The sequence below is a fragment of the Larus michahellis genome, chromosome 2 (assembly GCF_964199755.1).
Source record: "Larus michahellis chromosome 2, bLarMic1.1, whole genome shotgun sequence".
Lineage (NCBI taxonomy): Eukaryota > Metazoa > Chordata > Aves > Charadriiformes > Laridae > Larus > Larus michahellis.
Genome location: NC_133897.1, coordinates 86,053,277 through 87,206,709, shown reverse-complemented (window position 1 = coordinate 87,206,709; position 1,153,433 = coordinate 86,053,277). Strand labels below are relative to the sequence as shown.

General features: G+C 37.5%; 1 protein-coding gene across 11 annotated transcripts; it reads right to left on the bottom strand.

Moving 5' to 3' along the window:
• Positions 1-248,029: 248,029 nt before the first annotated feature.
• CDH18 (cadherin 18) lies at positions 248,030-824,322 on the bottom strand. Of its 11 annotated transcripts, XM_074576155.1 has the most exons (17): positions 823,971-824,301; positions 683,419-683,515; positions 588,309-588,394; positions 481,597-481,676; positions 457,473-457,562; positions 455,116-455,195; positions 426,344-426,818; positions 388,596-388,890; positions 379,813-379,932; positions 318,297-318,464; positions 305,389-305,576; positions 298,137-298,390; positions 283,743-283,879; positions 270,765-270,886; positions 264,183-264,300; positions 250,349-250,600; positions 248,047-248,795 (listed from the first exon to the last, which is right to left on the bottom strand). In XM_074576155.1, exons 7-17 carry the CDS (start codon positions 426,563-426,565, stop codon positions 248,293-248,295), a joined length of 2,379 nt encoding a protein of 792 aa, XP_074432256.1. In that variant the 5' UTR covers positions 426,566-426,818; positions 455,116-455,195; positions 457,473-457,562; positions 481,597-481,676; positions 588,309-588,394; positions 683,419-683,515; positions 823,971-824,301; the 3' UTR covers positions 248,047-248,292. The 11 variants fall into 11 exon arrangements, with proteins under 11 accessions (XP_074432262.1, XP_074432264.1, XP_074432265.1 ...); XM_074576161.1 differs by lacking the exon at positions 457,473-457,562 and having other exon boundaries at positions 248,030-248,783; positions 823,971-824,322; XM_074576154.1 differs by lacking the exon at positions 457,473-457,562 and having other exon boundaries at positions 823,971-824,322.
• Positions 824,323-1,153,433: the final 329,111 nt, after the last annotated feature.

Here is a 1,153,433-nt window from a genome sequence, read left to right as displayed (position 1 = left end):
TCTGTTTTTAAATCTCAGCCTCTTTATAAATAATTTTGAAGTAGGTGTATGTAGGAGTAAAATAAGGTTGTATTTGACTGTATATGCCTACCAGCAGCAGGAAGTTATTTAGTTTAACTGACCTGCTAATTATGTGCAAAAATTTAACTCCTGCATTTGAAATACAAATTCCCCAAAGTAATCTTCTGGGGTTTAGGCCAATTATAGACTCATTAGCATTTGTCCTCAGTCTCATAAAATGAAGGCAATAGGTACAAAGAAGAAAAAAGTAAAAGACAAAGAAAGCAGTAAAAAAAGACAGGTTTCTCAGCCATGTGTTGGACTTTTTTTGTCAAATTATTAACAATCCTCTGCCTTTTCCTTCCTGTCCTCCCTGTTTCACTCTTCAGTAAATCTCATAACTGGTGATTATTTCTGTGGGAAGTCTAGTTATGACAGAAATTAGTTATAAAATCACCCACACGTCATGCACTAGCAGCAAAATGAATGCCATGCAATTACAACTATTTCCAACAGAATTGCTGAAAAATTTTGTAAAGTTTCTGCTAAAAAATTAAGAACTTTCCAGTCTATATACACCTTTGAGGAGGTGATAAAATAAGCATTTGATAAAAACCAGAGATGATAAAGACCTACAACAAAATCAAAAGTTTAGCTTAATAGTAGTATTTTAGATCAGTTTTTATTTTACTTTCATTTTTTTGTCAATCAGAAGCAATTACGTACCTGTTCAGAAGTACCTGTCTTACTTGCTTAAGCCGGCTGTCTAGCTGTCTGTAGACAGTGTCTGACAGAAATAATGTTTCAATTCTGACATGGTAGCAAGTGAGATTCCTGTTGTATTTAAGTAGTAGTTTTACACTTTTTTGGTTGTTATTTTTAAAGTTAAAGATGCAAATTATTGTAAACTGATACTTTGCAAATACCTGAATGCGAGTTACTTGAAAACTACAGACCCTTGTGCTAGCTTCATCATTTTCGTTAATCAAGAATATTACACAGTGACCAACACAGGGAGACAGTTTATGAAATGGTGTGGCATCTAGAATCATACAGAAAATAAATTAAAATTTCTATATGATTTATTTTCTAAAGTAGCTTTGTCTACCAAGCCAATTGTTACAAACATGGGGGATGGGAAGTGTTAGTAAAGTATAACAACTTCTATGTTTTCTTAGCTTATTCCATATTTCCTAAATTCTTTCAGCTTTAGCCAGCATTAAGCGTCTTTTCCAATTTTCTGTCTGGGCTAGTTATACAAGCAACTACACTAATGCACATAGAGCTGCACTAGCTTTTAACTGGCACTAGTAGAAAACTATCCACAAAGCCTGGCACAGGTTAATGACAAAATATCTACCCAGTTTCTCCAGTAAGTTTTACCTTCTGTCTTGATCCCCATGCTGCTACAGCCTGATACGCTATAACCATTATTATGAATGTAGACAGTCATATAAAATTCAATCACACAGATTTCTGCAGAGCATCGTCTGACAATCTTTCAGATGAGTATATGTTGTGGACATTCTGGCCAGTGCAATGACACAAGAATTGTTTCCCATGATTCTCAGTCCCTCTAAAAAATGGGCCGATACTTTGGTATAATTTTATTGAGTCAACTCCTCTTAAGGGATGCTTATGTCTAATTAAAAAAAAAAAATTAAAAAAACCCAATAATTAAGAAAGTTCAAGTGAATAAAACATTGACTTCCAAAGGTGGCATATAGCTCAGATGGACATAAGACAATCCAAACTGAACTATTTTCACACAGTTTGATTTCAGTCTCTCAATCCAATGTAACATGCTATTTTCCTTTGCAAGTAAAATACATTTAAAACTTAGGTCTGCTCAAAGAACAGTTAACTTTAAGGGATTTTTTGATGCTCCAAAAATTTTTCTTTGCATGGCAGTTCTTTCTATACTTCCATGGTACAAAATCTCATGTTTCTAAGGAGATAATCCCCAATAGATTTGCAAAATCAAAACCTGTAGCAGAACTTTATCTTTGCCTCAACCTGGTATATGAAAAAAGAAATGTAGAATAGAACCACAGTTTAAAAAAGTGAAAAAAAAATTCAGCATGTGTCACAATACTTCATGTGGCAGCTCAGTAGCTGACAACACAGTGTGCAAATAAGTGATTTGCTTTACAAAGGTCTGCAAAAAAGAGATATACCTCAGCTGAAGTTTGAAAGCTCCCTCTATTTTTATCTTTAAAAACACATGATAAGGTTCATATTTTGCTTATGTGATGGAAGTAAATACCATTAAAACCATGATTTTATATCTTTCTCCATTTGGAATCGAATGTGGAGGATTTTGTAACGTAACCTTTTCACTAATACTTAAAAGAAGCAAAAGTTAGTTGTTAATGAGCTTCCAGATGCAGAGTGACCTCAATACTTCCTGAGTCAGGATCTTTCAAGAGAGGTATCGGTATATGATTTTCCTCAGTTGTGTTTCCTCAGGTACTGTGTTGACTGTTTCACTTACATTGCTCTGCCTGAAAAGTGAGAATGATTCTGCTCTTGCTCTTTTTAAGTCTACTGAATTCAAGTCATGACTGACAGAGCGTGGAGAGATGGCTATGTAGTTATGAACAGACAGACAAGAATAAAATAATGCATGGACAAATTGCTGTGGATGGAATAAGATCTCCTCTAATATGAGACCATTCTTAATTGAAATCAAATTCAGTCATTTAAAGGAAACAAATATTCACATGTGTTTCATATCCTTTGCTTTCCAGACCTGGAAGAAAGTAATAGAACGGCTTCTGCTTGTAGGGTTTCTGTAAGTGAGCACTTCTCTTTCCTGAACATTCAGGAAAGTTAATCAGAATGGCAAACCTTGTTAGTTTAGTGTCATTAACCCCTTATTTGGAAACTTAGGGAGTTAATAAAAATAAGTTAAAACCACTTTAATCTTAAATCAGTGGCCACAGAAAGATTTAGTGCAGATAACCAATCAATTTTAAAGTCACACCCCAACTTAATTTGTATCGATTTTCCTGAGTGTCCCTGAAGACAGCAGAGGTGTTAGAAATCCTAGTAGAGAACCCGATCTTCTGATATTTTCGGCTTATAGTGACACAAGATGTTCAGGCAAAAATCTTGGTGAATGGTACTTGGACTGAGATCTGAGTGTAAAGATTTTGAGGCTTAACCCTTCCTATCCTGTCTGAAAACAAAACAAACAAAAAAAACCCCTTTCTAATGCTATAAGAGATAAATTGAGACTGTATGGGTGTGTAGGCTTTTATTTTTCTTTCTTTTTTTTTTTTTATTTTTTTTTTTAATCAGGATCTGCTTTGTTTCAACAAAGTCAATAGTGGCAATAGTGGCAATTTTAACAGAGATCCTGAATTCTTGCCACTCACTTGAGCTCTATGGGCTACACACCAGTGGAAATGAGACTGAGTATTAGGAAGGTTTACACTCAAGAGATCAACATTTGCAGAAATATTCCTTTGCATATGGCAATAATTTCAATCATAAGTAGCTGTCCTCACTATTATTTATCATGTGCATTTTCCCTTCTTTTGAAAGATGGATATTTAGATCAAATTCTTTCATATAATAGCAATAAATATTAAATACTGTTTTCATATGGGACAAAATCTTTACTTACTAGCTTGGGAGCTTGGAGATGTGTAAAGGTAAGCTGCCAACTAACTTGCAGATGTAATTAAAATGGAGGTTTCTTTCCTAGTTTTGTAAGTATGCTGTAATTCAATTATTTAAATACATGAATGGGAGACTAAGGTATATGTATATCTGGCTCAGGGAGTGCTACAGAGTGCATAATACTAAATTAAGACTTTTTACATGCTCTAATTGTCACCTTGCATCTTCTGTAATGTATGACTACTATTCCATTTATTTTAAGAGAGGAAAAGAATGGTTGTATTGAAATATCAGAGTTAAAGAAAGAGTGACTAATTTATCAAAATATTCTCTCTTGAGGAATATATTTTGATTTTAATACAAACCAAGAATGAAGACATTTGTGAAGAATCAGAGAAAATGTAATAACTAAATGCTTTGAATCCAGTGAAAAATTCCGAGTGAAATAATTCTTGAAAATCAAAATGCTTCACCTGAATCAAAGATGGATTTGAGTCCTCATTCTTCAGATAGTAGCAGGATGTAAGAATCAGGAATTATTAAGGCTTGAATAAACGGTGTTTGCTGATGCTGATATTTTTCAATTGTGCTATTTATGAACATTCCAACAAAAACCACTGCAGTTTAAAGATAAGACTTTGTACTACTTTAGTTTTACTTTACTAGAAGGGCAAAGGTCTCCCAACATTAAAGTAGCAGATAATAAAAAAGTACTTTCTGCAACCACAGTAGCGTTCAGAAGTACCAGTAATCATTATGAATTCATAGTCCCTGTGTTCCAAGTGTATGAAATATGAGTTTTATGTAGCAGAACCATATTCATCTGAGTAGTACATAATCAGCTTTACTATCTGCCATAAACTTCGTATGAAATCACGATGCTTTTATAAAAAGCAAAAGAATACAGGAACATTCTGCAAGTTTTCCAAAACTACTTTTGAATCAAACTCAGAAAGCTTAGAGGACTCTCCTAGCCTTGACCACAAAATGTGTATCTAATATAAGGTGTATTTGGAGACTAAAAGCAAAAGGACAAGAAACTTCTGCTTGCTCCTTCCTCTTCCTCTAGGTTCAGTAAGTTTGTATGTGTTGGCACATAACCAGACAGAAGAAATCAATGGTATATAAACATATTTATGCAATATTTGTTGACTTTATTCCAGCACCTGAGGCACTGATTATGTTGAGAGCTCCCATAAATGGCCCAGCATGTAGTCTAGGTTGCATTGCTGCCTGTTCTTCATTGGTCCTCTCCCATTGCCTTGTAGAAAACCAATCCTGTTGCACTGTGAGATGTTCATGGGGAGCTTCTTCAGGTGATCAGCCTTTGGCTTCTGAGGCCAAATCTTTGCCCTGGAAAGCAGACCCACTACTTTTTCCTTTAATAACAATGGAACTGTACTCCTTTAAAGATCAGGATTGAATAGAGGCAAATCTGTGTGTCTTATTTGTAGATGTGTTGTGCTGTGTAAATCAGGTGCTATGAATCTGTCCCTAGAGAGGTTTATTTCATTGATTATGAAAGAGAGTGCGAACTTCTAAGCACTCTAGTGTTAGGCACTCTAATATCCACCACAGTTCATTAAATACAGAGCAAAACTGAGGAACACCTAATGAAAATTGTTATAGAGATGAAGATATGCTAGCAAACAAAACCAAGATCTTGTTACAAACAGCAGTATAACACTTAGTGGCAGCTTTGAAACTTTAGAATTGGAACATCCATCTGCTGCAAAGCCTTCTTCTGAGTAACAAAATCAATATTTGGTCTTTTCCCATCCGGAAGGGAATAGCAACTGGTTTCTCTAGTTTAGTTTATCTCATTGGTTTAGTGCCCTGCACACCTCATTGGAAATAGTTAACTCTTTCAATCAAAGCTGTGTTAATATACTGGCCAGGGATTCGAAGAGTCTGAGTTCTCTGTAACTTACTTTCTTAGTCCCTTCTTCACACTGTACTAAATGAGCACATCTCTCAAACCCTTCTTCTTAAATATTTGTTTGGCTCAAAGGTGATCACAGTCATGACAGCAGCTGGAAGTCTTCTGGGTTTTGGTACTACTGCCATATGCCTCATGTAAAGTAAGAACAGTTTCTGAGACTCTTCACTTACTCATGGCATAGCAGCAAGCCAGTTCTGGAGAAATATTCAGAGATGGCAGCTATAATGATATGACTGTATTTCACTCTCTGTTTCTGAGCAAAGTAAAAGGTATTTTTGAGAAGAAGATAGCAGAATGATGTCCAGATTGTCTGTAGTGCTCTTATTGTTTTAAGTGAGTTTCCAAAACAATAGAAGTCTTCTGCTAGACTGGAATGCTATGATAAACAAACAACCTCTTCACAATGGATTGGTTACAAACTTGACTGAAAAGCTGAAAGCTATTCTGAGTATCTAAACAGCTAAAAGTTAATCAACAAACAAAGTTAGCCATTATGTGAATTAAAATGTCAATCTGTATATATACGAGGATTAATTAGAACGTAAGGCATAGAATGACAAGAAACAAGCACATAGGAATTGTTTATGATGTCAATTGTTGAAAACTAAAAAGAATAGAGTAAGATATATTTATGATAATCACAGCTATGAAAAGATAGTAAGTCAAAAGCTTTTTCTAAAGACTGGCAGAGGTGAGCGTAGCTTAAGCCTTCAGAAAGGTCTGTGCACATGAAAGGTGATATATTCCAGAAAACGAATTGTGAAATTTTTTAGCATTGCTGAGGTTGAATGATCTTTAAAATCTGAATTTTCATTTTGTCAAATCAGGCAGTCAACTTCATATAAAAAGAACCCCTTAATGATTAAACCACATCTGAAATGTTTGTCTGTTTGGCCATTTATATATTACCTGACACAGTTCACACAAAGTTAACAAGACTCACATAGTTTATGCAGGAGAGGTCTTGAATTCTGCAGCAGCATAAAATGAATTCTGAGCTGTTTTAACAGATACAGGCAGCTGTGTGAAATGTTCATGAAGTCCTATATTAACCTTCTGAAGCAATTCTAAAAGTATTACCAAAATGAAAATACAGAATCATTGCCTTTTATTTGTATAGCAACTAACATCTGACGGGACTTAGTTTCATTCAGCAATGTACCTACAAAACTAACTTGGAAATAAGTTATATGAATAGCAAAAAGATCTGGTTTCTGTGTGCAGATATCAGAGAAAAAGGCAACTGCTAATTCAGTAAAAAGCTCATTTTTGGCTTTGTATCCCAATGTCTCAAATTTTTAAATTTTATTTTATTTTATTTAGTTTGTTTGTTTGTTTGTTTTATTTTTATTTGCCATTACACAGATTCTGAGTTGCACCAAATTCCTGTGCAGTTCATAAGCTAGATTTCTGGGAGATGACTCCTCCATGTCTAGGACCCTACATGTCAACCCACAAACAGATTTTACCTTGCAGTGCCCTCAAAGTGTATTTCAGTCCCTTTTTGGTCCATTCATGCAATCTGCTTATGCTGTGGTCTTACATGTGAAGATGGAACATTTTAGTGTCTGGGGGATTAGTCTGGGGTTTGGGAAATGAGTATTCAGTTTGTTCCTTCATCCTGTTAACATCTGAAGCAAAGCAGTTGGTCTTCCTGTAACCCAGGGGATTAAAATAGTCAGATGGAGACTACACCCCAATCCTTCCATATTTAAGTGCCTCAAAGACTAAAGTTATTATACTGTGAGGATAGTTCAGCAATAGATGTAAGCATCTATTACTTCAGAAGAATCTGCTGATTACCTGCATTTTTTTTTTTCCTTCTATAAAGAGGATGCAGACTTCCCTTTACCTTCTCTGATCCTTCTTCCTGTAGTGGTAATATTCAGGGAAGTGGCTGGGTGAAGAGAGACGACAAAATGGTGAGCAGAAGAAATAATTTAGAAAAAGAGCAAGTGTTTTTGGTACTTACTGTAAAACTTAAAATAGAAAGATAGTTATGAGAAGACATGCTTTGAAAAGACTTATGTACATTTTGGGTCAAGCTAATGATTCAAAAATACTTACATTATGCATTTTATTTCAGATTTTCTTAAATGATGCTTTTTGGGTAGAAGTCACACACACTAATTTGCAGGTACAAGAAAGACATTTTCTCTGAGAAAAGAAAGTGGAAATCATATCCCATTCTTCAAATGAATTTATTTCTTTGTCTTTAAAAGAGAAGAACAAGACACGAAATGCCACTTGTGTTTCTGTTGCTGTTGAATCACTTTATTTTATGATTGAGAAAACTAACATAGCATATAACTGCTGTATAATATTTTTGCTCTCTGTGTTTCAGATACTATTCAGGTAGTGCCACTTCATAATTTTTATTTAAAAGCATATTACTAGAATTTATGGCAGATTAGATCCTGGTCACAAAAATAAATACCTAGGCACCATCACCAAATAAGACTGATGTATTATTCCTACTGTCAGATTAAGGTGTTCAGCACTCTAATAAAACTGAAAAGAATGAGAAGTGACCTGACAGAACATAGGAACTGTGCAATATAGCTGCACATTTTGTGTGTTGCTAAAAGTCGTAAAACTTGGATTCTATCAGCGGTCTAGCAGCCTGTTACCTATTATCACTATTCTTGTGCGAGTTCATTTTTTCTAAAGATTGCTTAATTCAACTGACTGAAAATGAAATCCACAAAACAATATTTCTTATTTTTATTCCCTATGACAGTTCAGCACTTGCATCATTGGCATTTTCTGTATAGTAAGCTGAGCAATGGCTCAAAGTGGCATGTGAAATGGAGCACAACTGGGGTCTACACTTAACTGTATTTTTGCCCAGAAGATATTTCTGTATCTCATAATAAGTTGATGTATTTCACGCAGGCTTTATCAAGCACTCAATTTGCATATTAAAAGTTTGTACATCTAATATATGTTCCTAGACAAGCCTGAATACTAAAAAATAAGAAACCATTTCCTACATGTATTTTTTAAAGTTCTGAATTACTTTAGGAGTGAAGATACAGTAATGATGAAACTGATGTTACCCCAGCAAGTTTTCTCACTGGGAAAGCCACTTAAAATTTCAGATCCCTTTCCTCTCTCTGCAGATGACATATTTGGTCTGTAGACACTCATCCCCTCGGCATGTGATCAACAGGTCCAATTTAAATTTGCCATCCTTTCTACTCACTTAAACTCACTCTGAATGAACTTTAGCCAGAGCTGTGTGCTTCTGCTAAAAGCAGTTGGAAATCCCAAGTGTGCTGTTTCATGAAATCCGTCAGAAGCACCAGTTGTGTCTGATTGATTCACTGCTGTATTGACAGTGCACAGGTTTATGCCACATAGAAATGTTTCCAGAGGGTTACAAAAGCTCCAATGGCCCTTTGGAAAAGTGGTGGACTGTTTTGGCATCTTATGCTTTTATATAAAAAACCACAAAGAAACGCTGCTGTTCAACTACCCATGTTTATTGAACAAAGTCTAGCTACATATTTCCACTGGGTCATCTGTGTTCTGCCAGCTTTGACAGGATAATGCCTATTAAACAAAGTTAGAGAGTCCCACTATTTTTTCAAGTTTTCTAATCTATTCTTTTATTATGGTAACCCAGAACATAGACTAAATTTGTGGTCAGTCTTGAGAGAGATCCTGTCGATGTTCTGACACATATATAAGCATTGCCCAGAATTTCCTCAGGAGGTGAACAGCACTTTCCTGGATTACAAGACCTCTCTCCTACAGTCGTTTCGCTAAGGGTTTGCCACATAACCAAACTGCAGAACTTCCCATCGGGTGATGGTAGCTTCTCTGTCTGTTGAGCCATTTTAAGGGTGGGGGGGGGAAGAAAAAAAAAAAAAGAAGGGAAGAACCCCAAGCTTTAAAAACAACCCACCGTGTTTGGTCAAGGCCAAAATACTATCCACTGTATTGTGTACAGCTTGGACAGTATTGTAGAGGGTAAATCTACCTTGCAGTCAAAGCACGATTATACCTTTTGTTGTCAAAATGCAAACTACCTTTCAATGATGTAGTATAGGTGACAACAGTAAAGTAGCTGAAAGACCAAAGAACTCAAGCTGAAAAACCATCCTTAGGATCCTTAGCAGTGCTCAAGTAACTTGTTCATACCACGTTCTGTGATGTCATGTCCATACTGCTCTTGATACCTAGACCAGCTAGTTTAAAACTAACTTGACTATGTCTCTACATTTTCTACATGAAATCATCAGTCTGCTTGTTCAGAAAAAAAATGTATAGATTATGTATCTTATGAAAATAAAGCTGACTTTGTTCCATGTCTCTATTCCCTTAGCACCAACGAATAACATTGCTAATAAGCAAAAATAATGTGTTACCAATGTCATCTCTGTAGCATCTATGAAGAAAACATTTCAAATCACTGTGCCGTCTGAGTCTGATGAAGTACAAAAATAACAAATGATTTGACAAAATATCTATTGTAAGTTAGAGAATAAACAAAAATCTGCTGGTTTGCATTTATTGTTTTTTCTTTAAAAAAAATGTCATTTAATATATTTCACTTTCAAATAAACAGAACCCATGTTTTATGTGTGGAAATAGATCCAAAGACTAAATGAAGATAAGGTTTAAATGATCATATGTTCTTTTCATATATGCTGTTTGTTTTATTATCTGCTAGCTCCCTCTAATATTTTCTTAAATGTGCTGGCTAATTACAACCAAAGCACAGAAAGATAAGAGGAAAAAAGGCATTAATTTTGTATTAGGTTTGTGCGAGCAGATAAGGGGAAAAGGAAAGTCCCACGCTGCGGAAAAGTCTGCTTCAGGAATTTAGCCCTGATTACATGTCAAGCAATCTACACAGAGTTCATCCTTGAAACATAAATCCAGAGGGAAAAAGTGTTCGCATGGGTGCAACTGCTCACTTAAACATTTATTTAAATGTTTACTTTGCAGACTTTTGCAGATTGCAGATATTTGCTGTGCAATATGCAGTCCCTTAGAATGATATCCTTTTAAAAGACTGCTCTTTAGAATAGCATGACTCTGATTTAACTTTTGTAATTGCAGTTGTCTGTAGCATTTCATGTTTAACCGACTTTTTTAATAGCACCATGTTCAGTAACAGATTGCAATGCGGATTGCACTGCTGCTCTACAGCCAGTTAGACACTGATTAGCTCACAGCTGAAAGTTTTTTAATAACACTTGCTCATTTCTTTATAGTGTCAGGTTTTAATTTCAAGAATAAATAAACCGTGTGTTCTCAACCTAATTATTCCTTTATTGCAAAATAGCTTAATTGGTTCAGAGAGATTAATATATTGGTTAACTTAAATATTACTTCATATTAATTATTCTACCAAATGACAAAGAAGGCATGATTACTTCAGAAAAAAAAAGAAGGATTTGTGTATATTTTAAATCCTAAAGGACATTTACTGGTGTTCCTATGGTAATTAAACTTCATAAGCACCACCACGCCAAGCTATGAAACCCATGGGATGTCACCCATGTTAGCAATAAGAAATCCGAAAATTATTATATTCCTAGGATTTCAGAGGTCTGTTATTAACATTGTTAACTGATATAGCAGCTTTTTGTTGCTCATCTATGCGCCTATGTCTATTTCTGTGATTATCATCTTCTAGAAAAAGTTTTTATGTGAACATACAGTAAAAATCCTGAGTTTAGTCCATGTCAACGTGGATAACAATGCTCTGTAAAACTTCTCCTAAATGCCTCCCTCTCCCAATACTCCCACTTTCTTTTTGTTAAAACTGAAAATTGTCTGCCCTGCTCCTGGCTAGGGGAGTAGGAAGGGCCTTGGCTTCCAGCGCCAGGTCCCCTGATTGACCTGGAGAGCCCCTGACAGTGCCAGTGGCAGGGACCCAGGGAGCCCCACAGTGCTGTGAGGCCACCAGCCCGCACAGAAACATGGCATCACCACAATGTCTCTCTCTAGCTACTTGGTGGGTAGAGTGTGAGCTCAGGATTTTTTCTAAGAAATTGAATGCATACAAAATTAATACAAAAATATGGATTCCAAAGGTCTCACAAACAAAAAAATTTTTCAGGAAGTTAGATGCTTGTCATTGTATTTTCGATAGCAAGAATGTCTCTCCTTTTTTTTTTCTCTAAGTTGTTTAGAAATCTAGAAAAGTTTGTCAAATTACATTATATTTCATGGAATTTCTCTGTAAGAATCACCTTCATGGACACTCTTCCTTCTTCAATGTTTCTTAAAGAATGTCAGATGCATTCATTTGCATGTTAACTTTCAGTTAAAGTGGTGCATTTAGGATTATCGTTTTCTTTTTTTTTATCAGTCAATGAATTCAGTACTGGCTAAAACAGGTTTTGTCAGCTGTCAACATGTCTGTTTTGTTTCTAGACTGTGAAGCGAGCTAATATTACAAATCATCATAGGAAGAAAGTTGCTAGTACCCCAGAGGCTACACTTATGACCTTCCCAATATTTGTTCTCCTTAATAAAAACAGAACTACCCACGAATTTTTCTATGTAGAGTTTTCTTTTTGGAAAGTTGAAAGATAATTTCTAAGTATAAGAACAAAGATGGCTGAGAAAGGTTAAATGATATCACCAAACACATTACTTTTTGTGAAAATATCAATCTAAATTATCCTTTAATTGTTAGAGTTATTGACTTCAGAACATCACAGAATCAAATTCTAATTATTTTTTTTATTTATCTGAAAGAATAGTCTCTAAACTTACGTTCATTGGCACTCGTCAGCAGCATTAACTGGGGTTCTTAGTATTAACATCACAGAAAATAAGCCTGTTGCCTTTGAAAGTTCATAAATGACAAAAAGTTGTTTACGTTAACATGTCCTGAAACAATCATGGATAAAATAAGATCTGAATTTCCAAGAAATATCAAAAGAAAGCAGGTCAACCAAGAGTGGATGATTTTCCAGTTTGTAGACGCCTGACTGCTTTTCTAATTACATAATACTGTTGATACCATGCACAGTATGAAGAAAACTGCCATTATTTTTTGTCATCTCCCATTAGAAAAGTACCAAGACATATTCAGTCATATCTTACAGGTCTGGAGGGTTGAAGGACAACCTGTGTTACAGTGTTTCATGCCTATAGGACCTCAGGATGAACTATCAGGGTATTAACAAGAGGTGAAATTACATATATTCTTCACAAAGATCCTTGTCCTGTATTTGCATATCTAATGAGCTTTACGGATCTGATTTACTTCTTGATTTCAGAGCAAACACTGACAGTAAGAAAATGTTTCATGTACCTAATAACTAAGTTACACTGTAATTGCTGCATGCGAAGATATGTATCTCCAATAGCTTTAATCCAGCTAATTCCAGGTACTGAATGTAGTGGAATGGCAGAAGCCTGGACATCCTCTGCTAGAATCCTAGCCAGTGCCCTGAATTTGGAGTCATTGGATGTGGTGGCTCACTTTCACTCTGGTGCTCAAGAGTTAGGACAGTTACCCAGTACAGAGTAATTCTGAATTCAGCTCAGAGACACCTTATCACTACAGAACACAAAACCATAGGTCTTTCAACTGGAAAGTCAAAAGCAAGGAAAAAAAAACAACCAACCAACCAACCAAAAAAAAAAAAAACCCAAACCAAGATACATACCGTTTAACAAGTGAAGAGAGAAAAAAAAAAAAAAAAAAAGATTGCAAAAGCAATCACTCATTACCAGCAGACCTATGCCCGGACAGTCTCTGAGCAACTGCCAATTTGGAGAAACTCCCACCCAAGTTTTATGTTAAACACGACATTTTATGGTATGGAATACCCCTTTGGTCAGCAGGGGTCACCTGTCCTGGCTGTGTCCGTTCCCAACCTCCTGCATTTCCCCAGTCTGCTCAGTGAAGGGCAGTGTGCGCCACAGAGGTCTTAATGCAAGCACATCTATAGCCAAAACACTGGTGTTTTATCAACACTATTTGGGTCACAAACCCAAATCACATCACCATATGGGCTGCTATGAACCATCCCAACCAGACCCAGTACAACTGGCAGATTTCATGCCAGTCCATACTATCACACAGACCCTTTTAACGACCATTACTTGATTTCCACTCTTTATCTGTAGGAAACCGTCCATGAATATCACTTACTTAGATTGACAGTTGTTCTTTGTACCCACTCCAGAGAAGCCAGGCTTACAGATCTCATCTTGCACTGAGCCTCTTCACTGGCTATTTGACTTAGCTGCCCTGCATCACACTAAGAATCTTTGCTTGAACTCTTGCTCCAACTATGTCATTGTTTCTGACCAGGATGGTTGAAGCCTGTGTGCTAATACGTTTTTAAAGGACTGTATTTTGGGGTTTGCATACTCTATTTGCTCACATTTACAGTACTACCGGTATCTAAACAATGAGTGCAATTGTGACATTAGTCAAAACAAGAAATTATTTCAAAAGAGATTTTCAAGCTTTAAAGTTCCCTTTAGTAAGGAAAAACCTTTATAACACTGACTGAAATTCAATTTCTAAATAATATCAACAATCTATTCACAAAGAGCAGATAAAATGGGCTAGTATCCAAGAGTATGTAATAGCAGCAGCTTCCAGAACACCAAACATATCATTCATGTTCAAAAAAAGTCATGTAACATGGGCCATAGTGTGATCAAATTTCCCTTTTTACTCTCCTAAGAAGGCAGTTTCAAGAATCATGGGACAAATTTTCAATTATTTATAACATGATAGAAATTAGCATTTATATTTTTTCCTGCCAATTCTTTGTATGTCTAACTGCAGTCAACATTCTGAGTGTCTCTGAACTCAGATATGTCTCCTTGTCAGACAGACTTTGTAGATTTAGTTTGCTTTAAGGATTTGGCTTCAGTTATTCACCAGTGAAAATGTTGTTCTTTTTTAATGTAAAAGACCAAACTATTAAAATTTTCTTTGAAAAATACAGTGAAATTGGATTCCACTGCTTCAAGACAATCTTTCTGATACAATGCTTGCCATAAATATTAGTGTGCACATAAAAATCAATGCTCATCAAGTACAAAATTAAATGAATGGCTACCTGTAAAAAAACAACACCCTGACAAAGTTTACCTGTTAGCTTCTCTGCAATAGTATTCATGTGAATAATGTTAAGAAAACCCCTACATTATCTAATACTGAAATTCATCAGGGAAATTCAGGCACTTTCACTTTTATTTTTGCTGCCATCCTCTGACTTCAAAAGAAACCCTCATTAATTCCTAATATGAGCTCTTTTCAGTGTATGATGGTTTCAAAAGTAGTAACAATAATGAAGAACACTTGGAAAGTTTTTATAATAGAGAGTGTCTGTTTTCTTCCTAAGGTCTCCTTCTAAAGTTTCAAGTTACTGATGGTTTGTTTTTTTAATCCAGTGTGAAGGAAAAAAGACATTGCATCTTTCTGTAGGTGAGGTGTCAAAACTTAGTCGACCCATCAAAGACCTGAACAGTGCTTCAGCAGTGTTTATTCTTCCCTTGACTATTAGGCACTAAGCTCCCAACTTAAGTAACTTTTGAGCATCCAGTATTAAGTAGTATGAGTCCAAGATTGATGAAGAAAGTTTCTATACAAAAGGTGGCAAGTTTGGATGAGGCATAATATGGTAAAAGTAGAATTATTATTGCTGTTCACAGGAATTTTTACATTAATGTTATTACATGCAAGAATTCCTAGATAAAGAAACATCACCTCAAGCACTGGTGCTGAAAAGAGATGTTCGCTGTTCCAGCTGTTTCACAGTCTGGGTAGGTTAGCATGGAGTTCCTTGTTTCCTCTGTTATCTGAGCATGTTCATTTTGAAAAGAATATTACGATTTGCATTGAATAAGAAAACATACAAACAAACAAACACATAAGCCATTACTGTTGGACTTTTCTATTGCAGTATTCTTGAAAAACCATCACAATTTTTGCTCATTCAATAACAAAGTCACAGATCTCAATCTCATTCATTATTATCATTTTAAAGATGACTCTACTTTTCCACACTTTATCATAACTGCAGAACTAAGAGTGCATTTTAGCCCAGCATCCAATTACTGATAGTGGCCCATAGAACATATCTAGAGAACAGATACAAGAAGCTGGTCAAGTCTCATGCTAACCTCTGCAAGTTACAGTCCAGTTTTTCTTGCCAGTTTTCTGTTATCATCAGCTGTGGTAAGACATACCTAGTCGTATTTTGGTGATTTCCCTCAACATAAAATTTTCCCTTCTCTGATTTAAGATCCTTAAAATGTAATGTTCTTATAACTATTCCTTTTTATTAAGAGTAACAACTTTCTGTCATATCAACAGATGAAGACTGGAGAAAGTTCAAGAAAAAAATAGATTTATTGAAATCCAGATCATTTCTCAGCACCGAAAACAAATGGTTCTGTGCCAGGTCCAACAGCAGTAAAAAAAAGTAAAAAAAAAAAAAATAAAAGAAGAAAAGAACATCAGAGGCAACCGAACTTTATTCTTTTTCAAGAATAACAACTGTTTAGTCCTGGTTTTCTGAAGTTTTAGATTCATCATGCAGTGCCACTGAAGGATTTTTGTCAGCGTAAGAAAAGCTTCATAGAATCATTTACGTTTCATAAGCATTTATTCTCAATCATTATGTCAGCTAATTAAAAAAAAAACACAAAAAAACCCCAAACAAAACCCCAAAACCGAAAACAAAATCCCTATCAATATCCTACATTTAGGGAATGAAATAAAGACCAGAAGATTTTTCTTTGTTTCATACATTATGGAGAATTTATCCTTTAACGCATGTAATATTTGCTGTTGTCTGATACTAGACTAGATAGATAGGCAACTCATACAGTCCATAGCATATTATGTACCTATCAGAACACCAAATAAAAAGATGTGAGGAAAAAAAAAAAAGGGTGCTTTCTCTGAAATACTGTCACCTCAGGCTTTGGAAGTGACATTCTCTACCAGGTTAGTACAATGAGTAATGACTGCATAGAATAGAGAATCTGAGGAAACTGGAGAATTTGAGGAAACTGGATGTAGATGTAACGCATTAACGAAATTTTTTAAATGCTTACATGAAATGAAAAGAAAAGAAAAGAAAAGAAAAGAAAAGAAAAGAAAAGAAAAGAAAAGAAAAGAAAAGAAAAGAAAAGAAAAGAAAAGAAAAGAAAAGAAAAGAAAAGAAAAGAAAACTGACAACATGAAATCCCTAGAAGAAAAAGTATTCTGCAGATTAACAAAAAATCTTCAGGCATTATAATACCATATATTTAACACATTAATTATCATCCTGCTGTTATAGTTTTATTTAAAATGTTGTTTGATTTAATTTTGTATTTTTAGAATGACACAAATTTTGTTGTTATAACTTAAGAACTTTTCTAGACACTATTACTTGGAATTGAGTAGATTTGTTGAAATTTTAAATAAACATTAAACATATGTAATGTGTAGATGCCTTTGTGCAAAATTAAAGATGAAAGAAGTGTTTCTTCTATAAGATGAAAGAAGTGTTTCTTTAAAGATGAAAGAAGTGTTTTGTTTCTGGCCCCGCATCAAAACTTGCAATACATACCAAAATATAACAGCTGTTAGCCCTTTTAAGACAACTGTTAAAAACATGTCCTTGCTTTAGGTGTCGGGGGTTTTTTTACAGGGCTAAATTATATATTTTATACTGTCACTGCAAGTAATTTGTTTGCTTGTTGCAATCAGAGAGAAAAGAATAGAGGAAAATAGTTACCCTCTAGTAGAACCATTCTTTATCACTATATTTCTGTAGGCCTAACCTGTGTAGACTATGAAATCTAATCTTATTATACAAAATGACAAATGAAGAACCTGAAATGCTAACTCTAGAAGAGATTTTCTATATTATGCGTGTGGAGATGGTGAGGGGAGGAGAAAGGAGAGATAAAGCAGAGGAAAATGCTGTAGGAGGGAAAGATAATTATAGTGTGCAGAAGGCCAAGGAAATGTCATAAGGCATACTATCAGCACAAGATACAAATTGTAGTTTTCAAAAAAAAAAGCAGCACCCAACTCTTTCTCCCCTTGGCTTATCACTGCTAGCTATGATGAGTCCTGGTTATGTTCTTAATCTGGAAAATGAAAAAAAAAAAAAAAATCACATTTATATTCCTAATCTGCAAAGAAAAGGCAAAAAAAACCACAAAAAACAGCTTATATTTCCCTTCTAAATGAGACACTAGGCAATGAGGCAATGTTGGAAGGCAAAAATACAGCAATCATGTTAGTACCAGAGACACATTTACTCTGCTAAAAAATCTACTTACAACAACATTTGGGAAAAGTGGAGAAAGCTTTTTTCAAATGGGTTTTAGTGAATACTTTTTAATTTATATCCATACAAGGATCCAACTCTCAAGCTTCACTTAAGATATTACAATCAGATTACAAAACCAGCAGAATCTATTGTATTGACTTAAATCTGCAAGGTTCAGCTTGCTTTGAAAACAAACGATAATATTTTTTGTTTCAACATTAAAAAACCCCACAGATGACTCAATCCTACATAAGTGGCTAAGTCACTCAACCACATCCATGAACCAAATTTGTCTAATCAGTAGACAAGAGTTCCACCAATATAGGAATGTAGTGGGTTTTTTTGGAAGCCAATCACAATTGTCTTTGTTTGAATTAATTGATATGGGCATATTTGTGAGGTTGATAACATGCACCTCTATTATGGACACAGAGGGCATTTAACATTTGAAATATGTAGGAAAGATAGCATATGAACAGTGTTGGCTGATGATGTCTGTTCATTCCTGTATAGCTTTTATTCCTTGACTGGATGCAATGTGAAGATTTAGGAAGAAGTCAGAGTCTCTGAAGAGCTTGAAATTTTTAGCTGCAAAGGAGAAGATAATTCAGGAAATGCTCATTTTTTTTTTCTGGGTCACAAATCAGAAAGGTCTGCTTCCTCTTTAGACACACTGAGCTGTTGAGAACTCACCTGACTAGTTGCATTTCACATCTTATCTACATGTGCAATGACCAAAGTGTCTGCTCCTTAAGTGCCTTTCTGAGCTCTTAGAAAATATTCTGCTAGTCCCTGCCTTAATTTCAGTCAAATATGGCTTCATCCTACTTCAGATGATGACAATACTTAAATTTTATGAAAACAGTGACATCTTTACTTTCAAAATTAATTTTCTAAGTGTGTTTGTATTTGACTGCATAATGGGCTTGGGATTTTTGATTATAGAAAATATAGTATATATATATCTGCACGCAATTCATTCTGCAAATGTGAGGATATGAATTGTGTACCTCCTACATTTAGTGGACAGGCATCCAAAAACAGCTCATTGTTTCTTAAGGAAGATACAGGACTTATCTGGAAGAGGTAATTATTAAATGGTTCCATGTTTGCAGCAAAACCCTTGTGCTTCCTGAGCTATCTTTCTCTATGTATACTGACACAGTAACTATGTACTGTCTACTGTATAAAATTTATTGGACTTCTATGTACTGTGTGCTGACTAGGATTGTACTGAATTATGGCCCCGTATTTCCAGCATTCGCAGTGTCTCTGAGTCACCTGAGCTGCAGTATTATCCATGAGATGTGGTTTTGTTCAGTGCAGTAAGCCTGACTAACTGCAGTGGAGTGTCTCACCACCAGTTTTACAAACTTGTCCAACCTCAACAGCAGGGAGGGATGAGTTTCAATTTTGGACTCCCTTCTCCTGCGTGAGAGGACACAGTACTTGACTGTGCTGGGCTGTGCAGGCACAGAAGGAGCTGTGTCTTTAGACCTGTGATGCTCCCTCCTGTTACACCTGCAAATTTCAGCTCATTGCCAAGCCATTCACAAGGAAAGAGATTTGGCTTTTAGGGTAAAATCTTCTTTCCAAACACCTGCTCTGATTTTATCCAGAAAACCAACAGCCAAGTGGATGCCTCTATCTTGTGGATGGGCTACAGCCTTTGAGTCACCTACTGGGTCCCACTGAAAAATATCAGTCAGCAAGTATTTTCTCTGCAGCTCAGCAAAATATTCTGGATTTTTCAGAAATTAAGAAACAGTGTCATTCCTCACAAATCCAGTCCTCCTTTGTTATAATGGGTCGAGTGCACAAAAATGAAATAATATCCTACAAAATTATGGAGGCACAAGAAGAAAACTGCTACTGGTATCAGAAAAAATTCTGATTTCAGCCTGTGAGTACTGTGGTCAGAAGGATGATGATCTATAGGGAAGGGAAAAGGGGAAAGGAAGGGAAGGGAGGGGAAAGGAAAGGAAGGGAAAAGTACATAAAAATAAAAATCTTACATCATTCATGATCTCTATAATGCTTATTATAAACAACATGAACAGTCTTGCATGCATAGGTTATGAGAGACAAGGAAAAAAATATTGCCATTTCAGTGAAATTTCAGTTTGTCTATAATGATTTTGAAACCCACCTAACTACATTGAACTGTCTCCTGGGTCAACTTCTCTGGAAAGTGGCCCCTCTGCCCTCCCATAGTGCTGTGTGTGTACAGAGGATTTATTTTCACACCAATTATTTAAAAAATTGTTTTGCAATGCTGGAATCACAGGTTTGATTACTAGTGTAATTCCTTCTTGCTGAAGCTGATCTCACAGACACTTCCTCAGCTCTTGTGCTGCCCTTCATATTTGTGTCAAGGCAAAATCACAACCACAAGAATGCTTTGCGCAGCCATACCTGGCAGCACACCAGCAGTTTGCTTCGATTGCCTAATCGGAGCAACTCCCAGCATGACTAAAATGAACTGATCTGATACTACTTTCATTTCATTTCCCTGTTTGAGCGATACTGAACTCAGCTCTCCTGCTTTGTGTTTTCAGGTTGCGGTGTGGATGCATTCCCTCCGGACAGGGACAGGTGAGACACGTATGCAAGGCAGAAGGCAAGTATGATAACTCTTCTATACAAGCACGGGCAGCTCTTGCTGTATGCATGTCAGTAAACAGTCAAACTGATAACTAACCCATGACAAGGTTATGTCTTTCTACCCATTGCTTGTAATCTAGTCTGTGTATTAGAAGTTTAAGGACATAGTGTTTGCTGGTCTAAACAGACTTCATACACACCCTTTATCACTCTATAGGGATGAGTGCTTTAGATTGAGTTCCCTATTTGAAACCCTATGGTTATTTGGACAGAGAAAATGTCATTTCACCAGATGGTGCATGACAAACTTGGTTCTGATATATTTTGCAGCCCCAGAGCAGAAGATGGGAAAAGTAGCAGAATGGAACTCAGTCCAGCATAAATGGCCTTTGTTTGAAGGTTTATAACTTAACTCAAAGTCTTTGTTGTTTGAAAAAAATAGCAGCATGCGACAGGCTAGCCAAACTCCCATTGTTAAATACAAATGTTTCACAAGGGGCATAGGATTTCCAAAAATTAAATTTTGACATATACTGGTCCAATATTCAAAAGAAAATTACAGAAAAATAGCTCGATCCCCCATATGCCCTCCAAATGTGGGCACTGGGGCCAGAAAACACTCCAGCAGTCACATTGCACAACAGCCCCCTATTTCCTATTTTATAATATTTGCAAAGGCTCTGTGTTTTTTAATATATTTTTGGCCTCTATTTGTAGGGCTGCTGACTGCTAACAACATGAGGAGTCACACCCAACTGTTCTCTTGCTTAGCATCAGAATGTGTATTGCTCAGTGTGGTGCATTTGGGCAGCCTTCACAGCACACTCTTAGCACACCTGAAAATACTTCAGCTGGCAGAAAGATGTATTCTTGTCCCCTTTCTGTGCTGCTTGTTTATGACATTATTTAGAAATCTAAACTTGGAAGCTTGCTTTTTGCATTTAATTTTTTCATATTTGCTGTATTATTGCACAATTGTTATCTACTGTAGTAAAGGAGTACTTTTCTTGTTGTTCTGTATTTCTTTAACCTAATTTTGTTCCTGGCTCTATCTGGAACAGAGCTTGGTTTCAGAAATTCCTCAGGAGACTTTGTTCCAGTAACCTTTTCTTGCTGATACAGATAGGCTGCAGGTGTCTGTACTGTCACTTCACCATCACTGACATGCCGGCAGACACATCCAGCCTATTTTGATATTTCTCTGACAGGCAGGAGTAAAATCCTGCAAAATAAAAGCAGCTTTTTTACTTGTCTAAAGCAAATAGATTATTGTTTTAAAAAATAGTGGGGCTTTTTTCCTCAAAAATGTATCATCACTGACACCACCAAAATGAAGAGAGTACAGAAAGCCACTTAATGAATACTGAGGTTACAAATTGTGTCTGATTTTTTATCTTTTTTTCTTTTTTCTTTTTTTTCTTTTTTTTTTTTCGGTAAATGCATATGCGGTACATACAAGCTATGATACTTTTAGCTTGCTGGTAATAATCCATACATGCTTTGCTGGCTGAACCAATTTATTTCTAGGACTTTCTCTTCTCAAATATTCCTAGTATTCATCCCCTGTGAATTCTGTGCTTGAAAAAAATTTTTTTCCATGTAACTTCATGAACACATTTTTCTCCATAACTCTCACCTTAGGCATTTGTTAATAGATAAATAGAAAAGCAACTTTTCTACACATCCTTGAATATTTCCCTATACCCCATTTACCTTCTTTTGCAGATAGATCATAGGATAAATTGTGCCTTTGAATTCCTAAATCCGGTATTCTGCAAATTAACCTCGTCATTCATGATCCTTTTCAATACATCTGAGAAAATATTTTTTGTGCTCTGTCTCTCCACGGGATCCTAAAGGACTTAAACCACATTTGTCACTACCTCTAAATACAAGCTGGATGTATAAAGTTAGACTTCTCTGAAGTCCTAAGCCTTCATAGGCTTTCAGGAATAGAACGTTGAAGGCAAAACCCCCAGAAAACAGAGCCATCTGTGAAAATATAGTCACATAGACAGTCTAATAAAAATCATACTTTTTAAATAATGTTACACAGACATCGACGCATTTCATCTTGTTAGCTGGTATATTAGTAGGGAAACAAAAAGACAGAAGCATTCTTGGTGAAAAAGTTTTTCTGTTTGGAGGAAATGGGAATAAAGACTACTACTACTAAGAGTTAAGGAGGCCTATATTTTGCCCAAAGGCTGATCTTATTCTTGCTGTACTGTGGGAGTCCCCAGAGCAGGCAAAATACCTTAATAGACATTGAAAATCTCTGTGTATGCCAGGTTGCAGATGATCTTCTGTGTCCCCAGACAGGTGCTGCACAGAATCACACCATGATGTCTAAGTGCCTGTGCCTAAGCCTATGGCAATTTTGTGGAATCGGATAAAGCACAATGAGAAAAGCAACTTGAACCTGAGCAGTCATTCAATTATCTACTCCCACAGCACACTGTGATCTTTTCATAGTACTGTTAAGTCCTGAAAATACAATGGAATTTTTAAGCATATGTTTATTATCCTCGCAGAGGAAAGGTGCAACAAATGAGTGTGGGAGGGAAGGCTTGTATCAAACAAGGTTCCTTTCCTCTAATAAGTAGCCACAGACAGGCAAAAGGAGCTAAAATTGCATGAGGGTTCAAAAGGTGAATCAAAACCAACCAAACAACCAAGACAAACAATCCAAACAAAAACAAAACACACACAAAAAACAGGGATTGTGGGGAGAAAGGATTATTAAACCACTAACGTGGACAGGATTCAGGCAGTCTCAGGCACAAATCACTAGAGACCAGCAAAGTGTACTGGACAAATATCACTAGATGTTTGCCCTGTTTCTTCTTCTTCCATAAGGTGCTCATTCTTCACAAGAGTCATAAACAGGATAACAGGCTGGATGGACCTCTTTTCTAACCTAAGTTGCTAGAGAATTATGAAAAGAAAGGTATAGGACACAAATGGCTGTTTGGACAGCAAAATGAGATTATTTTTTAATGAATGAAATCAGTGATAAATTAATGAATGGAATTATGGATGTGTAGCCATATTCTCTCACAGACATGTACGGCAAGTCTCCGCCTTGTGTAATTCAGGCTGATTCCTGGTTTATGGATGAAGCTTTGGTGTAAGTGCTGCCATTTAGCTTTGAAACTACAGTCCATACTCTAGATTTTTTCCCCCTTTTTTTTTCCCTTACAGCTTCAAACAGGAGAAATGAAGCACTACATTGCTTTAAGGTATCTTACATACCATAATACAGGCAAATTAAAACACAGTTTTGTTTTTGATGGTAGACATATTTGGCAGCAAAAAGATCAGGTTCTTTTCAAAGAGAATCCAGAATGTTTTGTAATTTTATTTTATTTTCCAAATTTGAATACATCAGTATTCATAAGCATTTTTGCCTCCAGTATTTGTAAAACATCTGTTTGCCTTGAGTCCAAGTAATACAAGAAGACAGGATTTGGAAAGACCATCCAGAGCATAACATTTTTCCCAGAATTCTACATTCACGGAAAGACATTGCTTAATAGTTTAAACACATTTTTCTCTTTGAAATATTGTGGTTTTTTTTAAACTGAAGCAATTTGCTGCAAGAGGAAATGTGGATTTAGGATTTCAGAAAACCTTAACTAACCAACTAGCTACTTAAATCACAGAGTAATGTTCCCGAGAATCAGGATGATACTATTCCCATCAGGACTGAGTGCAGTCATCCCCCTTTTAGTGTTGCCTGTGCTACCTGCACACCCATTCACACAGTGCAGTAGCAATTTTACAGTTTCCCCAATCACATAGAATGGTATGGGAATCTGAACAAATATTAACAGTTCAGACTGTCCTTGAGATTTGGTACAACTGTTAACTCTGCACGTAACTGTTGCCTGGGGAGAGTATTTCCAGGAGCACTATCTTAAAAATAGTTCCAATAATTTGTATCATTACAATGGCTCCTAAAAACTGATGGTTAGTTGGACGTTCAGCTAAAATGTTTTCAATGGCAAGAGGAGATCCAAATCTCTTAAGAACCTCATTCATGAGGCCAGAGTATAGGTAAAGATCCACCAATACATCCTTTATTTGCCCTTGCTATGATGAAGCTAACAGAGGACTTCACAGGGCCAGAACGACACTTTCCAGCTTCAGAAAGAACTGCTTTTAAAAGGTGGTGTTTTTAAAAGGTGATGTGAGTGTTCTTGCCAGGCAGTGAGTAGCTTTCCTCTGCCTACATTTGCACCTCTACCTTCTGCTTATCATATCTCACAAATGATAAATACAGTCATATAAAAATGATAACAACTGAAAGCTCTGCCCTGAGCCGAGGTATATTGCTTTCCTTTTTTTTTTTTTCCTTAAAAACAGTCCTCCCTCTTTCATAATCTTGTCAGCAATTTTTAGCTCATAAAAACTAACTCCTGCACAGAAGGCTTAGCGTGTGGGAAGTTAGCTGTGAAGGGAATGAAGGAGAGATACAGGTGACTCACTTACAGAGATACAGCAGAAGAAAAGTAGTACCGAAAGATCCAGCAAGCATGGGAGATACTGCTGTAAAAAGAAATGCAAAAGTTTAATCAAATGGGGAAAAAAAACAAAACTGGGTTAGTGAAAAACCCTTCTTCAAATATGTCTTTTTGTGATGAAAACTTCCTAGTGTACCTACTTATTTACATGTATTTCACAACATCTTTGGGGGTGGCTTATGTTGTTGATCAATCATCAATGTACATAAATTTATATTCCCATATTAAATATGGTAAAATGGATCAAATATCTAAAACATTGGGGTAAAATTTTATAGATTTTTAGCAAACTAGAGTCATTGTAACCTCCATCACTTTAAAGGGAAACCAGCAAAAGACTTTTTTTTTTTTTCCTTTTTCTCCATTAAGAAAAGAAAAAAAATAAATGCACTAATATGTGCCAAGGACAAATTATTCTTGTCTGATGAGTGGTCTGCTCAGGAGCCCCTGTTTGTATCTGCTCAATCCTCCTGCCATGACTTCCACTTCTCTTGAAACTCTTTGTAGGAACATTTGTTTGTCCAGTCATGCACTGAGTGATACTGGAGAAACAGTAACTGAACCAGCTGCAAAATAACACCTATTTGCAGCAATATTTTTCAGCTGTATGAATTCCCTGAACTGCTCCATCATATCAATAGTCATGCTGACACAGGACAGGGCTGTTTAAGCTAACACTATAGGAGAAACGTGCATGGAACCATTGTTTTAAGACCCTAATTCCTTCCTGTTTATGGTTCTAGAGTGACTTTATGCAGTCAACTGACCTAGTCAGATTGTCCTGTACAATCAATAGCAGGGTCACTACAGACAATTTATGATACTAATAGTGGTGCTGTCTGCAAGATTCTGTTAAGCGTTGTTGGGTTATTTTATTCCTTTTGCATCATATTGTATTTCTCCTTTGCTTATTCCTCTCACGTTTCATTGCAATACGCTTTAAAAAGTTCAGTTTGGATTGTAACCGGTCTGATTCTAAAATGTTCTCTTTTTATCCCTTGAGATATCTGTTCGTTAAAAAAAAAAAAAAAAAAAAAAAAAAAAAAAGTCCTGCCTACCCAGGATTTGCAAAGAAATAAATAGAGATTGTCATTTATAAGGAATTTGTTAATGTAGCAGAAAAAAAATCACTTGGAAACCTAAATTGCATAGAAACCCCTGAATCACAATTGAGCAACACACAGATCTGGGATACCATTTATTACAGGAGGCAAACCCGTAGTCAGATAAAAATTGCAATAAAAGTAAAAATTCATGGAATACAATTTATTTTCAATGATTACAGAAGGCTGTTCTCAACTGCGCAAACAGTAGTTCATAGGTCAGGGATCATCAGGGAGCATTTTAGCCAGCTCAATTGCCTAAACATAGTGCCACTGAAGATATTAATAGCTATTGTCTGCACGCGTATTCTACAAACAGCTCACTCTCCACAAGGATGTGGGTCTTCTCTTGGCTGTATCTGCCAGTCCTTTTAGGATCTTTCAGATAACCTAGAGCACCTAAGATGGCACTAGATGTCTGTGTCTGGGCAAGAGAACTGCTTCGCTCATGTTCATAAAGCATATCAAAGGTATGCTTTCCAGGAGATGATAACATCTAATCACATTGACCGGATTCTCATTCTGCAGGAGCAGCAGTGTACACAGCAGCTGTGTTTACAGCAAATGCAGTCCTCATCATGTCTGCCTTAAATACACTATACATTCTCAGAAACCTCCCATGTTTTAGCTTAGTGGCTATTTTTCTGAGCTTGACTATGGTCTCCTCAGGAAGCTCTACAGCACCAGTTGGAGAAGGAATTTTCAGGAGCAGGACACTACCAGATGGCTGTTCTTTGTCTGTCTGCATCTTCCCTTTCTACACTCACAGAAGTACGTCCCAGTAGTCACCAAAATGTTTAAGGAAATAACCTTTAACCAGTGTGAGCAAAGAAATGTAGAGTGTGGGATAGGGGAGGAAGCAGCAAGTATCTGATGAGACAAATGGGAAAAGACACCTGAAAAGGAAAGACTTAATGAGAGAGAGCTAGTGGAGAGCTAGTGGATGCTTAGTAAGGCAAAATCCGAGACCACCAGTTGAATCTAGGGCTGAGAGGCGGCTGGAGGATTGGAGGGAAATTAAATGGCTTGACAGTCCAGTCAGAAGTGCTGAGAGCAAGATTAGCAACTATGCTAATGCTTAGGATAGTAATATGGTCATCCTACCTACCTACTTACTGAGTGTATTAATGAATAAATAATTATTCTATTCTTTAAATTGTGTGCATCCTGCTGGCAGAATCTCTTTCGCAGTATGTCAGTCACCTGAACAAAAGTGACCCAGTGAGGGAAGATCATTCTTCTCCCTCTGTGTTTCCATCATACTTTCTTTCTTACAGGTTCCCATGTAGGTCAGCAGCCTTTTGGAGATTTTCTGGTTTGCAGGAGATGTTACAAAGACCTTTCTGCATTCACAGGGAGTCTTTTTCATTGTGTTATCTCTGATGCCTTGCTTGAATGCCTTGCTCTTCTTGCCTTTTCCTGTTCTCTACCGTGTTGTTAAGTCAGTGCTGGTTGTGTTTCCCACACACTTAATCTCCTCTTCTAATGGATGTCCTACCTCTTGCTCTGGAAACTTCTCTGGATAAATATTTGTCAGTTTTTCTCAGAAGAAAGTTCTCCCTCCTTCGGATATTTACACCTGACTCTCTGTGCAGCTACCAGGACAGCACAAAGAAGCAATCTTTTCAACAAAGAGAAGATAGTACACATCATAAACCACAACGAAACAAAGCAATTCTTTTCTAATACACTGGTTAAGGATTGAATGAATCCTTAGCTTTCTGTTGTGGCAACTCTAACCTGAAGTAATTTCTTTCCACACCTCCGTGTTTGCATATATGGGTCCACATCTATGTTATTGATCCAATACAGCCTCTTGCAAAAGGCTTGTGTAAACTTCTCTGCACCATTAAGCTTTCTATATCAAGGGATGGTTAACAGCTAACGGCATCGAAAATGAATATTTGCTTCCATAAAGACCTTCTGGTACCTTATTTTTTTGTTTCCTTTAGAGACCATTATATTTTGAAACAGCTGTTCATTCAATATGACACTTTGTGTATGTTTTATTGTTCCTGGTTATTGCAAAGTATGTGTGCATAAAAAGAGTTTATTTTTCTTGTGTTCATTTGCCTCTACTACCTCATAATCATAACCGAGCATAATCATAACAGAAGCAATACCATATATAAACAGCATAGTTAGTAGGTAAAATTTTTAAATGTCCCATATAGTTTCAGTTGCTTCTTAGAGTAAAATGATGAAACAAAGATTAAGATGCTTTAGTTGGCCATGGAAAAACTATGTGAGTGTTCACACTTACTTTGAACACCTTTGGTGTTCTGCATTTATGATTCTCACACTGCAGGGCCCAACTCACCTTAGGGCTTCATTTCCATGGCAAACAACACTGTCGCGCATGCAAGACCCTTCCACTTGTGCAAACCCTCCTTAGCAGTACTGTGGACATACGTCATGTTAGCTGTGGTTTCTCTGCCTTCCTGAGCAGAGATGTCCATCCATTTCATAACATTCCTCATATACTAAAAAGATTTCTAAAAAGAAAAAAAGATGCTTCACAGGCACAGAATCAGGTCCCAGTATGCTGAGATGTTTGTTAGTTGAAGAGGTTTGTTAGCTCGCTGCTGCTGGATCTGATGGAATCAAGGCAAACTGATGCTTCAAATGTGAGGAGATAAACAAGAAAAAGTCTGGGGAAGCTTATCAAATATTTTTGCAATCCACAAATCTGTACCAAGATTTTTTACTGGAAGAAAGCCATGGTATCACTGGCAATCTGTGACCACCTGGGTCTCAGAACTGGCCTGCATGTGAACCACAAAAGGAAGGTTCTTTAAAAGCCAAAACTCTGGGTTCTGGGACAGCTTTGTTACTAGGAGTTAAGGACAAAAATGGGCTGAAGAGGCCCTCCTACCTAATTACTATGTTGCTACTGAATTATTTTCCACAGCCAACATCTCCTTTCAATATCAGGCAAATCCTTGCTGCTGGACAGAGGCCAGCTCTGTGAATGAATTGCTGGCTCTAGTTACAGTTTTCCAAACCTGAAAGTTAGAGTAGAAAAGTGAGGGTGGAGATATGGGCCATTGTGTGTGGACATAGATTGGGTGCTGTTCTATGTGAAGAGAAGCATCACAAGTAACTTTGTGAACCATGTCTCTTGCTGAGTAAGGGTATCCCCAAGTTTTAATTGCATTCTAACACTGAAATGGTAGAAGTGGAGTGGTTAGCAGTTAAAATCCTTCCGTCTCCAATCCTTAGAAAATTTTACTTCTGGCATTAATTACACACTCTAGCAGAGGACCAAAGATTTACCTTATACCATGAGTATGAAGCTCGGAGAGTTGTGCAGTTCTTTTTCTGCCTATTTCTGCTAACACTAGTTGGAGTAACCAACCACTAAATCTGCAGCTGCGGGTATAGATCAGCACAAACACATAGTCTCTTCTTAAGAGTGAGTTTTATCCATCCTGAAGATAGAGTTTGAATGTCTCACTAAGTGGAGGAAAAGTCAATTCCCTTTCCAGTTATCCCCACACTCCAGCATTTCCATAAAAATATAATGGCACCGGTAGCTGTACATGTAGTTCAATCTTCCTTAGAAAGAATAATCAAAGACTTCCCAGGGAGTCTGATTTAAGCATTTATTGCATGTCATCCACAGTGCTTTTGTTTTTTGCAATAAAACTTTCATTGGCATTAGTTGCAAACTTGGTAGTTACATAGTTACAACGCTGGAGACTGAAAAGTTCAGAACATTTTCTTTTTACGTGATTTATGCTTGTTGATCATTTCAATTTGCAGAGGCTGTCCATCATGAAAGTGATAAGGAGAGAAAATGCCAGTCATTTTAATAGAGCAAACTGCCTAAAAGAGAAAAGAAAATTAACATCTGTTTTTCTTGTCTGATCACATGAGATAACCACAGACCATCACATTTCAAATTATCCTACCACATTATTATCATCTGCTTGCATCAAGATTGTTTGGGGACCCCTCTGAGTCCAAGAAGTCAGTGACGGTACTGTAATTTAACTTTTTTTTCATTCAGGAAGTAGCTCATGCTTGCCTTGAGTAAATAGTATTGTCCACTGTTTTTCAGCCTATATAAAATGCAATAAATCATATACTGTTTGTGAAAAAATAAAATAAAATCAAAGATTGTCTACTAAAAGGTTCAATAAACATTTTCATTGCCAGACTGATTGGATTTGTCTCTAAAAGTTTATTTTTATTTGCATACATTTTTTGTGTCTGAAGTTAGGAATGTATACATGGAGAGAAAGGAGGACTGGGGATTTTTGTGGTTTGGGATTTTGTTGTTGTTGTTGTTTGTGTTTTGTTTCTCTTGGGGTAATTTTATCAACCTGTTCATATTGATTTATAGACCATTACAAGATAATAAACTAAGATAAGAAACCCTGGTGTAACATAAATTTGATTTGCATATTTGTTATAATTATGTTGAATTGTGATAATTATAATGAATATTAGGCTAATTTCCCTTCTTGTTCTTTGTTTTCTAATCATATTTCTCTTCTGTGACTGTCATTACCAGTAAAGGCACAGCCAGTTCATCTGTTGAATTAGTATCTTTCCACTTCAGTAAAATTACAAAGCATGATAAATTACACAGGACCAAAATATTTTGAGCTATGATTTACAGCCCGTCATTTAAAATGTACATAGCAATAGGAAATAATTTATGATGATTAAACAGTCATAATCTAGATTTACGTAAGGGACTAGAGGATCATATTCATCCTCAGAGCCTAAATCCTCCTCACTATCCTCCTGAGCCTGGAAACATGGGTTAGAAATCTCACAAAAACAAGACTTCTCTTGAGACAGGGACAAAGGAAGAGTGGGAGAGAGGGAAAAGTTACAGGTAACTCTCCTGTGTGCGGTAAGAGTGGGTAAAGAAAACTTTCCTCACATTTCAGTGCTCCCGCTTACACTCATGATCAGAAAGAGGCACAGCAGAGTGAAAAAACGAGTACCTGTCTTCTGGGTTGAGCTTTCTGGGTATGCTCATGTGTTTCAGTCAAAAAAAAAAAGTCTCTTATAGAAGCTCTGGCAATGCATAACTTCCAACATCAAGTATATTGACAAATAATTGATTTTGAGAATGCAGGATTGTACCAGTTGCAGGTGCCCAGGTGCTGGCAGCCGCAGTAGTAGTATGTGACACACCTGTGAGGACCAGCCAGGTCTGCCCTGTGCTGGACATAGCCGATTACAGCCAGCTCCAACCGCCCCACCACAGGGCACAGCTGAACCCATCAAGAAAATCATAGAATCATAGAATCATCTGCCATTTAATAATTCTTCTAAGTAAAGGAGTGGTAACAGTAGACAAGTTGGGCATTTAAATTGCCACTATTGAGCAGCTGAATTAACCCACTGCTTTCATGAAATGAACTGTTTCCATTGCTGTTCAGGTACATTGCAGATTGCTCCATCTCTTACACTCTTTTCAAGTGCTTTCTTTGTAACTGTAAGAGTTTATGATGCTCTGTCTTTTTTATGAGAGAACTTAAGATGAGAATCACAAGAGTGCTTGTGAAGCACAAGCTGGTACACAAGCACCAGCTGTTTCTGAATCCTGCGTCTGTTCCAGAACAGTTCTGCTTTACCTTGACAGCTGAATTTTTGTTTTGCTTTTTTGATGAATTCTGTGTATTCCTGAGAATTAACCTGTTATATATCCTGATTACTAGCAAAAGAATTTCTTCTGACAGAATAAATGCAAAACATAAAGGATGGATAAACTTTTGTAAATTCCTGTCTGTTAGTGTAACTTTCCCTATTAATTTTAAAATTATATTAGATAGCCATATTAAACATTTCATACACACATACTACAGTTACACATATTCTATCTTCATCTGCACTTATACTTTGCATATGTATACTTATATATATGCACATATATATATTTTGACATAACATTAGCTGTTTCCAAGTCTATATAGAAATATCAATAAATCATTTAGAAAAAACAAAATGAAGATGGGATATTTTTTTTTGGTAATGTCTACACCCTCTTTGCCATTTTATGTTTTCATATCCAAAACATAGCCCCATAAAAGCTACTATGAAAAAAATTAAGTCTATCCTAGCCAAAACCAGTACAGCCACAAAATTTTCTTCTTAATGTACTATACTCAGGTATGTAGAAGACTTTTTAGTTTTAAAAGAAAATGCAAAGCTTGATCATGTTTAACAGGAAGGACATAGTTTGGTGTTTTAAGAATTTCAAAACTTAATTCCAGCAGTTCTAGACGCCTGACTTGGAGGGCTCTGTTTTCATCCACATATCCCTCTTTACACTGAAAAATCAGACACTTTGCAGAATGCTTAACGTACATATATAAACACCACCTGTCATCAATGAAAATCATATTGTAAGTAGTATCACAAAAATGCTGACCAAACAGAAGCTCAGCTGCAACTATTAAAAATAAAAATGAGACTTGAGTGCTGGTTTTTGGTGGTGTGGGTTTTTTTGGTTCTTTTTTTTTCCAACAAAACCTACCTTTCAAATCTTTTGGTTGGAAAAAAAAAAGAAAAGAACATTAAGAAATAAAAAACAATATGCATGTGTCATTCTGTCTTCCAAGATCAGCTTTGATGTTCCAAGATCAACTTTGGTAAGGCACATTCCCTGGTTAGAATAATGCTTTTCTTATTCTTTGTTCATATACAATCTCATTTATTTCAGTAAGTTTTCCTTTGTAAAGTAAGAGTCAAAAATAATTACAGTGCGAATGAGGACTGGTTGGTTTCACCTGTTGTGAATTTAATGATGATCCATATCAGCATCTATAGTATAAGCTTTATTAATTGTTTGTAATTTGCAGTTCACTCATTCACACAAACTCTGCAGTGGCATTGTGATTAGTGTCTCCTGTCCATATCAAAACAGAAAAAATGGACTTGACTGTATGGAAAAAAACTTCTTGACAGCGTTTGCCTTGAAAAAGAATCTTGACTATTTGTCAAAAAGACACAGAAATATATTATTTTTTCATTATAAAATAAGTATGCCAACCTAAATTTGAGAAAATAAACATACATTCTCACTGTTCAAAATATTGAGATACTAAGATCTACTTTAGGTCCACTTTTCATTAAATCTTTGTTAATGCTTCCTGGATTTTAGAACCTATTTAACAAGGTGGAACTGTATCTGAAGATTCTTAGTAAAATAATAATCCTTATTTTAAGGAAAAATAATTACAGTGTAAATTAAATCAGGGGCTTTATTTCTGTCTATGAAAAACACAAAGCAGGATTCTGTACTGAAATGGTTATATTTCTTATAAAATAGAATGTAGCAGTTTCTTGTGTGTGTCTGTGGTTGCAAATGAGAAACTGTCTGTAGAAAAACATTTTATGGACCTATAAATAATTAGAAGAAGAAAGAAACCAATCACACCTTAGTCATAGCGAGCGTAAAACATTCTTCCCAAAATGAAATTCACATATGTCAGTGTGCATCTAAATTGCATTTCAACGGCTGAGATAGATAGAAAACCTTAAAACAAGCTTTTATTATGGGAATACTGGACACAGTCCAACCCTGTGCTACATTAACATGCTCAACGTTTAAAGTTATAATTAGTCTACAAACTGAATAAAAAAGATGCATTGCTTGTAAATGTGACAAAATTCCAATCCATGCTCTCACATTTAAAGAGCAGTATCCTTCCTGGGCTGATGAACAGGACAGATGAGGGGATGCCAGCTTGTGGCTCTTGGTCTACTTGCATTTCATGAGCTCTAAAATTGGCTACTTTACCACAGCTATGGCATGGGCCGACAACCCCAGGCTGTACTGAGTTGTGAATGCTTTTTCAGTAAGAGGAAAAAAAAGAAATTAATATTATGGGGAAGCCTTGGAATCAGGCTGGTGGAACTATTCCTTGGTAAGCACTGTAGCCCCTGGGTTTCTACCCCTTGCCTCTAAAAACTTTCCAGAGGTATATTTTCCCAGGTCCTTCTCTAGAATATAGATTAAGTTTTTCTTAAATTATTTGTTCGATTTTGCTTGCAGTGAATGGCCAAGTAAGCTTTCAGTATGTGAGGCTGTCAGGCTCCAGAACAAAAGAAAACCTCTAGGAAGGGACAATTTGGGAAGTTAAATGTATCCAAGTGGGATTCAGAGAAAACTCAAACCCAAAAATCTACACAGAGCAAAATACAAGTGTTGCTTGACTCTAACCTGATCTAAACACAGTATTTTCTTTGGAGATATCAGTTCAGACTCTGCTTCACTGAACTTCTGATGAAACAGCATGGTGTAGGAGGAAGGCTGCTGTCAAGGGTCTGGTTACAGTTCCTCAGTTTTCAGAGTGGATCTCCTGCTCCCCGAACCCTGGCAAAGGTTAAGGCTGATTAAAGTGTAGTATGTCAGATGGTGTCAGCAGAATCAGTATGAGCAGTAGAAATAATAAGTCATAAACATATAGCAAAAATCAGGAAAGCCACAGAGATTTTGGTTTAAAAACCTCTACCACATTAGTGCAACATTGCAAAAATCAAGTCTCGTATGAAATTTGATCAAGTCTGTAGGAGTTAAAACATTCCAACCACCATATTTGAGGTGCTGAACTAAAGAGCTATTTTGACTGCTTACAGAAAAAAATCAGAACTTTTTACTATTCATTGATTAAATTAGAGTTTAGATTAGCCAAATTATAAAAACAAACAAACAAACAACAAACAAAACAAACAAACAAACAAAACACAAAAAAACCCCACCAAACACAAAGCAGCCCAAAATTAAAACAACCCAAGAAACATGGCATCTCATAGAGGGCTGATAAATAAAATGTTTTGGAATTCACCTTTAAGAGCAGGCTTTTCTCACAGCTGAAGTGGTTTTTGAACTACCTCTCGTTGTGGCCTAATGCCTTCCTGTGTAGGAACTGAAGAGCAAATAGTGATTAAAGGTGACAGAGATTTTTCAGTTCATTGTTTTGCTCAACAAAAGCTTATCATAGATAACAGGTTCAGTCCCATGCTGACAGTTATGCCCAAGATGGAACAAATGATCATTTCTAAAAATCAATAAAAGTAGAAATGTGGGCATTGACTATACTACTAGACTAATATCGCAGGCTTGGCTTGCATTTCCTTTGGTATTTCCAGTCGATTTATTATTAGGTAACGACACGGTATTCTCCGCAATTCTCCTGAGCAATTTGACCATATCTCATCAACCAATCTGTCAATGCATTTTAGAAATTCTACATATTTTTCATATGCTTGCCCTTCACAACACAGTTACTAGAACATTCATTATCTTCCAATGGACATCTAAGGACATCATTAGGGTCACTTCTGAAATCCTTCAAGATATTTGCTTTCAGATAATGAGTATTAAATGCCAGCAGACATTCAACACATAATAAAAATTCTGGGCTCTGGAAAGAATGAAGAGAGGATTATGCATTTTAGGGAATGATTCCTGTGAGCACCATTCATTTTGTTAACTTCTAATGAAAGAACATAGAGATAGATGAAACTGTTTTGTGTGGACTTACATAATTTGATTGAAGTCATATTTCAAAATACATTGACTCTGTATGAGTCAAAATAGTAGTTCTCTTTGAAACACAGTAAGAAATTATGTATTTCAGTTTTTCTAAACTACTATTTGCAATTAAAGTTGCAGCCAACTTTTGACTGCATGCTCTATTTGTTTGTGTCTTTTTTTTTTAAGGGGACAGCTGTGTTAGTTTAGGCACAGTGCCAGACAAAGTTAATGGCTTCTTGGCTGCAGCTGATTCACATTCAAACAAGCAAGAACCTCACATCTGCCCATAACCAGTCTGCATAGCTGAGTCAGTACCTCCCAAAAATAAGCTCTATGTAAGACATCCTTTTCATGAATTATGAAATCCGGCTTGCAGCCGTCATGGATGCAGGCACAGTAGAGTAGACATGCTTCTATCACTGCTCACACAAGTGTGGAAGCTATACTTTCCCTTCAGAATTGGCGTCATAGCAATACTGAGAGACACACAGCAAAAGAATGTTTTCATAAACACGTATTTCAGATGAAAAGGACTCAGAAAGTTAAGGACGTAAGACAACAATAAGCAATTAAGAACATTTTAACCTGAAATTGATCTCACATTATTTTATGAGCCCAGGGAAGCAGTTTGGGGTTTTTTTGGTTTTTGGGGGGTCTTTGGGCTTTTTTGGGGTTTTTTTTGTTTTTTTTTTTTTAATTAACCAACACCAAGAATTCAGATAGGAATTATTGGAATTTAGTGGGAGCTTCCAAGAAGATCCTCAGGTGAAACAAGCAAGTAAGTAAACCCCTGAGATCCAAAGAAGGACCCAGATGAATATAATCCTAATGTGAGTCTTGGTACATCTAAGTGCTTTAGTTCATACCAGAAGTGCAACTTCTATATGAATCTTCCATTTGTTCCCACTTACTGCACTTTGGCTCATGTCACAGAGTTACCTCAGAGTGTGTAACTGGATGAAACTACACTGAAAGATGTCCTGCAGAGTCACGTTTAATAGGCTTACGATGGCAATGAGCATGCAGTCCATAAGAGGAAACTCCAGTTAGTCTGAAGCAAAGCTTCCCAGAATGGGCAAAGTGTGGACACTGGACACTTAGCACCAACTGCTTCATCCCTGGAAGTGTTCAAGGCCAGGCTGGATGAGGCTTTGAGCAGCCTGGTCTAGTGGGAGGTGTCCCTGCCCAGGGCAGGGAGGTTGGAACTAGATGATCTTAAGGTCCCTTCCAACCCGAACCATTCTATGATTCTGTGATTTATCAAATAATTAAAACCTTTCCTATGCTACTGTATGATTTAAAACGGACATAGTTTTTTGTTTTATCCTCTCAGAAATGCCTATTACAACTATCAAGCGATCAACAATAAAGTCAGCACCATTAGTAAAAAGGAGTTTGCAAAATTATTTCTACTCTCTGCTTCTCAGTTACATAGAAGGTGAATGCACCTTGTATATAGAGAGCTGGATGGTTCTATGGTACTTTTTATGAGACAGAATTACTACTGAAGTTCCTTCTATTGCTCTCATGACAGTGAACCTTTGGGTGTTACAATTTTATCTTTGTTGGCTTCTAACATCTGGCTGAATCTACTTTTTTCTATTGCTTCAATTATGTACTTTCTCTTTTCTTTTACTGTCACATTTACCCAATCAAATGATCAAAGACATTGAGGCCAGCATTGATGTATCAAATATGACTGACATAATATCAATTCATGTAACTCTTGAGCTAAAAGCTATCCACACCCTGTCTATGGTTACATTTGCAAAGTAATTATTTGTTGGCATTTCCCATCTTAATGTGCTAATCCTGTTGGTAACATGGTTAATACTAAATTTCCAGGGGCAGGAGGTGGGGGTATCTTACTAATGAACGAAATATGTCTTTCATTGCCAAATACAGATTCAGTGCTGAAAAGGCTCTGATAAACACCCACTAGTGTGGGTGTTTGCTACAGGCCACCTGATCAGGAACAGGAAGTTGATGAGGCCTTCCACAGACAGAGAAATGTAGCCTTGTGGTCACAGGCCCTGGTTCTCATGGGGGGCTTCAACCACCTTGATATTTGCTGGAAAGGCAAGACAGCCAGGCACGCACTGTCCAGGAGGTTTCTGCAGAGCATTTATGATAACATTTTGATACAGGTGGTGGAGAACCTGAGGAGAGGTGTCCTGCTGGACTAACAAAGTTGGGGATAAGAAGGTTGGGGGCAGCCTTGGCTGCAGTGACCATGAAACGGTGGAGCTCAGTGTCCCATGTGGAAGAAGAAGGGCAGAAAGACTTCAGGACATCTAACTTTGGGCTCTTCAAAGACCTGCTTGGAGGAATGCTATGAGTTAGGGCTCTAGAAGGTAGGGGGGTCCAAGAAAGCTCGTTAATATTCAAGCACCACTTCCTCCAAGCTCAAGATCAGTCTATCCCTATGAATAAGAAATCAAGCAAAGGAGGCAGGAGACCTTCATGGATGAGCAAGGAGCTTCTGGAAAAACTCAAATGGAAGAAGGAAGTTTACAGAATTTGGAAACAGTGACTGGCCACTTGTGAGGAAAATGGAAACATTGTCAGAGTATGCAGAGATGCAACAAGGAAGACTAAGGCCCACTTGGAATTAAATCTGGAAAGAGATGTCAAGGACCACAAGAAGAGATTCTTCGCGTACATCAGTAGCAAAAGGAAGACTAGGGAAAATGTGTGCCTACTGCTGAATGAGATGGGTGGCCTGGTGATGGAGGATACAGGGAAGGCAGAGTTACTGAATGCCTTCTTTGCTTCAGCCTTTACTGCTAAAGCCAGCCCTCAGGAACCCCATACCCTGGAGGCAGGCGAAGCAGTCTGGAGAAACAAAGACTTTCCGTTGGTCGAGCAGGATTCGGTTAGAGATCAGTTAAGCAAACTTGACACCCACAAATTCATGGGCCCTGATGGGATGCACCCGTGAGTGCTGAGGGAGCTGGCAGATGTTATTGCGAAGCCACTCTCCATCATCTTTGAAAGGTCCTGGAGAACAGGAGAGGTGCCTCAGGACTGGAGGAAAGCAAATGTCACTCCAGTCTTAAAAAAGGGCAAGAAGGAGGACCTGGGAAACTACAGGCCAGTCAGCCTCACCTCCATCCCTTGAAAGGTGACATTCTGGATGTCATCTCTGATTATCAGGAATGGTCAACATGGAGTCGCCACAGGGAAACTGTGCTTGAACAATCTGATAACCTTCTATGATGTCATGACTGGCTGGGTGGATGATGGGAGAGCAGTGGATGTTGTCTACCTCAACTTTAGCAAGGCTTTTGATACTGTCTCCCATAACATTCTCATAGGTAAGCTTAGGAAGTGTGGGTTAGATGGGTGTACAGTGAGATGGACAGAGAACTGGCAGAGCTCAGAGGGTTGTGATCAGTGGCGCAGAGTCCAGTTGGAGGCCTGTAAGTAGTGGTGTTCCCCAGGGGTCAGTACTGGGTCCAGTCTTGTTCAACATATTCATCAGTGACCTGGATGAGGGGACGGAGTGTACCCTCAACAGTTTGCTGATGATAAAAAACTGTGAGGGGTGGCTGACATACCAGAAGGCCATGCTGCCATTCAGTGAGGCCTGGACAGGGCGGAGAGGAATGAAATGAAGTTCAACAAGGGCAAGTGTAAGGTCCTGCACCTGGGGAGGAATAATCCCACACACTGGTACAGGTTAGGGGCTGACCTGCTGGAAACTAGCTCTGCAGAAAGGGACCAGGGAGTCCTTTCTGTGGGTGTGTCCTTGTGGCCAAGGCAGCCAATGGTCTCCTGAGGTGCATTAAAAACTGTGTGGTGAGCAAGCCGAGGGAGGTTTTCCTTGCCCTCTGCTCTGCCCTAGTGAGACCACATCTAGAATACTGTGTCCAGTTCTGGACTCCTCAGTTCAAGAAAGACAAGGAACTACTGGAGACAGTCCAGCAAAAGGGCTATGAAGATGATCAGGAGACTGCAGCACCTCTCTTACGAGGGAAGGCTGAGAGACCTGGGCCTGCTTAGCCTGGAGCAGAGAAGTGTGAGAGGGGATCTTATCAATGCTTACAAATATCTTAAGGGCGGGTGTCAAGAGGATGAGGCCAGACTGTTTTCAATGGTGCCCAGCGACAGGACAAGAGGCAACGAGCACAAACCGGAACACAGGAGTCCCATCTGAAAATGCGGAAAAACAACTTTATTTTGACAGAGCACCGGAACAGGCTGCCCGGAGAGGTTGTGGAGTCTCCTTCTCTGGAGATATTCAAAACCCACCTGGGCATGATCTTATGCAACCTGCTCTAGGTGAATCTGTTTTAGCAGGGGGGTTGGACTAGATGATCTCTAGAAGTCCCTTCCAACCCCCACCATTCTGTAATTCTGTGATACTGTAATATCTTACAGAAAAGTGAAGGCAAATCAGTTTTCATTTCACCTCAAAGTCCTGTTTTTTAGTTATCATAATCTCCGACACTCAATATTTTAGAGGAGACATGAATTTTATGCAGTGCCTGGGTGTATCTCTCATAATTACCACTCTCTTTTTACTGAAGCACTCTTCCCATTGAGGCAGAAGAATGTGATAAAAAGCTCCATGAAACTTTGTTATCTTCAATAATGGCACCATTCTAGCATGCCCTGAGAGCTTTTTTTTCTTGGATGAAAAGTACAAAGACTATAGAATTACACCGAGGATAAATGTATTTTATCATTAACTCAAATACTCTCTTTAACAGGTCTGCTAAACATAATTTGAGCTTAGGGCTTTTTTTTTTTTTTCTGTTTATCTCAGCAGAAAAAAATCATTGGTTGAACTCATACCATCATTGGTATGAATTCATACCACTTATGTGTAACAAATACAAAAGAAACTATTTTGTACAAAGCAAAATGAACTATGACAAGATCAGTTCAAAATATAGATATTAGACATCATGGGAAAGCACATCAGTAAGAGGTTTTACTTAGCAAGCTAATTACCTGTTAAATTTATCTGCAACAATATGATGACAAGAAGGCCAGTGTTCAATTTTAAGAGTCCATACATAATACACTGACCTCATACACCACACAGGAATCTGGGGAAACTGATCTAGAACTTCTGGTGCTTGGTGAATTCATTTTCCCCTCTTAAAGAACATATAGATTCATTTAATGAACAGCATTTCATTGGAGAGAGAAACTCAGTTAGAGGTTAACTGGGAAACACACAATACCTAGTGAGTTCTTTTCCTGAAGTTTTACTATTTACAGCCCTCCACTCTTACTTTTTTTCATGAAAAAACTGCTGCACCAGTTAGTTGCTTCTGATTTCCAGTAATAACAGCCTGCGTGTGGTGGACTCTGACCTACTGAGCCTGATTGAAGTTGAAAGATGATTTAGAAAATAGCTCTCAGACTTGACGGTAAGGAAATACTCTTTCTTGCTTATAATTATACCTTATGGAAAAAGTATATATTTCTAAATTACCTGTAAAATAAAGCCTTATTAGAAGGGCCAGAACAGTCACTCTGTGCGTGCAGACAACCATATTTGATCTCTTCCTGAAGGTGAAGAACATCCACTTTCGCCACTGAGTTTTGTGATTACCCAATCAGTTTTTTTAAACATCACATCAGTCCCCCATTCAATTAATAAATGTAACATTTGATAACCTATAATTTCTATTTTAGAACAGCCTGCCTAAAAGAATTAAAAAGACATAAAACAACAGGATTCCCTAAAAAAAACTGTGTTGGTTTTGTGCTTTGAGAGGTGCAAACATTTCTGAAATTTGCAAAATTTTGTAGAAGCACAGCCTGTGTTTCAAAGACCATTACAATTACTAGCTTATAGAACACTGTGTCTATCACTGAATTTTTAAGGCCAACAACCACCCAGGTACATTTAGGCTTACAGGACATTTTCAAAATACAGACAGTATGTATCTGCGTCTTCAACCAGCCAGCCAGTCATATTTAAAACTGAGTTCTCATGATCATGCGAGTCTTAAGGAATCAGCATACTGGTAAGCACTGAAAACATTGATAGTGACAGTCACCACACATCAGGAAACTAAATAGCTCATTAGAGCAAGGCAGAAGAGGAGTGACATTAGCAGGGAATGACATGACGGGAGAGGATTCCTGTGCTGTGGAGAAGAGCACTAAATAAAATACAACAGATACCAGACACAGAAATGAGAGCGGCTATTTTAAAGTGAGCAAATCAGCACTAAGGGAGAAACCAGCAGTATCTGCCAAGCTTGGGAGTGATTATTGACAGGGGCAGGGAGAAATGGGATGCCAAAGACTCACTGATGAGTGCACAAGCATCTATCTGCCAAAAGCTGGGAAACTGACAAGTCATTTAAAGAACTAGGAGAAAAAATGTCAGGACTGAAAGCTGTCAGGACTCTAGGAAGCATTTGAAAGGCTATTGACTCTTCATAGATCCTGCCTTTCTAAAAATAATCTCACTGCACAAAAAAATGTGAAAGAGTCTTCTCTTTCCAAAGAACTTAAAATTGTCACTTGTAACACAGACTGAGTATATGTGACTCTCTATGGGAATTATTCACCATATTGTTCCATTTGTATAAGCCATTATTTTGTTCTGTTACAGGATTTTGGCTAATACAGAGCTGCGTCTTTATAATCATTCTCTGGTTCATTTTGTACTTCACGATAAGAAAAATGCTATGAACTTGTACAGTTTCCAAGATAAGGTATTTGGAAAAAAAAGCAAACTTATTTTGAGACATGCAGCACAGAGCAATATGGAGTTAGAAGCTGGTGTCAGCAGAGTGATGCTGTTTTTTCGCAGATGTTTAGGGAACAGGAGACCTCTACCTTGATCCTGCCATATTTTGTCTTAATATATTCACCAATGGATGCACTTTATGTTCATTTTTATCTTTTTTATTGAGAGGAACCAGGGCGTAGGGTTTTTTTATTATGGTAGGCACTACACTGGCATAACGAGTTACAATTTTCCCCTTGAGAAAAAATTCACCTCAAGTATTTATTTTCACATTTCTGTGTAATTTTTCTGTAGCTGAAAAAATAATTATGTATGTATTTTCTAGATTTTTTTAACTTCCTTTGTAAGTAATTTTGATCAAAAATTAAGGAAAAGAATGAAAACCAAATAACATGAGTAACTATTGTCGACATTCAAATATTTACATGAAAAAAACTACTATGGTTCAGGGATTTGTTAAACATTTATAGATACCTTTCAGAAAGAATTATAAGCTCTACCAGTTGTAAGAGCTAAATTTGAAAATGTTTCCTGAGGTAGTACAAGACTAAATAATATTTGCTCACCTCCAGTGATCACTCCACAAGTTCTCCTTTGTGAATGTTTCAACCTCCTCTTTACGTTCAGTGAAAGCCTTCCAGAGGTTCTTCTCTCATTTGGTTCCACTGAAAATGTTGAACCATGAAGATGTAAAAAAGGGATGGTAAACTGTGTCCGTCTCTTAAACAGGTGTAGATTAATAATTCCTCAGTGAAGTAAAGGCAGTTCTTCAGATTTCCATCAGCTGAGAAGTTGTTGCAGTTTATCAGTTTGAACAGTAAGGAACCGAACCACTGGCACTGATTAAATAAGAACCTGATGTGTTCATGTACTCTTAATTTCTAGTTTTTGGAGTAAAATAACCACTTAAAATACTGGGCATCGATGATGAGTAGAATAAAACATAATCGTAGTTATTAAGCCCTGAAAATGTCGCCATTCCTCTGAAAATACAGAGCATTATTATTGGAAAATTAGTTGCTACAATCAATCCTTGTATGATTTTTCAATCTTGAGACTAATTATGACTGTCAAATACTAATAATATTTTACAAGGTATACTGTGGTATTACTTATTCATTTAATGCTATTTATGAAAAATATTATGGAAAATGATGCCTTTATTTTTTTTATCATGTGCATGGATTTCTGTAATAGATCTAAGAGGTCAGAATGCTTATCTTATACTAGATTTCAGATTTTGAAAATCCTCCTCACATATGTTTGAATTTTATATCACGTCTACTTAACTGGGATACTCATGGAACAAAGTTCATCGTGCTTCAGATACCACTCTCTGACTCCAGTGTAATGAGATGTGCATGACTCTAAAGGACTATGCAGACACGACCCTGAATTTGGTGCAGAGAGATTCTTCTCTCCTTCATATTTACTAACAAAAGAATTTGTGTCCACTTTCCTTCATGATTTCTGTGTGATATACTTCATTTTGTATGTGGGAAAGATCATGGAGAGGATCATCCTGAGTGAGCTCTCAAGGCAAGGGAAGGGCAGCCAAGGGATCAGGGCCAGCCAGCATGGGTTTATGAAAGGGAGGTCCTGCCTGACCAACTTGATCTCTTTCTATGACCATGTGACCCGCTTTCTCGATGAGGGGAAGGCTGTGGATGTTGTCTACCTGGACTTTGGTAAGGCCTTAGACACCGTCCCCCACGGCATTCTCCTGGAGAAACTGGAGAATCATGGCATAGACAAGTGTACCCTCCACTGGATTAAAAACTGGCTGGATGGCCGTGCCCAGCGAGTTGTGATTAATGGAGCAAAATCTGGTTGGCGGCCGGTCATCAGTGGTGTCCCTCAGGGCTCGGTTTTGGGGCCAGTCTTGTTCAATATCTTTATTGATGATCTAGACAAGGGGATTGAATGCACCCTCAGTAAGTTTGCGGATGACACCAAACTAGGTGGGAGTGTTGATCTGCTTGAGGGTCGGAAGGCTTTACAGAGGGATCTAGACAGGTTGGATCAATGGGCCAAGGCCAATGGGATGAGGTTTAATAAGGCCAAGTGCTGGGTCCTGCATTTTGGTCACAACAACCCCGGGCAACACTACAGGCTTGGGGCTGAGTGGCTGGAAAGCTGCCCGGCAGAAAAGGACCTGGGAGTGTTAGTGGACAGCCGGCTTAACATGAGCCAGCAGTGTGCCCAGGTGGTCAAGAAGGCCAATAGCATCCTGGCTTGTATCAGGAATAGCGTGGCCAGCAGGAGTAGGGAAGTCATCATGCCTCTGTACTCGGCATTGGTGAGGCCTCACCTCGAGTACTGTGTTCAGTTTTGGGCCCCTCACTACAGGAAAGACATTGAAGTGCTGGAGCGTGTCCAGAGGAGAGCCACCAAGCTGGTGAGGGGTCTGGAGAACAAGTCCTGTGAGGAGAGGCTGAGGGAACTGGGCATGTTTAGTTTGGAGAAGAGGAGGCTGAGGGGAGATCTCATTGCCCTCTACAACTACCTGAAAGGAAACTGTAGAGAGGCAGGGGTTGGCCTCTTCTCCCAAGGGAATAACGACAGGACCAGAGGAAATGGTATGAAGCTGCGGCAAGGGAGATTTAGATTAGATATTAGGAAGAATTACTTTACTGAAAGAGTGGTCAGGCACTGGAACAGCCTGCCCAGGGAGGTGGTGGAGTCACTATCCCTGGAGGTATTTAAGAAACGTGTAGACATGGCTCTTCAGGGCATGCTCTAGTGCCCAAGATTATTGGTTTGTGGTGGGATGTTGTGTGTGGGGTTGTGGGTGTGGAGTTTAGTAGGTGGGTGCTTTTTTTTTTGTGTGTGTTTTTTCGTTTTTTTTTTTTTTTTGTGGTTGGACTCGATGATCTCAGAGGTCCCTTCCAACCACTAAGATTCTGTGATTCTGTGATTCTGTGATTTATTTATAGTAAAGACAGTGTGACATACCTCAGCAACTATAATAGATTCTATATTAGGTGTTAAGGTAACACAGTGTTCTAGGCAACCTGACATCAACATTCAGAAAAGCTCTCAGAGCTCACATGTACACTCCCTCAGAATTACAGACAATACAGAAAAATTCTTGATGATTGAAACGCTATCCGGTTATCTTTAGAAATCTCCACAATGAGCATTCTTTATAGGTTCATAGTGTTCCCTTCAAATTGGCAGGTGGCATTTGTGTTGAAAAGTTGAAAATACTACTTTATCATTTAAAATAAAAATGTAAGAAAACTTGGAATGGGTGTGAGCCTGGGAGGAAGCATCACATTCCAGAGGGTTTAGAGCCATTTTGCTTTTAATTTATGTGAGGTTCACACAACATCCTGCAACTGAGAGAAAGGTTTGGTTCAAATGCTTCAGAATTCACAGGTCAAAGTTAGATATTTTCCATAAACACAAAGAAATAGTGTGCTATTAAGAATCATGAATATAATCAATTGTCTGTTTGCTTCACAGAAGATTGACAATGAATGAGTAGTGAAGCTTTTCACAACATGATCTGCACACAGTAATTGTACAGTTAGAGCATCAGATAATATAGTACAGGTCTGTTAATACACCTCCCAAAATACCTAATGCCTAAGAATAACGTTTCATGGGGATGTTAAGAAAAATAGTAGTAAGAAAAGAGTAAATAAAGTAGTAAGAAAAGAGTAAATATATGGTCAAGTATTTAAAACTGATCAATACTTGCTGAGAATTCTGTGCACAGGTATAGATCTTGTTTCATTTTCTGATAGATATTGGGCAGGTTCATATTTTAGCTTTAGAGAAAAAAATACTATCTATTTAGGTCATGTTTGTTTAAATACTCACAGGACATGGAGCTTGCAATATCTGAGCATTAAAAACACTGTAAATTGATGCAAATTGTAACCTGCCTAAGACCAGCAAAGTTTCAGACATTAGTTCTTTTATGGCCTTTTTCTTTAGTACTTGTTTTATTATTCATAAACACCGTTATAAAACAAATTTAATTCAAAAAAAACAGACAATAAACATTGCAGAATGCACCATTTTATCATTCATCCTACTCTCTGTGCTTGGTCATTAAATTGAAGTTCCTCAGAGATACTATCTTTTTCATCTTGCTAGACTGCTTGATATGCATTTCCATAGAGTTAATAGGTGTTTGTTTACCATGTTTGTCTGTGTTTATATGTAGGGGAGCTTATTTTTTTAGCCTGGGTTTTGTTCTGGATGTAAACTGCAGTTAATGCATGCTCTTAATTCATTCCTTAATTAAGCTCTATCTTTTTAAACTGGATTAGGAGAATGAAAGTGAGTTAAGAGAAAGTTAGGAAAAGGACATAGGAAATGGGACTTTTTAATAGTTTTCAAACTGTTAGGCCTTTACCCAACCCAGTTGGAATCTTTGTTTCTGTTCAGCTATTCTGGCTCTGAATAGGACCAGTGGTCTTTGTGATGGAAATACCATGGGAAGAGACTGACACGAGGAAATCCCCACAGTTCTTTTTGATCTGAGGACTCTGTGAAGAACAACACTGCACCACAACTCATAAACATAAGTTAGATAACTATGGAATGAAGAGGTTAGGAAGACCCTGTTTTAAGACTAGGTATCAAATGGGCTTTTATCACAGAATCAAAGAGTGGTTGAGATAGGACGGGGGTTCTGGAGGTTATCTGGTCCAATCCCCCTTCCACCTAGAGGCGATTGCCCAGGACCATGACCAGATGGCATCTGAATATCTTCAAGGATGGAGACTCCACAACTTCCCCAGGCAACCTGTACCAGTGCTCAGTCACCCTCACAGTAAAAAAAGTGTTTCCTGATGCTCAGAGGGAACCTCCTGTGTTTCTGTTTGTGCCCACTGAAAGTGCCAATCACAAATATGAAACTGAAATCTGTGACTGGGATTTTATGAAGTCCCAATCACAAATATTCAAAAAGGTGCTCTCTTTTATCATGTCCTTTTCCTGAGTGATCTCTGGTCAGCATATAGAGATATACGAGTATATGTGTGTATATACGTATGTATGTGTATGTATATATGTACGCATGTGTGTATATATATGTAAGTATATGTTTATGATGTATGCGTATGCATATGCATGCTCAAATGTATGTCTATAAATATATGTATATGTGTGTTATACCAAGGTCCACAGCACTGTGAGGTTCACGTAAAGGGGCAAACTGAATACCAAGATACTGGAATTAGGATTTGAAGGAGAATATTTTTATATAAATGCCTGGTGACCCAGATACAGGTTTCATGGCAATCCATTTCCACGAATGCCAAGTCAGTCCAAATGTTTTTGATGATATTAGAGTCAGGTAGAAAAATTTAAGTCTAAAATTTTTTCAGGTGGATGGTAAGTAGATGAAGACTAAAATTCTGTACTCTTGTTAGCAACAATAAAGGACCTGGACATTTTCACAAAAAAAGGCCAGAAAAACTCATTGTTAAAATGCATCACTATTATTGCATTATATCATTTCTTTAAGCTATTTTAATGATAGTTTAATGAAAGTTTAATCACAGTATAAATATGTCATCATAAACAACTAAAAAAAAAGTCTGTAAAAATTAGTGTGAAATATGCTAAGTGCTGTGCATTATTTTAAAGTTTACTTCAAGAAATAATCTATAAAATGTTTATGAATTCCATGAAAATATATAAAAGTGTACCCTGTGATGTAAATGACCATAAATTGAGACTGGCTGTTGAAAATATATGTATTTTAGCTTTATAACCCATATTTCCAAGAAGAAATAAAAAAAAATCCATAATAAACATAATTTAGTTGCACTTTGTGAATAAACTTGTCACTATTTATTGCTCTAGTGGGATCCATATTCGTTAAAATGCAAACAAGAACCCATAACTGTAATCTATGCAAATGAGTAATAATATAGTATTCAAAAAAAAATTGAGATCTCACTGGTTCTCCTTCAAATATTTTTGCATTGCTGCTGCTGTAAGTAGCTATATTTAATGCTCAGAAACAAAACTGTTTTTCTTTTATGCTGTTAATAAGTTTGGTTTACGTCTTATTGTCTATACAATAAACACCCAATAAATTTCTGTGAAAAGTAGTCTCAGTAGGCACATTAAATGTGAGGCTACAACAGATCATTAACCTTATTTAATTTTGCCAACTATTTAATTCAGTCATTTTCTAAATTATTTTCTATGTGTGTTAATGTCAACGACATGAAAAGTGAAATTGAATCCAATTTTTATTTCACCTGAAGTAAATAAAAGTTCTTTCAATTTGCTGAAAACATCTACAGAACTTGGTTGGCAAGAGGTCTGACTGCTATATGAAAAACCTCATTTGGTTCACCATAACAAGGAATAAAGACACTGAAAAATACTGAGGTGTATTCAGCCTGTGAAGAATATACTAAATTTTACTTTTCTAATCTACCATTGATCCAACTCCATGACATTTTATAAGCATCAGATCACTGCATTAGGCTGTTTCACAATAATTGTAATTATGCAAATCATTTAAATGGACAAAAATAACATAAAAAGCAGAGGGAAATATCAGAAATGAAAACCAACATTGGTATTTCTAAGCTTCTGAGCAGAATCTCAGGCATCTTTATTGGGCTTGAATTTCTCTGTGAAGTTCTGCAGTTCAAAGGTGCTTAGATTTCCCTTCTGAAGATTTGTCTGAAGGCATCAAACTCTTTGTCTTCTTCAATATCTATTTCTTTAATGAATCTTAACTCTTTAATTTGACAAAGCCTTCTATAGTGTAGAGAAGCTGAACCAACTGTGGGGTTTTTTTTTATCATTGCTTTAAATGTCACATTGAAAGTCAGCCATTTTAGAGTTTCTTACTGTACAGCAAAGCCTTGGGTACAACTGAGTCAAGGCCACTAAGTAGACATGAAATCCAAACTTACACTGACCATGGTGACACGAACAGAAACAAAGATAACAGAAACAGAAGGTTTAACAAAAACGAATATTAAATAAAAACAAAATTAAAATGTAAAGGCTTGGTCTTGTTCCCAGTTGACAGTATAAATGGTACCATCTGTAAACATGTTTGTTTTTGTTTAAGATTGGTTAAATTGTTGGTTTCATAAGAAGTTTAATAATGTAATTTTTTCTGCAATCATTCCTTATCTAATAGCTATACAGGTGAAAACTGAAGATCTAGTCTTGTAAGATGTTTACATTTTCTGACTACTGTCTGAGTAATCCCAGGTGTTTTTTTTTTCAGTGCACCCTGAGCTGCAATGTGTTTTGCAGAGCCAGTGGGTAGCACTGTTGTTCAGATGGGGTTCTAGGCCCTGAAAATGTAGTCAACAAGGAACTCAGAAGGTGTTGGCTTTGTAAATGAGGATGTAGCATTTGCATTTAACCTAACTCAGCAATAACATAACTAGACTAAACCATATTGAAAACTGCAACAAGCACAAGGAAATGTGAAGAGAGGGTTCATTGTTCATGGCAGACATGATACTGCTTCTGTTTGGATGGAAGAGAGTGGTTCTACATCTAGAAGCAGGGAGACTGGCTGGTGAGGGCAGGAGAGCATTGTGGTAAACAAAATATGGAAGGTCTTGACCTACCATCAAAGAACTGCAAGAGGACCAAAGAACCTGAAAATTGTGTTTGTTGATTATGAAATAATACATTAAGTAATTGGTCAATAATATGTCACTGTACTTTAAAGTGTCAGTCACTACAATGCTGGGATAGCTGTGCCCACTTCTCAAGAGCTGGTCCAAGAACAGACTAAAAATATCCTCAGCTGACGTGCAACAATGCTCAGGCAACAAGTGTGATTTGTGATCCACTTACCTCATCAATCATGAAAGTCTGAAATTCATCATAGATCCATTTAGTTTGTGAAAAGTTACTCTCTTGAAAACCTGTGGCCATTTATTTGGGTTTCAATCTCTTTTTCTGCTGAACAGTATTATTTCTGAAGCAAGCTGGGCTATAGTCCTATAGCTGGGAACACACTTTACAGCAGAAACACGAGGACTCCAGGTAGGATCATACTGAAACTGCTTTAGATTTGATGGCAATTTTCCAAACTTGAAATATTCAAAATCTCTATACTATATTGCACCAGTTACTTCCTAGTTTAGCCAATGTACTTTTACTCACAAGCCTGGCAAGTTCCACTTCTAATCTAGTCAGATGTTTTGCACCTACTGTTCCAAATGAAGAGCTCTTCCAAAGGTTGATTGTTCTACAGATGGTGAATTTCTGACAGCTAAGTTAATTTTTTTTTCATGTATTTCTGTTTGTTCTCATGTCAGTACTGGCTTTAATGTAAATAGTTAATGTTTTTCCTTTGTAAATCCACATTTGACAAATGCCAAAATCAAAAGATACATAAATACAAGATCCCCTTTTTATGTCAATTCCAGAAGACATACTTATGCAGACACTAAAATAACATTATAAAATTTTACTGAGAGGAAAATTATTAACTTTTAACTTTTCAAGTTAAAATTTGAGATGTGGATAAGGTCTTTTCACATAGAGAAAATAGAATCAATGTTAACTGAAAAAGAAAAAAAAAAAGGCAGCATCTATCTTAGTGTCTTAGTGCCAGGTTGCCCTATCCAGCCAGGCTTTACTTCACAGCCTGTTTTAAAAACTCACATTTCTGTAAAAATCTCAAAAGACTAAAAAATTCAATGCACACTGTTAGGAGAAGGAACAAGATAGCTCACTGATGTGTCATACACAGGAGATAACATCAACATTTTCCCACTTATTCTCCATAGATGCACAATTTGACGTATGCTCAATGCAACAGAAAGCACTCATTTACTTTGCTGTTTTTGAAAAGATGTATAAGCTTTCTAGTTCTGTATATATCCCATATATGAGCGCTTTATCTTTCAGATTTTCCACCTCTTCCTTTTCTGACTGTCTGTTGTGGTTTCTCCTGTTACAATATCTGTGTGTTTTTGTGATCTTGTGTTCTTTGTGGTAGAATGCATGCTGTTCAGCAACTTCTAAGGCAAGCCACTTTCAATTCTCTGTGGCAGAGACTGTATGGCCTCTTCCACCCAAAGCCACATCTGACTCAGCATAGACACCAGGAAATCACTGGAGCAGTTGATACCTATCGTTCTTTCCTGTTATTCTAATTTGTCTGGGGAAAGGTGGTGAATTTTACTTGTCCTCTGAGAAGTTTAGGAGATGAACCATGGAGCAAGAAGTGAGAGTCAGAGTCTCATTTAACTAATGAATAAAAATTTTTGAAACGACTCAAGTATATTGGTATATTGCTGCGATTTAGCCCTGGCCAACAGCTCAACCCCACACAGCCACTTGCTCACTCCCCCCACAGTAGGATAAGGGAGAGAATCAGAAGGGTCAAAGTGAGAAAACTTGTGGATTGAGATAAAGACAGTTTAATAGGGAACGCAAAAGCTGTGCACACAAGCAAAGCAAGCCAAGGAGTTAATTCACTACTTCCCATCAGCAAGAAGGTGTTCAGCCATTTCCGGGAAAGCAGGGCTCCATCAAGTGTAAAGGTTACTTTGGAAGGACAAAGTCATAACTACGAATGCCCTCCCTTCATCCTTCCTCCCCCACCATTTATTGCTGAGCATGACATCATATGGTGTGGGATGTCCCTTTGGTCAGTTGAAGTCAGCTGTCCCAGCTGTGTCCCCTCCCAACTCCATGTGCACTACCAGCCTACCTGCTGGTGGGGCAGCATGAGAAGCAGAAAAGGCCTTGAAGCTGTGTGAGCACTGCTCAGCAGCGGCTAAAACATCCCTATGTTATCAACACTGTTATGCAGCACAAATCTAAAATGTAGCACCATACAAGCCACTATGAAGAAAATTAACTCCATCTATCACAGCTAAAACCAGTACATATGGTTATACTGTTCCTTTCCCTTCCTTTCAGCATCACTCTCTTTTCTTCAGTGGATTACAAGAAATTGAATATTTTACAATATCAGCGTGCAAGGCAAAAGCCTACACTCCTACTCATAGTCTTGATAAAAGTTTGATAAAGTATAAAAAAAGCAAAGCTCAGTGGACTATGTTTGTATTTTGAATTTATCCTGACAGAATTTGGGAATTCCTAATGAAAATACCAGAAGTTTTATGAAAGGTAGCATGAATGATGAGTTCTCCATTAGTTTCCTGGAAGGAAATTAAATCTTTACCCCTTTAGAATACTACTATTATTTGGTCAAGCAGTAGAAAAACATGTTACTTAGCAAAAGCAAGACAAAGAGCAAACAGTCAAAAAATTATTTACAAATGGTCATTCAGTCTAAACAATTCATGAAATAATTACAGATAATAAATGTCACCAAAGTGATCAAGATTCATTCCTCTGCAGATAACTCATGTCAGTACAGAGATTGTTTTCCTTCAACTTTTGAAGAAGACAAAACAAAAATGAAACTGGATATTCCCATATTTTCAAGGAGAAAAACGTGCAAGAAGAAACAGCAAAATGCTTTCACTTTTCATCACATCATGCCTAAATGCAGTCAGAAGTTTTTTGGGGCGATGCAGCATGAGGCTACTAGAATAAATGTGAATGCCCTCATCAAGTTCTTTGCTATTACAACTGGACTGCTTCTGGTATTTAATCAAGGCTGAATATGTCTGTTTTGAAGACCTATAGCTTATCTCTGTGAGCTCTTATCTGTGAGAATCCTCACCTGTATCTCACATCTGTGTACTCCACAAATAAAGAACAGTTAAACTGTTCATCTATATAGATATACACTGTCATTTCCTACTCCCAAAACTAATTAAACATATTTTCCTTGAAACAATGTGAAATTATGAGCAGAAGTAATCAGAAACTGCAGCATGCTCTATATGAAATGTTCCTCTGCAGTGGCAGTATGTATCCATGCACTCCGTAGGAGTCTCTATGGCTCATAATGAGATCATGCAGCAGCTCTACAATCAACTGGACGTGTGAAGTCTTTCTCTTCTGTTTATTTCCAGAAAAAATCCAAACACCCTAACTTTGATACCTTTTTTCCTCAAGAATTTCATCAATTTCTAAAGTTAGTGGAAGGGGCTCAGAGGCGGAGTAAATTGTAGACACCAGGCTACGTCAGCGCAAACATAGGTGCAGGGTCTATATCTGAGATCAAGTAACACAAACTGCCTCCAAACCTTACTCTTTACTGTATAGCGTACAGCCCAGACATCAAATGCTTTCCAGCATTAACATCAACCTAATACGTATCCCTTTCCCTACATAGCAAATTGCCCATGAATCTGCTGGACCGTCCCCTTAAAGTACAAAAGATATCATACAAAGAGATTTATCCAAATTGTCATTAAATAAAATGCTTAGGAGAAAAACAATCAGTACAGCCTCCTCAAACAGGAGTGAAACTGGCAAGAAAAGCATCTTCCTTCACTGTCTAAACACTGTGCTCAGGGAGGAGGAAACACTACTGCAGTGAAAGTGCTTTCTGTCACTGTTTTAACTTACTGCCACTAAAGACTACCACAGCCACAATTATTTCCTGAACTGACTCGAATACCTGAAAATTGTCATCAGAGGATGTTTCCGCTCTTGTTCAAGATTTGAATCTTGAACTGCAAGCAGTGTTAAAATAAACACTGTGTATTTTTTGCCCGTTGACTTTAGGGAAATTGAGTTTGAGTACCAGATTAATGTTCTTGGACATTCTTCTATATGGATGATTTAAGGCACAGTGAAAAGCAGGGGTTTCTTGAGGTTTTTGAAAGACACTGAGGCTGGTCAGGACAAATAGTTACAAAGCTACGGTTTTTTTCATTATACTTCCTGTGGAAACAAAGCTGAAAAAAAACCCTGTTAATTCTTTACTCACTTATTTCTTTTGTGTACCAAAATCACAGTCTTGTCAGATCTTAGAACCTGATCCTGAACCTTGTGATTCCAGTATTCTTCTTGAAGACCAACATTCTGGGTGCTTCAAATTAGTAGGCTCCTGTCCTGGTTTAAGATAGACCAAAACCAATTTTCTTTTCAGTAATTCTACTTTTCAGATAAGTGTCTTTTAAATAATGGCATTCCTGAATCCAGATCCAGAATCCAGTTCCCATCTGTCACTGAGTCCAGTCTGGGTCTTTCCCAGTGCTTGCCAGTGACGTGACTGTCATCCTTAGAACTCGATACTGGTTTTGTATCTATATTGTATATATTTAATTATTTTCTTATTCATATTATTATCTTTTCATTTTATTATTGATATTTCATTAAAGTAGCTTTAGTTTCTTTTCAACCCATAAGTCTCTGTCCCTTATTCTCTCTCCCTCTCTTCTAGGAAGGGAGAAAGAGGTTTCCAGAGAGCAGGTGTTGTTCATTTATTGGCCAGCCCAGCCTAAACCATGACAGCTCCCCTTTAATTTTCTCTTTCACTATGGCCACATAAGGCAAAAAAAAGATAAAACTTTAGGAAACCAAATCTGTTTTGCTATTTTTCATTATATAATACAAATACTATCCTGCTTTCATGCCAAAGCTAGTTACTGACACTGTGTTTCTAGAGAAGCTCTCCAAACATTCAGAGACTTTATATATGGTGGGGGTACATCTTCTAACAGAAGGAGATGGTCCATTTCCAAAGACCTCTGCATGTTAAGAGAGTAAAAATGAGACCTGCGACTGTGAGAGATCAAGGGTTGGTGATTGTCTGGATTCTGAATGCATACAGAAGGGCACTCTCGCATTCAGTTTTTCTCACCTTGCTTGCAATGCTGGGATCCAGTTCCATATTCTGCAACTGTCTGACTGAAACATTTACCTGATGCTTGCATACAGTGTTAAAATAAACACTATGTATTTTTATGTTCTTGCTTCATTATGGGATTTAAAAAAAAAAAAAGGTGAAAAAAAGTGAAGCTGGAAGGAAAAATTCAAATGCAAAATCTATTTACAAGCAATTATCCCTGCTTTATTATTGATTTTACTTTTAAGGGTAAAATTTTTTCTGATAATATCTGGGAAACAAATAGACATGACAGTAAAATACAGACTAATACATTAATTCCACAGAGCAGGGCATGCTTTTTTCCATTTCTTTCTTTTATGGAAATGTGGGGTTTTTTTGTTTTCCTATACATTTTTTCACTAAAAGTATACTTCCCTATCTCCCTGAAGTATCCAGAAGGGATAATAAAATACATCATCTGAAACAAACCTGCCAGCTCAAGTTGAAAATACATATTTTATCAGTTTCTGTAACTCATTTGGTTGTTTAAAAAAAAAAAAAGAAAGATATTTTCTACATCTCTCCGGTACATCTTGGTAAACTACTCTCAATAAATTTAGTATTCAATCCACTGGTGTTTACAAAGAATAAATGAACAAATCTATATATATACACAATCTTGATATTATGTTTAACAATTTATCTTACAGAAAAAGAGGGCAAACAAAGACAGCCCCATTTTGCCAATTAGCTTCTCACAGACATTCTCACCATGGCTATATCTTGCCTGATTGTTCAAGAGTAATAAATTATTTCTTATACTTCCCTGATTAATTTATTTCTGAATTCACAATCTGTTTCCAAGATGGTAGTAATAATATTTTATTCAGTGTTATTTCAGCACTTGTGAGTTTTAGTAAACTTTTCTTCATATGCAGGTACACAAGGACTTATATTTGTGTAATACTCATAGGGATACAATACCTTTTCCTTCTGTGCAGATACTTGGGGAATAAAAAGGTCTATTTGTTTGTGAAAACAAACAGTGATAAGACATGTTTTGTCTAGAGCTTTCCCAGTTTTATATTTGAATATCAAATTATTATGGTGTCTCGCCAAACTGCAAGCTAGCAGCGAGTTGTTAATCTATTCAGTAGTGTGTCATGTATTGGCGAGTGGTATTAACTGTCTCCTAGAGAATCTGTGATTGTGTTTCCCCATTTCTTTACAGGTGTGGATATTCTGAATAATGACAGGGACCAATTTAAAATCAATTTACAAATTAAATTTAAAATATTCTCATATTCAGGACATAGAGCTGCCAATAAGGGGTGAGGGCTTCAGCCTCATTCATTCACAAAGGGAGTCTGCATTTTTGGCAGAGCCCATGTCATACTTTTCATAGAAAGATTGATAAGTTCTTGTCAGTAAAAATTAGACATTTCTTCAAGTGCTATAAAACCTTACATTATAAACCAGAAGACTTAGCCTATTATTCCTGAGAAATCTTTATTTACTTGGTATTCTTAAGAAGTAACCTGGTTTAAGTGGACAGAGTGAATAGTTCTGTAGAAGAGTTAGATGATTTTTTCCTTGCTGCGCCTGTTGTTGTTCTCAATGAGCTGGATTCCAAACCTTGGAAAATGTAAACTTTCCCATACAAGGAGGATGATTAAAACAAGGAATCTTTCCAGTGCTCTGAAGGGTGCAGTATAATAATACTGTGAATTTTAGTGAAAATTAAAGTCACACTGTTCTTTGCGAGCTGTTTTAGCAAAATTCAAACTATTTTGAAAAAGTTAAAGAGAAAAAGATATCTGCCTGTTGTGGAGGTTGGTCTTCGGAAAACCATTTTCTTGGCTATTTTATTATGGTTGCCATTATTGTTATTACCGCAGGAAATTCATTAGTGAAAAAAGATAGTTCTTGCTTTCACAAAGGGAATTTTATCTTGTTCAATTATTTGGAGAGCTTGTTGAACTTTTGGGGCTTTAATGATCCAAGAATCTAATTTTAGGACAGAGGTTGAAACCAGAAAATTAGAGCTCAATGAACTGTTTCAAACAAATGTGAGCTGATCTGAATAAGCCACAATTAATTCAGCTGAACCAAACTGTGATATCATGAATGCAAGTGTTCTGTCTTGTACTCCTACAGTATTCATGCCGTATTCTAGCTAAGAGACAGTCAATCCCATCTCTCAGCTACACGATCACACAATAGACCACAACTCACAGTTCAGCATATTAAAGTAATATGAAATGAGTGCAAGTTCAAGCTGATATTCTGGATTGTGATTTGTGGCTGCTCAAGGTAGAAGTTTTGCCTCTTTGGCTAACACGGACAGCAGTGCATTGCAGAGGGTGGGAAGGTGGGGAAACGTAGCGCGTAGAAAGCCCTCGCAAGAATTGCCCGAGGTTGTGATTGAAAACCTTTAATGAAAGAACACGTTGACGTTTGCATTATCGTATCACAAGTGCACCCAAGAAAGTTTTATTGTCCTAAAGGCAGCCTGTTCATTTAGGAAGGAAAACAGCCCAGGAAAGTCAACAGAGTCAGTGTGGAATAATTGCTAAATTGGCCAAGAATACAAAAGTACAGCATTGTTCACACATTAAGGAAAGTCATAAAATCAAGAGGCTTCTGAGGTAGAATACAGCCGCAGCTGCCACATGAAGAATGCAACATCTGCGATTCCCTGTACAAGGTTGTTTGCAAAACTACATGAGGGATGGAACGGAACATGATTGTTCCATGGCTTTCCCTGGTGACAAATAGCAGATATGGGAACGAGATGGTACTACAGAACAGATAAGCTGCCTACTTTCTTACTACATAACAGATAAGCGGCCTACTCACTACCCGAGCCAACATTTCATCAAATTTTGATGAAATGCTGTCCTTTGTGCAAACTTTGCTCATTACAATGCACCAAAACACACCTCCACCCTGGAGGCTACCTACCCTCAAGGTGCGACCACTCCTCCTGAGTATACCAACCATAATAAGAGTATTTATGACTAAAGTCACTCAAACTCCACTGTGAAGATAAAAAAATAGTATAAAAATAGCCAGAGAGAGAGGGGATAGAAGGGAAGACACCATCGCGAACAAGTCGAGGAGAACTCCATCACCGACTTCCGGGACCAGTCAACAGGCTGAGCCTTTCTTCCCCCCGGTAGGGATGCCTTTGGGTAAGACTTAGATTATACCGAGTGTTTCCTTGGGGAATTTAGAAATTTCTCTAGGGAACCTCTATCCTACATTTATAGCCAGGTTGTATTGTTTATAAATTTGTCGTGCTTTTTATATACTTAACAATATCTTTATTTGCACATGCTTTGCAGACAGTGTATTTATCACTGGCAATCCTAAGAACCTATATATCTGTTGTTTAAATAAACTGCACAGTTTAAGTAGCTAGTCATTTTGGTTTCTCATTGAACGTGACCAAAAACTCGAGAGTGGCCGTGCTAGTTCATGAGCACGACTAGACTGAAGGTGCAGTCCCCTATTAGTGTATCCAAATCATAATAGTTTAATACATATTAAACATGATTGGACTGATAGTGGTGAATTGAGCATCGCTCAGAATTTAAACCTAGCTGCACCTAGCCTCCCACCTTGGTGAGGAGTGTTAGAATGCAAGCGGGTTTATCTTCTGCCAAAAGCGCTTGGCCCCTTTTCACGCAACAGTCAGGAACAGTGTTGGTATCTTTGCTGAGAAAGCAGCAGGTCTCTGTATGCAGTTCAGTCTACATTTGGAGCAGAAATTTGAAGATAACATAATCAAGATGTTTTCTAACATTTACTTACTTGTAAAATGTACTGTAGTCCCATTTACAAAAACTAGAAACCATAAATTAATATCTAAATATAATTATGTTAGTTATTAAGTAAATTTAAAGCAAACTAAGTGTCAAGAATTAAAAGTATTTCACAGATGAATCTCTCCCTCTTTCTTGTTCCCCTCCATGCATTGGTTATACAACAAGAAACTAACAAAGCCTACTTAAATTTCCACTAGTGATTTAAAACGTGTTCCTAATAACAGAAACTTAAAAAAAAAAAAAGCTAAATGTTTGCATTTTAACAGCTGTTCCTTCAGCTACATTCTGACATTTTGAAGAGTGCAATGAGAGCAATACTTGCAGATAGTCAGAAAATAGCACAGAAGATGTCTGTAGTGTAGTGGCAAGAAGGTTCAAATTAGATGTTTAGGGTATTTCCTTGTAAAATATGCTGATGTAAAATTCAATTTAAAAATTGAACTGTAAATATGCTCATATTCAGTATGTAGAGCTGCCAATAAGGGGAGAGGGCTTCAGCCTGATTCATTCTCAAAGGGAGTCTCTGTTGATAGTGGAATGATACTGGAGCCTATGTCATGCTGCTACATGCAGCTGCATCTTCTGCGACTTCAATATGTCTGGCTTTGGGCTTATGGTATTACAGCATACTGTCTATTGAATCCTTCTTATATGGGGATCTGAATACCCATGCACCAAGGAGGAACTGTCAGTAAAGTAAATGGTGGAAGTGTTCTTAGCACACTTAAATTGTGATAGGAATGTGATTCCTAATAAAGAAGAATGTAAACGTATCTCCATTAACCATGATCCCTTCCCTGTAAAGAATTGAATTCAGCCTTGAAAAGTTCACTAGAGCAAGTGCTAATCATTAAAATCAGAGCCACATGCATGAATTCTATCCTGTTTGCCAAACATGTTAAATTATGAAATAAAGACTGCTAATTCCATGCTTCTGGAAACACACTTACTGAGATGAATTCATGCATCTCCCATGATTTGATTATCAATTATTATAAATTTTAACTGAAAACAATGCATTAAAATTTGGATAATTTTTAAAAAAGAAAATATTCCTGTACATTAATACTTCCATTGAATGCAGCTTCATAAAGCACATGCCCATAAATACAGAGAAATGTTCGTATATAAAGCATAGTTGGCCTCTTGACAGGCTGTAAGTATAGATTTAATGTTACTGCATTCTTAGGTTTATTTATCATTCCAAACTGTGTCAACATAGCCTGCAAATGAAGAATAGGCTTTGGCCTTTGCAAAAGGTTTTTCTGTGTCTGTTAAAGCTCTAAGACATGCAGTTCATCACCAGCTACTGGGAAAAATGTTGTTATGCTTTGCTCACACATTCTTGCCTGAGGAGCAGAGAAGCCTCTCAGACTGGTGTCAACAGAATGGCTTTCAAGTTAATTGAAGAGTATAGTCAATCTGCTTGGGATTTCTATCACTTAGAGCAAAGGGAAGAATTGTATTTAAACAAGCCTTTGTAGTGTTTATGCATGATGTGTTCCAAGTGCCATGTCAGGCCCTAGATGAAAAGTAAACAGAAAGGTAAACAAAAAGGCATTGCTTAGAAACACTGCAAAAAAAGTTCTTACAAAAAGCATTACCTGCAGTACCTTGACAATGCATCGCTGGGATAAAGCCCTTCAGGGTTCCAGTTCAGCAAATTTGGAAGTGCTCAGTTGACCTTGATGAAACTATTGTCATCCACAGACTTTTCCCTAGGTTGCTATATAAACAGACCCCAGTCAAGTCACTCATATGATTCAAAACTCTTACTGATCTCCATCAGTCTGAAGAAGTCATTGATCTTTAGCTTTTTTCGGGAATCTGGGACTGCTGATATATTATTTCTGAGGTTTTGTTTCATGTGCAGCAGACATTTTGAATGACAATGAGCAAGTCATCTGATCTGTGTAATTGTTGAGGTAGAGTGTACCTCTGCCTAAAATTGTCTTATAAGTAAATACCCTTTCACGTCTTTTTGAAGATCACATGTTGCACTTAGACATCCAAGAGTGTTTTGGTAAAATCTACCTAGAATGCAAAGCCTCTTAACCATTTTCTGGGGATGTATCTGTTCTCTTTTACCCTTCTCTCCTATTTTACATAATCAAAACGATGAGTATGATGCTAAATATTGTAATTTGAAATATTAATTTTACAGCCTTCCAATTTTAAGGCTACTTTATTTTTCTTATACTAATGCATGATGTGAAAAAGTTAATTTTACTAGATCACAACTTAATTTTCTGAACTGCAATCAAAACTGCTTCTCTAGCTGTAGATATATTTACCATTTAATTCCTGTGTGATTCTTTAATAAGCAGGAATTTGGCTTTTATGAACTTTTATGACCCTTTTATGGGTACACACAGCCAGAGTTCACTTCAGTGACTTAGCCCGCTAAATAAAATTCTGTAAACTGACATCTTAAACCATCTTTGTGACAAAAATCAATGTATCTACTGTTCTACACATTTTTTTAATCTGAGGCATATATGCAAATAATTTAGCAGAATAATTTTCTTTTATTGTTATCAGCAAAAATATTTATTTCTCCCATAAAGTTTTAAATACTCACTGCATAATTGACTTGCCTTTTTTCTCCCATTCTGGTCCAGTGAATGCAGTATATCTGAATCCTAAGTGAAAAAAAAAGTTCATTTAAATAATCTACAGAGAAGCATGCTACCTTTTAGGTCTATTTAAACCGCTGGAAATAGCGTACAGCATTTCTGGACACTATTATGTGACATTTTTAAGATTTTGCATTTGCCAACACACATAAGAATGTGAGAAAAAATGTGTCTAAACTACAAACATAACTATGATGATTGCAGGTACAAATATAGTATCACAAATAAAATTATGAATATGGGTCGCACAAATATGAAAACAGGAATATGTATGTAAAATTGTAAATTAAAAAACTGACTCATACATGTGTTCCTGAATAGTTTTAAAATCTTGACATTGACATGGAAAGCATAGATGGCTAAAAAGGATTTACTATCTCTTCCCAAAACATGGTAGGTGACATCAACTGTCCACATTTTATTTGAGCTTCTGACAGTTGCAATACAAAGTCTGGATCACCGCTGTTATCTTTCCAAGGAAAAAAAGATTGCCTTCTGGCTGGTTTATACGCTATACTCAAGGCAATAAGCAATGGGCTATGACACGGATTGATAGAGAACATTTTATTGCACTTACCAATTGTCCTACAGTGCAGAAAGCTTTACACAACACAGAAGGATTTATATAACAATGAGTTTTGAAATACTGCTTTTATGTATCTGTAGATACTCATATTTTTAATAAAATAAAATTATTATTAAAAAAAAGTGAACCTAAGAATAGAGGTGATATTTCTTATTTTGTGTGGTTATTCACAGCACCTAAGGCGATTGTAAGTGCACTTTCTTGCTTTTATCAAATTGAGAAGTGATATTGTCACGGTAAAACATACATCGTCCCCTTACCAGCATTTTTACACAGGCCTTGTTAACAAGTCGGTTTTACAGATTTTGCTAGCAATGCAGTCTCCTTAGAATGCCTTCAGAGCCAATGAGGAAGAAATTTAGAGCAACAAAGCCTTACAGACTGTTGTAAAACTTCCTCCATGTGCATGAACAAAGCTAAACAGAAGGAGAGAAGAAAACCTGTAACAGTTTACATGTGTATGATTGTAAGCTCATAAAATAAAAAGAAGCACACATCCTGTACTGACCTAAATGACAAACAATGCTAATGTCATTAGGACTGCATAGTGAATACGATGCATGGAATTCAAATGAATTTTACTGGATTTGTAAATAGCTCTTCATGGTACCTCTTTTCAAAATCTTATTTACCAGCTCCAAACAAAGGATACTTTTGCCAGACAAACAGGGATTATACTCACAGGTGTGTAACATTACATGTACAAAAGACTTTATAGATTGCAGTCCATACATATTGGTCGCAGTTAGCTGAACTCTAGCATGTTGGTCTTTAATCAACAAAGCTTAGGTACTTGCAGTGCCTGAATAAATGAAGCTTAAATGCAATTATAATGTTGAGGTTATTAAAAAAAGGTTATGTGGGCATCACCATTCTTTACACCTTCCTGGCAGCTCAAGTCGCCAATAGAAAATAACATGACAAGCAAGGCTAATGTCAAACCAGCTAGGAAAACTGACACATCAATTCTTAGACACTGGATTCCATGGACAATGATGGATAATGATGAATGTGAATCAAAAGGAAACCAAGCTCCATTCATTCCAGTGCTCATGGACCTAGTTGTTTTGGAAATAATTTTCTTCTAAATATTTGAATTATGTCTTCAGCACAGGTTGCCCTGAGGTTGCAGAGGAAGATACGGTTTGAGCTTAAGTCAAGTTTTTTAAGATGTTTATAAGTATTGTATACAGGATTTGGAACCCAGGGCCTACTATGAGAAAGAGAAAATCACGGGAACTCCCTTGGTAAAGACTGAGCAATAGTCTCAGCCTTGAGAACCTTGAGAGACACTATAGACAGAGGTGAAGTTCACACAGAAACAATGAGCTCAGCTACTTCGGGCACGGTGAAGTATCACAGACAGGTTGCAGGATTGCATATAAAAATAAGTAAGATTGTCACTCTGCACCAGTATTATTCAGACAGTGGTAAATTTGAAAAATGGCCTTTTTGGAAATAAAGGCTACTGTTAGCATTTTAAAAATGCTAAAAAATTATAAAAATTCCTTCACAGCTCTTGCAAGTTTCCAAGCTTCATCAAAACCATCTATAGATAGTTCCCCAAGGTGATGCCAATTCACCTTTTCTCATGTTAAGATAAATGTACCTCTCTAAACTGTCTTTAAAAACAGTGCAGTTTGTCTATTGAAATGCACGAAGCTAAACCTTAAATAACTAAAACCAATCAGCAACTTTATCAATTTGCTGCTGAATTTCATGTGTTTCCCTACTAATTCTTCTACCAAAAAAAAAAATAAAAATCTTTATGGCTTTAATTCAATTTCCTTCCTTGAAAAGGAAAGATTTTTCCTAATTTATGAAAACCCAGCATCAATATGCTGTTTATATTCTACCTTCACTGTTACAAACTTCTTAAATTGCCCTACTATCTTTACAGCATTTCTGATACCTTCTGTAGAATTCCAGTGTTTGAGTGCAGGAGAAAGGATTTTTTAAAGAACTGCCTGATATATGATATCTTTGTATACACTTCAGTCTTTGTCAGTATGTTTTGTGTTTTCTGTATCCTTCAGAATAAAAGTTATTGTATAAAGAGAAAAAATTCCTCATCCTAAATAAGCAGTTCAATAGTCCTTTGGTTATGGTGAAAAGGACACTTCAGAGGGATGTATTATTTCTCAAATATCCCTTGTGATTCCTGAAGCATGTATTATAAAAGATGGCAGTAAAATTCCATATATGGGGTTCTTTAAAATTTTTGAAGCAATTCAATGTTAGATGAAATCATTTATAATCTAGGTAATATGATCTCTGTCCAAATGCATGGGGCTAATTCAAGACAGCTTCAATAAATTGTCTTTGCATCACACCTCCCAGTGTTTGGCTCTAGGGCAAGAGTTGGGAGACTAGCAGATAAAAGTATCATTGATTGTCCTGCATTTAGGTATGATAACTACATCCATCATGCGTTATAATGGTGACAGTTCCAATATGGTTCGATCAAACCTATTAATATTACATTGTGTCAAGGAACATTCTGCAAGAGCTACTATACTCTTAGGAGTTTTTTTCTGAAAAAAACCCATGGTAATATTAATTTCAGAAGAAGTGTCCATGTAGTTGCTCGCACTTTCTCTAAGAATCATTTAGTTCAATAAAACATATTTGGAATGTTGTGAATTAAGACTTTTTAATTTTTGGCATGTGCTTGCATTAAATACATTTCACTCACATAAAGGATGCACTGATTTTGCAGTCATTATCCAAACGCTACTTGTCCTTTGTCTAGCTGTATCTGTAAAGTAACTTGAAAGTTCCTCTGAACAAAGTGAGTGAAACTGGGTAATATTTGTCATTTTTTAATCGGAAAATTCTTTGCATTAAGAGATATTTTCTCTGTAGTCTCATCACTGACTGAAAAGAAAACATTAGAATAAGCAATATTAGGAACTGAGCAACAAAATCTTAAAAGCAGTACTTAGATGCTTGTGGTGCTAGGAACACAGGACAACAAAAGCTTTGAGGGACACAAGTATACATTCACACCAGTGTCACAAGGTACAGTCCTTCTTAAAAATACATCTACTTACTTTGTGAAGATAAAAATAGTGTCTTCAGAAAACACACATTAGTGACTGTGGCACACGCATTGCAGAGAATTGTGCATTTTGGAGAATCATACACACTGACTGCTGTGAGAGGAAGCCATTTGGTAGCATATCAGTACTAGCCAGGTCAAGGAGAAAAAAGCTGTTGCTTTTCATTAGGCAATGAAGCATCAGTATCTCTGCAGCGTACCTGGTACACAAGCATACTCATGAAATATGTCTGAATTAGGAGTATTTCAATGCTTATTGTGAACTTATAAAATATTTCTACAAGGCAGCCCCAGCTGGAGTTTGGAAATTTCAAAAAAGGAGACAAAGACTTTATAAAATTTTAATGGTATGGTTGGTTGTTTTGGGGAGGAAGGACGGAGAGTCAAGAAATAAGATCTAGTAAAATGCAGAACAGCAGCTAACATGCTCCTCTGAGATCTGGGAGATGCATGTATAGGCATCCGTAATTGTGTATTTACCAGGGTGTCAGAACTGATTCTGTCTTCAGGCTCCTCCTCCTGCGTGTTGCCTTCCTAGCTGCAACTCAAAGCTCTGTGACTTCTCACCACCTTCTCCAGCACCAAGAAGGTGTGAAAATCTACAGTAGCAGGTATGTGTACATGTATGGGATTTTTTTGTTTTGTTTTGTATTTCTCTGCCTTACAGACCGTCCAGACATGACATGGAGTTGGGAAAGGGGAGACTACTGAGGAAGAGATCTGTTATTACCAAGTTAGAATCCAGGTCTGGGAGTTTGCTTAAGCCATGCTCATCTCACATTAACTGCCTCAGTCACCAGATTACTGGTTACTTTTAGCTGAGTCTATTGGCAGTTCTTGGGTGTGCTTCTCTTTTTTTACTTCTAGTAAGTAGTATTCTGAGTCAAATATTCATGACTAACTTTTATTGCGGTAGAAAAATGTGGCATACAAACCCTGAAGGAAAGGAATGGGTGAAATGGCTAGAAAGATCTCTACAAGATTTGCCTGGCTGTGTCTCTTTAAAAAAGGCCCTGTTTACGGACTTGTTGCAGAGATAAGTCTGAAACTTATTTTTCTGTTGCACTGTCTACTTTAGAAAATGCTCCCATGGTGACTGAGTCTCTTAAAAGCTTTTGATTTGGTTTTGGGTTTCTTGCATATTTTATTTAGCACCAGCTTCATGCCTTCTTTCATTTATTTGCTTAGCTTTGGTATTGTTTACATGCTCTTTTCATTCGTTGAATCTTTCCCGCTGTTCTTTTATGCCCACATGTTCTCGTGCTGTGCTGCTCCTGCTGCCGCTGAGACAGAAACCAAAGGACAGCATAAGCAGCTATCATTGATGATTCTGTTACCAAATAAAAATTAGTAAATATAGTTTAATCCCTTTTTAATTGTGGTTGTTTTCCATGATCGTTCAAAGAATAAAGCTCCTTGCCCACTGCCACAAGCCAACATCCAGCACTTCTTTTTCAATATCAAAGAGGTCCATCAGCATTTTTAGAAAAGCAGTTTGAACCTAGAGTTTTGACTCGTTGTGCCTTTTTCAGAGGGCAAGGCTCTGGGACAGCCTGCAGTTGGCCTGGTTTGGCCTGCAGAAGATCTAAGCTAAGTGTAGGTTTTTCTCAAATAAAGTGGATGCCAGTCAGGTCTAACTAGGTTAGATACAAGACAGAGCACAAATGCAGGATGACTGAGAAAAAAATATTTTGCCTGCAGCTCAGGAGTGGAAGGCTGCTACTGCCACTGAATATAAGGACAGCTAACTTGTACAGGAACAGGAACTGCTGCCTTTTGTTGTTGTTCTTCCTCCTAAATGTTCAGAACATCATAACCTACATTGTCTGCTGAACATTATTTGTCTTGTCAGATGAATTCTGTTGTGTTGCCTCACGTGCTATCTGTAGTCTTCAGGGAACACTCACAACTAGCAAAGGATGGTATAAACTTATGAATCAATGGGAGGAAGCTGAATTAAGAGGAAGTACAAAATATAATCAGACCCTGAACAGACATTAGTTATAATTTTTTATTTTGATGCTAGAAAACTCTGGATCTATCATGCAGTTAGATTAACATCATTGTCATTTTTTCCATTGAAGACTAAAATGAAAATACTGAAAGGTGTTTTTAAAAAAACCATAAAGCTTTGTAAATCTTCACCAAATCATAGAATCATAGAATGGTTCATGTTGGAAAATCACCTAGTTCCAGTGCCCCTGGCATGGGCAGGGACACTTTCCACTAGATCAGGTTGCTTAAAGCCCCATCTAACCTGGCTTTGAACACTTCCAGGGACGGGACATCTGCAGCTTCCCTGGGAAACCTGTTCCAGTGACTCACTGCCCTCACAGTAAAGAATTCCTTACTTAAATCTAATCTAAATCTCCCCTCTTTCAGGTTAAAACCATTAGTCCTCTTCCTATCGCTACGCTTCCCGATAAAGAGTCCCTCCCCATCCCTCCTGTAGGCCCCCCTTAGGTACTGGAAGGCTGCTATAAGGTCATTCCAGAGCATTCTCTTCTCCAGGCTGAACAACACCAACTCTCTCAGCCTGTCTTCATAGGGGAGGTGCTCTAGCCCTCTGATAATCTCTGTGGCCCTCCTCTGGACCTGCTTGAGTAGGTTTTTCTTATGCCCCAGAGCTGAACACAGTGCTCCACAATGGAGCAGAGGGGAAGAATCACCTCCTTCGACCTGCTAGCCACTCCTGGTGACCATCTTCAGGTCTTCAATAAATGAACAATCGAAACGTCTCATATTTTCCCCATATTCTGTCTTGAAAGTAATTTTTGTCATTACATTATTATTTATAGTATTCCAATATTGCCTTCTAGTTTTTCTGCCTTTTTTTCACAAACTGAAAAATGAAAAAATCATTAAGGGCAGAGTCACTTTATTAAAGTTCATGAAAAAAACTCCAATCATCAGCACATATCAAATGAATATGTTCTTCTTTAGAATACCTTTAATGGATAGAGTAACAGATTTTAAGGCAAATCCCCCAGAACTAAACACAATAATATATAGAATATAACCATGTATTATTTATATCTCTTTCTAATTTTATCTTATACACAGCACACTCTCCTGGACAGGCAGTAAAAATTAATTTCATTTTAAGATATGAAACACTAGATTTTCTTAATAATTTTTTGAAGTCTCATATCTCCACCTTTTTGCAATGTTTCACCTCTTTGGAATGACCTTCCTTCATTATGGAGACAAGAATTTTATCTTCACTATATCCCTTATAAAATTGTGGTTTTTTTTTTTTTTTCCCTCCTCATAAAAAGTGCTTGTGATACTGTATATTAAGGACAGCGTGTAAAATAAGTTTTTACAACATCATGTGAAGAAGAGCTATGTCAATCTTTAATACTAGTTTCTACATAAATAAAATTCTGTTGAGCGACTTCTTGTAGCAAACAACCTATAAAGTATGGGCAACAGAAACTGACAGGTTCATGTCATGATATTAAATTAAAATGCAAGTAAATGGCAGAGTACAGAGTCAATAAATTTACATTAAAAAAATAAACAAAAGAAAACAAAAACAAAACAACCCTAACATAATGCAAAACATTTCAGTAGAGCAAAAAGTCTGCTTTCAATTTTCAGGCAGGCAATGGTTGATGTAATTGTAATACATTCATTGATGCACATGTAAATGATAAGCCTGAGATTCATGTCAGAAGGGCAGTTCTTGTAATAGATTCACAGAATATATTTTCTTTTAAGAACTAAAAAGCAACAAAACAAATAAAAAGAAAGTTCTTGTGAGACAAGGAATATGTGTACTCCTGAATTCATTCTGTACTAAAAGTTGTAACTTTGTAGAAATTCCAAAGTGACTCTAAAACAATAAGGATTCAAACCGATATCCTAAAGCTCTCTGAAAATTGAGACCTTCAGTTTTTCATTGCACTGGATTGCATTGCATTGTGCCTTGAAGGTAAAAGGATTATTTGCCTGGGGATTCTTGAAGACATCAAAATATTAAAAGTATCACATTTTCTGCCCGCGATAAGATTTGTTATAATTGGTACAAAGTCAAAATCATCATTAACTTTAGCTATACACAAGGGTGCCACCCATATCCCACTGAAATACTTTCTGTTTAACTAATACATTAACTTTCCTTGAAATCAATTGATATCAAGATATCCTTGTTTGTTCATGAACATCCTAATCTGTAATCATTCCTTTACATGTTTGAAATGTTGCTATGTAAGTAAAGATGATGATTAATCCTCAAGAGTGTAATTAAATTCTATATGAAATTATAATGTCCTATGTGCAACATCACAAACACACAAAAATCTCATTTCAGTGATTTTTCACTTAGCTTTGAAAAGTGTTAATGGGATAAAATATGCATTAGAATATAAGGTCAACAGAGTAAATCATCATTGAAGTACACGGCAAATTTATTTTTTTTTAAGTGAAGCAGAATCAATGCGGTTTATTTTGATGAGCAAATCCTGAAAGTTTTGACTAAAAAACCACTATATATTATAAATGTAACAATTAAGGCATGAATGAATAAATAAATAATGAGAACAAGAAAGCTGCATAAAAAAATGGTATTCCTATACAGAAAACGACCAGCACTCTAGATATCCAGGAAAAAAATACTCTCTTCATATAAATTGTGCAACTCTAATGCAAATTTCGTCAGGCTGCTCTGTACTCAAAATGACTACAGAATATCCAACACTGTTTCCCAATGTAGATAGGATATCTGCAATGCAGATCAGAGGAAGGAAATTCTGCCTACATTTACTATATATATGCCAATGCATGTTTGTGTATTACTTACATGCCTACTTGCACAGAGACCATGTTCCACATAAATACTGTATTTTTTATTTTATCTATACTTATAAAAATAAAAATGGTGATTACTTTGGTACATGCCCACCACTATAAAATCTCTGCTAATAATTTCTGTTCCTAGGGATTAAAAGAAGGGGAGGAGAAACGCCATGTATCCTTGCATAAAGCCTGATATTTGAGGGGAGACAGTCTTTCACAGCTTCGCCTCTTCACTCGCTATTTTGGTGATAGCTAAATCTCTCTCTCTCTCCCTGTTTATCTAGCCATTTATCTATCTGCTGTACCTCTTATATATGCAGTGGTAGTATATTCAAAATTATTGCTCACTTGCCTTACCATCAGGCTTCAAAGCTAAGGTGCCAGTTACTTAAGTTCCTTGAATATTTCTATGTAAAATGAATGGCATCAAGTAGTAGATAAGGTTTCAGGGCGAATCAAGGTCTAAGTGTGGTTTTGATTCACTTCCAATAGTTTTCATTAAAACAAAGGTCTGAAAAAAATGCACATTTCACAAGCTTATCTTTTTCCCTCCAGACTTTCTGTTCTCTTACAGGAAATTAAGAAAGGAATGGTTCTTCCTGAAACATTAGAACCATTCAAACAAAAGGAAAAGCAACTTTTAGTCTGGATTGCACCTAAAGTAAAAGCTGCAACTTAGGGTCAGCAATCTTTCAAGGTTGCTGTGTCAGGTTGTGTTTTTTCATGCTCAAATTGGAGACTGAATGCAGTGGCAGCCTGAAGACGCTGCCTCTCAGAGGAAAAGGAGTCCAAGTTTCTTAATTGCTGTATTTTGTCTCTGGGTGAGACACCAGCTCCCAGTATTTTGCTGAGTTTGGACCTCAGTGGAAAGCACAAAAAGCAACTATTTCTCATAGATGCCACTCTCCAGATATGCTTCAGTGAGGGACTTCCTGCTTGTCCTTTAAAAATCTGCCTCAGACAAATCTCTCTGTGCTGTCTTTGGCACCTACAATTCCTGCCAGCAGCCGCTGCTATGTCAACTGCTTGAAATCTTTCTCACCCTTATATTCGAAGACACTTAAACAATGAACTTTGTATGATTACCTCTCTCCTGTCAGTGCCATTTTCTGATCCAATGATGCTATTAATACAACATGGCTAGTAAAGGGAGGTTGTTGAATGAAAAGCAGAGATCATTAAATTAAGTGTTTTATGGGGTAGTGTTCTATATTTCCTAATCATTCATTTCTCCAGTAGTACCATTCCCTGTTATATCCTTATATCATCTCTTTTCTCCCTTGCACAAAGTTCCCTCCTATTTCTCCTCACATTTAACGGAAAATTGCTGGATTTAGTTCAGAGCTGCAGGTACATTGATTAGGTAGCTGTTCTTAGCAATGACAATGGACAGAGGAAAGACAGAGCTCAAAAGAGTTTCAACTTTAGGGAATCACTGAAGAATAAGAGATTAGGCCTGTTCTTCTTTCTGGAAGAATCACAGACCAGAGTTGCAACTGCTTTTCCACCACTAATGTCTCTACACTGAGTTACTAACTTTTACTGAATTAATAGTAACAGAATACCCTTGAGAGCTCTACTCTCAGATAAATTTAACTGAAATGACCAACGCGTTCTAAAGTTATTAGGAGACATCTGCAAACATACAGATGGAGAGATAGTATGGCTGCATCCATCTAATTTATCTAAGAAAGCAGGCTGAAAACGCTGCATTAAAAGAGTTTGATAACACAGACGGTTTACAAACCTTTGCTCCAAACCCCATTCATGGGGTTGTCTGGTGAAAAACTTACTGAAAATAGTGGAGCAGAGCAACAATGATATTTAAAATTTATAAACCCATACTGATCTACAAACTCACTTCCCCATTTGAGAAGTGTGCCTTGGCCCCTTATTTCTGATAGCATTAAAACTCTCCAGAAAGGGATAAAAGGATCCAAATATTTTCTCAATCGTTTATGAGAAGTCTTTTTTTACTTTTCTAGCTAGGTTCACTTACACTGCATGCTTTATTTTTTCTCCCTTAGGGGAAAAGTCAACTTAAATGAAAAGATGGCGTTATTTACAAGAGCTATGGAGTAATGACAAAGCTCAAAAGAGTTTCAACTTTAGGGAATCACTGAAGAATAAGAGACCACAAAGTGAAACTCTGAGGTGGATAGATCTGTACAAGAGGTGATGGTGGTACTGTGTGTTGTGCTTAGATCTTGGCGGGGTGAAATTAGCAAAGTTATGCAGTGATTTACATATAGTATCCCACTTTGAAAAAAGTGATTTGTGGTGTGAGCTGATACGGAAGTGAAGCACTGGACTTGATTGACAAATTCATGCAGCTTTTCCCCTGTCTAGGGTTCACTGTTGGGAACGTAATCATGGCAGGTCTTTGAGGGCCTCCTGAGTAAAACAGGTCTGGTGAATACCCATGAGTTGGTTTGCTTGTTTTAACAGAAGAGAATGAAATCAGTTTTATTATGTTCTGTAGGATCAGATTCCTTGTAACCCGCAAGTGTTCAAAAGATCAGGAGTACTAGTAAACATGTTTACAAGTTGGATGCAAAACATGTTTTAAATGCAGTTATATTCAGAATGTTTCTTATTCTTAATATGTATTATTCAGTATTCACTGCTTATTATTGTTCTAGATGCAAATCTGCAAAAAGTAATATAGGTTGTATCCTCCCAACAGATTCTTAAAGGAATGGTGGAAACTTCCAGCTTCACAGTGAGGTGTTCTGTTAAAAATAACAACAACAGAACGTGAGTTTGCATTTTATCATTGTTTTAAGGCAACGGCTAGGCTTAGATCTCTGGGAAAAGTAGTAAAGTAGGTGCGAACTGTCATATAACAGGGAATTAGGTCCAAAAGTCTGTTTGATGTAACCCAGCCAAAGCAGTAAGATCATATTCCCTGTTTGTGACTGGGATGCTGGATGAAGGCTACCTGTTACCAAAGCTGTCTTCAGACAAAAAAAACCTTTGAAGTCAGAGTGCTGTATGAGGGGAAGTAGAGGACATGGTGGAAAATCTTTTTGCAGTTTTTTGTAGAATTGGTTGGTGAGATCAGCAGTTGAAAATTCTGGTTGGACATGGGTATGGGCCACATCTATACTAGATATTCAGCAATTCCAGGTATAATTCCCAAGTAAATCAATTGTTTCTATGTTTTTAAGTTATCAAAATGGTCCATGGCATGATTGCAGTCCATTCCTATTAGCATCCTTGCAAGAAATTCCTGAGTGTGGTTGGGGTGTTAGCACAGGCCGTAAGTCATCCTGTTCAAAGGAAAAGAGAATTTAATAATATAGATATGGGTCATTCTGTGCCAGACGGTCTCATATTGTGTAAATATATGGAGTAGCACGTGGAAATTAACAAAAACCTACGGAAAAGTGGAATGTAGCAACTCAGTTGGTTATTAGAGCTGTGGATACGTTCGATCGGATGGATGTTCCTTTATTTGGTTTCATCATGTTGTCATCTCTTCATTCAAAATAGTCCAAATCTGACTCCTTTGGGTGATACTGTAAATCTGCTTCATCTAACAATTTAAAAAGAGGCGAGAAATTAGAAAAAGTATATTTAGAAGGTTTTTAAGGTTTAAAGGTGTATTGATACTGATTCCAGAAACAAGTTTTCAATATAACAGCAATATTAATATGCACCAATGATGCACAAATGATATATACCAGTATTTTTCTAGATTCTGATAGATCTTATGACAACTGTTCCTTTTAATAAAGAAAAAATATCTTTCTAGAACAGAAAGTCACACAGCTTAGGTATCATATTAAAAATAGAACATAAATGATATACCGGCCTTCCTATAGCAGAGCAAATTTTGTATGCAATGAGGTTAAAGGAATTTAATAGCATGTTACTGAAAGCAAATAAAAGAAATTGAAGGGAATGAAGGGGTTTGAGTTGGTAACTGTACCTAAGTTGGTCTTTCTTTATCTTTAAAGAGAAAACAGAGTTGCTTTGGCTTTCAAATGAAGCGCACTATAGTTGTTAACTGTGACTGAAAGAAATAAAAGGAAGTTACACAAAGAAAGGTGTACTTGTATTTGAGTAAGTGACAGGCCAGTTTAACAAATTTTAAATGGAGGATCTGATGTTCAAGGAACCTAAAAATGCTAATCATTAGATTTACTCCGTAGGTTCTTTCCCTAAGGAAAAATAACTTACCTATTCATACAGAATGTGTGTATGTCTGCCAAATTTATCCGGCTGTATTTTGAACCCAGTACCTAATCTCAGTAGCGGGAAGCAAAAGGGTAAAAGTCTTCAAAAGATTATCCCTCTACAAGCTGAATGAAAACTGACACCAGGGTAAAAGAAAGGTATCTTTGTAATGCATTTGTGTGGGACCACCTAAATTGTGAGTTCCTCTGTAATCTTCATTCATTTGACTGCCAGTACCTAGGCAACGAGGATATATTTACCAGCCCAGGCAGCTATAAAGTAGCTTTACATCAACAACGTCAAGGACTGGTTGCTTACTTGACCAGCCAAGTAAGAGCAGGGAAACAGCTGGGGTATGGCATTGAAATTGCTGGACATATGGAAGGGATCAGTGTTTACTGTGGCATGTTTAGGGGCCACATGAAGGTATGCATCACACAGAGGGTGGGAAATAAAGGCCAGTCTAATGACAATGACATTGTGCAGTGGGATAACTTTAGGAAACAAAGCTTCATTAGATCTGCTATTTGGGGAGCGATTTGTGTTTGACATTGTTATCAACACAGCTCAATTATAAAACCGAAGTATAAGTGTGTAAAATCAGTTGGTTTGTTAAATGTTATTATAGCCATGTGGGTACGGAAATACAGACTGAGAACACCATCCCCCCTTCTCAGGGATTTGGGTGAGTTGCTATTATTACTGTTACACTGAGTGCTTGTAAGTACAAATAATACTGGGAGAAGTACATTGAAATTGCTTTATCCAATACAAGGAGTTTATAGAAAGTATATATAAACCAAAAAAAAAAGACTGTCTGGTTTAGTGTTGTCACTATAAATAGCTGAAAGCCCTCTTTCATACCCAGGATGGAGAGTAAATCATGTTAAAAATGGTCCATTTATGACTTCTTACAAAATAGTGGATTTTTGTTTGTAGATATAGCACATGCATGTTATATAAGATTCCAAGTTGCTTCTTAAATGCTTGTGTGTTTATCACAACATTTGGATATGAAATTTTAAACAAGGGATTTCAACTACTCAACAAGGGATTTTCAACTGATATTTAGCAGTGCTTCCACTCCGCTTGTTGAAATCAATGGGACTCTGTTTACAGTCTCTGTATATAAAGTCTCTGTCTCTAAGAAAGCAATTTTATACTAATAATCATTAGTTTTAATCCCGTCTTTGACTAATGGATTCTGTCCAGACATCAGGAACCTACACCACACAGGACCTTTCAGAATCAGAGCCCAGTATTTCTGCCAGTGTAATGTACTACTACTCTTATGATAAATGACATAAATACAAAATATTAATGGACGTATATATACTGGTGAAGTCAATGAGAGATTTCCCATTGAACAATACGTTGAGCACTGGATACCATGATATTGCCTGGCGAATGCATTGATTGAAATCCTAAAATTAAATTCAAATTCTAAAATTAAATTTAATCCTAAAACAAAATTAAAATCCCAGAAACTGATTAGTCATACTGCATATAAAGAAAATATTACAGGGGTCTCAAAGCAGCCATACAAAATTGCATAGATTTATTTTTCAGCTGGTGCCACAAGACTTTGATTCATCTTCTATTTTGTGTGAATTAATTATTTTACCTTTGTCTAGCTAAAAGTTTTATTTTTATTAAAAAGAGAACAAAAGTTCTTTTTCTACAAGACTATTTTATGAGATTTAAGCTCTGAATGTTTTCAATAAAGATTGTGTTTTTTAGATGCTTTTACCAATTGCACAAAGATAGAAAACAAATGAATTCGTTTATAACAGAAGTAACTGTTGAATGATTAATATAATTTTTCCTCCAGAGTTATGCCATGCTAAGAACACTGACTGCAAGCCATTTAATTAGCTTTAAGTTGAAATGAAACACAACTTTGTGCCTATTAAATATTCATGCATACCACTTATTTGTATTTGTTTATTTAATTACTTTATAAAGGCATCCATTAATGCGGCAAATAAGAACCTCATATTCAATTTGAAAATTTATTTTACTGAGGATGCATCTCGTACATGGGGAAGTTTGTAATCTAGTGGAATAGATTAAGTTGGTTTTCCACTGCCAGACTGGAATGAGAGTAGGATGCAAGAGGAAAGGAAGAAGGGGAAGAAAAGTGTCACAAAATAGTTTGCCTTAAATCCATCTCCAGAAAACCAGCACTGTGACATAGAGACATGATATCCTGCAGCAGGAAAATAATTTTTCATCTTCTTTACTGACCTCTTGTTTTAGTGCAACAAAGAGTTTGTGACGATTTGACTCCTGCTTTTGTCTTATCCAAAAAGTAACGATACATATAAACACGGAGTTTTGCAATGTGCTCCAAATAATATAATTTCAGCTCACTCAGCCAATCAGGCTAAGGAGCTTCTATAGAAAAGGTGGGGTTTAGATATATTGAGCTGGATGGTCAGTATTTTACAACGATTAGGAATTCAACTGTCAATTAGCGCAGTTAATTGCTAGTCAAGTTACTTCATGAACACTCTAATCTAAGAACAAACTTGATTGATTAGAACTTACTAATGTTCTAGCTGAACTTCCCGCCTTCCCCAAATTAATTTGAATTAGGTGAAACCTTACTCTTCACAGCCCAGCATTTTGCCAAGAGGACAAAAAAATAGTTACCATCCAGTTTCACAGCATGATATATCAGCTTTTCAGTGGTAAAAACAATTATAATTGCTACATAGCAGGCGAGAGTGTTGCTCACAATTTCTAGAAAAGTAATTTTCAGGATCTGAAGACAGAAATGCTAACCAGCCTCTAAAATACAGACTATCACTTAGTTTACAGAGGAAACTGGAATCTAGGGAAACTGGTTTGTCCAAGACAATTGGGAAGTGGCCAGGAATGTATGTAACCTACTAAATAATCAGCAAAAACCTCCCAGAGAATGTCACATCCCATAGACTCTAGCCACTCTCCTGACAATATAAAATTCCCACCAGGAAAATCAGTAAGTGGTAACATATACACCAAAGTTGCAGCAAACCTGTTGAAGATGATGAAACTTTTTTTAAAGAGAACAGCTGGAAAATTAACTGGAACTTGAAAATTTTACTGGAATCTGACCTTAAAAAAGATTATAAGATTTAGAATATGCCTGGTGGCTGAGGACCATTATTTTACTTTTAATTAACGTTAGCCTGTTACTGCAGTCATTACTTAAGCTTTCCATTAGAGTTTTAACTCCGTTTTGTGTCAGCATTTATTAATAGCACAGAAAGACCAAGGGAGAAAATAAAATTCTCTCGTTTAACAATAATTTTTTATTAACCTTGAGGTAGCTATCTTTCCAAAAACACTTCTGTACAAACGAAAGCAAATCATATAGAGATTTAGTTAACTACTTCAAGCAGCATATATAAAAACCCTTGTGACACAAGTATAAACTTTAATGACTATTATCGTTATTACAGACACCCAAGGGTTCTGTGTGTGTAATTTGGTCTCACACTGATTACACATTGGGGATTTCTTCTATGCATCTCTGTAAGCAAAGCAAGAGAGAACTTTGTAGTTTTGATCAAAAATACAAACAGAAGAACAGGCCAATTTTTAATGCCATATTGAAATTTCCCTGTGGTGCACACAAAAAACCCCTATGTACAGTATATATGATAGGATCTGTAATCAGATCAATTAATATACAAAGAGAGATGCTCCACAATTTCCAAAGCTTCACACTGCCAGCATGCTTTTCACCGTCAATTAACAGCAAGAAATGATACATCAAAAAGTGTTAAGGGGAAACAGACTTTGATGAAGTGCAAGCTGTTTTTAAAAGAGTTTGATGGTATTCAAAAAAGCCTCTTTATTTTCCTGTTTTCGATACGATTATTTTTTAACACCTTTCTGGTGTGCAACTGTGTCCTGCCACCTTCAAAAAGCTAAATAAATCTATTGCAATGGTATGTACCACAATTCAAAGCTAAAAATGTTTACATCGGAAAAAAAAAGAATAAAATTAGTTACTGCATTTCCCAAACACCAGAAGTTTGCCTTGAGAAGGAAACTTAACTCTTTCCTAAATGTTACCTAGAGCTAGAAAAATCTTAACTCTTCTCCTTAAATCTCAGGAAGAGGGCACTTAATGGTCAACATTTTAAAATCAGTGGTCAGCCCAGAGAAGTTTCTCACTGTGACTATTCACCATGAATGTCTTCCAGATTCTAAAATTTTCATTCTTGTCTTCTTGAATTTCTTCAGTTCTTTCTCCAACAAACAGTGCTATATCTACATATGGAAATAGCAACTGATGTAAAAATTGGAAATATAAGTAAAATTAGTTTTTTTCTCAATCCTTATACCACCATAATCACTACTTACTCTAATAGTCACCTGTATAAAATCAGGATAATCTAATTTAAGACAGCTAATCATGCAGATCCTATGGGTAGAAAACATCACAATTCTCTTCAAAACACAGACCTGCTCAATCTACTCACTGATCTGCACCTTTGAAACTATAGGCTCCTCCTGACTTCACTGTCTAGTAAAAAAAAGGTGACCCTTTATGTATGTCCAGGAAGGCTGGACATACATATTATACCTTTATTACAAAGGTAATAAAATAAAGGAAAAGAAGGAAAATAAATGCAAGCAAAAGGAAAGGAAAGGAAGGGAAATAAAGGCAAGTAAAAAGGCCAGGCAAGGGATTCAAATGACATATGCAGATCCACCATATAGTGTGGTGGAAGCACTTATTCATGTGACAACGACATTTTCTGTTACCTGCTGAGAGGGAATCACAGGACTTCAGGAAGAGAGGAGTGGGGTGTGATCTACCAGAATAGTTTGTTCAGCTTGCAACCCCATCTGGAGGATCGTGAGGCAAGAGACATCAGGGATAACAGGATGCAACATCTAATTGCATTCCTTTAGAAAGAAGTATCCAGTTTTCAGGCCACACATAGGGCATCTTACCATATAAAATACACAGTAATAATACAAAAAGAGAATGTAAATTTTAAAGAAAAGCTTTAAATACAATGTCCCATTCAAATTGTTGTGGATCTTTTAATTAAATTCTGAAAATGAGGTATCTGTGGCCCTATCATGATGTTTATGGTAATATCCCGCTTAGCAAAAGGGGCCTGAAGCTTGCAGCCCACATTTCACAACATGCTGATTCTGAGTGTATCGTTGTTAGACTGACTACGGCATTTTACAGTATTTTATAGAAATAGGAAACTGTAATTTGCCAATAGTCATGTGTTTTGTACATCTTCATTCTTCACTGTTTATAGAGAATTTTTTACTCCTTCCCAAGAATGAATGGATTAAAACATATTGTAAAGTTTGCCAATTTATCAGCAACATATATATTCCTGTTTCAGCTTTAATCACAGAAGCAAAAATGATGCTGGGGCTAGTCGATTCATTTTCTGTTTTTTTTATGGAAATAATTCCAAATAACATAATCAAGAACTTAAGAAAGCAATAAACTAGTACAGCTGCTTTTTCCCTTGGGTTTTAAAGACACATGCATAATGATGTACATCAGTGGTAATAGGATAACATTCAATCACCTTTTTATGGGTGCAAATTAAAAATTTGTGAAAGAATGTAATAATGAAATATTTTTTCTGCTTTTCTTGTTGAATAAATAATTGTTTCACAAATGCATTATGTAAACTTGATTTTTTCAAAAACATTAGAAAGCTACATGCTTTGTTTCTTTTATGTTTTATGATATGTTTCGATTACAAAGAAATAAGAATAGAAAAGAAACCATAAATATGAGTTTTAAAAATAGGAAAGAATATTCTTCAAAGAAAATTCTCAGAATGTTTTTTTTTTTCCCAGGTGTTTCAGAGGGAAGATGAGAAAAAAGAAAATTGAAACTATCTGAACTGTTAAGGATAAACAGAGGGAACAGGCTACGTGCCTACTGACAAAAACTATTCTAAGAAGTGCTGGCATTTCTCCCTGAACAGAAAGAAAACTTCTAGTTTCTTATTTTGGTTTGTCAGTGAAGCAGCTAGTGGCAATGGAAGAAGAAAATCAAACCAAAACCACAAGAGAATAAATCTATTTGAATTTAGATACCTAAAGTCTGACTAAGAAGCCTCTCCTCTGTGGGCCAGCCTTGTTGCCAAAACATGAAACTTGCTGCCTGTTAAGAGAATGCAAATGTATTCCTGCATATATGGTAGGTACATTAGATAACCGGGCATAATACGCAGAGTTCAGTTCTGAATGACTTAGTAGCTTTCTAGCCAAGACTTACTTGTATTGCAGCACAGGGTTATGCATAGACTCAACCAAGAGCCAAGAAGGGATCACCATGCTAAGCTAAAAGTGAATATGGGAAGAGAGGATCTGTTTCACTTCTTCACCTAACCACCCGGATTTACATAAAAAAGAAACTGGGCGACATGGCTAGTGTAAACGTTATTTCTCAGTCTGTACACTAGTCATAGTTGGGGGTGTATCTCAAGACTGCTTCTAACATTAGAAAAGTTAACAAATTCTGTAGTTCACAAAAAAACCCTTGGGATTTTCATTCAGTCTGCTGCTCAATTTACAGAAGGATTGTGAGTCATGGTAAGTATAATTTTCCCTTTTCCCTATGCAGCAGGATAAGAAACTAAGTTATAGAAATACTATATAAGTAGTTTTGAAATCTCACAACATGAAAATATTTTTCTGATTTTGCAGCCAGTGAATTTGTGGGATCTGTTTTCTAATTTTTAAATCCTGGGGAAAGTTGTTCCATACTTTAATCCTGATGTATTTCAAATGAAAATTTTCCTGCATGCACGAGTTGAGGATATCACATCTTTCATTTGTACCTCACGGGAAGCAAAATTAACAAGGTTTCCTCCCATGAACACAACCACCAAACACAGGACTTTTAACAGCTTTTTTTCCTTAGCTAATGCTTCCCAATCTGTTTTCTCCTGGGAGTTGCTGGGAACACCCTCTGCACCAATTCTTTAATATCTTGTTTTCTCCCTCCATTGCACATCAAGAAGCCTAGTCATAATGGAGAAATCGGGTGTACACACATGACCCAGGACAGAAATCCATATTTCTCTGTGTCTCCAATTTGCTTTTGTAGTCTTCTCCCTCCCAGAAGTTAGTAGAAGTTAGCTCTTTGACTCCTCTCGCTACTTCTTCCCTTCTGCCTGCTACTATGGAGCATGGTAGCCTGACAAAGAGCTTCCCCATAGTATCCATCTGTGATAAATGCTTCCCAGAACACTTTTAAGTGCAACTTACACCTTTCAAAGTACCTTCCTAAGAAGTAGGGTGCTGCGATTCCCCTATATACACTTTTCTGTATATAACTGTGGTCTTTCAAGAGATACAGACACCAACATGCCAGAAGGTCCATTTAGTTTATACCTTATAAGTGATCGGATTTTAAAGTCTTGTGTTGTCAGTGCAATAGTTAGAAACTCAACAGAAGTGCCTTTGTTTACAAAACCCTGAGCTACAGTTGCTTTTAAACAACTTCATTCTTCAGATCCAGGAATACACCTGGAGTATTATCAAATATAATGATTTTATATCGCATTTCTAATGAGTCTTAGGTGCCTGCTACACAGCAACATCGTTAAAGGCTAGATGTGTGAGAATTTTCTGTTATTCAAAGTGGTTTTCATGTTCTGTTAATACTGATAAGATTTAAGATAACCGGATAATTGCCATTTTAAATATCTTCATGTGGATCTGCTAAGAACAAAGATGCCATGACTTCCTAGGTGTTTTAAAGGGATCATGACCATGCCCACAGGCAAAACAATTGTGCAATGAGATGGATAGAAAAACACCTCTGAACGGAGCAAAAGAGCCACATTGTCATGGTTTGGGCCAGGTTGGCCAACAACAAGACAACAGAAGTACTCCCACACTTCTCACTCTGAGAGGAAGAAGAGAGAAAAAGAGATTTGTGAGCTTCAAAAAAATCTAAACTAATGAAATACTAACAATTAAAAAAAGGGAACAATGAAATAGATACAATATATACAAACACACAAAACCATACCAAGGTCCCAGGGAGATGTCACTGGCAGGCACTGGGAAAGTTCCAGACTGGACTCAGTGACGGGTGGGAACTGGAACACGCTGACTGGGATCAAAAGGCAGATGAGCTGACGGGGTCCTTTTCAGACATCAGTCATTGAAGAGGAGCCCTTAGAAAAGAATCCCTTGAGAGGAGCCAAGCTGATCCCTTTGGTCCCTCAGCTTTTATACTGAGCGTGGCAGATGGGATGGAACACCCTATTGGCCAGTTTGGGTCACCTGACCTGTCCACAGGAGTAACCCTTCCACAGGGTAAACACCCCCGTCAGCTGGCCCTGGCTGTCACAGCATCAAGTACAAGCAAGAGCCTCTTTCACTGAACAGAAAGTTGGCTCTGCTCCACCCCCAACCAGGACACACATGCAAACTAAGGAGATGTGGGAAAACAAGGGCAGGATGGAGTGCAGAGTATGCAGTGAATTGTATGGCAGAGAAATGGTAAAACCTAAGGTAAAATCTCTTCCCAGTCTTCTTGTTTCAGGGTACCCTTGTGGTTTCTAAGCCTGTTTCCATCTACCAAAGTAGATGTTCTCTGTTCTTTTCACTGAGCCCTATAAATAAACACAAAGAGAACATGAGACAACACAAAATGTGCCTCTTATGATTAAGTGTTGTGGTTTAACCCCAGCCGGCAGTTATGACCACACAGCCCCTTGCACAGCTCTCCCCCTTCCCCCCAGAAGGGCAGGGAGGAGAGGCAGAAAAGGAGAGGAAAGGGAAAGAAAGAAATCTTGTGGGTTGAGATAAAGGAGGTAATTATAGAACAATAACAGAAAATAACAATATCAATAACAATGACACAAGTCACTCTCAGCACCCAGTGAATTGGTACCTTCCTGACCAGTGAGCGTGGATTGATCCACCCACCCTTCCCCCACACCCCACCAATCCCCATTTATGTACTGAGAATGATGTCTATGGTATGGAATATTCCACTGTCCCTTCCACTGTTCTGTCTGTGGTCCTTCTCAGCTTCTATGGGAAGCTGAAAAGAGTCCTTGAAAAGTATAAAAATTGCTTAGCAACCACTGAAACAATATGAATTATTGACATTCCTTTCACAGCAAGCACTAGAAAGAAAATTAACTCTTTCCCAGCTGAAACCAAGACAGTAAGTCAGGTATAGTTGTATAGGTGAATATTACCTGATAGACAAATGGCATCTTTGTGACAGCTTGAACTGTGTCAGCATGAAAATTAATTACACTAATAATTTCCAGAAACAAAGAAACTCCCCAGAATACATAGCCTGTGTAATAGGAAGTGCTTCCTCACTCTCCTTTAGCCTTATGTTCAGATACCTCGGCAACAACCAAATGGATTTTTAGCAAACATTTTAAGCACTTCACCTCTGGATTGAGCACAAGGCTGAGAAATTTCCTTCTAGGAGTTAATGGCTTGGAAAGTTATAACCAGCAGAAATTAAGTACTTAAAATGTAAAGAACATCCTAACCATGACTATTAAGCTTGTACCTTTGTCACCTCAAGCTGTGAGTTCAGATCTCAAAAGATACGTGGCATCAGGCTGACTCAGTGCTCAGATGAGAGCCCTTCAGGGAACACTCAAGTAGAAATTCAGCAGATAGCAGCATTCCCACTGAGCTGGTAATGAAGTTGTCCCCATGCCAGGCATTTGAGGGTACCCGAGACAAGACATAGAATTATTGTCTTATCTGACTAGTAATATAGTTAGTCTGACAATAGAGGTGTGAACCCTAGTGTCCTCCTCTGAGGTCAATTTACATAGTTTCTTTCTATCATCCTTCTGCCTCATTTGGGTATGCAGTTCTCTACTTGCTCTGGAAGTGTCACAGTTTATCAACAGTAATTGTATGCCATCAGGAGCTAGACATTCAGTGGTCTTCACTATCATGTTGTATCTATGCAGTGGGAGACTACTAACCACAGAAGTATTGCTCAGTCCCTGTCTGTGTCCCTGGACAAGCTACAACGAATAGAGTTTTTAGCCTGGTAAGTATGAGGCTGGGCTTTTAAACAAGGCACTTTATCCTCTCTAATTGTTCGATCTCTTTGACTGAAACAAAAAGGCATTTCTATCTCCTTTTACAACTCATTTGTTCAATGAGGAGTTAAATTTAAGTACCAATACCTAAGTGGTAGTTCTGAACTTCAAGTCAACCTGTCTAATATCCTTCACCCTATTAAGATGACACAAAAATATTTTCCAGTCCCAAACGAATGTTTTGGTATAATATCTGTACACATCTCTGAGAGTACGAGAATTATTATATATGTTGCATATGTAGAATACCTGGTCAAGTTTGAAAAAGACTTGGGGATCTATTTGCATGGAATTTATTTTGCAAATGAGAATTTGTCATTCTAACAAATAAAAAGAGTGAAAGAAGTTCACAGAGCCTGATTTCCCTAATACACCATTTCATCTGATGTTAGTAGGAACTGCTAGTGATTCCTCTCTGAAAATTCAAGCTTTGAACATTTAATCCTGTTGTTCTACTATACCAAAGCAGGCATTAGTAAATTCAGTGTAAGTTCAGGTGGGAGCCTGTGTGATCTTCCTACACGCTTTGTTGTTTTTTCCAGCACTAGGCTTTTTCTCATTTTTCTGTACCCGTTTCGTGTATCCCCTGGGTGACACTAGTTCAGAATAACATCTCACAGAAGGAAATTTAATGGCCCTTGTCATGTAGTTTGTTCTACAGACACAGGTACTCTCTTAACATGAACTAATGCTCATCCTCCTACTAAAACTATTGTCTAGCATGACCCTTAAACAAATATCTGCAGACATTCTTTTACTCTGGTTTCCTGAGGAAATGAAGCTTATACATTTGCGTGATTTATTCATCCATATATCTATCACCCTATCCCTGCTGCCTGTTTAATTTATTGGCCAGATTCAACCAAATTTGGCAAGAAGAAAAACCAATTCAAATATAAACAGAATTCTGAGATTATAACCATTAGTCAGTGAATTATAACCATTAGTCAGTAAGCAGAGCTGCAGTTCCTGCAGAGAGAGATGAAGTCATTGTTTTCCTCTTCTGCTAGAGGGAAAAATGAATGCAATTCATGGACCCCACAAGGATGTGCATAGCCCATCTTCATCTTCTATGGGTCCAGCAGTTGGAGAGAGATTGGGTTCACCAGGTCAATAGCAATATATTTTTGATGGAAAGCTACATGGACTTAATTTGAACCTATCCTTTCTCCAGCATTTTCACGGTTATTCCAAGTTCAATTATGGGTCACCAGGCTAATCAAAAGTGATTTTTTGCCATTTAGAATTCTGAAAGGTGTTATTTTGTATACATTTTGCTAATGAAAAATCTGTGGAATTAGGATCTATTGGTTTACATCTTTATTAGTATTTCACATATCTTCTATATAATATCATATATATCATATCCATATAGTACATAAAACATGGGTGGGAGTAGACAGAGCTCAGGTTATAGTGTGTGCCAGGAATAGGATGTTCTCAAAGGTCAGGTTTAGGTGTAGCTATCCCATTTAAAAGAAAAAAGTAAGAACTGTAGGCGTTTGGATGCAAACTTCGACAGAATCATACAATCATTTATGTTGGAAAAGACCTTTAAGATCACTGAGTCCAACTGTTAACCTAGCACTGCTAAATCTACCACTAAACGATGTCCCTAAGTACCACATCTACTCTTTTAAAGACCTCCAGGGATGGTGACTCAACCACTTCCCTGGGCAGCCTGTTCCAATGCTTGATAACCCTTTCGGTGAAGAAATTTTTCCTAATATGCAATATAAACCTCTCCCAGCGCAACTTGATGTGCCACCTGGTGTCACAGTCATAGAAGACTCCTTGGCATACTTTTATAAACAGAGAAACAGCCTTAGGAACTAGAAGATGTTTCCTAAAGTATTTAACATATAATGAAACACGCTTTTAAACACTTTTTTTTTTTTTTTAAAGTACCTTTAGTCTCTGGACACAGTAATAACAACAGAGTCAAATGAGTAGCAATATTTTACATATTTTCCAACTGGAAACATACTAATTGATTTAACATTTTGTCATACTACTATAATGTTACAAGCACTGGTCAATAATGAATTATTATCTTGCAAGTATACCGAAAAATCAGTTCTTTTCCATGGTATATGAAGTCATTCATATACCATTACAGTAAATAAAAAAAAAAATGAGTAGTGTTAAGGATATTTAGATTGTATTAGTTTTGGAATATCTTGATTTAGCAACAAATTGTATTATTCTAATAATTTTAACAGTGTTCACTGAAATAGGTATGCCTGTAAACATATCAATTTTATTCATAGATAACATATTTGTTTAAAGTGTATATTCATAACTTCTTTTTGCTCTATGTCAAATATAAAAAATAAAGTTCAGTTCCAGAATGGAATTAATTCTGAAAATACAGATGAAAAAATTGATTCTTTTTCATAATAATTTTAAAGAAATATATTATTAATTGAGTAGAAGGAAAAATGCAGGTGCAGTATCTTTCACCAATATTCATGCTTGTCAGCTTCCTACTTTGTTGTTTTGAAATATTTATACTTGCATGCAATAGGGACCAAATCATCAGGGGTGAAATATAGCATAGTTTTATTGAAAATAAATCTGTATTGTCTCTGAGGCTGAGCCAATTTGGGTACCTACACAAGAAAAGTATTTAAATTTTACAGAGAAACTCCCATTCCACACAATAAACCTAAGTACCTTTCCATGTAGAAGCAGGGCCAGAGGAGGTTCTTTCCCTTTGGATTATATAGCGATTCACTGAAATTCTCCTATGGTCCCCTTTAAAGTTTTGCTCTATAACCCAAAGAGTTGAGAAATAAATGCCTGTAAGTAAGAGGCTGGATCTGAACTAATGTCCTTGATTGAAAGCATAAGTTTGGAGATATGTGCAATAGCACTTTAGCCTCCAAATTCTACGAGCTAGGGACTCAGAATTGTAGGGAATCAACTCTAAAAAGCCCTACAGTTATTCCTGCCTCCTGACACAGCCGGTCCTATTCTTCTGTGCTCTGGCTCTGCCTATATTTTTCTCACCATCTTCACTACGTTTTTATTCCTAAAAAGAGCCTCCTGTCAAAACTGCATAACGGTAATACTAACTGAGACCGAGGTAGCCTTTGTCCTACGTACACGGAAACTGCACAGGGAAGCATACAGCAAAACTTTAGTGCCCCACAGAGGTTAGACCTCCTGTGGATACTGACAGGGTAGCCATTAGTAACCCATGGTGACTCCTCCTCTTATATAAAGGATGGAGAATATGCAGAATGACTTTTGATAGAACTCATTACATGTGGCACTTAAGCAAGGATAGGATGTGAGGAATCTAAACAACCAAAACCAGGACCAGCACCCACAACTGGGATTCACAGTCACACTTCTCTTACCAGGGAAGCTCCTATGGCAATAATGGTATGTATTCACACATTATTCATGGCAGGTTGAAACCCACCTCTAAATAACTGAAGCCACAATCAATCAATCCATACACAAAATGCAAAACAAACAAAACCAAAATCACCAGAGAGGTGGTTTTGAATGTTACGAATTACCTTCAGAAAGGCAATTATCACAAATTATTAGGTAAGCTCAACCAAACCACCCTGATGCACAGCCTGCATGTCAGAGCTGTATGACTTATTTTTGTGTGTTCTGAAGAAAAAAGTTGTATAGGATTCAAACTGCAGAGCTGTTGTTACCAGGTTTTTAACTCACCAAGTGGTCTCAGCATTTCTATTCCATCTTTTAAAACCTAAACCGGAATTTGATCAAATGCCAAATTGATTTTAACATTACTTTTATGAATTATGAATGCATTGCTCAATTTGGAATCCTCTGCTTATATTTATCTTCAGTTCTGTCTCTGCACTCAAATTCTGTGCTGCTGTTCGAGAATTGTTGGACATTCTAAATAAAAGGAGCACACACTTGTCTTTGCCATGTGTACTGACAAAGGCACTGATTTCTGGCTTTAGACTGAAATTCTCACTAAAACAAAATGAATCTAGACCTATTTTTACCTCTTGATGTTAGCTATTTTGTAACTATAGCAGGATTTTCTTGGTTTTTTATTTAACTCCTCTGATGTTGCTAAATGATGGAGGCTGCAGAACAGCATTTTATTACATATGTTCAAAAAATAAGGTTGTGGAAGGAAGGGAGGGAGGGAGGGAGGGAGGGAGGGAGGAAGGAAGGAAGGAAGGAAGGAAGGAAGGAAGGAAGGAAGGAAGGAAGGGAGGGAGGGAGGGAGGGAGGGAGGGAGGGAGGAAAAGGAAAATTTTCTTCCCAACTTCTTGGTACCCAGATTTCCTCCCAATGAAGTTAGTGACATTAGTGTAGAACAAGGAAAATTATGACAATGTAGAGTCCTTGTGAAAATATTAATCAAAGAAAATATAGTTCCAGGACCATCTCAAATAGTACAAGGAAACTTTTAGACAAAGATATCCCAAAAATAAGAAATTTCATTTGCACAGGACCGGTTTGGATCGTTAGGGTAATGGTTTATTACTGCCGTGCTTGCAGAATTCTTTTTCATATTGATAGAGAAGTTTGTGATAATAAGAATTTACTCTTGAAATCTCAGTATTTTCTGAGCATCTTCCTGAAGGACAGCATGCCAAACAAAGCCAGCCATCTGTAAACACCATAGTCTTAATTTGTAAAGTGCAGTCTCTATACATCAATAAAATTAACAGTGTTGTTCGAAGAAGATTAAACAGAAACCTTAGTCTGGACCCCAATTGTTTGTTTTTTTTCCTGCTGATACTTGAATCAAATGAGTGAAATTCAAGGTATACTGAGGAGAATCAATAAGGCAATTAGAAAGCTTTTGGAAATAGCTATATCGGTACCAAAAGGACAACAATTACTCTCAGTAAAAATTTATTTGAGGATGCTAAAAATTTTGAAAAAATTTGTCAACATCAAAACCATATTGTCTTAGGTAAACGGGATTTGCACACATCCTGGAGCAAGAATGAATGATGGATGATGGATGATGAATGAATCTGTTAGATTAAAGCAAGTACACTAGCTGTCTCCAAAGTAATTCTGAGATGTCCGAGTCAGACACACATTTCCATTAATTATGTAGATAAATACATAGACAATAACAGTAATATCAATTGACCCTGGAACTAAATATGTTACTGTACTCCAGTTCTATTTTCCTTCAGAAGTGATAGACCTCACAAAAAATTTAAACAGTTTTTGAAATTTACTTATGACTTGTTAAATAAACACATTTACATGTAACTTGGAGGTTGATGTGTTGCTGAAAAAAAAAATCTAGCTCAAAATATCATGTGATTTTTCCCTTCCCATTACAGCACAAGTTTTGAAAGAGGAATTACTTTTTCATTTAATTCCTAGTAATTCCACAGTAGTCACTGGCACAAGAAATATTAAAAGTTATACTGTTAGCTTAGATCATCAAGAAGGATTAGAAACCTATGGAAAATGCTCATAGAACTACTAAAAATGATAAAAATTAAGGCATATAAGTACTTGTAATTCAAATCAGCCTGCAGTATGAATTCCAGAAAACTGGAATTAGATGGATATTTCCTGAATATCAGAATATTCCATAACTGTCAGGATATGATAAGAATATCATACTCTATAAAACAATTCAGTACTCTCCATGTCAAAATAAGATGTTAGATGGATGAACTGAATTAGATTGAATCATTGTGACTAGCTCTTTTAAAATACGTGAAAGTGGTGTCTCCCACTGTGAAAATGTTTAAATATGAGCTATCACAGGTGGTCTTTAATTGTTTTTCTCAGTTTCTCCATGTCCAAGTTGTAACACTCAAAGTCAGTTTCACAAGGATAGTAAATACTGTAGGGCAAACTGACTTGAAATTGGAACTACATCAAATCATTCTTCTGAAAAATCAAGACAAGATTTTGAAGCTAAGCGCTCAATTTAGATAACATTTGCAGAGGCTGACATCCTTTGTGCCTTGCTGTCTTCTCTGCAAAATAGCGATAATTCAGCCACCCAGTCTGATAATCATCACCAATAATGTTTCTGATTTACTCTAGTATTTGAGTTATAATAAAATTGCTAAGGAAGAGATTAATTATGTCATATTTCAGTGATGATAAACAAACACTTAGGACTGCACAGTGAATAAGGAAGATGAAAAAAATGTTGAATTAATTCACTGAACGAAGCAATGAGGCATAAGCATACCTATGCATGGAGTGTGAATTAAAACGGTACAGCCAGACACCATCATAATCTTAAACTGGACTGCTAAGGAAGATCATGGAATATTGTGGTGGGTTAACCTGTGGCTGCCAGGTATTCACTAAGCGAAGCTCCTACTTGCACTCCTGAGCAGCACAGGGGGAGAAAAAAAAAGATGAAAAAAGCTCGCAAATTGAGAGAAAGACAGGTAGATCACTCACCAGTTACCATCTGAGCAAAACAGACTTGACTTGGGGAAGAGTATGCTAATTTATTACAAATTAAAACCAGAGAGGGATCATGAGAAACAAAATCAAGACTAAAAATGCCTTCCTCTCACTCCCTTTTTCTTCCCTGGCTCAACGTCACTTCTGACTCTTCTACCTCCTCCTCTCCCTGAGCAGAACAGGGGAGGAGGGAATGGGGGTTATGGTCAGTTCATAACATTTCATCTCTGCCAGTCCTTCCTCCTCACACTTTTCCTCCACTCCCGCATGGGTCCCTCCCATGGGATACAGTCCTTCATGAACTGCTCCAGTGTGGGTCCTTCTCAAGGGCTGCAGCTCTTCAAGAACGGGGCACAGTCCTTCAGGAACAGACTGCTCCAGAGTGATGGCTTCTGCCAGAAAATCTGCTCCTGTGTGGGTTTCTCTCCATGGGCTGCAGTTCCTGCTAGGAGCCTGCTCCAGCATGGGCTCCCCACCGTCTGCAGCATCCTTCAGGGCATATTCACCTAGTGTAGTGTGGGGTCTTCCATGGGCTGCAGTGTGGATTTCTACTCCACCATTAACTTCCAGGGGCTGCAGGGAGACAGCCTGCATCACCATGATCTTCACAGGCTGCAGGGGAGTCTCAGCTCTGGCACATGGAGCACCTCCTCCCCTTCCTTTTTCACTGACCTTGGTGTCTGCAGGGTTGTTCATCTCACATTTCTCTTACTCCTCTCTCAAGTGCTGCACAAGGGTTTTTTACTCTTTCTTAAATATATTATTATTGAGGTTCCACCAGCTTTGCTGATGGGCTCGGCTTTGGCCAGCAGCCGGTCCATTTTGGAGCCATCTGGAACTGACTTTGTCTGACATAGGGGCAGCTCTCTCTTCTCACAGAAGCCACTGCTGCAACCCTCTTGCTACCAAAACCTTGCCACATAAAACCAGTACAAATATCCATCATTCAGGTTTTTAAAGAACATTTTATGAAGACCATGTATCATCCATCATCCTCAATTATGATACAGACAGATAGCAAAAGATCCTTGGCAATGTCCTGTCTCAAGAAAGGAAACAGACAGACTTCTAGAAATAGAAACATAAGCTCATTTTCTCATGAACCACCTACATAGAGTAGGAGGAGAGACATTTGTTGCGTTGCATCTGCAAAGTCCCTCAAGTCTGATGAGACCTCTGAGAACAGCAATAAAGAGAAGTATTTATTCAGGCTGTTGGTTCTGCCTTCCTGTCTTCTTGGAGGCCAAAGTGATTAAATACTTAGTCTTTTAGTCTAAATAGTTCTTCCCCATACCTGGTTCTACTGAGTTTCCTGGAGTTGTGGAAGTCTCTGTAGGTTACACTATAACGTCTTTGTCTATTTACTGTTTCAAAATTAAGGGGCAAAATATGCATCAGTTCTTGTCACTAAGGTTTGCTGCATACTGCTTAAATTATGTTGACAGGAAGATGACAGCAAGTAGGAATGGGCCTGTGATTTTTGGTCTATTACAATGGGTGGCTTAGAGTGACAGCTGTTGGGGCAGTTATACAGGAGACTGCTTGCACAGCTTTCATTGTAACGAATTGTAACGGTATCATACACATCTACTTTTTTTGGAAGATGTTGAAGGAGCACTATGAAAAATAAGTCAGAAATAGAAACAATGTGTGATCATGTGGAAAGTTAAAACAACAGTGGGTTATTACTGAGATGGCTTAATTCCAGCAACAGTACACACTTTCAAGTTATTCTTAACACTATATGATGCTATTTGACACATTTAAATATAGATGTACATTATATTCTACATTAAGAAAGCAATACAGATTAAGATAATGCAGAATATAGTACACTAAAACAACTGTTCAGTGTAGTATATTAGTGTCATAAAGTCAGTTATAAGCCCATGAAATTCTAAGGCATTTTCTAGCACCTGAAGATCCGTCTTATCAGAGAATCAGGGCTCAGGTTCTGCATCATTGAAGCAAATTGAAAAATGCCTATTGACTTTGACAGGATATATGAATATGAATATTTCAAAGCACTGGTTTAAGGTTCCAGAAGTTCAACTTTTAAGAACGACACCATATTAATATTAAGAAATTTTATCTCAGAAGAAGAGGCTACTATTGGATTAGCCTTGAAGAACAGGAATTTTCATCATCTCTTACAGTGGAGCATGGATCAGTGTTGTTAATTACACTTGGAATGAATATTTCAAATACTCATATTCTATTTTGCTCTTTTGATGTAAGCTTGATTACTGATAGTGGGTAGCTTAAGAAGTCTTTTTTGGTACTGCTCTTCCACAGTTCCTCAGCTAAATATCATTATCTAAATACAATGTATTTTTATTCTTACATGAACGTATTTGGAGCAGAGGAGGGAGTCATATTTACAAAAATATTTAGGATTCCTTGACTATGAGTCCATTGCATTTCTAAATATGTATTAATATTTCATATCTGAAGGTAGTCTTGGTGGTGAAAATAGGTATAATAACAATTCACAATACCCTTTGCAATGTCCCCTCCATTTTTGGTGAGTGCAGGAGGTGGAGGGAATGGGAGAAAGAAGAGCTGTGTAAGTGCATCATTTAACTGTTGTCATGTAATGCAGTAATAGTGGGGGGAAATTGCCCTTGCTTCCTTACAACAATTCACCCTACTCTTCACTTTCACTTCCAATCAATCTTACTAAGTTACATTAAACATAACAAGCATTAGGCTTTTTACACAAGTAGAAAGGATGGTGATTCAGAGAATTTACTTCCTACTGTGTTTATTTCCACTGAAGTTAAAACAAAATTTATAAAAAAAAAAAGCTGGGATAATAAAAGAAAGAAAGAGAAACATGAATGCCAACCAGAAAACATTTTGAAAATAAGGAATCTATGTGGAGAGAGGAGGAAAGTGTAATGGAAAGAAGTAATCAATATGTGAAGAATAATTGCGGTACTGATGAAAACAAATGGGACAAACCTGCTGAGATCTCAGAATTTGTTCTAATAAGAGAGAAGGCTATAGAGCTCTTGTGCAAGCAGTGTCCTCTATTGCAGCTTCTGCTCTTTGTGTTGTTCCGAGGCTTCCCCAGTTGATGTTTTCTTAAATGACACGTGGACGAGTTACATCCTCCATAGCATCTTGGTGCTTTGCAGTCTTATATATATGTTTTCACAAGGCAATCTCACCCTCTTGCAGGTAGGAAACAAAGCGCAACAAAGCTGCTGATTATAGCATCAAAAAGTTGGAGAAATTGTACCCTTGAGAGTAGCTGTCCTCATCATTTAGGCTCAGGGGAACCAGCAAGGAAATATACTTCCATATTGTTGCCCAAGTACCTTCTACTAAGAGTGAAGAGATTGAGGTGGGAGGAGGAACAGCAGGCACAGAGAAGTTGGCAGCAGGATGTACAGTAAAGCTCAGCTCCTTCTATTAGCCGTACATGTACTGCTCACATGGATCTCTTGTGTTGGCATTGTTATTTTGGCATTGCTATCGAAAAAGATCAAGGACACATCTTTGTTTTCAAGTCAGATGGGAATATTTGTGAAGTGCTTAGCTCCCTTGAAGCAATATTCAGGAAGGTATCTGAATGCCTAATGATGCAAGTTTCTGAGGACAGTTTGGACTGGCAGCTTTTGGGAATGAGGTAGAGTTCTTCCAGTTTGGGGCAGAATGAGAAAATAATGTTCGTATGAGGTACATTTCGCTCCATTTTTATGATTTACCTTAGAAAGGATAAATAAATTTATATAAATTATGAAGCTCGGGAAAGCTAGAAAAACAAAACATCTGTCTACAGTTCTTCACCTCATTCTTTATGAACTGCTATTGTGCTAGGAAGAGATACCACGCAATAAGCCACAAAGCAATAACAGTTTCATTTCCCTCTTCCAACTTCTTCCCTCTTTGGCAACAGAAGTTATTTCTGAACAACAAAATCCATTCTGTGATCCTAATGACATATGCTTCTATGCCAGTGTGATATTATGAAAATGACTTACAGTTTCAGTAGGAGCTGAAAGCATGCAGCACCTCTGAATATATTTTCTAACCTTAAAGGGAGAATCAGTCCATTGCTGAGCTACTGCAAATCAAGTAATCAAATAAACACCAGTTAATTAATTAGAAATCTGTCTTCTTTAAAGGACAAAGTTTGGGACTCTGTGTGCTGTAAAACCACAATGAAATTCACTTAATTTTCACTATACAAGATTGGTATCATAGGTTAAAAATTCTATTGTGGGTGAGGTTTGCATTCTGAATTGCTAGTCCTCCTTTTTCATATACTAGTTACAGAGAAGAGTATAAGAGGGGAAAACTTACTAGTATTTTATTTGAGAGAACATGAAGACTGAGGTGTATAGGAGTTATTCATTATGCAGTCGCCTTAGGATATGATTCAGAGTATAAAGGTTATGACCTGATTTTTTTAAGTTGTCAGTGGAAACACATGCTCCCAGAGAAGATTCAGAGCACTCATGTTAGAGGCTTGAAGTTGGCCCTGTGAGTACTTGTTCACTTCCCTGCCCACTCTTCAACCTTATCCAGTTTCCAAGGAGGAAGCAACTAAAAAGCTAAAACAACTATCTGCAATAGGAGCATTTCAGCCATCCTTGCTAAATACTGTATCGTTCAGACTATTCATCAAAAGGTCTCCTGAAATACCTGGAATATCCATCAAAAGGTCTCCCTGAATACCTGTACAATTGTTGTGAACACTCTCTTTAAAGGCTGCGATACTGTCACGCAGTGCAAAAATTGCTGCACCACACAGTGCCGATCAAATAGAAATCCTTTGTTAGTGTTAACTAAGGGGTTCTCTGTCATCATCTGGCTATGGAGTTATTTCTGATAATTCAAGTAGGACTTGAACTAAAAAGCTTAAAAATAATCAGCTGACCTACAGATCCATTGTAATCTAGGACTCTGATAACACACACAAAAGGGTTTCAATATCTTAATTGCTCTTGTAACAGCATATATGCTATAATGGCCTAACAGACTCAGAAAATAACTGCTGCAATCACTCATACACAGTCAGTACCTCAGCAAATATCTGGGCCTCAGAAATCAAAAGCAATGGTTCAGTCCCTTCAAATCTCCAAACAAGTCAAATTGTAATAGTCCATATTGTGTTTCTGTTTAAAATAGCATTGATTTTGCCTCCAGAGACAAAATTAATGTGTAAAAAAGTAATCTATCACTCCTTACGCAATGCTGCAGTCTATGAATCGTTATCAGCTCTCTAACAGACAAACAATAATGTTTTCCTTGAATATATGTTCATAATTGTATTCAGTTTGCATGACAAGGTTTTGGTAGCAGGGGAGCTACAGGGGTGGCTTCTGTGAGAAAATGCCAGAAGTTTCCCTATGTTTGATAGAGCCAATGCCAGCTGGCTCCAAGATGGACCCACTGCTGGCCAAGGCTGAGCCAATCAGCGACGGTGGTAGCACCTCTGTGATAACACATTTAAGAAGGGGAAAAAACTGCTGCACAACAGCAGCCAAGAGAGAGGATTGTTAATATGTGAGAGAAACAGCTCTGCAGACCCCAAAGTCAGTGAAGAAGGAGGGGCAGGAGGTGGTCTAGGCACCGGAGCAGAGATTCCCTTGCAGCCCGTGGTGAAGACCATGGTGAGGCAGGCTGTCCCCCTGCAGCCCATGGAGTCCCACGGTAGAGTAGATATCCACCTGCAGCCCACGGAGGACCACATGCTGGAGGAAGTGGATGCCCAAAGGAGGCTGTGACTCCATGGGAATCCCGTGCTGGAGCACAGTCCTGGCAGGACCTGTGAACTGATGGAGAGAGTGTTTAGGATTGTGGTTGGCCTAACATATACAGTCTTTATTTATGTCCTCATTTTACCTTGCTTCTATGTTTCATTCGTTGGGTTTTTAACATGCCATGCTTATCCACAGCTGGACAGTTCTCTGCCAAACTATTGTTCCTTTATCTTAACTTGGAGGCATCAGTACTCTGGGAATGATATAAGAGTTTAACTTGCATGAAAACTCAAATATTTTTTTCTTGCTGAGAAGCAAAGGAATGTCGATCATGATGGCATTTTTAGTATAACGTCAACATCTCAAACCAAGTCCTACATGTGTTGAAGTCAGAGTTCAACAGGAAAAGAACCCGTTTCACAGGCAGCGATGCCTTCTCTTACAGTTTTGATTTGTTTAAAAGGTGTTACACAAAAGTAGGTTTTTATTATTATTATTTCTGACTGAAGTCATTGAAAGCATTCATAAAACACATAATTATGGAGACTCCTTTTGATATGAAGGTGTTGCATTTCGGAAGTCCACAATTAATATTGTAGACATGATAGAATTTTCCTGGAGGTAGACTTGACATCAATGTAAAGACACGCTTTTCCTTGGAATTTGTCAATACTAATTGGTCCATTTTTATAGCTTTATTTGGAGTGAAAATAATTTTCTTGGGTTATTTTCACTGTATGAATTTATGTCACTTTACAACAGTAAGTCACGTAACATTTAGGAACTGTCATTTTCACAACAGAAAAAAATTATTTATAACCTAACAGCTGAGAGCTGACAAATTTAGAATTTTGAAGTCTAAAAGGCCTCTTAGACAAACATACCCATCTTTCACATATTTCAGTCACATTTAGATTGGTAAAGAAACGGAATTCCAGCAATACAGAAAGCATAACTCGGAAAACAGAGAACTACTGATCTTGGTCCAGAGGGTTTCTAGCCTTTATTGCTGGATATGCTACAGTGCCATGCACAGCATAAAGAAAGAAGCATACTGACAAAATATACTTGTCTTCAAAAATGTTTGAGTTTTATCAAATACAAGACTGTAGACTGACAAATACTTCAACAAATTTTCTCTCTTGTATTACTTATCAGCGAAGATGAGAAGCTGGCAGCTCAAAACTACTATTTTTTGAAAAGTGTATCTCTTTGAGGGGACTTTCTTATTGTTGCTGGGAGAGGAAAGATGGAGAGTGGCAAAAAAGTCAGTAATGTGTTTGGTTTTTTTTAAATTAACTAGCACAAGCTGTAAATGTACCCCCGTAAGCCTAAGTGTCTTATTGAAACTCACTGCGAGTTGAGGAACTTTATACAGAGAATACCACAAGGAACAGAACCATGCATCATAAACATTCTGATGCAGGACTGTTGTGGATAGTTTTATGATAGTCTTAAACATAAACAGCTATAAAACTGCACCTAAAATCTCTGATTTATGAATGCTCTGACAACATGTGCAGCTGTTCAGCTCATCCCATTGGTTTTAGCAACACAAACATATTTTGTTACTCCAAAAAGTCTAGAACACGTTTTTGGTAACTGTAGATGTGTTTCCTTTCTTCATCGAAATATAAAAATCCCAGACATGCGAGATGTCACAGACATGAAGTCAAAGAACCCTACACTTAAAGCTTAGACTGTAAAATCAGTTATTAAAAAAAAAAAAGAGGAAATATTTGTCTCAATTTAGAGAAAGACAATTGAAGATGAAGCAGCAAAGGAGCAGGTTTTCAACACATGCAAAGGGGATGTAATGGGTAGGGCAGCTACCAATGCATTGAAACTGCATCCAGGTCTCTACAGTCTTAGATATTTTTTGCTACAAGCTGCATTTCTGAACAGTTATTTTGTAGCAGCTTTAAACACGAGCATTTCTTTAACTTCAATTTTGGAATTTAAGCATTTAAAAGAAAAAGGCTTTCAAACACTGATTTTGTTACTGCAACATAGCATTTCACTGGAAAGTAGTCTAATTTGAGGGAAGGTTCTCTTGTTTCTCTTAGTTATGGCAATGACTTTGTCATAGCAACCCCTTGTTCACTGATTTGTTGGTTAATTTACTGTAAACCAACAGTGAATGATTGAATATAGAGGAGAAAGCTGCTATTCTCCACTAAATTGGAATCATAACTGTTATAATTTTAAACAAAAAAGCCATATTCTGGGTTTTTCCACTAGATATGACAGTATCTTCTACTAAGCCATGATACACATGTTCTAACTTAAGTATGGGAAGAATGAGAATCATTAGCACCAGTTTTCTACTGTTACAATAAATGATCAGAACGTATGCGTGTGAGTAGGCTTTCATATTGAACTCTAAGTCTGGATTTATCTTTTTAAAACTAAACTAGCTACTCCTAGTGCTATCAGTCTCACAGTATGCCTGGGTTTGAATGCACTACAGTGCTTCATTTTGTGTAACAGTATAATACTAGAGAATCCTCTTGGATGGAGTCCTGATACCTCATTGATTACAGTATTCTGGAGATCAAATTTATTAGAGACCACTCAACACAGCTTAAAAAGCATAAAAGATGATCAAAAAGATAGTTCAGTTGCAGAAGTAACTGCTGTCTTTAAGAATGGGTCTAAAGCCCACTAAATGTCTCAGCATGGTAAGGGGAACTTTTCATATATTTTTTCACAAATTAAAATAAAAATGGAATCACAGATTTTTTTTTTTTTTTTTTGCCTGACTTTGTCTGCACAAACATTATCAGGTTTCTTCCCAGTAAATCTAAAACACTAGTATGGCTTTCCAATTTCAGTTAGAGATTGACAAGTGCTTTAAATCATGATTTTGTTACTATAACATTTTTAAAAATTCCCTTGACAACCTAATTGCCCCTTTTTTTGGTATTGTTTTGACTTCAAAACATCTGGAATGTTTGTAGAAGTTTAATTTTAAAGTTTTAGTAAATGTCTGGTTTCAAACTTTTATTATAAAATCTAATACCTATTCCATATAAGACAAGAAACAATAATATATTCCCATTTGGCCAATCACGACTAACCATTATAACTTAAATAGCTGGAATAAGGACTCCAAAAGCGTTTCAGTCATCTGTCGTACATTGCAAGAAATGGAAACAAAGATATATACTGATGTTCATTTTTAATTCCTTGTTAATTTCTGTGTGGTAAATAAACATAGACCAATGAAATTATTTCAGGCAATGCAGCGTGTAGTTTATTCTTCATATAAAAGGTTTTTCATTATGCAATTTAGCAACTACAAAAAAGAGAGACACAAGAGGGATGAGAGAGAGAGAAAGAGAGAGAGAGAAAGAGAGAGCGAGAGAGGGTGCTGAAGGCTTCTGCCAGCATGAGAATGTACTTGCTTTTCCAGCAGATGAGGGAGGTAACTTTCTCTCCTGCAATCACACAGTAATCCTCATTAAGAAGTAACTGTTGTTGATCTGCTAAGACAACATGAATTAAAGGCAATGAACAAATAATTCAACCTGTCTACTAAATTATTAAGATTAATACTTAAATTGCTTTTAATGATTAACTGCTAGCAAAGTGTGCCAAAAAACATGTTTCAATAGAAGACTAACAAGTTAAACTGAATCAGCAGTAAAACCAACTCAACACATCACCTGACATAAATCAAGTGATATATTGCTCATTTCTGCAGTACACTGAAGTTAATTGTTAGAAATGTTTCTGTTCTCAACACATATGTAAATGTAGAAAGTTATAAGCAGTAAGGTTAACAGCAATCTTGAGCACCATAATGTTATCTCATTAAATGCTGTTAATGCAGAGAGATATTTGAAGAACTGATGACCAAAAGTAGAGTTGCTGTATTTCAGCAATATGTTTATATGTTTTTTTTTAATATACAAATTTTAAAAAGACACCTGCCATCTATTACAGGAGAAATTAAACTAAATTGTCACCAGCTCTCAAAGTTCCTTCCACAGTTTGCCGATTAAAAAACAACCATGACATATTAAAGAGGTAATTTAGGGCCTAAAAAAATAAATCCCAAATCAGACATCATTAGCTGCTTTATTTATAGGTCCATCTTTTTTATAGTTTCACAGCAAAAAAGGGAAGACAGAGAGAAAAAGGTAATGGGGCATAAATGGAAATCATGGTTTTACTTTCATGGCATATCTACTTATGTCCTTTCAAAGAAAGGGAGGAAAAGGAGAATGAATGGTGACAGGGAAAGCAGGTGCCATTACTCTAGACTGAGAGCACTGTTAATTCCAGGAATTAGTGCATTGGGTCACCAAAATGTCCAAACAGTCCTGGCAGTTCTTACATAATCTAAATGAGCAAAATATGCCACTGTATAACTTCTATAATCATGGTGTTAAACTGTTCTGTTTTACACCCTAAAAAATAAGGCAAATATTGCTAGCCTGCAAATGACCATGGAAATATAGATTATAATAATTATTCCCTTTATAATTTACATAGACGAAATAATTCCTGACCTTATGTGACATTTAATTTGATTAGAACTATATATTTAAAAGCAGTAACTTCGTGATAAAGAGAAAATATTCTTCTTGAATATCATAGTGAAAACTAATCCTGAGCATGACTTTTGACTTAAAATGACATTTTAGTAATGTCATGTCATCTATATTACTCTGCTCCCTGCTTTTTTAATTTTTCATGTATTCAGACATGATCCAGGATCTGAATAATTGCATGTTTCACTATAGGCAAGGTAATGATATTGTGCCTTATTATCACTCTTTGACCAAACTGAAGAAAATGCAACGTGGAGATTAGATTTAGTTTTTAAAAGAAAGATGGGTAAAAAAAAATCTTTACCCCATTATAAAATAATATCCAGTAAGCTAGAAACTTTAGAAAAACAAAATTGTCATAACTTGTAGGTTGTAAATTATAAAAAGTTGAATAAAACAACTTTTTGAAAGTTGTTTCAAACACATTTGAAAAAAAAACCACCCCACTTTAGTTATGTTGGCATTAAAAAAAGAAAAAAGTGATTTCCCTCAGCTAAATTTAATATAGCTACCCTGGGTCCTGCTAAGAATTCAGCCAAGGGAGTATTAGACTATAGCATAGCTTCTTGAGGGTTTATCCAGAACATTGGACAGATTTTACAAATTACTTGTAGTTCCCCATTGCCATAAATTACTATTAAAATTTGTTGATGCAGTTAGCTTAACATTATATCATATGTATATATATACAAGTTTCAGTTACATGTTTAGATTTTATTGTGTTCATATCTAAAGTCTAATTATTCCAGACATTTCTGATATTTCCCAAAAGGCTTTTCATAGAGCCATCTGGTTCCAAGTATATACAGTTTCACCGCATTCTGTTCTTAGCCTGAGCTTTTACCTTGGCTTAATAAGCTTGTGGACTACTGTTGATCTGCAAAAATAAGTTCAAGTCAGGCACATTCCTCACCTGAGGGTGGCACATAATCAAAATTTATCTGTAAAACGTGATCCTTGTTGCCACCTCCCAACTGAAAATATCACAAACCCTTATCCACAAGATTGCCCCAGTGCAGAGCCCTCAAGTTGTTAAAGATAATCTGTTTGACTAAGCTCTGAAACACGAGCATTCATACAGTCAATACTAGTCCTCTTCAGAAGGAGTAGCTACCCACACCCTTTTTCAGCTTTCAAATCTGACTCTCACCTTGCACCTTGTCCTGCAAGAGTTTAGTTTGTATACACATGACAAACCTGGCCTCAAGTTCTAGTTCATGCAAGAGCCTGTCTAGTAATACCAACACACCAAACATTGTTTAATACATGTAATAGTTTCATGTCAGATATTTCAATGCTGATTTATGCTATGGCTCGACTACTGAGACTTCTGAATTGCAGAAGAGGCTAAAGGCAGCCAACAAGTTTAAGTCACTCCCATTTCATAGCACTGCTTTTATACACACTTAGACATATGAACCTTTTCTTCCTAGGGACTGGGGTAGCAGATCACCCAACTATAAGAGACTTCTTTTTCAGGTTTTTTTCCTTCTTTTACAGTGAAATATTAAACATGTTCTCTATGTTTCCTACCTGTTGTCATTATTGAGACTAGCAGTATCTTCAGCTTCAGGCTCTCGTTTCAGAACACAGACACTCATAAGATGCCTTGACTTGACTTACAATTCTTCATCAGACTAAAGCTACACTGCTTTCAAGATTTTTGTTAAAAGCAATAAAAATCAAATAATTCTTTCTCTTCGCTTCAAACTAGTTCTAACAAAATGTCAATACAAAACCTCAGCTCCGTTCACTAGTGCTCAGATGTATTGCTGAAAATCTCAGTAATGACTCCTGTTCAATGCAGAATTTTTCATGACTCACTGACCTTTCAAAAGAACCCAGAATCAAATGTGATCTTCTGTATATATTAACATCAAAACCATCCACAATTCACAGCTTTGCATGGCTTACTCATGAAACAAAGAGAACACTGTTGTTTAGAGGTTTGTTTTGCCTGTAAGCATATGATTGTATTCCAAATTCAAAGCAGAAGTCCCTGTTTGCAAGTTCATGTAGATAAAAATTGACAAAGGATTTGCATGGACTCTTAGGATGCAGGACTGCAGAATTTTGCATATCAGGTTCACAGGGTGTCACTGTGTGACTCATCAGGATTATGTGAGGACAACAGGCTCCCTCAACTGCTGAAGCAGTTCCTTGGAAGTGACAGGCTGACTGAGTCATGAAAGCTACGGAAACCATAGCCTACTCGAAGGAGGGACCTACTATTTGAAACTAACAGGCAGGGTGAGCTGGGCGTTTTTTTGTTTTGTCGTGTTTTTGTGGTGTGCATTGTATCCTTACAAAAGCCAGACACTTCACTGCTTTCTTCTCTTTGGGGCTTTTGACAGGAGAGCCCCTACACTGAATTCAGAAGTCACCTGAAACTGAAATAAAAATCCGTTTTGAACTTTTATTCCTAGACTAATAGCTGAACCTAAACCATTATTTTGAAATTAGAATGCCTAATCATGCAGTACCTTCTATAAGAAAGATCCATTTTCTGAAGATAAGAATAACTTTGACCAAAGACAATTCCTTTCTGTATTGCAGCATTATCTGACTAACTTGAGTGAGGCATGCTTTAATTGCAAAAGCTAGAAAAATTAGTTGAACTGAATCTAAACTGAAAAACAATTTAAGAAGGACTTTTTTCTTTTCTTAAAAAAAACAGCTAAATGTGAGCTATTATTTCGAGATATTTTAAATCTCAATCAGATATAAATTAAAAAGAATTCATCATTTCTAGTAAATCATAATAATTATATGGAAACGTGGCATTTTACCACACCAGCTGTCAAGGATATATCCATAAGGGGACTTTTGCCAGATCTACATTATAAAGTAATATGGAGCAATACATGTGCATCTGTGACCTGAACAGCTGGCACTGACTGTGCAAGCTTCAAATGGTGAAAACCTACTTCAGACCAGCCTAGACCTATGGACAAAATGTCCCATAGAAGTGATCTCTTTCTATGACCATGTGACCCACCTTCTGGATGCGGGGAAGGCTGTGGACGTCGTCTATCTGGACTTTGGTAAGGCCTTTGACATCGTCCCCCACAGCATTCTCCTGCAGAAGCTGGCAAATCATGGCATAGACAAGTGTACTCTTCGCTGGGTTAAAAACTGGCTGGCTGGCCGTGCCCAGAGAGTTGTGATTAACGGGGTGAAATCCTTTTGGCGGACGGTCATCAGTGGTGTCCCTCAGGGCTCAGTTTTGGGGCTGGTTTTGTTTAATATCTTTATCAATGATCTGGATGAGGGGATTGAGTGCACCCTCAGTAAGTTTGCAGATGACACCAAACTAGGTGGGGGTGTTGATCTGCTTGAGGGTAGGAAGGCTCTACAGAGGGACCTGGACAGGCTGGATAGATGGGCCAAGGCCAACTCTATAAGGTTTAAGAAGGCCAAGTGCCGGGTCCTGCATTTCGGTCACAACAACCCCAGGGAACGCTACAGGGTTGGGGAAGAGTGGCTGGAAAGCTGCCCAGCAGAAAAGGACCTGGGGATGCTGGTGGACGGCCAGCTTAACATGAGCCAGCAGTGTGCCCAGGTGGCCAAGAAGGCCAACAGCATTCTGGCTTGTATCAGGAATAGCGTGGCCAGCAGGAGTAGGGAAGTGATTGTGCCTCTGTACTCAGCCCTGGTGAGGCCTCACCTCGAGTACTGTGTTCAGTTCTGGGCTCCTCTGTACAAGCGGGACATTGAAGTGCTGGAGCGTGTCCAGAGGAGAGCTACCAGGCTGGTGAGGGGTCTGGAGACCAGGTCGTATGAGGAGAGGCTGAGGTAGCTGGGCATGTTTAGCTTGGAGAAGAGGAGGCTGAGGGGAGACCTCATTGCCCTCTACAACTACCTGAAAGGAGGTTGTAGAGAGGTGGGTGTTGGCCTCTTCTCCCAGGTGAATAATGACAGGACCAGAGGGAATGGTCTGAAGCTGTGGCAGGGGAGGTTTAGATTAGATATTAGGAAGAATTACTTTACTGAAAGAGTGTTCAGGCACTGGAACAGCCTGCCCAGGGAGGTGGTTGACTCACTATCCCTAGAGGTGTTTAAGATATCAACATCTAGATGTGGCACTTCAGGGCATGCTCTAGTGGCAGAGATTGTAGGTTGTTTGGTTGAACTAGAATAGGGGGGAGGTAGAAGCTACATGACTCTTCTATATTGGAAGCCTATGGCATTACTGCTGGCAGCTGAGTCTTGAAAGCACCCATTGCAACCATTAGCATGTTCTTCTTTCCTATCTCCCCACAGATAGACTGTGCTGCAAATAAACGTCTGCATGTGATTTTCTGCTCCTTCTTTCAAGTGCATAAAATTTGGCTGAGGGGGTTTATTGTAATCTCCTTTTTCACCAAAATCTCCTCCTTGCACTCTCAAAGCAGCATTTTAGCTCCTCTGTTCCTCTGTATCACATGCGTTGGAGAGCTGAAGAGAAGTGGAAGTGGTGATTCAGAGACACACATGCTGGCACTGCTCCTATAGGAGAGTAGAAAACAGGGCTACAGTGCCCTCCTGTCTGTAACTCTCTGCTGATGGACCTTTCCCTTTCTTAATGCTCTGTTTTCCAGTATGAATCATATACCACATTTGTTATAGCAAAAGAAATAGATATGGATTTGAATTTCTTCTCAGACATGTTGGTATGTACTTGATAGCAATGGAGCTGAGAGAAACAATTTGCTAAATGAGGTAGATGAGAATATCATTATATATTTAATATTCAGCAGTGTGCTTTTAAAGCACAAAATAGCAGCACAAAACAAACTTTGATGACATGCAGTTAATTTGCGTACCTGCAGGCAATTAATGCAACAAATAAACTAATTCAGTTCTTATTAGGGCCTTAAACTTATGGTGAGTTTTTAGTTCATTTAATTAATACTTAACGAATAGCCTGCAGTTAGGTAAATCACATCACAGCAAAGCAATACCAACTGGCATTTATTAATCCATTTACTGATACTTACTTAACATCTCTTAAATGACTTTGTTAAAAAAGAACATGATAAACATAAACATGTCTTCTGGCTGTTCTGATTTATCAAACATTTTGATTCAGTGGTCCTACCTAAGTCCTTCGTTCAATGACATGTCTTCCTATCAGAAACTTTTTGGTTCTGCTTTTATACCTGGCCACCGCTATATTTGATACCAGCCTTACAAAGTTAAAGAAATCTGTCAAAAGTTTGTAGCAGATATATTATACTTTATATGATTATTTATTATAATTTCCTAGGGAAATTAGTTTTCCATTATCCAACTATTTTTAGGGAGTATGGAGCTTGATTGGCTTTTGGTTTGCCTAATTTTCCATTAAGGAGAAAAAAACACAACTATTAGAAGTTATTTCTTTTGTTTTCTGTTCTTAACATCACTTTTCTGTAATAACTTAATAGTCAGCCCATACATTTACATATAACAATTGACTATCTCCTGCCTCCTTCATGGAGACCACAATTTCCTGCAGCATTCTGGTTAGGAAGGCACGTTTGTGACCTAGAAATTACATTGCCACAAATGATGAAACTTGCAAGAGGAAACAGCTAGAGCTTGTACTACAAAACCTGCTCGAGTTTAAAAAACCTTTTCTATGTTCATGGCAACTAGGGACGCGCTTTGTTCTACTAAAAGTAAAGACAAGTTCAGCATTTCAGCAAGGATTATTTTTCTTCCTTAACTGATGTACAGTTTACCTTCACTGAGTTAAGAGATGAAAAACTTGTGTGCTTGACTCAGCATATGTTTAGCTGTATATTAGAGAGAGAGGGCTGGAAAACTGAAATATATTTGGTGGATTTCCCTCCTTCAGCCTATCCCTCACTGTCAGAAGCAGTGTGTTGCATTAAAATGATTCAACATGGAAAAGATGAGCTGTATTTGGGGCCAGTGAACCCAGGACGTAGAGCAGTATCAGTACATAATATATTCAGACCAGTGTCCATGGGTTGAATATGTAAATAAGTCAAATCTTTATGAATTAAATATTAATTAGTATCGGTCACCAGACACCACCAAAGTTCACCTTTCTACTAGAAACGGTCCTGTTAGTTGAAGAAACCTTGTGGTCTCATACACTACTTATTGGATATGGAGTGAATATGTCCATATTGAATATGGACAGCAGAATCAAGCCTTTAATAACTCTTTCTTTCTAAATACATCATGGGAATAAATAGAGAGTGTTATTCTGCATGTAATGTGCATATATATGCATGTGTATGTGTATCTATATATCTATCTCCACAGGAATTCAGGGATTGAGGAACTTGATGGAAAACACTGGGAACACAATTGAAGAATGTCCCAGTTAAGAAAAAAATGCCCACAGTGTGCACTTACATTCCTCTCACTGCAGTAAGTACATAATTTTTTGTTGAATGATGTTTTACCAGCCTTCTTGTGATTTACTTCAATCATCATACAATTATTCGGATCCATGTAAACATTTATTGAACTTACTTTCATAGAATTACATGCATACATAGTTTTAGGTACCTAACACCATAATTAAGACTTGTTTGCTGAGGCTTTCTTGGTAAAATATGATTTTTACAGTTGAAGCTTAGGCAGCTGCAACTGCAGTTATTCTACTGAATAGGATTCCTTCGGGGTGAAGATAGATGTTTTCTTTTTCTTCTTTCCCACCCACCTCACCCAACCTTGCTCTTCCTAACTGTAAGCATACCTTTTTTTTGTAGTTTTTATCGAGCATGGTGGCAGCAGGAACTTTGGGATAACAACCTTTGGAATAAAAAAGCTCCACTAATCTCCAGTACAACTGTACTGAAAGAGTCCCCTGTTACTAGTATGATGAGCGTTCAAGAGAGAAATCTGCTTGAATGCTATGATTTATCTTTTTTTATTGCTTGTTCATTGTCTTCAAAGATTTGTGCAAAGGAATATCCAGAAAAATATCCCTCTAAGGAGGCAAGTAACAAATTGTGGCAGGGGACACTGAGATGCTATGCAACCCTCTGTTCAGTGGATTCTTGCTCAGCAGAGCTACACCAGCAATCTAACAGGGACATCTCTGTCACTCTGCACAGACCCAGAATGGAAGCAGGAGAGGGAAAGGCTGGGGTTGGTTCCACCCTGGCACTTTTCTGCAGCGTTTCCAGTGCCTCTGACTGTCTGTATGCCAGACTCCTATCCAAAAGAGTGTCTTTTGGATGCCATAGTGTCTTTACAGGGGACAAAATGAAACAGAGATGAGCAATAAGAGGTTTATTTCCTCCAGCAGAACAAAAAATTACTGCATTTTTGACCAAGTATATAAAAGATGCTTATATGATAAAGCAATGCAATTTCTAGACACCCTATTGGTTTATCTGTGTTGTCACTTCAGGCAGTGGAAAAACTGCAATCAGTGTTAGTGCATGGACTGATACTAAACACACTGTGAAAATTCTAAAACTTACTCCCTTCCCTCAATCACATAACCTCAGATAAAGATTATCACTCAAATGTCTGGTTGGTCATATTCTGTAAAGATGGTAAACATGAAGATACCTCAACACCTCGCCTGCCTGTGCATATAGAAAGCTATCGGAAGAGAAGATGCCTATGGAAAGGATGGCAGTAATATCATGTTATTTAAATAATCATAGTCAAGTCACTTCTTTTTGCATCAGTGAAAGGAACAGCTTTTTAACAGGAAATCTGCAAGAAGAGAAATGTGGGAAATCAATTTACCATTCAAGCATTATTTTATATCTCTATTTTTAAATCATTATTTTAAGGTGTTTGTGTTAGAAATGCTACCTTTTATTTTGATAATCCAGTTTTTAGTCATGTTAATAAAGCCGTGTAATTCTGTTCCTCTTTTCCCCATGCCTAGAGCAATTACTTATGTTGACACAAATAGAAAAATAATTCACCAATAACTTTAATTCAAAAAACCAAAGATGGATTCATTTCTTGTTTATACATAGTGAAACACATTGAGTATGTAAATAGGAAATACTTGTTGTCATGCTTAAAGAAATATAGACAATATCAGCATGAAAACATAACTCTAATATTAGTATTAACATTTATCTTTAGTGTCAGACGTGTGTTTATTTACTTGCTAATTTTATCTGCTGGAATTTCTGTTAGGAAATTAGACATAGGAGTACAAAGTACATACAAGCTTAAAAAAATGCAATATCTTTTTAGTAGTAAAATTGCTAAGCAATTAGAAATGTCTAAACTACATTTTTCATATCAAAACAAACTTTGGACTACACATCCATTTGCTGTAACTAAACCTCAATTTTTAAGCCTCTCTTTTTTCATGTTGAGTCATCATGGGGATATGAAATACTTAAATAAAGACTTTTCATTCACTTTTCCTCTTTTCTCCAGAGAAAATAAAATAATAATAAGAAGAGCTGAATCCTACAATCTCATCAATACTGCCAATAAATAGATAAAGTGGGGGGGAAAAAAAAAGTTTTATATATATGTGAAACCTTTGTGGTGGATTTTGAACTGTCTTCACAAGTCTGCTTCTGCAAAGCTTTAAACATCTCTTTACACTGGAAAGGTTATTTAGGTTTCTATGAGATCTGAAGTTTGTTTGATTCATATATATATATATCTCCAGCAGGTTTTGTTACACGGAAGAGAGAACCTTGATAACTTGAGTAAATGAAAAAGATTTTATTGTGTTCATTTATTTTAATGGTCACTTTCAAATGTCAGGATCCAATTCTGCCTTTGGTTTTAAAGATGAGCTCAGTTCTGACATAAGCAATAAAAGTTGTATGTGGGTCAAAGAGTAAAGATGGACAAAGGCTTCCTGTGCAAACAAGGATATGGCAAATGCAAGAAGAACCACACTGAATCCGTGGGAAATCTAAGCTGCAACAAAAGAGGCTACAAAGGTCTTGACTTATTTAATTATATTTTTTACTAAATAGACAAGTAGGCATCTTGGATGCTCCCTCATCACGAAGAACTGGCAAGATCAGCAAACAGGATTTCAAGGAGATAATTGATTTTCCTTTTTCTTTTTTTTCTGACTCTTAGACAGCTAGTCCTAATGTCAGAGCTTCTAATTATTTGCAAGAGAGGAAATTCATCACTTGAAGTGAGTATGATTTGGATAACTACCATATTTTGAAATACAGTAATTCTTTAAAGACAAATAAACATGGATAGGTGAATCTAATGTTTACATTGTTAGAGCTGCTCTGATGGTGAAAAAGATTTGTGGGTTCTACAAGACATGCTGAGAAGGAAGTCAATATATGTCTTTTGATATACATAAGGGAGCTGTCATGCCTTAATTCATAAAACAGTTTATCCAGCATTGTGTGCTACACAACATTATCTAACCTATTTTAAATATCTAGGTTTAAAGATGTGATGTAAAGTTGTGACCAAGAGCTACAGTACAATTTTAGCCGTAGTTTATGTTAGTAAATGGAACTCACTGACAAAAAAAGTACAATTAATTATGCGAAATATACATGAGATATGCATATATGCTTATGTTTACAGAAGCATCAATTTTAAAAAATCATTAATGGGATGCATTTACCTTTGCTAATCTAAAAGAATTTAAATTATATCCTAAGAAGCGATGTGTACATGCATCATGGGTGGAGACAGTTGCCCATCTGAAGAACTTGGACGCTCGAAAGAACCGGAAGTTCTATTTGAAGTGTTCTGAAACAGCTATTTCTCAACTGAGATAGAATTTAGAGAAAAACATCAGAAAAAACTTAATATGCAGTGATATCATAGGTATGCTTACAATTCTACCCAGAAAATAAATTAAAAATATGTTTTGCTGTAAAGAATGCTTCCAAACAAAACATTTTAGCCAAGCTTTTTTAACATTTTGCATTTGTCATTTGTCTGCTAAGATGGTTGATGATATGCTCACACAACACAACTCTTGTTTTTGGCATTAAGGGTTGTGAAGGTACTTCACTAGGCAGTTGCAGTCTAAAACTGCAGACTTTGACCCTGTATCCTACATATGCAGGGTCTTAAAAATTTGATAGTCATGCTAATTGCTATGCATAACTGTAAAAGTCTCCTACTTAAATAGAAAACAACAACAACAACCACCAGAGGTCAAAACATATCCTGAAACTGAACTCTGCTACAAACATATTTTCAGGGTAAATTAGGAGTACACTGGAATTCTTCTGACTCGCTTCACACCCTTCACTTGATTAGGCCACAAGATTATTTGTTAGGATAAGTAGCCACCATCAAGAAATAACGGATTTGTTAGAGCAGTCTTGGGAAACCTTATTTTTCCTCATTTATTCATGTAAACTTGTTGATTTTGGTAACGTCTGTTGACAGAGTGAGACACATTCATTCATATCAATAAATGTAAAAAAACTGGTCCAAAAAAAGTCCTTGATTTTTTTGTTATTTTTTTTGCTTGTCTTGTAAACAAATCAAATAAAAGCATCTCAGGAATACTGTTGGCTAAAAAGACAAGTGAATTAAGAATGTCTTCTTTCCCTGACTCCCTTTTGTTGCCATGGAAATCTTTCTTTTGAAAGTACACTTTTGCTGCTTGACCTTAAAGACAGGCACACATGAAAAACGCTATCAAAGTTGCTTTGGTGTTTCCATTTCCTGTAATGAATTATGTCCACATTTCAAAACATTAATGGCAATACATTAAAATACTGAAAGTTCAAACCACAGATCCTTTATATGCTCTGCATGCATAATAACACACACATACTCAAATGAAGGCCAGGTTTACCAAGACACTAGTTTAGTTACTTTGATTCATATTAATGATACAAAGTAGCTGTCAAACTGATTTCTGCAAGACAGAAAGGAAGAATAAACCTGTGACATCTCTAAAACTGGCTCATTGCAGGGATGCAAATGGAGAAAAAAATACTCTGACATTTTTTCTTTTTAGAAATAGAAATGTTACTAATGAACACTTTCCTGATGTAAAAGGCACAGACTGGAACAAATATCCCACAGGTTGGTTGTATATTTAGGGGAAGCTGAGAAGAATATACTTAATTGCTACTTGTTAAGTGAAGGAGGATGGGAAGAAAGAAGCATTACACATATTCTATCTGTGGTTAATGAAAGCGATTCTGTAGAGGTCTTGGAAAGTCATTGTGAAAGTTTCACAGATTGAACTGACAGCACTTAAAACAATGTTATATCATTAGATACTTCAGCTGGACGTTCAATCAATTATGTGGCAATTTCAAAACAATTTTAAAGGAAAAAGGGGTAAGGCTTCCTATTGCTTCTTCCCCTCCATCCACCTTTCTCCTATATGTTCTTTCTAAATACAGCAATTGTGAAGAGCAAACTGAAAGAAGTCAGCAAAGAAAACACAAAAAAAAATGTAAAGGGAAATGAAGACAGGGTACTATCAGACAGACATCAAATACTGGAACTTTATAAGAAGGAATACATTTTAGAAGAGGAGAAATAAGATGAAAAGTAATGGAGAATAAAATGAATGAAAAAAATGTACCAAGTCTATCTTTAATGGAAACCTGATTTTTCAACTAAACAAGATTTTAGCAAAAAAATTCACTGCCTGATGAAAGTTTAGCTTTCCCAATGCAAAGTCAACTCTTTTCAATTGAAAATGCTCCCAGGATACCTTATGTTTGTAATTTATTTTCTCAGAGTCCATGAAACACTGTGTGTGATGACTGCCATAACAAACTCCCTCTCCTATCAAGGGAAGAGATGATGTTGCTTCAGTGTGATTTCAACAAAGACCTCAGCCCAAGGAAGAAAAATGGGAGCATGTCTGCTTGAAAATTCCTTCGAGACATCAAAGCAGAACTTCCAAATCATAACATTCAATTTTCCTGCTAGAGTTTTAATGAAAAGATCTTAGCTTTGATAAAAGAAAATTTCTGCAGAAAAGAAGTATTCATTGTAAGTGTGACATTATCAAGAAAGAATGCTCAAAGTAGGAAATGCTACAGGTAAAACTGCAGTCCTTGAATCTTTAAAAATCTTGTTAATATTTTTTTTTATTATTGTTTTTTACATAGTTGGGTACAGTGAGCTACAATCACAATGACAGACTGTAGTAAAGGTAGCATGTTGCATCCATACAGGTGATTGCACTACAGACCTTTATTAGAGAAAGGAAGAAGTTCCTGTGAAAGACAGGAGCGGAGAAGGAGAATAGACTTTGAAAGGGCAAACATGAAGGAATTTTCAAGATAAAGACATATTCTTGTGCAGCAGGACAACACTGGAATTGTTTCAAAGAAAGAAATTTCAGGACTTGCCAGCATGATGCATCACCAGGGACTTCTTATATTTTTATGGAAAGATTTATATAATCTGGATAGCTTTCGTATAGCAACTGAAATGTTAGGCAGTAAGAAGCACCCAGAAATACTAGCAAGCTGAGAGATTAAAAAGCAAAATGTGTATTTCTTAGAATGCCAGTAGAAACATACAAGTTATAACTTGAATTTTACATTAAGCTCCAAAAATTATTTCATTAAAAAAAAAAAAAACAACTCTCAGCAATAGCTTGTAAAAAGAGAGAACATTGACTGACTACAGGTTCTGAGCATCCTGACTGTAAAGAGGCAGCTCACACAATGACACTGAGAAGAAAATGCATTAATTGTCACTCTTATTGTAATGTGTGGATGATTAGTTTATGAAGGCCCTCCATCTCTTTCTTCCATCTCATCTTCATAAATATGTCCAGAAAGTCTAACTCCCCAGACCACTAAGTTCACATTCACCTGTGCGTGAAGGACTATCTCTCTGAGCACTAAAGCTACAACAGCAGGTTTTGCTTCACCCGCAGTGCCATTTTAAAATTGCATGACTGAAGGGGTTACTCTCCCAGGCCAGCTGCCTCCCACCTCTCATGGCTGTTTGTTAAAGAAAGACTGAATGGCTCATGAAGCAGATCCTGAATCATCACAGTTTTCCTGCAGATTATGAGATTCAAATAAGGATCCATTAGTGATAGTGCACCAAGCTAAAAACTGTGTTCATTCATGTCGTGGTTTAGCCTCAGATGGCAACAAAGAACCACGTGCCGCTCGCACGTGCCTTCCTAACACAGGAAGGATCGTAAGAAAAGGCAAGACTCTTAGGTTGGGACAAAGGCAGTTTAACAAAACAGCAAAGGGAACAGGCAAACAACAACAACACGGACAGGGGAATATACAAACGCGATTACGGGACCGCCGCTCCCCGCCGCTCGCCGACCGGCCGGACCCGGGACGCCCCAGCCCGCTTTTAAGCAGCAACTTCCTGCCCCCTCCCCCGGCAGCTCAGGGTGGGCGTGGCTCACATGGCATGGAATACCAGGAAAAGTTAACCCTATCCCCACCGGAACCAGGACATTATCCACCCCTTATTCCATACCATCTATGCCATGCCCAGCAGGTTCCAATGAATTGCCACCACTTTCCCCTGTTATATATATATATATATATATATATATATACACACACATATAATGCCCTTAGTTTATGGGTCATCCCTCCAAAGTGTCCGTTGAGTTCTTTTAATCCACGGCTTTGGGCTCCATTTGTTAGAACAGTCTCTCAGGGCAGGTGAGATGCTGGGTGGTGCTGGTCTGTTGCATGCTGTATTTTTCGGAGCTTGTGACTGGTGCACCCAGTGTGGCTCATGCTCACAGTCCGTGGGCTGAAGATGTAGATCTTGAGGAAACTGCTGGGTGCCAGCTGCTGAGATCAGTTCTTATCCCATCATCCCTGTGCCTTACTTGTAGTACAACTGATATCAATTATAGCAATGAGGACATACAGTGACAGTGTTACTTATCAATTAACAGCACACAATCTGATTCATTGGCTATTCTCGCCCAAAATCAGATCCCCATGAGGTACACATCGGACTTCCCCATCCTGCCGCATCACCCACCAAGTGCACCCAGGTCCTTGGGCAAAAGCAATCCCACGGATGGGTTTGCCTTTGCCTGAGGCAGGACTAACCCAGACTGTCTTCCCTAGCATATTCTTCATATGCACTACGGGGACTTTATCCCCTTCTACAGTACGTGGAAGTTTCGATTGGGCAGGGCCAGCCCGATTGTTAGATCCCCTGGTGTTAACTAGCCAGGTAGCTTTTGCTAAATGTGTATCCCAGTGTTTGAAAGTCCCACCACCCATTGCTCTCAGTGTAGTTTTTAACAGTCCATTGTATCGTTCTATCTTCCCAGAGGCTGGTGCGTGATAGGGGATGTGATACACCCACTCGATACCATGCTCTTTGGCCCAGGTGTCTATGAGGCTGTTTCGGAAATGAGTCCCGTTGTCCGACTCAATTCTCTCTGGGGTACCATGTCGCCACAGGACTTGCTTCTCAAGGCCCAGGATAGTGTTCCGGGCAGTGGCATGGGGCACAGGGTATGTTTCCAGCCATCCAGTGGTTGCTTCCACCATTGTGAGCACATAGCGCTTGCCTTGACGGGTTTGTGGCAGTGTGATATAATCAATCTGCCAGGCCTCCCCATATTTGTATTTCAGCCATCGCCCTCCATACCAAAGAGGCTTCACACGCTTGGCTTGTTTGATCGCAGCGCATGTCTCACATTCATGGATGACCTGTGCAATAGTGTCCATGGTCAAGTCCACCCCTCGGTCACGAGCCCATCTATATGTCGCATCTCTCCCTTGATGGCCTGAGGAGTCATGGGCCCACCGAGCTATGAATAGTTCACCCTTACGTTGCCAGTCCAGATCCACTTGAGCCACTTCAATCCTAGCGGCCCGATCCACCTGCTGGTTGTTCTGATGTTCCTCCGTGGCCCGATTCTTCGGTACATGGGCATCTACATGGCGTACTTTCACAACCAGATTCTCTATCCGGGCAGCAATATCTTTCCACAGTTCAGCAGCCCAGATGGGTTTGCCTCTGCGCTGCCAGTTGCCCTGCTTCCACTGCTGTAACCACCCCCACAGAGCATTTGCCACCATCCATGAGTCAGTGTAGAGATAAAGTACTGGCCATTTTTCTCGCTCAGCAATGTCCAAAGCCAGCTGAATAGCCTTCACCTCTGCAAACTGGCTCGATTCACCCTGTCCCTCACTGGCTTCTGCAACCCGTCGTGTAGGACTCCACACAGCAGCCTTCCACTTTCGATGCTTTCCCACAATACGGCAGGACCCATCAGTGAACAGGGCATATTTCTTCTCATTTTCTGGCAGTTTATTATATGGTGGGGCCTCTTCTGCACGCGTCACCTCCTCCTCTGGTGACATTCCGAAATCCTTGCCTTCTGGCCAGTCCATGATCACTTCCAGAATTCCTGGGCGACTGGGGTTTCCCATTCGAGTTCGCTGCGTGATCAGTGCAATCCACTTACTCCATGTAGCATCGGTTGCATGATGTGTGGTGGGGACCCTTTCTTTGAACATCCAACCCAGCACCGGCAGTCGAGGTGCTAAGAGGAGCTGTGCTTCTGTACCAACTACTTCCGAAGCAGCTCGAACCCCCTCATATGCTGCCAATATCTCTTTTTCTGTTGGAGTGTAGCGGGCTTCGGATCCTCTGTATCCACGACTCCAAAACCCTAGGGGTCGACCTCGAGTCTCCCCTGGTGCTTTCTGCCAGAGGCTCCAGGTAGGGCCGTTCTCCCCGGCTGCGGTATAGAGCACATTTTTAACATCTTGTCCTGCCCGGACTGGCCCCAGGGCCACTGCATGGACTATTTCCTGTTTGATTTGTTCAAAAGCTTGTCGTTGCTCGGACCCCATTTAAAATCATTCTTCTTCCGGGTTACTTGATACAGAGGGCTTACAATCAGACTGTAATCTGGGATATGCATTCTCCAAAAACCCACGATACCTAAGAAAGCCTGTGTTTCCTTTTTACTAGTTGGTGGAGACATAGCTGCTATTTTGTTGATCACATCCATTGGAATCTGACGGCGTCCATCTTGCCATTTTATTCCTAAAAACTGGATCTCCTGCGCAGGTCCCTTGACCTTACTTCGCTTTATAGCAAAACCAGCGTTCAGAAGGATTTGGACTATTTTACTCCCTTTCTCAAAAACTTCTTCTGCTGTGTTTCCCCATACAATGATGTCATCAATGTACTGCAGATGTTCTGGAGCTTCACCCTGTTCCAGTGCAGTCTGGATCAGTCCATGGCAAATGGTGGGGCTGTGTTTCCACCCCTGGGGCAGTCGATTCCAGGTGTATTGGATGCCCCTCCAAGTGAAAGCAAACTGTGGCCTGCACTCTGCTGCCAAAGGGATTGAGAAGAATGCATTCGCTATATCAATCGTGGCATACCACTTGGCTGCCTTGGACTCCAGTTCGTACTGGAGTTCTAGCATGTCCGGCACGGCAGCACTCAGCGGTGGCGTGACTTCATTCAGACCACGATAGTCTACAGTTAGCCTCCACTCTCCATTAGATTTTCGCACCGGCCATATGGGACTGTTAAAGGGTGAGTGAGTCTTGCTGATCACTCCTTGAACCTCTAGTTGACGAATCAGCTCATGGATGGGAATCAGAGAGTCTCGGTTAGTGCGATATTGCCGCCGATGCACCGTTGTGGTAGCAATCGGCACCTGTTGTTCTTTGACCCTCAACAACCCCACAACAGAAGAATCCTCTGAGAGACCAGGCAAGGCAGACAACTGTTTAACTTCCTCTGTCTCCAAAGCAGCTATGCCAAAGGCCCAGCGGTACCCTTTTGGGTCCTTAAAATACCCTCTCCTGAGGTAATCTATACCAAGGATGCATGGAGCCTCTGGGCCAGTCACAATGGGATGCTTTTGCCACTCATTCCCAGTTAGGCTCACTTCTGCCTCCAGTACAGTCAACTCTTGGGATCCCCCTGTCACCCCAGAAATACAAATGGGTTCTGCCCCTCTATAGCTTGATGGTATTAAAGTACACTGCGCACCCGTGTCCACTAGAGCCTTATACTCCTGTGGGTCTGATGTGCCAGGCCATCGAATCCACACCGTCCAATAAACCCGGTTGTCCCTTTCCTCCACCTGGCCGGAGGCAGGGCCCCCCTAATACTCGTCATAGTATCCATTACTTACTTCTTGCATAAATGACTTGGAAGTTCCTTCAAGAGGATCAGAAGCAAGATCAGGCCTTCTGCTTTGTCTGGGGAACGGCCCACTGGAAACTGGGGCGGCACTTTTCCTGGAGGGATCCCCTTTTGTGGTTGTCCTTCCTTGCAACTCCTGTACCCGTGTCCGCAGGATCGAAGTAGGTCGTCCATCCCACTTCCTCATGTCCTCTCCGTGGTCCCGCAGGTAGAACCACAGGGTGCCTCGTGGTGTGTACCCTCTGTACTCTCTCTCTTGAGTGGGGAAATGCCTGCTTCTAATAGCTGAGATGCTGGCCCGTGCAGGTGGGGAGTAGAACATATTCTCTTCAAGTTGCTGGACCTTCCGCGACAGTTTCTCCACAGCTGAGACAAGGGGGGAAGAGAGATTTTCTTCATATCGCCGGAGCCGGCCAGCTACCTCATCCACCGTTGGTCCCTCTTCACCTTTCCATTCCATTACTGCCAGGGAGTTGGCATATGACGATGGTGCGCTCCGTACAAACTTCCGCCACATGGGCCTTGTGCATCGCACCTCATCAGGGTCTGTGGGTAAGTCGGCATTGTCCAAGTCATAATAAATCATCTCCCGCACGGCTAATTCTCTCAGGTACTGGATACCTCTTTCCATGGTAGTCCACTTGCTTGGCTGACATACAACATCCTCACTGAAGGGGTACCTCTCCCTCACGCCTAACAGGAGTCGTTTCCAGAGGCTGAGGGCTTGGGTCTTTTTCCCAATCGCCTTGTCAATGCCGCCTTCCCTAGACAGGGATCCCAGCTGCCTGGCCTCCCTACCCTCTAATTCCAGGCTACTGGCCCCATTATCCCAGCACCGGAGCAGCCAGGTGACAATGTGCTCGCCTGAAAGTCGGCTGAAATCTTTTCGCATATCCCGCAGCTCACTCAAGGATAGGGATCGAGTAATTATCTCTGGTTCTGCCTCTTCCTCCTGCTCTCGTGATGGCCCTGGTTCATCATCATCTCTTACTAAGCGAACTGATTTCTTTGTGTACTTCTTCTTCTGTATGGGGGCAACTGATACCGGCACGGGTTGGTTCTCTGGTTCAGTGGCAGTGTCCGCCGCAGGGGCTGCAGTAGCCGCAGGGGCCGCCGCAGGGGCTGCAGCAGCCGCAGGGGCCGCCGCAGCCGCAGGGGCCGCCGGTCTGGTTTCCATCTCTTCCCCTTGAGGGTGCTGCATAATTCTGAGCAGTGCCTGGTAGATACTGGCCAGGGCCCAGCACAGGGCGGTGAGTTGTGCCTCTCTAGAATAGCCACAGCATTTTCCCTTCAAATATTCTACCACTTTATCAGGGTCCTGTAATTGTTCAGGGGTGAAGTCCCAGACCACTGGAGGCGAGTAGTTCTCTAGGTACCTGCCCATGCTCTCCCACATGCCATGCCACCCCTGACTATCCAGCCTCGGAGCAGATCTCCGGGTGGTAGTCTTAAATAGTCGCCTAACCCTAAACAAGACCTGGAACGTATTCAGGAGACATAGCACTAGGAACACACTAGTTTGAGTATCCCAAGGATATTCAAGATTCTCAAAAGCTGTCATACCTGACCCGAAGGAGAAAAGGGAGGCAAAAGGGCTGGGGAAACTATTAACAAAATCTGAGAGACTGTGTCCAATGTACGGACAGGACAACAAAACCACATAAACACCCCAAAATAACCGTCTGAACAGTGATGTTATCATATCATAAACAGATATCGCACAGGACAGCAGAATGATAATCCTCATCCCTCTTCCAGACACGGTAAACAGCATCGCAGGGAGTACATAAGCCATATAGGAATTTATGTAACACAGCCATGAGAACAAACCAAGCAACATGATGACCAGTGACTACTTACCTAATAAAATAAATGCATACAAGAAAAAAAAAAACCAAAACCGTTTTTTCCACGTTCTAGTTGGATTCTGTCGTTATCTCAACCCTTCAAGCCCCACGTTGGGCGCCAAAAAGGACTGTCGTGGTTTAGCCTCAGATGGCAACAAAGAACCACGTGCCGCTCGCACGTGCCTTCCTAACACAGGAAGGATCGTAAGAAAAGGCAAGACTCTTAGGTTGGGACAAAGGCAGTTTAACAAAACAGCAAAGGGAACAGGCAAACAACAACAACACGGACAGGGGAATATACAAACGCGATGACAGAACCGCCGCTCCCCGCCGCTCGCCGACCGGCCGGACCCGGGACGCCCCAGCCCGCTTTTAAGCAGCAACTTCCTGCCCCCTCCCCCGGCAGCTCAGGGTGGGCGTGGCTCACATGGCATGGAATACCAGGAAAAGTTAACCCTATCCCCACCGGAACCAGGACAATTCAATAACTATTAAAATATTACTAGGTTTTCCCTGGACAATGTCACAAAGCAAAGGAGAGAACATATATGAGTGGTAACTGTTTAAACAGATTGATTTTTATTCCTCACTGTGTCTGTACCAGAGCTTTCAAAGAGCTACTTAAGTACTCTCAGTGACTTCAGAGTCCAGTAAGGCACAAACTTTTGCATCTTGCTGTTATGTCAGCCTACTTATCCACCTGTAAACTGGCTAACAATTTTCCTTATGCCTTTAGGATGATTTATTGACTGCAATCACTTAGAGTGTTTTCAGAAATCAATGTTGGTTTACTCTGTGGGTATTTCTGGGTTTGTTATGAACATTAAAAAATCTTATTCCTCCAGTGTGCAATACTACTGCATTGATGTGCATGGTTTCTAGTGGAGTGGAGGAAGCAGAACTGAAAAGAATTACGTGTTCTGTGTATAGAGGTAGGGTTGAAATAGGGACATCAGGACAAGATTTTGATGTCTGCCTTTAATATACGGGAAAGTGAGGTTTAAAAAGGTTTGTCTTGCTACCAGCTTCAGGAAAATGTATGATTAATATTTCATATTGTTGAATTTTATTTATCAAGTGCTTGCAAGTTTAACACTGTATTGCCTTGTCAGCATTCTGTTTGGATTTCTACAAATACTAAGTCTATAAAAATTAGGACTTGATTGATATTAAGGTGTGGTATAATACTGTCAATCCCCTCTATACATCAATTCCAACAAAAAAATAACTAGCACAATTTAACTGGAGCTCCAGCAATGTTTCATTGGAGCAAACTATACAGCCTTTAGCACAAAAATAAAATAAAATTAAAAATAATCATTTGACTGCTAGTACTTTTCACCTGACTAATAGCTTATTTCCAGAAAGGAAAAAATTAGTGTCAGTTTCTGTGGTTTTATTGCTCTTCAGGTGTCAGTCCCCTACGTACAGGTGATTATCACTTCCACATAATCACACAGTGTTGCTATAGACATGATCAGCTTCTGGTTTGCATTTATACAGTTTCAAAAATGCAAAATGAACCAGTTTATTATTGTATTTTAGACTGCAACATCTTTCCTGGTGACATAATCTTTTATTTTATGGTGCTGTTAGTAGAAGCAATGTTACTCAAGCCTCTGTGCTACAGCAGTTGAGCTCGAAGACAGAGTCCTGAGTCCATGCAGATTTCAGAAGGCTATTTTGGTTGATTAGTCTTCTCCAAAAATTGATAACAACCACAATTGACTATGTGCCATGTTGGAAAGAGGGAAAAGGACTTGTGACATCTCTCCTATGGTTCACATTTTTAATGACATTCAAACTAGGCATATAATCCAAATTTTGTCCCTTCCCTTCCCTTCCCTTCCCTTCCCTTCCCTTCCCTTCCCTTCCCTTCCCTTCCCTTCCCTTCCCTTCCCTTCCCTTCCCTTCCCTTCCCTTCCCTTCCCTTCCCTTCCCTTCCCTTCCCTTCCCTTCCCTTCTCTGTTTTTCTCTCCACTTCTCCATTCAGACTTTGCATTGTGCTCTTCCTGATTCCATAGATCTTGAACAAGAGAGTGCTCTGAGTTGTAATCATCTCATAAATAAATCAGTGCTTATGAGAAACCACATCTGTCAATAGGGAAAGATTTTCTTATTTTCCTGGAAGTACACAAGGGAAGAAAATAAATAGTTTTTTTACCAGTGATTAACATAAATTGACTTGACAAACTCAGCGCTTTTACTCCAACCCCAAAGATCATTGTTTCTGTGACTAGAAAGCCTTCCTCAGAGTACTTAGGTCCGGATTTTAAGCATAATAAAAGCCTTCTTCAAAGAGACTGATTGTTAGTTCAAAGTCTGGCACAGAAATACTTCAAAATTATGCAGATATTAGCAGTTTAAAGGCATCAGTTCTATAGCTGAAAAACTGACCTCACTGGGGACAATGGAACAGGCCTTGTCTGACAAGGCCCCTGCTCTGCCAGCCTGGGGGTCCCCCATGGCTCCCAGCCTGTAGGAAACAACCAGCCCTCACAGCATCCTGACACTGAATCAAAGAACTGACATTACTATTAATATTCAGTATTATTTTCACTATTTATATTATAAAATTCAGCATTATTTTCCAGTACAGTTTAGCAGTAGTCCAACATCATTTGCTTCCTCTTTTTAAGGAAACTTGACAATGGTGGCAGAAACTCAGCACTAAAATCCTGGCATCTTTTTGAGCAGTCAAATATAATAGCTAAGAGGTAACATTTTAGAGATGTTTAAGAGGATTTAGCTTAGCAGCTACTACTGGTTTTATCTGTGAGGTGCGTGCCTTAACACCTGTTCTGGGTTCTGAACATTTGTCCTTATTAATATTTAGGTTATATTTTATGCTAAGAGCTCTCAGGGTAAATGCCCACATAAAATTTCTGTGAGAGGGATATACTCGGTTCATTTCATTGGCCATAACTGGGTATGTAGCATGAATATTTGGAAATGTGATGTTTTGTAAATTTGCAACAGAACTGGCAGAATGTGTAACTGTGGTATCAGGGTTGGTGCAGATTAATCTGTTTTATTTTCATTAAGTGGGTCTTCAAATTTCTGAGATTATTGCCTTATTTGTCTCATCTGTTTTTTGAAACCCCAAGTCAGCATCAGCTCTCTGCAGAAACTGTATCACTTCCAACAAGGCAGGCAGTATTTTCCTGGCTAAGAAAAAATATTATAGCAGCAATTGTTCTTAAATCTTGTTATATAGGAACTAAGTTTTCAATAAATAATTCTACTTTTTCTAAAACACGAGTCAGATATCATGGTGCCCAGATTTAGAAAAATATGTCTAGCCTTACGGCCCTAACACTAACTATGTTACAGAGTAGAGAGTTGCCAGAGAAAAGCATGTAAGTGGGTAGTATTCTGTTCTATCACTAGAAATGGACTTATTTAAAACTTTTTTTTAAAGCAATTAATACCATATTAATCACCCAAAAGACACATACAAGGGCAGCATGATAAAATTGAAAGCAAATATTTGAAGTTAGTGCTGCTGAAGTAAATCAGTGTGCTTCAGAGGTTTCTACGGCTATCTTCTAAAACAAGCAGTTACCCCAAATTCAGGGCCCCATGGGTTGCTTTTCTGCAGAGAAAATGAAAGAATCTGGCATCTCTGATATAATCCTCTTTTTATAAAGTATATCTAAAATCCTCTGGAACCTAGCAAGAGGAAACTATATCTTTGCTAACAAGACCAAGCTCCTTTCAACTTGCACTTGGCAGGTTTTTTATGTCTAGCTTTTTTCTTTTCTCAGTTGCTGCTGGCAATTCAGACATTTCCCTGATACTTTCCAAGGTGTTTAGTCTTTCCATTTCATGGAAAGACAAAGCATTTCCATTACATAAAAACCATCCAGCAAAAGTGGGTTTTTCTTTTTCTTTAGACTCACTGTTAAATGATGACCTGCACTTCTCTTTGGAACAGGGTCATCGGGTTCTATTACAGCTGTCATAAATGCAGAACAGTAATCCCACTCAATCCATAATCAGTCTCTTTAAAGCAGTAAATTTTTATATGCCACTAAGAACAAAAACCCGCAATAAAGAAAAGTCAGTGTTGTTGGTACTATTGTTTTTTCAGACTAAGCTTATGCAAAATATTACCATGAAAGAAAGATGGAAATATATAAGCACTGACTTTCATAGTGATCTTCCCTTAAAATGCACCTATGTCTCACTAGAACAGTTTGCTTTTCTATTGGTTGGTTGCTTGCACACTGTGCATATGTAATAATTTGACATGATGGTGAGCCTGACACAGCACTTGACTTAGCATGATTCTATAAATTATTCAATAAAAATAAGGACAGGAATATTTTACCTGACTTGCTGGTGTTGTGGAGTCCTATAAGGAGATTGTACAGAGGAGGAGGAAAGCGGTAGATCAATGTACAGAAATAAAGATAGGACTGATTAATACCAGATTAATTCAGTAGGAAACAAAGGCAAGCTCTGTGTACAAGAAAGAAGCAAAAGCATGTTCATTTTATCTTCACAGTCATTTTGTGTCTTACCATCAGAGCATTTCATGACTCAGACTCTGATGCATTTATCCTCACAAAACACCAAAGACAGGCAGACAACGCTTCAGAAGCCATACCTCACATGGCTATGGATATAATATAGAAAGTCTATGTCAAAAGCAGAGTAGAACTGACTTGCTGCATCCCAGTGCAGCACTTGAAACATCTTTCTCATCATGTAAAAATTACAAGCATTAACCGTTCATATAAAAACTGAATTGCTTAAACCGTAGTCTTTCTGGACACCTATATTGTATAAATATCAGGTGGAAATTTCCATTTTCTTTCCAAATCTTTCATTGCCACTGACAATAATTTTAATATAAAAACGTTTTCATTTCTGCTCTTCATTAAAAGGACTACCTCTCCCCATCCCTCTCTACTGCCACATACACATTAGAATACATGGAACTGATTATTTGTTTCATAATTGATGGACAAGACATTAAACTCATCTGTTGTTTTCTTTGGACAAGTACATAAGCAACCAAATAAGCAAGTGAAATAGCTTTGAATTATGGAAAGCTTTGGGTTTTTTCCTGTTTTCTTTTAGAGTCATCTAAGACAGTTATTATAGAAAAAACTTTGTACGGGACTTTTTTCAAAAGAAATATTTTAAGTGAAAAATCTGAAGTGCTGTTCTAGCCTTGAGAAAATAAAGAACTGCAGATCTTCATGGGTACCACCTTCACTGTCAGACCTATTATTGGAAAAATTAGCATTTGAATAGCCTTGTAATGTGGAATAATTTGTTTCTTCCTTGTGAAATTGTTCATCATTGGCAGACTTATCACAGCTCCTGCTTCACAACCACTGGAGACAGATCAGTTAATCAATGGTGTTCAAATTGTGAGTGTTTTCATTTGTCTGCTACTTGTCAACTCCAATGTACTCTCATACCTATGGAGTAAAATCCTATGGAGGCAAAATGCAACTGCTGTTTCCAACAGAGACTTACTTCACAGGACCAGGAGCTGATATAGAGATGGCTACTTACCATAGCTTTTCGGAATCTAAACAATTGCCACCTGATTATTTAACTATTCTAAAAAAACTGCATTCACACACACCAGTGATTGTATGAACAACTCTATAAGGAGTACAGTAATGGATTAATTGGTAGAGATCATGTTCATAAAACATCTATGTCGTGCAATAACAACATTGGAAAAAACAAGGAGAAAGCAGCGATATCAAGCGTTACTTGTTAACATAAACTTTTTAGATGAAAACACTATTAGATAAAAACAAGACAGTGCTATAACCTATCTCTTTACTATATTCTTCCCTCTTAAGCAGCTAAAATTAAGGAAATATAGGGGACGCTTCTCTGTAAGGGAAAAAAAGAATAAAGAAAAAAACCTAGCAATATTTAATACACTATTGCTAAAAACAATTAAACTAGCAAAGCAAATCCCCCAGCAGCGTCTTATATTCACAACTTCTTTGGCTTGGAATGAACATGAAAGAGAAGAAATATGAAAGGTCTCATAATCAGAAAAAAATCCCACCCTCTGAAACCAGCTCACATGTCCAATTTATATTTTCATTCATGGTCACATATGGACCTAATAAACTTTGGACACATTCATAACTTTTCAACATTAGCAGAAACATTTCAGTCACTTGTTATATCAGTTTGAACTCACAACTATCTCAAAGCATGTGGTGTGAATTCAGCCCATCTTTACAAATATTTTCTAAAGCATGTCATGCTAAAAGGTTTGCATTGCCCACTGTACAAACTTTTCGATGTAAAATTTTAATGCACTAAAAAGTGCATGATTTTATTATCTCTGTGATGAAATAGTGGTTTATTTTTGAGGTAAAACATTTTATTCTATTTATTTACAAATAAGAAATAGATAAGGATCCTAATCAGCAAAGCCTCTCAAGAATATAGTCCCTTTTTGCTTACTGTCAAGGTGCCCGCAGCACCAGGAGTTCCCCAGGTGGGTGACAGCAGGACCTGGCACCATCCCACCCCTCATCCATGAGAAGGGCGGCTGGGGGCACTGGTACAGCCCAGCCTGGACATTGGGCACCTCCTTGGTGACGTGGTCCTATGGGTGGGCCAGATTGGCAGAGCCCATGGCCAGGCAGGGCAGGGTTGTGGGGAACTGGAGACTGGCCCTGCAGCAGCATCACTGGGGCAGGGGCTGATAGTTCCAGGGGTTTGCAATGGGGTCTTGGGCCATGGGCAGGGTGTGGGGAGCCCTGGGGTCTGTCATGGGGTCCTGGGCTATGGGCAGGGTGGGGGGGACTCTTTGGGGTGGGCAGGGGTGGTCAAGGGCATACAGTGCCCTTAGGGCCATGACAGTCACCTAAGTGGTAACTTTAATAAATGCACATATCCTGCATACATTCGAAGTCACACTTCAAAATTCAATTGTCCCACACAGTGCTGACCTACATCCAAGTATGGGGTTTTGAGCCTGGAAGTCATTGGGCAAGGGAAGCTTTCTGAGAGGAGAGTCAAAAAAGGACTTTAGACACTTGTTCAGAATTTTTATACATCCAGTAACTAGGCCACTGACAGGATGAAGTGGTGTACGAAATGGCTCCTTCCAGGGCATGGCCTATGAATCCAGTATGACCAGAGAGAATTTGGTATGAGCTGTTGACCTGCACAAGGACTAATATGGTGCCTTGCACAGTCTGCAGCACAACTGTGCTTCTAGATTTGCACAGCTTAAACTCTCCACAGCAAACCTCTGCTGTGCATCATCTGTTCTCCGTGGAACAGAAAGTGTCCCCAGATTGAGGGGAATAAAAAGGTATGACAAATCAGTGACAGCCAACAGATTTTCATGGCTGAGAGGAAACCTTTATGAAAAACAGACACCAACAGGAACAAATACAGCTTATACCCCGTTGTCTCACCAAATATGGTTAACAACTTCAAGAAGAATCATGGAGCGGAGGTGTTACTTCACAGGAAGACAACTGGCTGAAAGAAGGAAAACTACTTTCTGCAGTATAGGAAATTCAGGACATTTTAATAGCAACCAGAAATAGAAAGTGGAAAAACATAGCTGCTAGATTAAGAGTTAAGTCACTGACCCAAACTGTGACAATAGGCTTCTACACACAAAACCTTATGCCTGCAGGTGCTGCAGATAAGTCTGAAACAATACTTGCTGGAGAGCCACATGGCAAATTTTAATATACAGGAAAAGAATATCCTCATTTAGGGACTGGATGAATCAAGAGCAGCACAGGGGCAATCATCAGATCAGCTGCCTTGAAACCATTAACATCACTTTTAGCTATGCCTATCAGCTTGGTTCACTTCTTCTCAAAGGGGCTTGGTAATCCCCACTTAGATTTCCATCAACACACACATGAACATTCAGAATCCTTCAATGCAGAAGGAAAGGTCTTTCTAATTGACTTGAAATAATACAACAATTTCACTGTATTTAATATAGCCACTAAGCAGGACATTCCAGCTTCAGTTTGATTTTAAAACACTAATGCATACAAGAAGTTTCTTTGGAGGGCTTCTAGTTCTACAGTTCTATGTGCTTTCACTACGTGCACACAGAGACTATGTGCAGTCTCAGAAAGAGACTGCTGTTTTGCAGAAATTCTCATATATCTTTGAGGTTTGCATACAGAAATAGATGTGGTTGTAAAATTAGCCATAGTATTATAATTCATTTCTATTTTCAAGTAGAAAATCCAGTTTCAGTATCGTCCATGTATATAGCTCTAATAAAAGCTACAGCCCAGTTTCAAATGTAAGCATAGCTGGAACTGTTTACTGTAATAGCTTTTTTCAGTAACAAAAACCATACCTCCAAAAAAGAAAACTGTGACAAGAGTTAAAACTAGGTAAATTATACAAAGCACAATTAAATCAAGATTATAGATGTGTCATTATTTTTTTACCTTTTTATTCCAGAGTGACTAAGATGTGATGGCATCTGCTTATCAGATTTACTGACATGATAGTTATTAAAATATTATATTATTCATAACTAGAAAAAGCACAAATCCAGGACACTAAATCCAAATACTCAGGATTTTAAGTGGAGGTTGAATTCAAATTTCTCAATACAAATCCTTTTGTTGCTCTCAGTTACGGGTCAGCGCTAAAATCAGAAGTCTAAACATCACCCAAATCCAAACGTCAGTGCTTCAGTTCATCTGTGCTTACAGCGGAAAAATGCATTTGATGTTAAAAGATGTGAAATATTTTAGATCTCATATTTCACATCAATATGCACTCCTCACCTTCACATGAAAACGTACATTTCACTCTTGCCTATGTGTCAGTGGAAATATAGAAAATTCACAGAACAGAAAGGGAAAAAAAACGCCACACCTCAATGATAATGGAAATCATCAGTTGTCCACTGAGAATTTTACCACCAATATCAATTTTTGCTTTGACTCACTCACATATCCCGCCAAAATAGTTTGATCAAGACTCCACAGTGCTTTGAAAATGTTATTTTTCCTTGAACCTGTTTTCAAGAGAACAGGAAGAATCTTAGAACAAAGTTAGTTTCTAGTCCTGACTGTTCATGCATAGGGTTAGATTTAAGTTTTAACGTCATGAAAGAAAGTCACAAATTTCATTCAGTAAGCAAAATGGTGACCATTGGGATAGACAGGAGCTTTTGCCTTTCTGCATACTTCCTGTGAGGTAGTTACACCTGTGAACATCCTTTCTGTTATGAATCTTAAAAAATCAAATGATAGCAATGCTTTATTAGACAAAACTGAAGTGACTTAATGCATCTGGACATCTAAAATATAAAGATGTTTGAAAAGAAAGGGTGAAAGTCAAGTTTATACATCTTGCCTCAGAAACTGTATTTTCTGTTTATTTTATACACAGACAAATAATGTAAACTATTTAAAAGCTATGGATAAACTATAAACTATAAAAGCTGTGGATGTTATCTACTTGGATTTTTGCAAAGCTTCTGACACTGTTTCCCACAGCATTCTCCTGGAGAAACTGGCTGCTCATGGCCTGGACAGGTGTACTCTTTCCTGGGTAAAAAACTGGCTGGATGGCCGTGGCCAGAGAGTGGTGGTGAATGGAGTTAAATCCAGTTGGTGTCCGGTCACAAATGGTGTCCCCCAGGGCTCGGTGCTGGGGCCGGTTCTCTTTAATATCTTTATCAATGATCTGGATGAAGGGATCGAATGCACCCTCAGTAAGTTCGCAGATGACACTAAGCTGGGCGGGCGTGTTGATCTGCTTGAGGGTAGGTTGGCTCTGCAGAGGGATCTGGACAGGCTGGACCGATGGGCTGAGACCAATGGTATGAGGTTCAACAAGGCCAAATGCCGGGTCCTGCACTTGGGTCACAACAACCCCGTGCAGCGCTACAGGATTGGGGCAGAGTGGCTCGAAAGCAGCCCGGCAGAAAAGGACCTGGGGGTGTTGGTTGACAGCCGGCTGAATATGAGCCAGCAGTGTGCCCAGGTGGCCAAGAAGGCCAACAGCATCCTAGCCTGTATCAGGAATAGTGTGGTGAGCCAGACTAGGGAAGTGATCATCCCCCTGTACTCGGCACTGGTGAGGCCCCACCTCGAGTACTGCGTTCAGTTTTGGGCCCCTCGCTACAAGAGGGACATTGAGGTGTTGGAGCGTGTACAAAGAAGGGCTACAAAGCTGGTGAGGGGTCTGGAGGACAAACCTTATGAAGAACGACTGAGGGAGCTGGGGTTGTTTAGCCTGGAGAAGAGGAGGCTGAGGGGAGACCTTATCACCCTCTACAACTACCTGAAAGGAGGTTGTAGAGAGATGGGGGCTGACCTCTTCTCCCTGGTGACAAGTGATAGGACGAGAGGAAACGGGTTCAAGTTACGTCAGGGGAGGTTTAGATTGGATATTAGGAAACATTTTTTCACTGAAAGGGTTATTAAACATTGGAATAGGCTGCCCAGGGAGGTGGTGGATTCACCTTCCCTGGAGGTGTTTAAAAAAAGGGTAGATGGGGTACTTAGGGACATGGTTTAGAAGTGGCTTTTGTCAGGGTAGGTTAAAGGTTGGACTCGATGATCTTAAAGGTCCCTTCCAACCTCAGCAATTCTATGGTTCTATGATTCTATGATTTGCATATCAAATTATACATACGCACATAAGAAAACCTAACCATTTGGAACACAAAGCTCATATTAACTGCTTAATTGTTGTGAATTCCCATTTATAGACTTGTAATTTCTCTTCAAATCAAAGACTCTGAAGCACTTGAATCCAAAGATTGCTATAACACTTTAAGAAGAATTGAAGGAATAGATTTGCCTATTATATAACTCTATTGGTGTCAGTGACTCTCAGAGGAGAAAAGCAGAAGCTGACAAGATTACAAGCCCAGATTCAGACACACAAAAAATTTGGACACACATATTCTGATATGAATGCATTTGCTTTCTAATTTGGCAACAGAACCTGAAGCAGAGATTCTATTCTATCTTGTTTAAATCTCTTGAATGCTGAAGAAACCCATCTCACCTTCCCCAAGGGATCTCTGGTCTTTTATCGTGTCTGTCCTGGAATGGTCTTTTTTCCAAGTCACTAGGAGGAAGTGTTCAATGCCAGAGAGAAAAACTCAGAGGACAAGCTAAAATGCAATCAGGTTCCACAAGCACAACCACTGCTCTCTATTCATTCAAGGCAGATTCTAGTGACAGCATCTTGACCTACTACCACCAGAAGGTCTCTAACAAAATGAGCGCAGAACAGAAATTGTCAACCTGCTCTTCTCCTGAGATAGTCCCAAATTATCTTCTGTTCCCCTTTACACTCTTTCAGTACCAGAATGTGATAGTAAGAATAGTAGTTTAGATATTAAGAATAGATGTTTAACTTCCACAGAAATACTTCATATTTTCCTGGCTACTGTAGAAATCATATACCACATCATACTATTAAAATGGATCCTTGAATATTGAATTAATAATAGAGACTAAAAAAACCACATTTGAAAGCTGTATTTGAATTTTGTAACACACTGAATAATTTTGATAAAAATTCATAGACTATTTAACTAGTTCATAAGCTCTGCAAATAAAAAAATAGTAGAAGCACATTTAAAAGAAATCACAAAATAAATAAAAGGAATTGTTTTACCAGCTTCAATCCCAACATGCTGTAACTTGAGAATATTTTGCAGAAATTCAGTCAGTTCCTCTTTGTGCTATGTGTTTTAGGGAATTGTTTATCTGAAAGATTATGAAGTGAATGCCTTCCTTTCTCCCCTAGTTCTCCCCCTGGTTCCATGTTTCACCCTTCACATTTAAGCCTTCAGTACTTCTGGTGTAAAGATTAATAGAGAAAGCTGCCATAACAGTAGTCAGAGGACTAAACACCTCTTATTGGATTTAGTCTTGATTAGTGTTTTTTAATTAATATTTTCCTATGCCTGTTGACATCATAAACATCTGCCCAAGTACTCATTAGTTAAATGTTTTCTGATTCTCCTGTTTTCAGGAACAAATCAACACAACTTAATACGAGAGGATGCTATTAAAATAAATATGTAAGTTTCAGGTAGGAGCAACCTGACAGATGGAGCAAGTGATTCACGGAGAGTCCCTGCCCCAGTTTTCTCAGGAACTCATACTTCAGAGTTTCTCTCTGAATTTCTCAACCCCATTTTTGTCCTAAACTCAATTTATCTTTCCAGTTTCTACCAAATAACTTTCAAAATCTCCTTCAGTCTCCCCAGTAGCTCAGTACATACTCTCAGCACATAATAATGTAGCCTATTAGGGGATGGAAACTTTTTCTGTTTATAAGTAACTGAGACAAATTTCTGAGGAACTCCAGTCATGGCCCCTGTCTAGAAAAGGCCAGATGCTCACAGTAGGTGCTGGATTGTTATCTTGTTTCAAAGACCTGACCTGTATGCAGACTTCTTTAGACTTTTGCAATAGGATATAGTAATTTCCAAGGTGACAAGTATATTCTGTTTGCATAGACACTAATCAGTTTTCTTCCAAGTCTTACTCGTTGATTGTCATTTGAATACTTCACCTGGAGAATCTTATCTTTAAAATGCAAAGTCACAAATATATAACTGTATCAATGAGGTTTGCTTCAGGGGTGATGTTGAGATAATATAAAAAGACAGTACTTGCACCCTTTTTAACTTGTTGGGTTTTTTGTTTGTTTTTTTGTTTTTTTTTGGGGGGGGTTTTGGTTTTTTTGATAGACAACTGTGCTGAAATATATATATAGAAAAAAGAGATTTAATCAAAGGTTGCTGCCTGACATTGCAAAATAAGTTTGCTTCCTTGATTAAACTTTTTTTTTTGTTTATTTGATACAAAACAGAGCAAATCTTTTAAAATAAAGAGTTAGTTGTCACTTGTCAGGATTTTATTGCTTAATTTCTACTCTCTAATGATCTTTTAAATAAAGCAATGGTATCTTAAATGTCATTATTTAGATCTGCTTTTAAGTCTAAATACCTTTTATACAGAACTTATGAACATAAACCCTGAATAGGACAATGAAAAAGCATGCAAAATCATTTTTAGTCAGCAAGAGTTAGAATATTTGACTTAACAAATCACTAATACAATAATAAATGATCGATTTAATGAATGTAGCAGACCAAATCTGCATCGCTGTGCTTTAAGTTACAGCACAGAATGATTTGGATAAGGAAGCAGGTTACTAGAAAAATTGATAACATTTGATGTATGGGTTCAGTTGTCTTCAAAGACAGCACTGGTTAGCATGTGTTTAGATCTGTATTTGTTTTCTTAACATTTATTTAATATTTTTAAGGTTGTGCTTATCAATTGGTTATATATAACATCTTTAGAATTCTTTAGGTAATATCTTTAGAATTCTTTAATTATTTGGAATGTTTACTTCATGATTACTCCCTTGGGACAGGTTATTTAGTTAATTAGACCACATTATTTTCAAAGTGCAGTTCAGGCCAAGCACTTCTCCAGTTTATTAACAAAGTGTCACTCCCACCTGCTAAACAAGTTAATATCCTCAGTTATATTTTTTTCCTTCTGATTCCCTCAGTCTCCTTTAAAAAATAGTATGTTTCCAGCAAGTGGGAGAAACTCAGTACAATATGTATTACTGCTATAGCTGAGGGCCTACAAGAGTTACTCTCCTCTTTAAAACTAGAAGAAAAGGTCTGAGGAGAGATAAATACATTCTTCTGTTCCTTCAACGTCCTACTTTTCAACTTAAATTTATTTTATATAATTTGAATTTTGAATCTCCCTGATTTTTGTCAGGTTTTTTTGGTTGTGCTGTTTTTTGTTTTTACCTTTACTCACACCTTTCCTACTGAATACACTGGAAATAAAAATTGAGCAGGGGACAGAAACTGTACTTCAAGTCAAAGAATTTCTCTGCTCTAAAAATTACTCTTCATTCCAAACTGGAACAAAACCTGGACATTTCAAAATTCATAGTGACTTTTCTTGATTTTATAAAAAGAATTTGATTTAGATAATAAATACCTTAATTTTCATTAAAATAAAAACATCTACATTCTAAAATCAATTACATAACTAAAAAATAGTAACAGTATATACCAAGCAGCCTTCAAGAGAGTTTCATTTCAAAAAGTCAAAGACCAAGTTAGATGACATTTTAGCTCTATTTTTTAAGTATAGGAAGGTCTCCTATGGCTATTCTTAGTCTAGATTTTCCAAAAGCTAGTTAGTTACATCAAATTCAATGTTGCAATATTTTTTCTGATTTCATGCAATTTTGGGAAGAAAGTGCTCTATCACCAAAATGCACAGTGCTTCGCAACTATATGTTATTGATGATTATAGCAATCTGTTATATCTATGAATTATCCCAAGCAGCATCCATACAGGTACAGCTGAATATCTTCTTATTGCTCTAATTTCTACAGTTATAAATTATGTCAAATAAAAAGAATAAATTAGTAAAAAAACACGTCAAGGTAGTTTTAATGACTTGTGGAAATCACTATAACACAGCCAATCTAAAAGCTATAGTTATTTTAATTTTTAAAATATGAGTCCTTACAGCTATATAGGACTCTGCCAAAAGTGATTCAACGAAATTCAGAATTGGCAATTCAAACTACAACCAGTTCCCAAACTGCCTGTTAAAAATGGCATTTGGTAAACTAAATTCTCCACCTCTGCTCTTCCACCTGTGCTCTGCCTGACAGATCCTCCCCTGCTGCTAGATGACCCTGCAACAGGTATGATGAGGAAGTTTATGCCCTGATCCTGCTCACATAGCCCTAACAGATCCCTGGTACAGGCAGTTCTAGTTTTAATTTGACAAAATGCTCTTGCAGGTAATTGCTATGCAAGGTTTTAACTCTGTTGTTAATAGATGCTCCACAGTCCAAACACATTAAGTTGCTGATTTGATTTTTTTTTTTTAATGTGATCCATGTCAGAAATGCTGTATGAAGAGAGTTTTGCAGGTTTCTAAATGTACTTTTCTGAGAGTAACTTTGTACTCCAATTTCCAAAACTTTTGGCCAGCTTGGCAAAGAACATTTCTGCCTTGGTTAACTCTTTACTAATGGACTGAAGTAAGAAAATTCTCTTTTGTAAAGAGCAAGCTCATTATTTACAAATTGGTTAGGTACAGCAGAGTTCAGCTTAACTAGCTATCAAAACCAGTTGAAAGACCATAGAAATGGCAAAACTCAGAAAAGCTGCCAGAGAGAAAATGATGTCTTTGTAGCGTCTTAGCAGTTTCTTCTTACCTTTAAAAAAAAGGTAACAGCCGTGATCACTTGAAACATGAGTCAAATACAGTGTCAAACTAAGTGTTTAGTATGGGTGGAGTGATTAAGATATTTGCCCTCAACTCTGTAAAAAAAATATATTTTAGGATTTCCCAAACTCTGATATCTGAGAATGTTACTTGTCAAACTGAAATGTTTCATTTATATAACCACAAAAATAAAACAAAGAATGCCGTTAAGAAAATGGGGTTCCAAAGCTCTTAATTATTATAGTGGCAAAAGGAATATAAAATCTCTATAGTTATCTAAATACTTTCATCTAAATGAGCACAAGGAAGATGTAGAGGTACATAAAATATGCCATCTACTTTTTACTACTATGTTCATTAGTGTTCCAAGCATAATGCATACTTCATTATCTAGGAATTCATGTGATTTGCATTTTAAGAGGGTATGAATTTGCCTCATACTTTCTCTTATAGTATTCAACAACTAAAGCAAAATAGTGAATAAGGATTCTAGAAATCAAATCCATTCACTCAAATAATTTAAATTTCTTACTTCTGATTAGACACAACATATTCTGACACACCAAGATCATCAGATCATCAGACATGATACTGATATAGACAATTGTTTTATCTGCAAAATTCTTCTTACTGATTGACAATCTTCTTCATTTATAGTATTGATTTATAATTTGTTCTTCTGAGAGTACCTCTTAGAGGAATGAAATTTCTCATTCTCATTTGTATGCTAGCTGCAAAGAGTACACAGCAATCACACACATTATTTTAAGCATTTTGCATATTTTTGTAACGGACCTCAATATGGCATCAAATACATTCATTGATATCTGCTTTGTAAAACTAGGATATTGAGCAACCTTGCATTTTTTAGAATCAGCATTCACGTTTCTGCTGAGAGGAAAGTATTTGAAGGAAATGAATACTTTTAACAGAACTTTAATCTTCTGTACTCTGATCCATTACAAGGTCTTTTCTGTAACTCTTAAGTCAGTATCATAGACTCTTCTATAACTTCTTAATCTACAACACCCATTTCTAACAATATCAGTAATCTGAGTTACAAAAGAAATCCAAAATCTGCAGTTTATACCTCTGGGCATTAAATTCTATCATTACAAGAGCTATCTCCGCATATGATTATTTTTATCTTCAAAGAATCTGAAGGGAATGTGCACTGCTATATCAAAAATATCCCTCATTAATAAAAGAGAGATCTTATCTTAAAAGTATCATCTCTATTTTAATCTGTTATCTTCTCTGATATTATATGATGGCGCTTATTAAAAATATAACTTTATAACAATGCTGAAGATGGATTTTTACAGGACCAATATGTCTTTCTTAACTGTTAAAAATAAATGGTCTATCTTATCTAGCGATGGCCCTTCATAATAAAGAGGAAGCATGGATTACCTATTAGGGGAGTTATTGTACTCTTTAAAAAGTTATATTCGTTCATCACTCTGCCATATATAATCAGTCAACACTAGTTATTACCATCATAAACTTGTCAGACACATTTTTTTTGCATAAACCTAACTATATATGACAAAAATTAATCAATACACAACATTCAAAATGGAGAAGTATACCAAAGGTACTTGATTGTTTTCTATTTCTTTCTTCACCTGTGTTGAGTCAACATTAAAAGGATTTTTCATATTTCTCTTACATCAAACCAGTATCTTGATGACTCATTTCACACATTTCTCTGTGGGTCCTGCAGTATTTTCCCTTTCCTTAAAGAAGCACGCTAGCTACTAAGGTATGAAATGAAGGCATGTATTTGGGTGAATAATTTGAAAGTGAAGGAGAATCTTCCTTCTCCATGCAACTGTAGCTTCCAACCTTGCGTCAGCTTTCTACCTATTTGATCTCACTTTGGAAAAGAAATGTGTTTTTTTTATCAGAAAGAATATTACATAATTACATAAATACAACATCTTTGTCATCCTGTCAAACTGATGAACATCTTGTACGTATTGTTAATGTATTAGTAACCTTGAAAAAAGTTAACAAAATCTAAGTCAAGAAGGAGTAATGCAATACACTTCTGATTGTTCTTCTCTGTGTTACATTTTGAGACTGTTTTGCTAATGCATATTCTTCAAGCTCAAACCACCTCTAATATATAGAGGGAACTATTAAAGCTATAAAAAATAAATTGCAGACAAACTGTACATAAACTATTTATCTGGATGTCTACTCTGTTTACAAAATGTAAGTTAATGTATATTATTCAAGGCTTATGTTTTCTTACCTTGGGACAGGATGTAGACATTTTTGCTGTTTATATTGCTAGTTTCATAAGCAGCATGACATCATCACTACCTCCCTTCTAAAGCACCCATAGTTTATATTTGGTATTCAAATCTATGTTATCAGCACTGATTCAGTATTAACCAAGGTTTTCCTATTTTTCTTGTGGGTATTGGACACAACATGGCAGTGATGCTTCTGAGAGTTTGCATCAGAGCAAAAGAGATTTTTGGTATAAAAAGTAAAATTATTATTGTACCAGAAATTTTAAAAGCCAATGCAAAAAGGAACAGTCAAAACCACTCTCACATCTAAACATTAACCTTTGTTGGAGCACTCCATGAAATGTGGCAGGTTACTAACATTTTTCAAAATAAAGGTTTGTCTAAAATTCAATTAATTCACCTGAATTGGAAAATACTAGAAATGGCTTATTTGCAAAGCATTTTGAATGATAGAATGACCTTTATTCTAAGCTGTTCTGAGATAAAATTTGAAAAACCTAAGGCCATAAAGCATTTGGGAGGTAGAAGAGGAAGCCTAAAGGGGAGAAAAAAAGGAAAGATTTTTTTAAAAGGGTAGGAAAGACAGTGGTGGTTTTGGTAATTTTTTTTAATAATAAATATCACACCACTCATCAGTTCTGATTATAATTTATGCTAACATTTCAATAAGACTAGGATTCATCAATATTTTATTAATGTTAAAGTGAGTTTTGAATTCCACCCACTGCCTCTAGTCAGTTTTGAATGGCAGATCTCCTCATAGGAGAAACCCAAAAAAATAAGAACGAAGCAAAATCATGCAGAAAGCATGGTGTGTTGAGCTAGATCATGGTGATTTTTTGGCAGTCACTTCTAATTGAAATGCTAAATTTGGAATTTTATTATTGTACTTTTTGACAGCAGTGAGCATCATTAGAACAATCCACAACATTCAACCTGTTAGTTTCAGAAAATAATTTCTCCAGAAAGCTCAGTTTGACAACACATGCCGCATGGTGTTTTATGTCAAAAGCTATTGAATGCTTGTTCTTCACAGAACTTAAAAGTGAAGAATATTGCCAGATAACTCAGAACAGCTTTCTGAAACTCACAGATAAAAGGATTAAAAGATATTCCTTAATATGTATATTTAATAAGAAGTAAGCAGCATGACTGTTCTGAGGAACATTCTATTTCTGCAATAAATGGTCTTGTTAAGAGATATGCAGTACTTAGATCCTCATTTTTTTCAAGTTAGAACATGAAAATCTTGCCCATGGGCAAGTTTAAATACGTTTACGTAAGTTTAAATCTGAACTTTAAACACGATCTCTGTATAATGTATTATATAATGTCATTCTTTACTGCTTAACATATAACACACAGATTCATTTACATATATGCTTCTGTTTGATAATGATTCTGACCTCTATACCTCAGCACCAAGGAGACATGACTTTAAAAGGAATTGAACATACTGAGGTGTCTTTGGAAATCTACCTCATCTATTTATACTCTTACTCATAGGATTTTCTTTTAAAAATAACAAGCTAAAAATAAATAAAAACATAGACAATGGGATAAGCCATTTGTAAAGTTTAACACAAGGGAATAGGTCAGATTAATAAAAAGCATTATAAGCTAACAGCTACAGTAAATTAGTTAAAAAGATGTTAATGGAGGATGGTCAACTTAATACTATGCTATGTCATAGCAATTCTCCTGTTTCCAGAGTTACAAAGCCTGATTTTACAAAGTAGGTTAAGAGGAAACTTAGACCCCTTCCAGTCTGAGAGAACGGTTGAAAATTATGACTATGGCTCTCTTTGCTTTCCTGAGGCCTCGTTCAGATTTTATGGTCCCTTTGCTCTCTTCGTTGCCTTCTTTTCCTGTTGACTGAAACTGTACTCAGTATATTAAAGAAACAATTCATGCATGAAAACAATGCTACGCGCATGAACCAAGCCTGTGCAGACTCCCATACCCTGCTTTAGGTCTTCGTCACCCCCCAGTATGACTGTGGCAGGAGGGACATTGACCTATGCAGACAGCTGCACTTTTGGAAGACGGCCATAGTATGGCCAAAGAGAAGCCATAGAGGTCGTTCAGAGATGTTGTCAAGACAGAGCAGCACCACCTGCCAGCATAACACTTGGGAGCCCTCTGAGAGACAACTGGTTTTTCAGCTGCCTGTCCCATTTTTCTCTCTACTGCTCATGAAGCAACCCAGCCTTTCTGTTTAAATGCGATTGCTAACCAAGTATTTCTTTCTAGTCTCCTGAGTTACTGTCATGGTTTAACCCCAGATGGCAGCTAGGACCACACAGCTGCTCACACAATTCTCTCCCTTCTTCCGAGAAGGGAAGGGACAATAGGGAGAAAAAGACATGAAAGGGAAAGAAAAAAGCCTCATGGGTTGAGATAAAGACAGTTTAATAGAACAATAACAGAAAAGGATCATAACAAGAACAACAACAGCAATAATAATAATACAAGTCACTCTTACCACCTGGTGAATTGGTACCTTCCTGAACAGCGATCTCAGACTCCACCCTACCCGAGCCAACCCCCATTTATATACTGAGCAGGATGTCTATGACACAGAATATTCCATTGGCCATTCCATTGTTCTGTCTATGCTCCTTCTCAGCTTCCATTGGAAGCTGAAAAGAATCCTTGAAAAGGATAAGCATCGCCTAGCAACAACTAAAACAATATGCATTATTGACATTCCATTCACAGCAAGCACTAGAAAGAAAATTAACTCTTTCCCAGCTGAAACCAGGACAGTTAATTCTTGCCACCTTTTTTACTGCTTTACCAGCACAACTTCTTTTCACTCTTGCACGTTGTTTTTTTTCCTCTTTTAGATGTGCAATCAAAGCAGCAGCTCAGTATTTTCTTCTGCAGGCAGCTATAGGGACACCGAGAGCCCCGGTCACTACCTGCAAGCCATCCCTTACAATTTGTGACCTACAGGTTCAGAACAGGGATTTAACTCTTGATCTTCCTGCAACTTAAGCAAGTACCCTGAAAATAAGTCTGTCAAAGCTATAGTTTGTGGGTTTTTTTTCTTGTGGCTTCTCTCAATGGCAAGAGTAATTGCTTACATTTCGTAGGCACCTAGGTTTATGAACTTCCACAGTGTTGTGACAAGCTACATTTCTTTGATTTAACTAGAGTTTTGCTTCCCTGTTTCTGAGAGCAGTCCTGACAGAGACATAGGTCTGGATGCTGCAGTTGTAGGTCATAGCAGTGCGTGTGCAGTGCATTTTTAGTTTTTGAAAGAACCTACATGCAGAATAAATAAAGGCAAAACCGTATTAAGTTAAATTACCACAGTACACGTGGAAATCTAACACATGAACAAAATGAGATCTAGTGTTTCCTTACAAACATAGTTAATAAAAATTTGATTATCATTATCTGTAGAAAGAAAAGAAAACACTATAGAAAATGAAACATATGTCAGAAAGCATGATTTGAATTCCAAATGCAAATCACTTAGTGAGAGTTTTAGTAGGCATAGGTCAGATGATAATTTAGCAGATTTTTTAGTAAGATTTGCCCCACGGGCTTAGAAATGTATTCCTTAAATATTTCTTTCTGTGCTATTCAAATACTAAATTTAAGATTTCCTGACAGCAGCTCAATAAGCTTGAATTTTTCACATACTCTGATACCCTGATAAGAGTACAGAAATTCCTAAAGAGAAAGCATTGCTTTCTTTTTGGTTTACTTGATTGGTTCTTCAAGCTTCATCTGTCACTGTGGGAAAGCAGGGAATATGCAGAAGAGCTAAGGCTTATCACCAAAGCCATTAAGAATCATGTGTACGATTTCCCTTCTGTTTAGTTCCTATACTTTGGTGTAAAGAGATGATGAACTTAAATTGGGTTGCACGACATGTCTGTGAGAATCAGGTTCTTGAAAATTATATCCTACCTGCTTTCATGAGACATCCTCATGTGAACTTAAGCTTTCAAAGAAAAAAGAAACCAAAAAATAATTTCTATCCATACTTCTCACTGGAGATTATAACACTTCAGTCTCATTATAAAATACTACCATAGCAATAAACCAAATTTGGTGCTCTTTATGGTCAGCAAGAAAGGATGCAGGATGCAGTATTGACATGGTCTTTCTGGATGATCTCAACAGTGCTCAAATAAAACAGTTCACAAAAGCACCTAGCAAGATTCACGAAACCAAGCACCTTATCAACATACAAAAATATAATTAGCCAGAGCACATGCATTTTTAAGATAATAAAAAGTAGAATGATTACCTTGAGGACTACTAGACGTGTATACCAGACTTTGGGTAAGAACAAAAAGGATCATATTTGTTAAAACTAATTCCTTATTTCTACAGTTGACGCAAATACAGTTAGCACTTAGGTCATGTGTGAATGAGCACACATTGTTGTCTGGTTTTGGACTTGTACCCCAGCCAGCAACTAGGACCATGCAGCTGCTCACTCACTCCCCTCCTCCCATGCACTAGGTTAAGGAGAAGGGGGATAAAAGCAGGGAGGTGGATAACTCTTCCCATAACTTCTATGGGAAACTGAAAAACTCGTTGACTAATATAAACATTACTTAGCAACAACTAAAACAATGTGTTATCTACATTATCCTCATACTAAATCCAAAACACAGAAGCTACTAGAAAGAAAATTAACTGTATCCCAGCTGAAACCAGGACAGTACTAAAACCTGGATTAAAATCTCAAATCCTACAAATATTGCAGCCTTGTTGTTACATGTAAATTTCTGGTGGCCTTTCCATAGGTAACATTTTCTTGAAATGCATATGTATGATCTTTTTGTAAAAATTTTTTTTTAATTCCACTTGCTCTCACTACTAACGAGTTAAGTGTCTTCAAGTGCTCCTCACTGATACTGCTAATCTTCAGGAGTACACAACAAATATTACAAAGCAACAACATTGCCTTCCTTCAGATCTTGCCTTAAAATTCAGGTCATATTATGCCTGCAAAATACTGCAGTAAATGCTCCATTGATTTCAGAAGTATTTGTTTAATATCCGACACATTTGTCTTGTGTATTTACTATGTTAAACTTTGCAGTGTTCTGTGGGATTCATGTATCATTGAGCATTGCTCTTAAGTAATTTGTTACCTACGTCATAAAGTCTTTCTATACACCTTCCCTAGCACACTGGGAACCTCATTCTTAAAGTTCTGAAAAGGATTACCACACATAAAATAATTATCAGAAAGCAATCTATTAAAATTAATTATTTAAACAAAGGATATGGCAGTATGCAGCTACTGTATTCTCCAGAATTTAAATTTCAAATACTACCCTCTGAAATACAAAAGGAGATTGTTCCCTATCTGCATAAAAAAGTGAGAAAAATATCGACCTATTAGGACCATGTGTTAATCATACAGAAAAACAGTAATAAAAACATTTCTTTTGCTCAGGCACTAAGAAACCAATTTTTCTTCTGTTCTTTAATTTGCATTATTATGTGCAGTATCTTTTTTCTGAATCATTGTCATGAAAAGCTTTTCTTAATAGATAGATGCTTTTGTCCTCTTGATCAATACCAAACACTCCATGTACAAATATATATCATCCCAGATATCAATCTGTGCATTTGCAATGATATTTTTTTCCTGTAAGACTCATTGTTGAACATGTAATTGAAGCTCCTTCCTCTGGCTATATTATAAATGTTGCCTTCCAATAGCTTCATTGAGATTAAGTGCATAAAGTCTGCCTGCAAAAATATGTTGGCAGACACAAGAAATTGTGGACTAGGCAGTAAGATTCCCCCTGCTCACCTCATATATACATTTATAGACGTGTACGTGTGTGTGTAAAAAAAAATAAAACAACCCAATAATATAATAAATACAGAAAGTAATTGAAGTAACTGGGATATTATTTTCTTCAGTTAAGCCTGGATATTTTTGAACATTCAGACATCTGATAGAATTACACAGACTTACTGAAAATAAAGATAACACCATGTTACATGAGGTACTGACATACCTCCTTTGCTCTTTTCTATAACAGTAGCTGCTAGTTGGTTCTCCAGAACAAAATGAACTTTATAAAATAAATGTTATATGTGGCAGTGGGAGAGAAGGGGAATTTTCTAAAACCTTAATGATAATCATTGCTCCTCATTTATTGGGCAAGGGAGGAGAGGAGGGGGAAATGAAATGGCAGAGCTACAGGCATCCTCCATTAGAAATTGCAACAGAATATCAGTATCTCCATATATGATAGTCCAGATGACGTATCTAATACAGACTCTAAATTGTAGTTTAGCATTAGCGGAAGACATTGACTTGTGTTTCCCTGGGTTAAGGTTGGACTATTCTGAATACTGTACCAGTATTTGAACATTTCCAAAAGAAATCTAGACATGGTCAAATACCAAAAGCCACAAAGCAGTAGTAGATCACAGGGAAAAGACAACGGCATCACCTTTCCTAGGTCTTTGCAGCGTTGGAGATCTGTCAAGTAACATGCCCAGAAGTTTCAGTGCCCTGGCACTTTAATTCCACTTTTTTTTTCAAATCACTTTTCATTACACAGAAATCATGACATATTTTTGTCTATTATCTTTTTCCTAGAAAAAAAAATCAGTGCTAATTCCTGTGAAGAAATAAATGGAAGTTCCTTTACTGGAGGCCAAGACACCGAGATCAAGATCTATTTCTAAAAATCAAGTCCCTTGTTTGTTAGATCAGTTATAGAATTCTCCTAGACTTATTTTTTTTCTTCCTTTTTCTCATATAATTTTCACAGTATGAGTTAAAAGAGATTAATAAATCCAAAGTACAAAAAAGCTTATAATGAACCTGTCAAAGGGCTTGCTTGTAATTTGCCTGAAAGGATATTATTTCCTGAGAATGTTGTTCTGTCTTCACATAATTCTTCCTGAGGTGCTCAATGCTCTGAAATGCTCTGAAAATGGATGTCGACAATTTTGAGTAACATCCACCTGTAGTTGCTATCCTAATAAGCTGGCTGAAATGCCTCAGAGTAAAGATCGGATATAAATCAACGTCACCTCGCAAGGAGAATGATTTTTTTTTTTTCTGAAATAATTCTTTTCTTCTGAAATGATTGAACCTAGCAATGCATAAATATATCTTTCTACTTGTTAACATGCTTTTAACACAGTTTAACTACTACAGTTCAAGTTAATGCTATCAGCTTTTAACTGGTTTTGTTGGAATATTCATCATAATAATAGCACTGTATAAGAGCTGAGCTGAGCAAATACTGTGTTCCACAATTCATTTTACATAGGCAGGTATTTGATTGGTGTATGAATCACAAATTATTCTTCATGACATCTTTCAGTGCATCACTTCTTTCAGCACATTTTGTCCAGAGAGTTTCTGGGAGTGAGTAAGCTTGGTGCTTTTCTCCCTAATGGCCTCTGTAGGGAGCAGGATAATGGGGAGATGATCTGATTTAGTGCGGCAGTCCTTACATTTTGTAAATCCTGGCTTATACTCAGCAAGAAACAGAACATGGTGCTTGCCCTTGAAAACATAGCAGGCATGACCCCTCTCTGCTTAACTCTTGTTTCAAAAAGAGTAAAAGAATACAATACTTTTTTCTGTAGTATGTCCCTCTACCAGACATGCTACATGTCAAGTCTGGTTCTACCTGCCTGCACCTGCTTTTTTCTGAAAATAATGGGACACTTTGTGCCTGTTCTGTTTCCTCAAGCCTTTCTCAAGTGTGCCCACAACTGCTTTTGGAACGAGGTCTGAACAGCTATTGTAGGATTTTGTAGCCATCCTTTCATGAACAGTCAAATCAAACTCATGTAACACAGGCCCACATAACCAAAAGTAAAAATTTCTCACCCTCAGTAATGCAATTAACTTGTTTCCCTTTTAAACCAAATAACATCGCTATTACTAATTCACATCTTAAAAACAAAAACCTTGGAAGTCATAATGTGTGCTATTTAGTGATTTAAACACTAATTGTTCAGGCTTTTCAATGTTCTGCCATACCATTCCTTGCATAATCACTTATTTTACTCCTTACAAGCTTGGTATGCTGTGTTTGTGCTGTCATACATAAATGTTGTAGAAGTTGTCCCTTCACAGGATGTATTGGAATTTAATTTAGATTTAACCTATAGGACAGAATCAGCAGATCTAGTCCATACTTAAATGTTTACAACATAGCTCAGCTTCAAAAGTGTTGTCAGCACTATGAATATATTTTCATGTACTATGTTTCCTTCTATTCTAAATATTCTTTATTTCATTAAGAGAGTTTTTATGAATTTTCTTTTTTGATGGCTTAGTGCCTTTTATGAAAATCATTACCGCTGATAAATGATTGCCTCATTTTCTCTTCTCTAGACACTGAGCAATTCAAAGCAATGCAATGACTGCACTGTAACTATCCTTGTTTATTACTAATGTAAATCCGAGACGTCATCTAGTATTTCATACAGAATTGCAGAATATGAGATTAGGACTAATAAAACACAAATAAACAAAGCAAATTTCTGAAATCAAAATTGGAGTGTTGATCTGATCTGGAGCAAGATTTTTTCAATATTTGGGGAACATTTTTGTCTCATGTTCTTATTCATACACATGAGCGGAGAATCATAGAAACACAGAATATAATATATTAATTCCTACAATGAAATTTACTCTAATATTCATGTACTGGTTTTCTGTGTTGGTTGCCAGGTCCCTGGAAAGCTATCCAACACTAATTATAATGTATCTGTCCTGACAGAGTGAAGTATTTCTAAAGGATATGTTCTCTGCTTACTTGTTTTAAAGTAACATCAAAGGTTTGCCAACCATCAATACAAAACACACAAATCTGTCTGGACATTGATGACTGAGCCTCTGGCAAGGTTATCTTCTTTCTTTACAGGAGCCTTGACGGATCCCACAGTTCAGACAAAATACCAAACACTACTCGTGAATGTTGAACCAACTCTGCTGAGGTCAGAACATGCCTGAGACTGTTTGGAAACTGTTTTAGAACCTCCAGTGAAGTCAGAAAGGAAATGATTGCATGGGACAATATAGGTCTTCTCAAAAATAGGTTTGTGCTTTTTTTTTTTAATTTACTAGAAGATAAGTAACAGTGAAAGTTTATTTCTCAGGCACCTTCTCGCAAAATAAAGTCACATGACTGAAAATATAATTGAACTCTAAAGGATGTTATCACACTGTGAATTGATGCAATCTTTCAACCAAAAAAAAAAGTCTTAGAAAAAAAAAAATCTTAAAATATATTATGAACAAATCCACTTTTCTGTGCAATATAATTTTGCAAGTAACTGTACCATTCACTCCATTATCACATACTATTTCAAAATTTTTATTGTCCCTAAAGAAACAAAAAGACAAACATTAATTCAGTCATATAGGAGAAAATTCAATTGTCTGGATTTTCAGTCCTAATCATTTCACTTCTGGGCCTGTGGAACAATCTGTTGCTTGCTCTTCAGGACTAGCTAGCGTGATTTAGAAAGTATTGGAAAAAGCAGAAAAGTTGTTCATGCAACCAAAGTGATGGATTACTTGCGCAAAGAATGCAATACTTTAGTTCTTTATTCACAACCAGGTTAACCGAACACCAAGTAGATCAGGATCACAACTTAGCCCAACCAAAAAAATGCATTTTACAATGTGAAATGTAGCATTTTAATCAATACTTCTACAGATGCATGGGAATATAAAGAATGTGAATGTGTTTCCACACATCCTACAGAGTATTTGCTTCACTCTAACAGAAAAGCTCTCCCTAGAACCGTTTGCTCTGGAAGATGCTGTTTTCTACATGCTAAGGTTATTATTAGCAGTATTAGCTGATCAGTACCATGAAAGATAAGCCCAATAAGAGAAATGCATGATGGAATGAAGTGTGCATCTTTTCTGCCTGGTAGCTGGACTTGTGAAAGTCAAAATGCAGAGCGTATATATCACTTCACCTGCATGTATGTGTTCCTCAGTATCTGAAAGGAGGAATTTAAGAAACTTATTTCTACTCTACTTTATGCAATCACTTTGTCTCTTTCCTTCTGTTCCCTATTCTTCCCCCCATATGAAGTATTTTGTCTTTCACTGTCTTCCACCAAAACCCACACCCAGTCTGTCCATGTCCATCCTCAAGCTTATTTCCCTTTCTCCCCTTTGTAACGTGAGAAACACCAAGAGCAACAGCAGCAGAACCCTACTGACAAGGGCCCTTGCACAAGTGAGAGACAGTCACATCCTCAGGTGTGCCAATACCAGTACTAAAACTCTCCCACAAGGCTTTTGAGAACTTTTTAGCACGGACATGATTGCTTTGAGAACCTGAACGTTCAACAGCATGTCATGATCTTATGGAAGCTGTGGATAGTGAAGTGATTAATGATAGCATGGATTCTGAAGCATTTATTTTTCAAAGTGTGAATTGGACCTTTTCACCTTAAAACTAGGAGCAGTTTATTATTACTGCTCAGGCATCATGTAAGTTGCAAAAGGGTAGATAAGCAGTCTCTAGTCAAAACTCATGGACAAAAGTCACTGCTGCTCCTGTGAAGAACACTGTAACAGAAGAAGAGTGCTAACTTCACTTGAGACAAAAAGTTAACTGTACCTTGTGCAGGTAAGATACCAAAGGTTTTCATCATTTTTACCATGACAAAACCCCTAGAGCAAAAATACAAATTAAGGCCCAGTGTAACATGCTTTGTTTAAACAAAGGTGAGACCATTGCCTCAATCTGGGATCTAGAAAAACATACATTTGGACAGAAAAGAGGTATGTAAAGCAAGATGAAACTTTTGTGCATTTTTAACACATAATTCCTATATTTGCTTTGCATTTCCGATACATTTTTCCTTCTCTACCCACAGTCATATTGTGAGATATCTGCTAGTGAAAATGTCAGACATCACCACAAGTGGCTGGCGTTGTATTTGACCAAAGAGGGATTGAGAAGAATCATTCTGTTAGAGGAAGATATATCATACCTCATCCAACAGTATGAGAGATGTGAGGCTGCTGCTACTCCATGTCCCTAGATCCAACCGGTAGTGACACTGAGGATGTATTCCCAGCAGGCATGCACACACAAAGCACATGTATATGCTACATATATGCTATATCTTGTTTGTGACAAAAGTAAAACAGGTACATCGCCTGTTTCATGAGGAAAATTTATTATGCCAGATTCCACAGTCTGAGAGAGGTGTGGCTGCTGCAGCTCCATGTCCCCAGGTCCAACTAGTAACAAGGCTGAACACGTATTCCCAGCAGGCACACACACATAGACCACACATGTCACACCACGTATATACATATACCCATGGTCAGCCACATAGATCGCAGACAGACACTGAGAGAACTCACGTGAACATGGATAACACCAGTGGTCTCATCCTGCTCCCCTCTCTGGCTGGATAGGATGCAAGTCCACTGGTGAGAACATATATATGCATATGTACAAGGTGGAACCCTCCAGCAGCTGGTTTTACTCGGTCTGTCCAGTTACTGGCTCCTCGACCCCATTGTTGCCAGCTGTGCTGGCACCTGGGCATGCAAAACCCTACTCCAGTCGCTGGTACAGACTGCTGTGTGCATGCTCACACATACACACCCACCTAGACCTGGCAGGGCCTCTCCTGCTCCCACAGACAACCCCCCTCTGATCTCAGCCCTAGAGACACACATGTGCTCTCACACCCAGAGAGATGAGCGTTATCTTATAACCTAACACATTGTATAATGCAAATATTCATTCAAGCAACTGGGCACATGAAAATATTATTTTTTTTCTTTTCTTTTGGAGTGAAGCACCAAAGAAGACTCCTGGGGAAACAGAGAAAGCTTAAGGTTAAAGAAGTGGTGAAAAAAAATAAAGTGCTGTTAAAAAACCAGAAGTTTTAAAAAACAGCAAAACGTTAAGATTCCTAGTTAAAATAATATGTGTAAAATGTAAATGTATTTTAAAATAGCTTATGCAAATCTGGGCCAGTTATCACGTTCCTGACAGGGTTTTAGTGTGAAATTAGTTCAACAGCAGTGCTTTGTATTGTTATATTATTTTTGCAATTTCTTCAGTTCTTTTAACAAACTTGGAGGTATAATGCCTGTCAGTTCCAATTGTTTAATATTTATTATTTTTAATTAGGTCATAGAAATCATTGGTTTATTTCAATAATGCATTTTCCTTAGAGTTTTCCATAAGAAGATAATAATTTGAATTGTAAGATTCAGACCATACCCAATTATACAATTCTGACTTCAAACCATAAATTCTTCTCAAAGTCAGGAGAACTTTGATTTAGTCATTCCTGTTCTATATCACCCTTGATTATTTAGGCTACTAAATTACTACAGAAATCTCCAGAGAAGACATTATGCAGATTGTAGCTTTTACACTCACCTTTGTAAGATGGCCTTTCTCTGAATGTTCATACATCTGTTAACTGTGACATTCCTAAGAGGAAAAAGGGTGACATCTGATATATGTCAGATAGCATTTCAGCCGAACAGAAGTAAATCTTGCAGGACCATTCTATCTTCTTCTCATTGCTTTCTTAGAAATTCAAGAAATTCAAGTGCCTTCTGTGGAAGAATATGCATTCACTATAACACAGGATAAATCCTCATCAGTTGCTTGTCATTAATTAAGGTTTATTTTTTTATTTAAGCCTTGCATCCCTAAGAGCAAGAAATTGCATCCCTAAGAGCAAGAAATCAGCCAAGGGATGCAGGAGACCTGCATGGTTGAGCAGGGGACTTCTGAAAAAGCTCAAGTGGAAGACGGAAGTTTACAGTAAGTGGAAGATGGGACTGACCACTTGGGAAGATTACAAGAATGCCGCCAGAGCATGCAGGGATGAAACAAGGAAAGCCAAGGCCTCCTTGGAATTAAACCTGGCAAGGGATGTCAAACTCAACAGGAAGGGCTTCTTCAAGTATACTGGAAGCGAAAAGAAAACTAGAGAAGATGTGGGCCCGCTGTTGAACGAGACAGGAGCCATGCTGACGGAGGATGCGGAGAAGTTGGAGTTACTGAATGCCTTCTTTGCTTCAGCCTTTACTGCTCGGCCCAGCCCTCAGGAGTCCCAGACTTTGGAGAAAGTAACAGGGAAAGATGAAGACTTCCCCTTGGTTGAGGAGGATCAAGTGAGAGATCAATTAAGTCAATTAGACATCCACAAGTCCATGGGCCCCGATGGGATGCACCTGAGAGTGCTGAGGGAGCTGGTGGAAGTCATTGCCGGGCCACTCTCCATAATCTTTGAAAGGTCCTGGAGAACACGTGAGGTGCCTGAGGACTGGAGGAAAGCCAATGTCACTCCAGTCTTCAAAACGGGCAAGAAGGAGGAGCTGGGGCTGGTCAGCCTCACCTCCATCGCTGGAAAGATGATGGAACAGCTCGTTCTGGGCATCTCCACATCTCAAGGCATGTGGAGGAAAAGAAAGCTATCAGAATTACACAACATGGATTCACCAAGGGGAAATCATGTCTGACTAATCTGATAGCCTTCTATGATGGCATGACTGGATAGACAGATGAGGGGAGGGCTGTGGATGTTGTCTGCCTTGACTTCAGCAAGGTGTTCGACATGGTATCCCGCAGCATCCTCATAGGGAAGCTTAGGAAGAGTGGGTTAGATGAATGGACACTGGGTTGGATAGAAAACTGGTTGAAAGACAGAGCTCAGAGGGTAGTGATTAGGGGCACAGAGTCTAGTTGGAGGTCAGTGACGAGTGATGTTCCCCAGGGGTCAGTACTGGGTCCAGTCCTCTTCAATATATTCATCAATGACCTGGATGAAGGGATAGAGTGCACCCTCAGCAAGTTTGCTGATGACACAAAGCTGGGGGGGGTGGCTGACACACCATACAGACCACACCATCTGTATGGCTGTGCCACCATACAGAGAGACCTGGACAGGCTGGAGAGTTGGGCAGAGAGGAACCTTCTGAAATTCAACAAGGGCAAGTGTAGGGTGCTGCACTTGGGGAGGAATAACCCCATGCACCAGTACAGGTTGGGGGCTGACCTGCTGGAGAGCAGCTCAGCTGAAAGAGACCTGGGAGTCCTGGTGGACAACAGGATGACCATGAGCCAGCAATGTGCCCTTGTGGCCAAGAAGGCCAATGGCATCCTGGGGTGCATCAAGAAAAGTGTTGCCAGCAGGTCGAGGGAGGTCATCCTCCCCCTCTACTCTGCCTTGGTGAGGCCACACCTGGAGTACTGTGTCCAGTTCTGGGTTCCTCAGTTTAAGAGGGACAGGGAACTGCTGGAGAGGGTGCAGCAAAGAGCTACAGAGATGATTAGGGGACTGGCACACCTCTCTTATGAAGAAAGGCTGAAGGATTTGGGTCTCTTCAGTCTGGAAAAAAGACGACTGGGGGGGGGGTCTTATCAACACTTATAAATACTTAAAGGATGGGTGTCAGGAGGATGGGGCCAGGTTGAACATTCAGTTGTGTTGAACATTCCATAACATCCCATCTTACGCTTAATTTATCTTGCATTGTCAGTGGACCAAGAAAATCAGAACTTCATGCATTCGACTTGCATTTTGGGCCATGTAAGAGACATCTTACCATACAGAAGACGTGCATACGTGTTATGGTTCATGTGATGAAAATGTCCAAATCATGCTGGAACATTCAGGAAGGACTTCTCCTAAGGACTCTACTTCTTCAGGTTGGATCTTTCATCTGAAGATTTGTTGCTCCTCATGACCACTTCAGAAAGGCTGAAAAATGGTATGTAAAAAGCCTAGCAAATTTTAATTGTTTGGGGCTACATGTCTAACAGGCTGATTTTTTTTGCAAAATTTTAGTGAAAATGCCTTAGTCATTTCACAGAACAATGCTAAGGGAAATCAGAAGAAATGAGATTGTTTTGCCTGATTTAGTAATGTTACAAAAACTTTTTTCAGAAAAGTATATTGATATCCATTCAAGTTAAAAATTACAACCTTAGTAAACATAAAAAAAGGACTCTTGAAGCTAGAAACTTAAATTTTCCTTTCAGTCTTGGGCCTACTTCAACTCAGAGCCTGGGATATTTTTTTTTTTAATGTCACTGAGAGCTGGTGCTATAGTTTACAGTGATTCCAGGATGCCGATCTGAGAGTAGGCATGCATCTTTCCTGTATTGTTAAGGGCAACTTCGGGGGCTAAAGCAGAACACAGTATTAGAGAGGAAAGAAGCAGAGAAATAAAAGGTAGGTTTGGATGCGGGTGCAGATTTGAAGGGCAAGGAAGGGTAGGAGTGTTTCATGGGGCTTTCTCTAGCAGTATCTTTAAAACATGTTCTCTCTAGCTCAGGAAATCCCTGAAGAGCTGACTGTCAGAAATACAGAAAATAAGAAGGATCACTTTAATAAGCCCTCTTTCTAAATATCCAGCACTGGTTATTCTTCAAAAATGACATGAGTACAATAGAGATTGGTTGGGTAGGGCTTTGTTAGGGTTTTCCTGGTCTGGCCCATGGCTGTCCCTGGGATCCAGACCCTGCACCCTTACTTTGGCCCCAGCCCTGCTTGGCTGGTTGGAACGTGGCGAGACTGCATCCTGTCAGGGAAGGGAAGGGAAGGGAAGGGAAGGGCATGTTCCTGCTACCTGTGGCCACCTGCCACTCTTGCCCAGCCCTTAGGACAAAATGGGATCATACTTGAAGACACAAGGAAGAAGCATTTATGTCCAGCAGAGCATAATTCTGGCCAGAAAATGTTCTGTTCCAAATTCTGTGAAACCTACCAGCAAAGGATTGCTTCTGGTCCTACTCTTGTCCTGGTTTCCATAAAAGCTAACCACTTATTTCTGTTATCAGGTGTCTTATTAGGCCAAGTAGCAACATTCTGCATGAAGCAAAAGGCCATAGCATTGCTTATAACCTGTTAAACATCTAAATTGCTAAATGAAAACTGTTTTCTCAGTGTAAGTTTTTAGAAAAAGACTAGAAAATGGCACACAAATTGTTAATACTGTAACATTAAGCACTCAGAAGTTGAGAAATTCAAGATTTAATCTCCTATGTAATCTTAATTCAGATGCTTAGTACATATGCATCTTGATTCAGTCTTAATTACGTGATTGCAATAGTCTGTACCTCTGTGTTTAATTCTGTGCACTGGCAGGATGATGTTTAGTTAGCGAACAGCTGTTCAGTATTTTCTTTCGGCCTTGTGCAGTGTGTTGTTCTCTACTATATTTATTGCACACTTTTCAATCCCTCTATGAACTCAGAGTTATTTATTTACTTCCGTGGTTTTGCATAGCACTCACCATTACACAGAATTTAAATGCTTCACATTTATTAAGAATTTTGACAACATCCCTGTGAGATGAAGGGATAGTATTTATTATCTCATTGTTACGGATGGGGACAGTTAAATAAAGATAAAAATGTCTGCTTGTTCCTGGAGACCTCTCTGAGACACTTTTCCCATGATCTCCCAAAGTTACTCTTCCTTTTTATAGCACTTTACACATTCAAAGCATACCCCCACTGACTTCAGTTTGGAGTTCTAAACATTTTTATGACATTCAAGTCAGGTATTTAGAAATGAGGACCCTTTTCCTGTGATAAAAGACTGTTTTAAGTAGATTGCTCGGCAATGCAAAGAAATCCTATGACAGTGTTAGGAAAACAATGTAGTTTCTTAGAGCAAGATACCTTAACAAACTTATCTTGCAATAAACTGCTTTTCACTTATTACACAAGCTCACCTTCCAAAAATGTCCTTTCACTACACAGGTCCACATTTGTCTCCAGAGAATTAGATTCTGTACAGTGAGTAAAACATTTTTCCTCATCATCTCACGGGGGAAGGAGGGTGGTTGTGGGTGAGGGAGTGGATGAGGTTAAATTAGTCCTGTAGGAACAATTTTAATTCCTGAATTTCAGGATGCGGGTGCTCATTCAGATTCTTAAAATCTTGCATTTTTGTTATTTTATTTTAGTTTGCGTATGGGATATCTACTCATATTTTACATATTTCTATATCTAGACAGGTGCAGATAGATATTTTAGGTAGAAACAAAAATGAAAAGTTTCCAGCTGGAGAAACTGACTTGTTCTATTATGGATGAGTTCATGTCATCCACTCTATGAAAAATGTGAAGGTTAAAAGGCAAATTCCACTCCTTAGAAACGACCCACAGGGGATATTGCTACATGAATTCACCACATGAATTTCAAATTACGGATTTTTCCAGTGAGCACACCTGCCTGCACAGAGATGGAAGATTGGAGACAGAGTTGCAATCACCTGTGAAAGAAGCAAGGGGACCATCACTGCTCCCAAATGCTCAGGAAAACTTTAGTGATGAAGGGCAATCTTGTAGAGGTACTCTGTCTCTCTTGTATTTGGAGTAGATATCCAAGATTTGTCTTCCCATCCAACACCCTGCGGATCCCTTCAGTAGAATAACTTCCTAGAGGAGTTACCCCCAATTGCTTGTCAACCCTAGCTCCCAGGCCCCTCAATTAAGGAATCCATCCACAGTATTCTCCCAGCCACCTCCTGTATCTCTTTAGTCTTATGACAGGAAGGAATATCTTGGGAAAGGTTATTCAAGCAATGTTATTCCACCCTTGTGAGGTGTATGTCAATACATTCTTCTTGCTTGGGGCAAAACTTACTCTCCACTGAGTTAACCTGGGAGAGGAAAAGAGGACAGCCAAGGTCACAAAGGTGCCAAGGAATAACAAAACTATAAACAGACACAAGTTTTGGAGGGAGGAGACAAAGATTTCAGAGAGTAAAGCAAAAAAATAGCAAGGAGAGAATCTTTGACAGTTCTTTAAAAGTACTTCAACTGTATTTAATAATTTCCTAGGGTGATTTAAGAACACACAGAAGAGAAACAAAGAACAGAAAAGTGGTTTATCCAGGTGATAGGACAAATTCATGCAGCCTGTGTAGAAATTTCCTGCTGCTGCTTTTGCAGTTCTATCCATATGCTGACATAGTAAGCACTTTGTGTCTGCAGTTGCTGTCAGGAATGAATGACCTTCTCCAGAAAGAGTGACATTAAGAAAGAGGTCATTCACACATCTGAGTGAAAACCATCTATATGTTGTTGGTCACAGCTTGGAAGTTCATGTTTTTGTGAGTGATCTCACATCCTTTCTCCACTAGGAGGCAGGAAAGGAGACAACTTATTAGAATTACACTTAAGCATGCCAATAAATGAATCACCATGCTAAAATATGCAAGATGTTACAGTAGATCAGAATTGTGAAGATGCCATTCATGTCTACTGGAGCATGTTTACCCTACGTGCCATCCTTCATGACAATAAAAAATTCTCAGTGCTTTCAATAAATTCTTAGTACAGGAACAAATTGTGATAAAGTATGATCAACACTATATGTGATCTTGTTGGAAGATTAAAAAGGATGCTTCATGTTTTCCACTGATGATTATTAAAAATCATAAAAGCATAACCTTTGCTGCCTGAGCCAATGGCTGATCGAAATACTTGGTATCAGCAGCCTACACAGCATAAAGGCTTTCACGTCCTTACATCTGAACCTAGGTACTACACACCAAGCACAATCTGAAAGCGTTTGAATTCTGTTCCAGATTTTCTCCTCATTTAGTCAGTCAGGACAGGCACAATTATGTTTACAGACCTTCCAAAGAAAGTGTCTTGCCCCTCGATTTCATCCAGTTGGGACTTACAGGATAGCTGAGCAAACAAAAGAAATAGCACTGAACAGAAAATGCCAGCTAATTTAAGAAATACATGATAAGAAATCAGGAGACAGGCTTATACTTGGAAAAGAACACAAACTGATAATTAGCAGTTCAATGAAAAAAAAAAAAAAAGGGGGAGCCAAAGACACCTCAAATAAAGAAGGTTAAATGGGATTACCCAATAGAAAAACAGGTTTACAAGTGTAACTAGCAGTAAATTGTAGAAAAGATTAAAGGAGGGCATAACGACCAAAATGTAATAAGAAGTCAGTACTGTATTTTATTCCTTCTCAACCTAACATATAGATAAGAAGTCGCTACACATGTGTGACAGTAGATGACTGTACCATGAAGTTAAACTATCAATTACTTTACTAGGAGATCATATGTAAAATATATGTGTGTATGTATATATAGGGATAATGACTAACTTCAGAATTTAAGCTGAGTTATAGCTGTGTACTCTGCAAAATCATGCAGTCCATTTCATGTAAAATAAAGTTAACATAGAACTACTCCTGCAGTTTCAAGCAGAAAACTGCACTGAGAGATGAGTTTATCCACAGGAGGAAAAGGATTGGAGAAAAAACAGAGCTATCAGCCTTGCTCCTATCATACCCCTTGTGTTACCCAGCAAATTACGTGGCAGCAACTTTCCTGCACTACAGCTTGATGCAAAACCAGGGCTGCAACCCCTACAAGGACTGATAGTATTGTTTCTTTCACCGCGTCAAGCTTCACGTCTTCACATTCCGGATATATATGACAGTCCTCTTGACTTGTTTTGTTTTCTTTTCTTTTGTTTTGTTAATATATGCAGATCTCATTTAGTCATATATCTTACCTTCCCACCTTTGTGTCATTTTTGTTACCTTTTTCCTTCATTTCTGCAGTAGCATTCTTGAGTTAGGGATATCTAAAATTGTCTGATATTACTCATGCTTATGCTTATGAAGAAGTGTAATTCATTTCATGCATTCAAACCTGTCATTAGATATATAAGGGTATTTTGTTTCTCTAAACAAAGTATCATCTGATTAAATGTATATTTAGCCCCCTATCTTTTGTTACCTTAGATTTTCCTTCTGATACTTTCTAGACCACTTCCTATTCTATTTCTATTTATGCCATATATTTCCATCTCCACCAAAGTATAATGTAAATTGAATAGTGTCTATTGCATTGTGTTGCATACTCAATACCTTCCTCAGCTCACCGTAGTCCTGAAAATATAAAAATATTTAATTGACCAAGTAAGGCACCCAGCCCTAAAAAAAGTAACAAAATTGGATATGCATTTTTCACTTGCATGAAAGAAAACAACAGCAGTAACAAAGTTTTGAGGATATATAAACTATTTTTAAATATGTATTTTACTTTGTTAAATAACATTAGCAAATTCAGACAGATAAACATTCATAGTTAGATATTTACTGTTGTTAAATGCTGACAATATGGCCAGTACCTGAATTTAGCTCTCAAAATGACTGAATGTTAGACTAACATTGCAATTTTAATAAGGAAATTGGTAGAATATTGCTGGTAATTCAAGTTTAGCATGTTATTAAGTGTGTTTAGATCTACTCCATTTCTTGAAGGATCAGTGCCATAAATAACCATGCTATCTCAAGTCCAAATCCAAACTAATTTTGCTATCATAAATATTGTGCAAGTTTGCAAAGATGAAATTGTTCTAGGTAGGTAAAGGATAAGATGTCAGCACATTCAGAAATAATGTGGTGCTGTTCATGGGCTTTACAGAATGTATAAAGCTGGTTCTGTTGCACTCGAGGCAGTTTTTTTACAGTAGTTCTTTACAGACCATAAAAAGTTTTAAATTCAGATGTTCTAGTCTCCAGGGGTTTACTTCTGTGTGTGTCACTTAAACTTGTGTTGGTTGCAAAAGCCTGCCAAAAGAAAATGGTGGTGTTTTATTCTCCCTTTTCACAAGTGTATATGGCTACAGAAAGTGTATTACATTATGGAACAGTCTTAGTGTATTTGATGTGACAGTATGGTCCCGTATCCTTTCTCTACATATACCCCGTAGTCACACAGCTCTTTGTTTTTCACATGTCAAGAGAAGAAGCTTATTTCAGTGGAACTGTATGCATACCAAATATTAAGCATGCTGCAACGTCTGAGTCTCAGTGCACTCCCAACACTAGCAAAACTGAGGAAGTCTAACATTCCTTGATGCATGGCAGGCATTGCATTTTCAGACAACTCTCCCCACCACAATTTGGAAAATACATTAACTTTCAAAAATTACTTAATATTTTCTGAATATTTTACTAACTCTAATCAACATAAAATTAATCACTGTGAACCCAATCACGTTAAAGATGTTAAGACTTTCAGAAAACACGATGCTGTCTGCATCTGAAAGAACATTAAAAAAAAACCTGTCAGCTAGCAATAGTCTAGTTTAAAATGGAATTAAAAATAATAATAAATTTAAAAAGTGGTCATTTTTTATTAAATACTCTTGAAATACTTTTTAATTGTGAGAATAGGTTTTATGGCATCCCAGCAAATAACACTCTTCTGCCCCTTTGTAAGAAATACATATAGACATATACTTAGATATATGCTGACCTTTTCTTTAGTAGATCTGTAAGTCTTTTCCTAAAGAGATAAACATCTTTATCCATAATTTACAGATGGATAAAGTGAGACATGATGACTTGCCTCCTCTGTTTAAGACCCATGTCCCAGCCTTTAAACATATCTGAGATAAATTGTTCAACTTGTGAAATATTTATAAAAACATATTCACTATGCAAATTGCCACAAAAGTAGATACCCAACGTCTAAAAATGTCTGTTTCCAGTGTAGTTTCCTGTACAAACTTCTATATTAATGGCAGCGTCAGATCATTATAGTAAGTACTGAAGGCAAATATATACTGCTAACCTTTTAAGAATACTTCAAATTCCACATCACAAAGACTATAGTTGACATGTTAATTACCTAGCTGTATGAAAACTGGGTTATCTTTCAGCCTCTGGCATTTTTTAAGTTCATTAATTTTCTTACCTTGCCTTTCTCTTATGTCTTCTTTTTATTGAGAAACTCTAAATATACTAGGATCATAAAAACTGCCCAACAAAGGGGTGAAAAAGGAGAAACATTTACTGAAATGGGCTAGAGCATTTTATACTGCATACATATATTAATTGTTTAGCCATTCAATTATTTTCTTTTCCTTTTTTTGCAGCTACCTATAGCCAGTTTGAGAATGACAGATACATCTCAACTGATAAAAGGCAGGGATCATAATAATAAATTATTAAATATGCATTTAATATTCATTAAAGAAAAATAATCATACTTTAAAATGTGATGGTATCAGATTTGAATAATCTAACATCCAAGGATTCTGTCAACCAGCAAAACTATACAACAAAGAGTTGTTCACTACTGGTTTGCCCTTTTTAATAGCCTGCGTTACTAAGCAAGCTGAGAGTGAATCAGAATTAACTAGTTTTAATGAGCACTTTATAAACATTCCACATTCATGTCAGTTATTGCATAAAGCATAGCACAAAAGAGCATCCACTCTGAAATATTTCTGTTCTCTGGAAATTTCTGAATTCGAGAGCTGTACAACTCCCTTCTACACTCTTCAACTCAAATTCCCTTTTACAAGTAGTAAAGAAAATACTTAAGTGGTAATGTGACTTGCTGAGAAGCTATGGAGGCTTCAACAATGAAGAGTTTATACACTGATAAAACAGTGTCTGGAGTCTCCTACCTGGTGTCTGTGATACATCTGCAGAGCTGCATATGAATAGTATGTGTACTGCTGGTCATAATATAGGAGGGTATTTTTAGAGTAAGCAAACCCATTGGACGTGCTTCTGCATATAATGTCCTACATGACCTGGAAGGTATATATAGGCTGTACCTGGGGCTGTGCTTGCAAAGCTTGGGCAGCTGCAAGTCTTATCATCTGGATGGCCTCAGGACATAAACATACTGGCAGAATAGGCAAGGGTACGCACTTGAACAGAGAGAGAACCTGTTCTTTGCCTCTTCACAGCAAGGAAGGCAGCTGTGAGATGAAAGTGTGATGAAACATGTTCAGCAGCTGGCATGGAGCTAAAGCCTGCTTGGTGCCAAAAATATTTCTGTTATTAATAATGGCATATCAGTGTTGTGAGCATTTACCAATACCTTGGCCAATTCTACTACCAGTGTTGACAAATGGAAAACGTACTCAATACTTCTAGAAACAATATTTTAAACCCTTTTAAAGTTTGCATATTAATCATGTGTACTAAATGTCAAGCAAGTGTTGCTTTAACCTATGATTTGATTCACCTTTTTTAACTTTTTGATATAGTTGAGGTCTGGCCACATATATTGATAACAGCTGGTTTTCCAGTTGCAGGCTCGGCAGCTGGAATATAAACCCTACACATAATGTGTGGTTTCAAAGGAAGGTTTTAGACTTAAAAAGTCAGCAAGCAGGTCAGAACAAACATGGGACTGCCAAAGACATAGTGTTCACTCTATGCCCCTAGACAACCTACTAAGCAGTACATGTCCTACATTAAACTGCCATTATTCATTCTCAGTATTATTATGTGCAAAATCTGTTCCCTGAAAGATCTCTCAGTTAAATGGCTTTCACACTAGTATACATCCTGATTAAGTGGAGCCTCTATCTTTATTTCTGTCTCTTTTATGATCCTGTCATTGTAACAGTTTAGCTGCAGCTCAGGATTAAGATAGGGCATCATATCTGAAACTCTTATTTCTCTCTCTGTTGATGATAGAACTGATTGTTTCACTCAAAGGTTTAACTATTTAACTATGTTGATTTGTGTGCATAACTTGGTGCTGCACAGGCAACTTGCTATAAAATTTAAAGCAATAGCAGGAAAACACTGTCCAACTTATAGCTGTTCTATATACTCTACTCAAATATTTACATTAAAATGTTTGATATTGCTTTAACCATTTGCAAAAAAGTAACAGTGACTGTACCACAGAGGAAGAGAGAAGAACCTGCTTCAGCATTCCATAATGTTAACATGCCTTTTGTTGACACTGTAAGACTTAAAACAGATGAGGTCAAATAGTATCCGCAGCTGAGCACATGCAATGCTGGGAGGAAGAATCTTGTTAAGTTGTATTTTAATCGTCCATTAATTAGAAGGACAATTCATTGTTTAGATTTCACAAGGGCTAGAAAGACTAGAAACCCCAGATGCAACACAGGCTTTTACTGATTCAAGTGGGCCTGAATTGATATGTTAAATAAAAAAATAAAAATAATAATTATAATTCCTTAACACAGTCAAAACACAATGATATAGTGGTTAAAGTGCCACAGGTTGCAAGACTTTTCTGCATACCTCCTTGGGTTGCACTAAGCAAGTCATCTAGCCTGTCTGTAAAAAAAATGCTGTGAACTTATAGAGATGATGACATATCCAAAAAACAGGAAGAGTCGTCTACAGAGAACAGTTATTTAGTAGCAGAAATTCCTGCTGCTCAATCAATGACAATTAGGATGTGCCATTTTAGTCCAAAAAGATATTCTTTCTCAATCTTTGCTTAATAAACTTCTAAATTAAAGAAAATGAAGAACGCTAAAACTGCTATGAGACATAAAACTAAGTTTCTGTTTATTTTCTTGTTTTCTATTCAGACCATGACATTACTGGTGAAGAATCTAAGTTGGTATTCTGTTTAAATGGACTCTGAGTGTTTAATTTTTGAGCAAATATGCCTTGTTATTAATTATTCATTTACACAGGTACTTCAGATTTGTGTAGTTAATAATTCTAATGGTTATTATTCACATAAAGTTGATGTGACTTCGATGTTGATCAAAGTTCTCTTTTATTTATGTTAAAAATGAATTTATTTTTGAGAGAACCTGGAATAGTTTCTATGGTTTCCCCATTTTTAGCATTCAATAGAAGATTATTTATTGATACTTTTAGAGATATATGGCATTGTTTACCGGTAACAGCACTGCTGATGTTTCCAATGTGTGAACGCAACATTGATGATTATGAAAAAAACTCCATGATATTTTTCTGACTGCATGTGTCCACCTTCGGTGACGCTTTTGACAAAATAAACTTTGTTAAGCCTTTTATTTTGGAAATATCACAGGAGTGTATCCAATATAATTGAAATAGCACAAACATGAACTATTGCTACTTGCATTCCCCAAGCCAATGAGAAATGTGCTGATAAAGCAAGACACATTAGCTGAGCTAGATAATTCACTGCATTGTCCTGAGGGGGCAGTATTGATCCAAGCATAGGCAAGTGGATTGTGGCAAGTGGTCAGGAAAGGAACTAGCTACAGCAGTAGGCAGAGACTTCCTGAGGTCTCAAGACGGAATGAATGTTTTTGCAGTAATATTTGCCTGACGTAAAGGTCTTCACTTCTGCTCACATTTCACACAAGGACTGCTCACTGTAGAGCAAATATTGTAGGGAACATAGGTACAATTTAAATAGGAATATGGTTGATATCGGACCAATTCCTCACAGAGTTATCTGCAGATGAATGATGATTTCACAGATTCACACTAATCTAACATTTCAGACAGTACAACACAGAGGCAGAGGAAAAAAGCAGACAGAAGAATATTGATAAAGGCTTTTCATGAGGTATTATATCGACCTAATTCAAAACTAAGCATATATGTGTTTGTGTATGTGCATGCTTATGTATACATCATGTATATTATCTTAAGAAAAAGGTGATCTGGGACAGAGATAAACTTGACTGTATTTGCCAAACAGTTTGACACTACCCCAGGTCACCTCCTTCTTAAGATAAGAATAAATTAGTGTGACAGTTCTTTTTAGTTCTTTTTTTTTTTTAGATGAATGTGACCATGTGAGCAAGTGTTTCACAAGAACCACTCGATGAAGAAAAAGGGTGGGTTCTTTAACTTCTGCTTCTGTCAAATAGCTCAGGAGTCCTCTCTTCTTGGAGGCTTTTCTTCCCCTGTAGAGTGCAGCAAGGGCAGCCTGCTCAGTGAGGAAAAGGGAACCAGGAGCTGAGCTTCAACACAAGGCTGGTGAGACACGAGCAGCCTCACAGTACCTGAGTAGGGGGAGCAGAACCAGTCTGTTTGTAGTAGTCAGGTTCACCCAAGAGTCTAGATAACCAGGCATGTCCATCACAATGAGGCAGCTTCGAGGTCAAGCCAGGAACCTGAGTCAGCAAGTCAGGGTCAGGATGTGCAGATCTAGAGGAGCACAACTTTGCACCTGGGCAGTGGTGAAGCATTACTGCTGCAGCTGCGTCTTTGCCTGTTCTGAACGTCAAGATCATGACTCTCAGCTGAAAATAGAAGATGCCAGGGGAAATGAAACAAAAGAATGAATCTTGGGTCTGTGCCTATATTACCTTTTGACAAAATCCTTTGGGGTGCAGGTGCCAAGTTTCTGCCCAGATACAATCTCTTTATTTTCAAGCCCCTGAGCAGCAATCTAAGAGCCCTGCAGTTGAAAGGTAGAGAAAAAGATCTCATGGATATCCATCTGTTGAGATATTCTCTCTGTTGAGAGAGCTCTTTCCATGTTAGAGGGAATCCTGTCTTCAGCTTCTATCACTGGGCAAACCTGAAACATGAACCATCTATTGCCTTGACACCATAAACACATGAATGAGCTGACAGACATCATTTATGTTTTCCTCTTCTAATGTGGCTTGTAAATTTTTAATAACATTGCCAGACAGTACAAGATTTGTTAGTAGACACAAGTCTTCCCAGAAGCCAACCACTTCGTAGCCTGGAACAATAGCATCCAGTTGCCTAGATGGCCAGTTTGCACATATGCATATGCCTGATGCAATTTTATGCTTCAGTACTCACTGCTCACAGCTCTTGCTCTGCATGATTGCCTCACACTCACACACACCACTCGCTCACAAGCAGAGAGGCCATCTCAACCAACTATGCTGGTTTTGGACAGGAAAACGTACAAGCACAATCAGCATATACAAACAGAAAACCCAAACAGAACTAGTATTCTTCGCCTAAAAAGCATTCCCCATACTGCATGAACTCATTTTTGTTACTAGCACCCAAAAAACCATCATCAAATGCCAAAGAGATGATGGATGGAGCCTATGACGTATACCTGAACCTGAAGTTTCACAATGTGAGGGAGAAGTAGCCCATTCTACTTTCCATTTAGGCAGGTCAGGTCTTTGGATCCCAGTGATACCAGCTCCAACCTATGGGGATTGATAAGCCCTATTGAAAGCTTTTTTAAAATTCCTCCCCCGTCAAAATTGCCTCCTTTTCCCTGAGTTTTGCTGAAGCATTCTGGGAGATAACAGCATGATTCACACAGTGAATCATGTATAATCCACACAGTATATAGTACTGCATGTGATATCCATAGGGTTGGGTTGAGTGGCAGGCAGGCACTGCTGCAAGAGGGAAAATATGGTGAAGGTCTACTTTGGAAAAGTTGTCGTGATGCTCCAGGGCACCTCAGTCTGAAAGACTCTGGAGCATGCCAAAGACTCGAAAGAATTCAGTGGGAAGGCCAAGTTCAGATTTGTCCTCTAAAATATTTCCCTCAGGCCAGGGCCACTTCAGTACAGGCAGGTTCAGTTACCAGATACACAAGTTTACAATCTGAAAGCAATTATTTCTAAGTGTGCAGAAGCTGTTCAGATAAAACGTGCACTGCTCTTGGATGTTTCACCTTTAGCAATGAACTCATTGTGAACTAGTCAGCCTAGTTTTGCAGACCTCTGGGATTGGAATAATTGAATAATACACTAGCTGCTTATCTGTGGAATACAAAATCCTTAGAAGTTCACAAAGGTCTGATTTATGATTTAATCCCTGATTACAAATATGGTCTAGCAAATCATAGAACATTATTGCATTCTAGTTCAAAGGACTTAGAACTCAGCACTTCGTAGTCTGTGATTCGTATACAAATTTCATTACTACTATTGGAAAGAAAAATGGTGATTTAAAATACAACAGTACAAAAAATAGAGAAAATGAAACCATTTTTTCCAAAGGTTTATGATTACAAGATAAATGTACCTTGAGATTGAAATCATGCAGAGTTTTCTAAAACTTAATTATGTGGAAGTCCAAGTAGTAGAAGAAAACCTGAGTGGATAAATGATCTTTATTTTGTACCCTGCGGTGTTAGCCTACAGTTCCTTAAATATTAGCATTCAGTGTTGGTTTGTGCGCTAAAGAGTTGAAAATGGAGACAGACTTCAACATATCTGCTCTCACTTGTGCAAGTTAACTATATAAAACTTCCATAAAATCAGATGATTATTCTGTGCAACCAGTACTTTTCTGCCATGATTTATTTTCATAATAAAACATAGCTACTATTCTATATTCTCTATGAGGTAGATTTAAATAACATGAACTGTACAAAAGAGGTGGAGAAAAAAAAACATATTAAAAAGAAGGAAAATTACTTTTCCCTTTAAGTTTTAGGGGTCCATAAGGTTTGCATTTCAATCTCCAATAGGGAAAATTGACTTCCTATCCCTAAGGGAAACAAGAAAATCCATTATCTTTGCTAGAAAATAGGAATTGTTTAATCTTTTTCCATTTTAGCCAAGTGGTTCATTCTGATTGCTAAGCAGCACATTGTACAGTCCATTGTTCTCTCTTGAAGTTTTCTATTGAGTCTCCACTTTTGATATTTCATACTGTCAGGATTATGCTGGAGAAAGAGCATGTATTTTCTCATTTTCATCTCAAAATGTGCAAATACTAGATAACAGGGTAGTAGCCACAGCTCTGATGTTATGTCTGTCTGATTAGTTGGTTTGGGCATTGCTTATTTTAAAATCCTTATAATTATATGGTCATCTCCATGGACACTATTTTATTATGACTTTGTTTCTCTCTGCAGCTTTTGCTCCTGTTCCCCTTTAATACCAGCCACTGTGTCGGCCTGTGTTTTTATTATATATTGAATATAATCTAATTTAAAAAGACTTTTAAAAATGCAGACACTGGCTCTTTGTGATTGCTTTTGTTCCTTCTGTACAATTTGTGACACTGAATAAGTGACACGTGATTCAAACGCGTTCTCCAATGTATGCCAGAGTGTTACATGTCACCAGCGGTCACTGAAAGACATTTCTACTTTGTACAATCCTCTTGGTGCTCCCTCAGCCCGCAGCTGATGCAGAAAAAATTGAGAGTTTTTCTGCTGCTTTTTGGAGGTTTAGAAATGTTCAGAAAAGCACACAGGGCATTTCATGGGGTGTACAGGGTCAGCACTTGTGGGTGACGTTGGCGTTTTCCAGTTCTCTTCACTTAACACAAGTTAAGATAAATATACAAATGCAAAATAGGAAATACAGTTCTAAATTTTTGTAAAGACATATGTAGAAGTCACTGAAAACCTATACCTAATCTACTTACAGGAGGGTCATATATTTAAAGTCTTCTCTTGTCTGTGGGATATGACAGATTTAACAGTTAACTTCTTCCACATTGTTAGTTTATTCTTCCAAACTCTAACTTATTTTATTCTTTATGTACCTAAGGGGCGCTCTGATCACCCACCTAACTAGTATGAAAGTAGTTTCATTCAATATCTACATGAAATCTTTTTGTTACAATCAAAGTCATCACATCATCTCCTGCACTTTAACAGCTACCAAACAATTATTTGCTTCAATGAAATTTAAAACTCTTGTTCTGTTTTTGGTGCATGTTTAACATGTTTTAGTCAGAAAAGGATCTTTTTCTGATCATTTTATGTTAATCTGTATATTAAAGTAAGAATTAGCACAAACAAAACCACTTTCTAATTGTATATATGCTACTACAATTCTTGACTGAGACAAGACTTAACAACAATCAACCACTTGGAGAGATAACAGATTTAAGGTGTCAGGTCCCGATCTCTTTCTCTTACACATGTATGACAACATGAAATTTCACTAGAAATTTTCCTGTTACACACTTTACAATTATACTTAAATCCACAGCATCTAGCCAGTAAAATATTTCACTCATTTACCTAAAGAAATGGAATTTGTATTAGAATAGAGAAGATCCTAGGCTATAAATCCAAGAATGACATCTACATTTGTAGGACCTCCAGTGAGGTAAGAAGAGGACAGCAGTGCTGTCCTGTGGTAAGCCTCCTGCTCCAATTCCTTGCTGACCAAGGACTAAAATGTGGACCTTACCACTAGTCTGCTCATTTATCACAAGGACCTGGTGATACTTTAGAACACGTGTATTTCTCCCGCCTGTCCTGTTGGCTACAGAGAGGTAAAAAATCAAGATCTTCATCCATTTTTATGAAAGGAAGAAACACCATGTAAAGCCATGCATCCACGTGTTAGGGAGGACCATTGATGGAATGGTCTCTAACGCCTGGTACATACAATTCTATATGAACAATATGAACAAATATAGCCAAGCACTTTAAGTGAAGTTGTGAGAAGGAAATTGGCTGTATGCCTACAATGCTACTGGTTACAACTGAAATATCATGCTTTGACTTTCCAAACAAGTCTTCTTATTTGTAATGCAGTAATATCATTAATGAATATAGAGGCTGTACTTCTAGAATAAGGGTATATTCCATCTAAGAAGCAGATGTTCTTCCATGCACAGACATACGGTACCCATACAGACAAGAAGTAACACTATCAGTAATTTTTCAGGTCTGGTACCTTCTAAATGAAGGAAATTAAAGAATTTATTGAGGTGGATGATGAACTCCAGGAAAATCCAGGACAACAACAACAGGCCAGGAATAACAGCAGTGGTAATGGGCACCATTATAAAAATCTTCAGTGACTGAAGTTAAAAGCATGGGAGAATGCTAAATGCAGGCTTCTTTTTCACTTATGTTCATATTTCAGATAATTATTTTACACTGACTTTAGGCATGAGAATTTCCCTGTATCTCTGTCTTTCATGTGGGTGTGGATATCCACACACTTCTCTACTTTTGTGCAGTACTTTTCTTATTGCAGTGGAAACATCATATTAGCCAGATTTACGAGGTCTAGATAAAGAGCACATAATTATTAATGCAACGCTAACGAAATAAAGTTGCCTTAGAACTCACTGAGACCACATTCTTAATTTTCTTTCTTAAAAGTTAAAAATCCTTCTTGTTTATTTTTTTTTGCTGCTGTTCAGTGACTTAACTTCCTAACAAATCTCACCCATTTGTACAGTTTTTCTTTTCTTCTTCATCTTTTTGTTCTCTGCTTTATCTATCTTCTCATGCTCACCTTCATTTAGAGTCTGTACTGTGTTAGCTCTTTCCCTCAGAAATAGTGCTGAGAAGTGGATTTTAACAAAGTAAAGGATTTCCTTCACAGCAATCCATTAACTTTTTACAAAGCACAAGAAAAGCTGCATGCATTAATGAATGTCACTGAAGAGACAGAAAAGTCCATTTTTCTTCTGATTCAGCGCATATGTGTAGCTTTGTTGTCTCAAGGCCAATAATCAAGTTTCTGTCAGATATACAAAAAAGGTAATTGTTCCAAAATAAAACTGACAGGAAAAACAGATATTACCTTTTAGAAAGGTGACCTCTCTAAGGATTGGTAACGGAATACCTGTATGACAATAAGTGTGCTAATGAGGTGATATCATTTAGTATCAAAGGAATTTTATGTATGTCCAACTTTTCAATCTTCCAAATATGAGGAAAACAAAGGAAATTTTGTTCTTTTCTCTGTCCAACCTAATCTGAGGAAGATTATTAGAAGCTATACACTCAAAAGATATAGAATTCCAGCTTAGATTTTTGCTTTGCCTATAGAAAAAAGATAAATTTCAATATAAACATTGGTACAGTGAGGTATATGTGGTATAAGTTATCGAAGGAATTATAAGGAATATTAATTTTCTTAGATATGCAAACAAAAACTGCTTTTCAGGAAAAAAAAAATTACAAATATAATGAGTTTGGAGTACAAACATTTATTCACACCAGAGCTGAAATTTAGTCCTCCAATTTTAGATCTTAATGACCTACCACAAAATGAGTATGCATCTATGTCGTGGGCGGAGTGATTAACTTCACTTGTGAGAGAGCAGTGGTGAAACGTTTATTAACATAAAACAGTGATTTAACAAAGTTAGTTGTGAATGTGACAGTGTTTTACGAGATTCGATACCAGGGTACGCTTGATTATTTACTGCATAGAGGCCAGGGTCAGACAGAACTGTCAGGGAGACCCTCCCGTTGAGTCACGAGGTTCAGAAAGGACCCCCTTGCTTTCTAAACTCCTTCTCAGAGAGGAGTCTAGGTGCGGCTGGATCCAATCCTAGTCCCAGACTTGGTCAACGGTTTATGTCTAAAGGAGTATAGATGCGCAATCAATCCTTTATATCACTTAGCTAAGATTTCAAAGTTTAGCATGCTATTAGTCACTTACCAAGAATCTGTTGCGGCAAGGAATCTCTCAGCCTCGAGGAGTAGAACCTTAAGCAAGCGTCCCCACTCAAGGGGAGATCCTGTCATGCAGCCCGCTGCTGTGCAGGAGAGCTCAAAGGGCTCTTGGGCTGTCCGCTATTTATGGAGTAAGATAATTGACCTATAGTCATATTCGCATGGGAACAAGATACCTAGGTTGCCACTCCAGACAGTGTTTTGGTTATCTTGCCAGCCACCCCCCACAGTTCAAGTGCAACTCATAACAACTCCCGCTGATGGCCATGGCTTAAGCAGGAGCTGGGGGGTGGGGTGGGGAGGGGAGAGCACAGCACCACAATATATTAAGATAATAATCATAAGTCAAAAGTAAATAACTCAGTAATACTTAACACAAACTTTTCTTCAAGTAAACCATTATGTCCTATGTTGCTGAGAACATTTATTTTAAGGTGGTCTGGTGGTGTAAGACAAGCCTGTATTATATTCCAGATCCTTCATTCCTGAGAGGACTGAAAACAAGGAATCACTTTTTGGGTATGAAGGACATAGAAAAATATTGATGACCACAGTGGTGACATTATACGAGAACACAGAGGATGTTTTTCCATAAGCAAAAATATACGTCTGTATCAAGCAGTTTCTAGAGTTCTTACCATCATGGAAAAACTAAGCATGACATACTGCAATTCTTTTTGATGCACTGAGCTCTTAAAACTGCCTTAGGAAAACCTGTGTTGATGCAGACTCCAGGGTTCTCAACATAATACCATCAATTCTGCAATTCATCTATGTTTAAATGTCTAAAACAATTGTCTGAATAGGATAAAGAGGACTACTATTTTGATAAAGAAATGCTCTGTAGAAGTGAAATATTTTTTCAAGGGTGACTGGATAAAGTTAGTGAGAAATTACTTGTGCTTAAAATATCCACCCAAACGATAAAGCAGGTCACTGTTTGATGAGTGTCCAGCACAGAAAGGGAGACAGGAGCTGAATTTCCTTCTCACGGTAGATTCTCCCTCTATTTTCTCTAATGGTGTGAAGGCTGCCTTATTTAAAACAGCTTGGACTTTTCAGGTTAGCTGTTTCCGGATCACTGACGGTTAAATTGTCAAGGGTCTCAAGACTGATCAATCTTCTAGGTACAAAATGCATACCCAGGAACACCTTTTTCAAAATCCTTGATGTTCCTTACAACCCATTGTCCTAGGTTATTGCTTAACCATTAAATATAAGAACAATAGTCATTTCACTTTGTGGTTTAGTCATGTAGATTGTTTTGTTCATCCCAGACACAAGATCCTTGAACTTTGCAGCCACAAAGTATGGAGAAACTCAGTCACAGATAACAGCACTCCAAGCAAAGCATATATTTTTCCTTTCTTTAGGAGCTCACTTTCTCTGGTGGTATATGTAGGACATAAAATTTCTATCATTAAAGTCAACTTCTAATCTAAATCTCTGTTCCCGGAATTACTCGAAATTAGGCTGATTTATTTACTTGCTTGAGCAGCAAATGGAATGGGAAATCATAAGAAGTGCTGCAAGTTGTGTTAATGTAGTTCACTAGTATTATTACTAGAATTTTACCGAAACACTCAGTCTTACTAGAGACATCTTCCAAATCTTACAAATTCAATCTTACTTTATATTTCATGCAGTCTTTCACAAGAAAACCTCTCCCTGATTTCCAAAAGACTTTAGATGCATGGAGTAGTAGATCTAGGTAAATAATGTAGAAAATGTATAATATATTGTGGTTTTCATGAAATTAAATGAATTCTTTTTTATTTTCTTTTCCATCGTATCAAAATCTTCCCAGACCCCAAGTTTATAAGTGCCCCCTATTCAGCAAAGTAAATAAAGTGTCTTAATTTCAAGAAGGTCAGTACATACAATTTGGAAAGCTGTAAAAGAGGCTGTGAAAATTCAGTATTTAAAAAAGAAAGATAGATTCAAAATGCAATTTTTCAAGTTTGCAGATGGAAATTTTTTTCCAAGACTCAGTATTAACCAACCAGAAAAATCTTACTGATTGATAAATACAGAAAACAATTTGGTTGAAGCTGCTTACTCCATCAGACCTGGTAACCTCCTCTCCCCTGTCAGTACTGCAAGAAAGTCCTATTGCATTATTAGGATATTTTTAATCCTTCAGATATTTGGTCTGAAGGAATTCAAGTCACAGAACTCAAAATACATAGGTGACGTAAGTAAAGTTATCTAACTTTTGACATGTGTATTTTGTTAAGAAAACTGATGGTATGTTTTATGAGCCCTAGAAATAAAGTCTGGTTTTCAGTGAAATTATGGAATTATTAGCCATATTAGCTAGAGTACCATATTAACTACAGATGAAAAATCCTTCTTGAGTTCCTGCCTTTCAGATCTTTCTAGTATGTCTTAGCTCTTTTCTGTGACTCCTAATTGTGAGGGGAAGAAGAGTTTTGAGTAGTACAGAAATCATAATCTGATTAGACAACTACTATTCCCATCCTGACTAGCCACCTGGAAGGAAAAGCTGAACAAGTAGCTGTTTAAGCTTTAAATTGGATCTTTCATTATGCCAACCTGTTATTTTCAAAAAAAGGTAAAGGAACTTCAGATCTTTATGATTTCTATTTGTCAAATCTGTGTCAAATCGATGAGTGGTCTCATAAATACTGAGAAACAACCACCAAACACAGAAGGATGAGTGGTGGAAATCCCATTCACATTAGCTGCTTTCTGATAGGAAATTAGATTGAGAGAACTTACAATGACTTAGACATACCTATTTTTTTTTTTTTTTCAAAAAAAGCCCCACCCCAATTATAATTTCTTTATGGATTTTTGTTATAGATTTAAAAAATTATAACTCGAAATAATCATTACTATCTTGAAGAGTAGCCTAAAAGCACATAGCCAAACATTTAGGATGTTTACTAGGATGTTTACTTGCAGGTGCGCTCTAGTAATAATACTTCCAGCATCTTTTACTGAGTATAAAGGAACAACTGCATGTATACCACTTACAGTGTAAATGCTTACTAGCAGAAGCATACGACAGTGTTGCTTGTGGAAGTGACATCCAGCTTTACAAGAAAACTGCATTCAACACTTTTCACAAATGCTTTAGTTCTGGACTTTCTCTAGTATCTTTTTTGAATAGTAAAACAGACAGTGGGAGACAACTTGATTCTCACAGCAGAACATAGGAGCAGCCAGGTGAACCCAGATAAAGCACCTCGCTACCTAAGGACGCTGTTCAAAAATTGGGTTGAAAAAGCATCATGATCCTTACTGAGATGAGGTGTTTGCAGGAATGGAGGCTGTGACTATTATTGAGGCTGTGACTATTATTGAGGCTGCGACCTGATTGTTTGGTTGTATTGCAGTGCCATTACCTCTTATCTCCACTTTGTTCTGTCAGGATGTGTCCCAGTCTTTCTGTGTCCAAAACTGGCAGAAGAAGCAGATGGTCTACCCACTCTGTCAGCTACACGGGTGGTCCTTGTGATTATCATAACTGGATGCAAATCAAAGATGTTGGAACTTGGTGTGGATCCCATTCCTTCTCTACAAGATCCTAAATTTGTTTTTTAAGTACCCATAATAAACTGTAAGATATCATATGTGATGTGTCCTTCCGTCAGACACTGGTAAGTCCAGTGACTTTTCTGAAGGTGCTCGCAAAGGAGTGGAATGCATTTCCCAATCATTTCCTAAAGGTGAAGTTACCTCTCTTTCTATAGGATAGGAAAAAGGCTTCAGGATGTTATTCAGCTCATCCAGCTGAAGTTGTATTTTGGTTGGGATTGAAATAAAATGTATTTGACCTCTGGAAGCTACCGATAAACCCCAAATGAGGATATAAAGGAGGAAGGGCCTATGGAACTCCCTAAAGCATCAGTTCTACCATTCAGCTGCAGTTCAGAGGGGGAACATCGCCTAATTCACAGTGGGGATAGTAATTTTCTACTCTTCTCCTCTGCCCCTTCATCTTAAAGCTCACAGCAGAAGGGGAGATCCAGTACAGCCAAGAGCAATCTAGAAGTGAATGATTTAGTCTTTTAATAACATTAATTTCCATAGGTCCCTACAATCTATAAACTATCCACAGTCAGTACCTGGAAAGAATGAGATGAAGAGCAGGTGAAAATAAAGCTTGAGTGAGACAGAATAAGCAGCACATTCATATTCCTCCCTTACAAAGAAATAAAGACTGAAGTTCTTCCTGAGGTCCCGATTCTGAGGATTAACAATCAAATCTCACACTTCAGAGATCCAAGTACTTTTCTGAAAAGGTTGAAAAACAAATGTTTTTATTCACAGATTCTTAACTAAGCAAGGAAAACAGGAGGGACTTTTCACTTTCTCTTGAAGTATCAGGTGGAGATCTACAGGTAGAAGGCAGGACCAATGTTCTGGTGATGCTCATTAAGTGCTGTGGCTTCAAGAGCCAGAATGTTAGAAAACAGATAGAAATAATATAAAGGCAACAAGAACTAGATTTAACATATTTCCTCTTGGAAATAAAACTATTTTTGAGGACAGTAATAATGAAAATAATTTGCAAAATGTAGGTTTATATGGAGTCATGTTGTCAAAGTTGCTATACAATAAAATACTACTGCTGCATCTTTAAAGAATTGTGGAAAAAGGTATCAGAGGCATGAGATACATGTTCATGTTCTGAGACCTCCTCAGGGATAAGTGAGATGGTTCATGGAGATGAGCTGATGTGTCCTGAATACTGTGCCATACTCCTAAGGAAGTTTCCATTAAAAACTTTAGTGATCAGATATGCTGTATTCAAGGTTGTGAGAAGCAATTCTATCTGCAGATGTTTGCTGAGTTCCTATAAACTCCCAAATGTCAAGAAAATCCAAAAGATTTTAAATAAATAATTTCATCATGTGAGGCATCTTAGACAAAATAAAGAATAAGCACCAGCATCAGAGTTCATGTATGTCATTTGCACATGTAGTTCTTACACAGTTAGGGCTTCTCTATTTCAAAACCCCAAGCAGTCCAATAGAAACTCTTTTTCTGATAATTTTTTATTCCTTTTGTAGAAACAGATTCCCAAGATACTCAAACAATGATCCATACAGATGATTTATTTCCATGGAGAGAGAAAGAGAGAAAGAGAGAAAACCTTAATGATTTTCATTTTCCTGAAAATGTTTTTTATTCAATTGGTTTTGTTTTGCTCTTTATATTCTCCTTGTCAATACAACAAAATGACATGAGTCATTCTCATATCCAACAGTAACTTTTTTATTTGGCTAAAGTGTGGAGTATTTTCATATTTTCTTCATTAGAACATATTTTTTCCGAGACGTTTTTTCTCTGTCTCTCTCATAATCACCCCTAGAGCTAATGAGCTTATTTTGTAAGAGGAGTCCAAACTATTCATACCCAAAGGAAATTGAATTTCCTGCGCATTTACAGAAATATATATGTACACGCTTCTGGCATTTATTAAAGGTCTAGGGGGAGTTCTCCCTGCTGAACATCCACCTGTCTCCTGCATTTCTTTAATCTTTTTTTTCTAAATTTTTATGTACTAACTCAACTAAGAATACCAGGAGAATGTAGCAATTATCCTATTTTCATCAAACGACAGATGTTCCAAATGCTCAGCTCTCTCCTGCAGGGGTTGGATCTGGGAAAATGCATCTGTTGCAATACAACTGCAGTTAGGCAGCAAAGCTGCAGTATAACTTTGGTAGAGAACAAAAAATCTTGCTTCAATTTCTATACTTTCATTTTAATACAACTTCTCTTTGCAGGACTTGTTTTATCACTATAAACACATATTTCAATTGGAACTGTAAGATCTTACTTATACTTGCTCTTGAGATGAGATACTTAAAAAAATAATTTTGTCCATCTTTCCAGGAAAACCTCTTGACAATGTTGAAAGTAAACAAGAGTAGTGCCTATAATTCCTGAAAGAAGGGCTGTTTTCTTGTCTTGTCAAGCGTATAACTATATTGTTATCTTCTTAAATTTTATATTTTGTAACTCCACACAGGTAGAGTCATGTCATTAATGAAATTCCAACTCCAGTCCCAGAAAGCATCCAGGGAGTTATTCTAGCTCAAAGATATAGTCTGCCACCTTTGTCACAGAGAATTGTGCTTAGCACTTCATGTCCTCAGGGGGAGGTAGATTCCTCTACAGATCTGAAGTGGTCTTTCCTAGTAGGACAAAACCATTCATTTATGCTGACCACTTGCTAATTTTGCAGTGGGAACACAGGCCAATCACCATGAGTCTCATAGTCCTGCAGCAATGTCTCACAGTTCTCCATGATGCTGGAAGAAAGTTGTCACACTTGGATTGGAAAAGATACCACAGAAAGTTGCTCAGCTTACTACCTGGCAAAGTACCGTAGAATATATCCACAAAACCCCAGCAGCAGATCTCACAGATCAGCAAAATCATGGATTTCCATATCCAGGCTAAATAAACTTAGTTACCAGAACTGTGTGTCAATCACCATGTTTAGGCTCCTTTTGTGTGCTCATTGCATTCACAGAACAATCTAACATAAAACAGATTCCTTTGTTACAGGCCATTCATATGAGAATGGCTTGGCTAGTCATTTTAATATTACCTTTTTTGTATAATATTACCTTTACCGCAGTAGTGTGACACAACCAGATAATTTTTATAACATGTTTTTAGTCCTGTTTGGGGAATCCTTGCTTTATCTGTATGAACTTTTAATTTGTGGTTTAAGCAAAATTATTACGCTGCTAAGAAAAGATAAAAAACCTGGATATCTTCAGTTTGGCATTTGGCTCAGACATTCAGCATGTGTCTTTTAAAGATTTTGCAAAGTAATGGTATATGTAGCCAGCCAATAAGTTATAAGTGTTTAACTCATGTTCATGAATACAGAAAAATTCATCTGTCAGACGTTACTATTGGGCCAAACAATTGTAATGTAAACCCTGCTTCTTCTCCTTTACTTTTACTGTACTATTGATGAACATTATTGACTTTCAGTATCATCATCTTTCAGGTAATAGAACATGCCTAAGTAAGTTAACGTATGTTGTTTCCTGGAGAGATTTTCACTCAATGTACATAGTCTTCTGCTGCATATATTTCAAATGGACTGTTCTTAAAGGGAAAAGATCAGTGCTGGAATTCAGTTAAAAATACTTAATTATTTTACACAATTAATCCCATGATTTACCACCTCAGTATTTGCTGGAGGGGCAATGTGACGTGACACAAGCAATCCAGGATATTTCTGGAGACTGTCAAAGACAATTGATGGTGATTAATGAATTGTTGATTGCTGGGTCAACCAGTTGGACTGGTTATTCATAAATGAAGAAGAATGGATGAATGATGTAAAGGCAGCCTTGACAACAGTAACTATGAGACAGTAGAGTTTAAGATCCAGAGAAGTGAGCAAGACAAATAATAAAGTCACAGTCTTGGACTTCAGCAGACCAGACCTGGGTTTTTCAGGGATATACTTGGGAAAACAATGGGAGAGGTCCTGGGGGGCAATGAAGCCAGGACAGCTGACTTTCTGAGAGCACAGAAACAGACCATACTTTGAAATCAGACTTGCTGTTGTTGATTCTGTTCCTGCATCCGTTCTCTACAAATGCTTCAGTTTTCATCGCATGCCCACACTGTAATCCTATTCTACTTTATCATTTTTTTCCCTCCTAAAAAAAATTTTTATATATATGTTCACCTTTTTTACTTGAAAAAACTGATGTGAAACAAAATATTCAGACTTTATCTATCCTTCAATCTTCTCTGTCCTCTACAATGACTTTTGCTACATAGTTCCCTGAAAGATGCCTTATTTACCTTCTTATGTACTTTTCCAATATTTACTAAATTCATTTATAGCATAGCATTGCATAGCATAACATAACATAGAATAGTTCAGTTGGAAGGGACCTACAATGATCATCTAAATCCAACTACCTGACCATTTCAGGACTGACCAATTATATTGATGCATGAAAAAAAGACTGAGGTCCTCAGTGCCTTTTCTTTGTCTTGCTTTTTACTACTAGCTTCTTCCATGTCCCCAAGCCTATTAGAAGATTCTGGGGATATCAGAGATCTCCCACCACAGGGGAAGACAGAGTTAGATAATACCTAAATCAACAGACCATATCTAAGTCCACGAGACCAGGTGGGCAGCAGCTGAGGGTGTTGAGGAAGTTGGCCATTGTCAGGCCACTGTGAGGCTGCTCTACCTTGTCTTTGAAAGATCCTGGTGACTGTGGGAGGTTCCTGATGACAGAAACAAAACCAAGTGTCACGCCCGTCTTCAAGGAGGAAAAGATACAGTGTCTGGGGAACAATGGATTGGTCAGCCTTATCTTGGTGCCCTGCAAAATCGTGGTGCAAATTCTCATGGAAGCCATTTCCAAGCACACAACTGACAAGAAAGTGTCTGGAAACAGCCAGCATAGGTATACCGAGGGCAAGTCATGCCTGATCAAGCGGAATGTCTGATTGTGTGGGTAAACGGAGAGCAGTGGATTTTGATCACCCTAACTTTAAGTTTTTTTGACACAATCTCTCATACTATATTTACCACCAGATTGGCAAGATACTGACTGCAAAGTTGATCTATGAGAAAAACTGGCTGGACCACTGGGTTCAAAAAGTTATGACTAGCAGTTAGCAAATTGTTATTCTTGGTATTCGTCAGGGATTGATACTGGAACTGATGCTGTTAAACATCTGTATTAATGGACTGATGGAAAAGAATGCAACCTCAGTAAATATGAAGGTGAATCCAAATTGGGGACAGTGGATGATATACTGGAAAGTAGGGCTGTTATTCAGAAAGCCCTTAGAAGCTGGGGGTTGAATGTCAGTGACACAAGCTAGCAAACCTTCTAGAGCACAAGAGAAAATTTCACTCATGATGATCTTTTTAGTTTCAATAATTACCAATTTGATTTTTCTTCAGCACCTGACCAAAACAAATTCTGAGAGTTATTGTTCTTGATGTCCTAATGATAGTTCTCTTCATAAGAACTCATCTCTCTCTCTCTCTAAGATATAGGTTATGCGGTCTGCTAATGCTTTCTCTGGTAACTTTAAAGCAACTGTCCAATTTCTATCACCTTTAGCATAGAAGTAGAGGTCTCACAGCTATTTAATTCCAATAAATTTCATGAGAACAGGCACAGAACTAGACAGGTGACTGCCCCTTCTAGGTGAAGAAGGTTCCGTTTCAGCTCAGCAGTGTTGCCAGGGTCATGGAAGATAAATGCTTACCTAGAGAAGAAAGAGGTAAGGATGAAAGTTAATGTGCTAGCAGGCAAGGTTGGAGATGAAGTAGTAACAGTCTGGGACATGGATGGAAAGGATGTGGAATAAATCCAATAAACAGGCCTTAACTAATTCTGCTCCTCATAGAATATCTTGGAATTTGCAGTTTCAAAATTTGGAGCAGAAACTGAAGATAAGAACCAACACTGCCTAAACTTATAGGATATGTAAGTAACTGGTAAAACAGAAACGAAGTATTTTCTCCTGTCCATGAAGGAAAAATACCAAAACATTGTCATGTGTCTGGGTATGCATCCTGACGCTTGGCCAATGGCATAAAACAGAACAAACTTGAAGTATGTGATGACTGAAGGATCCCAATACTGGAAAACTTGCTGGAAGAAGAAATCATTGACATGACTCAGTATGATAAAAATGTATAAAATGAAAGTGGCAATAGTTATGTAATTAAAATGACAGTAGCTCTGGTAAATTATTACTGACCTTGCAATAAACCAGTATCACTTCTGCCAATCTCTTGTAATGGAAATCTTTGGAGTGAAGGATATTTGACTTAACCATATTATTTCTCCTTTTAGCAGAGTGAAATTATAATTTATGAAAGAAAAGGGTCACAATGTAAAGTTGATGCCTGGGATTACACCTTTTAAGAGATGTTACTCTTAGAAATAAAAGTCTCCCTCAAAAAAATAATTCAGAATTCTGAAACCACTTATTATTTTTTGAGCACACAGAAACATAGTTCTTTTCATCCTTGACATGCATCATTTTACTTTACATGTTCCAATTCTTCAGTCTGAAGAGAGCATACTTTCCTGATAATGGTCTACTAGATGTGACCTAGCAGCTATGAAAACTAATTGCAAATATCAGACACCTTTTCTGATGAAATGAAAGGAGAGCTTGATTCAAGAAAACCACAGAAGTCTTTAAACTCTGCCAATTGCAGTATCCTTAGTCCCTGCTAATTTAATTATTGTTCATGAGGAGATTCATCCATTGGTTTTCAACTGGCATTCTTGGTTCAGTGGGCAATTTCAGGGTTAAAGCCGCATCTGCAGCTTCATTCTGGCAAATGCCTACCCTTGCCGTGCACCCGTAACAAAGCATGCTTATTATTCTGTGTTAGAAACACTGCAGCTATCAAGACGGGAGTAACAGATGTTTTCAGAAGGGCCTGGGGACCAGTAAAATAAGGAAGATGGAATTAGGGACTCTGAAGGAGGAAAGCAGAAGGGAGATCCTCTATTCCTTAAAGTTTTGTTTCAAAAGAAATGCCAAGTCCAGTTCTTAATTAAATACTGCAGGGCTTGCCCCTCTGCCCTTGTCCCAAGATATTTAATTTCATCTTAGCTGAATAGGCCACCACTACTTGTGATAACAAAACATACGCAATGAAGCAACAGATAAGAATATGATCTGAGACAACAGAATACTTGGTTGTCTTTCATTTAAATGGTCCCAGATTTCTCCATCTCAAAACTTAACTTTTACTGGTCCAAATTAGTTCTCAAAACTAACATTTGAGACAGCCTATGTGAAAGGGTAGGAGATATATTCAGGTGACATAATGGACCACGGGATTTCTTTTAAAGCTCCTCTTCACTGGAGTGGTGCAGGGTTATGAATGTGTAAAATGTCAGGAGAAACTTCCTAATATGAGGCAACCTTGGAAGCATACTTGTCCTTTTCTCATATATTCCTTAGTGAGCCTATCAGGAATACTCTTGTGCTGAATTCAAGCCCTTTCCATATTAGGAAATTCACACTAGAACAGTTTATGTGTTACTGCTCCTCAGTGAACCTATGCTGACACACTTTAAGCATGCTTAACTAAGGTTTTCAGTCTTGTTTAACTCCCTCAGAACAGTATCAGAGCAGATTTCCTTAAAGATAATAACAATAAATGCCATCCTAAGCAGAAAAAAATAAAAATCAGGAAAAATAAAACACAACAAAAACTCAAACAAAAACCAGATGTTTAGTGAATGAGATACTAAAGCATGCTCATAGTTCTGCTTTTTTTCTTTGTTGGTCCATTTCCAATGAACCATGGCAATCCTAGTATCCTGTTGTTACTCTTCAGTAAATGCTCTAATTTTAGAGTCAAGGAGGAATGTCGACAGCTCACATGATCTGTTCTATAAGGAAGCATCCTAGTCACATACACAGGACAGGTACTATACCAAGTACTGTGAACACAACTACTGGCTCTGGAAGAGAGAGCGAGCTCTGAACTGCATGGACACAAACTTCTCCACTTCATTTGGCTTACAGGCAAGGGAAGCACTAACTCAGGTGGATGTCTTTTCTAGTGCAGACATAATTTATGCCTTTTCTGCATTTGTAGATGCCTTTTTGGACTGAGATAGCTAACTCAGTACCACTCTTCATGAAATATTTTTGATGGCATGGAGCATGATTTTTTTTTTAACTTGATGTGCCTAGATGAAGAAAACAACAGATGAGATGAAAACACTGAAGGAAACACAAGGGAAATAAAACCAAATATGTTTCCAATACTGTTTCAAATGAAGGCAATTATAGAAAAATATTTATATTTCCAGTGAATATAAAATAATGTGTTTTTTTTTTAATTAAAGTTTAGATTCTGAAGGACAAAATAATAGAAACTCGTTAGAAAAAAGTATCAGAAAGGGAAGCTGCGGCGAGGCAGTACAATTCAATACCTGCTTGAAATCTTACGAATAAGAGGCCCATTAGGGAATGTCAGATAAACAAGCCCTCATTGGCAGATGAGATGTATGACCTCTGGACAATTTTAATGGCAAACCTGAGGTCTAAATATTTCCTTCCAACTTCATTGTAAAGATAACTGAATTAGCAGAACAAAACTGTAACATCTTCACCATGTATGCCAAGAGTGAATGACAAAAAGATTAATTAGTATCTACAGCAATACGGATAAATGAAAAGTAAATGGCTCTAAATGACATGCATGACTTTCTGCCCCTCCATTAAGTTGCAAATTATAATTGTGTTTGAATATGGTTATGATATATTAACATGTTTGTATGATTTTGCAAGGTTTCTAAGCATAGAGACTGAGTCATGGGGAACAATTCTTCCTCTGTTCAGTATTGCAATGACATCACTGAAAGGAAAATAGTAGCATGGTAGACATCATATCACTTTCAAGGACCTATAGTAGTTGATGGAAACAGGCTTCTAACTTTTAATAGCAAGTTTCAGAATTTAATAGTATGCAATTATGCCCAAGGAAATCCTGCTGCAGGTTGAAAAACTGGAAGCAGAGCTGTTACTGTTAGGCTGTTTTTTCTACTACTCAAGAAAGAGTAGTGCTACTTAAACCATTTTACAAAGTCTCTTCTAATTTTCACATGCTTCTTTCCTTTGCTCTGGATATTAAAAAGACTCGCACTAGTATTCCCTGACAAGATAACACATATTCTGGACTCCCTCTTCAGTGAGTAGTACCCTAGTGCTGTTTTGGCCACCGATGGAAGGATGTTTCTCGGCCAGTTGCCTAGCTGCCATCCCAGTCTTCTTTGCGCACTGCACATATTTAAAGAAGCATTTAACCACACCTTTTTTCTAAGTGGTCTTTAGTGACGTGAAGCCATGGTGCCTAGATGTCACCTCCTTATTCTGATGCTGGTCTCAGTCAAGTTTGATCAGTTGTTGTACTTATCCATAGTGCATGTCTCTATGATGCACTGCGATGCCATACCAGACCAAATACATTCTGTTGAAGCCGTTGAGGGAATTTGAATCTCCTGCTCAGTCATTAGAAGATCACTAGGGGGAAAAAAACAAAAAAAAAGAAAAAGAAAAAAGCAACAGACAAACAAAATAAATCCTGCTATTCATGACACAGGTATATGAAGCATTTGCTAAAGGGAGAAAAATGTGAGAAAATGCAACAGTAAAAATTTATCTTTTATTGTCCCAAGTATTAATTATCACGAGGGCCCAGTTAAGCCCCAGTAGCTGTAAATAATTGAAAATATCTACTCATTTAATTTTGATGGGTACATTGAAGCACATATAAATGGAATTTTAGGTACCTAATGTAATCATAACTTTTTTGAAGTTACAGGCAGAAAATTGTCATACAACTCATCCCATAACACCATAACAGATAATTTTGCTTTTGCTTCTAAGAAACTGCCTTTCCTCCTAAAAAGGGTCTCTTTTTGCTTTCTGGTACATGGGAGGTACCCTTAAAGTAAGGGCTTCCTACAGAATATGATCTGAAATTGTATGTTTCAGTTGTTCCATACTTGTCTACCCCAGTTTTGAATTTTAGTTTAATATTTATATATTTTCCATTTAAAAAATATTTGTACCCATTTGCACTTGTTTTTTTCTGGGTGGGGAAGCTAAGATATAGGCTTATTCAGCTATCATAAAAATGTATAAAAATAAAAAATTAAATATATTAAAACATATTTCCAAAGAAAGTACAGACCAAATATAGGTCTTTTTTTTTTACACTCCAAATATAAGTATTTTTTAAGTAGGTAAGCTTAGAATTAAATTGTATATATTTACGCCATACCAACACAAGGAATCTAGGACTTATTTACCATACTTTAAAATGATACATGAATAGTCTTGATATATGTCTTGAAATTCTCATACAATTGTATGAAACATAACTATATATTCCATATCATGTGAGTTAAGAAAAGTAGTAAGGGCTGTCATGTTGTTGCAGGAACACCAGGCATTCAATGTCCATGACTATGGGCATTGCCATTTTAAGGAAAATGTCTTTGTCCTACTCATAGCATTCTTAAAACCTTTGAAAGACTGTCTGATCAGCACTGATCAGGTTATTTTTCTGGTTTGCAGTTACTGTAAAAAAAAACCTCACCAAATATTTTGATATAGATATCACATTCTAGATACCAGCATATCTAGAAATGCTGCTCCATACTGGAAAAGTTCTTTCCAAAGCAGCTGGCATGCATTATCCTCCTGTCATTACAACTACAGACAGAATATCTGCCAATACTGATAGCAAAACTGTTGCAAATGCTGCTCAGGAAGCTGAAGGTCCAGCATGCGAAGCACAGCAAGCCTGACACTGAGATTTTTTTGCATGTGCCACTGCAAAGCACTGCATATTAGAAGTTGTCTACTCCATAGCACAGAACAAAGTTTTGTCCATTCTGGCTGGTAGTAGTCATAAATGGAGCCACTCAGCAAAAACAAGAGGAACAACAGGATATTTGGAAAAGAGAATCTTGGTGCTTGACCTCTGGTGTCAGAACTGTTATTGCTTTCAGCCGGCTCCCATTTTTTATCACAAAGTACGCAGCAAAAAAAATCCCACAGTGCATAGAACCCGTGTTAAGGCAAGGAGAACAAAATAACTGCCCATGAGGCTCATCAAGAGAAAACCTTGCTGTGATTTTGAGAGCGGTGTGAGATGGCTGTCCAAGAGGGCACAGTTACAACTCATTTAGCAAGTAATGAGCCATCACATGATATGATGAAGCTTCTTCTTCCCATCAACTCTGCACAAAGTGAAGAAGCCCTATAAAAGGTTTTGTTTCCTGATTCTTTTTTTCTTTTCTAAACTTTCTTTACTTTGAAACATTGTCTGCTAAGCAGCACAAGCATCTCCTATGTTAAACATGATTATACCATTCATACAATGAACCTTCCACAGGCTGCTGACACAGAAATCGTACGTTTGGATTCAAAATTACTGCAATCGGATTGTACTGTGATTTAAAATCAAACAGAATATAGATGGATTTTCCTCCTACTCCTCAAAATCAGAATTCATCACAGAAAAAAGCTATCTCAGTGAATCACCACAATGCTATCTGCACAGGACAAGTAAGATTTTGGAAATAACACACTTAATTTCCTTTCAAAAGCCAATTGCGAATGTTGCTTTCTGTGATGGATGCCACCTGTTTCACTCACAGTTAATCTTTTCTATTAAGAGAGCACGGCTGTGCAGAAGGGCACTCCTGTTTTCCCTCCTCTGCCTGCTAAACACTGCAGCCAGCAGGAACACCCTAGGGACCTGGAGGGCACGGAATTCCTCTGAGCACTCCTGAGACTGCACTGATGGGTGGGTGACTTTCCTGGCATACAGGGGAACAGGCAGTGACTGAAAGAGGGCATAAGAAAGTGTAAAAGCACAAGAAAGATTCTGGAGGACAATGCAACAAACAAATAGACAAATGTCAGAAGTGGCAGAATGAAAAAAACTGTTAGAAACTGTTAGAGATCCAGAAAAAGTGTGTGGCACTTGCTGAAACTCAGAAAAAATGCTCAACTAAATGTAGGACTAGTAAAAAAGACCTTCCTATCAAGAATGTAGTGAGCAGGTTGAATATTTATTCTCAACTCATTTTATGGTTAGTCTTCCCACCAATTATCTGAGTCTTTCTGTTTCAAAAAGTGAAATCCTTCTAGTTCATTTTAATATACTTTTAGCTCTGGAGATGCAGAGTCTTTGTGGTGCGTTCAGTTTCTGGAAATGTGTATGAAAATTTTCTTCAAAATTCTGGCACACTTTCACGACCCTAAACTTCAATAGATATCTATCCCTGACATGTTTAGAAGATTAAACGATAAGATTATCAAAATCACTTTTTCCTCAAAGAAAAGAGTGGGTGTAAATGCTAATCTTGTTGCTATCGCATAAGTACACCCGGAATAATTATTTTTTTTTTTATGCTGGTATATTCTCCCTGTCTGCCAGAGAAGACAAGTGTCCAATCCATTGCTCACAATTAATTATCAAAATAAGCAAGGTATCTGACAGTAATTTGTAGCCGGTGACTTCAGTACTGTGGATTTTTGTTCAGCTCAAATGTCATGTATGTTAAATACATACATCAAAATGTAAGAAAAAGGTTTTTATGTTGACTGCTACCAAATCTTTGTATCGTTCTAGCCACGAGAATTTCTTGTGATAGCACCTCATAGGTTACCACCACAACTCTCCAAGGAGGAAAATGAATGGTAGAAATCTTGTGTACAGTATTGTTTGCCAGACTTTCGCTACTAGCAAGAGCAGAAGGCCAGAGAGTGACACAATATACAGAAAGCTATTCCTGTGTAATTCTTTCCATACTATTTACTGTTCAGGATGTAAAATGCAGAAGTGTTGCTCAGGATTGAAAAAAACAAACACATTTCCATGCAATTTTGAAGCTACTTTTCAGTTCATGGAGTGATTTATAGCAAATACACGCTGGCAAAGTGAATTGAAAATACTGAAGTTTTATTTCATACTGTTGCAGCTCTGAAGGCCTGTCTTTCCACCCCCCATGCTTCAGCTAAGATAATGGCTGTGGGATCAGCTTTGTGTAAATACAAACTGAGAACATGCTTGAAGGAGGCAGGTGAGACAGATGTCAGAGATTAAATTGGTGGCACAAGCAGCTCTCAGACATAAATATCTACTTTTCATTTCCATGCCTTATTCACTAGACCATACCTGTAAGTTTCCTGTTAGTAACCTTTAACAGAAAGTAGACAAGAAGAATTGTTAGTTTCTGAGAAGCTGAAAAAAAAAGAATATATTTTCATCTAATATGGCTTTCCAGAGAGTCAGGAATCTTCAGCTACTTCTAGCATCTAGGGAAAAAAACCCAACCAACAAAAAACAAACAAACAAACAAAGAAATATACAAAGACCAACTGGGGATCATAAATGTGATTCATAGTCTGTGTGTCTTGAATTCCAGATGTTATCTCTGTATGGACCACTCAAAACTTGGAGGAAGAACGTTTGAAAATTCCATATAGACCATATCTTTTTAAAAATGACCAGCAGGAAGTATGCTAAGAGATCCAGATGCTTCATCTTTACAAAGCCAAAGACAAGCTTCTCAAACACTTGAAATTTTCTGTGAAAGTGACTTACAGTCAGACAATGCCAATGGATCATTAAATAGAGATTATTTTCAATTGAATGACATTAAAAGAGATTTAATGCTTTTAATTATTAAGGAGTAAAGACTGTCTTCCCAGGTCTCGATCATCATGCTGATAAAATTCAAGACTATGTAAAATATGGGTTCCAGTATAACATGTAATGAAATATAATGGGATAATGAAAAATAAATATTACATGAAGGTAAATGGGTTTATAAATAAGATCTCAACTGGTGTAAAGGGTGACATAAATATTCAAAATAAAACATTTTACTCTGTTATTTTGTACCTTATGCAACCATTTATGTATAGTACAAATCAGGTAGCACAGACCCCAAGACATCAGAAGGATAACTCTGATTATCAGCTCAATTCCTTCTGTATCACTGTACTCCAAGATGTAGCTCAATGAGACTCTGGGTTTGGCAGCACCTTTCCTTTTCTCCCTCTGCCTGCTTATGTCTACCTTTAAAGTGCTCCTCATTTTGTCAAAACTGTTTGAAGGGCTCATCTGTAATCCAGACCACTGAACTGATCTTGGTTAAAAAACGAACTCTGAAGAAGAAACGGTCAGGGAGTGTTAATATTACTGTGGTATGTTCACTGTAATCTTGCTGTTCCCTTGGCCTCTGCCAAGAAAGGGTAGAGGGGAGGCAAACTGCAATGCAGAGATTGGAATGAGGAATGGCAAGAATGTCTTTAGTTGGTGTTACTGCTAAAGCCCACCTCTCATCAAACTGCACCTGGAGACAAGAGTCCTGGGATGTTTGTGCTGCACTTTGTGAAGTCCTAAACCAGGGCAACAGCGCTGAAATTCAGTATAGTTCACAGTATGGTCATGTAACACACCAGTTCATCCTGTCCTGCAGTGACTGATGGCACAAATCAGAGGATGGGGGATTATACACCAAAACATTTAGACTAATTCAGATTTCGTGGGAGGAGAGAATGCTTCATTTCCCTCATTCCATCTTAAACAATGCTCAGCTAAGTAGCTTGATGGTTTTAAGAAAAGCTACGTATGTCTGATCCGTGATATTTTTTTCAGCCAAACATCTGCATTAATAAAACCCTATATGAATACAGTAACACCTTGTAATCATGATTTACAGAGAGATCAATTTATTTGCTTCTGTACAGAATAAAAATACCAGCAAAAAGTTTTTCTCTGTCACCATATCCACACAGGGGAAGGGAAGACTATATCACTTATTTGTATCGCAATTCTGTTCAGCTTTCTGACAACAAACACAGAGGCTTCAGGATCCTGCACCACCTTGTTACACAAGTAAAGTTCTTTCATCTTCCTCTCAACTACTTTTTCTGCCCTCTTGATTAGCAAAAATCTACTTCAGAGAGGCTTTCTTTACCCCTCTATTCTTTTCAATTTAAAATGAGGTTTGGTGCAACTGTTCTTGGCTACTTGCCTTCTGTCCTTTGTCCTTCTGCAGGCAAATTAGGCTCCAGGCAGGCTCTGCCAGCTGTTCCACATGGGATGGTGAATAAATTGGCATTCTATCTGCCTTGGAAGAGGTTACGAGCAGTTAATTGTTCAGGATCCCATGCATGCAAGGCACAGTACACGTGTAAATTATTAGTCTAATTGCAGCAACAGAATGGGAAACGGCAATCAGCAATGAGGAAGCTACGGCATAGATGTCTAATTGCTTGTATGCAACAGCTGTTGTAATTGAAATTGTGACAAGACCCTGGCATTAATGTAATGATTCTAATAACTGGACACACAAATGAAACATAAATGAGGAGTTGCCTCTGGCAGGACAAAATGAAACAAAAACTACAATTAAACAACACACCAAACAAAAGAAAAGTACCACATGCATGGCACCATAAAAAAGCAAGTTTGTGCTAGCAGCATCCTAAACGATTACTTTTCTTCCTGCAATCTTCTGAGATTCAGAGCTCCCTCCCATCCTTTTGAATGAGAAGATTTAGTCCTCAGTGTTACATTTCTGGCAAAAAAAAGAAAATCTTAAGTAGAAGAACTCTAGCTTCTGGGACTGTTCTCAGAAGTAGCTGAGTCAAGTGCTAGTTACGTCAGTTCATGTAATCTCACCCATCTAAATGGAAAGGCGATCAATAGCTCCTTGCTACAAAATGTACTTTTTAGCTAACTTTCAGAACACTCTTACTTTCATTATTTATTTTCTTGACAGCACTGCTATAATGAGACTTCAGGTTATTTTGAAAAAAAATTCTGAAAGTAGTAACTGAATTTTAAGTAAAATTAACTGTACACAGTGTTAATAAATATATATGATCTGATTTTCAGATTGTGCTTCTAAATCAATAAATTTCTATCACTTTGTCATAATTGGGACTGTATTTTTTTAACACAAAAAAAAAGAGGAATTCAATTAAATGCAAATACGATATCAGTGGAAGTGAATGAGCTGGAGCTTTCTTCCACAGGTAAGACCTTAGCTGCAGTTAATTCATAAAAATGTTAAGTATCATTTGTCATGGATTTCACAAAAAAAGTTTGTGATATTCAGCTGTAATTTTACTTTGGTGCTTGATTGGCTTCATTGTAAGGTTTTGCTTTATTTTCAAACAGCATCAATGCCACAAACTGTATCTTATACACTTAAAAGAAAACAGCAAACCATAATCTCCCCAAAAAATAAATTCTGTGAATACATAGTTCAACAGCAGCTTCAATATAATATTTTAGTTCTAATTTTCTAGGAAGTAATCTCTATTATTTCACCATTATTGTGCAAATGTTTTATTAATACTTATACAATAATGATAGCTTTGCCATTTCCTCTAGCGGGGTGATATGTAGACATTACCTTGGTGGAGCCTAAGCCAGGCACTCACTGATGATGTGGTAATGAAACGAATCTACCAGCTGGCAGTCCTGCTGCTGCACCTAGGTAGATAGGAGTCCTAGTTTCTCCAGATTCCCTCTCTGTGCTGTGTCTGCCATCTATTTTCTCATGACAATACAAATCTCGCTGCAGTAAATATATTTTTGATTACCTAACCTGTTCTCCTGCCAGTGAGTAATTAATACTGTTATCACCTAATCAAGTGTTGTTTAAACGCAGAATATAAACTATGTCCTTGGCTTTGTTCTTTTCACTCTGTACACTGGTAAAAACAATAGGCTTTTCAATAAAGTTTCCCATAGCTCAGGCTCTTGAAATGTTAGTACACAGAGATTAAAAAGAAGAAGCCGTATTGCAGAAATTTACGTCTCGATGTACCTAGAGAATTAAACATTTTAACAGTCAATTTTAGATATTTCCAAACTTCTTTTTTTAAGACCTGCATGAGAACATTTTTGTTTTCATAAATATGATTTAATTACTGTTTAAGACTCCATAAAATGTCAAATTATTTCATTAGACAACTCAGCTCATCAGCTCTTACCAGCAGACTGAATTTCCTCTGATATCTTGCAAATAACTTTTAGTTCATGATAGAGTCAGCAGGGTCTTCTCACTTATTTCACAGGACTTCAGTGAGGACTGACAGGTGAGCCATTCCTGTGCCTTTTCTAGAGCAAAGCTCAGCGCTACACAAAGTCACGAGGTCTGTAGTAACTGACAGCAGCAGCATTGCTGGGGAAGCACACCTCATACTCCAAACTGGGCTCAGGCAGTACCCTCAAAGTATCTTATCTTTGGTCTTAAACAGCAGCTATAAGCTCTCTACTCAGCTTGGAGCAACATCAGACTGGTTTTTCGCTGTGGATCACTCTTTTGCACCCTAAGAAGATTTTTCTCCTGATTAAAAAATTTTTTTTCCTCCCCAAATAAAAAAAAAAAAAAAAAGACACCACAAAGCTGAACTAATTTGTTTGTTTGTTTGTTTCCTAGAGGTAGAAAGACAATATCCCTATGACAAGGACTCCTAGGTGTGATGTGGAAGACCCTGGGGGAAGATCATATTCTGCAGTTTTCCCACATTCATCTGATTCTCTTATCTGTTGGTCAATCAGAAGTAGGTCATCATCAATCATAGAATCATAGAATGGTTAGAGTTGGAAGGGACCTTAAAGATCATCTAGTTCCAACCCCTCCTGCCATAGGCAAGGACACGTTCCACTAGACCAGGCTGCTCAAAGCCCCATCCATCCTGGTCTTGAACACTCCCAGGGATGGGGCACCCACAGCTTCTCTGGGCAACCTCTTCCAGTGTCTCACCACCTTCACAGTAAAGAATTTCTTCTTAATATCTAATCTAAATCTACCCTCTTTCAGTTGAAAACCATTACCCCTCATCCTATCCCTACACTCCCTGATAAAGTGTCCCTCCCCACCTTTCCTGTAGGCCCCCGTTAGGTACTGGAAGGCTGCTATAAGGTCTCCCCTAGAGCCTTTTCTTCTCCAGGCTGAACAGCCACAACCCTCTCTGCCCGTCTTCATTCAGGAGAATTGCTCCAGCCCTGTGATCATCTTTGTGTCCCTCCTCTGGACCTGTTCCAACAGGTCCATATCCTTATGTTGGGACCTCCAGAGCTGGATGCAGTGCTATAGGTGGGGTCCCATGAAAGCAGAGGAGAGGGGTACAATCACCTGTCCTCGACCTGCTGGCCATGTTTCTTTTGCTGCAGTCCAGGATGCAGTTGGCATTCTGTGCTGTGAACACACCTTGCCAGGTCATGTTGAGCTTCTCATCCACTGACACCCCCAAGTCCTCCTCAGGGCTGCTCTCAATCCATTCTCCACCCAACCTGTATTTGTGCCTGGGATTGCCATGACCCAGGTGCTGGACTTTGCCCTTGGCCTTGTTGAACTTCATGAGGTTGGTACGGGCCCACCTCTCAAGCCTGTCCAGGTACCTGTGGATGGCATCCCTTCCCTCCAGTGTGCTGACTGTTCCACACTGGTTGGTGTTGTTGGCAAACTTGTTGAGGGTGCGCTCAGTCCCACTGGCAAATCTCTGCTGCTAGAAAAACAAAATAGTGAAAGTAACCTCTGTCATCTGAGAAATTCTGTGGCAGAACTTAGGTCTTCAACAACCACACTGACTAGCATATCTTTATGCCTAAAAGATATTCTGTGTCTTTCTTGCCTCCACTAATTTCATTCTGCATATTGGAACAAATCTGTTCTTATATAGATTGGTTTTACTTTTCACATCAGATCTCTGTCTAGGTTTCTGTGCTGCAGAGGACTTTGACAGCTTTTCACAGTAAGATGCACTTTACCCCATGTTCAAAACCCTACCATGTGCTTCGTACTGGTGTCTCATAAAATCAGCCACCAGGAACAGGGAAAATTTTATTATGCCTGACCATAGGAAATGACAGTAAGATCTGTAAGCGGATAACACCAAAGCCCAGATTTAACTGCTTAACTTTATGTAATTCAAGTACTTAAGTTAGATTTTCAGACACCATGGACTTCTTCAGAAAATAGACAGGAACACGTTTCTGTTTTCCTCTATTATCTATGTTAGGAGTTCAGAGTGAAAAGGGCTTTAATTTAGGTATACCAGTTAAGTATCTAAAATCAGAAATATAATCCCCATATCTCACTGCTCCTCTGCACAATGCTGTGAGACAAAAGATTCTTTTACTTCCTTATCTTTATAGACATAATGTGTAGACTTCAAAACATTAGAAAAATCAGAACAATTCAAACACTGCAGACTCCCACAGCTTAAACAAAGCTGTTAGAATAACATTGACCAAAAGGTCAATCTGTGAATCTTTCTGGAACCCTAGCTAATATAATTTCCAGTGAAGTCACTATTTTTATTGTCAGATACACAATTAGGAGAGTTCTTGGTGGTTTATTATTTTGGGTCCTGAAAGAAACAAAAGAAAAATAAAAGACTAATTTATCCATGCATATATAAAGTGTATCAACTTAGATTTCAACTAATACATTACAACACAAACATATGCATAGTTTGATATTTCTGACACTTTTTGCTTTTCTTGAAGGGCTGGTACATGTTTAGTCTTATTTCTCTATCCCTACAATACTGGAAATTTAAAGTTGTTCTTGGTGTGTTATTTGTCTTTATGAGACAGATTTGAATAAACACTTCTAATACATTGCATTACAAAGATGGTCAAACATTATAGCTGATAAGTAAGTCAAAGTTATGTGGTATTTGGTAAAATGTAAGGACATGCTAGAATGTTGTCATATAAAATATTTCTTTAAAATGTAGTCTATGCTCCACTAGCTCTTCCCAACATTATCCTTGCTTTCCTGAAAGAGCTTATCCACAAATGAAGTTACAAATAATGTTTTACTAGTGATAATCCATGACAGCTAAAGGTCATCACAGGAACATTGAAGATTTACCCAGTTCAGCAGTGTAAGTCAAAACTTTTGATGAAATACCAGAACAGGGATAAACATTGCCAACTATGGTTTACCAAGTTCTTCAAAATGTATAAGGTGCCCATGACTCCAAAGCCTGTGTCCTGCTCATGTTGACACCGAGGCTGCAGTCATGCTGTTGCCACTTCAGAAGTACCCTCCAAAAAAATTGTAGAACAGCAAGTTTATTCCTTCTGAGATATCACACACAGTGAAGACAGTAAACCCCAACAGAAAGTGATAGTACAGTATCTGATCAAGATTTGAGAAACAGAGGGACTGACAAAGCTCTCTCCTTAATTAAAGTTTAATATAAAATGACAAATGTGAAAGAAGTCCATACTGCAGAAAAGCTGTTTTCCTTGTAACAAATTATAGCAATTACATGGTGTACGTAGTTCTGTCTGCGTCCTGGTGGAAATGCATGTATTGGATCTGAATTCCAGTGGAGTAGAAGATACTCGATAATTTAGCTTTTGTCAGTCTTCTACATAATATCCTATTATATTTAGCTTAAAAGCACAAAAAAAATCCCAATTTTATGAAAAGCATCTGGGAGCCAGGGAATACATTCATTTCACCAATTTACCTGTAAATAAATTATTAGTGAATCAGATTATCTACAACCTGCAACATACTCTTACCACAGTATAGTGACATAAAAATATTATTAGAAAAAGAAACAATAAACTTAAAAGTTAGGGTTTGTTTAAATAATTTTTTCAAGTTCTTATTTGATTTATGTTTCGGCTGACATGGGCTGTGGAGCTTCCACACCCTGGGCTCCCACTGTGGATCTCCTCCTTGGACCAGATGCAAAGTAAATAATATGATATTCTTGAGGTGACATGGAGCAGGTCTTAAAAATTCACGCCCACTGATAAGGGAGACTGTATTAACAGCGTCTTTATCGTAAATATATTTGCTTCAAACAGAGTTGCAAAATTATTGTGAGTTTGAAGGAAGTGGCATGTCAAAGTTCAACCTGTTGGCTTTTTTCTTTTGCTCCAGGGAAGAAGCAGTATGTGCCAGACTATTATCAGGCTTGACTGTTTCCCTTGGTCAACCTGCTGGGTTGTTTTTGCTGATGTGTTCACCAGTTGTTATAGAAACAAGCAGTTCTGTGAGTGGTAGGACTAATGAAGCCTGACTTCATTTAGCTGTATAATTCAAAGGATTCTCCTACACTTGCAATATCTCTCTTCTATAGAGTCTCCACTCTCTGTCACGTAATGGTTTATGCTGCAGTATTACTTTTGGGTGAGGGGGGAGGGATTATTTCCAGAGTGGGGATACCTTAGCTCTGATAGAGTCCACTCTTTTACCCTGGCAACCGGTTTGATAAAGGAATTTCTAACCCTGTTTATTCATTTGACAATTTGGGTAAAAGTTATCATCTCAGTTCTTTGGGAGCTGGCATAAAAGCCATTGTGAGGCAAGGAAAGATGCATAAACACATATCGCATGCAAGGAGTACAGTCTCACTAGTCTGGTTTCTTAGGAAGCTGTTAACTGTCTGAAGCTCTAGCTTCCTCCTTACTCTTCGGTGCCTGGCAGTGCACGCAGTTTTTGTTGGGAGTCCGCACGCAGTCCACGACTTGGTTTGAAAATACTGAAACCACCCATGTGATACATGAGCAGGTTACTTGAGAACACACATGACTTTGAGTGAATACTGAACAGTAAATTGCTTTCTCAGTAGAGAACAAATTATCTTGATTCTGAAGAATCTTACAAAGCACCTTAGTTTGTTATTCACTCTGACAAGTCCAGCTTCTTCTTTGTCTAATATAATTGTTCACTGCTACATGACTGAATCTGTAGTGATGCCTCCCAGAATAAGGAAAAAGCATTCTTAAAGCTTAGAAAAAACTTAACTTAAAGCTCAGTTAGAATTAAATCTAGCCAAGGAGATCAAGGGAAACAGCAAAAATTTCTATAGGTACCTTAATGGTAAGAAGAAGACTAGGGAGGGTGTGGGCCCTCTCAGAAAGGAAACGGGGGAGCTGGTGACAAATGATATGGAGAAGGCCGAGGTTCTCAATGACTTCTTTTCCTCAGTCTTCACTGGCAAGGGCTCCAGCCACACTCCCAGAGTCACAGAAGACAATGGCAGGGGTTGGACAGAACTGCCCATCATAAGTGAAGATCAGGTTCGTGACCATCTGATGAACCTGAAAGTGAACAAGTCCATGGGACCTGATGGGATACACCCACGGGTACTGAAGGAACTGGAGGATGAGGTTGCTAACCCGTTCTCTATTATATTCCAAAAGTCATGGCAGTCTGGTGAAGTCCCCACTGCCTGGAAAAGGGGAAATATAATCCCCATTTTCAAAAAGGGAAAGAAGGAGGAACCAGGGAACTATAGGCCAGTCAGTCTCACCTCCGTGCCTGGTAAGATTATGGAGCAGATCCTCCTGGAGGCACTGCTGAGGCAGAAGAATAACGAAGAGGCGACTGGGTACAATCAACACGGCTTCATCAAGGGCAAATCGTGCCTGACAAACCTGGTGGCCTCCTATGAGAAGGTCACAACATCAATAGACAAGGGGAGGGCAACTGACATCATTTACCTGGCCCTGAGCAAAGCCTTTGACACTGTCCCGCATGACATCCTGGTCTCCAAGCTGATAAAATATGGCTTTGATGGAGTGACAATTCAGTGGATAAAGAACTGGCTTGATGGCCGCACCCAAAGAGTGGCTGTCAGTGGGTCCATGTTCAAGTGGAGGCCTGTGACAAGTGGAGTCTCTCAAGGATCAGTACTGGGACCGGTCTTGTTTAACATCTTCATCAGCAACATGGACGGTGGCATAGAATGCACCCTCAGCAAGTTTGCTGACGACACCAAGCTGTGTGGGGCGGCTGACACGCTGGAGGGAAGGGATGCCATCCAGAGGGACCTTGACAGGCTGGAGAGGTGGGCCCATGCCAACCTCATGAAGTTCAACAAGACCAAGTGCAAGGTCCTCCATCTGGGTCGGGGCAATCCCAAGCACCGATATAGGCTGGGCAGTGACTGCCTTGAGAGCAGCCCTGAAGAAAAGGACTTCGGGGTGCTGGTAGACGAGAGGCTCAACATGAGCTGTCAGTGTGCACTAGCAGCCCAGAAAGCCAATCGTATCCTGGGTTGCATCAGGAGAAGAGTGGCCAGCAGGTCGAGGGAGGTGATTCTCCCCCTCTGCTCCACTCTCATGAGATCCCACCTGGAGTACTGTGTCCAATTCTGGAGACCCTACTACAAGAAAGATATGGACGTGCTGGAACGTGTCCAGAGAAGGACCATGAGGATGACCAGAGGGCTGGAGCACCTCTCCTATGAGGACAGACTGAGAGAGTTGGGGTTGCTCAGTCTGGAGAAAAGAAGGCTCCGAGGAGACCTTATAGTGGCCTACCAGTATCTTAAGGGGGCCTACAAGAAAGCTGGAGAGGGACTTTTTAGGATGTCAGGTAATGGTAGGACTGGAGGGAATGAATTAAAACTAGAGATGGGATGATTCAGACTGGACATTAGGGAGAAGTTCTTGACCATGAGGGTGGTGAGACACTGGAAGAGGTTGCCCAGAGAGGTGGTGGAAGCCCCATCCCTGGAAGTTTTTAAGGTCAGGCTGGATGGGGCTCTGAGCAACCTGATCTAGTGGGAGATGTCCCTGCCCATGGCAGGGGGGTTGGAACTAGATGATCTTTAAGGTCCCTTCCAACCCTAACAATTCTATGATTCTATGATCCTCCGTGTTTTGATTAACATTAATTATCTTGTTCTTTTATTAAAAAAAAGGGAAGACAACAACAACAAACCTTTTTTGCTTCTTACACCATGTTTCTTTTCCTTAATTTTTCTCTTTCTTTTTTTTCCTTCTGTTTTTAATCTCATTCAGCCTAAAGTTTTGAGGTTTTTACGTCCGACTTCACTGGAATGAGACTCTGGCTTTCACCACCTAGCAGTGACAAAGCACCTAATCAGATGCACAAACATTTCCTTCCTAGAATAATCTTCAAATCTTTCCCTACTAGTAAATTCAATTTTTTAAAAAATATATACTGCTTTACCTTGCATATTTTCTTTTGAGTCTTATCCACAGCTTTTCTGGAGCTTAACAAATGAATAATGAATCCTCCAAATCTCTGAGTCAGATTCTTGCACTCTTAAACTGATCTAGTAATATTTCAGTAACTCATTAAGCCAAATTAATACTACATATCAGATCTAACAATCTAAGATCTAACTTCCTCATTGTGGCAGTCAGAAGGAAAAGCAATTGCAATGATTCTGCTGAAGCTCATTTCTATACCTGCTATTATATTGTAAAATACTGGTTTTCAGCTGAATAATAAAATTGAACACATAGACACTTTTGTCAAGTCTCTCTACCTTAATTACAAATTTAACTAGATATTTTGCAGTGCATACACACTTAAAACATTTCATCTGCAAGACACTCTCAGAGATGGAAAAATGAAGAAGGAAACACTCCATCAATTTCTCAAGCAGATGTTCGGAGCTAGCTGTTGCTAGCTGTTTAGACTGTTCTTCATTGTTAGTATGCCAGATGTCAGCTGCCATTTTTTGTCCACATTTACACTACAAGTCCAATAAATTTCAACAGGAGAATTTATAAGTGAGATAGTATTTGATATAAATGAATCAAACTCAAGTCCTGTACACTCGACTTCTCGTCTTCTCTAAGAAATAAAAATTGCAATCAAGTGTGTTGCAGCAACTATTCTAAGAAATACATATCTGACTAGGCAGTATGGATTATTCTGACAGTTTCTGGCCTTAAATTACAAACAAGAGAAAATAAACCAAAACCCAACCAATTTTAAAACAAAAGGTTCTAATTTAGAACTGGAAATTTCAATTCCAGTTCCAATATAGTAGTGTTCCCAATGCTCCTGTGACTAACTTTCTTTGAATATTGTTATTTCTCATGAGTTTTCTGCAGAAGGGACAATCCATTTAAATCCCTATTTCTTTGGTTCTTTTCTTTATATGCTGTTCTTGGATTCTGTTGTTTGGTTTTTTTTTTTTTTCTTTATAAGCAGTTCTCTGGATGAATGTCAGCAATTGTCCTCAGTTCTTGAAATGATTTCTTTTACAACAAAAAACATAAGATAATTTCACATCCTCAGTTTACTTTCTTTTCAAAACCTTCTCAGTCTTTCCTTAGCGAAGAGTGTGCAGACAGCTTTTCTGAAGAGCTGGAACTTAACCTTTTCTGAAAATATTACATCCCAAAAGAAATGCTGTAAACACAATCTTAAGTTTTACTGTGGCAGAGTATAACAAAAACATTAGATTGGGGAATAAGAGATTCACACCACAGTACCTCTTCCAGAGGCAGAATAAGAAAACTGGGTTTTGAAACGCTAAGCTATTTGGCCAATTAATATTTTTGGCAATGCTCTTCTGGGTATGCATAAAAATCTCTGCTTCTATCCAATAAGTAGTCAAGAGCAAGACTATTTATTTAAATTTAAAATGCATGCACTATTTCTCAATGTCCCTTAACCACTTTTGCCTCAGAACAAATGATGTTGTGAAGTTCACGAATATAAATGTATCCTGAAATAGACTAGCCACACTCATGAGGAAAACAGATTAATTGCTGTCTCTTAAGGGGGGTGGAATTTTTTTTGTGGGGAGAGGGTGAGACAGAAAAAGTGAGGGGAGAAACAAATGTTGGGCAAATTTTCCTACAACTTCTATTTCCCTTCTACATGATCCCCTAATGAAGCTGTCTTAGTGTTTCAGACCTATTGGTCTTATTGGTATCATTATTATTTTTATAAATACCAATATAGAATTTTTCAGAATGCTAGAACTTACTTTTAATTATTTGCTTATAAAGTATTATGAAAATTGCACTTCACTTCCTAGAAACATCTGAAATAAGGCTTAAGAGTCATTTATTTTTGATATATTATGTCTGTTCTAATAAGTATTTCTTCAAGAAAGCTTACAAAGCCAAATTTAACAAGACCTTAAGTTATTTTATTTCAAGTAATAATTGCAAACTGTTGAGTAAATATTACTTTCTGCTATGCAGTCACTTACCTAACAAAATGTACTCTTATGAAATGTTAACATACTCTGGTTTCATTCCAACAGACAATTTGACGGTATTTAATCAAAGCTTTCTAATTTGTGAAAATAGCTTGTTAGTTGTATCTGAAATAATTTCTCTGCTTGTTTAACTGCAACCTTTTGCTGTCAGTGACAACGTAAATGTAGATGAAAGTGCTAAAATAAAAATAGAAGAAAACAAGTATTTTTTCCTAGCTTTTTTTTTAACTTTATGGTTACTTAGTATGTATTATGCAAAAGACGGTGTTTCATCTCACCTGTGTAGTGAGTACGTGGCAGGTTAAAAGCTCTGCATGATGAGACCAAAAGTTGCATTTAGCCCAATTTTCTGTCTGTGAAAGTGGAAAATTACAGCTGGTTAAAGAAAGATCCTTCTCCTTCTTTACTCTCCTGACTTCTAGTTTAGGGTCTTCTACAGTTTTAAATTGCATCTGGATTTTTATTTGTAATAGTTACTGCTAGATCTCTCCTCCATGTAAGCGCTTACTACCTTTTTAAACGTGTTTTGACTAAACCCCTTAACGTGGAAATAATTTTTTTCTGGTGTGCAAATAAATCATTCCTTACTGATCTTCTTTATGATGCTTCATTTTTTATGAATATCTAACAAATACTCCACGTCCACCTTTCACACTGAAGAGTCCTAGCCAATGTAGGTTTTCCTCAAAGAGAAGTTGCTACACATTTTATTAATTTTGTTACTACTTCCTTTTTACATGCAAAATTACAATGAATACATATGAGCAGGGAATTCACATGCACATCATCTGTAGCACCTTGATTCTCTAGCTGAATGTGCTCTGAAGCCCGCCTTATTATGAATGGATTCTTGGTTGTCTCTTCCTCTATCACATCACAACATGTTGCTGTGCTGCAGCTCCAGAGGGCAATGTAGGGGCCTACTGTTTCACTATTGTCTTCATTTAATGTTGGTACAGTTGTAGCACCAGAAGTGTGACAAAAGCTGTCCCTGGAAGAAGACTGTTTTTCTCCACAGTTTACAATAACACGAAAAGCCAACAGCAGAATAAATTAGCTAGGAGAAAATTATAGTAGTGATCAGCATAAAGAAATGTTAGAAGTCACAACTGCTTCTTAAATTTCAGCATCATGTTAATAGAAAGGTATACAAGTGAGAAAATGGAGGAAGACAAAAAGCTGGCTCACAGGCATTGTATCTACTAGGGTTTCTTCTTGTCTACTGGGTGGTATGGAGGAAAGTGCAACAGTGCTGTAGAAAAAAAAAATCTTTAAAAATGTTATTGATTGTCTCAAAGATACTGTTAACCTGAGTAGCTGATGATTATTGTGTCTGGTCTCGAGGGTCATAATAAGCAATATTCATTTTTCTTGTTTAGCTGCTTGTATGGCATCTGTTCCTTAACTTACAGAACGACATCTTATGGTTTTGATTCAATGAACAGAAACACTTCTTAAGAGCATACATTAAGGGATGTATTTTTTGCTCACTAGGAAGTTGCTAAATGGTTGCTCAACTTTAAAGTTGACCCTGCTTTGAATGGGAGTTTGGAACATAGATATCACTTCCAAGCTGAATTGTTTTGTGAGCCTACAAGAGAAGACAACTGTTCAGCCAAACCTGCACTTGCCAGAAAATTTTGCCAGCATTTCCAAAATAAGTCAGGAAGTTGTTAGTTTAGTTAAATGCTTGCCAGAACTCTGCTCTGAATGAGTAGGAGTGCATAAATTTGGGACACTACATCTGCATAGCTGTACTTGCGATATAAGAGGACTATGGTATGTTCTCTCTCTACCAAATAGTTTTCTCTTGAAATTAGTCTGCTTTCACAGCGAAAAAACCTAGCAGACGTAGGGTACAGAATCCCTGCACGGTTTTCTTTCATTTCAGTTTACAATTGTGTTTTGGGATAACTTTTATACTTCGCTGTCCAAAAAGGCTAAAATGTCAGACACCCTTGAAGCCATTCAGCACATTCTAGCTGCTGTTCCAACCTGTGACAAACCCAACCTTTAAAGGACATAAAGGATATCAGCAGATCAACATTATGTGTAAAAACACAGAAAACTAGAACTGTAAAATACTGTATGCAGAGAGATATATGGTATGGTGAGAATAACAACTGTCTCAAAGGACAAAAGTTGCTAGAGGCTTGTGACTAAACAAAACAATAAAAAAAATCAAGAGAAACTGCCAATGCAGATTGGGAATGGAAGTGTTGATAAATGTGATGTTATCAACAAAGACTACACCTTTCAAGGTGCCACAGTGAAAATATATCAGTGAAATATACCGCATTCAACTTGAACTTTTTCTGCTAACACTCAGAAGGATGGGACACAAACCCATTCAGATTCTGAATATAAGGCACTCATGGTAACATACCTTGCCTCTCAGCAGGATTGTTTTACATTTAATGCCATTCTATATGGCTTTTGAAACTCACACAGAGTTTGTTCAGACATTTTTGTAATACAGCATTTGGACTTTTTTTTAATATCCTTCTCCAAAGTAAGCTGCAAAGCACAAAGAGGAGCGGTGTTAGCAAGTGAATGGCTATGGTAAAAAAAGAAAAAAAAAAACAAAACAGGAGGAAAAGATAAGGAATGTAACATTCTTGATAAGTGACAACAAAATGCCAGATGTAACACAGAAAAGTCTCTAATGGATTACACCAGGATTCCGTTTCTAGTAGGGGACATCAGCAGACGGCACAGAGGAAAGTGGACAGGTAGGCACTGGAGGTAGGCAGCTAGAGGACAACTTGCGCACAAAGAGAGCAGCACACAACTTCTCCACATGCTTGCACCTGCGTAAGCTTTTTGCCCTTCCCCTCAATGCATCAGTTGTGCAGCACTTCTGTTGTACACAGATTAGGCCAACCATGGCCTGGGAAGAAGGCTAGCAGTAGTACTCTGGGAGAGAAGAGACTTTGTTGCTTGAGGCGAAGGAGTGAGTGCTGCAGCCAGGTGGAAAAGTTACACAAAAAAGGATGGTAAAAAAAAATTGGAGAATGTGGTGTTATTGGAATGACTGCTTAATGTTAGTAATAGTAAGAAAGGCCATTAAATTCCACTTGTCCTTGTTGCTGTTTATGCGTACCAAAAGTGCACCAGGATGTCACAGTTTTTTGTGCTGAAGTTCACAGTACTATTTTTAAGGGTGACCTAGTGTTCTTAATCTTATGCACAGATCATCTTCGGGGATCATACATTTATCATTGCCCACCAGGGCCACTCTTGTTCAAAGGATATAGTCACTGTAATGAGTTAAATAGTCACGATCTGTAGTATTGGCAGGTGGCACTCTGATCTGCAATATGACTGGTAGCAATGGTTTCTGTGCTGTAGAAATTGTGGAAGGTGACTAGTAGGAGAAATGGTGTTATTGTTGCAATGCCTATTGAGTATCTTGTACTGGGATCTAGTATTACATAGCTCCTTCCTTCCCAAGCATGATTCCATGCCCCTCTCCTGTCTTCAGCCAAGGCCTCCTTGACATATTTTGTCAAAGCAGAGGTGTGTTGCACTCAAAGCAAGTGGTGATCAATATTTGCTCGCCTAAAACCAGACAACTACAGCAAAATAGTGTAACTGGCAGTAGTATATTAGCATTTTGTAATGTTGTAGTACCACTAACAGCATTTTGTAACAATGCTAAGCTGAAATATAGAAATAATAGCCTTTGCTGCAAAGGAGCAAATGAAAACTTCTGGTATAGTTGCAGACACAGTAAAGACCAATATGGGCAAAGAGTAAAATACGCAAGATAAGACCTGAGGATGTAGAACAAGCTTGAGAAATGTTTCTACACCAAAATAAGACTGAAAAGCAGGCAGAAAAAGAGGCTGATGGAACCAGACTAAACCTTCAGCATAAGTAAGAGCCATGCTTGGTGAAACCAGAGCAAGTCCTCATCTTGAAAATATGTCAGAAGCAGATGTCATCACCTCTTTTTCTTTTAAGGAGGATGAGGAACATAAAATACTAACCAAGATTTGACTTATAAGAAAACGTATAGATTTATATATGAAAACAGCACAGAAGGGAACTAATTGCATCTTAGCTCTTCCTACAGAGTCAGAAAGAGCTTCACTACATTAGCCAAAATATAATGTTGTGCAGTTGGAAGTCGAACTATGAGGAAGGATATAGAAAGATTATGAGGAAAAGTATTAATAGAACAGGAAAGACAGAAAACAACAGGATCCCTCAGAACATCTCTGAACTCTTGATTCCTCAGCTGGAGTGAAGAAAATGAGTTTGGCATAAGTTTCCAACTTACGAGGGAACATAGAGTTATTTGGAAAACATTACTTTCAGACAAATGAACCAAGACCTACTGAGAAAAGAACAGGCAAGTTTACATTTGTGGTGTCAATACTGGTGCCTTATTTACTGTGTTGCCTGCCCATGTGTTACGTTAAGAATAGCTAATCCATGCTCTAGAGGTTTTCTTCTCTGCTAGCTAAATATAGAGGATCAGTGAAGCCATATTTACTCTGTTGTTGCTGAATCTTTTTCAGGGGTTTGAATGAGACTTCTTTTTTTCTTGTTCAAATTACATCATATGCATGAGCCTCCATTGCTGTGGTTTAACCACAGCTGGCCACTAGGACCACACAGCCGTTCACTCACTCCCCTCACCTCCCCGCCCCCCACCCCTGATAGGGTACGGAGAAGAGGGCAAAAAAGGAAGAAAAAAAAGCCTCATGGGTTGAGATAAAGACAGTTTAATATCACAGTAATGGAAGAGAAAATAATAATAATGGTAAAAGAATATACAAAATAAAGTGATGCAATGCAATTGCTCCTGATACCTGATGATCGATTGCCTGGTCCAGTCCAAGCAATGATCACAGATTCCTGCTCCCCTGCCAACCCTCATTTATACACTGAGCATGGTGTGGTAGGGAACATTCCCTTGGTCAGCTTGTCCTGTCTATGCTCCCTCTCAGCTTCTACGGGAAGCTGAAACAGTCCTTGACTTGATATAAACAGTACTTAGCAACAACTAAAACAATACGTGTCATCAACATTATTTTCATACTACATCCAAAACACAGCAGCTACTAGGAAGAAAATGAACTCTATTCCAGCTGAAACCAGGACATCCATTTACTGCTTTATATGTTGTATAACATTGAGTGTACCATCAATATTTGTCAAAGACTTCCAAAGAGAGTGTTTCAACAACACGTTGCAGTTTTACTACTTAATTTGAAATATTTGTTATAAAATTTTTCATTCTTTAATGCATCTATCTTTTCTACTCCTACTAGTGTTATCCCTAGGCCTCTAAGCACTGCAAAACAAGGGAATTAAGGAATTAATGACAGTAATGATAATAGACTTTTTTCTTCTTCTTTTTCCCCTGATCTTAACGTAATGACTAAACAGATTGCATTTGCCTATTGCTAGCTGATGGCATCCTCTTTGTGAACTTTCTTCACTGATATTCATCCTTATAATGAAAGAGAACCACCACAGGAGAGAAGCATCCTTTCTGATTTCATTAATCACAGCTGAGCATCCCTCTTTGAAATCCCAGGAGGAACATCAGTGTTACAGGGCACACAGCATCACATTACTCGGAGAAGGCTTTTTTTCAGCTACTGGCTGTATTTGTTCCAGATTAACAGGAAGAATAAAGGAATGAGTACAAAATTTTAAAAGTCTGGAAAAAATTCTGGACTTGTATACATTTATATAGAGAGTGGAACACTACAAAGTTCTTCATGTTTATATATTTCATATACTGCTTAATATTTTAACAATCAAAAATTACCAAAAGGCATATTATTCCTACGCACCAAGACATTTTCCATTCGTAAGGCACAATATTAAGATTTTCTGCAATTATTTAGGATTTCGTTGAGTGATAGTATTTCAGTATTTTCTGCTAACCCCACTGTATGTCTAAACACCTGATTTACCTTTATGGTAAATTAATAGAGAAAATATAGTTACATACATCTGTAGTTTCTCCTGTAAAAAAAAAAATAAATCCCTGCCCTTCCTACTTTCCTCTGCAACTTTTCTCTCACAATACCCTCAGACTTCTGGCCTTAGCAGTAGCAGGATGCAGATTTGCCTTTTTTGACAAAGCTGCATCTTCTTTCTATCTTGCAATGGTCGTATGAGATACAAGAGTTAAAAAAAAACCCGAACAACCAAACAACAAGAGAATAGCAGCTTTTTTACTTACATGCATAGTACTAGTACTATAAGCACATTCATTAATAGCAAGAGCCTTTGTAAGTGATTTCACAGTTCAGATATATTTACTAGCAGTATAAAGACATAAGACTCTTAGTTTCAACAACTGTGGAGAATTCTGGTATTAATCTAGGTTATTATACTTTAAAACAGCAACAGGTTGGATATACACATATTACTTCCTCAGCTCCAGAGGTGCAGTTCTCAGCTACCCGGAGTTCAGGTTTGAAAGCACTAAATGGAAGAGGAAAATTATGATTTTCTGTGATTGTCATGTTACTTAATTCAGGTTTCAACAATCATCCCTTAAGCAATGGCTAGTCCAGACAGAAGGCAGCTTTAAAGTGTTCTCACTAGAACACCAACTGCTGACTGCTCTCTGATCCATCTACAGTTAAAGCAGACATCCTTACTCTTTCTGCTCCCTCCACAAATCAGCTACCAAAACTGTACGTGTCCTTTTTCTTAACACATGTATTTAGTGAAGATATCTCTTTTCAGAACTTACAAAAAGTATTACAATTGGACTCTTCATCTTCTTGTACCATATTTAAGAATTTTGCCATTAGTCTACCTATCCTGAGTTCAGCGGGATAATGCTGACATAAAACAGACACAAAACTGAGAATCCAGACCATTGCTTGTCAGAATTATTTGTGTCAGAAGGACAGTTCTTGATTGCATAGTTTCATTTTAAAAGATGGATTGAGTTATCTGACTTTTCCCCTAGTGGCTTTTTTGAGGAAATGTTTTACAAGCAAGATCGTGTAGCAAAACAAAGCTAAAACAGGAATTGCAGATGAAGAACTGATTTGTCAGATAAAGTCAGGGTCCCAGGAGGTTAATTTAAATCTGCATAAGCAACAGGAATCTAGCATGAGAAAGCACTTTCTAATCAAGCAGTTTTTGGTTTTTTTTTAATAGTCCCCTGAACTATGCGGTTCTTTATCTAATGAGAGATGACAGATAGAAAATGCATCACCTACTCATAGCTACTTTTTTACAGCAGAGTCACTGGAGATAGTCTACCTGGGGCTTCCAAATTTCAGTGGGAAGTGTAAAATAGCAAGCTGTCTGTGCTAGACAAGTTGGGAAATTAAAATTTAGACTCAACACAGAAATCTGAATAAGTGGGTTGTCTATATACTCACTGAGTGCAGAATGTATTCTGGTTTTCCCCTCTGGAAGACTGTATTTGCTGCACCTGACAAGAATCAGATGCAGCCACCCAAGAAAACATTGCTGCATATTTTAGCACCTGTTGCAAAAATAATATGAAAAAATCATACCCTCTTAATACTTTTACTTTTCATAAATTAAACTCATGCCTTATCGCTGCTTTCCATTCCACCCTCCCAAGAAGTAGAGCCCTAGTCATGTAACAGACTTCAACCTGGAGACTTTGTGAGCTGCAGGGTACAACCAACTGGCACCCTCTGTGAGCCACAAAGGAAAGATCTGCAACACATCTACTGATGGGCTACCTCTACTCCTTACAGACTGTGCAAAATAGCATTGACAGGAACATTCTGAAAGATCAATAAAGTGAAATCCCAGCAGAACAGAGACACATTCACATCAAACTGCAGATTTTTCTCTGTAGTCTGAACCTTTACCATCTTTGAATATCTTCTAAATATATAATAATTCACCTTTCTTGGAGAAAGAAAGCTCTTTTTATAATAGAGCTACGTGACATTTTCTGTGCAGACTAAGCAAGCTGATGCATGAAGGGTAGAATTTCAAGATCCAGGGGCTGGATAAAATAATGAACCATGATAAAAAAAAATGATAAAAATTAATATTTCACACCAAAGAAAATGAGAATATTTCATCAAGCTGTTTTTTTAAGGTTGCTTACTTTGAAGATAACTGGTTCCTCTCTTACGCCCTTGCCAGCCTTTTTTTCTGACTATATAGGTCATTATAGAGAATGATAGAGAAAAAAAAAGAACAAATGTGAATTCTGATTGTAGGAAAAGGTTAATGGTAGCAATAAGGTTGCTTAAATGAATATTATTTGTTTTAACCTATCTTCCCAACCATAATTCATCTGCTGTTGGAGGTTTCCCACAGAGATAGCTACACTGAATAAAATAATTCCAGAGCCTTTTAGATCACAAAGGAAAGATTTCTTCTTTTATATGCCTCCAAGTGGTGTGGCAAGGCCCTATATCTTCTTCTCCATCCAGTTACAGTAAAAAGTAAGTGGTATGTTTTTGCTGCTTTCTCATTTGACATATTGTATGTCCCAAGGCAGTCATACATAAAGTTCTAAAAATCTACAGATTTCAATTCTACTTGGCTGCTATTCACAAGCTTATCTTGCTCCTTTTTGCCTGACCATGATTCCTGCAGAGTCTGCAACCAGAACCTGGGCTGTAATTACTCAGCCACCTGGAGCTGCATAGGTGAAAACAAAAAAAACCACAACACTACTACACAGCACATAGTTGCCTTTGAGTCAAGAAGAATTCAGTACATTGCATCAGGTATATGAAAGACCAAGTTCAGGAAACCTAAGTTATGTACAGCTGCGTCACAAGGGTTGGCTTGAGGGTCAGCTATCTTCAAGATGTCTTGTTTAAGAATACTTGTGCTCTTTTGTCTATGACCCATCAATATCAATTGACCAAAGATAATACAGGAACACCACCATAAAAATCCTTTATACTTCCATTAAATATGCTAGCACTATTAAAAAGATCTACAGATTTTTTTTGTTTGATTTTTTTCTGTGTTCATTCACTAGTGGTGAACCTGTTCCCTTTTCTTTGTATTAACAAATTTTCTGCTTGCTTTGTAACAATCGTTCATCCTGCTGCATAAATTAAGGCATCAGGGAAGCATAACAACCCAACCAATTAATATGCCTCATGGCTAGTCTCTCTAGGACCTATGTATAAACACAAGAAAGAGAATTATCTAGTGAATGATTTGGGACACATAACTTCGGCTCCTATCTGAAATTACTCCCTGGAGGACCGTATCTGCCTTTCAGCTGTACCTGGACACAAGCCTGCAATCTCAAAGTGCTTAAAGCTAGGAGGTATGAAACTCATCCATGTTTTAAAGCAATGCATGAAGAGGAAATCTTCTGCAATCTTAACTCTGCATTTCAATTTCAAAACTATATTTTCTGATATTTGATTAGTGACTTCCTAGGTTTAAGAATGGGGCAGGGGAGATGTTTTGGGGAATTTTCTACAGCAACTGTGGTAGTATGGCCTGGTGGTTAATTAATGCTGCTACGCCCAACGGCAACCAAATGCTATCAATAGAATTATCTCCATGCTGAATTCTGCACAAAACTTCAGGTAGCTAGTCCTACATTTCTGTGGACAATATCTAAAAAATCACTTCCAAAGTAGAACTGCACTTAATCTGTTTCTGTGAGATCTCCACTTACCTGCAGACACTTAACATATTACGAGAGCTACTTCTAATGCTTTAAATGCCTGATGAGCTTCAGGTCATGGCTATTTAATTATTGAAGAACTGTTTTGAGCAGTGACAAAGAAATGCTGTCTTCTTCCTTGATGTACTATAGTCATACTGTAGCCTCATACAAAAAATTGAGAAGGTCCATAGAAGTATTTACATAAGCCAGGGAAAATCATTATGTAGGCACAGTACTGATCTCTTTTTTAATCCATCTCCTTTTCTTGTTGTTGTTGTCATTGTTTTCTATCTATGCTTTTAGCCTAATCTCCTCATTCTTCTGAATAATTGATTTTTTGGTATCATATCATTCCAAGTACATCCTCATTTCCTACTTCTCTGTTTATATGCATTCTTATTTTTGTTGTTTGCTTTCTAAAATGCTAAAAGTTTTTTGTTTGCTTCTTTTTTTTTTTCTACTGCCTTTAGTACTAACAGAAGTGTATCACATGTACTGCTCAGGGATACTGCGGATAGGAAGAAGAGGAAAAGAAAGGTGAGGAGAAAGAGGAGAAAAATGCATTTTAATTTTCTGGTTCCTGTAAAGTTTTGCTTTTACTGCTAACATTTAGTGCTCCACAGGCAAATGTGTTTTATTCCCAAGATCTCTACAAGTCTCTCCACACACACTGAAGCTTCTGTCAATCACTCCCTAGTGCCTGGTCCTTCCAAACCAGTATGTAAACAACACTTTCATAAATTAAGGTCCTTCTTAGCCTAATTGCTTCTTGAATATGTTTTGCAATAAGAATGGATGAAAGCGCTATTCCACCTCTGGTCACTGATTGTGGACTTTGTTTTAGAAGTGTTTTGCTGTTACCAACAATTGGTAAAGAAAGCTAAGACAGTGCTGTGCATCAGTCAGATCAATCACTTCTACATGTAGTCTTATCAAGTGGCAATGGTTTTAATGCCTGAGTGCCTCCGGCAAAGCATAAAGCAATGCAAAAATGTCTGTTACATGTTTGCCCTCTCAGCTTCGAGAGTCTGTCAGTTAGAATGTTGCATAATGGGGGAAAGTATAGGTTTGATTTTTTTGTACAGGAGGGATTTGGTGGTTTTATTTGTTTGTATTTTAAAGAAAAAAAGTGTCTTAAAAATTAAGATTTACTGTCTGGATTAATCAGCCTGAATTTGGTATACTACATGTCATCTTTATCCTTACAGAAGTCCATTGAGTTAGTCAAGAAAAACTGTTGGTCACATTGCTTATCAAGTTTTTCTAGACAAAGTCAGGCCGGGCTAAAGAGGATTTAGATATAACTTACATATAGAAGTCATTTCCAAGGAAAGTCCATTCAGAAAATATTAAGATTGTATTGTTCATCTTTAAGGAAGGAAATGATACCTTTTGTGTCTTTTCACCAATTTCTGAAGACTACGTTGTCACGTGTGCATCTGTGTTTTGTCCGTATGAGTTCAGAACTTAGCTAATGCTACCTGTGGAATTTGGATACTGAGGTGAAGTCTCCGTGCTCAAAGAGCAATTAAGACTGGCTTTGCTATCTCTTGTGCAACCCGGAGGAGTGAAGGCTTGTCTGGCTATCACAGGATACGTAAATAACGGGGTAGTCCTGGTGAGCCAGGACAGCCCTGCTTTTTGTCAGCAAAGACAGTAAAATCAAGAGACTCTGTGTAGTTCTTTGTTTCCTTGAGAGGCTACCATGCCCAATAATTGACCTTTTCCTCATTGCCTGTGAAATGCATATTAAAGTTGACAGTCCTGTATATGCTAATGAAGATTTTAGAGATCATGCTAAACACATATGACTATAGCACTCATCTCTCCACCCAAATCACACTACACATCACCTAGGGGAGGGAAACCTCGTAACTTTGGGGATAAAAGGATGGAGAAAATGACTGTTAAATTGGCAGAGAAGAAACTTGATACCTGATGGACCAGTCGCCAAGCTGCATTCTCTTCCTCCACCCCAGGCAGGGACGCCTTTCTGGGTAAGTGCTGCGCCTTTCACCCTCTGGTGAATGTTACCCCGGCTTGTTGTACTATCATAATTTTTGCTAGCAATATTAACTTCAATTAATTAGCGCTATTGTAGTTAGTGAAATTATCAATGTCAATCTCAAATCTGAGACTGTCGCTCTCAATAAAATAACTAATTTCGATTATTTGTGAATCTGATTCAGTGAAAGTCCTCTGGTGTGGCTCTGACAGACAAATATCAGAACTGTTATTAGTTTTGCTAGACTAATTTCAATTATTTGTGAATCTGACTCAGTGAAAGTCCTTTGCTGGGACTCTGATAGTAAATCAGTGAAAGTCCTGGTACTCTGACAAACAAATAATGAAACTACAGTCCTTTTAATGCGACACTACCCTAAACCAGAAAGCTCATAGAAAATGTATTGTATATTACTTACTTTTTCTATTTGTAAAGTGGGATGATATCTCATCAGGAACATGTCATGCAGCTCAAGTGACTCTGTTATGTTCTGCATAAATAATGGAGAATAGTCCAAGTGATTAATCAGTAAACATGTCACAGGACAATATTTGCAATTCCAGCTAGGCCCATCTGCATATTTAGGTGCCCTCAGCTACTCAGGCATTTGAAAATGAGACTCACACTTCTGTGTCAATTACATGTTTTTGTGTAATTTGCTCTAAGTAATTTAAAATTCCTTGCCTAGAAACAGTTGTGGAAGTGCAAAGCTGTTATAATTTTTTTTTCCTACCTTCTGCCATTAGTACTTGCATGTATTTAGAGACACATACTAAAAGAATACTGAATTTCTTTAAAATGTAAATACTTTATGAGAATTCTCTGTATTCATTACTTTATATAGAGGGAATATGTAGTTTTGTCAGTAATTGCTGACGTTTTCCATAATTCATACCTGGCACTATGCTAAAATAGTTTTTATATCATTATTTTTGTCATTTCTGTTAATTAGGATGAGCATGAATGCCATTTACTCATTAAAATTAAGAAAAAGTAATATAGTCATCTATTGTCTCTCACCATTATTTCAGTTTATACATTGAGGTATTAGGTACTCTCCAAAGTGAAAGAATTGTAATGGTGTTACAAAATGAACACATTTTTTCTGTTCAACAGATCAGATTTTCCTGCTTCAGGAAAAGCAATGGAATATACAGGTATGACACAGGGAGGCTTTTATATTAATCGCATGATCCCATAAGGTTACTGACAGAAACACATAGACAGAGATTACATTAATTTATCCAAGGGGAAAACTGGTCTCTGTGAATTATCAGAAATGTTCATTTATACCTTACTGCTGATTTTGAAAGTGAAATATGCATATTCACCAAAAAAGACCCATTAAAGTCTGAAACTAATGAACTTTTCAATGTCTTAAAGTAGAACCATAATTTTTCATCCATGATAGAGTAACAGACTGTATTTCTCTCTCTGTCCCACTAAATTCTTCCACTTCACATGAAGAGATTGATAAAAATTAATTACTAATATTACATGGATTAATTCTTAATAACCCTTTGAAGAATTATGATTTTTTCAAAGGAGGATGAAACTTAAAATGAAGGAGTATATAAAAGAAAAAAAGAACACAATATTTCTGAGTTTTAATTTTTAAAGTAAGAAAAAATATATATTAATGTTTTACTCATTGTAAATAATCTATATGAATCCCAGAAAATAATTATACTTGTTACAAATGCCTACCAAAATAAATGACCTAAAGTCTACAACAGATGAAACTGCCAGAAAGAAAAGAAACAAATTATAGTGGAGTATTTCTGTTTGGAGATCTCAAGAATCTATCGAATGCATTGAGTTTCTGAGACGTAACAAAGTTTCATGGCAAAAGGTACAACTACATTATGGGACACAGAAACACAGGTATTTGTATCTACAGCTCTAGAGATATTTTTTTGAAGGTTTAGACAATGGTATTGATCTTTCTGGAGTTTCTTCACCATACTATAGTATTGAAATGCAACATTTTATATGAATTTAGACGTAGTACGACACCACAGAAATTTAGTTTCCCCAATCTAGTACTTTCATAGGAAGCTATATCTCTTTATAAATAAAAGAAATGTTCAATTTCCATGGCCAGTACTCAAAACAAAATTGAAACACTAAAGGATTTTAGTGTCAGGCTTTTCCTTAAGCATATTTTTTTTCTTTGATCCTGTTTGAACTGCTCCTGTTAGTGCATTAATTTACAGGTGGTTATATGATGTTGATGTATCTCATAATAAGAACTTCACGTTTATTTCTATCTTTGGACCTGTTCTCTAACTATGACTGAAATCAAGGCAAGTTAGTTCCTTTTATCACTTTATCTTCCTACGTAGAATGAGGACTTGCAAGGACAAGAGAGGTACCCACTAGGTGCATATGAATAGTGATGGGAATGTCATCGCTACCATCTCCAATACTCCTGCAAGGCAAGGACCACAGAGGCTATGGTCTAGCAAAAAGCCAGGCCAGAAGGAAAAGCAAAATAAAACCCCCACTGCCATTTTTGGATGTCCTCTGTCTACAAGTATATGTGATTCTTTGCATATATGTATGTATGTTTGTGTGTATGTATATATAATGCATGTGTGTGTGTGTATGTATGTAGTAAAATTATCTGAAAAAAGACAAAGTTGTCAGTAAAAGCTTAGAAGCACAATGTAGGAAGCAACACATGGAACCATTTTTAATAATTGGAGAAAGGATGGGAGAAAAGTGTTTAATTTGTTCAGAGGAGCCCTAGTAAGATAAAGAATAGACATTTTTTGAGCAGATGAATATAGCAAAAGAGATGAAAAAATAAACCAAAGAAAGAGAAAGGGGAAAGTGATAAGCAAGCATTCCCCAGCACTTTTTCATACACTTAGAACCAGTGCAGAAACCATGGAACAGATGGGGTTTTTTAAGATAAAAGCTAAACAAAAATGAAAAACATAGCCTCAAGTAGGCTATAACCCTAATTTTATGTGGAAAACATCACCTTCTCAAATATCTTGCATTGTGGGGAGTGTCAAAATTTGGATCTTTCTCTCAGCAAGATAGGAACAGTAAAGACCACAGTGAAATTGTTGCATATTAGCCTACACAGGTAAAAATAGGTACTGAGATATTTGTGTCTGATTTCTGAAAGTTCAGACAGTTAAGGGGGCTAAGGTCAATTCTGCTAGGCAACTTGGAGGAAGCATCTCACCTCCTCATCATCCTAGTCCTTTGAGGTATTCTGGGTCTTCAAAACACTAGTTGTAACCTGCATACTCCCTGGGCTTATGTTCAGAAGTTTGTTATGAGCAAAAAAGGAAATATATCTCATATACAGAACCATGAATTTACAAGTGATACTGTTGGTATTATTATGGCTGATATTGATATATATATGGCAGAAGTCATTACTATTCCAGGTAAAATTATACCCACGCAACACACCAATAATCAAAATTGCTCAACCAAGATAAAAGGGGCAGGGAAAGCAATCATGCAATGAAATCATTAATATTCTACGTTACGGCTGCTACTGTTATCTGCACTTCTTTATCTCTGTTCTGGTCACACATGGTTTCCTCATCCCTGTCCCTCTCACTTAGGCAAGTGCAGGGGAATGGTAGCTATGGTGATCTCTTAGCTTAGTGGTTTTGGTGATATCATATTCTCCAGGCCCTCTGCAAATTTTTGTAGTTTTGCATTTGCATGGGGCTCTTTTTATGTTGATATTTGTCAGTATGTTTATTTGCCATTTGGTCTCCTATTCTATACATTAAAAATTGTTTTCTTATCATCATTTGCTGGACTTTTGATATAAATGATACATGGAAGTACTACCGTATACGGTACTGGCAAGCATTAGCTCAAACACGTAAGCATTAGATCAAACATTTTAGTAAAAAAAGTTTGAAAAAGTGCAGAGATTAATAGTAATGCACAAAGCCTGTAATTTAGCAACCGCCACCGTTTGATTTTGCTAGTAGGCTTTAGCCACCTGACTGCTTCATAGCTAGTGCAATAAACAATTTAAGACAAACCAAGACAAGACCTTGGGCTATACTGAGATTCTGCTGGGCTACGAGGGCTACAACAGAATGGAGGAACTGAATGAAAGAAAAAAAGTTTCCCAATGTGTTCACAACAAAGGGAAAGTACAGTGCCTGGGGTCTTCTTTCCATGCCAATACTACTACAAATTCACTTAGTGGAGCAGCAGTAGCACTTTAAATGAACCTAAAGTCCAGCCTTCAATTTTACTTGAATACGTTTGGCACTTCCCCATGAGAGTGCAGAGTTACAAGGAACGGGATCATGTTCAATTCACTTGGGCTTGTCTTCCCCTAATAATACTTGATATACTGTACTCAAAATTAAAAACAACTAGCCAAAACTGTGTAAAGAAATCAAGGTTTATCCATTGTCTTTCATGGGAATTAACATTATAAAGGAACCATTAGCGTTCTGGAAAGTTTCTGCAAATATTTCTCTTAGATGTGATGTATTGTACCCTGGTTTGGACTTCAGTAATGATACTATCAAATGAACAATTTTTTGAAAAGGCCACCACCATCTGGTGATTAATATTGGTTAACAACACAGTGATATCTCTTGTCAAGCGAGCCATTTTTAAATCAATACCACTTTAGAAGTCCCATCTATTATAAATAACAACCTTTTACTTATTCAGAGTTTTCATTCCCTTGAGTTTGTTGCAACTTTACTTACCATTTCGGCAAACCTGGTCTGACATTCCTAACATCCTAGCTAGTGCATACATAATTAACAGTAAGCAAACTGTGTCAGGAAAATTAATAGTGACAGTCAAAGAGCCAAGACCGTTTGCTCATCTCTTTTGCCCATACGGATCCAGAAATCTTTCTTACAGTCTAACACAGAAATAGCATACTACCTGAGAATCTCATAAAATAAGTATTTAGATAAATGAAAAAATCCATAAAATGAGTATTTCCAAGACAAGACAATATTGAAATGACATAATGGAAACTTTGCCTATGCCTTGGATTTATCTATACAAATTGCAGCTCTGGAATAATCTAAATTTGAACTTTCTAAATAGGTTCTTTCTCTGTCTTTCTGGATCTTAGACAGAAAGCAGCCACTGTGAAGATATACACTTTTTAATTTGTTTCCAGAAATTCTGAAAATGTATGGCATTTCCACACTCTTTTTTTTTTTTTTTTTTTTTTTTTTTTAAATATTGAAGGCTGCATCTTTGGTTCAAAAGGCAGTCAAAAGATGGAAGATAAAATGAGGACAAGAAATATTCCCAAGTATCTTACGATGCTGCCTAATTGCTTTGAGCTTAGTTATGGAGGTTATAACCCAAACAGGCTTGGTAACAACAGTTCATGACAAAATGTAGCTGGGTTTTTGGAAAAGAGTTTTGTGAAGTACAGGATGACAGAGTGTTGATAAGTCATGAAGTACCAGGCGTCCAGGGAAGAGCAGTAGACAAGTACACTGAAGACAGAGAATTTGTAAAGGGATGAGTAATGAAGAAGCAGAAGTGAGAGGGAGAAGTACAAAAGGGTAAAACCACTTTTCTATTGATGAGCTACCAACTGAGCTTGGATGATGAGGGTCTAGAGATCAAGTCTTATGAGGAGTGGCTGAGGGAACTGGGGTTGTTTAGTCTGGAGAAAGGGAGGCTGAGGGGAGATCTTATCGCTCTCTACAACTACCTGAAAGGAGGTTGTAGTGAGGTGGGTGTTGGTCTCTTCTCCCAAGTATCAAGTGATTGGATGAAAGGAAATAGCCTCAAGTTACACCAGGGGAGGCTTAGATTGGATATTAGGAAAAAATTCTTCACTGAAAGGGTTGTCAGCCATTGGAAGAGGCTGTTAAGGGAAGTGGTTGAGCCACTGTCCCTGGAGGTATTTAAAAGACGTGTAGATGTGGCACTTAGGGACATAGTTTAGTGGGACTTGGCAGTGCTAGGTTTATGGTTGGACTCAATGATTTTAAAGGTCTTTTCCAACCTAAATAATTAGATGATTCTATGATTCTATGATTATCCTCAAGAAGCCTTTTCACCTATTTTAATATTGAAAGGAGCTGCTAAGGGAGGAATGGTGTCAGCAATGTCTGCAGTTCTATCTCTAGATTCTTGTTGCCCACAGTTTCAGGTCATACTTCAGTTAATAATACCAACACAGGCATGGTCTAATAGGTTAGAACATTAATCTCTAGTGAATATATGTAAATTGGTGGATTTACTTATATTTTATTATGATTACTGAGCTAAAGCAAAGTATTTTAGCTAACGTATTTCACTCACCAGTGTAGTTCTAGGGAACAAATGACTGGTAAATTCAGAACTTCAACACTTCATGAGTATGCAGTTCTTGAAAATGAAAAGACTGAGATGCCAGTATAGCCTGCATGCATATAAGTGCATGTATTTTACATGTGATATTTGTAACTTTAGGTAACAGTCTGCAAAGCTTGCAGTTCTGCTCAAGCAGAACAGACAGTGAAACATTCACAAAAATAAACTCTTAGGTGAACTCCTGGGGTAACACCTTTGAATTGAAATCTCCATCTATTCAGGCGGTTTGTTTGTTCAGACACATTTTTTCAATATTCATCACTGCCACAGTTTACTTCATCTCATCACTCTTGAAAGAAGCAAAAATTGTAGAATTATAATCATTGTAGAATTACAACCCTTAACTTCAGGATACCTGACTTTGGCCTCTTCAAAGACCTACTTGTAGGAATCTCACGAGCTAAAGCTCTAGAAGGAAGTGGGGTGCAAGAGAGGTGGTTAATATTTAAGCACCACTTCCTCCAAGATCAAGATCAGTGCATCCCTGGGAGCAAGAAATCAGGCAAAAGAGGCAGAAAACCTGCATGGATGAACAGGGAGCTTCTGGAAAAACTCAGATGGAAGAAGGAAGTTTATACAATGTGGAACAAAGGATTTGCCTCTTGGGAGAAGTACAAGAGTGCTGTCAGAGTATGCAGCGATGCAACAAGGAAGGCTAAGGCCCACTTGGAATTAAATCTGGCAAGGGATGTCAAGGACAATAAGAAGGGCTTCTTCAAGTACAACAGCAGTAAAAGGAAGACTAGGGAAAATGTAGGCCCGCTGCTGAATGAGGTGGGTGCCCTGGTGACAGAGGATGCAGAGAAGGCGGAGCTACTGAATGCCTTCTTTGCTTCAGTCTTTACTACTAAGGCTGGCCCTCAGGAACCCCAGACGTGGAAGCAGGAGAGAGTGCCTGGAGTAAGGAAGACTCTGCCTTGATTGAGGAGGATCAGGTTAGAGATCATTTAGGCAAACTTGACACCCACAAATTCATGGGCCCTGATGGGATGCACCCATGAGCGCTTAGGGAACTGGCAGATGTTATGGCAAAGCCACTCTCCATCATCTTTGAAAGGTCATGGAGAACAGGAGAGGTTCCTGAGGACTGGAGGAAAGCTGATGGCATGCCTGTCTTCAAAAAGGGCAAGACAGATGAGCCAGGAAACTACAGGCCAGTCAGCCTCACCTCCATCCCTGGTAACGTGATGGAACAGCTCATCCTGGATGTCATGTCTAAGCATGTAGAAGAAAAGAAGGTCAGCATGGATTCACCAAGGAGAAATCATGCTTGACTGATCTAGTAGCCTTCTATGATGGAATAACTGGCTGGGTGGATGAAGGGAGAACAGTGGATGTTGTCTACCTTGACTTCAGCAAAGCTTTTGATACTGTCTCACATAACATCCTCATAGGTAAGCTTAGGAAGCATGGGTTAGATGAGTGGACAGTAAGGTGGATTGAAAACTGTCTGAACGGCAGAGCTCAGAGGGTTGTGATCAGTGGTGCACAGTCCAGTTGGAGGCCTGTAAGTAGTGGTGTTCCCCAGGGGTCAGTACTGGGTCTGGTCTTGTTCAATATATTCATCAAGGACCTGGATGAGGGGATGGAGTGAACCCTCAGCAAGTTTGCTCATGATACAAAACTGGGAGGAGCGGATGGTGCACCAGAAGGCTGTGGTGCCATTCAGCAAGACCTATACAGGCTAGAAAGTTGGGCGGTGAGGAACCTAAGGAAGTTCAACAAGGGAAAGTGTAGGGTCCTGCACCTAGGAAGGAATAACCCCATACACCAGTAGAGATTAAGGTCTGACTTGTTGGAAAGCAGCTCTGTAGAGAGAGATCATCCTCCCTCTCTACTCTCCCTGGTGAGGCCACATCTGCAGTACTGCGTCCATTTCTGGGCCCCCCAGTTCAAGAAGGACAAAGAAATACTGGAGAGTCCAGCAGAGGGCTACAAAGATCATCAAGGGAATGGAGCACTTCTCTTATGAGGAAAGGCTGAGAGACCTGTGTCTGTTTAGCCTGGAGAAGACTGAGAGGGGATCTTATCAATGCTTATAAATATCTAAAGGGTGGGTGTCAAGAGAATGACGTCAGGCTCTTCTCAGTTGTGCCTGGTGACAGGACAAGGGACAATGGACACAAACTGGAACACAGGAACTTCCATGTCAACATGAAGAAAAACTTCTTTATTTTGAGGGAGCCAGAGCACTGGGTCAGGCTGCCCAGAGAGGTGGTGGAGTCTCCTTCTCTGGAGATATTCAAAACCCACCTGGGCATGATCCTGTCCAGCCGGCTCTAGGTGAACCTGCTTTGGCAGAGGGGTTGGACTACATGATCTCCAAAGGTCCCCTCCAACCCCTACAATTCTGTGATTCTGTGAGTTCAGACTTGGTTTGGATAGCCAAGTGAACATTTTGAGAATTTCCAGGAAAAATTACTTCTTCTTTCTATATTGCTTTGGAAACTATTACAAGTAGTGTGCATTTATTTTCCAACAACTATTCTACATAATACATTACGTATAGATAGAACATCTACATCATCTCTAAACCCTATGAGGCATGCTTTAAACTTCCATCATTAATTTAACTACGTTGTAGAAAAATATCTCTGGTCAATGCAGTATATCAGCCACATGCACAGCCTCACTTGAGTCAACGATATTTAAATAAATGCACTTAGCAAAGTACAGGAAACTTATTACATGGTCTGCATGTTGCAGAATAACTTATTCATTAGAAATTAATGCAAGTCTCTTGAGTTTAGAAAGAAAGGCAGGTTATAATATTGAACTGGAACAGAATACAATTGCTCTGCTCCTAGCTCTGACACAGACTTCAGGTTTGACCAGATGTAATCCTGCAGAGGTATGTCACGGTGCCTCTATCTGGTTCCTTGGGGAGCAGACTCAGTTTGCAATGTTAAATCAGATACAGAAAAAATGGCAGCTCTTGCACGTACAACTGGTCTTACTATATAATGGCAATTACTATTAAACATTAATTTTGAGGAAACAGAGGACAGCAAACCAATCAAAGCCAGTAACAGCTGAGGCAGCAGAAGTGTCCACCGAACAGAAAGAAGTCATGTGAGGAAACTTAAGGACTGCAAAAGGGTCAGTCATCAAAGTGCCATCAATCTGCCTGTGGCAATCCAGGAACAGAAGAGGGAAGACAGCTGGTAGATCATGATGCTGGGTGAGAAGCTGGAGTGGAGGATGCCTCGTTCAAGGGATGGAGCTCATTAGCACTGCTTTCTTCCTACTAATCCTAACCTTTTAAGATGTCTTCATCATTCTTGTATAACAGAGATATTGTTTCAACTACATCTATCTCTTGATGCTGTTTTATTCTCTCCATCTCTAACTCCCCCCTCTATTTCAATGAATGTCTCCATTGACTGTGTCTGACATTTAATAACTGTTCACATCATAAAACAGACCTTTCAAATTTATTTTTACTTCTTTTTATTTAAGTGACTCTGCTGGAAGCTGCACAAACGGAATGGAACAATTGATCCATTTTTTTACAGTAACTTTTGTTCTGTTCTGGTACTGAATGGCAAATTACTGTAGCAGAAATGGTTTATGTCATATTGGTAATAGTCCTAAAGAAAGTTTTAGTTAATTGAGGCAAAATATCATCAATGATGATTTAGAAACTGAAGTTTACCAAAATGTAGGTTTGTCGGACGGACACCCTCAGCAAGTTTGCTGATGACACCAAGGTGTGTGGAATATTCGACATTCTGGAGGGAAGGGATGCCATCCACAGGTACCTGGACAGGCTTGAGAGGTGGGCCCGTACAAACCTCATGAAGTTCAACAAGGCCAAGGGCAAAGTCCTGCACCTTGGTTATGGCAATCCCAGGCACAAATACAGGTTGGGCGGAGAATGGTTTGAGAGCAGCCCTGAGGAGAAGGACTTGGGGGTGTCAGTGGATGAGAAGCTCAACATGACCTGGCAATGTGCGTTCACAGCCCAGAAAGCCAACCACATCCTGGGCTGCACAAAAGAAGTGTGGCCAGTAGGTCAAAGGAGGTTATTCAATCCCTCTCCTCTGCTTTTGTGAGACCCCACCTGTAGCACTGCATCCAGCTCTGGAGGTCCCAATATAAGGACATGGACCAGAGAGTCCAGCGGAGGGCCACAAAGATGATCAGAGGGCTGGAGCACCTCTCCTATGAAGACAGACTGAGAGAGTTGGTGTTGTTCAGCCTGGAGAAGAAAAGGCTCTGGGGAGACCTTATAGTAGCCTTCCAGTGCTTAACGGGGGCCTACAGGGAGTGTAGGGATAGGACGAGGGGTAATGGTTTTCAACTGAAAGAGGGTAGATTTAGATTAGATACTAGGAAGAAATTCTTTACTGTGAAGGTGGTAAGTCACTGGAGGAGGTTGCCCAGAGAAGTTGTAGATGCCCCATCCATGGAAATGTTCAAGACCAGGCTGGATGGGGCTTTGAGCAAGCTGGTCTAGTGGGAGGTGTCCCTGCCCATGGCAGGGGGGTTGGAACTAGATGATCTTTAAGGTCCCTTCCAACCCAAACCATTTTACGATCCTGTGATTCTATATATCCTATCTATGTAGATAATGTGTTGATGTCTTTATGAACTTGGTTTTTATTTAGATTTAAAATATGTGGAGCTTCTGCAAAGAAATTTGCTACAGATTTTGTTGTACTCTCTCAGGAGTTAAAGGCCTATGACCCCCGGACAGGCCATACTGAAGAACATGAATGAAGTTTTGAATAAATATGGTATTGTGTATGACATTATCTCTGTCTGGGAATGCTCTATTTCTCTCATGAGTATATATTATACTATGTGAAAGATGAAAAAAAGTATTGAAATAGACTAAAGAAAGAGCTCTGTGGATGAACAGCTTTGATTGACTCCTAAGCTGTCTTTGCGGTCTGACTCACAAATACAGTCATTATTTTCCTTTAAAAGAATTATAACTATTGCAAATATTACATGTCTACTTTTGCAATTGCTACTGTTTTCTGGTGAAGGTATGAAATATGAGAAGATCAATTTAACATATGAAGAGATTGCAGTGAGTGAGTCCTTGCTATCAAAGAGGTTCTGTAACTCACTTGTATAATTTCAGTTGTTACCTTGATCTAATCAGATGAATGAAGGTAATTCAGTGGAAAAAGATATAAAAGTTGACTATAATTCCACCATCATTTAGCTAGTGTATGATTTTGTACTGTGAAAAATGTAATATGTTCTTGTAAACATTGCTCATAAACAATATCCTTTACATTACAGCTTGGGAAACTGCTTGATTTTGGACATTAGTTTTAATTATTTTGGGTAGTCTTAATACTGTTCTTGTATATTTAAAAAAGTTGAAGTAGATAAAAAAAGCAAATTTGACAGATAATATTTTAGAAGCTTACAAAGAACTTCCAGAACAAAGCCAGCTGATATTATTTGAGAAAAGCAGCCTGTTTTGCACCACTTAAAATACTTTGGAATTCTCTGTCATGCTGGTAATAAACCAACATAATGTGTCAAGAGGGGTTATGTAAATTCTTTTACTAAATAACCACATTCTCATCATTCAGTCTCTGGGAGCACCTGCTCTGCACTGTGCAGGTAGCACATTCACAAGGAAAAGCACTTCACATCATCCTCTACTGATACTCTGTACTCTTTTGTCCAGATGACTTTTGACCCCAACTGCAAAACTCCATATATGTGGTTTGATCCTCAGGAAACCGGCAGTTAGGATGTAAGAAAGCTATGGCTTTTTTCGATTTATAGAGTCACAGTTATAGATGACATTGTGCACAATGTTGTGTTTACTCTTCAACAGATAACGCATAATTAAAGTACTAATTAACGTCTCTGTCTCTCTTTTCCAGTCCTACTCCTTTTAAAATGAAATAAAATTAAATGCAGAAACACTGGGGGTTTTATGCATTACCTTTGCATTTTAAATGTTTGATTACAGGATCACAGACTTTTGACACTGCGTTTGTTTATCTGCAAAATGTGTGCCTTTTATGTGTTAGTTATAGAGCTCTTCACTTCTGAAAAGAGGTATGATCATGATCAATATTTCTATTGAGTTATTTAATTTAATACAGATGACAAACCTTATATTCTCTTTATTCAGGCCATTTCATGGAAGATGTTTCAGATGCATTTTGGTTTACCTTCACAAAGGTATTACAAGTCTTTTATACCCTATGGTGGTAGAGAATAAAAGAAGTCTGTGATAATAAATTTTCAAACTGTAAAAGAATGGAGTGAAGTCCTCATCATTTTGAGAGCAGCTATATACACATTGGCAAACATCTGCAATAGGCAAGAGCATGTCTCCATCTATTTCCCACACCTTTATTCAGCACTCCATGAATGTTCCTCCTGAGCTTGCTATGAATTTGGATGGAAATGCTTTTTATTATCATGCAGCGGTCAACTGATTGCTATAGAAAATTTCATAACTAAATATTCTCCTTCCTTTGATTGCAATCATATTTTCCACAAAGTTTTTAAACAATTATTGTGTGCCTCCATGGCCAAGTTTATTTTCTCTTCTGGATATTTCACTGGATTTATGTTATCCCTGTATTAGCCCATTGAAGAAGAATTTGCATCAGGTAGATATAAAACCAATTTCATAAACAGCTGGTTTTTAATAGTATTCTTAAATGACTCCGGAAGGATTTTCATCATGATGTAAGACAGTTTCTCTCTTATGACTTGCAGGTCTAGTCTCTCATCACAAACACATGGGGAAAAAAAAAAAAGAATCATATTAAAAAATTACAGAATCTGCTAGCTGTTGATGGAAAATAAGTAAAGGATGATATTTTTATCATTATTTTCCACAGCGTCAAGCAAATATTCATTATGCAACAAACCCTTCAAGATCAGCCAGCTACCCAGGAGGCTGAGTGAATTAATTGTCCAGCTGTGAGGGAAATGAAAGAGAGCTACCTATGCCTTTACCCCATGCCCTGCTTCTCCACTGGAGGGTCTGCTTTAAGGAAGGGCTAGCAGGGTTTTTGTTGTGTGTTTGCTTGCCCACTGGGGCTTTTGTTTGATTTGTTTATGCTTGTTTTGCATAACATTGTACAAAATATCACTTGCACATCATTTTGCTCCTCCTTAGCTGACTTTTAAAATAGACATTAATAGGATTAATAGGACTTATAGAGCATAAATATGGAGTCTAGCTGTTTGAGCTTGTTTGGCTTTAATAAGAATATCAATAACCAGTAGAGACATGAAATAACTAAAGTTGAAAAGAAGAATGCATGTGTTTTGATTTTTTCTGTAACACAAAATAAACAGCCAACTATCATCACAAGCAGCAAAAAAAAAAAAAAAGGCAATTAATTTCATAAAATAAAAAAGATGAGAGGATGAATGAGATATTACAATGAGGTCACAAGCATTTGTTTTGTTGTACTACAATTATGTACATTTAAAATTAATTGTGCCCTGCTATGTAAAGTATTTCAAGAGTCAAATTCAGTACATACTGGTCCTACAAGATATCTGGTTACCCATCTTACTAAATATAAAAACTAAGTTTCTGTAAAACATCTAAATCACTTTAAAAAAATATACTATTCATTCTTCCATGCTTTACATCAGTTTTGCATCCACAAAAAATGTGACCTATTAGTTTTTCAGCATTAAAGGTGAAATAAGAATGCCTACCTGCATGCAAAATTCAGTCTTCAGATAATAATCTGTTTTTCAGAAAGACAGCTACCCCATCTAATTTGGTAATGAGTTTCTATATAGCTGGTTTTTTGTTCTTTTGGATGCAAATAAAAGTGCCAGAAATGCTGTGATGGTGGGACTAGATCACTCAAAAGTTTGCCTACATTCAATCGAGAAATTCATAGTTTTATGAACTCATGCCACTTTCCTCATACTGAGATAGAGAACAGCACTAGTATTTTGGATAAGTTTATGATTGTAAAATGCATTTACACAGATGTTTAATCTGATATGGGAAGACAACCTGTAGTAGCGTGCTTTTTTAACAGCAAAGAATAGAAATAGCTGAACAAAATCAGTCATAAACCAGGAATAAACCTGGCAATCAGCAAAGAATTCAGAAATAACTATTGATTTTATAATTCACAGAATTACAGAATTAATAATTCAAAATTTAAATATTTGACTTATGACATGCCAGCTAGTTTGCTATCTTGAGCTTATCAGTAAACATCAGCTTTCAATTTTAATTTTAATTTTTTTTTAAAGCTTAAAGAAGCTTTTATAATTTGTCTTGGAATCAACCATGACTAAGATTTTCAGTAATGATTGTCTATATTTAGTGTCCTATATTCAGTCTTTGAGGAAGCATTGACTTTATGGCATTATGAACATCTTCTCTATCTGTGTAAAAGAAGCTAATGCTGCAGCTATAAAGTTGTCTCTTCTGTAAGTAAGGGCAGAAACAAACTTAGAGCTTCAAAAATACAGAAAAAAAACCCCAATAGATAGCAGAGTTACCATCGACATTAGAAAAAGTGAGCAGTGCTGGAACAGATATCTCATCCTCTTTTGGTCATGTTTCTTTCCAAGACACCTTAAATTTTAATCTGTATCTTAATAAAATTAAAGAATGAGCCTGTTCTACAATGTCAATGGCAGAAATTCAGCTGATAACTTTTCATATTAAAATAAGGAATCATATCCTGTTAGTGAGGTCTAAACGTATTATAATTTTATATTGTGAATTAAGCATTAATATAAAATCTACAAGCTTATATACCTAGTCATTTAATTCCTGTTTTTTGAATGAAAATAAGAAAAATGAAAGAAAAAAGCTTTAAAAAGTGGTACTCTGCCTTTCATTGCAATGGTCTATAGCAATAAACAGTGGAGCTGCAGCTGTACAATGAAACCTAATGCCATGCTCAAGATACTGGCATACAAATGGTATAACATAACACAAAATGATACATCATAGCTTATTACAGGCTCAGTGAAGAAAGGAAGAGAGCATATTAATTAAAACCAGCAATAGTTTAGAGAGAGAAGAGCTGTGATGGAGGGAGGAAGTATACAGATAGAGAATGTCCAGAAGAGATCTACCATTGAAATGATTCCCTTCTGCCGCTAAAGAGAAAATTCCGTCTGTGACAAGACAGTCCATTAACTGATGTGGTCTGATTAGGCTTATTAATGCTGCTGGCTGTACTATAAGGACAAATGAGAGGTAGAGAAGCTAGGACTGTGCAGGCAAACAGATCCCACCTGGTTGGGTGCTCCAACTTAATTCTTTTTACACTGCATGAGCAAACCAAATGTCAAAGTTCAAGAGAGTCAGTCAAGCAACTGATGGGATTATAGTTCAGGATGAAAAGATGGGGGGAGGGTGGGGACATATCATGAATGCTCTTTCACCAGAGAAATTACAAACAAATGTAATCTTTCTTGATAAGGTATGATGAGTGCAAAAAGTACGAAACAACCCTGCAGACACCAAGGTCAGGGAAGAAAGACAGAGAGGAGGTGCTCCATGTGCCAGAGCAGAGATTCCTAAGGCCAGTAAATCCCAACCTGTATAGATGCAGCATTGTAAACATGCTGAAGAGAGTAACTGCTTGTGAAAAAAGCCCACACGATAACTAAGTTACTTAGAAAAGAGAGAAGGTCCTATCATTCTCAAAGAGTTTAAAGGTAGCTCTAGACATAAGAAGGTACTTGCTGAGATCAAGACTCAAGAAGTATACTATTGCCGAGGACACAACGTAGAAATTGCTATTATGTGTACAAGTATGCACCAGATTTGATGACATGCATATTCTGAATTAGGAGGACTGTGTGTCTCCTTCACATATAAAAGTGACTGGATTCTAGTCACATGGATGGCATGCGTGAAGCCAGGCATTTGGAGATAGAAACATCTGTCATTCTGCAAAGACTGAAGCATAGTAGATATATTTCTCATCTAGGTCAGTTACATCTGCATGATAAAACAGTGTGTGGAGACACAAGTTCAGTCAGAGTTTTGTTTGTATATTTCTAGGATTGCGCTTCTCAGAAAAACTAATTGACAGTCCTCTCACTGTCATTCTGTTTCTGCTTCTAGCATAGTTTAAATGGTATTTTTTTGTGGGCTCTTACCACATATTTCTTGCCCTGAGCAGGTTTAAATCTGCCATTTTGTAAGGAAAGGCCCTAGAAGGAGCTTTATTTGGGCAAAACAACAAAAAAGGACAAAACCAAAACTATGGGCAAGTATGGAGAGGCAGAAAAGAGGGGAGATAAATTATGAGAGAATAATGGGTATCAGAAACATTAAAAAACTAACCAGTAGAGAAAGTGCCTGGAAATGTGTAAGAAATCAAAACATCTGTAGCTTTTGGACCATGAAGGACTGTGTCTTACAGAGCATTGCACATTGCCCTGGAGACTGAGAAGGAAGAACTGTAAACTTGGCTTACTAGTACAAGATGGCAAAGCACAGAGAAATGTGTGCACAAGGAGGAAGTAATGGTGGCCTGGACATGGACCAGATGCAATGAAGAGCAACAAGAAGAAAGGTAGTAAACTGGTCCACTCAACATCTTAGACACGAGCAAACATACACTAATGTGCAACATATTGGGAAGAAAAATAAAAAAAAAAAAAGGAGGATCTGTACACCTTAATACACAGCCAAAATTATGACCTAACTGGTTCAGACTTGGACTGGTGGCATAAATCGCATGACTGGACTATTGTTTTAAAGAACCTGAATTTCTAAGTTTCTTAGCATAGGCAAAGAAATAAGTAACAAAGGAGGGTGTATTTCAGGGGTATATCCTTTTGCACAAAGGCCCAGAATACAGAGGGAAATAGACTTTTTGAAATGTTCTATGTCATGGCAGATACCATTCCTTCCTCAGTGGAAATGCATCTGGTCTACGGTGAAAATTGTCAGAAACGACCAAGAATTTATTAAGAAAAACCCGTATTAAAAACACAGATTCAAAATAGCCATTTTGGAAGAAAGATGGGAGCCTTAATGAAGGACCACTGTGGCTGTATCACAAGTTTTTTTGAAATCTCAGATGAATACAGACAACAGACAAAGTGAATAATGGCATCTACTAGGAATAAGTTCCTAGTACATTAGGACCAAAAATCAAAGTAACATCCTCATTCACTAGGAAATTCATTACTTATATGAGAAAGGGTCAAACTGTCCAACAGTTCTACCCATTAATTTCTATTTTCAAAATTAATGGAGGATATATAACATCTCAGAAAACTAGAAATATTTTGCCTGTCTGAAAGAAAAAAAAATGCCTCAAAATACTATGTATCATTCAGCTGAGGTCCAGTTCTCACAAGACATTAAATAATCCTACAAAATATTTGTAAGTACCTTAAAAGGAAAAAAAAACCAAAAAACAAAACAGCAGACAAACTAGTCAATTGGTGAAGATATTTCTATGCCTAATCAACTTTCCATTTCTGCAACACATTGCCTCTAATAAGAAAGAATAGGTGTCACATATGTAGACACTAGTAAAGGCTGGGATACTATTTCATGTGCCGTTCCAGGGCAAGTTAGAGGAACATAACCTGGATGAAACCTTAAACAAGTGGATGCAGAACTGGTCAGGAAACTGTGTTCAATGAAGAGCAGCTGAAGATCACAATCAAAACTGAAAAAAAGTGTCAGGTGCTTTTCTGTGGGAATTGGACCACAGTCATTCACTATTCCGTATTTTCAAACTCAGTAATTATGGAATAGCAGGTACACTTACTGTTGTTAGATGTTCTGCATAGCACTCTGCTTCTAATGCCATCAATCAGTGCTTTATACACAGCCATGCTACGGCCAGCAATCTGCAGATCATCACCCCTCTTTTACCCCTGTGCTTTATTCATTGAACATTCTTTCACCATAAGTATCATATAGATAACCTGCCACTCTGGTTCTGTCTTCAGGATGGAGTGATATGGCACACTGCAAGTCACTGTATGAGCTTTTTTTTTAGTAGATATATTGTTTGGCTTTTCGTCTCTATTTTTTTCATTAAAAGCCTTTAATATGTATTAGCCTTTAAATGAAATCCACACTCAGTCGCCATTTCTTTTTCACTTGCATTCCTGTATTAAAAGATGAATACAAATTTTAGAACTAGCACATATGCATATAAAACATATTAAAGTACTAGTATATAAATGAGAATTCTGTAATCATACAAGGGAAAAAAAAAAGCCACTGAAACCTTTTAAAAGAGATCAGCATTAATTCTGATTGGTTTTAGTATTTAGCAATTCTAGGAGTTGTGTAATTGCCAACAATACATAGCAAAAAAAAAAATACCCTGGTGACCCACTAATAAACTCCAAATCCTGAAATCAATGCCAGGCAAAGGTCCACTGTCTAATCAAGGCAACTAAAGGATTTTAAAGCTTTCAGCTACTTTCAAAGGCACAAGAGGCCAGCAAGCATACAGAAACTGAGTTTCAACTCTACTGACATAATGAGCAAAACCACTGCATCTGTTTTTAGTAAACACATTAGTGCAAAAGCAAGAAAATTAAGTGTTGTTGCAGCATGGAAACATGATTCAAGCAGCTCTAACTTTCCCTGAGAGTTCTGTCTATCTAATATATAATCACTTCACGGAAACAAAGATAAATATAGAAGGACAGCTATTTTTTCTCAAATTGGGCTGTGCAAAACTGTACATTCAATTATTTTATCAGTTTTATTTGACCTATTTTTACTCTTTAAATCAGTGGATTTATGAAAGTGGCTGTTTCCCAGAATCTGAGATATGACTTTTGTTAGGAAAACTGTCTAATGAATCAAGCAATTTTTAAACTGCTGTAGCAGGTTAAATCATTTTTTTAAAACAGGACTAGATGTATAATCAAAGCAATTCTTTCTAATCTACTTTTGTCTTTAAACCTGTTTTATTTATAGTGGTCTTTTGAGCAGAGATGGACAAAGTAGCAAAAAAGAGCAAATTCACACAAAACTAATTACACTCTCAAAGCACCAGTTTAAAATAAACTGCTTCTTATTCAAAAGGTAGGGCTACCCTCAACACATTTAAATTTTGAGTGTTGTGTCAGTATGGTACTTGAACACTTGAGCAGTAAAGAATTTCAGTTTTCCCAGCTGGATACACATAGTTGTCTAATGTCTTGCTATTGAACAGGGTTAGATACGTATTTGCCCAGAGACTGTTCATGCACAAAGAATGAGAGAGCACTGAGTATAGCACCTTCTTTAAAATACCAAGTGATATGAATTGGCCGTGTATGACTGTCAGTGTTTTTTTCAAAGAAGCTAACAGAATCACTACCAACTTGGAAAGACCATCCATAATCGGAAAAATCACATTCCTTTGACAGTCGCAAGAATAGACATGATTTGAGGCCATTTTAACGAGATCCCAATGATTGGTATTAGTCTTCATTTCTTTATCATTAACAGTAAGCTAAGTGTACCAGGATGATCCTGCTGAATTAACACTAGTTAGGGAGAGGAAAAGTGTGTGCATGATAAATGGATGCATCTAGATGCCACATTTCTGCATGTCCCTCAGATATAATGTTTTCAAAGCGACCTCCTCTAGGGCAGCAGGACAACCCTATGAGTGATGATTTAAGGTACAGAAAAACAGCCTACGTGTCTGGGTAGGCTGTTTTCTTTTTTTTATTCAGCACATGTTTTTTTAGTCAGCAGACATGCATACTAAAATTGAACTGATCCTGACTGAAATCCTTACAAAACTAAGTAAACTGGTGCATTTTTTTAAACAAAAGTCAGATAACTTAGCTTGAAATCTGAATTTCATCGCTTGTGAAGCCATTTTACTATGCATCGTTGAGTCTTGACAGTGTTAACATATAAAGCCTTTTCCCTTCAGTGCAATACCTGAATTTTATTCAGCGATTATATTTTTTATTTATGAATCTTGTTCAGGGGGAAAAAATGGACTTTTAATTTAAGCTTCAAATGTGCTGCATGACTACTTAGCTAACACAACACATGGGAATAGTAATCTCCATCAAGTGAAGCAAAAATGACTGAAACTGTCTGAAAAGTGTTACAAGAGATTTTACGAGAGGCTTGATCACTGCTGTGGAAAACGAGAGGGACAGGAGGCAGAGTTTAAAAAAAAAAAAGTAAAGAAAGAATTTCTGGTTACTTTTAAAAACTGGTTTAAGTTGTTTTTTTCCCTGCACAAAACTGCCTGGAGTTCTCTGGAATATTTTAAGCAATTAGATTTAAAGGCACAGGAAAATAGTACCTTTTGCCACGCCTGAAATAAAAAGTACATTGTCTTATGCCAAACACCATTATGCGTAGTGATGTCCGGTACCAACTTACTCAGAAAGCAGATGCACTGGATATATATTACGTAGTATTCAGCATTTTCTCCTCTGCAGTACTACTGGAAACAGCAGTACTGACCGAGCCTTAGGGACCATTGTTTCAATAGAGAGGTACACATTTTTTGTGCGCGTAGTATCTTTTATCATGCTAAGTTATGTTTTAGAGGTTCTTCTATCTTCGTTCACACTGAGAAATCAATCACGCTTCTGTTTGTGCTTCTTCAGATTCAGTTTGAAGTTTACAGGAGTGGCAAAATCTAGCGGCATGCAGGGAATGCACAAGATTTTTCAGCTCTGCAGTCCTGTTTGGTAACTAGGCTTTGTTACCAAGCAGAAAACCAACAAATATATTCTCTGAGCTAGATGTTTTAAATCACATCAGCTGCCCTCAAGCTCTATCCAAAGCAATAAAATAAGAATAATTAGATAAATATTCCATCATCACAGCGAGCTTAGCGTCTGCCCACTAAACATGAGGTGATACTCTTATGTTTACAGAATACAGGTTGTAGGCAAGAATGGTTTATTCAAAGCCCACTTGAAAAGGGCAGTAACACTCTTACTGACTTTTACAGAGGTTAGACTGGACAAGCTAGGGCAGAGATTAGGGGGAAAAGAAAAAAAAAAAAGTCTTTTGGAAATCATGCAGAATCCAGTTTAGAAGAAAAATCATTTATGTGTATTAAAATCATGGAAGAATCATGGCTATATATTGGGAGAAGATTCTAGAGCAGCTGTACGGGGTGCAGGTACCCTGGTGCTGGCAGCAAGGCCGGGCCCCTGTGTTGCCGGGCCGGGGCTGCCCCGTGCCGGACACAGCCGGTTCCAGCCGGCTCCAACGGCCCCAGCGCAGGGCACAGCTGAGCCCCTCAGCCACGGGCGGGCGCCGCGGGGAAAGCCTGGCTCAGAAAGGGCAAAACGCTGCCCGGCAGCCAGGGCTGAGGGAAACCGGGTGAGAAACAGCCCTGCGAGCCCCGAGGGGAGAGCGGGAGGAGGGGAGGAGGGGCTCCGGGCGCCCCCGCGGAGATGCCCCCGCGGCCCCGGCAGAGACCTCTGCGAAAGGCCCGATGGTGGAGCAGGGAAAAGCGTGAGGAGGACGGAGCAGCGGAGAGGAGCTGTTACGGACTGACTAGAGCCCGGCTTTTGTCTTTGTTTCTCACCATCTTTCTCTGTTTTTAATTGGCAATACATAAAACTAATCATCCCCAAGCTGAGTCGGTTTTGCCTGTGACAGCAGTTGGTCAGTGATCTCCTTGTATTTATCTCACCCCACAAGCGTTTCCATCTTATTTTCTTCCTCTGTCCTGTTGAGGTGGGGGGAGTGAGAGAGCGACTGCATGGGCATGTGGCAGCCAGCCAAGGTCAACCCACCACAGGAGCTTACCAAGAACCAAGGACAGATCGGGCAGGAAAACAAACAAATTTAAAGAAGGAACTTGGTAAGTCTGTGAAAAGGATCGCATGATGTAAGTTGATATAAATAGTAATTCGCTTATTGATCTCAGAGGGCTCTTCTCTCACGCTGTTGAGGGCTGGGTGATGGCAGGGCCTGGCAGCCAGGGCACGTCCCACCCCTCAGCCAGGAGCAGGGCAGTAGGAAGGCACGAGGGCAGCCCCAGCCCAGAGCATCAGGCACCTTCCTGGGAACAGGGACTGGCCAAGAATGGGGCAGGGTGTGGGCCCATGGCTGGGCCTGGCTCAGCAGAGCCCATGGCTGGGCATGGCAGGGCTGTGGGGGGCTGGAGACTGACCCTGCTGTGGCATCACTGAGCAGGGGCTGACCCCAGTACGTGGTTGTCAAGTTAAATGCACAAGAACACTTTAACATAAATCATTATCTAATTGTCTGCCAAAACATGATATCAAAAATTAGCCATGACATTTTTGAAAGCACTCCAGTTGCTAATTATTTATTTTCCACTACCTGAAGAACATAAGAAAAACAGAAAAGTTCAGGAAGTGTTTTTCTGCGCTAGATTTCCTATTTACTTGTATTTCTGCCATGCCTGAGAGTCAACTCATAGAAAATTCAATAAGTGTAAATCAAATTTACTTTCAAATAAAAATCAAATAATAAAACTAGCCAGTGGAATTGCATAAGGGGAGCCTGGGCTTTGTCCCTTCAGCCTTTAGGCCAACAAATGAAATCAAGTCTCCTATTAGAGGTCTAAGTGCCAGAAAACCTAAATGAATACTTCAACTCCCAGGAGTAACTATAAGAAGGCTGTTGAAAGCAGAGCTCCTTATTCCCTCATGCCTATGTTCCTGCCATGAAACATGGTAAGAAGTTAACAGCCATGACTCCTGAGTACTGCACTGGGTGACTTTGTAGTCTTCCTACAAAGAAACCTTTCTTACTGTTGTGTGTTGGGCAAGAGTGGAGTGCACTGCAGTTGGATGTGTGACTTACAGCAAAATTCCATTTAGAAAGCCCTGCTAGGAAGCAGTTTCACTCCATACAGCAATATATAAAAGATCATCATGCCCAGTCACACAAAATTTAGACTTCAGGAACAGCAGTATCTTGATGTAGGTCAGCCTGGTGCTGTGTTTCTGCAGGACAGAGGGATAAAATCCATCATTACCTCTTCTAATACCACAGGCTTGATTTATAAGCAGTTACCTGCATTTTGGCGTGTATGGCATAGTTAAAATAGAAAATTTTTGAATAAAAGACATATGAATCTCACACATCAGTCATATTTTTCCTATACATAATATTCCCTAATGCTCTGTAAGGCTCTTAAGTAATGTAGAGGCAACAGTCATGGCTAAAATATAGATTAGAACTGTGCCTGCCCCAGGCTTTTTGAAACAGAAAAATAAATGCCTTTAGTGCATACCACCCACAATCATTTCTCTCCTAATACATCCTGGATATCTTGGAATGCAACGCAATTTTCCCACAGGAAGACTATCAGGGTAGCATCTTTGAGCTAAGAGACAATCTGTGCCTATTTCAAATGGAACCAGCAGAGCAGGTGAGTCATCCCAAAATGAGGTGGTCCCTTCAGTCTTGCAGTTCATGCAACAATGCTAAAAAAGACACAGACGCATAAATATAAATACATCATACAGAAATAATCTAGTTCCAATGCCACCTCAAATGACTGAGAATGAATATCCTAGTGAGTAAGTATAGATTCCAGAGGTCTTGTTTCATCTGTCTCAACTCTCAATAATTTCCCCACTTTAATGATTTCCCTATGCCAGACTATACATCACCGAAGAGAAAGCTTTTTTTTTTTTCTTGGTGCAACAAAACCCCTTGGTTCTAGCAAATAAACATAATAATAAAGACCATGTTTTGAAGCTTTTCAGTACAGGATAAAAGCTTTCTAGTTTTTACGCAAGTGTATGGAATTTATTGCTGTGCTGTGACTTTCTGCTTCTCTCTTAAAAATGCTGTTTCTCAGTAGTTTAAACTCTTTATTCAAAACAAGTTATTAATTTTACCACATATTTAAAATGTAAAAAATGAAACAGTGTATCAAGGGTGTGTTTGTGTGGTGTGAATCTGTGGAAGGTATGGATCTGCTTTACTGACTAAAGTTTGATCTATTAAGCAGAACTTTGTAATATAAGGCTTTTATTTTTCTGGTGTTCCTAGAATATTCTAACTATACCAGGTAGAGTTATTTATGTATATAAGCAAGATTTTCTCTTGCATTTTGTGCAGAAGCATGTTAAATGACCATACCTAACAGGATTATAAGACTTCTGTGGCCAGTATATTGATGCGAGTTCAGGATAAACAAATAGATGTTAACCATGGGTGATAGCTGTCACATTTGCAAATGACATTGATGGAATTAATAAAATGTTGTAAGTTACATATAAGCTTGTGTATCCTGATGAAATTTAAATACAAGAAATAAATGTTCCGCTTCTCAAGTAGGAAGGAATACATAGCTCACTGCAACACAATTGGTCCCCCCCAAAATCTTAGTGTATTATCAATAAACTCTACGTATGTGTAGAATGCAATCTTCATTCTGCAAAGGGAAGATAGGAATTATAAGCTAAAACGTATTTACTTTATATGTATATATAGTTGCACATATGTATGAACAGAGAAGGACCTTAATAGAGCCATTTATAATCTAAGTCCCATACATATCTTTTATTGTAATCAATATGATTATATCATGTTCTGTTAAATTACATGTATGACTTTTTTCTCAGTAATCAGCATTTGGACTTCTTTAATAAAAAGCAGTCTATTTTTATTTAGATCATATAAAACATTTTCAGGTAATATACTTATGAGTAGTTCCTTTAAAAAGTTTAGGTATTGAAAAAAAGAGGAGTAATTCTAATAAGACCACTCACCAATTTACAGGTAGGAAGTAAATGTGGTTTTGTGACGCATGCTTTTCCTTATGCATTATATAAATAATTTAGTTGCTTATTACATGGGTGATGTAAAATTTATAAGTTTGTATGCTTAAAATATTAATTTCCTTTCTTTCAAATTATCACATTTGTAACAAAAGATGTGATAGTTCAATGCACTCTTCTCAATTACCATTTCCAACAATAGATGGATTTAAACAGTTTGTTGAGTTTGATTTGAATTTCTTAAATTTTAACGTATATAGTCAGAATCCTTAATGTCAAAGTTTTCTTTGAGCTACCCTGATACTGAATAAAGCACATAGCTAAGTTAGTTTCTTACCAAGTATTTTGTCAGCTACAATCTCAAGCATAGTATGAAAGAACCCCATGAATGTCGGAGGTGACGCGATTAATAGTTGAGAAATATAATGGTTCGCATTTTTATTTCTCTTTAAAAGTGATTCTCTCAATCTTTTATGCGGTTGCCCTGTAATCTCAGCTCTCAGTAATTTAATTAAGTAATGACTCACTTCAGAGCATTTTAAATGGGATAATAGATGCCTGTGGACAGTATAGGATGAGTAGAGGCCAGCAGTTCATTGACTTCACTTTCATAATTCATTGGACTTTAAATGGACTTGTGGGTTCATTTTCCTGATTGGCATTATCTACAGATGAACCAAGTCAGCTGAAGAAGGTTCATGAACTACATCTGTAACTGGAGGACAGGCAAATTTGAAAGACACAGAAGGGAATAGAGGTAAGTATTACTGGTCTGTAAGTGATTTGGTCGTTGCTTCATATTCCAAACAACTATTAGGAATGAAAGAGTGGAACCAGTTTTAACCCTGTAGTCATTTGATCTCATTTTTAGTATCTCTTCCTTTTGCCAGAAGCCAGATTTTTTTTTCCATTACAACTAGGCAAAATTTTTTTTTGGGTTGAAGCAGTTTTTAAAAACAAAGACAGAAGGATGGTGCAGGCCAGCAGCACAGATGTCTGTACCTAACAACATATTGCAACTGTGTGATTCCCAAAGCCACACCTGATGTGGAAAAAAGGCTCTATCAGCTCTGTATCCACAACATGACTTTTACCTCTCCATTGAGCATCACGTGAAAAAGTATCTAGTTTTCTTTATTTTAAATCTGTTAACTAAAAACTCCTAGTTCTTCTACTGTGAAAAATAGTAATTTTTTTTTTTATTTCCTGCATGACAGTTCTAATTTTATAATTTATTTTTATAATTCGTTAAATATTATTCTCATTAATCATTTCTTTTCCATACTGAACAGTCCTATCTTTTAAAATCTCCTGAGAACATTGTTCTTGATTTCTGTGTGCTTTCTCTAGTTTTCTTATGGGACCAGACTGTTTTACTGAAGAGTTGAAATGTGGAATCACTCTGTGTTTTCAAAGTAGTATAAAGACACTTTCTAATTGGTTTTCTGTTATTGCCTAATAATTCTTAACACCAGATTTATTTATGATGGTTTTGACGACTGCTTAGCAGATACTTAAATAGAAGCAGTAACTCAAAATATCATCCCTGAGTAACAGCAATTTATTCTGATCTTATGGTGCAGGTGCATTTTGGGTTGGTTTTGCCTTTGTTCATTACCTTTCTTTTATTTCAATTTCATCCACAACTTTAGTACGTGCACTAAGTATCCATTGATTGCTTTGCAAGGCTTCACACTTTGCTTTTCTAGATTATCTTTGACTCTACCAAACAACTCCAGTCCTGGCATAATGCCTAACAGTACTCTTTATAATGAGAAACCTTACAAAGTATTCCTGCACTTTGTTTCCTGTTCTTAAATCAGTTTTTGAGATCGTGTCATTCAATAATACATTTGATGAAGGACCTTGTCAAAAGCTTATTGGAAATCCAAGTGTACTAAATCAATCAGATTATCCTTATTCAAAGTCTTGTCAACACCTTCAGGAAATTCTAGTAGATTAGCCTTCTACATGAACTAGATTTCCTTTTCCCTCACATGTCCAGTGAATTGCTGTGTCCACTTGATTTTGCTGTTTGTGACAGTTTCTAGACACTTTTTAAGAACACTTTAAGAATAGAACAGGCAGGTTTTGAATTTTTCTAGCACTTGCACCCCAGGTTCTTAAAGCACTTAACAAAAAGGGATTTTTTTTTTCATAATTTTGAGCTCCTAAATCACTTAATTTTAAGGTTCCAGATCATTAGTAGAAATCATCACCAGGAAGCTTCAGCACCTTTCATTTTAGCATCTTCTGTTTAGTGTATATTGATATGTGGAGAGAGTTTATTTCAGACAAGTGCACTTGAACATCTGGGACTAATTAGTTACACAATGGACAAAATATGAGTAAGTTACTTGCTAATAGACATATATTAGGGTATTTGCTTAAGGACAGTTAGGGAATCAATAGATGGGAAAAGTTTATTTGTTTATGGATGCATCAACATTTCTTTTTCATGGAACAGAATTTCAATTTTATTACACTGAGTTAAAGGAACAAGTTTTCTTCTACTGTTACTCTACTTACTAGCAAAATATTTGGCCTTGATTCTACATCATGTGTATAAAATACATAAAATTACTTTCTTGTCACTAAGTGAACTACAGTTTCATGTCCATTATTACTGTGTCCCCTATGTTTAGTCCTCTTTCCTATATGTATTGTAAAGTTATCCTTTATCATATTTAAAAAAAAAGTATATCATGGACTTTTGCTCACCCGTAAATTTTCTGTTGTAAATACCTAGAAATATTAAATCACCCAGAAGGTCAACAAGAATCTCAGAATATAATTAGGAACAGACAGGTGATCAGACTGAGTGACTATCTCTTTGGCATTCCTATAATACAGGTTTTCTGTACTAACATTGAAGTGAGATTGCAAACAAATTTCATGTAAAGAAGCAGTCATTTGGTCCTAATTGTGTTTGCATTTCTCATTTCCATTTCAAACATAAACTAGTGACCTTGAACTGAAATGCTCAGTATTTAATTTTATTTTTTTTAACAAAAATAAATTTACCATCTTCCTTTTATTTAAAAGTCTGTCAAGAATGGGATGTTCCTTAGCAATACCCAGGACCATACAGACTGCATCATCAACAGCAAACAGCACAAGATTCAAAGAGACAGATTGACCATCACAACCTCTCACATTCAGGATGAATCTTTTCAGGTTGTGGTAACGTCTGGCATAAGACACCTTGCACACAAGGCAAAGCTTTTCAGTTTCAGAGAGCAAAAGTTTTCTTTTCCACAAGAACACATTAGAGCAGCATCTTCTCGACTGTCAGAATCACGTAAAACTGTACAAGACACTAAGTATCCCTTCCACACACTTAAATTGGGATGTTTCTATCATCTGACCCATTTTCTCACAAGGTGTTCTTTCCTTCTAAAATACGACTTGGCAAAAGGCAGCCTGAGTTCAAGTCTAATCTGTTGTCCAAAGTCACCTACTTCTCAGTTGACAAACTGCATCTGTATGTACATGTTAAAACTATCATTTCATTGATATGACAGCTGAGAATCTAGTATAGAAGTTGAAGGTCCAAGCTAGCCAAAGAGTTTGCCCTTTTTACTTTCTTCTTGTAGGGATAAAGCTTAGATAGTAAGCTGAATATAGCATAAAGTGCACAAATTGTGCATTTATGTTCCGTGTTTTTATGTTCCATAATTTGTATGACATCTATATTCTTTTGACTTTCTTTTTTCCTCCCACGCTAAACAAAATGTGAGCAATAAATCATATTAAACTCACATAATATGAAATTTGCTTAGATGTGACAGAGCTGGAAAAGAGTCAGCAGAGGTTTTGGTGTGTACATCATGACAGAAGCTTTCACCAGTATCTTGTGATCTCCGTCAATATTTTGTGTGGATACAAATCAGGCAAAAAGTAATAGATACCTGTAAGTAGATACATGACCATTTTCACTTGCAGCCCTCTGTGTAGCTATTGTGACTGTTCTTGCAATGTGTAATCTTCATCAGAACAATTAAAATTCTGCTACAGAAGTGAGGAAATTGTAGTGGTTTTTCATTACAAAAGTGCAGTCCAAAACTTAGAACAAAGTATTTTCTAAATCCCTATGTAAAATCAGCAATCCAAAAGTCCAAACACACCAGTGGGAATCTGCATGTACATGACTGAGCCAGCAATGTGGGCTATTTACAGTATCAGCAATAGTAATTAGCCTCAGCTGAATAGTGTAAAGAAACACAAATAGATTTTAAATATATTCCTTTTCCACTGTAATTTTTTTCTGAATTTCGTAGTCTATACCCTTTATATATCACATATAACTTATGTTTTTATTACCTGTAATAGGAATAGTCATAAAATATTTCAGGCAGGGGGGTTAGAACTAGGTGATCTTTAAAGTCCCTTCTAACACAAACCATTCTGTTAGTCTATGTTTAAATCATAAAGCTTTAGAATAATAATCATAATATGTTACTGAAAAATCTGTCCTGTATCACTATTTTACTGACTGTATGACTTACCTGCCATCATTTTGCCACTAATTGTATACATCTTGTGGTATTTGCTATCATCTACTCTACTACCCTTCAGTTGCTCTTCACGCTTCCTACAATCCCCTTCCCTCCCTTACAAGCCTTTGCTTTGTAACATTGGATTCAGAAATCTTGCCTTTAAGCCAGAAATTCTTTAGCCAAATGATGTAATTTTCTATGTGACCTAGGACACTAGAGTCTTGGCCAATATAAATGCTTAGTACCACCAAGATTGTTTAGGTTATCAAGCTGATAACCTAAGCTGATTTGTATTTCGTATTATTATGCACAGGAAAAATGTAAAGAATTCAGCTGTGACAAAGTCCCATTAAAAGGTTTGCCCCAGAGTAAAAAATAAACACTAGTAAATTTGGCATCAGATACCACTTGTAAGTATTTCCATTTTTCAGAGAGATGAAGTTTTATTCCTAGATTCCCCTGACATTCTTAAGATAAATTACCATACTACAGTGCTTCAAGCATCCAGCACAAAAAGGGGAATGGTGGGGGTAGAAAAGAAAGAAAACATTATGAAACAATAAAGGAGGATATGAAGTGAACAATACATAACTCATGTTTTCAGGATCAATCATTTCTACAGAGCTTGACAAAAAATAATAATGCTGTTTTACCCAAAAATACTCATCAGGCAATCAGTGAAAAAACTCACTGAAATTTGTGACGTGGGATTATGAAGGGAATAGTTGAACTGCGAGATCCCCGTCTAACGTCCTGCTTTGAAGCCAGGCTTCCACATCCATGATAAAGTGCTTGGACCAGTCAGCTATTGATTAGTCCTTGCAGATATTCATGAGAAGTTCTATCCTGGACTTGGTCAAAGAACAGTCCTTCTGATAGAGTTTCCATCAAATTCAACAGAAGTGACTTCTTAATGTTCTGAAGATATTTAAATTTGTCAAAAATATTTTAGGGAGTCTTTCTGAAATGGTAAAATATTATTGAAAAAAGCATGATAAAGGTACATGAAATGATTATTTGGAAAATGAGTACAGAACATGAAGTGAGCACTAGAGGGGTTTTTGTTTTCATTATTAAGTAACACTACACAGGATAGAATATGCTTATGACGTGGTGGTTTCAGATCTGCTTAAAGAATCTGAGCTTCTTTCATGTACAAGATTTGAGAGGTTTACTTTGCCTTTCATTTCCTTCTCTCAGAAAACTGGATGCTATATTTGCAGTTATATAACTCAATTAGTTAACACATAAAGAATACTTTGGCATCCTACATTAAAGAAATTCTCTGTATGGAACTATTTTAAAGAAATCTCAGTCTTGGGACAGACAAAACAGAATTAACAAACACCTTGTTCCAGAGATGTTCCCTTTATATGTCAGGTTTGAAACATTTTAGAGACATATAATAAAAGAAATGGCACCACAATTTCTGATTTGATGGTTCATGATAAAAACAAGTAAGAAAGGACAAGAACATTATTAGTTTTATTATTACCAACATCATATGCAAGTGACTTGCTTTTCAGAGCTAATAATCTGTTTTTTTTTCATAAAGACATTTTCAATTTTAGTCTTTTTAAAATAGTTATAGCAGCTAGAGATTAAAAAAGATTTTAATCTCTGATTCATTCTCCTCTGTGTTACCATTTCCCAGTTGAAAACTTACGTAGCACAAAGCATTGAAACTAACTGGAAAATACAAGTTTGATTAAAAAGAATAAATTCAAAGAGGTTGCAAATAGCACAGATTGTGAGCTAATTTTTGCTGCTTTTTGAGAGATCCAAATGTGGTCTTCATGATATAACCAGGATGTGTGTATTTTCATATACCTTTACACTTCAGGCATAGTTTTAAATCAATAGGCCTACACAAAAAAAGTAGTTTCCTAAGTAAGAATGAATTTTACATTTTGTACACAACTAGTATTTGATTTTTGGTCAGGCCAAATCCTATAATGAAAAATTGGTTTTTAGATATGTTGTGCTTGTGACTTTAAAACATGGCTGAATTTTACTTTATCCTCAAACCAGTTCCAGAAGATACAGGAAAGAATTACTTTTAAACAAGTAATTCAGATTTTAAGTAAACGATATACAATATTCATACTAATGTCAAGAGCAGCCTAATTTGTTTCAAAATAGTTAATGTGGCAGGTAATGGTGTGTGTTAGAACGGCATTACACCTCAGAAATGTGTTCACACTGGAAGCCTTGCGAATGCGTTAATGTGGCAGTTCAGATATTTGAATAGTTCACCTGTTTACAGATACATTTATTAGGCTTTCCATTGAGCGCACCAGCTATTTGAACTCTACCAATGAACACGCATGATGACAAGGTCTACTATGAAGGTCCCAGGGACTCTGATTTTGTTCAGGCTTGGCTAGGAATCTGACACCTTTCAAGCTCTGTGTGCCCTCTGATCCTCTAAGAGTCCTAAGTCCAACGTTCTTTTTCCCTCCGAAGGTTGCTTTGCTGGATGAGGATGTTTTCGCAGGTTCTGACTGCCCATCAGCTATAAAATGCTATATTGCATATGCTTCCAGAACAACCTAAATTTAGAGACACCTAGTGTGGAAAGAGTTTGTTGGATCTTCAGGACTTTCAGATTGAGGTGTGTTGATGGATTTGTGAGGTGTTCAACAACACAAAAAATGCTACACAGAATCATGAAGCCCACAGAAAAAGTCCACTAAGCTCACAAGAAAAGCTTTCTAGCTTTTGAGGACTCTCTGCACCTAAATATAAACAATACATTTGGCATGTGTGGAAGGAGCAATATGGAATTCAAGAAACCTAAAATTTAATTTAACAATAATATAAGAGGATAATAAGCTTTGCAAGGAAAAAAAAAGTTCAACGAATCTTACATATGAAAGATGATGTAAAATCTTTATAAACTTTTCTTAGAAAGTTCAAATACCTCAAATGAGGACCAAAACAAAAACCACAAAACCACTAGTTTCTCCCCTGAACTTGCATTTAGATTCTGTCTGACAATATTTGTTTTGTAAGTATTATCTTACCATAACCTTTTTTTTCCCCCCCTGGGGCTGTGCTGAGGCACATGTGGGAATTGCATAGCATGGTAGTACAAAATCTAAATTGCCGCGTGGGCAATAATGTAGAGCAAGTAGGGTACTATAACAAAAATGTATTTTCATTTCCTTCAACATTAGTTTAATTTTTGAATTTTATGTCAGTCTCAGAAAGAAGGTCTTGCATGCAACAAGTTTCTTGTGAGTCACGGTACCAGTATTTTCTAAGATGTAATTTGTTGGTAAACCCTGTTAATTCCTTTGAGAAAGAATGGGTGATGCCTGTACACTTGTGTTGCACGTGCCTGAGCTTGATTGTTGTGAATGTCCTTGCCTATTTTTATTCTTCTGTTCTGTGTCAATTTAGGATAATAACCCCGGCCGTCACCACCAATCTGGATTCATAGATGTGCAATTCCCTAACTCACTCATGTGGATAATGTATTCATCCTATAACACTGTATTTCAGTTTCAGGACAGTGATGGCTGGAGTGGAATGGTCGCCACAAGTAAAAGTAATGAACCATTTAGCAGTTATACCACAGTCTGTTGCAAAGTATCTCTTGGTGTCCCTCCCTCTCTCCCTACCCATCTGTAGCAATAATCGTGTAAGGCAGTCTTTGAAATAGTGACACAACTGAGTGACTATACCAGCCATTAAAATCTAGTTAAAGTTACCATACCATTTCTGACATTGACCTCATTAACACTGCTGTATCACATCTCATTCTTAAAGGCAGAGTGCCTTCAGATAGTTATATTTCTTTGGTAAGTATAAAATACAAGAGTGAAGAAAAAATAACCCGTTCTAGTTGTGATGAGGAATACAATAACCCATCACCATAGCAAAGAGAATATTTTATTTGAAAAATACGAATAAAAGATTTTGTCCCTTTTGTTTATTAAAAGAAAATGTAACAATTTCTATCAGTAACACTTGCATAAGGAGGTATGCTTTACATAACTCTTTTGTTAAAAAAAATATATATATTTTTGGAGACTTTGGAAAAATAAGGATGGCCCAGTACTTGCAACACGCTCCTAATGTTCCTTAGAATGCACTGTGCCATTTATATGTACTGCAAGTACAAGGTCTTAGCACTTTATAATCCACAAAGTAACCCTAGGCAGCATAATTTCATATTCTTCTCTGCATTTAAAACATTTTCTTGGTTATCCTTTTTCGTGAGTCTATGAGTTTGGTTAACTCCAGACTAAATATTTAGATTTTCTAAAGGATGATTTTACAAAGCCTTAGGCCAAAGAAATGTTGTAATTCCTTTTAAATACCAGTGAGAATATTTTCACATAGACATTTCTTGCAGTATTCACAACTTAAACAACTGCATCAATTAGAATTCAAAACCAAAAACATTTACAATTATTTTGGTTTTCTAAGAAGAATGCAAAAAATAAAGTGCATAACAGAGTGAATTTACTTTCAACATTTACAGTCTTCTATCTGTATGTAATAAATGGTAACAGTGATACACAAATTAATTTGTTTTCAATGTATGAGTCTTAATCTAATGTGAGTTGAATCCAAGCTCTTCCTTGTCTTTAAGGTGTATTAAATTACATTTTTGACGGGGTTTAGGTTGAAAATATATTTTTACATTTTAAAATATTTATACAGACCATTTTCTCAGATGATGTGTCAAAATTGCAGCATACTGAATGCCCTCACCATTACAAGAAAGAGGGTTTGTTTGAAGCAGCGCAACAAATTAATTTGATGTAAGTGTACTATTAGTTGAATAGCTGTTGCAGAAATAAAATTGTAAATTGGAAAGCCCTTAAGCACGAATTCGTATGTGCCATTTCACTTTACTCAGTATCTTTCAGTTTAAGTAAAACTGGCAGTTTTCAGTGTTTAGTTGTTAAGCAGCAACAGGATTACTATTTAGGCTAATAGGAAAATATTTGAGAATATAAGTACACAAAGGACCCATGAAAGCTTTAAGCAAAGTCTATACAATCAGACTTAACCATAAACTAGGAAAGAGTTTCCCACGATACTTTCACTGAATGTATACTTTGTTTAAATCAGCAATGCTAAAAAATGATTGTGCCCTCCATGGCATACAGTGTTAATTTTCTTCCAGTTTAACCAAAGTTAACATAGAAATGTTTAAACATAGTTTAAATTTGTTTCTAGGATGCAAAGAACCAAAGGAAAAATTTGTGAGATCAGGAAAAGAATTCTGTAAACCTGGTCTTTCTGCACCATGAGGCCTTTTTCTATGGCCCTGAAGATTTAATATTCTGCTATTTGTCATGCAAACAACACGGCACTGTGATGTGTACTTGAGTAAAAAACAGTAAGCATAGCAAGCATGCAGACTTATCGTGATAGAAAAGCACATTTGGCGATCACTGTGGATAGGACATACCAAACAGGACACACCGCAGCATCACTGAAGCAGTATCTCAATAACCCTGCAGAGTTTTAAAGGATTCAGAATTCCCGGGGCAGTGGGTATGGTGCACGTGCTGTACAGCAGCAAAGAGAGCAGCAGGAATGGTGAAAAGGGGATTCTGATTTCTCTGAGATATGACCTCATTCTCTCATTAACTTCATCAGAACATGAGCATAAGGAGTGCTTATTTGCTTATGTCACTGCACTTTTGTTGGCTTTAAGCCTGAATGTTCTATGATACAAATAAAAACAATGGCGGGAACAGTGCTTCAAGCACAAAACACAACTGATTTTCCCTGTTTCGGTGTAGGACCAGAGGCAACAGACATAAAGGTAACTAATACTTGGCTCTCAAAGCTACAGTACGACAATGAATGCAGTTTTCATGCAGATGTTGTACAAAGTATTATGGCCCATGGTACTGATAATGCTGAAAGATTTTCTTCTTAGCACTCTACTCATACAATATGAAAATTTAGATGTTGGCATAAAGCAAGTGCAATCTAAATCAAAAGAAAATTTCTCCTCAAAATCCTGCATTACTAGTTGCTTCTTTTGGGACAAAACTGAAACGTAACCTAACTCTACCCCCAAAAAAGAACACATAAACCATTCTCAGCTTGAGTATAACTCTTACTGCATTAAAGCATCTCTTTAACTTTAGTGTACAATTGAACATGTCCTTAAATGCATTTCTAGAAGATTCTATATTTAGTAAAAATTAAAAATAAATAAATAAATATGAACACAAATTATTAAACTACTTCCGAAAAATCATCAGAACATTTTTGGGTTTTTTTCCTCTCTAAATTGCCCTGTGGGTTCAGATGTTGACAGTAAGGGAAACACTACAATTTTCAAGTTGCAAGCAAAACAGTGTAGTAAAACCCAATTCTGGAACTACAGTGCAACTAATGCTTTTTAGAGTTTGAAAAATTTCTTACAAAGCTACTTGCTAATTTTTCCAGAAGGATGTTTAAACTAAAAACAGTCAACAACTTCTCAGGAAGGAGGTCATTATGAAAAAAAAATAAAATAAAAAAGATTCTCAAAGCAGAACTGATCAGAAGTTTCAGTCATGTCTAAGACCTATCCAACTACACAGTGAAGAAGGGAAGGATTAATAATCTGCTTCACCTGTGTGGCCCACAGTGGGTCAGCAATAAACAGAGACCTTGCTTGGAGGAGCAAAAGGTACTCCCTTCTGTACTGAGATGAAGGTAAGTGACACCTAAAATGTATAGGGAGGAATCTAGTGGAGTGTACAGATCTGTATCACTCTCCACACCAGCCTAGAGAGTAAAAAAACAGTACACAGCTTCTGCTCTGGACAGTTTCTCTATCAAATGCATATTGCAAGAAGTCCACTTCCCTAACTGGAGCTACAGTTTTCTTACAAGGCAGTAATGGATGGTGAACCTTATACGTCATAATCTTTCATGGGATATTATGAGCTCCTGGTCCTCTCATAATATTACCACGAGAAAGACAAACGAAAGGTTAACATTTCAAACAAAACAAAGGAAAACATCAGAAACTGCTGGATTAGGTGTTAAGCAGCCTGCAATGCTAAGCAGAACTTTTAAGCAGCTCTGCAACGCTAGAAAGTTACTTACATAAGAAATCAATTTATTTAATCTATAGGAACCACAATAATGGTACATTTTAATTTTTTCTTCCTCCACTGACTTAAAATGTTCCTATTCCCATGATGCTTGAAATAGGGAGAAAAAAGCTTGCTCTGCTTAGATGGAAATTACTCTAAGAGAAATTAAATACCCATAGGTTGAACTAAAAAGAAAAAAGTATCATCATCTTACTCTCTTTGTTTCAGTCTTCTCTATTCCAGTGCCTTACCAGCAGCTTTTAGTCACACATGGAAATAGAGAGACATTATGATTGAGAACTCTGTGCTTTAAACTGACTGTCATAGCTCCTGGACTCAGACCAGCAGAAGACTTAAAAAGCTTCATTTATTGATATAAGCGAAGCACAGTGAACCAAACAACTGCATAGTTTAATGGTGCTGCCATTGTTGCTTTTATTAAAAGAGCCTATGCCTCATCTGCTTCACTGCTTAAAGAGTACTTTGGACCCATTCCATTTAAATGAATGATGTTCCCATGAAAAGACAAAAAGGAAAAGCACAACACTGGAAACAACGGTTCCTCTAGCACGCAGTAACAGAGCAGGTCTGGCGGTATGGGCTAGAGCCATGTTTGGGCTAACAGCTAATGATGCCCTCCCTCTGTTAGCTGGTTATGGATGACAAGATTATGAGGGACATAATGAAATGACACCATCTCAATGCGACCTGATAATTCAGGAAGATTAAATCATCAAAGGACTGTATATTTAAGAGGACAGGTGTGGCTTATCCCTTCTGCACTTCTCACACTGATGGTAAACCCCATTGGCTACCTCATGTTGGGATTACAAGGCCTGGAGCACAGCTAGAAATGCAAGATCACAACCACCTGCAAGAGATTTACTCCTCTGTTAGTGATCTTCCTAAATAGGCATGACCATAAACTTACTCTAGCTTGGAGATGTTAAGCATATCACAATAAAAATGTCATTGCTTGGCTTTACTTTAGGTATTGTTACAGATACGGTACCACAGACTTTATTGAGCAATTAAAAAATATACACAAGGGACAATAGCTTCTTTTTTCTGTATTTTTCAAAATTTGACTTTCTTCCAATCGGAGAACCCAGTTTCAAATATGAAAAGGGCACTTGTTCTACAGTAACTGCATAAAACTTGCTCAGTTCCAAGTACTGCATTCATTTTTTGTTACCGTTGCTGTCATTATATCTCCAGTCGTTCAGGAACTTCTCTGTTGTGGGAATTACAACTAAGTTGTTCTTTCTGATTCTATTTCCCCATAGAGTTCAGCTAGCTTCTTGAACTCAGGTCCCCAGTCTCCAAGGTAATTATAATCCTGGTCAGAGTGTGTTGTGGCTGAATCCAGAGAGCTGATAGATCCAGCTTCTGATCTATGACCCTCATAGGCATATGTCTGTAGGGAGTCATATGGGGGCACGCTGGGGTCCACATCAGCCTCTGCCAGTCTTTGCTTAATGAACTCCTGGACATCTATACTGTCGAGACTTGAGGAGGGATGATGCCTAGGCACAGGCTTCACTTCAGGACGAACATCCCTCCGGTATTTTAGCTCCTCAGCAGCTGATGGATTCCGTAGTGCTGTGATGTCAAATGCTTCTGTGTCTTCTTCTCCACCACCCTCATCATCATATGTCACAACGTTTTCCCGGACGTCTTCTTCTGAAATGATCAAGGGCTCCTTCTTGCTACGTCTTAGGGTGATGAAAAGGACCACAATTGCTAAAGAGAAAACTGCAGATATTAGATTAGGTTTAAAGTTTGTATTTGAAGTAAGTAGGTACATGTTAAAGAAACAGCAGTTACTAAGTCACGAATACAGAGGTGTATTTTTTTCAGGCTAATATTGGTATTCAGGATCATTACGTTAGGCATGTATCTGCAACAAAGGGTCACCAAACCTGTCCAGTCTGGAAAAGAGTGTACTTATATTCCTAAGTGAGCAGTGCCTTTGTTGTGGAACGTGTTACCTGAAGATGGATTACCGTATGCCTGGAAAGCACCCGTGAAATCCAGACAGCTGTGTTTTGACATAGCGACATGCCAAAGTGCAACAGGCCGAGACCACACAATTAAGGGGAAAATTAATAATGCTATACTGAAACTACAAACTTCCAATACAACCAGCCTGGTCTTCCAAAGGATCACTACAGAGCGCTCTCCTACTGTATCATTTCTTTGCGGGGATTACTGGGATTTCTTGAGCCAGTAATGAAATGTGCTAGTTAGATTATTAAGGATCTCATAAAGGACATAAAAGGGGATAACATTCTTTCAGTTAAACGAGAAGTGAGTAACTAGGGCTGACATTTTTCAGAAGCATTGTTTATGGCTTTCAGTGCTTCATTGAAACCAATATTTAGTATATGTATTGAATTAAAATGTTAAAGGTTTATTTTTTCTCTTATGAATATTCAATCTTGTATGATAAAATATAATATTATAAACTAAATGTATTACTATACATTTAAAAACAGCTTTCTGACAAAGAAGTTCTGAAGTAAGCTGTGAGGGAAGTAATCTTGAGAAAACGTAGAACCTTTGGAAAAAAATCCTCAAAATCTCCTATGTGGGTCACACTGCAATTTTCATTATCTCTTGTCATCTCTATAAGAAAGCAGAAAGACACACGAGTAGTACAGAGATATGTACCTAGCAAGTTGTGCCCCTGCCAGGAAAAAAAAAAAAAAAAAAAAAAAAAAAGAGTATTAACTAATGGGTAGCATTCAAATTGTCCTGGGCAAAAAAAAAAAAGTCGTCAAGAGAAAATGCAAGGGCATTTATCTAATGGAGTCATCTTAGAGTCTCATATGTCCCTTGCCCCTGTGGATTATGGTGTGCATTGCTATCAGCTTATTCCACAAAGGTAATTAAGAAATGGCTTTTGTACAGTGCTAATGGCGCTTCTTACAGTGTAATGCATTTCAAAAAGCTTTCCTCATCTCTTTTCTATCATTTTTCACACTGTTCTAGACAAGGAATTAGAGTCAGTGGCTTTTTGAAATTTTTCCAAATTACAGAAAAAAGATCTGCAGTGCTAATTACTTGATAACCTCTGAAAAATAATTTCCAGTGGATTCCAGATATTCATGAACGTACTTTAAAGGCATTTTTCCCTATTAATTTTAGCTAAACCTTTCCCCCCTAATCACAGCTCTGTGCTTATAATTACCTCCTACTATCAGGCAGCCTCTGGTTCAAAAACATGTCATATGAAAAATTTCTGCCCTGTCACATTCAGAGAGCCAGTGGAAGGATAGCATTACTCAATACTGAAAATGGCTTACCAAGAAGAATGACAACACAGAGTAGGATTGCAATTAAAGCTCCTGTGCTCAAGCCAGCCGAGGAGAGGAAAGCTTCAGCATGGCAAGTTCTCACTCGTCCATCTCTCTCACACACACAAACCCTAATTGTGAGAGTACTGCTGCTGCTGAGAGGGGGCACTCCACCATCAGAAATCAAAACTGGGAGGTAATATATATCTTGAGTGGTTCGACTGTATCTCCGTCGTCGTGTCAGGATACTGGCTGTATTATCTACAACATCAAAACCAGAATATCATTTTAATGAAGCAAAACAATAAAAATGTTATTGACTGTTTCCTGTCAAATAGAAGCACGGAGCATCTTAAAACTAGACAGAACTGATCTGTGAAAATGCACAATCTGGAATTAAAACTTGGCAGGAAGCATTTGCAGCCAACGGAGGAAAAAGAGGCGGCATGGAGAAGTAATTAGCATTACATATATAGGATTATTTAAGCTCATGTACCTGTCTTAGAGTCTAGATGAACTTGGACAAACATTTTGGGCCCAGTTTGCAAGTGTTTTAATCCCATGTTACAGTCGTATAGGGACACTTGTAAATTTGAATACCTGGAATTCTCAGAATATCTGTTGTAGAAATCATCCATGGCATAAAATCCTCTTGATTCTCAGAAGAATGTTAAAAGGACTTTAGTAAAAGTTAAAATAAGAGTTTCATGTTTTACTGTTTGTGGTAGGTTTTGTAGACCAGAAAACATCTGAAAGGACAGTGGCCAAAGACTCATGCTGTGGAGAGGTCAGGAGGAGGAAGGGAAGAGGGATGGAGGAAGAAAATGGAAAGGAAGGGGAAAAGAGCAGATGTTACGTGTTCTAAACGGGTAGAGGTTAAAGGTAAGTAAGCAAAGGGGACATAGTGATGTAAGACTTTGTCACCATTATGTAACCTATAGATCCATCTGGCATACATTACAGTCAATGCAAATACTAATGCTTATTACACACACATTGCAAGCGCACTTATAGGCACTAATTAGGATAGTAAGCTGTCACCCATTTTCCTTTAAAAAAGAGTGCAGGGGAAGAAATGCTACCATAATATACAGTTATATATATTTTTTTTATGTGTGTAGAATTTAACTTCATTTTGTTGCCACCACTTTAAAAGTACTGGCCCCTGAATAAGAGCACACAGATAAATCAAACAAAATTGGAGACAGTGAGAAATCAGAGACATGAGCAGTTGTGGAGAGAGAGAGATGGGGACTGAGAAATGGGAAGAGAGGTTGGAAGAAAAGAACTCTCCTCTTGTAGTGCTTGCCCATGATTAACAGTCATACATTTTCCAAATTGCAGAGTTGTGGGTTTGGGTTTTTTTAACAAACACCACAGGAGTGATAAGTGCAAAAATACATCTGCTACGTTTCTCTTCCTGTTACAAAACACCACCAATTTTTTTTTTCACTTTCCTTAACACTGTGGTTACAGCACTGAATGGGTGTATCATGATCTATGGAAAAATGAAGTCTGTGGCACTTTGTGAAAATCTAGTGCAACAATACAGATAGTGTGGCATATTTTAGCCTATAGGATTTATTACTTTCCACAGACATATTTGAATGGAGGAGTTAAGTTTTTGTTTAAACTGGATACAAAGTGTTTACCAGGTGACTACTCTTCATGCCACATCTTCTATCAAGCTCTGTGCCAAATTTTAAAGCATTCATTTTAACTTGCTTCTCTCAACATTTTGCTTACATTTACAACATTTTGCCAACAGTGGTACTGAAAAAACTGGTAGTATAGCCCCACATCAGCATAATAACATAACATAATGTATTTGGTAACAGGTTTCACGCAAGAAATATATATGAGGTGGGAAGTGATACCCTTGCTGCTGAGACAAGAACTGAGCATCAGGTTCCACTGCACTGAAGTTCATTGGCTTTTCTTCTCCACCCCCTCTACTTATCTTCTTGGAAGTCTCCAGCATGGTGAGTTTGTTATAAACTGATTTAAGTTTTGTTCTTGTTTGCAGTGGGTACAAAATATTCTTTTTATTTCTTTATTTATTTGCAGTAGGCCTTGAAGTCCTCTTCTACTTGTTCATGTCAAGGTATACCTTTGATGACTAAATCCCAAGATTCATGCCAACTTCCTCTTTAGAGGCATGACACCAGCCACTTACAATGCTGTTTATATTCACTCCATTACAGAACCCTATTGAAACCAGAATGAGATGAACAGCTAATTCTTTCATCTGAAAAATTCTTACACAGAGTAAGTTCATCATGTTTTGGAAATTATATTTGCACAGGGGTCATAAAATATGATAAAATATGATAAAACATACTGTTTTCCTTACAAAGTTGCCAGATACTATACACACCTCCCCCAAAATAAAAAAAATGTTTTCAGTAACCTGCAGAAGAACCCTAAAACAGATGTGATTTAAAAATATACAGAAAATCAGCATTTTCATTTGATACATGGTTGTGGAAATGATTCCTGTATACCTATTGCATATGACATGCAGAAATATTCCTTTCATTTTTGTAAAATCTCTGTTAAACTTTAGCCCTTTTCTATATTGCTTAATCTGGGCTTGTGAAACCTTATAAGAATTTACTGTGGTATTCTCAGCAGTGCTGATTTTATTTTTTTTTAATTATATGATTCCTAAGAAATAAATTATTTCCACATTATTCTGCAAGTAAACTAAGGAGGAAAGTGTTCTGTGTTATAATTGAGTCAATTGCTTGAATAAATCAAGCTTGGTATCACGGAAATTCAGATTGCATTTATTACATAAAGAAAACTCTCCCTTAAAGCAGAGTGAGCAGTGGCCATAAACCCATAATTACAGACTGTGCCCACCCATGGCGGTCTTACTATGCTCTGACAGTCTAATTCTAAGATATACAGAAGAGTCTCTAGTCTAATGTTTGAAATTTGGACCATCTTGTTCTTTGATACATGTATGGTGTTCTGCTTTTGATTAACTGCAGTAAATGAACAATCTCAATGATCTATTTTAAAATACTCCTAAAACAATCAAATAATCTTATGGAACACAGATTATAAAGAGGGAGATTACCTGCATGTCTTTTAATTTTTGAGCACATACATTGGTATAATCACGGGGTAAAGTAAGCAGCTGTTTTATATTTCTGCTACATAATGTTAGATAAAAAACTTTCACTTGCTTTCTTAAAAAAAAAAATCTTGCCCATTTACCACTCTCTCCATTTTTTTTTTAATGCTAGACTGTCAGTCTAAACTTCCCTAATACTGCTGGAGGACACAGATAAGATCTTAAGTTCAATGAATACATAGAATCCATAGAATACAAAATGACTGCAGCTGGTCTGCCTGTCAGCTGCCAAAGTGGTGGCAGAATGACCTCTAGATACAGCCCAAAAGCAGAAATAAACTCACATATCTGTGATTTTCGTAGGGCATTTCAAACAAATATATATTCTGCATAAAAAGAAGTTAATGTGCTCAGTATATATATAAGGTGACAACTGCTGCTTCTGCCTTTCTACATTCATAAAAAAGCATCATCATTTCCCCCATATGCATGAAAAACTCCGCTGACTTTGGCGTTGTTCGGAATCCAATTTATAATGGCTTCCCTTCCTTGAAATGTAACTTGTCACAGATTATTAGCAGAGCTCTTCTCTAACAATTTCTCTTTTTATCTCCTGCAGTCACAGGTTGTTAAACAAAACAGGGCTGGGGAATAAGTATGATCCCTGGAACACCGACTGTTCACACTGCTAAGTTTTAGTACTCTCCCTGGTATTCTGTTGGTCTGGGCCAACTAAGACTCATAACACCCAACCACAGTCAGAGTTAATAACATACATCAGGGACCCTTCCTAGTTGGCAGTATGGACAAGAGTGCACCAGGTTTGTCTCGTCCCCCTTTACACAGTGCTTCAACAGTATTCCAACAGCCTGCAGATCTTAAGCATCCCCAGACAGCCTCATGCTACACATTCTGCAGCACGTAACTTCCTTTTGTGCCATGATAACACTGCTCTGTTGGTCTGCAATACAACTTTCACATTATTTCATAAAATCAGAAAAGATAAAAAAGCCATAATAATGAAATCTGAGCTCCATTGGGTACTACACAGGGTCCAGAGGAGGTGCGAGGCCAAGTGCTATGTAATGTACACAGCCTGTGTCATTAAGCTTCATTGCAAGAGAGCAGTAACGGTCCTGTTTTGCTTTGTGGGTTGTTGTTCTTTTTTCCTTTTTCCCTCAGCACCAATACTGCAAAAATAAACTAATACGTGAGTGGTCAGCTAGAAGTCCCACTGAAGTCATTAGAGAAGTGCAACACTCCCATGTGCACTTTTTTGCACATGTATTTATCAAGGGAAAGAAAAAGCAATTTCAAAGAAGTGACAGTTTAAGGAGAATTGTATTTCAATGTACAACAAACAAGAAGGTGACAATCATACAACAAAGTTATCCAGAAATAATCCCTTAAAAACCTAAGGATATGTTCAAGGACTCGGTTTGAAATGTAATTCCCCATTGGTAGTGACAATATATCCATGAACTAAGCATTAATATTAACGTCTGTCACATCTCTCATCCCAAAATAAAAAATTCTTAGATCTTATACTACTAAATCCAAAAGGTGACAGCAAGTGCTATTACCAATAATAAGAACAGTCTTTCATTTCTGCTTAATACTCTATTTTATTTCTGTTACAGTGTGTACAAGTCCGGAACACTTCAGGTCAGCTACCTTGTCCATATAAGTAAGAAAATCCCACAAAATGTTGTCCATGTGAATCTTCCTGGCCCTATACCTAAAGAAGGCCCAGTATTCAAATCTGAGCAGGAAAGAATAACCTCCTCCTTCCATCCTCTGCCATAAATCTAAAAAAGAGCGAATGATCCAGTATCACTATACAGCTACAGAAGTAGTGATGAAAATGCAGGCTGAAAAGAAAAGCATCAGAGACAAAATATATTGAAGAAAAACTGAGGATTCCTGAGCAGGAATCTAGCTGCAATGAAAGGATTTAAGCACAGAAGACTATTGACAAAGATATAAAGGAAAGAGCATAGAGATGTGAGCATGTATGCTAAAAGGATAATGGTGGACAGATGGGGGAAAAATTGTGAGGACAATAAATTAAACCTGTGAGAAAAATAAAAAGAAAAGAACAAAATGACAAAATGGGCAAACTGGACAATTCAAATGTTACAGTGAAAAAATCAGAAAAAACTACAATTAAACCATGCTTCTCTGGTGTGGAAGGTCTTGCCAAACAAGGCACTGACATTTTTATACCACACAAAATAAATACAAATGAAAAAAAAAAAAGACATTTTTTATTTTAATGTTATATTTGTTCTTTTACCATTAAATAGTTTTTCTTGTATAGTTAATATCATAGAATTAAATATTAGTATAAGTAACAATTTTAGGCAAAGAAGGAGACAGAATCATATTTTTAATTTCAAATATTTGCCATGGTGAATTTATGTTGTTTGTAGTCTATTTAGTAATAACTAGATTTCTGTAGAAACAGATGTTGCATGACGTATACCCAGGAGATTCTGGAACAACATGCAAAATTATAAACATTCTCAAAGAAACAATGTAAAGCTTTTCCTTCAATGCAATGTCACAATTCTCAACACAAATAAAAAGTATGATTGTAATTTTTTGGGCACTGGCATGGAAATTTTCAGTTTTCAATATCATTAGAGCTCATAATTCTCACTATTGCTCTCTCTATTACAGAGTTACAGGTAGTAACTCTTAGTGCATGCCTCTGTGTACATATGAATAAAATACTGGAATGTAACACAGCTCTCACGTACTATTCTTTTTCATTAAAACTTTTAGAATAGTTTACAGATGAGATCTCTAACATTTTTACAGAAAAGGAAGCTGCATCTAAGAACTGATTTTCTGAAGGTCACTGAGAATCAAGGATAGTGGAAAATGACCAAAGCTAACGACATTGGTGTAATACAGAAATCATGTCTCTCATGTTCTAGTCAGAGGTCTATTCTTCAGGACAGTGTAAAGGTGTAAAGGTATGCCAACAAAATGAATAGGTAATAAAAGTTTAGCCAAACTGTAGTACCAACTGCATCTTGACAGCTACTCTGATATTCTAAGTTCCCATGTTTTAATTGTTTACATTCCTTATCAAAAACTATCGGAGGACCCATTGAGAGAGGAGCTAGAAAGACAGCAACTTTTAACAGAAGGATCTTAACATGAAACAAAAAAATCCCACAAAATGTAAAAGCTACAGGCAACCAAGTATGAAGACAGACACTGATAACCTAGGAAAGTGTTTAGTAAGGGGAAAATAAAATAAAATAATATTATAGTAACAAAACTAGTTTGAAAGGGAGGAGAGGGGTCATAGATTGAGAAGTTTCTTTGATACCTGGAAACAGATAGAGCATATAGACAGGAAAGACAAGTGTATAGGCCAGCAGCAATAGCACTAGGATAATGAGAACTACAAATCTGATTCTTATAGAGCTAGAGGGAACGACCTTTTCATCTCAATAGATTTAAACTGTGACCAGTTTAAATACAGTAAAAAACACCTGAGAAATATGATAAGGACCAGGACTTGCTGGAGATGAAAGGACTGTCTGCTAAGGGAAATTAACAACTCCAACAAAGGGAAGGAAAGATATATCTGCACATTGCCCCATTTCATGATCTAAAATTTCTCGTATTTGGTCTGTGCTTTGCAAACATGGTGATTAGAATTTAAGGTTCAACTCAAGTGGGTTTCAGGTTACACATGGGAAATTCTGCATGGCTCTAAAGAAGCAGCTCTTCACACTCTGAAGGCGTGGTAGTTTATTAAGCCACACTGCACACTGTATACAAGGCTGTTTGTCACATTGTGGCGGTGTGCTGTCCCCTTTTCCCCTTTCCCACCCCCGGCTCCTGCTCAAGCCATGGCCATCAGCGGGAGTTGTTATGAGTTGCACTTGAACTGTGGGGGGTGGCTGGCAAGATAACCAAAACACTGTCTGGAGTGGCAACCTAGGTATCTTGTTCCCATGCGAATATGACTATAGGTCAATTATCTTACTCCATAAATAGCGCACAGTCCAAGAGCCCTTTGAGCTCTCCTGCACAGCAGCGGGCTGCACGACAGGATCTCCCCTTGAGTGGGGACGCTTGCTTAAGGTTCTACTCCTCGAGGCTGAGAGATTCCTTGCCACAACAGATTCTTGGTAAGTGACTAATAGCATGCTAAACTTTGAAATCTTAGCTAAGTGATATAAAGGATTGATTGCGCATCTATACTCCTTTAGACATAAACCGTTGACCAAGTCTGGGACTAGGATTGGATCCAGCCGCACCTAGACTCCTCTCTGAGAAGGAGTTTAGAAAGCAAGGGGGTCCTTTCTGAACCTCGTGACTCAACGGGAGGGTCTCCCTGACAGTTCTGTCTGACCCTGGCCTCTATGCAGTAAATAATCAAGCGTACCCTGGCATCGAATCTCGTAAAACACTGTCACATTCACTACTAACTTTGTTAAATCACTGTTTTATGTTAATAAACATTTCACTACTTCTCTCTCACAAGTGAAGTTAATCACTCCACCCGCGACACACATTCCTCTTTCGATCATCTCTGCCTTTTTACATTGAGCTTCTGAAATAAGAAAAGAAAGGAGGGCATAGGAAAATCAAGGAAACTGAGATACAATGATAACACTATGGAAGATGACTACTGGAACACTTTGGAGGATACTCATTTATTATTCACAATTTGAGAATTCCTTTGACACATTATACATTACAGGCAGACACAAGACAAATGGAAGTAAAAAAAATAGAGTAAAAACCTGTTTATAGCTTAAGGCATGTTTTCATTTTCAGCTCTGCTTGGATCAGCAGTTCAACTTCTGTAAATTTTCTGAGAAGTCATAACTAATTTCAAAGAAAATATACTGGAATGATTTGCATTTCTTATATTTCTAAAGTCAGAGCAGTTAATTTGTTTATGTGGGACTATATTGATAGTCATTTCTGTTTCATTTCTTCACTGATAACTCTTTTAAATATTTTTTTTTTCTTTTGTGCTGGTTTCAAAACTATTGCCAGCAGGCTTCCTTTCTAGTTCTATGGGTAGCAAAAATGAAAAGCAACATAGCAGACTTTTGGGGCCTGAAACATAGTAGTTTGCTCGTGGGATGGTTTGTGAAACAACAACAGGTAGCTGCACTGAAAAGAAATGCATGAAGAACCTATACACTCTGCACTAACTTACCTGCCTGGTCATTCTTACATCCAATTTTTTTAAATCAAAAAAAGATCACAGAAGTTCACAGGTCTGTGGAAGAAAAATGTCTCTGTGGTAGCTAGTCCTGGTTTTCTGTCCTTTGTGCTCGTGGTAGAATTCCTTTGATTACTTTCATATGTTGATTCTGTGATAATACCTGCTCAGGCATTCAACCTGCTTACAGTAACAGCACTTCCATAGACTGTACTTACAGTCAGCACGTGTAATGCTAACCTCGCACTTTCTCAGGTATCATTTCTCTCAAGTTACAACTTGTCTTCTTTACAGGATGATATTTCTTGGAAGGGTAGTAGTAACTTGCAATACTACATAACCAGAGCGAGCATACCGCTTTGATGTAAATGAAAGCAGGAACTATGTAGCTGTTTCCCACTTATGCTGAGTTGCAAAGCCAGGGTTTCAGCCTCACCTTTTTTAATGCCATTTCAGATGGTCTAGAGCAACTAAGAGATGGTCTGGTATCTGTCATGCTTATTTGTAACTTTAAAGCTCTAAAGTCAGTTCACCTGCCTGCTACAGACATCTTGTGCAATATGGCTGTAGATAAGAATTTTGCACATATCAGGGCAGAGGGATAAACAGAAACTTCTGCGGGGGAAATCACGCTGGGATGGGATGTATTGCTCTCTGGAGGTTGCTCTCTTCCTAAATAAAAACAATGCCAAGTAAAACTGATCTTTTTTTTCACCCATTTTTGATCTGTGACACAGGAAAAATGTTAATTTGCATCACAGGCACGGGTGAATGAACAAATTTCATCTTATACAGATGCCATTGAACTCACTGTGCTCCAGATTTTATAGACAATCAGGTCTCTACTTCTGTGGGTATTGAAGTTCCTTGTGGCATAGCATTAAGAAAAAAGAATCTCCAATGGGATAGTATCAGAAAAATGGCGTACCTTTTTCCAACTCCAGAATATTCCCCATCACTAGGCAATTTTCAAAAGGCTAGATCTTTGAGAAAAGTGGACAGAGGGGAAAATTAAAACTGCAAATATTTTTGTTAAATGAAAGCTTTGTCCTGAAGAAATAAAACAAGAGGAGAAAAAATGCTAAGCATTGTCTAGGGAGTTGTTCTTCCTTGATGTAGGACAAAGGTAAACTTTATCTACTCTCAGAAGTCAGCAGTCTCAATTTATTAAAGGAATAGAAAGTACAAATCTTACTGGCAGTGTTGGGTGAATGTGTACAATCTCTGCACAAACCTTATTGTCCAGGAAATTTACAATACCCATAGGAGCACCCATGGTAGACTGTATATCTAGTAAAAAAAAAAAAACCACTGGCAAAACAGTGCTTTATAGTGCATAAAATTCATAAATGTTCTCTTGTACCTAAGTGAACTGTTCTCTGGGGGTTTACTCTTTTGTCAGCTCCCAGAAATGTGTTGTGTAACTTCCAAAAGAAGTCTCTAATAAGTAGCAAAATAGGCAGAAAAAGGGAATTGATTTTTTAGACTTAGAGGGAGAGAGGGAGAGAGAGAGCCTATGCAAATGTGTGTCTCTATATAGTAACGGTTAGGGATATCATAACAATGACATATGCTCACATGCATTTTCCATCAAACTAACAAATTTTGACAAATATATCAACCATTCTTTAAGCATCTGGAAAAATATTATGGTTCTTTCAGGATAAAAGAAGTACAATTTTAAAACCCAGTACTTAAAACAGCTCTAGTATGAAGAAGTTCTTTCATCTTTCCACTGATTCCCTAACAGAAGGTGGTTTTAGTCTCATATGGCCCTGGCAAATTTTTAATGAGAGATCCAAAAGCAGATATTTCTGATTATACAAAAAAAAATGTAAATTCAAGATATTACACACAAATGAAAAAAAGTACTAAAAAATTATGTATGATAACATCCCAAAAAACGAAGTGAGAAGAACACAGATAACAATGAACCGAGTTATGTGGTATCTGAACTGCAACATAAAAGCACCTCCAGATTAAAAAAGTATTTGGCTGCTCAGGTTTTAATAGAAATTGTAACATTTTTCTGGACAGAATAACTTGTAAACAGCCCTGTTTTCATTAAAAAGCCTTCATAAGTACAATTCCCAAACAAACAAAAAGGCATCTTCCCTGGGTTTGCTCTGTAAAATTGCAGGAAACGATTACACCTTAATGCGCTTTCTTTGTATAGCAAAGAAATTCTATTGCAGCTCTTGTTCTGTCTTGCTTACATGTGTACAGATAATGCATTATTTTGTTGGCGGTCCTCTTCTTCATACTCTTAAGCCTTTACTCACTGAATAGTACTTTGTCAGTGCTCAAACAGCAGCAAAGGATCTACTGTAGCTTAAGAGTCCAGTCAGTAGGGAAAAAGGTATCATATTCTGTCTTTTCCATTTTTTTTCTTTAAAATGAAAATTGTAAACACCTTGGATCTAGAACGTTATCCAAGCAACTCTTAGGTTCTGCTGGACTGTATATTTGGTATAGCCCTGTGGCTGCCTCCCGACCTACATTTCCCTAAGGGCTTTAAGCTCTGCATTATGAGGCTGCATATTCAAAGGCTGGAGCTGTAAGATTGTGGATTGTTACTGAGTAAAGATGCAAGTTCAGGCCCAAGAGATAAAAGCTTAACTGTTCATATGATCAATTATCTGGACTGATGCTTTAATATCTATTTCCTGTGCTGATCCAGAGAATGTTGAACTGAATCATACCCACGCAGAGAGTGTATATCGCTGCACTTTATACAGGTAGGTAGGGACAAAATACGAAATCTTATAGTCGTGCAAGTCCTCTAGATCTCAGTCAAAGTGCGTAGATATAAGCATTAATATTTAAATATCCAATTCACTGCTGTAGGGTCTTTTAATCTTGTAGCTCTAGTGATGATAATGGAGTAGGTGAACCTACATGCCGTAGTGTATTGGGCTCAAAGAGCAGAATTCTGTTGTTCTGGGTTATGAAAACAAGGGAAGAAAATGTCTACTGAGATTCTTGTGAAATGAAACCTTTGTCATGAAGAAATAAAAGGAGAGGATGACTGGATACAAAGATGACTGCAAGAGAAACATAGCTTTGCAGTGACAGCTGCCATTGACTACCTCTGTCAATGTGACATCGAGATTTTGCTTTTTATCATTCCACAAAACATTATTGAAAACTCTCTTAAGGCAATTGCTTTTTTTTCTTTAAAAAACATAACGTAACAAACAAATAAAACCCTCCAAGAATCCCAGGCTTTATAGAATTATTAAATCCGGAGGTAAAAATAGCAGCTATCTTGTGTTAAGAGCATTCTGATTCTTTCTAACAGCTGATGCTCAAAAACATGAGTTCTCAAGTGTCAGAGACTTGTCACAGACATAAGAAAAGCTTCTTTGGCCCATCATCTCTCAGCTATTTCCTAGAATAGAAAGCATCAGAAATTCCATTTCTGAATAGGAATAGATGATAAATATGAAAGTTTCAAATGCTACATAACTGGATATTGTGAATGCATAGTAAGTGTTTCACTGATATTTTACATATAATTGTATCTCAAAGAAAAAGTCCCGATAAAGGGCAGCGTTTAGACAGTACAATCAAAGGATCATGTGCCAAGCAAAATAGTGACAATGTTTTTGTTTCTAAGATAAATTTGTTGTTATGATTTGAGTTAAACTGTCATTGCACTAATTATGTGGGCAAATTGGAAACTGCATTTCTGGAGCCTCTGTCCATGCAGAAGTTTTATGCAAGATGCCACAGGAAGTGCATATTTCCTTTTTGTATTTCCTTAGGTGAAATAAAAACATAATACACAACAGGCTTTTACCAGTCTCCCGGTAAACTTTTCCAGTTCCTTCCCCTGCGTCCCCCTGCCAAATCCAACTTAGGATAGTCCAAACACTGCCTTCTGCTGTTGGCGTTAAAGTCATTGCTCACTGCTCTTGTGGAGGTAACAAGAAAGCAGTAAATACTTACTGCTGCATACTTATACCCAAAGCATGACAGCGCCACATTAGAGATTTATGAAAAGTTCTCACCCTCTTATAGAACTGTGTATGTAAATAACTTATGTTAAAGTATAACACAGCATTTTCCATTGTAAAAAAACACGTATAATACAGATCCCGATTAAAATCTGTTCAGAAACATAAAATATCTACTTCATCATGAACTAACATTTTAATAGAGTTATTAAAAAAAAAATCTTGATGTAAGTATCTTGTACTGAAATTAACATGGCCATGGTCTCCCACACAAGATCACAGTCCAATACTCAGTGAATTTATTTGAATCTTGACTCAAATATGAAAATACACAACAGTACACTTTATTTCAGAAACAATCCTCTGGGTTTTGCTATAATGATCCATCATGATCTGAGTGGAATTGATACACTAATTTGGGAAATAGCTGTAGTCATCACTTAAGGAATATTTTTAATATACATATTGTCCTTGAAGTATTATTGATTTTTCAATATTGATAGATATTGAATTGATCTCTTTTGGGACCAGAATAGGAGGGCCATGAATCGAGCCAGAACAAATAGCCTGACTTGTTTGTTTTTTTTTTTCTGCTGTGAGCGTAGCTAAACATTGGAACAGATTCTTTAGGAAGATTGTGCAGTCTCCTTCCCTGAAAGGTTTTGAAAAGAGATAAAAAATATCTGTAAAGTATAGTTTAAACATCACTGTATGTGCCATATGTAACAGTGATGGAGTTAATCCTTCTCAGTCATTACAGATGAGTAGTGATCTGTAAGATCTCAGAAAATATTGCATGGCACTACTGCAAAAATATAGCTGTAAAATAAAGCCAACCCCCCACGCTTCCACACATGCTTATAAACAAAACCACACAACACACACATACACAAAAACTGAAGAGGAAAGCTACAGACAAGTATTTAAAGCTTACTCTCATTTTCATCAGGTTGCAAAATGGAAACCATGAGGCAATACTCAACAAATACTAAGGCTGATTTGGGTTTTTTTTGGAAAGGCTGGGTGGTTCTTTGATTCAAGAAATGTTCAGAAACACTTGGTTGGGTGACTGTGAAGGCACTTTTCCTTCTGGGCATACCTGCTATGAATTTCTGATTGTACTTTTTAGGTGCACTTTGTTAGGAAGGGCATGAAGCAATAGACTATCATCCAGGAAGCACTGAAAGACCTGTTCTTGTTATCACGTCCATAAAAGTAAGCACGAATTCAATTTTTTACGCTCCTAAAATTATTTTCACCTTTAAGCAATAACTGGCAATAACCTTGACAGTACCCACCCAGTGCTATTCACCTAGAAATAGACCAAATTGCCAACATTTTCTTCATTAATCCACTTTTTAAAAACATTCCTGAATGCATGAAGTATAAATGTTAAAATAAAATGGAATATAAAAATAAAATGCAACATCTGATTATTCACAGTTTGCAATATGTTGTATACACTATGTCCTTGATATCAGCTAGTTTAGTGATGACAGATTACAGATTTCCCCTTCTGTCAAGAAACGCATGGAAATTGTTCTGTTCAATCCTAGACAAAACAGAGACCCATTTCTTTGAGATTTGTGTCTGATTTACCTTCATTGTCCCTTAGAGTAAAGTTGGGATTCAAAGAAAGCCCTTCATCAAGGGAAAAATGGAATCTTGCCCCATTTGCAGAGTTATCTTTGTCAGTTGCAGCGATAGTCTGAATTACCTGAAATAAAAATAAACAGTGAATGTGTTGAAATTTGAACTTGACCCAAATAGTACCTGACCTCAGCAGGATACTCAAACGTAGCTTATTTTAATTTTCTACCTCACTGCTGCTAAATTCAACTGATGATATGACTGGGACATTAACTCGATTTCTCTAGCATGAAATATTTTAGGAACCATACTTAAGAGCCAGGTAAAAGCATCAAAAGCATCTATACTTTCTGACATTCTGATGTGGTCAGGACCTGGCACAGAGATTTTCATGGTCTGCATGGCATCTTGGTGACTCAGAATTACAGTTTCACCTAAATATCTGTTTTTATGGAGCCAGAAATCAGGCTGCACAAGGATGGTTTATGCAGATGGTTTATCATCTACTTGCCCTCCCAATAACTGCATGCACTTCAGTATTGGTTAGGAAAAATAACTGCTTAACCAAAATGGCAGGTATATAATACCAGCTCTCTAGTTACAATTCCTGTTAATAATCAGTTTTAAATTGCTGGAGAATAGAACGCGAAGAACAGCAGCCGCTCCTGGTTTTAGTTTGGCTTGCCCAAAAGGAACAGTATTAGATGTAGCAACCATGTATGGGAGAGGTATATTTGAAAGGTAGGATCTTTGCCTTCGAAAACCCTGGTGGTTTTTACAATCTACTTTTAACTAAAACTGAGCTAAGCTTTTGGAATGTGTGACCAAGCAATATTTCTACCTCTGCTATCATTTTCATGCTAGGCCTGGAAGATCAAATGCTACAGTAGAAGTTAATAAAAGTTGTTCTTGTGGTATAGGCACTGAAGCCCACACAGGCTGCTGCACAGAGCTGATAGACATCCTGAGGGAAACGTAAAAGGGGGAGGGAAAATGCTCTTTTCATGAGAATTTTTCTGTTCAGTGTTCAGCTGTAGTCTGTCTGGACTGAACCTGAAGCCTAAACCGTGTGGGCTAAAGTGGTTTGGTCTGTTTTAAAACTAGAAGGCAGCACACAGTTCTTTACCTCCATTCACATAAGAGAAGCAGAACAAATACATTTTAAAGCCAATAGAGTACAATGCGCATTCTGTTGACTATATACAATATAGTATATTACATTGTCTATGCATACCTGAGACAATTAACAATACTGATGATAAATGCTGAAAATATTTTAAAAGTTTATCATAATACTTTTTTTGCCGAACTGTAGCAGAATAAGATAAATCTGAAATGTCTATAATCACGCAGTTTACCAAAGTCATGGCAAGAATGGTGAAAAAGTTTGGCAAAAGCTAATTGTTCTCTACTGAATTTTGCAAAGGTGGCATATCTGTTATTGAGACACCTAGCATGTAAAAACAGAAATATAAGATTATCTTTGATAGGTATACCTAGTTAATAACTTTGGATTGCTATGAGGCAAAGCAAGACCAAATAAAAGTTGATGGAAGAATATTTTCAAGAGAATCAGTTTCTGTTATTACTCAAATACTGAAAAGACTGTTAAATACCTGCAAAACTACTTGTAAACAATTCTGAGAAGACCTTATAAATTAATTTATTAAATATTCTTTATAAATCCTCAGTGGTGTTTATCAGAGAAATATAATTTGTTTTGCCATGCACCTTCAGCTTTTCTGTGACAGCCTAGTAGATGAACATTTGTCCTGCTGCCCTCTCTTACATAAAAGGTTCAGTGACATTTTACAGAATCTTTCTTCAAGAACATGCCATTTTGCGACAAAAATACCTTTGATCAAGACCTTGGTGACACAAGACTTTTTTAAGACTAATTTTGAAACTCAACAAAATATACTGTCTGTGTTCCCTGATTTCACACATGGAAATTCAAGTATCCCCTGAATTCACCAGCGTATGTAAAAAGTATAGCACCAGAAGACATAAAAATCACACTTTTCTATGTGGAAAATAAGAAATGTATGTGTAACAGGACAGGTCAAAATATTTTTGACAGAACTGTTTTTAAACAGAAAGTTCACATTCTTTCAGAAAAGGCTCTTGCTTTCTAAGGAAAAGATTTCTAAGACATTAATTCAGAGGTAAGGAACAAAAGCATGAGTCCTCTTGACACCCAAATGTACTCTTAACCTTTTTCTAATTAATAGGCCAACTAATTAACAGACATAAACATACACCTTACCAAATCTGATTAAAATAAAAATGTAGACACAGAACCTCAGATGCTGTAAAGCTCACTTGAGAGCACTGAAGCGATGAAAATGAAGGGTTATTAATTTTTTTTAAAGGTAAGAGTTGATGAAAAAAGAAAGAATTTCAAGAACAAAGAACTAATTGAAGAGGATAGAGAGCAGGTGCTAAATTCTATTCAGATCCTTTTCAGAACTGAATCAAAAAACAAGTAAATATGCACATGACAAACTTACAGCAGAGGCTATAAGCATCCTTCCCAGCCAACGTTGATTTCCATTGCCTATTAGAAATAACAGCATCCAGGCTGTGGTAGCTCATGATGGCAGCACAATATTTATACACCCTGATTCTGAAAAAGTTCTTTGCGTGTGTGAGTGTGTGTGTGCGCGCACGTGCGCACATGAATGGTAATTTACAGGGATAGTGTCAGGGAAATGCCATTTCACTACTCTCACAACTTTTTTATTATTCCTCTGAAAAGCACCCAGAAAAAATGTTATCTTTGGAGAGCTATAGCGAATATGACTAGCAGATCTAGTCAGATATTTTCACAGGTTCATACTCTGCCAAGACAAACACTGAACTTTGAAGCTTTTAGAAAACTGTCAGTGCTTCACTCCTTTCTAGAACAAAGCATCTGATTATTATTTTTTTTTTATTATACCACTATTTGCTCCCATTGTCTTAAAAATAATAAAACGAGTTGCATTTGAAGCAAAGGAAAATTTCATTTGTAAGTTCACTTTGTGGAAGATTGCAAAATTTCATTTTTCTATATCGGCTAAATTTTACAATCATTCACAAAATCAGTATATTTCTAGAAATCAGAGTTCTCCAAGTCTGGACACCATCTAAGATCAAATCACAGCTGTTTTATCTACTTTAATATATTATATCTACCAGACTTCACCTGGAAGCTGTTAGAGATACTTAGTTTAACTTCTCAACACGGCAAATGCTAAGGTAGTAAAGCTGTCACTTCAGTGTGGAAATGGTCATCTTCTCACAAGCATTTTCTGTTTGAGATCTCTTAGGAGGGTTCATTTAAGCACCCTTAAGTTTTATTGGCTTTCTTCTTTTTTTTTTTATTTAAAAAAAAAGTAAATAAATTGAGCTGTGGAGGAAAAAAGAAGCAGGAGACAGCGGCTGTGCAATTAAATGATAATGTGATACCTCTGCATAGAAGCCTCTTCTGAAAATAAAGCAAACACAAAAAGTCTTCCAAAGACAAACTATTGGTTAGTTTATCCCACACATAATAAATTCAAAACAGATGTGTACAGGGCTGGAGCCCAACCTCAAAGCACTAGTTAAGCAGAAGTGCCCAGCAGTACCTGTCGGAATTTGTTCTTTAGTGATAAAACTTATGAATCATTCTCACAAAGTGATGGGTAACTCAGAGTAATTACTGCCTTTACGGTGATTCCAAACCATTCAGCTGGGCATGCTTTTTAGCATACGGAACACTTGTCTTGTTCTGTAATCCTTGTTTATTTGTCCCTCCTTAATATTTGTTGAACACTGTCTTTTCTTTCATCTAACTAGACAGTAAGATGTTCTGGGTAAGAGCGGTGTACTTTTGTGTTTTGGTTTGGTTTTTGTATACCACAATGGTATCGCAATCTTTTCTGAAGCCTTGTTGTGCAATGCAAATAAAAATTAGTGCACGTCATGTGCATAATGGAGTCCTGTTAGCTTAAGAATACAAATGCATGCGGATCCAGCCTTTCACATTAAACTACTGCTTGTAGAGTCCTTCATGGTAGCATTAATCTTGGTGTTGAACTGCAACGCTACAGAGGTCAGGAGCCGTTCACGCTTGCAACAGTAGCTCAGAAAGAAATACAATGCTGACCTAAATCAGGAGCAAATGCTGTTATAGTAAAACTTATTTTATCCTTTAAACATCTCTCTCATAAATTTCCATTTGCAAAGCTACTATTGGAGAGTAGTGGATAATAAGAAACATTTGGATAACAAGAAACATTATCTCCTCAACACCAACACTACCCCTGGCAAACAGGGCGTTTCTGAGGTAGCTTGACTACATGCTTTGGCTTATCATTAATTATAAAATTATTTAACAATAATTGTTAAATTATATAATTTTTAAAATATCAGAATATGTTGAAAGCAACTGCAATTAATGTTTGAGAGATTTTATTTATTTTTTTTAAATGTCTTTTACAAGGTCCAATTCTATATTTGGGTTTATTTGAGATTTTCAGAACATTATTTTTACTTTAATAACCATGTTAATAAGAGATATTCAGTTGATAGACCTTCTTATATTTTCAAAGGCTTTGAGTGAGGTGTCTTAATAAGAACACTGAAGAAAACTATGCAGTCATGAGATAAGAAGGAAGGTCCTTGCACAAATAATTGCTCAAAAGAAAGGAAATAGGGTCTTTTCTGTAAATTGTCTACTCCACAAGGAAGTCACAGAGATTTCCTGTTCCACAAAGATTTATGCTGGGGCACTTGTTGGTCGGTGCAATAATAATAATAATCATCTTATAAAGAGTACAACTAATCAGCCCACCAAATCTACTTATGATTACAGAGTTGTTCAAGGAAGAAGAGAGAAAGGGCTGACAGTAAAGATCTTCCAATATTCAGTAGCCAGGCAATACAAAGACAGATGAAATTCATTGTGCAGAGTCATAAAGTCTTAACTTCACATAAATGATGATGATCTCTGAGCTGGCCATTAGTTTTAATGATATTGGTGTTATATGGCAGGCAATTTTTTGCATTCAATGCTTACTAGTGCTTAAAAAGCAGAGTCACTGTTAGAAATTGCTAGAAAAGGAATAGAGAACAAAGCAGAGATCATCATATACTATGAAGCACAAACTATGATAAGAATTATAAACCACTGCATACCTGCACTTTGAATCTTGATTCCTCATCTCAAGGTGAATGGAGAGGAATTGAAGAAAGTTTAGAAGAGGACAAGATGAATGACCAAAAGTCTAGAAGGGCTTTATCATGGCCTGTCCAAGTTAAGTAGAACTCTTCAGTCTGGACAAGGGACAGCTGAGGGGCAATGTGCTAGGGATTTATGAATGGCACAAAGATAATAAATAGGGATCAACTGCTCTCTTGCTCTCTCACAACAGAAGAACTAGTAAATATTGATTGAAGACAGCATGGGAAGATTAAAAAAAAAACAAAACAAAACAAACAAAAAAACCCAGCAAACAAAAAAAAGGAGGTGGTAGGTCTTCCTGAAACGTCCAATTAAACTGCAAAACTCCCTGCTCCACAAGGTAGTAGTTATCAAGAGTTTATGTTTGCCATAGAAAAAGCTAGACAGATTCATATGAGATGGTTATCAGAGGGTTATTAAAAACACAGAAACCCCATTTCCTTGGATCAGATGATGATTTGCAAATGATCTGAGACCAGGGAAGTACTAGGGGTAAGTATCATACGCTTGCCGTGTTCTTATACTGCTCTTTATGTGTCAGCTTTTGGCCACTGTTAGAGTCACAATAACTTTCGTCAGCTTATAGTCTGACAAAGTACAGCATTTTTATAGTCTCAACTGTTAAAAACAGAAAGACGCCACTACACATTTATGTAGACTGCTTTTAAAGATTTGAGGAGAAAACTGTTATTACTAGTAATATATTCCTCAGGAAAGATATGACCTCGCAGTTGCAACTTACAATCTGTGTATTGATGCAAAACCAGCATAGAGTGCTGGGTCAAGGTTCAATGTATGCAAAAAAGCAAAGGCACTTGGTAAAATTGTCAAACCATGGACTGCAATGAAGTGTGTCAATCACAGGAGCAGCGTCTGGAATGTGATTCTGGTCTCAGTTCTGACCCTCCCCATGCTCATAGGTGTTAAAAACCTGTTTGATGTCTTTTCCATAACAACCCTGAACAGACAAGGCCAATCAACAAGCAAAAAGCAAGGATGGCAGCCAAGTTAACCAGTCATTTCACCGAGCTGTATTTAAACCTTACTACCATGTGGCACTTGGATGAGAGATGTTAAATCTGCTTCATCCATTTTGTTCAGGATAGTGACTTGTCAAATTTCCTCACTTATCTGACAAGACTAAAGTTTTGCTGGTCTTGACTGAAGGTAGCTAGGGTATTTTTTTGCAGCAACAAGAAAGATATATTGAACAAATTCCCGAATCTTTTCCCTTCAGCCTAATACAGTTAAAAATTTGAATCCAATGTGAAAAATGAAAATGAAATGATGACGTGTTCCCCGAATCAAACTTCTTACATATGTGGCATTAACAAATAAAGTAATTCTTCTTTCTCGTTGGGAGAAAAATAACTGTGAGTTACCTGACCAGGCTTTGCGTTCTCGCATACGACTACATCATAATCTCTGGCAAGCTCTGGAGGGTTGTCATTGACATCCAGGATTCTAACACCAACTGGAACGTGGCTCACTAGCCCAGGATTGTCTGCAAAATACACAAGAGAGTGTTAAGCCTTTTGAAATATTCAGTATTCCATGACATCCTCAATTTAAACATGGTTTCTCAACACAATAACTGGATGAGACCTAGATACCACTGCAGAAATTTAGGTAGCAAGATTCTAGAAGATATTGTTTGCTGTGTTTCTAAGAAATGATCAGTTGCTTTGTAATGAATGTGAAAGTGTCATCGCAGTATTGAATAAAATCTAATATGAAAAATATTAAAACATTTTCTTTTTGTCAGTCCCTTAAAGAGTTTAGGAAATAAAATATTAAACTAATAAGAAAATATGAATGCATAGGCACACATAAGCCTTTTTCAAACTTGAGTTCAGCTTCCTCATAAATTATTATGCTATTACATGGATTAGTTAATGAATCTTGCTTTACCAGTGACATACCAGTAAGAAAACACTGTTTAAATAGCAGTGTCTTAGGCTATGATCTGTACTTGTGTGAGACTTCACCTTCAAAAAAAGAGTTCAACCTCAAAAAGCTCAATAAATAGAATGTTTTCAGTGAAAATATGCTTTCCATGATAAAATGGGGGGCAGGGGGGAATATTAGTCCATAATTCTCTTGTTCTTACTACTAAGTGCTAAGAAAATTTTATTTTATTGAAAGAATTATATATTAAAACTTTTTATAATTAGCTAAAATACGTCTTCTGAAGTATGTGTAAATATCAATCCATTAGATGACAAACTTCATTTTACTTTCACTAATTGAATGAGAGTATCAGTAGAAGACAGCAAAGTCAATCTTTCAAACGCAACAAGATGGAAGAATAGGGTCTTGCAGACTAACATTGTAAAAGTGCTTGTCCCTGTGTGTGATGATGAGAAGGAAAAAAAAAAAAAAATTAATAGTCTAAACCTCATTCATCTTTGTTATTTTGATCTTAATTAATCCACATCATGTTTCTGTCAAAAAGGGTCGTTTGTGAAATGCCTTAGACTTGTCATGGCTTTAATGGCCTCTGCTCAGAATCCTGAAAAACATTGATTGGACACATATTTGTATTCAAAGCTACCAGTAATGTAGTCTCACAATGAAAGAATATTTGAGAATGTTGAAGTTTCTTCTGACAAAGAGATTTATCCTTCTTTCTTTTCACTTGGGATACTAGTCAAAGAGCCTGGGGTTTAGAAGTTCTCTTCAGATTTTTCACATCCTCTTTTTAACTAATATGTCTATGTTCACCTGATGATTTTAATTAACTTTTAGAACTTTTTGATAATCCCTATAAAATGGGAATAGAAAGGAGATCAAAAAAGTCAACTGAAAAGGAAGACTTAAGTTAGATAATGTAGGAACCTCTATTACTAATTAACATTAACAGTAGAAGTTATAAGAACACAATTATAGACTTACAAATTCCATTTTCTTGCTCAAATTTTCCTTGACTGCTGCTATTTTCAGTTTTACCCCAAAACTGTGAATATCATTATAGCAGGTGAACTAAGGGACGAAAGTGGGATATCTCAATTGTGTTTGTGCAAGACTGAGGCTTTCCTTTGCTATCTAGAAAACACTTTTAGGGGAAAACTTTTAGGAGTGTTAAAATCCTAGGAATATATGAAGTGAAGATGAGGAAGAATGATACTTGGCTGTTCACTAAGCAGTTGGGAGAAAGGAACCATTAACCTACTTCTACTCTTATTATTGAAGGAAGCAACCTTCTCTCCAGGAGACCCTTTGAAGCATGAATATTAACACAAAAAGATGTGTGGTCCTTCCCTAGAAGGAAGAAGGTCAGTCATGAGATTGTGCAGAACAGCACAAGCAGTAGAGATTGAATGTTTGTTATTGCTCCTTGAAATATAGCTTACAAACTCTTCTGGTAACTTGCTTTGTCAATGTCATCAGACAATCCAACTACAAAAATCTTGTAATTACAATTACAGAACACAATATCTAGCAACAGATGATTTACAGATGATCTACAACTCAAAGGAGATTTGGTATTGAGGCTTTGTACAGGAGGCTCTTGGACACAGTTTGTGAAGTATGTGAACTAGAAAGTGGTGTAAAGGAAAGACATGAAGCAGACAGAGAGAGACCACAGCAAAGCATAGAAAAGAGATGGATGGCAGGGATCACAGTAAATGGTTAAGGACGAGTAAATCCATTTAGGAGTGGATTCATAAACTATAGTGAAGGAATTGAAGATTGTAATACCAGAGAAATCCCGAAAAAGCTTTTGCCAGAAGGCAAAAAAAGTTGTGATTATCAGACAATCACAGGATCACTGAAAAATATTAGTCGAAAGAGACTTCTGGAGATCACTGGTCCAGTTCCTAGCTCAAAGTAGGGCCATCTTCAAAGCTATAAGGGGGCATAATATGTCTAAGAGGAAGGGAGAAAAAAGCTGGGAGAGCACAGAGCAGTGGGTACCAGAGACAGAGAACTCTTCTGTAGGTCTGGCATGTTTGGAATAGTTACTGGGAAGGAAAATCAAACTTTTTAGTTTAATGTGTGGCAAAAAATGGGAAATACTTTTGTTCCAGCACAGTCTGTCAGATCTCTTTGCCCCATCTTGAATGTGTCCTTTTGTATGCCTGTCACTACAACTCAGTGTGGTCTTACTCTAGTCTGGTAAATTTGCATTATTTTCACAGAGATTTCGCGGAGATTCAGAGTTTACCTTTATTTGTTCTGCAGCTACTTTGCAGTACAAAGAATTGACAAATAGCTTACCAGTGCAAAAGAGTTCTTAAAGCACAAGGTATTATTGGTATCTTTCTGGAAGCATTTACCTCATGGGATCATTGACATTTGCAGGCAAGTTTCCATACTGACAGCCCACACACTACAAAATGCTAATAAGGAAAATACGTACACAACTTACCAAAACAGTCTTGAAGTTTTGTCAGACTGTTTGTACTACATAGACGTGCATGCAAGATGATAGCACAGTTTATAATGGGGGAAGAGAATGAGAATGAATTAAGAGGGATGTTACAAACTTTTTTTTTTAAGGTTTGTTTTTGATGTTTAATTATAAAATAAATATAAACGCCAATCTTTTTCAGGTGTACAACTCACCTGCAACCTCCAAATCACTCTAATAACCAGCCCTTTTAGTAGTACATTTTTGTTAATTACACAGATTTCTTGCAGCAGTTTTCAGGCCTGTGCATTATAAAACAGACAGATCCATTCTGTGTCCTATTAGCATTATGTCTCAAGACTTGATTTTTCAAACTGAATGCTCACTGTTTTAAGGGATAACTGAAACAGAAATGTTGCTCTGATTCACCTACACTAGGGACTTGTTTTCTTATGATTGAAACTTTTCCCAGAATAAGTAGTTCTTCTGCCAGAATGCTAAATGTCTGTAAAGTGAATCAATTTCATCCAGTATCAGCCCCTCCACCAGCACGTCCTCTGCAAACTGCCAGAAGTCCCTATCAGCAATCAGTCTGGAGTTGTGAATATTTTTTTCCAGGAATTTCTGTGGGCAAACCTTAAAATCTCTATTTAAGAAGAAAGCTTCTTTTTAATACAGCTACGGCTGTCTGAGACTTCATATTAACAAAATTCCCATGGGCTTTATGCAAATAAATTCTACCTGAATGACATTCAGAATAACAGTCCTGCCATCAACAGTCTTTTGTGGTTTTTTTTTTTTTGCTTGTTTGCTTTTTGCTTGCAAGTTTTTTGGTTTTTTTTTGGTTTTGTTTTGTTATTTTTTTAAGTTAGACTGGTATTGTCAAACAGTTATTATTATGAAAGCTTAGTGAATAATTTAACCCAGAGACAGCCTGAACTACTTTGAAAGGGTGAAGGATTTAGAAAAAAAAATTAATGTTTTCATGATCTTGAATAAAAATCTTCTCCTATCTTAGGATTAGATTGAATGTCTATGCTTTTGCATCATCAATATTAAATACTGATCCCAATCAGTAACCTTTTTTTTTCTCATTTTGACACTTTTTCAAGACGTTACAAGGCAAGCTAATACTTAGGAAGTTCAACTAACTATCTATTCTGGTACGTTTTTAAAGAGAAGTAGAAAATACTCATCACACTTCTCTAATAATGATTAGTTTTGACACATTAGAAGACTAAACATAGATCAAGGAAGAATAAAATATACTACAGAAACAGAACTAAAATGATGAAAGAATGTCTAGTATGTAAATAAGAGTGGTAATATTCAGAAAATACTGTGTTTAATTCAGGATAGTGTATACGTGATAAACTAAATTTTCTGGCAAGGAGAAAATTCTGCAGAATCTAGTAATAAGTATATTTTCCTATTCTGCTTTTTTAACATAGTGGGTATTTTTAAATATTGTTACCTGAAGTTGACTAGAAAATGTGGGGTTTTATGTTGTAGCAAAATTTGACTTTTCACTGATGAACACAAACCTGAAGGCACTGATCACTTCCCTTGGATCATGTTAGTAGTGGTAGCAGTAGTAGCAAAAGGAGCAATAGTAGTAATAATAGCACTGCAGTAGACAAAACATTTAGCGCTCTAAAGCTGGCAACACTCTCTGCCTTAATGCACGCAAAATTCTGCAACCCATAGGCAACACTGGTGCTCTTCTCCTAAGCAAATCAAGGCACCACAAAATACAGTGGTTCTGTGTCCAGAAATGTCTATTTTGAGATTCTCGTACTTATTGACAAAGCCCTGAACAGGGAAATGTCTTGTGATCCCAAAGACTGTCTCTTCCTTGGGGACCCACCTTGGTAGCCAGGAAAAGCCATACCCTACACCATAACCAGATGACAACGTAGGAATATCCTCATCGTACCTTTCCCCAAAGACACAGAGGAGAAGAAAATCCATTGTGCCTAGAAGCCAAAGACCAAACCAAGATAAATATGGATATAAGCATCAAACTTGGAATTGGAACCATCACTACTTGAGTAGGATGGAGAACTAGCTGCCTTTCGACAACTGGGGTTTTTTTTTAACAGCTTTGTGTGGGCTTTCCTTATTGCATTGATAAATATATTTAAAAGAATGTCAGATTCTGCTACAAATCAGTTCAATGTGATCTTATGGTCCATTAGTAGCCAACTTGCCAAGGCTGAAAATAAACTCTGTATCATTGGAAAGTTTGGACAGGGTATCAATATTGTGACTATCTCTCACCATTAAAATATATCAGGTATCCAGTTTGTCACTAACCCACGAGCAAAAGAGTCTTAAAACTCAGACCTTGCAGTTTTTAAAATCTACTTTAATCTGGTCCACATTTAAGGAAATAATTTTGTGGCAGATTCTATTTCTTGGAAAAACAAAGTAATTGTTACCAATACCAAAACTCTGAAACTGAGCTAGCAGGCAGAATGCAAGTGAGGTCAAAGATGAAGAATGAATGTGATTTTTTTCCTGGTGTGGGCAGGGCTTAAGGTAACACTTTTATTTCTGGTTCTGCAATGTATCTATAGAGATAATCATAAATGTAGCAAAACAATACCTAAGACAAAAATTCCCTGTATGGGTGTTAAAAAAAAGGACATAAATTCATTATTTATGTGTAATCTGTATTGTTAAAAAAACCTATGACTTTTGAAGAAAAAAATTATAGCTGGAAAATCACTATGAGGAATTTTTATATTTAGTGTAAGAAAAAATTGACTTCAAGGAAAAACTAAGACACAAAGCTAGCAACAAACTCATTGGTATTAAACAATCATCCTGCTGTCCACCAGATACAGAGGGTTAGGATGTTATAACACTGTAACAGCACTTTGTTCTGATTTAGATTACTTTCGTTTAGATCTTGAAAAGGGTTCCTTTTTCTAAAAATGTATTATTTGACACAAGGCGTTAAAGTTATTCTTGATTATGGGAAAAAAAAGTTTAAAATGAGAAAATAAAATTTCATCCATTCTTGTTCTTTTCTAATTCTTTCAATGCTGTATGTCAGGAAGATTTTACTCCATAGACTTATTTCCTTCAGGCAATGCATATGTTGTTTTCATCTGTTTCAAAATAAACAGAAATGAATTGTGTATTTTTGTCTTCTCTTTTTACTTTTTGTATAATAAAGCAGTGTGCCTGCATTAACAGGTTTATTCTGTTTACTTTACATCTCCACTCTATCTTCAGTTCTCATTCTCCATATGACAATGTCATGTAGTGCTATTAGAAGTAATTTAATCTCTTACCAAAATCTTAAGAATGTCTTTTATGCTGCAATGCAACCATAAAAAATGAAAAAGAACTGGCAAATTCTTCTCATATCTTGCTGTTCACTGATGGCAACATGAGGTGGCAATATCCCTGTGCATCTAAAGAAAAGATATAACTGCACCTCACTCTAATTATATACTTTATATGTTTATTTAATGTAATTATAGGGTGTTCCATATTTATTCAAAATCTCAAGGGGTCTTATATGTAACTGCTGTTAATTATTATTTCTCTCCGTGCATCCTGTTTTCCTCTGAACTGGATAACTATATCTTTCTGTTATTGTTTCTGTTTCTACCAAAATTTATTGATGAAAAAACTGCTTATGTTATCATTAGAACATGCACTTCAGTGTTTTTATCCTAATTCTTGCAAGCTAACTGTTCCAAACTCTTATTCTTGTGAGCTGTCCTGTCTTTTCGCGTATTTTATTTCTGAATAGGGTTTATTTGCCCTCTATGAAAATATCTCTGAAAGTTGTTTCTTTGTGCAGGTTTTGTAATGACTGAATTTTGTCAATGAGGTATTGCTTTAACTCAACACTTTGTTGTCTTATTCCCTGAAGCTACTATGAGGGACATGCGTGGAGAATAAAATGGAGAAGACATATAAACAAAGACAAATATCTTTGGATTTGTGTTTTTTCCCCCCAATATCTGATTGTGTCTGATAGCCTTGGAGATCCTTGTTTTGTCCGTAAAATCAATTGCATAATGATGTCTCTTAAGTGTTTTGATTTGTAATACACTGTGGTATCAAAGCTCTGGGTGTGCAGTATCCTTTCATCTGGTCATTTTTTACCATCACTGGCTAGCATTTCTGTAAGTCTGGGGGATCTGACAGAACCTGGCAGGTACCCTATTATTTCAGTTCTCCTGTTCTCCATAGCCTCTCCACACCTTTACATGTTAGGAACTCTTTATTAACCCTTCAAAGATCAGTTTGCGCATTCATTGCATTCGAATTAGTCCTTTAGGTAAATAGTGTGAAATCTGCTTTTCCATTCTTAGCTGTTGCAGAGAATTTTGGAGACACTCAGGAACACTGCAAACTCATCCCAGAAAGATGGGTGATCTAGTAAATCCGGAAATCTATTTTACACACTGGTAAACTTACCAGCTGCATAAGAGAAATATATGAAAAACTCCCAATAGAAATTATCTTCTAAACCTCTGAAATATAAACTTTTAGATCTGCCCTGAAATATAAGAACTGATCGTGCTTTCAAAAAGTTGTGTTTCTTATTACAACCACAGATACTTATATTATCCATCTAAAAGTCCAGTACTTTATGAATCCCTGTAAGCCATATCTAGCAACTGGTGTCTGTTGAGCAGATATTGGACACACTCAGTTCAGTTGTTAGGATTAATATCTAAAAGGAGTTTCCTGACACAGTCTTCCTTGCTATGTCTCTAAGTAGAAATTTCTAGTGAAAGCTATAATCCTCACTTTGATTCTCAAATCAAGACATTCTCTGATTCCTTCAATCATCAGTGTTTATTTCTTCCTGCAGCTTTTATTCCTTATTGAACACAAAGACTTCAAAGATACTATTAGTTGTCCTATTTGCAGCACTGCTTTGAAAACTTAGAAGTACCTGTTTATTTCTGTAACTGAAATTGGCTTTGGAACACGCAGAAGTCCATCCATTTATATTTTAGTAACACCTTTCTCTTGCAGGGGCTGTGATTTGGCGTTTTGCTGTTATTGTTGCTTTCGCTTTTGTTATCAGAACTACTATATGGTAGAGAGAAACCTTAATTGAATCACCCACAATTATTTTTACAACCACCTATTTTCTTTGAGAATACAACACTATTTGTCAGAAATAGTCCTCCTTTTTCTTTTCCACATTCAACACACATGGGAACAGTACCACAAAATCACAGAATGGTTGAGGTTGGAAGGCATCTACATAGATCAGCAAGTCCAACTGCCCTGTTCAAAGCTGGATCTACTATTGTACATCGCTCTGGTCCATGTCCAGTTGGGTTTTTAATACCTCCAAGAATGGAGACTCCACAACCTCTCTAGGTGACCTGCCCCAATTTCTGACCAATTCCACAGTAAAAACATTTATCTTCTTACGTTTAAATGGAATTTTCTGTATTGCCTCTTGTCATTTCGCTAGATACCACTCAGATAAGTCTTTCCTCATCTTTGTTCATCTTTACTCATCTTCTTTACTCCCCCTATCAGGTATTTAAACACACTGATAAGCTCCTTCTGAGTCTTCTCATCTCCAGGCTGAACAGTCCCCGCTCTTTCAGCCTCTCCTCGTATGACAGATACTCCAGTTCTTAATGAATTCGTGGCCCTTCACTGGTCTTATTCCAGTTGCTCCATGTCTCTTTTGTACTGAGGAGCCCAGATCTGGACCCAGCATTCTACATGTGGCCTCAACAGTGATGTGTGGAGGGGAAGGAGCACCTCCCTCCACCTGCTGGCAACACCCTTCCTCATGCAGTACAGGATGCAGTTGGCCTTCTTTGCCACAAGGGCACATTTCTGGCTTATGTGCAGCTTGCATCCACCAGAATCTCCACATCCTTTTTTTTGAAAAGCTGCTCTCCAGCCAGTTGGCCCTGAATGTGTTCATAGGATGATTCCTCTCCAGGTGCTGGACTCTACATTTCCTATTATTGAACTTCACAAGGTTCCTGTTCTCCCATTTCTCCATCCTGTCAAGATCCATCTGGATGGCAGCAAGGACCTCTGGTGTATCAGCCATTACTCCAGTTTTGTGTCATTTGCAAACTGGCTGAGAGTGCACTCTGTCCTGTCAACCAGGTCATTAAAGAAGAGATTAAACAGTATTGCATCTGGTATCAGCTTCCAGGCATACTCCAGTAGTCATTGGCCTCCAGCTGCACTTTGGGCTGCTGATCACAACCCTTTAAGCCTGCCATATAAGACAACTTCCAGTCCACTTCACCATTCGTTTATCTAGCCCATACTTCAGCGTGTCTTGTTCTTACATGAGTTTCTCTCAATCTTCCTTAATTTTTAGCAGCTAGGGAGGTTATTTGTGAATCTGAATCACTTCTTATCATTGTGTGCTATCATTACAAAGAATTCAAATTGACAGATCCTACACCAGTCTTTAAAATAGCTCAGACTTAACTTTTTCCACTCCCAAAGGAACAACCATTGACTGTAACTGTATTTCTTTCCTCTAACACAGTCTTTCATCTGTTATAAAACTTTAAGTTTTAACTATAAATTTATAAAACTTGGTCTGTATTTTCCTATTTCCATTACTCTATCAAGGACTTGGTAAAAGCCTTTAATAGACCTAAGCAAATTGTATCTTATTCCTCTTTCAAATACTCTTTTACAAATTGTTTCAAATATATCAAACAAGCTGATGAAATGTGAATAATTCTATGTGAAACAGTATTTTAAAATCCTATTACCATCAATAAGTAGTACGTCCCCCTATCCCAAACATAGTCTGTAGAAGCTTCAATATAAAATATAGTATTATTTTATCACCTTTCTTATTCTCTAATACCACACAGAGTTTTCAGGAAGTACTAGTACTGAAATAATCGAAGCAACAACTTCAGTGGTGTGCCCTGGACACAAAAATCCCACTCTTCCTCACTGTATGCTGCTATTAAAGAACAGCACATGTTAAAGAAAAAAAGGATTGCCCCATCCATCCTCATGGCAATGAACTCTGGTGTGCTTTAGGAAGTATCCACACAAACAGAAAAGAACGCTGACTGTTACATCAATATTACTCCCACAGTGGAAAGTGGTAGAACTCCCACTGATTTCAGGGGGGAGATTTGATCAGTGCAGAGTGTATATCATTGTATATCAGTGTATACCGAGGCCAAAACTGAAAGTAAATGTCTTATGAAAGGTTCAGAAACAATAAGGCTGAAGCCTGAGGATATCATCCATTCGAGGGTAGAAATATTATGTCGATTCTAAATTTCTTTTGCATCAAATAAGCACACCTACAAATAGCTGCCAAAAGGATGACCAGTAGAAACTGAATTCTGTCAATGAAGTGTAGCGTAAAGTCAGGAGAGGAAAACGCTTCAAGAAACTAACTATAACCATAACATTATTTCAGCGGAACACCTCCTATGGTTGAAGTAGTACAATCTTTCTGGGCCTTGCAGATTCTGCTATGATCCTGGCTAAGTAAATGTCAAAAGCTACAAATGCCTTCTACCAGGTCAGATAAACTTGAAAACTGCCACTCTCACAGCTAAATAACGTTTTGTTCATAGCCTTCCACCTATTTTTCCGCTTTAGTCTTAGTTCGGCAGTTCCTTGTGCACGGACCTGAAAGTGAATGACAGAGAAGGCTGTGATATGGAGTAGATAGCACTTAACATAAGAGTTTTCGCCTTGATGCTGTATACACGACATATGCTCCATCTTCCATTGTAGATCCAACTACTGATTTCACAATGGGTTTGGAAGAGTACAGCAGTGTTGTAATTCTCAAATTACTGCAAGTAAGAAAATGGCCAAAGAAGTGGACACAAGGAACGGCTGCCTGTCATTTAAGCTGCCTGTCTCATCTTCTCCGTCTCTTCTTCACTGCTGTCTCTTCATTTTTGCATAACCGAATTGTTTTTCAAACTGGCATTATAGATTTACTTATCTTCCCAACCCCAACTTTAACATTAAGAAAGGCAATGCAAGGTAGGCAAAAAAAAAAAAAAAAAAAAAAAATCTTTGTTTTCCTGTAACAAGTTGCACCTGCAATGGAGAATTCTAAGCAGGCTGTCTTAAAAATAAAAAAGGCATTTCAACCTCATTATTCATTCGATTCTCTTTTAGTTATAAACATAATCCTTCTCCATCCTCCACACCATTCTCTCAGCATGGTACGTGTACTACCATTCATTTGACTATGTGAAATAAATAATGTGTAGAAAGCCACATTTAAGTTTAATGCTATTGAGATTTATTTCTGCAAAATAATTACATTTGGATGTCTTCCCAAAAAGACTAGTGACTACTGCTTTTTTCAGTATGCCCCAATGTGGCTTTTAAACCTTAATACAAATTAACACTTACTGTCCACCTGCTTATGATTATGCTTAAATTATATTTCTTTTCATGCTGCACTGAAATAAAACATATATGAAGACACTGTCAAGCACACTGAAGTGTTAATGGTTACCTTTTTTTAAAGGGCTTACCATAAACCTCTAGATTTTGCTATTTAAAAAAGAAATTTACTTAGTTACAAATGTGAATTTAGTTGTAAAAGCAGGTACAGTGATAAAAAACAATTTGTTATCCTTTCAAAATATGTACGTGCCATATAATTCTGTAGCATGTGCTAGTGATGTAGCAGCAGAACAGATTCCATTTTATCCCAGAGATGAAACAGATGAAAGCAAAGAGGGCTCAACGATGTCAGTGGCAACTCTTAAAGGTAAAGTCTGTATTGTGTCATCTGGCAATGATGGAATACATACACACACACACACACAAAAAAAAAAAAAAAAAAGGAAAAATATACAGGAATATACATAAAAGCAGTTCATAGTTTTGATCAAAATCACTGCCACTGAAAGACAGTATCACAAAGAGTACTTAGCAGGACTGCATCTATTGATCCAGCTTGGGATTTTATTTTTTTTTCATTTGGTTTGTTAAGTTTTTTAACATTAAAGCTTTGATTGTGCCAAAATAAAGACCCTGTAATAAAAAGGTTAACTGAAATGTCCCTGCCTTATGTAAAAATATTTATCTGGGACTACACAGTCAGACATTTCTTGACTGTTGCAGGGCTTACTGTTGCAAGTGACTGCGTCAGTGAACAAGGGAAGAGTACAGGCGTCATCTATCTGGACTCCTCTAAGTTCTTTGACACAGTCCCCCACAGCATCCTTCTCTCTAAATTGGAGAGATGTGCATTTGATGAGTGGAATGTTCGGTGGATGAGGAATTGGTTGGACGGTCACATCCAGAGGGTAGTAGTCAACGGCTCAATGTCCAAATGGACAGTGGTGACAAGTGGTGTCCCTCATGGTGCCATATTGGGACCAGTATTGTTGGGACCTTTAAAGGTCCCTTCCAACCCAAACTGTTCTAAGATTCTATGATTATCTGAGGCAATGGAAATTCATCAGACTTTGAGGCCTTTCAAATGCACAGGCAAGTATCTATGGTATCTTAATTTGGCAATTTGCCTATTAAAAGGACAGACGTATACCCTGACAATCAGCAACTAATAGGCACCTGTCATATAAATTTATATTGGCATATTTAACATGCAATTCATTAAAACAGGTTAACAGCAGATACAAGAAAGAAGGATGAATTTCTCAGACAGTACTATATAGTGTTATCTTCTAAGAAATATGAAAAACAAATGGGACAAGCTGTTGATTTTAGGACACTGAATGCTTGGAACTGTTCCTGGGTAAACTGGCAGCCATGTATCACTTACAGAAAACCATGGTAAATTTACTTTGGTGGACTCACATAGGCATGTGGGATTTTGTTTAATTGTTCTGTGGAATTAGGGAGTTTACACACACAGAGAAAATTCTCGTTTATCCAAACTGGCTAAAAACCCCATGATGTTAAAAACAATATAACATCTCAAAATAGTGTTTCATAAAATCTGAAAATTATTATTTTCCTTTCTGTTTTTTTTTTTTTTTTAATACTATGTGCCAAATATATTATTTACCTATCTCAGAAGCAGCCACTGTGATGTTGTACCAAGGTGTCTCCTCTCTGTCAAAGATCTTGGCAGTCTTAATGGTCCCAGTACTAGCATCAATGGTGAAATACCTATCTTCTTCTGTGTTATGATCAATGAAATATCTATGAAGAAATAAAACAATAAATATATACTCATTATAGTATGTATCATCCAAAGTAACAGAAAGCTACATAAGAATATTACTTTCAAGCTTTTGAAATCATAGACATTTTTAAAAACACCCTAAGAACAATTCTATATTATGGAGACACCCAAAGTACCACCATATCTTATTTCTTTCATAATGTTACATTTCCTTTGATATATAACACTGTGAGTCACAAAGAGATAAATTTTTAACAGGTGATATTTTAAACAGCAGTGTACAGTCCTGTCAAGGCTAAGATACGCATATATTTTAACTAAAAAAATAAAAAAATAGAAAGACAGAAAAAAAATTATATTAAGATATTATTCTTCTGCTTATTTGCTTGTGAGTGCAAACCAGTGTGCTCAGTCCCAGTACCTGTTTTGAAGCATGTCTCTCTGCCATGAAGTTGATGACATGATGACATAAGCTGTTTTGAACATAACCATTACAGGGACTAGTAGCAGAAACAGCTGATCCCCAGAGCTGCAATTGACACTAGCCTACGAGCAGAACTAAGCAGCCCTGCTTAACTCCCTTGGCTTCTGGGCGCTTTGCCTAGCAGGGAAAGTAAAAACCTTGTAGTGGGTGATAGAAGCAGAAGGAGGGAACACAAAAGAAGAGATTGACGAGACATTTTTTCTCAAAGCTGGAATAATTTACAACAGCTTTTAACAAATGAAGCAATTACAGACCCCTATCAAGCCTTCTTCACTAACTTCAGACTTAATGAAAAAAATAAGGAAAAAGCTTCTGAGTCTTTTATATATCATAATTGTTTTTCCTGATAATTCGTCAGCCCTGACTTCCTTCTGTGAAGTTTTTGAAGTATGGAAGCCATATATAGGTCAAAATGATTTATTTGTCCGAGCCAATTGCTCATACGTGTACATCACCAAAAGTGTAATTGCCAGCTAATAAAAAGTGTTGCACATGAAGGCTGCCAGGCTCAAAAAAATTAAAAATAACTTCAGTTTTATTTCTCTCAAAATGTACTTATTTAGACTATTTGTGGAAAGGAAAAACAAACAAGCAAATATTTCATTGAATGATATATTAAAGTAAGATATGACATGTGAAAAAGCAAAGGAAAGAAAGCATTAGAGGAGAAGGCAGTAATTTGAGTGAGTCACCTTAACTGATCAAAGGATAGGATACTCAATGGAAAAGTCAGCCAGAAATTGATGGCTTAGATTAAACCTTCCTTATTGGAGAGAACCCGAACCCAGCTCTCCCACCTGAAAGAGGTATTTTACACCTGCCTTACAATGGGCTATTTTCACTTGTGGCACTCTTCCATGCTTCATGCTTCCAGTATTATCCGCAATTAAAGAACTGCAGGTCAAGCACTGGAAATCAAAGCAATCAAAACCAGGCTAGAAAATCTTTCCTTCTTGCCTTCTCTCCATCTTTCCTTTCGACATTGTGAAGAGTGAAGCAGCTCCCATATGACTGTGGAAGCTGTTGGAGAGACAGCAGACCTCAGTTCCCAGCCATTTTCTGCTTCTCTGGAATGAGGAATTAACTTTCTGTCTCCCATCTGACCTACAGTCAGAACCTATGTATGGTTCATTAACTACCAACACCTGAGAATATCTCATTATAAAATAGTCCAGAAGTGCTCAATAAAGACACTTTGGATGTGCAAGATGGCAGCTGAAGTTGCTTCAAACAGGTAACAGACTAGAAACTTAAATTCTTAAAAATTATTTTCCTGTTCCCTACAATTTTTTTAAGAATTTAAGTCAGGAAATATTTTTTTTCAGAGGACATTATTTAATCAGTGTGTGCCCAACTGGATGAAAAAAAATCAAGACAAGTGATGTTGCCAGAAAAAGAACTAAAAAAATATATAAATTGCTGAATTTCTAGTTGCTGAATCACAGTAAGCATTGCAGAGACACTCCAAAAGTTGATACACTTCTCAGTGCTCAGTAAACTCAGGAGATAAATTAAAAGCAAACTCTTGACCAACATTCATCAGTCACTGATCATGACACGCTGAATGTTACAGCTTTCCAAGAAAATTTATGTTCCTTTCAGGGAATATTGGAATCCTCTAAGGACTCATTACAAAACAAACAAACAAAAAAGAACAACACAACTGTTCTGTTGACATTATTTTATGTGGCAATATTGGCCCAGGCTACCCACATCTCTCTGTTTGGGAATCAGGATTTGCTTTTCAATTTCAGAACAATTGATTTTTCCCGTGTCTCTGCAGGTCTCAGTCTTCCATGAAGCACAGATTTTCAGGTTCTCCAAGTGTTTATTTGTCATGGAAATGTTTTGAAAGATTGTGCAATATCAGTGAAGAAGTTATATCTCCTATGCGCATGGCAAGTCTTACCTTTTACTAATTACAAAGACTTTGGAAAAGAGTGGTATCAACCTCTAAAAGTTCATAAAGCTGCCATGCTTGCCACAGAGTAGTGCTGAGATTTTAACTTTGTACAGAAGATAGATGTTTCAGGTGGAGAAATACCCCTTGCCTTATATCTTATACCCGGCAGTGTAGGAAACATTAGCTGTGAAAAGTAGTTGGAGCATCTTGACTATCCATTAAGGCAGAAATAATGAACGTTTGGTTGTGTTGGGGAAGATGGACAGTGCGCATATACACAAACATCTTTTACATAATGAATTGGAATGCAGACAGAGGAAGCACAGGAAGTATAATTGTCCCTCAGTTTTCTTGGAGACTTTAGCAGGACTCTTTCCTGGTAGAGCTTACAATTAGGCATGTGATGATCAAATTGAATTCCTTCTCTCCTACTACTTGTTTTTCTTGACTCTAGTGGTCTCATGATAATGACAAGAACTATTTGCTAGAATAAAATAAAATATGCTTCACTGACCTGTTTGTATGGTATTTGTACTGCAAATCCAAAACAATTAATGATACAAGAGTCTTGTCCTTGCAAACATTTATTACTGTGGACATTGTTTACTTATTACCAACATCGGGCACAGTGACTACTCTGTGAGTCAGTTTTGTGCTGACCACAGAACCATAAAAATAGGTCTATTTAGAATTTGTAGACAGTAGCTTAAAAACAGTATTTCAAATTGGGCTTAAATGAGAACAAAACTTAAATCAGTAAAAATACTCAGCTGCTTTTGTGTGTGTCCTTACCTCTGAGCAAAGTAAAGAACCAAAACCAACAAATATCTGTCCCAAATATGAAGCTTGTGTAGAAAAACTGAAGTTTGATTGTTATGAATTGTGACTACCTAACATTTAATTTTCATAGACATGTAGTGAAAGATGGTCTTATTTTTTAAAATATGAACACCTTTTTCTAAATCAGTTATTTAGATGTATTCTGTAGAAGCTCAGTTTAACTGAGACCAAAGCTCTTAGTTTAAATAACTCAGCATTGGATGAATAATTTCAATCGTATTTTCAGCGTCATTAATGGAAAGAAAGTGATCCTGAGGTAACTTATCGTACTAACATTTTTACTTCCAGTGATACCAGAATAATGAAAAATGTTTTTAATTTTTCCACAGTAGCACTTCTCCTTTGTGTGCTGACTTTTGCATACGATTACAGACATATTGAAACATTGACAACTTGACAGAATTTTTCTTGACCATGAATAAATAAGTGGCCCTTTCTTAATTCTTTACCATTATTGTAATGTCCAGTTCTCCTCCATAACTCCAGATTCTTCCTTAAAATTGCTTAGTGCATCGTATCCAAAGCAGACATTTGCACTGCTGTGGTTCCCTTCATGAATGTCTTAGTAAAACAAGTTATAGAGGATATTCACGCACAGTAGAAGAACTAGGACTGCTAGTCTAAAGCACTGCTCCCAAGTGCTATAAGAATATTTTGTACAAGAAACTCCCTTGGTAGAGCCACTCATTTTTGTCACACGTAAGAGGACATTTAGAACAACCTCATTGTATTTATTAAGTGCTTAGCATTTTAGGCTTTTATGAATATTAGCCACTGATTTATCTACACATTGAGAATAGAGTCCAGTTACATCCATAAATATAGCATACTCCAGAGGCAAGGATGCTTCACTTTGGCGTCTGAATTTATTTCCAGTAAAAGATTTACTTTCAGCTAGACAATAGTGGCAACGAAGATAGTTGTACCCTTCCCCTCCTGTCCTTCCCTGCACCTCCACTGAGCTGCTTTTCAATGCTTTTTCTAGACCGCGAAAAGCTATAGTGCAAGTTTGGAATTTCAAAGAGTTACTTCAAAAGTGAATTTTCACCTTAATTCAGTTGACTGTTTCTTCTTACTTAGAATGAGTTCATTTAAAAATGAATTTATAATATTCATTGCAGATATCTGTTTACAGACGTTTACTCCTGACAATGCTGTGTATATTAGCATACTTTTAACCATTAAATCAGCACATCTGAGTTGCATGGCACATGTTAATAAAGAGACTTAATAACAAGACATGCCTAGGTGAACAGCTCTCCATAAACTGTTTACGTACAAACCAGCAACAGAAACCAATCTTAGTGAAACTACATTAAAAAGGATCATGAATATAGAAAACCTATTAGTCACACTATCTGAAGAGAATCTGAAGGAAATTAAATACCAAAACTCAATCCTGCTACCACTGGGAAATGCAAGATGTGCCGCCTTTTTATTAGGCAGTCACTCAACAGAAGGGCATTCCCAGCCTCCATCCATGTCCTTATTCCTGCGTCTGACCAGAGCAAGCCCCTGGCTCCTGTGACTTCATTCCTCACTTCCTGTCTTTTAGTGAAGATGTGGTTCAGTGGCAACAGATGTTCCCACTGTTTTTATTGGAAATTAAAAACATTTGCGTGAATTAGGAAATAAAGAGAAATGTATATGCAAGGTGGGCCTTAGGCAGAAGGGCACTCCAGACATATAAATCAGTGTGCAGTATTAAAGCAGTCAGGCTCTAATAATACAGACAATGCTTAGAAACTGAGCAAGTTTTAAAAGGTGCTAAAGGAGTTTAGGAACATTAATGATTTCCAAAACTTTTAGGAGAGTTTCTGAAGCTAAAACCCATAAGCATTTTCAGAATATCTCCTTCTCTAAATTATTCAGTCTTAAACTAATATTAACATCAGTTTGTCACTTGACAGACAAGTGGCAGTCTGCTACTATTCCAGTATGTTTCTCTCCAGTTATTATGTTTTAAGGAAGAGCCTTGAGTTCGAGTTTTTAAATAGTTTTGAGGTTTTAAATTGTATTTTTTTTGTTGTCTTTAATCAAGTCTTTAGCTTATCCTTCCATTATGCTATTTTTAATTATTACTCTATTCCCCAGCTGTAAACAAGAACTCTGTTACAAATTTCCACCCTGGCTACAGACCTGTTATTGCTAATGAACTTCCAAAACCACATTTCAGCCAGATGTGGATTCACAGGTCACAATACTCCTTTGGGCTTTTTAGTTGAGATACAGGTAAATAGCCAGTTCTCTAATAATAAGTAAAACCGGTTACAACGAAGCATTTAAAAAAGTCATGGGAAGAGGATAGATGCTTTGCCAAACCAATTACTCACACCATCTGAAGACCTAACAATATAGAAATCAAATGCCACTATAAGGAAACCTGTTTAGTTAAAAATTTGAGCAAAGAAAGTTTTTCAGAGAGAGATGCTCAGACTCAAAGCATAGAGGTTTTTTTTCTATTAAAAATAACTTAGAAAAAGAAGCATAAACAACAATTCAACAGGGTGAAGGAGGGAGGTATACCGAGATGAACAGTGAGAGAACTGATCAGCTGAAAATCTCTGTGTTTGGCCAGCTGGAGAGCAACAAGAAATGGCCCAAGGTGGGACATAACTCTGGTGCATGCCTTTCATCTCCTCTCTGCCTCCTGACAGCAGCACTCTTCATGAGCCTGGGAACCAGCAGCATCCCCTTGAAGCCAAACGAGGCAGTGGGGAGACTTTCTGTTGCCATGACTGTCTTGCACTACACTACCTCCCTTCCAGGGCCAATCTATTTCCCCGTAGTTCAAGGAAACTTCTCCAGGAGAGAAAAGCAATTGTGAAGTGTGAGTCAGAAGTCGGCTGCCAAAACAGCAGGTAACCAATTTTCTCCCTGCAGAGCGTCTGGTAGATTAAGGAGACATTAGATGTTCCAGAGCTCCTCAGCGAAGACGGCTACTGAGAACTACAGCCTTCAACTGTGCTTTCCAGTTGTGAAAATGAAATACATTTGGAGAGAGCTCGGAGAAGGCAATCTCTCTGTTTACCATTCCTTTGCTTTTTTTTCAGACAGGCGTAGCGTAACTTTGCGAAAAATACTGTTCCTCTCAGCGTTTGCAGGAACTCAGTTTGATAGGCTGTTCCCACTGAGTTAGCTCTGGTGCTGGCGCCCAGCTGACATCCCTCAGCTGATCAGCAGTACCTTGTTGTCTCCCATACAAGACTCCTGGCTCACCTCTCATACTACAATCTCAGCTCAACAGAACTGGCATCCTTCCCTCTCCTTGTCCTGGAGATGTGAGGTGGTGGATCCTGCGAGGCACAGGGGGCTTGCAAGCAGGGAACCACTGCCTCCCAGGAAACCCTCTGAGAGGCAGCTACGAGTGCATTTCATGCAGAAGTTGGCTGCCTGTTCCCGTTCTCATCCCCATCCCCTGTGCATTGCTAGCACACTCTTCACCTTGGACACTGGAAAATGGGAATGCTGTTCAGCTGAAGGAAATGAGCCATTTCTGTACACCCATCTTTTCTAGCTGACAATTTCTGCCTGCATGTGTTAACCGCTGATCATCTTTTCTAGCTAATTCTGCCAGTAAACGTAGGCTAAGAACAGCCCACACCCTTAGAGGCATAATTCAGAAGTCAAAGCAAGATAAAGGTTTGTCTCTTTTTCCTGACTTTATGAATCTCTTCAGAGGATTACAACTGTCCGAATGCATTCCAAGTAGATGTGTTGATGTCAGAACTGTTATATCGAAGTTGCTTTTTATTCAGAGATTAACATTCAGATTCCAATGCTGCTAAGAAATAAAGTGCAGTCAGTGTTACATAAGAATCACTTTTTTGTTCCTAAAAGGTTTACCAGCTAAATAATGGTATTCTACTTACATATTATCTTCTTTTTTTTTCTCCTCATACTAGAGAATAAACCAAATAAAACCAAGATTGATAGATTTATGCCTATTTATTGGTGTTGAATGGTCCTCTCAAAAGACTACATTACAGAGATGTTCAGGTATGAAGGGTGACTCCTAAAACCATAAAAGAATTTTAAATACTGGAGGCATTCTGAAGTCAGTGGAAATTCTAGAAGCATAAAGATGATGTCCTGGCATGAAAAATCAGGCTCTCAGAGTCACCATATAAAGATGATCTGTCAGTGTTTTCTCTTACAGCTCTAAGTGAGAGATGGAGGTGGTTCTGGTTGCTGTGAGATTTTGACCACCATGACGAGGTGGGTGCTTCTTAGTCAGAACAGCTGTCAGAACAGCTTTCCAGTTCCTGCACAGAGAGATGGACGTTTTTGTTAGTGGGAGGTCTGGGACACACTGCTTGACAAGAATCAAAAATAATTTGAGGCCCCAGGGAAAGAGTCAGCAACAGATCTCCCACCTCAACACTATAAAGAAATGTTTTAAAACGGTTCCTCCGTATGAGGACAGAGAGAGAATCAGAGAAGAAATTGGAGAAAAATTCCCCTCTGTCTCCAGCCATTCAAAATAGGGTGTTCTTTTTCTGTTTTGATTTACTGACAATCTTAGAGGAAAATAATACTGGAGGAATACAGAGAGCAAATGCATGAAGGAAGTGAGACTGAGGAGAAGGACAACTCGTCTCAGCTAACTGACTGTGAGCCACTCACATACCCTGGGAAGATATTAGTGTATTCCTGTAGGTGTTGATCCCAGCGTTATGACAGTGTCATGCTTGGAGGGTCTGAGCAGAGTGGAGGACAGATGTCTGCCTTTGCCTCCACAAGTGCAGAGCTGGCAGGATCCGGTGGGGGGGAAGTTCCCGCATCGGCATGTGAGGGAGGGACGGTCGCTCTACACGATGGCACTGATCTCAGCAGGCTGCCCTAAGTACAGCTAGCAAAGCGTCCTGTGCACAGGGTAGAAGAAAGCAACTGACCTTATTCCACTTATACGACACTCAAAGTGCAAGCAAGACAAACGAATACAACTAGGTGAAGAGGCTTTTATATTTTCCAGCAGGGGATCAATCTTATCCCCTCTCCCTGCTGCCAGTAGGGGGGAGCGGCATAGAAACTGATACTGATCTCAGAGGACAGGAAGAAAAAAAAAATACTTAGAAAATACCAATTTTATTTTAAACCTCCCCCCCTCCCCTGATCTCTTGCACAGCTCTCTCCTACACCTCCCTTCACTTAATATGCTAGTATTGTATGACCAAAATTTAAGTAAGTGACTGATTTTGAATCAAAAGTTCAGGTTTTATTCTACCTCCAGTAAATATAAACTTCACATCAGAAAAATAGTCTATAACCAGAATCCTCTGCAACACTTTATGTCTTTAAGGTTCTCAGAAATAATAATAGGAATGCATGAAACTCCATGGGTATGTTCTTTCACCTACAGATGACCATGTCTCTTAAAATTCCATTTGCTGAAAATTAACATGACTTTCTAAAGAGTGATGCCAGAAAGTATTGAACTTATGTCTATCTTTTACTACCGATTAATAAGTTAAAATAAGTTTCTCTGCCTGATGCAGAAACTGAAGAACAATTTCCTACACCAGATTAATTGTTATAATCTTATGTACTTGTCATTCATTAATTTTTCAGTATTCTATCCGAAAGACAGAAGAGAAGGCCGTCAATTTAAATCAAACTAAGGTAAGGCAACTTTGACTTTATTATAGCTTCTAGATATCAGGTGTGGTGTTGGAAATAACATTTTTGTACTCAGTAGTATATATATTTATCATAACCATTATGATATGATATCCATTATAATGAAATACCATAAGACCATTGGAAAGTGAGAAGCCAATCAGGGCTGAGACTGTGCTGGTATTCTTCACTAACTAGTGCAAAATCAACAACCTGATATTAACAAAAAACAAAAAACAAAAAAAAAAAGAAAAAGAAAAAGCTCTCGCTGACTTTTCATGATTATTTTTGTTTGTTACTTTGTTTTTATTGTTTTGGTTTTGGTTGGATGGTTCTGTCTTTCCTGGAAATAAAACAACTGTTTTCTATAAAAGGCAACCATGTACATCTTTATGTTTCATATTTATTTCTTCTGTGTTTTACTGATTTTTAAGAAGTAGTGTCAAGAGCACAGTGAAGAAAGAAGTTCATTTTCTAGTGACATCAGGAAGGCATTAAGACTATTTCAGTTTCCTATAGATAATCAATTTCAGTCCTAGTGAATAAAATTCATTATAGTGAGGTAGATTACAGACCGGTTAGGGTCCAACACAAAAATTATTTGAATTCCAGTGCATTAATACAACAAAGCCTAATCAATCTTCCAAGGATGCAACAAAATATAAGCTTATTTCTAACCAAACCATGATAGACATCATTCTGAAAAGGGAAAGTGCTTATAGTTCTTACTGTTTGACACTACCATCACATGCAGAGCGCTGATCAGTACCCATACCCTGTTTGCCAGGAGTCCTCTGTTAAGTGGCTGGGAAGAGACCATTTCTGCCCAGAAATGCAAACAACCAAAGTCAAACATAATAAGTGGGAGTCACAAATGACCACAGGAGACAGAAGCCCTATCATTAGTGCTCAAAACAGTGATTTGTCTCAAGTACCACTGCATGACAAAGATTGCACAACAGCAGCAAATGGAGTGAGCTGATGTAACAGTATTTTCATAATAGCATGACTTTTTTCTCAAAAACTACTCCTACCAGGATACAGTGTTAATAAATGCTTTCAGTTCCTCACAGGACAGTATCAAATTGGGATCAAGTTAATATGAGGGGACTTGCTTATGTCATGCAACTATTTTCACTATTATATCAGAGTTTCAGAAAGTATCATGGTCTTAAAACTATGCCTTTGCTCTTTTCTGAATCACTAGCTTGGAGGAGGTTTGGGGAAGAGTAGCAACATTATTTTGCTGAAAGCCGCTCCACTGAAAACAGACCAGATGCAGTCAGAAAACTCCAAGGATCATCAGGACTGTGCATGGTGGCTAGATGGACTTACCACCCAAGAATCACCTACAGGAAGATGGCAGGGTTTCAACAGGCACTACCGCAGCCCTGAGGCAGTACTAGCAGCTTAGGGCTGCTCCCAATGCACATATGTAACTCGCCAATTAAAAGCTGTTTTCACCCCTAATCTCCATAGAAGTCTTCAGTGTATGGATTCAGGGGGGGAAAAAAAAAATGTTTAATTTCTAACTAAATATTGAGAGATTTAAAATGAATAATACAGTAAAATAAAATTATAATCAGACCATTTCATAGTTACGCTTTCTTTCATATTATATGGAAAACTTTCAAAACCCGCTTGCATACCAGATATTATTATAAGGCATGACTTAACCCTGATCTTTTCAAGCAACAAAAGATTTTGGTATGGAAGGAGACTACTTGACACAACGCAATGAAAAGGGATTAATTTCTCATAAATGTTCCAACAAGGCAGTAATCCCTGCAAATGAATTACAATTTAAGATGTTTTCCATTAATTTAGAATACAATTTTTTAAGTAAACAGCTGTTTTTCAAACCACTCAAAAAATTCCTTATCTTCAAAATTAATGCATCATGGAGTTTTAATATCTTTCTTTTTTATGCTGTCTATGATTATGATTGCTTTTCATATTTCAATAGAATAGTAATCTTTTATTTCAAAACATAGCATTTTTAAAAGTTTCTCTGAAAATGCATTTCTATGTATTTGAAGAAATAAAAATCAAATTAAAAAGAAAAATCCTTTAAAACAGACCAAATTGCCAACTAGATAATGTCTGAATAAAAGAAACCTTTAATAGCTACATTTGTTATTACAGAGGTTCTTCTGCTGGTGTTGAAAAAGTAAAACACTAGCACAACTACTAGCATAACAAACACTAGCATAACTACTCCTCTAACCTTTATTCTGGTTATAAGAACTATTCCTGCTACCAAAATAAACTGTTACTTAATTGGGCAGTGAACAAATCACAGCACTATATCTCTTTTAGCAGCTGGACGACAAAGTGATATGGTTGCAACTGTGTGGGCCTAATGCTTTATCAGTCTCACACACAGCAATAAGTGTCCTCAGAAACTGAAAAGGATGCACAAGTAGATTAGGAAAAACTACTGAGCAAATTGCTGCTCCATAGCTTGTCCTGTGGACTTACAGCATTTGGAGATGTATCTGAGCCATTTGGCTGAGGAAACGTTACTCCATTACTCCATTGCTCTACACAGATCAGCTATGCAAGTCCTATGCGTAGCTTTCTTGCCCGAAGACTGTGTGATCTGTGCTTTCTAGCAAAGTCATATTGAATCTTCCTTGTTTTATTTTTATAATCACTATTTTTATTTTGAATGAACTTGGAATTGCGTGGAAACAGGAGAGTGATGCCATCCCATTACCCTCAGACTATCTTTCAGATTCATCAGGGTTTCAGCCAAACAGTGGAGTCGTTTCTTGCAAACCAGCACAGAAGGACGTAAGCGCACCGTGTGCGTGCTTCTGAAAAAAACAGCCTCCTCTGAGCTGCTCTTTGACTCATCGCTGTGAGCAGAGCGTGGGGCAGGACCCTGCCTCCGGTGGAGCAGCAGCTCAGCCTGGCTGGCCTGGCCCCCTTCTCAGGTCATGCACCACTTCCAACACGTAGTTTCCCAAGCCACGGCCAAATCTTGAAACAACACAAAACCCTTCCGCACCATGTCAGTGTTTGTGTGCGAAGTGAGGTGAGGGAAGGGGGGGTTAAAGTTGCCTGTTCCCAGAACAGCCTTTCTTCTCTTATGGGAGGAGGGTCAAGGAGAACCTGAGGACACACCAACCTAGCCTGATGCCTCTTCAGAGTCCCACGCACCAGCGTGTTAATCCAGGCCTTAGAGGATCAGCGTCTTCATAAAAAGCCTCCACACTCACAAATTATATTGATTGTCAGTTCCACCTAGACGGATAAAGCCTGGCTAGAGAGTGGACCTGGTCGTAATATAATGATATGTCAAGGATGTCTGAGCTGCTACTGCCCTTGCCAAACCCTTCTCATGTAACTGAAGGCTGGCTCCTTTCACAGTTTCATGATTCGGTACATTTTGCTAGCATTGTATATTTTTCTCCATTGGAACAGAGAGAGATGGAAGAAACAATGCAAAAATGAATGTTAATGGGGGGGGGGAATAAATAGGATAGACAAAGGTAAGGACAATTTTTCTCCTCAATTATTTGAATAATACGGGCATTCTGGCTTCAATCACAGGTTAAAAATTCCTGTTTGGGAAAAAGAAGGCCAGTAGAAAAAGCAAAATATTGGGAAATATTTTTCCTTCCAAGCCCCCTATCTCCAAATTATTGCCTGTTTCACCCAGAAAACCTATTTTTGGCCTTCCCAGCCTTTGTACAAACTGCTGCTTCCTTTTTACCATGATTGTCTTACTGCTTTCTAGATGAAACACTTAGGGGCCACAGACAGTTGAATTATGGAGGAACTAGTCAAATCTGAACTTTCCCTTCCTACTCCCAAACTACCACGATGGCTAATCTGTCTGACTGTGTTAGCTGTTGTTTCAGAATTACAGTATTAAAGCTACAGGCACTTTGCAGTTATTTTCTAATTTATGTTATGATACTATAGCAGCAATTTTTCAAAGGCGATAACTTTCCACTAAGAAATTGCATATATTGATTGTGTGACACTAAACATTTTGGATCTTAGGCTATTAGCACAAGAGAACTATAAAAACCTGATGCTTTCATTGTTCTGCAAAAATTGTTTCATCTTACCAACACTATAACACATACCCATCAGATTTCAACTGAGTCAAGAGACTAGAAATGCCCGATTAGCTCAAGAAAAACTGTTATCCAAGTAATTACTCATATGATTTCCACAAAGGTTATACCATTATATCACAATATATGTATTGTTCCACGAAATTCTCATGCTGTATGTCAGTTTATAAAGTAACTCATCCCACAAATGAAGCCAGTAAAAAATGTCACTGGATCCTGTAAAAGCTGAAAACACGTAACTGAAAACTTTACTCTAAACCAGTAATGAATTCAAGCTCCAGTACCAGAGCATTCAAGGTTAAATACAAATGCTTTTAAATTTAGAAGAAGTTAAATTAATATCCATATGTATATTTTTGGCATCAATGCTTTTTCAAGCGTGCTGTGGAGGTATTTCCAGCTCAATTTCAGTTCCTTAGCTCAGACCATGACCTATTTCCAAGCCAGTTCTGTTATCATATGAAGTATTCTGGCCAGAGGAGCAACACAGAAATCTTCCTTGCTTTTTGATTTGTTTTTATTTATTTATTTATTTATTTTTTCTTTTTAATGAGAACATTTTCTTTAAGAATGAATTTAATTAAGACTATCAAAATCTTTCCTTCCTAGTATGTCACATATTCATTTATTTTTCAAATCATGTATCTGATGCTGCAAGTTCTTGCTTCTCAGCACTTCTATTTACCCTGGACCTGTCAATTAGAAATGACATAACATGTCCCTAGCAACATCAGTAGGGTGCATTATTACACCCATTCTATTCTTTTGATATCCCACTAAAACTGAAACATATTACAAAATAATGGCTTCCTCCTCAAACACAATTTTGCTAAAATTATACCGCATGTCTGCGAAGAAAAGCATACCTAAACCAGTTCCTGTCTTGCACAAGCATCTGGGACAACTACAGCGTGGCAAGCGTGCAGAAGGCCAGCACAGTATTGGCATGACAGGGGAAAAACGTCGTTATGATCCTGAGCAGATTTACAGCTGGTGGCAGGATAGTGTTGGCTGCAGGCCAGTGAGGTGCACCATTTTACATGCTGTGGTACCAAATACCAGCCTTGTTCAGTGGGGTGTTTGGAGAGGTGCTATTACAGGAACTAGTGCACACAGACCTTTGCTCAGACCAACGGCTAAATAGCAATTTCAGTGCAAAACAACAAAAGGTTGAGGATTACATTGTTAAATCTATTCCATACAGACTGATAATGAGATTGTTCTGACCTATGTTTCCCTTTATGTACTAAAATAGAAGACATAGTTTCATACATCCCATGTCTCATTACCCCTTTAGCTGGTGGAATTCAATCCCATATAATGTGGATTTACTATACCTCACTAAACTGTTGGCAGCGTCAGGATCTTGCGCTGTCACTGTGCCAACAGCAGTCCCGATCTTCGCATTTTCATAAACTTCCATGACATAGGAAGGCATAGTGAAGAGCGGAGGTTCATCCACATCACCAACAATGATCTTCAACATTGTTACATCTTTGAATGGTCCCAAGTGCGAAAAGCGGAAATCAAGGTGAGTATTTGCTCCTTCTATATTAAGTGTATATGACTTCTTTTTTTCATAGTTGAGCGGCTGTTGACAGAAAAAAAGATTTATCAATGCCATTCTGTGCTTCGGTTTTGCCTGCTAGCAAGCTAACTACATCTTTTCCATTTAACTTAAACCAAATTTCTTCATGTTACTGTAAGGGGCAATATTCTGTGATATTCTGGCAGCCACTGACATAACTTGTAAGTAGAAGAATATACAAGAAGCAGGATGGATTCAGGTTTTCTCTACAACAGAATTGTGGGCAAGGTACCGGTTTTGATTAAACTCAGGGTTTCAAATGAGCGTCAGATTATTCTTCCATGATAAAGTAAAGTCTCTGACTTGTATCACCTTTCAATTTGTATTGGTCAATGCTAAATATTAAAAAAGGTAGAGACTGATGTATCCGGAATTAAATCAAGTTCATAGCATTAATACATTTAATTGACAGTGATAGGGATCCTAAAATTTCTTCTCTTAAATCCTCAACTGAAAAAAGCAACACCTTGCAGGAAAATACTCAGTTCCGAGAAGAGACAGGAACTTAAGTGTGTAAGAATAGCCTAAACATGTGCTTGTGTGCTTTTCTAATCAGAAAGGTGCATCCCTATATTCTAGACCATTTTCTTTTGAATTCTTCACCAGCAACAATGAGAGAGACAACTCTTCGGCCTATTTCACCATGCACTGTTGCGCCGCACATGGATTATGCAGTCATAAATAGGAAGAAAGTCTGCAGCTGGGGATATGCTTTCTACAGGGCCGAATGTTCCAATAAAACCCAATAGAAGGCACATCCTCGGCTGTACCATCCACCAGAAGCACCACTGCCACTTAAACATTCCTACTAGGAATCCTACATCTCTACTAGGAAGGAAGAGCTGGGGGTCTGACTCTCATACCACACAGCTGGGATACTTTCTTTCTTAGGAGGCCCATTTCCAGCTTGCTATTTACACTTGTGAAAATTTCATCTCCCTCATTCAGCTGTTTTTCAGATCATGGTGAACTAATTTTACTGACTTGATATATTTATTTTAACCCTACATTAGCATGCTATTACACCTTCTTATGCAAGACGTAAGATAAACATGACGGACGCAACTCTCAACTCTTTCAGTGTCAGATAGTTATGTAGTAGAGGAGACTAAACAGATATATATCTCAAAAGTATGCAAGTAGTGAAGTTGCATTAGCAGACATAGAATTAAGCAATGTTTTTACTAGAAGCCTTGTTTACAGGACCACAACTATTCTGAGTTGGTTCCTCTAGTATCACTACAGTAACTGACTACTTTCCATAGACAGCCCATCAAGAATTTCATGTGAGAATTTATTTTTTCTATGTATTGTCTGTTAGTGCTAATTACTGAAAAGGCTTTAAAAAATTCCAGTTCCGTTCAAGGCAGTAATAGAACAGATTTCAAGTTTCAGATTGCAGTTTTTTAAATGTGCTTCTGTCTTGAGCAAAAGCACTCATTCTTAATTATAGAAGCCTCAATACTTACTGGGTTACAAATTTCTGCCTTCGGCCAATTTATAAATAAGGACAGATAGATTAATATTTATTATCATAGTGAGCAAGGCAGGTAGTCTGTACAGATGTACATACTACCATTAAATTTCCAACAGTCTCAGAACACAGGCATGGCACTAAAAGAAGTTGCGTATGTATGGAATTTTTTTTTACAATCAGAATTATTATGACATTATGGCATGGCAGAATTCCACTATGACTAGCATCATTCTGTGTGGACCTGACCTCCTGCCTGAACAGAACTCAGTACAAGTATTCAAGCCTTCGACCAAGGCTAAACTGGTATTTCCTATCACCTCAAAGAGTGGAAAAGTAGTACTTAAGGCCAGAAATATGAGGAACTCAATGTGTGATTTGTCAATGTCAGTGTGTATTTTGCAGATAAAATCTACAGTAAATTCGACTGATGATGTATAAGAAAAATAGTTGGTCAGGATTTATATATGCTATATATATTTCTTTGATTTCTCCTCTGTGTATTGAAGGACGATTAATTAATTTTCTTAACTCTAATAGTATAAGACTTTTTTGTATTTTGTTTTCTTTGTCGTCCTTTCCTGAATGTAAAAATAAAAATGTAAAGGCATGGAAAATTACCATAACATGGTAAATCTAGTATTATAAATAAAAAAAAGCCAAGTATACTATTCAATTAAATCAACTCATAAAGAAATATAAGTTTAGTAAATTCTAACTCAGATGTTCATTCATTTATGTTGTATTTCTGTTATGAGCAGGGAAAAATTAAACAGTAATTTGCATTGCTCTGCAGCACATATATTCTAAGAGTAAACAAGTTTACAATAGGATTTCAAATTGTAACTATGACGCCTCTTTTGAAAATTAACTTAAGTTTGTACTGACAATAACTGGATTAGGTTGTATGGGAAGATTCATTTCTCCCTGAAAACACACAAGGAATAACACAAAGACGAAAGTCTTGTTTTCCTTCTTTTCTGTATTTATTCAATCAGACAATACCAACACTTTTTTTGAGTGCGTGTGTGTCTATAAATACAAGAATAATCCATTCAGATAATCAGAAAAAGCTGATATTTCAACCATAGTCAAAGCAGGGTTTTTTTTTACTTTTATTTTCTTTTTTCTTCTTCCCATAATGTCTCTGAATTAAAGATTCAGATAATGGGACAGAAGTTAAAAATAACTTACTCTTCTTCACTGTGAAACACAGAGGTTAAAAAGCAATACTATTTTACACATACTGTACTAAGGATTACTATTACCAGGGGTCACAACTAGTTCAGGTTGTTTTGTTGTTTTTTTTTTTAATTTTCCTTGTTCTCTCCTGTGGAGAAATAAGGAAATTCACAAGCGAAGTAAGCCCTGTGATATTCCACATCTTTGAACAAATCCCAAGTCCAGTTGCTACATCACTTTTCCTTTTACTTTTGATAAAATATTAAAAAAAATAAATCTGGTTTCAATTTGAATTTACAGAACTGTATTTTGCTGGGCTTCTGCTTAACACTGTGCACGTGTCAAAATTAACATTTAACACTTGAAGAACAAATTGGGCCCCCATTTATAGCCTGTCTAATGCTGTGCTAAGAAATTTGCTCACAGACTCATCCTTTATTTCAGATAATCTGAGCTGTTACCAGTAGCAGGTCTTTATTTCAGCCTTTTTTTTTTTTGTTTGTAATTTATTCATCATAACATTCAGCTTAAAATAGACAAGCTGTTCTAATTCAGCAAGAGTTTGGGCATAAAAATGATAATGCAAAATAATTTATATTTACAAAGAAAATATTTCAAGCATCCCATCAGACTCACAGTGGGACTCACTTAAGTCCAAATAGACAAACAGGAAGATGTGGCTCTGTTGTGTCTGACCCCTTGCTCTCTCCAAGAGAATCAAATACTCAAATAAATGACTTTTAAAGATGTTCACTTGTAACATGTAAAACGTAAGTTAAAATTCTCCCTCATTTAACTCAGAGAGAGGCTTTGAGTATCAGTCACCTATCTCAGTCATTAGCTGTAGCTACAAAATGAGGGGCAGCACTTTCCTGAATCGCTAGAAATCTGGATGATAATTTCTAGATTTACTTAAAATTGTCCCAACACTGAAGATCATAACTCTTTCCTGGAAAGAAAAAAAAACATTTAAATTTTAGATGGACTTAAACAGATTTTTTGTTCATGTTTCTTATTTTCCCAAAGCACAATATCTTTCCGTGGCAATTACCCACATATCTTCAGTATGTATTCATTGCTTATTATGATTTTCACGCAAAACTGAAAATACTAAATGTAGCTCAAGTGACCAGTCACAGGTATAACTGGAAAATACTGCTGTTCATTATACTGCAGTTTGTGTTCCTAAAATCAGACTCTTCCAAAGGAATAGCAGAATTCTATCATAAGTAAATAGTTGTTTTCTGAACATTTCCAGTCTCATTATACAAAATGGAAGAGACATGGGCTTCAGACCATTTTTTTTCTGGGAAGCCTGAATGACACTTGCTGACTTGAGGTCAGGAAAGTTCTAGCATACTTCTCCGAAAGTCACAAGAAGTGAGGAATGTGATGAACAGTCATTCTCTGAAGGAACCAGAAAGTAATGGCTTTCACTGTGCTATTTTGTTTTGGTTTCCTCTAGTCTCCCACTCAAACAAGAAATTGCATGAGGCAAAGGGGAAAATCCTGCATAACAGTTTGCGATCAACCCCTTGTGGCAGGGTCTTTGAGACTGAAGGGTGGCTCCACAGGACTTAGCAGTAGGGGACACAATGAAAGTACCAGACATTTTGGGTCATCCCAGAAAAGATTTTTTCCAACACTCACGGACTTTGCATGCCTGTTGAACATGTAGGCACTAAGAAAGTTGATTTTTACATCAGAACCTCAAATAAGTGAAGTTTTAAAAGGTTTGAGGAGGACTTAAGATCTTCAGACACAATAATATATTTACTTATGGCTTTTCTGATGTGCCTGTGCCATGGTTTAACCCCAGGCAGCAACTAGGACAATGCAGCTGCTTGGTCAGTCACTGCCCCCTACCCTGTAGGGTACGGAGAAGAGGAAGAAAAGGAGAGGAAAGGAAAAAAAAATTGTGGGTTGAGGTAAAGACAGTTTAACAGAACAGTAACAGAAGAGCATAGTAACAATAACAATAATAATGGTAAATGAATATACAAAATCAAGTAATACAATACAAGTCCCTCTCACTACCCAATGATCAGTTTCACAGCCTGTCCCAAGCAGTGATCACAGATTCCTGCCCACCAAGCAACCCCCATTTATATACTGAGTATGACATCTATGGTATGGAATATTCCTTTGGGCAGCTTGTCCTGTCTATACTCCCTCTCATTTTCTATGGGAAGCTGAAAAAGTCCTTGACTAAGGTAAACATCATTTAGCAACAACTAAAACAATAAGTATTATCAACATTCCTCTCATACCAAATCCAAAACACAGCAGCCACTAGAAAAAAAATTAACTCTGTCCCAGCTGAAACAAGGACAGCCTACTATACATTCTTCCAGAGAAGTATTAGAGGACATAACATTCTATTCTACTGTTATGGAATGTACCGGCCTATATGAAACAAAACCAATTCTGTTCTTAGAGAAGATTATCTGTTTTGGGTAGGCTATCAAACTGATTCAGCTTCAAATCCAATCTAAATTAAAAGTAATTACAGCATAGTATATAAAATACTTACTAAACAGCATACAAGATCTGAGTAAAAAAACCAATTAAGAAAATGAGATCACCCTTTTGTACTGTACAAGGGGATATTATAACTTTTCTGAGGAAAGAACGGAGGTATTCCACACTGATGTATGTAGCTTTAAGTGCTGAATTTCTGCTCAACTGAAACATGTTACCTAAGTAAAATGTCTTGATTAGAAAATGACTCAAATTCCTGTCATGTGTATGTATAACAGGCAACATATGCATTTGTCATATTGTAAAACATGGTGAAAATTCCTCTGAAGCTATTTTGTCTGCCAAAACCAGTAACAATTGTGATTTCACACTTTTTATTTAAGGAACATTTCATTTTGTTGCAAATTCTTCCTTTCCGCTTCATGTTCTCAATATGCACAAATTTAATGAACAATAGTCATGGTGAACTTTTAAACAGAGAACAACGGTCATTTTGAAGAAGACATAACAGATTATGGCATTAGTTAACATCAAGGCCACCAGGAAATAATTTCAATGGTATAAAAAAGACTTTTATGTGGCTGAAAGAGGTGGGTATTACACAACCTTTTGAAAAGACACTGAATTAAAGCTTTTTAATATATTGAGAGAGATAGGAACCTTTTAAAATCAATATGAATTATAAAAATAACATTTCCTTCAGTTACAAAATCATTTCTAAGGTGTTAAATAAAAATTTACATATATACATATCTGTTCAGATGCAAAAAAAATAACATTCTTTATGACAGTTTTTATATATTTTGTTTCCCCATATTTTCTCTGGTTTTCATTCCTCCTACCATTAATCAGGCTCAGAATTTATAATACCAAATATGAATACAAAATCACTTTTATTTTTCAGGCTGTATGGATATAATTGATACCTACAAGACACAATAAGAACAAATCCACATAAGCAGCGATAATTGATGTCTTTTGGTCCAAGTGAAAACTGAAGAAATTATTTCCCTTTGTTGGAAAGGTTTTAAAAAATATTACTTAAATATAATAACCCATCTTTCCAGGTGATTATGAAAGTAAATTTAAATCCAGCCATTGAATATCAGCATAAATTGGCAGACACTTCAGGAAACATGCATTATGAACTCAGTTCAGAGGACTTAATATGGAGATGAAATTATCTATGGAACTAGGCTTGTGCATGGAATTCAGTTAAGAATGAAATTAAATGGCAAGAACACTTTATAATTAGTAGTTTAAATAGACTGGGATAAATATAGGAAATTGATATAAATGATAACTGTGAGATGGCATGACCAGTTACTTTTTGAGCCTTTACAAGCAAGTCATTTTTTACCTTACACAGTGCATGATATGGGACCCTTTAGATTATAGCTGGCAAGTAAGTCAAAGAATAATGGTCTGAAAACTGAATTACAAATTCATTGCCATGGATAAAGCTTCTATCTCAAGATTCATGCAGTTTGGGGACAGCAGTATAACTTTCAGCCAAATTTTACTTCTTCCAAAGAAATTTAATTTGCAAACCCATCACTCAGAAAAAAAATAATCTTAATAAAATATTCAGTAAGATTTATTTTATTGTAAATATTAGATATGACTATTCAAAAAGCACAGATTTTTTTTTTAAATGTTTCTTTCCTTGAATTTCTTTTCTCCCTGCCTTTTCTGCAAAGATTTAAAGTGTCTCAGGAAGCAATGCATAGCAGCTTACACTGCTGAAGTTCATGGTTCAATAGGTTTGTGTAGTAAAATATTTTCATCATGGTATCTTCTTATTCAGCACTCATCATTGTATTTTAATTACATACACAGGGAACTTTCAATATCTATTGCTTACCTTCTTCAGGGAAAGAATTCCTTCCCTTGTTTCTTTGTCAGTAGATATGGAGAACACTCCAGAGCCATCACCATTTATAATTGTGTACTTCATGTCTGCGTTTGAACCGGTGTCTGCATCATTTGCTTTGATTTTCCCAACTGCCGATCCAACTTGAGCTGATTCAGGAACATACAGTTGATAATGTTCTGAGGGGGGAAAACACCAAACACAACAACATGAACATTTTCTTGCCAAACTAAAGTAGAGAACAATTATGTGCTTCATATACTTCTGAGTAAATGGAAGAGAATTTCATATGCAAGATTGACAAATAAACCTATGAACTTATTTAGATTCCTGAAAGAATTCAAAAGGGAATGGTATTATACTTGGGATGCCTTCATTCCGTATTCAAAATCCAAAATACCTAATTCAGAATTTTGTTTTTCACAGTTATTTTTGCTGTTCATCACATAACACAGAAATTAACTCTGAAGCTTACTTCACACCAGTATTTTTAAAAGTTTATCTTTTATATAACTAAAACATATTTCTCTTCACCAACTTACCATCAAATGAGTAGTCAAATGAGTACTTTTGAACTGGAAAACCTTTGTATCTTATATTTCTAATTTGTTTTTATCTGACATCAGATCAGTTTTGCAACATTGCATCAACATTTTGCAACATTGAATCAACACATATTTTGCAACATTGAATCAATACTTTTTTTTTTTCCTACAGAAAAATGTAGTAAATCTTAATATTTTACCATTACCACTTTGTAGTGTTTTTGTTGCAGCACAAAAGCCTTTGCACACATTTTATTTGGTATCCACAGTAAAGGAAAATGAACATAATGGGTACATAGAAGTATTACACAATTGTGCCTATAAAAAGCACCCATAACAACTATGACCTCCTTTCAGTGTTTTTATAACCTGTTAGGTTAATCATTAGAAAATGAAATATTAACAAAAAAAAAAAAAAAAAAAGGTTTTCTTAACTGTCTCTATCCTTTAGGATTAAATCTCCTAACAGGTATAAAATTGCCTGGGGGACAAGAAGGTTCCACAAGGAGAAAAAAGTGGCAAACAGACACATTGTGATTACATAAACCTCAATTTCAGTCTGAAACTAGGCCAGAAAGATGTCTCAAAGAAATTTTCTCCAATAATGCTAGTGTTGTAACACAGCGGGGATGCTGAAGCCTACCAGCACTAAAAAGAAGAATACACATTCAATAGAAGGTCTGCTCGTACCAACCTGCTTCACCCCCCCAAACAAACCCCCATCCAAATCCCTCCCCAACAGTTTTCACCGTTTATATCAGAGGGCAACCACCAACGCAGAAAAGAAAGCAAAATAACAACTTCTGTTGCCACTTATCTTCTGAAACTCTACAGACTATCTTCTATATTCCCCACAAGCATTCTGTAAAAGCAAATGCAATAGTGCAACACTGAGGTGCAGGACAGTGGGTCGGGAGATGCTAAATATCAAAGTTAACATGTTGTTACAGTTTGCTGAGTTTAAACCAGCCAACATGGCTGCAGAAAAGCCCTTGGTAAGCATGCAGAAAGAAAAAAGGCAGAATTTAAATCTAATTCAGAGATTAAACCTTCATTATGGCAGAAAAACACTATATGTTGGATGGATTGAAAAAAATTATGAATCTACAGAAGTTGCAGTTGCAGAGGGAATGGATGTTATCACTAAAATACAACTAACTTTAGACACCTGTTAGAAAATAGAAGATTTTATTATTAATTTATCTAGTCTCTTGCACAATGGTTCCTAAACCTATTTATAGTCTTGAATTGTTTCTGTAATGCTAGCCCATAGCACTAATAAACAAATAGTAGTATGAAAAGGATAGATGAGTGCGCTAAATTTTGTTAGTCCAAAAGGAAAGAAAGGTTTCTTAGCAAAACAAAAAATTACCAAGTTACCATGCATTAGGGAAATCTCAAGGGAAACAAGAAATGTCCATCGAGACAAAGTATAATTTAGCATGTAAAAAATAAAATACAATTAAAACACATCGTTAAATCTTTGCTGCAATTCTTTGACATGCATATAAAAGACATCTTCACAAATTCCCAAATAAATGCTCTGCCATGCATTCTTTTGCAGTGCTTCGTGCTTACAGATGACATCAACTGACACTTTCATATTGCTGGTTGCATTATTTCATACATAAAATGATAGCGATGGGATGAGATTAATTTTGGAATTTACTTATTGTTAAAATAAATGTGAAATGTGGTCTTTTGACACTTCTGCTCTGACTAATGTATTCCAAAAAGGAAAAGGTTGAGGCCATAAAGAATATGTTACGTAGTGGCCGTAAAGGATATGTTATATAATCAAACCACTTCAGGAACTGGAAGTGTTATAACCCATACAATGGGGTGAACTAATTAGAGACTTCCAAATAGTCAAGCTAGTTCAAATATATCCACATGACACTACACTCTGCTTTACAATCACACCCCAAGTGTTAGCCATCTGTTTCAGAAAATCATTTTACTGATACCAGCTTCAAACATTCTGAAATACTAAAACTTCAATCAAAACAAATATTTGAAATCCCTCATTAATTATCTGTCAGTATTGTAAAACTGAAATGTTTCAAAAAATGGATGGAATGATAGCTGTTAAAAAATAAAAACTCCTAGATCATAAGGTCAAAAATGTCTCCCAATGAGTATTTAATCACTGCTTCACAGAGACAGCCTGAAGATATCTCATACAGACATGAGCCAAACAGATAATTACAAGCACTACTATCTAAAACAAACACATGCATAAAAGGATAAAATTCAGCAACATGAAGGAAGGTTAGATAAAATATTTTGTAAATATTTATTTAGACTAGTGGTGAGAACTGGAAATGTTTTTACTAAACACTAAATCCTTGCAAACTTCATTACTGGAAAGTAGAGTAACTGACTAAAGGCTCAACTGAACATTTCCTGTTCAACTGATAGGATATTAAAAATAACGTGGGATGGGTGTACTGTGAATTTATGATTCTTTATTGTAAGCTATGAGTTTGTTTTAACCCTCTAAAAATTGGTAGGGAAGTTAGGAACCCTGGGGATCAGGTGCTGCTCTTCATCAAAACTGTTTCACCAAATCTCCCCAAGTTGAACAGATTGTGCCCAGCATCGCAGCCTTCCAGGAGCTGTTGTAAAGCAGAAATTTCAAACAATCTTGGGGATGATCTAAATTGTTCTAGACGAGGCTTATGGATTCTGTAGAAGTTGATACGGTTCTCAGTTTTTATGTTAACATTCACTCAGATGCATTCACTTAGCTCACAAGTTAATTATACTTTTTTCCAGTTAATGTACTGTATAGGATAGTCATACCACTTTGTAGGAATTTAATCTATGTTAATTGAAACACTTTTCAAATACATATAGGCGACCTTCATCTTTCTTTCAATAAACTATATGGCTTATCTGTCATTATGGTACATAAACAATTTATTGATCTGTACAGTTATTAATATCTCATTTCAATTAGCCTACAGGCAACTTATAATGCTGTGTTTTACTCTCACAAAAGCAATTTCTCTGTCTGAATCTTTCAAAAAAGAAGTATGACAGCATTCAATGCAACTCAACAGACATGTTATTCATTTTCTTTTACCATTAATCTATTTTGTTGATAATTTTGATTTACTTTTCTAGGTTATAATGTCTTCTTGAACAGTAGGAATTACCTTACTTAACAAAGGAAGGCAGGAGAGGCATAACGTTGAACTAATAGAGAAATAAGTAAATATTTGGCCTGCTTGTTATTTGTTTATCCAAGGCATAGTTTTAGTAACATGAGGATAAATACTGCTTGGTGGCAACAGATGCACTCATTCATACAGCACAGCTCGTACACTGATGCCTTTGTTTAGCTACTAGCAAATTGATAAACACAGCAACTGATTGCCTTAACATAAAATAACACCATATCTTAAATAAATATCAAAGTGCTACGTGAAGAAAGTTTGCTTGAACCTACAGGTAGCTAAATACTCAGTCATGAGCCAAATTGATACGATATGGAGAACAAATGGACAGTGAGCCAGGCTCAAAGTCTGATGATTATAAGCAAAATATTCAACTGGCAACCAATTAACAGTAGTTGTTCCGGAATAAAAACTGTGGCCAAAATTATTTAATGTCTTAATTAATGACCTGAATGGTGTGTTGCATGTACTTGCAGCAAGCAAGTAGACAATACCATCTTGGGAAAAAGGGGTCAGTAAGCTGGAAGGCAGGCCTGCTGTTATAAGGGACCTAGACACGCTGGAGAAATGGGCCGACAGGAACTTCACAGCTTGAGTAACAGCACCAAGGAAGGAATGACACCATTCATGGCCCCAGTACATGCTCGGGGCCAACCACCTGTAAAGCAGCTTTGTAGAAAAGGACCTGAAAAGGATCCTTCAAGACAAGGCCCTTAGCAACTCAATCTAACTGAATCTGACTTAAAAAGGGATTTGGGTCAGATGAATTCTTGGAGTTCCCACACAAATTTTTGTTCCTGGCATTCATGAGGTTATGTCTCACACTTTCCTGCCAGCCATCTTTGATAAAACTAAAGTGCAGTACCAACTGTGGACTATGCTCAAACCTGCTTGGTGACCTTCTACTACAAAGTTATTCTTCATTCAGAGTTGCTTGTTTTCATTACATTCTGGATTTCTCTTTTGAGACTGCAGTTTTTTAGAAGTCCATTTCTCACAGTATTTCTTGGACATTTGTTACACCTTTCTTCACTATGCTTATTTTTAATATAATAAACCCAATTTTAATCCATCATCATTATGAATACAGTAACTTTTGTGATTCCAAAAGCTCAGTCAATTTTGTATCTGTTTTGTTCTGAATGATCTTTTTAATGACAATATCCCTTTCATACAGCTAGACTAAGGAAGAAATTTTTAATATAGTGTTTGGCTTATTCTTTCCTGACAAAAAACAAAACAAAACAAAACAAAATAAAAAAAAGAAAAAACCTGCTTTTGTACTTTCTAAAAATATTTGAAGTGTAAGTAAGTGAAGTTATTTCTTATTTGCAAATATGACACTAACACAATCTTCAAAATTCAGACATTTTGCTTGCCCTGAAACTTTGGAGAACATAATACTCAGGTCAATTTGGAAAAAAAAAACCGTTCTTCTTAGATGCAATATACTCGTTTGGCTGGAAGACTTGTGCATCCCCATGCCACTGCTTTTTACATCTCAGTGCAAACCATGAGTTATGTTTGTGATTAAGATTATAATCAGTGAAGAATTTAATTTACTCTCCATGCAACTTTGCCTTTACAAACAGTAACTAAAAGTACCTGAGAACTTTCTGACTAATTCTCAGACAAAAAGTACTCTGACTCTTGTGAAAAGTGTGAAATTTATGCCACTCATAGGTAAAAGCAGAAACAGAAAGAAACTACATTTTCTGGATTTTCAGATTCAGTACTTTCCCGTTGGTAATGAATACCCAAATACATATTTTTAATGCAAATTGTATGGGAAAAACAACATATACACTCAATAATTATCACTAACGAGCAACTTAATGGTTGGGCGTGATCTATAACAGTCTCTAGAGCTGCGCTGTGTTGAGCATATTCTTTGCCGTTTACAGGGCGACCACGGCTACACCAGGCAGCTTGGGTCAGCAGAGAGCAATAGCAACACCTGTAAAAGGGATACACTCCATTTGGACTCTGCTTATTTTTACTGATTGTTTGTTTGTTTTTCCCTGGCATTAGCACAGCTAGGATTGTGGTCCCAGTGGGGTTTAGTGTCATAAAGGACAATTAATGCAGTTCTGAAGAACAACCCTTAAAATGGAGTGGTCCTGCTCCCAGTTCTCCACTCAGTAAAAAAACAAGACAAACAAACAATCTTCCTCATTCCCAAACCCACTATTGCCTCATTCGGAACCCTTATATAATATTTTTTTTTTTTTTCTGTCCAGGACATTTCAAAATAATTTTGAGATGTATCATACATTTAAAGAATAATCTACTTTGTACATAGAAATCATCATAGACAATACTAAACTAAGTGAAATAAAAAACACTGCTAGACTCCATCCTACTGTTAGGAGTAAAGTTGATGCACACAGCTAGAATTAAAACTCAGTATACAGAACTCATATTTTCCACAAATATTTAGTCAGACTTTGACATATATAAATATTTGCCCGTCCCAGCTTCCCTTTATATTTGATTCCATAACCAATTACGTGATGCAGTTTTATTGTCATTAATTCTTGTCAAAGGAAAGTTTTAACTCAGATACTTGAAAAGTATTACATTTACTTCCTTTAATTTTTACAGTAAAAATCTGGTTATGGGAATCACCTGATCCTGCTCAGGAAACATAATATTATGAGACTTCCTATATGATAAATACTGTTAAACAATTTATGTGAGATTTCAAGGACAAATGAAACAATTTTGTAGCTTTAACTTCAAATATTGTGTAAATATAAGAACTTATCAATCTTCTTACAAACAAATAGAAAAAAGAAGACAATTAAACAAATCACGTCATACAATATTTTTCCAGTCTATGGAAGCATGTACTACTCAAAGATACATACATTTTACTTCTTATATCTTAAATCTCTTAGGTACTTAATGAACATCATCATCTCTTAAGTAATGTGTTCTTCATCTCACAACTCCATCACTTTAAGCATATTACGGATTAATGATTGATTCTAGCATGTTAAAAAGCTACAACATTAATTTTAGAATACCACTCAGATCCTTCTTAACAGTCCGTTTCCTCAGGACAATATTGATTCTAGCTGCTTTTCAGACAGTCCATTGTCCTTGTGCAGCAGCCTTGCTCAGCAGTTTATTCTAGATATTTCTTCTGGAGAATCAAAAAAGCAACATATTTCTCTTACCCCACTTTCACGGGATAATACAAGCATGTTATAGCATTTTTCCCCTTTATATGGGCTCCTGGTTGTCAGAGTTAGAAGGAAACTCACATTCTGTAAACTGACAGAAAGGAAAGCTTGCTAGTTTGTATCTACCTGCCCCACGTTCAGTTTCTGGTGTGACACATTAGACTTTTCTAAAGAAAGAACAATGAAGGTCAGGGGGCTTGGAGATTTACAGATACAGATGATTCTCTGTAAAGGCAGAAAATCAGTATACTGAACACCAACCATACTCACAAAGGAGATGTCACTCAGTGGTCATTCACTTTGGAACCTGAGCACACACCTTATAAACACAATTAATTTAAGAAATTCTCCGCCTTTAACAATATGAGAGAAGCAAAATAGTCATTAGCACCAAATTTATGCCATGTGACTATTACGTGAATATGTACTATAATCAATTTCAATAGCTGTTTTCTTTAACAAAGAATACAGCTTCTAAAATGTATGCATCCCATGAAATGCATTGCCAGATTTTTACAGCAACCTTAAACATAGTCCTAACAACATTCTTGACAAAAGAAAATCTTGCTACCCTTCTTTTCTTACACAAATAACTAAAACCTGATTTATGTAGATAACATTAAAATTTTAAAAGTCTATACTGAAATACTGTTTATATCTGATCAGCTCTAACAGCTAGAGTTTCTAGGTTACAAGTAGTTATTTCTATGTCTTTTTCATATCAAAGTTCCCCTGTAATCTGAGATTTCCTAATTATATACTAAAATGTTCTGGATTAATCTTTATGTGTGAAGTTAGTTGAGATTAGCATGTTGGGCGAGAATTCAGTTTTGCAGAAAACTCTCCGTATTAACCAGAGCTGTTTTAAGAACGCAACAAAAGGAATTCTCTTTCAGCAGCCCTTAAATTTGCTCATGAGAGTCCATCCTTTAAATCTCATTATGTTGACTCAATTTCACAACAGTACTAAAAAGAAGCTACATTTAATTTTTAAGTACTACCTGTTTTGGACATAAAATTAATATAGGCTGCTGTATTTCCTTATCACCTAGAAATATTTCATTTTGTCACACTTCCCCTGGCATGTGCATATATGTTACTCATTTTGTCTTCTAATGAGGTGTTAATAATTGCCTTTCAGTAGATTGATCAGGCACACCAGACTCATCCTGTCTACTGTTTACACAAAGAGCTGTTTCTGATGCCGGCTTTGTCTAACTGCTATGAAGGAAGAATGATCCTGCCTAAATCTTACCAATGGAAAGAATAATCATACAGTATGATTATAATCTGTACTTCTTTAGACATCCTTGAACACATATATGATAAAAAGTGTAATATGTAAACTATAATTCTAGAAAAGCACATCCTAAATTGTGAACCACCTGCGGAAACAGAGAATATGGTAGTACAAAAAATTTGTCCGTGGAACACAGAGAGGAGAAAAATGAGACTAAAATAAAATTTGCAGGATGGTAGCTTCACTTTTGAAGAAAGGAAATAAAGTTATTGCAGGAATATATCTTCTGAAGAACAAAATATTAGGATTCTCTGCAAATCCAGCTTTAAATCAACACTCTACCTGTCTCTCTGGACTGATTTAAGGTCTTACTAAAAGACCTAGGCATGTCTTCAGCAATAACTGATACTTGGGACAATACATTTTACCTTCAGTATATTATAGCTAGTAGCTATTGGCAATAGTCACAAAGTAGTAAGTGTTGCAGCATGAAGTATGAAAAAGGCATTCCTCTAATTATAATGAAAAAGCATCCTGTTAAATAAGCAACATTTAAATGTAGAACAATTTCTGGAATAAAATGCTTCCTACTTCACCCTGGACATTGGACTCACCATCATCTCATAAAAAACCACAATGAACAGGGAACTCAATTAGTAGGTGTGAATAAAATCTAATTTATAAAGGTGCAGTTGATTAGATGTCATCAACCTTAAGCCAAACCAGTCATCAAGTACTTTTCTTGTTTTGTTGTAAATCTTAGTTTCCTGAGGACACACAACTTCTGTTATCATTTTGAATTCAATAGTCTGCAGTAACTTTTAACCCCTGTCTAATTTCAGGCAAATCTAAGAAAAGGGCAGAGGCCTCAAAGACATTAGGATTCTACCAGCTTCTGAACAATTACTGGTTGAATAAAGGAGAAACACCTGCTAAAAGAAAATCAGAGAAAATTGCACTTTACTGATCTCGTTTGGCAGCAGCCAAGCGTCACTCAGCAGGCAGGTGGCTCTGGACTAGTCCCACCACAGGAGGATGGGACAGCATTACAGTGCACGGCAGCAGCGAGAGGATGCTGATGGTTACGTATTTGGATCATAGGAACTGGATGTACTATGTGGAACTATGGATATGGAAAGGACCACATGGGAGTACAAATTCTAAAAGAAAATCAACAGCAGATACTTTTGTTCTTAATTAGCTAAGGGGTTATATTAACAAGGTTGGATAGTAGACACCTTACTAGCACAGAACAGAGTTAACGTCTCCTTCTGGGATGTAACCTTACTTTTTCAGAACTAACTGGAGTATCTTTATACAATATTCCTATTTAAACATGGCTATGTACTTTTCATACAATGACACAGTAAAAAGTGAAGTCAAACTAGTTACCCACACACATAATTTCACTATATACTATATACTGACATATCTATATACTGCCATGAAACAACCAAGCCTCAACAATGAAGCTTCATAAAAATGTTTTAAGCCATGACTTTTTTTTAAATTCTGCTTTATCCTAAAGAACTGAGCTAGATGTATTAAATGACAAAATCTACAAATGGGGTAACAAGGAAATAACTTCCTTGTAAAATTAGACTCTAAACACAATAACTAAAGGTTTCCTACATACTGTCCAGAGTGTAATCTTTAGTACTTCATGTACAAAACATGTCAGTGGATGATCTTGATGCAATCAAAATCTATTCATCCTAAACAAAGCAAAACATGCAGAATCTGTTAATCCTAAACAAGACCAAAGAGAATTAATGACAGAAAAGTATACAGAAAATTCTGGTGTAATTCAAGGCTGATAACAGTGTCATTAGTAGATGAAGAATTTTCTATCAGATTACTGAAATAAATTTATGACTATGAAATTAGCTCCCTCAGTCATCAATGAAGTGGATCCATCAATGGTAAAACCAACACGGACTGAGAGATGCTGATTATTGAAAAGCAAAACACCTCCCATGCAGAGTATTGTTTGTCAGCTTACATTAAATAGATAGTTCATTTATAACTGGACTCTCTAAAGAAAGGAAATCTACAGTAACAAAGAAAAAGAAATCAGTATTGTACAAGATGTCCTAATTGATAAGCAAAATGTATTTGAGGTTTCAGGTTATTCTGCTGAATTCAAAACCGTGTGCCTAGTCCTGAGACATACTACTGTGTTTTGCAAGCAGAATTTTTCAGCTATGTTTCCTATTCCAGAGATTATTATTACTATGTATTTCAGAACTGCAACCATCAGACTGATAAAATTATTCAGTAATGTTTCATACTCTTCCTCCTAGACTTTTTGATATTTTGGAAGGCTGTACCTCTTCTGTTAGTAATGCGTTTGAAAGAAAGTCAGCTATATTTAGAGTGAGTACAGAAAAAACAAAGTAAATTCATTTAAGTAGATATATTTACAACCTCTATTTCTAAGTTTTAAATAGATTTTTAAAGTATTTCTTTAAGGGTGACAAATCCTGCATACCTGAGTTCATATGCATCTCTAATGAACACTGATCTACCAAAGCCAGAAAGATAGGATCTTTTAAATATGTACTTTAAAGAATATTTCTAAATAAAACAAATAATAAAAGCATCAATCAGATGTACTTCACAGAATGTGCTCAAGTAAAGTACTCATACAGTTAGAGTCAGATTTAAAACTCACAAGTATGGTAATGGAGAAAAGGAAACTAACCAAAAGAGAGTGTGCGGTTTAGCTGAGGCTCAGCCTGTCCCAGTTCTGGTTAGCACTTTCCTTGAATTCAATTCTGAATGTGACAAGCCTCAGTAAGTCTCATTTAGCATTCTGTCTAATAAGGAAATTGAAGAGAAATTTAACTGAAAATTATGGTATCCAAAGAAAGGAGAAGAAAAATAAACAATGAAGTTATTTCTATCAGTGCAATGCTCATGTATTACTGTAATAGTCCATGATGCTAAAATGGCATAAATTTAGATTGTCTATCCTTCCGTTCTGTATTACTAACATACAGCTACCATTTTTTTGCAAAGGGTTTAAATTATACTTGTTGAAAAGGAATTAAAAAGCAATGTTACAGCCATAACTGTGGTATAGGAATCCTGTGTAAAGAAAGATAAAGCAAATGTTTGTACTCTACAAGATTTGTTCTAGGATTAGTATTTTCTGTTAAAAATGATAAATGTTAAATACAATTTTTTACTTTGCTTTGTTAAATAATGTCTTTTCATTAAATATAAAATTATGTTTTGTAGTTTTCAATGTTATTTTTTGCAATTATTAGAGTCCCTTAAAATGTATTGAATATAAACTGAACATTTTCTATTTCTTTAATTTCAGAAAAAATATTAATACAGGTAAAGAAATATATGTGCCAATGTACAGTTCCACCTCCCAGTCAGTTTAATATCCTAAACCTTCTATTCAAAATAAAAGAGGCCAGTTCTTGAAACCTGAAAAGTAGGGATTCATTTGTCTCTGAGTTTGCAGGAAACTTGGGACATTTTTTCTACTTTAATTATTTTAGATGTTATATTTGTTCAAAGATATGCCTTACCTTTTGCCTTTCCAATAGTTAGGAAGTACTAAATAGAGTGATGGATGTAATGACAATTCTGTGGAACATAAAACCAAAGATACTTTATTTAAGGCTGTGTTTCAAAGGTTTTATGTTTTTACGTGTTTGTGAGGCACAGAAAAAATATTCATTTTTACGATACTTTTAATGAGCCTTCTTACTGCTTGACCGGATTTTACTTAACGAGTATTGCCAGGGAGCTTTGTTCTTCCCCAGAGCTTTGCAATCTCTATTATTGTTTATAAATCTTCTCATTCAAACAGCTTAACGCATTTCCCGGTGGATGTACCTATAGCTACTAGTCCATTATGTTCTACAAGGGATCATGCAATGCCGGAGTCCAGATTACAATGCTCTTATTGGCCTTGAGACAATCTGCAAGGGAAAGAAGGTTCAGCAATGCAATTACACTCCAGAAGACTTTTAAATTAATTGTCAACTGAATTCAGAATTCCTACAAGACTCCAGCTGCTCTGTCAGATCAATGTGCACGCCATGAGTTGGATAGAAACGAACTCCTATTAGTGGTCATATTAAGATATTCTAAGAGTATTCTAGCATATACTTTTCATATATGCATGTCCGTATATTCAGTTTAACAACGTCAACAATTCATTTAACTAGTGTAAAGGCAAACTCCACCGTAGCTCAACAACAGTGAGAAACAGCTTAGGTTTTGACCATTTGTAATGTAAAAAGTGATCTTAAAAGTTCGCATGGGTATAGAGAAATAAACAGAAGAAAAATATTGATAGATGTGCATGGAAGCAGCCAAAGGCATGCTGGATCCAATCTTTTAATGTGTTACCTTTTGGTGTTGTCTGCCATAGGAACAATGAAATTGACTTGTGGGATCAAAATCACACAGTTATTGAAATATACATTCAAAAACGACTGGAGAATAACCCATATATGACAAAAGTTTTCCTTTGTCACCCATCTCACTCTTACTGAGTGTTTGATGAAAAGGAATCTTCACTGGTTTCAATATTCTAGCTATGCTATCTCTGCTTCATCTGAAAACATTGGAAAACTGAAAAATATGGATGAATCCAAACACTTCCTGAGCTGCCTTCTCCCCATGAATTTGCATACTAATTGGATTCCACTAATAGCTTCTTACTGTGCTGAAAGTCCACACAATTTTCAAATCAATTATAGGGTGAAATTGTACATACTCTGAGGAAACCTGGGTGGATTGTCGTTGACATCAGTGAGTGTGATATTTACAGTTGTTGACCCTGACAGCCCTCCGACCTGCCCAGCCATATCTTTGGCTTGAATGACAACGGAATAATGTTCTCTGGCTTCCCTGTCCATGTTGTGCAAGGCAGTCCTGATGACTCCTGTGACGGAAAGAAAACAAACAAACAAAAGAAAGGTCAGGATTAGCTTGTTCTAGCAAGAGGAAAGACTGGGCATTGCCTTTCTTTTCAGGAAAGGCGGGGCATGACAGATTTTCTGGAAATGAAAAGCTTTTCTACAATCAATCGTTTGTGGGGTTTTTATATATATATACATGTAACTATATATATATACATATATAAAACAATGTTAATTGCTGCTGGACAACCAACTTGCTTGAGGATATGAAGAAATTAAAATCATATACTAAACCAACTATTATATTAATAAATAATTGATCCAACTTATATAATAGTGCCAGCTGAAAGGTACATTGCCAAAACTGCAGTGTTTTCTCATCTATTGTAACTGTTTAAATAGCTACTTAATATAATTATTAAGGAATAGGAATTCTTAGCCCACTGAAGAAGACACAAATTCCTTTTTAAGAAAAGTTACATTCCGTATTAAAATATGACATCATTCTTAAAACTACCCAAAAGTCAAAATTTCTTAATTGAAAAATCTCAAAAAAACTATACTTTATTTGATACACGTCGGTCATATACATTTATGTTCACAAGTCTGACTTACCTAATACATGTCTGTAAAATGAAAGATAAGCTATTATTAACTACAGTATAGAGAGAAAGTTAAAATTGAGTGATCCTAAGATTCTATTTATTTTTATCCATCACCATCCAAATTTTTTTAACATTTAGTCAATTACACATGCAGAAGCAAAGATTACAACAAAGTAGGAACAGTCAACCTTGCAGGCTCAGTTTCAGTTATGGGGTATTTTTCACTCATGATGATGCCTGCAAATTAGCCCCTGGTAATTTCTTTTATCATAGGCTGACAGAAAACTCGTGGAGTTCAATAAAGGGAAATGTCAAGTCTTGTGACAGGGAACCAGTATATGCTGTGGACAGACTAACTGGGAAACAGGTTTACAGAAAAGGATCTAGGGGATCCTCTAGTTGGTACTGAGCCAGAAATGTGCCTTTGCAGCAAATAAAGCGAACGGCATCCAAGGCTGCATTTTGAAAAACGATGCCAGCAGGTCAAGGGAGGGGATCCATCTCTTCTGCTCACCACTGGTAAGGCCACATCTGGAGTGCTGGGTTCAGTTCTGGACTCACCAGTACATAAAAGACATTGATAGACTGGAGCGAGTTACATAGAAATAAATAAAGAAATATCTGAAATGTTAAATTTATTAACATTAAATTTTCAAAACCCTAAATTTTTAGCTTAACTTGGTCTTGGACTCTTAAACTGAGTGAGAAACCCTTAAACTAGTAAGATAATATACCTTAGCATGATCAGATATTGCTTATGGGTAAATTTTAAACATATAAGAGCCATTAACACAAAAAAACTTAAGAGCCTTGCTCTTCTAGAAAACCTGCTGTACAGCATGATTCTCAAGGGTTTAGATTCCCACAGTCTCAGATGACGTAAAAAATTATTTCCAGAACACTACTTTTCTTGTACTTGAAAATCACTTCCTTTGCATTTCTTCAGTAAACCCATTTAGCCAATATTACATATGAAATGGAAATTTTAAGGTAGCTTATACCATTGTTTCCATTCTATTCTGAAAAAAAATTACACATAAATAATAGAACTACCCACAAAGAATAATATTTTAAAGTATCCCTGAAGATTCGTAATGATTTTAACACAATTTTGCACTACAAGTTCCTTTTCATTAGAAATGTAGCTTCTGGACAAGCTGGCTAAAAATAGTATACCAGTCTGTTCTAGTTTTTCCTTTAAATGACACAGTTATAAACAGCTCTTTTTTCACAAATTTCACCATGATATAGTGAAATTAACCACAATTTATAGATACTATAACTGAAAGTCAAGGAGAAATTTGGATAAAAAGGAACTGATATGGCTTAAATATGTTATTTCATCAAAATAAATATGGTTCACAAAATCTGGTACTACAGTTCTGAAATTCCATTTTGCTGAAAAAAAAAGGAAGATAGAAAAGTATTAAAATTAAAAATGTCCTGCTTTGACAGTTTTCAAATAAATTGCTTCAATTTTTCACGTTGAAACCAAATTTATTGGAACATTTAATGTTCATGTATATGCATGGAGGCAGTATGGGATTATTTTTATTTTTTTTTTAAATTCCGTTTCATTTTGATACAGATCATATTTTTCACAGTGGAACATGTGTCTTCTGTACAATCCTCATAACTACACTAGTCATATTTTTAAACTAATTTATACAAACAGAAATTCCTCTGAATTACAATTACTTTCCTCTTCCTTTTTGCTTCAAGGAATATGGTACTGAATCAATGCTTGTAGACAGTTAACAAGGATTTGTGGATGACTAGCCATTTACTCTCTCCTACTTGCACCAGATTCCTCTTTTCTGAAAAACAAGTAAATTAAAATGGGCAAGTTTTTGATTACAAAAACTTAGAATCATAGAATTGTTAGGGTTGGAAGGGACCTTAAAGATCATCTAGTTCCAACCCCCCTGCCATGGGCAGGGACATCTCCCACTAGATCAGGTTGCTCAGAGCCCCGTCCAGCCTGGCCTTAAAAACTTCCAGGGATGGGGCTTCCACCATCTCTCTGGGCAACCTCTTCCAGTGTCTCACCACCCTCATGGTCAAGAACTTCTTCCTAACGTCCAGTGTGAATCATCCCATCTCTAGTTTTAATCCACTCCCTCCAGTCCTACCATTACCCGACATCCTAAGAAGTCCCTCTCCAGCTTTCTTGTAGGCCCCCTTAAGATACTGGTAGGCCACTATAAGGTCTCCTCGGAGCCTTCTTTTCTCCAGACTGAGCAACCCCAACTCTCTCAGTCTGTCCTCATAGGAGAGGTGCTCCAGCCCTCTGATCATCCTCATGGCCCTTCTCTGGACACGTTCCAGCACGTCCATATCTTTCTTGTAGTAGGGTCTCCAGAATTGGACGCAGTACTCCAGGTGGGGTCTCATGAGAGTGGAGTAGAGGGGGAGAATCACCTCCCTCGACCTGCTGGTCACTCTTCTCCTGATGCAACCCAGGATACGATTGGCTTTCTGGGCTGCTAGTGCATACTGACGGCTCATGTTGAACCTCTCATCTACCAGCACCCCGAAGTCCTTTTCTTCAGGGCTGCTCTCAAGGCAGTCACTGCCCAGCCTATATCGGTGCTTGGGATTGCCCCGACCCAGATGGAGGACCTTGCACTTGGTCTTGTTGAACTTCATGAGGTTGGCATGGGCCCACCTCTCCAGCCTGTCAAGGTCCCTCTGGATGGCATCCCTTCCCTCCAGCGTGTCAGCCGCCCCACACAGCTTGGTGTCGTTGGCAAACTTGCTGAGGGTGCATTCTATGCCACCGTCCATGTCGCTGACGAAGATGTTAAACAAGACCAGTCTCAGTACTGATCCTTGAGGGACTCCACTTTGGCCTCCACTTGGACATGGACCCACTGACAGCCACTCCTTGGGCACAGCCATCAAGGCAGTTCTTTATCCACTGAATTGTCACTCCACAAAGCCATATTTTATCAGCTTGGAGACCAGGATGTCATGTGGGACAGTGTCAAAGGCTTTGCTCAGGTCCAAGTAAATGATGTCAGTTGCTCTCCCCTTGTCTATTGATGTTGTGACCTTCTCATAGAAGGCCACCAGGTTTGTCAGGCACGATTTGCCCCTGGTGAAGCCATGTTGATTGTACCCAGTCGCCTCTTCGTTATTCTTCTGCCTCAGCAGTGCCTCCAGGAGGATCTGCTCCATAATCTTACCAGGCACGGAGGTGAGACTGACTGGCCTATAGTTCCCTGATTCCTCCTTCTTTCCCTTTTTGAAAATGGGGATTATTTTTCCCCTTTTCCAGGCAGTGGGGACTTCACCAGACTGCCATGACTTTTGGAATATAATAGAGAATGGTTTAACAACCTCATCCGCCAGTTCCTTCAGTACCCGTGGGTGTAGCCCATCGGGTCCCATGGACTTGTTCACTTTCAGGTTCATCAGACGGTCACGAACCTGATCTTCACTTACGATGGGCAGTTCTGTCCAACCCCTGCCATTGTCTTCTGTGACTCCGGGAGTGTAGCTGGAGCCCTTGCCAGTGAAGACTGAGGAAAAGAAGTCATTGAGAACCTCGGCCTTCTCCATATCCTTTGTCACCGTCTCCCCCGTTTCCTTTCTGAGAGGGCTCACACCCTCCCTGGTCTTACTATTAATGTACCTATAGAAATTTTTGCTGTTTCCCTTGATCTCCTTGGCTAGATTTAATTCTGACTGAGCTTTAGCTTTTCTGACCAGGTCTCTTGCTGTTTGGACAGCTTCCTTACATGCCCCCCATTCCAGCTGTCCTTTCTTCCACTCCTTATAAAGTTTCTTTTCGTGTGACAGTGTGTCCAGGATCTCCCTGTTCATCCAGGCAGGTCTTCTAGCATTCTCTCCTGCCTTCCTCTTTGTCGGTATAGTTTGGTCTTGGACACAGAGAAGGTGATCCTTGAATACTGACCAGCTGTCCTGGGCCCCCCTTCCCTCTAGAGCTTTGTCCCACGGCACTTTGGCCAGCAGATCCCTGAAGCGATCAAAGTCTGCATGCCTAAAGTCCAGGGCCGTAAGCTTGGAATATATCCTCCTAGTTGTCCTGAGGATCTTAAATTCTATCGCTTCATGGTCACCGCAGCCAAGGTTATCCCTGCGCCTCACGTTGGTCACCAGCCCTTCCCTGTTGGTGAGAATGAGGTCCAGCATAGCACCTTTTCTTGTTGGTTACTCTACAATTTGGAGGAGGAATTTGTCATCGATGCATTCCAGGAATATCCTGGATTGCTGGTTCCTTGCTGTGTTGTCCCTCCTGCAGATGTCAGGTTGGTTGAAATCCCCCACGAGGACCAGGGTCTGTGAACACGAAGCCACTTTTATCTGCCTATGGAGGGCCTCATCTGATTGGCTCTGCTGGTCAGGTGGCCTGTAGCAGACCCCTTCTGTAACATCGCCTTCCCCTGTCTTCCCTTTAATCTTAACCCATACACTCTCAACCAGCTCCTCGTCCTTCCCCATGTGGAGCTCCATCGATTCTAGCTGGTCACTGATGTAGAGGGCAACACCTCCTCCCCTCCTACCTTGCCTGTCCTTCCTAAAGAGCTTGTATCCGTCTGTCCCTACATTCCAGTCATGGGAATCATCCCACAAAGTTTCAATAATGGCCACTATGTCATGGCTTTCCAGCAGCATAGTGGTCCTTAATTCATCCTGTTTATTGCCCAAGCTGTGTGCATTCACGTAGAGGCACTTCAGCTGGGCTGGCCATGTCGCCGTTTTGCGCAAATCCCCCTTGATTCCCTTGGGCTGTCCCGGTGCGTCATCTCCGGCTTGCCTTAGGGCAACAAGTTGAGAGCCCTGACTAGAACTCCATCCCTCTGCCCCTGATGTGCTGCCCCACTGTTTGTCACATGCAAGCATGAATTTATTGACCCCTTCCCCCTTCAAATCTAGTTTAAAGACCCATCAATGAGGCCTGCCAACTCCTGCCCCAGAATCCTTTTCCCCTTCTGGGATAAGTGCATCCCATTAGCTGCTTGCAGCTCTGGTGCCTCATATACCAAGCCGTGATTGTAAAACCGAAAGCCCTGCCTATGACAGCGGTCCTGGAGCCATGAGTTGACCTGTTGACTCCTCCTATATATTCCCTCGTCCATCGCTGATGTCAGAGGGATGGAGGAAAACACAACCTGAGCTCCTGATCCTTTACCAGTTGCCCTAAGGCCCTGAAATATTTTTTAAATGATTGTGAGCCTCTTAACTTGTTCCAAAGTTTAGAATTAAAAAAAAAAAAAAAAAAAAAAAGATATTGTCTAAAACAGTGAGGAAAGAAAATGAAAAAGAAAACTGTCACAAGCTTTTTGAACTTAAAAACAGTCTTAATTTCACGTCATATTTTTTAGGCAACACTGTGACACTGTTAACTGAGTACTTTTTAGCTATGTTTCCAATATTTATTCATCTTTACTAAGAAAGGAAATCAAGAAAAAAAAAAGCAAGACGCATACATCATTACAGGGACATTCCACCCTGTTTCTGGTATTTCAAGAAGAATCTTTATAGAAGTTTGACTGCTTTGTCAAAAATCATGTACAACATGTGGTGGTTTGGATCTATTGGAATGCAGTCGAGAAAGACACAGCTCTGGACCTCTGGCCTGCCGAGTTTAGTCATGGCTATTTTCATCTTAAAATCATGTGTGACATGTTTTCCCACATGGAAGGCTCTCTCAGAACACACTTTTTTTTGTCTAAATTCTTCTCTAACGTTATTCACATCCAAATGACATTAATTTTTCGGGTTTTTTTCTCTGTCAATCTCTGACAATTTCTACCGTCTTGGAAAGCACATTTTGCAATTGAATTTATCTTCCTTGACCATGTATGACCAGAAAGCTACCTACGTTCCAGGAAAGATTTTATGACCACCTTTTCTAATTACAACAATGACTCTTCCAAATTAATGAGACAAGCATTACTGTAAAATCACAGAATATCTCAAGTTGGAAGGGACCTATAAGGATCATCGAGTCCAACTCCCTGCTCCTCACAGAACTAAAACTAAACAATATGAATAAGAGGGTCGTCCAGGTAGTCTTATAATTAGTCCTGCAACATGACCTTTACTATTGTGCTGGTTTTGGCTGGGATGGAGTTAATTTTCTTCATAGCAGCTACTATGGGGCTACATTTTGGATTTGTGCTGAAAACAGTGTTGACAACACAGGGATATCTTAGTTTCTGCTGAGCAGTGCTTACACAGTTTCAAGACCTATTCTGCTTCTCACACCACCACACCAGCAAGTAGGCTGGGGGTGCACAAGAAGTTGGGAGGGGACACAGCTGGGACAGCTGACCCCAACCGACTATAGGGATATTCTATACCATATGATGTCATGCTCAGCATATAAAGCTAGGGGAAGAAGAAGGAAAGTCGGGACATTTGGAGTTATGGCATTTTGTCTTCCCAAGTAACTGTTATGCGTGACAGAACCCTGCTTTCCTGGAGATGGCTGAACACCTGCCTGCTGATGGAAAGTAGTGAATGAATTCCTTGTTTTGCTTTGCTTGGTGTGTGTGCTTTTGGCTTTACTTATTAAACTGTCTTTATCTCAACCCATGAGTTTTCTCACTTTTACTCTTCTAATTCTCTCTCCACCAGTGGGGAGTGAGAGAGCAGCTGTGTGGTGTTTAGCTGTTTTCTGGGGTTACACCACAACAACTATATAAGGCTATTAAACTTCATTATGTTCTTCTTGCTTTTGCCCTCAAAGACATAATCTTCTTCCTCCGTACTGGCAATTGCTCACAACTTCTTGCAATCAGGAAATTTCTTCATGACGGTCCTGCATTTATCCTCAAAACATCAGATAAAATTGATTGAGAAGAACATTGAAATGTCAAGCTCTGGAAAAAGATTGAGATGTCTACTACTGTGGATAGCTTCTTTTCTTTCCTTTTACCCAACACCTCTGGATTTGAGAGAGCCCTGAAAATAAGTTTATTTTTGGCAAGTTTTACTTCCTTCTTCACTCAGATTCTCCAAATTCATTCCTCATACTGAAATGTAGTCATTTCCTTTTTTTTTTCCCCCCAAGTTTTCTTTAAGATAGCTCTGCAGCATCTGACAATGCGTCATGGTGTCTTTTTTAGCATTCTGTGAAGAATCGTTTTACTTGCATGTAAGAAGAGCTACAACAGAAGGCTCAACTGTAAATGAGACTGTAAAAATCAAGACCTTTTAATTCAAGCGCAGACAAATATTAAGAAAATGTGTGCCAGAGCCAAGTGCCGAACTGTGCATTTACCGAAGTATTTAACTATGTACTTACCTGACAATCTGGTACATTTGAAATAATTTATCTTATTATTTATACAAAATAAAATATTTTTTTAGATTCAGTAACGACTACAGAATTTTAGTCAGCTTTCTCTTACAGCCTGCTCCTGCATGATGTGTGAATGGAACCTTCCCAGAATAAATCATGGTTCATTTTAATATTTTGAGCTCAAAGTTTTTCTATCTAGTGGGAAAGACAAAAGAAAACAAAAGAAAACAAAAGAAAACAAAACAAAGAACAAAACAACTCCACTTTAATGACAAATAACTTTGTCATGGGCAAGTGATTTTTTTTGTTTGGAAAATTTCCATTTTGTTTCTGGTCACTAGAGAATTTCTGAAGGGCCAGTAGGTCACACTAAATGCCCCACAACATATTTTCTTATATATCTGTCTTGTCATGATCACAACCAGTAAGTGGCTCAAAAAACTTTTAAATATCTATTTAATAACTAATTGAAATGTATTATTTTATTAATTACTGAGGAAAATAAACTATCGCAGATGGCAATTTCATTAAAATTATTTTTACTTTGTGAATAAAAGCTCTATTTTTATCACTGCTTTGCTTTAGGATATGTAGTTAGCTTATTTTATTGTAACTTAATATTCTGAATATATTGTATATATTAATATAATTCTGAATATAATGTATATATTAAAAAAGATTTCAAAATCTAATATTATTCTACCTTGAAAGAATTAGACACATCCCTTTTTAAGAGAAAGAAGTATGTTTTTTGTGTTTTTTGCATTTTAGGACAAATACTGAGCAAGTACCAATCAGCAGATGCATTTCCTTTTTCTTAAAACTTAAAAATAAACTTCCAATTTATAACTCCTAATAGACTTTGACTTGTATTTAGTGAATTTAGTTCAAACTTATTTCTGTAAACAAAATGGGCAATATGAATATTTTGGTCATACCCCACATTCTGAATGCTTCTATAACAGATGTTTTTAATCGAGGCCTTTGAGGCAGATCTGCTTTATATAACTAATATCATACATTTTGCTCCTTTACAGGGACATCACTGTACACTTCACAGCTAAAAGTCAAAGCACTATAGAAATGACAATTAATGGTCAATTTTCTTCTATGGTCATGATTGTAGTACTGAAAGACACTATGCCCTTTCTTAAGGAAAATTATCATTGAAATAAAATACACGAATCCAACATTGAAAGACAACTGCTGTAAAAAAAAATAGAAATTGCTGAAAAATAAGTAATTTTAAAAATAAAGTAATACTTTTATTTTAAAAAAGTAGGTCATAATAATGTTCATTTGGTATTGAAAGAAGAGGGTGTTAAGCAGACTGATTATATTACAATGGATACCCCCCAGGAAAAAAAAAATCAATTCAATTTACTATTACTAAATAAAGCTTTCTCAAAAGTCTGAATTTAAAAAATGAAGAAGTCTGAAGTCAGAAGCTGAAGCCTCCTGAATTAAGGAATTTGAAGAAAGCTTCACTGACTGAGTGGAAAATACACTAATTTATGTGGCAATTGCATGGATGCCAAATGTAATCATAGTATCTTCCACTGTTTTCATAATGTAACGCACATTCAAATGAATTAAATTAAGAACTTGCTGCCATGCTGCCTTCCAGAAAGCAGACAAGAAACTCTAATGTGCCATATGCAATTTCTGCAAACCAAAGGAATGTCTGTTACAGAAATACCATAGCAAGTGGCCACCCTATTTGACCAGGAAGTTGTCATTTTTTCTCTTGCCAACAGTTAAAGCATATGTCCATGGATGTCAGGTTTGCCATATCTGTTTCAGTTAGTATGGTTCACAGTTTTTTAAAGTACATTTCTCTCAGCCTCTTGTAGGCTGGTTTAATCATCAGGACACTATTATCAGGGATATTTTTCCACTGAAGTGTTGTACTTACCCCATTGTCTTCAGATTGCTTCTACCTCCAAATCAGTATGCTATGGAAGGGATATTTTCTGGGCTTAACGGTAGTGGATTGTTGTTTTATTCCACTGATTGTTGTCATTCCTGTAAACGTCAGCTTTTCACTTTGGTCCAAACATCTGCATCAAACTTTTCAGAAAACTAAACATTTCAACCAACTGACTGTTTTTGGTGCAAATCTCATTATCTAATCACAACCCAAACCCTTTTAACAAACCTAGGTTACACAACCTGAGGGTGACAGAGCACTGGAACAGGCTGCCCAGAGAGGTGGTGGAGTCTCCAACTCTGGAGACATTCAAAACCCGCCTGGACGCGTTCCTGTGTAACCTGCTCTAGGTGACCCTGCTCTGGCAGGGGGGTTGGACTAGATGATCTCCAGAGGTCGCTTCCAACCCTATGATTCTATGATTCTATGATTCTATGAACCTTATGCATCTGCAGTCAAAATACATTCTTTCAAAAAAATAAGGTATTCAAGCTTAATGGTGAATTCTTTATCTAATGGATTCACTGTTCAAAGAGAGATGGGACCACCAGAACTTCCACAGAACTCAGACCATTAACTGAACTAGCGCTATACTGAACCTAGCAGTTTGATTTTGGCTAAAGTACGTCCTCCTGAAAGCATGTCATTTTGAACTGAAGTGATCCAGAGGCAGAAACTATTACTTTTTTCCTTGACTTAATATTCCAGCCATTAATCATAAAGTCAAAGATCTGCCCTTTATTTGGTAGTGTGCACTTTCTGTTTCAAACCATTGACTCTTGTTACTCTCTCTCAGACTATTAGTTCCCAGTATTTCTCCTTTTAAAAGTACCGCTATATTCTCATGAAGCTAACCTTTCTGATAAACTAAATAGCAAAAAACTTTTCACTGTAAAGCCTTTTCTCCCACTCATAACTTATAGTGTCATTTGCTCTTTTCAGACTTCCATTTTTTTTTTAAATTCCGACAAATGAAATTAATACTGTTATTTCAACAATGCTACCCACCCATTACCAACCTCTGATGTAAATTTAACTTTCCTAATCTTTTACAATAGATAAAAACTCTATTTAAGGGTTATATTGGACTTTATTTTTTTTTGCTCATTACTGCTTTGGGAACCCATTTTGAGCTGCTTTACTCTTAGCTTACATAGTTATAGTTCTCCTGAATACAGTCCCACCCTCCTCAGTTGTAATTGTAGGACTTTGCATTTATTTCACTAAGTGGCACAGGTTATTGAACAATCTGGGTTATTTTGATAGAATGTGCTGTTCTCATCTTTAATCATCAGTCTGCCATTTTTGTGTCACCCAAAAATTTTATCAGCAGTAGTCTTATGTTTACTTTTAATACACACAGAAAGAAGCTGAATAGAGCTGGTCTTACACCAATCCCTGTAGGGCCCTGGTGGAATCTCTTCCTTTCATGATGATTCTGCCTTGATGACAACTTTTTGCTGCCTCCCAGGTAGCCAGTTCATAGCCATTTAGTATAAGCTTTGTTGCTACTACTTATTGCTATGTATTTAACTGGAATATGGCATGTGACATTGTAGTTATCTTTTTCAGTATAACTCGACATTTCATAAAACAAAGAAATCAGGTTTCTTTAACATGACTTATTTTCCAGAAAAACACATTGAAAGGCATCATTGCTATTTCTATTTTTATACTGGCTAAATTCTTTCTCAGCTTCTCTATTTTTCTTTTTTTTTTTTTTTTATTCCAAAATTTGCCAGCCTCATGTTACAGACTTCCTTCTGCTTGGCCTTCCAGCAAACTGACACACATTTACAGTCTGCAGATTTCCTTGTTTACTTCTTTATTCAAGGAGAATCTATCACTCTCCCTAGTTTTGGGATGGGACAATAATTATAGTTCTCCATTTATTTAATCCTGTTTCTAGAAGAGGCAACATTTCAGGGTGAAAAACAGGAAAATTCTGATATTTTTTATTTATGTACAGATTCCGAAAAGAGTTCACAAAGGGGATAATTCCTCCATTTTCAGAAATCATTTCTCAATATGTTATGTCCTGAAAATGTACAAGTTGTGTCTTTTGAAGTATAAATTACACATAAATTCCTATGAATTTTCAGATGGCAAAATAGAGTTAAACATTCTTTCAAGCAAATCTTCTGTCTGAGTGGTTTTAACCCCTCCTAAAATTGCTTCTCGGTTATTGAAGATGGGTTTTTTGTTTTTTTTTTTCTACACAAAACTGTTGGAGATGAGATTTGGAAGAGTAGAATTAAGCCTTAAAGACAGATTTTGACTTGAGTACAAATATTCTTTGCCTAGTAGCAACATGCCACTATATGCTAGTTCTCCACATAACTGTGCATGATGAAATAATTCTATTTATAACAGAAGACACTTCAGTGAATTTGCACGGGCTCATGTGATTTCCTTGGAACTGAATCAGAATCGGGGACATTTCTATAGTTCTGAAGAAACATATAGGTAGGAGCAAACAGGGCTAAGTAATGAGATTCTACAACTTCAACAATACTGTACTCAAACTCTGATGTGTTCCTGTTAATGCAGTAGGCATGTGTCTTGGGCAAAACAGCATGAGGCAAGCCTACAGAAGTATGATGCCACTGTTGTGTTGAAAATTTATTTTTCTTTTTTGGCAATTCATTTTAAAATGTATTTAAAAAAAAAAAAAAAGCATCTGTACCCAACTTAGGGCGGGAAGAAAAAGGATAATTGTTCGCTCAAAGATGGTAGCAAGTGACTGCAGGTTGTGTAATGAAATACTTAACATATTAAAGTTGAGTATAGCTATGAAACATACCCAGATACGGATATACATGACTAACAGATAATGCTGCTAGATATTGTTGAATTCTCCGTAAAAGGTTACTTGTTAGGTAAGGAAGCAGAAGAACCAAGCAAATTATGTGAGTGTGAAGATAAGGCAAGGGCAAAGAATACTGGAAGAGAGGAAATTACTCATTAAGCGTGATTTCTTCAGATATAAACTTCTTATAGGTGTATTTAATCCTTGGTGAGAAGTAACAACCTTATGACACATGATGAACAAAACAATTAAGTAAAAAGGGGATGCATTCAGTAACACCTGAACATAGCAGATGGGAATTAAGTACAGGAATCTTCTCAAAGGAAATCCCATTTGACAAGGAAGAGCTTAAAACTATCTGAAAACTACCCACCTATATTCACAAGCTTGGGAATAACCCTCTCTTAAAATAGAAATAATATTGTCTGCCGGTAACAAACACTGCTTCATGTAATGTCACTTACTGTCAGGCCTCCATAAAAATGTATTTAATCTATAGTTTGTATGAAAATGAAAAAAATAATAGACAGCTGAAGGTTAAAGCTGCTAATATTTCACTCATAATCCAAACCTCCTTATTACTTCCTTCATAATGGAAAGAAAAACAAAGATGAAGCCCAGACTTGACCTCATATTTCTCATCTACTATTATTAAATTAGACTTTAACGCAAATTAAATTTAACTTTTTGTCTTTAATAAGTTCATAATAATGTATCCAAATAGTTGGAGATAATTAACACAGCTGCCCATTATGTTGAATAATATTTTGGTTTCTTTTCAAAGTAGAACATCTTGATAAGAGAGACAACGATTATAGGTATGTCAAAAAAACCTTTCAAATAGGGTCAAAATGGTGTCCGGCTAATTAAAAAACTGAATGCAACTTACAATCTTGGAAAGATTCCACATTTGGACAAAATTTCCTGTGCTCACCAATTTAATTACAACTGACAAATAGGGTCTAGACATATGATTCAGATTATCTATTAGTAAGAAAACTTGCTTAGCCAACAGACCAAGCATTTATTGGTGGTTGTGTTCTTTTCTCCCTGTGATACTTACTCATTACATACCCATGAGAATTCCACTTCACCGCAATGCTTCACTGACCCATGTGTAACACGTTAAGGACCTTACAGCAGTATAGCATAATTTATAAGTGATTGTTAAACAAAGTTAGAGTGCAACCCTACTGAGCATTTAAGTATGCTTGTTTGTAAAGTGCAAATGAAATACAATGAGACTGGTGTCAATATGGATATGTGAAATACTTTTTTCATTTATCCTAGTTTTTTGTGGTTTCAATTGGGATAGAGTTAACTTTCTTACTAGCAGCTGGTATAGTGCTATGTTTTGGACTCGGCATGGGCTGCTAGTAAGAAAGCTAACTCTGTCCCAACTGAAATCACGACACCTAGGTACTCGAATTATGATGAAACGATTTCTGCTTGACGTGTTATGATAGTGACCATGCAAGCTAACGTTTGTTCAAAGCAAAATCATTAAATTCAACAATTAGTGAAATACCATCAGCAAAAAATTCTTCATTTTGGAAGTTGCTTTAGTGCTAGGTTTGGTACATCAGAGTGTTGCTTAGTACTTGCAACAAAATCCCGATCTATTCTCACAATGATCCCGATCTATTCTCACAAATATTCTCAAATTCTGCATGGGAGAAAAAAATGTCTAAGTGCACTCTGGGTAAACAGAATACTGACCAATGAACCATGGTAGAACACAAATAGATATTTTTGAATGCTGAAAATGTGTCTGTGGTAGCATTACTTGTACCACAGTTTTCTCAACTGTCTGATGCACACTAAAAGATGATGTTATATTGATAAGATTTAAAGAAATCCTATAATAAAACTTCTGACCCACGCGCTCACAAACATTATTTTCTTTCTTAGACCCAACACCCACAAAATCTTTGTCTATTAGGTGATATAATAGGTAGCTATTGACTTCTGTTGAGATTCAATCAGGATTTATTGACCTGAGAGTAAGATATTGATCTAGTCAGAGAAAAGATAACTTTCTACCTAGAGGTACAATAAATCTTACAGTTGGCTGAAAACAGAAGTCTGTGTTGTTCTATTGTTACAGATGCACTGCTATCAATAAAATGACCACTGAATTAGTGAAGTGGTGTAGCTTCTTGAAAAGAGGCACGCTTACACTACAATAAATTAAAAAGCACCACAGTAAGGTCACACAAAACATAAAATATGACCACTCCATGACAGGACAGAATTTTGTAAAGTTGTTTCTCTTTCTAATTTGACTGAATACATTATTCTTCAAGGTGGTCAGCCTCTGCTAGGACATTATTAGTATTTAACACTTCTTGATTTGAAACTGGGGCTTGCCTGCATTTGGCACTATCCTGAATTTAGACAAAGCTCACATTTGAAAATACAAGTGCTGACACTTAAAAGCTCTTACTGAAGCAAGACTTAGTTAGGAATAACTCCACCTACGTTTTGTCATCAGCCTTGGGTAAACCAGGACTTTCTCAAAGATCCCACCTACAGTGAGTAAAGTTGCACAAGTTTATGAACCAAGTCACAAGTGCCACAATTTTATACACTTTTTTATTACAAACTTTTATAGTGTGTACTGTAAAAAAGGAAAAAAAAAAAATAACAGATCCTCTTTCCTTTTCCTCTTCCTACCTATCATTCTTATCTACAGTCATTGAAAAATGCAAAAATAGCCTTCGTTTTGTACTTTCAAGTTTACAATTTTCGTTGAGAAAATAAGGAAACCTACCAACTTAGAACTTAATTTTCTTGATTAATCATCAAACAGCTTAATAAACTACATTAATTTACGTGACCTCTTCTGATGAACACAATACTTATATAGTTGCATAACAAATGTACAAATGCATTCAAGCACAGTTTAGATAAACTAAAACACACAAATTTGATTAAAGACTAAGTGAGCCTGTGTAACTGGGATCTTTCAAGTGTCTCAAACTTTTATATAATTTGGTTATGCACTGGCAACATAACATGCTGTAATATTTCAAACCTACACTGAATCATCATTAGCTGTTTAAATCTACCAAATTTCCGCTAGGAAATTTTTACCGACTGCAATGACATGCCAAAATATTTTAGGATACAATGGAAAGACAATATTGAAAAACTGCATGACCAAAGACGAAGAATTGAAATATAGATTTTTTTACAGATAGAAATATTGCAAAAATGTAAAATGCAAAAAAAAAAAAAACTAAATAAAAATGCTTGCAAAATTCCACATAACTTTTTTAAATAAGGTTTTCCTAAAAAAATATTTCAATGAGTTTACTTTTCTGGATAATTAATTTGTGATCTACACAAGATGTTAAAACAGACCAGCAGCAATGTCATAGAGCTTTTTTCCTTCTCTAGGGTTCTATCTAGTGCAAATACTTAGCTTATATGGGCCTGGAAAGAATCAAAAAAGTGGATTTCAGTACTCTCTCCTCTTTCTAAAGGACATCCTGGTGGATGAGAAGTTGATCATGAGGCAGCAATGTGCCTTTGTGGCCAAGAAGGCCAATGGTCTCCTGGGGTGCATTAAAAACAGCGTGGCCAGCAGGTTGAGGGAGGTCATCTTCCCCCTCTACTCTCCCTGGTGAGTCTGCATCTGGAGTAATGTGTCCAATTCTGGTCTCCCCAGTTCAAGAAGGACAAGGAACTATTGGAAAGAGTGGAGGGCTACAAAGATGATCAAGGGACTGGAGCACCTCTCTTATGAGGAAAGGCTGAGAGACCTGGGTCTGTTTAGCCTGGAGAAGACTGAGAGGGGATCTTATCAATGCTTATAAATATCTAAAGGGCGGGTGTCAAGAGGATGGAGTCAGGTTCTTCTCAGTGGTGCCTGGTGACAGAACAAGTGGCAACGGACACAAGCTGGAACGCAGGAAATTCCATCTCAACATGAGGAAAAACTTCTCTACTTTGAGGGTGACAGCACTGGAACAGGCTGCCCAGAGAGGTGGTGGAGTCTCCTTCTCTGGAGATATTTAAAACCCACCTGGGTGCATTCCTGCCCAGCCTGCTCTAGGTGACCCTGCTTTGGCAGGGGGGTTGGACTAGGTGATCTCCAGAGGTCCCTTCAAACCCCTACAATTCTGTGATTCCGTGAGTCAATGATTGTTTACCAAATGTACGTTTCAACTAATGATGTGAAGGTTATTCAAATGAAGCTGTGAAATGACCACTAAAAAAGCAAGGCTGCCTTCCTTAACATTGTTGACCTTAAATTAGTGTTACTGTATCTTTTGAATATGAGCACCAAATAAGAAAATATGATTCACTCTTCTGCTAACATTTGGGAGGTGTAAGAGTGCTTTTAAAAGTGCATAAGGAAGTAGGCTGCCTATTTAAAACCCAATCCTTCACTTTGTTTAAGGACTTATCCCAAGGCTAAATTATTATTCTTGACTTAATTGTTCTTGAACACTACCTCACGGGCTATATAAAAGTCCTTCATTTCTAATTATTATGACAAGATAAAACAGAGATTCTGAGCAGTATACCAGTTTTCATTCTGAATTTCTTTCACTGTGTTTCTTAAACCAAATGCAACACAGAAACTTATTATTTTCCCGGTGTCTTCTTTGTATATGCCTGTGGAGGAAGTCTTTCCTCTAAATTTAATCTGTAATAGCAAGCATTTCTGCGTATGTGTAGCTCAGTTTTCCAGATCTCCAGAATGACCTGAGGTAACAAGAAACAGTATACCTAAAGCAAGTTACAGGTACTTACATATACGGTAACTGATGTGTAAATAGAAGAACAGCATTTTGTCTCATGTACCAGGCAAGAACCTACAAAAATCCCCGGTATCAGGCCAGCCATGGGGAATCCTAATCAGAGTGGACAGGAGCTTTTCCTGTGCAGAAAATGCAGCAATTATGGCTTGCCATATTTGGAACTGTCAAGGGTTTTTCTTGTCCACTCTTCTTAAGATCTTCTCTAAGTACATATGTGATGAAGGTGAGCAGGAGCTTACATTGTTGATTTGGCTCTGGTATAAATCTGCATACTTCAAAGAAAGATAATGAAGCTATTGTGAATTACATTGGTAAACAATCTTATCTTTTATTTTTAGGCAAAAAGCTTCTTACCATGATTAGGCTAAGTTGTCAATCTGGTTGATGAGTTTTCACTCTGCAGGTGTTAATTGTAAGGGGTATTCGTAGCAGGGAAGACTGCCTTGTATGAGCAAGGTTGCTGTTACAGCTCCTGAGAATCTAGTGAATAATTACACCTTTTTATACCATAATGTTTCTAAAATCACGCCTGAAAAATAAATGAGGAACATTTTTCTGTATATAGGACAATTGCCAGCTTGACCTCAGAGGATATACTATCCTACTAAGTTCCTTTGAATACTTTCAAAGACTTAGTAAAAAGTTGTATTCTGATCATTAGGAGTCTGAACAGTAAACCTTTAAAACATATTTTGACATGCATAAAATTTTTGCATGGTGATCCATTACAGTGGCAGAATATCACTTAGGGGTTTTTATGAACTGTGTTGCAGAAGCCATTTACAGAAAGATTGCAGAACAGGCTTTTATTACCCTTTTTAAACATGTCATTTATCAAATGGACAATGACACATATATCCTCAGAATCTTAAGATAATTTAACAGTTTACACATATATAATTTGCAAAGGACATAGCTTATCGTTGTGCTCTGAACAAATTATTTAATTTTTTTTTCAAGAACAAGATATTAAAAGTTTCTAAAAGCTGTCTCAAAGCATTAAATCTTCTATTTTTGGTCCTAGCAAAATAATTTTCTTGCAATAGCAAGACAATATATATAAAAGGAGTAATTTTCAAACATACGCGTCTGGAAACAGTCAATTAAAAACGTGGCCTACAATTAAGTGTGCCCACTTATCCCTGAGAAATCACAACTAACACTGGGCAATGATATTTCAAAATATTGGCTTCACCGTTAGTTTCTTGTATCTAAAAAACTGGTCTTCAGGAGAATACAAAGGACGTGTTTAAAGATTCATTCTTGTTGTGTAAAACAGGGGAAAGTGATTAGCCTTGCTAAACTCTACAGTAGAAAATGGGAGAAACAGGGGTTCCATCATTTATTACGTCATAACTTGGATGATGTTACCACATATTAACTACTGATAATTTATGACTGCATATATAATATTGACAAAATTGTTACTAGTACATTTCGAATCACAGTCCAAACAGACCAGTGGTGGACTATCATTTCGCAGTCAGTCGATCTTCCCAATCAGTGCCAGGTGAGAATCATAAACTGGGACTCCCATGTCCTGGGGACTGAATGGATGGCCTTGACACACCTAGTGCTTCACAGAGCACTAGTCAAACTGACTTTTTGCTGCACATGCTTCTGGCCCAGAGCTCCTTCCAATATTTATGTGCAGTCATAATGCAGAGCAAATACTTAGCGATGATTACAAAGCAGCCCTGGCCAGCTGACTCCAGAGCAACCCCTTTGACCCATAGCTATTCTCCCTTTATATTTTCAAGCTCTAGAAAGGTGCTGTCCCAGTATGACTGCTGCAGTTTATACGCAGAATACCATTATATCTCGATTTCAGGGAAAGTCCTACACTTTAGAGTACAGATACACAATGCCTTCCCTTGCAAAATCTGTGGTTGTAGCTCTGTGCATTTTACAAGTTCTCGCTATTTATTTGAGCTTTACATATCTAGCATGGAAAAAAACTTTTTTAACGCCATTCCAATTCCACATAGCTGTTTCTAGAGACATTTTTAAAAGCTATTTCTAGCAAAGGACTGAAGACATGTCCGTGTATGACAGTCTTGCACAAACACCATAAATTCTTATAAATCTGTCAAAATGGAATCTTTTATTTTCTGTTGTAAGGCTATTGTTATTATAAAGGCATAAAAAAGACCGACTTCTCAGCAACTGGGATTATGAATTAAGTCTATATTCCATAATGGCACAAAGAGCATCTCGGTAATTGTAGATCTGTTTACTGAGTTTACTGAGTGCAATATTCAAAGGGACATAATGAGTGAACAGTAAGAAAATATATGAAAAAATTAACTTTCTCTCAAACTCCAAAGGAGAGTTTAAATTTTTCTTGACCCGCATATATCTTAAAGACTAAATTCCAGACCTTTATTTCACTCCTTCCATGAACAGGGATCCACAGACTGGAGTCCTGTTTCTCCGTGTTGTACTATGGAGGACTCAAATCTGAAGTAAATGAACGTTTCCTAATTACCTGTGGATGCATGGCAGTTGCCAAAAAAGTCAAAGTTACACGCACAAACTATTCTACCAGAAATCCTCTGTAACCACCAGCCAAAACGTCCAGTTTTGCTCTCTGAAATGTTTCAGAGCTGTAGTGAATCTTCCCATTAAGCTATTTCCAGCCTTACATCTCCTGACAGCTGTGTTCTGATTGTCTAGCTATTGCCAATGCAGAACATAATAATGTGAAGATTATCTGCCTCTAAAGGTTGCTCTCCATGGAAGGACGATTGTGGTCGCTGATATTAAACACTAACTCCTTAGGCAAAAGCACGCCAATCTTGTCATTTCTCTGTGTACTCGAACAGGCACAATTCCCAACAGCTGGACAACAAAAGAGAAAGCCCAACATGAAATATTGCAAGTAATCCAGATCATTCAACAAAGATTGCAATGTAAAGATGCTTCTTACATAATTTTATTTTAAAAAGTCTTCAGAACTAATTGCTTGAAATGGTTAGGAAAAACATCAACAACTGTGGTAGTCACACTGTCTGACAAGGCTTGGTATAGCAGCACAGGCACTAAATAACATAAAATGCAAACACTGCACACTTGAAAACTGAAGGCAAACAGAGACCTGCTTGACAAGTCCTACATATAAATGCAATCTATTCCCTTGGAAAGGGACATCAGAAAACCTGTATCATAGAATTGTGTCAGCAAGTTCTGTATTCTTTTTCTTTCAGTAATTTTTTTTTTTTTAAACTGTCAGTCCTGCAATTATAACTTTAAGTCTGAAAGCCATGGAACATTTTTTTGACTTGCACCTCATTATTAAGGCTACACTTTCTCTGGAGGAAATATAATCTATTTTTAATGGTGCAAAATGGAAAACAAAACAATACATCACTATACTATGCATATATTTTAATGGACAGTACCAATGAAATGATGCTGTCTGATGTTCTAGAAGTGCTGATGCAGGTTCTTAAGAGTTTCCACTAACTTTCAATGTCCTTCAGCTTTACTCTGAGCAATTCTAAATAATAGAGGGTCATCTATGAACTGCTTATTCAGGAACACAGCACACCTCAAGAAATCCACTGAAATATTCTGCCACACTTTAGCATAGATTTTTCTTCACGTTAAGACTCATATTTAGATGATTTAAACACTGCACCAGGTCAATAACTGCGAATACTTCTGCATCGTTAAAAGGAACACTTTTTCTTCTCGTTTGTTTTCTTACGTGGTTACCTATCTTAGTTTGCAGTACGGTGATGTTCTTAATTCCCTGCTTATGAACAATACATTGAACTAAGTACAATGAGCTGCTTTGCGCAACAGGAATACTGGGTAAAGCATAAAATGCAAGAGTTACCAATAACTCATCCAAAAAGAAGGAGTCACACAAAAAAAGGAAGAGGTAAAGAAAATACGATAAGATATTCAACACTCCTTCCACACTGTATACGCATGTGTGTCTGTGCCTAAATTCAATTCCTTCCTCCTTGCTTTTGAATTGTGGAAAGAAGGGTCATGAAAGGAAATATTTATCATATGATATTCTAGCCTCCATTTTTCAAATTAACATAAATTACAATCTTACACTGAAAACAATGCTTCAAGACTAAACCAAAAAGGTAGAAAAAGGGACCAGATTTCTAATCAAATCCTGCCATCCATCCTGTTTTTTTCCAGGTATGTTCTGCATACCTGTCTGAAATTTTATCCAGACAGGCTTTAAGACAGGTGTGGTTTTCAGATACACAGCAAATCTAACCAGCTGATGCTTTCAATGTGATGTCCCATACATCCCACTTTGGATTTATTACGGATGTAATACACAGACAATAAGTACCTACACAGCCAGTTTCATGCATTCAGGGAGTAAAGAGACCTTCCACTGTAAATTAAGACTTTACTTGCTCCATAGTTTGGTGCATCCTGGAAGTAATGAATTTACTGACCATGCTCAGAGCAACTACAGTTTGTATATGTAGGTGTCTGACACAGATGAACATGTATTTCTGGAAATGTGAGATGGAAACATGAGACCCCTTCCTCCACTGAGCGAGCTCTGTTTTTACTTGTCTCCTAGTGTTTCTATGTTTTGTTCTTTACCTACTTTTCCCAGTAATCCATTGAGCCCATTCATCCAAAGCAGCTCAGGAGCAAGCATGCTCATTCCAGGCTAGGCTAATCCTGCATCTCAAGAGAACGCTCATTCGGTCACCTCAACAGCTCTGGGTTATTTTTTGCCTGCTATGTAACAGATTTTAAAAATAAAAAATTTGAATTTCACATTTTTTAAAGGAATAGAATATATTTTCCAGGAAAAAAAAAATTAGTTTCACTTTTCCTATGAGTTAAGAAGTGAGTATTCAACCACAAAAATCACTGTGGCAGCAATGAAAATAATTAGTCTCTATCATCCCCCCTCCAGACCAAATTATTCTTTAATCTCTACATGGATACAATCTACAAGAATATCAAACACCAAGTGTCACTGCTATAAACCGATCTGCCCAAATATAAAGTAAACGAGTCACAGAGAAAAAAGTCTGCCTGTCCTAAGGAAGGATAAACTATATTTGAAACATTATTGACACATTTGCTTGACACATTTTAAAGATATCCATTAAGAAAGTTGGCATTTCTTAACCAGGCAATCTATTCCACTCCTTTAACAATCCCATCATAATTTTCCCTAATGACTAGGCTGAATCTTTCCAGATACAGTGCAAATTCATTGCTTCCTGTTCCATTTTACATAACAATGAAATTTAGTGAGATACAGAAGGGCCAGAATACACATCACTGACTATAATTTTTTTTTGTTTTAGTTTATTTATTTAATTATTTATTTATTTTTATGCAGTTACTTCATTTATAATCAGAACCTAAATTTATGAAAAATATCTTCATAAGAAATTTATGTACAGAAGTGCTGTTGTTGGATAGTAGTATCCTTTTTTTTTAATGATTTAATGAGAAGAAAGGCTAATCCGATATCTTATATTACAATGTCCCAGCTATAACTATATTTCACCCTTTTCACAGTTGTGTTAACTGACAAGTGTTAACTGTACCACACGCTACGTTCTCACATACAGCTGTTGCGAAACACTGAAATAATTTTCCAGACCATTAGGTGCATTCCCCACCTAAAAGACTTAGATGCTGATAATAGTGCAGAGATAATTCAAACAAGTACATGCAGGTGCAAACCTGTCAAATGGCAAAACACTGCAAGGATAATGGGTTTTCAGTCATCACTACTTGAATGCAATGTTTGTGTTTAGTATATAGTTCTCCCATGCAGCTGGGATATTATTGCCCCACAATAGCAGAATATTCACAGAGCCAAAAGAATGAAACCAAATTCTAGTTAAATAAACTGGCTTCACCAAGGAATTCTGGAGGGGAGGGGAGGGGAGGGGGGGGGAGGGGAGGGGAGGGGAGAGGGGGGGAGGGGAGGGGAGGGGAGGGGAGGGGAGGGGAGGGGAGGGGAGGGGAGGGAAGGGAAGGGAAGGGAAGGGAAGGGAAGGGAAGGAGGAGTCACCACATTTTTCAAATCTAAATGATATGGTTTCTCAGGTATAAGCCGTATGACTATGTTTACATGTATAAACAAATATGAAAGTCAAGTAGAAATAACAATCATTTGTTTCATGACTTTCATAATTCCTGTGTAAAACATCATTATTTTGCAACAGATACTACAGAAAGTGAAATACTAAAAATGTTATACAGAAGCCTTAGTTTGTGACTTTAAAAACGATCCCTCTAAAAATTAAATTGGTTTGAATGACTGTAGCCATAACACCCTCATTTGGTACTATGGTTTCTGCAGCCCAGCGGAAAGGAATCTGGGGGTGTTGGTCGACATATGAGCCAGCAAAGTGCCTAGGTGGCCAAGAAGGCCAACAGAATCCTGGCTTGTATCAGAAATAGAGTGGCCAGCAGGACTAAGGAAGTCATCATCCCCCTGTACTCGTCACTGGTGAGGCTACATCTCAAATACTGTGTTCAGTTTTGGGCCCCTTTTGGCAGACATTGAGGTGCTGGAGCAGTTCCAGAGAAGGGCAAGGAAGCTGGTGAAGGGTCTAGCGAACAAGTCTTATGAGGAGCAGCTGAGGGAACTGGGGTTGTTTAGCCTGGAGAAAAGGAGGCTGAGGGGAGACCTTATCACTCTCTACAACTACCTGAAAGGAGGATGTAAAGGGGTGGGGGTCAGTCTCTTCTGACAAGTAAGAAGTGATAGGACAAGAAGAAATGGCCTCAAGTTGCACCAGGGCAGGTTTAGGTTGGATGTTAGGAAAAGTTTATTCACGGAAATGGTTGTCAAGCGTTGGAACAGGCTGCCCAGGGAAGCGGTTCAGTCACCATCCCTGGAGGTATTTAAAAGATGTATAGATGTGGTGCTTAGGGACATGGTTTAGTGAGTGGTAACTTGGCAGTGCTAGGTTAAGAGTTGGACTTGATATTAAAGGTGTTTTCCAACCTAAACAATTCTATGATTCTACGATTCCAGATGTATTTCTGTTTTATTAAACTCTGTACTATTTAGAAGTATAGCTAAATAATGCGACAAAATAAGAGAGCTGTGTGTCAGTTCAAATGCTGCAGTTCCTAAGCTTGTCTCGTTTCCATCACAACGTTTTACAATTTTTTCTAAGCCTCGTGGTTAGATCATGCAGAAAATCTTGAACCGCAACAGAATCTCGTTACAATTTCATCAGTCCCCCACATCCAGTAGATGAGTTCTGTCCAGTTTGCAAGTATTTTGTATTTTCCAAATAAAAGATGATATACTTATTTTAGGAAAGAAGCAAAGGAACTGCAATTTATTTCAACATACAGGACAAGATATCCCCCTTCTCCACAGTGGATTGTGCTCTGAACCGGCAAGCTGATACTGCTGTAAGGGACGGACTGTAAATTCCCTGACGAAGGGCAGAAGGCCCTCCAAGCCTTCAATGGAAGGCCTCAAACACTCGCAAGGAAATAAATAATGCAGGCCTGGCCTTCAAAGAACTGATAAGGCTAACACTTCTGGCACCTGAAAGTGTGGGAGAACTGTCTTGTGAAGACAGGATAGTTCTGCCACTCGTGTGGTGAGCTTGCTAGTTCTCAGTTCTCAAGGCCATTGTGTCTGATGAGTGACCTTTTCTTCATTATCCACAAAATGCATATGAAAGCGTACACCCCTGCATATGCTAATGAAGATTATAGAGATCATGCTAAACATGTATGACTATGGCACTCGTCTCTCCACCCAAATCATGCTACACTTCACCTGGGAGAAGGGAGAAACCTGAGACGAGGTTGTCCTCAGCAAGGGGATGGACCATGCTGATTCAGCAAACATAAAAGGGGAACAAAGAAGAAACAACAGAAGAAGATAGTGCCTGGAAAGATTCTTCCCAAGAAAGAAGATTGTGCCTGAGAAGATTCTTCCCAAGAAAGACAACCATACCTGGGAAGATTTTTCCAAGAAAGAAGAAGATTATGCCTGGAAAAATTCCCTGAAAAAGATGCTGGAACCAGCATCGGTGATCTCTTTATCTCTGTCTTTTTCTCTGTCTTTTCCTTTCTCTATCCCTCAGTTTCTCTTTTCTCTTAGAATTGTTAAGTAACAGTTAGAGTTGTTAAGTAACGACCTTAAGTACGACCTTAAGTACCGCTTGCCATAAGTCGTCCTATACCTGTTGCTAAGTAACACAATGCATACCTCACCACTTGCCATAACTTGTCATATACCTAACCAATTATCGTGGACTTGTTAAGACCTATGCTAACCATTTTGGTAAGCTAATAAGTGTTTCTATATGGACCTTGAGACTTATCTCAACTTAGTCTGCACCGTTGAGAATTTACAAATCTGAAGTCACTTAGCCCCTCTCTTTACTGAGAGTGGGACGCAACAACTGCCCATCTTAAAAGTGAAAACACTTCAGTTACAAATATTTTTAATTATAATTTTACATTGCCTGGGTTGAGAAAATGTAAAATACTGTATGAATCTCTGGAAACTAAAATAAGCAGTGAAGTTGCTCATTTTGATCAGACAGATTCCTCTTACTAGGTACACAATTTTTAATTTGTGGGTTCTCATATCATTTGTCAGGCATGTTATCTTTCCTGATTTGATGCATTATCGTACATGAAACAGGGAAAGATAAAATGACTGATGAATAAATTTGAAGAAATGTATTCAAAATCTCTGATCTAAGGAGGAAAAAAGTAGGAAACAAAGTCAGACACTCAGAAATGTTGTACACTGAATTGGCTTTACACAGGTCCAAGGACTTGTCTGTCTCTAAAAATTCATCCACTGAATCCAAAAAATAATGTCCTGTTTTTAGGGAATACTGTAAAGCTTAAAGTTAAAAAAAAAATAAATAAAATAATGAAATTATGAAATGCCCTGTTTATGCTTTGTATAGTATGCGCTGCAATAAAATTCCTGTCAATATATTAAAGGGAAAGGACAGCCTTAACCAGTGAAGTTTTATGTTCATCTTTGATGCAAATCTATATGAGTTGTGCATCACATTACTACTACATATTTACAATCTGAAGGGAAACAACCCATATGATATATGAGTTAAATATATGATTTTTAAGTCGTAGGTTTCTATTGATAATGGTCAGTTACAAATCCCACTTTTTGGCTAAAATATATCATTCTTTGGTTCCACGCAGTTATCGAGTTTACTTTTTCAAAGAGAAGCTGTTGCTAGTTTCAGATATGATCTCTAACTTGTTTCGCATTTGAACAGCTGTTCATGTGAATCATAGAATCAGAATCATAGAATGGTTTGGGTTAGAAGGGACCTTAAAGGTCATCTAGTTCCAAATCCCCTGCCATGGGCAGGGACACCTCCCACTAGACCAGGTTGCTCAAAGCCCCATCCAGCCTGGTCTTGAACACCTCCAGAAAAGGGGCATCCACAGCTTCTCTGGGCAACCTGTTCCAGTGCCTCACCACCCCCACAGTAAGGAATTTCTTCCTAATATCTAATCTAAACCCTCTTTCAGTTTAAAACTGTTACCCCTTGTCCTATCACTACATTCCCTTATAAAGAGTCCCTCACCATCTTTCCTGTAGGCCCCCTTTAGGTACTGGAAGGCTGCTATAAGGTCTCCCCGGAGCCTTCTCTTCTCCAGGATGAACAGCCCCAACTTTCTCAGCCTGTCTTCATAGGAGAGGTGCTCCAGCCTTCTGATCATCTTCGTGGCCCTCCACTGGACCCGTTCTAAGAGATCCATGTCCTTCTTGTGCTGAGACTCCAGAGCTGGATGCAGTACTCCAGGTGGGGTCTCACCAGAGTGGAGCAGAGGAGTAGAATCACCTCCCTCGACCTGCTGGCCACGCTTCTTTTGATGCAGCGCAGGAGAAGCATACTATATTTCTCAGTAGCTTTTCACAACTATGACCATAGCTTTTCCTTAGGAAACAACATTTATTTCTGTTCCTTAAACCATAATCACTGTCATCTTTTCTGTCCAATTTCATTTTATGTTCAGTAGAAAAACTAAAGTTTTTCCCCAGACATGGAGGAGATTCAATTTCCCTTTTTCTTAAAGCCTTCAAGTTATTCTCAACTATGGAAGTTTGTTTGCATGATGATATTAGCTAGATATGTTGAAATCTGTGAAACACAGTATCATTTACAGTTAGCTATTCCTTATCAATATTTCAATTACTGACAGTATTCCTTCATGGACATGGAAGGGACATGTAAATTAAATGTCTGACTAAGACTCTTGACATTATTTCTGACTATCTCAAATATATTTTGAAAATGTTTTCCTTTGTTTGTCGAAGTTTGAAATAGAAAAATATTTCCCCATTCACAGTCAGGATGAACATAAAACAACGTCAGGAATCTTTATGAAAAAAGATTCTAAAGATCACCAATATTGAAGACCTTTGTTTTAGTAATGTTCTTTTATTTTGAGTTTAATGCCCACTTATGAACATAAAATCTATTTCAAATACCTTTTTAAAAAAATAAAACTGACTCATCTGTATGAAATGTTTTAATTTCAGTTATCCAGGCTTTTTCAACAAGAATATATTTTCTAACAAAATCGTGGTCAGCTGTCATGGAAAACTGTATATATTCAAAAGCAAGAGGGGGATTTTTTTTAGCCGCAAAGTTCTTATTTTTATATCTTGACGATTTTGTGAGAAAAACATGCATGCATGTAACTAAAACACTTGAGTATTACAATCTCCTGCCAGAGATGACTGTTGGCAGCTTTACAGTAGTTTTTATAGCTAGTACAGAATACAGCTTGCTGGCTTGAAAAACTGTTCAATCATCATTCCTGTCTTTCAGGCTGGCTGCCTAGAAGGTGGTAGATTAACTTTATATTGTTAAAGTTATTTTTTGTTAAAAGCCTTTTATAGCATAGCCCCTAGCTATCTGTCAGACTTCCTTCTTGAGTCTTGTCCTGAGAAGTGACTATGCTTTTATGAAGTTTCTCTTTACAGATCATAGCTAAACCTCCTACTTTAAAATAGGTGATTTTATCTGTGCTGACACATTTGCTTAGATTTATCACTCCTATCACTTCCATTTCCACTCACCCTTCCCCGTCTTAGAATTATAATAATTTTTCCTTACTGACCACAGTATTTTTTAATAAGCCCTCTCTGACACCGAAGTGTCCTGATTGCCGGTTTTGCTTAGCTTTTAAACCTTTTAGCAAACCAGTAAGGACGAGTTGTTAATAAAAAGTATTTTTCTTACTACAGGTGAGGTAAAATAGCAGTTGCATTGAAACATGCAATATTGGAGAAATATCAATATATAACCAGACCTTAGTTTGCAGCTAGATCCTGTTACTGTCTCTGACAATAAAGATACTTTACAGCCAAAGGTCCAAGACACATTTAAAAGCAAAGTTTGTGCAATACTCTTGTCGGTGACTCTATCAGGAATAAATACAGTGTAAGTGCATAGACCTAGAACTATATAAACCTGAAATGAATGAAACAAAATAAAAATTCAAGGACTGCATAAGCTTACTGCAAAACTGGCCATGAAGCGCATTACGAATACAGAAAAAGACTATTCCCTGATCAACTTAAATACAGTCTGTGGAAATTAAACCATGTACAGGTTTGAAGTGCAAGGAGAGAGACTTGCGAACTCATTTTATCTTGATTATTCCATTATATAACGACCAGTTACAGCAACATTTGGCTTTATTTTAAATATCCTTGCTAATATATGTGCAGTCGGTAGGAACTGTCAGGATTTTCTTTTTTCTTTTTTCTTTTAATAGTGATTGCCCCATGTTATTTATTAGAATCTGGAGGAAAACTAACAAGGAAGTTGTGGGTTTTCCCCCCCATGTCTCCTATGAGAACTGTATCTACAGAACATGGGGTTTTTTTCCTTTCAATATAGGAGCAGGGATGCAGAGACTATACGTATTGGCTAAATGTCACAACATGCAGCAAGAGAAGATGTTCTCTAAAACCAGCTAGAAATCAGCCACCCCTGCTTCCCCAAGGATCAGGTTGCAGCACCACCCTCAGTACAGTGTAATTAACTTTGCATGTTTGTGAGAGAAAAGAAGGGAAAAGGCGCTGATGTAGTGAGTTTATTCATTCTCCAGACCAGAAGCTGCTGGCACTGAATCCCCGAGCAAGAAAAAATTGGTATTTTTTTTACGGAATATATAACATCTTAAACAGATATTGGATCTTTTATGAGTTATTACATTTATCATTTGGATAATATGCAATACCAGCCACTGGTTGATAAACAATGCTTACAGGAACACTGCTCAGAAAACAAACTGGTTTTCATTTTATAATACCTAAGTGCTAGTTTCCCACTCACTCTTTACACTGAAGAGCATTTTTATTTATTCTTCTCTCCCTTTCTCATCTACACTCTGCTTTTCCTCCTATGGCACTAATGCACTTACTTACTCTAAAATCCAGTAAGTTAACCAAAGGCAGACACTGGCTGATGCATTCATCATCGTAATTATGTGTTGCATGCTATGTTTCTCCCATCAAGTGCCTCCTACATATTTGATATAAACCTTCACATGAAAAAAGAAGAAAAACGAAAACACGTCTAAAAGCCAAGCTGTGTGATTGAATCACTTATCCTAGTGTCACTGAACTACAAAATCAATTAATATCTTCTATCATCTTCAGAAAGTACTGCCATAACAGGCAGCCTGCAACAAATTACACCAGATATTCCAAAAAGCAATCTCTTGTTCCATTTAGGATTAGAATGCAGGTAAATTGACCCTTTCTCTATATGTTCGCAGTGTAAGGGAGCAGGTCACTTTTCTTCTGCAAGCCTTTCAAAAAGATTCTGAGTGGCTTGCTACGACAAACCAAAATGTAATTGAAATTCTGGTTGAGGAATTTACAAAGGAATATTTAACTGAGGTGTAATTTCTATGTAAAGTACCTTTCCCCAGATGCATTAGTGCTTCATATAATTTAAACAGTGGAATTGACCTTGCCTCTAAATAGTTTTAGAGAAAAAGTCAACGCACACAGTGTCTTTTCAAGTAAACAAATCTGCACAGATATTTCATTACCGTATTCAGTATCTGTGTTTTGGTTTCCCAAATATGATTAATCATTTTACCATCAAGTAGATGTCTGATTCTTTTTATCATAGCACTTTGCCAAAATTCGTCTGACAGCATATCCAAGTTTCACAGTCCACACTACATTCTAACAACAAACCCTTCTCCCTTTCCTCTCTCAGTTTGGAAAAATAGCATTTTTCGGAGTAAGTGGAAGAGGACTGGTATTATGTCTGGGGGTGGGGGGAAGCCTAAATGGCGGGAAAGTTCTTTTGCCGTTGTATTACTGTTCTCTCACTGTAGGCTGGTGTCGGTTACTCAGACACAACTTCCTTCTGAATGCGAAGGTACATCTATTTATCTTTCAATTTTGTCAGAATGTTTTGTTTCTCACCTGTTTCTGAATGGAAATCAAGCTGTAACTCTTCACAATGTAGGTACTGACAATCATAAAGAATACCTTGCTTTCATTCACCGTTTCAGTTAGCCCAATGATCTAAGATAGCATTCACTAAATTGAATGAACATCTGGATTTTAAAGCTGGCAATTTTCAGTAGAAAAGCCATGACTGAAAACTGCATGAACCAAATGCAGCTTTGCTGAGGCACATAAAATGCTGCAGAGCTGCTTTACATAAACTTTCCTTGTGTGATAACTGATCTATGACATTGACTTCTCATTTACACTGTGCAGACCACCATTATGTTGTGTGGAAAGAGAAGTAAGAAATCTGAGCTCTGACTTCTTTGCCTCCCTTTCTTCCTAACAGGGGCCACACTTTTCCTTCTTGCCAGAAGCCATTTTCCTGAAGTCAGTCTATATCATAACAATTCTGAGATCATCGTCGACAGGTTTCATGGGTGATGTTCTTCAACCTTCACCATATCTTAAATAAACTGAAAGAAATGCCACTGCTTCATTCCTTATTTTGGTAGTCAGGGCAAGGGATAGAATTAAGAACCATTTCTCCTCATGGGCCCCTAAGTACTCCACTTGGGGCCGGCTTTAAGGTATGATCCACTGACATTTTGTATGTTTAAATTCAAAGCATAATTTCATTATTGAATAAGGGATAATAAACCAGTCCACCTTTCACTGACTATTTTTTAAAAGGACAGCTACCTCACCTGCATTATCTAAACTATGAACAACAAATGTATTTCACATGTAAATATCCTGATATGGTTCAAAAATACGTAGCATCCGAATAGCTACAAATTTAGCAGATAGAAAAACACAGAAAGGACAGTGTATTTCAGGAGCCTTCGTATAATCTTCCTTTTGGATATGTCATTTGTGCATTTGGTGTAGTTTCCCCCTGTGCAGATGGTACATTACTATCCCAGTAATGGAATATCTTCAGAGCCAAAACACAAATTAAAAATTCTGGCAATATTAGATAGTCTTAAAAAATGTCACAGGGGGAAAAAAATGAACAGTATCCAAAGGAAGTGTAAGTGTGCCATTTTTGGCTCACTTCAGAAACAAGCAATGGTTTATGGAAGTCTTAAATTCCCCCTTTATTCTCCTTCCTTCTATTCCAGAGGCCCCATATGACTGTAACCATCCTCCTAGCTAAAAGAGCTTGGATACAACTTCAGGTGTCTGCCAGAAAAGGATGCTTCTGAATGACACACAGTATTCCCAAGCTCCAAGGTACATTTGGTTTCTCTGCGGTAGTGAATATTTATATAAAGGGGTTTTGCAGCAGTGGAACAGGGAGGAGGGAAATACTGCTGTGATTTTTTTTTTGTTGGATTTTTATGTTATGTCGAAAATGATATTCATTATTCTGAAAGAAGCAGTAAAACAAATAATGCATTTCGATTTATACACAAGCTCTGTTCATTCACTTTAGTACCAATCATTCTCACATGCAAATCCTTTAATTACATTCCATTCTATTTAGAGCCACTGTATCTATTCTTTACATGCATATATATACACAAGCCTCAACATACTTTTTTTTCTTCCCTTTGATGCTTTTAAGAAGTACCCTCCCTAAGCCTTTACCTAAGCATGGAAGTGCGAAATAGTACCTGTGAAAAACCATAATAGGATTAAAATTCTTAATTCTTTTCTACTTTCTATGTGAACATCTGCAGGTATGCAAAAGTAGGGATATGAAAAGTGGATATGAAAAGTCTATGTGATTGACTGCTTAACTATGAAGTGGATGCCACCCACATCAACAGTTGTCAGTAATTCTATTCTTAGCACAAATAGCATGGAAGTCACATTTATGTCAGGCTGTTTCTTGGGTAGACAAGCCCTGTACTATGTTGATCTTCTTGTTTACAGAGAACTAATGCCCCTCAGGTTTTGGTGGTTTTTTTTGTTTTGTTTTCATTTTTGTTTCCTTTAATTTTCTAAGCTATGATAAGATATGAAGTGACACAGAGATAAACTTTATCTTAATAACACACTCTTCCAAGTCAGTTGAGGCTCAATCTTTTTAAGAACTGACTACTTGACACATTCATGGCCAGGAATGAATTCTTTACACACAGGGATGTCCACTTGAAAAATCAGGCAATAAATCTGAATCTAAATGCTCTCCTTTGATGTAAAGGAGCAACAACTCAGATATTAAGATACCAAGTTCTTTGCTCTTGTGTTGTTATTACTGGCAAATACATACAACTAGGATACATAATCTGAAAAGGACAGTATGGCTTCCTGGTTCTCTTGTTTTTGCTAATGAAGGTCTATTCTCTAGTAGGTAATCAGCAAATTGACAATCTCATGGTGAAGCAACACTTGATGGATCTTTCCTTTTTCCACCATGCTGGTGGAAAATTGTTTTATTACAGTGAACCCAAAGCATTACTGAGTAAGCTGAAACAAACATAGATTTATGAACTATTTTTAAAATGCCTATTAATAGAATAAACTGATTTTCCTTAGAAGCCATATCTCCAAATATTTTTGCAGCCATTTTGTAGAACTGAAATAAAAATGCAGTCTATAGAGACATAAACGATCTTAGCTTTCCCCTTGTATCCTGCCTATATCAATATGGTAAGGTGTGTAACACTGTAGGCAGAGGGGCTTCAGAGTCCATACAGTAACAAATCTGGGCTTTTGTAAATTTTCAAAAAACACCACTGTACAGTGACATCGCTCATACTGTGAACAGCTGAAACGCTTATTCACAGTAAATATTCCATGCATTCCTGATGACAGCTCAGATAAGGCTGGCGGAGCGGTGTTACACTGTGTGGCTTTACACATATGAGTAGCCTGTTTCTTATTCTAATGCCTTCCATGCTGGTAGCAGCCCTGACAAGGATCTTGGTCTTCCAAGTTGCAGCCTCACACTCCAGCACTCTTCCTCTTTCTCCCTCTCTCCCTTACTTGCTCCCTCCCTTGCTAACTCTTCACACGCCACCACACACCTATGAGGTCCCATGTCACCACGTGCAAATTCAAGAACCTCACAGCAAACATTTTTACTAGATGTCATTTAACCTGATTTTAGAACCTCCAATGGTAAGAGGTTTCAAACCCTCTTCTAACCATGCTATTCCAGTATGTAACTGTTCAGTTAGGACTTTTTTTCCCTTGTAAAACCTAAGGTGTTGGGGTTTATTTTTTGTGGGTTTTTTGTTTGTTTGTTTATTTACTTCAAATTTAAATCAAGGATGGCATTATATGAAATCTGGCAATCTAAATTAATTAATATTCCATCTGCAACAGACACAGAAAACAATCCTTTTGTTTTCTTTTCTTTTGTTTTGACAGAAGTACTCATTTCCCTCAACAAACCTTAAAAGGAATCGAGACTGACTACCACAGACATAGAAGGGTCTATTTAAATAGACAGACATATGTAAGTAACACAATTTCAGAAGACAAAAATTTTCTAGAAGAGTAGGAAAAAAAGTGATTCAGAGTAAAAAATGTAAGCTATGCTAAAAGATTTATGATTTTAAGGATTTGGATGTTCCACTGATACATCCGTTTGTGTGTGAAAGAGAACGGATTTTAAGCTTTTCATTTTTTTTCCCTTGTTATTGCTAATGGGCATTTTCTAAAGCCTTTCAAAGGATGACACTCTCCTAAGTAAAACAAGCAAACATGGAAGAGGCAAGGAGCTCTCATAGCTAAATTATTAAATTAAATTGTTTAATTTGGTAATCATCTAGGTCATGTTAAAATTTGTAAAACTGAAGAAAGTTGAGCTGTACAGTTCTATAAAAGCCACAGAAAATAGAAACTATCAGCTTAATTTGCTAAACCATAATTTAATAACAGCAGCAGGCTTGAGATCAATGTTACTCGTTCATTCCTGAGATCAAGTAAAAATTAATGTATAAGAAAATAATATATTTTTTTATTATTATTTTTTAAAAAAACAAAGCTCATTAAAGACTACTAAATGAAACAGTACAGGATTGTGGCCTCATGGCTATCCCCAAGATTTTTTCTATAAACTGGGTTTGAATTTCTTCAGGAATTTCTTCAGGAATTTCTGAAGTGATAAATATTATACATATGTTATTCAAGTAAGAATACATGCGCTACCCAAACAACAGATGGACCAGTGCATGCTAAAGCCAATGGTAATTCCCCTTTCTATATTAATTGGGCATTTGTACACTCGTCTGATTGAACTTTAAATACCTGTAATAACTAAGCTTGAGCTGATTGTCTAGATTTTCCTTCCAACTAACTGTGAGAACCAGATACTTCTAGGATGCTTTAGATGTTTCAATGAAATGAGAAGTCACAGAAATTCCCATTTCCCTCATCAAACCATAAAAGGATTTGAGGTTGACTAGCACAGACACAGAAAGGCGAATTTGAAAAGCCAAATTCCAACCTCACCAATGATGTTAACTAGGTACCAGTAACTGATAGAGCATAAAAGTTAGTAATGAATACTAGGAAGTCTAAAATATGAATGTGATGCTCTAGTCTTTACACACAGTGGTAATTTAGCCAATGTCAATTTCTCAAGGAATCCGGATCACTCCGTGTCAGTGTCCATCCTCTCCATCATTTCCTACTCAGTTTGTCAATTATAGCAGTGATCACACAGTATTCAGTCATGATCACACAATTTTTTCAGTCCGCTGGTAAATTTTTCTTAATGTACTGCAAGCAGATCATATAAAGACCCACCACGACAACCATGATTACTTGACAACACCTTTTTCCTATTCTGCCTCCCTGGAACAGCTAAGAAAATCTGAAAGGTCAATAGCTGAGGTCTACAGGAATATTGTAGAACAATTTCTCTTCCACAGCAGCAGTGGACATAAGTTCTTGCCACCGAGTACAGGAGTCTCAGCAAAGGAGGACACCTAGCTGAGAAAAAGGGATCTAACCCATTGGTTGTGAGACCTGTCCTGATGCTGAAATTACTTTGCTCTCTTGCAGGATGCTGCAAGAACACTCCCACCACAGAAAGGAATGTCAAAGATGGAAAGAGACAGGCAGGTGATGGCAGTGGAAAGATTTAACTATTAGACACATCGGTAATGAAGTTTGTGACATCTGAGAGGACACAGATTAACCTGTTTGCTAGGTGTAAATGTTACATAGGTCTCCTAATATGTCTAGAAAGCTGGAAGGTGCAGGGAAGGACTCAGTAGGCATACTTCATGTTGCTATTAGTGATGCAGAAAAGTGCAGGAATGATGCTCTGGTGGCTGATTCATGCCTGCAGGGGCAGGGGACTGAAGTCCAGGATCTCCATGGAAAACTGTCAGGTTCATATATAAAGCCTGACATGCAGGTAGAGATTTATAATCTCACTATGTGGATGAGAGTATGGTGTAGAGAGGAAGAATTGTGGCGAAGCAGGGACTAGAGAACATTTCAAGACAAGAGAAACCTGGACAGAACCACCAGGCTACACTTTAACAATAATGGAGCCAGGCTGCTGGCACTGAAAACTAAAAAGGTCACAGAGAAGTATTTAAATTAGGAGCATAAAGAAAGCTGACAAATACAGAAAAGTACCCTGTTCAGTCTGATGCAAGTCACAGGGAAGAAACTGCTATCATTTATTGTGCATCTGAAAAGGCCAAGAGGGAAATATAATCAGCACTATAACAGTAAATATCAGAAAGACAACTCAAACCACCTACAACACCAACACCAGCAAGAAATTCTATAAGAAGCTCAAAAAACCGGCCAGAAAGGTGAAAGATGAGCTGTAGTGTACAGAAATGTAAGGTGATACGGTAAATGCTGCCTATGCACACTGGCAGTTACAAATATAGAAAACAAAGGTTTTAGTTATTTCTGGCAGTTCTAGATCACAGGAATAATGGCAACTACCAAATCCAACAAAATGCTGGGCACACCTGAAAAGGTATTAAGAACAGGACAGAGGATGACATTGTGTCACTTAAAGTGTCACACATTAAAACTGAATGTGCCCACATCTCGAGCACTTAGAGAAGTTCTGGCCTTAGAGTGTAAGAGCACATCTTAAGGTCCAAGCAGAATTAAGTAAGGTACAGAAATGAACAAGTATATTGATTGTTTGGTGCAGGTGCTTTATGAGGGGGGACTAGAGAGGCTGACATTCTTCGATCTATTGGCTGAGAACTGCAGGAAGACATGTTCAAGGTTTACAGAATCAGGAAGGTAATGCATTTTGTTGCAGGAAAAGTAGGATTGCAACATCATGCTATTTTTGTAGTTTTATTTGTATGATTATTCACTATTTCAGTCAAAGACAAAGGAGTGTTAAGTGAAATCTCCAAGTCAGTAGATGACAGTAAGCTCTTCTCGGTAATAAAATGTAAGATAATATAAACACAGAACTATTATTCACCAAATCCAACAACACTAGAATTGAGGACAACTGATTAAACTCATAAGAGAAGCTGATATAAAACAGATAGAAAGTACTTCTTTAAAATGCAGGTAGTGAAGTTTTGGAACTTGTTGTCACAGGATAGTACCAGCAGGTTCATAAAAGGATAAACTCATGGACAACAGATTCATAAATGGATAGTATAAGGACTAGGCAAGGTGACACCCCCTTACAACTAGATTGCAACAGTTGGGGATGCTGCAAAAGTATTAGGGGAGAAGACTAATGAAAACGGCCAGGCTAAACAGCATCTCCCCACTGACATTGTCAGAGGCAAGATACTGGTCTAGATAGACCACTTTTCTGACCCAGAAGGCTTTTATTATATCCTGATTTCTTAAGACTTCCTTGTTCAATAGTGTTTATTAGAATTAATGTGGATTTTCTATTTTCTGTATTCTCAATCAAGACTGAATCATTCATGTCTTCATTCAAGTAAAATCAAATAAAATATATCTAATAAAATACAGGCTTATGTCTGAAAGGATAGTTCAGTTCTATGAGAAGATGGCAGCTTGTGCCCAAGGCAAGAGTTGCATAGACTTTGAATTGCATTCACTCAGGAATCCAAAATACTGTGGTGTTTTACAGCAATGTAAATAATACTAACAGGCTATAAGATAAGGAGCACACAAAGAGACAACAACTGAAGATTTATATGTCACATGTGGGGAAACAAAGGAAATGATACTAGAAACAGAGGACAATCTGTAGACCTGATCTGATCTAACCATTTCCCTTGGGCAGCTACTACTTGTGAAATGATAAGCCAGGAACATTGCTTTCCAGAAGCAGCAGCAGCTGGTGCAGGAGTAGTTGAGAATAAAAGTGCAGCACAAAATTACAACAAACACAGCAGGTTATTATACAGGACTTAAACACAGCAAAGAGGTATGAATTTTGTTAAATGGATTAGCTCATTTTGTTCACTTGTACTTAAGTCTTCACTCTGTCAATAATCAACTCAAAAGACAGCCACAATTTTAGTCAGAAATAAATTAATTTGTCTGGAGGTGACAGTCAGGGTGCAAAAGGATATTAAATCAGAGAAAAAATGATAATTTGTACTCCCTCCTTCTTTTCTGTGTACATGAATTAGTACAGTAAAATCCTATTATTAAGGACTAGATTTTCAAAATTGTGTTTTCTTCAAGTAATTTCCCTTTAATACTAGGGACAACTAAAAGCATAACTTGAAGCACCACTCCATCTTTTCATGAAGCAAAACCTTAGGATTCATCTAATTCTGCAGTCCAGAAAATGTGTTAATGATAGAAGTTAAGAAACATCGCAAATAGAGTATGTCAGCTTATGATTGCATTATAAAGAATAAACACTAGTTTATGATGATTTCAAGTGTTTTAGTTCTTCATCAGGGTAAAAGACAGCAGCCTCTATTATGCTTTTAAAATATTGTCAATACTTCTTAAACATGCCACTAAAGGGCTGTTTTACTCCAAAATTGCAGATCTCCTTTCTTCCCTTTACCTCACCGGTTCTCACAGGCAGCCGTATCAGATTGGGAGCCAGCTGCTTATTCAGACATGGGTGTAGCTATCCTCATTCACATCAGCTGAATATCTGGGCATTACTAATAACGAGGAATTTGTTTTCCTAGGGAAGACACCCAACATGTTGTCTCTGGATATATTTGCTGGTTTTCTTCCTCTTCCTCTTCCCTTCCTTTTTGTTTTTCTTTTTTTTTTTTTTTTTAATACAAGAGTTTAGGTTATTACGCTTTTGTTTTACAGCCTGAGCTCTGTTTTCCTTCACCTTATAACAAAGCCACAACACGCGATTACGAAGGATTTGTGTACCTGTGGAATTAGCCATTGTAACCACCAATAAACCACAAAAAAATGACTTCATACTCCAGGCATGAAATGATGATAAATGCAAAGCTCCCCATTAAACTACACGCTTACCTAAACGTGCGGGTTTACTCTTTTCACAACCTCAGACATACTTGATTTCGCAAAGTTGTATGTGAATTATGGTTTTCTTGTACCTTGTATTTTGAGTTCTCTATTTAATTCAAATGAACAAACAAACTGCAGTTCTGCAGTGGTATATGTTAAAAGCATTATGAAGATAATGTGAATGGAAATAACCTTGGAGTTCCCTCTTTTTTGTAATATTCTTTATAGTTTGTGCCCTGGCTCCTTCTTTGCCCACAGTTGACTTATTTTCCTTCAGGAGATTTCATTTCCCCAAATGTCTGTTTTTGTTGTATGTGGTCTACCTGAGGAGGGTAGATTTTCAGAAGAAATATTTTATCTGAGGATATATTTTCAAGGAACAACACTCTGAAAAGTGACAAGTGTTATCCATTGGAAAACAATTTCATTAAGGATACAAAGCAAATGTAGTTCCCAAATAAAGAGAAGAATATTTTCAGATGGAAGGCCTTAAAAAAATATGTAAATTCGCTGTTCCACGTCACGGCATTTTTTTTTCTTTCTTAATTTCCATTTAAAAAAAAAAAAAGCTTTTCCAATTTGCTGTATCATTATTGTGGTAAGAGTTAAATAAATTATTAATACCTTGCTATTCATTTCAATGTTTTTTTTCACTAATTTAAAACATTTCCATCAAACTGTTAATTTTAAATGCAACTATTATCAATTTAATTAATATTAAAAGATTGGCTACTCTGTCTGAATATAAAAATATGGCACATAGCCACTATAATAATAATAACAAAAAGTTTCAGAATGAGGACAGGTTTCCTGCTAAACTATCCTGTGTCTCACCTTCCTTTTTTGGCATGTGACACTCCACACTGGTACAGCCTGAGATAAGGAAGGTGTAAAAATACAAAAGCAATCCCTTTACATGGCAATATAAAAGGATCTTAAAAGAACAATAATAATACTGGAACCTACACATGCAAAATGGCCATATAAATTGAGCATATGATTATATATCGAAGATAATCACAATTTCTCATGTTTTAGCATGGAAATACACCAAAGCTTTCACAGTAATAAGCAAAAGTGTTTACGTAGTTTTTGAACAAATACAGATGCCTGTTATTGCCTGTAACAAATGCAGCCCAAACCTGGTGCAAAGAAAAAGCACATGATTTAGATTAGAAAAAAAAAAAAAAAAATTAAAATAAAGACCTATAAATGGAGAGACCTCAAAATGCCGTGCTTCTTCATCTTGGTAAGTCAATTTAAACAGCAAATAAACCTTAGTAAACAAACTTTTAGATAAATCCATTTCAAAATAGTGTTTATCATTTTTTTTCTGAAGGTATCAAAATAAAATATTTTATATTTTCTCAAACAAAATATTACGCTGCAGAAAATTTTCCTTCATTTCTGGCCAAAAATAATAATTACCACTTCCATTTTTTTTTAAACAGAAAGTGTAGTTAAACAATAATAATCTCGCCATACCTATGGCATTCTTCAAGTAGGAAGTATAGACTCAAACATCCCAACCAATCACATTTAACAAACTTCCTCTCCTACTAATATTTGCCTATTAGATAAAATGGCATCTTTTTACTGTCAGCTTTGTAAATCTAGTCTTCAATTTCTCAACTTTTTTATTATGAATGCAGCAAAATTACAAACTTTGTTTTCACTGGCTCTGAATAAATGATTGAACAAAAAAATTTGATTTCTTTTTTTTTGTTTTTTTTTGTAGTTTGGTCTTCATTGAAGGATGGTATTGAAAAAAAATATATCAGTTTGACATGAATTTTTCCACCCTTTTCCTACCTATTCTGGCAATCAAACTATATAAACAAATTATTCTCTTAATCCTAAATTAGCAACACTGAAAGTACTAATCTTTTTCGAGATCAGCTGCAATGTCTTGTGGTTTCACTGATACCTACACTCTCTGCTGATATAATTTTGAGGAGCTAAACAGAGATCCATAACCTATTCAAGTGAAAAAAAGTATTAAATTCCTTCCTTTAGAATTAATTGCAAGTGATATTTTTCAAAATTAAGCAAAAATGTAGCTAAATCAACGACAGAACAAATAATATTTGATTACTCTTGAGAAAGCAGTCAGGACAACAAGTATAACGGCACAAAAACATTCAGTCAGCTTCTTTTCCACATGATTTTCTTCATCACTCAGTAGTTAAACTACAATAATTTTACTTTATACTATTCAAGACATCCATGGCTTTCAGTGAAAGGAGAATTCAAACAACTGTGTACCAATATGTAACTTATTTTCTTGATATTAATGTTATTTTCTCTAAAGTGAGGCTGGGATACAAAACTGACCTTAAGAGAACTGAAAATGCAAATATTCTACATCAAAAGGAAAGTTTTACCTCAAAAATTATTTCTTAAAATTAATATTATTTTTCCAGATATATTTATAAAACTTGCTCTACAACAAACGTACTGGAATTGTCAATAATAAGGCATAAGGTAAGTGTGTGCGTTAAAATGATGAATGATTTCATGGACCAATCCATATTACACCATCAACACAACAGTGTCCACTCACACAGTAGTGGTGAAAAAGGGGTGCCTGGATGTTGGTTATTTATTAAATATACTTCCAGTAATCAGAGAATAAGAGTATGTCAGAAAATAAGATACCAGAACATTTGGTATGACCCACAGCCCACTTCATGCCCCTGAGTGAGGAAACACAGAAACAGGGACAACAAAATTTTTGGCTCCAGTGAGTTTTTTCTTTTGTACTGGATCTGACAGGCGAGATTTTTGTAAGGGTACATGTTTTTTTTTAAAAAAAAAAAGAGACAGAGAGAGAGAATGTAAATTTCAAAGAAAGGTATTGCTTACATAAATATATTCCTAAGGGAATGTGTCTCTAGCGTCACAGACCAGCAAATTATAGCTATTATAATGAAATACTTCAATTCTACTAATTCTATTTCAGCTATGATCTTCATTCATTATTTCATTTTGTCTTGACTAGACTAGTGCAGTAATTTCTTTCACGGTTTCTTAAAATCCCATTTTTTTAATGCAGAGACCTGAAATATGCACTGTTCATGTCCATCCCTGAGATAATTCTTATTCTTCTTCAACGTCACATTCAAAATAATTTTTGTTCTTGCAGTCTTGAAAATAATAGCTTACAAACTCTCCCAAAAAGTACACTAGTTGTTTTTTCTACCTTCATGTTTGTCTAAATCCATTTTTATTCTTTAATATGTTCATCCTGTTACTGGTAATATCCGATGTTATGGTAATATCCAATGTTATGGTAATATCCAATGTTCCATCCTTTTGAAATAGCTTTTGCATGCTTCTGTACCTCATGGCTTCTTAATTTTATAAACGTGTTTCATATTCTATTTGTAACAAAGAAGGCAGAAAATTCTAAGTCTAACGTACAAGAAAATATTTCTCTCCTTGTCCTGGAAAGATATCCGAACTGTGTATATGTATGAAGTGCAGGAGTTCACTCCAGATTGCAACAGTTAAAATAATTCAGTCGCATTAATTTAATCCATTTCACATATGTTAGGGCACTAGCCATTGTAGACGCAGGCTAGTATTAAAACTAAGAACTCATACAATTACGAGATCATGGCTTTACCTTGGAGTTGCAGAAATTAATAAACACAAATAATAACAAAATGGGAAAACTACATCTACCAGTTCAAATAGGTCTGGATTATGAAAGTCATAAACGGTGATTATGTATTAGTAATAATCAGAGCTATGGTTGAATGTATTTATTGATTTATTCTATCATGCTAAATCTAAGTGTAAACACACAATCTCATTGAAGAGAGCAGCTCCAGATCGAGATTTCATAGTGGATATTAGATTGTATTGCACAGAATGACTGGAGATATAAGCAAGAAAGTTAACTGAAACTGGAATCCAAGATATTACCAGCATTTACTCTTCATAAATGTACTCTTCATGTACTAATAAACTCTACATAAATACTCTTCATGTATATTTACTCTTCATATACAGTGCATAAATATAATTTCTGTTTATAAACTAAAATATTTCTTTAGAAGTTCTAAAATCCTAGTATAAAGGATCTTAAATCTCTATATGAGATTGTCCTGTGTGCCTTCATAAGTGCAGCATTCTCTTTAACACTGGGAGAAAGAGTAGTTGTCTTGAATGCCTAAAGGCAGCTCCAGTTCAGACACACATAGGTAACTGTTAATTTCATTTAACTGCAGACAAACAAAGTGTTCTTTTACATGGTAGAAATACTTTCAAAATCAAGGTACTGCAGAAAGAACAGTTTCTCTTTCGGCATCAGCATCATTTAGCTTGTTTTGCTGGCATGCAAAAACAACTGCACTTCATCTTTTCAGGAACATGGAGACAGGGGAAGCAGTGTGTGACGTGATTCAAAAGTTCATCATGTGCACATGAAGAGCACATAATATAGACTTGTAGACATAAGTCTATAGACTTAGAAAGTATTACACGGAAACAGCTAGTTTTTTTCCACAGATATACACTTTTGATCTATCTGTTCTATTATTATAGAAGATACTAGCAAAAGCTAGTTAAATAATAGTTTAGATTTTGATGTTATTTAAGAAAAATAAAAAGAAGTGACCTAAATCAGTGTCCTTCCTGTTTTGTTTTTTTTCTCTTTGACAGTGCCAAGAGAGGAACCATCAAGCATCTTATACTTTCAGCAAGTTTACACTGGGCAGAGTTTGTCAATTGCTTAGATTTATCTCCAAGATTTCTAGACCTGACCTACTGTAGTTTCTCAGTCATGTCATCCTGTCATCCATAAAGGCCTCCAGCAATAGCCTTTTGTAGATCTGCTCAATAGTAAGGCCCTGGAGCTCAAAATTATAAACATCTGTAAAAAAAATAAAACTGGGAGTGACCATTTCCTCCTTTCTGGTCAAATAAGTGACAACAATTACTGTACTGTTGTTACTCCCTTATACAGCTTCAGCACAATGGCTTAGCACTTCTGTTTAGCCCTGCTTAATGTGGCTGGAGCCCACTCAGGAAATCTATTACAATCTTTTTAAAAGTGCTTTTGGACATGCGGAAATGGTGGTTCTTCAGAGGATCGGAACTCGGTCAGACCTTCAACAAAATCTGTCTTTTTAGTTCCAGTAATATCTTCCTCCTGGTTGCCACACTCTCGCTTCAAATCAAAAATGTTTACAAAATGTGAAAAATAATACTAAAAATTAATTTCCTTCACTGGTCACATTCTTAGAAACTGCTTTTGCTGAACTAACATAATCATCAGACATAACAACAGTTAATTAATAGATCATTTCAGCTAAAATAATAAAATCTAGCAAAGTCTATATGCCTTATAATGGAAACTGTTACTCAACCTTAACTATAGGCATCGCTATCAGCTCTTCCCAGACTATATTAAAAAAACCCAAACTTCTGAAAGCTAATATTTTCTTCCAGTTAGCAGAATATGTGCTTTACATAATTAATTCAGAGAGTTATCAGCAGTCTAACCTACCACCTACCAATTGCAAGTTCTAACTTTTAATATGTCACTTCTTCTGTTGTGGTCTCAGTACTACACCCCTATTTCCAACAAGCAAAATAGAAAAATAAGATTATTACAAACTACTTCATAAACAGTTACTGAATCATGGAGCACAAACTGTCAATATATATGGAAATGGATTGTCTAACCTGACAAGTAGCAAACCCAATATATTCAAAAGACAAAAGATGAGTCTGGTTGAAAATTTACGGTAGATTTTTTTTTTTTCCCCAAAATAAATGCAGTTTCCTCATATACAAGGGAGTTTGTGTGGTTTTTTTTGGGGGGGATGAGGCAGGTGGGTGAGCAGGAAAAGTTCTTCCTCCTCACTTTTCCACTAGACAGGAATCCTTTAACTTACAATAAACTATCTAAAAAACTCCTGTGATTACCAATCTGAACAGTGATTCTTGCAAATTGGAGGTTTGATGTTAAATCAGAGGTGCCTCATTTCTATTATTTCCTAATTGAAACTTTATACCTACTAACACATTACTAACAGTTTTATCTTGTTTCAGAAAACCAGTTAAAATGTCATTTTTCACAATTTCTCGTAGGAGAGTTATTCAAAATATCCTCAGCACTAATCATTTATTTTCAGTTAAAACTATAAGGATAATGAAAAACACTCCATAATGACCCTTTCAATATGTTATCATGTGATATTTTAAAAGAGGCTGGGAAAAGAATTTGGATTTTTTTAAAAATTACTATCTATTTCAAATAGACTTGATTTTTTTTCTCTCTGTTGTTCTTTCTAATGGGAAAAGAAGACATCCTGAAACTAAGAAAGCAAACACTGACATAAAGACACTAAAGTACAGTTAGATCCTGTGTTGTTGTCTTAATAATTTCTGATTCAGTACTGAAAGGTTAGACTTCAGAAGCTTAAAACAGATTTCACTGAATAGTAAAAGAAAATTTCTTTGTACAGAGTTTAATCAGATTTTCTAAAACTGACTTGTATTATCTCTAAGTCACGGAAGTAGCCTATCGCTGGTCAACGAACAAGTAGCAATGCCGTCATGTTACATTGCACTATGGACTACTATGGTCCACTAAGCCATTCTCTCAGAAAGTAACATAGTTATATACATATTGCTGTGCTTGTAAAATTATATCTATATGAAACTGATTTGGAGTGGAAGATCGGAAGCGCTTCCTATAAAACTAGATGGTACCACAATGTCACACAGGCACCGCGATGATTGCCACCAGTTAGGAGATGCTTTTTGCCATCAGTATGAGGAACGGTGATCCTCAGACAGACTTCCTTGCCGTTTGATGTATAGGTGTTTCAGGTCCGTGTTATAAGAAACTGGCTAGCAAAAGGAAACCACATAGAACCATAACACAGAATCATTTAGAACGGTAAAGACCTTTAACATCATCAAACAGGTCTGTCTCTTTCCACTTTGACTAGTCAAAAAGAGAAATGCCAACAAAGCCTTTTCTATTCTTCTGTTCACTATGTACCAGGCAGGGTCTGTGAGCAGAACATGTCCACAGCAGTCCACAGCTGCAGGGAACACCAGTTTGAAGTCTGGCTGCTCCCTTCATGATTCCCAGCAAATTCTGAGAGGGAACAGCTGCCCTCAGCCCCTGCTTGCTCCTCAGGACAGAAAGCACATATGCAGGCAGGGGACCCCAGCAGTTTAGAATATACTGGGGTGTCCCTTTGTACAAGTAAATAGAGAAAGCCCTAGAGAAGGACCCAGATATAAAGTGAATTGAGCTAACTATGGCACTACAGAGGCAGGTGCTCTGATATCCTATTGAGCCACAGGCAGCTTGTAGCACAGCCAACATCACGGGCTGGCTTTCAAAAGTACAACAAAAGCTGCAAGTTCCGAAAAAAAACACCTGGCTGGATATTCTTCCAAGTCCAAAATCCTGTAATAAAAAAATATTTTCCTCTATATGTTTGTGCCAATGAGTACTTCAATTCATATGTTCTACAGGGAGGAGTTATTCGTCACACAAAAAACTGTGCAAATTTCTTAACTACAGGTAAAAATGGATAGTAATGCAGCGAAAAGGTGAGGTAGATTAAAAAATTCTAGCACCTAACATGAGTTTAAAAGCACTGCTCCTTTTTAACCTATTACTTCTTACACTCTTCCTGTGTGATACAGCCCTAGTAAAAATGAAATTTTCACTAATAATTTAGGGTCTTTTAAGTAAAATAGCTGACTTGAGAGAAAAATGTAAAGGGTATTTGTTTTTGATTTTTTATTCTGCTTCTGCCTAGGAATATGTGTCAGCAGCTACATGAATCATTTTTAATTTCAAGGCCTTGAAATTCACCCTGAGGACTCCTGTCAGAAAGAAAAGATCTTCAGAGCTAAAAGAAGAAAATATTAAAAACATAGCACCATTGTGGCTGTCATCTGGCAACAGCTGTTAGTTGTATTATTAATCGAAAATGAATCAAGAGGAAAAAACTCTTATTAGATTTTGACAAGCAGCCTATTGCAGTGCTTGGTGAATGCAGTAGATACCCCACAACTAACGTTTGTGGAGGTTAGAGCATTCCTAAAGTCTTGCCAGTGAGTCCCGATTCAAAGGTGGACAAAATTTCTGCGAAGTCAGATTAAACCACATTCAAACGAAAGATATCTGTGGGGTTTTCATCTCTTGTGTGGTTAGCTGATCAAGATAAATACAGTCAATTCCATTTATCTCAGTGTTTGTTTCCACAGAAGATAGGTGGTAATAGGTTTCTGACATATACGCCAGTGAAAAGTTACTATCCCTGGAGGCCACTCCTATGAGAAACAAGAAATTAATTGTACCTAGTACCTTTAATGAACAACACATCCCGAGAGAAGCACATGGATGGTAAATAAGTATCACCCTGTCTTTGAGCCATGCCGAAAAGTCACAGCCTAATCACCTATGTTTAAATTTGAATTTTTTTAAGTTTCATTTTGCATCTGCTCTTCTCTGAAAAGAGGCAACTCCAGAAATGGTTATTTCAAATGTTTTTAGAATTATTAGCTGTTGATTTGATGTACATTTGCTTCATTTGTTTCAGTAATCCAGATAAAAAAAAAAGAATCCACTTGCAAGATCTTTATCATGGAAATACTACCAGGGAAAAAGAAGGTTCTACTTGAAGAGAAGTGGAAAGACAGCACTTACGAGAATGATGAATATCCAAATGTTATGTCAAGAAACAGTATTTTAAAAACAATTACACAAGCCAAATTCAATTGTACTACACATGTACTTCAGATTACATTGCACTCGCTCTTAGTTTCCTGACTTAATAGGATATTAGCTGAACAAGGAAATGGTGTTTCAAAATAAAGTAAACAAATCTACATGTTGAATATGAAATTAATGTTTTCTGTACTTTAATGTATAACTATGTTAAAATTATTAACATTAGTGTAGCAATTATTAACAATAGTGTAACAGCAGTCTACCACTTTAAGAAAAAAATTTATTATTCCAATATGGTTTTTACCTTCTTTCATCTTTTGTGATAGTTTACAAGTAAGATTTTTACATTAGAAATTGATATATCTATAACTAATCTTTGTCATGGCAGTGATCACACAAAATAATCTGCAGATACATCTTACAGCATTTTGTAGTGCATTGTATTATTTTTATTACCTCAGTATACCTTGCAACTGTTTTTTTACCAGAGCATCCTGAAACTCTTGCAGAACATGCTACACTACACAAATTTGAGGTTATAAGCAAAATTCTTGGAGTAATTTCCAAAAAAAAAAATATATATATAGCACTTTATGTCAATTTTTCCAAACTCAGAAGATGCAATTGTTGACATATATTGTCAACACCATTGAGAATCCCTTGGCGATAGTATCACATCTGAACCCATTGTAATCTATTTAATAAAACAGAAGCTTATTAAAAAAATATCCAGAAGGGCTATTGCATGTGAATGCAAAGTTCTGTTAAAAAAGAACAGGATGAGTTGTGTCTGCTTTCCTAACTTAAAGCAGGTTTGTCTTTTTTTTTTCTTTTCTTACAAAGTAAGCCGTTTACCATAAAGACGTACACTTTGAAAATAGAGGCTTCTTCTCTACAGCGCAGAAGGTTACTGTATTTAAGTAAATACAAAGGATCAGATAAGTAGACATACTCGTACGTTCTTGCAGTGAGTGATTCATCTACATTTACAGAAAGAACATTATGGCTCAGATGAGTAGTCCATTTCACTATGATATTAACATTTTATCAGAACTAATTACAAATGGATTAAAGCCAAGACTCGGGAAACATATTCAAGTGAAAAGACCTGTTTTGTGTTACCAGTCCTTGCTATTTCATGTTGAAGACAAAAACCTAGAGAAAATCTCAAAATACGGAGAGATTCTCAGGAAGAAACAGCCTTAGCTGATAAGTCACTCGTTTTATTTTCATCTTCCATTCAAGTAAAGTGAAGCCCACCTTGCATGGTGGTTAGATATACAGAGAGTTGTTGCACTTTCTGCCCAAACATTTTTAGACGCAACCTATTGATCTAAAATATATTTCTTGAAAGAACAGTTTGTGAGAGTGTAAAACCTCATTTAATCTACCCTCTTCCCTTAGGACTGTTCCTATGATGGCTATATCTGTTTCTGGGACTGCAAGTGCTTTACTAAATTCCAGGAAAGCTTCTAGTCTTACACCTTCCCCCATATTACAAATGGAATTGAATTTTTCCTTGCAAACACTGTAAGCATGCTCTCAAAATACTATGTAACAGAAATACTGAGAATTTTATGGACCAGCTAAGGAAAATGGAAGAGTAACAGCATCTTTAGAATATTTTGAAGTTGTAATCATGACCAGAAATACAAAACATTTCATGCTTTAATCCTGAAATGTGTACCAGGAGAAAAAGAAGACAAAACTTTGTGAAAAGAAAAAAGGTTTCCTTCGGACCTAAATTAAAGACTGCAGGGCACCAGGGCAGCCCCAGCCCCGGGCATTTTGCACCTCCCTGGGGACAGGGACCTGGCTTGGCAGGGCCCATGGCCAGGCAGGGCAGGGCTGTGCGGAGCTGGAGACCGGCTCTGACAAGGTGTTGCCTGGGCAGGGGCTGATGGCTCCTGGGGGCTGCAATGGGGTCCTGAGCCGTGGGCACGGTGATGGGTCCTGTTAGTGGATTCTGGACCCTGACAAGCAGGATGGCAAGTCTATATGGAGCAAATAAAGACAGAGCCTTTGATTTGATAACATACCTGTATGCTTTTGTCATGTAAACATTCCAGTTCCAAATATGGTGGTGATTAATCTGACCTTCAGAAAAAAAGATCTAACTCCTACTGTCGTTCACCAATTAAGTCACGGAATACATGTGAAAGCAAAGACAGATGAAAAAAAACCACCAAAACTAGTACTGAACAGTCTCCTGTAGTACTGAACACTCTCCAGATTCCTCTCCTGGAATTGAAGTTACAGAGTCTCGGGAATTCTGCTTATAGTCTCTCCTAAGTTTTAAATTTACAAATATGCTGGCAAATCATAAAGACAGTTACAAAGACATGAGGTAAATTTGCTGGCTATTGTGTTTGACTAGTGCCTATCTGCAGTCTTAAAGACCAAAGACCACTGCTTCACCTGCTGCTCTTGGGCTTGACAAAGTCGGCAAGGGAAGGAAAACAAATTCTGGGACAAGTTCAGAAAAGATGGGCACCACCTAAAGGAAACCGGGAAATGTTATTGTCAGGCTTTGTGTTCCCTTTTCACACAGGCAGTGATGGCGTGCAGGCTGCAACGTCAAGTAGCGAAGGGAGGACAAATGCTGACATATAGCGGGTATGGTGGTTTCTTGAGGTAGTTTCTTTTTCCCTTAATATTCAGATAAAAAATGAATTATAGAGGTTTCCCAAATGTCATCTTTGTTGTTACTATATTTTAACACTGGTACACAATTGGTTCATAAATACCTTGTCCTTGTTTGTTTCTTAAGTAGATGGTCAACAGATACACAGCTTGTGTTAATTCTATAAAGATTTTGTTCAGTGTTTCTTAGGAGCTATCTCAACTGCAGTTGAATTGTTTTTGCTGGGCAATATTTCTTGAGAAATTTTGGTTTTACACATAGTCTTTGGAAAAGGATCATCACCATACTAGGTTTGTTGTTCTGTATGGTTTATTACAAGACAAGTTGTTATCAGCCACATTTATTCAGATTGTAACTGAAAATGTACGCATTGTTGTGAAATATGAAGACTGATGGGAAACCAGATGCAGGCATACTTATTGATCCAGTGTAGATTATGCATGAATTCTGAGTGGCTACATTTTTAAATCACAGGATTTGTATGTATTATAAAAATCTCTGTTTAGATGCAACTACTAAAGGAAACAGCATCCTCAATCAATTCTATATGCCTCATTTCCTTTTCACAAGTCTACCACTACTGTTTTTTTCCCCATCTCCAGTGTGAACTAAACGTAATTTCTCAAAATATGAAAGGCAAAAATGTGAACTTACTCAAACTTATTATTAAAGCAATAGCATTATTAACACAATATATTTGTAAAAAAACCCCTCATACAACAGAGACAAGAATTTAAGCCATTTAATAAATATATAACCAATGTGTCTCCAACCATAAGCAGGCATCTTAGCATTAGCAAACTGGCAGATAACACAGCTCCTGGAATAGTACCTCAATATTGCTCCCTTTCATTTTCATTGCCGCTGCAAAGTTTCATTGCCACCCTTTAGCTGCATTTCTGAAATTATTATCCTCAATAATACTAATACCCACTACAGACTGTGAAGGGAAAATTAAATTGGAAAAGAGAATGTGGATCAAGAAGCAGAACTGTGTACGAATTAGGGCACCTCTATAAAGTTCAGCTTAATGCTTTACTCTATATCTTCATTTCAGTCCCTCGGCCAAAAATTTAAGGCGGGGAAAAATGAAGATACAATGTCCCAGTAATTCTTTCTTGTAGAACCAGAGGTGCCAATAGTAACCTATTGTCTAGAAATATGATACCTGTTAGCACAATTAAAGGCAATAAAATCACTGCTTAATTCCACAACAATAAAGACTGATCTGGAAAAGTATTACTAACATGTGGACTGGTCCTTGGAGGCAGAGCCTTTAAGGAGTCTAGTGCATTAATCTTCTGAGTCAGTGTCCTGGCTCTCATCCCAGATGAGCTAAACATTACAATAATGTATTTATGGCTTTAGGGTGAAATCTTATTCATTCTCTTTCCCTGAAGTTAAACACATTTTATCACACATGCAGTTTCCACACTTTGTTTGGATGGAACATTAACCTTCCTTGTTTAAAAACAGAGAACTTACAATTAATGGTTCATATATCCCTCGTGAAAAGGTCAAAGACACAGAGAGAAACACCTGTTCACAGAAGTAATCCTATTCTGGAAAAAACAGACATCTTACAGACACTTGCAATGGAATGCTTTTCTCACATCTATATCTTTAAATTTTGTAATAGACATAGCACAGTGACCTTTAGAAAACAGCAGGCTCTTTACAATCCTCAGTACATATGCAAAGACGTGAATGTCTAGAAGTATGTAAAACCAAGCTTAATAAACATGTCCCATAGAAGGCAAAAGCAAAACCTCACAATGGTGAGCAGATAACAATTTTAAACCTAAGAGAAAGACTAAAGCACGCGGCAACAGAATCCAGACTACATGATCATCTGTGTCTCACTGCTTTCACATCAGGACTTCAAATCTGGTTAAACAACTAAACGTAGTGCTTCACCAGTGTATTGGTCTTGGTTGGGACAGAGTTATTTTTCTTCATAGTAGCTACTATGGGGCTATGTTTTGGATTTGTTGTTTTAGCCTTGCTGAGCAGCGCTTACACAGTGTCAAGGCCTTTTCCGCTTCTCATGCTGCCCCACCAGTGAGTAAGCTGAGGGTGCGCAACAAATTGGGAGGGGAGATAGTTGGGACAGTTGACCCCAACTGACCAAAGGGGTATCACATGGTGTATATGATGTTCTGCTCAGCAATAAAAGCTGGGGGAAGAAGGAGGAAGGGGGGGTGTTCGGAGTTACATTAATTGTCTTCCCAAGCAGCCATTACATGTGATAGAGCCCTGCTTTTCTGGAAACGGCTGAACACCTGCCTGCTGGTGGGAAGTAGTGAATGAATTCCTTATTTTGCTTTGCTTGCATGCATAGCTTTTATTTCCCTATTAAACTGTCTTTCTCTCCCGCCGTGAGTTTTCTCACTTTTATCCTTCCCATCCTCTCCCCCATCCTACTGGGGGGAATTGAGTGAGCAGTTGAGCCGGGCTCAGCTACCTACTGGGGTTAGCCCACAATAACCAGGCATTCTGTTGGAAGTGTAAAAATGTATCTGTGTATTTACAGATCAAAGGTGTCTACCAACAATAGGAATGCAGTTACCATATTGCCGTAGTCCTGGTTAGAAAGCCAAGATAATAATATGGTCTGGGAATTTGCCAATTGTCAAATAACAGTTACAGAATCATGTGCCAATTCTTTTTTTTCTTTTTTTTTTTTTTTATTAAGGATAACTTATGGCTGGACAACACAAATTGTCCATACTAGTTGTTCACAACACCAGATGATGAAAGAATTGCAGACACAGAAACAAACAAGGGCGGAACAACCAACGAATAGTTTCCCTATTTCTGAAATCAATCTCCAATATGCATGGTCCACCTCATAGGAGAGGGAAAAGAAGGTTAGAACATCAGGCAATTTTTTTTGCCCTTGTTTTTCTGCCTCCTATGCCTGTCCTTTTTAGCTATATGACTGATGTTGGAAGAGAGAGTGGTGGTAGGTAACCAGCAAAGAAAGTAGAGTGCCAGAATGCTAGTCCTGACAAGTGATTGATCCACCTTCTGCTCCTCAAAGTCCTGCTCCAGCAGGCAGACCACAAAGTCTCCTGGGGGTAGATGGCAAAAATTGCCTCAGGACACACAGGAAAGAGGATGGCCCAGCAAACATTAGTCACCATAAGAAACACTGCACTAGGCTGTAGAGACCTTTGCTCCAAAGCAGTGCTGCTGCTTCCGTATTACCCTTATTATGCATCTTCAGCACACCATTTTGCCCCTCCTCTTTGTATACTTTTGATTAGCAAGGACTCTGTGCAGTGTCTAGGCTAGTGGAAAACAGGGCCTAAACAACAAGGTTTCAGCTGTACCAATGCCCTCATAAAATCTTCAACTGTACCAAAACAGAGCCCTTAGAAAACTGAAACAAACAGCGGATTTTTCAGCTGCTCATATCTTGCTGCCCATTCATCTGGTGACCTAAGTTATACATTGAATAATTCTAGGGAACACTGTAATAGTATATATATATTTTGAACACACAAGAAAACTGTGAGAATTGAGTCCATTGTTCAGACTTTATCTTAAAAGTGTGAAAACTGTAGGTGTAGAAAATCCAATATTAAAATTCAAAGCAAAGGACACTACAGTATTTACATTATTCTTAGCTGAGAGTTCGCAGATGACACTCTCAAACAAGTTTTCATGACAATATTTTTAGATGGAGCATGTATTTCTGTTCCTTCAGGAATGAAGCAGTGCATTGTACAGTACTTGGTAGAATTAGAAATATCTGGTAAGACTCTTTCAAGTTTTGAGTTTGAATTTCTAGTGATTCTCTTGACAACAAACTATAGACTTTCTAACGATATACATTAGAGATGTAATTCATATTACAACAGTTCAGAAATTCCTTAAGGGAAAATAAATATATGAAAAACTGAATAGGGAATGCATTTCCTGCAACTTCAAGATAAAATTACAGTACCCATGCACAAAACAATCCTACACACTGTTAGCAAGATGTATCAGTAATAAAAATAACTCAACTTTCAGATTGATTCTTCACTGTGACCTCCTCTTGATACTAAATAGAAACCAATCACATATAATTAAGTTGGATTTTTTGCTAATCACTGTAAGTGGTCTGCAACGAAAGCACTAGTGAGATTTTGAAGGTTCATCATAGATATTTCCTTACCTAAAGGAAACAGAAAGTGTCATTAGCAAAATTTTATGATTAATGCAATCACCCATACTGGTTTTTATAAAATTTAATTATTGAGCAACAACGGTTTAAGAGTCCATGTGTAAAAACTGTGATAGAGGAGATTAAGTTTACTTGAGGACCACTACAGGAACCTGGGCATCAGCTGTGGTGTCTTAGTGGAGTTAGAGGGATGTCAAAAATATTGCTTTAGAGTAGAAGCATTCAATTTATGTAAGATATTTCTATAGACCCATAAGGTCATTAAAATTATATTGGATCCTCTCAGCGTGAAGCAAAGAGATAGTTAAACACAGGATTCTCCAGTTTCAGTTCTCACTCTAACATGAACCAATCTGCTTATCAGCAGGGGATCATTAACTGCCGTAAACATGCTTATTTTAAACAAATGTCACTAAGAAAGATATTTCAACTAAAAAGTAAGAATTCTTAATATCGAAAATAAGGATGGTCACTCACATAAACAGCAGAATTTGATTTCTGAAATTATTTTACTAATATGATTTCCTGTGTGTGGCAGAGACATAGGGTCATGAAATGCCTCAGCATTACTCCAATTAGTACAGCAGATTTTTATCTGGGAGGCCACAACAGACTGTTCTACTAAAGTGTGCAAATGGTGCTCTTCCTCTTTGTAGTGGAAAGTCTATGAAATTCTTCTTTACACCAGTTTAAGATATTTTCCCTAAAATAAGGAAATGAGGTAGACCTTAATCCATTAAATCTATAATTATTACCTCAGTATTAAAATAACTTCATTTTAACAGATTCCATTAATTAACAATTTGAAGCATTAGTACTTATTTAGCAGTATAAAATCTGTGAATATCTTTATAAACAATCAATATTTTTTTCTTGTTTCCCGGAGGAATACACATGCAGCCTTAAAATATTATTTATTATAATGCCAAAAAATCTGCCATTCCCATATGAATGCCATTCCCACTTCTAGAAAAGGACATGAATAATAGTTACAGATGAGGACAAAAAGTCTTGAACTTCAAGGATTGCTCATTTGGTGTTCATGAGGCCCATCTTTATATTTGGAAGCATCTATTCAGCCATTGACTATGTTTATTATTTTTATTGTGCTCTCAGTCAGGAACAAAACTAGATAAGCAGTGAACATGTCATTTCTTAGAGGGATGCTTGAAGGCATTGTTCATTTCCTTATGAAGACGGAAAGCAGAGGGAGGTTGACACTCTCCTCACACTTCATAATTAGTCTGTACTAATTTGCAGTGATGTTCTTTCATAAATAGGCACAAATATTTCTTTACTATTTAATATCTTCAAGTAAAAAGCCCTGAACACGTTGATACATGATTAAGAACTTTGTAATACTACTGCTGTAACAGCAAATCATTATTAATACAAATAAATACAAATATGTAGTCTTTTTTCACAGTCATTCAATTCAATGATGAATGTGTTTCCCATCTATCCAACTAGTGTCTACATTTCAACTCGAAACTGCAAAGAACGAGGCTTTTACCTCTTATTTCATCACAGTTACAACCAGAACTGCTGATTTGAAAGGACAAATGCCTCACGGATTAATTCACTCTGTATGTTCTGTTCAGAAAGGCCGATCCATCTGGGAAGAGCTGTGTGTAGCTAACATCTTCCAGATATGGGTTTGCTATGTAAGCAGCAGAACTGGACTATGGGATTCACTTTCATTCCTGAAGCATGTGGCAACTGAAAGAGAGCTTCTACAGCCATTACAAAAGAACCCACAGTCTAATTTGAGGTTTCCTCAGAAAAAAATTAGCTTCTGGGGTTGGGTTACCAGTCAAATGTTAACTGTTATGAGCCACAGTTAACATATGCAAAGAACAATCCTACACCAAGTTCATGGATCAAAAGACCTTATGCTTTGGGAAAGGCGGGTATTAAATTTGAAACTCATACTCCCAAGAAAAGTTTTCATGTGTTTTTGGGCATTTCAAAAGATGTTCAGATGTTCTGCGGTGAGGGGGAACCATATTAAAATATTAATGTATGTTAATAATATATTAATAAGTATACTAATAAACTACTTGCTTGACTCTTCGTTAATAACTTATTTTTATTTTATTTTATTTTATTTTTACAGTGATGTTAATGGTACTGTAAAAGGATAAACGACTCATGTTTTCTGAGGTTCCCTGAATATTTTGATTTAAAAAATCACATAATCCTACACACATAATCTTTGCAAATGCACCTAGGATCTAGACATTAACTTCTCTCTCTTTCATCAGCATTATTAATACATACTTATTTATAAAAATTCAGCAGAATATTTTGCTGCAACTGGGGAGGAAAGCAAAGAAGAACCAACAAAGGCTATCACGGCTAATTACTAATTACATAGCTAATTACTATTACATGCCATAGCTAATTACTAAAAGTAATTAATAAACATGAATACAAAACCCTTTCTAGAAAGCCATTCAAATTCAAAGGACTTTGAAAACCTTACACTTGATGTTATGCACGGACAGTAGTTCTGACATTCACAGTCATAACAACACAGTTGCAGCAAATTTCTACACACTCACAGAGTTTACAATTCTTCCTTCCCAATGGAAAATAAAAAAAAAAAAAAAAAGCAAAACACAGGCCCTGGAGCCAATCACCTGAAAAACTAAAGATTGTTAGGAGCTGGCAAATCTGGATGGAGATGAGGTTGCAGCAACTCCCTGTTTCTAATCTGTGATTCAGAAGCAGTAGTGAGGCTGCGCGCGTGTTCCCAAGCGGCACTCACACAGGTGCTGCACTGACACGCAGCGGGCAACACACCGATAGAAACACTCAGTGCTTAAACAGACATGGCACAAACAACCTCATCCTTCTCCATCTGATCAGGAGGAAGGACAGTTTAGTTGGAAATACGCACATGTGCTCAACGTGGATCCCTCCTGTAACTTGCCTTAGACACTTGGCATATCCAGTAGCTGGCACCTGGATCCCCAGTCTCCCCACTGCTGGCACCTGAATATACAAGTCCAAAGCCTGCAGCTCCCCTCCAGTTGCTGGTACAGATCTGCTTTTAAACTTGGACACACTCACACATCCCCACATCCCCGCCCACCCCAGCACACTCCACACCGTTCAGTAATGGGCCTCAGGTACTACCATGTATCCAGTAACTGGCCCTGGACCCTCCAGCCTCCCAGTTACCTTGCATGCCCACTGACACCCCCACATATATATTATGGGCTCTCAGTAGCTAGCTTTGACACTCAGGACATCCAGGAGCTGGCTCCTGACTCCCTGGTCTCCCCTTGCCTCATGCAGAAAGACACGCAGGCGCAAACAGGCCTCTTGGTCAACCCACAGATCATACAGTCGCTCCCATAGTCAGTCTGGACTTCTGGACCCCTACAACAGTTCACTCATGAACTCCCTGGTCTTTCCAGTGTCTGGCCCAGACTTTTGGTCACATGGATACCTGGTACCCAAGTCACTCATCCAACTTACTGGTTACTCCAGCCTGACACTCAGTAGTGACCCACAGTGACACTCACTAGTGACCCACAGTGACACTCACTCCCATGCAATAAGCACGCACTCTGTACTCTCCAGTTTGCTGACACCACAGGTCCATGGAGACCCACAGAGCCATGGTCCAGCTCCAGTTGCTGGCACTTAAACCTCCAGACACACATGCATACAGAGGGTCCCTTTACTCAGGAAAACTGTTAGAAGTGGAGCATAAGAAGATACAGGACAGACTGCACTGATCAAGCACAGGGCATGACTAGACAATGGTGCCGAGTAAGAGCCTGTTTACACAGGACTGGCCCCTTTTAACTCCTTATCTCTCTATTTTTACTTTTTTTTTCCTCCCTAATCCATCTCAATATCTACCTTTCCTTGCTTGTTGTTTTTCCTCTATAAACATCCCAGAATAAATCTAGTACAATACCATAAATCTCTTCCCTGCATTCCATAATGTGTCCCATACCCCTGTAAGCAGTAGCTCCCTCAGCCTGAAGGGTGATCAAGACAGCATCTCCTGTTCACTCCTCATGATGGATTTCAGCCTTGGCCCATGGGGCTGAGGATCTCCAGGGACATCCGTGGGATCAGCCCAAGATCGAGTCTCTAATTAGGGCAGGGATACCTGGATACGCACTCTCCCAGCGCTGCACCTCTGCCCTCCTTCTTGTATGTAGACATGAGCCTTTTATCAGATAAGCTAACAGAGGTGTTCTTCTGCCAAGAATACAGCTGTTTTTACTTCAAAGTTTGTAATTTGGTGCTGGCCTGCTATTTCATTTTAGATGTATGAATTATAAAATCTTATTTAAACTATACTAAACTAAATTCCTAAAAATCTATAATTTTAAAATCTTCAGATAGTAAGTTGGTTAAAACGAAGTTTAGGCAGCATTAAGCTAGAAGCAGAAGACTTCTTAAGGTGAGTCTTCACACTAAAGCTATGAACAGCTTGATGTCTGCATCCGATAGGTCCAAGAACCTTTACTGATAGCCATAAAAGATCCTTAGGCTTCACAAAGGTTACATTCAGTCATGAAGGTTGGAACCTTTCTTTGTCTTTTTCCCTGTTTTGGCCCTTCTACATCTTTACTGTAAAGGAAGCTTGTGCATGTCACGGTAACTTCAGAAAACTTTCAGATAAAATATAACTAAGATGGAATTGAACAATTCAAGCCTTCGGAAAAATAGGTTACAGAATGGCTTGCAAATTCAGAAGAGTGATGTTTTTAGAAAACAAGTGTCTTAAACCCCAGAAATTCAAAGGAAATTTCATAGTAAAACACCCAGTTCTTCAAGACTTTCCCATCTTTTCCAATATCCTACTTCTTCCCATTATATCATGTCAAATTAAATTAACTGCTATTCTGGAATTATAAAAAGACAACTTACGCAATCAGAAAGTCTTCTCCAGTTTTTTTCACTGTTTCACTATCTACTTACCTCATAAGGTATTTTTTCGTTTGCCATTTTAATAGACTAAGGTATCAGAAACATTTTGATATTCTATACACATATTAAAAACAGTTTAAGTTCATAAAGTGTTATTAAATCCCTGTCAAAGCCTAAGGCTTGGGGACTGAAAATACACTCCCATCTGCTTTCTTTATAATATACAGTTATATAACAATACTGTTTTGTTTTGTGATACAGACCTGACACTGAGAACATCCATTATAATTCTTCACTGACTAAATAGCAGCTCCAGACTACAAGTTCCACACCATTATAAAAATAAAAAATATAGGTCTTTGCCTCAGAGTGACAAAACAGAAGCAGAAATGTAGACCAGCATCGTATTTCTGAGTAAAATAAGGGCAGAGAAAGCTTGAACACTATACTGCTGTACCATAACCCTTAGTTGTTAATATGTACCTCAGAGTGGTTTTGGCCCGTGCCACTACTACTCACACGTGGCTGGGCGAGGTGTGTGCCGGTGGTCATTCCCAAAACACCATATGTATGAACAGGCCTGCATCAGGATTGCCTCCCAGCACCTTATATAGTCCCCCAACAGGATTCCGTCAGGCTTTGCACTCTTAGTCCTTTCTAACATGAGCTTACAAATTTCTAGAATAATTTAGGTTGGGAGAGACCTCTGGGGGTCATCGAGTCCAGCCTCCCACTCAAAGGAGGCCTAACCTCAAAGCTAACTGCGATGGCACAGATACACTCCTCTCCGTAATGAAGCAAGCTTATGCCTCCAAGTTCCACAGAGGTTAAAGTACACAAGCAAAGACACTTAAATGTTAAAACATTACGATGAAAACTATTTACACTACAGTTACTTCACTTTAGCAAATCATTATTCTTCCTTACAGTCAAGTGTAGGGATCACTATATTTCATTCTTTCCCCTCACTATTAAAGCTTTGAAATAGGTAGTGAAAAATACTTACAAAATTCAGATGAAAAAAAAGTACTTTCTTAAATTATATTTACTCATTAGTAAGGACTATAAATGTGCGCTAAAAATACTCCATCATATTAATATTTAAGATAATGCTCTTCCGAAAATCCAAAACTAGTAAGAACCCCTATCCCCAAAAGAGATTTCTTCTCTCTTTAAAGAAACTAATTTAGATTCATTACACATATCCTACACTTTGTGGAAAAAAGGAGAGGGCGACGCATAGAGTTTAAGCATAAATATTTCAACTCATTCTACTTCTTGACTCATAGAATAAATTTTCAGTGAAATGGCAATACTGCAGTTTTATAAATACAAGAATAATATAAATTCATTATGGTATATGTGTTGAAGCACACATTCAATAATCCTCCCAAGCCTATCCTTCAAGCAAACCAAAGCATTTAAAATCATAATGTATTATGCACACTTGAGTCACTTCCTAAACAGAGGATTGAAAATATGGAAAAGTGCTATTCCAGTTTGGCTGAATGGTTTACATCACGGCATGGTACAGAATTAATTCTGTACGCAGTAGGCTCATTTTAGTATTCAGCAAAACACAGCAACCCCTGAATTTCACAGTGTTAAAGCAAGAAGTAGGATATAATAAGAATTTAAAAAAAAAATAAAATCCCACCACCTGCATTTTGTGCATTGGATTTCATTTACCAGACTTAATTAACAGCAACATATTAGCCAAATCACTCTGAGAGAAATATAAAATACTCACCTGTTTTAGGGTCAACAGAGAAATATGGCTGTCCCTGAAGAATACTGTACACTACTCTGGCGCTGTTTCCATACGTAGGGTCATCTGCATCTGTGGCTGTCACCTGTAGAACAGACGTACCTGTACATACAGGAAAATAATGGTTAATAAATAGAATTTTATAACAAGTATAAATATTTTTAGTTGTTTTTTTGAAACCTCGACGCTCCTCACATTCTACAATTGAGAGATAAAGAACATTTTCTCTATATGTTATTATCCTATCGTATTTTTAAGGTAAACTATTTATACTCATTTGAAAAAAACTTTTTTATCTTTCTCTCTATATATGTATATGTAACAATTACATATATATAAATGTAAATAGTAATTACATAGCATGCATACATATGCATGTTCACACATATACAAGTCAAACTTGGATATTTCTTAGACTTCTAAACAACTCATATTTAAAGACTTCGTGATTATCTTCATCCACAATACAAATTAATGTTGAAGTGCATATTTAAAATAATTTGCTTAAACACCCCCTAACCAATAAGAAATAATAACGGAATCAAAAAATCCAGCTATTGGAAGGCATCAAAACTCTGAAAATGAAATCACTACTAGAACCTTGTTGGAATTCCAATGATGGATCCAAATTAGAATGATAAGGAGTTCAAAAGACAAATATTTGTATGCTGTTAATAAACACCATTAGAAAAATAAAATCTGTCTAGTATGTCACTAAGTGGGATAAGTTATGAGTAACACTTTGTAGCAAATAAAATGCTTAAGTACTGCACAGAGATGAGTGATATTACATTTTACTGTATTTTTCAAGACGTTTAATGATTAATCTTTTTTGCTATCACTGCCCAACACTTCACACAAGAAATCAGTAAATGAAAAATTGGCAAGTTAATAAGGTTCAGTCTTTATCCCACTTGTTTATCTTTCTATAGACTTCTTTGTCCCAGTATTAAAATACAGGAAAAATAATAACATTACAAGCTGTTCTCTTGTAATTCTGTGTCTGAAAGCGGCTTCTCAGTTAAATTAACCACTGAGGTATCACCTCCACTCTGGGGTATTCATTTTCACATCTTAGTTTTAAGGGGAAGTATGCTTTTGAATTGAATCCCTTGATCTCCCTCACTTGTCGTACTTTGATTTGCCTCATGGAACAGTTTCAGAGCATGCTAACTGGATTTCTTTGGATGACACTAAACCAGAAGATGCACTTTAGCAGCATATCTGATTTATTCTGACTGCTAATGGCCACTTAGTCTCAGAGACCAGACAAGAGCTAGTCTGAAATAAGACTTCCAAAAAACATAACTGAGGATATCAGGTCCTCAGTTCCAACTGTTTAGCTTCATAGATCAGTTTCTATTGCACAGAACTGTTTGTTAATGTGCACAACCTCAGTGTATACTGGGAACAGAAATACCTAAAATCAGGGAGTCTCACTTCGAGTACAGCAAGCAAGCATGCAAATCTTCACAGATTTGGATTCTTCACTTTGAGAAACTATTCATTCATTTGTGCCACATTAACTTGGACACTGAAAGTTGCTTTTTTTGTATCTCTACTGGAGATTTAATAAAAGGTACAGCAAATGTGTCTACATACTTAAATATAGTGTCTTCAGGTCTCTGAATACACCAAATGCATGCAGTCTCATAGACACATAGATGCACATTCACACAGCAGATATAAGGATACCTTGATGAATTTGAAGTTGAATATTGTAATAAAATCAAGTTGGACCTAGTACTCTGTTGATAGTTATTGAGGAGTTAATGGTAAAACTGACTATATTACTGTATTTGTGTTTATGTAACAAGGTAAACAGAGGTGAATTAAAGTTAATGCAATTTTCTTAAAATGGTCTAGGGAACTATTCAGTTGTATTTATTTGCTATCTAAACTTAGAATAAGAGTTCCTCCAAACCACATCAGGTCACTTCAAAGAACAGAAAATGCATATTTTCCCATATTCTGTAGCTTCTTTAAATACTATAATGATGTGTTTCTGTAGCCCAGTTTGGCAATACTTTCTAACTTGAGGTAGAAAAGCTGTAACCTTTCCGTCTTCTAGTTAAGCTTGTTGTACTCAAGGATGAAGGGCTGTCCGCACTAATTTGTTGTTTTACCTTTATTCATGGCTTCATTATTTTATGTTGGAATCTCGTGGAATTATTAAAGATTAATAGGTTACCGATACATATTTTTATTTTTTTTCAATTGCATACAACAAAATCTTACCCATCCAATAGGTATAGTCAGTCACCTACCAGAGTTTGCTACTCGGAGTGCTGGGCAACTTCTGTACCTTTTTTTCTATAGGTTTTCCTGCTTCCAGGAAAACAGTGACCAACAGTTACCTACTCGTCTAACCGGCTGAGTTCCCATTTGCACTTTTTCTCTGAGTTCTAGAAAATCGACGTAGGCTTTGGAATGAATGAACAGATTTTGGCTATTTCAGAACAAGAAAATAACAGAAATACTGAGATTTCATGGTTCTCATTCTTCACAGACTTTCTTCTGTCCTCTCTGTATTTTAAAGGGTAGGGGATAGAATCTGAGTGCTTGTGTTGCTCGTTTATGTGGGACAAAGAAAGAGGGCTAGTGAAAGGTGATATCTCACATAAGAAGTTGACAGGTCATTTTTGCATGAATGGAATGCTATTATACCTTAAAATCTGCCACAGTGATTTTCTAATACATCTGTATCTCTCTCTGAAGAAATACCTGATAATAGTAATTTGGTACTGAATAGTATTGGATAGTGTCAAAGTGTTTTCTTTCCATAGAAAGAACACTTAGAATCACAAGTTTTAACTCAACCCCCCACCCCACCTCTCAAACCCTCATTCAGTGCGATGTAGCTCATCAGATGCTTAACTTTTTCACTGTATTACACAAGAATGCTCAGCGTCTTATAAGATATACTGGCCTTTTCGCTAACTCTTCCCTGGTTTGCTGAGTCAAGAGGAAAGGCAGGTCGTGGAAGCTGGTGGTTAGAATGCCTTGTAAGAAAAAAGGTAAAGAGGGTACCTTTACCTTCCAATCACTCCTTTCAAAGTTAGCATCATTCAGCTCATCAACATGACAGACAAATCATGATTCCACATATATTTGCACCATTCAAATGCAGCATCAGTTTTTGCTGTTGAGCTATGTGTAATGAAGGATTTAGATGGAAAAGTATACAGTACAGCTGCCTTGCTATTTTTAACGTTAACAATTCTGAAGAAAATAATCTAATACAAAAATAAGGATCTAATTTCCCTGGAGACCTCAGAACAGATATGAACATCAGACCCAGAGGCATACCTTCCATACTTTATTCACTAACTTCTGTGAAAAAGCCTGTCAAGAAAAACTCGAAATTTTGCTATGAAAGCATTTTGACACTCCAGTTAGGCAATAAAAAAGACTTTTTTCCCCAAAGTGGAGGCTCTGCTTATTCATAGTACAGCTACCATTCCACATGATTTCCCGCTACAGTTTAGAGATTACATATTGGGAATTCTGTTTTCTTAGCTAATGCTCTATACAGAGCTGTGAAATATGTCTGTATGCTCTGAACACCACTCTGTAAGCTTTGCCTTTTTTCTATTATCAAGAAAAGGATCATTTCATTTGGGAAATCAAATTGTAGTTTTATTTCAAAATCTCTTCTTTTGTTTTGCTCTTTTTTTTAAATATGTTTACAATAAAAAATTTTGTAAAGTTATATATAAAAGAAAAGCTCAAGGGAAATACTTCAATTTTTCTCTCTGAAGACAAATTTTTAATGTTTAATGAGGCAGTTCAATAAAACACGTCTGTTGAGAACACAAATCTGTATGCATGACTTTCCATAGTTTGCTGCACTGTTAAAATCTCAAATGGATCAATATTGAACAAAAAGTAAGATAAGTGAAAAAAAGGTGAAGTTTAATGAACACAGGGATTTCCTGCCTAACTAAACTAATTCTTAAAATTGTCTTAAAACACTAACTAACAAATCAACACAATGTGTTTTAGTTTCATCCTACATTAGAAAATAGTGATTTCACCAGGAACTCAACACTTTGAGTCCAGTGGCTATATTACTGATCCAGATCCTTACTGTAAAAAACCTCTTTTTTTTTTTTTTTGTTCTCTATCTTCATTAGAAGATAAAAAACAAACAACACAGGAAGATAAATAGGGACTTTTCATACAAATCATATTTACGAACACCATGAATATTGTCTTCCAGATTATCCGAAATGATGACTACCTCACATTATGATACCCTGGAAAGAAGTTCAGAAAATTCCAGTATGTCTCTTAATTTCCTACATAGAATTTATTGAGAATACTCTTCTTATGCATGACCTCAACACTAGAAAATTTAATATGCAATATTTCACTCATTTTGAAGCTATCTGAAAATCAGCAGATATGGAAGGCTTTTACTGATTGAAAAATGTTTTTATTTCCTTTTACATTTAGATAATGATGACTCTTAAACCTTAAAACAGAGCATAGTTATAGGTCTCAATGAAATTGAGCTTCTTACACTGTAGAAGAAGTAATTTCAGATATAAATGTTGGTTCTTGAGCCAACTTTCAGGAAAAAGGTTCAATGAAGGCAAGGGATATGTCTTTTCTTTCAGCTCTTTCAGCATAGTTCATAAAGCTTAAATAATATGTTCACTTTGTGCCACAATGAACACTGCGATCTAATATTTGAAAAATAAGTTAACAAAAATTACCTGTACCTTCTTGTCAGTGACCTAAAAAAAGGAAGGCCAGAAAGGTCCTACAGCTTTTAGAGGCAGATCAAGAAAGTTTCAACTTGCGGGAAAAATACCAGCTAACTTCTTGAGAAGACAGACAGGAACCTGCTGCTGAAACTAAACAGCACAACAAAGATCAAAAATACCACCTGCCACTCAGCATGAGTGCTGTTACAGAGAGACAGTAACACTGAAAGTTTTTTAAATGACCATGTAAAAAAAGTGGAAGAATTTTTTAAAGTAATGAAGCATCCTTAGGAATTCATAAAATAACAACAAGAAGTTCAATTATGTATAGACTCCACAACTAAAGGTAAAAAAAATGTACTCATTACAGAACTAATAAAAATGGCACAGGGATCTTGATTATTTGACTGAAAGAATGTATCCTGTGGAAGCAATAATAGAATTAGTCTTCCTGAGACTGCAGATAATAAAATTATTTCAGTATGCAACAAACACAAACAAATCAATAAGGGAAAAAGAAAATAATGATCACAAATTTACAACAAAATTATATACCGACATCAGATCGCCTGTATGGTGGGATGTAAAAATTCAGCTTTATTCACACAAGAAGAAAGCTTTTTGGAATAGATATTTTAATGATTTACCTCAGGTACAACCAGTAAAGTATTTCATTTATAAAACATACACATTAATGCTTTATTTTATGACTAAATCTTCCTTGGTTTACCATAACCCACTCTGCTTTATAACTCAAGTTGCCATCCCAGATTAACTATTCAAATTGTTCTTTGGAAAACAGTAACTTGTATAACGCAGTTGTTCAGTAATACCAAGATTCTGACTACTATAGAATTATGACTAACATCTATGTAAGAATGCTACATCTTGAGAGCATGAAAAAAGGAGAACTTCTATAAATAGAATGGAAAAAAAATAATAATAATATTAGCTGCTTTTGACTTTGACTTTGAGGATAACATTGATTTCCTTTCCACTGTCTTTCCTCCTATGCAGAAAATGAAAGGCTTCCACAGGGGAAAAAATAATCAATTAATTAAAATGGTCTCCATTAAAGACAAAAGAAACTGAAGAAAGAGGAAGACAGAATTATGTGTTTTTGGAGACAGCCAATAAAGGAAATGAATTTCACATCAAGACAGTGTGTGATTGATGAAAGCTGAGATAAGTGCTTAGATGTTACTGAAATGAAGTGCAACTCTAACAGGAAAGCTTTGTGCCACAGTGAATTATCAAAGACAACTGAAGAGGTTTCATACAGGCCCACAATATTCTCACTGGCAGCTCTATCCCCCCACTGTCATACAAAGATGCATTGCTTAAATAGTCCTGGTATTAAGGCATTACTCACTGAAATTACCCCTTCTGTACTTCCATAAATTTCTCATGGGAATCATATTTGCGATAGTATGCTTAAAATAGGTAATTCTGCATGTCCTGTTATATGCACTAGCATCACTGTGTAGATGGAATGGTGATCTATATGTTTATAGCTCTGAGAAGTAGCAGATGAGATCAAGAAGTCAGTATTTAAGAGGTAGCTTGATTTAAGAGAACAATAAACAATTTGCAAATGATTTTTATGGAATGAAAATATATTTGAGCTATAACGTGAAAATCTTTATTAGCTAGCTACTGACCAAACAAGAATAGCTAATAAAGATTGTTTTTTCTGGTAGAGACCCAGAAGAGGCTATTAGAAATAATAATGTTAATAAATAGTTATAATAAAATGTGGGAGGAAGGGGAAATAGAAATTACAAGCAAAGACGAGGTAGCAATTCCTAGTTAGAGGGAAACACACTGTGGAAACGAGAATATTCATAAAAGGGGAGTTGAAGGGTAATATGGGAACAATGACCTATGAAAGAAGAAGAGAAAACAAAATAAAAGGGGACCGAAGAAAGATGTTTCTCCCTTCATGCATTCTTGGTGCATAAAGGACCACAGGAAAAAAAAGGCTTAGAACTCTCCACAGCTGGGAAGAGACACCTGAAGTAGCACACTGTGGGAGGACTTGGAAGAGAGAGGACTGTAAATGAAGAAAGATATTGCAAATACCTACAAAGAACAAAGTGTTAGGACAAGACAAGTATGATGCAGACAGGTAGATAATTTTTCAGAACGTCATGTACAGAGGACATTTTGAGAAGAAAATCAAGGAACTATTCCTATGTGTCAGTGTAGTGGCACTGGTGCTGAGAGAAAGAATGAAGAGGTAGTAATAAAGTCAGGGGAAAAGAATGAGAATTGGGGAAAATTTTTATATCCTTTTAAAACATGATATTTAATAAACTTCAGAGTCTATTTAATACAATCTGATTTTGCATGGTAGATAGGAAAGAATGCTTATTCTCTACTTTATACAAGATTAACACTACTTAGGTCAATGAAGAAGCCACTGGTGTAAAAATCAGTCTCTGCTTCCAAAACGACACACCTTTGAACTCTATGGTTGAGAAATAAATTTTAATATATTTTGATCTTTCGAGGACTAGTATGATTACCACCTGTTTGAAAATATTTCATATGCCGCACTTCATTTCTATCTGCAAGAAAAGAATTGTAGATGTATTTGGAATGCACTATTTTTACTCTGCGTATCTGTAATGGAAGCTGTGGTTTTGGCCTGTTTAGTCTCTCCACATGAAATATGTCTTTGCATATGGCGAAACTGTATGTAGTCCAGACAGTATGCAGACTTCCACAACCAGATTAAATTTCCCTCATTAAACAAAGACATATGTCTGAACTCAGCATAATAATGTCAGATGGTACGATAAAAGGTGAACCAAATGCAGATTCCCAGTTTAAAATTAATTTCACCTATTTACACTAAGAAAGTTGTACAAGGTACCTTCCCATGCAAAATAATTATATTAACAAAATTTTGTATCTGACTTTCAAGTATGGAACATAACACTTCTGTTATTTTCTAGTCTATTTATATGAGTTATCATTACCATTCAAAGTGATCAAATCATGACAAAACATTAAGATTCAATGACACTAGTCATTCGTTCTTATATGTATGATCGATATTGTTATGAGAGTTGAATGTATTTTAATATTTTTCCCTTTTAATTTTCAAAATTCTACTCTGCAGAAGTTAAAGTCTATCACCTGCTTATCAGACAAACAGCAAGAAGAAAAGAACAAATGATCTACTTTTCACTTGGGAAAGTTAGACATGACTTGGACTCGAAGGTTATTTCTTAGATGGGATGTTTAGGGATTTGGGGGGAAAGGGAAAAGTGTGTGTTCACGAGGTAACTGTTTATATTGTCCATTCAGTAATAAAGGACAGCAGACATCTTTCACAAAGACCAGTCATGACAGTTAAGTTTTCTGAAAGAAATATCTAGCACAAAAGTCATATTTCCATGCATCTATCATAAACTAGCTATGCAGCTTTGATGTTGTGATATTAGAGGAAAGTTACAAACTAATTTCAACACCAGACAAGCGACAAATAAAGAAACCTGATTGCATAATGTATCACCTCAAAGAATAAGAACATCTGAACTACATTTCTAGCAGGGAAAACCAAAGAGCAGTGGACTTCAGTTCACTTTGTAAGAAACTTAATCAAGGTAAATAAACATACGAGACTACGGTGTAAAATAATCTAGAAAACTACTGTTCCTTTATATTTGTTTCATTCTGTGAATTGCATAGGCTACTCATGTAGGCATAAGAGAATGCCATAAAGTGTGTAGTTGAATATGGATATATGAATACATCTTCTTTCTAGACTGCAAAGTACCATTTGCCCCAGAATGTCTGTTAAAGCATTCCAGAATAAGGGCGACTCTCCTCTACAGTCAATGTGCGTGTCTGTACTGTTTTCTTAATATGAATGTGCCAAGTAATTTGCAAGGTTACATTTGATGTCTTCTTATCATCTCTTATCAGCTGTAATATCTTTTACAAACAATCAACAATACAATAATGTGTCATAACTTTGTCAAACGGTATGTGGCATTTTAACTTGTTAAAAGATTGTTGAATAGAACAATTTGTTTTCCTTACCCATTTCAGACATCTCTGGCACAGTAACAATGTATGGTCCGTCTGTAAATTTTGGTGCATTGTCGTTGATATCCTGCACTTTGATAATAAATTCAGATTCAGGCTCGAGTGGCTTGTTTGTCCGTCTATCAATAGCTTGGGCATGAAGCACATAGTGTGTCTTCTGCTCTCGATCTAGGCTTTTGGTTGAATGGATGTCTCCAGTTGTGTCATCAATAATAAATATAGTCCCCGCCCCTTCTCCAGTAAGAATGTATTTGACTGATCCATCACCTTTGTCGGAATTGGAGTGCAGCTGTAGAATATATACACATAAAATCATATGAAATGACATATTAAATTTCATAAAAGGTTATTTCACATAAGATATAAAAACTATAATATTTCTGTTAGCATCATTCTACTTAGTTTTTAACCTTCCCACCTCTTGCCATAATTCCTTATGTGCTATTTCTATCAAGTCAACCATTTTGTTCAGGGTGATTTCCATCTAGCATAGTTCATTTTTTAAGCTGGGACGTCTTGGATTCTACGTTCATCCTAGAAAACTTCCTAAGTCAAGAAAATTCTGGTAACTGGGGTGGTCTTTATTTTACTTTGGTTTGGTTTTAGTCCTTCTAGTAGTTATCTCACAGATCTCGTTGCTAGAAACTCTTCCTTAAGCACTAAGCCTGAAGCAGTCACACTGAGGATTGTTTGCTTCAATGACTGTAGTTCAGTCTCACCACCTATGTTATCTTCTCTGGCTCCAAGGACACCATTATTTACTGCAAAAGGAAATTGCATAGTGTGGCAGTGACAGATGTCTGTCCAGGATTACTCTGTCCCTCAACAAAACACATCCATTTTCTCTGGTTTTTGTTTGTCTATTGTTAATTAGAAAGTCACCTAATTTGATTCTGTTTAAATTATTTATAATGAAGTAATGACCTTTGACTGATACTTCCAGCATTTTCATTGTTCCTAACACACACTTTGTGCTATTAAATATACGTTAAATATATTATACCCTTCATTGAGTAGAAGAAAGTTTATATTTATTGGGGGGGAGGGAGGAGGAATAGTCACTAAGTAACCCGGTGTATTAAGAGATAACATGAAACAGCTACTCATTAAGTCTCAGTGCTTCTAACTTGACTTTAAAGAATTGCCTGTTTAGATTAAAAATGAACATGTGTTCTATGAGAAAGAGGGGTGATTTTTTCATAGATTGTGAGGCTTTGTGTTGTTTTTTTCTTTAAAATGACTTTGAGAACAGAATGTACTTATAGAGGCGCACAATGAGAACAAAGTGATAATACAGAAATGAACAGCTGCAGGTATTGTGCAGTTATATTGTGATGTTAAATCAGAAGGGAAACTTTCTAATTTTAAGAACTCACTCATTCTTATTCTTATCCCACTGCCCTGTCTCTCAATATCTGCAATGTGGTGTTACTAAGTTTCTACATAGAATCTGAGCAAAAGGAGTAAGCATATGAGGGTTCATGACATTTTTCATTTCATGTATTAACTCTATGAAATTACGGTGTCACATATAATTTATATCCTGTTCAGTAGGGGGACTTGGGAGGGGGAAAATCTAATAAAATTAAGATTGTCAGCTCACATAAACTTCAGCATAACATCAGTCAACGCACCATATACTTATCTGGGCCACAAGAAGATCTGATTGAATAACCAATACAAAACTAGGTCACAACTGTGAACCAATTTTTTTTTATTTTGAAAATGGAAGAAAGAAATAGGCAGAGAAAGAGTATTTGCTTGGTTTTGCTGTTGTAGGACAGCAGGACAATCTTACACATTTTCTTTAGAGCAGTGATGGGCAAAATTCTCATTACATCTCTTCTTATCCTCAGAATAATACTGTATTCTATTAACAAAGGAATGATTCACTCAATGTAAAATGCCAGGGACCCAAAATTCCTATAAAGTCAAAATGTTTTCTGAAGTGATTTATTCCTAAACCCAAGAATAGTAGGTATTCTAATTTTTCAGAAACAATCAGAATTGGTTTTCTCTTGCTGCAGGTTCATTTTTTGATAAAATGATTCCTAAGTGTTAGTGTTTGCAAATGTTAACATTTGCCTTAGAAAGATTGTCTCTAATTTAGGGGGGGGGGGAGGGGGATGGGCGACAAAAACAAAAAAGAAACCTAGAAGAAAAAATGGTATGTCCAGAAAAATGGCAAATTTGCTGAGTTTATGAAGCTATAAGGAACTAAAGTTAAAACTATCCCAAACTGAAAAAGATCAGAAGAATCTCCATTCTCATTCTCTCCTTTTAACTCTGCATGTGTATATGTAAAAACTTATTTGGGTATACCATACAGAGATCCCAGCAAAACTTACTATATTCATAACTGAAATTATGAAATTACGAACCAATTAAGACATTGGTTACATAGGTAAGAAAACAAGAGAATAAGGAACTGCTGTAGAATTTTAAGAAGTAAGTTTTCTTCAAAAACCACAAATATCAACATAAACATGGCATTCCAATACCATACTGCAGAAAGGCACATTCAGAAATTCATTGTGATAACAGGAAATGCATGGAACATTGGATAAAATTAATAACATTAGATATTTTTTGTTGTGAAGAAACAACTATTTGTACTTGTCAATAGTGAAGAAAATCCAGGTACATTTTGAGTCAGAGGGCTTTTACATCTAACAAGTAATAAAAGTTAAGAAACACAAAAGATTCCCAGCTGATTGCATGGCCAACCAATTATACATTATTCCTGCTAAACATCATGTTACCCAACAAACTTCAATTAAAAAATGCAGGCAGGAATGTCATTAGAAGAAAATAATCTGTCAATAAACACTGAAAGCCTTCAATTTGCAACTATGTCTTTTAAACTGTAGTTGTAAGGCAACCACTGAAAACAAGAGAAAACTAAGAGAAGTTTCTGCTTCCCTACTTCCTGATATTTATTATATTGTTTTAAATATAACACTTTGATCTATGCTTTTTAATTTCTAATGCTGAGTTTTAAGTTCACATAGGAGGATTTTGCATAGCACTTCTACTGCATAACAAAAGGGTCTTTCCTTTGTCACTTGGTTTATATTTCATTTTTTTCCGTAAAGTAAAGATTAAATAACTGTTTATCTTCTTTAATACTTCCATCTCAGGACAAATTGGCCCAAGTAGAAAAATACCAAGGCTTCTCTCAAACACTTATTTGCAATATGTGTTTTGCTGAAGAGAGCCCCTAGGAATCCCTGCTTAAGACAATGTCTACCACATTAATGAGAGATTCATGTCCCTGTGTACGGCACATTTCTTTCTTTTCCCTGCATACTATGAAATCATCTCCACAACAGGTGGTTTATTCCACAAAAGCATTTCTAATTAGAATAGATGTGATCCACCACTTAGGTTACAAATATATGGTTTGGGAGACTGTGTTTCTGCAGCTGTCACTGTAATGATTTATAAAAGACAGCAAGGGAGGAAAATCTAGCTGGGTAATAGTGGACTCTCTTTGCTTGGGACTGCTGTAGCTATTTCTCTTTCAAATGAGGGATGACACTAAGCAACGTAGACTCAAGCCAACCCACCTTCTGTTCACCAGTTCAAACCTAATTTGTGTGGCCTGGGGATGTAATCTCAACCCAGATCCCCAGAAAAGGTGTGGATATTTCATTTCAATGAGATGCCGCCACCTCTGCCAATGACTACTGCAAGAACATGTGCACACTAGAGGATGAGACACTCACATGCTGTAGTAATGTGAATAAATAGCTTAGATAAACGCAAAATGTGGTGTTATTTTTTCCCCTACTGTGCCAGTCAGAGACAGAAAGTTGGAACATTGAGGGAGTCTCTTAATTTAAAAAGAAATACAAACACATGGCAAACTGAAACATGATTACTCATCTTGAGATGAGCATTGAAAACAAATGCAAGGGAAATATGCCAAACATTAAAACACAGCTCTCTGATTTCTGTATCAGAGGTTTTAACTATGACTATGAAAACATTACTGAAAATGTCTTTCAGTAAGTCTTAGTTTCTTATTGTCCACCTCATATAATGATTATATATTGATCCGTTATATTAACTTTTAAACTGTAACTTAAAGAAACTGTTTTTTTCCTTCTTAAGTTGTTTCAATTTGCTGCCCTAAGCAATCTCACCTTAGATCCCAAACCCTATTTTAAAAATGACTTTGCAGACCCATAGTTTGCTTAGCTTGTATTTAGCCCTCCCTAGCTCCCCAGGGTTCCCCTGACCTTGCCCACGGCTCAGGACTTCATTGCAGCCCCTCCAGGGCCACCAGCCCCTGCCACAGTGATGCCACAGTAGGGCCAGTCTCCATCTCCCCACAGGCCTGCCCTGGGCACCCATGGGCAGACCTGAGGGACCATGTCCCATTCTGGCCTCAGCCTGGCCTGCCCTCAGGGAGGTCCCCAATGCCCAGGGCTGGAGCTGCCCCAGTGGCCCTTTGCTGCCCTGCTCCTGGCTGGCCCTGCCATCAGCTACCTGGAGGAGCCCCCAGTGCCCTAGCCCCAGGGATTTGCCCCACGCTGCTGCTCCCTGACAGCACCCTCTCCAGTCCCCCCACTTTCCAGACAGTGCAGACTTCTGAATTCCTTATGGAAATGTCATTTCTATCCTATGTGATGGGCTGGCTTCTGAAAACATAACTAATCACTGCTGATTTAGTTATGCTCCTAACAAGAACATACCTATTAAATATTCTGAATCTGTCCACAACCAGAAGTTGCCAGAAAGTATTTAATTTTCATCCCCTGTTGGACATTATTCCTGTCTTTATTTGTCTGCATTTTTAGGGAAAGGAGAAACTGAAAATATAGCTGAAGAGCATATCTGGAATGTCACCTTTATCAACCCAGTGGACTCCACTTCTTGACATATTTAATAACAGGTTGGATTCAGGATGATTTATGATGGTTCCTCAATCTTTAACCAGCTTATATCAGCAGTGTATGACTGATTTAGCAGAATAGCAACCAAGGTGTCCTTGTTTTGCTAAGACTTAAACATTCTTCTTCCATCAATCTATTTAAATGCTTAACTTTCTTTTAGTATTCCTACACAAACTGCAGGACTACATTACCCAAAGGCATGATCTGAAGAGGTTTACCAAACTTCTCAGTTAATGGGTTTTCTTTATATTCTATTAATTTTGATACTACGAGTCTTTAAATACTTATAATTTAATGCACCAGCATATTAACTGCTTTACAATGAATGCACAGATTGTAGGCTTATTGTCCAGCTAATATAGTATTGTAACTGTTAGTAACTCCAAAGTGATCAGGTGGCTAAAGCCTAATTGCAAAACCAAATGGTCGGGTGGCTACTGCTTAGCTACTGGCCTTATTCACTACCCTTCAACTTCATACATCTTTTACTTATTTGTTTTAGCTAATGCCGAGCTACATCACACATCCAAACATTTAAGCATACACACTTGTCTAAAGTCAAGCAAATAACCTCAAATAGGCAGAAGCTACTGGAGAATATAGAATTGGGGACCAATGGGAAAGCAGCACAAAAATAAGGACTATAAAACCAATAAAGAAATTGAGGAGGGAGCCAACACCCTGCTCCTGCTGGGAATGTGGGATGCTAACAACTCACAGTGATCACCACACTCCCTGCACTTGCTTAAGGAAGATAAGCTGGGACCAGGAAACCATGCATGACGAGAAGAATGAGAAAGAAGCCTGGATAAAAGGGGCAGTTGTAAAGTATAAGAGTTAATTATATGACTGCTTCCCCCTGTTTGGTTTAAGTGAAAAATTTGGATTCTTGGTCTGTTGTGTATGTGGCATTTTAAGCAGATTAGTAATGACTTTTACAGTATTTTAACTGGACTACTGATAAATTCTTGAACCCCAAGTAAAAAATGACAGGACAGGACAAAATGGCCTCAAGTTGCACCAGGAGTGGTTTAGATTGGATATTAGGAAAAATTTCTTCACCAAAAGAGTTATCAAACATTGGAACAGGCTGCCCAATGAAGTGGTGGAATAGTCATCCACGGAGGTATCTAAAAGAAGGGTAGACGTGGTGCTTAGGGACGTGATTTAGTTAGATTTTGTCAGTGTTAGGTTGATGGTTGGACTCAATGATCTTAAAGGTCACTTCCAAACTAGATGATTCTATGATTTATGATATAAGATATATGTTGTTCTGCTGAAAAAAAAAAATTATTAAGAGATTCCCATACATGTGCTAAATTCAAATCCGAAACTGATCTGAAAAAATCAAGAACTGTTGCACTAACACGATGAACTTAATCAGAGTAGAAGTCATTATGTAAATATAAACTTAAATTATTTTGAAATAACTGCATAGAATTAATGTAAAACCTATTGTTGACAAATAATAACCAATAAAAAATAATATGCATAGAATTCCAAAAGCAAAACCTGAGTTCTGGTAGTTATACCACCATTATATCTTTTGAATAAAGTATTGTCTTCAGTTTGAGGAGCAGCAAGCTCTTTCAAGCAGGGCAACAGAACCTCCCCTTCTCAATTCTGTTGTCATTGCCAATCATTTTAACCAGACAACAAGAGGGCCCCAGCGCAACACTACCACAGCAAAGTCTACCAATGTGTTCCCAATGACAAAATTATTCCCAAACAACATGAGCTGTGACCTTTAGCAATATATTTGAAATATATTAATATATATTTAGTAATATATTTAATATATTAACAAAAATGTATGCATGTTACTTTACTTACGTTCCGCAAAACTATTTAATGCTTCACTAAAAACATCAAAATGTAGACACATAAAAGAATTAGTGGTACAGTACTAAAACACTGAGAGCAAAACATTTTAAACTTCTCTCTAATAAGAATTACAATCATGTTGACTTCCTTTGATGTTTATGTAGACACAACGTAATTTAAAACAAATGATACAATCACTTAGCAGTAGTAAAAAACACATATAAAATTATTCTGAATGGTGCATACTGCAAAATCAGAGTCTAGCTGATTCTACTGAAATGTTCATTGTGCCTATGCAGTAAACGCATCCTCAGATTTGCTGCAGACTTACTTCCTTTGGTCTGAGCTATAAAATATGTTTTAATGAAATATACTGCTCTGGGCAATGTCACACCTTTTGATGGAATTCTCAGAGGGAATCATTAGCCCAGGAGATAACTGTGTTATCCATAGCAGTGCCCACAAATCGAGAAGAAGCTATTTCACAGCCTTGTCAAACAGAGGAAGAAAATACAGAATTGCAATTGCCTCCATCTGCTGAATGGGTTTTCTGAGATAGAAAAAAATAATTGGATTGCAATCATCCAAGAAAAACACAACTGAAACAGTATTAACTTCATAGTATAACACTACAGCATGCAAACATCTGTTCCTGAAAGATGTACTTATCTGAAGTCCCCTTCTTTGCTGCTGCTTTTGGGGAGACTGGGTAATGGCAGATGTGTGCAGGTGCATAAGCAATCACATCTGAAATAGCATCAGGTGTACTAAAGCTGACGCAAGTGGTCAACATTAGCTCCTATTTTCTCTCCGTACAAAGGAGGACTCCAGTGAATGACAGCAAAAATAGAAAATGGAAACTCAAAACAACACAATAAAGGTTTATGTATAAAACTGTTGTTTTGTTTTCAAAGAACACTATATATTTTCAAGAAAAATTGAATCCAAAATTGTACTCTCAGTGTACTGTGTATCTAAATCAATATAGAAAAAAGTACTTCCACTCTGCTGGTTTTCATCTGAACTCTCTTTACAGCAGTAAGCTTTCATTTCAGACATCTTTTACTTGGGCAAGTTCTATGATGGGCATAGAAACTATTCTTTTTTTCAAGAAAGTAGGATTTACACAGTATATTTGTTTTACACGTTTTAAAGAGCTGGACAGTCATCCTGTTGCAGAACATGCTAACCAAAGTTTTCTAAACGTATAACTATGTAAATATACTTCTTTGCAGGTCCTAGGGCTAAATGACTACAGCTCATTGAACCATTACTCTAAAATATGTCTGAAATTAAGTTGGTCTTTTTGTTTGAGTCTTACTGAATGTTGCCAAAGAAGGGCAACAAAGATGGTGAAGGGTCTAGAGGACGTCTCATGAGGAGCGGCTGAGGAAACTGGGATTGTTTAGCCTGGAGAAAAGGAGGCTGAGGGGAGACCTTATCGCTCTCTACAACTACCTGAAAGGAGGTTGTAAAGAGGTGGGGGTCAGTCTCTTCTGACAAGTAAGTGATAGGACAAGAGGAAATGGCCTCAACTTGCAGCAGGGCAAGTTTAGATTGGATATTAGGAAAAATTTCTTCACGGAAATGGTTGTCAAGCATTGGAAGAGGCTGCCCAGGGAAGTGGTTGAGTCACCATCCCTGGAGGTATTTAACAGATGTGTAGATGTGGTGCTTAGGGACATGGTTTAGTGGTAGACTTGGCAGTGCTAGGTTAAGGGTTGGACTCAGTGGTCTTAAAGCGAAGTGCATATTCTCTTTGAAAACTCCAAGAGATGCAAGAGTCTGGGGCTTAGAACTTCACTGGAAAACACTGCACATTTGAGACAATGATGGAGTAAAAACACAGTTTCCGTTTACCTACACTATTTCTGCAGACTTCCTACAGATGCTCTTGACCTTCATTTCTGTTGCTTGCTCAGTAAAGCTACCCTTATTGCACGTTGGGGGTTTTTGTTTGTTTTGGGTTTTGTTTTATATGCACAAAGAGAGAATCAAACTCTGCTTTTCCTTTCTATATGCAGTGCAGAGGGAAAAAATGGGAACACATCCATTGTAACAGGGTCTTCCAAAAAGAAAATCTATTTCAGATTTTTCCAAATGAGAAAGAACTATTAGTTCTCTAAAATCTTGATCAATGAATTCCACATTAGGTGTTGGAACAGGTTGCCCAAAGAAGTTGTGGATGCTTCATCCTTGGAAATGTTCAAGGCCAGGTTGGATGGGGCTTTGAGCAATGTGGTCTAGTGGGAGGTGTCCCTGCCCATGGCAGGGGGGTTGGAACTAGATGATCTTTAAGGTCCCTTCCAGCCCAAACCATTCTATGATTCTATGTTATCTCCATGTATACAGCTTCTCCTGCTATTAATGTGAGTGATAGAAATAGCTCACTGGACCACAGAACTATAAGTGTAATAGTACTCAAACTCTTATGAAAAGTATGATTTATTTGTTTGTTTGCTTGTTTGTCTGACAGCGCTACAGCAAACGCTGTTTACTCTATGAAAAATCTTAAGACAGCATATTCATTTTTAAGCTCTGGAAAAACAACTCTGCAGTGTACCCATTAGATATTCTAAATTGCTTCTTTCTCCTTTGCTCTTCCTAATAATATTGTGAAGATAAAAACAAATGTGTGATTTTCTGATGTAGTATTTTTGAGACACGAAAAATCAACAAGAGAAAACTTTATGTTAGGGAGTCAATTACTTACCCAATTACAGAGTTTGATTAGGAAAAAAATATTATGTGGAAAAGTTCAAGGAGAGATAATTAATTTACCAGCTTCCTTTCATCCCATCCTCCCAAAAATCTTTCACACATTTTAGGTTTTGATGTCTTTGAAGCTAATTTGCTGAGAAATTTATAAGGCTGTGGAAAGAAAACAGGTTAGCTACTGTCCAATGGCTTCTATTTCAGGTGAAAAAGTTGTTTCATTCTGAAGAAACTGAAAAGAACTGAAAAAACACATTATGAAGAACTGGAGAGACCATTGTTTCAAAAGGATTTAATCTCTGTCTTTTTGTGAGCTCCTTATCAAATCATGTTAGTACACTTTTCCAGGTAAATCAAATGCATGTTTTCATTATTGAGGGTTTTTTTTGGTCATTTTATTTGTTAAGAGTTCTTTGTTATATACTTTTTAAATATTAGAAAGTGGTATGACAATATTGAATATCAGACTATAGATTTATTGGGGTATTGATTCACTGCTTCAACAGTATTTACCATTTAAAGACATGGTTTTGGTTTTGCATCTGGAATGCCATTTCATCTCTTTTATGTGGCCTATAGCTTGTCTTCTTGTTGGGTAAAATTTGGATTTGTAAAAAAAATTGCCTCTGTATAGTTTCCATTACACAACTCACAAGTGATGGCTCTTCTTCTGTATCTTTCTTAGAAAAGAATATGATTCTTTTCCTATCACAGCCACTTTTCTTCTTCCTATAGTGTAGTACTCCTGCTGTTTGCAAGAAGCAAAAAGTACTACACGACACAGGAAAAGAGCCTTGCATCATCATGATGAGGAAATGTTTCCACAGATTTCTTTAAAAGGTCACTAGTGCCTCAAAATAGGTGATAATGGAGAATGACAACTATGCTACTTTACTCCACTCCTGTGGATGTAAACCAGGGGATTTCAAGAATCTTTTTTTGTGTATTTCCATACTGGACACATGGATTACCAAGAACTAGTATAGTTTGTGAGGCCAAGATTTTTTAATCAGATAGTTCTTACCAACGAACCCATTTTTTTCAAAGGGGTAGCATGCTACTCCTGCTGGATTCTTCTAGAGTCATCATGCCCCTATCTGTCCATAAACATCTGTACTGCCACCACTGCAAGGCTTTGATTGTAAGACCCAGTAAACCCCTCATTACTTACATTTCATTCAGTACAACTTCTGGACAAGTAAAACACAAGTTCTGAAAATGTTTACAAACCAATTTTATATCACAATTTATGACTGACTGGCATTTTGAGTTAACAGCATTCCTATAGAGGCCTTGTGTAACATGTAATCTTTTGCTACTTTTTCCACCTGACAATGTAATTGCAAGTCCTGCGTGATATCTTTTCAGCACAGTACAGAGCATTGCCGTCCTTTCGTAGACAACAACCATTCTTCATTGTGACTGACAACCCACATTCTAACAATGAAGAAAAGAAATGATGCTAGGCTTTTGAAATAGCAACCAAAAAGATCAAGCCCTGCAAATTTCCAGAAACCCACATTTAGATTCTAAATATGCTTAATTGTTCCTGCATTGAATCCATGAAATGTCTATTTCTAAAAGCAGTTTTGGTATATTTTTGTATAACAGGATATACAAGAAGAATCTACGTCCATGAATCGGGTATCTGCAGATGAAATTTTAATGTAAGATTGTCTAACACTTGACATTTTAATATTTCTGAGCAATAAATTTTACATTAAAATTCTCCCATATGTTAAAAAACATGGAAAGTGTGCTGAAGAATTTATCTTATATATCTTTAGATATATGGATATTTAAAAATTAAGTAAAACCTTCTCCACAAAGTTCTGTATTTCTCACTGAAAAAAATATTTATGTTCTTTGCTGTCCATTGTAAACTCACATATGTTCGATACTTTGATTTGTTTTCATTTGTCTGCAGGATAGATGTATCCTGACCGTGGAACTATCTTGAATTTAGCACGAGAAAAAGCTAGTTGAGAACTACTTTCTTCCACAGTTAAACACCTTTGATGGTGTTTAATAGAAAGTACTTCAACAAAGCAAGTCAGAGCCTCATCAATTTACTGAAACTAATACATTCTTCATGTTACATTTAACACAAAATTTATGTTTCTCATTAAGGACTGTACTGTATTCATCATCATCTAATTCCAATAGGGAACACTAATGTTCTCCTTCTGTACATGTAAGGAATCCCAGACATGCTGTTCCATTCACTGCTATCACTTATTAAAATGAGTGATTAAAAAAAGTCTGTTAAAATTTGACCTTTCTCCAGGATCAGTATTCCAAGTAAATGCCATAAACAAGGTATTCACACTCAGAGGCAATATATTATTCTCTTTCGTGTTTGTCATGTGTATGGTGACATATCAATACAAATGTCATTTATCATGAACATTTCAGTGATTTTTCTTCCCAGAGACTCTCTGACACCTTCTTCTCTCTCAAAAAATGTTCAGGCAGAATTGGATTACAATCTCTGAAGTTACTGGCTGACAAGAAATGGTGAGGTGTGAATGATGCTTTAAAAGGGTATGTGTAAAATGATAGGGAAATTAATATAAAAATAGTTCATTTTGGGAAGTAAAGAAATGACCATTACTGTATCTGTTATTAGATATTCTTGCTAGCTGTACAAGGACGTGTCAACACAGAGTACCTATAGTCTCCTTTGGATGTACAGTTCATTCATTAACACATTTTTCCATAACAGACTATTTTCTTCACATTTAAAGAGCCCAGGAGGAAGTGCCCATATGGCCTAGCAGAAGACCTGGGTGTCTGATCCTGGTCTCCCAGTGTCTTTTTTCTAACCTAATTTCACTAATACTAGGAAGTTCAAAGATATTTATTCCTTTTCAGGAAAAAAAAATATATATATAGCGTGGTACTTCAAACACTCACTGAATACAAGCTTTCACTCAGTCATCCTAAAGTGAGGGGGGATCTTATCAACACTTATAAATACTTAAAGGGTGGGTGTCAGGAGGATGGGGCCAGGCTCTTTTCAGTGGTGCCCGGGGACAGGACAAGAGGTAATGGGCACAAACTTGAGCATAGGAACTTCCACCTAAACATGAGGAGGAACTTCTTTGAGGATGGCAGAGCACTGGAACAGGCTGCCCAGAGAGGTGGTGGAGTCTCCAACTCTGGAGACATTCAAAACCCACCTGGACATGTTCCTGTGCAACCTGCTCTAGGTGACCCTGCTCTGGCAGGGGGTTGGACTAGATGATCTCCAGAGGTCCTTTCCAACCCTATGATTCTATGAAATATTACTCATGTCACTAAAATCCAATTTATTCCACATAAGGCATATTCTAGTAGTATGATCACTAGTATGATCACTAGTGCAGTATAGCCCTAACAGCAGAGGTCAGGGCAACAAAGCAGACTGCTATTTAGGCAGCAGAAATAAAAAAAAATATTTTGTAAGAGGTCAACTATTTTTTTTCCTCGAGTGATAATTTTTAACATTTTAACATTATTTAATCAGCTGCACCCTAACAATTGCGACCCTAAAAATTTTATACCATCAGAACTAAAGAAAACTGAGACAAATGTTGGAAATGTAGTAAATATAACATTCCTTAAATGTGTACTCAAGCAAACTCTGGAGAGAAACAGAAATGCCTCCCACGTCCTGCCTCCCACTACTTCTGTTACTATAAATAAAATCTTTGTTCAGGCACAAATCCATACCATGGAGAATTTCCTGTGTGCATGAGGAGCAAACCTACAGGATAAGTACTCAGCATCACAACAAATGGTGATGTGAGAAGTTAAACAAGAAGGATTGTATCAAAGCTATTCCTCTGTAAATGTCAATGAGATAAATTTTGTCTTTCATAAGAAGGATAAATTCCTGAATTGACCTAACTTGTAGGGAAAAAAAATAAAATAGCTCCATTCTGAAGAACAGGCATTAATCATTTCCATTAGAGTTTGGTAACACTAGCACTGAACAAGTTTTGTTTTATTTTAGAGTGACTTTTGATCTGGCTCACAACTAGTTCCAAAAAAAGTCACATTAAAAACATTGCAGATATCTTGTATCACTTGTTGTAATTTGTAGGAAATATGCTTCAAAATTAAAGTTTCTAACTTTCATTATTTGATATCTGACTTTTCCTACAGATGCATAAAATTAGAAAAATGGAAAAATTAGTGTATTTTAAATATGTTTATTTTTATTTAGTCATCAAATGCTTGGTTGGTTGGTTGTTGGTGGGTGGGGTTTTTTTTTGTTTTGGTTTTTTTTTTTTTAAATCATATTAAGTACTTATCCTTACAAATATCCCGTGGTTTGAATTCCACAGGTTCTTATGCTTTACGTAAAGGAGAAGTATTTATTTCTTTGGAGTGGGTTCAGAGTTGCTGCTTATCATTTTCATTGACATTTTTCCTTTCTTTTGAATTATAAAATGCAGAACATGAAGGAAATCCCACTGATATCAGTGGATTTAGGATCAGGCTATTAATTGTTTCAATAATAAACAGTAATTTCAGAGATGTTTGCTTTGATTTATAATGCACTATTACATATTTTATATATATATAAAATCTAGGTAACATCATAAAGGGAGAAAAATGTAATTTCAGACCTCAGATTTTCAGAACTGAAGAGGAGGGGGAAGAAAAAAAAGGGGGTGTCATGGAATAATTTCCTATATCTGCAGTTAGATGACCTGGAAAAGAGCACTAAATTATTTCATTCTCTGGTTATATTTTCAAGAATATGGTCATTTCACTGCCCCTGAAGTATTTGGTATTTCTGCAAACCAATCACATTGACATGAATATGCGATGTTTGGCCATGTCAAAATAGCACTACTCAGATACCATTAAAGTAATGGCAAGCTATCTGGATACAGATATTAAAAAGATAGAGTTTCCCTCTCTTCAGACCCAGGACTAAATTCAAACCGAAAGAAAAAGGAACAAAAGGAGATAATGTGTCCTATTCTGAGGATGAAGGCCTATTAAGATAACAAATGATAATCCTTCAGCTGTCAGCAATATCTGCAGACATCACGTAGCTAAAATACTACTTAGGCACTATGTAGTACAAGTATCCATAGTGTTAATTCACACTAGGTCATGAGTGGCAGGATAAGATGGTTCTCTAAACATTAGATGGCTATTATCTTATTAATTGCCTGCTCAGGCCCAGCTGTCTGCGTAAGCAAGTTCAAAGCGGGAGCAGTGACCTCTCAACCAGGCTGAATTCTCAGCTGCAGACTACTCAGTGGTATGGAAGATCAAAGGGAGAAGTTACATAAACTGTAGAGTTCAGACAGAATTTTCAGAGTGGAATTGCCATTTTGTGGGTTTTGGGTTGGTTTTTTGTTTTTTTTTTTGTTTGTTTGGTTTGTTGGGTTTTTTTCAGAAACTGCAGGTGATTTGTTGTATTGAACCTTTACTCCAAAAAGACAGAAGTCCTACTCATCAGCTCTGGATACCACATCCCCATCTGACTGAACTCCCCCCTTAGGTCCTTCAGGCTATCTTACATCCCTCATTTTTCAAAAACTGCCATCCTGCCTCTTCACTTTCTTTTGCTTTTCGGTCCTTTACCCTGTGTTCCCCTATGCATCCTAGCCTGTAAAACTCATCTGTTTGTACGCTCCGCTAGAGTTCTTAAAAGCCCACCTCCAACTGCATTCACATTGAATGCACTGATAAACTGTGATGCCAAGGACACATGAAAATTTAAACATCAGCCTCTGGCATTTAAAATTTTTGCTGAATGAGATGGAGAATCTTGGGAGGATGATTGGGTGCAAAGCTCCACAGTGAATAGAGAGTTATAGAAACCTATATGGCAAAAAGGTATACCTTTGCAGCAATATATAGATAAATATTCATGAATAATTATAAAAAATTATGCACTTATCACTCCTGCATGATTAAACAGGACATTTTGTAATAGAATAGAAACAAATACTGTTTACTTTTAGAAGTTAGGTAGCCAATGCGGAAATTTCATTGAAGTAAAGAATTCAAAGCCATGGAGCTCTCATACACATACAGCACACATGCAATCTTTATCAAGCTGAGAAAGACATCTTATAAATACAAATATTTTAGCATACTGAACTCCCCCTTTTCCCTTTTGAACAGAGAATTAAAACAATTTTCACCATTCTACCTGTATTTCTAATATAAAGAAGAAAGCTTCCAACAGTCAGCTTAAAGCACATGATATGGCTGTGGTAACGGCTTTGCAGAAAGACACCAAGGACACAGGCATCCAGTAAAACATGAGTTTGCATGCTATTTATTTCCTCCCTGGAAGTGGTGCTTTCAGTATCATGCTGTTATTCAGAAAATTAGCATTTGAAGGGAATACTTGCTTGTGAAATACTCAAAATTCTCAAGGACAAGTGAAGCCTTGTGAAAGCAGAATTTAATTTACAATAAAAATCCAGAAAATATTTTCCCAGCCCACAGTACATTTGGATTAGCACGGATAGTTACAGATTAATTCCCCTTGTGTCTTACTGTAGTAAAGTTATAGCTTTACATTTGTCTGTGTAATTTGACATCTTGCATTGCACACCCCTCTCATGCTATGTTTTGTGAGTTCCGGTATTTTTTTCTCCTCATTTAAAATAATTATTTCTCAAGTTTCATTTTGTCTTAAATATGTCCTTGGGAAAAATGAAAGCTGGTGGAAAAGAAACAAAATACTACCTGACAATAAAAACCACGAAATTTCTTTCTAGTGAATATGAATTTTTCACACCTACCCCGACCAGCAGTAAGCATAGCTTACTGTATATGAATACATCCAACAAAAAAAAATTTCAGCTATCTTTCAATTTCAGTTCCAGTATATATTCAGTAACCAATGGAAGATTTTTGCCAAACTAGTCTGCTCACGAAAAATATTCTTCTCACTCCTATTCTGGACAATCTTCTCCAATAATGATATTAACATTCTTGTTATTATTATCCAACGGCCAACCGCAGGAAGTGGAAAAACTTTTCTGTTCAACTGTTAAAAAGCTTGCTAAAAATCAACTTGTTATTGCAATAATCTGTAAAGTTATCTTCCTCCTCCTCCCCAACCTGAAGGACTTCTTTTAGTTGTTCACTTCTTTAGGCAATAAAAAAAACATATTCTTCATGGTAGAGGAACAAATTCTTTGTCGTGGCTGTGCTTCCTGGCCTCATGCAACAGAAGAAAAGAGAGCTGGTATTTCAAAACCTTAATTGATGGGGTAACTGGACTTGATTATTGGAAATGCTACCCAAGATTCAAAATACCTTTTTTCTAATAGTCTATATTTGCGTTTTCCAAGGAGCCTCTGCATGGAAGAGGTACCTCTCTCTGCAAAAGCTGCATTGGCTCAGGGAGTCCAGAAAACAATGATCTGGACCCTGGAATGTCCGGCATGGACCATACCACACCAGGGACTCTTGGGACATCTTCTGATGTCCTGTGCACTTAATATCTATGCACTAAACAATCATGCTAAGCTAGATGAACATTTCTAGCTAATTAGTTTTGGATATGACTTCATTTTAGTTTGTGATTATAGTTATTTCCCTCCAACATCCACAACTCATGCATGTAGTTTCAGTAGTTAATATACAAGTAACTCTGACATGCGGACAACCAGTTTAGACCCTCCCCCCAAAAAAAGGAAAAAAAATAAAATAAAGCAGGTGAGAAAATGAATGAATGAATGAATGAATCAATCAATCAATCAATCAATCAGATGATGCAAAATAGTACTGATTAAATGAGACAGAGTACACAAAAAATCTGTTAGGAGAGTTTTAGTCATAGCTGGTCCTACAACAAGCTATGGTTATGGAATGGATGATCTCTTGAGGTTTCTTCCCGACTTACAATTTCTGTTTTAAAAAGCATTTTAGGTACTTCACATATAAATCATCTCCTTCTAGTCTGTGATTCTTCCTTGATTAAGGATAGGTAAACTAGTTCAATTCTATGAATAAATCAGACTCTAACATTCAAAGTCAGCATTTATAAAGAGTTCAAAAAAGGTCTCATTTTTTTCAAGGAATAGTTATTTCATACATCAGCAACACTTAATTTATCTTACAGATAAGAGTGCTGAAATACTACCAGAACACATTTTTCTTGAGCCAAACAAAATCTGAAAACAAACCCAAGGATCTTGTAAGAGAGGTTGTTCTAGCTCAAATTCTTAAGAGGTGTAATGTTTGACAACTAACAGATTTAACCATTTTCTTATGTTTCTTAAACCAGCTATTTATGTTTAGGATTAGCCCTCATAGTAATATCCCTATGTACAAAAATAATATGTTATCATGCCACTAATGCTAATATTCAGAGTATTTATCATGTGTTAATTACTCTTCTTTCTTAATAATATATATACACACATGAGAGGGCAATATTCTGCTGTATTCTGCACACATACTTTATGCACAACACAAGTTCATCAAAAAAACTTCATCACTTATGAAATCAACAGCAAAAGTTTTTACTGAGGTGAGGCTTAATTATGGAGGAACATTTAAAGAAAATAACAAATTTTCCACTCATGGGAAAACATACTTATTTGTTAAATGTGTCCTTTTATCTCCTGCCCACCATTCCAACAGAGTGGTGAGACCGCTCCAAATGTTTGGGGGTCCTCCCATTTAGAAAGGTTCCATCTTTTCTCATTTTTAAGCAAAGCATGACAAAAGCTTCTTCCTTCCCTTTTACAGCTATCAGGCAGGACAGAAAGGAACAATGCCAATGCTCTTGGGCATCTGTACACTGATCTGTACACTAAAAAAACAGTATTTATTTTTATTATTATTATTTTTAAAAAGGCAATGTAAAAACTGTGAAAGATAATGCCAGTCAGTAGGATTACTCAACTCATAGATACTATCGAAAATGTAACAGTACTCACTCTTATTTAAGTAATTCTCTTTTCCACTGCTCCAGGAATCTGAAGATCTCAGAGAAGTTACAGTGTAATTTAAGTTAGGATCATTCATTCTGCTTCATAATTGCAGCTGGTAATTTAATGGCAAATAAATGGTGAAGCCAAAACTGATTTGAAGCTTTACCCTCTTTTCACAGTGGTCATGCTTCCAGCTCTGGCTGTCAATCCCATCTCATCAAGCTCTCTTGTGCATACTTGTGCCTCATCCTTTCTCCCTGTTTCAGCTAATGACTCACCACTGCTCCATGCATGGTCCTTCTTGCTGTCCTGAGCTATGAGAGAATGTGCTGCTTGCACTGGTCCTTACACGAGACTGAGACCTAACACTATCACTGGCCAACGAAGGGAGCACTTTTCAGCAATGCTTTCTGCTCCACCTCCTGAATCCAGATTCTGTCACACTCTGTTGCCACCCTGCCCTCAGAAGACTATCCAATTCCTCAAGGCAGAGCATTGTCCCTTTTTCAAGAAAAAAATTGATAGCCAGCTTAACCTATTTTAATATTATAAGCATTTTTGAAAGCAAAACAGGAAAAAAGTTAGTAACCAGCCCCAATTTAAAGACATTAACACAGAGAATAAAGTAGCTCTACAGAAGATAATATTCAGATCCAATGTAAAAAACATCACGTGAGACTCTGACCCATAAAAATATTTTTGATATCTTTGACAAAATAGGAAATAAAAATGAACAGTGAAATATATACAAAGTATAGCACTGGTCTTGTTGTTGCACAGTTCTAACTAGTTTAAGCAGGAAAAGAAAAATTCTTCTCCTACTATGCATTTTATTTTCCAGTCATATAGTTAAATTTTGAGTTGAATGGGGAAACTTTTCTTCTTCCTCATCTGGAGGTTCATACATATGTACAAACAGATGCCTTTGGTGCTCACTTTCCCTCCTTGTCAGGAAACTAAAATCAATATTTAAGGCCATAAATCAAGACACTTACAATCACCTAATTAACAAACATGATGGTTAATTAACTAATCAATTAATTAATCAAGTTATATTTGTTGTACATCTCATATGCATGATTAATCCAGCCACATAGCTTCTCAGTGTGTCCTTTGATAGCCATCCCAGCTCTGGATAATGGTTGACAACTGTCTCTTTGAAACTCGCAGTGGATGAATAACACAGATTCTTTCCCTCATTACTGCACCCAGGTCCGGCTGCCTCCACATAACAAAAATCTATCAAACAAAAGTCAAGTCCAAATTTAGCTTCTGCTTGTCATTTGAATTTTAACAAAAACTATAAAACATTGCTACAATGCTCAGGAACCTTTCTGAGGTCAGTCAGGGTTCTGCAAATTCCCCAAAAGTAGAAATACTGATTATGATGAAGCCCAAAACCTCTGTAGTTTAATTTCATTTTTCAGAACTACAACTAAAATTTCATTTGTAACTGCTTTGTTTTAACTTGAAAGGCAACAACAACAACAAAATCTAGGTGAATCTTAGTGATCTGCAGATATGAATTACAAAAAGTGTTCTGCATAGCCATCAAAAACAAGTCATCCATTTTGTTCTCATAGGTGAACATTTTAATTTGTTTCAAAATTCAGACATGTCTCATATAACTAATGTAGAAACCTAAAAATATCTATATTCTTGTAAGGGGGACAGGACGGAAAAAGCTGACACAAATGAGAAGGCTTTCAAAAAGAGATGAAATACCCAGAAGGGTGACCAAACAAGTCATTCTACGCCTGAACTCTGTTTGATCTGAAATTAATCTGTACAGACACCGTATAGTGACCACCTGAGTAAGTTCTTTCAACACTTGCCCTTTCCCTTGCTACTATAAGCTGTGTTCTGTATTTCCTATGTGCTTTTGCTCCACACATGATATTTTTCCAATGACTAGCAGAAGAGAAACCAGGTTCTTCATGTGTCATCTTATGACCACACGTACTTCCCAAAACGTCTTACTATACAAAGCTGATCTCTCCTCCGGGAGAGCTTCACAGTCTAAATTTATAACTGGTTTCTGTCAGAAACTCTTCAGAGGGTGCATGAAATAAACAACAACGAGGACACAGACCTCAGCATACGGTTATGTTGTATACAATTCTCCTTGATTCTCTACAGACATGGCAAGATCTTCAAATACAATTTAGAGAATAAATCCAGTGATTTGCCATTTATATCGGCTGAGAAGCTAGTCTGTGAAATTCAGATTATTGACATATCAGCTTGGCTTGCTAGAGTTGTTTAGAAACTCAGTAGAACCACATAAAACTCTTTAACATGTTAATATGATATTAGATGTTATTAATTACCATATGAGATGCTATACCTATTGTCTTGTAGGCTACAGATCTCCAAGATTTAGTGCTAATTTCTGCTAAATCAAGACAGTAGAGATACAGATTTGTCTCTGCACAATATCTGCACATAGAAGAAAACAAATAAATGGTAGGTGCAGAGCCTGTTAATCATAGGCTTCAGTGGAGTGATGAACATTTCAAAATACAACACTGCTTGTTAATTCCCTTGTTTTGTGTTCTTGGATTATGCCTTCAGCCATATTGGAATAGATACTAGTAACAAGTCTGCATCTGTCTGGCTTAAAAAGCATTTGCCTGTTGTGGTGCCAAGAGCCAAGAAAACTGACGGCCACTACATGCGTACTTAGGGGGTATATGTTAGAGTAAAAGATCTGGAAAGGTACAACTCAACTGAATCAAAATTGAAGAAGAAACTTAGAAATTAATTACTTTTTTTTTTTTTTTTTTTTTTAATAAATGCTGCGACGGGAAGAACAGACTTCTTGTTATGTGATCTTTGGGAACCCAGTTTACTTCCCAGTGCCCCAGTTGAACTTTTCATAAAGCTAAGTTTCAGAAGCATGCTGTGAAGATGAATTAACTAATAACTCCCAAGAATCTTGGGACTCTGTAGGCAATACAAGCCAAAATAATTCACTTTTTTTTTCTATTTTGTTTTCCATTAGCAGTTCATGTAGCTGTAATGTATTAATGTAATATGTAGTCTTGAAACATACATTATCTTCCTATTTAGTATGTTTCAGAATGAGAAAGGTTTGAAGAAAAGCGCATCAATCAGCTTTCATTCAGCTTCTAGTGCCGACACACGTACACTATTCAGTTCACACATTAATATGATCTTTTATCAGCCTCCACATGAAGCTGAGGTAACATGAAGATTAAATAATCTCATAACTTCCAAAGGATCCTTATGAGGTCAGAGAGCAAGGCGCTCTTTTAGAATCACAGGTACAACACCACAAAGGAAGATTAGAAGTACCAAATACAATCATGAATTACTGGAAACTGGGAACCGCAGTCGTGGAGTGAAATTTCAACACATGAAGGGAATCTGGCTGGAAAATTGAGAGGAGAAAGCACTTCTGTTGAACCTCAACAAATTCAAAAAGTTTGTCTCCACTTTAACAGCACTGCTGATGGTGTAGGATGCAGGTATTAGGAAACACAGTAACTATAGGCTGGAAACAACTCAGCAGATGGGGATACCACAAGAAATGAGGGATAATTCAAATGAAGATTATTCAAGATAAAACAGAATGACTGGCAAACCAGAGCATTCTTGCTCTTCCATCTGTAAATTGCCACACTGAGAAGATTCCTTTTCTGCTCTTACTTGGTTTTCAATAGACTGAAACATTTCAGATAATTTTTCTAGGAGGAAAAATATTGTCATTTGGATGTTTCCACTTCAATAAACCAATATTGCACCTGTAGATGTACTTAGGGACTTACATTGATGAAGACACCTCCTGAATAGGAATGAGTCTTAAATTCTCATTTTTTGTGGTTTTTTTTTGTTTTTGCTTTGTTGTGGGGTGTGTGTGTGTTTTGCTTTGGGTGGTGGTTTTTTGTTTGTTTGTTTGTTTTTTTGGGGGGGAAATATTGATTTCAGAAATAGTTCTAGCAATTCTGAAGAAAATTTAAGTTACAAAAGTGTCAACTGAGAAAGAAGGGAAACTTTTACATTCTCCCTAGGGTAGCTGTGTGGTTTGATACTTGTATCACACTTCCATCTAGAGATTTTTTCTTTATGGTTTGCTACAAAAGGTTGCCAGAGAAAAACATTGTTCTCCCATAGAAAATAAAATCAACACAAATAAATGTTAATATTCTATAGGTTAGAACACTTCCGAGACATGTAGAAGAATGTCTGTTTACTGTGTAAGTGATAAGTACAAGCCTTGTGCACTTAAGTTATGCTGAAATAGCAGCTTCAGTGATAAGGATTACTTATATTACTGTAGGACCTCATTGGCCCCATCTTCTCAGATAATAGATACAATAAACAGTAACTTCACGAGTCTTCTCCAAAAGCTACATCTAAGTACATCAAAAGAAAATGTAGCCATAGTAAGGTTACTGTGTATTACTACTGGCATTATGTGTTGCTACTTGATAGTATGTCTTTTTTTTTTTGTGAAAGAACCAGGAACGTTATGCTATCTTTTTGATTTCTAGCCAAGTCTATTCATACAGGCTACCTACTTAGGTGATATGCATTCTTTCTGCTACTATTAATCACTGTAATAACTATCAGCATCCACAGTGAAGTCATAGAAGTCATTATATTTGAGGGACACAGAAGTGTCTCTCTAATAAAAAACTATTGGTCTGCAGTGGATTCATCAAGGGGAAAATGATATATAATATATGTATCGTAGATGAAAGACAGCATAGTTCAAGGTAAAGATTAAAAGGTATATTTGTAAGTAAGTGGCTACAACTAAGAGCAATTACAGAATTTTCACATCTGGCAACACTTTTTTTAAATGAAGATATGGAAGGAAGAGAGCTCTGGGTATCGCTGATTTGGGATTACTACATGGAGGCTACTCAGTGGGATCTCATTTTCCAGAAGTACCAAATATCTACTCCCTGAAGTCAAAACTGGAAAGAAAAAAATCAAACAAGCCAACAATATGATTCAGTTCCTAAACAGTGCACTAAATTAGAGACACCGAGTATCACTAGTCACTTGTAAGATGGAAGGATTTTTTGGGTTGTGTTTTTCCCCCCATAAACTGTAGTTAATGTTATAAACAATACCACTACACATATATTTGGAATCTACATCCCAATTTCACATGATCCTAAGTTTAATGATTTAAATAAAAACAAACTTTGAATGAGTCACTGTAAATTGCCAGTTTGCTTTAAGTATGAAAACTATCTATAATGAATGTATTCCTTGTGCTCTGAAAGAAACACGATTTCATACAGTATTGTCCTGGTTTGACAAAAACAGAGAAAAAATGGAGAAACTACTCCTCCAAATAAAATGTAAAAGAAGGCTTGCTCATGCTATTACAGACACACTGAGGAAAAGTTATCTAAGGGAGAATGGACTGGAAATGTTGATTTCATCAGTAATAGCCTCTGACATAACCAAGCTTGGAATACTGTTTAATACGACAACAAATCCTTATGATACAGGTGTGTGATGGGCAAAAGTGATTTTTGTTAGCGTTTATTTGAGATAAAGCTCAGCTATCTATATTTATGGACATGCAGCTTTAACTTCTTGACTGCATGGATTTTTCTGTCAAACTGTGGCTTGCTCTTAATCTCAATGTGCCATGGTTTTTACCTGGTGAATTACCTCAATTCATTATTGAGACTAATTAGGAACACCGATGTGGCATTAAACATCAAAGCATCCTATACTAAGCAGTTTTACTAATTTCATATGTGAAAAACCGCATTGTTTTCTTTATTTCTAGTCTGTTGGTGCGTTTGGGGGTTTTTGTTTGTTTGTTGTTGTTTGGTGGGTTTGTTTGTTTGGTTTTGGTTATTTGTTTGAGTTTTTGGGGGGTTTGGGGGGTTTTTGTTTGTTTGTTTGTTTGTTTGTTTTCCATTACTTCTGCTGCTTGTAGGAGGGAAGGAAAAGAAAGTGAAAAATCATTCCTGATTCACATTCATCACACAATTCATGATGGTCTAGGTCACTATCCAACCCTTCTCACTTCATGTCTTTTCAGTCAGAAGACCCCTCCTCTACTAAGGTGATCCTCAAACTACATCCAAGAAAGTGAAGCAATCCCTTCCCATAAAAAATCCTGTACTCAGAAAGAGAACAGATGTAAATACATTTTGTAATTCCAGAATTGAAGTTGTTAATTGAAAATGTGGACTTGCTCAAATAAAGGTGACTGTTTGATGGTCTGGTTTGATGGTCTAACTAGTCATTCCTCATACAGAAACTGTTCTATATGCAAGATCAGCCTTGTAGCCCTTCTCAGAAATGTTTCTTTTGCAAGACTAGGGAAAAGATAAGAAAATGAATGAGAAGTATGCTTTGCATTTGAGACACAGGTGCGCTGTGGATTTATAGAGCAAGTTGTGTGTGTGTGCGTATGTGTGTGTGTGAGTCCATCCCTTCCCTATGATTTTTAATATTCAGTTTGTTCAATGGATTGTTTCTAAGTACCTAGCTGATGGAGGTTTACCTTAGAGCTAATATAACCTTACAGTCTCGTTAATGACTGCTGTCAACTCCGTTAAAATTGCTCAACTCAGCTGCTGCTCATATGACCTATTCTGCACCTATCTGTATTGAATTTGCCTCAGTCGTGAAAGATCTTTGTGCTGCATTTATTTATGGTTGGTCTTTCCTATTCTTTCTTCTCAATACCTTTGTATAATTAATGAAATTTGACACCTGGCTATTAACCCTGCTTTCCACAAATGGTTTTAAAAGCTAAGTGGCATTGGTTTTCCCCACGTGCCAGTTTTTGGAGGGTTTTGAGGTTGGGTTTTGTTTGTTGGTTTTTTGGTTTGTTTGTTTTTGTTTATTTATTTGTTTGTTATATTGTTATTACTGAACACTTTGGCCCTCAGATACCAAAGTAGTTTTAGATAAGTATTAATATACCAAAGTTATTGGGTTAGGTATTTCTTCTTGGATTACTGCACCAGGTATCTGTGATTAAGTACTGTTCATTTGTTGATTTTTTTTCCATAGCCTTTTCTAGAGTCCCTCAGTTTGAGACTCTTCCTTTGACACTTTCTTCATAAAATGACTCTGTTGTGCTCCCCAAGGTGCCCCATGGTAAAGACATTTAAAAAAAAAATCTTTTAGCTTTTCTGCAACAACCTTGTTTTGCTCTCTCTACACCTTTTATACCTCAACTGTCTTTTATCACAACAGTCTCTGGTAGCATTCCTTATCCTGATGTTTCTAAAGAGTTTTTTATTTTTATTTTGTATAGCAAGTTCTTCTTCAAACTTTCTTTGATGGGCTACTGTGCTTCACAATAAACATCCAAGATTTCTCAGTCCTTTCTATTTCTCTCATTTAGAAATAACCATACTTTTTAAAAGACTGCCTTTATTTGCCCTCTTTATTGCACCATTTAGTCATTCCAACTCCCTTTAGCCCTTTGCGTCTTTCTGCAGGTGCTTTGCATTTGCTTTAAGCATTGCTTAAGACCAAGTTTAGGTTTAGTTCTTCTTTTGGAGATTTGAAGACTAGATAATTTGTGAAGCAGCCATTTATTACGGCGAGAGCCTTTTGATAATAGGGTTCAACCTCAATGTAAAATTTATTCTGCCTTCCAGGGAGTAAGTGAAGTCCTCCATTACTGCTGCATTTTTCCTATCCTAGAAGCTGTCTGAACACCCTCAACACATCATCAGCAACTTTGTTATTTCAGTCAGCAGGCAAATTATAATGTTCTTGTAGTTTTAGTATTACATCTGAAGCATCCATACAGATGCTCTGATTTGTTGAAATGGTTATGTTGTCATGATTGGCCTCAAGGTTTTCAGCTAGAAAGTATTCATGTACCAGGAGTGTGCAAACAGGTCCAAAATTATACCTCTTTAGGATGTTATTGATTTTTACCATAAAAAATTGTAATTAATATTAAGTAGTAAAATAAATATAGCAATACAAACATATTAAAAAATGCATTAAAAATTTAAAATGGGCCATTGATTCCAAAAGAGACTACATTTATATTAAGTAAAAACATTTATATCTGTTTTGTAAACATATACAGAAACCTCTTCCTCAACAGGCTTTCCTAATTTAAAGGAAGTGTTCTGTTTGTGAATATCACCCTTTTATTATCAACATATTATCACAAGTATGGCTCAAGTAGGTCTTTTAACTAATATGAAAAGATCTCTTGAGTAGAACTGTTCTTATTGCTGTCTTTTCTATGAGACTTTGAAAAGCTGTATTATTTATACTGATACCTTAAGTATCAAGTATGCTAATACAGTGGAAAATAACAAAACAAACAAACACGTTTTGGCAACAGTTTACACATACCTGACAACAAAACAAACAAGGACATACCAATACCCCATGCTACCCAAATTAATTATACACTAAACCCAAGTGTAAATTATGAATACAAACTATTATCCCTGATTATTGGGATTTTCATTTGTTTGTAAACTAATGGAAAATTTCAAACTATTGGAAGAGGAAAAATGAAGACTGATATGAATATGCAATGTACAGAACAGCTATACTACTACTCTTGAGTAACAGACTTAGAACAAGTTCTTCTGGTGAGTTTATTTGACAAGTCCTTTATCTGCAGAGAGGCATCTTTACAACTATCCTATCTCCTATCTTGAACAGCTCCATACAGGCAACCTGACTTTTCAAAAACCTCATCTAAATTCTGGAGGGAACAGACTCTTTAGCAAATGGACCCAAGATTATAAGAATATAAAGACATCTTCAAAGATATTCTGTTCTAGCCCCAGACACAGATTTACCTCTGCTCAGGTTTTTCCTCTAAATCATTGATCATAATCTGAATGCAGATATCACCTCCTCACTTTCTATACAAATAAAGGTGTCTGTGTTGTTTTCATTGTTATTTAAAATACATTGTTTAAGTTGCAGCTAATAAACTCATGGGAATAACTATTTAAGTGAAAACTAACTCCTTGTCAAGAACTAACCAGAGTTAATCCTGATAAGCAGAAAAAAATATGAAGAATATCTGAAAGAGTGCTTTCACATTTTTATGCATTGGTATTTTCCACTACAGTTCGGGGAAAAAAAAACAACCTATGTATTTTAGAAATGAAATATTTACAAAGGTGATTAATCTGAAGATTTACCACTGTGATTTTAGTTGCATAGACTATGTAAGCGCTATATGATTAGAAATAATAGAGAAGTTTTAAATTTGAGCCTGAGACCTCCTGCTTTACTTCTTATTATCTGACAAATTTTTATTGTCATTAAAAAATGTGTATCCATTCTAGGACACAAAAAAATACAAGTTGAGCTTTAGACGTAATACTGAAACAACTGAAAGATGACATGTAGGCAAAGTACCTAATAAGGAAAAGAAGCAATTGCTGAGAAGGCAATACATTCAAAATCAACCAATATGAGTCATTACCTTTAGTGCTGTACAGAATATGCCATGAAAATAATCCTTTGCAAACTCCACTAAGAACCTAAGAATATTGCAGGTTCATACTTGCCTTTTTTCAGCCATTTTGAGATGAATTAATAAATTGCTATGCCTGAAATATCTATTATTTTACAGCCATCTTTGCCATTGAAAAAGAGGATATCTTCCTGCTAAAGCATGTCCTGCATGGTTTCACTTGTCACACCCTTCTAGATGGAAAGAAGGAGAAAACACCAAACTGTGGTGATGTACATTCTATTTGCCTAATTGTCATGTTTGACTTCCTGCACCTTTTTTAATCTTTGTTGTTTGATACACAATAAATAGGATTTAATCTAGAGTTTCAATCATTCAACCAAAGTGTTCCTCTCATTGTACAAAGAACCTAAGTAAAAGTCCAGCTAACGTTTCCTTTCATAAATACATCTCAAATGAGTTGATAAAATACAATGAATAGCCAAATGATGCAGCAGTATCTTTAAAAAGACAAGACGACATATGGGCATGAAAAGATACTCAGGCAACTGAACACGAATGAATACCTCTCAGAATAAGTTTGAGAAGGTACTTGAGAACTAATTGACATGCTAATTCATGCTTGAGTGTGTCAGCATACCTTCACGTTCATCAACTATTGATTTAAGATTAGCTGGTAAATACCCTTAAAAATTAAGTTACAAAGTTCAAGATGAATATAAAAGGATGCAGAATTATCTTTATTTCCTCATTGTACATCTCATAGATGTAACTGACCCACCACTTCTTTTGTGGTTTGTTGGGTTTTTTTAATACAGAAATTAAGTATTTTTGGCATTTTACAAATTTGAATTTTGGCTGTGCCCTGCATAGGGGCCATTGGAGCCGGCTGGAACTGGCTGTGTCCGGCACAAGGCAGCAGCATCCACTCCACACAGGGGCCCACCCTGCAGCACCTACTGCCTCTGCCGACACCGGGGCACCCGCACTTTGATGCAATTATCTTCCTGCTGCACACAACGTGATACAGAGTAGAGCGATGAGGGCATATGATAATAGTTAGTCAAATTCCATTTAAGACTGCATAGAGTCCTTGGTCCTTTATTTTCTATGGACTGGAAGGAGCCCCTCAGTGAGAGAAGCTGCTCTTACTTGAAAACAGCTCCACGAAAGGGCCACAACTTGGTATAGTTTATAAAGGTCACTATGACAGCAAGAAAAAGTAGTAGTAAACTAATAAAATGACTAGCTTCCAAAAAAACTCATGGCAGTCATTCAGCTGGGGGAATCAATAAATGAATTCTCAGTTTGACACCAAATTACATTTCTCTAAGGAGACATAAAGTGTATTAGAAGTAATGCCTACGCAATCAAGCCTCCATGTGTGTATCAATACACACATGTGCTTGTGTGGACACCCCCGCATTAGTGCCCCTGGGGCCCATGGCTTTTGGAGCCTTGGACAATGATCTTTTATAATCTGACCTCATTGTAAGAGGTTCTGACTGAAGGAAATAATAGCATATTATTAAAGACCAGAAAATTTGCAAGGGAAACCAAACAACAGCAGGGGAAGCATTCACTGAAGTTCACCAGTGACCACGCCACACATACCTGTGGTTTTGAGTAACCATGGTACTTCCTGCTTTCAGACGTTACTCATTTGTACTTTAATACGAACAAGTATTAAACATTGCAAATAAACCTAAATATTACTCAGAAGCACAATTTAAAGTATCTCTCTAGTATTCATGTCAGACAAAAATTCAATTACTTCATCTTCTAACCCAAAGGAATTCATCTTACTTTGACTGCAAAACTTATCTCATTTTAAAAGCAAAAGGGGTCTGCCAAAAACCTCTAAGATACACCTCAGGTCTAATGGATTAATTTCTTCATAAAGTGAATTTAAACTCATACAATCCCACACCAACAACCCTCTATGATTTTTGACATGCACGAAGTCTGTGTGCGCCACAGTCTTAAGACTGTCCACACCGCAAGTATTTCCTAATTTTTGACATTTCAAAAACCTAATGTGAAGAAAGCACTTGGTAATCTATAAAAATTCTTGAAATGTTACAGAATGTCAAGACAGTAATTAACATTGCTGAGGCTCTGTATCAAGAAACAGTATTATTAGACATAAAGATTAGCCTGGTCATTTTACATAGACATGAAAAATCAATGATTCTCTCAGTTCTCTTCCCTTGAACATTTCCAGATATTTAATTAACAGAAAAGTGTAGATATTTAAAATATAAGCATCATATTCATCGCCACTAAGCTAAGTGATTTTGATTTTGCCAATGATGTAGCTTTTCTCATTGTCTTCACTGACCTTCTAGTCAAAAAAATCCTGTTTGTTATGCAAAAGTGTAGTTTGCAGTTAGTCATCAGCAAAAAACTACTAAAAAAAGAAGGACCCACCTTAAAAACAACAGACAACTTCAGCAATGTCCAGCTTCTGCCTTAGTTTTTAAAGTCAATACCATTTAATAAACAAAAAATTTAAATAGTTTAGGCAGGAACGAGGCTGGCTTTCCCCACAAAAAATTACTGCTAGAACAATTAAGTGAAAAATGGCAGTTCCACCTAAAAGACATTGATTTCATCAGTACAGTCGTTCATTGTAAAGAACATGTAAAAGCCACAGAACTTCAGCTGCTGGTGTGTCAAAATCATAAAAGGGTAAGAAGTAAAGAATAAAAAAAAGGTCAATTTTTGTACAGACTTTTTCAGTCCACAGGAATCTTGGGGAAGATTAGATCACCTTGACAAAATTTTTTTGAACCATTAATTGAAATAATGGTCTCCACACAGCAAACTGATGTTTTGCAATACAGAACTGACAGAACGTATAAAGCTTCCTCACAAAAACAGTTATTACTTTGACATACTAGATTCGATGTGGCTGTTTTGACATAAAAGACCAAGTTTCTTCCCAGTGCAATTGCACATTGACTTAAATGAAGTTAAACCAGGTAAACACTTTATCCTATGTCTTTGGACCAGGACTGAACTTCAACTTGTTTGTGCTTTTCTGCTTGTTTGTTGGTGTGTCACCTCAAAATGCCCTTGTCAGTCTGTATACAGACATTTTCTGTTAAATGACTGCAATGCAAGTACTATGCTTCAGGAAACTTCAAGTATGGCTGAACACGCTGGAAGAAAGTCTTATTGATCAGGTTGATGAAAACACTCTCTTCCCTTGAGTTTGATTTTCCCCCAAATAACCTTTGAATGTTTAGAGGTTCCATTTAAAAAATAATAATTGAAACCTAAAGGTCTACAGTGTTCAATGACTTGTAGAATTTGAGTAATGTGCCCTCAAGCGCTCAAAAATAAACCAAATAATAGCTGTTGAACAGAGGTAGGGTTACTATCAGCATGGAGGTGGCAAATGGGGCTGTCAGTACCAACAGAACTCAAAAAAAACCAAGTTCACATGTGCAAATTTTTATTTTGAAAAGCTTTTTGGTTTGGCAATGGGCTTGAATTAGCTTTTTGTAAAAATAAAGTAGAAAATGAGATGGCTAACATGATATAGGACCATATAATGTTGTGCAATACTGACCTCGGATTTGATGACAGCAGTTAAGATGGAGAGGGCACATTTTCTCTGTTTCTTGGTAAGGCTTGGTAAGGTTGCCATGAGCAACAGTGGGAGACAGATAGCAGAATAAAGAAATAGGTACTGTCCTACATGATCAGTGTCGGCTTTCCATCAACTTCAATGGTACTGAATCAAAATGTTATTTAGCAACAGTAAGGGAGACAAGAATTAGGACCTGAGTAATCAGAGAGCAGAAAAGCATCAAGAACAAAATAGATAAAGAAGTACTGTAAAATCTGAGGTTAGTGACCTAATGCAATGAAAATGCTGTAACAGGGAAGAAGATGATTTTGAGTAATCAGAGAATAGAAAACCATAAAGACCAAAGTAAATAGAAAGTACCATAAAATCTGAGGTTAGTGACCTATGGAGAAACTGTAACAGGGAAGACTTTTTTTTTAATTAAAAGGGATCTATTAAAAATACAAACTATACAATACAATACTATTTTTTCAGTCTAAGCATCTATAATCTCAGTCTTTCACAAATTTACTAAGAGGTCTTTGGAAGAATCTGCAGACATCTCACTCTTAAATTGAATTAAAAATTGTGAAGCTAAAATCTTTGCTCAAATATTAAGTGTATCCATTCAGTGTTGGTCTTCCCCCTTTCTAAAACCCCTGGAAGAATTAAGAATTTAATCTCTAGCCACATGAAATATGTGGTTTTAAAGCTTGCTGAGCCAAAATCCCTCTTCCTTTTTAATTTATTTTCTACATAGGTCTATTTTAGTATAAAATTCTAAAGAAGCAACCAAAGTCTATAAAAGAACAGGAAATTCTGTGCTTGCGTATTTAGGTATTTATTGCTACCACATTTTCACTAGCTATACAGGAAATTATTTTATCTAAATACATTATTTGTGAAAGTAGCAACCTAAAAGGCAGAAAATTAGATGCATGATATTCTAGATGCTGATTATGCCACCTGCACACCTTTTTACAAAGGCATGAAAATGGCTAACAAGCCATGTGCAAAATCTTTATACCATAACATCTACACTTTCTTTTTTTATTCTCTTTATCATAAAAGAAAACACTTTCTTTATCAGAATAAATTTTGGAACTCTTTGTGTGTGCTTATGCTGAAACATCTGATATGCTTTATTTTATGTAAACCTCTAACATTGAATAAAAGCATTTTAATTGTAAAACTCCACTTTTGTTTCTTACTTAGCACTTATTCTAAAGTATAAAATTTTTCCCCTTGCTGTCATTAAATCTGAGATGTGAAATTGTCTTGATATGATCAGGAAAGATTAGATTCACTCTCCTGTATGAGAACTAATTTATTGCAATGAAATGTCACTGTATTACCTTGAAAAAGAATGTTGAATTACAAGTCTGTTATGCTGTATTTCTGTTTTCAAGAGTAAAATAACAAATTAATAGAATTACTACCTTGAAAATCCAATATAACACCTGGGATTTCTTTCCTAATCTAACTTTCAGTACAATAATTTCAGGACATTTTAAAAGCTGTTACTTTCCTCTTCCCTTTCCTGTATTCACACCCATACTTCCTTACCTCCCCTATCAACACAAATCTGAAAGTGGCTTTGAATTACAGGGAAAAATGTAGGAACTAAATAAAATGTCACTTTCCTTACCCTCAGATTTGTGAAGAATGCAGTTGAAAAACAAGACAGAGCTGAATACCCAAAAAGCCATTCTTATTTACCCTTCAGAGGACATATGAAGTGGATTAAGAAGTATATGTTTGGTATTTCAGAGACGCAAAGGATGAACAGAGTAACCAAGTGTCAGTCTTAGAATGGCTCAGGTTGGAAGGGACCTTAAAGATCATCTAGTTCCAACCCCCCTGCCATGGGCAGGGACACCTCCCACTAGACCAAACTGCTCAAAGCCCCATCCAGCCTGGCCTTGAACACTTCCAGGGATGGGGCAGCGACAACTTCCCTGGGCTACCTCTTCCAGTGACTCACCACCCTCACAGTAAAGAATTTCCTACTAATATCTAATATAAAATCTACACAGTTTGAAACCATTACCCCTCATCTGATCACTACACTCCCTCATAAAGAGTCCCTCCCCATCTTTCCTGTATGCCCCCCTTAGGTACTGTCAGGCTGCTATAAGGTCTCTGGAGCCTTCTCTTCTCCAGGCTGAACAACTCCAACAACCCCAACTCTCCCAGCATGTCTTGTTCGTTATATTCCTCTGCTATTCCATCTAATAGCATGACTCTCTCAGCCTCAAATGAACACTGATCTTCCCTTTACCACTGCACATTTACTTCTCTTTCCAAAGAAGGACAGTGAATGTGTAGTTATGATGTGCTTCCAGTGCAACTCACTTTTAAGAAATATCAGAAGGAGCAGACCTTCTGGAGGCAAAGAGGTGTGAAGGTTCAAAATGAAGAACGTTATGGACTGAAACCGTGTACTCCATTCCTCTTCTTTCCTTAAATTCTTTATTTGTTATTTTTTATTGTTATTGTCCATATCCTGGCACACGAATTATCTAACCTGGAAGCATACAGAAAATGCGAGAGAAATGCAAACTATATCAGCCATGGCAACTGAGAAATGTTAAAGCTTGCAGCCCTACAGCACAAGTTTTTCTAGCTTTTCTCAGGAGAATCTCCATTCCTCTGAGCTGGTGCAGTCAGTATCTGACTCCTCATCGGGTCATGGTGCATTCACCAGCCCTGCCCCTTTCAGTGCTCACAGATATGTATTCATTAGAATAGTTTTCATCAGAGAGATGCAAAGGACAAGAAGTCTCATGTAGCTGAAAGCTCAGTTCTGTGTATTCAAGATGCTTATTTAAGACAAGGATATTTGTTCCCGCTTAATCAAATTTCCACAGTTTCTCCATTGCACGCACACACACACATACTTGCACCCACAGATCTCTGTCAGAACTAACGTTGTTGAATACTGTTATCATTGGGAATTTTTCAAGAAAACCTCACCAAATAATTCATCATTTTAGAAAAAAGAAGTCACTGTGGTTTTAAATTCTTTAAAGATACCTTTTTAAATACAAAACTATTTTGGGGGGTGGTTGTTTGGCAAAACATATCCTAAAACACTGAAGTCTTATCCCAAGTGCAACAACAGGGAATCAGTTGTATAATACCAGAACTACAGAAAATACTTAACATCTACAAAAGGATCATTTCTCATTTCTACACAACCTCATCTTTCCAGGACCTGTGTTTTGCCATGATTCTATAAAAAACTTCTGAGTATGGCTAATACGGATTAATTTTATACAGATTTCCAGTCTCCAAATGACATTTTTTTAGAGAAAAGAAATAATGACTGAGGAATGGGGATATGCTTGATGTTAAAGTATAATGATGACTTGTTGTCCTAACACTTGCTGTATAACAGATGATGGTACTAAATTAATCCATCCTCTTGACAGTCATTTCACAATAAGAATGACAAACCTTACTATTTTCATTGCCGGCCTACCCTATTCTTGTCCTCAGTGTACATTTCCATGACAATGACTGTAATCATTATAACAGCGTTGTACATAATGACTCTGCTTTCTGTGATGTTACTCCCAAATTGGGTGTGAAAAATGTGAAAGGACAGATCTCAAATGGCAAAACTCTCACCAGTGAAACAGAGTAGTCTACAGAATTAATAACTGACAGAATAGGCAGTGTGTTGCCACCAAACAGAAGCCTGGAATTAAAGGGCACTGCTCATATAGCCTTCTTTCATAAACTGAGGGGCTTTGAATGAAAACCTCTTGTCAAATTAAAGACACATAGAATGAGACCTTGATGAGGTGTGTACATTTAAATGCAACATCAGCAAAACATCTATTTTTCAAAATGAAAAGGAACTCAGGCACAACGACCACTGCTACAATTGTGCTAATTACTAGTGTTATGTCAGTCTCAGCCAGGTTTCCCTTTTTTCCTGAATTAAAAACATAAGCCTGAGATAATATGACTGATCTTTGCAGTAAATCAGGTCATCAGAACCATCACAACAAATGGAAAACAGAGTACAGATGCTTCTAAGTCCCACAAAGCTTCTGCAAAGATGAGCTTACTAATGTTGTGAAGTACTCAAAGCACAAAATGATGAAAACGAAAGGGAATTCTTAGAGGAAAAGGGGAGAAAACCCAGTAAGTACAGAAGAAGAAATGTCCTCAAACAAGGCATGTAGTCAGATTCTGACCACAAAGGATTACAAGAAATCATATTTATTCATCTCCATAAATGTAGCACCAATAGAGTGGTCAGAGGATGAAAGAAAATATATAGCTATCATGGGAACATAAAATTGAAAGGGACCTTTAACTCACTGAATACAGGCCTCTGTTCTTGCATGCATTCATGTCTATAAATGCTTTCATAAAGACAAGCACACTTTACTTTGAAACCTCTTCAGATTTTTGTTTACACTTTTCCTATTAGTACACTCTTTCAGAACCTCCCTTATTTTCTTATTTCCACTCTAAATTAACTCATGGTCACCAAAACCTAATTTTTTCAATTAAAAGCTGAATCAACTTAACTAACTCTTCTCTTTCCCTTGTGGTTTCTTCTGAAGTGTATTTATAGAGTAATTCATGCTCTCCACTGTTATCTGTGGGAGTAATTAAATAAACATATTTTATTGTCCATGACCACCCCAACCATGGTATTCAATTTTCTTTGTACGGCTTCATACATAAACTCATTTTTCTTGGCCAAAAATAGTCACAGCAGTAAACAGGTTAACAGTATTTTTCACCATGGCTTCAATACCACTTTATCTCTGTTTTGATTATTTCAGCTTTTGCAGCTTGGTATCATATTTACCTTATTGAAGGTATTCAAGTAGAAGCAATAATTGATCTGGTGGCCAGATCTTTCTCTTCCTCTGTCACTTGCACCTAACAAACCAATAGTGTATAACAGAAATTCATGGTATTGTTCTTTAAGAGCCTTATCACATTGTGGTCCTGAGGTTTACTCTGTATCTCCATATCCAAATCTTATTCATGCTATCTAGCTCTTTCCACACAATGTTTTTATTCTCCTGCATCGCTTTGCATCAGCAACATGTTTGTAAAATGTTTTTTCTATTCCATAATTATTCATGAAGATGTTAATCAGTCCAGAATGGGTCTGGAAGCATACCTCCTCATTCCCTTACCCATTATAAAAGCTTCTCTTTCAATGCAATCCATTGTCTCAATTTAGAAAGGTCCTTCCCCAGTTTACATTTCCTGCACAAATCTCAATAATTTTCAGTATACTGAAATACTTGGTATGCTACTAAGGTTGGCATAATTAAATATTTTTTTTTTAGTCTTTTTGTTAAGAGTATCTTAAATACAGATGTTTCACTTGCTATTTTTCAGTTCAGGTGATACTGTTCTAATTTGAAAGCACTTGCTAAAATACATCTGTGATTTCAGAAGCTACTGGTTTCCTTGGATATTTTTCATACTCTAAGATATAATTTTCAGGATTCCCAACTTGAAGGCAAACTAAAATGAAATAATTCCTTTTCCTTGCCCCATCCCCATTAATAATCTTTCTTCACCCCTCATATTCAATGTCTTTCTCCATTTTCATTAAGGAAATTAAGATTCATCTAGAGTGTGTAATAAAAAATTCTATCACAATGCTGAAAGGCAGTATTCAGGTGGAGAAAAGCTCCATCTGTCATACAACTTGCAATAAAGCTGGATATAAAGTTTTGTGTTATTTTAATGCAAATTTAAAACGCAAGCTATACAGACATTACACATGATAAATCAGACTTCAGTTGACCATCCTAAGGCTGCATCAGCATGCACTTTATGCCTGAAGCTCACTATATATGTCAAAACATAAATGCAGGGCTTTTTGTTCTCACAGGCTTCTGAGGAACTGTAACAGGTAACACACTTCCTGCCAGTTTTTGTGAAGAAAGTCACGGAGGATTTCCCTTTGGAGAAGTCCTTTTCCACCCTACCCTCAGAGTGGGATGAATACCCTATGGATCCTAGACTGTATTTATAATATTCCCTGAAGCAGAACTGAATCCTATTCTGAAATAGTCTAGAAAAGTCTTTAGCAGTGACATATATAAGTCCCATGCATTTGGGGTTCTAGAACCTGATGTAAGAGGATCAGCTGCACTCATTCCATGTTTAGTTGAGCTCTGAAGAAAGGCTATTTTATCATATTTTAGTATCTTTTATTTCTCTTTTTTCTTTATAATAAACACAAAAGGTATACATAGACAGCAAGTTCAGTGTGCACGTATGTAGCAATCCAAGAGTCTTCCCTTAAAAAAGGAGGTGCCATCTAAGAAGATACCTGGTTTTCCTCTATCAATGCCACATTTCAGGGGATGGGAAAAACAAAACCAAAAGGACAATGACCTTACCTTTCCTACATACTGAGGATCTGGTCCCATGTGTTCTTCTAAAACAAAGAACTGATTCCACACCCATCCACGCTTGGGACGATGATGCACTTCTGTTTCGCCTTCTACGTGTTTGGTTTGATTTCTAGTCACCTTGATGGAGCCATGGTGAGCAGCTCCATAACACCTCTGCACAAAACAGAGACAGACTAGGACTGGGCAGATACAAGATGTAATTCTCATTGTAGGATAAGCTTCCTGTTCAAGGTTTTCTTTCTCTTGTCTTTTTCAGCTGTAATCCTTTAATAAGTTCCCGAGACAGAAGGTGAAGCCTGGTTCAGAAATACAGTCCAAAATGTTTTTTTCTGCTTGTTCATGGTTTAGCTACCCATTTGGGAAAGCTCAAATTATATTTACATCATGAAAAGCTGATTGGAAAAAATGGTATTTCTTCTGAGGTCTTCACAATAGAGTTCCACTGCCGACCATTTTCTGTCTAATAGGGAAAGAAAAGAAAGCCACTTACTTATCACTAAAATCAGAAATTTTCAGGTTTCTGACCTTAGATTGCACTCACAGCTGTACTAACGAGTCTCTCAAAGACTCTCATTGCAAGTAAAGTTTCTTTTCAATCCTTCCTGTAGAAGTGTTCTCAGATTGTTTTTATTAAAATACCTTAAGAATTAGTGTGGCTCTTCCAACCTATGAAAACATACACATTATTAAAAACTGGATGATTCAGGACAGTTCCTTTGGCCTTTACCTGTAAATCACTGACCTGGTCTGGCAGTAAAATAAAATCACTGCTACAGTGTCATTAGATAGATAGTGTTTGGCAAATCATTTCACATGAGTTCTTGATCTTCCATACACCACACAGAGATCTAACATCATGAAAAATACCAAGGCTATGATTGCTTTTGGAAGAAAGCCTCCAAAATGGCCTTTGAGGATCCCGAGTCAAAATTAGAGCACACTAAAATGAACTTTCAGTCAAAAAGAACCCCCTGTGCTTTACATAAATTCCAACCAATAAACCACTATCATACTGGAACCTCAGAAAATTATTTCATACTGACAGAAAGTTCAAGTCTGTTGTTTATTTTATCAGTATTATTTTTGTAAAGGAATCTAAGTTCCTAGTGACAATATTTTCTCAACTTCAAAAAGGAAAATGTAACCTGTTATACTACAATAGTAAAACATGCAAATGTGCATGGAAGTTGATGTAGTGCTTAAAGCAAAGTACCTGAAAGAAATAAAAGAACTCTTCAACCTCAGAGAAATAGTTACCTTAAGGTAATTGTTTGTTCAGTTATCTGAAGATCTTAAAGATCAGTCATTTGTGAGCCCCAAAACATGCAACTAAATCTACAAATATCAGAACTGCCTTCCAATATTGGCTTTGCTTGAGTATCATAAAGACATTACAAGTTATGTAAGCAGAAACACAATAAAATTAATTTTGTTTCTAAGTTTCACGGGAACCCAGCAGAACAAATTCAAAATCTCTAAAGAACCACCAAACAAGAAATTAGAAATCAGATGGAAAAATACTGCAGTTGAAGGAAGCTCATCAACTCTTTTTTTCTGCAGATTTTTTTTCCTCATGCTTCTTTCAAATCCATAATAATACTGGAAGTCCAACCATATTTTCTTCTGTATTCATATAAGTACAGTCTCTCATCAGAACAATGGAAGAATACTTCAAGACTGCTGTACATTAGAAATACTCTGAAAGGACATACTTTCTGTTGCTATTACTCAGTTCAGGACAGTAGATTATGCTGAAGTGAAGAAAGAACTCCAGCATCTTATGGTTGATCGGGAGTTCAAAATGAAACTCTGTACAGTATTTTCCATTGAGGAAAGAATTTTTTTAGACATTTTGCATTATCCTGCTTCTTATTCCCATATCAATGTAGTCTCCCCTCAATCCATACAAAAACCAAGACACTGGTCTCTTAAAAGCCTTACATCCCATCTCAGAACAGATTCATACAATGTGATGTATTATTACCTTCTTTAAGTACCAGTGTGATTTAATTGGATTTTTTCACAGCTAAATGTTGTATGAAGTCTAAGCTAAACCAGGGACAGAATCCAGCCATTCCGAGTCTCATAATTGTTTCTAACTACATATTCTTCTTCCTTGCTTTCCTTGCCTTTCCGCATTCTTTCCCGATTCTTGCTAGAAATCAGTTTTTGCCTTGAGGCATGCAATTTTTTTCTAAAGATTTCTATATTTACAGATGAGCTATTTAAATAGATGAGTCATTGTTATACTTCAGATGTACATTACAATTAAGCAGTACCTCACAAAATGATAAGGCTGCAGTTTTATCCTTTCAAGTATTATTTTTCTTCCCTTTGTTTCCATCTTGGGAAATGCCTGGGAGCAGTTCATAAGACTATAAGCAGTGCATAATAAGTTAAAAATTGTATATAAAGTGCATTGAGATTGCTCAGTATGGCACATTTAAAATTTATTTGAAATCATTACTACTGAAATTTCCCTTATAAAAACTGTGCGGGTGGTGGTGGCAGAAAATTCTTGCCTTATAAAAGAGTAAGTATATATGAGTGCAGAAGATACCAATAAATCAAGATTTACTATACAGAACTTTGTTTCTCCCCCCTCTCAGAAGTCATGCACAGAAAAATATCAAACATACCAAAATGGTGCCTCTAAACTCTGTTATTTTTACAGTCTAACTTACATATGACTTAGAACAAATAAGAGAAAAAAGCAGAAACTATGAAGGTCGTCTTTATCTCAAAAATATCTGTTCTTTTTAGCATTAATGTTAACTATGAGGCAAGAAATTTACATTTTGCCAAAACTACTGTTATTTAACTTAATTCAGAGAGTAAATGTTAAACAGCTGTCCTCAAAATTAAATTTTAAAATTCTTTATTCTGAACAAATGTTTTCTAAAATAATAATAACAGTAATAAAAATAAAGACTACAATGGCATCTACTTCCTGTTATGCTTAGAAATTCAGGCCTCAGCTGTTCCTGAATTGCGTGTGAAGACTGGAGAAACGCTCCCATTATGAGAAACTCAACAATTAGAAGAGGAAGGATTTTTAGTGAAGATTCTTTGAAGTGTTTTTGCTCTGCTAAGCGTCTTTTAAAACCAAAGTCTAATTAACGCTTAGTACAAAGGTCCTCATTCTTAGTTACTCAGCACCCTCCTACTAAAGGTCTAGCATTAGCATTCGTTCAAAACCTGCCCCACCCCCTGAAAAGAAACCTCAACTCTGCCACAAAGACAGTGAAGTTTGTCTAAAGGGGGAAGTACAGATGGAAAGACCTTGAATGGTTAACACAGAAGAGAGGTGAGTAAGAAGAGAGAAGAGTAAAGCAAAGAACAGACGAACTTGAACTGCGAGTGACTAAAAAAAAAAGGATTGAACTTTTTGAAATGTCTTAAATTGTTGCCTTAAGCCAACATACTGAGACGTTGACTGCTCAGCGCTCTTGTCTGCAGCTTCAGATTAAGTGTCCTGCTTTATGGGTTTGGTTATAATGATGTATGCAACTGCAGAGTAGACTTGTGTTATTGCTGTCTCCTGAGAGCCCTCATGAAAATGAGCTGTGTGTCTCAAGAGGCTGTCAGAGTGAGTTAAAACTAAAATAAATAATTAAATAAGATGAGGTGGGAAAGTTCCACCAGCATTGCTGGAAATCATTACAGCAGGGTAGTTACTGCTTAGTATGGCAGCAAGTCACTCTAATGAATTCCCAGGAAACCAGTGTAAGCACAGTGATGGAAAATGCGGATGCTTCACCACCATGAGAAGATGCATCCTTAGTAGTGGAGACTTGTCCTGAATCTCAGTGTCCCCTATCTCCCATAATCAAGTTGACCACGTATTTGAGTTCATCTGAATGATTCAATTTTGCAGATGCACATTCAGCACAGCTCTGCATATATTTTGTTACATCCCTCGGGGTCCCTTTTCAGTCCCACAGTGACAGAGTGACAATTAGTTATGGAACTTGTAATAAATTGCATTTCTCATATACTTTCTGACTTTTCCCTCTGCACTTTGCCCTCTAGACTTCCTCCCTGTCAGAACAAATTTTTCCATTATCATAATCCAACCAGCTTCAAATCAACATAATCATTTAGATATAAATAATCAGGCAGGAAAATATTTCTTTCTTCCTACATTGCCTGTGCTTAGTCTATTGCCAATGTTATATCCTTCAGGACTGCAGAAATAATGCTGTATTGACCTGGAGATGAAAGGCAGAATAATGGGCTAGTATCAGAAAGAAAAATTGGATGTTATTTTTTGTTTCATCCTTCTGAAGAAGAGGTTGAAAGATTGCCAAGAAAATATACAGTACTCCTGTGGACCTCTGGTAATTGGCAGAAAAAAGTGAAATTTCTAGGTAGATGAGGGGAAATGGTTCATCTATAGTTCATCTCTATTCTTTTTTCCCAAGGCTGGTAGAGCTGAGCTACGGGACTTTTCTTGAAAAAATAAGACACCAAGTTTTTCTCAGCCTATGCGATACACGATATATAATCATTACTGCTTTCTAAATAACAATGCCTTCTGCACGTGCTAGTCAATCTGACAGGAGTGTCAAAACTGTTTTCAAAAGCATTTAAAGACTGTTTTACATTTTGTTATCTTGCCCCTTTATTGTAGTTATGTTGTAGCTATGTGTATGAGACTAAAAACTAGAAAAAAGTGATTAAATAAAATATTCTTAAAATAGTATAATATTAACTTCAGTAAGTACAAATGTTTTGACACTGTAGTTCTATATTGACAGATCGTCTAGAAATGGGAAATTGCACTACTTTTCTACTTCAATAGCGTAAGGAAATGTTCTTTAATTTGTAAGATAACTGCATGAGATACTGAACTCACAAATTATTGCTAAATTTACTCGTAAGTATATTGTTATTCTGAAATCTGATCTTCATCTTCCTGGAACTCAAGCAGCTTCCTGAAGAAACTGAGAGAAAAGAGCATTGGAAATCCCCTCCTCACCTCTTTAAGCCAGCAAACCCAGCTGATGGGTGTACTGTGTCAATGGCAGTTATTCCTTGTACCTCTCTTTCACATTTACACACAGTCTTTTGATAAAGTCTGCTTCTAATCACCAAAAACCAAAAAGCGTCTATATTAATCTAGAACTAACTGTTATTTCACCCAGTAAATTATTTCACACAAACTCCCTGTTACAAAATAAATAGAAATAACCACCAAAAAAACCCCCAATAAAAAATAAGGATTGTTCTTTCATATAAGGTAATAGAAATTCTGTCGTGAGGAGAAAGGGGGTGTGTGCGTGAGAAAATAAAAAGGGATCCAAAACCGACAAGCAATCAGACATTATAAAAACATAAATAACAGAAGAAAATTTAGAATAGATGCAACAAAGACACTGAAAAAAATCACTGAAAAAAAAAATCAAGACAGAGAAGCAAATTGGAAAGTTCAAGTGGTAACAGCTGAAGCTGTGAAAGCTAATATGTGAAGCTATCAGAAATGATTTTTCTTTCAGACCTGCAAGTATGTGTGTATACAAAATAAAAGCAGTACAATTTCTGTGAAATGTAGGAAATCCAGTTAATACAGTTCAAGAGAAAGACAGTTAACCTAAAGAAAACATTAACTGAAAACAAAAATAATGAAGCAAAATTCCACACAAAATATATGTATCTGTGAATTGGTACGCAGAAATTGCCAAGGGAAGTTCAAACCGAGTATTTATTTCCCTGTGCTTTTCTCTTTCCATACCCAAAAAGCTCTTCTAAATTCCATATCAAGTCAACTGATGACACATTTGATTCAGGAAAGAAAATGTGTATAACGCAATATAATAATATAAGGACAATGCATAGACTTAATGATTACAGGTTGCTATGCAGTATGTGTGATAAGCCATTATATTCTTAGGTTCAATTTACAATCAGAGAAACACATTATGTAAAATTAATTACTTAGATGAGTAAACACCACTTTTGCTGACACTGCCCAAATAAAAAACAAGAAAAGAAACAGAAATACCCTCCTTTTCTGTTTCTTCTCCCCCTTTACCTCCTACCCCTCAAAGAAAGGAACAGTCATACCAAAAGTGAAGGAAGACCCAGGGGTAACAGGCACAAACTTGAGCACAGGAAGTTCCACCTAAACATGAGGAGGAGCTTCTTTGAGGGTGGCAGAGCACTGGAACAGGCTGCCCAGAGAGGTGGTGGAGTCTCCAACTCTGGAGACATTCCAGACCCACCTGGACGCGTTCCTGTGCAACCTGCTCTAGGTGACCCTGCTCTGGCAGGGGGTTGGACTAGATGATCTCCAGAGGTCCCTTCCAACCCCTACCATTCTGTGATTCTGTGAAGACACAGAAAACAACATTTGTATCCTGGGATGTTATTAAGGAAAGGGAAATCACACATTTTTGGGCATTCTAAACCAACGAAACCAAAACTCCAGACAGAAACTCTTCATTTGGGATACAAGATCTGGAAAGTAAATTATAACACTACATAACAAAAAGACAGTTAGACAGCACGGATATGTGTTTTACATGCCCTACTGTTGTAGTTAGATACTCAAAATTAGTCACTGACAAGTGATTAACCAATTACTCTCCCCAGCTGATTTTTTTAAAGTTGACAGTAGCATTCAGCTGCAGAGCTAGCATTAAATCCTTTTAAATTAATCAAATTATTTCAGATAGGAATGCGTGATGAATTTTTCAGTATTATCCCGACTGACAGACATATATCAAACAGTCCCTACTTATGAATCTCTCTTCTTCCTACTGGCTCAGACATCCACAGAGACGTCAGAAGCCTCCATTAAGTCTACAGTTTGTATCACATAAGTTTTCTTCCTAAATGCTCATAATCCAGGCTACTTTTTAAACCTAAGAATGTCTCTTTTTCTCTCTCCATTTCTTCCTCCATTCAAGGCAGATATTATGTCCAAATATTCCTTTTACTCTCAGTGACATACTTCGTGAAGTTTATCGCTAGCTTTTTATTAATTAACGTTTCTCATTTTACTGACTCAACTCTGTAAAATTTCAGTCGCTTCTAAGACATAGAAACCAACATAACATTATTGTTCTGTGAAGATCACAAAAAAAGTTCGTTTTCATTTTTCCTTGACTTTTATCTCCAATATCAAAGCAGTTCAGAATCCAGACTCTGTGTTAGCTTAACAGGCCTTAAAAAGTTACCTTTCCGGCTAGAATATGTTGATAGGTTGCATCATTTAAACTATCTGTGGTCATAAAACACAATAGACATGGTATGAATAAAAACTTTTGAGATTATTTAAGGAGGAGGCCCCACATTCCTTACAGAAGGAGGCATGTGAACTGGAATTCAGATTTTATTATGAAGAAAGTTGTAAGGAAAGCCTAGCAGCATCTGCAATTAAAAGAGAACAGAAATGCTGAGGTAGTGCAAGCAGCCCTGGGCAGAACCACTTCCTGCTAACACCTAAGTTAAAGTAGATTAGTCACGTGTTATATCTAGATGGGCTTCCCCAGAGGACAAAACCCCACTGGAACCCTACCTAACAGCATCATGAGGATGAACACAGAGTGTGAAAAGCTGAAACAGCCTTAACAGGAGATAAAATAGTGACAAGAAACATTCAAAAAGTTTAAATGTTGCTTGTCACAAAAGAAACTCCTGAATAGTTACTAGGCTGGCACCTGCTTTATCTTCGGGAGGTTTTTTTGGGTTTTTTTGGTTGGTTGGTTTGTTAGTTGTTTGGTTTTGTTTTTTTAATAAACAAGACTGTCAAGACTGTCTTGTACCATGGTCTTAAAGTAGCAGCTTTAATAGTTCAAGGAATTTATAAAAAGCGATGTGGACTAGTGATCAAGGTACTCTCTTCTGGTCCTATGTGGAGCTATTCACTACACACAAGCTTTAATGGATTGCTTAATGGAGAGCATTAACTGAGGCACCACTCACAAAGAGTAAAAATTAGCCATATTATAGCTGGGCAACTAATCCAACATATTCTCTGGCAAAGGAGATTGATACCGCATGGCCCAAATAAAGGATTCTAGGCACACTGACGCTCAACATGATACGAAAATGAAGATAACCTCTTCAGCTATTTTTAAAAAATGCTTTGTTTTCAAAAAAAAAAGGTGGTGTTTGGTTTGGGGTTTTTTTAACAACAACATTTTAAAAAATTGGGGGGCATCTAGTCCTTTATATATCAAAAGAAATATTTTTTTTCATACAAACCACCCATGCCATGAAAACCCAAACGTATCAGCCCTTGAAATTCCCAACAGAAAAGAGATTTTCATAGCTAGAATACAAACAGGCAAGTCACGTTAAGATCCTCACCTACCCTGTTATATTGGAAATACATTAGAACCACTATGGAATTCAAGTCTTATTGTCATAACAAGATTTTTAAGTGTATCTAATTGATGCTTTGGCTAGATGACATGCAAGATGAGCTGTGATCTGCTATGCTGCCTTCAGCAATAAATGGCTCCAGTGAGTGGTTAGCTGTGGAGATGATTTAAAAGACTCATTGATTTTAGAAAAAAAACATTGGAGAGGGTTATTAGAAGCCATTCTTATATTCATGAATGGGTACAGGGAACTATTAAACACTACAAACCAATGGATTTTTTACCCTGTTGAGCAAACATATTTAATGAAAGAGAGTGCAAATGAGTAAAGAAAAATATGATCTTCCTTGAACAAAGGGAGATCTGCAAAGTTTGCAAACAAAACAGAAAAAGTACTTAATTTGCAAACAGCACTGCATGTAGACAGGCAATTAACGACTACAACAAACAGTTGTAATATGACATTAAAACAAGATTAAGGGATTCAATGCCTGTCCTCAGTTGGCATACAAAACTTTTTCGTGTATGATAAGCAGGCACATAGCAACTTCAGGAGAACAGAAGTGCTCTGCCACAATGAACAAATGAAGACATATTTTTTGCAACTATACCCATATGGTTTGCACAGAGTGACTGTTGGAACCACAGCACAGTAACAACACAATTAGTCAGATAAATTGCAGCCACCATTTCTATAACTATAATTGCACACACAGCCATGCTAGCCATTACCTGCTGTGAAAAGAACAACTGTGAAATACAGAGAGATGATTCATGAATCTGACTCACATCTTCCTATTTTTCTCAACCAGAGACCAATCCATCTACATTTGTATCTGGAGTCCATGTAGCTAGTGAAGGATAATACAGATATGCAAGACAGTGCAAAGGTCCTTTTACATTCCCAAAGCAGCAGAGGCTTTTCTTCTGTACTGTTTCTTTTCCCAAGGAACTTGCTAGCAGAATAAGGATTTCAGTGATTTCTTGAGTCATTCTTCCCATTTAAAAAGGTCAGGTCACCCAATCAGGGAACAAAGCAAATACATGAGACTCTGATGAGCAATTACCCAGTTTAAACAGGAAGAACTTGCAACAGCCCACTTGTGTATAACCCACAGGTACTGTTTATCCTAACAAATTGTTTCTCAAAAATGAATAGCAAGAGCTCCCCTGAGTGGTATGGTAGCATCCCACATGACTAGTAAAAAATAAAGAAGGGAAGGGAGATCCAACGTAAACATTAGATGCTTAAGAAAGAGTTAAAGACATTTACCTCCCATAGTTTGCTACCAGCTCAGCCCTGTGTAAGTGAAATTCCTTAAAATAATGTAAATTATTCATTATATTCTTGTTATAGAAATTCTGGCAGCACATTATATACTGTGTATATATACATATGTTTAGGTTAGAAAGGTGATAAATATGCTATTGTTTACATAAACTTTAATATCAGTGTTTTAGAGAAAAATATTAAATGACCACACCTTTTAAACAAATCTTACTATGTATGCTTGAAATTTGAAAACAATCCTTTCCCAGTGTGTCAAGAGCAAACTTCACATGACAGGAAGAAAACCAAATCTTTTGTTCCATTTTTAATGTAGCAATATTACTGAAAAAAATAAGGAAAATAGAACTGAATAAAGGTAAATAAGCCACTTCTAATTAATGAAAAGAAAATATTTTGTTTAAATAGAATATTTTAACATTTAAAATCAGCTAGGATTCAAAGCAAAGGTCTTTTTTCATTTTAAAACATCTAAATGGCATAATTAAATAACTTTGAGACTTTTTTTTTCCCTTTGAAACATCCCTTCTATAAAGTTTTGCTTTTCAAAATTTGAAACACTGCAATTTAATAGCTTCCTGACTGAATATTCACAAAAAGCTCTTTATTTAGCGCAAGCAACTTACAGATTTTTTTTTCCTTAAATAGTAATCATGTTGAACTTTTATTTATCACTGTCCATCACAATTATGACTGACTTAGCCCATTTTCTGTACGCTGGATTCAATTCCCACTAGGCGAATTGCAAAATTCCAAGTTCAGCAAAGATAAGCTTTCACTTTAAGTTCAGTGGCACTCAGCATCAACTGCTTTCCTCAGTAAGGGAGCATCTTGTGCATATTTTATTTTTTTTTAATCTATATAAATACTGTTTTGAGTTATAAATGTTCTAGAAGCAAAAACCCACAATAAAAATATGAACAAATCCTTAATTACAGCAACATAAAAAAAGAGGAATTTATGAAAAAATATTTCAGTGCTCAGAATGCCTTTTATGGACTTCAGTTTTTGAGAAATCAGCATTAAGATGTCAAATAGTGCCCAGCTTTTGACAGTTAAGACCATCTCTTTGGGTCAGTTATTGGCAAAATAATAAAAAATGCAAAGACCTTTTTTCTTGTTCTTTGCAAAGAAGAAACAGTAACCTGAATTCTATTTCAAGTTTGAATTTGTTTTGAGCACTACATGAAACCAAAGCAAATTGTTTCTGGCTTCAGCGAAAGTGGCATGAAGAATTTATCTACCTATTTTACAACTTCCTGACATCATGTGTGCAACATCACAGAATCCTATAAAACAGGATTGGAAGGACCTTTGGGCATCACCTAGTCCAACACCCTGCTCAAAGCAGGGTCAGCTTCTAGGCTGGACACGACTGTTTAGCTGCAGAGAAGCTTATGGGAAAGAGGATACGTGAACTGGCCTGGGATTAATCTAATTGAACGGGAAGTCAGAAACCACCAGATGTGACAAAACTTGCTGGACGCAACAGATAACAATGTAAGAAATTCCAGACAGAGCCATGAGCAATGGCTGGATTTCAGAAAGATCTATGGGAGAAGCAGCTGAACTTCACAGACCATTCCAGAAGAATACAGGTGCTCTCTTGGAGAGTCAAGTCTTGCAAGGTCCACACTGCCCAGGTAACTATCTCAGTAATACTTTTTAAAGTTGAGACTACCTAGGAAACACTACCAGAAATACCGAGTTTGTGTGCACCTGTAGAAAAACTAAGACAAATAAGGAAAAGGTAATTTTGAGTAAGTTGTTGATTTGGGAGGGAACAAGAAGATGGTAAAATAGAAGAACCTGAAAGAGTGGGAGGAAATGTAAAAGGCAGCAATTCATGTGATCAATGTTTTTTGGAGATCTCTGTAGAGCAGCCCAGTGCCTGACCACTGCCATTTGGAGCAGGACAATAACCATGGTTTTTGCACTGTATTAGTGTCTGACTTGCTTCTGCAGTCAGAGGGACAGGGTATATTTTCCCTGGATCTGCTGAGGGAGGCTTGGCAGCTCTTCTCCTTGGAACGATGGAGGAATCCCTGGAGGGTACCACCTAATAACTTTTTCTTCTCAGTTCTCCTGTAACACCCATCAGGGACCCTCTCCTTTTAGACCTCCATGGAGTCTGTCACAGCTTCTGCAGGCCTACAATAATTTTTATTACAAATATATTTAATGAAGGCTATAATTAAGTGGTACCAATTCAGTTAATCCCTACTCATTGTTTCACAGGTGTATGAAGTGAATCAACTCCTGCAACTACTGAATCAGGTCATTCTTTTTCAGTTCAAATAAAAAAGGAATCATGGAAGTCACAAAAGCCCCAATAAAAGTAAATCCTCTTCAGAAGTAAAACTATCACTCAGGAATCCAACAGTGAAGAAAATGAATAATTTTAACTGACACAAAGGTGAATGAGAGCTCTGTTCAACGGTCACTGGCAGTTCCAGGATTTCTTTAATACAGCTATAGGAATAAATATCATAAGTAAAGAGAAAAGGAGACATCCATATATGTTAAGACTAAATTTGAAGTCTTTATTTAAAAACGTGCCTTTTCAAATCACACTTTAACTGAGATCTCCTTAAGTATTTGATTTCTCCTGTGACATTACTTCTGCCAAACATACTATAATCGCTGTCAACCACACAGCATTTCTGCTAGTATGTTGCTTTCTTATCATTTCCCTAAAAATGTTTTGGTTTTCTTCTACACAGTACCAACTAGATTTTGTCTTTGGCTGCACTCATCCTTTCATTATGTTTAGCATTCTCTATTCTCTTAAAATGTATATACTGAACATAACTTTTTTTTTTTTTTTTTTAAATAGTCTTATCTTCCTCTCTTCTTTTCTCACTCTTTCAGCTCAGCCACTGTTAAACCATCAGGCTTCGCAATTTATCACTTCCATCAATAAATGTATTTGGTTCCATTTTAGACTGAGTTATTCATAATTCTTCCAATGGAATGTTGCAGCTTCCTCATCGATATCTATAGTAAAATATGTTATCTGTTAAATGCAAACAATATAACTTAGCGACACATTTTGCGAAGTATTCACAAGTCAGAATTGATATACAAAACAGTCACATAACTTGCAAAGGCAGCTTTGCCCAGATGGATGAATGAAGGGGATATAGATAAATGTGCATGTGTTTGTGCGTATGTAAACAAGAAGTGTCTGCCTATATGTAACAAAAAACAAATAAACGAACAAATTAGTGTAATTTGGTGTTGAAATTTTCTATGGATAATCACCGTTGCAAATAAAGAAATACCTGAGACACCTACTTTTGTTATCTTGGCAAGAAAGAAATCTCTAATAATTAGAAAAATACCAAATGTCTTACAGAAGCCTATCTGAACAGACTGAGTAAATGCAATTTTGCATGTCAGATTTTAAATGTTCTTTTACTTTGGAATAAATCATAGCTTTGTTTGTAGCAATAAATATTTTTATTGTCACTTTGTAGTAGAAATGAACACAAGCATCAAGCATTTACTTGTACTTTTCACCCTAGGGGCAAGCTAGACTAGCGGAATGGATTTTTTCTGAGTATCCTATTTTTTAAGATCTTTATTATGTTGGAGGATTCCCCAAATGCAGATAACTAGGTTTTCTTTCATGGCACATTAACATGAAAATGCAATGATTTGTACTATGTAAGAAACAGCTTCTGTATTTTCCATCAGTGCCGTCACTACAGATATTGAAAGTTTCCAAAATATCCCAAGAAAACATTTTCATAAGCTTTCTAGCTTGCCGCTTTGCAAGTTCAGAAAGGAATGATGTACTAAATTCAGGTGAAATCCAAACAGAACAGTTAATTGAAAACCATCTCAAAGTGAGTTTTGAAAAGGCATGGAAATGACTGCAGTATTTTATGTGATTTCTGAGGACAGTGTATTTAAATGCTTATGCATGGCTACACTAGAAGTGCATCACAGTCTTCTAATTAATATATATTATCAGAATTATCATTTCTGCTATTAGAATAGCAAAACATCTTTAATGCCTACTTAGATACTTTGAAATACTCCTGCCTCTGATCACTCCTTTCTTCATTTAGTAAATCCATCCCATATTTTTCAGAACTTTACACCCAAGCATCCAATTCAGGACCACATCATCTGTAAGTAAAAAATTCTACAAATCCCCTGAAATCCACAGGAAAATGGGGACTTTAAAGAAAAGGCACCTAATTTAGTTCCATGCCACTAATATTTATGTAGTTCTAAAGTTCATTTTTTCTAATTAAACACTAGAACCTATAGCTAAAGAAGATCAAAGAAGTATTCTTTCTGTTTAAAAATACTCTGATTTTTGAAGGCTGTGTAAACACATACACACACAAACGCCCTCCACATAGGTATGTACGTGTGTACCTGTGTGAACAAAATCTCTGCAAGCTCATATTTCTCAGTAGTTGCACTGATCTGTTTCAATTTCTAACTAAAAGTTCTCTAATAAATTTATTTTTACTCACTTTCTATTTCCATTGCTCTAAGTTATGAAAAAAAAAACCACAAAAACCAAACCCCAAACATTAAAAACTCTTAAAACTTAATAAATATCAGTTCAACAACTGATTGTCATTTTAACTGAGAACTTCTTTAATGTTGCATTTTTCTTAACAGAAAGTAAAACTACTCTTATATGCATACTTATTTGCATTGTGTATGTATATGCATTATTTTTCTTTCCTTTCTTTAGGGAGGGGAATGGATACAAAGAATGAGTGGAATGTTTTTTTGTCTTGAGAAAGTTTGTGTTACGTAGTACGGTATTTGAAAAAGAGGTGACAAATAAATAAAAATAACAATGTACGTTGGTAAATAACTAAGTCGAACTACCAGTGGAAGTCAATACTGACATGAAGAAGATGGTAATATGTTCTTTTGTTGTTGAAACTATCTGATACCTTTTTTCCAACACCTACACATATCACTGCTTACTTTCTCAGGAATCCAAAACAGTAGTTTGTCACAGAAGGACACCAAAACAAAAGAAAAGGTCCAACTCTTTCAATCTTAATGCATGTATTGGTGTCTTTGAACACACAGTATTTCATTAAATTCATTCATGAATGTGAGCATATAAAAGTAATTTTTAAAAAATGAATCATGTGCTAATACTAAAATACACAAAGTCATCTTCATTCTCACTCATCTCTTCCATATTTTCATATGGAAATATATTTCCATTATTTTGTTTCAGATTGTTCTTTATTGTTCTTCCTAAGCTTCTTTTCTGAGGAAGAGAACCTGTCCTTCATTTCAGCCAAGGTAGTCTTTTGTAACTTTTACGTTATTCCACCATTATTTTTGTCTAGATATAAATTATGTCAATGTTCTACCTTGAAGAGTTCTCTATTATTCTAGAAATGTGAGTGTACATGATTTTTAATTTGAACGGCACAAAAACCCCACTAATGGTCTTAAGATAGATTTAGGTTTTATACAGCTGACGTTTTTCATGTACTAGGTTGTATTAATGTTTAAATAGTGAAATTTGTTAAAGACACTAATCCCACTGAATTGCCATAGGCTTTGTATATGCAACTTTATTGCACTCTGGTGAAAATTTTAGCTTCCATTCTTGTCCAAGCAGCTTCCCAGGAACAGATAAACAGGTAGATAAATTGAGATTTAATGTTCAAGCCATAACATCAGCAAATCCTCAGAAACAGAAGGGGAAGGAGAATCAAGGTTAATCAGTAGGATCAAGTCTTAGGTTCTGATTGTGCAAACAAAAAAAGACTTACTTAACTTTAGGCCTATTAATGAAAAGCTCATTCACATTAATGGGATTGTCTGCTTAAAACTAAGCTTAAAACTGAACTTTTTAAAGATCAGGTCACTGGTGTTTTAATGGAGGAGCTGGAAAAACGGCTTCTGTAGACAAATAACTATATATACTTAAACGCACCAGGAAAATTTCAGAATGCAACATTCAATTTTAAAATGTGTTTGTCTTAACACATTAATAATAGTATAATGGCAAGTGAAACATTCTAAGACTGTTTTCATATTGTTCATAAATAAGAGGTAGGGTATGTGATACTAGGTTTTCTAATGCGGATTGAAGGTCTTCAAGAAATTGTTTGCAGTATGCTTAATAGAAAAAAAATGGATTCTTTGCACCCCAAAGGCACTTAAAAGTGCAATTGACATGTTTTCTGGAGATTAGGTTTTTTCCTGTTAAGTAAACAGGATGAGGGTTTTGCACTCATCTGGCATTATTAAAAGAGCACCACAGTCAGGACTGAACAGCCAGACAAGTTGCACTGTTGCTTTAAGAAGGAAGCATTTCACAGGAAAGGTCAGTTTCTGAACAAAACCTTGTCTCTCTATCTCATTTTGAGCTTTATTTGACAATGCTTACAACTACACTGTTCCCAAATTATTCTTTTCAAGTGAGTCATGAGAAGTGGTAGACTGAGGTACCTAAATGCAACATGTAAACTATCTGTGGACAAGCTGGACAAGCTGTAATAATACCTTATTTATGAAAGTAGTCATTCAATGGAGTTAGTAGAGAGAGAATAATTTAATGGGTAATAAAACAATGAAAAAGAAAATTAATAAAAGTGTGACAGCTTCCAGACTTTTTTATGAGGCCTGGAATATTTACTATGAAAACAATCATGAGAAATAGTAACTCAATGTTGTGTACCTGTAATTTCGTCTCTAACCAACCAACCAAAGTGAGATTCAAGCTTTTTGCTGGTGGTTCTTCTCTTGCGTTTCAGTGTTTTGTGTTTCCTCACTGGCTATCTGCTGCTTTTGATGAAAGCAAATTGGTATTTCATTGACAAGAATACATAAATTTCCACATATTCTAGCATAGATCTAGCATATTACTAGAAAAGGATGGGGTTGTTGATGAGGCTACCAGCAAACCTTCATCATCCTTTGAGAATTAAAAGAAGTACACGGTTATCAAAAGGAACTGCCACGAGCCTCACAACAGAACAGCAGCACCAAGAAAATAAATTACCCACAGTGATTAGAAAAGCTTAAAAAGCTCATAAAAGTTCAGGGTACTGATCTGATGTAGATATAATAGCATTAAGGAAGCTTTAGGCCTATTCCTTCTTGATAGAGAAATTGCTTGCACAGGAGGCTAAAGCAACTTGGCAAATAGGAGACTTAGGGGCTACTCCAACAGGTCTGTCTCGAGCATCTTTAATCCCCAGGTAATGGCTGATAGAGTAAGAGCTAGTGTAGCAATGATGCTCCATCCCAAACCCCACCCTAGACTGAAGAAACAACAGTGAAATGTTTTGTTTGTTTGTTTTCTGAGGGGACCTCTCTCTTAAAGGAACAGAACAAAGCTGGGTTTTTTTCCATGTTTATGAAGTCACCTCCTACACACCATTGTGCAGCTTGCTGCAATTTTAAAACTTGAATATTAGTTTTCTTTCTAAAACTCCGAGTTGTGAGGTGCTAACATTGCTGGAATTATACATCTTTCAAGACTGAACAGAGTGTGTAAAAGGTACATATGTCAGATTTAAGCAACTCTGACTAGTTAACACTTATGCATGTCCCTTGCATGAAGGTGAAGGGCTCCTATGTGATTATTGTAATAATTCCTCATGCATGAAAAGGTACACAGACACATAAAAAGATACATTTACACACAGATGGAAATATGCAGTAAAGAATGTCACATTCAGTGTTTAATCAAAAGATAATGAAAATAAATAAGATTCTTGTAGAATTAACACAGTTCTGAATCAACACTGATGACTTAATAAAGTAATAATATTTTATAGTATTTTCCCTAAATAACAGAGAGTAAAAAATGACACTCATCTGTTCTACTTTTCCAAAGAGTTAAATACTCTTTTTTTCCCCTCTAGAGAGCCTTCTAATATAAGGCATGAAATTTAGAGAACAGTAAGTTCTAAGTTTTATAACATTACATTAGATTTTGTAACAATTTACCTAATACTCTTTACAACATTTTATGAAAACAGATATTCTTCACCTCAGTTAATTAAATCAATAGAGAAGAAATAATAAAAAGGAGTTCAATATTAGATTGCACTATAAACATTACTCTTGAAAAACACCGTGGAAAGGATTTAAAGGAGAATTATTCATTAAATTGCACCGTTACCTCCTACAAGCGTTTTCGTAATTAATTGTGTTGGTCTGCTTGGAATCCAAGTTTTAAACTAATAAAAAATGTGTCACTTGGTTCTTTTTTAGATCTTATCTTTCAAAATATGAATTTATATTTACTTTAAAAATATACGAGAAAGAGTTGAATTGAATAAAGTGTATGTAATAAAAAAGAAAAAAGGAGGGAAAAAAAAGAAGAAAAAAACATAAACAGGAATGCCAAATGCTTCTAACACAACTGCTTCCTTGATGCTTCCATTTCCAGTTCTTCTGTCTGTAAATGGGGAATACATATCAGAGGAGTTACTTTTTGTAAACAGCACCTCTCCAGCTCTGACAGCAAAGGACTCGGACTGGGCTCCGCGGCATGACCAGGCATCTGGGTAAAAATGCAAATGGCTGCCTGCAGTGTGCTCAGACACTACATGTGCACTGATACACTTGGAAGATAATTTTTTTTAGAGCTCATTTAAATGTACCTACAGTATACCGGAGACATTGCCAATCAGTGACATCTACCTCTGTAAAAAAAGTCAAGAACAGACCAACGTGTTATTAAGTGATAGAGTTCAAGCCTATTTATTTCTCTAAGAAATCTGGCCTGCTATGAGGATACAAGAGTTTTAACACATGAACAAGGGCATCTGTTACGTAATTTTCCTATTTAAAACTCAATTATTAAAGGCTGCCAAAACAATTATATAGTAAACATAAAAATATTGTGGGGTTTTTGTCCCCTTTCATCCTTTACTGTTCACTATTTTTATTATGTGGACAGTAGCTAATGAAAATCATATTGGTTTTCTGTAATTAGTTTATATACATACACTATCTTATTCTAAACACAGGCATTCTAAATACAGGGAAATCTCTCTATTTCCACATTTCTAAAATCCGCTTTCTACTGGATATCTATCCTCCATTGATAGTAAAGATAAAAATCTCTTCTTCATAACCAAGGTCTGATCCAATTTAATATAAGGAATATTAGGAAAATATGGAAGTCATAGACACACGGAGCTCAATATCATCTACTACAGCTGCATTAGTAATTGCATCATGAAAGTAAGGCACCAGAAACCATAATTTTTTCTATTAATTTTTTACTGTATTTTCACCAGGGAGAAAGGAAATGGGACTCTAGGGAAGCTGACTACACACACTAGTAGTAAGACACAGCCCATGAGGCACCAATCCTTTGATATGTACCAAAATAAATGACTGAGAGCAAATAATTTATGAGACAGTTGCACTTCTATTTTGACTCTAAACCACAAAATTCAATGTGTAAAAAATTTACATCCCATAATAACATCAACCACCCGAAAAACATCAGCACACAATAACAATGGCTCATCTTCATTTGTCAGTATTTCTTAAATAAACATAGTGACTGTTATCACAGAATCACAGAATCTTAGTGGTTGGAAGGGACCTCTGAGATCATCGAGTCCAACCACAAAAAAAATACAAATAACAAAAAACAAAAAACAAAAAAACAAAAAAAACCCACCTACTAAACTCCACACCCACAACCCCACACACAACACCCCACCACAAACAATAATCTTGGGCACTAGAGCATGCCCTGAAGAGCCATGTCTACACGTTTCTTAAATACCTCCAGGGATGGTGACTCCACCACCTCCCTGGGCAGGCTGTTCCAGTGCCTGACCACTCTTTCAGTAAAGTAATTCTTCCTAATATCTAATCTAAATCTCCCTTGCCGCAGCTTCATACCATTTCCTCTGGTCCTGTCGTTATTCCCTTGGGAGAAGAGGCCAACACCCACCTCTCTACAGTTTCCTTTCAGGTAGTTGTAGAGGGCAATGAGGTCTCCCCTCAGCCTCCTCTTCTCCAAACTAAACATGCCCAGCTCCCTCAGCCTCTCCTCATAGGACTTGTTCTCCAGACCCCTCACCAGCTTGGTGGCTCTCCTCTGGACACGCTCCAGCACTTCAATGTCTTTCCTGTAGTGAGGGGCCCAAAACTGAACACAGTACTCGAGGTGAGGCCTCACCAGCGCCGAGTACAGAGGCACGATGACTTCCCTACTCCTGCTGGCCACGCTATTCCTGATACAAGCCAGGATGATATTGGCCTTCTTGGCCACCTGGGCACACTGCTGGCTCATGTTAAGCCAGCCATGTTATGTGCTAGTAGTGTCAATATACTCCCACTCTGCACAATTTCAGACCATCAGAACAAGTGTTCATCACTGTCCTGGTTCCGGCAGGGATAGGGTTAATTTTTCCTGGTATTCCATGCCATGTGAGCCATGCCCACCCTGAGCTGCCGGGGGAGGGGGCAGGAAGTCACCGCTTGGAGCGGGCTGGGGCGGGGGCGTCCGGGGTCCGGTCGGGGAGCGGCGGTCCCGTAATCGTGTTCGTATATGCCTCTGTCCGTGTTATTGTTGTTGTTTGCTTGTTCCCTTTGCTGTCCTGTTAAACTGCCTTTGTCTCAACCCAAGAGTTTTGCCTTTTTCTTCTGATTCTTCCTGTATCGGGAAGGCCCGAGCGAGTGGCACGTGGCTCTTTGTTGCCGTCTGAGGCCAAACCACGACAGTCCTTTTTGGAGCCCAACGTGGGGCTCGAAGGGTTGAGATAACGACAGAATCCAACTAGAACGTGGAAAAACGGATTTTTTGTATGCATTTATTTTATTAGGTAAACAGTCGCTGGTCATCATGTTGCTTGGTTTGTTCTCATGGCTGTGTTATATAAATTCCTATATGGCTTATGTACTCCCTGCGATGCTGTTTACCATGTCTGGAAGAGGGATGAGGATTATCATTCTGCTGTCCTGTGTGATATCTGTTTATGATATGATAACATCACTGTTCAGACAGCTATTGTGGGGTGTTTATGTGGTTTTGCTGTCCTGTCCATACATTGGACACCGTCTCTCAGAATTTATTAATAATTACATCCAGTCTGTGGGGGAAACAGGGGGGGACACTTTCCCCAGCTCTTTTGCCTCCCTTTTCTCCTTTGGGTCAGGTATGACAGCTTTTGAGAATTTTGAATATCCTTGAGATACTCAAACCAGCGTGTTCCTAGTGCTATGTCTCCTGAATACGTTCCAGGTCTTGTTCAGGGTTAAGCAACTATTTAAGACTACCACCCGGAGATCTGCTCCGAGGCTGGATAGTCAGGGGTGGCACGGCATGTGGGAGAGCATGGGCAGGTACCTAGAGAACTACTCACCTCCAATGGTCTGGGACTTCACCCCTGAACAATTACAGGACCCTGATAAAGTGGTAGAATATTTGAAGGGAAAATGCTGTGGCTATTCTAGAGAGGCACAACTCACCGCGCTGTGCTGGGCCCTGGCCAGTATCTACCAGGCACTGCTCAGAATTATGCAGCACCCTCAAGGGGAAGAGATGGAAACCAGACCAGCAGCCACTGCGGCTACTGCAACCCCTGCGGCAGCCACTGCGGCTACTGCAACCCCTGCGACGGACACTGCGGCTACTGCAACCCCTGCGACAGACACTGCGGCTACTGCAACCCCTGCGATGGACACTGCGGCTACTGAAACCCCTGCGACGGACACTGTGGCTACTGCAACCCCTGCGGCAGCCACTGCAGTTACTCCAACCCCTATAGCAGCCACTGCCACTGAACCAGGGAACCAACCCGTGCCAGTATCAGTTGCCCCCATACAGAAGAAGAAGTACACAAAGAAATCAGTTCGCTTAGTAAGAGATGATGATGAACCAGGGTCATCACGAGAGCAGGAGGAAGAGGCAGAACCAGAGATAATTACTCGATCCCTATCCTTGAGTGAGTTGCGGGATATGCGAAAAGATTTTAGCCGACTTTCAGGTGAGCACATTGTCACCTGGCTGCTCCGGTGATGGGATAACAGGGCCAGTAGCCTGGAATTAGAGGGTAGGGAGGCCAGGCAGCTGGGATCCCTGTCTAGGGAAGGCGGCATTGACAAGGCGATTGGGAAAAAGACCCAAGCCCTCAGCCTCTGGAAATGACTCCTGTTAAGCGTGAGGGAGAGGTACCCCTTCAGTGAGGATGTTGTATGTCAGACAAGAAAGTGGACTACCATGGAAAGAGGTATCCAGTACCTGAGAGAATTAGCCGTGCGGGAGATGATTTATTATGACTTGGACAATGCAGACTTACCCACAGACCCTGATGAGGTGCAATGCACAAGACCCATGTGGCAGAAGTTTGTACGGAAGTACGGAAGTTTGTCATCATATGCCAACTCACTGGCAGTAATGGAATGGAAAGGTGAAGAGGGACCAACGGTGGATTCGATGGCCTGGCACATCAGACCCACAGGAGTATAAGGCTCTAGTGGACACGGGTGCGCAGTGTACTTTAATACCATCAAGCTATAGAGGGGCAGAACCCATTTGTATTTCTGGGGTGACAGGGGGATCCCAAGAGTTGACTGTACTGGAGGCAGAAGTGAGCCTAACTGGGAATGAGTGGCAAAAGCATCCCATTGTGACTGGCCCAGAGGCTCCATGCATCCTTGGTATAGATTACCTCAGGAGAGGGTATTTTAAGGACCCAAAAGGGTACCGCTGGGCCTTTGGCATAGCTGCCTTGGAGACGGAGGAAGTTAAACAGTTGTCTGCCTTGCCTGGTCTCTCAGAGGATTCTTCTGTTGTAGGGTTGTTGAGGGTCGAAGAACAACAGGTGCCGATTGCTACCACAGCAGTGCATCGGCGGCAATATCGCACTAACCGAGACCCTCTGATTCCCATCCATAAGCTGATTCGTCAACTAGAGGTTCAAGGAGTGATCAGCAAGACTCGCTCACCCTTTAACAGTCCCATATGGCCGGTGCGAAAATCTAATGGAGAGTGGAGGCTAACTGTAGACTATCGTGGTCTGAATGAAGTCACGCCACCGCTGAGTGCTGCCGTGCCGGACATGCTAGAACTCCAGTACGAACTGGAGTCCAAGGCAGCCAAGTGGTATGCCACGACTGATATAGCGAATTCATTCTTCTCAATCCCTTTGGCAGCAGAGTGCAGGCCACAGTTTGCTTTCACTTGGAGGGGCGTCCAATACACCTGGAATCGACTGCCCCAGGGGTGGAAACACAGCCCCACCATTTGCCATGGACTGATCCAGACTGCACTGGAACAGGGTGAAGCTCCAGAACATCTGCAGTACATTGATGACATCATTGTATGGGGAAACACAGCAGAAGAAGTTTTTGAGAAAGGGAGTAAAATAGTCCAAATCCTTCTGAACGCTGGTTTTGCTATAAAGCGAAGTAAGGTCAAGGGACCTGCGCAGGAGATCCAGTTTTTAGGAATAAAATGGCAAGATGGACGCCGTCAGATTCCAATGGATGTGATCAACAAAATAGCAGCTATGTCTCCACCAACTAGTAAAAAGGAAACACAGGCTTTCTTAGGTATTGTGGGTTTTTGGAGAATGCATATCCCAGATTACAGTCTGATTGTAAGCCCTCTGTATCAAGTAACCCGGAAGAAGAATGATTTTAAATGGGGTCCTGAGCAACGACAAGCTTTTGAACAAATCAAACAGGAAATAGTCCATGCAGTGGCCCTGGGGCCAGTCCGGGCAGGACAAGATGTTAAAAATGTGCTCTACACCGCAGCCGGGGAGAACGGCCCTACCTGGAGCCTCTGGCAGAAAGCACCAGGGGAGACTCGAGGTCGACCCCTAGGGTTTTGGAGTCGGGGATACAGAGGATCCGAAGCCCGCTACACTCCAACAGAAAAAGAGATATTGGCAGCATATGAAGGGGTTCGAGCTGCTTCGGAAGTAGTTGGTACAGAAGCACAGCTCCTCTTAGCACCTCGACTGCCGGTGCTCGGTTGGATGTTCAAAGAAAGGGTCCCCACCACACATCATGCAACCGATGCTACATGGAGTAAGTGGATTGCACTGATCACGCAGCGAACTCGAATGGGAAACCCCAGTTGCCCAGGAGTTCTGGAATTGATCATGGACTGGCCAGAAGGCAAGGATTTCGGAATGTCACCAGAGGAGGAGGTGTCGCGTGCAGAAGAGGCCCCACCATATAATAAACTGCCAGAAAATGAGAAGAAGTATGTCCTGTTCACTGATGGGTCCTGCCGTATTGTGGGAAAGCATCGAAAGTGGAAGGCTGCTGTGTGGAGTCCTACACGACGGGTTGCAGAAGCCAGTGAGGGACAGGGTGAATCGAGCCAGTTTGCAGAGGTGAAAGCCATTCAGCTGGCTTTGGACATTGCTGAGCGAGAAAAATGGCCAGTACTTTATCTCTACACTGACTCATGGATGGTGGCAAATGCTCTGTGGGGGTGGTTACAGCAGTGGAAGCAGGGCAACTGGCAGCGCAGAGGCAAACCCATCTGGGCTGCTGACCTATGGCAAGATATTGCTGCCCGGATAGAGAATCTGGTTGTGAAAGTACGCCATGTAGATGCCCACGTACCGAAGAATTGGGCCACGGAGGAACATCAGAACAACCAGCAGGTGGATCAGGCCGCTAGGATTGAAGTGGCTCAGGTGGATCTGGACTGGCAACGTAAGGGTGAACTATTCATAGCTCGGTGGGCCCATGACTCCTCAGGCCATCAAGGGAGAGATGCGACATATAGATGGGCTCGTGACCGAGGGGTGGACTTGACCATGGACACTATTGCACAGGTCATCCATGAATGTGAGACATGCGCTGCGATCAAACAAGCCAAGCGTTTGAAGCCTCTTTGGTATGGAGGGCGATGGCTGAAATATAAATGTGGGGAGGCCTGGCAGATTGATTATATCCCACTGCCACAAACCCATCAAGGCAAGCGCTATGTGCTCACAATGGTGGAAGCAACCACTGGATGGCTGGAAACATACCCTGTGCCCCATGCCACTGCCCGGAACACTATCCTGGGCCTTGAAGAGCAAGTCCTGTGGCGACATGGTATCCCAGAGAGAACTGAGTCAGACAACGGGACTCATTTCCGAAACAGCCTCATAGACACCTGGGCCAAAGAGCATGGTATCGAGTGGGTGTATCACATCCCCCATCACGCACCAGCCTCTGGGAAGATAGAACGATACAACGGATTGTTAAAAACTACACTGAGAGCAATGGGTGGTGGGACTTTAAAACGCTGGGATACACATTTAGCAAAAGCTACCTGGCTAGTTAACACCAGGGGATCTAGCAATCGGGCTGGCCCTGCCCAATCAAAACTTCCACGTACTGTAGAAGGGGATAAAGTCCCCGTAGTGCACATGAAGAATATGCTAGGGAAGACAGTCTGGGTTAGTCCTGCCTCAGGCAAAGGCAAACCCATCCATGGGATTGCTTTTGCCCGAGGACCTGGGTGCACTTGGTGGGTGATGCGGAAGGATGGGGAAGTCCGATGTGTACCTCATGGGGATCTGATTTTGGGTGAGAATAGCCAATGAATCAAATTGTGTGCTGTTAATTGCTAAGTAACACTGTCACTGTATGTCCTCAATGCTATAATTGCTATCAGTTGTACTACAAGTAAGGCACAGGGATGATGGGATAAGTCAGCAGCTGGCGCCCAGCAGCTTCCTCAAGATCTACATCTTCAGCCCACGGACTGTGAGCATGAGCCACACTGGGTACACCAGTCACAAGCTCTGAAAAATACAGCATGCAACAGACCAGCACCACACAGCATCTCACCTGCCCTGAGAGACTGTTCTAACAGATGGAGCCCAAAGCCGTGGATTAAAAGAACTCAACGGACACTTTGGAGGGATGGCCCATAAACTAAGGGCATTATATCTGCATGAATATATATGTATATATATATATATGACAGGGGAAAGTGGTGGCAATTCATTGAAACCAGCTGGGCATGGCATAGATGGTATGGAATAAGGGGTGGATAATGTCCTGGCTCCGGCGGGGATAGGGTTAATTTTTCCTGGTATTCCATGCCATGTGAGCCATGCCTACCCTGAGCTGCCAGGGGAGGGGGCAGGAAGTCACCGCTTGGAGCGGGCTGGGGCGTCCCGGGTCTGGTCGGTGAGCGGCGGGGAGCGGCGGTTCCGTAATCGTGTTTGTATATGCCTCTGTCCGTGTTAGTGTTGTTTGCTTGTTCCCTTTGCTGTTCTGTTAAACTGCCTTTGTCTCAACCCAAGAGTCTTGCCTTTTTCTTCTGATTCTTCCTGTATTAGGAAGGCCCAAGCGAGCGGCATGTGGCTTTTTGTTGCCGTCTGAGGCTAAACCACGACAATCACTGACTTAATAGTCTCAGAAACCTCGAACCTCATCATATGCATAAATAAAGCACCAGATAACTAATCACAGAATCACAGGATTGTAGGGGTTGGAAGGGTCCTTCAGAGATCATCTAGTCCAACCCCCCTGCCAAAGCAGGGTCACCTAGAGCAGGCTGGACAGGAATGCATCCAGCTGGGTTTTGAATATCTCCAGAGAAGGAGAATCCATCACCTCTCTGGGCAGCCTGACCCAGTGCTCTGGCTCCCTCAAAGAAGTTTTTCCTCATGTTGAGATGGAATTTCCTGTGTTCCAGTTTGTGTCCATTGCGCCTTGTCCTGCCATCAGGCGCTGCTAAGAAGAGCCTGATCCTATGCTCTGACACCCACCCTTTAGATATTTATAAGCATTGATAAGATCCCCTCTCAGTCTTCTCTTCTCCAGGCTAAACAGACCCAGGTCTCTCAGCCTTTCCTCATAAGAGAGGTGCTCCAGTCCCTTGATGATTTTTATATCCCTCCGCTGGACTCTTTCCCTGTCCTTCTTGAGCTGGGGGGCCCAGAACTGGACAAAGTAATGTCAAAGTCAAAGTAATGTAAATGTCAAAGTAATATTTCTTAATCCCTGACGCAAGCTCACTCAAATGTGTTGTGGTTTCTGGAAATACAGGAGAAGACATCCTTCAGACCCACAACACAGGTACTTCCTCCCATCTAGTCCATTAAAATAAGAGAATAATTAGTGCCAAATATGTAGAAAAATCATTAGGTAGCAACTTTTCTGATCCTAGTGGATTAGGCAGGATTTGTACCAGTAATCTAAATTGGATTCTCTATTTCTAACAATAAGGTCATCAGTTATCTTATTGCCTCCAAAATTCAGGCAAAGAGTTTAGAAGTCTTATCATCTTCATAATTCTTTCCAATATTTTATTGAAAGCTTTTATTTTTACTTCTATCATTCTTACAATTCAATGACCGCTGTCTACCACACAGCCTTGGCATCGATTTCCAATAAAATAATGCAATAATTTTTGCATGGTAACTTGTTTTCAGATAATTTCTCAAGCCATACACCTACCAACCACAGGAGATGGCTTATATTATTACAGTCATTCCTGAAGTATGAAATATTTATTAACACCCCCCCCAAATCTTCTATTATTAGCTTACAACCCTTATAATTTGTGTAATTTATCAATTCTCTCACTTTCTCAGTTCCGTCCTTCCTTTCTAGCAAACCAGTATTCATTATTCAGCAGTTGAAGTGAGCTTCCACCCAAAGCCTAAGGAGATGGCAGAAGGAGGTGTGCAGTCCCCCAGAGACAGTGGTATTGAATCTAAATTTCATGGATGGAGGAAGGTTGTGGCTAGGCAAGACAGATGATTTCCTCCAACACTCCAGAGCTATCGAAATATGCGGTCTGCTTCCTCTGCTTTGTTTTTTTTTCTCTTTCCCTGCCATCTCACTTCAATCTATCCCACTTAATGGACAGAAAACCCTTCAGCTTTTTAGCTGAGTCAGTCTTGCTTTGGTTATTGTGCTGCAACTTGCTTCCCAAGGAAATGAATGAGCATCAGACATGGTACCACAAAGGAGAGAGGAACACAGCTGAGAGTCGTGCATCTGGTAGCAATGAACAAGAAGATTGGTTTGACCATGTCCAATCTGCATTCCAGTTACATCCACACAAAAAATACTCCACACTCCTTCCATCCACTGAAAGACAACACTGTTCCTTTGCTTCCCAAGCCTGCTGTTTGTTGCTCTACAAGGATCAATATTCTGTCCATTCAAAAAGCTGCAAAGAGCAGCTTGTCCCAGAGTCAGGGAGATCTTGTGGCATTCTCCTTCCCTTCACTTGTGTATAAACAAAACCCACTACAATATATTAAAGCCGTATTTCTAATTCCTAAGCTAATAAAACTAAACCAGAGTAGTATGAACGTCTGCCTCAGCTGCTTTCATATTTTCAATTCTAAGAAAAGCAAAAATTTCAGTTTTAAATTTTCATTTACTGTGAAGGTTTTAAAGATATTGTATATTAGGCGCAGAGTTTAAATATTTTTCTTTTGTGACTGTCCTCAAACAACAGCTTAAGTGCTTAATACACTTGCAAATATGTCTAAACATTTCTAAGCCTGAGCTTCATACATTAGTGTTCCAGTTAAACTTCTCACATCTAAATCTACCCTGTAAGATTCATTATTATATATTGCTTTCTGCTGTAGAAGTATTTTTCTCCTGGGGAGAAATAGAAAGCAGCTATCACCTGCATTTTGAAAAAGAAATTTTAATCTGACGTGATTCAAAAAAGCATTTGAATTAACAGACAAGCATGCTGCAAATAAAGCTGACAGTCATTTATGCTATAAAACAGTGGCATTTTTAGTAGCATGCAAATACAGCTGACAGGCATGTCTTTATTCAATTAGTTCCTAGTTTTCAAGGGCAGATTTGTGTGCACACATCCAAACTGCGCCCTCTAATTTTAGAGACTTCCTATATTGAATATTTAAAACTACTTAGTATCCGAATCAATTTAACAGAATGTCACTTAACGTAGTTCTCAGTTTCCGCTTTCAATAATTTACTCGACATACCTCAACACTGCGCCTGACCTGATCCACAATTACATCCAAGTAGATCTCTTGGCCTTTTTTTTTTTTTAAAGTATTTCAGTTTCAGAATACTTAGACTTCCATGTGTGCACAATTTTATATGCTTCTCAATATTATAAAAGTTTCATACCAATCCATCTGCGTATCCTACTTACTTCTGTGGCTAAAATAGCAGGTAAAACAGGCACTTACTGTTCAGCGTTTACAGGGCACTTCTCCACTCCTCCTTTTCCAAATGACTTGCCAAATCAAACCTACTGCCTCTTTAGCTGCTGGGAGACAGAAACAGAATACCCCCACACATGTCAGAATTCAAGGAACTGAGGGAGAGGGTACTTTACTAAAAAAGTCTCTTTCAGAGGAAGTAAAAAGCAGGGTAACACTGGTATTAACACTTTTTCTCATAACAGCTATAATAAGAATCTGAACATGAAATCCCTTCACAAGAGTACTGTGGTGGGGCATACGGCTAACATCTTTAGACAACAAGAAAGAAAAAAATCACCAGAGGCCATGACATTAAAAATATATAAATAAATACTGAAGAAGCAAATCCATCGCCTTCACATTAGCTCAATTTTCTATCTTTTTATGGTACTGTGAACCATGAGTATTTCAACAGTGAGTTAATTTTTTTTCCTAATGCCTTCTCCATTGGTCTACTGTATTAAAGGATTGGTCAGGGTTTGTGCCTACCACCATATTAGTATCACATCATTGTTTGTTTTTTTTTTTTATTTTATTTTTGATTTTCAAATCAAAAGTCAAAATATGTTGCCCCCTCAATATGGAATTTAACTTTTTTGAAAAAATTCTTTAATTTATTTTTTTTTAATACAAAAGCTGCAAATTTCCATTGGACAAATTGCAATTGAAAAGACATCTGTAAGAACCTTGTATTTTCTGAAGTACATGATAGCTGCTGCTGACTTAACATTTCCCAAAGGTATCAGTATCAGCAAGCAATGCAGTGCTAACACTGTCCATTCAACACAGTTATTAATAATTGCAATTCTAACACAAATCAAATATGTCGGAATTATTTCTATAAAACTAGCATGATGAAGCATCTATGATTTACAGTAAGCCTCATTTACAAGACACCAGATAGCATCTTAGAAAATTAAAGTTTAAACAGTCATTTCAGACCTAATATGTTAGAGATGTCACCACGCTAAACACAGTTCTGTTTCACAAAGTATGTAAAACTCATCACAACTGAAACATGAAATAAGAACAGTCTGCTTTCTAAAAGGAAAGTCAGCGGCATTCTCGTACCTCTTGTCAACACTAGACACAGCTTTTAAACAACCACTGCCAGTTACAGAATTTCTGCCTATTCGTATCAGTGGGTGGTGATGCTGAGAGACTACATGAAGAGCCTTGTTGCGCTACAACATGCCCACTCCTTACAGACTGCTAGGGGAGAGCCCCTGTACTCCATAGGTAAAAATGTATTAAAAATGTATTTTTGAAGAGAAACATTCTCTGAAGGAAAACAGCCATTATCTCCATCTTACAAACAGAAAAATGAGGCACGCCAAATGTCATGGGGTAAAATCTACTTGAAGGCAGCGCTAGGATACAATGAGGTCTGAACAATGTCTGCCCACTCTACTAGTGTAGGTATGTGCGGGAGAGAAGCACAGATGAGCTGCTACCGACTTCACATCCTTGCAATGCCTTCGGGGCAGGAGACTAGAAAGCAGCAGCAAGCTGCCTAACAACTGCTTATTGGCTTTAGATGTGGAGAAAGTCAGAGAGAGTGGCTGGGGCTGATGTGATCAATGAGGCCCCTGCTAACCACCCAGGTGTAAAACGATGAACAAGGGGGCAGCGGCCTCTCGGCAGGCGAAGCCCGGGGGTGAACCTCTGCGGGGGAGCGGGGACGCCCAACAGGCCTGGGCCACCACCACTGCAGGCACCGAATGGCCTCTCCCCCAAGCCTGCGGTGCTGACCACGGCCATGAGCAGGGGCATTGTGGCTTCAGTGGGTGTGAACATGCACAATATACTGAAAACACGACTGTATCATACCCCCACCCCCACGCACACCCTGCCCCAGCTGTCCTCTGGCGATACCCAGACAATGCAGAAATGAAAACCTATGTTAGTCAGCGGAGTGATACTCTTCTGGTGACTGACCCAGCCCCAGACTCCCCATGACACCAACCAACCTGCAGAAGTACAGCGAGACAGCTGTAGCAGAACGTGAAATAGGTTTTTCTAATATCCAATGCATTCCAAGTACCTTAGCCACCAACTTACTTCCCAAAGTTTTTCTTTATTTTCACAGAAAAAAAAATTATCCTTAGTATTATATTTAAACTTCTCAATGCTACAATTAAAATTTTATCAAGAAAATAGCTTTTTATTTGTTTTTCTTAGGGAGTAGTATTTTTTTAAAAAAAATTTGTGTTATTATCATTTACATTTTTGCACTGCAATAAACCTCTGGTTAGAGACAAGAGATCCTGTAACAAAAAATAATGTTTCTTTTCTGAAGACAGAGTACTTTATCAAGTGCTTAATTTGTCTCCCTTCCTCACCTATTTCAAATTAATTTCATCTTTCTCATCTCCAGAATGACACCTGCCAGTGCAGCTGCTCCGCTAGGCATCTCTGTGTGCGCTCAAGTCCTGCAGAACAAAAACAGAGTCGGAGTCAGGAGACAATGTTGCAGGGGCAGAAACCAGGACATGGTGGTTCCACTGCTCTGGTTCCCAAGGCTAATCCACGAAAAATAAAATATTAGCACTACAAACTTTGCAGAAGAGACCTGGGACAAAAAGGTCAAGGAATAGAAAGGCCAAAACACTTTTCTATCCTCTTTTTTAGAACTCATGGAGAGATAAAAGGGAAGGAGATTGCAAATCACCAACAGAAAAGGAAAAGGTGAAGTAAGGCCATGGGGCTACCAACCGGCTTTACCATTAGATCACAGGGAACCGCACAAGTGAGAGCTGCTATGAGACCCCTTTCTTCCACAGAAATATCAAGCAGTACCTGACTGAACGGCTGCCTTTCTCAAATTCTTCCCTTGCTCACTTTCCCCTGCTGGCTCAATCCAAATGATTTCATGTTAATTCTTAAATACAGGATGTATTTAAATTTTTTATGGGAACATTCAGGGTAGAAATATGCAAGGTGAGGTAAAAAGGCTACAGTGAGTTAAACTTACATGTCAAGAACTATCAATTTAAAAATATTAAAAAAATATGTTAATAATGCCTTTTGAAGAATATTTGAATGATTACATATGAAGCTGGAGACAATACTCGGAACTAATTACTCCGCAAAACAGGGTAATAGAAAAAATCTCAGCAATAAAATTAGAAGCTTATAGTGTAAAGTGCCATGCTGCTAGCATCCTGAGCCCTACAGTCCCAGTGCTTTTGCAGCATTCCAATTGATAAGGGCATTGATTTGAAAAGAGAAATTCCAAATCCCTTTTTCTAGACAGAAAAAATGTAAAAACTCTGCATTTCATTTACTATAGCATTCAAAGCTAACCACATTTTACTTTCTATATAAAAAACCTATAAATTTCTTCTGTGGCTTTTGATTTCCCCTATCCCTTTGCAAAGGGTTACAATGAAATATCTTTGGGAAAAGAAAAGTTGTTGTATCTTATTTAGTTCTCCTTTGCATCACACAAAACCAATTGTGTCAGTGAATTTTCAGCTAAAGATGAATAGAAAAGGGAAATGAGTACATCCAGGGGGTCAACAGCTCAGTGATGGAGACTGGTTACAAGTAGTGTCCCTCAGGGGTCCATACTGGGACCAGTACTGTTCAACATCTTCATCAATGACATAGACAGTGGGATTGAGTGCACCCTCAGGAAGTCTGCAGATGACGCAGAGCTCAGTGGTGCAGTTGACAGGCCTGAGCGTCGGGATGCCATCCAGAGGGACCTGGACAAGTTCAAGAAGTGGGCCCATGTGAACCTGATGAGGTTCAAATGGCCAAGTGCAGGGTACTGCATGTGGTTCGGGGCAACCCCCGGTATCAATACAGGCTGGGGGATGAAGGGATTGAGAGCAGCCCTGAGGAGAAGGATTTGGGAGTACTGGTGGATGAAAAGTTGGACATGAGCTGACAATGTGTGCTCACAGCCCAGAAGGCCAACCGCATCCTGGGCTGCATCAAAAGAAGCGTGGCCAGCAGCTTAAGGGAGGTGATTCTGCCCCTCTACTCTGCTCTGGTGAGACCCCACCTAGAGTACTGTGTTCAGCTCTGGAGCCCTCAGCACAGGAAAGACGTGGACCTGTTAGAATGGGTCTAGAGAAGGGCCACAAAAATTATCAGAGGGATGAAACTCCTCTCTTACAAAGACAGACTGAGATAGATGAGGTTATTCAGCCTGGAGAAGAGAAGGCTCTGGGGAGACCTTATTGTGGCCTTTCAGTACTTAAAGGCGGCTTATAAGAAAGATGGGGAATGACTTTTGAGCAGGTCCTGTTGTGACAGGACAAGGGGTAATGGTTTTAAACTAAAAGATGAAAGATTTAGACTAGATATAAGGAAGATTTTTTTACAATGAAGGTAGTGAAACACTGGAACGGGTAGCCCAGAGAGGTGGTAGATTCCCCATTCCTGGAAACGCTTAAGGTCAAGTTGGATGGGGCTCTGAGGAACCTGGTCTAGTTGAAGATGCAGGGGGGTTGGACTAGATGACCTTTAAAGGTCCATTCCAACCCAAACTATTCTAAGATTCTGTGATTTGCCAATATTTAATAAAATAAAAATTTTAAATAACTTTTAATAAATGAGAAATTATTTTTCTCCTTTCTGGATTGCAGTATAATATAGAAATTGGACACTATTTTCAAAACAGGAAAAAACAGTCTATTAACACTGTTCTTATTTTTAGTCCTGCTCTTTCTTCTTGAAATTATAGGTGTGATCAATATTCTATTTTCTTACTGGTATCCCAATAGGATTCTAGAGGAACTAGAACACAACTGAGGCATTGCTATGCAAATTTTGTAGTAAAGGTTTTTATACCTCACAAAACATATACTTTGAAGCAATACTGTTACAGCAACTGAAGCAGTGAACTTTCTTATATTTAACGTATGTAAGAAACTGAGTTTGAACTGTATTGAATAAAAATCTTTCTACAGAAAAATTATGGGCTGCAAGAAGTATTGGTGGCTGTTCGGTGTGATCACTGTGAGAGCAACTGCTTAGCGTAAGGAAATGGTTAGATAAGGAACTGGTCAGGAAATGAAAAAAATGGGTTATCAAGGAGATCAGTAGCACATGGGGTGGTAAGACATTATGTCAGCTCAATGGATTTAGGAGCCGAATTGGCTGATTACTGAACTGTAGGAAGATAATCCGAAAAGGCTCTCTTCAGCGTTGTGGTATTTTCGGCTTGTTTTTTATCCCTAAATGATTAAAACAGAGTAGGCTAAACAATCTACCCAATAGTACCAGGCTCTTAACACTCAATCTGTAATGGCTGGACCTCAGCCACCTACACGTCTGCTACCTTTTGTATTCCAAATAGTATTGCACATCTTTTGCATTAAAAGGGCCTGAATGAATATTTTTAAACAATTTTTAAACTAACCTGCTCTTCCTTCAGCACTTCAGTACAACATACCATAAGGTGTATTTGGAAATTTATTTTTTAACAGTTGATCTAGAATTGGAAAAAAATAAAACTAGAAGGAATGTATTTATGTTCTTGAACTCTAGCAAAATAAAGCACAAAAGATACCATCAGAGTTACTGCAACTACACCCATTTAAATCAAATGCAGAAACATTCAACTACTCACAGCAAGAAATATGAGTTGATAACTCTGCTTATAAACATTGGGTAATTCCTGCAGGTTTTTTAGGTCAAGGTCTGAGATTTATCTATTCTTTTTAAGATTAATATATATTTCACAATTTCTAGTGGACACTGTTGTAACACCAAATGTAGTGTGTCTATTTATCATACCAACCCATTAACTTTGCTTAATCCTGTCAGTTCCTAAGCTTGCCTTTCTCATCCTGCATCTTTACTTTGTTGTATAAGAGTTTTATTCTTATTATTATAATTAAGACTAGAAATGTGAACTCTAGAAATGGGTTAGCTTCACCAGTGACAATTTTATTCTCAGGTAGAAATAAAAAGCTTGTTAAGTGATTTCAGAAACCAATTACTTAATTTCAAACCATTCATGTATAGTATCTCTTAGAAGTTGATGAACGTTTTGGATTCCTATAGATGTCGTAATGTTATAACTTCAAGTAATTCTTAATGAAGAATATAGTTAGTATGAACTATCCATCTGCTTTATATCATTATTAATATTTTCCCAATTGTTTTGTAGAAAATTACAGTGTAGCATCACAAATCCAATTACAATACACATAATGATAATCTCTGCTAACAGAATGACCCTAGATGACCCTCTGGAAATCTGAAGTATTTATAAAACGTGGGCACAGTAAAAAAGAATGCATTTCTATTAACAGAAGTATTTTCTGTACATGCTAAAGAAAGGTTACTTATATATTCATCAGTCCTGACAGTGACTGACAGAGGAAACCTTTAGGAAACAATTCCTGTGCATCAAATTAAAGTCCTGAAATGCTGGTTCTGAAATGGCTAGTTAAATTATTTCTAAAGTCACCTCCGCCACTGTACAGTAGTTATTATTACCAGGGAGGAACAAACACTGTTAGTGTTTGAAATCCTGAAAGGTTGTTCCTTTCACTAGTGATTAAAAAAAAAAAAGTGTCCTAAACAATTTAGTACATCTTTTGACCAAGCATTAGACAAAATGGAGAGTGTATAATTAAAGCCTTTACTTGCACTATGTGAGGCCTCATCCCTTGTGTGGATCCTGTAATTGCTGTGGGCTTACAGCAGAAACAGACTGAAGCTCATTGTACAGAGCAGAACACAGTGCTACGTTTTGTAAACTGCTACACATCTCTGATCAGAGCAAGCAGTTATGTTTTAACTCATATTCCAACTGTGTCACAAGAAAAGCTCCTGGCAGATTAAGAAAAGAAGTAAAGTTCAGCCCTGCCTTCTATGTCTTCAAGCAAATACAACATACAGATAGCAATTTAAAATAATAGGACAGATATTATCAAATAAGTTTGAAGTGAGCAAAGCGCGTTTTTTTGCTTTTCTCCATTTCTTGCTTGAGATGCAGCAGAATAAGATCACTAAGACCATTTGCCATTAGCAAAGCTTAAAGTTGGAAGCTTTCAGGTCTCTGCTAGGTGCATGCATTCCCCAGTGTGCTGTTCTTGTTTCTATACTTAGCTGGAATCCCACTGAGCAAATGGATTGCATGTGCAAGAGCAGAACGAAATCAGGCTTTTAGTGCGACAGCTTTTCTCCCTATACTGTCTGGGGAGAAAGAAAGAACATTTACAGTATAAAAGGATAAATATAAATAATTTCACAGAATCTATTTACTAAGCAAATGTGTAACAGTTTTTAGAAAACGATAACTGAGGTTTACATATAATCAACATAAACTAAATACTTATGCCACAACATATAATCAGTAAAGTTCAAGAAGTAGGCAAAATAAATTAGCTGATAAGACATTTAACTCTCTTTTCAGCAGTGTTTAGTCACCATGAAAGCAGAGCAAACAAAATCAGCTCAATAATGTGAACTAACTCCCACCTGACATCAGTACTTCTAAACTCTTGGATCCAGAAAAAAACAGTGGATCCAGGGAAAGTACCCTGGAACTTCCAGGCTGTGTTTGTATTCCACACACAAAAGCTCAGGAATCCTGAAACTCACTGGGACTTTGGTGCCTCCTGCTATGACACTGAGGCATGAACACACGGTGTAAGCAGACTCCCAACCCCATACATATAAAGTCCATGGAGTCTGGAAAAACTCTGATCTACAATCCCCTAACATGGACTCAGGCAAAGGTCTATAAAAACTGTCTACCAAATGAATCAAGCCAAACTTGTTTCTGATTAAATGTTTTGACTTGAGCTACTCAATGCCTTCTTCACCTTAGTCTTTATTGGAAAGACTGGCCTTCAGGAATCACAGGTCCCTTAGGCCAGTGGCAAAGTCTGGAGTAAGGAAGACACCCTTGTTGAAGGAGAGTCAGGTTAGGGAACTTATAGTCTGGACATATGTAAGTCCATGAAGCCTGACAGGAAGCACCTGCTTGGTGGATGAGGGAAAGGCTGTGGATGTTGTTTACCTGGATGTTAGTAAGGACTTTGATATGGTATCCCACAGGATTCTCCTGGAGAAACTGGCTGCCCATGGCTTAGACGGGAGTACTCTCTGATGGGTAAAAAACTGGCTCGAGGGCCAGGCCCAGAGAGTGGTGGTGAATGGAGTTAAATCCAGTTGGCAGCCAGTCACGAGTGGTGTTCCCCAGGGCTCGGTGCTGGGGACGGTTCTATTTAATATCTTTGTCAATGATCTAGAATAGCAGATTGAGTGCACCCTCAGTAAGTTTGCAGATGACACCAAGTTAGGTGGGAGTCTCAACCTGCTTGAAGGTAGAAAGGCTTTGAAGATGGATCTGGACAGGCTGAATCTATGGGCTGAGGCCAATGGTAGGAGGTTCAACAAGGCCAAGTGCCGGGTCCTGCACTTGGGTCACAACAACTCCGTGCAGTGATACAAGCCAGAGGAAGAGTGGCTGGAGAGCTGCCTGGCAGAAAAGGATCTGGGGGTGTTGGTTGTCTGCCAGCTGAATATGACTCAGCAGTGTGCCCAGGTGGCCAAGAAGGTCAACAGCATCCTGGCTTGTATCATGACTAGTGTGATGAGTAGGACTGGGGAAGTGGTTGTCCCCCTGTACTCAGCACTGGTGAGGCCCCACCTCGAGTACTGTGCCCAGTTTTGGGCCCCTCCCTAAAAGAAAGACATTGAGGTGCTGGAGCACGTCCAGAGAAAGGCAATGAAGCTGGTGAGGGGTCTGGAAAACAACTCTTAAGAGGAGCGGCTGAGGGAGCTCGGGTTGTTTAGCTTAGAGAAAAGGAGGCTGAGGGGAAACCTTATTGCTCCCTACAACTACCTGAAAGGAGGTTGTAGAGAGGTGGGGGTCGGCCTCTTCTCCCAAGTGACAGGCAAAAGGACAAGAGGAAATGGCCTCAAGTTGCACCAGGGGGGGTTTAGATTGGATATTAGGAACAACTTTTACACTGAAAGGGTTATCAAGCGTTGGAACAGGCTGCCCAGGGAAGTGGTTGAGTCACCATCCCTGGAGGTATTTAAAAGGTGGGTAGACATAGTGCTTAGAGATATGGTTTAGTGATGGTTTCTGTCAGAGTGACGTTGATCGTTGGACTCGATGATCTGAAAGGTCCTTTCCAACCTAGGCAATTCTATGATTCTATGACTTTATCCTGAAGTAATCCTAACAGATAAGTTTATGACTATCTAACCTACCCTGCTTTTGCAAGCAATGGATGAAAGTGCCCATAGCATTAAAACTCTTAAAAACACATATTTTTTTTTTGTGATATGAATGCCTATAATACAATAATACAAGGAGTTAAAAAATATCTATTCTTAAAAATATTTTTTTTTTCTAAACTATGACTTTTGTCTTGCCTATAAGTGTCTTTGAGGAATGGGATTTATAGCAACAACAATAACTACTTCAGAAAATCCAGATTTAAGTATCTTCACTAATTTTCTATTTGCATGGCAAAAGGATTTTTCTGATGCTGTTTCCTACTTATTCTTCCCAAATAAAACTAATTTATTCCCATATATAACCTGGGGTAAAAGATAGTGTTGCAGATTATTAAGTGGATCAAAACATTTTCTCTTTTATATTCCTCAGAAAATATCTTTCATCAATAATTTTGAAATCTTAGTGGGGAAAACGAGAATCATCATGTCAGCAAGACTTCTTTAATATATATACTAAAAATGTCTGATGCCAACAAGGTTTGGGGATGTATCATGCCTTCAGTCACTATTCTGAACAAGGAGTCACTCCGCTTACAGTGTCACAGAGACATGATAGTTCAAAACCACCATCCAAAACCTATTTCCCTCCTTCTCCGGGGTCACCTCAGTGGATTAGTTCTTCTGACCAGGGGATGTATATTGAAAGTACGGCTAAATCCTTTCCATTCTTCTCTTCCACTCAGATTCCCAGTTGTACATAAAGTCTGACTAAGCCCAAAGAATGGCATAAGTGGGGCAGATCATAAACGAAGTGACAGCCTAGCAATCGTGTAGGGTTATGAGGGACTTACATATACATTTAACCTAGAATTTGTCACTGTTGTTCTGACCAGAGCTTTAATAAAACATCCAGAAGTGAGGGGTAATCAACATCAGGAGAAGGATATGTTTTAAATTATAAAAAAATATAACAGAATATATATAAATATATATATATATAAAAAAAAAGGAGAAGGATAAGTTTTAAAATATAAAGATGAATATTAAAATTCCTTTCTGCATAAATTTCTGAAGATTCAACAAAAATAGTTGAAGCAATTTTGACAAAAATGTTTATTTGTTCCCTTCTACTTTTTCCTCTTATATTGACAAGGATGTGCTAACTAACTGATGTGCCATTAGTTAATAACTTTCAAGAATATTTTTGTGTTCACATATACACCCAAGGTGCCAAATGCTACCTTTCCAAAAATAATCTTTGCAAAAGTGCAAGTCTCTACTGTAGACACAATTATCAGGGAACAGAGTTAAGCATAATGGTTTTAAATAGCTCCCTTATTTTGAAATAAATTTATTCACTTTACAAGGATATTTGCTGGTGGAGAAAGACACTTTTCTTTTAATGGAACATTCAGCACAATCAGGCAGTTTGGTCTTTCTAGTTCTTCTCAAAAATTTGAGATTCTCCTGCACGCCAAGAAACATCCAAGACAATTAAACTGGAAGATGAAGAAAAATAACCCAAAAAGGATACCACAAAAAGCTTTAAATGCTAGAGGTGAAGACAAATTAGATGCAAAAAACCTATTCTATTCATAAATGGATCTTCTTTCAAAGCTCAATCAACTTGCTGGTTGTTTTTTACTAAACACTCCCCAACAAGAAAACTAGCTCCAGGACAGTATTTTATTTTGGTTAGCGAGGGAAATTGAGTTGGAAGAATTATATTCTATGGACTTCTAATTGCAAGCACAAAGTTAAGCAAGTGTGTTTTGCCTCTGGAGTAGTGGAAGGTGACAAGATATTTCCTGAACTTTAATTTCTAGAAAAACTAAGGTTTTTTTAGATTTGGTTGGTTTCATTTTCTCCTGTATAGATCACCTTCATTGATGCTGTTATCATTTGAATTTTCATTAGACTCAGAAAGGTCAATAACCACAGGTAGACAGTGGATAAATTGGATTTTTCAAGGATGGCGAGGCCACTTATTGGAGGAACTTAAAACCCTTGGGAACACTTTGCCAAGATTTTATTTATGTCCAACTGTGGCATCTCAAGTCTGTATTTTGATAACTAAACCCCTGATTTGACTTTCAGGTGTTATGCACACAGCAGTTCCCAGTGAAATATCAGGAGACACTCAAAAAATGCATAAGGATTTAGCCATAAACACTCCCTGCCTTCTCTTAAGAGAACATTTCTCTCTCATTACAAAATATAAAATGTTTCTTCTCCTCTCCCCCTCACATCATTTTGAGCAACATTTGAATAGGGGTGGATAAACTAAAAAATGTGTGTCTCAGAAATTAGAGATACTGTCCTGGGATACGTAAAATTTATGTTTCCTTCCCACCTCAGCAAGAGACTTGTGGTGTTTTTTTCCACTTGTGATAGCCCTCTTGTACCTCAAACAGCTGTGAACGTGACATCCATAAAAGATTGAGAGGTAAGCTAACGCTAAAGGAGTACAACCTATATGAATAAGCAAATTATTACCAACAGAAGAGCACATACCGTTATGAAGTAAAAGTTATAAAAATCTAAGGGTTCACATCAAAATATGCTTAGAGTTGCTCATATCCAATACTAATCCAAGAGTAATTTACAATTTGCAAATATAAAAACACATGGCCTGAATAAGGTATTAATAAGACAAATTGTTAAATGGCAGAAGAGATTTGACTAAACTGTATGGATTTTTTTTTTTACTTTAATCTCTATTTTCCTTAAAACAAGATCTGCTTTTCAGATAAAAGAATTCAGAAAATGGTGAGCAAAGACTTATTTATAGAGACAGTCAAAGCTGGCTTTCGAAACTTCCTCCGATCTCAAATGCACAAACGTTCTGTTCAGAGAAGTATTTTGTACAAAACTGTTGATCTGATACATGAAAATGAAATATGATCACTTTTGTCTATACAGGAAGAAAAAAATCTTTAAAAAAAAAGGTTCTTCAACTGTCTGAAGTTTTCAAAGAACTGCTTTGTGTAAATCCAGAAATTGTACACCTAAAACCTCAAAAATCTCACATTCAGATTTCCTATACAGAGATTACAATGCAGAAAGAAAGAACTATTCATATCAATTTGGGCTTGAAAAATTAGGGGACAAGCTCTGAAATTCAAAAATTCATAAAAACATAATTCAAGATTATGTTAATAAAGATTACTTAGATAATCACTGAATAATATTTCATAAGCTAAACCAAAAAAAGTGCTTGGCTGTTTACTAGAAAAGAATATCTGCAAGGATAGTTAGCTGTCAAGAGCAGTTAAATGGGATAGTTAACTAAACCCAACTAGTCATTAAGGGGTTAAGTTTTCTGAGTGCTGCTCTTATTTTTATTTTTTTCTTGTTATTTTATATTGTTGGCCATTTTTCCATCAAACTGTAATTTCCATTCCTTCTTCAATGTTGTCCATGTGGTCCTAAAATCACATGAAAAATTAGGATGAGCAAGGCAAGATGGCTCAGTGACTTGACACAATGTTCTTCAATGACTACTAGTGTTCTAGTCCCACTGATGTGAAAATGTGGAAGCTCTCATTTTAGAGTTAGGGAACTGCTGTTGTAAAAAACAGAAGAAATTCCTCATATATTCCTGTATCACTTCCCTTTTCTTTTGATGGACATGCCACATCCTGTTCATATTTAAATAGCGTGCATGTCAGGAGGAGGAACCATGACAATGTGTTTTCTTTTTAGCTGAAATTACAGTTGCAATTGGGATGCAAATGGGATTTCAGTTTGCATCTGAACCCTTAGAAGTTAACATATCCTTCATCCCAGTATATGTTCTAATGCAGCAACAGCCTTCCAAAAGAGCACATGAGCAAACTGCTTGCTTTTGCCTAAGAGGTTTCCTGAATGATGGTCTTAATTTATTGCATAGATAATTTATGACCAAGAAGAAGGGACAAAATATTGATCGAAGACCTGAATAGCCAGTAAGGAGTAGTGTTGGAAAAAAATATACAAAAAAAAGGAAAATAGCTACTCTTCCCAATGCAGCTTTTGTGGTGCTTAGAAGAGAGATAAATACATACATATCCCTAATAATTAATGTACATTGTTAAAAAAAAAAAAAAAGGAAAGAAAAAAAATTCTACCCTGCAAAATGTACTCATTTTCTAATCCTTTGTATTATGTAGCAATGCACAATCGGTTTGTTGGTGGGTAAGCTACAGGCAGGACTGTTATTTCTCTACAGTCTTTAAACTCTACCAACAGTTTACCCCCAAGCCTGAACATAAACAAGCACACAGAGTTTGATCCAGCTTCTCTCGCAGCTTGCATGAGTCTTTCCATAAAGATCACTGAAAATCATCACATATTTTATGTCAAGTCTCAGGGTTTAGTCTTTTAGCTCAATGGAGTAAACAAACTTCAAACTAAAATCCCCACATGGGGCAGATTCTAAAGGCATTCTCCATTTTTAATGGAAATGTAATTCTCTCTGATCCCCCAAACCGTTCCCTTCCTGCAGCTTACATCCATTTCAGAGTCAGATGTACCCACCTCTCAGTATCACTGAGATTCATACAGCTGGATTTTTGCATCTGTGACTGAAATTGCTCAGCAAAAGAATTTCACATTCTTCTTGCAAAAGTCGGAGAGGCTACCAGTTCACACAGGATGTAACCAATTTAGCACAATTCGAAAATCATCTGCCAAGCTCAAAATCCTCCCAACAATCAACTAACTTCCCCCAGCCCCTGATGATTACTGCAAAGTAGTTGAGTCAATCAATCAAGTTTAGTATTTGTGAAATAACTACTTTATAAGAAGTTATTAGAGGATTCTCAGGTACACTACACACGGACTGTCATGTCTGAAAGTTATTCACTTGCAAATGCTTTAAGCAAAATAGCGCAAACTGAATATTGCAGAATATGTAAGAATAAAAGTGTAAAAAATAATTATCACATGCTGCTTAATGTTAGACTAGCCATTTAATATGTATAATTACAAGACTCTTTCTTGTTTCATCTATGTTTAAATTCTATTCATCCCACGGAGGGTATGTTCTAAGAAAAATTCCATTCATTCATGGAACTAACTAAGTTTCATGGGCTTCAAAGTATTTATTTCCTCTCCACCGTGTCATTACTTTCACGTAACTGTCAAATGAATAGGCTCAAATATGTAATTTTAGGCCCTTTTATAAAGAAATCTGTGAATAGGCCATCTTCCCAACAGATTTCCAACTGACAGCTAATGGGAAGTAAAATTATAGCTGCAGTCTGATCCTCAGTCCTACAGCAAAGTCTTACAATAAATCCCACAGAAGGGTCACCTCCTTCAGTCCATCTCTAGGTAGAAAAAAACAACAACACAGCAATCAACATGTCCCTGGCTATAATTTTGACAGTTTTGACAGTCAAGACCCATAAGGTTTATCAGGGTGTTGTTGATGCTGCAGTTAACAACATATAAAAATTTGTCTCCACTACTTTGGTATCAAGAATTACCAGTAAAGTTCTATAACTACTTCTTTCTCTTAGTTGGCATAAATAATGTTTATACTCATTTACTAACACAATGTAAGTATGTATCACTGTTCATATACTTCAGGCACATTAAAAGGAAATAAGTTTAATTTGCATAACTGTGAAGGGCTGGAGACTAAGTACAGTACACTGTGCTCTTCACAGTGATATAAATCACTAGTTTGTATTTATGTATTTCTTTAGAGCCCAGAATTCTCAGCAAATTAACAGAATTAGAATTTTTTGTCCAGAGGAGAGCACATTTCTCAGTTCAATGGATTTAAAATGAATCAACAAACCAAACCAACCAAAAACCCAACCCCTCCTTTAAAATCCAAGTCAGCCCTAATTACCACTGGGAGTTTATTTATTTATATTCTCAGATATTCAGATATTTCTACTAGGAGCAGAATATGCTTCCACTGCTAGAAATATAAAGACTGAGAGTGCTTACTGCAGGCTCGCTTTCAGGTTAACCAGGGATGTTTTTGTGGGTTTATTTCTTTCTGTTTAAATAGTGTTATGAAATGACAAAACAATATTAAGGTCCTGGCTCGTCTTCCAATAAAGGTATGAATTCTTTTAATAAAAATGCAGCAAATGGTTTTTACTGAACGATGTTCTTATGTAACAAAAATATTTGTTATACAAAAGGCCCTACTAATGTTTTAGGAACCTTGTGAAAAAAAAAAAAAAAACAAAAGAACACAAAACCAGAGCTGGACTCGTCATAAATAATGAATAAATCTTATTTTTTTTGACAGTAGAGTTCAATTCAGATAAATTCAGAAGCATCTGTAATGCTTACCCATGACACTTTTGAATACAGCCCATTTCTGAAAGTCAGAAGGGAAAACTCAGGAGCTCCTAACAAGAGCTTTCCCATTGTTGTGGTTTAACCCCAGCTGGCAACTAGGTACCACACAGCCAATCATTTACTTTCCCATAGTGGGACAGGAGAGAGAATCAGAAGAGTAATAGTGAGAAAACTCATGGGTTGAGATAAAGACGGTTTAATATGTAAAACAAAAGCCACACGTGCAAGCAAAGTGAAACAAAGAATTAATTCACTGCTTCCCATGGGCAGGCAGGTGTTCAGCCATCTCCAGGAAAGCAGGGCTCCATCACGCCTAACAGTTACTTGGGAAGACAAACACCACAACTCTGAATGTCCCCCCCTTCCTTCTTCTTCCCCTAGCTTTATATACTGAGCGTGACATCATATGGCATGGAATATTCCTTTGGACAGTTGCGGTCAGCTGTCCCAACTGTGTCTCCTCCCAACATTTTGTGCACTCCCAGCCTACTCACTGGCAGGGTAGGATGAGGAGCAGAAAAGGCCTTGACTGCTTAGCTACAACTGAAAACACCAATGCACTATCAACACTATTCTCATCCCAAATCCAAAACGCAGCACTATACCAGCTGCCAGCAGCAAAGTCAACTCCATCCCAGCCAAAACCATGACACCCATACACCTTTTGCTATTTCTGCCAGAAATAAACTGTCAATGTTGCATTTCAGAGTTTCTGTCTAGTTGCTCAGAAATACAACAAAGCTGTACAGCAATATATTAAGCAAGAAAGGACACTTTAAGATTAGAAGTTAAGTATTTTAAATATTTTTTTATACTCATGCCACTTTTTTTGTTTGAAATTGCCTAACTTATTTTAAGCATTGATAACAGAACTGTAGAATTACTTAGGCTGGATGGGACCTCTGCTCAAAGCAGTCACAATGAGATCAGGTTGTTTAGGGACTTTTCCAGTCAAGTTTTGGATATGTTCAAGGTGGAAATTCCACACCACACTGAGAAACCTGTTCCAGTATTTGATTGCTCTCGTTATTTTTTTTCTGACCAAAATTTCTCATGCCTCAGCTTGTACTCGTTGCATTTTGCTTTATTGTCATGAATCACTAAGAATCCATCTTCTCTGAAGTCTCTCATTAAGTAGCTGAAGACAGCAGTAGGACCTTGCTGTAGCCTTACCTTCTCAGGGCTAAACAAACACAGCGCTCTCGACCTCCCCCCCTCCTGTCCCCTGGCCATATCCGTAGCTCTTCTTTGAGTTTGTTCCAGAACATCAATGTCTTTCCTGTGACCGAGTGCTCATACTGGGCATAATATGCAGTCTCACGAGTGCTTAATAGAGGGGAAAATTTTCTCCCCCCAACCTGCTGGCAACTTTCTTGCTTCCACTTACTTTCTGGCTACTTACTTGCCTACTACTTACTTTCTTACACTACAGAATGCATTTGGCTTTCTTTGCACGGCTTGCTTTATGAGGACCTGCCCATCGCCTTTTCTGCAAAGATGTTTTCTGTCCTGCTGACACCAAGCCTGCACTGCTGCATGGTAAATTATTCAAACCTAGATGCAAGACTTAGCATTTGCCTTTGTTGAATTTCATGAAGTTTCTGTCAGGTCATTTGTCCTGTCTGTCACAGTTCCTCTGCAATCAAGAGTGCAGTCCACCCCATTTTACAGTTATTATACATTAATATAGACGTGAAAACAGTGCTTCCTCTAGCTGTAATACTTGAGGGACATTGGTAGTCACTGTCTCCCAAGTGAATTTTCACCACTGATCACAACTGTCTTGCTGGTGCAGTCAATTTCCACCTTACAGTCAACATTTGCCGTCAGTATCCCAACAAATATGGCTATAAGAACAGTATGGGAGACAGTATCAGTGTTGCTAAAATCGAGGTAAAGAGCATCCATTCCTATTGTCTTCAGAGCTGGCCATCACAGATGACAGTTAAGTTGTCAGCCACGGTTTGCCCATGGTAAATCTTTGCTGATTGCTCCCAATCACTTTGTCGTCCTTCATGTGTTTACGTATGATTTATAAACTCCATAACTTTCCCAGAAACTGAGGTTAACTGACCAATCCCAAGTTGCCTGGATCCTTCTTGAAGATGGGTGTATGCCTTTCTCCAGCCATCAGGAATCTGTTCTCATCGCTACAACCTTTCAAAAACAAGAAAGAGCAGCCACATTGCAATACTGGTCAACTGCCTCAGCACCCTCAGTCAGACAGAGTGCACTTGGTCCCGCAGACTTGGGTATGTTCTTCAATTGGCTTAAGAATTACCTAGCTCTATCCACCTGTATGGAGGGTAATACCTGACACCCCAGTCTTTGCTGGTAGGCTCAGAAGCCTGGGAGGTCTAAAAGAACAGAACTTAGTAATAAAAAGTGAGGCAAAAAAAGGCATTGAAGACCTCGGCCTTTTCTATGTCCTTTGTTATTATATCCTCTGCCCCACTGAGCAGTGAGCCCAGTTTCCGTAGGCTGCCTTTTGTTGCCAATGTACTTACAAAAGCCTATTTGTTTCTTTTACAGTCCTTGATCCAACTGAGCTCTGGCTTTCCTAACCTCATCTCATTTCCTAACCTCATCTTGTGCAATGGGCACAAGCTAGAACATAGGAAGTTCCGTTCAAATACACAGAAAAACTTCTTTACGGTGAGGGTGACAGAGCACTGGAACAGGCTGCCCAGGGAGGTTGTGGAGTCCCCTTCTCTGGAGATTTTCAAGACCCGCCTGGATGCAGCCCTGAGTGATGTGCTTTAGGTAATCCTGCTCTAGCAGGGGAGTTGGACTAGATGATCTCTAGAGGTCCCTTCCAACTCTGAAGATTCCGTGATTCCATGATCTCTACATGCTTGGGCAATGACTTTGTAGGAAATAACCAGGAAGCCCATCCTAGCTTCCACCTTCTGTGTACTTTCTGGTTTGCTTATCTTCAGTCAGTACTCTCCTGTTCATCCATGATAGTCTTCTGCTATATCTGTGTGGCTTTCTGTACACTGGGCATAGCTCACTCTAACTGATGAGGTTGTCCTCAAAGGTCAACAGCTGCCCTGGGCCCTTTTGTCCTCCAGTCCTATGGGAACCTGCCAAGAAGATTCCTAAACAAGCTAAAGTTTGCTCTCCTCAAGTCCAGGTTTGTGATTCTATTTGTCTTATTCACTTTTTTTTAGAATTTTAAACTCTACGGTCTCATTGTCACTGTAGTCCAGTGGTCCACCACTGACCTTCACATCTTTGCCAGTTCTTCCTTGTTTGTGACTAACAGGTCTGCAAAGCACCTGCCCTTATTGGCTCGTTGATCACCTGTGTCAAGAAATTGTCTTCAACACACGACAAGCATCTCTTGGTTTGCTTGTACTCTGCCATGTTATGTTGCCCTTCCAGTAGATAATAAGGGTGTTACAATATTTGATGATTTTACCAGTCATGAGATTTCCTTAAGCTGGTCAGAGACTTCATCTACTTTCTCCCTTTGGTCATGAAATTTGTAGCAGATGTCTACCACTATGTTACTCAGGTTGGTCTGTCCCATGATTATTACATATAGCTTTTTACTGGCTTGTCACCTACCCCAAGGCAAAGCTCTGTGAGTTCAAACCACTCCTTTGCCCATAATATTACTAAGATAAAGTGGCACAGTGCACATTCTTTATGGAGAGAACTATTTCTGTACTAATTAACTTGCTCGCACCTCAAAGAATGTTGTAGTTTCCAATGTATTTTTGCAATTCAAGTGTTTGATTTTAATCCTACAACTTTATGGGAGCAATAACCTCAGGGTTTGTTTTCCCCAGTGCTTTGAGATCCACAGATTAAATACACCATGTAATCGCACATTATTAATTTCTTTTCTCTTGCAGTGGAACAAAAAAAAGCACCTCACATTTAAAGCATGTTCCACATATAATGTGACAGCTAACATTTTATTCACAGATGTAATAGAGAGTTGCATACAATTCACACAGTTATGTCTGCTTCTATGTATAACTAAAAGATCTGTGTTTTGAAGAATCATTCATTTCATCTGAACTGGTTTACTAAATCCTACCAGGTATGTCACTCATCTGAATTAACTGGTTTTTTTTAAATTTATTGTATCAATTTATTTTCATTTATCTACTCAGTCCCTTTGAGTGGCATGCAGATAGTCCACGATAGAAATGGAAAAAAAAGAGCATTTTGGTTTGTTGGTTGTGGGTTTTTTTAATAAAGTATTTTTGAATTTATATATAATTAGCATGAAATCTTTGGATTACTATAAAGCAAAGAAAGAAATCTTATAATTTATAAATAAGTGCACCACTGTACCTTCATACAGTCTCATACACTTCATGTGTAGATATCATTCTCCTGTGAGAACTGTATATAGATAAAACTTCTCTTTTGTTTCATTTTTGCACAGTAACTAAAAAATACTTGTGTCTTTCATCACAGAAACATGGCTTATTGATACAGTAACTTCTGTTTTGGTGCTTTAACTTTAGTAATTCTTCAAGAAGCTTAATACTGATAACCCCAAGCATTAAATTACCAGAGGTCATTTTTGGAAAAAAAAACAAACTTCACAACAAAAAAAAAAACATAATGAATTGTGTCTTCTTTTAATTTGCTCTCTGAGCCTGGAGGGTACAGGGAGATAATGTTTTAAATCTTTCTTACATACCAAGCAAGCAGATTTCCTTTTTAAATTAAAGCTCAAATTCTAAAATAAATTGCTTGGTTCTGGAAACTGCGGCTTAAGAAAGCCCATATCAATGGAGAAAAAGGCATTGATGGAATTCTGTTTTCTCACACGCTTTTAGGAGGAGCTGACTAGCCTACAGGCGAAAGAACCTTCCAAAAAAGATCTTTAAAAATAACAGCAAGAGGAACTGATTGACAGTATGGAAAAAGGCTATCAGAGACAAAAAAAGTTTATGAAGTGTAAAAACACATTAGTTCCTCCTCTTTCTTCGTAACATCATAGAATCACAGAATAGTTTGCATTAGAAGGGACCTTAAAGATCATCTAGTTCCAAATCCCCTGACATGGACAGGAATACCTTCCACTAGACCAGGTTACTCAAAATCCCATCCAACCTGGCCTTGAACACTTCCAGGGATGGGGCATAGCTTCTCTGGGCAACCTGTGCCAGTGCCTCACCATCCTCACAGTAAAGAATTTCTTTCTTGCATCTAAGCTAAATCTACCCACTGTCAGTTTAAAGCCATTACCCCTTGTCCTGTCAGTACATGCCCTTGTAAAAAGTCCCTCTCCAGCTTCCTTGTAGCCCCTGTTAGGTACTGGAAGGCCACTATAAGGTCTCTCCCAAGCCTTCTTTTCACCAGGATGAACAACCTGAACTCTCTCAGCCTGTCCTTGTAGGTGAGGTGCTCCAGCCCTCTGATCATCTTTGTGTCCCTCCTCTGGACTCACTCCAACAGGTTCGTGTCCTTCTTATGTTGGGGGCTCCAGAGCTGGGCGCAGCACTCCAGGTGGGGTCTCATCAGAGCAGAACAGAGGGGCAGAATCACCTCCCTTGACCTGCTGACCATATTTCTTTTGATGTAGCCCAGGATGCGGTTGGCATTCTGGGCTGAAAGGTACATTGCTGGCTCATGTTGAGCTTCTCATCAACCAACACCCCCAAGTGCTTCTCCTCAATCCATTCTCTGCCCAGCCTGGATTTGTGCATGGGATTGCCATGACCCAGGTGCAGGACCTTGCACTTGGCCTGGTTGAACTTCATGAGGTTCACATCAGCCCACCTCTCAAGCCTGTCCAGGTCCCTCTGGGTGGCATCCCTTCCCTCCAGTGTGTCAACCGTGCCACACAGCTTGGTGTCATCCACAAACTTTCTGAGTGTGCACTCAATCCCACTGTCCATGTCAACAACAAATATGTTAAACAGCACCAGTCCCAGTACTGACTCCTGAGGAATGCTACTTGTCACTGGTCTCCACTTGGACTTTGAGGCATTGACTGCAACTCTTTGAATGTGACCATCCAGCCAATTTCTTATCCACCGAGCAGTCCATCAGTCAAATCCATGTCTCTCCAATTTAGAGACCAGGATGTCATGTGGGATAGTGTCAAATGCTTTGCACAAGTCCCTTTTTAAAACTTGACATTATGTTTCCCCTTTTCCAGTTAATGAGAACTTCACTAGTCTGCCATGACTTCTCAAATATGATGGACAGTGGCTTAGCAACTTCATCCGCCAGTTCCCTCAGGACCCACGGATACAGCTCATCAGGTCCCATGGACTTGCACACCTTCATGTTCATTAGATGGTTTTGAACCTGACCTTCTACTGCAGTGCGTGGTTCTTCATCCTCCCAGTCCCTGTCTTTGCCTTCTGTGACTGGATGGTGTGGCTAAAGCACTTACCAGAGAAGACTGAGGCAAAGATGTATTTGAGTACTTCAGCCTTCTCCATATCCCAGGTAATCAAGACTCACGTTTCCTTCTGGAGAGGGCACACATTTTCCCTAGTCTTCCTTTTATCACTAATGTACCTACAGAAGCTTTTCTTGCTGCCCCTGATGTCCCTGGCCAGATTTAATTCTACCAGGGCTTTAGCTTTCCAAACCTGATCCCTGGCAGCTCAGACAATTTCCTGCCAGGCTACCTGTCCTTGCTTCCACTCTCTGTAGGCTTCCTTTAGCCAAGAATAAAAGGAAAAATATTTTGCATGTTCCTCAATGCCCTTTTTTACTGTATCTGCTAAAGACATAGCCCTAAACAAAACACCTCAGTCACTTTATTAAGAGCCACAGATCATCCTGTCAATTTATAGTCCACATAACTTGTATGACTCACACATGCAGTAGAAAGCAGTGTGCAATAGTAAACTCACCGCAGGATATAATCTCACACATTCCTTGATGAAATATGTCTATTTTTCAAACAATAACGAAGCTCCCCAAATGTGAGATGTAAAGTCTAACAGCAATGCAGAGAGGTCATACTATGTAGGCTTAAACCTGTGCTTCTTTGCTTCTTTGGATTCACACTCAATTACAGAAATAAAAATTAATATTTTATTGCACCTATGTAAGAATCCAAGTCCTCATTCACTAAGCTATTATGCACTTATTTGTGGTTTACTTTATTTTGAAGAGGTTTATAAAATATTAATGAAAGCATCAAAAGAAAATGTAAAAAATACTCTTTACTTGTAGGTCTCTTACATACTCACTGAAATACTCAACAGTAAATAAAGAGGACTAATGCTAATCATATTTTCCCTAGTTAGATAAGCTCCACAGTGGAAAGACTTGGGCACGATCACAGCTGTATCAGTAAAGAAAATTTTCTGTTGTTCTTAGGGCTCACCACTAAGGGAAAATTTAGGAACGACAGCGTTCACGGCTTCTTTAAGAACAACTAAAGCTCATAATCTGCTGCTGTCATAATTCCAGAAATAAGATATATTTATGTAAAATAAGAAAATTCTTTGAAGAGGTAAATAATCCCATTTTGTTTGCTTTAACTTTCTTTTTTTCACCAGATAGTCCCTTGTACAAGAAATACGTATTTTTTTCATCAAGATATCTCTTTATCATCTAAGTCTACATAAAAGCAAAGTAACTAAACATGCTGCAAGACAACGCTTGAGAATACAACAGCACAGAAGGTTTCTGTACATCTATTAAACCTAGCTCACAAAACTGAGCTCAAGACAAAAATATCCTCCATCAGATATCCCATCCCCTCTCTACAGGTTTTCTTACATGCATTCAGCATATATGTCTAATTTTTTTGACAGTTGCTGTGAAATAAGATTATTACAGAAATATCTTCAAAAGTGATGCTACTGATGGAAAAGAGCAGGGGTTTTGGCTCATTTGGACAAAGCAAGGTATCTTGTGTGTGTAATAATATTTCACCAAAGTTCCAGCATATAAATATATAAAATGGTATGTGTTTGACTTAATGCCCATTACTTGAATGGGCTGAAAGAGTCCCTCAGATTTGGCTGTACAGAACAGAACACTACGTCAAACTAAATTGGAATCTCTCTACAAACAACAGCACCTGTCTCCCTGTTATATAAACACAGAATTGTGGAAGACATGGAACCGGGAAAAGGTCACAAGAGAAGGAAAGGGCATACATTTTTTAATAAGCTACTTATTTATATCTAAATATGCACAAGTTTCTATTTATCTACATGTATACATGATATACTGTTCATCGATTTTAATCAGGTTTTGGCTTCAGCCTGTATTTATGTTCCTGCACATAGCATGCTTTTCTATGCCATAGAATATTATCCTCAGTGGTTCTCTCCTACTTCTTCCATTCAGATAGAACCGACGATGCAAGGGCACTTTGTGTCTAGGTTGGATGGCTCACTTACTGGATAAGAAACCCAGTTAGATTTCATAACAAAATGAAATTACATTACAAAATCCACTTTTTCCATTTAATTCTGATAAATCATAAAGTTCTTCAACTGGGACTTCTGCAGTGTGTTTGATCTGCAGTGAATGACATTTGGCTCAGAAAACACCCTGCTGCAGTTTTCACATCAGAAGATTCAGGACAGGGAAGGTTCCTCCTTCTTCTTCCAGGGGTCAGGTCTTAAAATCAGGATCTTGGATCAGAAGTGGTTCTTTCTACTGAGATGCACCTTTTGCCATTAAAAACCTGTCCTTCATTACTCATTTCAGGAAGCTGAATAAGTAACACAAAAACTTAACCAGCTTCAGCAGTGACCCTTCCTATTGGGGGGGGCGTATAAGTCGTTAATACAAAGGCAGCATGGTGCAACACAGACTGAGGCACAGGAAACAGAGTTCATACTTAGAGCAGGGAAATATTTTCCTATGTCCCTTCTTTCCTCTCCATTAACACAAAACAATTCCAGCTGTTTTCACATCAGTTGGAAAATGTAAAGGCTTTTTAAATACTCTCTATTATTACTACTTTTTTAAACTTTTTTTTTTTTCTTCCCATGACTTAACATTTAATGAGAATTAAAACCTTGGGATCCTTTTTATACAAATATATATCAAAGCCCAGCACAAAAGATCTTCATTCTCCTCAGACCATTCAAACAAACCCTTCATGTGTGAAATGTAAAAGAAGTAAACAAATTCAAGCACAGGATCAGTCTGTATCTGACACTCTCCTTACTACAAAAGCATCAGTATTAACCACATCCTATAAAAACATCTCTGATAGCTTTGTGTGCTGAAGGGTTTTTTGCTTTGCTTCTTTAAATATCTGATCTAAAATAAAATAAGATAATCACACAGGAAGCAGATTTCCTTTAACTAATCCTTTAGCTTTTACTGTATACAGATACACAGGATGTGCTTCATCTGCAATCATGTTAATAGTAGCATAGGAAGAAGGGAAATGGTAATAAGTAAGGGTCTGTGAGACTCAGGCTCCTATACAACATCAATAAGCCTCTTCACACTTATCATCATCATTTCCACATTGTCTTGGATACAAGTGTGGAACTGCAAACTCTGGACAATTATGCCAAAATAAGGTAGATATAATTCCAGTGATGGCCCTGCCAAAAGAGACAAGCATCTCTTTACTGAAGGGGAAGAGCAACCACAGAGGTTACTCAGGTAACAGCTGGAGTTTTGATGGCTGTAATACAGGGAAAAAAAGTCCTTTGGGGATAGTTAAAGGGTGTGTATATGCTTAAGCACTATGATTGATAGGATTTAGGAAGCAGCTTCTGTCATCTTTTTTTATATACCCTGAGATTTCCAAGGCACTCAGGATGTTTCTATGAATATTATAATAAACAAGAACATGTTATAAAAAGAGAAAAAATGAATTATTTTGAATTTTATGAGTTGGTGGAGAAAAACAGGACTAAATGCTTGTCACATTGTAATCAGTTTGATTTGTGTGATTGACTTCAGTAACATTAGGTTTACATCCCTGATTCCTGGTTTAATGGTTTTGTTGTTTTTTTCCCCCCTCAAACAAGTTCTGAAGAAATAGCTCACAGCTTTTTAATAAATGGAGCAGAAAACACACATCAGAACAAACTATGTGACTTAGTTCATAAACTCTTTGATTCATGAGAGAAAAAAGGCATACAGTTAAGGAGGACTCCCAGTCTTATGTCAGTGTACTGTCAAAGACAATTTTTCTGTGAAACTCAGAAAATCTAATATAATTGCAGATAGCCATTGAAGTCCTACACATTTCTTGGCTATAATGGTCACAATTTTTTAGTTTCTGCACAGACAAAATCCCTACTTTCTCTTTCAGTCATGCCCCCACACCCAAGGGGATTGATGAGGCAGTAGGGATGGGGGGGAGGGGGGGGCGCAGGAAAAAAGGGTAAAACTCCTAATCTGCAAACAATTTCATTTGAAATATGGTCCCTTGAGGTTCTAGCTCAAAGGCAGCTGTGGCTGTGATGCCAGGAACTATGGCTGACTGCCCAATGGTCCCAGCAATTTTGGCAATTACTCTTGGTGGACAGATAAAAGGGAGACATTCTACAAGTAAACCTCAAAACCCATTATAATAAAATGTTCTCGACCTACTAACTAAGAAGGCCTCCTGTCTAGCTGTTTCTCTTCTAAAATAGGTCCTGCGACTTCTTTATCATACTATGTCTGATTTTAAAGAAAGGAAAAAAAATGTTCAATCAAGCTAACTCTAATGAGCTCAGAGCACTTGCATGAAACTGAGTTGAGCAGATGGAATTTCAGTTCTTGGCTGAACACAGCATTTGAATTCAACTGTCCTGTGATTTGCAAATGTTAGTCCATAATATTTACTCTTTTGGTCCCTGAATTGCAAAGAATGTAACTTAAAACATAACGCTCCCGTATACATCTAATTTTTTGCATATGCACACACTATATAAAAATAACTTCAGATTTTTTTATTGTATTGTACCTTCTCTTTCATTCTTATTCGCCTTGATATATTTATAATTCAATTCTAATTATAAGGTCATACAAAATCCAGAAAAGAAGCCCAAAGCACTACTATGTTTCAATTATAAATGAGAACATACGTACCTTACAAGATAATAAACTGTTTCAATTTTCATAACCACCTCTTCAGATGTCTCACTCCTCGCTTGTACATTAAGACTATTCTGAAATTAAAGAATAAGGTTTCTTAGAAGGAATGAAAAAAAATACGGTTAGGAATGCACATGCTTATATCATTGGCTTGAATTTGCCTTATCTTTCCAGTATGTTGATACTTACAAGATTCTCTAATAATAAAAAAGATTGAGTCCTTATGGAGGCAGTGTTTAAGACAATTTGGCTTCCACACCTGAGAAGCTTTGTAGAATTAAGAGATTTTAGTTTCTTCTTAATTTATCCTGGATTCTGAATTTTGTCAGCCTAACATTTTTTTTGCATTATTAAGCATTCACATGGAATAACACCAACCTGAAAAGTTTTTTATTTAAAATTTAAATTTTTAAGGCTATTATAATAATAATGAAATAAGTTTTGTTCCATTCTATAATTCAGGATGTTGAGGAGAAACAGCTCAGATAATCATGAAGAGTCATTGCCAAAGAGTAAATTCATGAGCAGGGCCCTACGCATTTTGCCAAGGATAAGAGTAACTCCCATCATCTTGAAAATTACTCCAGAGAACTGGTCCCAAGTCACAAAACCCTCTCTGTTTCTATCACGTAGCCATTGGCATAAACATATATATTGCTACAGCTGAATCAGGTTAGAATGCTTTTGTTGTAGAATGCATAAATTCCATAGGAAATTGCTGTTGACTACATCTATATCTGAAAAGTAATTATCTTGTTATTTTAACATGATTGTTTCAAAATATTTGAAAACAGATTTTATTAGTCATATTCTTAAAAACAACAACAACAAAACAATGATTTGATGATTTCAATGACTTGAAAATATGTTTTCTGGAAGTTTTCATTTTGTTCTAAAACAATCTTCTCCCAAGCTTTGACCATCAGAAGTCAGAACAAAGAAAAAATATACAAGCTTTGATACCACACTTGAAAATGCAAGGTATAGCAGTGACAAAATATTATAAAAAGAAGAAATCAGCAATATTAAATAACAACAAACAAATATCTAATAGTCTATAAGGTTCAAGCTCTTCCTCATTGGATTCTTAGAATACCTAGTAGTACTCTTGTCACAGACTAGCAGCAAGGTTATATTTATTTATTCATTAATGCAGGAGAAGGTGCATTATTTTTCAAAATATATAGTTGCATTCTGTTAGACCACTCAAAGTCAGAGAAGTGAACAAAGGCAATACAGTTAGACAAAGTGGGAAACATACTCTACTGTAGAAAAAGTTACTGCTGCAAGTAAAGCTCTCATTATTAAGACACAAAGAATTAAAGGAAAACAAAAGATAATATACCTACTTAGGTGTTTGTGGGGCAAACTTTACACTGACACATATAAATTTAGAGAAAGAAATAATGTTCAAATATTTTTCTCAATAAAAACTGATATGTAACATTGTAAGAATGCTACTTATCACATTACTGTTCTGCTAAGAGATAAAATTGGCTGCAAAAATTTGATGCATTCATAGTTTTCAGGCTGGTAATAAGAAAACACCCGCTTTTTCTACATGTGACTCTAACGTTAATGTTAAGCACCTCTACTATAGCTTGGGATTTTGATAGCAATCAGAGCACCCTACCAGAACCCACGCTGCTCAGTGCTCCAAAATGAATGGCTGAGCTGGATAAATGCCAAGAGCTTAAGGTATCTGTTTTCTATCTTCATAATTAGTGACAAGGCATGAATCGAATACTTAAAGGAGTGAAAATGTTCTTAGACTGCTTCTTAGTATGCAAAAACCATCCTACTAAATTATCTCCTTGGCTGGCATCGTGAAATGTGTGATCTGGCACAAGGTATAGCTCCAGCTCAGACAAAACGAATGCATTAACTCCCACAATGTTATAGGGAATGGAATTGAAATATTCTGTGATGGCTCCGAAAATAAAGCGTGTCAGTGACATGGTGAATTATTTTATGCATAGGATGCAGAAAAGAACAAGCCATTTGTTCCAAGTACTCAGTTAATTGCAGAAAAAACAATCCTCAAAATAGAACAGATTCTTTAGTGCATTCATTGAGGAGGCAGATTAATTTTACAACAGTGATATATTTCACATTTTCTAAAATAATAATTATATATGGCATTATGCCTCTTTTCAACTCATTCTGATCTGAAAGGAAACTTGTTTGTACAAAACCCTGCACTTCCTATGATGTACTAAAAGCCATAGTGAATAATCAAATCAGCTATGGACAAAAACGTGTTACACTACCAACAGTTCACTTACAGTACTAAATGGGTACCCCAAACTGCAACTTTATTTAAACTTGAGATAGATGCTAGCATAACTCTCCACAAATTAATATATGAATAAAAAAAATAAACAGCAAATCTTTGGGTATTTTGAAGGATGTGAACTGTTGGGTATTTGCTGCAGACCGTGTGGGTGAGCAGTTCTGATAAAAGCCTGAAACAATGTGATAAAGGTGATAACTAAAAGCTATCCCTTCATATTTATGAGATTGTGTGACACAGAACATTAACACCCCCAAAAAAAACAAACAAACAAACAAAAAAAAACAAAAAAAAAACAAAAAAAAACCCCACACACCAAAAAATATCACCTTCCTGAGATCTATTCTTCACTTACAAGTTTCCACTGTTGCTACAAGATACGTCCTGCAGATGCCATTTTTGCCTTCGTGTTAACTTGGCTACACTGTCTTTCAGTAGAATACCAGCAAATTGATAAATTGATGACAGGAGCTTTTCAAAACTTAGTAGAAGTGTTACATACTCCGTCGGAGTAGCTGATGATCTTAAAAATGTAGCTAAAACACTCCTTGTATTTCATTCTCCTTGTTTTGTAAAGTTTGGTACTATGTTTTATGAAATCCGGGGCCAATACCGTAAACTCTCACTTGAATCTTATTTCACCTTCAGAATCAAGAACAACAACTCCTCATACAAGTGGGAATAATTCTCTTGTTCTACAATGCTAACATTACTACAACAAGCATTCTGGAAATGAACAAAAAGTATCTATTTTGGAACACAAATATAATATTTTACATATTGTTATATTTATGCATTGTATAGGAAAAGGTGTTCACAACTAGTATTTAGAATACCAGGATTTCTCTCACTTTTTTTTTTTCTAAACAAAAAGTATTGAATTTGACCTTTCTTTCAAATTAGACCTCATAAGTTGCAATTGCCTATCTCGAAGGTGACATACAGCAGTGAAACATTTGGTTTTATTGGTTGCTATGGAAATTAAGTGGAAAGTTCATTCCATAGTCCTTTCTGTTTGTTCTAATTTTTCATTCTGCAAGATATTTTTCTTTCAGATGGTTACAGCACGTGACTGACAAAGAGAGCTTTCCTATTTCCTTGTTTCGGTATATCTCATGTACTTATCTTGGACAACAGAGATGGCATATCCAGAACTATTCTTAAACCTAATTGTGAGAATGCTAATTATTCTCATTTCCATATATAAATATCAAACCAGCCTAATACTCACATATCCTCCAATCATTTTCACTTGCTAAATCAGAATTTTCTATTTACCCTCTTTTTCTTACCCACTGAAACTTCACCAATCTGATTTTAACATAGTGTGCAAGTACAAATCCAACATCCATTTCTTACTTTCTGTACAGGAACCAACAACTACTAGTCAACCTCGTTGAGTATATCTACGGATTCTTTAATAATGGCAATGAGAAAAAACCGAGAGCTTTATCGTGCTTTTAAATGATGGAGAGGAAAAAAACAGCCCAATAACTGCACAAATGACTGTTTTCTGAAGAATAAGGAACAGTCTCATAAGATCTGTGATGACTACAGACACATAAATGACTTCTTGAGCAAGGAAAGAACTTGTCCTTTCCTGTAACACCAAGCAGTCCATTGCAAATGTGCAGGGTACACAGCGCAGTAGTTTAAATAACAGGAGCTAAAACCTCATGAGGCATTAAGTCCGACATTGTAAGCTCAATAAAGTATTTAACAATCAGATTCAAATGAAAAAATATTTTGATTAACGGGAGCTGCATATCATTCTGAAACATTGGGAAGTCACACACATGCAAATCCCAAACATGCTACAATGCTATTATATATTTTTATATAGTAGCATTGTAGCCTCTTTGGCTACCATATAGGGAGAGAGAGAGATATATCAACATTGGGAGATAGATAGATATATATATATTTATACACACACACACATATATATATTAAAAGCACAGTCTTCAAAACTTTTGCTTCAGTGGCCTTAACAATGCAAACCTAAAATATGATATACATAAATGCACGTTCTTTCCTGAGTCACAGAACGGGAAGATTGAAAGCATAGCAAGTACATTATACCTAAATTATTTTCAAATGCCTTAAATACATATGTTAAATACATCAGCAGAGTGATAACATTCACGACCATGGTTCATTATTGGGTACAATTCTAGACCAGTGAGAATGTCATCTCCCTTCTTGTGGAGAAACCTGAGGAAACCTGAGCTGCAGAGGCACAGCATAAGCCTTCAGTTGTGCTTCAAGCTGAGATTTGGACTAACTTTCTGTGGTTAATCAGGGGTGATCCCTACAGAGGACAACTCTGAGAAGTCCATCCCTTGTCCCTGGCAGTGCTGTTGCTGCCCTAGGAGCAGAAGTGTAAGACAAGAGTGAATGATTTGGCTACTACTTCAAACCCATTCTATTGCAAAATAGATTTTATCTTATTTATTTGTGCGGTCTCCAACCTCACAACCCCAGAGTACCTTTTGGATCAGGGAATTGAATATGACATTCATAGGGCCTCAACTTATTAGAGCATCCTTTCCCTCGTCAAGCAGGATAAAAAGAATATGGAGTGACGAACTGCATGCTTGGCTTCTTCACTCAGTCTATCAGCAAGTAACTGTACAGAGCACAGCAGAGAAAATAAGATGAATTATTGTCTGAGCTGGAATAAATTACTTGCTCCATATAGCAAAAGAAGGGCAGGTGCTCTTTTTAGAGCAGAGCAGTGTGCTCTGGTGCTCACTTAATAAGTCAATCGGACTCTACTGAGACAGATTGAAGATTTCAGTTGAAATGTACCTACTACCAAGAATTCTGTTTATCTTATATTCTCCCAATACTTGTATCATATTTGTCAAGGCTATTTAATGTAAATCAACTCTTCAGGAACCAGAACCACAACCAGCAAAAATCTATAACTATATGGGCAGCAACAGAGTTACACAGCCACCAGCTCAGTATTTGTATATCGAAATCATAATAAAAAGCTTAAAAATAGATTTGAACATACTGCTGTTGCTACTTCTTTAGCGAGAAGAAAAATGTGGAGTAATACATGGATTTGCTGAACAAATAAAACCGTGGAAAACCAAGTTACTGAGGTAAGCTTGATAGAAAATGAATTTATTCTGCCCAACACTTTCTACATAAAACTCATTGTTCCCTCTATAGCAGGTGATCCCAATTGCAGAGGCTATTCCATCTTGTACAGTGCAGTAAGCTCTTGATACATATTAAGCAGCATTAACAATAGGCAATAGGCAAAAAGTTATGAACTACAGTGTTTTTATCCAACCATTTTTCTCAGACAAATTTTGTTTATATTCTGAAAAAAAATAATCCACTTGCACAATGTTTGTGCAAGGGATATGGAGGTTTTGGTTAATCAATATGAGTCAACAATGTGTGCTGCCAGCCAAAAACACCAACCGTATCCTGGGATGCATTAAGCATAGTATAGCCAACCAGCTGAAAAAAGTGATTGTCCCGCTACGGTCAGCATTGGGGCATCCTCACCTCGAGTAGTGTGTGCAGTTTTGGGCTCCACCATATAAGAAGGATATAATAGAATCTGTCCAAAGAAGGGCAACAAAGATGATGAAAGGCCTAGAGGTCATGACTTATGAGGGGCAGCTGAGGATACCAGGTTTTTTCAGCTTAGAGAAGAGGAGACTGAGAGGGGAGGAGAGAAGACTCCTCATTGCTGCCTACAACTTCCTCATGAGGGGGACAAAGAGGGAGGTGCTGATCTCTTATCTCTGGTGTCCGGTGACAGGATGCCAGGAAATGGCTTAAAGCATCAAGGGAAGTTCAGATCGGATATTAGGAAAAAGTTCTTCACTGAGAGGGTGGTCAAGCACTGGAACAAGTTCCCCAGGAAAACGATCGTAGCCCCAAGTCTGTCAGTGTTCAAGAAGTGTTTGGACAATGATCTTTGATATATGGTTTAACTTTTAGGTTGCCCTGTGTGGAGTCAGTAGTTGGACTCAATGATCCTCATGGGTCCCTTCCAACTCGGGATAATCTATGATTCTGTGAAATATAATGGCTTCAAAAACTTATACTTCCTTTTCTAAAATGCATCATGTAGTTGATAAAAAACATAATCTCAAGACTTTAGGTTGCTTTTTTCTCCAGATACATTTTTTACTAAATACTTTTGAAAAGGGTATTACTTCACATGAGCAGGAAGCAAGATATTTTTATGCGGCAATAACTTTGCATTACAAAGAAATACAAAACTACTTTCCTACTTCATAAATAGAAGCTTTTTTATACTAAATAGTAGGTATGCAAACAAGGTTAAAGAGGTTATTAGGAAATATATACACCTTAAGTGATGGCAAATAGTGTATCCAAATCCAGGCTGAAAAAAGAGGCTTTTGGATATACTTGAAGCCCATTCTACAATCCAGGGTTGAAAATGAAGTTTGTAATTTTTATTTTTAGGCACTCAGACAGTAAGTGGAACACAACAGTCAAATTAAATCTCAAAAAGTTTTTATCTATGTTTGTCCAAGTTGCATCCATCTATTTATAAAGTACTAGCTTTGTTATCAGAAGTCTGGAAAAACTAAATATTTCAGTGTTGAGATGCATAATTTATTGCCATTTTGGGTATTAAGAAACATCACAATACTGAAATCATGCAAGCAATGCATTTAGCAGGGTGCCTGCAAAGAAGCTTATTGGTTTATATAAATTGCACTCCAGAGGGAATGGAGAAAAATCAGTTCATCAGCTAAACAAGGTATTGAAATCAACACTATTACAGTGGCTGCTTGATAAATACACAGTTCATTATCGCTTTATTCATTTGCTGTTTTACATTGGTGATAAAAGTGCAGCTAATCAGTCAAAGGCATCTCTTACACAGTTGGCTACAGAAATAATCTTATTTAATGTAAACCTCCTGAATACCCAAGGTTGATACGTTTGGTTAGAGTGGATCATCCAACAATAGCTGTTAAAGCAAATTCTGAGACGATTAAATGTTTTAGCTGATAATTTACAAAGTTCAAGGGTTTAAATTGTTTATTTACCAACATATACAGCTCAGGGTTAGAAAAGAAAGTAAACAACTATTCCATTTCCATTGAGACTGAAGTGATATCATTTTGCAGAGGTCTAGCTGGAGATACTCAATTAACATTCTAATGAAAAACATTTCCCAAAAAATAGAAGTAAAATGTACTGTCACAAGGATAATTTTAATTCAAGGTTTCTGTTCCCTTGAACACACAGACCATTATGACCAAAGAAAGAAGTAATTGTTGTCAAGTACAGTGAAATCCAAAATGGAAGTTTTCAGGTACTCACAAACAGAATAAACATCAGGCTCACCTTCTGGCTTACAGCAAGTACTAGCTTACTGAAAGTAGTTAGTTACAGCAGAATCCTCACCAATGGGCCATTCACTGAAAAGTCTGAGTTTCCTGGTTATGTAATTTAAGCACAGAATTAATAAATAATAATGAAAGTTTACATTAAACAGGAATCTTTCAAACTCCCCCACTAGTGAGGAAGACAAAGAAAAAAATTCCGTGCTAATCCTTGTGGGGTCATGTAAATGAAATGCCATGACTTGAGTGGTGAAAGTTTTTTTAATAATGTCTAAATGATATAGGTCCTTAAGTTGTGTTTTCAAAAGACAAATAGCAAGAGCTTTGTCACTTTAAATTATGATTTGAAAACTTCAAAGTTTTTCAAGCTCTGATATTCTTAACTATAAAAAAAAATCAGAACATTGTCTTGCAAATATTTATTCACTGAAATAATTCTAAATCATTGTCCTTTATAGGACAAAATTCCAGCTCCTTGAGTCAGGGTTTCTCCTATTTTCACCTGTACTTGTGTTCAGGCATTAAAAAAATATATATAAATACACTTCCCCACACATACACATGCAAAATCTATTAATTTCTCATCCTATATCCAGAACAAGTTTGTTGTTAGAGCTTGATTCTGGGAACTCAGTCTTTTTTCACTTGGTAGTCAGTGAACTACAGTTCCCTAGTGCATACAGTCCTCCATCTTCTGCTCAAACACCATCTATCACTACAGTGCTGAACAAACTACTATTTAAATCGAACTGTCTTTACGTTTTGTGTCACCCACCTTTGACTTTTAGTAAGTGACTATCAAAGTCTTTCATTGGTGCGTTTTGGTGATAGTGCTATATTATGCTTGCTATCGAGACATCATGAAGTGACTCCTGCCTATATTTGTAGTTCACTGTACTGAACAACAGTTGCAGAGGCATCATCTTTTGTTTGCATCTAAGAAAAAACCTACACATTAATATTGTTTAACTAATACCTCCAAAAAGAATGTATCATAAATATGTATATGGCAGTAAACTGGTGTTCCACATGATGAAAATGTTTTCCTAACATTATTTTCCATAAGCTTATAAAATTCTTATCTTAACAGTCCAAACATTGTCATCCTTCTTACAGTTTCTCCCTCCTATACCCACGTTCCCAAGTATGACTCCCTTCACCTGATAGTCAAAGATGAAAACAATACTCTCACTTGATTTTGAGACTTTTTTCTGCAGTTAAAGCATATGTTGTTACTGTATTCTCATATTGGGAGGTTCTAAATACTTTAGGTATCTAGAATAATTTTTCAATTATCAGCATTTTATTCAGAATAGGATTTTACTTAGACTTCTTGATGATGTTTTCTAACTCTGCTTTACAAATTGCATTTAAAAGCTCCTACATAGCAGTTTCAGCTATTTCTCATATATAAGCATACTGTAAGAGAACAAGAAAATAATCATAATAATCCCCCAGAAGGTTCAATAAAGTCTGATAACGCAAATAACAAAATCTCCTTTCAGAGGTACTAGCATAGTTCAAGAATAACTTCACCATTTTGGCCAGCCACTCTGTTATAACACTGAATAGCTTATAGTCCAGGAATGAAACAGAAAAAAAAAAAATTTCCTTGCACAATTTTCCACTGGTATATTAGAAAATTTGCAAAAATGGAATTAACTCGTATAGAAAATTTTTATCCAATCATATATTTACAGCAGAAATGAGAAAAATACATCAGTTGAAGTCCTTTCAATTGCAAACCATTTTAACTTTGAAGACTGTCCCTTTGTGACAGAATTAGCACCTTCTTTCACAGCATCCCTAGAAAGAAACACACTTCGTAACACTACAAGCTCAGAAATACATAGCTGTATCATAAAACCAAAATCAAAATAACTCAAGATGTTTCCTGATTGTGGGATACTTAGTAGAAGGTGTTATCACACAGCAGTCTTTTCCCCTAGAAACAGTACTTATTTTTGTAAAATTTATAGGAAACTTCATATCCTTGAGACTTCTAACCATCTGTGGAATTTGGCAAGAACTGGCCAATGGTATAAAAGGTGTTAGCAATGGAGGAGGGCAGGATACACATACATACACAGAGAGTATGTGTTATTAGATTGAGATCCTTTACATGCTGCAGCAGTGTACTAACATAAAAGGTATTTAAATATAAATCCCAGATTGTCTTTACTCTGTCTAAAATTTAAGATTTAACTAATCGGGATGGAATCCAGACTATGGCATACATGATGTATGAATGTTGAACACACAACTCAATTTTAGAATATTAAATCTAAAACATGAGAAAAGTGTCCTCCTGGTTACAACCTGTAAAGGAAGTAGCTATGTATGAAATTACTTTTTCTGTTTTGTAACTTACTGAAAGAAAATCTATGAAATTCCTTCATTATTCAAATAAAACCACAAAGTTAGATTTCTGAAGAAATATATGAAGCCATTCCACACACAGAATTTCCACTGTGTAGAATATGTCAAGAATTTTGTACCTGTTTTTTCTAAATGGCAATGTGTCGAAATACAACCTGAAGATGCATCAGCTCTTTCCAAAATGAGACTAGAAACATGCATACAATGACGCTAAGAAGATGTGAGAGATACAATCCGTATTTTAGTTAAAATTTATTGGCATGTGGAGATAATTCTTAACAGACATGCAAAGCATTCAAGAAATAAAACCACCGCTTACAGGTGATTTGTCCCCTCTTTATGGAAGAATCTCAAAATAAAGACCATAAAAGGAATCTAACTATATTAATTAATCTCAGCTCAGGTATCAACAAAACATTGATAGAAGATTTTTACAGAAGAAATTACTGCAAATGAGATATCCATAACCACACTGGTTGAATCAGAATTAAGCTCAGGTCTTTCCCTTTACCGGTGAAACACCCTCTTGTGTACAGCTAAATACTACTTGATCGTTTTATTTGCAAAGTGATCAGAGTATCACTAAACGCAGCAATACTCAATGAGGACCAAGGATGACTAATGCATAAAATAGTCTGTTACCTATCCAGTAAAAGACCTGATCATGATCTTTATTATGCACAAGCTGCTCTAATAGGCGACATTTGGAACTGGAATATCTAGGAAATACATATTCAGGTCCTCATCAAGAAATAGGTTCCACTGGTAGAAGAAATGCTATCTGAAATACTGCAAAAGAGTTCAACGACTGATATTATTACCTGCTTCACTTTGTTCATTAGCCAGTACAGACCCCATAAATTTTATACAGCTATTTGAGCAAACAGTACACACTATTTCAAGTTATAATTATCCACTAGATATTAGAAGTTTCTCTGTTACAGGCAATTTAATTGGTTGAATTATATTTTCTCCTTTCATAGTATATTTTCTCCTTTCATAGTAAGGCCTCACAAAAAATTCATCATAATGCACTAAGACAAAGACTATTCTTTAATTTCCAGGACAAATGTAAAAGTATAGTGTAAAGGTGTTACTGTTCTCCTGTTTCTTGGAAATAACATACAGAAACATATTGTACATACATGGCACTACTGTTGGCACCTTTTTATGCTAAGAGACCAAAGACAATAATATAAATGGAATCTTTTAAAACTTAAGAAGGAATACGGGGGTTTAAGTATGTAAGATGCTACTCATCATTCAAACGTACATAAAGACATACAATTGAGTGACTTGGTACACCTAACATAAATTATCATTCTGAGAGTAAGAAAAATAGAAAGAAGAGCAACAAATACTATACGGTTCACCAGTCATAGTCCACAGTTCATAATCACAATACAGCCTTTTCACAAATTGCCTCAGTCTAATAACATTTTTATGAGCTATGGAAAAGGGAAAGCAGTGTTATAAAATAAAATGTTTTTAAAAGGTGTCAGGATATGCCTAGCCTTTAAAATTTCTCAATATAAAGATATGTTGGATCCCCAGGTTCTGTAGGAGTTTAGGTAGCACTATTTGTCAGGAATACTGGTTTTAATTAATATTTGGAAAGGAGATTAAACCTTTCTCTTTCAAATGACATTTCAACCATATTTTCTATCTGCTCTGAGAGAGATAATGTTCTTTGGAATAAACTCTGTACAGGTTCATATCTAAAAAACTTACAGAAAGAGTAACTACTACACATTTCACTTAATAAACAGGATACTCCTCACTGTAAATTATTTCAGTTTTACTCTTCCATTTCCCTTCTCTGAAAGCTGACATCAGTTGAAAACCTCATCTGCCAGAGAGCCTGTCTGCAATTCTTTTCATACAACAGTATTTGTTATGATCACAAGCTTTTCAACCAATAAAAAAACCCAACCCTCCAGTCTGTGTGGCAAATAACAGGATGCTTCATGTGAAAAATATTCTGCAAATTACTTCCTTCCTAGATCTGATCACTCACAGAACACAACACAAAATCCTTCTCCCAAGCATAATGGACAGAGCAAATGGAGTAAAGCAACCTTGAAAAGGTGTAAATTAAGTGTTTCCATTAAGATATGCTCCAGTAGTAGTGCAGTACTAGACAGTAGCATATCAGCCTAATATCATCCAATGCAAACTCAGTATCTTTTCATAACTCATCGGTCTCTTTTCCTTAGTAACAAGTGATAGGACAAGAGGAAATTGCCTCAAGTTGTGCCAGGGGAGGTTTAGATTGGTCATTAGGAAAAATCTCTTCACTGAAAGGGTTGTCAAACATTGGAACAGGCTGCCCAGGGAAGTGGTTGAGTCACCATCTGTTGTAGTTACCCCAGGCAACAGCTAGGACCACTCAGCCACTTGTGCAGTTCTCCTCATTAGCCCCCAGAAAGGTAGGGAGAAGAGGGAGAAAAGGAGGGCAAAAGGAAGGAAAAAACCCAACCTCGTGACTTGAGGTAAAGGCTGTTTAATAGAACAACAACAGAAAAAGGAAAATAGCAATAATAATAATGACAATGGTAAAAGAATATACAAGATGAAGTAATACAACGCAAGTCACTCTCACCAGCCAGTGAACTGGTTGCCCAGCCCGTCCCAAGCTATGACTGAGGATTCCCACCTCCTCTGGCCAACGCCCATATGTGTACCAAGCATGACATCTATGGTACAGAATATTCCATTGGCCATTCTATTGTTCTGTCTACGCTCCTTCTCAGCTTCTATGGGAAGCTGAAAAAGTCATTGAATGGTATAAACATGACCTAGCAATAACCAAAACAATATGCATTATTGACATTCCTTCCATATCAAATCTGAAACACAGAAACCACTAGAAAGAAAACTAACTCTATCCCAGTTGAAATCAGGACACTATCCCTGGAGGTATTTAAAAGATGTGTAGATGTGACGCTTAAGGATATGGTTTAGCTGTGGATTCAGCAGTGCTAGGCTTATGGTTAGATTCGATGATCTTAAAGGTCTTTTCCAACCTAAATGATTCTATGTTTCTATGATTCTATGACCTTTCAAGTCTGTCCCTCCAATGTTATATATGTGCAATCCCTAAGCAGAGGCAACAAAACGAGAAAACATTTTCTATTAATTTATTAATTTTTAAGCAAAAATACAAATAACTTTGCACCATCTTCTCAGCTACATCTCCCTGCTGAGTATTACAAAGATCTGTAAGATCTGTCTGAAGTGGCCATCCCTTTCAGAGGACACTTCTCTCACACTCCCAGCCTTTGCTAGATCAGAAAAGGGTAGCATCTTTCTTTCTTTTCACTTAAAATTTCCCTCCTTGCTACTCTTTCTCTTCCATTGAGCAGCACTACATTCAACTTTCATCTTAGTATCTGTCTAGGTCCAACATCAATCTCCTTTTTGCTGAATTTCCAAATAAATCTCCCTGAACTTTCTCTCATGTCATACTTCACGCTCACAATTTCTCCATAAACATTACTTCATTCTCCAGTTTAAATCTCTCCTTTGCCACCATGCTAGAAATTGAGCCCTTATGCATCACACTGACCAACATGTTTTGTTTTCTGTTACTCCTAATTCCATCAGCAATCATTTATTGCCCACACCACCTTTGCTGGTGATTTGATCTCACTCATAAATTTTCTTTCAAGCCCAGAAGAATTAGAATTTTGACTCTTTTGATCTGTGTGCTGGAATTATGACAGTAGTATCAAAGCAACAGGAACGCATTCACAAGAAGAAACTAATGAAAACTTAAGTTTTAGATTGCATTTTATCTCCATTGCAAAAGAAAAGATAACAGATGATGCAATGTAGCACGCAGAAATTAAAATATCAAGAAGCCACTGCATGGCTTTCCGTAAGTCATTTAACAAAGGATATGTTGCAAGTTTTCAGATATCTTACTAGCAGTAATGTTGCTGTTTACGAATAGAGACACCTTAAGCCATTCATTAGTTTCAATACTAAGAGGCTGTGAGATCAAATTAGCTATAAACCTACTCAGTCTGCAAAATTCTGCTAGCAATTTTGTATGAATTCATTCTAAGTAGTGTCTTTCACAGCCTTATAAAAGCAATGATCTTCTTTCTTCACTCCATTAAAGCATATTTACTGAGTGATGGGCTCCACAGCATGAAAAACTTAACCGATTGAGTGAGTTCAAATTCCTAGATATTGATTTCTCTTGACTTTGAAAACACGGTGACATCTGTGTGCAGACATTTCCAGCTTTGTAATATTCAAAGTAGTCCTACTGGAAAAGGAAAGATAAAACTCTGTAATGTCACATCCCTGTCACTGCTATGTCGCTGTATTGCCAACAATGTTGAAGGAGGTGATCCTTCCTCTCTACTCTGTACTGGTAAGGCCACACCTGGAGTGCTGGGTCCAGTTCTGGGTCCCCCAGTACAAGAGAGACATGGACAGACTGGATCAGGAAGATGATGAAGGCACTGGAGTCTCTTTCCTATGAGGCTGGGACTGTTAAGCCTGGAGAAGAGAAAGCTCAAGGGAGGATCTTATCAATGTGTATAAATACCTGATGGAAGAGAATCATAAAAACATAGAATGGTGTGGATTGGAAGAGACCTTAAAGATCATGTTGTTCCATGGGCCACGGCACAGGCACCACCCACTAGACCAGGTTGCTCAAAGCCCCATCTAATCTGGTCTTGATCCCGCCCTGGGAAGGGGCATCCACTTCTCTGGGCAACCTGTGCCGGTGACTCACCACCCTCACAGTAAAGAAGTTCTTCCTAATATCCAATCTAAATCTACCCTCTTTCAGTTTAAAACCGTTACCTCTTGTCCTGTCGCTACAGTCCCTCATAAAGGGTCCCTCCCCATCTCTCCTGTAGGCCCCCTTTAGGTACTGGAAGGCTTGCTATATGGTCTCCCCAGAGCCTTTTCTTCTCCAGGCTGAACAGCCCCAACTCTCTCAGCCTGTCCTTGTAGGTGAGGTGCTCCAGCCCTCTGATCATCTTTGTGGCCCTCCTCTGGACTCATTCCAACCGGTCCATGTCTTTCCTGTGCTGAGGGCTCCAGAACTGAACACAGTACTCCAGGTGGGCTCTCACCAGAGCAGAATAGAGGGGCAGAATCATCTCCCTTGACCTGCTGGCCACGGTTCTTTTGATGCAGCCCAGGATGCGGTTGGCATTCTGGGCTGCGAGTGCACATTGCCGGTTCATGTTGAGATTCCCATCCACCAACACCCCCAAGTCCTTCTTGGCAGGGCTGCTCTCCATCCATTCTCCACCCAGCCTGGATTTCTGCATGGGATTGCTCCAACCCAGGTGCAGGACCTTGCACTTGGCCTTGCTGAACTTCATGAGATTCACACAGGCCCACCTCTCAAGCCTGTCCAGGTCCCTCTGGATGGCATCCCTTCCCTCCAGTGTGTCAACCGTGCCACACAGCTTGGTGTCATCCGCAAACTTTCTGAGTGTGCACTCGATCTCACTGTCCATGTCACTGACAAAGATGTTAAACAGCACTGGTCCCAGTACTGACCCCTGAGGAATGCCACTCATCACCAGTTTCCACTTGGACATCAAGCTGTTGACCACAACCCTTTGAGTGCAGACATCTATCCAGTTCCTTGTCCACTGAGTGGTCCATCCATCAAATCCACATCTCTCCAATTTAGAGACCAGGATGTCATGCGGGATAGTGTTAAACACTTTGCATAAGTCCAGGTAAATGATGTCTGTTACTCTCCCCTTATCTACCAACGCTGTAACACCGTTGTAGAAGGCCACGAAATTTGTCAGGCATTACTTGCCCTTGGTAAAGCCATGTTGGCTGTCACCAATCGAATAAGAGGAAACCAGACTCTTCCCAGTGGTGCACAGTGACAGGACAAGAGGCAACAGGCACAAACTGAAACACAGGAAATTCCAAAAGAAACAAGAAAATAAGTCTTTACTGTGCACAGTAAGACAAGTAAGACAGTGGAACAGGTTGCCCAGTGAGGTTGTAAAGTCTCCATCTGTGGAAACATTCAACACTCAACTGGACATGGTCCTACGCAAACTGCTGTAGCCGACCATGCTTGAGCAGGGAAGGTCAGACTAGATGATCTCAAGAGGTCCTTTCCAACCCACACGATTCTGTGACTCTAATTTTTAAAAGGTCTTCTACCAAATATACATACAGGTATTGCTAGGCAGCCACACAACACCAGACAAGCAATTATATTTAAATATAATTAAATAGCAAATGCTGTAACATTAGACTATAAAGAACTATGACACAGTAATTCCAACAAAGACTTTTCATTTTTAATTCTCTCAGTGCAATACCCTGTCCCATGCATTATCCTAACAACAGCCTGTAGGTGGTATCATAATGCAAATAATATATGAAAGATAATATTAATAGCCATAAAGCCAAATTGTTGCTTTTTTAAAAAATGTTCATTTTTTGGTCAGTTTACCGTCTGCCTTTGAGAGTACAGATGCAAGAGTGTATGAACACAATTTTTATGCTGTATCTGAGATTTCTTCTTTCTGTACCACACCTCTACAGGCCTCTAAGCAACAATGATCCAATGTTTAGGAAAATGCAATACAGTAAACGAGAAAAGAAAATCTTAAAGTTACTTCAGTGTTATCAGAATTCAGGTGAGATTTCTCTGAGCTTTGTTTGGACACATCAAAAGTCTTTCAAGCCTCACAGATATGTTTTTGGAAGTGTACTTCTACACAATACTTAACGGTACCTCAGATAAAGAAAATATGAACAACAGCTCCTCACAGTGAGATCTAGGTAATTAATTAGCTCATGCCTTTGGTATAATTAGCCTGTTAGACATTATGGAGCAGTTGCACTGAGACTGATGAATACTATCCCAGCCTAACAGGAAAGGAATAACCATTCTGATCAGCCTGACTCTTCAGATGAAAAATGTTCCAGAGGAAAACTAAAGCCTACAGCCTCAAGGAATCTGTACATTTGAGAGTTTGATTTACAAATTCTCCCTGTATATTTTCCCAGCTCCTAGATTTCAGGCTCACACTTGCAGGTCTTCTCCTACTTCTCTAGAGGAAGACCTAGATTGCATTTTTATCAGGTGACTCTCAAGTTTAGGCAGTAAGGGCAAGTGATACAACAAAAGAAGACAATATGTCAAATAAAGTGGGTGAGCAGTGAAGATGGTGAGAATTGTGACTGGATATGTCTGAGATTTTTTATGACTAAACAAACCTTCATTTTAGCATAAATATGTCTCTGTAAATCAACATTTCCATATATGAAATTCCATGCAGTTGTTCACATAATCTACAATTTTTATTACTGTACCAAGCGAAAACAGCCAAGAGGTTCAGAAGTTGATTCAAGGTTCCATGCAAATGTTATACTGTTAAACTGGATAAATTCACACGTCCCAGACTTTTCTGATCATGGACATACTCATTTTCAATTAGTTTTACTAGACAAGAGGCACAAGAAAATTCCACACCATTGCCATGACTAACATTTTTAAGCATGTGAATCTATAATAAAAGCTTTACATTGCTGCAGTTTTATTATAAAGCCACTTCAAAGCTGACCAGTTTTTCCTTTTGGGGGAAAAAAAATTAATCAAGTAAGACAACTTGCTTAAGTTACCACTTATAGGCATACTTGCACAAATTGACACTTGCTGAATTATCAGAATAGTGCAAGTTATGTGCTTATTTTCTGTCCTTTTATGTGTACAGAAACACTGTATCTCAGACACCATTTTGTGGTAAAAACAGATAAAGGATGACATGTAATGTCAACACCTTTCCATATGGTATTTGCCAAAAAAAGATATGCTTTTTATATATGGAAAATATATCTCATATACACAAACTAGATTGTTCTTCAGCACCGGCAATCAATGGGGCTGAGAAAATCTATGCACTTTACAGGTATGCCATCCTAATCAATAAAAGACCTTGCTGAGAACGTGCAAGATAATTAGGCAATGAGGAGAATACAAATTGTATTAAAAAAAAAAAAGAAAGATTTAAGGCATATTAAAATGAGCTTCAGAAGGCAAAACATATAAGCAAACATGTAACGGTTAACAGACATGACTCTGAATGTTGGATACATGACTGCATCATTTTGCAAAAATTGGCCTCAAAGCACAAAGTTCAAATCTTACTTTGTACACTAAAATATACTTTTTTACTCTAAGATGAACTAAAAAGGTAAAAAAATCTAGCCGTTCAAGTACACATGAAATCTAAACCCAAAAATATATTACCTGCAACTTTTAAAAAGCACAGGGTTTAGATATATGAACACATCATTGCACTTTTGAGATGACGTAGTTAACTGTGAATCCAGAATGTGTTTTATAGGTTAGGTAACAATGTACTAGCAAACCACATAAGTGGTTAAAAGATAATATATTGAATTTAGGTAGACATCCTTTCCAAATGTCAACTATTAAATCATCTCATGATATAAAATGCTTCTCGCTCTTCAAAAATGAGGGCAAGGTGCAATTTGAAATGACTTTATTTGGATGTACAGTATGCAATTCAAAAGAACTGTATTTCTGACTTACATTCAAGCAGAGATGTAGGAAATATCATAAACCACAGCAATTCACAGTAGTACATATCACACACCTGAATAACTTTACTATATAAATAATCACTGCTTTTCTTTCCACACTCTGTTCATTTGTGTGCCCGAGTAAATCCATGCAATGAATAAACACTGCATAAGATTACAGAAGTGTTGACATATGCTACTGAGTTGCATCACAGAAGCATGACACCCATGGCTGAGTGCTGAGCTAGGTGCCTGCTGCCTATCACTCAGGCTCGTCTGAAGTACAGTTGTCTTTATACCCACCAGTTGTTTCCTTCCTTTCATAAAATGGAAATAAGAAGAATGTCCACAGCCAATGTCATTCATAAGTGAACCTTATTAAAACATAAACTAAGATCTATTTGACTATATAACTATGTAATAAAATACAGTTCTGACTTGCAAATCAAGATGTTGCATTCTACAATATTAGGTGAAATCCTTTATTTAGAAATATCTAACCCATTTAGAATTTAAATGACCCTGATTTACTATCTTAATGAGAAATTTTGTAAATCTTAAAAATGGTGGTGGGTGCTAATCCTTGAAAATATAACTTGAAGACCTTTGAAAGAAATAATCACAGAGCTGGGATAAATCTAGTTCTAAATTCTCTCTACGACACTTGTAACCATGCATTGGTCTTTGATTAACCAGCAGAATAAAGGAGGAGAATTACCCTTGTAATTACGAATATCTTGTAATAGGTAAATATAGTAATCAGATCATTTATCATTAATATAAAATATTAATCCCTTTTAATTTTTTCTGAAACCATCAACTGGTGATTTTGGTTTGGTTTTGTGGGGTTTTTTTAATTTTTTTATTTTTTTTTTTAAACACAGTTGTTTCATAGAGTTACCAGGATGTAAGTTGTGGTCTTTTCCCTGGAAAAGCTTTGCATACCAGGAACTAAAGCCTGCTTTAAAATTTTAACTGAAATTCTACAATGTCATGCCAAAAGTTTATTTCCGATGACATAGGTTATTTTTGCAGTTATGATTAAAACAAAATAAACGAAAAATAGATACATAATGCAGCCAAATCCTGAGATAATCACTGAGTTTAAAGTATTACCAAAAGAATTCTTCCATGTATTAAATCAGGGCATTTTTGCAGTGATGAGGGTATACACTAAGGTTTATTTTCTTCTTTTCTTTCTTTGATTACTTAGTTGTCGTTACTGATATAGTATAATACATATTACATTAATGACCTAAACAGTAAATATTTTCTACGATATTAATTACTTTCAGCCTTTGAGACATGCTTCTCTTTTTTTGCTCCTCACACAGCATCAGATTTCAGGAATTTGGGGAGTCTGAATTTCCTTCAGTGCTAACCTTATTCAAGACATTTGTTTTTCTTCAAAATATCACGCTTCCCAGGTATATTGAAATGCACCCACTACAACCTAAATCCTAGTATAATGAGTCACATTCCTCCTTCTTCCCCTTCTTGACCAAAAAATGGTGACTGAGTAATTTGATATTTGTTTAAGCATTTAAAGCTTCTACAGAAATGTAAAAACCTCTTTCTATGTCCCAAATATTTCTGCATGTTGTGAGTGTTTTGCACATATGTAAACATCCTCTTAATGATCACTGGAAGACTTTTTCTCCTCTGCTAATCTTTTCATGCAGGCTCTGAAGCCAGTCTTTTACTTTTGAAACCTCTAGAGAGCGTGCTAGAAATCCCTGCTTGTGGTAACCTGCAATCCCGAGCCAGGGCAACATACTCAGCAAATCCAGTTCCTTTTTTTTGGTTTTGCTTTTTGCAAATAAAAACAAAACAAAACCCACAAAAAACCTAGTAAAATTAAAAATAATTACAAACAATACACTTGTAAAAGGAAAAATGCTTAAAATGTTTACAACAAGGCTAAATTTGAACTACAGCCATCTGACTTGCTTTAGGCTCTTGTTATATCTTTGGTGGCATTTCACAGACAAAACCCTGTCATTGTGGAGCACCGCTAGTTTTCACAGACAAACTGTATTTTGTAGACCCAACAGACCTAATTTCTTTCACTTTCACTTATGCACTCTTGAAAATAACTTTTAACCTATCCAGAAGACATTTTTGACATCTTGACATTTTTCACTTTCTGGTATTACTTTAAGCGTTGTTTCACCTCTTCAGTTGTTACTTTCTTAGACGAGGTTAGCCTAGTAATCAGCCACTTCAGGATCTGAGATAATAGAAAAGGAAAAAAGATCTTTCTTCTAAAGATATAACAACAAAAAGATCTTCCTGGGAAAAAAAACCAAAGATTTTCACAAAAATATTTTTCCACAAGTTTTATTTGCTAAACCACCTATTGCCCAAGAACCATCCACCTGAGAAGAAAATATGACCTTCCACTCCATGTGCCTTTCATCTTAGTCATGCTTTGCGGGTACTTTTATAGATCTAACAATTGAACCTTCCTATATCATGTCAAATATGTCATATCTAAGGAAAGAAGCTACAACACTGAGTCTTAGATGCTCTTTCAGCCTTTGTCACCTACAACTTTGTCACCTGGCAAGTTACCCAGTTTTGATTCTCTGAAGGTTTGTCTGGATCCCCAACATTACAGACCAAGTTGTCCCACCACTGGAACATAATTAGTCACACTACATAAAGTTAGGAATCTGCGGAAGTAGAGATCAATGCCCAGATCATCGTCCCTCTACAATTTTCAGCAAGGCTGTAACACTAGACAAACATGCTCAGTAACCATTTTGGTATTTTCTTTATAAAAGTTCTCTGTTAGGAAACTTAGCTTGATCTGTATATTTAACATGCTGTGATTACAGTGATTGCAAAATATTTGTGTTATGAACTGTAAACTGAGAGCAAAAATAAGCAATGCTGTAGCTAACTAAGGCACAACACTAGTCTGATCCAGAAAAGAAATCTCCTACAATTTTATCAGCTCCAACCAGTTATCAGTATCTACTGACAAATAAATAAAATTGGAACAGTCTCTCAAAAGTGTGCTATGTAGATCATAACCTTTTTTTTTTTTTTCCCTTAATAACTAGACTGGTACATCTAGCTACAAAACCACCTCTATTTCATTGTTTAACAAGCCAACTCCAGGCCCATTAGAACAAGGGAACTGCGCATAGAAACTTAGTAGTCCTCCACAGTTCTACAGAAAATCATTAAATAAATGATGACTGTAATTTAAAAGGGGGTATAATTATTATTAAAAATAATAATAATATGTTGAGATATAGAGAGTGCAGCTCCTGTGTCTTTCCACATGTATATTTTTTGTGGGTGTTTACCACAAAGTAAGACTCCGTATGAGCACAGATAACCACACAGACGCATACAAGTATACATCTACCGAGATTTATACTCTTTCATATCTTCCCTAGTAAGGCTGCATTTCTGAGAGGTGTGTCAAAGAACATTTACCTATAGTGCCACTAAAATGGTATTGAAAACAACCATGATAGGTGCCTCAAAACTTCCAGGGTTATCTTTGGCTAGAAGTTTGTTGAGGAGAGAAAAAATAAGTCTTTAGACTCAATGGACATTACATCAACTGCCCTACCTGCAGGCCCAATTATGACCTTTGACAGCAACGATGTAGACCTCCAGGTACTAGGAAATACTTGAAAGAATTCGAAATATTGCCAAAGAAAGATTTCTGCACATGTTCAGAAACTATTTCTGAGTTACACTCTATGCAATAATTTTGACTTCACTGATGCTGCATAAGGCATTAATCAGCAAAATTTCTGGATCATTGTCTTCAGAGTTAATTTTAGTGAGCCCTGCTCATTAAGCAGGGTTCATTCCCCAATTCTCTAACTTGAAATTGAGCATTTAAAATAAAAACTAATCTCATACTGAGGCATCAGTGCCCACTTGCTTACAGGATAAAAATATATTGTTATGAGGAGAAAAACTTGCATCTGGGGACAATCATAGCAAGACAAGAAGCAAAAAAGAAAGTCTAGAAAAAATTATTTTTATCATCAAATCTATGACATATTTTGCTAGTTTTCCACCCATCTTTTCACACTTCTAAAACTACACAGTTGTTACTAGATATCTTTTTAGCTCACAGTGAGTTAAGTGAAAAAGTTACCATCCATGACCTGCCCCAGTTGCTCATTAACATCTTTCTTCTCCGTATGTTGCTGCCTCCTCAGATCCGCCAGCTTAACTGCATCCGTAGCCATTCCTGGTGCCAGCCAAAATGTTTAGTATCAGATTAAACTTTGTTTTTAAATGCAAGTTATTTGACAGAGACAAGTCAAGGAGAGGCTACAGATGCAATTCTACTGTCAGACAGGAGGATATAATAACTTTTGGGAGGATGTGGTGAAGAGCAGCTGAGATAGGCTTGGAGCGGTAATCTTTCCACCAAGCTCAGTGTCAACCAAGATAGCATTTCAGACCACAGCCTTTAAATTTTGGAGGACAGAGAGGAAGAAGTGGCAGAATACCACAGACACAACAGTAAAGTCTACTAGAGATTGACCATGGCTTTAAGAAAAAGCTCTGTCTTATGGAACTAAAAAAAAAGAACTTATGTTTATCTTATATTTATGGAATAGATAAAAACAATAAAAATATGAAACAGAAGGAATATGAAACCAGAAGGATTCTCACAGGGCAGGTGAGGGCATTTAATATTACTATATCCTCACAAGATGAGACTTATTCCAGGACTGGCCACATTCATACAAGGAAGTATCTGACTTGAAGCACTTACTGAACTCAGCAGCATTTAAAATTTAGAGTCCCTTAAGGAGATAGTCCAGATGCTTTTACCTTGGGGATTCCCAATTCTTCACCTTCCCTAGTCATCTTATGGTCACAAGAACCGGCTCTGGCGTTTATGAGTTGGGTACATGTAAACCTGTCCCTAAGAGCCCATTTGTTGCCAAGTCCCACAGACCCAGTGGTAAAAATCAGGCAGTGGTTTAGCACTTTGACTGGCCGTTAGCAGTCATTTAGCACTAAGACTGGTCATTAAAGTCAAGTAAATGTTGCCTGCTACACAAGACAAAAAATTTCTCAGCTGCAGTAAGTAAGGAAATAGTGAATTCACCTTCTTCTTGGTCTCCAGATCAGTGCTCTAGCCAGAAGGCTGCGCTGCTTCTCTCTGCTTACTTCAAATAAAATTCATTCTCTGACCATTCCACAACCCCTAGAAATGAAAAAGAGGATCTTACTGAAATAGCATGGGAAATATTCTTTTAATTTAATCCCTTTTCAGTAACTGCATTAAGAGGTGTTTTTAGGCCTGGTTCTGTACAGAACAGAATACCAAAGGCACTGCAAAGCAATGTTACTGTGATGCTAACTCTGCATCTTTAACCCTTCAAATTATAAAAAAGACTGGTAGTCACTAATAAACACCAGAGATATACCTTGTTTTCTTTCTCCATGGTCAGTAATCTGTAATAAATTCAAACAGATGACACACTGCTTCCATGGAGAAGAAACAAAAGTTAAGAGTGAAAGAGTTACTTAGATAATTTCTGTCTGGGCAGAACACATTCTAATTCGATTTCTATGCTGAAAAAAAACAAAACTAAATTACCCTTTCTCATTCAAAAAAAGTAGAAAAAAAATTAGGGGTTTCTAGCAGACACAGCAGCAGCAAAACTGATGGAATATTCTTGCCACTTCTAAGAAATAGGAACATTTTATTATTTTGAAGTAGCTGGCCCGAGCTGGCAGTTGAACTCAATTACAATTCCATCAGGTGCCAGCTGATACATTCAATAGTGTTTGAGAGAAGATGAAATACAGTAGTCCATGCAAATCATAAAAGAAAGTTTTCTCACTAAGCTGATTACTTGCCTAATAATAGATCCCACATTCCAGATAAAGAAAATTTAAAACATTCATTAAAGCTAAAGGATAAAATCAACTTAGAAAAATAATTTTAAAATACTTTTGTCTTAAAAACACACTCCCACAGAACTTAAAGGAGATAAACATGGTATTATTCTTCTTGAAAAGTTCATAAATAATTAAAAAGATGGTATCTTGGTTAATGTAATGTCCACACTTTTCTGTGTCCATCTGCAAGAGACCTATTTTCTCTGCACTATTTAGCATATTCTCAGGGGAGTCAATAATAAGGTTGTTTGAGGATTTCTCTAAAGGTTGCACAATGCACTCCACACCTAGCATTTACTTAGCATTATCAAATGCAGCTGCATTGGAAATTAGGAACGTATTAAACATACACAGAAGTGAAGCAGTAGACTCAGTCCTTCAGGGGGGTTGGTGCCTCCTTTTGCTTAATGCCAGTTAGGCCCCAACCCACTGAGAAAAGCGCTACAGATTAGTATTTTCTGCCAGATGACACTTTAAATTAACGTTCTTAATTGTAGTGGCATGCCACTTGAGGGAAAAAAAATCATTCTAAACTCACAAAAAACAGAAGAAGGACTTTGAATTCTGCCCTACTAAATAAGAGGGTTATCTTAGAAATTAAGGTAATGTTTTAAGCACATAAATAAGCTTTTTGTCTACATTATTTTCTAGAACGCTCTGCTGTCCATCTGAGTCATTTTGCTTCCCAGGGCTTCAAATTCTTTCCTTCAGATACTACTCCAGTGCCAAACAAATCTTTCATCCTCCTGGTAATCAGACTCTATTTTCCATATCTTAGCCCAAGATATCATCAAAATTTTGTTTCACCTTTGCAGGTTCATCTTCTCCTTTGACATTAAAGACGTCAAATGCTATAAATCAATTCTGTTCTTGACATTATGACAAGCAAGCCCTACTTACCCTTCTTGTGGCTCCAAGTCTTGAATTTTTCTGTTCACTAATGCTCTTACCTTTCCAAAAATACTCTTATCTCTCTACAAAAATATACATTTCTGGAAGAAGGGGACTTGGCTTCATAATTAGTGCAGGTAAAAAGTATCCTCCAAAAGTGAGTGTTTCTGATTCTCTAATCTGGTTTCTGCAATTACTGAAGTTTGGAGCGGACATTCACTAGAAATGAGCACAACCTGTGTTCTATTGTCACACTGGGTACTTTTTGTTTTGTGATCTGACAAATGATTGAATGGCCTTAAACTACTTTCACCATTTTACACACCAGTCATATTGCAATCTTATTGTCCAATTTACTTACATTTCTTTCAAGATTCTTCTTGGTTTAATTCTCTTTATACCTCACTATTTCTACTTCAGAATAAGATCCATGCTTTCTTTTTTTTTTTTAATATGAACAGAACTTCATATTGTAACTTACTGTCCCTATTACAGAAATATTCCTGTAAAAATTGTAGTATGGCTTTACCGTACATACATAGCCTTAATACATGCAATACATTCCCACGTCAAGACTATTAAAGTATATTGCTGAAGGCTTAGAATTGTATTTGATCCCTGTGAAATCACCACATAACTCCACTGAACTCAGCACGTTGTTGTTTTTAAAAAATAGCAAATGATAAAGTCAACGTATACTGCAAATAGGACTGCAGACCAGAGAATAAAAGCAAAAATGTAGGTTGAAAGGAACTTTTGGAGATCTAGTGCAGACTGCTCCTCAAGGCAGAGCTAACTTCCAAGGCAGGTTGCGTTGCTTTAGGGCCTTGTCCAGATGAATTTTAAAAGCCTCCATGGATGGAGGTCCCTCTCTAAGCAACCTGTCTCAGTGCTTAACCTCACTGCCTGTGAAAAGCTGCTTCCTTACATCTAATGAGAGTTTCCTTTACTGTCACTTGTCACCACTGTCCCCTGCCCTGTTGCTGTGTACCTCCCAGGAGAGCCCAGCTCTGGCTCCTCAACTGCTCCTGCAACGAGCTCCCTGCGGTGCCTTCTCTCTGGTCTCCTGGCAAAACAGACCCTCCAGCACCTCAGTGGCCTCCCGCTCAACACTTTGCATTTTCTTAACCTCCTTCTTGTTTTGGAGCACTGCAAACTGGGCACAGCTGTCCCACTGCACTGGAAGAAAAGAATCCCTTGTCACAACCTGCTGGCTATGCCCAGGCATTGGGAAGCTTTCCTTGCTGCAAGGGTACACGGCTGCCTCGCCTGTAATTCACTGCCCACCAGAGCCCCATATCCTTTTCCATGGGGCCACTGGCAGCCAGGATGTAGTGTTGTGCTGGGTAATGTCAAACCAGGTGCAGGACTTCTGCTAACCTGTCTGTGTGAACAGTATTTATATGGAGTTTTAAGACAGATAGTTCTGTCCGAAGAAACTTAAGCCTAAAATAGATGAGACAAGTAGATGAGAGAGGGTGAAAAATAACTGTTCGAGAAAGTCAAGCCATTAAAAAAGAGGCAAGTTAAAAGTTTTGAGCAGGATTCAGAGGGAGCATAAAGACAAATGCAAATCCAGGAGTTTCTGTTCAAGGTGTGGGAGACAGATAATTGAGAGACTCAAATCCAGGAATGGGTGATAGGGATAAATAAAGTAATAGTATTAGAAGGTTACCTGGCCATAAGGCATAAGAATCGAAGAGTGATTGAAAGAAAATAAGATTATGTACAACCTTAGGCGTGCAGCTCACCCCTTCGTTCAGTTATTTATTTTTTCGCTTCTGAGATTCCAATTAGGCAACATCAAAGATACCATAAGCTACTTCAGGTATAAAAAGGTCTTCAAAAGGAAAAGTAGTACTGCTGTCTGCCGGAGCTACCTAACAAAGAAGAGTTCAATAATCCTCTACTGCACTTGAGCAATGAGGAATGAGAAGTATAACCTTAAAATATAAGTAATGGAAAGAAATAGGTATGTGCCTGAAAGGAAATCTCAAATTCATCATGCTAAGCTTTCAAAGACAAACTTTAAACAAAATGGAGGTTACTGAAAATACCTATTCATTTTGCTTGTGAGAAAAACGAATCTCTCTTGCCTTTAGGCAGTAGAGAATTATGTGGTCTTTCGAACTGAAAAAGTGCAAACTGTAGAGGATCAGACTGAATAAATGTTAAGATGCCAGTCTCACAGGGCCTTTGGGAATCTACTCAAGAACAACATTTTTGAGATGTCGCACACAGGAATGGTGTATTTTTTATAGTTATTTACACTTTGCAGAGTAAGCTAATAAAAATGAAAGGATGTGTTTATGCATTAAGAAACAGAGACAGAGACAAAGACAGAGGAAATATCTGCATAAGAACATGTTACAGGTATAAACAGACCAGTCATTCTAAGGTAAGCTGAAAAGGAAAAAAAAAAAAAAAAACCAAAACAAAACAAAAAAACAACCCAAACCAAAATGAAACAAAAAAAACCTGATAACGTTCAACTGGACCATACTATAAAAAAGATTAATGTTTTCCACTTAGCTTCTTTCAAGTGTTGAAAAATTAGTCTGGTTAGCAAGGCTCTTTACCTCAATTTATGCAAAGGCTTGAAATGCAGAATTCATTTAGTCCTCATAGCAAGAAGAAACCTCCTTATCATAAAAAAAGGCAGAGGCAAGAAATTGGATGGAGAAACAATTCCCTAAATCTGTAAAGGTGATTCCAGCACTACTGTAACAGCTGTTGCTGATGGGACAAGGATGGTATCCAACATCCAAAAGTGAGATTTATGCATCTGAAGAAGGCTTCTTGAGGAAATCCTGGTGTCTATCCTGCTGCAAAGACCCATGCTTCCTGAATCAAATTCTCTGTGCATTTTATTCAGGTTACAATAGTGGTGGTAGCTGTGGAGAAGCCCCTTGGTTGGTATGATGGAAAGGTTAATAACAACAGAAACCATCTCCACTGCAAAAGTTCTTTCTGTGCTGTTGAGCAGGAGTGCCAATAAAAAGCTGAGGCCCTTGGCTGAGGATCTTAACAGATCTCAAGGTTGGGATCCAACAGAGTATGCAAATATGCTTTGCCCTGGTGAGCAAAAATTAAGCAGAAGATAGGTATAATTTTCAATATCTAGTATACTGTTCATAATATCCTAAAAAGAATTTATAAACACTGATTCTTGGGTCTAAGCCTGTAATCCTCTTTAGGAATAAGATACCTACTGCATAAATATCTTCTTGAGAAAAAAAATAATCAGCTTCATTATATGCAAAACTGTAAAACTAACTACATCTTGTAAAAAGAAAAAGATAAGGAGGCATAAAGGAGCTGACTCTGACACCTTTACTACAATAATCTGGAGCAATACTTCAAGAGGAGCAAAAAACAGGCTTAGTCATGCCCTTCTTTTCTTGTATCATATCAAAAAAAGGTTTCAATCTCTTTCTTAAATGACATACTTTTACTTCTTTATTGAATTCTTTATTTCATCTCTTTTATCCTTTCCTTTCTGCTTTTTTAAATCAATTGCTGCAATTACTCAGCAGAATTGCACATTAGGTATACACCACTTCCTTTCATTGGCATGAGATATATGAGAGACAGGAGCTTAAAAGGCCAGTCACTATGTGCAGTCCATAAGCTACCACTTCCTACAGACAAAATATGTTTACAGTTATAGCAAGGATGGGGCCAAATTGGACTTAAACTATCTATTTAAATTTCTTTGTTTAGACAACTAATTAAAGTCCATCTTTGTTCCAAATATAATGTTCTCTAAGGTCAGGTATATTGAGGACTCCACCAAAACGGAGCAAAGAACTTGGACACCTAATGTAGCTACAGCTAAAATAAAGACAGAAGCGAATACATAGAGTGGGAAGTAATGAAAAAGTAATGAAAAAATATAAAAAGTCATGAAAAAAGTATAAAAACGTAATGACAAAGAGTGGGGAGTTGGGAAGACAAAAACTCAGCAGGAACAATGATTGTCCCATCCTAGGCAGCAACGGAGGTTCACACTTCACACCTGAGCAGTAACTGTCTGGTGCACGGGGACTCAGCAGGAACCCGCACCCAAGTTATCAGGCATTATAATGTTCTGCCTAGGAGCAGGTTAGCCTTACCCATCTACAGTTTGTATTAGCCAATAAATAACTGATGTGTCTTCATAAATTCAGTGAATTCCTGCTCGCAAGTCTCCATGGATGGTAAAAGATGTTCAAATAAAAGCAACACAGTAGAGGAAGGGTTACAGAAAGTAAAAGTACGGTTTGATTAAAGAGCTATCTATCAGTTTGAATTTAAGAACACTGCAGTTTTTCAAATAAGAAAATGAAGGTGGCCTTTCAAGTTTCACAAAGGATAAACAACTTTGTCACATTGGAAAATCAGTTCATATTTTTACTTCTGAATGAAACAGTATTTTTCAAGTAGCCTACCTCATTTTGAAGCTGCTTGTGTGGCAACATCAGGAGATGATAGAGAAGAGCAAAGTGTTTCCCTTTAGGGCTAACACTGTATGTGGACATTACAAGAATGTCATTACCAAAAGCTTTGGTGCCACAGCAAGATCACCATCAATCTACAAAGATTAACTAGACAGACTGACTGGCTTAAGACCTTGTCTACAAATCAATTTATATAGCATTCAGTTTCTAGTTCTCCTTTTCCTGAATACAGTGATGCCAAAATATCGATGATCCTCAGAAGACAAAAGACAACTCTATTTTAAAGTTCCTCTATTTAGTTTATAGATGTCATAAACTTACTTAAATGTTTATTAATATTTTTCAAAAAACATAAACCTGAATCTAAAGGCTGTAGATGTGGTGGGGGTCACATACCAAATCACATTCATTCACGAGCTTTAATTTTAATTAATACATTGAAGTCATGAACAAAATATTTACAATCTGTCCTTTAATACAAGTGTCCTTTAATAAAACCACTCATCTTTTACTCGGTATGAAATATGAATGCTAAGTATAGAAGCATGCATATTTTTGGATTTCTGAAAAGTTAAGAAAAGTAATACCCTGTTTTTAAAAGCAAAATTGCAGCTATATGTTGCAAATAAGTATGTGCACACAAGTCCCACAACATGTAACACATCCACTTAAATGAGCCACGTGCACAGGGACATTCTTGAGTTTTGCTCTGCAGGGGAGTCACAACACTCATTAAAATATAATAAACTCCACAATGAATAGAGCAAGTGCTCATTATAATGTAATGAGCAATAATTATCACACAATGGTCCTGTGGAGTAAACTCATTGCATTCCAAGAATGCTATACCTTTTCTTCTTAAAAAAAAAAAGCGTACATGGGAGCTCCTCCCGTCTCGATTCAGAACTACGAAACATATAGTCATGTTGATGTGACATAGTATATTTGACCAAACACACTACCATAATGTAACAACACTGACTTCAGTAACATAGTGGGCATTAATAGCTTCAGGAAATCAGTCCTCACCTGACCTTATGCAGTCTGAAACAGCTCAAGTTCATTAGCCTTCAAGTCACAATGAAAGTCTATACAGTCAACAAAGCTCTTCCTGCTGGCTTGGCTTGAGAGGCATTTACAAACCTTCTGACTAGGTTTCTGTCTAGGAGGCTACTTTTCAAAGGTGCACACAAAGGAACTTCCCTCTGATCATCTTTTCCATTCATCTGACTCATGGCTAAAGAAAGATTATTGAAATAAAGGTGCCCTATTTTTCTTTCCCCACAGCCGGCCTGTTGCTCCCTCCATTTTCACTGCATTAGATCTGGAACTTGCCAAACCTTCATATAAAGTGAGACAGGTCTCTAATCTGGCAGAAAATTAACCAAGAAAAAAAAAAACAAACCAGAAAAAAAAAAACAAACAACAAACAAACCCCAAGCCCTACAAAAAAGCAACAACTTTTTGTCTGAGTCATCTTGCATAAATCCTCCATAAACTCCTCTATGATCTCATGGGCTCATTTCGCTAACCCACATCTATCCACTGACTACTCCTTAAGAGGTAAAGAGGTCTCTGACATTATGTTTTTCACTTACAGTATAAAACATGGTTGGTATGGTCATGATGCAGTTGTTTGAGCTGGATCTGAGAAACAGAAAGGCCTCCTACAGGACAATATTCATGTAACAGGATCACTTCCTCTAAATCCCCTAAACCTAGAGCACCAAATTTACAATTCACTAGCCATGTGCAGTGCCAAGCCAACACATTTATGTCCCAGCAGCAAGCTGGGGACTGATCCACAGTACTCTGCTGGCACTGGGGACCCACACACAGCCTGCATGCCCATAACGTGCCTGGTAAACACCAGGGAAGAGGTTGCTGCTGCTTGAACGCACCTCTGGCAGGAGGTCACATCATCTGCTCTAGGAACAGTAACCACCTTCCCACTACACTGCTCCCTGGGGCAACCCTGGGGCACCCACTGCGTGCTAATGCACTGTGAACCCTATGCCTAGGACGGCTGTCCTGAGACTATGCAGAATAACAAATAAATCCAGTTTATTTAGGAAACACTAGACCTTGTATGAATCAAATGTATCGTGAATACTTTGCAGTCTTTACCCAACACTGAAAGAAGCTCAACCAGTCAGAAATGTTGAGCACCACTTGAAAACATATGTTTGCTTGCAGATTGTCTTACCACTTTTCAAAACCACTTAGAAGGGTTTCTAATACAAAGCTATGTTGGATTTCAAAGCTTTAGCTGTGCATTCATTGAAAATGAATGAGTATAAGAACGAACATTGCATTTCTTCAGCAGTTTTCTAAAAGAAGTCTTAGATGGCTCACAATTTAAAAAACCCAGAAGAAAAAACCCAACTTAACATACAATGCTAAATGAACTGATTATTTTATACCTTCTGCCATGCAAATATAAAAATACTTAAAATGTCTCTAAGCTGAATAGGCAAGATAATAACTCTGACCTCAAATTCCCTAATATGAATGCAAGAATTCGTGCTTTAATGAACAGCAAATACATAACAAATTTTCTTCATCAGCAAAGTGTGCGGAAATTGCATGTAATAAATGATGTGTAGCTTTTTTTTATGACTCCAGTAAGAAGGCTTATTATTTATTAGAAAGAACAAAACGTAAAACATAAAAGAAATAGTGACTGAGGACTATAATCCAAATATAAATTAGTTTCCTTTTTATTTTTAAATATTGGCTGTTCCCATGGGCAGTTAATAGCTGCCATGCTACAGTGCTGCTCATATGCCCTAGTTTTATGTCACCTCTTCTGAAAGCCAAGATTTTACAGTTAGACGAGTCAGCAGTTCCCAGGTGCTAATACAATATATCAGTGTTAAAAATACCTTCTTACAGTCAAATCAAATCTTTCACACTATTGAACAAACTAAAGGAGCTACCTCCCTTTTAGCAACTACTTTTTCCTTCAAATATCAGACACATGCATATGCACTCCAACACCCTCAAAAATAATACCAACACTTTTCCTGTCCTTCCACCATTGCTAAACTATTAAAATTTTTACTAATTATAAGAAGATTCTCTACTGAAGGAGCACCTGTACTTTACAAATTCTGTACTTTACAAATATACTGTACAATGTACAGGATTTACTGGGACAGGGTCTCAAACCTTGTTCTGAATATCTCAAATGCTTGCCCTACTACTACAGAGATGGCCTCTGTGTTGCTATATTTTTTAACTATTTATTCTATCAATTTGAGTATCATCAACAACAGAATGCTAAATCCTAGCTAGAAATCCAAGCCTAAGAAATTTCACCCCATGCCTCAATTCCAAGTGTCAGCTTAAGCCTCATTCTAACAAGCGCCCTGTACAGAGATGGTGTTTACAAGGAAAAGATAGAACAAAAATATTTCCTCTAGGCAAGGCATAATTATTGATAATGAAAGGCACTTCATAGTCTCTTGAACAAAAAGATTTTCATTTGCAGCTCTCTCACCACTCGCTAAGAGTAAGATGTGAATTAAACAAAATTCAAATACAAATGTATAACTTCTGTATAACAATATATTACTCATTTGTTTAAGTGGTCTAATCATAAAATATTATTCAAAAGAAATAATTTAATTTAATTATGGAAATGCACATTCCAATCTGTGAAAATAAGCAGACTTAGGTCAATGAATAGCTCATTGTACTGCTACATGATGTGATCGGTAACTTTTCTATGCTTTTAACAGTACCAAGCATCATTCTTTTTCTAAAAAAGCTGATTTCCATTTCCTTTTACCTTCCCAAAGAATATGTGTGTGCATGTGCAACTATATATGCACCCATAGCTGTGGCTATAAGGGCTTAATGGCAATTAATTATGAAACAATACAGTGCATGATGGAAAAACTGGAACAGGTTGCCCAGGTAAGTTGTGGATGCCCCATCATTGAAAGTGTTCAAGGTCAGGCTGGACGGAGCTTTGAGCAACCTATTCTGGTGAAAGATGTCCCTGCCCATGGCAGGGGGGTTGGATTAGATGATCTTTAAAAGTTCCTTCCAACCCAACCCATTCTGTGATTATATGATACTCCTGGAAATATCAAAACAAGAAGTCAACCAAATACAGAGTTTCTTGTTTTCAACAGGAATACTGTACAGGAAGACATGATGGGCAGTATTTAGACCACTTACATTTCGGCACGTACTTCAGTTCAAGTTACTTATGTCACCAGCAGGGAGAGGCGGGTTTCTCCACAGAACAATTCAAAACAATTCAAGTGCAAGATCCCACCACATCGCATGAAGAACCTGCTGATTTGCAATGCATGGTCCACCGCCCCTGGCTGACAGTGGAACCAGGCAAGGATGCGGCAGTTCCCAGCTCCACATCCAGCAGACTGTCTTAAGGAAAAGCATGCCCATCCTACTGTCTTACTCCTTCCATCTGATAAGTCAAGACAATGTGACTGATCCCTCTTGTAAAGCACTTTCAGGGTTCAACGTTACAGACTGTGCTGTGCTACGCAGACCAAAAAATCTCACAGGTCGCTACAGTCCTATGGTAGAAACCCACGCAATACCTGAGCTAGCTTGGGTATTTGTATACAGTACTTCACAAACACCCTTTAAAATTTGTCCATGTAAGCACTGCATAAACTATGTTGAAACCTAGGTAAGGTGGAGTGAGGGTGGAAAAATATGTCCATGACCTGAATATATTCCCCCTTCTTAAAAGAAGCAAACAGTTTCACAAAGTGTGAGGAGTCAAGTTTGTAATTGTAAAATAATGCTCTGCCTTTTCTATGGTAACAAACGCAGCCTTAACTCTGCTCAGTTTTGAAGTAATTGCAGGAAAATATAAATGGCAATTGCCATCACACAAAATCACGATTGTTACAGGCCTCAGGCATCTGTTAAACATATTTTCAATATAAAAGAACTGCAGATGTGCAAATGCCACCAAGCTGCTCAGCAGTTACTTAAAGAACTACATGACTATGTTGTTCTGGTTGTGCTCAATGCAAAAAGACATTATTTTAAAAAACACAAACCCAAAACAACAACTCTCTCCCCTGCAAAAAACCCAACCCCCAAATAGGAAATTAGGCTTATGCATGAGACTTGGGGGATTTGGGAGGGAGTGTAGTAACTGTAGGAAGGGTAGCATTACCTCACTCCCTTCAAATCCCCAGCTGGTTTCATTTACGTTCCTGTTGACTGTCTACCTGCATATTAAAAGCAGTCCAAAAATGTAATGGTACATTATTTAAAGCATCTCAGTATCAGTAGTTTATCTGTCAAAGCCTGTTTTTGGAGGAAAAAAAAAAGTCTCATTCGGGCAGTCTTCCTTCTCTCTTATGGGAGACTTCATTTTTTTTTTTGCTCCCAGTTCAAAAGCTTCTTAAAAATTCTACTTTAGTTCTTGGACTGAATTTTCAAATTCCATGTAGCTTCATTTGCTGGAAATAGAGAGCAAAATTGTGTTTGCAATCAAACCCGATTTACAGAGTAATGGAGACACTAACACTTCAGTGTTAGGCTCTGCAATATTTCTTTAAAACAATATTGTACAATATTTGCTCTGTAATTATTGTGCAACATTCATCTCATACATGAAGTTACATTGTGCTTCAGGGACTTCTCTAAGATTGCCCATCAAGTAAGTGGTGAAATTAAAGCGCTTCACCCTGATTTATCACTGGGCTATATGCTCTTGAAACTAGAACACCATCAACCAAGGAAAATAATTTTTTTACTATAATTAATGCTAGTGAAATTTACATGCTGGATTGTATAAACCTTTGTAGGCAATTTTTGGGTTTTCATACTATTTCCATTTTTGACCTTCACATATGCATCCCTTTCCTCTAGGAGAAGATGAATGGAATCTCTTCTCTGAATAGAATCTCTTTACATTGATTTTTTTTCTTTCTTTTTTTTTTGCTATGCATTTCCTCCCCTTCCTGTCATGTCATTTGCCACCTTTATTTTGCATTGCCTAGAAGCAAAGTGTGCCCCAACGTGTTATGATGACTGATTTAGCTTAGGTCCCTTTGCAGGACAGGTCTGCCAGAGCTAACTAGCTGTTAACTGTCCGAGCAGGAGCTCATGTTCATCTGCATGGAACAGATAACTCAGTGGCATTTAGCTGGTTTGATTCAATCTGATAACACTGATAATTTTCAGCACTACTTACTTGTATTAACAGAAATGTAGCTCTTAACCAGAGCAGGAGTTTCCAGGCATGGAACAAGATTTTCATACCCTTCAAATTTCATTTATCAGTCTGAGATATAGGTTGAAGTCTTCCATACAACCATGTTGAGAACTAACATCTCAATTACTCACATTTTAAATGTGTTTATTTCTAGTTGTTGATAAATATCCAGTCTTTATTAAAGCCAGTGATCAAAGTTAAACCAAACCAGAGACAAAATGATTTTTTTAATTTTCTTTTTTATAATCACTTTAAAATGCACATTATTCCCTGAAGGGTATTACATAAATGTGGTGCACCAGAGGAATGTCACTCCTGGTACAGTAACAACTGTACCTCTCTGGCATGCACACATGCACTCACGCACGCTTATTTTGGATGTTGAAGACATTTATTCCCAGTTGTTTTATAACATTGCATATGTTCACCAGATCTATTACCACGAGCTAGCACAACATGCACCAACCAAGTGGTTGAGTTAGAGTCTCTGCATTGCAGGACAAAAACACCAGACAACAACAACTTTACTGTATGTAGTAAAGAATGCTGCTCTCAAATTAAACTACCTGGGGAATTAAACAGGTCAAAGTATAAAAACTTCAACTGGCATTTTGTCCTAATAGCAGGGTCAGCACTCCTGCCCTGGTGAAGCCTTACAGGATTCTCAGCACCTACAAGTGGAAGGAATTTAGTTTTGAATCTCATCTGTAAATGGTTCAGTCAGCAACACAGTGCCCCCTAATCCATGCTTATGCACTGGATCTGGTCCTATTTAAAGGAAAGTGCTGTCTGACACACTATTTCTCCTGTCATTTTTTAGAGGGAGTAAGTAACAGCAAGTGGGTTGGTTTGGTGTTTTGTTTTGGTTGTTTGCTTGGGATTTTTTTCTGTTTGCTTGTCTGTTTTTTGAAGTAGAAATGAAACAAAATTATCTATTGAAGTCCTTAAGTAGGACAATTAGTAATTTTAACTAACTACAAAATAAAACCATTACATTGTTTCCATAGGTCCACATTAAAAATTAAAAAAAAAAAATAATCCCCCCCTTAATTTGCATTAGGTAACTATGATGTACCATGTCTTCTTCAGAAAAGTCTGAAATGAAATATTCTGTCAAGGCAGTAGAGTAGGCTAGGGAAGCCTTTGGGTTATTTCTCTAAATCAGTCTTCTTACCTTTACAGTTAGGCAAAATGCCAAAAATATGCCAAACTTTTAAATGAATTTAACATTTCCCCTGAAGACAAACATTTATGATCATCCAGGAGGACAATTATTGCAGAAGGAAGGCTTCAGTGCTTTCACACAACTGTATATGATTGACTGCAGCACAGAAATAAAGCTTTGGAAATGCAGGAGCTATGCTTAGTGTCTTTGAATGATAAATAAAATCTGTACCTTGAATAGAGACAGTGATTTTATCACCTGTGCTAACTGAAGTCATATTTTTACTTGTTTTCCATCATATTTCTTTGGATCATGAAAAACTAATGGGGCATTGATGCTCATGAAATTGAATTTATCCCAAACCCTAATCTGAATGATGAACTACATAAAAATATAAGAAATTTTAATACTTCTTTACAGAGACCCACTCAGAGAAATACATGCAGGGGTGTACATTTGCCACATTTCATTGGCTTCCATACCCTGTCCTCCTTGTATCTTGTCACTCATGCACACAAACCAGACTCTCTCTTTCACAGGCACACACAGACATACACAGACAGAAGAGAGGTTCAGGACTACGTTGTTTGCAAAGATACACATTAGTGAAGTCATCCTGAGGAATTCCTTGCTTGCAAAACCCCTCAGTTCCAGACCACTGGCAGTGCAATTGGTGAAAATGTGGTGTGAACTAAAGGCACATAGTAGGTTTTGTTCATTAAGAAGGATACCATGGGGTGGGCTAGGAGGAAACGAAGAGAGGATTCATTTCTGGCTGTGCATTATTTACAGTGCCTTTTACACAAAGTAAAGTTGGGTCACTGCTTAAGCTTTTGCAAGCAGCTAAAGGTAAACCTGCAAGAGGTCTTTTTTTTTTTTGCTGTAATTTCAATTCTCAGTTATCACATAATATCACAGACATGGGAAAAACAAACCCAAAACTGAAACTGCTATTCAAATATCAAGCTTAATGTTCTTCACATACAGTTTCACATGGCGTGCTTTTTGTATAGAAAGGCTCACATGTGAGTTGAGATAAAGAATCTGCCTGCCAACACCATTAAAATGCATCTGCACATTATTCACGTAAGTTAAGCAGCAGAATTGTAGGTATTACGAACACGGTCACACACAAACACACACACAGAGCGCCGCTACCTTTCTATGCCTCTATTTTGCAGGTCCCTTTGTAACTGCCTTGGATAAGCAAACGCGATTCTACACCACCACAAGGGTAAGGCTTACGTACCAGCGGTAACTTTAAGACAGACAAATTACAGGTTGTGGACCCCCTGCGATAGCATTATTGCACAAAATATTTTGCACTGCTTAGAAGGCTGTGTTAGCAGCACCGCTGTCCAGAAACATCCTTGTTGCCACATATCAAAGTGTCATTTTATTTAAGCCTTACCTTGGCTGACTTGCCCTAACTGGTGACAAGGCACTTTAATTTATAAGAAGCAAATGGGGACTTTTCGCAGTGCTGGCGGCACAGCTGCTCGCCGTCCTCAGAGAGGCACCCGGCCCCGGCTTTGCGTCCCTCGGAGCCCTCAGCCCCGCACCGCCGCTCCTGCAGCGCCGGCAGCCCGGGCGATTGGCCGCGCCGCCCGCCCGCCCCCGCTCCCGCTGCCCGCCCGCCTCCCCGCGCATCGCCTCCCCGCCCGCCCCCCTCCTTCCTTCTCCCCTCCCCGCCTTGTTTTCCCCTTCTCCAGCACTTCTGGGGCTGCACGCAGCCTCCTGCGCGCAATGGCAGTCCCCCGGCCAGCCCCGGCACTCGGAAAGAAGCGCCATTCATCCCTCCATCCCGCCGTCCCTCCATACCGATATAACCGGTGCGTACGGGCACAGGCGCATCTTCGTCCGGCAACTGCGATGCTGCGAACCGCCCCCCCACACACACACACACTACCACCACCACCCCGTTTCGTGCTAGAGCTGCTGAAGAAGGACGGTTCCGGCTTGGCGACAACGAGCCCCTAAATTCGGTGCCGGGAAGGGGGGTCGGGGGACGAGAGGGCTGGGCTGTCGGTATCGGGTGGGCTGGGAGTGCAGGGAAGGGGCGCACTGCCGAAAGCGGGCGGCTCGGCACTGGCGCGGCAAGCCGGCGGTAAATTTTCCGATTTCTGTGCAAAGTCGTCACAGCCTGCTAAACATTCAGCTGCCGGCTCGTTCATCAGCTATCCACATGGTCCGGCGGTGGCTGCAAGATTCAGAGTGAATGATGCCCTTTAATGCCTCCTTCCAATCCTGTTGGGGCACGGGAGCTTTCACAGTGGCCACCCGTCCCCTTCCAGATCAGTCCCGCTCCTTTAAAGATTTCCTACCCTTTAACACCCCTATATTCATATTGCTACGCCATAAACTGTAAATTGGTGAATAATTTATGTCCTTTCAGGCTGGTTTGGGTCAAAGTAGGCTGGCTGATGCAAAAGTCATTCCAAAATCTGGACCTCGAATAACATCTTTACTCCAAATGCACCTTATTTGGAATTAAGATTAACGGCATTCTCCTGATTCAGGGTTTCAGTAGTGGAGCACATGTGTCAGGCTGCGTATTCAACATGCTAAGGCAGTGTATTAAAAATGTAATTAACATATAAGTGAAAGCCCTGGCACATACCCTACTGGCACAGAGGAACCTTGCTTCTAGCCAGCAAGATGTGTGCCCTGGAGTGAGCCATGAAACCAGAGTGTGCTCGAGTCCCAAAGGCCAGGCAGGAAATGGCAGGATGGAAGTCGAGAAAGCTCCTGGTTACCAGTGTTATGGGGCAGAAGTGGCATCCAAAGTATAAATGATAGGCACCCCGTGTATAAGTGATCTAGATTGGAAAAGAAGAGCTGAAAGGAGTAATTCTGAAATTTAACGTTACCGGAAGGGAAGCTGTTACACCAGATCAGATGGAAAGAACAACACTGCTCACAGATCACTTAAATGAAAGTCAGGATAAAATCCAGTGCTGGATTTTGAGAACTTCTCAAACAAAATCACTCTGAGCTGTTCAGTGATACACATTAAAAAAGATTTTGCAAGCAGGGTAGGGAACTGAAGGCAAGAAGCAGCTAGGTGTTTGAATTTGGGAGATGTAAGCTCTTGGAGGCAATGAAATAGAAGCCGTTTCCATTTGCTATTTATATATCCTCTGGCTTGCAACTGCAGCACATATGAATCAATGCTTTAATACACAGTCTTCAGAATGTTCTCTCTCATGCAACTTCTGTTAGGTTTTGCATAGCTCCAGATTCAGATCTCGTGATCTGGGGGATGGGCTGTTTTTATCCAGATGCTTTCAGTATTTTACTACGCTATGGGATAAACAACTTTCGAATCTCCTTGTCAGGGACGTAGTTATATTAGTAACGTGAAGGGAAAAAAAAGGAGGGAAAAAAAGGAATTAAAAGAAATCCCTTCCCTTTCATTCTCTGAAGGTCCACACGATTTCACATGAAAAAGAATTCACGCCAAGCCACCTTCCAAAGATGGCTTCCTCACTGCTTAAAGTGAAAGAGACAAAATACAAGGTTACCTTTCAACATACCAACCATTTGATGAAAAGCTGCTTAGGTGTAACAACCCAAGGATACAGCTGAAAAGAAAACATTTTATTTCAAGGTCTTGTTTCAGCAGTTTTCAGTGAATAAGGCAGAACCATGAATATACACCAGATACTCGGAGCGTAAGTCATCAATTCATTTGTTTCTGCAATAAGAAGTACGACAAGCAGAGGGAAGTCTTGATGCTCCAGAAAAGCGTTTAAAAGGTGAAAGTCTACAGAATTCTTTCTTCTTTTATATATAATAAGTGTATGCATATACGTTCATAATTGCATATTTCAGAGACTTCTCTCAGGCAGGAGCAAAGAGATTATAACCAGTATTGCAGGCTAATTTGGTATAAAATTGGCCAAAGATTTTCTTAACAATTTAAAATTTTGCCATTTCAAGGAAGAAGATGACAGTTTGATAAAATTAGCCTCAATGAACTCTGACATTGCTTTCAAGCCTAGTTTCAAGACTAAATACTGAGATTTGGTGTTACTGATGTTAGGCAGATTCTTTCATCCGTTTGAATGTTAAAAGAATCTAAATTTGTCATGGGGAAAAAAGTCCTCATGAAAAGAACCTCAAAATGAAATTATTGTCTGGGGCTGCAGTGGTATTGCCAGAGGAAATTCAGGGAAATTTTTGTGTAAGCTATGAAGTTATTGTGTGCATAGGGTTTACCTTGGGAGTCCCATAGACTTACACAATTCTAGAAGTACCTCAAAACACAGAACTTTGCAGATCACATTCAGAAAGTTCCCTTCCTAGACCTGAGAGCTTGTGACAACGATTACAGGGAGTGGAAAAAAGAAGGGGCTTTTTTTGTACCTTCTAACCTTTGGACTTGCTATATGTTTAAGAGCAATACTGAAAAGGAGGTGGACTAGTTTTGAAGAGGCATGTATAGCTGTACCAAAAAGTAACAAAGTTTCTACTGATTTATTTAAAAAAAATATATTCTTTTGCTGCTGTTGAAATTCTCTTTGTTAGATAGCAGCTCCAGTTAATAAATTATAGGATATGCCCACAAAACCAGTTTCTCTTTGTTGCTGCTTAATATGCTAAACATGTATTGATCATCTTGCAGGTGATGAGAACTGATCTAGAGATCTGAGACATCTAGAGAACTGATCATTCAGCTAACATTCAACCAGTTATAAAAAGACCAAGTGGTTCATTAATATATAAAGCACAGAAAAATCCAGGTCATTTATAGGTTACTTATTTCCTGTACCTTAGATACATTAGAAATGTCTAGGTTCATACTGAGATAAGGATGTTGCCAAGTTCAGTCCAACTTTTCCTTGTTCTTAGGCACGTGCACTCTAATAGCCGCAGTTAAAGAAAATGAGCACAGTCGCTGCCAAGAACCTCTGCTCACACGCTGAGAACAATTGAACAGGGAATTTTCACATTCTTGTTCAAAAACACCAGGGAATATCCCAGTTACTCCCACCCCCAGCAGCAACTTTCCAGTCCTATAAACAAATTACAAAGCACTTCCCTTTTTTCTAGAGTGAAAGGATAAAAAAAAGCATTCTACCATTGCGTGCCACCAATTTCACAATGCATGAAGAGGAGTAATGCCACCTGTGAAAACAAATAGCAGTTAACAAGGCTGTGTAACTGCTTGTGTTTTCTTTCTTTTTTTTTACTAGATTAAATTATTATTCTTTTCTCAACTGCAGTGCATAAGACCCAGTCCCGGCAATATGCCTGAGAACAATGACACTCCCTCCAACCACTGTTTCTCTTCTTATTTGATAAACGTATTTTTGTTCACATGGAGTTATTAATAAATGTTCTTACAACTACTGTATATGCAGAAACTAATTTTCTTTAAAGTTTGTATGTGATCTACTAATGACAGTTCTTTAGAAACTATAATGTAAAAATATTTCAATAAGTGCAATTAACAATTGTTCCTAAAGAATTTAAAAGGAAAATATGTCAAGTAGGATATAAGAATAATGTATATTGTTTGATGATGCATCACAATCAAACATAATTGACTCACTATATCACTGCTGTTACTATGTAGAAGAGGACCTAAAAGTACTAAAACATAGCAATGCAAAAATACTTTTGAAATCAAATGCATTAAAAATATTGTTGGTTATTGTTGGTCTATTAGAAATCTTTAGATTTCTAATAGAACATCATACCAAAATTGATCACAGCAGTCAAAATTTTCATTTTTACCCAAACGACATTTTCTGATACAAAATGGTGGGACAGAAATTTTTTACTCTGTCTGGTGGATGAACGCACAACTGAGCCATCTTCATGTTCCTGATGAAGACCCTCTGCAGGGTTCCCAGATCATGCTTACTCTATATTGTTTTGGGGTTTGGTTTTGTTTTGTGTGGGTTTTTTTGTTTTGTTTTTTTTTTAATTTGGTAATGTGCACAAATATTCAGAGAGAAAAAGATTAAGACAATTAATTTTACATATGGTGTCTGAATATTCTTTAAGCCATGTATTTCCTCTAAAAAATTAGTCAATTAGAAAAAATAAATTTTTAATACAGGTTAGCAAATTCTACACAATACTAATTGCAGAGCGAATGGCAATGCTGCTGATGCTGTCTTGGCTCCATCTACACTAAGCATCACTAGAGCATTTTCTAATAAAACAACAACAGCTGTTCCTAGATATATGATGCCAATAACAGTTGCCAGTCACAGAAAACTTGTGATAATATAGTAATTTGCCTTTAGTATTGCATGAAATGACAACTAAAACACAATGACAGGACTTGGAGAAAACAGCATAATACCTGGCATTTTGCTACCTGTTAGCATAAAACTGAGATAATCAGTCCCACTCCAAATGCAGGAAAGCACAGAAAAAATATAAAGGGCAACAAAAGAATAGCGTGGTGTTTCAATCTCTCACTCTTTGCATTACAACACCAAGAGAAAGACAAGAAAGACGACTCAGCTAAAGGCAATGAAGTGACTGACACAGATATTAGCAGATCTTTCAGCACATCCTGTGGAATTTCACATTAGCATATATAATAGACACCATTCAATCAAGAAACTTGCTTAATTGGGATGTTTCCTAGGAAACCAGTATAACCCTGTAACTGTATACAATGCAGTGACCACTGTAAAATGAGATGTTTCCTGGTAACTATGTAAGATTTACAAGCAATAGGCAGCATTTGTAAGTTTTAACCTGGTAAGGAAACTATCCTCATGTTTCTGAAACTAATATGTTCCCTCTGGATTGTTGCAAATGGTTATTTAGATACTCTATATAATACATCAGCTGATTACAAAAATGTCTGATTTCAAATTATGAACATTATATTTTGAGGAATTTGATGGCTCTTACAGCTGGTAATGAGATACAGCCTTCTTCACTGTAACAGGAGCTTTAATAATTTTTTTTGCTTAGAGGTAGGTAAATACTAACAGGAAAAACCTCCTGGGACATTCTAAAGACAGATTTTCATAATATCATCCTAAAGGACTTTATTTCTGGGGCATATTATGTACTTTTTATCTTTACTAAGATAAAGAAATTGCTTCTTTTAGAATCAGCATTCAGTAGGCTAACAGCAGATCAAAAAAGAGAACTCTATAAATGTTACACGATCATGATGAGATTTCTATTGAAGTGAGAATATCCTTTCAATTACAACCATAATGCTGAAACAAGCTGAAGCTATGTTAAGGAGAAACTGGATGATTTTTGATGTAGAATCTTCCCTGGGACTTCGGAGCCTCCCCTGTACTATTTCTGCATGTGCTAAAGGCTATTGTTTTTTACCACTTCTTGCCAACATAAGGATGCGACCAGATATTGTTTTGCTCCTTGCAAAAATGTACAGGATCAATAACTTTAAAATGTAAAATACCTTCCACAGAATCAGAGAGTCAATGAGGTCAGGAGGGACCTCCGAAGACTGTCTAGTCCAACCAGCCCCTGGTGAGAGCAGGGACAACTGCTGCAGGTTGCTCAAGGCTGTGTCCAGTCAGACTCTAAATATCTCCAAGGATGAGACTGCACTACCTCTCTGAGTAACCTGTTCCAGTGTTTGACAACCCTCACAGTGAAAAAATTTCTTCTTATGTTTAAACACAACAATATGTGCTCATTGCTTCATGCCCTGTCAGTGGGTACCACTGAGAAGAGTCCGGCTTACTCTTCTTTAGCTCCCCTCATCAGCTATTTATACATTTTGATAAGATCCCTCCAGAGCCTTCTCTTCTCCAGGCCAAACAGTGCAAGCTTTCTGCTCTGCCTGGTATGATGGATGACCCAACCCCTAAGCGATCTCCATGACCCTTTGCCAGACTTGCTCAAGTCTGTGCACGTGCTTCTTGTACTGTGGAGCCAAGAACTGGACTCAGTACTCCAGATGAGTCTTAGCAGAGCTGAGGTGATGGATGACCTCCCTTGGCCTGCTGGTGATGCTCTTTTGAATGCAGCCGAGGATGCTGTTGGCCTTCTTTGAGGCATGGGGACAAATTTGCACTATATATGTAGTAGTTATATTTTGTAATTATATTGAACACTAATATAGGACCAAAGTTGAATTTTGAAAATTACTGAACTATTTAGCAGAGATCTTAGTTGTCGAATCACCCACAGCTTGTGGGACAACTGTATTTAGTACAGAGTTGTAGAGTCAATTCATATCTAATCCCAGTGCTTCCATTACCTGGATTAACCTAGTTTCCAATTAGAGCAGGAAAAAGAGGAAGAAACCAAGGGGAAGTGAAACAAAGGAAAAACTTCCTGGTTGCTTCCAAATTCTGAAAGCTTAGATTGACAGGTTTTTCATTTAGAAGTGTCAAACAAGAGAACAAGGTTGAAGAACACACAGTGTAGTCCTCGGGGGCAGCCTTAATGCACTGTAACCATTGAGGATTCTCCCCTACTAAAGGCCACTGTGTAGACACAGCATCCTTCCTATTCTGCAGTACCAGATATGTACTGGTGCCAATATGTACCCCTCTGGTATGCTTGGAGCAAGTGGGAAATGGTAAGATTTTACTGAAGGTTTCAAAATTTCAGTGGAAATAAAACTCTGATATCACCAAGGTAAAACACTCCCCTTGCCTTGTACTTGAGACAACTGAAGAAATTAAAACAACAGTCAAGAAACAAATTAATTCTTATTCTCCTTGGTTTTACTCGAAGAAACACTCTAATTCTACAAGCCAATGACATGCTTCCATTTAGAAAACGTCACTAACTGTCATTTATTTGGATTTTTTTAAAAACAACACCTACTAATATGCTTCTCAGGATGTGCTTTTCTTCTGCCAGTTACCTATTATTGCTCACTAGAATACTTTAGAATTAATAAAAATGAAGAATATCACTAGTATGATCTGTTCCATAGGCCAAATAAGGAACAAGAAATAACCTCATACTAGATGGTGACAAACAATGAAGCAGAGACATATGTTTGTTCTGCTTCCCAAGCATAAACAGAATACAGAGCTTCCCTGACTAATAAATTTACTTTCATTTTAATTAAAACAGAACATTCAGTTACATTTCCTCTGTACTGTCAAAGAATTAAATAGATAAATGGCTAGCAGGGGAAAAAATGACAACATTTTCTTCGTGCCCCAATTGCACACATAATCGATTACTACCCATCTGTTCACCTTTGGTGAACAGAAGACACATCATATAAAGCTTTATTGCCATAAAAAAAAAAACAAACTTGCTAAAGTACTTTGGTTTTGATCCCATATCTTCCAAAATGAAAGAAGTTTTTCACAAAGTAGAATCTGTCAGTTCTCTTTTGGTATAACATTAGATAAACTATTGCTATTTTTTTACTCTTCCGATTCTTTCTACTATTAAATCAAAACTACTGTAGAGTGGCTCCCTCTGAGGAAATGATCACAATGGCAACTCCATAGATTCTAACCAAGAAGGAACAATTAAGTAACAGAGTCATGTGCAAGACAAGGCGAAAGACTCCACTCACTTTCTCTGGTAGTAAGCCTAATGATCGAGGTTTGATTAATTCATATGGTCCAGGAAAGTACTAGTTTTGCTCTAAGGAATTCAAGAAATGGATTATCAGCCACTTCCCCTTGTAGTTTATTCCAATGGTTAATGGCTCCTGTGTTTGGTAATCTTCATTTCCTGACTTTCAATAGTTTTTAAGAAAATCTGTTCTATCTACTGATAAATGTCCCATCCTTCTGATCTCTCATTCTTTCAAACTTGTTAGAAATATGTAGGCAAACTGAAGAAATACAAAATGGGACAGGATGCACCCAGCAGTGTTGGGTGGAGTGACTGCCATCACTGGGGAGATACTCCCTGCTATCTATTAAACAAGCAGAGGAATTCCCCAACAACTGAAAAATGGCAAACCATGTCCACCTTCCAAACCCAGTAAGAATGAATATCCACAGAACTACAAGGCTGATCAGCCTTATCTTAATCCCTACCAAATTTATAGAGAAAATCCTCCTAGAAAAGATTTCCAGGCTTACGGACAGCAATAGCCTGATTTGGAATAGCAAGCACGGATTTGTCAAGAGCGAATGCTGCCTGAACAACTTGTCTTCTATGATGGAACGACCAGATGTAGACCAACAGAGCAGTGCACACATCTTTCCTTGACTTTAGCAAGGCTTTCAGCACAGTGTCCCATAGTATCTGCACAGCCAAACTAAGGACTTATGGGTTGGATGGACCACAAGATAGTGGAAGTCTGACTGGACTTTAAGACTCTGGGAGCCATGCTTCTCAAGAGTTGATATTGGTCCAGTTACTATTTAGCGTCTTCGCCAACAACACGAACAGTAGGACAGTATGAAAGTTCACACATGATCCCACATTGTGCTTAATGCACTGTAGGGATGGAATGACATTCAGAGGAAGTTCAACAAGCTGGAGCATGGCCAGTGAGGTGGCTTGGATGCTGGAAGATCTGATATACACAGAGAGGCTGCATGGGTTGTGTCTGTTTTGCTTGGAGAAAAGAGAGAAGATGCAGCAGGAGTCTAACCGCTGTCTGCCAGCACCAGAAAGGGAACAGTAGAAGAGGTAGAGACAGGGTCTCCTGGGAGGTGCACAGCAACAGAATGGGACAGTGGTCACAAGTGGCAATAAAGGAAACTCCCATTGGCATAAGGAGGCAGCAAGGTTAAGCACTGGGACAGGTTGCTCAGAGACATTCTACAGTATGATTTTCAAAAGATTTGGAGATTTTCAAAACTCAGCTGGCCAAAGTCCTAAGCAATCCAATTTAATTTTGAAGTGAGAAATGCCTTGAAGAGGGCTCTCAATCTAAATTTTAATTTAAAATTGCAAAACTAAGCTAGATATCTTAAAAAAAAGACCAGTTATTTCCTTTCCTATATTGACAATAAAAAAATATTCTCTAATTAGGCACATGCAATAACTCCGCATTCAAGAGAGTCATACAATGAATGACTCAGTCTCTTATTTCTCACGTGGCAAGAAATTCTGTTGTCGATTGTCTGTCCTGAAGACCATTAAGTCAAATTCTTGGCTCTATAGGATCAGCAATGAGAAAAAGGAAAAAAATAACAGAAACTTGCGTTTATTACTAAAAGGGCCAGACATAGCCATAGCTATATGCATGCAGAGAACAGATCTATGTGATAAGAAAAGTACTGATTTTACAATATTCTTTTTTTGGTGTAGCAAAAAAGCATGATCTAAACCCATAACAATATTTAAAATTATGATTGATAAGGAAGAATTATGATTGATAAGGAAGAATTAGCCAGCTGATCTTTAAAGAATTTTTAAAATAGAAATATTTAACAGCAAGTTTTTCAAAGCCAGAAGTTTATTTCATATTTCCTTCCAGTCTTTTATAATTCTTTCTCATTCTCTAAATGCTTCAATGAAAGTGGAAGTTCATTGCTGTAAATGAAAACTCAGTGTGTAGTACGCATATATTTGCACATCCAACATTTCACTGCTTGTATTTCAACACTTGCAGTATGTTTTATGTTCGGATGATACAAGTTAATACTAGTTAACATTAATTTCATTTAATATTAATTTGATTTTGACCTTACTTACATGCTACATTGTACCACATCTAAAAATAATTTTATCAGTGGCATTTAATGGAATCAGTACATCACCATAACCTAAATGAATAGGCAAAAATTGATCTCCAGCATTGTCCTATTCTGTCCTAATGCAATATTAGTGTTAATAAACAGACATTATTAAATTCCATCGCAGATATTATTAAATTTTGGGGGTTTAGTTCCATGGTCAAGACCTAAGTCCTTTAATATGCCTTTTAATTAATAATGTATTTTCTAATTTTGTTGCTTGTACTATAGTGCATGTTTTTTAACCCTATCCATTGTAAAAGGTTCGTAAGTATCACCACAGTTGTAGAATAAACCACTCTTTAGCTAATGTTACGGTTATTAACATGCTTCTGTTACTTTTATGGAAATATAGAGTCCAAAGACCCTGTTATAGAATATACATTTTCAAAAATAATTAGAGGACAACTCAGACTTTTATGTCTGGAAACAGCAGAAAGATTTCTCTAAAATCCTCGTACCGCTAAGGAGAAGGAAAAAGGATCCAGAAGTAGAAACACTACTTGGGAGCAGCTGCTTTCCAAGGCTAGTCAAACTCTTTCCCAAGCCTAGAGGGTGAAGTCACAACGGAGACAGCTCTGGGGGTGAACATAACAGAAGGCAAAGTCGTCTGGCTTTCAGACCAGGAAAGGCCAGCTTCAGAATTGACAGATACCTTGGCTTTAAACTGCTGATAGTATTGATAAGCGTTGATACAAATGGATGAATTTAAAAGTACTGCAAAAGTCAACAGTCAATTTAAAAAGCCTTGGTAGAACTTTGGCAAGAGTTAGGAGAGGGAATTTGAATATTTTTTGCAAAAAAGTCTCATTTTTTTTCCAATACAGTCTTCCCTCCAACAAAACCCATAATATATAATACAAGGTAGATAAAACCAAACACTAGTGCTTGATACAGATAAGAGAACTCTTTTATTAAAGTTACCATCATTTAAGCATCTAGAGCATCTTAAATGCAACTAAAGCATAGCAGTAACTGCATAGTAGTCACACGTAGACAGAAAAATCTGCAAATGGAAAAAACACTGAATAGTTTTAAAAAATGAATGTGTTTTTCCTAAAAAAAACCTCTGAAAAACATGTTTCCTTCTTAGTTACACTCAAGACAAATGTTAGTTTCATTCTCTAATGGAAAGACAATCATCTGTATACTGCAACTGGTTCTGGTTTGGAATTTGCAATCTCCTTATCTATCTTCTATCTTCAGTGTTGTATTGTTGCAATGTCTTGTATGATACCATCTTGTAAGTTATCTAAAAATTTCATAGAATAGACTGAACTATGAAAAAAATGGGTGAGAAATGGTATTTATTGATGCATAATATGCCAAAATTTAGGCCTATTAAATTGATGACTCATGGCAGTCTACTGTGATTAAAAATTGTTGATGGACTTGTAAAATGGAAGTATTTCATAATGCCAGGGAGATATCAATAAAAAAGCAGCGGTCATGACTGATTATTTTTAGAGATCAAAATCTCATTAATGCCTCAGGGATGCCACCATTTTTTTGTGCACATTGAAGTGACATCCCATGTGTCTCTTAGCTAAACCAAAACCATTTCTTGAAAGAAATTTCTGGCATACCTTAAAATAGAGAAGATGTCTTTATAACATGCTGCAGGTTTCAATAAATTTTAAACACTAGTCTGTCTTTTCAGCTAGCACATTTTCTGTGAAGAGTAACATGTTGAACTAATGTTTTGAGTGAGAGGCTCTAGAGACAGAACAATCAAAATGCTCTTAATTGACAACGTTTAAAAGAACAAAAACACACTGGAATGACTGCAGAGGTTACACTCCTGGCTTGCCCGATATGTTGGATATAACTGACAATATAGAATTTGAAAAATAAAAAAGTTTAGTTAGTGTCAAAAACATCATCGTGAAAATTTAAGACACCCTCCCCCATGTTTCATAGCTGTCAGCTGAAAGATGCACGAACGTCAACATACACCCTTTTGTTACTGGTGACTTGCTTGCAAGAGTAAACTTCTGTGACATTTATTTAGGTTAGATTTTACAAATGTTATTATGTACTTCAACTTTCAGAAACATACCACTATTTCTTAATTAATTAAAATACTGGTTTCATATTTAGTAGGAATTACTTGTGACAAAACCAAAAGATTTTGTTGGAGTATGTGTATTTCCTACAATTTTAAGAGAATAATTAATACACTCTCCAGCAGCAATCTGGAGATCATTTAGCAGTAATCACTAAAGATACACTAAAATAATTTCTGTTAAATGTTTTACAAACTCAAGGTCAAGGCCTGTAAGGTATCACACTGAGGAGCCCCATAGCACATTCAATTCTCCATTAACTTCACAGAAGCTACGGTAAGCAAGGGTTCACCGACTCTTTACTTCACAACCATGATTTAAGTCAACTGCTTTACCTCACAACCACGATTTAAGTCATCTGCTTTGAACTGTGTCAACATGATTAATTACATAAAGAACTCATTAGTGGGACCTTTTAAAAATACAGAGATAAATGAAATGAGGATTGGGAATTAAATTCTGCTACTGTTAACACATTTCATTACAGTTTCCACATACCATTTACAAATTTACATTACAGTTGATGGCCATCTAGCAGTTGGATCGCTACATACATAAAGATGGCAATTTGCTAGCAGATTAAAGATGGACAAAACAACACTTACGACTTCAGCATACAATTCGGATGCAAAATACTCCTACTGTGGAGCTTTATTTTCTGTGTGAAAAGTATTACAATGTTCTGCATGTTCTAGGAGTAAACAACTATCAGTCACTGTAGCTCTGCAAGGATATGTATGTATATACCTGACTGCCGAATCAAGAAAAAGACACCTGGGGACCACACCACACTAAAAAGAAGATATTTAGATACACTCACACAAGTGATTCACTGAAAGAATTTAAGGTAACTTCTCTGTACCTCTGTCAAAAGATCTTAGGCAATATAAAATATTTAGGTTTTTTCCATCCTAAAATTTAAGCTCAAACTGATTGTCCATAATAAACAAAAAAAGTATCTGTTGCGGAAACCAGAGAAATAGACCTCTCCATCTCTCAGGATTTACTATTTTTTTCATTCCTGTCTCCTTTCTAGGGTTGAAACAGAGATCCTGTGATATATTTGTACTTTATTCCCTTGAAAAATTATCCCATTCAATTCCCTAGCCTTTCTTATAATGGCTTCTTTTTGACAGAAATACTAAAACCTTACTTTCAAGCCTTTTTGTCTGCCACTAGCTCTTGCAGAATAGTAGTGTACTCCCATATGCCCTTACCATTAGCATTTCATCGATATCTTTCAGTTTTGATGCTTTTAAGATGTAGTAAATAAAGTTAGGTTCAGAATTTTCAGGTATTATTTTTAATCATACTATACCTTCTTTGTCTATTTTCAGTGTCACTTTAAAATGATTTGATTTTTATTTTTAATATATTTTTCATTCCTTCCTGTTTGCATTTTTTTCCTTTGTTCTCAGTACGGGAAATGCAAATTTCAAAATATTTACTGGGTTTGGCTGTGGCCATTTATTTGTTTGCCCTCACGTTTTTAAATTCACATAATTTCTTGCAATGCATTTGCATTGCTGGTACATTTTTTACCCATTTTTTTTCCTGCCTGAGTAAGGCTACTACAACATTATCTTATTCCTTGGAGATCACAAAAAGACCTCTTTTTGCTATAAGAGCTGTCTCAGAATAAAATTCATATTTTGAGCTTCTTACATACGCTTTTCCTTTTCAAAGGAATGGGTAGATTAAAAAGTTTTAAAAAAAGGGTTCTGTCCCTTTTCCCTCTTTGTAATTTTGGCTTCAAACAATTATTGATGAATACCAAGATTTTTTAAAGTTGCCTAAACTGAAGAGGGAAAGAATGTGATTGACAACTTTATTCCTCAAGCACAATGGCCCTTTCTACTGCCACAGTAGAGCAGATTCTCTGTGGTCTGTGCAGAGCTTTCTTGAGAATTGATGGGGACTATAAAGTGAACTACTACTTTCATTACATTGCACTTCAAATGCAAGATGTATTTCTTCAGCCGCATCTTCTCTAATATAAACATAAACCTAAATTTACTTTTGCATTTCTACACAAAGTAGTACATCACGCACCCTTGCAAGATAATGAGTAACAAAACAGCAAGAAAGACTGCTCTTTTTGGCATAAGTGCAGGCTAATAAAAACATAAACACTTGTGAAATTGGTTTAGGGCTACTGTTCTTTGGAAAATGTTCTGACTGTTTTCCTATCATAAAGGCACAGAAAAATTTCCATGAATTCAAAAAATACTGAATAATATTTTTCAAGGGAAATAATTGACTGATGAGGCAGGAATGATACATATGTGTTTTATAGGAGGAGAAGAAAAATTGTTTACGATGATCTAAGGAGATAAAGTCATCCCATATGAAACTTTCGCTAAAAAAAACAGGAAAACAAAGATCCCAGCCCCCTCAAATACTGTTTTACTGTTTCCATTGCAACTAAGCATGACTGACCACTCAGGCTTGAGTATCTGTTGCCCACTTTGCACAGATAAAACATACAAAGTTTACAATATAACAAACCATTCCAATTTAAATGGAATAACTGAGGAGTGTGACCTTCCATACTGTGGCTTACCCTGTTCTTCAGATGAAAGCATGCAAATCGGAAGGTTTGGGGTACTCGTTACCTCTTATCTCTGGAGTATAACACCGAAGTTGCTTGAAATAAATGGGATTTAAGTATTTCTTTAATTGCTTTGCTGAACATGCAAGGATATATATTTTTAAACATACAAGGGAAAAAAAGCAGAAAAGGAAAAGACATCTACAAGAAGTTTCTGTATTAAAATAAATGTTAATTCACAACTAGTTATACACAATAGGAGTTAGATGAAACAGCTAAATGATACAGGGATCGATAAGATGAATACAGTTGTATTTTTATAAATAGATCCTTTTTTCCATGCTTTCAAAGCACTGGAGCCCAAGGCTGTCTTATCAACGTATAGAAATACCTGAAGGGAGGTTGCAAAGAGGACCGAGCCAGGTTCTTTTCAGTGTTGTCCAGTGACAGGACCAGAGGCAATGGGCACAAACTGAAACACGGGAGGCTCACTCTAAACATCAGGAAACACTTTGTTACTGTGAGGGTAACAAAGCACTGGCACAGGTTGCCCAGAAAAGTGGTGGAGTCTCCATCTTTGAAGGTATTCAAAAGCTGTCTGGACACGGTCTTGGGGAACCAGCTCTAGGTGGTCCTGCCTAATCAGTGGGGTTGGACCAGATGACCTCCAGATATCCCTGCCAACCTCAACCCTTCTGTGAGTCTGACATTCTGTTCCTTTGATCTACAACATGTTATTTCTGTTTGTCACAAAAACGATCCACTTTAATCAGTCTTAATGTTCTATTCATTTAATGAATTTCGGTCATTAGTACAGTAAAGACTATTCTCTTTTGGGACAGTCCCAGGAGCTGTGGTGTGGTCTGAGTTTGTTTCCCCTCCTTGTTCTGATACTACCTTCCCTCTTCCCCAGATATGTGGCAAAAACTTCAGGAAGTATTCCACCAGGTACTGGTAATCGCTACCACTTCCTAACACTCTTCAACTCTTATGTTTTTCACCACATTTGCACATCACCGCTTCTATCCAATGTTTGTTATTTTTTTTCTTCCTCCATTTCCAGCAGTGCTTACCCCTCACTGTCCCTGTAAAATGTCACTCCCTTCTCTCATTCTTCTTAGGTCACTTGCACATAACAGGAAAACCTGAAATTTAATCACAGTAGTGTACCAGTTCCCATACTCAGGGTGAATGCCAATACAGAAGTTATTTTACAGTGGGTATCTGTCAACATTTCTTGCATGTGCTGTTAAGTAATGCACTATTTACTGCACCAGAACAAGGAGGGACAGACAAACAAGACACGTCCTTAAAGCCTGGGTAAGTGAAGCATAAGCTTGAACCTGAATATTAGAGGTGAAACCAAAATTGTGAGTTTATTCTACCTATTCTCCCCTCTGCCTCGCTGACCTGATATTAAGAAACTCCAGCAAAATGTTCTGAGAAAGAGATAGGTTCTTAAACTTTCAGTTTTGTTTCAAGCTGCAGGTACTTCCCAGTCTCTCTTCTCAGTACTGTCACTGACGCCCTTGACCAAACTGACAGTGAAGTTGTCAATTACCTTTTAATCTTCAAATATAATCTACTATCTTTTTCATACTTTATGTATCCAATTTCATTAATTTTAAATATTTCAACTATAGTTCTATGGCTACTACAATATGACAAAACAAGGAGAGTATACAAACAATAAAATTAAACAAGAAGTAGGACGGAAGGTTAAAAAGGGATTACTTATTCACAAAATCTCTAATTGCAAACATTCCTTCTCATCCATCTCTTGAACAAATCACAGGCGGTGAATTTCACATGACCTGAAAGGAAACCTTAACTACAGCACTGGTTCTTTACAAAAGCTACCCTATCTTCTAACAGATGGTTAAAATACTTTATTAAGCAAAAAGCCCTTAGTGTGGAGAAAGTGCAGAAAAACAAAAAGAACACAAGATTTTGGGCACTAGAGAAGTCAACAATATTCCATGTTTTAGTGATGCTACTGTAATGACTACAGCTGGAAAAGCTGAAACCCATGAGCTGAAACTAGTAAAAAAAAAAGCACAATAGGAAAAATAAACAAATTATAATTAATGCAAACAGACAATTAAATGCACATTGGATTACATACTCGGAGCACACTATGGCTGCTTTGTAGATCTACATTGTCAAAATCAAATAGGAACCATTAGATCTCCTAATCTGACATGCTGTAAACTGCAGGCCAGTGAGTGTAGGATGAAGCACATGAGACTGAACTCCTGTAAAACACAGCAGAAAAGGGGAGAGCCCTGGGCTTGAGAAGTTTATGGCAGAGGCAATTGATTAGATATGCTTGTGCGACCCATGAGGACGATCCATATCCTGGGCTGAAGAACACAACTATTTATTACTCCCTCAAGGCTTCCTTACACAAGATGAGATGAAATAAAATTATCTTCGCTTTCTAGCTGTAAATCTGCTTATTAACATCATCCTGGCTGTGTAAGAAAGTCAGATACATAGACAGAGGATTTTCACTTCAGAGTAATGGATCAACCCTATTCTATATCCCATATTCAGTCCAAGACAAACCAGAGAAAGTCTTGGGGAAAACATGTATCCCCTTAGGAAAAATGTTTGCGCTTTGGAAACTAATCCTCCCCAAACTGAGCAAGTAATTGGCTAAAGGCTCTGGAGCCTGAACATGTGATTATGGTGTTCTTATCTAATGAGAGTTGGAAGTGTTTTGATGAGCATGTGGAGGCAGAATGGAGTGATCCTGTTTTTGCATGGGCTTTTGAAGAATGACTAGAGTTACTGACATATTGAGAAGTTCTAAGGCTAGAAGGATAAACAACACTACCCAACCCAACCATCTGCACCATTAAATCTGACAAGCCTTTTCAGAAAAAAAAAAAATAAAAGGAGAAAAGAAAGAAAAATCCAGAAGAAACCAACAAAACCCAGACAACCCCTGCCCCAAACCAATAAAACATAAAAAAACCCAACTGGATTAAAACTTCTTTTTGAAACTTACTTCATCTTTACAGTAGTAATATGCTTTCTATTTTCCTACCTTTATTAATTGAGCTTCTTTAATTATCTCAACAGTTAGAATGCATGTTAGTAAAATAGTAATTTTTGATAACTTTCAATCAAGCGTATTGTTCCACTTTTGTCACCAAGGCTGAAAAATCATGTAATTTTCAGCAGTCTTGTCTATCGATACTGTGCCTGTATCTAAAGATCATGCCATAATAAATTGACCTTTTCACCTGAAAAGACTTACTTTTCTCATCTTGGATAATTCTTTTGCCTTCTTTTTAGAAGTGCTGCATAGCTCTCTTCACGTCTTTTTGGTAATAAACATATTTGAGCTATACACAGTATTTTAATAGTGGCCTTTCTGTGCATGCAGAGACATAAGATCACTTTCTCTTTTCTTTTCATTGGTCCCATTCCTACACACACAAGGGCCAATTCGGTCTTTTTTGCCCTAGCAGGGTACTGAAAATTCTTTTTGAGGCAATTTTCTCTGATGATTCATTAGCAGTTCCCTGACAGAGTCTTTTCAGAAAAAGCTCTGCCATCATAAGGGAAAAACAGATCATAAAAGAACTTAATTTTGCCGTATTAGATTTCCTTCTGTTGAATTGCTCTACTTTAATTAGAAGACAGATTAGAGGATCACTCTACAAGCTGGTCTTGCCTTCCTCATAATTTACTATATAACCAATATATACTTCACCTGCATACTGTCCCAGTATTTGTTTGACCTGCAAACTACCAATACATTATGGATAAACCTTAATTATTTATACTTCTAAAAAGAGTCACAAAGTTTCCTTGATTCTTCGGTGGATTTTTTTTCTTTCCCCTCAAGTAGTCATGAAGTAACCCCTTTAATTAAAAGCTTATACTATTTCATTTTTCAACCTGGCTAATATAAGACAATAACACTATATAAAACAAGGTTGCTTGAACCACAATACTGCTGGTAAAGCAAATAATTTAAAGAATTTGAATATGCTGTATCAAGTCACGCACATGTATTAATCAGATGTTTGACATGGTTTGCAGAAAGTTGTTTATGAAGGTTTAATTCTATGCAACTATGGTGGGTTCACACCAATGACATACAGCATTTTCTAAACTGTATTATGACACATAAATGATTTCCTGGGATTTGCATCAGGCTAGTCCATACAGTTCCTAAAGCATTATCCCTTTTTATACTCTCCCATTTTTTAAGCATTCAGCTTTGTTCTAAAAACATCCAAAACACTCTTGAAAGACATGTCATCTCAAGTTTCTCATAGGCTCCTGTTCTGAAAACCTTTAATTTTATCTGCTGTTATTTCATGTCCTCCTTCATTACAGATGAAACTATTCAGTCATATGAGAAAGGAAGCCTGTGCTTCTTTTCACATATGTTTCTGCCTAAAAGAATGGGCAAGGGGAATAGTCTACATCTGGCTACTCAGACTCCATAACACACACGGAATCAGCGCAGACTCTGGGTTTCCCTTGGTTTGTCCAGTGTCAGTCTACTAAGGCAAAATTTAACCCTGGCCTTAAGGCAGGGAACAAGACCAGCTGCCAATACAGAGATGAAATAAGCATTTCTAAGTGGAAGTAAGTTCCTCTTCTCTTGTTTGAAGATGACTGCTATAAAAAATATCTTAGCCCGTTATATTTCTGTTCAAAGAATACACGACATAATTTTTAAAAAAAGTCATCGTATGAAGTTGAGAACACAGTTTTATACAAATTTAAGTAGGCAAGCAAACAATGCAATTAGCATATACAATTAGGATAAATTTTATGAATGGCACATTTGTTTTCAAAATACGTTGGCACTTTAAATGTAGAAATGACAAAACTGAAATCTCCGTATGTATAAACACTACATTTAGGTAAAACATATTTTGATCCAGAATTCACTTTTCAGAGTCTTTCTCATGAAGTTAATGCAAAAGGTGTAAGAAAAGATGTAAGAATATGAAATGAAATTTACTGAAAAGACTGTCCCCCATGCTAGTAACAGAAGGCAAAATATTTTAATATTAATATGTCATTTTTTTCAGTAGAATTCAATTAAGTCCCTAGTCAATTAAACAATGTTTAAAGGTAGGATATGCAGTAATTTTAAAATTGCAATTAAGTTCCACATAATAAAGTTTGTATGTACCAATTTTGAAAGAAATGAAGTATGAAAATATGTACTATAGCTACAAAAACACTACAAAAAGTGGATGTATCTGACTGAACTATCAGGGTTTCTCTTCTCCCTATTCAAGTCCTATAGGCCTGTTTCTGCTTGCAAAATATAAGTCAGCCAAATCCAAATGGTGATACATGGTGGACATCTCAAGAAGAGTGCTGACGTACATATTCCTAGGTACAGGATCAGTTGTTAGAGAAATTCAAACTTTAAAAACAGTTACGCATGTACTTGGATTTTAGCTACAGTTCTATTTTAATCCAGCACACTTAAGACACATTAGTCCTTTCCTGTAGTTTTTTTTGTTGATATTCTCTCAAATTTGAGCTTCAGATTTCTAACTTCTTGATTTTCTGTGTCTTGCAGGAATAAATACTTTCAAGCCCATTTGGTTGTATCTCATTTATTCCGTATGGTGAGATTTACACCATCATTTGGGAGAATGGTGTGGATTTCTAATACTAACTGTTCAGTGGCTTGTGAGATTTCCTTTTGGTAGACTCAACTTTGATTTTTATGATCTGAAATGTCTTTACCTATCATAACTCCTCTGTGACAGATTTTATTTTTTTTTAGAACAGAAAACACAGCTATACTAGATGAGTTTTTAGGGCCTTTTAAATGCTGTAGTTTTTCATTGGACCAATCTAGTGACTGAATGTTTATTATTATTATTAATGTGAAAAAGCAATAGAGGGCAGGGTAATTACCTCTCAGCACAGGTAAAGGTGTTTGTTATGTATTGCTAAGTACCAGATGGTAGCTGGCTTTTATGTTTGTAGACAAGTGAGAAGTTATTAGCAGCCCTGGTTCGCTAGACAGCACAAGGGCCGTCTATCACTGCAGTGTCTAGCTTCATACAAGCAATGACATTACGATTCAAACCTTCCCATACAGGTGGAAAAGAGAAAAGTTCTTACCAAAGTAGCACAGACTTTCCAATGTTGCCCTTCCCCATTTAAAAAATATGGCTGCTACCACGTTCTTATTTGTCTGAAAAGTGCCAAAGGGAAATGCACTATAAAAGGATGAAGGTCCAAATATCATAATGTTGCACACATTGCTGAGGTGTTATAAACCAATGGGCCTCCGTCGCATCTCAGATGTGAATCTGTACTCTACAAGCCCCGTTTGCTTCCTAACATTCCTAATATTAGTTTATTCCTTCTCTTCCTCTCCCAAATTTCTTTATGCTCTCCCTTCTGCTGTCTTGGTAATGTAGGAAGTAGCGAGGAAAAAATATAGTACGCCATCTCAAAGAAAAACCTGCTCCTAATATAACAGCAGTAAACACACGGTACTTTGGAAAAAGACTTGAGCGTGCTGTTTTTAATTATACTACTCTGTATTGATTTGGATTGTGTTCTATGTCAAAAAAATTGCTAAACAATGGAGCACAGGATCTTTGGTTTTGATCAGTTAGTTAGTAACATGACAAAGGAAGGGGTTTGTTTGAAAAGGATTTTGATAGCACGTTACAATTGCTATTGCCACTTTCCTCTTATGAAGCCAAGATTTTTCTAATTTGTAACAGCTCAGCAGATACTCCCTTGGAAACAATTAAAAGTAAAGTGCAGCCAAAGTAAATATGATTTTAGAAATAAATCCAAACAGAATAACGATCATCTTTTATGCATTTGTTTCATCAAAAAGCAACGCATTATCTAATGCTCATATTACTCAGAGGCACAAAAACTGTAAAATCTGCCTAAATTGTGGATAAATATTGCACTGGTGGAGACACCAAAAAATAAGTACAAAAGACCAAAGACTATCAAAGCTCTGAAGTTCACCTAAACAGCACTATTTCAAAATCAAAGAAAACAATATAGCATATAACCCCAATTATCCAGAGGTCTAGAAGAACATAAGAAAACTTCAGATAATTAGAGAAGCCAGCTGGCAGGTCTTTAAGTCCCCTGATCCCAAACACGGAGTTCACACTTGCTAACGGCCTCTCCTTCTGCTAGGTTGCCAAGGCTCAGTGAAAGGAGTTGAATTTGGCTCCAGAGTGCATGCCTTGAAAGGAGGATCAGATTCAGACGTAATGACTTGAGCACATAAACTTCTTTATGCTTATGTCTGACTAGTCCAGTCTCATGTTCTGGACTCTGGACTAAGCCATGACGAACAGATCTGCTTCCTACAGTTTCTTAACATGCTGAAGATTAGGAATTTGAAGATGTCAGCAAATGAGAGTTTAGGAAAGCAAAAGGATGCCAAGGAATTACAACCAAAACTGTAGTGATATTTAAGTAGATATTATTTCTGAAACAAACTCAAGTGGAATTGATATTCCATTCCTGGCTATCATGGCCAAAACTGATTAACTACAATTAGATATTTAGACAAATATCTCAATTTGCAGAGGTGCCAAATACCCACTGACATTGAACATATCTGTATCGATACGTACATGATCCCTAGTTCCACGAGTTACCATCTCTATAGTCCTCTATGTACCTGCATTTGAACAAGACCCCTCCAGCCTACGAAGGCCTAGAAGCCTGTTCTATTTGGTACATAAGGAACAAGAAGACAGAGGAGCACAGGAAGGTGAAGAAATTACCCAAAGGTCATAAAGAAAACCTAAGGAAAGCCTGTTCTATCAGTCCCCTGGCTAGCTCACTAGCTGCCAGCTGTCTGGTTTTTAGCAGAGGCTGCTCAGAACCACCCAAGACAGACGGCTGCAGAAAGGTTGGTTTAGGCTTTAAAGTTTTCTTTAAAGTATAACCATCCCCAAGTACTAACTTTCTTTTATTTTGGGTAAATGTCCTCTGTGTTTCAACAGTGCCAGGCTCTTGCTAAAAACAGAATTCTGCAGGCGAATGTTTTTTCCCCTCCTGGAGGAAAGCTGGGCTTTAGTGTTCCTCAGGTACTATCCAGAATCAATTTAACCTTAAGCTTCTCTTGCTTTCTCTGACTGATAACTTTTGATTTTTAGCTGAGTAAAAAAAAAAAACACCCAAAAAAACACCAAACAAAAAAGAACCAAACTCAAAATCAAACAAAACTCGATTGATAGCCATGCAGGTTATTTAATGGCACTAAATTAGGAAGTGTCTTTTAATCCTTGTGAATTTATTGAATACAAACACAAGGATGCCTATCGAAGTTGCTATATGCACATTCAGTACGTGGAACATTGATACTTGCTGATCTGTGCAACTCAGTGATGTAAAATGTTGAGAAAAAATTTCTCCCCTTCACATGATAAAGATGCAACCCCTGTGCTTTGATACAGTTACGCTGTAGCTGAGAAGACCGGCTGCATATGACAGCTGGGACTGAGGATTTAGAGAAGGCTGCTGAACTGTGTTGGGGTTAAATGGTCTGCTAATGTTCAGCTCAGAGGTAGAAGTTGGAGGCTAAAACCCCTATAGCTCCGTCCTCGATTATCTTGTTCAGTAAAGGTACATCTGCATACAAAACGTCAAACATGAGAAAATGAAGAATAAAATTATATCATATTACCCAGGTTTGCTCCCAAACACTCCTGAGATCAAGACTAGACAACTGGCACATCCTTTCCCAAGAGGGTAGCAGCAAATCTATCAGGTACAATTTAAATCTCAGTTCCCTTTCCACAACTTCTTTTTCCTCAAAGCTACTGAAAAACCACAAATTATGCCTGAATAATGTGATTTTGGAAAGAGTTCAAAGAAATTAATAGAATTTTCTAAAAACTTCCTAAGAATCTGTCTGGAAAATTATAAGAATATTCTTCCATCCTCTTGCTATTTTCTTGTGATTTTTCTGCTCCTGAAGTTGTTAGAAATGTCCCATTTCATGTACTAATTGTGAGGCTTATGCCTAGTACACTTTAGGCACAACTAATACTCAGAAGCACCACTATCAGAAGATAAGTATTGGACCATAAAAAACCACCATGTGGAAGCTGTGATGCCTCTGCTTACACAGAAACTTCTTCACTGGGCGGAGCCTGTATCTGCTGTCTTTGGAGAGAGTTGAAGCTTAACATATTCCAAATACTGGAGAGGACTACTTTAGTTTTTTTAAGGTGAACATAAAATATATTTTAAGATGCAAACTGTCTGAATCAGACTAGAAGCAACAATCTTTTTCTTCCTGCATGACCAGGTCACTGTCAGTGTTAAGTGAATTAAATGCATAATTTATTAAATGGTCTCTCCGAGCACTGAAATCTGTCAGAATTTGAACAGGTTCAGTTTGCCATCGTTACTTTGGAAGGAGATTACAGAGGTTAATTTTAATTATTTTTTTCCTCTTTCTGTTCAACGCTGCCCACAGGATCATTCTTACAGCCATCGTTCAGCTGCGCTTTTATAAGGGAAACTGAAGTATGTTTTATTTCCAGAACCCGAAATCCAGGTTTTGCGAATCCTACCTCAGAAATGCTCAAGGAAAGAGTTCCCAAAACACTTTGTGGGCAACATGTATTAATTGTCTCATTGATAAGCTGTTACGTGTTGAAGGCTGAGGTTCAGAATTTATCCCAAATCCTTATCCATCCAATTCTCAAAAGCAAATGATAGACCTTAGTCCAACAAGTCAAACAAGGCAACTTCAATGGAGCAACTCTTGCAAGCAATAGGTTTCACGCTAAGCCTACTGACACTGACAGCAGTAACATTCAAATAAGTGTAAAGACAATACAATGCACTGAACTGCAAATTGTTTTGATGTAAACAACTCTTACAGGAGACAAATACTGCAAAATTAAGACAAATGTTTATTACGGGTTTTAACTTCTCTGAGATTACTTTGGTCTTGCTGTCATGTAGGTAGACCCTTGCTGATGCTTGCCCTTGTGAAAGCACCTGTTTTCCCAGAGAGGAATCCCTGCAGAGGCGGCATGCTGGGGTCAGCAGCTGGCAAGAGGAAAAGAAAGAAGGGAAACACACTGATTCAATACACTCCCTGGCCTCCCTTTGGGGGTTACCCGAGAGGGCTGATACTACCTTCCCTTGCTGAAATCCCAGTCTTTCTGCTGTTGGCCTTTTGCCACCTTATCTGTTGGAAAGCAAAACGAAGAGCTCAGATCACTGATCTGTTTTGTAATGTCTCAAAGAAGGCAATAGATTTTCAACTTTTAATACAGATAGCAAAAACAGGCACCTGGTTTGAACTTAACTCTTAAGTTTCTTAGCGCAAACTCTAGCTTTAAAGGATATGCATGCATCCATACACCATTCCTTTTAAAGAATAAGAGAATCCTGTTCACATTTCAAGATAAACCTATTCTATATAAGAAAAATGTACGTGAAAAGGAAACTCAAATGTAAGCTTGTTATTGGGTGCAAAGCTCAGAGCTCAGTTTCCCTCAGCACTTTTTAAAGAAAAGGACTTAAAGGTTTAAAGAAAGCCAGAGCAGAGGAAGGAGGACCAAGGGCTGACGAAGCTGCCTTCAGGTGCCATTTTTTCTTTCTTTGGGCTCATATACAGCCTTCTTCCATCACCTGGCAACACTCCTAACTTTGCTTATTAATAAAGTAGAATCAGCCCTGCAAACTCAGTCAAAAACAGAGTACTGCTGCTTGCAATATCTGCACACTCCTCTGAAGCTCTATAAATCCCTCTCAGGCAAACCCCCCAATTTCCCAGAAGAAGTAGTGAATTTTGAGCGTGAGCAAATCCTGACTTAGACCATGTTAACTCGCTTTGCCGTTTAGAAGAGCCACATATTCTGCTCCCCTTACAAAAAAACTACCTTTAATGTTTTGTTCGTCCTAATATGATGAGAACAAAATTTGAAATTTCTTATCACATTATTATCATATTCCAAAAAGTTCTACAATAATCAATGATTGAGAGGAGGCAAAAGAATTTCCTTTTTTTTTTTTCCTCCAAATTGCTGCAAAGACACTGAAATTTATACTGCATTTGACGGTGTATTTTAAGGTCAAAAAGAATATGTAGAAGTTCACATTTACCTACTAACAGCCGAAGGCAGCATTAAAAATATGCCATTGAAGTAGAATGAAGACAATGTTCTTATTATGCCCCAAATAAGACAAAACTTACTTATGTAACCACTATATAACTCTCTTCTCCTCCACCCCTACCCCTTATAAACACCAACACATTATGTGGCATTTTGCTGGGAGGAATATTTTCTTTCTTCTGAGGATGGTAGGAAAACAGGATTGTGGATTTCTCTTTCTGTTGTTAAAAATGGAAATATACAGGACTTCAAAAGGACATTTAGAAAAACAATCAAACAAACAACCTTCACACCTAAAGATGAAAGCATCTTAGTTTTATATAGAAATTATATAGAATTTTATATAGAAATTATATAGAAATAGCAAAATAATATCACCAGGTTATATTCAACTGGTTAACATGTAATCAAGTATTTGTGTGTGTGTGTGTGCACACGTGTGTGTGTCTTTAAGTACATAAAATAAAAAAAAAATTGTTATGAAGAGATTTTTCATTTAGGCAAATTGTAAATATTTATCTAGTGTTTAATTCTTCTATAGAGGACAACATCGTATCCACTGATTCCTGTAGGTCAAATTCAAGTAATTTTTATTTTTATAGCAGGAATAAATAATACTTGACAAACAAAGTACATGTATTATTAGCTTCTGTCTATAACCAGTCATACATACAAAATCAAATGCCTTCTCCTTCTCCCACAAAATGTAACAGGTTATACAGGGCCCACTCTGATCTCAAGAAGAGACAAAAAGATGCTTCCTTTTTCGTTGTTTTTAGGCATACAACTCTTTACTACTATTTTCATATTTATGCTGTAGATGTAGGTAAATGCTATTACAGTGTTTAATTAGAACCACAGTTGTAAAGGGATGGAATATCCGTAAGTACTATTACTTTCAGAGCTGGGGGCTACTAAAGTCCATAATATTTGCATTCAGACACTGTCTGAATTCTGCATTTCTTTGTGAGAAACTGACTGCAGCAGGAATCACATCTTTGCATCTCTTTTCTGTTCATTCATGCTATTCTACTGTTCCTTTCTTCTACCTCCTCCACCCCTGTAAGTGTAGCCTATGTTTGTAAAATACGAAGTGTTTTTCAAATAAGCTAAACAATCTTTTGACACTTAGTGGAACTATGATACTCTTCTGATATCATTATTTTGAAAATTCAAATGGTATTATTCATTACTACTAAGAGCTTGTTCCTGAAATTGAGTAACTTTACAGGTATTTTCCAGTTTGAAAAAGGAATGCGGATTCACAATGGCTTTAGATATTAGCAGTCTACTTCCAAGGTGAATGAGAATATCAAATTGAAAACAAACCCTGTCTACCAGTTTAATTAAGCAAATCATGCTTGTTGACTTTGCTCTCCACGCCAGAGCAGACCACAGTTATCTTGCTTAATTTCACTCCTAACAGCTTTCCTTACACATCCTGAATAATACTACTTCAGTAAGATTGTCCTCTGACAATCTTACACCATCAGAGATATCAGCTGCACCAAATAACTCAATAAAGTACAAAATAATTCAGCTACATTTACTGATTATTTGGTAATTCCAGATGGGGGGCTACGGGCACTATCAGTCCATCTATTACCACATGCTGGGCACATGCCGGCCCTCTCCACTTCAGATACACAGCCCTGCATTGCCCATTGTAAAAGTCAAACTCTAGGGATGCTTCCAATCACTTGCTTGTGTTAAGTCAAAGATCTGGTGCGCTGCTGCTGAAACTACTGAGAAAAATGCAACACCTCTGCAGTTGCCTTTGACTGCAACTTTTTGAATTTTAAAATTTTTTGAGTCATTTCTTAATAGAAATATTTTTTTATTGCTAGCTCCCTGCCCATCCACAGGATTACTTTCACTCCCACTTACATTGCATTGCTGTGGCAACTGTAATTCTTCACCTAGAAAAGATATGTATGTTTAGTTTCTCTTAGTGGAAATGAACAGTTAGAAACAAGAAACCACCTCACTTGAAGCCCTATACAAGTTATGTGTATCAGTGGCCCCTATGCAAGCTTGAGGAAATGCTAGAAAAGAAAACTTTCTTTTGCCAGATGGAACGTTCTTGTATGTATTAGGATGGACTAATAATGCTCCTCCCCATAAAGACCGCCTTACTCTTCCTATTATCTTCCAGTTTATTCATATTATTAACTAACAGTAGTCTTCTTGTGTGTATTATTTTCCACACCAAAGACACTGATTAGGAATGTGGGGGGATGGATCAAACAACGTATGCTCATGGCTCAGAGGATACCTACAGAAGGCAGAAAACTGTGGTTGCATGAAGCAACCTTTACTCTGAAAGTTTTGAGAATTTAACAGAGTCCTGTACCAATCACGGCCTTTAAAAATATGCTCTGCCAGTAAAATTTCACACATATCATATCTTATGACTCATGTTGCTATTACATTGCAAAACTGCATCATTAACAATCACGGAATCACGGAATCTTCAGAGTTGGAAGGGACCTCTAGAGATCATCTAGTCCAACTCCCCAGCTAAAGCAGGATTGCCTAAAGCACATCCCTCAGGGCTGCATCCAGGCAGGTCTTGAAAATCTCCAGAGAAGGGGACTCCACAACCTCCCTGGGCAGCCTGTTCCAGTGCTCTGTCACCCTCACTGTAAAGAAGTTTTTCCGTGTATTTGAACGGAACTTCCTATGTTCTAGCTTGTGCCCATTGCCCCTTGTCCTGTTGCTGGGAATCATTGAAAAGAGCCTGGCTCCGTCCTCCTTAAACCCACCCTTTAGATACTTGTAAACATTAATCAGGTCCCCCCTCAACCTTCTCTTCTCCAGGCTAAAGAGTCCCAGCTCTTTCAGCCTTTCCTCATAAGGGAGGTGCTCCAGTCCCATAATCATCTTGGTTGCCCTACGCTGGACTCCCTCCAGCAGTTCCCTGTCCCTCTTGAACTGGGGAGCCCAAAACTGGACACAGTACTCCAGTTGTGGCCTCACCAGTGCAGAGTAAATGGGGAGAATGACCTCCCTCGACCTACTGGCCACACTCTTCCCTATGCAGCCCAGGATGCCATTGGCCTTCTTGGCGACAAGGGCACACTGCTGGCTCATGGATAATTTGCTGTCTACCAGGACCCCCGGGTCCTTCTCCTCAGAGCTGCTTCCCAGCATGTCCGCCCCTAACATATACTGGTGTTTGGCATTCTTCCTTCCCAGGTGCAGGACCCTACACTTGCTTTTGTTGAACTTCATTAGGTTCTTCTCTGCCCAGCTCTCCAGCCTGTCCAGGTCACGCTGGATGGCAGCATGGCCCTCTGGAGTGTCGGCCACCCCTCCCAGCTTGGTATCATCAGCAAACTTGCTGAGGATACACTCTGTCCCCTCATCTAGGTCATTAATGAATATATTGAACAAAATTGGTCCAAGTATTGACCCCTGAGGGACACCACTCGTTACAGGCCTCCAACTGGACTCTGTGCCGCTGATCACAACCCTCTGAGTTCCGTCACTCAGCCAGCTCTCGATCCACCTCACTGTCACCTCGCCTAGCCCATACTTCCTCAGCTTCCTAATGAGGATGTTATGGGAGACAGTGTCAAAAGCCTTGCTAAGGTCAAGGTAGATGACATCTACGGCTCTCCCCTCATCCAGCCAACCCGTTATAACATCATAGAAAGCTATCAGATTGGTCAGGCATGATTTGCCCTTGGTAAATCCATGCTGACCACTTCCAATAACTTCCTGTTCCTCTATGTGTTTGGAGACGACAACAATGTTTACATAGACAACAAAATTTACTATTTACTATTAATCATGGCAGACATCTGTATAAAATTAAATTTGAAATCCCAAGAATTATCCTAAGAAATCTGCTCAAGAAGCCCTCCAAACAAGGAATAGTAATTTACCCAAAATTTGTATGATGGATAAAAAAATAATTAGTCATCTCAATTGTTAAATAGCAGAAACTCCAACAGAATAGCCATCAGCAATTGGAAGTAAAGGAATTATTAAAAACACCTAATGTAGTCTCCCACAGTTGATCTCCTAAACTTCATGTGGCATTACCATCAGATGTACACTGACAACCTGAAAATTCATATTAAATAAATACAAAGAAGTTGGCATGTTACATGAAAAAATTACAGAGCAACTGTATCTCCATTTATTGGATCAGTTTAGCTGGTTTAATCTCATTTAAATAAATTCATGCAAATTTGACCATCAGTCACTGTTTATATTAAGAGTCAGAAAGAATTATGCGAGACCAAAAAATTCAGACAATTCTGTATGTCAAAATCACAGTATATTTTTCAAAACATGTATTTTCAGAGTGTAGAGCAGTGTCTTCTACGTAATATGAATTCCATAGTGGCTTATGAAGATATTACACAATTAATTTTCCTTTACATTTATCTCCCCAGTGTGTTTATTTAACCAAATAAAAACAGTTTTGATGTTTAAAAACTGGATAGTTAAAAAAAAAAAAGCGTATATCCTTTGAGATACAGCAATAGTTTCATATATCAAGGAAAGCAATAATACTGGCATGAATTTTAATAGACATTGAGTCAATACACAGTAGCATTCCAAATTCCGGATGCAGTGTCACAACTGCAAAATTAAGCACAAGATGTGAAATATGCTTTTAAATTTCCACATATTAAACCTATGGAATGCTCTTCAGAGATATCGGAATGGTGAAGCTGTGCCCAGTGAAATCTGTACTTCAAATAAGAGTTGTGCCATTTCAGTTGCTTAGAGCTCTAAGGCAGCCTCACAGTCTATGTATTTTCAGCTCAGAAAACTAAATGCCTGCCCTAATGTAAGAAAAAACAGAAATAAAATACAAAGCAGCAATTTTGTAATTGAGATAAAATATACTGATTATCACTCTAAGCTGTCATTTGTCAGCTTAATGTAGATGCTCAAGATTTAGAAAAGTTCTTTCCTGGGACTCTGTAAGACTCTTTCCTGTGAGTCTATAATCACAAACAGGATTTTTTTTCTGGCAAGGAATCTTATCTTTGGGCTGTTTCTGCAGCTCTTGGGCAGTTACTGCTATCCAGTTCTCTCTCTGCTCTTGCATAATGCCCAACAGACGCTATCTGAACTATGGTGACCTAGTTTGTAGAAATCATCCAGAAAAAAATCCCAAAACATTTTGGGGGGTGATAAGGTTTAATTTTTGATTAGTTCAGCTTTTTAAACCATCCCAGTGTGTTCCCACAGGAATACCCATGCCAGCAATAAAGCAAGCAAAGCAAGAATGAGTATGAGGGAAGGAGAGCAGTAAACCGCTCTTTTTCAGCAGCAACCCATATTTTACTCTCAGTCGTACTCCAGAAGCACACCAGAGAATGGTCAAGTATGAAGAGATACGGAATGAACAAGTGTTAAGAAGAATTTTCTCATGTTAATTCCCATGTTTTCACTACTTCATTTTACCACATTTTATCATATGTTTCTTTTTTTCATCATCAGGCTGCCACACCTTTGTATTGCTTATTTAATTTTAGTTTTAGAAATCATCAAAGTATTAAGATATAACATAATTAACATTAATAACATTATATATATTATTAACATTATCTATATTTCTGTTTAATTACTTCAGGCTAAGGAAATTTTAAATGCTCTGAGTATTGAGGCACAAGTATAACTGGCTTGAAGAAGGTCTTATACAAATGTGTTTTAAAAAAAGCTAGATGTCTCAATACTTTATTTTCCTTATGAATTGCTTGACACAACATACAAAGAAGAAAAAATTAATAGTAAGTAAGATGAAGCAGCTGCCCTGTGAGGAGAGCACAAACAGGCTGGGCCTTCAGCTTGCAGGTACTTGAGGAGGGGCACAACCGTGGTTTACCAACTCATGAATACAGTGGGTAAGTTGAATGCACAACTGTTACTCATACCATCCCGACAAGCCAAAACGAACTGGTCAGAGATAGCTTTGAACAAAGGGAAGAACATACCACTCTACACAATAGACACAGAATGGCTGAAATTTGAAGCTGTGAGAGGCCCTGGTAGCAAATCATATCAGCAAGCTTAAAAGAAAATCCGTCCAACAGAACTGGCAGGTTAAGCCAACAAGCGTTGATGCTAGGAGGGGACTGGCCCACAGGAAGTGTCCAGGTTCACCTTCCTTCCCCTCTTGCCTCCCATACACCTTCTCCTACTGCCACTGGCAGAGGGGTGGTGCAGGAGAGCGCTTTGGCACTTCTGGCTGGTCATAAGGCCATCCTCAGGAGCCAAAGCACCGGGGACAAGAGAGCACTGGTCTGACACAGCACAGCACATCCTGCTTTCTCATCATGTCTTGCAGTGCTTGCCACAGTACTGAATTACTCTTTAATTGTTAATTTTGCCATAATGCTTGAATGTTTTGAGATGTGAAGAAGCAGAGAAAAAAGAAAGATTGCTACATTTATTTTTAAGTCACAAATAAAATTAAAACTTTTTATTGCAAAGTTTAGAGGCCAGCATAATTGTATGATGTGTTCCTACTTGCATTCATTTAAATAATTTCCTGTATTCATTCGTTGATAAGACAATGCTACAGACTGATAGATTATGGACTGCTATAACCTTATTTTTTACACTGCAATATCATGCTCAGAACCAATATTCTTTTCCACTGCTGTAAGACATGACACCATCTTCTAAAATGCAAACCTAAAATACTATTTCTGTTTTCAGACATATATCATTTACTCATCTTACAAAGTTAATATACATGCTTGTACAGTACTATTCATTCACTAGTGGTTTTCTATTAAACCATAATATGCTGGAATACATTTATAGGTTGACAAAATAGATCTACCTATTTATATTTTTGTGACTTTTTAATGGAAAATGGGTTGCATTTGTTTTTTGGGACAGCATATAAATGACAGATACCTATCCACTTTGAAGCAACTGATTTGGTAAAATTCTTAGCTGAATTGTTAGGTAATCCTAGTTGCTAAAAATGAAGCATTTTCTACTTCTAAATTTTTTTCCTAAGAGGGATTCAACAAGCGTGCAAAGATAATGCTCAATTTCCCTTCCTGATCCAAACACATTCTTCCAAATTCCTTCCATCTACAAACACGAGAGAAGTGTCAAACCTTCTTCCCAGAGGATACTTTTCTCAGTCTTCCAGAGATATTCAGAACTGTTGACACTGTTTTTCTAAGGCATCTTTATTACTGTTCTCAGTAAGAATGATTTCTCTTTTTTTTTTTTTTTAAAGGCCAGTTATTTACCAAAGGTAAACAGAACATGAAAAGATTAAGCATTACAAAAAAGTCCCCTGAGATCTACTTAGGAGGACTCTAATACATTCTTTTCTGCTTAGTTTGTCTATGGAATTCTCAACAGTGACTACAGGACCTGAACACAGCGATTGAAACAGGAGTCTGCACTGCAGAAGTCACATCAATAAATGATGTCTTATTCTGACAAAAAGGACAAGGAAAGATGAAAGAGTAACTATCCATTTAATTAATCATGTTTTTTTCTTATAAGCCCTAATGCCTAAGATACCTGGCACAAGAAAACACACCTAAATTTTCGTTTCTTGCAGGGAGTATCACACATTAATTGCCTGTATGCTTTTCAATTTATAGTATATTACAAAAGTAAAAGTCCTGAAACATGATTTATATTCAGTACAACTGTAGAATGCTAAATTATGTTTTCTCACCATAATTGACTCCTTTGACAATAAAGAAATCTTTAATGGAATTCCATAACTATTAGGTGCACTTAGCAGTATGAATTTAGCTCAGATAGAATAATCTGTAGAAGAATAGGAACTCCAAGAACGTACTTTCTGTGTTTTCTGAAGTATCTATTGAATACGCCCACCAAAAGTCAGATTTTCCCCATTCCTTCTTCCCCAGTGATATTTATAGAGACTATCTATCTCCAAATCTGCATACCTCAAGGACTCTGCCATAGGTTAAGAATTATTTCTGTAGCTAATCCTTGGCACTCTTTATATTATAGAGTACACTTCTTGCATGAGTTGCAACATGTAAATTTCTAGGAAACCATAGAAACTATGACAATCAAACTGTGTCATAAATAGTACTCATGAGATGGAAGTCATCACCATAAATAATAGTTGAACAGCTGAAACTTCTTTCAGTATATATTTTCTTCTCCCCTGCCACTGTACTGCAGTGAAGTATGGTGCTCAAGAAAATATGCTGGGAAGCCATGAAGCCCAAAGATAAAGCCTAGAAGATATAATTGAAGCAGGCCATTTTCTTCTACATAAGGTTAACTCATAGAAAAAACCTGTCTCCATTGTTGTATGTCCCAAGACCATAGCAACATCAATAACTGCATAGTGGAAATGAAAACATTGATATCTATCTTGCACCTTCATTAGTCTGTAGGGAGCCATATAAGGAAAAAGCAATGAAAAGAAATTTTACTAGCAAATTCAGCAACAAGACTGCCTATACAACAAATGGGCTGATACAATTGCTGTTTTTCAAAAAATTAAAAAAAGAACGGCCCAAAGATACTACGTTATAATCCCATATCATAGAATCATATGTTCAAAGAAATTTCAGAAACCAGAAGTTCATTTTCACCAAACTCACTGTATTTAATAATTATGCTCAAAGATGTCCAAAGGATTAAAGTTCAAACATCGAAATAAAGAAGGGCTTTTTATCAACAAATTACCCGCACAATTGCCTCAAACTGCTTCAGACTTCTGGTTCCTTCCAGATCATTAATAAAATGCATGTTAGTGATCTGACACAGTTAATTGGCATAAAAATAAACATTTTCAAAAGTTTGTAACAGTTTGCTGAACATTTCAATAAACGCAAGAGCGCTGACTTCTGATGTACAAGCCAAAGTCTTTTCTTGCTGAGCTCTAAAGGCAAGCTATTGAATTTCCATCAATGTAGTGATTCTGACTATCAAAGAAATTTATACCAATCTAACTGAGATCAGAAAAACTTTTGTCAATGGTATTTCTTTAAACTTGTATTGATATAACAGGATTAGAATGTGATCCTAGGGGATATGATCACCCCAGCCATCTTTGGCAAAAAAAATATCCTACACAACATAATAAGCATGAATCCAATACTGAGAGAACTGAAGTGTATTTTACTGACCATTTTCTTCCACCTCTCCTGTCCAAATCACAAATCTGATTTTTAAAAGACTATTGCTGAAATGGGATTTCCTGTGATGATAGCCTTTCTCCCACAAAATTATATGAATGGTATTAGACAGCAGCATCCTGCATGCTTGAACGTAAAACAGTCTGATGCCAGCGGTAACCTCTGCCTTCACTGTTGTCTTGCGATCCACAAAGCTATGTCAGTTCATATCCTGTGATTAAATTACAGCTGAGTATGCTAAGCTGATCTGTGTGATTGGCTTACATTTTCCTGCCTTCCACTTGCCATGGGGAACTCAGTGAAATTGCAGTCTGCATCAGAGGACCAAAACTTTGCATTGCAATTGAGGCAGACACCTATTGTCAGAACCCTGCAGGGACCAATAAGCCTTAATTTCCCTGACCATCCTCACCAGGGACCCCCACCCATGCACCCATACACACGGGTCTGGGAGCACCCTGACCTGGCCTGAGCTATACTGGAGTTACACCTGTTCCCAGTCCTGCTCCTGGCTGTTCCTACACTGGTATTGGGATTTCCTGGACTAAACTCAGACCTGACTTGTTACCTCACCTTTTGCTAGATCACTGACTGCTTGACCGTCACTGGGACCTGCCACCAACCTTGCTCTGCTCAGCCAGCTCAGATGCTGTGGGATAGTGCCCCACTAGTGGTGGCCCTGCCCAGCCTGTGTGGGGTCACCCCCAGCTTCCCCACCCTCATGGACCCAAAGCCCATGTCGGAGTAACACAGAGCTAGCCAGTTTTTCAAGGGTAGACAGTCTGTTTGGCAACTGCCTCACAAGGTATTTCACCTTTGCTAATAGAACTCTTATTATGCATCTCAGTTTCAATGTGACTTTTCTTTATTTTCAGCTCCTTATTCACCTTTTTGTATAAAAAAAAATCCCTTCAGAAAAAGAAAGGAAGCTACACAATATTTTTGAAGTCTTTGATTTGTTAAAATGTGTTTTTCATCCTCATTTTACATAAAATATTGATGAAGTACATGATGGTAAAATATCATATTTAAGCCCTTTGAAATTGCAAAAGAGATTTTCAGTTATTTCCACATAAATCCAATACTAAAAGATATTGTAAGTTATTGGTGACCTTGTGCAAATGTGCATTAAAATGTTTTCATGCAAACTGCATAGAAATCACAAAAAAAAATCATCACTTAGAATTTTTTTTATAATTTTATGTTAATAGATAAAGAACATCTGTATCCTAGCATCTAAACTACTTTTATGATTATGAAGAGAGTTTTAGTGAAAGAAAGAAAATGCTATCAAGATTTCCCAAACTTGAAAACTCTTCATGTCCTGCTTTCACATATTACCAGTAATATCACCTTACAGCCAGTGCGAATAAAGGCAATACAGTCCATGTAAATATAGTTCTTACAGAATGAAACAAATTTAACTCTTAACCAACTAATTTCATACAATTTACCAGAAATTGAAGGAGAAGGGAAAGCATGGATACAAGAGTTCAAGTTTGATGTCACTGCACTCTGTACAAATACTCCCAACACCCCGTGTGGTTCTCTGGGCACTTACATGGAAGGGAGAGGGCTGGAATCAATCTTTTGAAGACACCATCTCCAACTTCCCAAGACAATTTCTCAGTGCAATCAGAACCCAAGTGAAGAACCTACAGCAGTGACTATGGACAGACAGACAATACCTCATAGTAAAACTTTAATATCTGCAGGAAAAGATTATGATCTACCTATGTTTTCACAGATATTCTAAATACCTCAGGGCTTTCTTGCCTAGCATGACATGGATTGTAAAATTTCAGTAAAATTAACCAGCAACTAAAAACATCCTGGTCAGTCATTTGAATCATACTTTGTGGTCATGGTAAAGGACACCTGTGAAAGCACTAACAGCAAGTAGATACCTAGTGTCTATTTATTGCCTTTGTAGATATAAGAGTGTACTAGAGGACCAGAGAAAGAACATCACCCTGCTAGGCTGCAAAATTCCAATGAAGTGATATTCATTACCATCTAACTCTGATAGCTTTCACCCTCTTCAGTCAGAAATTCAGTAATAATTCTGTTAGAATCTCAATCAAAAGTGAGAGAAATGGAGAAATGGAGTTTCATGTTTGTTCCTTAAAACCCCAAACCATGATTTTGCATGAAGAAATCACACGGAACTGAATCTTTTAGCACTGAAATAGCAGGAGTGTTTGGAATCCTGCACTTCCAGAGGAAAGCATCAGTCCCTTTTACACTTCTACTTTGGTATTGGTAGTATTCAGTTGGAAGAAAGAAGTTAAGGAAGTGCAAGAACTGTCAATATGACTGGGAGGAAGCAAAAGAAAGTGGGGAAAAAAGTCCTCTTAGTCACCTTTTCATTCAACCTTCAATCTTTTCTTCCCTTAAATCCATACTCTCCTTTAGTCTTTAGAATTGTTGAGGAATTTCTGCAAGAACTTTCCAATACCACTGCCAATAAAAAATTGACAAGCAAAGCATACCGCCTTCTGCAAAGTTGTCCTGAATTCTATAAGAAATTAACTTAGTCATAGCACCATAAGGCCTAGGAGATTATTTCACTGTATAGTCTCCATAGCTTTAAACATACTGAAATGACACTGTATTGCAGCAGTGAGCGATCAGGAAGAGTTCCTGATGTTCCAAAATCAAGCTGGCCAGTAACTTATCAGTCATTACTATAAATAGTATCCTCAACAACCCATTAATAGAAAAATTACAGAATAAATCAGTTTCTCACTTCTATAAGTCTGGAAAGAAGGACATGGTTTTCATATAGTCATTAGATGAAGTAAATCGTGAAACAATGCAGGTTAGAAGGGACCTCATCAAGTCCAACCCCTCAGCTCAAAGCAACATAAAATGACCACAATTAGTAATAGAAATGGGGAAAACACAGCAGTTAGACTTGTATTTTGAAAACTCTCCATTGCACAAAAGTAAAATAGTAACAGAAATGTAAAATTCATCTTCATGTTTGAATCAGGAAATAAAACTCCTATTTTTATCTCATTAATTGGTTAATCCTGAGTGTAAAAGCAGAGAGCGCACTGCACTGTACATCTTCAGCAGAACTGAACATGGAGAGTGGATCTGACTCTTCCTCGGAGTACCAGAGCCAGATAAACAAAGAAAGATAATCCCACTGGAAATGAGGTTCCTGTTGTCCTTTATTTACGCATGATTCTCAGCTCAGACTGCTTCCGATTTCTGATATAGTATCTATTGTCGGTTAACTGAAATTTAATGAAAGCATTGTAATGTTTAATGGATATTTATTTTTTAAAAAAAGCATAAATACCTCACTAATAGACAATGTTGCTTTGTTATGTGACTACCAGCACTTAAAACACTCCAGTCTTAAGAGTATGTTTTGAGGCAGCTAATGCTTCAGTTTCTTCATTATGTTTCTATTCATTTGAGTTCTGAAATATGGCAAGTGCTAATACACTGGCTATACTGCTGGTATCCTTCCAAGTTTATTTCATTTATTGAAGAATTGCCTTCTGTTACTTGATAACAGCAGTTAAAAGCAAGATCAAAGGTAAATGTAAATTCCAATTTTTTGTGTAATCTCTTGAACGAGTTCAGGAAAAAAACTGAAGGTGTTTAAGGAAAAAATTTAAGATTGTAAACTTTTATCAAGCAATATTTGCATTCCTCAGAATAATGTTACTGTGAACACAGAAACATTTCAGAGATTTGTTTCTTTAAAATATGTCAAATCCCAACTGGATGCAACATTAAAGCAAAATTATAATGTTTATTCTACTGTGGCCATTCTAGTCCTAGAGTCCACAAGTTTTTGAGAAACTAAAAGGTAAAAATGCCAAACCAAACAAACAAACAAAAAACCCACACAAAAACCTCTTGAAGTTTTAATTGTATGGTAGAAACAGCAGAAATTCAAAACAGAAAAATTAAAAGATGTTATTATTCTCTAGCAAAGTAATGATTGTCACTTACACTATAAATTTACTAATTTAAAAATTATACCAAAAATTATACTTTGAAGTCAACAAAATACAACTAATATTTACAAACAAAATAAAATTAACAAAATTGTAAAGTTTTTATTTCAAATTAGGTTCTAGGCAATGTAACTACGTAGAAATGGTTGAAGATTTGTTTACCATTTTATGTAATACAGAAGACTAACTGGAGTTATTTGTTGCTGTTCTTGATAAAAACCTTCACTGAGCGATAACATCAAAAAGGGTCACTTCTACTGTAGCACAACTATATGCATCTCTAGTTGAGGATCTCAACTGCTTTTGTTATCAAGCAGTAGTATCAAAATAAAATTCTTCACTGCAAAGAGGTCAACATGAAGAAGAACATAAGCCTTTTAGATATTCATACTAAATGAATAAATACCTAACCAAACCCCAGAAAAACTTGGTCCCTAGCATTTTATCACAATGCACCTACAGAATGTCTCCTATCATCATTCCATGGTCAAGGTCTCTAAAATGTAGTTACCACAAGTGTGCCTTTTACCAAACCCAGTCCCTGGCTTGTTGGTTGAAGCACAATGTCTTGTCATACCCAAACTCCTGTATCCAGGAAACAGGAATAAAACTATCTCAAATTACATATACATTGTGATTATAAAGTGCTTTGAGGTCTGTAAATCAGAACCATTTTCTATAACAATGTAGCAATACCATGGTTATGGCAGGAAAAAAATATGAATGTTCAGGCCAATGAAAATTCACAAATGTTATAAAAGGGAAATAAACAGTCAGCTTTCAATAGTTACAAAACTTAATTTACAGACTACACGCTAGATTCTTAATTAAGTTTAAGCCCTCCTGTTTGGAGGGTACAATAGCAACAGATATTGGCTATGTTAGGAAGTGAAAGAGAAGCAGATCACAGAGTGAAGCTATAAGCACTATAGTCCCTATAACCACAATATATGCATTTAATGGGATCTACTTCTAATCTGGTCCTGTGAGTGAAGTACCACATAACAGCTGGAAAACATGGGGAAATGTTCTTCCAGAGCACATCTTCCAGTTTCTGTTTCCCTAAGAGGAAATAATGCTTTTCTTTCCTATGGTCTTTCTTCTGCATATGCTTTCTTAGACAACTTTTTTTTTATATATATATATGTAGGGTTTTAAACTTTGGAAATTTAAAACAAGGATACAAAGTTAATCACATGTTTCTATGTCAAAACATCTAAGGAAGTATGTCTTCTCAAAGATCAGATCAAGGAGTACCAAATTATCAGTTCATATGTACTTAAATTTAGACATCTGAGACTGAAAATGCCGAAATGTTATTGCAATGACTGCATCTAACCTGGTTGATGGCTTGCAGATTTTCTACTCAGACCTTTAGAAGAATAAAACCACTGTCAATTTATGTGACACATCCTGGGGAAATATTAAGAAATATTTAAAATTATCTTCCTATATCATAGTTTGGCACATGAAGAAACGTAGCTGGGATTTCACAAATGCTGGACATACAAATATTGCCTAAGGTTTAAAATGTCTAAAGTAGAAAAAAACCCATATTTAAATATGCTTTATACATTTTATGATTTATTTTTTTTTCAATTACAAGTTAAAATATAGGTTAGACTTTAAGATCTAATTAAAAAATGAAGCCTTCTACACTATAGGAAATTTTCATGCACCTCACTTCACTTTGGGAGCTCTCATTTGACTAGAAGTCAGAAAATGTGACAACATCTACAAGAAGGGCCACAGAGAGGAGCTGGGGAACTACAGGGCTGTCAGTCTGACCTCATTGCCTGGGAATGTTATGGAGCGGATCATCTTGAGTGCCACCACACAGCACATATAGTGCAACCAAGCGATCAGGCCAAGTCGGCATGGGTTTATGAAAGGCAGGCTTTGCTTGACTAACCTGATCGCCTTCTATGACAAGGACGCCCACTTAGTGGATGACGGAAAGGCTGCGGATGCTGTCTACCTGGACTTTAGTGAAGCTTTTGTCACTTTCCCACAGCATTCTCCTGGACAAACTGGATACTCATGTCTTGGACAGGCATAATCTTTGCTGGGTAAAAAAGGATGGCTGGGCCTAAAGAGCTGTGGTGAATGGAGTTAAATTCCAGTAGTGGCCAGTCACAAGTGGTGTTCCACAGGGCTCAGTATTGGGGACAGTTCTGTTTAATATCTTTATCAATGATCTGGATGAGGGGATCGAGTGCACCCTCAGTAAGTTTGCAGATGACACCAAGTTGGGCGGCAGTGTTGAACTGCTTGAGGGTAGGATGGTTCTACAGAGGGATCTGGACAGGCTGGATCAATGGGCTGAGGCCAACTGTATGAGATTCAACAAGGCCAAGTGCTAGGTACTGCACTTGGGTCACAACAAGCCCATGCAATGCTACAGACTCGGGGAAGAGTGACTGGAAATATGCCTGGCAGAAAAGGACCTGGGAGTGTTGGTCAAGAGCTGGCTGAATATGAGCTGGCAGTGTGCCCCGATGGCCAAGAAGGCCAACAGAAGGCTCGTATTAGAAATAGTGTAGCAAGCAGGATCGTCCCCCATACTCAGCACTGGTGAGGTCGCACCTCAAGTACTGTGTTCAGTTTTGGGCCCCTCACAACAAAAAAGACATTGAGGTGCTGGAGTGAGTCCAGAGAAGAGCAACGAAGCTGTTGAAAGGTCTAGAGAACAAGTCTTATGAGAAGCAGCTGAGGGAACTGGAGTTGTTTAGCCTGGAGAAGAGGAGGCTGAGGGGAGACCTTATTGCTCCCTACAACTACCTGAAAGGAGGTTGTAGCAAGGTGGGGGTCAGTCTCTTCTCCCAGGTAACGAGATAGCATGAGAGGCAACGGCCTCAAGTTGCACTAAGGGAAGTTTAGACTGGATATTAGGAAAAAATTTTACACTAAAAGGGTTATTAAGCATTGGAACAGGCTGGAAAGGGAAGTGGTTGAGTCACCATCCCTGAAGGTATTTAAAGGACTTGTAGATGTCATCCTTAGCGACATGGTTTAGCGTTTTAGTGGACTTGGCAGTGCTAGGTTTAGGGTTGGACTTGATGACCTTAAAGGTCTTTTCCAACCTAAACGATTCTATGATTCAGCATATGCCTTTTGCTCTTAACAAACTAGCCTTAAAAGTGAAGTTTAGAAACCTAGATGTTATGCTGATGATACATGTCAGAGGAGCTCTGAGAAGATTCCAGAGAAAACTGCCATCTGAAAGCTAAATTCCAAATTCTCTGTAATTCCTAGAAGCAAAAGAGTAAGTTGCACAGAATTTTAGCTCAGATCTATTTTCCATTTCCCGATCCATTCAATTTTGTCAACAGTGACTTTGGAGGCATTTTCACTTGCTTCAGTTATGTGGTCTTGCATCTATATAGTTATGCTTTGGTTTCTCTATAACAAACAAAAATATTAAACTATGCAAATATCTTATTTTCTATTATACAAAAATATAAAACCTTCTCCACTCTCATATCATATTTTTCACTGTTATCTATGAAAATGAGACATTTTCACAAGTGAAACAGTGCCATCTTGTGTATTATGGACTTTTTCTCTTGCCAAAATAGGAATATTCTTCCCTAGGGATGTTCATAGTTGGTTTTTTTTTCACACAAGAATGATACAAAGTGCCATAGAAAAAGTTTTCAATTTAGGGATGAAAATAGTTGTTCAAGTCGTTCACAAAGCCCTATTAAAATAACTTAATAACTTCCTTCCATTGAAACAAGCAAAATAAAAACCAGTTTTCAAATGAAACACCACAGGAAAGTTAGATTCAGTTTCCTACAAGCACATTTTACTCATGTAATATCTTACACTGAAGTCTCTCTGTATAATGGTTTAGATTCAGTTTTAATTAACAGCTTTAAAGTTTAGTTTATATAGTCTGAATCTGTGTCTGTTTTATGTCCCTGGGTACCTATGTAAGTCCTCATCATACAGTTTTTAAAGTATTGATGACCATCATTGAATTTGACAACACAGCTTACAAAACTTTAGCTTCAGTTTATAGATACTACCCTAAACTATTATTGTTTTAGACAACTGGAAAGAATTAATTAGTACTATAGAATTCTACTATTATATAAGAATGAGCAAATAACAATTTTAATTGACCATTCACATTTGCATTCATTTGAATGCTAAAAACAAACAAACAAAAAAACAAACCAAGAAAACTCTGTTTAACAAACACTAATATGGATACAAAGTGATTAAGAACTCTAGAGCAGCTCTTGATGAGTATTTTTCATGTGGTGACTTGTACTGCCTATAATTTGGATAGACGCATGCACAAAATGCAGTTGTTTTACCAGATGATAATTCAATGATTTTTGCATCCATAAAATTATTAATTCCTGCTGATTAACTCTAACTTTGCTCAGATAAGGAGGCTGAAGGACTCCTTAGCTGCTTATAGTACAAGAAACTCAGCAGCAGTGATCAAATGAACATTCCTGGTCCATTTTTTAAGTAACGTCATCAATTTTTATCATTTTGAATATTTCAGTATGTCCCAGCATTCTTGTAAATTGGCAGAAACACTACAAAGCTTTTAAAACTTAAATAGTCAATTTTTAAAATCATAGACAAACATACTGAATTATGCAGCCCCATACTTCAAAAAACCCTACCAGCTGAGAGGAAGATTTCTGGGGAATAAAACACTAGACAAATGGCAAGACTGAATGTCAAGAGTTGATAAGTACCAGAAAGGTAATTATGATCTGAATAATGTTTACATTAGGAACTAAAAACTCTGTCTATGACAGGCAGAATCTCAGGAGTACTCCATGTCACTCTTTTAACTTGCTGTGCTGAAACTGATAGAAACATAACTGTAAGATTATAAGAATACTTATAACAATCTGTATTTCAGGGACAAGCATAATTTGACACACTACATAGTAAGAAGTTGTGCTGAGATTAAGGAATAAAGAATAGATAGAAAATCCTACATCTTCTACCTATTTCCAATACACTGTGAAATGTTCCAGGCTTTATGGCCATTTTTATAAACAATTCCAAACCAATGAAATTAAGGCAAGCAAAACTCATTTTCTGCTCCTACTTCACTTTTCAATCACAACACTTAAGAGCGCTCTAAAATTTTCAGAGAACAAATCTATTGTCTCACTATGGAGAGTAAGATCTCAAAAGGTTCAAACTGATATTAACAATCTTCAAAATATTAAATATGTCACTCAGCTGCTAGAACCACTCCTGTTGGTGGGAGTCCCGAGCCCCAGAACTAGAGAAGAGCTCCACCACTGAGACAGAATTTCAAATATTATATCAATTAAATTAATCTTCTCTGGGCATAGGTTGTCACTAGGGCAAAAATATACTGAAGCAGGGTGATACTGAAATTATTAGCAGGTGTAGTTAATGGGGGAGGGTACTTGCTCAAGGTAAATAAAATTGCTTTGTATGGAGGAGATGATGGACTTGGGGAGAATGAAAGAAAATGCCTCTAGGCGACAACTTATGAGACCTGAACTTAGTTCTCAGTTCTGCTAAATTGTTATCACTACATTTGACGCACCCACTATGTATTTCTACATACGTGCATACATGCACATACATACACACACGTGGACACACATATATATACATCTGCCTTCTGTGTATATTTACAGCATGTGTGCACATCAAGTCACAACATAAAAAAGTTAGAACTTAAACACACTGTTTTCAATCAAAGATTATTCACTTGGGCAGAAAGCCACCAATCTCAGGATCCAAAGTGGTTTGGACAACTTATCTGGTATTTTAGCACACCCCTGTCCCTCCTGCGCTTCTATTTTGCAAATGCAGAAATGGCTTAACAATCTTCCTTTCTCCAGCTCATATCTGTGAGGTTTAGTTAATTATTCTAGTGTGTGTATGACTCAAACACTACTGTCACAGTAATCATATACAAGTTTGATGATAAAAATGAACTACAATCATAATGAAAAGGCGAACAAGTCCACACAAAGTTTATACTTCAAAAAGGGAAGAACAAGTTTTAAAAAGTTGCTTTGTACATCAATAGACCAAATAAACTAATGGCCACTAAAGAACTTATCCATTAAAAGAAAACAAACAGCACACCTAGAGAAGTTTGATTTTATTTTTAAATCACATTCCAACAACTTCCACAGAGGTCATGTAATTTCTAAGATACAAAAAAAAAAAAATCATTAAGGACTAAAAGCCAAGTATGTGAACAATGCAGATTGTTCTGGCTATCGTGCAAGTAGTACAGTCCACTCCGTGCCAATCCACTTGAGCTTGTTCACATAAAATAAAAAAAAATAAAAAATTCTAAATTTATTACAGTCTCCCAATATTATCAAACGCTCTGCTTATGTAAATAAGTTCAATAATAAATTGAATTTTAAATACATCATTACAATATGCTTGCTTAGTTTGCATGCCATTGTTTGGAAGTCACAGAAATAAGAATAATTCAATTATCTAAATATCTGTGATGATTACTCTGACAAATAGCAGGCATACATTAGAAAGAAAATATATACTACTCCATGAGCATGTAGTGACTGTATTCAGATTTCAGCCAAGCTAACATAAAGGTGAAAGTTCCACATTATGATTATAGCACACGATGTTTTCTGTATCAGCTGCAAAATAAGATGCCATCACAATAATAAGCAGAAGATAATATTTTAAGCACAAAGAAGCATGCATGCTCAACTAGGATCTCAAAACATGACATCCAAATATTTGCACAGCTCATATTCAAACTAGTGGTCCTGTATTTGGGATATTTGTTACTTAAATTGTTACAGATATATTACCTGAAACTGTATCATCCAACCTCTTGAAATAAGTCAAAATATTACAATGAATGTACAAGGCCTTCTAGGAAGCTCGAGAGCTGGTTGTATCTTTAAAATTCTATTATTTTCTTTTTTTGTTAGTCTATCATGTAGTAAAGCCTTCTGACAATATAACTAAATTTTGCTGCAAGAGGAATTTGAATATACTTTGGTTACCAAGGATTATTTATTAGTAATTCCTAGGCAAATCATTCACATATCAGTCTAATATTCACAAAAAAAAATCAGTTTTCTCTAGGATGTCAAAACTGATTTAAAATAATTCTCAAAACATTGCTGATTATTTATTTAATTTGTTTTACATCTTTAAAAACCCAACAAAGAACATTCACCCTGAAAAAAACTTGTATCATACTAAGGTAAGGTAAAGCAAACTGCACCCATTTAAAAATAAGGGTGTTCCATCTGACTTCTCTATACCTTCAGCTACTATCACTCTTTCTGCCATCTCATACATCTTAGGTGAAGAGCTGACACAAGCTGAAAAGGTGTGATAGTAGAGAAGTAAATGGGGCTATACCAGCTAACAGAATACATCCTTTGTCTTAATTTGAGAGGCAAATTATTGAGGCAAAAGAGAGGCAAAAGAATGACTTTTCAATACAATTAATGTATCTGGGGAGATTATTCCAATGGTTGATTGTTGTCATTATGAAAAATTTTCCTCTTTTGTCCTGTCAGAATCTCCCCTAGAGTAACTTGCACCCATTACCCCTTGTGTTTTCCATGTGACTACTTGCAAAAAGGGAGTCTCCATCTTCTTTGTAGCCACCTTTTAAATACTGGAACATGGTGATAACGTCTTTTCTCAAGGCTGAACAAAGCCAGTTCTCTCAGCCCTTCCTCATATGCCAGGCTTCCCAGTCCCCTGATCATCTTTGCAGCCCTTCTCTGGACCCTCTCCAGCCCGTCCACATCTTTTTTGTATAGCAGGGACCAAAACTGAACACAGTATTCTAGGTGTGGCCTGACAAGTGCTGAGTAGACTGTGATAATGACTTCTTTAGCTCTGCAGGTGATGCCCTTGTTGATGCAACCCAGCATCCTGTTGGCTTGCTTTGCCACTGCAGCATACCGTTCACTCGTATTAAGCTCGTTGTCCACCAGGACCCCCAGGTCCCTTTCCACAGGGCCGTTCCCCAGCCTGTACTGAGCTCCTGAATTATGTTTTTCTGTGTGCAAGACCTTACACTTATCCTGCTGAACTTCAGAATGTTCTTGTTAGCCCACTCTCCCAGCCTATTCAGGTCCTCCTGTAGGGTGGCTCTCCCTTCTGAAGAGTCCACTTCCCCACTCAATTTGGTGTCATCAACAAACTTTGTCAGGGTACACTTGATTCCATCATCCACATCACTTATGAAGATATTAAACGATGTTGGACATAGTATTGAAGCCTGTGGGACCCCACTTGTGACAGGTTGCCAGTTTGAAAAGGAGCTATTTACCACCACTCTCTGGGTGCGGCCTGTCAGCCAGCTCCCCACCCATCACACAGACCACTTGTCTAGACTGTAACACATCAATTACTCTAAGAGAAGGCTGTGGAGAATTTTTTACCTCCACCTGATTTACTACCTACACACCTCCACTATGCTTATTGCTAAGGCAGACAGTTACTCTTTCACACATTTTCTAGGTCTAATCTCCAGTAAAACCAAGTTTTTAAATAGAGGCTTTTGGGCAGGAGGTTAGTAGGAATCATAGAATAGTTTGGGTTGGAAGGGACCTTTAAAGGTCATCTAATCCAACCTCCCTGCAATAAGCAGGGAGATCTTCAACTAGATCAGGTTGCTCAGAGCCCCATCCAACCTGACCTTGAATGTTTCCAGGGATGGTGCATCTACCACCCCTTTGGGCAACGTCTTCCAGGATTTTACCACCCTCACTGTAAAAAAATTCTTCCTTACATCTAGTCTAAATCTTCCCTCGTTTAGTTTAAAGCCATTACCCCTTGTCCTATCATATAAGACGCTGCTAAAAAGTTTGTCCCCATCTTTCCTGTAGGCCCCCTTTAAGAACTGGAAGGTTGCTCTAAGGTCTACCCAGAGTATTCTCTTCTCCAGGCTGAACAACTACAACTCTCTCAGTGGGAATGGTAAAATATTTTTTCCATGTAATGGAAATGTAGTCTTCTTTTAGACACAGCATGTAAGAGCTGGGTTAACAAAATAGTACTGCAGATATTGTGGAAACAGATTTCAGCACAGGCTGTCAATGAGCCACACATTTCAGATGAGAAGGCGCAGTAACATTGAAATCCACTAGATTTGGAGGACAAAAATATTGCCTGTAACCTCACCTGGCAATAGAAAGAAAAGGGGGACATATCGTAGGGTTACTGACTAATAAGATTTAGTTTTAACTTCTAGATTTGGTTAATTATTTACTAACAAAATTATTAATTATATTATTTACCAATATTGCTTGTTGGTACAATTGGTACAAAACGAAGTCCAAAAAACCTGTGAAATGTAAAGATATGAAACAAACTGGACAACTCACATACTTTTAATAATGTACATGCCTAAGGAATTTGCTGATTAATTTCTGTAATGTTTTGTCAGATACAGTATCCATTGAGAGGACTCCTAAAATTCAATAGGAATGATATCCAGCTTCTCATAGATGTTTCTTCAATTTTTTTTATTTTTTTTTTTTTCATCTTATGGATCATAAAGCACCAAGAAAGAAAGAAAATCTGGCATGAAATCCTTATACAAAGTAATACTGTTGACTCAATAATGATCCTGCCATACTAGTTTATATCAATTACCCCATTTCATTACCTATCTTTAAGATGTTCCATCATGTTTGATGTTACATGAAACCAGCACGTAACTGCTTTAAATTTAGCTCCTTACTAAATGGAATGTTTTTCGTATCGGGTAGTTCTGTCCTCAGCAGTGGTTCCCAATATTCATTGCTATGACAGCAGTAGAAAAGGAACTGCATGTTACATGGGAAAAGTTGTACAGACAGTAACAATTCACCTGTAGAGTTACTTAAAAAAACCCAACAAAACCAAAACAAAACCAAGAAATCCATTTTCAACAGATATAGCCTATTTTGAATAGAAGTTCAGCACTGATATTTACTGCTCTTTCATTTAGTATTGTCGTGCAAGAAAAATGATCAAGTTGCTGCCTTAACCCCAGTATAATCTTTTTTATCAAAACCAAAATAGATAATAAGCTATGTCTTCGCTATATCACTTATCAATGAAGATAAAGTATGTGAAAGCCCAGCGAGCATCACAAATGACGACTGGGAAGACCCACTTGAAGAGTTATCATTCATTGTGTCTTTTAGAGTGTGAGAGGGAAAAGACTGTCAGCAGTTGCAGCGCTTTGACTGTGTAAGAACATGACCTCACCTTCTCAGCCTTCCTCTCAATTAGTCCACTATGTACTGGTGAAGAGCACAACACCGAGTTTATGAAAAACAGCAAAGTCCTCTTATTTCTATTAGATACTTTTACACATAAATATCTTTCAAAATGATGAAGAATCTGTACATGAACTTCATTTTCTTTTTTTATCTTTGTTTTTGCTAACGCAATTATCAGCCAATTTTATTGTACGTTTGAACTGGCATTTTAAGGTGATTTTCGTGAGATGCTTATACACTGCAGACGATAAACATAACTGAGCCAGTGTTTCCAGTCTCCTCATCTATCATTCACTACATATCATGTGATGCAAATATGGCACAGTGTTACACATTTAAGTGAAATACTTAATATCAAATTAGATCTTAGAAAAAACACAAATACAATTAGAACAAATATGCTGACCATTTAAAGACCATCTGGAAAAAAAAGAACCCATGAAATAAAACTAGATAATTACATATTTTGAATTACATATTTTTTTTTTTTTGGCAGAGTAAATAAAAAACATAAACACAGTAAGCATGAGACCAGTACTGCTGTTTACCTGAAATAAATATCTTTTGCTGCAACCCAGGCTGGTGGGTTATGCCACTGAAGAATGCACACAAACTTTGTCTTTTCTAAGGTGATTACTCTTTAGACATTATAATGAAGATAGTGACCTACTTATTTTAGATGCAGTATAAAGAAGCAAGAGCCACAAAATTTCTAAATACACTTGTTAACACAAAACCTTTTCTGTCTTGAATAAATATACTTGAACTAAAACCAAAGAACTTCTAGTCTTACTGCCTAATTTGGGGAAGATCAGTCTAGTTTTAAAAATTGACGTTCACAACTGCTCTCAAAGTAAATAGCTTTTGTGGTGCTTAGCACAAAGGAAAAGTCATCCCTCTGATATTTCAAACTGTGATCATTACTTTTAGACATAGGTCTTAACTTCAGATGAGTTGCAAAATAATACTGATACACTATACAAGACTTTTTGAGGAGGGATTAATTAATTTAAGTATTTGAAAGATTTTGTAGTATTATTCCTTGGACTCAAAGACTGACCTTTATCTTCTGCAGCTACAAATCTGGCCAAACTTCTATAATCTCAGGAAGTTTGCCTTTCCACAAGTGGGGAATCCACATTTAATTCTAGCCTCATCACACATCACAGCATGTTTTCTGAAGAATGATGCCAGAAGACTATCTTCTAAAAAGGTTTAATTTAACAGAAAGATGAATCTCGAAACCTTAAGCGAGATGTTAGGGGTTGGAGAAAAAAAGAAATAGAAAAAAAAGTAAAGTGATTCAACTTTTGTATTAGAGTGAAAGGAACTATCAGCTCCGAAATATAGACTACAGCTGGGAAGAATAGCTGAAGGAAACTGAAATGGGATAAGAGATGTAAAGAGCTAGATATTCTTCATACTGATGCATTTCAATTATGCGTCTATTATACAATTTTATTCATTAAAGGAGAGCAAGCTTGTGCTCTAGCACAAGCTTGTTCAAGTGCATCTCTTAAATGGCATTCATGAAATGTTATCATTCATATTCTTGTAAATGTTCCGAATCTGTCTTGCTCATAAAAGAATGCTTCTACCACTTTATCATCTTTACATAGGATTTTTTTTGTGTGTTTTAGAGGATAATGTTAATAAAGAAACCATATGACATACTATAAAATTCAAGTTCTGAAAACATATTTGAAGGGCTTATTAATAACATTATTAATAATTTATTATTATTATTGATATCATTCCTGCTTAAGACAAGGGACCGCTGGCACTGGCAATACACAGTAAGTATAGCTGTAGCGAGATATAGTACAACAGGTCCACACATTCACTAGGATCACTGAAAGCCAGTTTCAGAATTCCCTGAGGTGTACTGGCATGTGACAGAATACAAAATCCACCACACATGATCAACATGGCTCCTGCAGAAGACTAAAAAATAAACTCATCAGACATGTTCTGATGTACAGCAGTGGTAAAAATACCTCATGCTTCATTATATACGGTTAGATGTACTAATTAGAGGATAAGCACACTCTGATCAATTTTATGCACTATGTTTCTGAATATTTCATGAAATCTTTTGTAACGATTCTTTGGGATCAATTACATTTCCAAAGCAGAAGCATTATCACCATTTGAGGTACCCAGTGTGTCTTAGAACTGCTGCTCCGACAGGGTCACAGTCACACACCATTGCCATTTTAGTCCCTCCCTCCCCTGTGCGGAGGTGGACAACTGAGGGTGCCCTGAATGACAGCCATCATTGAATCTCAAGCAATTGATGCACCTAAATACGTGGTGGGGAGGGCAATAAAGAAGACAGAGCCTGGCTCTTCTCTGCAGTGCTCAGTGACAGGCCAACAGGCCTAAATAAAAACCGTGTTTCACTGTAGGTGTGATTGAACACTGACATCCTTGGAGATATTCTGAACCTGAGCAGACACAGCCCCAGGCAACCTGCCCTAGTTGACCCTGCTCTACGCTTTCTACTACACTTTCTCTCCTCCTTATCCTCTTTATGTTTTATTGCAACTAGTAAGGAGATTTGGGCACTAGCAGATGGGAAAGGAAAAAAAAAATATGGGAGGGAAGGGAATCCCTTGTATAGTGAGAACTTCTGAAGCAGTTCTCACAGTAGGCAGAACAGTAGGCAGCTTAATTTTACTACTAGAGGACCTGGTCCAACCAGTGAAACAATGTTTTATTGCTTCTTCAATGCAAATTTCCCCAGCACTGCTACCACTTCTTCAGAGTGAAGCTGTAAATTAAGCCTTGATGACATAACTCTTTGAAAAATATGACAAGAGCTTGTCAGTTAATATTTGCCTTTAATCTTTCTTATCTCCTTCATACAAAAAATAGAATGTCATTGTTCTGAACCTGAGTTATGAGGTAATAGGTTTTGGTAGCTTATTAACAAGGCTAATGCACAAAGAGAGGCAGAACGTAATTCTGTTCATTTTCTTCCAGTGAACACCTTTTTTATTTTTAATTTTTTTAAAGATTGAATAACATGTCCCTAATAAAGTGGTATTCCACCTCTGCTCACTGCTGCTTTGAAAACTGGCTAGTATTTAAAACGCTGATCAGTGAAAAACAGCAGTGTATCATGTCAAAAGGAGGTGTCTGGTGAATGTTGCTGGGATGAGTGCTAGGTCATGTTTTAATTAAATTCCTCATTAGTGATCTGAAAAAGAGTATAAAGAGCAAGCTAATGAGATTCACATACCTAAATTGGAAGGTGCCTTACCGTCCAAACAACACAGAAAAGTTTGGAATGTGGGGGACGAATATCTCCTGTCCTTGATTTGGAAAAAATTTCCATTATCTGTAAGGTGTTTGGTTGTTTGTTTTTTTTAAAAAAAAATCAAGCGCAGAAATGAAATTTGAATTCAGCTGTTTTGTTGTGTGGGTTCTGGGTTTTTTTTTAGGGTGGGATTTTTTTTGTTTGTTTGGTGTTTTTTTTAGTGAGAAATCAAAGGCTGTTCTAATGAAAGATACCTTGGAGACAGTAGTGGTGAACAGAAGGTTAGACAAGATTTTTTCAGCACCATTACGTTCAGAGCTGGACACAGCCAGACCACAGTAAAGGGAGGAAGGAATGCACCACTGCTGGTCAGACACTCTAGTATCACGTAATTGAGACTGTGCACACCCTAAGAGAGTAATGTGCAGAGATCAACATCCACAGAATCACAGAACTGGACTCCAGAGGTCCACATAGTCTAACCTCCACTGCCCTCTTCCCCCCACCCCCCAGATCTGCATCATAGTAGCCAAGGGCGAAAGCACCTATGCAAAGGCATATGGACACAGGAGCAGCATTGCAGAACAGGTCATTTGAGACAAAACAGCAGAGTTCTAAGTCTACACCTATTAGTACCACATACACTTGGCAGCAATTTTGTAATAAAGAAAAAAAATTATAAACTGAACTAATGTAAAAACGACCAAGAAAAATAGTTAACCGAAGGCTTAGTGTAGTTGAAATGTAAGGACAGCATAATAAAGTGTCCTAGATTTAAACTGACATCACTGAACAGAATAAGTTTATAGCAGTTGAAGTGGAATCCTATTACAGATTTTCAACATCCTTTTTCACCTTTCAGGGGAAGCAACAGATGCTTTTAGGAATTAATTTTTTGTCAATATATGTTTGAATGGGATCATCAGAGAAATGCTGTGAGAACAGTAAGAAAATATTTTCAAGTGTTAGGTGAAAAACATGTTGCTCTCATGAAGCTGTATCTAAGTATATATTTAAAGTTACAGAAGCAATGCAAAATTAAATAAGAACATTTTTAACTTTAAGAGATTAAACAGAGATTGTATCTTATCATCAGATCATTATACTATCCATATATTACTAAAACCGATGGTGAACTTCCAGCTTCACTGAAGTCAAAGGTAAAACTTGCTAGCTCCTTACTTTTTATAACTTCACGAAAGTGATAGTTTACACGAAATACCAATTTGGGAACTAGAAAAAACCAAAGGCTACCTGTTTTTTTTTTCCAGAGATACCAGGTAAGTGTCTTTTAATTCAGTTCACTTTAGGAATTTTCATTTAAAAAATTAAAATTTGAAATAGCCTGAAGTCCATGACAGTTTCATCAGCGTTTCAATAATATTGCATTGAGTTTGTGTGGCAAGGCTTAGGTAGTGGGGGAACTACAGTGGTGACTTCTGTGAGAAGCTGCTAGAAGCTTCCCCTCTGTCTGACAGAGCCAATGCCAGCTGTCTCCAAGATGGACCTGCTGCTGGCCAAGGCAGCAAGGGTGGTAGCACTTCTGTGATAACCTATTTAAGAAGGAGAAAAAATAAAACTGCACAATTGCAGCCAAGGAGAGGAGCGAGAATATGTGAGAGAAAAGAAGGGAGGGGTGAGGGGAAGGTGTTTTTAAGATTTAGGTTTATTTCTCATTATCCTACTCTGATTTGATTTGCAATAAATTAAACTAGATTCCCCAAGTCGAGTCTTTTTTTTTCCCGTGACAGTAATTGGTGAGTGATCTTTCCCTGTCCTTATTTTGACCCACAAGCCTTTTGTTGTATTTTCTCTCCCCTGTCCAGTTGAGGAGGACAGGATGATAGAGTGGCTTTGGTGGGCACCTGGCATCCAACCACAGTCAACCCACCACAAATATTAACCTTTATGTCTGTGGAATAATTACTAAATTGGCCAAAAAATACAAAAGTACAGCATTGTTCACACATTAAGGAAAGTCATAAAATCAAGAGGCTTCTGAGGTAGAATACAGCCGCAGCTGGCACGCGAAGAATGCAACATCTGCGATCCCCTGTACAAGGCGAAACTACATGAGGGATGGAAGGGAACGCACTTGTTCTGTCGCCTTCCCTTGTGATGTATAGCAGGTATGGGAACAAGATGGTACTACGGAACAGATAAGCGGCCTACACGTTACTCCGAACCAACATTTTGTCAAATTTTGATGAAATGCTGTCCTTTGTGCGAACTTTGCTCATTATGTCATTATAATACCAAAACACACCTCCATCCCAAAGGCTACCCTCCTGTAAGGTGCGACCACTCCTCCTTGAGCCTGCGCCCTGAATTTCTCGTGAACTATAATTGTGAAGCGAGGAAAATTTACAGCAATCATGATAAAAGTACGTATGACTAAAGTCACTCAAACTCCACCTTGAAGATAACAAATAGTATAAAAATAGCCCGAGAGAGGGGGGGATACCCAGGGAAGACACCATCGCAAAGAATTACATCACTGACTTCTGGGATCAGTCGACGGGCTGAACCTCTCTTCCCCCCCATGGGGACACCTTTGGGTAAGACTTAGATTATACCGAATGCTTTCTCGGGAAACTTAGAAATTTCTCTAGAGACTCTGTTTTCTACATTTATAGCCAGGCTGTATTTTTATAATTTTGTTGTGTGTTTTCTATATGTAACAATACTTTCATTTGCACGTGCTTTGCAGACAGTGTATTTATCACCGGCAATCCTAAGAACCTATATATCTGTTGTTTAAATAAACTGCACTGTTTAAGTAGCTAGTCGTTTCGGTTTCTCACTGAACGCGACCAAAGACCCGAGAGTGGCCGTGCTAGTTCATGAGCATGACTAGACTGAAGGTGCAGTCCACTATTAGTGTATCCAAATCATAATAGTTTAATATATATTAAACGCGATTGGACTGATAGGGCTGGATTGGGCATCACTCAGAATTTAAACCTAGCCGCACCTAGCCTCCCATCTCGGTGAGGAGTGTTAGAACGCAAGGGGGTCTATTTTCTGCCAAAACTGCTTGGCCCCTTTTCACACAACAATGTCTAGTATAACATTACAAAAGGCATGAAATCCTTATGAATTTCATCAACTATTGATTTAAAAAAAATGTATGTTTACATTTGCTTTTGGTGTACACAGATGATGAAAATGAATTCTGAAATTTTCTTGTCAGTTACAGTCTAAGCAATCTCCTTCATATTACAGCAATGTGGTTTGTGCTTAATTTACCTTAAGCAGGAGCTAAATTTCTATAACCTTTGCAGTTCTGTTAACACTTTTGCCTAATCAGGAATCTTAATGAATTTCTCTTTCTACCACTAAATTACATGGATCTGCATTTAATTATGAAAGCACTTACTAAATGAAATAGTGTAAATGAACTCCCATTTAACCTGAACACCGCTTGAAAACCACAGATGTCAAAGATGAAAAATAAGTGTTCAAAGCTTCAATCTTTTTCCTCTAGAACTGCTAAAGTCACTCTACTAAGAAGAAACACAATGAAACACTGTTGGGATTTGGAAGACTATGAACCTGTGACCAAATTATTACTTGTTCTTCTTTGAGAGGTAGACCATTGACCATGTAACCTATCAAAAATTAAAATACGTGGGCAATTAAAACATATCATATTGCAGAATTTTCAGATCACTTGAGGAAGACCTTCTGAAGGGTAATGTTAGCTTGTTCCAAAATATACCATGAAAATGGAAGCCTGGACATTGTATGTTAATCAGAAAGCTCTCCAATAACAGAGTAATACAGAAGTTTTAAGAAGTGATTTCACTAAGCTGAATTAACTTTCAGAGATTTTCCTCAGTACATGTATATTTTCCCTTTTTCTTGCCTTTGCAGTAAATATAGCAACCATCAGAACTTAAGCAATCCAAAGTACTTCAGATGAGATAGAATGAAACAGTGCTGCTGAGTGCAGGGTCTTAAATTCACTTGACTTGTTTTATGCTCTCTAAGGTAATTATTTAATTCTGTATCACTTTCTCATTGCAATTTATAGATCTTTCTGTCTTAAAGGAAAAAAAAAAATAAAAATGAAAACAGACACTCCTGGCATTTTACACAAAGAAAAAGCCAAATGTCATTGAATGGAACATCATGGTTACTGTCAAATTCCAAAGTCAATAACCATATAAAGAAAAAAAAAGTTTTCAGTACAAGAAAGCTATTATTTTTCTAAATTAGATGTTATCTATGTAAATAACATCCCATAAACAACTAATTTAATATAACGAAATGTATCACAACATGTTTCCTTCAAACTCTGTTCCCTTCTAAACCAAATACTATTCTGCAATTTGTAGGGTGGGGAGAGTCGTGACTAGGAAGCACTTTGCGTTGTGCGTGGAATATTAACAAGCTGCAAGTTCTCACACTAAGGAAAAAAGCCCCAACAAAAACAAAAGGGGATGCAGATGACCCCCCTTTTCTCAACCATCACCTACTGGCAAGAATCTTACCTATATAGTCACTTTAAAAATATTATTTGAATGTTACTTGGAAACAGTAATAAATACATTACTGAAAGATATCTCAGATGGATGGATTATTTATTTATTTTCTTCAAAAGCTTCAGCTGCAATGTTCAGTCAGCTGTCATTTTTCAGCTGTCAACTATTGTTAAAAACATAAGCTAGCCTGTATACGGAAGCAGTGTAGGTATGTTTCTACAGCAGAATTATCTGTATAAAAAGCCTTGAGTGGGTGCTTGCTTTGGGGATGTTTACATTCTACCCTCATCTGCATCACTGACCTTCTGTTTCTCAATTAAATCCTGTATGGCTCTTCTTAAAGCTTTTAGAAATGTGTTGTTATTATTCATGGGTTTTGCTTTATAAACCCACTTCCTTATTACTTTTGAAAATTAAGACTAATTAGTCTCCCCAAAACCAGAGTCACAATTCTAATATGATGTGTATTAGTCTATGATGGCATGACTGGATGGATAGATGAGTGGAGGGCAGTAGATGTGGTCTACCTTGACTTAAGCAAGGCATTTGACATGGTCTCCCACAGCATCCTCATAGGGAAGCTTAGGAAGAATGGGCTTGATGAATGGACAGTATGGTGGATAGATAACTGGTTGAAAGACAGAGCTCAGAGGGTAGTGATTAGGGGCACAGAGTCTAGCTGGAGGTCAGTGACAAGTGGTGCTCCCCAGGGGTCGGTACTGGGTCCAGTCCTCTTCAATATATTCATCAATGACCTGGATGAAGGGATAGAGTGCACCCTCAGCAAGTTTGCTGATGACACAAAGCTGGAGGGGTGGCTGACACACCAGAAGGCTGTGCCACCATACAGAGAGACCTGGACAGGCTGAAGAGTTGGGCAGAGAGGAACCTTCTGAAATTCAACAAGGGCAAGTGTAGGGTGCTGCACCTGGGGAGGAATAACCCCATGCACCAGTACAGGTTGGGGGCTGACCTGCTGGAGAGCAGCTCAGCTGAAAGAGACCTGGGAGTCCTGGTGGACAACAGGATGACCGTGAGCCAGCAATGTGCCCTCATGGCCAAGAAGGCCAATGGCATCCTGGGATGCATCAAGAAGAGTGTGGCCAGCAGGTTGAGGGAGGTCATCCTCCCCCTCTACTCTGCCTTGGTGAGGCCGCATCTGGAATATTATGTCCAGTTCTGGGCTCCCTGGTTCAAGAAGGACAGGGAACTACTAGACAGGGTGCAGCAGAGAGCTACCAAGATGATTAGGGGACTGGCACACCTCTCTTATGAAGAAAGGCTGAGGGATTTGGGTCTCTTCAGTCTGGAAAAAAGATGGCTGAGGGGGGACCTTATCAACACTTATAAATACTTAAAGGGTGGGTGTCAGGAGGATGGGGCCAGGCTCTTTTCAGTGGTGCTCGGCAACAGGACAAGAGGTAATGGGCACAAACTTGAGCATAGAAAGTTCCACCTAAACATGAGGAGGAACTTCTTTACTTTGAGGATGGCAGAGCACTGGAACAGGCTGCCCAGAGACGTGGTGGAGTCTCCGTCTCTGGAGACATTTCAAACCCGCCTGGACGCGTTCCTGTGCAGCCTGCTCTAGGTGACCCTGCTCTGGCAAAGGGGTTGGTCTAGATGATCTCCAGAGGTCCCTTCCAACCCTATGATTCTATAAATAATTTTGGATGAGACATGAAATACGTGTGCTTTACCCATTGGTAAGTTATATTAACTTTATTTTTTTAATTTACTCTAAATATCCAGAGTAAAACCAATTTTGCATCACATTAGGAAAGATCCCAAGAATAATTATTTATTGTGAAATTTGGCAATTGAGATCTACGCTACAGGATCATATCAGCTGCCAGTGCTCAGCATAAATCTTTTTAATAAGGATTACACATGTCTATCAATGGTAGAACAGAATATTAAACCCTTTATGCGTAATACATTTTTTTTTTAATTTGGATGATTTATGAACCTGCTTTTGAAAACAATTACTTTTTTGTATCCGCTTGCTCCTCTTGAAACATGAGGTCCAATAAAATTCAGTGGGACTAAGAAAAGGGGCAAGAATTTATGCAGTTGTGTCACTGGCTTCTACCTTCCAAATACCAAGAACTATTTCACTGGTGTCACATAGAATATTGCAGGACTGAACAGAGTCTCCCAATTCAGGCTCCCCAAGGGATTTTCAGAACTAAAACATGAAGAATAAAATTCCCTACTTTTTTCCCTGAAAAAGTCTGATATGAATGAAAATAAGAAGCTCCTCGCTGCAACTATCTGCAAAAAATGTAAACCAAACTGTTCATGAATAGATCACTGGTTTCATTCAATTAAAAAAGGAATTAAAATATTCAGTGACTATTTTGGCATGCACTTTTTTCAACTTAAAAATCTTCTTTGCAACAAGGAGAGATTAATTAAGATATACATAGTACAGGACCTTAATGGAAGCACAGCTTGTGGGATCATATGATTACTTCAGAACCTACTCTTCTATGAAAAAAAAAAAAAAAAGAAAATCAATATGAAGAAATAGTACCAACCATTGCAAAGTGTGCTCTCAGTTAAGGTGAGTCCAGAAAAGCTAAGAGCGGCTAAGGAGCTAAAACTCTGCTGGGACTTGCACTGTGGAGAGCTGCACTGATATTGGCCCAAGTCAGCAACAAGGACATGGTGACATGTCAGTACAAGCAAGTGAGGGTGGAGTATCAGAAAGACTACTCACAGAGGGGGAAGGAAGAGGGACCGATGAGGAGCCTGGAGTTCAGGAAGCGGCTAGTGGAGATCCCTTTAAAAAAAAGTTGGGAACCGCTGCTGTAGAAGATGGTTAGAAAAGCGACAAGCACATACAGACACACAAACACCCGCATGAGTCTGCGGCGAACCTGAAAGTAACAGACTGCCTCATTTATGTCTGAAATACTGGTACAAAGTATCCTGAATAAAAAGGTTTGTAACAGGAGAGTAATACCTTGCCTGAGCAGACCAGCACATATTTACTGGTTGTTGTTAGAGATCAATGGTTTCTTCATTAGCCCACACATGTTTCAGGAGTGAAGGAAGCTGAGAAGGAAGAGTGAGACATCTCCCCGTCCACAAGTTTTAAACATTTGAGAAAAACACCAGTTTGGGGGTGGGGTGGTGGGGTTGTTTAGGTTTTTATTGCTGTTTTCTTTTGTGTTGTTTTTTTGTTTGTTTGTTTTTGCTTTTTTTTTGTTTTTATTTGGTTGGTTTGGGTTTTTTTGTTGGGGTTTTTTTGGGGAGTGGGTGTGAGTGTGTTTGTGTTGGTTTTTTTTTTTTTTTTTTTTTGTAAAGTGATCCTGTATACCCCTGAAAGCCACAGGAATTGAACTAACGGTGACACCTATCTAGCTCCTCTTATGAAGATCACATATTAGTCAAACTCTTCACAGACAGCGTAAAATAGAAATGTCCAAGTATTTATATTCATCTCATGAAGTTTGAAGCTTATCCCTGTTTTATCCATTCAAACTACTGTATGGCTGGCAATTCTGGGAAGCAGCTGCCTTCTCACTCACAATTCAATTTCTCCTCTGGAAGCAAGTAAAATAAAACCTCTGGCTAATGACCAGATGATTTCTCAAGGGTTGTTAGTGTCCACTACTTTTTTTTTTTTTAACACCACCAATGATTTCTAGACAAACATATTGCTCAGAAACACATGCAATTTTAGAAGACATTATTTTGTGAAGTATGGGTGTTTTACTTAAATTCATTTCTGCTTTCTCTACTTCTACTTGAGGAAAACTAAGTCATGAGGTTTGATATATTCACATGTGTTATTGAGCACTGGCTAACACAGAATTCAGCCTTATTTTAAACATGAGCATGAAAGGAAAGACCTGGGGAAAAACACATTCTGATGACTCCAGCCTTAACAATCAAGTGGATGAAGCCACTTGTTTTAAATCTCTGAGGTACGCTTTGTATCTAATTTCTGCTTCTTCCCCTGTCAGATCAGGTGCCAGTAAGCCATTCAGTTTGTTCATTACAGCTTCTGTATCACTTTGGATTAGAGCTTGCAGACTTGGATTAAGCCTATTCTTAGTGCTTCTAAATCAAACCTGAGTATTTGATTTCCATTTTGTCAGGAGCAGTACTGTAACAGGCTTTCATAGGACACCCCTGCTATTTCCTACAGCAAACTTGACACTAAGACCTTTCAACAGAAAAAATTTGAAAACTAACACAGCTGTTAAAACAAAATGTCAGTGTATTTCACGAAGCTCAGAATTACAAATGACAAATAAATACATGAGATGAAAGCCTGTATGAAACAGCATCAAAATGTTATTTCCACCACCTTCCCCAGTTTATTTGAAAACATATGCAGTAGTCAACTGTTACTTATTGCATACCTATGTATGAGGATTCTCTCCAACTGCAGTAAAGAACATCAAAGAGACAGCAAACCTTTTACACGTCGCACACATGAACTAAGTTCCAACTCACAATTGTAACAGAAATCTCTGAGGCTCAACTCTAGAACCAGTATCATCCACCACAAAACTTAACAAATTTATTTTCTTCTGTTCTCATAACCGGGCATTTATTGTGGTTGAGCTGCAGCCTGTTCCTATATCAAGTGTGAATTGTTAAGGCCATGTCAGTCCTCGTTCTTTACAGTCTTCTCTTAAGTAAAGGTCATCTTATACTATCCAGCAGTGTCTCTCAAGCACAATATATCTTAACATGCAAGATCAGAAAAATACGCTTCCTCAATTTTTTATTCCTTTAACAAAAAAAAAAAAAAACCCACAAAAAACCACTAAGACCTGAAAAGTCATGTTTTTAAGTATTCCATCTTATAAATTAAAATCAGTGCCAGGTGAACAGTATTTCCAAAAAGTAAAAGAAAGTCTGAAAAAAGGGACAGGCTCCCCGAAAACAAAACAATAAAAGGTAATAATGATGGCATCAAACTCTTTCAGCTGCACCATACAGTGATTCAATTGTAATACATTTTATAAAGATGAGTTAAAGGTTACTGCTGGGTTGAAAGAAAAACCTTGTATGTTCAGTCTGAAATGTGGCAGCTATTTTTAAATTAAGAAGCACCATTCTAAGCTGTGTCCGTTGCTGCATTTACGAGCTTTCTGTGTATAGAAATATATATAAGGCACCCTTCTCATTTTTTCTTTCCATCTGATAATCTCTCTTTGAATAGCGTGCTCTTTGGGCACTCACTGCTCTCCTCTCATGCCAAGATCTCTGTGCATTTGGCCATGCATTACAATAGTCACCTTCTTGCTTCATCTCAAAGCTTTTTGCCAGTATTTTGCCTTACTTTTTCTGCCTAAGGATTCAAAATGCACTGTCATTTTACTCACGATTGTTCCTGTCCCAGCCTAGTCCTGTCATTGTTTCTTTAAACCAAACTTCTTCACACACACAGGCTGTGAGCATATCTGTGCCCTCTCCACATGCTCCCTGTGCTCTTCCTTCCTGTTAGTCCCCATTTCATTGCTATATTGGTAAATAATTCAACCAGTGTCAAGTCTACGACTGGTTTAATTAGTTATTTTTCTCTGTCCAGGAAGCAGTTTTCTATGTGTCAACATCTTAATCCCTATTAGGGAATGAAGGAGAGGGTGATGTCACCCAGGAAACTAAGTGCTGATATCAATCAGTCCTGTGACCTAATTACAGACCCATTAAAATTGACACAGAATACAGAACAGTAAGAGATGCTCTGTGTGTTGCACATATTTCCTTCCTGGTTTTCCCCTTTTCTCCTCCAGTTAATTGTGTTCTATCTATAGATGTCTGGAATGTTATCTCAAGAGCAGGAACTGATCAGCTTCAGCATTCGAAAACTGATCCATTAAAAATAAGCAGAAAAAATTCCACTGAGTATGGGCCAGATCTGGACACAGATTTGATTGTTCAGGCAACCTTACAGGTTAGTTTAAGCACTGTTTTGTTTGAACTTGAATGTCTTTATTTTTAAAAATAAACTCATTTCTCTGTAAGAAACAGAAGTACCAATTACTTTCCTGCTGAAGATATGTTCTTTCTTAATCTATATTTTGAAAGAGTTATACTGGACTATTTAGCGTTTTCATAAAGATTCTGTGTAAAAAAAAACTACCCAAAAACATAACTGGAAGAAGCAGAAATCAAAAATCAGAAGGATAATCAAATATTTGTTGGGAAAGAGAATTCATATTGCTAGAAAACCCACAGGATTAGTACAACAGAGATATAGTACAATTTTGGGTAAAAAATGACAGATGTGCATTTGTAAGTCCTAGTTTTCAAGTGCTGCTAGTGGAATATGTTAAGCTGTGCTCCCATGTGTTCTGAAAGAAAAAAAAAATGTATTTTTGTTCACTTCCTGGAATTTCACTGGAGACGGTAAAAACAATAACCATTTTTCCAGGGAAAACTTGCAATAGAAGTCTGAATTTCAGTGCCTTTTTGGATCTGTTAGATTTTAAATACATTCTTATTAAAAAAAATTAAACACTGTGCAAATACAAACACCAGATTACCAGGTGCTGGAATCAGCCAATTGTAATCAAGCTCCTGTATATGAAATGACTGACCCCTGCTGATTAGGTCACACCTAATGCATCTTTTGCATGCAACAAACCTATCTTTCACTCTGAAGCTGCTTCAAAGGGGATGACTTCTGCAGCAGAGCCCACGCTGCAGGCATGCAACATCACCAAGGGCCAGGGCCCTGGTTCACCTCCCCCTGCCCTCAGGACCTGCCTCAGCCCTGGTGTGCTGGGGCTGTACCTGCCAGGAAGGGGAGGGCATGGCCTCACGGGCCTGCGGTCACCCAGTGCCCCGCTCCCTGGCACGCAGATACGCCTCCCTGTACAGGTACGTTGACAGCTTGGCCATTTTGATTAGGAATCTTAAGTCATTTCCTTCAAATGAAGTGATAAATACAATTAATTCTTCACCCTCTTCCTGATTCATCACGCTGGTACATTTCACATGCAATCCTCGGCTGCAGTTCTACTGCTTTAGTCCTAGAGTAGAAAGTACATGCCACCGAAATCACGTAGGAAAGCTATGTGATGAGTACCCAATGATTTTCTTTATGACCAGGCACACGGGCTACAATGAGCTGAGATTAATTTAGCAAAAGACATACAAAATACCTAGGTTTTGTACTTTTAAATAAGAATTGTTGCACTAAAGAAAACTACAGGCAAGTTTCAACTAAACCGGGTTCTAGTCCAGACTGCTTACAATAATGACTGACTTCTTACTCTCAAGTTTTGGTCTTATGTTTAGAAATTTACCTTGAAATCCTCCTAACATATTTGGGTTAGATGGTTGAATATCTACTGTTTTCATGACTTTCAAGAATAGTTGTGTACTGTGGTTGTTATGCAATCAAACGAAAATTTCTGATCCATACAATCAATCTGAAATGGTCCCAAAATTTTTTTTATTTTTCATTTAATTTTCATCTATTCAAAATTTAAGTTGCTTTTTTGTAAGCTTTAATGAACTTCCTGCTTTAAAATTCTTTTCATCTTAATTTGAAAAATCACTCGAAACTTTCTGCAATGTTGCTGAATTTTCAGGGAAGTAAAATGCCAATTATTCTCACAGTACTAAGGGAGGCTAAAATCCAATGTTGACTAAGATGCCATTTCTTTGGGCAATTCATTTCTCAGTTTATACCTTGAAAAGTGAGGCCAGCATCCAGCAACACCGAATGTCAGTTCTGCCTTTCAGCCTTGAAAGAAGGGTGAGAGTTTCTTCAGCCATATCATAAATATATATCTGTGATAAGGTAGCTCTGAAAATTCCATTTGCATTTATCAAGTCAGGTTTTCACAGAGTCATACAGGTTATCAAAATTTAGGGTGCTCCATGTATGCACTGCTTTCATGTATTAATTTTTATAAGGTAGATACATCAAAACAATACACTATGCACTTGGTACCATATTAAAACCGTACCCATGCTTTATGTGTATATAACCATATATAAATACAACATATGCACAGGACCACTGTAAAGATCAGTTAACTTCATTCTAAATCAGAGAAGCAAAATTAAATCACTGTGTTTGCAATTTTTTTCCATTCTTCACAAGTTTTGCTCTAACAGGTGTCAGGATATCAAAAATCATCACACAAAGAGGAGTCTAAAGGTCCAGAGAGTCTCTCAGCTCTGCATTCCAGAGAACACGTTATGTTTGCTGACCGCCTGAACAGACAAATGTAAGTTGGAGTATTACACATGGAGTAAACTAACATAGATACATAAGAAAGTTTCACTCGGCACCTGGTACAAAGCCTCTGTAAGCCAACAGTAACATATACTTCAGGTTAATTAGGAACAAGAATGGCTTAAATGCATTTGCAAGTTTCCTTTTCTTTATTTTACTAAGGTTTGTTAAATCAATAAGGCAGACTATTCCAAAAGCATCAGCATGAACTTTTTTAGTAGTTCCTTACACTGTTTGCCAAAGGTGGCCTATATCACCAGGAGAAGATATTAAAGTACAACTTCAGATAACCATAAAATAATTTTTACAGTCTAGTGTGAAGACTCTGAGGAAGGAGATATATATAGGAAGAACAATTCTTAACTCTCCCTTACTTTGATTATTATATACATAAAGGCTCTTACATGGGAAAGTCAGAGTCCTCTCTGCCACCAAGGATTATGTTTACCACGAAAACTACCATTACAGAGAATTTGAAGTCACTTGGGAACCTGACCATAACACCGTTCTGTAAAACATCAGAAATGTTGAACTGCAGATTAAATAATCCACTCAATCCATTTGAAAACACATGATAACCTGGCCATCAAATAAATAACTCTGTGAAATGACAGAAATACTAAATTGAACAAGATTAAATAATCTGGCAGATTGAATGGGAAAGAGCAAACACATTTGCTGCTTTAATTTTTCCTCATATTATATTAAATTTTGCCTGGTGTTTTACAATTATGTCTGCATGACTGAGAGTTGTAAAAATTTTATAAAGGTTTAAAAAAATTACATAATAACAAAAGCTGCATGGGAATGTTGAGGGATCAGGCTAGACAGAAGTACATCAACTTCAAAAATACATATAAAGCTGAAGCATACTGATTAAATATTATTAAATATTTTACTTGGTGTTGTCCTTCAGCAGACCCAGTAAAATGAACTCCTTTTTTCTTTAAACATTTTTGCTAATGTCTGAATATAAAAATATTGCCTACCACCCTTTTGAAAGCTACATGTATTTAACACTGATACTATGAGCTTCTATCCTTAAACTACAAATCAAATGCAATCTGCGAGACAAATTGTGCTCTGAGGAACAAGGATGTATCTCAATGGGAGTCGTGAAAAGGCAATGGAGATTTTTCATTTATCAAAAAGCATTGTCCTCAGATGTCATTGGCAGATATGTAGAGCCTCACCAAAAGTTAAACAGTTTTAAATTCTTTTTTCCAATATAAAATTTAGGTATGCTGCCAGGTAAGAGAATAATAGGTTAAACATGTTAAAACAGGTTAAAACATATTTGTTGATTTCTCTCTTGTCATTTATTACAGAACTTCCAATGCTGTTTCTCCAAGGAAACAAGATTGACTTTAAAAGAGAGGTACTTGTTACAAATGCTAGGAGGCAAAAAAGGTGCACTAAATGTATGCATTGTGAATAATATTATAGAAAGGTAGCTTACAAAGCTCAATTTCTCAACCCCAAAGGCTGCAAACCTATTATTAAACATCTAAAGCAAAGGAGAAGGGAAGAATCATAGAGGTCAATGGTCTTGGGCACGTAGATAGTTTTTAAAGAAAGCTGAAATAAATATAGCCTTTCAGGGAGAAGAAAACTAACAATTGGTGGTGTTTTTTTATTTTTTTTTAAGTGGAAAATATATTTTTAGACAAAATGTATGTATCACACTATAGGCTTGCATTATTTAACAAGCCATGAGATGGCTGTGTCACTAGCCAAAACTTCTACACGTTCTTTCTATCAAGTCAAACACGAACAAAACTGCACAGGAATGTAGAAAAGAACTTTCTATCTTTCTGGTGAGATATACCTCCTGCAAAAAGGAGGGAGCTGCAGGTGAGGATTCAAGTAATCGAAAATAGCTGATTTTGAGTATTACTATTGTGAGAAAATTAATCCTCTAAGAGAAAAAAATCCTTGTTCTTTGAAACTCAATATATCGAAGGAAAGAGAAAAATAGGGTTGCAAGGAGTTCCAAAGTTAACCTAAACACAAATATTTCCCAAGTGTAATAGAAATAATGTTTTCTGGGCCCCAGCATTTTTGACCGTATGAAGACCATAATTTGCTTTGTTAAAGCTGATGAACATACTAAGTGATAACTAGACCCAAAAATGAAATTAGCATCAACTCCGTTTAGTTAGTACCCCCCAAGCTTTCCTGGTACATTTACAGAAGTGGAATCCTACTTACTGGGTTCAAACAATTTTTCTAACAGAAACAGTGTTAAACAGGCTATTTTGAAACCTGTGGAAAGGCAGTGACGGATTTCCTTAGTGTATCCTCCATCACCCAGTCCACCTACTGATGACTTTCTATTGTCTCCCCTATTGAGCTATTTGTAATTTATTTCTATATCACACTTTTCTTTACATCTAGCTGATAGAAAGGTATCATGTACCTATTTAAAACATAGCAATCTATATTGCATACAGAATGGAAAGTGTTTACAACTTTTTACAGAACATACTTATTTGGAAATTTTTCACAGTAACTGTGGCACATGAAGAAAGCTGTAACTGTGAAGTCAGAAAGAAAATAGAACCTCTAGGTTTTTTAGATTTGCATCTGGCTAGATCTAATTTTCTAGACAGAAAGACAGTGCCAGATAAAAGAGAAGCAGATTTATAACTAATTCCCCATGTTTATCAAAAAAGAGAGAACAAAAAGTATATCTTGGAGTTTCCTTTCAAATCAAGCTACATCTGAAGATGTGAAAAAGTCACTAATGTTCAAAAACACCCACCACAACTCTTATACATAGCAGCAAGATTAATAAATAATTAACAGCATTTCCAAAACAAACATACCTCAAAGACATCGGTGACTTAATTCTTCTGAAGAATTACCAGCTCAGCTGCCTTTTTGTCTTCTGGTCTTGAATTTGTTGTGTAGCCTAGGAAAAATAAATCTCAGCTTACTTCCAAACTGAAAGTATAAGGCCAGACCCAAGGAAAAAAAGCTTAACAGCATTGCAGTTAATTCCGCTGTAATCCTACCTCATTATCTTAAGCAAATAAATCTCTGAAAAGGATTGCCTTATTAAAAGCAAATTAGAAAACTGAATGTCATCTGTGCAAGGAGACATTCTCTTAAAATGCAATCAGCAAGGAAGCTCATAAATAGGGCACTATATAAAAAAAGTTCCTATCAGGCAATCCTTAGCAGATTTTCAACAGATGTGTATGTAACTATCATTTCACAAATTCCTAAAATAAAATGTGTCGACATCCTTTACCACGAACTTGAGTCTAAAAAAATGTACTCATTTAGATTCTACAGAAAGAACAATATTATAAAGATATGTAAAATGTAACAAGAGTGGCTACTGAATTCTCATACTTGCCATTCTTGCATGTCATTATAATGTTTGATTTACCAAGGAGAACTTGAAAAAAAAATATTAAAAATTAAGGTTAATTATATTTTAATTTTATTTCTATAACCATGTAAAATTCAGGAGGCATAGCCCCAGACATCTTAACACTCATTTACACACATTTTTAGAAGTGCACATGGAGTGTATAAGCACTGAAGTAGTGCAGGCTATAAAGGGAAATCAGAGACGAACTACTGCAGTCACTATCACTGTTAGAACATTATAAGTTCTCAGAAAATGTTTACCAATTGTAAGCATTTATGATGTAATAGTTAAAGAATATGGTTTATCAGATCCTTGTAAAAAAAAAAATCAGAACTACTACAACAGTTTTTTCTTTATTAAGAAGTGACAGCTTTATTGTTAACTTAAAAGAAAATCAGAGATATCTGTAGAAATAAATTGCCCTTTGCATTTTTAGCTTCGCTATTATTGAACTTCTCAGCTTCACTTTAAAATATTCTTCTTATCTTAATCAACCTGTATTTTCCTTACTTCATATCGACCTGATATTCCTCACTTCAAATTACTTTGTATATTTGTACCAACACAAATCATTTTAAAAGAAAACACAGAACACAGCTTGCTTGAGAAGTACGCAAGGATAACAAAATTAAGTGAACCCAGCTCTAGTAGATTATTGTGTCATATGAAACCTTAATACAATGTGGAAGAAACTAATGAAGATGGTATTCAAATGAAAGTAATAAAAGACAAACAAAGCAAAAACAGAAATGAAAAACAACTAAAAAGGGTTCATTGGAGCATTGTTCATATCAACAAGCCAGCAATGTAGTAAGTTGGAAAGAAGTCAGGAAACTAATTTCTGACAATAGCTGGTTCCAAGTACTTTGCTTCAGTATTTCTCAAAAAAAAAAATTATATAACCATACACACATGAATTTAAACACATGAAAGCCAATGCATGCTACAGAGACTAAAACAAGGCATCTGGCATTCAGTATAAGATGCTAGAAGTGGTATATATTATATTATCACGTATGATTCTTTAAGAGCTATGAGACTGTGTGTTTCAGGTTCACAAAATTAAGATAATCACACTGCTACCATTAAGACCAAATCTTGATTTATAAATATTTATAAATCAATGTGTCCTTGACTTGAGGGTTTTATATTACTTTTTCATCCGGTAATATAATGGAGTCTCATACTATTTTTCATATTGCTCTGATAACAATTAATGACTTATTAATATCACTAGTTACTAGTATCATCCACTTTTTCATTAAAGTTGTAAAGGGGAACATGGACTATTAGCTACTATCTGTGTTTTTGTCCTAATACCCAGGTGAAAAGGTTTTCCCCAAGATAACAACAGCTAGAAAAGAGAAGACAGCTTCAAAACCTGGATTTTCTCTTGATTTTCCCAGAGATCTATACTCACGTTTTACCTCATAAACACCTTGGCTTATCTTTACCTACAGAAAAAATAAACTTGCAGACAACAGTGACAATGACTAAAGTCTTCAGCTTACAGATGAAACCTTCAGCTATGGTTTACCTATAATCTAAAATCAATTACTTGGTCTCAAACAATTCAAGCTACAATTAGAAATAACTCACTTTCTGGAGACAAGGAACTAAATAATTTTGCTCCTAAATACTTGATTTGCAATCACCTGACAAAGTAAAGAGAAAAAGAGCTTAAGCACCAACACAGGGGAACTGTGTTTGTATAGGTGGCATCAGCATCACTTAATCATCTGTATAATAAAAAAAATGAGGCACCTTAAAACCAAAAGTGTCTGGTATCATTAAAGAGAAGACAAAATAATAAAAGGGAATAAAAATCCCCTCAAACACCCGTTGATCAAAGCCATGTGCTAACCAAGCCAAGGACAGGTAGAGTTACTGGGCACACTTACTCAGCCTAAATGAATTTACAGGATGATCTCCCGAACTATACTCTATGTTCAAAATACTGGCCTTACAGATTTGTGGAGGACTTTAAGCTGAAGTGGTGCAAAGAAAACACTGATTGACTATATATATACGGTGTTTTTCTTAGTTGCCCACTTTTTCCACCATTATTTTTCCTTTACATTTCTTAAACAGACTTCTACTTGAATTGCTTTTTTTTATTAATGCCAGAGAGCGCAAAGTTAATATGAAAACATTCTGTGTGAAAACAAGGTTCAAGGTGCCTCATATCCATATTTTTTTCTGTGATCATTTTTCTTCATCTTATTTTCCATTAGAAGTTTCTTTTTGTTAAACGCAGAGCTGAACTAGACACAAAGGAGTATGATGCCACTTAAAATCCTTCGACTTCTAAAGTTCAGGGATGCTGCAATTGATTTTTCCTTTTCTGTTTCTACTTAGAACAAAGAGTATCTTGATATAATTCATATAACAATTTGGAGGTTTTTTAGAAAAAATTAAATATTTCAGTTTGCACTCTAGAAATTTATTTTCCGCAAACCTAATGAATACCGTCTTACACCCAAATGCACAGTGAGGCACTGGGCACCTGAGACACAAACAGCCATGCTTTCAGGACTTAACTTTGCTTGCCACTTTTCAGCTGACACTTTCAATTAAACGCCCATTACAATGAGGCTGTGATTCTAAGAGAAAAATTAAAACATTTCTAGGGTAGGACTGCCAGATTTAAAAGTAGACTTTACTTCACTAATTTACTCAACAATAACAAAACTAATAAGGATAGTTAAACCTAGGAACGCGTATACAGTTTTTTCTCATGAGTCTGCTTCCACAGAGCGTAACTATAAAACATAGTCTTACTTGATACCCATCTTTCCTGAGGAAAAGGCCTGCACGTTAACCAACCTATGATGCACCTGCCAAACACAGAGCACCCTCAGAGAGGAGCCAACCCGATGCCTTTGCTCCCTCAGCTTTTATACTGCACATGGCGGATGGGATGGAACACCCTATTGGCCCATCTGGGTCACCTGACCTGTCCACAGGTGTAACCCTTCCACAGGGTGAACACCCCGTCAGCTGGCCCTGGCTGCCACGGCGACAAGCGTGAGCAAGAGCCTCTCTCACCGACCAGAGGGTTGGCTCTGCTCCACCCCAAACCGGGACAAAGAGCAATGTAATTATTCACTGACGGAAGAACAAACCCCAGCCAGGATTCTCCCTCAAGTCTGGGCCACAATTCCGTCTCTGCTACCTCTCCCGTTTGTGGAGAGGGAAGCTGGATTGATTTTTCTGTTTTTGTTCCCATACACAGGCTCAAATTTATATTCAGTGGTATGCAAAGGAGAAAGGAATTGGACGGTGAAGGAAGGAAATGCTAATAACTTTTTAATAAAATAGTGATTAAATATGATTGTTATACTGTTTTTGTCTCCTCAACAAAACCAGGCAAAACTTGACAGAAGACAGAAACTTACATTTTTAAGTGCTTACTAGCATTCGACTGTTTATAGACGAATTCTAAACAGTGAATTAAACCCTATCCCTAGTTTTACAGAGATCTGTGTTTTACTTTATTCATCATTTAAATTGTTCTTTTATTTCAAGACCAGAATGAAGAATGCTAAATCCTGTTCTCACTTAAATGCTTTGCTTAAAAGAAATCCCACATCCACCTTTAGTCTGTACGATCAAAGCAATTCCTAATGCTCTATCCAAGCATACCTTGGGAGTGAAGAATTGGAAGCATAATGGGGGCATAGACAACAGTGTTTGGGTATCTGTAACAACAACACAATTTACTTGAACAGTCCTAAAGTCCCTTGCACTAGTACTTACTCACGTGTATACATTAGCAAACAGCATTTAGAGATCACATCAGAATTCCATTAGAAAAAATGACCCTTCACTTACTAAAGCATTACATCTAATTTATGAGGAAGCCTTAATAAATTAGTTCGCTAAATCTGTGGCTGAAATAGATCACAGCTGTGTCCTACCAATTAACCTTTCAAAGCACAAAAACCCAAACGGTTTCTAGTCATTTTGCTTTCAACTCATTGTAAATGGAAAGTGTTCTCATTCATGCAGTACAACTCGTTCACTGATCTCATTTCATTAAATAAAACTTCTTCCTAAAAAGAGATGGAAAAGAGAAAAATTAATATATTTTAATATTTTAAATATAATTTATTTTCTATTATTTACTAACTAATTTCTAGTTAGTAAATAAACTAACTAAAATAATTTACTAACTAATAATCTAATTAACTAACGTAGGAGTTCCCAGTAAAAAATACCATCGGTGGGAAGGGATAATCAAACTATTAGCAATACAATCATCTGAATAAAAGGGAAGTTTATTGGAATATTATTTTCAATTTACACTTTGTATATGTTATAGATACAAGCACACACATGTACAGATAACTACTATATATTTTTACATACCTTATGTGTTTAATAAAAAGTAAGAACATTCAATACTGCTATTATCAGAATGTCGTGCATCTTCACAAAACAAAACTTGATCAAATTCAGTGTAACTTGCTTTCGCAAAGTTGTGGTTTCTGACACAAATATACTCTGTTGTTAAAATTCCACATGAGTCTAAGCATGACTTATTCTCAATTCAGACAACAGTCTCAGACTTCTGGCTGCGGTGACATTTTAATTTGTATTACCAAAAGGACAAATCTAAATGTCTAGCACCAAGAGAAAACCAGACTTACTAAAAAGCAGATACGCAAGAGAGAGGAATACAGTTGTATTAAGCAGAAACAGGAGAAAACAGAAAGCAGAGGAACAGCTTTAGATTCACCATAGCAGCATGAGAAATTTTCTTCAGAGAATGACAGTGAAAGCAAAAACTGGTATGAGCTTATTTTCCTGTCAGACAATCAAGAGTGATAGCAGATAGCTCCCCTTGGATATATAGAAGTAAAGCCTTTCCTTCAGACTGCTTGAAGTCTGACGATGTTCTTCAGATAAAAAGAGACATCCCAAGATAAAGGAAGCAAACAATATTTTAAAGCCACCACTTAGAAGATCATTTCTGAGCTCACAGAAGGTCCCACAGCATATTCTAAATTGCACACTGGCATACAATCTTTTCTTCATAAAGTATAATCGGGTCTCAGCCTGTTCAGTGAGGTTAAAAAACAATTTTCTATTTCCCCACAAATTGACTCTATGTTGAAAACGATCTGTGACTTGAGAGAGAGGAAAGGACTCGAAACAACTGAAGGCTTTATTGAGCGCACAGTGCTGCCTGCAGCTGTCTGTATCAGGACAGCAGAGCAGCCTACTCTGCCTTAGGAGCAAAAAGGAAGAGATGGGGATATAACAGTGCTTGGAGTAGGAGAACATCAGAGAAATGCTTTGTTTTCCTTAGCTGAGTTTTAGCTGCGACTACGATGTTCTTTAAATTCCAGAAATATAGATAGTATAAATATAAAGAAGAAATGAAAAGACTTCTCTGTCAACTGGAACACAATTTGGAGGCGAGAGAACTCACAGATTAATAGTCTGATAAATCCCTTACTGCTGTACAATCACGAGCAGTTTAGGCAGACTTTGCCTCAGTTTTCTAACCTATCAAATGTGAATAGCAGCATTTTTTTCCTTGCCTTTAATTCCCTTTCTTTGGTTCATCACTGGGTCATACAATTGCCCAGGCCTGCATAGGGAGAAAGTAAAGAATTACCCTTGGAGTTTCAGCATACCACAATCAGAAATATATTACTAATGAAGGATGACTATCTCTTGTGACAAATTAAAGAACTGTATTCAAGGCTTAAATGTTTATTAAGTCAAATCTGAATGTTTAATAAAATTGATTAAAAATAATATTCTCCTTCTACCTGCTGTGTTCAAACACGGGGTTTTTTTGTTTTGGTTTTTTGTTTGTTTGTTTGTTTTTTAATAAAGATAAGCGCACAAACACAGCAAAGATTTGCAACTAGAAAAGAACACAGTATGGCTGTCAATGGCTTGCCGTTTGAGAAACTGCAAGCCTGAAGTGGTACAGTGTTCCATTAGGGACATCACATAATGCCTAAAAAAGGGAGAAAGTTATTCTGAATGAGTGAGATTTTTGTATTATAAAGTTAACATGCCATCCCGCCTGTTATGAGAACTGCTCTTGTCTTATGTGGAAGAAATTAAGGTGAAAGACAAAAATCCTCTAAGAAAGCACAAATTTACGTGTTTCACCTGTTTTATTTGGAATCTTCTTTCTCTTCATAGCAAAGAAGTTGCATGCTATTTAGAAGATTTGAACTAGCTGGGTTTGGATTTCTGAACTTTACAAATGTCTCCTTCAATAAACCTGGAACACAGCACTTACTAAGAAAAAATACTTCTGGGAAGAAAGATTTCTCCATTTCCCCCTGATATTATAGAGCAGACGTACACTCTGTTTTTTCTCCATCTGACCAAGGAAAAGAAACTGAGACTCTTCCTCTTCTAGCCTACCTTTTCTCTTTTCAGTTTGAGATATACAGTATATTGACATATATTCAGTATACATTAGAGTCTGTAGACACAAAGCCAGTCTTTATTCTGACTTGCTTTTCAAGAAATTCACAGTAATTGTCACGGAAACATTCTCAGTATCACTATGGACATTTTAGAACGGACTAGGGAAGGTGAGAAGCAATTTTTAAATTTTATGAGGCTACTAGATTTATACCAAGAGAAAAAAATGTCCCCATATACCTAAAACATTAAAACAAAGTTATTTATATCATCATAAACAAAAAAAAAAACCCAACAAACAAACAGCCAACTCTAAATTAGATTATTTTTTTTTTGAGAGAAAATCTTATTCATCTTTAAATTCAAGGTAGTGTTGGTTTTACTTTTGGAGAAACACTCCATTATTTCCTGGCCAGATTGAATTCCATTTGGGCTTTGTCCCTTCTAACAGCATCTCTGCAGGCTCAAACACTGCCTCTATATTCCTTCCAGATCACCTGTCCCTGCTTCCACCTTCTGTATGCTTCCTTTTTGTGTTCAAGTTTGCCAAGGACCTCCTTGTTCATCCACGGAGTGCTTCTGGTATTTTTGCCTGACCTTATGCTTGTTGGGATGGACCGACAGCAATAAAATATAACACTGCTAAAGTATTTATCAAATGGTTTTCTCAGCACTGTAACCCACAGGAAACAAATTCACCAATCCATGCAGGCAAAGAGTGCATGTAATAATATTTAAGTAAAAGTTGTAGGAAATCAATATAGGCAGGAGGTAGGCTCTACACTGATAGTACTGTTCTTGTTTTATTCTGAAGTCACTGTTGTCAAAAACGCAGTATAGCAGCTAAAGAGATCAGGGCAATATGATGAATCTCTGAAATGGCATTGGAGTGTGGCCTCTTACATCTTCCAAAAGCCTATATTATGGTATTTCTCTGAGTCACTTATTTCTGAAGAGTGTTCAAAAAGACCTCTCTGAGGACAGGTAAGCTTCAGCATGTTAAACTTCAACAACTGCTGTACCACCCTTCTACCCAAACAGCTAAGAGCTTTCAGACAGCACATACAGGAGAAAACTTTTGCTCTTTATTAGTAATTCACCTTTGCTTAAGTACCCAACTTATTGCTTTTCAGACTGCAGGTAGTTAGTTCAATTCCCAATAAAGTAAGGCTTTATGTACATTCAAGAAGTACTTAAACTAAAGTAACTGATTTAATGCTGCTGTCTGGATCATTAGCGTGCTAGCAGGGGACTCCCAAATCACTAGTTTAAGAACTGCTACTTAGTCGTTAAGGAATTTTTGAAAGTGCTGCACCAGCACTCAGGTAACTTCAAAATATAAAGAACTAACTGTACCCAGTTAGTTACTGACGCTTCTCAATTACTGTCACGTTTTACACACATTTTGCGGGAGTGCAAGAACTGCACAATGTGAGGGAGAAGTAAAACATCAAGCCTTCAGTAATCATTAAGTACTGTAATGGCAACAATTGAAGTTACCTGGATTGTTCTGTTGTGAGACAATTATGTGAGCACTCCTGAGGGATACGCAACATTACAGTAAAGTAAGGAATTAGCAACTCATCCAGACTACTAAATCCATTTTGTGAAGGGCGAAATAATACACATACAAGAGGAGCACAGAATACCGCCAGTAACTGTCCCCTAGCAGAGAGCATTTTTTTTTCAGTTCAAGATTTCCTTTCTTGGTGTCTATGTGAAATCACATGACAAATGTAAGCGAGCCAAACAAACTATTATCTGTGTGCTCCCACACTTACAGAGACAGCATCTTGATAATTTTGCATGAAACTGTTGAGCTCTTAGTGTAAAAAGAAAAATTAATTTATTCATTTAGGTAGGTAACATGGGTTTAGCAGCCAATTTTACTAAAAATCTAATATAAAATGAAAAGTACAAAAACTTGGGAAAAAGCATGCGAAAAATATCACCATCACCACCACCTGCTGTACTGGACAGATTCTCTCTCCCATTTCAAAAAGTGATGGCTTGAAACAGGTATTTTAATTAATATTTCAGTTAGTTAAGTAACTTGCACATTCTTTTACTAGTTACAAATATACCTGCCATTACTGACATCCAAAATTCCACTTTTGAATATTCTCCCTAAAAATCTTTGTGCACCCTGGAAATTGGTCCTCTCTTCTCTGAAATAAGAGCGCACAACTTCCACTCACTGTAGTTCCAAATAATTCTGCAGGGATCATGACTGTAGAGAAATAACATATCTGGTTTTCCTTTTCAATTAGCCTGAGTTTTCATGAGAGACTGCTGCTTAGAATAGCTCCTGTCTTTCTCTTCCTGTGCTCCTGGAATATCACTGACGGGAACAGAAATTAGGTTAGGTGAAATGAAACTCCAGATTAATTCTGGATTTACTAAGGATGTAGATCTCCCAGGCTACATTACAGTACCTCCTGTTTGTGGGTTAACTCTGCCCTTCACATACTCAGAACCGTAAAGACTTGTTACAGTCAGTGGCAGCTGAGTTATCTCAAAGTTCTAATTGGTATTGAAGCAATAGAGAAGTCCTACACAAATCTTAACCAAAAAAATTAAAGTGAATTTACCAAGTTCTTCTAATAATACATTTCCTTGTTATTGCAGCTCCTACATTTTGTAGTGTTCTTATCTTAGTAAGGCACTTTTTTAATATAATCATATTAAGTATCTGAATTTGCTTATAACATCATTAGCATTAGCACATTCAAAGGGTTTTGAAAATAGGACCTGATGAGGGTTACATTTAAGCACACACTTCCAGTCTCCATGAAGTAGCTTAACAATTGCGGGAGGATTAATCTGCCAAAATTTAAACCTTTAAAATATCTTCATCAGCTAGTCATTTAGACTCTCTTTAGGGTCAGTGGAGGGAAACAGACATCTGTGCAGCTGATCCTAATCTAGACACCTGTAACAGGGCAGAGAAGTTGCTTACTTCTTTCCATGGATTACAAAATTATGACCAGCTTCACCAGCAAAAATGATTTTTAGGTAAATATTCTCGTCCTCATGCTAAACCCTGGAGACCTTTTTAACATGTGAAGCTTCTTTTTCAGAAGAAAAAAGTAACTCATCATTCTGTTATTTTTAGATGGGCATACAAATCTGCAAAGGCAAACCAATTCTAGGTCTGCCTCTAGGGAACTTCAGAACAAGGTTATGCCTAGAGTGTTGGTATTCTGCATTGCCTCACAACAGATTAAAAGTTTCCAGAACTGAATACCCAAGACATATTCTCTCACACGTGCTTTATTGCAGCTAAAGTCAGTCTTGGAAGGCAAACCAGTCACAGACAAATTACTCCACCAGTATCACGTACCTTGCCCTGCCTCTAAATGACACAAATGCCTAGAGGTTTTCATGAGTCCTGATCCCCACCTCCAATTTGTCTCTCTGGAGCATTATGTTCTATTACCTACTTTTTTTTTTATGATACTCAAAGTATAACTAAGACAATGAAAACATACCTCATTCTAAAAATCTTGCACGTATACTTGGAAAGTCTTTCAGAAGAAAAAAGTAACTCATCATTCTGTTATTTTTAGATGGGCATACAAATCTGCAAAGGCAAACCAATTCTACAGGGCCGTTTTCTTCAAAAATTACTTGGCGTGTCCAATGAAAGCACAGTAGGCTTTTTGATACCTGTATATTACCAGTTATCACTAAAAACACAGTATGAGCAAGTTGTTCCACAAACAGAAAAATATCTGAATTATTCTTCCTACAGATTTGTGTTTGTTCCTATTTTTATGACAATGACATCAGCTCCCTGGCATCCCTATCACACCTCTACTAAACAAAAGATTGCACATGCTGTGCCTGCAGCTATTTGCACACTGAAAGCGTAGTTAGAACAAATGCGATGACTGGTTGATTAGCCACAAACAGCATGTGTGATGCTCAAGTCCTGTCCTGTCTGTCCTCCCCTCAAGGAAACACTAATGCTGCTCTCCCATTCAAATCGTTAACCAGTTTTCACAGAAATAGCATACGAACGTAATGACCTTTGAGACTTCTTCTTTACTTTCACCTTCCATAGAAAGTGGCAAACCAATTCAGAAGGAGGGATTGGCAGATAAAAGCAAGCAGCCTCATTAAACCACATTTAAACAGTAAACCAGGCCAAGAACAACCTAAGCATGTAATGAAAATACAGATGAAGAACTCATTTTATGTAGAAGTAGTAAAAAAGTCATCATAAATTAAATTGTAGGACAATATGCACTGATGGACTATAATAGCTCTGCAGATTCTGTTCTGCCGCTCTGCCAAGACAGCGCTGATAGACTGGGCTCAGTACAGCACTGAGCATGAGAACTAGCTACAAAATTGTTCTTCACACTATGCTTGCCATATGTGTAGGCCTTTTGCTTAAATAAGCTATATGAGGTGTCAATACAATTTTAGCACACTCGAAAACAGAATGCAAATTCAAAGCCTATGATTACATCTGTATGACCATATGGTCATAATTGCAGAATATATAGGGAGTAAGTGTAATAGGTAGTCCAAAATTTTTCCATAACTCTAGCATTAGCTTGGAAAATAATAATCCATGACTTGAATTTTAATCAGTCAGTATTGTTTTTATGAAATAGCAAAAACATAATAAAATAAATCAATACAACCTCCTAAGTAACAGTCAAAACCTACAAAGAAAAAGTACAAATTTAAGTGTCTCTCAAAGAAAATGTAATAAACTGCAAAGCTTTAAAACAAATAAAATTAAAAATCTACTTTTCCAATTTGGAACTCATCACAGCTATTCCTGTTATTTTTCAGGTCATCCAAACAAACACACCTTCACAAAGATTTTCAGAAAAATGAGTTATTTCAAACAATGGAAGACGAATATTGTGGAACAGCATTCTCATTTTATGCTTCAACATACAAGGTAAGAAAGATATACACATTAGAAGCTGAAAAGGAAGCATAGAATGGTCCTTTCATTTTAATTATTTTCCAAAAGATTGTCTTTCAGCCAATACCAAGTGCACAGTCTTAAGAGACAATACCTTTACCTGGTCTGTATTCTTCCAGAATAAATATATCACTTTTTAACTGATTTTCTTCTCTAGCAGCATGGAGAAAGATGGACCAAACATAAAAATAAAGTTGGAAAGTTAAGTTTTTCATTAAAATTTATAAAAGAACAAAAGTATGTTAATAGTATGCAATAGTATGGTAATTTATGTGGGAAAACATCGTTATCATCACAACCTCACTTAGAACAACAAAAGTGAAACTAAAGAGTTGACTGAGCTGAAGATCTGACTGAATTAAAACAGAAATCTAGCAGGAGAAATCATGATTAATAAAAAGCACATTGGAATAGAATATGTAGAAATGCAAAAATAAATTTTCAACACGTTTGAAAATTAAAAAAACCCTTTTTGTCTCTTTTTAAATAAAAAATACTACTTTTGAGATCAACAAAAATACTTTAGTTTACAGTAGTAAAATAAATGCTACTTAATTATCAACTTTGTTTGTTGAGTTTGCGCAAAGAACATCCCAGTCAATTGTTTAAAAAGTTGCACACAATTATCGAGTCTATTTCCTTAACGAGTTTATCTTATTAATAACAAATAATGATAATTACTCTTCATAACCACTGAATAACCAGCTTGTTTCAAAAACTGGCAAGACATACTAGATGTCACTTCTATCTGATAACAGCTGTGGTACCCTGGAAAAATAAGACAGCTCTGCATTTTCTTCTTCCTGTTCTCTTCTTGTAAAAGGAAATCTGCTCTCTAAACCCTTTCCAGCTTCTGGTCATTAGATCAAAGGTGAACGACTGTTTTATTTTCTTCTCCTTCCAGTTCACAGCTCTTCCAAAACATCCTAGGTAGCATTCTGTTGCTATCAGATAAATACAACTTGCCAAAAAATCTTAGAATCATGGAACAGTTTGGGTTTAAAGGGACCTTAAAGATCATCTAGTTACATCGAGGCTTCTCTTCTACAGGCTGAACAACCCCAATTCTCTCAGCCTGTCCTCATAGCATAGGTGCTCCACCCCCCTGACCATCTTCAGGGCCTTCCTTTGGACCCGCTCCAACCGGTCCATGTCTTTCCTGTGCTGAGGGCTCCAGACCTGGATGCAGTACTCCAGGTAGGGCCTGACAAGAGTGGAGTAGAGAGGCAGAGCACCTCCCTCGACTTGCTGGCCACGCTTCTTTTGATGCGGACCAGGATATAGTTGGCATTCTGGGCTGCAAGCACAGATTGCCAGCTCATGTTGAGCTTCTCATCAACCAAAACCCCCAAGTCCTTCTCGGCAGGGCTGCTCTCCATCCATTCTCCACCCAGCCTGGATTTCTGCATGGGATTGGTCCAACCCAGGTGCAGGACCTTGCACTTGGTCTTGCTGAACTTCATGAGATTCTCACAGGCCCACCTCTCAAGCCTGTCAAGGTCCCTCTGGATGGCATCCCTCCCCTCCAGCATGTCGACCGCACCACACAGCTTGGTGTCATTGGCAAACTTGCTGAGGGTGCACTTAATCCCACTGCCCATGTCACCAACATAGATGTTAAATAGTATCAGTCCCAGTACCAACCCCTGAGGAACACGACTTGTCACTGCTTGCCACTTAGACATTGAGTCATATCCTGGGTGATCACGTCTCCCATCTCCTTCTGGAGAGGGCCCACACTTTTCCTAGCCTTCCTTTTATCACTGATGTACCTATAGAAGCTTTTCTTGTTGCCCCTAAATCTGCCCTGGCCAGATTTAATTCTGTCAGGGCTTTACTTTTTCTAACCTGATCCCTGGCTGCTCAGGTAATTTCTCTGTATTCCTCCCAGGCTACCCATCCTTGCTTCCATCTTCTGTAGGCTTCCTTTTTGCTTCTCCAGGAACTCCTTATTCATCCATGCAGGCCTCCTGGTTTTTTTGCCTGACTTCCTCTTTGTTGGGACACATTGCTCCTGAGCTTGGAGGAGGTGATCATGGAATGTTAGCCAGCTTTCTTGGGCCCCTCTTCCCTCCAGGGCTTTATCCCATGGTATTCTATCAAGCAGATCCCTAAAGAGGCCAAAGTCTTCTCTCCTGAAGTTCAGAGCAGTGAATTTACTGTGCACCCTCCTTGTTGCCCTAGGGATCTTTAACTCCACCATGGTCACTGAAGCCAAGGCTACCCTTGAGATTCATATTCCCCAGCAGCCCCCCCTTGTTGGCAAGAACAAGATCCAGCATGGCGCCTTTCCTCATTGGCTCCTTTATCACTTGGAGAAGGAGTTTATCATTGATGCATTCCAGGAACCTCCTGGATTGCTTATGCCCTGCTGCATTGTCCTTCCAACAGATATCAGGGTGATTGAAGTCCCCCATGAGGACCAGGGTCTGTGAACATGAGGCTGCTCCTACCTGCCTATAGAGGGCTCATCTGCTCAGTCTTCCTGGTTGGGTTGCCTGTAGCAGATCCCCGCTGTAATGTCACCTGTCCCTGACCTCCCTTTAATCCTGACCCATAAACTCTTGGTCAGCTCCTCATTCATCCCCAGGCAGAGCTCCATGCACTCCAGCTGGTCATTGGCATATAAGGCAACACTCCCTCTTCATCTTCCCTGCCTGTCCTTCCTCGAGAGCCTGTAATCCTTCCATTCCACCACTCCAGTCATAGGAGCTATCCCACCACATCTCTGTGATGCCAATAAGATCATAGCTCTATAGGTATGCACACATCTCCAACTCTTGTTTATTCCCCCTGCTCGGTGCATTTGTATAGAGGTATTTAAGTTGTGCCCCCGATGAAGCTGACTTACGGCTGGAGTGGCTGGAATTCTTGATTTACTTGACTTTATCAGTTAAGCAATTTTTCTTTTCTAGTTCCAAACACACCAATACCTACTTGGTAAGTGTAAGTGTTATACCACTAAACACAAACCCAAAAAAACCCACGTACATTTGTATCTTGAAACCAATCCAGAAAATTTAGAGTAGCTTTTTCCCCAGAGACAAACTATGATAAGGATAATGAATGCAATTAAACCATCTTATTATCCCCCCTTATACTCCATTTTCTAAGATATGATACACAGTTGTGCATATTCAAAGGTAGTCTGAACTTCAAATCTGTGGCTCAGGTAAGTAACAGCATACAGAGTGTGGAAAGCATACCCTCAATTATGCTGCAAATGATACACAGCTGGCAAAAGAATTAGCAACAGCTGCAACTAAAATGGTACAGAATATGATTTTACTTTATATTCCAGATGAATCATGCTTACAATCTAAACAGCTGTGACAGTTATACTCTTTATTTTGTACCGCACACGACTTAAATCTGAGCTTCTAAAGTTTCCAGGAAAGAGTGTGTGTTCCTGTATGCTTGGCTGACATTTATGAGGGTAAATTACAAATAATAATTAACTAAGCGAACGGAGCTACAGTATTAACCCAAATAGCTTGTGTTCTACGTTCTGAAGTGTCATGAAAGAAACATTAATGACTGCAATTCGCGAAGGACTGCAACTCAAGTAACACCATGGCCTTTGAAAAAGATATGCAAGACATTCTCATCAATACCTACAATCCATGTGATTATGCGTAACGCTGAGTCAGAGCAGAACTGATGGATTACTTTCCCTGGATCACTACTTAGTAGAAAATTATCTGCTGGGCAACGTATTTTTTTAGAAATATTCTTCACTAGAAAACACCACTTAAAAAAAACCCAAACAAATAAACAACCAAGAACTTGTAAAAAAAATAACAGAATGCCATTACTTTTTGTGGTTAGCAGCAAACTCCCCCTTTAACCCCAACAGTACTAATCTGAAATATTATTCAAATAACAACAAATCTGCCATTGCATTTATTGCTGCTACTTTGCATAGTTCTGATCACTTTTAAATTTTGTGACCTATCACTGAAGGTCAGTTGTTGAAAATCGGTAATTAACATTTCTTTTAATGTTCTATCCCCATTTTTGAGAAAAAGTGCAAAAAATAAACCTGAGTTTTGATAAGTATGCTTATTCTTAATTTCCAATTAACAGGTTTCATTGGCCTTTCTTAGCTCTTCAGGTGCCTAATAGCAACAAAATTAGTTTCTAAACACAGCTGAGTATCATTATTTCAAAGCCCCTTAGACACAAGATTCAGCTGTGTAAAAATTTTTCATAAAGTTTTGTGTTACAAATACTGGCTATTGAACAATTAAATTAATTGCTATTTTTAGCTTTGACTAATTTATTTACACTTTTAGAAAAAACAAAAACAAAACAAAAAACACACACCTTACTGAAATTCTTAACAACTAAGATTTTTTTTTAAATATAACCTCAAACCAGTTTTTTGAACTATTACATCAATTTTTTAATAGCTATTGCAGTTTTCTATTTGAAGCTGTTTAGTGTGTCCTCTACGTACCTAAGAAGATTCTTACCCTTCCAGACAAAATCTCCAGGTTAGAAGAAATAACATGTGCTTGGTGCTGTTACTTGGCCTCAATTCGTGTCTTTAACGTCATTAATTTTACTCTAGTTATAAAAATTGGATATTTTAAGAAACACTGCATTCATATGCAGCCTTTTTGCATATCACAATTTCTTACATATATTCAAAGATACAAGGAATTTACATATACAAAATAGGTTAATGTGAAGACCAGTATATTTTTACCTGTTCATCACTGATACCAACAGCTATTTTAATAAACATCCAAAACCCCATCCAGCAAGCTGAAAGCTAATACAGCATTCTCACAGAAGCCAGGACAACTCTAAAGAAACACCCCTAACTACTTTCTTTGATACTCTCTATGTAGGATGAGAGGGAGGGGGTGTTGCACCAGCTGCTGTTGCTGTCACATGGGTTTTCATTAACAGATTAATTTACATGCTGCTAAATGAACTTTTAAATCAGTCTGGAATTAATTGTTGGGTTTTGGGTTTTTTATTTAAAAAAAAACAACCTCACATAAAAAAACCCAACAAACCCAACGCAACCCATCCACAAACCTCAATTAATTCCCTGACAAATACACAAATAAAAATCTGTCTTTGAGTTTCATAGATATTTGAAGACAATGAGAGTATGAAATATTCTTTCTGTAGCCTAAATAAGTGTGACTTACTTTCTTCACTTTTCAAGTGACTCTCACTTGACAGTTTACCACACCTAAAGCTCGTTTTCTAAGTATTCTAGGGATAGAAATTTTCAATCCGTTAAAGGTGAGTAACTTGTGAACAAGAACAGGTTTCAAGTTGCTGTCACTTGATTAGGAAAAATTCTGCAGAATTTCTTTAGATATTACTTCAAGGCTTCATTACTTCTAAGTTCCCCACTTGTAGACTTTTTTAACATGTCCTAAGAAATCTGTTTGATTCATTGGTCCCAATTTATCTTCAAATAGATATCTGCCTATTGCAGCTGCTTCATTTTCTAAAGTCAGTGATACTGAAGTTCTTTTAAATCCAGTTGTACAACACAGGCTTTTAGAGTAACTAGCATTCATTCACCTACACTTTTATCTGACAAATTACAAAAAGCAACAAAGTATTAATAAATAAGAGATGCTACATTTTAACATTCCTATGTTCACAGAACAGATTGACATGGATTGCAAAAGCTCCTGATTTCTTTTTGCAAAGGAAATGCCACTACTTACAGAGAAGGAAATGTCCATAATTTATTGAAAGAATCCCAAAACCACCAAATTGAAACAAAAATACCTAATAGAGACAGGACCAAGACTTGAATAAGTTTATTGTTCAGTCATGTAAAAAAGCCCTTATTGTATTGCATGAATCTCCTTAATGAAATATAGCCTTCTACAGTCCTCAGACTGTCAGCTCAAGTAGTCTGGGGATTTCTGAGAAAAGAGCAAGACTAAAGAAAACAGAATTCAAACCTTTCCACTTCCTCCTATACTCAGCCAACAGGAGTTTAAGATGTAATTATTCAGACACTACTGAATATTTAAGTGTGTGTATAAAGTAGCGTAGTCTGTGGAAAGTAAAGAATATGTTCAACATTTTGCTGAAATGAGTAATCTTATCTCAAGCTGATATATATTATTTTGATACACTACAAACTGTCTTGTGAGACCTACAATCTATTGAGATCCACTTATGCAAAGCTGTTGATTTGGCATCACGTCACTCTATACCAGCAGATAGTTAATTCAATAATCACATTACTTGTTTTGATACATAATCAGAAAATCTGCAGAAATGAGATGGGTACACAAAAGCAGAGATACAAATTTAGACCATTAAGCAGAAACCAGCTATCCCAATACAGATTATTCTTCGCTTTCTTCTTCTGATGTGAACTGCCTAAAAACGTAGTGAACATCTGTAAGTGTGTCAAGCCACACTTTAGTAATGGTTTGTAACAGAAATGTAAATGTGTAACTTGCTCTGTGTACAAAGGAATAACAGATTATTCTACTTGGATGTATCCTCACAGTACTCTAAATCATCAGCCATTTGCAATTTCCTTCTACTGTACTATCAGTTTTCATCTTATCTGAAGTTTTTATTAGAGACTTTACCTTAAAGAAAGAACGGAGCATCCCAGAAGAAAAGAGAAAAAAGAATAAATGTCTTTACACAAAACACAGTGCTTTGACTAGAACACTCTGTACAGCGTTGGTCAATCTGTGCAATGCATTTGAACTCAAATAAGAGCCCAGAAAAGCCAGTAATATACAAATGGAATTGCAGAGTTTTCATGGAAAAAAAAACCAAAACCAAAACCAAAAAACCTAAAGGAGCTTAACAAAATCAAGGCCAATAGAAAAATTACTTCTCTCTAGAAACCCATGAAGCACTACAGATTTGGGACAGAATTATTTGAAGTAAAAGACAATAACGATAGCTAAAGGTAGCTTTAAAAATAGGTTAAAAACCTCTGAATCTCTCACAAGCAGAACCTCTGACAGTTCCACAGTTTCTGGCCAGAAGCTGCATCCTTAAACGATGTCAGGTATCCCACCACAACAGGACAATCCAAGTAATTCACTGGCTAGAAAAGCCACCTGAATACCTACAAGCAATATCTTAGTGTTCTTGATTAAACTGAGATGTTCCTATGCCTACCCAAAGCCACATCTAACTCAGACTTGAACAGTGACTTCACCCAGTTTTGGCCAAATGTTTAGCTGAGCATTTCGCCTACCCATTGCCTAGCTACTTGCCCTTGTCAGTACAACAATGAAGCACTCTTTTCCTCAGCGTCTCTTCCCTTGGCAGGCAGGCTTTGCTGCACCCTGCCTGCAACTCTGCAGCTGAACTGCTGCCCTGCCCTGCAGTGCATGAAGTGCACTGGGGTAACTGCAGGAGCTGGAAGCTGCCCAGTGTGCTTGAAGGAAGGGAGCCATCCCTGGGCCTGGCCACAATAGCCAGGGATACGGATCCACAGAAAGGATGAGAGAAAGTCACATGTTGCAACTGTCTTCAAAAAAGGCCAAAAGATCCGTGACACCTACAGGCTGGTGAACCTCAATTTTGTCCCTGGGAAAAATCACAAAGCAAGTATTCTTGGCCTGCAGCCCTTCTTCAGCCCTCCGGACTGAGCCTTGGCAGCCCAAAGGGCAGGGGAAGAGTGAGGAGAACATCAGAAAAAGGGGTAGATCCTTGGAAATTTTGTATTTATCTCATTTTAACTGACTATACTGAACCGAACTACAAGTTCTAACATTATTGTAACTGGATTAATAATCATCTGCTTGTTAGACTAAAAATTAGACTATAGCACTCGAGGAGATTGTCTCTCAAATTGATGGGAATTCAAGCAAGCTAATCTGAAACTTGGATGCAACAAATTGGTAACAATTTTATACTTATCATTTTCACTTCCCACTCCACCGTCTTCTTTCAGAGATAAAAAAAAAATAATTAAACTAAGTAATAACATTACAATACTGAAATGCTTTATCTATATCTGATAACTTCTCCTTTTGTCTTACGTTGCTTTCCTGTATCAATGCTGTTCTAATGAAGACCCTTTCCTTCTGATAAGCTAAGGACATATTTGATTTGTGATAGCTTGAAATAAGCAAATTAATTTAAATACTTTTAAAATGTTGATTCATTACTAACTGTCTTATCGTACAGTCACTCTGCCGTATTTGTTCCAAAGCTGCTCCAACTGCTTAGGGAACTAAATATGTGCTTATACTGGGAGGTGGGAAAAACCAGGATTTCGTTTCAAAACTGGCAGGAACTCTTGACTTACAGAGGAAGAATAATGCAAATAAGCTTAATGGCAAAAGCTTGAAAAATGGGTAGGGGCATCCAAACACTGTTGAGTTCAGAAATCATCAGGACACGTGCAGCCAAGAACTGCTGACTGACAGAAGGAAGAAATTCTCAGAGAGGTGACTGACACTCTTGAGGAAAAGCTGTGGTCAGCTGGAGAAGCTGCCTTTCCTAAGGGTCAGGCAACCTTCAGAAAGGTCAGGTTTTGGTTCTAGAGTACCCCTCCTATCAACCAAATATTACCAAATATTACAGCTCAAAAGCTGCATTGAACAAGACCGCTCTTCATCATTTGCAGGAACTTTGTGCAAGCAACACTTCTTGTTGAGTTCCAATAGACATATTGAGTAAGCTATCTTCCTCACAGAAAGTAATCGAAGACAGACAGAAAAAACAAGACAAACCAAATGAAAACCCCAGAAAAAAGGATGATGTAGCCACAGTTCAAACACTCTAAGTATGCCTACATATACAACACATATACAGCCAAGTTTCATTCCATCTGTTGTTCTTATTATATTTTAAAAAGACTAATATCAGTATTCACTGAGGTCAAACTTTTTATCTGGCATCTAGCATATATTGCTTACTTTCGCTCAAAACTGCACAAAAGTACAACAATCTCTTCTCTTTTGCTTTAAGAAACAATCAGACTACTATTAAAAAAAATAGTTTATCTCAGTAAATGCCAGCATTTTCACTGGGGGAGATTCCTGTATCTTCACACTAATTAAAAAAAAACCAAACAAAAAAACCCCAAAAAACAACAAACCAACTCAAAAATGTCAAACAGCAAAAACACCAAATGCACTGCTCAAATGAAATTATGAAAATGCTCATGAATATTCCAGCCAAATTTCAGTGTCAAGGGATAAAAAGTTCATAAAATTTCACAGCCTGAAGACGTGATTAACTTTTAGAAATAGTTCCCCTTTACCAAAACACAAGAGATTAATTCAATGCTGCAAAGTGAAGAGTTTTAATGTGAGAACTGGGCTGCTCAAATTACAGGACGATACCTCTTTGAGATCTGTGACAAAAGTGGTTGAAGCCAAAGGATGTGTCATGTCACTAGTTAATCCTTCAGTAATGGCAATTATTGCACGGCCTCACTGGGGGATAAAGGTTTTCCATCCTCACTCCCCATCTCTGTGGACAGAAATCCAGATGTTAGGTGGGTGTTTATCTACATTCCTCTAAAACTGCATTTACAGTTAAAGAGGGAAAATATTTAAGCAACAAAAAAATCATCATGCCAGGCCAACTCTGTGCTTTAGGTTTGCAAGGCAGTATTACATATTATCTTCTTCAAATAGAATTTGGTATGACGGTGCAGCATAGGAACAGGGACATAATGAAGTAGCTGCAACCTGCTCTTTGTGGCAGACCAACACTGCAGTCCCTTGAAATCATATCATGATAAGGAATTTTCTTTGGCTGCCATTAACTCAGAAAATCAGACTTTTTCATTGCAGAATGAAAAAGTATGGCTTCCTATGATGGATTTATTATTTTTTTTTAAAAGGAAGTGACAACCAACTAACATTCTGCTCATGTAGTCTAATCAAGGAAATTCCATAAATCCAAACATCTTCAAAATTTTTGCCTTGTAATCTGAATGCTTGTTTTCCTTTGAGATTGGCCTCTCATTAGGAAGTTCAATCAATTTGCAGCTAAAGAAATGCACCAGTGCCCCTGAGAAGTTGTGACTGTTGAACTAGGCAGATTATTTTATTATATGCACATGTAAGCAGGAGATTTAAAAGCAGTTTGGGTTGTAATGTTGATTTTCCCCTTCCTGTCCAAATATAAATATATTTCTCCTTTTAAATGGCATATGATTTCTTTCCTTCACGGAGGTATTTCTTTCCTTCATGGAGATATTTCTTTCCTTCCTGAGCTATTCCTTTAACAGCTTTAAATATTTGGGTTCTAGAGTTTAGATTTTTCCTTTGCCTTTTTTAATTTGTGTTTGCAATACACCAAGCTAAGTTGAGCGTGCTCAAATCCAGACAAATTGTCTTTTGTTTCTACTTTTGAAGTATATATTATGGAAGGGGAGATTGCATTATTGATTGGACCAGATGGCAGCTTATCTTGCCTTTTTAATATATTAATTTTTGTATTACAATTATAAATGAAGACATTCTCAGTAACTCTTGCAACAGGAACAAGTCATCTGGTTCAGGCACAAAAATTCGTAATTTCTAGTGGAAAAGAACAATAAATTAATTAATTAAAAATGATGTTATAAAGTTTGCACTAAATTATCCACAGAAACATTTAAAATAAGTACTTTATTATCTGAATGCTTGCTTTCAATTTTGGTATAAACCAGTTACTTCTACAATCAAATACAGCTTTCAGAAAATAAGTAGAAACTTAATTTATTTAGAGATGTTATTTTCAGTATAAGTCATGAAAAAACTGTGATAGTTTTTAACTGCAGTGTGCCATAACAATTTTAGTTTTAACTCCTTGTTCAGAACTCTCAATGTATATATATGATTGTGCTAACAGATGTAGTTAGAAAAGAAAACTTGCGGTTTTGCAAGTCCATCTTTAAATATCCTATCCTGCCTGAAATGTCATCAGTAATAGGACACTTTTATGGCTAACAGTATTCTCATTACTCTTCATTTATGGTTCCACTGAAATAGTCATCTTCATTTTTTTCTGTAATGGAAACAATAGTGCTTGTTGCGTTTTCCCTGCTCCAGTGAATAGCCCTTCTCTGATATTACTTAGTTCAGATGAAAGTTTTTTTTTTTTTTTCTTTATAGTGGCTTGACTTTAGGATAATTTAGTATTAGAATTATTACTTTTATTGAAGAACAGTCAGTCAACAACTCTTTTTCATGTTGAAATATAACTGCAGGAGTAAAATGTAAAAGATACAAAGCACATATACGGAAGAAAAATCAAACTTAATCGATGAAAATATCATCTGCAGAATTAGCATTTCAGCCATTCACTGGGACATGTATGATGATTTAATAAAATGGAAAGTGAAGGACAACTCAGTTGCGCTGCTGTGTTTGGAAGAAGCTCCTTTTTCCTACATGCTGACTCATATTCAACAAGAATTCCATTCCAGTACATACTGCCAGTACGCATTACGTGAAATCACAACTCACACTTCACTGATCTTAAACTTTCTTTTGAACCTGGGCCAAGACAGTTTTCATCCTAAATTGACAGGAGGCCAAAGAACCTCCTAAGAGGTGGACAAAATATTTTCATTTTGCTACTTATCAACTATTATTCTATGACAGCAATTATCTGCTGTATTTGACAGAATCTTTTCAATACATTTTGAAAGTTATTTGAAGTTGAATATTAATTTAAAAACATCTTGTTTTGACTGGGAAAACCCCTAAAATGTACTGTGATAAAATTAATCATTTATCTGTATTTGAAACACTTACTCACCTAAGTGGCTTTCCATTTAAATATACAACAATCTGTCCTCAAAGCAATAAAATCAGGAATTATTCCAATGCTTTTCTGCCTTTGTTGCAGTCTCTAACTAGAATCACAATCTAACTAGAATAAAAATTATGAAGATACGTTCCAGGAACACAAAACCCAGCCTTGATCTGTGAAACACTCAGAGAGGAGCTGCTTCACTCTGGCATGAGCCAGAGGTCCTAAACATTCTTTTAATAAATTCCTCCCTTAACTGACTAGATTAATTTTTACTTTTTCTTTGTGTGAGTCTAGGCACTTTGCAAGAAGCTCTCAAAACTATTTTATTCATCTATTATGATTTAGTATTCAAGAAAGATGTGTGGGAGAAAACCTACAAATTATAACAGAAAGGCTAGGTACTAAAGCTGAGATGATTTCATATGTTTAGATGCCCCATCCCTGGAAGTGTTCAAGGCCAGGCTGGATGGGGCTTTGAGTAACCTGGTCTAGTAGAAGGTGTCCCAGCCAATGGCAGGGAAGTTGGAACTAGACGGGTCTTTAAGGCCCTGTCTAACCCAAACCAATCTATGATTCTATGCTTTGCTTGAAATTCAAGGGAGGTTATTGTTACATACACACACACGTACTGATCTTTTATGAAAATTTTCCCTTTTGCAGAGCCCCCGTACTACATTGGACAGGCTGAACTGCATTTATGCTGGTAACAGTGATAGCAAACATTTCAAGAATTAGGGTAGGTGCCCTGCTGCCCAGTGAAACTGTGAAATAAAACCATCCACATCAGCAGGAGAGTGAGTTTAACCTAAACTGCATGTGCCAGACCCTTGGGGATGTGACAACATATCCTGTGTTTATTTATTCCCTGCAACAGCAACAGCAACTATATAGCATAAAAGAGGAAAATGCAACTATTCATAGCTGAGGCAATGCTATCACTTCTGAGATAACAAAAAGCCCTCTTGCTTTTTCTCTTCAATATAAAACCTTGAATGAAAGAAAATAGATGGTTTCACTTTCATCTGGGTTACTTGCTTCTCTTTTTGCCAAAGCTTATTTTGAGATGCAAGACCTCCTTTCCAGCAGATTTATTTTCATTCAGTAGCACCTAAGTATACTGCGTGAGAGCTCTGCAAAACTCTACAGATCTTCCTCCCTTGTTTTATACTTATTAAATGTTCATTCCTTAGAAATATTTATCTAAAAGCAAAATAAGAAAGTATATATGAATTTTGTAATTCATTTATGTCAATAAGTAGACTCATTTATGTCAAGAAACAGAAACTGCATTTTATGAGATTTTATTTTACGAGGTCCTAACTTCTACACCTCTTACAAAACTATCCCCTTACTGTTCTAAATATTTTTCAACTTCAGAATAATATTTCTTTATGTCTCTGTCTTATTAAGTATTAGGTAATCCTAATAATTGTGCCGTTATAACAATAACACATATGCTAAACCATATATATTTAATTTTGGAATTTATAAAATGCATTTGACGGTCTCACAAGAACACATCAGTCTCATACAGGGTTTATCCTAGTTTTATGAAGCGGCAATTGAAATCACTGGAACAATGAAGTTACTCCAGCATTCACAGATTACACTTGAGATTGCTAATAAAGGTTTCATTGCTGCAAGACGTTTTGGAGGCCAAAACTATAAATGGGTTCAAATTCACAAGGGCAACACTGTCAGTGACTACTAATATGGCGGACCTTTTTCACAGAAATCCAGCAAGCACAGAGTACAGTAGTTGTGAAAATGTGAGGAAGATCCCTTTGTCCATGGTCTTTTCTTCTATTCTTCCACAATCATTAGCTACTCATCACTACTAGAGATACAGTAGTTGCCTATACACAGGGTTAGCTTGACAGTGGCTGACAGGTCTTACGTTGTAATCCTTCTCCTGTGTTCATGTCACGTTGCTTCCTTACAGACGTTATTCAGCAAAATCTCTGTTCTATGCACTCAGTCCATAGTGATAAAATCTGCCATTGCAGGAATACATTTTATTTTGAGTTTCAAAGGGTATTTCCATGCCAAAGGAAAAGAGATAGCCCCAGATCATTTTAACCCCACAAATGGGAGTCCGGCATGGGGATATTTACATGCATGTAAACCAGTTTAGGTATTCGCCAGGTTAACATGCTTGCATGTCTCCAGTGCTTCAAAGATCTCTGACGGGCTTCCCATCACACAAGAGAGACATGACAAAACTATATTTTAACTTTCCAGAGAGGGACACATTCGCAGGGGATCAGACTATAATTCAGTCAAGGGATATGGTCTTTTTTCCAAAAAACACTTTCCAATAACGTTGAAAAGTTCATCATAGTCCAGCTCTATAAAGACAGGATTACTAGTCTATAAAAACTGTCACCCTCGGATGTTCTGTGATTGGTAAGTGTCCTCAGTTTAAAGTAAACCAAAGTTTCCAGAAGAAAACCACAGATTTTGCAAGCAACACAGAACAGTTAATATTATTGCTGAAATACTCTGTCTATATACTTTACAATAGACATTCAATAATGCTGCTAAAGTGTCCCATTATAGACAGAAAGTACCAATATTATTTGCAGTTACCAGTCTACACTGTCAGAGCTGTCAGCAGTTAAAATCAAATTAGGTTTGACAATCAGGATTTCAACTGCAAACTGATCTTCAGTAATTAATGTAATTAACAGTCTGAAACACAGAGAACAATGTACTAGCACCATGAACATATTGTTTGCTCAGATGAATCATTTTCACATTGCTATTTAATTGATGTGACTTTTGCTTCAGATACACTACAATTACCATGTCATGTTACTGATAGAGTAGATAAAGTAAAATATTGGCTAAATTACTGTCATTTTTTAAATGACAAAAGTTTAATTAACAGTTATAAAACCTCCCTGCTTAATAATGTGAAGAGCTATACACAAATGTTGAGCATCTCTATCTAAAAGTCCCCTATTTCAACATGGAAATACCAAAGCTTGCACTGCTGCCAAACAACGTGCAACATATACAGAATATTGTCACCAGCCTACTTGTAGAGAGTAAAACCTCACAGAATTGGCAACGCTAACCATCCTGCTGGAGAAAGAACATTTTCTAAGAGAAAAGTTATTTAACAGCACTTAAGATTCAGGAAAATGGAAGAAAAAAATCTAATATACTTGTATAAGCCTGATGACAAAGACAGAATAAAAGTTGTTGCCATCTCATTGCCAGGCAGCATCAACTCCCTATCAGCAGTGTCTTAACTTACAAATTTAATGGAACGTCTACAGAAAATTTCCGTATCTCCATAACTCATTCTTCTTGTTTCCTCAAGAAAGGAACAACACGAAGTGCTCCCTGAATCATATGAAGAACATAAGTAAGATTTGCTTCCACAAGGGTCTTTAGCAAATGTCTTTCAAAATACCATGTTTGTGATCACCGCAACTTTTGCTCCACAAAGCCTCACAAGGAATAAGTCAGTCTGCCACAAAGCACTAAACTTCTGCGTTCAAACTGAAGGAGATATCTCTCGAGACCCAGGATCTTATCATGAGAAAGGGCCAGGAGACAACATGAACAAATGCAATTAATTAGTTCTGACTAAGACAGAGCTTTTTGCTATGCAAAGATCATGCACAAGAGTTGGCAGTCTGTCAGGAATTCAAACCCCATCAAAGTGCCCTTTTATTATAAGTCTTTTGGCACGTTGACACATGTGGTCCCTATCAACTCTTAACAGCATGTACCTCTGATCCATGAACCGTTCCAGAAGTTGTGCTTAGAGTCCTTTGATAACTATTAAGGTTAGGGCTTCAAATAAATGACTGGGGTGAGGGGGGAAACAACAACAACAACAACAACAAACTCCTCTGATGTCCCTTATATTTTACTCATTAAAAAAAAAAAAAAAAGGAAAATTGTTCTTCTCATTAAAGGACAGTCTTCAGTGCTGTTTCAGTGGTTCCTGAAAAGCATAAATCTTTTTACAAAGCATGGATAAAAAGCAACATTTATGTCAAAAAATATTGCCTTTTGTTCCTCCCCCCCTTTTTCTTCAGTTACTTTGGATGGTGTAGAAAACATAGAAGATATTAGCAAAAAGCCAGCAAAGGAAATCCAGTAAGTACATAAATATGTTTCTTGACCAGGAGTTTTGAACACTCTAGGGATTTCTGATTAACTTTCAGAGAATATCCAAGTTTTTAGTTCAAATCCAAGTGCACTGTGGAAAGTAAGAGAATTTTCAATCTGGATTACACATGGAATTTTTCAGAAATTCAGGTATTTGTGTTGGAAGTGTACATGTGGGCTTGAGAGTCTAAATAGGTACCAAACCATGTCAACACTGACTCAAGAGAACACTGACTTTTTAAAACAGGATAGTATTAATTTAATGAAGCTCTGAATTCCACGATAGTTCCCTTTCCAGACATAATCCTACATACTGCTACAGCATACCATTGGTCTGCATGCGCCTTCTAGAATGGCCTTCATTGGCTTCAAATTCTATTACTATGAACAGGAAACTGAAATTAGTCCTACAAGTAGCTACCTTTTTACAGCTCTACTTTTTTGAGCGATGTTGTCCCCACAGCCAGCCTGTCCCCTGGTGCCCCTCACAGAAACCGATCACTCAGTCCCCAGCATCGTACACAATTTGTCCTCGTTTCACGCAGCAGGAGACCACGCTTTGCTGGAGGCTGCACTGGAGCAACTTACACACAAATCTTAATTCCCTTGCAATAGCCATTCCTTATCACAGCCCTCCACGCTACTAACCTGTTCCGCTCACTGCAGAGAGCCTTTCTGTATGCTCAGCTAGTTCCATGTATTGGCAATGATGAGGTTAACTGGCCAAGGATCCCTCCTGAGTCTGTGTTCTGATGATAAATTTCATTTAGAGATGAAATATATTGCTGGTCTGAGTGAACAGGTAAGAAAAGAGCACTTTAAAGCTACTTTAAACTACATGAATTAAAAAAGTAAGGAAGAGTTAGGTGAGGCAGGATAGCAAGACAGTGATGGTTGATAGCTGGAAGACAATTAGTTTTAGTAACTCCAGTCCGATCATGCATGCCAGAAAGCAAAAATTAACACAAAAAACCTTAAATTAAGTAGCCTAAAAACAACAACTACCAAACTACTTTTAATCTTCCAGAAAGACTGGGGTTTTGCAGCAACAGCAAGATGAAATACCCTACAGGAACCGGAGAGCCAAAATAGTAAATTGGCTTTCCTCAATGTTGTCAGAAGCTGATTTTCATCTCTTCATTTTGCTGATAAAGAAAGGTTAGAAATGCCTATTGTTTTCCACCCACAGCTTGGAAAACAAGGCAATTTGAGACTCTGAACTCAGTGATTTTTCTTCCTATCACAAATGATCTATAAGTTTCATTACTCTATGATCTTTGATTCCTCAGGCAGAAGTTCTGTTATATAAAATAAGCCTCCTAGAAACTGAAACAAAACCCGACATGCAGAGAATTTCAAGCAAACAAAAACATCTCAACAGAAAGCCTTATTTCAGTTTATGCACTTCACTGTGCTCTGCCTGTAGAGCTACTACCCATTGTCAACTTGCCAGCAGGTGCTATAGTCATTCAATTGGTTCATTCTTAAGAGCAAGCACTTTTCTTTTTTTTAAAAAAAAAAAGGCAAAAAAAGCAAATAAACCCACCCCAAACTCCTCGCAATGAAGAACCAAGCAATCGCAATCCCAACACCTGCCTCTGGCAGCATAGCCCATTTTCTTTTCATTGGCTGTCATGCTGAAAGCTGATTTTCATGCTCCTCGTATGTTTGTTTTCTTGCTGCACTGGAGGACAGGCACAATGACGTGTAACTTACTGAAGATGAAAGTAAAAAGAACTTCAATATTTTTCCAAAAAGAAAAGCAGTAACATAAGGCTTCTGGATTACAGTTTTTCTTAGAGAGCTTATGAAAAACAGATACTGTTTCCCCTTTAACAGATTAGTTCCATTGGAAAGCATCCACTGTCCTCCATACTGAAGTGTTATCATGACAAAACCTGGAAATATTTAACAACTCAAGATGCGTTGTTTCTTACCAATGACTTTTAATTCACCGTGGCCCCATTCACAAGTTGCTGTCATAATTAGTAAAGTAGCTAATTTGATATTCTTTTCAGTTATTGCTCTCTGGGGATAAATAAAAGAATTAAGTAGTTATTAAACATATAGATGGGTAAGTATAACAAACTATCTAATGAATAGCAGCCGCACAGGTAAGCAGTGATTGTCCCTAAACTGATTTTGATTTCTGAGCCTTTGTCAGGTATACTGACCAAGTCAGAGAAGAGTTGCTTTTAAAGAAAGGTATGAGAAGGTAAAAATATTGAGGAGGAAGGGTTCCTAGTTATTCAGATTTTAATTTTAGACATATTTCCATTACACAACAGAATAATTTCTATGTAGAAACAGCAGTTTTGCTAGAACAGGAAGACAACTTGAAGTAGGCACATTACAAGTTTCTGGGTTGTTTCTTTTGTGGGGTTGTGGTGTTTTTTTGTTTTGTTTTGTTTTTTGGTTTGAAGCACAGTATGTTGTAACATAGAGCAGTTCATGACAACAGGAAACAACTAGTACATCTCAGGACTCAGAAGAAACCCATTGATCATCTCCTGAAGTAGCTCCAAAATCCAAGAATTTTGTTTCAAAAGGGAGAAAATTAAAAATACTTGAGATTGTGAACTTTGTATTTGTAATAAGCACAAAAGTGAAACAACTTCAGAAACTAACCAGGGTTGAAGACAGTAAATTGTCCTTCAAGAGATTCTGATTTCAAACAGCTGTCTGCCTGTTTTGCCAATTTGAATGGGCATTTCCCTACCTATGGGAATTCCTTAATCAGTGGAGCATTAAGTTACTTCTTTTTCCCCATTCTTGCTCAGTATAATTATTATAAATACTATAAAAAATGAAAAAGCCAGAAACAAGAACAGTTTTATGGAATGGACCCACAATATGAAAACAAGAATATGAAAAATGAAATTGATGAAATGCTGAAAGAAGCATGTCTGAATTCTCATTCTCTCTGGCTCAGAGTAGAAAACTTGAAACTATGTCTGAGATCAGTGCTTTGATTACTGAATGTTTTAGTGTGGGGGGACTTTCGATCTACAACCTAAAAAGATCTTTCAAAAAACCCCCAAATTTTGTGTCTCTCCTTTTACATACTCCTATATAACTTTTTCCATCTACTTATTTTATCTGCCTTTTCCCCTCCAATTTTCCCACTGAATACAGGGAAAAAGGAGGATAAAGAAGGAAAAAAAACCCAGTTGGGTATAACCTAAAACAATAAAAGGTTTCAGGTTTTTTTAAAGACAAAATTTAAGCAAGACTTCTTGTCTTAAAATACAAGTGTTAATTTGCAAATATTCAAGCGCCCATCTCAAAACCAAAAAAACTCCAATTAAGCAAGTTTCAAATTACTGACTTTAATATTGCATTGAACTGAAACAGCAATATCTGTTTTGCAGAACTATTAATCTAGAAACAAATGTTGTCACAGCTATTACTCTCGTAAAATGCCATTTTTAAGTGTTCGTGACAGTGGGAAAGTATCTGATTGATTGAATTTGAGAGTATATATTTCCCATTACAAAACATGACAGAAATAGTTTATTAAAAAAAACACATGAAACAGTATACGCAATATGAAACCCTAATTAAACTGTTGTTTCTTCAATGGCTTGTCATATAAGTGATTCAGTGCACCTATGTTATTCCCAGTATTTTTTCATTAAAGAAAAGTACTCAATGCACCTTTATGAAACTACTCTACTTAACCTCACATGCAATAATGGAACTGTCAGAGAAATTCAGGTTTAGTGTCATGGCCCTGGGGGCACTGACAGCCCTGATTGTCCCTGCCTGTTCTTCTGAGCCTCCCCTTACCCTGCCCACAGCCCAGGAACCCATTTTAGTACCCATGGCTGTCAGTCCCTGCCCCAATGACACTGCAGGGGTGCCTGGTCCTGGTCCTGTCTCCTGCCATTCTGGCTCACCAACTGGATTTCCTGTAAAGACCCTGGACCTTCGCTGAGGACAGGTTTGTCTCCAGCCCTGCCTCTGGCCTTGCTTCCTGCTGTTCCTGACCAGATCCTGGTTGTGGCTCATTACCTCACCTGCCTGGGACTATAAACAGGTCCTGTCACCATCTCCAGTCCAGCCCTGCTTGGGTGCTGCAGAACTGCACCCTGTCCATGATGGCCCTGCCGGTTCTTGTGGGCGCCCTCGGTGCCCAGCTCATCCTCCCTCGTGGAGCAGCCCTGCTCTTGCAACTCCTGAGCACTCATTTCTCCTTAAGAATCTATTATTATATATTAACTTAAACCTGACAGGAACAATGGACTAAAAAATAAAACTTCTCGGTCATTAAAAGCTGTTGATGTACCTGCTACTGATTTCTTTTATCTCTCTCAAAGTGCTAAGTGTTTAGGAACAAAAGGATAAAGTTGACTATATTACACTTTCTTTTAATTTGTATATAGGAAAGAAAAAGGAACCTGGACACAGATTAAGTAAATTAGAATTCTGTCCCAGTTCGATAATGAATAGTTCACAGGACTTTATATCAAGCCTAGAGTCAGCTCCTGATTTTAGCTGAAGCTGAAATCAACTGAATTTCTGTTTCAGTACTTCTTACTTGAAGGTGGTAGTCCCCTGGTCCTCCCAATCACTTGAGAAGTTTTCCTTTTAAACCTATTATTATATTTTCAGGAGGCAGTAAAAATGTCAATAATCAGTCAGAACAATATACAATTATGACACCGATTCCAACCCTTTAATTAAAAAAGGAAATTGCTCTTGCTGTCTATCGAAAGCTTCACAATCACTTTATCCAGGCTTGACATGTTCACTGTGAATATACTGCTCTGTTTCTATACAATAAGAATGGCCAGGAAAATCTTTTCATAATTTTATTTAAATACTAACACCACAAAATGGTTTTAAAGGCTTGCTTCCACCTTTTAAATGACGATTATTTGAGGCTCTGAATAAAATCCTTTGAAGTCTAATGAAGTAAACTCTTTTGGTGTTACTTTTTTTTGAACAAAAGCATAGATGAATGGATACTTTACATTTTTTTGTTAAATTTAATAAAACACAGTTATGCAAAGAAGATACTGGAATAAAATTGCATTGCTATCTTGTGAAGCACATGCATTATTCAACTTATATTTGGAAAATTAATTCAGAATACAGCACACTCTCAAAGATATATGATAAAACAGTAAAGGTAATATTTCCAAAGGATGGCCTCTAATATCATGGACATTTTTGTCACAAAAGCCATTTATATACTCAGACAATGTTTGCTCACACAAATGTAATCATTCTTGCAGAGAATTAAAAAAAATGCTTACTTCAAAATTTTACTTGAAGAAATGCAAAAATCTTTTCTCTCAAGCTACAAACAGGAGGCTAAGTGGATTTCCTGAGCACAGTTCCAGAGAAGGGCAACGAAGCTGGTGAGGGGTCTGGAAAACAAGCCTTAAAAGGAGCGGCTGAGGGAGCTGGCATTGTTTTGCCTAGAGTAAAGGAGGCTGAGGGGAGACCTTATTGCTCCCTATAACTACCTGAAAGGAGGTTGTAGAGAGGTGGGGGTCGGTCTCCTCTCCCAAGTGACAGGTGATAGGACAAGAGGAAATGGCCTCAAGTTGCACCAGGGGAGGTTTAGATTGGATATTAGGAAAAATTTTTACACTGAAAGGGTTATCAAGCGTTGGAACAGGCTGCCCAGGGAAGTGGTTGAGTCACCATCCCTGAAGGTATTTAAAAGATGGGTAGACATAGTGCTTAGCGATATCGTTTTTGTCAGTTTTGTCAGTGTTAGGTTGATGGTTGGACTAGATGACCTGAAAGGTCCCTTCCAACTTAGGTAATTCTATGATTTTATGTCAAACACAGTGCTGAAACTGGAAAAAAAGAGATTCTTCACGATTATTCACCTGTATTGTGTATTGAAACATACCACATTTTAATCCATAAACTGATAAAATCTCTCAAACTCTCCATTCTGTGACTCTTCAGAGGAAATCTGAGAAATTTGTTTCCTGCTATAAAGGGAACTACAGTCAAGGCTTTTGTACTCATCTCTGTTGGATAGTCCCAACACTTGCAGCGCTGCACCCACCTGTCCCACAACCCAGTGCGTTGGACAGTGCTGGCTGACCCAACTGCGGTCTGCAAAGCCACTGAGCTGGGACAAGGCACAGGCAGGCGTCCCCAGCGCTGCGCTGCAGCTGTCAACGTGTTGATGAGGTGAGTTGTGTACTGAAAGCAGTCCCATAAAGGGAGCATTTCTCAACTGTACACTTATGCTCTGGCTTCTTACATGTCTCAGGGGGTCATGCAAATGCAACTTAAGAACACACAGTGATCCGCAGCTCTTGCTGTCCCATGGGTCAGGTGCTCGTCTCTCACGCTGCCATTAATGCAGAAGAAGGTGTACAGTTTGCATTTATTGAGTGTGTTATGGTTTGTTTTTTTCAAAGCAGGAAGCACTTAAACTTCAAACTCAATTCTAGTCACCAGGGCCACAAAGAAAAATGGGTGCCTCAAAAGTTGGAGATTGTGAAATGACATCTATTGCCCTGTTTATGTCCTTTTCAGTGCATTACTCCTCTACCATTAAACAAAACTAACTAATCAGATGTCCTTTACATCTTTAAGTTAGATAAATTAATAATGGGCAGGGAACAGTTTTTTCCAAAACTAATTCATTACAGAGACATATTTGGTAAATTTATCTGTTGTGCTTTTAACCAAGTGTAAATCTCAAATTCACTGAATTTCAATTTAATGTTTGCAATGTCATCCATTTTGGATTTACAACCTCATGGCACAATGTAAATGCTGGATCTTTTCGAATGCAGGTATCTGACAATCTACAAAACAAGAACAAAGACTGATAATATGATGTGGCATTCTTAAAAAAAAAATATATCTTCCAATATTTGTCCTATGATTTTCCATTTTTAAACATATTGTGTTGAAAGATCATTCCTAGGTTTTCTGTTGTGACCATCAACTTGTCAGTTACAGAGCAAAAACCGGTTAATTCTCTTAAAGCTATCAACATCTTTTGCATCTCTGTAAGACCATAGTAAGGAATAACTACCATCAGATGTGCATGGTCTGTTTTAGAGGGCATTTTTTATTCCTTTTGTAAGAACTTCAATCTATTAATAAACCAACAGAGCAAAAACCCATTTCATACAAGACACTATCTAGTTCACTCAGTGCCAATTCTAACACTTATTTCCATAATTTCCATAAAAGCTGGGAAGTGAGACAAGCCATATAGGAAAGATCAATAACACACATAGCACAATGAAATTGAATAATACAGGATGGTTTCAGAAGGTAATGGCTGGGAGGAGCCCATAATGCATCCAACAGCCACACGTAGTTCTACAGCTGAAATCTCTTCCAAATACCAGTGATGCATGAATTTATCACTCTCCACACAAAGACTGGCAGGGCATTTTTGTTTTAACTCATGTACTTGTTCTCATATAAATAACATCTACTTAGAAATTTACTAGGTGTTATTACCTGTGACGGTGACTCCCACAGACTATTTTACATGCTGCATAGAGAAATATTTTCACTAACTTGAAACATGATGTATTTATTGAAAAGTACCCTGTCTATAAAGTGTGAAAAGGAGGGTTGTTTTGTGGGGTTTTTTTGGTAACACATTAACTTCTGAAACATGGCTACAACCTCTACCGAAACACAGTATTTAACATTTCAGTAATAATTACAGAGTTAAAATTTTCCTAATTTTAAAAGACAGCATAAAAAAAAAAAAAAAGAAGACCATTAGTCCATTGCCAAAGCAGTCTCTGGGCAAGTATTTTTTAAGGAACAAATATAACTTCTAATATGTGGCATATATTTTAAGATCTTTTCAACTGCAAAGTATAATCATCTTGTGGGGACATGCTTCATTATTTCCTGGCATTCAATACTGACAAAATGAAATATCTCCTGCAATTCTGAAACTGTTTTGGCAGGTGGGGAAAAATGATTGAAAACTTTAGTTACACAACCTTCAAGATCAAATGATGAGTTATCTCTATTGTACTTTATTGCGCAGTACAGAAATGAAGCAATTAACTGTAAGCAAATATTCATTATAATTCTCCAGGAATTTATATAGGGGGCAATTTATCACAAAGTTAAACATATCAGTTTGATACTTTGATCGTAAATCTTTTCCATATTTTCTCTATGCTTTTACTGCTGCCTTGAAATTTTTCAGCTATATTCCAACATAGTCTCTAATATTTTGATACTTTTGTTGGAAGCACCAGTGATGTGAAAGAAAAGTACACTCTTTTTCAGCCAAATCTATCATAATTTTTGCAACTAAAAGAGGAACCAACATGCTGGTGGTAATACACAAAGCAGTTCCTCCCACATCCACCACCACCAGAAGGTTTGGTTTTTTTCACAGGTGAAAGTCAGAAAAAAAGAGAACTACTTGTTTTGTCATCTTAATCAAATAAGTTTCAGTGGGCTATCGTATGGCTTTATTCTGTCTGCAGAAGATACCTTATTTTCTGTATTTTCTCATTTTTTTAGAAACAATTCTGCTTTCACCATTTTGTATCTTAAAAGATACACCAGAATTATTTTGATCTTAGATTTCATAATGAAGACTTCTTCTAGACAAAGCACAGAAAAAGCCTTACAGAAGCTACTGTTTTCTCAACTGATTCATAGAAAGTCCTTTTTCCAGTAATTTAAAACAAAACAAAACCCCAAAGTTTCTTATTATTCATTTTACAGGATCAAAGTAGAGGGAAGAGGGGGAAGACAGGTGGAAAGAAAGATGAGAGAGGAATGGTTCACCTTGGAATGAAGCTTCACCAAGTAAAATTGAGTAAGTTTTGGACTCAACTTTAGTTTAGGATCACAGTGGTGAACATCTTTTATGTGGTAGGATAATATAAAGCATATTGTGTATCCATATTCCATCACACAAATACTTAGCTGTGCAAAACATGCAGTATAAAATAAAAAGCCTGATAATACAAAGCAATCCTAATTACTATTCTACTAGATGGAATAAATATACTGAAAAGCACACTTCAAATGAATTTTTCATTTCATTTAAGGGCTAAAAACACTTCTCCTTGAAGTTTCTGATGACACAAAGGAATCTTTGATTTTAAAGCTACTTTGTAAGCACTATTTGAGGTTTAGGACACAAGGTGATCTAAACATCAGCAAGCGATTCTTGGGAAACAGCAAAGTTGCTCAGACCCATTTATTCAAAGGTCCTTCAGGACAGGTAAAAACTTACAGTACCCTCCTCCTTTATTCCTAGTTCTTTGTCTCACAAGCTAGCTTTTTCAGTTTACAAGCAATGTGCCTAGTTTAGGGTATGCATCAACCTCCACCAGTTTTGGAGAGAGTCCTTCACCTCGCTCATTCTTTGCAACTTTCATCAAGTCCCTGTCTTAAGCTCAAAGCAAGCTTACTTCTTTTCCTAGTTCTACTGCATGGCTTTAACCCACTCCTTCTACATTGTCCTCAGTACCTGGAAAATATTCAGGTCATGTAACAGTGATACAGGGTAGCATCTTTCTTCATTGATATGCTGCTGAGCCTGAAAGAAAATTTGCAAAGAACTCTGATAAGACCTTCACCTAGAATCTTCCAGGGTTTGGTAGGAAGAGCTGACTTGCTACCCACATTTAAAATTCCTCTCACACACACGCCACTCACTGAGCTTGGTATCCTTATATAGGAAAGTATTCGTTGGTTACATATTTATTAATCTTCTAGAAGTTGTTTTCCTGGCATGCCATGTCCTTCTGAGGTAAAAAGCCCAAATGAGGGACTCAGACGAAAAAATGCGTTTTAGGAGACAAAGAGTAAAACATGAAGCCACTGACACAATTTTCTTTCACAGGTAAAAATGGTTTAGTTTTGGAAATCCTAAATGAGAACATTATCTTTTTTTTTCTTTGTACTTTGTGAATTGCATGTTTTGTTAAAAATAAGTTACTTCAGACATAATTACATGCAGAAAACCTGTCTCAACAACTACAGTGTTCACTGTCACTCTTCAAAGATTTGATTAATCAATACAGCTTTCCCTTATTTGTATAATGGATGAATTAAATAAGGATTGTCTTCAAAAATGAAGGACATCTAATAGAATTGAAGGATTTAACGACCATCTCGGGTACCACAGAGAAAAGTATTTTTTCAGTAGATCTTAGGATTGGGATGAAAGGAAAATGTCAGAATGCATTTCTCAATTCACTAATAGAAGAAAACAAAAAAATCACCCAGCAATTCAATCTTTCCATCTTCTCATACATAAAGTCTGATGTTCTCATTAAAATAAAAAATGTAGTTACCGAGTTCCCACTTTTCCTTCTTACTAACTCACCCATCTTATTGATGGTATTTACAGAGTTCTATAGCATTTCCCAGCTATATCTGATACTCACAACTCCCTTCTGCTGTCAGTCTTGTCCAATACAAATGATTTCTTCCTTTCCAAAGGCCAACAGACCAGATATTCTCACCTCACTATGCTCCGTCTCATTTACGTCCAGATTTTCTTGCTATTGATTTTGGATTCTTTTGTGCGAGCTCGTATTGTAACAGCTTCTTTCAGAATATCCTTGCTCCTCAACAAGAAGAACTGACAGCCAAATGAAACGTAACTCTTACATGGCTGAAATTATGGCAAGAGATTATTTTATGCTGCTTGCTACAATCTGAAGAAATGTGAATACAAAAGGGAAAAGGTGGCCCTTTTTTAAAGTGCTTACATTCATTTTAATGTGAAAAATGTTTCAAAGACAGCTTTATTACGTTATATTGGTACTGATACAGTTAGTAAGTAGTATGGGTACCAGGCAACTCTGCTACAGGACTTTCTCTGTATGCAAAGTGACTCTTTTCAAATACAGTAGAGTATAACATTTGTCATGTCAAGTAAATTAATGGTCTGTAACAGATGATTAGGTAAGGAGACCAGATTACTTGGTAACAGTAAATATCCTTATATTATTCACATTCATATTTAAAGCAACAGAAATTTAAAAAAATGGAATTTACATGTTAAATAGTCATTAAGTAGCATTTAAAGTAATGGTAGGTTATGATGCATCCAAATCAATGTGGACATCTTGTTTAAGAACTTCCTTCACCCTTTGACTAAAGTCTTTTCAAAAATTAGGAATAAAAACACAAAGCAAGTCATTCTTATTACTGTATTTGTTCTGCTTACTTAAAGTAGATAACATAGTATCTCCGTTCTCATTTGTCACTGGTGATAAACTTTTCACCTTCAGGATTAGCTTCTGTCCTCCATGAAAACTAGTTATAATTCATTTCTACTCTAGAAGTATTAGTTTAGCCATATTTTGTTGCTTGTTGCTTCTTATGTGAATGGCCCTTTGCTAGTATAAAAGCCATTCCTGATAGTAGATTCCCATGGACTTTGTTTTTCAAGCGAAAGGTTGCATAGCTCATCCAGATAAATTTGGAAAGACCAGAGAGCCCACAAAGTGGCAGCTGTCCATTGGAATAGCCCTGCTTCACTCAGCAGACTTTCCAGTGGCTCTCAGAGGGTTATTCACTGTACTTCCTTTAGAAAAAGCAACTTCTGACTTCACCTGCTACTTCCTGGCAGCTGCACCATAAAAGACTGGAAGAGTTAATCTACTCTGTCATCATTAGTACTGACAAGGATCTAAATGGCTGAGCCTTTAAAGCAAAAGTTAACAGTGAGTGCAAAGAAATTAATTGTGCTTCCTTCAGATATTTAATAAACAAAGGAAACCAAAATGTGACCTTTATGGTCATTAAAGATACCACAATGCCGAACTGTTTCTCCCGAATACTTAGATGCATGCAATATATATATATATTGCATACTGAATTTAATTTAATTCCGTCTTGATGACCTGTGATGGGTTGACCTTGGTTGGCTGCTGAATGCACACCCAGCTGCTCCCTCAAACCCCTCCTCAAGGGGATGGGGGAGAAAAGAAGATGAAAAAAAGTTTGTGGGTCAAGATAAATAAAGGGAGATCCCTTACTGATTACTGCGATGGGTGAAACGGATTACACTTCAGGAAAAGCAATTTTAACTTATTGCTAATTAAAACAGAGTAGGATAGTGAGAAACAAAGACAAAAAGCTAATATATTTTCCAACCCTCTCCTTTTTTTCCCCAGGCTCAACTTCACTCCTGACTTCTCTCCCGGAGCAGTCCTTGGGATGGGGAATGGGGTCTGCGGTCAGCCCACGGCAGCTCCTCTCCGCCGCTCCTGCCCCCTCACGCGTTTCCCCGCTCCAGGCCGGGCCCTTCCCAGGGGCTGCAGGGAAACCCCCGCCCCAGCGGGGTCTCTGCCGGGGCCGCGGGGGCATCTCCGCGGGGGCGCCCGGAGCCCCTCCTCCCCTCCTCCCGCTCTCCCCTCGGGGCTCGCAGGGCTGTTTCTCACCCGGTTTCCCTCAGCCCTGGCTGCCGGGCAGCGTTTTGCCCTTTCTGAGCCAGGCTTTCCCCGCGGCGCCCGCCCGTGGCTGAGGGGCTCAGCTGTGCCCTGCGCTGGGGCCGTTGGAGCCGGCTGGAACCGGCTGTGTCCGGCACGGGGCAGCCCCGGCCCGGCAACACAGGGGCCGCCCGGCAGCACCCGCCGCCGGTAGCAGTTAGCCGTGTGAAACCAATACCTGACCAAAATGAAGAACAAAATTGAAGCAGCGTAGTTCCCTCTAAATGACAATCTATTACTATTTGCATTTGAATTTTGTAGATGAAAAATAAAGTTCCAGTAACAGAACAAAGCAATAATTGCCAGTGAGTTGAAAACTTCAGGAAATTAACATAAGCTTTCTGTGTCCCAGGGTTATTTATCAGAGGGCAATGGCCACACTAACTAAGAACCAAAGAACAAATTATTAGCCTAAAGGTCTTCTTGTTTACAAGAACACTAAATTTTGCTTATGCTGCAACCTAACCATTGATTTGGTTGACCAAAAAAACCCCAACATAAACAAACCCTAAAATGCCCAAAGGACCCTTGAATGACACAAATAACGTTCGTTGCTTTGGTGTAACAGTGACTTACTTCATGCACATAAAGCTTGAAACCAAATTGTATCGATGGGTTTATTCTGTTCAGGGGGGGTCTTTTAAAGTCAAATGAATTACTTTTTATGGTTTGATTTTTTTGGCATTACGTATACCCTGACATATGAAGTTGCATCAGGATTTTTGCATTAAGACTATTTTGTTTGAGAGAGAAGCAAAATTAAATAGTTCTTCGTTTCACTACAAAAAAAAAAAAAAAAAAAAAAAAGCTTTTGAATGCTGAATCAGACACAGTTTTTCCCTCTTTTCAGAGAAAGCCACCAGACATAAGAAGTCAGTGGGACACTCTCCCAATCTTAAAACATCCCAAGGTCTCTCAGGTTAGTGACCTAAAACACAGCGCTCCCACTTCCAACAGTATCTTGTTCTTCTCCAAATACTTCTTATCTACATTTTCCTTTTGACAGGCCTTCTATTTTGTCTTGATATCAATAACATTTACTGTCAATGTTTTCAAAGTATTTTTTAATACTAAAGGAAAGCAAGTTCAATATCTATTTACCTTCCTAGCTACACATAGCATTCTTATTACTGTGCCTCAAGACCTTATTTTTAAATGTGTCTGTGTGCCTTAAGATGAATATAAGAACTAAATGCATTTTCAAAAGAACAGTTTGGGTGAACAACTCAAATGAGACACAAAAGTTAGCAGAAGTGGCTGGAGAATTTCTGGTGTCTGTCCATATATTCAGATACCTTTGGAAAAAGGCAGTCCTCTGAGTTACCTCCTGAAAACCAAACTCTACCCACTGCCGTAATATTTAGATTACAAAGTGGTCACAGAGCCACTGAAAAACTTCTAAACTTTTGGTGTTCTTCAGTTTTGATTATTTCTATGCATGCACCAGTACTCAAATCTATATACAGGGTCATACCTACTGTTTCTATAGATTTGGATGTGAAATCCCCTACACGTAGAAGACGAATGCAGTGGATCTGTGCCACTGCAAATTGTATGTAACTTGCCTCTTAAAGAGATTTACAATAGAAAAAGTCTTTAAATTTGAGCAAATATAATGATATTCTGCATCCATAATGACAACTAGAAATTCTTCAAATCTATAGTAGCAGGCGTCCTTTTCTACTGCAGGGATACTTAACTGAGAGAGTATTTTCTTAAGTATATTGGAAGAAATGTATTAAAAAATTTAAACACTGAATGTATGAATAAAATGGGATAAAACCAAAATCACACTGATTGATTAAGCTAGAGGTCACTAAGAGCAGGATTTACTTAGCAGCACAGCAGAAAAAGGAATCTCTGGTCATGAAGCCTGGCCTGTTGTATTGATTACAAACCTACATTTTCAAGCTAGTTGAGCTACTTTCCTTTATTTCTCCTGTGTAAGTAGCTTTAGGACCTTAGTCTTTATTTGTAACTTTAGTTTATTCTTGTCCAGTTCAGGCCTTTTGCTTACTGTATTTCTTCTCTTCCACTCAAGATATGAAAGGAGAGGAATTATTTTGCCCCTTTGTTCTAGGCTGGGTAATTTAAGTCTCAGCTACAAAGGAAAACTTTCTATTCATCTGATTATCATCTTTACAACTTCAGCTGTCCTGAATATAGGGCCAGTAACACCTTACTTGGACAGGCAGGTAAGTACTGTCTTTCTCCGCCTTTATCTCCTGATAAAACTCCCTTTTTAAAAAAAATGATTGTTTCCAATTTCAAGAAGCAAGACTTGCATTATTTTTTTTCCCCTATTTCATTACACTTCAATTGTTTCAAGCCTCAGGATCATCACTTTTCATATGATATCTTAAGCGACATTTCTAGCCAAAAAGTCTCAAGATTTCATGTTAGCATTTGTTCACACTTCTTATTTTGGAGACAAAAAGTCATTAAAGTACAATATTAATGAACTGTTCAATAAGGAGCAACGTTATTAACTTCTTTCCAGAGAAGTATTTCTTCTTTATACATAACATTTTGCATCTTTAGACACCTCTATCCATTATATAACATTATGCATTTTCCACTTTTTTTCACTAATTTTTTCCTATGGTGCATCATATCAAGTGCACTGCTGAAGGTGAGACATGGATCTCGACATGGATCTCTAGAATTTACTTTTAGTTATCAGAAAAGAAGTCAGCCTTGTGTAAATCCTTGCTACATTTAACCCAAAATGGCAGTTATGCCAAGCTCCCCACCAAGACTTCATCATATTGCTCCCAGTTATATCTGACATTTTTGTTTATATTCATATTTATGGAAAATTTAAAAATTTTAAACATATGAAACAGGTCTTTCTGAACAGCTTGCAACTGATATTTTGTTCCCATAGTCTTTAAAATTTTGTCACACAAAGACACTAAACACTACTGAATATAAATGAATTTTTTTTTCATATTGAATATCTGCTATTTGGAATAAGAAATTTCTAGAAGACAGGCAAAGTTACTTTCCGTTCTTTAATAATTGAATACAAACATCTTACAAGGCCTTAAAAATCGTTTCTCCTCATGAATGTGGCTGTTATGTAAATGAAATTATCAAATTCAGTTCTAACTTAAAGGTAAAATGCTTAATAGCACATATTTATTTCAATCTCTAAGTTAACTTTGCAAGTGTCACATAAAAGCATATTTGGGCTTGACTAGGGACCATCCAATAGTGATTACTAGACAGTAATTGAGTATTGCATTAAAGCTTGGCACAGCCACAAGGGACACAAAGAGAGTAAAAATCCTGCAGTGATAATAGGTAATTTGTAGGAATATGTATCCATTTGGATTCCCTTAGAAGTTTCCCAGTTGACGGTCAAACCACTGAGTTCAAAACCAACACCACTTAAATTGGAAGATGAAAGTAAACAAATATAAGCTGATGGATCAAAGCACAGTGTTGTCTTCAGTCAGTTTTGCTTTTCATCCTTGTTATACTTTACAAATCTTGCTGAACAGCAAAAAGTATTCTCATTTTTTGTAAAAGACAGCATTAAAATATCTTCCACTAGAATTAGAGCTAAATAAATCTTTTCAAACAAAGCAAAAAAAAAAAACAAAAAACAAACAAAACCAAAACTAACATGCGGCCAAAAGTAATTACTTTCTAAAACATGCATGAATTTTGCTGATTTTTCTCAACTGTGGGCAAAGGCTTGAATAAGCTTTGGCATAAGACTGAGTCAAGAAAAATTAAGTTATTGCTCTATTTAAAAAAAAGAAAAAAGAAGATATTAACAAGCAACAGGTGTATTAATAATACTTCTTTTTAACACTGACCACACCATTACCAGTGAAGCCCACAAAATAATGGTAGATCCTTAAATTAGGAAAAAAAAGGAAAACACAAATTTCACTTCATTGCAGAGGAATGGCTTATCCATTATTATTTATTTATTTTTTAATTTCAGCTTAACAATTACAATGTCTATAGTCAGGTGTGAATTGGCTTAGCAAAATGTCCAGAGCACAAAGCACTAAAACAATCAATTTAGCAACAGACAACTTGTAAAACACTTAAAATGGCACTTCAGGTTTCATAATTGCTATCTTTTGCAATGTACACTGAAAGTAACACAATGGATTACGATGATGAGACATTTTTGCTTGTTTTCACCCCATAGTCTCACGAGTACTTGGAAATCAAGAAGTCAAGAGATCATTGGAGAACACCAGAGCCAGCAGACATATGGTATTGCCACTCAGAGAGCAAAGCATTCACAGGGCTGATACAGGAGATCTCAGAACGGCATTATAAATGTTTTAGTACAAAAACAGACTCCAGATTAAAACAAATAGAAACCCCCTAATGAATAACCACTCAGAAAAGCAGGCACTGAGTCTGCACCTGACAGTTTATGGAGATGTTTAAAATAAGAGCAAGATCTACTTTACCCTCAATTCTGACAAAATAAACCCAAACAAGTAAGATTTGGAAAAAATGAAATTACTTTAATCAATAATGGAGAAGTATAGCTAATCTCTGTCTGCCAGTGAAAAGCCCAAACTGTGAAATTACGTGAAGGCTAGAACAAAATAAATTCCATGTATATAATTCAAGTGCAAATGTTATTACTATTTGGAGTCACAAATCATTATAAAATAACACAAAAGGCATGAATTTTGAATAAGTGAAGACAAATACTTGGCTTGAATAAAATGAAATATTATATTCACAACCATTGAGAGCATGCAGCTTGAAAGTATGTAATTATTTCTTTATCATAATAAATTACCTTTCTAGTTGATAATTACAAGCTTGTTCATATAAATGAAACAATGAATTAAAAAAAAAAAAAAGTGCCAGTGCACAGAAATTCCGTAAGCTGAAGCAATAGAGACTGTAATAATACAACAAAGTTCATCTGTCTTGACCGACTACCTGTAGTATCTGCAAAATATCACCTTCATGATGGAGAGATTTGACTACAGGAGAGAGACGCTTATTTTCTGTCACGGGTTTGGTACATCAAGAAAATATTTGGATCTCAGGCAGCTTCCCAGAAATCAGGCACATAATCTGGCTCAACCTTAAAAGGGAACAGAATGTCTATCACCAAATAACACTTTAAGTCGTGAACACTGCAGTGATTGACAAAGGGTCTTGTTATTTCAAATATTTATTTCATTTGGTCATGAAAATCTTCCTTATGTACCTTTAAAAAAGAAGTGATCCCAATCACTTTCTCCTATATGTAGCATCAATTACTGCTTCTATATAACCACAGCTTTTCTAAGCTGTTTGAAAAACTTGTGAAGTTGGGTCGGCGTTTGATGTTAGGGCTCAGGCAGTTATAACAATTTTACAGTTTTTATACAGTCACTGACACATTGCAGACAAATATCGTCAGTATGTTGCAATCGCATATTGAAATGAAATATTGTGTGGAGATGACCGTCTCCAGTTGTATTGCCTCCTATTCACTGTATGAACAGCATCATTTTCAGTCCTTTTTTCTTATGATTACATACAATCTCAATTATCACAAAAAGATCAATCGATACATATGGGAATGTGTCTACTGATGAAAGAGAATTAGCATTAATCTTTACTTTAAAGACAAAGTCATAATTTATTTTTTTTTGTTATACACCTGCAACCTCTATATATTCAGTATTAGTTAACAAATGTATATGAATTTAGACCACACTGAACACTTAGCTTTGTTTTGAATATGCCTGAAATTTCAGAATCATATTGACAGATGCACATCTGCCATAAATAGAGGACATAACTCAGATCTAGCAATGGACTAAAAGGAGAAATGACAGAAGAATACACAACTAAAAAGCAAAGGAGGAAAGAATCCCTGAAAGCAGAGATGTACCAAAAGCACATTTTATTTTTACTTTCTTCATTTTTCTCATTACAATTCTTTATAGAGAGAACTTCTACATATTAAAACAAACAAACAAACAAAACCACAAACAAACAAACAAAACCCAAAACCAACAAAGAATAAAACAGCCCTCCTAACAAAATTACAGTCAATCTGTGCAATCTGGAATATGTACCCATTCATGTTTTTCCTAGATTTAGTAGATTTGGGATTTCTCCACTCCATCCACCTGATTCTCATGTACCATCTCTCCACAGCCAACCACGTTGGCTAATAAAACACAACAAAAACTGAATTATGACTAAATGCTTTCTTTACTTCTAAAACCTGAGAAACTTCTAAAATAACGTTGTGGTTGGGTTTCAGGGGTGGTGGTGGTTGTTGTGGGTTTTAGTTTGTTTCTAACAAAGTGTATTTCTTTATGCAACAGATACATTACTAATACGTGGCAGAGATCAATCAACGCCTTACTTCCAACTGGCATCCTAAAGGATTTCTGAAGAAACATTCTCATTGTAATTTATTCAGGAAGAAGCATAACAGTAATAAATAGTTTTAACATGCTTTCATATAATATACATATATATATTCATATACATACATTTCTTATCTTCTACCCAATCATTTTTTAATTAAACTTGGTGATCTTTTTTGTAGAAATAGATCTTCAGCTTTTATCACTATTGAACCCTAAGTGCTAGGGATGATCCCATAGGAAGCTTTTTGGCTATTTCAGAAATACAAATAGAAGATTTCACAGTATCAAAGAACCTTGGTTGCACCGGAGAATTTCTCAAGAGGTGTCACTATCAGCAATGACATTAATATTTATGAGGGGGAACAAATGGTTAGATAAATAATTAAAAGGGGGACCTTTTGAGGTATAAAGGGGCAGTGCTTTTTCACACTGCACAGTGCTCCCTGTCCTAGAAAACAATCTTAATAAAAAAGAAAACAATGTGACTTGAATTTTGACATTTTTGTGTATTTTTTTTTGAAAAAGTAACATGAACAAGACTAAAAAGCTACCTCGTGGATGTTGATGCAAGCTTCAGATGCAACCTTTATGTAAGCGTGTCTGCCACTGTAGCTGTTAAAAAAAAATCTTCTGACTTTTTCTAAAAGAATGAGTGTCAATTTTCAGTTCAAAAATTTATTCTTATTGGCTTTAATTACTCGTAACCATCGTATACATCAGGAATGGACGCAACCCATAAATGGGATTTCACTGATACACAAATAGTATGTATTAAAAGAGGATGACACTTACATATTTTTTACAGTTTATTTCGCCACTGTTTTTTCATGCCATTGAACCAACCCATTCTACTTATAGCAAATGCATTTCTCTATAGTATGTCTGGTAACTGCACAAACCTCTCTGATAGTATGAATCAGTGTGATCAATCACTAGGCATTTTTATGTCAGCTGCCCCCCCCCATTAAAGTATCAGAATAACTTAATTCTGTCCATGTGAATACTACTACTGTAATTTTATTGTCACTGAATGAGACCTACTGGATGCTACCAGTAAATTTTTTATGTTCCATTGCTGATTTCCTTTCTTTCACATTTTAAAAATCTCAGTATTTAAATGCATCAGAACATACTGGAGGGTTATGCCTCATAATGTCTTTCAGGTCAACAGAAATTAAACAAAAGCATCTACATTAAATAAAGTTCTATTGAATTTTGTTAGCAGAAAAGAAAACCTTCGGCAGATGTAGAAAGAATAAACACTAAGAAGCCAACAAAAGTTCTGGGGAGACATATTAGTGGGCAAAGTGAAGCTGAAATCCTCCAACATACATAATTATCACAGTATCTCATATGATTCTGCAGTTTGTCACCTGATAGGTGCTAAATTACGTGGTATTTTACACAGTTGTGTAATAAACAGCATGAATGCGTTTAAAAGCTTAAGCACCAACAGAAAAATCATTGAACAGACTGCCAGCTTTGGGAGCAGACTGGAGGACATTTTGTAAACTCTGAATTAATGAACTATCTAAACCACGCTGACTTAATTCTAGTCATAGAATAGTCCTGTCAATAATAGTCCTGTTCAATACATTCATCAATGACCTGGATGAAGGGATAGAGTGCACCCTCAGCAGGTTTGCTGATGACACAAAGCTGGAGGGGTGGCTGACACACCAGAAGGCTGTGCCACCATACAGAGAGACCTGGACAGGCTGGAGAGTTGGGCAGAAAGGAACCTTCTGAAATTCAACAAGGGCAAGTGTTGGGTGCTGCACCTGGGGAGGAATAACCCCATGCACCAGTACAGGTTGGGGGCTGACCTGCTGGAGAGCAGCTCGGTGGAAAGAGACCTGGGAGTCCTGATGGACAACAGGATGACCATGAGCCAGCAATGTGCCCTTGTGGCCAAGAAGGCCAGTGGCATCCTGGGATGCATCGAGAAGAGTGTGGCCAGCAGGTCGAGGGAGGTCATCCTCCCCCTCTACTCTGCCTTGGTGAGGCCGCACCTGGAGTACTGTGTCCAGTTCTGGGCTCCCCGGTTCAAGAGGGACAGGGAACTGCTGGAGAGGGTGCAGCAAAGGGCTACCAAGATGATTAGGGGACTGGCACACCTCTCTTATGAAGAAAGACTGAAGGACTTGGGTCTCTTCAGTCTGGAAAAAAGACGGCTGAGGAGGGATCTTATCAACGCTGATAAATACTTAAAGGGTGGGTGTCAGGAGGATGGGGCCAGGCTCTTTTCAGTTGTGCCCAGTGACAGGACAAGAGGTAATGGGCACAAACTTGAGCATAGGAAGTTCCACCTAAACATGAGGAGGAACTTCTTTCCTTTGAGGGTGGCAGAGCACTGGAACAGGCTGCCCAGAGACGTGGTGGAGTCTCCAACTCTGGAGACATTCCAAACCCGCCTGCACATGCTCCTGTGCAACCTGCTCTAGGTGACCCTGCTCTGGCCAGGGGGGTTGGACTAGATGATCTCCAGAGGTCCCTTCCAACCCCTGTCATTCTGTGATTCTGTGATTCTGTAATTTGTGACTTAGAATCACATTAAAGGTAACAGAAAAAAGATGTAACTTTTCCTGCCCTTTTTCTCAGCTAAGTAGAGTTCAACTTAGAGCAGTGGACTGCAGCGAAGAGCATCTATCTCAAGGCAGTAGTACGTGTGGCTTCAGGTTGCCTTATTGTAAGACAAGTTTATAAGGTAAGCATAGAATTTAGTTTTTGAAGTTTTACAGACCTGCAAAAGAGAAACAAGGTACGACATATGAGACTCTGGCACCAGAAGTCTGTCATCAAATAATATGAAGAAAAATAAAAAATTTGCTTGGTTACCTAAATGCAGATCTGACTTGAAGAGTTTTACGTTTATTTGCTTTTGAGACATAGATAGTGTCTGTAAAAGTAACATCTTGAGGGTGAAAAAAATTCTAATATTTAAAATGATATTTAAAAGTAAAATGCCCATGTAACCTAATACCACTTGTAATCAATTATAAAATTCAGTGAAACAGAGTTGAAGGAGATACATTCATAAAATCTGAAAAATATAGGAGTGGAAGTGATTTTAGTAAGTCAATAGGCTTACCAGGTCAGGCAAGGGAGGACAAGTGAGCCTACTTGCTAGAATTTGATCACCAGTAAAGATGGTTCCAGACGGTTTCTAGATAATGTGAATGAATATTCATTATTATCACACTTAGAAATTTTTCCCTAATGTCAAAATCATTTTTTTCCCTTGAAATTTCAGTTCATTCTTTCTTGTTTTGTTACCAGTAAACATGGAGAACACAGGTCATTATTTCTTCTGCACCAGCAGTTCTCGCTGGGTTGCTATACACCAACATGCTGTGACTACAAGCACACATACAGGCAGCCAATTGCGCCAACAGCGGAAGTGCTAATTCCATCCCTACGTTTCAAAACATTCTTATAATGTCCAACTTTCAGAGTTTTTTTTGCTTCAGACTAAGCAAATGCCAATTTCTTCAACTTTTCCTTAGTAGCTGATAGTTTGTAAACATCATTCTCACTGTGTTCATCTCTATGCTCTCCAATTTGCTTTCAGCTGTTTGAAGTATAAAGCTCTGTGTCATATAAATTTTATAGCCTAATTTGCCCGCATTCTCCACCAATTTGTTGCACTCCAACTTCTGCAGTGTATGTGGGCCAAAGAAATCTCTCTGTATAAGGCAAGAATTTAATAGTAGATGAACTGAAATCTTGACAGTCTGATCAACTAACTATTTCTAGCCCAAATTTAATTATTATTACGAATAAAAGACCTCTGTTACATAAAAGCTCCCCAAAATAATAAGACGATTGATCTTAATATACAGACACTTCCTTGTATTCTACAGCTTAATCTGTCATATTAAGCTCACCCTTCCCCTGGCCCTGTTGGGATTATGTGAATGGGTGAATGGCTTCTTCCTCCTCACTCTAGGACCCTCTTGGGATTACTTTGGTATGACTTCTGACATGCTATACACCATTACTTCTTCACTGATACACAATTCTGCATTACATCCAAATGTACACTATAAAACATGTTTTCTATACATTCGTTGCTTGTTTTATGTTCCATCTCTGATTCCCCAAACTGTTTTTGTCAAGGCTGCATTCTGTAAATGATCAGTAATGGCCCACCGGTGAGTTCTTCATAGCCTTGGGGAGTCTGATTTCACCCTGTGCCTTTACCGGAGGGCTCCTGCTATCATCTTATGCCTGTACTCCTTTATCCTGCATTTTTATTCGTGGGTCATAAAAAGGACATTCTTAGTGGGATAACTACTTGTTACTATTGCTTATTAATGACAGAAATATAACGAGATTATTAACAGTAGATCTTGCATCACATGATCACGTAACGCTAAACTAAAACAGAACAGCTTAGGTAACAGTTAACTGATTGTTAGACAATTGTTAACATTGTTAAACCAAGCTTCAGGCAAGCCTAAAGCAAGTCCAGGCAAAGCGCACCTGCTCTGGAGACCTTGCAGCCTTAACAGAAAAGCCTGCAACCAGATATTACCAACAGTAATTCTTAATGTCTACATAATACTCCAACTGAAATATTACCAAAAATAAGAAGAGTCAAATAATCCTCTCTCAGCAATATTGTATATGATGTCTGCCTTGTTACATTTGAGAACGCAATCACATATTACTTATACTAACTGCTTATCACATTTAAAAATACAATTTGCCACTTCTAAAAACCAAATAAAGCCCACTGATTCTTTGTCAATAAGCAGTTTACACTCTGTAACAGCTCCAAGAGTGTTTTAACCAGTAACGATTTAAATTATTTGCTCCAAAACATACAACTCATAAGTCTTTAGAAAAGAATGACACTAGATTTAAGCAGTATCTATGCTAGGAAAAATTGCATCACACTCTGACTGCAATGGTGCTCTCATGCAAAAAGATGAAATTAAATTCTGGCACAGCTTTCAATGAAGTCAGAAATTTCTTGTCAAGTACTTTTACGATTGTCATTAGAAGCTCCTTTAAGTAGAGATTCTTAACATCGTGGTAATAAAACCACAAACATTCCCCATCCCCTGCCAAAAAGCAAAAAACCCACCTGAGACTTGGTTACGCACTTATCTATCTTCTCCTATATGCCAAAATATACACAGATGTGAATTTCAGGTTATCTTGTATCTGATGATTAGAGTGAAAACAAAAAGATGAGCACTGTACTATTCCTTCAAAGATACTTAATGTTTAACTGCATTAATGGAGGTCCAAATTGTACCATTCACTTACTAAAATTTAAGGGGTAAATACTTGGCTGTATTATTCGATTGCTGAATCGAATGTTGAACACAATATTCTGTATTTGCATTACACGGGGATGCATGGCTTCCATTGTTGGTTGTTTGAGTTGTTTTAATCTGGAATGAATTTCTATTGAGTCAATTTAGCTCCTAAAGGTACTTATAACAAACAAACAAACAAACAAACAAACAGTGTTTGCTTCCAGCATTTCTTTACTCCTAAATTTAAACATCAGATCTGACACGTGGAGGTTAGAAAGGAATTTCTCTTTCAGATGCAATTTGTAGAGATGTGTGGATGATTTTTACCTTCTTTTGTATTTAACAAATCTTCTGGCAGTGCAAGATCTTACTGCATCAGGTGCATTCATGATGTCTTCGGCCCTTGCTGTTTCCTTCCTATAGCACATAATAGCCATGACTTTAGGTCTTTTACTATAGGTCTTAAGTTTGTAATTTCTTTGGAGAACGTTTTGTGTTCTCTGATAGTTTGCGATTGACCTAGCAACTTTGTTAAATTAAACCTTTAGTATGTGTCTGCTGACAACTGCACTGCGGTCCATTCTGTTATTAACTTTTCATTATTATTTACAGCTACTTTAGGCCTGATTTTTATTTACTCCAGGTCATTTTTTTTCCCCACCCTACTGGCCAGCATCCTTAAGGTGATTTAAACACATGCATTACTATGTTAGTGCAAGTGGGCTTAGTGCAAACATTATATCTTTAAATGCTATCTTTAAATAAATAAACAAATAAACTCAACAACTAAACAAATACCACATACATAAATTAAATAGAAGCCAGCTGCAATTTGAAAATAAAATATAAGACTTTTAAGTTCTTTGTAAGTACTAATAAAAATTATTTCAGAACAACTGAAAGATGAATTATCTATGCACTTATTAATATTTATAGATATTTATGCTACTAAAGCTCATGTTGCTTTAGAGAAGCTATTCAAAGCTGTGCAAAGTCCAGACTCAAACCAAAGTGCACCACTGAGTAAAAGCAAGCAAATGACCGTGTTTAGCCAGAGTGGTAAATAAATAAAAATAACCTGTCACCATTTTCATTACTGAAAAGAGTTTGCTAGCTTTAAGTACAGGAAAAAAGGTAAAAGATCTACCCTACTTTTCTTGTGGGCTAACACAGGTTTTACCCAATAGTGCCAAATTATAATCAACTGGTACAGAATAGCAAGTTATTATATGGATACAGGCCAACTGCTGTCCTCTCCACAGCAGCGTTTTCTGTATACTCAGGAATTATTTCTTTCTTTAATATCTTCCAGGACCTGCTATTCCTTCATCTTTTTGACAGGAGTTCTAGGTAACTGCATATACTTAAGGTCGTATTGCTTTATGTTGAGTACTTTTAAAATATGTTAGTCCTAAGGAAATATAAATTTTATCTGTAATTGCTTTTTAAACAATGGGGCATTACAGGGCAAGTATACTTCATAGACTGCATGTAAAAAACATTAGATTCTTTACCACTGTAACACACCGGTCTGGCTATTGACTATAATAAGCTGAAATATAGTTTAAGTTCAAGAAACTGATATTGCTTTGGTACCCCTCTTTGAGAGGCTCATACATAAAGGGATAACTAATCCAGCAGGGCTGCTGTCTACAGAAACAGAGTTTGAATTCAAAAACACCTTTAGAAGATAATATGAAAATGATTCACCGAAAGGGAAAGCTGTACTGGGTAAAGTGCTATTCTTATCCAAATAACACCAAAAACAAACACTGTGAAGAAAAAATGTCTTTCAGGAATAATCACAAACTAATTTCCCCAAAGGGAAAAAAAACCCAAAACAACCGTCTACTGACTATTTGCTGATAGGAAGAAGAGTCATCCTTCCCCAAGCAATGGAGGTTTTGTGGAGCCACACATGGTCCCAAGAGATAGATGCCTTTGAGACCTAATGTGCTGTAAGTCAGTGGGATGAAGTACTTTTGGAAAGCAGGATCAGAACTACAGCTCAGGAGGGATGGTGTTACGTGTGACTGTTAGTCACATGGTACCAGCAAACTTGTTTCAAACTGACGAAAAGGAAATCACACTGAGTGCAAAATTTTTGCCGTGATCTGTAGATATTGGAAGACAGCATATACATCAATAGCAAAACTACTTTGTTTTTATATATTCTTCATTTAAAAGTAAACTGTTAAAAAAAAAATCTGGCCGATAGTAGTATTTTCTTGTCATCTTTATAACCCCCGCCACAATACTTGGCTATCTGCCAAGAATTTTTGTAAGAGGAATAAAAGTCCTGAAGCAATCTACAACCATCTTCTAAATGGGAAGCCATAAGCAAAATATGTAGACTAATACTAATGTGATCTATGCTTCTATGTTGTATGTGTGACCTTGTAAATTAATAATAATTCATTTAGCTAATGAAAGTATATTACACTTCCAATGAAGACTTTCAGCTATATAGGAGACATTTGATTTTGTTAGAGCTATGTTATTTTCATTATTTCTCTACTTACAATACTTGACTCATATTTTGCATGTAAATTGACTACCTCTGAATGGCACTTATTGTCCTCAGTATTAATTTTGCTAATTTTCAATGAATTACAAAATGTGTTAATTAAAATTGTCTAATGTTACTGAGTAGACAACATAACCTGTTTACCACCTTCTCAGAAATTTGACTGAATTGCAGCATCTGTTTCACTGAAAATAATTACTGTTTTCAACAGGGACAAAACATGCAGGAAATACAAAATGATGAATGCAGCATATTTGTGATACAACAGTGTAATTACTTTACTTAGCAAAACATTGCAAGGAGAAGATTTACTTTTTCCTCCTGAATTAAATGTCCAAATGAAGTTATATTTTACTCTAAGCACTTCATTAATTTTGGTAATTATTTCCTTTATTGAATTCCTTCAATATTCTTATTTGATTCTGAATGTTCAGTAGTGCTTGCTACTTAAGCATCACAGTAGTAATAAATCTTAAAGGCCAACTATGAACTAGAGACAATTAAGACTCTTGAGTACATTATGCTTTGCATAGACCGTCGAGCTCAACATTATCTATATTAGTTATGCTCAGCTAAACGTATCCACATTCTGATTGTGTTACTTTGACAGCTCCCAACAACAAGCCTAGTCCAGATAATTGAAAAAGTACCACAATAAATGAAGAGCCCTTAGCTTCATCCTCTAGCACAGTGGACGTTTGTAGATCAAATCTGTCTCCTCCCTCAAATAATATTAATGATGAAGTATGAAAAGGAGAGAGACATATAAAACCTGACTGGAATTCTACATTTATTAGAGTAGGTGGAGAAGAAAAAAGGATAGGGAAGGTTATTGCACTATTTATATCTGAGATTATGCTCAGCATCACACTTTTTGATTGTTATAGAAAGATCTACAAGCTCCATAGTGTTAAGAAAAAGCATGAATGATCAATACTGTGCAAAATGTAGCAAATGATAATAAGTTTTACTTTGAATGGATGACTTGAAGAATATTATAAGACTCTGGACTCCCAATATATAATTTCTCGTAATGTTTTTTTTGTGTTTCTCATACAAATTAAACATTGCTGTTTCCAAATTTCACTGCTAGAATACCAATAGATTATGAATATCCACAAATTATTCTCACGTGTAACCATGAATATACAGTATTAAACCATGAATGGTGAATGATATCATTTAACCATGAATATTTGTGGTTGGTGTGGAATTAACCATGAAAATAAATGCTGTGTCAACCTACCCACCTTGATGATTCCAGTGTTGCAATGTGCTGGAGAAGTATCAACAGTGTATTATAGGTTTTAGCAGTAAAGTACTTAAAGTAAAGAACTTTCTTTCAGACTTGGGAGATACTTCCCATTCCAGCAAAGAGATTAATCTCTCCTTTTTTGAGTTTAAAGAGAGGGTGGAATGTACCCTCCTCTTTCTATCATCCTCTTCTCATCCCATTTTCCCTCATCTCCAGAAAGTAAAAGACATGTTCATCTTTCTTTGGGGTAGGAAAATGGACAAAAAACCACTAACCTATTTGAAGGAAAAAAAAAACAAACAACAATTTGACCTATTGCACAAAGCCATTTTCTTGGTTTTTTGATTGCCTTAATCTTCTGCTCCTGTAGCTCAGGGTTAGCTTAGGACTGTACCCAGTTGTATCTATTTTCTCCCGTATGCCAAAATATACACAGTTGTGAGTTCAGCTTATCTTGTATCTGATCTTTAGAGATCTGATTATTAGAGATCAGAACCTCTTACCATTATGGGCAAAACAGGCTTGACTTTTACGGAAAATTAATTTTGCATCAATTTAAATAGATGTAGGTGGTGAGGAGCAAAAATCAAACATTAAAACAATGCCTTTCCCCTCTCCCAAACACAACTGCACTCCTTCACTCACGATTCCTCCACCCCATCTGAGTGGTGCAGGGGAGAGTGTCGGGGGGTATATGGTCAGTATGCAGCAGTCTCTCTGCTGCTCTCTCCCTCTCTCATTTCCCTCCTGCTCCAGCGTGGGCTCTGCTTGAACATTTTAGTGCTCTAACTCTACCACTTGATTCTTCAGATGCAGACCAGGACTGCACACCATAGTTATGACGTCAAACTACCAAAATTTGAAAAAGATGCAAAATGATGTTGTCTTGCTCCCAAACATGCTCCTTCCTCTCCTCTACACTTCTTGATGATGGCCCACATTTTGTTTCTTTCATTCCTATTCAATGTTAGAGTAATCTTCTATATATATGTTCTCGCTCTTAACTACGTCAAGTTATTAATAAAATGCAGTTTGAAGCACGCTTGGACAAAATATGTTATGTTCTAAGTGACAACAGACCTGATAAATCATTTAAGTAAAAGAGCATGTTACACACTGCCCCTAAACGTATTTTATCTTTATTTTTGTGGTGTTAGCTTAAAGCATTTAAAACTCTGAAAATATGCTTTCCTTCAGTTGCTACAAATTTAAGTAAAAGGTCTTCAACAATTTTTTCATGTTGCTACTGGGAGGAAGGTACTCATCTGCTTTTTCCCACATCGAGAAAAAATGGTGACTTTAATCATTCATAGGAGGTGAGAGCCCAGTGATTGCTTCCTTCCTGCCCTGAGAAAAAAAGGAATTATATATCTAATTACTCCATAAATGTGTGTTCACCACAGTGTGCTGCAATAATGTAGATGTTCCTGATATAAGTAGCTTTAAATGTGTTTTATTTTTAAAAGCACATATTTTTGAAGCTAACGTCAGACTTCTCTGAACTGTTTTTCCATACAGTGAACCCTGCAACATCAAAAATTAAATTATTTTGCCTCAAATAAAGCCTGTTTTGCCTGTGATGGTAGTTGGTCGGTGATCTCCCTGTTTCTATCTTGATCCGCAGATTTTTCCATCTTCTTTTCTTACTTCATCCTGTTAAGGAAGGGGACTGAAAGAGCAGCTGGGTGGGCACCTGACAGCCAGCCAAGGTCAACCCACCACATATTAGTAAACAATTTTAATTGGAAAACAGTGGAGAATATTCTAAGCTGCCTGGCCTGTGGGATACAAGCACACAGTTTACGTCCCAGTACAAAAACACACAAGTTGTATCATGAAAAACATTCAGAAGACTGGGACACAACTTTGAAAGGCATTGCCTTTGAAAACAGCTCCAGACTGGTATGAAGCGTTATCCAGAAGGTACAGTGTGATTGTGTTGGATCTGTGAAGAAAGGAGATTTTGTAGGAACGGTTGTTCTACTGCCGTAACTGGTGCTGCTGAAACCGCTATGATAATAAGGTCTAGTGGCTAAATGTGAGCGTAAATGCTAATAAATCAATCAGGACTCAAGAGAAAAAAATGTTAAAGGAATGTATACCTGGAATGTATACCTCAAAGGTACAGAGACTTAAGAAATTTAATCAGGGTCTTTGTGGCACTATTTAGTGGCCATTTCTGATGGAAGTATAAAGTGGGAAAAAAGTCACATCTGAGTAAGCAGAGGTCACGTTCAGACTTTCTAGAATGAATTTTATCTGCAGTTCAAACAAGATTTATAAAATGAGTGCCAAGTTGATATTCCAAACAAAGTCTATTTAATATTGGCTATTTAGACCTATTCAGAGATTATATTAATAACATTTTAATTATTAAATTGAGTACTGAGTATTTAAGTCATTTATAAAGGAAATGTATATTTTTTCTCTTCATATTTTAGAGTTTTGGAAAGCTTCGTGTCTGATAAATCCCTCAGTCTTAAGTGAGTAGAAGAAGCCCAAGAGAACAATGTAAATGAAGAAAGCAGATCGCTAATCAATTTCAAAAGAACAGTGTGATTGTAACATCACTTTTTATATATAACCAGGGGCCTTCCGAATAAAAGTAAACGAGCAGCAACTTCTCACCTCTGTGCCCTCTACCTTTTCTGTTGAGGGAGGGAGGTGCATGCACACATCTGTGCACATGTTTTGGAAAGGTAACTTGCTGTCTGCGCAACACAGCAAAATTTGTGGGTATATTCAGTATTACAGCAGCACCACGCTCTTAACAACTCTGTCTCCTCTGTGAATCATGTAGATAAGGTTGAAGCCATGTTTAAAAAACAAACAAACAAACAAAACAACCCCTGCTTCCAGTTACTGGAGCATTAGCTCTGCTGCACAGAAAGCTACTTCTTATGACCAGAAATGTGTTCTTCATTGAAAGATTTCACTCTCTGAATATTATTATTCAGCCATATTTTAAATGACATTTTAGAAAATGGAAGCAAAACCCAGACAATCAATTCTAATTCTGCAGATGATCTAGAATGATGTCACCAGTGGTCTGTCCCATGTATCGTAATATTTGCTTTATAGTGATTTAAGTTATTTCAGTTATTGAATATACTAATTGGTGCTTATTTGCGCATAAATATATCCATTCACCACTTCCTTTAGAACAATTTTTTTTCCAGACTTCACTGGATACTCAAACTCTACATCTGCCAGACATTAATTTTCCCTTTCTTTGTGGTTCTTACAAACCAGTTACAAATTGTCAATGCAAAACTCAAATGCACAATAAAAATTGAGAATAAACACTAATCTAAAAACAACTAAACGTTAAACCAAAAGTGGTTTTAGTAGAATACTCTTGGAATATTTCTTTTAGCAAATATGTTAAGCCTAATTCTTAATAAGTCGTGAAAGTTGCTGCATTATTTTTTTTTTGTGTAAGACAATTCACGCACCTCGTTCTGAAGGTGATTCAAATCAGCATTAATGTATGTTGCACCTTCAATGTACATTATTATGTTGTGCGAGGCACTAAAATATTATGGCAGTGCAAAAATTAAAAAAAACTTGAAGTGAAATTTAATACATTATTTCTCTGCCCTCTTCACACCCTTTTGTTTTTATAGCAGAAACTTTAAAACAGTAATGAAATAACATCCATTTTATCTTCAAAAGCATCATTATTCCTGTAGAAAATTCCTGGGATGCTTAAACGAACAAAGGTTTTATATATAGGTTCGTAGCTCTGTATCATACTACCAATAGTATCAACTGATGAGGCATCAGTAATGAAGCCACATTTGTTAGTCGCATAGCCAGTAATGTGACTTTTTCTACCCATTGAATTCAGAGATTCCTCCAATAAATTATCATCAATGAACACATGAATAGTCAGCACATTGCTGTACAATCCTTCCAGATCCTTGACCATATTTATGGCCCCTGACTGCAGTTAGCGACTCTGCCAGAATTGTACCTGGTATGCGCGTTAGCAAAGAGGAAGCGGCAGCACTCAGTAGCTGATGACTGTTTGTCTCTTGCTTAAAATCACGAATTGCTGCTCTGTCTCTGTCACAAGACTTCAGATGAGGGTGTGCTTCATGTCATCGTGCTAGGCAGGTGGGCCCACTTGAGCGAGGAGAGGATATACGCTTCAGCATCATGTATGAGCTCATAGCTACACACTTCACAGGCCTACTCCGTCATTAGCTTTCACAGTGGGTCAGTGTCTCCCTATGGGTCAATTGTACAAAATTCTATGTTGTTTCCATTTGCAGTTAGTGCTTTTTCAGGCCTGAAATTTTGACTATTTACAATGTGTGAGGTAATTTACAATGTGCGAGGTAATTACAATGTGTGAGGTCATTTTGTCCTGTTCTCATACTGTGTTTTTTTTTAAAATTATACTAAGGTGCTGTGGTCTAACCCCAGCAGCCACTCGCTCACCCCTCTTTTTCACCCAAGAAGGGCAGCAAGAAGAGAGAGAAGAGGGGAAAGGAGAAAAAAAAGAAACAACTTGTGGGTTGAGATAAAGACATTTTAATAGAACAGTATCAGAAAAGGAAAATAACAATAATAATAGCAATAGTAATAATGGCACAAGTCACTCACGGACTGGTGAATTGGCATCGTCCAGAGCAGTGATAGCGACAGGCCAGCCCCCAGCTAACCCCCTTTAGCTACTGAGCATGATGTCTGTGGTACAGAATATTCCATTGGCCCTTACATTGTTCTGTCTATATTCCTTCTCAGCTTCTATGGGAAGCTGAAAAGAGTCCTTGAAAACCACAAACATAGCCCAGCAACAACCAAAACCGTCTATATCGTTGACATTCCTTTCACTGAAATCACTAGAAAGAAAATTAGCTCTTTCCTGGATGAAACCAAGACATAAGGATATGAACAAAACAGCATTTTAAGCAGCAAATAAATTAAGACATGTATGAGGTCAAACAGTATTATTTCATTGTAGAAAGAAAGGGCTGAATTAGTCACTGGTGACTCCCTGGAGACCAAAGAAATTATACCTGGAATAACTGCACACTTCATCTCTGCTTTCATATCTTCATTTAATTGATTTTGTCTTAGAGTTTTCTTTGATATTTTCAGAATAGTGTTTGAGAGCAGACCCCATAACACTGTTAGAATCTTTATACAACATACTCTTACCTCCAAAAAAATCCAAGGCAAAAGATCTTTATTCACAGCTAATTATTTTTCTCCATGCAAAATAAAATGGCATAATTCTTTCAACCCAACAGTTAATGTATTGGAAATTAATTTAAACAAAGGAATTGGATTGACCAAAGGCAGAGTTTTATTATTATAATGTGGGCAATAATGAGGATCATAACAGCACTCACGATGATCTACGATCTGACTGGAATCATTACGTCGAAGAAAAAGGTCAAAAAAGTGTCTTAGTAAATTAAGAAGCATAAAATGAATTTTTTATTCTTTAGCAAACTATTTGTAACTCCAAAAATAGTATTGCAATGGAGTGGCGGTTCTATGCTAAGAAGGGCAGTTACAATATAAAAGACAATAACTGACTCAGAAAAGATGTCGTTGATTTTCTTTTGCAGGTGCACTCCAACAGCTGTGCATCGTTCAGTTAGGTGCATGGAGATTATGTATATAAAAAAGTTGTACATTAAAGTTTTTACATACAGTATAATTCACTTCATATAAATCATGCCTTTTACTCATATATTCTTATTGCCATATGTTACTATGCTTAAATACTGATTAAAAATTACTTCGGTTAGTTTTAGTTTGTTACTCATCTGTCCATTATACTTAGAAGCCTCAATGTAAGTGGTAAGATACTGTGAATAATTGAAAATACATCTATTTGTTATCATGTTACGAAGCAAATAGAGCACTTATCAAAGTAGTTACGTGTTAACCTGTTATTTAAAATTAACATCATAAGCCCCTATTGAGTTTAGAAATAATCTTAATTGGTACATTTCCTTAGAGGAAAAGTATGAAATCTCTGATGGTCTCCTGTATTTTCTTTACTTTTAGAAGAAAAGGTATTTTGCTTTATACATTTTTTGACATCTGAAAATATGCTGATTGATTGCCATAATTTAATTTTGCTTTTCACATCTGTCTGTGTAGTTATCACCATTCTGGAATTTGCTCAGAATTCAGCCTCAGAAAGCCCCTTTCACTTTAATGCAGTAAAGAAGATGGAACCAGGCGCTTCTTGGTGGTGCTCACTGCCAGGCCAAGAGGCAATGGGCTCAGACTGAAACACAGCAGATAGATACTCAAAACCTGATGGGACACAGGCCTGATGAACCTGCTGCAGCTGAATCTGCTTTGAGGGAGGAAGACGGACTAGGCGATTGCCTGAGGTCCCTTCCAACGTCAACAATTCTCTGATTCTATTCAGCTTAGGTTAGTTAGCTGAAACGAGTTATAATTTGTTTACTGGCAGTGGCAGCAGTTTGATGATTCCTTAGGCTTTGAAGACAAATACATTGAAAAGCATAAGAAGAGGTCATGAAGGGGTAGAAAAAAAATGGAAGAAAAGAACGCAGAATGCTCTGCACTTGCCTCAAGGAAACGATGAAAGCAGGGAAATCAAGTATAGGGGTTTATGATGATGTTATTTTAAATAAAAATAATAATATTTTTTTAAAAAAGCAGAAAGTTTCCTGGACAGGATGAAAAAATTAAAGAATACATTTGTTTGCAATGGAAATGAAAAATGATGCTTTTGTCAAATACTATTATTATCAATTTCATAAAATGCACAAAATATCTAACCAATTTTTTTAGGCATACAACTTCAACTTTTGAGCAATCTACATAGGGTATACCTGAATTTGTATTTGTGACAAATTATTACAGTTTGGGGGAGCTGAATTTAACTAGTCAAGACCAAAGCATAGTTTTAGACCCAGCATTACTAACCTCCATAATTCTTAGAACCAATAAGTGAGTGGATTATATTACTGTATTAATGGTCTTAATGAAAATGCTTCTGAAATCAGACTCTGATTCATACTTAAGGTTATTAAACTGACAGCAGTAAAGCCTGGGGTTCATTGCAATGTTATCTGCTAATATTTCCTTCGACACAAAAGAAAACCGGAATGCCTGCTGAAGGCTGGTAGTTCCTGACTGCCAATATAATGAATGCTACAGGGACATGAATGCAGAGCTTCACAATCAGTCTTTTATTTTTGGGGGAAACAAAAGACTGGGGAGTTCTGCCATATTAGGAATAGCAGGAAAATTTAACTCTGTCCTACTCATGCCAAAGAGCAGTGCCTCTCTGGTTTCATCAGGAGAACTTGACATCTTCATCAACAAAACTGCATGAAGTTTTTTTTAAAACTGCCCGTTGGGTGTGAGACCCTTAGAAGTAATCTGACTACTCCCCTGTATCTATTGGTCTGGCAAGCTCGCTGCTTTTTAAGTTCTTAAGTGTCCCCAGTGCAGAGGACACTGTGCCAGCAGAAACAAACAAAACCTTCCAAACACCAAAAACGTATGAAAGATAAAATCGGATAAACAGCAACAATGAAAACATACTTGAAAGGATTTGAGCTCTTAAAAATTACTACTGCATCATGAAAATCTAACTACTAGAGGAGACCAGCGCGCACAGTGTTATGAAGATCTCAAGCACACAGTCTCTTCACCATACGTATTTCTTTTCACGTACTAGATATCCAGGAGCTAATCGTGCACTTGGAAATTTTGTCTCAGAAATCTCAGGAAGACAAAAAATTACAGCAGGTTCAGACAGCAGAGCCCATGGACATCTGTAACAAGAATTAGGGCACTTACTGTCACCTGGCTATTCACATGTTGATGTTTTAAGAAATGACAACTCCTGGGAACAGCACAATTGCTCTGATCTACGTCAAGCGCAGGATGCTGTTGAGCTAGTCTCCTCCACCTCCTTCCCCAGTCACTGCCAAATTGAAGGCATTCAGGAATAGCAGTTCCCTCCTACAGTGGCAGTAGTGCTGGTCAGGAAGGAGACAGAAAAACTGCCGAGAGCAGGGAACATCCCCTTTTAACAGCAGCCTGTATTTATCTTGGCTTAAAGTGAAACTAGATTTAAAAACTAACTGAAGATAGTTTATTTGTAGGCAGTTAAAAGGTATTCAAAATTCGGTTTTACCTAGGATGTCATTACGGATTGTTTATTGCTATAATTTTTACACTTGTCTGGGAAATAACAACATGGGAAACCTTAAGTGTTGTGCAGAAGTTTGTCAAAGAGAGATCAGGGAACTGAATTAGAGAAAATTTTAGACCAACACTATTAATTGATCCTGGTTGATTAATGAGAAACATGCATTTCAGAAGGCATTCAAAGTGATTTTAGAAGTTACCTTTGCAGGACATATATGATCCATTTGTAGTTCTTCAGCAGTTCCTTTGATTTCTTGAAACTGTTATTAATTTATAACAAAACAAACCCATATTTCTTGCAAATAACATTCAACTATTTTTTGTTGTTTTTTAATTGCAGTCATAATTCAAATCAGCATTCAATACTGACAATTGCAATCATTCAGAAATTACAGGACAAATCACAAGCTTTAATTTAAAATATGGGACTTTAAACAGAGGTGCCTTCTTTCTCTTGAACTGTGTTTTGGTTGGGTGGGTTTTTTTTGTTTTTTTAGTTGTTTTGTTGGGTTTTTTTTAACTAGTTTCAGGCAGCTAGAAACTCAGAGCTTTTATTTTAAATACAAGTGAGATGAGCCAAGGATCTGAAATTTTGAAAATGTCATGTTGAGTGACTCATGCTTACATCTTGAAAGTTGACTGAAATGCCAGAATTGCAGTAGTAAGATGTGTGTTTACTGTGCAATGAACAGCAGAAATAACATCCAAATGATTTCACAAGCAAAAACTGGCTTGTAGTTTTATGTAAAACCTTGGGACAATAAAAAGCAATACAAACATGCATGTAGCTCTGAAGAATCAAAGCAAATGCTTTAAAATTAATTTTATAAGAATATGAGCATCTATATAGCAATTATTACCAAGTTCAGTCACACTCTGTAGATGGCACAGAACAAGGCCAAAAATTATTTTCCTTCCTCTGGAAGTCAAGAACCAGTAAAATTTATCCACCATTCCATATTAATTGCATGTCATGAGACAACCAAGAAATTCTACAGAAGTCACATGACTGACTATCATATTTCCAAATAATAAATATTAATGTATCATTGAATTTTATAAAACAGGAAAAGAAATTTCATGAAGCTGTATATTTGCATGTTTGTAAAATGTCAAATATTTTCCCCTAGAACTGGCACATTTTCATAAGATTTTTAATTTTTTTTTTTCCAGTACCATTTTTACAATTGGAAAGTGAAGAAAAGAATGCCAAGTAGGGACAAATGATATAGCAAAGAAATCATATCACATATTATAAAATTAGTGGTTGACAACAGAAAAGTAATTACATGTTGCATGGTACGTAACTAGAATCACAAAACACCGTAAGTTTAATCAGTCTTCTGTGGTTAGAACAAGGAATAACCACTTGCTGAGAGTTAAAGACACAGAAAATATTAGAAAAAATTCATATAGACCTGCCCGTTTATAGATTTCTTCTATAAACATTTGCTTATGGCCAGTTCTGGACACAGGATATTGACCTCTTCAAATCGTGTGGTGTTTATAGATATAAAATCACAACAAACCGTCATTTTTTTTCAGGCTAAACTAATAGCATCTGATGAACTGTAAATATACTTACAATTATTATCATCTTTGGCTATACACCAAAGATCAAGCTTTGGAAAAAAAGACATTCTACTTTGGGTCCATCTAGGTCAGAAATTATATTACAAAGCTGCTAGCCCCTTCAGGGGATTTAACTCTGTTCTCTTTATTAATCACTAATATCTTCCTTGAGCCTTGAGGTTTTTGAGTAGAAAATATTAGACACAGAAAATACCGGATACAAATGAGACATTTAAGGAAAAAGTGTGTCTGCTGTAAAACACGAACTTAATTTGATCTTAAATCATACTATTTCAAAGCACTTTCACTTATTAGCTGTGCAAATAGATAAAATGAGATCAGGGAGGAGGTGATCACAATACAGTAAATGCATAGGGACTATTAAAAGGTGGGGGAAAAGTCAAATACTTTATAATCACAATTTTAAAAACAAGGTGCTAGGCTGTGTTCTTTCCACAGAATACCTATGCTATAGACTGCATATACTGTGTAGTATATAGTTTTAACATGCAAAAAAACCTGACTTGTTCAAGGAACAATTACTGAAGAAAGAATAATTGAGGAAAAGGTAGTATCAAGTACACAAAACTATCTGTTTATTAAAATTTTCAACAAGTAACAGTCTAACACTTTTAGTGACTCTACACACACCACAATGGCCTCGAAAACATACAGTCTCCTTTACTGGAAAAATTATAAACACTATTAAGGACCATGGTAATACCATGTTTAATAGTCCAGTGGGCCTGATAGGAAACGTACTAGGCTTTTTTGGTTTTATTTCTTTCTTAAAAAAAAAACCCAAAACAGCCCTAAACAATATATATTCATGGTTATTTAAAGCGTATCTATATTGACACAGGAGTTTTTAATTTTATTAATATCTTTAATTATACGTTAGAATATACCCAATGAAATTCAGGTGTACACCTCCATGAGCTATTCTATCACGTTCTCTTCTATGAGCTACAGACTCTTCCCCCACAACTTTTCCTAAACAAGACTGATGCCTGTGTACCCCGTGAGTGAAAAAACAAACCGGAGTAAGCCTATTCATACAGTCACATAGGGATGGCTGATGAGATATGGTTAGGAAACTGCAGCTCAGCCTCCCTCATTTCTGACTTGACCTCCTGTATGTGATATATATTACACATAAAGGAAGTAAAGTAACTCTAATTCTAAGGAATTGAAATGATGTTAAGTATTTAAAATGAAAGGTATTGTAGCCTGGGCTTAGAAGTTCTACCATATGGATAGAAAAAGCGTTATGGTACAAACTGAAGCTCTGATCTATCATATCTCTGTCTAAAAGACAGAGATAAATATATTCATTCATGTTTATATACTTATTTTTATGTTTTTATTTTATGTCCTCCTCTGTTTTCTGTTACTTGCACCCTAAATGACAGAACTGTACTCATGTATTCTGAAAAAAAGCATATAACAACTGGTAAAAGTATTCATTTTCTTATTCTAAAACTAGTAAGTGAAATTAGAGTCTTGCATGTGATGTTTGATTTTGCTACTTACATAGATGATTTTGTGTATTTGAAATATACATAAGGAGTAATTTATTTTGGCACATATACATTAATAAAACTACTAAAATTTCAATAATATAAGGATATTGTGAAAAGATTACACATGCTCTATTCAATTAATTATGTTTTCTATTCACTTCGTTATGGTTGTATGTAGAAAGTATCATCATTTATTCACTAACATTAGCACTCACTTTTGTATGCTTATAATTTATTGTTAATACATGAAATATCTAGTATACACTGAACTCCTCATGTCACTATAATTTGTTCTATGGGAAATACAGCAGCATAACAAATAGTTCTATGCATTTTACTATTCATCCAAGGTTTAAGATAATGACAGATGGAGGGATGTATATTTCCTGGTGTTTCATTGGATAGATCCAGTAACTATGAAACAAATGGATGTCAGGAAGTTGTTTTTTTTTCACTCTCCTTCTTGCAGTAAAGCAAATTCTTTACCATCCGGTGCGCCTACATACATACGTATAAACACTGTTGCTGAATTTTCTTAATCTAACGACAGACTTTAATCAATCTGATATAATCATATATACGGGTACAGCTGTCATTTCCCAGACTAATAATATGAAACATGTCTATGGTATTACTATGAGTTTTTTCATTAAAATATGAAAATTTCATGAAAGTCAATTGTAAAATGGAAGTGGAGTACATAATCGTATATGAAAAACCAGTTAATGTTGAAAGGTAGGTATAGAAAGGCTGCAGTTGGTAACCTGTTTGTTTCCATCCTGTTTCAGATGGAAACAAGTTGCCATGGTGCTTAAACTATACAACACGGAATTGAACAATATTGCATCAACATCTTACAGGATCTAGACAGCGTAAAAGAACAACTAACTAGTAGAGGAAGTAAAAAAGGGTAAGTTAAAGCTATAGATGTGTTATCGCTGATCAAAGACAGCAGAAAGGAACACCACAACACTTGCATGTAGCTTTGACAGCAAAACACCAGCCGCATTCATACAGCGTGAGATCTCATGCATCTTGGCATCCAGAGTATCCTGGCTGCATAATGTTGCAGCTCCAACCAGAGCACTTCCGATGCAAGAACTGATTCCTACTTTGTCTTATTTACATGTTCTACTTCAAATTGTGGTTTAGGGTAGAGTAGAAGTCTGCTAAGGATGACTGTCACACATAAAAATAATAGAATATTAATATATAATTAGAATATTAATACATAATTAGAACAAAGAATTAATACCTGTGTTACTGAGGCATAAGTACTGATATCTTTAGAGATATTATTCCACTGTGTGTGATCAGGGAAAATTATTTTCTTCATACTTGCCTGCAAATCATACAGACTTTTTTCATCCGCAGAGACTTAGAGAAGTTATTCTCCAGGAAGAGCTATATTTTCAACCTAATGGTGCCTGTCCCATTCTGTGACTCCCACCAAGACATGTAGGTGGTCTGTTTGATGCATCTGCACCGAACACTCCTATCTGTCAGGCAAAGGCTACAGCATTAAGCTGTGACTGAGATGGTTGTACTTGGCAGGACTCCTTCCCCTTCTTCTGGATTACGTGTGTGTGCACCCACCCCCATCCCCACACACCTCACCTGCCCCAGTACAGCTAGAAGAGAGTTTCTAGGAGCATGTAATGCCAGTTCCTTGCTAACATATTACCTGCTCTTCACATCTTTTATCCCATGAACCAATGCATGGGAAGCTCTCCCTAATGGAAATCAGAGGTCGGAATCTCACAGTCCAGGAACATTAAGATACCACTTTCTAAAACTCCTTATTTATCCCTACATTTCACTGTGTGTCAAGAAATTATATAACATGAGCCATTTTCTGGTAGCTATCAGCACAAAATTTCTCTATTCGTGTTTTCATTAGCAGAAGATGATGATTGAACACTGTCGGTTTGGCTCTTCTTCTGCCTCGGTGGATACATTAAGAAATTTTCATTAAAGATTTTCATTATACTTTTTTTTCCTAATAAGCATTTTTGGAAAAATACTCTTTTAACTCATTTTCGTAAATAAGATCAGTATAATATTTTTTTTCATAACCTAGACTTAAACATTGAAGACTTCATAAAATATGTGTTCCTTTTGCACAGAGAAACTGGAACACAACATACCGATTTGATGACATAAAATGAATCTCAAATTCAGGAATATTTTTGCATTCTTAATATTTAAAATAACTCTCTTCTATGCACAGCAACAGTTTTACCTTCTCATTTGCATTGAATGGGATGAAAGCATTTTATTGCTGTTCCTCCCTTTTTGCTTACATCCTTTCCGTGAAACTCTTGAATGTAGCAATGGATGGTCACATAGAGGTTTTAAATTTTAGTAAACGACAAGTCAGAGAATGTTATGAGAGATATTAGTACATATATTTGTGTAAAAAGAACATTGATTTTCATGGTCTGCATTGTGGAGATAAGCATAAATTTTAATTTGAAACTGACAGCCATTTACATACAGAAACTTTATTTGCCACAGAGAAACATTTTGCTAGTTTTCATAGGCAAATACATTTTTGAAGATAAATATATTTAGTCAGAAAATCTTAATGGAAATCAAAGCCTTTTTACTGTAAATTATTTATGAAATTTAGTTATTTTAAAATAGAGGAAAATGTACATCCTTGGCAGATACAGTTCATGCAAGAGGTACAAACAAAACTAACTTGCCTAATTTTTTAATCTGCTCAAACCCCATCTATCTTCAAAACAGCTTTTGCTCCTTGTAAGACGTCTCACACTCTGTAACAACCATTGTAAATTAAGTCAGACACTCAGGTTTTAATTAACGCTGAATATTATATCACAAAGTACTTCAGAAGAAAACAGAGGTTATTTTATGAATTAATAAAGCTTAATTTTTACAGATTTGTGCTCCACATCACCACAGTCCCCACCCCTTCCCAGCTGCCCTCCTGCATCCCCCACACCTGGTTCTCCGGCTCCCTTCAGACTCCCCTTTCTCCACCAGCCGTGGCTCCCCTGAGGAGGCAAGCAATGCAAGTGCTGGGGCAAGGTGGCAGCTCTATGCTGGCTAATCAGCTGGTTGATTACACGGGTAACAAACCAATCCAGCATCAGGCTGGCCAGAAATGATAAGAGTTGCATTCATGCTGCACGCCCTCTGGTCTCATGACAGAATTACCACAAAACATTTAATAACATAAGAATGTCCTGACTGCATGCAACTAAATAGGCCAATGGTCTTCACATTATTTGTGGGGGTTTTCTGTCACATTAGGGTTTTCGGCCGGTAGGTACAAGAGTGGGGAGAACAGTCTAAAAATCTATATCAGTAGAATAACAGAAGTATTTTTAGAAAGTTTAGGCAAAATGAGACTCAACTATAGAGTTTGGAAAGAACACAAAACAAAAATTACAAAATTACACCTATGAGTCCATGACAGTAAATTTTGTACCAGTAATTTTTGTTAAGAGTATGAATTGTCGCATACATAAAAAAACATTTACTGTGAAGAAAATATATCTGGACAGGCGTCTGAAATAGTCAGATATCCTTTTTAGGGCCTGATGTACGTGAAATCTATATGAACTAAAATTATAAAGAATCACTGAAAACCTGAACATGCTTACCTTAATTGCACAGTAATTTATCTAGCTTTGCAGAGTAAATGAGTGAATAATTTCAACTAACAGGACTCACTCATGTTAATGGACACTAAATCAGACGCCAATTATGAAACTTTAAATGTCAAGGTCATTAACCTTGTTAATTCTTTCACTGTCAAAGGAAAGGTAAAAGAAAGTATGTATCATATTAAAAAGAATCACACGAGCCATTCTTGCAGACTGCTCCTTAAGGAGAGCTTTACAGTGGATGGTGAGGCTGAAGGGGCGGGGACATCATTTTAATAACCCCAATGCTTAATTTTCAAACCCTTATAAAATATTACTATTGCATTGAAAGTTTTAAAAAAATTGTGTCCAGAATTCTCTCGTAACTAATTAGAAATCTTACCAATTAATCTGTACATTATAGGGAAAGTGAAGAAGAATAAATAAACAAAAAAAAGAATGAATGGTCTAAGGAGAAAGACAAGTAACAAGCAGACTCAGTCAAGAAAAAATCTGCTTGTCCCAAAGAGCAGTTCAAGATTTCTCCTTGAGTAAATTACCTCTGTACTTTCATCAACACCATACATGCACAGATACACTCTTTTCAGTGGTGCCCAGTGACAGGACAAGAGGCAATGGGCACAAATGGAAACAAAGGAAATTCCATTTAAACACAGGAAAACACTTTTTTGCTGTGAGGGTGGTCAAACACTGGAACAGGTTCCTTGGAGCGTCTGTGGAGTCTGCATCCTTGGAGATATGCAAACCCCAGCTGGTTGTGGTCCTGGGCAACCTGTTCTAACCAACCCTGTTTGAGTAGGGGAGGTTGCCTGAGGCAATCTCCTGAGGTCCCCTTGGAGCCCAGTCATCCTGTGTTGCTGTGAAAGTAGTCAAAGAGAAAAGAACATATCACCTCTTACCTGAATGAAATAAGCATTGGAAATGATGAAATGAGAATAAAAAAAAAGATCATTCTGTCTATAGAGAATCCAGAAATGGTAACCATGAGTTTTTAGTGAAGACTTTCAGCCAAATAAGTTTCCATACTAAATGTAAGATCAGGAAAGCAGAAAAAAGAACAATTTCAGTATAAACAACAAGTGGAGTTAAGTTCCATTTTAAATTGTAGTATTTCTAGAAACCTATATTTTGTATGAAAATATCCAGACCACTATTGTACCTTATTCTATCACTAAACTGAAGAGTCAGTAAAAATATATCCACTTATGCTAATACTGAATTTGTCTTGAATCAAAATGACAAATTGCAACGAAGTCAACAGAATTTATTTAAAAAAGAAGTTTCAAATTGCAGCCCAAAATGACTGGGAAGAGACTAGACCTGTTTGAGAGTGCAGCTGCAAAGATTAATCCTCTGCAACACAAGTGGAGAACACAGAGCTGTGTGTGTCTTTGAATCTGCCACAGCGGAACTAGTTAAGACGTGATGTGAAAACACAGAAGTCTTCAAAGACTACAAAAGACAGAATGAAATGATCCCTAGCCTCTCCACAGATGGTGGACAGAGACATTGAACCGAGAAGCTCCAAATCAATCTCAATATTCAAGTCTGCAACCCCTGAATCCCAGGTAAAGCCCTTCTCTGAATGGTTGTCTTGGAGAAGCATGCGATGCTCTGGGTTATGGGCAGAGATCAGCTAGAGAGGTAAAGTTGCAATGGTAGCCTGAATAAAGTACTCAACAAATTTCAAAGACACCGGCTATTTATGTACTGTTGGAGTTCCAAGTAAAAGTTATTTTGAAGTTTTTGAAAGTTACAGCCTGGCAAGAGATATCTTTTCTTCTGTGAAGCATAAAGAATGAGAATGCACATATTTTACAAGGGAAAGACAGGAAACTATTCACTGTTCTTCATTCTCAAAAAAAACCCCACCCAAATTTAAAGTATTACAAAGTTTGCAATGCTCACATAATACATATCTATCACCTCTGTTCTCTGAGCCCACTCATTATCACTGGGTTTCCCAATAAGAGGAAAAGAAATTAAGGATCACATCACTAACCTCTCAGGATGCTCAAATCCACTATTATTAAACACAGGTTTAAAAACACACAAAAAAATCCCACACTGAGCAGACAACCACAGATACTCTTTCAGAGTGTAACTTTTTCCATTTATGTGTAGATACAGGATTAATCTTGAGGTCAGATATAGTCACAGCTATAGATATAAAAGTTCTTAAGAGTGCTGCAAAAATAAACTAATAAATAAATATGTGTTTATCTGTGATTACAAGATGTTTGATTCTGTGTCATTGTGCAGAACTTTTTGTCCATGAGCAATCTTTAGTGCCAAGGAGAATCTATGATTTAGCCTCTCTCTCTCTGGAAAAACATATTTCATGTATGAATTCCAGAATTACTAGCTAGAAATATCATATCTAAGAAAAAATCATGGAGTGTAAATTTATTATACTGAGCAGATCCAGAAAATATCTAGGAGTTGCTCTAAATCACAATTAACTCATTTTTGAGAAAAAAAAAAAAAACACAACTAAAAAAAAAACCAAAACCCAGCAAGTGATAGGTCAGATGACAATTTATGAATTTCAAAAGAAACAAGCATGGTAAGTGGACTGCAATTCTTATATAGATCAGTAAAATAAACAGAATTACAGACAGACAATCCTATCAAATTCCTCAAAGTCTTATATGGAATCCTACATGCACATATAGTTTAGGTTATTGTTGAGGAAAATACGTATAAACATGCACAGAACACGTTTGTAAGAGTTTGCTATTTGTAATGCTCACTTCTCTGTATAGCTCTACACTTCATAGCCTGTACAACTACACTAAATCAAACCTGAATGCACAGAAAAGAAGAGATAGCATCTGTTCATTCATCATCACCTGCGCGTCATGTTGGAGAATCTGAATATCAAGCTGATGTCAAATCAAGGGGGAAAGGATTTGTATTCATCACCTCACACACAATCTTTATCTGCATTATTGACACTTGTTAAACTAATGGTTCATCACACTGTGAGAGTCTTACCTTCTTCCTCATCCAGTGACAATAACCAGTAGGAAGCTTTCAAAACTATAGCTAAGACTGCATGCACTGTTTGTTAAAATGGTGAAATAATTAAAGCTTTTATTTCTCATTACTGTTGGGGTGTCATTCAATTTTATTTTCCCCTGTATGTTACTTCCACATTTGTTAAAATAATCTTAGATCATTACAAAGTGCACAATTAGTCAAGAGTTTTTTAGTCAAAACAATTAAAAGTCACAAATCCTGAAATGTACTTCCAAACATTTTGTCTGGAAAATCCCTATTCTCAGCTGAAACTCAATGTGCATCACGCTCAAGATGATCCAAGCAGCTTACAAATGGACGAGTCCTTTCAACAGGAACTTTTGAGGGAAGGTGGTCTTATTTTGCAGAAAAACAGAGTAATTCGTCTTAAAAATCCAAAAATTTAAATTAAGCAAAGCCTTTGATGAGCATTCGTTGACTTAATCAAGTACTACTTGTTTGCTGCCAGAGAGAAACATCCCAGCTATCAAGAAAAACAAAGTGGAGAGAATCAACTGAAGAAAAGAAAGAGTGAAAAAATATTAATGAAGCACTTCCGAGATTAATATAATTCCAAATCTGTTCTACTTAAAGGAAAAACCTTCCTTGTACACATTAGGTTTTCAGACTGTTCCTGATGCTGAAACATGGGATCACCAAAACTTGACTGTATGAAATAAGGAACTAAAATATATGAGTATTTATTGCATGCAAGTAGACAAATGTTTGTAGAAATCCATGCTGTGCATCTTCACCCCACTGAAATCTTACAGATTAAAAAAAGCTATGCCAAACAGGATTCCTCTTTGAGGAAAGAAATAAAGATTAAGACAATATTTCCCAGAATTTATTTACCAGACTTTTTAAAAAGAATTATCTGACATATATTTAGAAAACTTAATTCCACACTAAACATTCTTAGTAAATAATTTTATTTTACTTATCATGTACACAAGATTTAACTGACAGATGCTGAGTTTTGTTTAGTTCCTTTTCAACACACATATGTGCATTAAATCTTAATGGCTTTTAAGCATAAGTGATTAAAATTATGAAGTGAAGGACTACTTTGTGTAACTGGACTATGAAACATGATATGGAAAGAGATTGACTTCAGTGAGTTTGGGAGTGGCTATGTAATGTCTTGCTTGCTTTGCAACCAATATGCATAGAAAATGGAAATAAAAATAAAAAACAATGATGTGCCCTTACCAAAAAGTAAAATGCTCATTTGAAGAGACACTAAAAAAAAATATTTTTTTCCCTTGGAAAAGGGACCCTTTGGGTTGGAAGGGACCTTTAAAGGTCATTTAGGCCAAGCCCACTGCAATGGCTGGAGACATCTTCAACCAAATCAGCTTGCTCAGAGCCCCATCCCACCTGACCTTGACAGTTTCCAGGGATGGGGCATCTACCACTTCTCTGGGAAACCTCTTTCAGTGTTTCACCACCCTCATTGTAAAAAATTTCTTCCTTATCTAAGTCTACCCACTTTCAGTCTAAAACCATTAACCCCTGTCTTATCACAACAGGTCCTACTAAAAACTCTATCTCCATCTTTCTTATAAGTCCCCTTTAAGTACTGAAAGGCCGCAATAAGGTCTCCCTGGAGCCTTCTCTTCTCCAGGCTGAAAAACCCCAACTCTCTAAGCCTTTCCCCATAGGAGAGGTGTTCCACCCCCTGATCATTTTTGTGGCCCTTCTCTGGACCTTCTTGAACAGGTACATAAAATAAATAGATAAATAAAAAGCCAGATAGATAGAAAGCCAGATAAAATAGGGAACTGCGTATAGAAGACAGATAAGAAAGTTCTGTTCTCATTGTCTTCCAACTCAAGGAAAATAAGACATTTGGTTCCAACTCATAAAAATTTACTTGTTGGATGGTTTGGCTTTTTACTTTTGCATATGTGTGTATATTCGCTTTACCTTAATTATTGTGATACAAAAACATTCATACATAAGAGTATCCTAAGATAAACATAATACTACCAGTTTTAGTTCAGATTCTGTACTATAGTTGTCATGTAAGTACTAACGAAACTTTCCAGAAAGCCTCAGTAAAGTCTGTAATTGAAAAACAAAACAAAATAAAAAAAAAAAAAAAGAAAGATTTGGCTGAATATGTTACATCAGTAACAACATTTCTGTATGTACAGCTGTACATACAGTTACATCACTGAAATTCCAAACATGCTCTATTTGAAGTTGTGACTGACTTCAAACGCTGAGTAGTTCACTCAGAGAAACTATTAATATGTAACACCTGTTCCAACTTACAGATTTTACTTAGCTGGATGAACCACTTCATTGTGATTACAATCAACAGAAAGCTAACTTTTTGAATTCTTCTCTATTTACAATGTAGCTTGTTAGCTCTCACTAGATCATTCTATATGCAGATGTCATAAAGGTAGAATGGCCAGTGCCATCAAAATAAGCTAAGGTTAAAAGAAAAAGGTACTTGTTTTGGAATAATAGCATTATGCATGGAGTTAATCAGAGATATTTAATCAGCAAAAACTCTGTATGTAATCAAGCCCTTAAAATTTGATTACCTGGTCGACTGGAATTTATTTGATCACAGTCTAATGCTGCTCCTAATTTCTGTAACTCCTATTTGATTTAAATTGTTTCTTTTAGGTTTGGTAGCAAATGGTCTTAATTTTATCTTTGCTTACCCAACTGGTATTTACCAGTTTTTATGCCAACATTCATACCTATCTTGAAAATTTTCAGGTGGTTAAATTGCTTGCTCTCTCCTATATCAACACCCATTTATGAAAGTTACTAACTTTAGTCGTGCCCTATAAATATAATAAAATTAGGAAACCATCAAGATCATGAAAATATAGAAACAATTCACATACAATATAATGTCAACATACCTAAGAAAACAACTTTGAAGAATCTTAATGGTAAACAATATAGTCAGACAAATATAAGTGATAGAAAGAAAGTGGAATAGCAAAATAGACCAGAAGAGGCAAAAGGGTCAAGGGAGCTATCAGAAGAATACTTGAGTAAGACGTTGCAGTTTCCCTAAACCAAATTTTCAGAAAACTGAATTCCCCTTAATCTGATCCATACCACAGATGGATACTCAGTCTTTGGTTGCTAGGTAAAAATGCTAATATCTATTCTGTGCAATGACTCAATCCTCCACCTTTGTTAAATCAACAAATTCACGGCCACGGCTCTTCTCAGGAACAATGAATGTCATGATCATAAGTAGCCTAAATTAACAACTACATATCCTAATATTCAGCTTTGCTAACTGTGTGATGGCTTCTGCCCCCAAGTAAGTTTAATTCTAGTGGTACATTCTTACTGCAGATGATTGGCCGGGTGATACTCCAACAAGGCAGGAAACACGGGACGCTACTGCTGTAATCACCCATAGCAGAACCTATAGCCTTATGTAGGATAAGTGCCTCATTTGTTATCGTTTAGTTAAATATAAATCTGTCTGTGAAATCACGATTTGTGCTATGCATTACAACTATGCACTGTTGAGCCTTTCAACTTAATCAGGTATTATTTGACCTTCCAGCTCTTATTAGCACCATGTTCAAAATTCAAGAAATCTTTTCAGTCAAAACAAGAATGGCACGAATCTAAGCCCTCGCAGTACTCCTGCTGGACCTCGTTATTTCAGATACAGCATCAGTTCTCAGTCTCCCTGGCAAAGTGGCAAGACAATATGTTCCTGCAGTGCTTTTCATGCCTCCATGGATGAGGGCTTATTGTGATGCTGCAGCACCTAGCTGGAACCACCCACATATTGCTGACCAATTTACACAAGCACGTACTTCTTTCTATAGGTTTCCTCTGTTATGACTGACTGGAAGCCAAACTACGTCCAAATTATCCTACCACTGGGTATGATGCATAGATAAACTGAGGTTAAATTATAAAAATGAAAGTTTCTTTAGTTTCTTGTAACCCAAACTGCCTGCCACATACAGGGACATGTTATTACTGGTATCCTGCCACACACTCATAACCTGGAGTTACAGTGCCATTCACATCTATGAGATACTATTCCTGTGCCTGTGGAAATAGCAGTGACTACAGATCCCCCTAGTAAAATCCAACTGGCATTACAGCTTAAGAGTGGGAGAATTACTAAAAACAAAGCTGCTGAAGATGCAATGTTTGCAAACAAGCATGCTGTTGAAAAAGGACAGTCTCCCCTAAGATGACTGTTAACTATTTAGACTGAAGAAAACAAGACAACATATGGTTAAAAATTCTCTGAGAAAAGATTTTGCTGTTAGACAATTCGAACTCTGCCACCATACATACTTTGTAACTTCTACTGATTTCGAGCCAAATACCTATTGCTAATATAGCTTAGTTTTATAAACATCTTGATAGTGAAAGGCAGTTCTACTAGGGACTGAAAAAAGCTGAACCAGGAAATTTCTTATGTAGATATGATTACAACATAAACATTTTCCACTGAGAAAGCAAAATAGTCCAAATATTAAAAACAGTTTAGTTTTTTATACAGTTCCAGTCTTGCAGAATCACAGAATGGTTGAGATTGGAAGGACCCTTTGGAGGTCATCTGGTCCAACTCCCAGCCCACAAGCTGGCTCAGCTGGAGCAGGCTGATCAGCATCATGTGCAGTCAGCTTTTGAATAATTCCAAGGATGGAGAGTCTACAATCTTTTTGGGCAGCCTGTACCGGTGCTTGGTCACCCTAACAGTAAGGAATTTTTTCCTTGTGTTCAGACAGAACCTCCAGTGATCAGAAAAATCATGATATGGTAATATATTTGCTTAGATCAACTTGAACTATTTGCTCAAAAAATAAAAAAGACACTGGAAGTTAAATTAATTTACAAATTACCAAGCATTAGAGAATTTTCCCCTGGAGATCCAAGCATGATGGCCAGAGCAGATGATAATCTATGCTTATGGTATTCACAAGAGCTTCCTTGTCCATGTTCTTCAATCATGGAATCTAATTAAGTATACACAATCCAAAGTTTACTTAACATTTAAATGAAACAGAATTAATCTTTCATTCAGTAAGATTTCTTTCTAGTAAAATTCCCAAACCAAGCTCAGGCTATTGCATCACACATTAAACTCTAAGAGTCTATAACTAAAGTAGCTTGCAAGGGCTCCCCTGGCATGTGAGCAGCTGAAGACTGATCATGAACAATAGAACTAAGTAAAATTCAGAAGCACAAGGACTGTTTTGGCAGACATCAGGCTTTTGTGATTAATAGAACTGTGCAGAACGCAGCACACACTGTCCCAGGATGGATCTTCCCTTCACTTTTTAATTTCTTATATAGACACACTTGCTATTTATGTTTCGTGTTTGCTTAAATTGAATGCTAAAAAAATTGCATGCTTACTAAAGGTATCTCTTTCAATGCCTTAGCCCCACACAACAACAGAACGCAACAGAACAAGACATTCTTTCTCATCAGAAACAGTATAAGTAACTTTTTTCTTCTAGTTCTAGAAGTGAGGTATAACTGAGAAGAAAAGTTATCTTGATCCTTTTACATTTTAAAAAAATGTAGAAATGTAGATTAAGGTTCTTGGAATATTATCTGAGCTTATCATTCCCATTTAAAAAAAGAAAAAAAAGTATTGGTCTGCTACTGTACCTGTTACGGTCATGGCATATTTTTCCTTGACACAAAATAAAGCACTGTAAAAAAAAAAAAAAAAGTGTAGCTCAAGTATGCTTGGCAAAGCTGTAGAATGGAGAACGGTAGTTACCTTGTGAACAGTGATGACTGGCAGTTTTGTAGACTGAAATATTTAATCCACCGACAGCAGTGAGGGTTTTTCCCCTGACTGCACCAAAGGCTTCACTAACACTAGTAACATGAATAAACACCTTGGAATTTGCGTTACTCGCCAAAGAGCCAATATGTGTCCAAAAGAAATGCTATTCTCTAAAATATTCACACTGGTATGATGACATCAGCCTATACTTAATATTTATATGCCTGTATTTCACAGGATAATTTACATATTTCAAGGACACTTATTCCATATCCAATAATCCTGATTAGGAGAACTAAAGTTTTTTGAAAGTGTAGTACAAAAGAAATCCCAACCTATTAATTATATCAAAAATGACCTTGGTATTACAGATATATTCACTATCCTCTGTGACATTCAGATAAAGCTGACTGCACTGTATTGTATATCAAAGCACCATGATATTCCGAGGTGTAGTCATAAATCTGTACCTGTTTATGTATTTACTGACTCATATGACAAAACCAACTGCTTATTACTTCCAACACTGCTATGCATAAACACACTCCAATGAGAATGCATTTATGGTGAACTGCATCTATTCAGTGAGAATTCCCAAAGGAGAAATAAAAAATTGCCAGAAATCATCCTGACTGCTATACGGGACCCAAAGGTCATTTTCTCTTGGACAACACTTAACAGCATCTTATGCAGACATTATATTCCCCTATAAATTCTTTCACCAAGAAAAAACTAATATTTTATATACAGGATTTGAAAGTCATTCTACAAAAAAAAAAAAAAAACCCACACAGGATTATGATCCAACAATATAATTGTAAAGGTTGTTTTTAAATTTATATTAAAAGGTTATCATTCCCCACTGAATTCTTCAAAAACAGAGGCAGAAACAACTCAGGAAAAGAGACAAGAACAAGGCGTACCACCAGTAGGACAGTTAAGACGACAGCAAAGGTAAAAGAAGATTATGACCTTAAGCAGACAGGGCAGACAGTACAAAGTTCTGAAAAGGCAATATATTCAGAACAAAACTCACGTACAACAAATAACATAATACTTCAAAGTTATGACACACATCTGCATGGCTGAACTATTTCTTTATATTAAATAATAATAGGGGGCCAAGAGGCAGAATAAAAATATAAATATTTCACTAGTCTCAAAATCTCTATGCTGATATAATTTGTTATTTAATATCAATGAATATGATTGTGCTCCTTTCTGATTATCCTTAACACGCAAAACAGAAGGATTTCTTTCGGTGTAACTTTCTAGCTGAAGACCTAAAAATTGACAAGTTGAAAAGCATCACCACCCACAGTATATGGACCAAGTATACAAGGGCTTTATTTAAGTTCTACTGAAATTAATGGAGACACCTTCTGACACAGCAGAGCTCCATCAAGCTTACAGCTATTGCACAGTTGTTAACATTAGACTTATTCATTTCAGTAATTGTCCATCTGTAAAATATTCAAATCAGGACTAGACTGTAAATTTCAGAGCAAATAACTCACAGGAGTTTCACATGTGTATATTTTGGGAGGTGTTTGTTTGCATTCCTAAAGAAAAGAGAGTAAAAATATCATGCCTACATTTCTGCCAGTTTAATGTTGGAAAGGAAGCTGTGGGAACCAGTAGAGTCCTGTGATCAAATTGAAGAAATATCTAAGATTGGAAACAGCTCTTTGATCTTCCCTCCTGCACCTTTATTTGTTTTAGCATTATACCCCATCGTCCCTTCCAAAAACTGAGTAAACTGTACCTTATACTACAAAGATCTTGTTTCCCTTATTATTCTAAAAACAATCAAAGTAAGGACACAGCAGAGAGAAGCAAATGAATGAAATACAATCATGGCAAATAAACAAATGTGGACAATTATAAAAAATATCTATCTCTATATATATTTAAAAAATGAACATTTGCAGCATATTGGACCCACAGGCAACTCTCCAAATGTATGCATACATGTACATATGTGTGTATGTATATGCATATACACACAGACACAGAGTATATACATGTAGTGGTAATGCGGAGCTATCCTTTTCTACCATCTGAAACTACCTGAATTCAAGAAGCAACCTGGTTTGTATCCCATATCCTACTTCTCAAATGTAACCCATATGCCTGTTTTCTGGCTATGCTTTGCTACCGTTCATCTTAAGAAAAAAAAGCTTTGGTTACATAAGTTTGTACCTTTCCTCATGTAGGTATGAATATTTTTTCCCGTGTCCTATTTCTTTTATTTGCCTGAAGCTCATGTGTCTTTTCTGTTGCTATATGGTAGAGGTTGCTCTGTCTTTCCCTTTCTCTTACCACTGTGATCATTCTTTTATTTCTTTCCCCTGCCTTTTTCTTCTCTTGCACATAGGTTCTTGGGCAATGTTATAGTGCAATTTTTGCAGCTATTTACATTTAATTCTTCGTTGTTTCCAGTCAATAACCACTAACATATTTTCCTACTTCCTATCCTCAAAAACAGTAAGATGTCTCCCTTTCTTTCTTCCTCTTGCCCTTCCTCTTTAGCTGGTTCAAATGTAAATTCCCCTCCTTTCTTCTTTGGATTTCCCAGCTGTTACTGTTTGCTTTTTTAAGGCTTTTGTTTAGGTCAGGCCTGGCACTTCTAACTGGCAGTAGTAAACAAAATCAGTAAATATTTCTCATGCCTTCAGCAATAATGCTTCTGCCTATTTATATCACAGAAACCCTGTAATACAGTCTAAACTTTAAGTTACAATCAAACTGAGCATGATCAAAGTCACTCTTGGAGAGAGAACTTGCTGCTAATTCCTCAAAGACAAAGTCCTGACAGCTGTGGTTCAGAAATTAGTGGGCTAATTAATCAAGACTGTCTGCATGTACATAGCCACCAATGTTTCAGTGGTGAGGATATATAAAAATAGTAATGAAAAACAAACAAAAAGCACCCAAGAAATTGTTACAACACTGCATGCTGGCTTGTAAGCCATTCATAGCAGCCACGTGGGAAGTAGAGATAATTCTTCCTCCACTAGCTTGGATGAGGATTTTTTAATAACCAGCCTTGTTCTCTGGGTGTATATTAGATAGAAAACTCAGATTTTATGATCTCTGTTAGCAGGGAAGTCCAAAGCTTAATTTAACATCAGAGTTTTACTGATTTTGCTAAGCTCTGGTACAAGATTATTTATACTTGTAGCAGTCTATTAGAATCACAGAATCTTTTAGGTTGGAAAAGACCATTAAGATCATTGAGTCCAACTGTTAACCTAATACTACGAATCTATTCTTACAGCTTAATTTTTTCTGCATTATACACAAATTATACAAAAATAGAAACAATCAAACCATGTTCTTCTTTTCTTGCTGTACTTGTAAGATATAAGCCTGACAACTGTTAGGTAATTTTGTTCCTTGCCTTACCGTAAATTATAACCTCCTCTTGCAGCTGAGTTGCCTGGCCCCTGCAGTGTGGATGGCGATTCTGTTTACTATTATAATATACAATGTAGGGAAGCATTGACAGAAATCTTAGGAAATGCAATTTCTTTTTCAACAAAGTTTATGGCATTTGTTAGTGTGGCTGAAAACAGACAGAAATGGGATTTTTGCAAGTGTTCAAAAGACTGATGTAGAAAACCTCTGAGATGCCAACAGTAACAAAAATTCCAATTTACAGTAAACACACATAAGGAGATAGGCTGGGATTTTGGGCCACTTCAAAAATGCGATTGTTACAGCCTATTGGAAGAACAGTTCATTCACTGGCCAACAACTTCACTCTTTCTTTACAACAGCCACAAGACGGTACCACACACATGTTCGTACAAACAACACTGGAAAGGTAATACAGCAGGAAGGTCAGGTTATTTCCTCTGACATTGTCATTCCTCAGCAGAAGTGTTTCTTAAGTATTTCTTTTCATTACAGGGAGCATGGACCTTTCCTGAATAATGCAGAACAGCTTTCATATGTATGTGCTGTTTCCTACTAATTTGAAAATAAACTCAATATGAGACTAAGGATACAGCGATTTTAAAGTATCTCTGAAAGAAATGTCTGGGAGAATTTCTTTTGGTACACTAATGTAAATACTGGTAGTTCAATTACTATGTTAAAGTTTGCATGTGCACACAGAACAATTCACTTAAATGAGGTTAAGTTTACTTTAAATACGTTAAGTATTTAGAAGAAAACTGTAGTGGAAGGTTTTCTTATCTTTATTCCCCACAAATAACCCTGATGTAAGCCTTATGAGCCGAAACAGTGGCTAGAATATACTATGGGCTGATTTATTTGTTTTCTTGTGTGACACATCGCAGCAGCTGAAATGGTGTATTAAATAAAGCTGAACTTCTAAGCCACATCACAATTAAAGTGAAGCCATTAAAGAAGTTGATGGAGTATGAGAGATAATTTTTATCATAGAACAGAATCATAGAAAGGTTTGGGTTAGAAGGGACCTTTAAAGGTCATCTAGTCCAACCTCCCCTGCAATGAGCAGGGACATGTTCAACTAGATCACGTTGCTCAGAGCCCCGTCCAAGCTGATCTTGAATGTTCCCAGGGACAGGGCATCCACCACTGCCCTGGGCAACCTATTCCAGTGTTTCACCACCCCTGTTGTAAACAATTTCTTCCTTATAGCTAGTCTGAATCTACCCTCTTTTAGTTTGAAACCATTAGCCCCTTACCCTATTGCTACAGGCCCTACTAAAAACTCTGTCCCCATCTTTCTTATAAGTCCCCTTTAAGTACTGAAAGACCACAATAAGGTCTCCCTGGAGCCTTCTCTTCTCCAGGCTGAACAACACCAACTCTCTCAGCCTTTTCTCATAGGAGAGGTGTTCCATCCCTCCAATCATTTCTGTGTCCCTCCTCTGGACCAGCTCCAACAGGTCCATGCCTTTATTGTGCTGAGGACCCCAGAGCTGGACGCAGTACTCCAGGTGCGGTCTCAACCAGAGTGGAGTAGAGGGGGAGAATCACCTCCCTCAACCTGCTGGCCATGCTTCTTTTGATGCAGCCCAGGATACGGTTGGCTTTCTGGGCTGCGAGCACACGTTGTTGACTCATGTCCCATTTTTCATCCACCAGTACCCTCAAGTCCTTCTCTCCAGGGCTGCTCTCAATCCCTTCATCCCACAGCCTGTATTGATACTGGGGGTTGCCCAAAGCTAGATGCAGGACATTACACTTGACCTTCTTGAATCTCATGAGGTTCACACAGGCCCACTTTTTGAGCTCATCCAGGTCCCTCTGGATGGCATCCCAGCCCTCAGGCATGTCAACTGCACCACTAAGCTTGGTGTCACTCAGCTTGGTTTTCTTCAGGTAAATAAATGTGGTAGCCATTTTTTATCACTGTATATGGTATACAAATGTCTAGGTTGAGTTTAAGTCTCTTATTGTGACAGACGTTTTAGGTTTCTGTCTGGTTTCATTCCCCCTCCCGCTTTATAATTGCCTTTTTTGGGGTTTGGTTTTGTTTTGGTTTGGTCTTTTTGGTGGTTGTTTTTTTTTTCTCTTTATTGTGTATTTTCTTGTGAAGTTTTCATCATATCTATGAGGTCACTATGGCAGATGACCTAATTTGCATCTTCTCCCAACTAAATATTTTATTATAATCCTTTCTAATCACAGCAGAAGTCAAAGAGAGGAAACTGAAAAATGAGTAGATTGAAACTGCAATCCCTTCAACTAAACTCTCAACATCTTCAATGGAAAGAAGAATTACTCTGTCATTTTTACACCTGCTTTCATCTTCTCTCTGGGGTTGTTCCTGCTGTGAACACCCTAAAGGCTATTTCTCCTCTGAGTACAAATATCTTATTTTAAGCTGCCATCATCTTAAACACTTCACATTCTGCTCACTTGAGTGCACTTATCATTTGCTTTTTGCTGCAGCTATAAATAATGTTAAGAGAATGTCAGCGTCTAGATGCCTTATCCACACATATGCAATGGAATCAGCAGGTTTTACAAAACATTTATCAACATAACATTTGGAGTTTTCACTCTGCTTTCCTTTGGAAAAGCAAGTGCTGCTACAAATGGTTTTCTCTAGACAAAGTGGTATTCAATTATTCAAATTACTTTAGGCTATAGTACTTGTACTAAGCATTGTTCATTTTATTAAAATAATGTTGAATGCTGTTAACGTCTTAACTAGAGATATTTTAATTCACTGCTTAGACAAAGATTTTTGAGTAAATATAATAAACAACCAGATACATTTAATTTATTAAAAACAAGCAAAAACTATACATAGCTTGCTAAACTGATAACATTTTACTTGAATCTAAATAATTCTGTTGTAGTCCAGACTAGACATCGTATAATGTAATCAGATGTTAATGATGAAAGTAAATCAAACAAAAATTGAAAAAAAAAAGCGAAAGCAGAGCACTGCTATTGTTTCGAAACCATAAAATGTAAAGCGCAGAACATGTTGCTTGCTACAAAGCAACTCAACACGGAATCATTTGCACGACCCCTTCAGAACAAACATTTTCTGTAGGGGAGAGGAGGATGGAATCAGTCCACAGTGTATATTTGCTGAAAACAGGAGAAGGAAAGAAACTTGAAAATTAAGTTGGAAATCCTTGGTCCCATATCCTGCTTAAAATGGAACTGCTCTTTTCCTGAAACCCCATCCCTCCTACCTCTCCATTATTCTGCAAAATTCAAACGATAAGCATGTTTTTCAACACTGCAGTTCAAAGGTTATGGAAAGCCCTGTCTTAAAGCGAAAAATGCATTCCCTAAGTTACTCTAACCTATTCAGGTACAAGATTTTACCATCTTTACTCAGATGGTAGTACCTTATGCATATGGGACCTGCCTTCTGAAGTCAACCAATCTCTGACGAGTCTCTGTAACAGACGCAAAAAACATAGTTTTAACCAGATGCTCTGCCCACTGTAATGTTTGCAGGAGTTTCTGTAATCCAAAAAAACCAGTTTTTGGTTTGAATGGCGTTTTCAAAAAATGCCTCCCACAGATTAACTTTTTTTACACAAGAAAGTAATCTCCTCCTGGCAGGAACCAAGCCTTTTGGAGTCTCAGTATTCTACTTCACTGTTTTGCAAAGAATACAAGACCTGAAGAAGCAATGAGTTTCCATTTTCCCAAAAGATGACATTCTCACCAACATAAAGAAGAGTGAAGATCGATAATGCTAAATGTATAGAAAATAACTGACACCGCCTCCTCTCCCCAAAGGAATAAATGAGTGTCTTTTCATTTTTTTTTTTCTTCAGACTTCAATCCATCAAACACAGGTTTATAGCCTTCAATATCTAATATTTTGAATAACAATAATAAATATATTTAAATACATATTTTAAAATTGCAACAGCCCAAGTTGAAAAACTTCTAAAGTACAGAAAAGCTGAATAGCAAAAATCATGTTTTAAAGTATTTATTTCTATTACACTGATGTTAATAGCAAAAGTCTTTTAATAATGCTTTCAATAATGTTGTAATTCAAATAGTATAGCTTTGACCCCAGTAATAATCTGATAATAAATTTCAGTTAATCATCCTAGCTGTATTTTTCATGTATTTTAAAGTATAGGGACACCAGTTCTACTCATATTTAAAAAAATAATAATATTCCATACTCAAACAGTGTAGTCAGTTTCCATCGTTTTTCTTAAGCCTTTTAAGACCACCTATTGATTATTTCACTTGACCAAGATTGCTAAGTAGATTTAAGATCAATATTTATTTCAAATTATACATATATGCATAGCTGATAAGAAAAAAAATTACTTATGTTTGGTCTTATTTAAGCTTCCCATGTATAAATTTTAAAAATAAATTTAATAAATCCTTGTTAATCCCATAGTCCATAAAACAAACAAACAAAAAGTTTTATCTTCATAGAATACTTTTTATGCAGGTAAGAAAAATGTTATTATTTTGCTAAGTTAGACTTCTTTAGAAGATGACTAATAGTAGCATATCCTCTCATCATTGGCACAAAAGTTGCAGATACATGAAATTTTTGCCTGGGAAGTCTGCCCTCCGTAAACACATTTAATGCATGGACATGGTCTTCTGTATGCTTACACTCATAGCCATCTGCTATGTGGGCACAGTTCCCATTCACAAGTTGATTGGACATTTTCCTTAGAGTATCCATGCAAAACAACAGGAACAATAAGACAAGCCTTTCCTCTTCTACCTGAATCCTTTTTTGTTGTTGTTCATAAACCACTGACACAAATACTTCAGTTAGCACACTGGTAAAGTATGTTTCAGAAAGCAATATCAGAGAAGTAGAAAAAAGTGTAATGAGAAATAAAAGTCTTGCTACCAGTAAGTTTTGTTGTAGTGAGCACCGTAGGGAATAACAATAACCACTTTTGTTGAGAAACGATATAAATAAGAAAGTATCAATATGATAGGGCACTCTCTGCAAGCAAAATCCTATGGCAGAAAACAGCATTAGAAAATAAACTTTATTCTAGAGATGAGGGATGTTCTCCAGAGACAACATCTGAGTATCAGTGTTTCCGTAAGTGAATTTGCTATTCTGAATTTCATCATATCTGTGTAATCAACCTGAGATCAGCAAACAGATTCCAAAACATTTTAGAAAAGCAAGGTCTCAAAATATACTGTGCAAAAAACTGAGGAAACCAAAATAAACAGGAATCTGCTTATTAACTTTTTGGTTACAACATACACAAACTAATAGGTCTGAATTCACCACTGAAGTTACATGGAGGGAAGTTATAGTTTCAGTGAGTATACAGTAAAAAATAACATTTGCAGGGTGAGCAATTTACCTTTCTTCCTTCTATATAAAATTTCTGTTTGCATCAATGATGTGGATTGTTTGTTTCTGTAAAAGTATGATGTTGACAAAAGTCCTGAACTATTTCCATTGCTTCTGTCTTTGCATCTTCCGAACAAAACCAGGCAAAGAACTGAATTAGTGTAGCTGTGGTTAATCTGAGTGGGAAAAAATGAGACCTCTTTTTCGAAAGAATACAAAGATAGGTTAAACTACCTCTTGATAATGAATGTGTACATAACTGAGAGAAAACTAAATTATAAAGGCATAATTATGGCTAAAAAAAACCCCATTAATAAACCCAATGAAATGTTTTTAGGGGAATCTGCTCTCAAACCATTATCTGCTAATACACTGTTTTCTTTACCTAAAAATTCATACTACTGTTCAATCCAGTTCCTACTTTGTTGTGTTTTATATTCAAAAGCCAAGCAACTTAATGCTCAGAGCTCTGAGGAAGAAAGCATTACTAATGTTAATACTGTGACAGCTTATATAAATCACTTTCTGCTCCTGGGAGTCAAAACAGGGGCTCGTCAGTGCTGGAGCACATCGATATTTGCCAAATGACTCTGTAGCACACGGCACTTTATGAAGTGAACTACATCCATACAAATGGAAAACAAAAGGCTATCATTCTGAATTAGTACAGCTTTACTCTGGTTCATTACAGAAAAAATGTCTAAACAAGAGTAAGGTAGTATAGGTCCCAGTCTTTAAAATTCATGCTTGCATTTTGGTTAGTAGCAAGAACGGAAGCATGTAGAAGCATTTCATACAGAGTAAGGACGTGCACGCAGGGTTTACACAGCTTACAGGGGAAGACTAAACGGACCGCTGACTTTATATGGTAATCTTTTCAAAATAATACTATGATAAATAATGTCAAAGAGCTGAGTACTCGCATTTGTGACTATCTCAAGTCCTACTGCTCAGTCTCAACGTATTACCATAGAGTATCTCTTAAAGCATACTACTAAAAACAGGGGAAAAAGGCAATTCTAACATGCATTTGGGAGAAACTAAGTATAGAGGGCTACTGAAAATATTCTGTGTTTGAAATTAGGCCACAGCCTTAAAGCTGTATGTTGCCTTCAAAAGGCAATCTCTGCAGAGAAAAAGAACCTGGACTCTGAAGAAAAGCACGTATCCAACGTGTTGTCCAAGACGACTCCAGTTAGGAAACCTTCATACACAAGGGCTTGTGCATGCAACCCGGGTTGAGTCTCTCTCTTAGTAGATCTCATCCTGTTTAAAAACATTTTGCATGAAGTATATACCTGTAACTAAAAACCATATCAAAATAATGAAATACTGCTGGTACTTCTGTCCATTCATTCTCTGTCCTACAACTGAAACCTCACTTTCTGAGAATGAAAGCGCTTCATATTCCAAATCAGAAAAGTAAATATACTAGACACATGTTATAATTACTGTCCACAGAGCAATGGCAGATTGTTTCTTCAAATCCGCAGTCAGTATTTCAACATCGGGTGGTGCCAATTTAGTTTATGAAAGCATAATATCTTTAATATATATATGACTAAACATTAATTATTTTCTTTTCACAATGTTTAGATAAGGTTAAGCACATATCAAAGTAAGTATTCTGAAACAATCTCTCAAAAACATTTTCAGCAGTGATCATAACGAGGTATAATTCAGGAGTCCACCAAGGGATATTTAATCATTTTTAAACAATGAGTTAATTATAAAGTCTGCGCAAAATGAACAAAGTCTGCAAATAGTCACCTGTCTCCCACTAGTCTGCACTGTGCAACTCATCTTTATCACCTGGTTAGGCAAAAATGGCATGGAGAGCCTTAGAAAGTTACAGAATTTTACGATTCCTCGTGCCATATACTCCTTTAGTAGCAATAAATGTTGCAAAAAAATACAGAAAAGTCTCCCTCTCTCACTCTTTGTACTCAACCCTGACAAAAAAAGTAGGAAAATATTGAAATAAAATTAAAGCACAGTTTAATCAATTAACTAAGCTGATCCGTGAGACCTAGTTGCACAGAAAAAAATAGAAGCCACACCTTGCATTTTAAAGATATGATGGTGACAATGGGATACTCCCCATTGAATAGTAGATCAATGGTTTGAGCAGTCAGTTAAAATAAGAACAACCAGGCTCAGTTCCATTCTTCTCAGCTGACTCCTCCTGATGTCTGAAGAAACCCAGCCCTGGGACAGCAGTTGCACCTTGTGCTGGGAGGGAAAATTGTGGTCCCTCTTTGCCTGAAATTCTGTCAAATTCTGCCCAGAATACAGAGACTCACAAGGCCAGAGAGTGCATGAAAGAGTGAGGATGAAATGAAAAATATACTGACTTATACTCTGGGGTAATAAACTAAATTTCATCTTTCTGTAAATTTTTCAACAAACTTGCTTCCCAGGTTATTGGAAATGTGGGAGCAAAAAGGATAGACTTAGAAACTTTAAAAAAATACAGTGACAGATTTTGTACCTTATTCACCTACTTGGATGCTCTCTTTTTCTAACTGCTGTTATTTCTCTGAAATTTGCACAGTCCGTGTGTGGACTTCTGGGGCACACAAAAAGGATAGACTTATTTTAACAAAATTTCAGACACACCTGAGATTTGTACACACAAAAAAAACCCCAAAACAAACAACCCCCCCAAAAAACCCAAAACACCACCCACCACAAAAAGTGAAGAAAAAACCTCATATTCCTCTTCTCTTGAATATGCATTCTAACAGGAGCATTGCATTTTTAATCTCACAGAAAAAATAAAAACAAAAAACAAAAAAACACAAACAAAACAAAAAAAAAAACCCAAAAAACCCCAAACAAAACAACAAATAAAACCCCAGAAATCTGCCTGCTGCCCTCTTGCTGAAAAGACACTATAGTTATCAACCTTTAATAAGTACACAGATTGCTGCTAATCCATTTCTAACAATGCTTTAAAAACATAGCGTATTCTTCGCAGTCCTGTAGGAATACACAGTTCTAGACAGACTTTTTGTCAGTAAAAATAGGAGGAATATTTTAAATAATCAAAGGCAAACTTCATCTGAAATGCATCGTTCTCCCACTCCCAACACATATTACAAATCAATATTAATTCTGTGTGTTCTTCCCAGCACATCCTCTGCATAGTGTTCAAACAGCTTTTAATGAATCCTGTGCTCTATACTTGTTCACTATGGCTTGCTTTGTATTTCCAGAAAGGGCCACAAGAAAGAAAATTACAGCAGACAAAAATATAAGGTGTGTTAGGATGAGATAAGTTACTTTCAGAGAAGTCATTTCAATTATTGCTAACGGTCTGTGCCAATGCAACTCTGTAGGCTTCAAAGAGTAGTAAAAGCAAAGACAACATTTTTCCCACTGTCAGCAACTGTAGTTGAACAGGAATTAGCTGATATGAACCGCCATAGAGAGGAAAATTGCATTTATACTGGGAGTGCAAAGACAATGAGATGGTCTGTTACCTAAATTACTTGAATTAATTTTTCATCGCCCTCGCTGAATATTAATCATCCACACAGTTTGTCTTCATATTGCAACCAAAATCTTCTCCAGTTCTCATAGCATGTCTACTTCAAACCACTCTCCTTTTACATCTATTTAGAATTCTATAACCTGAATCAAGATGTTTATTTCTAAACACAAGTCATTCAAAAGGAAAAGAAAATGATTTGCCAACAGTAAGAGTATACTGTAGTATTTATCATTGTAATTTACCATTCAAACACTCCTTTCACATTAGATTTCTACAGGAAAAGTTAAACTCCAAGCATAAAAGCATCTTCCTAAATACAAAAATGTTTGTTGTTTGGGTTTTTTCTGCTTAATTTAAAAAGGCAAACACTGAACGAACAAGACAAGCCTTAAGTTAAACAGCTTAACCTTAGCGGCCAAATCTGAAGTTTGCAATACTTGAATAGTGCACCTTACAACTGGGAAATTCAATGGCATTTACATTTTCTATAGCAATTTACAAACGGTGAAATAAAATTTCTCTGTAAATTTTTTTATTTCCATAGGCTTATAACTAGTAGAAACTAGTAACTTTTTCAGTCCTTTTATAAAGTGGTTATTTGGCAAAATCCAAAATTGTATACCTAATTATTTCTCAGCGTGATTCTTAGAAAAGTGGTAAAACTTCATAGACTGCAAGCATAAGAGACTCCTGCAGAAGAGACGATATCTGAAAAGCAGAGCATTGGCCAAATGCTGATCAGAAGCCATGCTCTTTTAAGACCGCGCTTTTTTTAACAGACTGACAAAGAGGTTAGCTGGGAGTATTTGTTCAAAGTTGGAATACGTTTGTATGAGCTACTTTTCTTCATAAGCTCATTTGCTGAATATATTTTGTAAAATCAACTGATCAGGTTTGGAATGTACCCGGATCTGCCAGATTATCATCAGAAAGTAACATAACAGATGGTTTATTCTCTCATATTTTAATACAACACACTATTATTGGTCAGTATAATCTTTTACTTATATGTAAGAGTGCTTTCACTGAAACAGCAAGTATTTGTGAGGATAGATTTTTTTTTTTCTTAAAAGCACAAATGATTGGTATTTACTGAGCATGTACAACCCACTCTCAGTTCACTGCACAGTACCAGATCCAGAGAATCCAGTCCTAAATCTAATAACGTCAATAGAAATTTTAACACCGACTCAGATAGCAGTTTTGTTCCTTTCGCAAGTAGTAACAAAGTATGTGAAAGTCAGCTAAATCTTATCACAGCAAAGCATGTCTCCTGCTGACATAAAAGGGAACTGTACAGCTGAAGCTCTTCAAAGGCTTTGAAAATGTACACCATTGTAATAGTCCTCAAAAAGATCATGAATTTGTGAATGTGTCATCTGATGAGTCCTTTATAAATGAATGCCTTTATTCCACCTCTCTGTGTTACAGTTTCACCTACTCAATGATATCATGCACAGTGTCACACCACTCAAACAGCAAGGTCTTTAGCTGTGGCTCACTGACATCAATCACTTTCTTGCTTTTATAGGGCACCAGATAGAAGCCTGGCTTTGTTCCCTATAAGAGCTTTTTTGCTTTTATGTTAATATGATAAAAGAAAATACAGAAGCAAACCAAAATTCACGACATTCAGTGACATTGAAAAAAACACCTGTAGCATTCCCGTGCTTAAAATATCCTTCTCCTCTAACTCAGTCATACATTCGTGACACAATGCCCACTGCAGTTACTTAGATGTAGTGCCAACAAAACCCCCCACTCATATGATTTATGTTAACTTTCTCAGGCTATGAGCAGGTGTATGACTGAGTGTGTTCCCTTCTTGTGTATGTTTGAAGACAGGGCACATGTAATCATTTCACCTAATCTTTTGAATGACACAGATGTGCGCCCTCATGTAGTAATTGCTGCACTTGTAAATTACATTAACATATTATGAAACTAGAAAAAATATTTTAACTTATAAATCTATACATTCAGACTGCATTTAAAGGCTTGGAGAGATATAAAATCCCAAACATCCAAAATTACTCTTACCCTGGGTTAGGTAGCTCATCTGATAAAAAAACCACTTATTTTTTTCTTTCTTTGATTTCTAATACTTGGTTCCTGTTTTATTTTTCACTGAGTTTAAGCCTAATTTTGCTTTTCAACTTTAGGTTAGATATTGCCTTCTTCTATGAGAGCTCACTGAATTAAATACTTGAATTTCACCACGCTCCCTGCCAATTCATCAGTTCAATGAAGATCTATTTTTGTTAGGTTTAAATTAATAAAACAGCATTAAAAATGAGGACATAATTATCACTCTGTTATTTTATCAGTTAAACAGTAATAAATGACATGATCGAGTTGAGCTATCAAATTCTGAAATAATCTTGGCACTTGTTCCCTACAGAGAAATACATCTTTATTTTTGATATTGCTAAGTGTTGAGTTTAAATTATATTATTGGATTGACTCGTTTGAAAAGATTTCCACCACTACAATTTTAACTTCTCTTTCACCAAATAGCAAATTAATAAATAAGTATTGCTGGTTTCCATAGACTGTGATTGTTTAAGAACAGAATAATATTTTGTAAACAGATCCAAATACATATTTTTGAGACCAGTTCAAATATTCCAACTCAGACTGCATTAATTGTCAAATAACTTGTTATTTTTTATTTTTTACTGAAAATTAAAATATATATTCTGTGGGAAAACCCCAAAATCACTATGTTTTGATGAGAAGTGACCTAGACCTTGCATCAGTCTCCACCAGCAATATTTTTAAAAGGTTGGGTCTGTTTCCTAATCAGAATTCGTTACCGTTCAATGCTACAGCTAGCTTCCCCTTATTTTGCAGTGTTACAGCTCAGTCGTGGGTTTTTTTCCTATAATTTTTCTACTTCAAATCTTAAACTTCTTTCTTTCCCACCAGCCCAGTTTTCTTTAGGTTTAGAAACAAAGCAAAAGAATAAGAATGAAAAAAATTGTTATGCCAGACAATACGTATAGCAAGACTACCAGACCACCTGCTTAAAAAGTTTGGCTTACAATTTTCCTAAGGGAATTAAAAGAATTAAGGACGATATTGGTATGAACAACAAAGTATGTAAAATAGTAAGAAAAATGAGACAATCTGAAAATCAAACAGGTGGGTAATAATAGAACCTAACTGTTCAGGTACTATTTAACTGGATTTACCAACTCTACTAACTGATTGCTAGATACCGTTCTTGACAACCTCTGCCAGGCTAATGGAGCAACTTTTTTTCACCGATGATCCACTGAATTCTTATTTCTACTTATGCTTCACACTCTGAGAGTCATATGAGTCACTGAACAGCACTCTGATGGATGCTGAACAGGAGTACGAAGAAAATGCTCCTTTTTTTGCTAAAGCACTTATAATCACTTATATGTGTCTTCAAAGGAGCACCAGACATTAGAGAAAAATGCTTTTATAGAAAAGAAAGGGAAAATAATGGTGAAGTAATTTTAAAAATTGTTATTTACCTAAAACAACCCAAACACTTCATTGAAGGTGAGTGGAAAGTATGAAAATATGAGGAGCTACTTACCACTTGATGACTAACCAAGAGGTTAGAAATGTTTTCTGTCAAAGTCTTGTGAGTCTCCACTGAAGATATCAGAAGCCTGACAATTTGGCAGCTTTCACTGAAACAGAACAACAACGTTTTGAATATGATCAGATAATAATGTTTTTCTTTCCATGATACTTAAGTAAGCAGACAACAGCATAGGCATTGGACTGTCCCTTACAGCATGACATGAAGACGTTAGAATGTTTATCCTGCACGTCTATAAAGCCAGTACTACAGTAATGTATGAATTTTTCTTTTTAAGCAGCTGTTGAAAAATTGGAACTGTAATTGAAATAATTAAATGTACAGCAATAGTATTTCCAAGGCTTGCAACTAGCTTGGGAGTAATTCTTGATTTCATATCTCATGCTAAATTTAGGAAAATGAGCTAATTTGAAAACCTTTTGATTTTAGAACAATGATGAATTACTGCCATAGAGAAATAAAGAAATATTGATTCTGAAAGAAACTGTTCAGAACACACAAAAAATACTCAAACAAAAGAAGTAATTTAGTCCTGATCTTGCACAGATTAAATCTGCTTTACAGAGTACTTTTCTTCATTTATATACATTAATTACTTACCAGCATTTTTCAAATATGTGCTATATTGGTATAATCTCATTAAACATTTTGACTTTCCATAGGTATCATCACCGAACTAATGATCCTAATAAATGTGAATAAGTCAACCAATAAAAAAATAATATTAGACCACTAAGAGATAATTTTTACATTATTCCTGTAACACCCTATCAGAAAATTCAATGACAGGTATGCATATTTTTAAGTAATGTGAAACCATAAACAGAATTTAGGTATAACATGTAAAAACTGCAAATAAACTTACTTTTTTGATATTTTATTACTTGATGAGCTTTAATGCTTCTAGATCTATGACACTGGAAGAATATGCCATATATGGCAGATTAATGAGTTTAAAAAAAATCATGTGAGATAAAGCATCACTCATTGTACTGTCAATTCTACTGGTAAAACATAACTGTATTTGACCATCATTTGCAGAGAAGCTTTGTTAACTTTCTTAAAATGCACTGCTCGTTTTAAACTACTCGTGAATCATTCATGATAAAAACCATGAAACCATAAGCAAGCCTAGCCCTCTGTTCCACACTTAGGTGTTTTGTTTTGCCCCACAACAAGATATAACCTCCCAAGTCAAGAAACCATCTTGCTTTTGACAGGAAAGTCCTCAAATATACCCTCAAGACCTTGAACAAGTGTTTGGGTCAAGGTATTAGCAGGAGTTGCAGAAATGGCTCCGCAGTTACATAATTTTTATGACTCCCACATGGCCCTCTTGCGATATAGCCGGTAAGTACCAGAGATCTCTAGTCACCCCAGAGGAACTACAAACAGTAATAGATAGATTTTACCAAAGCCGCCACCAACAAAAAAGCACTACCCGTGTTGCATAGTGTAAGCCAATTACAGCTAAAGTGTCAACTGCCCCAGAACTAGGCTGCTGATTCTTAGTTAGCATCACGGATGTGTCATCAAAGACCTGACTTTCTGCACATAGGCCTGTAACTCTTCCATACAACAGAAACAGAATCCGTTTTTTTTAAGTTTATACTTTAAAAATATTACAAGGTTCACAGTCCTATCTGTTCTGTCCTGTTTTCACTTTCTCTTCTTCACAATTAGGACATTTCTTCATTGCTGAATTCCCTGGTTTCACCTTTGCTAACTTTTTGTGGGTCACTTCCACTGATCTCACCTTTAGCAATTCTCCTGCAGTCACAGAGCAAGAGGATAGATTTGCTTTCAATGTCCCGCTGGGATAATTGGTCTCTGGCTAGTCTTAGAGAAACTGTGATTGATAGCTTTATGAATTGTACTTCCAGTAGGAATGGCAGCAGTGTTGTTCTTTGTATGCATGATCCTGATGTGTTTCTCCCTAGTATTATGGTTCTGGTTATACACTAAGATATGTAGAAGTCATTTTTATTATTATTATTATTGCCATACTAATCCTCAATTGCTGCTGTTGTTAGTTCATTCTGTTACCTTTTTGGCTTCTCATTTCAGAGCTTGTTTCCTCTAAGCCACAGGATTCACATTCAGTAGAACACAAAACAATATATTAAGCCATTGTAGTTTTTTAGTATTTATTTCTGTTTGTGTATTTTCTTAAGATCTCAAGTTTGCCCAGGAGCTTTTCTTACTCCTATACGCTATTTCTTGGAAATTCAAGATCCAAATTTTCTTCTCAAAGCTATGTGCAATGTGCTACCTGATATTAGATTGCTTGTAAGATCTGTAAGAGCCCAAATTTTTCTGGGCTTGCAAGTGTTCAGCTCAATTGCATAAAAAAATAAGCCCAACATTGTCAATAAATTCTAACAAGTATAATAATAGAGAAAAACTGTCAGTACATGAGAAGTTAGAGGTTTTATTGAAAGGGCAAATGGACATTAGTGGTCAGCCACTATCTCCTTTTAGACAGACATTCAGAGCCAGGAAAAGTTGTGGGTGAGATTGGCTAAATATAGGTATCTAATGACTTCCAAATGGGACAGTGAGATATAACACTGGATTCTACAGTAGACCTTCTGAAGCTGTCTTCTGGTCATGGGTAAACATCATAGGATATCTAACGTGACATTAAGGCAGCTAAATCCCACTCAACTATGCTGTGATGTTTCAAACTACATTTGTGTACAGGCAGCTAAAACATGAAAACCTTTCATTAGCATGCATTAGTTGAGACAGTCCCAAGTATGCTAAGAATAATGAAATGAAATCACTAGAAGAGAATCTGTCCTCTTCAGGGGATGGCTCTAGAACGCAGAGTACCACCAGACTGACCAAAAAAACCCCAAAACCCCAAGGGATATCAGCATGGTAAGCTTGCTTTCACAGATTGATCTCCCCTTGATCACTCAACTGAATAATATGCTCATCCCTACAGCCAGCTCTGCAGTCTGCCTGTCCAACTTCCCATCCTGGCAAAGAATGCAGATCTCCAACTTTAAGGTGAGCTGCACTTTCCCTTTAAAGAGTATGGCACACAACAAGATTATCTTAGATTTATCGGAGTTCAATAAAATATACAAAACAACTGATGGCCTGAGAGGATGCGTGCAATCATAGATTTTGTAGCTACTCCCTCTTCATTTGCTTTGAAGTAATACATATTTGAAGATATTTTTGCTACTGGAGGTCTTAATCTTAAAGGGAGTACCTAACTCTGGAGATGACAGCTTAATTACAGAGAGCTCACATTCCAGGATTGTTTAACATTATTCAAAAAGTAACTGAGATTAATATTATCAGGACACACAATAGGTTTTTTTTGTTCTGCAAAATACCTACCAGACTTTCAAAGAAAAAGTACCTTGAATCTTACCTCTCACAAGTACATCAACTCTCATTGTCTTGAAAAATTACTTATCAAGCACCGCAACATGATGCATTCCAAAATTGCTTGTAAGCCAAGGTCAGAAGCAAATGATACTATTTGAGGTAGCAAATTCCAATTACACATTTCTGTATATAAACTTTATTTACCTTTAGTGAGTTTCACCTCTAACCATGTGGCCCAGTGCTGCCATTGCTATTAACAGGCCATAACCTCTCCATAGAGACTGTGCAGTCTCCATCCCTAAAAGTTTTCAAGACTCAAGTCTTGAAAGATGAAGCCCTTCAGTCATCTGCTGTCAACCAAATGTCTTGAGAAACAGGTTGGACTATATAACCTCCAAATTCAATTTATATTAATACATATAAAATGTACACAAAGACCAGACTGAATACTGTCTCTGTTTTGTCATTGTTTCCTTCTGAGGGATAAAAATAAAATCAAAAATCCTTTTTTAATGAAACTTTATGGCTGAATTCTTGATTCCATGAAAATGAATGGGAAAACTCCAAGTGACTTCTATGTGGGGAGTTTTTATCCTTTATGTATTGGAGAAAATCTAGTGGTCACAAACCACAAGTGGAACTCAGGACTCTTGAGTTTTGATCACATGTGTTCATGTGACTGCTGCTGTGATTTTGAGCAAATGCTTCCATATACAGTAAAACGTGTAAGCGCATGCCTACACTGAAGCATGTAGCTGCCTACCATAGGAGGGACTGCTAGCATGCTCAGCATTAGCTATGGGGAGAACTTAATTTCAGCAGCAGATGATTCAGAAGTTTGATGTTTAAATGTGTGTTCATATTAGGGGATTTGACTAGAAAGCAGAGGTGTCACCTTGTAAGTAATGTCACAAAATATTTCAAATGCTTCTGGTCTCAATTCTATATCACATCTGAAACTATGAGAAAGTCAGCAAGGATGAAAAAAAAGTTATTGACAGCTACATCTACTAATGCCTTACTAGGGCTTTCATTTCTACTGTCTCAAAAGTAAGTAGTCTATTAAATCAACATTAGAACTCAAATCTCATTTACGGGTCTTTCACAGCTGAGATCTCAATAGGCCAGAATATAAACTGCTTTGTCTGTGGGGCATCTGAAGGAATTCCCAATACCTTTCTAGTATTAACACTTTGTACAAAGCACCTATTGCCATCTTTCAAACCTTCAGTGTCAAAGGTTTACTAAAGCAAAAACTCTCTGTAACAGATTTCCACATTCATTACTTTTAACTCTCCTTCAAGATAATTCTTTTATGTAGGCAATACTGGCTGCTTGATATCTTAAATAGTGCAGAAATGGTGCAGTAGAGAGCATTAGACAGCTCTACAATCACAAGATAAAACAAGAGTGCTCAGGAAGCTTGCTGGAATATCTCAATTGATTCTTTCTTTGTTTTTAAAAGACACATAGGAACAGAGAAAGATTACTGAGGGAGAGAAAAAGTGTCTCTCAAAATGGAGAAAATGGCAAAAAAGCTGGAGCAGAAGCTGCCTACATCTCCAATACATACATTCTCCTTCAGTAGATACCTGATGAAAATTATTTAGGAATGAAATTGAACCTGACTGAGTCTAAATATCAGATATTATTAGATCAACCGTATCATAAAAGTATTTCAAATATGGATCTGAGAATTGAGAAGAGAAGAAAGAATTGTCTCAAAAAGGTGGTAAAAAAAGGAACCCAACATAGGACAAAAATACTGTAAAAGAACAGCCCGTGTGATCTTTACGCACACTCAGAAAGGACATGTCCTCAGATTCACAGCAGCTCCAGAAAAAGCAAGTCCTGTTTAAAAAGTAGCAATGGGACAGTCTACACAGTAAATCCAGACAGCAGAAGGGCATGTGCTCTACTAGGAATGTGTAAAAATAATTTAAAAAATTAAAAAAGTTCTAGGGCTCCTATTAATTATAAGTGCATTAAGGAAAGAAAAATTAATAAAAGAGTGCCTTAAACTGGAATATAAGCACAGTAAAATAGCAAAACCAACAACAGTATATTAACATTCTGCAACACTATGATAACATAACCACAAATGTAAAAGCATTTTGCATAAGTGAATAATGTGATCAATGAAGGGAAATCAGAGATAAGCAGGTGAGCCAGCCAAGTGCCAGAATTTGCAAGATAAAGCACTGAGAAGCAGCTAGGCGCCAGAGTGCACATAGGCAAGACATCCTGCCAAACACATATTAGGAACAACTGGCAAAAACAAAACCAAGGTAAGCAGCACAAGGAGCAGCTGAGATCTCCTTTGGAGGGGGAACACAACAAGTAACATAAAAGCGTCAGGCCTGAAGAGGAAAGAAGACGACAGAAGAGAAGCTGGATTGAGTTGAGATTTTTCAGAAACATCTCAGGCCTGCTCACCTTGACTAACACCATCAAACTCTGTAGCCATCAGCTCTGTGCTGTTCTATACTCACAGCTGATTTATGTTATGATTTCTAAAGATTATTTTGTGCGTGCCATACTAATGATTAATAATCCATAAGAACCAACCATTGGTTGTGTGTTATAAACACTCTTAGCACAAACATCTGTTTCCCTAGATGATAGATATATACACACACATATATATATGTACATATATTCTGTTAAAACAAATGATACAATCAGTTCTGAGTTATAAGAAAAAGAATTATTAGAATCATAGAATCATAAAACGGTTCGGGTTAGAAGGGACCTTAAAGATCAGAGAAAATCCACCCAGTTTTCCTAGCAAAACACAGAAATCAAAGATTAGTACACTTACTTAAAGAAGCTGCTAAAATATATAAAAGGTGAACTTTGGTGGAATTCTAGTACTTTCTAGAAAAATGAGACACACAACATAATAAACAAAGAAATGAAATATCAGCTAGGGAAGAATATCTAAAATACATCAACCAATAGAAAGCAATCACCAGAAGAGGACTTTTCCAGACACAGATTCTACCAGAGACTGACATAGGTATGAGTAGTAAGAACTTTAAATCAACAAATAAGGATAACAATTTTGCCCGTCTGAAATGATCTGAATATCTAGTTTTAATCATTAGAAAAAGAAAGGCAATTTAACAAACTTATTGGGAGAAGTAATGGATCTAGAACTGGATTCATTGCCAGCACTGGGGAAGAAACTACGAATACTAAAAGAAGGGTTTAGGTCATGGGTACACTTAGGGAAAGTGTGGAAGTTAATCTCTCTGAGAAAAAAAGATATTGTCAAGAGAAATAACTAAAGGGTTATTTATACCAGAAGCTTAGACAATAAAATGTAGGGGCTTGAAATACTAGTGCAGGAGACAGACAAGGGGGAAAAAAAAAGCAAGAATAACAATAAAAATTGTGGTGAAACAGTAATGTTACTATTTACTACAGCATAGTTACTGAATGATAAATACCTTAAGGAAAGGAAGAACAAAGGTAAATAACGATTATAAAAATAAGAAGAGATTATATGGACATACGGATTATAAAAATTGAAACAGGTCATCTGGACAGAAGAGTCCAAGTGAATCAAATAAGTTCAGAATTAAAAAAAGAACGGAAGAAAAAAAATCTAAAGAAGACGTTATACTGGCAGCTGAATTGTTGAAACCCTCCCTAGGAAACTTTTGCATTGGATCAATAAGTGTTCTCCGCATGACTCCTTCCTGCATGGCACAGGAGGTAGTGCAGCCCCACACAGATGCATCCACCTGTTCTGGATGCTGGAACAGATGTACGATGCAATCTTGCCAAAGCAAGTCGGACCCAAGCACTGGGCCTAGCACTAATTAGCTCACTAGGATAGATTTAGACTCAAATGTAACATCTTTGTTGGAAATATGGACAGTGGGATTCAGTGCACCCTCAGCAAAAGCCAATGGTGTGTGTAGCGTGGTCGACAAACTGGAGGAAAGGGATGCCATCCAGAGGGACCTGGACAGGCTTGAAAGGTGGGCCTGTGTGAACCTCATGAAGTTCAACAAGGCCAAGGGCAAGGTCCTGCACCTGGGTCATGACAATCCCAGGCACAAATACAGGTTGGGTGGAGAATGGCTTGAGAGCAGCCCTGTGAACAAGGACTGGTGGATGAGAAACTCAACATGAGCTGGCAATGCACGCTTGCAGCCCAGAAAGCCAACCACATCCTGGGCTGCATCAAAAGAAGTATCGCCAGCAGGACAAGGGAGATGACTCTGCCCCTCTACTCCACTCTGGTGAGACCCCACCTGGAGTACTGCATCCAGCTCTGGAGTTCTCAGCACAGGAAAGACATGGACCTGTTGGAGCGGGTCCAGCGGAGGGCCATGAAGATGATTGGAGGGTGGAGCACCTATGCTATGAGGACAGGCTGAGAGAGTTGGGGTTGTTCAGCCTGGAGAAGAGATGGCTCCAGGGAGACCTTATAGCAGCCTTCCAGTACACCTAAAGGGGGCCTACAGGGAAGATGGGGAGGGACCCATTATCAGGGAGTGCAATGATAGGATGAGGGGTAAATGCTTTAAACTGAAAGAGAGGAAATTTAGATTAGATATTAGGGAGAACTTCTTTACTGTGAGGGTGGTGAGGCACTGCAACAGGTTGCCCAAGGAAGTTGCAGATGCCCCATCCCTGGATGTGTTCAAGGCCAGGCTGGATGGGGCTTTGAGTAGCCTGGTCTAGTGGGAGGTGTCCCTGCCCATGGCAGGGGGGTTGGAACTAGATGATCTTTAAGGTCGCTTCCAACCCAAACCATTCTATGATTCTGTGATCTCTGGCAACACAATACTATTACAGCACACAAAGAGGGGGATCGTGTTAAAAAAAAAAACATTCGGTGATTCTAGAACTGTAGACTTTCACGGTGACACTAAAAATCAACACATGTATTTGAAATGTTTCTAGTAAATGATTATTAATCTTTCCCAGGAAATGTCATTTTCTAAACTACATCACTACCCAAATGATAACAATTACGATGAAGCCCCTTTGTCTCTAAAAACATCAGCTAACGCTTTATTTGCCTGGAAGTCACTGAATCGATGGGAAATTATTTCATAAATGGTTTTAATGAGGACACTAAAGACGACCTGATTATGGAAAATAATTCCAGAACTGTCTTGAGAGTTTGAAGAGCCTAACATTCTCAGGGATATAGACTCAGTCTCTGAATCTCTTAAGTCAAACATCCTTGCATCTCAAGCAACAACTATGTACTTGTGGAGAAAGACACTAAATGAATTAAAGCTTAACTGCATAATTAATCTAACACACACATTTCTGGCCTCAGAAACCATAGGTCTAATATAAGCTTTATCAAAAACAGAGATAAAACTTGCAACTAAAATAAAAACTAATGTTCATCATACACAAAAGTTCAGAGAAAAATCTTGAGGCTCATCAACAATGACAGCAGAGTAGAAATTAAAAGCCTTCTAGTTTTGTGTCCTCAAAACTAGATTGCAACTTGTCTGTTTGAATGCAATTAACGAAGCAGACAACAGGGCAACATGAGTAACAGGAATTAGCAGGAACTACGATTTTCATGATAAAAAGAATACTAAAATTATCAAGGCTTTCCTATGTCCATTCCAGAATTCTGAAATAAATAGTATACTAATATATCAAAAGTAGATTGTGTCATTTTATCTTTTTATCTTTGATAAGGCAATTATTTTTTTTAGGTGGAGAAAATACAGTTGTTCTCACCTATCTAGATTTCAGGGATTTACGTGATACAGTATGGCATGATAAATTGTTACTTAAATGGGAGAATATGTGAATAAGTGAAAGCATTTTAAAATGTGTAAGAAACCTGTAAAAGAAGAGATTAATGGGTTATTGGTGAAAATTAAGATTAGAGAAAAATTCCTATTAGAGCACCTCAATAACTTCTATTGGGATTTGTATTTTTATTAACCTTGCCTCCAGATGCAGCACTGTTTTAACGAAAAGTACAAATGACATATTTAGGAGTTACTGCCAGAGGACTGGAATATCATACCTGGAGAACTATACAATCTTGAAAAAGATATTAGACTGCTATTACGGACTTCCTAGTTTCTTTCATTGCTTTATTTTCAGCTTGACATTCTTGCATGATAATAAAAAAAACCCAAACCCAACTGGCTTACAATGCCTCTACAAATCCTATCTCCATTTTTGCCATATATCCCCCAAGAGGCTACTTGCATTTCACAGTATCTATACACCAGAATCCATGCTGTTCTTTGTCCAGCAATTAAATTTCTACAGAATTATGACTTAATCCACAACGCTACACAGACTACACAGGTACGTAGATAGGTATGTTTTCCTGGGCAGATCTGTCAACAGCATTTTTCTCTCCATTTGGCATGCCCTTACAACACAAAACAGACTTGAAAAACAACTTCAAAAAGGATGTTATATAAGCATGACATTACTGTTTTATTAAATATATTTTGTTGTTGCAGCATGAAGTTACTTGGGACAACCAAATATTTGGTCACTTTTGATGCTTTTATTTCAATATGGCAGTGAAATGTTTCTGCTAAAACTGCCAGTTATGAGTAACAGCAAAGCAAGCTCATGATTAATTTTCATTACTGTATTATTTAGCTGCATGCTGGAGAAAATTTTTCTTAATTTTATATCTAAAATCAATATTCATCTCAACTAGAAAGGAACAGCAGTAAACACCTGCAGCACTTGCTCAAGGACAAATGAGGCAAATGTTGAATGCAGTGAATATTTGCCTATCAAACTTATTTCTTCTAAAATCTTTCAGACTCAAATTCATATCAGAAAGCAGAATCAGTATACCTTAGTATCAAGGACACTCCCTGAGCAAGTACAGATGTGCCTTCTTAAAAATCTAGCACCATTTGCATGGTTTACAGTTCTTGTTCATAGTCACTAAAACTGTAATACAAAGACTTTCAGTAGCCAACAAATGTGCATGATCTAAGTTACAAAATATATTCTCTTTATATATGTTTTACATGACCTGGATCTACCTGTTGACCATGTACACACAAAACTTTCAGTTTTTAGAAATTACCAAGAAGAATAGTATCCAGAAAAAATATAGATCTGGCGTCCTTATTAAAAACAAAGAAAACTAAAAAAACCCACAACAAAACAAAACAAACAAAAAAACCCCCACACCCCACAGTTTCTGAACAATTCATCAATCTTATTTCTTTTGCCTTTTAATATGAAACCCACAAAAATTTTCACTGTGAAAAGCTTTTGATGGCAAAAGAAAGAATCTCAGGAATTTGAGATTAAACAGAGGGGGATGAATAGCTGAAAATGTGATGAGGGTTGGTGTTATCCAAAAACAAAAGCACTGTTCTCCAAGAATATTTTTCATTGCATACCTATATTATAACTGACTGAATAGTAACGTATGAGAGAGTAAGTGCTCCTCATGCTGTTAGTTTACAGAGATAGAGCATTAATATTGATTCCTACATGTAATACCAGTTTATTGCAGGAGAGAGCCAGCGGATTGGTTTTGTCTTGCTCCCGCTCTCTGTTTCTCCTTCTCTCTTGGTGTTGTGAACACTGTATATTTCTATGACAAAAAGAACACAAATTTACTTGATCTAGTTACGAGAAAATCCTGCTTTTGAAAGGTACTATGTGGTTACGTCTGCACCACTGAACTAAACAGGGCCAGTGCACAGGGCTGGGCAATGCTACGCAACTGCCCACACTGTTTGATCACTGGCCATTAGGTCCCTCCTCGGCATTGAACATGCACAGTTTGCACAAGTGCTCAGCAGCAGCTGTTTCCAAGAGGCAGGTGGATAAACTACCGCCTTGTCCTCAGAGGGCTAAGAGTATAGTTGTATAGACACAAGCTGTGCCACGCTGCTTGCCCAGAGAACGAAGAAGACAAACCTTGACTTTTTCCTTCACTAATGAAGCACCACCTTCTCAGGAAGCTCATTGCTCAATTTAGCCCTGTCCTGGCTTTAGCCAGCGCTGCCAAGGGAGCTGATCAGAGAATCCGAACGGACCAGCAACTCCCAATCAAGAGACCAGCCTTTTACAATAAACAAAATTAAGTTCAAGCAGTTCTTTCCTAGTGTGATTGAAAAATAAAAAAAGAAACCCTCTAGTTTATTCCCATACACCTGCAAGCTGTTTTCATTCACAGCTGATGTAAGGATGATAGCAGCACATTGTTAGCAAAATACTGCCATGGTTTTTGAGAGGCACTGAGGCTTTATCTTAATACACAAAATATACAAAGCCCATGAAACAGCCTTGTTTATACCCATAAAGCTGAACTCTCTCCCTCTCGCACAGTGTTAGAGAGACCTTGTTCAGACTGGTAGCTGGGAATGGTCTCTGGCCCGTGTTATCCCTTGGCCATTCCCAGGCACCATCTTGGCACAACTGTGTCATAAATATGCTAATTATTAAAACATCATGAAAACCGTATGCTATGGTTTTTATTTTAAGATAATAAACCTGCCTGTTTTCTGGCAGTGTTTCAATTAACTTTCTGAAGTTGCTACCCGCCGTCTTTATCCTTCATTAAAAATAATTCCCAATATGACTGGAAGAGTGAAGAAGATTCTGTTTATTATTTACAGTCTATTTATTATTTGTGAAATCAGTGATCATGGTACTTTCTTGTAGCATCCACAGGCTGTTTTCTTCCATGAGAACATAATTGTAAAAATAGCCTAACTCAGGTTGGAGGCAAGTCAGGGTGGAACTTACTAAAAATAACACAACATTTTGCTTCACTGGAAACAAGCAAGTAACAGTCGCTGAAATGGAGAGCTGAAAGAAACAATGGCTATTGCCTCATGGTAGTAAAAATACACAGGCACCTACAAAAAGCAGTTATTCATGAATACAAAGATTGTATTTTCTGGCATGTCAGAGTCCAATAAGTTTCCATAAGTGCTTCCTGATGCAGAGAAACAAATGAGTGCTCTCATTTTGCAAGGAGGAAACCAAAGTAATGAGAGTCTGACTGAACAACCTGTACTCACATCATGCTCACATTAATGCTAATGCCAACAGGCTGTGAGAAATTAAGTGATTAATTTGAGTAGGCAAGTGGCTTGAATCCCTCATGAATAAATTTCTTATGTAATTCACCTATATAGGTTACAAACTGAAGTAACCTAAATTGCTAAAGACTGTTAAAGCGTACAGAGTTATTCTTACTGGAAAAAGAATGATATTTCCTTTGATTTACCATACAAGGAAAATAGTTTTGTGCCCGTGATTTGAAAGAACAGCAGCTGGTTGCCCTCTACATTTTAACAGAGAGTGTGTTTGCTGACTGAGCAACTGCCAACTGTTCAAAAAATAAAGGCATTTTAAATAAATTTACCAACATGTATCTGTGCTCAGTGTTAAGAAAAACAGATTTATTTTCAAGAAAATTTCAAGTTTGTTCTATATTATAAAAATACGGCTTCATTTTCAGTTCCCTACAATGTTAACTGCAACCATTAACTTTAAACTTTATAGTTGCTTACAAGTTCTTTATAACACCAAAAAGAATTGTCATAAATTCATAAAAAAATTAGATAAAGCAAGTCATTAGAATGGCATATGGAAAAGAAAGAAAAAAGAAAAAAACACAACGAACCAAAAGCAGATGAAGAAGTGCTAATATATTGTAATGGTTCAGACGAAAAAATGGAAAAGCTTTGATTTGCCAGTATGGGTTGAAAACTGAGTTCTACAGTAAGGTCTGCTTTCTTTCAGTTCAATGAGATTCTTGACACTGATTTCAGTGTTATGATCACGCCACAACAGAATGCTGTAGCTGCAGGGATCACACTACATTGTAAGGTACACAATACATCTTTCTATACCAAAAAAAATCCCAATGAAAAAAAAACAAAAAAAACAAAACCCCAATACTTTTCCACACTGTTACTATTATACCGTTAAATACTTTTAATAAGAAAGTGTATTAACCTTTTATTAGGATTCCATAAAATATTAATAACTTCAAAAAAAGTCCTGTAACCCTAGGTAATCTGGCCCTCTTTAGCCAAAACAGTATTTGCAATACTAGTTTCGGCAGTGTGTGTAGCTGAAAGACTACAGTCCTACTGTCTGTACTATATATATACACATGTAAACCTTTAAGAAGAAAATGAAGTGTTCCATATATTATTTAAGTTACAACATGCAAACCTGATTAAGTAAATCAAAAGTAGTATCGATTAGGTGTCAAGACTCAGTCAAATAAAATGGAATTTAAAATATTATTGACAAGAAACTTATAGTGCAGAAAACAACATGAATGATCCTACACTAAAATTATGTAAGATATAAAGAGAAGAAACCTCACTATTATTTTCCAACTCACCTCCTCCCTGTTTCCCCAAAGAAGGATCTGGTTACCTTGTTTTTCACAAAATAAAGTAACCTGGTATCTGTTAACTGGTGTTGATAGGGGAAAGGAAAGCTCATGCCCGGAGTCTTTTCTGCCTTTAAGGACTTATGTTTAAAAGGAAACAAAAGGAACTCTTCTTTTGTTAGCCACTGCTATCTTCATAAAAGTATATGATTTCAAAAAAGAAGGCCTTTAGGTAAAATCACAAATGTACAACTAAGTAACTTGCATCAAATGATCACTTAGTTTCATTTGAACTACACCTAAAGAAAAAAGACATCTTGCTTTTCCTCATTCCTTGCCATCATGGTTATGACGATAGTTTCCAGCAGTTTCAGGTCAAGTATATTTCTAACTGTATTTTTAAAATTTTATTTTAACAAACACACTTCCCTAGTAATTTCTAAATTTCTTCCCCTCTTAATTGCTAAGATTTCAATGACCATTCTTTGCCTGACTTTGCAAATGAAAAATTCACTGCTACATACATGGAAAACAGCCCCTTCATGTAGCAAGGAGACAAGCCCGTTAGCATAGAGAGTATAAGCAAAAAATTAAAAGACTAAAATGTAGCTATCAAAATTATTAAAAAATGAGACCACAGTATTAATACTGTCCTGATGTCAGAAACTCAAATTGACTTCATTGGGGACTGCCATCAGTCAGCTCCACTTTAAATTAGGGAAAATAAATTTTAATATGGCATCAATTTTAATACAATTTATTTTATGATACTTCAGAAACCGTTTGTTACACCTTCTTCACAGACAAAAATGCTAATGCATCCTCCTTAACACTTGAAGAGCCATATGGAAGATTGTGCTCACAGTGTAAGCATGCACATCTACTGATAGCTCTTCCCTTATATAGATCTGCAGCTGCTTCACGACTGCTGAGGCAGCAGCTTCATCAGCAGACGGAAGGTTCACAGAGGTCTTCACCTGGTCTAATTTTTGTGGTGGGTTTTATTTTAAAGCCTAGGGCTGGCACCAAAGTTTATGGCATCATACAATGTTCCTTTCAGACTGTCTTGTCTTCTGCTTTCTGTTATGGTCCTGAGGATGGACAACCTCTTTGGCCTTTCCAGTATGAAGCCACAGAGAAGCCTACTAATTGCTGGTGCTGTAAGCTGCTCATCAACAAGGCCTGCAATCTGCTAGCAGTCCTCAGGAAATTGTGCTGTTCTCCTGTGCATCAGCAAGAACTCTAAAATATGGAGTATCTGAGTGCCTGTGCCTCAGTAACAACATCCAAAACAAAAAAAAGGAAAAATAAAACAAAAGCTGTTTATTAACCTACACACATATAGGGGATAAGTTTTAAAGTACATGGTGGCTTAATTTCCTAAATGTTATACCATAACGGGAAACACTCCAAGCCTTCAGTTTATTCCTTACACAGTGTTATTTACCTGTGGAGACCATCTTTCACATGTGGCACTCCCAACCAACACTGTTAGTGGGAGGTTCAGGTCTGAGACAGAAGGCCAACCGAACTGAAGTCAAATCGGAAAACTTCCTAAATGTGAGGATGTAGATAGGCAAGCCATGGCTTCCCAGCATTGACAATCTCACTTTCATGCAGTTAAACCATGTGGGCACCTCCAGTACATTTCTGAGTTTTCTTTTCCAGAAATTAGAATAAAGAAGCCATTTACAAAATAATTCTCATTCTTTAATGAAGGACATACTGCGAAGGCTAAAATCCCTATTTTTATAATGGCTAATTTCTTCCCAATATATGAAACTCTCATCCAGGATCCAACACCCTGTTGACTCCTCTCTGTCCTCGAAACCGCCTTTCTCATTCTTTCTTGCTTGGGGTGCTTCATACAGCTCAGCTGACAATATATACTGAATTTTAATAAAACTGTTCTGAGATTAAATTTTGTATTTACTGGCCATGGCCTCTTCAGCTGTCATACTCATGTGACATCAAATAAAGTCTAAGTTTAGATGACATGCTTCTTTCTAAACCGGACACTAAGAGGTCTGTCCACATTGTGCAATTTCTTATTATGTAGGTGCTGTGAGGGCACTGCACATTCTACACTTCTCTTTGAAGTAGGCATCATTTCACCTTACAGTAAACTACTGATTACCAACATTAGTGTTTGGATTAAAGTATCTTCAGAACAGAGAGATTAAACTTTCAGTTGGACATGAAAATTGTAATCAACTCCTGAAGTGGTATTTATTACCATATTACTAATTGGTTTAACAAATTACATGGTGGAGTTTTTCCATTGCTTTGCAGCATTTTATTACAAGGAGCAGATAAAACTTTCATGTGACAATTTTGGAATCCTTTGATAGGTAAGCTGCTATTTAAAGATACATAATATCCTGAAATAAATTTATTACAATGTATTTCATTATAACCATCCAATCATTTTAAACTGATGTTAATCAACACAGCTGCCTTTCCCCCCTCCTGTCTTGGTCTGAACTTTTCTACCCTTACAGTGGTCCCTCATTTCAGCTAATGTGAGTAGGTGTGATAAACATGATAAACTAGACTAGGTGGGTTTTAGGCAAAACTTGGTCTAAAATTAACATGTTAACGTTTTTCCTTAATCTCCCTAATCAACTAAGAAGAAAAAAAAAGTTTGTCCTAAATCCCAATAGTTCGCTGAGCAGTCATGTGAAAGCTTAGATTGTCTCAAGAGAAAGAGAAAAAAGGAATAAATCACCAGAAGAGGTTAGAGAATAGGAATGTCTCATGGCATCATCACTGGATTAAAGGAAGAGTGGAATAATGGCATCAGAATGACAGTCGAGTCTTGAATGTAAATTGAAAATTTCAAAGATTCATAATGAGCAAGATTATCTCAATTTTCCCTTAGAATAGCACAAAATGATGATGAATTGAATTATCAAGTCACTTTCTTGATTTAATACTACAAAACCTGACATAACTTAAAAAAAAATATTTAAAACTTTAAAGCTTAGGTGAAACATTACTATAGAAGGGAAAATAGTGAGCCCTTGTCACAGGTAAAAGAGACAATCAGAGTTCATAAAAACTAAATGTAATTAAAATTTTAGTTATATTTTGAAAATGTATAGAGGAAAATAAAGAAAATGCATTAATTTAGTGAAACAAAAAGAGAAAAAAAAATCTAGAGAAAAAATAACTGCAGATGTCTGCTGATAACATAATTTGAAGAGGAGCCTATCTACTATATTGATATTAAATTACCACAACAAAGTTTTCAAATTCAAAAATTGAGCACTGAAGTCCTAATTCTTATAAAAGCTTTTTGAATAACACTTAAAGCTTGATAATATACTAATACCCACAGAGTTTTGAGGAACATCAACCAGCAACATCAAGTAAAGCATTTCAAGGACTTACTAGAGATGTTTCCATTTTTGAAAATATCACAAATCTCTGCAGTCTTCTTTACCTCATACACTGTGGATGAGTCATTAGTAAAAAAAAAAAAATAAAAAAATATCAGGAAAGACCATAGTGGAACTTGCCAAATCAAATAAACCCACTTTCCTATGTCTTGTATAAATATGTCTTCACCAAAAAGAAAAGCAACAAAGATGTTAACGCGCACAATTCATTAACTGTTCAAACATGTATTCTCCTTTCTTTCATATTAGAGTTATAACTGACATAACTAAGGTAAAAACGTTGAAGGCTTTTTGGTCATTTTTTCATCTTCAGTTTCTTGTTTTCAAAAAAGACTTTTTTCTTTTTTTTTTTTATTCCTGAAAATGTATGAAGCAACCAAGTATGGGTAAGTATAACAAACACAGTCAGGAAATCCAGAAAATTTAATATCCATATATTAATTTAATATCCATATCCCAAAACCTTTTCATATTACTGTAGTTATCTATTAGATTATTCAGTGTACAGTTAATGCCTCTGTACAGAAGAGTAGACAAAAATTTAAATGACCTGCCAAAATATATTAAAAAAAAATTTAGTCTTACAAATTAGAGGTAAAACAAAATTTATGCTGTCTTGCTAAACACTGCACCTTCCCTACCTCCATGCTTGTATATTTTTACTTAAGAGCTCCAAGAAAAGTATAGGTACATTAGAAAAAGCCAAAGCATATCCTATTCGTTCTTTCTTTCTTTCATACACACACAGAGAGCTAATTTTGGATCATCTTACACAATTAGGGGAGATGTCTTCAGTATGCAGAAGCAAAGAGAACTGGAAATACTCCTGCAACTACAGATGAAATGGTGGGCAGGTCTCTGAAAAGAGTCTGCATATCACAGTGATCCCTGGTGCTCTCAAATCTGAAAATATTCTCCATCAATAAAAACTGAGTCCACAAGATATCAGCAATTCATCTTGGTCATCTGTGACTTTGTCAGCTACAATTAATGTAGCATGAAATCCACAATGAAGATAATGAGAAACTATTTCCCACTATATCCCGTGGACAGCTATGCTCTTATAACTACACCAAATGTAACAAATCTCAGAGACATACCCAAGACTCCCTTTATTGAGTTGGCAACACCGAAAGGCAGTTCTGTCAGTTACAATTCTTAACTGCTGCACTGAAAATCAGCAGTTCCCCTGCATCCAGCCTCCCCATTAGACCTATATACTACCAGAAGTGTGCTACAAGATTCTTCTATAAAACCTTAAAAAGTACCTGGGTTTACAACACAACAAACAATAAAAACTATGGCACCAATTAGCTGTGTGAACAACAGTCTCCTTTCTTTTTTCCTGCAGCCTCCTTTCCTGGTCTGCTTTTGAGCTGAGCAGACCTGCCCAGAACACCTTGTGCTTGTCTGAAAGACTATTTCCTTCACTGTTCTCAGCATTGAGACCAGCTAAACAGTTCATTGTCTGAAGTGTCAGGTTTGAAATATTGCAGGGCATTTGTGCTGTAAAGTCCTTAGCTATGGTTCTTCTCAACAGCACGAATTGGTCCCAGTCACTGTCCTTTTCCATTTACTACCTTTTATTCTGCAGCATGTGGTTAATCCTGACATGATAATTCTTGTAGAGATTTGAAATCAGATACAAGGTTCAAGAACAGTACACTTAATTACAAGCATAGTGAACACAAAAAATTTGAACAATGAGATTGTACGTGGGGACCAAAAAGGAGCATCGTGAATATCTCTGGATGAATAAAGAGGACCAAAGAGAGTAGAAAAGAAAAGGCAATCAATAAAAGCCGTTGAAGCACTAAAACAAATAAAGCAATAAAATTATTGGGAGGACAAATTAACTTAGAGACAATTCTTTCTTGCTGTGAATCATTTACAAGAAAGTTAAAACTAGGCAAGGTGAAGTAAAAGGCAGAAGAAGATCAATTTCATTTCACTTCCAGAAAGTGAAGCAACATTTCAAATTGCCGTAAAACACTTGTTAATTGCCGTTATTGATCACTTCAGTTGAATGGTTGCATTCCAGATCTCTTCTGTTATTCATCTGCGTTGTACACTGAGACATGCTTTGATTCATGAGTTCTTAAATTAAAACTGAGCCCCAAATTTTCAACGTCTATGTACTGTGTCTACCCCACAGTTCAGGTCTTCTTAGCCCAGCTATTTAGCTTCTCTTCGCCCATCTTGAACAAATGTTGCTATTTCTATTTAGAGTAACCTGCCAGTGAAAATAAAAGGAAAGCATTCTCTCCTCCCTTTCTCCAGGACACTCTGAAGCACCCTGAAGATTGATGCCTACAGCAAAACAAGCTGACAAGTCAGTAATGACATTCATTTATGAACGTTATTATTCTTCATGGAAAATTGCTTTAAATTTTTTGAATTATTTCACTTACTACTAAACAGGGAATGAACTGGAAGACTCAGTAATGCATTTTTTCTACTTGATTTCTAGAAACAAGATAGACTCGGAGATGTCAGAAACACTGTACACTGTTCACTCAAGGACTTTCTGAATAAGTTAACACATGACTCAGGGCGAGACTAAGTTTCAAGATCTTTAAGAGATCATTCTGACAAACAAGAGGTCACTGAGTTGAAATTTAGACATATATCCTAAGTCAAAACCTCCAACAGATATGCAGCAAAGCAAAGAGAACTTACAGCATTCTTATAATTGAAGTAAAATTCACACAAACTATGTTGTCATTACACAGAACATGTTTGTGCAAGCAGAGCACATTGCAGTGCCAGTTATGAAGACATTTAAATACCTGCTGAGCTACTTGGACAGAAATCCATTCTTGAATTGCAGACAAAATGCAGAACAAAACCTGTAAAAAGAGGCACTGGCACATGAGCAAAGGAACAGTGCCTAGGTGAGGTGCACATCCAGCTGGTAACCTACCATAGTTACAGAAAAAATGCCTAACATTTAGGTCAAATTCTGCAAAATAAGACAATGTCACTTGAGCTAGTACTCAAGACTGCAAACACTGAATATTATTTTTTTCTATGCAGAAGTGAAAAATAAGTGTAATTTTGGGTGGTAAGACTGAAGATACAAAGGAAATCAGAAAAAAAACCAAACAAACAAGTATGTTTTCGAAATCTCATAAAAGTACTCATAATTAGGCTGCACTCCAATTCTAGCATTCCAGAGTATCTGGGGAGCGAAATACAAATATTGATCCAAATATTGGTTTGGGAAGTTATAGCCATACTTAACAGTGAAAAACTTGTGTTTACATTTCAAATATTTGAGTAAAAATTGTCTCATATTTCTCTAAAGTACAAGAATACATGCACCTGTCACATAAATTTAACTGCATAGACACTAATCTTCGTTAGTTCAGGGTGGATTGACTTCAGGGCAAAGTCAGGTAAGTTTTTGGTATATCTTTCCAGAATAATTAAAAACATTATCATCCCTAGCAACATCTCTCCTAAAAGTTCTCACTAACTAAAAGCTGGCACTGGGATGTCCCATGGTTGTTGCACACTTAAATCTGTCTCCATTATCAGGTGAAGAAAGGCTCCAGATTAGCACTGACATGCTGGGGTACAAGCATAGCTTCTACTTCATGGCTTTACTGCATTGAAGACAACTCATCAGATCATAGAATCATAGAATGGTTTAGGTTAGACGGAGCCTTAAAGACCGTCTAGTTCCAACTCCCCTGCCATTGGCAGGGACACCTCCCACTAGACCAGGTTGCTCAAAGCTTCATCCAACCTGGTCTTGAACACCTCCAGGGATGGGGCATGCTACAATTCATGCTAAAATCACCAAAGTTGCTTTGGCCACGAATATATGTACATACCTAGGAGCCCAGTGTCTCTTCTCCAGTCTAATCCGAAACATATCAGAACTGCAGAATTTCAGCTCATGGTTCCAGAAATAACAAGAAATGCTTAGAATGTCACTCTCCATGAAAAGAAGGAATGAAAGCATGTCACGAAACACATGACACAATGAGATGCCATCTTTACTGAAAAGTTAGGATTTCACACAGAGGACTTCATCAGGACTAGATTAACCTACCCATTCTTTGTTCAGTTATCATACTGTCACGTATGGAAAGCATCCTGTTCCATAAAGGTTTTTTGACTTCGGCAGCTTTAACTCGGCATCAAAAAAAAAATTAAACATCGAGTATAGGCTTTAAGCTTTAAATGTAAGTGAATAAAGGTTGCATATAAAAATGTGAATCCCAATTTAAATAATTCTACTCAAGTCATACAATGAAGCACTTCATTTTTTACTTAGAGCCCTTTAACATCAAGGATAGCATGAGTATGTGTTCATGTTGTCTTCATCGGAAATATGCAGACATACCTTCTTCAATCATGGTCCTTGTGCAGACTAAGTACCTCTGTGCTTATTTAATAACTTGGCCCCAGGCTAACGTTTCCTCTTCTGCTTTCACCATGTCACGTAGAAAGCAGTGTATGCAATGCACAGATACACAGCAAATCCCGCATCATTAAACCAGGACAGTATTCTAATGCAGAAACACACTCCATAGGCTGAATTACTGCAGAATTCCCCTCAATGTCTTCACTGTTTGTTGCTGTCTAATGCACAAACACTTATTTTCCTATTTTGCCAGCATAAGAATAAAATGCCATCTACAAGTTTGCTTTTCCAGAGTAAAGGGAAATGTTGCTATACTACCAGTATAACTGTGTATTTGTGACAAAAGAGAACTTGTGACACAACAACGAGGACATCATTTGCATGCAAAGGAAAAAGCAGTTTTGAAGCATGGCAGTGCCAAATCGACTTTTAAATTTAGTCATCTAAATCCAGTGTTCCTTTAGTGTGTGGGTATGTAATAAATGTGTGTTTCACAAGTAGCAGTGAGTTTCAAAGCTTGTGTTTCAAGATGTGGGGTTTTTTAAAGTACATCAAGAAACCTAAATCTCCCATTTTAAGAGCAAAATGAATTTTCATTCATGCTTCATGAATAAGAATTTTTTAAATGCTTTATTTTTAATAGGGACACATCAATTACCAGACATAGAGCTGTAATCCATGTACTGAACTGCTCCCTAGCTCTTCTAAAGAATGAGAAATATAAAATTTTCCCTGTTTTTTCTGCTGTGCTGCAAGTTGTCTTCAGAGCTGTTCTGTAACATGGAAGAACAAGGTTAAATTTCTCATTAAACATTAATTCAAGATTTAGCTCCTGAATAAAATAATTCTTGATTCTTTATCAAATTTGTACGGTGCCCCTGAGGTACCACAGCACATTTAAACTAAAACTATCTCTAATACTTTATGTGCATGACTGCATATCTATATTAATACATTCAGGTCAAATTGCAGTACATCAGGTACTATTAGCAATTAACTGCGGTCCTGATCCAGCTCGCACTGAAGTAAATATAAGTTTTTACTCATTTAACCATGAAGTAGACTGAAGTAGTAAGTTTAGGATAGATGTGCAAAGATGTAATAAAGATGGAAAAAGATGCAAAATAAAGATTGAAAATCCATCCCTGTATCCTTTCATGGTAGTTAATGACTTCATAGGTACTATACATTTTTTCCTAAAGTGTCTTATTATTCAGATACAGAAGATTATATTTTTTTTATTTTCAAATTAAGAACCAGAACTACCAAACCAGAAACATCAACCATACTATAACTCCCTGTTATATATATATATATCCTTATACCTCTTTACTTGTCTTAGCTATAGCGGCATAACAGCATAAAGACAATTTCCATGAACATCCTTATTTAAATCCTCCTGTTCTCTGTGGGTTCTAGACTGTCCAAATTATGTGACCCATACGATGCATCACAAAGCTGCAATGTTCACAGTGACTTTAAGAAATAACGATAAAGAAATGTCAAAAAATAATATATGCATGCATCTGTTTCCTGTGTAGAGACAGAACTGATGAAGTTTATGTATATTGTTTTCAAACAGGGTAGCTTTAAATGTTCTAAAGTTGTGTTTCTTTCCCCTCTATATGATCCTACAAAAACAAACATTAATCTGATTTCATAAATCATCACAAGGATGTACATAGTACACATACACTCCCTTAAGTGAAGATAAGAAAGAGAGTACACTGTTAATGACAGACTGAAGAAAATAAGTCTTCACTGAAAAGGTGCAGAAAACACCTGCTTCTTATGCTCATAAAAATAAATTAAATGAATTACAATAAATGTATATATGAAAAAAGTTGTTGCCCCTCTATCCAGGTATCTGTTTTTCCATTTTTCCTTCTAATCCTGTAAAACTGATACACAGTGTCTCTTAAGACAGAAGGGAAAGAGAAAGATGCACTGTAATTCTTACAAGACAGTATAATACCTTATTGTTTAACATACGTAGAATCATAGAATCTTCATGGTTGGAAAGGACCTTTGAGATCACCGAGTCCAACCATACACACAAAAGAAAAAAAACCCCTACAATCTCTGCCACTAGAGCATGCCCTGAAGGGCAAAATCTAGACATTTCCTAATTACCTCTAGGGATGGTGACTCAACCACCTCCCTGGGCAGGCTGTTCCACTGCCTGACCACTCTTTCAGTAAAGTAATTCTTCCTAATATCTAATCTAAACCTCCCCTGCTGCAACTTCAGACCTTTTCCTCTGGTCCTGTCATTGTTCACTTGGGAGAAGAGGCCAACACCCACCTCTCTACAACCTCCTTTCAGGTAGTTGTAGAGGGCAATGAGGTCTCCCCTCAGCCTCCTCTTCTTCAAGCTAAACATGCCCAGCTCCCTCAGCCTCTCCTCATACGACCTGGTCTCCAGACCCCTCACCAGCCTGGTAGCTCTCCTCTGGACACGCTCCAGCACTTCAATGACCCTCCTGTACAGAGGGGCCCAGAACTGAACACAGTACTCGAGGTGAGGCCTCACCAGGGCTGAGTACAGAGGCACGATCGCTTCCCTACTCCTGCTGGCCACGCTATTCCTGATACAAGCCAGAATGCTGTTGGCCTTCTTGGCCTCCTGGACACACTGCTGGCTCATGTTAAACTGTCTGTCCACCAGCACCCCCAGGTCCTTTTCTGCTGGGCAGCTTTCCAGCCACTCTTCCCCAAGCCTGTAGCGTTGCTTGGGGTTGTTGTGACCGAAATGCAGGACCCAGCACTTGGCCTTATTAAACCTCATACAGTTGGCCTTGGCCCATCGATCCAGCCTGTCCAGGTCCCTCTGTAGAGCTTTCCTACCCTCAAGCAGATCAACACTCCCACCTAGTTTGGTGTCGTCTGCAAACTTACTGAGGGTGCACTCAATCCCCTCATCCAGATCATTGTTAAAGATATTAAACAAAACTGGCCCCCAAAACTGGGCCCTGAGGGACACCACTGGTGACCGGCCACCAAGAGGATTTCATCCCATTAATCACAACTCTCTGGACATGGCCAGCCAGCCAGTTTTTAACCCAGCGAAGAGTACACTTGTCTTCAAGTACAGAACACACACAGTACAGGTGTGCTGTAAACGTACTAATCACCGTCTCAGTAAATCACAAACAATAGCAGACAAGCGTGAATGCAGCCTGGCATTGTACTTGTATGACTTATCAGCAATTCCTCCCTCTGTTTTGGCAGTGAACATAATGCTAAGCCAAAACAACACCTTAAGCCAATATCCAGGCAGTTTGAAAAATTAGTATTGTGGTGAACTCAAACATGTTCTTTCACAATTACCCTTGCTACCCATTCTCTTTCTATGTCCATCTTTTTACTCTTTTTACATTGCCAACGGCATCCTGGGCTGCCTCAAAAGAAGCTTGACTGGCAGGTCGAGGGAAGTGATTGTGCCCCTCTAGTCCGCTCTTGTGAGACCCCACCTGGAGTACTGTGTCCAGCTCTGAGGCCCCCAACATAAGAAGGACATGGACCTGTTGGAGCGAGTCTAGAGGAAGGCCACAAAGACGATCAGAGGGCTGGAGCAGCTCTTCTATGAAGACAGGCTGAGAGAGTTGGGGTTTTTCAGCCTAGAGAAGAGAAGGTTCTGGGAGAACTCATAGCAGCCTTCCAGTACTTAAAGCGGGGCTATAGGAAAGGTGGACATGGATTCTTTATCAAGCAGTGTAGCGACAAGACACGGTCATCACAAGGGGTGGTGGTTTTAAACTGAAAGAGGGGAGATTTACATTAGATATTAGGAAGAAATTCTTTATTGTGACAGTGGTGAGGCACTGGAACAGGTTGCCCAGAGAAGTTGTGGATGCCCTTTCCCTGGAAGTGTTCAAGGCCAGGCTGGATGAGGCTTTGAGTAACCTTGTCTAGTGGGAGGTGTCCCTGCCCACGGCAGGGGGGTTGGAACTAGATGATCTTTAAGGTCCCTACCAAGCCAAATCATTCAACATGAGCTGGCAATGCACGCTTGCAGCCCAGAAAGCCAACCACATCCTGGGCTGCATCAAAAGAAGTATCGCCAGCAGGACAAGGGAGATGACTCTGCCCCTCTACTCCACTCTGGTGAGACCCCACCTGGAGTACTGCATCCAGCGCTGGAGTTCTCAGCACAGGAAAGACATGGACCTGTTGGAGCGGGTCCAGCGGAGGGCCATGAAGATGACTGGAGGGTGGAGCACCTCTGCTATGAGGACAGGCTGAGAGAGTTGGGGTTGTTCAGCCTGGAGAAGAGATGGCTCCAGGGAGACCTTATAGCAGCCTGCCAGTACACCTAAAGGGGGCCTACAGGAAAGATGGAGAGGGACCCATTTTCAGGGAGTGCAATAATAGGATGAGGGGTAACTGCTTTAAACTGAAAGAGAGGAAATTTAGATTAGATATTAGGGAGAACTTCTTTACTGTGAGGGTGGTGAGGCACTGGAACAGGTTGCCCAAGGAAGTTGTGGGTGCCCCATCCCTGGATGTGTTCAAGGCCAGGCTGGATGGGGCTTTGAGTAGCCTGGTCTAGTGGGAGGTGTCCCTGCCCATGGCAGGGGGGTTGGAACTAGATGATCTTTAAGGTCGCTTCCAACCCAAACCATTCTATGATTCTGTGATCTCTGGCAACACAATACTATTACAGCACACAAAGAGGGGGATCGTGTCAGACAACTCACAGCCATCCCGGAAAAAAAATGTTAGCACATTTCACCTGCTTTTCTAAGTTCAAAACCAGCAGTGTCTTAAGTCTTTGGTGACTTGAAATTAATTTGACCTTAGTAAGACTGAGCAAGACTGTGCACTATATTTTCATTACTAACCACACTGCGCAATTGTGTGTTTCCAATATGTACATGTATCTAGAACTGCAAAGATTCTGATTCTTAATATAGGAAGCATTCAAGTTCAATTACTAATTTTAGCGTGTTTATGTTAAAACCAGATTATTTTAAGGTAATTCTGAGAGGTATGATGAAGATAGAGAAAAATCAACTTTCTAGCCCCAAAACCTTTTCCATCAGTTTTTTTTTGTTCTTGTTTGTTTGTTTTGTTGGTGTCTGTGTTTGGGGTTTGTTTTGTTTTGTTTTCTGATTCTAGCAGTTTTAAAAGAAAAAAAGTAGTAAAATAAAGTGGCAGATATACGCTACCAGGACCAACAGTACTGTCGCTGTCCATTTTCTAAATAGACTGTCCATTTGCTAACTACTAACAAAGTTGTGCATCTTTACTAACAAATCAGGTAAACTTCCTCATCTTCTTGAAGAGAACTGAATTTACATCTCAGACTATCATAATCTAACCAGTTTTCTACAATGATTTTAGGGCCATCAGATTAAAAGATTTCATAAGGAATCTATTCTTTCTTTGCATTATATCAATGTATACCATAATGAAAGAGTATAGATGCATTGTCTATGTGCAGATGCAAAAACATAAGTATATGGTACAAGCAATACATTTTGTAGCTCAGATTGTGCATAATTCCACGTACAGAGATGGCTGAATATTAGATTAACTAAGGACCAGTGGCGGTGAGGTGCTGATCTGATTCCCATGCCTTCTCTCAGTCTAAGGGACCAAGACAGAGAGGACAACCAGATACAACATCTAAATTGAGGGGGTTAAAGTCTATCAGGGAGAAAGAATAAATTAGAGCTTTGCATAGTTCCCTGAGCTTCTAAATCATAAAATCAAATGAAAAGTGAGAACAAAATACCTTCCTTCCCAGTTTCACAAGTAGTGTACAAACATAACTCTTCAGTCTATTTTCTTTCTATAAAAGTCCTAAATTGGAAATGGAAAAATTTATTTCAGCTTGCTTTAGTTTCAATTAAGTGAATATGACAAACAAGAAGAGTAACTGGCTTGCACTGAGTTGAATCTCATTTGGTTCCTTAAATAGACTTAGCTATTACTCATACTGAGTAAAGAAGTATAATTAAGCTCATGTTAATACAGGAGGCTGAAAATTAATTCATTATATATTATGAAAAGAATTTTCCTTTTATCTACTATCAGATTAGCTGCAGACATGATTTTCGTCAGTGTCTTCTTTCTGCAAGTAAGTTCTTTACTAAAAATTCTTTTGGAGCACTTACTTCTCTGAATGAATGACAGTAACTCTGAGAATTTCAACCTGATGTGATGACTCCAATTTAAAAATGAGAAATTAAGTTATGGGAAAAGTCTGTATTTGCTGTGGTTTAAAAAAACAAACAAACAAACAAAACAAAAACAACCACAAACAGAACAACAAAAATCCTACCAGTTTTTAATGTACATGGCATATAATTCAGGCCAAGGAAAGGTTATTCAATATTAACATTTTGGAGGAAAGGAATGACTGTAGTAAGGTGGTTTTTGTTATACACTACCTTGAATACCTCTATGGATTTTTTTTCCAGAATTAGATTTAATTTAAATTTATTTTTTTTTTTTAAATGTACCTGGAATATACACCATTTCTTATTCTATTTCTTTAGTTTTTCCTGGTGTCTGCAGCTTCAGAATACCTTGGGAACGAATTTCAGTTGGATGCAAACAATCAATAATTTATTAAGCTTCCTCAGCGTTACGTTGTAAATGCTTCAAATCCAAAGCAAAGCTGTTTTTTGTTTTGGTTTTTTTTAAAAAAGTAGTGTAAATATCAGACCCTTGCTAAGTAATTTGCAATAAAAAACTGATTCAACAAATTGTATTTTCTCTGTTTATCAACTGTCTGCACACAGACTATAAATTTTAAGAGCCATTGTTCATCTCTAGACTGCCCGTCGTTCCCAAAATGCGCTTATCAAAGTTCACACTGAACATTGTGTGCACCCACATCTATGTAACCCATTTAAACTATAGTTGAACAGATACTACAAAACACACACTGCTAAAAAATAGTTAGCATACTGAGGTAAAATCTAACAAGGCAAAAGCATGTGAATATTGGTCGACAGGAATCATGAAAGAGAAAATAATTAATCTAATTTCAAGTAATTTTCAGAGACCAATGACTTAAAAAAACTATTCCCATATCTCTCAAACAGATCAGATACACTTAAGAGACAATTTATATTAGGTAAACAATTTCTTCCCTTAGTTCTTAATTGAATTAGCACATTGCACGGATTTTCTTACACATTTCTAAATTATACATGGGGGAAGCACTGATCCTGCTCAGTTGTACTGCTTACCATCATTGCAACCGGTCCCTTTCTAAGAGATTCTTTACACAATACACAAAGAAAAAAAGTGTTCAATGAATTAGAGTTCTTCTGGGTGCTACATAAGCGAGCCTTCCATTTTATGATAAGGTAGAAGATGGGAAAAAAAATTGATTTGTACTGTATAAAATAAAAACATATGCCTACTGTTCCTTCTTAAATCACTAGGTCTCGCTTCTCCAAAATGCTGAACAGAATTTCTGAACGACTTAGCATAAAATGAGAAGAATAGTTGACTCTCTTGTATTGCCTTCTCCTCCATTGTCAAGAAAACACATCACACACATTTTTTATTTGACTGTTCCTGAGCTGCGTAACTGTCTCCATTTTGTTATAATTAGCAGGTGATAGTGTGATAGCCCTATCTACACATTAACATTTCAACTTTATTAACTACTGACCAAACTCACGTAAAACAGCTATTCTACCTAGGGTCGTGGCTCATGAAAAATTAAAAGCATTGACCTGGGGTAATACCAGCTAAACTTTTCTTTATAATCAGAGTTAAAATTCACTTATGCTATACAGCATGCTGCAGTAAAAAGTCCTTACTAACAAATGAGTAGATCATCCAATCAAAGTGGAAAAAAAAAAAATCTTATTCTCAATTTGTAAGAGAACATGTGTAAACAGATTTAAGATGCTTCCATATGTTTGGGGTTTTTAAAATTTGTTTATATACTAAATACGCCAAGATCTTTGTACAAAGTTAAGACATAGGCATCTTCTGAAAGCAATTAATATAGGAATGGCTATATTACTGTACTGAATGCAGGATAATTAAGGTTCTGAATTAAATACCTCATAAATGACTATAGCAGTAATGGTGATCCCTGCACAGTAGTACCAACTTTGGCAGTGACATAGATTTGGAGTGGCACAAACAGCAATAAATTACGGTGTTCCTTAAGTAATTTTGGCACCAGTGACCAAAAAGATTAGCCACTTCTGGCCTTAGGATAGAGGAGATGAATATGGGCCTATCTGTTTTGATACCACACTGGTCTGTTTCTCTGTAATAAAATGTTATTTCTGGGTCATTCTGTAACATCCAATGTCATTAAAGCTAGTGATGCAATTCTTGCAAAATGCCATTTTATGTAAAAAAGTCACATGAACTACAAGATGGCATTATTCTTTTTTTGCAATGGTATTGATTCCTGTATTTCAGAACAAAATAAACTGAAAATATTTGTTTAAAACATTTAAAGCAGATCTTTGAAAGCAGTTTTGCTTAGCTGAGTTAGAACAAGTCATCGACATTGAACAATGAGTGCTGCAGGAGAATGTTTTGATTATCATTATCATATATTACCATTGCCAGTAATGACCAGTAATTCACCTGTGCTAAATTAGAGGATGATGATACCACGATATCTAACAACAGGGTAAGATGTACTTCCATAAAAGAACTGGAGATCTATTGCACGTTTAATCTTATACATATTAATATAGGAAATAGAACATATTGGCTAGCAGAACAATTTATATGAAGACATGGAAATGCCTTACCATTATCAGTGTCTCATGGGGAGACATCTGGGATGTACTTTTAAGGAATAGAACCCAAAGGGAAATTTCACTCTGATCTCTCACTGCACCTTGCACTATGCTTAATTACATGTGTATGTATTGCTTTATTAATCATGATAATCACAGTCATAGGGTAACATAAGAAGCTTATGCTCACAAGTACATGTAATGATTAGAGAACTAATGAAATGAGAGTCATTATGTAAATTGATAATACTGTAAAATGAACTTTGATAAATATGGGTGGAATGGTGATGCCAAAAGGCCTCATTGATGTGAATTCCCTATGAACAGGTTCCTATATATTTGCATGGAAGAGCCTCCCTAGGAAAAATCACTCTCAGAAGTTAGTTCATGAAACCTTCACAAGTACTGATAAATTCTGCAGAGTAGCAGACCTGTTGATTCTGCACATACCGATAATCTGAGGACACCAAGAACCTGCTGAATCCCTGCAGGGTCACACCATGACCAGTAAAAAACCAGGTTGTATAGTTCAGACCACGTTCAAGAAGGTGTTGGCTTCTATAAACATATAAAGACTACAGGATTGTATATAAATTTTATGAAATGAAGGACTGACTTAGGGACTTTATGAACGCCTACCCCAGAACCCATTGGTGGCTCTAGGTCCAACCTAGCCCACCCAAGTCCAACCCTTTGCTTCAGGGTATTGCAGTATATGCAGCTGGGGTTTGTCTCTCAGCTGTTGCCCCACGAGTTAATGTGTGAGCAAACATTTTGAGTAACTGCTGTGTGACTACCTATGTTATCAATGACAGCTTGACTCCACTGATAACAGCAGCTTTGTAAATACATATTCATAGAATTATCAATTATAAACTGCCCTCCCACTATTAAGGAAAGCAAAATGTAGAAATGGGGAAAATATTTATATTTCATATATATATATGTATTTATATTTCTTGATATAATTTCTGTAATGAGTTACATATATGCATTCCATCTCACAGATGATTTCAACCACACTGACCATGTGCAAACAGTTCCAAACACACCACTCCCACTATAAATGCTCAAGTTTGGAACAGTTTTGCTCCTGCTTGCTGCTATTTGTATAGTTAAGTAGTTTTACAGAATAGGAGAGGTTCTGTTTAACGCCACCCAGGGACTGAACTATTTCCCACAAGAATTAACAACTCCTGCCTATTTGAGCAGGAACTATTTATTAACTGTGGTTTGGGGAATAGAGTCTAGGTTAATCTCTGGAATTTAGAGTTGATAGTTTCATTATTTTTACTCATGGCTTTAGGTGCTATCCTTTTCTTTATATTTCTAACATGTTTGGATTACCTTTTTATTTAATAATAACCTGAAACACTGAGTTCCATGTACAAACTACAACTGGAGTGCTTCAAACTTTATTTTATCATGCAAATGCGTAAAGAGAAAATTAATCCCCCTCAGACCACCTTAAATCATAGGAAGGCAGCAGTTTTACCAACGGGAAGAAGTGAGTGGTGGGGGGCAGGGAGAAAGGGGAGTAGAGAGAAGACAAAATTAATAGCTTTGCTACATTTTCCAACTTTAGCCACAGGCTACAAAAATGCGTAGGAGAAGTATGTTCCACAAAATAAGCTGAAGGAATATTCTCTTTCCCTATTTTAAAGGGTAAACTAGAGACTGATTTGGATCGAGTCCATTTGTTGTCTAGTTTGTCTGCTCTTTAATAAGGATGACCTGGTGTTACGTATTTTAACCATTAAAACGACCTCTTCTGCTTCATGACTTGAGCATCTCACATTTCCCTGCAAAAGTGATCCAAGATGTTGCAGTACTCATAACATAATTTTACAGTTTGAAAATGCGCTTTATAAAACTTTCTATAGACTGCATGCAGGCAGAACAGAGAACGGACTTTCAAAGGCGACATAATAGGCTAATCAGTGGGTCATTTTTCTTCTGTATATTGTTAAATAGATGCATCTCTAAAGGAATAAATTTTTAAAGACTAGGCTAAAGTATCAGTGAACTGTAGCCACTATTAATCCGATTTCACTCTTCTCTCCAACTTGGAAAGGCCTTAACTCAGTCACAGCCCCCTGATTAACTCCAAATCTTCATTCCCTGCATTCCAGCCGGCACCCAAGTTAGATGTGCATATTTTACTTTTACTTACTTTTACTGAGCATACACAGTGGGAGATTCCAAACATAGAACAATGGAATGTATATTTTACCCACAGCCAATTTAATCATATTACCTGCATTTAAACATGTTTCCCCTATGATTTGAAGCAAAGAAAATTGAGTCAAGAATGAAAATATCCACAGCATTTGATTAGATCTGAAAGGGTTGCTAACCTCCATCAAGCATGTCAGAGACACTTCCCTTTTATCTTTTATGCAAAATGACTTACAGGTAATTGCACTCACTTCAGTTAATATAAAAGTATTTTCACTAGAACTACCCATTGTGCCAAGGGTGTCACTCTGACAAATTATGTTTGACAGCAATTCAACATCGCTCTGAGAAACCAAATTTAAAATAATCCAGAAGTACTTGTAGAATGGCACAGTCAGATACACCTAGTAGAAAGCAGCCTAGCCTTCAACTACGAGGCATATGCTCAGGAGAGCTAAACATGAAAGAGATACAAATTTATTCTGTTTAAAGCTAGTGACAATTTCTTATTGACTTCAATGAAAGAAAAGCCAGACTGAAACCAAGCACTCTTCAGTAGCAATTTATTTGTATTGTGCAAGAAGCAGTCCCATGAAATCAGAGTCTGCTACAGAATCAAAAGGAAAGCAACATCTCAAGTGCTTGTTGAGAAAGAGAAGGTACAGTGTTCTGCTTATGAGCTGGCAAATTCTGATACCCAAACTCATCCTACTCGAGGGTGCTTCCAGCAGGACCCCTGGATGCAAGAGTTTACTTGAGATGAGAATCAGTGATCACTATGAGACCAGAGCCATTGTGACACTCTTCTGCACTCGCTGCTCCTTAGTGCAGTGTTTTAGTAGCACGTTATAACAGTATACACGATGCTTTTCCAGCAAGTGCACTATCACACAGGCTTAAAAAATAGTGAAACCTATGATTTAGCTTTTTTTTAAATGCATACTTAATTCTGCACCCAAATGACACAGACCTTTGTAGCAAGGTCCCAACAAGTTGAATCAAAGCTCCCTTCAAAGTTTTGTATGCTAAAGAGCCCTTATTACACCTTTGTTGTGATTACAGATTTTGTAATTTTTTTATTTTTTTTTTTAAGGGTTCTTCACCTCAGGAACTGGTAAAACTTTGTTCTCAGCTTCATTTTTCAGAAGGTAATAGGACATAATTGTGTATCAGTAAATTTCAGTACTGGTCAAAAACTTTTAACAAATTCATCCTGTGGTTTCTAAGGTCAATGAAGCTATGTTTAGTCTGAAATCCTCTCCATGTACTGGGAAACAGCAAAAAGGCTGGAGAGATAACTTTCACAGAACTGTTCAGGTTTTTCTTGCTCCATCTTCCTACTACAGCTTCTCAGTTTAATAACCCACACTCTCAGCTTCATACTAGAGCATGACAATGACGCGATTTTTTTCAGGTACTACTGAGAAAAAGCTGCTTCACATGCGCAGCACAAAGGAAAAACAGTTCACGTGAGTTGGGAAAGACAGAACTGGCTAACACTCCTTGTTCTTTAAAAACAGGACCAGTGCTGGGTTTTTTCACACAAACTAATTTACAGCTTCTATTAGAAGTTTAATAAACAGTTAGGTTAAGACTGCTCTTGCAAGAAGGCTAAATTTTAAAATATTTATTAGCCCAATTAATTTACAGTGAAAGTCAGATGAGGTCAATAGAAATACTCTTATGATCTCAGTGGCCTTTGGCTCAGATCTGTAGCAGTTTTCTCCTTTCTGCACTGTATACCATTTATTGGTAAAAAGAAAAAAAAAAAAAATCTTAGGGGAAAGTAGCATATTTTTCCTCTTTTCATCAATATTCTTACTGAAAGCTTAGAAGAAGCTACTAAGTGCAACTACTTACCTTGTAGTGGAATGGCTGCACACTAATGATTAGTTTACTTAGACATACTGCGAAGCAAAATAAATTGTGAAGCAAAATAAACTAACATATACTGAGAATTCTTTTTTTTTCCATTAAACTATGAAGGTTTAGCCACTGAATGCCTTTAAAGCAGCTCTCCTGGTTAATCTGAAGGCTTCCCCAGAGGTTTTAAATCAAGATACTTTGACACTGTGTATGACCAACCACCTTATTAAAGTGGAAGCAACAGTGCTTCTGTTTTACTCTGTCCAGCTGCTCCCTCAGCAGACTTCTGTTCCACTGATTTTAACTCTAACACTGACTTTTAACATGTAAACTTCAAATCAGAATTTTCTACTTTTCTCTTAGCTTTGTAAAGAAGTGTCCAGGTATACATACAGATAAACACCTTGGAGATTTTTAAAAAGCCATTCCCTGTGCTGTCTACTCTCCTCAATAAAATTGTGTCCTGGTTTCTTTTTACTGACGATTTTTAACACTAGGAACATTAATAGTCCCTTGAAATACATGAGACTAAGCTCAAGTCCTTAAAATTGAAGATCGCTGTAATCTTAGTTAACTAGAGTTAAACATAAAAGATGAGACTGATCTTCTTTAAATTATATTTCCATGAAACAGTGACCTGGCTTTGTTTCCCAGCTGATTAATCTTTCCAGTCTTCTTGAGTATGTAAACCACTATACCAACAGAACGCTGGAAAAAATCATTGACTGAATTTGCAGAAATTCAACATATATTAACTGCCTAGCAAAACAGTAATGCCTCTTTCTTCACCACTGTGAGATGCAGCCTATTAATCTTCTGACTGTCATCCAGTCCCCCAGTCTGTTCTCCAATTCTCAGGGAACTAAACCACAACTACTTAAAAAGCCCATTTTTCTACCAAACGCCCATGAATGTTTCCAGATTCGGCCCCTGTTATCAAACAAAGAGGAAACAAGGGTTCTCTTAAGATGCTGAAACCCACTGAAACCTAGGTAACAACGGCCTGTTTTGAAGATACTTGGTACCTAAAATTAAAATTACTTTATGGATGTTTCCTGAATTTCAGGATTCCTTGATCCCTATTCCCATTAATTGCTTGTCATTGCACTACAAAAGTAAACAGAAGATATAGATTAAACATGGAAAGACTCCAGCTGAGGTTAAACTGTAAGAAACAGACTCAATAGCCTCACTGAAAAACAGTTAGGATATGGTTTAGACGAATAGCAATTGTCCCATTTTCAGGAATACACACAGGCTGAGGCTTTTCAGGTCACTGAGATCTTTGTTTAGAAGAAATAGAAAAGAGGATAAAGACAGTTTTGGGCATAAGAGTACTATAACCCAGGAAGCTGCTGAAACCCTTAAGTCGATACTACTTTCTGCATTAGAGTTTAGCTGTTGATATTCATGCTAACGCCAAATCCCACGCACTCAACTATTCATTTATCAAGGATGACTGTTCTTGCTCTTGTCAGATTAGATAGGATTTTTTTAAATGCTTTTCTGAGCCCAGTATGTGGCAATGCAACTAGAGTGTTGCAGTTCTTAGAACAGTGCAACAATCACACTTTTTAAAAGTCACCTTCCTACATGTTTATAACACGTAAAGTATCAGATACACTTGCAAACCTGCCTCTCAGGTGTTCTTGTAATTTATGAGTGTGAAAAGAGGCAATAGCTTGTTAGCATTTTCTTGCAAATAGGAAAAGATGACAGAAATCGACACTTGTCTACACATTTAGGAGCTCTCCTGGAAAAATGTGACTTTTCCTTCTTGTCATGTGCACCCCTAAGTAGCAGCCATGAATCCCAGAGCATCAGCTTGGAATTCTTTAGCAATTTTATTTCTTCAGTACTATTATATCTTTGTGATACAGAGTATCACCTTTCTTTTTATTTTTTCGTTGAAGTTTATCTTCCCTTAAAGTATGTGATGTCCTTCAGGCCAAAGCAATGAAGGTATAACAAAGACCACAAGAGAAATTAAATGCATTTCAGCATGCCTTCATTTTATATTGCATATTACTGTGTTTGTACAGCTCTTATAGCCTATTTTCTGTGCATCCTGTTTATTCTCACCTGCTTTGCAACTAAGAATCTGTGAAATGCATGCCTGTAGTGTCTGTGAGTTTAGATAAATGCTTTGTAGACTTTGCTATCATCTATTACAGCAAGTGCCCGTATAATCAAAAGAAGGGGAAAAAGGGAAGGGAGAAGAAGGAAAGAGGGAAAGTGGATGGGGAGAAGGTGACAAGTCTGCACTGGAATTACCTATGTTGTACCTAGAGTATCCCGCATGTGCCATCCAGCACAGCAAGCTCTAAAAGTGAACTTCAAATGAATTGTTTCTTTCAACAATTTCTGTGCACAGATTCCACAAAGAAATTTCTCAGTAGGCATACTCCTGTTTTATTAGAAAAAAAGAATAGATTTGTATAACAACAGCTACTACTACTACTTAATTTTATGAGGCAAATTTTGCCTTGAAGACAAAAATCTGTGAGGTTCCTAGGAACAGCCATATCCATATCTTGTACATCCATAATAAATCTCATCAGTAATTTCTTCCAGAAGTGAGTTTTTGCATATACATGGATAAGAGCTTCTTCACCATAGTTTGCATTCCAGATCCTACTAGACATTATGATCTTTCATTTGTAAAGTACAAAAATCAAAACTAAACGATATTAGCTGGCAGCAGGTATATTTACCTAATTTCTAAAAAAACCCAAAACAAAACAAAAAAAACCCACAAAAAACAAACCCAAACCCAGCAAAAAAAACCCAAAAAAAACCCAACCACCCACCATTACTACAGCTTCCAGATTATCTGGAAGCCCACCATCCCACAACCAGCAGCAACCAGCACGGCATGCCCTCTGAGCTCAGTGTGGGGAAGCAATACCATGACTGCATAACCCTACCAGAGCACACTGCACCGTTTCATAAATGTAGGTCTTACATGTACTTCCAAACACTTTTCCATTTTTCATCAACTCTTCAGATGTTAGATGAAGAGCAGAGAATGTATTTGAAGCTACATCTTTGTAGCTTTTCCTTGTGGTACACACGTCATTCCCATGCCAAACAAGAATGAACTTGCTTCCCAAAAAGTGCCCAGCTCAGTATTAACATGGGGCATAAAATCTGGCAAAACACTCTGAAGTTTACTTTTGGAGTTGATGAGAACGTCCACAATTTATCTTCAGGATGAAATGCAATGTTATTTTTTTCATAGTAAAAGGAAATCAGATTAAAAAAAAAAAAAAAAAACAGGGGAGAAGAGAATTCTCCCTGCAGGCAGTTCAGAGTAGAACCATCTACCAGTCTGTTACTGAGACAGAAGAAATACAATCCACCTTTCAGACCCTGCTTGGATTTTATGTCAAGCACTGAATTCACCCTTGATACACACTTGTATAGAAAGGGACAAGAATAGCAATGCTTTGTCTTTAGTTTTTAAGTTTTGTTTCCCCTCCTCATAAAATAGGACCAGTTAAAAATATTGTGGGCTTACCTGCAGTAGCATATGCTAACATAAATTGCCAAGGGGAAATCATCTTTATTACTGCTCAAAATCTCAAGTGTTCCTAGACTTTAGGTTTTAAATGTGCTGTCAGACTGGATGTTGGCTGAATGCTTATCCCTTGCATTCTCCTCCACTGCATTGTAATGATACCAAGTTTGTATTTACTACAGTCTGCCAGCACTGGTTCTTAAAGTATTCTTTTTTAAGAGTTCTGCTCTGTTATCATGAAATTTTTTAGAGACTTACCACGCTCAAGCTAAAAATTTCACCTGGGTTCAATTCCAGCAACATTGTAAATATTTTTTTGTCTTATGATACTGCATTCACTATGGAGAGATGTGCTGCCTTTTTGTAATTTCCACCCTTCTAACTAATGAAACATTATGAAGGATTATTAGCTAACTGTAAGCATCAATTATATTTAACAACTACAGGTTAAAAATGGTCTACGCTGCAACATTTTGCATAACTTCATAACATGCTTTCTGCTGTTCCTAAATACTTGCATGAAAAGTCCAAATACTTCTAGAAATTTAAGCTCCATTACTCTATCTTATGTTTTGCAGACCTATTATATAATGTCAAGAATCAGTCTTTGACCTAGACAGTGGTGTCACTGATAATAAAACATGGTATGGGGAAGAAAAAAAAATAATAATTCTAGTCTATTTTAATTTCCTCCACTTCCAGTAAATAAAAACAGACAAAAGAAACAAAAAATCAAAAATAACCTACTCTTCAAAAATAACTGCTTAATTTTATAGTTGGTATTTTGATTATGATGGTTATATCTCAGCCTGAACATTTCTTTTCATTTATATAAGCTGAATGACCCTAAAGCTTTGCATAAGTATATTCAATAAGTTAACCTTTCTCTTCCACGCAAAAACCCCTCCAGGGATGGTGACTCAACCACCTCCCTGGGCAGCCTCTTCCAATGCTTGACAACCATTTCTGTGAGGAAATTTTTCCTAATATCCAATCTAAATCTCGCCTGGTGCCATTTGAGGCCATTTCCTTTTGTCATCTTGCTTTTTACTTGGGAGAAGAGACCGACACCCACCTTGCTACAACCTCCTTTCAGGTAGTTGTAGAGAGTGATAAGGTCTCCCCTCAGCCTCCTCTTCTCCAGGTTAAAAAACCACAGTTCCCTCAGACACTCCGCATAAGACTTGTGCTGTAGACCCTTCACCAGCTCCGTTGCCCTTCTCTGAACTTCAATGCCTTTCTTGTAGTGAGGGGCGCAAAACTGAACACAGTATTCAAGGGGCAGCCTCACTAGTGCCACGTAGAGGGGAACAATCATTTCCCTGATCCTGCTGGCCACACTATTTCTGACACAAGCCAGGAGGCTGTTGGTCTTCTTGGCCACCTAGGCACACCGGTGGCTCATATTCAGCTTGCTCTCGACCAACACTTCCAGGTCCTTTTGTGCAAGGCAGATTTCAAGCCACTCTTCCCCAAGCCTGTAGCATTGCATGGGCTTGTCGTAACCCAATTGCAGGATCCAGTACTTGGCCTTGTTGAATCTCATACCATTGGTCTCAGCCCATCGATCCAGCCTGTCCAGATCCCTCCGTAGAGCCTTCCTACCCTCAAGCAGATCAACACTCCCATCCACTTGGTATTGCCTTCAAACTTACTGAGGGTGCACTCGATCCCCTTGTTCAGGTCATTAATAAAGATTTTAAATAGAATTGTGCCCAATACTGAGCCCTGGGGAATGCCACTTGTGACTGCCTGCCAACGGGATTTAACTCCATTCAATACATCTGTTGGGTCTGGCCATCTAGCCATTTTTGTACCCAGCAAAGTGTACGTGCATCCAAGCTATGAGCAGCCAGTTTCTCCAGGAGAATGCTGTGGGAAATGGTGTCAAAGGCTTTACTAAAGTCTAGGCAAAGAACATCCACAGCCTTTCTGTTGTCCACTAAGTGGATCACCTTGTCATAGAAGGAGATCAGGTTAATCAAGCAGAATCTGCCTTTCATAAACCCATGCTGACTGGACCTGATCACCTGGTTGTCCTGTACATGCCATGTGATGGCACTCAAGATGATCTGCTCCATAACCTTCCATGGCACCAAGGTCAGACTGACAGGCCTGTAGCCTTGTAATTTTGAGAATCCCCTTTACACGTTACTCAGTGTTGCTTAAAAGTTAGCTGGACACGGTCAGTATAGTTTTAATACAAATTAAGTTTATCTTTGGAATCCTGCTGAATTCATATCTTTATATTAGACCTCTTGAACCGAGTCAGCAGAAGTCTGTTTATTGTAAAAATTAACAAGCTGTGAACCGCCAGCTCATGGCATAGACTGCAGCTGGGTCTCCAGAGGTGTTAAGGAGTGAGGAAGAAAAAAAAAAAAAAAAAAAAAAGGCAGATGAGTATCAGACTGACCTCACATCACTGAGAATTATGCTGGTTCAGAAATTACCATTTAGTCCTGGAGCACCAAGTATATGGCAACAATGAATTATAAGCTTTAATACTTTTATCTATCAACAAGCACCAATATCTTTTGAAGTTGTGATATGAAATCAGCAGCCACTATCTCAAGTATAGATCATTAATTATTTAGATTTCCCTCTTCATTCTTAAAAAGTAGCTACAAGAGAGAATTTGGCATAATAGTGAAGACAGCACCATTGCTTGCTCTTATCACAAGAGTATCTTATAATTAATTTGCTGTAGTTATCTTTCTTTAGTCCAGGTGGTGGTGAAAAAAAATCACATTTTGCTATTTATTACATTAATTGTGCCTTCATCCTCTCCCAGGACAACTGTTTCTAGGGTAGAGGGAAAGCCATGGTCATGCCAAGCATCTTTTTTTTTTGACCAGCGTAGTGAACCTGGCTGGAAGACCATTGCAAACTAAAGAGTTGATGATCCACATAACACTTAACTTGAGTTGGCCCAAGCTTGTGCTGTGCTGGACACACAGCCTGGCATTGAGTCCAGTGCTTGACTGCAAGATAAACTCAGCCTTTCATGGTAACAGAGTAGCCTGTAGGGAGCTCCCACGCGGTGCCAGTGATTACACCACCTGTGTGACCTTTACATAAAACTGCAGCAAGAAGTTCTCAAGTACATCCTTTTCCATTTGACAGTAGAAATGATAGAAAAGAGTTATTTTCTTTTAAGAAAATGCTGTAAGAGTTTGAACAACTAAAATGAGGTAACCCTTCCACAGACATGGCATACTACACCCTGATGGGAACCCCATTCAATGATGCACAACTTGGGCTTCGCAGTATCTGAAGGCACATACTGTTATCGGTACCATCCTCTCTTTATAGTGTTATCTTTAATGAACGGATTTTTAAGCAATGTTTTACAGAGTCTGAGTCCATTTCTCTCTTGGATGATAATGAATCAGCCCCTCCCAGTAAAAAACAAGCAGGTACCATATTTATTCACAAGGGCTGTTACAGCCATAGTGCGTAGGCGGCACCAGCAGGATACAGAGGTCTGTTAATTACAGCATCATACAACGATGTGCAAATGGTATAAGATAGTGGTATGAAGGAGGGAAAAGAAGGACTAACAGTCTTTTTTATTCCTTCCCATCCACTTTTTGCAAGAAAAGCCTATGTACAGTAGTTTCATACATGGTCCAGTTTCTTTAGTTTTGGAGGTATTTGCAACAAATTGGCACATGGAAAAAGCATGTAATTTTCAAGTCTGACTCATAAAATATCTACTCATAACAACAGTATAATGTGGCATAAAAACAAAAGGAATAAGTCAGGTGTTACTGTCAAATTATTGATCACTCAATCACTCAGAATGGGATGGTGGAGCCAGATGTGATAGCAGTTTCATCCTCTAATAACAACAGCAAAAAAAAAAAAAAACCACAACAAAACAAAAAAACCCCACCAACAACAAAAAAGGAAAACAAACAAACATAACAAAAATTTGAAATAAAAGGTCGATCTTGTCAGCAAAATTCCCATTACTGTTTGTATCATACAAACTCCCTTTTCCCTCCTAGGAACATGATATCCACTTTCCTCTCATCTAACTCTCATTACCATTTCTCAAGCAGAAAGCTCAATCTAAGTGCCTCTCACAGGGATTAAGACCCGTGCTGTTCTTTCTCAGCAACATGGTGCGACATCATGTTCCTGCAGTCAGCCCCTAAGAGCTGACCTCATTGCCCCCAGGTTTTCACTGTGTAAACCTAGCTGCTCAGAATTGACTTTTAGTGACTAACACCCATGACCTCCTATCCAATCTTATTCAGAAGACTCAAATCCTACAGTTCATGTACCAAGTGTGAAGTTAGGATTAAAATACAAAACAATCTCAAAAGCTAAACATGAACATCTACTAAGAAAGCGTTATCAACAAGACTCTGCTGTGTATTTTTAACAATAGTGTTTGTTTCCAGGGATTTACTAGATGTTATACTGCTTAGAAAACCCACAGACACCTTCAGAGAAACTTCTAAAGATATTTCCTTGCAAGGAATCATCAGAAAGTTAAATCTAGGCCTGTAAGATAGAACAAAAGTTACTATACATGTAAAACTGATTAAAAGGTTCATTAACAAGCATCATGTTGTTGTTCAGAATTTGTATTTATCTAAAAGTAATAAAAGTATCCACGTTTTGTATGTAGAAATACAAACCAGTACAAATTATATGGCATTTGGTAAAGCTGACAAAATTCTATCATTACTTTTAGTCAACTACATACATATCTGCCCTGCTTTGAGGTAAAACAGAATGAATTTTCTGTTCAGTAATTTTACTTTGCAGCTAAGCCTCTCCTAACTAACTGAACTCTCTGAAATTAACTGCATATTCTGCAGAAACTGGCTGCTCTCAGAGTGATAAGGCCGATGTTTATAGTGAATACTAAGGAATGGTAAGCAGAGAGGCTCTTGCTTACACCTATTACTATAACAACCAAGGTCACCTAACTTTGTTATTTGCTTCATTGGAGGGTCGGAAGTGGAAAAGCGTAGAGGGCTCTCACCTGTGGGGAGGAGCGGACAGGACAGGTGACCCAAAACTGACCAATGGGCTATTCCATCCCCTGTGCCCCATGCTCAGTATAAAAGCTTGGGGCATCAAAGGGTCAGACCTCTTTCTTCGGTGTCTGGCATGCAAGGAGGACTCTGTCTGTTCGTCTGCCTTTGATCCTGATCCATGCATTCCTGCATCCAGATGCAGAATCCAGTTCCCATCAGTAGCTGAGTCCAGTCTGGGACTTTCCCAGTGCCTGACAGTGATGTGATCGTCATGCTGGGAGCCTGATAAAGTTTTGTATATATTGCATATATTTCATTTTTTAAAATTATTTTATAAATATATTAATACTTTCATTAAAGTAGTTTAGTTTTTTTCTGAACTCATAAATCTCTATCTCTCTCCCTTCTCTCCTTAGAGAGAGAGTTAGGGGAGAGCATCTGTCATTCATCTCAGTGGCCACTCCCGCCCAAACCACGACAATATCTTTTGTCTTTTACAAACCCCAGCAAACATTTGCAAATAAGGTATTTGCAAGCTCAAAGTCCTCAAGGAAATTATTATTTGTATTCAAGAATTGAAATACCTGAACAGAAATTAATTCTTCCAAATATATTTCAATGCAAGATGAATACTTGTACCACAACCTATTTAGCAGGACACACACTTTCACCTCACAAGCACACTTATATTCATGGATCCACTGAATATTAGCATAGGCTAAGTCCATCAAACATCCCTACCTGGATCCTACATGCCTTAGTGCGTCACTAGCTTGGGTCTTGGGTCTTTGATGCTGCTGCTTTCCTCTCCTACTTGCAAGCTAGCCTAGATTGAAGCTTGGTAGTGAATCACACCTCTGCCAGACACAGATCAAAGTCACATAGAAAACATGTAGGAAAGAGTTAGGAAGAAGGCAGAACATGCAGCTGGCACTTTTTATCTCACCTCCTCTCTGCTCTTCCATGCTTGCTCCTCTTTGATCCACCTCAGTCCCTACCTTTACTTGCTTTTGGCCCTTTTTCTAAATATCCCATAATAAGTTTTACACATTCACACAATCCCCTCAGAATATCCCTTGAGGTTTTATATAATCCGACAAGCCCCTTCAAAAATCTCGTAAAAAATTTGCTATTTTCCATGAAGCCTGGTAATAATCTTGTTTCCCCTTCCTCTGAATTACATTGTTCTGGTTGAACTTCTTCAAAGCTCTAAGAAATCTTGAAAGCTCTAAGTAGTTCCTTCAGTGACCCATTGATAAGTGACCAGAGAGATATAATCTTTGCTATTTTCTCTGTTTTCTCCTCTTCCTTAATGTCTATGTATCTGGGTGTCTAATTTATTACCTACCCTTTCTCCTATCTTTGCCTTTTACACTAATGAGCCATCTACTACATGTTGTGACAAATCCGATGTGCTTATGTTAGCTTTAACAAACTAAGTTAGTCACCTTCAAGGAGTCAGACTTGCACTACAAATACCACTCTAAGATTAAAGGTGTATTACCAAGTTTCTCGGGAAGTGGAGGGGAAGCCATAACATATGCATCAGTAAAGTGCAAATCTGTAAGAATCAATTAAGTTTCAATTGTGTGAGTACAATACAGTACTTCTGCTTCACAGAAGCATGCAAATGAAAGCTTCAGTCTATTGCTGAACCAAACTTTCCTGACATGACAAATTACTGTCAGTGCCAGGACAGCTGTAATTAAAGAGGAAAAAATCAGATCTGATTGTTAATTCTCATGTACAATGATATAAGAAGGCAGAGTGTTCTCTTGCTTTTAGCCTAGATCCTCAAGTAAATGAAACATATAGGATTGTGTTATCAATGTTAAGTTATTCAATAATTTTTGATCCTCCAGGTGATTATCAATCAACTTTAAAGGCGGGTATATACTTTAAATCCCACAATTTGTTTGAGAAAGCATCTGGTAGCTGTGCATTGGAGAGAGATACAAATCAGTGTCCTCACTGAGGAAGGGGAGGAAAAACACCTATTTTATGATCTTAGTAGTATCTAGCTAGAAGTCAGCAGCTTGTCATAAAGTACATGCTTAGCTCCAAAAAAAGCCTGTGTTGTGTCTTTTCCCCAGTGAAAACATCACAAGACACATGGGTGAATTTGGAATATCTGCAGCACAGGAAAGAAGTGAAATGGAACCAAGCTGTACCAAAAGAAGTTCCATTAGTTTTGCAAATCACATAATTCATCTTCACAATTAATAGTCATACTGATATGAAACCAAAGCTATTACCTCAAAAAGAAAAAAAAAAAAAGTATTTTTTGTCCTTTGCAAATTTATGTTCAGTTTGTTTGGTTTAGTTTGACTTTTTTTTTTTGTAAACAGTTAAATCGCTACAATGTAAGTTATTGAAAAGCACATCAACCACAAATTAATAAAAGACAATGTAAGCTCAATTTCCATCCATTTCATTATCACTTAGCCTCCAGCATTCTGATATGGAAAAACAACCACATAACCCATCTGTGTACATCTACACAGGCATTTTTCCTGTTGTAGCCTCATTGCCTCTTTAACTTCTATTACAGAAAGTGTAAAGGATAATAAAATAACAATGACTTCTCACCATTACAGTTTCTCCCCTGTGTTTGAACTGAGCTATGGAACAGGTGACACAAAAGTTCACTTATTATGTAGCTGGCACAATAAAGAATGCATTGTTTGGAATCTCTAAACACTAAAGGAATCAAACTTTAATTTTCCTTTTATCACCTGGAAAAAGAAAGAAGGGCCTGCTGTCATGAAGTATAAAATTCATTGTCTGATATGATCTAGGATTAAAAAACCCAACAACACATTTCACAGCTACAGCTCTTGGTTTATTCAGGAAAATCAGGATTAGAATATGTAATTTTTGTTTAAGTACATGCCTTGTCTCTTCTGCTTACAATGATGAAATGAGATATAGATCTCTTCAGCAAACTTCCTTTAGCTGTTTAAACTGTAGTCTATAATGAAATTTAGAGAATTTGAGCATAAAGGGTGAAGTAAGGAATTTTGTTGTAAAGAAACAAAGCAGTATAATTTCTCTAAGTAAACCCAATGGAGACGCTCAAATGTAAAATCTGACCACAGAATGAAAATGTCAATAAAACAAAGACGCTTGAGATAATACGATGTATTACATTTCTGCAGTCACATGTCCCAAAGCTGTAGGAGACTAAGTTACATTTTTAAAATGTTCTGGCTTAAGCAGCATTTGAGGAGATGCCACCAAAATCATATTTTGCGAGAGTTTGAGATACCTGATAATGCATCTTCCTCTAGCTAATGAGAATTCTTTGGTGATGCTCCTATACTTTGGGAATAGGACTTGGAATCATTTGGTTGTGTTGCATCAAATATACACATCTAAACTTCAATACAGTACAGACATAAAAATAGTCAGGTTTTCAGCAAGTGTTTATTAGGTGATTGATATTAAGTGGTTGCAGCTGTTCTCGCACAGAGTCAGACAGACCTAAACAAACTCCAGATCTACTTGGCACTTTTCTTCTATACTGATTTATAGCATACAATTATAACACCACAATTTGTACTTCTGACCCATTTCTTTCATCATGCTTACCCTTCTCTTAAGAGGGCTGAGAGCTCATCCACACTAAGTCCTACATGTGAGATTGCCCTTGTTGATCTTTTCTAGACAAGCCATTTATAGTAACAGTGCCTGCCCATCTTAATGAACCTCCTCAACAGGACATACCACAACAAAAGAAGGCAAAACAATCTCCATAATTCTGATCCTCATGGTCTAGCATCACACTAGTTCCTCTGTCTCACATTTCTGAACAGCTATATGGAGCCATTCCTGTGGATTCCCTCTCAAATTTCTGCACAAACCTTACTGATCAGCCTCATGCCAGATATAGCTCTCCTGTTTCTTGACACAAACTTAAACATATTGTGATCTTTTGTAATTAATCAGAGGTGTTGTCTGTGCAGGAAGCTGAAATGAAAGTGCACAATAGAAGGAAAAAAAAACTTTGTTTAACAATTTGCAGCATTGAAAAGGAAAGCTAACCAGGCAGTATAAAAAAGTTTCAGTCAAAGCCTCAAATTACAGTAAAGTTCAGAATAGAAGGCACAAATCGTCCTCACACAGCCAGCAATTTTTAAGTTACACCTTTCATCGAACTGAATGACCAGCTTCTGAAAAAATTAATATATAACCAGTGTTGTGGTTTGGGCGGGAGTGGCCACTGAGATGAATGACAGATGCTCTCCCCTAACTCTCTCTCTAAGGAGAAAGGGAGAGAGATAGAGATTTATGAGTTCAGAAAAAAACTAAACTACTTTAATGAAAGTATTAATATATTTATAAAATAATTTTAAAAAATGAAATATATGCAATATATACAAAACTTTATCAGGCTCCCAGCATGACGATCACATCACCGTCAGGCACTGGGAAAGCCCCAGACTGGACTCAGCTACTGATGGGAACTGGATTCTGCATCTGGATGCAGGAATGCATGGATCAGGATCAAAGGCAGACGAACAGACAGAGTCCTCCTTGCATGCCAGACACTGAAGAAAGAGGTCTGACCCTTTGATGCCCCAAGCTTTTATACTGAGCATGGGGCACAGGGGATGGAATAGCCCATTGGTCGGTTTTGGGTCACCTGTCCTGTCCGCTCCTCCCCGCAGGTGAGAGCCCTCTACGCTTTTCCACTTCCGACCCTCCAATGAAGCAAATAACAAAGTTAGGTGACCTTGGTTGTTATAGTAATAGGTGTAAGCAAGAGCCTCTCTGCTTACCATTCCTTAGTATTCACTATAAACATCGGCCTTATCACTCTGAGAGCAGCCAGTTTCTGCACAATATGCAGTTAATTTCAGAGAGTTCAGTTAGTTAGGAGAGGCTTAGCTGCAAAGTAAAATTACTGAACAGGAAATTCGTTCTGTTTTACCTCAAAACAGGACACCAGTGAAACATGAAATAACAGAAATAGTGAAATATGACTTAAGCCTGTCACATTTATAGGTTGGGGGAATTCCCACTAGGTCTTGCAAGTAAACCTTCTTTATCTACCTTTCATTTCACAGGGGTATCATTTGCATGTTGCTTTTTGGTACAGACCTCAGTCCTTTGGAGTCTCTTTGTAATACAACATTGTTTCGAGAACATGCAACAGACAAGTAGGGCCTGTTGCCACCAGAATAATTCATGTGGCAGTACAGCAATTTAGGTCTGATTTTTATCATTCAAAGGGGTCTCTCCCAGGATAAACAAATGGAAAATGTCTGCAATTATGTGTGTGTGTGTATATTTAAGGAAACTGACAACACCAAGGAATCACAGAGGCCCAATGTGCTGCCACCCACAAAGCAATTCGTCTTGCTCACTTTTCATTTCCTACGGTTTTCCTAAGAGAAACTGAGACTGAAATGAGGTTGGACTGACCATGCCAGTTAACCTGTGTGCAGCCTGAGGACTGCCTGTTGTGCTGTAGTTTTTCTGATGGGTTTTGTAGCACAGAGAGACAACAAAACAATTATGAGGCAGTATCAAAGAAACCCAAGCGATACAGTTCAGAGACAGAGACGGAAGTGCCATGACTGAAGCTAAAATTGTAAAATAACTGCAGGCCTGGACACAATATCCTGGGTACAGCACTGCTGGAGCAGACTGAGAAGGCTGCCTCCTTAAAAGCACGGCACCTTTGCAGAGATATACTGGAAATCAGATCCTGTAACAGCAACAGCAGATTAACAGCTCAGACACAGGAGTCAGCAGGGACTGTGGGCAGCAGGGGAGGGGTATCTTTACACGAGGGAAAAAGAGAATAGCTGCACAGTGACCTGAAACAGAGCATTTTGGCAAATGTCAAGGTGAAGTTTCAGTGAGGTAGCGCACGATTGGGCTCAGCAAAGAGGAAAAGACGTGTAGAGCATGGAAGAGCACAAACAGGGCACCCTGTCAAGTGGCGGCATGTTACGCTCAAATGAATACAGTAAGTAGCAGACCATGCTCTGTAACAAAGATGCATTTGCGGTGTCCCTACTGTATTTGTAAGAGAACCTTGCTTAATTTGCAGACAAAGCACAGCTTGTTGTTTCACACACTTTGATGAAAAGCATATAAATATCATATCCCACACAAGACAAATCTGGAGGAAAGGGAGGGAGAAAATTTTTCTAATTCTCTCTCTCCAGACCCCTATCACAACTAAGAAAGTTAACTTCTTCTGTATACTTATTTCATATTTGATTGATGAACAATAATGAGATTAAACAAATGTGCAGATAGAAATATTCCAGTTGATCAATCTGAATAGTAAGAATGGTGTTTGGAGACCAGAGCTGGTTTGGAATAAATCTTAAATATTTACAACATACAAAAACTTGAGTAAAATTCTGTTGCTATTAAGACCCTACTGTATTTAACAGATCCTGCTATCCTCACAGTGCCAATGTCTTCATACAGTGTTCTGTGCTTTCTGGCCCTCCCCATCATTAACTGGAATTACAGAAAGTAAATTACATTCTCTATACTATATTTCACTCTCTGTTTGACAGTAGTCTTCTGCAGACCTTAGTGGTTTTGAAATTGTTCTGCATAATATGTACTATCATTCATATCCAAAATGCTTAAAAGTCACAAATCCATCCATCTGCAGTCTCTGTTTTTCAAAGCATTGCAAATATTTTTAAATGTATGTGCCAGAATTTCTGTATTTATAAAAGAGATAAATATACTACATTCAAAATAAAATTAAAAAGAAAACAAAACCAGAGACCCATGCACTTTTCCTTTCTGGTCCTGTAAACTACTTGTAGGATGCCTTCCAGTAATTTCTTCTTTTATTTCCTCTATATACCAGCAATTAAATAATATTTATTAATTACTAACTAAAATACAAGTGTACATTTAAAAATTTATACTTGTTAATATATAGTAAATGCATTATATATTTAAAAGCACAGATATTCTTATTTAAACTGCATCTAAACATGTATTGTAATAAAAATAAAACAGATTCTGTAGCTCCTAAAAATTTTAAAAGGCAGCAGAAAGCTGGCAGAACCCATGAAATTTGCCTCACTGTGTAGCTGCTGAATGAGCAAAAAATTAGCCAACCAGAAGAAGTCTCTATATGTATTTTACACAGAAACAAAATTCTGTGAGGAGCAGACATGACTTCTACCATATCCTAATCCCAGCATTGTATGGTTACATTTCTTTTTAACCCAGAAATGGCTATCTCCTTAGTTTCACAATCAATTTTTTTAAGCTGTCACCAATAAAGATCAAGGATATTCCATATTTTTTGTGTAATGGTAAGGTTGTAAAATTAGCTTGAGATTTTTAGGGGAAAAAAAGAAAAAGAGAAAAAAAACACAGCACAAAAAAAAAATATAATCCAAATATTGTCATGTAATCATATGATACCTGATAAATTGGGAAATGAATGTAACAGTTTGGGAGGAAAAGGAGTAATATTTCAACTAGTCCGTGTTTATGAATAATATTTTTGGTCGGCAGTGGTAGAATAAAATGTTACAAACAAACTATTTCAGTTAAAATGATGCTAAAGTCATTATAGTGGCAAATGTAAAAGCGAGAAGTTCAAATGACAACCCCAATAAGGATTTAAAGACTTCCAGTGGTGAGTTGAGGTTGCTGCAGGACTTAAACACCATGATAATGTGTATCCTCTGAAGTTTAAAGATGTATCAACTTTTAAATACATCAACAAAATAAAATAAGGTTAAAACATAATGGCCTGAAATTCTTTACCAATTGGACAAAGTTTGAGTAGAGAAAAGTGCTGTTTTGCAAGGCAGGATTTTCCTTTACTGTTACTGAGATGTGGTAGCTCTTCATGCTAATAAACACTCTATGAAAGATGAGTCCTCCAGAAATGATTGCTAATTTTCAGAAGAGTTCTCCTGCTCTCGAGACTACGTACTTATTAGAATATAAAATATTGTGGAATGCTTTATTTCCTGTTTCACAGACATTTTGAAAAGTGTTCACTAAAAACTGGAGAAGACAGAAGTGGGGTGGAGGGGCATGTAATCAAACAGATTAGGGAGATGAAGTCCTTTAAGATTTTGCATTGCCTTTAGGGAAGGCATACTGAATAATCCTCACCTAGTCCAAAACACTCCTTTGGCAAGTCTTCGCCTGAGAGAACACATCGCTTGGTCAGAACTAGAGGCTTCCCCCAATCACTCCTATGAGGCACGCAGCAATTGCTGAAGTGTTCACAGAAGGCTAAATCATTTTCAAGGAAGATGATTATAGCCAAACAAATGTTTTTCAAAACTTAGGGTTTTAAAGGAGTTTTAAAGGGTTTTTTCAGGAGCAGGAAGTTATTGGAAGTGGTCAACATGAATTTACCAAGGGTAAATCATGCTTCACAAATCTCATAGCCTTCTATGACGTTATAACTGGTTGGCTAGATGAGGGCAGAGCAGCAGATGTCATCTACCTTGACTTCAGCAAGGCTTTTGACCCTGTCTCTCATAACATCCTCCTTAGGAAACTGAGGAAGTGTGGACTAGACGAGGGGACAGTGAGGTGGACTGAGAGCTGGCTGTGTGACAGGACTCAGAGGGTTGTGATTAATGGAGCAGGGTCGAGTTGGAGGCCTGTGACCAGTGGTGTCCCCCAGGGGTCAATATTTGGACCAGTATTGTTTAACAAATTCATCAACAACCTGGACAAGGGGACAGAGTGTATGCTCAGCAGGTTCGCTGATGATACCAAACTGGGTGGGTCGGCTGACACCCCAGAGGGCCGTGCTGCCATCCAGTGTGACCTAGACAGGCTGGAGAGCTGGGCAGAGAAGAACCTAATGAGGTTCAACAAGGACTAGTGTAGGGTCCTCCACCTGGGGAGGAAGAATGTCAGGCACCAATATAGGTTAGGGGTGGACCTGCTGGAAAGCAGCTCTGAAGAAAAGGATCTGGGGGTCTTGGTAGACAGTAAATTATCCATGAGTCAGCAATGTGCCCTTGTCGCCAAGAAGGCCAACGGAATTCTGGGCTGCACAGGGAAGAGTGAGGCCAGCAGGTCAAGGGAGGTCATTCTCCCCCTCTACTCTGCACTGGTGAGGCCACAACTGGAATACTGTGTCCAGTTCTGGGCTCCCCAGTTCAAGAGAGACAGGGAACTACTGGAGAGAGTCCAACGTAGGGCAACAAAGATGACTGAGGGACTGGAGCATCTCCCTTAGGAGGAAAGGCTGAGAGAACTGGGACTCTTTAGCCTGGAGAAGGGAAGGCTGAGGGGAGACCTTATTAATGTTTACAAGTATCTAAAGGGTGGGTTTAAGGAGGATGGAGCCAGACTCTTTTCAGTGGTTCCCAGTAACAGGATGAGGGGTAACGGGCACAAGCTAGAACACAGGAAGTTCCCATCAAATATGAGAAAAAAACTTCTTTACGGTGAGGGTGACAGAGCACTGGAACAGGCTGCCCAGGGAGGTTGTGGGGTCCCCTTCTCTGGAGACTTTCAAGACCTGCCTGGATGCAGTCCTGAGTAATGTGCTCTAGGCAATCCTGCTTTGGCAGGGGAGTTGGACTAGATATCTCTAGAGGTCCCTTCCAACTCTGAAATTCCATGATTCTCTGATGTCCATGAAAGAAGTTCAACTTTTCTGTCTGTTTTGAGCCCTACATCAAGTGAGGTAGCTTAAAGAAATCACACTGTGTACTGAATTAAAAATTAAATGAGACTTGTAAAGGTGAATGTTTCAGATTCTGAAATCAACAAAAGGAATAATCTTAAAAGCACAACTCTGCTTTTTGTTGACTTTGCAGTACACTATTGAAATACCTGGAATATAATTGACATACTGATCCATGGGTTTCAATCCTCAAGTAAACAATTGGTTTGATACAAATAATCTATTATTATTTATCCCAGATGAAAACAAAACAAAACAAACAAAAACCTGTGACAATGCTATTCTGGCTTTTCTTTTGATTAAACATGCACGTCCTGATTCCATGTTGGATAACTCCTCTCAAGTCGTATCTTACCAGCTGAGCAAACAGCACAACAAGCTGCACAATCAAAGGCATTTTCTAAATCTACAGCTATCCAAACATACAGAGAAAAATTAAGTAGACAGAATGGGAACATGTTTTAAAACTGAGTAGTTTTTCAACATACTTTTAAAACAAAGAGCAAAGAAAGTTAAGAAAACTATGTAGTCATTACAAAGTAAATAACTGATCTGCCTAAGAAAAATCTATTATAATGAATGGCTCAATGTGAAGATAGTTGTATTTGATAGAATGGTGTCAGGAAAAGCAAAGAGCAGTTTCTGAAGGAAAGCAGCAAAGCCAGCTTCAGCATAAAAGTTAAGATTAGTTTTCTTTCACTATTGAAACATATGATTCTGTCTGTCTTCAGGACACTTTTATCTTGGAAAAGACATGGGAAAAAGGAGAAGATCCTTGAAGAAAGATAATTCTTGACCTTGTAACCGGCAGGTATTGTTGATTATTGACATCTGCTGTAAGTACATTCTTCCTTTGAGTTTTGTTCTTGCTTAATTTTGGAAAATATATCTAGTTATATTCATACAGTAATAATTTAATAAATTGGTATTATGGGACATTACAGAATATATGTTAAAGAATAACTTACGACAAAATAGATTTTAAAAACAAATACATGTGACAGTTTTATTTCATTTCCTTAGGTGCCTTAACTTCTTCAAAAGATATGACAGTAGATACACACCTCAATTCATTTATTTCAAAGGATAAGAACTTACAACTTCCCTTGATAAAAGACTAAGATGGTGAGAGAGATGGAGCTCTCTCTGGAAATAAAAGGAGAGACTGAGGAAGCTCTGTGTTGCCTCAAAACATGAAAGGCTATCTAGGGATCTAATTGTACTCTTCTGCTACCTAAAGGTGGGCTATAAGCAAGACTGAACCAAACTCTAAGAGGTGTTGTTTTAGGACTTTGGGGTTTATTTTGTTGGTTTGGTTGTTTCTTTCACTAGGCGCTGAAACAGCTTGCCCAGGAATACTGCGGAATCTCCACCACTGGTGACAGTGAAAGTTTGACTGAACAAGCCCTGAGCAACCTGACCAAACTTTGAAGTGGGCCCTACTTTGAGTAGACTAGCTGACCTTCTGAGGTGCCTTCTCACCTAGACTATTCTGTGAAACTTCTGCCATTATGATACAGAGGCTTCTAAAGGACATACTTAAATTGCGAAACCAAATCCATAACAAAGGTGGCGACTGCATGTGTCTCTTCTGTTATAAATGGCCACGATATAAGATGCTGTAGTATTTATTACGAATTAGGAGAGTATCCTCAGTGAAAAAGCCGAGCTTTCATTAATGTCTGTCTGACATTTGCAAAATTGATTTGTTTTGACATTTAGAGCACTTCTGTTTTAGTGTGGACTCATGTCTGACATTAAGCAAACTAAATTACAGTGGTTTTGCTTAAAAGCTTCCCATAGAACACTGTTATTTTACAATGCAGATGACAAGTGTTCTAGCAGAAGCAGGCATGTTTTAAAAAACAGAGCAGGTACAGCGACTTATCTGGAAACAAAATCCTTAAATGAAGAATATCTAAAGCATTAAATGCTGGTCACTGCAAATAAATGAATGCTCACACAACTTCAAGGCTTAGTCCGAAAACTTGGAATGCAATTAAAAGTTTGAGGTAATGCACTGAGAACCTTATCCGCATTTTTATCTTAAGAGAAAAAAAAAAAGGCTTATATCTTAAAAAGAAATAGAAAAAACCTGAGAGAGCACAAGAGAGACTATCTCAAGCATCTGAACTGTTATTTTAGCAGTACTACAGGGCTTTAACTCATCTTGGTTTACATTTGAAATGCATAAATTGATCACATGGGCAAAACAGCCCAAGTTTAAAAGAAATGGCTAATTTCCCAGTGAAACTTATATCCGAATGTTCATCTAATATTAAATTTCATAGTTTTCTTCTGATGCATTTTAGTGATTCAAATGTTATTTTGGATTCAGTTTTCTATTATTTAATCACAATGTGTAACAAATCACAGAGTTCTGGGATTTGTATCCGAAAGGTACACAAGCAAGGATCCAAGATTGTAATCCACAGTATTATATACCAATTCTTACATATTAAAACTCCAGGAACTAAATTCAAGTTAGCTTTATGATTAATCATACATGCATTAAATATCCCAACAAAGAACTACTCCAGCATGCCTTCCTTTTTCCCCATTTTTATCCTTCCATAGTAAAGGTGGGTGATGGCATAAAAGCACCATTTCCCCCCATAACAACCACTTGGGGAATCCCCAGATGTTGTCGGCTCCCCAGTTAACCATGGCAGGTTTCTGTTCCCTGGGCACCTCTGCAAGCCATGCCCTCTGTTTTACATATTAAGCGATGTACTCCCTTCTCCTACTTCTCTGTGAGCTCAGCAGTGACAGCAGAGCCAGATGGAGCCTTTCATCCCTTTTACTTTCTGTATTTTCTTCCCTATTATGATACCTTGGCTTCTTTTCCAGTTTTCCAGGATTTCCAGATGGTCTCCCAGGATTCTGCTAGACAGATCCAAAACTGCTTAATTTCCAAGATCAGTTGAAATCAAACCAACGTGGACAACGTGCATAGCACACATGCAGATGTTAAATGTCTTCACATATTTCTTTCCAAAACTTTTGGCTCAATAATGTCAATACCACAGAACTCCATGAGGAATTATGCAAAGCTGGAAATGCACTTTCTTCTATTTCTTTCTTTCCAAGCTAAACAGAGCAAGTGAGGGAGTGTGTGCATGGTATTCTTTCACATGATGATCTTTTCCATATCTTATAACTTACCTGTGTTAAATGGTGCACTCATTTTATACCTTAAAATAGGTTTTGACATAAACATGGTATCTAAGATGAAGTCCTGTCATCAGCTCTATGACATTTATTTTCACAGCTGCTTTCTAAACTGTTATGTCTCCACCCTACTATTTCCTGTCTGCTCCTTCACGAAATTGTCCACTTTGAAATACAGATTTTTTGCATGATTATTACAATTAAATTTAACTTACATCTTGGAAATATATATGATTAACTGAAATTATTTGTTCTGAAGCAAACTGCACTCCAATTCATAACCCTACAGGGAACCACCCACTCTGTTTTCTTTCCTGGGTCATCCTTACCCCTAGTCTTTCCCAAACTTAAAAAATTCATGAGTTAGTGAGAGCTATGAGTTCCTCCCTCTTAGGATATTCTCTTTTTCTTTGTTCTCATAAAGGAATATGTAATATCAAGCCTGTGGGAACTCAAATATCACATATTTTATTCTGAGGGGTAGCTCTAGAACCCACATTATCTATAGTCTTTTATCTTTACTTCTCTTACTAAATGCAACAGAAACATCCTAACAGTATATCCTCCTCTAGCAGACTCACCATTTTATGTCAGTTCATTTTCAGGGATGTACATATATTTTAAAATTATACATACAAACAAAAGAAAAAGAAAATAAAAGATCTGTCCTATTAAATATGGGTTTTAAGGCCACAGTTAAATTGGTTTTTTGCATTAATTTTACATAGGTCCTGCATTAAATAAACTATGTGTTAAACACTTAATTTGAAAATAAAACAAGCTCAAACTGATTATTTTTCAATAACTGAGTATTGCTTTTAATACGTTGTAGACTATTAAGATGTTTTTTATTTTTATTTTTTTTTTTTTTAGGGATGGAATGAAACAGCTCAAGGGCTGAAATACAGGAATTTGCATTTTAATACATTTTTGCAGATTGATATGTCAAGCCAAGGATATCATAATAAGTTTACTCAGACAGAGTAAGCCAACATTTATTTACAAAATTTCAATTTAAGAGGGGAAGGTCTTCTATCAAAGCTATTTTATGTACTTCTCTTAATTGATATTTTTCACTACCAGTGTCATGACTGTAACTGGAGTTCAGGGACAGCTGAAACCCTAAAGCCACATTGTTAAATTTCTGTAGATAACTCTATTAAATTGATAATTAACTGTGCCAAGAGGAGTTTAATAAAAAAAAAACTGCCTAAGATTTTTTTAACCTGCTGTTTTCATTGCTCACTAATGAAGATGTAAGAAATTAGTAGTCTCAGCAACACTTCCAACAGTGTTAAATCATTGTCCTTGAGAAGGCAATTATTATAACACTTAATATGTGCCTCTATTGATCTGAAAGAGTAGTACCACTTATATTTTCTAATCATGCTAAGAAATCTATAAACATTAAAAATGTTCCAAATTATGCACTATTGCTTTCCTTGCCATTTTCGTTTCCAGTGACTAATGAACATCAAAAGCTAGGGAATAATTTAAAAGTCCACAGGTAATTACTGGAAAGTAAACTGGATCATTAGTCTATGATTTTTACACTGAGTAAACTGCTCAGTACATGATTGCCATTGTTATTCAACACTTGTAGTAGCTTTATCACAGAATCAATAAGAATTTGCAGTCTATCAAGATGGGCAAATTTGGGTACTTTGATATCATGTAAAATGAGTATTAGTAATCTTGCAATTGCATATAATACTGTCTTTACTGGAGTAGCACTTTCACGCACTTTAATAAATGGTAATATCTTCAGGTTAATTAACATGCTGGATTACAGTGCTTGATTTCTGTCTCTATTGGTAGCAGATGCATTTTCACTTTGTTCTTAAAATTTATGTTAAAAATGAAATGTTAATGCTTCTAGATCTTAAAAGACCTTTTCTTGTTTTTAAAGTATTTCCACTCCCTAAACTCAAACACTTTTAGGAAGTGTCTCAAATCCAAACAATGATACAAACACATCTGAAGTGAGCTTCACATTAGCACACCTGATAGCAAACAGCTTGCCATAAATGCACATCTGTGGTGCTTGCGGGACATAAATAAATCTGTGTTCAGCCTTTGCTTATATTTGCTATCACACTGATGCTGCTTCATAAAGCGGCCCTTAAAAACCCAAAATCCTGAAATACTTCTGTTTTAAGTGTGTGTATAGACTTTCTACATCAAACCCCCATCAGTTTAGGCTCACATGCATTGTATCTATAAGGAATAAGCGTCAGGAAGAGATACTAACATTGTGGTATACACCAGCCTCTCCAGATCAAAGTCAGAAGCTTTCAGATTCAACACGGTTATTGCATTAACTGCAAAAGGCTTTGTTAGGCTTCTTGATTAAAGGCTAATCTCTTTAACCACAAAGGAGCAAATAGGAACAGGAACAGGCTGAGGAAGACCACCAACCTTGTCAGAGCAACCAGAAGCCCCTGACCTGGCTCTGTCCAGGGCTGTCAGAGGAGAAGGATCAATTGAACCGTTGTCCTGGAGCAACACCCCTCACAATGGAAGAGGCTCCTCGATCACGTCACAAACCAAGTGGGGTTCCTGTCTACCACTTTCCAAATATAGGACAGCTTTGGTAGAATCTTTCCCTGATTTTTTTTCTTTTTTTCAGATTTTAAAGGTGCCAATATTCTTTATTTCATGAAAAACTGCAAATCAACTGACAGAACTGAAACTCATTAAAAGATCATACTTGAAAAAGAGTTTCAGCTGAAAAGCAGAAGTTTGGCCAAAAAATATTACCAAATCCAGAATTTGGGGAAATTTCAATTAACTTTTCAATTAACTTTGACACAAAGAAAAGTCTGCCATTGTTCCCTATCATACAATCATTATATAAAAATAACATACTGCCATTTCTTTATTTTCCCATACACTTTTACCAAAAGGTACACTTGGCTGTAATGTAATAACTTCCAAACCTCTAGAGCTGCTAAGTTTTCAGTTGAACAAGCTCCAAATGCCATAATAAAAACCAAATGCCATAATAAATACTATCTTAAATGGATTACCACAAGTAAGTAATCTCTGCCTTAGAAGAATGCACACAGCAGAGATACACATGTACGCACACCCTGTTTGACTTTCTAAACTTCTTTTCAGTTTATCTAGAAAAGGGAAGGTGTACTGAAGTATCGCCAAGTGAAGAATCTGATAAGAAAACAATCCCCCCAAATCACTACCAATGCTACTAGTCTCAGTGTTGCCTCTGGAAAATGCTAAAAGGTCTCTCAGCTCTCCACATTCACTGGTAGGATTCATAGTAAATTACTGCTTATCAAAATATTTACCTATTCATGAAATACCAGCATGTTATCTAAAAGATCATATGGTAAATAGAAACAATTTATTATCATATGGAAGATCCACATTTTTTTATTATATAAATGACTTCACAAACACACTGATAAAGTGAAAAAAAGACAGACAAGTCTCACATTCTCACCATATAAGCAAATCATCCAATAAATAAATGTATAGATAACACAAGATTTTTCAGTGTTATAGAAGCTGAATGCAAATGATGATAACGTTCAGACAGATAAGCTCTCTCTACACAGTTTCAAAAATATCAGTTATTCTTAATGTTTCTTATGAATGCATAAGTAGTAACTTCTTAAGTACCATGGCAACACTTAAATACAAAAAAGTAGTAAGATAAGAGGAGACATGATGAATCAGTAACCAGCTGTACTTCACAATAACCTCTGTAGTAGAAAATCCAGAGTCAGGGACTCTGAACATTCCAATAGAAAAATAAAATTAAAAAAAAATCCTAATTAAACCCCACTTCTTTAAAAAAAAAAAAAAAAAAAAAAAAAAAAAACCAAAAAAACCCAAAAAACCCCAAATTGTGTTCCACTGTGATTATTTCTTACTAGAAACAAAGGCAATGTGTTTTACTTACAGCAAAAGCTGGAATAGAACCATAAACCTTGATTCTCATGTACTTTCCTCTGACAGCCATGTGAACCACTAAAACTGTCATTCAAAAGCCAGGAAGAAAAACTGCCAATTCTGATTACTGTGCTTTATAAAAATGCTAGACACATATAAATGAAGTTTTATGGCATAAGAAAGTAGACAGGAAAGTCTCCAGGGCTGTCCAAATAAAAAGCAGAGGCGGCAGCTATTTTCTGAGGGGACAGTTAGTACAAAATATATCAAGCCCTTCAATAAAAGGAAAGGAGAATCTGTGGCAGGCATCCTTCTGACAGCTAAAGGGTTTGAATTCATCGTCAGCTTTGCAGGATGTGCAATCCTAACAGAATGCAGGTATGGCTCCTCACAACCAATAACTTATTTTCTTCCTACTGATGGATTTCAAGGGCTTTAAAAAACAAACAAACAAACAAACAAAACAGAACACAAAAGCACCACAACGCTCCAGTATAACAATCACAGCATATTACCCTACTATTACAGTTCTTGGAACAAGCAAAAATGATTGTTTTGCATTTTGACACCATCAGATCATTTCTGCTTCCTCTTTGAGACAGGTTTACTGACAAGTAATTTTCAAAATAACTGAGAATGGCACAAGAGTGGCAATCAAAATGAAACAATCCTACCAACTCCATACAACCAAAGTTATGCTAATCCGACATTGAAATTCAGCGTCAGCAAAACCAGGACAACAAAGTGCAGTCCCCATGCCCATTTTGTGCTTCTTTTCTTGCCTTAAAATGCCTGCTAAAATACCAACTATTGAGAATCTCATATGAAATTTTATCATAAAGACACCTTTGTTTTGGAGGGTGTCTTAAGATAACATACAGGCTATTTTTTACTTGATGAATTCATACTGAAACTACATAAAGAGGAAAGTAAATTCTTTTTTTTGTAGAGAAAGAGATTAGAATAAAACAATATTATAATAGGTAATAATGTAATGAATTATAAAATTTAAATACTTTATCTTTGTTGATTTAGCATCAGAACTGTCAGTGAAATGCTTTACTGAAAAGGAGGATATAGTGATATATGCATAGTGTACTAGGAAGAATCTTGACTTATGTTTAAAATCTGCACACCCAGTTTGTAGGAATTTGGAAAACTAGGTAAAGTAGAAGGTTTTCACCGTGTACATGCATAATCAAGACATTTGGAGTAAATGGGTCTGTTTTAAACCTATGGAGTTTTTCTTCTTGCTCTAAGATAATTCAATCAAATGCATTTAATTTAATACAAGATTTTCGAAGATCACCAAAAATACAGGCTACTCTAGCAGAAAAACAATGACCAAAACATGTAACCAAGCAGTTAATTTCAATGGGTTAATATGCAGTGATACTGAAATAAAATGAAAGAGAGAAGGGGAAAAACATAATACATACACAGAACAGTTATGGGAGATGGGGGACTGGTTCAAAGCACATGGAAACAAAGAAATTACTATTACAGGAATTATTATTAGTCCCATAAGAAACGAACTCTAAGTGTGATTTTTTTTTCTCATACATTTCCTGAACAAATCAACATCCTGAAAATCAGCTTTGGCCTGCTGCCACCCACTTGCTTCATTTGCTGACTTTTCGTAGTCAGCACTTCACCACTCCATAACGCGTGTTTACATGACAGGAATTTAAAAGGATGAACATATATTAATGAAGTTACTCAAGAATATAGTTAAGTCTATAATGAAAAGTAAGGTTACTCTAGAGTCACTGTAAAATGATTGACACTAGGGGCCAAATTCAAAGCCCACTGACCCCAAAGCAAAGGTCAGTCTTTTTAAGTCTCACTCTTATCTCTTTAAACTTCAAAATACAGATGTTTCATATTATCAGACCAGATACTTATGATTATAATCCAATTCACAAAATTAAAGAGAAATCTTATAATGAAGATAAGTAAAGAACAGCAAGAATTCACCCTGTTAACATTTTATACATATATAGTTTTAAAAATATTTATATTAACAGCTGACGAGTGGAATTCTAGAGACAAAGGAATGTCAAAAAGAAGCAAAAACGGCTCCAGACTTGTCCCATTGCAGCAAATGAAAGTTTGTGTGACCACTGAGTAGGACAACCATCGAGAAAAAAAACCTGAGTTCAGCACCCCTTTCAGACCCTTCAGGGAAGGCTACAAAACTGTCTTCTCAGACACTTTCAGGAAGATTTTTTATTTTGTTCTGCTCACATTCCAAGCTAGCAGGAAGGACACCAGCCAACCCTGCTCTAAAAATTATGTACACAAAACTACTGAGACATTATGTCACAGAAAACATAGTTGGTCTTATAAGCTCAGTGGCATAGCTCCAGCAATCTTCCAGATCAGATAAATTGAAGCAAACATGATTGTTGCTTCCATTAAGCCAATGGGCACAAATTCCAAGTATGTATCAACAGAGATTGTGATGGAGCTGGTATCGCATTGCAGATCCCTTTCCTAAGCCAGTATATCGTTATTTAGAATTTTACATTGCTAAGTATATGACAAACTGGGATTTTGAAAACTCAGTTGTTTATAAAGTAAAAATTCCTCCCCACAGAAGGCAAGGATGCTCTACACAAAAGGAAACTCCATGCTTTACTAATAACTAAACACAAACCTGCTGAACTTTTGATCCGGTAAGGAAGTCTCACATTGTTTCTGAAGCTCATTATATTGAAACTCCTACACAGAAAAAGTTCTGGGTATGTTGGCTTAACCACAGAAATTTTAACTGTGGTTCTTCCTGAAGTGTCCAAAATTACTTATGAAACCCTCTTATTGTTTCAAAAAAACCCCAAAACAATAACAAAAAACCACAAACCCCAAATAAGCAAGCAAATGAATAAAAACCAAAACACAAACAAAACAGAAAGCCACTGCAACCTCGGCAGAACAGCTAATTTTCTTTGCCTTCCTTGTATGCATCATGCATCCTCACAGAATAATGGATGCACTCGGAGCCGCTGGTGTCAGGACACATTGTTAACCATCGCAAATTAGCTCCGTTTCCATTAGAGGCAATGGCAGTTGAAAGCAGCTGGCACTACGAAAGACTGGAACTTTAAATTAGGCATAAATGGCAATACAGTAGACAGAAACTGCCATCCTAACAGTCTTAATAAATGCTGGCATTTATTGAAGTGCCCGCTACCCACTGCCTTCCACAATGCAAACAGCCTGGCACTCCTTGTTGCCATGGAAACTGCAGGATCGCTCCCGTCACACCATGCTCCCTTTTTAAGTTCTGCTGCAGCACTGAAGCATCATCTTCACTGTGCAACAGCACGTGTTTATTACTGAAGAATTCCGCTACTACATCGTCACATCGCAAGGTCACAAAAATAAGGAAATTTGCCACACACAAAAGTTCTGTGCAGTTTTCAAGTGCCTGCCTTACAGATATCGACATTAGAAACAGAGTCCCATGAATACAAAAGCACCACCAACATTCTAGGAGGAAAAAAAAAAAAAAATGTACCTCTCCTTCTTTACTTTTCTGTAGGGAAAGAAAAGCTATTCTCAGTTGTTTAATATGTAAGAGTTTATGAATTTCAACGTCCCAGACTGCTGGCACAGTGTCATTCTTGCACACTTGGAAAAAAAACAAGCTAATGCACAGAATACATTGTGGTAAGTTACTAAAAACCATATTACACAAAAAGAATATATGCTTGCTACACGACAACCATGAAGCCTAGATATTGATACCATAGCAAGCTTTTCACATATTCTATGGTCATGAACTCCTGTGCTTGTGACTGCTCTAATGGAGAAGAGCAGCTGAAAGGTTGAGCAGCAAGCATAATAAAAATTTAGCATAGCAAAAGAAAGAAGAACTACAGTCAGTGTACACGTTCTTGCTATCCATTCACCAGCCATCTCAGAATTTACATGATTTGTTCTAGAAAGTTCAGGTCACATCTAATTGTAGTAACCATTTCAAATGAAACAAACATGCCCTTCTCTAGAAGCATTTATGATGTGTCATCCACTGTTATTTCTGTTCTTACATAACTATAAAAAAACCAGTTCTGCTACTAAGAGTTAAAACCTCCCTTGGTCTTTCACACAAAAACATACCTATGTGTAAAGAAGTGACTATAGCTCTATCAGACCTTTAAATGCTCGAATGAGTAGACTGCAGTAAGTAGCATGAATACAAGCTTGGATAACAAAAGCACTGTAGCTATTCTAAGTCCTCCTCAGCATTCTTTTTTCATCACAGACGTAACATTTCAACACACAAATTAGACACACATAATGCTCTAACTCTTTCCCGTTGTATCCCTCCATTCCTACTGGGACTTTAATCCCCCAAAGCAAGGTAATTGAACTCTCAACTTCAAACATTACTAATTTTTTACACACTTGATGTGTTTTACAACCCCCGTAGCTTCTGAAATACCTCATGTGTTGCTGCTGCTTCTCTTGAGCTCCCGAGGTGTCCCATGTTAGGAGCCACTGTATATTAAAACTCTCTGATGGTGTTCCTCAGAGCTCAGGACAAAATCCTCATACACTCTCTACTTAAAACACCTCATTGAAAAATCCAACAGTCTGATCTTTCATAACCATGATACAGCACAATTTAATAAATAAATAAATTGGCTAATTTTGATTCCCTTCTTGGTGCATGAAGAGAGCTAAATTTCTCAGAACACCAGTCCAATAAAAATAAATAAATGGGGATGCTACCTTCAGATTTCTAACAAAGCATGAAGCAAACAGGTGTGAATCTTAAAACAGTCCTAGCTTGAGAATCTTGTTACCTCCAAACACAGTCTTAAATCCTCCCTTCGGAATAATTTTTTTTTTTTCTAAAAAGATGTTTTTAGTCAGAAGCTGTTATACAGAGGCTCATACACTTACTGAGATGGTAAAAATTGTGGATTAAATCCATCATTCAAACAGATCACATCCAGGCACATATTCTCCCCCACATCTGAAGGAAGAGCTTTAAGTTGAACATGACATTTCTTAGGGTGAGGAATCCTTTCCGCCACTTAAATTGTCACGCTGTTGTGATTTTTGTTTGGTTTTGTTTCTTTTTTTTCCTATCTTACTTCACCTCTGTAGAGACCCAGACTACAATAAACTGCCTCAAGCACTCGCTGAAGAGTGTTGACAGAACAAGGGTGAACAGATTGTGTTTGGAAAAGAGCGACCTGGCTCTGCCCAGCCGCCAGCAGGCAGCGCAGCCCCCGCAGCCCAGGGCACAGCCAGTGGCGCTCTGGGGGGAGAGGATGCCTCAGCGAGGCAGCACTTTTCTGAATCAGCTTCCTTACCTTGCAAAACCACAAGTCTTTGCTGGGTTACTATCACACCCAAGACTCCAAAGTAGCCGCCCCCTCCTCAACCCCAGCCAACTCAACTCACTCTCTCCCCCTTTTTCCTTTTCTCTGTTCTCTCTTTCTCTCTAACTACCTCATTTTTCCAAATGGCAGCTTAATGACATGATGCAAGGCTGACATTCATAAGTTTACTTATACTTCAGCAAGGTTAGCTTAGTTAATAAATGTTAATTGTTGTTTGGACTCCTCCAGTGTCATTTCACCTTGATTCTGACAATGGAAATCCGCAAACCTGAGTTGCCCCAACCTTGGGACATGACAACCACCTTCCCCTGAGTGCGCATCACCAGAGCAACAGGTTTACGTCGCTCTTCCTGATTAGTTTACTGCCTAATGGCAATATTATTCAGCTGGGAGACAGAAAATGAAACATGGAAAGTAAACTAGATTGAATGCAAACTACGAATTGAACCAATACTCACAACTTTCTGGTCACATATCCTAACCAACAGGTTATTACATAAATGTAAAGGTACTTCCTTCATTCCATTCCCATACTTGCATCTCAAAAAAAGTAGTCTGTATTTAGTTACATTCCTAGGGGATTTCTTAAAGGGCAAATTATTGATCCTTCTCTGTATAGGCATACTCAAACAAGGCAGCACTTACAGAAAGAAGATTCTGAGTACTTGGAAAAACATGAAGTAAAATAATGAGACACCTATTGAAGTACTCAATATCTCGCTGAGCAGGATACTATCTCAGTTTTTACACTGTGGAGCTTTGCATCAACCTGAATTTGAAATAGAATTTTTTTTTTCCCAAAAAACTTTACTAATCACTTTAGTAAATTAGTTAAAATGAAGTCTTATTACAGTACATGGTGTGCAATACAGCTAGGAAGCCTTAGCAGCACTGAATCAGTTGAGAGCTCCTTGTCTACACTTTCTACTTCCACCCTGTAAATCCTGAGATGGCAGAAATGGGCTAAGCTCCATGCAGATCTCACCATACAGTTTCCCATACATCCCCACATTTCCCCACAATACACATTCTTCATAAATGTTGAGTCATTGGCTTTGTGTGACAAAGAAAGGATTTTGAGCAGTACTCGCTAAACACAAGCCTTTGCATTCCTGGTATTGTCACAGTTCATTTGCACAGCATTAGCTGAAAATTATGGCATAATCCAAAACTAAGTATCTTTACACCACCAATAATTCAAGGCAAATTATAAAAAAAGTTTGATCTTACTTATCCCACTTTTACAAAAGTATAAATGCACAAGAAAAAAAAATTCTCCCATCTTCCGGGGAGGTGGCTGATATGACAGTGCTCCTTCACAAGACCAAATATTGGATTTGCAGTTAGTCCCTGCAATACACGAGTACTGCTCCAGCTAAATCAGACATGATTTGAAATGTCATTGAAACTCTGCTTTCCCATAAAAGAATGGCTCACCAGATGCCAACACTCTGAAAACTATCTGCAATCAGCAAAAGGTTAAGTACAAAGATTCTCCTGTTACACATAGCAAGGGAAACAGAAGGGTCTCCCAGGCCAACAGCTCCAGTTCTCCTCACTATCCTCTTCCCAATACACTCCCTCACTCCGAAGCAGTCTGGCCATACCTCAGGCAAGGGCTAGGAAAATGCTGGTTTTCAGCGTAGAAAAGCCTCACTTGTTTCTCCAATGTAGAAGACTGAAAACTTTATTGAAAAATAGTCCATTCTTATCACTGTGAGATGGAATACTGAATATATAAAAAATATGGATAATTTCTAGTAAGAAGTAACACAAATAAAAATGGAGCAGGGATTAGCCTTCTAACACTCTCCAGCATCTACTACATCACTGTTTCACATTAACAAACATGCCAGAACCTGAAACTGTGTTCCAATAATAGTTATGTTCTGATACCAAAACCAAAGTATTTTCCCAGTCACGTTCTAGAGCAAAACCAGCAACAGTGATTCCACTGGCACTGCTCATGGGATAATTTCTATAAAAGAAATGCTAGAAGACTATGTTCTTCTGTGACTATAAATGTATTTGGTTGAGTATGCTCAAATTATTGCAGTAACTAAAGTTATTACTTAAAAAACGTTGCACAGGAATGTAGTGTTGGCAGTTTTAAGTGGGGGGAAAAAAACCAAAACTTATTATGATACACACTTATTCAGTGTTGGCTCTTCACTAAAACATGAAGGTGTCCATGCTTATCTCAAGCTTCAAGATTCAAAGCTTCCTGAATGCTTTTTCCTGAATCTATGGCTCAATTGGTCATTATTTTCATTGTGAGATTTGAAGTCTAAATACCTCACTGCAAAACAAACTACAGCTTGCCTTTTTCTACGTGTTTTTATCTATAGGACGAAAATACAAACAAGTTGAAACCACAGGGCATTTCTGAATTGACGCTTTTTTAGGCCTTTACCTTCAACGATCAAATAGTAATGCCAAAGACAAAAAAAGGATATCTATGTGCAAGTGAAAACATCCTACTGAACTACTCTTCCAATGTATGTATGGTTCCAAGAGTTAGAAACCAATTATCTAATTAGGTAATCATCAATGCAGCAGTTCAGTTTAAGGTGCTTTAAAGATGCTCTTTAGCAGCCTCTTAAATTTACATACCTTCAAGAACTTCCACGTGTAAAGCACATCATACTTGCAGAGGCTCTGCAAGTAGCTGTCTGCTAGCAAGATATCAATAAGAGCCCTTCTAAGTGTATTTCAGAAACAGCACAGTGATTTACAAAGTTGAGGAATGCCAGAATATATATATATATATATATATATATATAATTTTTCTCAAGACTACAGGTATTGTCAAGAATTTGTAAGTTGTTTTTTTTTTTTCCTTTCTTTCCAAAATCTTCATCCTCACAGCAGGGTTTCTAGAGCACCAGCATTATCACATAATAGACAATAAGTATCCTCTTCTTCCTTCAATCATTCCTTCATACATTCTTCTGTAAGACAGTGTGAAAGAAGCAGACAAACTGTAGCTGTTCAGTTTACCCTCAGCTTCTTTCTCAAAAGAAAAGCATCTTTCTGGAAAGGTGCTACCTACACAGCACAAGGGTTGCACAGCAACAGTGCTGCTATAAACATGGGTCACTGTGGAAGCTGTCAAGCAGAACAGACAAAGAGTGCTTTTACTTACACTGACTGCTGGCCCTCAGAGCTGCAGTACAACTTGACAGGTATGCTCACACAGAGAGTTAATCTGAAGTAAACCTTAATACCCTACCCATACCTCAACTTCTCCATTTAAATTCACCTGGCCATTCGGTAAAACCCTGCATGAGCCATCAAAATCCAGGACATAAAGTTGGCCCTTACCTGGTCGGCCTCACAGACCCCTTCTGCCTCTGGAACCTTTGCACCTCTGGAACCCTAAAATTATTTCTGCCTTCCTCACCTACACTGTCTCTACTGTTCAGAAAAACAGAGGAAATCTAAAAAAGTCTTCAAACCACTTCCTAGAAGACCTTTGAATTCCAGAAGAAACAGATGGAAATGGAAATATAGATGTGAGCTATAAATTGTGATGACAATGACAACAAAGAGTTAAGTTTCATTATGCAGAAAGAATCCTGCAGAGAACTGACCAGCCTCTATTGATCAACTACTTCTGCTTCACAGGTACAGTACACAAATTTTCCCCGAGTTTTCCTCTCACAAAGAAAGAAGTGATCATTTAATATCTTCTGTTTCGCAGACAAAATATGTCTTCCCTTAACTGGGTAGATCTCCTCAAAACCATACCATATAGTACCATAAGGTCTCAACAGCATAAAGTCACCTCACACCTGAAGAACTAGCTTAATTTATCCAGTAGAACAAAATGAAGTAATTGATTTTCAAATGAGACTTAAAGATGATGTATATGTAATGTACATTAATGAGCATTAGTGTGCCCAAGATAGATATTTAAAGAGATTATAAGGAAAATTAGTACATGGAATCAGTGGTATACTATATCATGTGGATGGAGTTAGTACTAATTCATTGTCCTATGTGACCTCTTAAATCATTTCCCATCATAAATCCAAAATCTTTTTTCAAAATGTGGCTAGTGTGAATCTGAATGTCACTCAAGCTTAGGTTAGACAAAAAAAATCCATCCCTTTATTCTTCCTTCTAAAACAGTAACTAACTATAACAAGATTTATACATTTTTAAAAAAATAATTGCTACCTACGTACTTAACTGTTCCGTATTCTTTTCTAACCACTGTGAAGTAAAACACTATTTGAAAGACCTTAAAAATTTACGTTCTATACATAAAACAAATGTCTTATATTTTAACATAGATCTGCATGAAGAGTTACATGTAATTATTAAATAACAGCTGGTAAATTTTTCTATTACAAGTATTCAATGACTGAATAATCCCTAAAGATCATAAATATTTGAGGCATTCCAAATTGCTTTCAAGTAAAAATGAAACAATGTAATATCTCTTAATTAAATCATAAGATAGTTAATTTCATACATTTTGAATGTAGGAAACACTAGTTTAAGCTACAAATGCAAAGGGACAAACTTCAATATTTAACATTTTTTAAATGTAATTATTACCTCAGTCATATCTCTTTGCATCTCACGTCAGTAAAATGAGAGAGAAGGTTTGACTTGCAGTCCTACATAGGATTAATTTTGTCCAAAACTATCTTGGGGGAAAAGGATGACTAAAAATATTTTGAAAAATAGCAACAACGTCAGGGAGGATGGTTCTAAACATGCAGAACATTGCAGGTCTGTATTGATGGCAGTCCCACTGACACAGATGCTCAGCTGGTTTTCCAGATTCTTCTCTGACACTATAAAACTCGCAGTACAACCATTTCATTCAGACACAAAATATATGTAATCAAAAGCCACAATTGCCCTTAGATTTTAATTTTAGCATCTTAAATTAACATTGTTTGTATGCTGTATTTTGTTGAAAATTAAGCATCTGTACTCCCATTTGCGATATTAAAAACTTAATGGAAAGTTAATACCAAAGGTGCATTATAACACTTCAGTACCTGCTTCCCAAATACGCAAAGAACAATGTTGACACCCTAGGTAACACAAAACACAGGTGAGCACTGAAACAATTGTCCTGATGTAGCTAGTCCACAGATATTTTGTATAGCCGCCACAGACATTTGAAAGAAATTTCACATTTTCCATAAATATAGACTTCCATGCATTATAATAAAAGCTTTTAAGTTCTCATGATGCCCTGTACTTCTTGTCAGTCAATGCAAGAAAGATTTCTTAGTTGTCCATCTTTTGCCTTTTTACCTAAAAAATGGCTAAGTGCATAGGTGCAATTATGGTGCATTTGTGCGTGTAACTAGAATCAATCTCTAATGATACAAGTTGAAAATAACCTATATTTACTAGAAGTGTTTAACTTAAATGATTCTGTTCTGGACTTTCGTTATAGGGGTTTTTTTGTTTGTTGGTTTGGAGTTATTTTTGTTTAATTGGTTGGTTAGTTGGGTCCACTGAAAAAAGAGTAAGCATTATTAAAAACATTAAGCTTTAAAATAAATCAGAAAATTGTGGGCATTCAATTAAGTACGCAATAACTTATTTTGGAGATTGCAACTGTACTGATTGGCCTACTAATAACACTGATTACTCAGTTTTCATAATCAATATTTGCAGACAGATATGCTTAAATACATAAAAATATATTTTGCCAAATCTGAATGCATGAGATTTTATCTTGCTTCTGAAAAGATTACTATTCTTATGACATTCAGGTACTGTCAGTATCACAGGCCTGTTTTGGTGTTTTGCCCATTTCCTTCCGAGGCTTGTTCTGTGTATTAAAGCTTCAGTGAAGAAAAGCAAGACATTAAGGGGACAGAAGTATGCACAAGCAGAACTAGCGAATAAACTTAACCTACACTTGGTGGTTGCTTGCAGTTTTGCATTACAAGACCAGAGTTTATGACAACTGCATACTAGGAATAATTTTTTGTAACACATGACTTTAAATTTGGTGGTTGGGATTCAGTTTACTGCAAAACTATGAGTATACAAAAGGTATGTATAAAGATAGATTCCTAACTGTAGTTTATAACTTCAAAAGATTCTAGTTGCAGCTGTTATTTTAGAAGAATTTAAGCAAGAGACTAGATTTCACTTGTTTTCCAAAAGATGTCAATGAATCTTGATCTTGGATGAAATAGGAGGTTGAGTTCATTGGTGGGCTCTGTCAGCCAAACACTAACATTTTCAGAGTTTCCATTTGTGGCTTTCCCTTTGATCAGGGACAGGATAATCCACAGCCTGGCCCCACAAAACCTGGGGCACCAGGGGACTGCCAAGACCCACACAAGACTTCCTCTCACTGCATTCAAGGGCAAACCCCTCATGGAGTCCCACTCATGACTTCTAGGTGACACACCACCCACATAGTGGCACCTTCTGCTCTACGAAGTACAATTTACAAGGAACTCATAATTAGATGAAGGCAAAACCAGTCCATTTCCTCCTTATAAACGTTGCATACAGCAGTAAGAGTTGGATGAATCATGACTCCCTATTACTAAACATCTGTGAATTCTTTTAGCTGAATATTTAAGTCATATTAAGAGAGACGTAATGAAAGTAGCATCTCCTCAAGAAAGCATACATGGTAGTTTTTCTTGAATATGAAACAACAGCTGTTCAAGAAAAGTGAATTACTTGTAGTTTTAAAGACATAGTTTTTTCCAAAAAACTATGTTTACAAAACTGGTGGTGTAAAATCCCCTACCAGTCCATCATAGTTTAAATAAATAAATAAATCTTAAGTTTACTAAAATTGTTGACATTATATATTAAAAAAAAACAAAAAACAAAAAACAAAAACCCACAACAAAATGCATGAACAACAAAACCAAACCAAAACAAAAAACATTGGGTATACTTCATAGCTAAGAAACAAGCATCAGGATCTAGTTGTTTTGTGAAAATATTCCAGAAGTCTGGTGTACTTAATTTTTTATAAGGTGGCAAGAAACATAACGCCTGTTCCTGTTATGATTTACTCTCTCCTCCTCTTGTTTCCATCTCCTCTTATATATTTGTTTTCCATCTTCTTTACAACTGTTCTTCCTTTTTTACCCCCTGCTTATTTCCAGCTGCTAGTGTATCTTACTCGTCTTGTATCACTACTGACAGTTCTCCTTGTGCAGTCTTCAATTATTACATTATAAATAATCTCCCTGAAATAGTTTAGAAAGAATTTAGATTTTCTTGTTTTAATTACTTAGCTGTGATAAATGACAAAATATTACAAGACAGAACATTTCAAAAATACAAAAAACTTCCTGTCTGTGGACCACGTTCCTTATTTGGAGGTAATCTTAAAGTACAACTGAACTCGAGCATCTCTCTTTACTTCTGCATATAGTGACTTAAAAGTCACTGGAGATTCGAATTCTAAAATAGCAATGAATGAACTATTGACGAATATATCCAGCACAGATGGAAGCCCAAAATGGGGAAGCCATTCTCCTCTAGCCCAGGGCCAACTACTGTCATTACTTTGTTTCAGGCAGCAGTAAAAGCCGTTGGCATGCTTGAAGGTGAACACGGCTGCTAAAGGGGTTTCAGTACTACAACATAAAATTTTAGTCTTACTGAAAACCGACTTGTTATTTTAGACACATCTAGATGTGCTATTAAAAAAAAACAAACAAAACCAAACAAACAAAACCCCCACAGTAGTTCATAAAAGAAGTAAGGAAAAAAAAAAAATCTTAAATTAATCCAAAAAAGCAAGCTTAGGAAAAAGTCTTGACCTGATCAAGTGCCTCATTACCTGTTAAAGCTCCCAGGTGATCTCAGTGAAATATTTAACCTGAGTTTGCTCTTCGGTCCCTGACCTTGATCCAATGCTGTTAAACTAGACACCTTCTATTTAGAATGGGATCTTAAACATGATATTTTCAAGACATTTCAACCATAATTCATCGAGTCAGAAAGTGAGTTGCTGTAAGGTCTTAAATTTGAAATTAATCTCCTAAAGCTAATTAAGTAAAAGTTACATGAACTTGTATTCCTGGATAAAATTATGAGAATTTCTGCGTGATGTACTAGGCATAAAAAAAAAAAAAAAAAAAAATCTTTACAATTCTCTGCTTGGTACAATTGAATGCCCTTTGAACTGCAAAAACCCAATATGTAGTTTCCATTTTAATTTCCTGTTTTTCCGTCTTAACGTACATCCTTGCCTCTTGACTGCCGTCTCATTATTCTGTGTTCTACTTTTGTTCTTCTTCAAGTGTTTCTCAAGTAAAATGATGACACTGGAAGTAGAACGACCTAACCCGCTAAAGACAGGGAATGAGATGAGAAGGACTGGTCCTCCTGCACCACTATTCCCATGCATCTGGAATACTGATGGTCCACTACATCTAGGACAGCTGATGTAGTTTGAGGTACTTCTGCAGGACTAAGCAGTCATCTCCTGCTCACCATACTGAGAATATTGCTGCTTTTGCATACTCTGCTGACAGGGCTTCTTTCCTCTGAAAGTCACATACAAATTTTAACACATCCAAAATCTGAGAACAAGAAATGTAAAACCATTGTATCTAATAAACTATGACCCTACACTTTTGTAGCTAACCTTCCTTGTACGTTTGTAGCCCTGCACAAAAATAGGCCTTTTGTTGACACTTTTTGCTAGCCCTATGAAGCCTCAACTAACTTTTTTTTTTCTTTTTAAACAAAAGATACTTATTTGTTTGATTTATCAGCCCCTTGTAGCAGACAACAACATAATGATAAACTGCATCATCCTTTATCTTAACAGGGGGAAAAGTATCTTATCCTTTTGGGAACTATTCACAATCCTACAATACAAAGAAGGACAGGCTTATTGCAGTAAAACAGTGGAATGTATCATAATGTAGTTCACCCTTTATCTTAATAAAGATCCTTCTGAATTGTTTTGGGCTACAAAAATATTCACATGTTCAAAAACAAGGATCTCTGGACATACATCAAACACATTAGTACGTGACAGCCATACAGCACCTTCTATCTGAGGCTCTCATTACAAATGCCCATGTGAAACATAATTTTATTATTCCTATCACATTGATAATATACAAAATCCAAGATCACACAGCAGCTGATTGATGGGAGAGAACCCAGAAGTTCTGACCACCGGTGCTGGGAGCTAATAAAAGGACTTTCTTCTCTCAAAGCAATTATACTTCAGGTAGCTTCCCACATTCGTAATATATCAGTTAAAAGAAGTTTCTAATTTCAAAAATAAATAATTATAGAAAAAATAAAGAAAACATAAGTGGAGGAGAACTTTTTCATTTCTGTTATTTAACCCATAAATTCAAGTTTCAAGTGTCTTTCCAACTTTTTTTTTAAATAAAAGCAAAACTATTTTTTATCTAATTACATCTCAGCTATCCAAAAGAACAAAAAAAACCCCACAAACACAACACACATTTTATTGTTGATTAAAAAGCCCCAAACAAACACCAAAACACAAAAACTTGTTAGTTTAAATTACTAAAAGATTTAACAATATACTGACTGTCTTAATGTTGCACTGCAGTGACAGAACACCACGAGTCTAATACATCTTCAGAGTCACTCATTTCACAGAATAACAGAATTGTAAGGCTTGCAAGGGACCTCTGGAGATGATCTAGTTTAACCTCCCTGCCAAAGCAGGTTCACCTAGAGCAGACTGGACAGGAACGCATCCAAGTGGGTTTTGAATATCTCCAAAGAAAGAGAGTCCACAACCACTCTGGGCAGCCATTTCAAACAGCTAAGCTGATTTCTTATCATACTCTTGAAATATTCTGTCTTATTTGTGAAATTCTGTTTGGAGACAATGTACGGGGAAGAAAGAAGAAAAAGTTACTTCTACCCTTAGACTGCCAAGCATAACATATATGATTAATTAAAAAAACAGTTTCTACTTTAGGTTTCTGAAGTTCCAAAACACAGTGGCATTTGTGGGGTTTTTTTTGAAAAAAGACACACAAAACCCTATTTATAGAAAGGGTGGAAACATATTTTTGTAAATAGTACCTGCAATAATGTAATAGAATAACTGAAGAACAAAATAACATATTTAAGAACCATCTTACAAATTGTCATTCACAAAAAACTCTGCAGTCATATTCAAATCACTACTGAGAGCCTTAATATGTCAAAATGTTCTACCTCCTGAAAAGAATGCGTGTGCGTCCTTGGTGGTGACTTGTTGACACAGTACAGAACATTCACACGCAGCTTAATGGAAGACACACCTACAAGCAAGATGTATTGTCATCCCCAAATGGAGAGAATTTCCACAATCTAGTATCTCTTAAGTTAGATAAAATAACTTTTTTTTTTTCCCCCCTGCTGAAAAAGTGGTTTTATCAACTGGAAAGCTACTGAATTTCAGGATATCTCATATTTCTCCTTCATTTCAGGATTTCAATCTGTTGGACAGGCCTTGTAGAAATATTAAGTTTTAACTGGAGCTGCCTCTAGCTGCAACACATCTTAAATAGGTGTCTTACTGTTACAACTTTCTGATTGCCATTTGTATGTGTAAATATTAAGATTGTGTATTTTAGAAATAATAGATTTATAGCAACAAATATGCTTCAGTGCACAAGTTTCACAGTTGCATGCCATTATTGCATAAAAGTCTGGTTTAGTAAATGTCACTTCTGTCTAAAATACTACCAGCTTTTTACAGTCTGTACTGAGGAAAAGATTCTTCCCTTGGACTCTGGGCTATATTATTGGCCATTAAAACTTCACTTTTACAAACAGTCCTAGTGGTTACTAACATATCTACGCATATAAATATTCAATTATGCCTCTACAGTGCATACAAGTAAAAGCAAATCCTTTACAGACCTTTTGCCCTTCAGCTAAATCTTCCAGCTTCAGAATAGATTTATATAATCCATTTGTTTCTAGTTACGCAGACTTTTCACTTGAAAATATTCAGCGGGAAAAAAAAAAAAAGTCAGACAGTGATGACTTGATACATCTAAACGTTGTTCTCTATCCAGACAGCATTAGTGAAACCTTTCAACAAAAACACTCATCCCTGTGCTGAATCAGTGGCTATTAATGGCTTCCAAACCCGTTAGAAAACATTATGATATTTTAATGTTGCGGGGGCTAAAGTAAGTCTTCCCTGAACTTATTTCACTACATAATATTGCACTTGACCTTTTGTGTCCTATCATATAAAATTTTTATTTTTATTCTATCAAATTTTACACAGAATGACTTTTCTTGTCTGCATGATTAGAACTGTGTACTATTAAAATCCTTTTATAGTGAACTCAGGCTTTTATCCTTTCTGCTCATTAAACATATAGACATTCTTAATGCATACATCTACATATGCAAGGAATCATACTTCTCCCTTTTATTACAGTACCTTAGGAAGCACCTCCAAGAAGTGGAGAAAACCTTTTTATTATGTGGAAATTTGCAGTGCACATCAAATTGTATAATAACGTCATTTTTTTTATTTGGCATTTCACTATTGAATCTTCATTTTTAAAGAGCTCCAAAAACATGCTAAGTTATCAGTGTTGGAGTACTCCATCTATTTGTAACATGGGGAAGGCCAGAAAAAACAGCGATTCAAATTCCATGCAAACTGGGAGAAACAGTTTTTGTACAATGCGCTCACAGTTCTGAAAGATCATATGGGTTCCTGTCATTTACAGTATCAGTGACTGGCAACAGATTATATAGTAGAGGGATCTACGTAGGAGATACCTACCGTGATTTGTCTGCATCAGTAAACCACCACAACTCTGGACTTCAGTTAATGCCAACAAATATATATCCAATATCTACCAAAATTCACCTTCTACCATTTGCATAACTGGTATGTTCATGGTTTGAAATCATCAAATCTAAAGACATTTTGAAATATATTAGCCTATGAAAATGTAAGAATCTTCTGAAAGAGGGGTTCAAGAAGGAAAAGAGAAACTACTGGATTATATGGTTTACATGACTGAAAATCTTGCGCGAGTCAAACACTTCTGAACTGCAGTTCAACTTCTGATATGGAGAGCATATGAATATGACAAGAACAAAAAGTTCTGAATCATATTTAAAAGAAACAGATTTCCACCACACATACTGCTTCATGTATCTGTATATATGTTCTTCACTCCTTTATCTTCCTATATATCCCTACATATACAATTCTGCCTTGACAGACATAACAAGGCAGTGAAAGAGTAATTCTCTTTATTATAAGACAGTTTGAATTACAGAACAACTTCCAAGACTCCTAGAGACTAGCATCACTATCAGATTAGCTGACTAACATCTCTAAAGGATTTTTCAGCTTCTTACCAAGATATTACAGCCCTTTCCCTGAAAACACACAGGAATCCATTTATTTCCCAATATCAAGTTGATTAAATTCAAATTACAGCACCATTTTCCTTCCTCACGTTTCAGAATTAGGCTACGCCATCAGACAGACTGCTTGTCTCTCTAAATAAACACCTGAGCTTAGCAAGCTGCATTTGCTGCCAAGGAAGAAAGGGTATATGCAGTGACCTAAGACCTGTGCTACAGTCAGATCAGACGCATTTGTGTCAAGCTGCCATTTTGGGTTTGATGTTAGACAGCTGCTCCCTATGCTGCACTCTACAAACAACACATTCAGTACCAAAATCGGTAGCCCAGCTCAAGTGCATCTACACAAATGCACGTAGCATGGGCAACAAACAGGATACGCTGGAAGCCATTGTGCAGCAGGACAACTATGATGTAGTTGCCATCACGGAAGCGTGGTGGGATGACTGTCATGACTGGAATGCTGCGATGAATGGCTATAAGCTCTTCAGAAGGGATAGGCAAGGAAGGAGAGGCAGGGGTGTGGCTCTGTACATTAGGGAACGTTTTGATTGTATAGAGCTAGATTCCAGTGATGATAAAGTCAAGTGTTTATAGGTAAGGATGAAGGGGAACGCAAATAAGGGAGATCTTGTGCTCCTCATCCTCCAGGATGAGGAGACAGATGAAGTATTCTATAAGTGGCTGGCTGAAGTCTCACAATCGCCAGCCCTTGTTCTGTTCAAGGACTTCAACCTGCCAGGTATCTGCTGGAAATATAACACAGCAGAGAGCAGACAGGCTAGGAGGTTCGTTGAGTGCATGGAAGATAACTTCCTGACATAACTGGTAGGTGAGCCTACCAGGGGAAGTGCCTTGCTAGACCTACTGTTCACAAACAGTGAAGGACTAGTGGGAGATGTGGTGGTCGGAGGTCATCTTGGGTTTAGTGATCATGAAATGGTCAAGTTTTCAATTCGTAGCGATGTAAGGAGGGGGATTAGCAAAACCTCCACCTTGGACTTCCAGAGGGCAGACTTTGGCTTGTTCAGAACACTGGTTGAGAGAGTCCCTTGGGAGACAGTCCTGAAGGGCAAAGGGCTCCAGGAAGGCTGGACGCTCTTCAAGAAGGAAATCTTAAAGGCCCAGGAGCAGGCTGTTCCCAAGTGTCGCAAGTCTAAAGGGCGGGGAAAATGGCCAGTCTGGATGAATAAGGGACTTCTGATGAGACTGAGGAATAAAAGGAGGGTTTACCACCTTTGGAAGAAGGGACAGGCAACTCAGGAGGAGTACAGAGATCTTGTTATACAGAGAGAAAATTGGGAAGGCAAAAGCGCAGCTGGAGCTCAACTTGGCCACTAACATACAGGACAACAAAAAGAGTTTTTATAAATACATCAACAAAAAGAGAGCCAGGGAGAATCTCCATCCCTTACTGGATGTGGGGGGGAAAGTTGCAACCAAGGACAAGGAGAAGGCTGAGATACTTAATGCCTTCTTTGCCTCCATCTTCAATAGTCAGACCAGCTATCCCCAGGGTGCTCAGCCTCCTGAGCTGGAAGATAAGGATGGAGAGTAGAACAACCCACCCATAATCCAGGAGGAAGTAGTCAATGATCTGCTTCTGCGCCTAGACGCACATAAGTCTATGGGGTCGGATGGGTTTCACCCAAGAGTACTCAGGGAGCTGGCAGGAGAGCTCATCAAGCCTCTCTCCATCATTTATCAACAATCTGGGTCAACAGGGGAGGTACCAGATGACTGGAGGGTAGCTAACATGACCCCATCTACAAGAAGGGTCAGAAGGAAGATCCAGGGAACTACAGGCCTGTCAGCCTGACCTCGATACCAGGAAAGATCATGGAAAGGATCACCTTGAGTGAGATCTCACGGCAAGGGAAGGGCAGCCAAGGGATCAGGGCCAGCCAGCATGGGTTTAGGAAAGGGAGGTCCTGCCTAGCCAACCTGATCTCTTTCTATGACCATGTGACCCGCCTTCTGGATGCGGGGAAGGCTGTGGACATTGTCTTTCTGGACTTTGGTAAGGCCTTTGACACCGTCCCCCACGGCGTTCTCCTGGAGAAGCTGGCGAATCATGGCACAGAGAAGTGTACTCTTTGCTGGGTTAAAAACTGGCTGGCTGGCCGTGCCCAGAGAGTTGTGATTAATGGGGTGAAATCCTCTTGGCGGACGGTCACCCGTGGTGTCCCTCAGGGCTCAGTTTTGGGGCCAGTTTTGTTTAATATCTTTAACAATGATCTGGATGAGGGGATAGAGTGCACCCTCAGTAAGTTTGCAGACAACACCAAACTAGGTGGGAGTGTTGATCTGCTTGAGGGTAGAAAGGCTTACAGAGGGACCTGGATAGGCTGGCTCGATGGGCCAAGGCCAACTGTATGAGGTTTAATAAGGCCAAGTGCTGGGTCCTGCATTTCGGTCACAACAACCCCAATCAATGCTACAGGCTTGGGGAAGAGTGGCTGGAAAGCTGCCCGGTAGAAAAGGACCTGGGGTTGCTGGTGGACAGACAGCTTAACATGAGCCAGCAGTGTGCCCAGGTAATTAGGTAAAGACAAGAAGAGATGCATTGAAACCCAAAGCACACCAAAATATTTGAAAGACACCAAGTATCAAAAATTAAGCAATACTGGATCAGAGTTTAACACGTGCACACCAAGAACAATCCTTTTGTAATCCTAACTTCCCTCTCCAGTTACCTTCATTGATGAATAAATTGATAAAAGTATCCTTAGTAACTCAGCATCAGCCTAATGGGAAGACTCCGGGGTTAATGGATGGCTTTACCTTTGGCTCATCATATTTTAAAGAAAACTCATGTAAATTAATTTTCCAATTTTGACAGAAAGGGTCAGATGGATAGCTGATGGTATGGGTCTTGAAGTACTGCTAAAAAAGCAGCAGTTCTCATTTGACTGGGAGGAGGGATTGTGCATAGTTCCAATTGAAGCAAGTTGTAAAATCTTTCAGATAAGTCAAAAGAAAACCAAAAAAGAAAAAAGAAAAAGAACTCCAAGCAAACAAAAAAAAGATCCATCTCCTGATCTTTCCTGGGTATCCAATGAGTTTCAAAACCAGCATACTGCATTATACTTGCCAGAATTCTCAATGTTGAACACCATTATCTTGAAGTGGATGTGAATTGTTTTCATTAAGTTCCTACAATTTTTTATGGTGTAGTCAAACTATGTATGAAAACACCTTTCCAGAACAGTTTTAAGAATCTCAAGATTAAATAAAGAAAACATTACACTGTCTAAATACCACATTAAATACCAAATACAAGCACATTAGCCTCAACATTTCTTTAATTTGGAAAGAAATGTTAATGAGCTGTATTCAGACTATTTACTGAGGAATACTCAGAGAACACATTAGAAAAAAAAAAAAAGTTCTTTTTAACTAACAGGAGATTGCTAGGGCTTCCAAAACAATTCTATACAAGAATATTATTTGATCCTTAGTGAACAAAACAAATTTATGCCAGGTCTTCCATTTTCCTGTCTGTGGAAAGACAGGAAAGTGACCTATAGGGAAAAAGGGTTGGGAGAAGTCATATCACTCAGAGAGGAACAGCTACAAACCAAGGATGAAGTTCATGTTCTCTGCCTACCACTAACTAGAGCAACATTTCTTTAAAGACTTTTATTTCTTACAAAAATTAAACCTTCAGAAAGAGAGATCAGTGTTAGGCTAGATTATGCCTACCATCTTGCGGTCTCATTGCCAGCCAAAATAAAACCAAGATCTGAATGTCAATAATGGCATCTTAACCTTGAGGCTCGGCCCCAGCTCATATGGTAAACTAATTGTAACTATTCTAGGCAAGGTCTTGGATTTCAAAGGATTCACTCTCCTGGAAAATAACCTGGGGAAATCACTCAAACTTATTTCAAATAATCAAAGACTGGCAGAGAGAACTATGGTTTTGTTGCATTTCTTCCTATGTACAAGAAAAAAAATATAGTGTACGTTTCCAGCATGATATGGGCTATATTTCTCTCTTACCTATTAATACTTGCTGCAGTCTAGAGTGAAAAGAACTGTAATGAGGTACGGCGTGGAAACTGAATGATGCACAGAAAACTGCAATCAGTTTTTTTAAAAGTCAATTTTTTTACAACTTTCCTTTGTCTAGGTTAATATTGTCATCGAACTTACGAGGGCATGGTTTTCTTTCATTCCTCTGTATGCCCTTTGCTGTAGTAAGTGCAATGACAATGTTAACTTGGTAAAATAAACATGACAAATGAATTAACTGAAGAAATTGTTATTCATAACTCATAAGGACCACAGACATACTTTCCTCAGAATGCTAGGTTACCATCAATATTACTTTCATATCATTTGGAAATACTTCAACATAATTTTGAAAATCAACAACTAACTATATGTAAAGTGTTATAACTTATGCTGCTCAGCAAGGAGAAAAAGGTGATCCGTCAGACTGCAGTATGACTACTAACAATAAAGACAAAGATAGCATCTGTGAGCAGAACAATTGCACATGAGATTATTTTTTCCCTTTTGGCATATGCATTAATATTGCTCTTAAAAATGTAACAATGAAACAAATAAATGGATTAAACTAATACAAAACGACATTCTGCAAGATGGCACTGGCCAGCTAAGTCACAGAAAACACCTCACTGATCCATTAGAAACCAAAGAGAGTCTTACACGTAAGCCTTAAATTAGCTGGCGTTATATGAGAGCGCAGATAATACTGGGAAAGATTCTAACATCAACAAATTATCCTGGAGATATTAGCTGACAAGTTTTAGAGGAGAAAAGGAAAACACAGTCTCCTTAGTTCTTCTAAAAATGGTAACCATATTTGTATACTGCCCACCTCCAACCAGATTAACGATACCACCTGTGATTTATCTGTATGGGAGTAAACAGATGCAGGGTTGGATTTTTTTTTTATTTTTTTTTGTGGGGTTCCATTTTGTTTTTAAAGGATTTTGGGGTTTGGGCTAGGGAGGAAAGGGGATGTTGGGAGTGGTGCTGATGAAACACCACTACCAGTGCAACAGAATTTTAGTCTTTACAAATATATTTAAAGACATATATATATTTAATGACTTGTAATTTTTCCCGTTCAATATACAGAAAACTTCTAGAAGTTCTGCTATTCACTGATGTAAGTCTCACATGGCAAAATAACTCTTAGGTCAAAACTTGATTCAGTTATATAAAACAAAATAAAAAATTAAGAACTGCTGTCTTTTCAAATGAATGAATAACAAGAGCATTATGTCTTCTGTCATCTAGTAAAAAGTATAAAATTCTATTATACCTTCAAACTTACACATTACATACAAAGAATAATTTATGCAACTTAATAATTTACAGCATAATAATGATTTGTAAAACTGAATTATTGATGAAAGAATGCTATTCTTTAAAGGAATAATAAATAAGAACATTCACTTCTGCATGCAGTTTCACCTTATTTACAGAATTCATATTATACTCAAGCCTCCTCCTTAGGATAGTAATTACCCTAAGAGAAGACTCTTTTCAATGAATAAGGGGATACTGTCTGCAAAATAATGTGTACTATACAACAAAATATATAAAGTACTATCCATGCTTTGTTTATGAAACCATATTTTTCCTACTCCCCACTGTTCACATCCTTTCATTGTTACCACTGATGTTTCTTTTTCAGATTTGCTCTATACACTTCACTCCGTGCATTAAGACAGTTCCTACTGAAAGTATAATTTACCTTGCTTTAGAAAAAAAAAAAAAAAAGTTTTCTTATGGATTAGTTCAGTAACTCAGTTTACCACAAGAATGTACATGTTGGCATAAATTAGTCTAGGCACCACGGACTTGGATGGCTTCCAGAGCCTGCTGCCCCATCCCCAACAGTGAGTGTCAGGGTCATAATGATGCGAAACTGAAATCCCTGATGGAGTCATGAAAAACCCTCCACATGAAGGTTGCACTGGACAAGCAACCTTTTAAACTAAAAGCAACACAGAGCACTGCAGGATGAACACGACTCCCATGGATCTGAATCTGACTTAGAAGATGCCAACAAGAAGCCCAAGAAACACTTTCTATACACTGTAACCCTTCTCTATAGAAGTACTTTGCACTTACTCCAAGACCACTGAATGAATCCTGCAACTCTAGCTTTACGCTGGCAATCATTCAGAGAGGGAGCTGTCTGTCCTACCTCCAGCCTCAAAGCAGTATCAAAATCCTAATCTGAATAATAACGTCCCTGTTGCGAGGGGTTGTTTACTTGACATACTGCCTTCTCCATGGCAGGCTTTATATTTCTTGTTAATTTGGTAGCTATATTACCATATTCCTCAGTATCCCTACATTTCTGGCATGCCCAGAAGCAGAAAGAGTCAAGAAATATGAGGAGAAGAAGGTAAACTCACAGACACTGGACTTTGCAGGGAGTACGTACTACAGGTACTAGTAAAAATAGCAAGAAAATGATCATTTAAGCACATCTAGGAGAGGACTATATACTAGAAACATGCCTGTCTTCATAGAGTGAGGTGTCTCAGATCACCTTAATGTCTTCTCCCACCAGTGTTAATAACAATAGGACACTGGCCCAGTCTATGGTAGGCCAGCCTTAGCTTTAGTACAGAGACAATTTATCTGGATATCAACAATCCACGAGAGGCAGCATTATTAAGAAAATTAGCTATACTTCACTCATTTAGAAATCTTTTATTCTGTTCTCAACCAACAGATCAACGTAAAAGAGCTTGAATACATGCCAGAAACTTGTGCCCTTGTTAAATACGACATCAAATTCCAAGGACTAAAAAGCTAATTTGAGGTTTTGTTACAACTAGAAAATTATTCTTCCTATGCTTTTAGAACTATATATTTGACACTATTTTTTGAAGATATAATCCCAGCTGTGAGCTTTACACCAAAAATATTTAAACCTTCGATCACTCAAGAGCTGGAAGTAAAGAAAACCCTGAATTTCATATAAGAACTGCTTTTACATATGCTTGAAATGATGTTTCAAAGGAAGGTAAATCTGCGTATCAAAAATAAAATATCGCCAAAGCCTTTGCAACAATACAGAACCATGTATTGCTTGCAAAGTTTTAGTAGATTCAATATGGCTTAAGTTATAGTTAAAAATATTATCAACATAAATGTGATTTTTTTTTCCTTATAAACAATCATAATTGTAAATACTTCACACTAAGTCAACAGTATTATTTACTGAGAGTGTAAGACTAATGAATTTAAAGGTTTGGGTTTTTTTACAAAAAAAGTTTCAAATTGTAATACATACTTTGTAGTCACATAAAGTAACTTGACATGTCTATTACATCACAATGGATTTTTTAGCCTAAATATTTTAATTCTCTTCCAAATTGCAGAGTATCCCAGAAAAATTAAAATTTTGGCTTTAATTAGTTCTGTTATTAGGTTTATCTTAAGCAACTTGGTCCACAGAGAGACAGATATTACTTGCTTCTAGAGTTATACATGCATACCAACATCACAATATTTTATTCCCCTTTTCAATTCTCTGGCCTTCGAACACTGTACTCTAAAAAAATCATATGGTGTTAATGGGAATATTTTGCTTAGGTCTCTATGTATACTTTTAAAATTACATCTATCACTGAAATAACTACTCCTGTGTCAGAAAACCAGCCAAGGGGTCATGCAAATCTAGTCTGTAAAACTGATGAATTAACAACAGTGCCCGTTTGTTTCAGTTATCAGTGGACTCATCAACAAAAATCTCGGTTATTCTAACATTTTACACAGTGAACATTCTTCTGTCACAGGAGTGATGGGTCTAGTGGACCTAGTCCTGAAATGCAGCGGATTACCTGTGTACCACAAAAACATACACAAATTTTGTTTGTAGCATTTGTCCTCCATCTAACCATTTTCTCACCTTCAGCATAGTTTGGAACAACAGGTTAACTTCCCTGCTTCCAAGAAGCTCCGGAGAGAGCTGAAACTTAAAGTAGAATTTTTTTCCCCGAGGCTTCCCAATATACCTGAAACCTGGGTGAAGTGATATGTTACGGGCAACATCCCTTCTAACAGAAAGTGTGTAAGGGCAGAACAGCCCTTACACCTGCCTTCTCCAGGAGGTGGCAGTAAATTTACAGTCTAGGAAGAAACATGAAGAAGCCCAAGAAGCAGCACTACATTCTGCCAATTAAATTTGTGATTTTTGCATCCTCCATTCAAACTCAAGTTCACTTGGCCTCAAGAAACTGAATATATTTTATGTTTTTGTTAGTTCTTCCCCCTAGTATCTTCTTTTGACTAGCAGAGTGCTAGACTTCTTTATAAATTTTTATTATTCAAAACTTCAAATCCATTAGAAACATAAATATGTTCTATTGCACACTCTTGCATTCTGAAAATTTGTAATCTTTCACCATGTGGCTGCTGTTACTAGTAACCTTTATTCTGCTCTCTACCACAACTGAAGCAAATGAATTAAATGAGGCTAAGTACATGAATTTAACAGGGTTTTGTTTGGTTTTCTAGCCTTTCTTGCAAACTGATGGAATGTGATGCACTATGGAGAGCTTGCTTTGAGCAAATGAAAAAATTAAAAACACCAAAATACAGCCCCACACATCATAGTTTTATTCTCAAGCTGAAACGAGTTTTTAACTAGAAGTTAATGCTAGACAGGATGTTACCGTTTCTTGTAGAAGAAGCTTGACAAAACAATTTACATAAACCCTTACAGTGTTCTGAAGGTTAACTTATCAGGAACTTCATTCAAGGAAGTAAGTGAGGAACAGAAGAATTCTGAATTACCCAAGAATTCTAATCTGTACTTTATTATCATTGCATTAGATTTTTGCAATTTTTAATGGAAAAAAAAAATATTGAGGAAAAGATTCATCAACGTAACATAGTTAAAGTATTAACAATAAAAAGAGAGACATACATGCCAGATCATCCTAGTCAAATGGAATGAAAATGCCATAGTTAATTCATTCTGAAATGCAAAGTCTAGGTTACTGGAAGGGACAAGAGAGGATTTCTAGTTGACTAGTTTTGAGCTTTGTTACAATAGGACCCTTTTTCATTATTTTTAGGGAGGAGAGGAATCTTGTTAAGACACATCAATGTTGTAACAGTGATTTTCCTTAAAAATAATTCTAAAAGTAGCTAAAATAGACAAAACCCAGTGACATGCTAAAATATTTTAATGCTCTACTGTCTTCCTTACACTCTGACAACATCCTAGTAAGGGGTTTTTGTTTACTGATGAGAATTAAGGTGTTCTTTGCCTAGTGTTACATTTAGAAGATCATGGACCTATTTAGATAGTGATGTAACCCTGAGAACGGAAGGGACCAGTTTTATTCTTGTGGAAGTCATAGCATAAGTTGATGAAGTGGAAATCATGCATGTTGATGTGACCCTCTGCTACAGAGTTGGCTGGGTCCGGTCTCATGCCATGGACACAAAAGCTAGGCACCGTATCAGACTGGAGAACCTAAACAGTCAGCAAGACCAACAGCCAGAAACCCAAAGGCATCTTGAGTTGTAACACTCATGTTCATTTCATTTAAGGCTCTACACAAAGTCTATTGCACCTAGAAGAGTTACAAACTGAAATATTTGTCATTTGCCACTAGCAGAGCGGACACCTCACAAATGTTATTTCCAAACAGTTGTAAATATGTTTTAGGAATATTATCTCCTTAATAGTAATAAACATAACTCTTCACTAACAAACCTTACTAGTGTAAACATTATTTTTTCCATTAGTTCTCAACTACCTTCCATGTAGAGAAAGAGATTCCAAGATTGAAAGCACCCTCCCCTCACCTTCTGTCTTATTTTTATTGTGAAACAAACTTGAGAGGTATACTCTGTGATTAAAAGCTTTGTTGCAGTGACACCAAGGTTTGGATTTGGCTTTCCCCCCCCGCCTTCCTTTCACCGCTCACACAAAAAGTTACCTTGTAGTAAAGAACAACTAAAATTAAAAATCCTTTTAACAATGAATTACTTAAGGATTTCAAGATCTTAAGAGCAGAACAATGAAGAGCAATGCCCTCCTAATTCGGCTGGTTCACCTTCTCAGCAACTTTGGCACCATCTTTGCATGTGGACTTAGAAAGCAAAGAGCAAGTCTCCCCCTCTCCTACAGGTAGGTGCAAGGACTTACCTAAAATGCAAAGATGCGAATGATGTTTCTCAGTTTATTGTGTTTTTAACATCCTAAGCATCAGCGTCATCTACTGTGCAAGAAAACCAGCCCCTGTCTCTTCTTTCATCCCACTTTCCCTTCTCCCAAAAGAGGCAAGGAGGCCAGGAGGGTCCCTTAGTTCTCAGTCCCATGATGTAAGCAGCAATAGCTGACTGATAAAGTCAAAATCTCCCCTTTCTGTCACAGACAGGCTTTTCCCTGGTGTAATATTACCAGAAACCGAAAACCAGCAGAATCCTGAGCTGAAATCTTACTGAAACATTTTTCAGTAATTCATAGTAGGTAAAGAGTTTATTCATGCTCCCTACACATTATAACACGCTGCTTTGGTTATACTCGGTACAAAGTGCTTGAAGGTTCACTGGAAGGTTCACAAACACATCATGGTAAAACCAAAACTTTAGATTCAAATTAAAGACTCCAAAGATCACTCCTGAACTCTAACTTCTAGTGCTCCTGCTTTCATCTTAAACTGCATTCCAGTTTGTGGATTAAAAGAAGTCAACAAAGAAGAAAAGAGTCCTCCAATTTTCATGATGTATCCATGATGATACATTGGATCAAGTAGGCTTATGGAAGCCTACTTGATCCAAACAGGCTGAACTCACAACACACTTGTAGAATGACATCTGCACTGATCATTTTTCTGAGATTTTGCCCGAAAGCATCTATGTCCTATCAAAAAGAGAGACGAGGAATGTGGAAGAATCTGGTTACAACAGCATATAACAAAGGTAAAACGACAAATTGAATTATGAACAATGCAGCTTTAAAAGGTTGTTACGGAAAAACAGCCTGAAACCAGGGATGTGCTAATTACAGCATTTAGTTAAATACTTAGTTAAATTATATTGAATACGTAGATGGAAACGAGCAAAGGAAATTTATTTCCCTCCCCACATAATATTATATGGTGCCCAATCAAAGAAATAAAAAGTAAACCAGACTGCTGAATTCTATTTTATGACAGCACAGACTATTTTAATTTTACCCTGTCTCACTCCTCTAATTAAGCAAAGATGGTCGGTCTAAAGAAAAGAGATTAAAACTTATGCTCATGTAACCAAGAGTTATAGTTAAGTACAACAGTAATACTGGAATGTTTTATATAACATTCCAGTTAGATAAACGCTCCTTTTAAATAAATGAATTAATTTTGTCTTTAATATGGCTGGAAGAGGATGCTGACTCCAAATGACTCCTGAATCTTTTTTTTTTTATTTCCACAAGGTCTGAAAATCCATCTCAGTTGAGCCGGTGGGACATAAACTATTACTAAGCTCCCTGGTAAATGATTTCAGAGTATCCAGAGAAAACACATCATAGCTCAGTAAAAGGCAGACTGCTTTGAAAACTGACATGAAGCAGGACCTAAAAAGAAGAAGAATCATTCAGTGACTTATCTCTCACCCTTTCCATTTCCCAGCTCCTACCTGGGATTGAACAATTGAGTCAAACAGAATTTAGACTTGAAAGAATAGCTGACAGTCATTCATCATGAACATCACCCCAAAGTCTAGGTGTTAAAAGAGATCTCCCCAACACTGTCCTTTCAAATGTTTGGTTTTTTTTTTTGGCCAAATATTTCCCACAACAAATTCTTCACTGAATCAACCAGGTACAGTCACCTCCATAAAGGGTGAAGTTACAGCTTTCTTTTTGCTTTCACAACTGATTTTTCTCTGAAGCATGTATCCCTGATGGCACCAAGACCAAGGAACCACCACCATACAACAGTTTATCATATCATGCAAACCTAAGGAAGCTAATGATTAAACAACCTGCCCTCTAACAACGCTAATACATGAAAGAGCAGCATAAGCATAGTATTTTCTCTGCCTGAATTACTTATAATTGGAAGCAAAAGAAAAAGAAACCTCACTTAGTAATCATTACTTGATAGTTTACAGAAATTTTGCGCTACACTGGCAAACCTAATCTTCACTTCCCTATGAAAAAACAGCTTCCCCAGTGGTTCTGAGCAAGGCAATAACACACAGTTTAATGAGGAACAACTGACTACCTGTAGTTCTGGAGGGGCAAACACTCTTCTTCCCCTCCCTAAATCAGTTGCTACCATTCAAAGAATATTCAAAGCAAAAAGGTGTCATCTGTTTAGCTGCTGGTTTCACCTTGGAGTTGGAAGATACACTGGAAGCTACTAGTGGATATTGAAATACTGGCCTGTTAATATATTTTTTAAAAAATGTAATCCATATGATAACATAAATTGTGAGCAACACCTCTCAAAGCTACAACAGAAATTCAAATCCTGTCCAGATAAAAAGAAAAAGGAACTAACTATATGGAATATATTTGCAGTTTTCCACTGGGTTTAGACAGAAAATATTGACACACAAGAGGCACAGACACAGCCAATACCTCTGATGGCGTTGACTGCTATAACAAATCTACTTACTATATTATTTAGCAATGAAACATCTACATACAGAATTATAGTGTGGCGTTCTTGGGAAGGAAAGCAGAAACTGAAGTTGCACAGAAAACTGTTTGATAAAGCACATAGTTTAAATAGCATATAAAATTCCAACATTTTATAAACTATTTTAAAAACCTGCAGTTAAAATTAGCACATCAAAATCTGCTGAGGCTGTCCAACCAGCAAATAGATTAGGAACTGAAACATTACAAGTTTTGAGACCTAAATCTGACAGCTATATATTACAACAGAGTCAATTCATCTGCAAACAGGCTTTTTTTTAAGCAACCTTAAATACAGACTATACACAATATTGTCTATAATTTTCTTGCTATAATTTCTGACATGCAAATGAAGAATCACAGGCACACCAGTTTCCAACTGCTTTGTAAAGCGGGATGCATTTTTATTTTTATTTAAGAATCTAAATTAAAGAATGCTTAGACATCTCAATTATTGAATGCAATATATAAAGCTAGTGATGGTTTTCAAAAATTTATCTCTCAATACATGCATTTTTATCTGCTGTTACTGTTTATGTATTCTAAAAGACATAATAGTTACTTCAGCCTTATTAGCTTTTCCAGTGGTTTAGCTAGGAGCTCCTGTTGAATTTAATAACGGAACTGAAGACTAAATCATTGAATGGTTTGGGTTGGAAGGGACCTTTAAAGAGCATCTAGTTCCAATCCCCCTGCCATGGGCAGGGCTACCTCCCACTAGACCAGGTTGCTCAAAGCACCATTCAACCTGGCCTTGAACACTTCCAGGGATGGGACATCCACAACTTCCTCAGGCAACCTCTTCCAGTGCCTGACCACCCTCACAGTAAAGATTTTTTTGTAATATCTAATATAAATCTCCCCTCTTTCAGTTTAAAACCGTCACCCCTCATCGTATCGCTATGTTCCCTGATAAAGAGTCCCTCCTCATCTTTCCTGTAGGCCCCTTTAAGTACTGGAAGGCTGCTATAAGGTCTTCCCAGAGCCTTCTCTTCTCCAGGCTGAACAACCCCAACTCTCTCAGCCTGTCCTCATAGCATAGATGCTCCAACCCTCCGATCATTTTTGTGGCCCTCTGCTGGACCCGTCCCAACAGGTCCCTGTTGTTCTTTTGTTGGGGACTCCAGAGCTAGACGCAGTACTCCAGGTGGGATCTCACCAGAGCAGAGTAGAGTCAGAATCACCTCCCTCAACATGCTGCCCACCCTTCTTTTGATGCAGCCCAGGATGCAGTTGGCTTTCTGGGCTGCAAGTGCACGTTGCTGGCTCATGTTGAGCTTCTTATCAACCAACACCCCCAAGTCCTTCTCCTCAGGGCTGCTCTCAAGCCATTCTCCACCCAACCTGTATTTGTGTCTGGCATCACCCCAATCCAGGTGCAGGCACTTGGCCTGGTTGAACTTCATGAGGTTTACATGGGCCCACCTCTTGAGCCTGTCCAGGTCCCTTTGGATGGCATCCCTTCCCTCCAGCGTGTTGACAGCATCACACAGCTTGGCGTCATTAGCAAACTTGATGAGGGTGTACTCAATCCCAAGATCCATGTCACCAACAAATTTTTAAACAATACTGGTCCCAGTACTGACCCCTGAGGAATGCCACTCGTCACTGTTTTCCACTTGGACATCGAGACATTGACAGCAACTCTTTGAGTGTGGCCATTCAGCCAATTCCTTATACACTGAATATACACTGCGTGATCCATCCATCAAATCCATGTCCCTCCAATTTAGAGACAAGGATGTCATGCAGAACAGTGTCAAATGCTTTGCACAGTTCCAGGTAGATGATGTCAGTTGCTCTTCCCTTATCCACCATTAACAATGGATAAGAGAAATGGACAATTTAATCTCAGTGAGGAAGTTTATTCCCACTTGTTAATAAAATTATTGTTAATAAAATAATTTTGCAGTCTCTAATAAAGTATTTTTTACAGTCACATTTGCTCAATTTCTTCCAGTCAGATTGCTTACAAAACCTACTTCCTTCTTTCTCTTTTTCATCAGTCAGATACAGTGGATTAATATTCTAAATAGTATTGGTAAATGCTATGATCATATCTTTTATCCCTTTAACAGAAGAAAAAAGTATGTACCAATTATTAATTCCACCAAGTGTTTCACGTAACTAGATAATATTTCAACAAAACAGAGGCCGGAAGATTGTTTTGAACTAAGGCCTCCTCTGATGGGCAAGCTGCCAACAGATTTAAAGGATTATTAAACAGTATTAAAACCTTTGGAAAGTTAAATGTAACAGCTGATGTTTCATTCTGAGACAGGGAATCCCCTGGATGCTGCATTTCATGTCAAAATAAATGCCCAGTGGAATTAAACAGAAGGAAAATTATGCCATCCTGAAACACAGCTCAATGGAAAAGGTCTCATAAGAGAAAAATAAGACAAAATGAGAAGAAACTACTTATGTCTTCTTAATAGGACTGAGCGTTCGGATCGTAGATTCTTTTGGATGGAGAAGTCAAAATCCGTCTTCAATGTTTCCATTGCCTGAATTTTCTGCAAAGGCAATGAAGCACTCTGACATTTACCTGTTAGTTCCTCATTTAATAGAATCTAAAGTTTCGGTTTAATAGGCTACTTAGACACATACTGAAAACTGTAAGACAAAGATCTGCTTGGAAGAGGCCTGTGGGGAAGAGGAGCCCAAGCAAGCTAATTAATATTCAAGTATCATCCCCAAGCTAAAGAGCAGACCATCCCAACAACAGCAAGCCAGGAAGCTTGCATGGATGAACAAGGAGCTCTTGGCCAAACTCAAGGACAAAAAAGAAACATATTATAGAGAGAAAACAAGCACAGGTATCTTGGGGGAACTACAGAGACTCTGAGCATGCAGAGAGGCTGTTAGGATAGCCAAAGCCCAAATGGAATTGAATCTAGTCAGGGATGTTAAAAACAACAGGAAGGGCTTCTTACACATAGGTTACAAAAGAAAGATAAGGGAAAATGTGAGCCCATTGCTGAATGGAGCAGGGGGCTTGTTGACAAAGGACCTGGAAAAGGCTAAGGTACTGAATATCATCTTCTCCTCAGTCTTTACAATCAAGACCAGCCTTCAGGAATCTCAGGCGCCAGAGATCAGGAAGAAAGACTGTGGCGAGATGTACCCTTGGTGAAAAAGAATCAGGTTAGGGAATACTTAAGCAAATTAGACATACATAAGTCCGTGGGCACTGATGGGATGCGCCCACAAGTGCCGAAGGAGCTGGCTGATGTAATTGAGAAGAAGTACGATGAAATATAGGCAGGGTGAGCAGATGGTGGGTGAGGTTGACTGAAAACTGGCTGAAAGGCTAGGCCTAGAGGGTGATGATCAGGGGCACAAAGTCTAGTTTGAGGCCAGTAATGAGCAGTGTACCCCAGGGGTCCGTACTGGGTCTGGTCCTGTTCATCTGCCTTATTAATAATCAGGATAATAGGGCAAAGTGTACCCTCAGCAAGTTTGCAAATGACACCAAACTGGGACAAGTGGCTGATAGGCCAGATGGTCATGCTGCCATCCAGAGGGACCTGGACAGGCTGGAGAAAGTGGTTGACAGGAACCTCCTGAATTCAACAAACCGAAGTGCAAAGTCCTGCATGTGGGGATGAACAACCCCATACAAAAGTATATGCTGGGGGATACCCAGCTGGAAGGCTGCTTGTCTAAGAGTCCTGGTACTCCTGGTAGACACCCAAGTTGAACATAAGCCAGCAATGTGTCTTTGTGGCAAAAAAGGCCAATGGCATTCTGGGTTTTATTAGAGTGTGGTGTGTTGACCCTGGCTGGGTGCCAGGTGCCCACCAATCCTCTATATCACTCCCCTCCTCAGCTGGACAGGGGAGATAAAATATAATAACAGGCTTATGGGTCGAGATAAGGACAGGGAGATCACTCAGCAATTACCGTCATAGGCAAAACAGAGTCACCTTGGGAAAATTCATTTAATTTATTACTATTAAAATCAGAGCAGGATAATGAGAAATAAAAACTGAATCTTGAAAATACCTCCCCCTCGCACTTCTTCCAGGGCTCAACTTCACTCCTAGTTTCTCCACCTTTTCTATATAATGGGAATCGTGGTCAGTTTATAGAATCATAGAATGTGTTGGGTTGGAAGGGACCTTCAAAGGTCATCTAGTCCAACCCCCTTGCAGTAAGCAGGGACATCTTTAACTAGATCAGATTGCTCAGAGCCTCATCAAGCCTGGCCTTGAATGCCCAGGTATGGGGCCTCCACCACCTCTCTGGGCAACCTGTTCCAGTGTCTCACCACCCTCATTGTAAAGCTCTTCTTCCTAATGTCTATTCTAAACCTACCCTGCTCTAGTTTAAAACCATTGCCCCTCGTCCTATCACTACATGCCCTTGCAAACAGTTCATAACATGTTGTCTCTGCCGCTCCTTCCTCCTCAGAGGGAGGACTACGCACCCTCTACGCCTGCTCCAGCGTGGGGTCCCTCCCATGGGAAACAGTCCTCCACAAACTTCACCAATGTGAGTCCTTCACATGGGCTGCAGTTCTTTGTTAATTACTCCAGTGTGGGTCCTTTCCATGGGGTTCAGTCCTCCAGGAACAGACTGCTCAGCGTGGGTCTCCCACAATGTCACAAGTCCTGTCAGCAAACCTGCTCCAGCGTAGGCTCCTCTCTCCATGGGGCCACGGGTCCTGCCAGGACCCTGCTCCAGCACAGGCTTCCCATGGGGTCACAGCCTCCTCCAGGCATGCATTTACTCCAGCGTGGGGTCCTCCACAGGCTGCAGATGGATATCTGCTCCACTGTTAACCTCCATGATCTGCAGTGGAACAACCTGCCTCACCATGGTCTTCACCATAGGCTGCAGGAGAATCTCTTCTCCAGCCCCTGGAGCACCTCCTCCTCATCCTTCTTCACTGACTTTGGTGTCTGAAGAGTTGTTTCTCTCACATATTCTTGTTCTTCTCTGCCAGCTGCCATTCTGCAGCATTTTTTCTTTTCCCCTTCTAAATGTGTTATCACAGACGTGCTACCACTGTCACTAGTTGGCTCAGCCTTGGCCAATGGCTCTACTGGACATAAGGGAAGCTTCTAGCACTTCTCACAGAAGCCACTCCTGGTGTCCCCCGCTACCAAAATGTTGCCACCCAAAACCAATAGAAGTTTTACCGGCACCTCACTGGTGAGGCTGCACCTGGAGTGCTGTATCCAGTTTTGGAGTCTTCAGTACAGGAGAGACATGGACATACTGGAGAGAGTCCAACAAAGGGCCACTAAGATGATGAAGGGACTGGAGCATCTCTCCCATGCTGGGATTGTTTAGCCAGGAGAAGAGAAGGCGCCAGGGGATCTTAACAATACATATAAACACCTGATGGGAAGGTGCAAAAAGGACAAAGCCAGGCTCTTTTCAGTGTTGCCCAGTGACAGGACCAAAGCCAATGGCCACAACCTAAAACAAAAGAAGTTCCCTCCAAACATCAGAAAACACTTTTTTGCTGTGAAGGTGACCAAGCACTGTCAGAGATTTCCCAGGGTGTTTGGGGAGTCTTCCTCCTTGGAAATATTCAAAAGCCATCTTGACGTGATCCTGGACAACTGGTTCTAGGTGGTCCTGTGATGGGGAGAGTGGGTTGGACTAGATGACCTCCAGATGTGCCTTCCAACCTCAGCCTTTCTGTGATACAGTAAGAGGCTACTCAAGCAACCTGGAAATACTCATCTATTCCTTTCCTCTCTGTTATGCAGTAGTATCAGACTCAGAGGCACTGGCAGATCTACTAATAAACAATATTGGTGAGGATCTTTCTTTTCATTGCAGAAGAGAAAAAAATTGTGGGAAAAAGAAGAAATAATGTAATTACATAACAGTTTATAATCAAAAAACAGCTTTCAAAATAAGGTGTCTAAGAGAAATTGTACGTAAACTACAACCTGTATTGATGGGAAAATATTTTAATTAATATCAAACAACCCAAACCAACTGTGAAGACTAGTATTACCAAACATAATCCAGTCCCTGCATTGTTAGTTTGCACTTACTGTTTTCATCGAGGTTGCTCAGACAGCAGACTGAGATGTTTTCACAAGTTTTTAATTTTAAATGCACCACCTCTCCTGAGAGTCAGAAAATTTAAAGGGCATTTCCTTCACTTTCTCAACTTGTTGTCTAGGTTATTCAATTGGACAACACAGAAGAACTTCATGGCACATAGGCTTATACCGCAAACAAACAAGAAAAAAAAAATAGAAAAAAATAAATCACAAAAGTCTGTCAGAAGCAACGATAAGCTGAATGGACTTCCTGAGGTCTTAACTTCATATATTAATTGGTACTGAAAGTAAGCAGCCAAGATTTTCTACAGGACTTTCAAACAGGACTTTCTACAGAACTTTCTCTCATTGCCATTGAACAGGCTGAGGATATCTGTCCTGAGATGCCAAGACTACAATTCACCAGAGACATCAAAACTGACAAACATTCCCCAAAGATTTTTCTTAACCACCCTATCTTTCACTGACTGGGCAGCTCTCTACCCAGTTTCTACGCAATAGCCTCCTCACTCAATAGACATGTTAGCTGGATTGCTGCTCCTTCATTAGTTGCACATACCTATACCTCCTCTTGAACAATTCAGAAGGGGATTTAAATAAAACAATATGATAAGCCAACAGCTTAACTCTAAGTTTGCAGACCTAGAATTACTGAAAATCATAATACTAAATAGTTTAATATTTGGAAGTACAATAAACATTAACTACACCATGCGTGAATATCTGTTAAAAAAATGCAAGTGCCAACATCTACATCTAGATAGTGCACTCAAAACTTGTATTAAAAACCAGAAAATCTTAAAATGTAGCACAAGCTGTCTAAAATGGAAACAAACAGTGGTAGTTTCCTTGTTGATCTTATTTCTAACTACAAGTGACTTGCTATTTTGCTCAAGATAGCTTGTCTTGCTCAAAAACACGTCAGGTATTCCAGATGTAGACAGCAAGACAGAGTTGATACGTTTTGAGGATACATTCTGATTATAGTCCTTAACTTTGAGAAAAGATACTGTCTTTTTGTAATCGATGACAAGCCAAAAGTTTCCACCCATGCAGGAGACGAAAGGCTCTCATAGTGCTTCATAAAACATTCTCTAAGTTTATTGTTTTCACATTTCATACTTTTCCTTTAAGATTTGAAACAGGAAAAACAACTGAACATAGCATGTGACTTACGTAATTTACTTGACATATTCTTAATAGATACTATCATGTTCCTGCAGTTATCTTGTTAAACGAAGTCAGAGAGTCTTCCTATACAGGCCTCCCTTCCCAAACACATTCCTTCACTGTTCAGGACATACTTAGGTAAATTCTACTCTGTCCAAATAATACCAATTTCAATATCCCAAAGCTGTCATGAAAATCAGAATTTATACTCTTCATTTATTTATTTGCTCATGGGGCAACCAAGTAACTATGGCACTCAATGTGTGGTCTTTGATCACAGGATAACAGAAACTACATGCTGTGTAAAGAAAATAGATCAAAAAACACCAGTGTGCTATTCCCTCCAGCTCTTTGATCATTTTGATAGACTTCAGAATTAGAAAATAAGCGCCTGGAAAAAGTCATTACTAACTCCAAACACATTTAACTAACTTCATTAGTCAAATAATGATTGTTTAATGAAATACATTAGAAACATTAACAGCAACAAGCAAGAAAAAAATTCTAACAAACAAAATTACAAAAACTTGGAAATAAAAAAGCAAATTTATATTTACTTTTTTGTTGGTTTTGTTGTTTGGTTTGGGGAGGAGGAGGTGGTTGTTTGTTTGTTTGTTTTAATTTAAACCATGATTTAACACCCTTATCCTATACAAGTATTTCAATTCACTTCTTTCTGCTCATGTTCAGTTTAATGAATAAAACATATTACCACTCAGGAAAGAACAAGATTTAACACTACATTAAAACAGTAATTCTTAAGACCTTTTTTTTTTTCCTCATTTAGACATTGTTCTTCTTTACAAGTTTTCTTCCATTTACTTCAAATGGAAAGCCAAACAAAACAAAACAAGATCAGGTACCTCCTTCTCTTCAACGCCAATGTTGCAAGAATCCTACTGTGCACATATGCGTTTACGTGGGATAAAACTTTCAAGTGGGAGGCCGCAGGAGGCCAGCAATAAAAGGTAAAAGGGCAGGGACTGGCAGGTCTTTAAGGAAAGCACCCCCCAGGTGCCAATATAGTCCCCAACCTGGTAATCAGGAAGACAAGCAGATGCCTGAGGAGACTGGCTTGGCTAGGCAGGGAACTCCTGTCAAGTTCCAATGGAAACAGTTCAGCATACAGAAGGTAGGAACAGGGACAAAGGAGGAACTCAGAAACGTTACCCATACATATAGGAATAGTATTAGGAAAGCAATAGCTGAACTGGAGTTGACAATTTCAAGGGCCACACAGGGAAGCAAGAAAAGCTTATACTGCTAAATTATTAGTAAAAGGCTGAACAAGGAAAATACTGGTCATTGAAAGTTGCAGGCGATTTGCTGATAGGGGACACAGATAAGGCTGACATACCTATGTAATCTTTTCCAGTCTTCCCTAACAAGGCCTGCGTGTTTAGTAAAAGGCTTCAAGGAGCAGAGGAAATACCAGCAGCAGGTGAAGATCAAGTGGCTTAAATCTGCAAGAGGGTAGATTTAGATCAGGAAGAAATTTTTCACTATGAGGGTGGTGAGGCACTGGAAGAGGTTGCCTAGGGAAGTTGTGGATGCCCCATCCGTGGAGGTTCCCTGGAGGAACCTTATGAAATTCAAGGGCAAGCACAGGGTGTTGCACCTGGGGAGGAATAACCCCATGCACCAGTACAGGTTGGGGGCTGACCTGCTGGAGAGCAGCTCTGTGGAAAGAGACCTGGGAGTCCAGGTGGACAACAGGATGACCATGAGCCAGCAATGTGCCCTTGTGGCCAAGAAGGCCAATGGCATCCTGGGGTACATCAAGAAGAGTGTGGCCAGCAGGTCGAGGGAGGTCATCCTCCCCCTCTACTCTGGCCTGGTATGGCCGCGTCTGGAGTACTGTGTCCAGTTCTGGGCTCCCCGGTTCAAGAAGGACAGGGAACTGCTGGAGAGGGTGCAGCAAAGGGCTACCAAGATGATTAGGGGACTGGCACACCTCTCTTATGAAGAAAGGCTGAGGGATTTGGGTCTCTTCAGTCTGGAAAAAAGATGGCTGAGGGGGGACCTTATCAACACTTATAAATACTTAAAGGGTGGGTGTCAGGAGGACAGGGCCAGGCTCTTTTCAGTTGTGCCCAGTGACAGGACAAGAGGTAATGGGCACAAACTTGAGCATAGGAACTTCCACCTAAACATGAGGAGGAACTTCTTTCCTTTGAGGGTGGCAGAGCACTGGAACAGGCTGCCCAGAGAGGTGGTGGAGTCTCCATCTCTGGAGAACTTCAAAACCTCTCTGGAGAACTTCAAAACCTCTCTGGAGAACTTCAAAACCTCTCTGGAGAACTTCAAAACCTCTCTGGACATGTTCCTGTGTAACCTGCTCTAAGGTGACCCTGCTCTGGCAGGGGGGTTGGTCTAGATGATCTCCAGAGGTCCCTTCCAACCCTATAGTTCTATGATTCTATGAGGTGTTCAAGGCCAGGCTGGATGGGGCTTTGAGCAACCTGGTCTAGTGGGAGGTGTCCCTGCCCATAGCAGGGGGGTTGCAACAAGATGTTCTTTAAGGTGCCTTCCAACCTAAACCATTCTATGATTCTGTGAAGTCAGGAATTGTAGGAATGTGTCTGAGAGAAAATGGTCATGTGAGCCAGCCTCCCTACTATGAGAGATTAGATTAAGAGCAAAACAGGTGGTAGAAGATGGAATTAGTACATGGGAAAAACGGGGACTGAGAAGGTAGAAAACATGTGCTAATGACTAAGCAATTTACTATGTGAATTCTTGTAACCAATCTGTTCTGTGAATGAACTGCATGGACAGCGTGTGAAAAGAGACTGTAAGCCAATCATATAGCTGCCGCTAGCGCGTGCTCTTATTGCCTGTCTATATATACTCTGTGAAAACTTGAATAAAGGGAGAACGACCATACTCATATTGAGACTCCATCATTACTCCGGGTCCATCTCCCACTCCAACAAGGAATCATGTGCCACACAAGTCTGTGGCATCTGACGGGCTGCATCCGACGGGCTGCATCCAAACGTGCTGGGAGAACTGCCTCATGTCTTGCAAGACTGGGAACGGTCAGCAAGGATTTAGTAATGCTGAACCATGGCTGACCACCACAATTGCTTTCCTTGATCAAGTGACTAGATTTGTGGATGAGAGGAGGCTTGTGGATGTCATTCACCTCAGTTTTACAAAGGATTTTGTCACCATCCCTTACAATATTCCTATATTCAAATTAGGATGTTGCACTTTGGGCAAACAGAAGGTGAACATGCACCAGCAGTGTGTCCTAACCACAAAGACGCAGCACAGCCAGGAGATGAAGGCATGGTATAACCTTCCTCTACTCACAAGAACACATCTTGAATACCAGCTCCAGTTTTATGTGCCCCAATACAAGAAATATATCAACAAAAAGAGCAAGTTTAACACACAGCCACTGATATATCTGCAGCACCGGGACTATTAAAAAAGGCTGAGGAAAAGGATTTTTTTCATCCTGGAGAAGTGATGGCTTCAGGGGCATCAACCAGCAGCCTGACACTACCTATGAAGAGGTCATCAAGACCACGGATGACTGGTTCTTCATGGTGGCACACTTCAAAAAGACAAGAGGTAACAGCAGTAAGCTGAAATAAAAGAGGTAGAGACCAGAGACTGGATAGAAGGAAAAAAAAAAAAAAAAAAATCTCGAAACATTTTCAATGTGAGGACAGTCAAGCAGTGGACCAAGTTGTCCAGACAGGCTGTGCAGTCTCCATCCTTCAAGACCCAAATTGGATAAAACCATAGGCAACTTCATCTGATCTCACAGTTGATCTTGCTTTGAGAAGGAAGCTGTACTAGGAACCTCCTGAGATATCCTCTAACCAGGATCATCTTATGATCTGATATAAATAATGTGAGCTAAAAATCAGTCTCAAACTCCTTTTTTTTTTTTAAAGCTATTTTCTTTTAAGGTTTTCCAACTATCAAAAGTCTATATATCACTTACTCTTTTTACCATCCCGACATGCTGAATGTCTACTTACATTAAAAAAGTACAGATTGAACAAAGCTTACCCATCATTTAAATACCAGATAATATGGGATTTTGTGGGCCTGAAAGTCTTCAACAATGCACAAATACCAAGCTAACTTTCTACAGAAAAAGCAATTTCACAGCTTTAATGAAGATGTCACTTAAAGAACTTAACAGAACCTGATGACTTACTTTAACATACATGCAGTTGTTACATGTATACTTACTGTAAAATATATCATACATACACATATCTACATAACAAATAGATATCTATCTTTATATGTTTGTACATACACCATGGGTATAATGCATTTGGATCTATCTGCTTTTTATACAGCTATATGGATGCACATGCCTTTAACATCTATGTAAATAGAAAATGGGGCAGGGGGCTGGCCCTCCAAGTAGTTTAACTAAAAAATGCAACATGTCCTCAATTCACAGTCATTTGCCTATCAATCAGGCAAATATGCAACATGACTGTGCTGTGTGGGAAAACACATTGACAAAGGAGAACAAATACACACAAGACTACCTTAAGTCTTAATAAGAAGACATACTAAGAGCACTTACTAATTTCTCCTATTTTCTCCACTTACTTGCAAAATTGTACTGCAGTTACACCGTGATTTTTTGCAGCTAAAGGACTCAGGGAGATAGATAAAAGTAAATTAAAAAATGGCAGATCACCTGGAGATGAAAGGTATAAATGCAAAAGGGAATGTCTCAAAAGGAATAAGTTAAAAGGCTAATTTAAAAATCAGGATAGTATTGAATACATTAAAAACAAACAAAAAACTCCCCAAAACCCCAAAACACAATCAAAGAAAACCTACCCAAAAAAACCCTTAAATTTGGGAAGCTGGCAGGAAGTACAATAGGATAGAGGTAACTGTGAGAAAACAAACATATCTAAACCAAAGGTTTTATGAGCTAACTCAGTACAGAAATCATTCAGTGTGCCCAAAAGTGGATAATTTCCATGAAGCAGAAGAACAAGTTGTACAATCTGTACATACTAAAGGAAGAAACAGAAAGCCAGTTAGCTAGAAAATCGTTAGAGAACTCAAGTTATAGATTGAGGACAAAACATTCCATAGGAAGAAGTCGAATCTAGTAATGGTTGGAAGGACAAATAATATATAATTAAAAGACATTTTCTTTGCTATCAACTACCTCCTGACTTCACCAAAATGGTTATTGCATTTAAGCTGCATGTGACCTGATAATGCAACAATCACTATTGTCTATTCAGTCACATGTGTAACACAGATGAGACACCAGTTTACCCCAACAAACCATCCAACTAAAACCATGGAAGAAACAGTTGCAAAATCTGTCACCTTAAAAACTTCAGGACTGAAAAAAAAAAATAAAATAAATAAACGCACTAAACACATTGGCATAAAAGAATGCCCAAAAAACAGATGCCTACAGGGCATCTGAATGAAAATGAACCGATCCCAGAAAGGCCAAATATCTCCTGCTTAGAGTACTAAAATTAAAAAGTAGTTTAAAACTTAGCTTCCAAAGAGCCAGAAATAAACTTAAATCCAGTGCCTTATATCCAGTAAGTGTTCTGCCAGACAAGGTTACACATTGGTCTTTTTCACTCATCACCTGAAAACCTGGAAAACATGGTAGTTCAAACAAATTTGTACTTATAGTGGAAAAGACTATTCTGTATAATTTACAAGTTTCCATAAGACAGATGTAACAATACTGCTTGACAAAGTTATCAATAGATTAATATGAGGCTTTCCCCCCACAATCTAAAACCAGAGCGAAAAGCCCCACAGATACACCTTCATATTTGTGATACATCTTGCAAATAACAACTCTTAAATCAGCCAGAGATTTGCATGCTTATCTGTACCAAAGGAATTGCCAAATGGAAGTTTTTAAAACAATAAAGTTATTTAGAGGTTTTAATAGATTAGAATTCACCCTCTTTTTCACTTGCTCCCAAAAGAACGGTTTTTACTTGTTCTAGACAACGTCAACAGTTTTACATCCAAGAATTGATAGAATTATGAGGCCAAAGAAGAAAACAAAGAAGTCATCTTTTACATAAATACTCTGAATGGCCAATGGTCGGTACAGCAACACTGAAAATAAATCACCTTAAGAAACCAGTTTAGGGGATTTCTTCTTGGGGTTTTTTTTGAGATTGAAGTGTGAGGGAAAGATTATAAGTCTCAGATCTTCTTGATACATAAAAAAATAATAAATGGTATGTGAAAATTACTAAAGAATAGCTTCTTAAATCAGAAATCTAAGAAACTATCTTAAAAACACAGCTTAGTGTGAGTTCCTGTTCGTATTGACTGTCAGCTGATTTCCACCAACAGTAACATACAGTCCTTTAGACTTTATACCTTTCCCACTTCTGTCTCACAGCAGGTTTAAGAAATCACTGAAATAATTATGTGCATATAACCTTAGCTGGTGTCAAATTTTCTTCTGAGTACAGGCCATTGTATATCCTAAACTGTATGTCATCATACAACCACATCTTCAAGTACAAAATACCATTTCCTTTCATTCCTGATTTGCTTTCAAAATGCCCTTATGTCAACTGGTATTCCTGGGTTTAGTATTTGTCTTCTCAGCGACAGAAACGTGCTGCCACAAATGTCTATTGCCTTATGCCAGGGATATCAGTGGCCTATGAGTTTTGGCATTTCTTCACTAAGTAAATTTGGTGTGGGATAAAGCAGAAACCAGGCTTATACAATGAAATTTTAAAGTGTGAACACTGAATTGCATAATAGTCTGTAGAGGTAAGCTAGTATTCTACACTATTCTTTTTTGTGACTCCTCTAGAAAGATCATTTGTAATATAACCAATTAAACTACAATTCAGTTTTAGTATGAGCTCCTCCAACATTTGTCACCAAATTTAGTACTTATTGATATTTAGGGGTTGGAAAAACAAAGGCCTTTTTTCTTCACTAATTAATTTTATTCAATGACTTGCAATAGGGAAAAAAACCCCTCAACTTCTGTTTTAACTAATAAAAAAAATTCTTCAGAACTTTAAGTTATAGAGTTTGTGCATTGAACTGCATTACTGTAACAAGGCCTTGGACCCATAGATTAGGCATTTTGAGGCACCATGACTCAGTGTCATGTTTATTTAATAATATACTATTACAGATTAATAACAACATCATATAAAATGAATTCTTTTTAGTCAATTAGTCTCTCCATCATATAAATCACAAGATTGGTTTTAAGACACTCCCGACACAGAGAGAAGACCTTGCTGAGTGAAAGTAGGAAGTGGGGAAAGAAAAGGGGAAAAGGATGAGAAAGGGGAAGAAAAAGAAAAGGGGAGGAGAGGGGAATGAAGAAACAAGACTATCCTTATTTGTGGTCTTCATTCTTATACTTTACCTTGCAGGCTTTTAATTTTTTTTCAATTTACAAAAAATAGGTAGGTTGGATGTATTTGTTTCCTCCATCGCGCATTAAATAATCTGGTGTGAGCCTCAATTTTTATTTTATTGTTTGGCAAAACATGCTGTTTTTAGTGAAATTTTGACAACATGAGTCCAAGAGACGCAAAGCAGGAAAAATAATTCAGCAAACAGTCACTTACCAGGTATCCAGGATATTCACATAGCTGACAAACCTGGTGGTTTATGTCTCTAGTTAAAATCAAAATAGGGCAGGTTCTGGTGCCAACGAATAATTTTAAACTAACAAAGTTTCAGTAATCCCACACTTTACCTTTCCTCCCTGGAAAACATGAAAAGTTGAATCATTCCAATAGTTTGCAAAATATCTGGAAATTCACAAAAGTTATGTAAAATGGAAGAAACATTTTCCATCCTGTGACATTTCTGTTCATCAAGACCACCTCAGTCAAGTATGTCTCAGACATGCAAATGAACTTGTAAAATAAAGTCATAGATTTATCACAAATTATCTTTGCTGTTATGTCCACTGATATTCACTGTATCTTTCCTAAGGAATAATTTACCAATCACAACCAAATTAAAAAAAAAAACAAAAAAACAAAACCCCAACAACTATAAACCAAACAACACCTTCACTGATAGACATTGACTTTTATCAATCTAAGGGCTTTGAGTTGTGTAAATGACAGCAGTATTTAGCTCCATTTTACAGAGTAACAGCAGATTGAGAGTGTTGTAATGCAAACCTGGAAAATTCTACACTATCACATTTTCCTTTCATATGAAATGCTTCATCTTCCCTGCCATGCTTAATGTGTGGGGTGTTGTGAATATGAAACCTTTCCCAATCATCACTGGAAACCCTGGCTCATCTGCTTTTTTTAGTCATAAATAATGAGCCAGTTTGCATGATTAATACAGGAAGGGGACTTTGTACAAGCTGCATAGTTTAATTGAAGCATAAATCATACAGCTGGTTATAACTTAGAACTATTATAATAATAAATGATTATGTTTTCTCTACTTGCTTTGCATGCTTAATACAAAACTAAATTAATGCTCATCTGGTAGCCACTACATACCGGTGGTTGTAATCTGCTGCCAAGAAGCTATTAATCTAGCTGCCAGGTGGTTCAGAAAGTTGAAGTACCTATGCTTTTTAGAAATAATTATTAGTGAAAAGCCACAAAGAATGTCCTGTTCAGTGAATAATTTCAAGTCCTGTTAATTCTAAACGTAAAGATAGTTCTACCATTTCAGCAAAGGACCTGGGTACACAATTCACTTCCTCCATACTCTTAGAATTATCATTTAATGATTTTGCAACAAAATCACTTGGTTTCAATATTCAGTTTTTGGAATCAGCTATGTTTGATTCCAATTTGTCATCTTGATCCAGCAACTACCACAAGGAAATTATGTTTCAAAATAGGCCATACTTTCTAACACAGGTTTATCAGGTTTTTTGCAACAATTCAGAAAAAAAACCATACCTAATTGTGTACTCTGGGAACTGTTAAAGGAGGAAGTTTCCTGAAGTTTTCCTATAGTTTGAAGCTCCACATCAGTACCTGATCACTTTGGAACCTTTCTTCTAAATGCAGACATCACATACAGAGAAGAAATTTCTACATATACAGAATAACAACAGTTTCCATTCTGCCACAGACAAGCCAATCCATTTAAAAAAACAAAAAAAAAACACAAAAAAACCACAAAAAAAATGAAAAACCCCCCAAAAACACCCAAAAAACCCCACCACACACCCAAAACCACACCTAAACAAAACAAAAACCCAAACAAAACAAAAAAACACAAAAAAAACCAAATAAAACAAACAACAACCCAAAACAAACAAACAAATTAATCAGGATTTTTGATAGCCCTGTTCTGCACTTCATAACAGCAAAAATATATACTCTGAGATACTTTATTGGTCTGTGAAGTGTTCTGGTAGCACTAAACTGTGGATGAAATTCAAACTTAAAGTCAACCAGGGTATTCTGTATCTATTTCAATTTAAAACTAGACCCAGATCTGAATGAGTTACTTCCCCAATTATTTTTAAGAAAGCCTGCCCTAGCACTAAGAACCTCAGCAAATTCCGCCAGTATAAACATTGAAATCTTAGGTCATCAATTGAAAAAGCTAAGTTCAACCAAACTATAGACTTTTTCAGAGCAGAACAGTATGCATTTATTAAACAAAGACATATCTGTTGCCTATGCTAACAGACAGAATTTAGGTGGATTTTATTTTATTTTTTTTCTAACCACCAAATACACATATGTTTGAGGGAACGATACTGGAGGATTTGTGTTAACATACAAAGAGCTACACTACAAAGTACTATGGGGCAGCAACTAGCTGCAAACAGTCTTATGTATGCAAAAGAGCTTCCAGAACCAAGCAAAAATCTCCCTTTGAAAAATTTTAACAACGTTTTTTTTTATGGGAAAATCTGAGTTTGAGAGGAATACCTCAAAGCTAATAACTGCACCATTTACATACTTTTCCTCTTGCAAGAGAACAGGAGAATGAAAGAACAACATATACCCACGTTAGTCACAATACTCAATGGAATTAAAGATAAAAAAAATCTACTAAAATAGCACAGCATAGGAAGAAATCCTAAATCCTAAAACTATTAAAACACAGAAACACACTCTACATCAATTTTGAGGACTTGCCTTACAGAGATTATGGCCTTTCTCAAGATTCAAGTTAGGCTGGACTGCACCGGTTAAGTAAGATCAATTCAAAGTGAAACACCAGGCCTTACGAGTTGCATTATGTGACCACCACAAATGACATCTATCTTGATCAGCTTGGCATTATATCTGCTAAAATCATTCCTCAGTTGGTGTCCAATACCTATCAAAATGAACTGAGAAAGAGTGGGTGGCTCCCCTTACTTCCCAGCTTTTTGGTGAAGGCACTTCAGACGAGAATTTGTTCTGTGGAACAGCGCAGCCTTCCGTTTCAAGAAGCATTAGGAAATGTCATGAGTTCACCTCAGGATGTCATGCAAGAATATCACTGCTAAAGTAACACTGAGGTGACAAACGAAGTGCTGCATATCCCTCTCCTTTTAAGGAAAAAAAATGAATCCCCAAAACTTAAAAATCTGGAATATATCCACTTCATCACGCAAATCTTATTAAGTCAGAGAGAAAATGGCTTTCCTTCCAGTATTTTTAGCAACAAACACAGGCTTCCCAGTGAGATCTCTCACATTTATCTCAAGGGTAAGAGTTTCTGCGACTATCCCTTTTTCAGGATCACTAAGGATCATCCATAGGGTAAGTGACCAGAAGGCACTAGCATCTTAAAGCACTTGCTTAGAGCCTTCATTCCTCACAATCTTAACGCATGTAAGGCTTAAATAAAGCAGATTTCCTTGACCTTTTCAAGTCCATTCTAACCTCTTCTCCAAATTATTATTATACAAGAATTACCATCAAGAATTATACAAGAATAACTACCTCACTTGAGCTTAGTGGTTCAAGACTACTAAAAAAAACCCCAAACCCTAAAAAAAAAAAAACAAACAAAAAACAAAACCCCAAAACAAAAAACATCAAGAGTAGTTTTCCAAACCCTCCTATGACTAAAGTTTCTTTTCAGAAGGCATCTTTGGGTGAACTGTAAGAAACACATTCCACTGAATTTATTTTCTTTTTTTTTTATTTAAGTCGAATACGATAGTCACATGAAACTGCTAAAATAAACCAAGAATCAAGCACTGAGCAAATTACACTCTACCTACAAGTTCAAAAATGTCTAGTAACTAATAACACAACAATTGGATAGAACTAAAATTATTTTGTTAAAGTCACATTCTGCAGATATCAAGAATACCATATTGCCTAGAATCCACTTTCTAGATTCTTAGGTCATTTAAATATGAGAGACTTAAAGGAACAGTTGAAGAGTGGATTATTATACTTATAGAATGACTATAGACTGTTTGCATGTACTTATAAAATACAGCAAAAAACCCGAAGGAATGATTTCACAAATTAAGTCATTGTCAGGGTTAATTTATGAAGTTCTAGATATACCATAATTGATGAATGTGTGAGGTTTCTAGAACATAAACTATAGGTCTTACGATTACTCCATTTTTACTTTCTGTAACTGCTTTAAATTGTAGAGGCAAGAAAGTCTACAATTATAAATTTCAACTTTCTGTTTACTTTGACTAAACTTCTCCAAGTCATATTTCTATTGAGATGAATAATATCTAAATTACAGTATTATAACCTCTGCATGTTCTATGTAAGCAACTAAGAAACTAGCAAGCTACAACACCAACACTTTTCCACAACATTTACCCATATAAAATGAATTTTTAAAAAAATACATATTTTACCATACGTTCTTCAAAAAGCTAAAAAATCTTACAATTGATTAAAATGATCTGTGATGAGAAAAAAAAATATTTTCAATTTATGTACACACATTGTAAACAGTGCATTATAAAGGATGTCCCCATAATCCAAAAAAACTCATTTATTGTGCTATGGGTAAAAATTGTTGAACTTGCAAGTGCACGTTGCATATGTGAACCTTCATATCAGAGTCTGTGCATATGAACTTTTCCATTTATTCTCACTCACAATTCATCCCTCTTCATCATCATCATTTACAAGGAACCTGGCAAGATGTCAGTAGACTAGTGTCTATTATCTGAACAACAGTGACCAAGCTTATCAGCTGTGACTTATCTAGAGTATCCCCTCAGCAAAATGAAGTTAAATGAATTTCAGTTTCCAGGATCATAGTATTTACTGTAAATTGCCCCCATCTTCATTAACTCAGATAGCGTGCAGCGCCCCTGGAGTTCATATGAACTATATTATGACCTACCAGTGTATTAAACAGAACCAAGTAGAATTCAGCATAGTTCATACTACATTCTCATCCTCACAGAAATGTGAGATACAAATTAATTATGGCACATGGCAAGTTGTATTGACTGTCTAATCACTTAGCACTGTAAAACTGTGTTAAATTTATATTAACAAACTATTTTTAAAAAGGTCAATGTTGTATAGCAAATTAGGTGATTTTCCCTGTAAGTGGTGCTGCTTAACCAAATTCACTTCGATGGATATATATTTACAGGCTCCTGTGTTAGGAAAGTGGTCTAATTTTTATTGAGAGTCCCTGGAAGATGATGAGTTCTGAAATCAGACTGATTCTTCGAGCAATTAGACTTGAGCTTGAATGCTAACTTTTGGAATGTCACTTTTAAACACCCTAGTTTACGTACAGCAGTTTGTTGGGCTTACTCAAATCAACAGCTTGTCAGGCAATGAGAAGAAATGGAATTTTAGAAATAGACTTTACATATTTCAAAGTTTACCAGTGGTGTTGGATCTTTTTCTGACAACATCAGCATTAGTAACAGGTTCTTTTTGTTCAAACATAACAAATAGATATCGAAGCTTAAATAGTTTTCTACCATGTAAGACGCTGCAAAGAATGAATGGTGTTCCTATCTGACAAGCAGAAATAAGGGGAGCCAAAAATGATCAAAATGTATTTGCAAAATCTTATCAAGACATGGTAGAATTCACTAACAGCGGATATCTAGGGTAAGGTAGGGGGAGGGGAAGGACACAGAAAAAAGTTTTTCTGTTATACTATGGAGAAAAATGAATCAATAACGTAAGTCAATACAATACAAAAGTTTTCACTTCCTTAGAAAAACTCATTTAAGTTCCTCTAGAGTGTCTTACGTACAATAATAGTGATTAATGAATGCTATGAAGCTCTAATGATAGGACATTTTTTGATAATAAATTTCACTAGACGATTAAAACTGGATTCACTGTTACAATATTATGAAATGTCTTATAAAACTGAGTATATTTTAAAAGGTTGGAATTATCATAATTCTACAGTTGGGTAATATATTTGTGCTATTTGTTCAAATATTAAAAACATTGACCAATATTATATGAAGACCAATATAATTTCAAAAGCATTGTCATCTTCAGTTTAAGCGAGATGGCTACACCAAAAAGACACCACACCCAAATTTTCTGACAATTGCCAGCTACAGTATGTTGGAAATAAGGAGAGTTCATTGTATCCCAGAAGAGTTTGATAACCTCATTAACAGTACATGAAACCATCTTTTTGCTGTGCATTTAAGGAACATTCAGAGACTAACGTTTACTTTTCCAGGAGTCTGCTTCACCATAAACCCAAAATTTTGTGGAGCAGTAGCTGGAATAGACAATTCCTTTGTTATGGAACCATAACTTGTTTATTTCCCAATATTTACCTAAGGATCTAAATAGTTATCTTCAGAGTTAAAAATTATCTTAGTTTTATAGTAAAAACTACAGGAAAAACAATGTACTGATAAAATAAAATAACGTAATAATTGTAATAACATTGCAAAGAAGGGCAAGAATACATTTTCCTCACATTTTCATGGTGATAGCAACTCAAATTGTCGTATAAAACATGCTTGTGTTTTGGAAAACGGAAAAAAATGCGGAGAACGAAGTGCAGAACAACTCTACCGCAAACAAACCAAAGTATTTGGTTGTTGGCTGGAACACCTCTCCTATGAAGAAAGGCTGAAAGAGCTAGGTCTGTTCAGCCTGAAGAAGAGAAGGCTCCAGGGAGACCTTATTGTGACCTTTCAATATAAGCAGGGCTTGTAAGAAAGAGAGAGACCTTTTATCAAGGCCTGTAGCAACAGGACAAAAGGCAACAGTTATAAACTGAAAAAGGATAGGTTTAGACTGGACATGAGACAGAAACTTTTAACAATGGTAAGACACTGAAGGAAGTTGCCCAGAGAAGTTGTGGGTGCTTCGTCACTGGAAGCATTGAGGCTTTGAGGAACCTGATCTAGTGAAAGACGTTCCTGCTCATGGGGCGGGGGGAGGGTTTGGACTAGATAATCTTCAAACATCCCTTCCAACCCAAACCTTTCTATGATTTCTTGTACTAAAGAGGTGACTACTTTGATTTTCCTAACTATAAAAGAATATGAAAAATGAGCTTTCTTAAAAAGAGTAAATTTTAATGGAAAAATCTACTTATGAGATCTTTATAAAGGGAGCACGTAAATTTGTAATACATATGGGACTACACACAAGATTTTGCAACTTGTAAGATTAATCTTTTTCAGTCCTAAAACAAGATTAATATACATAAAAAAATCATTCTCTACACACATTCTGTGGTAATTGGTGTGTGAACCTCAGTTCTCTGCTTTTCCTATTAATATACACTGTAATTGATTCTTAAAAATTAGAAATGTAGTAAGCTTCAATCAACTTAAAGGCTTTTATTTCTACTTATGTCTGTGATGGGTTGACTTTGGCAGATAGCCAGGCCTGCACCCAATCACTTTCTCACTCCCCTGCCTCAATCGGAGAGAGTGAGAAAACAAGACTGAAAAGTTCATGGTTTGTAATAAAGACAGGGAGATCACTTACCAATTACCATCATCATCAAAAAAATTCAGCATGGGGAAGATTAATTTAATTTATTATGAACTAAAAACAGAGCAGGTTGGTGAGAATCAAAAAGAAAAAACTAAAGACCCTTTGCCCCACCAACAACCCTTTTTTCCAAGGCTCAACTTCATTCATTCCCAACTCCTCTACCTCCTTCCTGCCAAGCAGCACAAGGGGATGGGGAAATCCTTAAATGGTTGAGATTGGACAGGACCTCTGGAGGCCTTCTGATCCAACCCACTATGCTCAAGCAGGAACACATAGAGCTGATTGCCCAGGACCACATCCAGACAGCTTTTGAGTATCTTCAATGGAGGGAGACTCCACAACTTCCCTGGGAAACCAGTGCTTGATTAAAAAAGTGTTTCCTGATGTTCAGAGGACACCTCCTGTGTTTCAGTTTGTACCCATTACCTCTGGACCTGCCACTGGGCATGACTGCCTTCTTTGTACCCTCCCCTCAGGTGTTAATACACATGGATGAGATCCTACTGAGCCTTCTCTTCTCCATGGTGAACAGCCCCAGCTCTCTCAGACCTTCTTCATAGGAGAGATGCTCCAGTCCCTTCATCATCTTAATGGTCTTTCATTGGACTCTCTCCAGTTTGTCCTTGTCTCACCTGTACTAGGGAGCCCTGAAGTGGACACAGCACTCCAGGTGCAGTCACACCAGTGTTGAGCAGAAGGGAATGATCACCTCTCTCAGCCAGCTGGCAACACCCCTCCTAAAACAGCCCAGGATGCCATTTGCCTTCTTTGCCACAAGGACACATTGCCCGCTCATGTTATTTTTGGTTTCCACCAGGACTTCCATCAGGTCTTTCTCTTTGCCAAGCTACTTTACAGAGGGCTGTCTCCCAACGTATACTGGTGCATGGGGCTGCTTCTCCCCAGGTGTGGAGCTCTGCACTTCCTTTGCTGAACCTCAGCGCCTGTGTACCCCATACAATGTCACGAGATAGCTGCATTTTACTTTACGTATTTTTAGAAGTTTACTTACTTGACAGGAGTGAGCACTAGCCTGACAACAGTACATCAGGTTGTAATTTTAGGTTAAGAGTAAGTACATAGGATGTGTACTTACTTCTGTGTAGACAAATATCCTCTCACTTTTTAAATAAGTGTTAATTTTTCCAAGGGAAGCTTTTCTTCAGTATTTTGTGTCATTCATAACACTTTGTTTAAACATAATAGGAAATAACTGTGAAACATTTTCCTTCATCCACCATTCACCAAAACACACAAAGTCCTTTATTTTAAGATGTGTTTGTGTCACAGAATTTCAAGTATTCTGTAGCAGGAATTATACCTACATCAGACATGTTAAGATGCTCGTTGAAATGGTCACAAATCTCCCATAGTATGTAGCTTATGAGGAAACTTGGGAGAAAGAATGTAAACTAATTATTTTATAATTTTTCTCCAGCTACATAGTCTGCCTAAGCTCCTTTACTATTGAAAAGAAAGAAAAATAAGTGTCCTAAACCAAGCTCAGCGCATATCATTGTAGTAACTTAACCAGATAGCTAAGTCACCCTAGTCAGGAGGAATGATTAATTCACTTGCTTCCCTTTCCCCTCCCTCCTGATTAACATATAATTAATGGAAATTTACATATTGTATATGTTCTTAAAATATAAATTCTACAGTGATGCAATCCCCTGGTTAGTAACACGTAAACAAGTTTTTCATGGAGTTGGCCACCCTAATTATTTTGGTTACAGTGAGGTCTTTATCAGATTTTTCCTCACAGTGTAATAGGACGAAGTCTGAAACAACTCAGCAACATCCAGTTAATAATGCCATACCAAGGACATACTATGCATTTGATGGAATGTACAGTAAAGATGTAATTTCTTTAGTGTCTGGAATTAGAAGTTGTTATATTTTGGGGACAAAAATAAGGTGATCTTCACTATCTATTCAAGCCCACTATGAAAAATCTTCACACTTGATAAAAAACACCAATATTTAGCATTAACAGCTCATAGTTTTCAACTGGTATTATATCACTTATTTATAGAATTCCTTTGCGCAACTGATACTAAACAAAGGCTACATTAAAATTACTTTGAAGGGAGAAGGCAGCACCTCCAAAAGTAGTCTGAAGCACTTAATTGCATGGTTATTTCTTTTTTACTATCACTTTATTCCCCCTTTCATATTGAATTAATATTTTTAAATAAAGCTAATTCAGCTCTTATACATTAGCATATTGCATAATTCAACAGAATAAACCACAAGTTACACATTCAGCATTAAAAGCACATTACTGAAAAATACAAAGCTAAAAGTTAACCTTTAGGTTTTTATCAAGCCGTATGGATGAAGGCATACGTGCTTAATGCAGCATCTTATCCAGAATAATGACAGAAGAATCACTGGGGCATGAAGCTACAACCTGCATGGAGTTAATCATAATCATTAATCACTGCACCACATTATTGTTTTTGGTTTGTTTTTCCAAGATGGAAGTGCTGACAAAAATAGACTTCATTTTTTGTTTACTAAAAAAATTAAGTTCAAAACACCATCACACCTTACTGATGAGCTGGAAAGAAAAGTTAAGTAGTTGGTTTTGTTTAAAGACTGAATGTCTCATGAACCTGGGCATTTCACAAGATAAAAGAGATTCTCAACTCAAGGTTGCTGGTTGATAGCCAGATTGGACCAGCTAGCACCCACATTTATCACTGTTCAGTGCTCCTAAAGAAAGATGATGAATGATGAATATCGAGGTCATAACAAGAAGATGTCTAGTCGACAAGCACATACTTCAGCTTCCTAGGTATTCTTATGATAAGCAGCAGAGAACAAGGAAGAATAAAAATGGAAGACACCACATTCTCCTTGACAAGACTGAACTATCTGTACAGAGACACTAAATTGTCATTACTCTTGCTATCCCTGTTAGTGAATGACAAAATAATAAGCTGTATGTCATATTCTCATGGCAAAAAAAAACCCCATACTTGCAATTTTTCATCCCTGCCAATCACCTTCATCAATGCCACTTAAACAAACCCAAGAACACAAATTTACTTTAAAAAAAAAAAGTCTTTCTAAACAGTAAGACGACTTGTCTTTGTGTTAATAAAAAAAGAGATTTAGATAATGATAATTTAATATAGCAATATCTATGCAATTTTAAAAAGGAATTTTCTTTTCATTTTAACCTTTAAAAGATTTTATTTTATGCAGCGTACAGTGGAATGTACAAAAGAGGAGGGAAGAAGATTTTTTTTTTTTTTTAAGTGCATTAAGATGACCTTTAGTTACATTGCACTAACGATGACAATCAGAAGCTTCAGATGTGCTGTGAATACCTTTGCTGTGGAAGGATTATTGTGTGTGTTTGGTTTTGTTTGGGTTTGGGGGTTTTTTTGGTGATTTTTTTTTTTTTTTCCAATCAATGCAGAAATCAAATAACTAGCCAGACACATTTCTTAAGATAGGAAAAAACTTTTGAATAATGTGTTTGCCTAGAAGCATGTCTTCAGTCCACCAATGTACATGTCTTCCACACAAACTGATGAACTTCAGGTCAGGCCTAGGAATCAGTAACACTATTGAAATCCCAGTTATTCCACTTTTCTTCCTCTCAAAAGAAGACAAGCATTTAACTTTCCAAAATTTCATTTGCCTTGACAGTGAATTACACTTTTATGTTCGTGAAGTTGTAGCATACTTTTTTATTAGTTTAACCTGGTAGGACTATTGCTTTCCTAATAAGCAGAGCACATAAGAGAACAAAAAAAGGAGTATTCAAAATAATCTTCAAGGATGAAGTTAAGTGTTAATGTTTCTGTTGACAATTAGCTAGAAAGAAGCAACTCCAGAATTTAGATGTGCAAATGAGGTCCCAAAGTTTTCGCCTTTTATAAAATTAGAGTACTCTGAATTCTTACAGCAGATTCTCATCACTACTTCTGATTAAAAAAATGGTTTAGCAGCCTTTTAGCTCCAGACAACACTTCTTTTTTCTCGTGGGAAATAAGTGTTGTTCATTAATTTGCTGAAGACGCTGCAAGATGAAGATGACTGCATCATCATCTTCATTTTCTCTTTGTTAGACCTTTCTAAAGGAAAATTATAAACAGGGAAAGGACAAAACAGTTCTTGGATTTACAGTTTCTATAGAATTTAAGCCGTTATGGAAATCAGCAAAGATTTAAAACACCGAGCATCAGGAGTCATGCATTAGTTATGACATTTTAAACGTATTTAGCATTTTGGAATGTTTATATCATAAAGCCTAAAGAGACATGACAATGTTGTAAACCTATTACATCTATGGCTAGTTTTTCTTCGACTACTTGGAATAAAAGCAGATTACTTTTTCCTTCAATGCCTTCATTATTCCTCTAGTTCCTACAACTTCTTTTTTTTTTTTTCTTTCTAATCTTTTAAAAAAGATTTAACCTCTCTTCCTCACCAATGACTTTTAGTGCTCCAGTTTGGTACTATTTCAGTATCAGGCAGGGGGTGGAGGAAGGGAAGTTTCATAATGAGGGAAAGAAAAACAAACAAAAAATTCAGAATTGCTGCTACATTACAGAAATCTTAGCCTAATTACTGTTTAAACCACACACGGAAAAAAAGACATACAACAAAAAAATTAAAGGCAGATTTAAAGAAGGCAGTCTGAGATGCCAATTGGGAACTGAGATGCCCTGTCCTCCTTTTCCCAACACTTTGAAGATCACAGTAGCTAAAGACCAGATAAGGACAATGTAAGAACACACTGCTGCAATAGGAAAATTCAAGAGTTGCCTAAATTTGTACATAAACTTTAGATAATTTGATACAGGTTTATGATTAGCCTTGTCACCAGATACATCGTTAGGAAAGGAGATTGTCCCCAAATCTGATGGACAGTGTATTTTAAACATTTTTAATTTTAATCTGTAACATAAAGTTCTGAGATCATCTGAGAATTTTGTCTAAGACAGGGAGACATATGTTTGAGCTCTACTAGAAAGTATTAGAGCTGCCCTTCACAGTACCTTTTATTTTGATTATTACTTTGCTGCAGAGTGTTCAAAGTATTCACTGGTCATTCATCAACCCTGCTAGGCTGAGCGTTGTTTCTTGTGGTACGACAGAACGGGATTAGATGACCAGGACCATATGATATGAAAGATATGATCACAAGTTCCAGAGGGCAAGTTCATAACAAGTTAATTCCTCAAAAGATCTCCCCTGTTTTTTATCCTCCACATCCTCCTTTGTCAGATTTAAGTTAAGTTCTAAGTTAATACTGTTTGAGAGATAGTGAAGCAGTATCTTATAATTGGTCATTGTTATACACTAGATAAAGCAGAAGTGTAAACAGGTAAGAAATTACTACAGAGCTCCTTGTCACTATAACACTATTAATTTTAGACTCTCTAATAATGTTCAGTTTCACAGTAACCACCTTTAACCCTCCAGTCACTACCTATCAGGTTCACAGCAGCTGACTCTGAAAAATGACACGCCACCACCTTAATATTGATTTTTCAACAGAGTAATTAGTGTCAGCAAAATTACTAGTAGAACACACATAGGAAATTTTATTCAATTGCAGAAAGTCACGTTTCTGATTTTAGTGGCCACCTGCTGCTTTCCTTACAACGTAGAATGAGAGGAAGTAACTGCACAGGGTCACAGAATCACAGAATGGTAGGGTTGGAAGGGACCTCTGGAGATCATCTAGTCCAACCCCCCTGCCAGAGCAGGGTCACCCAGAGCAGGTTGCACAGGAATGCGTCCAGGTGGGTTTTGAATGTCGCACGAGATGGAGACTCCACCACCTCTCTGGGCAGCCTGTTCCAGTGCTCTGCCATCCTCAAAGGAAAGAAGTTCCTCCTCATGTTTAGGTGGAACTTCCTATGCTCAAGTTTGTGCCCATTACCTCTTGTCCTGTCACTGGGCACAACTGAAAAGAGCCTGGCCCTGTCCTCCTGACACCCACCCTTTAAGTATTTATAAGTGTTGATAAGGTCCCCCCTCAGCCATCTTTTTTCCAGACTGAAGAGACCCAAATCCCTCAGCCTTTCTTCATAAGAGAGGTGTGCCAGTCCCCTAATCATCTTGGTAGCCCTTTGCTGCACCCTCTCCAGCAGTTCCCTGTCCTTCTTGAACTGGGGAGCCCAGAACTGGACACAGTATTCCAGACGCGGCCATACCAGACCAGAGTAGAGGGGGAGGAGGACCTCCCTCGACCTGCTGGCCACACTCTTCTCGATGCGTCCCAGGATGCCACTGGCCTTCTTGGCCACAAGGGCACATTGCTGGCTCATGGTCATCCTGTTGTCCACCTGGACTCCCAGGTCTCTTTCCACAGAGCTGCTCTCCAGCAGGTCAGCCCCCAACCTGTACTGGTGCATGGGGTTATTCCTCCCCAGGTGCAGCACCCTACATTTGCCCTTGGTGAATTTCATCAGGTTTCTCTCCGCCCAACTCTTCAGCCTGTCCAGGTCTCTCTGTATGGTGGCACAGCCTTCTGGTGTGTCAGCCACCCCTCCAGCTTTGCGTCATCAGCAGGTGACCCTTCATCCAGGTCATTGATGAATATATTGAAGAGGACTTGACCCAGGACCGACCCCTGAGGAACACCACTCGTCACTGACCTACAACTAGACTCTGTGCCCCTAATCTGTACGTGAAGGCTGAAAATGTACAAGATAGAGGTCTACAGCACTTTTCACACCCCCTCCCCTTTAATTCTTATCTCCTAACCATGCTAACCTCTTTCCACACAATTACCCTGACACCACAAGAGTCATCTCTTCCTAACTTGTTGTCCTGGTTAAACCCCAGCCAGCAATTAGGACCATGCAGATGTTCATTCACCTCTCCTGTCCTCCCTACCCCCCCAGACTCCCCAAGAAGGGTAGGGAGAAGAGGAAGAAAAGGAGGGGAAAGAAAAAAAAAAAAACAAAAAAACCCAAAAAACCAAAAACTTGTGGGTTGAGATAAAGACAGTTTAATAGGTAGAGCAAAAGCTGCGCAAACAAGCAAAGCAAAACAAGAAATTCATTCACTGCTTCCAATCAGCAGACAGGTGTTCAAACATTCCCAGGAAAGCAGGGCACGTAATAGTTACTTGGGAAGACAAACACCATCACTCCGAATTTCCCCCCACTTTTTCCTTCTTCTTCCACCAGCTTAATATACTGAGCATGATATCAAATGACATGCAATATTCCTTTGGCCAGTTGGGGTCAGCTGTCCCGGTTATGTCTGCTCCCAACTTCCTGTGTCCCACCCAGCCTTCTTGCTGGTGGGGCGGTGTGAGGAGTAGAAGACACCTTGACTGCTTAGCAACAATCAAAGTACACTATCACACTATTCCCATCCCAAATCCAAAACACAGTACTATGCCAATGCTAGTAATAAAGTTAACTCTATTCCAACAGAAACCACGACACACGTGCATGAAACATTTATCAAGCTCCCCCTAAAAAAAAACCCCATCTTTAACAAGACAGGCCAAAACTCCTGAAACACATGAGGGTGGGGAAACAATTATTGCTGCTAATCCTCTGCAGCAAATAGGACTCTATATTTTACTTCTTTTATCTTCAGACTCTATTCGTGTTTTAGTTCTTTTATCTTCACGCTTCCCTTTGTCACCAGGGGCTAACTGTCCTCTAATAATTTTCTGTGTTTCCAGAATTGCAATATTTCAAGATTTGTCCCTATGAAAAGCAAATTGTTTTGGGAATATCTAACCCTGGACTTGTAAAACCTGGAATTGCTCCTTTGCATTGCAGGTATCATTTGCTGTGCAAAAGTAAGAAAATGTCTTTGAAATGGAAGAAAATAAACAAACTGCAAAGAACCAATTGATCATAAATGCAGGGACTGCTTCACTCATCCACCATTTGCAACTCACTTTTTTGAGAGCTAACATAACCAGAAAAGTAATCTTTTCCCTTCTAACAGCTGCGGTAGCATACTTGCTGTATTTCTAAAATTTACAAACGCTCACCCGAGTGTAACGATAGTTACAACAGTTGCAGTACAACCAGATGCACAGTTACAGTTATTTTTAAGCTTTTGTTTCACTGTGTACAATTCTTTTGCATGTTCTTAATTACTCTTGATGGTGCAAGTGCCCACGACAAAACAAAACATTAAGCATAAAACACACAATATCAAATTTATGAACAGGCTGCTGCATCTGAATGCATTTTCCAACTGTTCCTCCCATGAGTTGTCTTCTATGGTGGTAGAACTTCACTTAGGACAGAGAAGATTCTACAGACTCACTGAATCTATACAGAGGGCATTCAGCACAACTGGTATTTTTTCTCCACCCTGTAGGTTAATATAAGGCATCACCCTGTGTTCCTTCTACGTAACTGCAAACATATTTTCCTGCCTGCCCTGCAATGGCGACCTTTAAACCTACCACAAACTTCAGGTAATGTTCACGTCCAGCCTAATCATAGAAAAATCATTATTTTCTTATTGAAATCCCATATAAATCAGCAAGTTCAATAATCTGTGCCTTAGAAGCACAAAAAGAACAATTTTATGGTGTACTCTCAGATCTTGTTTAGGTTTGAAGAACTTCTGATTTAACAGAAATCAGCTCAAAATATATATTTTTTTTTCATGGCATGTCTGCTAATGCTAAACTGCACAGAAGTAATTTTAAAAATTACAACTGTCACAAAAAGTTCCTCAAAAGCCAAAAGACAACATTTCTCAAGTATTCTCATTGTTTAGGAGAAAAACGGAATAAAAATTTTGCAGACCATAGCAAATAATTCCTATAAGGCACAAACAAATAAAAGAGTACTTTCAGAAAGGCACATTGTAGCTTTGCATGTGTCTTTAATTGCCCTCTACCTTCAAGAAAGGTAGTATGAGATAATAATATTACAAGTACATTGCACTGACTGCCTTCTATGAAGACATAGCTCACGGGGACCAGAGGAGTAACAGTTACGTTCTTTATACCTAGAGAGATATGCAAGGGTTTGCTCACACATTCTAGAAAAGTGTTTTAGGGCTTTACTAAGCTTAAGAGCTAGAGCACTCATCTTCACCTCCTTTTCCACAAAAAAATTCGGGGTGTTCAATGTACAGTGTAGACACGTTTATTCTCTTCACCCAGGAAAAAAGACATGATAAAAAAAAAGCATCAACATTTGACAAATAAAGTGAGCCACTCATCAACCTGGAAAACCAACCTAAGCTTCCTGATTTTGGAAAGTCTAACTCACTTGTTGATAATATTTCTTCTTTTTCCTTTCTTCAGGCAGAAAAGCATCAAGAAAAATGGCAGAACACTATAAAAATACCTATGAAAACTTTTATCTGATCCAATGAAGCTTTAAAAAAATCCTGAATGACATAGGGCTGAGAAAAAACATTATGACATAAAAAAGATTAAACAAAATAGAAGATTTGATCTATGAAGGCATGAGAGTAACTATTTTTTCCTTGAAAAATTAGTAAATTAAGTGGATGACAGAGGAGATCATCATAATTACCTGAACTGATCCTCTTGCATAACATCCCCCCCATAAACAAGACAAAACCAAAAAAAAACAGAGGACTTAACTCTCTTCTTCATGAAAAAAAAAACATTATTTACTTAAACTGTACTATAAACCTTGAAAGACATTAAGTGTTTATGTAAAATTGTCACATGAAGAATAATCCATCACCTCCCTTCAGAAGTAGCTTAATGATAATTAATAGTAGTTAGTGTTATAGTTTCAGTGTCAAGACATGTTTCCATATTTGTATTCCACACACAACTCAGACAAGATCTGTGCCTAAGGAGAAACATGGCTGAATATGTCACTAATGCTGGTACTGGTGACATAACAGAGAAATTTTGCCTAAGAATCAATGTTAACTTGTCACATTTACAACACTGCCTGATAAAGGGAAATTTCACAATGTAAACTGGCAAATGTTCAAAGCTTACATAACAGTTTTATTTAAAAACCAGAGGCTGCTCAAGATCCCCTAGTCCATGCAGGGGACTAGGATTATGGATTAGTTCATAGATTATATCATACTCTGAGATACATTAGATTAGAGTTTAAATACATAGTCTGCACCACCCTTGATTTTATATCAGAATAACTCCATTAGCTGTAGGAAATAGTATGCTGTTACCTAATGGTTTTGCAATAGAAGAGAATAGTCCACAAACACAGCCACAAAGTTTTCTTTTAAGAGCATATACAAACCAGAGAATCAGATTTGTTGAGGGACTTTTTCTAAATAACCTCTGTTCTTTATACCTGTTTATCTTTCCTACTGATTTGCAAAGAAAGCCTTTGTTCATCTTCCCCAAATTCTTTTCCTATGAATGCAATTCAGGATACTCTCTTGTTGACGGCCACATGTTTCCCTAGCAGGGTAATAATGCACTACCTGTGCAGTGTTATCAAAACACACCACAATTTAGCTGGAAAGGGAAAGAAAGCATTCTATTACAGGTCAAAAACATGGGCAAGACTTCAAATTAGAAGAAAATTAAAACATCAGGTAGCCTTATAAAATACGAAGTAATATAGTTAAGTAACAGCTCCTACACTGACCATGTCCCACTGGTAATTTTGAAAGAACAGATGGCAGAGAGCTCTAGGTATTTCATCAGCATTTGGTAATAATTCACAATGTAGTTTAGAAAATTATAATTTGAGTGCCTGGCTATTGTATTAAAATCCAGCAGGAAATGGAAATGCTCTTAAGAATAAGGTCCTTTATCAGTTGACTCACAGAAATCTCATAGACTCTGCACAATTTGAATTCAGTGAATGGCTGTATATAATAGCAGTGTGAGTGAAAAAATACCAGACTTACATGGGTATTTCAGCAACCTGCAAAGAACACCACAATGCACTAAAACCCCTGTTCTCACTTGTAAAATAAATACCTAAGAGTCATGATTTATTTTCAAGTTGTGGATCCTTTGATACAAGAACTTGACCTGAAGAAGAGTCTTCAGATAGCAGATTTTTCATTTGGCCCAAGGTAAGAGATGACAAAAGCTCCGAAATTCTCATTTTTTTGCACTTAGAACAAAGGAAGGAATTTATCTTTGTTTCTCTCTAAATCATGCTCCTTTCTACTAATCTGAAAGAACAGTCTTAGAAAATTATCCCTCTTAATGTGTACTTGAAGAAAAAAAACCCTCACAAACATACAAACTGTACTCCTCAACAGCAGCAGAGTGAAGAGATTGTGCTTTTTACTACCACCAGGGTCCCAAGAAATATACTGTTTCTTTTTCACTTTTCAATCTCCACAGAGTAGTTTCAAAATCCACCAGAAGACCTACAGAAATCACCTGCCTCTTCTCTTACAGTCCCATCAAAAAAATCCACATAGATTCACAGAAAATCACAGAAAAGTCTTTCTAAAATTCATACAGAACTTCAGTGACTCAAAAGAAAAAAATTACAGTATCTTTCTAAGTCTTACACACATTTGTGGATGACTCAATCAAGACTGGGAGCATGGAGAAAAGTAATGCATTTTGTGTATGCTTGAAGTGACTTCTTCAATAGTCCATAAATCTTCAGGTAGAAGGAAACTGCTCTTTTACCAGATAGCAAATATTGCCCCAGCCCCGCCCCCCCCCCCCCCCAAATATTTATCATAACCCTAATTTCCACTGAGAACCATCCCTAGCTAATTTTTGTATCCCCCACCCCCATCGCCACTGTAACATTTGCCAAAGAAGAGGGTAGAATTTGGTACTACGAGTGAAAGCTTAGGTCTAATGTAGGCTTTTTTTTTTTACAGTTATCACATATGAAAAAGCACTAGAGTTTAGACAAAGCCACTCAGTAATATTAAGCAAACATATTTTAATAAACTCTTGAAGTTAACAAATCAACTAAATTCGAGACTTAGGCTTATGCCTAGGGAGGGAGGACAGAAATGAGGTTGTTTTCACTCCCATGACACATTTTTGCAAACAGTATTTTCACAACAGCAGTCCAAATTGGATTAGTTATGAGTTCATTAATTCATAAGCATCTTTCCTGGTGAACTTGGTATTGCAAGAAATGCCTATCTCCAATTCAGGTGTAACCTGTTTTGCAATCAGTATGACAGACTGTGCTTGAGAGATGGGGCAAAATTAATCTCTGAAAGGGAACCTATGCCATGAAGTTATTGTCATTTCATGAACTGCCCATCATTTTTCTACATTTTTGTGACAGACTAATAGCTTGAATAAAGAAACAATTTTGGAAAAACAAAAGATTTCTGCAACAAGGAGGTCATGGATAGCTAAGGGAGTGCAATGGGAATCACCTGCAACAGGTCTGGCAGCAAAGAGTAATGGTAGCTTGTTCAAGGGCTACTGTGGCCACTGTCAATGGGATGGCAAGATTAAACAAGGCAAAGGCCAGAGACTCCCACCATCTGCCAGCAGGCTAAGCAGAATTAATTCCCAGCACATGAGTCACTGAAATATGCATCAGCTGCACATCTCTCTGAGGCTCTCCTGGTGTTGTTTCATTTGGATTTGGACACTGAACAGAGGTAAAACACCCAAAGTTTGAAACACCTTCACCCTTGCTCCAATTAGACTGGTTTACCAGAAGTATAGGATAGTGTGATTCAAGAAGATTTAAGATTAGGTTAAAAAAAAGCAAAGTGAAACTAAACACAAATCTACACAATCCCAATCTTCAGAGCCGCGTAATTTTTACTTCCTTATCTTGCCTTCATCCAGGAGAGCCCATGGTATAATGCAGCCCTAGCGCTATGGATCAACAATGTTACCCTGTTTTGCAAATAGTACCGTCAGTTACCACTCTTATACTAAAAGTCTGCTACTTTAGTACCTCAGCATCCACCTTGACTCACGTGACCTACAGGGTCTGCCCCTACATCTACTCCATCCCCCTTCCTTTCTCCGACGCCGCTTCTTGTCTAACAGAAATTCAGCCTCAACAACTTGCATTTTACCCATCACCATCACCTTCCAGCACACAGGTTTTGGCTGCAGTATTCCAGGTGAGTTTCTCTGAGATTTAACACCCCAGGTGTGCAAAGGTCTCACTCTTGGCCCCCTCAAAGCCTGGATGCCCCCTCAACAGTCACAGCCAGGAATGGCAATGCTCTACTACAGCAAACACAACAGAAAACCATGTTCCCCCAGCACTAGGGCAAATCACAAACAAAAATGCAGACTGCAACAGCACAGCCTCCTAAAAAAGGACCCCCCACACCCACTAATTCAAACAAACTATGAAGAAGGTGTAGAAAGAAAAACAAATGACCCACAGAACTCACCAAGGCTGCTGGAGAAGAGGCTGAGGAAAGACCTTAGCGCACTCTACAACTACCTGAAAGGAGGTTGTAGCAAGGTGGGGCTTGGTCTCTTCTCCCAAGTAACAAGCAATAGGACAAGAATAAACAGCTTCAAGTTGTGCCACGGGAGGTTTAGATTGGATATTAGGAAAAATTTCTCCACTGAAAGGGTTATCAAACATTGGAACAGGCTGCCCAGGGAAGTGGTTGAGTCACTATCCCTGGAGGTATTTAAAAGATGTGTAGATGAGGCACTGAGGGACATAGCTTACACGGTGGACTGGCAGTGTTAGTTTTACAGTTGGACTCGACAATTTTAGGAGTCTTTTCCAACCTAAATGATTCCATTTAGGCTCCTCACTCACCTCTTTGTTCTCTCCCCGACGGATCGACTCCGGCGACCGCCCCCACAGCACCAGCCCCTAGAGGAGGCCACCCACCAACCCCCCAACCCTCAGGCTCTCTCTTCCCGCCCCACTACAGTTCTGTGGGAGGTGCGAGCGGCACCTCCCCTCACTAACAGTCCCACTCCGGAAGGTTCTGGGGCTGCCCCGCTCCGCCCGGCCCCGGGCCTCCCGCGGCAGCGTGTCACTCGACCCGCAGAAGGAGCCTTGGTGGGGTCTGAAATGGAGCTGTTGGTGACCAGCCCGGCCAGAGAGCATTTATTGGGAGTACTCCCGGAGAGCCCGGCCCTTCACACGTCTACAGGGTATGTTCAGTTCCGCTCGGTGGAAACATTATGTCTGTATTTTGCTTTTTGTACAGTTTGCACATCGCTTCCACCACAATTAGGGGAAGTCATTTTCCCTGACTTGAAATCACCCCGGCATCAGCTTCTGCTGTAATTAAACCAACCATGTTATTGATGAATATACCTCTTAGAGTCATTCAGGTTAAAAACAGATACGTGTTATTATACTGTATTCAAGTGCAACGTATCCATTTTGAACACCCCCCCTCACTTCCCGGTGAGAAGTAAAAGTTACAGAGGCTGGCAGATTTTCTGTTTGTTTCACAAATATTTATCAACAGCAGATGCATTTCCTCAGCCAGAAGAAAACAGTAAAGACTAGTTCATCCCACATTCTGCCTAAAAGGTTGATCATTATAAATTAATTTATTGACCCATGACTCTGCTCAGCATCATACGCTTCAGTGAACCGAGCAATCAGCACATGCTAAGTGCAGGTAAGGGGGCCGTTCACAGCAAAATATTACTGCTGAACAAGCATGCTGTTTTATCACAACGCACAGTTTGTTTCCGTTTCAGTTTTTCTAGTGGATAAATTTTATTTTTTAAAGTCCTGGACCATTGGGACTTTTCAGTTTTCATTCAGAACCTTCTGGATTGTGGTTATATGGACATGGGTTGTATAGTTGTAGGTATGTGCTTGTTTGTATGTGTTTACACAAAAAGAAATTGTAGCTGTAATTCCCAGGTTAGGTCCCAGCATGGCAAACATAATTCTCAGTCTAGGCAATACTTAATAAAATAAGTTTTTCACCTATTTATGGTGAAAATCACCTAAATCATCCACTATAATTCATTATGGGTCACAGAGCCCTCATGCAGTTTGATGAAACACACTATGGGACAGGAACACATTGTATTGTAGAGGCAACTCCGAAGGCAAAAGACACATTAAATATATTTGTGTCATAATTGCAACATCTGAAGAGTAGAAATGGAATTACTTTTCACCTCAAATGCTTTCAGTGCAGATTTTAAATGAAGGCCCTAGAAAACTGAGTTGAGTTCCGTTAGTTTTTGGGGTTTTTTCCTCACAATACATTAAGGGGAATATTTTTTAAGAAACTCTAGCGCTGTCCTTGAATCATCCATTCTGTAATTGGCAAAAATCACCAATATACCAATATTCAGAGGAAATTCATAGTAAGGAGAGGAGTCTTCTGGTTTTACTTTTGGTATTTTTTTTTTAATTTTAGTCACTAACTTGAGAAGCAAATACTGCATGATGAAGGAAGGGCAAATCAATCTCTACATGGTCCCAGAGTATCAATTTTAGATTTTGATTATTTTGCTGGTTGATTTAATCCATACTTGTATGAAAAAAATCTGGCATTGCTGATGACGTATGTACATTAAAGATTGTTTTGCATCTTGAGAATTTTAAACTTTTTGCAGAAAATTTTCAGTAGTATTCCTAGACTTTCTGAATTTTCTGTATTATACCTACAAGAATCAGATTTACTGTTAATTTGTGAAGGCATAATACCTCTAGGACTACTCTCTTCCTGAAACGGGAAGGGGAGAAAGAGAGCAGAAATGTCCATTAATGCAAAAGAATAACATGGAGATTTGTAAGAAAATGTAACATGGGTAGAAAGATGGTGTTACATTTCTTTGGTCCTCATCAAGATAAACCATGTATGTGTCTGGTCCATGCGAAAAAAGAAACCCTAATTTATTGTTTGAGAAAGAATGGTAAGATCAAACAGCAATAAAAATTAGGGCCTTCATTAGATCTTGTTTTCCATTTCCTAAACAAGCAATTCATTCTCACTTCAGTTGGAGATTTTTTTTATTTGTTAAAAAATTGTTCAAAATATCTAAGAATATATTTTTTGGTGTCTAATATTGTGAACAATAGTGCATAGTGATAGGCAAAAGGCACTTGTGTTCATGATGAAAAAAAGATGCTGAAGATACCACAGCGTGGTACTGTCATGGTTTGGGGTGTCTTGGCCAATGACAAGACAATAGATGCTCTCCTCCACCTCTCACTCCAAGGAGAGGAAGAAGAGAGATAAAGAGAGTTATGAGTTTAGAAAAAAACCTAAACTACTTTAATGAAATATTAACAATAAATTAAAAAAAAAATGAAATAGGTACAATATATACAAATATACACAAAGCCATACGAAGCTGCCAGGGAAATGTCACTGGCGGGCACTGAAAGTTCCAGACTGGACTCAGTGACAAATGGGAACTGGAAGACGCTGACCAGGATCAAAAGGCAAATGAGCTGATGGGGTCCTCCTCAGACATCAGTCATTGAAGAAAGAGAGCTATTGGAGAAGAACCCATAGAAAAGAATCCTTGGAGAAGACTCAACCTGATATGTTTGGTCCCTCAGCTTTTATACTGAGCGTGGCAGATGGAATGGAACACCCTATTGGCCAGTTTGTGTCACCTGACCTATCCACAGGTGTAACCTTTCCACAGGGTGAACAACCAGGTCAGCTGGCCCTGGCTGCCACAGCAACAAACGTGAGCAAGAGCCTCTCTCACTGAACAGAAAGTTGGCTCTGCTCCACCCCAAACCAAGACAAGTACAAAATCGCATACTTAAATTTCTGGTGGCTTCGCTGCTTTAAAATATGATAGAATAAATATAATAAAAAGTAATAGAAATTATGATGACAATGTCTCATCTGACATATGGTACATTAACCAAAATTTATATGTTGCTTTATGCTAGAACAGTTTTGCTGGCTCAGAGGAAATAATCATCCTAGTTCTTGTAACATTGGAGGCAAGTAATGTTTCGGGTCTGATATCAAAAGAAGTAGGCTGTGTGTTAGAACTGGTGACTTACTTAAGCCTTTTAATCAGTGACTTTAACTATTCACAATATTATGGGGAAAAAATTGAAATTTCCAGCTTATATTGCCTTTTATCTGAAATAAAACTAACAGTGGTGGGTCTAAGATTTTTTGGCTGACTGAGATCTCAAAAGAAAATTCTGTGGTAGACTCAATTGTGAGTACATGTGCATCTATAACAAAAAAGAGATTTAAAAGCATGTCATATAAAACAACAGCTGTGTAGCTTATTTATGATCAAGATAATACTACCAAGACAAGATTATTCGTTAAAGAAATTTTTGTTTTTCACACTGCTGTTCTCTTAAACTTCTATAGCATGACATGACTACATGTCAGTCTTAAGACAGGATGACAACAAAAGGTTTAAGTGAGTTTTACAAAGATGTGGTGGGGATGTGCTCCACTATCCCAAAGGTAGGAGCTGACTTTGAATAACTCAAAGTCCTGCTAGACTCCTACATCTCTTTTGCATTGGTACACTGACCAAAAAACATGAGTCACTTACTAAAACAAGTATAAAAATAAGGTAATTTTTCACATACTGTATTTCCAGATATAAATTATCCTTACTGAGAGTAGGGCGTCTTATCTTAATGTTGAATTTTCCTAGTTGACTCATATTGAGAAAGCACAGAGCTGTAGCTAAATCCAGAATAGCTAAAGAATTATCTACAATAAAAGCATGCTACAAGGTGACCTAATTAAGTTTAATTTAATACCCAAGTTCAAGATTTATGGAAGGGTGCTGAAATTGAACAAATTTATAACTAAAATAAAGTCTCTTGCAAAAGGCAGTGGAATCAGGGGAAAAAAAAAACAAAAACAAAAAACCCCAAAAAAACCCCAACCAGATCAGAGCATTTTATGGCTACATGAAATATTTATCTAATTGATGTATAGAATACCTGTCACTTTAGTGGCTACAGGCTCATCTCCAAACAAACTCCAAAAAAACCAAACCCCAAGTCTTCCCCTCCCCCTCCCCCCCAAAAAACCTACCAAATAAACAAAAGCCAAACAAAACCAAAGCAAAACCCCCACAGCCTTCTATAAATTTTATACCCCAAAATAAGAAAATCCATGTTACTACAGGCTAGAGTGGCTGACCTTATGTTCTTCTTTTCTTAATAAAGCATAATATTTGTTCCCCACCCACTCTGGTACACCACCACCACCTCCCACCACCCACCCCCCCCCCCAAAAAAAAAAAAGACAGAAATCCTTTTCCAAAAAAAGGGAACCTAAGAAAAGTGAAGAAAAAACCCAAACAAACAAACAAAACAAAAAACAAAAAAATCCCCCTAAAGCTACATCGGGACACTAGCAGATTTCCGTTCCTGGATACAGGAGACTTGCAAAGAATTTTTTGTTTTAAAATAGGTATCATCAACAGAGAACACTTCAAGCTGGTTTTGCAGTATACCATGCAAGAAAATGCCAGTTTCCTTTCAGCAAAAGTTCTAGTCTTGCGACATTGTGTAAGAGCAGTGACCGGTTTCTTAATATGTAAGTGTAGCAGTGTCATGCAGTAAAAATGAAGTACCATTGACCCGTAAGAGTTCCAAATACTGTGCAGGCTGAAATAACTGATGCTGTGTGAGTCAGGTAATTAATGAAAAACTTTCACATATCGCACAGCATTTCTCTCTGGATTTTAGTGCAGATCTAAACTTCTCCAGATATCTTATGAAAGTAAAGATGATGAATAATTAGAGGAGTAGGAAACACTGTAGCAATATTCCTCAGATTTGCATAGCCAGTAAGATTGGACTTCGAATTAATGTCTTAAAAATGTTCATGGCTGAAGAATTCTGCTTTAGAATGTTAAAGTATGACAGGGTCAAAGAAAATACATGAAGGTAAATCAGAATGGAGAATTGCAGTACGTCTTTTATTTCTTGGTAACTATCTATATGCATACTCTTATGCCAAGGTTTATATCAAGTAATGAAAGATACCTCTCCTCAGTGGAAGGTGTTTAAATTGTTTTGCATGATAAAAGCTTGTGGGTGAGTTAATCCTGTCATCCTGTAATTCCTGACGTTCACTTCTTGCACCAGACAAACTGACAGCAGTTCTTGCAGTGGGGCTTCTCCAAAGTTTTGGCAGGAACACGTAGTTGTAAAAACAGGTGAAGATGTTCATGGGTTTCAGACAGATAGATAGACAGACAGACAGACAGACATAGATAGATACAAAATAAATTGGTAGAAATTTAAATGCCTAAGAGAATTATAGAACCATCAGACTAAGGATTTAATAACTGGTATTTTTTGATGTTTTGTTTTTGATTTATATGTAATACAGTTAGATAGGGTTTGTACATAGTTTTATCTCTGCCTAGTACCATTACATCTAATTCTTTGAGTTATTAAGAAGTTTGATATGTCCCAGGCATGTTGCATTTGTTGCATTTGGGCAAGACATTGAAAAGATGAGCTAGAGTGGAGAGGAGATTACACATTATGTTTGTGGGGGGAAGGGTTGGGCGTGGGGGGTAGGATGGGATAATTATCTAGTTGCTCCCCAGAAAACTGAAGTCACTTTACTCTTCCATCTTAGAATATGGTACAACTTTGGTTTGAACAGTTTTCCTCAACAGTATGAAAATAACTTGTGACAAGATCTACTAATTGTATCCCTGCACCACTTCACTGAAGTTGTCTTCTTGGTCCCATGTATCTAGGAGTTAGTCAGATCAGATAACTGGTAAGCAGTTGTTCGAGGTCTTAGATATGTTGTGACAGTCAAATAATACACGGATAAGCAATGCAAAAGGAACATGTCTATCCCCAGAGTGTTCTATATGACCTTCAAAGCAATATCTGCGTGACACATCTGCTTGGAGAGGCTTCTGACCATGCAATTCAGGAATGATTTTCCTTTTTTAATAGACACTGTAGAGCTTTTATGCTTTGCTCCAGCTTTGGCAGTGATAAGCAGCTTCATAACAACTGTAATTCTGGCCACTGGTACTTGTTTTATTGTCATAAGATAAAAAAAGAGTACATACTGATAGCATTGCTGCAATTTTGCTGGTTAAATTCTACACTTCACTGCAAGATGCAGTCTGAAAATCATCAAGGAAGTGTTTGATGTACAACAGTGCATAGTATTAATGGGCAAACATCCAAGATTGGGTGCCTTGAACATCATCCAAGCTTACCTGAAGCTGCTTAAATTTTCTGTGTCTCAACATAGGGCAGGGATCTTGAAAGTAGGTTTCTCTGTAAAATGTTTACTTGTGATTTCATTTAAGAAGATGATTTCCAATGTTGCTTTCCCATACAATGTTGAAAAGGTACTGTCTGTTACAAGTTAAATGACCAAAATATGAAAGATACATTTATATTTTTTAATCTCACTTAAGAAAATGCACCATATGCAGGAATTGTCAGATGATGTAAAAAAAAAAAATAAAAAAAAATAAAACAAACCAACCAAACAAACAAAACCAAAAAGCCCAACCCAAAACAAACAAAAACCAAACCAACAAAATCCCAAACCCCAAAGCAGTAATGTCCGTTCACTTTCACTTAAGTTACAAGTTTTCCTGTGCTTGTCTACGAGCCAATGAGTTTGGTTTTATTTCCAGTTAAAAGTTGCAACATTAATTTCAGAACTGTCCCCACATATATATCAGTACAGCTGTGTTGCATAGAACTAAGAACTACTGATGGGACTTAGGAATCAAGGAAAAGCAAAGCGCTACAATGTATTTTCAGTAGTTTTTAGAACTCAGTCTACATACGCTTATGAAAAACGATTTATAGAACAATTAAAAGTAAGATACTGTATTGCTTTTTTGCTTTCTGGCATATATAATTTACATAGGGTACAAAATATTCATACTGTCATTGTTAAATATTCTGGGCTGCAAAGAGCTGTTACTACTGATTACTGCGCGGTATTAAGAACAAACCTATTGTTTCACTATGTTCAATGAAAAATTTTATTACAATAATTTTTGACAGTTAATTGTGTTCACCTTTGACATCTTGCCCAAAGGTAAATTTGGGGGGTGGGGGATGGGTTGTGTGTGTGGTGGGTTTTTTTGCATTGTTTTGGTTGTTTTTGTTTGTTTTTTCCTATTTAATATCTGATAACTGGAGGGCAGAAAAAACCCTCAGAGTCCCATCTCCTAAATCAGTTATAAAGAGTTCGGGGGAGGCGGGGAGAAAGATATATAAATAATTAAGATGTTGCCATAGCTTTGTTACTGCTGTAAGCACATAAATTCTCAGTGTTACAAATCTGCCAAAAGACAATGAGATACTTGTCACCATCAGCTACTCTGAAGGACTTTGTTCACATACTTTATACTCCATGGACCAGTGTTTATAATTGCCGTTCAGAGAAAGATTTGTCCATGCCTTGTTCCAGAGCCAAACATAATCAGTGTTTTGCAAAGCAACAGCATTTTTGGCTCAGTTCTAAATATTTTGAAATTCAAGAAATGCAAAAATTTTAAGAGCTTTTCCCCAAACTGTACTGCATGCTTCAATGGTATTTTTTTGTATGCTGCGCAGCAAAGTCTTTCTGCTGTCTCACTGTATTAAAGCAGATGATCTTAACCAAAAACTTCCGATATCAGGGAAAATAACATTTGTTGTTCAGATCCTAGCATCTGATGATCTGCTGATCTGCATTTCTTGGTTGCACCTTTCCCATAACTTGTACCCTCAAGTGGCTTCAGGTCACAAGTGATAAACCCTTTTCTTCTATGGAACACCAAGAAGATAGCTGGATCCTACATGGCTGTATTGTTAAAAATTGCAAATTAGCTATAACAGGTGTATATATATCTGTGTGGAATACAGACAGTAAAGATTAGGCTTAAATATAGGTAGATGTAGACATATGCACACACACACACACATATATAAATATGTATTTAGGTTTAAACCAGGGATTGTATGGAAATACGAGGAAGCTGCAGGCTGTTCTTTCAATGCAAGTTACATGTCTGGATCCAACATAAACAGGAGGTGTGAAAGACCCCCATATGCTAAGTAATGCTATTTTTTTCCAGTAAAGCAATTAAGAGGAAGAGCTTTTGCTTTTTATTACATTATAATGTGTATTTTAATCTGTGCTATTAACATTTTTCTTTAAAATGTTTTGACAATACATAAATGAAATGCTTTTATAAACTTCTCTATTTCTAACATCTAGACATATGAATGATTCCCTGCGTATATTTTAGAAAAGTATGGAACAGGAAAGAAAATCTTAAGTATTTCTTATTTGAATACATGTCTGAAGAATTGGTTTTTATCAATCTTTAAACATTCATCAGAGACAAATGATTTATTCATGCTTAATAGAGCATCCCAGACTGTTGCAGGTTTCATTAGCTGAAGTTTGAGTGACTTCTGTTTGCCATAATAATACTTTACATTTATACAACAATTTTCATTCAAAAAAAATTCAAATTGCTTTGCATAGTATGTGTATATAAGGGATAAATTAACCAACCAGTAAATTTGAGTTACCTCTGGAGTGAAGCTCTGCAGAAACTTTGTGGCAAGAATCTTGTATGAGTTTAATTTTTATTTTTTTTAATGAAATTTCATTGATTTCAAGGAAGCAGGCCATACAATTGAATTAAACTGTGTTTTATAGAGGAGAAAAGAGTCTTAAAACTAGGGCACTTGGCTCCAAAAAAGAAGTGGTCTCTGTTACTTGCTTCTACCACAGACCTCCTGTCATCTTCAGGCAACTTGCTTAGTCTGATTTGGGCCTTAAATAAAGTCAGGATAACTAATAATTATACCAGCTCAGCTTTAGTGAATGTTCACGTACAGAGTCAATTACTTGAAATGCATGCCAGTCACGGCTAACTTTAGCTACCTTTCAGCAATGACAAAGACTACTTCCACTGATGGTAAGCTAATTTGTATGATGCTGTATTTGCTATGTGCTAGTCACGTAGTTACTGAGGATCATCTACCATGAGTCTGAACTATCGGTTATGTATCTCAGAAATAATACTTGATTTATTTCAGTTTTTGAAAATTTTGATTACTTTACATGAACCTCAAACTGAGGTTGTTTCCTTGTCTATGCAGCAGCAAACACAATGTCTTCAGATCCTGATTGGAATTTCTAGGTGCTGTTTAACAGAACAAAGCTCTTCTTTGCATGTAATAAAATAGTTGCTGTAAGCATGTGTATAAATTCAGACACTATTCAGATCTGTAGTAAAACCAAGAAAAGACATAATTTTTTTTAGCTAAAAAAGAAAAACAAAAGAAAACCAACAGCTTGCCCAGATTATTCTCCTATGTCATGAATGTAGAGCACCACAAAGGGTGTCAGTCCTTTATTTCTTGTATGAAATTTTCTTTTCTTTTTTTTCTTGAATGGAGCTGGTAGTATTAGAATCTCTCCAAGTGAAACAATGTAAAGTAGCAAGATGGTCAAGTCATCTACCAACATGGGATTTTTTCTCTCAAGGTTGGCAGAAATAAGAAAATTCTTCAAAACCAGAATAGGTGGACATAAATTTTGCATGTCTTTTGACAATCATGTTTCTCCTGGCCTCACCTCAGCATGCTGCTGCAGTGCTTGTGACCGCCTTGCTGTGCTTTACAACAAATTTACAACGAAGGATAACAAGGGCTCTAACCACAGCATCCAAGTTACAGAAAGCAAAAACAGGGGCCATGAGAATGAAGAACTGCCCACTGTAGGTGAAGATCAGATCTGAGACCATGTGAGGAACCCGAAAGTACATAAGTCCATGGGACCTGATGAAATCCATCCACAGGTCCTGACAGAACTGGCGGATTAAATTGCTAAGCCACTTTCCATTATATTTGAAAAGTTGTGGCAGTTTGGTGAAGTTCCTGCTGACTGGGAAAGGGGAAACACAACCCCCATTTTTAAAAAAGGAAAAAAAGGAAGACCTGGGGAACTAGAGGCCCGTCAGTCTGACCTCTGTGCCCAGCAAGATCATGGAGCAGATCCTCCTGGAATCTCTGCTAAGGCACATCAAAAAGAAGGAGGTGATTGGTGACAGCCAACATGGCTTCACCAAAGGCAAGTCATGCCTGACAAATTTGGTGGCCTTCTATGACGTTGCCACAACATTGGTAGATAAGGGGAGAGCAACCGATGTAATCTACCTGGACTTATGCAAATCACTTGACACTGTCCCACATGACATCCTGGTCGCTAAATTGGAAAGGCATGGATTTGATGGATGGACCACTTGGTGGATAAGGAACTGGCTAGATGGCTGCACTAAAAGGGTTGCAGTCAACGGTTCGATGTCCATGTGGAAACCAGTGATGAGTGGTGTTCCTCAGGGGTCAGTACTGGGACCAGTGCTGTTTAACATCTTTGTCAGCAACATGGACAGTGGGGTTCAGTGCACACTCAGAAAGTTTGCCAATGAGACCAAGCTGTGTGGCACCGTCAACACACTGGAGGGAAGGGATGCCATCCAGAGGGACCTGGACAGGCTTGAGAGGTGGGCCCATGCAAACCTCATGAAGTTCAACCAGGCCAAGTGCAAGGTCCTGCACCTGGGTCATGGCAATCCCAGGCACAAATACAGGTTGGGTGGAGAATGGCTTGAGAGCAGCCCTGAGGAGAAGGACTTGGGGGTGCTGGTGGATGAGAAACTCGACATAAGCCAGCAATGTGCACTTGCAGCCCAGAAAGCCAACCACATCCTGGGCTGCATCAAAAGAAGCATGGCCAGCAGGTCAAGGGAGGTGATTCTTCCCCTCTTCTCCTCTCTGGTGAGACCCCACCTGGAGTCCTCAGCACAAGAAGGACATGGACCTGTTGGAATGAGTCCAGCGGAGGGGCACGAAGATGATCAGAGGAGTGGAGCACCTCTGCTATGAGGACAGGCTGAGAGAGTTGGAAGTGTTCAGCCTGGAGAAGAGAAGGCTCCAGGGAGACCTTATAGCAGCCTTCCAGTACCTGAAGGGGCCTACAGGAAAGATGGGGAGGGACTCTTTATCAGGGAGTGTAGTGATAGGACAAGGGGTAACAGTTTTAAACTGGAAGAGCAGAGATTTAGATTAGATATTAGGGAGAACTTCTTTACTGTGAGGGTGGTGAGGCACTGGAACAGGTTGCCCAGGGAGTTTGTGGGTGCCCCTTCCCTGGAAGTGTTCAACGCCAGACTGGACGGGGCTTTGAGCAGCCTGGTCTAGTGGGAGGTGTCCCTGCCCATGGCAGGGGGGTTGGAACTAGATGATCTTTAAGGTCCCTTCTAACCCAAACCATTCTATGATTCTATGAATGTATTACTTTTTCTTAATCTGCATTTGGCTGTTCAATAGTTATTTCAAAGTCCCACAAGGAACAGTACAAACTTCACAAGTAATTTCACAGGTGCAGTGGTGCAATGATTTTACAGGAACTACTAAAGGCAATAATAGGCAGGACAAATGATATTAGAATTTGGTCCACAATAACTTCAGGGCAGCTACTCACATGAGTAAATATTTGCAGAATTTAAACTACCTTTCTGTCTCACTTTGTGCAATGAACTCTCATCCAAAAATCCTGGTGACGTACTGTGCCCTTCTGAACGAAAACTGTGTAAGTTAAGAGCATGTCTATTCTTTATACTTAAGGTTCCTAACAGTGCAATATAACAGTACTCAACAGGATGATGTGTTTTTTTTTCAGCGCTAGCTGCACTGTTGGTCACAGTTACTGGAATAAGTAAATTTAAGCTTTTGGGCATTAGTGGTGCTTCATATTCAGTCTGATCAGCCTGTTAGCTTGACTTAGTAACCCCAGAGTTTACTTCAGAGTACTGCGTTCTTCCTGAATGTTGTTCCCTGTTTCTCCTTTGTGGGGCATGAGATAATTTCAAAACATAACCATCAAACTGGCAGTGGAAGAACTATCTTCTTTTAATTACCTGGGGGTGGAGGAAGAGGGAACCACCAATAAAGATTTATTAGTTTATTTGTGTTATTAAAATGGTCTACACCCAGAATAAATACATTCAAGCAGGATATTTTTTTTTTTAATGAGACTAGTAACCAGCTAGATCTGTTTAATGCAACTTTCGGTGTGATATCATAGGAAGAAAGAGCCCCCTAATGGCTTCAAGTTATCTAGGAAAATAAAAATAAATTTTCCTTTCTGTGAGTTCAAGCTGAAAAGCAATGCAAATGTAGTTTCAAAAAGGCCAGATTCGTCTTCTTGAGAAAAAGACGATAAACTGAATAAGTTTAAAGTGATGCAAAAGGTACAGATTAACAGCATTGCAGACTTGAAAGAAAATGCACTATTTGTAATATGTAAACTTTTAAAATCTTTCTAATTTGAGTATTTTTCAGCTATTTCTCCTAAATCTGACAAAAGAAGATGCTTACATTGTAAATCTTTAATGCAGAAATGAATAACATTTCATGAGAATAAGCTTAACTAATTGCTTGGGTTTATTTTTTTTTATTTTTTTTTTAAATAATGTTCAATGGAATATTCCCTTTGCAAAAAGAAATACTTTTTAGCATTATTTGGAGTTTCATGTTTAGGCTGTAACCTGAATACTAACAGATACTAATCTGGAGGGAATGACATCACTGTATTTGAAATCACAGAATTAGCTTGATTTTATTTCCAATCACAAAATTATAAGGTATATTTAAAGAGCACAGGTACAGTAAATAAGGCTTTTCAGAGAGAAAAGAGAGACATGAATAAGAGCTGTAAGAAAGCTTTTGAACATACGTAAAGGATTCTTTTTGCAAGTCAAACTGCATGTGAAATATTCTGAGACAGGCCTTGAGTTTTGTAAGGAGCCAAAGTGAATTAGACATCCAATTATCTTAGCTACTTAGAAAAGTCTGCCTATGTTTGGTAGATCCAGCTCTCGATACCCAGGCCTTTGTCTTACTGTTAAAATTTTCAGTCAGATAATTAAAATGTTAAGGGTCCTCTCCATTATTTATGGTCAGATTCTAACACTGACTCCATAGTCAATGTATGCAGTCCTCACCTCTGGCAATATTTCATGGAGTAAGATACCACTCTATGAAAGCTAAGGTGGCAATATGTGCCGCCAAGTGATTTTCTTGCTACAGGGAAAGAATTTCAGAAGGAAACATTGAAATTGCTGACGTGGATCAACTTTGTATATAAAAAACAACATAGACGTTATTCACAGAGAAAATAAAAAGAAATAAAACAACACAGATGCTGTAGTTTAAGTAAGCCTTTGGTTTTGGCTCATCAGTTTAATTCTTGTTTTGCCAGTGCTTATTCATGTAACACATTACAGAAGATGAAGCTGTCTCTTAAGCCTTGCATATTTTGTTCATGTGGTCACTTAGGCACCCCTTCAAATTATTGTTAGTTTAAAAAAAAATAATATATGCCCAAGATCCCCAACATTTATAATGGCTTTTACAAATTATAAATAATAATTTTGGTAATCATGGGAATTTCACTTCATATTTGTGATTTTGAGATATCACTAAGTATTTGACTATGGTGCTTTATAGAAACATATCAAAAATACCTGAATAGAGAAAGAGAAGGAAGTGCTTTTCTGTATGTGTGACGTTTTTGTCATTGGATAAAATGGATTACACTTAGGTGCATAGTCTAGCAGCAATAGCCTGCTGTAAGCAGTTTCTCAACAGGACAAAGCATTGGAAAGTTGTACTTGGCTAGGTGCTTAAGTGCTTGGGTTAGTAGGCTGATGCCTCTACTTCATTCAGAGGGAGTAATCAGAATAGCTGGTATATGAAAAATTCCTTTCAGTTTGGAGCAAGCAGCAGAGTGCATGAACTGATGAGTAAGGAGGTGCAGATTATCACAGTTGGAAGGAGTGTGTTACTAATGAAGTGACACTGCTGTCATCTTACTGTTATGCTCCCATGGCCTGTAAACCCCGAGTCAATGAACTTCCTGACTTGCAACGTAACCAAAAGCTGGGTTATTTCAGTTTTAGCCTATCACCTTCAAAATCACAGCAACCTATCACCTATTACAGCAAAACCATTTTCAACACAGCCGAAGGAGATATAAAGTTTACGTAGAGCTAGGCTGTTAGGAGACAGTGGTGTCAATGTCACATCAAAACAGGCAATCGGTCCGTGGAATTGCGGCTTCAAACATGCAGCACAGCACTACAGAACACCCTAGGTTTCATATTTCAGATCATAAGCCTTGATCTTTGCTTTGCAGGCAGAATGTTAGCAATGACTACTGTATGTATAAAAAGATGGCAGTCTAATGCCACATTATTTAAAGCAGATCATTGCGCAGCAGCGGTAAGCTTGCAGTCAAAAGACAGATACTGTTTCAAACTACTGACAAGCACTAAGAAATCCTCCAGGTAAATGTTCTCTCTACCTGGCTTCACAACATGTACAATAACAAATTAATAATATGAGAGATCTTATGTGTTGTTATTACTCGAGACTGCTTAGCATGTGCGGGACAAGTTACAATAAAACACCACAGAAGTACTTAGAAATCATCTTTTCTGGATGCTTCATTCCCATTTCCTTGAAGGGTTAAGTGTGATAAATACAATGCACAAACCATGTCCTTTTCTTAATTGCCTTCGGGTGTGCATAATATCTCATACATATCATCTGTGAGTGAAGGAAATTTAAGTGCAATAAATGCATTCTATAAACAGATGTCAAAGCTTGTATTTAGCATGCAACATACAAAAGGAATAATTCATTTTTTAGCTGCTCAGAAAAGCAAAGGATAATTTCCTTACCTGGAAGATCAAACTCTGCATATCATCATTACTATGTGAGCTAAGGGGACAGGATAAATTTTTGTCTTCCGTAATAAGCCTTTCTTCAGAGATGCAGAACATGAGATGTAATTATAAGTAAAATGAACTATTCCAATGTCCAGTCTGTTATCAGTTGCATTGGCTTAGAGCTGGCATCCTCTTGCAAATGAAAAAAGGTAGCTCAGCAAGTTGTCCACTGAAGGAGCTCGATATCAGTGTTATCAGGCACCAGCAGTCACATACTGATGCTATAGTGTGTACAGTCTCCCTCTATTGCGCGCTTTCTCTCGCTTGCTCTCCCTCTCTCTCCCCCTGACGTTCACTCAGCTCCGAGTCTGAGCTCCTTCTGCTGCTGTATAATCAATCCAGCCTGTCTGAATCTATTAGGCCTCTATTTAACCAGCCAATCAATAGCACAGATTCCGCTGCTGCTCCCCAGGGCCTTTTCCAGGAGTGGTACAAACAATAAGAGTTTGGCCAGCAGTTTAAGCAAGTATTTTTCATTATTTTATCTCCCTTAAAGAAAAATTGTTTAGGAGAGGCCAGGTTCAAAGCTATCTTTCTCTCTGTGTTTTTTTCAGGAGACATATAAACATGCACGTTGTACTGCACTAGCATTCTGAACATTTTTAAATTTTTACCCCTTCTATGTGTTTTAGAATACATATCAAAAAATAAAAAAAAGAAAAGAAAATACATACACATGCTATCCCCACTCCACATCTACAAATAAACCTGCACAGCAAGCCTCAGGCTTTGCGTTCTGAAAAATCCAGTGGCAAGTTTTGTAACTTAGAACTGTTTATGGCAAATATGGAAATTAAGCACAAACCAAGAAGCAGAACAATTGTGCTTCACAGACTGTGCTTCTAACCCCTGTCATTTTGAACTACCTTCTTTCCTACACTGATTATGCTTCAGGTTGTGTGGTTATTTTAATGTTTTTTAAGAATTTGTCTGTAAGGAAACAATCCAGGTTCAGATACAGGAGGAACTGGAGATACAGTATCTGTTCAGCAACAAATTCATATGGGTCAGCTTTTACTGCTAGAACAGTGACCTGAACTAACTGAAACATGGAGTTAGCAACAAATAGGTGTTGTACTTTATAAGCATACCCTATCTTCTACTGCATTGTGTTCCCCACTTATGCAAGCAGTAGACTGTCCTTTAGTATTCTAACACAACCTTTCAGGATAGGTATTGGGTAAAGTATTTTTATCGCAAAAGACTAAAATTCTTTTTTTTTTTAATTTTTTAAATTTATTTATTTAGGGGCAGTAAATCAAGTAAATCATAATAACATTGATTTGCAACCTGGTCATTCTGTTTGCATTTCAAAATTATCAACCAATTTTCATGCAGATGCAAACTGTGGGAAATTACCTACATACCTAAGTCCATAGTGTAGGTTTCATCAGTCACAGGTGCTTCCACATATCAGCATATTGACGCTATTATGTTGCTGTTCTATCATTTGAAACAGCAACTGTAACTAAAGAACAACATGAATACAATGATTTTCTAGTTAACCTACTGTCCCGTTCTTGGTGGTGCCCTCATACATGATTCTTGCAGAAATTCATCTGATTGCTGCCAAAGAATCCAGAAACAAAATGAGAGATTTGATTTTTTGTCTCTTCAGTGTTTGGATTGGATCCATCAGTCTAAGCATCTCTCCACACATTCATTGCATTAAGGCCTTGTGCCAGGGATCCTGTCCTGAGAACCAGAACTTGCAGTCCAACTGCTTATTCGATGGCTAAAATTGCCTTCTTAGAGAGAAAGCATAGGTCAAACCTCTTACTGAAGTACGAGAACTGTAGTCTAACTTCAGAATCCAACATAAGCACATGAGCAAGTAGATGTGCTCATAATTAAACGAAAGTTTCTTGTGACAACCTGGCTGATGGGGGTTTCTACTTGACTTACATGATTTCTTCTGCAAGCTCTTAAAAGTGTTTAAAAAGGGTTGTTCCTTTCCAGCTCCTTTATCAGAGCATGTTTACAGAGCCCTGTCATATGGTTTATGGTCTACGTAACCTACCCAGCAATCCATACTTCTTGGACAAACACAGGCTACTGCTACCAAGTCATCAATTTTATGTTATTAGTCTCTTGAAAATTGTAGACAAAGACTTAAAGGCAAAGACAGCACAAAGAAAAAGACCCACTATTAAACTGGAGTTTACAACACAAGAAAGTAATGTATGGTGTTCATAAACAATAAGGGGTACCTCTAAGCCTATTCAGAGATACAGAGTTACCAGGAAAACATTTTGGTCTAGTCTGAGTCTTTGCACAAGTGTATGTGTAAGGTCATATAATGGCAGAAAATAGCAATACGTTTATGCAGTTGAATCTCTTTTAACGCACATACAAAAAAATTTCCAGGAAACAACCAATGAAGTCACAGTATCCACAGCAAGTTCAGCTCATCCCTTCTTAATGTGAAACATCACAGTATCAACTAATAATCTGATTCTTCAGTTACATATAGAATACCTCATTAAATGCAGCTACAAAACACGTATAACAGATGTCTCAAGAGTTTTGAGTGGTCTGCATCAGCTGAGTGGTGTTCATGGATAAAGAAAAAGATTAAAATGCGTAAATACAAATAAACATAGAATTATGATCATACAATTGTGCGAGTGAAGATCTGGTAATGAAAGTTTATAAAGGTCTATATAGTCCTATATGTTGGAAGAAGGGCAATAAGGGTGGATGGTGTTCTGCCCTTAGGGGGAGGGTGGGAGCAGAGAGGGGTAAGGCTGTGCAAAGTTCATTCTAGATCTCTGTGAGAAGGACCCAATAGCAAACGGTGTAATACAAGAGCTGTTTTAATAAGAGAGAATAAAGACAACTATAGGTAGAGAGTAAATCTTGCATCCCTCATATGCTGGCAACCCTTCTTACATACAGCATGGACCATGGGTGGATTTTCCTCCAGCAGGCTGTGCAGATCCCATCCATGGAGAGATCCTTTTCTCCCTCCCATGCTGCTGTGGCTATTATTTTGTGTAACAAACAGAATCACATACCATCTCCTGACACGTTGGGCCGTAATTTCTGTTGTAACAACCACCAGCACAGCACAGACTGGCACGAGGCACGCCGACAGGTTCCCTTAAAGCAGCTGCTTATGCTAACATGTGGGCTGCCCAAGCCGTAAGTGTGGCACCCGATAGAGCAGACACAGACCGCTAACAATGTGGAATACAATGTCTTCCACAAAGCTCCCAACACAGATGGGAGAAACACGTTTGCAGAATTCAGAGTGGAAGGAGCTCACTTTCCAAATACCCTTTTGAATTTTTTTCTTCCTGACAAAGTCACAACTTCTTTCTGCATCTAATCTAATCTAGCCCATGCAAACCAAACAGTAGTGATATGTGAGGTATTATTACAAAAATATACATTGTGCAGTTTGGTATTTTAGTGTTTGGTTTTTGCTTTTCAGCTGACGGTAAGACTGTCATGGTCTCATTTTTAAAAAGAAGATGACTGTAAATCTCAGGAGCTGGCCTTTTATGCAAACACTGAATTAATGGCTTGGGTGTCCACCTACTTTTCATTTTATTTTGCTTAATTTGGGGAAAAATAAGATACAATTATGTCATAGAACACTTCTTTTTGTGAGTGCTGGAGTTTTATATATTATTAAGTGTAATTCTCTATGAGAAATCGTTTTTCACTATTTCAGATTTAATTAACAAAGAGGAAATACACATGCTTCCTACCTCACGATTCCAACAATAATCAAGGTAATTCTTCTGTAACTGAGTAATCAACGGAAAGCCAGAATATGCAGTTCTGTAAGACTAAATCTTGTCAACATCTAATGATGGAATAGCAGATGTTGCCTATTCATAGAGGTGCCTTTGATGGATTCCCTCATGATAAAAATAAAAATAGAAGTCAAGGCTGTACATTTTATAGCTTTCCCTGGAAAGAATGAATTAAATGGGCTTTCTACATCGAGCCTAAACACTGGTTCTATTAATTGAACTATTGCTGAGTGATATTTTTATGATATAGTTAACATTCAGGTTTCAAGTCAAGTCCCACCAAGTCTTAACACATTCTTAAAGTGCTCAGGCTATTCACATGCTTAAAATTGGGTACTGCACACTCTGACATGCAATGTAGAAACCTAAAACGTTATTTATAGTTTTACTGATACTTAGAAAAAGTCTCTTTCAACAGATCGGGTACTAATCTCTTTAAAAATTGTTTTAAATGCTTGAATGTAAATGCAATGATACTAAAGGTAGATTTTGTCAATCTTATTTCATTTTTCCTTAGAAAAAAATCCATTGCAGATCCTAAAGGGCTCACTTAGGAAAGAAGACAAGATACAGGATATGAGAGATAAATAAGATATCAATACATAATTTCTTGTGTTCTATATAGTATTTCTCATAGAGTAGGTAAATATGTTACAATTTTACTTGAAAGCTTTCTTTTTGTTTCAAGCTATAGAAGTAGTATTTAATTTTTGTAGGTACTCAATTCAGTTCCTGTAAACATGCTGGAGAATAAGAGAAGGTAAATCTCCATTTATTAAAGACTTTGACTTTAGCCATGAAAGTTATGTATACAAACCTGATGCAATGGAATACATGTCCATAAAACACAATATACCTTATTTTCTATCTGAATGTTTTAGTGAGCTTCAGGATGAACATTGCTATAAAAATGCAAACTAATATAATTGAAATTATTTATTATCATCACTGTTAATATTTATTGTATTATGATACTTCTAGGTCAGACAAATAATTCTCTTGAAAAGGCGGTGATACAGTATTGGTGAGGAGAAACTTATTTACACTTACAAAACAATTTTTAATGTGTAACATTTCTAGGGCTAGATTTATCCTCTGCTTCTCCATGCAAGGTTTAGAATCATCCATTCCAAGTTTAGAAATGTTTATCTGGGAATTTACCAGATCTACTTTAAATTCATATCTCCGTATGATATAGTTAACAAAATAGGAATTGGTCTTTTTCATAGACTTCAGAACCTTCAAAGGGCAACGCTGATGTTAGTGAATTAAATGGGCTGTACTAGCCTCAAGGGCAGGGGAAATGGAAATGCTCACATCCATATAGCTAAACATTTTTTCTTCCCCAAATTACCATGGCCACATCCAAGCTACCTCTTGAAAATGTTCATGATAATTTCTGAATTTTGTATAAGCCTTGTTTCAAAGACTTAGCCTAGGCCAAAACTTTTTTAGACGTTTAAAAATACAGGCAATTACTGAATTCATTTATGCAAATTTCTTGAGTCCCAGTACAATACAATTAAACTTCTCTGAGTTTTACAGTAAAACAGGGAAAAATTGATTACTGTATTTAAAAATAATGGGATCTTCATGAAAATTCACAGCTGCTAAAAGGCCTCTAGCTTCACAAATTAAATATTTGCATGGAGACCCAATTCTCATTGCAAGTAGTTTCTGTTCCCTAAAACACTGACAGTAGTGAAGTCTGAAAGTGACTTCAGTAACATACATATCTCACTAAGATACGTTGACTCTGGCAGTATGAGCTTCAGCCAATGACTGCAGATCCCAGCATGCCAGCTGGTTTTTGTTTGTTTGTTTGTTAGTTAGTTTAAAATTCAAAATGTTGTTAAGGACAAAAAGGAAACACTCTACTCCCATGCCAGTCTTTGCCCCAACTTTTGTCATCCCATGCCTGTGCTTTCCATCCTCCTACATGTCCACTTCTCAAGGGCTCTGCTATCATACCAGGCTATCTTACATCATTATTGTCTGCTTGTAAATAACTAATTCTAAACAGAATAACTATTTATTGTTACTATGCTTATAAAACTAAGGTTGCACTATACAAAGATAAACAAAATGAATTAGCCATAGCCACTTTGTCTCAAAAAAAAAAAAAAAAAGCTGCTATAGTTAAGCAAGCTAAAACAAAGTTTGGGTTCAGACAAAGCAAGGCTGACAAACCTGAGTTCTGAGGAGCAGCAAATTTGATACAAGGTCTGAGGCCTGTCACTAGCAATGGCAACGCTGTATGATGGGGCTGCAGCTTATAGAAATTTTCTCACAGCCTGTACTTACATAGTTTCATTGTTCTTGGTACTGAATTCTTGCAAAATAGAGGTAATTTAGTTGTATTGCCATTGTCTTCAAGTTCAGCTCCCAAGTGCAAGAGACACATAGTGAAAGATCTTTTTCTAAGACAAAAGGTACTGCAGCTGCCTCAGGAAAATAAATACTTCTCATGAGGCGTGAAGTCTGTTTTCATTAAGGATCAAAAGCTCCATTGGTGGGGTTATGCTAAGTAGCAAAGCCTTGCAAGGCTTACAAGTTCCAGACTAGTAACAACATTGAAAGGAAGAACCCAACAGTACAGTCCCTGATTTTGAAGGGAATTAAGAAAGTTACTTTTCCTGCAGTAGCAGTCGCTAGTGGACTGTGTCCTACATCATGTCATGAGGTTGGTGCTCTTCACCTGCGCACTCTCAAGCCTTCCTTATTATGATCGGGTTGGGCTGTCCAAGAAGGTTTATGTATTTTGACTGAATTCACATTATTTGGTGCTTGGTAAGAACTATGAGTTTGTTGTGAGTAGGGTACTATATCCGTTTTCATGCCTTTCTGTCGGAGGATGTCGGAGTGGGAGACGGACCCGGAGTAACGATGGAGTCTCAATATGAGTATGATCGTTGTCCCTTTATTCAAGTTTTCACAGAGTATATATAGACAGGCAATAAGAGCACGCGCTAGCGGCAGCTATATGATTGGCTTACAGTCTCTATTCACGCGCTGTCCATGCAGTTCATTCACAGATCAGGTTGGTTACAAGAATTCACATAGTAAATTACTTAGTCATTAGCACAACATGTTTTCTACCTTCTCAGTTCCCGTTTTTCCCATGTCCTAATTCCATCTTCTACCACCTGTTTTGCCCTTAATCTAATCTCTCATAGTAGGGAGGCTGGCTCACGTGACCATTTTCTCTCAGACACATTCCTACAATCCCCCCTTTTTCTTCTTGAGCCAGCCAGACCTTATGCATGGCATTTTCTATCATGTCAGTCACTTTGCGGAGAACACACGAGGCTACCATAATCAATAATAATATAACCAACAATAGCATGAGGCCTTGCTTTAGTAAGTCTGATAACCATCCCGTTATACCCCATGAGTTTAACCAATCGAAACCCTTTTTAACCGCTTTTAATTTGGACATGTTATCCTTGTTGTGACACTCTTAGCAGGTTATATACTAAACACAATTAAAAACAGAATCAAAAAGAACCCTGCTAAGGCAATAAATACCCAGATTCCTAAATTTAGCCCAGAAAGCCAATTTCTTTGGATTTACCCACGAGAAATCCTTTTGTAATATTTCAAATACATTGCGGTTGCTGACAGCACAAGCGACCCTGGAAAAACAATCGTGGTAACATTTCAATCATCATAGTTACTGGTTTTGAAAAGGTATGTGGCAAAAATACCCACTGTAATGCAGTCAGGCTCTTTGCGAGTGCATCATCCCACTGTCCTATCAGGGCATAAAGTTGAAATTCTTGTAGGAAGGTGTTCAGTGCGTCTTGCAGCAGTAGTAGACTATATCTTATCTTGCAACATACTGTAATGCCTTCAGAGCTGTTGGGGTTAATGAACATAGAACTTATGGGGGGGGGGGGGGCGGGGGCAGACACAGTGCTTCAGGGCATCCCCTGTACCTTCAAAGTGCGCTCATGTCTCTCTCCCCCTCTCTGACCTGAGACAGCCTCCTTATATCCTGCACTGGATTGACTGGAGAAGTACAGGCTAGAGTCGCTGCATGCATGGCCAGTGCACGCGGCGAGTCCCACCAGACTCTCCTGCGCTGGATCGAGTAGAAAAGTACAGGCTAGAGTCACTGCACACGTGGCCAGTGTATGCAGCGAGTCTCACCAAACTCATGATCCAGCTTTGCTAACAGCAGCTGTCTGATACGTGTCTACATTGTTGTAATCCCTTCTTGTTATCTTCTTCTGCGAAGGTCAGGTTCTCATGGATACACACATAGTTTTTAGAGCAACATATTCTACAACTTGTTCAAGGGTACGATGCAAAGCGGCATTTACAGCTGATCGTATAATGCTTATTAAACACAGCAAACAGCATACTAAACATAACAGACAAATTCCTTCCACACAGGCGATGAGTATAATTTGCTTCAACCAACCCCACCCCCAAGTCCATCCAGCAAAAAGATTTTCAAAAGTGGTCTCCACAAGTTGCTGGTTCGGTCGGTGCAGTTCCTGCAACTGGGCATGGATGGATTTGGAGTGGTCACTTAGATTCATACAATACAGTCCTTTAAAATCTTGACAACCATGTCTGTGAGCTGAAAGCAAAAAATCAGTAGCAGTTCTGTTTTGCAACATCGCATATCGAATACTATCTACATCTAGCAATAACTCAGAAATAGCGGTACTAGTAGCATTGTTAAACTTAGCCTTGGCAGCAAGAGAGTCCTTGTTATCACAAATCCTTGGCAGCAAAAGAGTCCTTGTTAGCAAGAGCGCATGCGGACTCCCTGTTCTTGCTGGTACTGTGCTTTGATCTTCTTCCACAACAGGCCAAGATTCTCAAGCAGCTGGATAAGGTGTCTGTGAGTCCATGACAGGCTTATGTCATCCAAATGTTTTTCTTGCAAGCACCCGAGACTGAATAACAATTGGTGTGATATATGTGTTTTCCAGCACCCAGGTGCGAGTCCCTTGCGTGTATTTGCAGTCCTCCTCGCCGATTTTCCGTTGCTTTCCCATATTCCACCCCCTTGCTCAAGAGACCGCTTCTGCTGGGTTCATTTTAGTCTCGCAGGGTATAACACAGAGCAATCTACTAAGGCATGCAATAACATATACACATACAGGAAAAAACCCAAAAACATATCTCTATGGTACTGCTTTGAATCAGGTGTCCTATTTCTCTTTTTCTGATGCTTTCTCATAATGCTTATGGCATACTTTTGTGCTAACATGGCACATTTCCCATCTAATTGTTCCTGTTTGGTTTCTTTTTTTTTTTTTTTTTTTTTTTTTTTTCTTTTTTTTTTTTTTTTCTCTTTTTCATTTTTTTTCTTTTTTTTCTTTCTCTTTTTTTTTTCTTTTTTTTTTTTTTTTTTCATCACTTATGACTGACATAAAAGTCTGCCTTTGCAACAAGAGCTCAGTTTCTCATTTTTCCTTAAGTTTCTCATTTTCCTACAGAGCATCCTATAGATTTTGGCTCAACTCCTTTTCCCAATCAACCATGACCTTATAGACAAACAACAAACAATCAGCGATACGCCCTGCATGGACGAGCCGTTCCCGAGACCGTAAACGTGTCGGCTCGTGAAAACTCCCCCAATATTTCAGGACTTCCATCGGTTCTACAGCCCATCCTGGTGTATCTACCTGGGGCGCGCTCGCCTGACGTCTAAACATTGTGTATACACAAACTTCTTCACTTGACAGAGTGTCAGCCCTAGATGCATACGAGAACAGTACCACACCGGGCAGAACACCTGCTCAAGTGGAGTCACCTAACGACACTGCACACAACAAAAAGCAAACAGTAGCACACATGCTGATCAGCAGGTATAAGCTGGCGCCCACACACACTTACACAGCAGACATACAAAAACAGCACTTTTATCTCAGGGAGACGACTGGGGAGGGGAGGGGGCGAGGTGGGCAATGTCAGGAGCAAACAGCTCCGGCTCTGTCCTTCTCTGCTGACATTCTGCCTCCTCCATCGGCCTCAGGTGGAGCAGAGGGGATCAGCAGGGGATTGTCCCAGACCTTCGGACCTGGCCCGTTCGATCCCCCTCCCGTGGGTTGTAACGCTGCAAAAGCCCCGGCTGCTGTGGCTCGCTCCGCGTTCATATCTTGTAAGGTCGATAACACCAACCACCACGTCGTCGCTAACGGTGATGCCTCTTTGTCTCCTTTACTTATCACTTCCCACAGTTTTTTCCCAACAGCCTCCCATATTTCTGGTTTAAAAGCTGTCTGGGGCTCTGGTGCAAATCCGTTCTCTCTGCACCAGGTTAACAACCTTCGGAGCATACGCTCATCGTATTTCACCCCTCTCTTAGAGAGGATATGCAGGAGAAGTCTTAATATACCCCCTTCTTCTTTTGTTACTTGTTGTCCCATCTCCTTCCCCGGCTTAATCAGTTTGAGCAACAGTTTCGCTGGTGTTTCAATCCCTCTCTTAGAGAGGATCCCAGCGAGTAGCGTGGCCGCAGCTTCTGTTTCCATAGCTGCGCCTGGGAGGTGAGGAGCGACCTCACGCCGTTGTCTGCTCCCGCTGATGCGCCCAAGCAGCACGTCTCCCAGCCGAAGTTTCCCACTCCCCTCCTCTAGCTGCTTACCGCAGTCTCGGAGAACTCAGTCGCGCTGAACCATCCTCTGCTACCAGATGTCGGAGGATGTCGGAGTGGGAGACGGACCCGGAGTAACGATGGAGTCTCAATATGAGTATGATCGTTGTCCCTTTATTCAAGTTTTCACAGAGTATATATAGACAGGCAATAAGAGCACGCGCTAGCGGCAGCTATATGATTGGCTTACAGTCTCTATTCACGTGCTGTCCATGCAGTTCATTCACAGATCAGGTTGGTTACAAGAATTCACATAGTAAATTACTTAGTCATTAGCACAACATGTTTTCTACCTTCTCAGTTCCCGTTTTTCCCATGTCCTAATTCCATCTTCTACCACCTGTTTTGCCCTTAATCTAATCTCTCATAGTAGGGAGGCTGGCTCACGTGACCATTTTCTCTCAGACACATTCCTACACCTTTCCACAACAAATTTTTAATAAAAATGTATTTGTAGATTACATGGCCGTCAGTTTACAATTTGTACTGGTTTTTGGATTGATGTCATTGATTCTTCTGGGACGTGTGTAAAGCTTAAATTTCAGAAGAAAATGTATATGGAGGAAAGTGTTGCTTTAACTTTATTTTTTGTTATTGGTATTGGTACTGCAGTAACATTTGGGAGTCTAGACACTGCACTGTACAATGCTAAATTACAACACAAGAACTTACAGTATAAACAAAATTTTAACTGAAAATGTGCTTACTGCACAATGAGGAGCAAAATATAATTAGTGTTGTAGCACAAATAATATCTCTCCTATGCTTCTGTGAAATATTTATTGCAATTTGCCATTAAGTTAAGACTGCAGAATTTGGCCTATGTGTATTTCAAAAAAACGGATCTCCTACAAGTTTTTTGTTAGGGTTTCAAATTCTGGCAAACTTGACTATCAAAGAATTAGCTTTAGCCTGTGAGATTCCTGTCATTCAATATTTAGACTCACAATATGCAAATATTTTTCTACTGAACAATGAAGACAATAGAAAATATCCAAATGCTCCACACACAAAAGTCAGAGAAACTGATAAAACACAGCTAGTACTCAGAATTGAACTCTGTATTATATCATCAATTTGTATATATGTTTTTCCTCGTGTATGCCTGAAAAAAAAAATAAATCAAAGATACAAACTGTGAACTGATCTAATACTTTAAAATAGATTTTGAGTTTATTTCTCTAGCTTGCACAGAACAAGCACAGGAAAACATTACCCTGAATTGCTAATGTATGTTACACTACTGTTGAAAATAGGGCTTAATGTGTGAACGCCTTTACATTGAAGTGAAAGATAACTTGCACACTGGCCCTATGTATTTCCTACAGTATTAAATGATGCGTGCCATGTAGAAGAGAAGACTGCACCCAAACAGCGCTGTAGAAACTGATAGCTGTCCCTCGTTGCAAGCATTCACTGACTTTTTAATTTCTTGGACTCATATTCAGTATCTTTCTGATTTCAGCTGGTTTTCCTTGGAAGTTTAATTAAAAAAAAAAAAAAGGAAAAAAAAGTAACAAACCAGTCTCGATTTAAATAGAACCACCTGTCAAATGGAGTAGAATTTACCTACCAAATATATGAGGTGATAATGTACTTCAATATAGTAATAACTACTTATTTAAAATGTGTTTAATACCAAGAAACTTACAAATGTAATGTTGCAAATATTTCTGAACCATATCCAGTGACTTCTATCATTGAATCTGAAATAAAATCAATAGTAGTGAAAATAAGATTCATAGGATTTTGCTTAATAGACTTCATTTGAATTTTAATTAATCATCATACATGTTTATTGTTAAAAAGACCAATTTTTACATAATGAGGAATACCTACCTAGGAGAAGATTGACACTTGCCCATCAACAAAAGTGATGGAAGTTTAGTAGAGTTTTTAAGCTGCCTAGAAGTCCCTTCAGGGTCTAAACCCTAATCAGTTACGATGGATATAAATTTTGATGTAATTAGAAACAGAAATGTTTCTTCTTATGCAGTGGAAAGTAGAAGAGTAATGAATAACTCAGAAGAGTAATGCAGATAAGACAGAAAAGTAAGAGTAATGCTTAATATGCAAGCCATTTTTTTTCTTCCTCAGAGACAAAGAAAATAACTGAACTTACTTTTATTTGATGGTTTTGTGATTTGGAGGTTGTCCCACTGAATGCTGTCCAGCTGGTTGCGTCTTTGCCTTCATCAGGTTATGATATGTTTTCCAGGAGAGTTTTTCTTCTCTGAAAAAGCATTTATCTTAATGGGAATTTTTACGTTATGTGTCAGGACCTGGAGTGCGCTTCCCTCATTCTACGAGTTTAGCTGTCTGCTGCCAAGACCAGGTTGCTGAGTTGGAAAATCTGCCCTGAAGAGCTTGAAGAAGCTCTCTTCCATCACCTTTTGCTTGGGACCTGCCTTGTAAGCTACACTGGGACGGCACTGACTTTGCATCTGCACCTGGTTTTGTACCTCCATGATCCTAATCTGTGGGCTTGATTTACTGGTTCAGTCTTGGCCTTGTCTTCTCACTGAGATCTTACTGGGTGATTGGTGACCCTGGATCTTATTACAGAACCATTGGCCTTGCTCAGGGACTGTGGGACTGTCTTAATCTTTGACAGGTATTTCAGGGGGGAGCCAGGAACAAGAGTCTCAGCTTAAAAGCAGCTTCTAAGCAAAAGAGAGGGGCGTCCCCATTGAGGTTTCTTCTGGCTCTTCACAATAGCTTTTACCAGCAAGCTGACCCTGAGCGCAGCAAGGTAATCTTGTGGAAGGGGAAAGTGTGCTTCTGGCCCTGACAATATGTGTTACATCAGCAGTTCCTCTGAGCAGATTCTGGAGACAGTAGAAAATACATGTTTTGTTTGCCAAAAATTTTTTAGTTTGATTTTGTTTTTCTTCCAGTTTGCCTTGCAGTTTCAAAAGGCATGTCTTTTGCTGTATTTTATTTTATTTTATTTTCTTTTATTTTATTTTATTTTATTTTATTTTATTTTATTTTATTTTATTTTATTTTATTTTATTTTATTTTATTTTATTTTTCTTCACAGCCATTAGTAAAAGATTTCTTATGTTCTCCCAGTTAGAATCACCTTGAAGGTATTTAAGTACTGGCTTTGGGTTTTTGGGGTTGGGTTTGGTTTTTTGGGTTTTTTTGTGTTTTTTGTGTTTTTGGTGATGGTGGTGGTGGGTTTTTGGGGTTTTTTGTTTGTTGGTTTGTTTGTTTGTTTTTTTAATTATTATTTTTTACCAAAGTGGGAAAAAAGAAAAACAGGGAAGAGAATCACTGCTAGGGAAGCTTTCTCAGCTAATTATTTCCTCCTCCTTCTCTCCCTCCTCCCTCTCTCCCCCCAAGTCTCCTCTTCTACAGGCTGAACTGTCTCATCTCGTTCAGCCTCTCATGACAGATGCTGCAGGCCCTTAATAATTTTTATGGCCCTTTGCTGGACATGCTCTGGTATGTTCTCGTCTTTTTTTATACTGGAAAGTCCAGAAGTGGACCCAGCACTCTAGGTGTGACCTCACCAGTGCTACATAGAGGGGAATGGTCACCTCTCTTGGCCTGCTGTCAACACTCCTCCTAACGCAACCCACGATGCCATTGTCCGCTTTGCTGCTAGGACACATTGCTGGATCATGTTCAATTTGTTGTCTTCCAGGACACCAATGTCATTTTTTTCAAGACTGCCTTCCAGACTATTGTCTCCCAGTATGTACTAGTGATGGGAGTTATTCTGAATGGTCCCTCTGAATGGCAGCACAACCATCTGGTGTATGAAAAACTCCCCCCCAGTTATATAACATCCGCAAACTTGATCATCATCCAGGTCATGAATGAAGATGTTAAACCGTATTGCCCATATATCAGCCCCTAAAGTACACTGGCTTTCCTAACTTCACCCCTGCAAGTTTTGACAATGTCTTTATATTCCTCCAAAGTCATGTGTTCCTGCTTCCACCTCTTCTATGCTTTATTTTTATGGTTGAGTTTAGTCAAGGATCCCTTATTTATCCATATAGACATCCCACTATGTTTAGTTGGTTTCCTGCTCATTGGGATGGACCAATTATTGAGCTTGGAGGAGGTCTTTGAAAATCAACAAGCTTCTCTGGACCCCTCTTCTATCCAGAGCTACATCCCATGGAATTCTTCCAAGCAGAGTTGTAAACAAGCCAAAGTCTGCTGTCCTGAAGTCTACGGCTGTGGTTCTGCTTTTTGCCTTGCTCCCTTTTTGTCTGCCTGTAGAACTGTAGCTGCCTGCATCAACTGCATTTTCTCCATAGCATTGCCACAGTCATAACAGCAGCCATCTCAGATGTTGTGGAGGAAACTCTGCACCCCTGTGAGGGAGAAAGGTTGGCCAGTGGGGCTGGGATCAAAGCTCTGGCTAGCTGTATGAAAGGAAGGGGAAGACAACAGCAGAGTTTCAAGTGCAAGTCCTCTCCAGTGCCACATGACAATAGGAGTGAATGATGTAAAATTAAGATTCAGTGTCATGAAATATCCTTTAAACAAAAGTAGTAATTGAATTATGATTACCTACAAATAAAATACAGCCCTTAATTCATAGAATTACTGTGCATAGAATTACTGTCCATTACCTTTGTATTTTATAATTCAGGTAATGTAGTATGTTAAATGAGCAATTGAGAACTGTCTGCTGCAATTTCTGAACTGTGATATCTAATGAGAAATCGTTCACAAATAATCTTGGATTCTCTAGTTCCATTTCGGAAGTACTTCCACTGAAAATAATGCAAGTTTTGACAGGGTGGATAACAGGATTGGGCGTATAATGAGTACTACATTCCTGATTTAGCTCACTGCATGAGAACATTGTGCTTGCATCATAGATAGTGCATGCACCAAAACCATCTCCTGGTAGCAGAGCAAAATATATAGTCAAAGCAGAGGAAGAAAGTTCACATATCCATGGGTCTCCATCATTTCTCAGGGGTCATAATACACTGAATATTATAGACTGTGCTGAGAGAACTTGTGGGCAAGTTTGTTTTGCTTTTCTTTCCTCTAAATAAACTCAGCAAAATTTGTTAGAAGTCTTCCCTATCAACTACCTGAAAAACAGGTTCACTCACCTCTTGTCTCCTGCAGGTATGTCTGTAGTTATCCTTGAGCTTCCTAGCACAGTAATTGTGGAGGCAAAACCATTCAACAGACGGTTCTAGCTGAAATCAAACCTTGAGACTGAAGAACCAGAGAAAAAAATACATAATAGATGAAGAGGCAGTCAACGCAGCCAGTTTGATAGTAAAGATAAATTGGCATTTATTAGAGTACATTTTCATTAAAGCAGAAACAGTACAGCCCACCTACTACATAATATTCCCTGTCTTTCAAGGTTGAATGAGGTGTTTTGGTGTGCTAACCAGTATCTCCAGCTAAAGCCAACGTATGTGAGCATGGGCCAGCCCTAAATCCAGTGTGGCTCTGTTGATTATTTTTTCATGTCTTAAGTCAGTTTTTCCTAGGTGACTTTCAGTCATGATACAAGAAACCTTCTCAAAGAGTCAATGGAAGCTATTTTTGAGTGAGAAATAAGAATGATGCTTCTTTTCCTGATTTGGAAAAATCCTTGTGTTGTAACCTAGCTATGCATAAGTAACGTATGGTCAAAAATAATTTTGTTTTCTTGCAAAGGGGCTTTAGATAAGAGAATAAAAATATTGCCAGGCTACAATATACTTTATTCAGATGATGCGCAGGTAAAATCTTGGCCTACCAATTGTGTCGTGTGTTTACTCTCCATGTTGCTTCTGATGGAGATGGTACTGCTAAGAAAGAGGTATTTAACAGTACTGAAATGCAGTTTATCTTAGGGCGAGGCAGTTGATCCCCATGTAAGAGGCAATATAGTCCTTTTGAGTTCATTGAGGAGGGTATGGTGAAAAACTTGAATTTACTGTTTTGCCTGGAGGTTCGAGATAAAAAGTCAGTTAGTGTCTTAACACTAAAAAGGGCTTAGCAAGCTTCAGGAAAAAAAAGAGTGCTTGGGATTCTATTACAAGAGCATGTATTTCTGCTAAATTCTGTGTTTGCTGGACCCTATAAAAAAAGGCTGTTAAGCCCCTCTGACTGATATCCTGGTCCGTTTGGGAGGGAAAGGGCCTGTCTTTGCCTGATATACACTCAGTCTCACAGGATAGTCTATTCTTTTTATTACCAATGGTTACTTAATGGTGTCCCTTTTTCTTCTCTCGCTGTAAAAAACAAACAACAAATTTCTTGCCCTTCTCCCAGCCCTCTACTTAGATTTCAAGATGATACACAAAAGCAAGGTTAAATGCCCCCTGTGTGACCTTCATGACAACACCTTTTTGTTTCAAAGGGAACATCTTTCTTGAAAGTCTTGCAATAAAATATGAAGTGCTGCTGAAAGAAAGTAAGACACTTCAAAAGTAATTTGGTTTTGAATTTAGCTAAAGCAGTGATAATTTGCAGTGGTTAGTCCAGCTTTAATGCAGATATGGTTGTGAAGTGCAATAATTGGAGATACATCTGCACTGTGAAAGTTCTGATCTAGTCTGTCCCTGCTTGCTGCACTATACTCGTGATACCAGTTTCCACGGCACAGAAACCAGTTCCTTCAGACATGAAGTCTGGGCAAAATTCTGGGGAGGATTCTCTCCTGAACTGCTTTGGATACACTAGTTGGCTCCTCACGCTCCTAAGACGATGACGTCTTAGAGACAGCAATCTCAATGTCATACTGTGGGCATGCAGCCAGTGTGCTATAGAAGGAGGTAGTTGTAAGCCATGTGGAAACAAGCCATTCTGCATTAATGGACTAGGAGGAACTATTCCCTTAGGTGAAATATTTCAGCAAACTTCTCTACATTCATTTCTACAATGACATGCAGATATACTTATGTGCTTATGTACTCTTGAGTGGGCTCAATGAAATTAGCTTGCTTTCACATAGTAAATAAAGTTGGGCTTTTGTGTAAGTCATGCAGAATCATGACCTTCATATGCACAGTAGGCACATAATTGTGATAGTATTTTTCCAGAAATATATATATTAACTGTTGTAACTAATTCCCAATGTAGTGACAAAAGCAATGTGTAAAATAAAAATACGAATCTTCAGTAACATGTTGTGTCTTTAAGTCAACCTATTATTTGTCATTAAAATTTATACCTGAATGCATTTTTTTTATTTAGAGCAGCCCATGTCATTCAGCGTGGTGCTGCTAATACCCAAACATATGCAGATGTCAGTGGCTTTTGACTGTTGATCTGGAATATCTAGAGCAGCATCAGAATGTTTTTTACAGAAACTTACAGTGCTGAAAGTTATGTAGGATTAATGAAGAAATACAATGAAGTCATATGAATAGCTAAGCCTTTAATAAAGCTACTTGGTTTTCTTGCTTTTCTGTGTCCAGGGGCTGTCTTCTTCAATACTTTCTTATCACTGTAGTGACTTACACATTTGTTAATTGTAAAGCATGTCCAAAATTAACAGTAGGGCTGTCAGATACACATAAGTATTTGATTACTGGAAAGGTAGATTTTAATTACATAGCAGTGTGTACCTACAGGTTGATGGTATCTGTCATGTCATCAAAAATGTGACAGGTTTCCTAAGCTGCATCAGGTTACAATGTACTGTCTTAATTACTAAACAAAGTTTCATTAGAGTAAGAGCAGAAGATGTAGCATCTTCTCCACGTCTCCTACTGAGTGACTTATAGAACCTATGGTCAGTAATTTGTTTGTCCCCATCCTTACACCAGCATCTCTTCGTGTTAAAACAGTCGTTGGACTGCACATTGGCTTCTGTGAAACAATGTGGTATTTGTGTAAGAGCTGCACAGAATTGCAGACTTATTTTTTTGTGTGAGAAAAAGCTTTTTTTCAGAAAAAAATATTTCCGAAACTGAGTCTGATTCTAATTCTCTTACTGGTGTAGGAGTAAAAAATATTTTGTCCCTTTCATGTGATGTTATGTGCAATATACATGAATATGTATTTTACATAGCAATATGATATAAAGGAAAACAATTATTACAGTAGAACCTACTAACATACACTACTGCACTGCTAATGATGGCAAAAGTTGAGCCTTACTCATCAGGGTTATAGTAACATTTTGGGTGTGATAAACTTTTCTCACATTAACGAACAATCTTGTCTGCATTACCACAGGTCTTCTCATTGTAAAATAAGATACATCTATTCTAATTTTATGGAAACTATTAATAAATATTGACTTCTACAGTACTGATGTGTGTTACGTTTGGATAGACTGTACAAGCAGCAGTGCTATCATCATTGTATGCGTTGACATTGAAGACTGAACAATGAAAATGAACATTAATTTTTCACTGGTAGATTTTTATCAGAGATCCATTCCTGTATTGAACTCATAATGTTTTGTGAGGTCATACTGATTTTGACATGCTTTTCAACAGAAAAACTGATTACAGAAACCTGATGCCAGGTTTGCCATCTTTCTGTTCCATCTTTTTGCCATTTTGCCTGCATAGACAATCCTGGCTTTGAGGCTTCAAGACTGTTACAGGAGAGAGTCCCTTTGGAGGCTCCAGGACTTCGTATTTTCCATCTTTTAGGCTCTTTCCACAGACATAATAATTTCAGATGGAAGTTTATTTCCATATTTCTAATATGCATGTTTTCAAATTTTTTCTTCTGTAAACTTTTAAGTTGTAAAGTGGAAATGCAGTGTCTTCTGTTGGAAAAAGAAGGCCTTGCAAAGGTGAAATGAAATTCTGACATTCATCAGGCTCTGTTGAGCAGTCATCAATTTGAGTGCAGGTAGGAAGTAATATGGAGTGGATTAGAGAATCAGCCATGGAGGATGAATGGATATTTCACTAAGTTATCTTTGGTAACTTTTATCACAGAATATCAGAATGGTTGAGGTTGGAAGGCACGTCTGATCCAACCCATCCTGCTCAAGCAGGGACAGCTAGACCTGGTTCCCCAGGAGCACATCCAGATGGCTTTAGAATACCTCCAAGGCGGGAGACTCCACTACCTCTCTGGGCAACCTATGCCAGTGTTTGGTCACCTTCACAATAAAAAAGTGTTTCCTGGTGTTCAGAAGGAATGTCCTGTGTTTCAGTTTGTGCCCATTGCCTTTGGTCCTGCCACTGGGCAACACTGAAAAAAGTCTGGCTCTTTGCACCCTCCCTTCAGGTGTTTATATGCATTGTTAATACCCCCCTGAGCCTTTTCTTCTCCAGGCTGAAGAATCCCAGCTGTCTCAGCCTTTCATCATGGGACAGATGCTCCAGTGCCCTCCCTCATCATCTTCATGGCCCTTCACTGGAGTCTCTCTAGTATGTCCATGTTCCTCCATTACTGAATTTTGTACCGTACTCCTTATAGATCTGGACAAAAATAGCAGCTCCATACCATTGAAAATCTTGTACTGGCTTTCATGTTCCAGTGTTCGTACAATAATTTTTATGCCGGTGTCATTAGATCGGTTGTTTCTCGGTTCAGTTTAGGCTAGTCAAAAATCTTAAAATGCCTTCCTCCCACCCCTCTCTTCTTCCCAGGCTCAACTTCACTCCTGATTTTCTCTACCTCCTCCTCCCAGCAGCACAGGGGGATGGGGATTGTGGTCAGTTCATCAAACATTGCCTCTGCTGTTCCTTCCTCCTCAGAGGGAGGACTTCTCATACTCTTCCCTGCTCGAGCATGGGGTCCCTCCCATGGGAGACAGTCTTCCACAAACTTCTCCAATGTGAGTCCTTCCCACAGGCTGCAATTCTTCATGAACTGCTCCAGTGTGGGTGCCTTCCATGGGGCGCAGTCATTTAGGATCAGACTACTCAGGATGGGTCCCCCACAGAGTCGGCGGTCTTGTCCGCAAACCTGCTCCAGCATGGGCTCCTTTCTCCATGGGGCCACAGGTCCTGCCAGGAGCCTGCTCCAGCATGGGCTTCCCACAGGGTCACATGCATCCCTTCAGGCATCCACCTGCTCCAGCGTGGGGTCCTCTGTGTGTTGCAGGTGGATATCAGCTCCACCATGGACCTCCATGGTCTGCAGGGGGCCAGCCTGCCTCCCCACGGTCTTCACCACGGGCTGCAGGTGAATCTGCTCCATTGCCTGGAGCACCACCTCCCCCTCCATCTTCACTGACCTTGGTGTCTGCAGAGTTGTTTCTCTCACACATTCTCACTCCTCTCTCCAGCTACACTTGCTGTGGGTTGTTTTCCCACCTTCTTAAATATGCTATGACAGAGGTGATACCACCATTGCTGATTGGCTCAGCTTTGACCAGCAGTGGGTCCATCTAGGGGCTGGCTGGCATTGACTGTATCAGACATGGGGGAAGCTTCTAACAGCTTCTCACAGAAGCCACCCCTGTAGCCTATCTGCTACCAAGACCTTGGCATGCAAAACCAATATGCAATGCCACCACAGTTTGAATTTGGCAAACATACGAAACACTAAAATAGTCGAGTATACCCCAGCAAAAATTCAGTTTACTTTTTAAGATTAAGTAGGATGTGTTTTGCTACTTTCATATAGTAGTTTAGAGGTCTCCAGGTCCCCACCTTCCCAGTGTCTTTTTCCAAGCTCTCTATTCCCTATATTTTTTTCTGGCTTTACCCTAATAATACATTGGTGAGAAGAATTTATATTTACACTATAGGGATATTTTTGTTTACTTGTCATATTCCCATAGAAAAAGTTAAATGTTTGTACAAGAATTTTATTCTAGGAGTAATTTATTTGAAATAGGCACATTCTAAAATAAGATTTTGAATGTTAAATTACATTTTTTATTAGTAGTACTTAATGTGGCTAAATTCATAGAGCCTTAAAAGAAGTTTTTAGAGGCACAAAATTTTTATTCAGATCAGCAGGTCGTGAAAAGACTTCATATGAAAGGATTCCTATTCTCCACTCTACACTTTAAGAAAATCCTATTTTTGAAATCAAAGGAAGCCGTAGAAGTATTAAGTGTCTAAACCCATTAGCAAAGAAGAGAAGAAATGTTATTTCTTCATCTCTTACAAAAAGGTAGAAGATTTTCTCTTTTGAACTGTGTCTTTCAAGGTTTATTGAAAATGTTGAAACATGTTAAAAATAAAGGTTAGAAAAATACTGTTTTTCCATAACATAACCTTCTAGACGTTAGGAAGATTCCAGTTCTTTACTAGGGTAAGAGACTGAGTGAGAAAGAGGGGGAGAGACAGTTAATTCCAGAATAATGAAAGAACTCTCTACCTGCAATTTATACAAGGAAGGGGAAAAAATAATCAGAAAGAAACTGAAGATTTATTTGTGCTATTGAGATGACTAATACAATAATGGCATTTTACAATCATTTGATTATCATTAGGCAGACACATTTCAAATGTGATATGAAAGAACCACATGGTGTTCAGATTAGTAAGCACAGGAATAACAGCATGCCCGCAATAATGTTGGGACTGTTTCTGTAGTTGTGTATCTCAGAAATTATTTACTAAATATCTCCCACTTTCCGAGGAAAAGATTTCTGTCTGTAGAGCATTCATCTTAACATTGGATCAGAATAACAGCCTTAGAATTGAGCCCTGTTAAATGTTTGCCCAGTGCTTTACACATAAGGCAATAGCATCATGCAAGCTTTTACAGAGAAGAAAACTGAGACAGAGATGGGACAGTAAAAATGCACAAACTCATATTGCAGCATTTTATCCTTATAGGGAGAAGTTGCATGCATATCAATGAGTTCCAGTGGCAAATATTGCAAAAGCATTGAGAGGGATCCATGAGGAAAAAAAAGCGATCTTTATTTTCTGAAGAATATGTGGCATATATGTAACTCTGGCAATATTGACAAGAACTCTTGAAAAAAATACATGTCTGTGTGAGTGGTATAAGTAAAGAAGGAAAGGTGAAAAAGCTCAGCAGGAGAAGATACTCTGAAAAGTGAGAATAATTTTGGAAACAATCAGTTCTATGCTTTAAATCGTGTGGTTGGGATAGTAAGACTTACTATGTTTTTTAAAGAGGTAATTGCGTGACCATTGTTCACATATTTTTGTCAGGTAATTTTTGCACTACCTACTACAGGCAGAGAGTATAGTAGGGAGTCTGTAATGAAAAGACCTTGAGGGTATAAAGGATTCTCTCTTAAAGTAACAGACAGAAAAGACAGAGTGCTGCTGGCATTCCCCTCTGCAGTTAAATTGTTCAAGGACCATGTATTGTAGAACTTGTACATATCCTCAAAGGTAACAGTAGTTTCAGGATTCAGAATTTGATAATTAGATTTTTTTTTAAGAAAAAGAACACTTTTTTTTTTGTTCTTGTTGTTTAAGAAAAAAAATGAGCATGTGGAGGTTTTCCTAAGGGCTTCTCTAAGAGAATGAAGAATTTCAAAGCAATGCTGGGATACTTCAGCCTGAAAAGAAAGAGGTTCTTGATCTTTGAAAAGAGCATTCTCCTTTATCAAGGAGAATGAAGAAATGCCTTTTCACTCTTACAAGACAAAAAAAAAAAAAAAAAAAGAGAGGGAAAAAAGTACAGATTCTTAGAACAAAGTCAGCATTTGTAAGAAAGCTGTATAAACATGTTTAAGATTTTGATGTTGTACACTCATTCTGTACTTCTAGTGATTCTGGACTAGATTCAACTTCTCTCTCTGGAACACATAAAGAATTAATAGTCATAGCTGCCTGAAAAATGTGAGACACATAGGTCCAGAATGCTAAGTCAGCTAATAGGGGAGGGGTTTTAATTTATCTTTTCTGAAACATTTTCTGGGCTATTATATCTTCATTTCCTGGACTATCACATCTTCATTAAGATGAGGTTTCCTTGTCCAGCTTTTCTTGGCCATCAGATTAAATATTAGTCATCAGAAACAGCACAGTTACACTTTCATGTCCCACCTCCCATGTATCCTCTCTCTCTGATACATAGGACCTCTTCAGGTCACTGAATTGTGGAAATAATGTCCTCCACATTTCCCTCAGTCATTACTTCAAGATACACAAGAATACAATGATCTTCACAAAGCACGGTCACTCATTTCCCAAACCACCTTTTCCTTACCGAAAGTATAGTAGGTTTATCCATTCTGAAAGTGATTTTGGTTAAATCTGCTGAGCTTCTGGTATAGCACAAATTGTCATTTTCTTTTCCTTTATCCTGGTAAAGATTTCATTATCACTGTGTTTCTCTCTGTTGAATATTTAAAGATTTGTATTTTTCTGGTATGAGTTTCTGGAGTTTTTAACTTACTCCTCGTCCTTTAACCTATATCCATCAGCAAAGAAATTGGGGAAGCCCATCTTAGGAAGAGAAATCCATCTTATTCCTCTGTTCTTACCAGGTAAAATCTATTTGTGGTCACAATGCTTTACAATTGATATATTTAAAAATGGGTGTGCTGCCTTAACTTGCAGTAATCTCAACTCAGGAATGCAGTGAAAAATAAAGGAAAAAATAGTCTTAGGTATACAGATGGAAACAGACCGTAATAGCAAACAGGAATTTGAGAGTAGCACACGGTCATATTTGCCCATTTGCCATATAGTGAACGTCTCATTTGATACTGTTAACTTTCATCACATACTTTTCAGTAAGCAGAAAATACCTCAACTATAGAAATGGGTTTGTTACAGAGCATGCAGCAAAGCCCATTCAACAAGAATCTGACCTATATATTTAATTAACACAGCGCAACATGTCCTGGGAATAAAATTAAATGTAGACTTGTGTGAAATATTCAGAATAAATTGCTTTTATGTGTCAGTGAAACTTACCCTCTTTCTCTGAATTGAAGTAAAGGTTGAACATTTTTACTTTTGAATTCAATTTTTTTGACTGTGCACACAAGAATCACCCCTCACTTAATACACTCCCATAGAACTTGCCACTTACTTCAGGAGCTTAACAAAGTAGAGGAATATCCAAAGCAAACTGTCAGTGGTTGTGATTCTTTGAAAACATGCTTTTAGTCATGCGTATGTATGCCTCATTTTCAGTAAAATAAAGGGATTTTCAAAGCCTTTTGAATGTGTTACATAGTTTCTAGATATAGTGTATCCTTTTCTTGGTTCACTTGGATCAGACTTCTCACAGCACGTCTGTTTTTCAGTGGGACAGTACCAGCACCAGAACTGATTGATAAATATGTTGATGTTGATCGATAGAATGATGGAGCTGAAGAGAGAAGCAATAAGCTATTTTCCCAAACAGATACTGAAACAGTTTCTCACATTCTTTGCTCAAGTGTTGCAGAAAAGGAATATCAAACAGAAACTGTAGGCAAGACAAGTTTTAAGCATTCATAATACATTTGTCCTTAGAAAGGAGGCAGGCAGAGGTTCAGCAGTATAAAGCTGGCTGAACCCCAGGGTGCAGCCGCTGCACTGCAGACACAGAGCAGCATGGAGTGCAGCAATAGCAGAGCCTGAAAAAATAAATACATGAAAAGCCTAAACTGATGAGTGCCCAGAGATGACAGCAAGTTTGATGTGGCAGATATAACCTTTGCCTTGGAGCTGTTCAAAAGAGGAATGTCTAGCAGCATCACATGCCTTTGCAAGCTGTTTGGAAGGCAGGAGTTGGAAGCACAAGTAGCTATTTAGCTAAATTCCCACCTAACTCCAATGGATGGCAGTAAAATGCATAATTAGTGCATCTTCCTGAGGTAAAATGTGATCAGAAGCCCACTCAGAGGGCTAAAACCTCCATTTCCTCAAACTAAAAACATTGATTTTGATTACAAGTGTTATTTTTATTTTGTGTACTAAAACACTAGCACTATTTACTATTTTTCCTATTTGCTTCTGTCTGGACTCACAAGCACTGGAATGAAAGAATGACTGTGGAATCATTGTGTCCTGACAAAACCATTGAGTGGTTGCATGTATGCTCTTGATGTGTTTTGTGATCCAAATTTCTCACAGAACAGTGGAAAGACATATGCTTTCAAGAAGATATCATTTTTAAAAGTCACACTTGTTTTTTTCTCAAATCATTATTTCCTTTTTCATGTTACCCCATGGTATTCATGCAGATTTAGTTTGTTACTTATCAGGTTGTTCTAGAAGACCAAAATATGAAAATAGAGAATTAAAATTTGCATTTATCAGTATTAATTAACTTTTTTTTTCATTAAATTTGTATCAATCTAATTTATAAAGTTGATCAGTACTTACCTTTCTAGCTGTCCAGATTTCAAATTAGTATACCACACAAATCAGACCAATGTATTAAATATAAGAAGAATTAAAAACACAACAGTATATATTTTAAATCAAGTATCTTCAAGCCAGCAGTCAATTTGTACATCAATACACATTTTAAAAAGATTGATTTACATATAGAAATATATTGTAAAGGTTATTTGGTAGGTTTTGTTTTGTTTTGTTTTTAATCTGTGAAACATTTTTAATATTAAGCATAATTCTTCATTTAAATCAGAAAAGGTTGAAGGTGGTTGGCATCTCTATATCATGAGTATAATCTTTGAGAACATTTAATCACGAAAGTCTTTCAGGAATAAGTACAAAGGCACTAGTTGCATGGGCAGAAATCCTGAATATTCTTTCCATCTTCCTGAGGAAAAGAGCTCAAATATGACATTACTACAAAAGATGTCTTTGAGAGCAAAAAGGGGAGAAAAAAAGTAGTCATTTATGCTTATTGTGAGGAACTGATGAGGGGTTTCTTAAAAAATATAGATCAAAACAGAAGCATGTCAAATTCAAATTATCAATTCAGTGTATGATGGAAAGAAATAAAACATGATACTGCCCATTTTTTTTTAGATGTGAGAGTAGGCCAAATCTATCAAGGATCTATCTTTGGGCTCAATAATTGAATCAAAATGACTTTCTTGAAAAATCTGAGTTTCATGTTTTCTGTAGTGATACAAACCTGAGCAGGTTATCTACCTTTCTTAGACTTACAGCTCAGAGCAGATTCTTTCATTCTTCTAAAGATCATTCTCATCATGAACATTTTCTGATCAACACTGAGCATGTGTTTGAATGAGAACATAAATTTAATCTGAATTTCTATCTCCATTTCTGGTAATTGATTAAACATTGATTAAAATTCTTGTCACATATTACCCATGCTTTTGTTCCAAACTTACAGAGTTATTTCATTGTATATTAATTAGAATTTTCTTTTTTAAGAATTATTTTGTTATCATTTGTAGTTGGGAAGAAAAATCTTGCAAACGTGACCATGATAAAATGCACGCTCTGAGCTTGCAGATAAACTAAGAATTTTTGTCCTTATGGCAAAGGCAGCCATCATCATCTGGGCTGCATTTATATGAGTGTTGACAGCAGGTTGAGGGAAGTGATCTTCCCCTCTACTTAGCACTTGTGAGACTCATCTGGAGTACTGGGTCCAGTTCTGGTCTTCCCAGCACAAGGAAGATGTGGACATATTGGAGGAAGTCCAGAAAAGGGACATAAAAATAATTAAGGGACAGGAGCATCCGACAAACTAGGAGAGTCTGAGAGAGCTGGGACTGTTCAGTCTGGAGAAAAGGAGACTCTGAAAGGGGTGGGATATCAATGTGTGTAAATACCTGAAGGTAGGAAGTAAGGAACAGGGGGCTAGACTCTCTCAGTGGTGTCCCATGATAGGGCAAGAGACAATGGGCACAAATTAAAATATAAGAAATTCCACTTAAATATGAGAAAAGTCTTTTTCACTGTAAGGATGATCCAGCAATAGAATAGGTTGCCCAGAGTTGTGGAATTCTTCAAGATGCTCAAAATTCAAATGGACATGGCCCTGGGCAACTTACTGTGGCTGGCTCTGCTTTCAGCAGGGGAGCTGGACTAGACAAGTTCCAGAGGTCTCTTTTGACCTCAATGACTGTGATTCAGGGCTATGAATAATTTAAGCTTTAGTTTGAAGACCTGAGTAGGCTGATAGTAGGAAGTTATCTCTTCAGCTTGGACAGTTTTGTGATGTGGCTGCTGACATAATTATCTGCTCCAGTTTCCCTGCCTTATTTTACTTCTCTCATGAAAGAGTTTTTGCTGCCATGCCTGAACAGAGCAAGGCCTCCTTGGTGCTATGAAACTGTGGAGTTACTTTGAGATGTATTTTGATTCCTTTTCATCAATGTTTCAAAAAATTCTTTTTTCTGCTTAGATTAATCAATTTTTTATTGTAAAAATATCCCTTAAATTCTTGTTGGTTTTTTTGTGTGTAGTTACAAGTATGATTATCTTGTTCAGATTTTTGATAGCATCTGGAAATGGGCTTTAAGTCCTCAATTAGTTTGTTGGGTTTTTTTCATCTGGCATTCTGTTAACACATCTTTCACATCTAATTTTCACTTAGTTCTGGGCTACAGCTATGGACTGATGATGTTTTTTTGGTGGCAACATCTAAAGGTTTTACTCCTTTCCTTGGCCTTCCACATTTAACACTTACACTCAAAAGTGAGCCATACTTCCATTCATAATTTCTTTGCACTTTGGTACGAGGAATCTGTGTTTAACCATTCAAGTTATTTTCTTTCTAATTAAACTCCAAACCCTGAAAATTTCAAAACAGAGTACATTTTTTTTACCATGAATGTTGCTTTTCTTTTGTAGTTTCTGTACCTCTTGCACTGCAGTAAGTCTTAACACAGCAGGGTAGTGAATAACTCATGCTTACAAGTTCCATGAAATGATGATCATACTTTCTCACAGTTTCTTTTGGAGAATGAGTATGTCCAAGTGTCCTTTTTTTCAGCTCATTTACATGTTTCCTTTTACGCTTGCTATTTCGGAAGGCATGTTTCCGTTCATGACCTACAATATAATTTCTTTAGTTGCACACCTCATTAAATTTATTTCCTTCTCTCCATAAATCTTTCTGTCTACCTACTATTCAGTTTCCCATGGATGAAAGCCCATTACCTTGCATTAAATATTGACAAGATAAAAATTATTTTCTTACCCTTTGATTCTTTTTCTTCTCTACTGACTTTTGAGTTCAAGAACGCTCAGCCTTTTATCCTGTTTTAAGAGCATTGACTGAAATCCTAGCTCTATTAAAACCTGGGGCAAATCTCTCTACAACTTGAAACATGGCAAGATTTCACTGAGATGCTGTAGAACTATATGCCTTGTGAAATGCTGCCGCATTACTAATGTCCTGAGCAATACCCATGGCTGCATCTGTTCCCAAACAGTACTGCTATGTCTTAAATTCTATTCCCAAGTAGGATTGCTTCAATATCAAGCAAAGGGTGCTATTGGATTTTTAGTACAAAATTATGATACTTAATAACATTATTTCCAGTAAAAATCAAGTGTTGAAGACAATTATGATTTACACAGTACCTCAGGTATCTTCAGGGTTTTATTGGACCTCATCAGATTATTTATATCCTCAAATACTAAGCTGGTATCAGTTTTTCCAGCAGCAAGAAAGTTGGTTATGCCTGTATAAGGAAAAAATTTCCAATGATCTCAATCATTATTGAGGTAAGGAGATATAAGAGAACGTGTAGTTTTGCAGTCCTACAAAGTAGTGGCTTTATAGTTGTCCTTGCATCATTAAAAAGAGGGGGAGGAGGTCCCAAAACTCTACAAAAGTTTCAATATCTTCCTTTACCAGGAAGTATTATGTTAGGTTATACAGAGAGAAAATTGGGAAGGCAAAAGCCCAGCTGGAGCTCAACTTGGCCACTAACATAAAGGTCAACAAAAAAAGTTTTTATAAATACATCAACAAAAAGAGAGCCAGGGAGAATCTCCATCCCTTACTGGATGTGGGGGGGAAAGTTGCAACCAAGGACGAGGAGAAGGCTGAGATACTTAATGCCTTCTTTGCCTCCATCTTCAATAGTCAGACCAGCTATCCCCAGGGTGTTCAGCCTCCTGAGCTGGAAGATAAGGATGGAGAGTAGAACAACCCACCCATAATCCAGGAGGAAGTAGTCAATGATCTGCTTCTGCGCCTAGACGCACATAAGTCTATGTGGCTGTATGGGATTCACCCAAGAGTACTCAGGGAGCTGGCAGGAGAGCTCATCAAGCCTCTCTCCATCATTTATCAACAATCTGGGTCAACAGGGGAGGTACCAGATGACTGGAGGGTAGCTAACATGACCCCATCTACAAGAAGGGTTGGAAGGAGGATCCAAGGAACTACAGGCCTGTCAGCCTGACCTCGATACCAGGAAAGATCATGGAGAGGATCATCTTGAGTGAGCTCTCACGGCAAGTGCAGGGCAGCCAAGGGATCAGGCCAGCCAGCATGGGTTTAGGAAAGGGAGGTCCTGCCTAACCAACCTGATCTCTTTCTGTGACCATGTGACCTGCCTTCTGGATGTGGGGAAGGCTGTGGACATTGTCGATCTGGACTTTGGTAAGGCCTTTGACACCGTCCCCCACAGTGTTCTCCTGGAGAAGCTGGCGAATCATGGCATAGACAAGTGTACTCTTCGCTGGGTTAAAAACTGGCTGGCTGGCCGTGCCCAGAGAGTTGTGATTAATGGGGTGAAATCCTCTTGGCAGCCGATCACCAGCGGTGTCCCTCAGGGCCCAGTTTTGGGGGCCAGTTTTGTTTAATATCATTATCAATGATCTGGATGAGGGGATAGAGTGCACCCTCAGTAAGTTTGCAGACAACACCAAACTAGGTGGGAGTGTTGATCTGCTTGAGGGTAGGAAGACTCTACAGAGGGACCTGGACAGGCTGGCTCGATGGGCCAAGGCCAACTGTATGAGGTTTAATAAGGCCAAGTGCTGGGTCCTGCATTTTGGTCACAACAACCCCAATCAATGCTACAGGCTTGGGGAAGAGTGGCTGGAAAGCTGCCCAGCAGAAAAGGACCTGGGGGTGCTGGTGGACGGACAGCTTAACATGAGCCAGCAGTGTGTCCAGGAGGCCAAGAAGGCCAACAACATTCTGGCTTGTATCAGGAATAGCGTGGCCAGCAGGAGTAGGGAAGTGATAGTGCCTCTGTACTCAGCACTGGTGAGGCCTCACCTCGAGTACTGTGTTCAGTTCTGGGCCCCTCTGTACAAGAGGGACATTGAAGTGCTGGAGCGTGTCCAGAGGAGAGCTACCAGGCTGGTGAGGGGTCTGGAGACCAGGTCATATGAGGAGAGGCTGAGGGAGCTGGGCATGTTTAGCTTGGAGAAGAGGAGGCTGAGGGGAGACCTCATTGCCCTCCACAACTACCTGAAAGGAGGTTGTAGAGAGGTGGGTGTTGGCCTCTTCTCCCAAGGGAATAATGACAGGACCAGAGGAAAAGGTCTGAAGTTGCAGCAGGGGAGGTTTAGATCAGATATTAGGAAGAATTACTTTACTGAAAGAGTGGTCAGGCAGTGGAACAGGCTGCCCAGGGAGGTGGTTGAGTCACCATCCCTAGAGGTAATTAGGAAACGTCTAGATTTTGCCCTTCAGGGCATGCTCTAGTGGCAGAGATTGTAGGGGTTTTTTTTCTTTTGTGTGTATGGTTGGACTCGGTGATCTCAAAGGTCCCTTCCAACCATGAAGATTCTATAAATTTATACAGAAAACTTTTTAGAAGTTAAAAAATCAAAATAAATGGATTCTGTGGTTACTCCTGGGTACTCACAGGTGACTGCAGCCTCATAAAGTCGACTGTTAAAATCAGAAGGTATATGGGTTTTGTTTGGTACAGTGCCCAGGCTAATAAAGAAGAGGTTTACATTCAGCTGTGCTTTCTAGGGCAACTATTTTACATTCTGTGGTTACGTGTGTTAAAACATCATGAATATAGAAAACATAATTAAAGAATAAAATTCTAAATTTAAAAGCTAAAGAAACACTGAGATATATTTAAAAGCAAAGGGAAATGCATGATAAATAATATCAAGTGATACTAATTTTTTTTTCCTAGGTATATACAGCACAAGTTGGATTGGACCTCAGTTCTTTTTTCTCTTGCTCTCCCAGGAGAGTCAAAAGCAAAGGACACAGAGGACTGAGTGCAGTTGACATCAGTTTCGTGCTGTGTATCTTTTGACATTTAGGAAACTTCATATTTGTACTCACATTCACATTCTTCCTTTGCTGCAAATGTATATTTTCTGTTAGAACTAAAGACAGATACTCATACTCATCAAAGAGTACATCTCACAAGCCCAATTTGAAATAGGACTATCTGGCAGACGTATTTGCTAGATCTAGTTCTCTTACTGCATTGTTCTTGCAGGTGACATTATAAGTAATGATTTTCTACTAGATAGAAAATCATTAAGAACTAATTTTCTAATTAATTTCCTGATTTGGATAATTTCTTCCATTTTCATGCACTTCCTTCTTTTCTCCTTTGTACTCAGTCATCATAGGTCTAAAGAAATTATATTCTTTTAAACAATGTGTTGCCTGTGGAATCAAATCTGATTTTCCTGAAATGTCAAGACAGTTAACTTTTTTATCTATGTATTTTCTAATGCATTTTTCATCTAAGACTTTTGGTTCAATATATTGGCAGTATGCTAAGGTCATCACTAGTCACAAACACAAGAAATTTTTTATCTGTAACTACTGACACATATTTTCCCTTTCAGATTTTCAAACATGGTCAAGAGAATCTGAACTAGCATAATTTTTTAAAAAATTTGGATTTCTTTTCTTCGTAAGAAGCTTGCTAATGTAACACTCACTTCTTTCTACTAAACCAGAAGTCATCAATCAAATTCACTTTGCAATGAATAGAGAAAACATGCCTGCGTGCATTTTTTATCGATTTAGCAGGTTTTTTTTATTAAATTGCTAAATAATATTCTTAGTCTGACGTATAAAAAACAAAAGCCTGTGAACACATCTTTCTTAAAGGTATTGGTCAGCAAAGATGCTATTTATGGCAAACCTGGATTGTGATATGCTTAAATTATGTTTAGTTGATTGTTCAGATTCCAGGATTGATTTTGTGGGTTTGGTTTTTTTTCCCATAATTAATAATGATATCTGAAACTCTATTCATCCAAAGTTTAATTTCAGCTGTATCTAGATGTTTTTCCATGTTTGCTTTTTGAAGCTTATTTAAAATGCCCAGCACATTGCAGATGAACTGCAAAAGAAAATGTCTGTTCCTCAAAGCTTTATGTTTTACTATAAAGAAAAAAGAATCTGCAGGTCTATTTCCAGTATTCTACTAATATCTTTAATGAAGGAAAACTGTGCAGAAAGATTGTTTAAGATTAATCCTCAAAGATCCACAGTGTTGGCATACCATACCCTACAATCTTACTTCCTAAAACTAAATGGTCTGCCTTTAGCAAATTCAGGCCTGCGCTTTGTCATTTTTGACTTACTGACATCTAACACGACCTTCCAAAATAAGGTTTGCATATACATAAATGTTGTCCATATTTGTCTTCAGCTCCCGATAGCTATTGCTCCTCAAATTTACTCTCTTATCATTTTTTGGCATACTGTTCATTTGGTAGCCTCTGAGATGCTTGTTATGTTATGTTATTTGAAGAGGTAATTTCAGTGCCTGTAACTAACTTTATATACCTGAAGTCGGTTTTCGTTTCTCAGGTGTTTCAGTTTCTATTAATGATATATGAACACTCAAATATTGCGTTCTAATCTGGGTAATCAGCTGCCATTTTCAAAACTTCTCAATACTACTTTTCTCGCACTTTGTTTTTTAGTTTTCATATTGTGGCTTTTGTCTGGAGTATCTTGCAACATTTCACAAGTAAAATATATGCTTACTAGTATAGATGAAAATGATATGAATTTATAGCTTGTGCTTGTTTTTCTTCATAAAAATGTAGTTCATGTTTTTGTAAATTAGATGGGTTTTGTTTTCTTTGTTCCTCTGTAGTAAGGCAATATATCCCTGATTCTTTGTGGTCCTCATGTCTTCCTTCTCAGTCTGCGTATGATAAAAATAAAGCACTCATAGTATTTTTAAAGAGACTAATATATATTTAGGTTGGATCTAGCATGTTTTAAATTAATACAAAATATTAAAGTACTTATATATATATTATTCCTCTTTTCACATTTCCAAAATATATTTCAAATTTAGCATGAGAATTTTTATCTGCCTTCAAACCACCCCCACAGGTCTTCTTGTTCCAGTGAGACTTTTTTTTTTTTTCTTTTGGTCAGCATGGTTATTTAATACATTCAAATCAAAATGTGTATCCTTGAGAAAGTGTTGCATCAAAAGCTATGTGTTGAAAATCAATATTGGGTTTTTGTCCATGTTCAAAGAAAAAGGAAAAAGGAAAGAAAAAAAAATAGACACAGCTACAAAACTGGTAGTGAGGGTATACACAGAAGATTGCTCTTCATATTTGAAATCAGACATAGGCCCGAACTGCACTGCTCAGATCCAGATTGGAATTTCATCAAAGTTCAAGGTTACACCTATGGCTCATTGCAAATACAGGGAATAGTGCTGAAGGCTGGCATGAAGACATTACCTTGGTTTTTTTTAGCATTCAAATTATTTGAACAACAACCAAACCAAAGTTGATACCCCTTCTACAGAGACTTCTCTTTAAGGCCTACTTCTTATTTCCATTGGATCAGCTTCATAAAGAAAAATTTAAAATATTTTTTAAAGGCAGCTGCTTACCAGATACATAAGTCCAGTTCCTTTCCTTGAATTTCTCAGAGAAAAAATAGCGTGACGCATAATTCAGCTTTGCTCATTCACTGCATATACTGCCTAACACCAAAGACATTTAGCAGAGGAAGAGAGTTTCAGGCTTTTCTCCTGAACCCACAGAACTGTCAAAACCAATCATGTACATAATAGGATTGTACTGCAGTATTTCAAGGCACTACTATTTTTTCCTTGTAACCTGGCATTGATTTTTAAGACATACGCTTTTATTTTATTACTTAAAGCAGTGACAGTAATGGGCTAGCAACCAAGGCATCACCAGTTTAACCACAGAAGCTACTTGAGCGTGATTCATTAATGAGGTCATACCAGTCTCTAATCCTTTTAGGTATTTATACTTCTCCCATTTCATTATACTTCAATATAGTTTTCATTAAACAATCCTTTCAATATCCACAATGTCAGGAAATAGCTACAGTGCTATGTAGCAAAAAAGAACACAAGGTGCAATGAAATTAAAACTTTCAAAAGTCTGTCATGCCCAAAACAACAGCTGAATCTTTACTGGTTTTTGGTGGATTGACTGGTTTGGTTTTCCTTTTTTTTTTTTCCCCAAAGCATCTAAGCTGGCTAGAAAACTAAATATTCTTCAGATCTGATTAGCACCTTAATCTCTTCCATAACCACAACTAACACCATTGACTTGAATGCTTACTGCAAGCTCGCAGTGTGTATTTGGTTTGTATTCATCAGCCTGGTGGTGGAGTCTTTAAAAATGAGGTGTAATCCCTCCCAGAGGGCTTCAGAGGGATGGCTGCTAAAAAGGAGCATGTTTCCTAACCTGGCTGAGAAATAAGTGAAAAGAGACCAGCAGATAGGCCTTAAATATGTTCTACTTGCTCTGAACGTTTGTATTTATGTGTCACAGATTTCTATTTAAAAAGTAGGTCCACCAGAAAGTACAGGAAAATACCTAGATCAGACAATATGTAAAAGTCTGGGAAAATAATTATTCCTAAACACACCTGAGGTGAAAGGTGCCCGAATCTGAGGCACCAGGGTAAAAACAGGAGGCTAGAGCCATAGATAGTGAGAGAAGAAGAGGTGACTGATTTTTTTTAAAAAAGAAAAAACCAAAACCAAAACCAAAACATGGCAGAGAACTATATTTTCAACACTGCTTACTGTTGCTAAAAAGCAAAAATCATCAACTTGAGCAGCTAGTGGAGCAGGAATGGCAATTCTTGCTGCATCACGGCAAGGTTTTGGTGTTGGGCAGGATGACGGACAGAGCACCGCAGCTATCACAGAGTGAGGTGCCACTACAGGTGTTGGAATACAGCAAGTGGCTGTGGCAGGTAACTCAAAGAGAATACTGAGTATTGAAATATTTTTTATTTAGCTTTAAATAAATTTTTCTGTTGTACATTGGAGAATGGGTAATTATATATTGGTCTGTTCATCTCCCTTGTTATCTTTTTCCTTTCTTCAGTAAAGTTCGTTTTGTTGAATTGTTCGATTCAGTATATGTGAGATAGGAGTATACTACTTTGTTAAATTTTCCAAGTTTGTGGATGAGAACTTCGGCTAGTAATTATTACTTGAAGCTGGCCACTGCTGCTGCTAATTTAGTCTTGACAAAAGGGTTACAAACTTGTGTATTTTTCATGTAGCCACTTTGTGAAGATTCCTTTTTAAAGTTATTGTATAGCTGAATTTGTCATGCTTTAGCTTCCTAAAATGATCAGCTAATAGCAGCATCCACGGGAGCATCACAGAAGCATGTGGAACATGTTGCCTTACAACGCAAAGACCTGGTAAAGATGTTTTCCCCATGCTTTGTTCAGAAGAAGGTAGGTGTACCAGATCTACCCTCTGTGATAAAGACTGTGAGCATTTTTTTTATTTGATAGTCCAGTGCTAAAATGAGGTTATTTTTCCTGGCTGTCCTGCAAACTTTCCATGCCTGCAAAGACCAGGCAACAGCTGTCTTTGTGATTTATGAGTTGAATTAGTAATGTGTTAAGTGGTATTACTGTATGCAGCCATGTATTCTGTAGTTTCTGGAATGAGTTTGCTATTATTAGAGCGCTATGGACAACTCCGTACCAGCATCGCTCCCTAGAAGATAAAGCCTGGCATAGCACAAACATGTCAAAGTTGATATGGGGCCCCTCTGGAATTTGCCCACAATCATTGACTTCTCACAGCAAGTGGCCAACACTTGTTATTTCTCTGCAACTTTTGCTTTGGTATAGGCACAGAGAAAGAATAAATGTACAGCAATTTTAACTGTTTTTGTAACTAGGTTTTCTCCCCTAGATAGTATCTATTTTCTCCTTGTAACCCATGGAGAAGCAAGTTCTTTCAAATAACTATCTTGCATGTCAGCAGCTAGAAAGGGAGAAAGTTGCTGCACATGTGCAACAAATCATTACAGTTTCAATTAGCTTTGATCAAAAGCCCTGAGATATACTTTTCTGAGATCGCAAGTATAAAGTTTCCATCTGCTTAATAACAATTCGGTGTAAATGGCAGGCACGGAAGTAGAAGCAACTATCTACTAAGTGTGTCATCATCATCCCAGTTATTCAATGTACAATAGATTCCTTCTTAACTCTACCAAAGTTGCAATCAGCGTTTATTTGTATTCAGTGTTAGAGAAATCTGTGCCTGAATGCAGACAGTTATAATTTAAAGAAGGGTTTCCGAAAGAATAATTCTTTGACTTCATCATGTTTTCCTTAACAGTCTTCCAACAAATGCTACATCAGATTTGTTATTTCCTTATGGCCAAGTTGAATCTAAGTTGACATCTGAAGTGTCGGGGTTGTTTTGTTTTAGTTTGGGGGTTTTTGTGGTTTTTTTTTGTTTTGGTTTGGTTTTTTATGTTTTTTCTTTTGTTTTCTTTTGTGGTTTTTTTTGTGGGTTTTTTTTGTTGTTGTTGTTGTTGTTGTTTTTTAATTTTATTTCCCATCACCTTTAATTCCATGGAATGAAATGTCAATGGAATTACAGTATTATGTATAAGGGTTGAAACTTGAAACTGAGATGTCAGTGACATTCTTGGAGAAGTACAATACAACTATTGTATGTTCAATAAATTCTCTCCAAAGACTGTTTAAACCAACCTTGTTTATTGTATTGTATATTCACTGATATTGTCACAAATATTTCTTCTCCTGAGTGAGAAGGTTTTTAAATTTATAAAAAGAGACAAGACATCAAAATTCAGAATATACACATCTCTCCAATATATGCAAGCCTTTTCAGCCGTATTTTCTATATCTGATTAGCAAATTAAAGAACTCATGCTTCTAAGATGAACAGCACTGATACCTAACCAGGAGTAGTATGGCAGATTGATGAAAAGTAACTGAAAGACAGAATCAAGTAATTCAGAATGCAGTTTAGTCACTGAGTGTCGTCTCTTTCTCTGCTCAGAATATGTCTGCCAACATATTATTATTTTCTTGAATTTGCTTTTCAAAAACACTTACCCAAAGTTGTTTTGTATGAATAATTATTTGACAGGAGCTTGCTAATGAACGGTTTGTTTTGACTACTTAATGTCTGAAATTCAGTCTGTTGAGACTGAATACTGGAAACCTGAATAAGAAAGATACGCATATTTTAAAAGGGTGCTTAATCTTAGTCATATGCTTAAATTCTAGTTAAGAAAAACAGGAGTTTTATATGCATGATTAACAGAGTGGTGATTTTTCACTGAGCAGCTAGGAATACTTTTATGCAATTCCTTCTTTTAAAAGAATAGTTCAACTGGTAATATTTCTCATAAAGCAATGTTATGCCTCTCTTCCTGGGGATTTTGCCATGTAACAGAAAAGTCGCTCTCAGTAGATTTGCTGAACTATGGGAACAGGAGTATCGGAATAGCTACTAACTTTCAAAATGGGGACCATTATAGGCAATGAGTTGTCAGACGCAACATACTGTATTTCAAGCATATCTCAGCACAAGCTGGCAACATGAAAACAGATTATCACATGATTTTCCTAACAAATTTTAAAAAATACAATATAGATTCCCAATGACCTGACAGAGACAAATAGCTGTGCAGGCATCCTTTTTATTCTTGCTTTGGGTTGTTAGATATTGTGGTTATGTTTGAGGATGATTGACATAATAACTAATGCACAACGAGGTATATATAATATTTTACTTGACAGCTATTCCACATGTCAGCTCTGAGGTGTACCGTTAAGCACTTCCAGTTCAAATACCACGCTTATCTGTTGGTCTTCATGGATTTATATGTCATAGGTCTTCACAAAACAGAATCTGTTATTATATAAAAAGAGAAATATGAATAGACTGATACAGTTAAAAATTTAAATGGCTTAAACTGTATTGCTGCTGACTATAGTGGAGCTTTACCAGCATACACCGTTTGAAGATCTGGCCTACACAACTATGAATAGTGTATGTTGGTAGATTTTTTTTTTCATTATTATTTTGAATTGGGTAGGAAATAGAAGAAAATGCGTAGGAAAAAACCACACCACATACATAAGCAGAGGAAAGCAGCAAAAAGATACCTATCAGGAACAAGCACTATATCAACATTTATCAGTAAAATCTAAGCTGGAGGCTTATTTCTCGAACTTGTTATACAATGAATCACTTTCTTGAAAATGGTTACTTACATGGCCTCAAATCTTATTACAATACCATGCCACATCTTGTCAGTAACGTAACAGCTGTACCCACAGAATCATACAAAACCTTCTCAATTCACAACATTCTGATGTGCAGTGAAGCTAAAATATCACAGGCAAAAGGCATGAGGGGAATAGTTCATGCAGTCTGGCAAGTATATTCCTTAACCAAAAAAAGGGTTCAAGCATTAGCTTTTCAGAGTCTTTCCCAGAGCCTTTTCTATATTATCCACAAAATAAATTCACCAAAACTAAACAATCTCTGTAAGACTACTCCAATTTTAGTCATAAATAAGAGAAGGCAGATTTCCTCCTAGATTCCCTTTACTATGCTCCAGGTGACCATGTCACTTTTGATTGTGTTAACAGCTTAGGGTCTGCAGTGCCTTTACTTTGTCAAAGTGTTAGCTGTGCCATGCTGTCCCCCGTCTTGCTCTAAGACCCTTTTTCATGTGTTAGACCAGCAGAGCACTTTTTGATAGTCAATATTTTTAAGCTATTAAATATACTATTACTTCTTCCTACTTATTTCTAATTTTTAAATTGAAAAAGGCAGAAATTTCAAAATCACTTTGTCCAGTGTTCAGAAAATATGGTTGGTGACAAGCATAAAACCAGAATGTAATCATTACAAAAAAGTTAAAACATCAAGCAGTAAGTATTCACACATAGCATATGTGATTGGAAAGTGTTTGCTGAGTAATCATCTTGTCTAATAGCTTTAAGCAAACAATTAAATATTAAAGTCTGCTTTGGGTAATCCATAAATATGAACCAGTCAAACTATTTTATACATGTGGCAATCTACATATAAGAACTATCTGGAAAGTACCACACAGGTATGGCACGCACAGGCAAATTTTTCACTGACTTCAAAAGGTTTAATTGGGGATATCAGATATAGAGGTTAAACGTATACTCACAGAGTCCAACATTGAGAAGCTGGCTGTATCTTTGGATTGCCACAACATTATGTGTTAAACCAGCATCCGTTTTTCATCAGGCAGCTCATCCTGTCATTGTAGCTCTCCTTAACAAGAATGGATTTTCAAGATATTATGTAGCTTTGCAGTCTTTTGGACTTTCATTAGCTTTAGTAACAGGCATACTGATAAAACTATGTTTGTCTGACTAGTGTGCTTAAAGTGTTCTTAAAGAATACGGTAGATCTCTGTGTATGTTTCATTTAAGTTTCAATATGGCAATATTGTAAGAGAAGTATGTATCAAGTGGTGGATGTGTACTGAAAAACTGCTTTGTCGCAACTTTTATATATAAAACCATTTTAGGTATGGTCAATTTTACTGAATGGCAGTAAGTCATTTGGAGAAATTACAATTAAAAAAATCTGTATACCCTGGATAAAGGTGATTTAATGAATAAATTGCTTAATTCAGTCTTTTCCAACTTTTACTACAGACATGATCTTAGGGGATGCAGTTTTAATCTGATATTTTAGAATATTGAAATATTAGGTTTTAGAGAGCACTTTAATTGTTCTTAGAACAATATTGACTTATACTTGGGAGTATAAGTAAATTGTGAGGCAAAAAGAAGTAGAAAAGTGTATTCCATGATCAACACGTACAAGATAATGAAAGGGAAAGATGAAAACCAACTGCTTTATGGCCTAATTTTGGTATAGAGGTGAGGGTTCACCTATGTCTAAAGCCACTGTGTTTTACTTAAGCCATAAAAAACACTCGTGCCACTGATGTCAGCAGGAAGTTATTGTTACAGATGTCTTTGAGCTAGTTCATGTGTTTTTGAGCTATACACGCTGACATTTTTTTCCTATTGCATTAGGAAAAACAGAAACTGACAAAAGCATAAGCCTTTCTGGTGTATGAGTAGTTGACGTTATTTATTTTGCTGTGCTTTACAATTCAGTATTAAAACCCAAGAAGTAGGTATCTGTATTGATCAATCACTAGCATTCAGAAATTGCCCTAGGTTTCATTTTGTTCTTAATCTTGACTAATTTCTTTTTCTCATTTTCACAACTTGCCACTGTTTGTCCTATTTCTCAACAAAACATTACATTAATCTCTTTTAGCATATTCTTTTTAGTATATTCTTGCAGCATGTTTGGCCATGATACAAATGAATCAAAAAAGACCATCCGGAGTCCCTGAACCACTGTTACGCTCAGTTCTTGTAATCCAGCTGAGCGTGGTTTTATGTGACTACCCCAGGATGTGTACGATGATGGGCATCTCTTCTTGTTTGTTCTGTAGTATTGTTCTAGTTCCTCCATGTCACTCTCCTGCCTGTTTTACGTCCTTCATCCATATCTTGCAAATTTTAATTCGTACATTTTTCCTGTACCCTGTTTGGGCAACTATGCCTTAGGTCTCATCATGGTTACCTGTTATTCTTATACTCCGCAGTGTTACGAAGTGCTTCTCGCTGGTTATGCTGTTAGAAAGAGGTGTTACTGTGTTACAACACTGTCAGGGATGATGCTATTTCAGTGTGTTTGTGTCTGGGTCTAAGGCAAGCTAATATTAATTACAATATGCTTAGTCAGGTTCTACTTCATTAGTGCAACAGATCTGTGCTTTGGCTACAATTTACGCATATTATCTATCATCTCCTCTGTTCCCAATACACAATCTGTTTTCCTAAAGTTCCGTAAGTACAGATTTCTCTGGAATGCTTCTCTTAAATGACTTTTCTAATTTATCTAGTAGACTGGAAAAGCATGATTTTCCTCTGTAAAATCCAGCGCTTTTTTTTCTGTGTTGTATGATTTTATGCTGTAATTTCAGTTACTTTTAAAAGTAACAGTGACTCCAATACTAACTATTTCAGTATTAGGATTTTACAAAGGCTCTGTGGGGTAATTTTAAATTATTGAAATATTTTAAACAGTTGACAAGTAACCTTTGAAATTATTCTATGAACTTCAGGAGACATTTAATTGAAGTGTTTTCAATTTAACTGTGGTAACTTAAGGTCTCATCTTACAGTTCTTAGAATCCAAAGAATTAGAGCAGCCCCCAGCTCACTTACAGTAAGTTAGACCACATTTTTCTTCACAGAACTTGATTTCCCAAGGTAACCGGACCTGGAACTCATAGTGCCACAATTCCCTGGTGTTGTTCTGTAGCATTTTTCCAAATCTTTTTCTTAATACATAGGTTTTAAACCAGTGATAACCCTAGTTACATTTTGATGGATTAGGCTTTAAGACCACATTCATTAAATGACCGCTAAGTGCTAATAAAAGTCTAAGTAAGTAAGTTTCTTTTCCACAGCACTAGGGATTAGTTGATGTTTTTCCACCTCTCTCTTGTATATGAATAATTTTTCAAGCAAATATGTTTATACCACTGGTGTTTGAAGAGTGGCGTGCTGAATACTAATTGCTAATTCTGGTACATAACTAAAATATCTCTTGAAAGCTTCAACAGCAAAGAAGCTTTCTGAACATCTGGCTTCCTCTCAGCTGGCAAATAATTTACTACACCACTAAGACCCTGAGCTTCCCTCAGTGGAAGAAACTGTATTAGAAATCAAATAGCTTTTTAAATGTTGGGTATTTCAAAGATGTTTGTAACCAATTGCTTCCAGAAAGAATATTTACTTTAACTAGCTTAACTGAAAATTACAAATGTTCAATTCTGCCTTTTCTGCATCTATATAAATTAAAGTGTCACTTGGGAAGTAAAAATTACATTTCATTAGTTTTTCCTGGTTTTACTTTTTATATATTTTGTGATAAAAGTTTAGCAATAAAAGCAGCATAATAACAAAATATACTTTAAAGGACAAAAAAGAAATTGCAAGTTGCCCCCCTTCATAACTTATCCAAGTATAAGCAGAGAAAAAAATTTTAGTTATTATTCATAGTGGCATCTAAATATCCCAAATGAAAATAAATTCTCTCTGTAAGAGATGTATACAATCAATCAGAACAAAAAAAAAGTCTCTGCCTGGAAACATATTTTCAGTTTAAACACATAGGAGAGAGCTTTTTGCAGAGCTCAGAAAGAGGAAAGACACCCACCCTCTTCTGACACATGAGAACTGTGTCTGTATAGATTTCTAACCCTGTATGGAGGTATACTGCAGGCAACAATTTCAGTTGAACATACCACATCAGAAGTATTTTGCTATTTTGGAACTGCTGAAGACATAGCTTAAATGAGTTGTCTAAGTTTACACAGTATCAAAACAATGAATGAGCCCAGATCTCCTGAACATTCTCTCTTCACCATTTTATAATTTTTCTCCAAATACATAACTTTTGCTTAACTGTGTATTTTAGATATAAACTGCTAAGCAAAGTTCCCTTTAGAGTAAATCAAGTGAAAATTGTTGCTTTTTCTTCTTCTCTGTCTTAGAAATTTGTACAATGCCTTGGACAGTCTGCAAAAAAAAATGAAAGCTTTGCTCTCTTGCACAAAATTTTCATAAACATGGAATATAAAATTTTTAAGAAGCATGTTTTACATGTAGTATTTTACACCTAAGTTCTTTGGAATTGATCCCTTGTGCAGTATAGGGAGATTGTCACTGAGTATGATGCTTACCTACAATGACTCCTCAGTGGCAGTAATTTACTTGCTGAATTATGGGAGAGTCCAGTGATTTGATGTAGAATTCTTTATAGGATGATTCTTTGCTTCCAGGTTTTCCTTCAGTCAGCTTAGTGGCTTCCTAAATTGCAGCAGACCCTGTAGAGCCTTCCCTGGTGTCTGACCATCTTCTGCCTGTAGAAGACTGTGCTTGAATGGAAGCTCTCAGATTCTTCTGCAACTTTTTTCTTTTACCAGGTTCTTTTACATGGGCCAAGTGTCTCCGTCTGAACTTCAGACACCTGACTTCCTCCTTTTACCTGACAGACCCTGGAGCCCCTAGAAATTTCTCTGCTTTGAACAGATAAATTTGTCAGTAGAGAAAGACGTATTTTCCTCTCTTTCCAGAGATACCACATGACCCAGCACTTCCTTAAAAGGAATGAATATTTATGTCATACACAGTTGAGGAAAAATACCCAAACACATTTCATCCATTAAGTGGATGAATTCTTATATAGAATTGAAAGTACTGAGTTCATTTATCTTCCAAAAGGCAATACATACAGTTTTTATGCACAGTACAGAAGGTGGCAGACTGTGAAGCAACAATATATGTGCTTCTTTTGCCTCCAGATAGGAAAGCCATTTTTCATTTTAAAGTTTCAGTGAACTACGTGGTAGAGTTAGTATGGTCAGCATCTGCTTTATGTTTGTTCCCTTCTGATTTTGGGGGGAGATATTTGGGGTATCTCTAGGAAAAGCTATTGTTTGAACAAAAATGCATTTTTTGTTAGTGGTGAGTTTTTGTGGTTGTTCCTGTGTGTATGATTCTGAGAAAGATGTTACGGTGTTCTGTGTCATCTCATAGTAACACAGCTTTTGAGGGAACCAGATTACTTGTGGAACAGGAAACAGTGAATGGGCCCTTGGACTTCCCCATAATGTTTCTGATCAGTATTTCTAAAGGACTCTACCAGTTTTAAGAGGTCAAACCTCTATTTCCTGTGGGGTTTCTGTGGAAAAAAACCCTAATGTATGGATGGTACTGTCTACAGAGAAACTTTAAGAACCTCTAGCTACTACTGTGTAAAACATGCAATCTAGTTCTTGATAAACTATTTTAGGTGTAAAAAGCAGTACAACTGAAGTGGTTGCTAAATTAAATTAGTTCTTTCAAGAAACACCAAGCCAAGTACAAGAGAAGACGGTTGCATGTCTCTGTGGCCATTACATCATATGAGATATGACTGGCTGTGAATGTACTAGATTAACCTTTTCAATACAGGTTTTGTTTCTGATCTTTTCCTGCTACACTTAGGCAATTTGATTTTGAGGTTGTAAGGAATACAGGTTGTGGGCCTTGTCCCTGGAATTTTTTTCCCTTTGCTAGCAGTACAAAAACTCATCTTTTTTGAGAGACAGGTTTTGTCTTAGTGTTGGTGACCTTTGAGTTTCATACCTTAGTTTCCTAGTCTTCCATTTAATGTAAAAATAATAAAACTCCCTTATGTAAACCCCCAGTTTTACCTAATGGTAATTTTAGTTTACTCCAAATCACCTCAATTCACTCAAGCTAATTTTTTTCTATGACCTTCTTTTTCTTCAACTTCCATGGTTTATCAAAATAAACTAAAATAGCATCAACATTGTTGTGTCATTAATTGCCTGGTAAAAAAATCTTGGCAATCCTGTCTAATATTGGGCCATACTATTGTTCAAAACATTTATTCTCATATTTTTACCTGAGAATATAAATATCTAAAAAATTACACAATTCTCAGTCTTATTGATGATCAGCACATGCAGCGTCTTGCTATGGTTGCCTTTTAAACTAATCATGGCCCAATTTTATCTTAAAAACATTACACTTGAGTATTTTTCCTTCTGAAAATGAATATAGTATTCCATAATTGTGTTTCAATTATGATTTTATTATTTGATCTGATGACTGATTTATGATTTATTACTTGAAGATACCTTGAAGCAGTAGTTTTATCTAGTTTATTACCCAGGATCACAGTCTTCGTATTTACAAATTTTATTTACTTTTTTATAATCCCTGCATCCTATTTCCCAGCTGGTTTGAAAGACCGTTTTATTACCAGTGATATCAGCTACCTCACTACTACAGACACTGAAATGACACATTCCTTCATCTTCATTACCTTTGCAGTACGTTTTTAGAGAAGTGTCCAGTCAGCCCCTGCTATGACTGTCGTCTGCAGTATTTCATTTTTACCCTTTATCCCTTCCATTGGGAATCTGACAGTGAAGTTTGTTCTAGCATGCAGAAATCTTGGTGGACTTTTTTTTCCATTCTTATGTTTCTTCTTCCATTTTCACTTTCAGCTGTACATCTTGGATTCCCTACTGTCACCTGGCATATCTCTGAACACCTAGGTGTCCTCTGTTGTGAGACAGTTCTTAAATGTCTCACAATGACTCACATTTGAACACCGGCATCTACCTTAAGACAGCTGTTCCTGTAATCCTTAACATAAAGATAAAGCTGTCTTCATGGCTGGAAGAAATGGACATCCTCCTGCTGTCCAAAACATTTACTTTCAGAAAGTTTTCTCTTGAAGTTCCCTATTTTGCAGCCTTTATCTATCTGGAGCATTACATGTTCAAAGAAATAGTCCCACTCACCTGTTTTTGGGCTGCTTAGGTAAATATGTTGGTATGCCCAAACATTAGTCTGTCTTCGTATCAATGCCACTGTACCTTCTCTAGCAATTAGGAGGAAAATATTAATTGTGCTGATAATAAAAAAGGTTCCATACTTTGCCGAATTGTTTTATTACAACCTTGCAAATTAATTCCACAGAGAAAAAGATAAAAACCCCATATGATAACACAGCTGCTAGTAAATTTTAGGGAACATTTGAAACGCAGAAATTTTTGGCGTTCCCAGTAGCTTTTCAGAATGTAGCAGGCTTGGGCAGTCTTGTAGGTTTTGCAAATACAGTGTCTAGTAACATTGATATTTTAGGGGTAATTTGACCACAGGCTTGAAAGGGAAGGCATTCTGACCAGAATACAAATGTATTTTTCCCTAAAGACACACTAATGTAAGTAATACAATTGTTTTTCAGCAATTTGCACTGTTTCTAGTTATGTTTGTTTGTTTTGTTTTGATTTGATTTGGTTTTGTTTTTGTCGAAGAAGTTCAATTAGAACTACAACTACTGCAGACTGTTAACCAGATTCACGCTCTGGCAAACATACTTCTGCAATCCTGTTGTTAACTCAAGTTTGTTTCATTTAAGGCAGAATAAGACTTTTCTAGCATTTTGCATTCCTTCTAGGGTGGTTGGTATTTATGTCATTGTCAGAGCTATTATGTAGCTTTATAGATCTGTCATTCAGTCCTAATTCTTTGGCAGGCCTGAGAACAGTGCATACTGTGAATTTCCAGAAGAAACAGCAATGTTATTTAGATTAAGACATGATGTCCAATTATCTTGCATAGATTAAGATAATTTCTGTTAGAACAGAAAAAAAAATAGTATAACACTTCAATTGCATTAGTTTACTTTTAAATTTCTGCTAATGAAGAATTTTTCATCTTCAGCTTCCCAAATTCTTGAAACTTAGGTGCTTAAATTAGGTCACATTTCTAGTTTAATAAATAACTTTCTTATTATTTTCTCTTTGAGTCATTACTCCATAGTATCTTTAACTACATAATCATCATGTCTATGTTTCCTAAATAGCACTGTAGCACAAGAAATTACCATGTCATGTGAGTTTTGCAATTTTCTTTGTTTCCTTTGCTTATTTATTGTATCGTGGTATTTAGCTGTTAAGTAAATTCTTCTTATTTGTTATCATGAAAAACTGGTCTATTTCTGTTGGGTTACTATGAATTCCCTGCTAATATATGGAGTCAACAATATTCAGTCAAGACTAAAACCAGTGTGCTTTATGCAGTCCAGTTTTATTCACGTAGAAGCCATGACATTGCTGAATAAATGCTCTGACAATGACAAAAAAAAGTACCAAAATATCATTCTTCCCAAATTATGCAATTATGTTCTTGTTCCTTTCTTCCACTGTAGTAAAAGACTACAATTTGGGGTATTTGGGGTATCTGTGGGATATTCTGAAGTTGTGCTTCTGTTGACCACAATTGTTTTGTTCTAATTTCAATTTGAACTAGATATTTAATTTCAAATTTACAACTTTAGACAGAATTTGAAAGCAGCTCGTCAATTTAAAGTGGACATCTTAATTTCAAATTGATGTTGACATATTTGATATCATCATTTTTGTTTGCAAATGTGTAAACCCACTTTTCTCCCCTGAATAAAAATTACATTATTTGGGTTTTCATCCTGATTAATGGTGGAAACAGATGCTGAAATACCTGAATATTTCTGGGAAAGTAGAAATAATTTCCTGAAATTTTTCACAAAATATTTTGGTAACATGTTTTCCTATTTTAGACAGAAGTAAGCAGGTATGATGGACACAAACACAGAAAATAAGGGTTACCCAAACAGAAGGAGTCACCAGGTCAGACGATTTAAAATATAGCAATGAAGGAGCTAAGTATTTCCCCTTATGTAATCAAAGACAGACCTAGAAACACCTGTTGTAAAAGTCTACAGCCTAGATATAATGAATGAAGAAATAGATGAAACTGTATGTTACCTTGGAAAGAGCTGCTGAACTGTGGAGGCATTATAGAGGGACCGATGTGATGAAGGAGACTAATTGACTGAGAAAATAAGAACCATCCCATGCAACTGGGTGAGAGTCCATAGATGCAGTCTTTTATTATTGAATAAAAGGACATAGCTGAAACCCAAAGGAGAAGCTGCACCTGCATTTTCCTGCATTGCCTTTTCCTGCATAAATCGAAATGCGAGTTCTGCATGGGAGGCATCAAGGACTCATTAAAATACACAGAGAAAGAGCTCCCTAAGAGCATGCAATCTTCTAAACCTTGGATTTCAACTTGAACTCTGTTATCCATAAAGGTGAACACCTAAACTGACTACATTGACAAAAAATGGGCAGGTATGACGGAATATGAAGCCTGATCAAAGTGAATATTGTTTGGTACCACTGTAAACTGAAAAAAATCCGTTGTAGGTGCTTATGTCTTACGTTGTCTAGAGACTGCAGAGTATCCATACGTCAAAGCAGCAGTGCACTGCTCTTCAAAGCACCTTGCCTGGAAAACAGTTTTATCTGCACTAGAAAGGGAAGCTTAAGACGACTGGCAGGAATAGCATTTCCACAGAGAGTACATGTCAACTATAAAATGCACCACTGGTTTAAAATGAAAGACTATATTGTCCTATAGCAATAAATTGATACATTTGTCAGGGACTCCATTCATCACAGATATGGTAAAAATGATAGTGTCTCTCAAACTGTTAAAACTCAGGGCTAGAACAAAAGCGAACACAAAAGGTAATGACAGAAGTGGTGTAAAGAATAGAAAACTTGGAAAAGGAGCATTAAAATGACTCAGAGGACAGAAAAAACCACTGACTAAGACTGATTGAAGTTAAAAAAGAAAGTTAGTGGATACCAATTAATGATTAATGCATGCACAATCAGAAAATTCTAAGAAAACAATAGGAGTAATTCCTCTGACTACTGGTGACTCTACTTGGTTTTGATAATAATAAGTAGAAAAAAATGGATGAAGTATGAAAGGGATGGAGTCAAGGCATCCTGAGGGAGGAGGTTCCTTTCTTTAAAATATTGATCAAATTCATTAATGCATTGCTTTACATTCACTGTACATCGGTTGGTTTTCGTAAGTTTTAAGGAAGTTTTCCTTAATTTTAACAGATAATATATAGATAAATAGGAAAAACAATTACATAATTAAAATTCAGCTAAAGAGAAAAGTAAAAGTTAATGAAAAAATATAATAAAATATAGCAGAACTGAACTTTTTCCCAAATTAGGATGTGTTTTGACAAAAAGATAAATACGTCTCTTCAGCATGGAAAGAAAGGAAAGAAACAGACCTTAAAATGGGGATTAATGTGATACTTAGAACATGTACTAAGGATCTGAAATATCCATGTTTGATCAAGAAGCTCGAAAAAAGAAACAAGGGTCTCCTGAATGCATACAAGTTAACCATAAGATTGCAATAATGGTGAAGGAAAAAAGAACTCATTTATTCTCGATTTCAGGAGAAAACAACTTGCAAGGCTCCAAATGGGTGAAATGGAAGTTATGTCATACTTAAAAATTTACTTAAAGAGGGTAATTAGCTGATACTCTCCAGATATGGAAGAATGACAATATGTATTTCACATTAATAGAGCTTTATGTATTTAAAAAAAACAAAACCACAAACAAACCAGCAAGTGAGAGAGCATTAGAATCATGCTGAGTAGGAGGGGACAGGGAAAAAAGCAGTATGTTCTGGTAATATAAATGAGATGCTGCACTTTAAAGTTACTTATTCATGCACGCACGCACACACACACACGTTGGATTTTCTTTCCTTTCCTATGTTGCTTCGCTAAATCTCTTAAATTCATCCTGGTATCACTTCTAGAAGTAATAAAACATGCTATCATGAGTCCTTTATATATTATTCAGGCAAAATGAAAAGCTAAAAAGTGTAAGCAATTTCTTCATGCCTTTGGGGAAATAAAGGAAATGAATGTAAATAGGCATTTTAAATGAGTTCGTGTCCTGCCTGACCTTTGCAAAAAAACTCTTACTTAATAATACCAACAGCGCTGATTATCAAGTAAATTAGATTTGTCCAAATACAGTTGCACAGTTTTCAGTTCCATGTAATTATGAATATAAGATTCATTATTAGTAGTAACTGGTCTGTTTTGGGCAAATACGCACCTTATCAAGAGAGCATTCTTGCCTTGAACTGTTTACACTCTAAGACTTACATCCCAGAAACACTCATGCGGGAGATTGACTTCAAGCTTCTGAGTAGTCCCATTGTTCATCTGATTTTGCGCTTGGTGTCAATGTAATCAAATATATTTCCACTTACAAGATAAGGGTCCAAATAGACAAGACAGATAAAGATCAAGGGGGAAAATGGTGTTTATTAAGTACCAACTTAATAATGATAAACCCTGGAGGTGAGAGGAATGTGAGGATTCCAATTCAGCCAGTGGAAATCAAAAGTTGAAAGCTTTAGAAAAAAAAATGAATTTTTATCTAAAGACAAACTTTCTTCTCAGAAAAGATTACATATACTTTCCATCCTATCACAGACAAGGGGGAATAGCAGGAAGTTAAAAAAAAAACCCATATTTTCATGTCTGTTTTAGTTGTCTCTAGTGAAGGTAGAAGGACGACCCTGCAGCACATTGGAGGGTGTTTGGCCTTGGAAAAAAATCTCTGAAAGCATACTTTAGAGTAGGAACTGTGCTTCTGGCAGGCTCAGGTTTTTTTGAAATTACTTAATAGGAATTGTGGGTGCAATGTTGTTAAAGTTAAGACATCTCTGAAGTAAATCAAGTAGCAATCAAAGCTCCAAGCAGAAGTGCACCGAGGTCTAGATTCCACCCCAGCTGCAGTGCCCTGCTATTGACTTGCTTCAGACTTTGGGAAGCAGGTAGAAGAGTGCTGGCAAAAGCCCTAGGTGGAAATTGGGCCATCTGAGTCTGCACTACAGACTGCAGACGGCTGCTTCACAGCTGGTGATTAACTCCCTGTCAAAACCCAGCGGCAAACAGACAAAAAGCAGAAGCTTCCTGCCAAAGGAGAAAGAGAATGGAGAGAATATTAAAGAAGAAATATTTTCCTTCATCATATGTGTGTAAGGAATATCACTCACTGGAGGAAACATCAGTGGGGACGTAATTTTTGTGCATTATGTCCATAAGGAGGTTTGTTAACTTTTCCATCATCACAGATGATATCAAATTTGGCCCTAATGTCTCCATCTCATCAAGTACACAATCGATGATAAGGTAGAAGAAACAAAGAGAAATATTTTTGCCTTGTTTCCTGTACATTTGATATTTCTATCGTGCAGTCATTGTGAGATCTGAGAAACTCCAGTGAAATAAATTGTGACACTTTTAATACTAAGGATTAAAATAAGCACTTGTGATGAGTTCAGATAATTTGCCCATAACCTTTTTCATTTTTCTTCCTTTTCCAGTGTTCTTCATTCTTTGAAAAAATGTGCTTTTTGAAATATTCTAAAAGATTTGTGAAATCATAGATCATAGAATGAAAGGATTGGAAAATAATTCCAGAGGTCATTTAGTCCAAGAGGTCATATGGTCCAGCTCCTGTGTTCAAAGCTGGGGCAATGTAAAGAGGTTTTCTCAGGGCCAGCGGGGATTTTTTACAGATTTTTTTTTTTTTTTTACAAAGTACCACTACATGTATTTCCTTCTGTCAGAGAGTTTATGGTCTCAGTATAAGGGGAGAAATGCCAACTGGATAATAGTATCAGGACAAAGTAACAGACTGGCTTACCCTAAATGGGCTACAAAGCTATGCGTCATCAGTATACAAAGGATTATTATGATTCATGCCAGTGTTTCTGAGGCTTGAACAGAATCTCGGTCTTTTCTGAGATGAAATGTGGGAGGGTGAGAATGGAATATAATAAAGTTTAAACAAACAGTAAGAGACCTGTTGGATTAACCCACTGATTTTCTTGTCATTGAAGAATTATTCATTATTCTATTTTTGTGCTTTAAATTTAAGAAATTGAAAGACTTCTCTCGTTTATTTGGATGCTATGACATAGCCTCAACCATCTCCCTCTTGGAAGATTATTTCCCTTTCTTAATTTCATATTATCTCACATTCATCATTATTTACATACTCCTCTTTCTTCCTTTTCATCCTCTCTCAGATTTAGTCAGTAGTCCAAGCACAGGATCATGCATCACACAGTAAAAGCAGGAAATTATTCATAATGTACTAGGGAAAGAGGTGTGGGGAAGCAATTTTGTTTCACTCTTAGTCACACCACTGACTCATATCTTCTTTAAAAATCTTTTGCTTTGTGTGGAATATTCAAATCATATGCCTGCTTATTCAGATGGGTTGACACCTTCAACATGATGAAATTCTGTGTTTGAATTTAGCAGTACCATGACTTTTGCTGACTGCCTGATTATTTACGCATGTGGCAAAAGAACTATTTCAACAGTAAAATATATTTAGAGAAAATGTGTATTTTGAATGGAAGGCATGTCACTGCTGAAACACTGTTCACTGATCTGTTGTTACCCACAAGCTTTTCTGTGATCCCAGTGAGCCATCATAGTAGCTGGGAGAGAATATGACACTGTGCAGCTTTTATGTCCCCTCCTTCTCAAAGTAAAATAAGCAGTATTTCCTAATCTGCCATAGTCCATGGGCAACCATACTGGAAAGGATGTAATACAGTATTTTGGTCCCCTTATTGGATTTGGTTTTCTTCTTGTTACTCTTCTTCAGCTCTTGAGTAGCTTGGTGCTCACAGTCTTTGAGATGGGGATCACTTTGGTCTGGAAGTTACAATTGTTTCTCTGTTGCTGCTAAATTTGTTGAGCTTGGTATTTGCAGTCAGCTATGTCTGCTGAAGGGCTACTGTGCAGTAGTGGGGCAGTACTAAATTGCAGCTTACAGCCAAATAACAGTGACAAATAATGCCAGATAATAAGCTGTCTCTAAATTCTAAAAGAATAATCAGTGGAAAGATAAATATACCTGACAAGAAATTAAGGTTTGTTCTCAGCTTCCATACACATTTGTCCTTGTTCCCTCGTTAACATCACCTCTTCGCACTGCTTTCTGAAAAAAACAAAGAACATACATACTGGTGATTTATCAGTACATCGGCAGATTCTATTTGTAAACTGTAGGATGGATAGAAACAGGCCGCTACACAAATATTTAGCAGTATTTTACATACACTCTAAAAGGAACACCTTGAATGCTTATATATTACCCTGTAGAGTTAAATCACTCCTGTATTTATTTTAAAAGACATTTCAGATGGAGAAACAAGATTAACTGTTCACCAACCCACAGTAATAATTTAGATCTCTTGCATATCAAGTTGCTATGTGATCTAACTATCCTACAGAAACCCTACAGAAATCTTCTAAGGAGTGCAGTGGGTTGATCCTGGCTGGATGCCAGGTGCCCACCAAAGCCGCTCTATCACTCCCCCTCCTCAACTGGACAGGGGAGAGAAAATAGAACAACAGGCTGTGGGTGGAGATAAAGACAGGGAGAGATCACCCACCAGTTATCGTCATGGCAAAACAGATTTGATTTGGGGAAATTAATTTAATTAATTACCAATCAAGTCAGAGTAGGATAATAATAAATAAAAACAAATCTTAAAACACCTTCACCCCATTCCCGCCTTCTTCCCAGGCTCAGCTTCACTCCTGATTTTCTCTGCCTCCTCCCCCTGAGCGGCACAGGGAGATGGGGTTTGGGGGTTGCGGTAATTTCATTATGTGCTGTCTCTGCCTCTCCTCCATCCTCACACTCTTCCACTGCTCCAGCGTGGGGTCCCACCCAAAGGAGACAGTCCTCCATGAATTTCTCCAATGCGAGCCCTTCCTACAGGCTGCAATTCATGAAGTCCGTTCATGCAGTTCAGCATGGGTCCCTTCCGCAGGGTGCAGTCTTTCAGGAAAGAACTACTCCAGCGTGGGTCCTCCATGCGGTCATAAGTCTCACCAGCAAATCTGCTTCAGCGTGGGCTCCTCTATCCATGGGTTCACAGGTCCTGCCAGGAGCCTGTTCCCTGTTCCAACACAGACTCGCCATGGGGTCACAGCCTCCTTCAGGCACACCCAGCTGCTCCAGTGTGGGGTCCTCCATGGGCTGCAGATAGATATCTGCTCCATCATGGACCTCCATGGGCTGCAGGGCGACGACCTACCTGCCTCACCATGGTCTTCACCACAGGCTGCAGGAGACTCTCTGGTCTGGTGCCTTGAACACTTCCTCCTCATCTTTCTTCACTGACTTTGGTGTCTGTGGAGTTGTTTCTCTCACATGTTCTCATGCCTCTTTTATGGCAGCTGTGGTGCAGCAGATTTTTTGCCTTCTCAGATATGGTATCACAGAGGTGCTACCACTGCTGCTGATTGGCTCAGCTTTGGTCAGCAACAGGTCTGCCTTGGAGCCATCTGGCATGGGCTCTATCGCATATGGGGGAAGCTTCTGGCATCTGGTGTCTGGCATCAGGGTAGTCCTTGTAGCCCACCTGCTACCAAAACCTTTCCATGTAAACTCAAGGAGATACATTGTCCCAAGCTCCTTGGTGTTTTAAAGAATCTGTCTGTCAGCCCTTTATATGGCCAGATAAGTATAGAGTAGTATATAATGTAATTCAGAAGCAAATACAAGATTAAAGCCTTACCCAAAATAAAGACTTCTTCATCATATTTCCCACTCTTGCCATCATCACTTGTCTTTTACTTGTTGCAACAGCTCTGGGAGTACCCATGGAGGTACTACTCCAGAGAGGACAGGGAGCAGTGTTATTGCAAAGAGGTGTGCTTCCAAACTGGGAGACAAGGCAGGGGATGAATTACAGCTGTTATTTCAAACTCCTGTGCGTTCCTTTTGCACCTCCAGGAGAGAAAAAGTCTTTACATTATACCGGTACTATTACATCGGCCCTTGTGCACATCTAGCTAAATTCAAGTTTAAGTCCAAGTCTGTCTTGCTTCCATTTTTAGTGCAAGGGAACGGCTGAACTCTTGGTTATGTTGGAGAGAAACCTAGGCCTGTCTAACTGTTCAGTATGGTCTGTCAGCAACACGCCATCCAGTTTAGCTGTTCATTTTCTATCTGTTTTTGAGGTGTTGATATAAGACCAGTGCCTGGGTGGCACCATAGTCACATGCCTACAAAACAACTGGAATTTGGAGGAATCTTGGACTTGGCCTTTCCTTGTAGTATGGGGTGTGTGCTAAACCCGAGTGATGATTCTTATTTAACATGCATCAGCTTGGAAGTCATGGACATGTTTTGATGTCCTCCAGTTTCTTTCTGAATACTTCCTGCTAGAGTGGATCTGGTCTAGCAGACCCTTCTCTGAAATCTTGTAATCTAATCTAAACTATTTTTCTCAGAATATTTCATGGGGTATGGATAACTCTTTCAACTTTGAGATGCCTGTTGTTTTCAGATTTCTAACCAAAGATCATTACCTCAGAATTTTTATTTCAGTTCTTTTAATAATTCTTTTACATACGTCCTTTTGAGGGGTAATGGCTTCAAAATGGAAGAGGGTAGATTTAGATTAGATGAATTATGGATTTAGAGAGAGAAAGAGATTTAGAGATTTAGATAGAGATTTAGATTAGATGAATTAGATAGAGGTTAGATGAACTAGATAGTAGATTTAGGTTAGAAAAAAATCTTTACTGTGAGGGTGGTGAGACACTGGAAGAGGTTGCCCAGGGAAGTTGTGGATGCCCCATCCCTGGAAGAGTTCAAGGTCAGGCTGGATGGGACTTTGAGCAACCTGGTCTAGTGGGAGGTGTCCCTGCCCATGGCTGGGGGGTTGGAACTACGTGATCTTTAAGGTCCCTTCCAATCCAATTCTATGATTCAGTTTTGTTACCAAAACAGTTCAACCTTTATGTTTGAAGCCATTGCCAAGCTTTGTGTCTGGTTACTGTTCTATGTTAAAATAAAATTATACATCAATAAATGCAGAGTTCCATGGTACAGCTGCCTGATTTCCTAAAGCACAAATCTGGAGTCCAGATGTAAAATGAATGAAAGATAAATTAAAGTCTTGCAATTCCCTGTTTGGAATAGAAAGTGATGGCTCATCTTATACTCAGCTGCTTAACTTCTTGTAAATTCTGTTGTAAAAAGAATTTGGAATTGTTCATACTTCTGCCTTTAACACTAGATCTCTATATTTTATAACAATACATTTACAATGGATTGTTAATAATACCACATGGTCAGAATGGAGAAGTCTCGTTACAGTGTTTCAAAACACTAATGGAAAACAAAAACTTGAGATATTTCCGCCAGTTGAAAGGAAGACTGGAAAAACAGTTCAGAAATGCTTAAATTCAGAAAATAAAAATCTAATTAGAATGAAAATTTCTGCAGCGGAATAAGTAGTGCTTTGGGTATATCCGTGCAAATGACACTACAATCTATTTCCATATTTCATATTTTGAAGCTCTAACATTTTTTTTTTCAATTATATTGTACCTGATTGTATGCTTGTAACTAATAAAGTGACAAGGTAGCTTATCATACTTCCCTTTCCAATAGAGAGAAGTCATTATAATTCCATTAGAATTATTATATCGTTTACAAAGAATGTGTACCCTATAGATCCCATTCTTTCTTCTTCTTTTAAATGTATATTTCATGCTTATATTTAAACTTTTGAAATGTCAAGTTAGAAATTATTTCAGTACAGATAGAAGTTTTGAGATATTTATGCTCAGAATGAATCCCTTGTTATATCTAGCTTGGAAGAATATGCCCTTTCATTAAAGAATTTTTTTTTTAACAACAATTAGTTTTAGTTTATATGAGGTAGCTGAAGTGCTTTGCCTTGGATTTTCAGATCTTTCTTTTAGGCAGTGGTCAGACAAAATTTCAGCTAAAGATGTTGATGTTTCAATGACCTGAGCAAAGGCAAGCATTCTCGTTGCTCTGTTTTACTTGGCAACAAAAAGTGTGTGTAAAACACACATTCTCATACGGTCTTCAAAATATTTAAGTAGAATCACCTTAATTTGTTTCTATGCATATTTTCTATAAGGCAAAACTCTGCATACACCAGGTGTACACATTAGTTTAAGCCTAGTTCAGATTCAATAAAAGTGATTTTTGAATGTTACCCATTCCACTTAATTCAATATACAGAATGACAAGGAAAAGAGAACAGCAAGCTTGAAGGGTAATTGTAGAGCAAAGGAGCTTTAAACTACATGGTAGTCACTGCAGCCCATGATATAGTCCTTTAATGAACAGCCTACAACTGTCCACCTGAGTAGCTGTAGTTCATACACATTATCTTTTCTTGAAACCAGACTACAAAAAAGCACAGATTGTGCTTTTTCCTAGAAGCAGATCTAGGTTTTCTAATTCGGAGGCCTGGAGGCATCTGTCACTTTTGGGAGCCCCATAAAGAATTCAAAGAAACATCACCACAGGGATGTTTCCTCTTGAGAAATTTACCTGAATAGGAACTACTTGGCTGTTCTTCCTGGCACCAACCCCACCTTTCCTCTTTGCATTCAGGTTGCGTAGTACCTAAAGTAGAAGCTAAAAACCTGTGTGCTTTCATGTGAAATATAAATCAGATGAGGAACCCTGCAAAGCAGTTACCCTCACAAAACCAGTAAATAGATAAATACTACTGAAAATTATAGTAACAAGTACAATTAGTGCAAAGAGTTTAAATATTTTCACCATATATAACATAGTTGGTAGAATCTTAAATTTGTAAGAGCAGATTCCCTGGTAAATGAAGGCCCTGAAAATGCTGAAAGTGAATTGTTTGTGCGCATTAGAGCCAATACACTTGCAAAAGAACCTCTCTAATTTTTACCAAGCTAATGATCTTTTAAGGACAGTATGTTCTTTTCCCAGCCTTGCAACAAGGGAGAAGCTAAAATCCAAAATAAGAGATTCAAAATCATAATATAATCCAAGGTTGCCTAAACTGCCCTTCAAACATCACATCTATGTGCTATGCATTCCTTAGAGCTACAGTTCAGCCCTGCAAAAGCAACTGACATGGAAATATTGAAATTCTTTTTGACTGGCTTGGATTCAAAGTCTCAGGAAGTCAAGATGTATATTTGCCTAAATATGGAAATAATAATCTAATATTGTTATTAAGATTTTTTTTAAGCTTTCATTTTAAATGAAATTACTCACCGTTCGTAGTTTAATTAGGCTTTGCATGTCCCCATATATTCCCAAATGAGAGTTTCTGTTGCTGTTGAATTGGTGCCAGAATTCTTCGAGCATCGCTGACTTGAGACCCTAAGCTTTACATGAATAAACAATACACTTTATTTCCACAAGTGTAGTCATTGCTAAATTGAGAAAATAAAATCTGTGGCACTGCAAACATTTTGGAGTAATTTGAATCCTGGTTCATATTCATGGTATCAAAATGAAATACCCACATGGTGGACTGATGGAACATAATAGATTGTAACAAGGATGAATAACTACATTCTTTAGAGGACATGCTGTTTCAAAATAAACTAAATACATGTTACTGTTACATAGCAAGGATTCTAAAAGAATTTTCTCCGTTGAAGGAATGCAACAATATTCTGAAAATATTCCCAAATACATAATAGTGTACTTGAACCTGGGAAGTGGTGCCCAACCACTAGTCAATGAAAATGCTGAGATCAATGCCTTTTAATAAGTTATCTGTGAACGAATTATAATACTTGTGTATGGATGAATAGCTTATATAATTTTTGAGTAAATGCAAAAAAACCACATCCTACAAAGTATTGAGAATTAAAGATAACTCACAGGTTTATATATGCAATTTGACCTTTTAACTGTCTTAAATGTTTCAGTGACACATGATATCTCTGCTTCTTGACTCAGAATCTAATTCAGAAAGTGACTGGTATCCCAGCTATGTTTGTGTTGTTAAGGCTATGTTTATCTAAAGGCATTTGTTGCGTCTCTGATCTTCAGAGTAATTTAAGCAGATACTAGAAGATTAATAACAAGTACAAGCTTGCATGAAATCATGAATTAGGGTCAGGATATGTAATAAAAGTTTACATTTACCCTGTTAGAAGACAAAAAATTGTTAGTGGCCTTTCCAGATTTTTGTATGAGAGCTAAAGGACTTAAAAGAGAATCTTACAATTTACTGCTGCTGAGGAATACTGGAGGTAGGGAGGAGGGAATACTCCTGAAACAGTAATGAAAAGTCTGTCTCATTTCCAGTTGTGTGGTAGTATCTATGATCTCAAACGACATTGTTTCATTGCTTCCATCAGTTTTGATTTATATTACAGGAAGACTGACATTCAAAAAAAAATACAAAGTATCTTAATATGGGCTAATTATGGTTTTAAAAGGTTTAAATGCATTATTTTTTTTATTTTTTTCATACACAGTGATTTATTATATCATGTTAGTATTGTTATTTTGTAGAAAACATTATGCCATTGCATCACTTTTAACTGCTTTCTCTTAACGTAGATTTATCTGCATCCTACTCACTTGGGAATTATTACCAGCAAACTGTTAGTTGCTTCAGAAGAATAAACAGTCTCCTAGCAAATTGTTGTGCTGTAAACAAGTGCAGAAATTTCCCAATTTTTCTTTTTAAATACAAAAATCAAACATATTTTCAACTTTCTCTGAATCATTTTCCATTTCTTGGAAAGTCATTCCTTTTTGCTAATGGTACTCAGATCATTCTCAGTGATGGTCCTATGTTTAAACTGCAGATGTTTGTTGTGGCCAGTGTTTTATGTTGAAGAAGGCCTTCTATCTGAAATTATTTTGAATTGTGGGCACAACAAAACTCTGTTCTGTTGGCCAGAACTCTGCAGAACTTGTCAATACAGTAGAACAGCAGATGTTAATGCAATGCATATTGCAAATTCTATTTAATTAGATTTTCTACAAAGTAGATGAAGGTAGGTTTCTGTCAGTGGAAAGCCATCCCCTTTGATATTTTTCAATTAATAGTGAGTGAAATAATTAAGTTTTTGGACATTCTACACTTGCAACAAATTTACACTGATTTAGTACTACTGACTAATGAAAGTTAATTTTCAAATTCTTATCACAGAGGAAGAGTTATGTTTGCAACATATTTAATGCGGAAAGAGTGGCAGTACACTTTATCACAGTGGTATTACATATTTTGTTCCCCTTTGGGTCTGACAGAATGTTGCTCTTAAGCATGACCTTATCAAAGTCAATAAGGAAGGATTTCTCATATATTTCAACAAAATTGTATTTGGACTCTTTTTCTGTCCTTCCTGTGCTACTGTATGTAGGAGAGCTTTCATGCCAGTTATATTGACAGTAAGAATTTTTTAGCTGTCTTGAAGGGCTGAAAGGATGAAGTTTGCAGTCAATACAATTTTCAATATCGCATTTTGACACCATTTTAGAATCATTTTCCAATAGAAATTAATTTAATTCAAGGCTCTTTATTTTAACTATGTGGGGGGAAGGATTTAGAATTTCTCCTTTCCAGTCTTTGTTGTGACATGCCAAACATTTTTGCTTTTTTTTTCTTCACCGTTGTTTGATTATGTAATTTTAGAAAGCACTGAAAAATATCCCTGCTTTTCCAGTGAGATGTCCATCATTTCATTCTAATTTCAGGTATTTTCGTGTGCAATATCAATGCTTTCTTGATTTATTTGACTAAAATCTGTTACTATATATTTTTTGACACAAGTCTTAATAGTTCGCTGAAGTAATTCAATCAGTCTCCTGGCATGGCTTTTCCATGCCATCAGAATGTCATGGATATAAATCTGTGGAAGTCTGCTGCTTCTCCTGTTTTCTGAATAAAGCCAAAGGACCCATTCTGAGCCTGAAAAACACAACAGAGGCATTTCAACACAATCAAGTAGAGAAAAATAACACTATAGTACAGTATTTGCTATCATTCAGAACAACAGCTGGTTTAAATTTGGATAGCACCATTCACATAGGTGAAGAGCAGTAGGATACGTGACCTAAGAAAAGCTGCATCGGTGCTTGATAAAGCTTATTCACAAAACTGCACATCAGTATATTAGCAGAACTGGGGACAAAACTGCAGGGACGGGTTTAAAAGAAAAAAATATGTGTTACCTAGACTTCATTTTCTGACGTAATATGTACAAAGCAATCAGTGGCCAATCTTCCAAAATGCCCCTTCCAAAATGCCCATACAACACATCACTAAAAAAAAATGTTTTCGTTTTCCATTCTCTTAAAAACAAGCTGGATCAAAACCACAGTATCTATGGTATGAAGAATTAAATTTCAGTCAGAATAATGTCTAAGGCAGCTTCTTTGGAATGGGGATGCGACCTAACTGCTGCGTACCGTGACTATCGTTTCTGTCTCTTCTGCTAGTACTCCTCACCAGTATATGCTTCTGCTCATTGGATTGCAGTAATTTAAAAATCTGGCAACACTGATTTGGCTTTCACTCCTTGTTTGCTGCTGGGTTACTCCTCTATTCTACTGTTCTCAGTTTTAAAGGTAAATTTGCATCAAATACATCTGTATTTATATAGTAGCTTAAGAATATTGCTATGCTTTTGTTTCAAAGCTTTTTTCCTTAGCTTCTTTTGCCTTTTCCCACCATTGCACAAACAGGAGTTGTGTATATACTCAAAGGAGGTTTGGAATTTGCAGAAATGTTTTATTACTACTGTTCACCTCTGAATACATTCGACATTTCTAATCTTTGCATGTCTTCTGTTTACATTCAGTACTGTGTACTGAAGCTGTATTCAATATAACAAAAAGTATTTCTATTTCTAAGAAATATTAAGTTTATGAATTTCTGCCATGGAATGGAGAGGTGACAATTTGGGTTTTTTCTCTGAATGGCCAGAGTGCTGCCTGGGAGTTTTCACAAATGGGAATAAGTGGTCCAAGGAAATGGGCAAGGAGTGATGAGGGGAAAAAAAAAAAAACCACCAAAAAAACCAACACAAAAAAACACATGCATTGTATAGGATTTTCCCTTCTCTTCTGCGGTGCCCATTTCTCTGAAAAAATGCGGGAACTATGCTGAAAGCCACGGTAACTCTTTCTTCTTGAAGTATTGTAATATAAAATCTGAAATTTTTTTATAACACCATCACCACTCTAATGATGCTCTATATTTTCTTTGAAGGTCTAGCTTTTGTACTCCTTTAAGTATATATAAGTGTTAGCCTTTGTTAAAGAAAAATACAATTTTAAAAATCTTTTTACTAGCAGACATGGGCAATGACCCAAAACCTTTGACCCAAAGGCAACCTTGTGCTCCAAAATTTCTCTAATAAAGCAAGCTTCTACTAAAGGGACAAATGATCAGACAGGAAACCTTCATGATGGTAAGTTAAGTAAGTCTGAATTAATGGGATTTAAAAGACTATGGATCAAATCTTCATCTAGAGGTGGAATGTAATGCTTCATAGTGAAAAACGATAACCAGGATTAATGCTTTGATTTGTCAAAGTTTTTCTGACTTATTCTAACAACCCTATTTCTGTGTTACCCAGGCACTGAATGAAAAATCTCATAATTTTCCTGGGGATGCTCACAGGGTTAGTATGGAGCGAGGATAATTAACTCGGTTTGTCAGATGAATTTTCATTAGTCAGACAGAAAATGAATGGAACTGAACAGTGGAGTCTGCAGAATGTTATATTTATTCAGGTAGCAAATACATCCAAGTAATGAGAGTCTTCTGAAACATACTTCAGTCCACCTCTGCTCATCTGTAGAGATTTACTTAATTAGCTTGTGGATTTAGCTTCCTTTTGATGTGTTTATTGACAGTCTGTGAATCCTCTCCCTCTTTTGAGATCAGTAGGTTATTGCTTCTCGTTTAACAATCAGCCTTTTGTGAATCCTAAGAAAAATCCAAAGGGTCATCCTATAGCATGAATAAATAATAAACTACAAAGCTGTACTTTAAACATGTTGTGTATTAAGAAAGCCGTGCCACTTCTCAGTACAAAGCTCAGAACTAAAGTAATCAGGCAAAAAAGCTAGCAGTTCTTTAATGACTTCCCTCTAGCTTTAGTGTGCTTTTGCACATGCAATGTAAGTTTTTTTCCCTCAATAACCCATGAAGACATCATGTGTTCTAATGTGACTCCCCCTTTTACTACATATTGATAATTGTTATAAGACACACAGGCATGATGAGATCTGGCCAACCGCTCTCCCTGCATTCCTTTTCCTGGATAGTACACCACTGTCATTTTACTATAAAGAAGGTTACTACCACTTCCTAATACTGGCCATGCTAAAAGCAGTATCTTTTAATGTGTCAGAAAGTAATAGTAAACATGGAAGAATAATACCTATTTAGTCACTAAAGAATAAAGCATAAGGCAGGCAGGAGCAAAAGGTAAGGGGCAGAGGTCAGTGTGTGCCTGCATGCAGAGCCAGTTCATCTTCATCATCTGATTTGCCAGTCCACAGATGATAGTAAAATAAGGAGAGACATGGAAGAAAGAGATGTATGACAGGGTTCTGTTCCACATCATCACTTTGAGGAATAACAGAGGCATGAATCTTGGCATATTCCCTTCTAGAGCAAGCTATAATAATTTTACAGGTTCCCAGGCTACCTTATATTTTAGTAATGTGATCTGGTTGGATGTATCTTGGTTAATACCACAACTTCTAATACTAATAGTAATATTAATACAAATACGAATATTAATACGAATACGAATTAATACAAATACATACTAAAACATACTATTACATACTGATATTAATACTAATAAATACTAATACTAAAACTCAGAAGGACTTTAAAGTTAGACTAGTGCTAATAATTGCCTGGTGAGGCCACAGAGAGGTGTTTTGGTCAAAGCTGATACCCCGGTAAACATATTTTGGAATTTAGGGGTTGTATTAAAAATGTTCATATTCATGTAAAAGCTTCCATCAGGGCAACCTAGATCATTTCCATGAAATAGACTGGAAAATATCTTTGGAAATAGTAGGTTTTTTTATCAATATCACTAGCTTGAGGTTGGATCAAACACAGGCATACAAAAATGGTAAACTACATTCCACGGATCATTTTGCTGTTATGAGGAGGTTTGGTACCTTTCAGTTACGAGTCGTTGAGAGAAGTTATACAGTGTATGCTTTTATTACCAGGTGAAAACAGATCTAGAAGTGGAATCACATTCTGTGATCTGCACCTCTGCACTGAAATTACCTTCTGGCTCGTGTGAAACCCAAGAGTATGAGAATTTGAAGGAAACTCCACTGTGATACAATATTTAGATATCAGTATATTCCTCAGTGGCTGTAGGTATTTTAGAGTGAATTGTAGGTGCAATAGAGGAAACTTGAAGGATATTTTAGAGGTGGTAAGAGGCAGTTTTTAAAGAAAAAATAGGGTCCTCAGATGTTTTTGGTAAGAGAATGTCTTGTTGCTGTTGTTGAGGCTGGTAATGCATTTGAAGTCTGCCTGGGCTTGTGTGTAAACTGATTGTATTTGTATGTATATATACTGGCATATGAGTATCATTCAGTATGGCATAGTCTACTAAATATATACCACTTCAAGGGGAAAAAATCCCAAACAAAAAGAAGCTCTCATTTACCAGTGGGCAGGACATTGGGAAAATAAGTTTTTCCTTGTTGGCTTGTTTAATCTGTGATTCTCCATTTTCATAGGATCTTTGTGAGGGATGGACTTTTATCATCTTATAGCTTCAGGGAGCAAGCAAATGTTTGAATTGGTCATCCAAGTCTTGGGATGTAAGACATGCTCTGATGAATCAGAGTGAACTGTGTGCACATAACAGGTGTATCCTCTCTCTGAGGAATATTTTTACCCTTGATTTTGTTTTATTTCTGGGCTTTATGTTTTCTGAGGGTTTTTTTGGTTAGATGGTTTGTTGTTCTTTATTAGATGATAGGGTTGAAAGGAAAAAAAAAATAAAAATTGTGGGTTAGGGAGACATTTAAGTTCCATGGTGAAAACTGGGGAACAGGAAATGCTTTCTATCTTGATAATTTTTTTTGGTTTTGTTTTAAGTTTGCTTATGTGTTTTGTTTTTTTTTTTCTGAAACACTGAAGGAAAGGAAGTAAACACTTCTAAAAAAAACCAAACTGTCAGACAAACCCAAAACTTTGATGCATTTCATGAAGCTAGCAGAAGATAACAGACATTTTCCTCTAGAGGACATGGTAGAATAGAAGTGCTGCACTCTGTGCTTGTCAGACACTGGAGTGCTATGTCCAGTTCTGGTCTCACAATGCAAAAAGACACAGAAAGATTGGAGAGGGTCCAAAGGAAGGCCACAAAGATGATGAAAGGGCTGGAGAACCTGTCCTATCAGGAAAGACTGAAGGAGGTAGGTCTTTTCTCTCTGGAGAAGAGAAGGCTCAAGGGGGACCTCATCACAGTATTCCAGTATTTAAAGGGTGTCTACAAAGAGGACAGAGGCTCTTATCCCATGGAACCACATGGAGCCACATGGAGAAGACAAGGGGCAACAGGTACAAGTTGCACCAGAAGAGGTTTCATCTTGACATAAGAAAGAAATTTTTACAGTGAGAAAAATGATTCACTGAAACAACCTCCCCAGTGATGTGGTAGAGTCCCCATCACTGGAGGTTTTCAAGATGTGACTGGAAAGTATGCTATACAATCTCTATCTAGGGTCTCTCTTCTATGAAAGGTTGGACCAGATGATCTTTCAAGGTCCCTTCCAACCCAGGCTGTTCTATGAGCATGCTTAGAGCACTTGGTCAGAGGGGAAGTTAAACAAAAATCCCGGAAGAGGGTAACAGTGTTATCGAAGGATTACAGGAAGCATTGGTGCGGACTCACTTTGAATACTGTGTGCAGTGCTGGGCCCCAGAATTTAAGAAGGATATGAAGGTTCTTGAATGTGCCCAGAGGAGCGCAAAAAGCTGGTGAAAGGGCTGGAAGGAACGTCCTACGAGGAGCAGCTAAGGACTCTGGGTTTGTTTAGTTTGGAGAAAAGGTGGCTGAGGGGAGACTTCATTGCTCTCTGCACCTTCCTGAGGACGGTAAGTGGAGAGAGATGTACTGATCTCTTCTCCCTGGTATCCAGTGACAGAACACGTGGGAATGGTTCAAAGATGTGTCAAGGGCGGTTCAGGATGCTTCAATGCTTCCTTCACATTAGGAAGCATTTCTTTACCAAGAGGATAGTCAAACATTGGAACAGGCTTCCTATGGTGGTCGATGCCTCAAGCCTATCAGTGTTTAAGAGGCATTTGGACAATGCCCTTAATAACTTGCTTTACTTTTTGGTCAGCCCTGAATTGCTCAGGCAGTTGGACTAGGTGATCATTCTAGGTCCCTTCCCACTAGAACTGTTCTGTTCTCTTCTGTTCTGTTCTGTTTTGTTTTATCCTGTTCTGTTCTGTTCCCTTCTACAGGACTGTGAACAAGCTATTGCTTCTGCTGCTCTCCTCTATGTACTCTCACAAAAAGTTTATGGGAAAAAATTTTACAACTTCAGCCATAAATATGCAGATTAACTTTTCACCTTATAGCAGTTTTCTGTATTAATATGACTTGTTAAAACAGTGTGAACAGGAAGGGTATCCTAGAAGGCAACACTAAAAGCTTTCTTGGAGTGGAACTGGAGGGAGCTTGTACTAGATGGTATCCAGGGGAAAATCTGGTGTAGCTAGGAGTGAAAACAGATTGACCTCAAAAACAAACATCCAGATAATGGTCAGTTCTGAGAATAAAATCCTTTCAAAGAAAGATACAGCAGTTGAAATGAGAATGGTTCTGCAAAGCAATATACCAGCTGTGAAAATAGACAGAATATTAATTTTCGTTCCTTATAGCAGAAAAGAACTGATGACTCAAGCAGTCATAAAATGGCACAGGAATCCATTTTTCTGGTCACTGAAGCCATTTGTAGCTAAATTACTTCTTTATTTTCCATGGGTATGAACCAAAAATTTATACAGTAGATAAAACTGTGTCTCTGTCCAAGGTAGCTCCTGTGGAGCCACTGTGTTTTCTTCAATTTTTCAAACAAGATAGGGGCATATATTTTCAGTTCCTCCTTTGTACCAGACATCTTCTTGTCCCATTTTCATTGCTGTAACCTTTCAGTGGGTTTAAACAGTGTATTAAATGGTAAGAGTTAAGATTTCCCATATATCATTTGATTTCTCATTATTTCCCGATGTGTGTTTGTTTCGTATGCACTACTGATACTAAGTGATGATAACCTCCTCAACTTTTTCAGTATTCTTGTTGCCAGGACTCCATAGAAACATAGCAGGCTTTTTAGTTAATTTCATAATAGTGTTTTGGATGAGTGTCTGATTTCTTTTTTATTTGTCTAAATAATGCTTTATTTTAATGCTATTCTGTAACAGGCATCAGAAACTGGACACTAAAAAAGTTAATATATATTTTATTTTTTTTTGCACATGTTACATCTTCACAAAAAGTTCTAATGCTTTTTTTTCTTACAGAAATGTATAGTGTTTCAGCACTGAAGAGTAATCGTAAATTAATGTTAGAATGATTGGAATGAAGCTCTTGGTGAAAACAATAGCCTGAATAAACATTAAAACAAAACTCCATGGAATTAGGTAAATCTGAGAAATCTGGCATCCTGGCAAGAGAATTAAAACAAACAAACAAACAAACAAAAAACCCAAACAAAAAACAACCAACCAACCAACCAAACAAAAAAAGCAAAACAAAAAACAGACCCAAAACAACGAACCAACCAAAAAAAATACCACAAAGTAAGAAACCCAAAGAGTCAGACTTCTTTAAACTTTGTAGTCCTCCATAGTTTCATTGCATATGTTGTCTTACCATTAAGGTACAATGTGCAAGTGTCTGAAAATACAGGAATCAAACTATTTTCCTTAGAGATCAGAGGTTGTTATAATATTTTTGATGAAAGATGGAATGAGGACGATCAATACAATGTAAGAGTCTAAAAATCTAATCTTCTGGGAGAAAGACTACACCAGCTTTCAAGGTTTAGCTGCCACATGCATCACAGAATACCCTATCACATTTATTTTTAGAAACTAATATAATATTTTCTGATAACAGTAATCATTTAATTTTAATATAGTGTTCCAACATAGTGTAAGGGGACTTTAATATTTTGTATACAGTCTATTAAGAACATTGCTTTGGTGGTTTGAGAAGTGTTTGGGTATGACAAATGAAACATGATTTTATTGTTGTAACATTTCCATGGAGTACAAGTATTTCCATAATCGTACAAGCTGACTTTACATTTTTTTATTTGCAAGTGTGAATTTGTTTTCCTGCTGACTGACAAAGCAATTCAAATGTCAGGCAAGTGGAACTGTATTTTTGAGGTGCAAATACAGATAGATGTGCTAGCAGCTTAAATTAAACTCTTCATGATATTTTGCAGCCCAATAAGCCTAACAACAGCCATTAAAGATCCTTAAGATTTTTTTGTGACATAGTAAGTTAGAGTTTTCACAACAGGAATACTTTCAAGATAGTTGTGACTAATGCCTGTGCAGTTTAAAACTCTGTAAGATGTCAGTAACACCTTAACATGAAACAAATGGATACTTAAAATGAAAAGCCTTGACTCTTTTCCTTTGTAACCCAAAAATGACACGGATTCAGGAAAATTAATTTATTTTCTGTTAGAAAGAGGTTTTCTCACTAGAACTTTCTTGTCTGTAATAAAATTCCAAGTACATTATAGCAAATATTTTGGTGTTGTATATATAGACATTTCTTCCATAGAACTAGGAAACTTTCACATGATTTCAGTGTGAGAATCAGAGAGAGATGACCTTCTTTTATATAATCTGAAATCACTGAGATTTCACAGATTTGACACGCCAACAAAACAGTAAAAGACAGGAAGGCTAAGCAGCAAAACCCAAATGTTAATAGACGGAAGAGTGAAAGAAGTTTCAGTCAAAGTGAAAATCTAACAGACGTAGGAGTAGAGAATGAGAAATGAGAAGACGTTTAGTTTATTTATTGCTCACATTTTTTTTTCAATACATACCATCTCTTTGCTTTAAAAAAAAAAAAATCCTGAAAGTCATTTTTGAGGTGTCTTTCACTTTCATAGTCTTTGTGAGTCAATAAAGCTCTGTAAAGTTTCTTCTGTTTTTCTTTTATCTGAAGAAGCGTGTGATTTAAAACGTTCTTTGAGGATGAAGGTGGAAGGAAAGAGGAAAGACAGAATGAATTTGGAGTCCTTCATTCAGTTTAATGTGTTAGAGACTTTTTAGCTGGTGATAAACACCTTAATGTTGACAGTTGAATTAAATAATGTCTCTGCAAAGTGCCCCTTTTAACTCTGCCTTCTTAGCCATGTGAATTGTATTTCTTTTACATGGCTATTGATACAGTAGCTAGGAGCTTATTATCATCTGCAGAATTTGAGAGAAAATAGTTTCAGTAGAAGAGTGAATCATAAGTGACAGGTTTCTGAAAATGACCCATGACTTTTTCTTTAAATTATTCACAGATATGTTTAGTAGGCAAGCATCTCACTTTTTTTTTTTTTCCTTCCCTCCCCAAAAATAGACACATTTTAAATATTTCGGCTGGGAACCCCTTGACTTTCATTTCATTCATTCCTATTCCATTAATTTCATTCATTCATTTTGTTTCATTTCCTTCCTAATATCTTATTTGCTTAATTGTTTTTTTCTGAGTGTGGTTAGCAACCACTTTTAAGATTTTCCTCCATCTTCTCAGAAATTAGAAGTGTGGTTGCTTGATTGTATTGTATTTCTCACTTTTCTGTGCAAAGCTGTACTCATCCACATGATGATCCTCTGCTTAAATCACCATTAGACTGAAAATATAGGAGCAAAGTAGTTAGTCATCTTAGCAGGAGTCACTGAAATCAGATGCGTGGGCTGAATCAAGATTGTAGGTTTTGTATTGAGACTAATCCTGGAAATACAGCTGCTGAATATACTCAAGCCTATCACCTGACTGTTCTTCCATGTTCTTTAATGTGGTTCTGCGGGTTGGTTACTTCAGTAGTAGACCATTTTGTATCAGGAAAGTGCAGTCAGTGGAATGATTAGCATAAATGTCTTAACAAAAAAAAGCTAGGACAGACCCACACTTTCTTCCAGGACAGGTGCTTGAACACTAATTTCAATTTTTTTTTCCCCTTTTTTTACCTCTCATGTTTATTGCCCAGATGTCTGGTGGCAGGAGCTGCTTTCAGCTGCTACCAATGTCTTGTAGAAAGTCCAGAAGTAGAGTCATGGATCCACATACTGGAATCTGTGCCAAAACTTCCTACTTGAGAGGAGCGAGATTCTGAGGAGTGGAGTGAGTGCTCCTGCTGTGCTTCCAAGGTTGACCTAGTTCTCTGTCCTGCTTCAGTTCTGTGTCTGTGCATTAGGTGTTTGCTGTTAAATGGAAATTATTATCTCCTGAGACCATGTGCTCAGAGAGGTTCAGTTATTGTATACACTGGTAGATGTCTGAAATATGAGGAAGATACAGAAATTTGCAGACTTCAAATTCAATATAACAGTAGAAGGAACAGGTACTATAAGGGGGAGATTTCTAGAACAGAACAATTACAATGATGTGTATATATCTCTCTATAAAATATAGATACATTCATTATATTCCTTTTAGCAATATTGATTTAATTTTAAAATAAATGAAATAATCTTCCTGAAAACAAGTAATTGACTACTCAGCAGTCTGCAAATCTGTGGTTGGCAAACATAGGAGGGTCATTACCTAGCCTAGCCTTGGTCATTAGGAATGAGGTGGGTAAGACTCTCTCCAACATGATAATTCCTTGGGATCAGTAAAGTTTAGGGAAGGTCTTTTCTTGTCTCTGTTCTAGGAATTAGCAGGTGCTGGTTGAGAACTTACACTGCCACTGCCTCACACCAGGTCTGTATGAAGTCACTGCCTCCATCCTGAATGCCCAGTAGGCTATCATCTCTCCAAAGCATCTTACAATATCACCCATCCCCTTCAGGGCCAATGTTTGTCTCCAGGCCAGTGCTTGTGAATGTTTAAGACATTATTTTGATCTTTTTTGAATCATTCTATTGATCCACAGAACATTAATGACTATGAGAATCACACTGCACAGTCTAGGGTGCTCTTTATGCCACACTGAGTAACTGTCGGAGGAAACAGATTTTATAGCTGGGAAAAATCATTAGATCATTAACCTGTTTTCACAGTATATCACAAGCATTATATTTCACCCAGTTATCCCCCTAACAGATTTTTGAGATTAAACATTGCTAAAAGGCAATGATTCTTTTGGAGGAAGCCCCACTGTTCCGGTTGTAAAGATCATTTTAATACAGATAGCCTCTGCATGGTCCTATTCAGCTTTTCAGTTAGGAAGACTATTTTTCACACCACGATCAGAAGTTCTAGTTCACACAGCACATGCAGCCATAGATGCTAATTAAAACCTGAAAGGACATTAATAAGTTGACATATTCTTTAAACTGTCACTGGCTTTCTTGCAAACAATATATTCTAACTCAATTAGAAGTTACAAAAAGTACTACTAGTTGAACATTTTCTCTATGTGGAATATCCTATTAAATTGTCACAACAGTTTCTTTGGCTGTTAAAGTATAAGCAGCTGGAACTTCTGTTATTGTTATTAAGAGAAATCCAGACTTACCTTCTGTTCATTCTCTGTTGCAGCAATTTAAATATAGGCTAAATAAGCTGTAATAATTTTTATCTCCAGCCACTTTGGTAGCAAGCAAGTAATGTTAAACCATATGTTCACAGTTAGGACGTTCAGGAAGGGAGCTGCCACTATCAGCAATTTGTACTTCAGCTGCACTTATGCAGTATTTTGCCACCTTGCTGGGTGAAGGGAATGAATGTAAAGAAGAGCCATCAGAAGATAGTGAACAGCTGACTGAGCATTAAGTTTAATGAGAGCTTTGAGAGCTACCAGGAGCTGTTGGAAGGGGAAAATAGTACAGGTGAACTCAGCCACTTATGTCCAAACTAACTGTGACAGTAAATCAGAAAGAAAGTTGGGAAATGGCTAGGCCATATTCCTTGAAACAGAAGCCAAAAGGAAAAGATTGAATGATTTAGTCTAAGGACCTGACAGCCAAGGTGAATGGCCTTTCTTTCTGTATGCCTTTCACAGAGAAGAAAACTATGACAAAGATGAAGGTAAATTCTGTATTTATGGTTATAAATACAGCTTTCATTTTAAAAGATCTGAACTAAGGCTAGGGTCCTAATTCTGTCATTTTTAATGCAGTTGTTAAAAAGGAGGTGTCTTCCAGTTTGCTCTTCCTCTTGATGTCCTTCCCTCTGTTTTATCTGAAAACTCCATCATGTGGAACCGTACTACTGAGCCCAAGGAGTAACTGTGCAAATGCTGCTATTTGAGTTAATAAAGTTACAGAGGTTTTTGAAAGAATGAATATGTTTTTTTTTTTACTTCAAGTATGAGAAAGAGAAGGTGTGCTGATGAATGTAAGCTTCCTCCCATTTTACCTTGGTGTGTTCTTTTTCCAAATGGTTTCCATCCTGTCTCTCTTCATCTGTAGTTCTCATCCCACGCTCATTCTACTTGTCTCTGTAATTTCCAGACTTTGGATATCTCATTCCACCTCCTCCAACTTCTTCTCCATTTTTTCTTCACTGACATAGGCTAATTTGAACACTTTCATGACGCATTTTCCTTCTCCCCTGTTCCACACAAGCTTTCCCTAAAAATTATCATGCAATTGTTCACTGATAGGTCTTGTTCTCTACTTTTTATGCTCCTTAATTATGGTTGCATTAAACAAATATTTCCTTTGCTTCCCTGCACGTTTTAATACTCAGGTTCTTTGTACAGCCAGTCCACCCCAGCTCTCAGCATTCTCTTCTTTTTCCCACTGATGTCTTCTGTTATAGTCTAAGACCTTCTCGTCAGTCTACCCTTGCCTTCTTTCTCTTTACTGCAATTAAACCAGCACGCTCCTTAGGCCTGAGAAAATAAATTCTCCTTATTCTTTGTCGAGGTATTTAGAATATTCACAAAATGTAGCATTTCAGTGCTGCAAGGAAGATTCTAAGTGGTTCTGTCCTTGAGCAAGTGGTTGTCTGGAAAGTCTGCAGGGGAACAGTGTGAAATATGGATAAACAGTGGAGAAATTTATCAAATCAACACTCTTCAGCTTTTTTATACTTCTCCATGCAGTCTGACACTAACGCTGACAATGAGGGGTGGGGAGGAAATTTTAAATTCTTGTCTGCCATCAAAATGAAGCAGAATAGATGTATTGCAGTTTCTGTGTAGAACATTTCAGTCATATTATGTGGAAACGAGGATTTAACTTCTGTTTCAAATGTTTCATAACAATGAAATAATTTTATGGTAAATATGTTGTTTAATACTGACTATGTTCAATAGCTTTTTCTGAGTTTCAGCTTTCTTGAGATTTGCTTTTTCTTTTCTGTGTTCCCTGTTAAACTTAGTATTGCAATCTATAAATTTATGATACCCAGAAGACTATTTTTTTTAATTATTTTTTTAGTAGTAACATGTATTGGTGTCAACTTATAAGAAATAAGCATTAAGTCCAATTCTTACTAAGTTATTTTCAGCCAAGTGTATAGCATATATTGTAACTTAATACTTTCTTATATGTTCTTTATTATGTTTTAGTTTATGAAAGGAATAGAAAGAACAGTATAAATTATTACCAAGACTGGCTACCTTAAAGTGTCTGATAGACATCAAAGGGCAGAGTAACAAAAAGCACAAGTAAGCACAAAAAGCCCTAGGCAGGGCAAGTCAGAGAAGGATCCCACTCTACCTTGTCACCAGATAAGAGAGTGAGTTGAAACTCATTGGAATACAGAAAAGTCTGAAAAGACATGAAGTTTTCCCTCTTTTCCATGGATCATCTTTCTTCTTATCATGAACCTGCTACAGGGTTTCTCTTCTTCTAAAGTAGTTTTGAGAGCACAACCTAGATTAGGGGGAAAAAAACAGTTTTTTTGGGGGGAATACCATTATGAGAAACAGTTTATATGTCTTGTATAGAAAGAGGATCTCTGGGACAGACAGGAACAACATTATAAGTAAAACCAATACAATTATTCTATAAATTTCTCATCCAATAGTTTTGCAAGAAAAATTGATGACAAACAATGCCTATTGTTCCTTAATACCTTTCCTTAAAATATTACTATTGTTTGTTTTGCTTGTTGTCACAAACACAAATTTAATTAATTTAATTTCAAAATTTTCTGAGGAACTTAATTTTCATAGAATACCACAAAAATATTTTTATCATTGCACCCACTGATGATGGCAGCTCAGTTCAACCATTCTAATGCCAAGAGAAGGCTTTTTATAATATGCAAATGTTGTTTTTTATCAGATACTGTTTTGCTCTGCTGTTAAATGACTTGCTGCTGCTCTCATGTAGAAAGACATCCCTGAAACTGAAGGCAAATAGTTAAGGCAGCTTTAAGTTAACTTTTGCATTTTCTAATCCAAGACTACTCTGCTGCCTGTGACATAGCAGAAAATCCTGGGAACTAGTTCTGTAATGCATGCTTTATGTACTGATACGCTGTGCAAAAGCTCTGGAGTCCCACAGTACCTTTGTCACCCCCAGCCATGTTAGAGGCTCACCAGCTCTCGTTCTAGCCAGATTTTCAGATGCTCGTTAGTGGGTTGCCTTGTGGCTGTTTTCCTCAGTTCCTGAACCAAGGGAATCCTCCCACAGTTAGAAATAAGACTTTGATAGCAACTCTGCCGCATGGGTCTTTGGTACAATGTTTAGAATAAGTTCAGCTCCTGAAATAGAATTCAGTAAATCTAGCTATTTTTCAAAAATGACATTTTTTTGGTGAGAGGTTATAAAGCTTTTGCACTTCAATTAGTGTTCACTTGTCACAAGTATAAATCAAAAGCAAATAATCCAGTGGATATAGCCTCCAACTTATGAATTACTGCTAATTAAGAGTTGTACAGAAGTCATGATTCTTTTTCAGAAGAGAAACAACAAAGGCTTGAATGAATAGGGGCACAAAGTCTTAGTTCCAAATTGCTTCAGTCTTTGTGTACAATGCATCTTGGTGCAGCCAAGTCTTCATGATTAGTATAGCTGAAAAATGAGTTTGAGGTTGGTGTACATATGCAAGTCATAGCAACTCACCCAGGATACACTTAACCTCATCTATTAGTTGAGTCAGTGTAGATATAGACCTTAGTATGAAAAGTATGCTGTATTCAAGGTGTTGTGTAGAAACTAAAAATCATCTTGTTTGATACTTTAAGTGATGATAAAACTTGCATGAAAACACTTGGTTTTAAAAAGTCATCTGTTAATTTACAGAGACCTGGCCAATCTACATAGAATCATAGAATCATTTATGTTGGAAAAGACCTTTAAGATCATTGAGTCCAAACGTTAACATAACACTGCCAAGTCCACCACTAAGCCATGTCTCTAAGCACCACATCTACACATCTTTTAAATACTTCCAAGGGTGGTGACTCAACCACTTCCTGGGCAGCCTATTCCAATGCTTGGTAACTCTTTTGCTGAAGAAATTTTTCCTAATATCCAACCTAAACCTACTCTAGTGAAACTTCAGGCCATTGCCTCTTGTCCTTGCTTGTTACTCCTCATAAGACTTGTTCTCTAGACCTTCACCGGCTTTGCTGCTCTTCTTTGGACATGCTTCAGCACCTCAATGTCTTTCTTGTAGTGAGGGTTCCAAACCTGAACACAGTATTTGAGGTGTGACCTCACCAGTGCTGAGTACAGGGGGATGACAGCTTCCCTTGCAACTTAGCCTTGTTGAGCCTGATTGATACAATTGGCCTCAGCCCATCGGTTCAGCCTGTCCAGGTCCCTCTGTAGAGCCTGCCTACCCTCAAGCAGACCAACAATCCCACCCAACTTGGTGTCATCAACAAACTTACTGAGGGTGCACTCAGTCCCCTTGTCCAGATCCTTGACAAAGATATTAACCAGAACTGCTCCCAGTACTGAGCCCAGGGGACCATCACTTGTGACCATCCGCCAACGCAATTTAACTCCATTCACCACAACTCTTCGGGCCTGGCCATCCAAACAGTTTTTTACCCATTAAAGGTTATGCCCATCCAAGCCATGAGCAGCCAATTTCTTCAAGAAAATGCTGTGGGAAGCAGAGCCAAAGGTTTTACTAAAGTCCAGGGAAACAACATGCACAGCCTTTCCATTGTCCATCGAGTGGGTCACCTCATTAATAAAAGGAGATCATGTCAGTTAAGCAGAACCTGCCTCTCACAAACCATGCTGACTGACCTGATTGCCTGGTTGTTCTGTACATGCCCTGTGATGGCACTCATGATGATCTGCTCCATAACTTTCCCTGGCACTGAGGTCTGACTGACAGGCCTGTAGTTCCCTGGATCCTCCTTCTGGCCCTTGTTCTAGATGGATGCCACATTTGCTAACTTCCAGTCAACTGGGACCTCCCCAGTTAACCAGAACTGCTGATAAATGATGGAAAGTGGCTTGGTGAGCACTTCCACCAGCTCCCTTGGTACCCTTGGGTGATTCCCATCTGGCCCCATAGACTTGTGTGTCTAAGTGGTGCCTGCCCCTTCTTCCAAAGGTCATAAACTCTCTTTCTTTTTCGGAATTCCAGCCAAAGCTCTCTGTTCGGCCAGGCCAGTCTTCTTCCCCAGTGGCTCATCTCCTGGCACATGGGAACAGCCTGCTCCTGCACCTTCAAGACTTCTTTCTTGAAGAATGTCCAGCCTTTCTGGACTCGTTTGTCCTTCAGGACTGCCTCTCAAGGGAGTCTGTCAACCAGGCTCCTAAACAGGCCAAAATCTGTCCTCCAGAAATCCATAGTAGCAATTCTGCTAACCAGCTTTTAACTGACTGTGTTCTTACATAGTTTTTCATATTTTTTTAATCCTACTGTGTTCCATTAATCTATAGAATTACTTATTTGTACAAATAAAACGTGTTTCAACAATTATTCCTAAATAGGATATCTGTATGTTTTTTTCATACATATAAATAATCTTCTGAAGGATATATATATATATAAAAAAATGTAAAATTTCCTGATTTAAATGTATATTTTTAATTGCTATGTTATGTACATCAAAGAAGAGAGTAGCTACTCATTGGCCTTTTTTTTTGTTTTTTCAATTTAGTCATTCTTTAGTGATAGTTGACTATCAGTTCTGCTTACTATTATTGTAATTATAAAATCTAATTGAAAAAAAAGTCCCTTTTTATAAATAAGCTATGAAGTTAATTCCTTAACTAGAGTAAGTTGTGATACTTCATTGATTTCACTTGAGTAAAAGTGACTTTTGCAACCGAAAAACAAGGCTTCAGTTTCAATAAAACATGTCTTGAAAGAAAGAACATGCATGCTTAGACTGCCTAATGCTTAGAGACAGTATTGCATGTATTTCTTTGATAGAAGACTGAATAATAAACTAATATTAAAAATTACTTATTTGCAGGAAAAATTGTAAAGACAATTTTATTAACTATGGACCTACTCTGTATTTGAGTAACTTCAAAGTGTTAAGTTATTTTTAGCTAAAAAAACCCAACCCAGATGTTTTTTTTTTTTTAATCTGTTGTTTAAAGAACAGACCAGAAACAATATGCCTTATAGCTTACAATATTATATTCCACTAAAAGACTGTGGCTTAGCGAAAGGGAGATTTCTCCCTTTTTTCCTATTCCATAATGCTATACTCTGCTACACATGGCCTAGTATTTAAGTTGGTCTCTGGGGATAAAAGACAGGATGTAGCATATGAGGTCACAGTAGGGGGATTTTCAATTCCATTTATTTTTTCTGTCTGGTAAGACTGGAGATGTATGTTTTTAAAAAGGTTGTTCTTCCAATTTCGCATAAGCGCTGAGCCTAGTTCCATAAGCTCTCTCATGATTTTGTGGTGTGTTGGCTCTGAGGACTAGATCATGGCAGATCAATTACAACGCTCCACCTCCTTGTTCTGTCACAGCAGTTCATTATTAAACCTAGCCTTTAGTAGGTTCTTTGTGGTTTTCTTTAATCTCTTATCTTGTATTGCTTGATCCCTAATATGACTTTGTATTATCTGTTGTTATTCCTCTCTTCTGAACTGAAAATTTATTCTCTTGAGTTAAACAACAGGTATGGTTTTTCAAGCTGAGTTTGACTTGTAGCTGCTAACAGGAGAACATTTCCCTCTCCCCCCATTTCCCTTTAAAAAAAAGAAAAAAAGTTTGGTTAAAAAGAGCTGTGAATATGAAAGGTTTGCCATCTATATATAAAAAGGGACTGACAATACCTTTTGTATTTACTAACAGTAGCGGTGCAATTCCTCAACCTTGTTTGACTGTGCTTTTGTTCCTTATGGCACCAGGAGAAAACTTGAACCTGGATTGCAGGGCTGAGCCTCATCTATTTCAGTGGGACTTTGCGCAGTGTTAAGGATCTGTCTTCATAAAAATATGTCACAGAAATGAAATTATAAGCTGTGTACAAATCTAATTGAAAGATCCGAGCAGAGGTTTCATTCATCACCCTTTACTATTAGCTGATTTTCTGCCCTCTTAGGTAAGAATTAAATATTTGGTCACTGATTATATCTAAAACCTGTGTGTTACAGTTTAATCTGTTGTTGGACTCTCATTGTGAGAAATGCCAAGGATAATAAGGCCAGCTATAATGTGCTTGACTGTGCCAAGAAAGATCCTGTCCAGAAGATGGACACCTTTATGTTGAGTGAAGGATAGTTGTCTCTATGTCTTCTGTGGTGGACTTAGCTTGTGACATAGTATGGAGCTACAGAAGGTGTTAACATCCTTAAGTCTGTTAAAAGAGGACTCTTGCACTCAGCACTCTTGCTCCTCCCTGACAGAAGATTCCAAACCCAGACCCCAAGTAACTGCCTTTACGATTAAATCCTTAGCTGAAGATCATGCAAGTCAAAAACTGAAGCAAGAAAAGTCATGGACAACAACCTGTTTGTGACCTAGTTGAACTTTGTGATTTACACAGTTCGTTCTTCCTGTGAATCACCTGCCATTACAGTGGTACAGCGTTGTACTTGGCAGTTACTTGTGGATTGAAGTGAAAGGAGTGTCAGAGACCAATACTCTCTGACTGGGTTCTTTTAGATATTCCATGAATGGAGGGTGTAATGTTTAATATCAAATTTCCCAAATTTAATTACCAAATTTGGGATTTCTGATTTAGCAGAGTGATACAAAATATAGTGAAAATACAATACAAATGTAAGCTACACTTAGAAAAATAGAGCAACTGCAATATACAGTTCAATGCCAATACCAATGTGATTCCCGTTACCGGTATGTATAATGTGTTCACTGTCACAATGGTGGCCATCTCCAGTTTCCAGGAAGGAATATGTGGGTTGAAGCCAGCTCAAGCCTGTTGCTCTGTTCAAAATTCTTTTACTATTTGTCTAGTTTTTTACTCTATGCTGGCCTGGACCATGCATTCACTCCTCCCATATTGGTCTGGCTAACACAGGAAGACATTCACACTCTTCTAATGAACTCGGGGAGAAACATTTACACCACTAGTTGACCCCCTCAGCTGCTGATAGCTGTTTATCTAAAACAAAGGCCACTCTCCTTTGTGTTGAGATACAGTCACCTTCTTTGCAACAGCTATGGTCAGTCACAGCCTGCATTATTCCCTGACCTTCATGGGCACATCACCCTTGCCCATCTCCTCTGAGCCTTCTTCCATTCTAGGGGTCACAGGTAAATCAAGTCATTTGAACTTGGGCAGCGTCTGTTCAAGTAGTGGAGTTATTTACCTTTTTATATGTTTTTCCTTTGGCTAAAGCTTTACCCCTCCCTTCAACCCTTTTAAAAATGTTGAGCAAAAAATTTAGAGTCAATAAAAGCTGCAGAAACACAGGTGAATTTTTGGACTTTAGACCTCAGTGATGCTTACTTTTTGCATTAATATAGAATTTATAGGGTGGGAGTTTGGTGAAGGATGATTGTGAGACAGGAGGGAAAGAAGCTGAAGGCAGGCAATGCCTAGTTTTAGTGAAGTGCGCAAACATAGGAGAGGTATGTTTCATCCTGGTGTTTCTCCTAGGAGTCCACTATAAATTGCCTCATGTCTTGGCATCTTATCCTTGGCAACCCTCTATGCTGAATGGCTGATGTTTGGGTAATTCTGCTGTCTGCAGCTCCGCCACGCCTCTGCACAGGCAGACTCTGTCCCCGCTCTTTTTCAAGCCCTGCTCATATAGCAGTCTGCAAAGGATGGTCATGAGGAGTTCAGCATCTCTGCCACCTGTGACACCACATCTGGGGTGGTGTGTTTTGTTTTGGGCTTCCCAGTACAAGAAAAGCTATGATGTTCTGGAATGTGTCAAGCAGAGGGCCATCAAGATGGTTAGGGGAGTGGAGCACATGACATGAAAGTAGAGACAGATAAATGGGCTTGTCCAGTTTCAAGAAGAGAAGGCAGAGAGGAAATTTTAAGTCTGACTACAACTACCTGTTGGGAGGACATGTTGAAGATGGGGTCAGACTCTTTGTGGAGGTGCACAGTAGAAGGCTGAGAAGCCACAAACACAGGTTGCAATGCAGGAAATGCCTGCTTGATGTAAGGAAAATATTTTTTACTGTGAGGATGTTCCAGCACTGGAACAGGTGTCTCAGGAGGTTGTGGTATCTTCAGAAGTCAACTGAACATGGCCCTGAGCCACCTAGTCTAACTGGATCTGCTTTTAGCAATGGCTTGGACAACATGACTTCTAGAGGTCCCTTTCAACCTGCAGGACTCCGATTCTATTCCGTTTCTTGGAGAAATGTGGCATGCGAGAGATTGTCTCTCAGTGGAAGTAAATTGCAAACAGCATTACTCTTGAAAGAACAAACTCTGAAGAGCTGAAATTAGAAAAGGATTCTGCCCTATTTGATAAATTGTGGGTTTTGTGAAGGTTTTTTAGCCTCAGTAATTTGCTTGGACAAAAGGGACACAATTTATGGGAGGGTGTTTGTTAATGGTTAATGCATTGATTTTTTATTATATTTAAAAACTGCAATTTTTAGTAAGAGTAAAATGTAATAAAAGCAAACTGCAATCCATAATCTCTGTATAGGGTGAAAATATGGTTTTCTTCAAGAAGCAGCTTTTGTATCAGTCTCCACAAGCTCCTTGTAAATTTGCATCAAGTAAATTTAGTCTTCACTTCTCTACTTACTGTATACAAACTTCAATTTTGCATAGAATGATTTTACTTGCTATGTAGAAAAAATTGTGTGAATGGATAGATTTTTTTATAGCCTTATACTGCAAGAATGGTGATGAAAGGAAATCATTTAGTGTCAGTTACATGGATAGAGAGAAACAGACAAAGCAGTCTCTCACAGAAAGTAAATAATTTGCTACAAATATAAATATTCTTCTGATCACATAATGAACTCCATTTCTGATTTGCATTGTATCAAACATGACTTTCAGGAAATACTTTGTTTAACTATTGCAAGCACTTGTGATTACTGTAGTAATTAAGGCAGAAATACTACATTTCAGTGAACAAACTCATAAATGAGACATCTTAAGAATTTGTCTTGAGGTACTTTACAACATTCTCTAAATAATACTAGGAAATAAAGGATCAGTCACTTTCTTGGGAGGGCGAGTGTAGACTAGACAAAACATTAAACAAATAACAGCTTTTGCACAATTATCTCTGTTGCAACGTTTTGAATGTCTCATTATGTCAAGTGCAGTGATTTACTGAACAAATATTTACACTGTCTTCTTCTATCTCTTTGCTAATGACAACATATTAAGTTCTGATTAACTATTCTTTATTGTAAGGTGAGAGATGTGTTCTATTCACACATTTTTCATGTTTGAATGAGACAGTATCGATCAGATCATGTAAGTTTTTTTAAAAAGAATAAAAAAGAAAGAGGAATGCTTTATGAGTCTGCATTTTTCCAGAAGGAAAGCTTCAGGCACCTTATGCAGAGATTTTGTAATTTTTGGTTTTCAAAGCTGCATAAGAACAAATTGTTTAGGTAGATGTTCAAAGAAGAGTTATCAATATAAATGATCTTTGTAGAGTTGTATTTCATTTGGAATCATGACTTCACTTAAGGCTTCCAGTGCCTTACCTAAGATCCTTACCTACAAAAAACTGTGAGTTATGACAGTATTCTACGTGAAATTTTGATACTTCTCAGTTACTGGATCCTATCACAAGCAGGAAAAGTCTTAGTGTATCTCATTGCAACCTTCAGTCTAACTCTGAAACCCCTGTCTCCAAACTTATTCTGAAGAATAGATGTGGTCAAGTATTGCTGCATTTTCATCCAGGTTTGTAACAAGCTCCTTCTGGTATTTTCTCTGAGAAGCAACTATTGTAGGTACCAAAGAAGGAAAATTCCTCATGCAGTAAAATGTGACTGAAATGGGAACAATATTTAATCGAAATTAGACTGCTTTGGCAGTTTACCAGTAGAGATCTATTCTACTATAAGCAATATAGCTACATGTTGTACAGTCTCAGATGTTATGTATTTCTCAGGAAGAACCCTGTACATAGTAATATGAACCTTGTGGCAGACATTAATATAGTCCTCTTTTTCCCTATAACAAATCGTATCAACAAACTCATCGGTTTATTGTGCTACAGTTTGTGCATTCTGTGGGCCAAAGGAACACATCGTACAAACAAGGCCAAGAATTTAGTGTTAGCCTAAATTTTTGATGATCAAAGAATTACAAATAGTCTAGTTGCAATGATAATAACACTTAACACTCAAATGTTATACCATTGAAATAGTATAAAGAAAATTTCTAGTATCTACCTCTTTCTGTGCTGTTCTGCTCCCACTTCCACTGCTCCTGTGGACACTAATGTCAGTGCTGCATTCTGGTAAGGGGGTTAGAGGAAGCCATCAGCATCCAGAGCCCATGACCAGGAGAAAATTGAGATTGATGATTTCTCCATTCTCATTCCTTTGCCTACTTTTCATCATTTTTATCTGTTTGCTAACACCTTACTAGTTCTTCTTTTGTTTACAATTCCCCATTATGTCCAAATTTACTATATGTAGTGTTTTACATAGACTCTGGGTACTTTGTGGGATTTTGTTACCCTTTAAACTGGTTTTGCCAGTTCCCATGATTGCATTCCATTAATGAGCAGTAAAGGACCATTGATGACTTGTTCATAGACATTGGCCTCCTTTTCTTGTACTTCTCTACCTTGCATTTGATTCTAGGGTTATAGATATTTCATTCTACACAGATTAATTATGTTATTGTCAAGGTCCTGAGCACAACCTCCTCTCTGCCTCCCATGGCTTTTGTGGGCTGGGCTCAGGGCCAGGTTTTGGTGCAGTTGTGTGATCTTGAATTGAGCTGCTGGTGAAAGGGCTAATTGTGCAAATGAGCTGTGAGAAGTGTGTCCTCAGGAGCCATGACAGAGCCCCGGCCCATGAGCTGCCCCAACAGTTTTTACTATAGTAGTATGTACAACAATAACCATGACATAATTGATAAAGCTAAGCAAAAGCTGGAAATAAAAAAGAGTATATTAATCAAGTGATGGTTAGATAATTGCTGTTACAGCCAGAAAAGCTAACACATAGCTCCAGACAGGCCAAGATGAGTCTAGGCAAGGTCTGACACCACCAGGGCCCATGAGTCTAACAAAAGGCCTGTGGCCTGTTAGTAGCAGTGGCAATGCCATCCTTTGTGGGATACAAGGCTACACTACATCTCTCATTCTTCGAAACTCTTAACAGTTATTCATCTTCATGATAGTCTACGACTTTTCTGTCGGCCAAATAAAATACACAGTAAACTGCTGGAACAAAAAGCTGTGTTTTGAGACTGCAAAGAGAACAATTATCTTTCCTTTCTGCATGAAGACTAGAGTGATAGTACATTCTGACCTTTTGAAATTTTTTGGCCTATTAGAAAAACAAACAAACACACACAAGTAAACAATGGAGAAGACCTACACTGTTACATCTATCCATAACTGACTAGGCAGACTTCTGTTTGGATTGGTGTTATATTCTTGATTTTCAAACCCTGTAAGGCTCATTTAATATATTTCTTATATTTGCCTATTTTCTAAGCTACTGGGGTTATTTTTCCCTGAAGCTGATATAATTATTGTTATTGTTTTTCACAATATCAATATTGTTGATAAGAGACCTTTTGTCTTAAGCTTCTGCTGCATTCTGTCATATCCTTTCCTTTTTTCAGGATTATGTCTGAAATTCAGAAATCCAGGGAAATACATCTGTTAGCTTCAGGGGACAGATTCTCTTAATTCTGATTTGTTTTGTATAATTTTCCTTGGGATGTCTGCCTAAATAACAAGAATGAGAAAATAATGCTACTTTCCTTTGGCATCTTAATTCTATAAATTTTTACAAGTGCTTGTAGGACCTTGCAGAAGACAAACTGATGCTCTGATCTACGGAATTTTTAGGTAGGTGAAAAAGCATCCTAGCAGCTGTGCAGCTAATTTAATTTGGGAATGCTAGGTATTACAGGTATAGTTTTTTTCAACAACATGTGATGGATGCATAATTCCGATGGGCTATGGCATTTTGTCATCTAGCCATTTGCTCTGTTTAAGACTATTCAGCATGGTTCTGTTGTCACCTGATGTGAAAATCAGTTTAAACAATGGCTTGTCAATTGCTAGAAGTATTTTGATAAAAGGTTTTTGTGTACCAGTACATGCAGGTCTGTATGACCTGTCCTAGTGCACTCACTATCTGTTTTCTCCCTTTCCTCTCCTCAGCAGCCTTTCACATGTTTGAATACTATCATCATGTGCCTGTTGCATGTCACCAATGTTTTCTCTAAGAAAGTCTACTTCATTCAGTTTTTTTCTTTAGTTGCAGTTCTGGGAAACATGATTGTACTGATCCTTTTCAAATATGTTTATTTTACTCAAAGTTTAGCTTTCAGAAGTATTCACAGTATTATACCTGAGGATTTAATGAGATACTTTCCTGTTTATTTTCCCAGTGTAGCATCTGTCTCGGTTAGAACACTACGGCAATGTTGACTTCAATTGATCTTTTGTCTTGCTATCATTCATGGCTTCTTTTTCTGAACAGCTGCAGCTTAGGATATTGTTTCATATGCTATAATTATGCAGCTGATTTCTGCTTGAATGTAGCATTTTGCAGTTGGTCCTGATGAATTCTATCAGTTGTCTTTTTCTCAGAAGTCTGAAAAAATACTTCAATGCTCACTTTTATGGTCATATATAGGAAACTAGACCAAGTTTTTTTGCAATGCACTACGTGCCCAGTTTGACATGTCTTAATTTTCATGATTACTGAGTACATTGTACCAAGTTTTGTTCTCTTGGAAATGCCTATTTGTATCACAGCTCGTTAAGATTTCCATGAGGTTGTCTGCTTTATATTTCTAAAGAACACATGCACCTAATATTGTAAAGGTGCCTTAAATACCCTTTTGCCTTGGCTGAAAATCTACGAGATTTTATACATGCTCATGTTACAGTTCAAAGGAGCTGCTACTTTTCTTTGTTTTCAGTTTGAGATTAGGAACAGCAAGTGTTACATGAAAGGGATTTTGTGCCTCTTTTCTGTAAATACAGCTTCTCAGTTTTACTGAGACCCTATTGTTTTTCTCATTCTAGGCTTTTAGGTAGACATAAAGAAGAACCCTTTCAGCTTATGCACAGTACCCATTTACAAAGGCTTAATGTGCTACTTTTTTTGTTGTCCCAGACAAGTAACTGTAAAAAGTTCCCACGCAAATGAATAAGATGCTTTCTAGCCACGAACCTGCTAAATTGCACTTGCCAATGAGGTCTTTGCTATATGAGAAATTTTCGGTTGTCTGGTTGTACCATGGTTTCTTCAACAGTTATACAGTGCTAATGCTTAACAAAGGATATTTATTGCTTTTTGTTTCATGGCTTAAATTAATTTATGTTTGGTATCTTCTATAGATAGCCAGGGGCCTTGACACATCATTAAAAAAGGTTTCCTATTATAAAACCTACTAAAATAACTTGTTTTGTTTTTATTATTATATATTATCCAGTATCCTTATCAAACTTCTGCTTTCTGAGCAGACTTTTATAAAGATTACACACACACAAACTTTGATTGATCTAATAAACATCTGTTAATTATGAGACCAGTTGTAATTATATTCTTAAAACCAAATAATTTCATTAAGATACGAGACATTCAAAATCCAATATAAGCACCCAAGCAATGTCAAGCCAACTCTGTATCTATCTGCTATATTCTCTCCTCAACTGTGGTTACTGTTCAGTTCTCTCAGAACTGTTAATTTGGTGTTTCCTCTCTTTCTGCAGTGAACTATTTACTATTTTTTCATAAAAATAACAACAACTTTCTACCTATATATCTAGCTCTAGCTCTAGTGTCAGTTTATCTGAGCCTATTGCTTTATTTAATGATCAGCTGTATTTGTATAATGTTTTCTCAAGACTCTTAATCTCTGAACTGACCAACTATATTTCACAGAGAATATTGAATTGTGCTTATTTCTGGTGAGTTGCATGGTATTTTTTCTGTTCCTTGACTGGACTTTCATCTTTATAACATGCAGAAGTCTTAAGAGCATTTGGCCTCTGAACCTCTGAAGAAGGAATAATGTGAACGAAGGTGGGAATTTTATGTATTTTAGAAGTTGTTGCTTTCTAAACCAAACAGTGATATGTAGTGTATCACTCCTGGAGCAAAACAAAAGAGTGCCTCAGAGAGGAAGTGGTCAAAATCAAAAGTGTAGCTTTCTACCATTTTACGTATAGGTTATCTTTATTTCAAAGTCAATAGTAGGTCACAATAGCTGCTTCAACCAGCCACGAGAGGGAGGCATAATTGCATGCACTGGATCAAAGTATATGAAGAACTGGGAATAGGGCTTTTACTCTCAGGTTTCGTACTCAGCAACTCTGCCTGGTTTTGAGGTGAGCACTTGGTCTTGGCTCAAGCTGTTGGGATGCACAGCTTTTTTTTTTACTGAACTGCTGTGAAAACTTTGGCAAGTAATGTCAGAAGCTTGGTTACTCTGCTCTTTCAGTTGGTATCCTACCCCATGCTTGGTTTGTGGAGAGAGGCAAGAGCATGAGGCTGGAATTAAACTGAGCGAACTCCAGATTTTAATAGTTTATGGAAAAGTAATTCAGTAATACATTCCTGAAGACTGTCGGACTTAATATTGCCTTCCAAAAAACCCATGTCTTTCACATGGTCTTCAATGAGTGCTTCATTTCTCAGAGAATGAAGTACTTCAGCTTTTCTCAAAGGCAGACTTGTCTCTTCGCAATTTGTGTATTTCCTTTTGCTATGGGACTATATCTAGTACTTTTAGTGGAAGACAGAGGAAACATTGTTGTGGGTCCCACAAGTGTGAAGAAATGGCTGTAGAGATGTTCTACTCACTAAGCAGCCACGTAAAAAAATCTTAGGTAATCTAGTTAGACTACTGTTTTGTTGGTTTGTTTTGTTGTTTTTTTATAAAGCTTGGTGTGTCATTGTACTGAGTTTAGTCAGCAGGAAGTGCTCTGAGTCACAGAATGGTAGGGGTTGGAAGGGACCTTTGGAGATCATCTAGTCCAACCCCCCTGCCAGAGCAGGGTCACCTAGAGCAGGTTGCCCAGGAACGCATCCAGGTGGGTTTTGAAAGTCTCCAGAGACGGAGACTCCACCACCTCTCTGGGCAGCCTTTTCCAGTGCTCTGTCACCCTCAAAGTAAAGAAGTTTTTCCTCATGTTGAGATGGAATTTCCTGTGATCCAGTTTGTGTCTGTTGCCCCTTGTCCTGTCACTGGGCACCACTGAAAAGAGTCTGGCCCAATTCTCTTGACACCCGCCCTTTAGAAATTTATAAGCATTGATGAGATCCCCTCTCAGTCTTCTCTTCTCCAGGCTAAACAGACCCAGGTCTCTCAGCCTTTCCTCATAAGAGACATGCTCAATTTCACTGACCATCTTTGTAGCCCCTCAGCTGGACTCAACACTCAGCTGTCTTTTTTACAAGCCAGACAGATACTGCATGTACTTTTTGTGTCCAGAAATCATGGTGAAGTGCAGAAGCACTTTTGAGAAAAAAGGAGAATAACAGCAAGTAAAAGATCTCCTATAGGAACAGAAATTACATTGTTTTCATCAGCCATTGAGGGACCCATGCAAAATTCCTTCCTTGTTGGGAATGGAATTGATGCAGCCTTTGCATAGTTGTGCTAGATTTTAATGTTCTCAGAATAAGAAGGTACAATTAACCCCAGTCATTTTTGAAGAAAGAAAATTTTGCAATTATTGCTTATGTTGTTGAAGTGCACGTACGTGTTGCAGTGAAATTTTCTAAAATGTTAAGAGAATATTTTTCAATCTGTTTGGTGTGAGTATTACTTGGTTTGGGTACAAAAGTAACATTAATAGTGGTTACTGGAATTTGAGCAAATGGCAGAAAGATTACTTAAGCCTCTGCTGTGACAGAGTCACAGGACACGGAGCCATGTGTCATGGCAAACCTGTATGAAATGAAAATAAAGAGGAAAATTCTACTGGCTTCTGATAGCTGTATATTTTACCAGTTGACCCAGTTACTACAATATTTGAGCATCTCAGTCTTTAATGTGTGTAGCCACATAACTAATATAAAACTAAAATTGGGTTTAAAGATCAAAATCAACTTCTTAAAAAACACTCAGAACATGATAGCCTGTTCCTAAGAAGAGTTTGCCTACATAAGGGAGTTGGACTCAATGATCCTTATGGGTCCCTTCCAATTCAAGATATTCTATGATTCTGAGCAGTGCCTTGAAAATGAATATGTGAGAATTTTATCCACTTGCTTGTTTGGTATGCATATGGTATCTAATGCAGTGAGCTCTAGGGGTTACTGCAGTTGTCATCTCCCCTTAAGACACATTTTGGGTTCTGGGGAAACAAATTCATTCTGTCCGTGCCATCTCCACCTCCAAGTTGTGTAATCCTCCTCTCTCACTTCCTCCTGTGTAATCTTCTCCCTGGCAACTTCTTACACTTCAGCATGTATATTCTGTGCATATCCCCTACACATAATCAGAAAGTGCTAGAAGCTGCTTTGGTTTGAAGCTAGCTGGAAGGTGTTGTGGCAGTGTTCCCTCTTGAGCAGTACTACTAAGTACAAAAGAACCTGCCTGGCTACTGCCTCCTCTCAGTGGGTTAACTACTGTTGTAATACTGCAATATAATACGGAGTCAGACCTGTGCTCTATCAGACTTGTGTTCTTTTAATATTGAATGCATTCGAATTCACAGATGTGGATACAAAATCCATCACAGCAGAGATAATGGATGAGATACTGATAATTAGAAACAAGGAAAATGGCACAAGTCTGCTTCTACTTTGGTTAAAAGCTTTTAAAAATTGAAACTAAAGGGAATCAAATAACTTTGAATAACAATGGTTTTATGGCATTGATTATCAATTCGTGGTATTTGCCAGTACAGGTAGCTTAAGAATGTACACAGTTGTATTTTTTTTTCATTTCTGTGATTATGTATGCTAGAACAGCTTCTGTAACTGATAAGAAGCTAAAATGCTAAGCTTGAGTCACCAGATGGCCACACATAGCTCTAGTCTGCAGCTGTGCAGCTTCTCCATTCTGCAGTTGCTGTCAGTCACATGCCCTGGGTGAAGGTACCTCTCCAGGCAGTAGTGCCTGGAGTAGTGCACCATCACACTTACACCTAGGTTTGTCTGAAGACAAAGTCTCGGGACTTTGGCACCGTTTAACACAAATACAGCATTTTATTTATGTTCCTTCTCAGATTTGAGTTGTTGCAGAACTCTTGCTTTGGGTGTCAACGGCTTATTTGCTATTAAGTTTCACAAGTAAGCAAATGCTTGTTTAATTCCAAAGGGAAAGAAAAGCATTTTAAAAAACCCCAACCCTGCACCAGCATTACGTCTGTAGAATTGTCAGGAGATACCATACAAGGGCGATTTGAGCAATCTGAACTCTGTATCTCTCAGCATGTATGTAAATTAGTACGTATCTAATGTAAATTAATACATATTTAAATACATAGGTTTGAATACATTATTTCTCCTACTACATTAACCCCTTGATTTTAAAAGGGGAATTAAAGGTTGCATGAGTTGCATGTTAAATTTACAGAGTAATAATTTTCTGGGTTTCTAAATTAATTGCTCAAACAATTACATGGCCTCTATTTGAGAGATAGTACTTCATCAACTTTTCACAAAGTTTAACAAAGCAGATTAATAAATTAAGTACTACCAGAGTTTATATGAAAGTAAACAGCCATGATAACATAGGTTGCATGTTTTTCTTTTCAGTTCCTGGCAATGCTGCTGTTTGGGAGAAGGAGGAATGGGAATGAAAACTATGTCTGCAGAGAAAACTTAAAAAAACATATATGGTAATGAAAAAGAAAAGAAATCCTTTGTAAGAAAATTCAGTTGACTTACGGTGGTCGCAAGTGTTGTAATAGTTAGCTTAGAGTATACGTAAGGCAGTGAAAAGTAGATAAATACAGTGTGTATCTGAAAAGTCATTTAATCATAATGAAGATTTTGGAGCTTAGAGAAGAAGATACACAATGTTTTAATTGAAGATGCACAATGTTGTAATTGAAAATCAGGATTTGATAAAAGCTGAAAAATAGATATATACAGCACGAACAAAAATATGAATTGTAACTATTCTGCATCTCTATATATGTAAATAGTAGTCTCATTCCATATTGTGAAATGCTTTGGGCTCACTCCATTCAAATGGTCTTTTAAAACATATTTTGGTATTCAACTTTCTTAAAGGACTGCAGTTAACTCAACTGTAACAGTATTCTTAGATGTATCACCTTTGGGAACTTCAGCATCTACAATTTTGCTAATGCTAAGTACGTTGCTTATACTGTCCTTGTAGGTATTCCTCTGGGGTTTTTTTGAGGGGGAAGATGAGCTCGTCAAACTTACTTAGTGGTATTTCTTATTTGCTACTTACACAATTAGTAGAGATAATCTTATCCCAGTTTCATTAAGTATACAAATACACATAGCTGTGGTTTTTACCTGAAAAAGGAATTCATCCAAGTCAGGGAAGGAAATTTAAAAATCAGTAATCCTGTTGTCAAAATCTTTAATGAGTAATTTAATAAAATAGTGAGCAAGGTATATCCAGTACTAAGCATATCTATATGATGAAATAGAGAAATTGTAAATAGCATTATAAAAATCATCTTCAATTTAACTTTCTTTGCTCTTTTACACAAAAAGCAAAGTTCTGTAAATAATGGAAGATTACTTTTGTGTATTCTACTTCAGCTTAAAAAAATGACATGAATGCAGGGAGTTTTAAGGGAACACATTCTTTCACTGCCAAGGATAGAAATTCATTGTATACCATAGCAAATGACTACATGACAGAAATATAATATCAATAGCCAGCACTTTCAATTAGAAGATTTTTCTTAAAGGTCTTAAGATCCAACGTTGAGTCAATCATTAAAACCTAGTGGGACAGATTAACCTGCCATTCAGATCTTGAGAATTAAAGGTAATGCTATTGATTTAGAGTAGATTTCTCTTGATTTCTCTAGATGACTCTCGAAGAGCAAATGCACTAGGAATCTTAACTGTTGGAAATAATGTAAACCTTTTCCTGTACTGCAAAGGAAGTATTAGTAAATTGATTTATCTTTTTAAATGGAACTTTCTTTGGTTTGGGACTTGGAGAGAATTTGTCTAGTAGCCGAAAGGCTGAACACAGGCAAATGGTAAATGTTTCAAAATTACTTAAAATGGAAAATCTATCATTTAAAAAACCCTAATTTTCAATGATTTTTGAAGTTAGGAAGATCGTGATTTTTTAAAAGGAATGTGCAGAAAGATAGGAAGGTGACAGGGAAATTACTGACAGTGAGTCGGATACAAGAAATCCTTTATTGTATTCAGAAAATATTTTAAATTTGTGGACACTGGATTGGGCTTTACTACTTTTCCTATACAACAGCAAAAGTATGTGTATGTATGCAGACTCAGACACTCTCCAAGGGTGATCATAAACTACTCATTTATGAAGGAAATATAGAATCACAGACAGGTTTGGATTGGAAGGGACCTTAAAGATCATCTAGTTCCAACCCCCCTGCCATGGACAGGGACACCTCCCACTAGACCAGGCTGCTCAGAGCCCCATCCAGCCTGGCCTTGAACACTTCCAGGGATGGGGCATCCACAAACTCCCTAGGCAACCTGTTCCAGTGCCTCACCACCCTCACAGTAAAGAATTTCTTCCTTATACCTAATCTAAATCTACCCTCTTTCAGTTTAAAACCATTACCCCTCATCCTATCGCTACACTCCCTGATAAAGAGTCCCTCCCCATCTTTCCTGTAGGCCCCCGTTAAGTACTGGAAGGCTGCTATGAGGTCTCCCTGGAACCTTCTCTTCTCCAGGCTGAACACTCCCAACTCTCTCAGCCTGTCTTCATAGCAGAGGTGCTCCAGCCCTCTGATCATCTTCGGGGCCCTCCACTGGACCCGCTCCAACAGTTCCATGTCCTTCTTATGCTGGGGACTCCAGAGCTGGACACAATACTCCAGGTGGGATTTCATAAGAGCTGAGTAAAGGGGAAGAATCACCTCCCTTGACCTGCTGGCCATGCTTCTTTTGATGCAGCCCAGGATGTGGTTGGCTTTCTGGGCTGCGAGTGCACATTGCTGGCTTATGTCGAGTTTCTCGTCCACCAGCACCCCTAAGTCCTTCTCCTCAGGGCTGCTCTCAAGCCATTCTCCACCCAATCTGTATTTGTGCCTGGGATTGCCATGACCCAGGTGCAGGACCTTGCGCTTGACCTGGTTGAACTTCATGAGGTTTGCATGGACCCACCTCTCAAGCCTGTCCAGGTCCCTCTGGATGGCATCCCTTCTCTCCAGCTTGTCGACTGCGCGACACAGGTTGGTGTCATTGGTATGCACTGAATCCCACTGTCCATGTTGCTGACAAAGATGTTAAACAGCACTGGTCCCAGTACTGACCCCTGAGGAATGCCACTCATCACTGGCTTCCACTTGGACATTGAGCCATTGACTGCAACCCTTTGAGTGCAGCCATCTAGCCAGTTCCTTATCCACCAAGTGGTCCATCCGTCAAATCCATGCCTTTCCAATTTAGAGACCAGGATGTCATGTGGGACAGTGTCAATTGCTCTGCATAAGTCCAGGTAGATGACGTCGGTTGCTCTCCCCTCATCTACCAATGTTGTGGCAACGTCGTAGAAGGCCACCAAATTTGTCAGGCATGACTTGCCTTTGGTGAAGCTATGTTGCTGTCACCAATCACCTCCTTTTCCATGTGCCTTAGCAGAGATTCCAGGAGGATCTGCTCCACGATCTTGCCAGGCACAGAGGTGAGACTGACCGGTCTGTAGTTCCCCAGGTCTTCCTTTTTTGACTTTTTGAAAATGGGGGTTATATTTCCCCTTTTCTAGTCTGTGGGAACTTCACCGGACTGCCACAACTTTTCAAATATAATGGAAAGTGGCTTAGCAACTTCATCTGCCAGTTCTGTCAGGACCTGTGGATGGATTTCATCAGGTCCCATGGACTTGTGTACCTTCAGGTTCCTTAGGTGGTCTCAAACCTGATCTTCTCCTACAGTGGGTGGTTCTTCATTCTCATAGCCCCTGTTTTTGCCTTCTGCAACTTGGATGGCATGGTCAGAGCCCTTGCCAGTGAGGATCGATGTGAAAATGTCATTCAGTACCTCGGCCTTCTCCAATGCTGGGTGACCAGGTCTCCTGTTCCTTATGAAGAGGGCCCACATCTTCCCTAGTCTGTCCTTTATCTCTGACATACTTATAGAAGTTTTTCATGTTGTCCTTGATCTCTCCGGTCAGATTTAGTTCTATCTGGGCTTTAGCTTGCCTAGTCTGGTTCCTGGCCACTCGAATGGTTTCTCTGTAGTCAACCTGTCCTTGCTTCCACCCTCTGTAGGCGTCCTTTTTGCTTTTGAACTTGTCCAGGAGCTCCTTCCTTGTTCATCCATGCAGTCCTCTTGGGTTTTTTGCCTGACTTCTTTCTTGGGATACACCACTCCAGAGTCTAGAGGAGGTGATTCTTGAATACTAGCAAACTTCCTTGAGCCCCTCTCCCCTCCAGTACTTTTTCCCATGTTACACTGACAAGCAGGTTCCTCAAGAGGCCAAAGACTGCTCTCCTGAAATCCAGGGTAGTGAGCTTCCTTGCTGCCCTAAGGATCTTGAATTCTACTATTTAATGATCTCTGCATCCAAGGCTACCCTTTAGCTTGACATTCCCCATCAGCCCCTCTTTGTTGGCAAGGACAAGGTCCAACTTAGCTCCTCTCCTCGTTGGCTCCTCAACCATTTGAAGAAGAAAGTTGTCATTGACACATTCCAAGAACTTTTGTGCCCCGCTGTATTGTCCTTCCAACAGATATTGGGTTGGTTGAAGTCCCCCATGAGGACCAAGGTCTGTGAATGTGATCCTGCTCCTGTCTGTCCATAGAGGGCCTCATCCACTCCACCATCCTGGTCAGGTGGCCTGTAGCAGACCGCAACTGTAACATCACCTGCCCCACATATGAAGCTATTGGAGTGGTTGTACAAAACCATGGATTGTTATTCCACAGTTTCAAGAACTGAGACAATTAAAAGTTCAGTCATGATGAAGACACCACATTGACTAACCATGCAAGGCTTTTGCTGTACTTTGTTAAATAGCCTATACTTGGTCTTAATAATTTGGTGGTTTATAGACTGGATTATTGTAAGCATATTACCTGTAGATAAAGAAGTCTTTAGATTCCCTTCTTCCAGTGCCAGCAGTCACCTTTCAGTCCAGAAGTGGACTTGACACCTTGGAAGGTCTCAACTAGGATAAGTTCTCAAAAAATAGAGTGACTGGTATTCCCATCTTCCTTCTTTCTAATCAGCAACTCCTACCTGAAGAAGAGCGGAGCACTAGGCTATCAAATTCTCATTACAGAAGAGACAGGTAAGAGCGACAGCCTTCTTTTGATCTCCAGGAAATTAGAAAATAGACACTGCCATCTCACTGGTACTTCTGTAATGGTTCAGCTAGTGCTGAGTCTCTAACAAGGGATCAACAAGATGTTTCTGGTTTTGCTTTACCCAGTTGCAACATCTTGTTGATGACTTTTGCAAAGATCAGGGTCAGATGATTTCTGTGCATTGTCACTGATGGTCGTCTTAACAGACATGTTCTCTGTTCCACATCCTCCATCTCTTGCTCAGTGAATTGAGATTACTAGATGTCTATCTGCACTTTGAACCTAGGTGTCTTCATCACTCTAGCTCTTTTGTTTTTCATATTAGTTTTGTGCTTTTGCATGATTTATGTATAAAATCTGTGATGCTTCTGCGCTTCAGCAGTCATAAAATAATGTCACAGTAATAAAAAAATCTCTACTTGCTGAATGCTGATTGAAACATACTTTAACAATTTTCATAAACCACCGGCATGCTGATTTGGTGTATCAGATCGCTGACATATTCAAAGCACACAGAAGAGGAAATGAAGGTGAGGGGAAGAAAGTATTTTGTCTTCTAATCCAGCATGACAGGCATAAATTGTCTGTAACTCTTTGACTGAGCTACTGACATGGTTGGTCACTGAAAACTTTGAGCCTGAATCCAAATAATAAAGGCGTTGACTTTGAAAAGACCTAAGGATGCAAATAATGTTCATCTCATGAATACTCCTATTGATTTTGATGAGACTGTACAAGTTCATAAGTCCTGTGGGTGCATAAGCTTTAGGATCCAAGTCTGAGGCCAGAGATGATCTCATTATTTTAGTGTTTGAGATTCTGTAAGGCAACAAAGAACATACCTCACAATTCAGTTTACATTTAGCAAAAGTATTTTCTTTTTATTACTTTTTCTTTCCTGGTCTAGACTTTCAGTTTTAGTACGAAGAGACTGAAAACTGGCACAGGTCAGAATTTTATCTTTGTCAGAGAAATATGTTGTAAAGAAAACCAAAACAGCTCTTAGCCATATCAATAAAATATGCAAATGATGAATGTGTCAGAAAATATTGGTTGTGCACTACCTAAAGAATTGATAATACCATTGCTAATACTATGATCACCTCTTGTGGAAGAAAAGATGTAAGAGCCCTTTGATGTATAGGCATTTCTGAAGTTGAACTAATCTGTCTTAATCTATCTCCTAATAATTTAAGTATCTGTAAAGGCAATTGCTCCAAAATCTAGGTGAGTTAGACCACCTTTTGACTCTGCTAATTCATGATCTGTAACATACCCATCTACCGTGTTACTCAGCAATAGTTGTCTAGAGGGCCTCATCTTGTTCTTGAAGAATAAAATGTAAATGAGAGATCAAAGGCACAGGACTCCTTGACCTTTGTAAGCCTTAGTAAGAAATCAAGGGACTGTGTATAACAGCCATATGTCACAGTCTCTAAGTCAGGCTTAATGGCTGGCAGGTTGTATTTATTTATGATATCTAAAAATATTGCAGTAGATCAAAATAGGTACTTTACTAAAGCATACCTCAAATTATGGTTTCAGCAACTGAGCTTTATTTATTATTTTTGGTTTTGCTGCATCAATACTGTAGTCATCCGTACATTTAGACTGTCTAAAATATGGAAAGGGAAAATAGAGACGCTTCTTGTGCCTTTCCTATGGCTTCCTCTGATGGTTCATTGTGTCTGTTTTCAGTATAAAATCAGGTAATGTGGAACCTTATATGTATTTGGAGAACACAGATGAGTAAGAATGCCAGCTGATTAACTGCAAATGTCAGCATGAATTTAAACTGGTGCTGGCAATGTCTGGGTGAAGGTGATGGGGTTTGTTTCTACTCCATAGAGATTAGGAGTACTTGAATTGCCTGCTACAAAAAAACAGTCTCACATCCAATAGCATGCTATCATTAATGGCAATCAGAAGAGATTCTTTAGTCTGAGCTCAACTAAAAGAAAGGTATTTTCCTACAAGCCGTTCAAATTCCTGATTTGCTTTCTTTGTTGACTGAATAGCCTAATTCTGTGGATCTGAAAGCTCCTTTGTTGGTTTGTTTGGGTTTTTTTCCTTACAAACAACTTCTTAGTAAGAAGGAAGCACTGTAAAAGTTCACAAAATTATGTGATTGAAGTGTAAGATTTTGAAATTTTCAAAATTCTGTGGTTTTGTTTAACTGTCTATTAGAAAAAAAAATAGGCCTATTGCATTCTTAACAGCCATTATTTACAAGTTAGAACACAAATTCCTTTTCTTTTATAATCTGAATTCAAAATATTAAAGAAGTAGTGATGAAAGGCATGTACGTATTCTTTTTATACTGAAGCCTTGGATTACATAGTATGTTTGTCTTGCTTCATTTCAATGATTATGAGAGTTTTCAAGCAGCATGGTGGAAAACTTTTAATGAACTGTTTTACCTCTTCTTTTTCTACGCTGCTTCTATTTTTGAAAACACTATTACCATTTCATTTAGTAAGAATTCCTTTTTCAATTTGACCTTGAATAAAATCCATACAAACATTTCAAATTGGTGACTAAAATTAATATATTAATCCCATAATTGATAAATAAATTCAAATGATAGGACAAAGTTAAAGGAATAGTGCATGTTTGAATATAATACTCCTTTTTTGGCACCTAGTATCGGGAAATTTGGATTAGGTTATTTTTTCTGTTTACTTTCAAGCACTTTCTGCAAATTTTTATAGAACTGGAAGCTGATTTCAAATTTGATGGGTAGCATTTTAGTCTTACTTTTTATTAACAGAAAAACTAACTGTGCATTTCAGTAGAGACTGTACCCATCTGCCATGTGTTATTTTGCAGCTATTTTTTTTTTTCACATATATTACTTCCAGACTGAATCTGAGTCCATGCAACCACTAGGGGTTTAGTAATGATAATTTTGCTGGTCAAGATACACAGCATTCCTGAGAAAATAACTTGTCCGTGTCATAGGTCACAAGAAGCGAGCACTACACTCCTTGATATTAATGTCTTAGGCACTCAGAAGTGCCTTTAGAGTCCATGTCGAATGTGTGTTGGGTATGTGAAGCTAGGAAAGAAACAAAAAGCAAATGGAAGGAGAAATTAACTTTTTTCAGAGTAGCAAAATAAAATAAAACCTCAACTTTTACCAAAACAAAGATAAAGCACTGTTACTACTGAAAATATCAGTGTTTTCATAGAGGCACTGTAAATGCTAAAAAGGAATCGCTAAAAGTATTTTCATGCAATGCAGTTTCAAAAGAAAGGCTATTGGCAGGCACAGACAGTAGACACAGACATGTGCATCTGCATTAATTGACCGCCTCTTTCTGCTGAAGTAGTATCAGGCAATTAAAAGATTAATTACAACTTGGAGGGGTAATGTATTCAAAAGTCCTATAATAAGAGCTCCACACCAATGCTGAATTCTTTGAATGCAAATTGTTATGCAGCACAAAGGAATGGTTACAATAAGTAGAAGGCAGCCTGCTGACCTTGTTGAAGATTAAAAATATATAACATTTGACAATGGTCTTATTATAATGTAAAAAAGATTGTGCATTAATTAGTTTGACTTTATAGAACTATTTTTTAAAGTATTTCAGGGTGTCCTCTTCACCCAGTGTACCCCTCCTTAATGTGGACTTACGAAGCATACTTTTTTTTAGCTCTAGTTTTGTGCTTCGGCTTAATGTACCTTATTAAGAAATTTTCAGCACCTGGGAAACATCATGAATTTGTCAGTGCAGTTAGATGTTCATTTGAGACTGCAGCTGGCCATCACGTGCTTTCTCTTCTGCATTACTTTTAAATCTTTTTTGAAATATAACTTTTTATTTTCTTCATAATACTCATGCTCAGCATTTCTTGTCAGCTTTTTTTATTATCGGTGCAGCATAGGTGGGAAAAACTTCTAAAAATTTATACTCATTAATTGATTTTAGAAAAATGCATAAGCTAAACCATTTTTAATTTCCTGGGCTCATCTTTCACCTCAGGAGCTTTAAAATGGCTCATAGCAGATCTGCCACTACTTTTTTATAAAATCAGTTAAATTTCGATCTCTGGATGTGAATTAAACTCCATTTGTAGTGAAATTCTCTACTAGTTTTGGCTGGCATAAGAGTTGATATTCTTCATAGCAGCTGCTATGTTTTGGATTTGTGACCAAAACAACGTTGGTAACACAGGGATGTTTTTCCTTATTGCTGAGCAGTGCTTACACAGAGTCAAGGCTTTCTCTGCTTCTCATGCTGCCCCACCAGTGGGTAGGCCGGGGCTGCACAAGAAGCTGGGAGGGGACACAGCTGGGACAGCTGACCCCAACTGACCAAAGGGGTATCCCACACCAAATGATGTTATGCTTAGCAATAGAATCTGGGGGAGGAAAGGAGAAGGGGTTACATTTGGAGTGATGGCATTTGTCTTCCCAAGTAACTGTTACATATGATGGAACCCTGCTTTCCTGTTGATGGCTAAACAACTGCCTGCAGACGGGAAACAGTTTGCTTCACTCGTGTGCACAGCGTTTGCTTTACCTGTTAAACTGTCTTTGGGTCAGCTCATGGGTTTCCTCACTTTTACCATTCTGATTCTCTCCTCCATCCCACCAGGGGATAGTGAGGGTGTGGCTGGCTGGGGCTCAGCTGCCAACCAGGGTTAAGCCAACAGAAATAATATAATAGAAACTTATTTTCTTATCCTGATTTTTACATCAGTGTATTACTTGAATTTGTTCTTTTAAGCTACGAGAAAATAAACAGATAATTTCAGATCATGGTAGCTTTCTACTTAAGTGAAAAATTATAATAGGGATCTGCACTTTGTTTAAGTTCTGCAGAACCATTTTTCGAAATAAGCAGAGTAAGCCTAACTAAAATTAAGGTTTAACCAATATTCCTTTAGATTCTGTCCTTCTATTGTCTCCATAACATACATGTTAAGCATGTCAATGACCACCTACCAACTTGCAGGTGCCTTGAAAAGTAAAAGTTACGGATACAATTATCTTCAGTCCTGTTTAACTACATGTGTTCAAACCACAACGGAATTAATTCAATTGAAAATTATCACCAAGAAATCTAGCTTATTAGCAAATAATATCTACACTAATGTTGCCAACTGCAGGAAGCAAATATGTGATATCAAGTAAAACTCCTTCCCTTTAGTGTGCTAATCGGTATTGCTACTGCCCTCTGCTCATTAGTGGTGAGGAAAAGTAAACCAGGTAATATTTAGCTAGCAATAATAGCTGTGCGAGAATACTGAGGTAACGTAAGCTTGTCTCATGTATGCACATGACCACTGCATCTTTTGGCTGTGATGACGTGAGTTACTGTCAAGTCACTGCATTGTTGGGAGCAACATTTTCTGTCTCCAGGAAGACGTATTTGCTGAGCTTATACTTCTGGTCTTCATTTCTTTCAAGTGTTTTCTAACTAGATGGCCTTAGTTGTTACTGCTTCTCTTCTGCCTGGGATTTCAGCAAACACCTGAAGTGCAGCATTGATAGCTCGTTTCTTCATTAGATTTTTTTAAATGTAAATATTCTTTTTATTAATGCTTTTTTTGTCTTACATTCCCCCCTACTACTGAAACTGTAATCTGAATAAATGGCAACGGACCTCAAGGACGAAAACCTGTTTTGACTAGACTCTCAAGATTTCACATCTGTAGTCAGCAGTTCACAGCAAAAAAAATAAATATTTCTGACTGATGGAAAATAAAATTCCAAAACTATTATTTCTTTTTAAAAACAAACCGGGGGGGGGGGGGGGGGGGAGGGGGGCATGCGGGGGGAATCTCAACTTAGTTCCTTATTGGAACATTCAATACAGCAAGTGAAGCAGATATTAAAAACCACACCTGTGAAATTCTGAAATCATATGCCAAACTCTGGTGATTGTAATCAGTGTACTTCCACCGGGTGAACAAAAAAAGATGCTTCAGAAGTTGTGGAAAAAGACAAGTAGAGAAATGGATCTGCAGCACACGTTACTGCAGGTAAAATGTTTTGTTGAGATAGAGCAGTTTTGTATCAATCTTTATTTAAAGTTCTTTGGGAGCTGGAATATAGTCTCACAGGTCTGTTACATTGCAAGCATTTGCTTTTTCTCTGCAATTGGAACTTTCTGTAATATTTAGGCTTGCACCTGGCTTGGTTGTACCATGGTCTAGACTTTTTTGGCATTATGTCCTGGAATTTTGTACAGGACAAAAATATGACTTGGACTCAGTGTAAATGTAAATTCCATTTAGTGGCACGCTGTGTTGAAGCATACTGCTTTATTTCTGTTTATTTTTGTTTTGTCTTTTTGCATCAGCAGTCAGAGATCCAAGTGAGAGACGAAGCACAAATTCCCCACCCAAAAAAGCTTTCTACACCCCATCTAAGATGCTAAAATGGAACCATTGTGCTATCTGGAAACTGTTAATGACTTACATACCACATACATTACTGAAAAACAACATGATACTCTGTTTTTATGTTATTTATATAAAGCAAAGTGGTTATCCTTTTTTATCTTTAATGTTTAAAGGAATCTATGATAATTCTTTATATGCTACAGTTAAGAATGCTACTTGCTACAGCCTGCCTGTATGATTAGTCAGTTAAACAAAACACCTTACTAGCTGATATATCTTGATCTGATTCAAGCCTTACTGGGAAACAATTAGCCTACTGTGGATTTTGTTTTATCTCACCAAGGTACCTGGTTAGACGACATACTCAAATTCCAATCATCTCTCAGCAGAAGCAGAACAGCCACTCAGAAAATGTTTGGAGGAATCGGGGAAACCAGAGATTCAGGTCTCTGCTCTTTTACTCTCTCTCTGCTTTTGGAACTGTGGGTGCAATTCAGCTTTCAGGAGGGTGAACTAAGCATGAAGTCATTATTTCCAGTTTTCAAAAAAAAAAATATTTAGGGTGTTCTCCGACTAATTTATATTCCTCTGAGCTGAAATGCTGAATAACTGTAAATAAAATGGCTTTTCCCATGCTCCCTTGTGTTTCTGAAATGGTAGTCAGAAGGTGAAAACTCAAACATGGTTAGGCTGATAAAAAAACCTGCATGAAAATAGACTACCATTTTAGTTCTGTGGCTTTAAGTTCCTCATTTAATAAAGGATAATAACAAGAAGTTCATTCATTATCTAAAATAATTTAAAGAGGTCACCACAAATAATTTACTTTTAAAGATTAGGGATGAAAAGTCTAGGGATTTCATTCTCTGCTGGATTGTCTGACAGGCATAACACAAGAAACACTTTGGTACAGTGATAAGAGGAGCTTAACATAACCTTGACATAACCTTGTGTTTGCCAGTCTAGACTCCTAGATGGCCAATACAGATACTTATGTAGATCTAAGTAATTATGAAAATTTGTATAACTCATGAAATAGTAATTAGATCAAGAATTTAATATGTCTCTAGATTCTTGAAGTACCATCACTTTTTTTTTCCTGCCCAAATTGATACTTGAAATTTAAAGGTAACACTTCTTATGGTATATACATGTCAATAATTATAGTTAAAGGTTTGTCTATTTCAAAGTTTTACTAAAAATATTCTTCCTTATGATGAAGGAGAAAAGATGGTGCAGACACAACATTCTTAAAACTTTAAGAGCTGTGAGTTTCAAAATTATATGTGATTTCTCTGCAAGAGTTTGCACAAACAGCAATACAGCTGTATTTGGGGCGATATTTCTTCTTCTTGAAGTCACTCTTCTTCCTCTCTGTTGTTCCTGATGTATAGGAAGCTATTGTGAGATGGGGTAAGAGTATACAAGTTTCCGTGCTTTCTGTGCAGATGGCATCCCTGTATGTCCCTTAGATTAAGTATAGGTATATCTTGTCTGAGTTTTCCCAAAGTCACACTAGAATCTGCACCTTCGTTGAAACTGAATGGAGGGGGGAGTGGAGATCATTGTATTTGAGAGGACAAAGCAATCAATCCTTACATCAAAACCCTCGTGTTTCTAATTGGTAGTTACATGCTGCTAGTCAGGACTGCACAGTGATTTTTTGAAATCTGTTCTTATCAAGGGTACAAAGTATGTGTATTTCATGGCATATTGGCAGATGACAGCTGTGCTTGTGTGGATGATTGGCTGGTTTGGTGGCTGAAATAAATACTTGCTTTTTTATTATTTTTTTTTTTTACAAGTCACACAAAGTATCTCATTTGACCCAAGTGAAATGTGTAAATTGGCAGATATTTTATATCTGTATTTCTTCTGTGAGTAGATCACTCTATTCAAAAACTGTTCAGATGACTTTCACTTCCACTTTAGGCAAATAAATTATTCATCTGAAAATTTTCTCTCAATCCTGATTAGCGCTGCACAATATTAGGCTCCTGAAGTCCAAATATACAAGCTTGATTGCTTTGGTTCATACCTTTTGAAAGATACACATTCCCTGGGAAACTGCTGGGTACAAAGCAATGCAGCCCTATTGTTTAGCAAGTCAAGTTACTGTGAATACATGGTCAAAGTTCTTTGACATGGTCAAAGTTCTGCTTTGGTGTCCCACATAGACCTCAGTATGGATTTGGGCTTTAATATTCAAAGCCCTTTATGGGACCAGACCATGCTATTTCAGACACCTGGATAATTTTTTCTCCAGGTTAACCCTGATTGTCGTTGCTGCCTGATGATAGAAATGTTGGTAATTGCAGAAATACTGTGATGAATGTCAATTTTGGCCTTACTTCTCTACTGTAATATCCTGTTGATTTTATTAAGCAGGGCTTGTGAAAGTTGAACTGGTTTCCATGGCTGTAGAGAATAAATGCACATGAAGAGTGTGGCCAGCAGGTCGAGGGAGGTCATCCTCCCCCTCTACTCTGCCTTGGTGAGGCCGCACCTGGAGTACTGAGTCCAGTTCTGGGCTCCCCGGTTCAAGAGGGACAGGGAACTGCTGGAGAGGGTGCAGCAAAGGGCTACCAAGATGATTAGGGGACTCGAACACCTCTCTTATGAGGAAAGGCTGAGGGATTTGGGTCTCTTCAGTCTGGAAAAAAGGTGGCTGAGGGGTGACCTTATCAACACTTATAAATACTTAAAGGGTGGGTGTCAGGAGGACAGGGCCAGGCTCTTTTCAGTGGTGCCCAGGGACAGGACAAGAGGTAACGGGCACAAACTTGAGCATAGGAAGTTCCACCTAAACATGAGGAGGAACTTCTTTCCTTTGAGGGTGGCAGAGCACTGGAACAGGCTGCCCAGAGAGGTGGTGGAGTCTCCATCTCGTGCGACATTCAAAACCCACCTGGACGCGTTCCTGTGCAACCTGCTCTAGGTGACCCTGCTCTGGCCAGGGGGGTTGGACTAGATGATCTCCAGAGGTCCCTTCCAACCCTATGATTCTATGATTCTATGATTGTTTGATTATATTTATGGTATTCAGGTAGTGTTCACAGCATACCTGACAAGCATCAAATTTTGACAAAAAATGGGTCACAACATGGAGGAGGGGGGAAATATGTTCTAAATTTGACTGCTTAGATATCCTGATATGTTGTTTGGAAATACAGGCAAGAATTCAGCAATTTTGCATTTCATTTGGATATCGGATCTATTAGACACAATAGGAATCAGCTGCATTCCCCAAGGCTTCTCACACATCAGATTCTCCTCTCAGTAACCTTTCAAAATCAGTACATAAACGGTCTTATTCTAGACCATACTGGCGTTTAACCTTTGTAAACTTGGACACTGGAGAGAATTAACAAAGCAAAGTGTAAAAAGAGATAACAATCTTCCATTTCAAAATGTTACCATTTCTGACAGCAGCAACGATTTCATGACATATAAAGTACAAAGTTGTGCTAACTTACTTTTCTCTTCACTTTTCTTATCTTTTAACCTTGATAATTGCTTATGCTTGTCCACATTAGCTGTTAATTTGTCACACTTTAAATGTTTTTTAAAATGCAGAATAAATGCTTATATGGGAATTTGAGGGGTTATGGCTTTATGGACAGAGAATTCCACAATATTACCTAGGGATATAAAGTCCTGGGTGCTGGGTCGTCTTAAGAGATGCTGCAAAAAGAGTGTTTCTCTTGAAATACTCTGAACTACTACTCTTAACTTGCTGCAGTGTGTTGTGTGGCCCCTTATATACAGAGTTCATGAGACTTGAATCTGGTAGATCTGGTCACACTAACAGAGTTCAATCTCTCTGGTTCTTCAAAACACTGGCTTCCTTAAGCAAAGGGACATAATAATGTATCATATTTGCAGATGTTCAAAAAGAGAAAAATTGGGCAAACTTTTTTTGTATTGTTGGAGTTTTTTTCAGTAAAAGATGTAAACTGATTACTAACTTTTTTCCACTAAAGTTGCCAAAGTCTTCAAAACCATTGCAAACCTCCGATTTCTTCATAGCTGATAGTGAGGGACAATTCAAATTCACACAGATACCACAAAATTTCAGCCACTGCAGTCTTCTCATCTCTCTCCCCTCATATAGTTTGTGTATGATGATGCACCTTGTTTTTGCTGCTCAAAAAATTAATATTGAGAGGTAACAGAAGCAAAATTAGAAAAAAAAATTATTACTTTACTGATATCCCTCGTGTTTATAGTCACCATTGCTAGCATTGCCAAATACCTTTTAAAAGGGAGAATGATAGTTATTCAAACATTCTCTTCAAGGTAAGCGCATGTAAGTGTCATATTCACAGATCAAACGGGGCCAGTGTGAGTTTTGATTCTTACCTTCTGCATGATGCAGACCAATGTATTTTGTGAGGATTCTAGCAGATATGTATTTTGGAATATTTCTGGATGGAAATGTATGAAAAGAGGAAGGAGGAGATCTGTGGTAGAAACAGAAGGGAAAAAGGGTTTTGCTTGCTCTGCTTGCTACACTGTTTCCCTAAAAATCCGTTCCTGCTGCAGTTCTCGTCTTGACAGACCTTTATCCTGATGCAGTACAGAAAGTTTGAATAAAGCAGCTGATATAAGTATATACATTTTGGATGATGGAAAATAAATTCTGGGTGTTTATCAATTGTGCCAAAGGTTAATAAATAGTAGGCAATAAAGGACATAATGTTTTGTTGCATTAAAAGATTTCTCTTAGTATTTCCTGGAATTCATTCACTTTCTTATGCTGCAATCTTTACACTGTAGTAACAGCTGCTGTAGCACACTGTAAACACTTTATGTGATAGAAACTTTGCCTTAAATCCCCAAAGGGAGATCCTGAGCAAGGGTGCACAGTATTTAAACCCTACTTTATGGAGTACAAGGAGGAGGAGAACTGCTAGACCCCTACTTTTACTGCACTACTCCCCTTGTAATTTATGCAGTCTAAAGAAAGACACATTTTGTACTGTATACATTTTGCTTGCATGCACACCTTTTGCATTCTCTAATAATCTGTCTTCATCTCAACCCAGGAGTTTTCTCACTTTTACCCTTCCCTTTCTCTCCCTCGTCCCAGTGGGGGAAAATGAGGGAGCAGCTGGGTGGGGCTGAGCTGTCTGCTGGGGTTGACCCATAGCCTTTGGCCAGTAGCCCACAACACAAGACAGAGCTACTACAGTAACTATCAAAAGAATAGCATGATCACAACATTATCTAGATATTAAAAAAAAAAATTAAAAAAAAACCCCACACATGAAAACCACGCTATAATTCCTAGATACTAATATAAGTGACTCAGTATCTCCAAGACAAATATGTACTGGGGTCTGATAAAAGAAAATATGCCTTCAGGGTTCAGCAGAATTTATATTTTTCCTAATATAAAAAAAATCACTCCTGTTATATTAAAAAAAAAATATCACTTCTGTTTAATATTTTACTTGGAAATATGGGAGGAACAGAGGAGAATTTTTCTTCTGACTTGGTGTTTCCATTTTGAGCAGAGTCATCCTCTCTTTACCTGGTGCCATGGTCAGCACAACTAGAGAGTAAGCAGGTAGAAACAGTTCCCATCAGACTGAGATTAATTCCTTGGTGAGAGACTTTCTAAACTTCACGGATTTTTGTTGCAGTGTGGTACCTGTCTTTAAAGGTCTCTCTGTGTTGCCTTTTAGCCATACTGCTGTTAACTTCAATTTCATAAAATAATAACATGGGGGAAGAAAATGACTGAACTGGTAGATAATGTTTTGGCTGAAGTCATGTGCTTAATGTACTGTTTCTATTAAGTAGAGGATGCTTGCCTTTTTATTTTTATTTTTTTTTTAACAATGTTCAAATGTTGCTTTACCCAGTTCCTCTCATGGACACATGAGTTTGAGTTTGCCCATACAGTGGGCAAAGATCTACCATGTAGCCATCTTTTCTTTCTGAATATTTTCTTTCTCCTTTCTGTGGGATTTCTGTAGTTTTCATTCCAAAGCTTTATCCCTAAGGGAAGGCATTGTATGGATCACAGTGATGAGAGGTGGAAAGAATTGGTAAAAGGTAATCCTATACATGCACCATGCATCCCCTGCTACTATGAAATTTTCACTTTAGAATTCATTCACAGTATCTTTTTTGATTCCTATGGAAGTGGTAAATGATGTATGAAATGAAACATTTTTGTTGACTGATTGTACCGAGAATTCAGAGAACAACGTTATAGTCACTGCTGAGGCATATTTATCTTATTTGCCATAATACTTGATATTAAGACAAGCTGTCAAAAGTTTACTTGAATCAAAAGAGTTAGAGAATGAGGGCAAGGGATTTTTAAGGCAAACAGACTATTCTAAAGAAAAGAAAAAGAAAAGAAAAGCAGTATTGTCACTGAACAACCCAATTGTTAGCCCTCCTCTCAGAAGTAGGTCCCCTTTTCTGAGGAAGGACGAGATTGCCCTAGAGATGGAGCAATGTAAGGTTAATACAATGATTCAGGTGTTAAAAATACTTATTATGAAGTTTACACCTATTATGAGAAGCAGAAGTTAGAATCTGTAATATCATGTAATTACAGTTATGATTACAACAACAATTCAAACCAGATGAAGAATTCAATGTTTATTTTCTACATGTATATCAGTGGGTTCAGTGATTTACTTTTCTATTTCTCTTGGATTAGACCCTTAAAAGTTTTTCTTTTGAAGTCCAGAAGGCTGTAGGCTCAAAGCAGCCTACTGACAATAGCCTAGCTTTTCTTCATCAGCCTGTGTGAACCACTAGGACTTAAAGACTTTATGAACAGTAGATTTATGTTAAGTGCTAGTCTGTCTTACTCTTCTAAATGGTAACTTAAGAATGGCAAAGTATTTTCTTTTAAAGAAGAGTGAACACACATATGCATGCAGAAATACTGACATCTGCATTCAAATTTTGTGGTATAATCTGCTCATTCGTGTTTGGGTTTGCTTTCGTCTTCATAGCTGTTGTGACTCATATTTAGTGTTACTGCTGTTGAGGTCCTTAACTTACTGGTCTTACTTTTGTTCTCTGTTGTTGCTCTTTTGACCTCCACACTTGAAACCATCAGCACAGAGAACCGACAGATTTTTGCAGAACAAAAGTCAGAGATTCCTTTCTCTGACTCCTTACTGAAATTATTTCTTCTTATGCTGTCTAAATCAAAGATTAGAAAAAAGAGGCAAAACAAAGTATGCATCAGTGCAATAAATAACTTATGGTGCAGCCACAATTTTGTGCTTATTGCCTTTCTGCAGAGGCATTAGCTTTGTTTTATAGGGGAGAATGCTGCTGCATTTAATACAGGAGTGGCAGCACTGACCTCTGTGTTCTTTCTCCCTCTCCTGCAGACTTTCAGTAAAACTGGGGTGACTTCACTATTTTGCCTTTAAAGCACTCAATATATCTTACCGTGATTTAACATTACTTGGAATACTTTCAGTGGAAATTGCTTACATTGTTCGAGTTCATGACTGATGGTTCCATATGGAAAAGATATAATTATAAGAAAGCGAATACTATAAAATGGAGAAATGTGGGAATCTTCCTGCATTTCTTCAGAAAGGTCATTTTTATTGAGTTAGGCTTTCTGCAAAATGTACATTTCCCATCCCACCTATTTTCTAGAGTCTCAGTGGGTAAACTAACGTCTACCATGGAAGACATGATAGACTATCCAGAAGACAGATTCCAATCCTCTTTTTTTTTTTCACTTTTCACAAGAAAGTGAAAAAACGTGTAAACTCTCACCCTTGATAGTTCTTAACCAGAACAGGCACAACTGTCAAAAAAAACCGAAAAAATGCTTTATGAATTCTTAGCTGATGGATAGACTTGTCTCTTGTAAATAGAAGAATAAAGCGCAAATATTTAAACACAGAACAAGTAAGTGCTTACCATTTCGAGTAACCAAGCCATAATATGCAAATTTTTTACCATTTTTACTATGGTGAAGACATAGTTGCTTGGGACGTGAAAAGAAAGTATAATGAAAACAATTTTTAGTTTTGTTCTTCTTGTTCCATAGTTTCCTCTCTTTTTTTTTTCCTCTTTTCATTTTAAGGTGTGTTTTTCCTGTTCTTCACTTAGTAATAGCTGATGCTGTGCTCCGATAAACTTTGTCTCATTAAGTGTTAGTGTCTGGTACAGCCCCAGTAGCCCTCAACAAGACTCATTGGAGGCACAGAGCAGATCGAAAAGCAATTAGCATTCTGCCTTGTGATAATTACCCACAGTATGGGAGGCTTATCCAAGATGTAGTTTCCACTGTGTCTAATAATAGGATTCTTCAAACACTGATATATTTTCATGGACACACCAGTGCTCTCATTTCAATTCTGTCACTTATCTCAGATAGGGGAAATAAACATCCCTCACACATGTTTTTTTCCTTCATGAAGTAAAGTACACTGCTGTTCTGACAACTTGTAGTGTCACCTAAAAGTCACCTTGAATCATGTTTTAATCAGCTGGAACAAGGCAACATCTCATTTATTTCTGCAGTTTCCTTGCTCTGCAATGCACTGATTGCCGAGACATAGAAATCCAAATTGAGCTCTGATTAAAATGGAATGAGGATGCAGATGCTGCCGTTGGTTCAGAGGGGCACTCTGCCTTGTGCTAGGAAAGGTCAAGGTGATTCAAGTTCCAATTAAAACAGAAAGATTTGCTATAGTTAGGTAATATGTTGCACTGTAACAAGTTTATGCTGTGACAGGATGAATAATTTCTGAATCATTTGTCTTTGATCTATTAGTTTTTATTAGCACAGGAGCTTAGTTAAAAACAAAGTCAGTATTTTTTTCACATAGTGCAGCAGGACCTAATCCTGTTCTCATAAGAGTATTGTTTCAGAAGCTTGGTAATCATCCATCGCCTCCCAAAGGTAGCCAGTACTGTGAAGAGATTTGAAGTTTTGGTGAATTTTGATTTACTGTTGATTTTTAGCACCTGGAGAAATAAATTACTATTTCAAACACACTTTTATTTTGAACTAAATCTAAAGACACAATGCATAAATCAATGGGTGGTTGTCCAGGTGTGCTGGAGATGAGATACCCATGTTGTCTTTAACTCTTAGCTAAATATAGCTAAGGAAGAAATTATTACAATAATAACCCATGTCACACAGAGAATTTAAAAATAGACAGTGATGGTTGAGCTGCAGTATACAGAAATCATACCTCATTTATACACTTCAGGCTATGTCTGTTACAAGACAATCTGTTTATTGGCAATGTTTTCCAATGGGTGAAATTGCCTATTAATTCAAGTGCACTCCTGTTAAACAACCCTATGACCGCAAATATGAAAGAAACAATGTGATATTATTCTTAGCTGCAGAAATCATGTTTTGAGTTCTGGGAAAGCCATTATGTCATGTTACTGAGGCAGAAAATGTAATGATACCAGATGATTTTTAAATTTACTATCTGGGACCTTCCAGGAAATAGTAACAGAAAAAGACTGAGGAGTGGGCTAAAACAAACACTGATTCTACTTGGAGACTAAAAATAGATAATATGAACACACTGGAAGAACATGGTAGTTATTTCTATTTTCTAATTTTGTATTTTTGCTAGGAGTATTGACAATACCGACAATATTGTGATTGGAAACTTTTCTGAATTACTACTCCACAGCCTCCTTATTCTTACCAGTGATCTCAAATAAAGCACAGCCTCAGTGCAGCACCTCACTCTTACACTGGAGGAGGCAATAAGAAAGGGAAGAAAAATACACCTGAAGCTGCTTCATAAACTGCTCATGATATTGAGAGTGTGATGACTTATTACTGAGAAAAATGTGAGAGCAGGTCTCCATTTGTGGACTAAAACTATGCAAAAATACTAAGCAGGAAATTGTTAGGAGCAAAGAAAAGGCCTTATTGAAGATACCCATGGAAATGGATTTCTGAACGTTGTTCCTTACTGACAATGCAACAGTGACACAGCCAGTGATTTCTGATGGAAGGGGAGTTTGCATGCAGGGCCACAGAGAGCCATGGCATATTCCCACAGGCTCTTTGTTTGGGGCAGCTGGGGAATCATGGCTCTGTGGCAGCCTGGCAGTGTACCCACGGAGTAGTTGTGTGCACTCCTGCTCTTGAGAGGTGCAGGAAGACTGCTTAGGGGAAGAGTAAACGGAGAGGTAACTTTACTTGCATAAGGATACATCACAATTTTTTTTCCCCCCAACTATTTAAACTCATTTTCTGTTTCCTTGAGAAGCTGGTAGTTCAAAGGTTCAGCCTTTCTGTATGACTTTGGTTGGTTGAGTATCTTAGCTTTTATAGCCTAGGTGTGGTGAGATCTCTGACTTTGGCTCACCTGTGTTTTCAGTCCTTGACAGAGACCATTATTCAGAGAAACCAGTACTTACACTGTATTAGAGAATTAAACTGATCCATCAAACATTTGTGGAGTGGCCTGTCACTGACACAAATCACAGACCCCAAATAAGAAAAATGGGTTCTGATCTGGGGAGGCTTGGGAAGACAAATTAATATTGAGTGCTGGAGGTGTGACGTGGGTAATTAGTCATCTAATGCCCAATGTACCTATGAAAATCTTGCCCTGATCCTATAACTCTTTTTGACATTATAAGCCGTCTACAATGTCCTGTTCAAATATTTGAGGATGATAAATTATATTTCATTTTTCTAGATGCTCACATAGGTAAAAATAGACTGCTTGAGTCTACAGACATTAGCAACCAAAAAGTCCATTCATTATTTAAATGGATGTTTTCCTATGCTTTACTCAAAATTGTAGTATTTCTCAGCCCTGTTTTCCAATGTCAATGGAAAATATTTACCACACAGACATCAGTATGAAATATTTCTATCCATATTTGAATATTAATCATGATAAAAGAAATGTGTTGAATATTAATGACAGTGAATAAATCATGTAATCCAAAATTTGACTAGCATAATGCCTTATAGTTTTAATAGTATTTAGGGGCTATAATTTTGAGGTGGACTTCATACATCTTTTGATTCAATACTTCTATTTGTTCAGTCAGCTTTTTCCGTGGTTTTCCACCTTATTGTTAATAAACGAAGATGGCTAGATTTCATTTTCTGGCCTTGATGGCAAATGGCATGCTACCATTTTTGTGTGTACCCTTTCTACATTGTATTCCCTGGGGTTCATGTGTGCACCCTCATATCTTACTGCGTGCCAAAGGTGTTTCCACATCAACAGCAGTCACTGGGGGATGCATCTGCCTTCCTTAGCCCCTCTGCCCCTTCCTTAGCCATTTCTTCACCTGGTGCATTCAGCTTGAATGCTGCTACCCTTTGGATGCATTGAATAGGAAGCTGTAACCCTTAGCGATACTAAAATATTCTAGAGTCTTGGTTTACAGATTTGGCACGCCTTTGAGGTGGAAGTGCATTGATGTTAACTAGGCATCTTAAATCACACTTGGACTAAGTTAACTCAAAATGTTGCTAATGCAAACACTTGTTGACATCAAATAAAACCAGATAGGAGATAAAAATGTCTTGTTACAGGCATAGAAAAAGAAAGAAAAAACTGTCATCATCTACTTACATGAAGAAAGGTTTCTTTCCTCATTCAGCTCAGTTCTTGTTTCCCTGTCTTAACTGAGACTGACCTTGGTGCCAATGAGCCACTTTTAGTGATGGGTTTGAGGAATCTGACTCCAAACTCCTTATTTTTCAGGGAAATCATAAGGCTGTCCTCACGGTTTAACTCACTTCCCTTAAAAAACAGGTAATCTCCTCCAGACAGGTTGCTGACAACAGTCTCTGGCCCATGCAGTTACCCAGTCTGTGTATAGATGTTGTCTGGGAACGTGCTAGTTTGGAGTGCTCCCATGCCAAAGAACAGGCCAACAGTTAGGCAGTATGATAATCATATGCCAGCACGTAAGGCTGGGACCTGGCCATGATACTTTACTAAAATAAGAAAATCCCGAGAGTACAAAAATTTCATTATTGCCTTTTATCACTCTAGAAAAATAAAAGGGTCATATTTGAAAACTCAAAAATCTTGTGGTGGTTGTTAAACACCTTCAAAATTTCTTTTTTATTAAAAGGATTTATATTCTGCCTTCGATTCCCCATAGCCTGAAACAAAATCTGTTGCCCTTCAAATCCTGTCATGATCATTGGCTACAATCAGGGAGGAATTATATAGACCAATGACAAACTGAATTTCTTCAAAATACTTGCAACCAATTGTGTTTAAAAAAGAATGTTTTGTTCTGTATTAAATATTCTGTGTTTTATTGAGGCGGGGGGTGAGGGAGAAGGCTGTCTTCAGTTTTACTTGTATTTATTATAATTTGTAAGTCTGGATAATCAACTTTAATGTTTGTTGTGCTAGCAATTACTCTCAAGCTTATACACAGATGGTGCATTGTTCCTCTGCTACAGAAAGGACCTATCTCTGAAGAATTAACAGCAACACTGATTGCTTATATGCTAAATATTCAAAATTCCAGTTGCTTAAGAAAGCTTATATTAAAGCAATTTTATGTCAAAAATTGCCCTCATCTACCACTCTACTCTTGCTGCTGCTGTTTCAATTGCAAAAGCTGAATTGCAGCTTATAAATTAAGATGTGTAATTTTACTTGCTGAACAAAAAGATAAGAAGTCAAAGCTAGATTAAAGTGCTTTCTCTGTTACAGATTTCTTAGTGGATTTGGAGGTAGGGAGCACTTCAGATCCTCAGGTGATTTTGTGCTGAATCTCCGCTGATACGAGTTAAATATCTTATGCGCTTTTTATTACAGACCTCAGCCTCATCAGCTGTTTTTAAGCTGTTACTTGAAATGTGTGTGTTGAAACTGAATACTGGGATAGGAAACAAAGCCCCAAGATCTGCAGGAGTTTTGTTTTTCCTCCCACCCTGCTAGCTATTGCCCATGTTGTATTTGGGTTCGGAGCATCTATGCTGCAGAGAAGCCTGGATAAGCTTCTGATGCTTGTTTTGGCTGGAGCATATATTGGTGCATCCTCGGCAGGTCTCCGCAGGCTCCCTGAAGGGCCCATTCTAACATGCTGAGGATGGTCACACTTTCCTGCAGTGAAGAGGTCTGGCTTGTGACTCTCCAGAGCATATCCTTGTATGTAAATTGATGCTGAGTAGTTGTCTTCTCTTGAAATTTCTATCATTTTATTTTGCCAGAGATTCAGGCCCAGGGTCTGCATCTCCCAGTGCATGTTGCCGAAGCAGATGAGCTTCTACCTCTTTATTTCATACATTAAGGCCTATCCTATTTGAAGGGAAAAACTGTCCTTTTATGAAAATTTGTGCCTTATAAATGCTTTAGTTATTTTCATTCTATATAGAAGAAAATTGTGTCATACTGTCTTGGATACTATGAGCTGATGACTTAATAAATATGATAGCTGCTGTAATTTTTTTCTCTTCTGGCATTACTCCAAGATGAGAAAGGGCTAGATGCCTGGTTCTTTTATACTTGTGTCTCTTTTGGGCTGTCAGGTGCTTTCAGTTGTAAGATCAGACTGATATAAAATAAATCTTAACTTGGATTACTTCATCCTTGCACACTTTCCATAATAACTGCATATTTCCCTCTTCCTTTTGAATTGTGGGGAAAGTATAGAGGATATAAGAAAAGTTCCTACTTAAAAAGATGCTTGTTGACTAATTAAATGATATAATGACTGGAATATTTCAGGGGGATGCTTTGGAATAACTGAACAAACTGCTGGAAGTCATCTCAGACTTTGGAAATGTGGTCTTGTAAGACTCAGAATTTTACTTTATCCTTAAAAAGATGAGAAGGAAGAAGTACTATTGGTATGGGTAAACACTGAAAATAAGGCTCTAGATCACCAATAGATGTAAAGTAATATAGACCTTTTTACCTTGAGATTGTAGAATGCATTTAACCTCAGTTGAAACTCCATACCCCGTAACTTTTTCTGCTTTCCAGTATTACAAGGTATGACTTTTGACTAAGTTTGTTCTCATGAACCTTCCCTGATTCAATGAAAAAGAAATCTGATTATATGTGGAACAGGTTAAGAGCTGAAAGTGTAGAATGTACTTCTCTACAGAAGATCTATGCCTCTTTAATAGTCTCCAGCTCCTCAAAAAGACGAAGAACATAGTGTTAAATGCTTTGGAAAACTTTTATAATGTATCTAGTTATGCTTTTGTTGTTACAAAGCCTTTTCTAAAATTCTTAATTTTTTAATAGCCCTTTTAACTGATAGACTTTTTGCCTGGGAATATACCTGCATTTCTAGTACTTCTGCAGAGAAAACAGAATTATCTAGGGTGAGAAAGTAGACTGGCAGTTCTAAAGTTTCCTAATTCGCAGTCCAATGTTTTGGCAATTATTTTAAAGATTTTTATTGTCATAGTCTGTTGTAGGAAAATAACACAGGAACATCTGCTATCTGCATAGTGATTATGATAAGGGAGCGATCTCCTTTGAAGCATGATTCAGAGGCACATCTCTCTTCACAGTAGGTTTAGGAGGTCTCAGTTCCTAATAGATTAGATACTTAAAGCAAATAGTATGATAGGCACACAGTTTTTAATACTGGCATGATGAAGAGCTGTAGAATGTGGAGAATTACTTGCAAGCAAGCATAGTAGATGTCTGTGTAAGAAGTGCCTTTACTTGGTCTTCTTAGGAACTGTGTCTGACATCATGCTATCATTTAATTGTTAGGTTATTAGACTAAAAAGCAGAAGAGATGTCTATAAGCATGCTATCTCTATTTTTGAAACTTTATTTTATTATTAAAACATTAAGATGAATGTAGAGACAGGAATATATATTCTTTAGTGCCAAATGAACCTCCGGTTGGGTCAGTATTAAGCCAGTATACTTTTACAATAGTGTTCTCAACTTTTCAGATATTCTGAGTTTTGAATGCGTAGGGAGCTTTGAAGGAGAAAAAAACAAAAGACACAAGAGTAATTGTGAATAATCCAATAAAAATGTGCAGTGTACAATAGTTGTCAAGATTTTAGTTGCTTACATGCATTTAGAAAGCAACATATACTTAATTGTAACTACTTTGTATTTTCCTCCAAAAGACACTTAGTTGTTCAGTAATGTACCTAATTAGTTCCTGACTTTTAAGAAGGATCCTTTTGAGAATGTGACATGGCTCTTAGCACAGAAATGGAAGTAATTTTGTATCTAAAGTTAGATAAAATTTAGGGTCACTCAATAGCACAAAAAAAAAAATTCAAGAAAATATGACTTAGATGTCCAGAATTACTAAGTTTATAGTGATTGGTTTTGATACACCGTTTATATCCTGATGCAGCATAAAAGACTAAAGTTTGTTTTGAAAAATGTACGGTAATTTCAGGGAGTGGATGGGGGTATAAGGAAACTTACCTTCCGTAGTATATAAACCAGTCTGTGAATGACTAATTTGTTCTTCAAGAGATCATTGAGTCCAGTAGGATGGATAGACTTGAAGTATGTCTAACATCACAGTTATGCAAATTAAATGAAGTCTAATGAAAGTTCATGCTTCATATCACAAGATGATCACTTTCTAGGGCAAGAAAGTGTTTTCCCTTGTGCACCTTTGTACACATTGGCTAGCTGGATTACTGGGAGGAGTTTAATCACCAATTATTCTTCAAGTAGGAAAACATTGATTTTCTCCTCATTATGTCGTTCAAAAGGAATGTATACCCTGAATTTTTTAACAGCTCAAGGAGATGTACAATGCATTATCTTTGTGAGTTTAAGAGAATAAGGACATATGTGGGGGATATAATCTGCAGCTCTACCTCCAGTCTAAAAATGCCTTTCTCAACAGACCTTCTGAGTCTCGTGGGACAGCTCAATTTGTTCTTTTTGTTTTACGATGGTAGGGATCCTGGCTCTGAAATGTATGACTTCTCTACAAGACTCGAGTCCTTGTGTGTATTCCTATAAATATGTATTTATCCTTCTAGTCTTCTTTGTTACCAAGACAGAGAGAGATTAATATGTCATATTAGTAGCTGTATGTGAACTTCTGAGTCTTCATCATAATGGACCAATGCCAAAGGTACTAACTAATACAGGAGTTCACTTGCGATAGTGGCTTTCTCCAAGCCACCAAAGACAACTTATGACCTCATTAGAAATTTAGTAACTTAAGCTTTTTGAAAAATGTGTATACTGTAGGAGAGATTCTATGCCTTCATCTAAAAATATAAAATGTGAATAGCTAGTTTTGCCTTCAAGTGCTACAAATTAGTTTGTAGCTTAATAATGTTCTGAATTGCTATTGAAACTTTAATGAAAGTAACATAACTCTTTTGCATTTATTTGGCTATACAATTATACTTGTCAAGTGTATCTTTTTTTCTGTCCAGTAAAATTAACAGTTTGCAAACATTTCCATGAATAATTTCATACATTCCCTAAACAATTATTTTTTTATTTTTTTTTTAAAGTAGAAAGATTATTTGATCCTCCTCAGTTTTGCAGTTTTGGAGGCAATGATTGTTCTATTGGAAATCATTAATATATATTGAGAAATAAAATAAAGATGATAAAATGCAATAATGAAGAATTAATTCACAAAAAGTTCTGTCAAATAAGCATTTATTGAAAAATGCAACAAAAAAGAGATGACCCGCCCATTCCTAAGAACAGTCTTGACCCAATCATCCTAAACAAAACCCTCCGATGTGTCTGTGTGTCAAAGATTTGTGTAACACCTGGCAAGATTGACTCCACTAGTGATCAGGTATAATTGATAGCACCTTACTTTTAGAATACCAGTCCTGAAAGCTAAAATGCAAACCTTCATCAGAAAATTTAATTTTCACAAAGAATGAATCCTTGTGACAATGAAGTATTTCATTATAGGCTGCTTTAAAACAATTGTATTTTCTTTGACAACTAGATTTTTCTAAGCCATTTAAAAGGTAAATAAATGTATAAGTTATTCAGTGAAAGGTCTGTGTCATCTGTATATCCCTGGGAACAGAGGTTTTACAAAATGAGCATCTCTTTCTAGTAACATCTGAAGTAACTGTGCTTTCCTCTTCAAAGCTATTTCCACAAATTCTAATTACACAGTTTTTCTCTTAATGTATTTTAAGTCATTCATAAACATAAGCTGACTGAAGAGATTTGCAACCACAAATAGATTTTTCTTAATAGCAGGCTTCACACGAGATGTGAGCTCACATTTGTGATGCAGCACTGCTTATTGAAAATGTAGAATCATAGAATTGCTTCGGTTGAAAAAGAGAAAAGCCTTAAGATTATCAAGTCCAACCATTAACCTGGCACTGCTAAGTCCACCACTAAACCATGTCCCTAAGCACTACACGTCTTTTAAATACCTCCAGGGATGGTGTCTCAATCACTTCCCTGGACAGCTTCTTCCAATACTTGATAACCTTTTTGGTAAAAAGAACATTTTCCTAATATCCAATCTAAATCTCCCCTGGTACAACTTGAGGCCATTGCCTCTTGTCCTATTGCTTTTATTTGGGAGAAGAGACCGACATCCACCTCGCTACAACCTCCTTTCAGGTAGTTGTAGGGAGCAATAAGGTCTCCCCTCAGCCTCCCTTTCTCCAGACTAAACAACCCCAGTTCCCTCAGACACTCTCATAAGACTTGTTCTCCATACCCTTGACCAGCTTCGTTGCCCTTCTCTTGTAGTGAGAGGCCCAAAACTGAACACAGTATTTGAGGTGTGGCCTCACCAGTGCTGAGTACAGGGCGACAATCACTTCCCTAGACCTGCTGGTCACACTATTTTTGATGCAAGCCAGGATTCTAGTGGCTTTCTTGGCCACCTGGGCACACTGCTGGCTCATATTCAGCCGTCTGTTGACAAATACCCTCAGGTCCTTTTCCACGGGGCAGCTTTCCAGACACTCTTCCCCAAGCCTGTAGTCTTGCCTGGGGTTGTTGTGACCTGAGTGCAGGACCCAGCACTTGGCCTTGTCGAACCTCATACAATTGGCTTCAGCCCATTGATCCAGCCTGTCCATATCTCTCTGTACAGCCTTCCTACCCTCAAGCAGATCAACAATCCTGCCCGCTTGATGTGATCTGCAAACTTACTGAGGGTGCATTTGGTCCCCTTGTCCAGGTCATTGACAAAGACTTTAAACAGAACTGCTCCCAATACCGAGCCCTGGGGAACATCACTTGCGACCAGCTACCAATGGGATTTAACTCCCTTCACCACAATTCCTTGGGCCCAGCCACCTACCCAGTTTTTTACCCAGTGAAGATTATACCCATTAAAGCCATGAGTAGCCAGTTTGTCCAGGAGAATGCTGTGGGAAGCAGTGTCAAAGGCTTTACTAAAGTCCAGGTAGACAACATCCACAGCCTTTCTGTCATCCACTACGTGGGTCACCTTGTCATAGAAGGAGATCAGGTTAGTCGAGCAGGACCTGTGTGTCATAAACACATGCTGACTGGACCTGATCACCTGGTTGTTCTGCATGTTCCACGTGATGGCACTCAAGATGATCTGCTCCATAACCTTCTTTGCACTGAGGTCAGACTGACAGGCCTGTAGTTGCCCGGATCCTCCTTCCAGCCCTTCTTGTGGATGTGCGTCACATTTGCTAACTTCCAGTCAACTGGGACCTCCCCAGTTAGCCAGAATTGCTGGTAAATGATGGGAAGTGTCTTGGTGAGCACTGTCGCCAGCTCCCTGAGTACTCTTGGGTGGATCCCATCCAGCCCCATAGACTGTGTGCGTGTAAGTGGTATAGCAGGTTGCTAACATTTCTCCTTGCATTATGGGGACTTCATTCTGCTCCCTGTCCCTGTCTTACAGTTCAGAAACCCAGAGAACAACTGGTCTTATATGAAAGACTGACGCAAAGAAGGCATCAAGTACATCAGCCTTTTCCTCACCTTTTTTTTCACTATGTTTCCCCCCACATACAATAAAGGATGGAAATTCTCCTTAGCCCTCTCTTTGTTGCTAATGTATATATAGAAACATTTTTTATTGTATGCACTCCAGTTGTGCGAGTCATCTAGCCGTGTTTTCATTATAGCAACTATATCACATAGTTTTCCTGCTGCACAGTGGATTCCAGCTCCTCCCATTTGTTGCCCATGTTGTGTGCATTGGTGTAGATGCACTTCCGTTGGGCTATTGATCTCACCACCTTTTTTGGTGGAGAAAACCTAATTCCTATGTGACCATTCCCACATGCTTTTGTGGTTTCTAACACATCAATAACCCTATCATCTTTGCTGCCACATGGATCTCCATCCCCTACCTCCACTGAGACCGGCAGACTGAAGGACCTCACTAGCCCACTGTCCTTCAAACATTGATGTGCCACCCCATAGGCTTATCTCTAGGGAGCCTGGTTTTATCCCTTTAATGCCTAGGTCAAAGCTGGGTTACTTGATTTTCTTATTTTGAGTTTTAACCATGGCATGGACAAAGAGGTCTGTCTCAGTATCTCTGTTTATATATGGCAGATGCCAAGCTTAATTTTTGGCTCGATTGCCCCTTTAGTTTCTGGTAACACAGAAACGTATTTTAAAATACCTTCAAGCAGTGATACCGGAATTCAGAGTCACGCTTCAAAAATAACCTTTCTGGGAAGAAAATTGGTTTTCAAAACAAAGGATTGACTAGAAATCATTCTGGTCTCCAAGCCATTTGATAAATTGTTGCTGCATATTTGGTGAGTCAGTCAATAAATACCAATGCACTGTTGAGAACCGTCATGTTTTCTGTGTCTTGTCACTTTGCAGCTTATTTTTTTATTTGATACTGTTGCCTATTGAAGCTCACTGTATGCATTTGAAAAAAGAGTCATCTGGTTATCAGCTGGAAACTGGGAAACTGCCATATACTTTTTCATAGCCCTTGCTATCAGCAGATTAAGCTCACAGTGAAACACTTCCATCTGTTTATTCATATGTGTAAAATCTAGAAACTGAACATCACAAAAAGTCAGTATTAGTTTTCATGTTCCTGCTAGACATTAATCTGGGATGTGTTTATGTATGTATACGTAAACATATACATATATGTAAATGTTTGTATATATGTTTGTTTTTTCACGGTTTTTTGTTTGGTTTTGTTTGTTTGTTTTGTTTTTTTCCTTAGGAGAGAAAGCACTTGGTAGCTCTGGTTTGTTTTCCTCAAAAACTTACAACATTGACTCATGTCATCTTTAGACACAGGGAACTAATATTTCTTTCTCTTTATAAAATCATAAGTAGTGAGAGAATGCAAAGTATTTTTATCTCACAATACAAACCATTACCAATTTTTTTAGAACTTATCTTATGCAAATATCATGTTAATATACACCTGAATTAGTGTATATTAACCTGAGAAGCTAGTTAATTTGACTCACTCACATCGTATTGCTTTATGACAAAGCCATATCACTGAATACACCTTTCTGATTTACAGATGCTAAAAGCCATGTGTAACACTGGAACAAAAGTACCCTTTTTCTGAGTAATGATGGCATATTCAAATTATGTTCTTTTATTTTTAAAATGAAAGTTCATTTTTTTCCTCTTTGTCAGCATTTTCAACACTAAAATACAAATGTAGTACATACAAGAGCAAGACAAACCAATGCTCATTAAATTGAACAGATATGTTCTCACTGAACTTAGTAGAAAGCAGTGAGCCTAAAATTGATAGAAAAGTCAATTTATGGGAGTAAAAGTATAAGAATACTGGTTTCATGGCATACAACTGGTGAGCTAATGATCAGTGCTACTACAACAGTGGACAAATTATTTCACTGCATTTTCCCGTATTGTCACCAACTCAATAGTACATGAGTAAAAGAAAGACGTTTAAGAGGAACAGTCCAACACCAACTATCCTATAAATTCTGAACCATTTCTCTGAAAATTGCTTAGTCACAACACACACTTTTTTGACAAGTCAGGCTATAATGTTTTATGTTTGTTCCTATTAACCACCTCTGCGTAAGTTCCTCTGTCTGAGCTGCAGGTGAAAGAATTTTCCTGGTTCCAGCTGGAAAAGAGACTTTGTAGAAAAGCAACTGATGTGAAGAGCTGCTGGTTACTGAGGCTATTTGTCTTCTAGGCTGAACGCAACTGAGACCAGAAATCAATACAGACAACAAAGCCATGTGAAAAGACTTTAGTGGAGTCTATATAGTTACAGAGGGGGGTTCCGATCCTTCCTTCAGTGATATATTAAGGCTCTTGATGTAAACAGTTTTAAAGAAGCATTTATAAATGCTTCCCCTGCCAAAGCAAAATGGAAGATTTAAATGCCAGTATACTTAGTTTGTCTTCTCCTGGAGACATCCTTCTGATTGTTGTTTTTTGTATATTACTTCATGAGAATCATGACTATGCAAAAAGCAAATAGTTGGGGTCAGTGGAAGAAGCTGAACAGTGAGTGGGGATTACTTGGGACAGTATTTTTCAAATGGAAGAGAAGAATACAAAATTCTACAAAGAATGAAGGTAGGGTTTGTTAGTTGGTTTGTTGGTTGGGTTTTTTTTCAGTAAGATTGCAGAGGATGAAAAACTGCATTGGGGCAAATAGAAAAAGAAAGGATCCAACCAAATTACTTTTCCTTTTCAGTTTGTAGAAGGTGAACTCAGAAACATAAATGTTGTTGTCTCAGTGGAGATGAATGTTATGTCAATGAGGTAGTAATTATTGTCTACTTTCTCAAACGTTTCTTTTAAAGTGAATTGAATCAGGGTCTTGATGCTTATATGTGGAAATAAATGGAAGTTTTGCTTTTGGCTTTGATCCCAGTTCCAGATGTTCACAAGATACTTTCAATTTTTTCCTCTACTGAATTTCAAAAGCAAGAGCTCAGTTTTTGTCTACAGAGTAAAGCAGTATTAAAAATGGCTCTTGTGTTAATATGTATGTGTATCAGCACATTTCTTTTCCGTACATAGAATGTTTTTACTGATACTTTCAACTTGGCTGAATGGAAGGAAAATATTTGGGTATAAACAGATGGTGTTAGCTGAGTGAAAACTACTTTCAAAGACAGTGTAATGTTAACAAACTGAATGTTTTAGTACATTTACATTACAAGATGGAAATTGGATAAAAATTTTGAATAAGAACTATTTTTAGGGTTCTGTAACACTTTATACTGAAATGGCTGAAGTTTTCGGCCATCCCATTCATGCCGATGAAGTACTGATTCTTTATATCTGTAGGTGCGCATGCATAATTACTTAAATTAAGCCAATGACTATAAGTTTTAACTAATGATGAGAACTCTGTTTCATTTTTGTCTAATCATTCTTGGAGACATCTGCTGCTCTTAGAGTTTACAGTTTTAAAGAGACTGAGAGTCTAGTAGACTACAGACAAAGCAAGAGGTAAAACGGAGTGTGTTTGAAGAGAATTACAGATACAAAGTTGTTGCATAAACCAGATTTATATTTCAGTTGTGAATGACACATAAGCTTCATGCATTCCAGTAGTGTCTATAGTTCCCCCTGGCAGCTTTCATAAATTCCCTCCAGACAAAAACAGATAAGGATTTCCTGTGTGTCTGCCTTAGTAGACCTTTGCTATAGACTATCAGATTTGCATGAACAATTAGAAAGGTCAGAACTCAACTGAGACCTTAGGCAATGTTCATTATCTGGACCCTAGAGGTCAGAAGACATTCCTGTGAACGCAGAATGTCTACCTGAACTCTTCCCGAGAAAGGAGGTCAAACACTAAACCGTTACCTCAAGATGCTTGAATTCAGAAATCTCGGTTGGGTTGTAACTGACTCCAAGTACTGAGTGAAAAGAAGGCTGGCAGTTGTTTTAGAAGGGGTAGGCTGGTTCCTTTAAAATACTAGAAGGGTTAAACTCTGCAAGGTGGGGAAGATCATTTGGAAGGCTGAATTTTTGTTTTCAAACAATAGCATGGGCAAGCGCATCCTGTACGTGTAAAGGGGTGCTGATAGCTGTACTCACTGAGCAGCTGACAATGTCAGCAAGATTCCTGACAGCAAGCATAAGAAAAAGATTTTCTCTGTGCTCGGGCAATGATGAAGGGCTACATGGCTCTAGAGGCTTTGTTGACATGGGTGACCAAGAAATTGCTATCAAGATGTCAAGATTCTGTTGCAGTAGGTACTGACTCAATAATAGCAGCAGTAAGACTGCACCACCAGCAGTGATTTATGTGAGACCTTATTAGCAAACAAGGCTAACAATATCACATCAACAAATGACAACTTTCTGTATTTCTGTATTTGCTACTGTCTGACCAAATCATAATCTCAAAACTGAATTTATCATTTTGTTTGATACTAGCCTTCTAACCTACACTGGTCAGTTTTCTGAAAATTCACCTGGATAACCGAAATTCTAACCCACAGTGATCAGTTCTACTCTAAAAGCAAGAGGAAGAAAGAATTGTGGGACTTCTGAGCATTTTTATGTATGTATACAAATGTGGCTTACAACAAAAATTGTTTTTAAGCTCTCTGGAAATTGACACAGGTTCATATATAAAAATACAGGAAAAAAACCACAAGTTTTTTATTTTGTATCGTAATGCCTATGCTTACAAAACAAATGACAACAATAGCAAAATGGGCATTAAAATTTAATTTAAAATGAAATTGAATATCTACATCAAAGGGTACATTTTCATATTTTACATACTTTGTCTGTAAATGTCAAAACAACCAGAAAGTTTGGGTTACTTTAATTTTTTTTTCTGTGGACTCCAGATGAAGGCCCAACTTGGGAAAACCAAAGCAGAAGATAAAAATTCATCATATTCTTTGCTCACTGTAACTACTGAGTTTTTCCCAGCTGCAGCTCAGATAGATGATTCAAATTACATTAGAATTAGCTTTTCAATTATGCAGAGTTGTCTTAATATTATAGACAACTATAAAATGGTACAATTTTTCAGAAACTCTGTGATGGGCAATTACTCTGCAATGCTGTCTAGACAGAAAGCAGTATTTCATTACAAATTATTTCAATGTGAGAGAGTTTGTCTTGAATATTTTTATCCCAGAGGAAACTGAAAGAGTACATATGTCTTCACAGACTACTACAATCTTTGATCCGGATAAATCTCGTGGTAAATTGCAGCAAGAACTTTCAATCTTGAGTAATTAGTGTTGCTTAAACAGAAAATATAAGACTAAAATCAGTGCAGGTTCAAGTGTGAATATAAGAAATAGACTACTGTTCAGCCTGCTCTGTGGAAAAAATGTGGAACATATTCATAGCTTGTTCGTGGCAGGGCTTTAAACATTGGGATTTTTGCCTTTCATATTTAAAATCTGTTTGAAGAAGAATGTCATGGTTTAACCCAGATGGCAACAAAGCACCACCCCAGCAGCTCACTCACTTGCCCCTTGTGGGATGGGGGAGAGAAGGGGAGGGGTAACAGTAAGAAAACTTGTGAGTTGAGATAAAGACAGTATAATAGGGAAAGCAAAAGCCACACACGCAAGCAAAGCAAAAGAAGGAATTCATTCACCACTTCCCATCAGCAGGCAGGTGTTCAGCCATCTCCAGGAAAGCAGGGCTCCATCACACATAACAGTTACTTGAGAAGACAAATGCCGTAACTCCAAACATCCTCCCTTTCTTTCTTCTTCTCCCAGCTTTATATGCTGAACATGACATCATATGGTACAAAATATCCCTTTGGGCAGCTGGAGTCAGCACAAGTCCCCTCCCAACGTCTTGTGCACCCCCAGCCTGCTCGCTGGTGGGGTGGTATGAGGAGCAGAAAAAGCCTCGACTTTGTCTGAGCTCTGCTCTGCAATAACTAAAACATCCCTGAATTACCAACACTGTTTCCAGCACTATCCAAAACACAGCACATACTGATAACATACTTACTACTATGAAGAAAATTAACTCTATCCCAGCCAAAACCAGCACAAAGAGTTAATAATAATGTTGCTTCAAGTCAGCTTTAGGAAAATGACAGAGAAAGGGAAAAATATTTGTTATATTGAATAAGTACCAGCCCATGTGCTCAGAAAATGTGATTAATTTCTACCAAATCTTCTTATCACCATAGAAACCATTAAAATTACAAGAAAGATGCCAGGCTATGTGTTCAGTAAAAGACAAACGCAGCCTAAATTAAGTGATGTCTAAAAGTACTTTAACCCAACTGGACCTGTGCTGTTATTATCTGATGAGGCTACTCTAGCCAGTGTCAACTAAAACTCATTAAATGAGCACCAAGTAGCCACGGGACTGAGGTCAAAATGAAGAAATAACTTACTTACACTTGAGCGCACTAGTGATTATTTCAGAAATTATGGGTCTGGGACAAAGCTGAGCTTTGACCACGCAGTAGTTTTCTGGGGGGTTGTTATTTGGCTTTTTTAAATTTATTTTTTATTTTTCAGTAGCTTTTTATTCCTCATCACCTCCTAACAGTTGTCTTTAGGGTGGGTGGTTAGTCAGGCAATTTATTTGTTGGGTCTACTTTTTATTTATCAACAAAAGTACTTTCAGGTCCTTCTGGTACCTTCCAGGATCTTCTGCAGGGCACTGCCTATGTTAGCTCCTTCCTGATTGGTGGGTCCTTGTTTTGTTAGCTATTGTCTGTTTGGTGGGTTGCTCTATAAAAGGAGCTGCAGGGTAGGGAGTGGATTCATATGGGGGAACTTGATGTGGGTGAGGTGGGTGTTGACACCCAGAGACTTCAGCAGGCAGCAGTGCCGGAAGGCTACTCTAAGTTATGTGGGAGTGTAGGTGTTGATGTTCTACAGGGCTTGGTTCCTGGGGTTGATATCTGGACATGTTGGAGGCTATAGCCCACATGAAGCTCCTGAGGAGGGAGGTAAGCTGTCTGTGTGTGATTAGGGAGGATAAATGGGGAGCTGACTAGGGCTTCATAGAAACTTTGCAGAGGGAAGAGACCAAGTTCTGGCAGGTAGGGAAGGAAAGGGAGATATATAGAGGCTATGGTTGAGTGACTCATGGGTGGAGACCTGCAAGATGGGAGAGGCTGGAAGCTTTTGGGAGTAGGAGAAAGGCTACTTCTCTGATGTCAGATCTGAACTTATAAAAATGGGTACTGTGCTGTAATAGCCCATACAGAGAATAGGCTCTGTTAAGGAGGGCATAGGAGAGAGCTGGGCCTGAACAGAGTGCTGGCGCCAAGATGGAGATCCCCTTCTGCTGGGAATGGAAGCACTTAGCTGCTGGCTCGGTGTGCTGTCACAGGAAGTTTATGCTTGCCATGGATTTAAGGGCAGAATTTGTGGTGCTGCTGAGAGACTGTAGAGTGCCTGAGGCTGTTAACTCTTGCTATGAGAGGGACTGAGAGAACTGGCTGATGTCATCATGAGGCTGCTCTCTGTCATCTTAAGATGATCACAGAAGCCAGGAAAGGTCCTCGATGACTGGAGACAGACAGACAGATAGATGTTGCACTTGTCTTAAAGGCTAAGTGGGAATATCAATGGAACTGCGGATAGAGGCTGTTTAACCACACTTCACTCCCTGGTAATACCATGGTGTGAATGGAACACATACTGGACACATGAAGGTGATGGGGCCAGCATGAATTTACCAAGGGTAAATCAAGCTTGACTAACCTCTCTGTCCTTTATGAAAAGACTATCCTTTGCTACTGGGTTTATGGATGTAGGCAGAGCGGTGGGTATTTTCTGCCATGACTGGGAAAGCTTTTCACTCTGTTTACCAGAGTATTGTTGTATTCAAAGTGTAGATTCAATGTTATATTCAATTGTATTTGTTATACATTTTGTTGTATTCAATGTTACAGTGTAGATGGGCAGACTAATAGCTTGGTAGAGTGCTGGCTGGATGGTTGGGCCCGAAGGAAAGGGGTTAAGAGTTTGTACTCTACCTGGAGGCCAGCTGCAAGTGGAGTTCCTCAGGGGTTTGTCTTAAGATTGACCTTGCTTGGGGACCAATGATATTCTTTGTTATACTCTGAAACTTGTTACTTCTGTGACAGTCAATTCAACAAACTTTATTTTGCAGAAATTCAGAAATGAGCTTATGGTAACTTCTGATCACAAGCCTTTATAACCATGGCTTTAAGTTTTATTCATGGAACATTTGTGCTTTGATCTGTATTTTAGGTATATGTACCTGTACACACACAGGTATGCGTGCATATATAAAATGATATATCACTGTGAACGGTAATGATTTAGTGACATCTGCTATAGTTGTTTTTTTGAACTGACGAAGCAACACAGTTCTATTCATCATAGTAGTTCATTTCCTTTTAAATAAGGCATAGTGGAGCACCCTATTTTTAAAACTGGCTTGCTGCATTTTTTAATTTTGAGGGAATATTTTCTGTGTGTCAGTTCACTCTATCAGTCAGTATTTCCAGTTACCCGAGCTGTGTTGATCAATGTTGTTTGGATAACCTGGGCTTGTAGCTTAGGAATTGAATATGATGTAAAGCTCTCTGAACTAGTGTCCAGTGTGTTCGTACATTCACATAGCACAGGGCAACAAAGTAGATGTTAGATTAAATTCCAGGAACAGTACATCCTGCTGGCGTGGCTAAGGAGTCCTGCTCATTAGCCTGGACTTCCAGTGCTGTCCTGAGGTAGCTACATTGCTTTCAGTTCTAAAGTGAATATAGTCATTTAATTGCCATTGTGCTGATACAATCGGTTTTCCATCAAATAGATGTGATGAGCTAAGCAGAACAAAGTGAAGCTGCTAATTCTGTACGGAGTTCTACAGTGATGTGACTTATATCAGAACGATGCAAAAATCTGGTTGCAGATCTGAAAGTCTGCTTTCAATCATATTAGTACTTGTCAAAATAACTCTGTATAATTACCTCTGCAGAAAAGAAGCTTTCTGCACGATTAAAAATCTAAGTTAATGGCTATTATGAGGGATTTTAAAAATTGCTTTGCATCAGGCTAAGTGAATTTTGCGCTACGCTTTTAATGTCAGTGTTTACACAAAGGCTCTCATAAATAAAACCACTTGTAAAAATGTCAATTGAAAGTTAACACTCTTTGAACCAAGGAGTAAAAGACATGCAACTACTTCTAATAAGCTGTTACAGTTGGACTTCCAGTCTGGTAAAAGGCTGTTCCAGTTGTAGGGTGGGACTTACCTTGATTTTCCTAAGCCCTTATCCCAGGTGTGTATTCTGTGATTCTTAAGAATCAGCTCCTGAACAGGATAGAGTGCTGTGCTGTAAACTGCAGTGATTAAGGGCCTGCAACTCCCTATTGCAGCAACAAATTTGTTGCCTCTTATGTACCTAGCATCACATGAGGTGACAAGGGTATCCAACCAGGCTTCTGGAGGCAGTTCAAGAAGATCCCAGGTCTCCTGCAGGTCCTGTAAAATACCAGGCAGACTGTGGCAATACAACTTCATTAGATGCTTTACTGGTTTTGGCTGGGATAGAGTTAATTTTCTGCATAGCAGCTCGTATGGGATGTTCTAGCCATTGCTGAACAGTGTTTTTCTGTTTCTCATGCTGCCCCACCAGCAAGTAGGCTGGGGGTACACAAGAAGTTAGGAGGGGACACAGCTGACCCCAGCTGACCAGGGGGATATCCTACACCATACAATGTGCTTCGCAATAAAAACTGGGGTGGGAGGGATGTTTGGAGTTATGGTGTTTGTTTTCCCAAGTAACTGTTACATGTGATAGAGCCCTGCGTTCCTGGGAATGGCTGAACACCTGTCTGACAATGGGAAGCAGTGAATTAATTTCTGGTTTTGCTTTGCTTGTGCATGCAGCCTTTGCTTTCCCTACTAAACTGTCTTTATCTCAGCCCGTTAATTTTCTTACTGTTACCCTTCCCCTTCTCTCCCATTCCATTGTGGAGGGAGTGAGTGGCTGTGTGGCGCTGAGCTGCCTGTTGGGCTTAATCCACAAAAAATTATTATGGTTTGGCACCCAAATTGAGCATGCATGCCCATGCACTGTGAAGAAGGCTGTTGGGAGGGGTGATCTGATACACAACCCCAAGCAAAAGTTTCTTATCTCTGTGAAGACCCTGGAGAATATTTAAAGTTCACAGTCCAGGTTATAACCTCCTTGATGGATGGTTCTTAAAATTAACTGGAGTACAAATTTAAAATCCAAAACACTTACCTTTAATTACAGATATGAGGCATCTAATCAAATTTGATAAATAAGTACTTATTTTCCTTGTTGACTGCATACAAATTGTAAATTATAAGGAATAATTTATATTAGTTTACTAGGATCTATTTGCTTCATTCTACCATGCTTTAGTTGGGTTCCAGTTCAGTTGAGAAATATGAGGATTACTTACATGTACAATAACTCCATGAAAATCATTGTGTATAGGAACAGAACTGTTATGAACATCAGTACAATTTAAGGAAATAAAAATAAGTGCTTCAAGTACTCTTGTCCTGAAAACAACTCTTTTGTACTTCATTCTTTAGTACTTCTCTAGTCCTGGAATATTAACAGAATTATTTCTTCCTATTGTATGGTGAGTTTTGAGTTGAGGAGAAAATGATTAATTTAAAAAATCTTTATATATAAATGTATAAAAGCAAATTCGACAGTGTCATAGGGTGTAAATAAAAGAATGGACTGGGAAAAAATAATCCCTGTCATTTAGGAAGGATGTATTAGAGGGCAGTAAATCTGCACAGGGCAGAAGGGTAGCAGTGTAAAGAGCCTCCTGCTGTGCTGGTGGTCCAAAGAGAGACTAGGCCACACTTAAGAATGTCGGTGTGAGGGAAGGCTAGCTAGCAGCCAGGGCAAAGGAGGGAGAAATCTTCAACATCCTTCCCCTCCCAGCAAGGAGGAGGAAGAAGAAACAGGGTTGCTTGTGCTTGTGCAGGGTTCAAGATCCCAATAGCTCACTGTAACTCCCCATGTATGTGTCTGCCTGCCTGCCCTCCCCATGTGTCTGCCTGCACACATGCAGGTCCTCTGGATGAAGAATCCCTGGAAGGCTGGGCATAACCCAGAGTCAAGGGGTAGGGATGAGGTGGAGGTGGGTGAGTGGGATCAGATAGTGTGGATTTGATTATTATGTTGAACTATATGGTTACTGAGGGTTCTCTGTGTGCAGTCCTGGCAGCATCTTGAGTCAAGCCTGCCTTTTTTTTTTTTTTTTACAGGGGGGGACGGGGGGGTATATTATTGAAAACCTGAGGAAAGGGAAGAGACAGCTTTTACTTTGGTCTTGCTGTTGAGCTGCAAGTCCAACTTGGCAAAATTTGGTATGGAGAGGAGTCAGCAGAGGTGCTGGTGGTGTTGCCCCAAAACCTGGGGGAGAGAGAAAAGATGGAGCCCCTGAAGCTGTCTGAGAAGAGGTAGGAACCATGTAAAAGACTCAGGGCTCCTGCAGTGTGGTTTCAGTTTCTGGTTATAGCCTGAGGAGATCAGAGATCTGTTTCCAGTTCTCTTTTGTGACCTGATTGAGCCCAGGTGCTTGGTCTTTTTGGCAGGTTTTGGCAGAAGGCCAGGCACACCTGTAGGGGAAACAAGAAAAAAGAAGTGAGAATTCCCCCACTCTCCTGATCTCATACTAGAAGTCTGCTCTGCTGCTACATGAGCTCTCAGGGCTGAGCTGAGTAAAGGGGTTATAGATTGGGAACCACAGCCCTGGGTCTGGGCTTCTGGAGCAGGGTTTCCTGCAATTTAACTCTCCAGAGCTTCCTCTGTGGGGAAAAGTATATTGAGAGAGGAATGTGGTATGGTAACATGTCTACCTTGTTACCAGCAAGGAGGGGGAAAAGATTTAAACAGAGAATCACTAAGTGTTCTTGATGCATAAGCACTGCTGATTTCAGTGGTACAGAGTTAACTTTGCAAGTCAGGAGATATGACAAATCAATGATTAGTGATACTTTCGTATATTAAAGACTGTGGACTATTAGGCTGTGAATGCATCAGTCACACTAGCAGTAGATTTTTAGTGCCAGAGGTGTGGTGAGGTACACTTTGCCTGTACCAGAACTCTGTACTTCTGGAAGATAATGAAGAATGAAGGATAACTTTACCAGTGTATTCTGCACAGGCAATCACAATTTCAGTCCATTGTAGTTCTTTACTAGCAATACAGAGAAACTGTCCCGTTCTTGCCAATCAAGCTTACTTCAAATGTTAAATTTTCCTGTGGACGTGAGGTTTATTAGAGGGTTAGTCTTGCCATGTTTTCCTTACAAGTAAGATGTGTGAACTTGAGAAGGTGTAATGTAGGCTTTCACCTCTGAAGTGTCTGGACTGTGTTTTTTAGACTGTGTCTGGACTGTGTTTATAGAATCTGCATATACAAACAATTTTAGAGCAATTTATCTGTTGGGGGTTGGGAGTGTCTACTTGGTTATGTGACTTGTTCACTGAACATACTTATTTTTCTCCATTCCCTGCAAAGTAGTCTGGGCAGCTGTCTGCAGTGTAGACATGGACACCAGGAAACCAGCCCTGCTTCTGCTGTCTTCACATTTTACCCAGGTTTATTTGTATGTTGAACAGCAACATGATCTCTTAGGCTGTGTTGTGTGATCACTTTGGAGTGCATTTTTTGCAGTATTGGAAGTTTGAACTCCATAATCTTAAAACAGGAAAATCTTTTCTCTGTGGATAGAAGAAAAACCCAGGATTCTACTGGATTTTTCCCCATGAATTTTTAAAATCCTGACAGCAAGCACCCAAGACTTTCTGCCTGCTCTGCTATTGCCAAGTCATAAATTCTCTTGTATTTCATTTATTATGTCTTGTGTAAACTACAGCAACTCAGTTTAAATCACATACCTATCCCTGTTCTTACTGACACCTCACCATTCGTTTAAAAAAAAAAAGCTTGGGATGAACATGTTTGTTTTACAAGAATACTTCTAGAAAAGAGTATGGTTGAAAATTTTGCAGTCATACCTCATCTGTCTTTGAATTTATGAGCTTCTTAAGGTTTATTGGACACCTGAAAGTAATAATCGAGATCAGCTTTTGCAGAAGTCCCAGTCTAAGTCTGAAACTGTAACCTCATTCAACAATGTGCAAGTTCTTGAAATGACAGTGAGTGAAATGTCATATGAATGTCTAGATTTTCTTCAGTACAAACTTACTCTGAGTCAGAGAAAGATCTCATTTTCCTGGTGGAGCACAGTTTAAAGTTCCTTAGCTTTGCAAGCCACTGAATATAGAAAATTGCATGTGTGTGAAAGGGAAGACTGAAGAACCTCATGGGTGGAGAGCTGCGTGATAAAGGTATAAGCTCTCAACTGATGAGTATATCAGGTGAAATGGGGCAAGAGGAAAAAGGGCTGCATGTTGGATAGTTTGTATGTGGTGCTGGTATAGTAGTTTTAAATGTATATTGGAACTTCCAGACTCCTAATAAAGTCATTCCTTAATGAAATAAAAATATTATTACCCCAGATTAATTTGATATAAACAGGTATCAATTTTAGCTTCTAATAATGAAAAATGAAAATAATGAAAATAAATCTTCATTATTGATTTCTATGTACATGTGTGCAAGATGGTGGAACTTTAAGTGAAATTTTGTACTTAAACTCCATACAGGGGAATTTTCAGCACTGAAGTCAGAAGCTATGATTTTCCAGAAGCTATAATTTTCAGAACGTACATTTTTCGTTCTTACCCAATACAGTTTTGAAACATGAAAGATCATATTAGTAAACTTAAGAACATTTACTCAACAATATTCTGTTAATTCTGTTTATTATTCATATGCAAAGATTGTATGTGCACTGAAGTCAGAAACATTTCTAAGTGTGTGTCGTTGAACATGTGAAAAACCCTAATGAAAAACACATTTCAAATATAGCTTTTATAGATTAAGTGTAAACCAGTGGGTTTATAACTTATTCCAATTAGTTTTAATATATTTTCTCATTGTAATGGCTTTTTATTAATAATTAATTTTCTTTTTTTTTTCCTGTAGTAAGGCTTAAGGGTTAAGCTGAAATGTTTGGATTTTGCTTATTGCGAATGTTAAAATAGTTCCTATTGAGTCCTTAGCACCATTAGCTTTCACTGAAGCTGGTGAAATCTTACAAAGAACCCAACTTACCTCATGAATTAGCAAGTCATAGTAAGTAGTTTGCTGTTAAAAATGTGCTTGCAATAAGTGTTATTTCTTACTATGTCAGTTTCAGTAGATCTTGGATCTACCTATGCTATATTAAATGTTACCAATACCAATACATGTACCAATAATGATAACTTATGTTATTAAAGTTGAAGTCAGAATCTTAAGCTTTAAGAAACCGAGAAATTGAGTTAACTTCTCAATTTGCTCTGACTTTACACAGCAGTTGTAACTGTTCAATTTTTCCATAGATAGAAAGTAAACTAATGTAAAACTTTTCCAGTATCTGAGGAGATACAACTAATACCATAATAGCTCTTCTTTAACTGTAGTACTTAATTTGTTTCACTAGCTGTAGGTGGATGTAACCATCCAGTGCAGTCCCCTGTAACAGAGCACAAGCAATTGCAAGTGTTGTGTCAGGTTACTGAGCACAACAGGATCTGTGCAGCCCCTTGGACCTTGGCTCTGCTTAGGGAGGAATGCCGGATGTGGTTTTGCTCCACTGTTTCTGTATTGTCAATGTATATGGCTCAGTTAGCAAGCTTTGCGTGCATTAAGTGGGTTTTCCTTACCTGTTAAACTGTTGCCCTCAGAATGTCTTTTTGTATCAAAGTACGCATTCTTTAAATCCATGATTAGGTACAAGATTATATCTAGGCTTGTATAACCTTGAGTATCTGGAACTGACCATGCTGGCTAAAATGGTACTCCAGATGTTAAATCTACATTTGGCTATACATTTTAGAGGTCGCAGCTGGCAGCGCGACCTGTGCACCTGTCTCCATATTTTCAAAGGCTTCCCCTAACTTCAGTATAAAGTTTGGAGCTTTGGCACATGTGACATTTCAAGGCTGGCCATTGCGAAAGCAGCCACTCCTGAAAGAAACCTTTTGTTTCAATAGGGTTTTCATTCTGATGGTTCTGGCATGAGCGGTACTGGAGGGCAGGGATTCATTTTGTCATCTTGGGGTTTGTGTCCTTTGTATTTAGCAGCTTCTGTGGCGTTACCCGTGTAGCTTTGCTGCCAGTAGTATGACTGCATCATTGTTTCTAGGTCTGGGATAGCTAGAAGATCTAGAGAAAACTTGGAACGGATGCACTGTCAGAGTAGATCTCGTGGTATGTGAGGGCCTAAATCCATTCTGTCAGTGTGTTACAAGGTCTGGCAAAATGAGCATAGTGTCTTTTCCAGAGTGAAATCTGATCTCTGGGATAGTATTTGTAGGCTTGCTTAGAGACTTACACCTCTCTTGTATAAAACCTACCCTTACTAAAATACAGGCCTCAGTCTGGAGTCTAATACATTAATAATGTTCTTTTCTATTATTATTATTACAGTAGGAGTTGTGTTTCCTCATGCACAACAGAGCCCAGCTGAGACCCATGAGGCGGGTTTCAATGGTAGCAAATTTCTCACACATGTACTGAAATAATCTGCTTTCATCCTGAATCAGAAGAGTAGATTTTTCCCACTGAACATCTGCTCCACATTTGGAGACAATGTTTCTCCATGTGTATACCCTGTTAAAAACAAAATCAACCCCATTGTCTCTTTGAATATGAGAATTAGGGAACATGAGCAAAATCAGGAGAAACATACATACCAAACAAAAGAAAGCATTTCTTTTCAATATGCTTAATGAAACTGTGCAGATCCTAGCTGCAGAATAGTCTGGAATATTTGGCCAGAAAACTGGCCAAAATCCTGGAAGCAAAAAAGCATCTAAAGCTGCAGAATGTGGAGGTTTTCTACATCTGACTCATTTAAAAGTTCTTTATGCAGGGAGTCAGTATAATGAACCCTATTTCACAGGATACTCTGAATCATGAAGAGGTTAGGTGACTTGCTGAAATCCATGAGCACTTGGTGCTGAGAAGAGAATCTAGTCCCAGTGGTCTTTTCTGGTGAATCACTGTATCACTAACATATTTTATGTCATCTAAATCATACATCATCTAAGATGCGTTGTCATCCAAGTTGTCCCCTATATGTGAGTTGTTCATATGGCACCTCATAATTATTCCCCTTCCCAATAACACAACTATTAAGAGTACTGGTTTCAATATGTAGTTACACTACCTGCTCTCTATGCGTCCAACTCTTAAACAAGTGCTCAGTTTATAGTTTAAGAATTTCAAGCTAGATATAATAAAGGGAATTTTGCCTGGCAACACTCAGTTGTACCACAGCTGAATTTCAGGACACTGGTTCCTTGTGTGGAATCCAGATTCCTCAGGCAGATGACTGCAATTAAGTCTGAAGGATGTGGGGACCCAGCTGTGGACTTCTGCACCCAAGTCCTGAAGTGGTTGGAAGCTGGTTTATGAATTTAACTGGGGTCCATCTCCTTGCTAATACCTCCTGTGTTTGTCACCATGTCTCTTAGTAATAAGACATCAAACTTGCTCCCGAAAGTGCTGAGGCTCCCATCTGATGAACTGCAACTTTTGTGGTGTACCTGTAAACTCTAGCACTAAAAATGTCACACTAAGTGTTCAGCTAATGAAAGACTGTATATCTTCTTTAACTCAGCAGTGCAATGTGTAATAAGAGATTCTGTCCTCTGCTGTATTCATTTAGATGTACATTAGACACAGGAAGGTGAAATTTAAATGGGTAGTCTTATAAAGTTTAATGAAACAAGTAAGATTTCTTGATATAAATTTCTGTCTTTCTTAGGGAAGAAATTGAGTCCTCTACAGCACGATTGCATGTGCATATTGGCAGTCGAAAATCAATCTTTCAGTTATATTCCCCTAACATGTCAAAGATAGGGTTTTTTTAAATGCCAAGTATTTTTGTTAGTTAATAATTTAAATAATTCATCCCACTCTCCCAATTAGAGAAATGATCTAACAAGACTATTCAAATGGCTATATGGTGTCAAGCCGTATCTTCATGTAGCCTGGTATCTTTATAACAGTGGCCTTGAGCAGTTGCCAAGAGAAGAGAAAAAGAGTTTAACAATTATTCTCAATATCTCCTGAATCAGGAAATGTAAAAGCATGGTAGCCTTTACCATTGTGAAAACGGTAATATTTTCAGTTGGTAACTACTGTCCAGATTTATCATCCAGGAAGAAAAGGCTAAAAAGAAGTATTTAAAATTTTCATTTACCTACTGAAAGCGTGGTTTTGAAAGTGCTCATGAAAATGTGAATTGGAAAATAAGAATGTTGAGTTGCTCTGGAAAACCTTAAGCTTTCAAATACTGTTTTACTATTTTCACTGGTTTTCTTTTTTAGCTTAAATGATTGGTTTTGTTTCAGGTGGGGAATTGCTTGTGTGAATAGTTATTAGTAGGGTATGAAAACCTGATGCTATTATTTGTATTACATTTGTGCTTAAAGGAACCAGCTGAGAGTCTTTTTGCACTGCTCTGTGATTCAGCAAAGATGGTTCCTACTCCTCAAATATCTTCTAATCCAACTAGAAGTGATATAAACTGATGTTAAAATGACAACATAGAGTATGTGTACTATGAAGCTTGAAATGCTAGAAATATTATGATGTAAAATGTGCCAGCAGCTTAGCCTTCAGGTGACTCTTAATGGCCTTTTTTGAGTGGATTGGATAATTTATGTTTGAAGGAATATGTTTGTTATACATAAGACTCAAACCACTATTTTAGTGAACAGGTCAGTGGGTTTTGACTTTTTTAAAGTTAATTGTGAACTGACTTCTTAAAAGCCTTCATAAAACCATTGAATTTAATATATCAGAACAGTTTATTTCACTGCCCCTCCATCCTACCACTTCTCCTGGTAAGACTTGTGGAAAGTCTGCGTATGGCAGAATTTTTGTGTGGACTCCTCTCGTAGTTGCACTGCATTGTTGCTATGACTCGTATAAACTGATACTTCAGCCTGGGATTACTGTCACTTTGACATCTGCTATTTATTTTTCTTCTGATCAGTTGCATTATGATAATCTTTGGATCTCCACTTAACTGTAGCAGATCCCTGATTTTAACTTGATTTTGGAATGCAGTCCCATGTTGGCTATGATAATATGAAAATTAGAAATATGTCATTGCTTTTATTGAACCAGAGCCTTAAAAGAACCAAAGTTAGTCTGTGTGCGTACCTTAGGCCTTAGTTTGCATTTGTTGCAGACAGTCTACTTGGGGGGCCTCAGTCAGGGGTTTTGCCCAAAAGGCTGTGTTTCTACCAGATAACCTTAGAAACAACACTTGCAACTTGCCTTCAGTTAAATTCTCTGATTTCTAGGATTGGCTCAGATTGCTCCTATTTAATGAAACATATTAATTCATATTACCAGTCTCCTTGTGGAGCCTTTCAGAAGTTCAAGAGAACATTTCCTTCTGAAGCTTAATCTTTTCTGTCCTACTGAAAGAGACAGCCTGGTAATTCTTGAGATGTTTCTCTTAAGTATGCAGATGCATCTTTGTTAAATAAGGAGCCAGCTGCTCAATTTACTTGGCTAACAGTGAGCTTCTGTCCTGAAAAGCCTTTCTTCTTTCCCATTGGGATATTATGCCTCGGTGGGAAATGTCTTAAACTTGCATGAGGCTTTTCATTCTATATCAGTCTGTTAAGTTTACTTAGTTTATAAATGGGATAAATATGTGTACCTACACATCTCTTGACAGACCACAGACATGGTTATAATTAAGCACTCTAGGGTGGCAGTGGATTAAGGAATATTGATCCCCAGTGTCCTTCTTAGAAGGATGTTATACATGCATGGCATTGCCTTGTTGACTTTAAGTTTTATAATTAAAGGATTATAAAATAAGATCACACTTAGAGTTAATAAGGAAAAGTTTGAGTGACAGTGGACTCATCTCCTAAGGAATAATACAGAATCCTTGTTGCTTGAGACATTTAAAAATAGACAGGGCAGCTGACCTTTTCCATCTCTGACTCCTATGTTCCAAGCTTTGATTTTAAACAGACTCGTCAAGTATTTGTCTTTGATATTTTTATTCTGAGCAATGAATTTTTGGTGTTCAGTAGAACTTACTTTGCAGATAATACACAAAGAAAAATTTTTAGGTTTAACGGTCTAAATTTAATCTTAATCACTTTTGGTTGAAGGCATAATATACTTAATACTCCTATCCTGATTCAGGAGAGGCAGTTAATTGAAAAGAAGGATAACTTTATTTCAAATATAAAAAGAGTCTCTGTATATTATGTTAATATTTCATTTTTTAATACTGCACTTATTTTTATTTATGGTACCTTTAAAACCCCAGTTTCTGATAGGAAGTAACTCTATAGTGTTTAATTGCTTCCAGCTGGAAGCTTTATCATGGAAGAAATAAGTCATTGGGAAAGTGCAAGGCACGAAGAAAGTGTATGTTCAAGAATGGATTCCAAAAAATATGCGCTTCTGAGAAATTTCTTTCACAGAATGTGTGTTTCTTTCCAATTCATCTGGGTTCAAATAGAGAGGGAGGGCTATTAAAATCCCCACACTTGCATCATGGAATACTGTCTTATGGATGCCATTCTTTTGCAAACTGATGATAGTGGTTTAAGATGGGTACTTCTGAGTGCATTAGTAACAGAGGAAAATGTAATTGTGCAGAAGGTATGAATTTATGTAAAATGCAGTGAATTACTGTATGTTCTTGGAACTGTAGAAACAAGGTTAGAAAAGACACATAAAGGAGATTATCTGGTATCTGTAGGAAGAAGAGTAAAGAACAGAAGGATCACCAAAAAGTATATACTCAGTTTGCAATTGTAATCCCTCCCGTCACCTGTGCTGGAGAAGACCTACTCAATTAACTCCTTGTTTCAGTAATGAATAACCCCAAGGATATAAGTTCATATTAAACACATGTGCAGATTAAGAGGGCTCATGAACTTGATCAGCAAGGAAGAGTGGCTGTCAACAGGATCTGCAAAGTACGAATAGCTGAATAGAGAGACATCTTAACGGATTACAAGTTGGATGGATGACTGCATAATGTAAGGACAGATTGTTTAGGTACTATTTTTCCATGAATAAATTAAGCAAAAAGCAGCAGTGTTCCAGCTTGCCAAGTGCAGTCAAGCTATAGAGTTGGTTGTAGCCCCAAACTCTGCAATACTGCAGAATAACATGCTGTAAAGTGTTGCCATTTCTTTTGTGAAATAGAAGATCCCTAGACTGGCTGTGCTGTTCTAAGGCTCCAGATACATAAAATGTGAGTAATATGGTCTGTCCATTCAGCTGGAACTAGCTGTGTCCAGCACAGGGCAATCCCAGCGTCTCCTCACACAGGTCGCCTCTGCAGCCCCCGTGCTGCCAGCACTTTACCATCTAAACTCAATGCAGAAGATCATTTAATTCTAATAAAGCTTGAAAGCTTTAAAGCATGGGCTGTGTCTTCACTGGTGACATAACGGCAACCTCGTGGACATTCCAATTTTGCTATTTCAAGATGGAAAGCCTAGTTGTCTCTTTCTTGCTTTTCTTGTCACTCACTTCTAAGCAGAGTCTACCCATGAGAAGCTCCTTATTAAGGCAGACATCTTTCTGGCCCAAAGGTAGAAGATCTCTAAATCTCAACTCATAGAGCTATTGGAGGAAAAGGGTGCTGTTGTGTGCTCTTGAATGCATCAAAAGGATTTAGATGCATCAAAAGGAGGAGCTAGGAGGCAGTATTAACCTCTTATGGGACCTACAGCTATGCACAGGAAAGGAGAAAAGAAATTAGAAACTCTGAACAGCCTGAGCAGAAGTCTGCAGGCTAACATAAGCTTGCACAGAGTCCAGTAGCAAGAGAGGGATAAACCTACTTGGAAGAAAGATGTTGAGAGAAAATCAATTGTAATGTGCTGAAAATAAGAAATGTAATTGATCTATGCCCAGGGCTCTAGTCCTCACAAGAAGCAAAGCTAAGTGTGACACTTGGTGTACATTTAGGGTGCCTTTGTCACTTTTACTGAGTTCCTTTGTGTTATCCAGATGTGTCAGAAGTGAGAAGTAAAGCAAATGACAACCACTCCCAGATTGGAGAACATACAGTAAATTATGAGATTATTAAAAGACTGAGAGAGCAGAGGTTTCAAAAATAATGGACCTTCAGTTTCAAGAGAGAGTATTCCTAGTCTTAAATCAAACAAACCACACATGGAAACTGTTGGGTTTTGGTGTTCTGTTTGTTTTTCTTTTTTTTTTGATGGAGATATATTTTGTTTTATGGTATGGTGGTTGTTTTTCTTTTTTTATGTTGGGAGCATGAGCAGTGAAGAATGCAGCTGCGTTTAGCTTGTATACAAATGGAGAGGTGATATGTTCTGGTTACATGATTGGAAGAATGTGTATGGGAGGATTGGCAAAAGGACTTCTTTCACATCTTTAAGTAAGTTTCAAGCCTCAGTAGAAGACACTGGATCTGGTTTTATGGTTGTGATTGTGTATGTTCACAACTACTGTTATATTTAAAAATGTTGCACATAACTCTGGCTCATTCTCTGTTAGTCAATTGCAGCTGAAATTTCTTCTTATTGTAAAATTCATTACTGGCAAAAAAGTACTTTTTCACTTGCTTTCAACTGAAGGTAGCAGAAAATGTCTCCTCATAAAAATAAAAGGAAAAACAAGTGAAGAGAGAGGTGAGATCCAATGTGAATCATGAAAGTTCTGCTGAATTTGGTAGAACAGTTTCCAAGGCTGGGAGCTGGGACCTGTGAGGAGCAGTTAGAGTTCTGTTATGTCTAAACAAGCAGCCTGTGAACTATCTTTACTGTATTGCATTTTCTTCTCAATAATTTTTATTGTAAAAAAAGTGTCTTATTTACATTAATGCTTTCCATGCAGGTTAAGTATTAATCTATTATATATCTTGTATTCAACTATGCAACAAAAACTGTCTGACTTTATTTCCTAGGTAAATCTTAAAGAGAAGTCAAGGTGAATTGACATTAGTGATTGCCGAGTAGACAGATTAATTTATCTTGCTGCTAATGTGACTGAAGCCAACACAATCAGGTAAGATAGTAACTTCACACACAATGTTGCTACTTTTTTTTCTATTGCATGCTGTGCTTTCTTGTACAGCAAAAGAACACATATCTTTTAATCTCAGTGTTTGGATATTCTTATGCGTTCTTTCTGGGTGGACGTGCAGCCTTCGAGTTTACTCTTGTGTCTTTGTTACTACTAATCCGTACACCACCTTGTTCCCTTAAATAGGCAAAATAACTAATAAATTACTAAAATAACTGCCTTAACTTACAAAAGAATAAATAATAATAATAAAAAATCTCTTCAAACACAAAAAAGCCTCTAGGAGTTAGCTTGAATTTGGGGGGGCGGGGTGGGGGGAGAGGGGGAAGAGGAAAAGAATGCCTATGACTTCCAATGGGACATGGATATAAACAAGAAATAAAATTAAGTGCGGCGACCTTATTGTAAGGATGGAGGGAAAAACAAAAAACACAGCAATTACCCCTATTCCACAGGAGCCATAAAATCCTGAATGCTGCTTTGGATTTGCTTGTCAAAGGAAGTCTGTCCCTGTGCCAGTTCTGAAGCTTGAAAAGCTTTGTTCTCAGCTGGAGTGACAGACTTGGCTTTATTATTGATGTTCAAATACTTCTTTGCAACTCAAGAAAATGATTCTTTAAGAAGGCTCATGGGGATTTGCTCCTTCTGAGAGATGGATCAAAAATGGCAGCCATACACAAGTCTTCTATCAAATTTCTATTGTCATTTAAAATTTGAGCACTGTATAATTAAAATCTGTATAGAATCCCCTGAGAAACAACATATTTTGTCTTAAGTGTGTCATAGATTAAGGAAGACTCACATACTTTCCAGGAAGAAAGATGAGCTATCCAAACTATTTTGAGTTCTTTTACTGCAGCATTTGCATTGTATGTATGTTGTTTGAATCAATGTAATGAGCTAATGGATGCTATATTGTGAAAATGTAAACAAAGCCTGTGTCCTTTTAATTGTGGTTGGAAATTTTGAGATGCAATTGTAGAATTTCAGGTGCAAGTTGCAGTATCCTTTTTTTCTCAGAGTAAGAGTGTCTTTATATAAGCGTCTTTATAGTAAGAGGATGAATCCCTTTCTTGATTTCTCACTGTAATACATATTTATAAAGCCCCTAAAACTAATGCAGTGTAAATAAACACCTGGACCACAAGAGAGGCATGTGAGGACAAAGTTGGGAGAACTATCTGCATGCCTATATCTATTGGAAAGCTCAGGAGATTACCCCCAGCTCTTGGTGTTTAAAAATAATGAGTCCTTGTGTTTCCTTACTCTTTTGTAGATATACAATTGCGTAGTACAAACAGTGCAATAAAGGATACTGATTCTTACACCAGTTGAAAGTTTAAACTTGATATTCTAACAGTACTGTGGGTTTTAATTTCTACAGAGCTGTCTGAAAGGATACCCATTGATACGTTTTAAGGTAATAAAGCCTATTAGGCTTTGAAATTTATTTCATGATGTCTGTCCCTTAAGCAATGGCTTGAGTGGGAAGAGTGCAGTTTTAAGAGATCTAACCGCTATTTCTGAATTACCTATATCCAACTATATTAAAATAGACCATTGTACCAAAGGGTGTGGATGTTGACTTCAGAAAGTGAGTAGACAATACTTGTATAACAGATTACGTTGTGTAGCTGGCATTGGCTTGTTTTAGGACAACATGGTTTTAATCTGTATGCTTGCTCTTCAGTCATAAATGGTACTTACTTAGACTAACAAAAATTCTGGTGGTTTTCTCAATTGTCTGAAGGGAGGCTTCATGTTAAGCAATTACACACTTTATTCTGTGCTATGTTATGGAGTCTGCTTTCACACAGATTTAATTTTTTTTTTCTTGTATCTTATTCTCCTGTTACATGCTCCAGAAGCACAGAGAAAAAGAAAAAAATTCTTTCCTTAGGCTGCTACTAGACTCCTGAATATACCTGGTTTTTAATATTCTAACTGGAATGCAAAATAATCTGAAGTATCAAGCATGAACAGTCCCCAGTGCACACTATTTTAGGGGAAAAAATCAAGGAATAATTTCAAATAGCATTCTTAACTGGTGTGTGTTCTGCTCTGTAGTTCATCTTGTGCATGCCCTTATGTATACATTTAAAATACACTTTCATTCAGTGTAATAATTATGAGAATTATGTATATGTAAGAAACAACAATCTATTTCAGTTGTGTCCAAAGCTCAGGGTTATTTTCATCTATTTGGGAGGCAAATATAAACATGATAGTTTTGAAAGACGGTAGCTACAAGCAGTTGTATCTTTTTAGCTGTTCTTAGGAGTAGAATAAAGTAAATATTCTATATTTCTCTCCCAGATTTTGAATGTTGTGAATTTGTTATGCAAAATTACTCTTTATATAGAACAGCCTAAGAAACTACTGCGTTAATGTTTACTATCTTTAAAACCTTGCTAATATTTTTAAATCTAGATCATGATTAGTTACTTCTGAATCAATTGAACTTAAACATTATAAATACCTGTCAAGATACTGAGTGCTTCTTTTGATTCAGCTAATACTGATTCCTAATTAATTTAAGGTAAACCAAAACAAACCTAGTTAATTAGAAATAAGTGTTCGTTGACCCTCTGTGATCATAGAATCATTTAGGTTGGAAAAGACCCTTAAGATCATTGAGTCCAACCATTAACCTTACACTGCCAAGTCCACCACTAAGCCATGTCTCTAAGTACCGCATCTACATGTCTTTTAAATACCTACAGGGATGGTGACTCAACCACTTCCCTGGGCAGCCTCTTCCAATACTTGATAACCCTTGCTGTGAAGAAATTTTTCCTAATATTCAATGTAAACATCCCCTGGCACAGCTTGACCCCATTGCCTCTTGTCCTATTACTTGTTACTTGGGAGAAGAGACTGACCCCCACCTTGCTACAACCTCCTTTCAGGTGGTTGTAGGGAGCAATAAGGTCTCCCCTCAGCTTCCTCTTCTCCAGGCTAAACAACCCCAGTTCCCTCAGACACTCTCATAAGACTTGTTCTCTAGACCCTTGACCAGCTTCATTGCTCTCTTTTAATGTGCTCCAGCACCTCAGGGGTACAATCACTTCCCTAGTCCTGCTGGCCACACTATTTCTGATACAAGCCAGGAGGCTGTTGGCCTTCTTAGCCACCTGGGCACACTGCTGGCTCATATTCAGCTGGCTGTCGACAAATACCCCCAGGTCGTCTTCCATGGGGCAGCTTTACAGCCACTCTTCCCCAAGCCTGTAGCATTGCATGGTGATGTTGTGAGCCAAGTGCAGGACCTCGTACCTGGCCCTGTTGAATCTCATACCATGGGACTCAGCCTGTTCGGGTCTCTCTGTACAGCCTTCCCACCCTCAAGCCAATCAACACTTCCACCCAACTTAGTGTCGTCTGCAAACTTACTGAGTGTGCACTTGGTCCTGTTGTCCAGGTGATTGACAAAGATTTTAAACAGAACTGCTCCCAATACTGAGCCCTGGGGAACATCACTCGTGATGTCTGCCAACTGGATTTAACTCCACTGACCACAACTCTTTGAGACTGGCCATCCAACCAGTTTTTTACTCAGTGGAGATTATGCCATCCAAACCATGAGCAGCCAGTTTCTCTAGGAGAATGCTGTTGGATTGCTGTGTGATGATTTAACCAAATGGATTTTAAACATTTTCAGCTTAACGAAAACAACAAAAAAAATCTTCAAATTTCACCAGACCATCATAGGAAACAATAACACGATATTGGCAGAGGGATATCTTAATAAATTAGAGGGTGTTTATACCGTTTTTCCTCTATGAAAGGAAAAGCTCAGCAGAATATCTAAATATCAACAGAAGGAGTATATTTTTAATATTTAGATCAATAAAAATAATTTGTTAGCCAGGCCTCTGTAGCATGTCAGTTTTTCTAAAGCAAGGAATAGTTTGTTCTTTCTTCAGTTGACTGCTGTAGAGGACCTGAATCCTGCTAGAAGGCATTTGCCTTCAGTATCTCCTCAGCTGTAGCACCTGTCACTAATATTGCACTAGAATGAAGGAGAATTAATGCTGTAGTATGCATAGCCTACATCAGTGGATATTGGACCACCTCTGTTATCTCAGCATAGCTTAGTACACCTTTCTCTTAAGCCAAGATACTTAAATAGAGGTTTTTCTAATCAGATTTGAAGGAACAAAAAGGAAAGACATTTCAGATGTTTGTCCTCATTTGCAAAGAGCTAAAGCTGACCTTTCTAACTTTTCTCAAGCTGATACTTTAAAAATTAATATTATAATAATATTTTAATAATATATCCAAATATATGCAAATAATTTGAAGCAGGAGTGGAGATATCCTCTCAACGCTTCCATGCTTCTTTGCCTGTAAAACAAGGAGAGGCACACAAACACGATTTATCTTGTTTAGTCTCAGAGGGTTCAAGTACATGCTAAGTTACTGGCACTTGTAGAATTACAAAGTACTAGTGGATCCATGGTAACTCTATATTTCAGATGTAACACCTTCAGGATCAGACCTTTTTGGCAATAATCATTCCTAATGTATTGGGTTTACGTGGTAAGGTTTTGGTAGTGGAGGGTTGCAGTGTGGCTTCTATGAGAAGACACCAGAAGCTTCCCCCATCTCCAGACCCTTTTGACTGCTGGCCAAAACTGAGCCAGTCAGTAACAGTGGTAGTCTGTCTATTATCTAAGAAGGGAAAAAACTGCTGCACAACAGCAACTGGAAAAGAGGAGTGAGAATAGGTGAGAGAAACCAGTCTGCAGACACCAGGGTGTTGTGTGAAAAGGGCCCAAGCGGTTTTGGCAGAAGATAAACCCCCTTGCGTTCTAACACTCCTCACAGAAATGGGAAGCTAGGTGTGGCTAGGTTTAAATTCTGAGTGATGCCCAATTCAGCACCATCAGTCCAATTGTGTTTAATATGTATTAAACTATTATGATTTGGATACACTAATAGTGGACTGCACCTTCAGTCTAGTCGTGCTCATGAACTAGCACGGCCACTCTCGAGTTTTTGGTCGTGTTCATTGAGAGACCAAAACAACTAGCTACTTAAACTGTGCAGTTTATTTAAACAATAGATATATATAGGCTCTTAGGATTGATGGTGATAAATACACTGTCTGCAAATCACGTGCAAATAAAGATATTAAGTATACAAAATGTGTGACAAAGTTATAAACAATACAGCCTGGCTATAAATGTAGGATAGAGATTCTCTAGAGAAATTTCTAAATTCCCCGAGGAAACACTCGGTATAATCTAAGTCTTACCCAAAGGCGTCCCTACCGGGGGGAAGAAAGGCTCAGCCTGTCGACTGGTCCCGGAAGTCGGTGATGGAGTTCTCCTCGACTTGTTCATGATGGTGACTTCCCTGATATCCCCCCTCTCTTGGGCTATTTTTATACTATTTTTTTATCTTCACAGTGGAGTTTGAGTGACTTTAGTCATAAATACTTTTATTATGATTGGTGTACTCAAGGAGGAGTGGTCGCACCTTGAGGGTAGGTAGCCTCCGGGGTGGAGGTGTGTTTTGGTACATTGCAATGAGCAAAGTTTGCACAAAGGACAGCATTTCATCAACATTTGATGAAATGTTGGCTCGGGTAGTGAGTAGGCCGCTTATCTGTTTCATAGTAAGCAAGTAGGCAGCTTATCTGTTCTGTAGTACCATCTCATTCCCATATCTGCTGTTTGTCACAAGGGAAGGCCACGGAACAATCACGCTCTGTTCCATCCCTTGTGTAGTTTCGCAAACAACCTTGTACAGGGAATCACAGATGTTGCATTCTTCATGTGGCAGCTGGGGCTGTATTCTACCTCAGAAGCCTCTTGATTTTATGACTTTCCTTAATGTGTGAACAATGCTGTACTTTTGTATTCTTGGTCAATTTGGTAATTATTCCACACAAGGTAAGTGAAGGGGGAGGAGGTTCTCCAGGCGCTGCAGAAGATCTTCTCATGCAGCCCATGGTGAAGACCATGGTGAGGCAGGTTGTCCCTCTGCAACCCATGGAAGTCCACGGTGGAGCAGATATCCACCTGCAGCCCGTGGAGGACCTCACACTGGAGCAGGTGGATGTGCCCGAAGGAGGCTGTGACCCTGTGGGAAGCTCACACTGGAGCAGGCTCCCTGTGGAGACAGGAGTCCACGCTGGAGCAGGTTTGCTGGCAGGAGTTGTGATGCCATGGGGCACCGACACTGGAGCAGTGTTTTCCTGAATGACTGTACCCTGTGGGAAGGACCCACGTTGGAGGCCTCCATGAAGAACTGCATCCTGCGGGAAAGACCCATGTTGGAGTTTGTGGATGACTGTCTCCTGTGGGTGGGAGCCTATGGTGGAGCAGGGAGAAGCATGTGAGAATGAAGGAGTAGCAGAAATGACTTGGGATGAACTGACCGCAACCCCCATTCCCCGCCCCCCTGTGCCACTTGGATGGAGGAGACAGAGAAAATCGTGAGTGAAGTTGAGCCCAGGAAAAAGGGAGGGTTGGGAGGAAGGTTTTTAAAGTTTTGTTTCTATTACTCATTATACTACTCTGATTTGGTTGGTAATAAAGTCATTTTCCTGAATTCAAGTCTGGTTTGCCTATGTCAGTAATTGCTGGCTGATCTCTCCCTGTCCTTATCTCGACCCAAGAGCCTTTCGTTATATTTTCTCTCCCCTATCCAGTTGAGGAGTGGTAGTGATAGAGTCACTTGGTGGGCACCTGGCATCCAGACAAGGTTAACCCACCTACTCTGCATGTTCAACGGAAAACATCCTGTCTCACTCTTCTACCTCTTTCTTTGTAAGAAGAGATTTGTTGTGTAGTAGCTGTATGATAGTCATCTTTAATGCTAAGCATCTCCGGAAGGTCTGTTCTTGGTATGTTTTTACCGACTGTGGGGAAGCACATGCTTAGATGCTCTGTAAGATGGAAGAGCATTTTCTTTACTATTTGTGTTGTGGTATAACTGTGATTCTGTTTCTTGGCTAAATAAATTCCAGATCACTTGATCCTTACGTATCCAGTTCCTTACAGATCCAGCCCAGGAATATTCCAGTTTCCAGTATTTATTTACTAGGTAACAAGTCTTGCCCGTTCGGTATTTCCAGTTTTTTCACAAACAACTTTCAGTTCCTTCTGAAAATCTTTTTTCCTCTGACGCAGGTCTTCATCAAGGGGATGGCAAGGAAGAAAAGAAGAGACAGGGCAGCCTTATATAACTTTAAACTTACATATAATGGAAAGGATGAAAGAACATTTTTAAAAAAATATGGAGTTTGGTGTGTTTTAGTTTTGAAGGGAGAGTCAATCAAAGATTGCATCCAGATAACTTGTGTCACTTTTTTTTAGTATGGATAGAAGTTTTTCTAGTATGGAAAAAGTTTGCAGCTATCTGCTCTCAGCAGCTACGAAGAATGTAACATCTCTTGGGATGTCTATGGTCTCACTTGGAGCAATAGATAAACATAAAAGCTCATGATAACACTCCTGTGAGCAGAAACAATAGGAAGATGTCTGGCTGTTAAGGCAGTAAAATTGAACATCCTTTTGCTATTTCATCTAAGAAATACATGGCAAACTGCTTTCAGTCCATGGTCTGCTCGTTGGACCTCACTAAGTTCCCATGTATTAAATCAGTTCCAGTGTATTTTCATGCTTTAGACCAGTCTTTTAATTTGAAATGTAAATCTTGTCTTTTTGTGTAGATTTACTAAGAATAATAGTATAATTGAGTAGATTTTAGTATGAAATATACATGAGATATTTTACTATGCAGTGGTGTTGGAGGTACTTGTAATTATCCAGTTGACTTTTGCTATAACAAGGCTTTTTTCAGCTGATAGATAGTTGAGCTCTGTGAAGAAAAGCGTCGACAGTTCTTGCGTTTCCAACTCTGCATTATAATTAGGGGTACTGAAATAACTCTGCAGTTCCCTGATTTTGTATATTGTCTTGCAAATCTGCTTCACAGTGTCCTTGTCAAAACCAGCAAAGCAGGAAAACTAGCTTTGAATAGTGTTCTGTGGTGCAGAAATAGAAGTTGTTCTACCTGCTACAGACATTATAAAGGCTCTCAGTGTACAACCATTTGTGCAGTAGTTTTGAAGTCACTGGAATTATTTTTAAAATAAGATGATATTCACTGTTAGCTAGAACAACGGTATTTTGTTGCTTGTATTTATTCTTTGTTATAAGTATTGTTATTCAGTGAAAGATTTTTTGTTTGATATTTCATTTCAGTAATGATTCATGATGAAAGTATGTTGAATGCAAAAAGATCAATTAATAGGTTATGCTATAAACTTTTTATCTATTGAAACTGAAATGAGTGAATTTATTAAAATGTTGTATTTGGTTTTGCAGAACAATGCAGAGGTGTTTGTGTCATGTATGTGTGCACTCCTTTTCACAGTGAATGAAATGCCTTTGGTTGCTGTTTGTACAAGAGATCAGATGGAATGTATGGAGCTCTGCCTGGCAACAGATGATGAGCCAGCAGAGATATGGTGGGTGTTGGCGTTTCGGCTGGGATAGAGTTAACTTTAGTGGATGCTGTGTTTCAGATTTGGTTTGAAAGGAATGTTGATAATGCATATTTTTTTGTTTGGTTGGTGTTTATATTAGTCAAGGACTTTTTCCAGCTTCCCGTAGAAGCTGAGAGGAGCATAGACAGAACAAGCTGGCCAAAGGAGTATTCCATACCATAAATGTCACTCTCAGTATATAAATGGGGGTTGGCTGTGGAGCGGGATCTGTGATTGCTGCTCAGGACAGGCTGGGCAACCAATCATCAAGTGGTGAGAGCAATTTGTGTTGCATTATTTTATTTTGTATATTCTATTACTATTATTGTTATTGTTATTTTCCTTTTCTGTTATTGTTCTAATTAACTGTCTTTATCTCAGCCCACAAGGTTTTTTTTCCTTTCCCCTCCTTTTTTTCCTCTTCTCTCTACCCTTCTAGGGGGGCAGGGGAAGAAATGAGTCAGCAGCTGTGTGGTCCTAGCTGCCGGCTGGGGTTAAACCATGACAGTGGGTCAGGATTAAAAGGCAGACCAACATGTGTAAAGTTATAAAACCACCTGATTAGGAAGTAGTGTATGAGGCCTTCTTCAGACAACTGGAAGAAACCTTGTGTTTGGAGGCCTTCGGCCTTATGAGCAACTTCCTGACACAGGTAATCAAGGTGCTGATGGGGGATATGCTCTGCTGTACCTGATATGTACAGATAAGGAAGAAGTGGTCAGGGATGTGAAAAGCACGGGTATCCTTGTGTCGTGGTTTGGGCTGGACTGGCCACTGAGAGGAAGAACAGATGCTCTCCCTCAGAGAGAGGGAGAGAGATAAGGAGATTTATGAGTTTAGAAGAAATTAAAATACTTTAATGAAAACATTAATAAAATGAAAGAAAGGAAATAATGAAATAGATGCAATATGTACAAAACTGCATCAAGCTCCCAGGATGACAATCACGTCACCAGCAGGCACTGGGAAAGTATCAGTCTGGATGCAGTGATGGACGGGAACTGGATTCTGGATTTGTATTCAGGAATGCATGGATCGGGATCAAAGGCGGATGAACAGACAGAGTTCTCCTCAGGTGCCGGCCATTGAAGAAAGAAGGCTGACCCTTTGATCCCTCAGCTTGAGGGGGGGATCCCGGGTTGGTCAGTTTTGAACCACCTGCCCTGTCTGCTCCTCCCTGCAGATGCAACTCCTCTACACTTTTCTGCTTCCAACCCTCCAACAGGGCAAATAAAAAAATTAGCTGACCCTGGTTATAGCAGTAAGTATAAGCAAGAGCCTGCATACCACTCATCAGTATTCACTGTAAACATAGGTCTTATCGCTCTGAGAGTGAACAGTTTCTGCACAATATGTTGTTAATCTCAGAGAGGTAGAAGAGGCTTAGCTGCAAAGTAAAATTGCTGAACAGAGAATTGGTTCTGTTTTACCTCAAACCAGGACGTGTTTGGTACCTGCAGTGAACATGAGAAGGTGGAGTCAGGATTCTGAGAGAAGGAAACAAGGCAAATAACAGGATCAAAACCCTGAACTTCAGGAGAGCAGATTTTGACCTGTTTGAGAATTTGCTTGGAAGAGCACCTTGGAACGCAATCCTGGAGAGAAGAGAGATCCCAGAAAGCTAGTTGGTTTTCAACATTCATCCACTCCAAGCCCAAGAATATTCCATTTCTATGTGCAGTAATTAAAACAAAAGAAGCAGGAAGTTTGCGTGGATAAATAAGAGGCTCCTGAGAAAACTCAATTGTAAAAAGGTGAAAGCAGGATCATGTGATCCAGGAGAAATATAGAGGCACTGCATTAGGAAGAGTGTTTCCACAAGGTCAAGGGAGGTGATTCTTCACCTCTACTCAGGCCTGGTGGGGTGACACATGGAGTGCTGTGTCTGCTTCTGGGCTCCCCAGTACAAGAGACAGATGGAGCTAGTGGACAGAGTGAAGGGCTACCAAGTTGATTAAGGGACTGGAGTATCTCTTCTATGAGTAAATGCTGAGAGAGCTGGGACTGTTCGGAGTTCATAACCACACAACACAAATATTCCAATGCTCAAGGTCCCACTCCAGCATTAAAACTACCCTGTGCTGAGACTACCTGGAATTGTTGGCTTGGACAGTTGTGATGTAAAAGAAGAGATTATTTCATCCTGTTCAGTATATTAGTATGATCTACCATGCACGTATCTCAACCAGGAAGCTACATACAAATTCAGAGTTTAAAACCTGGTCCTATGGTTGGACAATGGTCATCTGAGATTATCAATGTTAGATGAGGAAAATACTTTGCAATTGTATCCAGAAGAGTATATTCTATAATGAAAAATGTCATGTAGGCTAGAAGTTACATATGCTGAAAAACCAAGCACTTGGAAGTAAGCAAACAGTATTGGTAGTGTTATTTCTATTTAGTTCACCTAGTTTCTGTAGTTCACACATTTTCATCTTATGATACGCTTTTCTCACAGGTTGTTGGTCTGTTTCAGTTCACAAATTGGTGTGTGAAAAGGAAAGTGCATGGGGTACAGAGATAATTGTAACTATTGCATTTTCTACCTTTGAAATATTTACATTCTTAACTTTAGATATTTACTACTTGAACTACCTTTAAACATCAGCTAGAAAGTACACAACTGGTAATGAAAATTGATGTGTGTCATATTTAGGTGCAAGATTCATATCTGTGTAAAACATAGCACAAGTGGGTTTTTTTCTGCAGAAAGCAGACTGAATACGAACAGGAGTCTGGGCTCTCTTCTTGGATCTTTCTTTTCCTGTCTGAGTTAATGACACAAACAGGATGAATTGGAAGTAGTTGCGTGTGTTTCTTTACTACAGGCAGAACATATTTAAGTGATTGTAAGTTCTAGCTTGCTGGTTTTTTTCTACAAAATATTTTGTGCAAATGGTCTGAAAATGTCCCAGCTTATAACTGACAGTTACATGATTTAAGTAGAAAATAAAACTATCAGCAACCATGACATCCTACATCGATTTATACCGTTAGCCAATTTTCATGGTTTTGACTTTCATTGAAGAGAGAGACGATTCTGTTTGTATTCACAAATTCTGAGCAAGGAGAGAAGCCAGCTGTGCTCTTTGTTAGTGCACTGGAACTAGACACAGATGAAAGATATATTTTGGGAAGAAGTCCAACACTTTGAGACTTTTGCACCTATACTTTCTCAGAAGTTCTGCACTGATCTGGAATTTTAATATGTATAGGACTGCTCTTCCTTTTTTTATTCTTCTCTGGAAACAACGTGTTTTCCATGGTATATGGACTTTGTGGCCAAAAATAACCTGTCTACAAACTTTTTCAAACTTTGCTAGCACTGTGTATAATGTACAAGGTTTCAGGAGTTAAAATATTATCCTTTAAACTACTCATATAATTCTTCTGTAATGGACACCTAGAAAAGTTGGGGTTTGAGGCCTACAAAATAGCAGCTGGGGGGAATGTTCTTAGTTGGTAGATAAGACTGCACTTCAGGTGAGACACTGCAATCTGCTATAGGCTTACAGGGTGCCTGTGACCTAGAAACCAGTGTGTTTAGAGGAAGAAAAATTTGAAGAGACATTGAACTTAAATGACAGTACTGAATAGACTGTTCATAGCAGAAAATCAGGTATTGCACCAAAGTGACTTTTAAGTGTCCTGAATGAAAAGCATTGCATCTTTTACTTCTAAAAGAAGGGCTATTGTTAGGACTTTAGAGACTCTTACTTTTTTTCAAGTTGTTTTTTCCTTTCAGGAAAGATACGTAAAGACTGGCGTGGGAGACTGAGGCAAGTCTACCTTTTATTGTCATTACTGTTATTATTGTGACAACCACTTAGTAGGCTCTGAATAGTCAGTGAACCCCGTCTTCCAATTATCAAGTCAATAACAGATTGGCTCCAGGGCTTTCAAGTTGATCTGAGTCGCTATGCTGAGATGGAAGGCAGGGATGGTTTTAATCACCAGTGCTTCATGCAACAACAGATTGGGTCTTTGGATATTACATGGCTATGATCATTAAAATTCAAAATGAAAAGTGCTTTCCACTGATTTGGAAGTTACAGGAGATAATAAAATTTAAAGGAAGCTGTGTATGAAAAACAAGGAAGTACTGGTTGTCCGAGTGTTTTGATGAAAATTCATCTGAAATACAAAGCAAGGCTTCTGGTCACCCAGGATACACTAGTTTAATTGGGCACATAGAGCTCCACACTGCTTCATAGCATGCTCTGCTCAAAAAAAAACAGGTACAAACATAGATTACAGAGCACAGAATGTATATTTCTGCATAGGTTGGTAAAACTATTAAATATTAATCCAGTGGTTTGTATTGTTGCCATGTCACTCTACTAGTTCAAAGGAGTTCTTCTGGGAAAAGATAGGAGAAAAGATCCGTCAGAAAAGGAAACTGTCAAAAGAATGATACCGTGAGGCCCTCCTATAATGAGGGTTATGTCTACATTTCAAAGCAGGTGCCCTCTGTGACGTGCCCTGCATTTCTGATTGCCTAATTATTCAAATGGGAATTCTCTGTCATGCTCAAAAGTTCCCTCTCTGCCCCAATTCTGTGCAAGTAGGATGTGGGAATACAGGCTACAAGGTGCTTCATTGCATTTTCTTGTTTCACTGATTATTTACATCTGCTGTCATTACATTTCCAAGCCTTAAACTGTACTTCCTGTGAACATGTTTAACCTACAGGGCTTTTTAGTATTGGTCTGCTTATCAATCAATGGCCATTGCAGTTCTCCTTTGTCCATACCAATATTATAATACCGTGATCTTATTTTTTTAAGAAACGTAAATATTTGTTGTCATGCTCACTGAAAGGAGCACACCAGTACCCTGTTCTGCCTGCAAAATGGCTGGTTTCAAATGCCTAAAAAGTATTTTCTCTCCTTCTTCTTGTCTTGCTCTTTCAGAGTATTTTCTTTTTCAATTTGGATCACTCTCTGTTTTGGTGCCTACACAGTGTGACTGCCCCATTACCCCTGGGATTCTTTCTGCAGTCTAGCAGCAAGGTTTCCCAGCAGACAAAATCTAAGGTGATTCAGTTGGTCTAAGCTCCTTTAAAGGGCAGTACTATACCAGATCTCGTTCCTTCTGCCTATTGCAGTCCTCCAACACAAATCAACAGTCAGCTGCACTTTCAGCATCATGCTATAAAAACATGTGTATGCCAAGTAGCTAGGTAGCCTTACTATTTTGGTGTGTTATAAAAGGATCTATAGGATGCATTTTTTTTAATGCATCAGGCCCTTGAAGAGTTTACATAAGGCTCAGATGAGATGTGGCTCTTAGTGCAGTCTACCTCAAGCTATCTTGGCGCAAAGAGAGGGATTTCTGCCTTCGCAAATCTGCCTTATTATTTGTAAGCAAAGTAACCTCATGCTGAGAGTTGAAGTGGAGCTCTGAGCAATCTGAGTAGAAAATAAAAAGAACTGCTAAAAATAGCACATGTTAATATCTATTATAAGGTGGCCTGATCACATGGAAACAGAGGGGAAGGAGAAGTGTTGTATAGGATGTGACTGATATATCAAAGAAGTTTTTGAGTGTGTACTGAATTTGCAGTATGACTTTTTATATCTGACAATGTTAATATCGGAAGGGATAGTTGTGATATAAAAGAAGAGACTTAGTCCTTCTGCGTTCTTATACAGGTTTCCTATGTAAACTGATTCAATTTCACCTTAAACTTTTTGATATAATGAGACCACCAATACGCCCTGGGAGAAGAAGGTGAGCAAGTGCGTCGGAGGTGGGAGAATGAGATTTCAAATGGAACTTCAAATAGGGGAGTTTTCAGACCAGCTGAATACAAGGAGTAAGTGAAAGAACTAGTAGAAACAGGGAAGACAATGTCTGAATAAAAAATCAAATATAATATTAGTCATTTTTTGCAGTGTTGGAATAGAAGCAAGAGATCAGAGGATTCAAAAAATAGATGGAATGCATAATCAAAGTAAAATGGATTGAGGTGTGTAGGTAGGGTCAAAGAGTTAAGGCAAAGTGTGCAATACACAAACTAAATTATACTAAATTTTACTCTTAAGAAGTTAAGTCACAGTGAAATATCTTCTCAGTAATAGTTTGCCTGGTATTGCCCAGCTTAGATTTCAAAAGAAGGGGACTGAATCACTGTCTTACTGTCCTACTGCTAGAATTCAGTCCATTTTCTGAATAATGTTATCTTGTTGATTTGTTTTCTTCTCTAAAAGTGTTTTGAAGAGTAGAACTTTGAGGTTTTGATAGATTACATATGAAAAGCAGCTGACATTTTTTCCCCGTTAATTTAATAAGATATGCCAAAAAGATTGATCACAGATCTTTGAAGTTCTTTTCTGTAGTTACTCCATTTTCAGTATAGTCTTGAAATCACAAAAAGTTTAGAGATTGTTTGGAAGAGAAGCAGGATCAGGTGAACAGGAATGAGGTTTTATTATTAAGTTTGTGTATTTATTTATTCATTCCATTAAAATGACACCCCACAGGATACTAATTTTCAGTGTGAGCGTGTTTCATTGTACCTCAGGGGCCTAACTTGATACTTAACAATGGGACATGACTACTGCAATTGATTCCTGTTACTGCAAAAACCTGATCACTTCAGATGTGAGAGCCGTGCTTTGTCTAAACAGTCTGGGAATAGCTTCAGTTTATGTTGCCTTTCTAGTTGCCACTGGCAAATAGCAGATATCAGGTACTAATCTTTACAAAGGAATGCAAATAAAAAATAATCTAATGTAACATGAGTCATGAAGTTGCAGAACACTGAAAAATTAGATGTTTATTGCAAGTGTTTCTAAGGCCAGTAGATTTGGATCAAACACAGGTCCCATTATTATTATTATTAATAACATTGATATTACCATTATATATATTATATTATTATTATTCCTTTTTTAATATCTATATGTACAAAGGCAGATGTTTAAGCAACAAAGAAGAGGTAAAACTGTGTACACCAAATAAGAGTTTTACATACTCCATCTTTTTGTAGCTAACAAAGACTGAAATAGTGTTATACTGAAGGTGATACAGTGATCTTGTTTCAAAAAAAAATAATAATTTGTATCTTATAATGTTGTATGGTAGTTGAAATTTAACTAATCTGAAACTTAACTGAATTTCTGAATTTACTGTTGTCATATATGCAAAGGTTACTTGCCACCTATTCTGTAATGATTGTGTACTTGCTGCGAAAAAAATAAAAATATTTACAGAATATTTTTCATCAATAGGCAAAAAAGCGTTGACTTAGTGGCCTTTATAAAGGGACTTATTCAGCTACTGGAAACAGACTTCATTCAGCAACACTAAAATCTTACATATTTCTTGGGTATAATTTGGCATGATTGAAAATTACAAGGAAATGGAAAAAAAAAAAGATCAAGGTCTATGAAAAATCTTAAGATTGCAGATATATCCGTGTGTTCAAGTAATTTTGATTGAAACTTCTTTTTTTGATAAGTATGCTGAGGACTTTTGTTCATAGAATACATGCAATTTTCTCATCTGCTTCCAAGAAGTCAACTTCACTTAATAAAAACTTTGGGTTTGCACAACGTTAAAGGGGCAAATAGCTCCTTGTAATCTCTTCCAGTTTGTATTCCTGTGCTTATATATTCTCTCAAATTGTCCTCATTCAGATTTTTTTTCTTCCTCAGACATCTGGAAATTCTGGAGAAGAACATATCTTCACGTTGCAATGCACTCTTCCTCTCTTGGGCAATCTACAGACTGAACTGTGTGTTAAAAAGTGAGTATCTAGAGGTCTTACTTTCTGCATTGTTTTCATTTATTAGAGTATCACATATGTTGTGACACATAGCTAAATTCAGTAATCTTGGTAGTAATGAATGACTTCCTCAATGTTATAAGAAATGTGAAAATCTGAAAAAAAAAATTTCTCCCTTTTTGTCAGTTAAGTGGTTTTATGACAAAACAGCCCTCCGTTAGAATAAGAGAACATTTACTGCAATTGTGCAATGAAACAAAGCTATAGGGAAAATTTTCATCTCTCTCAACACCCAACTGTGACTAAATTATAACATATTCTTTATTGGGAGATGGAGGTAGAGAGAAAGCAGAACCATTGAATTGGAGGGCAGCATTCCTCCTGTGGAAATACACAACCAAAATAAAAGTGATATAGGCTTTGTTACAGTGTCCTGTATGAGACTGGTGGAAGTCCAAGGTAACACAAGACCTTTTCTGAAAAATTTGTAGTAGTTTGGTGTTTGTAATATGTAAGCCCTTTTAGCTGTGGAGGTAGTTTAAGAATGTCCAACAGAAAACAAATATTATAATTACAGTCACATTTTTGTGATTCAAAAGTAGCATTTTAGAAATTCAAGATTTCATTTTTGATGATTAGCAATTTAAATTGTAATAATTATTTCTTCTATTAAACATGTTAAAACTTGGCTCCCTCTTAACACAAAAAGAAGCTATTTCAGTATAGTTTTGTTTGAATTTTTCAAATGTGTGAGATTTTAAATTTTTGAAATATGGTGGGTTTTGAAAGTTTTTGAATTTTTTAAAATAAATTTTGAAATATTCTATCATGAAAGCCCTTTCAAAAGACTTACAGACATTCAGTGAAGCTTGCTGGCAAAGTCACGTCTTTTCTACATGATTAGGGTTTATTAAGGCAAGAAGTCTGTTGCTCATAGAACTTCAATCATCTCATTTGCAGCTCAAGTGTAGAGGAACCAGGTTTTTTCTCTAAAACCAGCTTGGTGTAGTTGACTCCCAGAATGCTGCTTTTGCCCTCCTCTTATTAGACACACAGGCAACCAACTTTGGCTTTTTTTTTTTAGCTGCTTTCAACAGGATATTACTTTGACTTCCTAAAATTCTGCTTCTTTTCACTTCTGCAACTTCTATTGCTTAACTTTTCCTAACTCAAAATAAGGGCAAGATAATCGTCTTGGGAGAGGGAAGAAGAGCGAACCTACAAATCTGTTCATTAAGTTTGAACTAGGAGTGCAATGCAGAAAGAGGTTGAGGGTATACCCTTTCACAATCATACTTGAATTTGCTTTGTCCAAACAGAAGTTGTGTCGACTGGCTGGTTAAATATATAAGCTTCATATATTCTGCAATTTACTACATGCAGTACTAAGCAGAAGCTAGTGCTTCTTGATGAGCGACAAGCTACAGTGATTAAAAGTGTAGAGAGTCTGGGAGGGAACCTTTCAAATCCTTCTGAGCTTAACATCATGTTGCTTATTGAAAACTTTAATAAAAATCAGTTCTAACGACTATTGTGTTAAGAAAACATTATTATATCTTAATTTAAACATTGACACACCTAGTTTTTTTCTTGTACCACAATCATGGAACATAACAAGGGCTTCTGAGTCCCAGACTAGGATAGTAGCACAGGCCCCCAAGAGTAAAAGCATGAGACCACAAAATGGTCAGTTACCATTTACTAAAGGAATAGAGCCTTAAGAACTGGGTTAAACTAGTTTTCAGACACAGCAAGGAGAACAAAACATATAGTGAAAACAAAAAGGGAGATAATAAGAATGTATGAAGGACAGTGACAGCCTCTACAAGAGCAGGAAGAAAGAAGAACAGGAACAGAAGGGTTTTTCCCATGCTGCCTCCTGCACTTAATGACACTGCCTCCCATCACTGCAGATACAGCAGGTTCCCCTTTCCTGTTCTGTAAAGAAAGAGCACAGCTTTCTGGTTTGTCTCTTGCTGGTTTTTTTTCCCCACTCGTACCTTTTGCTATCAAAGACTTAATCACAAATAAAATTCTAACTTTCACAATGTTACTGGCAGAAAAAATGGCAGTTTTAAAGAGGAATATCCATCTGTGTTGTGCACTAGCCTTCCCTTGTGACTAGGTGATTGATACCACCACCAAACCTGACTAAACATAGATGAAAGTGTGTTTTACAGTTTTTCTCAAAAGCTGCTTGTAACAGGTGCAAGTAATGAGAATGTTCCTAACAAAGCTCCGAAAATACAAAATATGCTCATTTGGTGTGAAATTACAAGTGGATGATTTCAGTTTTGTGAGACTCCTTATCCATAATATACACATCCTAAAAACCAGACAGGCTAGAAGAACAGTGTCAAAGTGGTGTTTGAAATCTTGAGAACATTAAGTACTGGAAATGTATTTTTGTCAGATCTCTAGAATACTAGCCCATGAGGAAATAAGAAAAAAAAAACAAATGCCCTAGTATTTAAGGGGCAGGAAGAGGGGGGTGAGGGGGTGGCGGAATTCTGAGTGTAACCAGTGTGAACTAATAGGTGGAAAAAAGGAAACAAGTGACCTAGAGCATGTTCAAACTTCCAACCTATGGCAATACTATTCAGTAAGTGAAAGTAGCTTCACTGTTTGTGAAGCTGGAAAAAGTTTGTGTTCCCATTGCTAATATGTTTGAAGACTAAGTTTGTGGCATGAGCTACCAGCCTTTTCCTTTTTAACTGTGGGCAGAAAAAAGAAGGAAAGAGGTGAAAAAGGGAAAGGCATAATTTTCCCAGCTTCTGAGTGCCTGAAGCTAACAATGGATTAAAAAGCTTGTGTAAATAGTTAAGATGGGAATAAATAGATTTTGCTTGTTTATGCTCTTGGGTAGAAATCATGTTTTCTATATTTTTTGTTGAAATCATTGCAGAATTTAGATTTTTTTTTTTTTTTGTGGCTCTGAAGTTCTGGGAAATACTCAGGAAAGATCAAGAACTGAGCTACACTGCATTTGTAGTATCCCTTGTGACTATGCTTTGAATTAAATTGCAAAAGAATGAAAATGGTAAAGGAAATAACCCATATAGTTAGTTACGAGGGAAGGTTATCAATAGCAATATAGTCAAAGCTTAACAAGAGTCTAATAGATGCTTTTAAATTAGTATTTTAAAAGAAATTGCTTATAATAAACCCTCTTACAGCCAGTGTTAATGGATTGCATTTACACAGAAGGGCTATTCAGAGTAATTTGTATATCATAATACTTGCACTTTTGTAGTTCAATACAGAATACAAAATGAGTCCTAGCCAAGCTGCATTCCAACAATACAGTATTTAATGGCTCTGTTCATTATGCTGCTTCGATGTCTTCTGTGATGCACTGCCTACCTGAATTGTAGGTGTTTCATCATTCAGCTTGCAATCTTTAGGGAGGAGTCACGGTTCTTGGAATGTATACAGTAACACATATTATAGCAAGAGATTTACCACTTTCTGTTTCATTAGAAGCCATTCAAGCAACAGAACCCTTTAGCCTGCTGGAGACAAGTGCTCACGCCACTAACAAACGGTGATGCGGAAGTCAAACTAACAGTTTAATACATCAGTTTTTTTCCTTTCTTCTTCTAAAAAATACTTCAAAGGAAAAATCTCCATCCTTGTACTAGTAGGTTCTATGTTTTATAGAGTTAATGCCATAGAGCATGGATGCTAGGAAGACTTATTAAAGACTTCATTTGTGCCAAGTATATAGGTTGGCTCCGAACAGAATTCGAGGGCTTGACATTTTGAGTGACTAACACTGTGAGACTCCTTTTTGGTCATGTAACTACACTATGGCTGCACAGATCCCTCTGCTGACTTCATAAAGCCCAAAGGAAATGTGTGTATATATTTTCACCAGCTCCTTGAAAGTTATGTTGCATCAGTGCTGGTGTTTGTATCAGTAATGTCATTAGCACACGGAAGTAGAATTCATGTTCTTATTTCTGTTGGGAGGTTATTTTTCCTCCCCTTTTTTTATGACCTTCAAAATTATACACATAGAAGGATGCATACAAGAAGGTTTTGGAACTATACATACCATGGTTATCTTCAGTACACTACCTGTCTCATAATGTACATATAGTTTATTTTTGCATCAGTGCAGACACTTATTTTCATAAATTCTGTGTAGTAACATAACAACCTAATCCTCTTTATGGGTTGAATGATAGCAGAGTCTCATTTAATTTATATGTCAGTTTATATAATCTGACTGTTCCTACTAGCCTTTTTTGATCGTGTGTTGTTATGGTGCCGTTATGAATCTACATTACAGTTTAATTGCATTTAATCCTTTAATGACAATGCTTAGAACTGCCAATCATAAGCATGAGCTTTTTATAATTATGGCTATTCTAAAGGCATCATAAAACAGAATAATATTTAAAAATCGTTAGTGATTCAGAAATAACGGGTCAGGCCATCAACTGGACAGAACACAAAATTCTAGGATCATCCATGTTCTTAAGCAGGAATTTGAGCAACTGTGAGAACAACGTGAATTTCAGGTCATGGTAGCTAGGACCCTGTTAAAGCACACTATAATTCTAAAATGTCAGGTGTCAGTGTTTTATGTAGACATTCGTAAAAGAAATGTTAGGCTGATATGAATAAAGAAGGGGAATGTTAACTTGTGAGATCACCAGATGGCAAAAGTTTCAAGAATGACTGGGTTTTAATAGTATCTAGACTAGCAGGACTGAATAGCTCTTGTCACTTTTTATTAGTGTCATTGTTAATCCTGACCAGACCACTGGATATATGTCTCGGTGCTTCAGTTCTGTCCAGACCAGTTAGATGCACGCGTCTTGCAGACAAACTGCTGTCCAGACTACTTGGACTCATCTGTTTTGGTGGTTGCTGGTACATATGAAAGTATGAGTGTGAGCGAATAAAACTGTTTTAAAATAAACTCACCTTCCCCTCCTGTAAGATCTTATATTGCTTTTTGCTGCATCTTTGTTAGCATTACAATATTTCTATGCATATCAAATGGCCTATGTCTTTTAGACTTTCTGCATTTGGCTGCCTTTTTAAATGAGATCTCCGTATCTGCAGAAGGCTCTTAGGAACAACAGGATAGTTGTGTGAATGTATTAAATTGCCCTCTTCCCTAGGGAGTGTTAAATAAGTATAGTTCTAAATTATTTCAAGCATCAAGGATAAAACTAAATTTAATCTGTAACAATCCTAAGTATGTTGATGCTGTAGTTTATCACAAATCTGACTCCACATGTGATACTTCAACTTGGTGTCATCACTGGGTTTTTGGCATGTCTTTGTATGCATCTGTCTGCTAGACTATCTGTATGCTTGGTGTCACGGTTTAACCCCAGCTGGCAGCTAGAACCATGCAGCTGCTCACTCACTCCCCTGAGCTGCGATGGGAGAGAGAACCAGAAGAGTAAAAGTGAGGAAAAACTCATGGCTTGAGATAAAGACCGTTTAATACATAGAGCAAAAGAAATTGATTCACTGCTTCCCATCCACAGGCAGGTGTTTGGTCCCCTGCGATCTCCAGGGAAGCAGGGGTCCATCATGCATAATGGTTATTTGGGAAGACAAACGCCACCACTCTGAATGTCCCACCTTCATTTTTCTTCCCCCAGCTTTATATACTGAGCATGGTATATTTCTTTGGCCAGTTGGGGTCAGCTGTCCTTGCTGTGTCTCCTCTTAACTTCTTGTGCCCCCCCAATCTACTTGCTGGTGGGGTGGTGTGAGGAGCGGAAAAGACCTTGAGTGCTTAACAACAATCAAAAGCACCAGTGTGCTATCACACTATTTTCATCCCAAATCCAAAACACAGCACTACACCAGCAGTTAGTAATAAAGTTAACTCTATCTCAATTGAAACCAGGACACTTGGTCACCAGGTGGCAGATAAAGAAGTTAGTGTGTTATGTGTTTACGAGGATCCCCTTGGTGGCAAGCAGTCCTAAATGAGGAGCACATTTTTGACTTATGAAGGCATTCTGCTGCCAAATGCTTGCTGTCCCTGACAGGTTGTGTTCTTTCATTGATGCATCATTCCCGAGAAAGAAGACTACAAAGGAGAAACGTGTGGTAAATACCCTCTTTGAAAGAACCTTAAGATTTCTAAACTGTGTTTTCAGACTTTGACTTTCAAAACAAATTTTCTTATATCCCATTCATAAATCTCTGTGATTTCTTTCTTCTTACTTTTTCCCTGAGTCTACAGCTTCCCTAGCAGAATTTTAAGATTCAGCTCTGCTTAAATCACAGGGCCCTGTCACATTGATCTGATCTATAGTTTTAAATATTAATTTCTGTTAACTGTGTATTTATGTTGATAAGTTAATGAGCAGGTAGAGAGCTGAGAGTGTATGTTATTAGGTGTGGAGGAAAATTAAACTTTCCATAATTTGGATCAAGCTTGTGCTACTAACAGTCATAGAGAAGTGCATTATTTTACAAGCGTTTTCATGAAACAAAGGTCAGTTTTCTAAGGAAGATACCAGAGCTCCATTAAAAGCAGCAGAAACAGGCCCATTTTGCTGAATGTTAATATTAGAAATAATTATTTATGGCTGATCTGCAACTGACTCACACAATGATACATCATTAATGACTAAACAATACAATTTTTAAATTTAATTTATTTGTCCTTCCCTCTTCCTTTTTGATTTGATAATGATGCCATATGGCAGTTCTTGAACTCTGATATCGAAGATGACTGCATATTTGTGACATTTGACTGAAAAAAAAATGCTTACTCATTGAAGTTAATGAGTCAAGGTATTAGGTATTCTTGGAACAATGGGACTCAAGGTTGAGAATAGGTGTTAGATAGCAAGAGAAAGACTACTAGTTGGGTTGGTAGAACGTTGGTGGTGGTGTGAGCATGTCAGATGCGCTGCTTCATTCTCTCTCTCATGAATGCATGACAGACTGGGTGAATTCAGTGATCTTGCAAGTAATGCAACACCAATGGAACGTAATTAAATTATGTGTCACTGTAAACGAGTCTCTGCCTCATTCCTAAGGTACTATGCTCAAAAATTTTCCCCTATCCAAAGTAGAGGGCAAGTATACCTTTGTGCACATGAATATAGAAGTCTCCATAGTTTACCCAGTGTTTGCATAGGATTGTGCAGTTGAGGGAGGTAACTAGCTAATAGTCTTGAAAAATTTGGCCTCTGTTTAGACAGATAAGTAGATGAAGACTATATACTTAATATTAGACCATCTCTTTAGAAAAAGTACTGTCCCAATGTCTCACTCACTTCTACACATATCTAGAAATGTTGACACTGCATGGCTTGGAAGCTGCGTAGAGGCAAAGATACACAACTACTTGGTGGTCTGATCCTTACCTCCTTATATCTAGACCAATTTGGAGAGTTGGTAATCAAAATAATTTCTACGTTGCTTCCATTCAGAAATTTTTATTTGGATAAATATCAGGAAAAAAAAAAAAGTAGATGAACAGACCTAAATGTAAAATCACAGTCACATAAGTTAAGTAAATATCACTTGTTGATATTTTCAAAATGTTAATTTTTAAAACTCTGGCAAATTATTTCTTTTATATAAGAGGATGCCTGTGTTTTTTCCTGGGGAAACAAACAAACAAAGAAATGTACAAGCAACTTCCACCCACGTTTCCCCCTATAACAGCTTTATAGACTGCAAAGTCCTGAGTGGTGCAAAATTGGTAAGATGGATGAATTTTAAAAAATGAAAAGCTAAGAGCACACAAATGCAGTCAGAGTGGTTGTTGTATAATTTGAATTACATTTTTGAGAATTCTTCAATGAGTGTAAAGAAATTAACTGAAGGAGAAACTATAATCATAAAATGAAACAGGAAATTTCTAGCAGAGAAAAAAAAATGTTCAAGTTGTAGAGACAATTGAAGTGGGATTACAAATGCTCAACTGGATAATGGCAGACATTAATGGCATTATGTTCTATTTGTTGGCTGAGAACTTCAGTAGCAGAGGAGGTTTTAGACAGTGATACAAAAACTAGCTACGTGGAAAAGATTGGTAAATGAGATCAAGAGAAACTCATACCTCATATACTTGTACATATACTTTTTTTTATTTCTTTTTATATTTAGATTTTGAAAAATTGGATCTGAGGTCCAAGATTTATTATGTTTAAGCTTTTCCTTAATGCAAATCTGATACTTAAGTAAACCCAAAATGATAGAACATTTAGGCTACAATGCTAAGAAAGTTATAGAAACTTGAAAACGTCTCAGTTAAGTGTCAGAACCCTGAGAGCACCACGAGACCTTAACTGTCCTAGGTAGCCTCCCCTGGGCTGACCCTTCACCTTCTTGCCTATGGGTCCAGGACCTCATTTCAGGTCAGACCAGGCCCTACCTCCTTGTCAGAGCCATGCTGGAGGTGTGCCTCTCTCAAGTTTTGTCTCTGGTCCCAGTTCCTGGATGAACCTTGGACCTATCTTGTAGTCTTGCTTCCAGTTGTGCTCCTGGGCCCATCTCCTTAATGGACTCGCTGGATGGACCCAGTTCATTGCTTTGATTTGTCTGGGACTGTCAGTGCAGCCTGCCATCTCACCTTGCTCTGCCCACATTTGGATATTGTGCTATTGTGTCCTAACTAGTGAGGTCACTGTCTGAGTTGGGATCACCCATGGCTTTCACCTCATCCTCCCACACGGAGAAGTGCCACTTGCTGACATTTAAGTTCTAATGAATGTGTTATTATTTTTAGCTTTAATACATGTGCGACATTTTTAGTATATGAAGGTTTTAATGTAATGTACTTTATAACAATTTTGGTTTTTAAAAAAATACGTGTGATCTACTGGAAGTTCTATTTTAGAAAAAAGTGGTAAAAAGCAAGAGGTTTTTCTTTTTAATTGTGGGCTGATAACTTCAATATCAGAGAAGGCTTATAATCTACAGTGATATAAAGACCATCTGCTTGAAAAAGAATTGGGAATGAGGTCATCAATTGCCAACAAGGATTTACAAAGAACAGGTCTCGTCAAATTATCTGATAGGGGTTTTTGAATGGTTTTCAAAAATAAATCTCAGGGATAGAGAAGAATGTAGTCTAGATTTTATTAAAGACTGGTTAAAGTGTCACTTAGCCTAATAAAAAAATCAAAAGTATGAGTATTCATTTTGGGATGGAATCTTTGGTCAAAAGCTGACTAGAAGAAAGAATCTAGAGTATTATAATTAGCCATATCAAACTGGGCTCTGCAAAGCTGAGCACTGGCAGTACTTTTACTGAACACCTTTGTTCAAATAATGATCTTTTAACCTGGTGCAAGCTGTCATACACGCTTACAGATAGCATTCTATAAAACTGGACCGACTACAGACTAACATACATGAAAGTTCTGTAAAGGATCAAGTATAGAATGAAAAAAATTCAAAACATAAAGCCATTCATGTTGGCAGCATCCAAGAACAAGTGAAAAGAATAGAATGAAAGGAAGAAAAAAAACTTTCTGGGAAATTACACTAATATTGTACATAACACGCGTTATGAAGAATATAGTTTGTGTCAAGTACAGGAAATACAGCTAAAGGAACCACATTGAACTTTAGTCAACTGCAGTCTTCAAGACTGTTATTTATGGATTCTGTTGCTCAACTAGGTACATGGCCTGTGGGAGGAGAGGCAGAGGAAGCGAAAATGTGGATTCAGAGAAGTTAGAGTTACAGTAACTTAATCTGGAGGGGGGGGAAGGGAAGGCATTTCTGTAAGTAGCAGTAAGTGCCTGTACATTGTTAGGTCTATAAAATTATACTTTAAAAATTCTTTAGTTAGTGCTGAGCATCCAGGGTAGTAGAATAAAAGCTACCCTGTGCTTTCACTCTAGTCAGATTGCAAAGGAGAATCAGTTGAGGCCAGAAGGCAACTCTACACTGTCTTGTCTGCAGTCTGTTCACAGGGCTAATAGATTTTGTGGGAACGTGAAGATGCAGGTGATGCGGATTTTTTTCTAGAGAAAACTGATGAAGTACTTTGGGCATACTTAAGTATATTTAACCTCTCACTAAGTAAGATGGAGAGCTTACTGTAATTAATATTCTTTCTATTTGGATTTTTCTGTTTGCCTGCATCTCAAACATACACGCATAGAACTTCATTTCTCTTGCATTTGTTTGTGATTGTGGATTTGCTCTTGATGGAAAGGGTGAACTCTCACTGTAAGAATCAACAAGTGTTCTCACCAAGTTGGGTGAGCAAGATTACAACTTGGTAAAAATAGCACTAACAATGATTAAGTGCATGTATATGTTTTATCTTCTCCATTGATGGACTAAGCTGCAATGTATTACATAAAAGGTTAAATTACGAATATTCAATGTCTTCTCTGCCTACTGAAGTAAAAATAAGAAAATAAATCTTGTGCATTTTGTTGGCATATATTACTACTGAAAATAATGATAGCAGAGGAAAGAAATTGAACTGTATTATCTGCAGAAATTAATTCAGTCAGTGATATGACTGACTTTGATGCTTCCTTTGGTCAATTACAGAATATTAAGAAGATATTAAAAGGGAGAAGGCAGCAAAGGGTAACTCATACAATGGACTATTTTAAAAGGCTGAATGAATGATTTTATTTTTTTTTTCCATTGGAAAGGGAGAAGATAAATATTCTAAGGTGTTTTTTAATCCAGTGGTAAATATAAGAGCAAGGATGCATTCATATTGAAGTAAGACAGGGCATTAATGGGTTTTATACCACATCTCTTTACTGTTTGGATATTATTGGATTGGCTTGAACATATAAATTCAACCTCAAATCTTAAAGGATATGGAAGTAAATGGTACAAATCGAATATACCAGCTACATGATGTCAGATTCTCTTCTTCTACTGTTATGGTTTTGACCAAGTTAAATTTAGCAGATGCAATCTGGTCATTCATAAAGCATGGGGTTGCACCTAAAAGGAAACTAGTAGGGAAAGTTCCCAATTGATATCTTTAAAAAACTTACTCTTTGGAAAATGTATCTTCAGTTCAAAATCTTTACAGAAGGAAAAGTAGAAATAGGTTAAAGATACCTGCAGGCACAAAGGTGAGAAGATTTACCAAAGCAGGGAGACAATATCAGCTAGGAAGAATTGAATAGCCTGAAAAATTACGATAGTACAAGTGGCATAACATTGAGCACTACAGCACTTACAGAGGAATAACAAGGGTATTGACTGCAGACTGGGACCTTGAGGTGTTTAATAAGTAGGAAAAAAAAAATCAGTGTTTTTGTGTACCGCATCATAGATCTAGTTCATGAATGTGAAGCTGCCATGAAAAGAATAAGAATGCAATCTTAGTCTGCGTAAAACATTTACATAGATACAGGGAAACATTAATACATTGAAGAAGACACTAGAAAATCTTGGTGTGGAAGGAATACCTTGAATGATTTTTGTGACATGAATTCTTACAAGAAGAGGTTTATAGAACATATATATATATGTATATATGAATTACAATCCTACTGGGTAAAGGCAGTGATCCTTCTTGCCCTCTGTTTGGCTTCTATCAGCGGAATGAAATTAAAAGTGTATGTTTAGTTAATATATCAGACTGTTACATATCATACCAGTAACATACCAGATTGTGAGGAAATTTCTATCATTAAATTGGTGGTGAAAGGTAAGGGAGTGGGATGCCAGAGAGAAAAGCCCTTTAACTAAAGGAAAAGGGTGGCGTGAAAGTAGGTAGGACTAGCCATGGACATTCTAGGGAAAGCTAGAAGGTATCTGATTAATTGTACACTACTTTTCTGATGGAATTTTCTTCTATGAACTTGGAGGGAAATATCCTAACAAACACTGTGCATGTAAAAGAGGAAATATGCAATGAATGCTTTTGATAGTGGTAGATAAAATTGATTTAGGGTGTTTACTTCTGCCATGGTGTTAGTATATATAGATATATATATGTATATGCATATATCTAGGGAAGAGCAGACAGAATTTAAATGGAGTCCTGGATTTAAAAAGTCTAGCTTACATAGCCATCTATTCCCTTTCTAGAAAGAATGCAGGAGCAGGGAGTGCCTGTTAAAAATTCTTTTTCCTTGTGCCTGGACAGATTAAAATAGGACACTATAAAGGGAAAACCAACAACAACTGCTCAGAGACAGATTTACTGAGATGGAATAGGAATGTTTTGAAAACGATAGGAGTACACTTGATATGCAGGTGAGGAAAAGAGGATATATGCAAGTATAGATTGTGCTAGAAAAGGGAATCAGACCATATAAAGAATAGATGTTCTCTTCATTTCTATGTGAACAAGATAGATTGCATCCAGTATAGTATGAACTGTGCTTTTTATGTTAAACAGTGGCTCGAGTCAGCGTATGAATCTCACTTTGAGAGTCTACAGACATGTACATTTCAGGTGATACAGGAACTTACAAAGTCACTGTTATATTAATTTTCAGTGGTTAAAATTTAATTATTTCATATAAATTCCTCCTGAAAAGAACATGATTGGTTTATACGACAAGGGAAAAATGTGTTGGTTTTGTTGAAGAGAAAATTTTAAACCCACCTGTATGTGAATATCTTGTGCTTTATATTTCAAGTTACTACGTCCTTCTCTGAACAAATCTTCTGCCTTCTCTGTTTGATTATATCCTACAATCCTATATTATTATCCAATATTTTGACCAATGAGTTTGGGGTAGTTGCTTCAGGTCTTTGTTTTTCATTAACTCAAAGACGATAAATTGTCAATGAGGCAACTGCCTCTTCCTGCCTTGTTATGCTTGGCTCCTCGCTCCGTGTCCCTTACAGAAGCAGCCTGCCCTTGTTGTTGCCTGATAGTATTCTGATATTTTATGCAGAGGAAAAATAAGTACGAGTTTATTCAGAACAGTTCCTTTATGATCCAGAGAAGAAAATTAGCCATCCTGAGTGGCTAGCTAGTCTTAAGTAGGACTAAGGAAGTTATTGGTAAATGCAAAACACCTGAATTTGATGAACACTTGAATACTGCGGGCGCAAGAAGCTCTGAGCTCACATAATAGAGCTGTGCAAGGAGATTCAGTCTGAGGAAAAGGGATGGTATCAGAGTTGAGTTACCATCATAAAATGATTCATGCAACTTAGAAATCAAGACAGTACTAAGGCCTACACAGTCTTCTGCTGGGATCCCAGAACCAGCCCTATGCAGGACTTGACTTTCTGATATATCAACAGAGAGAACTTCAAAGTGGTACGTAGGATACTCTGAGTCCCTTTAAAACAAAACACAAAAAAAACCCAAACCCAAACAAAAACTCCTTAGATTTTTACTGCTTAAGCAGTCACTTAGCAGCTTTACATGAAATATGGGAAAAGATCAGACAAATGAGTGTAAGTCTCCAATGTGACATGTACAGCTGTTGGAAGGAAGGCTTAAGGGAGTTAAGGAGAAGGTCTTTTACAAGCTTATCAGGAAAAATATAGTAAGATAAAGTGGCCTGATTGATAAATGGGGAATTAAACTAATGATATTTAAAAAAAAAAAAAAAAAGAAAAAGAAAAAAGACTGAGTTTAATAATAAGAAAAGATGACTAGATAATTAAAAATTAATGAAATTTTCTAAAATAGCTATGAATAGGCAGTTAGATTAGGGAATACTTGAAGATTTTGAGAATAAAAAAATTTAGCTTAGCTTCAGTGATGTATAACTTGGAGCATTAAGGGAAATAAAAAAATGCTCAGGTAGATTTTAATCGATGGTAAGAGTTGATATCACCGATTTTAATGACAGAATGGTTTGAGAAAGATAAACTGGAAAATTAGTTTAGAAACTTGCAAGACCAAAAGAAATCTAGGAAAACTAGAGAAATACAGAAGTCTTTATGAAGATGGAAAAAATTTCTTAGTGTAAGTCCTAAAACGAAATAAAGAAAAAAGGAAAGAATCAAAGTATTTAGGTTAGAGATGCATACAGATAACTATTATAACTGGGGAAGTAAATCCAGTTGCTTAACACTTCCCCATTCTTAATGTCATATTTCTTGAAATAACTTCAATCATGGAAGTGAACAGTGAAAATAGACTTATAATTGAAATAGAATAAATTTATCGTTCAGCTTCTGCAATAATTATTTTGTAAAATGAATGATAAATATATTTGATTTCAATTATAAAAGTATTTTTTTCATGACAATATATTTTTTATATATGCTAGGAACCGAAAATGTTTCCCACAACCACTGTTTTTGACGCATTATTGGGGGGTCTGTTAAGTTGGAAATTATCAAAATATGTGCTTGTGTTTTAAGAATTTGGATGAGGACATACAGTCCCAGACATCTGTTCATACTGTGTAAGATTCAGAACATTTAAGATCTCCTACCTAGACATTGAGATCCTGAAGCTAAGAAATGGTATGAAATCCAGGAAAAAAACCCTCACTTCTGAGCTCTTTCATAGGTTTTCCATATACCCTAACTTCCATATTGCAAGAAATTTTATTTCGGCAACTTTTCTCCCAGTTTCAGAATTGTTCTGTTTTCACTCCAAGAAGAGGTCAGCAGGGTTTGTGTGGGAGGGTGTCTTTTTGTCACTTTACTAGTAAAATCAATCTGTAGTTAGTTACTCAAGCTTAGTGTTGCAGTCCTAAAGTTAGAGTCTCTTACAATCTTCCATTACTATGTACATGTTTCAGAGTTTAAAATGTATCTGTTCATCCTGATTAGCTAAAAGCTTTGGAGGCCAAAGTAATTTCACAGAGACCATATCTTCTGAGATTGTGTTTCCCAGAGTTCTATACAAATAAATGTTGTTAGCTTCTTGTATTATTAGTGTCATGTGATAGTTAACTTTGCAAATCAGTATTCATTTTCCACGTCATTTTTTGAGAAACATGCTTACTGTAAATGCCTTTATTTTTATTTTTTTTTTAATGAAAGGGCATTTCCATGTTTGGGAAATAGTAATTATGCAAGGATTTTTTCATTAATCTTAATGATAAGGTTTTAAATGTACCATTTAAAGTCATTTGCTTTAGGAATTATCTAAAAATTGTATTTCCAGTGTAATTGACTACTGTTATAGAGCAAATTGTTTAAATTCAAACTTTCCGTTCCTAAAATATTATTCTCATACTGCTACTCTCTGTCAATATTTTGAATTGCAAAATAGTTATTTACTCCATGTCTATTGGCTCCTAAAGGGCTATTATTTACATTGTTTTGTGGTTTTCTAGATTTTTTTTATTAATGTAACTATAGTTATTATAGCTATAATACAGTTAAACCATAGCCATTTTGAAATAAAACCTCTGTCGAACTAAAAGTCAATAAACACAAGTTGCAGCAAGGGAAACTACCATTAGATATACAGAAAGAATTCTTTCAATGAGGGTAATCAAATGTATTGGAACAGGTTTTTAAGAAAGACAGTGGACTGTCCATTCATGGAGATGTTTAAAACTTGACTGAACAAGGCCTTGGACAACCAAGCAAGGAATTGAACTAGATGGCTTCCAGTGGTCCCTTCTAACTTAAATTATTCTATAATTACATTGAACATTAAGATAAATTGCTTAAAGCAGGATTTGATAGAGGTATGTAAGATTTATTTCCCTTGTTTCGTACTCGGTCCTGTATCATTCAATCCGATTTTTTTCTCTGACTTGAACAAGAATATGATGAAAACCTTTCTTGACTTAAAATACCTGGGATCTAATTAGCATAAGTATGGAGTGATCACAGCTCCCACTGAGAAGGAGAGCTATGAATGACCAATAACTCTGAAAACATCTATACTTTTTGAATTTGGAATTTAGTCCCAATGGCATTTAAATAATGTATTTTCAACTAAGTGCATAAAGACCACATCTGTGAAGCAGGAACAATAACCCCTTCTTGCTTAATGGGTATGTTGTGAGTATTAAATTCCTTAAATGATTATCCAGATACAACAATAAGCAGTACTATAGAAATGCCCAACAGGAAATTATTAATTTTATTATTGGTCCTGCATTAGTATAGGAAATAGTAAGTTCTGGTTTTACATATTGAATGATGCAAATACAAAGTAAAATTGAAGACCTGCCTCATTCCCTAAGCAGTTTTTAGCCTATAGATGGAATCAAGTAGAAGACAAGAGATGAGAAAATATTACTTGAAATACTGTGTAACTTGTCCACCTAATATGCCACTTTGTAAATCTGAATCCTTCACTAGGTACTTTTAAGCATAATGGGAGCATAGAAGTTTTCCAGTGTAACAGGTATTTCTGGAAAATCAAATTGAGCTGCCATTGCTTATAGTATGCATGAGTAATTTAAGACTTTAAAAAAAAACCTTAATGTTACGCACACTCCAAAGCTAAGTAATACGAACTCAATAAATTAAAAGATAAGTTTTAAAAGAAATCACATTAGACTATGAAAAATAATGCTTGGCATAGGCAGCTGTCCAGTCTCAGCCCTCTCTTGTAGTGAGACTGTCAAAATAAGGAATGTCGGTGCTTTTAACCTCAGTTTCAATTACTTTGAATTTACAGGTATAATGAAATACCTTTTGGGGACCAACACTGAAGCAAAATCAAGGTTGTATGTTTATTTTCACCAAAAACTCTTTCCCTGGAAATCTGTTTCCTTAGCATGAACTATGCTGCCTTTAGAATCCTCTCGGATAAGCTGCTATTAACTTTCAGTGACTGAACAGTGTAAAAACTGACAGAAGCAATTTAATTACATCTACTAAGGAATGCCACAGATGTTTCTAGGACCTCCGGTCAAGCAAGACAGAATGCCCCAAAGCTGTATGAGTTGTGCTGTTAACATCCAGAACAGAGAGGCGGCATGGAAATTGTCTCTTGGCTGTCTTTCCTGCAGCAATCTCACTTTAAACTGCACCCAGGAGCTGTTTCGGAGAATGCTACTTGGCATGGGGCCAAAATCATACCAGGGAGTGCTCTGATCATCTGCTAGTTTAGACAATTGCATTTCTATTTAGTTTTCCCCTTACGGGCATAAAGTTAACTGCCCGAAAGGTCAGGATTTTACCTGGTGTAAACATCCATAGATTTCATTCAGCAATTAAAAGAAAGGATACGGCTACATTGCATGATACAGAGCTGTACCAAAATTAGCTTGCTCAGAGCCAGGTTCAGGGATTTCATGGTGGAAGCGGTTTAACATTTTTATAGCGTGGTATTCACGTCTGGTGGAAGGCTCCTGTTTTTCAAAGGGCAAATCAGTCTAGGCAGAGCTCCATATTGTTTTCACTGCCTAATCTATCTCGGGTATCTTTGTTCAGCCCTGCATTATGCCCTGAGATGAACTCAGTCCCTGCTTCTTGCAGTACTCAAAAGGTACAGTGTAAGTATAGAATAAAGCAGATTACTGCAAATATGGAACAGGTATGTTTTTTTTTGGATTGACCAGATTGGGATTGCCATTAATTTGTGTAAAAAGTAGGTATGAAACACTCATTTTGCACACTTTCCCAGAGTTTTAAAGCTTATATTGCATTAGAAGAAATTAATCGGAATCGAGTGAAATAGATGTTCCAGGAAGCAGAGAATCATTCTGGTTTTAAATAAATTAATGGGCAGTGTAGGTAGTTGTAGGCGCAGGAATAGTCACTGTTCTGCTTTGGCTTTGAATCTGCTATTGAGAACAAAGGTGCTGGGGTAGAAAGAAAATCTTCAGAAATAGAAACACAAACGAGATGAAAGATTTTACAACTTTTAGGGAAAAGTTATTTTCCTAATAACAGGTATTAGAACAGGTAATCCCCAGAACTGATTTATGGATGGGTGTGTGGGTATATGCCACAATACATCTTGAACTTGCAGCTGAGTGAGTGGGCAAATCATTTTACACCTCTCTCTATTCTCCCTACTCTATTTTTTCTTGCTTATTTATGTAACGATGTCTTTAGGGTAAGGACTTTTTCTCTTAGTGCGTGCAATACCCAGTATAAATCATGAAGCCTTTGGGGGCTACCGTTCTACAGGCTTAAAAAAGTAAATGATGAGGCTCACAAGGTACATATAATAACAGTGGGCTGAATTATTCACAAGATGAACACATTCTGTGTTTGTTTATTTTCACAGCATATTCACATATTCTGCATTCTGAAGAAAGATAAGTATGTTCCTAAAATTTTATTTTGGAGAAAAAGGAAAAATTAAAGCTTATAGGATGACCATTGAGATAGTACATGCTTTGTTAGGTACAAGCAGACTTCTTTGTGAATCTTAGTCTTAGAATATTTGCATGATATTGTCTTCTCCTACTCAATTAGGTTGGTGCTTCAGCACTCAATTAATTCCTCTATTCTTCCACCCCTGTAAATTTCAAAACTGGGTTTCATCAATTTGCCTAATATTCTTTGGAAACTCAATGTGAATAAAACCTCTGAAAATTCCATAATCTTTGTTGCGGTTTCAAGGTGTATGTACTTATATTTTCATGGACGAGTACAGATATTAAGAATGCACATTGATATTAATGGTTTCTTTTGCAAAGGGAAACCTTACGAAACCTACCAGTTCCATTTTAACATTACTTAATGGTGAAGTGTTTGGATTTTTTAATAGATTATACAAAGTAATGTAACAGTTCTTTGTAACAGTTTTGGTTTTGGTTTATATTTTGGTTTTATGCTTGTCCATAAGTTTTTGACACAAGAGATAAACGCTTTTTTAAGATTTCAAATTCAGATTGAAACCTCTATTTCTGGTAATCAACAGTTAGCTGAATCTGCAGTTCTCCATCTTCCTTCTGCCCTTTGCATGTTCTTATCTAATCTTGCATGAATTCGTTCAAAATATTTTGAACTTTACCACAAATATTCCACATAACTTGGTATATGTAGATTTGTTTTAAATGTTAATATGACCATTCAGAAGGTCAAAATTGTATATTCCTATCTGCAAAGATACTAGTGCAATTAAACAAATCTGCTTGACATTTTAAAATGTTAACCATTGTACGTTATTGTTCAGCGTAATGAATTAACTTGCCAGGAAATGTAAGTAGATTTTATTTTTATTTATTTAAGTGTGAATTGGACTGCATGAATGATAGCATTTTACTGAAATTTACAATGTTGAAGACTATTAAGTGAAAAGATTGCCTGATATTAAAACTTACAAAAAGAAGGCCATAGACAGCATTAAAGATGTAAGCAAGAAAACCTGATTGCATTAAAGGAAAAATATATGGGTGGTTTTTTTGCCTTTTAATGCAACATATAATTTTCTGTTATGTAGGTAAGAAATGGAGTGTAGTCCCACTTGCCTTTTGGAATTTCACGAGGTTTTAGGTATTTTGTTTGTAGTCTGGTTTTGAATCACAAATGACATACTTTTTAATTCCTGCCTCTTTTGCTGGTGTTATTCTTACCCATCCAGTGGTCCTACTGTTGTAAGGTCAACAACTTCAAGTCTTCCATAGGAAGTGGTATTCTTTTTAATTGCTTCATAACACCATGTTATTTCCTAATTTACTCTTTAGGGATACATTGAAGAGTTGTTCTTTTTTATACCTAAAACCAGTTTTGAGCAGTTCCCAAAGTTGTATTCCTAGAATCAGCAGTAATTGTTAGCAATTGACCACCTGTAAGCAGTGTGTGAAGTCCTAGAGTGTCTGGTGTCATCTTCTGCTTGAACTTTTGAGTGGTCCTGTTAAAACTCCCAGTCCTGGAGCTTTCAAGCTGCAGTGTCCTGACAGCGGAACTAATACTATAATAGCCAAATCCATTCACGCATATGCCCTTATTTTATGGTCATTAATAGTACAATCTAAGTATCTACTAGTTATGACAATATCCTTGGTATGTTCTCAAAATTTACTTACTTCACATAAGTGTACAAGGATGTTTCTGTCTATCACATAAAAATGCAGCTGCCATGTAGAGCATCTAGAGATGGGTTCACCTGAGGGATGATATGTTATATATGATTAAATTTAAAGGTCTCGGTACATCACATCGCATAGATATGAGAAATACTGCGAACAAAGACTTCTGGTAAAAATGGAAATTAAATTAGGCGTGATAGTTGCTGTCTTTTGTTAACATATGGGTAGTTACAATATGCAGTTTTCGGTAGAAATCCAGTTCTATCCCTCACTACCTATTTATAAAGAGGAGTTATGAAAGAGTGCACTGTATAAACGTATCTGATGCATAACCCTGTTTCTACAACGCAAATCAGTAGACTACTGCTGGAGAACCTAGACTACTATGACAAATCTTAGCGGGCAGTTAAAAAAAACTGGGTTTTGTTCTACTTTACTGAGTGTTTCAAAACACAAAATCTGAATTTTGTAATGACATCGTGTATTTCAAGTAATAGTTCCCTATATCACACATAACCCTAGAGTATTAGGTTGGTAGGACTTATAAGATCACTAAGATGTGCAATTAATTGCTTGCATTTCACCTGTCTGATATGATTAATATTTCTTCCCTAAGGAAAAATGTTATTATTAAATAATTATTATCCATTAATAGAAATCACATTGCACAAAATAGCTTTTAAGTAGGACAACAGTTTTCTGTGAATGGATTTTGCAAGACATTGGAATGTTTCATTGAGTAACCATGTTAACATTCATAATGTAAATTGTACATAAAACCTTAAAAATTGCAAGTCTTATTAAATTGTGTTACATTTTATCTTCTATATGAACTGGAAGAAAATTACCCAAAAAATTTCTTGTGCAACCAAACTGCAATCACTGCCACTAAAATGATGAAATTCTTTTTTTAAAAAAATACGTTTATCAATTTCCATCACAGCAGAATGCATTGATTCGTTTTTGGTTTTTTTTCCTACGTCAACGGTTCTTAGTATGGAAAAACTTATAGCTTCATTTATCTTTGAATGTTGCTGGGAAATAAAAAGATTTACCAAACATCAGAAATATTTTGTGTCTATTTTGTATTTTAGAAGTATATTTTTTCCACCAATTTTAAATTACCCCTTGTCTGTCTTCACCATTCAGCCACAGTAGGTGGATCTGATTGGTTCCGTTTTCTTACTATGTTAAACCAAAGTGGAACTCAGCGCCTGGGAAAACTCAAACAGCCCGAATCTAGGAATTAAGACCGGTGTTTGCAATTTAAGATCTCTACATAGAAGCTTATTTATGACTTTCCTATTGTTGTTCCCAGAATCTTCCCACTGAACATAAATCATACTTTAATATTCTTTCTCTACATTGCAGAACCAGCTCTATGCGCTATTCTCTCTTAGATTAATTTCAGTATTTGCCCCACTTCCATCTGTTCTTCTTTTTTAATTTTATAAAGAATTTTACTGGATTCTATTTTGTAACACCTTGGCATTTTAGTTTTCTGCTAAAGAAGGTGCTTCCAAAACCTGCATCTAACCAGGTCTCCATTAAGCCTGTATTTCCTTCTTTTTCACCAGCATTCTTTTTTCCTTAAGTAGTTGAGAGTGCATCTTTTTTCTCATTGTTTATTAATTTTCCTGGTGTTTGCGTTTTTCCTCTCCTCTTTAATTTGTTACGTCTTCATGCTCCTTTACAATCCCCTTGGGTTTGTGTTTTGCCTTGGTTTTAGATTATCTTTTAAATTACTATATCTTGTAAGTTTCACTTTCTCCAAATTCCTCCAGTATCGTTTCTTCCTGTATCCTCTCTCTCTTTTTCTAAGAGATTTAATGTCTGCCTGCTTTCTTTATTCTTTCACTATTCTTTCATACCTGACCTTGTGTGATATGCATTCCAGTTCAATGCAGTACCTTCACTATTGTTTAGTGTAAGTAGGAGTCAAAAAAGGTTTTCAGCTATGTATAGCTGTTGATCCCTAAGGAGGCTGCCCAAATAAGGACTACAGCTACAGATTTTAAAAATCCTATTTAAAAACATTATTTATTGTTTTTCAGTAGGGACATGGTAACTTCCTGGGAGAAGTCATACCACTGCTGGATGACAGTGGTTTTCAGAAGAGTTACTTGAGTTGTGTGCTTCTGGTTTGTTTTGTGGGTGTGTTTTGGTTGGTTGGTTGGTTGGTTAGGTTTTGTGGGTGGTTTGGGTTTTTTATTTTGTTTTTTTTTTTATGCAAAAGGATTTTTTTACCAAGTTTTTGAAAGAAATGGGTAGTCAGTATAATATATACAAGCATTTCATTCACAAATACAATTGCTTTAGTAATGATGTCATGAATTGAAATAAAGCTTTTGGTCCGGGGAACACATTTTATTATAATTCTTGTGTAAAAGTCCTTTACTCTAATTATATGTTTATTTATTTTTTCCTGAGTTTGATGTAAGGCACCATCTTACAATGGAAGCTTTATTACATCTGGATGGACAATATATCTGGTCTTGTAAATCAGTTTATCTTTTGAAACGCCTGAACATATTGCACTTTCCCTAGCATTTCATACAACTAGATCTACAATTATTCTTAAAATCCAAAGATTCATAAGCTTTGGTATATTATACAATAATGTCCCTATATGCCACCATCAGTAAAACCAAGAAAGGCTGAATTCTTTGTTTTGCATACTCTCCTGGACACTGAAGACAATAAATTATGTTCCATCTCTTAACATTTCCACATCTTATATTCGACCCTGACTGTCAAGCTAAATTAAATTCACTATGATAAATGTTTTATCTTCTTTCTTCATAAGTCAGTCCCAAATGTCTGACCAGTTCCTGTATGGAGCTCTGGAGACTTATAACAATTATTGCTATCATATGTTTTTCCTGTCAGTTTATCTGTCCTCCCATTTTGGGGAGAGTCTTCCTATCTGGTCATTTTGTACAACAGGTATTTCTGAGGTGAGGAGCTACATTAGATATGATTTCTTTCTGTCTATTGTTTCTTTCATCCAAACTGTGCATTGGGCTAAGCTGTATCTTTTACAAACAGCTTGCTGTTAAGAGCAGCTTCTAAAAACACCTCATCTCATAGAGGCACCATACTTGTTAGAGTTCACAAACGGACTACCACTGCAACTTATTGTAGTATGACAAAAATCATACTGGGTCAGACCGGAAAATGGGTTTCTCAAATATTTTCTCTCTAGCATTGGCCAAGCCCACCCAGTCACAACTGCTGTGAGGGTAGGGAACATAAAAAGAAGGAGCTGCTTCTGCAAACTTTTGGATATTAGGAAAAATTTCTTTACCGAAAGCATTATCAAGCATTGGAAGAGGCTGCCCGGGGAGTGGTTGAGTCATCATCCCTGGAGATATTTAAAAGACGTGTAGGTGTGGTGCTTAGGGACATGGTTTAGTGGTGGACTTGGCAGTGCCAGGTTAACAGTTGGACTTGGTGATCTTAAAGGTCTTTTCCAAACTAAATGATTCTATGACTCTGATTCTACTGTCACTTACCATCACTCTGCTTTGATGGTGTTAGGACAACCAAAGCCCAACTGGAATTGAATCTGGTGAGGGACATGGAGGACTTCTGCAAATACATCACAGCAAGAGGAAAACCAGGGAAAATCTGCTGCTGTGCGGGGCAGGGGCCAGGGCATCAAAGGACGTGGAAAAGGCTGAAGTTCACAATGCCTTCTTTGAGTAAGTCTGGAGCAAGAAAAACAGCCTTGGTGGAAGAGGATCCAGTTAGGGAACATTTAAACAGACTGGACATGCATAAGTTGATGGGATATGACAGGAAGCACCCACAGTGCCAAGTGAGCTGGCTGATGTGATTGCAAGGCCACTCTCAATTACCTCTGAAAGTTCATGGCAATAATGAAAGGGTCCTTAGGAATGCAAGAAAGCAAACGTCACTGCTATCTTCAAGAAGAACAAGAATGAGAATTTGGGGAATTACAGGCCAGTCAGGCTCACCTCGATCCCTAAAAGGGTGGGCAAGAAGGTGATTGAGAGTAGTCAGCATGAATTTACAAAGAGGAAATAATGCTTAACCAATCTGATAGCCTTGTCCAATTATTATTATTTATTATCATTATTCATAGTAATAATCATTATTGGAAAGACCATATCTGGCATATCAAAATAAAACAACTAGTGGCCAACCATTGTTAATTTCGCCACATCAGCAGCATCTGTTCCTGCTCTGTTCCCCCAGGAGGAGGGGGGGAAACAGCCAATGTCATCACTATTGCTGAATGTCACTGTGCTGTCACCGTTGTCACTATCACCCTTACTTCTGAAGTCATTCCTTCTAACTTTGCTCTCACCTCCAAGTGGGCATTATAGCTCATACCTCTTAACTACATCAACTATGTGCGTTAACAATGTCTATGTCTCCCACGCTGTCTCCTATCAAGGACCCTTCCCTGGCTTTGGCTAAAGTTCATTTCTTGCTGAAGCTGTCAAGGACAAGCCAACCAAAAAAGACTGGGAAAAGCCCTTTGTGTCTTGTAGCCCAACAAATTAAATATTATCATTGCTACTAACAGGTCATAGGCATCGTACTGACTTCGCAAGGCCTTAGGACTGGGGCTTGGCAGGATTGCTTTATCTAAACTCATCACGACCTGCCTGAAGTTTTGTCTTGTTGAGCTGTGATGGCAGTTTACTTAATGACTAGGTGGTTATGCCTAATTTGTTTTAATTTTGCTAGCTTTGAATGGTATAACCAAAGGTTTTATATAGATAGTGGTAACAAGTGGTTCTGTGTAAAAGTAAATATTTACAATATAATGACATAGAGGAATAGATGCTTGATATGATAGCAGAGGTCTTAAAACTGGGGAGACAGTGTAGAGATGTAGGAAGGGACCTCTCTCCAGAGGTCCCTTCCAAACCTATGATTCTATAATATGAAAAGGGACCCACGCTTACATTGGAGAACCCGGGGCTGTAAAATGTTCAGTAAAGATCCGTCAAAAAATTCAGATCTGGGAGCAGGAATAAACCAGTTGGAGTGATGACAATGAAGAACAACTAGTTAACATACAGAAATGTTGCACAAATGGTAAATTTCAATGCTATGTGGACTTGCAGACAGTGAAGAAAACAAGGTGTAGACTGTGTTAGCAAACATATAAAAATGACGCCAATCACATCCTACAGTGAGGAGGAGGAAACCATCAACATGATAGACAAATATTAACCTCCCAGCAAAGGACTAAGGACATAACGTGTTTTGGCTTTACCCTCTCCCCCCAGTCCAAACTGAAGACATCAACCTTAGGGCCTGGTAGGAGAGCAGAAGAGTGACCATAACATTGGAAAAAGGGGTAGCTACTGGGAAATGTGTGTAGTTTTAACTATTATTATTATTATTATTATTATTATTGAGGCTTTTTCATAGAATAGTATTCTTTTTTTTTTTTAGTTTTCTTTTCTATAATTAGATCTGGACTATTAATAATTCGGCAATCAGACTGTTAGGATTTCAGTTATACTAAGTAAGTCTTGGCTTTACATAAGAGAGGTGTTTCTTTTTTGCCCATAGAAGTGTTTTGAGTATAACTCTTCACATTAACTACTTCCCTTTTAATATAGAACAGTTTCAGATCTGAGCAACCTGAACCACATATACTGAAAAATTCAGTTTCAGGATAGTGACTTTGTGGGGATAATCCCCTTGTTCCAGAAAACAGACTGGTTACCATTTCTCAGTCTGAAGCTTATTTCCAGGTCTCTACCAGCTCTTTGTACTATAACTGCATGAGATTCACAATAGGCTAGGATTATCCATTCATGATTCTGGCCTTTTGTCTTCACATGGCACTGAATGGATTTAATGAGTAGGTGTTTACTGACATTCCTAGTTCCAGTGACAGCATCCTGTAACCTTCACCCTGTCACTTTAGACCTCATGTGGTGCAGCACAGTGGTGTGGTCTTGACTAAATTTTATTATGGAGACTGGTGCTAAGGCATGAGAAGGTACATGAGCTAAAGCCATGTATTACAATAGAAGGAAGAACACAGACAGGACTGAAATTGTTGAGATGGTGACGGTTAGCAGTTCAAGGATTCAAGTGAAAAACTAAGAAGATATGAGACTCTAAGGAAAAAGGCAGGGAGCCTGAAGATAGCAATTTGGCAGGAATGAAGATCTGAGAAGCAGTGGAAGACACCTTTACCTAGTTGTCTGAGACTGGCTGGCCACCAGGGATACCGTGTGTGTCCTGATAGCAGAGTTTTGCTGCATGATGTGGAAGATGTCTGAATGAAAGTGACACAGTGGATAAGGTTATGATTCCTAAATGTCAGATGTTGAAGCTACATCCCTATCTTGATAACTGGCTGTTAAAGGATGAGTCTTTTTTTTTTTCCAAAAACACTGAATTCCATTAATAAAACCATAGGAATCCTGAGTTCTCTGAACCTTGGGATGAATGTTCAAAAATCACATCTATCACACACAGAAGATAGAAATTCTAGGAGCATTACTGAAGCCTACAGCAGCTAGGACTTTGATCAATCTCATCTTGCCTGTATACACCATCCACAATACATTGACAAAAGACTCTCCTGTCTCTTGTCAATATGGCAGCATGTCATTTCATGACCCTTTCCTTGGTGCAGGAAAGTGACCGTTAAAATTTGGCTCTAGTTTAAACATTAAATATTTGCTGTACAGACATGAGAATTCATGCATAAATACATGGACTGGAAGGAAAAACCTAATCGATGTATGGAAAGTGTCCTTTCATGGAATCTCCTCGAACTACAGGGTAACCTTTCATTCATCCATACTTGGGCAGGGAGCACAGTCAGAAGAACGTATAGCCCAAGATCTCTGTACTGTGAAGACTTGTCAATCGTATGTTGGTAGTGTTCAGGAAATCAAACCGGTCAGGTACATAAATCCCATATTTCTTCCAGACATTGTAGTTTCAAGTACTCATGACAATTAGCATAGCTGTTGTCTGTTACTGCATCACAAATGGAGTTGCTCCTTATTTTGCAACTAAAGAGCCACTCTTTGGAATTGGTGTGCATGCTACATCATCCAAGATCCAAATTCACCTTTTGGACTTATAGCAGTCCAGCAGGTATCCCCAGCTGTAGCAGACTCCAATGAATTATATACAGACAAATGTCCTGATGCTGATAGCTTGAGAATAAGGTATCGCTGGAGTCATGCTCTCCGTGTCAGAGTCTGTCAAAGAGCATTATGTTTTCTGGCTCCAAAATCCATTTTGAATGACTAGTTGCTTTGAATACATACTGATACTAATTGACAGCGAATAGGAACTATCCACTGGCAACATGTTTTGTTACTGAATGTCAACCCACTAAGTCTTTTGAAGTATGAAAGTGACCTGATTGTTCAGTCTTTTAAACACTGTCAAAACAGCAATCTCTAACTCCCTAACAGATAAATATTTTTTACAATACATTTATTTGTGACACCAGCAAAATACCTCTCTTGAATTTCAGTGATTGGCATCCAAGTGCCAAGATGCTGATGCTTCCGAGGATTAGACAGTAGCTCTTCCTGCCTAGTAAGGAACCCTTTTTAATAACAAAAAGGAGTTTATCAGATTGTTCTAGCAAAGCAAATGGAAGACATTTGTAGCTGGGTTTTCTCATGATTTAATTTACTGAGAATCAAGCTCTTCCCCACTTCATATGGCCAGTTGGTTCAGTAAGTCTTATTTCAACCTTGGCTTTCCATTGCAAGGTTACAGAACAGTATTTTGTTTCCCCATTGAAAATGTTTTGTTGGGGTTTTTTTAAGTCTATCTAGGGTTCACGCTTTACTTTGGGACCCTATTCCTTAGTAGCACTTGGATATCGTTACTGATCAGTGTAGTCTTCACATTTATAGCCACTTTTTTATTGCCACGCTTTGAATGCAGCATTCCTGCATTTGTTATTTCTGCAAGACATCTTTTGTAAGATTCAGGCTTACTGATGATTAACTTCAAAATGTTTTACATAACAACATAATTTTCTGACTTCTATCAGATCATGAATTTGTTTTGCTTCTTCACCCCATCCCCCAAAAAATCTCAGTCTACTTCTTTAAAGTCATCCTGTCACATATTAGATCCTTGCTTTTTATTATATCACTGTATGCTATGTTCAAAAGTAGTTATTATAATGGGGGTTGCAATTTAATTCCAACTACTCAGTTGTATTTCAGAGACTGTTGAGGAAAATAAGTAAACAGAAAACATGAAAACTTTGATTAGAACATGAAGCCTCTTCAACAGTTTTGGCGAATTATTTTATTCTCTTAATCTGAAATTCATGTTGATCAACTGTGTTTGCAATTTTTTTTAAAAGGTATACACTTGAAAGCTATAGAATATTATATTTTTGAGATATTTAGTTGTTGGTTAGCCATTAACATTTATCCTGTTAGCATAATTTATATAATTGTCATCAAAGTTTGTTATTGTCAATGATATATCCTGGAAGAGCTGAGTTTAGAACCTCTTCCACTTCATTACTGATACCTTTGTGTGTATATTTGATACAATTTAAGCCCTTAGTGGAATAAGAATCCCATCAGATTTTACGTTTTAACCTAACAGAGAAAAGCTGACATTTCTCGTCTCAGCTTTGCAGAGTCATTGTCATAGTCATATGTTCAAAATGTGGTCCAGTGCTCTTCTTCATTTATTCATTTATTCAATGGCCCAGGCAACTCTCCCTCTGCCAGCCAGAGACAGGGATATCCTCAAAACTCCCCTGCTGTTAGCTGTTCAGGATTGTATTCCAGACCTTAAAGACTTTTTCTCCTCTCAAAACCCTACAGCTTTATCCACACTAGTGACAGGAAGTCTGGTTGTAAGTTTGGGGTGCATAAGAAGGAGATACGAGAGGACTGAATATGTTACGTGTTCTGACATAGTTTTTCACGGGATGTTGAGCAAATCTCTTTAATTCCTTGTTTCTTACTCCCTCGTCTTTAAAGTAGGGAGGTAGACCTGCAGTTATTTATATATATAAAAATATATATTTATATATACATATCCTATGTATGACAGTTTGAAAGTGGTAAACCCTTCCATAGAGCTAAATCTGTCTCTGACTTGGTAGCAATGTACTAAAATGTATTGTAAGTTAGAAATGCTTACTCAGGTGCAGGGATATGAACAAATTCATACAAGATGTACTGTTGGGTAACGGGGCAGTACGTGCTACTATAACCACTGAAGCCTAAAACCAATAAGATTAATCTAGAGTTCCATAATGTCTCCTGAAGAAAATTTGGGAGTTAGAAGGCACTGCAGAAAAATACAAACACTGCAAGTTTTTTTTTTATCATAGTAATTTCAGAAGAAACTTCATTGCTAATCTAGACATATATTAGATTTCTGCTTTGTTCCACTAATGCTTAAAAGATAGAATAACATTATATGCAACTAAAAATATATTAGTTGAGCTTGTGTAACATAGTGTTGGGATGTTGCATTTTTGTGCCATTTCATCAGCAAAGCCTAGTTCTATTCAAAGTATGAAACACCCTAAAATACATTTATTCGTGAAAACCCTGTGTGTTTGCCACTGATATAAAGTAAAGGTCTACAGGGTTTTAAAAAGATAACATTTTATATTTAAAGTGGAGAGGAGTGATTGCTGAGCAGAACAAAGAACTTCCTGCTGAAGTTTGAATTGAATTTGGATTTCTAATAGGCTAAGAAGGCATAAAGAAAAAATAAAATAATTTAGCATACTTTTTTCATAAGAACAACTCAGTCTGCGAGACTGAGTATATGCATTATGGTACATCATGTTCCTGTAATCCTTTGTTTACATAAAGATCACCATCTTTAGCATAATTTATCATAATTATTTATATTCATAAAATTTAACTGTTATTATTGGTTTCTTTAAGTGAATCCAACGTACCCTGAAGGTAAACCATAATTTCTCTGAGATTTAGCTGGTTTAAAATATTTTCTGTTGCTGATTTTTTCATTTATAAGGACATTGCTAAAGAGAAAATTCTCAGGTTATCTAGGGGAATGAGCAAAAAAAACCCCAACCCTGGCATGACAGGCTGATGATATAAAGGCCTGTTTGTTATAATTGTTTTTCATAGGCATGTTCCAGATAATTCTTGTGAAATTCATCCTGAGTACAATTTGAAAAATAAATGCCGTACTCAGCGATTCCTTAAAAAGTTCCCATGCTACCTTCGGCAACAGAAACGCTTTATATAGAATCTGATTTTTAAATCATAATATGTGTTTGATTCACCACAATGTCACAAGACGGTTGTGATTAAGAAACATCATCAAAACTTATGCAGACTTTCTTTATTATTATTTGTAACTTAAGACTGAAATTTTGTAAGGGCCTACATAATTATTTGTTTGATTACTTTATGATGTTCCTACTGTACACCCTGTTGGGATAAATAACCACTTGCTGATGTTAAAAGCATGTATCTTTTGGACTGTTTTAGTTATGAACAATGTAGCCAGCAGATTTAGTTTTAAATTATTTATTATAGGTAGACTGTGCATTACCAACTTTTGTATGTGCATATGGATTTGTAGAGAAAGGAGACAAACTGTTTCAGCTGTCAAATGCTGACTGTGTAACAGCATGGGTGATGAGGACGTGAAAGAGCAAGGAGAGATTTTTACTTGCTTGTATTTTTTTCTTGAAATGTGGAGTCGCCCTAGCTTGTGACATTGTGTTTGTAGGTAAAGGTGCAATAATGGGTTCTTTTAATTCAAAGGGTGAATTAGGATATAACTGAAGAGAAAGAAGCATTGGGTTTGCTTGACGAGAAACTAAAGTTTTTCATGGTTCCTGAGCGAACCTGGATTGGGAAAAAGGGTTAATTTTGATTTGAAATAAAACACTGACTTTGTTTCAAATTTGTGTTTTATTTGTTACTCGTGAAAACTTATGTGATGTTGAACTAAAAAAGTTCCAGGATTGAGTTTTAAAGTTTTTGAAAAATTACATTTGCAAAATATCACCACAGAAATGTTTTTAGTTTTTTGTTGAAAAAGAACTCACCAAAAATGATTCAGTTACCTTTTCATATGGTTATGAAACTGCACATTTAACTAATAATACATTTGTGAAATCTTACTGAAAAAGGAATTGCTCTCAGCAAGTGTATGTCTCTTAGTGAGAGTAAAAATAAATAAAAAAATAAATCTCTTGTATTCCAGGAGATTACAGAGCCATTATAATTCAGCTAGAAGCTGCAAGAAGGGCTCTCATAGCTTTTTTAAGTGGAACACTTTACTAAGAATATTTCATTCAAGCCAGGGCCGTTTTCATCGCCCAGGTGCTGGTGAATAGGTAGAACTGGAGGTGGCACAGGGGACAGCTGAAAGCACAAGCCCCAAGGTGAGATCGGCGCTCCACCCCGTTCAGGTCCAGGCTGCAGCTCATGGGCAAAAGGGAATTGGCCCTTGCAAAAAACGTGAGCACAGGGGAAGCTGGGGATCAGCTGGTTAGAACAGCTTACTTTAATTAACTTATAAGTGGGAACTGGCCATCAGTCCCTGAACACACCAGGAGACTGCTCTGCAACACCTTCTCCAACCCCATCTCCCAACAGCCAGGATGTTGCTGGCCTTGATATTCCCAGGCCCCAGCTCCAGCCCCAGCCCCTGGTTCTGGTCAGCTTCTTGGCTTGGACTGTGGCTCTGGAAAATGCATTTCTTCTTGCTGGAAATGTTGGATGAAAATCTGGCTCTAAACCAAAGGGTAGCTGTAAGTTGCCAGGTGTGCCCTCTGAAAACTTAAAGGTGAGGGAAGGATAATGCCCAGGGGTTTGCAATTTGCTGCAAGTCGTGATCCAAGTTAGCTCTAGTGGCTCAACCTCTCAATGACGCTGCAACTGAAGGAAAATTCATGGTAAGAGGTCAGATACAGCTTTAGGCTATATGTACTAAGCATACTTCTGGGAACAGTTGCACCAAAACTGTTTTCAGCTGGCTATTGATAAATCGATACTTTATGAGGGAAGACCAGAAGATTCCAAATGCCTGTTCCTGTTGTGAGAGCTGGTGCTAAAAGCCAGCCTGTTCGCATTGGGCAGTGTGTGATTTGAACATGTAATATGAGAAACGCTTAATTTTTCTTCTCTGTTCTGACACTACATTTCAGTGAGAGAAAACTAATTTCTTTTTGTGTACTTTGACCAATTGCAATATCATCTGTGATGCTATCATAGCTAGAGTCCTTCAGTAAAATTCTTTTACTCTTGTCTTTTAATCTTTTACATTCTCTGTATTTTTTTCTTCAAAATAATAAGTAAACCAGTTCTTTCAAGGATTAGAAACATACCAAGCCCTGTTTCTACTGCTGTTGAGAATACTTCTTTTCTTAAATCACACCAGATATGATAAATAATCTCTGCTGTACTGTGTAGGTTTAATGTGAAATTGCCTGTGTTGCTGAATTGCATGCTTTACCGCAGCTTGAAATTACATGGGGAGCTGGTACAGTAGCTACATATTACTACCTACTTTGTAGCAGCTAAAACTGATAATGATTTATTATTAATATAGTGAACTGGAAAATACATACTTAACAGCTATATGTGTGGAGTTTTTTAACAAACAAATACTACAGCATGTAAAATAATTCCAAAATGTCTGCTTTACTAGTCTTGGAGATTGTATTTACCAAAAAGATTTGGGTGAAAGCCTTGGAGATACTTTGTTGCAAACATTTTTACCAAAAAAGAAGACCCATAAACTGCCAAATTCAATTGTGTCTAAAATAAAGGGAGGTACTAAAACAAATGGACAACATTGAACTGACAAGTAAGTGCAGCTATTTGCTTGGTCACTAAAACAGTGTGAAAATCAATAAGGATTTTCAGAATGTACTATGTAAAAATATGGAGCAAGTAGAAGGTTTCAGTAAAGCATTCTATTGAGGTGTACCCTGCAAAATCCTTGAAAATCTAAGTATTTTTGTACTCTTTTTCATAATGTTTGTTTTTAATTTTTAAATTTGTTTTTAAATTTTTAATTGTGACTGTAAGAGGTAGAAATTTAGAATTGGTTTCTTATCAGCATAGACTGTAGTGTTCTGAAATTTGAACATATATTCTCAAATCAGCAAATTAGGAAGCTGGACTTTTATTTCCGTACAGAAAGAACTTCATTCTATTTGGTGCAGTGCTACTGAGATCATTGGGAGTCTTTCTGTAGTAGCAGGTTGCCACAATTACAGTTATAGTTTTATCAATATCGTCATTTATCAGCCACAAGATAATTATATGATAGATAAATCTGAAGACAGTCTTGCCATAAGAAGTTATAATCAAGTCAAACCAGGTAAGAAATATAGATTATAGTAATAAACAAACAAATCAGTGTGATTGAGCTGCACGTTATTAGTGTAAAATCTCATATATTGATAATTTTGCCAGAGGCTTCCTTTTCTAATTACTTTCTTGAAATTTTATCTCAGGTTTAAGGAAGGACTTGAATTTGAAACTGAAAACAATAGATTGCATAGGTAGCATGGGGAGAGAAATCTACAAGCTCAGAAAAATACAAGCAATTCAAATAATTAAAGGGTGAAAGAAAAAGATGTAAGAAAAGCAAATGTGGGAACACTTAGATAAATTGCCAAGTAAGTTTCTTCATTTTGCATTTTCTTTTCTTCATTTGGACATTCATCAACAAAGCAGGTCTCTCAGGCTTCATCAATTACAGTGAATTATGCTTTATTTTGGACAAGTACTTTGGCCTCAGTACAGACCCCTGTGGTATTTCACTTGTCACAAGCCTCCAGGTAGAGTACATCTCATTAACCATGTTTTTCTGAGTCCACTCTTCCACCCTTTTGTTTATCGATCTAGCAGTTCTACCATCCAGACCTTAATGTGGGAAAGACTGTTGAAAGCCTTGTTACAATCAAGATAGTTGGCATTCACAGTTTTCCCCTCATCTACAATCTAGGAATTTTATTATAGAAGCATAATATGGGCCCTTAGGAAGGCATTTGAAGACCAAGACATCTATAGTAACAGTCTCTTAAATTCTTAGAGTAGTCTGTGTTGTTTTGGAAATTGGCTGAAAAGCAGATTTCTTCAGAGACTGTGGATGTCTCTGTGATAAAGAAAGCCTATACAGAAGAGGAGAACTTAATTTGAATGAAGAACTAGGGCTTTTGAAATTGAAAACTGACTGGCTTATATATAAATTTATGAGCATAATAAAGTCAGCAACAGCGAAAGAATGCATTAGTCAGTGTTGTTCAATCTGTTGTTGATGAAATCACAAAAATTCTCTATCCTTTAGCAAAAATGCAACAGGTGTGAAATCTTCAGTTATAGGCCCTCTCTGTAACAATGAGTATGATGAGTTTATATTCAATGTCCCTGCAGATTCAATCAAAAATCACTGCATCTCTGCTCAGTTTCAAAAAGGGAAACGGCATGAAAACAAGATGAGCAAAAGAATCCCTGCAATGACAGTAAATAGCTATTCCAGTTTACCATGACAATCCCAAGTACAAATACAGTGAGTGACTCATTATGTCACTAGTCACCTAATGTGCAATCTGTTATCAGCAGCTACAGAATATGTTAAGTATCTTCAAATAACATCTGTTACAAATAACAGCATGGTTAGGTGAGATCTGATCCCATCTTATGCACCATGTGGGGGACTGAAAACTATTATGTTATTTCTTGAGTTCTGGAGGTCTTTCCTGGGTACAAATAGGTCAAGACCTTTCTTTACGCTTTCCACTTTGCTCATCCCATCAAGGATTTTCATAAAATACTGGGTGCTTTATAAACTATAAGGGACTGGCTGCCTGGTAGGTTTTGGACACTGAAGGACTGTGTGAATAACACTGCATCCCATAGATTATGTAAAGTGCATTGCAACTTGTGATGTGCTGCAGAAGACTTTTGTGAATCTGTCTAAAATGAAACCTTGCTTTTGAGACAAGGGCCAACTGTGACAAATTGTAGAAAAATCTTATGAGACTCTGTCACCAGATAATAAAATGGAATCCAGTATAGATAAATGCAAAGTGATGCTGATGGCAAAGAGAGCACATTTTCCATTTAAAATAGATTCCCAATCATCGCAGTCACGTGGTAGATTTCAGTTAGGAAGAGTGAGCCTCAAAAATGTAAGCTTGCTCATCACTAACAGTTCCAAAAGAATTGTTAGGGATTATTAGGAAGGCAATACAGATCAGAGCGGAGAAAATCATTAAGCCACTGTATAATCGCTTGCTTTTCCAGAGGATGTATACTTTGTGGAATTCTCCCTTAGCATGGGAGAAAAGGATGACACAAAGTTGGAAAATTTAGGGAAGCACGGTAGTAGTGATCAAAGATATGGAAAAAGCTTACACCTGAGAAACAAGTAGGCTAGGACTCTTTACTGAGGTTTCATATGGGTTAGACGGGAAGAGGAGAAAGGAATGATTATGCCCTCTCTCTTCTGATACAAGAACCAGGGCTATCAATTTACATTAACAGGAGTCACATTCACAGTAAACAAAAGCAAGCAGTTCTTCATGTACTGCGTGTACTTTCATGTCTAGCAATGGAATTGGTAGCCACAGAACATTGTGGCTCCTAAAAATATACAAAGACTCGAGAGAAAGCCAAAGCAATTACAAAACATTTTGTAATGTGGTTTTTGATTTCTGGCATTCAAATGAAATTGAATGATTTTAAGACAAGATAAGCATTTGTAACTCACTGACTATTCAGACTGATTTGAGAACTGAATTCTGATTTGGAATGCAGAGTTGATTTTCTAAAAAGGATTTGAAGTGGGTGTTGAGAACAAACCTTTGCGAATTGTTTGCTTTTGCCAATTTGCTTATTTGCCAGTTTGCTTATTATAGACTTTTGCAAATTATTAGAACATTCTTAGGTAACCGAACAAAAACAAATGCTACCTGTTTCTTTCTGCAAGCTTTACTTTCATAGAACACACAGAGAAATCCAATATTCTGACTGTGTTTTCCACCTTTTAAGAGTTCTAGTAATCTAAATTTAAAAATAGCATAGAAACCATTGTTATTACCTAACAAATGTCATGACATAATTCAATTTGGGCATTTCTTAGAAAAAGAAACATGGTCTGAGGTCTGCATTTTCTGTTTTATGTGTATAAAGGTCTTTCTTGATAATCCTTCTCAAATACAGTAAGATTGCCAAAAACCTGAATGAAAAGAAACTCTGCAAGCAAAGCTTATTTTATTCGTTTTTCATCAACGAATGAAGGTTAGCATATACGAAGGGGGGAAAATACAGACAAAATGGAACCAAATAAAAGAAAGTCAGGGAAACATGGATTTGGCAGGGAGAGAAGTTTTGCTAGTTTATTTAATCCAAACGTTTCTTTTCCTCCGTTCATTCCAAAACTACCTTGATGTGGAAAAATACGGTTGTTAATAACGTGTGCTGTAAGCCATAACAGCACTTCTTAAGTTTAAAAAAGAGACTCTTCTAAATTAGATGATGTATTATAAAGTCATTACGAAGTACTAGTGATTCAGAGCAGTGTTTCTACATGTAAGAATATCAATAATTTGTAGATCTAAATAAAATTATTCCTTCAAATTTTTTGTTTAGCAAACTCTGCTGATACTGTCCTACAAAGTTATTTTTTGCTTTCCTCTTCATTAGTGCTCCTGTATTTTATCCTCTGAGTTCAGTAGTGATTTCATTTAGTCAAAAATCCTTAAAAAAACGTATTTGAGGTAAAACAGTATCTTGAGTTTCAAGACTGTAGCTTATTACTCTTAAGATGATACTGTGGCAGAAATAGCCATTGCTGCTCTAACTGATGAGTGGTGCTCTCTGCTTTAAATTCATCCCTACGATTTAAAATTGGCACAAAAAATTAAAGCCACGATGCATGTACCTCTAGTGACAACTTGTTCAGTAAACGGTCTTTTTTATATTTCTGTAATGAATGATGTCAGAGCCAAACACTGAGTTGTAACTTAATAATAACAACTGTTTTTTTCTAGAATTCAAAATTCAAGGGCTTTTTTCTTTTTTTATAAAGATTTGCATACAATTCCCTTTCTTGCTTAGCATGAGTAAGCTATCCTGGAATATGCAAATCAAAACAAATATTAAAAACTAAAAAACTTTTGGGATTCTCATTTTGGGGTTTTTTGTTGGTTTTTTCTTTGTTTTTTGTTTTGTTTTGGGGTTGTTTTTTTTTTTTTACAGAGCTGCAGACAACAGACTTGAGAAGGCAGAAGTAGGAAAAAAAAAGGGAAGTCAAATACTACATGCATTTTAATGTTACAGTATGAAATTATTTTTGTGGGCATTTATTTTAATAATCATTGGAGCTTAGTTTAATTACTGTGGAATAAAACACATATTTAAATAAAAAAATATTTAATTACTAAAATAGCCTTTTTCTGTAAAAAAACCCCACTTTTTCTGAAACTGCTCATTGGTAAATTTCAAGTGACATCTGTTTTTCCGGTTCAGTGTAAAAACCAATGTGAAACAGCAGAATTTCTTGTGAAGCGGAAATTCTTGTTTCAAGCCTGTTTGATAGTGAATGTACTGAAGATGGAAATAATATAAGTCCATCCAATTTCCCGGAAGACTTGTCTCTCCTGTTTGGTCTTTGAGTGTATGTTATTCAGTGCAATGAAGACTGTATTGCAATAATAAGCCATACAAACACTTATTAAAGCTAAGAAAAGGGCACAAAGATTTAGCCAGCGTTTTCTGCCTAAGTGATTATGTCATCACTTATTTTGAGATAGGTCAGTCTGCATTTGATCTGACAATTTTGCAAGTTTGGTTGTGCTAAGTTAGTCTGTTTCTGTGCTAATATTGTGGTGGGGATCTGTAGCATTTTTATTGTTTTCTTTGATTTGTTCTTCCCAGCAACTTCTACGTTGCATTTCAGGTGCCAGTCTGGCCTACTGCGCATTAAGGGATTTTGTTATTTGCTCTGCTAATCAGGGGTGGGAGCTGCTGCTGCTGCTGAGCCTGGGGAACAATATTGCATATGTGAGTGGATACGTATGCTTTCATTTTAATTCAGTTCTTGGTTCTGTCATTCTTTGAAGTGGAAAGCATTCTTGATGCCTGGTTGAAGTAGCTTGTGAAGCTGAATATTCCTTTTCCTCAGTCGCTGAGTGTTGGGAATTGGTCTGGTACCAGCCTGTAACAGTTTTTGCTTGAGTTCTTACGCATAGGAAGCATTTTTCCTGGAACTGCAAATTTAGGATTTATCTGAGGGATTTTTTTCTAGTCATATTAACCTGTTGTTAAAACTAGATCCTAGGTTTCGTTCTGAGTTGGGTTAACCTTGGCTGGACACCAGATGTTCACCAAGCTGCTCTATCACCCCCCCTACTCATCTGGGCAGGGGAGAGAAAAATATGATGAAAGGTTCATGGGTGGAGATAAGGACAGGGAGAGATCACTCACCAATCACCGTCACTGGCAAAACAGAATTGACTTGGGGAAATTAATTTAATTTATTGCCAATCAAATCAGAGTATGACAATAAGAAATAAAAAAACCCCCACAATCTTAAAAACACCTTCCCCCATCCCTCCCTCTTCCCGGGCTCAACTTTACTCCTGCCTTTCTCTACCTCCTCCGCCCTGAGCGGCACAGGGTGTTGGGAACTGAGGTTGCAGTCAGTTCATCACACACTGTCTCTGCCGCTCCTTTCTGCTCAGGAGGAGGACTCCTCACACTCTTCCCCTCCTCTAGTGTGGGGTCCCTCCATAGGAACCAGTCCTCCATGAATTTCTCCAACATGAGTCCTTTCCACAGGCTATAGTTCTTCATGAACTGCTCCAGTGTGGGCCCTTTCCACAGGGTGCAGTCCTTCAGGAACAGACTGTTCCAGTGTGGGTCCCCCACAGAGTGGCAAGTCCTGCCAGCAAACCTGCTGCAGCGTGGGTCCCCCACAGAGTGGCAAGTCCTGCCAGCAAACCTGCTCCAGCATGGCCTCCTCTGTCCTTGGCTGCACAGGTCTTGCCAAGAGCTTGCTCCAGCACAAGCTTACCATGGGGTCACAGCCTCCTTTGGATGCATCCACCTGCTCCAGTGTGAGGTTCTCCACGCTCTGCAGGTGAGTATCTGCTCCACCATTAACCTCCATGGGCTTCAGGGGGACAGCCTGACTCACCACGGGCTGCAGGTGTATCTCTGCTCTGGCACCTGGAGTGCCTCTTCCCCCACATTCTTCATTGACCTTGGCATCTGCAGAGTTGCTTTTCTCCTATATTCTCACTCCTCTCTCTGGCAGCAGTTTTTTTACCCCCTTCTCAAATATGTTATCACAGAGGTACTACCAACATTGCTGATTGTCTCAGTTTTGGGGGGGGAGGGGAGGTTCTTGATTTTCTGTTTCCCTATGACTTCGCAGAAAGCTTGTGTAATATTTGAATGAGGACATGTATTCTCCCACCAGTTTCACTTTCTAGCACTGGTCGTCTTGGATAAATCAAGACTGGATGAAGAGGCTTTTTTGATATCTGAGGCCTGGAGGATGCTTATGTATATAAGTGTGTGTGCGGCAAAGACAGTGGGATTTGATGTGGCATTCTCTCACTCTTATGTTTTTTTGTTTATTTCAGAAATACACAAAGTCATTTTAAATGTTACTGTTAATGCAGATATATCTGATGATGGATATCTTTGCATGTAGTAATTTTGTAGGCAATTCCTATATTTTATATCAAGATAGTGTCCAGATTTAAAATAAAAATTACATAACTTTCAAGGAGTAATGTGATGTTTTCTTTTGGCGTTATATTTGATATACCCTCAGGGTCGCGTGAACTCCCATATTAGATTTTTTGAAGGGTTTTCTTCACCTCTTACATACTTAACAATTTGTCATGGGTATTTTGGTAGGCTTCAATAGCTGTATTCAAACTTAGCTGATTATACGTCAGGATTGTTCTTTGGTATCCAGTGCATAGGGTTAGGCAGTGCTGTGCGCCCGTTTTACTCTTGTTGGAAGGTGGACTGAGTTAAACTTGTTGATTTAGAAGTACAGGTAAAGGACACAGACAAATTTAGAAGGACCCAAAAGACTTCAATTTCAGATGTATGTGTTGAAGAACCAGGCATACATTTTAACCAGTAAGTGATGAAGACTTTTTTTTGACTCCCAGATAATTCCCTGGTCAAACCGGGGATTTTATGGGGATGGAGGAAGGAAGCTTGATCAGTGTGAGCAGGAAGCATCTGTTCTGTCCCTCTGCTGGGTGGCAAGACTGGTTAATCTGACAAGGACTTCAGTGAAGGCTCCAGCCCTGGTTGTTGTTCATAAATGAGCTTGTTGTCTTGTTCCCATCTCTTTTACCACTGAAGTCAGTCCTGAATGCTGCCTACTGGGACCGAGGTGCGCAGTGTAACTGAGGTGTGGGTTTTATGATGTTAACCTTTGGGTTAACTGACTCTGTTCCATGGAGGCTATGGAGTAGCCCATCTGTCCTGTGCAAAGGAATCCTTTCTTGATCCTGGATAACCCCCATGATCATCACAAGGGTTCAGGCCCCTGCAACTGAATTCACAGTGGATGTATAAAAGGGCAGCTCCTTTCTTATCTTGATGTTAGTGAAAAATAGCAGTCTCAGGAGCACCTGTCTCCTAACGTCTGTAGCTGCCTTACTCGGCCAAGCAGGACCATACCGGCTTCCCCTGAGCTGGAAGCAGCAATAGTGACTCAGTGATTATTGTCACTGCTCTCTCTCCCTGTGACTCTAATAACTTTAAAATTTATTCTTTCAACTTATGGTTGAAGGAATCAACATCTATCAGATATCTAATTTGTATTTAATTATTTTCATTACTGAAGATTATTGTCTGTAGAACATAGATTGGTAATTATACAGTGAAGTGGTAAAACCACACACCCTTGAATATAAAATAATGTCTCCCTCTGCTTTGCAAAATTCTCTCAGTATTTTTAGCACACAGAAACCTTTATGCAATGCTTTTCAGTTTAGAGTGCCTATCATTTTTACTCTTTTGAATTGTGAATGATTGCTTCGTAGTTTACTGACTGCTGTATGGAAGTCTGTTTCATTCAGTGTGCTAAATGAGGATCACTACAGTTCAAACAAAATGTAACTGGATTAGGTTCCAGGTCTTGAGGATGTAACATATCAGATGATCTTATAAGTTCCTCTGAAGTTAGATCTAATGTAGCTCTGTTAAAATCATTAAGAACCGAAGTGGGCTCGTGTGTCTCTCACTGTCTCCTTTCCCATCAGCAGCAGGTACAGTGCTATGCAAACCAGCTCTCTGTGCCTAATGCAGCAGCAGGTGCACGTCACACCTCCTTGCAGTCCCGTTTGCGTCCCCTCTGCAGCCTGGATTGCATCCTCTCTTATGTTTTGCTGCTTCAACATGTTCGTTTAGAAGCTTCATTAGATTTTATAGGGCTTTTTGGTAGTGTCTCTTTTTGCTGTTATTAAGGGTGACCAGTAAAAGAACAGTAAAATGCAAATAATTTACTCATTCTGCTGAACAAGTTCTGTGAGGGTTAAAAGAAACTTCAGCATTTTCACTGTAGCTCTATGACAATGAATCATTAGAGATGCCCAGTGTGCCAAAGTCCCATGCGTGCAGCTTTCAAAAACAACAGACACAAACCCAGCAGTATTTTTTTTCTCATTCATCAATTTTGTGCAGCCAAATTGGCTTTCTGGAATCCCCACAGCAATTTGCAAATGATGTATGAAATAAAATATTCCTACCTGCACAGTGTGCAGGGGAAAGAAAAAAAAATAGATTTCCTATCAGTGCTGTGACATGCTGTTTCAGTGATACTTGATATCCAGCTAGACACTGTCAGAAATAAGATACTAGTTCCAGACGCTGAGAAAAATACCATTTACAAAAATCTTCTGCACATTTTTCCTCTTCAGTTTTCCTTTGTTTTCTCAACACTGTTAACCTTGATAGTTTTGTCTTTTAGAAAACATATTTGTTCATGCAAGTCCATCTCAATAATTTTCAGAAACGTTGGAGTGATTTTTCTCCTCTTTTTCTAACGGATTGTGGCTTGGGGAAGTGTACGAACTGGATGACCTCTCAAGGTCCATTGCTCTCTCCTGTGATTCATTAAGATTACCCAGGCATATTTTTTTATCCACTATTTTGCTTATATAGTATTTAATTCCCTAGATATTTGCCAGCTGTGTCTGGAGGCAGAGTACAAACTTTTTTCAGTGTTAATTTGTCTTATTTTCTATTGTTCTTGTAATTTTAATAGTAAAATTATAGTTTTTCCTTTCCATTTGAAATGAAATATTCATTATAGAAGAGGTTTGCATTTGTATACTATCTCAGATTTTGCAGAATGCTGCATATTATTAATCTCTTTTGCACTTAGAAAAAATATTTTATGTTTTGGTCACCCACACCAAAAGTGACATGGTAGACCTAAGTAGGTGATAGGTTACTTAACATACAATAGGTCTCCAGAATTTCTTATCAGTGCAGATGCTGCTAACAAAGACGGCTTAATTTGACTCCAGATATGAAAAACAGAAAGAATACAACAGGACAAGAATGTTGTAAATGCTGTGTTGTTATACCAAAAGCTTACAAGCACAAACTTACAAAGCCTGTCTTTTTACACCAACTAGTCAGGACAGGTGTAACGAAACTTAGTGACCTAGTTTGAGGTAAAACAGAACCAATTTTCTTTTCTGTAATTTTACTTTTCAAGTTAATCTCTTCTAACTAACTATACTTTCTGAAATTAATGGCTCATTTTTCAGACAGTGTCTGCTTCTAGCAGAGATCTGATGCTTATAGTTAATACCAAGGAACGGCGTGCAGAGAGGCTTTTGCATATGCTTACTTGCTATAACAACCAAGGTCAGCTAACTTTGTTTTGTGCCCTGTTGGATGGACAGAAGTGGAAAAGCGTAGAGTGGTCACACTTGCAGGAAGGAGCAGGCAGGACAGGTGAGCCAAAACTGACCAATGGGGTGTTCCATCCCATCTGCCTTGTGCTCAGTATAAAAGTTGAGAAATCAAAAGGGTCAGCCTCTTGTCTTCGATGGCCGGCATCTGAGGAAGACTCTGTCTGTACATCTGCCTTTGATCCTGATCCGTGCATTCCTGAATCCAGTTCCTGAGTTCAGCTCCCATCCGTCGCTGAGTCCAGTCTGGGACTTTCCCAGTGCCTGCCAGTGACGTGATTGTAATCCTGCGAGCTCGATATTGGTTTTCTATATATTGCATATATTTCATTATTTTCTTCTTAATATTATTATCGTTTATTTTTATTATTAATATTTCATTGAAGTGGTTTAGTTTCTTTTCAACCCCTAAGTCTCTATCTATCTTATTCTCTCTCCCTTCTTTTCTGGGAATGGAGAGAGAGGTTCAAGGGAGCGTCTGTCATTCGTTTAGTGGCCAGCCCAGCCTAAACCACAACCCTTTGATATGACTGGTTCAAATTTGATAAATGAAAAAAAACCTCTCCCATGGAATATAAATAATATCTGATACTGTTTGTCAAGGGTAACTGAAGGGTAAGACTTTAGCCTGAATAAAAGATGTACACATAAATAGGTGACAGGTGGCTATGGTTAGAATTACTTTTGGAAGGGCTGTAAACTCTAATGCTGTCAAGTGAAAGCACATTTCTTCATTTGAGGTTTGAAAGGAATTCCTTTGTAACACGTTAACTCTCTTATCTTCAGGTTTTTGTCCACCTCCTTCCCAAGAACTCTGCATGCCTTTGGAAAGTAGTGCCAATGCAATGTGTCAAGGAAGTGAGGCAATTCCTACATCTCATGAAATTGCCAAAGTTATTGGGCATCTGTGGATAACTTCTCTACTTCCAAACAGTTGGGACATACTGTGTAGCAGTTATTGGGGTAAGTGAACTACTAAAGCAAATACTCCTTCCAGGAATTCATAATGTTCAACCGAAGCCACCAACTGTATAGATCTATGCCGCTGAGAAACTTGGTGAATTGCTCTGTGCAGATCCCCACACGAGCATAGCTATATTACTTTTGATACCTGAGCAAGTTTATTTCAACTTTTCTCAGGTAGTTTGTCATGGCACAACGTCATACGTTGTAGTGGAAAAAAAGGGACTGGGATTATTTCCTTCTTGGAATGTCTCTGTCGACCCTTCAGTATCTTTCTCTCGTTTGCTTTTGTATTCAGCGTTAGGGAGTTGAAACATCTTCAGGAAAAAATGATTTTATTGTTTGTCCTTCTTTTTCTTTGAGGTTAAAGATTTTTACCTACACACCCTAAGATTTTAGTGACAGAACTGAGTGTTATCAGGATTTTATGTTTTTATAGCAAGAACTTCAGAACCTGGAAATAAATTAACAATATGTATAAGTTATAAACTTTGTCATTAGTGGTGAGACTAATGTAAGGTCCACTATGCTTTAGATAAAGCATGATTAGATCTACTAATGTATTATAAGGCGTAGTGCTGTATTAAACATGGTTTTGGGCAATTCTACTCTTTTCTGGCTGGGTACTTGATGTTTGAAGGGAAACTTGTGAGTTCAACCACCTTCTGGGCATACGCAGCAATACAGTCTCTCTTCTCTGCCAGGCTTCATGTCTTTATGCAGCAGCTAGGAACCTAAAGCATTTGAGAACCCTGTGCTTTTGTCAAATAGTGCAACTTTTCCATGGGAAAACAAGCTAAAAATGTTTGCAGGTCAAACTTTGATTACAAGCTATTTAAAAATGCCTTGTCACAAATATTTATCCCTTATTTTCCCAAACTCTTTTTTTTTTCTTTTTTTTCTGTTCATACTCTAATTATCCATGCCCATGCAAAAGTAAGTACCTCTTTAACCTGAATTCCTGAATAGATCTTCAATTTGTACTCAGTCAACCATGGTTGGTGCAATTTAGTTTCTCTTCTTGGTAGTAAACTTACCCTTCCACTGTGTGTACGGGCATTGGACTTTGTTTAAGGTGAGATTTCATATGCCTAACAGATCAATAACTCAGATGGAAATAACCATGTACCTTGAAATTTGATTTCCAAGGATTAGAGTGTCTTTCTTTACCAAAGTCACAAAGACATCTCTGAAGCATCATGTATAGTGTATCTCAGTTAGCTCATTTGTTCCAAGCCCACAATGCCTGTTTGAGCACTCTCTGCACTAATCAAACTGCAAAGAAAATTGTGCAAATAGTGTAATATGGTTTTCTAAGTTGAATATTTTCAGATCACCTATTATATTTGTGTGGGAAAAGCCCGGACTCTCTCTACATCATCAAACTCTAGTCTCCATCCTTTGTGGGGCAGGTAGGGAGAAACCTGGTGAGAATTAATCCATTAAAATTTAGTTGTTAAAGTAACAACTGTGTGTAACAAATGTGGTATGTGTAGCCCACGTAAGAAAAAATGGTAGTTCAGGTTTTGACTGTTTTTAGTATAAATCGAGTGGATTCAGGAAACATACTGTTATAGTAAGGAAATTTATTTGCCACTGATATTGAAATGAATTCCTGCTGTGATCCTCATGAAGGAGTAACCTTAACAGACTATAAATAGATGTATTTATGTAAAATCCCCCTACATGAACCTCACGGTCCTCTTGGGGAGAAGAAAGAGGGGAAAAAAAAAGGACATTTTTCATGCTACAGTGGCTTGAATTAACTCCCATTTAGTAGCAGTTTCTCCTTAATTTCCTCTCCTTCTTCCAAAGCAAAGCTAAGTCCTTATTGTAACCACAAATCAGTTGTTCACGGGAGGGTAGTTGCAGATACTGGCACTTTTTGTCTAAAAGTTGCATATAGAACTAGATTCATCTTTGTTTTGTCATCTGCTTTGTTATCCACCAGATCCTCTGTTATCTATGTGCTTTCCATCTCTATGCAGATAGAGATTTCTTTTATACATACGCCCACAATTGCTAGATGACGACTTCTAGCTGGCAAACCCTTTCAGGTGAGGAACTATACTTCAGTGTATATATGCATATAAATAGTACAATAGGAATCCATTGTCTTTGCATAATAAAAAATTAAAGGTTAAAAAAAGTATACTAAGGGAACCCTACACTCGTTAGAGAGTGTATTTGTTAAAACAGTAATTTCCGAGCTGTGGGTGTGTGGGGATTTCTTGTTTCATTTCATTAATGAATTGGTACAGAGAGGAAATTTTCACATGGCAAATGTAATCTGAACTTTGAATAGTCAGTGTTGATTTTGCTCAACTAAATTGAGCTGATGTGTTTGCTGAGATTCAGAAAATGTCATTATAGAAGAGAAAAAAGGTTGTTGTGGGTCAGACCAAAGATTCATCTAGTCTACTAACCTGTGCCCATCAGAGTTTATAGACCAAATGTCTAATAAAAAGGACAGAGAATATAATGGTTTTCATTTGAACTATTCTCACTTTTGAGCTGGTTTTGGCTCATGAGACTTTTTGAACCAAATGTGGTTTCAATGTGTTTTTCTTCCATGTAATTTTGCAGTGTGCCCTGGAAGCTCTGTAAACTTTTAGCACTCACAATGTTTTGTGGCACTCTCGCATTGTTTGAGGAACTGCCTCCTTTGTTATGAATCTGGCTCGTACTAGTTTCATGTTATGCCTCCTGTTCTTATATTGGAAGAGACAGTGTGCAATTTCTCCAGATTTACTGTCTCTGTGTCAGTTTGATTTTATAGTCCTCTGTTATCTCTATTTCTCATTTCAAGAGTCTTTTAAAGATATCAAACCACTCGGGGTTTTTTGTTGGGTTTTTTTTGGTTGGTTGGTTGGGTTTTTTTTTGCATGGGAGCAGTCCAAAGCCACTGAATGTTCTTATCAACCTACTCTGGACCTTTTCCTGTCTAATTAGATCTTACATTGGAGAACTTAAATAGCTGCTTAATAATATTTTCTTTTCTTTCTCTGTGCCCTTCCTAATAATTCCTAATGTTTCATTTGGGTTTTTGACTGCTAGTGAGTACTGAGCTGCTCTGAGTACAGAGCTATCATAATCCCACAGTCCCCACCTAATCAGCTCAGGGCCTGTCATTTCAGCTGTATATCACTTACATATGCACATTTCCCTTGTGCTTCACTTTACGTTTACCTCTGCATATGCATTTCTGCTGCTGCTCTCTCTGTTCCAGATAGGTAAGACCTGTTTACTTGTCATGGGTAGAGTAGAGCAGAGAAATCACGAACTTGGATAGCTTGCTTATTTTTTTTCCCCTCCTGTCAGGCAGTTAGCTTTCCTAGGATTTGAAAATGCTGATTTGTCTGCTAAGAATCCAGTACACACACACAACAAATACATTTGTATAAGGAACTAATGCTGAAACTTGACGTCTGTTAGTTTCAAAAACAGTCTTTAGACACCTGGCCTAATATTTCTTCCATCAATCCTTTCCTGTCCTTGGCAAATCCACAGAGCAATATCATGTACCATATAAAGTTACTACCTGGCTCTAGTTGTCGTATATGTTCCAGATAAGCAGTATACACTTGGCTCGCTGGTGCACTTGATTATAGTGCTGCCTTTTAATTATAGATTTTTTTTCTACATTACTACAGTGCTTATGTTTATATGTAATGTCTTCAGTAAGATTTAATCAATTCTTTCCTTCATGATACATTATTTTACACATCTTTTTTCCCTGATTCTCATTCTCTTCTCTTCTCTTGGAATAGTTTACCACTAATATTTTCCAAGGAATTCTGGGCAATTTCACTGAGAGTTTTATCACTGTCGTTCTAGCAAATTTTTTACAAATTGGTCTTAAGAGTAGAAATTATTTAGCCTTTCCTAATAGCTCACCATCAGTGCCTTTTGAACTGATCTTTACAGCTTTCCCTGAAGGCACAGAAAGGCTTCAGTGGTGTTTACCATGCTATTAAATTTCTCAACTGCCACAATAGTGTATGTGTTGTGAAATCTCTTCAGGGAGGGGGAAAGAATGATTTGTCAAGGTCAGGTCTTATAGTCATTGATTGATTTTTAGTTTGTGTATTAGAAAAATTGCATGTGTTTGAGGAAGTAGCTGCCTAGATGTCCAATTCAAAAGTCTCTGATTCAAAACCACATCTATTATAGCAACTGGACTCATCCCATATGAAATGTTTGCGAGCCATTTATTATATCTATTGAACTTTAAAAAACATATACCACAACTCTAAACATTATATGCAATTATTCATTTGTTTTCTCCTATTGCACTTTGGAAATTACTTTAAAAGGTATTTCTTTAGAGCTCTGAATCTTCAGATTTCATTTCCTTGCACAGCTGTGGAGTTGATTAGAACTGCCTCTCATCTAGCAGTGCACACACAAACTGTTTTAAAATAAGGAAAATAGTTCTATTGCACAATCTTGTTTCTGTTATATTGTAAAGTCTCCATCCAACTTATTTCTTCCTGGTTTCCTTGTACAAATTTATATAATTACAGAATAATTTAGACTGGAACGGACCTCAAGAGTTCTCTAGTTCAACCTCCTGTGAAAAGCAGGGCCAGCTATGAGGTCAGACCAGGTTGCTCAAGGCTTTATCCAGTTGAGTCTTGAAAACCTCCAAGGATGGAGACTACAAATCCTCTCTGGGCAGCTCCATTTTCCTGAGGTGACTTTTCTTTTATGTCCACATCCTACCGGCCATGACTCTTGCCCTTCCTCCAGGCAGTGCTGTGAAGAGACCACCTCCATCTTCTTAGTAACCAGCACACAGATATGGCCAGGCTACTGCTGGGTCACCCTGAAGCTGTCTCTTCTCCAGGCTGAACAAGCCCCACTCCCTCAGCCTCTCTTCACAGGACAAATGCTCCAGCCCCTGATCACCCTAGGGGTTCTCTACTGAACTCAATTCAGTTAATTGACATCCTTTCTGTGCTGGTGGGTCCAAAACTGAAAGCAGTTACTAGATGTGCTCTCATGACTGCTGAGTAGAGGGGGATAATTTCTCCCTTCGACATTCTGGCTGTGCCCCTGTGAATACCATCCAGGGCACACTGCTGGCTCATGCTCAGCATTTGCCTTTCTTCAGTCACTGCTAACTTTACCTGATCTTCATTACTTTTCCAAAATGATAATGACATCTCTGATATTGTCCAGCTCTCTCTTGGATGCATTTTGTCAGGTCACAAGGACTTCTGTGCATTGAGTTCCCACACATGGTCCTCACCCACTGCTGGTAGTTCCTCTCCTCCTGGAACGCTTTCACTATGCAGAGACCTGGGAAGACTTGTTGGTGAAGACACAAGGAAGATGTCAAGTAGTTCAGCCTTGTTTATGTCTGCAGTCACCCAATCTGACTGCCCCGTAGAACAGTATAACCATGTTTTGCTTTGCCAGGCTTTTGCTATTAATATAGCACTAGAACTCTTGTAGTGGCTGATATCCCTTGCAAGTATCAACTCTAGGTGAGCCTTGGATTTCATCACACCATCCCTGCGTACCTGGGCAATATTACTGTAATGCTCCCTTGTAGCTTGTTCCTGCTTCAATGTATTTTTGCACTGAAACACAGTACTGAGTTACCTGTTAAACTGACTGGCTAATCTGTTTCTTCTCCTGATTATTGTGAAGGGACCATTCTTGAGCTAAGAAGAGCTTGCTCTTAAAGATCTACCTTCCAGCTTTTACAAGCTCCTTTGCCCTCCAGAGCCGTGTCTTATTGGATCACTCCTAAATTTTTCATTCCTAGAGCCCAGAGTCTATATTCTGATATTTGCCTTCTCTGTTCCCCTGGGGATCTTGAACTCTTCCATTTCATGGTCAGTAAAGCCAGAGCTGCCATCAACTATTATGTCTCCAATTGGTTTGTCCTTGTTAGTGAATAGCAGATCCACTTGTACATCAGCTGCAATTACCTCATCCATTACTTGTATCAATGAGTTGACACCTCCCCAAAAATCTGCTCAATTGCTTGGCTCTAGCTGTGTTGCCATTCCAGTAGATTGCAGTAAGATGAAAATCCTCCTCCTAAGAGTTGGGGTCTATAATTTAGAGACCTTCTTAAGTTGTTTAAAGAAAACTTTTTATGTTTTCTCATTGGAATGAGTGGTCTGCAACAGTCTTCTACCACAGTAGCACCCTTACTGGTATCTCCTTTGATCCTGACCTAATCCTCCTTTGGGCCTCATCTTTATGGGGAAGGATGGGAAAACTCTTTGAAAAACCCGTTATCAATAGATTGAATAACTGCCACTTGTGTAAATGGAGAATCAGTCTTTAAAGACTAACCGCATACATTAACAACTTGTAAATTTTGTGAATATTTTACAGTACATGTTACTAGTAATCCTAAAACTCTTAAAAGCATGCTTGTATCTGTTTACTAAGTAAAAATCTGATATTCATGTAGCCTGTGCATAACTTGGTTTTGGGGGAAACTTTGGAAAACCTAGTCTAAGCATCTGCCTAAAATTATATGCGTTTAAGTACTTAATTCAGTGGAGGCTTTCTTGCCTCTCTGTCATAAACTCGGTTTTGTTTTCAACAGCCCTCCTCTGCATTTCTGTTCCGTGATTCCTTTTAAAAATTTTTACAAAGAGATACAGAGCGGTACTTGGAATGATTATTGCAGTAAGAGCGACACCTTCTATGCCCTTCTCCTATGTCAGTTTTAAAACATGTTAAGGAGCTCTTGGTTTTGGTAGTCAGTTAACACAGTGACTTATGAACACACAGTAGCATGACTGAATTTATATAATTAATAATACTAAAATGCTGTTGATAGTCTGAAGTTACTTGAAGATAGTCTAAAGCATCACTGCGTAAAGTGTTTTTGCATTGCTGCTTATGCAAGGTTTTACTCATTTTGGTTCTCAACATTGTCAAATCATCTAACACACAACACAGCACTCATCATGCCTTGCTATTTCTATTTGAATTCATCAGCACATTGTTACACTCCACATGTTAGTTCATCTTTTCTTGAAGACCTTTCCAAAATTCAAGAGGTCACTTATTTACAGAGTGGGTTTTCACATGACATCTTGGTCTCCTCTTCCATACATAGGGTGAGAGCAGAAGTAATAGTAGCGGTAGTCTTCCTTTGTAGAACAGAAAAAGCTAATTTATTTATAATTCTTGGGTTTGTTTATAGCAGTGAATTAGCATTTTGTTCCATGCAGCGCAATTTAAATCCACTTTTCTGTAATTCTCCTTTTTATAGTTGCAAATAATTGCTGTGTGAAAAATGAACACATAGTAGAAAATTGTTAAATGAGTAATCTCATTTTAAACATATTTATTCTATTAGCTACCATTTATTTGAGAAGACTACACTGTGTTACAGCGTATACCCTGGGGCACTAGAAATCCACCAGCACAGAGTTTTTGCACAATCCATTTATTTAGTTTCAACATGAATTTTAGCAGAACCTGGTGTTTCATAAGTATGTAAGCTTTCCCTTTAATGGGAAGAACTTGATTGCTCAGCTGCCTTGTGATTTAGTCATTCCATAGCTGAGGAGATGAGAGACGTAAGCCGCCTTTTTGAAACAAATGGCCTGAAACTGTAAGTTTCAAGAACACTAGACAATAGAGGTCTGAAATTGAGCTGTTCTTAACAGTCTTAACAGAAGTGTAATACCAACAAATATACAGATGGATGTAATTAACTCCATTTCCTTGTTGTTTGTTTTACTGAACCTTTAGTCTCAAAATATATCATGTCATCTTGAGCTGCATGGCTGTGTGTGGCATTCATCAAAAGGACTTCATGAAAATAGTCTAAAAGGCCTATATGAAAACCGTCTTACACTTTGGAGGCAAGAGGGTTAAATAGTCAGGTAAGATTACAGTTAGCTGCCAAAGTTGTTTTTTATGTCTGATGGCTTTTTAAAATTCTTTCTTCAGCTGCATTGGTAGAAAGGAGTGTTATACTGTCAGGTTTGTGTCCTTCCCTGGTGTTTTCCTATGCTTTCACAGCCTATTCAGGGTCTTGATCTTGACAAAGAGCATTGTAGGTACCTTCTCCTACTGGAATATCTGAGCCCAGAGACTGACTTCAAACATTTTCCCTTGTGTGCAGACGTACCACAAATTGCAGTTACAACAGCGTCCCCATCTTGGTAGCATTATTTATGCTCCTAGAGATGAGGTTATCTTGATATATATATTAAAATGGATTAAATTTATAACTAAGCTTAAATGAGGAAAAGGAGCGTTCCTCTCTAAACATGACCTGGTATGCTGAAGCACAGTAATGGTCAGTACAGGCAGCATAGCTTGGCTTGATGAACCACTCTAACAATAACAGGGTAAAACTTGAACAAGGAGATTTCAAGAGGTTTGCAGGGGTAGAGTCCTGTTGGGTATTGATGAAATCTACTGAAAGAGGAGACAATATCTTTATAAAGAAAACCCTGTAACTAGTGCTGTCATGTTTCATTTTGATTTACAGACATTATTAAGGAATCTTAACTCAATGATGCCATAGTTTAATATCTTCCTGAGATATCAAGCCTGTGATTTTTGTCTCTGCTGAGTCTTCTACTCTTCCTTGTAAAGTTCATACTTTTTGTCAAGAAATTTTTTTTTTTTAATAAGGTTATGATATTGTTGGAAAGTTCCTTTTCATGAGAACTACTTTTTCTTAAAGACCAATTTCTTGTATATGCATTTCTTTTTTTAGAGCCCAGCTGTGGCTTCACATTTGTGGCTGCTTTGCAAATTAGCCATACTAATAAAGCAATAACACTGTTAACAAGCTAGGAAAGTTAAAATTAAACAAGTATACCCGAATATGTATAATAAGCAGAACAAAAAGCTATTCCAGCTTCTTCCTAATATCTGCTGGTAAATTTTACATTTGCTTTACCAAAGAAGGATTTGGGCTAATAGAATTGTTGCTATTTCTGTTATTTTTGTTAGAACTAATGATCATGTAGGAATTAGACAGAAGCCTACAAAAGGTGAATCATACCTTCATTTTAGAAGAATCAAAATGGTTGTGTTTGGTTTTTTGTTTTAATACAAAAGTATAATCTCTTTGGACAGTAGCTATTTTTCAGTTATGTGTTTATTTTGGGGTATTTGATAGAATGCTTTGCAGTCATCAGTAGTATTGTGTTCAGACACAAGGGTGTTAGATTGTCAATTAAAATTGCCTGGTCCTTTCTAGGTCACTTGCACCATAGTAGATGTTAAAGAGCCAATCTGTCCTTGGCTCTCACCATTTGAACAGGTGTGTTCACTGTGTTTCACATTCCTAGCTAGATGATGGAAAGGGGGAATTTCACCTGTGGGTCTCAAGGGAAAAAAAGTCTTTAGTTTGTTTGTGGGTTGATTTGTTTTATTTATTTTTATTGGTGTGTCCCCTGTCCTTGCCCTTCCTGCTGCTACAGAAAGAGGAGTATCTCTAGGCTTTAGTACTCTACAAACAGATTCTGAATATGTTATTTCTGGAGTGGAAGAGGATCAGGCTAGAAAGGTTTGGCAAGACTCCAAATATTTTTAGCTTTGCATCTTGGAAAGGTAAGTGCAATAAAAGCTAGAATAATGTAGGGGGTTTTATTTCTGAGCAGGGTTTCCCATGTGTATGGTTTTATTTTGTTTTATTTTTTTTCTTCTTCCTTCTGTTTCTCATCTATGAGGTTGAAAAAACCTCATACTTGAAAATGTCGTGCAGATTGGTTGTTAATGCTTGGCTGTATTCGAGCAACTCCAGAGTTAATTTCTTTTCACTAGAATAATAAAAATAAAATAATTAAAAAATAAAATTAATTAATAAAATAAATAATAAAACCAGCTATTTCTTTGTTCTGGATACTAGGATAATAGGTTCAGTCACTCTTTGTACTTTCGATATAGCATTTTATAATGTATATAGCAAATCAGGAGGTATCAAGAGGAGACTGACTTGAGGCATGTAATTCTATACTTTCTCACCATGAATTGAGAATTACACAATCTTTTCATAATTTGGTTTTAAATTTAAATTCTTCAGTTAATTTAAAATAAATGATAATGCCTTATACCTTTAAAGTGTTCTTTTTTCTTTTTCCTCTTTATTTGCTTCTCTGTGGAATTTAGAAACATACCATTGCTACAGATATATTCAGTCAGGCTCATAATCCATTATAAGTTATTATAAATGTCTTGAATGTGATTGTGAAAACATAAAATAGATGCATTCTATTTTCTTGTTTGTTTATTTTTGCTGTGTAAAGAGCAGATATTTCTCTTTTATCCTGTTTTTGGTTTTAGCGCATTACTGCAAAGATTAAAATAAAACACCACCCCCCAACAACTTTCCAGAGTCCTAGTTCCAGTTGATCGGAGACCGCTTTATGGAATCAATGAGGTTACAACTTCTGACTTTGTTAAACTGCATTATGAATTTTACTTTTACTTCTAATTTTACCTAAAAGGGAGGGTAATGTGGTGGAACGCTGCTGTATTTCTTCATCGTTTCAATTTTATTAAATTTGGATCGCTTATGCCTTTTAAGCATAGCCTTAATCTTGTGATGCAATGAAGTACCTGAATAAAAATACTCTTTTATATGAAAAAGAGAGTGCTCACAATCACAAACCAACTGTAACATATCCTTAAGATTCTATAGCAAAGCTTTTCATGAATGGATCCCCAGCTCTGTATCAGACTGAGCTATGCAAAAAGGTTATTTTCATTCCATTCCTAGTGTGCTTGGTTCTTCTGTTACGTGTTGTGTTGCTGTAGGCCAGTATCATTTGCAGGGGAGCATAAGGAACAGTGAGAACTCAGTGGAATAAACCTTTATTTCCTGGATAATCTCCGGATTATCCTGGCTTCATTGGGAGGCTGGGAAGGTGCTCTGTCGGAGTGGATTGAATGTCTGACTTTCAAGAGGTATTTGTGTTCTCTTTCCTTTGGACACCAGCAAGGAATGATTTGTCTAGGCAGAGAAAAGTATAACCTTCTCTAAAGCCACCTTTGTTGAACGGGCATATGGGAATGTGGGGGACTGTTTTGAGATAGCCTGAGCAGCTTCTCTAGGAGCATTTAAGGCAAGGTTTGATACGTAGAGTATTACATGCACCTACATTGTTGAAATAGCAGATAAATGAGTTTTACCCTCCCTGGTAAGTAGGGATATCCCATTTATCTTTGGCATTTTGTCATATAGTAGGTTAACTAGAGGGAAAAAATAAGTTGTGAACATATTGAAGTTCAGGTTCTTGTATATCTACATAGGCAGAAAAAATATGTTAAAAAATATGTTAAAGGTATAAAAACTAATTGCTAAAATAAATTTAGGAAAATTGCTTTTCTTCTGTGTTTGCAGTTAACTTGCTTTAATAGATTGCAGCAAATAGTATGTGTGTGGTGTAGAAGATTTGTTTGTTAAGTGCTTTGTACATATCTACATATAGTTTGCAGGCTTAAGATATTCCTTTCAGGAAGGAGGAAATGTAGAAAAGCAAAACCAAATTAGAATAATATTTAATATTTGAAAAATGCTTGGTTTTGTTTCACTGAGCAATCCATGAGTTTGAGTTACCCCTCCCAATGACTTCAGAAGTTTGATTGTGAAGTTTTCACAAATTTCTGTAAACCAACAACTAAGGAGTTACTTGAACATTTTTGTAGCATGGATATGGCAGCCATATATAGGGTAAAGCCCCCGGCAGTAATTTAGTAATTTCTTAAACAATGTTGAAACATGGACTAACACCACGTTGCATTAGGATCTGTTAAAGGATCTTGAAGAATGAAGAGCCACATAGTAAACCTGTACAAAATAGCATGGAAGATTGTAATGGCAATCCTGGTTCATGTTCTGTCCTTTTATGCTGCTGGCTGTATGCTAGTCTTATGTTCCTCAAGCTTGCAGCAATTTAGCAACACTTACTTATTGTGGCTGATGTAGGTCACTTTTGGATTTTGGAAATCAGGTTATGGGGATTATAACTTCCTCCTTTGGATTGCAGATAATATTTTATGGTATTAATGCAAGTTTTCAGAGTCAGATTGTCTTCAGAAATTGATTTTCTTTTTTGCGTGAGAGCAATTTAATGTTCTCGACAACTTTTTTGCTTATAAATTACACGATATAGGGGAAGTCAGTGAATAGGTATGTTGCTGCCAAATGGAAAATGTAGCATATTCTGTGATGGAGTCATCAAACCTGAATATGTAACCTTTCTGCTCACCTAGCTTTCAATGATAATTATCTGACATACAGGTGAATCACTCTGTCTTAAAATAGAATTAATGAGCATTTCCATTGAGGGTGCAATCTACTAGATTATTAAAGAGCATCTGTGTTCTCTCAATTATGGTAATTTCACTGTTTTAAATAGTGTTTTACATTTCCTGATGGGAATGTAACTATACTCAGCATATGCTTATTAAGCCACTTAGCAAACATAGTTGGATTAATAAAAATCGAAGGTGTGTCATTTCATTCCATAGTCTCAAAACCTGCAGTTTGAGACTTTTTTTGGTTGCAGTTGTATTTATTAGAGGTAAGGAATAGTTACGCTAGTATTGGACACTTTGAGGGGCAAGTGCTAACAGTTTCCCTTGACTTTGAAGAATTTGGAAAGATCCTCCATAGGAAAGCCAGCAGCGTTTAAGAAGAAAGTTAAGAGATCTTTTTCAGGAAGATTGTACTTATGAACAAGTCTCTCCAGTAGTGTTCTGTGGGACAGAAACCTATTTGTGCCTTGTAAATGCCAGCTGGAGCTCAGTAATGTGGTAGACTGAAAAGGAGGATGTAGTCTCTGGAGTAAAGGAAATAACCCATGTTTTTATACAGCACTTAGAGGCCGTGAGGAAGAGCTGCTTAGTGAAAACTGAAAATGAATAAAGGTCTTTGGGTGTCCATGAGTGAGAGTTTAAGGGAAAGAAGACAGGTAATAAAGAAAAACCTAGGAACTTTAGTATCTAAAAGATGGAAGAACTGTACAATGTTTCGGATCTGGTCAAACTTTCTGGTTTTCTCCTTCTGAGACAAGGACCTAAATCATGTCAAAGTATATCATCAATACATAGGTCTGATGAGTTAATCCAAGAGTGTACAGAAGATATTTTTAATAACGTCATCTTTGTTTACAGTAAAATTATTATTAGCATGGTAGGTGTCTTGCTTCTCAGTTAGAGGCGCAGCTGTAGCCAGGAGTCCAACCGTAACAAATCTGCAGAGCCAGGACTGTGCTATGGTCCAGCAGGGAAGTCCACATCGTGAAGATCAGGGGATGGAAAGACAAAGTGTTTTGCTTTATCGTTTATGTGGTATTTAGAAATGTTTCAAAAGACTCTCCAGATATGGCTGATTTGTGATTTATTTTATAGTAAGTCATTCTATTACTGCCTGATGGCAGTTAACTGGATCCTGACAGCCCATTATAGAAAAGTATTATGACTGACATCTGGGACTGAAAGACGTCAGGGAACAGTGAACTAAGTAACTTTTTTAAGGCAAACATATCTGAATAGTACAAGTTTGCTTTCAAATACCCCATAGTAGTGTTTATTTAAAAAAAAAAAAAAAAATTAGAAGACTCAAGGGAGGCGGGTGGGATATGGAGTCACAGAAATATGTGAAAATCTAGACTGTTGTTCTGTATCTCCTTGTGGAAGTTATTGCTTTGAAAATGTATACCCCAAATAATTTTTCTTCTCGATTTTAACAAAGAATAAACACAGTTATTTTATTTGTCAAATATCATATCAGATAATTTGAAGTGCCTCAGCAAGTTTTACATAGTCCGGACACCTTAATAGCTTACTTGAAGGAACAGTATTTATTTCTTAGATAATTGGTGCAATTGAGAGAACACGCAGAACCCAAAATACCCTATTAAATACAGTTCTCATTTCAAGAACTTTCAAAAATTTTGTTTCGATTGTCATGGCTACAGAGATACAAGCTGTCCTTTTATTTGATACGCATGACCCTGTCTTAAATTATACAGGAATATAGTTAACTTGTACTGATAAACAATTCACTTCAGATTGATGGATAGGGAAAGCAATATTAATGCAGCTGCAAAAGCCAAACTTAAATGAAACAACGTGCTCTCTTTAGTAAATAGCCACAGGTAATTCTAGTATGATAGGCGGTAGTTTGTATTATGAAAAATATTAGCACATCCCCTCCGTTCTTCAGTGAAATAAAATAATTAATTTCACTTACAAGAATATATTCAGCTTTGCTCATTTTCTCCTGAGTTCAATAATACTGAATATAACTTCATAATGAATGGCAAAAGATTTTTAACTTTTTGTTAGATTAATTTATACAGAAAGTAAGCAGATTTTAGATTTTTTTTTTTTTGATACAGTAGTGGGAGAATAGTATGACAGCTATTATTTTAATGTAAAAAGATTTAGTGACATTCATGAAATTACAGGAGAGGTACACATGTATATATATCTGACACTAGTTTTTTTTTTTTTTTTAAATATCATTTTGTTTTGGCCATTAGCAAAAGATTTCTGGAGATAACGCGTCAGTTCTTGCTGTTTTCCCTTGATGTAAATCCAAGGAAATAATTAGGAGTGCTTGTGCGTGATATAAACCAAACTTTACCATTTCACACAGAGCATCAAGAAGTTTTCCTAGCTTGCTATAGAAAGTATACTTCCATGTACAGCAGTCTTGGCATCCTGCTATAGCACTCCCAGCCAAACAATGAAGGAAAAAAATCTTCCTACAAGCCATTTCAGCGTTCTTATTGCTAAAGCATTAGTTTGACTGCGTATTAGATGGGACCATTTGTTTATTTTTACTTTATTGCTTTATTACTCTTTGGGGCAGCTATAAATCGTACAGATGTCTTATATATGTGTTTGAAGGCTACACTTCGTAGAGAAGAATGTCAATTTAGGTCACCTGCAGAGATATTTAAGATAAGACTGTTGCATAAGAAATAATTATATCTCCATTATTTCATCATCAAATTATCATGAATGATGTATAATTCTAATCAAACATTAATTTTAATAATGAACTGAGAGTGTTAGCTATATTGTGGTCTTTGAGTTAATCAGCCGGGGTTTCAGTAGCCATTGAGAGCAAATGATTATTCAAATAAAAATAGTAAGCGTAACATTCCTTTAAATAACCCCCAAACTAAAACTCTACAGTTATTGGTATGTTTGGGTTTTTTTGGTAGCTTTAAATATTTACACCATATAGGCAAAAATGTGAGATTATGAAGAAAGAATAGCCTTTTCAGCTTATTGAACAAGAACCTATCCATAGTTTATAGGCCATATTTTTTTCTGAGGTAATTAAGTCAAAATCATCTTGACATACCTGAGTAACCTGAACACAAAAGCAAATGCAGGCTTTGTCATGTTATACACTTGAAATGTCTTGATAATCTTCTGTTGGATATACTTTTGTTGTTCACAGTTCATTGTAAACATGGTTATTAGCAGTTCTAAAGTGCGTAGTGGACTCCATGCATGCAGGTTGATAAAATACATTTATTAGAGAGAATTTTTGACTTGTATGGTGTGGATAAACTATTTCTATAATTAAAAAACGGGAACAAACTGCTTATTCCATTTAATTCAGAAGTGTTTCCTACACTTTTAATAAATACTTATTTTAAGTAGTGTCCAATGCAGTACTGTGAGTGCATGATGCAATAGACTTTGGATTAAAGTTCTTTAAGTGGCCTGGCAGTGCAGGGATGGTTTTCAATATGCATTGTCATTTCTGCAGATAAAAGCTTTGCTTGCTGTATTTACATACACTGGAAAAAGACTTACCCTTTTTAGCTTGAATATATTCAACCTGATAGCTGAACTTGAGTACACGTTGGAATTTTCCTCCAAAGGAAAGGAAATACCCGCCAATTATTTTAAGTTACACTTATAAAAAATATTTATCCATATGTAGGAAGGAAGCCCAGCTGAGGTAGTTCAGCAGTGGCTCACTGTAACTCATCTTGCTGTAAACATACTCCTTCTGATATCCTAGTGTCCCCTTAAGAAAATCATTCTCTCTTGCTTGCTTGTTTTGTTCTGTCCTCAGAATGGTGGTACTGTGTTTATTATTTGTCTTTTTCCTCTGCATTTGTCTTTTGATATCTAGGTAGGCAGTAAATCTTTTTTAAAGATAAAATTGGGGTAGCTGAACAAATGTTTTATTGAAGCCGTTGTCAGGAAGGAAGGAGTTATTTGGCTGCTTTTGGAGAATTAGTGTAGCCTACAACACCATGGAGTATGGGTTAATTCTGTTCATTTCACTTTTGTGATGCTACTGTCAAAAAAGCACTTAAACTTGTAATAATTTGGGAGCATAATTTCAAATGTAACTGAAGTGGCCGCTGTTAGGTAGACTTTTCCAAGTGTTTCCTCTCCAACTTTTTAAAATTATTAATCTTTTTTCCTAGAGTTGAGTAGCCCAGGGATTATCCTGCACTTAAAATCCCTTTGGAATTCACCAAATGCATCTTTTTTTTTTCTGCTGCTATGCTAGAGGGCGTGCTCTGAATATTGCTTAATATACACTGACACAAGAATTCCTCCAATCTGAAATCATTTCCTTACAACCTTCCTTACTACCTCCACCTGTGATCATTTTCCCACAATGCTGAGCAACAGATATATTGTTTCTCATTTTTCCGTTCTATATAGTTTCTATAGGACTAGAGAACTTGGGAGAGTGAAAAATGCCTCTTTCAGAATGTAATTCAAATCCCAATCTTCATGTCCCAGGAACATGTCATTTGCCCACCTATTCCACTGTGCAAAAATAATTCAATATTAACTGAGACAGAAAAAGCAGAGAGTGAGCATATAGAGTCTGGTTAAGATCTTTGCGTGACAGGAAGAAACTTGCTTTGCATTTAGGAATTTTTATCTCTGTGTGTGGTGTTCTTTATTGTTTGTTTGTTTGTTTTTAATGATTCTTTAATGCCTGTGTTATGGAAACAAAATAAAGACTGTTACCCTAGATATGAGAGGGGAAGGGTTTCTGAATCAGCAGATGAAATCCGTAGGTTAGAAAAACTACAGTGGAAGGTCTTTTAACCTGCTCTGGCACAGGGGTTGGACTAGATGATCTCCAGAGATCCCTTCCAACCCCTATCATTCTGTGATTCTGTCTTGCAGGGTGAAAAAAATGGGTAGAATGTGATGAATAGGAGAGATCCAGCATCAGGTGAGCAAAGTGCTGTAATGGAACTTGGAATGGGAATATAGGCGCTCTCCCAGAAAGAGAAGCGGGAAAAAATAAAGGTGGAGATGCTGTTGGAATACGGCTTGTATGCCTCTGAGTATCTGCCACTTAAAAATAATACAGAATGTTACATAATTTTACTAAAGCTTGACGGAGTTTGCCTAACCTTCATTTCTTTAATAACAGCGTTCTGTTTTTCTGATCCTTTGTATTTACTGCTTGTAGCTATGTGCAATAGCACTAGCAAGGTAACTAATTTAGTAAATGCTCACTAGTGAGTACTGTGGAGCTGATGGCAAAGCAGTCCTAAGACAAAAATTCTGTTAATATCAAAGGGTCTGCCATGGTAGACATTCATTGGTTTGCAAGCATTAAAACAGCATCCATATTTCTCATCTTTCTGTCAGGTAATTGTCCCTGGAACTCTGGGAAAATTAGTATGAAAGCAGAGCAAAACACCATGCTGTCTCTAGCTAGCAAGGTAACAGCTCTGATGAAATTCAGGACCACAGATCCTTTTCAGAATAAGAAAGAGAAAATTGCTTAACATTCAAGTTGCATTTGCATTAATTATAGCTGTATAATTTTTATACAGTTATAAAGAGGTTTTTGCACTGTGAAGCAAACAGAGCCTTGTTCTCCTAGCTATGTAAGTGTGGTATATGGTTAATAAAAAGTAAGAACCACATAAATTGGTTAGATTTTTCATGGATCACTGGACATACATAATCTTCGAACCTGCAAGACAGCGTAATTTAGTATCTCCATTTTACAGCTGGTTAAATTAAAACATTGGGAAGTGACATTAGAGTTCTTTCATGAATTGCTTCACCCACAGAGTGCTGGAAGCAATAAATTACTTTTATTAGTGATAAAATGCTGAAGTTTATTATAATCACAAAAGCAGTTTTATGCAAGGATAGTTTATCTCTACAAATATTATCTTACTATATAGTGGTATAAAACAAGTTATGAAAACTAGAGAGGGTTGGGTAGGATGCTGAGGAGCTAAAAACGTTTGGTTGTTTTGTTGATCTTCCATTCGATGTGATGTGATGAATACGAAATGGAAGCTTGTTGTGAACAGGTCCGCGAGGCTAAAAGAACCCTATATTGGAACAACTGAAAAGGGAAAACAAACTTCCTGAATATTTGTGGAGCCACTAGCTTTGAATTTGGCTCAAAATAATTTATCCATGGTCTTTCTCTTACAGAGTTCGTTTGTGGAACTAATAATCTAATACTATAGTTTTGTTCTAAAACTTTCTATATATGAAAGAATCTTTATAATTTTTATTTTATTTTTGTAAGCTAACTTAGTGACATTAACAACGTTAAGCCAATGCTCCTCTTAGAAGCTCAAATACAACATATGAAACAAGTTGTTAAAAAAAGCAAATAGCCTTTTTGAAATGTTTCTTCGTGTATTGTGGTAGTAGTATGATATTCCGATGAATGAATGATTTTGTATTTTCCTTTGTCATACAAAAAAAAAAAAAGAAAAACCTAAAACCCCCAAACTTTTTAACATCAGGAAGATATGATTTTCATGCATGATTTTTTTTTATTTTTATTTTTAACTGAAGAAATGTCATATATTTGCAGATTTCTTATAGTCTCAGTTTGATGCAGATGTAGTCTAGAAACTCACACATGCCATCTGGTATGTAGTCCATACTGAAAACTGTGCTTAATTGTTTTGGAGTCAAGTAGCGTAAGAGTACTTATTTCATAGCGTTCATATAAGGAAGGCAAATAACTGTAATAAGTAGGAAAGAGTCAGCATGGGAAGGAAATAGGACAGGAAATTTAAATGAATAAGTAACTAAGAAATGAAGAAAATGCACATCTTTGCTGTATGGTGGCTACATACTGGAGGATTGAAAAGTAAGGGGATGGTATGCATCTATTTGTTTCCGACATGAAAAACAAATAACACTGCTCTTCAGTACTATTAAGACTTTTTTTTTTTTTTTAAAGACTGCTTCGGCTAAATCTAGGTACGTGTGACTAATGAATCTTGCTAGATCTCTACAGCAAAGTAACAGTTCCTTTCTCTGCGACCTCGTTTTCTATCTCCAGTACAATGTTAGTTTTCCTATTCTTATTGGATCAATGTTGTTGTCTTCTGCAGCATTTTCTTGAATGCGAACTAAATCTGTTGAAGTCTACATCCTAAATTAAGTTATTGCAATGTTTTATCACATTCAGTCACCTTTGGAAAGTATAGAATCTCTAAATGTTGCATTATGTCTGAATGTTGTTAAAGCTTCATAATACGTGTTCCTGTAAAGAAACATGGCTTAGCATAGTGTTATGTTTTGAAACTTAGTCTTTCAATACAACCCTACGTCTGATCATCTGATAATTTTCAGTGGCTCAGTGCACAGTGAGAGCACCAACTAAAGTAGTACACTGGAAACTTTGACCGCTCTTTCCTTATTATTGAGTTTTCCATAGGTATTAATATGCATTTCTTCTCATTCATCAGACTTGCATTTAAAACACTTGAGATAATTTTCTTTTCAATTTTAAATGCATGTAAGAAGCAATAAAATAACATTAACAAAAAATAGGCAGAAAAGTGAAGTATGAATAGATACACTGGCAACATTTTTCTTGAGTTTTTCCATGTATTGCATGAGTCATGAAAGTGTGCTTGGAAGTAGTTGGTAATGACTCTTATGACAGACACAGCTCCACAAAGTCCCACAGAGACTTCCTTTGTGTGCATTAAGTCCTGTTTCCCACAGTATCTAATACATCACGTTCTAATAACATTTCAGTTGGCAACTTGCATGAGAAGAATCTGTTGAAGGATTTAAAATTAGAAGTGATAGCCGTGACAGTTTTCTCAAGTGTGAGAGTGACTGAAATCAACTCATCAATTCATCTTTTCTTTCTACTAACAGCCAATTTGGTAAAATAGGTCTATCCTGGGAATGGAAGGGAAAACTAGGGATGCTGTGGAGGCCACGCTCCACCTTCACTTATTCTGTGATCATACCCACCACAGCAGCAGCTTCTCTAGGTAGCATGTGGTATACAGTATGTGATCATTTTACACTTACACACTTATGAAATATAGATGTGGGTTTTTTTTCTCCACAGGGCTGCTATTAGCCTTTTAAGAACCTGACATATCAAAAAGATTAAAGATACTTGATATCATTATGAAGGAGAGAAGTTTCCTTCCTAGGATGAATGGAGAATGTTTGGTTTAGTTCCAAAATGTGTAATGTTTTAGTATGTTTACATAAAGTATAGCTCAAACTTGAAACTTAAGCCTTAGAAATGGGGAAAAGTGAACTGATATGGGAACATGTTGTCTATTCAAAATGTAAATTTCCATAAAATAAAAGCCTACAAGCAACATGGATCCCAAAACATTCATTTAAAATCTTTGTCTCCTTGAGGACTTTGAGCTTTCTTTTCTCTGTTTTCCTCTTTCAGCTGCAGGCTGAACAAGTGAAAAAGAGTAGTGTCTATTTTAAACTCAGATGGGAAGAAAGAAACTCAGTGGAATCATATTATAATAATATAATTTTAATTGTGGCAGTAGTTATGTAAACTCCAGATTGTAGTTCCTGTCAGTGAAAGCTATTCATCCTGGAAACTTGGCGTTAGCTATTTGGTGAATTATTGCTCAAAATGGATTATTGCCTTGTGAAATAGAACAACCCTCCCATTATTTTTTTGTCTCACAAGGAAATTCAGTAGCTTATAATCCAGTGCCATAAGCTAGAACATTTATTGCATATATTTTATATTCGCTGTCAAGTGGTAGTTTCTTGAAAGAGTGAGATTTGATTTAAGGCAACAGATTGACAAGAGGAACATAACAATTAGTAGATATTTTATGCTGCACTGATTTTTCCTGTCTTGTAATGGAGGTCATTACATTGCAAACTTCTTCAAAAGAACAAATAGGTGCTTTATCCCTTGCTCCTGGGGAGATAAGTTGTTCTTTGATGCTATTACCAACTACAGATATATTCCTATTTTAAAATGTAGATTATTCCCCTTTCCTCCTCTATATTGTTACAGACTTTGCCTGTTGTAAGCAAAGTTTGGATATGATTCACTAAATTCAAAAATAGCGGGGAAAAATGTAATGGGAGAAGAAAGTCTTCCAGAGTTTTCTCTAATAAAATATTTTTTTTTATTTAGACTGAAATGAAATTAATGATTTAAGATCTAAATTCTATTGCACTGTAGTAGTGCACTCGTGATGTTTGCCAACAAACAGAGTGGTGATAGTATCATATAAGACCATCTGCAAATACATTAAAAACTAATCTAAAACACTAAGAAGCATAATGCTTACAGAAGCCTTTGCATGGCTGTTGTATTTGCCTATTTCATCAGAGAAATGTCGTTCCCCTCTGCAGCTGTCTAACTACTTTGTCCTTGTATAGGTGATACCTTCTATAAACTCTAGTGAAACAGTCTATATTGTTTCTTAACAAATCATTTTTTTCAAACCACTTGAAAAGAATTTTTTAGTTTGAATTTAAATTCAGGAGACAACTAGACAATGACTATGAATGTGCATCCCTTTTAGTTTATCTAGAAGGACATTTTGAGCTTTGGCAGATTCCATGCTAAGGTTTGGGAATGCAGCCCGCATGGTTGCAGATAAGGGTAAGGACCCAATACGGGCTTGTTTTTTGGTAGTTTCTCTAGGAACTTACTTTTTTTTAGGTGCAGAGAAGTGTCTTTGCATGAACCTGATCACTGATCCAGTGATATTTCTGTATTTTAGGTACTGGTGGGACTCTTGAGCTATTTCACCTCTTAGCTGCTAAAGAGAAGTATTGTCACTCTATCCAGTGCAGGTGCCTAAAGGAGGCAGCTAGGCTTCCTGTGCTGGCAGAGAGAAGGAGGCAGGCTTCTGACTTGAGGATCTGAATTGTCCTGCAGAGGACCTGACCTTACTTTGCTATAAAGAGAGTCCAGCTTTCCAATTTGGATGCTTGGTGTGTCCTGGAGCAGTGAGTGTGCATCCTGTGAATGGTTTTGTCTCGCTGTCTTGAGCATGAAAAAACCAAAATGTGTGGCTGTTAAACCATTCAGACTTACCCCTTCTTAGTGTGACCCCAATGCATGAGAACTCATAGGGAACTCATCCCTATGAGTTCATAGGGATGTTATTGTCCAAGAGGAGCTTGATCTAGGTCTAACAGGTTTATGTGCACTGACTTGGAGGTCTTTGTGGGCAGATATTTGATATAAAACACAGTAAAACGGGATTAGGATGTTTGGGTTGTTTTTAATTGCTGATGATCCATAGGGAGTGTTCCTTTCAAATAGAATCTGATGTTTAGTAATGGGAATAACTGGTACATTAATAGTATTAATAGTTCCAACAGGTGTCTGTAAGTGGCAGTCTTTGGGTTATGGCTATATGAAATTACTGTGAGCTGTCAAATACAGAACCAAAAAGCAGGGCTCTGAGGAAAAGCCACTGAAAGTTGCCAGCAGCAAAGAAAGTGTTGAATAGATGAAAGAAAGGGAGGAAGGACAAAGCTTTGCAGCTCTATTGGAGAGACCTGAGTGGGAAGCGCAATGTTGTGCAGTTTACCATGCAGCAAACACCTGTATCTACTTTATCTCAATTATGAAATATTGAAACTGGTGGTCTCTTACTGGTTCAGTCTCTTACTGTAAGAGATTGATAGTCTTTTACTGTTAACACTGTGATCTATAAATGTAAATAAAAATACTCTTATTGCCATTAAAGTTGATTCTTCAGTTAGCGCTGGAATGAACCCATCATTTCTGTCCTTATTCACATGTTAGAAGGATGTAAAGCATGAAGGGTAAAGGGATTTAGTTATTTGCATTTTAATGGATCAATAACTGTTTCTCTGAATATATTTGACTGTAAAATAATATAGTGATTATTATCTATTTTTTACATGTATTGTATATGAACTAGGGATATAGATGTTAAATAGTTTTTTTTAGTTTAGTTTAAATAGATTTTACTATCAAATATTTATGGAGTGCTGTTTGTCTGCAAGTATAGAAAACTAGTCGTTATCACTAAAGATTTTTGCTAAAATTCAGAGGTGGATAAATCATGAATAGTAGCTTATATATTGATATTTTCTAAATAAAATGTTTGTGATTTTTTTTTTTTAAATTCTGACAAGAACCTGACCCTGTTCTCTCTCAGTCACGTACCTACTATGTACCTACCTACTGAAAAAGAAAGAAAGAGGGGAGAGAAGCAGTTATAAAAAAGTTTTTATGGATTAGTGATCCACATAAAACTTTGCTATTCCTTCATAAAGAAGTTGTGCATTGTGCACATAAAATACCTGCCATCTAGTTAGGGTAGGTCACTTGTGGTCTAACTTAAGACCCAGACATGGCAGTTCTTGATTTTTCTCAAGTGGAATTTGTGCCTTTGGGGTAAGCGTGCTCCAGAGACCACTTTCTTATAGGTAACATAAATACCGACTGAGTCCCACTCACTTAGAAATCCCATCTTGCCTTACAGCAAACCATAAAAGGGCTCTTCCTTGTAAGATCTTGCACTGACCTGTCTGTCTCATGTGATGTACAATTGGTATAAACAGGTAGGTGGGATAAGTGGCTGTGCTGGACCCAGGACAGGGTGTCAAGTTGTCCATGTGTAGGGTATGCATCCATAGGGACTGTGCTTATGTCTGTGCTCCACAATAACCGAATTCAATTCAGATCTGCCTTTCTTCACGGCCAGGCGTGACTGTGCTACAGAGGGAGCTGACGTGAATGTATGATAAATTTGGCCCCTAGCCTGGACCAGAGGCTATTCCTTCAAAGCAGAGCAAATGAATCTGCTAAACCTCTTTCTTAATTTATCCTGATATTTTGGTGTGTGTGGGGGGTTTTCTTACTTTAGTGCTATTGAACTTAGCCAAGTAATTTATATTTTGTTTCATGGGGAAGAATGTGTTTAGTAGTCAGTGTTAAGGTTCAGGATTAATTCTGCATAACATGCAGTTTACAGAAAAAGCTGAATTTCAAAGATGAGCTGAGAGTTTTATATGTGAAACAACAAAATTTCCATTATTTTTCTTTCCCTTAACTCTTGTGTGTAATATTGGTGATCTCAGTTAATTTTGGGTTGTTAGGTCTGCAAATGTCCACCCATCTGATTTATTTTATCATTGCCTTTGTCGCAGTTTAGGCCATGTTGGCTAATAACAAGACAACAGACGCTCTCCCCTACATCTTGCTCCAAGAAGAGGAAGAGAGACAAAGAGACTTATGAGTTTAGAAAAAAAACTAAACTAATGAAATATTAATAATAAAATAAAAAAGGAAATAATGAAATAGATACAATATATATAAATACATACAAAACCATATCAGGCTCCCAGGGAGATGTCACTGGCAGGCACTGGGAAAGTTCCATACCGGACTCGGTGACAGATGGGAACTGGGTTCTGGATCTTGATTCAGGAACCCACAGACTGGGATCAAATGTAGACAAACTGACAGGGTCCTCCTCAGCTGTCAATCCTTGAAGAAGAACCCAAAACCCTTTGATCCCTCAGCTTTTATACTGAGCATGGCAGATGGGATGGAATATCCTATTGGACAGTTTTGGGTCACCTGACCTGTCCACTCCTCCCCACAGGTGTGACCCCTCCATGGGGTAAACCCCCCAGTCAGTAGTCCCTGGCTGCCACAGCAACGAGTATAAGCAAGAGCCTCTCTCATTGAACACAACGTTGGCTCTGCTCCACCGCAAACCAGGACAGTGATTAACAAGGTTTTTGAGGTTTTGTTCACTGTTTGTTTAGGAGAAGAAGAAATAATGGTGAAGGATTTCTTGCAATAAAAACAAGATGAGGTTTTCTGCAGTCTTGTACATTGTAGAAATTGTATAGCGGGAAACAAAATCATTATTTGTATTTGCAAAACTGTTCCAGTGCTTTATCCCCCTTTTTTTTTTTTTCCCTCAAGCTGGTGTAAGAGGGTCTCAGGGAAGCACTCACCTTATTTTTAGTAAGTAGCATTGTTCTCCAATTATGTGTGCATCTGCCCATGTTGCATGCATAATAGAAACTTCAGTTAGTGCTCGGCCCTTGTGTTTTGTTAATTCTCCGACAGAGCTTTTGGATTGCATGGCCTGAGCTTGCTTACAGCCTTGTTCTGCAAAGCTGTGTGCATTTTTATTTCTCTTTCCATTTTTGTAGCTCTCATTAAATAAAGGTTCTGTCAATTACATTGTCATTGACACTTGAAATTCATGTGAAGTGCAGTGAAATTGGTTGGTTAAAACAGATGAAATGTTACTATGTATGTAGTTGCTCCCCTAACTCCTTTATTATGATTTGAACAGGCTTTCCTTCATATGTACTCATCAAGAGAAAGAGTTGATCCTGTAAGCTGTTCTGGTTTAGATTCCTAATGAATTTAGTGGGATTTGATCTCTCAGTAGCAGGCCCTCCTTATCCTATTTTAAGCAATTAAGCAATGCAAACTTCTGTGATCAAGGTGCATGCTTCTGTGCCTGACACGGGCGTGAGATGCATCTGTAACTCTGTTGAGTTTTCTGTGACTTAGTGTATTCTGCTCCTGGAGAAAGAACTCCAGTCTTGATTCCGTGCTTTTGCCCCGCGTTACAAGAAACCCAGGCTAGCTGGTATACAATCTCCCCAAAAAAGCCAACCTCCCCGCAGAAAAAGCACCAAAAAAACCAACCCCACCACCCCACACCCCAAAAAAAACCCAACCGAAAAACCAAACAATTTTAGATGACACACTTTTATTCAGGTTATCTAATTCAGATTTAGCAAATCAGGGTATTCTCCTTCATCCTGAAACACTCAAGGTTAATGTCTTCTATTCCTGTTTCATCTTGATAGTATACGAAGCATTTTGTATTAGGTACCTAATTTTCGAAGGAAAAAATAATACAGAATGTGTTTAAATTCATAGTGGCTGCAGCAGAACATACACAACTAAAACTACTAGAAATACGGTAACATCATTCATGTACCAAATGGGTAAGGTATGCACTAAGCACTGCTTACAAGATCTAATGATCTAGGAAGGAAAAACGCATAATTTAAACTTCCCTCATACGCATTTAGTTATTACTAAAGTATGATAACTTGCTGCTGTTTATAACAAAAAAAGAAAAACACTTTCCCCCCAAACGAAAACAAAACAATGCAGAAGTAAAGCACAACTCTTACAAAAATTTGCTTATTTTTAAATATTTGCATAGTCTGAGTCTTAGTATACACCAAAGCCCTAGACAAACTGCATTATGATTTTTCTGCCTTATCTCAAACCGTGCCTCTGATACAACTCATAGCAAGCATATGTTATCTATAACTTCTGAGCCAGATGCCTGGCACTTTAGGCATGCCCATAAACAACTTTTAATGCATTCAAATGAGACTGTTTAAAACATGTTCTTCTCTTTCTCGTGTTTTGGTTGTTTTGAGCTGAACTAGCTGATGTTAAGGTGAGAAATAATTATGAGCTCAATCTCGTGGGGCACTCAGAGTACTTAATTTGCACTGACTTCAGGCCATACTGCCAGAAAAAAAGCCAAAGAAGCAAAATCTAATGAGATCTGAATACACTAATTAAACTTTACAAGCCAAAGGGTTGATATTTATAAACAACTGTTGTATTTGACACTGCTTTATTTTATTATTGTTTTTCTGAGTATTTCTCTACATTCCTTTGTGGCTTTCAAGTTACCTTTTTGTTCAGTGCTGTCAGTAATGCTTTTTGAGGAGAAAATGTTTGGGGTTTTTTTGCCCTTTTTCGTTGGTAATGAAACAATTAACCTGTGCTGCGACAACCTTCAAACTTTTTAAGATAGGTTTTTCTTATCAGGTCTAGTAATTCACTTCTATGGAACCTTGATCTATGTGCTTGATATTTTCAATAAAATGGCAAGTCCATGTGGAAACAGATGCAGTGAAGCATCCAGTCATGAACTTGACCTTTTTTTTATTCTTCTGGTTTGATAACATTTTTACAATATGAGAGACCATTTTTAACTTAGCCAAAGTGACATTTTTACTTTTTCCATGTACAAACAAAAGTAGAAATGTAATTTCATTGTGCCTTACTTTCCGCATTGAACTGTCTAGACCTTTTCAAATACCTTTTTGGATTATCAAAAGAAAGCAAACTTACTGTTTTCTTCAATGCAATACAGTATTTCTGTATTCTTATATAGGCATTGGAGGATGTATAGTTTAAGAATTCACACAAAAGAGTGACTATAACCAGGTAGCTCTTTCTCCTAACTATGTGTGAGAATGAACAGAGTAATAACATATTCTATTTAGGACTGTACTGAACATATTTTTGAATGAAGAATATAGACAGGCAAGATATTATAGCAGCCTTCTGCACTACATTTCTTTAGTTTACTTTTCATTTATAAGTTGCTACTCCAGAAGCATCTTCAAATACTTTTTGCAAAGATGGCTGGCGTTGGCAAGGATCTCTGGAGATCACCTCGTCTAATCCCTGCCCCTGCTCCAAAGCAGGGTCAGCTAGAGCTCCTTGTCCAGAACTGTATCTAGTTGGGTTTTGACGGTGACTCCACAACTTCTCTGGGCAACCTGTTCCAGTATTTGTTTACTGTCTCAGCAAAAGGTGTGGAGTTTTTGTTTCATTTTTGTTTTGTAAAACGTTTAGATGCAGTTCTCCATTATTTCAGTTCCTGCCTGTGTGGTGGGTTGACCCTGGCTGGATTGCAGGTGCCCACCAAAGCTGCTCTAGCACTCCCCCTCCTCAGCTGGACAGGGGAGAGAAAATATAATCAAAGGCTCATGGGTGGAGATAAGGGCAGGAAGAGATCACTCGTCAATTATCATCATAGGCAAAGCAGACTCGGGGAAATTAGTTTAATTTATTGCCAATCAAATCAGAGGATGATAATGAGAAATAGAAACAAATCTTAAAAACACCTTCCCCTAACCCCTCCCTTCTTCCCACGCTTAACTTCACTCCCGATTTTCTCTACCTCCTTTTCCCTGAGTGGCACTGGGGAATGGGGCTTGTGGTCAGTTCATCTCATATTGTCTCTGCCGCTCCTTCCTCCTCAGGAGGAGGACTCCTCACACTCTTCCCCTGCTCTAGTGTGGGGTCCCTCCCACAGGAGACAGTTCTCCACAAATTTCTCCAACATGAGTCCTTCCCATAGGCTACAGTTCTTCATGAACTGCTCCAGCGTGGGCCCTTTCCACAGGGTGCAGTCCTTCAGGAACAGACTGCTCCAGCGTGGCATCCCCCACGGCAGCACGAGTTGTGCTAGAAAATGTGCTCCAGTACGGGCTTCTCTATCCGTGGCTCCACAGGTCCTGCCAGGAGCCTGCTCCAGTGCAGGTTTCCCACAGGGCCACAGCCTCCTTTGGGCACATCCGCCTACTCGGGCCTAGGGTTCTCCATGGGCCGCAGGTGAATATCTGCTCCACCTCCATGGGCTGCAGGGGTGCAGCCTGCCTCACCATGGTCTTCACCATGGGCTGCAGGGGCATCTCTTCTCCAGTGCCTGGAGCACCTCCTCCCCCTCCTTCTTCACTGACCTTGGTGTCTGTAGAGTTGTTTTTCTCACATATTCACATTCCTCTCTTTGGCTGCAATTGCTGTTCTGCAGCAACTTGTTATCATAGATGTGCTACCACTGCTGCTGACTGGCTCAGCCTTGGGCAGCGGCAGGTCCCTCTTGGAGCCAGCTGGAATCAGCACTTTCGGACGTGGGGGAAGCTTCTAACAGCAGAAGCCTTACACAGAAGCCGCCCCTGTAGCCCATCCACCACCAAAACCTTGCCACGCAAACCCAATACAGCCTGTTACGTTTTGTCCTTTCACTGGATACCAATATGAAGAGTCAGTCTCTCTTCTTTGTCTCCTCAAGTATTTATATTGAGATCCTGCTTCAACCTTCTCTTTCTGATGGTAAGCAATCCCAGCTCTCTCAGCCTCTCCCTCTATGACAGATGCTCCAAGCCCTTAATCATCTTCATGACCTTAAGTCATGCCATAGAAAAGAAAGCTGTTTGTATGGCACAGATGCAAAAATAGAAACTTCCTAGAGGACAATATATTTTATGTATCTATTTTGTTCATTTATGTACATGCAGTATCTACAGAATTCTGTTTCTTCTACTCTGTTTAAAGCATTAAAAGCAAAAGAAAACCTCAAAAAGTATCACCTGGTGCACAGCCCAAATGCAGATGCCTGTTGAGAACATCTTTGTTAAACAGGAGCTGGCATTCAAGTTCCCATCAATTGTTGAAGAAATTTTTGCATTGCCCAGGCACACAGGAAAAGGGTGAGGAGAAAGGCATGGGTGAAAAGCTTTCACCAAAAGAAAAGGCATTCCAAACTGGCTTTCTAATAACCAGAGAAGGTGATGCAGGGAGGTGGGAATTTGATGCAGCATGCGGCTGGGAGGGTAGATTTCCACTTGATGTCAATGAGCCACCTTGCCTGTGCCTCTGAAGTGTGCCAAAGCGAGCAAGGCAATTGACAGGCTTTTTATATCTATCCAAATGCACATATATATACATCTATCCCTTTGGATCCTGGCAAGAAGTGTTAATTGGCTGGTGTAGTATCCCTCTTCTCTGAAAAAAGAGAGTAGATGTGCAATTGATATCCTCCTTTGGATCTCTGTATCTGTAGTGCTGTGGAAGGAGAGTAGCTATGAGATTCATAGCTCTTCATCCCAGCTAGCTACATACTTAAGGAGGACCAGAGGATAGCGTTTGTACTCATTCCGGTCATGCTTAAAGATTGTTTTTAATCTCAAAAGAAGGGGAAGAGATTGTTGTTGCTGCTTCTTCATCTCTTCTCTTCCTTTTCTTTAACTCACATAGCCAGGAGTTGTGTGTCAGTATAGAATTCATAAAGTGCATACCATCCCTTTAACTTCTGTAAATGTAAGTGTGGGGAATGGAAGGGAAGAATTCGTCTGCAGAGCTGTGAATTTGGGAAAGAGTTAGATAAAATGCCAAATTTGAAACACTAGATTGAGATATATGTTACTGTTAGTGATTATTACTAGCCAATAAACTAATTAGCAATGATTGAACCTCTGGTTCCTACTATCTAATTAAGTTATTTGTTAAGGACGACAAATTCAAGCATGGCAGTATAAGTGAAGGGAGTTAATCCTACAAGTTGTATTCTATTAATTTATAGATTGATTACCTCTCATTGATAGCCTTGTCTGGGTAATTCAAAGTACTGCTTATTTTAAACAAACTGGGAAATCTAACATCCTTTCTTAATGAAAATCCTACTCTTAAGCAATAGCCAGGATATCACTCCCTTCCTTGCAGAGTCTAGTTTTCTTTCTCTCTTCATAAATGTCATTTAAAAGAATCCAAGAAATTCATGTGAGTGAATAAGGGTTAAAGCTTTATGCCCGAAGTGCTACCAGTGTCCCCTTTGGGTTTAGGGGATGCATCAACAAACATGAAAACCTGGTGAGCCAGCACAAGTCAGTTCTAATTGCTTTAATCAGCAGGGTTAAAACACAGTCAAATTGCCAGTGATATTCACAGCTCCGCAGTCTAGAGGCTTTTGCAGTGAATATTAAATATTGACGTGGGGTCTATGATGAGTCACTTTTGCTACAAAGTCTTGTAAATACTTTAGAGAGTAATTGCCAATGCAACAATAAATTTGAAGATCACACAAATATTTCTCTTTCAGAAATTTTAACAATTTTATCATTCATTACTGTTATTGCATTATGTACTTATGGTCTTAACGGTCTAGCAACTATAAATCACAGTTTGCAAACTACAACTGCCTCCAAAGAGAAATAAAACTAAGGCCATGATTCAGTAAACAAGTACACGCGACAGCATTTTACAGAAAAACTGTTTAATCCACATGCTTAAATATTAGAAATGCATTTAATAGCATGTTGAAGTGGTGCTTCGGTGAGGCACAGGAAGCCTATCTGTCAAGGGTTATGTGTACTTCATGGGGAAAAAAAAAAAAAGGAGTGAAATCATCATCCAGAATTGCAGAATCTCTTTAACAAGCCAGTATTGACTTTTAATGTTACGATTTGTTAAGAGTTAAATGTGAACCAATGATAAAACTAGGTCTTTTTCTTCCTCAAAGAATGATGAATCTTGATTTTTCTTTTTCTTAAAACAAAATTAAAAAGAAGGAAATCAATGCATTTTTTTTGGTATGTAGGTTCACTACTGCAGGGGCAAGATAACTTTCCTTTTAAGTGCAAAAAATAAGCTAATAAGGAATTTTTTCTTAAAATAAAACTGTGAAAAGTGGAGGAAACTGGAAGTTCATAAAACGTTTTTGGATTTTTTTACTGAGCAAAGAACTGAATAAACAGGCAGATTTCATTGCATAAGATTATTTTCCCCTGAGCTTACTTTGGGTTAGCTCATAAAATTATTGTTTCTTATATTAATATCTAATGATCTTAAAAGGAATAACCAATAGAAATTTTACCATGAGAATCCTGACATTTCTCCTAAAATTTCTCAAAGGATGCAAGAAGAAATAGAAATATTAACATTAACACTTTACATCTCTCAGAACTTTACTTGAGATGATATCAACTGGGAAGTAAATTTTAACTGTGCTGTTCGGAGTTTGTACATTCTTATGCTAAATAAATTCAGAAGCTTAAGTCTTACATGAACTTAGTTGTACGATGAGAACTGGCTTCACTTTTTGGTCAACATACTTTTTGTGTGTTGTGTTTTGGGTTTTTTTTTAGCAATACTTTACCAATAATCTGTAAAATTTATGTTTCATTTCATCAGGGCTAGTGTTAACTCTACAGTAATAAGGCAGTAAATTGTAATGAGACATGGTTATGGCAAATCATTGAAGTCTTTCAGAAGCACATCTGAATATGTGTATGTTAAGTATCAAAGTGAAGATTGTGGTTAGGCTCAGCTTCCACCTAAGAAGAAAAGCACCTAATCTCTTAAAACAAAGAAACAAAAGCCCTGAATCTCTTAATCTAGTGAAAGGGCATTAAACTCTTCACAGAATCCAGATAAGAACAATGCTTGCATTTATGTTTCGAAATCACATTGAACATTACACACTGGTCTAGAGGAGGGAGCAGCAAAGCCAATATCGTGGTATATCTTTGTCAGGAAGAGTACCCAAGGTCACAGCGGGGAGTTGTGGCAGTGAGAGTGTATGAGCGTTCTGCCCTGTAAGGGACACTGTATTAATAAAGAGGAAAAACCTCTTTGCTCATGGTTGCTTTCTGGATGAGCTAAAGGAAACTGTAAAATGTCAGACTCTAATATGAAAGATGGTATCGTTCTGTCCTGCGTGTCATGTGGATGAATCAAGTAAGTTGGAAAGAGAGCTCTAGCAGTCACGGTTCTTTCTGTTCCATTACCCTCTCCTCCCCTGCTGTGCTCTGTGAAAACACTCTGTGAAGGATCCCTGAAATCTAGCATGGAGAGCAACAGACAGAGTAAAGGATAAGAGGACTTCACAGAAAGAAATCCAAGGAATGCAAGGCAGGGCAGAAGAACGACTAGTGCTGCATAGCTAAGGTGAGAAATTAAAACTACCTTTACCTTTTGGAAAGGGGAAAGACCTACAAGGACGGGAAAAGGATAAATGGGTACTTCAGAGAATTGTCTGGGAATTTAGTGTCAAAACATCAGTGCGTAGCTTCAAAACATATTCTGCGTATCAGTGGAAGTATGTTTTTTAATAAGATATCTCTGACCACCTTCCTTTTTTTTATTATCTGTAACAACAATGGGCAGGACCAACAGTCCTACATCTTTGGCATTCTTGTTTCAAATCCTTTAACTGTTCCGTTGCAAGGTGTTTGGAGCTAGATTTCATATGTTTTTAAAGCAATTCTATTTCAGGAGGCATAAGCTTTTCAGTTTTAATTGTTAAGCAACTCTGATAGGTTCATATAAGTGGATGTCATGCCTTTTTGATCTGCTAGGGTGCTTTGTCTTATCTCTTACTGCTCTCTAGAAGAATGACTCACAGGCACATGTGGATTTTTATTTTTTTTTTTTTAACTTACTGGACATGCTTCATGTAATATTTGATGTAAATCATAATGATCTGTTGAATATACGCACTAAACCAGCGTGCTGTCAGGTGAGAACATTCTTGCCCTTTTTGCAACTTTTACAAGTAACAGATGAAGTATTGTTGTCTATTACTTGATCGTTGGTTTGGGTTTTTTTCCAAGCTTGCCTTTATAGAAGGGACTTGAGATGGACAGGAAAAGCCATTTACAAACTGTGGACTCTAAAAGAGAGATTTTCTGCCTTTTCAAGAACATGCAGAACTCCAAAGGAGATCCACTTTGCTTCTGAAACTATCTTCATTTGACTTAATCCTTAGGTGTGTTAGCTTAGAAATTTGTTAAGGTATCCAGAAAAATCTAAGGTGTATACTGCCCACTGAGTTGTGCTGTGTAGATAATTAACTGGTTATTTAAGAAAGTTTTTTGTATTTGGGGAAAAAAACCCAAAACATTAGACCTGGTTTTTATTTCAATGAAGAACCCTAGCTTATTTAAACCTGTTGCTGCTGATGAGTATTTTCATGTCTTAGATGTTTGCAGAAACTGCATATTGGTTTACAGCAAAAAAAACAAATAAGCAAAGAACAGATTAAAATCTATAAAGTGAAGTGTGGAGAAGTGTGCTGTACTTTGTCTTGCTTGGCTTTTTATTATTATTTTTTGCTCTTTCCATTTAGCCCTGGCTTTTAAAGTAGGTGATGGCTACGTTACAGCTTAACATCGTTCTTCCTTCAGTTTTCTTTTTTTTTTTTTCTTTAAACTGCAATGTGTGTGTTTAATTCCGGTGAAAAAAAGCACTTAGTGTCGGTTTTATTTAGTCCAATAAACCAGTGATATATCTGACCACAGCTCTCTGAAGCTGCTTCCATTCATTTCCCAATAAATTATCGTTTCCCTTAGGTTCTAGAAGACTTATGCCCGCTTAATTAGGTGTTAGACAGTTACAGATGCCACTCACAGCTCTTCATGTTTCTGGGCGATGAAACACTGAAGTAAGCTGTGGGCTAATTAGAATTACCTTACTGGGATTAGCTTTTCGCACTCCACCCTAAGGTAGGGAAAATGGATTTGTTTGCAGCTCTTACAAAACGGCAGCCTAATGGTAATGAGGCTTGGGACAAAAGCTTAATTTTAGGGCTACTAGGCTTTTTTTAGAATTATTTTGTTTGATATGATACAGGTTACTGGATCAGCATTTGAAAGCACGCATAACAAGTTGCATTTTTAAATTATTTCCCTTCCCTTCCACTTCTATTGCACCATATGTAAAAACCAGCAGTTTTCCTTGAAATTTCTAACTAAAACATTGATAAAAGTATCAGTCAAGAGTTTGCTTGTCTTTTTTTATAGATCTGTACAGCTTGCTTACCTTCACAGTTTTTTTCTATGTAAGCTATTGCACACCCACTAAGCTACTCAAGATAAGGTCTCTTAACATTTTTCATGTGATTAAACGCTTCTGTGTCCCTGATGATTTTACTAGCTCTTCCCAGATTATTTTCCAGTCTGAGCTCATCGTTCCTGAATAACACATTACCAGAATAGCGCACAGTGCTCCAAGACCTACGATTTTTGCATTTCTGTTAGTAGTTTCCTGGCTTAGTGCTTCCTTATCTCTGCTTAAAATATTACACGTACCCAGTGTATTATAAGGTTACATGGCAAAAGGTGTTTGGAGTTAGCCTGCAAGAACATTACATTTAATCGTTATTTGTATTACACAAGTTCTCAAAGTTATCCAACTCTTCAGTGATAGTCTGACCCTTTTAGTACTGGTGGCACCTATAGTTTCATTTGCACATATTTATTTTTCTAGACTGTACTTAAACACACAGTCTCAAACTAATCCTCAAGAAGATTTATTAGGTTTGTATTTCCAGTCAAATGCTTTTCTTTAGTACGCAACTCATTGTCACCTCCTGTTTTGCAAGTTAAGTACAAGTTTTTGCTTTGCTGCAATTTTGAATGGTGAGGATTGTGTTTTGCGGTTGCTGGTTTAAACTATGTCTCCTCTTAGGGTGAAGTAGTAACTTATTACACTTCCCTGATGAGAAGTCTGTTACTTCTGATGTCAAGGGAAGATTAGCTCTACTACCTCTGTTGCTTTAGGGAATGACACAATGGCCTATAGCACCTCAAAAGTACTACAAAGCTATGTTACAAACAGTGCAAAGCAATAACAACTCAAATGCTGCAGTTTGCCCATTGCCAGGGATACTAGGTTGATAGATACGTTGGGTAATCTTTGTAGTAATTTGCATGTTGCTGATAGCTTCATTGACATTTCAGGTTGCAAATACAATACAGAATTGGTTTGCGGGCTTCCTGTTTTCTTGTGGGCTATTTGACTAAATTAAAAATTGGCTTTCTCGTGACTGCCCATTTGTGCTCTGTGGCTGGGAGATGTGTGGTTTACACTCATTAGCAAAGACCTTCAGGGAGGACTGTGAGCAGGGTAGTGCTTCAAACAAAGTCCAAATTAAGGGCCAGTATGTTGGGAGGCTGTGTATCCTCTCCTTACAGAAACTTAAACAGTTTCCATAGTAATACTGATTTGTATGGTAGGAAAGGGCAAACGGGTTTGAGGACCCATGCTAGAGAAATTTTTTTATAATATGGGGTCATAAGTTAAATGTTTCATTGAACTAATTTAATAATATTTTGTTCCAGCTGCTGTTGAGAGTATGACTATTCGAGGGGAGGTTTTTAGGTGTTATTTGTGTGGGTTTTTTAAACAGCAAGCCGCAAAGGGTTGTGGTTCTACAAAACACAGGTTTAGGAAATATGGGTGTCAGGGGAAGAGAATATCAAACATCATTAGGTGCCTTTTGTAACCAAGCAATGTCACTAGGATAGAGGCTTGTTTACAAGAAAATATCTTCTTCTCTGGGAATTCTGTCTTCCATGGCAATAACCCCATGATTCTAGTCTGAAAAAATGCATGTGTAGATGCAAAAAAGTGTTTCCTATTCTGTGGCTGACCAACTGAAAAGAGTACACAGTGACTGTTTTTAGAGAGATAATGATTTCTAAAACATAGACAAAAATAAATGGATTTGCGAAATTAGATGTGGTTCTTTCAAAAATCATATTGAGTTATTGAAGTTCTCTGTAAAAGCCCAAATTTAGTAAAAACAACACCCCCCTAAGGCCTGCATTTTAAACTTAAATATAATTTAGAATGTTTAGCAGCAAAGTATGCAAGTCCTTGAATAAATGAACTCATTTTGGAGATTTTGATCTTTAATTTTATTAATGTCTTCAGTTTTAAGTGGTACAAAAAACTTTGACATGACAGTAATATAATTTAGCTGCTTTGAACACCTTTTCTTATTTTAGGCGGGTAAGCAAGACTAATATAATATAATATAATCTACACACCTCAAATCCTCAGTGTCAATCAGGTATTTTGGAGCAAAGCCAACTACAAAAAGATCTGCAAATCACAGAGTACAATTGGATTTGGATCTGTTAAAATTATTTTATTTCAGTGATATGATTCTGGATATTTAAAAGGATAAACTTTTTCCTGATTTCTAGCTCTATTTTACTTTGTATAGATTGGAATAAGATGGGACTAGGAATTACTTTTGAAGGATATGCAATACCTGAAGAATGCACTGAGGATGTTTCTATAAATATCTCACATTTCTGTATTAATGTATTAGACTCCTTTCATAAATATTAAACTCTGGCAGAATCAGATCTGCTGTGGGGGAAATTCTGCTAGTTCAGTCTTTTCACTCCACTGTCTTTTATATTTCCTCACAAAATGACATTTTAAATATTTTGCGTTTAACAGCTGTGATTGTCTTTCATGTGTTTTATTAAAATTTGGTAAGCAAGTATTTAAAATCAAGTTCAGGTGCTCTTTATGAAAGAGACTTTATTAAAAGCCTTGTCTCATACAAACAAAGTCAAAGAGAAACCCGCGGTCAGCTGGAAAACTGTGCAATAAAAAAAAAAGAAATTGAGTTTTTAAACGTGTTCTTACAGATACACAGAAGTAAAAGTTGACAGGGATTTTGAACGTAGCTGTTAACACAAAAACACTGATACTTCTCCAATATGAGCTTTAGAGATGTTCAAAGTACTCTTCTGTCCCACGTGCTCATTCAAAGCTCTTGCTGGAAACTTTGGTGGTTTTTATGCACATGAGAGGAGGAGCAAAAATAATTGTGAAGGAGTGTGGAAAATCAGAAAACAGCTATCATAAGATTTAAAGCTTTGGTCAAGCAATTCAAGACAATAAATTCTTTTTTCTTTTTTCCTCACTCTGGTGTTCACTATGGATATGTGGTAGGATGGGAGCTGCCAGCTGTTGTACAAAATCATAACTTAAATAAATTTACAGGCCTTAGTGTGAATGCATATGGGTTTTCTCTGGTAGTATTTCTACTTTGCCTTCTGCCTGTTTACTTAGTAATCCTTGGCATAGGCCATAGTGTTCAAGAATTCCACTTTTACCCTTTCAGTTAATGATAGCCGGGTGCTAAGTCTCTCAGGATGAAGCGATATCTGTTTAGTACCGGACTCCTCCTTTCAGTAAATTAAGCCAGTAGCAGTTCTTTACGTAGTGTTATATATATTAGGAATTCTTAAGAAGTACCTGTGAAGCTATTTATCTGGATGCTGATGCTAGGTTGAATGGCTTTGAGGGAGCAGCGCTGTCCCCCAGCCATCCAAAAAGGATGGGATTGCTAGCCAAGTAGTACATTGCTTCAGGATAGTGAGTATTAGTGAAGTACAAGAGAAAAGTGTTACCATTTTATTGCATCTGAGATCCAGACTAGGTTACAATGCAATGGTCAACCCAAAAGGTAGATGTGGAGGATGGAGAATTCCCAATCCATGCAATTCCTTTAACTAAAAGTTTTACTGATTAACCCCCTATGTTGCTAGTTCAAGTATGCATATGTATATACATGAATTACAACTACGTATTAATACTTTGTCCTTTGCCTTTTCTTAATGGCTGTTGTTGCTTTCCCTGCTTTGGGTAACCTGTGTGTAGCAGTAGCTCAGTATGGACAAGCAGCAATCCCGGCCCAGCAGTGGGTGCCTGTGCTGCCTGGGAGGTGTAAGGGGGATGCCCACAGGTACTGTACTAATCGCAGGTGTTTTCCATCTCAGGTCAGGTAACAACCTCCCTTTTCCATTGAGCTGGTTCAATTCCCTTGTTTCCAGTCATCCTGAATGAATGAATACTTTCTTTCTGCCTTGGTTTCTCACTTTTTTCCCTTTTTACGCCCCAAACAAGCTCCAGCTCTCAAGGATGCATTCCTTTAATCACCAGTAATTAGCCATCGGTGGGTTGTTTACAGCCCTGGTTCTCTGTGCCTGTACTTTCAAAGCCCCTGCTGTCATCCCATCCTTTATGCAGCATTTTTATTTTTCAGGTCATAGATAGTTCATTCTACCCAGAACTTTTTGATCACAATACACATTATGTGCCTTTTGCCTCGTAAAGAAATTGCTGCTTCACGATTTTATTGCATCAAACATAAGAAAATCATGACAGTATTTCTCTAAATGAAATAATCCTAGTAGTGTGCTCTTGTTCTCTTAAGTGTGTAGCCAGGTTTTTCTTATTTTTTTTGCTTTTGAGGGGCAAAAACATTGTGCAAAGAAAGAATGAGCTAAAAGTTGCCAGACAGGACAACAGGTGAAATCAATCCCTTTCTGTGTTTCTTTCCTCTCTTCCAAGCTGTTATCTGTAGCCTGTATCCCCCAGTATCCCCCCTGCCTTCTTTTTCAGTCATATTACTATGGGGTCAACTGAGAATTAAGAGCCAAATAATTGGGTGTGGCGAGGGAGACAGCAGTGTAGCTTTGTAGGGAGCTGGGCTGATCTGCCTTTGATCTCCTCTGTCCCTGAGCCACCCAAAGGCAGCCCCACAGCAGTAGGACTGGAACAGCCTGACAGTGCCCTGAAGTATGCTGGTTGCTAATGGCTATAGTGACAGCAAATTGAATTAGTAATCAGTTAAAGTGTCAGGATCTGTCCCTTAACCTTTCGGATGGTTCCTCTCTCAATACTGAGAGTTTTATTAACTACCCTGAAACTACTTCCGTGAAAATTTTAAAATTCCACATAATAGGAAGGTTGCTTTTACTGATCTTGGCTGGGATTGGGTTAATTTTCTTCAGAGCAACTACGATGGTGCCATGTTTTGTATTGGTGACCAAAACAGTGTTGTTAACCCAGGGATATAAACACCATGTATAGTGTTTACGCAGAGTCATCTCAAGCCTGTTCTGTTGGTGCACTAGAAATTGTGAGGGGACACAGCCATGAGACCTGACCCCAACAGACCGAGGGATATCCTACACTATATGATGTTGTTCTCAGCAATAAAAGCTGGCGGAAAGGAGGAGGGTGATACATTCAGAGTGATGGCATTTGTCTTCCCAAGTAACAATTACATGTGATGGAGCCCTGCTTTTCTGGCAGTGGCTAAACACCTGCCTGCCAATAGGAAATAGTGAATAAATCCTTATTTTGCTTTGTTTGTGTGTGCAGCTTTTGCTTTCCGTATAAAACTGTCTCTATCTCAACCTCTGGGTTTTCTCACTGTTTCTTACCTTCCCATTGTCCCCTCGATCCCACTGGAGGCAGTGCTACAGCATATAAAGGAATAAAGAACAAACCTCTCTATATAAGTACACATTAGACTGAAGTTGCCTTTTGCAATGTGCATAAGAAATAGGGTTAATTTATTTCTCATCAGGATTAACATGCCAGCAGAGTGTAAAGTGCTTGGAAGTTCCACACAGTAATTAGTAAAGAATTGCTAGTTTTTCGTGCTCTCTACACCACATTTAGGTTTTTTATTTGTTTGTTTTAAGCGTGGAAAATATATCGTGCAGTTTGTCCATTATTTACTGCAAAGTAGTCAGGAGTTTGATTTTCTGTGAGGATTTACAGATTAATTTTTTTGCTATTGTCATACAGTTTCCTTTAGACTTGAATGTGAGACAGGAGGCTTTGAAATCTTTAGCCGTAAGATTTGTCCACAACTGATGAAACTAAACATCTTATTAAAAAACATCCATTTTCCTCTGTATTTTTACATCTCTAGTTAAGTGGAGACCTTCCTTTTTCAGAATAGCTGGGGGGACAGGGAGGGGACCCAAAGCAAAATCACAAACACAGGGAAGCAAAACAAAGTGGATGTGATGCTGAAATGCACTTTTCTTGGTGAAATTTACTTGAGTTAAGCTCTAAGAAAATTTTTCTTAATGTGCCTTTAGTGCTACTGTTCTACAGATTTCACTTCTCTTATTGTCCCTCTGCTGTGTTAGTATTACTTTATGCAAAAATCTGGGTATACGGGTTAATAGAATTGCCCAGTTGGTGATAACACGCAAATCTTTAAGTGCCTCTGGATTCTGAACAGTACTGAAATTAAACTATTAACATTGGCTTTAGTGCTTACCCCAACAGTGGTCACATTTTTCCCTTAGAGAAATAATCAGCAGAAGGACAAAGTGGAGATGTGTTTGCAGATTTAAAATGCTTACCCCTTGCAAATCTCATAGCCAGCTGAATTAAAGTCACATGGAAGAAACTGTGTTGCCCTTTGAGAAGCATCAGGCAGTAATTCTCATCTAGGTCTGAAATTTCTAAATACCCTTTTGTCTTGGGACGTCCCTTTGCAGGTATACAGTCCTGCTTTATGGATGAGTGACAAACAAGTCAGGTTCCTTGAGTACTGCCACCTTAGGGGTAGCTACATTTTCCTTGTGCAATTATCTTTGCAGCCTCTAAACAATGTCTGTCCTTTGATAAACAGGGCAGTTAAAACTATATCTGCAGTTTCTCCCTGTTGTTCTTTCAATTTTTTCCTGGAAAAATATGTAGGAGTTCTGCAGTAAACCAGACTGCTCAACATACTTGTTTTCCCTCGCTCACTTGCACACCTTCCTGAGCCCATCTCCCAGCTGGATGCACATAGTGATAGAAAACTAGTGATGTAAAAATGAGTGGGTTTTGTTTTGGTTTGGTTTGGTTTTTTTTCCCATCAGGAATTATCAGATCCCATTTAAAAAAAAGAATATATGTATATATACACACACACATATATATATATAAAATAAGCCCTGAATCCTAAAGCATTTGGGAGAAAAAGTTTTAGAGGTTAGTGAAAATTTGAAATTTGAAGAATGGCTTTACCGATGCTCTAATATCAGGTATGTAACAAGAATATCTATTGTAATCACTCTGCTTGGAGTAAGACCTCTTACTCCCTCTCTTACTTTTGGCTTTACTTCTGACAGTGAAATCCTGGTCCAGTTGAATTCCATTAACTCCACTAATGCAGAACTTTGCCTGAGGAGTTTCTGTGACTGTTAGTAAGAGCAGTAGTAGCCTCTGTTAATTTTGTCAAGGTCTATCAAAATCAGGCTGTGTGATTTGTGCAACTAATAATATTCAGGAAGCAGAGGGAGTCTTTAAAACAGTGCAATGTACTAAGAAGGCTTTTATTCAATTCGCACCACCATTAGATCGCATCACCACAATTAGAACAGTAAGACATGTTTTTTTCAGTATAGTGGTCCCATTCTTCAGTGGCGACATGCAACCTCCTGTCTTTCAGTAGGCTCAGAATGATGACACAATCTTTTCAAAGACTCAGTATTATGGTGTGAAACCGTGGCAGCACTTTTCCTATATTCAGGATGTGTTCTCATTCCTAACTAGCTTAACTCTGTTCATCAAATAGCAATCTGTTTCTGCACCTGGGTGCTATGGAAGTTAAATCTGTCCTTCAAAACGGAGAATTAGTCTCATTTCTCCACTAGCTACTGGAGTGCTTATAATAACTCTTAAAATGACTTACCCTTGACTGTATGCACTAATTGAAGACAATGCTATTCTAGGTGAGTGAGACTTGTGAGACTAATTTTAAAGCAGGTGTTCGTGTCTTTGAAATAAACAACTGTTTTGTTGTTTTTTTTTCTTTCGGTATTGGTGCCATAACAGGGGGTACAGAATGTACTTAAAGACACAATAATTAACTTGAAGTAGTAAATCAGCACAGAAGGAACCTAAGTCTAATCTGTGTTTTGGATTAACATCTTCATTGTAGCTGTGTTTAAATTTGTACCACTTGCATTGAAGTATATTATCTCATACAGCATCTTACTCCATAGTATGTTAACATATATTTTTTTCAAAAATTTTGTAAATGTCTACATAGATTGCATCAAACATATCTTCAGTCATCAACCCTTCAGATGACTTTTACAAAGTATGAAGTATTTCAGCAGACCGTAACCTTTGGATGTTGATATGTATGTGAGGGACGAAGATTTATCAGTTTTGGTCAGAATGATGGATCCACCTGACTATGTTACCTTGACACTACCCTGTAATATTATTCTTGCTTTTGGATGGAACTGTGAATATATTAAGTACAGCACACATTTAAATTACAAGAGCATTATCATGTGGGACCTAAATGTGTGCAAAAAGCAAGTATTTCTTGGTTGATACATTTTTCACTGCATGGTTAACATTTCTTTTATATAAAATGGTAGATCTGTAGTGGTGACAGGCGATTGGAAATGTGGGCCTCCTATTCAACCTGATAATGCACCCAAATAACTGTATTGAACAGTCCCATTTAGATCAGTGAGACTACTAAAGACAGCGGGGCGTATCTTGGGGAAGGTCGTTGGTTGCCTACATAATCTGAAGGATCACACCTTCAAGAACTTGGAGTTTCTTGACACCTTCAGAGTGATTCAATTTAATTTCTGTGAGAATGATGCCATCTACTGAGTTATGCTGCAGAACTTTTTTGGCGTAGACCAATTTATCTTCTTTATGTGCTGTTGGAGTTGAGTCCTAATTTGTGAAATCTAAATAGGCTTTTCAGGTTGCTGTGGAGTCTTATCTCCAATTTTGTCCTCTTTCTCATAACACCCTCACTGGGTAAACTAACAGTTTCTTGACTGACAGGACATTACGTAATTGCTGTGAGTTTCTCACATTCAAAGTAAAAACTTTAGTGTGGTCTCTGTATAAGACAGATGAAGAGAAATTCTTTATTTCTATCTGATAAAAGTCCCAGTAACCCTATGACTTTTTTTTTTTTTGGTACTCTTTAGACAATTCTAACTGGATTTTTTTTTTTTTGGTACTCTTTAGACAATTCTAACTGGAATAAAACTACATATGTATTAGATAGTTATACTATCTAATACTGTATCCTGGTCTGCATCAAAAGAAACATGGCCAGCAGGTCGAGGGAGATGATTCTCCTCCTCTACTCCACTCTTCTGAGACCCCACTGGAGTACTGCACCCAGATCTGGGGCCTCAACATAAGAAGGAAATGGATCTGTTGGAGCAAGTCCAGAGGAGAACCATGAAGATGATCAGAGGGCTGGAGCACCTCTCCTGTGAAGACAGGCTGAGAGAGTTGGCGTTGTTCAGCCTGGAGAAGAGACGTCTCGGGGGAGACCTTTTAGTGGCCTTCCAGTACTTAAAAAGGGCCTACAGGAAAGATGGGGAGGGACTCTTTAACAGGGACTGTAGTGATAGGACAAAGGGTAATGGTTTTAAATTGAAAGAGTGTAGGTCTGAAATAGATTTTAGGAAGATAAAGCTAAGTGCAAGCTACCCACAAAACAATTGGTGTCGGACAGTGTCAGATTTTTGTTTATATGATGGAAACTATATATGCTTGGCCAGACTATGCAAGTCCGTTTTCCACAAGAAGTGTTTTTCTGTGGAGTGAGATTTAGTGGAGACTTTGTTTAGCACACCTGAGACTTCTGGTTGAGTGGTCCAAGCCCTGTGACTGAATGTATTTCTTGTTGGGCAGAGAGCCTCTACAAGTTTTGGCCTGTATAGAAATGAGATGATGAAAGGAGATGGTACTTGCAGCTGACTGCCATGTGGGTTTGACTCAGTGTTCTGTAGGTAAATGCCAGGATTCACATCTCTCCCATGGTTGTGATGGATGGAGAGCAAAACTATAGAGCAAAGCAGGATGCTGCTCAAAGAATAGCAGTGTCCATAATGGCTACGATGGATTGTATTGCTAAGTCAGTTTCCTTTTTCAGCTTTTTTCAAAAGGGAAGAGACAAATTCTGATACAAGACTGAATTGGTAACTTTAGTGCTTTCATTTTGCACTTCAAATCACCAAACGGCTCAAAGAACAGCCTAAATGTCTACATAGGTAACAGACATTTTATAGTAGCAGCTTCACTTAGGACAGAAAAACAATTTTTGTGTACTGCCAATTTTGGCACTTTCAATGCACCAGGCAGGTGCTTTTGGGCCCCTCCATTCTTCGTAGTGAATTTTCATCTTCCTTTCGCTTGTATGCTGTCCTCTTTGGTAGCCAGAGGTGAAAAGCTAATATTTTTATCATTATTTTTTCCATTCAAACTCCATTCCCTAATGCAATTCCATTCATATATTTATGTTCTATAATGTTTCATTCTCAGCAGGAAGAATTAGTTTTGTGACCATTGGCCATCCAAGACCCATTAATCCCAGAGGGAAAAATATAAAAAGTGCTTGGGAAGGCATTGAATATCTTCATTGCAGACTCATCTGAGCTAATTAGTGCTGGGATCAGAGTGTTCCAGTTAGCTTAACCTGAGTACAAGTATTCCCAGAGCAAGGCCTTCTGTGTGTTGCTGTCCCCGAACCAATGTACGTGTGTGCCCAGGGGAGCAAAACCCTGCTGCTTTGTGCTGCAGCACTCTGGGATTTGTTCCTATGCAGCTGAGTCAACTGTGAGAAAATGTTTTGCCTTTGGAAAGGGTTGTTAGGACAGTGCTAGGGCATTCACCACATTTCTTTTGTATCTGAAGCCAAGTTCTGGGCTAAGCTAAAGGACAGAATAGACTTTGCTTCCTATTAAAGTTCATTCATGTAGCTGAAAGCCAGTATACCTGGGTCAAATAAGCATATAGTGAAGTTGTTAATAGGTAAAAATAAGTGTTGGGTAAAAAACACTTGAAGACTAAAAACCTAAATCTGTAGTGGATAAATATTCTTGCTCACCTACTTTAAAACTTGATTCTGTTCAAAACTGTTAAAAGAACAAGCACAATAGTCAGAAATATAAACAAATGAAAATGCCTTCATGTAGTTTAACTGTACACCTTTACACTAAAGAAATCCAAGTAAATATATAATTAAGAATCTATTTTATTGCCATATGCAACTGAGGGTTATGGAGAGCCTAATAAGTAATATTATTACTATTTAAATTTTTTACATTTACAATAGTGGGGAAAGTTTAGGGCAGTCTCTAGTGAAAGTTGATAGCTATCTGGAGCAGAAACAAATACAACAGTGCTGATAGGCCAATTTATTGACTGCTGAGGCCTGTTAATAAGCTACTAGTTTCTAATCACTTGCAATTAATAAGCATAAGTACTGAATCCTTTCAGAGTAACATATTTGCCCTCAAAAGCTAGACAGAAGTATTCATTGATCGTGTATATCCAAGCGAAATTGCAGAATCACAGAATGGTTGAGGTTGGAAGGGAAGTCTGAAGGTCATCTGGTCCAACCCTGTCCTGCTAAAGCAGGGCTGCATAGACCTGGTTGCCCAGTATCATGTCCAGATGTCTTTTGAAGGACGGTCCAGTCTCCAAGGAGGGAGATTCCACAACCTTCCTGGGCAACCTGTGCTAGTGCTCAATCATCCTCACAGCAACAAAGTATCCCCTGATGTTCAGAGGGAACCTCCTGTGTTTCAGTTCATGCCCATTGACCTGCTGGCAACAATCCTATTCATGCGGCCCATGACACCATCTGCCTTCTTTGCCGCAAGGACATGTTACTGGCTCACGTTCGACTTGGGTGTCCACCGGTACCCCCAGTCCTTGTCTGCTAAGCTGCTTTTCAGCTGTGTATCCCTTGGCACATACTGGTGCATGGGGTTGTTCCTCCCCAGGTGCAGGACTTTGTGCTTCCCTTTGTTGAACTTCACGTGGCTCCTGGCAGCCCATTTCTCCAGCCTATCCAGGTCCCTCTGGATGGCAGCATGACCTGGCTTATCAGCCACTCCTCCCTGTTTTATATGATCATCACAAATAAAGTTAATGAAATGATATATACTAACTGAAGAGAATGATGTAAGTCTGAGCCAGCATAGCCCTAATGACTTGCTGAGAAGGATAAGATATAAGGGCTCTCTTCTCATTTTGATGAATGAGGCCAGTTATCATCCAATTAAATGTTTTCACTTACAGTAGCATAGGCTATTACAGCCAACAGAAAAAAATCCTGTTTAACTGGAGCCTATATCAGGTATAACTTTGCTCAGAATCATGATTTGTCCGAAGAAATGTGAGCAGAAATGAAGGAAGAAATAATACATGTGTAATGGAAAAAAGACATTAGTAAAAGTTGCCTGAAAGGCCTCCTGATAATAAAGAGAAAATGAGATTTGCTGCCATGAAAGAAAATACCAGATAGGAGCTGCTAGTTGTTATCCTGTGAGAAAATACCATTGAAACTAAAAGCTGGCGAGATGGTGGAAACATTGGCAGCACAGTGCTTTTAATGCCAAAGGCAACAACTTTTAATTCTGTTTACCACTTTAAAAAAAAAAAAAAAATCTGAAGGAGAAGCAAGCTTCCATGCTCCTACAGACTCCTTGCAAAGTGCTGTTTAGAACGATACAGGTAACTTTTGCAGTTCACAATGTAGGTATTGAACGTTCTCAGAAACCTGCAGATGACTTATGATCCAGTTTGAAATTGGCTTGTTTGGTAACAGAGATTGCTGAGAGGCTTCTGTGCTTGAAACAGGAGCCTGCTCCTGACACAGATGTGAATGGCTCTAGGTAGAGGCTTGTATTCCCAAGCCCCCATACATTTGGCCAGGCAGGCTCTCAAAGGGGGTATGACTCTCTTCTCTTTAAAACAGCAAAGATGATCAGCTAGAAGGCTTAATTATCAAGATTATGTTTTGGGGTTATTTGTCAATGAATTAAAAATGGGAAACTTCCTCACAATATTACAACCAAACGTCCAGCTAGTTTAGGATTCAACTTGACCTTAGAAAGCTATGCAATTAAAGTCTAAAATAGATTTGAAGTTTTCTACAACCCCTGACTGTACTGTATTCAGTATTTAAAATAACGTTTCATTCATGGCTCTGCAGTTAGGTACAGTACCAACAAAATTGAAGTTAGGTATATATTTTTACAGGTGTCACTTAGTTGTGGATTTATACAGTAACCAAAACTTATGACAACTTAAAGCAAAATGAAGTGACTTATAAAAAATTTATTTTTGTCTAACTAAAATTGTGTTTAAGATAAACATGGCTTAAGGTAGGATACTTCAAACATATCTCTTCTGAGAATGATATATGGTAAATTTCTTTGGAGTCATTTGTCAATAACAGGTGTGTAAAATTTCACATTGTTGGGTTTTGGACCAAAGCAAGGCTGGAAAAAAACCCATGTATTTACAATTTTCTGGGTTTAAGAAAAAAAAGAAAATAATGGGTCTTGCCACTTCTCTCAGTCCATATGAGAACTTGACGTCTTCATACTGAGATGAGTGAAACAGGGAAAAACAGTAGAAAGCAGGGGAAAAGAAAATGTTGCCTAGAAAGAAAAGAGCCACGACAATCACTAATTATAAGTTTTATCTTAATCTGCAAAATTCACAATGTAATAAAATAAATATTACATTACACATTGCACATAGCTCACATACAACATTGTGTAAATTATTACATACAATATCATAATGTAATATTTATTATACAAACAAAATATTGAAAGTAAAAGCTCTATTTACACAGACGTGAAAAAGATTTTATGATGGGTTTTATCGTTATATAATTAACAAAACCACTAAACTAGCTTCTACAAATGCAAATGGATTTTATTTCTTAAGTGGTTCTTAATATCCTTTTACAGTTTTGGGATTTTTCTTTACATAGGAAACTTTTTTTTCCCCCCATGAGGTTGTTTTTTTCATCCTGTTCCTTGAAATTTAGCGAAGTTTCAGCCTGTAACATTTCCATCCCGCAACCGTAGTGGCTAAATGTGTCTCAAGAAAGTAAGTGTGTCTTTGTTTTTTAATCTTATCATTGCCAAATTCAGGAGTCCGCATTTTGTGTAAAAGTGATTGACAATGGAGAAAGGTAATAAAGGTTTAGGGATGGAAGGGTGTTCATATAATTGGTCTCTAAGTGGGCCCATATTTTGGGATATTAAAATGAAAACCTACAGTCTTTAAGAGTCAGTCTCTGGAACTTTTTAAGGTTTCAGATATCAATATAGATGACCATCTTTACTTGAGTAGGAAACAGCATTTCTACTTCTCTAAGTTGCTTCTGATGTTAAGGTAATGTTGTGTAAAGGAAGGGTCAAAAAGAAATATTTCTAAGAATAAAATCTAGAGTGATGCTAACGTGCCCATTTCAGGCCCTAATAGACAAGTACTTTCAGTGGCTCATTTTTATAAAATCCACACAATGGAGCCCTAATTGGTATTTATGCAGAAATCTCTTGATGAGATTTCTCTGCATGAACATCAGGTATATGTTTACATGTAATTAATTTAACACTGAAAAGGCAAATCCATTTTGGGGGGATTGGTTTTTTATTTTTTTTATTTTTTTTTTTACTTGCTTCTCATGGTGGTTCTTCACCAGTAATTCAGCAAGCCACAAAATCTTAGAGAAACAGAACAAAGCTACCCTGTGCTTGCAGGGTGTTCTGTGTTTCATATTGCTGAATAATGCAGTGGTTTCCAAAGGGGTAAAAATCTCTGCCTTTAAATAAAGGCAGTCTGAAAGTCAGAAGATTTCATTGTGGGTTTTAGAGCTATTATATAGCCTATAGCGAGCACTGTTATGTAATCCTTTAAAACAGCATTTGTGGCTAGCTGGTTTTCCCGAGGGGGCCATAGATAAATAGGTTTCTGTAATACTCTCATGCAGGAAAAACTTATAATCTCCAGATATAAAGCCAGGAAATCTCTTTTTTTTTATCATTAGAGAGAGAATGGCTGGGAACGCTTCACGTATCTGATGATACAGTTGTGCTTCAGAAACCCCAGATATGTCCACCAACTCCAAATAACCAGTCTGGATACAATGGTCTTTTTATAAAGTATGTGTTTTGAAAATTGTTTCAGCCTGTTAATGAAACCAATACTGTGCCACTTGGACTTCATGATGACAATGAATATCAGTAGAAGCAAATCTGAGATACTTGTTAAGCTGCTTTTTTGGTTTGTTTTTTTTTAAAAAAGCTACTTAAAAAAAAAAAAAGTAAGCTCTGAGCAGTATCTCCATGATAAGATATCTGATATCATTCTATATCCAGCATAAAACTCTTCCATAAAGGAAGAAATCACCTTTATGGTCCTTCACGTCTCTCTGGGCTTTCTTATAAGAGTACCTGTACAAATCCTGTGCCATACTTCAGCCTTTTATGCATCAGCAGACCTGAAAGTAGCTGAAAAGATTTGGACATAGAATATAAAGCATGAAAACTGGAACTTTCACAGGAATCCTTGCTGTCATTTCCAGAAAGAAATTGCATGATCTTGAATTTTGGGAAATTTAATTATTGAAACCAAGTTATTTTCAGGAAAAATTTTCAATCCAAATAAAGGGTGAATATATGAATACTTTTGATCAAATCATTAAACTCTTATTTGGCAGGAAGTGAGATAAAGAAACATGCTAACTGATGTCCAGGTGGGTTTGCCCTCTGTTGGTCTTATGTTTTTTAAATATGCTTCCCTGTGTTAGACTTGTTGCATTCCGAAGTGTAAGGATGCCAACTTTTCTGTAGCTGTTACTTGCTGGCGTTACTTAACATTGCCAATCCAGACTACACTGGCAGAGGGAAAAAAGGTATTCTTGCCATCATTATAGCCGGATTGTCAGACCGTGTGTGCGAAAGTCCACTATATAAATGTATATTTATATTATGGTAATGTCAATCTGTTGATCTTTCAATTGCTTTTTTTAACATCTGGCTCATTGGGCTCTGTTGGTTTTATTTGTAGTTGTTTTCTTCTCCCTAAATATCAATTTTCCCCCTTCCTTTGATTAATATATCATAGTTGTCTCCTTTTTATTGTGTTCTTCCTTTTCAATTTCAAAGGAGAAAATGATACTGAGGGATAATCAACTCTCTCCGGTTTTGCTAGTGCAGAGCATGATGGAGCAGAAATGGGATAAATCTTTTTCTCCTTCGATTTAAAGTAGAGGCTACCCTCAAGCTGAACAGAGCTCATCCTTGAAAACACACAGAAAAATGTTGTATTTTTGATGTTGGGAACTCAGGGGAAATATAGGTTCATACTGTGCCAAATCCTTCTTCCAGAAAATGCATTTTTTTAATGAATTTCTGTCTGGTTTAGAAATAGTAGAAAATTGAGATTTACCTGTATATTTATACTAATGGGCTTACCTCCTTAATGTTGCACATGCAGAATGATGTTTCTGAGGTCATAATGAAGATAAATTAATGTTACTGTTTGTCATTTTGGGATTAGGAGGGAAGGTAGCCCTTTCTGATCCTTTATTCCACATCTATACTGCAAATCTATTTGTTTTCGTACTTTTCTACTTGGTGAATAATTAGGATTTTTCCTCCTACACTAGCTGTTCTTGTTTCAGATGTAATATAATTTGGCGTTTTGGAATATATATAAATATCAAATGATGTGTGAAATGACTAATAGCAACCAGGATATTATTTTATCTCACACTGTTACTATTAGTGTGCATATTAAGAACAGCATATAAAATTCTAACAGCCAAAATTCCAAAATAGTCTTTCAGATGAAATTTCCATCTTACTTTCTCAAAAAAGTTTGTGAGTGGAAGCAATTACAAATAATTATGGGTCCAGTGTGTCAATCTCGTCTAGGTTCCACATATGCCCCAAACAGAGAGCTTGGGTGTGTAAAAGCTGCTGGAACAATACTGTAGAGCTGTACCATCTTAGTGGAATCCTGCAGCTGGCTGGGTCTCTCAACTGAACTACGCTCTATACCTCACCTAAATTTTGTCTTGCAGGGTGAGGCAGAAAGAGTGAGTTCCTTTGGATGGAAGCTAAGAGTGAACTAACATTCATGCAATATGTTTGATAGTGGAACTAAGTTTTGGGAGAGAACAGAAATAAAAAGCTATAAAAACCTGAAAGTACATAAGTGCATGGGATCTGATGAAAGTCATCCACAGGTCCTGAGGGAAATGGTGGATGAAATTGCTAAGCTGCTTTCTGTTACATTTGAAAAGTCATGGTAGTCTGGTGAAGTTCACACTGACTGGAAAAGGGGAAATATAACCCCCCTTTTCAAAAAGGCAAAAAAGGAAGACCCAGGGAACTACAGACCAGTCAGTCTCACCTCTGTGCTGAGCAAGATTATGGAGCAGATCCTCCTGGAATCTCTGCTAAGGCACATGGAAAAGAAGGAGGTGATTGGTGACAGCCAACATGGCTTCACCAAGGGCAAGTCATGCCTGACAAATTTGGTGGCCTTCTACAATGGTATTACAGCATTGGTGGATAAGGGGAGAGCAACAGATGTCATTTACCTGGATTTACGCAAAGCAATTGATACTGTCCCACATGACATCCTGGTCTCTAAACTGGAAAGGCATGGATTTGATGGATGGACCACTCGGTGGACAAGGAACTGGCTAGATGGCCGCACTCAAAGGGTTGCAGTCAATGGCTCAATGTCCAAGTGGAAACTGGTGATGAGTGGCATTCCTCAGGGGTCAGTACCGGGACCAGTGCTGTTTAATATCATGTCGGCGACATAGACAGTGGGATTCAGTGCACACTCAGGAATTTTGCCAATGGCACCAAGCTGTGTGGTGTGATCGACATGCTGGAGGGAAGCGGGGGGTCCCCCAGAGGGACCTGGACAGGCTCAAGAGGTGGGCCCATGTGAACCTCATGAAGTTCAACCAGGCCAAGTGCAAGGTCCTGCACCTGGGTCATGGCAATCCCAGGCACAAGTACAGGTTGGGCAGAGAATGGCTTGAGAGCAGCCCTGAGGAGAAGGACTTGGAGGTGTTGGTGGATGAGGAACTCACCATGAGCCGGCAATGCATGCTTGCAGCCCAGAAAGCCAACTGCATCCTGGGCTGCATCAAAAGAAGCGTGGCCAGCAGGTTGAGGGAGGTGATTCTGACTCTCTACTCTGCTCTGATGAGACCTCACCTGGAGTACTGCATCCAGCTTTGAAGTCCCCAACAAAAGAAGGACATGGACCTGTTGGAACAGGAGGGCCACGAAGATGATCAGAGGGCTGGAGCACCTCTCCTACGAAGACAGACTGAGAGGGTTGGGGTTGTTCAGCCTGGAGAGCAGAAGACTCTGGGGAGACCTTATAGCAGCCTTCCAGTACCCAAAGCAGGCCTGTAGGAGAGATGGGGAAGGACTCTTTGTCAGGGAGTGGAGCAACAGGACGAGGGGTAATTACTGTAAAAGTACACTTTGGACAGATCATGAAGTTGTACTCATAGTCTTGTGAAAAGTCATTAACTTAAATTTATTTGACCTCCTCCCCCCCATTGGGAAGAACTTAAAATCTTTGCAGCAAAGTCTAAGTTTTTTTCCCCTCAGTGACTAATCAGATGCTTAAATATTTTCCAATAAAAAATTAAGATCTCTTATTTTATTTCTGCTTTTCAATGACATAGCAATTATCAGATGCCTTCATGAAATGACTAGAAGTAGAATTCCTTATAGCAAATATATTTACCAATAGTGGAATTTACTTTTGACATACTATTTTTGACAATACTATTAGCCAATAGTGGAATTTACTTTTGACATGTTTAGTCCTTTAATATATGGCTATACATGGCTATAATGGCTTTATGTGGCTAATATATGGCTATATATAACTTTCATCACAGTTACTGGCTTAAATGGTCTCCAAAACATATCTAAGTGTTGATTCATCTTTTACTTAAAAAATAATCTTCCAGTCATAAACTGAAGCAGGAAAAAGCTTCTACTAAATCTACAAACTGCCTTTTTCAAAACTATTTGCCAAAGTCTCAGGGTTGATTGTTTTCATTTTCACTCTTAAGAATTCAATTTCAGAAGACTGAAGCTCTCCTTGGAGTTATTTAAAAGATTGTCAGAAGTCTTTTGTGTTTCTAGTAAACATATGGCTGGTTTTTTAGTCGTATGGTTGTTTTGCTTTCCAGATTTATTTTTTTTTTTATTAGGTCTGTGTTGTAAATCAACTTAGTTCAAGGGGAGCTATCACGTTTTGTAGACAGAGTATTTCACTTCAAACAATTGCTTTGATTTCTGCTGATTATTCTGATATTGGGCTTTCTGGATTTTGATTATTTATTTTTTTTAATAATAAGCATGTAATATTTCCGTCTCATCTGTTCATCCTTTCAACTGTTATTCCCCCATATCAACATCTGCCTTTCTGTAGACCTGACACCCACTCTTAATCCATTGTAATTCTCAGCATGTCTACTTGAATGAAGTACTTTTATTCTGTCCGTCTTCTAAACTGTTCTCTCTCATAGCGATGAATTTCTCTTCTGTAGTTTACAAATATTGTGTGTTTATCAAGATTAATCAACTCTTCTACCTTGAGCCCTTTAGTACTTCGAAACCTGCTAGAACAACTTTTGGGGGTTGTATACTGCACAGCAGGAACACAGCTTTCTCTTCGTCAGTGATGTCTTGTCATGTCACGTCACGTCACACATGTTTTTCTGCAAGTGCTGTTGCTTCCATTGCAGTAAAATGGATATTGCCAGCAATGGTTAGTTCTCCCACTGAAGTCCCAGATGTCAGTGAACTAGCTGAAAAAAAATGAAAATTTTGAAGCAAATGGTTAATTTGCATGCTTGTAATGTTTTCCTGAAACAAGCTGTATGAGAAGTTTGAAATCATTATTAGTCCCCCTACTTCCACCATCTGCAAGGACTAAATACATTGCAAAATTAGTAACAGACATTCTGTGGTTGAACTAGATTATCTAAAGGTGGGTGGATACCATTACTATGTATTTCTCTATAAAGTGTTGTTGTGAAGAAACACCATGGCATGCAGGACCGTATACAAAAGAAAGGGAAAAGCAAACTGCTTGAATTCAGTGACCCAAATAAAGTGCTAATTATGAAGGTATGAAATTTCTCTTTCCTAACAAAGACATTTCAAGGAGTAGGTGATAAGTTCTTTCATGGGCCCTTCTTCTGTTTTTTTGAGATGTTATCTGAGAAGTGCAAGAGAATGTTTTAATTTAGTCCATTTAATGCTTTCATTTAAATAGCCTAGTGTCACAGCTCGGGCTGGGTTGGCCAATGACAAGACGACAAACGGTCTCCCCTGTCTCTTGCTCCAAGGAGAGAAAGAAGAGAGACGAAGAGAGTTATGAGTTTAGAAAAAAAATAAACTATTTTAATAAGTATTAATAATAAAATAAAAAGGAAATAATAAAATAGATACAACATATATAAATACATACAAAACCGTATCAGGCTCCCAGGGAGATGTCACTGGCAGGCACTGGGAAAGCTCCAGACTGGACTCAGTGACAGATGTGAACTGTGTTCTGGATCTTGATTCAGGAACCCACAGACCGGGATCAAAGGTAAACAAACTGACAGTGTGCCCCTCAGACATCAGCCACAGAAGAAAGAGAGTCATTGAAAAGAAAGCTACTCCTTTGATCCCTCAGCTTTTATACTGAGCATGGCAGCTGGGATGGAACGTCCTATTGGTCAGTTTGGGTCACCTGACCTGTCTGCTCCTCCCCACAGGTGTGACCCCTCCATGGGGTATAAACACCCAAGTCAGTATAAGCAAGAGCCTCTCTCAATGAAGAGAAAGTTGGCTCTGCTCCACCCCAAACTAGGACGCAGAGGAAGTGGTGAAAGACATTATAAAGGCAGACTGTATTTATATGCAGGTATGAATTTACACTTGTCTGTGTACTAGCCAGTTTTATTTCTCTGGAATTCCATCCAGAGTTTGCACCTTTCTACTTTTAAATACGCCCACAGAATGGCTGGGAGTCAAAGTCATGTGCTTATTAGCCATGGACTATGGCGTCTGTGCTGGAGACAGGAGCCATGTTTTGGTGGGGCCAGTTGGAGCTGGGCTGAGGCTGCTTTTGCTAGAAATGGCTCTGCTAACCTTTAGATGCAGTACGTTTTCCAGCGGCTCATGCACTCCCGCTTCATTACAGTCTCTGAAGGCAACTGGCCAAGAATCAGGGTTGCATTATTTGTTTATGCCAAGCTCCCAAATCTGTTGATTGCTTTAATTTTGACCCACTGGTATGCAACAACGTATTTTAGTACTTTGTTTCTCTAGATTTGCTTTTCAGTAATTCCATCTGAATATCAAACTGGTCATTATTTTGTGTAACCACCTCGGACCACGTCAGCCAAACCTTGTAAGCATAGCAGAATGCCTGTCTCCTCAGCATTGCAAAAACTTTATAGTTTTGGGGGTTTTTTTGCTAGGTTATATATCTCCAGCGTACAACAAGAGCTATTAGCTGCATAGAATAGGAAAGTTAAGATATGTATCAAAATCATCCCTTCCTTTACTCTGAAAGCATAAGTCTACCATAGGGGCACTGTAGAAGGCTCTGAGTGTGATCCAGACTTTCCAGCTCAGGCTTGCACTCTTAGTTGATAAATGTCCTTACGTTCATTTTGTTGTCGGCATTGCTAACTGAAAGCAATCCAGCAATGAATGGTGAAGAATTCTTACTTTAGGGATAAGTTCGGTTATTTCTTTTTCTCATACTGCATTGAACACGAGGTAGGATCGATCCTTCATTTAATGTGTTACTACATATTGCTTTAGCTCTTTCTATCCATAATTCCAGCCTGGGGCGAGGCGCCCGCCCGTGGCTGAGGGGCTCAGCTGTGCCCTGCGCTGGGGCCGTTGGAGCCGGCTGGAACCGGCTGTGTCCGGCACGGGGCAGCCCCGGCCCGGCAACACAGGGGCCGCCCCGCAGCACCCGCCGCTGCTGCCGCCAACACCTTGTCAGGTAAATGCAGCACAAATGAATAATTTTACTTAAAAATATGAGTCCTTTTTTATCCTTCGGTGAGGCAGGGAAAAGGGTAGCAGCATCTTCTGCCTGTCAGTCTATTAGAAGCTGTTGTCAAGGGGGTGAGGGCATTGCTCGCTGGTGTCATGCTGCCAACGGAAAACCCACGCCAGTGGGAGGGCACTAAGACGGTGTATCCCTGCAGGTTGGGGGAAGGAGGGCAGTATTTAGAGTACACGGAAGTGTGGTTGTGGCTGCCAACAGAGCTTTTGATGTCTTAACCTGTTACAGTAAAATGTCCATTTTGAGCCATATAAATTGATTGCTTTTGCAAAGTTAAGCTTGCGTTATGGTATTCCATTAGCCCAGCTAGCAATTCCAGGCATTCATTTGTAATGCAAAGGCTATTGCACCTCATAAGTAATTCATTCAGTATGTGGAATTTATACTTCTCCCAGCATCGAAGGATACTTTTGAGTCGGAGGTGAGTGCTCAGCTTTTTGGAAGCTGCCCTTTCTCTGCATCCAGCTTCGAGAATCTGGTTTCTGGGTTGGTGCAGGATGGGGTTGCCTGTGCTGTTTTAGACACAAGTGTGAAAGGGACTAATCTTATATTTTATATACACGTAACTGTGTGTATGTGTATATATATGTATATGCATATCTACATATTTATTTACTTTAATATCCATTATAGTTTTAATCCAAGTTTAATATCCTTTAACTTAGTGGTTCATTTTTCTAATCCCTGCAAATTTTTTTATTTTTTTTATTTTAACTATGCTAACTAATATACTGTTGTAAATATAATAATTCCAATTATTTTTACTTTTCCACAGAAGTAACATTTCTGGCTTGAGTAGACGTCTTTTAATTGGCTGAGTTGTGTTGTTTATATAGTGCTATGTAACCTGTTATTAACCAAATGCATTATGATGCATAACAGCTATGCTATTCCCAAATGTGCAGTGAGATGGTTGTCCATATGTCATTACTATGATGTATAAAGCTAGAGAGCAATATAACTACACATCACAGCAACAGATGTACATTTAGCTTGGTCTGCTCTTTTTGCATTTGAGGATTTACCAGAGAGAAGCCTCGGAAGTCTAATCATTACTAAAAATGATCTGCTGATCCTCCGTCTGAGTAACATTATTAGCTGACGTTCAAGTATCCCTGATCCTCTTCAATATCAAAGTATCTGCTTTGCATTTTTGATTAAATGGGCTTGCCTAGCTTCACTTTTCAGCTCTTGGGTTTTAGTACAGCTCTTTTGTACCAACTCTCTGCTGTCAAACTTCTGTTCCCTTGGAGCTATTTCCACTTGTAAACAAATTATCTTTTTAATCTTTCTAACATGTTAAATAGTTTGAGCTCCTGAAAGTCCATAAAGCGTGTTCTTCAGTCCTTCAGTTATTCTTTTTACTACCATCTTACTCTAGTTTATCAACAAACTTTTGGCAAAAAGTGTCTTCTGTCATACTCCAAGATTCTTTTGTAACAACTTCTTGTTAGAGTTTGATACTTATTAATATTTAAGCTAAGGGCAGATAGTCAGACTCGAGATACTTTATAGACAAACATTTTTTTTATTAGTGGTGTTACGTAGTCCTAAATAACCATCTTTAAGATAGTTTGTTTGTTTGTGGGGTTTTTTAATCTGCTGCTGTGAAATAATGCAGGAGGTATTTAAAAAGAAAAAACACACACAAACAAAAAAACCCACCAAAAATAAATACACACACACCCCCCCATACCTAAAAAAAAAAAAAAAAAAAAAAAAAAATTAAAAAAACCCCAAGCCACCAAAAAACCCTCTGTACTGACAGACTCGCCTGCTGGCATCATCTGTTATAAACCCAAACAAAACTCCCTTGACCATTTGTACTGTTTCAGCTCTCAAGTGCATCTTGAATAGCCTCCTAAAGACTTTATAGAACAGGACTGCTCACTCCCGTGACTTTTGGTTTCAGTCTGTATTGTTCATGTGTTTCTTCACACTACGAAAATAATGAGGTTCTTTTTGAAGTATGGGAGGCTTATGTATAAGCGGGAAGGGTAGAAGATGGAAGTTAATGTATTCCAAAGTCACTGTCTGGGCAATGGTTGATACCAACTTAGCTGGCGACTTGCTGAGCTAAAGGAAACCTGTATCTTCTCTAGGTTCAAAGTACCTATCTGTAGACTGAGAAAATCAAGGCAATGTAAGGTCGTACCCAGAATATGTTACAAATTATTGTGCCAGAGGGGTTAGCAGATGTAATTATCTTTTCAAATAAAGACTTGCATTTAGCAAGCATTGGCAAGGTCACAGAAGAGGTATTGACACGGCATAACATGAAGTTTTGATTTGATTTGATTCCTACCATCATAGTATTCTTGTGATGTTCTTGTAGACTGGAGAGCAAATAATTTCATAAGGATTCTTTACAACCTCCTAAGCTGCTGTCTTGCATCTTTTTTCAAACTAAAATACTGAGTAAATACTGAATGCAAAGTGTGTTTACTGGTTTATGATAAAAATATTCTTTTGTTGCCCACCTGTGCCTTAAGCAGAATCCTCTGTCTGTTGTTTGCTGAATGGAGAGAACATGATAGGGAAAAGAACATTGTTTCAGACAGTGATAACATCAGTGTCCTGGACGAAAAATGCTTACGTGTGCAGAGCCCCATGTTTGTGCAAGGATCTCAGATAATTGTGTGCGTCATTACCAGTTTATATTAATGACTGCCAGATTTTTGTGGATGTTTCTGGATTCTGATGTCCACAGTGGGAGCACATACAGTTTCTAGACTTACACATAGAATCATAGAATCATAGAATTGTTGAGGTTGGAAGGGACCTTTAAGATCATCGAGTCCAACCTTTAACCTACCCTGACAAGAGCCACTTCTAAACCGTGTCCCTCAGTGCCCCATCTACCCTTTTTTTAAACACCTCCAGAGATGGTGAATCCACCACCTCCCTGGGCAGCCTATTCCAATGTTTAATAACCCTTTCAGTGAAAAAATGTTTCCTAATATCCAATCTAAACCTCCCCTGACGTAACTTGAACCCGTTTCCCCTCGTCCTATCACTTGTCACCAGGGAGAAGAGGTCAGCCCCCATCTCTCTACAACCTCCTTTCAGGTAGTTGTAGAGGGTGATAAGGTCTCCCCTCAGCCTCCTCTTCTCCAGGCTAAACAACCCCAGCTCCCTCAGTCGTTCTTCATAAGGTTTGTCCTCCAGGCCCCTCACCAGCTTTGTAGCCCTTCTCTGGACACGCTCCAACACCTCAATGTCCCTCTTGTAGCGAGGGGCCCAAAACTGAACGCAGTACTCGAGGTGGGGCCTCACCAGTGCCGAGTACAAGGGGATGATCACTTCCCTAGTCCGGCTCACCACACTATTCCTGATACAGGCTAGGATGCTGTTGGCCTTCTTGGCCACCTGGGCACACTGCTGGCTCATATTCAGCTGGCTGTCAACCAACACTCCCAAGTCCTTTTCTGTCGAGCTGCTTTCAAGCCATTCTGCCCCAATCCTGTAGCACTGCATGGGGTTGTTGTGACCCAAGTGCAGGACCCGGCACTTGGCCTTGTTGAACCTCATACCATTGGTCACAGCCCATCGGTCCAGCCTGTCCAGATCCCTCTGCAGAGCCAACCTACCCTCAAGCAGATCAACACGCCCGCCCAGTTTAGTGTCATCTGCGAACTTACTGAGGGTGCATTCGATCCCTTCATCCAGATCATTGATAAAGATATTAAAGAGAACCGGCCCCAGCACCGAACCCTGGGGGACACCACTTGTGACTGGACACCAACTGGATTTAACTCCATTTACCACCACTCTCTGGGCACGGCCATCCAGCCAGTTTTTTACCCAGCGAAGAGTACACCTGTCCAGGCCATGAGCAGCCAGTTTCTCCAGGAGAATGCTGTGGGAAACGGTGTCAAAAGCTTTGCAAAAATCCAAGTAGATAACATCCACAGCTTTTCCCTCATCCACTAAGTGGGTCACCTTATCATAGAAGGATATTAGGTTTGATAGGCATGACCTGCCCTTCACAAACCCATGCTGACTGGGCCTGATCACCCTGTTCTCCTGCATGTGCCGTGTAATGGCACTGAGGAGGATCTGTTCCATGACCTTCCCAGGCACCGAGGTCAGACTGACTGGCCTGTAGTTCCCCGGATCCTCCTTCCGGCCCTTCTTGTGGATGGGTGTCACATTTGCTAACCTCCAGTCAGCTGGGACCTCCCCGGTTGTCCAGGACTGCTCATAAATGATACCAAGTGGCCTGGCGAGCACCTCCGCCAGCTCTTTCAATACCCTTGGGTGGATCCCATCCGGCCCCATAGATTTGTGCACCTCCAGGTGCTGAAGCAGGTCCCTCACCGTTTCCCTTTGGATTAGAGGGGCTTCATTCTGCTCCCCATCCCTGTCTTCTAGTTCAGGGGTCTGGGTGCTCAGGGAACAACTGGTCCTACTGCTGAAGACTGAGGCAAAGACTTCATTAAGTACCTCAGCCTTTTCCTCATCCTTGGTCACTATGTTGCCGGCCCCATCTACTAGAGGACAGAGATAATCCTTAGTCCTCTTCCTATTGCTAATATATTTATAGAAGCTTTTTTTGTTGTCCTTGACAACAGAAGCGAGGTTTAGCTCCAGCTGGGCTTTGGCCCTCCTGATTTTTTCCCTACATAGCTTAACTACCTCTTTGTAGTCCTCTTGAGTGGCCTGCCCTTCCTTCCAGAGGCCATAGATCCTCTTTTTTTCCCTAAGTTGTAACACTAGCTCCCTGTTTAGCCAGGCCGGCCTTTTTCCCCGACGGCTTGTCTTCTGGCACATGGGGACAGCCTGCTCCTGCGCCTTTAAGACTTCCTTCTTGAAAATCATCCAGGCTTCCTGGGCTCCTTTGCCCTGGAGGACTGCCTCCCAGGGGACTTTGTCAACCAGGCTCCTGAAAAGCCCAAAGTCCGCCCTCCGGAAGTCCAAGGTAGCAGTTCTGCTGACCCCTCTCCTTGCTTCTCGCAGAATTGAAAACTCTATCATTTCATGGTCACTGTTCCCAAGACAGCCTCCAACCTTCACATCCCCCACAAGACCTTCCCTATTTACAAACAACAGATCCAGCAGGGCACCTTCCCTAGTTGGCTCTCTCACTAGCTGTGTCAGGAAGTTATCCCCAGCACATTCCAGGAACCTTCTAGACTGTTCCCTCCCTGCTGTATTGTATTCCCAGCAGATGTCCGGCAAATTGAAGTCCCCCACGAGGACAAGAGCTCGCGATCTTGAGACTTCTCCCAGCCGTTTATAGAATATTTCATCTGCCTCCTCATCCTGATTGGGCGGTCTATAACAGACTCCTACTACGATATCCGCCTTGTTAGCCCTGCCCCTGATTCTTACCCATAAACACTCAACCCCATTATCACCATCATTAAGTTCAAAGCATTCGTAACACTCCTTAACATACAGGGCCACACCCCCGCCTCTCCTTGCTAGCCTATCCTTCCTGAAGAGCCTATAGGCATCCATGGCAGCACTATAGCTATGTGAGTCATCCCACCACGTTTCTGTGATGGCGACTACATCATAGTTTCCCTGCTGCACGATGGCCTCCAGCTCGTCCTGCTTATTCCCCATACTGCGTGCATTAGTGTAGATGCACTTCAGTTGGGTTAATTGTCCTGCCACTTTCTTGGGGGGACAGGCCCTAATTTGCACCTGGTCATTCTCGGACACTACTGTAGTTACCAAATTATCACTACTCCTTGTGTCTATGCTGCCACACAATTCACTATCCCCCACCATCGCTGAGGCAGGCTGCAAGACCCTGCTATCACTTATACCCATGAGCACTGCTATGTTGCTCCCAGGCACCACTTTTGTAATCCTGGTTTCGTCCCCATCCCCCTTCAAACCTAGTTTAAAGCCTTATGGATAAGCCCTGCTAATTCTTGTCCCAGTCTCTTTCTTCCCCTTCGGGTTAGGCTTCCCCCGCCTGATGCCAGCATGCCTGGTTTCCTGTAGATCAGCCCATGTTCAAAAAAGCCAAAGTCCTGCCGGACGCACCAGTCGCGGAGCCAGGAGCTAATTTGCTGGCTCCTCCTATTTATCCCCTCGTCTACCCCTGCAAATGATGGGATAGAGGAGAACACTATTTGTGCTCCCGATCCCTTAACCAGCCGTCCCAGGGCCCTGAAGTCATTCTTCATTGCCCTCAGACTTCTGGTACCTACTTCGTCACTGCCTACCTGAAATATCAGTAGCGGATAGTAATCTGATGACTGGACCAGGGAAGGGAGTTTCCTCCGTATGTCCTTAATTCTGGCCCCAGGGAGGCAGCTGACTTCCCTGTGGGATGGGTCCGGTCTACAGATAGGACCCTCTGTTCCTCTCAGAAGGGAGTCACCTACTACAATAACCCTTCTTTCTTTCTTTGTTGAGGACGTCCTGAGGCGTGGGGGTGAGTGACGAGCACTGTGCATTTCACTGGATGGATCAGCTCCTCCATCCTCAGTCGCCTGGTCCTCAATTTCCAGAGCCTCATACCTATTACGTAAGGGCAGTTGGGATGGTGAGGGGGGCCGTGAGAGGTTTCGCTTACCTCTCCGAGGAGGGATCTGACACCACTCCCCCTTATCCCTTGAGTCCTCTCCTTCTGCCTGGTGACAGGAGGGAAGTGGGTCATCCACTTCTGATAGAGCCTCTTCCTGCTGCCTTTGCCTCAGGGTATGGCTCCACCAATCTATTTCGTTTTCACAGTTCCTAATACTTCTTAACCTTTCTACCTCTTCCTTCAGTTCAACCACCTTCCTGAGCAGATCATTTACTTGATCGCACCGTATGCACACAGTGTCCCTGGAACCCTGTGGGAGCAGTGCCAGACTCAGGCATTCATTACAGCCCGAGACCTGCACAGCCACATGCTTGCATAGGAGCTCAGTCTGAGTTCCCATGTTTTTCCTCGCAGAAGCTTTTGACTGTTTTGCGGCCATGTTCTTTTCTCGTACCGGGAGATGGAGGATCTCTGCTGTTTGCTTCCCTCGCGCCCTGAGCCGGTGCCCTTGCACGCCGATGTTCCTCTGCTTGTGGTTGCTCATTATCTCAAAAGAGTCAAGGTGACCCAGAAGATTCTGCCAATGTATCTTTTAAGTGCTCTCCACGCTGCTGGAGCTGAGCAGAACGCATTATGTACAAAGCACTTCTTGCAAAGTGTGATTTTTAAGAAGAAATGTCCTTTTCATAAATAAATATAAAAAAAAATAAAAAACCCCCAACAAAATACCAAGCAGAGAAAAGAAATGTCTTTTCAAAGACTTTAAAACAAATCGTGCTGAGCAACACTTATGTGGCAGAAAGTGTTAAGAAGAATATTTGAGCTTTATTTCATGTCCTTTCATCCACTGATTTCCAGTTCATAAAATAAACTGTGAAGATTTACAAGTGGATAAATTGGATAATACCCTTGAGCTTTAATAATTTTTGTTTGTTTATTTCTTGTGTTTGGACATGGGGTTTTAGTTTTCTGTTGTTATTGGTGGGGGCATTTATTCCGTGGGTTTGGGGGGAAGGGTTTGAGAAAATCAGACTGAATGATGGCAGCCTCTCATTTTTTTGTGACAGTAGATACTGGTTAGGCGGCTTTTCAGTGATCAGGAAAGTATGGACAGAAAAGTATCACTGCACAAATGTCTCTTTTTTCAAAAGTGTGTTTTGTCCTTGCTGAGGCACTTCTACAGTAATGATGCCCATCTAATGGGTTAATATATAGAGAAAGGAAAGAATACTTTAGGGAAGAATTGCAGAATGCAGCATGAGGCACAGATGAAATGACTGTAGTAAGTCCATTATATGACAAGGGACAATGCACTGAATGTTTTTTTTTCTTGTTTTTAAAATTCAGACTTCTTCCTTTTTTAGAGTAGGGAACTTTAAAGCTCTTGGGTTCACTGAAGAGAGAGAGGTATAATAGAAGAACAAATGAACTCACCATCCAAAACATGCACCTACCTGTCAAAAGAAAACACACAAGATATGGAATAGGAAAGATACGGGCATTGAGAAGTGTCAGTATGAATGCTGTTATGTTCAAGTATCTGAAGTAGATGTCTGCTATATAACTTCATGACTTGGTACGTTAAAATCTCTGACAATGCTAACTCTTGTTGTGGAAAGGAAAATAAAAATTATTAAGGGTGATATTTTTAGAGATATTCAAACCTGTGATGATTTAACTGATACTTAAACTTTTTGAAAATACCTCATAGCTTGGCGCTTATTGAAGTCAATGACAGGTTAAACTTGTAGGCTTCTCTCAAAATCTAACTAAAAACCTATTGCATCATTAAGTGCTTAAATGCTTTTAAAATGCTGTTTCTCCTTTTTAATGTATCTAGTAATGATACTAGTAAATACAGTATGTACTGCTATTATGAAAATTCATAACAGAAGTACATTGTCGCAGAAAGATATAAATAAAAGCTTCTTCTATGAAAGTTTCAGTTACTTAATGCTGAATAAATCAGATTAATCTCAGACTGCAAAAATGAATGGTGAAGGTGTTTATCCAGCCAAATCGCTACTGGCGTTTGTTTGGTTTTGGGGTTTTTTTTATTGGTTGCTTTGGTTTTTTTCCTTTTTCTTTTTCTTTTTTTGTCAGTTACTTAAAGCTAGAAACACTTTAAAAGTGGAGATAGGAAAATTACATGAAACGTGGTCACTACACATACTTCAGGGAATTATGCTCTGAACTGTTTTGGAGATTCCTTCCCCCACGTACAATTTGGGAACGCTTGATATACACTTGTTCACTGAATGCATTGCTGTAGGTCTTATCCTATATTTTCAAAATATCTAATATTTTCAAAATTATTGGGTTACTTTCATGACTAAGAGTTTGGTGGATTGGAAAACCAGTCATGTGCAACCCATTTTGAATTTGTAGTGATCTATATTCTGCTTACTCTAAGCAGGACTGTAGGAGACTTCTGTATGCAGTAATAAAGGCAAACCAATATATTGCTGGCAGAACAGCCCTGCTTGCAATGAAATCCTCCTGTCCCTCCCCCAAACAAACCAAGGAGGTAAATCGTTCAACTCTGTCATAATCCAAAATCAATTATATAGTCAGAGACCATTTTATAAATTGTTTATGTTGGGGAATACTTTCTCTGAAATGTTTTGGCAATGTGTGGGGTACGTCTGAGTTATTTCATTCTATTTAAGGCTGTTAATCACAGAAGTGTCAAGATAAATCCTGTATTTTTATACAGGATTTATGTAAGCTTAATATGGTTAATGCAATTGTCTGCATATCCCAGACCAGCAAAATGCTTCAGCATATTCTAAGTATTCAGCAAGTCATTAATTTCAAAGAAGTCTTGCTACTATTTGTGGCATATGATCTGTCATGCAGTGTCAGTTTTCTATGATGAAAAATGTTGTCCTTTGTCTTGGTAGGAACTTGGATACCACAGGGATGGATGTGAATACAGGGACTTGGAGCTTTAAAGTTTTTAGAATTTAAACAGCATCATTGAATTTAAATGACTTGCTGGTAAGCATTCTGATAAGCACATTTCTGTATGTAGATTTCTTAAATTATTTTTTACAGCTAAATTGTGCTTTAATGCTTACCAAGCATCCCTGAAAATGCTAATAAATTTTTAGGGCTTTAAAAAAGCATGTCCTCACTTCTCTTAATGTTTGTATCTCTGCTATGAATAGCACTATCAGAATTTCCTTAGAAGATGCTGGAAATGTGCAGACGCATGCCTATTCTTAAACATTTCAATAAAGTTTTGAAAGAATTTGAAACTGCAGAAATATTTTTGTGAACTAAAAGTCAGAGTTGCTTGGTACGTACCTGAAATGCGGCACTACTGTGAAAGTCTGTAGATGCATAACCTGTTCTTTCGAAGCACAGTATCAGCCATGTTTTTCTGAAAGCTTGTGCATTTTTTTCATTATGTTCAAACTCCATTTTCTTTATAGTAGGCCAATAAATTTGATCTGTATTAACACTGAAGATCTGGATTTGAATTCTGTATAAAGTTTTTCTGGAAAGACAGAATCTTCTGTTCTTTCCTTTGGCAAGAAGATGATTGTGCAAGTGCATTTCATAGAAAACAATAGAAAAACTTATTAGGAAAAATAGAAACCATGAGGTCTTTCCTCCAAACTTCTAAAGTATATTTTGAAGGATGGACAATTCATTGGCTAATATCTGTTTATTCAAACGTGTTTGTCCAATAATATAGATGGAAACTGGACAGTTCTTTCTGTGGCCAAAGGAAAAAAAAAGAGAGATGAAAGAAAGTATATCTGGGGCATTTAAAATAGAATCACATCAAAATGAACACGTTTCATTTGTTTTCTTTTTAGCTGAGCTGGGAAATAGCAAAATTAGTGGAATTAATTTCCTTTGTGAGGGTTTGCATTTGGATTTTCCTGGGGGAGGACAGACCAGAGTAGTATACTTTTTTAATATTTTATTTTCCTAATTGTTGGAAAAAATGAAGTGCTGCTGAGTCACTTAATTAGAATAGTAGAAATACACATTTGAATTTCCTCTTTAGCCAAATCAGGGTGGATCCTGCTGCAACTGCTTCAATGACGGGCACCTCTCTGTTCCCTGGTAAATGGTGGAAAGAAGTGTAAAGCAACATTTAAGCAATGTCAAGCAATACTTTAAATGCTAGGAATCAGATAAATTCCTCTAATAGGAACTGTGTTCAGTTATTTACTTTTACTAGAATAAGTAAGAACAAAACCTGTTTCTTTTGAATGAGATTAAAAGAGGGGAGGAGATCCAAAGCCTGATTTCTGTAGTATCACAGAATGACAGGGGTTGGAAGGGACCTCTGGAGATCATCTAGTCCAACCTCCCTGCCAGAGCAGGGTCACCTAGAGCAGATTGCACAGGAATGCGTCCAGGCGCCTAATGGTGCTGAGTTCTTATTTGTGTTGGTGCTTCATTATGGACAGGCCACTTAGTTTTTCAGTATTTTTTTCATGCTAAACATGATATTTTGATACTTAATATTCAAACCTTAGTGATATTAGCAATCTGTATTTCACAGCCAGAAGTATTTCTTAATGCACCAAATGATTCCCCCTCACACGCACGCTTGCATTGTATGAATTGTAACAATACGGTAAAAGATCAATTCATAGAGATTACTTCATAGAACTTCTTATTTGAACTTTTGAACTCCTGCAGTGAGTGCTTGTCGTGGTTTTGGCCAGTGCTTCATTCTGTGCTGGAAAGGAAATATGTGATGCCGTTTCCTAATGCTATCCAGCTGACATTTTCCCATATACTTTTTCTACGTGCATACACAAATTGCATTGACTTTTACTAAATCTCCTCCTAAATTGACTTTGTTGAATTGGTACAACTCCGATTCTCCTGAATTAGAGTGCCTTAATTTAGCTTGTTAAAGAATTAAGCTAAATCAATATAATTCACTTATACTGATTTAAGAGGGTAAAATTGATGTAATTCCCTGGTGTGTGGTTGTGGGTTTTTTTCAACTATTGAGAGAAATGTAAGGAAATTAATGTCATTTTTATGCATTCCTGTCTCAGAATTATTTCTTTCGTACTTCTTGCTGGAAGAAAACCAGCTTAAGTGGAGAGTTGCCTTAGAATAAAGTAAGAAAGAAAAAAGACAACATGAACTATGTTCACGTTTAAGTATGTGAAACTGAAGCCACTTTCCTAGGACTGCTGTCCAGTATTAGCTCATGTCAGTCATGACTTACGTAGAATTTCTCAGAGAAGCTGCCCCCACATCCCAAAAGAACCAAACAACCTGCAGAATATCAGAAATCTTAATCTTTGTCCATCTTAGCAATTAATATAGTTCTAATTTGCTGATGTTAAATTTCAATGTGGATTACAGATGGTAGAGGCACTTACTGGAATCTTCTAGCATTTTGGCTTGATGTAAAATCATATGAAGGTATTCCATGCTTCATAATAGGATAATGGGTTTAGATGGTGTCTGAAATTTTAAACTTAATAAATGTAGCATTTTTATTAAAACATAAACAGTGATCATACTAATTTCTTTACTACCTTTGTCATAGTTCTATTAAGGACTTGAAACACCGTCTAAATTTAGGCTCTTGATCTTAAATTGTTTTCCAGGATGGCAGAATTCTAATTAGCAAGACCAATTGCCTTCAAATTCCTTTAAAATCATGACAATTTTCTTATTTTTGCAGATTTGATTAGGAAAAGTATTCTTGACCAGGAAAAGTGCAACATTTAAAACAACTGATGTGGCATCAATTTCATCTTGGAATTTTGTCAATCACAAGACTTCAAAAAAGAATTTAGTATTATACAATCCACTTAGTATTTCCATTCCTATTAATAGATATTAGAGCCTAAAATGAGGTAAAATCATCTTACTTGAACTATGCAGTCTTGATAGTACGTGGTGGCGTGCATCGCTTATAGATCCTCGCAAAGAGGAAAGACAGTCAGCATTCAGGACTTACTGCACAAATTTGTTGTTTGGCAGCAACAAATACATCTTCTTTTAAAAAACAAATCAATCAAAAAAAAAAAATAATACCTGAAACAAGCAAGGGAACCTGCTGAGTAAATAATACTCAATTTCTTTATAGAGCACTATGGCTTTCTGTTTGGCTGAACCTACGCCCTCTTCATATCCTTTTCTAAATACTGCAGGTATAGACGTGACTGTTCCAGGCATAATACAAGAACATTCCTGGAGTTTCTTTGCTTTACAGTGACATTTAGATCATTAAAGCTGCTTTGATGGATGCTTCCCGGTGGGCAAATCTGTTGTACTTGAAAACTGTGATAGTACTGGTTCTACAGCATGATCCTATATTATTAACCTGTATCATGCTTAGATACTGCAGCGAAGTGTGAATTGCAATGATGGTGAATTTTTTTCCTAAGAACTAATATATTAGAACTAATATATACTCTCTATTTAAGTGCCTTTAAGTAACTTCTTCTCCCCACCCCTCTCTACCCCACGAAAAAATTACTTCCAGCTTATAAATAGAAAATAATGTTCTTCCTCACTGACTTCTGGGAAGATGTGCACCCAAACTTCATTTTGTGGCATCAATCTGAAAAAATACATTCTGAAATCAAAGGAGAGGCATAGGACTTCCTGAATATCTGGAAAGATTCTTTAGGAGCTTAAAGCCACTTTAGTTGTGATTTAGTTTTAGTAGGTTGATCTTCTGTGTAAGTGCTGTGAATAGTGCAAGCAAAGTAGAATGACTCTCTGGTTAATTACCTGCAGTTTCCAGAAGAAAAAACATTCATTTTCTTTCAACTTGAGCACAGGGTGTTTTGCCAAGGCTAGTACTTTGCTGTATATACTCAGCCTATTCTGACAGTTCAGAATTTCTGAATTGTGTTTGCTTATTGAACATTAAGCAGACTTGGCTGTGAACCTTCCATCTTGAAGTGACTGTGAGCTCCTTTCCCATCCTTAAAGGAATATCTAGTCTTTACTATAGCTAAGTTGTTTTGTTTGGCCACAGCCTTTACACTCTCCCTACAGTCTGAGGACCCCTTAGGTTGCAGCATTTCATTGCTATCTTATGCATTTATGCCATACCACAGAGCTGATGCCTTCTGTAGTATACACCATGTTGTCAAGGGCCATTTTTCCTCTCCACCCCAACGATATATAAGATAGCCATTCACTGGCTTTTGCTAACAAGATTCATGAAAAATAAACAGATTTTCTGAAACTTCTTGGAGCCAAATAGAAATCTTAGCATCAGTTGATCCCAATGCCAGGGGAACAGTTAAGTCCCCTGCACCCCCAAGGTTCATAGAACCATATCAATCGAGGATGGTAGATTTAAAAGAAAAGAAAGCAGTGCACACTTGGGGATGTTAGTTGATGAGTAGTTCAACATGAGCCAGCAATATGTTCTTGCAGCCCAGAAAGCCAACTGCATCCTGGGCTGCATCAAAAGAAGCATGGCCCACAGGTTGAGAGAGGTGATTCTGTCCCTCTACTCTGCTCTGGTGAGACCCCACCTGGAGTACTGCATCCAGATCTGGAGTCCCCAATAAAAGAAGGACATGGACCTGTTGGACCGGGTCCAGCAGAGGGCCATGAAGATGGTCAGAGAGCTGGAGCACCTATGCTATTAAGACAGGCTGAGAGAGTTGAGGTTGTTCAGCCTGGAGAGGAGAAGGCTCCAGGGAGACCTTATAGCAGCTTTCCAGTACCTGAGGGGGGCCTACAGGAGAGATGGGGAGGGACTCTTTATCAGGGAATGTAGCGATAGGACAAGGGGTAATGGTTTTAAACCAAAAGAAGGGAGATTTCCATTAGATATTAGGAAGAAATTCTTTACTTTGAGGGTCATGAGACCCTGGAAGAAGTTGTCCAGAGAAGCTGTGGATGCCCCATCCCTGGAGGTGTCCAAGGCCAGGTTGGATAGGGCTTTGAGTAACCTGGTCTAGTGGAAAGCGTCCCTACCTATGGCAAAGGGGCTGGAACTAGATGATCTTTAAGGTCCTCTGCAACCTAAACCGTTCTATGATCTGCAAATTGCAATAAAATTCTAAGTTTGGTGACTGTTTCATCCTGCAAGCCTGGACATAATAGGACTTGGTCTTTTTTTGTTGTATTCTCTCTTTCTCTTGAAATGAGCCTGGAGGTTCCCTGTCATCTCCCAAGGTCTGGTTGGCAGTTTCATCACCTAGTAATATCAAGGGGAAGCTCCTCTGCCTACAGCTTAGCTCTAGGGATGTTTTCTCAGAAGTTGTGATGATTTATCAATGGATAGATTTTTCTCTTCTAATCTGTGTTTCTTCCCTGTTTAGGAGTAGTAAGTTAGAGGCCTTGGGAGGGGAAAATGACACATGGGTTTGAATCACTTATATTAGGCATTGATGCAGCAAGTTAAAGCAGCTCCACGGCTACCGGAGGATGACTTCTGGAAAATCTGAGTCTTTTTTTACAGCTGTTAAGAAGATAAGCTTTGAATGCAGCTTAACATCTCAACAATATATACTTGCACTACTACTTCTCCCAGTGTTCACAGATGTACCTAAAGCATGATATTTCCACAGAATAAATCTATGAACACTCCCCCAAGAAGCAACCTAAAAGAATTCATGAATTGTATCACAATGGTGGGGGGTTTTAAGCCTGTAAATTAATATTTGAAAATCATTTTTCTTATCAATACATTGTGTGCATTGTGCATCATGTGTCCAAATAGTGTCATGTATTTTCCTAGAATATCTTCCTGTTTTCCATGAGCTTTTTGGAATCATGTCATAATTATTGCCACAAATTAATGAATGTCAGTGGCATTAACATGACCAGTAGGAATCTAAATAACCTGTCACACGTGTCTACAGGGCTCTGTAAAGAAAGGACTGTACCGAAGCAGTGAATTTGCCATGATATATTTCTGATTGCAAAGGAAAAATTGGCAAAGAAATTCCACTTTCCCTGTAGACTAAGAATGAAGCTTATCAGGGCCCTGAGGGCTTTATTTAGCAAAAAAATATGAAAAAGGACTGATTTTGCAGCAACTGTGGCCCATGCAAAAATCTTGCTTCACCCTCTGCATTGAATGAAGCAGTGAATCTTAGGCTGGACGAATAATTAGACTGTGTCTTAGTGCACATATGTACACATAGGGCTGAATTATATAGGTGTGTTCTTGCTTCTTAGTGAACGCAGAGAATTGCAATTCAAACTTCAAAAACAAAAATCAGCTATCTTGCATTTGTACGGAGTTTAGAGTATGGTTACAAGTGATTGTTGGGGAAATAGCTGATGTTCTAAGTTAATGCACTGGCTACATCAGTTTCTGTGCCCAAATTCTTAATTAAGTTGGAGATGCTTGCTTTAAGTCAGTTGTGCTTTGGGGCAGCTAAATAAGGTGCTGGATAAATAGAACTCAGGTGGGTTCTTAATGTTTAACATCTAATTCCTAGAGAATCTCACCAATTTGATTCACACCTCAGCAGATCTTTATCTGAACTATAGCAAGTCCACCTGCTCTACTGCTGAGTTCTCCTGAACTCCTGACGAGGCATTTCTTTTCTGAAGGGGTCATGATTTTAAGCAGGCTGGGCTGTTTAAGTGATGAGGTGATTGATGCAGACTGTGATGGCTCCAGGCAGGAAAGTCCATTTCCTTTTGTGAAATGAGAACTTATGCTGGTCATTATGCAAATAACAACATAAAAGCTTAAGCTCCCTGCAGCTCTCAGTTCACAGAAGTTTATTAGGGAGTACCTCTGTCTGGCTTCCTACATCTCCCAGGAAGAGCTACCAAGTTGTCTTCTGCTGGGTTTATGTTTGCAGTCTCTGGGAACACAGCTGCCTGCTGGCACTTGCTGTTGCTAGAGCAGCAGGGGTTTGTGAGAGAGGATTTTGACCAGCCTAATTGCTAAAAATGTTGGGGCTGCCTGCTGCCTAAGATGGTCACAATATCCCTAGGCTTTTTTCTTTTGCTTTTCTTCCCCCTGCCCCCCCCCTCCACATTTCCCTTTAAAGGAAGAACCTCCCTCTTCTTAAAAAAAACTAATTGGAACTGTAATTTACAGTTCATCTGCTCATATATCAGTATACTTACAATATAACTTTAAAATAAAATTACCCCAAAGTGTTAATAGAATATTGGCAAGTTAGAGTCCAAAAATCTTTATGCCAGGTCTCTGACATCCTTCCTTGTAACTGCTAAGATTAGTGGACTGGGAGCTGATTGCAGGGAAGGGAGAGATGCTGACTTTTTTTATCTTTCATCACACCATCTGCAGATAGCAGTATGCAAGAAAAATGTCTTGTCAGATAAGCCTAAAACTTATTTAACAGATTAGAATCTTTTCCAAAATAGCATATGTTGAATGCCAAACATGTCTGAATGGTTATGAGCAAAAAGTAATACCAGGCTAATGTGATAAGATAAAATAAACAGAATCATTTTTCAAGTTGTGCTCAGAAAAAATATGGACTAAAACACTGCAAGTAGGTAGTTTAGGCTATTACTTTTTGTTTGGTGTTTGTAATATCAATGAAAAATTACGTTTCTTCTTTCTGTTGGTCTCCTGAGTTAAAACCTGTTTCATCATATTATGCAGACCACAAGTGATAGCCCAGCTAGAGCAATAGCTATAGAATGCATAGATGGGTTTTACCTGAGGCACTAGGGAGATGGTCTTTTATTCAGTAAATAATCACAAAAAGTAAATCCACACAGTTAAAATAGCTGGGATAGGAAAGAACACCTTGGCCTTTTCTGGATGCTTTCCCTGCTGGGGTCTCCAAAGGGGGAACTGGTGGATGCTGCTATTTATTAAGCTTGTTGGTACTCTTTGGAAGTTTCTCTTGACCAACGAGGCTCTGCTGCTGGATTCTCTACAGCTTTCTGGTAGTTTCCTTGATGGCGCAGGTAGTCTGTGACATCATTCTACACAGCAAATAAGAGGAGCTTTGAGTGGAATGGGAACCTGTACAGTGGCAAGCCAGTGAGATGCTGTTGTAATACTATATCTCAAAAATGTCTTTATGATGGTGTTGGAAGCTTCCATTCCATTGTGGAACGGTTAGTGGGAGGCATGCTTATTTGTTTTCTTGTTAGGTTTGTTTTTTTTTTTTTCCCTTTCCTCCCTACGCCAGCCCTATAGTTCAGTACTCAGCAATATATACTGAAGATCTGTTTACTGACCAGATGTTGCCGGTTAACCCCAGCAGGCAGCTAAGCACCACATGGCCACTTGCTCACTCCTCCCCCAGTGGCATGGGGGAGAGAATTGGAAAGGTAAAGTGGGTTGATAAAGACACTTTAATAGGGAAAGCAAAATCTCTGTGTGCAAGCAGAGCAAAACAAGGAATTCATCCACTACTTCCTATTGGCAGGCAGATGTTCAGCCATCTCCAGGAAAACAAGGCTTCATCATGGGTAACGGTTACTTGGGAAGACAAATGCCATAACTCTGAACATCCCTTCCTTCTTCCCCCAGCTTTTATTGCTGAGCATGGTGTCATTATGGTCTGGAGTATCCCTTTGGTCAGTTGGGGTCACCTGTCCCAGCTCAGGTGTGTCCCCTCCCAACTTCTTGTACACCTGCAGCCTACTCACTGGTGGAGCAGCATGAAAAGCAGAAAAGGCCTTGATGGTCAGCAATGGCCACTGCTTAGCGATGGCTAAAATATCCTGGTGTTATCAACACTGTTTTTGTCACAAATCCAAAGTTTAGGACCATAGCAGGTGCTATAAAGAAAATTAGCACTATCCCAGCCAAAAACAGTACACCAGACAAGAAAAAAGCTGGACAATCTCAGAGAAAGATTTAATCCATCCTTGTATAACAAGGGTACAAGATGGGCCTTACCTGTGAAGTGCACAAACACGTTGTATAGGGAGCCATGTCTTGTAATTCAATAAATGACGAGGCCTGTCAGCACTAGTTGGCCTGTGTCCCACTGCACCTATTGAGAAGCTATTTCAGACCCTCATGCCGTCAATGACTAAGAGCTTTCTTCTAGTCACCAGCTTGATTTATTCAGAGCTTGTTCTTCTGCCAGCCTCTTCATTTAGCTGAATTATCACTTTCTCCCCGGTATTTGCATCCTGATTTATTTGCGGGGAATGGTTCTGTTCCCTCTTGGCCTTCGGTGTGGTTAATCAAGCCAAGTTTCTTTAATTCATCTATGCCAATATAAATTCAAGAAAGATTAACATGTATGACAGAATTACACTCAGCATTCTAAATAGGATTTTCCACCTAGCAGTCATATGGTCTTGGCAGACATAGGTCTGCTAGCAAAGCTTTGCTAGATATATCCAAAGATTATTTTGCCTTTTGCATAACTGTATCACAGTTTCCAGGGCTGACGTAAGCAAAGGAGGCAATTGACCTGGGCACCAGATTGCTGGGGCAATTAAATAGGCATGGTCTTCTGTTAATTTCGCCCTCTTTTGCCTACGTTGTAAACAAACCTTGAGCTGAATGACCTTGTGGTGAAGTAACATACACCGAGCTATCTCTTTTTTGAGGAGCTTGGATAGAAGAATCCTTGTTAGCTCCTAAGGATGTTATTAAATTCTGGGTGATCTCTGTTCTTCCAGGCCACAAAATTGATACTTTGGCCTTTTATATCAAGCTCTGAAGTTTGGATCAGAGTGAATGCTTTTTTGCCTGTTTGGTGTGACAGTCATTTCAGGTAGTATGACCTTCTGTAGTCATCCACATAAATAGACATATTGCATGAGATACTTGAATGTTGCCAGAGCAGCCCCCTTGAGTTTGGGTGTCTTGCAACCCAAAACATTCTATGATTCTATAATGATATGACTATTGCAATATAGCAATATGACAGGGAAGAGGGGTAATGTTAATAGAAAGGTAATTTTTGTAGAAAGATCACTTTTATGGTATACCAGAATGGAAGAGGTTGGAGATCTGTCACAAAAAAAAGTTTCAAATTAGTAATTACTGTAGTATCTGGTCTTCATCATTAAAGAACTACACAAAATTATCTCTTCTATGTGTTCAAGTAGAGAGATTGATACAGGATGTAAATTGCAGTGAAAAATGCATTCTGCAGTGAAGGTATCAAACAGCTACGAAATGTAAAACAAACAGCTAACAAAACACATTTTTATTAAATGGAAATGAGAAAACTCAAACAAGGTAACTAAACACAGTACTGGTACTTAATTCTTAAAGCGTAACGATACCAATAATATTTTACTGTATTTTCTTCAGAGGAAGCAACTGCTAGGTCAGCTAGTTGCTTTTTCTCTCCTATAATAATTGGCACTCACCGTTCAAGGTTTTTGAAATCTTGATGAGGGGCTAAGGCTGCATTTAAGCTGAGTTGGGGTATTGATTTCATCTGGTTCTGACTTTGCTGCTTCTCATGCTGGCAGCCTCACTGCTCGTTGTTCTGTGCTACTCATTGCTCTGCTTCTCAACCCTTTAGCCATGCTTCACACAACTTTTCCCCCTGCTCACTGCCCCCACTACCTCTGCTTCATGTCACTTCTCTTGCTTGCTGTGCTTCATAGTGCTTTTCTCCCTATTTTCCCACTTCATTTTCTACACTGCGCTAGCCATTCTAGCCAAACTCAGCAGCCTTGCTGGTGTGGTGGGTTAACCCCAGCCAGCAGCTAAGCATCCACCAGCCACTTGCTCTCTCCCCTGCCACAGGATGGGGGAGAAAATTGGAAGAGTGACAAGAAAAACTCATGAGTCAACATAAAGGCATTCTAATAAGGGAAAGGGGAAGAAGCGAGTGGGGGGATGGGGGAAACCCACAAAAACAAAACAAAAAAAAAAAAAACAAAAAGAACTCCAAGTGATGCAGCAAAGGTAATTGCTCATTATCAGCACATGGATGCCCAGCTAGTCTTTGAGCAATGTCTGCTTTGGAAGTAACTCCCTCCCAGTTACTGCTGAGTGTGATCTTACATGGTGTGAAGCACATCTCTCTGGTCAGTTCAGCAAGCTCTCCCAGCTGTGTCCCATCCCAGCCTCTTGCCCATCCTCAGCCTATTTGGGGAGGGGGACACAGTAAGAAACAGAAGGCCTAGATGCTGTGCAAGCCCTGTTGGGTCATAGTGTAATATCAATACTGTTCTGGTCACAAGTCTAAAACACAGCACCATATGGGCTAATACTATATCCTACTTGACAATAAATTCTTATGTTAAAGCCAAAGCTTTCCTTTTTCCAAGATATCTTGGTTTTCTTTCTCTAGCTTTTATATTACAAAACTGGAAACTATTAAAAAGATTGCCATTACCATTTATCCCAGATATATTTAGACAGACATTATAATTGTATATTACTGTAAACACAAAACTTTCCTACTCTTATTCTGATAGAGATGCCTTTCAAACATTATACAACACAAGCACAGCAAGTGTGTTTTAGGCTTGCTTATTGATCCTTTCCATCTGCCTTCCCTTTGCTTGCCTAATTGTAATAAGTAGGCCCCTTTGCTTCTCAGCATCCTCTGCTCCAGGCTTCTTTGAGGTGAGTGGAAGTGTGGTGCAATTTTCTTACACTTCAGTCCTCAGACAACAGCCTTTCCTAAGGAAGGGAAGCAATCTTTCTTTTAACTAAAGGATTGGCCAGGCTGTCCTTGAATAAGCATGGGGCTGAAAAAACTTTGGAATGAAAGATGAAGTCTGCAAGGACAGTCTCAAAGGAAAAAAAAAAATCTCAAAGGAAATGTTTGCCATGAGAACTAACATTCTTCACCATGAGGCAGTTGGATGAGATGAGTATTACTGGGAGGTATCCTCTAACGGGAATGCTCCAGGAGACAATTTTCCTGTGAATAAGTATTCTGGCAGGCTTCGTCGTAGGTACAGCTGACACAAAGCTTGAAATATTTTAATGTTTTTTCAGAAGAAAGGAGGAGAAACAGGGGAGACAGTAAGGCAGCTGAACGAGAAACAGAAAAGGTTTTTTGAGGTAACTCTGGTTTAAGTAGTTTAGGTGTATTTCTGCTTTCATTTCTTCACCTGTATCCTTTATAAACATTTGAAACTTTTATTTCATGTGGATTTTATAGGTGAATGTCTGTTGCATTTTATATTAGCCATTTTTAAGTTACTGATTTTTTAAGTAACTAGGTAAAAGCAAGATATTCCCCATTTAAAGATGTGTCCAATTTCTGTAGGTACTTCCTGAAAGAATTTAACATGTGCTCCAGCACCATGGCTTCTGCCATGTGAGCCAGCTGGAGGCTCAGGGGCCAGAGGCAGCAGGAATGTCTTCTAGTGGCTGCTGGTGACAGCTCAGGGCTTTCTGGCATTCGGCAAGACATGGGGAAATATGTTTAAACCCTATGGGTTGTAGAAAGCTTGAAAGAGACACAGGGCATTGCTGGATGTAAGAAATGCCTTTTTCTCTGTGTGTCTAGGGTTTTTAAGATACAAATATCAAGAACTGTGAAGCACACACATTTAATAGCAGGAAGTACAGTTAGGTACTGTGGAATATGCATTCCAGGTGAAGATCCACCAGGGATGCATACTGTACCATGGTGTAAATATTCAGGATTATTTTTCATTTGACTTTTTTATACATCATACATACTTTGAAATAAATTTACTAACAGATTCTTATGCTAATGACTGTTACAGATCATTGGCTTGCTAGTAATACATTGCTACTTAAAAAGGAAAAATATTATTTTATCTTTTTCCTCTCCCTAATGACATGTCATGCAGGCTATATAAACAAAAGGCTAAATTTAGAACTTTGAATTTAGATCACGTGCGTGTGTATTATGAGCAAAATGTGTTATATGAATAAATAAAACCATACAGATGTAAAAAGAAAAAAATCACAGTGGATAAAAGGTCTTGGAGAAGTAGTGGTTAGAGTCTAGATAGTAAACACAAAAATTTGGGGATGACATTCTTGATTCTTTGCACAAGGTCAGTCAGAATTAATTTTAAAGCTCTTCTCGGTGTTAGGAGCTATAATTCCTGTGGTTAATAGGATAGGACTTCGTGTTACATGCCTACATTATTCTGGACTTTGAGGATTGTCCTTTTTATGCTAATCAAATTGCCCCCTGTTTTATACATATCTGCCATTTGTTTATTTTTATAATTACAAACAACTTAAAAGAACATTCCAAATGTTTCATTCCAAAAACATTCTTTATACTGTTTAATGTAACAAATTGAAATAATGTAGTGTCTGAACCATTTTCTTGAGCTCTTAATTAATATTCTTCCACACCCCATCTCCTCAACTAGTTTTGAGGTTTTTGCATCTCAGAGGTCTGGACTACCTGTATAAAATTTCTTCTCTGTAATTAAGAATATATAACATGCTAAAAATATACGGAAAGCATATTCACTTGTAAGAAGTTATTGTACTTCTTAGTATGCTTCTCTGCAACTATAGACTTCTTGGCATAATGTTCCACCTACGTGTGGTGCTAATAAATGTATATTCAGAGAGAGGAAGAAAACACTGTGATTTATGAGTCATTTGTAGGAGGAAAAATCCAACTGGTTTACGCTAATGTGCATCTTGTCTTGCTTAATTGGAAATAGACTGTTTACATATTATTTTCATTTATAAATTTAAAAACCACCTTTTTGCTGCATGTCAAGATGTGGTATGTTTACCTTAAAATACATTAAATAATCCAGCTGGTGACTAGGGAATAGTTATTCTAATGCTCTAGTATTCTGCAGGACAATTAAGTGCAAATGCTGTTGTCCCATGCCCTGATTTGTCAACCTGTTCATGCTCAATCCAGTGAAATGACAAGTATGTTTCAGAAGGCCTTTTATGGCAGGGTTTCTTTCATTCTAGCGAGGGATGGGGACAAGTCCATAGTCAGAGAAATCCACCTAGAAATCACTGATTTCCAGTAGTTGAACGTGACATATGGACTCTGTGCAAATTAAATGGCAAGTGAAGCGTTTTAAAGTGCAAAGGTTTAGAAGTGTTCATATTTTGGTGGATATTTTTATGTATAAGCCTTTGTAAACATAGAACACTAATGTAAGAGCCTACATGCGCAGCTGATTTACTTGAGGTCCATTTGGGGAATTATATATTCTGAGTATCTAGGAAAAATCAAGGTCTATCACTATGAAAAATATTTATTATCATTGTTGCAAAGGTAGACCATCTTTTGAAAGGAGAACTGATAAACTTTACTGTAATCTTTTTTTGGTACCCTAAGTCAACCAGCTGTACTTCCACTGTGACTGAACAGGAATCAACTTATCAAGTACTTTTGCCAGGTACCAGAAAAACCGCATGTATATTGCTTGTTTCCTTCCTTGATTAATGTATTAGACGTGCTGCTTCTAAGAGTCTTTCTCTTTTTCTCCTATCACTAGTGCCCAGAGTTGGATTCAGAACAGTGTTTTTACACCTGAGGTCCATAGCACTCTTCTCTTTGCTAGTCTTCTGAACTCTCCACCCACGAAAGCACCGCTGTGAGAATGGCCTTTTGCCGATAGCATGTAACAAATACCAGGTTTAGAAATTGCGATAGCTGAGAGACAAGACTGACCAACTTGGGCACTTTCTCTTTATAGGAGTATGTGATTTCAGCTGGACACCTTGGCTTAATGTGCTGCGCAGTGCAATGAGGTTGGCCTTACCTGTTCTCATTTGAGAAAGGCTTATCTTTCACACAGTCAGTCAGCAGGTTCACTGTGATCCTCAAGAAGGAATGTGAATTAAGCTCTTCATTGTCTATCTGGTGCTATCATCTAGTACAGAACATAGCATTTAGTCTTCAGATTAAAATATATTGGGGGGAGGGATAAATGAAGGACAGATGAAAATGAAAGTAACTGCACGCTTCAGTGAGCTTTAAGAAATGTGCTAAACTCTAAAACATACCTGAAATTTTGCTTTACCTTACCTCAAGAAATACTGTAGAAAACCTTGGACCAAGCTGACGTCTCAAATACTAACAGCCCTGCTAAACAGTGGGAAGTGCTTAAAAACAACATCAAAATGAATGATATGAAGGTTTTTGAGGTGGTTCTTGTAGAAGTGTTTTCCACAGGCTTTTTGGGTGGTAGGTGAAATCATTATTACATTAGAAAGAACATATATCAAAGAACTTAGCTTCAGCCTTGCTTGAGAAAGTAGAAATGCTCTGCTGCTTCTCTCATTCTGCCACTTTCTGCCTGGGGCTGTTGCCGTCTTCCTTGCCTCACTGGCCAGAAGGAAAGAAAAAGAAAGGAAAGGGGAAAAAAAAAATAAAAAAGAAAAGAAAACCACTTCTGCCACTAGCTTTTGCGGCCCTCTTTTTCCATCTGATACCTCCTTTACAAGTGCATCACGCTGCAGCATATTCTGCAGGAATATGCTCTGAATAGCTGCTTCAGGTGTGGCAACATGTATTTCACTTGAACGCCATTCTACACCACTATGTACAGTGTTTGTCTCTTACTCTGGTAATTTGGAAAAATGATCGTAAACTGTGATGAAAAAGGAACTGAAATGTCTTTCATACTATTTAGAAAATATGGCACTAACCTGAGAGTCATTCAGCTATTTCCCCTCCTCTTTAGGAGTCAATCTGTATGGGCACTTTTGTGAACTAAAGTGGAAATGCAATTCATTACAACAAACCTGAATTTGTATGCATTTGTGTCATCATCTCTGCCCTTCTAGGACTATTCCAATGACTCTTCTACTAGACCACGTTCTCATTGTGAGCAGCCTTGGTTGTTAATTAATGATCAGGTACCGTGGTAAACTAGACAAGGATCCAACAATTTACATTAGCCAAATATCAAGAGATTTCCAAGATGAAGAAATTTCCAAGGTCTTTACTCTCTACACTAGATGCTCACTCAAATCCTGACATCCTTTATCCTTTCATGACCCATAATTTTCGAGCTACCGTTGCTTCACTGAAGCAGGCTAGAGGAGTAAATGTAATGTCTCCTGTATTCTTCTGAAGAGTTAAGAAGGTACAACAAATATTCTTGTTCAAAATACCCCTTTTTAGTTATCATACTGGATGGCTGCTTTCATTTTTCCTCCCCAGACTTGACACAAGAAAAACTTTGTACAGTCCAGGTGAAGGTTATTCCAGTCCTGTATCTTTTCGCAGGCAGCTCGCTTTAGCCAGATGCCTGGGGGAAATTGTAAGCAGAAGGCAAGCGTGGAATGATATTTCCACTGAAACTGAAGTCAGCAAAAAGCAATCTATGTGGTACAGGCACTGTCCGAGGAGGTGTTTTTTGAATGAATGAAGTGTCTCTGTAATATCATATGATAAACATGATGCTGATGATACCCTTTTGGGAAGAGTAAATTTAGGATAATGTCTATGGGGAAAAAAATATCAGTCTTCTAACTACAGCTTCTTGTATCAGGAGAAGAGGCACTGGAAATTCTGAGTGCTTTAACCGCTTTTAATTTTTGTTTGAACTTTTCAGGATATCTTGCATTTTCTGTTCCGCTGGCTGTATTTGTTGCTTCAGACTCTTTTACTGTTGGTATTTGAAATGTTCTCTGAGAGTCCTTTTTACGTTACCAATCCAATTCGTCCTGCTTAGTTACATTCACGACTTTCCCCTCCCATGCCATCTCTCTTGTCTTACCTTAAGGCCCTCTGTGAAGTGAAATAGATTAATAAGTTTTTGTCCCGAAAATATACAGAATTTGTATTAATCTTCTTTTATAAATCCCTCTTTTTTTTTTGTCTGTTTTATCTATATTCTAATTCATCTTTGTCTAATTTGGATTTTAAAAATCTTCCAGGAAAGGACTTTGTCCTTTTATGATCTCTTCCAAGGATCATGCAAAGTTAATGGGTTGTATCAATGTTTAATAATAATAATATTCATGGAGATATATTTTTTAGTGATAATGAAAGTTCTACAGCTGCGTGAATATTCTGTGATATTGCTGCTTTAAATGTTGACATTCAGGATCAAAATTTCTGGAATAATAGACTTTTTTCCCCCTTATCTGTATGAACAATATGGTGTCTAAATATGTGTCAGGCATTGATTATACTGTGCAATGTGTGCAGGCAGACTCCTAAATCTGTGTGCTTGCTACCTACATAAATCTTGCTGAAACCCCTGTAGACAGAAGGGCTTATATGTGCATCGCAGGAGCCTGCAAATCAGGCACATAAATACCTGTCTACCCAGGAGTTTTCTTGCAAAATTATAGGTACAGAAATGGAGGTTTGGATTAATCTGGCATGCTTCAGCAGAGCTGTAAACAAGGAAGTCGCACATCTGCTCTTTGAAGTAGACACAATTTTTGCTCCTATCAGACTGCACGTTGTGTACGAGCAACGTCAGACTAACCAGATTTGTTGACAAGTTTAATCTGTTAAAAAACTTAACATTTATTGGCAAGTTTAATATGGTTCTACTGACAAAAAAGTTTTTCATCCCACTAACTAGCTAGTTTGGGGAATTTGGGAAGCATTGCAGGTGCCTTCAACTTCCCTTCAGTCAGACATCCAGAACACGAGGACTTCCAGCTCCCAACTTTCCTTTCAGTCCAGGTAACGAGGCTGAGGGAGCCAGACCATAACTGACTCACTGCTTTTATAGCCTTGATGTTGCTATCTTCTAAATGGCCAACTGTGCCAAATCCCTGGTTCTGGGATCATTGACTTCCAACCAGCTAATGGGGTAGTTGGGTTTGTTACCATGTGAGCAAGCTGAAAAAAACACCTTTCTGCTTAGATTTGTTCTTGTTAGAAAAATTCATAGAATTTTTTACATCTTCTTTCATGAAAAGTCAGTTTTAAGTAAATGGAAGCACATGCAGGAAGCACTAACAGAAAATTTGGATGCAGCAAAGACTGTAAAGAGAGGAGGACATACTGTGCAAACTTGTAAAGATTATTTAAGGAAGACATTTTAGCAGTCTCTGAGAAAGCCACGCTTCACACTTGCAGGTGCACTGGCACTCAGATTTTACATTGTCTGCTGTGAGCAGCGATGTTGTTGCCAGTAACTTACTGTTTCTAATATATAGCTCAGCCTCTTCAGTTCTGTCAGCCATTTTGAGCTGTGTTTAGTAATAGTGTATGTAACACTTTTTTTTGGTGTAGTTTTCTGGCTTCCTCACTCTATCAAGAATCTGTTGGCACTGCCGTTAGTGTTTGGGGAGGCACCTGTGTTATTGATTAAATGTACTTCTGTTTACATGGGCATCACTAGTTTTCAGTTGAGGAGATCTACCTATCATATGGCTCTTCATCTGTCTCCATTTCCGTATTAAGTAGCACAGTGTTGAAATAACAGCTTTCTTTTGACAAGTTTCTATAACGTTTTCCTTTATATAACCTATTGTTTAAACACTTGCAAAATATACATTTAAAATAAATACAAATAACACAAGTGGTACGTATGTATTTTATGAATGCCCAAGTGTGCGCGCACACACATATGTATTTTCATGGACCTACTGTTGTCCAGCTGCAGTTCCCATGGACATTGTTAGAGGTTACTGTTAGTGTCAGGCATTTCTTTAAAGAAACCCTTTTTATGAAGTTGCCAGTAAGCTAAAGATAGCATTTTTCTTGTTCTTGCTTAAATGGCTAAACCCAGCTACAGCATTTACAGTAAAGAAACTGAGGTTCAGTGTTATGCTTCAACACTGATAATGTACCTTCTGTATTTTATTCCTTCTGCTGCCTTAAACTTTTTAAGACTGGGCTTTGATTACACATCTAAAATCGTAAGTGCTAGCCTCCTTCCTTTTCACATTTGTACATGTTACCCACCATTTTTTGTAATTTATATTTCTGTGTTAATCCTGAGTACTCTTTTCATACCTCTTCTTCGTTTACCATTCCTCCCCGTGCTGTCTGTGTGAATTACGGTGCCGTTCTGTTGTGCCGTTCTGTCCTGCTGTTCCCTGTCCAAGAATGAAATCCTGACCCCAGGGAAATCAGTGGCAAAGTTCATCAACTTCTCTAAGCACAGAATTTCTTCCTACCAGTCCTGTATTTGTCCATCCTTTTATTTGACACACAACGTCCTTATGTCAGGAATTTAGAGTAAGACAGTTATTGTCTGCCTTTCGCTATCTGGTTCTATAAAAACTTGCATAGAAGTTGGATCAAATTTTTTCGCACAACTGAAGTCAAGGCAAATTACAGTCCTTTCCAGAAAGAGAAGCCGGCACAGATGACTCATTTTTATGTTAACCAAGGCTTGAATGACACTGGGCAACATCAATACAAACGCCTGCAGAGCCCAGCTAACAAAGTTCGCTTGCTAATTGTTTTTGTCTTGCTACAATATGAAGACTCAATTGTAAGTATGTATCTTCTCCATTCCTGTGCTTGGTATTTTAGGCAGCTCCTGAGAAAGGTAAAGCTAGTACATGAGCATAGCTTGAAAAAAAAATGTTCTATCACATTTTATCAATAAAAAGTGTTGTAGCCTTTTTTGTGTGCTTTGTAAGCTCCTGAGAGTTATGTCATATTGTTAATGGTCTAGGGGAAGAGAGTTTCTTCTTTTTTATGGACAGAATTTTTTTAATAGATATTTTCATAGTAAAATGAAAATAGGGCATTGAGCTTCCTTAGGAAAGGATCTTGATTACTAATTGATATCATCACTTTGATAAGATTTTTTTTTTTCATGGAGAAGCTACTTATTTCAGTGAGACTTAGCTTTTGTAATAAAACGCTACTCAACATAAGCAAGAATGGAGACAAGAGTGTCAGAGTCTGGGACATAATTACTGTTTACAATGAAGAAAAACAAGCCGTTTCATTTGCAGTTTTGAAAAAAAAATGTAATTTTTCAATATCCTGTAGTATTTTATGGTTATACTTCTTGATACATGTCATAATGTATCACTTTGGAGCTATATTTCTGTAAGTTTCTTATATGATTTTTGGCCAAGTATTTTTTTTTAGATATACTATTTTCTTCTAACTTCCTTATGTACGATAAAAATGTTAAAAAAAAATACTATGCTTTCAGCCCTTCTATGCATCATAATAACACCAGAACTTTAGTGCTTCTTTATTACTGCTGTCATTTGCTATTCCTTTTCTTTAGCATTGAAAAGGGTAAATTATATCACTGCGCTCAACTAGATGTTCGTTGCAGTTAATAAATGATTAAGCTTTTAGTAGGTATAAAAAGAAGTTAAAAAGAAGGTATATTTTCATGGATTGTAACTAGTGGTTATGAGAGTTATTTTGTATATAGGTGGATTTCTCAGTCCTTATGTTTTCAACCTGAAGATATGGAGAATATATATATTTCTTGTACGTATAAGTGTGTGTGCTACTATTTCTGTATCTGCTTATTCATTGATCTGCCTGTTTTGTTTGCATTCTGCTTTCTGTAGTCCAGGACACCTGCACTAACCACCTGCACTTTCTAGGCATCTAATAACTTATAATGATGCTCTGTTGAAGACTTAATTACCTGTATGTAGTTGCTTTTTCTCAAACTGTTTCAGGATGTAATTACTCAAAACTTAACTTAAATTGCGTTGCAGTGTTTGCATGGATGCGTGTGTTTGTGCGCTCATGTGGGGGGATGCGACCTAGAGTGACATAATGATTAGCAACTAGGCATGATCTTTATCTTGCTCAGTAGCTGTTCAAAATAGCTATGCAGAAGCTTATATCTGCTGTATATATAATCATCTGTTATTCAGATGCCTCTATAAAAAAAGTTGATTTTCTTAAATATTCTCTAACAGAATGAATTGTCTAATTTTCCACAGAAAATGGTAATGATAGAATTGCTTAAAAACAGATATTCAAATGTGTGCCCATTGTAATATCTTATTTATGACAAAATCCAAACATTGCGCCAGAATTGTGCCACTTTTGTGTGGGGAAAAAAGAATTAAGCATCTGATGGCTTGGAGTGAGAGAGTTGTCTCTCCGAGTTTATGAAATGGTTACCAGAGTTACTTAAGACAGTTTCCTATCAAGTTTTGAATATCTTAAAGGAAAAAGAGTGCATACCTGCCTTCTTGTGCTTGACCATGGCACAGTTTAAAAAAAAAAAAAAAAAAAATCATTGAAATTTTTTTTTTTTTACATTTAACTGGAATTTCTTATATTTCAGTTTGTACCCATTGCTGCTGCTTCTGCTGGGCACCACTGAAAAGATTCTGGCTCTGTCACCATTATTCCTTCCATCAGGTGTTTATCACATTGATGATAAGACTCCCTTGAGACTTTGCTTCTCCAGGCTGAACAGTCCCAGCTCTCTCAGCCTTTCCTCATATGAAAGATGCGCAACAAGTGTTTTAATCACCTGTGTTGGCCCTCTTCTGCTCTCACGCCATTAAGTCCATGTCTCTCTTGTACAGGGGAGCCCAGAGCTGGACACAGAACTTCAGATGTGTCACCCAGGGGCTGACCAGAGGGGAAGGATCACCTCCCTCAATCTGCTGGAAAAACTGCTAATGCAGCAAAGATGCTGTTGACTGTCTTTGCTGTAATGGCATATTGCTGGCTTATGTTTAACTTAGTGTCCACCAGGACTCCTAGATCCTTTTCTACGAAGTTGCTTTCCAACCAGTCAGCCCTAGTCTGTAAGGTTGTGGGGAGTTACTGCTCCCTAGGTTCTAGTTATTCCTTCCCCAGGATTTTGTACTTCTCTTTGCTGAACTCTGTGAGGTTAACGTCAGCCCATTTCTCCAACTTGTTGAGGTCCCTCTAAATGGCAGCACACCCATCTGGTGCATCAACTACTCTTTTCAGTTTTGTATCATCTGCAAACTTGCTGGGGATGTCCCTTGCCCTATAATCCAGGTCATTACAAAGAGGTTAAACAGTAGTGGATGCCGTATTGAAGCCTAATGTACACCATCAGTGACTGGCTTCCAGCTGGACCATATGCCATTGATCACAACACTTTGAGCCCAGAAGTTCAGCCAGCTTTCAGTCCTTCTCACTCACTGCCCATTTATCTGGTTTGTACTTCCTCAGCTTGTCTGTGAGGATGTAATGGGACATTGTGCTGAAAGCATTGCTAAAATCGAGATAAACAATGTCCACTGCTCTCCCCGGTTCCACTGATCCAGTTCTGTCACCAAAGAAGGGTACAAGGTTGGTTAAGCATGACTTCCCCTTTGTAAATCCATGCTGACTACTCACAATCACTTTTCTGTACTTAATACTGGAAGCCATTTCCAGACATGTTACTTGCTCCATCACCTTTACAGGGATGGAGATGAGGCTGACTGGCCGACAGTTCCCTGGATTCTGGTTTTGCCCTTCTTGGAGTTAGCAGTGACATTTTCTTCCTCCAAGCCCTTATCTGTCTCCCCCAGTTGTAGTGACCTCTACAACATATCTGAGGCCACGTATCACAAGGACATCAGCCAGCTCTCTCAGCACTAGTGGTTGCATCCCATTAGGTCCCATGGCCCTGTGTGTGTTTGTCTAAATGTACCCTACCCAGATACTGTTTCCCTAAGGGTAAATCTTCTGTGCTAAAGGCCTTCCTAAAGGCCGATCTTAGTGGTACAGGCTGAGGAGAAGAAGGCATTGAGTACCTCAGCTTCTTCCATGTCCTTTGTCACCTGTCCTGGTTTGAGGTAAAACAGAATCAATTTTCATTTCAGTAGTTTTACTTTTCAGTTAAGCCTCTTCTAACAGTCTGAAAATAATGGCATATTTTTTCAGACAGTGTTGGCTTCTAGCAGATAAGGTCTGATGTTTATAGTTAATGTCAGGGTGTGGTATGCAGAGAGGCTCCTGCTATACTTATTGCTATAACAACCAAGGTCAGCTAACTTTTTTATGCACCAGCTTTGAGGATTGGAAGCGAAAGAGCATAGAGGGGTCACACCTGTGGGGAGGAGCAGACAGGACAGGTGACACAAAGCTGACCAATAGGGCATTCCATCCCATCTGCATCATGTTCAGTATAAAAGCTGAGGGATCAAAAGGGGTCAGCCCTCTTTCTTCAATGGCCAGTGTCTGAGGAGGACTCTGTCTGTACATCTGCCTTTGATCCTGATCTGTGCATTCCTGAATCCTGTTCCTGAGTTCAGCTCCCATCCATCACTGAGTCCAGTCTGGGACTTTCCCCATGCCTACTGGTGACAATCATCATCCTGGGAGCTCCATACTGGGTTTGTATACATTGTATATATATTTCATTATTTTCTTTTTATTATTTTATTATTAATATTTCATTAAAGTGGTTTAGTTTCTTCTAAACTCATAAGTCTCTCTCATTTTCTCTCCTTCCCTCTGAAGGGGAAAGAGGTTAAAGAGAGTATTTGTCATTGTTTCAGTAACCAGCCCACCCCAAACCATGACATCACCAGGTTCCCTGCTTTATTCAACAGTGGGTCTGTTTTTTCTCTGATCTTCCTTTTGCTGACGATGTACCCATAGCTTTTCTTCTTGTCATCCTTCGTGTTTCTAGTCCAATTCAGCTCCACGTGGGCTTTGGCTTTCCTAACCCTGTGTTCAGACATCATCTCTATGTATTGTCTTGGGTTACCCAACCCTGCTTCCATTTCTGGTACACTTCCTTTTTGTGTTTAATTTTGGATAGGAGCATCCCATATTTACTTAAGAGATAAGTATCTGCAGATAGGTATTTTCAACTCTTTCTTTTTTCTTTTCTTTTTTTTTTTTTTTTGGTCAGTTGTGTGGAGCTCCCTGCCTGTATCTTCTCTGATTATACAGTCTACTTGAACGATGTCTTCGACTAAAATAGAGCTGCAGTTCTCTCTCTATGCACACTACTCCCATCAGTAATGCCTGGGGCAGCCTAGAGGATTATCCATGCTTTATCTAACTGGACTCTTGGTCAGACGCTTAACATGTGTGCAGTGTTAATCTAGAAAGTAGGGAGTTCAAAGGGGTTGTTTTTTGAGAACTGTCTGGGTATTTAGTAGTTCATGCCATTATAATGTGTAGTATAACCCATTGAGCTGCCAGTCTATGAAGTAAATTTTGGGGGTTTTGTTATATTTTTCTTAATTCCTTAGGTGATGCCCATCCTCTGGGCTTTATAGAGCAGATCAAGATCATTCTCCCTTGTACTGCATGGAGGGCTTCAGGATGCACCAAGGTGTGTGTGTAGATGCATTAGTATTGTAATCATGAGCTGGTTTTGTTGAGGCACATTCTAGAGTGCTTCCAGTTAACGAGTCCATAAGTGGTTTATAGAAACAATAAATACAAGAACCAACTGTGATAGTTACTTGCACAGTGTCTTGCGGTCAGCACAGTGCAGAGACTGCAGTTGTGGTTGGTGTCGATAACCGAATTTTAGCCTTGATTGTTAGGGATGTGCAGTCTCATTCTACAGCTGCTGTGATTACCGCCAGAGCTCTTGGGATGCATACACTACCTGGAAAACCTTTTTCATTACAACTTGCGGGAACAAAAGAGATTGATTGGGAGGGGCTGCAACATTCATGTTTTTCTCCTCTTACCATTTGATACAAAGACAGCAACAAGATTTTACAAAATAGTTCAGAATATCCCATCACATCACTTGAGCTCTTGAAGGTGTTGCTGTGGTCTGATTTCCATGAAGGCAAGATGATTTCAGACCATTTCTGGATGGAGAGTTTCCCTGGATACTGAGTAATGTAATATTTCCCCATTTCCTGATGGTGTTAATTAAGTATAACTATAAAAATATGTTCCTTAAACCCACATGCAGATTGATAATGATGATTACAACATTTCTTTCTAATTGTAACTATGGCTAATCCCAAAAGAAGAATTTGGCAAGACTAAATAAGTGATGTAATGTTGCATATCCCGGTTCTTCATAGACAGATTTATCTGAATACATCTAAATTGAAATGGAAATCCATTTTTGCAAATGTTTTAGTGTATTCATTTATTGCAAGTTGGTAAAACAAATTTATTGCCATGGAAACAAGGTTCATTTTTTTTAATAAGACACAGCACAGGACTAATTTGAAGTAATCTGATAAAATTAATTAAGGAAGAGGAGACTTCAGGTTATACAGTCAACAGAAACACCTGTGTGCTTTTTAGTAGTTTATAGGCCCTTCAGTGTGAGGTGGCTAACCTGCTAGTCCAGGTGTTGTAAATAATGTTTGTCATCTTTGGGAATCGAACCATTCGCCCATGTCACTAAACCAACAGAGATGGATTATTTTTCTCATTAACCGAACCCCAATAAGGTAATCATTGTAGACTTTTGAAATGGATCTGCATGTCTTATGTGTATTATTCATTCCACCTAAGAAAAGCCTTTGGCTAATCATATTTTAATGACCTAGGAGACTTCAAGGGAGCTATAATTACTATTCAGAAAATAGTCCATATTTTCATCTGCAGTCTGCAGTTTAATTAAAGGGAACAGACCAAAAACCAAAACACTAAATGTGGTTAAACATAAAAAAATATTTGTTTTAAATTGAAATTTCTTAGTGGAGAACATTATTTCAATAAAAATAAAGTAGCTGTTTCTAAAATTTGAATGAAGGCCTAGTCATTAAAATATTCTAGCTTCTGAAAATCATTTTTGTTTTGACATGCCTTTTTCCTCAGTTCCAACATGTTTAAGTTAAAGGATTAGAAAAAGTCATATTGATTTCATTCAGTTTGTAAGGAAACAATTTATGATAGTTCTGTGTTTAACAAAGAATTAGTTTTATTGCACATGATTATTTCTTGGGGTTGTGAAAGGTACATTTTATATGTAGTATATACTCTTCATGTGTATTTACAGAGCAGCTGTTTCTTGCATCTTATTGTTTTACTGTGGTTTTCTACTACTGTATTGGAACACATCTTGACTATACAATACAACAGAAAGACCCAACCTGTCATCTCTTAACATGAACTGTGTCTATAATTGGAAATTAACACAACATTATGCTGTGCCGTAGTTAATTAATCGAGTGACAGGTATAACTAGCCCAAGACTGGCACCAAGCCAATGGAGTTATGTTGCTTTAGGAATCAGAGGTAGTATTTTCCCAGTTCACTGTACCAGTGCAGACTTCACCAGCTTGAATTGGTTTTAGCATAGGGTTTGGTCTGTGTTCCACTGTGCAGTGCAAAAATGACTTGCAGGGTAGTTGAATGTTGAAAATACCGAATACTCAACTCAGTGGAGTTAGAATGATGGTGTGACTTTAGCTGATGTACTTCTAAAACATGACATCTGTTAGCTACCTGGTAAACATTTTAAATTTGTCAGGCTATAGAAGGACTCAGAAAAATTCCATCCAATATCTCATCTCATTTCTGACCATGAATCCTTTTCACTTAAGGTTGAAATATCAGGAGAGAATGTATTTTAGTTAACTCTAGACTACTGAGGGCTGCAATTCTAACAGTCCTTTCCCCAAAGGCAGTGTTCACCGAGCAAGATACATCATTAAGAGAAGGCGGACACTTTTCAAAAACACCAACAAACAAAACAAAACCCAAACACACACAAAAAAAACCCCAACAAAACAAACAAAAAAAAGTGGGTGGTTTGGTTTTGTTTTATTTTGGCTTTAATAGCACATGATACCTCATGGCTCAGAGTTCATTATGGAGAATTTAGCCAAGGAAGGATAACTTGTAGTTACACTGCTCCAGTTGCCATTAGAATAATTAGAGTGTTTTTTCCTTCTCCTAGAAAAACCTGTATAGAAAGCTTATTTAAAAGACTGCCGATCGGATATACTCAGGTGCTGATATGAATGTGGGTTATACAGAAGGGTATGTTTTGTAGAAAAGTATTTTTTGTCTATGAACCAATAAACTTGTGTCTTTTTGAAAGAAAATACAAAGCTATAGATGAGGTGAGTTATTCATCAACAGTACTGTACAACAGTTTTGAAGTATATGAAGGCATGTTTAACTTGCATCTTACTAATTTTTCAATAAAAATGGGAAAGAGACAAAGCGATTTTATTTTTTTCCATAGGGATCACATCAGTTTAACTGTTGCAGTAACAGATACCAAAGTAGGTATGTGTGGTTGCAGACCAACTCAAACTATTGGCTTCTATAAGTCGAATAAATAGAATCATAGAATCATAGAATTGCTGAGGTTGGAAGGGACCTTTAAGATCGAGTCCAACCTTTAGCCTACCCTGACAAGAGCCACTTCTAAACCATGTTCCTAAGTGCCCCATCTACCCTTTTTTTTGAACACCTCCAGGGATGGTGAATCCACCACCTCCCTGGGCAGCCTATTCCAATGTTTAATAACCCTTTCAGTGAAAAAATGTCTCCTAATATCTAATCTAAACCTCCCCTGACGTAACTTGAACCCGTTTCCCCTCGTCCTATCACTTGTCACCAGGGAGAAGAGGTCAGCCCCCATCTCTCTACAACCTCCTTTCAGGTAGTTGTAGAGGGTGATAAGGTCTCCCTGTTATGGGAGTCTCAGCGCAGATCTGTATAGGTGTGTAAGAGTCTGAGAGATTTGTAAAAAGTGATGAAATAGCTTAAATCTGTGTAGCTCTACCTGAACTCTTCTCTTTGAGATCTGCTGTAGTAATGTCTTATGTATATAAATTTCAATGTTTGCCTTTTTTCCTTTGGTTTATAATCTGAATATACTTGTTTTCATATTCCTTTCCTTTTTGCTGTTTGACAAATCCTAACTTTTAGCTGTTGTTATTTTTTTGATTGAGGGTAACTTTTTTCATAATGTGTTAGATATTTTCTGTTTTTACCCGCCTAGTACCTTACCAAGTAAACAGAACTAGAAAAATGTCCTTGTTCTTAATTCTTCTTCATAAGCAAAACCCTGAATATTTCAATATATATTTTTACAAAAGATTCAACGCCATTTTTCTTGAGAGTTTCAATTTAACTCATACGCTTTCCTCATGTCACCTTCAGGAGGGTCCCAGTAGGTGATTTTCTAGGAGCTGTGAAAGACTTGAAAACCTGATTAGACAAAGCATGTGTGAAACAAAATACAAAATGTTTCTTGAGCATTACTTGAGATACCAGCAGCACTTCCGTACATTCGTATTGGCTAGAGATGCTTAAGACAACACTTCTGTCTTGCAGGCATTCCTGCCAACTCTTCCTTACTTCTTAAATGCATTTATTACTTTTTGTAACTTCCCTTACATTCTTTCCACTAAATTTTCAAGGTGCATAGATAACTTAACAGAAATTATAAAACTGATGAATTTTTTTTGTTGTGAGATAAGCTTTGTACTCTATCCCAAATCCATTTTAAAATTGTCTGCAGATGAAGTAAGAGGGAAAGGGAAGGTGGAACAAAACAGAGGAAGGAAGATTAGGCCTCAGTCCCCTGAGGTGATTGCTTAGTTTCTGTGTGTGTAATTCTTGATGCCTTACTTCAGAGAGAATGCAAAACCTAAATGCCCAAAATCTTCTCAGAGCAAATAAATTTCACTTCATACATTTTCAGATAGTTACTTCAGGATATTTTGAAATAATCAGAAATTAACCAGTCCCAGGATGTAACTCCAGGCATCCCTCTTTCAGATTTACAAAGAAACTACATTGCTGCCCAAAAAACATCTCCTCTGTCTTCATTGACGTTATTCAAAATCTGGGAGTGATAAAAAATTTGCTTTAAACTATCCCACAGGGTAATTAAACTATTATTAAATACATTTAATAGCTTCTGGTTGCCAGTATGGTTGAAATATTTTATTAACTTAGTTATCTAGCTAGTTGATATGCTCCCAGAATTACTCTTGGATATTTGAGCATTCAGTTGCTTATTTGGATCAGGGGAATGCGGAATACAGCATCCTCCACTTCCTTATCTTTCAGTTTGTTTTGTGCTGACTACAGCGTTATATGTGGCGTGAGTGTTATTACTGCTACACATTCTGTGGATTTCATTTCTTAAGAGTATATAATAATGTCTCAAACAACCTTTCGTGCTTTTCAAATGAGCTATACTAATTTTAGTAGACTTTCAGTGTAGCATACTCTAGCTCAAGTGAATAGTTGCAAATAATCCAGAATAGTTTTAGTGTTGTTTAGTTTACAGCCAGTTATCAGAGGCCCATTAGTCCTTTGGAGAACTTACAAAAACTTAGGGAGTTGTGTTACTGCATACTGTGCGCATCATATCTAGGAAATTATAGATGTAACTAAATTACCCGTTTGGAATTATCCATTTTTATGAGTGTGTGTAGTTTTATTACAGCTTCCCTGGTGTGAAACCATTTTTCAGCAAGAAAAATGGTACTGGATTTCCTTTTTTAACAAAACTAAAAAAAAAAAAAAGTTGGTTGGACCTGATTTTTTTTCCCCATATGATTTTTTTTTTAATTATATGCATTAATTACTTAAGTCATGTTCATCTATGGCAAGAGGACTCAGGATTTTGAATGACGAAATGAATGATCTTAGAATTAATTATACCATTGTACTTATTCCTTTCTTTTGCACCTAAAGCCATTCTTTTAGCTTCTTTCTTTCCATTTACTTTTCACCCACTGTAAGAATCAGATTATGCCATCTGAACACCACTAGAATATGTCACATTTAGAGGAGGCATGCTACAGCATATTTCAAATTGTACATCTGTGCTCCCTTGACATACTTTGCAAATAAAAAATTATGTTTGTATATGTTTATTAGAGTAGGTGAAAAATTAGAAATTCTTTTCAGATTTTTCAAAATCCAAAAATATTTCAAATAATCTTTTAAATTTGTGATCTATTTTATATGTGTATTATTTTACAGTATTTCAAGATACATATTGTCGATATAATGACATGCTGACATTTTAAAAAATGTTGAAGTATGTCTCTTGAATTGAGAACTCCAATTTCCTACCAATTTAACAGAGTTGTTAGGAAATAACTTTATTTCTTTCCCTTTTGATCTGTGTAACATTTAGACTGTGAATGGTTTATGTATTGCTTTGTTTCTCATTATTATTTTTGTTTAAACACTTGATTTTATTTTCCATCACTGTGATTTGTGAACTGAGAAAAAAGTGTGACTTAATTTGATTCCCAAAATCATGCAAGTCCACTGCCCTTAAAAGAAAATCTTTATTATGCGGGTATCTTTGACTGTGTGCACAAGCCCCTTGTTGAAAATAACTTTTTTTTTTCTTTCACAAGTTATTTTAAAGCAACTTTCTAACTTTGTACTCCCATCCAATCAGTTGAAGGAAACATGGAGATGCACAATTTCTTGAAAACAACTTACATGCATGCACTATAATTAAAAAAACCCAAACAAATAATAAAAAAACCCACTTCAAAGTCCTTCCCAGCTGTCATATTTGACAGGGTGCAAATGAAGATTGGAACAATGTTTATTCAGTTGCTTTACCCTGGCAACAGATATACCCCTGGAGGCGAACTGAGAAACTGTGTGCTGAAGGCTCACTAATGCAGCTACAGAGATTCAAGTGGGTCATAGGCATTTGAGCAGCCTTTCCTTCCATTTAAGGTTTTACCCTGATCACTGATCCGGACTTTTGCCCGAATATAGTAATGGTCTATTACACCTTTACATGCTGCATTAAGGCTTATGCTATGAAAATGCTGCACTGAACCATCAAAGAGGCTAATAGTTGGGAGAGCACTTCTCTATTATATAATGCTAGAGGAGTCTGGCCTCTGTGATTACATGGAGAGTCTGACCTTCTGGAGGGGAGCATCTTTATATGCATGTGTACAGAAAACTAACATAAGGGAATAGATTTCAGGATTCAGTGCTATTGTCTAGTGGAAGACAGCCCTAACTGCTGCTGTCACATAAGGAAGCACAAGGCTAACTTTTTATTCCCTCTGATAAAGATGGATGGTTAGCTATAGCAAGGCACGTACTGTTCTTTTATTGCTACAGTAGGAGGAAAGCTGTATTTCAGAATATTTTTTCCTGTTTACCTAGTTGACAAATTAAATGCATGATTCTTAAAGCATGAATTTAGAAAAAGTGAAGACAAAATTAGAATTAATTGGGGAAAAAAAAAACCCAAAATAACAAAAACCAAAAAACCAGAAACGCACAGTAAATACAAAATGGAGTGCAGAAAAGTGGGAGTTTGTACTTTCCTGACAAAAGTGGTTGGAAGATGACTTCAGGATTTTTCAGGAATTGATGCATAAGTGTAAGATTGTTGTTCAAAATTAACCAAAATAAATTTGGTTGTGAAATTCTTGATCTTTATTTTGGTAATTTATTAAACACAAAGAGGTTTCTTTCATTTCTGAGCTAATGTAACAAATGGTGTAAAAAAAAAAAAAAAAAAAAAAAAAAAAATGCTCAGTGCTTGAAAGGTCTAAGAGGTGCAGAACGAGTTTGTGAATTCCCATAAGCTCATAAGTACCTAACAAATTAACAAGCACCTAAATAAATAAACAGATTTCGATAAATGTTGAGGAGCCAAGAGATAACATTGCGGTTTGGCATCAATTTTTTTTTTTTAAAAAAAGCGTTTCATTAGTATTCTCTAAAGTACAGGTAGCTGTATATTCAACATCATGGAAGAAAAAAACGTGGCTAGGGTGGTAATCTGATTACAGTGACCTTTAAATTACTTGGGTTAGTTAAGTCAGGAACACAGACCTCGCTTACTTCAAATAATGATACCTTGTGAAACCTAATTTTGGTTATTTCTAACGGTAGTTGAGAGTGTAAATCATAAAAAATCAGTTTGAATTGGGCAATCTGCTTGGTATTTATTGACCTGGCATGTGCTTTTGTGTATCTTTAGAATAATGTAAGACACCAGTAACTTGGTCGATTTTCAGTCATTTTGTTGACAAACGTTAACCAGGGTATTTTCTTCTTTTTCATAATCTGTATTAAGTCAAACAAAAAAACAACCAAAAAAAACACAAGAAAGAGAGGGGGAAAGGAATATAAGAGGCTACAAGCTCCTTCTGAGCTTTCCTCCATCCCGCAGACCTCAACTCAAATGGGAATTAGATACAGTAATCTGTTAAGATCCCAAATGAGGAAAATGAGACCTGCACTTTGACCCAGCTCTGATTTTTAAATGGTTGCAGAAGGAAGAGAGGCATTGTAAAAGTCCATAAAAAAAAAAAAAAGATTTCTAGGCAGCGAAGAATCTGAAAATGTTCATTATCATCATTTTGTCATCCCTGACCATGGTGAAAAAGTGTAGACCATAAAGCATAAATCATAAACTATTATTAGTTGCAGGGAGAGGCTGAACAGAACTTCTCTGTATAGTGAAATGATGGTTTTGTGACACACATATGGTTTCAGAGCATAATGCCACAGGAAAGGTGGTGATTTGTGAGTTCCATGCCAGCCAGCTTCTAAAGGCTGGCTGGTTTAAGGACAGTGCTTTTGTACAAAGCCTGTTGCATTTAAGTTGTATGTTGTGAAGGGGAAGAAGTCATGCAATCAGACTGACTTCATTCAGGTGCACATTTTCCCTCTTTGGGATGCCACTTAGAGTTATCCTCATTGAAAGGAACAGTCACCAGACAGTAATAGTTCTGCTGATCTCTTTTTTTTTTTTTTTTTTTTCCTCTGACTTTTCTTTTTTTTTCCTCAAGTGGATAGCTCATCATAGCTCAGTGCCTGACAGTAACAGACATGATTCAGAGGCAATCCTGGTAATACCAGTAGCAGGCAATGATCTTGTTGGTATCACAGAGATGTGGTGGGGTGGCTTTCATCACTGGATTGTTGCAGTAGAGGGACACGGGATCTTCAGGAAGGACAGGGCAGGAAAATGAGTAGAGGGAGTTACCTTTTATGTGACAGAACATCTGGAGTGCATTGAGCTATGCTTGAGGATGGATGAGGAGCCAATTGAGAGGTTTGTGTGTTATGATTAAAAAGAGGACAGGCAAAGGTGACATTACAGTGGTGTCTGCTACAGGCCACCTGACCAGGAAGAACAGTTAGATGAGGCCTGTACAGACAAATAGGAGCAGTCTCCCATTTGCAGGCCTTTGTCTTCATGGGGGACTTTAAGCATCCTGATATCTCCTGGAGGAGCAACACAGCAGGACATAAAGAATCCAGGGGGTTCCTGAATTGTGTTGATGACAACTTCCTGTTCCAAGTGATAGAGGGAGCCAATGAAGACAGGTGCTCTGTTGGACCTCCTACTCATCAAAAAGGAGGGCATCATTGCGAATGTGAAAGTTAAATGAAGGAGAAGGGCGAAAAGCAAGCTTACAACCCTGGACTTCAGGAGAGCAGTCTTTGGCTTCTTCAAAGATCTGCTTGGAAGAGACCTGTGGGATAAAGCCCTGGAGGGAAGAGGGACCAAGAAAGCTGGTTAATATTTGAGGATCAACTCTATGCTTAAGACAAGTCCATCCCAATAAAGAGGAAGTCAGGCAAAAATGCCAGGAAGCCTGTGTAGATGTACAAGGGAATGATAGGATGCACCCACAAGTGCTGAGGGATCCAGCAGATGTCATTGTGAGGCCACTGTGACTCATCTTTGATAGATCACGGTGATTGATTGTGAAGACTGGAGAAAAGTATGCCACCCGCATCTTCAAGAAAGGTAAAAATGAGGACCAAGGAAACTACAGGCCAGTCAGCTTCACCTCAGTCCCTGGGAATGTGATGGGGTAGCTAGTCCTTGTACGCGGCCAACAAGAAAATCAGCAGCAGCAGTCGGCATGGCTTCACCAAGAGGAATTAATGCTTGACCAACTTGATAAACTTCTGTGATTAAGTGACTGGCCTGGTAAACAAGGGGAGAGCAGGGGATACTGTCTACCTGAACTTCAGTAAGGCCTTTGATATCGTTTCCCATAAGATTCTCATAGACAAGCTGCTGAAGGTATGGGCTGGATGAGCACATAGTGAAGTGCATTGAAAACTGACTGAACAGCCAGGCCAAGAGGCTGGTGATCATAGAATTCATAGGATCATAGGTTGGAAGGGACCTTTCATATCGTCTAGTCCAACCATCAACCTAACTCTGACAAAAAACATCACTAATCTAAACTATATCTCTGAGCACTAGTCTACCTGTCTTTTAAATACCTCCAGGGATAGTGACCCAATCACTTCAGTGGGCAGCCTCTTCCAATGCTTGATAACCCTTTCGGTGTGAACATTTTTTCCTAATATCTAATCAAAACCTCCCCTGGTGCAACTTGAGGCTGTTTCCTCTTTTCCTATCTCTCTTGTCACTTGGGAGAAGAGACCAACACCCACCTTTGTATAACCTCCTTTCAGGTAGTTGTAGAGAGTGATAAGGTCTCCCCTCAGCCTCTTTTTCTCCAGGCTAAACAAGCCCAGCTCCCTCAGCTGCTCCTCATAAGACTTGTTCTCCAGATCTCTCACCAACTTCGTTGCCCTTCTCTGGACCCACACCAGCACCTCAATATCTTTTTTGTGGCGAAGGACCCAAAACTGAGCACAGTACTCGAGGTGGGGCCTCACCGGTGCTGAGTACAGGGGGACAACCACTTCTCTAATCCTACTCACCACATTGTTCCTGATACAGGCTAGGCTGTTGTTGGCCGCCTTGGCCACCTGGGCACACTGCTGCCTCATATTCAGCTGCCCCAGGTCCTTTTCTGCCAGGCAGCTCTCCAGCCACTCTTCCCCAAGCTTGTAACACTGAATGGGGTTGTTGTGACCCAAGTGCAGGACCCAGCGCTTGGCCTTGCTGAACCTCCTACCACTGGCCTTGGTCCATTGATCCAGCCTGTCCAGATCCCTCTGCAACGCCTTTCTACCCTCAAGCAGGTTGACACTCCCACCTAACTTGGTGTCATCTGCAAACTTACCGAGGGTGCACTCGATCCCCTCATCCAGATCACTGATAAAGATATTAATGAGAACTGTCCCCAGTACCGTGCCCTGGGGAACACCACTTGTGACCAGCCACCAACAGGATTTAACTCCATTCACCACTATTCTTCTGGGCCTGGCCATCCAGCCAACTTATAACCCAGCGATTTTAGGGACAGTGCTCTTGAATGTTTTTCTAAATTATCTGGATGCAGGAATCAAATGCACATTAAGTAAGTTTGCCGATGCTAGTAAAGTAGGAGGAGCTGTGGACTCCGTCGAGGGCAGAGAGGCCTTCCAGAAAGGCCAGGACAGAATAGACAGCTGGGCAATCCCCAACAATACAAAATTTAACAAAATTTTCAGTGGCACGAATGGTAGTTGGGGGCCAGTAACTAGCAACGTACCCCAGGGATCAAAGTACACCAGGAAGTCCTGTTTAACATTAACATTGTTAATGATCTGGATGATAGGGCCGAGTGAAGCCTTTACCAGTTTGCTGAAGAGACAAAATCGGGAGAATTGGCTGGTACACCAGAAGGTCATGTTGCCATCCAGAGGGATCTAGACAGGCTGGAGAAATGAGCTGACAGGAATCTCCTGAAGTTCAACAAAGGGAAGTACAAAGTCCTGCACCTGGGGAGGAACAATCCCATGCACCAGTATGTGCTGGGGGCTGCCCAGGCGGAAAGCAGCTTTACAGAGAGAAGAACCTGGGGGTCCTGTTACACACCCAAGTTGAACACGAGTCAGCAACGTGCCCTTGCCACAAAGAGGGCTAATGGGATCCTAGACTGCATTAGACAAGGTATTGCAAGCAGGGAGATGATCCTTCCCCTCTACTTAGCACCAGTGAGACTGCACCTGGAGTGCTGTGTCCAGTTCTGGGTTCTACAATACAGGAGGGACATAGACATACTGGAGAGTCTACAAAGGGACACTAAGATTATGAAGGGACTGGAGCACCTCTCCTGTGAGGAAAGACAGAGAGAGCTGGGACTGGAGAAGAAAAAGTTCGAGTTGGGGGTGGGAGTCGTGTCCTGTCAATGTGTATAAATGCCTGAAGTGAATGGAGTAAGAAGGATGGAGCCAGGCTTTTTTCAGTGTTGCCCAGTGACAGGACAAGAGACAATGTGCACAAACTGAAACACAGGAGGTTCCCTCTGAACATCAGGAAACACTTTAATACTGTGAGGGTGATCAAACACTGGCACGGGTTGCCCAGGAAGTTTGTGGAGTCTGTCTCCTTGGAGGTATTCAAAAGCTGTCTGTACATGGTCCAGGGCAACCAGATCTAGGTGTCCATGCTTGAGCAGGAGGGGTTAGACAAGATGACCTCCAGAAGTCCCTTCCAACCTTAGTCATTTTGTAGTTCTGATACCTATAGGCATTAGCCTTTTTCTTACAAATCAATATGTCAAAAAGGCACGCCAGAATTTATCCTAAGCTTATTTTTTGTTCTGCTTTTGTGTTGGCTGTATCAATATCTTATCTTGGGAGGTTTGGAATGTTTTGGGGTTTTATAGCTGCTCATACTGTTGAGGAAAAAGAACAGAGAAGGTGTAAAACTAGCTAGATTACTCACTGTCAAAACACTTCAGCATTATGAAATTCACTATTATATTTCTTTAGAGCAGGAGTAGATGTATTGATGAACCAAATATTTTAAAATAATTACACTATTAAAATTACTTTGAGACTTTGTACCTTCTGCCTTTGCTAAGAGTAAAGTTGGAGCATAAGAGAAATAGAATTATACTTCAGCATAGCAAATTATTCCTGCATCCTACATAAAAATGCCTTCTATAATGCTGGTGGAATTTAAGGCCCAATGTACATTCAGCCACTAGCGGGCATATAGGCCATATGCAATTATGTGAGAAACCTATAAGTTTCTATAATTTGAGGGTTGTAATTTGAGCTTCAAAGACATGATTTATATGTGTGCTGTAGTCTGTGCGGTTTTTGAAATTTTGGTGTATGCTACACTTTTCCCATATAAAGATTTTTGGATCGCCATTTAGTAGTGACTGTAGACAAAGAGCTGGGGCAGAATTAAGGCTAACTGTGTGTTTCACTTTTATTTTTAAGATGACCAGAAAAATAATGTTTCTCTATTTTTGTTTTATTTGCTTTTTGTCAACCTGAACTATTGGGTGAGTGTCTGTGGAACTGTGTTAAGGATAAACTAAATAGGCTTTTATTATTTTGTTATCATTTTTCATCTTTTTATCTAGACTAGGTCAATATATTTTCTATGCTTGTACTGTTGATGATAAAGTGAGCAACCGTCACAAGTGATAACTCACAGATGCTCAGATTCACAGTTAGAAGTTAACAAAGTTTTATCCTTCACATGCACTTATTTTCTTCGTGATTATTACTTCATGACTCCGCAGCCTGGATTTCTAGAAAAACCATAAAGAGTCATCCTAAAATTACAGACTTGACAGTATTGTGATACTATGAATCAGATTCTGAACCTTGTAGCGATAGTGAATGAAGAAGAATTCAGAATTTTCTTCCTCTTTCTTTGGTAGTGACATGAACTGCATTATATATGTAAGTTTATGTTACTTAAATGAGAAGGAAATGCATGAGAGGAAATATGGAAGGCAATGGTAGATAAGGATTTTATTTTATTAGCTGCTTTTTACAGACAGGAAAGTGTCAATCAAGTGTCCTGAGTTTGATATGGATTTTCTGCCTTGTATCAAATGATTGATATTATTGCATTGATACAGGATTTACAAATTTCCTCTGTGTCTTCCAGACACGCGTGCATCATTAGTTCTGCTGGGATATTTTTCTCTTCTGTGTGTACCAAGGGAGCTGTGTACAGACACAGATTCCTCCTCCCTCTACGCTATGGACCGTTCTGTCATGGGTCAGCTCTCATGAAAGCTGAACAGCCACATACATGTGCACTTTTCTTCCCACCTTGAGATGCTGCTGCTGATCTGAAAGGAGAGATAAGGGTTTGGAATGCTTCCTAACTTCTATCTCTCCACAACTTCTTGTGTATATGTTGTTTGTCTCTTGAAGAATTCCTCAGTAAAACTCAGTGACCACAGAAGCTTAGAGCCTGCTGAATGCAAAACCACAATGCACAGCAACCACAATGCCAGCCTCTAAATATGCCAACAATTAATTTTCTCAAAGTTTCATGTCAGAAGATTGCTTATTTACCCTTATATTCTCCCTTGTAAAATTCAATCTCAAAATGCTTTGCCTCTGAGTTGATGAACTTTTCGAGAACTTTCAGCCTCTGATGGTTAGAACACTGCTAATACCCTGTCTAAGCACACTAACCACAGTATGCTTCATTATCACTCAAGAAGATTGTCAGTACAAGTCGTTGAATCATAGAGTAATTACAGTGAGCAGTGGAAGCTGTCTCTTACTGAATACAAAAAAGCTGAATATCCTTAAGTAACATAAACTGATCTCATATCATGGTGAGTAACTATACATCATTTCAGCTTTCATTTTACTAGCATGAAAAAGCTAGATTGTTTTAATGTCATACTTTTCCTCTAATAAGCCTAGAAGCTCTTCTGCATACCAACCTGGTTTAGATAAAACTTGTATTTTTAAATCAGACATCTATAAACCCATAAGACATTTTCAGTGCTTTGTGAATAAGCGCACCTAGTTCCCTGTCTCTGAAGACTTATCAGTTCTTGCATGTTAGAAACTCATTTGGTTTCCTTCAGTCCACCCATAATGATCACCTGCAACAGTAGGATCTACCAATACAGCCTCTCTCATTTTAGGACAAACATTCTTCTTGTTAGTCTCTAAGTGCCTGAAATTACAGCTTGCACATTTACATTTCATCTCTTTTCTGTAATCTAATTCCTTCTGAAGGACAATAACACACTCTTCAGTAGTGATACTGCTTCTGAAATTTGTCATTGCCATAATTCCTTGTACTAAAGTCACCAGTGAAAATAATAAATGAGATCAGCAACAATATCAGTTGTTAAAGAACATCTTTGGTATCTCTTTCCTGATAACCTGCCTTTCAACATAACTCTTTTTTCGTTGTTTGGGGTTTTTTTGTTGGTGTCTTTTTATGTTTATTTGGGGTTTTTTTTTGCTGCTAGTCAATTTTTTTATTAATTTTACAGCCCATGTCTAAAACCTGATCTTTTCTACGTTAAATAATAATTTCCTATGAGTCATTTGTATCAGAGGTTCTTCTTACATTTAGGTGAATTAACATGAATGCCTTGCATTTGTCTGAGAAGTGTGATAAGGCAACAAAGGCACATTCTCACATTTGATAAAACCATGTTGATTTTAGTCCACTTCCCTCCATGTACAATTACCTTTTCTTTGTCATTTCATTTCTGAGTTGCTTCTGAACAGCAGTCAATGAATGAGCTTGTAGATGAGGCATTTTGCTTTCCTTTTTTTCCTCTGTACATACTTCTGACAGTATAGAATAGTAGTAGGCTTTCTATTCATTAGTCCCAGGTTACAACCTCTACACAGAATGATTAATTGAAAATATGCTACCAGAATTCTATAAATATCCCAGTTTGTAGATTTTTTTCTTGCCCTTCAATTTTATCAAAGTAAACTTGCTTCTACATTTGACGCAGTAATTTCCATTACCCTGTCTCTAGGTAACTAATTTTTTGCTATATTAAATTCCTTAGAAAAGTGCAGTTCAAGTAAGCTTATGGCCATTTGTATTTCTGACTTTGATTTATGTAACTCAGTGATCTTTTATCCATATCTTTATAGATATTTTCACTTACCCTTAAAATTCTGTTTTTTCTGATTACTTATCCAAGCAGACTGTCAATCTTCTGATTTTCTCTCATCTTCCTGAGGACTCCAGATACTGCACTTGTATTTAAATTCAGTGCCTCCATCTCCACATTCAAATTTTTGGATTCTTCTGTCAACTTCATTAACGATCTTCCTGATTTTTCTGCCTGCCATAAAACCCAGTTCCTTAGGTTTTGGTCTGTTTCTCTCTTGGCTGCCAATTTGAAATTAAATTAATTATCTTGGGATTCCGCAACCAAATAGTGTACATTTTTTCACAGCATCTTCAGTCATTACCACAGCTTCATGAGTGACTAATTGATTTAAGAATTGACTGCATATTCATATCCAAGCAAACCTGAGACTTACCATAGTGGATTGATACAGATCGGAAGATAAAAGCTAAGAAGTCGGTAGGAATTATAAAAATAACACTATTTTATATATCTCACATAAACATGCAACCAAAGTTAACCAAAAAATTTAACTAGCCCTGATGCAGGAGAAGTATTAACATATTCCTATGAAGTGTTTTTTTACCTAAAAGGAAATTTATCTTTATTTAATCAGGGTTTTCTTATGAGTATGCAGTACTATACTACCATTTTTAATCTTGATTCCATATTTTCTAAACAGTAAATTCTTTCAGCCAGCTGTATCCCAGTTGCAAATGGTCTTATTTTGCATGTCTATTATTCCTATAATGAATGGTTTCCTATCTTTCACAGCAATTTCTGAAAGCAGTTGTTTACCAATGCTTAACTCATTGTATTAGCAAACACCCATTTGAGTTGTTTTACTTTGGCCTCATCTTTACTTTCATCTGGGGGTACATTTAATGTACTGGCTGAGATTTCTTACAGTTATGCTCATAAAAACAGGAGGCCTGTCCCTTGTCTTAGTGTTTCTTTCTGCATTGCTATGTTCTTTTTCAGGGGATTTCTCTTCTGCTGTGCAGCTTTGAAATTTCAGTAGTTTTTCAAAATCTTCCCCGGCCCCTAGTTGCGACCCCACAAAGCTATGGTTTCTTTTGAATTCATTTGGCATTCAGACTGCATTTGGCATCTCTCTCCCAGTCTATTCCCAAAGTTTCACCTGAGAAGTAGCAGTCTTCAGCTGCAAGTTCAATTCTTCAGTGATATCTTTTGTTAAGTTCATCAAGTAGTAGTTCCTGCAGTTTACCCTATCCACTTTGAGATAATGTATTTATGGTTTTATGATCTCTGATTAACTTATGATCTTCTTTCTTGTTGCTGTTGCCAGTGTTCCTTACCCCGTATCAATCTATGAGATTAAAAAGAAGAGGGCGGGGAAAAAAAAATTAAGAGCCCACCCAATCACACATTTTCTGGTAAATACATCTTCCTTGGAAATGCAAAAACAGTTGTGTAAATATGAAATATGAGAAAAGGTTCAGGATTTAAATTTAATTTATGATTCTTCTATTTTTGCTGAACATTGCCTTACCAGTTAAAAGTCTTTCTTATTAAGTTATCATCGCTGAAATTTTCTGTGAAGATATAAATGCACCAAGGTTAAGAGTTTCACAAAGTAATATATGTATTTATAATAAGCATTTTTTTTAAAAAAAAGCAGGTTGTTAATATGTAACATCTGCCATGTAGTTGTCTCGAGTTTCTTACTTGGCTTCAAAATAATAGAGGGGTTTTTTTAAGATTTGAAAATCTGTTAAAATAAATACTAAACCCATTTTCCTACAATGATCATAGTTACTCTACCTTATTAGAGTAAAATACTACTATCATGTCTCAGTATAGCAGAGAATATCGTTGCTACTGAATAAGTGATTTATTAGTTATCATTTCTAAGGTACGTGAATAGTTGCAAGTACTTTTTACACCTATGGTGAGAATAGCAGATCTTTTCAAGACGCTTCTAGCACAATTCTAAAAAGCCTGTAACAAGGAATTGATTTTTGAATAAGTTGCTATAGCTGTAACTTTATCATTCTGTCAGCAGGTATAGTGTAAAATCTGTGCTTATAGCGTGCCCCACTCTCTGCGTGCCACACTCTGTGTCTTTTCATAGGGGCCTATATAAAAAGGATTTGTCCACTAGGAAGAAAAATCTGTAACCTGAAGTAAAGCAGCCTTGTCCTCCTACTTGTTAATTTGAATCAAAGCAGCTAGAATTAACTTCCTTGTAATATAAGGACTTGACCTTCTAGGTACTTGTGATGCAGAATCACGTCAATAGTCTCTCTGTGGAAATCTCTGCATGTGCAAAAAACCCAGTAGAATTTGCTTTTTGCAGTATGCTACTTATTTTGCACAATTGGTATTTCTGTAAGACCAAAATGCTGTCTGCTAAGGAGCAAGATTTTACACTGTTTTCTCTTGACTTAATCTAATAAGTAATATTACATTTAATAAATCAAAGTGTGGTCTAATTTCATATTCTAATGAGAGCTTGGTATCTGCCATTGTACTTAGTGTTTAAGGAAATATTAACTTCTACTTTTCCCTACTTTATTAAAATCCCCTTAATTTGGATATATTAAGTTGCACTGAAAAATTCCAAGTGTTTTTGCATGTTATTGCAGGTCAAACCTTCTTAAGTATCAAAGGCATATTAAGAAACAGACTGCTTACCAAACTTAGCAAACTGCAAGCTATTCATCCAAAAGTTCACGATAGTTCACTGGTTTAGATAGAAAGACTCCTAAAATGAGTAAACAAAGTCCTACATGAGTTACTCAGTCATCTGCTGTGCTTGGTTTTGCTGGTTCATTTACCACTACCAGCAGAAACTTTTATTTTTAATTAGGACATTTTTGTTTAGTCCTCTCTGTCTCAAGTTAACCCTGTTACATATCATTAAAGACCTAGATTCTGTCAGTGTTTGAAAAACAAGTGTATTTTTCTTCTGTGCATCCTGGCTTTATACAATCTATCTAGAATATAGCTCAAAGTCTGTTTGGAGGATGACTTTCCTCACCATTTGCTTTTAGACACATGGATGTGAGGAGATAGTGCAGTGAACATCATCACTGTCTTTGGGGAAGATATTTTTATTTATGCAGGAATAGGATGATACTGGCTGGAAGATGTTGTTACTCTGAAGCATAATTTACTTCCAAGGGGTATCTGAGATAAATCATCATCTTCTAACTCCTAAGCAGGGAGTACAGTCTTGTGTTCAGGCTACTCTAAGCTCAGACTAGTGTATAGAATGACATTATTTTAACTGTGTTTTGCAGAGTGGATCGTGCTCACTGCAAGCTGCATGCTGAATGAAGAGAGATGAATTTCTAGAAATGTTTGTGTCTGAAGATCTAGGTAAGTGACAACTCATATATAAAAATAATTATTTCAAATGGAAATTTTATTTTGAAATGGTGTTCATGTGTTTCTTTTGCTAAAATGAATCAGTCTCCTGCTTTGAACAGGGCGTATAGATTATTGGTGGTCTTGTCTGAAATTCAGTAAAATAAAATAATTTATATATCAGTGCAAGTATTTCAAATAAGTGATTTTAGAATAGCTCCATTCTTTCCTGGTTGCGGTAGCCTGTCTGGCTAAAATTAGGGCTGCCAAAGGGTTGTGCCACTAGACAATGATGAAAACTACATGTGGATCTGATACAGTGAAGCATCCCTTTTACCCAGAAAAGACTGAGTTCACCCTGCACTTCTCTGTTACACTCTTGATTCAATAAATGTTATAGCTTTCGTAATATTTTCTCACAGTTTTCTGTCACCTGCTTGGAAGTTAGGTATGTTTATACAGATTTATATTATTTGCTCTTCATAAAGAAAAATTTAGACTAAGGAAAATGCTTTGAATTCTTTTACTATGTAGCTATGTTGTCTTACAGGAGACTTGCAGAAGTCCAACAAGTCCAGTTTGTTTTTATTTTCTTTCATATTTAGTGTGGTGTACCCTCACTGAGCTATTAAATCTTGACTTTCATAAGCTTCATAAGCTTATAAGCTTCATAAGCTTTTATAAGCTTCAGAGGATGTGTCCAAGGCTATCTGATTCTCAGAAGTTTCCTTTTCTTCTATTAGACTGAGTTGCTCTAAAGATTCTGGCAATTTCACTGTATCTGATAATTTAGGGCTATATGCGGTTTCATCCTGTCTATCCTTTCATTAAATTTCTGATGTCACTATAGCCAGTACTACTACAAAAAAGAACTGAGATTGGGAGTCAGAATTGCCACAGATAATATCTGTGTTCTGTCAAGAAGAGTGTTAAATAAAAACTACGGGACTTTGGAAAGGAGTGTTGTTTTTAGGATGCCAAGAAGTGGATTTTAACTTCAGTTCTCTTTGAGCTGAAGTATGCCTATAACTAGTAATGAGAGATAAGACAAAGGAGAAACCAGGGGTAAAGAAGACTTGACTTTCTTTCCTCCTTCACCCTGTCTCCTTTGCATCCCAGGACGGTGGTAGTGCTTGTGCATGAAGGATCACTTACTGCTCCTTTGCTTGTTGTGTCATGGGACATATTTCATAAAGTGGCAGGGAAGATACAAGAAGGAAATAGCTCCATCGTTACTTTACACCAATACATGAAACAAAACAGAGGAATACAAAAGGAGTTGTTCCCTATTCACAGTAAGTTGTGATCCACAGCATGTGCTCCTGCTTAGTGCGAATAGAAATGAAAAGAAATGTTTCTAGTGAAGCAAGGAACAATTGTTTCTCAATACCCTATTGAGAGACTGGATCTTTTCCACAGGCCAAATCAAAACTACACAGCTGACAATCTGTCTTTGAAACCGTGAGCATTTACTCAGACAGTCATGGGTTTGGGTTTTTTTCCTTCTACCATAGTTTTGAATCAGACAATAAACTTAGCTAAATTGTTCTCTTTTTATTTCTAGTCAGTCTAAGCAAGAGCTTGTGCCATGGACAGTAATGCCTTAAGGCATGTAATTTGTTTGCAGTGCAGAGGTAACATCTCTCTGCATTCCCTGTTTCCCTTTCCTTCCTATCAGCAATTGCTAAAACACAGGCACGTTTTCAGTGGCAAGGTAGTTGTCGAGATAGGGTCCTGAGGTGACACAGACTAAATGAGGAAAAATATTAAAATATGATCCCAAGATTTTGAAACTAATTAATCCTGTTATTTGTAACGAGTAACTCTATCCTTGAATATTTTTATTTTATTTTATTAACCAATACATTATAATAATAAACCAGTACACTGAGTTTTCACAGGTGCTACTGCATTTCTATGGCAATGAAAAGGTATTTCCAGAAAGTTTGTTTTGCACAGCTCTTTCTTATGAGAACCTTAAAATTTTTACCTTCAAAATTTTTCCATTATTTGTATTGGATATATAAAAAATAAATCAACCTAAATAGTGGAAGAATATTTTTTTCAAACTATTTTTTCACCCAGAGTAGACCATATGAATATCTTGGGAAATAAGCATGAAATTGTTCATCCTGAGGACTTATATAGCCATTCAATTTTTGATGCCAGGTCTAAACTCCAATAAATATAAAAATATCTGGGTGAAGCAGCAATATCTAAAAACAGAGACTGAAAAAAAATGTCTGCTGCAAATGTGCCCTTACTAGTTTCTCAGTCGTCTGTATTGCTGGAAGGAGAGAAGAGAAACAGCAAGTCGGCTTTAGGATATAATAATTAGCTTACTTTTCTGTTCAACAGGACATATCATTTAAAAATCCAGACTCCTCATGAGTGTTTTGGGAAGATCTTGACTAGGGGTACATTTTGAATGATACTTTTTATCACTATTCCCTCCTAAACTTGTTCTTCAACTGCTTCAGCAGCATAAAAGACCTCATAACCACCACTGTGAATGAAAAATAGAGCTAATTATGTTTTGAGGCCCAGCCAGCCAAATTAGAAACACAGACAGGATAAAATCCTTCTTTTGGATTATGGGGAATTGTTTGAGTGAGGATATGAGCTTTGAGCAGAATAGTTTGTACGTAGCAGCAACCTGAAGCGTGTGGGGACGTGCTAGAGTGAGCGCTCGGAGCTTTGACTCTGACTCACATCACAAGCTCCTAACCAGCACATGGACCTGCGCAGCTCCTCTGCCATGGACCCTCTAAACATATCACGAAGTTAGAAATAACTCTTACTTTCTTTTGCACAGAACCTATGCCTAAATAAGGGCTTCAATATTTAAGTAGCGATAGAGAAGGTAGGTGTATAATTACCTGCATCAGATATGCTGTGCTTCCAGTGTCTGCCATACAACATACTCAAATAGAGGGTTTTAATGGTCTATAAGGAACTCTTGCTCAAGCAAGGAGCATAGTACAAGTCTCCCATGATCTGTTACTGAATCTTAGAATGATTTCTAACTTTTGTTTGCTTGCGTACCTTTTAAAGTCAACACTCGTCTTGGAAGGATTCAGCTCCTAAGTAAAGACATGGAAATAATCCATCATGTATTCTTACAAATTTCTCAGCACTGCTTAGAGGTTGAGCTGAAAGAATGAGTCCCACTCTTCTGTGCATAACTGTAAACATGAAAGTGCTTTTTATATTTACAGTTAAATAGTTCGAACATACAGAGGCAAACTCTAGAGCAGTGGGAAGTTTTAGGAAGAAGAGATAATTCCATGACAAATCTTCTACCTCCCCAAACCACGGATCAAAACCACTGGTCTAGCCCAGATTGGATTAGCTATGGGGATAAGTACGCGTCACAGTCATGGATGCTTGATCAGATTAAGCAGCTGGTTCCCACAGAGAGGTGAGACCAGCTGAGCCACAAGATTAAGTCTTCTATTTGAAAGTACTGCCATGATTGTAGACAGATTACCTGAAGAGATTTCTGTAAAATGGGCAATTAGCCAAACTACAAGGTAATTATCTTACTCTGAAATATATAACCAGTTTTTCCTTTTTTTGCATACGCATTTTGATTCTGTTTTTAATCCTGCACGTGCAGGGCAGAAGCGTCGCTCCCTTTATTTTAGAGCAGTTTTGGTAAATCTGCATTGTCATAATTACTGGTGCTATACTCAATTTGGTCTGCTGGGATTGGCAAATTCCTCTGTGAATGGCCCTTATTTGGCAAAGAATGTGTGCACAGCAATTGGGGTGTCATTATGCTCTGTAGCACTGGAAAAAGGAAGGAAAGAATTAGTGTCTGAATAGTTTGAGGATTTATTGTGAGTGAAAAACAATGGAGAAAAGTTATTACCAGACGAGGAAAAAATGGCAAATAAGAGATAAAGAACAGGAAGGGAGTTTCTGGGAGAGATGGAAGGAGAAATTAGCCTTATGAAAGGAAAAAAAAGCATAAAATGACGTCTTAAGGACAGTCGGGTTTTTAACATGTTGTTTAAAATACATTGTTGTTTTTATAACACTCATAAACAGAAGAAAGGAATGAAAATTGAGTGAGAAGATGTAGAAAAAGGAAAGAAAAGAGATATAGGCTGGAAAAATACGGACAGCCTTCACTACGCTGTAAGTCTGACCAAGCTGAAGGTAGAGGCTGTTGTCTTGGTGATTTCAAGAAAACCAATATTTCAACAGTGTATATGGGTCATCCAAGGATCAAATTCTGCCAGCCCTGCTCAGTTTCTTGCTGGCCCCATTGATTTCAGTACAAACAGATATGGAGTAAAATATTGTGCATGTATGATATAATGATCCTAAAGTATTTTTCAAAGTAAAAATGCCCGCAATAAATTTGTATGGCAAATACTGGAGTATATGTTAAGTATATTAGATGAACTTAAATTTTGTTCTTGCACAAGCACGTATACGTCAAATGCTATACAATAATGATTGTAGAATGATAAGCAGAGGGCAAGAGGTGGTTATTGAAGGGACTGATCATTACCCTGAAAACTGCTCCCTGAAGCAGAGCATTGTTGATGCAGTAAAATCTCACATCTCTCAACTCTCTGGAGTCAGATTTTTATTTTAATTTTTTTAAGTCTCTTTCCGGTGTGATCATTAATAGAATGTGTATTGTCACTAATTATTTTATTTTATTTTATTTTGCTCCTCTTTTGGAGCGTAATGTAAGAGATAAAATTTAGAGTGTTAAGTTTCTCTACCCACTGTCTATGAAATTAGGTGTTTCTCTTAGTTCAGCTCCTGGCAGACTCAGCTGTCCATCATTCTAATGATCAGTCACTGTTATCCATTATTAAATCTCTGTATGGACAGCATGGATTGAAAGGTAAAAGGTAGGATTATTCTTATTCCTAGAAGAATCTCCCTTGCCTCGGAACTGAGGAACAGTGGTGCAACAGAACAAAATAAAATGGTTTGACCTATTTCCAAGCCTGATGTTTGCAGGATAAATAAAACTGCTACAGCTAGAACCTGAACTTTTATGTTACTCATGCCTTTGAGCCACAGGTCAGATTCATTCAGCAGCCTTGATGAAAAACCTGGAAATTTTAACTTTTAAAACCCAACAATCTCTTTCCTCACATCTATCCCCCGTGAGGCTTTTTCTGTCTATCCAGTAAGAATAATCCACACTAAAAGGAAAGCTACATGAAAACTTCATTGTATGTAAGTAATCTTCATTTCACATACTGATCCTTATTAACTGCAAAAACTTTTTCAGGGACAGAATTACTAAAAAATTAGGGAAATAGTACTGAGGAACAAATATTGATCCTGATACCAGTGTAAAATATACGAGGATTGTACTCAGGCAATTCCATCAGTAGGAAGCTGTGCACTCCCAGCAGTGGACAGTAAATGTCGGACACTGTGAGCGCTATGGCTTTGGGAGGAAGGGAAGGGCTCAGGGGTCCGGCACCAGGGCAAGAAGTTCTCAGGATCACAGCCATCATAGAAGAGAAACAACTGCTCAGCAAACTTGCTAATTTGTATTGAATGTGATGTTCATGGTATGCAATAATCCTGTTGGCCAGCTTAGGTCAAGTTCCTGGATCTTCCTCCTCCTTATCGCTGCACCTGGCTAGCTCAAAAACACTGAGACCTTGAAACCCACATACCATAGCTGGCTATGAAGTAAATATTTTTACAAATTCGGACACTAGAATCTTCTAAAAATGTAGTTTTCACAAGCATTAGAAGAGACCTCACTGAAAAGTAAAATTACTGAAAGAGAAACTAATACTGTGTCACTCAAACCAGGACAAGGAGTTTGTGTAAGATGGGAATTCCTCCCCTCTCACTCAAAAGCTTTGACAGGATCGCTGATTGATGAGCTCAGGTCTGAGCAGGTCTGAGTGCAAGCTTGCAAATTAGGGTAAGAGTCAAAAGGAACATATAATTTTTTCCACTTTTCTCTTAATTTCTCTATCACGAAAAGAAATGTCTATTTCATGCAAATAACTAAAAAGAAAAAAAAAAGGATGAGCCAGCTTGCATGATGAAGAGACATGTATGGCATGGAGTACCTACATGAGCCCCTCTCTCTCTCCACATTTTTTTTACTGTTGGACCTTCAGTTTTGCACATCTGTTGCATGGTACAGATTGAAAAAAATGAATGGCAGGAACTTTCCATAAAACCTTTATTTCAGTGACTGATTATTCATTCTTCCCTTTATAAATGACTGATCCTGTTCCCCCAGGACAGACCTATATTAATAGCTCTTCTGCCTAGAAATGAGAAAGAGAAATTAGGTCTACCCCAGGCCAGGACCTATCCAATTTCTGTTGTATGTGCTTATAGAAACAGAAAAGATTATTTGATCCTATAAAATCTTCTGTTAGAATTTCATATTTTGTAGAATCTTAGGTTGGAAGGGACCGTAAAGATCATCTATCTCCAACAGCTCTGCCATGGGTGGGGACAACTTCCACTAGACCGGGTTGCTCAAAGACCCATCCAACCTGGTCTTGAACACTTCCAGGGACGGGGCATCCACAACTTCTCTGGGCAACCTGTTCCAGTGTTTCACCATTTCTTGATCTTTGTGGGTTCTTAGATTTAACTGTTTCTGAAGAATCAAATGAGAAACAGCATCTTTGATTTTTTAAATTTGGTAATTTATCAGGCAAGATAAGGAGTTGCACATTGCAAGGCAGTATTTCAAGGCCGTAATAGCCTTTCTGGTTTGGATACCAGTGTTCGGACTAGCAGTACAGCACAGGGGTTTCAGCCTGGTGCCTTGTAGACAGAAAGTAATCTAACTAACCTGCAACAGTAGCCATTTCTGCTGTGTAGTTTATTGCATGTCTAAGGTGAGAACCAGAATTCAAAGTTCATTAGTTCAAATGAGTTAAAACATGCAGAAACGTTGGAACTGTTTCACATTTCATAATGTTTTCTGGGATCCTTCACTTTAAGGAAGATACTATTACTTTATTTTTATAAGAACACTGGATTTTTTTTCTTTTTAAAATATTCTGTATTAAAGGATGTGTGATCTGGATGGAGCCTGTTTGGCTGTTATTTGACGTTTTTCATCTGACTTCAGTGGGAGCAGGATCAGACCTTTCAGATCACCAAATGTTGGTGACTGGAAAAGCTCAGAGAAATATTGTTCTTAGGATGAAAGGAGAAGGGGGAGTCCGTGATATTTTGTGCTGGAATTTCTATTACAAAAGAATGTCAGAGGACGTGAAGTATTTGAAGGAGGAAGGGGAAGAAATATAAAGTCAGGTAATACTGGATCTAAAAAGCAAAATACAAAGCTAAATACAAAGTGTACACAATATAAGGACACATTTAAATCCTAAATTATTCTAGAGTTTTAATGAATAGTCCTGTTAACATTCTTTATAAACTAAGTAAATCTTCTTTGAATTCTTCACAAATCTCAGCTACTTTTAAAAAATTACTTTCCTTTGACAGCTATATTAACATATGGCTCTGCATAAAGGAATCATGTTGAATACATGCAATGTAATATTGGGATATACTTTTTTAAAAAAGAGATGAGAGGATCCAGAAATATAATCTTCTTCTTGTAATCCTGTATTAATCCATTCTGTACTGCTAAGGTTTTTATTTGAGTGCAGAGCTCACAAAGATTCTGGCAGAAGCAAAAAAGGAGAAAGAAAATGAAAAGTCTTCTCTGTATAAATCCCCAGAGCTACACCTATAAAGAACTTTTGCAATCTGCAAAGAAAGGAACAGCCCCGGGAACTAATCTCTTACTGCATGGATTTCTCTCTTTTTTTGTCCTGACCTTGGCTCTTCCACAGCCCCAGTAAGTGTGCCTCTGCCTCGTGATGAGCTCGCTGCTACTCCTGGCTCTCAGGGCATGCCTTTTCAGCATCAACTTGCCGTTTAGCTAATCCCACACTGAGATCACTCGAACACTGAAAGGGGGTTTAGTTTCGCTAGACGTGCAGAGATGACAAATCAATTGATTTTGTGGCATGTGATGAAAATGCTAATGTTTAATTAGCAATGCTGTTAGTGAACTTCAGGGTGAGGTCTGATCTAAGGGGAGAGTGGATCACACAGCGTTTGCTTGGAGCTGCAGCCCACCTTAAAAGCTAGAATGCCAAGAATACGTTTGCCTACAGGCGTTTCTATAAAAACTGGCTTAAAGAAGGTTAGCAAGGGAGAAAAATCTGTTTTTTTCATCTGAAGTTTGAAACAACAATGATTTCAATATTAGAAATGGATGGAGACTAAATCTCATAATGTGGAAAGTATGAGAAGATATTCCTAAGGGTAGGTAATATTCTAATTTTTACAGTCTGTCTCTCTTACCGTAAGAGAGACTTTAATGCTAAATACTACCAGTGGTATAATTTCTACCAGTTTTATAAGCAAAACATCTATTTGACCAGATAGTGCAAAACACATCTAGAAACTGAAACACGTGAGTGGACAGCTTTGGTTAAAGCTGGCATTACAGCAGCCCTAAATCTAGAGTACTGAACATTTTTTTGCATGTTTTACATTGCTTATGCACATTTCTGGTTTTCAGCAATTTTAAATTTCCTTAAAGATCTTTATTTAATTATTTTTTTCTCTCAGACAAGGAAATAGTTCTTTCATCTGTGGGAAAACAGGCCTGTTGCAGTCCTTGGGACACTCCATTTTGTCAGGGCAGTCTGCCAAGTCGTATTTCACAAAGGAGTTGTGCTCACAAACCCATTTCCTGTGTGCCTCTCTTAACAGCTCCTTTCCATCCCCTCTTCTATGGCTATTCTATGTTCCTTCAAGGGACAGAAGACTGCAGAGATATTCTGCTTGTACCGGGCAGCATCCTGTTTTATTTCTGCCTTCACAAATGAATTTTCTTCCAATCTACTAGGTAATTTTGATCAGCTCACAAATTGTCTTCATTTTGCTATACCATGAACCACTGGTGGTGTTTCCCACACTGTGCCACACTGTAAGTGCCATCACGTGCTGTCAAAACCATCAATTAAAAAGGAAATTTTACATGCAGAACACTTGTTAAATGTACAGATACATGTTGCATTTGTGTGCCTTTCTTTGCTGTTGCTGGCAAGATTTTATTTAAATGATCTCTGTTGATAATATTCTCTTATTAACACTCTGTGCTTCTCTTAATATCTTTTAGCATCAGGTTTTGATGTTTGCTCCAGAGCGCTTCTTTGTGTTATTCTCCAGGCTTCTCAGGTGAAGACTATGGAAGGTTTCTCAGCTAATGCTTTTCTCCCACAGCCGTATTTTTCGATTTTCTGAGAGTGAGCATTATGCATTCAGGGGTTTGATATTTTTAGGGTAATTTTTCATGCTGTACATTTTTAGAGTCTGGCAAACAATGCTGTATTTCTAAAATTATCCTTATGCTGCTTGCTGTTCACAGGCTGATCTTTTTGTTAGTTTTTTGAGTACCTTTCTGTGTTTGATATTTGCTCTTTATTCTCCTGTCTTTGAATGTTTTGTATTCTACAGTTTTCTTGGTTACTAGGATTTAGCTGACCCTATGAATTAGAACTTTAATGAATAATTTAGTCTTACTGTGAACTCTATATATATTAATAAGAGTAAGTATGCACATCATTTTCCAGAATTGAGTCATTGCTGGTGCATAGAGTAGAGGTGGGGTGCATAGCTTGAATCACAAAACTCCTTCTAATCCTTGCTGCGCCTTATTTGTGTAGGCCCCACTGTATTTTTCTTTGCTGTTGACTTGAAAATCCTGAATAAGAAAACGGAGTTTGGTCCTATAGCTGCAAGACATTTTATGATCATGAACAGTGGGAGCATCTTCTCATTTATCTCATTTTAGGAGGTCAGAAATTTCCGTCTGTGTGTGATTCTTAGTTCAGTAATATTGCCTCATTTTGATAACTGTTTTTATAACTGTATTGTTTCCAAGACTGCATGAAATATGTTAAGTAGAAGTCAAAGAGATAAATAAATCCTTTAATATATTTCCTTATCCAGCCTGTTACTAAAGATTACTACTTCACATATCTCATTTGTACACAGCTCACTTTGGTTTTAAAATAATTAGTCTTTATAAATGCTAACAGAAAAATGGGAGGGGGGGAGCAGTAGGTGTTTATAAAAACTTGTTTTCAGTTAGTTTCTGTTCTGTTCATCTTCATCCCAACAATGACTTTATTAAAGCAGTGACTTCTCATAAAGGGGGAGAAAAAACAGGCATTTGAACAGATGGGCTTAATAAAGATTCTGCAGTATATCTGCCACAAATGGTTGAGCACCGCTACTAAAGCAGGACTAAGATATGACTGAGAATAAAGAACTTCCAAATGGTTTGTGCTCTCAGTGAAGAAGTTTTAGATTAAAAGACAAAGGTTGTGATGTAAATGTACATAGATCAAAGAGGACACATGATGGAACCTTGCTATATAAAAGGAAAAATCCACTTTCTTCCAGAGTAATGAAATTGCAGTATGCTGCGGTGGGAGAACAGTAAATCCTGTGTTGTTTTGGGTTTTTTTTTTAAACTTATTGCCACTCCTAGTTGAAATATGGTTACTGTCTTTTGTCTCAAAATATTTTAAAAAACCCAAATGGCTTACAGTGTCACCAAAAATAATGTTATTAAAGCTTTAAATTTTCATAGGTATCCCTCTTATGGCCCTCTGTGCAAGGTGGGAAGAAGTCGCTTTTATCATTCATTCTCTGCTATAGACTTTTTTCTTCTCAATAGTGCATGGAAAAATTGAAATATGTTTTTATACCACCATGTTTGGAAGGACAAATCACTTCAAATATGTAGTTACTGTGGGGGGGGGAAAAAAGAAAAGTCACAATGAGTGACATATATATATATATATTTTATATATTATCACAACTTGCTGATAGCATTAAGTCTAAACTGTCCAGTTGCTTAAAACCTAGTGAACGATGAAATTCAGCTCATCTGCACATTTAAAAGTTGGGCATGTTCCTGATGCTTCCTGCGTTTCCATGGTCAGGGAATTAGACTAGAAACTTTGTGTACTTTTAGTCTCTATGTTTTAATTAAGAGTTCTTCACTGCCCAGGAGAATTCAAAATAGCTCTTCAGTGCATCCATGACTTGGCTTTTTTTCCAGGTAAAAGTAGGTAAGGGTGTCGGTTCCTTAGTGTTTAATTTTGAGATGCAACTTGAAGTGTTATCTCCTTCCACAAAAATACCAATTCCTTTTGTTTGCAAAATTTCCATAATGGTCACGTCTACTTGAAAAGTTGTAACAAGGCTTTATATAGATAAATAGTTTGTCAGTGAAATTCTGAATACTTTGTCCGTGAATAATTTTGGGGCAGATCTTCCTTTTAGCTATTCCAGTGCTTTTGTTTAGAAGCCTCCTATCTGGTTTGAAAACTTTAACCATTTTTTTAATACATTCAGTATGAGACCTGTTATTTCCTCAACTACAGATTTTTCTTTAAATAATAAGTTTAAACCTCCTGGTGATATGATGAGTAACTGCCTAACCTCAGTTACCAAGATGAGTTTAATTTGAGAAGAATTTTTATTGATGTATTGTCACTGTTTATTTGTGTATATATGAATTTAGATCTAACAGCTTTGCAGCAACCAACAAATGCTGCTGCCTTATTCTAAACAAATAAATATGGAGACACTGCCTACCTCACCATGTTTTTAAGTGGAGTGCATTGCACAAAAAATGTTAATTGCTACAGTAAGGCTCCATTTGTAGAAAAGTCTGTTTGGTCTTTATTTTTTAATCGAAGTACTTGCTGCCTATGAAACCTGAAAAGAGAACTGGAAAGAGGTATTCTTACTCTTTCTAAAAGAAAGCTGAAAAAGTCTCAAGACCTTCTATTTCATGCAGCTCTGTGAATCTTGAAGCGCATCTCAGGAGTGTGCTCTCCTTCTCCCTTGTAGGAGTTTAACTGGTTTTTGGAGGCCATCTTGCTGAAAAGGGCTTTTGTGAAGGAGGAGCTAGAAGAAGCCCCAACAGCAGCTCCTTCCCCGTTTGCTTGGGGCAGTGACTAAGATCTGAGGCTCCCGTGCTTGGCCCCCACCTGAGCTAGGCTGCAGCCATGATGATGCTCCATCTGTACCCCATCTTGTAACTCCCTGGTCCTGATCTGCATCTCAACCTGCTGAATTGGCTTTCTGGTTTGACCTGGATGGGCCTACCTCATCACTATGGACTTGCTGGGTATTTGCTGGGTTCTTGGCTGATCCTTGTCACCATCACCAGGCCTGATCCTGACCCTGACTGACTTGGTTTCCTGGCTCCTTGTCAGGGAGGCTGTTGACCCTGCCTGCCTTGTGACGCTCAGGTCCCAGGTCTCCTTCTCTTACAGGGCAACTTGCCCTTGCTGCTGCCTGAGAGTGCTAATGGGAAAGAATCACAGTATTATCTAAACCTGTTTATTTTAATTATTTTGGCTAAGTTTCTGCTCTTTGTTACTGTCACACAATTACTGAATCTGTCCACTTGTGACCTTGAAGCTGCATAAGCAAATACTTACGGGTACTTACATTCTCACAGTTCCCTGCTTCACAAGTTTAAATCACTGCATCCATCATGAAAGTGTGTGTCACTTCACACTAATGGTTATTTGATTAGCAGCAAATTGAAATTATCTGGATGAATTGTCAGTGGCAATGATTTAGCTCCAGCTCAGTGTTAACACCAGGGTGAAACATAAGGGGGGTGGAGCATAGGGTCTGTAGAGTTAGCTCTAGAAGAACGATGAGAAGAAAGGGTATGATCGCTGCTCTTGACTTCCCAGTACCTTTATTGGAATGAGGCAAAGATACAGCTTAACTGGCTCAAAGACTGTCACCGTTTTGGGATGCTGCATGCTTAATTTGACAATGGTGATTAAGAATTAAGCAGCTAGGCCAGTTGATGTGACTCTCCTTGGAGGCTTTATTATCTGAACTATTGTGCAAGAAAACGTGCAATTAATAATGCAAACGTTCTCATGCTCTTGATTCATTTGAAGTGAAGACATAATGTTAGTTAAAAAGAAGTCAACAAGAAAAAAAATTATATTTATAAATAAAACATAGAGGAACAGACAGCTTCATTCCTTCCAAGCTCAAATAGTCTATTTCCTCAGGCATTTAAAATAAGTATCTTTGAGACAGGAGACATTTTAAGAAAAGGATGCATGTCTCCATTCTCAAGACATTAGATTTTAAATATTTTTTCTTTGCCACTAATATCTATGTGATATGTCTTCATAGAAGCTGTTTAAAACATTTATTGAATTCAAGGACAGGGAAATAATTTGTATTCAGTCTACAACCTAGGGGGACTATATGTATTTATTTGCATAATACAGAAGCATAAAAAACAAAGCCCATATTCTGTTATAAACAAAATAAGATTGTATAGCTATTAGTAACGGGTGAATACAGGACCAAAGTATGTACATGCACTTTATGGAGGAGGAATTATTACATGCTTGAGTGTAGCTGAATGGAATAATAAAAGGGAGCTCCTGGTAGAATTATACCTACAAATGGTTCTTTTTAGCTGTCAGCTTATACTTATAAAAAAAAGAATGAAAGAAAGAAAAAAAAAATTCAAAAAGGTGCATCCAGTGTGGAATAAAACACACCCAGATAGGGGTCTGGATTGTTAGTTCTGAGTAGTAACAGAATAAGGCAAAAGCAGTGTACCCTTGAAACCTCGCGTGATCTTTATGAAGACTGCACTCAAGTATACCCAAGTCCTACCACCTCTTGCTGCCACAGGCAGGTGGGTGAGCAGGGCATAGAGCAGGGCAAAAAAGGACCCCCAAGAGAATTTTAAGAGGAAAGCAGAGGCCTTCTAAAATCTTGCTACAGCATTGATCAACAGAGAGGAGATGCTTTGAAAATCAATCATATTTAACACAGCAAAGAATGACTTATCATTGGCTTTTGTTGCTCACTGTTGAGGTCGTCTGATAATCCAGCTTTTCCAGAATGAATTGCACCTAAACTACAGAGAATTCCTGGTTTTGCCAGCAGTGTAGAACACAGTTGTTACATAATGCATGCAGGAAGAAAACAGTACTGAAATCAAGATGGAAAGATTAATGTGTTAGTTAATATTTCAAGTTACGACAGTAAGAAGTGTAAATGTGACTAAAAGATAAATGGAATTTACATAAATAAGAATAACGAGCAACAGACTGAAAGTGCTTATTTAAACCTAGGAGAAAACAAGGAAGAAAGTGAATAACAGCATTGAGACCTGCACTAACACAGTTCTGAATTTGCCTGGGAACCCGCAGAAATGTAAAGCAGGCTCCATCTCGCTATTTGTGGTAATTGCACCCTGTCTGTTCAAACACTGACTCTCTGATTAACTCTGCTGCAAGATCTATGTTCCATGGTAAGTTACGTGTCATAGTACACGTCATGCGAGTTAAGTCATTTGCAGAACTTTTTTTTTAACAAAATCTCCCATTTGAAAGGTTGAGAGGAACACATTTCTATGTTTTAAGGGCAGCATAGAAAAAAATCTAAGTGTATTTTCTTTTGAAATCTAAAGACCAGTTAATACAGCCTGAAGACAGGTGTTAACATATCAATGTCAACTGTGTGATGAGGATAAACACAATCGAATAGGTCAAAAAAAGATTCTGAAATTCAGACAAGTTGTTGGTACTGAAAAAAAACATCTGAAGGAGCTTACTGTCTTTTCCACTTTCTTCTTACACTTCTTTGACTTTACAGGACTAGGGACAAAGCATCAATTTCTTATTCATTTTCCAAGATCTTGTATTTGTTGATTATCTTAAAGTGAGATAAGTAGCATTAAGCTAGTGAAGTAACTGTTGATCCCAAACTATTTAACTCTACCCCGTTGTGTATAAGAACTAAATTAAATGCAAAGCAACTAACTAGACATTTATTATATATGATTTCTTTAGTGCTTACTGACTACACTAGATGGTGAAGCTGCTTAGGTTTTGAAAAAATTGTGAAGGCACAATTTGGGGAAAGGATTGCATAAATGAATGTTATATTATGTAAAAAAAGAAAAGTTCTTTTTCATGCTAAAAATGCTTTGATTGTATGTACAACTCCTCAAACAAAGCCTACGTTTTTCAGGTAATGGGCAGGTGACCTCAAGCATTTAACACTGCTTTCTTCTTCCGTTGATTCCTCAGATCTATGCACAGGTGTTATTTGCATGTGACTGTTGATGAAAAGAAAAAAGCTACATACAAATAAGAATACAGAAACAGGGGTTATTTTTTGGTGAAAAGATATTGGTAATTGTTTTTGCTAACCCTGGTTTTATGCTGAGATCTGTATAAAGTACCATCTCATCAAAGCAAAGAAACTGACTAGGAAATCTAACTTCTAAAGCTTGAGTGAGCAGTTATTTGCCTTTGAAGATTACTTAAGCCATAAAGTTTAGGTGCCAGTTGTGGAGAAAGCGACTTCGTTATAAATGACCGGGGCAAATAGAATACTTCTTAGTAAAAATGTCACTGAGATTTGTTGTGGTGTTAGAGAATAACACATGCTTCTTGTATATATCTGAACCCTTTTAGAGAGATTTCATCTGAAGAACTCACACAGCTCATACAAGGACAGTAGCAACAGCTTAGCTAAAAGCAAAGTCATTAGCTTTTCTCAGAAGCTCAGTAGCATCCTTTTTCATACTTAAATTTTCTGTGGAGAAACTTACAAGGTCTTTATTGGACATAGGGAAAGTACCCTTTCTGATTTCAGCTTCTGACGTTGGTCTAGACTCAGTGGGGGAAAGGGTAGTTTCATTTTCATGACACCTAGTGTGTATACATAGACATCGTATGATAAAGATGTCCAAAAAGGGTTGTTCTAAGTTAATTAGATGCAGGTACTTGGAAGAAGATTTTTTTTGCAAAATTTTAGGAGATTACCTTGTTCTAATAAGCACCTATTTTGACGAGTAGCTTGAGGAGGACAGAGATGCTAGTAGGTTTTTTTTGCATTAGTACCAGAGTGAGAAGTTATTTCAATATAAACGGGTCATCAAATTGCCTTGTTCATCCAGCAGTTAAGTAATTATACAACTCTAATTTACTATATCTTTATTGTATTATTTACTGAATGGTGGGTGAATTTTACATAAAATGTACTGCAGCCCATATACTGAGTTTCAAAATCACTGCTCTGTTTTTGTAAATCACTGGTCACCAAAATCACTATTAGAATCACCTTAGGGACAGCATTTTCAAATATGTCAGCATGAGTTAAGCCTCCAAAGATGAGAGAGGGGGGCAGGTTGATTAAATGTAGACTTTAATAAGAGATTCTTTTTTTATTTTGAAGTTAAATTTTCAGTTTTCATTTTCTTTAGTAAAATCCCTTTTTTTTTGTAGGGGCAGGGTATGATAATACACGTGGGTTTAAAACAGAGTTAATTTGCTTTTTAGTTTCTTTGAGCATGTTTTTGCTGTTTAGGACATTTCAACATAAGCTATAGTTAAGGAGATGATTTAAGCTCTTTGCTGAAGGAAGTGGAGTTTCCATTGTTGCTCAGTTCAACTTCCTCTGCTACTGCTGCTGAAGAATTTGGGTAACAATGAGATGATAATGGGGAGGACTGTAGAGATACAGAATAAGTTTTAGTATGCCAGACTGGATTTATCCGCCCTTGTTTTAAAAATGCCAAGTGACTGTACTACCAAATGGTTTAATTCTGCAGTTAAGAATTGTTTCTCTCAATTGAAAGAATTCATTACTGCTCTGTACCTAAATATGTCAACCCAAATACCACTTTTCGGGTGGTGACTCAAACACAAGGAAAATATAAATAAATAAATAAACCCTACGTCCTTTGCTTCTCCTTAAGCATGCTTGTCAGGCAATCAAAAGAGGGTTTTTTCACCATTACAAATAGTATCTATAGCAAATACTAACAAAGGTGTCTAATAATTTCACAGCAAACACAGAGTTCATTATAGCTTTTTTTTTCAGTTCTGCTCACTTTCTACGTTACAGTGAGATACTCAGTCAGACTTTTTGACTTTCTCGTTAACAGACGAGATAGCTACCGCGTTCTCATTGATTTTTTTTCAATGGTGTTGGGATTTGATTGACAGCCTTACCTATTGATTTCTTTTGGTTTGAGACCTTGAAACCACAATTTGTTAACATAATTTAAATGTGATCTTAAGCCTCAGTATATGTGGTTAAATCAAGGTCTGTTCATAATTTCAAGTATAATATATACATTCATGTAGCAAATTGCAGGCAGATTTGCTTTTTGTTCTTGTTGTCAGAATAAAATTTATTTCACTATAAAATCACTTCATTGTTGTATTACATACATTACCTGTAAACTTGGAAAAAATAATGATTTATTGCTAGAAAGAATGAATTATACATCTCCCAGATTGCTTCAGTTTTCTAATTAAATAAGGTATGAGAAACATCATTTTACTGATAAAATTTCAGCATTTGGCTGTGCAATAATAAAGATTAAGATAAATATGTTTGAAAACTGTGTTTTGCTAGCCATAATTTGGCAGCTTTCTCTTGAAGTAATTTAAGTTACAGATGTTTATACAGGCCTCTGAAGGAATTTAGTTACTGAATGTCAGGTATGGAGATATCTGAACTAAAGTAATCATGGTCATTAGTAGCTTGACTTTGATTTTGTTGTTGCTGACCTTGCTGTGTGAGAAGATAAAAATACTGTATTAACTGCATTTATGCGTGCTTGTGTGTATTCAAACCCCTAATTTCGAACCCCTAATTTCCAGCAGTCTGCAGTAGTGGGGACCATCTATATATATATGTAAGTGTCTGTGTGTGTGTCTATGTAAAAGAAAATTTGCATGGACCAAAAATTTGAATACTAACTTCATATTAAGAAATATTCCTACTTAAGCATCCTTGACCTCAAAAAGACTTCATAATGATTCTCCAATACAGATACTCTGTTCACATAAGATTTGTAAAAAGTTTATTTTTGCGGAACACCCTTGCTCAGGGTATTTTCCAGCAGGTTTTCCTTGTTATATCACACTACACAACCCAAAGGAAAGAGAAAATCTGGTGACTGCAACAGGAACATAGAAAAAAAAAATAAATGGGGAAAACTGAGAACTGGGGGGGAAGGAGGTGGAAAATCAGTCACCCAAAAAACAGCTGCTGGAATTCAAAAATTGTGGGAAGAGATCTGAAGAAAGAATGAGGGAAAGAATAGGCACTGTGGCTAATTTAATTTAAAAGAAAAATAATCTAGTTTGCAAGCATATAAATGCTTACTTAGTGATAATTCTATAAGCTGAATGATTTTTGAAAGGAGTTTTCTTGGATTTGAACTTTGGATTTAGACGAGATATCCAGGAGGCAGCCAAGGGCGCTGGGCACGTGGAAAATGTCTTGTGTCATGTGAGATACTCATACCTTGTGCCTCCCTGAGGTGGCTGGTGTCCCTGCAAGCGGTGAAGGGGGAAGCTTCTTCCAGACAGTGATGCAGAATGAGGATTGTGCTCTGCAAGTTATCGCCTCTTCAGTGGCCAGAAATTGTTACTCGTCTTTCATATGTAGGGTAACTAAAGGCTGATGATGCGAGTAACTCCAAGCTTAATCATACTGGAGGTGCTCAAGATCCATTACCATCTAGTGGATTTGGACTATCACATTCTTTCTTTCTTACCAGGGTTTCTTAGTAAGTGAAACAAGATAATAAGTGAAACAATTTGGAGAACTTACATACATTGTAAGTATTTTAGCTATATGATTATGCTTTTTTTGTCAGTATTTCACTGGTGATCAACAATTACCTTCCAAGTTGTCATTTCAAGTGGCTTAGAACCACAGTAG

Excerpts from the sequence above, each read along its gene's own strand:
- CDH18 (XM_074576154.1), bottom strand. The coding sequence starts at position 426,565 with ATGAGAATTACATCTTGTATCTGCCCAGTCCTAGTCTGTCTCTGTTTT. Across the intron at positions 388,891-426,343 it reads ATCCTCAGTATGTAGGAAAG|CTGCACTCCAATTCCGACAA; the intron begins GTAAGGTCATTG and ends TATATTCTACAG. Across the intron at positions 248,796-250,348 it reads CTGTGTTGTCATTCTTCTTG|TTTTCTCTTTAGCAATTGTG; the intron begins GTAAGCCATTTT and ends TAATATCTGCAG.